At 42.7% G+C, this 1,153,433-nt stretch overlaps 7 protein-coding genes and 2 long non-coding RNA genes across 34 annotated transcripts; 4 read left to right on the top strand and 5 right to left on the bottom strand.

The window, feature by feature from the left end:
- Positions 1–116,105: 116,105 nt before the first annotated feature.
- On the top strand, positions 116,106–273,581 carry DAPK1 (death associated protein kinase 1). Of its 6 annotated transcripts, none has more exons than XM_053292217.1 (26): positions 116,106–116,251; positions 117,306–117,482; positions 189,925–190,146; positions 205,796–205,934; positions 207,698–207,827; positions 217,850–217,898; positions 218,005–218,031; positions 218,708–218,860; positions 219,393–219,438; positions 226,159–226,248; positions 228,004–228,096; positions 231,165–231,284; positions 232,066–232,164; positions 233,052–233,150; positions 235,819–235,917; positions 237,433–237,630; positions 238,950–239,147; positions 242,491–242,589; positions 253,189–253,266; positions 254,841–255,063; positions 260,020–260,208; positions 262,592–262,789; positions 266,415–266,553; positions 266,967–267,087; positions 269,453–269,641; positions 271,197–273,581. In XM_053292217.1, the coding sequence occupies exons 2-26, from the start codon at positions 117,421–117,423 to the stop codon at positions 272,427–272,429; spliced, it is 4,293 nt and encodes a 1,430-aa protein (XP_053148192.1). In that variant the 5' UTR covers positions 116,106–116,251; positions 117,306–117,420; the 3' UTR covers positions 272,430–273,581. The 6 variants fall into 6 exon arrangements, with proteins under 6 accessions (XP_053148192.1, XP_053148190.1, XP_053148195.1 ...); XM_053292215.1 differs by having other exon boundaries at positions 116,136–116,273; XM_053292214.1 differs by lacking the exon at positions 116,106–116,251 and adding an exon at positions 116,308–116,871.
- Positions 273,582–324,671: 51,090 nt separating this feature from the next.
- On the top strand, positions 324,672–333,744 carry CTSL (cathepsin L). Of its 2 annotated transcripts, none has more exons than XM_053299950.1 (8): positions 324,672–324,829; positions 327,153–327,286; positions 328,442–328,564; positions 328,645–328,800; positions 330,316–330,540; positions 331,364–331,532; positions 332,211–332,328; positions 333,213–333,744. In XM_053299950.1, exons 2-8 carry the CDS (start codon positions 327,161–327,163, stop codon positions 333,310–333,312), a joined length of 1,017 nt encoding a protein of 338 aa, XP_053155925.1. In that variant the 5' UTR covers positions 324,672–324,829; positions 327,153–327,160; the 3' UTR covers positions 333,313–333,744. The 2 variants fall into 2 exon arrangements, with proteins under 2 accessions (XP_053155925.1, XP_053155926.1); XM_053299951.1 differs by lacking the exon at positions 324,672–324,829 and adding an exon at positions 325,191–325,308.
- A 7,173-nt stretch (positions 333,745–340,917) lies between these two features.
- On the bottom strand, positions 340,918–371,288 carry LOC128348001 (fructose-1,6-bisphosphatase isozyme 2). Its single transcript, XM_053303460.1, has 7 exons — positions 370,983–371,288; positions 365,990–366,152; positions 364,958–365,050; positions 359,144–359,284; positions 356,940–357,077; positions 349,407–349,526; positions 340,918–342,810 (listed from the first exon to the last, which is right to left on the bottom strand). Exons 1-7 carry the CDS (start codon positions 371,153–371,155, stop codon positions 342,616–342,618), a joined length of 1,023 nt encoding a protein of 340 aa, XP_053159435.1. The 5' UTR covers positions 371,156–371,288; the 3' UTR covers positions 340,918–342,615.
- Positions 371,289–380,001: 8,713 nt separating this feature from the next.
- On the bottom strand, positions 380,002–398,093 carry LOC128346374 (fructose-1,6-bisphosphatase 1-like). Its single transcript, XM_053299608.1, has 7 exons — positions 397,687–398,093; positions 393,023–393,185; positions 390,064–390,156; positions 386,109–386,249; positions 383,208–383,345; positions 382,267–382,386; positions 380,002–380,374 (listed from the first exon to the last, which is right to left on the bottom strand). The coding sequence occupies exons 1-7, from the start codon at positions 397,854–397,856 to the stop codon at positions 380,183–380,185; spliced, it is 1,017 nt and encodes a 338-aa protein (XP_053155583.1). The 5' UTR covers positions 397,857–398,093; the 3' UTR covers positions 380,002–380,182.
- A 38,257-nt stretch (positions 398,094–436,350) lies between these two features.
- AOPEP (aminopeptidase O (putative)) lies at positions 436,351–776,691 on the top strand. 8 transcript variants are annotated; one of them, XR_008316388.1, is made up of 17 exons: positions 436,351–436,449; positions 450,322–451,287; positions 458,066–458,232; positions 469,323–469,479; positions 472,088–472,336; positions 557,331–557,520; positions 566,402–566,508; positions 575,717–575,819; positions 575,919–576,026; positions 598,052–598,095; positions 619,802–619,862; positions 637,180–637,242; positions 637,938–638,021; positions 725,240–725,356; positions 764,553–764,639; positions 770,400–770,618; positions 774,584–776,691. XR_008316388.1 is itself a non-coding variant. In XM_053297167.1 (16 exons), the coding sequence occupies exons 2-16, from the start codon at positions 450,485–450,487 to the stop codon at positions 770,538–770,540; spliced, it is 2,481 nt and encodes an 826-aa protein (XP_053153142.1). In that variant the 5' UTR covers positions 436,351–436,449; positions 450,322–450,484; the 3' UTR covers positions 770,541–771,232. The 8 variants fall into 8 exon arrangements, 7 of the variants coding, with proteins under 7 accessions (XP_053153142.1, XP_053153145.1, XP_053153146.1 ...); XM_053297167.1 differs by lacking the exon at positions 774,584–776,691 and having other exon boundaries at positions 770,400–771,232; XM_053297168.1 differs by lacking the exons at positions 436,351–436,449; positions 774,584–776,691 and adding an exon at positions 436,602–436,724 and having other exon boundaries at positions 770,400–771,232.
- LOC128345337 (uncharacterized) lies at positions 629,337–632,950 on the bottom strand. The gene is made up of 2 exons (XR_008316389.1): positions 632,588–632,950; positions 629,337–629,993 (listed from the first exon to the last, which is right to left on the bottom strand). It is a non-coding gene; the product is annotated as an uncharacterized LOC128345337 (long non-coding RNA).
- An 8,448-nt stretch (positions 776,692–785,139) lies between the features above and the next one.
- FANCC (FA complementation group C) lies at positions 785,140–926,762 on the bottom strand. Of its 9 annotated transcripts, none has more exons than XM_053301062.1 (15): positions 926,437–926,762; positions 893,792–893,964; positions 883,612–883,696; positions 879,032–879,126; positions 836,867–836,986; positions 834,674–834,738; positions 824,430–824,591; positions 814,641–814,797; positions 806,388–806,440; positions 801,605–801,704; positions 798,460–798,535; positions 798,199–798,280; positions 797,224–797,398; positions 787,950–788,150; positions 785,140–785,458 (listed from the first exon to the last, which is right to left on the bottom strand). In XM_053301062.1, exons 2-15 carry the CDS (start codon positions 893,954–893,956, stop codon positions 785,315–785,317), a joined length of 1,680 nt encoding a protein of 559 aa, XP_053157037.1. In that variant the 5' UTR covers positions 893,957–893,964; positions 926,437–926,762; the 3' UTR covers positions 785,140–785,314. The 9 variants fall into 9 exon arrangements, with proteins under 9 accessions (XP_053157037.1, XP_053157036.1, XP_053157032.1 ...); XM_053301061.1 differs by having other exon boundaries at positions 926,541–926,762; XM_053301057.1 differs by lacking the exon at positions 926,437–926,762 and adding an exon at positions 926,277–926,310.
- A 15,469-nt stretch (positions 926,763–942,231) lies between these two features.
- Positions 942,232–1,086,474, bottom strand: PTCH1 (patched 1). 4 transcript variants are annotated; one of them, XM_053300459.1, is made up of 24 exons: positions 1,086,293–1,086,474; positions 1,068,485–1,068,677; positions 1,021,739–1,021,928; positions 1,019,694–1,019,763; positions 1,019,478–1,019,569; positions 1,016,520–1,016,718; positions 1,010,638–1,010,759; positions 1,009,498–1,009,645; positions 1,008,465–1,008,596; positions 1,007,438–1,007,593; positions 1,006,291–1,006,389; positions 1,001,723–1,001,848; positions 986,740–986,858; positions 983,111–983,513; positions 980,999–981,308; positions 975,351–975,493; positions 969,199–969,382; positions 966,438–966,718; positions 963,321–963,458; positions 959,215–959,357; positions 954,869–954,968; positions 952,996–953,250; positions 950,265–950,796; positions 942,232–946,267 (listed from the first exon to the last, which is right to left on the bottom strand). In XM_053300459.1, the coding sequence occupies exons 1-23, from the start codon at positions 1,086,353–1,086,355 to the stop codon at positions 950,266–950,268; spliced, it is 4,197 nt and encodes a 1,398-aa protein (XP_053156434.1). In that variant the 5' UTR covers positions 1,086,356–1,086,474; the 3' UTR covers positions 942,232–946,267; position 950,265. The 4 variants fall into 4 exon arrangements, 3 of the variants coding, with proteins under 3 accessions (XP_053156434.1, XP_053156432.1, XP_053156433.1); XM_053300457.1 differs by lacking the exon at positions 1,086,293–1,086,474 and adding an exon at positions 1,070,412–1,070,831; XM_053300458.1 differs by lacking the exons at positions 1,001,723–1,001,848; positions 1,086,293–1,086,474 and adding an exon at positions 1,070,412–1,070,831.
- On the top strand, positions 1,055,336–1,070,507 carry LOC128346781 (uncharacterized). Of its 2 annotated transcripts, none has more exons than XR_008317192.1 (3): positions 1,055,336–1,055,449; positions 1,070,020–1,070,151; positions 1,070,369–1,070,507. It is a non-coding gene; the product is annotated as an uncharacterized LOC128346781 (long non-coding RNA). The 2 variants fall into 2 exon arrangements; XR_008317193.1 differs by lacking the exon at positions 1,055,336–1,055,449 and adding an exon at positions 1,069,476–1,069,523.
- Positions 1,086,475–1,153,433: the final 66,959 nt, after the last annotated feature.

Below are 1,153,433 nucleotides of genomic sequence, written 5' to 3'. Positions count from 1 at the left end.
AGCCAGTTCAGTCTGTGATTGAACCAAACTGAGCCCAGTCCGTTGCAGACCGATTTGGCACGGTTCAGCTGTTTGAGGGGCTATGCTTGTAAAGGGGGATTCATGCAAAGGGGTGGGGGAATCCTTGAAAAGTCTTCTAAAGGCAACCTGCCTGAGTGCGGTTATGGGCTCTGCAGAACTGCGGAGGCCAGAACTGCGCCACCACTGCACAGGTTGCTGGAGGGAGTGCCACGCATTTGGCTACATAGGGGGGCTTCAAGGAGTAGTGGAGCAGCCACCAGGCCGGTAAGAACCTTAATCTACTTTTAAAGGTACCCTCTCACCACCCCGCCCCCGGCTGCCCTTTAGAAGACTTTTCAAGGATTCCCCCATCACTTGGCTTGTAAGCAGGAATCCTCACCATACTCCACTTTACAAGCCTACGAAACCAGTTCAACAGTCTGCCTGGTCTGTTCCACCGAGCTGGGTCATGGGACTGTAGTCCAGTTCAAATTCAATCCGAATTAAAACCAAACCACGGAAACCAGTTCCATGCCATTTTATCACACCCAAGGCAAGTCATATCTATCAACACATTTGAAAAGGCCTTAGCACGTAATCTGAAAGCACTTTGGTGAAGTGAGGAGCTGCCAAAAAGGTAAAAACTTATTTAAAATGTAATAAAAAACAATGTGTATAGGGCTTATCTGGGTATAAGAGTATTATGTTCTCTGGACACATTCTTATTTCCACTTGTGAGGATTTGTATGTGGAATCTTCAAATATTTGTCAGTTCATATCATAAAGTATCATTTACACTTAGATCTTCCATTCCCAGTTACATCAATACACATGGCATGTTCCATTGGTCAGCTTCTTCCCCAAGGTCTCTAGAAATTACAGCTCTGAGTGGGGGGTGGGTTCATATTGTGTCTAACACACACTTGGTTCCCCTTTGCCTATTCTTGGGTGAGTAACAGAATGAAGTATGTGTTCTACCAGTAAACACAAAAAAAATTTCCTACGTTCTTTTAAAACCATCTCAGTTTTGAAGTTTGTCAGAACTAAATTATGGCTCCCTTGACTTCTGATCTCAAACTTTCCTCAAGGTGAGTTATCTGGTGCTTACTGTGCTAGGGAACTATTTCACATCTTGGGTCATCTTTGCTACACTGGCACAGCTGTATGTGTGACCTCAAAGCAGTATGACAGGATAAACATGCACAAAATGCTCATTATCACGTAGCACATACAGCCACAAGGTTTGTGTGTGTGGATGCTAAAAGTGAGGATTTTATCACTGAATATCAAAAAATCAGCAGGTTTTGAGCTCCCCAAGTAGGCAATTTTTGCACAGATAAGACATATCTGTCTGGCAGGCAGATGTTGGAATTAAGTTGTAAGTAGGAGCACATGTAAATAGGCCCATAATCCTAGGCTTGTGGAGAGTTATGGGGTATGGAGTAATAGTTACTACTTCCTTTCCTTCATTTCAAACATTTATTCTAAACAAAGAGGAGTTTGCTGTATTTTGTGGCTCCCCACTGAATGGCCATTTTAAACTTACTGTAAAAACTGATGGGATGCTGACCATTATTTCCCATCTTTTTTGCTTCAGGAAAATAAAATAAAATAAAATAAAAGGGCTCATACGTTGACCAGTAGCATATGGACTGAATCCACAGAATCACGTAACAAGTTCAGCACGGCCTAAGCAGGTTGAGGGTCTTCCTATTTCCTGAATATCAACCCCCATGCTACATGGCAAATCTCTTTTGAAACTGAGGGTTTTTTTTCAAAAGCAGTTTATAATATGGCATGGATGCCATCCATGTCAAAGCCCTTGGGCATACCTAACCTAGTGTGGTTCTTTGGATCCCAGCCCATATGTCTCTTAAGTGAAAAAGCTCACATTATACTCCAAATGCCTCACTGGCTGCAGTACAGGATAAAAGAGGAGGAGGCAAAAGCCCCATCCAGGTGTGCAGGAGAAGGCCACTGGATATGCTTAGAGGACTTGAAACAGGTTGCAAGTCCCACCCCCTGCCCGTCACTGACCCTCCCAGATCTGCTCTTTACACTTCCTGCAGCATTAGTCTGAAGAGACAAATGCTGTAAGCGCTATTACCTGGCTTTTCATTATCAGGAGACTGGGATGCCCCACTCTCCCGATCACAGAAAAGCACGTTATCATGTGTACAGCATTAATCTCTTCAGATCAATACAGCAGTAAGCATGAAGAGTGGCATGGGAAGGGACAGTGACAGGCGGGGGTGGGACCTTCGACCCATTTCAAGTTCTGTAAGTGTGTTCAGCATCATTCTCCTGAATACCTGAACAGGGCTAAAATCTCTCATCTTATGGGATTTTTTCTGCTCTCTCTTCTTCTCTAAGCATACATAGGAAATCTTCTGATATCGTAAGCATTGAATCTATTTATCAATGATAGTTCGTATTTTCTGGTTCCTGTTCCTGGCAAATTATTGCCCATTTTATCTGTATTCTTGCCTTCTAGGGATGCCTTGTTAAAATGTTGCTAGTCTTCATTACTAATTCTGCTATTTTTCAGCTCCCTTCCAGGATTACGAGAAGACAAATCTCTGCATGGACAAATACATGCATTTTGTCTCTAGTCAGGCCTGGCCGAAGCCTCACCGGTACCACTACATTTTAAATCAGTGGAGAGCAGACAGTGAGTGGAAAACCTCGAGCATTTAGTAAGAGCAGAAAGATGGGGCTCACAAAGTGATCCTTGGTATGGAATAAGGATAGGAACATAGGAAGCTGCCATATACAGAGTCAGACCATTGGTCTATCTAGCTCAGGATTGTCTTCACAGACAGTCAGTGGCTTCTCCAAGGTTGCAGGCAGGAATCTCTCTCAGCCCTATCTTGAAGAAGCCAGGAAGGGAACTTGAAACTTTCTGCTCTTCCCAGAGCAGCTCCATCCCCTGAAGGGAATATCTTACAGTGCTCACTTCTAGTCTCCCATTCATATGCAACCAAGGTGGACCCTGCTTACCTAAGAGGACAAGACATGGTTGCTACCACAAGACCAACTCTCCTCTCCAGAAGGACTTATCTTATGACCATGACATCAATTGGCATGTGTGAATGGGCTATCCTAATTTTAATATCACACATAACCTCAACCACAATGCTTTTCAATAGTCTGTTCACATATCATCAGGACCAGAACCACACACGATGCATGTGTATTACTTGATTTATCTGCACTTGGTTCAACTGGCTATAGGCGTGTTCTTATTTTCATCTGTAAAATGATGAAGGATTTGTAATATGAATAGAATAGAACTCTCTCCTATGTACATATACAATAGCATTAATATTGTAGAATGGATGATAGGTTGGGTTGGTGATATCAAAATCAAGCCTTTTCTCATTTGAAAGCAAAATCCCACACATGGCAGGAATTGTACATAATGTAAGTAACTTCCAGCAAATCCAAAGGAGTGTAAAACTCAGACAAGAACAAACAAACAAAATTTCTGTATTATCACACACTAGTCCAAGCATACTACAGTACTTGGAAGTCCCATTGAAGTTACTGGAACTTGCCTTCCGCATAAGTATCACATTTGATGTGCAAGAGATCTCTGCTAAGATTCTTCAAGCAAATCTTTCACTGGAACCTGATGCAGAAGTATTAGACTGCCCTCTTGAGGTCTACAGTAGACTGGCATATAGTAGCTTAGCTGATATTAAATGCAGTGTTTATATAGATTTTCCCCATTTGAATGGCAATATTCCCACTAAAGCCAAGATTACAATGAAATAAGGTTTCTGTGAACATGAGTGAAACATTCCCACAGAAATAGCATACTTTAAACTTGGGTTGGAATCCGTGGGGCGCGTCCTTTTATGTTGCCCTTTTTATCGTGATATGCACTCATCCTTTATTACACCCATTCTACAAAAAATTCCAGGCAGGTCAGAGGAATTTTATCTTTTTTCTCTTCTCTCTGATCAGAGCTCACAGATTACAGATAAAGTGGCCAAGTTTAGTGCAGCTGCTTGTGCCTGTTGCAGACTGTTGGTTAAGTAGCCCTTTTTTAATGGTTATAATATCTTATTATCAGCATTACTAATACTATTGTTATTTTTATTATCAGGTAGTATATGCAGTCTGAGCAGTTTGTCTTGTATAAACCTATGATACTATTTTTTTTTAATGTTACTTTTTATGTGCTGGTCTGTGGTTGTAATAAACTTACTACTACTATTATCACACTTGGGTAACATCCAGAGCATTTGTATACCTGGCAGTTTGCATTGTTAGATGTAATATTTATATTAGGCAGATGGTTTTGGAGTGACATGGTGCTCATAATACAATTATTTAATTTAATAATAAGTGCCTTTAATATTAATATTACATTTATATATTTTTAATAATTAGTGTAGATTTGGATATTACGATGTTTTTAAAACTTTTTCAATCAACAAAATACAAAGTTCTAGACAAAATCCTGCATCAATTGAAGACAACTGTTCACAATACCAGTCATGCATACTATTGGGCCCTGATATCCTCTGCAGTATTGAAAATAAAATAACAACAATGATATCTTTTCTAGTATATAGGGTGATACTTTAGGTGCTATTCAGGAAAGGGGAAAGGAACATGAATTATGTGAAGAGAATGACTACATGTTGTTGATGCTGCTGCTGTTAAAAATATGTATATTGCTTTTTGCCATAGTTTTGCAATGGAAGTAGCAATAGCAATAGCACTTACATTTATATACCGCTTTATAGCCGGAGCTCTCTAAGTGGTTTACAATGATTTAGCATATTGCCCCCAACATTCTGGGTACTCATTTTACCGACCTCGGAAGGATGGAAGGCTGAGTCAACCTTGAGCCCCTAGTCAGGATCGAACTTGTAACCTTCTAGTTACAGGGCAGCAGTTTTACCACCTCGCCACCAGGGGCTAAGTAGGTGGAAAGGTCTAGAGGAGGGCCAGAACCCACTAGCATTTTTAATGGAGTTTTCTTTGGGAGGTGGGATGTTTTATGGTGTTTATTGTTTAACTGATTTTAAAGTTTTAAATGCTATTTTTTTGGAGGTTTACTGTATTTTAACTTTTGTAAACCACCTTGGGGGGTCTTATGAAAGACAGTTTCAAAACTGAACAAACAAATACATAAATTTTAAATCAAAATAACAAAACTCTTGATATTTTATGATTTGCAAATAAGTGTGAGGTACATGTATGTTTAATCTAGTCTTTGGGATTCTTATTAGACCTGAGCCAAGATATCACTAAGATGATCTTTTGGCACGGCATTTGGAGGGGGCACTGAATGTCCCCAAAATATCCCCAAAGTCTACCTTCAGTTAACTTCTTCTTTGGCTGTTCACAATTCCTAAAGAAGTGAGGCAGCAAAAACAATCTGCCACTTCCCCATCTTCCCCATGGCTCCCAAGCTACTAAACATTATGAAACTCTCTGTCTCTCTCTCTCTCTCAAAATTCTCAAAAGCATACCCGTGACTAACCCTGTGTGTGGCAGCTCTCACAAGAGTTCACAAGCAGAAGCACCTGACTGGGCAGTGAGGATTCCATATGCAGATAGGGAGGAGGAGCATGTGAGAGCAGAAGCACCATGGTGATTGGGCAGTGGGGATTCCATATGCAGATAGGGAGGAGGAACCTGTGATGGGTAAGGACAGTTGGAATGCAACTGTTACTGGTCAGAAGATGTTCTTGATTGTAAAAGAGAGAAGAATCTATATATATAAAAGAATAGTGGGCAGGGGTCTGCAAAGAGAGGGGTCGTGAGGGAGGAAAGAGCCCCTTCAGGAGAAGGAGGCTGCTACTTTGCAAATTAGATGAGGAAACAAGATCTGTTCACTCAGTAAGGGAGAAAGAAAGAGAGAGAAAAGAAGGGAGGAGAAGAAAGACAGAGGGACAAGTGAGTAGAGGGGAGAGAGAGAGAAGGATGGGTGAGGTAAGGGCCCAAGCCTGTCAGTGGCTTGAGGGGAATGAGCAGCCGTGGCGGTAGCAGCAGCAAGGAAGGGCCCAGTCAACTGCTGCTGCTGTTGCTGCTGCTCCCTGTGGGGAGGAGCAGCAGTGGGGCTAGGGTGAGGGATGTCCTTGGGGATAGGGGGCTGCGGCTTGGCCAATAGGCACCACAACACTGCAGCCACAAACAAGAGGTGTGAGGGGGATGGAAGCAATGGGAGGGAGGAGGAGGAGCAAGAGTGCGGCTTAGGTGAGTATGAAGAGATCTCTGAGGTGAGGGGGGCTGTGGCAGGGGGTGAGGGGAAGTTTCTATAGCAGCCCTCAAGCACAGCTGAAGGGAGGACATGGCAACGGGTTAGAGTAAAGGCCCTCCTGTGGATTGGAAGCCTCCAGGTGTGTTTAGGTGTGGTGCAGAGAAGCCAGGTATCTAAGAGCTTCACTACTGGGAAAGTTCAGGGCCTCGGCTAGGTCAGATTGCTGCTCAATGTCCATAAGATGCTGTTTAATGGGCACTTTGACCTGGTTGGAGTCCATGCTAGCTAGAGAAAGATGGGAAAGGCCCAAAGATAATATTTTTATCTTATTTTTAATTTCGATTGCTCTTTTCCATTTGGAATGGAATTCATCCTGCAAGGTTATGGGGGCAAGGCCTAGGGGGCAGTACATTAGCCTGAGCCAGTAAATGAGTGTGGCCATCCACACTCCAGCTTCCGCTTTCAGCAGGCCTGTCTCCAGGAAGGCATTGGAAAGGAAATACATCTTAGGGTCATCATGGTTTGTTTCTTGGATGTACCGCCTTTGGATGGAAAGGTATAGAAATGTTATTATTTGTGTCGTGTGAGTGTGTGTGCGTGTATGTGTGTGCACACACACGTTTGTGTATGTGTGCATGTGCGTCTGCATTTGTGTATGTGCGCATTTGTGTGTGTGCATGTTTGTGTGTGTGCACGTTTGTGCGTGTGTGTGTGCACGTTTGTGCATGTGTGTGCGTGCGTTTATGCTTGTGTGTACACGCATGCATTTGTATGTGTGTGTGCATTCGTGTTTGTGTGTGGGTGCACACATTTGTGTGTGCACGTGTTTGTGCGAGCCTTTGTATGTGTGTTTGTGCGTGTATGTGTATGCGTGCACGATTGTGTGTGCGCACATGTGCATTTGTGTGTGTGTGTGTGCATGCATGTTTGTGCGCACAGTTTGTGTGTACACATGAGTTTGTGTGTGTGCTCATGTGTGTTTGTGTGTGCACATGCGCGTTTGTGTGTGTATGTGCGTGTTCGTGTGTTCACATTTGTGTGTGTGAGCGTGTTTGTGTGTGCGCACATTTGGATCGTTTGCGTGTGTGTGCGTGGTTTTGTGTGTTCCCGCCTTGTGTGCGTGTGTTTGTGTGCACACACACTTTTGTTTGTGCGCGCGCCTTTGTGGGGGGGGTGCGCGCGCGCCTTTGTGGGGGGGGGTGCGCGCGCGCCTTTGTGGGGGGGGTGCGCGCGCGCCTTTGTGGGGGGGGTGCGCGCGCGCCTTTGTGGGGGGGGTGCGCGCGCGCCTTTGTGTGCGTGCATTTGTGTGTGTGTGCATGCGTTTGTGACTGCGTTTGTGCACGCCTTTGTGTGTCTGTTTGCGTGCATTTGTGTGTGCGCACACACAATTGTGTGCGCACATGTGCGTTTGTGTCTGTGCATGAGCATGAGCATGTGTGTGCGTGCGCGTTTGTGTGTCCGTGAACAAGTGTGTGTGTCCGTTTGTGTTTCTGCGTGCATTTGTGTGTGTGCGCATGCGTTTGTGCACATGCACGTTTGTGTGTGTATGTGCGCATGTTTGTGTGTGTGCACGCATTTGTGTGTTCACGTTTGTTTGTGTCAGCACGCGTGCGTTTGGATCATTTGCGTGTGAGTGCATGTGTTTGTATCTCTGTGTGTGCGTGAATTTGTGTCTCTGTGCGCATGCGTTTGTGTGCGCCTTTGTGTGTCTGTTTGTGTGCATTTGTGTGTGCGCACACACAATTGTGTGTGCACATGTGTGATTGTGTGCGTGCGTGTTTGTGTGTCCGTGCGCAAGTGTGCATGTCCGTGCGCAAGTGTGCGTGTTTGTGCATTTATTTGTCCGTGTGTACGCATGCGTTTGTGTGTTCATGCCTTTGGGTGTGCGTACACACACTTCTGTTTGTGTGCACGCGTTTTTGCGTTTGTGCGCGTTTGTGCGTGCCTTTGTGTGTATGTTTGCGCGCATTTGTGTGTCAGGAGCTGGTGGCCCATTTTCTTTGAACCCTTTTACTCAATTATAGCTACGCCCCTGGGAGCTATCTCTAGAAAGTTTGTAGACTAAAATGACGTGAAGGTCTAAGTGCAGTGTGGGAGAACTGATCCTGGTATTGCACCAGGTAAATCAGATCAGCAAAGGAGTAAGACAAGGCTGTATACTTTACTAAAGAGAAGAGGAGGAGGACCAAGCAGCATGGTGGATGGACTCGATTACAACAGCAATGAATGCACTACTGAGAGACCTTAAAGGCCAAGTTGAAGACAGATCATCCTGGAGAGAATCTATCCATGTGGTCACTAAGAATCACCGACTTGACAGCACTTAATCAATCAATCAAATCAATCAAGAGAGGATGAGAAGCCTGTGACCACGGTGCAGGGAGGAAAGCCACAGGGAAGGGAGATTTTGCACATTCTCTGAAGCAGCAGCAGACTACAGATGCAGCAAATGGGGGAGAGAAAGAGCTATAAAGTCTGGAATTGAGGAGGGGCCCTGGACCATTTCAAAAAAGGCCACCATATGACCTTGCTCAACTCTGAACTTGGCCACTTGCAGCATTTTCAGTAATTTGGGGATGTGGAAGTCCCTCATGACATTAATAATGGAATTTTCTCAGGGCAGGCATTACAAGATTGGCCTAGAAGGAGGAAGGTGAACTGCAGAAGTTCCTTCAGCCAATCATGGCAAAGGAATGCAGAAACTCAGGAGGAGAGGGGCAGAGTGGAGCATCTTCAGTCAGTGTCCCGGGGCCAAAAACGAAGGGCTTCCCTAACTGCTGCACCAAGATAGAACTCAGTATTACTCACTGCCTGGCTTTGTGTTTTTGTTTTTAAATCCGTGTGTGTCTCCTTGGTTCCCTTTCCCTATATCCCAATTTGTGTGCAAACATAGACTTGGGGCAAATATGTCAAAAATATTATGGGCATATTTTCAGGGGGGAGAATGTGAAGTGGGAAATTCTGAATAATTCCTTCTGAGCTTTAAATTATTTGGAAAATCTTCTCTAAATAATTCTCCCTGTAGCCTCATCTGCAAATGAAAGGTTAACTTTTAACCTGCTAACAAATGCAGATATGGTTGATTGCCCAGCAGTTCTAGCTATCCTCTCGCATACTTAATTTACAGAATCACAGTAAAACAGACTCTTGGTTCAGCTGCACATGATTCAGTAAGAATTTGCTTTTTAAAAAATTAATTGCAGCCTGTTCAGAATCTTCATAGCATGAATGTTAGCATTAAGGAACACAAGTAGCCCATCAAGATGCACACATTTCTTCTCCTCTCCTCTTTCTGCAAGTTGACATTGAAAAGCAGAATTGTGAAATATAAGACACCACATTTGGTGTGCTGATTGCATCTGTCTACCACAAGACAGACCAGGGAGGCCCAAGTTCAAAATCCCCACTCAGCCATGAAAGACACTGTGTGACTGTGGGCCACATACTTGTCTCTCAGCCTAACCTACCTCTAGGGTGGATGTGAGGATAAAAATAATCATGTAAAAATAGCCATAAAAATAGGTCTCTGCTCCAAATCTGCTACATCTCATAGTACCAGATCAGATTTTTCCCTGCCCTCAGCACTGCAGCATTGGAGAAAGAAATGCTCTTCCTTCAATGTTCAGTGCCTCACAACAGCCTTGCAAGGTAGGTTAGGATAAGAGTGAATGTGCAGTTCTCTACCACTGTACCTCATTTCTTGCTCACTCCCATGCATGTTGAGATGCTCTCACTCCTGGGGCTCGCACAATCAAACTTCCATTTTAAAATATCATTTCTTTATGCAGTGGATCTGTGCAATAAAACAGAACAATGTTAACCAACAGCAGCATCTGACACTGTCTTACAGGCCATTGTCTTTCTTCTCCTCTGATTAACTTCTCTCCCTGTTAGGAATGTACAGGTGCCTTAAGTACCTGTGGGAGAGTGAACAGATGTGTGTAAAGAGATTCTGATAGGAATTGGCTTCACCTGCTTATTAGCAGTACCTTAAAGAGCTCTCTTGAAAGGTTTATGGAACTCCATCTCTAAAGGTGACGCCTGCAGAGTATTGGGGCATCAACGGTGTGTGTGGGGGGGGAGTTATGTTACCAGCTGAGCTTATTCTGCCCGCTCCCAGAAGCCTCCCTGGTTGCAACTGCATCTCCAGGCTTGGAGACTGCACTTTTGCTATGCTCAGGAGCTGCACTGCACTGCAAGTTCCCAGTCTATGTTATACATGGGGACAAGTAGCTTAGTTGGCAGTGGACTGGTGGTCCCTAGATTTGACTACAAGCCCCACAAATTGGAAAGGGGATTAGCTTCACACACTCTCTATGCGATGTACCCAGCTAGGCAGACTCCTAGGACTAGCTACTGCAAGTGTCTGGCATTCAAGATGATTTCAGCCTTGGAATGAAATCTAAACTCCCCTCTTCTTCTTGCAAGAAAGATCACTCCTGTTGTTAACAAAGTAATCAGGCCAGGAAGGGAAGGCGGAAAAGACAGATAAAACAAGTGCAACTGCAACCTCCATTACAATAGCGACGAGTTAGTGATGTAACTTTGAAAGTGTGCCTATTGACAGAATTATTGGGAAGCCCTCCCGCCACAGGATATTCTTTAAACACACTTGCACACTCCAATTGTCCTCACAATCAGCCTTGAATGCCATAGGCGATTCACACACAACTGGGCAACTGGGCTGGAAGGACTAAGACACAATGCTTTCCTTAGAAAGGTTGTCTGGGCTCCCCTGTTCAGCAGAGCAGGACAAAAGACAAATGCCCTCAAGGCACATATTGGGATATAGGTATCCCTAATTCCATGACCAAAACATTTCAGTGTTCCCTTGTGTCTCTCACTCTGGGCCCCAGCAGACTGCAACAAGAAACTCCACCTTGGTGTTCCCCTCTTCAGGACAGGTGATATAGCCTCTTGCCCAGCTTCTTCAGGGCTAAAACTACCCCTTTCTCTTATTTCTGAAATCTTGCCCCTCTAAAAGTACCTCTCTAGCCCAACTGGAAATTTACACATACTTTGGAACTTTAAGCTAAATGTGAATTCCCCACATTCACCCAAACTAGGGGGTGCAGGACAATCACCCTCGAGGCAGTTTCATTAACAATGTATATGTGGGTTAAAATTTGGGAGGAAAAAATCAAACCAAAATTCATACCCTCATCCTTTGCCAAAAGCTACTTCTAATTTAGATATTATATCAACTGCACTGTCCAATTGACTTGGGTCTAATCTGGACCTAATCCATCAGTAGAGATGGATTATGGTTTGATTTGGCCATGGGATTATGGTTTGACTTTTCCCTCACAAATTTAATCCACATGTGCATAAATGTACACTTTGTGTGACACACACACACCTCTATGCATATATTTTCTGTCTTCCAGGACACAAACTGTCACTAGTCACATACTATTAAATATTTGGGGATTGGACTGAAAGGTGTGTGAGAGAGAGTGGAAGAATATGAACTGGGGGTGACTTTTTACTTTCTCTTAGTTTTACTTTCTTAAAACAAGTTGGTTTCTTAAAACTCTCCTATCTCGTCTAGCCCACATCTGTGTATATCAGGGTTTCTTAACCTTGGGTTCCCAGATTATGTTGGACTACAACTCCCATCATCCCCAGCTAGAAAGCCCATGGGTGTGGATGATGAGAGTTGTAGTCTGACAACATCTGGTGTCCCAAGGTTAAGAAACCTGGTGTATATGGAGATTGTAGCAAATCCTGTGAGATGGGACTCAGGAGACCATAGGAAGCTGCCTTCTACTGAGTCAGACCACTGGTCCATCTAGACCAGTGATTCTCAAACTTGGGTCCTCAGGTGTTATTGGACTTCAACTCCCATAATCCCCAACCAAAGGCCACTGAGGCTGGGGATTATGGGAGTTGAAGTCCAATAACACCTGAGGACCCAAGTTTGAGAATCCCTGATCTAGACCAATATATTGTGTACATTGACTGGTAGCAGTTGAGCTACCAAAGCTTCAGACAGGAGTCTTTCCCAGCCTTTCCTGGAGATGACTGGGATGCCACCTGTGACTAATAGGCTGCAGTTATGAGGAGCTTTTTAGGCAGCAGGCTTTACTGCGGGGTTATCGCTAGGCTTTACTGAGTGTTCGGGGCATAATGGATACTCCAACACAAAAAGAGGATTTTTTAACCTTGGACATAAAATCAGGCTAGGTTCCAATATGGAGGGGGGAAACCCAATCGTGTGTGAAGTGCTCTCTGAAATATTGCACGGACTTTGGGGTAAATCTGGCCAATATATAAATGCACACCCACCCTCCCAAAGTCCCAGTAAAGTCGCCATCTGAAAAAACTCAAGGAAGCAGATTTAGGCTAGACATCAAGAATAAATTTGCAAGGGAGAGATGTCTCACAGAGGCATCCAACCCTATGCACATATAACATCCCAAGTACATATATGCATAGTATAGAGATGCATGCACACACATACTTGTGAATACTTTATTGTGTCAATAATTGGTAAAGAGGGACCAGTGATGACTACATTTATTTTCTGGTTGGCTCCCTTCCCCTTGTCCTTCAGTTAGCTGGGAATGATGGGAGTTGTAGTCCAACAACATCGGGGACCAACTTTGAGAATCTCTTGCCTATAGGCTTCCCAGAGGCATCTGGAGGGCCACTGTGGGAAACAGGATGCTGAACTAGATAGGCCTTGAGCCTGATCCAGCACTACAAAATCTTGCAGGGCTATTGCATGTATAGTGTTGACAAAAAGGGGAATCATGGCATGTTTGGATCTGAAGGCTCCTTGGAGGACTCCTAATCCAGGCCCCAACCCCACTCAGTGCAACAGCATCCTTGCCCAGCTTCTGTTTGAAAACCTGTAGTGAAGGGAGAGCTTGCCACCATACAAGACAGACTGCCCTACTGTCAAACAGCTATAAGAATTTGGTAATTCATCATAATGTCTAGGTGAAAATTGCTTCCTTGTAATTTCAACCCCTTCTTTCTACTCCTGTCATTTTCTGCCATTTTCCCTAAAGACTTCTTTGAAAATGCAAGTAGTCAGAACAAATAAACAGTACATCTTGTACTGTTGGAACCACGGGAGTCTATATGAGATGTGTGGGAAAGGCTTGGATTTCATCATAGCAGTAGAAGCCTCCTTCCAAATTAATACTACATTTTCTGTTAACACTAAACTTACTGCCAAATAAGAACGCTGAAGAAATGTGTATGTGGCTACAATAAAACTATCAGAAATTATCTCCACCCCAAATCATTCTGGTCTATTGCTACATTCCAGATTAAATTATATTAAGAAATGGGCATCATAACACAGCCATATAGTAAATAGCATTGTTGTTGCCTTTTTTAACTGTAGCACTCTTGAGGATAAAAAAACAAATTCTGACTTCTGAACCAGGGAGAACATCTGGTGGGAAACACTGTAAGAGCCATTAAATCTCAGAAATGCTGAAAATGGCCAGTGGTTATTGCTGGGCATTCATCTTGTTTGCTTGTGTTTAAGCTAGTAAGGTAAAGTGTGCCGTTAAGTCGATTTCAACTCCTGGCACTCACAGAGCCCTGTGGTTTTCTTTGGTAGAATACAGGAGGGGTTTACCATTGCCATCTCCAGCACAGTATGAGATGATGCCTTTCAGCATCTCCCTATATTGCTGCTGCCTGATATAGATGTTTCCCATAGTTAAGCTAGTAGATACCCTTTTATATACAAATGATGCTGCACCAAAGATGCTGTGTTGTGCCCTAAAGCAATACAATTCGGATGTTAGTAGTCATTGAGATATTCTTTGGGTGAGAATGTTCTTGTGCCAGATTGGATTTTTTGTTTTTAACAATTCTATCCTGCTGTATAGTAAGAATGTGCAAAAACAACAACCCAAAAAACCCTCTTCTTGCAGGATATTCTTTTCCAGGAGGCCCTGGCAATGGATTTGGGGAATGTCCCCCAGACATCTTGCTTGTGGGTGGGTGTCTGGGAAGCAAAGGGACTACGGAGAACAGATTGGCCACATCCCAGTTCCAAGAAAAGGGAGCAGATACTGGGGAGGTGGAATTGCAGTTCTGAGGAGTTTTGTGGGTGGTTGGAGTGGAACAAGAGCTGGACCACCAAGCCTGGATGCATGGGAAATGTTGGAGGGAAGTATAGGAGTAGTAGAGGAGCTGCCCTACTAGATTCCATGGGGAACTGGTGTTCACCTGCTCTGCTTATAGGTCTTACAAACATTTTTAGTTGATGTTTATCCTTTATTTCAAAATTATTTCTATAGTTCATATTGAAACCATTCTTCATTAAAGCACCCCAGGGTGGTGGCGTACAGCCCATCAGATCCCTCTGCTGCCTCTTGGTTTTCCCCAGCATGAGCTTAACAGTTCTTTCCACAGAGATCTGTTTCCAGAGACCTTATCACTTTTTCATGTGTCTTCTGCTTGCTTGCCATAACTACCACTTGAAGCACTGGTAGGTTTTTGTGTGGGGTTTTTTTTTTTTTTAAAGCCACAGGGGGATCTATTCACAGCAATTAGGCATTGGCCTACTTTGAGAAGTATAAAAAAGTAATTGTTTCAGGTGGGCATTTCAGAAAGACCGGGCAGGTGTTTCTGATGGGACCTTTATTTGTCTCCCAATTGTGTGTAAAGATGGGAGGCCCTGGCATTATATTTGGGGATTTCTCCCCACAAGTGGGGAAGAGCAGGTCTTGTAGTAGCAAGCATGACTTGTCCTCTTAGCTAAGCAGGGTCTGCCCAGGTTGCATATGGATGGGAGACTAGAAGTGTGAGCACTGTGAGATATTCCCCTTAGGGGATGGAACCACTCTGGGAAGAGCAGAAGGTTTCAAGTCTGCCCCCCTCCCACCCCGCCCCAGCTTCTCCAAGATGGGGCTAAGAGAGAGATTCCTGCCTGCAACCTTGGAGAAGCCGCTGCCAGTCTGTGTAGACAATACTGAGCTAGATGGACCTATGGTCTGACTCAGTATATGGCAGCTTTTTATGTTCCCAAGTCTTGCATGTGGGTGTTTCCGAGGTTTGAAGGTGCTTTACAGATGGCATTAGCCACATCCCAGTTCCAAAAAAGGGAGCAGATATTGGGAGCTGAAAGTATAGTTCAGAGGAGTTTTATGGATAGTTGGTTTGGAATGAGAGTTGGACCAAGCCCGGATGGATGAAAAATGTGGGAGGGAAGTGTAGGAGTGGAGGTTGGGCAGCCCTACTGGACTTCCTCAATCATTGGCACTCACCTGCTCTGCTTATAAATAACTTAAATATTTTCAAGTTGATGTTTACCCTTTATTTCAAAACTATTTCTATTGTTCATATTTGAGCCATTCTTCATTTGAACACTCCAGGGGGGTGTACAGCCCATCGGATCCCTCTGCTGCCTTTGGTTTCCCCCAGCATAAGCTTAACAGTTCTTTCCACAGAGATCTGTTTCCACAGACCTTCTCCCACTGCTTCCTTGCTATAGCTGCTACTAGAAACACTGGTAGCTTTTCGGGAGGGAGGGGGATGTCTATTGACAGAATTTAGGCACTGGCAAGGTGGAGGGGAGTGGTATAAAGATGGGCCAGCAGACAACCAAATTTAAGAGGAAAGGCACAGAGGGATAGGAACATATGAAGTTGCCATATACTGAGTCAGGCCATTGCTCCATCTAGCTCAACATTGCCTACACCAGGGGTTCTCAACATTGGGTCCCCAGATGTTATTGAACTTCAACTCCCATAATCCACAACCAAAGGCCACTGGGGCTCCCATAATCCCCAGCCTCAGTGGCCTTTGGTTGGGGATTATGGGAGTTGAAGTTCAACAACATCTGGGGACCCAATGTTGAGAATCCCTGGTCTACACTGACTGGCAGTGACTTCTCCAAGGTTACAGGCAGGAATCTCTCTCAACCCTGTCTTGGAGATGCCAGGGAGGGAACTTAGAACCTAGATGCTCTTCCCAGAGCAGCTTTATCCCTTAAGGGGAATATCTTACAATGCTCACACATGTAGCCTCCAATTCATATGCAACCAGGGCAGACCCTGCTTAGCTAAGGGGACAAGCCATGCTTGCTACCACAAGACCAGCTCTCCTCTCCTCTCCACTATAAGCACGTTCAACGTGGGGGTGATGTTTATGAAAACATCAGTGCTGGGGTAGGGTTCATGAGTGCCTTCTCAGGATGCTTTACTTGAGTGCATCACACACACACCCCCTTTTCGGAACATCTGAAGATGTTCCCAGAAATTGTGTCAATAGTGACTTAGGGAGGAACTGTGGGGTAGACTCCACCCATGATGTAGCATAAGGTTTCTTATCTTATCTTGGTGGTGTTAATGAAAAGAGATTGTACAAATGTAATGTAGGAAAGAAACTATAACAACTGTTCAGAGAGTGAGGAGAATTTTTCCACATATTTGCAACTCATTAAAAATCCAGGGAAGCAGAAAATTATTCACAGCGATTTGTGGGATATCACAAATGTTTAGCTGATCATGTGCGCTTAAGTGCAGAATGTGTTAAGTGACCACTTGGTAAATAGTAATTAGTACCCAGCCTCACAGAACCATTTTGTTTGAAATCATGTCTGTGGTGGTAAAGCCAGAATGAGGCAATTTTTCTGTTAAGGTGACTGGTCAAGAGACTGCTTTCACATGATCCATCCATATGTCATATTTGGCTGACCACATCCTTACTCAGAACAGATTTTGTAGGATGACATGAGCCATAATCACAAATAACAGGGTACTTGGAGCGGGGTGTTATCAGTATGCTGATGACACCCAGATCTACTTATCCATGTCAACTTCTTCAGGAGATGGCATAACTTTCCTAAATTCTTGCCTGGAAATAGTAATGGGCTGGATGAGGGAGAATAAACTGAGACTGAATCCAGATAAGACGGAGGTACCTATTGTGTGGGGTCAGAACTCCAGAGACGATTTTGATCTCCCTGTTCTGGATGGGGTCACACTTCCCCAAAAGGAACAGGTTCACAGTCTGGCAGTACTTCTGGATCCATACCTCTCCCTGGTATCTCAGGTTGAAGCAGTGGCCAGAGGGGTTTTCTATCAGCTTCGGCTGATACGCCAGCTGCGTCCGTTTCTTGAGATGAACGACCTCAAAACAGTGGTACATCTGTTGGTAACCTCCAGACTTGACTTCTATGAGGGGCTGCGCTCTATGAGGGGCTGCCTTTGTACATAGTCCGGAAGCTTCAGTTGGTACAGAATGTGGTGGCCAGGTTGGTCTCTGGGTCATCTCAGAGAGACCAAATCACTCCTTTGTTGATAGAGTTATACTGGCTGCCAGTAGGTTTCCGAGCAAAATACAAAGTGCTGGTTATAACTTATAACACCCTAACTGGCTTAGGCCCTGGGTATCTAAGAGAGCGTCTTCTTCATTATGAGCCCCACCGCCCATTGAGGTAATCAAGAGAGCTCCGTCTCCAGTTGCCACCAGCTCAGCTGGTGGCCACATGGGGACGGGCTTTCTCGGTTGCTGCTCCGAGACTATGGAATGCGCTCCCTCCTACTGAGATATGATCCTTTCCATCTCTGACAATTTTTAAAAAGCATTTGAAAACCCACCTCTTCACGCAAGCTTTTTCAGTTCTTTAAAATTTTAAGGTTTTAATATATGTAGGTGATTTTTAAATTGTTAAATTGTTTTAAGTTTTTGTATATATTTTAACTGTTTTATGTTATTGTTAACTGCCCAGAGACTAAAGTTTGGGGCGGTGGACAAATTAAATAAATAAATAAATACTCATATCACTGGATAATATTTAATAAAGGTGGGAACCAAAATTGTTTGTATGATTTGTTTCATTGAGCCCACTTTGCATGATCTACAATAAGTGTATTGTTTGACAGGAACATTTTAAATAAAATCAGAGATACATATCTGCACTTGTAAGCTTGAGTAAGTAGCACACTACAATCAAGATGCCATCTTAAATCTGTTGAAAAGTTGATATGCAGTGTAGATGTAGTTTCATGCACGGAGGGTTTAGACTAGGTGATCTGATTTTTGAATGTATGCTACCCATCAACCACCTTGAAACCTGCTGTTCTCTTGTTTCGGTATGACAGCATAGATGCTCAACAATGGTGCCACATGATGATGGCCATTTGAGAAGATTTGACAGAAATACCATTGTATTAATTTATGTCCTGCATTTTGTCAAGAGGATGATATAGCCACTCCTCCACTCCTGTGGAGGAGTGGCTATACATCACAGGATAATGTTTCAGTGAGGAAAAAAGAAGGGTCTTCCTTGCAAGATTTAGGAAGACTTGGGATTGAGCAGGGGGGCTCAGACCTATCATATGATCCTGGTCACAATAGTTAAGTTTCTATTTGAAACACCCTCTTCCTCTCTTACAGCTGATAACTTAGAGCCCTTTGGAACACACTTCCATCTTTTTTTCCATTGTAAGTTTATATAACAACTAATTATGGATAGGGACGTGACTAAATGAATACCAGTCCAGTGAGCAAGGTCATCTAGCCCACAATTTGCCAAAGAATACTTAATTAACATCTCCTGGATCTTTTCCAGGTTATTTAATATATCATTATGATCTGATGAATAAAATAATTCGTATTCACATGCTAAAAAGAAAGGCAGTGAAGAAATATTGATTGACTGTGAGAAAGCCTCTTCTAAGGAGTGTTCCTATCACCATGCAAATCATTTTGACAGTCCCAATAATTTGATTGTATTTTTATTCTTACTACAGGAAATGGTGTTGAGAGTACATTCTTAGAGCCACTAGCAGCTGTTTGTCACCATCCTGTCTTATTTTAGGTTATTAAAAGGTGGCAATGTCCGTTTAGAGCGACATTCAGATGACTGCTCTGTACAACTTAGTGGAGTCTTCTTATTAAGGGTTCAAGTAATTACAGTTTCCATAGCCACCAAATTGACCCTTTTTAACAGTGGTTGATATTCTCCAGGGCTGTAGTTCCTCTCTTTGAATAATGAATAGCATCTTTTGAAGATGGTCATTATGTTGGCTTCCACCCCTGTCATTATTGTATTATTTAGAAGTGTTTAAATCAAAGCAGTCTCTGCTAGGTAGGGGAAGAACTATTTGAAAGGATTAAAATGTGTTCAGAAAGGTTAATATTACCAATGAGTCATTTTGAATACAATATATTAGACTACAGCACACAGCTCTTTAACCGGTATGAATTGGAATCACTTTGCTGTGACCATTGAATCTGAATTAAATTATATCTGATGATATTTTTTATCTACTTTTTATCTTTGTAGGATATATTTTAACTATTGCTGCAGGTGGGAAGAGTATGTGGCACAGAAATCTTACGAGTGCACCCTGTGGAGTGCAGAGTTTGCAGATGTGACCTTTTCTTCGCCTGCTTGTCAGACAGCTCATGCGTATTCCTAAATCCCTAAGAAACCTTGTAAGCATAGGTCATGAAGGTTTTAAATCTTAGAAGCACTTGAAGTGAAGAAAACATGTAAGACAATACTTCTCATTGGATCATCTTCTGTTGATGGACCCTTCCAAGCAAAAATAACATGACAACCTGAATATTTTTATTTCCCCCCTCAAAATACTTTATGTGTATGAGCTTGCTAACTATTAGTTAAAAGATCTGTGGTAGTAGGAGAAACACCTCCACCAGCAGGATGGATTTGACCTGTTGCTTGTTGTAATTGAGTTAGAGCAACATGGATGGACCATTGGGTTGACTCAGAATAAGCACCAGCTTTATGATCAGCTGCTGTGGCTCAGCGGGGAAGCAGCTTGCCAGTGCAAGAGGCTGTTAGTTCAAATTCCCACCAGTGTGCATCCTAGACGGTGCCTAGTAAATATATCTGCAGTCACCTATATTGGGCAGCAGCGACACAGGAAGGTGTTGAAGGCATCATCTTATACTGTGTGGAAGGTGGCACTGGTAAACCACTCCTGTATTCTACCAAGAAAATCACATGGAATGTGATCACTAGGAATTGACACCAACTTGATGGCACAATCTCTCCCCACCCCTTTTTATGTCTCTTAAAGCCTGACTGTAGCCCTCAGACATTTATGGCTGGATAAATGACTCCAAAATTATTTGGCATGTCTTATTGTTTGCAATAGCTTTAAGCATGCAGCAGGATTTTGACAGTCAAAGTACACTTCTTGCCTATTTGTGTCAATATTCGCATTGGGCAGTAACCACAATACATGGGGCTGGCCCATATATTCAAAAGTAGTGTCTGGTAACTGAGAAGCTGAGATTACTGGTGTGCGTGCATTCTCATGAAGCATGTAATGTGGGAAGCAAAAAGCTTTCTGATCTTGAGTTGGTAGCACACTGAATGAAATTTAATCAACACTGACAGCTCAGGTCAAAATCCTAGATTACCAATGTTGGTTAAACGTTGAGTTGGTGCACTGCCAACCCACGATCAGGAGGGTTTTTGCCTCCTACATGACCCTCTCTGCAGGACTGCATGCCTGCTGGTAATCTCAGATTTCTTGCTACTGGGCATTACTTTTGATTGTGTTGAACTAGCTCAGTTTAGGAATTCAGACATAACACAAAACTACACCTAGCACAAACCATGGCTTGCAAGCCAACTTCAGACAGTGGTTTCAGAACCTGATTTGTTTGTTCAAACAAACAGCTGGGAAGGCTCAGATACAATAGTTTAGTAAATAAATTATGGTCCTGTGTTATGTTTAAATGCACCCTATATGTTCTTTGAAAGAATTACTTCATTGTTCTTTCTCTAGTAGGAATTCTCTTGTTCCTATTCACATTCCCAAAATTTCTGCTGTAACAAAGAACACTATAGAGGAATCAGATTATATAATGGCCATGTTATAATGGATACAGAATAACATCTAATTTCTACTTGCTTACCATCATCAGCATCCTTCAACCTTAATTTGCATTGAGTAATTATTTTGCCCTTCTTTATCTAAATTTCAAGATATGTAAATCAGAGTGAAGTGGGGAGTGAATTTTTGTCAAGTACTAATTAACTCAGCTAGGGTCCAATTTAGCATACATTAAAAGCAGCAGGAGTTCTGCAGGGATGCTCTGGCTTTTAGTGGTACATAATGAAAAAAGCTTATCTCTTTGACTAAACATGCAAGCTATCCCAAGGCCTTTGAAAAACTATATCTGATCATTTCTGATAGATCATTTCAGATAGAACAACAATTTACTGAAGACAGTTTTAGACAGAATAATCTTTGCCGAATGAAAGAAAATTCTTGTTTCATGTAATATTACATGCTCTTTGCACTGGTATAGGGTAATGGAGTTTTGGAATGTCTCCCAGGATATCGGATGGAGAAGTGTGGATAAGAAAGATAGAAAAACATGTTCTAAATAAGTAAATGATGATGATGATGATGATGATGATGATAATGGGATAGCTCAAGAAACAGAAAGCTAGACTCACTGCACTGGAATACTATGCTTTAGCTACTTACAGGACCAAAAGCAGTTTTGCATCATAGACTTGAAATCACATTAGTTTACTGAAAGAAAACTAAAGGCCCACTTTAAAAAAAAAAAAGTAATATTGGTAATTCAGGTTATATAAGAGAACTGGAAGGTGTGAGAGATGACCTGAAGGGTGAATATTATGTTAACACCAGGGCAGAGAAATGCAATGTGTGAAGTCATAAAGATGATAAGTGCCTCTGAGCATATGCAAAGAGATAACTGAAATGTTGGGCTTTTAATGAAATCCCTGTAAGAATAAACCTTCCAGTTTATACCTGTTATAAAAATTAGTATAACTTAGACTGAAATTTCTTAGACAATCCTATTATCAAACTTTTCCTTTAAAGTCCTAACTTCAGGTCTGCATGCTGTGGGTCATCTCTGAAACTTCACACAGAAAAGTGAAGGATTGTCTTGGGCAAAAGGAAGCATGTGGCATGGATACAAGGCCTTCATAAGATGCTTACACCAGACCCTGCCATGACCCATCTCTGAGCAATAGCTCAGAATCCTGAGGAGAGGAGCTGGATTGGAAGAGCCAACATTGAACCCAGTGCCAGCCCCAAACCCTGACACCAGGCTGGAGCCTAAGCCTGCCAGCCCGGAGATCCCAGAACTAGAGACCTCACAGCCATCTCTCCTAGTGCATGAGCCCAAACCCCTTGATGAACCATTCCCTTCCCAACAATGGCCCAGAAAGGAGGTGATGGAGTGGCAGAGGAATGCAGGACTCCAAGCCAAAGGACTGTCTATTTAAATCTATTCATTCTCCCAGCAGGAAAGGGTAGTCAGATCCTGGAGGCACTTAAGACCTCATTCTGCCTCTGGCCTTTGTATTGTCAAAGCAAGTGCTCACTCAGAACTTTCCAATTCTACAATCTCTTCTTGTCACCTTTTGGGCCTTATGAGTTCTTGTCTATGAGACAGGACACCCTGCCTCCACAACCATGATGATTTAATTTCCAGGATTTGTTTTGTTCACTTAGACTAATCTATTCACTGTACAGAGTCAAAGAAGAAGCACACCTGTTTGTTAACCGAATATTTAATTTATTGTATTCATTAGTTAGTTGCCTAGGAACAAGAACATCACTGAAGAGGTGTTTCTATTCAAGTGTTTTGTTCTCAGGAACTCAATACTGAGCTGTTTTTCTGTATTTGGTAAAAAGACTAGATGTCTTGACATAGAGACAGTACTTCTCCCATCTCATAGCTGTCTGACCCTACTTTTATAATTCATGCATCTGATGAAGTGAACCCTAGTTCACAACAGCTTATGCTGAAATAAATCTGTTAGCTTTAAAAAGATAGCTTTTAGCTATAGGAGTCCTTGTTTTTGTGGCACTATATTAACACAGCTATTCTATCCAGAAGTTTTGACACAGACAATTTCCAGTATGCTTCTGTTTTATAACTGCTTCCCTTATAAAACACAAAGAAATATTATGTTGGTTTAACGAAGGATTTATTCAGAAGCAACTCCCATTTTTTCTCCTTCTCGTTTCCCTTTTCCTTCCTGACTGCACCCCCCCAACCAACTATCTACAACATAGAGAGCCAGCGTGGTATAGTGGTTAGAGTGCTGGACTAGGACCGGGGAGATCCGAGTTCAAATCCCCATTCAGTCCTGAAACTAGCTGGGTGACTCTGGGCCAGTCACTTCTCTCTCAGCCTAACCTACATTACAGGGTTGTTGTGAGGAGAACCTCAAGTATGTAGTGCACCGCTCTGGGCTCCTTGGAGGAAGAGCGGGATATAAATGTAAAATAATAACATTCCCACTGGGACAAACGTCCAAACAACAAATCACAAAAGTACACTGGATAGAATACAACAGCATGATAATGACATAGTTTAAGGGCTTGAAGATATATTTTTGTTCAACAAGAAACAAGCTATGACCAGGACCTTTTTATGTGGGCCAAGGGAGAGGAGCAATTGCCTTGGGCCCCACACATGGAGGAGAGCCCCATCCAAAATATGGTTCAGTATTTGAAATGTTAACCAATCCTTTTTATTCAGGGCAACAAGACTAATCAATTGAGTTAAAATATAACTCCAGAATGAAGAATTAATTCCATATTTGTAGAGTCCTTGGAGGGGAGATTTCTTTACCTGCCCCAGCTACAGCGGAAGTGCACAGGCAAGGATCGTACTGCTAGTTAATATTGTCTGGAGACACATATGGAGTTAAAGTTCCAAATAAAGTAGTTTATTTAGGAAATCCATGAGAGAGATAACTTAAGGCCTACACATGCCTTGCTGCTAGTTATATGCAGGAAGTCAGAAGGGAGAAGGAGGAAGTCGCTCTCTCCAGGTGAGAGAATGAAACCTGAGACTATCAGTCAGTCTATCAGTCAGAAGTAGAGTAGAGAAAGCATGGTCGGAGGGGGGATGCCCCTACTGGCTGTCCCTACGCCTAAGGCCCCTTGTGGTCAATAAGGTTGCTGGTGCGAAGAGTCAGTGCCATCAGGAGCTGAATCTCCAACACATATTTTGGGTTATTACATCGACACAGAATGCAATGGCTGGCATTCTGCACAACTTCATGCACCTATGTGTGTGGTTGCACAAGAGCATTGTTGTGCAATTGCAAAAATTGTACAAATGGAGTTGCGTGACAGTGCAGCCATGATCCTGTGGTCGCAGTCTGGGCCAGGTCTCCCCTCTACCCCCACCAACTGCTATTTGTGCAGTTACCACAACACTGATAAAACAAAAATTAATGTAATGTGTAATTAACGAGACAATAAAGAGCATGGGATGAAGGCAGGTGAGGAGAAACAGGATTTCAATTAAAATGTTATTGAGAAATAGAAGCCCCAACCAAACCCAGGAAAATATTATGGACTGGAAATAGTGCTAAACAGAGCTGAAATAGGGGATTTGAAACGGTTTTGTCCACAAAGGCAAAGCACAAAATCTGCAAGTATTTTTCTGAAAAGAGCAAGAAACATAAATGCAGAATAAAACAACTGCATGCATTTCTCTACATCCCTCCCCTTGCCACTTTGTGATTGGAGGTTTCTGTGTGGAAAGAAGATCTATCAGATTGTTAGACCCTTTGGACTGAATTGTGTTGGAGTTGAAGACTGAAGAGTCTTCAACTCTTGTCAATTCCCCACCCCTCTCAAGTTATCGCTGGCTAGGGGCAATGAAGCTGAATGAAAAAATGAGACACAAAGGGGAATTAATGCACAACTGCTAATTTAGGATTTGTGGTGAATTGTAAATGAAAGATCTAAGTTCTGGGGTGGCAGCATCCACAGTTTCCCTGATTCTGGAAAAACCCTTTAATCCAGAAAAGAAGGCTCCTTGTTCCGGAGTTAGGAAAAATGTGGTTTTCCCATCTGTTGTGGTTTTTTATTTGCCCCAAAATGAATACACATATATCATAAGGGTCACACTTTATTAAGAATGGATTTGTTTTATGTAAAGCAAGCTAGATAGGATCCAACCCAGCACCACTGTACATATTTCCATACTCCCTTTTTTGCAGTGATCAGGGATACAGAAAAACAACTTGGCAGTGTTTTAGTTTTGCAGCTTCAAGCAGAGATGGCTGGAAAAGGTCACTTGTGTCAATTTAATTTGCATGGCTGTGTGCCATAAATAGATGTGGAAGGAACAGAGGCAAAGGCATGGAGAGGGTGAAGTGAATAGTTTACATTGAAGACCTTTTGTGATGAACTTCCGCCTTTATTTTTATTCATGCAGAGCAAAAAGCAGGGGCGAGACCCACCCCCACCATTTGACTCTTTCCAAATGGGCTTCCTGTTTTAATTCCTAGCCCCCATCTTTTCTTTGAAACTGGACACGAGAACCCACTCATTCATGCTAGACCCGAGGCAAAAATCCACTACACATACCCTGGAATTTGTGGCCTGATTACGAGAGAAGGGGCTTCCTCAGAATTCTGTGTGTGGCTTTTGGGGAAAGGGGGCTTCACATCTAAAGAACCAGATCGTGCAACCTAGCTCAGTCTGTTGATTAAAAAGTGGCAAGGAAGGAAAGAGAATACCTAAATCCGAGCGCATTCACAGGATATTTCCCATCTTCACTTGGATTCTTGAAACACAAAAGCCCTTTTTGGACGTTAAAGAGGGACACTCCATTGGCATAATGTCCCAAGAGCACCCTCACAAGCTCCACCCCTGACATACTCAGAAGCAGGGATGTAGTCACAAATTCAGAAGTGCAGGCACTCTTCATGATGGCCTCCATGGTCATGCCCACCCCAATGACCACACCCCTCACTTAGACAGATGCAATAATTTGTAGGGTTCTGTTACAAGAAGTCAAGGATCACGTAGACTTTAAAAAATATACTAGAATGAATGGTAGGTAATGCCCACTGAAATTTAGAAGGAACACTGGTTCCTTCTAAATGGCCATTTGGAAATTCAATGAATTCCTATAACCACTTGTAAGGAACCAGTGCATTTCAGTGGGCATTTCCTGTCACTTGTTTTAGGATGTTCCGACCCTATTGCACCATTGGACTTGCATGCTAATGGCCCCAGGTTCAATTCTTGGCAGCATCTCTAGGTAGGGCTTGGAAAGACTCTTGCCTGCAACCCTGGAAAGCTGCTGCCGGTCAGTGTAGACAATACTGAGCTAGATAGATCAGTGGTCTGACTCAGAATAAGCCAGTGCCCTATGTTCCTGAGACAGGAAGAATATTAATAAACAGTTGGAATAGCAAGAACAGCATATTATTTCCATGTAGAAAGCCAAGGGCTTTGCGTCCCTCCTGAGACCCTGGAGAGAGAGAAAAGTACTGGGGCTGCATGCCTACCCATCCCTGCAGCACTACACCACTTCTCAGAAGGTCTCACCCCTGCACTGTCCACATTTATAGTGTTTGTCTTCATAGACAAAAGCTGAAAGCATGAAGAGATTCTACCCGTGACTGGAATGCTAGGGTGCTACAGTCTTCTGATGATGGAAATAATCTCTTACAGGAATGCAATTCTTATTAAAAGGTTTTAGCAACATAACTTCTGAAAATAGTGCCTGTCAGTTGCCCTGTTTAGCACACCTATCTAGATTTTTTTTAAAAAATTTAGAATCATTATGTTGCATCAGTTTTGTGCGTCAGTGTGGGTTCTGTCATCCCATCCTGATTCCATAATTTCATCAGTCTACTATTTATTATTATCATTATCATCATCATTATCATTATCATTATCATCATTTACATTTTATATTCCGCTCTTCCTCCAAGGAGCCCAGAGCGGTGTACTACATACTTAAGTTTCTCCCCAAAACCACCCTGTGAAGTAGGTTAGGCTGAGAGAGAAGTAACTGGCCCAGAGTCACCCAGCTAGTTTCATGACTGAATGGGGATTTGAACTCAGGTCTCCCCAGTCCTAGTCCAGCACTCTAACCACAACACCACACTGGCTCTCATCTATGAATAACAAGGAGGAATCTTATGATGGCTCATCATGGGTGCCATTGCCATTTGGCTTGTGTAGATTAAATCCACTGCTTCAGTAACATTTGAGCTTCAAGAACCTGTGTGGGCATACTTTTACTCCATCTGCTGATGCTTACATTTTTGTGAGTTCAGTTGTAGCTGTTTACAGATTATTCATCCTGGTTTAAGACTTCTAAATATCAATGGGATATTCACTGTGATTTTTCAATAATACCCTTTATATTTTACATGCATTATATGCTAGTAATTTCCTTTGAGTCACTGATCAGGTACAATATTATATTTCTGGGTTTTTGTTTTTGTTTTAAATACTTTTCTGTGTCTCTATTAGATTCCAAAATTCCAGCTGCTTTTAGTGAGGTAGAAGCCATTTAGACTTCATAATGAATGCTACATCTACATTTTAAAATGAAAGTACTGTAGGCTATTAATATCCTCTTAAAATTCACACTTTCCAAAAATATCTCTTTAGGCAAACTAATGCTTGAAAATAACTGAGGATTTTAAGAGAAGAAAAGCAGTGCCAAAGTAAATGTAGAACTGTGGGTGACTATTCATAAGCTATGTCTTGCATTATTAATGCATGTAACATGTCTAGTGTTGAGTGCTTAGACTTGAAACTAATTATTAGGGATGTGCATGGAACAGATTTTGTGTCTGTTTCTAGCTCGAAATGAAATGCAAAATGGCTGCAACGTTCCATCGAAACAGTGGTCAAGCTGGCTGTTCCAACGGGACAACTCTAAACATTGAGTGTTTCATCCATATTATTATTATTATTATTATTATTATTATTATTATTATTATTATTACATTTATATCCCGCTCTTCTTCCAAGGAGCCCAGAGCAGTGTACTACAAACTTAAGTTTCTCCTCACAACAACCCTGTGAAGTAGGTTAGGCTGAGAGAGAAGTGACTGGTCCAGAGTCACCCAGCAAGTCTCATGGCTGAATGGGGAACTGAACTTGGGTCTCCCCGGTCCTAGTCCAGCACTCTAACCACTACACAATGGGGAACTCTAAACATTCTTACATTCTTCCCCATTGGTACCTCCTCGGGACACCGAAGTAGGTTGGGTGGTAGGGCATGATGGGTGGTACCTACTACCCAACCCACAAAATAAATGGGCAAGCGGGCAATATTAAACAAAGTTTTAACCTTCCCCCAAAAATCCCATAGGATTGTATTCAGCAAAATCAAAGGATAACATTTTCCTGGATTGTATCACTTCAAGCTGCAGATGTGTGATTTGTGCAATCCACCCCACAAAAGATCCCTGCAAGTAGAAAAATAGCAGTTAAGGAAAGGGATTACAAAGAGTGCATATGATTCCTAACAAATTGAGAATTTTCCTTTGCCAACCTCATACCCCTTGCCAACCTAATAACCCACACCTACTCACCAAACAACTTAATGAGTTGCTCCTCAAGCTTTCCTTCTGACTGCAGCTCTGAGCTGAACACTTCTTCCCAACATGCTATATATATTTTAATTATTATGGGGGGAGAGCATTCAAAAATCTAGTCCTCCGCTTGCAGCCTGAAGTGGTATAGTCTATGCAGAGCTTTGCCACTTGATTGTGTGGACGGGAGGACTGGCTCCCAGAGACTTGCTAGAGCAGAAGGAGCAATTCCCACTCCTCATTTTTGGATTCTGCCTCTTTGTAAAGCTTGTCTTTGTAGACCTATAGATCACACTCAATGCTACTTGAGAACATCTTGCAAGAGTTCTGCCACGAAGTTCCTTTGCACCCACACACCCAGAAATAAATGACAGGACACAGGAAATGGGTTAAAACTAGAGCCATAATTTTGACTAGTTTTAACAGAGAACTGCAGTGTAGCTAAGGCACATTGCACCTGCCACCCCTGGGTGTGGCACTGTATCCTCTCCTCTGACCTGCTATGGTGATAGCAATAGCAATAGCACTTACATTTATATACTGCTCTATAGCTGGAAGCTCTCTAAGCGGTTTACAATGATTTAGCATATTGCCCCCCAACATTCTGGGGACTGATCAAGGGGCTACACTATTTAGTGGCACCACTCCCAACATTAGCCAGATCAAAAATCCCTTCCAGTGCAACAGTGCAGAGTAGTCAATAAACCATCCACCTCCAGGCCAATCTGGGTGGATGGGGAAAATTCCTACTCAGCCCCAAATGGTGACCAGATAATCCCACACTGTCACCTGGGGGTTGAGTGGATGCCGAGGTGTTCCTGCAGAAGGTCAATAGAGGGAAGGGATCACTTTTATTAGTGCACCCTCTGCCCGCCCCCTGGTTGGCCCTATAGACCGGGGATGCAGCCACAGCATGATCCAGTATGTGGTCCAGCATTGTTTCTTGCACCCTGCAGGGGCTGGTTGCAACACTTGCACTCGACACTGTATGCAGAGCTAGGGGAAGGGGTGGTCTTGCACCCAAACTTGGAATCAAGAGATGGGGCAGAGAAAATGGGGGGAAACTTTGGCTACAACTTTAGTAAATAGTTTGAAGGGAGTTTAATAAACTCATCTGTGGCTTCCACTCCTGGGGTGAAGCAGTTTCCTGTGCAACTATGGCTCCCCTTCTTTGGGTGAGCACTCCAGGCTCTGAGTCCAGGCGCAGCCCAAATCCCTCCCTACCACCAGACTGGTGTCATAACAGAGGCCTTCTGTATCCCTGTGTTAAATGAAAGCCATTTCCCACGATCCCCTCTTCCACATATTTTCCTTTTGTAGTGGGGTCTTCTCTCAAGACCTTGAGCGTACATGAGGCATTAGGAAAGCTAGCCAGAGAGGGAATAGGAATCTGGTGTGGGGTTGCTCTAAGCCTCTTCCTGCTGCCTTGTCTAGGGCCCACCATTTAGGGTTGCCATATTCAAGCTTCCCAAATCTGGGTGGCCTCATTTGCACACTATGCACATTATGTGGCAACTAATTTGCATTTATTTATTCATTCATTTATTTGACAGATTTGTATACTTTCCCCTCCTTCTCTTCCCTCCCATGTGATTGGAGCCAGAGCAAAATCTGAACAATCCGGGAAGTGCATTTGAAATCCGTGTAAATCTGGGTGGGATTTTGCAGCTGGGTGGAGGAGCCAAAATCTGGGGGCTACCCTAAATTCCGGGGGACATGGCAACCCTACCACCATTCCACTCACCCACCAAGGAGATTTGTTATAGTGTTGATGCATATTTATCTAGCTGAGGCCACCCTCATTACTTGTGTTCTTAACAATGCTGAGAGTCAGAAGCAGGACAGGATCTTTTGTTATGTTTAAAGGGAAGCTCTCCTTTTCTGGTAAGATGGAGAGAGAAGAAAAAAGAAGCAAGCATGGGCTTTAGATTTGTGGACCTGCTATTTAAATAGCATTTTCTTCATAGCTCACAGTTTCAACTGCCTTGTTTTCATGTTGATTTCTTTATCCAACTCCAGACAATGAGCTGTCGCCCCAAACATCATGCTTTTCTTTATAAACACATTTGGATTTGCACCAGGGGGCTATATTTGTTATTGCAGAGGTGGCCAACCTGAGGTTTTCTAGCCATTGCTGGACCACAACTCCCACCATCCATAGCTGCTGCTTTAACTACAGCTCCCATCAACCCATGTGGCTGGGGATGCTTGGAGTACAACTTCTGTCATCCCCACCCATGGATTGTGGCATGGGGTGATGGGAGCTGCAGTCTCAAACAGGATCATCTGGGGATGATGGGAGTTGTAGTGGGACCCTCAGGTGGACCATCCCTAGCACAGGAGGAGAGCTGGTCTTATGGTACCAAGCATGACTGGTTGCATATGAATGGGAGACTTGCTGTGTGAGCACTGGAAGATATTCCCCTCAGGGGATGCAGCCACTCTGGGAAGAGCAGAAGGTTTCAAGTTCCCTGTCTGGCATCTCCGAGATAGGGCTGAGATTCCTGCCTGAAACCTTGGAGAAGCTTCTGCCAGTCTGTGTAGACAATCCTGAGCAAGATAGACCAATGGTCTGACTCAGTATATGGCAGCTTCCTATGTTCCTATGTAAACATTGAGGTTTTTCTCATGACCAGCCTAACCCAGCCTGGGGCAGCCCAGCCTGGATTAGGCGGGTTGTAAAAAAGAAGCAGGATCCACGCAGATCCCTCTGCTTCCCATCTGCCTAATCCCCCTAAATAACTCCGCTATTAGCCAATAGAAGCCCCGTTGGCTTCTCAAAGATCGTGAGAAGAGCTTCATCGGATGGCTACAGTTAAATTAAATGTACATTTTATTTCCAGGTCGATATTTTTCTAAAGCAAAAGGTTCAACTGAACTGCAGCAAGAATTTAATTCAACAAACCCTGCTGTACAGGAGGTCAGGCAGGTTAATTGTAGCATTCCTTTCTACCCTTAGTAGTACAAGACTGTAAATTTTATGTACTTCAGAAATGTTGTAACGAAAAAAAGAACAATCCTAAAGATAATCACATTATTACAACACATGAGGAAAGAAAAAAATGGTCATGCTTTGAATTGTGGCTAGATCTTTCTAATTGCCAAAATTAAAAAGAGAAAGGTTCAAAGAAAGTAGATTATAACCTAATGTCTTTACACTTATTAGGATGCCAACAAATAAATGCTTATTCACTAATTACTATATAGCAGGGTTACTCAACTTTGCGTCCCCAGAAGTTGTTGGACTACAATTCCCAAAGGCCACTGTGTCCAGGGATGATGAGAGTTGAAGTCCAACATCTGGAGACCCAAGGTTGAGATATAATGTCCAACAGCCATTGTGGCTGGGGATTATGGGAGTTGTCATCCAACAACGTCTGGGGACTGAAGGTTGGGAGACCCTACTATATAGAACTATGCCAGATTGGGTGCTAAGGAGGAGGAATTGTAACCTTGATTTCACTATATTTTGCAATGTCCCAGTTTACTTGTCATACATTCCTGTCTTTCACTTAGCACTTATTACAGCTGGGGTGCAGATCCCAACCCCCAACCCCCGCCCCAAGCATCTGAGGAGCCGCCACCTCTATTTTACTTAACTCCTGTACTTAATCATATAACCCATATCTTCAGTTCTGATGACCTATTTTTAATTGATATATGAAATTCTTATATGACCCTACAGAGCACATGGGACTATATTTTCCAGCATGCTCCACAGATCCTACATGGCAACAGTCAGTTTTTCCATTTAAGTGCAGAACTTAAATCCTCCCCATACCTTTTCATCTCCCCGACCTGTGTTTTTCCGCTAGCACAATTTAGACAATGTTTTTCTCTCCCCATGTGAAAACCTGATTTTCCTGTCCCCACAAAACATATTTTTCCCCAAAGTGTCTTCCCTTTCCCTAAAAAATATTAAGTGAGGAGTTGGCCCTCAAGTTTTCCCCCTTTGTCTGCATCCCTAGTTACAGCTACATAGCTCTTGCTTTCTTTTATGATTCTTCAGGCAAAGAGCAATTTTCCCCCAAATGTATGACTCAAACTCTTCAGTGACATGACCTTTCAGAAAAATGCATATTCCAAAAAGGATATGTTTTCCTTTGATATAAAATATGTCTGATTCCATCAGAATCCTGTCACTGATGTATGAGAAACTGTTCTTAGACACAGCCATTCTCTTTTCAAGTTTTGTGGTGTACCTCAGAAGGTTCATTTTCCAGACATCATTATCTGTGGAACCTCAAATGCCATCTCAAGCATCCTATGCTTAAGAGAAATTTTTTAAAAGTCAAGATTATACATTTTACTGGCTCAAGTACAGGAACATGACAGTTCTACAGTTTCAGAAGTCACTCCTGCATGTCTAAATGAATGTTTGATACATGGATATCTTTTTGTACATTTTTCTAATTGCCTACTACAGTACTCCAATACAGTACAGTACTGGGGAAAGAAATAGCCTTTCCAATTTTTCCATTCCAGATCTTGTGTAAACTTGCCAGCAGATGGCAGTGTTGTAACCTTGAGCACAAATCATGTGTGAAATAAAGATGGGGTTAACAATCAGATCACTGAAGAGAAGATTATTATGGTCACCTTCTGACATAACGGGGAAACTGAGGCGAAATCACCACAGGTTTGCCCCACATGTTGTCCGAATTATCAGAATCGCGGTTCCAGGACGCAACCGTGGTTCTGATTTTGCCGGCTAACCTAGGAATGAACTCTCAGTCTGTAGTGAGTTTCACTACCCAACCTAGGGTCCGTTGCCACCACCATATCATCTGGATTGGGATTGAACTTCCAGAGTTCAAGGAGGACGCTCCTCCTATGGGCTACAACACTATTGCCTGGTGTAGGCTATCTTTCCAGGGTCCGGAGGAAGCCTGTGCAGTCAGTCACACCTCCATTGCCAGCTTCCAGACTGGAACTGTGATTGCCTGGGAGTGCTCAGGTGTTAGGGTTAGATGCAAGTGTGTGCTCCCTGATGTTAATAATGCTATTACCAATCTTGATTGGATGCATGCTTCACTTAATCTGACTGGCTTCCATTTAGAAGATGAACTTAAAAACCTGAGGTGAGTGGCTGAATTCCACGATTTGGAACATCAGATTGTGTACAACACATGTCAATTTAACAATTCAGCTCAGATTTTCAATCATGTAGCCAAAGAGGTAAGGATGGAACGGGGGCAAATAAAGGAAGCAGAGCAAGTGTGTTCAAAGTGTCGATGGTCAGTTTTTTCCTGCAGTTCACTTTAATTCAGGCAGCAAGCTGCATTCTTCATTGATGCAAATGGGCTCTTTTTTGTAAAATTATCTTACAGGGGGAATGGAGGCAAAGTGGGGCTCCATTGGACCCATAGTTTGCCTCCATTCCCCCTGTAAGAGGTTTGCCATGGTTTGCCATTGTGTCCGAAGGGGTCCTAAGTATGGAACTTTTCAAGTATGGGAGGAGTTTGATACAACTGAATCTCTACCCATTTGAACAAACCATCCTTTTTTAGTTTTGTGGACAAAATCAGTTATGGCTGACCATGCGTGGTAATATATCAGATAGAAAGTTTTTTGTTGTTGTTCTATTTGCTGCTTTTGAACAAGACAGATTTTATTTTTATTTTTATGTATTTATTTAATGTATATCCTCCCCTGTCCCATGGGCTCAGAGCAGCATACTGCATTTTTTGTAAGTGCTAATAGTCCTGCTCCCAAGGACTATTCCCAAGGACACAATCTAAAAATGCTCCAACTTCATACTAGTGATCAGTGTGCTCTAATCATTGTCTGAAATCTTGGAGCACATAAGGCAAGCACATGCCTTAGGGGCAGGCACATGGTGGGTGGGCAGCACTGGCAGCTGTAGACTATACCACCAAAAGTATCAGTGTAGGCTTCTCTCGGGGAACGTCTTGTCATCTTTTTCAGAATCTTCTTGTATTCTGGAATGGATTCTTGCTTGTGTGACTTGGCATCTTGTCTGTCTGGTTATCAGGTAGTTTCTGTCCTGCCTTTCCACTTGAATAAGTTCCCAAGGTGGCTACCAAACTCAGTATAATTCAGTTCACATGTAGTAACTGAAAGGCACTCAGAACCAATGGGCAAACAGAGAATAAAATAAAGAGCAATTAAAACATCATCAATGTTAAATAAATGGGTTTTGCACCACTGTATTAATAGACAACCTGGTTCTGTCGACACTTGTGAGGCACACTAGACAATTTTGTTTAATATGAGACCAGCTTATATTCCTTTTGTACACACTTGGCAGCCACCAGGAACATGAAGGGATAATTTTCTAGCCTGGCATATTGCCTTCGCATGACACTTTCAGCTCTGTGATCACCCTCCTGAGAGTCCTATAGAAGGGAAGGGACATGGACGTCTATGGAAAGCCCAGGTGCAAGCATCAAATGGTACATACTTCCATTTGTCAACATAAATCATCAGATGACCACTTAAATATGCCTTCTTTAGCAACTTCACAACACTCATCTAGGTGTCATTTCATATGGTGACTTCCAGGAGGTCTTTTGAAATAAAGAAGGCATTTCTCTGCCCATTGTAATTGCTGGAGCATACAGAATCTCCCATATTATTATATATTATTTATATAGCACCATCTGCCTGCATATTCATGCAAAAAGGAAAACAGATCTGTTAAAATAAATATATTGTTAAGGGTGAGCAAACTCCATTTTCTTAGCACATAATGACACAGCTTTGTGTGATGTATTTTGCTTCAGATGTGTAATCGGGATCCCTGCCCCCTACACACACACACACACACACACACACACACACACACACTAAAAATAAGCAAACTGCTTTCAAGAAGCAAACAAAATGTTTCAAAGGGAGGGTATTACAGACTAAAGAGACTGCTGTGAACAACTGTGATGTGGGAAGTTGCCAGACTCAGTCCACATAATGCCACACGTTTCCAGTTTGTCATTGTGTGGCAACTGGTTTATGTTTATTTGATTTATAAGATTTATATCCCACTCTCTCCCATAGGCTCAGATTGGCTTGCAGCATCTAAAAAATAATAATTAAGCAATTAATTTATTAATAGTCCTGTCCCCAAGGGACTTGCAATCCTTTTTTTTTTTTTAAAGGTCTCAGAGGGGCGGGTCCAGAAGGCAGTTAGTTTTCCTCAGAAAGATGGAAGGTTGGGAACATAGGAACATAGGAAACTGCCATATACTAAGTCAGACCATTTGGTCTATCTAGCTCAGTATTGTCTTCACAGACTGGCAGCAGCTTCTCCAAGGTTGCAGGCAGGAATCTCTCTCAGCCCTATCTTGGAGAAGCCAGGGAGGTAACTTGAAACCTGCTCTTCCCAGAGCGGCTTCCCTGAGGGGAATATCTTGCAGTGCTCACACATCAAGTCTCCCATTCATATGCAACCAGGGCAGACCCTGCTTAGCTATGTGGACAAGTCATGCCTGCTACCACAAGACCAGCTCTCCTCTCCTAGACCAGCTCTCCTCTCCTTTTGCTTTGTTGTTGCTGCTTTGCCTCACCCTCTGCTGCAGCCTGATGGTCATGGCTGTAGAGGACTTAGTTCCTCTCAGAGGGGAGGGGCCTTTGACGAGACCGATGGTGGATAGGCCTGACTGCTTCGCCTCACCCTCTGCTGCCCATGCCCAACCCTGGACCTGGGTGTGCATGATTCCCTCTCCCCCCCCACCCCACCCGCCTGAAAGTGTGTACATACTTCTGACTCAGTGTTGGGCGGGGCAATATTTGTTTCTTAGTTTTTAAATCCATCCGCTTTGCAAATGCCTGAGGGAACATTCTGGTTCCTATGACCTTGTCAGATGCCAAGAGACAGAAAGGAAATGACTCGGCTAAGCAATTACTTATATGGTATCATTGCTGTGGGAAATCCTCCTCAGTGTAATACATATTAATCACAATTGATTGTTTAAAAGGTAGTTTTGTTTTTGTTTTAAATTACTTTGATGTGATCTCCCATCTTTATCCCCCCATCCTTCCCAAGTTACTCTGAATAATAAACCAGCAAGAAATCACTGGCTTACTAAAGAAGCCCAAGGGAAGTGAGCCATTTGGGAGATTTGTTTTCATTTGTTTGGGGTTTTGTTTGTTTGTTTGTTTGTTTGTTCAACAAACTATGGGGGACAAAAACAAAAAACAAGAAACCAACCCACTACTGTGACTATATAGCACTGGTTGGTGTGTGTTTTTACCAATAAATGAACCAACCAAATAAACATTTGCATGCAAGGGACTTCACTGAACAACACAGAATTCATTGAAGAGTGATACAATATGGTTGTGCCTAAGCTTCATTTCATTTCGTGGCAGGTAAACCTAGTAGCAAAAGAGAAAGGAGATACATTCCAAAAAGGTTCAAAAATGTGTGGGATTTATTACAGCATTATTTCCTCTATGCCCAATGCATTTTGAATTTTTGCCTTCTTCATGGGCACAACAAAAATCTCTTCTAATAGCATAGACACCCCCCCACACACACACACACTGTGGTGATTCGCAAAGGCAGCATCTAGGTCCACCACAGCTGATGGGATTCTAGGCCATTAGAAGATATTCTATTTGTGCCTCTGCAGAAGGCAAACAGCTGAGACACTTTGGACATAGAAGAAATAATCTTGTAATAAATCCCACATATTTTTGGATATTTTTAGAATTTGCCTCCCCTGTCTTTTGCTGTTGTTTTTGAGAGGCAGTTTCCCCCCTCTTTCCTTGCAGGTAAATCTGGTAAGCATTGGCCATTTGTGCAGTGTGTTCTGCACAGGCCCCTGGAAGATTATGAGGTGTCCTGAGACGAAACAGAAGTGCCCTCAGCAGCACCATGAAGGGGTAGGGGATGGGGGCATGGCAAGAAACTGGGTTGAGACCATAAAACTAAAGTGTTAATAGTTCACTAAATGTGTTAATGTGTTGATGTATTTGTAGGATTTAAAATTTGATGGGTTTTAGATAGTCCACCACTCTAGGGTCCTAGAATGAAGAACGCAAGCCATACATGCATACATACATACATGGTACCTTAGACCCTGCATTACCCCATGCAGCTGTAACTGCAATAAGTTCCCTTAGTATAGAGGCTCTACTCAGAAGACCATGGATCATAGGAACATAGGAAGCTGCCATATACGAAGTCAGACCATTGGTCCATCTAGCTCAGTATTGACTACCCAGACTGGCAACGGCTTCTCCAAGGTTGCAGGCAGGAATCTCTCTCTGCCCTATCTTGGAGATGCCAGGGAGTGGTCTCTGGATTGACGCATATTGCAGGTCACCTGCTTGATTCGATCCTTTACTCTGATCAGGGTGGTGTTCCTTGGGTGGGGACTCCTGTGATTTCCCCATTGTAATGGACAGACCACCATCTGTTTAAGGTTGGACTTACAACCACTTCCCACCTCTGCAGGGGTGAGGGGCCTATTAGAATGATCTGCCCGAAGAGGTTATTGGATCCAGTAAGATTCCAAGAAGCCTTGGAGGGATTCAATGTTGGCTTTGCCAGTGATCCTGTTGATGCCCTGGCGGAGAATTGGAACTTGCTCACCAGGGCAGTAGACACGATTGCTCCCAAGCGTCCCCTCCAACCCGCTTCAAAATTGGCCCCTTGGTATACAGAAGATCTATGGGGGCTGAAGCAGCAAGGTAGGTGACTGGAACACAAGTGGAGAAAGACTCAACTGGAATCCAACAGATTGGGACACAGAGCACATATAAAGATCATGCTCAGGCGGTCTTGGAGGAAACTGATTATCTAGACCCATTTCAAACTGGTTTTCGGGTGGGCTATGGAGTGGAGACTGCCTTGGTCGGCCTGATGGGTGATCTCCAATTGTGAATTGGGAAATTGGGAATTGTGAAAGTGTGACTCTGTTGGTCCTTTTGGATTTCTCGGCAGCTTTCAATACTATCTACCATAGTATACTTCTGGAACGTCTGAGAGTGGTGGGGGTGGGAGGCACTGTCTTACAGTGGTTCTGCTCCTACCTATCGGACAGATTCCAGATGGTATTGATTGGAGATTGTTGCTCTTTGAATTCTGAGCTTAAGTATGGTGTCCCTCAAGGCTCCATACTTTCTCCAATGCTTTTTAACATCTACATGAAACCGCTGGGAGAGATCATCAAGGGATTTGGAGCTGGGTGTTACCAGTTCCACACCAGTTCCACACTGGATCCACACCTCTCCCTGGTTTCTCAGGTTGAGAAACCAGGGGTGCTTTCTATCAGTTCTGGCTGATACACCAGCTGCACCCCTTTCTCGAGATCAATGACCTCAAAACAGTGGTACATATGTTGGTAACCTTCTTCAGGAGCTGGCATATCCTCCCTAAATGCCTGCCTGGAAGCAGTAATGGGCTGGATGAGGGAGAATAAACTGAAGCTGAATTCAGATAAGATGGAGGTACTTATTTTGCGGGGTCAGAACTCTAGAGACAATTTTTATCTACCTGTTCTAGATGGGATCACACTTCCCCAAAAGGAACAGGTTCACAGTCTAGGAGTAGTTCTGAATCCACACCTCTCCCTGGTTTCTCAGGTTAAGAAACCAGGGGTGCTTTCTATCAGTTCTGGCTGATACACCAGCTGCACCCCTTTCTCGAGATCAATGACCTCAAAACAGTGGTACATATGTTGGTAACCTCCAGACTTGACTTCTGTAATGTGCTCTACATGAGGCTGCCTTTGTATGTAGTTCAGAAGCTACAGTTGGTTCAGAATGCGGTAGCCAGGTTGGTCTCTGGGTCATCTTGGAGAGACCACATTACTCCTTTACTGATAGAGCTACACTGGCTGCCAATAGGTTTCCAGACAAAATACAAAGTGCTAGTTATAACTTCTAAAGCCCTAAACGGCTTAGGCCCTGGGTATTTAAGAGAGCGTCTTCTTCACTATGAGCCCCACCGCCCATTGAGGTCACCCGAGGAGGTCCGTCTCCAGTCCGTCACCACCAACTCGTTTGGTGGCTACACAGAGACAGGCCTTCTCGGTCACTGCCCCAAGATTGTGGAATGAGCTCCCTGCTGAGATACGATCCTCCCCATCTCTGGCAATTTTCAAAAAACAGCTGAAACCCCATCTTTTCACCCAAGCTTTCTCAGCTTCCTAAATTTTTTAGGTTTTAATCTTGGCTTATTTTAAAATTGTTAAATTGTTTTAAGTTTTTGTAAATGTTTTTAACTTGTTTATGCTATTGTTAACCACCCAGAGACAAAAGTTCAGGGCGGTGTACAAATTTGATAAATAAATAAATAGAATAAATTAAATAAATCCAAGTCATCTAGAATATGAGAGATTTTATCCACAAAAAATTCATTAAACACTTCACAGCAGGTAATAGATAGTTCCAAATTCTGATTCAAGGGAGGAGGAGCACTCACTAGCGCTCTCACAACCCTCAATAACTCCACTGGACATGAATTAGCGGATGCAATATGGGCTATAAAGAATCGCTTCTTTACAGCCTGTATTGCCAGAGCATAGATCTTCACATGTGCTCTATGTTGTAATCTGTTGGATTTGAGTCGAGTCTTCCTTCACTTGTGCTTCAATCATCAATCTCACCGCTTCAGCCCCCGTAGTTCTTCCATATACCAAGGGGCCAATTTTGAAGCGGGTCGGAGAGGATGCTCAGGTGTGATCATGTCTACTGCCCTGGTGAGCTTGCTGTTCCAATTCTCCACCAGGGCATCAACAGGATCACCGGCAGAGCCAACACTAAATCCCTCCAAGGCTATTGGATCCAATAACCTTCTCGGGAGAACCATTCTAATGGGCCCCTCACCCCTGTGAAGGTGGGGTGTGACTGTGAGTCCAACTTTAACCAGATGGTGGTCCGTCCATGACAATGGGGAAATCACAGGAGTCCCTACCCATGGAATACCACCCTGATCTGAGTGAAAGACCAGATCAAGTGTGTGACCTGCAATGCGCATCAGTCCCAAGACCCTTTGGGATAGGCCTATAGTTGTCATGGCCACTATGAACTCCTGAGCTGCCCCAGACAAATTGGTCCCAAAGTGGACATTGAAGTCCCCCAGCAACAAAAGCCTGGGAGACTCCAACACCAAACCTGAGACCAAGTCCGTCAGCTCAGTTAGGGACTCCATCAGGCAGTGGGGTGATTGGTATACAAACAGAAGTCCCAGTCTGTATCTGGTCCCCAAACTTAGGTACACACATTCAATATGGTCAGATACTTCCACAGGGATCCTGGTCAGGGAGAGGTTATTCTTATAGACCACAGCCACTCCACCTCCCCGCCCACGTCCCCACACCTTCTCCTCAACTGAATACCCTGGAGGGAGAAGCTGGGACCAGACTGGGCCACCAGGCTCCCCCAACCAAGTCTCTGTAATACATACCAAGTCTGCCCCTTCATCCAGAATCAAATCATGCATGGTTTCTGACTTATTCGGGACAGACCTGGCATTACAGAGGAGCAAGGTGAGGGTCTGTGGGAGGTTGGCACTGCTCCCCAAGGTGAAAGAGCTGGTAGGACAGCCAGAAGGGGAAACAGCTAGTAGATTCTGACTTCCTATCCCCTTTAATGATGCACTGACCTGCCAACTTTATGTCTTCTGTTCCCCACCACCACCCCATTGCCACCCCACAGTCAGTGGACACACCCCTGTCTCCCCATCTCGAGACAAACCAAGACACATCTGAAAAAAACCAGGACCAAAAACCAACGGAAGCCAAAAGATACAACCTGGCCCTCATCCTCGTTGCCCCCCGAAGTGGCTCCCCCAAAGGGGCAGCAGCCTTTTATAAGCCCACTCTTATAAACTCACTCCCTCTGGCCCCGATCCCACACAGACTCACCCACAGGGCAGCATCCACAGCCCCACATATTAGGGGGAACACAGACTGGCAGGCTGACAACAGCAGATAGCAACCACACAAGTTCTCACCACTGGGCAGCAGCTATCTCTGGGAAGCAGATGTTAAAGCTGCCGCCTCCTCTCTGCAAGGCTTCTGGCAACTGCGGCATTTTTCATAATGAAATATGATGGCCCCAATCCAGCCAAAATCAGTTGTAACTAAGCCCCATCACTATAAGGTTGTTCATCTAACTTGTTCCACTGGGGCTAATGGCATCAGCTTCAGCTTCTGCTGACAATCATGATTCCCAGGAAGTATGACTAAATGTACCTAAAGGAGCCACAAACTAGTTAAGAAATAGTTTTCAAAGGTTCATCCAAAGGACATCAAACTCTGTGGCTAAATCAATGTGAGAACCAAATCAGGGAGCTCAGTCCAGGAAAGCAAGGCTTAGGGTCCAGCAAGGGTGAAGATCAAGTTTGAAAGAGTGGGAACACCAGGACTTGTGAATAAATGCAGGGGCTGAAAGGATCAGAAACTGTGATTAAGGAACAATGGTTGGAGGAAGCAATGTGTTATAACATGAGGAAAGGGGAAATGAACAGAGATTATTACTTCTGATCACATTGTGCCCTTGTCCTGTACTCTAAAATGGAATTGGTTCACATCATGATCCGTAACTTCCAAAATAAACAAGCAGTTGGGACAGCCAAAAGACAAAGATCTTCCAACATTACAGATTCTGAATTAGAACACACCAGTCAGCTACAAATGAAATGAAGAATTCACAATGGACTTCACATGTGATAGATGTCAACACAGTATGTTTGCTTTTTTTTAATTTCCTCAAAATATGTTTCAGATTTGACATTTGAACAACAATGCCACTTTAAACATTATAAATGTGTAATTTGTTATTTGTGAGGTTCATGACTAGGTTATTTGTTTACATTTTATTTTTATTTTTTATATTTATGTCCCACTCTTACTCCAAGGAGCCCATTGTGGTGTACATGGTTGTATTTATCCTCACAACAACTCTGTGAGGTAGGTTAGGCTGAGAGATGCATGACTGGCCCAGTCACTCAGTGAGTTTCATGAATAGGGATTTGAACTTGGGTCTTCTCGTCCTAGTCCAGCACTCTAACCACTACACTACGCTGTCACCTATGGAGCAACCGGGGGGGAAGAATGATTGCTTATTTTAGCAAAGGTTGTCAAAGTCAGTCATTTGGCAAAAAAAATTTTTTTTGAACACCCGCCCCCGCCCCCCCCAAAATTAAGAAAAATTCATTTAAGATGAAATGTATTTGTAAACATTTTGTATTTAATTTCTTTACTCACTAGGTTTGAGATAATTTTTTTAAAAACCTAAATATATTGTTGGTCAAATCCTATACATGTTTACCTGAAAGAAGTCCTATTGAATTGTCTGGGATTTACCTTTGAGTAGATATGCATAGGATTGTGTTGTAAGACTGCTCAAACATGTTCAGGATTATTGCTCATATATACAACCACAGTCATTACCACTTCATATTTCAAAATGCAGATGACAGAAAACGATTCTTTTTAAAAAGGAACCTATATCAGTAACCTTTCTCCTAGGTAACCCACTGACCTTTATGTCTGTCTCTGTTCCACATGAAAAAGAACAAAGAGTATCACCTTCATTTAAAAGGTCACTTTTGGTAACAGAGTTTAAGCTATTCTTAAACTGAGATCTTCCTAGCACAAAATACTGAGCCCATGACCAGCTCTGGTAAGGCAGGGCTAGCCCGGGTAAGGTTGGTCGTGAGAAGCGCTGGGATTGCTCCCAATCCCGTCACTCCTCCCTTGGCTAGCCCTGCTTTTCTAGCGGGGCTAAAAATGAGGTAGGGGGACAAGTATGTGCCTCCCAGCTCACTCCCAGGTTGTGTGGAAGCTCAGGCTGCCAGCAACTCCTCCCAGGCTTCCAGCAGCCATCTTTGCCAAGGAGCCAAGAGGGCGACAGTGGACCAGCAGCAGGAACTTTCCCAATGCACTGTGTTGCTCACACAGTGCATTGTGGGATTCATGTCAGCCCAGTTTACACCCTGCCCGCTCCTGCTTGCCGTGCAGCTCACTGCCATGCCACTTGTCTGAGCATCCAGGTGGTGGAGCCCTGTTCGTGCCAGTCATGTGGGGGGAGGCATGTAGGCTTCTGCCTTTCCCCCCTCCCCAGCCCCAGCCACTTTGGTCATGTGAATTACTTTCTAGCATGATATTTAATAAGCTACATTTGTAATGGAGCCTCAGTTCCATTTTGTGTTCATAGTGTTATTGACTTCCGCATACGTTGGGAAATTTCTTCACTGGGGGGAAAAAGTCTATCTCCTAACTGAAAAGTGTGCACACAACTCTGGGTAAAATTCAAATTGATAGACCTTAGATGCTAAATGTAAGGTCTTCTCATAATGCTGGTTTCAGGATTTGGATCAGCCTGCTTCTCCCTGCTGTCACCACCATTAACATTGTTTAGTTTACCATTGAAAGCTAAAAGCCAAATAAAAATGAAACCCAATGCCTTCCTCCTGTAAAAGTTACTGTTCTCTGCCCCCTCTCCCCCAGATGTGCATTAAATGCTTCGTGCACATCCCTAATATTAATGTAATAGAAAATTATGAACGATAATAATGATTTTAAACCCTTCATCTCAGTTCAGTTTTCCTTAGTGCACAGCACCACAGAATGTTCACCCAATCCAAAATTTGATTGATTAATTGATTAAGTGCCGTCAAGTCAGTGTTGAGTCTTAGCGACCACATAGATAGATTCTCTCCAGGGTGATCTGTCTTCAACTTGGCCTTTAAGGTCTCTCAGTGGTGCATTCATTGTTGACACAATTGAGTCCATCCACCTTGCGGCTGGTCGCCTTCTTCTTCTCTTTCCTTCACTGTTCCCAGCATTATGGACTTCTCAAGGGAGCTGGATCTTCACATAATGTGTCCAAAGTATGATAGTTTGAGCCTGGTCATTTGTGCCTCAAGTGAAAATTCTGGATTGATCTGTTCTATGATCCATTTGTTTGTTTTCCTGGCTGTCCATGGTATTCTCAGAAGTCTTCTCCACCACCCAAGTTCAAAAGAGTCAATACACTTTCTAACTTGCTTCTTCAAAGTCCAGTTTTTGCATCCATAGAGTATCACAGGAAAAACCATGGTCCAAACAATTCTAATATTTGTAGGTATAGACACGTCATGGCATCTAAATATCCTTTCCAAGGCCTTCACTGCAACCTTACCAAGTGTTAGTCTGAGGTGTATTTCTTGACTGCTGGACCCTTTACTGTTGATGGTCAATCCTAAAAGGCAGAAGCTAACTACCACTTCAGTGACTTAATTACCAATTCTGAGGTTGGTTGCTGTGCCCATTGTCATTAGTTTAGTCTTCTTTATATTTAATTGTAGTCCCATTTATTCACTGTGCTTCTTGACTTTCATTACTACAGCTTGCAGATCATCCACATTCTCAGCTATCAGAGTGGTGTCATCAGCATAGTGCAGGTTATTGATGTTTCTTCCTCAAACTTAAAACAATGCTCACCTTCTTCCAATCCAGCTTCTCTCAGTATATGTTCAGCATATAAATTGAATAAATAGGGAGAATACCTATACCTTGTCTTACTCCTTTGCTGATCTGGAACCAGTCTGTTCCGTCTGGACTGTGGCTTCCTGTCCTGTCTATAGGTTTCTTATGAGAACAATGACATGTTCCGGGACATCCATTTTCCTAAGGATATTCCACAACTTGACATGGTCGACACAATCAAAGGCTTTTCTGTAGTCAATAAAGTACATATTGACTTATTTCTGGTATTCTTTGGCTTTCTCAATTATCCAGCGTGCATCAGCAATGATGTCTCTTGTTTCTTGGCCTTTTCTGAAACCAGCTTGAACATGAAACATTTCCCTTTCCACATAAGGCTCAAATCTGTGTTGGATGATCCTGAGCATTATTTTGCTAGCATGTGAAATTTTAGGATATTGTGCGATGGTTTGCACAAACGGTTAAGTCTCCTTTCTTTGGTATGGGTATGTAGACTGACCTCTTCCAATCTGTTGGCCATTGTGTCGTTCTCCAGATTTGCTGGCATAGTTTGGTTCGAGCCTTGACTGTTTCTTCTTCTATTGCCTTCTATATTTCTGTAGCTATTTCATCAATTCCTGTAGCCTTCTGACTTGGTAATGACCGGAGTGCTGATCTAACTTCATCTTCCCATGCTAGAGGTTCTTGCTCGTAGGGAATATCTTCTAGAGTTGTTTGTTTACATTGGGATTGAGAGATCCTGCTAGTGGAGATAAATTACATTATGGTGTGGTATGGTACAACTCAGATCATGCTTGGGTGTTGCTCTATGGAAGGGCTGCATAACTTCAGCCCTCTAGATGTGTTTGAACTACAACCCCCATCATTCCCAGCCACAGTGGTTAATAGTCAGGGATTATGGGAGTTGTAGACCAACATCTTCAGGAAGTCTGAAGTTGTGCAGCCCTGCTCTAATGGCAGTTCAGAATGTACCCTTGAATTTGTTCAACACTCCCCTGTAACTGTGTGTTGCAGGGGAAGATGCACACTTAACACTTAACCTTATTCATGGAAAGCCACCATTTCTCCAGATAGGCAGTGGACTGACAGCATATACAAATTACTGTAGGTTCTGCATCAGTTAGCCCTCTCATAAACCATGCAGGAAATCTAGCAACCCACTCACCTGACTCCTCCAGACTTAGCTGAAGGAGTACATTTTGTTTCATTTCTCTTTTGTCTGTGGTGTTTCATGGTACATTTTAGGTTTTGGCTCATACTTCTTGAAAAATGTGGCTTCCACAGTTTCACCTTGCAGTTAGAAATTACCTATTGAGGAAGTGAGATTGCCGAAAGATATTCTGCAGGTTTTATATGATTCAGTCCAATAAAAAGTCTCCCCCTACACCCCACACACATTTTATTCAAATGTGGAAATATTTGTCCTGATCTGTTGAACAATTTACCTAGTAAACATTTTCATTCTAATATCACTTTGGAGGCTTCTTTTGTCTCATACCTTTAGAAGCTAATTCTTTCTGAATGTTTCAAAAACAGAAAGATGCTGCAGGCCTGATGAACTACAGACTTTATATTCCTAACCTTTTGACTTCTGGAGACTTGAATATCATGCTAACTAAGATCACCAAAGAGACATTCCACTCACTCTTTAACGAAGAGTAAACACACGCCTTCCCCAAAGAGATCTATCAAATTGTTTAAAATGTGACAGAAAGACAGATAATATGCAATAAAATGGCACTTCACTGACTTCTCTATTTCTAATGCAAGAGAAGCCTGACACGGAGGCAATGCCTTGCATCTCAGACACCTTTACACTCTTCAGATGTGTGGAGTTAGGCTGTGGTTATTCACTGGTAATGAAAATGCACTATGCACATACAAAAGTAGACAGTGTGGGAGCTTCTACTGCTTTTAACCTCCCATGTACCATTATTGTGAGTAACTTCAATAGAACCCTTAAAACTTACTTCTTTAGTCTGGCCTTCCAGGGCTTTTAAACTGTTTTTGAATTGTTTTAAACAGGGGACTAGCAAGCCACCTCCCCTTGAGGAAAGCAGAACTGGTCTTGTGGTAGCAAGCATGACTTGTCCCTTTAGCTACGCAGGGTCTGCCCTGGTTACATATGAAAGGGAGACTAGAAGTGTGAGCACTTTAAGATATTCCCCTCATCAGAAGGTTTCAAGTTCCCTGCCTCCCTGGCAGCATCTCCAAGATATGGGCTGAGAGAGTTTCCTGCCTGCAACCTTGGAGAAGCTGCTGCCAGTCTGTGTAGACAATACCGAGCTAGAATGACCAATGTTCTGACTCAGTATATGGCAGCTTCCTATGTTCCTATGTGCCCCTATTACGCCCTACTGCTTGTTTGTGGGGGCCAGCACTAATCCCTCCGCACCACCTCCTGCCTTGCCTCACTGCCTCCACCTTCCTCCTCCTCCTCATTGCTGCCATTCCACTTCCTGCTGTTTCAGGGCGAGCGAGGGGGAAGCCATGCATCCTCTCTCACTGATAACACCTCCCATCCCTTCACTTGCCTCCAAAAGCTTGCCAGGAATTCCAGAAGGGATGCTGCATGGCACTGTTTCATCCAAAAACACACCAAGACTACAATTCTAAACACACTTATTCGGAAGTAAGCCCCACTGAACACAGTAACTGATATTCAGATTAACAAAGCACTACTACTTCTGAAAAATTAGCTCCACTGCTCTGCTCATGCAAGAGATGAAGCGAGGGGTAAACATTGATGATCTCCCCTTCCACTGAAAGTATTCTGTGCTACCCATAAATATGTCCCCGATGGTTATGCAGCCCTCAAAGACATATGTTTGGGTGGCCCAGAGTGCTTCCAGGGGAAGGGGGGCATCAAAATCCACACACACACACACACACACACACACACACACACACACACACGCACAAGCACTGAAACTGCAAAAGTGTGGAACTTCAGAAGCACTGGTGGTACACCAGTGTCTCACCCATGGGACCGATGTTTCACTAGTCTGGATGTCAGCGAGTGCAACATGCCAGGATTATATTGTATGAGAGGCAAATAGCAACAGGGCAGCAGTACTGGGGGGAAATATTAGGAAAGAACATTTCCTATGCTCACTTTGTGTGGGATGTTATGCTTTGGTGCCATTTTTTAACAGCAACAGCAAAATCATGAAGATGAATGCATAGCTCCTTATTAAGATGCTTTACACTCAGTATTTCAGAACATGTGGATCTGCCAGATTTTTTGTTTTGCCCTAAATGCTCAACACTGTAGAAATTTGCAAAAACAAATCTTTTTTCTGCTTTCTATGCTGAGCTGTCAAATATATATGTACGCTCACAAGAGTTTTGTCTCAGAAACATTTATCATAAAAGTGCTGCCACTGCATGCCAGAATGTTTTAGAAAATGGCAAATGAGCAGTTTATCTTCACCTGCAAAATACATTCAGTAAGCCTGCTCTAGTTTTTCCAAGCTTGTACAATCCCAGCAGGAGGTTTATTATCAAAGGATAGACAAAGTTACTATCAGGTCTTATTCTTTAAACTCTAGAGATCTGGTGGGGGGGGGGGGGACGGGGACATTAAGCATTCAGCCTCCTAATTGTATTCCAAATTGTAATGTGTACCATTTCCCCACAGGTAATTCAGTGGTAATTTTACCCCCCACCCCCCCCCCGCGCATTAAGTGAAGCTAACTTTGCTTTTAAGCAGATAATTCTGGATTTTAAACTCCCATGTAAAACTTTGATTTTATATTTAATGAGGCTATTCTCACGGCCAGGTGAGACCAGGCTAAGGGAGCCTAGCCCAGTTTCACCTGGTCGTGCGCTGCAACGAGAGCCGTGCAGCTCCCAGCAGCAAGCCTCCCTAAATGTCTCTCCCCTTAAACGAGGTTAGCAGAGTGAGCATTCTGCTAAACACATTTATTGGATTGTGTGTCACAGCCAATCATGAGGAGACCCCCGACCGGGAGGCTATAACAAGCCTCCCGGCATTGGGGGGACTCCCCAGAATGCCCTGCGCACTCACGTGGGGCATTCTGGGATGTCCGGGGGCCAGGAAGCCCCCGCTCCCCACCACCCCAACTGGCTCCATGATGGCCGACCAATGCGAGCCGACTCTTTGTGTGCCCCTCATGGCTCTCCACACTGCCCATGTGGTGGGTTTTATAGCCTTACTATGTTTTTAAGACAAATACAATCAGCTGTATGAGCTACTGCCCGGGATGTTCTCCAAAGATGAGCCAGCTACCAGCCCCATTGGGCAGTGTGGCTATTTATCTAGGGCAGGGCTTCCCAATCTTGGGTTCTTGGATGTTGTTGGACTACAGCTCCCATCATCCTCATCATCCCACAATGGCCTTTGACCTCATCTAGGATATCAGCTGTATTGGGGTGTCAAGCAGTAAGCTTCCTGTCATTCCCACCCAGTCAATAATTTCCATTGGCATCCACAAGACCAAAATAGTTCTACAGTCCCTGGCTCAAGGTTTGACTGTTTGCTGAGAGAGGAAACGTGTGCCCACACTCAAGTGCATGGTGGAGGAACAACTGTGGAGGATTAGATACCTCGTAGTTGATTGTGTTTGTTTGCTGAGGTCCTAGGATAGAGGTTTGGGCATAGCAACAGTTGCTAAGAGAGAGAAGGATGTTCATGGTTGCTAAGGGGTGTGTCTCTGGAAGGTTGCTTTGAGTCTAAGGAGAAACAACAGTTAGAAATGGACAGTTGAGCTTTTGGCAATTGGCAAGAGAGAGTTGGAGCTTGGATGAAGAAGAGCTGAGGGCTGGAGGCTGGCATAAGGAAAAGGTTGGAAGTGAAGTGACAAGACAAAGGGAAAATGGAGAGAGAGGGCTGGAGTTAAATTAAGGGAGTCAAGCTCTTTGTATGCATTAACAGTTGCTTCCAGAGAAAAACTTAACTAGTTTGTATTGCCTGAGTGTGTGACCAGAGGAAAAAGCAACAGTATCTGAAGAATTTGGGGATCTGATAATCCCTGGGAGAGAAGAACCTATTTAAAAGAAGACTTCAATTCCAATGCAGTCAAGAACCATTGACAGTGTGAAAATGTGCCAGAAGGAAATTATCCAGCATGGTGTTTGTGTTCACTGGAAAAGGCTTAAGGGGAATCCAGTCAGGGAATATTTAGGAGAGTGACTCGACCACAGTCATAGATACTCCTTTTAAGCCTGGTAGGCCAAATTCAAAATAATACTGGATTTACACCAAAATCTGTAAACTAATTTTGAAATTTAAAAGATAGCCTTTTAGCAAATAACTATAACTAGCTGATCCCACACAGAACATCTGTGTGGTAGTAAAATCCCCCAAGCCTTTTGCCCCAGTCTCCCCTGCCCTCCCCCCACCTTCTGCCCGAGTCTCCAGTCCCCGATGCCCACCCGATTCTCCCCACTCCCCGCCAGGCCGCTTCTCCCCATCCACTCCCAGGCCATGGTTTCTGGCCGACTTTCCAGCCTCTCCGCCACTCCCCCCCGCCTCAGTCTGTTCCCCGTTCCTGCTTTTCAGGCTTACCGCCACTCCCCTGCACCCCCTGTTCCTTCTCCTCTTGCCGGCACCTCCTCTCCTTTCTTCTCTCCAGGGCCAGGCTGTCCCGCCACCTCTTGCTCCCCACAGCCAGGCCAGGCTGGGTTGCCACCGCCTCCTCCTTACCCAGGCAGGCCAGGCTATCCCCCCACCGCTGCCTCCCACCTCCTCCTCCTGGCAGCCAGCCCAAGCCACTTCCTCAGGCCATTTTGTGATCCACCACCTCCCGCCGCCATTTTCTTCGCTCGACTGCCAGAGCTTGCAGGGAACTCTCACAGCATGTCTTGAGAGTTCCACGTGAGAGTTCCGCCGCGAAGACATGCATCCCCATGGTCCGGCCAAGTGAATTAATAACAGAGATTCCTTTTAATCTTCTTCTGAAGTCTCCCAGGTGAATTATTTGCATGTCTAATGCCTATATCTCCTAATAAAGGAGGATTTTGAGACAAAATTAGTACTGGAATTGTATAGATGACATAGACTAGAATATTATTAGGATTTTGTTGGTTTGTGGTTTGTTTACTGGGGTTAATTCACCTTTGGGGTTAACCGAAGTGGATGCATGTCAGTAACTACATTGCCTTTCATCTCCTATAAACGATTCTCATGAACTACTCAAGCTGAATCGACTCGATTCTGACCCAGTTCAGCCCTTGGGGGGAGAAATTATCTGACTGGTCCAACCACATGTGATATGGACATGTGCACTCCATGAGTATGCATGTCTCACACACAAACACACACACACAATTGGGCCAGTCAGAGAAGTATTCTCTGAGAAGTATCATCTGAATTGGTCCTCTGATACATGTGAATATAACATAAGAAGAGCCCTGCTGGATCAGGCCCAAGGCGTATCTCGTCCAGTATCCTATTTCACACAGTGGCCCACTAGGAGAGCCAGCATAGCATAGTGGTTAGAGTGTTGGACTAGGACCGGGAAGACCCAAATTCAAATCCCCATTTAACCATGAAACTCACTGGGTGACTCTGGGCCAGTCATGTATCTCTCAGCCTAACGTACCTCACAGGCTTGTTGTGAGGAGAAACATAACCATGTATACCACTCTGAGCTCTGAAAAGCAGGATATAAATGTAAAAATAAATAAAATAAAAACTCAAAAGATGCCCCTGGGAAGCTCAGAGGCAAGAGCTGAGGGCATGCCCTCTCTCCCACTGCTACTCCCCTGCAACTCATATATAGAGGCATCTTGCCTCTGAAGCTGGAGGTGGCCTATAGCAGTGTGCACAGAACCAATTCTGGTGGTTCGGTTCGAGTTCAAGCTGAACTAGAACCAGATTGCTGGACTGCAAGGCAGTTCAAGCCAGCCCCTGATTCGGTTCAAGGGCTGAGTCTGGTTGGAACCAGGTCGATTCAGCTCAATGAGGCATGCTTGTAATCCAGTGAGGATTCCCCTTTACAAGCAAAGGGCAGGGGGGCCCTGCCTACCTTTTAAAAAATCCTAATATGGGCGGCAAAAGGGCACCTCGTAGTTGCAGGCAGTGGCAGCAGCTCCTCTGAATTCTCTGGACCGGGCCTGATGCTCCAGTGCAGCCCAGTCCGGGTACAGGTTATACCCGTGTGCATGGTATATATGCAGAATTGCAGTAAACAGTCATCTGGAACACATGTAGAAGTGCCTTTTGGACATCATCCCCAGGGATATGAGGAATGGGAGTGTGCTGCCTAGCCATGTCTTCACTGGTGCCAATGAGCTCCATAGCCTCACTCCCTGCCCTCCGCAGGGGTCAGCGCTTGCCTGCAGAGGCAAGCACGGAAAGCAGGAAGGGTTTCTCTGCATGGCTTGGAATGCTGCCTTCCAAACTACAAGGAGGAACTTTCCTGTCTCCAGTGCTTGCCTCTGCAGGCAAGTGCTGGCCCGTCTGGAGAGCAAGAAGCATGGCTATGGGGTGCACTGGCACCAGTGAGGGCATGGCTAGGCAATGCATGCCCATTCCTCCCGTACCTGGAGATTATGCGCACACGATGAGGGCTCGTAAGCAACAGCAACCTGCATTCTGCCTCCTGGGGATGTTTCGCAAAGAACAATGGCACACGAGTTTTCTTTTTTAATCCTTGATACAACACATAAGCCAGAACAAGCTGTTCCGACAGCAAGTACATGAAACTGTTTTGGATTATACACATTACAGTGCATTTCCTTCCTAATTCTGCCTGGCAGCAGTCAATGTGTTGTCATGTGATTCTTATGCATCTGGCCTGTGAGAGCAGCCTTGCCTGAACGTGTCTGTGTTTTGTCTTCGGACTCCATACAATGGATTCAGGATAGGTGATGCAGCAATACAGGCTCATCATCTTTAATTAATTATGTAAGCACCTTACATAGGTGCTGTGCAAGTGAACATACTTCTAAAAAGCAAAATTCTGCAGTAAAATGGTCTACCGCTCCTCCTTTTTATTCTGCCTCATCTTTTATTTCTCTTATTGAGATCAGACACTTCATGTCCAGTCACAGTCTAGTAATGATTTTGCCCCCACCCGGAGCATGATTATCCCCTCCCATCCAAGTGAATGCAGAGGCAAAAAACACTCTTCTCCTTTCACTCCACCCACTCAGAGCATCCCTTCTGACTAATTTTGCAACCAATCATGCCACACCAATAGCAATACAAAGACCTCTTCTCAGAAGCCTATAGCCAAGATGATAGGATGTGGAGCATAGGACTCTGGCTTCATGTCATGGCAGTGTAGACTGTAGAGCATGCTGAGGGGGATGTTGCTGCTAGGAAATGGAGCAAAGGCACTTGGCAGAAAAATGGAGGGCTTTGCACATCAGAACAAATGCACATATCTCCTTAGAACACCTACAGTCATTCTGCCTTGGGCAGGGGCATAGCTACAAAGATGGGGGCAGCAAATGCCCCAGGGCTACTAAGTGAGAAGCTCTGGGTGGGCAACAGCTTGCTCTTGGTTCTCCTCCATGCCTCTCAAAGAAGGAGGAGGGGGGGAAGGGATGCTGGACTAGATGGGCCTTGGGCCTGATCCAGCAGGGCTGTTCTTATGGAGGGGGGGGGCACTTCAGGCTTGCTATGCTCCTGGCCTTGAGACTCCAGATACAAATATCCCTCAAGAGATTCTACTCCAGTACTGCAACTAGGATGATACCAGAGCAATGCAGCCCAGGCAATTTATGTGTTGAATTAGCTGCCTAATACATCTGGGTCTTTTTAGTTAAGAAAAAGGCAACTAAGGCAGTGGAACATAGTAGAGGTTTATAATGTCCTAGATACTAGTTGAGCAGGAGCAAGGTTCCCATTTCTTGCTTGTGGACTTCACAGAGGCATCTGACTGGCCACTGTAGGAAATAGGATGCTGGACTAGATTTGTTTTATTATATTTAGCCTATTTATTTTTATTTAACATATTTGTATACCACCCAAAACACAAGTCTCTGGGCAGTTTACAGGTTTACCACAAAACAATACAAACAACAAATAAAAAAGTTAATACATTAACTTTTACATTACAAACATTACAAACTTTTACATTACAAACATTGTTACAAACATTTGCAACAATGTTCCAAAACATTACAACAATTTAAAATTTAAAACCACATTCAAACTATTAAAAACCATCAAAGCCGACCAAACCATTAGGCCGACCAAGGCAGTCTCCATCCCACAGCCCACCCAAAAGCCAGTCTGAAATGGGCTTCTTCAGAAGAGGTCTAATAATTGCCTCCTCCTCCCTGCTTCTTATTTATCTTAGCCATCTTCAGGAGGGGAACCCCAATTAAAGGGAGCCTGGGGGTTTCTACACTATTGGAGCTGCATTTTCTACCTTCTGGTCACAAGCTCCAGCAATGATATGGCAATAGGTTCCTCATAGCATATAAGGCATATATGTTCCTCAAGCAATCCCCCTAGTTACTACTGGTGCAGTAAATCACACAGATGGTCAGTAGGGAAGTAGGGAAGGAGGAGGAATAACAACATCAGCTGGTGCAATAAGCAGCAGGCATAGCAATCCAGCAAATGAGCCTGAGCTGGAGGCACTGGGTAGGCCAAAAGGCATCCATAATATTAATCATGCAAGAGGCAAGCAACCAGGTGACCGACCTGGCCCATTTCCTGCACCATGCTTTGGTAGCAAACCTCTTCAGATGTGCCTGTGTATGGAACTTCTTCCAAGCCTTTTAGAGTAGCAGATCACACCCAGGTTTGAACTGGAGGCTTCCTGTATGTGAACCCTGTGTTGTTCTACAAGGTCAGGATTCCCTCTCAGTCCTGCTGTATATGGCTGGGTCTGTTAGGTGGCAGGTCGGCGAATGTCCCATATATCGTCTTTGCTGTTGGCTCCTGCAATTGTGTGCTAGGGAGCTGATTGGCAGAGTGTGGGTTCTAGTTCTGCATTATCAAAGTCCCCCAGAAGGTCTTCAGCAAGATTGGAGTGGGCCCTGGGACAAAAACTGAAGATAGGCTCCTTGCCCCTCCCTGGGTCCCCCTGCCAATGATCCACTTCCTCCCTTCCCTATATCTTTGCTCAGAAGTACTGAGCAAGTACATTTGCAGTAATTTTTCTCTTACTCCTATACAAATAATGCCACACACTCCCTATGCATGCAGACACTATTCACACTTGGGTGTGCACATTTAACTGGGTCAGAAACATTTTAAATATATATATACTTCATTAATCTTGAAGCCAAGATTAATCCTCCAACCAGGAGCCAGCCACATGCAAATAAATCAGGAAGGTAGGAGGGAGAAGTGAAGAGTAAACTTTCTAAAGGAGCTTTTTAAAAGGAAAAAGGGACTTTTTTCCTCAGAAAGGCATTGTTCCCACAGCAGGACTTTAATATTTCTTTTAGGGATTCTCCACATGTGCTTTCTGCCCAGCAAACTGTCACTGTCAATTGGGTGGTTGTTTTCAGGATGTAGCCCTTTCACACATGCTGTTCAATGCATGTAAAATCTGTGTGCAGTGTAAAGGTAAAGTGTGCCATCGAGTCGGTGTCGACTCCTGGTGACTACAGAGCCCTGTGGTTGTCTTTGGTAGAATACAGGAGGGGTTTACCATTGCCATCTCCCGCGCAGTGTGAGATGATGCCTTTCAGCATCTTTCCTATATCGCTGCTGCCCGATATAGGTGTTTCTCATAGTCTGGGAAACATACCAGCGGGGATTCGAACAGGCAACCTCTGGCTTGCTAATCAAGTCATTTCCCCGCTGCTCCATTAGGTGGCTTTTGTACAGTGTATGCATCAGCGTATGCATCTACAAATCTATAGACATGTACAGATATTCACACATTATGTTGACAGCAGTACAACTTTTATCTGTATCCTGCATTTCAGGGGTCCTTTTCCCAGGTTAACATTTAAATGTGTACAGTCATTCACACAAAAACATGTACATGTATGCGGATGCCTCAGTGCATGTACAACATAATGTCTTAAGAGGATTGTGTGTGTGGAGATTAAGGGGAAACTCCTCTCTCTCTCGATAGCTGTCTGGAGCAGAAGTGCTCTTACCCCTGGACTTCTGGGCCACAGCCCGGGGCCGCCACAGCCCCTAGGGGCCCCCAAGCCTCCTAGGGGCCCCCCTTTTGTCTGTCCAGGGTGGTGTGGTCACCTGGCTGAGCATGATGATGCTCAATTTGGGGGGGGGCGCCTCCAAAGGCCTTTAGGTCCAGGCTCTAAAATACCTAGGTGCACCTCTGGTCTGGAGCTGTGCCTTCCAAGAGCTGGTGTAGTGCAGTGATAAAGATACAGTTCAGGGCCTCCTTGATTCCAGTCTCACTTCTGCTAGGAACTCACTAGGTCATCTTAGGCAAGCTACTCTTGTAAGTCTCACTCCCAAGTTCCAATTGAGAGATAGTACTTACATTGCAAATTGTTGTAAGGATTACACGACCCTGCTAACTGAGCGAAGAGGCATCTTTTTAAAGTGGTGATTCTCTTTATTGAGCAGGGGAAATGCTTAACTTTGGAAATGCATAGGACTCTGACAAAGTTATGCCAATGTAATACTGGTGTTGATAGGCCACCAATATAATAGAAGTGTTGGATTGCTCTGTCACTCCAGCCCTGTTTGGTCATTACAAATTGAATATACTGTAATTGTTGGAAATTCTCTGTGGTGAGAGAATCCCTTTCTCATTATAGTAGAGTGCACAGAGGCACAACAAAGCAGATTTAGTTAGGCATGCATGTATGCTGAGAGTAAAGTAACTTGGAGCCAATTCATAGTTTCAAATCAATATATAAGGCATTTATTAAGGAACTCCATTCTAGATAGGAAAGTGAGGAGTTAGGATCTCTAATCTATCTATCTAGCTGGATGCAGATGGATTCTGCATCTTCTCTGCATACATGGTGCAGGGAGAGAGGCTTGCCATGTTGCAAGGTAGAAGGGCAGGAAGGCAAGAGAGAGAGAGGAAGGAAGTTAATCCCTGAGATTAGCAATCTACATATCCAAAGGGATAGTGTCAGAGCAGTAGAGAAGGGATGACCAATGTCTTGACCCTCTAGCCCTCTGACTCACTAGTCTGTCCTCCACTGTCTGAGACAAGAGACAGCGCAAAGTCCTTTAACTTCCAACAGTAATGACATACAGGAGGAATGGAAACAGACCTGCTAACCATGCCCCTCCCTCATGCCAAGACACTTCCCTGAGTATATTTCTCTGCAGATACAAACGACATACCCAGAGAGTTTCTTCTTGTGATCTGAAGCAGGGCAGCCAATGTTGAGAGAATGGGAAAAATCTCTCCCTGGATACAGCATCTGCCTCGGCAGACAAATGCTGCACTCAGGGAAAGACAGGATTGTGGCTAAGAGGTGCACCAGCATGGGGGCAGAGCTAGCCTGTACTAGGAATGAGTACGGAACCGGTTCAGCACACCTTTTCTTGAGTGCTTAACTGGTTCGAAATGCCAGTGTTTAAGCTGGTTTGGAGGCTGGGGGGTTACTTTAAGGGGCAGGGAGGGTGCCTCTTACCTGCCCATCCCTGCCACGCCACTTTCCCCCTGCTGGTACTCTCCCAAAATGCATGGGTGCGGGACTGCAGCATTTGTCCTTGCTGGCTCCTTGTTGGGAGAGTGCCAGCGGGGAGGAAAGCAGTGGGGCAGGGATGGGCAGGAAAGAGGCACCCTCCCTGCCCCTTAAAGTAACCCCCCAGCCTCCAAACCAGCTTGAACACTGGCATTTCGAACCAGTTAAGCACTCAAGAAAAGGTGCACCGAACCACCCTGTCCCTTAAAGTAAACCCCCCCCCACACACACACAATCTCCCAGGAGTGCACAGAACCAGTTCTATGCACATCCCTAGCCTGTACCTGGGTATCCAGCTTGTATAATAACCAAACAGGGCTTTCATTAGGCTGTGTTTATACCAGGGGTCTTTATCTTAACCTCTTTTCATTTATTTTCTGCTTGTGCATAATTGTTCTGAGATATTACTGAGTTCCTTTTATGTGTTTATATTCTGCACGTACTTGCTCATGGGTACATTTTCCATGCAGGGTTGCCCATTGCTCCTTCTTAATATTACACACACCGCTGCCAGCAAACATAACGAAATATCATGAATATATTTATTATGTCTCTCCTTGTCTTATGCTTCATTAATTTTTCATTCTTATTAACACGGAAGGGTACAATATGGCATTTGTAATATATGAGTGGTCAAAATACTGAAAGAAGATACCCTCATGTAGGAATTTCTCAGCGAATAAAATGTAGCTTTCTCACTGTGAAGCATATTGCTCAGCAGTCGTCAATTATGGGTACTGATGCAAACTTTCACAAGTTGAGAAGTCACAATGATTCATTCACCAGGCGGAGGCAAAAACACATATCAGGGACCTCCTCTTGTTTCTGAAATCCGTTTTCCTCAGCAATTGATGTCTTCCCCCTGCTGAAATGAAAGAAGTGTATATCCCGACATAATCCACCTCATGTGGAAACAAGCGTGCTCTCTTCCTCCAGCCTGGGGCACGAATGCGGGGGGGGAGGGGGAATGTGATCCTCCTATACAGAAGTGAAGCAAAAAGAAAACATTTGCTGACTTGCAGTAGCTGTTTATCCTTCCTTCCTTACATCACTTTATTTCCAAATTCATTCCTCTCAGTGGTAGGCTTCTGTAAGAAAAGCAGCAGCTTAATGTGCAGATAGCTAACAAATATGGATTCAATGAAGTCAATATTTCATTTGAGTTTTCTAAGGTGGCGATAACCTAATGACCCTCATCTGCAGGGGCTAGAAAATGCTATCTGCTAAGATACCATCTGCTACAAAGAGGATGATAGTCTAATGTCCCTAACCTGCAGAGGCTAAAAGGAAGCAGAGTTGCCATCTTTTAAAAGGGCTACTCTGATGTACCACATGACAGAGGATTGAACTGATGAAAGGTGGTGGTGAATATTTGTGCCTACTGATAGGAGTAGGAAAAAACTAGGAGTTATCTTAATGTACCATTTTCCCCACAGCCCAACAGAACTCTCTTGCAAAATTCACACAGTTCACTAGGCTTTTCGGACTAAGAGACCCCAATATCCATGCCAAAGCTACTGTGCTGGTATGACTCAGGACTTTATGGCTGCCATTCCAGCCATGGGGTTTTCCCAGTGTGTTAACAGATCCATTAGCACTTAACCTGACCACTAGGGGTGTGCATGGAACCATCTGGCCCAGTTCGGTTTGAGGCCAGATTGGCCTCGAACGGAACCAGGCCAGTTTGGTCTGGGCCCCATCGAACACCCGCCCCCGGTCCGGTCCCGGACTGGTCCGCGAACTTTTTTTTAAAAAAATCAAAAATGTAAAATGAGGCCACAGCCTCGCAGAGGGCATTTGTGCATGTGCAGCGGCCACCAAAATGGTGGCCGCTTGCTTTTACGGAGGCCCGAAAGGGCCAAAAAGGCTTTGCCTACCCGGCTGCAGCAGTGATGAGGAAGGCAGGTGGGGGGAGAGGGAACCCGCACAGACACACACACCCCCGCGGCTACAGCAAGCCCCCAAAGGGGCTACAGGTACTTGTTTTACGTTGTTGTATTTTGGTTGTTTTTTTAAAAAAAATAAGTTTGCGGACCTGCTGGACAGGACCCAGCGGTCCAGTTCCGGTCCGATGGAACCCAAACCCACGAACCTCCGGACTGAACCATTGGACCGCGGACCGCTGGACCAGTTCCTCACATCCCTACTGACTACAAGCCAGCAAGTTAGGGATCTGGTGGGAGTGCCTCCATTGTCATGGACATATTACTGTAAATACATAAGAAGAAACCTGCTTCATCAAGTCCAGAATCCAGCTTCTCAGGGTAGCCAATCAGATACTTCTAGGAAGCCCAAAAGCTTCAATGCCATAGCTCTCACCTACTGTATTCATTGTCTGTTGACTATGTGGTCAGAGTACAGATTTATGGAGCTTCTCACTGCCACAGGGTCAGGGGTCAGTTAGGATGGTTTGCTCCAGGATCTAACTGGTTTCCAGAATGCTGATACCTAATGGAGAGGAGAGCTCATTTTGTGGTAGCAAGTATGACTTGTCCCTTTAGCTAAGCAGGGTCTGCCCTGGTTGCATATGAATGGGATACTAGAAGTGTGAGCATTGTAAGATATTCCCCTCAGGGGGTGGAGCTGCTCTGGGAAGAGCAGAAGGTTTCAAGTTCCCTCTCTGGCTTCTCCAAGATAGAACTGAGAGAGATTCCTGCCTACAAACTTGGAGAAGCTGCTGCCAGTCTGTGAAGACAATACTGAGCTAGATAGGCCAATGGTCTGACTCCCTATATGGCAGCTTCCTATGTTCCTATGAGTGCCTCATCCCACATTCTGCCTCTCAAATACAGCTCACAAGGATACAGAACAGAACATTTTCAACAGTGTTTCTTTCTTTGTCGAATGCTCTGTTTTGGATATTCATCTGGCACCTTCCCTACTGTCATTTAGACAGATGCTGAAAACTGCTGATTTGACATTCCCCTGAGGTAAGCTATAGCAGAATTGTTTATATTTAACTATCACATTGTGAGTATTTTATTTCATTGGCTTTTTTTGCCTAGAGTTTATAGTTTTATGACAGCTTCAGGGGTTTGAATTTTGTATTTGATGGCATTTTATGATACAATGCTTTGAGCATTGTTATGGAAGAAAACATGACATATAAATATTTGAAATAAATATGGTTTTAGGAGTCAGTGGATTCAGGTCGTATCCTGGAGCTCTATCCATTACCACCAGCAACCCCACCAAATTATAAAAATATAGAACTTTTAGAACTTTTTTAGAATCAAGTTCCAATGAAAGTGTGAAATAACCTTGCCCTGTTGATGATGGTATCTCATTCCAGTTCCATGCTGTGACAAACACAGTTCTCCATCTTTTCCAGAATGTCTGGCAATTCCACTCCTCCCTGAGGGCTTTGAATGGGAGACATTCCTTCCTTTTGTTACCAAATGAGGACAATATTTGCCTCTTGCACTCAACCACCAAAGTATAGTCTTAATCCCGTTTTTCACAATAGGTAACCAGCTCAAACTAGACCTACTTTTGGACATGTAAGTTAAGACCCATTCAGGAGGAGGAGCTCCTGTTTGAAGGGACACCCTCAGCCCCAGATTGGCCTGAAACCAGTGTTTCTTCCAAGATATCCTGGTTCTTCTCTTTTTGGATCTAAGAGCTGTCTATCCCTGGAACAGGGGGGAAACCCTCTGCTTCTTTAATTACTTTAAAAAGAGGTAGAGCCTAGCCATTTTATCTCCAGGTCACCATTTGCCATCTTCTACTGGTGTCCGAAAGCTGGACTTTGAAGAAGTAAAATAGAAGAAGTATTGATGCTTTTGAACTTTGGTGCTGGAGAAGACTTTTGAGGATACTGTGGACCGCCAGGAAAACAAACAAATGGATCATAGAACAACTCAATCCAGAATGTTCACTCGAGGCACAAATGACCAGGCTCAAACTATCATACTTTGGACACATTATGTGAAGACCCAGCTCCCTTGAGAAGTCCATAATGCTGGGAAAATTTGAAGGAAAGAGAAGAAGAAGACGACCAGCAGCAAGGTGGATGGACTCAATTACAACAGCAATGAATGCACCACTGAGAGACCTTAAAGGCCAAGTTGAAGATAGATCATCCTGGAAAGAATCTATCTATGTGGTCACTAAGAGTCGACACACACTTGACAGCACTTAATCAATCAATCATTGGTGTCCAAGAAGAGAGACACTGTGGAGATGAATGCTCTTTCAGTCAAGGTTAAAAATTGTTTTTGTTTGGTATTTTCCTTCTGAATTCCTATGTGCCTTTCTTTACTCCAATTTTATCCAATTCCTTCTGTATGCAACTCATATTTCTTAATAAATTTCATATACTTAGAAGTTACTTCAGTCTGGTTTTAAAAGGTTCTGGAGGGTTACTTGCAAAACTCCTCCCCATGTGCCTTGTAAGATCATGTACTATATACTATTTGCTTTTAGATTAATCTACTGTTTGTCTAGAGGTAGGTTCCATGGACTCTGGCTGCACAGTGCTAGTAAGTCCCAAGCCATAGGTGGCTCTAGATCAGTCTTCAGCTGGTGGCAGCCTACCTTGAAGGAGTGATGTGCTCCTAAATTGGGATCAAAGCAATCTCTCTACTAAGGCTAGATCCCAGGAAAATGTACATTAACATTAACCCATCCACCCGGTCCATCACAAGTGCATAATTCCATCCTCCAACTTCATAATATACATACTAAACAGCATAGAGGAGAAACACATAAACCCTATGAGTATATTACTGAGGTGATGAAGTGCCATCATCTGTCACCATCCTCAGCCACTTCTGTGGTAAAGATCAGTTGGCCACTGGGGAGTGATCCTCTAAACAGGTTCTGCTGTTGTGTCTCTACCACACAGCTGTGTTAAGTGTCACTGAAAGATTAGCAAAAGAGCATCCACTTCAGTTTCCAGGTATAGAAGCACAAAGTGTCAATGCCATACCCAGGCTGAAATGGATAAGCAAAGGCCTAGGAATCAAACATGCTAAACACACTCTTCTCTGAATAGCCACAATTAATAATTGCACAACCATATGCAAAGGAGTGGCAGCAACAAGAGAACTGATTTCTTAAACAAGGACTAACTAACTATAAATCTAAATATGATGGACACCTGACCTTGATGTATCTTCCAATAGTTATCTTATCTTCTCCTGGCTAACCTTCAGCATCCAGTTTTTGTAGAATCCAACATACAATTGTCATGATGCAACTCCTATTTGGCATCACAGAGTCTTACAATTTAGCACAGGTTTGTGGTATAAGGTTCTTATAGGATAGGATTGGCTGCATCTTGCTATTCCGCAAATCCTGGGATTGCCCATCTGGAAAATTTTGCAGATCTCCCAATGCTCAGGAACTCCTAACACCTCTATAATAGGATAATGTAAAGAGTGTCCATGTATGGCAGGTTTCCAAATCTTCACCCTGCAAGGCATATCGGAATACTATAACTTCATCTGCCATGCAACTGGAATTCCATGAGTTAGACCTGATGGCATAGATGCCAGTGTGGGGTCACAAAGCACAGGGGATCTCAGGTCATGGGTCAGAGGATAAGACTCCCTTGAAACCTTGTTGCACAAGGTTTTTATACTCTTCCGCCTATATAAGTATGATCTACCCTCGGTGCAGACATTTTGCTTATGTCTGTAATAAATGAACCCTGCTTCAAAATTAGAGCAGTTGATATGCTCAGTTACTTAGTATTCAAAGACATTTACAAAGAGAAAATAGCTTTACAAGAGCTGTAACTGATTTTGGAATTACTGATTTTGGAATTAACTGGAAAACAACTGTATACTGTAACTGATTGTGGAATTACTGGAAAACAACTAATGAAGGGTGAAGGTCATATGGCTGTTGCTGCTTGCTAAATTTTAATTTAATAAAAACTGAGATAGTGCATGGGGGCAGGGGGGGAAACCCCGGAGATTTGACATTTATAATCACCTTATGGAAGCCTAAACAAAACAAAACAAAACGCACTCTTTTCGCTTTCATGGATTATACAAGAAAATGGGACATTATCTTAGAAGTCTTCAGTCAAAGAATTGACTGGTTAATCTCAATAACATGTGACACTGGGCCTCAATTCTTTGGCCCATCTTCCTCAAGCCTAATCCTACTGTACATGCCTCTCATGTTCCTGTTCCTTGGTCAGCTGCCTACTTTACATCCTTCGTTCAGCCCCTTGTCTCTGGACTCCCTGCTCTTTAGCTTCCTTTACACTTGGGGCCATTTCTAGTCCTTAGTCTGCCTCACAATGCTAGCTCTGTTACTATAATCTGTATAAGGTTTTAATTCCACCCAAACTGACAGCTTTCCCTTATTTCACAGATATTTTATAATCTTCAGATCGCTCCATTCTCTGAAAAGATGGAATGTTCATGAACATTCTGTGTCTTTCCAGATCAACCAACAGGTCCATCCTTAGAGAGCCCTGACGGGGTGCGGGGCCCAGAGCAAAGCAGCCAGTGTGGGGCCCCCTTCCAGTTAATTCTAATGGGGGTTAAAAGAGTGGGGCCCAGGGCGGTCACTCTGATTGCCATGAGCTAAGGACAGCCCTGACAACCAATCAGTATGAGAGTCTGCATTGTCAGCCTAAGTAATTAACCTATTTCCAAATCTCTACCTTCTAAAATGTAGAATGAACTGCCTACTAAATAGGTTAAGATCCCTTGAGAATATTTCCAGCAGAATGCAAGCACCCTTTTAGAGACACTTCTGACACTGCATCTTACATTTCAATGCCAAGAAATGCAACAACAAAAGGTAGAAACTGGACGCACCTTAACAATGAAACAGCCATTCTTATCTACACAGGCATGCATAGTGAGGCCCAAGCCTTAAGATGTGTGTCAATGAAATGCAGCATAATAAACGACTGATAAACTATCAATGTTTGGTCCCATTCATATTGCTATTCTAAGGCTGTGCACAGATCTTCTTCATCTGGCTTTTCGGCTTTTGACACTATCGATCATGCTATCCTTCTCGACCGCCTGTGTGGGTTGCGTATCGGAGGCACTGTCTTACAATGATGCCGTTCTTACCTTAGCGGGCGTGTCCAGTCGGTATGCATTGAGGGCAGGTGCTCTGACCCATGACCACTCCTTTATGGAGTTCCCCATGGTTCAATTCTTGCCCCTGTCCTTTTAAACATCTATATGAAGCCGCTGGGTCAGGTCATTTCCCAGTTGGGGGTGAGATTTCATCAATACGCTGATGATACACCATCCTGGACCATTCTGGGGATGCTGTTTCTGTGCTTACTCTATGCCTGGAAGCTGTTAAGGGCCGGATGAATCAAAACAAGCTCAGACTGAATCCCACTAAGACTGGACTACTTTTACTCAGCCCTCGTACCAGCCAACAGCTGGATGTGAACCTTGTTTTAGCTGCGGTGGCACTGCCCTCAAAGGAGCTTGTTCAGGATTTGGGGGTCCTTTTGGATTCATGCCTCCTGCTTGAACAGCAGGAGGAGGCTGCAGCCAGAAGAGCTTTTGCCCAGCTTCATCTGGTTTGCCAATTACACCCTTACCATGACTGGCAGGCATTAATGACAGTGACCCATGCCCTTGTTATCTCCCACTTAGATTATTGTAATGCTCTCTATCTAGGATTACCTTTGAGGACGATCGGGAAGCTACAACGGGTCCAGAATGCAGTGGCTCGCCTCCTCATGGGTGCCAGAAAATATGACAGGGTAACACCTCTCCTGCAGTCATTACACTGGTTGCCTATTCGCTTCCGAGTTCAATTTAAGGTCCTGGTTCTGACCTTCAAAGCCTTGCGGGTCTTGGTGCCTGTCTACCTACTGACCCGCCTCTCCCATCCAGTTACATCCCATCTGGTTAGATCATCTCAGATGGCCCTCTTGTTGGTCCCTGATTTCCAAGAGATTCAGAGCTCTCGGACCTGCAAAAGGGCCTTTTTGGTTGCTGCCCCACTTCTTTGGAACTCTCTTCCCCTCCAGATTTGTTTAGCCCCTTCCTTACTGATCTTCAAATCTCTATTGAAGACTTTTCTTTTTCGCCAGGCTTTTGCCCTGTAGTTTACCTATTTGTTTTTTGTTCGTTACTTTAGTTTTACATTTAGAATATAATTTTTAATGTTGCCTTGTTTGCATGTTTTTGTGCACTGCCTGGAGTCTTCGGAGTGGGCAGTATATTAAATGTTTTAAATAAATAAATAAATGTTTTAAATAAATAAATAAATAAATAAATAAATAAATAAATAAATAAATAAATAAATAAATCTGCTTCAACACATGAGGGTACTTCTGTAACATATTGGTCGCAGGTTATATATATTTATTATTATTATTTTTAAAGCATACTCTGCCTTTCCATGCAAAACAAGCACAAGGCAGTTTACAATAATAAAATCACAGAAAAACAATATAAAACAAATAATAAAAATAGAAAACATAAAAGCCAAACAAATAATACCCCAATAAACCAATCCAAAAGCCTAGCCAGGAAACTGTTTATTTGTTGAGATTTTCCTTATCTCACAGACTTTTTTATAACTTTCAGATAGCTACATTCTCTGAGAAGATGAAATGCTCATGAACCTTCTGTTCCATTTGAGTCAACCAATCAGTATAAGAGTCTTATATAAACACAATGCAAACTCCAATATAACATGTCTTTGACTATGGCTTAGGAATCAGAGTACCCAACATACAGTAGCTCCTGGGGGCGGGTATTCCACAGATATGGCACCATTACTGAAAAGGCCTTGTTTCTACTGCCCACCAAATGTATCTCAGTTAAAGGCAGACCACTGAGCAGGGTCTCTGAAGCATGGACAGGTTCATACAGAGGCAGGCTGTCCTTCAGTCTGGCCCAAAACTATTTAGGGCTTTAAGGGCCAAAGGCGGTACCCTGACTTGAGTTTGGAAGTGAATGGACAGCCAGTGTAAATCAGACATCTTCACTCCAGAGTTTCCAGCACTTTTACAGCTATGGTAACTCCTGAAAGGCAACTAGTTAAAATATTCAGTTATTCCTCCTGCCAGAATCTCAGTTGCTGGTACATTGTTGTGTTTTAAGATGGCTTTGCAGATGCCATGGCAACTGACTGGATAATTCAAGTGACTCCCCTCCATGTCTGGATAATTCATTGGGGGGGGGGGTTACCTTCCAGGATTAGCACTTATCTTCTGTAATGTATGAGTGCTCATACAGCCCTTTAAGGTTGTTGAAAAATGGTCATCTTGAAAATGATTACCCACTCAACACTCTGCATCAAAGCTCTGCTATTTTAGAATGTTTTGTTCATATGTGATATTTTCCTCACAAGAGCATACCACTCCTATTTGGGGTGTGTGTGTGTGTGTGTGTGTGTGTGTGTGTGTGTGTGTGTGTGTGTTAAAGCAACAAGCAGGATCAGAGCTGTGCTTATGGCAGGGCAAGCAGAGTGACTGCCCCGGGACCTGCTCTTTTAGTCCCCATTAAAATCAACTGGAAGAGGGGCCCACACTGGCTGATTTGCCCCAGGTTTCACACCCTGCCAGGGCTCTAAGGACAGTCCTGGATTTCCCTACTCTGAAAAGTTAATCCTAGAAATGGAAGAGCCCTATCTTATGGACATAGCACTGTCACAGACTCTTGCATTTCAGAGCTATTTGGACCTCCTGTTTACATTTTTTTTCTTTTATAAAATAATATTCATGGAAGAGGCAAATTCGTGAAGGACGGGTCTATCAACAGCTACTAGTCTTGATGTCTATAGGTTACCTGCAGCTGAAGATTCATGCTGCACACACAGAAGAGATCTTCAATAGATTCACATGTACAGCTGCATCTGCTTCTTGGTTTTGTGTGTATGCATGTACACCATCAGCACTCACTGCCACCATAATCAACAAGGTTAGATACACTGTTTTCTTCTTTCAGAAGGAGACACTGTGATGGTGCTGGATAGGGAGGGACAGTCAGTCATCCCCTGCTAAATATAAGAGCTACCACTTTCAAAGTTGGCTCTTCACCCAGTTAGCAGGGGTTGTGAAATAGTAATGAAGAGAAACACATCTGGCAGTGGGACTGAGTGGGTGCTTGACCTGTCTGCAGTTATTTAGTTAGTTTTAGTTTTAGTTTTAGTTTTAGTTTTAGTTTTGTTAATAAATGCCCAGTACCGAAGTCTCTAGGCAGTTTATAGATGGATCTGGCACTACCTGTGTGTCTGCTTTTGCAGTCTGTTTAAGCTGTTAATATGTCATTTACATAGTGGATATGTTACATAGTTGACATGTTATGCATATACTGATTGCATTGTCCCTTTTTCTGCTTATGCTGTAAAACACAATATACATTGTTATACAGGGCTGGCCGGTTCACTAGGCAAACCTAGGCAGTCGCCTAGGGCATCAGTTTTAGGGGGTTGCTGCAGCTCCCTTGGTGCAATTTTGAGTTTGTAGGGCCTGCCTCCTAAATGGTCTCTGGCTTACTCTCCTCCTCAGTGCACTTTCCCCCCACCCCTCACTGCCTTGTTTTTCTCTCTGTAAGTATTGTGGCTGTTCAGATAGGTTTCTCCATCTTGGTTTCTCAAGTGCCTAGACTTCAAACAGGAAGGTCTGTGGTGTGTGCAACAGTTGTGTGCAACGGTGTGTGCAAGTGGTGTGAGCAACAGTTGGTTTGGCTGCAGTCAGGCCTAGTTGATTATAGAGGGAAGCTCCTCACAGCACCATTAAATGGCCTGTTCCAATCACCTGTTCTAACCAATCATCAGAGGAACTTCCACATAATGGGCCAATTGGCTTGATACCTCCCCACCTCACACAATTAAAAGGAGGACACACTGAAACTCTGCATATGATCCGTGTGTAGAGCCTTACCGTGTAGAGCCTTACCCCGCAGATGAGCAGGGAGCTTGCCCTGAGTGGCCAGAGCAGCCGCCCACATGATTACTGACTCCGTTATGGAGCCAATAGGGGCAGCCACGATCAGCGGCAACCCGGCCCCTGGAAATCCCAGAATGCCTTGCGTGAGTGCACAGGGCATTCTGGGGAGCCCCCCGACACCCGGAGGCTTGTTGGAGTGACTTGGAGCCTCCTCGTGACTTGCTGTGGTGCAGAACCATGCTGTTGCGACTCACGATAGTCAAAACAGGGTTAGTGGAGCTCTCACTCCACTAACCTCATTTAAGTGGGGGGAATTAAGCGGGCTAACCTCCAGGAGCCGTGCAGCTCCTGGAAGTTCTCACAGTCACCCGAAAGTGGGCTAAGGGCTCCCTTAGCCCACTTTCGAGTGGTCGTGTGAATAGCCTCACTGAGTGTGCAGCCATCATGACATCTTTCGAGACATCTTGATGCCCTCCTAGCACATCCCTTTAATGTGTGGGGGATCTGTATGTCTGAACGGCTCTTCTACATATGCTCCAAATTCTAGTTTAAACTAGTATTTGAAGCACGTCTAACACAGCTGCTCAGATGAATGAATCCCCCCTCACACACAATAAAGGGGGCACACTGGGAGGGCATCAGAATATCACAAAAGGTGTCACAATTGGCAATGCACTTGGCACATCCTTCTTTTAAGGGCATGATCTGAGGAGGTATCATCTCAACTGGCTCAGTGTTAATGCTGAGGCTGCCTGCTGCCTTAACCCTACCCTAAAGATGTGCAGTTTTTACAGTGCAATCCTTGCTTGTTTACTTAGAAGTAAGGCTCACTTTATTCTGTGCAGTTTTCTCCCATGTAAGTGTAGACAGGATTTCAGCATTACTCATGCAACATTAAAGTTTCCCTGGAAAATGCACTTTGCAGTGAAAGTAAGAATGATTGGCAAAGTTTGCATATATATTGTTCCATCTGTAAATCTTATTCAATGAGTGCATAATGACTTAGTTCACTTTTATTCATTTTGCTGTAATGAGCAACAAAATACTATAAACTTTCTAAGTACCGAAATCTTACACTGACTTCTGACACTGCTAACAAAGCTTGAGGTATATTATGTTAATTTCTGAGAATTCTTGTTCATTGTCACCAATTGCCACATTAAACACATCTGTCTGTTTTATTTCCACATCAAAGGCATTGTTATCTTCATCAGTCATCTCCAGTTGGATTGCCATTGTGTCCCACTGATTGCTCATTTAACGAGTGGTGGCCAAATTCCATATGTAAACCATAGTGGCCTATATTATCCATCCACCCATTGTCCTCTGGTTAGATTGTAATGTCAGTTCTGGTCCGTGTGCCATTTCCCACAGCAATGGAATGGAATTTACACGTCATACAATTTGTGTCAGTGTTGATTTGCATAGGGGTATGCAAATTGACCTGGCATCTGATCTGTTAATGTGCAGCAGCTACAAAGCACAACATAATCCTTATTCATAGTAATGGGCATATTCCCTGCTCACTATTGCTTCTCAAGAAGCTTTCAATTGCACAGACAATATATTTGCACAGACACAGGGATTTCCCAGTGAAGTGCACAAGAATTAAAGTAAAGTAAAGTGTGCCATCAAGCTGGGCTTTATTAGGATGGAAGGAAAACTCTTGTGCATGTGCAGAATATACAGTTTTGATCTATCTTCCATGTATATACTTTTGGGCATTTCATAAAAGGAAGAATTTTGGTCTTTTCATAATTAATTACCAATTCCTCCTCCTTGCAGTATGCCGCCAAATCATGAAACAACCGCCTCAGGCCTACAGGAGTCAAAGACAATACAGTTTTGATTCATAGGCATATGGACATTTTATTTTATTTTATTTTATTACTTTTACTTCCTCCAAGGAGCTCAGGGTGACAAACATGGTTCCTTCCTTTTATCCTCTCAGCAACCTTGTGCAGGGGATAATGATTGGCTCAAGCTCACCCAACGAGCTTTTTATGGCTGAGTGAGGATTTGAACCTGGATTTTCCCAGGTCCTCTAATCTAACTTTCTCTCTTGCTCTCTCTCATAGCCTAGAAGTGCAGCATAACACAACACGCATGGCATCCTCAAGGGGCGGGGGGGCAGTATTTTCCTCTATGGCAGAGCCCCATCCTCAGGATGAAAGCCCACATACCATTTCTCTAAAAATGGCTATTGATCAACAAAAAAGGGGGAGGGGTTATATTGATCAATAAAGTTCATGTTGAAGATGGCATCTGTTCATAAATAGAACAAAATGCATATCTACATTATATTTAGAACTATATAGCCAAACTTCTGAGAATGCTATGAAATACTTGTTTCTGCATTATATGGTGCCAAATTAACCAAATTTTCGCATTTCAAAAAAGCCATTTGGGAAAGCAGGTGGGAAAGCATTTTACCATATTTTGGGGATATTTTTGTTTTACTCTATTTTTATTACTGAAAGCTAGATTTTTTTCAAGCCTCCACCAGTTGTATGAAAGAGCTCATTGAGCATATGTCACTCACCTTCAGTGGCAGCATCAGACAAAATATTTGGGAGGCATGGAAAGGACAACCCACATATCTGGGGTGCAAACTTTGTTCCACACAGATTTCTGAAAGAGAGAAAACACAATAGTGCATTTCACATTAATACTCCTATCCTAAACTTAAGTAGAAGTAAACCCATGAAGCAACAGGAAGGGCAAGATACTTATCTGGGAGCACCTCCCTCCCTCCCTCTATTGACATCACCTATTAACACTACCTCCCTCTATTGATGCTCACCCTTGTTCTAAACATGTTGTGACTCTACAGGAAATATGATGTGTTTGCTTTCATTTTGAGTGCAAAACTTATGCCCTTCTTTTGTTCACACCACGTTCCAGCCCACTGCTTTTCTAAAAATGAATGTTGCAAAATATGTCCTTCTCAGACACCGCTGTTCTTTCTTTCTTTCTTTTTAAGGGTTTTTAATATGAATGTGGTTCTGCCATCTCTCATGTTCAGAACTTTATTTCCAATGTTGGGACTCACTGAAGCCTTGAAGTCACCCCACCCCACACCTTAGACCTTGGCACTACTTCCTAATAATCCCAGTTGTAAGGGGAGAGGTCGGATTGTCAGGTTGTGTATGCTCCAAACTACTCTGCTTTACCATTACTCCTTTATCATGGTTTCACACACCCAAAGCTGATCTTTAATCTGAAAAAAGGTTCTAGGTCTAAACACCAAATCTAATTAAGCCATAACTAAGCTTAAATGTGAGACAGAAGTATAGGCAGACTAACATGCAGAAGGTTCCAAGCTCCCTCCCTGGCATCTCCAAAATAGGGCTGACAGAGACTCCTGCCTGTAACCTCGGAGATGCTGCTGCCAGCCTGTGTAGACAATACTGAGCTAGATGGACGAAGGGTGTGACTCAGTATGAGGCAGCTTCTTCCCATGTTCTTATATAACATTTGCTTTGCTTGCTACATCTATCTATATTTGGAGTAATGCTTTGGTTTTTAGACTTCTTAGTCATGCCAAAGAGAAACTGCTGTCTTGCAGAAAATAAATTGAAGATGACAGAACCACTTCCATGCTGTGTCTGGCTTCCATGTAAATAAAATTAAAACAGAAAAACTTCTTGGCAGAGACCCTTTAGTTTTGATGCCTTGGATCAATCAATATTTTTTTCTCCAGATATTTAAATGAATAAAATATAAACCAGTGAGGTTTTTTTTTTTAAGGCTTCAGTTATGCTTTTGTATTACTTTTGAATTGGACCCTTAAAAAAACCAACTCTGTTCTTTGTTGCCATAGCAATAGATTCCCAGAGTGAAATTATATCATACTGGCTTTCTTTCAGGTTTCTGCTGCAGTGTGCAATCAACTCCCACTCCTCCTTCAGTCTGTCAATAACATTATTTAACAACTTAACAGACTTACATTTGGGGGAGGAGAGTACGATGTATCTGTACAGGCGGTCAGTGGTGAAAGAAGGTGTCTCTTGGAATGGTTAAAAGGGCAAGGTGGGCTTCTCCTGCAAAATGCAACCCATGGCCCAGAGGAATCCTTCCTTCCATCTTTTCACTTATAATTTCAGAGGCTCTCTCTATACAGTAATTGCCAGTGTCAGTTATTCAAGACTGTACACAGATTTGGTGATGGGGAGGAACAAACGCATCTATTAGACTGGCTCTGCCAAGGCAATTTCACATTTTAAGCTGAGTGGTGTTCTCCTGAGATGAAAGGCTATTGCCTTGACACAGTGTGCCACCTCACCCTGGCACCAGCATGGCTTCAAAATTACTACACATTTAACATCTTTACAGGCTTATCGGGACTGTTAGAAACCTCCCTTTGACTAAAAGAGAACACACTTTTAATTCCAAAGATCTGAATTAGCTCCAAGAAAAAGAATGACAGCCTATGGTTTATTTTCATTTCAGAGATCCAAAGTTAGCATTTCAGCACGTTAGTATGAGACTGCACAATTAATCAAGCAGTACTCTCTTTCCCCCCCCTTTGGGTTTAGCTCCAACTTCCCACAACACACAGAAATGGCAATTTACTCCTTGGTCCCCAGTGTTTTCCTATCCATTTATTTTTAAAGGAAATATTTCTACTGAAAGGAGTTTTTCATTAGGAGTGAAAAATAGATCTTGCCATATGTGGTGGATATGTGACTTAGCAAAAAAAAAAGGACAAAAATTATTGGAGCTATCGAAAATAGCATTAATCAAAACCTCGCCCTTAAATTGCTGTGCCTTTCCATTTTTGTTATATTAGCCTTGGGATGGGAGAGAATTATTCATTTTCAACTGATCTGGAAGGAAATGTCAGTTTTTAGCATTTATTTAACTAATAATTTAGTTAATTATTGAATTAACTTTTTCCAGGGTTAGGAAAAGTCGGAGAGTGGATCTTTGATATGATCTGCAGGAATTTCTTATGCTATATTAGAAAATATATATGAGAAAACAGAGTATACGAGTAGCAGTCTATTATGTCTAAATTTTCTAGTTCTGATTGGCTTAAAGAAATAAGACATTGATGTAATACAATGGCTTCTTTTATTAGAAGCTGGCAAAACAAAGCACATCCATTTGCAGATGTGGCTCATACATACTTGTGATTTGTTGTGAGCCCAGGCTGTTAATTGTGTGTTAAATATTGAGACAAATTCCCTACCCTCCCTTCTTCCTTTACAAGTTAGGGAAGGAAGTTCAAAGCTTCCATTTGCAGTTTGAAACATTTCTTGCTTTAACCATAGTTTCTCACATTCACACAAAACAGGAAACTGCAGTTTATTCCAAAGCACAAATGAAACTTTCAACCCTCTCTCCTCATGCACAAAGAAGGCAGAACGGGGAATGGGGATCCAAGCTCAATGTACACATCTCCTCGTGCATGTAACACTGAGCCATAGTTTAGCATTACATCTAAACCAGCTCTTTATGTATTGATAATTATGATTTCATCATTCAAATTAAATTTACACGTAATTTTAAAAATATACTGAGTAAACATGAATACTGTTGTGATTCTTATGGCATACTCTGAGGCATTATACTTGAGGGCATCAAGCCTGACCAGAAAACTATCTTTCCCCCATAGTTTGCCCAGTAGAAACGTAGGGGCTGTTCACATGACTGTACACATGCACAGTCGGGCGGGCCGGGGGGGGGGGGAGGCAGGGTTCAACCTACCTTCCCCCAGATGACCGCTCACAGCCTGGGCGGCACGCCAGTCATGCACCCGCACAACCAGTGCTGCTGAGAGCAGAACAGATGAATCCCCACACTGCTACCAGCGGTGCTAGTAAAGTGAATCCCACAGTGCACTGCATGATAGACGTGATGCATTGGGGGATTCCCCCAAGATCCGTCCGGGGGGGGCTAGTAGTAGCCCAGCTTGCATATGAGCCCATAGCCTGGGTTAAGGGAGTGCTCTCTCCCTTAACCTTGGCTAACAGTTGGGTTAGGAGGCCGGGCTAGGCAGAGCTCCCGAGATCCCTGTCGCTGCCCTCAATGATCAGGCCAAATCCCAGAGGATCTCATACGCAGCCTAACTCAGGCTTGGTGTCTGTAGCTTGAGTTAGGCTGTACATGAGAGCAGCCTCGTATTCTGCCAAATGTTGTGGACAAGCTGTGAATCCCTCCCATGGATACTCTCCTGTCTCTAGTACTATTCAGACATTATGTTGTACACTTTATTATTTATTTATTTATTTATTCATTCATTTCATTTCATTTCATTTCATTTCTATCCTGCTCTTCCTCTAGGGAGCCCAGTGTAACATGGTTATAGCTACCCTCACAGTAGATTAGGCTGAGAGATACATGACTGGCCCAGAGTCATCCAGTGAGTTTCATGGCTGAATGGGGATTTGAACTCAGGTCTCCCTGATCCTAGTCCAACACTCTAAACACTACACAACACTGGCTCCACATGTCTGTGAATACATCTGTGGATATGGATGTCTGTACTTTAAGTGGCGCAGCGGAGAAATGCTTGACTAATAACAGAAGGTTGCCGGTTCAAATCCCCACTGGTACTATATTGGGCAGCAGTGATATAGGAAGATGCTGAAAGGCATCATCTCGTACTGCATGGGAGGAGGCAATGGTAAACCCCTCCTGTGTTCTACCAAAGAAAACCACAGTGTTCTGTGGGCGTCAGGAGTCAAAATTGTCTTGACGGCACACTTTACTTTACTTACAGGTGTGTATGTTTTTGTGTGAATGACTGTATATGTGTTCACTTTAAAAGTGAATCTGGTTACAAGCCTCCTCAAATGCAGGTCACAGGTAGGAAGTGTACTATTGTACATGTGTTCAACAAACCATGTGAATAATAACAACATAGGAACATAAGAATAGCCCTGCTGGATCAGGCCCAAGGCCTATCTAGTCCAGCTTCCTGTTTCCCACAGTGACCCACCAGATGCCTCTGAGAAGCCCACAGGCAAGAGGTGAGGGCATTGTACATATATACAGACTATCTGTTACTATCTGTACTTTGTCATCCCTTAACATACCCATTCGAGGTTTGAACCTCCCTCTGAGTTCAGAGATCTTTTGAAAAACATGCCTTGTTTTCCCCTGTCTATTTCCATCTTCCATCTTCAAGGTCTTTACAGATGTCATTGTTGTATTGCTCCTTGTCTCTTATAACAACTTTCTGAAATTCCCTATTAAGTTCCTTCCTGAGGTCTTTATCTTTCTTGACTTTGGCTTCTCTCCTCTTCTGGGCAATTTCCACTGTCTGTTCTGACATCCATTTTGCTTTCTTCTGTTTCTTGGTCTTTGGCAGTCTCTTTTCACATTCATCCTTAACAACTTCTTTGACTTCATTCCACAGTTCCTCTGGTTCCCTATCAGTGAGGTTCAGAACTTCAAAGTGGTTCCTGATGTTTTCCTTGAAAATGGTGGGTACATTCTCAAGATCACATCGTGGAAGCTGGATAGCTTTGTTTTTCCACTTTAGCTTGACTTGGAACTTGCATACAAGCAGGTCGTGATTGGTTCCAAAATCGGCCCCCGGCCACATCTTTGCTGTTATAGCTGAGCTCTTCCACCTCCTTGCACCAATAATGTAATCAATTTGATTTCTGTGCATTCCATCTGGTGATGTCCATGTGTATAGGCGCCACTTTGGTTGTTTGAAGAATGTGTTAGCAATGAAGAGATCATTGGCTTGGCAGAAACTAATAAGTCGTTCTCCTGCTTCATTTCTGTTCCCTAGGCCATATAGGCCAACTGTGTTTTCCTCCTTACCTTTTCCAACTTTGGCATTCCAGTCTCCAATCATCAGCATCACATCTTGCTTGCATGTTCTGTCAATTTCAGACTGAACTTGAGCATAAAATTCACCAACTTCCTCTTCTTCTGCATCAGTTGTTGGGGCATAGACTTGAAGAACTGTCACGTTAAAGGGTTGTCTACAAAATCTAATTGATATTAGTTGGTCACTGACCACACTGAACCCAAGTATTGTCATTTCTATATCCTTCCTGACTATGAAAGCAGCACTATTCCTCCTTTGGTTTTTGTGTTCTGAGTAGTAAATGGTATGATTTTCTGACTGAAAGTGTCCCATTCCACTCCAAGATGCCCAAGATTTCAATCTGTAGTCAATTCATTTCATCTTTCACTGTGTCGAGCTTTCCCATATTCATGTATCTTACGTTCCACATTCCCTTTGGAATTCTGTCTTTACAGCTTCGGATTTTCATTTCCTTCATGGCAACATCAGCTGCTAGACGTCCAAAAGGCTTTAGTCTAACTGCTTCATAAACACCATCGGTACTCTGAGAGATCCTCAGCTCTTTCTCAGTAGCATGTTGAGTACCGTCTGACCTGAGGGGCCCATCGTCTCGCACTACATTGACAATCATTCCATTTTGTCTATCCATTTGGTTTTCTTGATAAAATACAGGAGTGGCTTACCATTGCATGCCTTTGTCATTGTCACTGAAGTGATCGTCCACCTCCAGCACCTTCCTGTATTGCTACTGCCCAATATAGGTGCCTGCTTGCTTTAGCTGGGCAGCTGGGATGACCTTCACGCTTTGGGTGACCCTACTGGGAGTATACCTCCCAGCGTACTTTGCTCATCCCTCCCAAGAACACACACACACCCCGCCACGATGAGGCAGCATAGCAGGACTTGGCGGGGGCGGGGGGTATAATTGGTCCTTGCCAAATCAAGGATTTTAGTTCATTCTGTTGGAAATCAAGGGTTTTAGTTCATCCTACATGGCACTGATTCTGTCTGAATATGTTTTAAAATGTTGCATCTTTCTGATTGGTCTTTGTTTGAACAAAATAATGTCTATTTTGTTTTCCATATCTTTCCTGAACATTGAAAAGAATAGAGAAGTCCTTGTCAGTGGGGAAATTTTGAAACAGAACTTCCACACTCCCAGGAAGCATTGGATTAGGGCAACGGTTCAGCATTGCCAGCATTTGAGTCTGTTAAACAAAGTCTTCTTTTGCATTACAAGAGAAGCTCATCTAATGAAAAATAAATGTCTCCTTTTAGCTAATATTTAATGCACTGCTTTATACATGACTCCTGTGCACACTAATTTATATTGGATCTGTTGCAATTACACAAGGTCTGCAAGTCTAAAAAGATGCAAAAGAACCAGAGGATGCACTGAGTTCCTATTGCTTGTCCTTTTAAATCAATGATTAAATGAAAGTTCGGGGACCAAAGAAATCAATATTAATGCATGGCTTTTTATAACTTGGCAGCATTTATACCTCACTATAAGCTGTCTTGCTCCTTCAATGCACATTAAGAAGTTTCGATATGGATGTAATGGACTCTAATTAAACAACATATATGTAAATAGTTCAGTGTGACTGTAATTAGCAGCATATTGGAGTGAATCCTTTTATCCTGAGAACAGCTGAAAGGGCACTCATCTCTTTTTAACAGAAGGCAAAATATGGCCTGACCTTGGATGTAAAAGGCAACCATGTGTATGAAAAAGATCATTGTATCTCCTTCAGAGTTTGTTTGCCTACATCGATTCCTTCAGACAGAGGTGCACCGAGGTAATTTTGGAGCCTGAACCTAAAGGCCTTTGGAGCCCCCCCCCCCCCCGCAAATTAAGCAGCATTGTACTTTGCCGGGTGACCACACCACCCGGGACAGACTAAAGAGGATTGGGGGGCCCTCAGGGGCTGTGGCGCCCCTGGACTTCGGCCCTGAAGTCCAGGGGTTAGAGCACCTCTGCCTTTAGACTTAGTTTGATTATGTTGGTGCCTTTCCCCAGAGAGAAGTTATTGAGATCATCAGTAGACAACCGTTTACTTCTTTTGATGTTTAAACTATATGAAAACTCTCTTGTAAGGGTGTATTGCAGTGCACAGGGACACCTCACCAAGGAAATACCATCATTCAATGGATTCAGACAGGGATGTATCCTGGCCTCACTGCTATTTAACTTTTATAGTCACTCTCTTGTTCCCCATTTAGTCAATCCAGACCATCATCCACCAAAATTAGCAAACATCTTGCCATACTTTTATATGCAGATGATGCTGTCATCCTCTTGCAAACACCGATAGGCCTAAGAAGATCTCTGTGCTCCTTTGCTACCTATTGTGTTGAACAATCTTTAGGAATATAACAAAACTAAGATCATTGTGTTTGCAAAAAGACCAAAGAGTCAGAACTGGTCACTAAATGGGCATAGGTTAGAACAAGCTAAGTGTTTCAAATGCCTTGGTGTAATCTTCCAGGCTTTAAGAAGAAGTGCACATAGAGAATATGTAAGGCAGAATGCACACAAGAGTGCACAAGCAATTCAATCCTTCCACTGCTCAAGAGGCACCCAATTTATCCCCTCCACAAAACTTTTTTCCACTAAAGTATGAGCACAGCTCCACTATGGAACCCAACTTGGTATGTACTCTAACTTCTTTAAGGTGGAATCCATGCAATCTAAGTTCCTGAGGAACATTTTTCAAGTACCCCAGTGTGTGCCCAGTGCTGTCCTTTGTATGGAAGCAAGATTGCTTAAAGTAGAGGCCAGAACATGGATTAATATCTTTGAATTCTGAATAAAGCTGGTTTTCCACCCCATAGATTTAGCTCCACTTGTGCCAATGGATACCTACCACGCCAGGTGGAAAAGACTGATAAAGGAAAGGCTGCATCATTGTGGTTTCTCCCCTTCTGCATTGATAACCTTGGGGTATGACAATGCCAGGGCCAACCTCAGGCAAAGGCTATATGATATGGAGTGTCAAATTGACCAGGGCTCCATTCCTGTTGGTGTCTATTTGGGCAACCAAACTCTGAACTTTAACCCTGCTAGATATCTAAATTTGATAACTGTACCAAAATATCACAGAGCATTGACACAGGCATGATGCAATGCCTTGCAAACAGCAGTCTTAGAAGGGAGATACCAAAAAATCCCCTACAAAGAATGTACTTGTCCCTGCAACTCAGGAGAGATTGAAACAATGGCACATGTGCTCTTTGACTGTCAATTTCACCAAGATATATGCCATAAATATATATCTCCTTTTATTAGCTGTCATCCAGGTTGTCCAGATTCTTTTTATCTCGACTATCTTTTAACTGACCAGAATGATTCAAGATCTTATAATGTGGCTAAATTCTGTTTTAATAGCCAATAAAATTCACCAGGAGCTCAATAAGAATCATTTCTAGTTGATCTATGTGTTTAACCACTGTATAATAACCTTGTCAGTTTATTTTGTTGGGCTTCTGTTTGTAAACTGTACTGGTCTGTGACTATAATAAAGGATTGATTGATATGTTGGTGCCTTTGACAAGGTTGTTGCCTAGGACTGAGTTTGACTACAGAATATTGGAAAGAGGTTAAATTAGTATGGAGTGGAGGCCAGGTGCTAAAATATGAAATAATAGAACAAAGAACTGTTATACAACACTCTCTCTCTCTCTCTCTCTCTGGCTGCATCCGCACATAACACAAAACTGGAAGCCCTTATTCTCCAGTTCTGGAAACTTTACGTCTGAATGAGGGCAACCACAGTTTTGTAAAGAAATGGATGTGCGGTTCCCCCCGCCCTACCCCAGAACTATCTTTTGTACCTTCAGTTTGTAGTGAATTTCACTGCCTTTAACTCCAGTTCTACAGTGCCAACATTATGTCCGAATGCTGGCACCACAGTTTCCCACCTTATGCAACTGGAGTTGAGGAAGGAAGCTCCTCCCTTGCTCCAGCTGCTGTTGGCTGCCAGAGCTGTTCTTCATTAAAGAAGGAAGCCCCGGCAGTTTCCCCCCCCCCCCACTCTGCAGTCAGCAAGATTGCAGAGAAGAAGCTCTTCATTTTGTCCGAATACAGATGGGAGAGCAGAGGGAGGGGGCATGGAACCGCAGTTCCACTGGACCTGCGGTTCAGCATTGTGTCACAAGATGGCCTTTCAGTGACATCACTTCAAACCACAGTGTTCACATCCAACCATGCTTCGCAAGCAAGAGAACTCTGCAAGTCTTCCTTTTCACTTCTATGGCAAGAGTAGCTGCATTATACCTTAGGATGAGTCAAGAGCATCCTTTAGAGAAGGTGGGGTGAATTCACCACTATCTCTCTGGTTCTGGTTTCCAGAGCACATGTGATTACTCCTTAGCAGTACCGGTTATTATGTCTTTTATTATTATATAGTATAAAAACTTGTATAATACTATGTGAAAAATGTGTGGAGCTGCATGGGGAAGTACCGGACAGCACACAATTTTGGATCAGGACCCCATAGCTGCAGCTCTGCCTGCAAGTGATGTGCACTTAAGCCAGTAATCTCCAGTGAGCTGAAGGAATACATTCCATACCTCTGAGAAACTGTTTCTACATCATCTTGGACCGGGTCTCATGCCGGTATGGGGCGGTGAGCGGGAAGAGTGGGCTAAGCCCGCTCTCCCCACTCATGAGCGGGGAGGGAGCCCTGGGCGGGCGGATCAACCACCCACATGATTGCCAGCTCCGAGACGGAACCGGCGGGCACTGGGGAGCTCGGGGGCCACGCGGGCCACGCATCCCCCGGAAGCCCCCGTATGCCCTGCGCAAGCACACTGGGAAGACCCCTGGAGCTGGGCGGCGGCTTTTCGCCTTCCCTCTAGGGGTCTACTCATGAGTAGGCACGGCATGAAGCCGCGCCACGGCTACTCACGATTCAAAAAACCAGGTTTGCGGAGCCCTCGCTGGTTTTGGGGCAGGGGTTCTTGAACAGGTTACCCGCTCCAGAACCACCGGGCTCGCAGCCAAGCCCAGTGGTTCTGACGATCTGGAAAAATTGGGCTAGGCTTTCCTAGCCCGATTTCCCCCGATCATGGGAATAGCCCCCTTGTCTACCTTAACCAATACATCTGCCATGGAACCTTAGTGCTTTGCATAGGATTCTGGGGTATGATGTTTAAAGCACACACTCATGTAGGCACTGGCCAGTCCTGGTGGCCATCACTGCTGCCCTGCTGAGAACTCATAATGTGACCTAAAATATTCTTAGTAATCACCTGTGTCTGCACGCTGCAGAGGAAGATCAATATTGATAGGCAAGCTGTCTTCCAGGGGTCTTATCTACCATGACTGTCATTTGCATTGAGGAGCCCTTGAAAAACTTCCAAGGAATCCCACATTCCTTGGGATAGACCCTGGAAACCACAAGCTACAACCTATATTCCACAGCATTACAGCCTGTATTTTGGACCATGCGTTTATTTTATTTACTAAATTTCTGTTCTGCCTGACCCAGAGTCTCTAGGTGGTTCACATGAATAAAAACAAGATTAACAAGCCATTTAAAACAATTACAAATTAAAACTATTTAAGAATCACTAAAATCCAAGCTAGAAATGTGCCTTTAGGGTTCTTTTAAAAGGCTGGTAATGATGTTAAGCCTCTAATATCTATACTTTGTTCAACTTCTGATTAGGTCAGATTTGTAGTAATAGTATCTTGCCTAAAGTAATTAGCAGCATAGGGTAGAGCTGAAAGCATAAATCAAATTCATAAGATGGTTGAGCATCTTATTATTGAGCAGTTCATTAACCCCCTAAAATGTAAAATTTAAATCAAATTTATTTGGTGCAGAGCCTAGCAACAGAGTTCTCTAATTAAATTTCATTATGAATTGCTTGTATTTACATTGATTTTTCAAAATAAGAAAGTGGTAATGAAAACTTGTCTTTATTACAATCCTTAATGTGGTTATAATATGAAGAAACATGGAATGTGAGTCGAGAGGGTTCAACACATTGGTGTCCATCAGCACATCTTCTCAGTGATGAATTTGCTGATCAATAGGTGACTTGGAAGTGCAATCCACCAAGCACTGTTGTGCTACCAGGTCCACTCATTCCAAAGGTAGGTGGGTGGGTGGGATGCATAGTGTTCTTTGAATGAAGAAAGGAACTGCTGCATGGTTCTGAGAACCAATTAATTTGTTTTGACAATTAAGCTTGCTTAAATGAGATTGACCTATATTCAAAAAACTTGGTCAAAGTGGGGGAGGGTCCAGTGGAGGAGAAAGTAGAATCATTATTTTCTGCTTCAGTGGACAAGTTTTGAAAGCTGAATTTTCTGTGAGGCTAAATGACACCAGGAAGGCCACTTGCTACACATGTAAATGCAGGTGACAGGCCTCCAGGACATACAGCGATGGAAGACCTTAGCAAGGCTCAGGAGATGACAGGGAAAGTGACGCTGTTGCTGCACCATTTCAAGAGAAGCCAGGATTGCATGCCAGCAGAAGCCCTATTCAGGCAGGAAATGCTGTACCACATCCCCAAACATGTGCTTTGGAGCCCCATCCCTGACATGATAAAACCCTACCTCCCTCTCCATGTTTGAAGCATTTGTTTTTGTACTTGTGGGCTGATTCTTCCCATGATCAGAATGCTGGAGTGTTCTGCATTATGGCAAAGATCTCTCCATAACCCTATTCAGACACTGAGGCACTTCACACAATTAGTGTGAAGCGCCATTAGGATTTGTGCAGGGAGCCGTCCCTGGGCAGCCAAATCAGCCACCCACACTGCCAGGCTCCATCATGGAGTTGGCAGGGGCAGTGGAGATTGGGGGCTGGCCAGCCCCCAAAAGTCCCAGGATGCCCCACGCAAGTGAACGGGGAATCCTGGAGAGACTCCTGAAGCTGGGAGGCTTGCAGGGGTCTCCTTGAGAGTTGTCACGGCGCAAAGCCAAGCCACAGCATCTCACAGCCGCAAAAACACGGTTAATAGAGCGAGCACGCCATTAACCTCATTTAATGGGAGAGGTTCCTAGGCAGGCTAGCCACCATGGAACCACCTTAGTCCAGTTTCTAGTGATCGCCAGAATAGCCTCATTATGTATCTTCATTCATTTATCTGCACTTGTGTACAGACTGAGACTATACACACATACACACTGAGGCATACACACACGCAAAACCGGGCTAAGGAAGCCCTGCCCGTTTAGGAAAGCAAGTGCTCTCCTAACTTCGTTTTCCCAATTGTCTGTCAACTGTGGGTGCTTGCAGTCATGGCTGACAGACTGTGGAGAGCTCGGGGAGGGGAGGGGAGGAGGGGGGGAGGAAGGGGAAGGGGGAGGGGGAAGAGAGAGGAGGGGGGAGGGGGAGGGGGAGGAGGGGCATAATGGGATTTCCAGGGGCTGGGACAACACATCCTGGCCTCTGACCCGCCCCGCTGCCTGAGTCAGAGGGGAATCATCTGGGCACGCAGAGAGCACACCCAGCAATGGCGGAGTGATAGTCTGCAGGGAAAGTAGGTTTAACATGCCTTCCCCACAACCCACCCTCAAGCCCTTCTTACTGTTCGTGAGAAAGGTCTCACTTTCATGTGAATGACTATACCTGTGTTCATTTTCAAAGTGAACCTTGGTACAGGTCCTTCAAATGCATGGTAAAGATAGGAACATACAAAAAACATATGAATTAATATACCTGTGTACAGGTCTGTACCTGTGTACACTGTACACAGATTGTACAAGTGTTAAACTTAATGTCTGAAGAGGGCTCTTGAGTATAACATTTGTCTCTTCAGACAAATGCTGTTCAGTGTGGAGAGTGTGTCAGTGAGCCTCCAAGTGCACTCTCGGGTATTTTGTAGTGACCCTGTTTTCTATAACACCCAAGCAGGGCTAGAACCTCCTAGTGATCAGGATTTGGCATGTTTTCTTCCATTCTCATCCTTTGCCCAAGTATGGTTCTTGGCCAATGCACTCTCTTATCCATATATCGGTTTGTGCAATGACTGCATCCAGTCTATGTTTGCATAAAAATAAGTGTTCATTTCAGAACTCTGTCATCCTAAGAGGAAAGCTGCACAATGGCTCCCTGTGTAAATAGCATGCTCCAGATATATATAACCGGCCTGTGTCTTTGTGTGCAAGATAGACAGGTGGAATATATGTCCATGAAACATGTCATGCATGATTATAGTATCTCCTAAACATCTCAGAAAGGCTATTTTCATAGACACATTTCTTGTCACTTCACATATATGAGTGTTTATGTTAGAAAATGCCCAAGTACTCTGGGTAAAGACTCTCAGAAAGGAGTTTATTGATATGCTAATTAAGACCATGCAAGGAGCATTTAGCTAGCAGCTGCCTGGTGCACAGCTTTGGACATTCTTTGGATTGCCATTTACGGTTCCTGGGTGCTGGAAATAGTCATCCATTTTGGTTTCCAAAATGCTATTTTCAGCTGCTCCAACATTTGAAAATAAAGCAACCTTTCAGATACTAGCACTGTAAGAGAGCAAAACCTGCATTCTCCTTCTCTCTCTATCTCTCTTTTTACGTGTTACCCAAAAGTCATCATGTTCCTTTTAACTCCATTTAATTCCAGTCTGGACCTTAGTTTAAGTGTGAACTAATCAGGAAGATCCAGTTAATAAATGTATGACCCAATTATTAACTTATGAATTACAGGACTTCCGTGCTAATTATTCCTCGATGGAACTAGTATCATGCACATATATCACTTTGCTGAAAATAAAGTGCATCATTACATTAGAACTGCAGAGATTCCAAAGATTTGGAACAGGTACAATCTCATTCCATGAACAAAAATCTCTATATAGCTGGAAAGCGACAAGAATATGATAATGTGCAGGGCTATTTAGAAGCTTGTAAGGAGAATTGTGGTAACTTGAGCAGAGGTTTCCAACACTGGCCACATTCACGTGTAACGCGGAACCCTGGGTCCAATGGACCTGCAGTTCTGCTCCCCACCCCCACCCCAGTCTCCTGTCGACAAAACGGAGTGTGTCTCCTCTGCAGTCAGTGAGACTGCAGAGAGGACATTCTCTGTTTCAAGATCAATCTCTGCAGTCAGTGATACTGCAGAGAGGAGGGGAAACAGGCTGTGTGAGCTTCCTTCTTGCTTGAAGGACAGCCCACACAGGCAATCATGCGGGGAGAGAAGAAGGAGCTTCCTCTCTCAACTCCAGTCCGGCCAAATACAGCCTCCAGTGCTGCATTCAGATGTAATGGAGGCTTGGATGTAATGGAGAGCCGGTCTTGTGGTAGCAAACATGAATATCCCCCTAGTTAAGCAGGGTTCAGCCTGGTTGCATTTGAATGGGAGACCACATGTGAGTGCTGTAAGATATTCCCCTCAGGAGATGGAGCCACTCTGGGAAGAACAGAAGGTTTCAAGTTCCCTCTCTGGCTTCTCTAAGATAGGGCTGAGAGAGATTCCTGCCTGCAACCTTGGAGAAGCCACTGCCAGTCTCTGTAGACAATACTGAGCTAGATAGACCAATGGTCTGACTCCGTATACAGCATCTTCCTATGCTTCTATGTTCCTCCGTGGAACCCCGGTTTTGAGCAGCGAGACTCACTGTAAATTGAGGGTTCAAATTGGAGTCTCCAGAGTGAAACCTTGGGTTGTGGAAGGAACAGGACCAGAGTTGCTTATGTTTGGATGTAACAGTAGGGAAACCTCTGGCCCCTGCAACTCTGGTTCCCTGTGACATGCAAATGCAGCCTTTGGGTCCCCACTGTGGCTGGGTGTGATGGGAGCTGCAGTCCAACAACATCTGGGGACCCAAGGTTGGGAACCCCAGTTCTAGAGCCAACCACCATAAATCAAGGCAAGAAAGGTGCCCCCAGCTACCCCTTCACTGCCTGCTTTTCTTTTAACTCACCACTCTCCTGCCCCCCACCAATCTGCAAACTTACCTGGAAAAGTGGAAGGCACAGCCTTGTGCTGGTATGTGAAATAAATACATCTGGAAAAACCAACTAAAAACAAAAGAGTAACTCTTTTTTAAAACTCTGGGGGAAAGAGTTTGGTTCTGAACTACTTTAAAAAAAATAAAAGATTAACATGTAGTGCAAAATGCTTTAGTATGTCATGTCTCTGTGACTTCTCCATAATGCAATGATGGAACTAAGCTTCAAAACGTCAAATGGTGATTCTGCTTCCCTCCTCTAAGTTGCTTCATTAGTCTTGTAAGCAAAGTACACGGGCATGACAGAGCCTCAGTTAATGAGTAATGTTACTCATAAATTACATATGAGAACAAATAACATTTGTATCCTTGAATTCCTTTAAGTAACTTTTTATTTGGTGCTACTTTGGGTCAACTCCCATGTCCTTCTTTTTGCTCTTTGCTCCTTACTTGCCCTGATGCTCTTCTACTCTGGCCTGCTCCTTCTGGAATGCCAACTCTATGCTGATCAAACATCATATGGTATATTATTTATTCCTCTTCCACTTTGCTTCACTCATTTGAGCCTACCAAGACTTGGCTCCATCAGATCCCAAAATCTATATCCTCACAAACTCCATGTCCTGGGATTCTCCACCATGTTGCTTTAATCTTCCTGTTTGGACCTATATATCTAGCCATTTCCCTACACTCCTAAGTAATCTTCCTGTTTGGACCTGTACACTTGGAAGGAGTGCTAGGGTCTGTGATGAAAAGGATCCTTCTGACAGAACACAGTGAGAGACAAATGATGCTGTGTCCCACCTAGGGTTGCCACATTTGTTAGAAAGAATCCCTGGACACAACTGTCAAAAGCAGTGGGGATCTGTGCGCAAATTTTAAAACCCTACTATTTTACCTGGTTAAGACAGAGTGCTTGACAGTGGAGGTTGGTGGCTGTTTCACACATTGTTTTCTATAGCATTCTTTGCACAGGAGAGGGTTAGGAGCATTTCACCTCAATAAAGACAATCAAAAGTACAAAATAGATATAATGACAGTAACACAAGGGCCGGTGAGAAATTAAAGGAATCTTGTTCACTTGTGAACGCTTTTATGAACATAGAACTCCACTTAACAAACACGTGTTTAAGATCATGGGGGAATGCAGATAGGGAGCAGGCCATGGTTTGCCTGGCAGTGAAGTATAAGATGGACACAGCTATGTAATTTCTTCCAGGGGGAGCTGTGGTTTGTGCTATTTGGATGCAGTTTTGGCAGCAGTAGCTGGGTGTGGAACTTCTACAGAGCATCATCTTTCATACTGTTACAATAAAAGATAAAAATTGTGTTTTAAGGACTGTTGCTTCTTGCATTTCTTCCTGGATATACTTCCAGTTGACTAAGAGGGACCTTCACAAGACTGTAGGTGCTGCATCATGCAGTGGGTGTTCCAGAGAGAAGTGGGATTCCAGCAATGTCACTAGAGATAAGGGGGCTCTCTCTATCCATATACTTCACAGCTAAACCCGGAGGCCCACTACCACCCTCACTAACTCTAGTGATGAGCCAGAAAAGAGGGAAGGAGGTTACTGAGCCAGAGAGAGAGAGCCAGAGACTAGCTAGCCAGCAGCACTGGTGCCAGAGAAAGGGTAAGAATAAAGGACTTTTAAATATTGGCACAATATAGTTGCAATGCTTGGTGAAAAACACCAGAAAAATTGGTAAAATTCATTAAAACAAACTTACTGCTCAAATTCCTGGACATTTCATGTCCAGGATGATACTTTTCCCTGCACCTTGGACAGGGTATCTGATTCCTGGACTGCTCAGGCCAATCCTGGGCATGTGACAACCCTAGTCCCAAAGACAAGGCTTATTTGGAATTGACTTTCATGCAAATCATAATGAGGCTATTCCCACAACCAGCCAAAACTGGGCTAAGGGAGCGCAGCCCTGTTTTGGCTGGTCATGTGCCACCATGGGAGCTGCACTGCTCCCGACAGCCAGCACTCTAAAATGCCACCCTTTAAACAAGGTTAGCAGAGCGAGTGCTCAGCTAACCCCATTTTTGAGATCATGAGGAGACCCCCTGACCAGGTGGCTGCAACAAGCCTCCCAGTGTTGAGGGGCTCTCCAGAATGCCCTGCATACTCACATGGGGCATTCTTGAACTTCCAGGGGCCAGGTGGCCCCTGATCCCCAAAACCCCGTATGGCTCCGTGATGGAGCTGGTAATCATGTGGGCGGCCAATCCAGTCACCCAGGGCAAGCTCCCTGCTTATGTGCTGAGAGAGTGGGTCAAGCCCACTCTCCCCACTCAAGCCCTCATGGCACTTCACACTGCTCATGTGAAGTGCCTCACTACCTGATGGTAAGAGAACAAGATTTTCATTCAAATACTAAGGCGATTCTCATGATCACCATTGTGTGTGGGCAGGCCAGGGTGGGGAAGGCAGGGTAAACCTTACCTTCCCCACAGATGAGCGATCTTAAGGTGGTGGGAATGCGTTCCACACTCCCACATGGGCAGAGGCGTATCTAGGGGAAATAGCGCCTAGGGCAAGCACTGAAATTGCGCCCCCTGTCCAAACATCTGACACTTATCTTTCAGATAACTTTACCATAATATCAGCCGAAAAATAAAAGTCTGAAGGTCACATACAAGTCACATATCTGAATATGTGTACAGTGACATATATTATATTATTTTTTTTTAAAAAAAATTACATGTAGCCCTTTCGGGGGGCTTCCTAATGGCCATGGAGGTCTGCAAAGGTTTCCTCTGCCCCCCGCTGGCCTCTAGGGCCTCACAGGGACCATTTGAGCATATGCGGTGGCCATTTCTAATTTTTGTTTTTAAAAAATGGCCCCTGGAAACAAAATGGCCACCATGCATACTCAAATGGCCTCTGTGAGGCCTGGCATGTGACAGAGGCCATTTGAGCATGCACGGTGGCCTTCAAGTGGCGCCCGGGGCACGTGCCCTGCCTGCTCTACCCTAGATATGCCCCTGCACATGGGCAGCCCTGCTTTGTGCAGCTCCATGAAGCATGGAGCAGGATGGAGGGATCTGGGGCCAGAACTTGTTGTTCCAGCCTCCGGGCATCGCACAATGCAACACATGACACATGTGCTGCATTGGGGGATCCCCCCATCAGATGGGCGCTCTATGTGCCCAACTCTGTGCCTCTTCAGGCTGAACTCAGCCCAAGGAAACACATGATACCTGGCAACCAGGTTAAAGGTGTGGGTGCACCTTAGCCTCGGCTAACTGCTGGGTTTCTTTAGAGGGTTATGTGGGTAAGGAGCGGAGGGATCTGTGAAGATCTCATCACTTCTCACAACCAGCCTAACCCCGGCTGGGCTGCCCCAGGCTGGGTTAGGCTGGTCGTGAGAACAACCTCACTATGCTGCTGCAGGGGGGAAAGTGTAACTTCTTAGCCTGAATGATCAGTTAACAAGATGGCAAACAAGAACAAAACATGTGGATGCTTTTCAGCTAAAACACTATTATAATGACTGTTCTGGCAGTCAATATGACAGATAAAGCACTTGACATCCATGCAGGAAAAAGATTCACTGTGTGCTCATCAGAATTAGTAGTATGAAGTGACCTTTACATGAGAATTTATGGAACAGATCGTGCCTTTTTAACCCCCAAATGGAGTTATTTGTGTTGTAAATTAATCCTGGAAGCATACGGAACCCAAGGCACAAGGACTGGCATAGAAGTAGAAGTGAAGGTTGGAGTGGGTGAAGAAAGCTGAGGGCTGCTTCACACATGATGGTCAGTGGAAGGAATATGTCATTTCAGAAAAGAGAGGGGATGCCTATACATTTATTATCTGCCACTAACAAGTGGTGTCCAAGAAACGGGTTGGAAAAATAAAAGAATTCACATTCTTAGGGAACACCATCTCTGAAGGAGAGAGGGGAAGAGAGGGTCTAGCTATTATTGCCTTTGAGATCTAGTAAAAGTGCTTTCCTGTAATAAGGGAAGCATTTGTTGTCAAGACTGGGGATTTATAGTGCAATAATATTATTGTGTATGGCCATTATCTTTGAAGACAAGTCAGTCACACTTGATGGCTTAACACAATTGCCTGTAAGTATGTAAGTAGAAAGTAAGTAGCTGAGAATCTGAGGTTCCAGAAGGTGCGTTCACCAAAACCACCAGCATGCCCAGTTACCAACTTCTGCGGGCTCTAATGCATGCTTTTTTAGAACAGGTCTAATAATTGCCTCCTTAAGACAAGGAAGCAACTGCCCTCCCTCAGAGAAGCATTTATGATTTCTACCAGGCTTACTACAACAGCCTCACTGCTAGACAGAACAAGCCATGTTGGACAAGGGTCAAGAGAAAAAGTGGTAGGCCTTATTGCTCCAAGCAGCTTGTCCACATCCTCAGGAGTCACAAACTGAAACTGATCCAGCCAAACCATATAAGAGGAGTTGCTAGACACCGCCAGTTCAGACACAGCAATGATTGTGGTGTCTTCATCCAAGTCAGCCCGAATATGAGAGATTTTGTCTGCAAAGAACTCATTAAAAACATCACAGAGGGTAACGGGTGGCTCCAAATTCTGATTCAAGGAAGCGGGGGCTTGTACTAGCCCCCTCACAACCCTGAACAACTTCTCTGGATGTGAACTCGCAGATGCAATATGGGCAGAATGAAGCACTTCTTTGCTGCACGTATTGCCTGAGCATAGATCTTTAAATGTGCTCTATGTTGTAATCTGTCAGATTCAAGTCTTTCTCCACTTGTGCTCCAGTTGCCTACCTTACCACTTCTGCCCCCCGTAGATCTTCTATATATCAAGGGGCCAATTCAGAAGCGGGTCAGAGGGAACGCTTATGTCGTAAATCTGTAAGCTCGGCTCACCCAACAGGATTTACAACCCCCTTCAGCACTTCCCATGTGAGTTAACAGAAAGCAGCAGTGAAGCTACACAAAGGAAAATAAAAGGCTCACAAAGAAAACAGTAAATGAATTAAGTCCCCCTGAACTGAACTAGGTACTCCCCTCTAACAATGACTGAGTGAAGGACACCAGGAAATAAAGAACGAAGGACACCAGAAACAAGGAATTAATGGAACAAAGCAGGAAAGCATAAACAAGGGCAAACTGGAATTCGGAAAAGTCAGGAATTCAGAATAGCACACGGACTGCGGTCAGCGACGTTGCTAACAGCATCTGAGCAATTGACAAACTGCTAAATATATATGGTTCAAGAGAACAGCAGCCAATCAGGCTTCCCTGAGTCAGCACTTCTGCTTCCTCTCTTGTTATCTCCTGTGCCTGCATGTCTCCCACTGAGCCTGCCTCTTGAGACATCTTCTCAAGACAGGTGAAATCCCAGGCTCCTCCTCAAACCAACCAACTGGGGAGTTTAGCAGGGGCTGTTTCTCTCTAAGGGGTAGGTCTTAGTCTCTCTATCTCTCTGTGTATTACTTGTTAGGGTTACTTGTTAGGGTTAACATATAACAGGGCTAGGAGTTCTTAGGGTTACCTAAAGGCAGTGTTACTTAGTAGTGGGGGTGGAGTCAACTAGGGCTGGGAGGGGCCCCACATTCCTTCCTTTGACGCCCATCCTGTGTGACAGTTGGAAGCCTACTCTACATATGAGGTGTAGGCCCGAGAGCATAGCGAACAGAGCATAGCGAACAGGGATAGCAAACAGGACATAGGAGTTTTGCAGGAGTTTAGCGGGAAGTGTGTGGGGGAGCCTGGAACAAGCCCCCGCGATCACAAGGATCACAAGGAGCCTGGTGGAGAAGAGAACGTAAGTACATATCCCTCCCTCGTATCCTTCATATTCTTGGGAAAGGCTGTTTGGACAGTTAAATAGCTGACCATTACAGCTGAGACCTATCCTAGTAAACTATCGAATAAACGGACAATAAGCTCCCTAAATACTGTAAACAGCCAACTAAAACAGTATGAAGATAGAAGGTCAGCAGGGGAAGGGGCACTTCCCAGTGTATTGCACAGAGTGCCACATGTGCGACTACTTGCCCCATGGGCAGAATCATAGGTGTGTGCTCGGTGCAAGGAGCTTCTGGCTCTCAGGGAACAAATCCGTTCCCTTGAGACCAAGGTGGCGGATCTGGAGAAGCTCACAGAGACAGAGAGGCATGTGGATGAGACCTTCAGGGATGTGATAGAGGCATCCCACTCCAGGGCTGGTAGCTCCTCTGCTGTCAGGGAGAATGAAGGTCTTGGGCGAGGAGGACATCGGTCTGAGGAAGAGGGAAATGCTCCTTTAGAAGGGACCCCTTCCATGGATGATGAGCCCATATCCAGGGGCGTAGCAAGGTTGGAGTGGGCCCAGAGACAAGATTTTAAAATGCCCCCCCCCCGAAAGTCCAGGGCCTCCGCACACCCCAGGCCCCCAAGGATTTAAGTCTGATATTCCAAAATAAGTATGCTGCCTGCAAATACATTTCACTGAATACACACACACACACACGTCACAATATATAGTGATATACATTGAGTACTATACATTTGTTTTACTTTTAATGCCTAGAACACACTAGAAAGATGAATGATTAAAATGGGCCCCTCGCTGCAGATTAGCAAAGGAGACTTTCAACCATGCAGGGTGAACCTATGTTTGTTTTCTCAGAATTCTGAACAAATTCAGTCAAGTTTGATTGCAGGAGGTTTTTCACAGGAGGCTTTTAAAGCCCTTTAAGACACATCTCCTCTGGAATGGAGGTGCTGCATTCACATGTTGGCCAGATTTACCCTGAAGTCCCTGCAAGTTATTGGGGAGCAGTTCACACACAAGAAAAATAAAATAAAAGCACCACACATGCTTCACAGTTCTCACTCAGACCTTCTGGGTTGCAAAACAACTTGAACATAAGTGCATTTATAAATGAATGAATGAATAAATAAAATTAATAAAATACTGTTCCAGAAGTTTTTGCAATTTTCTGCCATGAAACAAGCCACTTATAGGACTTTTTAGATAGTTTTTTTAAGTCAGCAAATTTTCCAAGCTGTTTCAAAATAAATATTCAGAGACTTCTCGGTCCCTCCCCCCGCCCCATATCCAAGCCCTATGGCAAGCAGATCCCTATATATGGGGGCGGGGGCGGGAAAGGTAACCACAAAAAGGAGTTCACACTCTACCTGGCAAATGCTGGTCTGGGTTAAGCAGGGCAGCAAGGGGTCTTCTGCTGCAGAGAACACTCTGGCTGCCTCCTCCTTCCAGGCTTGCTTGGGCCCTACTCGAGTTCAGGCTTCACTGCGGCCTACACGGAGGCCTCCGTGGAAGCCCCGCCCACCCGCCGATCAGCTGAGAGGCGGGAGAAAAGGAGCTCTTTGCAGCTTGCCTGCTGCTTCGATTACGGCCAGGAGAACAAGCAGGAGAGACGGCGAAGAGGGCAAGTGGCTGAGAGGCTATGGGGCTGGGCAGGGGGCAATGGGGAGTCACATGAGGTGCCTCTGGGGTGCCCCTCCAGGCAGTGGGGCCCCCAGACAACTGTCTCCCCTTGCCCTATCATTGTTACGCGCCTGCCCATATCCTCTCGCACAGGGGATACTCCTCTGGGGGGTGGGGGCCTCCTTGTAGTTGGTGATTCGATCATTAGGGGGATAGAGAGATGGGTTTGTGACCGCATGGTGACTTGCCTGCCTGGTGCGAAGGTTGCGGACATTACGCAGCGTCTAGACAGGCTCCTAGGCAGTGCTGGGGAGGAGACAGCTGTCATGGTGCACGTCGGCACCAACGATGTGGGGAAATGCAGTCGGGAAGTCCTGGAAGCTAAATTTAGGCCGATAGGTAGCATTTTGAAATCCAGGACCCCCAAGGTAGCATTCTCAGAAATGCTGCCTGTTCCACGCGCAAGTACAGTGAGACAGGCAGAGCTGAGGGGTTTCAATGTGTGGATGAGATGTTGGTGCCGGGAGGAGGGCTTTAGATTTGTTAGGCACTGGGACACATTTTGCGGCAAGCAAGGCCTGTACAAAAGGGACGGGCTGCACTTGAACCAAGATGGAACCAGACTGCTGGCACTTAAAATCAAAAAGGTTGCAGAGCAGCTTTTAAAATGACACCTGGGGAACAGCCGATGGGAGCTGGACAGTATCCCGTTTGGCAAAAGCCATCCTTTAAAGTGTGAGGCTGCTAAGAATTCAAATAAAACAGATGGGGACAGAGCAGAACTGCATAAAGAGCAGACGAGAGGCTGTGCCAGCAGGTCAATGAGTCAAAGGAATAGCATACATCAGGGGAAAGATTCAGTGTATAGGTGCTTGTATGCCAATGCCAGAAGCCTCCGAGCCAAGATGGGTGAGCTGGAATGCTTGGTTGCTAATGCAGAAATAGACATAGTGGGCATAACAGAAACATGGTGGAACAGTGAGAACCGGTGGGACACTGTTATCCCTGGGTATAAACTCTATAGGAAGGACAGAGAGGGGCGCCTTGGAGGAGGGGTAGCACTGTATGTTAAAGAAGGGATAGAATCTAACAAGCTAGAAAACCTAGGTGGACTGGAGTCCTCCACAGAAACCCTGTGGGTGACTATACAAGGCCGGAAAGGAATCGTGCTACTGGGGACATGCTATCGCCCTCCGGATCAAAATGCCGACAGTGACTGGGAGTTGCAGGAGGAAATCAGGGAGGCATCAAGGAGAGGCAGGGCTGTAATTATGGGTGATTTCAACTACCCACACATAGACTGGGTAAATTCACATTCAAGTCAGGACAGAGAGGTCAAATTTCTAGATACGCTAAATGACTGTGCCTTAGAACAGTTGGTCATGGAACCGACCAGAGAGAAGGCGACCTTGGATCTAATTCTGAGTGACACCCAGGACCTGGTGCGTGATGTCAGTGTCATCGACCCTTTAGGGAACAGTGACCACAGCGCCATCAAATTCAGCATACATGCGGGGAGAGAATCACCAAGGATGTCAAACACAGACATTTTAAATTTCAAAAGGGGAAACTTCTCCAAAATGAGGAGTATGGTGAAAAGAAAGCTGAGGGGGGAAATCAGGAGAGTCACTTCGCTCCAGAGTGCATGGCGTTTACTCAAAACCACAATACTAAAAGCCCAGTTAGATTGTATACCCAAAAGAAGGAAAGGTACCACTAAGTCCAGGAGGATGCCAGCATGACTAACGGGTACTGTCAAGGAAGCCATAAAAGGGAAGAAGACTTCCTTCCGAAATTGGAAGGCCTGTCCAAATGAAAAGAACAGAAAGGAACACAAACTCTGGCAAAATAAATGCAAGGTGACAATAAGGGAGGCAAAAAGAGAGTTTGAGGAACATTTAGCCAAAAGTATCAAGGGGAATAACAAAAACTTCTTTCAATACATCAGAAGCAGGAAACCTGCCAGGGAGGTGGTTGGGCCATTAGACAATGAGGGAGTGAAAGGGATTATTAAGGAGGATATGGAGGTTGCAGAGAAACTGAATGAGTTCTTTGCGTCTGTCTTCATGGCAGAGGATACTGAGCATATACCTGTTCCTGAACCAGGCTTTTTAGGGATGGAGGCTAGAGAGCTGAGTCTGATAGAAGTGACAAGGGATGATGTTCTAAACTGTCTGGAAAAAGTGAAAGCTAACAAATCACCAGGGCCGGATGGCATCCATCCAAGAGTCCTCAAAGAACTCAAATCTGAAATTGCCGACCTCCTTGCTAAAATATTTAACTTATCCCTGAAATCGGGCTCTATACCAGAGGACTGGAGAGTAGCAAATGTAACACCGATTCTCAAAAAGGGATCCAGGGGCGATCCGGGAAATTACAGGCCGGTTAGCCTAACGTCCATTCCAGGCAAATTGATGGAAAGCATCCTCAAGGATAAAATTGTAAAGCACCTAGAAGAACAGGCCCTGCTGGGAGTGAGCCAGCATGGCTTCCGCAAAGGTAAATCTTGCCTCACCAACCTTTTGGACTTCTTTGAGAGTGTCAACGAGTATGTGGATAAAGGTGATCCAGTTGACATAGTCTACCTGGACTTCCAAAAAGCTTTTGACAAAGTTCCTCATCAAAGACTCCTGAGGAAACTTAGCTGTCATGGAATAAAGGGACAAGTACATGTGTGGATTGCTAACTGGTTGAAAGACAGAAAACAGAGGGTAGGTATCAATGGAGAGTTTTCACAATGGAGGGAAGTAAGAAGTGGGTTCCCCCAGGGATCTGTACTGAGACCGGTGCTTTTTAATTTATTCATAAATGATCTAGAAGCAGGGGTAAGCAGCGATGTGGCCAGATTTGCAGATGATACCAAACTCTTCCGGGTAGTGAAATCCAAAACGGATTGTGAGCAGCTCCAAAAGGATCTCTCCAAACTGGGGGAGTGGGTGACAAAATGGCAAATGCGGTTCAATGTTAGCAAGTGTAAAGTGATGCACATTGGGACGAAAAACCCCAACTTCAAGTATATGCTGATGGGATCTGAGCTGTCGGTGACGGACCAGGAAAGGGATCTTAGGGTTGTGGTTGACAGCTCGTTGAAAGTGTCGACTCAATGTGTGGCAGCTGTGAAAAAGGCAAATTCCATGCTAGGGATCATTAGGAAGGGGATTGAAAATAAAACGACTAACATTATAATGCCCTTATACAAAACTATGGTGCGACCACACTTGGAGTACTGCGTACAATTCTGGTCACCACATCTTTAAAAGGACATTGTTGAACTGGAGAAGGTACAGAAGAGGGCAACCAAGATGATCAGGGGCCTAGAGCACCTTTCTTACGAGGCAAGACTACAACACCTGGGGCTTTTTAGTTTAGAAAAAAGACGACTGCGGGGAGACATGATAGAGGTCTATAAAATCATGCATGGCGTGGAGAAAGTGGAGAGAGAGAGATTCTTTTCCCTCTCACACAACACTAGAACCAGGGGTCACTCCATGAAATTGATTGCCAGGAGGTCTAGGACCAACAAACGGAAGTTCTTTTTCACACAACGCGTGATCCACTTGTGGAACTCTCTGCCACAGGATGTGGTGACGGCCAACAACCTGGATGGCTTTAAGAGGGGTTTGGATGACTTCATGGAGGAGAGGTCTATCAATGGCTACTAGTCAGAGGGCTGTGGGCCACCTCCAGCCTCAAGGGTGTGCCTCTGAGTACCAGTTGCAGGGGAGCAATGGCAGGAGAGAGGGCACGCCCTCAACTCCTGCCTGTGGCTTCCAGCGGCATCTGGTGGGCCACTGTGCGAAACAGGATGCTGGACTAGATGGGCCTTGAGCCTGATCCAGCAGGGCTATTCTTATGTTCTTATGTTCACTTAGGATAGGCCCATAGTTGTCATGGCTGCTATGAACTCCTAAGCTGCCATGGACAAGTTGGTCCTGAAATGAACATTTAAGTCCCCTGCACCAAAGTCCCATTTAAGTCCCAGCACCAAAAGTCTGGGAGACTCCAATGTGAGTTCCGCGACCAAGTCCGTGAGCTCAGTAAGGGATTCTGTTGGGCAGTGGGGTGATCGGTACACCAACAGAAGTCCCAATCTATCCTTGGACCCCAAACTTAAGTGCTCATATTCAATATGATCAGATACCCCAACAGGGACCCTGGTAAGGGAGATATTATCCTTATAGACCACAGCCACCCCACCTCCCCACCCACGTCCCCTCTCCTGCTCTTCTACAGAATACCCTGAAGGGAGAAGCTGGGACCAGACCTGGCTACTAGCCTCCCCCAACCAAGTCTCAGTGATGCACACCAGGTCGGCCCCTTCATCCACAATCAAATAATGGATGAGTTCGGGTTTATTCTTGACTGACCTAGCATTACAAAGGAGCAAGGTGAGGCTATGTGGGTTGTTGGCAGTGCTCCCCGAGGTCAAAGAGCTGGCAGAACAGCCAGAGGGAAAGACAGCTATTAAATTTCCGACTCCCCTTCCCCTGGAATGGCCTTTTTTGCTGCCAATGTTACTTCTTCTATTCCCAACCATTACCGGAATAGCTGCCCCACAATCAATGAACGCGCCCCCTGTCACAGCTAACACATCATTATAGTTCTTTGATTTTCGATACTTAGGTCCATTGGCAGCTTTGAACTACATGAAGCAATGCCACAGTATATTTTTGCTGTGGGGTTTTAAATCACCTTTTACCTTTCAGGTAAAGATTAGGTTGACCTCTCAGAGTCTCTTGCCAGAAGAGAGGATAGCACTTGCTGCTTAGAAGGCAGGGGAAATAATTCACATAATATAAGATGTAGAATAAAGATAAAGCTACTAGCATGTGGTAGACAGACTGGGCAGTTTGAATGGCTCTATCTGCAGCTTAGAAAGTCTGCAGGACTGCTCCTGGCAGTCATCACTAGTTGTGATTGATACATTAATTTTCAGCAAGGTACTTCTTGTGCCTTTCTTTAATCACATCCTCTTGACTTTACAATGATGTGCATCCTTATGTAACTGTCTGAATCACGATCTCTGATGAGACTGGAGGTGGGAAAGCCAAACTATGGATCCTCAATCTGACCTTGGAGTGGACAGTGCTTACAGTGTAAAAAACAAAAGGTGCACTGCTGTATGTCTGGGTTGGGAAAAGTGCTCCTGTAGTTATGCAGAGGAAGCATTTGCTGTCAAGATATGGGTCTCATCCCATGTGCATATGGGGAATGGAGATAATTTACTTCAGTATAAACAATGGCTTATAAACAATATAAACAATAGCTGCCAAATGCTAGCTCTGATTAATTTTGAAAGTGAGGTATTCCAGAGCCAAAGTGGTATAGTCATTAGACCAGGCCTAGGGAAATTACGGTTCAAGCCATGACTCAGCCATGTTGTGTACTGTGTAACCATGGATCAGTCACCTGCTTCTAGCCTATCTTATCAGAGTTGTCCTGAGGATAATGCAGTGGGAACTATATGCCATTCTGGGCTCCCCAGAGAAAGAAAAGGATAAAAATGCACCATGCAAATAAAGTTAAGTTGTTTGAGTTTTCTCTCTGCATGAAAGAAATGAAGATCTGAGTAGTTCATGGGACACTGATCTACCACCAACCAGGACCTATGCTCCACTAGGCTTGTTCCCCATCATCCAAAAGTTTCCATACCCTTGTTGCATGCATTCTCAAACTGCTTCTTCTCTCCCCCACCCTCCTTTTCCCTACCCTTCACTCCACTGACCCAACTGCAGCTTTCTGGGAAAGGAGCAGTGACAATTTTTGTAACATTTGCCTGGTATTTTGACCCTTGCTTACATACTTGAGACCAGATCCTCTGGTCCATCACGTTAACTTTGTGCCACTTATGCAAGACCAAGTGTAGTAGCAGTTTTGGAGTGTCTCCTAGAGGCAATAGCTTTCTCTTATTTGCTATAGCTTTCTTTTTCCATTCTTGGAATTCAGGGTTAAAAGAGTGAATATTATCAGTGTATTGTTTCTGATGGCATTCACTTTTGGACTCACAAGGAAGAAAGGATGATTTAGTTCAGCCAGAACTTGGGGTATTGTGACTAGATACCTAGAACAATTGGGTTAATATTCTTCTAATAAATTATCAAAGATTCAGTGCAACAAACATTATTCCTAATCCTACCCAGCTTTTATTTATTTCTACAAGACTTTATCTTGCATCTCTGAAAGTCCCACTGAAATGGAAAATATGCAGTGGAATTGTCATCTAAAGACATTTTAGTTGGTTAATCAATCACATCTGCATATGAATACACAATTGCTGAAGAAAAGCATCCATTATAGCTATTATTTATTACTTTAAACTTGTCTTTCTACATGGTATTCAAAGCAGCTCACAATAGGATAGTTTATAAAGCAACATCATAAAATAAACGTTAAGAGAAAAACAAATACATTTTAGGGGGGAATAACTAGCTGACCCAGTGCAGAGCATCTGTGCCTCTAGTTATCCCTATCTCCCCCACCCGCAACCAATCCAGCTCCCTGCCCCATCTTCATTTCATCTCCAACCCTTCAGTCATTCTTCCCCATCCCTTCAGCCAGTTCGTTCTCACCCCCTATCCATTCAGCCAGATCGTTCTTCCCTCCCCACATCCCTTCGTCCAGTTCATTCTCGCCCCCATCCCTTCAGCCCCGGTTTCGCCGCCCGTGTTGACACTCATAATTTTACCAATTGCTTCCTTACATAACTTGCAATGTGGCAAAATTTTGCCACCTTGGTGAAAACATTAATATCATTATCGGACAAAAGAGAGAGACACATGAAAGGCCAATGGCCTACCTGGGAATCTAGACAAAATAGGTGACCAAAGTGCTAGCCAAATATCTCTATAAAATAAACAGTGAAGCAACATATGATCAATGGTCTCAACCACTCCTGACTGACACGGGCATAACCTTTGAGCAAAAGGAATAAGAAGATCGCAGCCTTCTAAGAGAGCTGAGGACAACGCATTCAAGCATGCCAAGGCAGATGCCCTTCTCAATTTGGCAAGAAAAAGCTCATGTAAATATTTAGCTGGTCAATGAGGGTGAGTTGCATTACCTAAGAAAGGTAAATGTCTGACTCAGGTCCTGTCTTCCTGAGTCACTATGTCCCAAATCCCCTACCTTATTATCTCCATAAGGAGACCAACATGGGGATACTTTGCCCATAACTTTCTAATTTCCGCTCAACTCCCTCTTTCCATGCAGATGCAAAGTTGTCCTACCCGTCGCTAATCCCATGTGTGGCAGCTCTCGTGAAAGTCTGCAAGCAGTTGCCTAGATAGCAGCGGAGCTGGGGTGAGAAAATGGCAGTGGCAGCAGCAGCGGGCAGGTGGGGAGGCCAAGCTGGCCAGCAAGGGAAAGCACCACCAGCAGGCAGCCGGTAAGGGAAAGTGCTGCTGGCGGACTGGCCAGGCTGGCTGGCAGGCGGGCGTGGAGGGAAAGCACCAGCCAGGTGGGCCAGGCAGGAAAGCACCTCTTGTGGGCAGGGAGGGAAAGCACCACTGGCGGGCAGGGAGGGAAAGTGCTGGCCAGGCGGGCAGGGAGAGAAAGTGTCGACTGACTGGTGAAGGAAAGCAGGCTGGGAGGGGGAGAATGGACTTGGGCTGAAGGGGGGGGGAATGAAGATGGGGAGGAGAAACAGGGAGAACTAGGGGTGCAAATGCTCTGCACTGGATCAGCTAGTTTCAAATAATAATAGAATTTTGCAACCCAGACATGTGCTTCAATTGGTACTAAACCCAGTTCCAGCCTTAATGCTGCATTGGGCATCCCTCTTGGCACCACAAGGATTGTTCTAATAAATTTGGTTTTTACCAACTCTAGGAGGCAGACAATAGTGGGGGGCCCTGAAATCTCACCCCAGAGCCACCTATCACTACAACATATGTAAAGTGCCTTTGGATATGATCCTGTACAGTTAGGCTATATTAAATCCAATGTATTTGATATGTGTAAGATTGCAGCAATTGTTTATATCAGTTTTGAAGTAATTCATTAAGATGTTTAGCACCCATCACAAGAAACACTGGCTGCATTCACACATAATGTGAAACCGGAGGTTGCTGAACTCAAATTAACCCAGAGGTTAATTTTTATAATTGTGAATCGCATCACAGATATCCATCAAACTGCAACCCGACAACCTCCATTTTCAGGGCAGGGGAGCCCCTCCTTCTTCCTGGTCTCTGAGGCCACATCCCAGCAAGCTCCATAGCGCTCGCGTTGCTATACTGTGGGCAAGGCGTCAGAACACCTCCAGGCCGACAGCCATTGGCCACGATCTTCAAGGGGGTGTGCTGACTGAGACCATGCCTTTTCAGAATGGTCCACCTGCCCTTTGGCAGAACATTCCACCAAATCAATTTAAATGCCATGCAAGCCCTTCACCGGACAGTGATTGCACCGCTGCCCACATAAGAGCCATACAACAAAACGGTCTCATACAGGCACAATTTCTGGCATATGACACATGGAAACTGTTGGGAATTCTCTCTGGTAGGAGAAACCCTTTTTCATTATAGCAGAGTGCACAGAGGCACAACACAGCAGAATTTAGTTAGGCATGCGTGTATGCTGAGAGTAAAGTAACTTGGAGCCAGTTCATAGTTTCAAATCAATATAAATGATATTTATTAGAGAACTCCATTCTGGATAGAAAAGTGAGGAGTTAGGATCTCTAATCTATCTATCTAGCGGGATGCAGATGGATTCTGCATCTCTGCACACATGGTGCAGGGGAGAGGAGCTTGCATGTTGCAAGGTAGAAGGAACAGGAAAAGAAGAGAGAAGAGGAAGTGCAAAGCAGAAAGGAAGGAAGTTAGTCCCTAAGAGTAGCAATCTACATTTCAAAGGGATAGTGTCAGAGCAGTAGAGAAGGGATGACCAATGACTTGACCCTCTAGCTCTCTGACTCACTAGTCTGTCCTCCACTGTCTTTGAGACAAGAGACAGCGCATATAGTCCTTCACTTCCAACAGAAACAACTAGGGAGGGGCAGGTGCATGGCTACAGCTGGGCACTTCCTGGCAAGAGCTACATTCTGCAAGCTTGCTGAAGGATGCTGAGGGACACTATTTTACTGTTACTCAGGAAAGGGAAAGGAACATGATGACTTCCTAGGAGGAGATATGCATATGAGGGAGGGCAAAAGATCATGTGGTCTGGACCGTTGTGACCAAAGATGCTCTTGTGATAGCTCACCCCAGCAAAGCAGACTATGGAGACCAAACCACAATCCTGCCCCCATGGCAGCTTGCCACCTATCATGAGAGAGCCAAGTCTCCTGGGGAGGACCTTAGGCTCACCAAACTTCAGTCTTCTGTCAGACTGCATGCTCATGAGTTGAAACATCAAAAGGGTGGGCACTTATGTGGGGGCCCTGTTCTCTCTGGTTAATGATAGATCTTTTGTGTAGCGACCCCCCTCCTCTCCAGGAAAGCCCTTGATGCATCCAAAGGAGATTTTGATGCTCCATATGTCCGATCATAGCTGGTAGGCAGCCTGGGGAAACACCGCGACCAGGAACAACTCTCATTCAAATTTCCTGGGTCCAGACCAGCATAGCGGCATATGTAGATCTGTGACTTTGAGGAATCGCAGGAGAGGGGAGCCCTGGTTGTCTGTGACCCCAGGATAGTGAAGTCACTGTTCCGGGCAAAAATAAAGATGGACATGTTCAAATGGTTGCACGGACTGGCAGAGGGCTTGCTTTGACTGCTTCTTTGCGGCAGTCAGCAAGACAGGTAGAGGTGTTGCTGGGGTATCCATCCCTGCAGCTTGCTTGTAGAGAACCACCAGGCTGGGTGGCATCTGCTGTCTGGCCCGCATGCATATTTCCATGGCCTGACACTCTCATGAGAGAGTGGTCTGTGGGAGAAATGTCATCACACATTATCAGAGATTCTGCATGACACTCCTTTCCCCATAGATTGTTCTTTTCATTATTTCTGAAGTGGTATCCCCATGGCCTTCTGCTCTCACAAGAGGGTGGTCCACTAAGGAATAGCATTCTTTGTCATCACAGAAGAGGAATCGCCCCGGTCACTGGAGGCAATGCTAATCCTGCTGCCTAGCCCTTCTCATGAGTAAGCCTAGGGATTGCATGCATTCACCCAAAGGGAAGGGGCTGGGACCCCCTTCCCCAACATCACTGTGCAAAAAATAGACCTCAGTGATTCAAAAATTCCTAGGTGGGGTTGCTTTTTAAACCCAACCCTGGGTATCGCCGCCCTGCCATATATTGCCATCCCAGCAATCTAATGGGCTTGCCCTGTTTATGTAGCCAGTGCGACTGCATGTGATTGTGAGTATACATCTTAATCGCTTTATTAAGAGTGGGGCAGAGTGGGAAGAGGGCATGCCCCCATGTGACTTTCCTGTGTGACAGGCTTGGAAGCTTGGAATGGGACATGGCACTGTCCCTGTTGCTGGGCAACTGATTGGAGACAGGGGGTGGGGCAAGTTCTCAGAGAGGCAGCCAGTGAGAAGCACCGCAGGCATGGAGTGAGTGCAATCCTGGGTGGGTCTGGGCCACCCTCTCTATGATTACGGCGTCAGAAACTGCATGAAACTGTGGTTATGATGGTGTCCACATTCAGATGTAACACTGCCACCGCAAAACCTCAGGTTGAGTCGGTAAAACTCACTACAAACTGAAGGTTCAAATTGGAGTTTGACAAAGGAAACCACAAGTTGCTTTTGCCACTAAACCACAGTTGCACGCATTTGGATGTTCACAAATTCCAACCTCTGCACATTTGGATGTTTACAAATTCCCCATTTAACTACGGTTTTGCATTATGTGTTAATGTGGCCACTATATGATCAGCCTAACAGGATAAAGCAGAAGAGAAAATGGAACCAAAACAATATCTTCCCACATATTTTGTGGCCATCTGGTATCAATATTAAAAATAAAGCTTTTATATTAATGTGCAGCAATATTTATCTTCTGTCTGTACAAGGTTTAGCATTTTCATTTGGCATTTACTAAATGAATGTGCAAAATTAATAACGCAGGGTTACTTGACCTGATCTTTACATGCCTTCCAACATTTCACAGACAGAAATAGAGACATTTGTATGACTTTTATAAACAGCCCATATTCTCATAGCCAAGAATATCGGCCAGCATCCCACCCCATTCTCTTTACTTGCTTTACATTAAACTGTCTTGGGGGGGGACAGGAATATTTAACCTCACAATGCATCTAGTTATATTTTTGTTATAATTACTGCAATTCAAACACTTTCAGTAACATTTACCCTCTGAACTTACAGTTATGGAGGGAGAGGAAATAATGCACTGGAATTTAGTGTTCATGTTCATCAGTATAACATGCATCCTCCCTCCTCCCTTCAGATATTTAACTTCTAAGCCAAGGGGAGGGGGCTGAAACTTGGAGGTTTCAACAGTTATCCTTAACAACCATCCCAAATATATTACCAAATGGCAAAATAGAGACAACATTTCACCAGAGACAAGAAAAGTACCAGGAAACAGGGACTGTCTCTGATAAACAAGGATTACTGGAACATGTTTTTAGATGGTCAGAGAAACTAAGACATAAGCAACTACCTGTTGTAAATGCAGCATTACTTTTCTAGAAGTAAATAATCCATCAATGGCCCTGAAAGAGCATTAGTAGCTTAAGACAGTGGCATATTTCACAAAGAAAGTTCATGTTATAAAAAACATGAACAACATGGAGAAATCTAAAGTTCAGACCGATGGTAAACATCATCCAATTAAAAAGTATGTTTGATTCACGGAGGATGGAAATATATGTTACAAAAAACATGCAAGTTCCTTGTCAGGTTTGCCTTTCCTTCTCTGTAATACCTTGTTTAACAGTGTGGTGCAGTGGTTAGGTTCTAATCCCTACTCTGGCATAAAACTCAATGGGCAACCTTGGGCCAGCTGCTTTGTCCCAATAAAACCTATCTTACAGGATAGTTGCAAACAAAGGATTAACTGTGGGGGACCGTGTACACCACCTTGAGTTCCTTGGAAGAAGCGTTGGATTAAAATGCAATGAATAAATAGTAAACAAACAGATTGATCCCATATCCTGACATCATTATGGTGAGTGTTTCCGTGCCCTCACCAATGCGCAGCCAGTGATACGGAGTAGGAATGGGAAAGTGCACATACTAACAATATCAGTTTGCGAGGAAAGTTAAAGTGGTATCACAGGCTTGCTGTTTGTGAAGGCAGTTCCATGCTTATTATAATGTGTAGCTCTTCCTTCATTGAGGAAAAAGCAAAAAATCCTCTTTAATTTTTGACAAAAAATATCCAGCAACGTATTTTCCCATCCATTAAAAACCAAGAAGGATTAAAAAGCCAAAGAGGAGGAAATGGCGTTGCTTTCTTGGCTAATGATCAAATAATGAAAGCAATTGTACAGGAAAGCCCAAATGTATGTGCCTGTTTGCCTATTATCACCCCTGCTAACTTGGCAAAGAGGCACCTTTTAACATGGTGATTCTCTTTATTTAGCAGGGGGTGAGTAACTTACCCTATCCACCTATCTTATGTTTCTTTTAGATTGTGAGCCCTTTGGGGACAGGGATCCATCTTATTTCTCACTCTGAGCAATTTTTGGAAGGGCTGTATAGGAATCAATCAAACAAACAAACAAACAAATAAATATTATTTGTATGTAAAGATAGCTGTGTAAATTGTCCATAAGTGATACTGAAGAAGGCTGTAAATCATTTGCCTAGTTAAGATAATGGGACCTTTATTTCATTGGACCATGTCATAAAGGCTTTCAGCCAGATTGAATTCCCTGTAATTAATAAAAGCCATTGTACAGAACCAAACACAATTCTATAATAGTTGGAAATGGAAGATGGCTACAATACATTAGCCCAATTTGCTTGTTTAGAAATGCAGAAGTGTCCTAATGGTTTAGACACTTCTGCATTTAAATTTTTTTTCTGTAATGTTCAATAAATAACAAGGTTCCTGTGCCGGCAGAAGTGTGTGATACAGAAGTGTCCTAATGGTCTAGACACTTCTGTATTTAAATATTTTTTCTGTAATGTTCAATAAATAACAAGGTTTCTGTGTGGGACAGAACGGGCAGCAGATGAAATCCTCCTTTCTATGCAACTATTAAAGGCATAGCAGGCCTAGGAACTTTGTCCATGCAATGTCCTTATTCACTTCCATTGATAAATAATACAAATATAATTCAATGCAAGCCTGTTTTGAATGTACATAGTCTCACAGTTTTCAAGGCACTGAACTGTTGGCAGGACACAGATTGTTAGTCAAAAATAATTCTTATGTCACATGTTTAAAGTATAAAATGCTTTACCATTTCTGGCTCATCTATCTTCATGGCAAGAGGTAGACTTAGAGATAGTTGTTTGGACTCAGAGATGTGTCTGGGAGAACAGGAAAGCGGGTTTGGTGTGAGGGCAGCAATATCACTGGTAGTGGGCAGAGGGAGATATGGCGGTGGGAGTTGGGCTGGCCGTTACAGGGGGAAATGGTCCAGGCAACTGAGGCCTGTTCCTTTTCCCAGCTCTTCTCCCAACCCTCTGACCCCTGGGAGCTCTGAGAACACCCCCTCGAGGATTAGGGTGCTGCTGAATGCCAGGTCAGTTAATGCTAAAACATCTCCCATCCATGATTTGATTGTGGATGAGCATGCTGACCTGGTATGTGTGATGGAGACCTGGCTGGATGAGCTGGGTGAGGTTGGTCTCTCTCAGCTCTGTCCTCCAGGTTTCCTGATTGTGCAGCAGCCCCGCCTGGAGAGTTGGGGAGGGGGCATTGCAGTCATCTACCGAGAGACCCTCCCCATTTCCAGGTGCCCAGTCAGGCAATCTCAGAATGTTGAGTGTTAGTCCTTGAAGGTGGGCCTCCGAGATAGGCTGGGGATTCTGTTGGTGTACCAACCACCCCGCTGCACTTCAGTCTCCCTTCCTGAACTGGCGGGGGTGGTCTTGGAGGTGGCCTTGGATTCCCCCAAGCTTATTGTTTTGGGGGATTTCAATGTCCATGCTGAGGACCCCCTAGTGGGTGCAGCTCAGGATTTCATGGCCTCCATGGCAACCATGGGCCTGTCTCAATTGGTATCAGGCCCTACCCACATGGCAGGACATACTCTGGATCTGGTTTTTGCCGACCGGGAAATAAATGATCTGGAGGTGGGGGAGTTTGAGATAACTCCCTTGTCATGGACAGATCATCATCTGGTGGGGTTTAGTTTGACTGCTCCATCTGCCCTCTGCAGGGGTGGTGGACCGATTAGAATGGTCCGCCCCCGGAGGCTTATGGATCCGCTTGGATTCCAGAAGGTCCTCAGGGAGTTTCCAGTGTCCAGAGCTGGTGACCCTGTCGAGGCCCTGGTTGATCTCTGGAATGGAGAGACAGCCCGGGCTGTTGACACAGTTGTTCCTAAACGCCCTCTGCTGCTTGGTGAAGCCCATTTGGCTCCTTGGTTTTCCTCATAGCTTAGGGTGATGAAACAACTTGAGTGATGGCTGGAACGACACTAGAGGAAGAGTTGTGACGAATCTGGCCAAACACGGGCTAGAGCCCATTTTAGGGACTACTCCATGGCGGTGGGGGCAGTGAAGAAATGCTTTTTCTCCACCTCCATTGCATCTGCTCAGTGCAGACCGGTGGAGATGTTTCGTGTAGCTAAGACATTGCTGCACACATCCCCCCAGGTAATCGGGGAGGAACCATCCACAGCCCACTGTGATCAGTTTGTGTGTCACTTTGCAGATAAAGCTGCTCGCATCCGTGTTGATTTGGACTCCAGAGTATTGGCAGTTCCGGCAGACGTGCCTCTGGTACCATCTGGTCCCTTTGTGTTGGATTCTTTTCAGTTGGTGTGGCCTGAGGATGTGTACAAGATCCTGGGCAGTGTGCAGGCGACTTCGTGCACTCTTGACCCTTGTCCTTCATGGCTCATAAAAGCTGCCAGGGAGGGGACAGGTAGATGGTTGGAGTGTCACACCCTCGATCTCAGATAGCGAGGAGGAAGGGGAGGCTGACAGCCTTTCAGCCGATGCGGGGGTGCCTGAGGGGCAGAGCCCAGCTGTCAGTTCCCAAGAGACAGCTGAGGAAGGTCCCGCTGATGTTTCAGAGCAGGCACAGCAGTCTGGGGCAGTGGAGACAGCAACGGACAGACTAGAGGATGAGCTGTGCGGGCAACCCCTACTGACTCCACAGCAATGGCATGTCACAAGGCGGAGAGCACAGCTGGAAACTATCAGGAGTAGTAGTGTGCAAGGTTCGGTTCGGGGCAATGGAAAAGCCCTCCGGACTGGTCCGGAATTCCGGCAGTCCGAAAGGGCGGGGGACTGTCTCTTTAAGCAGGAGGGTGGTAGTACTTCCCCCCCCCCGCTGCTCTTCCCCCTCCGACGCTGGTGCTTTTAAAAATCTTCTTGGGGCGGCAGAGTTCCTCCCTGCTGCCCCTGCTCCCATTGTTGTCCTTCTAAGCTTGAAACGAAGAAGAGCTAGCGGCGCGCATGTGCCCTTCGCGGCGCGTGCGCTCATCTCCGCGAAGGGCGCATGAAGATAAGTCTTTTGTCCTCACTGGAGATGTCATCAGGAGCACACGTCTCTAATGTGTTGTTTACTTATTGCGATTTCTAACAGCCCAACATGACATCCCAAATTGCCAAACTATATCTACATATTATTTTGTGATCTGGTGAAACTGGACAGGAAGAGCAGCTCTATATAGTGTAAATCCCAAGCAGGTATGGAGAGTGCTGTTCCTGTTAGTATTCCTGCTCTTCAACCAGCTGTTCACTGCCCCTGTTTGTCCCTCCTCAAGTCCAGAGGCTTTTCACCACACAAAATCTTCAGCTTGGGGTGCTTCTGGACCCAACACTGTCCAAGGAGGCACAGGTGGCAGTGATATGCAGAAGTACTTTTTACCATCTACTTGGAGAAGTTGCTTGTTACTAGCTATTTGGAGAAGTTGGACCTGATCTCAGTCACTCAGGCTTTGGTGACATCCAGACTGGACTACTGCAACATGCTGTATGTGGGGCTGCCCTTGAAGATGGTTCAGGAGCTTCAACAGGTCCCAGAAGCTTCAGCTGGTCACAAGCATGCTTGTGAGCACGCTTCATGATTTGTACACCCGTTTTGCAGCAGCTTCACCAGTTACCAGTCCACTTGTAGACTAGATTCAAGGTGCTGGTCTCAACTTTTAAAGCACTACACAGCTTGGGGCCAGGGTACCTGTCAGACTGCATTTGCCCATATGAACCTGCCAAGGCCCTCCATTTGGCATCTCAGGCCCTGTTCATGGCCCTACCACTAACGGAGATCTGGTTGGCGGCGGGGACTAGAAACAGGGTCTTTCTTGACTTTGGAATGCTCTCCTGGAAGAGCTTCCCCATGCGCCCTCCCTCAGTGTTATTAAAAAACAATTAAAGACAGATCTTTTTGGAGAGACTTTTTAATGGTTTTATCTGCTGCTTATATCTCGTAGATTTCTTCGTTTTTACCTTTGTACTTATCTTTTAATTTTAAACTTTAAAATGTGTAACTTTAAAATGTGGTTTTAGCTTGTTCTTTTAGCTTTTAAAATTCTATTCATTTTTATTATTTTATATTGTATCAAGTTTATCAGTGTTGTGAGTCACCCTGAGCAATCGTGCACTGGAGGAGGGGATTAATTAATGGCTGTGAAAGTTTCAGAAAACAGATAGTCAAGTTTGCATTGTATTACTATTTTTTGTGTTTTCAGCATTTGGCTGCCATTATAACATGATAGGCAGCAGAAAGACAGTGTAGCATGGACAACCCAGTTGCACTGTAATGGGTTGTCCAACACATAACATTAGCCTAGGACAACAGTTGCAACAATAATCATGCCCAATTGCCTTCTGCATTTTGTAGATAAGTTGTGCATTATGGTTGAGCATCAACATGCAGCTGTTAATCTAATCCATACTTTTGTAGAAGTGTAGAAACAGCCTTAAGGCCAGTTAATTATTATTATTTTTTAATTCCCCAGCCTCCAAAGATCCCAGAAGTTGCTGCCAATAAACAAGACCTCACAGCTTGCATTCAATATTTATTTGCATGAGAGAGCACACTTTGAAATAGCACTTAAGCAAGTGGGAAAATATCTGAATTGGGCTTAAGTGCTTAGGTCTAAGAAATAAGACTTCCATGTGATGCGAACAGTCTTGCTAATGTTCATGAAATTAAGTGTGGGTTTTTCAGTACCCAGCCCTTGAGTTGGAATAATTAATGGTTACTGTTGCACAGTTCTACAGCATGCTGTTACACGGTTCCAACTATTTCTGTTCTAGCTGGTGATGCTTCGCAAGGGTACACATAACAATCCTTCAGATGGAAGAGATTAATATAATTGCCAAGGTATTACTGTTTGTATCAACCACTTGAGTTCGATTTTATTGTTTTAGCCATCAGCAATAACAGTAACTATTTATTTTTATTGCTGATTAAAAAATGTATTGTACTTAACTTCTGCACTAAAACTTCATCTCGTGCCTTCAGAAAACTCACTGGGTTATTGAATCAGCTTCTGCCCTATCACAATGCAATTAATTACTTAACAATATTCAGTTTATCATATTGTGATAAGCCAGTTCGAAGAAGGGGTGAAACAACTTTAAGGGGAGGGTGAGGGTGCATTTACCCCTCCCGCCGCTTTCCTACCGCCAGTGCTAGCTTAAAAACCAGTCCGGCAGGACTGGTTTTCAAGCACGCACTGACGGCCGGGTGGGGGGGTGGAGGAGCAGAGGGAGGGGTAAGTGCATCCTCCCCCAAAAGTTGTCCCACCCCTGTCTTCAAACCCCTCAAACTGCCATAAAAGAGCCTCCGAACAGCTTTGTGCACATCCCTAATTGTGACTTTATGCAAAAACAAAAGTGTTCTAGTTAAAAGAACACAGGGCTATCCTTTTAAATGGCCTCTCCATTCCTGCACAGAGGCCATTTAAAGAAGGCTGCTTAGCCCAGCGCTGTTAGTCAGTGTGAGTGGCCAGCAAGGCTAGTCACAAGGAGGGATGGTGGGTCCCGTCTCTGCCTTCCTGTGGCTGTCAGCTCTGCACTTGTTACCGCTCCGCCAGGATCGGTGAAAAGAAGCCTCTCCATTACACTTCTTCGTCAGAGAAGCGACCAGCGGCCACAGGGGGATAACAGAGTTTGGTTGCCGCCGCTCTATTGCCCCCACTTCAGGCTCTGCACAAAGTAATCTCAGATTTGGGGGCACACAGGTGCCTCTTTGATTTTGTTTTTAAAGGCAGTTAAATGAGGCTCTCCTTCCTCTTCCTCCCCCCCATCCAGTAAAAGTCAAATCAATTCGGCTAGATTTGCTCCAAAGCTGGAAGATTCTATTTTATTTCTAATCAAATCACCCCTTTTTGAGGTGATTCGATTCAAAGTCAAAGTCAAAGTGGGTGGTTTATGAGAGGACCCAGAGTGAAGCAGAGGCCAGCGGGGATGGTAGCAGCAGGACCTCATGGCTCCCCCACTAATAATGGGGTGTGGTGTGGCTTGGAGGCCTGTGTTCAAGGCATGTGACTGTGCAATTATGGTCCCAATGGCTCCAATGCATTGCCTATAGGAAATGAAGGGAAATCATGCTGATTTCTGCTTTGTTGTTGTTTAAACTTAGAACAGGACATTTCCTGGGATGGTACACCTGTGATGCAACTCCATTTTCAGGCAAATAGATGCAGAGGTTTCTGAGAAGGTAATTTTTATACTTTGAAGTATACTTTTTAAAGTTATAAAAGGCAGTCCCTCCTTAGAACCTTTTTGCTTTGAATGTTTTGAGGCAGCATCCTTCTGAGAGGAATTTGCTTTCTCCCCATCCCCAAGTTGAAGGCAGATAGATGTCAGCGGTTCTGAGAAGGAGGTGCATCCCCTTTTTTGCTTTGTTTGGGAAGCCAAGTTGAGTTTGATATGTTATTTCTATGTCTTTCCTCCAAAGCACTGTGATTGGAAGGGAACAAAGTTGCAGATCAACCAACTGTAGCATACATTTGGCAGCTGTAAGCCCAAAAGGTCATTCCACACCAAGGCCCCAATAACGATGGGACATGTATGATTGGAAGAATTAGGGCCACTTTTATTATTTAAATTTATAATTAACCTGCAATGAGGAACAAACTAAATAGAGTGTGGGTGCCACCCATGTGGGTCATAAGGAAGAGTGCCCACAGCAGGGCGAAGAACTGGGCGTTGATTCAGCCCAGCTCCAGGTCTTGACATCTTCACAACCATGAAATTTTATCCCCGCTGAGGGGAGGCCAGCCTGCCCCACCCCACCCAAGCCACAAAATACTGAGAGGTGGGTCGAGCCAGCCACCAAGTAGGGGCAGATTCCAGCCCAAGGGACGCAAAACCCGCAAGGCCTGTTCCTCAGTTTCCTACTCACCTTAATCATTCCTCCAGTCAAATACCAATATGACAACCTACCCCAACTCACCTGCAAAGTGACCGAACATCCTAAACAATGAAACCCTACCAGGAGAATCAGTGAGTAGGCAAAAAAAGGCCACCCCCAAAACCAATTGTGTGTGACTCAAAAAAATTCCTACTTTGGCCCCTCAAAGGCAACCAGATAATGCTCACTGAAATGGGATAGGTGGGTGGGTGCCTTGCCCCAGAGCAACTGAGCGAAGGGAGCCGGCCACTTATGCAGCTGCTCCCCTACTCCCACTGGCTGACCACCATCACATGCCGGGGGAACAAAATGGTGGCCTAAATGCCCATCGATGGGGCCAGGTGCACAACTCCAACCCTCGCTTTATCACAAAGTGCAGTAGCTGGGAGCAATCTGGGAGCAAACTCAATGGACAATGGACAATTAAGGATATCAATCAGAGAACTCCTCTAGTTTCTTTCCCTGCTCAGTATTTTCCATATATGAAAGATAAACCCATCCCCAGAGAACTGGAAAAGATACAAAGTTAGACCAAAAAGTGGGAGGAGAATGTGATGTCCTCTGCTGCACTGGTTTGATCTGAGGTATATCTGATAATTTTGCATCAGATCAGACCCACTGCTGCATGGAAACTGATTGAATGCAAAACTATCTGATCAATCTGCATTAAATCAAATCCATTGATTGCTCTAATGCATCGTACAACCCTACCAACCATCTTTCGCCCCATCTTCATACCTTCCCTCCCCAAATGAGCAATTCAGATAAGCGAAAACTCTGTGTGGATAGAATGTACATGTAAATATGGATAATTGGAATTTTAAAAAGCAGTGATTGCTGAATTTTCATATACATCTGATGGTCAGTTTTTATTTTGATGAGGTAATTTAAGAGTTCACACAGAAGTTAAAAGCTGTCCATCTGCTTAGATGATGTGTTCCTTTGGGACTGTGTACTGTCTGAACAATGTGTCTCAAATATAAAAGAAAACAATCAAGTGAGAACTGTGTTTAATGGATGGGAAAGCATTTCGTAGAACTGCAGAGTCCTAATCTAAGCTTTACTGTGCACATTAATGTTGATTAGTGGTCTAAAATCACATTTGAATTTTTCATTTTGGTAATACAATGTGAAACATAATAAATATGGTAATATTTCTGTATAGTTAGGAATGTATTTTGTTTTCCAAGATGCTTCAGTTTGGTCTCCCTCCCTCAATCCTGAGTCATACCAAGAGTCTCAGAATATTATATAAACCAGCTGGTGCAGCAAGCTACATCTAATTCTAGGCAGTTCTCTTGGTTTTGTTTTGGCAATTTAAATTTCACTACTGTCAATATGATCAGCATGCTGAAATTGTATTGCGCAAATTAAAAATAGTTCACTTTGTTTGAAAACTAAATAGGTATAGGGTTTTTTTTCCCCTCAAACACCTCATAGTCTTTCAATAAATTTCTTAGACCAAATTAGTGTTCCTTCACAAGATTTAAGTCCAACAAGCCTTAGGAATTGCCTCTGCCTCCATGTTCCATATTGATTTTTTAAATCTAATGGGGGTACTCTTATCTATACCACATTTCAGTATGTAGACATGAACTGTCCCTGGTCCTGGTTGTGGAACCCTTGGAGACTCACACATAAATATGCATTATAAATCTATCTAGATTATAAATCTATTTGGATTCATTTTCAGGGTTCCAAATAAACTGATAGAATGAGAATGTTATGATGTAATGAGATTGTTGTGCTGTTAGAATAACCCAAGCCCTAGAATGGTTGCAACTATAAAATGAAATAAATATTAGTCCCTGGCACTGCAGTATTCATAGTACCTGCTTCTATCATCATCTCACATTATTCTAAAGCTCTCACTAATTATTCCAAACCAATCCTTTTCAATTTCTGGCCCTCTGAACCTCAGCAGTTCATAAAGGCTTATTTGCCACACACACCTGGAAATCTAAAACACTTGCTAGAAGTAATTTTCCATTGCTCAAAAGAAAACAATAAAGCTCTGCTAGGTATTCTGGGATACAAATGGCTCAAAGTGTACTTTATATAATTTTTATATTTCAAAATTATGTATTTTACAAAAATAAAAAACAAGACACTTCATGCTATCACATTTTAAGATTAAAAATATAGGCTGATGTCCTTGATGGTTTTATTGTTCATCTTTGTAAGTTCCAGTAAGTGTGTTCAAAGTTTATGTTTGTATAGGTTAACTCACATTAATTATGCCACATTACTTAACCTATTGGACAAGTGAACTGTAAGAAGGCAAACTTCCTGATATGGAAACCCATCTATTGCAAAGGTGATCTTTCTTCTTAGAACCAAAGCAAATAGGAGTTTAGTGCATAAGACACTGGTAAGCAGAGGCGCTCTTACCCCTGGACTTCTGGGCCGAAGTCTAGGGCCTCCACACCCCCTGAGGGCCTCCAAATCCTCTTTAGTCTGTCCTGGATGGTGCTGTTGGAAGTGGGGAAAGAAATATGTGGGATGAAAATATGTTAAGTTGTGTGTTGAAATGTTTCTGCTAATGCATATTTGCATAAATATAGCTGTTTATGTTCTTACATTCTTGTTAGTTCAGTTGTGGTTTGTACCCTCTAGAACCCACATGTTAAAAAATAGTGTGTGAGTTACTGTGTGCGTGGGGGGGCCCCTCCAAAGGCCTTTCGGTCCTGTTTCCAAAATTACCTAGCTGCACCTCTGCTGATAAGGATGTCGAGGGCTCACCAGGACTCAAATTCTTTAAATGCTACCATTCAGCTCTTTATATTTGTGATGTAAGAGGATTCCTGCCGTTGGACATGTGCAGAGTAGGTTTCTCTCGCTCTCCATTGATCGCAGGCAGGTCTGGCACTTCTCTCCACCAGATAGATCAGCCCTTACAGCAGTCTGCTACTCATTTAGCTGGGCTGTAAAGCAACCTAGGACCGTGCTCAAATTCCAACGAGGCAAAGGGGCCCCCACAGTGCCTTCGCCTTTGTGCCAGTCCTCTTAACTACTGCTAGAAGGAAAATGGGGGGGGGGGACAGATGATCAAGAGTGGGGAGAGCATGTGGATTGATTTCATCACCCTTTCCCTTATAATCCGAGCACTGATCCCAGGGTGATGTTCAGCATGTTCTGCCTTCTCTTCTGACTCGGGTCCAAGCCTAAAGGCAGATGAGACTGAGGCAATTTGTACAGGACTGTGCAACGTAGCCTTACACCTGTACGCCTGTGTCGTACGCGCCGGGCACTTTTCTCCCCCCACCTCCCGCTCGCCTTACCGCCGTGGAGGGCAGGTCATAGGAGGTGGAGGAGGGGTGTGAATGCGGCTGCTTCCCCATTGGCCGCTTGCCGGAGTCCCTCTCCCTTGTGCGGCTCCAGAGAGCGAGGACGCCTGGAAGGGGAGATTGTCGCCGCCTACTAGTTCCTAGTGCGGCCGGTGAGTCGCGGGCAGCAAGAGGGTGAGTGACGGGGGTGGGGGGAGAGCCCTGCTGGCTGTCTGGTGCGGGAGGGAGGCGCGTTTTCTTGCTTCTCCTGCTGCTGCTGCCCCGGCCGGGGAGGCTGGCTGCGCAGAGGCGAACTCCTGGGCGCGCGTTCCCTCCCCCTGCAGCAGGAGAGATCGAGTAGCGGAGGGGAGGAGGCGGCGGCGGCGGAGGGGTTTCCTTCCTTTCTCTCCCTCGGTTTGTTTAGCTGGGCTGCGGGCTGCTTCTCTCCTTCGCCAGCGCCGCTGGGGGAGGTGTGCAGGAAAGGCCTTGGAAGGGAGAAGAGCGAGAGGATCCCCCGCGCCCCTTTAGTCAGTTTAGGCGCGTGCGGGGATGCCCGTGCTGCTGGCTGGCTGCCTCAGCCGCTGAAGTGGTCTTCGCGGGAGCAGGCGGGTTGGAGGCTGCTTTACTCAACGTCGCGTAGTAGCGGCAGCAGCTCCTCCTGGCAGCACGTCCTAGTTGACCGGGTAACCGAGGGGGAGTCGCTGAGGAATGTGGCGTCTGTGCGGCTCGGAGGCGCCTTCCTGAGGTGAAATGGTGGCTTCTGGTCCTCTCGCTGTTGCTGTGCGGGAGAAAGGTGAGGTGTGCATGAAAAGGCTACGCTTGGAGTTTTGGAGACACGGCCCTGCCCGTCTCGCTCGCTCGCTCTCTTCTACAACGGCGTTATTTTAGGGGGAAACATTAGCCCTTTCAGATGGGTGTGTTTCCATTTTGCAGAAGAGAGGAGAGGCTATCGCCTATGTACGTGAGGCGGGGGAAAAACTGGAGCCTTCCATTTGTTGTGAGCCAGATTGCTAACCCAAGCAAAGGGGTTCTTCGAGAGCGAAGTGAACCAGCCAGTGGCCACGCAGGGTTCGTGGCTGAGTGATCTCTACTATGAGTCTGAAACCTGGCTTATTATGACACTTGGCACCATCAGTGATGTGTGTGTGTGTGGTGTGCACATAACCACACCCCTCTTGCAAATACAGGCATTTTAATTAACCCCACTGCTTTTCTCTCTCTCTTCAGGGCTAGCAGCCATGCATAAAGTGTTGGAGGATCCTACCAGGGATGCAGTGATGAGCTGAAAGGCAAAGGCAGGGACCTCTGTGTTGGGTTGTCTTTCTGAGGAGTGGCAGCTATCATGACTGTCTTCAGGCAAGAAAATCTGGAAGATCACTATGAGATTGGAGAGGAACTTGGAAGGTACTGTACTTGTTGGAAGAAAAGCCTATGTGCAAAGTCTTTTTATAAATAAAAAGCCATGGGGGGGGGGGAATAAGAACTGTATAACATGTGGGATTACATGGGAACCCAATGGTGATGTGGAATGAAGAGGGAACCTGTTCACTCCACAGGTTCAGGAACAGACACTGTATTGAAATGTGTATACACTTTCATTAGTGCCTTCCAATGAGCTGTTGTGCAGAGCAGGTTAAAGAATACACTGTGATATCTTAGCAATCTCCTGGTTTATAGGAGTGAGTACCTAGGCCAGAAGCCAAATATGTTGGACTAAGATTGGGGAATGAATATTAGCATTACTAGTACTGCCTTATAGATGGGTCTCATCTTAGATAAGTACCAAATCGGATGGCATTGTCTTTGAAAGGTGATTAGAAGCAAATGACATTTGCTGCTTTAAAAGCATAAGGCTAGTGGGTTGAGGAGCACTACAGTCACTTGTATGACTGTTTCATGCTGTGAGTAATGGATTATAAGAAAGGTTTGCATGGCTGGTTAATTTTGGTGTGTGCACTACATTTTGATGATAACAAGCTCGATAACAATAGTAAATATTAATGTATGTGGAACAATGCAAACTGGCATGCAGTATTAATAACCTATATAACTACATCTTGTTTTTCATATTAAGCCTTCTGAATTCAGATAATTTCTAGTATTTGTTATTAGTCTAATGAAGATCGATTGCTTTCAAGGTATCAGAGTTGAATTATTCCGTTCCAGACAAATGTCAGATCAAGAGATTTATGGTCATTAAGCTGTGTAGGTTTAACACGGTCTCCATAAAGCTTGTTAGTTGAATAGTACAGAATGCTGTGTCTGTGCCACAGCTTTGTGATGGAAAACCCCAACCACTGACTAGCGATTATAGTTTGCCTTTGCTTTTAAATCTCCCAGCTTAATTGCTAAATGAAGTGTGTGCTTTATATTATGTGGGTGCCAACATTCTAGTTCTAAAGATATTGTTAAATTTTTTTAAAGATGGAATTTTGGTGCTTATTTTAAAGACATTTTCTGGTGTACTATTTAATTTACTGTTCTTATTCATCTTCACAGCAGCCCTGTTGTGAAGATGAACCTTGAGGAAGGTTCGATAAAGAGATTGTGACTCAATTCAGATGTAATGCCAAGCTGTGGTTTAGTTTAGTCTCCTGGTTGGCTTCATATGCTTGCTCCCTCCTCCTCTTTCTTACAGACTCCTTCATTTGCTTCCATTTTCTTGCTAACCATCATGGACCCCAGAAGGGTGCGTGGTGGTGGTGGTGGGGGCACTGAAGATCCTTCTAAGATTGCCAAAGGGCTGAGCAAAATGTCAAGGCTGGTTGATAAAAGAGAAGGGGGAGATGCAACCTCTTCTCTATGATCCAGCAGCTGACTTCAGAACCTTGCTTGGTGTGCTTTGGAGCAGAGCTTCATGTGGAGGGAGAAGCCGAGCAGAGCTAAGGAATGTGTGGATGGAGATGTGATAGAGAGTGAAGACATAATTGACTGTGGAAAGGCTGAGCTTGGAACAGTGAGCTGCTACTTCTTTTGTACCATTCTCTGTTGCCCCTGCTAACTGAGTGAAGAGATGCCTTTTTAAAGTAATTATTCTCTTGTATTGAGAAGGGAAAGAGCAACTGGCCCCATCCAATCCCAACACAGCATCCCTCCGGTGGCTGTTGCTGGTATCTGCCTTATGTTTCTGTTAGATTGCGAGCCCTTTCGGGACAGTGGACCACCTTATTTAGGTATTACTTATTTTTCTATGTAAACTGCTTTGAGAACTTTGGTTGGAGAGTGGTATTTATATATTAGTAGTAGTAGTATTCATGAACTTTGTCTTTTCAGTACAGTTGGGAATCCTTTTTTGAATTCAATTTGAATTTTATGATTAACCCATTAACTGACTGCTCACCTTCTGAAAAAGCGTAGGTTTATTATCTAGCTGCCCAATCCTATGCATGTTTACTCAGAAGTAAGTCTCACTGAGTTCAGTGGGCTTTATTCCCAGGTAGGTGTGCACCTAGGCTATTAGCTGATTAAATAAATAACTATGCTGGCTCTGCCCATGCTGGGTGAATTGTGTATTCTGCAGATTATAAGAAAGCAAGGTAGGCCCCAACACATCCTGGAGCAAGAAAGTCAAAGTAAACAAAAAGTGGACCCCAGACTAGATACAATACCTCTGTCAGAACCCACATGTCATGAGAAATCTGTTTGTAACAGCAAGGGAGTGGGGAGAAGTACAACAAAAAATTGACATACAGTTTACTCTTCCTGCCCACTTTCTAAAGATTAGCCTTTCCCCCGCCTTGAGAATGGTGGTCGCCAAATAGGGATCATGTAAAAATATATCTGTTCTTTGGGGAGGGAAATTGAATTTATGTAAATTGCACTTAATTCCTGCTATTTTGCTCTCTTGACACATTATTGGCATGATATATGCTCCTTTTCCTTGGTTCCTCTGCTTTGTTGGGTTGAACTCAGTGATGCTTGATTCTGAGTAAATTTTACCGAATCATGAGTGTGTCTTTTGTGTTTTTGTAGGTTGTTGACAAGCAGGTCAACTTTATCATGCAAAGGGTTCCATAATTGAATTCCATAATTGTTCTATAATTTTTACTGTTAGCTGTTACCAGTTCTTAGATTTATTGTATTATACAAATGTACATATGGCTTTGATAAACTCATTTCAACAGTATTGAGCACGGTAGAGTATAACTTTATTATATACCCATTGTAAAAATGAGCCTGAAAAGTAGGCAATATTCATCCTGACTATCTTGAGCCTTCCCATTTTAAAAACACTTCATCTAGGTCCCTGCTAACCATAGTTTGCCATGTTGTACAAACATACAAATTATACTTGAAATGTTGCTTTCAAAATGCTATTTGTTACCACAGTTAGAAGTGGGTTCTGTAAACTGTGGTTTGAAATTAGCGTTAACCATAGTTTGTCAATTTTAGATGTCGCAGCTTCTAGTTAGCAAGAAGAACCCAGAACTGGAGTAGGGAGCCAATGAGAGCTGTTCTTGTGGTAGCAAGCATGACTTGTCCCCTTAGCTAAGCAGGTTCCGCTCTGGTTGCATATGAATGGGAGACTTGATATGTGAGCACTGTAAGATATTCCCTGTAGGGGATGGAACCTTCTGCTCTTCCCAGAGTGGCTCCAAGTTCCCTCTTTGGCATCTCCAAGATAGGGCTGAAAGGGACTCCTGCCTGCAACCTTGAAGAAGTCTCCGCCAGTCTGTGTAGACAATACTGAGCTAGATGGACCTATGGTCTGATTCAGTATATGGCAGCTTCCTATGTTCCTATGAATCAAGAGGAAAGAGAAAGCATGGAAACCCACAGAAGAGGTGCTCCTGGTTGCTAAACCATAAGTGACCAAAGTCTACATGAATGAGTGAGAATTTGAACCTGGTTTATCTAATGCAAAACATAATCAGTTCCATGTTGTTAAGCTGATGGTGGCTTTCTCTCTGTTCTTTAAGGAAGAGTAACTAAAACCTGTAAGTTTTCTGTGCTCATTTAAATGAAGAGTTTCTTGAATGTTGTTTTTGCTGGGGATATATAATGTCAAATGGATATTCAAAATAGGAATCTGCTATGGCTTATAATTGAAATGCTGTCAGATAAATCTGGGGGAGAGACTTTTCTGAACAGCAAAAAAATGCAATAGATAGGTTTGAATTCAGTAATGTTTAAAACTGATTTCTGGTGGAAAATATTATGTAGGCTAATGTTAACAAAAATATTTATAATAATAATGCTAACATAGACTTCACACCATCCAGTTTAAATTTAAACATTGCAGTTCTGCCATTTGCTATTGACAACATCCAGCCCCTTTTTATATGAATACGGTGGATATTTATATACTGTTTTTCAACATTTTCCCAAAGCAGTTTACATAGAGAAATAAAAATAAATAAATAAAATGTGAGCCCCAAAGGGCTCACAATATAAAAAAGAAACATTAGATAGATACCAGCATTAGATAGACACAGCCACTGGAGGGATGCTGTGTGGGGGATGGATAGGGCCAGTTGCTCTCCCCCTGTTCAGTAAAGAGAATCAACACTTTATACAGATGTCTCTTTGCTCAATTAGCAGGGGATGTTGATGTTTTATGTTGTTCATATTAGTGCTTTTTTCTGAGTATCTTCTTAAACTCTTAAATTTCCTATGTAAACACTTAAACCATATATTGAACAGAGCTAATTGGTAAGTATAGATGAATGTGTGTTTGAACATGTGCAGAAAATCTTAGAACAATTTTGTGGATGGCCCAACAGCTCAAAATGTTTTGAGTTTAGGTTTTTAAGTCCTGAGACTCATGACCAAAATGTTATGTTGGCAAAATGGTATTTTGGATTTCTTACCCATTCCCAATGTTCAAAAATCATTCCCAAAATCAGCAGATTTGATGCTTTTCTTCCCCACAACCCATTGATTTTAATTTTTTTCCCCTCCAGTGCTTGCTCTAGGGATGCTAATACTGCCAAAAATAAATCTTCAGCAAAAATGTATGTAAACTAGTGAAATGTGCTGATCTTGTTAGCTCTCGTGAAATCTGCTATGTCTGACTGTATTGATCATAAGCTATCAGCCATTTTAGACGATTGTCTAAAGATTGCTTTCATTATGGATTTATGAAAGTGCCTTATATTGAATCGGATCACTGGTCCATTTAGCCAGTCTAGTCTGCTCTCTGATTGGCGGCAGCTCTCAAAGGCCTAGCTTTTTCCTAACTTTCTTAACTTAGCTCCTGTTAACTGGCAGTGCCAATGGTTGCAAAGGATGGGCTTGATCATTGAGCAGGGCAATGGGGAATTTGAACTTGCAACTTCTGTGGGCAGAGATCAAGCATTCTTGCCAGGATTAAACTAGTAAGTCACAGAGTCCTGGATAATTACCTAAACTACACTTAAATTCATTTCACACAAATACTGTGTTGAGCTACACTCATATAGTGTAGTTTCAGGTAGCTGCCCATGTGGGTGGATGTAACTGTGAATCAGGCCTCAGTACTGCAGCCTTGAGAATAAATTCCATCGAAACTGGTGAGAGTTCCAGATAAATTGTTTGAGATTGGAGGGTAAACCTTTCACTTGTCACATTATCTACATTAAAATACCAAACTTAAAAGTAAGATTAGTACTCCCTGATTTATCTCTTAAACAGATGTCATAAGCAATCAGCTAACCATGCCATTTCATAAGGCCAAAGCAGATTTTAGTTCTATTTTGGGTGGAAATGATTATGAAATAGCAGCAAACATAAGCCTTTTTTTCCACATTGTTTCACTTGTGGTTACAAGCTGTGTGACTATGCATTTTAAATACACCATTTTGCAGTTCCTCTATTATACTTTGTTGTTTCAAGGACTCTGTGTATTTGGTTGCCAGAGTGCTGCATTCTTCTGAGTCTCTTATTACTCTTGATAAAAACATTCAAACACTTAATCACTATGAAGGTGGCTTATTTTTGTAAAACTATCAAAGTTAATGTTACTTAATTTAGAGAAGCCCTGTGTTATAGTGGCCTTCATCCTTTAACCCTGACATGCATGTAAGAGAGAAAAAGGAAATGCCTCAGGAAAGGCAGCCAAGGCATAAGAGCACAGGTCACCCATGGTATACATTTTATGATAAAAGAATTCAATGAATTAAGCATGTAGAAGATTTTCTTGAAATGTTTTACATATTTCAGAGCTATGCACATGACAAGGATTGAAAGATAACCGCTGCCTCCCACCCACCACCCTCCCTCACTCCCTAATGCATACAAGCAAGGTTTGTACAATCAGGCTTAACACAACGCCTTCATGCGCTTGCTCTCTCTCCCCCAGATGTTGTAGACAAACAGGAATGCAGTTGGCCTAATACCCTCCTTGGTAGTTTCCCAAAGGTATTTGGCTGGTCAGTGTTCTAGACAAAGTGCAGGACTAGGCCAAACCCAAGTCTGCAAACTTAATACAAGGCAGAGGTGGAGTCTAGACTCCAACCAAATTATCCTCCAACCCACATTTGCTTCTACATCACTATCAATTTTTGCAGAAGACAAACTGGTTAATTTCCTACAAGGTCCCACCCCAAATAAATCCCTCTTTAAATCATTTAGCATGCACACACACTCCAATTTTTCTTACCCATGTAAATCATGCAGTTAGGCCATACCTCTCTCCTTCTCAGTAAGTTGGTGAGGCAATCAGTCCCCCTAGTGGTGCCATCCCACTGATGGGTGGAGGCCCAGCCTTCTGCATTTATTCCTCCATGATTCAGAGGCCCCCAAATGCAGGTGTCCATGAAATGTTTTGAGCAATTCATGGGGCAGGTCGTGTATCCTGCTAACTAAACTTGTGTTGATGAGCCAGCACTAGAATATCATAACCTTAGATTCTGCCTGAGGGCAAAATAACCAAAACAAAAAACAAAACAAAACAAAAAACCTGAGGTAAAATTAAAGCCACACAAATTTATACTGGGGTTTTGTTTTTTGTTTTCTCACCCTCAATATGGCAGTGCTTTGTGCTATGCAAACTGGAGTCACTGGGGTTCTTTGCAAAGACCATGTCCTCTATACATAATGCTAGAAAATGTGGGAGAGCCAGCCTATGCAAAAGCAAAATCAAAGTGTGGCATTGCAAGCAGAATAGAAATATTATTGAAATCAATATTGAAGGACATAGGTTTTTGAAGAGAGATGTAAATTCATTCTGAAAGAGAAGAAGCAACATTGTAGCACATTCTTATACATATAAAGGTTTTACATTCTGAACAGCATAGAAATGTTAACTCAGCTGAAAAGAAACCAAGTGCTTGTGACTGTGGTGCCTGGTATCAGTAGGAAGTCAACAAACTTCTTGCATGCACTAGTTTCATTCCAGTGAAAAGTCTTCTATTCTCCTGCCGTTGACTTCTTGAAGCCTGTGTCAAATTAATACAGGTTACAACCTGGCACCATAAGATCTGTGAGAGGTTTCTGGTTATGTTTCTGTGCTCCTGGATGAGTCTTGATATTTTGAGGTGGGCATATTAGCCCTATGCATACATTACATTGTAAGTGTGTTCCAACATCTGTAGCCACAAAACACATTTTTGTATGTGTGTTTGTTTCAAAAATGAACCTGTGTACAGGCCCCTGAAATGCAGGATACAGATAGGAAGTATACTGCTGTATGTGCATTCAGCATAACGTGAATAACTATGCATGTGTACAGATTATACATGTGTTAAACATAATGTGTGACTAGGGGTGTGAAGAGCTGAAATTCTGCCTGACTAATGCTGCTTTCTCATTAAAGTGTTAGAAGTGAATGACAATAGGAATTGGCATTTGAAGCTAAAAACCTCAGTTTTTAACAAGGCTTACAATACAGAATGTAAAAGCACCCTGTACAGGAGGCCCTCATTATCCACAGAAGGCTAATATATACCAAATCTCATTGTTCGCAGTACACAGTTTCACGTGTCTGCTATTTTGGGGAGCACGGTTTGCTCTTTTACAGGGATGCTCTTGCTGCATGTGCCTGTGGGTTGAGAGAGAAGTTTGGTAGACATTGGAGTGTTTCTGTGAGGACTTGTATTTCTTTCATTTTTTAGTCTTTTAAAGCCATTTTGAGTTCCTTTGGTATCCTTTGGGAGCCATTGCTCCGGAGTTTTTTGAAGCTTTTTTGCACTTTTTGGAGTCATTTCTGTGGTGCCTTTTCAAGTCTGTGGGAGCCATTCCTGTGGGGCTTCTTGGAGCCATTTGGACTATTGTGCAGCCCTAGTAAGATGCTAATTATCAATTTTCCTTGTTAGCAAGATACATTGCTGTGCACCTTACTTATTTCTGCTTTCACCCTTATTTTGTGGGGTTTTGGGGTGATTTTTTTCCAGTCATTTTCCTGGGCTCAGGAACCTAACCAACCCAATTCCCGTAGACTTAAGGTTTCATTGTTTGCTGTTTCATTATCTTTGGTTGTAGGCCAGAACAAAAACCCATGAATAACAAGCGCCTCCTGTACTTGTTGAAGATCATATTGACATTTAAGTCAAGGTAATGCCACTGACAAATCATTCTTATATTGTCAATGCCTAGTGTTGGGGAAGTTCTCCAGAGATTATTGTGAGTCTTGATTCTTTGTCTTCTTTAAAAAAGAACAAACTACTATGTGTTCATTATGATGTGGCTGCAGTTCTGTAAAATTCTGTCTTTTGTCCATTAAGATGAGCAAACATCCTTTCTTGATTCACTAAGTTTCCACAGCTATCATCTGCTTTGCATTACTTGCTTTGTGAAGGTCTATTGAAAATAGTGGAGTAGAATGTGCCTTTGTGCTTGTAATATCCTTTTGGGAATATGGTGGAATTACTTTTTTTTTCCCCTTAAGCTTTTGCTAAATAACAAGGTAGACCTTCAGTAATAACTGGCAGCCCAAGCTACTCTCAACATAAAGTTGTGCTGTATGTTGTATGAGATGTCATTTCGCTGTTTGGGGTGTAATATAGAAATGGCAGCCTGGGAAAAATTATGGAAAACTGATTTAAAATTTACTGCATGTTATGCTTTAAAAGAAAATTACTATAAAATGATGTATAGATGGTATTTGACACCAAAAAAATTGGCACTAATGTATAAAAATGTTTCAAACAAATGTTGGAAGTGTGGACATTCTGAAGGTACTTTTTTTCATATGTGGTGGACCTGTGGGAAGGCTAAGGCCTATTGGGATATGATATATAATGAGTTGAAGAAAATATTTAAAATGACATTTCCTAAGAAGCCAGAATCTTTCCTGCTGGGAATAACACAAGGTGTAATTTCTACAACTAATTTAACATTTTTTATGTACGCTTCTACGGTGACCAGAACAATATATGCACAGAAATGGAAGAGTAATGAACTGCCTTCAAAAGAAGATTGGCTGATAAAAAATTTGGAATATGCAGAGATGGCAAAACTTACAACATTGATAAGAGATCAAAGCTTAGAATGTTTTAAAGAAGATTGGAAACCATTTTTGTTGTATTTAAAGAACTATTTTCCTACTATGGATTTTACAGCAGGGTTTGAAATTTAATAATAATTGTAGGTTGGGTAGATTAATTGTGTTTGTAAGGGTTTAAATTTATGTTTTGAATTATTATTATAGCAAGGGTAAATTTTATAGCTGATGATTCACGAAGAGATGTGAGTGGGAAGTCCACTTTTGTTTGTTATCAATGTTAATATTATTATTGTTAAAATCAATAAAAATTGAATTTGAAAAAAAAAGAAGAGATGTCATTTCGCTGTGCTGTATGAGATGCCATTTAGACTTGGCCAAGACATGTACTATATTGAGAAGGGAGAATGGACTGTACTACTTCAGACTGCAGGTGGGGAAATACAGTTCTGAATGTTTCTTCACATAAGCAGCTCACTGCAAGGCGGAGGGGGGTGGGGAGCTAAAACAACCACAAGAAAGATTCTAGACCAGTCTTTTCTTAGTTATGCCAGTTTTTTGCTTGCGCCAAATCTTATTTACATAGTGGAAAATTAAAAAATGTGATCCCCCACCTGCAGTCTGAAGTGGTACTTCAGACTTAACATTCCTTCTAGAAGCTTATGGTGTCTGCAGTTCCATTAAAATACTCGTTTCTTTCAAAAATTCTGTTTTAAATTTCATGGTGATGGTCATGCTAGACAAAATTCCTGGCATCTAGTTATATAACTTTCTATTTCAAACCTACTTTTAATCCTTTTACACAAGAATTGTGGTTTTTTGGTTTGAAAATATTCAGTTTTAGCTTGTATTACATCCTATTCAGAATTGATTTTGTCACTTAATATATCAGTGACAAAATGTCCTATATAGATCTAAATTACAGTTAAAATACAATAAAATGTGTGTCAGTTCATGTGCAGTTAAGAACTTTTAAGCTCCATTTATTTCAATGAAATACTTAGTTCAAATCAATAGCTTATTTATTTATTTATTATATTTTTACACCGCCCAAAACTTATGTCTCTGGGCGGTTTACAACAAGATTAAAAAGTAAAACATTAATTAAAAACAAAAGCAAAACAAAACAAAAATTTAAAAGCAAGAAATGTAAAACACAATTTAAAATTTTTAAAACAATATTCTAAAAACAACATTCAAAACATTATCAGTTAAAAGCCTGTGTGAAGAAATGTGTCTTTAAGGACTTTTTAAAGGATGTCAGAAATGGGGAGGCTCTTATTACACTGGGGAGTACATTACAAAGCCTCGGGGCAGCAATGGAGAAGGCCCGTCCCTGAGTAGCTACCAGACAAGCCGGTGTCAAATGCAGATGGACCTTTCCTGATGATCTCAATGGGCGGCGGGGTTCATTACGAAGAAGCCGTTCTCTTAAAAACCCAGGGCCCAAGCTGTTTAGGGCTTTATAGGTTATGACCAACACCTTGTATTTTGCCCGGAAACATATCGGCAGCCAGTGCAAGTCCTTCCATACAGAAGTAATATGGTCTCTCCGAGATGACCCAGAGACCAGCCTGGCTGCCGCACTCTGGACCAACTGTAGTTTCCGGACTACATACAAGGGCAGCCCCACATAGAGCGCATTGCAGTAATCCAGTCTGGAGGTTACAGCAGATGTACTACTGTTTTGAGGTCGTCTAACTCAAGAAACGGACGCAGCTGGTGTATCAGCCGAAGCTGATAGAAGGCACCTATGGCGACTGTCTCAACCTGGGACACCAAGGAGAGACTTGGATCCAGAAGCACCCCCAGACTGCGTACCTGTTCCTTCTGGGGAAGTGTGACCCCATCCAGAACAGGCAGATCAAACTCGTCTCTCGAGTTCCGACCCCGCACAATGAGTATCTCCATCTTATCTGGATTCAGTCTCAGTTTGTTATCCCTCATCCAGCCCATTACCAACTCCAGGCAGGCATTTAGGGAGGTTATGCCCTTTCCCGATGATACTGACATGGAGAAATAGATTTGGGTGTCATCAGCATACTGATAGCACCCTGCACCAAATCTCCTGATGATCTCTCCCAACGGTTTCATGTAGAGGTTAAACAACATTGGAGACAATATGGAGCCCTGAGGCACACCATTAAAAAGTTCCAATTTTGAAGAACAGCAGTCTCCAAGGGACACCATCTGGAACCTGCCCGAGAGGTTAGGAGCGGAACCACTGCAAAGCAGTGCCTCCCACCCCCAACCCCCTCAGACGCGCCAGAAGGATACTATGGTCAATAGTATTGAATGCTGCTGAGAGGTTCAAAAGGACCAACAGAGTCACACTTCCTCTGTCAATTGCCAATTGGAGATCATCCATCAGGCCGACCAAGGCAGTCTCCACCCCATAGCCAGCCTGAAAGCCAGTTTGAAATGGGTCAAGATAATCAGTTTCATCCAAGACTGTCTGGAGCTGTGAGGCCACCACCCTCTCAATTACCTTGCCCAGCCACGGAAGGTTGGAGACAGGCCTGTAGTTGTTCAAACCTGAGGGATCCAGGGTAGGCTTCTTCAGAAGCGGTCTAATAATTGCCTCCTTAAGTCAAGGAGGCATCGTACCTTCCCTCAGAGATGCATTTATAACCTCTACCAGGCCTTCTACAACAACCTCCTTGCTAGATTGAACAAGCCATGTCAGACAAGGGTCAAGAGCACAGGTGGTGGGCCGCACCATTCCAATCAGCTTGTCCACATCCTCAGGAGTCACAAACTGGAACTGATCCAGCCTAACCACATAAGATGAGTCACTGGATACCTTCGCATCAGATACTGAAGTAAGTGCAGAGACAAAATCCAAGTCGGCCCGAATACGAGAGATTTTTTCCACAAAGAATTCATTAAACACATCACAGTGGGTAATAGATGGTTCCAAATTCTGATTCAAGGGAGAAGGGGCACATGCTAGCCCTCTCACAACCCTGAACAACTCCGCCGGACGTGAACTTGCGGATGCAATACAGACAGAAAAGAATCGCTTCTTTGCCGCACGTATCGCCTGAGCATAGGTCTTCAAATGAGCTCTATGTTGCAATCTGTCAGATTCAAGCCAAGTTTTTCTCCACCTGCGCTCTAGTCGTCTACCTCACCGCTTCAGCCCCCGTAGTTCTTCCGTATACCAAGGGGCCAGTTTTGAAGCGGGTCAGAGAGGACGCTTAGGAGCGATCATGTCTACTGCCTCTGTGAGTATGTTGTTCCAATTCTTCACCAGGACATCAACAGGATTGCCGGCAGAGCCAACACAGAATCCCTCCAAGGCTTCTTGAAATCCTATGGGATCCAATAACCTTCTTGGGCGGACCATCCTAATAGGTCCCTCGACCCTGCGAAGGTGGGGTGTGACTGTGAGTCCAACCTTAACCAGATGGTGGTCCGTCCATGACAATGGGGAAATCACAGGATTCCCCACCCACGGAACACCACCCTGATCAGAGTGAAAGACCAAATCAAGCGTGTGGCCTGAAACGTGCGTCGGTCCCAAGACCACCTGAGATAGGCCCATAGTCGTCATGGCCGCTAGGAACTCCTAAGCCGCCCCAGGACAAATTGGTCCCGAAATGAATATTGAAGTCCCCCAGCACCTCAAGCCTGGGCGACTCCAACACCAAGTCCGAGACCAAGTCTGTCATCTCAGCTAAGGACACCAACAGAAGTCCCAGTCTATCCCTGGTCCCCAAACGTAAGTACACACATTCGATATGGTCTGATACTCTAACAGGAATCCTGGTAAGGGGGATATTATTCTTGTAGACCAAAGCCACTCCACCTTCCCGCCCCCGGTCCCTCACCTGCTCCTCAACAGAGTACCCTGGAGGGAGAAGCCGGGACCACACTGGGCTCCCAGCCTCCCCCAACCAGGTCTCTGTAATACATACCAGGTCGGCACCTTCATCCAGAATAAAATCATGGATGGTTTCTGATTTGTTCTGGACCGACCTGGCATTACAGAGCAGTAAGGTGAGGTTCCATGGGTGGTCGGCACTGCTCCCCAAGGTCAAAGAGCTGGCAGGATAGCCAGAAGGGGAAACAGTTATTAGATTTCTATGTTCCCTTCCCGTGTAATGGCCTGCTGACTTGCCAACGTTACTTCTTCTGTTCCCCACCATCACCGGAATGGCTGCCCCACAGTCAGTAGACACGCCCTCTGTCTCCCCATCTCCAGATAAGCCCAGACACATCATACAAGTCCCTCACCCAGGACAAATTAAACAGAAGCCCCTTTATTAAAATTCCTCCCACATACAAATACCTGGACCAAGAGACCTGGCCTTCGCCCTCGCTTTCCCCACCGAAGTGGCTCCCCCAAATATAGCAATTCTTATCTTTGGCTGAATGGTTTTCCAGTGTGTGGGTCCCAATGTTTAGATCCAGAAGTTGGATGTTATTGTACAGTGCAAATACTGAGGAATTAGAACTATTTGAGTCTTGCTTTGATATGATATATAAGTGCCAGTGGAATTTTCATCATCATTGGAACAAACACTTGTAGTGGTGCACTTTTCAGTTGGCTGTTCAGCTCTGTATGTCGTAACGTCGTCTATTGTAAATAAGAGTCTTACAAAATAAGATCACGTTTGAAGTGCGTGCTTATTTTAAGTTAAATGCCTGAAGAAAATGCAGACCCACAGCCTGATGTGTGAAGATCTAGTTTTGGGAATACTTGCAAAAGGGATATACCATGCAAAGACTGACCAGGTTACTGGAGTGGAGTAGTGCTCTGTTATAACTTATATAAAAGTCATCTTATAACTATATTTGTATACGAGGAACTGTGTATTGAGTGGGACTGTGCTATTACTTCAGCCTAGATTCCTGCCTAGATTACTTCTGCCTACTCAGGAGAGAGATTGCACAAAACCATGGTTAAGGAAACATTTATTATTCATTTATTGCATTTACTTATGGCCTAACACCTAAGTCTCAAGGTGGTATATACAGCTTAAAACAATAAATAAAACTCAATAAAAACTATCAAAACAATTTTAAAATCAGGGAAGTGGCCTGCCTAGAGAGCAGGAGGCTATTGGTTCAAATCCCTGCTGGTTCCCCCCCCACACTTATATCGCAATAGCGATATAAGAAGGTGCTAAAAGGCACCATCTCATACTGCATGGGAGATGGCAATGGTAAACCCCTCCTGTATTCTACCAAGTATTCTACATGGCTCTGTGGTTGCCAGGAGTTGACACCGACTTAACGGCACAACCAATCAACCAGCCAAAATCATAAAACTTTTAAAAATAGTTTTAGCAAAAGGCCTGAGAACACAGGTGTATTTTTTTTAAAGGTAGCCAAAGATAGAGACGCTCTTATACTGACAGGGAGCACATTCCAAAGCCCTGAGGCAGCCACAGAGAAGTCCTGGTCCCACGTCGCCACCAAACAAGCTGGTGGCAGCCATAACGGAACCTCCCTATGTGATCTCAGTAAGCGGCAGGGTTCATGACAAAGAAGGTACTCTCTAAAATATAACATAACTATAAAATCATTAAAAAAACATAACTATAATTTGAGATGATGTCCAAATTGACAAACTATGATTTGCGATTGGGTACCAAATGGGAATAAGAACACATGGGTTGAGGTAGATGCAACCATGATTTTTGCTGTGATTTAAGATGTATGCATTGACAAATCACAGTTATGGCTGTTGCTCTATGGCACCATAGTGATGGGAATGCAGAGCAGATGGAAAGAGAAAACCAACAAGTAGCTTTTATGTTTAGAGCAAACCATGGTTTGGCATGTTTGAATTGAACCATTAAATGAAATAACAATTGGGACTTGTATGTGACAAGAGTTATTTCTTGCAGAACTTAAAATGATTAAAATGTTAGGTTTTTTAATTTGTTACTTTAAAGAAAACATAATTTGTCTAACAGTGGAAATCAGGAACTCTTCTTAACCTAAGCATTACATAATTAATGTTTTAGTAGATGATACTTTTGGCCTGGGGATGAATAGGTGCAGATGAGCTTATGCATATGGACTTGCACGATCTGTTACTCTCTGTAATTGTAAGTCCCGCTTTAGGAGACAACAGTAGGTGAAGCTTCTGGTCTCTTCCAGATAAGCAAGCTAAAACAACATGGGATGCCTCCTGCCCAGAACAGGTTCCTGTGTGAGAGGAATTCAAATATGGGTGTGATTTCTGAAGAATATAGGTCTCATGGGCATTTCCCCAGGAATACTGAGTCTCTGTCTCTATGGCATGACTATTGGATTCTTGCTGTACTAGCATTTAGCAAGGTTCTTTTATCTTATTTAGCAAGGCTCTTTTATCACAATATGCAGTGCTCATATGAGGATATTGTGCCCCCAAAAGCTGTTTTCCTTTCAGTTGGGCTGGTGTCTAGTTTCAGAGCTTGGCTGGGGAAACATAATTTTCAGACTTACTGGTGGGGTGGGGAGGTGGATTGATTTTAAATGCGTAATTTAAATTCTCCAGAAAAAATGCAAGTCTGTACTGAATTGATGCCCTCGGAGCCATTTATTTTAACCTCTCTTCCCCCATCCTTCCTTCCATCTGTAAAATATGAATAATGAACTGCCTTATAGAGATCTTAATAGGGACGTGCACAAATCAAGATTTGTTCACTGATTCACACAGCCAGGGCAGCTTGGAGATCAGGTCTGTACCTGCTCCGCTCACCACAGCTTCATGCTGGGGGCTGCACCACTACAGCTGGAAGCTGCAGCGAGTGGCTGAGGAGCAGGTATGGACATGCTCTCCTCCTTTTTAAAAAGGTGTCCTGGCTGTGCTTCGAATCAGTGAACAAATTGCAATTCATGCACATCCCTAGTTTTTAAGAAGATGAGTGTAAAGCATATTGAATGCTGAAATGAAGTGACCCATTGATCACACGAGATGTGGGTGTGGTAGTTGTACTCTATTGCACTGAGCCCAGTTATTGTAGTTGCGTCATTCCTTTTTGAGAGAAATAGCCCTGTTCAGGCAAGCTCCACTCACCACAGTAGCATGCTCTTTATACATACCTCCCCAACCTATTTTTCACACTTGTAGCATTTGTCTGCAGATACAACCATTGTTCTTGGGGTGAAATCCTCCCTTGATTAAGAATGCTAGGCACCCAGCATTGTCAATAATGGGGAGGATCTCTCCTCAAGTACAGTGTTTATCTTGGCAATCAAATGCTGTATATATAGAGAGCGGAGGTATGCGGTTAAGGAGCAAGTTGGCACATGAGGTGGTGCTTGCCAGAACACTCCTGTTGGCACTGCAACAGCATATGTAACTACATAATGCCTGAACAGGGTAGCCCACCCCAGAAACCATATATGCCCACTCTGTGTGGAGAGAGTGGAAGATTATATGCAAGCTAAAGTGTTTGACAGGGATACTTGTGCAGCAGGGAGAAGCCTGCAGTGTATGCAGATCTGGTGTTGGCTGCCTTTTACCTACTGTGTTGGACTTGTTAAAAGGTAGGTAATGTTGATGAAGAGCAAGGAATCTGACAAGCAGGGAGTCTTGCCAAGGAGGAGTGCTGCTGTGCCTGCATCTGCATTCCCATTTCCTTCCCAGATCTAAACACCAGGCTGTTGAACAGCCATGTAGGTACAATAGCCCTGAAGCACAGTTTCCACACAGCAGCTAGAAGAATGGCTAAGTGGGTAGGCTGTCGGATGTGCCTAGATTATTATCATCATCATCTCCTCTACTCATCTAAATACTGGCCTGGATTGTAAAAATTAGAATTCATAGTATTAAAAGTCTGTGGTAACTCAGATCCTATTTACATGCAGCAGTAGTCTGTAAGGCACCTTTCCATGGTGTAATGCCATATTATCACACCAGAAACACGTGGGCATGGGAAGTCATTGGTGATTCCTACCAATCATTGTTCCCATGCTGCTGCAAGGATAGAATTTACAGGTATGTAAATTGCTCTTAAATGTGATGTGGTGTTCAGCAGTTCAAGGGCAGCGCCAGGACAATGGCGAGCAGCACCTTTAAAAGTGAATAGAGCAGGTCCTTACCTGCATGCCACTACTCCATGCAGTTCCTGCGCAGCAGCAGTAGTAACATGCACATGGCCTCCATGCATGCATAGAAGCCCTTTGCATGGTCAGCATGGTATTGTTGACCATGCACATGGCCTCTGCACATGCACAGAAGGCCTTTTTTTGGTCATCTGTGTGCTGCTGACCACACACATGGCTTCCGCACGTGCATAGAGGCCATGTGCCACCACCGTGCATGCGCTGCTTGGAGGAGCACAGCAGCAGGAAGCTGCGTGGAGCAGTGGCACGCAGGTAAGGAACTTCTCTACTCACTTTTAAAGGTGCCACTCTCTGCCCTCAAACTGCCAAACCAGTTCGTGGTTGGGTCAAACTGGCACTATCTGATTCACAGAACCATGAACCAGTTCATATTTCAACCTGTGCATGGACCGAGGTTTGTGTTCATCCTCACTATTGTCTTCACTGATGCTTTCCTTGGCTTTCATATATATCAAAATAACTTAGAACAAGGCTTGACCTAATTGCTTAGCGCATGTGATCATGGTTGTTCCCTACATCTAATCAGCTAAGCCTCTAGTCATAAGTTCTTTTTAAAAAGTCATGTTTTCCAGTGAGTGAATTAACTATATCAGTAAGAGATCTACGTTACAGCTTCTAACAGCTGTACAGTTGCCCATAGCTTTATTTCATGTGTGGCGTTATTGTCCCTGACATATATTTGGACTTCATTATGTTGTCCTCTGATTCAGTGAGTGAACTGGATGTTTTACTTTTGTGAGCAGAGTAAAACTTGCCTGAAAAGATCTGAGCAGATGGAATGACAATTGTAGACTGCATATTTGAAATTGGTCAGATGAAATAGGCCTGTAAGTATTTGCAGACCACGATAGCTAGCTAGTTAGGTTTCAGTGTTCACTCTAAGGTATGCACATGTGTGCATGCTCACAAGTTTTTTTTATGTCTACTCTGTGAGTTTTAGATCCTGCTCAATTGAACCAGGAAGGCTGCACTCTGAATGCATGTGCGCGCACACTGCCTGAATATTGCTGCCCAGAACAAAACTCATTCTGCACACAGGTGAATAAAATTAGAGAGGACAGCTAGTCTTTCAGGACAATAACTTCCTACCTGTGGGTTTCTTCCTCTCAGATACATCTTTGTATAAATGCTATATACTAGAAGCAATTCAACTTATATTTCCAGAGTAATCCTAAGCATGTATACTCTGAATAATGAGTTCAATGGGATTTACTTCCCAGTAAGTGTGTTAGGATTAGATCTTCAGTCCTGAAGAAATGGGTTGGGAAGATCAGCATGTATTGCTGAAAGAATTTCTAGTTTCAGCCCAGAAACTTCTCATCAGCAGGCATCGGTCTGATTCCGGCATCATGCCTAACCATGGTTGACACTATAGTTTAGTTAGCAAACAGTCGTTTGAGCTTGCAACTGTATTGTCAAAGCATTATTTAGCTCACTGTTCGACACCTGTGCCTTGCACTAGACATCCTTTTGACGCACTTGCCACTTACTAGAGTTCCTGGATGCTGTCCCAAACTGGTCTACCTTGCCTGACAACTGCTGAAGTTATATTACATGTGCTGCCACAGTATCATTCACTCCTCCGCACAGCTCCTTTTTTACACCCTGCTTTTCTGTCCCTGATTCAGTGCATTTATTCATAACTAGGCAATGACAGGAAACCTACCAGCATGCTTGTTCCAGAAAATTGCTGGCTGTTGTGTTGCCCACTGCACATTCTGTATAGTTGATCCCCACATGCTTATTATTGTGGCAAGCCTACTGTACATTGAAAGTGCAGTTTATTTTCTGAGGCTATTTGCCTCTTTCCCCACCAGACTCTTTTCCCAAATTATTCACATGTGCCTAACAGATGGTTCAACCATACTTCTACTATGTCTAGAAATAAGTTATAGGAAAGCATTTTGAACATTATCTGTTTACTAGGAATCAATAGCACATTTTTCTTCACAAATCCCAGGGTATATGAATGGAACTAGGATGAGTACAATCCATGTTTACTTGGGGTGCCAATATAGCAAATGTGCTGCCTTGGAGTATTGAAACTATAGTAGTGATTTCCAGCCAAACTGGGTTCAGTGCTGCTTATTATTTATATGTACAGGAGGCAGGAACAAGGTTTCCCTAACTATATTTATATAGTACTATATTAGTATAGTGTAGTAGTAGTAGTAGTAGTAGTAGTACTACTACTACTACTACTATTATTATTATTATTATTATTATTATTATTAATCTTTATTTGTTAGCCACTCCATAACAAATTAAGACATACAATTTTAAAAAAACCACCACACATTGAAACTATTCTCACAAGCAGCAAAAACTGGGCTAGTTAAGCCCAGCCCATTTTTTGCTGCTTGTGAGAACCGCCAGGAGCTGCGTGGTTCCCAGCGGTGCGGCAGCAAGGCCTTTTAGGTAGCCCACCGCTTAACCCATGCTTTGGGCACTAGCACACCAAAATACTGGGTTTAATTGATCATGTGTCTCTTGGGGGGGGGTTCCCAGTAGTCCCACCACTCATGGTGCATTATAGGGGCTCCGGGGGCAGTGCACCGCACAGTGGTGCTTCCCTGAGCCTGACCCCTGGAGCGGCCAGGTGAGGTGCGAGGAGGCACAGGCAGCCTGCAGGAGAGCTGCTGCTCATGTGGGTGGGCACTCCACCTGCCCAGCAACATCCTTCTGGTCATCTGCAGGTAGATAAGTGCTTTCGGGCTTCTTCCCCGCAAAAGTGGGTAGTCCTTCTCACTGATCATGGGAAGGGCTTCACTAAATCATAAAGACAGAGAGAAAAGAAAATACAAAATACAATACAAAGCAGTTTAAAAATTCATTTAAAAATTAGTTAAAAATCAAATAAGATCTGAATATCAGGCCTGGGTGTCTTTACCTGGTGTCTAAAAGAACAAAGTGATGAAGCCACAGGTGAACCTCACTGGGGAGGCTATTCCATAAATGGGGTAGAACCACCAAAAAGGCCTCATAGCCACCCACCTCACTTTGGCTGGGGATCCCGGAGGAGGGCCTCGGAAGAAGATCTTAAAGGGAGACATATGGGCATGGTGTTCTCTCAGGTAACCCAGTCTCAAGCCATTTAGGGCTTTAAAGGTTAAAGCTAGCACTTTGAATTGGGCCTGGAAGTGGCCTGGGAGCCAGTGCAGCTGACAAAGCACTGGTACAATATGCTCAAACCATCCAGTCCTGATTAATGATCTTGCAGCCCTATTTTGTACCAGCTGCAGTTTCTGGAACATTTTCAAAGGCAGCCCTACATACAATGCATTGCAGTCATCTAAGCAAGGAGTTATCAGAGCATGAGTAACTGTGGCCACGCTATCTCTGTCCAGGTAAGGTCACAGTTGGCATATCAGCCAAAGCTGACAAAAGGCACTCTGAACCGCAGAGGCCACTTGAGCCTCTAGTGACAATGCTGGATCAATGCGCATCCCCAAACTGTGAGCCTGGTCCTTCAGGGGGAAGGTCCAGGATATAATATATAATATATAACCCTAACCCTAATATATAATATAATAATCACATTTATATCCTGCCTTTGTCCCATGCTGAAACTCAAAGTAGTGCACATGGGATTCCTGGGTGGTCTCCCATGCGGGGACTGGTCACACTCAGACCTGCTTAGCTTTAGCACATGTGCTGCCTTGTGTCTTCTCAAACCAGACCCTGGAACCATATAAAGTATGGGGTGTGGAGGAGGGAAGCTGTTACTGATGAACTAGCTGATAGCCTTTTGGATCTCCTTCACTTTCTGATTACCATGTCATGTTAGGCAATACATCAGTGTTTACTACAGTTGTTTTTACTCTGGCCATTGAGTTGTCAGGATATCTACCTCCTATAGCAACAAGGCTCTTTGCATTTGGCAGAGGCAACCATGTTGTCTTCCATGATCTCATATACCAGGTCCAAAAGCATGTGGAGGGACCTTGCCTACAGATGCTGAAACACTTTCTCCAGAAGCATTCTGCTACAGCTGAAGTAGTAATTAACATTATTTTCCCTGCAGGTTTGAGGAGCTATGCAAGCAGACATGCACCACATAGCCTATGCATGGTTGGCAATAATCGGCAACTTGACAGGACAGCCTCCAAAGTTCCAGAGTGCCAGAGGAGATTTTGCTTGCCTGGAGTTTCACAACCAGTAGAAAAATCCAGAAGGTGGTTGCATTGTGGCTGTACCTGGAGCTCCCCATATACACATGAACCTGTGGAGATAATAATTGGAATCTTAGATGACCATGCTGTAGTAGCACTTTCTGCTGAGTCCTCTGTTGTATACTTCCTTTGTGTTTCTGGGCCAATCTTTATGTGGCAGCTGTTCAGACAGCCCTTGCAGGAACCCCAATTTGAAGAAGCCACATTTTCTTGCAGTTTCATTGTCTATATCAGGTATATCTGTGTAGAATAATCAATCAAAATTCTCAAGCCACCTTCCTGAAAATATAAGTGGTGGGTGTCCCAACAGCAAATGGCTCACTGAGGTTCTTGAAGCTGCATTTTGTGACAAGTTTGAAGCTGATCCTTTGAGCTAATGGAGCAGTGCCTCTTGCCAGCACAGGACAGTTTCTTCTTCCTGAACCAGGTGCTTAAGTGTCATAGGGTGCTCTGAAATGGCTTGTGAGCCCTGCATGATCTGATTAAAACTGTTTACCATGTATTCACCAATTATTGGCTTGTACAGTCGCCTTTCATTATCAAATGTCCCCTAACTTCTTGTGCTCCAGAAGGTTCCAAAGCAGTGTTTGAAGTTACCTTGTTGCCATGATTCCTTCCTCCGTGGATATTACCTGAACTGAATATGAACTGATGGTGAGGCACACATTCCACTTCTGTTGCACTGCTTTGCTCAAAAATTGCTAACAGGATTCCAACATATAACTTGCAAGCCATTCTGCCTTGTCTCTGGAAGCAAGAAACACAGTGGCCTACGTAATGTGCAGTCCACCATTGTCCTAAACAAGATGCACACACGCAGATGCATTCTACTGAAAAGCACAAGGGGGCTGTACACAATTACAGGATAATAGATTTTGATTGAGCATTAGCAGAATTCAGTTGAACCAATTATTTGTTTAATTTATATGCCGCCTGACTCCAAAGGCTCTAGGCGGTTCACAAAAATAAGTACAATAGATACAACATAAAACAAATGGTTAAAACATCAATTTAAATTATTCAAAGGTTACTAAAAGCCAGGCTAAAAAACTGTCTTAAGGGCTCCTTTGAAGGCTGGTAAAGATGTTAAACCACGGACATCTATAGGGAGCGCATTCCAGCACAGGAGCGATTACAGAGAGGGCCTGCTCCTGAGTCACAACCAGACAGGCTGGCGACACACAGAGATAGACCTCTCCCAATGACTCTAAAGTGCGGTGGGGATCATGCAGAAGAAGGCACTCTCCCAGGTAACCCAGTCCTAAGCCATTTAGGGCTTTACCATCTCTTCATCCAAGCTTTTTAGTTAGTTGGTGTGTTTATGGATATTTTAATCTGGTGTTATGTGTTAACTGTTAATTTCTTGGGTTGTTTTTTTCTTTTGTTTTATGCTGCAAACCACCTAGAGACTTCAGTAGTGGGCAGTATACAGATGTATTAAATAAATACCAGCACTTTGTGTATTAACCTTAAATCTGTTGGTAGCCAACGTGATTGTTTTAAAAGAGGCATAATATGGTCTCTCCGAGAAACCCCAGAGAACAATCTAGCCGCTGAATTTTGGACCAACTGAAGTTTCCGAACTACATACAAAGGCAGCCTCACATAGAGTGCATTGCAATTACTGGGGTTGGGCTGCCCTCACTAGAGGCCTTCAAGCAAAAGCTGGGCAGCCAATTGTTGGGGACATTCTAGCTATGGATTTACTGCATTGGATTAGATGGCCTACAGAATTATGAGTAATTATTGTACCTAGCAAATTATCTATTTCTTAGCTTGTGGTGTCAGATTAATACTTGCCTAGTGGTGTTTGATTCCCAGTCCTCACCAGAACTATAGAAAGTCAATCTACCATCCAAAAAATTCTGCTGACTACAAAACTATTATTCTTATTACATGCTAAGATCATTGTGGGTTTGTGATGTTGGAATCTATTCCTCATTAGGAATGAATGAGGGAGGAGGGGAAGGAGCTCTACCCTCATTAAGATCAGAAAACCAGCTGCCAATCTAAATATCTAGGAATTCTTGGATTATAAATAAATTACTGTTACAGGGCAAATGTATGAATTCTTCACAGTTGCAATTGTGCAGCTCAATCCTAGGCATGTTTATTTGGAAGTACAGTATGTTCCACTGAGTTCAGTGGGGTTTATTCCTGAGTCAGTGTGCGTAGGATTGAGTCTTATTCATGTACCACATAACTTTCTTCCTTATGCAGCTGCTACTAATACGAAGACTCATTTTAGCATGTTCTCAGTTCTCCAAATAATGGTTTAAAGGATTGGGAATGTTCTACAGACTCTCACACTCCTTCCTTTCCTAGTTTGCATAGTTGTAGTTGCCATTATGTCCAAAGTGGGCAAAACAGTTAGTGATAAACAGGATTGCTTTCAGGAGATGGCTGCAAAGCCACTTCATATTTGTAAGCTATGACTTGGGAGTCAGTCTGGCTAGCACTCACCATAGTTTGCCTGATTTGGACATCATGCCCAAATAGTTATGCAAACCAGGGGGAAAAGGAGGGAACTTGCAGCACATTGCCAGTCCTCCAAACCATATTTGAACAATTAGGAACCTGGTGTCTGAACAGGTGTATTTCTTAATTTTTATTAATTAAAAAATCATTAATTTTCTTAGGTTAACCAGTTACTGCATTGAATATCTTTTTAATTTCATAGTATAAATTAACCAGCTACTGCATTGGATACTTTTTTCTTGTTCCTGTCTGTATTTAGGGAGGAGGAATTCTCTAAATAAATTTTCCATCCTCTCACACTAAATTATAGGTGTGGGCATTGCCTCAGAGCTGGGGGAAGAGGGAAGCATGTTCAGTCCACTCCTTCACCTATCAGCAGGAGCAAAAAGCCTGAGCTCCTCTCTGGGAGTTCACCAGACCAACAAACCCCATCCCTGCTGATCCTCTCATCTTCGGCAGCCGCTGCCTTAAATAAAGCCCTAGGTTTAGGACACTCCTCCCCCCTTCCAGCTTGCTTCTTCTTCCCTGGCCAGACAAGTGGATTGGCCAGCCAGTCACTGGCCTCCAAAGGAGACTTGTTCTCCTTCATAAGCCTCTCTACACCCATTTGCAGCTGTGGAGCTGATATCATCACTGTTCCCTCTCCACCATTCTGCTGCCTCTTGGGCTGCACCCGCCCATCCCCCAGCAGCTGTTGCACACCTCTCTGAGCCCTTCCTGACTCCTGAAAGATAATTACTGGGGTTATCCTGGTGTCTGGAGCTTCTCCCAGCATACTGCCGCTTGACTGGGTAAACAACCCTGTCTCAAGGAGGAGGGTAGGAAATGCCGACAGTTCCATAGCATAAATATAGAGACACAAGGTAAAGGTGATTGATTATATTGAGATGCCAACCAGAGCTTTCCTTCCTTGTTGCTAAAGAATAAATTGGAAGGATAAATTAAGTAGTCAGTATATTCTGAAAGCCCACTCTACAAACATTAGGATCACTTACTGATCAAAGTATAAATTTGGAAAAAATAACAATGCTGTCTCCATCCTTATCGGGATAAATTATAATTGTATTCTAGGTAACTGTTTTTATAGTGAAGTAGATGCTCAGCAAATCATTCAAATTTGAACTGGCGAGATGGGATCTACAATGTCTCTTTTTAAACTGTTTGTTTTAATTTTCTTAGGGCTGTAGGATAAGAATGGAGGTCACAATTCTAGTCATTTATCTCTCTATACCTATGCTCTTTAATTTTTTCCCCTGTCATCCAAGTTTAGGATAGCTGTATATTGTCAAGTCAATCTTTATTACCATCAGTGACCAGCAAGACAATACAATAAAGGCATTTATACAAATCATACATACATCACTGACTATCATTGTTCTTCATATTGACTATACAAGAAAACAATATACCCTAGATGCAAAAAAAAAATAATTAAAAAAAAATAATTAAAAAAAATTAGCTACTTTGTAGGTAACATAGGAATCTTTATCCTCTAAAAAGAAATTTAACATAAAAATCATTCAGATGTTCTGGGAATTTCACTAATAATAGTAAAAATCAAATCTTGTTAGAAACAGCAGTGCAAAAGAACCTGAATGATCGTTTTGCTCTCACCAGTGCCACAAGAGTATTGCCACTGTGAAACAGGTATACACTGAAATCTACCTTCCGGTAATGCTGAAGGAAGGGACTTGTACTGTCTATAGTTATTCATTCTTTGCACACTGCTATGGCAAAGATCAAAATGCGGAACACAACAAAGCTGGATTATCTGTATTTGTTTAATCTTAAATTGAAATCTCAGTAGAAGAGAGGGGACACAGAGGCTTATCTGCATTTCAGACTTCAGCCACTACAAATCATCACCACCCTGTGCTTCAGTATGAGTCAGTTGTGTCTTCCAAGTTGTTAGCTAGCTGGTTTGCATGAGAGAGACTATTTTGCAAGTTACATAGAACCATAAGGACTGAAAGTCACCAAGTGTTTGCCCTAAGCAGGGTCCTCCACATACCTTTCTCTGAGGTTAATCCAGATTATGTTGCATATACCACAAGCAGAGAGAAGAAGCAAACCAGACTCTGCAGAACAAACCACTCCTGATGATCAAAACAAGTGAGCCATGTTTTATGCTTACTACTAAATTTCATATATTATGACAGTGCCAAGTTTAAGTCTATTTGGGAGCACTTTCCAAGAGAGTGTTTTGTCTGTGGTGATTATGTGGTTAGGGGGAAACATTGCATATATGTTTGTTTGTACTGAGGCAGAGTGAACCAACTCGTTGGCACTCTTTACAGTGAATCAGCTGTTCACCATCTCATTAAATCCACCCTCAAAACTCAATCCTCCTCCTCTTCTTTTAGGCTAGAAGAAGCTATGCTTCAGGCTTGTGTTAGGTCCCTGCCAAGGAGCTCTATAACCATACACGTGAAACTCAAAAAATTAGAATATCGTGCAAAAGTTCATTAATTTCAGTAATGCAAATTAAAAGGTGAAACTGATATATGAGATAGACGCATTACATGCAAAGCGAGATAAGTCAAGCCTTAATTTGTTATAATTGTGATGATCATGGCGTACAGCTCATGAGAACCCCAAATCCACAATCCCAGAAAATTAGAATATTGTGAAAGGGTTCAACAGTCTAGGCTCCAGGTGTCCAACTCCAATCAGCTAATCAATCCATAACACCTGCAAAGGGTTCCTGAGCCTTTAAATGGTCTCTCAGTCTGGTTCATTAGGAATCACAATCATGGGAAAGACTGCTGACTTGACAGTTGTGCAGAAAACCATCATTGACACCCTCCATAAGGAGGGAAAGCCTCAAAAGGTAATAGCAAAAGAAGTTGGATGTTCCCAAAGTGCTGTATCAAAGCACATTAATAGAAAGTTATGTGGAAGGGAAAAGTGTGGAAGAAAAAGGTGCACAAGCAGCAGGGATGACCGCAGCCTGGAGAGGATTGTCAGGAAAAGGCCATTCAAAAGTGTTGGGGACTTTCACAAGGAGTGGACTGAGGCTGGAGTTAGTGCATCAAGAGCCACCACACAAGGACGGATCCTGGACATGGGCTTCAAATGTCGTATTCCTCTTGTCAAGCCGCTCCTGAACAACAAACAATGTCAGAAGCGTCTTACCTGGGCTCAAGAAAAAAAGAACTGGTCTGTTGCTCAGTGGTCCAAAGTCCTCTTTTCTGATGAGAGCAACTTTTGCATCTCATTTGGAAACCAAGGACCCAGAGTCTGGAGGAAGAATGGAGAGGCACACAATGCAAGATGCTTGAAGTCCAATGTGAAGTTTCCACAGTCTGTGTTGATTTGGGGAGCCATGTCATCTGCTGGTGTTGGTCCACTGTGCTTCATTAAGTCCAGGGTCAATGCAGCCGTCTATCAGGAGATTTTGGAGCACTTCATGCTTCCTTCCGCAGACGAGCTGTATGGGGATGCTGACTTCATTTTCCAGCAGGACTTGGCACCTGCCCACACTGCCAAAAGTACCAAACCTGGTTCAATGACCATGGGATTACTGTGCTTGATTGGCCAGCAAACTTGCCTGACCTGAACCCCATAGAGAATCTATGGGGCATTGCCAAGAGAAGGATGAGAGACATGAGACCAAACAATGCAGAAGAGCTGAAGGCTGCTATTGCAGCATCCTGGTCTTCCATAACACCTCAGCAGTGCCACAGGCTGATAGCATCCATGCCACGCCGCATTGAGGCAGTAATTGCTGCAAAAGGGGCCCAAACCAAGTACTGAATACATATGCATGCTTATACTTTTTAGAGGTCCGATATTGTTCTATTTACAATCCTTGTTTTATTGGTTTCATGTAATATTCTAATTTTCTGAGATTGTGGATTTGGGGTTTTCATGAGCTGTACGCCATGATCATCACAATTATAACAAATTAAGGCTTGACTTATCTCGCTTTGCATGTAATGCGTCTATCTCATATATCAGTTTCACCTTTTAATTTGCATTACTGAAATTAATGAACTTTTGCATGATATTCTAATTTTTCGAGTTTAACCTGTATATACAAACCAGTTAAATTACCAGTACCTAATTGGTGGACCCTGAATTCAATATTCAAGACTCAACAGGCAATGTACTATACAAGGCATTTTTGTCTTCCTTACTACTTCATACCTTGAATATACCCTTAGAAACCAGCCATAGGGTAGAGCCATGATACAAATAAATTATACCCATCTTGTGCTTAGAGAAAGTTAGCAAGACCCTCTGCATAGCCACTAGCCTATATGGCCAGGAAAATGTCTTTGTGGCTTCCAGATGGAAACTAAATTATATTCATCCATAGACCATCTTTCCATGTGGAAATTATATTGTACTTCATGTAGCCTTTAAGTCATAAGGTTCCTCCAAGTGACACTCCATTCTACACAAAGATGACTGCACTGTGTGCGCATCCCCTGAGGTTTCCCATGGATTTCTAAGAAATATAAATAACAGTAGCATATCATTGGAGTCTTCACATGGCTGTTTCATCTCCACATTACCATTTCCAAAAATGGATCTTTCCATTGCCAAGCAGCAGAACCAAAACATTTAGTCTATTTTCTTAGGACAATGTTTCATAGGAACGTAGGGAGCTGCTGTATACTGAGTCAGACCATTGGTCTATCTAGTTCAGTATTGTCTTCACCAACTGGCAGCAGCTTCTCCAAGGTTGCAGGCAGAACTCTCAGCTCTATCTTGGAGAAGCCAAGGTTGGAACTTGAAACCTTCTGCTCTTCCCAGAGCGGATCCATCCCCTGAGGGGAATATTTTACAGTACTCACACTTCTAGTCTCCCATTCGTATGCAACCAGGGCAGACCCTGCTTAGCTAAGGGGACAAGTCATGCTTGCTACCACAAGACCAGCTCTCCTCTTCATTATTAATTGCTTTGTATAGTGCAAGTTGTGTTTTGTATCCCAAGAATGGATATATTCTTGTGATGTATGCCTTGACACAAATAAGTTTGGCAATACCTAGAATAAAATATTGTGTGTACTGTAGTCTTAATACACCATTGTCTCCTATTTATTTATTTATTTATTTATTTATTTATTCATTCAGTTTCTATAACACCCTTTCAAAAATGGCTCAGGGCAATTTACACAGAGAAATAATAAATAAATAAATAAATAAGATAGATCCCTGTCCCCAAAGGGCTCACAATCTAATTAACCTATTGACTTAATTGCCCCTGGTGTGAAATATAGAACTGAGGAACAGGTGTTTGGATAAAACAACCTGTGAGGGCCAGCAAGGAGTTTCTATGGGTGAGCACTGCCTAATGAAACAATTGCCAGAACATTGAGACTGTACAATAAATTACACAATGAAGACCATGGTGTTTGGAGAAGGGACTGGACATTTTGAGCATATTACACCAGTGCTTCATCAGCACCACTTCAAAGTGCTGGTTTTAACCTTTAAAGCTCTCCTCTGAGTGCCCCGCCAAATGAGGTGAGGCGGGTGGCTACTGGGAGAGGGCCTTTTCGGTGGTTGCACCTCATTTATGGAATAGCCTCCCCAGTGAAGTTTGTCTGGCTTCATCACTTTATTCTTTTAGATGCCAGGTAAAGACCTTTTTGTTCACTCAGGCCTTTCAAGTTTTCAGTGTCAAATGTGACTTTTAACTGATTTTAAAATAGTTCTTAAATTGCTTTGTATTGTATTTTATATTTTCCCCCTTTGGGACTGTTATGGTTTAATGTGTTATGTGTTTTTACTTGATGTTTTAATGCTGTGTTGTGAGCTGTTCAGAGAACAATGTATTATGGGGAGGCTAACAAATAAAATTTATTATTTATTTATTAAAGGGCTGTAGCTCAGTGGTAGAGTGCACACTTCACATGCAGAAAGTGCTTGGTTCAGTCCCTGGCATTTCCAAGTAAAGCTGGAAAGTGCAACTGTCTGAAATGTTCAAGAGCTGTTGCTAGTCAGTGTAAACAATACTAATCTAGATAGAACTGTCTCTGTAGAAGGCATCTTCATATGCTCCTATGTAATTTATGAAAATGGTACCATTAAAATGTCATTTTAATCTGAGGTGGTATGATATGCTTGTTTTGTGTTATGTTTTTTGGGTGGTGTGTTGTTTGTTTGTTTGTTTGTTTGTTTGTTTGTTTGTTTTGGACTTTTTTGCACACTCTGCATCTGGGCAGCAGCACATAAGTCTGTGGAAGCTTATTGTTGAGCACAAAAGCATGAATAGACACGTATTGACTCTTTTTCTCTTTGCTATTGATTATGTGTTCATTGAAGTAAGGGAAAATTGAAAATTCACACTGGGGAAATTGGATGTAGGCAGTGCATCAAAATCTCCCTCTGGTTGGTTCCATATCTGTGGTTTTATGGAGAATGTGGGAAGTAAACAGCTGTAGGAACCAGCAGTAATTTCTGCAATTGTAGCAGTATTCAGTCTTTTTGTTCACAAAACATACTATTCTTGCTGTGTTTGTGGATGGGTCAGTTTTTATTTGATAGGTTCTTCACGCAAATGTTATCCCCAGGGTGGTCAAGACATCCTTACAGTCTGATAGATGTGTGGACTTCTTATCAAACTCAGTAGTAAAAAAAAGAAAGGAAAAGATTTCTACTAAGGACTTCATTTAGTAGAAATCTAATTTTTTTTTAAACATAATTAGTAGTTTTTACTTCCTTGTAGAATAAAGTAGCTCTTTTAAAACTGACTCCTAATGTGGTTATAATAAACTTTAAACAGGAAAAAATGTAATAAAAGAAGGGTACATTTAGTACTTCACTGAGCTACAGGGAGTAGAACATTCTTCAAAACTTCTTGAACTTGGAAAATACTGTAATATAATTTATTTCACAAAGACAAGAATGTGGCATAGTTATCTTGAACTAATAACTCAGCTATTTAACTGAACCCTTTCAGAAATGACCCTTTTTGAACTTTGCCTCTGATATATAGTATAATAATGTTTTATAATCTCATTTGATTGTGTTAATCATTAGCACTGTTGAATTATTCTGGAGATAATGACTGGCAGAGGTGCTGCTGTAGAATAAAAGTATTCTTTATGTGAATATATACACATGTATTCATAGAAGACATTTTATTTCTGTCTAGTTAATTTGTGTTTTTGAATTAGCCATCCAAAAGAGTGAAACCTAGAAAGGGAATTGGTTTTCCTGTTAGTTTAACAGTAGTAGAAATAATATATCAAGCATAAAAATATACAGTCACTGCCTCAAGATGATGTTCTGAACTAAAGAACTGTAGGATAACTACTATAGTAAATATCTATTTTATTGTCTTTAGGGGAGTTTACTGAAAGGTAAACACAAATGATGTGGTCAGTTGGTGTTCCCTGGTTCTGATATGGCTAATCCCCCTTTCTTCTACTGTTCCCAGTGCTCTCCCAAATATGTCTCTGAAGGTCCTCCCCCCACCCAAATCCCACCAGCAGAAGGAGGAGGAATTGGTGAAAATCACCCCTCCTCCCCTCTTGTCCAAGCAAAACGTTCTTCCATAAATGAGTCTGGAATTCTGTCATTTTTTTAATTCATTCAACTGTCTCATAGTTTATCTGCGTTGTATGGGTAAAAAGCTGAAGATGTGCCGTCGAGTCAGTGTCGACTCCTGGTGACCACAGAGCCATGTGGTGTTGTTTTGGGGGTGTGTGGGGTTTTTTTTTTGTAAAATACAGGAGTGGTTTACCATTGTCTTCTCCCGCACAGTATAAGATGATGCCTTTCAGCATCTTCTTCTATTGCTGCTGCCTGATATAGGAGTTTCCCATATTCTGGGAAACATACCAGTGGGGATTTGAACTGGCAACCTCTTGCTTGCTAGTCAAGTCATTTCCCTGCTTCGCCGTTGTATGGGTAGGTGTCAATTTTACATGGTGGTGATGGAGGTTGTATGACACTGTAGTTTGGGAGTCTTAATCCCCACCTATATTATTCCCTCTATTTTCTTGATATACTTCTGCAATATAAGCAATAACGTAAAGATTTGTTTGTTTCCCTGGCCACAGTTTTTATGTTTGCAGGTGTGGTTATTTGACTTATCACAGCTACCTATCACCATCATCTAGTAACATTATTGTGAAAATACTTCTATAATTGCATACCAAACACTTGGTCCCTGAAAAAACTGTTTTTAAATTTTGCCTTCAGTCAGACTTGCTTTACATTTTTAGCTTGCAGCACCTTGTGATGACAACTAAGATGAGACCAGCTATACTGTCATATATTACTTCAGTGGTCATAGAAGCAAAGAAGAAATTATGAGTTTAGGTAAATGTTGTCTTTCTGCGTAGAGTTATGAACTGAACTGTGCATGAAGTCTAGCAGTTTCTTAATTATTTTACTTCTTTATTATTTCACACTGCTTTTGTCAGTATCAAACTTCCCATTTTGGGGCAAGCTGATGGAATAAGTGGTATTATCTTAGCTCTGAAAGACCCTGGAAGAAGCAATTTACTTGGATCCTTTGCAGTCCTCCTTCTGGCTCAAGTTCAGGACAGAAACTGCCCTGGTCACCCTAGTGTATGACCTTCACCAAGAGAGAGACTGAGAGAATGTAACCCTGTTGATTCTCCTGGACCCCTCAGTGGCTTTTTATACCGTTGACCATGGTATCCTTTTGCTTCATCTTTCCAGGGCTAGATTTGTAGGCACCCTTATATGGTGACTCCAGTCCTACTGAAGGGTCATGTCCAGAAGGTAGTGCTGGGGAAAACATGTTCTACCCCTTTACCTTTGGTCTAAGGGGTACAACAGGGTTCTATTCTGTCCCCTATGCTGTTTAACATACACACAAAACTGCTGAGAGAGAGAATCCATGGATCTGTTGTGGTGTCATCAGTATGCTGATGTCACCCAGCTCTGCCTATCTTTTAAATCACCAGATACCAGGAAGGTGGCAGATGTCCTGAACCAGTGTTCGGAGGCTGTTCTGGATTGGATGAGAGCAAACAAGCTGAAACTTAATCCAGACAAGATGGAGATGTTTGTCAGGGCAAGAGTGGGGTGGACTAGGTCGGGGCTCCAGTGCACACTCCAAACATCGGCCAGACCCAATTGAGAGTCCACATGCCCTGTGTGCCACCACCTTCCTTGGGGTAGCGGTTGGGGCAAGCATGGCAGATTGGCCATCAGGCTGCCTGGGAGGACTGCTGTGGCCTCAGGAAGCCCCAGAAGAGTGGTTGTGATGCCCCACCAAGCTCTCGTGATGTCTGGAGATGAGATCCACAAGACCTTGGCTCTTGCAAGAGCTGTGGGGAGGTGCACACAGCTATATAAAGGCAGACTGGCCTATGATGAAAGGCCAAGCTCCATGGAGGTGACTGGTAAGAGGTGCCCCAGGAGTCATAGCGACCAGACTCTGGAGAAGGAGATGCAGTAACCTCCCCTCTCTGTCTTTGGCTTTGGAGTGATTCAGAAGCAGCAAGAGGTATTCTTGTTGCTTTTGAGTGTCTCTTAGACTTTTAGTTAGTTAGTTAGTTCTATTTATATACCGCTCTTCCAAAATGACTCGGACGGTATACTCTAGGCCTGATGCAAAGTAAGACTGAACCCTCCCATGAGTTCTCTCTGAATGTCAGAGAACTTGAGGGAGAGGAGACTTGGTAGAGAGGTGTGTGTGTGTGTGTGTGTGTGTGTGTGTGTGTGTGTGTGTGTGTGTGTGTTAGCAACCGTTGACAGAAAATCTTCCAGAATGAGATCTATGGTCACCCCTGGCCATTTGGTGACTATATTTGTGGACCACTTGAGTTCAGGTTGTAGACTTTATCTGATTTGTTTAGCAGCAAGGGAGATCAGAGGGACAGAGTTGACCTGTGTAGTTCACATGATCCATCTTGTCTGCCAAGTTTGTACATGAATGTCTGGCATCTAACAGGTAACCTTCCCAATCCTGCTACATAGACTCTTGTTTAAACTGGACATGCTGCAAATTTACCTTGGGACCTTTTTTTCATTTGCATATCCACTAAGCTGTTGCCCTTTCCTGAAGAAAAAGAGAATGTGATATCAAAAAGAGACCTTCCACATAAAAAAGTCCATGGTTGGTAACTCTAGCTGAACTAGTATATTTTGGCAAACGGTATAGTATAGATACACTTTAAAATGGAAAAAGGCCTTTGAGATGGTCCATGTTCACAAATAAAATGCAAATGTCAAATAATGTGCTAATTAAATCATATTATATGTGCCTATCAGTTTTGTCTACCACAAATTGTCATCTGTGGTATGGATAGGAACATTGGTCTTACCTGTGAAGGGTTCTTTCTCACAGTGTCTGAGGTCATCCTTAACAATCGGTTGTGCGCCAATCATGCCTCAGGAAGTAGATTTTCAAAGCAGAAGCTCATCTCTGGTAGTTAGGTCGTAGATGCCAAACCCCTAGTTCGGGAACTGTCAAGCTAAGAAAACGTAATGATCCCACAACTACAGAGAGAGAGAGAGAGAGAGAATAAGAAAGAATAAGAAGAGGAGCAGCCCAAGGAAGGAAAAAGCAGAGTAGGATAAAGAAGTGACATAAAAGGGGAAACAGAACCCTGGGAGTCAGCCACCTCCCACAACTGACACCCAACACCCGTAGAGGGAACGAAGGAGAAATGATGAACGAACATCCACAGGTAGGTCAGATGACCTCAGACACTGTGAAAAAGAGCCCTTCACAGGTAAGACCAAATTTCCCCCCCGCAGTTGTCTAAAGTCATCCTTAACAATGGGACATTCCCAAGCAGAAAAAAGTACCGGGAGGGAAGAATGGATATGTTACACTCAGGGGCATAACAAGGTTGTAGTGGGCCCAGAGACAAGATTTTAAAATGCCCCCCGCCGTCACTGCCTTCTCTCCTTCTCCTGGCCCGATGTAGACTCTGCTAACTATCCCAATTAGTTAAAAGGTGTAAATAACAGCACAGCAGAACCAACTAATACAACAGAAGAACTATCATTGCACATATCCCAACTACAGTTACAAGGTGTGCATAACAGACCCAACTAAAAATAGTATCAATGAAGAACAGTAATCATTGCACACATCCCAACAAAAGTTACAAGCTGTAAATAACAGAACCAGATATTACAACAGTATCAATGAAGAACTTCAGCCATTGCACATATCCCAACTATGACATCTCACCAACACCCATATACTGATATCTCACACCACCATCCAGAACTTAAAGCAATGGCTTCTTTCATGCTTTCAGTTCAGCAAAGTTGTCTATGATCTTTTGTATATCCAGTTTCTTTGCTCGTTCATTTCCAATGGATAGCAAAGCAAGGCCGCTGAGTCTTTCCTGAAACATGGAACTCCTCAGTTAGGAACATAGGCAACATAGGGAACTGCCATATACTGAGTCAGACCATTGGTCTGTCTAGCTCAGTATTGTCTTCACAGACTGGCAGCGGCTTCTCCAAGGTTGCAGGCAGGAATCTCTCTCAGCCCTATCTTGGAGAAGCCAGGGAGGGAACTTGAAACCTTCTGCTCTTCCTAGAGCGGCCTCATCCCCTGAGGGGATAGGGGTGTGCACGGAACCGCAGAGCTGCAGTCTGGCACTGTGGGGTGGGTTCCTTTAAGGGTGGGGAGGGTTTACTTACCCCTCCCGCCACTTTCCCTCCTCCAGAGCTCATATTTATTGTAGTAATTGGGGCAGCAGGATACCTCCCTGCCGCCCCTTGTCCCTCTGCAATTTCATTTCATTCTGCCCCTTTCCACTCCCCAGAGCAACACTAATCTAATCAAAATTACTTTTGTACGTTTCCCCAAGACTTAAGATCTCTAAAAAAACATTTGGAATATAAAAAATGTGCATATATGTACACAGCTGCCTCCAGGACGGGGTGGGCGCGCGGGCAGCAAAGTTGTCTATGATCTTTTGTATATCCAGTTTCTTTGCTCGTTCATTTCCAATGGATAGCAGAGCAAGGCTGCTGAGTCTTTCCTGAAACATGGAACTCCTCAGTTAGGAACATAGGCAACATAGGGAACTGCCATATACTGAGTCAGACCATTGGTCTGTCTAGCTCAGTATTGTCTTCACAGACTGGCAGCGGCTTCTCCAAGGTTGCAGGCAGGAATCTCTCTCAGCCCTATCTTGGAGAAGCCAGGGAGGGAACTTGAAACCTTCTGCTCTTCCTAGAGCGGCCTCATCCCCTGAGGGGATAGGGGTGTGCACGGAACCGCAGAGCTGCAGTCTGGCACTGTGGGGTGGGTTCCTTTAAGGGCGGGGAGGGTTTACTTACCCCTCCCGCCACTTTCCCCCCTCCAGAGCTCATATTTATTGTAGTAATTGGGGCGGCAGGATACCTCCCTGCCGCCCCTTGTCCCTCTGCAATTTCATTTCATTCTGCCCCTTTCCACTCCCCAGAGCAACACGAATCTAATCAAAATTACTTTTGTACGTTTCCCCAAGACTGAAGATCTCTAAAAAAACATTTGGAATATAGAAAATGTGCATATATGTACACAGCTGCCTCCAGGACGGGGTGGGCGCGCGGGCAGCTCTGTGAGGGAAGATCCTGTTGCTGAGGGACTCATGTTTTAAAAGGTAACTGCTGATGCCAGTGGTGAAGCCGGCCTCCGGCGCCTCTCCACCCGGCAGCTCCCCCATCCTGAGCCGCCGCCAGCAGCCACTGAGAGGAGCTCCGCCAGGGAGGATGTGCCGACGCACCCAGCCCACCCTCACTTCCGGCTCCCAGGCGACTTCCCCCCACATACAGCGTGGCTGCCTTCCTTCTCCTCCTCCCATCGGGCCACGCTGTATGTGGGGGGAAGTTGCCTGGGAACTGGAAGTTAGGGTGGGCTGGGCGCGGCGGCGCATCCTCCCTGGTGGAGCTCCTCTCAGTGGCTGCTGGCGGCGGCTCAGGATGGGGGAGCCGCCAAGCGGAGAGGCGCCGGAGGCCGGCTCAGTGCTGTGCCAGCTTCACCATTGGCATCAGCAGTTACCTTTTAAAACGTGAGCCCCTCATATTTTTATGCTGCCCAAAACTTACGTCTCTGGGCGGTTCACGACAAGATAAAAATAACAGTAAAACATTAGTTAAAAACAAAAACAAGAAATTTAAAACACAACAATTTAAAAATTTTTAAACAATATTCTAAAACAACATTAAAAAAAATCAAAAACAGTATCAATTAAAAGCCTGGGTGAACAGATGCATCTTTAAAGACTTGTTAAAAATTGTCAGAGATGGGGAAGCTCTTACTTCACTAGGAGGCACATTCCAAAGCCTCGGGGCAGCAATGGAGAAGGCCTGTCCCTGAGTAGCTACCAGACAAGCCGGTGGCAAGTGCAGACGGACTTCTCCTGATGATCTCAATGGGTGTTGGAGTTCATAACGAAGATGATGTTTTCTTAAATATCCAGGGCCCAAGCTGTTTAGGGCTTTTCTGACATTTTTGCTACAGTTTTGCGGAGGGAGTCATACTCATTTTAGTTCTCTTGCAAATTAGTATGAATGGTTTGGAGATAAGTTGCTGCTTTGTGGAGGTTGGTTTGTGAGGACTGTAGCATCTTTGAAATAGCATTAACAGGTTCTAAAATGTTAGAGAAAGCACAACAAGGAACACAAACTGGAACTGCTCCATTTTGGATTTCAGAGCTTTGGCTTCTGAAATTTCATCTTCTTGCTTAGGAGGATTATTTCAGTAAGCACTTTGAGAATATCTGTGAAGCGGCACTGAAGGGCTACTAGAGCCTCATGACGTGAAGACCATCTGGTCGGACAAAGCTTCTTCAGTGTGGTTTTTGATCCAGATGTTAAGTGAGGTAGTGTATGCCAGTGTTTGATGCTATGTGCAAAGAAGATGTAGATTCTTTCCACAACTCCAAAGAAGTTCCTTACTTCTGGAACACTAGACATAGCATCATTCACAACTAGGTTCAAGTTGTGGGCAGCACAATGAACATAAGTTGCCTTTGGCTGTAAAGCCTGAATTCTAGCTTGCACGCCACTGTAGACACCACTCATGGCTGCAGCTCCATCGCAACCTTGGCCTCGAAATTTCTTTCCTAATCGCAGCTTCTGCTTCTGCTTCCACTGTTTTTTTCCGCCTGCAGTGATCCAGAACAGTGCTACACTCCTGATTGCCAACAGTGCTTTCATGGACTTCTATCTTCCTTTTCAGCTTATGCCAAATCACAAATTCCTTTCATCCATCCTACCTCTCTGTCCTGAGAAAAATGCCAGCATGGTTGACAGTAGGCTTGGTCTGAAGTTGGCGAGTAGCACAGTCATTTCCGCTGAAGTTTTAGACCACATTTACTAAATCCTGAATAAAAAAATTTCAAGAAACGTCTGTTTGACTGGCTGTGCTATGGAAATGGACCTCATTTGAAATAATTAAGCTCTTTTCATCTGTAATAAGGGGTTCACTGAAGAGTTCTTTGTCAGTAGGAAATTTTTTGGAGATCAAATCCACATTAAATTCCTTGCTAACATGTTCTCTTATCTCTCCTTCACATCTTCTCATTTGAATGTGTTCACTTTGCTCAGTAGGTATTGACTGCTGAACTGTCATATCTGCTGCATGTTCACTTTGTTCCTTTTCTACAGGGCTTGAGCAATAGCAAATTGCACTCACTCTTGCAGTTTCTGCAGTCCGAGTCACCTTATCTTCCTCCATTGAAGTGTTTTGGCTGGTCTTCGTGAAAAATGATGTGATCTTTGGTAGCTTGGCCTCCTTCTCTAACCTTGCTTTCTTCAAGCCATGCTTTTGAGCACTACTCTTCTCTTTTTGTTTACGACTGGAATGACTGGCACTTGGAGTTTCCATTTCTAGTTTATGTGAAAGAGGAGGAATCACTAGTCCACTCCATTTCTAGTGCAAGTGAAATAGGAAAAGGGCAGAGGCTCTCTTTCCCCTGGACTTCTGGCCAAAGTCCAGGGCCTTCACACACCCCAGACCCCCAAGGATTTAAGTGTGATATTTCAAAATAAGTATGCTGCCTGTAAATACATTTCACCAAATATACACAATGCACACTTCACAATATATAGTGATGTACATTGAATACATTGAATACTCAATAATGCACACTGAGTGTTCAATGTACATCACTATATATTGTGAAGTGCTGTTATTAATGTTTGTGCTACTATTAATGCCCAGAACACACTAGAAACACTAGAGGTTACAGTATTTATTCTGCTTAGCTAGATAGATGCTAAGATATCATGAGCTAGATAGATGTAATTAAAACTCACTCATTTTCTTCTTGCCTTCAGTCAAATTCTACACACTGTTGCATTCTACAAGTTCAGCAGTTTGTAACATCTCTGCAAGATTAACCCATAGATAAATCACTATCATGGTCCTGGAATATTATCATGTTCACCAGTAAGATTACTAGCTATACTCCTCAAACAATTGACTCTTGAGTAAAAGCATAAGCTGTAGCTCAGCTTATGAGGTAAAGAAATCTTTAATGAGGCCAAATAGTAGTAACAAAAAGCATAGTTAAATAATAGTAATATGATGTGTATATATATGACCTATGTGCCACAACAGAATATCATCCTAAATTATTTTTTAAAAGGTTTTGTAAATTGTGGACATTGCTAGTCACCCCAGATTATGAAATGCGATTATGTATTGTATGTCCTTCACCCAAGTACAAACTCTGTAACTTCAGCTACAGAAGCTATTCATACGATACTAACAGCTTTAGCAGGCTATCATCAGGTACCGTATTTTACGGACTATAAGACGCTACTGACTATAAGACGCACCTTAAATTTTCATCCAGTTTTTGAGTTTTCGAGCTTTCCTTCTCCTCTTGACTTCATCTCTCCTCCAAGCCCTCCCACCGAGCCCCGCTCTGTCCTTTCCCTCCTGCCAGCAGCTGCGAACCCACGTTGGTGACCCGCGGTGGCTACGGCTGCTGCTAGTTGTTGCTTGGGACCTCCTTCACCTTGTGCCTCCGGCGGCTCCTTCGGGCTGGCGCTCGCCTGCACAGGCTCGTGCTGCCCCTTTCCAGGTGTGCAAAAGGCTTCTTAAAGCCTTTTGCAGCCAAGCAGGGAAAGGGGCGGCAGGGAGGTATCCTGCCACCCGATTTCTAAAAGGAGCCCAGCGGGGAAGGGGGCGGCAGGGAAGTATCTTGCCACCCGATTTGAACAGAACAAGGAGGAAGGGGCGGCAGGGAGGTATCCTGCCGCCCGATTTGTAAAGGAAATACGGCGACGGAGTGGGTAAAGCGTGGGAGGGGTAAGTAAACCCTCCCCCGCCCTTAATGGAACCCCCCACCCCAATCCTTCCGAACCCTTCCTCCTCCTCCCCCCTTCTCTTTCCCGACAAGCCCTAAACTTTCAACTTCTCCCCGGCCAATCGGAGTATAAGACGCACCTGAATTGGGGGGGATATTTTTCAAGGAAAAAAGTGCGTCTTATACTCCGTAAAATATGGTAGACAAGTTTTCAGTTCATTCTGAGGGAATACACCCTTTCATCTTGGGTAAGTTGTGTGTCTGCTAGCTACTATTAAAAAAAAACGTAATCATTGCAAAGTGTACCCATTTTGCCACTGAACACAACGCTCACAATAAACAATATAATACTAATAGGCAATAAATAGACAAAATCTGAAGGGGAGCTTCTGATTTTCATTTGTTTCATTTTCAGAAGACTTAAAGATACAAGTACAATTGTTCCCCCTTCCAGTGGCATTATAGACAAAAGGCACATAAATATGGGAAGGTGCTAGAAATAGGAATGTAGCCTAATAAAAGCAGTGAGCACACAACACCAAGAACAGTTCAGAAGGTTGAGCACTTGCAAAAAGGAGTTTTGTTCACTACTGGAATAGGGTTTTGTTTTGTTTTGTTTGCATTTTAAAATTTTATTGGTTTTTACAATATCTTTACAGCAGGGGCGTAACAAGGCTGGAGTGGGCCCAGAGACAAAATTTTAAAATGGGCCCCTCGCTGATACACACACTTCACAATATATAGTGCACTCACACTCTCATCCCCATTATGCCAGCTTCTCTAGAAAACTCCACTCCCTCGCTTTAACCCCGTCCCTCCACCCTCCCATGGGGAAGAGCACTCCCGGCTCAGAGTTGCTTCTGCAGACAAGGACTTTGCTGCATGTGTGCCGCCTTTGCTCCGAACTTGAGGTTGGCTTTTCCACGGCACCGAAGCTCTGCGGGTGTTGGGGAGTCATGTGACTTGCCTCTGGGGGGGCCCTCAAGGCGTGGGGGCCCCCAGACAGCCGCCTCCCCTTGCCTAATGGTAGTTACGCCCCTGCTTAACAGTCAAATTACATTTAATTAAGTAAATATTGACTTCCCGCTTACTGGTCTGCACGGTTCATATTAGCTATACAAATCTACCATTGCTATAGTAAACAAAACACATATACTCCACATAGCAAACTCTATTTTGCCCTAACCAACCAGCTGTTGTTACTAAATTTCAAACCCTGCTGAAAGGTCCATATTGGAAAAATAGTTCTCTAAGTAAAGTAAGAATGGATCCCAATCTTCTTTGAAACATTCCAAGTTTTCATCCCTTATGAGTGCTGTAAGTTTTGCCATCTCAGCGTATTCCAAAATGTTAATCAACCAATCTTCTTTTGAGGGCATTTTATTATCTTTCCATTTCTGCGCATATACTATTCTAGCCGCCATGGTTGCATACATAAAAAATGTTAAGTTTCTTCTGGAGAACTCTCCTTGTGTTATTCCCAGTAGGAAGGATTCTGGCCTCTTAGGAAATGTCATTTAAAAAATTTTCTTCAACTCATTATATATCGTATCCCAAAAGGTCTTTGCCTTCCCTCATGACCACCACATATGAAAAAAAGTTCCTTCACATTGTCCACATTTCCAACATTTGTTTGGAACATTTTTATACATTAATGCTAATTTTTTCGGTGTCAAATACCACCTGTACATCATCTTATTATAATTTTCTTTTAAAGTGTAACATGCAGTGAACTTTAAATCAGTTTTCCATAATTTTTCCCAAGCTGCCATATCTGTATTATGACCCACATCTTGAGCCCATTTTATCATAGTCGTTTTAACCACTTCATCTCTTGTCTCCTTATAACTTATACATCTTATACAACTTATACATCTTAGAGACTAATTTTTCATCATTTTCACACAATTCCTTCTTGAATCTCGACATTTGATCCTCAAATCCAACTTTAAGATCCTTCTTGTAAATTTTGTTTAGCTGATGATACTGAAACCAGTTACTAACCAAATTTTGTACTTCGATTAGGTTTTTTAATTTACAGCCCCTCTCTTGAAAATATAACAAGTCCCTATAGGTACCCCATTCAGATTGCATATTTATCTCTTTATGTGCCAAAGCTTCAATCAGGGATACCCATAATGGAGTTTTAGATTCCAGCCATTTTTTGTATTTTAACTACACTCCCATTAGACTCCTTCTTACATAGTGATTGAGAAAGTCTTTATGTACTTTAGTTTTATCATACCACAGATATGAATGCCATCCAAACCTTCTATCAAATCCTTCCAGATCAAGTATTCTGGGATTTCTTAATGTTATCCATTCTTTTAACCACGTCAAACAAGCAGCATCAAAATACAACCTTAGATCCGGCAGGGTAAGACCACCTCTTTCTTTAGCATCAGTTAAATTTTTAAATTTAATTCTTGGCCTTTTCCCTTGCCAAACAAATTTGGTTATGTCCTTTTGCCGTTGCTTGAAACAGGTTAATGTATTAATTATAGGAACAGTCTGGAAAAGAAACAGTTTAGGTAAAACATTCATCTTCACAACTGAAATTCTTCCCATTAAAGATAAGTTCATTCTAGTCCATCTTTGCAAATTCAATCAATCAATCAATTTATTATTACGGCCGTAGGCCATACAGAAAACATACAAAAATTAAAGAGAATTAAAAACAGAATATACCAGCAGTAGTATGGTACATAATAATGAACAATAGCTGCTAAAATTTGGATCTTAAACTGGATCTTAATCTAATAGCAACATAGAAGAATTTTGCCACCACCTTGGTAATCTCATTGTCTTGATCTTCCAGACAGAAATTCAAATAAAAGGGGTCAGCTCTTCCTGGGAAATGCTCCAATAGAGGAAATATAAGTTCTTTTCTGGTATCAGAATACAGGGAGCAATAAAGCAGCACATGCAAAACAGTTTCAGGTAGGCCTACACCACAAGGGCATAGGCCATAATCTGAAGATCCCTTATGAAATCTTTTTTCTAGAAGGGCTGAAGGCAACACATTCATACGGGCCTTAGTAAAAGCTATCCTAAACTTGGGAAAGTGTAGGGAAGCTAAATACTTGGCACTTCTATTCCCCAAAGGGGGCATGATGCCGAAAAATAGGGGAGAACAGGTCCTGTTTCCCCTGGAGACAAGATTTTGGTGGTCAATATCACGAAGGCGTTGTATAAGTGTAACCTTCGCCTTCTCAATTCCCATGAGTAGAATTTCAGAGGGAGATAGGCCCATTTGCATTATTTTGTTGTTAACATATGACAACCAAGGGCTAGGAAAGGAGTCTTTCCATAGAAACAAAAAATAGGAGCGCTCCTGGGTATCCAAGCAGAGTTTAATCCATCTGGTAAAAGTAAGCTCCCATGCTTTAGAGAGAATAGTAAAAAGTCCAGATTCCAAACACAATGCAGAGTAAGGTACACACCTGGGAACCCCAAAGATAGCCCTAAGGAATAATAATTGAACCGTTTCCATCTCTGATGTTACTCCCTGAATACAAAGTGGGATGCCATAAAGTAACTGTGCTACAATCTTTGCTCGAAAAACTTGGAGGGCCACAGGCATATACTGGCCTCCTTTAGAATAGTAAAAACGCAGAAAAGCATTGAGGGTTTTACGGGCAATAGAGATAGAATACAATTGTTGAGATTTCCAGTTGAGATTATGTTGGAAATGAATACCAAGATATTTGAATTTATAAACCTGCTCGATATTTTCCTTATTAATCGCCCACTTATAAAGTTTCCTAGCTTTAGTAAAAACCAGGACCTGTAAAAGTAATGGGGAAAGTGGACAACCTTGTCTAGTTCCTTTTTGTATTTTACAGTTATCTGATAATTTCCCATTTACTACTGGAATAGGTTTTAGGAGTGCCAACTATTCTTATTTTTTAAACAAGAATCATAAGCAATAATATAATATATTATTTTAGGAACATCTCAGGTCCAAGAATCTTTACTACAAGCAGCACTAAACATTCATAATGCCCATTAAAAAAGAAAAAAAAATTATTATTCCATCAAGTTGGTCTTATGATACTTCCAGAACCAAACAAAAACAAACACACTTAGGATCTGGAATATTTGGAAGGAAGACCAATACGACTCTTAAGTAACCAAACATGAATCTTTAATAGAAGGATCCCTTAGTGTGTGAGAGTGTGTGTATGTGTGAGAGAGAGAGAAGGAGAGAGGAAGGGAGAGGGAGCGGGAGAGGGGAGAGAATCATAAGATTATGAATGAGCTAAGAGCAGGTCGTCATGCATTCATAGTTCGGTTCCACTTTATTACAAAACCAGCCATTTCAGAAGTTGTACCCCACTAACACTGTCCCACTGGGAAGCACGAAGGGAGGGACAATGACTTCAGCAGCTCCTCCTCCTACTACTACTACTACCACTACCATCTCCTTCTCCTCCCCAAACTGGAAGGAAGAAAGCAAGGTGCCAAAGCAAAGAAAATTTAACTTGCAGTAGAAGGATGTGCCACCCCCTCCACCACCCTCAGGTGCCTCTGCATATTGTCACACTCCCCCGTCTGCTGGGTGGAGTGTCTGCTTGGCAATCCCCTCCCCACTCCCTCCTTTCCTTTCCTTTCCTTTCCTTTCCTTTCCTTTCCTTTCCTTTCCCACTTCCTGGAGCTGTAGGAGGGCTCCGTGCAAGGCAGAGAGCACCTGAGGGAGTTGGGAGGGGCACGCCTAAGTCTCGGCTCTCCCCTGCTGTGGCACCAAGAACTCGCCCCATCAACTCTCTAGCCTCCTGCGAGTGAAGCCCAAGCCCAGCGTGGCTCACACGGCATCTGCAAGGCCCCGGCTGGGCCGGCCACAGAGGTAGGAGTGCAGGGTGAAGACACCCAGGTGGGCTGTGCGGATGGTCGCCATCACCGCCTCACCTCCCAACTGCAGCAGAGCCCCAGCTGGCTTGCCTGCCTGCCTGCGGCTGGCTCTGCCCACTAATCAGCTCGCCCTAGCGGATCCTAGAGATGGGCGATTAACATGCACCAAAGCAAACGGGACCAACGTGAAAGGATCTGGTGTCACATGGCACCACTGACTGAAGCCCCCACGCGGTGCCTCCAGGGATCACCCACCACGCTCCTGCAGGAAAGATGGGGATCTAGAGGGCTTGGGGAAGGTATTGGGCTGGGGAGGAGGGGGACAGTGGTGAATGTGAAACTAAAGCCAGGCAAATGAAGCACTCTGAGTCTGGTGGTCGGGGGCAGAACTCAACCAGGCCAGGCAGGTCACTCAGGAGAACAGGATCTCTCATCCACTCACAGAAGCAGCAGCAGGGTGGGGTGGGGCGGGGTGGGAGGCGGGAAAAACTGGCTGACTGCCATTCCAGCAGCAGAAGGAGGAAGAGCATTAGGCGACACATGAAATAATCATATATGCTGCTATGCTTCCAGTCCTCTGCCCCCTGTCAAGGTTACCGCTCGGCCCACCCCACATCCTGCACCCCTACTCAGCAGCGGCAGGAATCTTCAGCTGATGAGGAGGGCTGATGAGGCTCCATATCTTCTTCACTGTCTCGAGTCGACTCTCTCTCACTCAGTCTCCGTCTGTCCCAGTCAGTCTCCCTTCTAGACTAGCAAGCGGAAGGGAACACAGCAGGCCAGGGATGGTCAGTCAGGCGGCGGCTGCGGCTCACACAGACAGGCTGCTGTGATGATGGTGTATCGCTTGCTAGCCTCCCGCCGGCAGCGTGTTCAACTTGAGGTTCACGTGAGGCAGCCCAGCCAATGAGAGCCTCAGTCTGGATGGCGGGGAAGAGCCTATGCACGACGATGCAAAAGGGTGTGTGGGGAGAGGAGGAAGGAAAAGAGAAAAAGGGTATGTGAGGTCCCACGGCATGTGGAAAGAACGAGGGGGATCAATTTTTTTCTGAAATAATGAAGCCCGCCCGCCTGTGCAGGAGCTGGGTGGGGGAGACAGTCAAGTGACTTGACTCTGGAGGGTCCATCAAGGCAGTGGGGGCCCCGAGACAACTGTCTCCCCTTGTCTAATTATAGTTATGACCCTGGTTACACCACCTGTTGTGAGACTGTATGCCAAGGGCTGCCTGGGCTGAGTGAAATGAGGAGATCTTGTAGTGCTTAATGAACAGTGAGGTAGAGGACTAGGTGGCCACATGACATATGTCCTGGAAGGGAGCATTAGCTGAAAATGTGGCCAAGGTGCTGGCGGTACAAGTAAAGTGAGCGGTCACGCCCCTTCAGACGGGGAGACGGAGTGACTCATAGGCTAATGTGATGGTGGCTCTAATCCATTTGGCTAGAGTGGTTTTGGAGACTTTATTCACCAATGAAGTGGGATGGAAGGAAACAAAAAGGGAATCAGAGTGACGAAAAGTTTTGGTACACTGTAGGTACATTCATAGAGCAATGCAGATGTCTAGGGTATGCCAATGCTTCTCTTTGAGATGGACAGGAGAGGGACAGAAGGAAGGAAGGGCCGTGTCCTGCGATCTGTGGAAAGGAGTGTTAATCTTTGGTAGGAAGATCGGATCTAGTCAGAGAGTTACAGCGTCTTGCTGAAAGGTGCAGAGCTCCTTGCATGCGGAAAGAGCCCTAAGCTCAGACACTCTGTTTACAGATGTAATGGCAACAAGGAAGAGGACCTTGTAGGAGAGGATCTTGATGGGAACCGAACAGAGGGGTCCGAATGGCGTTTGGGTGAGGGCATTGAGGATGTATTTATTTTATTATTTGTCAAATTTGTACACTGCCCCAAACTTTCGTCTCTGGGTGGTTATCTTTTGTTGAGGTCCCAGGAGGAGTAACTGTGCGCAGGAGGGGAAGGCAGGTTGTTGGCCCCTTTGAGAAAATGTCTCAGGTGAGGATGAAGTAGGGAAGAGCCCTGGAGGTTTGGGTCCAGGGCCAAAGAGAGGGCTGGAACTTGTCTGCGCAATGTGTTAGGTCGAAGACCGATATCTTAAACCCTACTGAAGAAATGAGAGAACCTCCAGAATTCCAGCTGAGGTGGGCATGAAGTGTTTTGGGTCACGGGAGCATCTATTTTAACTGTTTTGTGGTATTTGTGAACCGCCCTGAGCTATTCTGTAAGGGCGGTCTAGAAATCGAACAAACAAACAACAGGACAGACCAACAGAGACATAAAACCATCAGGACAAGAATAGAATTTTTTAGGACTGGTAACTGTGGGCTTAACCGTGAAGGGAACCTTCCATTCTGCCATCATAGCATCTCTCAGTGCGGGGGGGGGAGAAAAAGAGGAGGAAGGATCTGGTCTAAATTCGCCTGCTGTTGTGACACAAGCTCGGGAGAGACATCCTTAATGGCTCTTCTCACTTTGGTAAAGGTAGGCAGGCTTGGGTTTGGTACTGAAGGAGCAGGAGCAGGTTTGGGATGGGAAGGTCTCTTAAGTGGGGATCCTCTTGTGAAGAAGAGGCGGGCAGAGGCCTTTTGTTACATTGACACCTGAGATGCCTAGGTAAGAAGCGCTCCCCTTATTAGAAGGAATGACCTACCCCGCCCCCAGTAGGGCTGGAGCCTGGAGAGCAGGATAAGAAGAGAGGCTTAGAGGGATGTTTGGGGTCTCTGTGGCACAATGGCAGCTGGGGGCTGAATGGGAATAGGAGGGGGAGGGGAAGTGTAGGAGAGGACATAGCTTTCAACTCCTTTTGAATAAACTCCCTCAACCAAAGCTTCATGCGAGGAGTAAGCAGTTCACTGGGATTAGTGTCCCCTGAAGGGATATTACTCACATCCCCTGCAGGCAGCAGAGGTTGCTCGTTAGGAGGTTGATCCGGCAAGGCAGAAACAGCCGGGGGATCTGGCTCCATTGAAGATGCTGGCTGGGATGTGGGGGAATGACCGGTGAACTGGGTTCCCCTCCCCCTTGTCTTTGCCAGTTATTTTTGGTATGGGCGTGAATAAAATGCCCCTCAAGTTTCTGTGCTTCCTGGAGCATTCATGAGATTGCTTTGGCTTTTGGGGAGGCTTGGAGCTCTCCTCCTTGCCTCATCTTTTGGGGGGCTTTCCTGGATGTTTTCATGGGCTACAGAATCGTGTTAAACTCTGCTACAGGGACAGAAGGGAGCGCCACGTTTGCCACATTGGCAATGGAAGGGGAGCGGGAGCATTTGGAGCCACACAGGAAAGATGTGCTCTTTTTCTCCGACTTGGCAGGGCCTTTGCTTTCCGATTTTGGGCCTTCAAAAAGGGAACCCCACACACAGAGAGGTCCCTGGAGTGGGCAGGCTAGGGAGCAAATGTTAAAATGGAGGGAGGAGGGAAGTGAAAGGAGAAAATGGAGCCAATGACTCAATTTAGTTTTCTTTAAAAAGTGTTAGCTTTTTGAAGGAAAATGAAAGAAAAGACTCCCTTCCCACCCTTGCACAATGAAGGGGGGAAGGGCTGGAAAAAGACTAGCCTTAAATCAGGCTGATCAGAGCTCTTTCAAGTAGATGGGGTTTTTTGTTTGTTTGTTTTTACATTTTATATCTCACTCTTCCTCCAAAGAGCCCAGAGTGGTGTACTACATACTTGGGTTTCTCTTCACAACAACCCTGTGAAGTAGGTTAGGCAGAGAGAGAAGTGACTGGCCCAGAGTCACCCAGCTAGTTTCATGGCTGAATGGGGATTTGAACTCAGGTCTCCCCGGTCCTACCCAGAATGTTGGGGGCAATATGCCAAAATCATTGTAAACCGCTTAGAGAGCTTCGGCTATAGAGCGGTATATAAATGTAAGTGCTATTGCTATTGCTATAGTCCGGCACTCTAACCACTACATCACACTGGCTCAGGTTCACTGAAGTGAGACAGGAATGGAACTGGGGGTTTGGAGCCTCCTACCTAACTACCAGTGATAAGCTTCTGCTTTGAAAATCTCCCCGCTGTCTGATGCACTTGGTGCTGCTATGTTCTTAGGTTTTTTAAACCTCTGATATACATTCATTTGTTCAAAATAGCTGCAAAGAAGATGGAGCAATTTGCGCCTCCATAAACCCAACCGGAACAGCTGTAAAATATGTTTTTAGGCCCCATTGCCAATCTAGCTCTGTCACCCATGTGGCCTAAAATGAAGCTCAGGGCATTTTAGCTGAAAATGAGGCTGATGGTTTAGCATCTTAGTGCAAGGTCGGGGAAGTGGCTGATCTCACATGATGGAGCAGCTTAATTTTATCACTGACTTGTGATTTTTCTTGGGAAATGATTTGTCATCTTTAAGCAACAATATTTCTGTTAAGTGTTCTTGTGGCTTATTATGGCCATGAAAAAGCAGCTTTATGGAACATGTTGCAGCTGAGTAAATCACCCAGAGTTTGAAATTATGCTGTTGTATGCAGTGGTCTTTTAAAAAAAAATGCTGTAGAATAGGAATGTAAGGTAAAGTGTGCCGTCGAGTCGGTGTCGACTCCTGGCAAACACAGAGCCCTGTGGTTGTCTTTGGTAGAAAACAGGAGGGGTTTAGTTTATTTTATTTTTATTTATTTAACATATTTTTATACTGCCGAAAACTTACGTCTCTGGGCAGTTTACAACAAAATAAAAACAGATTTACCATTGCCTCCTCCCACACAGTATGAGATGATGCCTTTCAGCATCTTCCTATATCACCGCTGCCCTATATAGGTGTTTCCCATAGTCAGGGAAACGTACCAGCGGGGATTCAAACTGGCAACCTCTTGCTTGCTAGGCAAGTTACTAGAAGAGGAATGTACTAATCCATTATTTTACATAAAGTGCATTTGCAAAGAACATTTTCAGTTTTTAATAATTAAGTTTATTCTATTTCCTTTTACAAGTTTGGGCAAAGAAAAATCAATTTACATCTCTTAGAATACATAGTTCACTGATTATTGTACAAAGTACATTGCAAGATGGATATAACAGTCTTTAAATAGGAGTCTGGAGTCCTAGTAGAAGATGAAATGCCTCCTATTTCCAGTTTGATGGCATATGAGTAGAAGTAGAGCTGTGTTAACCCATGCACAAACTGTTTCTTTTTAAAGTAGCACCAGTATTATGAATTAGTATAAATCCATACAATTTATCTGCAGAGTTCCTAGAAACTACTTGGGAAACATACCTCGTTGTCTTCAGGTTTGTGTTTATTTTTGTTTTAAAAGAGAGCTAGTTTGTTTCAAAGTTGGGCTTCACGGACACATATCTATGTTGCATTAAAATATATGAAGTTTTTTCACAAACACCAGAAAAGAAGAGGACATGAAAAGGAGTATTTTGTATTAATATTAACTGAGTGGTTGCTTGTGGCAATTAGTCTGGTTTTCTGTATATCGTGTGGCTGACTTCAGTTAGTTGAATATAAGAGGAAAATCTTGAAAAAGTAAAGCATGTCCAAGCTTCATTGACATCAACAGCAAGCAATTTTAAAGTCTGTTGATGGCAATGAGGCTATAAAAAATTCCACAGTTCATTTTTTAAAATTTATATCCCACTCACTCCGATTCAAAGCTCTCTAGACAACAATTTAAAAATAATTTAAAAACCTAGCACTTATGGCTGAAATCTATCAACTAGATCAGGGATTTTCAGCGTTGGGTCTCCAGATGTTATTGGACTTCAGAACTCCCATAATACCCAACCAAAGACCACTGGGACTGGGGATTATGGGAGCTGAAGTCCAATATCATCTACAACCCAATGTTGAGAATCCCTGATCTAGATTGTATCCTAAAGTGAGGATACTTACTCCACATGCAGTTTAATTGTGCAGAGGTATAGACTTAATCATTATTGGCTATTTATGTGCTATAACTTAATATGTTAAGTGAAAGCCTTTTTTAAACAATATAAGAGAAGTACTGTAATCACTTGAAATGCCATTCATGCTGTAGGTTTGTTTTTAGAGCAAATGCTTGCTACAGTTTATGCCTCTTGGAGCTGGATCACCTGCCTTGTACACAGGTGATTTGGAGAAATCATCAGCCCTCACTCTCTTCCCCCCACCCCTGAACCCTGGGTCTGCTTGCTTTCATTATGTTTGAATGTAGGAAACCAAATGTCTTATTTGGAGACCTCTGAACAAATAACTTCTGTTATGCAGTCCTGTTTTCATTTCTGTACTTTTGTATAGAAATTTTGTATTGTGTTTTTAAAAGGAAGAATTTGTTATTGAAAAATGAAATGTAACTACAGAAATAATGCACAACCCCTTATTAATTCCATATATCTTCTCTGTCAGCACTGAAAAACTCACATGACTAGTCATAAGGTAACCAAGGCACCTAATAGGGAATGAATTTAAGACTACAGGAAGTCCCCAACTTATAAATGGGTTGTGTTCCAAAAGTTCATTTTTAAGTTGGATGTTTGTAACCTGGAACACTTATAGTTCCCAAGAGGGCTGAGTTGTATGTGTGGTTTGGTTTTTATAATTTGGGGACTTCCTTAATGTAATATGTTGTTAGAGCTTTGTTTATAAGGTGGTTTTTTTGTGCGGGGTGGGTGGGGGTTGCAGGTTGGGTATGTGAACTCAGGAATTGCCTGTACTTGTGCCAAGATATATCAGTTTAAACGAGTTTGAGTAAGAACTAACTTGCCTAACTTCCTTTCACTATCCCTACAACTGGACTAAATTTGGTCCAGATCAGTTAGGCAGTTCACAAGTTGGCCCACTTGCTCCTCAAATGTTCATATTTCTGCCATCTTGAATTGAAGATGACATCACAAACTATGCCATTGAGGTGCCCTGTGTAGTACTCACTACAACTGTGGCAAATTTGGTTCATATTTAGGCAGTGCACAAGTTAGCCCTCTTGTGCCTCAAAGTTCCTGCGTCTGCCATCTTGAATTGGGGATTATATCATCACAAACCATGCCACTGAGGTGTCCCTATGTGTCCCTACAACTGCACCCAATATGGTTCATATCCTTAGTTAAAAGCTTAGCACAAATCAGTGTTTGGATCTGATTATTATGCTTGTTTCCCCTCTTTGAGCTAAATACATTTAAAAAAAGAGAGACACTTAGAACTTGAACTTGATATTAATTCAGTAAGTTAATATATGCTTTCATACACTCCAAGCAACTGCATTTTAAAAAATTCAGTTGGTAGTTTGATTTCCTTTTGATCTCTTTCCTCCATTTGCTTCATTTTATAGTATCAGCTAAAGATTCTTGTGTCATTTATTAGATTTAAGCTTGAGTTTAGTAAAGCCTGGAGTGCCACAGCCTACTGCATGACCAAAGGAAGGGAGAGCCTTCCCTCCATGGAGGTACTGGCACGCTAAGTATCAATGAAGATCTTTTTCAAATATTTACATGGTGTAAAATGAGTAGGGTGAATCATTGTAGATGATTCTACAATGTCATTTATCTCTCAGCCTAACCTACCTCATAGGTTTGTTGTGGGGATAAACATAACCATGTACACTGCTCTGAACTTCTTGATATAAATAAACTAAAAATCATATCAGTTCTCATAGACTTGTTGCAGATAAAGGTATTTTATGACATTCTAACTTCATTGCAAATGATTTTTTTTTAAACTATTTTTGGTGTCCATATATTAAGTAACTTATACTTGTCTTAGAGAAAGGTCAGATTATACACAGACATGACCAAAATTATTGATAGTTTCAGGTTTTTTAGCTGCTGATGCTGGTTGCAGAATCATTGAGTAAAGAGTATTCCTGTCATTCCTCAGAAGTATCTGTCAATGTACTTTGTTTCAAGAATTCTTTTCAGCAGTTGCTCTCTTATGATTAAGTAGATTATTTTAGCACTGGATCCAATATTGTGCTCTTTTTTAAAAAACAACATCGTATTAAGATCAGGGAAACATGAATATGTTTGTGTGTTTATATGTTTATACTCATGAATGTTTATATTCATGAAACATGAATAAATATTTAAAAACATTTTTGAATGTTCCTTTTCAAAAATATAAAGTCTCTATCTATTATTTTTCATATACAAATTAAACTGCCTATAACCTATGATGAATCTGCAGTACAACTGGAGAATTAATATTAATTCATTCCATGTATAGTATGTGTTGCAGTACATTTGGACAGCAAGCTATTTGAGATAAACCTGCCAGGCTTCTGTATTACATTATCCTGCTTCTATATCCACTGATCTATCCACTACCGCCCCCGTACCTTTTCTTACATTGCCTCTCTGCAACTTAGATAACCTTTCTCTCTGTACCCCATAGTACAGTATACAGTATTTTCTTTTCCTGCATCCCCTTTTCCGATACCACCCTTTCTTTTTCTCTTTCCATGCACCATAGGCCTCTCTGCACCCTATCTCCATCCTGCCCTTTTATTTCATTCTCTCTTGTTTTGTCCCCCCTGCACCTTATCTTACCTCTTCCTCATGGAGTTCTGCAACAACTGCATAGTTGCAGGGGTTTACTTCACTGCTGTTCACGCTGATGGAGTATCAGTTATAGGTGGACCATGTAGCGTGATTGCAGTGGGCTGGAAAATGTAAAGATTCTTTCGTTCACCACTGAAAGGGAGAGGAATACTGCCATAGTGATTCAAGCAGTCTCCCACTTCAGCTCCTACTTTGGAAAGGCTTGAGAATATCTTGGATACTCTCTGAAAGATGTTGGCAATGGCCACAAACTATAATTACTGTATTTTGGATTTCCACAAGGAGCCCAATAACATTATGTTCTGAAGACCTGTTTTAAAATATTCTCAAATGACAGAAGCATGGCAGTATGCACATAATTTTTGACAGGCTGCAATAGTGGGGGTTTCTAAGCTAAGATAATCATGAGAGAATGATAAAATTAGATTCTCTGTTCTGATAGCTACACATTATTTATGGAAAGAGAGAGTTAGAAGACTTTTTAAATATATAATCTGACAAATTTCCTTAATATTCCTGTGGGCAAAACGTAAACCCCAGTTGCTTTGTTGCCTCTATGTTATAAAGAACTTAAACTGTTTCCTTTCTTTGATGTCATATACTGAACATAAAACACTAGTTTTCTATATCTGATTACAAATCTCCTGGGAGCGCCAGCCTTCTGAATTTACTTGCTATGGTTGAGCTTATGGTTTCTTTGTCAGTTTATGAAATCTGATATTTCTTGAATCTGTGTGCATGAAACTTCCAAACAGAGGAACTTGGCAGAAGTCACTTTCTTTTTCTTTTTTTAAAAGATTTTAAAAATGCTTTTATTAGTAATATTAGTAAAAAACAGAAATGTTATATCTCTGAGATTTCAACAAAAATTCAAGTTTACAAACAAGAGCTTATCCTTCCAAGAAAAAAGAATCCCCAATCATAAGAAAGAAACAAAGGTAGTCATATTTTATATAAGAAGTAAAATAAATGTAGTTAACTAGCCACACAGAGTCTAAATCTAGGCACCCATATAGAGTTTTGGGCCTCCCAGGGAACCAGCCAGACGGAGAGAAGAGAACCAACCTTGACCTAGGTAAACACCGTTGTGTTCTGCAGTAAAAATACCTATCACAAAAATTAAACTATATTCTTTATTCTTTAGAAAGTATGTAAATTTCCTCACTGCCAATTCATCCTTCATCTGATTTAAATCCTATATGAAAGAAAATAATAGAGAGAAAAAGAAAAAAAGAAGAAAAGAGGGAGGGGAATCTAAAAGCTATTCAGAAACTTTCAAAATCCTAAATCTAATGAATCTGATGGGAAAAGGTAAATTTTAAAAGTTTTACCATACTAAATAATAATTTTCTAAATAAACCGAGAGATTTTTAAAAGGTCAAGGATCTTTTTCATCCCATCTTCTCTCTGAATAGCAAATAAAGGTTCCATACAGAGTAATGAATGATTTATGTAGTGATTATAAGTTCCTTTAATTATGTTGTTCATTAAGTTGATGGGAGAACAGAATCCTAAATAATCAAAAAAGAATCCAAAAATATAGAGTGGGGGGGACCCAGAAATATTCAGTAGCACTAGAAATAATTATTCTGGTGGGACAAGGACACTGAAAAGCTTCTGTTACAAACTTCTGCAGTAAAAAGCTATAAATTCACATACAACTATCTCAATGCTGTAAGTAGCAGATGGAGAAATTCATAAATTCAATGCTGTTTGTAAAATCTCTAAGATAGGGATGTAATTTTCATAATTCCATCAGAGTGAAACACAAGCTGGATATAATAAATATCGAACTTTGTATGCAAAATCTTAGGAAGATCACATTAATCACTTCATATTGGCTCTCCTCTCCATAACCAACCTCATTGGGAGGTCCAAAAGAAATGGGAACACAGAAAAAGAAACAATGCAAATAATCATATTGAAATCTATAAGCTCAGAAGGTGTTATCTATAAGAATGTCACTAAAAACAAAGAAACAAAGGAAATAACTACAGAAATGAATCTGTCTGACAATAATATAAAGTTGCTTGCCAAGAGGAAAAGACTGCTCAGCAAAAACCTGAAGCTTAAATACTATAGACATGAGGCCATAGTTGAATTCTCATCCCATACAGCCCAAGTGCAAAACACATTGACAAATGTTCATGACTGGTATCCAAAACCTGTTATGTATGGAAGAAATGAATAATAGTATGGGCTTTTAAAAGGATGGGGGGAAAGAAGAAAGGGGAGAGAGAAAAGTTAATTCCAAGAGGAAAAGGGTTTTATGGAATGTTAATATAAAGTCTGGGACTCTCAATCTTCTGAAAGTCAGATAATTAACCTATAGTTTAAAAAAATAAAGAAACAAGAGAGAGAGGAGAAAAAGGAATTTTATAAAATACTAATATAAAATCTAGGGCTCTTGATCTTCTAGAAACCAGATAATTGACCCATGATTAAAAAAGAAACCAAATAAAATAAAATAAAAATAAATAAATAAATAAAACAAATAAATGAATAAAGTAAATAAATAAAATAATAATAAATAAATAAAGTAAATAAAAGTAAAAAGAGAGGAAAACATTGCCCTTTGGTATGGAGATTTCCCTCTTCTTAAATTCTTGATAGCAGCTGTTAAATTAACAGGGAATACATAAGTCAAATCTTCATACTGAAAATAGCTAATTACATGCACAAGACAATAATATAACAGTAATTATAACCATAAACTGAATGTATACCTATATAAACTAATTTCCCTAGTCCTTATAATACTTCTGCAAATAATAACAGGGAATCCAGTGCAGAAGAAAGATAAAAAATCTACTTTCAGTAATATCTATTCAACCTCATAATTTCAACTAAAAAGTTCAGCTGTATGCCCTTAAAAACAGATCTCCCTATCACCAGTATCTCAGATTTACTATTGCATAAGAGGGAATGAAACTGAGTATATTCACATTGAATAAGCTAAACAATAATAATAACTAAAATAACAGATTAGGCATATATGTCTGTTGTGTATCAATTGATATAGCCTAGGTATATGCAATTTTTTTTTCTTGAAATAAGTCAGGAAATTAAATTTGAAGAGAGAGAAAAACCCTCACTTGTGGAGAAAAAAGATATTGTGGGCAATGAATTTACAAAGGAGGGAAAAGGAAAGAAAACCCTGTTACGCATTTCCAGAAAATAAAATCAAGTCAAATTGGATAGTATTAAAAATCTTTGGAATACCACCAAGGGGTTAACAAGAGAGCCTTGACAAACATTCCCAATAGATATCAAAGCTCTGCAGGGAGACTAAATAATGCCTGGACTAGACAAAGATAAACTTGTGCGTGAGAAAACGTGTTATTCGGTTACATGTAATGAACATTCGCTCCCCCCCCCCCGCACCCTTAGGCAACCAAAAAAAGTCTTAGTTCTATGTGTAGTTATTCCAATTTCCGGATGTTAAGTTTTGGGGCTGGCTTCTAAGTAAGATTAACAATGCAGGATGATGTTTGTACTCCATCAGTAATGTATTCATCCAATAAGCAGAGAGACAAAATAGTCCAGAAAATGCCGAACCATCCCAAATTATGTTTTCTCCCTCATTTTCCATCATCATAGTTCATAATAATTACGACTAAGATTTAAGAAACCCCTTTCCAAAAAATATACTTCTATTGCCAAATTTCAAAGTAATACTGTATTTAAACCATCCACTCCATCCCCATTTCAGTACTGTTAAAGGTACGAAGCAAAAAATAAGCAAAGAGCTTAATTACCAGTCAAAAAAAGTTTTATCAGTGCCAGGAGTCAACTGCTGTAAAGAAAGTAATTAATCACTTGAGCATCCAACGTTTTCCAAGGCCACTTGCAGGAGTTCTTCAAAGTGAAAATAAGAACTAATTAAAGTTCACTGACATTCATGTAAAGTTTCTTTTCCTCTTCAGCCAGCACTCCGCTAATGCTGTTTACCTCTGGCAGAGTCAGTGGGAGGCTCAGAAAATAATGGAGACAGGAAAATAGAGAAAAGCAAAGAGAAAAACAGAATAGATGCCAAAAATCTTGCAAGCACAGAAACCATGGTCATCAAAGCCGTTTTCTCTCCAAGCCAATCTTCTTCATTCCTCTTCTCCACTGAAGATGCCATATGTTGCTGCTGAAAAGTTCAGGAGGGATTCTCAGAATATATGAAATCCATAATCATCCCCAGCTAATGGTACAAGTGGATTAGAGATCAGGATAAAATAAGTAATTGCTGGAGCCTCAAACGTTTTAAAAAATTCTTCATAGTAAAACTGAAAGCTGATAACATTGGAGTGCTGAGCTCTCTAACGAAGTCCATAGAAAGATTCAAAAATAGAAGATAGCGGAAAATAAGCAAAAATTAACAATAAAAAAGCCATAGATTCTAACACACTTGCGGCCATAGTCATCTCAGAGATTTATTAAAGGAAAGTAGATAGGAATATATATAGCAAGGTCATCCTTAATGAGGCTGTTGGAAACCTCTCCCGTTCAGCCTGATGCTTGAAGCAGAAAGGTCTCTCCCAGGGGGGTCATCCAGAGTCCTCCAGGCTTTCTCAAGCCTGGAATCTCTCCAGACTCCCCTTCTGTCAGAGGGGGGAGGCCAAGCTCTGCATACATTCTGATCTTCATATTATTAATGAAGATAATTAGACCAAACGGGAGTGAAAACTCCCGAGAGGTTAATCGGGGGCTTCCTTACAGGACGCCATATTTGCTCTCTCAGAAGTCACTTCCTTAATACTCACTCTACCAAGCCTAGTGGTAGATATAAGACCATGTAAAGAAATTATTGCACTTATTTTTTCGCTCTTATGTCTCCTGTTTCCCTGGGCTTTAATTTAAGGTGGCTTCCAATAAAAGCAAAATTTCCAAAGTTCCACAACTTTATAGTTAACATCATTTGACCCAAGCTGTACTGGATGTCAGTAATTTTTACCAGCAAAATAGGTAACACAAATGTCACAAAAGGTCTGCAAAGGACTTTTCCTCTAGGTAAACTAGTCTGGCATGGTAAATCCCCTCACCTTTTTGAAGGAATTATTCTGGTCAATCCTCTTCCAAAGAAAAGGTGTTGACTCATCCATGTATCTAAGATAGATAGATAGATTAGAGAAAATGTAGCTAGTTGCAGGAATTATTTGTAGGAGTCATTTGTTACTGAAAAAATGCAGGAGCTGAACTGGTGCCCAGTGTCAGGTTTTTTCTTATTTACTAAGTGTTTTAGTGTGCTCTGGTTAAGTGGTAAATCCACAGTCCGTCATTCAAGTTATGAACTTGACTATTGACATAAAATAAAATATATTCACCAAACTGTGCAGATGGGTGGGTGTGAAGCCATTTTAATATTGCTTTGAAGCATTTCAATCATCTTCATTATGGTCCAAGACCAGCATAAGATAGAACAGTAGAGCATGATTCAAATTAATAAAAACAAATTATGAAACCATAAAACTATATTACTTTAAAATTACTACTCTAATAGTATAAAGCTGTATTAAAATACTATAAAGCTGCATTATAATACTATAAAGCTGCTATCCTTACAAAAGAGGGTAGCTATGCGATTATTAAATAGCTTTATTAAAAAAATTATGAACATATAAAATGCAAAAAGTGGTGGCTAAAATGGGGTATATAAAATAAGTCATCCAAATAGGAACACTAAAAAAAGATAAAATAGTCAGCAGTTTAACACTATGCAGCACTGATGCCAGGGAATGGCCTGGCAGTCACGACCTGTCGGATACTACATGCTGCCACGCAGAACTTGGCGGTGTAATACATTAAGGCCAGGTCTTCATCCAAAAGCAGCAACCAGGTATAGACATGGTTTGGGCAGCCAGGGTACTCATGAAGTAGCGGAAATATAAGTTTGGCTTGAATATCTCTGTAAAGGGGGCAAAAGAGGAGTGCATGCTCTGTGGTTTCTACCTCCCCAGTGTCACAAGGACAAAGTGTCTCTGTGATTGGGATCTTTCTGTATTTGCCTTCCAATACAGCGGAGGGAAGTGCATGACAGCGGGCAAGGGTATAAGCCTTTCTGTGGCTTGAGATTTCTAGCTGTGACAGGTATGTGGTGTGGGAGGCAGAGTATCTGAGCCTTTCCAAGGACAGGATGGATGGAACCCTGTCTAGGTCAGCCTGTCACTCAGTATCCCTTATTCTCTGTTTGATGACTGCTTTCATCTGGTCATGATCCATAGCAAGTGGGGGTGGGGTAAAGCCCAGGAGTGACAACTTAGTCCATATGGCCCTTTTCCCAGGAAGATTGAAAATTGTCCTGTAGGGTCAGAGGGGCCAAGCCCCAAGGGCTGAGGGATAATTTAAGCCAGCGGTTACGAATGGACAACCACACTCTGGCCTCAGCCTTTATCATGCACGTTGTAGTGTAGTGCAGCATTTGAGACACAGCAAGCCACTTTGAGGGCTGCTCTTAGAATTTGGACTGCACCTGCTCCAAGGGGGCCAGATTGGAGGAGGGGCAATTGGGCACCATAGAGAAGTGCAACCAATGTCTTGGCTGAAACAATTTGAGTGCTGCGGGTACGTAATAGTCCCCTCTAGTCCGTAGGAATTTTAGGGTGGCGGTGGAGCTGGTAAGCGGTGGAGCTGGTAAGGGAGCTGAGTGGTAAGGGTGACATGGTCGCAGTGGGCCTCTCTTGAGCCAGAGGCATGTAGGATCACTCCCAGACATTTAAAACCGGCGACCTGTCCAACCTTGTTGGTCATTTATAGTCCAGGGATGGGTCTTAGGTCTTCTGGCAAAAGCCATAACTTTAGTTTTTTGATAATTAATTTCTAGATGATCATTATTTCAGTACTGAGCTCGAGCCTTCAGTGCTCTTCTGAGACCTATGAGGGTCCTAGAGAGAAATGCAGCATCCTCTCCATAGAACAGGGAGGAAATGCTTCTATCTGCCAGCTTGGGAGGGTGAAAGTCTGGGCTAGGGTGAAAGTCTGTCTCACCTTGTGAGTGATATAAAATTTGAAAAGGATCGAGGCCAGGATGCATCCTTGTTTGACTCCCTTCTGTGATGGGACAAGGTTTATGAGGTTTCCTTGTGGGTTGTACCTTGCCTTGAGGGTCATGTCCGCATGAAGAATGCAGATCAGACAGAGCAGATGCTGGTTGATTGAGGAGGCTTCCAACGTCTCCCAGCAGCTTGACTTGGGAGATGGAATCAAAAGTGGCCTTAAGATCAAAGAAGATAGTGTAAGGGGAGGCTGAGTTGCTAGAATAACACTTTTCAATCAGGTGCTGAAGCACCAGGCACGTGCTTGTTGTGGATCTACCTTCCCTAAAGCCGGCTTGCTCCTCTGCAAGCAGATTTTCTTGGTCTTGTCAGCCCTTAAGTTTCCCATGCAGATGTCTAGTACAGAGCAAACTGACGGTGTCGAGGAAGCTGACGGACCTATAGTTGGTGGGGTCATCCTTTCTTCCCTTTTTGAATATCACAGTGCTTGCATCTCCCGCTGCTGCCTCTTAGAGGAGAGGAAGGCATTGATTTCCATTTATTTCTTCTTTAGAACATAAGAACAGCCCTGCTGGATCAGGCCCAAGGCCCATCTAGTCCAGCATCCTGTTTTGCACAGTGGCCCACCAGATGCCGCTGGAAGCCACAGACAGGAGTTGCCCTCTCACCTGCCATTACTCCCCTGCAACTGGTGACTCATTTACAATGAGTCCTCCCCACCGTTGTCAGCAGGACTCTTGCTGGAAGGACTCTTGTGAGATCTTTTCTTTCCTCTGAGGCATGCCCAGGAAGAGGGGGGAAAGCCCAGGTTGGGGCAGGAGCTCCTGGGTTAAGCTTAACCGTCACCATCTTGGCTGCACTTCTGCTTTGGAGGCTAACGTTAACATAATGTTAATGCAAACACTTTTGGTTCATTTAAAAAATGTTTTATATGTTTTTGTAGCTTTTAAATGTGTTGTAATCCATAGCTTTGAGAACTGGCAGGTATTAACATTTCAGAAATAAAGTATCAGATATGTGGCACATCCTTTGACACTACACCTTCCCTCAGCCTTCTCAATCTGAACATTTGTTTGCTTGCTTGCTTGCTTGCTTGTTTGATTTATATACTGCTTTTCATTAAAATCATCTCAAAGCAGTTTACAATATAGTGAAAACAATACACAATTAAAATACAAAAACTAGAGCTATTAATATAAATATAAAAATAATCTCTCTTTAAAAATTTAAAACCCTCTATAAAACAATAATACATAAAACACCAAGCAACAGCAGTAAACACTAAACTTATTTAAAAGCCTGGGTGAAGAGCCACATCGGCTTGTTTTCTAAAAACTGTGGTGGAAAGTGAGAAGTGGATGCCAGCCGGAAGAGCATCCCAAAGCCTGGAAGCAATGACTGAGAAGGCCCTGTCCTGCATGCTCGACAGCTGAGCCTCTTTCACTGTGGGTTCACGGAGCAGAGCCCCCTCTGATGATCTTGTCAAACAGGCAGAAACCTAGCTTGTTCGGAATAGGTGTAATATGCTCCAAGTGAGCAGTTCCAGAGAGAACCCTGGAAGCTGCATTCTGCACCAACTGAAATTTCTGAATATTCTTCAAGGGCAGCTCCACACAGAGCCCATTGCAGTAATCTAGGTATGATTAGATTATGATGTGGGTAACAATGGCCAGATCTGTCTTCTCGAGAAAGGGCCACAGCGGGCACACTAGCCGAAGCTGTGCAAAAGCACTTCTGGCCACTGTCTCCACCTGAGCATCCAAAAGCAGAGCCGGGTCTAGCAGTACTCTCAAGTTACACACTTGTTCTTTCAAGGGGAGTACAACCACGTCCAGAACTGATTTAAACCCTTCATCCTGATCAGCTATCCTACTGACCAGCAGTACCACAGTCTTGTCTGGATTCAATTTCAGTGTACTAGCCCGCCTCCAGCCCCCAATTCAGGACATCTACTACCTCCCTAGGATCAGATGATAAGCAGAGATATAGCTGAGTGTCATCTGTATATTGCTGTAACTCAGTCCAAGTCCCCGGATGATCCCTCCCAGTGGTTTCATGTAGATGTTAAACGGGGCAAGACTGAACCCTGCAGAACCCCACAAGCCAGTGGCCAAAGGGCCGAGCAGTTACCAGCATCACCTTCTGGACCCTTCTCCCAAGAAAGAACCAAAGCCATTTGAAAGTAGTGCCTCCAGTCCCCATATATTTAAGAGGTGGTCCAGAAGGATACCATGGTCGATGGTACTGAACACCACTGAGATGTCCAGCAGAACCAACAGTGACACACTCCTCCTGTCAAGCTCCCAGCTTAGGTCATTACTAGAGTGACCAAGGCAATTTCAATCCAGTGTTCCCTCTAACAGGGATTCTCAGATGTTGACTACAACTCCCAGAATCCCCAACTGCAATGGCTTTTGCTTGGAGTTTATGGGAGTTATAGTCAACAACATCTGTGAATCCATGTTAGCGGGAACACTGTTTCAGTCCCATATCCAGGATGGAAGCCAGATTGAAAGGGATCTAGATAATCTGTATCATTCAAGACCCTCTGCAGCTGAGATGCCACCTCACACTCAATCACCTTGCCCAAAAAGGGAAGATTAGAAACAGGAATGTAATTGTTCAGGTTGGAGGAATCAAGGGAGGGCTGCTTTAGTAGTGGTCTCGTCAATGACGGTGGCGGGGAAAAAACCCTTAAACAATTACTGTACTTGATTATTTTATTGTGCACTGTCATTCCTGTAGTTTATTGCTTTTATCGGGAGTTTCAAAGTTGATTGTTTTTGTTGTTGTGCAATGTCACCTGCCACTGTTTTATCGCAATAGCATACTGACACACAATCCCAGTGTGTCATCACTTTGCAATTTTGGATGTAAAATGTAGATTTAATGCTGCTGATTTCTTAACCATGGTTATCAAAAATTTCTGGTAAGAACTAATCAGCCTACATTCATTTCACTATAATCTTAATTGATAATTATCATCTTCACAAGTTAGCCTACTTCCTCTCAAATGTTCATGCATTGATCATCTTGAATTGGGATGGATGACATTATCACAAACTATGCTATTGAGGTGTCCCTACAACTGTACTAAATATGGCCCAATTGTGCCTCAAAACATTAATGTCTTCCATCTTGGATTGGGGTGGATAACATCATCAAAAAACAATGCTTTTGAAGTGTCCCTATGTGTCCCAACAACTGTTCCAAATTTGGTTCAAATCGCTCCAGGCATTGCAGAGTTGATAGAGAGGAAAGAACACACACACACACACACACACACACACGAGCGCGAGAGAGTGAGCTGGGTTATCTCATAGACTTACTTTCCTTAAGGAAAGTAGGCCAAAACATTCCTTTAAAGTTTTAAGGAAACTTTAAAACTTTAGGCTTGCACATTCCATCTCCCTACTTACATATGAATTCCTTCACTTTTAAGTGTTAACCATACTTATTGTCAGTGCCAACTAATGCTACAACATGGTTAATGTTAGCTAAATATTAAATATATTTATTCAGAAATAGTCCTGTTGAGCTTTATGGGATTTATTTCCTATTAACTGAATTTACCAGAGAGGTTTGAAGCTAATACTCAAACTCAGCTAGTAGTGTAGATTTAACACACACTATGGTTAATGCTGGCATGGGATGGAAGGGATGAAATCTGAACTGGATTTTGAACTTGGTTTTCTCTAAACCAGAATTGGAAACCATGTTGAAACTGCAAACTTTGCTTGCAGACAAATTCTGCATATTTTGCCCACTTTGGATGTAACAAGAAACTATGCTAGACAAGAGGAGCATGTGGGAACTAAGGACAAGAACAGCCAGTCGTGTTGCCATTTTTGTGAACCGAAATTAAACTTTCCAGCATGGCAGTGACACCTGTTTACCAGTGACACATTTACCACAAGCACGGTGTAATTACCTGCTCACTTGGGGTACTGAAAAACATTACTGCAAACATGAGAGTAGATGGTTGTGTTTGATAAATAATCAGACTTTCAAATACTTTTTTGGAAGATTTTTCTTGAGCATCTCATTAGCTTTCTCTTTCCAACACACTGAAGCTGTTTTTATGATTAGCCAAAACTTGGGTTAGGAAGCCAAGCCCAGGTTTGGCGGCTTATAAGAACTACCAGCTACCAGCAGCGCTTTGGTGGCAAACCTGCCTGCGCAGTCACCATCTTAAATGAGATTAAGGGAGCGCTCGTTCCCTTAACCCCATTTCCCTGCTCATGTGTAACACTGGCTTTTAGCTGGTGCTGCAGCAGCGATGGGCACTTGCCTATCACTGCTGGGATACCCATAATACACTGTGCACTTGCGCAGTACATTGTGAGAGTTCCGAGGGCCGGGAGGATGCATCTTGTCCCCTGACCCCGCACACTGCCGAGGGCTGCCAGCAGTCATCTGATATACCCACCCAGGGAGAAATGAGGGGTTTTTCTGTGGGGAAGTAAGCAGCCTCCCCCCCACACACACACTCCTTCAGGCCTCACACAACTATGAGCTAAGGGGGGAAGTTGCCAAATCATCTGCTTCTCATTGCTCTGGGTTTTGATCTTCTATCAAACTGCTCTTTTAAATAATATCACTTTCTGTCAATGTGTTTCAGTGAAAAGACCTCATGCAACCATGGCAAAAATGATGCATAATACATTCTGTCAATAAATCAGTAGTAGTCTGTAGCATTTTCTTTTTTAACTTTCTTAATTTCTAACTGCTCCTGTCAATTCTGCCTCTTTTAAAAAAAAGATTTACATAAAACAATGATGTATTTTTTAAAAAAAACAACACCTGTGTGAGAGAGTGTGTGTGTAAAAATTAGGAGGCTGTTGGAAATTCCCTTGCAGCTTTTATTGCTATCCCAACATAATGGCTTTTCCATTAGAAGACTGGGGACCATACTACATGTGATGTTTAAAGCTTAACTGTTGTTGTTTTAGTTTTTCAATAACAGCTGATTTCGCTTCTCACAGATTGGTACCACAGTGTGAACAGGGGCTTTTACTCTACCCTTCTGCCATAATCCCATTTCAATTGGTGCCAATAGGAGACTTGCCAGAGTAAATCTCAGGGACTCCTGATCAGTGTTCCCTCTAACAGGAATTCCCAGATGTTGTTGACTACAACTCCCACCATCCCCAAGCAAAGGCTATTGCAGCTGGGCATGCTGCAATATTAAGCAACATCTGGGAATCCCTGTTAGAGTTGTAGTCAGCAATGTCTGGGAATCCCTGTTAGAGGGAACACTGTTTCTGATCAGCTATTGTTTGCCAGTGAAGAGCTAAGCCCGTCAGGGCTGCTAACATTTTAAACGTCATGTGTAGTTTGGCCCTGAACTACGTATTTTCAAGACTGAGATATATGCAGTTGCAAGTCTTCATCCTTGGTTTTTTTCTCCTAAGAGACTAGATGTAATTTTTCCAGAAGTATAAATCCAAGATTGTTAATGTGTAATACAGTCAAGGCCATGTAACATAATATGTTCATCACACACACAATTTGGCACATGCAAATCCCTTAAAATATCTGGATTTAAGCATGTTGGATTGTTGGCATAGTCTCAAGCATATTTGTAAGCAAGTTTCCTGTAGTCTATATAAACTCCTAACATAAAGGCTTACAGAATTTTAATTGTACTTTGACTAGAAGATGGAGGTAATAACAACAAAAGAGTTGGAATCTGTAATAACTAATACCTTTTTTGATCTCGGCAGTCACTGTGATCATTTCCTATGAGGAGGTGGATGAATGCTCATTTGTAAGGAATTTAAATTGGTGCCTGTGATTGATTTTAGGAAACCTGCCTTATAAGCAGTGGCAGCTTGTGGGGGTGAGGGAGCACTAGGCAGGGCAGATGATAGGTGGATACGTGGTGAGAGATGGAGGCGATTGTGGACACCTGCAGAGGTGGATCCAGGACTAGGTGGATGCCTTAGCTACAAATCTGCACTTTGCCAACTATTGCTAATGATTGGGATCAAAATACAAACACACGCACACACACACCTCAATTGTTCATCAGCAGAGGTATAGAGAAATATGGAAAACATCAGTTGCTTTATAATGCTTAACAGGACTAGAGTAGTAAGTAGACTTGTATCTAACAAGGCAGGATCAAAACACACACGAAAAGAACTGTACAAGCCACAAGTAAAGCATGGACCAGCTACAAAAAGCTGCTGCTGTGGAGAGTAAATGCACCCTGAAGTCACCAGGGCAGCTCTGTCTGCCTGATTATTTTAAAAATGAAAACAGCAACCTCTGAGCCAGAGTGGTACAGTTAGTAGGGGTATGCATGGAACCAGCTGGCCGGTTCGCCTTGAGTCCAGACCGGACTCAAACCTGACCGGCCAAATCTGGTCTGGCCCCAATCGACACCGCCCCACCCCCCGGTCCGGTCTGGACAAGTCCATGGAGTCTTATTTTTTTAAATAAATAAATAAATAAAATCAAAATATCTCTAGCCCCTTTGGGGGGCTTCCTGAAGCCTGGGGGGGGGTTCCATGAAGGTTTTTCCTCCCCCCCCACGGCCCGGGAAAATGCTTACCTCTGTAAGTGCGCATGGCAGCCAAAAATGGCCACCGCACATGTGCAAATTACCTCTGTGAGGCCCTGGGTCATGCCAGGGCTCGCACGGGCCATTTATGCATGCGCCGCAGCAGCCAAAATGGCCACCACGTGCACTTACAGAGGCCCGAATGGGCCAAATACAAGCATTTTCCTGGGCCACTGAGAGGCTGGGGGGGAGGGGGAACCTTCATGGACACACACACACCCATGGCCTACAGGAAGCCCCCCAAAGGAGCTAGAGGTATTTTGATTGATTGATTGATTGATTGGTTGGTTTAAAAATTCTAATTGCGGACTTGTCTGGTGGTTTGGTTCTGGTCCTGATGGAACTGTGGGGGGGGGGGGGGTTCAATCTCGAACCCCTGGACCAAACCTTTGAACCTTCAGACCGGTCCACACATCCCTAGTGGTTAGTATGATGGACTAGACTGGAGAAATCTAAATTCAAATCCCCATTCAGCCATGAACCTCACTGGGTGACTCTGGTATAGTCACTTATCTCTCAGCATAATGTTCCTCAGAGGGCTGTTAGAAGGATAAATGTAACCATGTGTACCACTCTAAGCTTTTTGGAGGAAGCATAGGTTATACATGCAAATGTGAATAAATCTATATAAGCCACAGGCAAAGTAAAGACCAACTACAAAAGTGGAGAACAAATGCATTCTGAAGTTACAAGGGCAGCTCTGCCTGCCTATTTCAAAAATACATACATAAATTATAGAAAAATCACAAGTTTTTCAATTATGCTTGCTGAAGCTATGAACCATCTCCTGTAACTTAAAAGGACACCATGGGAAGCACAGATGCATGGCGACACCCTCTCCCTACTCCATGCTTGCTGAGCAGCTGGGTGCCACTCTCTGCCCCCCTTGGATACCCATCACTTAGCCTGGGTGTACATCCTAGCAAGCAATGAATATTTTTAATAGAGTTCTTAATTCTTGCCCAATGAACCATAATCTCCAGTGTACATATTAATGTTACAGATATTGGCCCCAATCCAGAAAAAACACTGGTTAGCTCTCTGCATAGCAAATGCATTAAAAAAATTATTTTCCTTCCAACAGAATCCATTCCATCTCTGCACCACACCCATATGGAAAGCCACTTCTGCAACTATTTAAAAAGCAGCTTGGACTCAGAAATCCATGCATATGCCCTAAAATAACATTCTGGATTCTTATGCCAGTTTCTAATCTAATTAGTTCTGTCTTATAGTTTGCTGTTCCTTCCAATATTTTATTGCATGTCATTTTGGGAATGGGCTTTAATGCTTTTCACGCAGACCAGATCAGAGAGCAAGGGAGAAAAAACAGAGGTTGCATTCCTCCCCTCCAAACACAAAGAAGTCAACAAAAGATCAAACTTACCAAGAACCAACCTGCCTACATACTTTCTAACCAAAATGATTGTATTCTTCTGAGTAGCTAAAAGAAAAATTTCCCCACTCTCTGGGCACTCCAGCTGCCTGAGAAGTCAATCAACCTTCCCGCTCTGATTGGTTTATAGGGTAGTTCTAGGACTGCCCACCAGGGATATGCACAGAACCAGTTCGGAGGGACTTTATGTTCCAACGACTGACAGTTCAGCCGGTTTGAAGGCAGGGCACATACCTTTAAGGGCAGGGGAGGGTGCCCTTACCCCTCCCACTGTGTTTCACCCACCTCCTGTATTTCCCCCACCGGCACTAAATTTAAAAAGTGTACGGGCCGGCAGCATACCTCCCTGCCACCCGTTGTCCTCCTTGGCCGGAAATACCCAGCACACCTGTGCATGCCATGCTCGCTCTCACACTGGCCTGACTGACATGTGTGCAAGTGAGCATGATGTGCACATGCCAGGAGTGTGCATGTGCTCCGGGTACTCCCAGATACTTCCTGCAGAGGAGGACACCAGGGCGGCAGGGAAGTATGCTGCCGCTCTGCCCAACACTTTTTAAATGGAGTGCCAGTGGGGGAAACATGACGAGAGGGGTAAGGGCACCCTCCCTCGCCCTTAAAGGTATGCCGCCTGCCTTTGAACCTCCCCCCGCCAGTCCTGTGCACATCTGTACTGCTCACTTTGCAAAAACAAAAGTGAGCATTAGGGATGTGTACGAACCCCTGTTCATTCAATGACTGGAATACAAACTGGTTTGTGGTTCAGCCAAACCATGAACAGGTTCGAAAGTGCCACTGGCGTTGGGCAAGCAGCACCTTTATGAGTGAGTACAGCAGGTCCTTACCTGCATGTCCGCCTCTCCATGCAGCTTCCTGCTGCAGCGGCACTGCCTTCCAGAAGCCCATGTGTGGCAGCATGGCACCAGCAAGCATGTGGCCTCTACACATGCGCTGAAATAATTTGTGTGATCAGCATGGTGTTGCTGTTCATACACATGGCTTCTGCACATGTGTAGAAGCCATGTGCATGCCAGCTCTGTGCTGCCATACGCGGGCTTCGGGGGGGGGGGCTGCATGGAGCAGCGGCACACAGGTAAGGATCAGTTGTACTCTCTTTTAAAGGTGCTCCCCCATGCCCGGCACTGCATTCAAACCGCTGATAGGCTGAATCAGAACAAACCAGTTCACTGAGCCATGAGCGGGTTCATATTCCAACTGCACATCTGTAGTGAGCATAATTATTGGCTCCTGACCATTATTTTTTTGTTAAGACCTGGGGCTTTTCATTGGTTCTTTGAGATTGATGCTACTGTCACCCACCTCACAATTTTTAAAACAGGAGAGCCAGCATGGTGTGGTGGTTAGAGTGCTGAACTAGGACTGGGGAGACCCGAGTTCAAATCCCCATTCAACCATGATACTTGCTGGGAGACTCTGGGCCAGTCACTTCTCTCTCAGCCTAACCTACTTCACAAAGTTGTTGTGAGGAGAAACTTAAGTATGTAGCTCTGAGCTATTTGAAATAAGAGTGGGATATAAAATGTAAATAATAAAAATAATAATAATAATAATAGAGGAGCAGGCTTCAGGCAAGAGCAGCAAGAAGCAATGGAGGGAGGAAGTAGGCACACTAAATGGAGACAGAAACAACATGGCTGACTGAGAAATTTAAGATGAGTGCCATCCACTTTGCCCATAAATAAGATCCACCCCTGCTTACAAGTTGTTATAAGTTAATTAGTGTTGCATATGTGTGCTTGCTGTCCATCTGAAGGAGCAATAATGTACAGTAGATGCAGACCATCTTTAAGTAAACTTGTGAATGGTTTTTTTCACTGTTCACACTTCATTTTCATCAGCGGTTTATTTCATGGCCTGAATACTAAAACAGAAATCTAGCTGTCAGATAATAGGATAACTAGTCAGAAAGATAGTTAATGGTTTTTCGGACACAAAGCACTTTGGTAGATTGATACCAAGTGCCTTGCATAAAGTAGATTTGGAGCAGCAATTATCCGCTGGTTCAAAGAGAATTACAGGAGCACAAAACAAATTACTGTTATTAAGAGGGTACTTATTCTTGCCATGTGTTGTCATAGTGTTTCACAGCCTTAAACTTGCCCCATGGGGAGGATAGAATTATATGTGTTAATATTATTTTAAATAGAATGCTGGATGTTTGTTTTTTAATCATCTCTGTTCTAAGATAAGTCCATGCCACTTCAGAGAGTAAAAAAACCTAATTTTGTAATTTGGTATCACCTGTGTTTGCAGCACAGGCAACTGTGAGAGAACATAGTAATTAAATGAGTACAACAGGTAACATGTCACTAATGTAGTGGTTAATCTTATAAAAATGGCTTTAGGGGTTTCTTCCCATACTTGGAAACCACACTTATGAAAAAGTGTTCTCACTTCAGTTTGGAGGTGATTTGCATGTTCTGTCTTTAAAAACAAGTCATGAATTGTACAATAACTATTTTGTTAATATTTCTTCATAATGAATATTGCAAAACAAATGAACACTCCCCAAAAAAGCAATGTTCAAGCATACAATTAAGTTCCATATATTGTACAAGTATACATATCCATGCGATGCAATGAGAGTAGTGATATCTGGATAGGAAGGGGTTAAAGCCCAGTAGCTAAGTCCAGGAAACCCTGAGGGAGAAGGGATCAGTTGAAGCTGAAACTTCAGAGTGTGTGTGTTTGATATACAGCCTGGAAGAAGGGTGGGTTAAGAAGAACCAGGCTCGATTCTTAAAAAATGAATATTGTTTTAGTTCTAATATATGAGCTCTGGGAGGAAAGAATATGTAAACCCAGACTCATAGACATGTTTAAACCAGAAGTGAATGAAAGTGTACTGTTCTGTAGAGATGTGCATGAAATTGATTTTGTGATTCATTTCGAGCTCAAAACTAATCACAAAATCCTTGAATTGATTCGTCGAAACAGTGGCCAAGTCGGCTGTTTCAACAAAGCAGCCTCAATATTTTGAGTGTTTTGAGCACCATCTTGGGACCTGTGTTTTCTGAGAAATCTGATTGACCAATTGTGGTTGGCACTTATACCAGGCCTCTGCCCTGGACGTAGTGCATTGGACCGCCTTGGAGGACTGGTCTACCCACCAAACCCTTTTGATAGACCAGCTCTCTCTGGAAAAACAGGCCTCAAAATGGTGCTCGAAACATTTTGAGTCAAAACAGGGCTGTTTCGTTTCAAGCTCAAAACAAGCCCTTTATTTTAGGGGTGTTTTGTTTCAAGGTCAAAATGCTTGAAACAGCCTATTTCGAGCTCGAATCTATTCGAGCTTAAATCGTTCAACACATCTCTACTGTTCTGTAAAAGACACTCTTTTATAACCAAGCAAGAGAACTACCCTACTTACTAAGTAGAGAAACAAGCAAACCTTATCAGCAACTGTAAATTAATAAACCTTTATTTGTTTTATTAAATAACTAAAAAGTGTGTCTCTGTACTATCATGCTACCTTCCTGCAATAGCAAAGCTGAAGACCGCAATAAACAGAGTTCTTCATTATTCAAAGAGTCTATGGTGTCAGTGAAACAAGACCATGTTGGAAAATTAGGAAGCAAAAGCACACATAATCTTCCCCTCTCTCATCACAATCCAAGGCACCTTTTAAAGCAGTCTTATATTTAGGAGTGGGAGAGCAACTGACCCTGTTCAATCCAGCATAACTAACTCTGCCATTTATGGCTGTTGCTAGTGACTCCTTTCTGTTTCTTTTTAGATTGTGGGCCCCTTTGGGACAGAGCCATTTTCTCACTCCTTTTGCTGTGTAAACCACTTTGTGATTATTTGTTCAAAAGCTGGACATAAATATTATTAAATATGAAGCAAGGTACACTTTAGAAGAGGCAGGACAGACCAAGGTTTACTGATCATCTGTAGCACTAATTGAGATTTAAGTAGTTAAAATTAACCATGACAGTTTGATTACTGAACCATTGGCAGTGGGGGCAGTGCGGGGGGGTTGTTGGCGTGTTAACATATTCAGTGATCCAACACAGAATGTTGTTTTGTCTTTTGTCTTTAGAAAGTTTAGAATAATAAAAAGCCTTCTGAAGGCAGTGTGTGTTTCTGGAAAAAAACCTTCTGTGTTGGTAGAAGGCTGTTTTTCCCACACTGCAGTCAAGGACTTTTTGTTTTATGTGCAAGTGTACTGTATTTAAAAATTTATCCCGTTAATGCTAGCAATGAGTGTTTGGAGAACTGTTTCTGCTTTAAAAAATACAATAAAATCCTACTGTCTTGTGTCTCTTAGTGGGCAGTTTGCTGTAGTAAGAAAATGTCGTGAGAAGACCACTGGTGCACAGTATGCTGCAAAATTCATCAAGAAACGTAGAACAAAATCTAGCCGTCGGGGAGTGAGTCGAGAAGACATTGAGCGAGAAGTAAACATATTAAAAGAAATCCAGCACCCCAATGTGATCACACTGCATGATGTTTATGAGAGTAAAATGGATGTCATTCTTATTCTGGAACTGTAAGTAGTTTTTAAATTCCTATGGGAGGGCAAAAATATTGTGTTTGTGTGAGAGAATCCAGCTTCTCCAGTGTTCTTTAAATTCTGAGTGGGTGGTGGGGTGGGGAAAGATGGTAGACAGCTCACTGAGAAATGTGCAGCTTTTTGAGAAAACTTTTTGGCTAAAGAGCAGAACATAAGTACTGTATGGAAATAATATTATTGAACTAATTAGTACTACACTGCAGATGGGTGCTAGGCCTGGCCCAGGACTTGAAGTAAAGACTTGTGCACTGTGTTATGTGCTAGAGTTTAATATCTAGCAAATCAGGAAAATGAGTTCTCTTAGATGAACAGTGAGGAAGCAAGAGAATGTAACAGAGATGAACTGTAAATTCCTATCATGTTCACAAACATGTGGCAAGCAAAAATATGTGTCAGTTTCTTATTGTTTGCTTATTCATGGAACATGGAACGCAACTTGTTCAGGACTGAAAGCCATATTGGAAACTTATGCTGTCTGTACTTGCAAACACAGCTTCCACTGAATTTTCAAAATTATTGCACAATGATGTGTTTTCAAATCATTGCTCAACAGTGCTGGTTCCTCCTGGAGAACATTGCTTTGGATGTCAGCCAGTATTGTTACTTATTTACTTATTTACTTTTCAACAAAAAAGTGATCTTGCTATGTGTGGTTTGATGTGATTATAAATGGAGTTGTTTCTGCCTTTCCCTTAATGTGTGTATGTGTTAATTTGGAGATATAAAGGAGATGTAAAGTCAGTTTTGACACCATTCGGTTTGACATCTGTTTTCCACCTAGGTTGCTTCTCATGATACTATTTATATTTTCAATTAGGGATGGGCCCAGACCGGTCTGGAGGCCATTGAAAAGGCCTCCGGACCGTTCCGGACCTGGGTGGTTCGGATCGGGAGTGGGGAGTAGCTTTAAGAGCGGTGGGAGGGTTTACTTACCCCTCCTGCCACTTTCCTGCTGTGGCGCCCATAATCTTCAGAGTAATTGGGGTGGCAGGATATCTCCCTGCCGCCCCTTCCCCACTGCTGGTCTGCAAAAACTCCCAGTAATCCTGTGCGCGCGTGCGCGCACGTCAGTGACATGGAGCACGCGCACAGGATTACTGGGAGTTTTTGCAGACCAGCAGCGGGGAAGGGGCGGCAGGGAGGTAGCCCAGAGCCTATCCATGTAGTACACCGCTCTGGGCTCCTTGGATGAAGAGCAGGATATAAAATGTAAAACAACAACAACAACAAACATAGAGGATTTTTTTCCCCATCTAATAGTTCAGTTCAGAAATCATGGTAAGTCATAGTCAAATCTTGGTTCTGCATAATGTCCCCAGTTCTCAAGAGTGTGTGCTCCCCTGCCTGCACAAGTCTTAGAAGAATTCTACTTCCACAAGTCTTAGAAGAATTCTACTTCAAGTTCTGGTGGTAAAAATAAATCAAGATTGGTTGTAATATCCAAACCAACCAATTGACACTTTATGTAATCTTTTTTTGAATTCATAAATGTTATACTTTAACTCCTCTCCTGACTATAATGTAAATGTATCCGTCTTCTATAACTGCCAAGCTTAATTCAGTATAATTATTTGTGGGAATAGTATGCACAGGCTTTAATAAAGCCTGCAGTTCATTACAAGAGTACAGTTTGACTACTTATGTTAAGTATGTGTGCACATACTGTACCATGAAGTAGTTATGTGGAATTCTGTTGATACTGCATTCCAAATTCCTAAGACACTTTTAATATTGAGCCTATATTGTTCTTTGTATGTTAATAGTTAGCCATTACAGAACTAGGCTGCAATTCTGTGCATGAAGTCCTACTGATCTCAGTGAGTTGTCTGTATTTGAAGCAACATTCTCCTCTTGGGTTGATTATTAAGGGAGAACACCTGGAACAGTCTACCAGCAGAGGCCAGATGTTTCTTTGCTATCAAGCCCCTTTTCTTCTCTCTCATCAGGAAGTAGTATTCTGTATGTTACTTCAGCACTTAGATAAAACCAGGTCTCATCTGGCTCTGGGAAGCTCATTGTCCTCAGTCTTGTAGGAGAAGCGGTTGGCCTCCTGCAAAATTTCCATCAACTTGGAAGTGGGAAAGTATAGAAAGGATATGATGAAACTGAGAGAGTCTTAAAGAAGCAGCTGAGAAGAGGCTTGAAAAACTGAAGGTTTCAAGAAGCTTGAAAAGGTTGAATAAGATACCCACCTTAAACAGCACATTCCAAGAGCATTAAGATGTGACAAATGGAGACAGTATGACAGATGGAAATTGCATTAATGAGATTTATATCACATGTTTGTAACTACTTTTATACTCATCCAGCATCACCATCAAACATGACCCACCATGAAATGACTTGGAAGAAAACCGCCATGTAGTATGCAAACAAGTGGAATTTGCAAATCAGTTACATGAGATGCAGAAATTATGGTTAACATTTGGCCTTAACATTTCAAAGTAAACATACTTCTTCTAAGTGGTCTCTGTCCATCACACAGATGGGCTTCGCACCTGCGGGAAGACCAGTCCAGAAACCTATCAAGCTGATAAATTCTTTTCTGCTTTCCTAGCTAGGTAGCTAAGGACATCCCCTTATCCTTAGTCACATGACCCAAACCCCTTCTCCTCAGTTCTAGAGTCCACCGAGAAAAAACACCTCTGAAGAGGGGTAGGAAGGGCGGGTGTGACTCGACTGGACAGATGACCACCAGAAGAACTACAGTTACAGTTAAGCAACCTGCAGTTCTTCTAAGTGGTCTCTGTCCATCACACAGATGGGCGCATCGCAAGCTCCAGAACCAAGGAGGAGGGTCAGAGCCGTGGACCAAGGAGGTAATCTTGAAAATGGTGACTTGCATTCCCTGGAGGAACACAGACAAAAGAAGATTCAAAGGCCAAAACTTTTATTAAATTACAAACATACATGTCCTTTCCTTTCCTTTCCTTTCCTTTCCTTTCCTTTCCTTTTCTTAAAGAACTCCCCCACACCCTTTTCAAACTTTACAGAGGAAAAAACAAACAAACAAAACAGCAAGGCAAGCAGTACAGCAGTGAGGACAGGTTGGGGAAAGAGAACTGAACAGGCAATCTAGCCGAGTACTGATTGTAAAACCGATGTCCCAAAGGACGCATCCTGTCGAGACCTAACATCCAAGGCATAATGCTTAATAAATGTAGAGGGGTTAGACCATGTCGCAGCCTGGCAAATTGTCAGTAAAGGAAGACCCCTAGCAAATGCAGTAGAGGTAGCCACTGCCCTGGTGGAATGGGCCTTCAAAGGGACTGGTGGGGAACAGCCAGCAAGCTGGTAGGACAATTTAATGGTCTGAACCACCCATGAGGAGATGGTCTGAGAGGAGGCCCTACCACCTTTAGAAGGCATGCCATATGTTATGAACAAGGCCTTCATTCTGAAAGGTGCAGTATGGTGTACATAAAAGGCTAAGGCTCTTCTAACATTGAGTAACTGTAAGGTGCGATCCAAGGAGGAAGCGGGTAGGAAAGAACACTGGTAGTGAAAAAGGCTGGGACCTACGAAAAGTGGACACAACCTTGGGAAGAAAAGAGATGTCAATGCATAAAACAACCTTTTCCTAATGAAACTGGAGGAAAGGGGGGTCACATCTTAGGGCCCGCAATTCTCCTGTCCTCCTGGCCAATGTAATAGCAACTAGAAAAACCGTTTTAAAGGTTAAAAGTCTCAAGTTGCAGGATGCCATATGTTCAAAGGGTTTTTGCATCAGAGCAGTCAAGACGCACTGCAGGTCCCATGCAGGGGATTCGTGCCCTATAGGATTCGTCCCCCCTACAAAGACAGTAGAGATGGTGATAGGGGGAGACACAGGAAGCGGTTGTCAGAAAGCAGTCGAAGGCGAGGGAACCAGGGTCTCCTCGGCCACCAAGGGGCTATCAGGATGCCATTGGCGGAGTCCGTCATCATCTTCTGGAGAACTCGACCCAGCAGAGGCACAGGAGGAAAAAGGTACAGGAAATCTCCAGCCCAGGAAATTGCAAAAGCATCCCATATGGAGCCATGTCTGACACCTGCCCTGGAACAGAAGCGTGGACACTGGCAATTGGTTTTGCTGGCGAAACATCTATAGACATGTATCCCAACTGGTCGAATAGATGGCGAACGACCTGAGGATCCAGTCTCCACTCGTGGGAGGCATGGTGAGTTCGGCTCACCAGAAGATAGGTTTCCAGACTAGTCTTCCCGCAGGCGCGAAGCCCATCTGTGTGACTGGACAGATGACCACCAGAAGAACTACAGTTACAGGTAAGCAACCTGAAGTTTTTTGGATGATCTTGTACAGCACAAGAAGCCATCATCACTGAATGAAGAATACCAGCAAAAACCAAAAGAGAATTTTACCAATTTTATTGACTTCCAGCCTACTGAAAAAAAACAAAATTTATCTTTTTAGCCAATATGAGATCTACATGATTCTCAGCAAGAGTGGGGTGATGTGCTGTGTTCATTGTCTGCTAAATGGATCCGTAGGCCATGCACAATGTAGTGGAAAATGTATCTTAAAATCAGTTCTTGTATGCTTTTTCTAAAGGTTCTTAATTTCTGTACCATTTTTCATGAACATAACATGTTTTGGCCAACATGTTATTACTTCAAGGATATATACCCCCATATATCAGTCAAATGATCCCTAAGGTGCCTTGTTAGATTGAATACAGGAGGGGAGAACATGCAACAGCAGTGACAAAGGTCAGAGTGTGATTCTGTAGTACTCTGAAAGTTGCGGCCAGAGCAGAGTGACGTTTCTAGCAAGAAAGTAAAAAGCAAATCCTGTAACTGCTCCTTCTCTAGTCAGTGGTTGGAGTCAAACTAGTATTTCCTTTATCATCTTGCTCTTTCTGGTAAGCAGAGGGTACAGCCTCCCAGTTAGCTTTAGTTCTCTATCCAATGGCAAAGGCTAGAGTGTACTGCTGTCTTTTCCTGGTCTCCCACAGAGGCCTGTGAGGTGAGCTGAAAGCCTGAGACTGTTCTGCAGAACCTTGGAGAGCTCCAATGAATCAAGTTGATCCAATGGAGTCCCAGCTCTAACTGAACCCATTTTATGTCTCTTGGTCATGACTACCTCCCTCAGGCTTCACCCTTTTGTTGCAGAGTGTGGCTCCTTAAAGGGGCGGCTCCTGGGCTGGTGGCAGGGCATGCTTACCTGATGTATTCCTTGAGTTGGTAAGTGGGCACTGAAAGCTAAGCAGCTTCTGGTACATCATAGTCTAACTCATTGGGTGAGTCTGGCTTGTAGTTCTCTCTGAGAGTCTGGGTTGCCCGGTTTATTCTTGTCAGTAGGACCTGAGTCACACCTAGCAGCTAGGTGTCAGTGATGGGTATTTTCCTGACTCTTCTTCAATGGGATCTGAATCCTGGCTGTTGCTTGTCATCAAGGTCATAACACCTACCCTTCAGTTCTAAACTTCTGGGCAACATTTTGGCTTCATTTAAAAGCTATCATTTTAAAAAACAAGAGGCATACTTGAAAAAAGCAGGCATAAAATACATAAAAGTAGAATAAAGCAGAAACAGTTGTATTTTGTCAATTCCTTGACAAGAGATGTGGAAACCTAAAAGTGATTTTAACTAGCAGGTATTTCCCCCATCCCTCTAAAACAAGCAAACAAAGCATTAACTTCTTAAAGAATCACTTACATTTAAATATAGTTGAATGTTAACAAAATGTTAGTATAGCTGAGTTTTGGAGATAGTTTATTAAACTAAAAGCTGAGGCTGCAATACTGTGCACGTTTACTTGAAAGAAAGTCACATTCAACTCCAGGGAGATACTTTTTGCACTGAAGATGCATAGGATCAAACTGAAAAGCTACTACTCATTGTATATTGTTTTCATTCTCTATAATGCAACCTACATTGAACAGTAACAACCTACAGTATACAACCTACAGTATACCTTTCACACTGAGCCTGCCTGTATAAAACTTACTCATATTGATTGGAATTGATTCCACCACTCGTGAATTCTCATGTACTATTAATTGTAAACCGCCCTGAGCCATTTTGGAAGGGCGGTATATAAATCAATCTATCTATCTATCTATCTATCAAATAAATACATATTGAAAATTATTCATTCTCACATCAGGCAAAAATGGAATTATTTAATTGCATTTTAATATATAATAGGATGGAGATATTCCATTCTGAAACAAAGTGTTATTGTTTAGATCTTAAGAAAAAATCTAGCAACTAGAGTGCTGGACTAGGACCGGGGAGACCCGAGTTCAAATCCCCATTCAGCCATGATACTTGCTGGGTGACTCTGGGCCAGTCATTTCTCTCTCAGCCTAACCTACTTCACAGGGTTGTTGTGAGGAAAAACTTAAGTATGTAGTACACCGCTCTGGGCTCCTTGGAGGAAGAGCGGGATATAAAATGAAAAATAACAATCACTATAACTATAAGTTCAGAGTTCATTTTTCCAATAATGTACCCAATGGACTGTTTGTCATGTTAATATGTGTGTTTTATTTTCTCAGCACTTCAAGTGTAAGCCATTTTGTTAACAATGTATTGGGATAGAATTTTTTTTTTTAAAAGTTAAATGCACTGGGATTAAAATTCTCCATGGCACAATAAATCTTTAGCTGATGTGATGCCTTAATAATTTAATCAGTTCATTAATAAAGGCCCGTCAGTACAATAGTACTAGCTCATTAAGGAAAGAGGTTGCTGTTCTTTGAAGCTAATCCATTTTAGGTTACTGTTCAAGATCTATAATGATATCTTAAGGGATGTAGCATTTAATCCCAAAGCTTGGGTAAAAAGGTTTGCTAGCTTGAAAAAATACAGTAATTATTTTCTGGCACTGTGTGATGCATTTTTCTTCCCAAAGGAAGACAGTGTCACTGCAAACATCTTTTCCCCCTTTCAATGGTTTATTTAAAATCCATGCTTTTCTCCACAGAAGATATAGTAAATGCATGCATAGAAAATCTAGCAATTCCTCCTATAAGATTTCTGTTGATATATGTGTATTTTTAAGTACAAATGAAATCTAGACTTATTTCCAAAGAACTGTGTGCAGAAGAAGAAAATGTATTAGTGCTGTTGTATGAACTCTTGCTCAAGCACTAATTGAAGACTTCTCACAATCCACCAGGAGTTGTACAATAAATGTGATAAAAAGAATATTATGCAAGGTACAGCATTGTTCATGCAAACTATTGCAGAAATGGAAGATTTGAGAAATGGACTTGGGAAACACAAAATTGTAGGTGACCGTGTTAGAAAAACTGACAAGATTTTAGATTTATCTACGTTGTTGCCCTACTCAAAAAGTTACTAAAAGGTTACCCTAACTCAAAAGTCACAAAGCATTAAACAGTGAAGTTTTTAATTCTGCAAAACTCTTCAACTGGCTAAATGGTAAACAAAAGGACAGAGGGGGAAAGGGGGTATGTCATTCCTACACAAGACTCTTCTAACTGCCCTTCTGTGAGCACTAGTGTACTACTTCAAGTACACTGCAATTAATATTTATATAACACTTTTCAACAAAGGTCGCCAAAGTGGTTTTTGGATATTTAAAGAGTTCATAATAGTAATAGTTTCATACCCTCCCCTCACAACATAATCTGGAGTACCATGCCACATAACAGTTTGAAAGGCTTGTGGTAGTAGTCACCACTCTTTCAAACTAATGAGTGATCAAATCTGCTCCTCAGTAACAAACCAATGAGGGTTTCTCTTCTCGATATGTAGTTATGCTGAAAAGGAACAGGGACCTATGCCCCATTTCAACATAAACATGTTCATATCCCACTAGTAGTTTCAGATTATCTCTATTTTTACCATAAGGTTTATCTGTATCAACCTTACAGATACAGTATACCTTTCACATTACTCTAAGGCCAGAAATGTCTACATTTTTTCAGTGGGTCCCAAAATATTCCAGTATCAAATGCTATCTTTTGGCCTCTTTACCACACCTTGTATCTTCATGAAATGCTGGTGGTTGATTGCTCACCTCCATTGTCACTGTATCATTATTTGTGATGACTGGCTACATCTCACCGGTCACACCTATGTAAACTAACATCTCCTCATACAACAAGAGCATAGATCAGAAGAGGTCTCTCGTTACCACTCCAGATGTATTCAGTTCATAGGAGTCCTTGATAATTCTGCAACAAAGACTTCCCTTCCATATGATCGTGCTTGCATGCTGACCCACCTCCCAACACAAATGGTAGTTTCCTCCTGCCACCTGTACTGCCTTCCCAGTACAACACCGCAATGGCTTCATGTTGGTTACTACAGCAATGGTTTCATTTCCACATCTCCAAATGTGTCCACTACAGTGCTTGTTCCTGAACTTTTTCCACTTCAACCCCAATCTGAGACATTCTACATCTCCATACAGCTTCAGCTCTTATCTCTGTTGAGGGCAGTCCCATTGCAACCTACTTGTGGGAATTCCCTTCAGGACACCTCACAGTTTCTACCAAGACCACCCTCTCCCACTGTGGCGTGCATACAGTTAATACTTTCAGGTCTCAACCTGACTTCATATGCCGTATCAAGTATCTAGATCTCCTTGCAGCCTTCAAGGCATTGAATCCCTTCCCCCTACCATCATCCTTCATAGAGAGGTTGATATGGAATTGTCACACAATAATCCTACTTAGCCATAATGTAGTAATGCATAGCTATCGTACAAATGTATTGCATGCATTCATTGTAAAATCTAACCTAAGTATAGGACCTAACAAATGCAGAGTACAGATAGAAATTGTATGCTATATTGTGTGTTGAATATAATGTGGGAATAACTGTACCTGCATACATTGTGCACAGACTATGTGTGTAAATTTGATATTTTACTCTGATCAGGGTGGTGTTCCATGGGTGGGGACTCCTGTGATTTCCCCATTGTCATGGACGGACCACCATCTGGTTAAGGTTGGACTTTCAACCACTTCCCACCTCCGCAGGGACAAGGGGCCCATTAGAATGGTCCACCCGAAGAGTTTATTGGATCCACTAAGATTCCAAGAAGCCTTGGAGGGATTTAATGTTAACTTTGCTGGTGATCCTGTTGGTGCCCTGGTTGAGAATTGGAACAACTTGCTCACCAGGGCAGCAGACACGATTGCTCTCAAGCGTCCCCTCCAACCCACTTCAAATTTGGCCCCTTGGTATACGGAAGATCTACGGGGGCTGAAGCCGCAAGGTAGGCGACTGGAGCGCAAGTGGAGGAAGACTCGACTCAAATCTGACAGATTATAACAGAGCACAACTAAAGATCTATGCTCAGACAATACGTGCGGCAAAGAGGCAGTCTTTTCTGCCCGCATTGCCTCTGCGAATTCACATCCAGCGGAGTTGTTCAGGGTTGTGAGGGGATTCGTATCTGCCCCCCCTCCTTGAACCAGAATTTGGAGTCATCAGTTCGCCGCTGTGATGTGTTTAAAGAGTTTTTTGCAGATAAAATCTCTCAGATTCGGGCCAACCTGGATGGAGACTCCACAATTAATTTGATGCCTGAACTGGAGGTGCCCAGCAACTCCTCTTATGTGATTCGACTGGATTGGTTTCAGTTTGTGACTCTTGAGGATGTGGACAAGCTGCTTGGAGTGGTGGGGCCTACCACTTGTTCCCTTGACCCTTGTCCAACATGGCTTGTTCGATCTAGCAGGGAGGTTGTTGTAAACAGCCTGGTGGAAATCATAAATGCTTCTCTGAGGGAGGGCAGGATGCCTCCTTGTCTTAAAGAGGCAATCATTAGACCTCTTCTAAAGAAGCCTGCATTAGATCCCTCAGAGTTGAGCAATTATAGGCCTGTTTCCAACCTCCCATGGCTGGGCAAGGTAATTGAGAGAGTGGTGGCCTCTCAGCTCCAGGCGGTCTTGGAGGAAACTGATTATCTAGACCCATTTCAAACTGGTTTTTGGGTGGGCTATGGGGTGGAGACTGCTTTGGTCGGCCTGATGGATGATCTCCAATTGGGAATTGACAGAGGAAGTGTGACTCTGTTGGTCCTTTTGGATCTCTTGGCAGCTTTCAATACTATCGACCATAGTATCCTTCTGGAACGTCTGAGGGGGTTGGGGGTGGGAGGCACTGTTTTACAGTGGTTCCGCTCCTACCTCTCGGATAGATTCCAGGTGGTGTCAATTGGAGACTGTTGCTCTTCAAAATCTGAGCTTAAGTATGGTGTCCCTCAAGGCTCCGTACTTTCTCCAAGGCTTTTTAACATCTACATTAAACTTCTGGGAGAGATCATCAGGGGATTTGGAGCTGGGTGTTACCAGTACACTGATGACACCCAGAGGTACTTCTCCATGTCAACTTCTTCAGGAGCTGGCTTATCCTCCCTAAATGCCTGCCTGGAAGCAGTAATGGGCTGGATGAGGGAGCATAAACTGAAGCTAAATCCAGATAAGACGGAGGTACTTATTGTGCGAGGTCAGAACTCTAGAGATGGTTTTGATTTGCCTGTTCTAGATGGGGTCACACTTCCCCAAAAGGAACAAGTTCGCAGTCTGGGAGTACTTCTGGATTCACACCTCTCCCTGGTTTCTCAAGTTGAGGCGGTGGCCAGGGGTGCTTCTATCAGCTCCGGCTGATACGCCAGCTGCACCCCTTTCTCGAGATCAATGACCTAAAAACTGTGGTACATCTGTTGGTAACCGCTGGACTGGACTTTTGTAATGCACTCTATGTGGGGCTGCCTTTGTACATAATCAGCTTTAGTTGGTTCAGAAAATGGCAGCCAGGTTGGTCTCTGGGTCATTTCGGAGAGACCACGTTACTCCTTTACTTATGGAGTTACACTGGCTGCCAATAGGTTCCAGGACAAAATACAAAGTGCTAGTTATAACTTACAAAGCCCTAAATGGCTTAGGCCCTGGGAATCTAACAGAACGTCTTCTTCATTATGAGCCCCACCATTGAGGTCATCTGAGGAGGTCCGTCTCCAGTTACTGCCAACTCGTTTGGTGGCTACACAGAGACGGGCCTTCTCGGTCACTGCCCCGAGATTGTGGAATGTGTTCCCTGCTGAGATACGATCCTCCCCATCTCTGGCAATTTTCAAAAAACACCTGAAAACACATCTTTTCACCCAAGCTTTCTCAGCTTCCTAAATTTTGGGGGTTTTAATATCTGGTTTACTTTAAAATTTAAAACCTGATTTTGGGTTTTTAATCACTTTAATTGTTTAATTGTTGTTTTAAAATGCTTTTAAATTGTTAATTGTTATATTGTTTTTTAATTTGTTTTAGCTTTTTACTGTTTTAGTGGGTTGTTTTAATTGTAAACCACCCTGAGCCAGCCATTTTGGAAGGGCGGTATATAAATCAAATAAATAAACAAACAAACATAACCTGTGAAGATGGCTGTTGTAACTACCAGATGCTATATAAACAGGCAAAGTAGCTCAGGATCTCGCCCACTTCCCCCACCCCGGGATTGATGCCTTACCCACTATATTCTACCTTTTAGCAATTTATGACCAAGTTCACAACAATGCTCAGTCTCCCTAAGCAGGCACCTCTTCCTTTCTCATGATTGGACAACATCACCTCATCTTCTTTACCTCATATTCCAGTCCTGGGGAACCTTGTCAGTTGACCTTTTGCAACAAGGATCAACTCAGCACACAGTGCCAACCATTTTCCAGCTGAGCAGGCGATGATTCCTGCTCTTTTGGTTATACTTTCCTTCTCTACCCTTTTTCCTCTTTTCCTACTACCACCACAAGTTCTGCAAAAAATTCTAGCTGACAAAGCAAACTGCATTTTGATTGCACTGTATTGTCCCATCAACTCTTGTTTGATGTTCCTTCACATCTCTGGATATAGATGAATGTACATCCATCTGCCCAACATTCCACATAACCTCTCTAGGAACAATCAGTGGTGCATTTACAATGAAACCAATCATGTGGTGGCACAGGACCGCTGAATGATAGGAGGACCTCCACATGACTACTGTGTGTGTGTATACATGCACATCAATGCCTGTGTTGAAACTTAGCTTTTTTTTATCCTCTACTTCATCTAAATGATTTCTTCAAAGACACCATTGGTGGATTAATATGTGATAATACCTGCTAAGTTCTCCTTATGCTTATCCACCTTGTGCTATTGAGTGCGTTGTTGTTGTTGTTGTTGTTGTTGTTTTGGGGATTACTGTACTTACTCCCAAAAGTACAGTACTTACACCAGTAAAGTTTATGTGGCTTACATAGCAAAAGAAATGGTTGCCAAGTGGTTACTAATTCAGACTAAAGCTACTCCTTTCCAAAAAAAACCAACCCTCCCTCCCATTTTTTTGAGCTTTCAGCAGTCAACTGTCTAATGACAGATGTCATTAATGTCAACAGTCAACTGTTGAAATGAATGGAATTTTTCTATATGTTCTGTTTTCTATACATCTGTCAGAGTTTTCAAGTAGTCTGGAGAGGGAGCAAGTGTACAAAAACAATCAAGGTAAGTAGCTCACTTTATCTGAGTCCAGCCAAGTGAGACTGTGTTCAAGAGTGAAACTGAGCACAGGGCCACACTATATCCACCTCTGAGAATAGTGGACAAATCTTATACCCAGATGTGCGCATTCTCCACTTGACCACATGGAAAATCCTGCCCTGACCCACCTTCCAAGAAACCTCCAAGTCCTCCTGGAATCCAAGAAACCTTGTACCCACAAGTAGTCTAGGTTCTCCATCTTTATTACAGTCCATAGCATTGACCGAGTCAGTCCCCTATAGCCATCATCCTGTTCTGCCTACTCTTCCCTGAAAGCTCACTATTCCTCTCTTCATGTTTGCCTTTCCACTTGGCATTCTAACAACCACATGCCATCTTCTCCTGCCCCCTGGTTAAATGTTTCTTTAGGAAGTTGTCTCACTTATACCCCACCCACAATCCAGAGACTCATACCTGTTTCATTACGACAAGGTTGTCCTCCAACTCAGTATTCACTTTCTGCCTAAAGAAAGTGGATACTTCCTCCATATTCCAAGCAACACAAAACATCTACCTCCCTGTATCGTTTCCTTGGCCACCCTTGGATGGTGAACAGGCATTACACTCACTTGACTTTACAGGTCCTGTTCTCCTATAACCACAGGACAGTCTCTTCTTGACAGATTGTTCCTCTTTCTCTGCTATCCTGCCCCCTCTCAAAGAACTCTGCACTGCCTTCCAGCATCTCTTGGTGAATCGCATCCATGATCATGCTCACATACCAGCTTCCTTATTGCCTGCTACCAACATTAATTCAGCCTCATTCCACAAGAATTGCAATGGCCTTTTGGGGGCATACCAGTTCTGGAATTCTGTTGAGCCATCACATGGACATCTGTTCTTTTTCAGACACTTTGCCCTGGATTTGTGTTTTTGTTTTGATACTAACTTTAGCACAGTTGTTCTTCCTTATTTACCTGAGGATGCTGCACCCTTCTTGCAGGTTAGATAGTTTGAGCACATACAGTAGGAGTGAATGCACAGAGACCATGAAGAAGAACACTTGCTTACCTATAACTAATGTTATTCAAGTGTCCATATGTGCAGTCACACAACCATTCCTCCCTGCTTATGGCCATTTCTTTCATTACCTTGTTGGTATTTCTCTGTTATGGTCTATTTAAGCAGCAGCAGCAGGCACACATTTGTGTGGTCTTTCATTTTCAAGGGTATCTTGACAAATTCTTAAACCAAAATATTTGATAGCATTCTTGATATGGTAATTCAAGCATAATATTTATAATATTTTGAAATTTAATACAACACTGAAAAATATTTTGTAAAAATGACCAAAATGGGAGGGGTTGTGAGCACATTAAAAGGTCAGCTACCTAGAATTATAGGCTAACAATGTATAACCATCCTAGGCAGGGGGTGTAACTATAATAGGGCAAGGGGAGACAGTTGTCTGGGGGCCAAATGCCTTGGGGGGCCCCCAGAGGCAAGTCACATGACTGACTCCCACAGCTGCGCACCCACCCTGGCTTCCTTCAGTTGTATTCATCCTCCAAAACTGATGTGAATGTTAAGACCTGGAGCTACCAGAACAGCATGTCTTTCTCTAGTACCATTAAATAACTTGCATTGTCCACAATTTAAAAAACCTTTTAAAAAATAATTTAGGATGATGTTCTGTTGTGGCACATAGGAGATATATTTAAATTTTACAAATTTTTGTTAGCACTATTCAGACTCATTTAAGATTTCTTTACTTCATGAGCTGATTTTCGGGGGCGGGGGACATTTTAAAATCTTGTCTCTGGGCCCACTCTAACCTTGCTACTCCCCTGATCCTAGGGTTTTCTATTTAAGGTCAAAACATGTGGTAAGTGTATTTAAAATAAGCCCTTTGCACAAACATTGGTTCCTTATTTGTGTATATAGATTAGTTACTGTGTTTGCCAATAAAATTGCAATCCACAAATGGTTTGCTGTTTCAGTTCAATAAAATCAGTCTCCAAAGGGAGAAAAATCAAGATATGTATAACTGTGTTGTTTCATGGCTATCAAAGCAGACTTGCTAAATTTTAGCTTCCTGTTGTTCAAAAATAATTCCCTAAATGATTTTTAAAATCATTTAAAACTTGTTTTAAAATTCCTGAATTAGTTTTGTTGTTTGATTACTTAAATTGTCTATACAATTCAGCTAGAAAAAATGCATTAGTAGCAGCAACATTTTATAGAAACCATAAAATATCTAAAACCTGGAGAGCTGGTCTTGTGGTATTAAGCATGAATTGTTCCCTTTGCTAAGCAGGGTCAGCTGTGGTTTGCATTTGAATGGGAGACATGTGAGCACTGTAAAATATTCCCCTTAGGTGATGGGACCGCTCTGGGAATAGCATTTGAAGTTCCAAATTCCCTCCCTGGCATCTCCAAGATAGGGCTGAGAGAGACTCTTGCCTGCAACCTTGGAAAAGCTGCTGTCAGCCTATGTAGGCAATACTGAGCTAGATGGACTAATGGTCTGACTTGGTATACGGCATCTTCCTAGAATGTTTACAGGTCCGCAATGCACTGAGCAGACTGAACAGTTGTAAAATATAAACATAACTGAATTGGCAATGTCTGTGTTTAGATTTTATACAGAAAGCTTAAGAATTGATACCCTCTCCTAATATAGCTGTAAAGTAAAGTGTGTCGTTGAGTCAGTGTTGACTCTTGGACACCACAGAGCCCTGTGGTTTTCTTTGGTAGAATACAGGAGGGATTTACCATTGCTATCTCCCATGCAGTATGAGATGATACCTTTCAGCCCCTTCCTTTATCACTGCTGCCCAATAAAGGAGTTTCCCATATTCTGGGAAACACACTAGTGGACATTCGAACCAACAGCCTCCTGCTCTCTAGACAGGTTGCTTCCCTGCTGTGCCATTAGGTGGCTCATAATATAGTCAGTAGCAGTGGTTAAGTGTTCAGTGTCCAGACATGTGCTGTATCTTGCATGTAGTGTGACATGTAGGAAAGCCCTGCATGTTCCATTCATTTCAAGCCTCACTCTGTATACAATAATATATATTTCTATATATAATATATAGTCAAGTCATTTCCCTGCTGTGTCAAATCCTTAAGCTTAAAAAACTCAATAGGTTAAAGTGTTTGTCAATAATTTCTGCTCCTATTCACAGTGTTGCAGGAGGAGAACTCTTTGATTTTTTAGCTGAAAAGGAATCTTTGACTGAAGAAGAGGCCACTGAGTTTCTCAAGCAAATTCTTAATGGTGTTAACTATCTGCACTCTCTGCAAATTGCACACTTCGATCTCAAGGTATGTTGGTTAGAATTTAAATTAGATATGCTACATTATATAAAGTGTCTTTTAGACCTACAATATCCAAAACAAATCCCTCAATGTTGATGTGATTTATTGTTTTGAAGAGGAGAAGTCTCATGGAATCTCTGTGCTTTAAGATTACTGTAGGAAACACTGGTTTTACTAAGACTGGCTTTCAGTTATGATTTCCTAATATGAGAAAGATCCTTGAGAGCCACAGGTTTGTGCACTTTCCCGCTCCTCCTATGAGGTAAAATGTAAAGTGTGCCATCAAGTCGATATTGACTCTTGGCACCCACAGAGCCCTGTGATTTACTTTGGTAGCATACAGGAGGGGTTTACCATTGCCTCCTCCCACACAATATGAAATGATGCCTTCAGCATCTTCCTATATCGCTGCTGCCCAATATAGGTGTTCCCCATAGTCCGGGAAACATACCAGCAGGGATTCAAACCGGCAGCCTTCTGCTTGTTAGTCAAGCATTTCCCCACTGCGCCAGTTAAGGTGACTTCCTCCTGAGAGAGAGTCTGGAAACCTTCTGCTTTCACTCTTAAGAAACAAAACGCAGCTCCATGATGCATATGAACTTAGGAAACTTCAGTTTTAACTATCTAATTTTAACGATTAGAATAAGCCCGTATGTCAAACCATGATTTGATAATTCTGGCTTCTTCTAGCTCAAGTTGTCTAACAAACTGAATTTCCACATTCATAATGCAGAACTGCAGTTTATTCTTAAAATAAAACAAAAGGAAAAGCATTCACTTTGAGAGGGGAGGGGGAGTGTCAGGACTACTTGGAGGATAAGATGCAGATCCCATGGGATAAGATGAGGTGGGAGGAACCTATGATCAAGGCCCCAGATGCTACTTGCTGCTGTGATGCTTTCCACACACAGACACCAGGGGACCCAAGCTAACACCTCCACCACAACCCAAGCACACAGCCCTCTTTTATCCTTCCTCTCAGAGGAGTTCCCTGAAGGACCTATCAATATTAGCAGAGGACCCCCAGCATTGCTGGAGCCAGTGCTTATGCAATTATGCAATACCCCTTTAGAAGTAGTTGCTTTTCTAGGAAAAGGGTAGGGTCAAGTCACTCTGTCTGGGCAGCAGCCTTAAAAGCTGGCAGTCTGCTCTAAGAAGCTGCTAGAGCAACATTCCATTAATGTTGCCATATCCAGCTCCTGTGATCCTGCTTGGTGCTAACCAAGGTTCTGACTACTGGACCTCAAAGCTCTCCCAGGTTGGTGGCATTCCACAGCCGAGATGCCAGCTCAACACAGAACCAGATAAGGGGGTTTGCGAGCTTATAACTTTCCAGAAATAGTTATCATGGTGGGAAACCATGGTTTCCTGTTTCATCTGAACCTGGCCACTGATGTTTTCCTGCAGCAAACATGTAAAGTGTGCATAGAAATGAATCATGTATGTGCAACTGAGAATCCTACCTCAGTCAGGTTGCAACCTGTGTTTTCTCACAGCAGTTATAATGTGTGCAACTTTGTGTGTGTGTGCGCGCGCACGCGCACGTGTGCTCACACACACACACAGTATGTACAGTATAAAGCATATAATGTCGTCAGACTTCAATTTACTTTAGAAGAGAACCACAGAGACATTTCAAGAAGAGGTGTTGCAGTTTGGAGGTGCTTGGAATACATGATTTTTAATAGTTTTCTGAAAAAAAGATCCTTTTCTAAACTGATGCTGTACTTTGCAACTGTTCATATACAAATATTGTTTTTCTTTCAAAGCCTGAGAACATAATGCTGCTGGATAGAAATGTACCAAAACCTCGTATCAAGATCATTGACTTCGGCTTGGCACACAAAATAGACTTTAGTAATGAGTTTAAGAACATTTTTGGAACACCAGAATTTGTTGGTGAGTAATTTCCTTTCCTTTTCCTTTTGTTGTTGATGTTCCTGTGGAATGTTTGCATTGACAGTGTTAGTAACAGCCAGTGTAAAGATGACCTCCACAGTCCTCAAATTCTGACCACCTCAGCACACATTGACTCTTATTTCTTAAGTAATTGACTTCTTACTATTTTCAGTGTCCATGGTAAAGGTGGAAGCAATTGCTGCACAAGCTGTCCAGTTTGCACAACAGAACAATATTTTTGGCATGATATCGTATATATAATGTTACTATGGGTGTTCTCTGGTGAGAACCAGTGGGACATTGTTATTCCTGGATACAAACGCTACAGAAAGGATAGAGAGGGAGGACTGAGAATGCAGCAGCACTGTATATTAAAGAAGGGATAGAATCCAACAAGCTAGAAAACCTAGGGGGTTTTCAACAAGCTAGAAAACCTAGGATTGGTCTTCCACGAAATCATCATGGGTGACAATACAAATGAGCCCCTGGTGGCACAGTGGTAAAACTGCCACCCTGTAACCAGAAGGTTGCAAGTTCGATCCTGACCAAGGGGCTCAAGGTTGACTCAGCCTTCCATCCTTCCGAGGTCGGTAAAATGAGTACTCAGAATGTTGGGGGGCAATATGCTAAATCATTGTAAACCGCTTAGAGAGCTTCCAGCTATAGAGCGGTATATAAATGTAAGTGCTATTGCTATTGCTATTGCTAAAGGAAATGTGTAACTAGGAGCATTCTATTGCCCTCTAGATCAAAACGCTGAGAGTAACCTAGAGTTGTTGAAACAAATAGAGAGGTGTCAAAGAGAGACAGAGCTGTAATAATGGGAGACTTCAATTACCCTCACATAGACTGGGCAAATTCACATATGAGCATTGGCAGGGAGGATTAGCATCTAGACATGCTAAATGACTGTGCCTTAGAATAGTTGATCACAGAACCAACCAGAAAGAAGGCAACCTTGTACTTAATTGTGTGTGGTGCCCAGGACCTGGTGCAAGATGTCAGAGTTGTAGAACCATTGGTTAACAATGACCATAATGTGAACCAATTCAGCTTATATGCGAGTGGAGCACTGCTAAGGAAGTCCAAGACAGAAGAGGAAACTTCTCAAAAATGAGGGGGCTGGTAAAAAGGAAGCTGAAAGGGAAAGTTAGGAGGGTCATCATTCCAGAAAGCATGGACCTTATTTAAAATCGCAGTCCTAGAAGCTCAGTTGGAATGTATACCAAGAAGGAGGAAAGGTACCACCAAGTTCAGGATGACACCAGCATGGCTAACAAGTAGAATCAGGGAAGCTATAAAAGGGAAGAAGACTTCCTTAAGAAAATGGAAGTCCTTCCCTAATGTAGAGAACAGAAAAGAACATAAATGCAAGGAGACAATAAGAGATGCAAAAAGAGAGTTTGAGGAGCATATAGCTAGTATATATTCAGGTGGACCCTTAGATTATGCAAGAGATTATTAAGGAGGATAAGGAGATTTCAGAGAAGCTGAATGCGTTCTTTGCATCTGTCTTCACGGTGGAGGATACTAAGCATATACCCGCTCCAGAACTGAGCTTCTCAGGTTTGGAGGCTGAAGAACTGGGTGACAAGAATGGGTACTCTAAACTGTAAGCAAGTGTGAAATGATGCGTACTGGGGCAAAAAACACCAACTTCACATATACACTGATGGGGTCTGAGCTGTCAGTGACAGGAGGGACATCTTGGGGTCATGGTGGACAGCTCATTGAAAGTGTCAACTCTGTGCGTGGCAGCTTTGAAAAAGGCAGATTCCATGCTAGGGATCATTAGGAAGGAGACTGTAAATAACATTGTTGATATTAAAATGCCCTTATACAAATCTATGGTGCAGCCACATTTGGACTACTGCATACAGTTCTGGTCATCGTATCTTAAGAAGGACATTGTAGAACTGGAAAAGATGCAGAAGATGGCAACCAAGATGATCAGGGTCCTGGAATATCTTCCTTATGAGGCAAGGCTAGAGCATCTGGGGCTTTTTAGTTTGGAAAAGAGGTGACTAGAGGAAGACATGATATACAGCCATCCCTTGCTAATTGCGGTTTTCCCAATTGCGGATTTGAGTATCCACGTCGGGGAAATTGTGACCACCTTCGCCAACTGCAACCGAGTATCTGTGGTTTGGTGAGGTTTTTTTAAAAAAAGGTGATTGGGGGGTGATTTCTGAGGGGGCAGGGGGATCTGTTGATATTGGTTGGCAAGGGACAACTGTACAATTATGCATGAAGCAGAGAGAGTGGACAGAGAGAATTTTTTTCTCCATCTCTCACAACACTAGAACTAAGGGTCATTCCATTAAACTGAAGGCCAGGAAATTTAGGACCACAAAAGGAAATACTTTTTCACACAACACATAATTAATCTATGGAAATCTCTGCCATGAGATGTGGTGATGGCCACTAGGTTGGATGGATATAAAAAGGGCTCAAACAAATTCATGGAGAACAGGTCTATCAGTGGCTACTAGACTAGTGGCTATAGGCAAGATGCCTATAAATACCAGTTGCTGGGGAGCAACAGCAAGAGAGAGAGCATGCTCTCACTTCTTGCCTTTGTGCTTCTCAGAGACATATGGTGGGCCTCTGTGTGAAACAAGATGCTGGACTACAGAGGCCTTAGGCCTGATCCAGCAGGGCTCTCTGTGTGTGTGTGTACTCTCTCTCTCTCTCTCTCTCTCTCTCTCCATGTATCTCCTTTGCCCACTTGTGTTAGTGCAACCTTGTGGAAAAAATATTCAAAAGTTACTAGTCTACACATTTACTTTTCTAACCTCCTACCCAAATATTTTAGCAATTTGTGGCCCATTTATTTATTTATTTATTTATTTATTTATTTATTTATTTATTTATTTATTTAGCATATTTCTGTACTGCCCAAAACTTACATCTCTGGGCAGTTTACAACAAGATTAAAACATTAAAACATTAATTAAAAACAAAAACAAGAAATTTAAAATACAACAATTTTAAAAAATTTAAAACAATATTCTAAAACAACATTAAAAACAATCAAAATAGTATCAGTTAAAAGCCTGGGTGAACAGATGCTTCTTTAAAGACTTTAAAAAAATTGTCAGAGATGGGGAGGCTCTTATTTCACTAGGGAGCGCATTCCAAAGCCTCGGGGCAGCAACGGAGAAGGCCCGTCCCTGAGTAGCCACCAGACGAGCCGGTGGCAAGTACAGATGGACCTCTCCTGGTGATCTCAATGGGCAATGGGGTTCATGACGAAGAAGATGTTCTCTTAAATATCCAGGGCCCAAGCTGTTTAGGGCTTTATAGGTTATAACTAACACTTTGTATTTTGCCCGGAAACATATCGGCAACCAGTGTAACTCCTTCAATACAGAAGTAATATGGTCTCTCCTAGATGATCCAGAGACCAGCCTGGCTGCCGCATTCTGAACCACCTGTAGTTTCCGGATTACGTACAAGGGCAGCCCCACATAGAGCTCATTACAGTAATCCAGTCTAGAGGTTACCAGCAGATGTACCACTGTTTTGAGGTCACCTATCTCAAGAAACAAGCAGCTGACGTATCAGCCAAAGCTGATAGAAGGCACCTCTGGCCACTGCCTCAACTTGGGACAGCAGGGAGAGACTCAGATCCAGAAGCACCCCAAGACTGCATACCTGTTCCTTCTGGGGAAGTGTGGCCCCATCCTGAACTGGCAGATCAAAATCGTCTCCCGATTTTTGACCCCTCACAATGAGTACCTCCAACTTATTTGGATTCAATCTCAGTTTATTATCCCTCATCCAGCCCATTACCGACTCCAGACAGGCATTTAGGGAGGTTATGCTCTCTCCCAATGATGCTGACATGGAGAAATAGATGTGGGTGTCATCAGCATACTGATAACACTCTGCACCAAATCTCCTGATGATCTCTCCCAGCAGTTTAATGTAGATGTTGAACAACATCAGAGACAATACGGAGCCCTAAAGGACACCATACAAAAGTTCAGATTTTGAAGAACAGCAGTCGCCAAGGGACACCATCTGGAACTTGCCCAAGAGGTAGGAGCGGAACCACTGCAGAGCAGTGCCTCTCACTTCCCAACCCTCTCAGAGGCTCCAGAAGGAGACTATGGTCAATAGTATCGAAAGCCGCCGAGAGGTCCAAAAGGACCAACAGAATCACACTCCTCTGTCATTTGCCAATTGGAGATCATCCATCAGGCCGACCAAAGCAGTCTCCACCCCGTAGCCAGCCCAGAAGCCAGTTTGAAATGGGTCTAGATAATCCGTTTCTTCCAAGACTGCAGCTCTGAGGCCACCACACTCTCAATTACCTTGCCCAACCACGGACGGTTGGAGACAGGCCTGTAGTTACTCAGCTCTGAGGGATCCAAGGTAGGCTTCTTCAGAAGCAGTCTAATAATTGCCTCCTTAAGACTAGGAGGCATCCTACCTTCCCTCAGAGACGCATTTATACTCTCTACCAGGCCTTCTACAACAACTTCCCTGCCAGATAGTATAAGCCATGTCAGACAAGGGTCAAGAGAACAGGTGGTAGGCCGCACCATTCCAATCAGCTTGTCCACATCCACAGGAGTCACAAACTGGAACTCATACAACCTAACCACACAAGAGGAGTTGCTGGACACCTCCACATCAGACACTGAAGTAATTGTGGAGACAGAGGCCCAAATACAAGAATTTTTTTCCACAAAGAATTTATTAAACACATAACAGCGGATACTCAATGGTTCTAGATTCTGATTCAAGGGAGGAGGGGCACATACTAGCCCTCTCACAACCCTGGACAACTCCGCCGGACGTGAACTTGCGGATGCAATACGGGCAGAAAAGAATCGCTTCTTTGCCGCACGTATCGCCTGAGCATAGGTCTTCAAATGAGCTCTCTTTTGCAATCTGTCAGATTCAAGCCGAGTCTTTCTCCACTTGCATTCCTATCGTCTACCTCACCGCTTCAGCCCCCATAGTTCTTCCGTATACCGAGGGGCCAGTTTTGAATAGTGGGTCAGAGAGGACACTTTGGAGCAATCATGTCTACTGCCCCGGTGAGTTTGCTGTTCCAGTTCTCCACCAGGGAATCAACAGGATCACCAGCAGAGCCAAAACTAAATCCCTTCAAGGCTTCTTGAAATCCTATTGGATCCAATAACCTTCTCGGGCAGACCATCCTAATAGGTCCCTCGCCCTTGTGATGGTGGGAAGTGATTGTGAGCCCAACCTTAACCATATGGTGGTCCATCCATGACAATGGGGAAATCACAGGATTCCCCACCCACAGATCACCATCCTAATCTGAGTTGAAGACCAAATCAAGCATGTGACCAGCAATGTGTGTCAGCCCTGAGACCACTTGGGATAGGCCCATAGTCGTCATGGCCGCTATGAACTCCTGAGCCGCCCCGGTCAAATCAGTCCCAAAGTAAACCTTGAAGTCCCTCAACACCAAGTCCAAGACCAAGTCCGTCAGCTCAGTTAGAGATTCCGTTGAGCGGCGGGGCAATCAGTACACCAACAGAAGTCCCAGTCTATCCCTGGTCCCCAGACTTAAGTACACACATTCGATATGGTCCAACATTCTAACAGAGATCCTGGTAAGGGAAAGGTTATTCATATAGACCACAGACACTTCACTTCTCTGTCCACGGTCCCCCACCCACTCCTCAACAGAGTACCCTGGAGGGAGAAGCTGGGACCACCCTGGGCCCCCAGCCTCACCCAGCCAGGTCTCTGTAATACATACAAGGTCGGCACCTTCAACCAGAACCAAGCATGGATGGTTTCTGATTTATTCTGGACCGACCTGGCATTATAGAGGAGCAAGGTGAGGTTCCAAGGGTGGTTGGCACTGCTTCCCAAGGTCAAAGAGCTGGCAGGACAGCCAGAAGGGGAAACAGATATTAGATTTCCAAGTCCCCTTCCCCTATAACAGCCCCCTGACCTGCTAACGTTACTTCTTCTGTAATGACCTATCAAAAAACCAAAAGTGAGATGGGGATGGGATTGTAGCTCAGTAGTAGAGCACAAGCTTTTCATGCAGAAGGTCTGAAGTATCCCTGGCATCTCCAGGTAGGAGATGTTTCCAGTTTGCAAATAACTCCCTGCATGGTCACTTGGAGGAGAGTCTTGTGTGCCAGTAAGTTGCTATTTATTATTTATTTATTTTTTAAACTAATCGCATGGGAAGCTTACATGCTATACTAATACTAGTGTACATGCTAAACTAACAGCATGGACAATCTTATTTTTGGACCTGTTAGTAACAAAGAACTAGAAACCATGTGGTCTTGATAGCATTATGGTGTTGCAGGATCTAATGGAATTTCCTGCCTTCTTCCAAAATCTGAAATCTCAGCTTTTGATTTTTTTTTTTTTAATGGAATAGCAAGTTTGTAGATTTCATTGATTAGCTGGGGAAATGTTTTTCTCAATAAACATCAGAGGAATAGAATTTTGTATACAACAGGCAGGTCCCCCCCCCCTTCAAGTTTGGAAGGTTGTTAAACTTCAGATTATAATTAAGTGTTCTCTGCTGCATGCACATTCCTTTGACTATTGGAGGACATAGTAGGATTCATAGAAAACCTTATTCATGGACCCCCCAGAATCTGACTGGGATGGAAAGCAGTTTTAATTGCTTTTCTCTTTGAATGTTAATATCTTCTTATCACATTCTTTTCATTCCAATCCCTATTGAAAGGCAAATAATATAATAAGAGCTGGGTGCATGCACAGCTTCCATAGTGTTGTCTATACACTATACATTTTTATTCCACCTGTATGATCACATACAACTATCAGTCCACCCAAGTGGATTTTCTGTGTGTGGCTGGACCATTTGCTGCAGAAGACCAAGAGAAAGTGAATGTGGTGGGGAAGAGACCTCGGAGATTTGTGGTGCAAATGTGTGTTGGTTTTTTGAAAAATTTTAACATTTCAAATCTTTACTTTTTTTTTAATTTGACCTCTATAATTATCAGGGGATGGTGAAGAGAGAGGCTGAGCAAAATGGTTCCACTTGTCTATGCATTCTACTCAGTTTTTCATCAGAAGGGGGAAAGAGGAATACTGAGGGAAAATTGATGCAGAAAGTTGGTCCAAAAAGCTAGAGAGAGATGGGTCTGTTACAGACCAGGCCTGATTTATATACTAAATATGCTCATTAGCTAGTATACAAAATAGGTCTGGACCAAGTTCTTTTCTCTAAAATTGAGGTGGAATACAGCAGAATGACTTTCAAAAGAAGGGAAGGGGGAAAGGTCCTGACATATTAAAAAACAAGTTAATTGAGCAACAATTATTTATAACAATAAATGTAGTAAGGAAAAAATAAAGACATGAATAGGAATGTAAAAATAGAAAAATGCAAGAGGAAAATGGTTGACAACAAAGCTTTTATTGAAGAGAAAGAACCACTAATTTAATCAAATACATTAAGTGAAGGGGGAGGGAGTATAAAAGAGTGTTCACATACTCCCCAAAGGTGGTGATGAGGAGAAAAATATGTTCAGTTTCAGTTCAGTTACCAGGTGCTAAAATTAGTCCACTAAAAGCTGACACAAAGCTATGTGAAAAAGAAGAAACAATAGCCACACATTTCTAAAATAGAATGGTGAGTTGTTTGAAAGTAAATTTTTGGTAAAATACCAATAACAGTGTAGAAGCTGTGTACAGTATAGTGAACAGAAACCCAAAGAAGCATTGTATAAATGCAACTTTAAAAAAGAAGAAGAAGAAGAAGAAATGTATAGGCAGTTCAACAAAGCATAAACTTAAATAAAGGGGAGTGAAATCTAGAGCAAAGGCAGTGATATGGAAAAAACTTAAAAGTAATCCTGAAGTGAAACATTAACAGACCAAAACAGAATGAAATAAAGGTGGCAGGGAATGAAACCTGGTAGAGTAGAGGAAAAGAAAAAGCCTTTCTGCAATAGAAATCCAAAATGAAACAGTAAAAATGATTATTCGTATAGACATTTTGTACGGAGGGAGTTAAAATGTCTTATATTAAGAAAGCAAACCTAGAGAGTGTTTGGAAAATGCCAAAAGCAAAGAAGAAAACAGGATTTTCAAGGCATATATGCTACATATGTTAACAATCAGAGTAGATCAGGAGAAGTATTGTAAAATTAATCATTATTATTGAAAATAGTATTATAAAGAAATAGAATTGAACATATACATGTTCAGCAAGCACAAATAAAAAATAAAAATTTAGAAAGCAGCTGTGTTGCTAGAGCACACATTTATTTTATTCAGCCACATTCATTTTATTTGTTTAAAAAATCTCAACATCCCCTCAGAGTGACACACACATCATCAGTCAGTAATGTGATATGCTGTTCCCATGTGAACCTGTTATTCATTCCTATTGCTTAGCCATACATTTCAGGTGTGACAAAGTGGTGATTATACATGGAAAGTTCAATGTCCCTTTCATAAGATGTCCAAGATCTTTACAAAATCTTTTAACTTGTGAGAATTGTGTTCATAGTAATGTTAAAAGAATAAATTAAAATCAATATATAACACAAATCAAATTATCTTCATCTATTTCCCAGGAGTTGTTAGATTAGATGCCATGTGAGTGTTTTTGAGGAGGGCATTCTTAAACTGGAATATCACCACATAGAAAGCCCTGTCTTCAGTCAACACCCATCTAATCTGTGCAGGAAAGAACATCTGATGTAAGGTGTTCTTTAATATCTCAAAGTATGTACAAGTTCACATGGGAACAGATACTTTCCAGATACTTTCCTTCCGGCTCTGTAAAGCAGGTCAAAAAACAGTGCTTTTAATTGTGCCTGGAAATAAATTAGAAGTCAGTGGTTGACATCTCACTAAACATGTAGAGGCATGGTGTGTAAAGTGCCACCATGGTGTTTAGTAATTCAGAGTTCAACTGCACAAGCTGGGGGAACAATCTCTTCTTCCCTCAGAGTCAGAGGTGCTCTTTAACACCCATAAATATGTCCCTGAAGATTACATAGTCCTTAGGGACACATTTTTGGAAAACAGAAAATTTCTGGAGGCCAAGAAGATCAGTGAAGCAAGGAAGCCTCTGCCTGGATAAGGAACAGCCTGCCACTGTTAGAGGTGTGCATAAAACCGTCTGGCCCGGTTCAGTTTGTGTATGAACTGGACCTGAACCAGACAGGGCCAGTTCGGTCCAGCACCCCCTTGAAACCCACCCACCCCAGTTGGGGGGGGGAGAGTTGAGAACTTTTTTGGTGAAAAACAATTAACTTTTTTTTTAACTTACCCCCTCCAGTGGGCTTCTCCGAGGGCATGGAGGGCTCTCTGGAGGTTCCTCCTCTCCCCGAGGGCCTCTGCATGGCCTGAACCATTGGGCATGTGTGGCGGCCTCCAAATAGCTGTCACAATGGGGGTGAGGCCCGGAACAGGCCAAAAACAGCCCAAACAGGGCGATTTGAGCAATAATGGAGGCCTGTGGGAGGAGGGGTACCTCCAGAGGACAACCCCTGTGGCTTCAGAGATGCCCCTTGGAGGGGATAAATACAAAAAGAAAATTCAAAATTTACCAGAAAAGCTTGAAAACTTCCTCCTAAAGGCCAGCAGAGTTCGGTCTGATGTTGAGCTGAAACGGTGTGGGTGGGTTCAGCTTGGCATTGAGCCATGGTTCGATGTTGAACTGAACCGGTTCAACATCGAACCAATTGTGCAGCTTCTGCTGAATCTTTAATTCCATTGTCGTCTTAGCCAGCATCTTAAATAATGGGGTTCTCTTCAATGTATAGTTAAAGGGGATGGGGTGGGATGTAATATGAACGTTCATAGATGCCAGCTTGTCTAAACTTTTGATGAATTAATACAAATTATTCCAATTGCAAAGTTAGTTTTTCAGACCTTCTCCTTGTGGAATGCATTGTTTATACTGTGTTTTTGTGGAATGCATTGTTTTTAGATATTTTGTACAATTTTAGCTAGACAGTTAAAAATTATTATAATACTGTTCAACTGATTTGCCTATGTCCTAAAGCTACTACTTCATTTCCTAGCTCCTGAAATAGTAAACTATGAACCACTGGGACTTGAGGCAGATATGTGGTAAGCTCTCAGTCTTTCTGACATCTGGATTGTTTGTAATGTTGCTCTGTGTTTGAATGCTGACAGATACTCTTTTTTTCCTCCCCCCTACAACCTTTCTTTGCAGGAGCATTGGTGTAATAACTTACATTCTGTAAGTATTAAAACTATAGAGCATTTTATATAATTTTCCATATTAATGTAATGCCACAAACTGTGATGTCCAAAGAGATCTTATCCAGAACTGTTTTAAAATAGTTGTACATCAGTTTTAGAAAATATGCTTCAGTATATAGTGGGTCACGTACTGTCTAGGGTCCAGTAACTGATGGTTTGTGCAACTCCAGAAGAGCAATCACGGTGGGGGACTACAACTTTAAACTGCTGTGAACTTGCCCACCACTAGTACACAGCATCCTGCGTGGAATTCTCTGTGCATATCCCTTTCAGTGACTAGAGCCCTGCTCAGACATTACATGTGTGCATACAAGTATTTTAACGCACATACATATTGTGTGAATGTCTGGATTTGTAAACTTTGGTACAGGCCCCCTCGAATGGAGGGTTCCAATAGGAAGTGTAACGTTGACTATAATATCTGATTGGCATACTGATCTATATGCATGCACTTTAAAGATTATATAAGCATTGAACATAATCGATGAATAGGGGTTATGAGATAATCATAGATAAGGAAATCTTGTTTAGGTTAATAGGTCATGTTTTCAGAATCCTCACATTTTCAAAAAGATCCATGTTAGAAAGAAATTGTTAAAATCACATTTTTTATAAAACATAGTGATTATTTTGAATAAACTTCATTTTAACAGTCTAAGTGGTGCATCACCATTTCTTGGAGAGACTAAACAAGAAACATTAGCCAATGTGTCTGCAGTGAACTATGACTTTGAAGAAGAATTCTTCAGTAATACCAGTGCTCTGGCTAAAGATTTTATAAGAAGACTTCTAGTTAAGGATCCAAAGTGAGTTTGTGTCCATTGTTTATGTTGTGATGTTGAATATAAGCTAATGGGAATAACTGATAGACACACTTAACGCTTTTGGGATATAGGAAATTTCCCCTGCCCCATTGCCTCTAGCTCCACCAAATAAACATCTCCATTCAGTTCAGTTTGCATTTGTCAGTCATCTATAAATTAGCTGGTGATGATTATAAATACACAAACCAAATTTACACAATAATAATTTACACAATGATAACCAGACAACCACACACACAAAGTTTTGTAATGTTTCTTTATCCCATTAAATTAAGAACCTGTTTGATTCACAAAACCAAATTTAACAATCTTACAAAGTATAAATAGCCTACAGTCCCCCTTGTCACTTATAGTAAAATTTAATATTAAGTTTTACTAAATAAAATTTAAAAATGGTAACCAAGTTACTAGAAAAAATATCAGTAGGACTAACATGTTCTAGGTGATATGTAATTATATTGTAGTGGTAAGAGCTAACTCTGTTTTGAAGAATACTCATGTTTTTCCCTTTAAGGAAAAGAATGACCATTCAAGACAGCTTGCAACACTCATGGATCAAGGTAAGTCTTGGTTTGCTATCTTCTTTTGATATCTTCTATTGCTCATGTTTTTCCTCTGCTTTTATACTATACTTTTAGTTGTTCCACTCCATAAAGAAAAAACTAGGAAAGTTAAAGCCTTCCTATTGAATAGAGTTTTTGCTGTCCAAGCTGAAGACTGCTGTACCCCGCTCTAGGTTTAAATAATGTGCTGACAACATGCTATACTATGTATTATCATCATTAAGCCAAGAAAATGCACAATATAGCCTTGTCCATTAAATATAACCTTTTAATACTCCACTTACTTACAGGCTCATAAAAACGTTCCCTTGTGTTCCTCCAACTTCTGTGTTCTAATGCTTCTAGCATCTATGCCAAAATAGCACATGAGACTTGCTGGTGGCTAGAAAGACTTGAGTGATGTGAATCTGTGCTCCATCCCTTACAAATGGCCAAATTTCCAATGGTTGATTCTAACATTTTTGAATAAACCAGTTTATACCAAACAGATAAAACCAAAATGTCAGAGGGGAGAAATGAAAGCAGAGAAGGATCAAATTTCACTACACACCGTTTTCAGTGCAATTTTCGGTGCAGTTTTCAGCAGTCCCCCAGCCTTTTCCTCTGCAGCCACCTGTACTCCCAAAACTATTCCTTTGGAGGCTCCAACCACTAGGGACATGGTTTCAGGAGGCACAGGGAGCTGCAAAGGAAAGTACTAGTGAAAATTGTGCCCCCACCCTCATACAGTGGAAAACTGTGGTGTGTTAGTGCAGTGTTAGTCTAGATGTCTGTGATCATTCTTTTTAATATGTACTTTGAGCAGTGATGAAGAAATTGGGCGGTGGGGAGCCTTTAGGTCAATTTTTAGTAAATAAAGGGGGTGGGGAAATCCCAAAGTCTTGAAAAGCAGTACACATGTCAAGGACACTGTTGTAAGTAATATACTAAAAGTCCTGACTTGAGCTTTGGCTGCCATTTTGGAAAAATGGCCACCCAAAATAATTTTTCTCATAATTCAGAATAATTGAATGTCTATACCTGAGCAACGTCAGGTACTTAAAGCTAGTTCTCTATAAAAATGTGGTCTTCATTGTATATTTTGCCATAATGTGAAGGTTTCCATGTGAACCTTCATGGTGACTGTGCCATCCCTCTTTTGTCTGTAGCTCACTAACTTTTCATGCAAAATCAAACTTAAATATAATTAAGAATGAAATATACTGTTGGTCACAAGAAGGCATTTTCTCCTTCTTCTTTTTTGCTATGTGATTCAAGGAATGCATAGAGGACAGAGTGCATGCAGATCATGAAACATGCCTCCTACACTCTCATTTCCACACCACCCAAGAGGTAGAACACTGGCACATTTTTAAAATGTGGTATCCCCATTAGGCCTAATGCACAAGCTAAAATTTAGAAAAATATTATCTTCACAGCTTGGTTGAAATCAGTTGAAGGTCAATAGCAATGCTGGACTTTCCTTCTTCGTTTTTAGTTCAAGTGACTGAAGATGTATAGTTGTGTTATTCCAGTCAATATCTTTACCTGGTACAGACAAATCTGGTGGGTTTGTGTTAAGGCATGACTGTGCATGGCATTGGCCACAAATTGTGGAACATTTCAATCCAGTTTTTCTACAGTCACATCCCAGCCCAAATCCTTTCAAGTAATTACAGGCAAATCGCAGGAGAGTGTCTGGGGCAGGTGGCTTTAGCATAGGAATTGGAGTAGGGCTGGTGGCTGATGGTTTCCACCCCCCAAGTTCAGGAAAACCGGAAGAGGAGGATGAGCTTTGAACTACTAAACAGTTTCTGAATGTCTGCATCATCACAAGCTGTGCACGGTTCCCTCATATCAACATGCTGTTCTGTAGTACTAAAGTGTACCCCGCAGAAATGTTCTTAACTATCACATAAACAGCATCATAATTGCTTGGTGGAAGGTCAGTAAATGGTAAGAAAAGTACATGAGCCATCTTCGGTCACTTGAAACTAAAAAGCAAAGAAGAAAAGTCCAACATGGTCATTGACCTTAAACATTCTGATTTAGATGAGGGTGATGTCCCCGAGCAAAGTTATTAATTGGATACTCCCAAACCAAGCTGTGAAGAAAATAAAATTTTTCTAAATAGAAACTTGTTGTCAGTACTGGGCTTTGACTGGATCGGGGGGTGGGGGTGGGTCACACAGTCCTAGGAATAGCTGGAGGAGTTCTCAGGAGGCAGACAGGAGTCAGGTTGGGCCAGCCCAAGAATGACAGCAGGAGAGTCGCTTGAGCAGAGCTGTGGCTTAAGGTACGAGCAAAGAGTCAGAGATCAGGGTTAGGAACACTGAATACAAGCAACTGGGGTTGGAGAGTATGCAGCCATTCAAGAAGCAGGTGAATTGTTGCTTTCAGAAGAGACTGAGAGGACTGAGAAGGCTTATGTAACCAAGCAAGGGCCACACCTTTTCCTGTCTGAATGAGTTGCTGGAAATCCTCTGAGTAGGCCTTTCTGGCTCTTATTTCTCCTCCAAAGAAGATCCATCTTGTGGCAACTGTCATTCGCCAGTTGTCTACCTTGCTTGCAGGGCTTCCTGATTGCACTGGAACCTGAGGGTTGGAAGCCTGTGGAGTAGTTGGTGGAAGCTGAGGAGTCCCAGTGGTGGTGGTGGTGGGGGTTGAGTGTCTGCATCTTCCTCCGGCACAGAGCCAGGGTCATGGAGGGTTCAGAAAGGAGCTGAGGTGTTGTTCATGAGTGTCAGCGCCTCTGAACCTGGTTCTGATTCTATGAACTCCCTGGAGTCAACAGGGTCCCTGATACTCATTGGGATTGTCTGGCCATGCGGGAGTGGGACAATCCTCCATGAGACTGCTGGGGAACAGCTCTTCATCGGACAAGGAGTCCCCTTCCTCTGGTGGGATGTTCAGGGAGTTAGGACTGATTCCAGAGGGGGTCCTGACAGTTGTGGATTAGGCCTAATGAGGATCAAATCAATCTTTATTACGGTCATGAACCAGCATAAAATATAAGGTTGGTTACATATTAAAAGAGAAAGTAACTAAAAGTATCCAGGACTATACAATACCTAAAACCCAAGCGGCAGTTGCTGTTAAGAACATAAAAACAGCCCTGCTGGATCAGACCCAAGGCCCATCTAGTCCAGCATCCTGTTTTGCGCAGTGGCCCACCAGATGCCGCCAGAAGCCACAGGCAGGAATTGAGGGCATGCCCTCTCTCCTGTTACTCACCTGCGACTGGTACTCAGAGGCATCCTGCCTTTGAGGCTGGAGGTGGCCCACAGCCCTCCCACTGGTAGCCATTGATAGACCTCTCCTCCATGAAGTTATCCAAACCTTTCTTAAAGCCATCCAGGTTGTTGGCTGTCACCCCATCTTGTGGCAGAGAATTCCACAAGTGGATTATGCGTTGTGTGAAAAAGTACTTCCGTTTGTTGGTCCTAGATTTCCCGGCAATCAGTTTCATGGGATGACCCCTGGTTCAAGTGTTATGTGAGAGGGAGAAGAATTTCTCTCTATCCACTTTCTCCACACCATGCATGATTTTATAGATCTCTATCATGTCTCCCTGCAGTCGTCTTTTTTCTAAACTAAAAAGCCCCAGGTGTTGTAGACTTGCCTCATAAGAAAGGTGCTCTATGCCCCTGATCATCTTGGTTGTCCTCTTCTGCACCTTTTCCAGTTCAACAATGTCCTTTTTGAGATGTGGTGACCAGAATTGTACGCAGTACTCCAAGTGTGGTTGCACCATAGTTTTGTATAAGGGCATTATAATATTAGCCATTTTATTTTCAATCTCCTTCCTAATGATCTCTAGCATGGAATTGGCCTTTTTCACAGCTGCCACACATTGAGTCAACACTTTCAACGAGCTGTCCACCACGACCCCAGATCCCTCTCCAGATCAGTCACCGACAGCTCAGATCCCATCAGCATATATACAGTACTTGAAGTTAGGGGTTTTCGTCCCAATGTGCATCACTTTACACTTGCCAACATTGAACCGCATTTGCCACTTTGTCGCTCACTCCCCCAGTTTGGAGATATCCCTTTGGAGCTCCTCACAATCCGTTTTGGATTTCACTACCCGAAAGAGTTTGGTATCATCTGCAAATTTGGCCACCTCGCTGCTTACCCCTGCTTCTAGATCATTTATGAATAAATTAAAAAGCACCAGTCCCAGTACAGATCCCTGAGGTCCCACACTTCTTACTTCCCTCCATTGTGAAAACTCTCCATTTATACCCACCCTCTGTTTCCTGTCTTTCAACCAGTTAGCAATCCACACATGTACTTGTCCCCTTATCCCATGACCGCTAAGTTTTTTCAGGAGTCTTTGATGAGGAACTTTGTTGAAAGCTTTTTGGAAGTCCAGGTATACTATGTCAACTGGATCACCTTGATCCACACACTTGCTGACACTCTCAAAGAACTCCAAGAGGTGTTTGAGGCAAGATTTACCTTGCTGGTTTTAGATTTAGCCATGCTGGTTCTCTACCAGTAGGGCCTGTTCATTTTTGTTGCTTTACAATTTAATCCTTGAGGATGCTTTCCATCAATTTGCCTGGAATGGATGTTAGGCTAACCAGCCTGTAATTTCCCAGATTGCCCCTGGATCCCTTTTTGAAAATTGTTGTTACATTTGCTACTTTCCAGTCCTCTGGTACAGAGCCCAATTTCAGGGATAAGATATATTTTAGCAAGGAGGTCGGCAATTTCACATTTGAGTTCTCTGAGGACTCTTGGATGGATGCCATCCGGCCCTGATGATTTGTTAGTTTTCAGTTTTTCCAGACAGTTTAGAACATCATCTCTTGTCACTTCTATCTGACTCAGTTCTTTAGCCTCCATCCCTAAAAAGCCTGGTTCAGGAACAGGTATATGCTCAGTATCCTCTGCCGTGAAGACGGATGCAAAAAAACTCATTTAGCTTCTCTGCAACCTCCATATCCTCCTTAATAATCCCTTTCACTCCCTCATTGTCTAATGGTCCAACCGCCTCCCTGGCAGGTTTCCTGCTTCTGATGTATTTAAAGAAGTTTTTGTTATTCCCCTTGATACTTTTAGCTAAATGTTCCTCAAACTCTTTTTGCCTCCCTTATTGTCACCTTGCATTTCTTTTGCCAGAGTTTGTGTTCCTTTCTGCTCTCTTCATTTGGACAGGCCTTCCAATTTCAGAAGGAAGTCTTCTTCCCTTTTATGGCTTCCTTGACGGTACCCATTAGCCTTTAAAACCTGTCTATTACATTTTAAGAGCCAGGATATATAATGATTACTATACAATTACTGCCACCTTAAGTGGCACAGTGGGGAAATGCTTAACTAACAAACAGAAGGTTGCCAGTTCAAATCCCCACTGGTATGTTTCCCAGACTATGGGAAACACCTGTATCGGGCAGCTGCGATATAGGAAGTTGCTGAAAGGCATCATCTCATCCTGCACGGATGGCAATGGTAAACCCCTCCTGTATTCTCCCAAAGAAAACCACAGGGCTCTGTGGGTGCCAGGAGTTGAAATCGACTTGACAGCCCATTATAAAATTGCTAATATTTGCAGAGTGTATTAGATAATTTCCTAAAAAATCATAAAAGGCGTCATTAAAGGGAATTATAAAAAGAAAGTAACAAATATATTATAAAATGATAGTCATAGAAGTATAAAATGAAGACATAAAAAGTATATGGAAACATAGATTAAAAACCAGATGATGGTCATACCAAATGGAGACATAAAAAGTACTTCGGGTTAGATTAAAACCCAGATGCATCATATTTTATCATTCAGGAGAACTATAGGTCTGCAAAGCAAAGGCACAGGAATGGTTGTAGGGCTGTCATGAAGAGTTCTGGGGCACCATGTGAGACTATACTCTAGTTCATAAAGAACTATACTCTAGTTTGCCATGCACTAGGCACGACGAGGAGGTCATCGTCCACCGGATTTTAATCTCTGCTGCGCAGAATCTGGCCACTCTGTAAGTCGTATCAGGGTTGAAATCAGAAAGGCCTAATGGGGATAACATTTTATTTAAAAATGTGTCGGTGCTCTTCCTCTTGGGTGGTGTGGAAATGTATGTAGGAGGCACGTTTCATGAACTGATGCACTTTGTCTGTCATGCGTTCCTTGAGTCACATAGCAAAAAAGAAAGGGGAAATTTCCTATTGTGACTCCACTGTTCCATGGAAACCTTCACTTTATGGCAAAACTGTTGTTTGAGATCTACAATGAAGACTACATTACTCTTTATAGAGAGCTTGATGCTCTACATTTTTTGTATTTAACATTTTCCCTTTGGAGCAGTGTATGTAAAAAATTATTTTTGGCGGCCATTTTTCCAAGATAGCAGCCAAAGCTCAAGTTAATGATTAGGACTTTTAGTATGTTACTTACAACAGCAGCCTCAGCATCTGTACCAATTTTCAAAATTTTGGGATTTCCCCCCCCCAAAAAATTGACCTAAAGTGACTGGACTGATACATTTGCTGGTAAACCAGGATTTCAAATCCTTCTAAGCTTCAGGGCAAAGAAAATGTATCTAGCTGCCAGAACTTGGCTTTCACTCTAAACAAGTTAGTCATTACTAAGCACCACTGAAATAAATGAAGCAAGTTGTCTGGTTAATTTCAGTGGAGTTTACAAATCCTGACTTTCTTAGGATCATCCCAGTATTTTCTGCCATCTTTCTCCTGCACTGTATAATATATCTCTTCAAAATATTCTTTTAATTTCCACAGCCTAAAGATACCCTGCAAGCACTTAGTAGAAAAGCATCTGCTGTAAATATGGAGAAATTCAAAAAGTTTGCAGCACGAAGAAAATGGAAAGTAAGATCTAGCAATCTTTTACAACATTGTGGTATGGCATAAACATGTGTCAACAATATGTATTTTCATATGAAAGCTTGACTTTTAAGTTCATTTATTTATTGCTTTGCTTTGCTTTAATTTGATTTATATACCGCCCTTCCAAAAATGGCTCAGGGCAGTTTAAATAATGTTGTCTAATAATTCAGTCCTGAACCTCTTTCATGTTTCATTTTTTAAAAAATGAAATTGGTGATGGTGGAAGGGAGCTGTTTGTTTCAGCAGTGCAATGTGTAGTACTTCTACTGTGATGAGAGAGGATCAGCAGGAGATGAGATTTCTGCAATATGTGAAAATAGAGGCATACATTACATTGGGAATAGTAAATGTGAGGAGGGGTAAAACCATTGCTGAGGTCCAAAAGTAGGCAAGCAGGATATACCCTGAAATAAAAGACAGGCACAAATACATTCTATTTGTTAATGACTTCAGTACAGATTCTATTACGGTGACAAAGCACCATAAAATGATTTTGCCACATCAGGTTTTTTGTTGGGGTTTTTTTTGGGGGGGGGGGAATTGCATTCAGTATACCTTGTGGTATTTACTTTGTGACAGGAATGCATTAAAATTAGGTATGTGTCTGATTGCCTATGAGTACCCATTGAAACAAAATACATAATACGTGCCACACAGTACTACTACTGCTTGGTGAATGTTTTTTGTTGAGAGGATTATTGATTGCTAATAGTCAAGGATGATCAGTGGATACTTTTACTGAGGAATATATTTATTTTATTTATCTATTTATTGTTAAATTTATATACCGCCTTTCATTAAAGCAATCCCAAGGCAGTTTACAGCAAAAAAAAATTAACAAAAGATGGTAAAAAAGACACAATTAAAATATTAAGTGGGGGGGGAGAATATTAAACAAATCTGATTTTAAAAATTTAAAACAAAAAGCATAAAAGCAATAAAGATTATAAAGAGCAGCAGCAGAGAATCAAATAAATGCCTGGGCAAAAAGCCAAGATTTTACATTTTTTCTGAAAGCTGTGATGGAAACTGAGGAGCGAATAGCCACCGGGAGAGCATTCCAGAGTCTGGGGGCAGCAACAGAGAAGGTCCTGTCCCGCGTACACGACAACCGAGCCTCCCTCATTGTTGGCACCCATAGCAGAGCCCCCCCCCCCAGATGACCTTGTCAAGCGGGCAGCAACCCTTGGGAGCAGGCGGTCCCTCAGGTATCTTGGGCCCAAACCGTTTAGGGCTTTAAAGGTCAAAACCAGCACCTTGAATTGGACCCGGAAACAAACTGGTAGCCTGTGCAGCTCTTTCAAAATGGGTGTGATGTGCTCCCACCGGGCAGCTCCAGATAAAACCCTAGCTGCCGCATTTTGCACTAGCTGCAGTTTCCAGATGTTCTTCAAGGGCAGCCCCACGTAGAGCGCGTTACAGTAATCCAGCCTTGACATGACTAAGGCATGGGTAACTGTGGCCAGATCTGCCTTCTCGAGAAAGGGAAAGCAAAAGCTATCTTTATTGCTTTTGCTTCTCGAGAAAGCTGGCTCACTATCCGAAGCTGTGCAAAGGCACCCCTTGCCATGGCCTCCACCTGAGCTTCCAAAAGCTTTATATGGGAGCTAACAGTTAGGAGATTCAGAGGTTTAACTTGACGTAACTACTAAATGTTCTGTAATGTTGCCTCCAGAATTTTAATGTTTCCTGTCATAACTCCTTATATTTTCACTTTAAATATTTATCTTCTAACAGCAATCTGTGCGTTTAATATCATTATGCCAAAGACTATCAAGATCCTTTTTGTCCAGAAGTAACATGAGTGTGGCTAGGAGTGATGATACTCTGGTGAGTAACTGCTTGAATATTTATGTATTATAACCTCAAAAATGTGCAGTGTCCCGTGTAGGTGGTTCATGGTGATATACCGGAGTTGACTGATGAATACAGGCAAGAGACATCATGCAGACAATACATATAATCTAAAATTTCATAGGTTAATAAAACATTGTTCAGCTACTTCTGCTCTGTACTTCTAGATAATATTCCAGTGTCACAGTTTTATTTTGTAATGTAAATTTGAGCGCCATGAACAGATATTATTTGGAAACTAGCCATGTGTACGCAGCCAATTGGAGAGGCAGCTGGTTTGCTCATTCTTCATAGTCGTCTTCAGTGGCTTAACTAAAAGGTATACCCTCTTATTTGTCCTCCATCCATTAACCAAGCTGCCATCTGTGTGATGAAAGTGAAGACTTGTGTGGAGACAGAAGATTCCTTGCCAGTCCCAAGGAGCCGTTTTTAGCCACAAATGTGGTTCATTAGTATATGCCTAGAGCAGGGAGAGAATCTCACATACAACTTCCTAAGACCAGTTTGCTGGAGTTGCCGTCAAAGCATTGTGAATGTCGGGTTGGTCACAGTTGGTCACAGTCTTTGCCTCATCCTCTTTTCCTATCTCTTGATCTTGCCCCTTCCTCCTCTCAAAGTGATGGCCAGAAAACCCTTTGCCTAGCAATACCCTTTGGCATGTCATGCTTTGTGCAGCACTAAGTTCAGCCCTCCTAGCTTTGGCAAAGATCACTTCTAGCCCCTGTACATACTCAAATTATGTACCCCAGTGCAAAAGGTGACACCCATACCCTCACTGGATTAGACATCTGTCATATCACAGCTCTATATAAGCAGTCCTCCTTCCAATATATGGCACATATTACTGTAAATATAAAAACCACTGGAAAATTTTGGTGGTACTTAATTTTTTCAAAGATTGGGGAATATTTGCTACTTAAAAGATTGTTAAACACTGCTCCGCTCTTCATTTGCATTAGCAATGTGCACAAATCTTGGTCCATGCATGGGTTTGAATATGAACCAGTTCATGCTGGTTCAGCCCAACCACGAACTGGTTTGGCAGTTCGAGGGCAGTGCTGGGGGTGGGGACAAACAGCACCTTTAAAAGTGAGTAAAGCAGGTCCTTCTCTGTGTCCCGCTACTCCATGCAGCTTCCTGTGCTGCAGCAGTCCCTGAAGCAGCCCACGTGTAGTGGCAGCATGGCACCAGCATGCACATAGCCTCCACACATGCACAGAAGCCCTTTGCGTGGTCAGCATGGTGTTACTGACAACACAAATGGCTTCTGCACATGTGCAGAGGCCTTATACAGGTGAAACTCGGAAAATTAGAATATCGTGCAAAAGTCCATTAATTTCAGTAATGCAAATTAAAAGGTGAAACTGATATATGAGACAGACGCATTACATGCAAAGCGAGATAAGTCAAGCCTTAATTTGTTATAATTGTGATGATCATGGCGTACAGCTCATGAAAACCCCAAATCCACAATCCCAGAAAATTAGAATATTACATGGAACCAATAAGACAAGGATTGAAGAATAGAACAATATCGGACCAGGGCGCAGAGGCGTAACTATAGGGGGGGCAGGGGGGGCACGTGCCCCGGGCGCCATCTTTTCTGGTCACGTGGGGGGCGCCGCCATGACCAATTTAAAAAAAAAAATTTTTACATTTTTTGTTAATACAAATGTTTCCTGCTCAGTGCAGCAGCGCTGCAGCAGTCAAGGGAGCACGTCGGTGCCCCCTTCCCCACGAGCGGTCGCTTCTGCACCGCCTGTGCCCCCCCATTGCTTTGCTGGCGCCTGGCGGCCAGTCAGTGGCCTGGCTTGGCGGCGGGCGCTTGTGAGGAAAAACCTAAGTATAATGTAGTATGTTGGGGGGGCAGCGGGGGGGGCACGGTGGGGGGCGCCATTTCAGTGCTTGCCCCGGGCACCGTTTTCCCTAGTTACGCCTCTGCCAGGGCGGCAGGGAGGAACGCTGCCGCCCCGAGGGGCTTGAAATTTACAGAGCGCCGGCGGGGGAAATGCAGTGGGGGGGTGAGTACACCCTCCCCTGCCCTTAAAGTACTACCGCCGCCGGTGCCGAAGACAATTCGTGCACATCCCTAGTATAGAGTCCAATAACAAGATCTCTTGAGATATAGAAGGCCTAGATCTGTGAGCATGTTCTTTGTTTTTACTGCCTTTGCTGATGATGAATGATTGTGAAGGTATTAATATATATTATTAACATTAATACCCTTTGAATCAGGTGTGTTGAGGTTGGTTGTTTTTTTAATACTGAGTCCTTGAAAACGATACTTGAAAGTCTATAAATCCAGAATATTTATCTTTGGTACATATTAGGAAATGTCTTCCTTTATTCAGCAGAGCTTAAATAGTAGCCACAAGTACTGAGCAAACATTTTTCATGTGAATTAAAAGGCTTAGACACCAAAATGTTTTGCAGAGTACTAGCTTAATCTGTCTTATTTTCTTTTTGTCCTCCTAGCTTACACATTTTAGTAAATAAAATTTCCACTTATTTATTTGCTGTATCTTTTTAATGCTGAATTAGTTATCTTAACTTTGCTAAATGTACTCTTCATTAGAGAGGGATTGCTGCCTTGTGCCACTATGGAATAAATGCATCACAAGAATAAATGCAGCACTGTGCCGTGTGATGTTATTGATCATTAACTCTTGGGGAACAAATGCTGCTTACTATGGGTTTTCTGTTAATGTGGATTGTTATAAAATATGTTAAGTTGTGAAATGCTGGCAGGATACTTTAAGAAGGCAGAGCTTTCTTATATCATGTGGCAAATAATGTGTGCAAATGCAAAAAATAAATGAGATGTCCCATTAGAAAAGTAAAGTCTCTCCAGAGCATAACAGGACACGTTAGCAGTCTGAGTCCCACTGAGAATGGCAGGCGCATAGTGAAATTACACTAGAATGCTGTGACAATTCTCTTTTCTTTTGTACCCTCACAAGAGGAGTGTTTTTAAAGCTATTAATCTCTTTTCTCTTATCTTGCCCCTTTACTCCATTTATGTTTTGTTCTGTTCAAATTATGAGGATGAGGAAGATTCATTTGTAATGAAAGCCATTATTCATGCAATCAATGATGACAACGTTCCTGGTCTCCAGCATCTTCTGGGGTCTTTGACCAATTATGATGTCAATCAGCCCAACAAGGTATATTCTAGCTAATTTGACTCAGACTTTTTTTTAAAGCAAGCATTATTTTCAGTGACAAATAAAACTGATCATCCAATTCTTCCTTTAAGGCAGCTGTTTTAGTTGTATTTAGTTGTCATTTGATTTTATTATATATTGTTTATATGCAGTGGTGTATTACTGAGTGTAACTAATTAATATTGAATTATTATCATCCAAAGCTGGGAAGCTTATGAGCTTCTCAATATAACTTCAAGAAAATAGTCTATGTAAAGGTAGAGTAGAGCACACAGTTCAGGCTTTGGGAGGCTGATTTTGGTTTTTAGCTTGTGTGTGAGAAAAAGGCATTGGCTCACAAATTGTATTGATTGGTGTATTAGAATTCTTTAATAAACCACACACACACACACACACACACACCAAAAAGACAGTTGCTTGGTATTAGGGGTGTGTGTGTGTGTGTGTGTGTGTGTGTGTGTGTGTATCTTATTAGCCAAGTTATCCCTTTATCTCTTATTTGTTTATATTCTTTTCTATACGTTTTACCCGTTTGTGCTTTTTCAGTTTAATTTTTTTCCAGTGTCCTATAGTTTATGCTTTATATTTTTACTGCTTTTATATTGCTCATTATTTGCTAAACATGATTGGATTGCCTTTCATTGTAACATTACACAGCTTTTAAGCATCGAAGTGTGAAAATATGTATCAGACGTGTGCATTAGCAAATCTAATGTATATTTCTTATACATCCTTCTTCCCTATGAACAGTGCTCAGATCCTAATAGTTTCCTCTTTACAGCATGGGACACCTCCATTTCTGATTGCTGCTGGATGCGGAAATATTCAAATGCTTCAGTTATTCCTAAAGCGAGGTGCCCACATTGGTGTACAGGATAAGGTAAGGGAATTACTTGGTCACTGCTTGATAACTATTTCCTTACATTTTAGAAGGAAACAAGGTTGTGCATTTTCTGTCATTCCTGTGCTTCAATAATTTACATTCTAAATGACTGTGTGTTTGCACTTCCATTAGTATAAGTAAGCAAGTACTTATATGAATGTAAGTATACCTCATCTGGTATACTGAATAAATTCTAAATAAATTGAAATGTTCCTGCAATGGAAAAGTCTGCATATTGCATTTTGATATTTTTTCTAAACAATTGGAAGGATGTTTATAAGAAATTGCTGCAATATGCTAAAATGCTTAAATTATTTGAGCCACTGTCCTCATAAAATGCATGTGCTATAGCAAATGGGTCAGTAAAATATAAGGGTAGAAAATAAAACAATGTTGTGTTAAACTATGGAACAATGCTGAGCACTGAAAAATATAAAAGTCTTACCATACCATTGGGAGTTTCCCCTTAAGTCTCACCATACTGGGAGTTTCCCCTTAAGATGAGTCTAATGCTATCTATAATGCAGAGGTACTCTAACCCCCAGACCTTGGGGACCCAGTCCATAATTTATTCTGTTTCGGGATGCTTGGAATTGTAGTTCAGCAACATCTGGAGGAACCCAGGTTGGGAATCACTGGTCTAGACGGTCTGCAGAAGTGCTAGTACATCTGCACAGAGCTTTTTGACTCCTGTCCCATGTGCATGTCTCATAATTTCTGTGAAATTTATTTAATGGATTTCTATTCCACTCTTTTATATCAGCTTAAAAGTAAAATGTAAAAACAAAACAGCTTAAAAGTAAAATGTAAAAAAAATTTAAATTTACATAAAAATAGATAAAATACATCAATTGCTAATTACTATCATTAAATATTTTGGACAGGCAGGATCTAATGCAATATATTGGGCATCTCGACATGGTCATGTAGAAACTCTGAAATTTCTTCATGCTAATAAGTGCTCTTTGGATGCAAGAGACAAGGTAAGTGTAAGATGTTTCCCCTCTTTAAGCACTCTGTTTTTTCTTTAAGCTGTTTTGTTTTAGGTGGCTAGTCCATCCAGTCCCTAATGTTTAGTGACTGTTACAGAGTAAAAACAAAAGTTTAAATCATGTTTTGTTTTATGTATTCTGTTTATCAGCATTGATTTTATTAGCTGCCTTGTGCATGGACGGCCACGACTGAGGCCAAGTGAGGGAGTTGCCTCAAATTCATCTATCTGTCTATCAGATTTGTACACCACCCCAAACTTTCATCTCTGGGCAATAACATAAAAACAAGCTAAAAATGTAAACAAAAACATAAAACAATTTAAATAATTTAAAATCAAACACAGATTATAACCTAGCAAATGTCAAAAGCTGAAAAAGCTTGAAAAAGAGGTGGGTTTTCAAATGCTTTTTAAAAATTGTCAGAGATGAGGAGGATCATATTTCAGTAGGGAGTGCATTCCACGATCTCAGAGCAGCAACCGAGAAGGCCCGCCCACCGTGTGGCCACCAGCCAAGCTGGCGGCAACCTCTCCAGACAACCCAAATGGGCAGTGGGACTCATAATGAAGAAGACATTCTCTTAAATACCGAGGGCACAAGCCCTTTAGGGCTTTATAAGTTAGAACCAGCACCTTGTATTTTGCCCAGAAACCTATTGGCAGCCAGTGTAGTTCTATCAGCAAAGGAGTGATGTGGTCTCTCCGAGATGACCCAGAGACCAACCTGGCCACCACATTCTGTACCAACTGGAGTTTCCAGACTATGTACAAAGGCAGCCCCACATAGAGCGCATTGCAGAAATCAAGTCTAGGGGTTACCAGCATATGTACCACTGTTTTGAGGTGGTTCATCTCAAGAAATGGGTGCAGCTGGCGTATCAGCCGAAGCTGATGGAAAGGCCAACAGGGAATCCAGGGAAAATCAGAGATAGCTGGGAAATTGCCTAGTGGAAATGGCTCCACTAACCTGCCTCTGCGCCCAGCCTGCCGCCCATCAAAACCTCTACCAATGACCTCCAGAGTACACATGCATCAGCTGCTACTGCCATAGTCATCATCCTGCTCCATCTTTTGAACATTCAGTGAGTGCAGAAGGTGGAGTAGCAAGAAGCATCTTGAATCACTTTCTGCTGCTTCAGCTTCCCCATACTCTGCCTCTTGAAAAGGAAGGGTGGTCCATGACTGGGAGCAGGAGCCATGGCAATGATAGCTGCCACCTCCCAAGTATGGGAAAATGGGGGAGTAATATTGGTGGAGGTGAGTGAGATAGAGAGGGTAAATTATCGAGCCCTGCAGAGTGAGGGTGAAAGCAAGGTTGTGGGGCAAGTCATCATACTGCCTCAGGTGTTGGGAAGTCCTGGGCTGGGCCTTGTGAGGCCTTTGTCCCAAAAAGGCAGAGTGTAAATAGAAATAATATTAAAAACTGGCCGACATCCAGAGCAGTATACCAATGTGGGAGGATGTTGCACTAGCACAAAGCTGTTCCTAGCTATGGGAGTTTGTCTGGAGTTTGTCTGGAGTTTCAGACTAGTGTCACGCAGTACTACAATGAGGATTGTAGTTCAATATCACCTTGAGGATCCAAGGCTGGTAACTCCATTGTAAAGCACAAGCAGCTAATAATTCAGTTTAATTCAGATGCTATTTGAGATAGGAACAACCCTATGAATGATAGGGATCAGGACTACAGCCTTTACACTGGAATCATTTTGTGAAATGCAAGTGCTTCATTTTCCTACCTATATCATAAACAGTTGGCAACCAAATCAAAAATACTTCAGAACCCTTATCAAACTTAAAACAAAAACAAACCTATGTAACCCTTAGAAAATATTTGTCTTCAGGAGCATTCTGAGATGGGGCTTTTAGCTTATTTATCCACCGAATGGAGAATGTGCATTCACACATCGGCTGGATTCATGCCGAAGTCAATGAAAGATATTGGGGAGCACCTCACACACGATTTGAGTTTTTCATTGTGCGTTAGAGCCTAGCCCGATTTTATGTCCAGGGGGGAAATCCACTTTTTGCGTCAGATTTGTTTGTTTGTTTGTTTGTTTGTTTGTTTGTTTGTTTTTGCAAAGTCAAACTTGCAGTAAAGACTTGCGGTAAAGCCTGCTGTCTGGGAAAGCTCCAGATGCTTGGAGAACATATATTTTGTAGTAAAATGTAGACCTTTCTGCAAGAAAACAAGCAATGTATAAAAATAAAACAAAGCAAACAAAATTTCAGGTAGTGGAGTTCTCATAGACTTTACTACGATGGAACAATCAGTCCACTGTGGGCTTCCCTTGATTATAGCATAGGAATGAAAGACCAGGCCTCCCAATATATGTAGTTATTGTCCAGTGTTTCTAGGGAGTAACTCATAGGGCTTCATTAGATGCTACCATGCAATTAAAGGTGTGTATATGTCACGTCCTCCACCCAGCATGCTGTTCCGCTGGGTGGGTGTGGGCAGAATATCTGAACCAGCTCTAATCATATGACACACCCCCGAGTATAGAGAGGGAAATAGTACACTAGTGAATGTGTGTGCCCTCCGTTTTATAGTGGGTGGGTCAGTGGATGGTTTCATCTGAACCAGCCCATAATTTGGGAGTATTTAAACAGTGTATTGTAAGAAGTATCACTTGTATGTGGTTATCTTCCAATTACAGTCTGGAGAAACTGCCCTCCATGTGGCATCTCGGTATGGTCATGTTGATGTGGTTCAGTACCTGTGCAGCATTGGATCAAATCCAAATTTTCAAGATAAGGTGAGTAGTGAGGGTAAGCCTTATTCTTCTGCTAAACTGCATATTTATTTTCATACGGTAATTGAACGTTTTATGGGTGGTGTCTTTTTAAGCCTCTTAATAAATTGAGAGAGTGCATATATTGAAGCCATTTTAGCAGTAAGTTTGCCTTTGTTTCTTAGATCTGTAGACCTCCCAAACCCAGCTTGATCTGCAGACATTTGCAGGTGATAGCTTTATCTCCATGCTGTCAAAGCTTCACCTACTATTTTCGATAGATCAAACTTCAGTTTAACACACAAGAGTACACCAGGCTGTTTCTTCCTGGAAAGCTGGCAACCCTAGTGAGCAGTCCTGACAAACTTTGAGGCACCCAATCACACAGAAAAACATATTTATGAACCAGCCAGTTGCAAATACCACCAGCACCAATTTTATTATTTGCAGCTACAATACTTCTGTCTATGCAATCATTTTTTTTAAATGCAGTATTTTATTAAAAATTTGTTATTTCACACTTTCTTATCCATCATGAACTTTTGCATAAATTGTTGCCTGTTAATTCATGCTAGGTTCCTGTATCCGAGTTCCTACTCTGGGATTGTGGAGACATTTAATGGGCATATACATATTACTAAACTGGTAATGATAATTATGCAAATATATACTAATGAAATGCAAGTCAGGCAGCACCATTTTTATTTTTTTAAAGAAATGTCTGTCCACCCATTCCATTCGTAATGTGCTGAATGGGATTTTTTAATGAGAGAGAGTTTTTTTTCAAGCTACTTTTCAGATAATGCTCTTTTTCTTGGGGCAGACAGTAATACAGGTGGACCTCATTATCCATGGGGGTTCCATTCCCACCAGTTTTCTTGAATAATGAAACTGTGGATAACAAGACCTTAAGTCAAAGTCAGTTGAGGAGATTAGGTTCCTGGAGGGCTAAAAAGGGCAAAAAATGCAATATAAAGCAGAAATAAGTTAAAGTACCATGTTATGATCTCCAGCTATCCAGCAATCCCCCCCCCCCAAAAAAAAACCCTCTGAATTCTGCCAATTTTCTGTGAAAAATCACAGGGCAGGAATTAACTAAGCACCACAAAATGGCTTCTTTGAGCAACATGGTCACCAGAAATGACCTTGGAGGTAATTTATGGCCACCTAGGAACTGTGCTAGCAATAGTGGGGTAGCATGAATATTATAGTACTGTAATGTTCAGGGATTAGGTTGTAGCATTATAGCAGAAAGATTTTAAATGTTTTAGCTCTTGGGGTTGTTTGTGGTCTGGAGACATTACATTACAACAAATCTGTAAAAAAATTTAAATATGAAACTGAGACTATGATTAAGCTTTTCACAGAATGAAGCATAATAATGTAAATGAGGCCTTGAACTCTTGGTGGCAATGTTGTGTTGGTTTTACAAGCAGGAACTTGATTTATTGGATCAAAGTTGGAAGTGTTGTTAAAAAGCAGTGCAGATGTAAGACATGTTGGCTTTATTAATAGCTATGTTTCTAAATTATTTTATAGGAAGAAGAAACCCCTTTACACTGTGCTGCTTGGCATGGCTACTACCTTGTTACCAAAGCACTTTGTAAGGCCGGTTGTAATGTGAACATTAAAAATAAAGAAGGGGAAACTCCACTCTTGACAGCTTCGGCTAGAGGTTACCATGATATTGTGGAATGTTTGGCGGAGCATGGCGCTGAACTTGATGCAACTGACAAGGTTAGTTATGGTTGAATGAGTCACATTTAGCAAGGAATTGCCTGTAAATGCTTTAGTAAAGAACTATTTCCATTAAACTGCTATCATAACTTGTTTGGATACTGCAGGCCATTCTTAAAGAAAGACTATTTACATAAAGAAATAGAATACAATGCTACTAAAATGAATGATTCAAATGCATTTATTTTTATGTGAAATAAGAATGGTGTGGTAGTTGCCACTGCTAAATCCATTTTAGCTACCCATTTTGCTTGATAGAGGTCATTTGTATGTTTCATTGAAAATAATCAAGAAATGTACAAATGGCAATATATTTTATTAGAAATATTTGTAATTTAACAAAGGCACAGTATAAAAGTATGATATTTTGCATGTAGGCAGGCCATCAAGAACTTGAGCTTCTTTCTTGTTTGGATCCAGTCTTTTGAGGTTGGCTATGCATGCCACCTAATGGCGCAGTGGGGAAATGCTTGACTAACAAGCAGAAGGTTGCCGGTTCGAATCCCTGCTGGTATGTTTCCCAAGAAACACCTATATCGGGCAGAGCAGCGATATAGGAAGATGCTGAAAGGCATCATCTCATACTTCATGGGAGATGGCAATGGTAAACCCCTCCTGTAGTCTACCAAAGAAAATCACATGGCTCTGTGGTCGCCAGGAGTCAACACCGACTCAACAGCACAACTTTACCTTTACCCTAGGGCCAATCTGCAGTTTAGGTTTATGTGACCGACTCTCAAAAGGACTGAATAGCAAATTAAGCTTAAGGTAGACCAGTAAAAGATGGATCTTTACATGCTGTATAGTTACTTTAAATAAGTTGACATGTCAGTGATGCAATGTGCATATTAACTCCAAACTCTCAACAAAAAGACCTTTTATCTTGCAAAGAAAAAGTAAAAGTTGGTAAACATAAAACCATAAGACATTTTGGTGTGACACACCATCCTCAGTTAAGTAAAAACAAATGAGCACAGATGAAAACCCCAGTTCCCCAGCTGTTAAATTCCTTAGACGTGACACAGTTAAGTAAAAACAAATGAGCACAGATGAAAACCCCAGTTCCCCAGCTGTTAAATTCCTTAGACGTGATAACACAGAGTTCCCTGACTGGCGGAGAGATAATGAGCGGGGTTGGGGGGATGAAGGGAGAGGAGGTGGGACACCTGATTCTTCTGAGGCATCAGCCCACGCCTCCCTGTTTTTTATTTGTTTCATATTATTTTGTTTGTCTTTATATAGACATAGAAAATTACTATTAGAAATACTGTTTATAATGCAGTCTGTCTGCAAAATCTTTTTGTTGTTGTTACATTTAGGATGGACACATAGCCCTTCACCTTGCAGTCCGAAGGTGCCAAATGGAAGTGGTGAAGATACTCATCCGTCAGGGGAGTTCTATAGATTTCCAAGATAGACATGGGAACACTCCTCTTCACGTAGCCTGTAAAGATGGGAATGTCCCAATTGTGATGGCACTCTGTGAGACAAACTGTAACATTGATATCACAAATAAGGTAAAAAGAAAAAATCAGTGTTAGTGCCATGGGTTTATTGAGATGATTAATTTTGTTGCTTTGAGCACTGACTGTATAAATGCATTGGTAGTTGAGGATAGGAAACCCAGACATCAAGTTTTGCTGTTGCTGGGAAAATGCCATCCCCCACCCCCCCAACCCCGCTTGTAAATGTAAAATATCATTTTTCCGTATAGCTAGTGTTTCCATTGCAAAACTGAGTACTTCATGGACTGTAGCTGAGCCAGTGACACTATCACCTATTGTCCAGTTCTTGTAATGGGAACTACAATTCCTTTCTTTTCCCTTACTGTGTCACTTTGTTGTTTGTTTGTTTGTTTGTTTGTTTGTTTGTTTGTTAGCTTTATTTTATTTTATATGAACTTCTGTAGAGAGCAGGTGCTCCCCATTGGCACCCTTTGCCCAGTCTGTCAATCCAAAGAAATTCTATCCTCCTGCCTCCCCAACTCAGTGAAGCTGTCTGTGCTGCAGAATCACTCCTTCACATATACTTACATTTGCACATAAAGTTGTTAGTTACTGATTCAGTTGTTGCTGGATTTCATCATAGCTGCATATTTAATATCTGAAATGCCTTTGTATTTCAGATAAGGGTCTGATTCTGAAACACAGACCCAATTCACACAGAAGCCATAAACAGACCCATGTGGTCCAAAGTATCTGGGTTGCTGTAGCAGCTATCTGCCTTGACAGTTGCAGCCACTGGGAAATAGTTCCCTTCCAGCCATCTCCCCTTCTCGTTGCTTGCCAGCTACTCACTTTCCCTCCAGCAGTGCCGAACTGTTGTTGTTGCATTAAGTAAAGCAAACTTGAATTGCAAAAATGTGCAGTGTTGATGTAACCCCTGCATATAAGAATGCTTTTGCACACTTTTTACAGTAGAAAGGGGTAAATTCTTTGGACGGGCTTTCGTGCAGTTAATCACAAACTGGCAAAAAAATACAACTTGGCAAATTTCATTCCAGCACACATTAGAGGATTGCTACTAACCACATTAAACGACCTTAAGTGGTGCAGCAGGGAAATGCTAGACTAACAATCAGAAGATTGCCAGAAATCCCTGCTGGTATTGTTTCCCAGACTATGGGGAATACCTATATTGTGCAGCAGTGATATAGGAAGGTACTTGAAAGGCATCATCTCAAACTGTGCTGGAGATGGCAATGGTAAACCCCTCCTGTATTCTACTGAAGACAACCACAAAGCTCTAGGTCTAGGAGCTCCAGGAGTTGAAATTGACTTGATGGCACACTTTACCACATTGCAAAAACATGTACAGACTTTCCAGAGTGTATATTTAATCTTGTCTTGTGTATTCTGATTGTTACTGCTTTGTGAAAACCAGGTGAATAGTAAATAAATATACATTGAAAATACAATGGTTAACAGTTTGAACATTTTTTATTTAATATATATCTATACTGCCCCATTTGTCAGCTCTGGGCAGTTCATAACAAGCAAAATAGAGACATAATTAGAACCAACAAAACAATCAAAAACTATGGCAATATAATCAGTTTTAAATGATTTTAAAACAGTTTTAAAACCCTGGAAAGCCAGATAAAATGGCTTTTATTCTAGCCATTATGGCTGTTCTTGTAGGAGTTTGAATAATAAATAAATATTTTTCCTGGTGATAATTTGGATGTCTGTAATATCAGTTGTAAGGCTTTGCTGTCGATACTGTGTGCTTGTGTCTAACTATGCCAGTCTAATGCTAGGACTTTTTATATAACACATTTAAAAAGTTCAGGTATTTTTGCATTCCTTCTAAGAAACATTGTTGCTTTTTAAGTCTATGAAATAATATTGTGTTATAGTCTTGCCACTCGAAACCTCAGTGACCTTCTGTACAACAACAAGCCATGGAAAGTTGTGGATTTTTGGCTGACCTTATGCAATCATTTACTTGGATTATTTTTAAGTGTAAGTGTCGCCAGCTGCCAAGTAAAAAGCTTATGATAATGAGCACTCTGCCCCCTTGTGTTAGCTTAATCCTGACTGATTGAGCAATTAATGCAGAGCCATGATAGAAACTGTTTGCAGAAGGGCTTCATTAATACAGCTAAAGGCTTGATCTTATGGCTGAAGATATTTGACTGGTTGCCATGATATGGCACAAAGGTTTCTACCCAAACACCACCTACGTCTAGAAAGACCAGGTTCTACAGAAGCCTTCAACATGTAACATGAGTTGCATGTTAGGTTCCTTTGTGTCTGTGAGAGCAAAAGCCTCTAAACTATTTATTCATTTTATTTAACATAGGGAACATAGGAAGCTGCCATATACTGAGTCAGACCATTGGTCTATCTAGCTCAGTATTGTCTTCACAGACTGGCAGTGGCTTCTCCAAGGCTTCAGGCAGGAATCTCTCTCAGCCCTATCTTGGAGAAGCTGCCAGGGAGGAAACTTGAAACCTTCTGCTTTTCCCAGAGCAGCTCCATGCCCTGAGGGGAATATTTTACAGTGCTGACATTTCTAGTCTCCCATTCATATGCAACCAGGGCAGACCCTGCTTAGCTAAGGGGACAAGTCATACTTGCTACCACAAGACCAGCTCTCCCTATACAATAAAAGGTTAACCATATACATGTTTCAAATAATTCTTACTAAAGTACATACTCAGTCTTGTATATACTCATCTACTGAAACGTCTAAAAGCATTAATACAAAAACTTAATAATATCTATCACTTTTTTAATATGCTCCAAAGTATACCAAATAGTTCTTTTATATCCTTAGGGAGAATTTTCAATCCCTCAAGAATAACCATAATGACATTCTTTTAAAAGGCATATTAAAAGGATTCTCATATGGTTATTCTCCACAAGTGATTGGAAAGTCTCTTTAGTATAGCACAGAAACGCATTAGGATATTTAATACTTGCCTCAAAAAATCTCCTGTCCACCTTTCAGAAATCCTCTGTGCAACTGTTAGAAGCAGCCACTACAAAACTGCTTACTTCTGCTAAGAAGAGCTGAAAATTAGAATTTGGGAGCACACATCGTGGGTCATAATTCATCCTGCTAGTTGTTTGTGCTATTGTGCTGTTTCCATTCACGTAAATGGGAATTGCATGAAGTACTTCCCTGCTGACCATGCTTGGAGTGATCTTGTAGCTAAATTGCAGGAAGTATAATATTAAAGAGAAAATGAAACTGGCATATTGGCAGGCACTTAGCTATTTTATAGCAGTTAAACTATGTCTCTTGTTTGCCAGACAACCACAGAATATCAAAATCTTAGTTGGGTTTGTCATATACCAGTCCCCCCTTTCTGTTGTTCAGATGTTTAACAAATACAATATTTTCCTCTTATAGTATGGGCGAACACCATTACATCTGGCAGCAAACAATGGGATTCTTGATGTTGTAAGATACCTCTGCCTCAGTGGAGCAAATGTGGAAGCTTTAACTTCTGTGAGTATGACCTAGTATGGTATTATATTATGTGGTTAAAAAAAAAATAGGGTATGGTGAGGTCTGTAGTTGTTTGTTGAAATAAGAATAAACTGCTTCAGAGCTATAACTGGTCACTTGGTTTAAAAAAAAGGTTTTCTAGGCCTTGTACACAATATACAGCCTTTTCTGATGAGCAGTTAAACTAAAATTTAATTTAAAATATAGTCTCCAAGTGTATTCTTGCTGAGAAATTGGCTGCTTTGGTTTTAGCAAGTTACTTGTTAGCCATTTTTCCTATATGTCATGAAAACCTATAAATACCATTTGAGTTTTGTGTGGATTTTTTTAAAGCTGCCTCTAAAAAGCTTTTACACTAAAATAAGAATAATATTTCACAGTGTGCATGTATGTGTGGGAGGGAAACTGAATGGATAAGCAGGCTTTCAGGTGAACTTTAAAGCAATTTCTACTTGTCACGACGATCTACTCCACTGCATCCAGTCAGCACCACCTGCTGTCTTTTTCTGTATTGAGTAATGTTCCTGGAATTGGCATTCTTAAAGAACTGGTGAAAAACAGCTAGCTATCAAACGCACCATTGCCTGCACTTTAAGTAACATATATGATTTTTCTGCAAGAGTAAGGTTAGCCAAAATTGTGTGCACATTATATGTTTCATCTTAAGCTGTCAAGGCTTTGTTACTAAAAAGAAAAATCACCACTTATTTTTAGCCTGCCATGTCACTTTAAAAAAAAAATCCACCTTTATTGTGTAGCTCTTCTCACAGTGATTTAAAGCTAATCTACATATTCAAAAAGATATATCTCTGCACACAGAGACATGTGGTAACTTCTCCTGGGACTCTGCTGCTTTCAAAATACAAGTGGTGAATGTATGTTTGAATGTTCCATCCCTGCTGAAGGATACCACGTCAGGAGAAGGTTCTAGTAATCTCTCTGGCTTGCTAGATGTTTATATGCAGGGGATTTTAGATTTGCTGGGGGGCAGCATTCAATCATGGGTTGCCTGGTAGGATTACCTGGTAGGGATGTGCCTGAAGTGTGGCTAGAGCATCTTGTGGTAGGGGCATGTGGGAGCTTTAAGAAAGAGGAAAGCAGGTCCTTACTTGTTCTCTGCCACCCCATGCTGCTTTCTGCAGGGGCAGCTCTCAGCCCAAGTACCCCCATGCAGTCCCAGCCCATGCAAATGGATGTAAAAGAAACAATACTATCTCCCCCAGGCTACAGAATAATTCTTTCTCAGACAGCCCATTGGTTCTCTTTGGCTGGGCCTGGCTATTAAATGCTTCAAGGCCAGGCGTGAGTCTTTGGTCCAAATTACATGTTCACCTAAGTGTGCTTTTAAGAGGTGTGCTTAAAACCAGAAGCATATTTTCAAACATGCCCCCCCCCGCAAAAAAAAAAGGCTCTGTAAGTAGGAGTGATCCTGATTGGAGCCATAGCATATGAAGTTTCTTTCCTCTCATCGATTTTCATGCTAGAAATCCCCCTTCCACTAGTAGTTTGCAGCAAATAGATTATTTGGGGGTATATAGATTCAGGACAATTTTTAATGGGAGAATGGCATGAGAGTAAAGAGTTAGCTTCCCCATGCACTACAGTCTCAGTCAGGATCAGTGGCCCCCATGGCTGCCTATTGTGGAGAAGAGGCACTTCTGGTTTGTAACATTCCTCTTTAAAATAACATTTTGGCAAATATGTAGTTTGGCCTGACCAATAGATAGCTGGTTGTTGTCCTCTATCTAGTTACCTTTTGTGTTTTGTTATTTGGATATTGGTTCCAGTGGGGATCCTGTACAGATTGTGGGGGGTGGGGTCAGAAAGATAAGGGAAGGGAGAAGGAGAAAAAGTGAGTTGCTTCTAAATAAAGCCTTAGTCAGAGGCGTAACTAGGGAAAACGGCGCCTAGGGCAAGCACTGAAATTGCGCCGGCCCCCCCCCCCAACATCTGCCATGCATCTTTCAGAAAGCTATTCAAGACAAGGGTATTAGAATCCTTAATATGCACCTATACATGTTAATGGACTGTCACGGCTTAGAGACAGGTGACTTGTCTTTAAGCCATGAGATAGAAACTGACTTCAGAATAGCAATCTGAGTATTTTTTGCAAGTTCACACTTGTTCATTTAGTGGTATTGATTTTGTATTGTTGATGCTTAGTACCACTCCCCTATATATTATTATTATTTGATCAGCATAGGCACAGGGCACTAAAACTAGACTGGTATAGATTATTAATAAGAGTGAGAGAAGCCCTTTCCACAGTCAACATTTACATTCTGATGTTTAAGTTAAGCAAATCAATCCATTCTCCAGCTTGCAATGGAGAAGATGATTTTTTTCAAAATTTTAACAAAAACAACAAAGCCCCTACTTATACAGAATTAGACGTGCTTAATATACAGTGAGGGAAATAAGTATTTGATCCCCTGCTGATTTTGTCCGTTTGCCTTCTGACACAGAAATGACCAGGCTATAATTGGAATGGTAGGTTTATTGTAGCTGTGAGAGACAGAACAACAACAAACAAACCCTCAAAAGCCCAGTGCCCAAAAGTCAGCGATGGATTTGCATTGTAGTGAGGGAAATAAGTATTCGATCCCTTCACAAAAGATGTCTTAGTACTTGGTGGCAAAACCCTTGTTGGCAATCACAGAGGTCAGACGTTTCTTGTAGTTGGCCACCAGGTTTGCACACAACCCAGGAGGGATGTTGTCCCACTCCTCTTTGCAGATCCTCTCCAAGTCAGAAAGGTTTCGAGGCTGATGTTTGGCAACCCAAACCTTCAGCTCCCTCCACAGATTTTCTATGGGATTAAGGTCTGGAGACTGGCTGGGCCACTCCAGGACCTTCATGTGCTTCTTCTTGAGCCACTCCTTTGTTGCCTTGGCTGTGTGTTTTGGGTCATTGTCATGCTGGAATACCCATCCACGACCCATTCTCAATGCCCTGGCTGAGGGAAGGTGGTGCTCACCCAAGATCTGATGGTACATGGTCCCGTCCATCGTCCCTTCGATGCGGTGAAGGTGTCCTGTCCCCTTAGCAGAAAAACACCCCCAAAGCATAATGTGTCCACCTCCATGTTTGACGGTGGGGATGGTGTTCTTGGGCTCATAGGCAGCATTCCTCCTCCTCCACACACGGCGAGTTGAGTTGATGCCAAAGAGCTCGATTTTGGTCTCATCTGACCACAACACTTTCGCCCAGTTCTCCTCTGGATCATTCAGATGTGCATTGGCAAACTGCAGACGGGCCTGTACATGTGCTGCCTTGAGCAGGGGGACCTTGCGGGCACTGCAAGATTTCAGTCCTTCACGGCGTAGTGTGTTACCAATTGTTTTCTTGGTGACTATGGTTCCAGCTGCCCTGAGATCATTGACAAGTTCCCCCCGTGTAGTTCTGGGCTGCTTTGTCACCGTTCTCATGATCATTGCAACTCCACGAGGTGAGATCTTGCATGGAGCCCCAGACCAAGGGAGATTGACAGTTATTTTGTGTTTCTTCCATTTGCGAGTTATCGTGCCAACTGTAGTCACCTTCTCACCAAGCTGCTTGGCGATAGTCTTGTAGCCCAGTCCAGCCTTGTGCAGGTCTACAACCTTGTCCCTGACATCCTTCGACAGCTCTTTGGTCTTGGGCATGGTGGTGAGTTTGGAAGCTGAGTGATTGCTTGCTTCTATGGACAGGTGTCTTTTATACAGGTACTGTAATAAGCTGGGATTAGGAGCACTCCCTTACAGAGGGTGTTCCTCATCTCAGCTCGTTACCTGCATATAGTGAAAAGACACCTGGGAGCCTGAAATCTTGCTGGTTGATAGGGGATCGAATACTTATTTCCCTCACTACAATGCAAATCCATTGCTGACTTTTGGGCACTGGGCTTTTGAGGGTTTGTTTGTTGTTATTCTGTCTCTCACAGCTACAATAAACCTACCATTCCAATTATAGCCTGGTCATTTCTGTGTCAGAGGGCAAACGGACAAAATCAGCAGGGGATCAAATACTTATTTCCCTCACTGTAAATTATACTAATTTCAAAGATTACTCAAGGCATTCCTTTTTGCTTCTTTATTTAAGTTAAGCTAAAAAGAAAACAGCATAAAAACAAAAATAAGGGGGGATCACACATGAAGAGTCAATCATGATGGGCTCCTTGAAAGAGCAGGATATAAATGTTAAAAAAAATAAGATAGAATAAAAAATATGGAACATTAGCTAATATTAATATGTACTTTCGAGTAGTATTTCTCACATATTTTCCACAGCACATTGCTAGTAACCATACATGCAAATCAGTGATATTTGGTTTGTGTTCATAATTGATTCTGATACACTTCATATCAAGCTTTCAAAGAACCCAACAGGCAGCATATATTTCCCAAAAGAAACAGAATTAAATTATGCCTGATACAGAATGTGAGTTCATTACTCTTCCATTTCTGTGCATATATTATTCTGGCCGCCGTGGAAGCGTACATAAAAAATGTTAAATTAGCTGTAGAAAATACTCCTTGTGTTATTCCCAGCAGGAAGGATTCTGGCTTCTTAGGAAATGTCATTTTAAATATTTTCTTTAACTCATTATATATCATGTCCCAATAGGCCTTAGCCTTCCTACAGGTCCACCACATATGAAAAAAGGTTCCTTCAGAGTGTCCACATTTCCAGCATTTGTTTGAAACATTTTTATACATTAGTGCCAGTTTTTTTGGTGTCAAATACCATCTATACATCATTTTATAGTAATTTTCTTTTAAAGCATAACATGCAGTAAACTTCAAATCAGTTTTCCATAATTTTTCCCAGGCTGCCATTTCTATATTGCACCCCACATCTTGAGCCCACTTTACCATAGTCATTTTAACCACTTCGTCTCTTGTTTCCTCTAAAAGCAAGAGCTTATACATTTTAGAAACTAATTTTTCATCATTTTCACATAGCTCCTTCTCAAATCTCGACATCTGATCCTCAAATCCAACTTTAAGATCCTTCTTATATACTTCATTTAACTGATGGTACTGAAACCAATCTCTAACCAAATTTTGTAATTCAGTTAAACTTTTTAGCTTACAATCCTTTTCTTGAAAATATAACAGATCCCTATAAGTACCCCATTGCAATTGCATATTTACTTCTTTACGTGTTAAAGCTTTGATCGGAGATACCCATGGAGTTTTAGGTTCCAGCCATTTTTTATATTTTAGCCACACCCTCATTAGACTCCTTCTTACAGTTACACCTCTGGCCTTAGTTAAACCAGCGTAAGATTTCTTCATGATTGCAAGGGAGGTAGTTATAAAACACTGGTCTTGGCTTTTCTTGCCCATCTCTCTGTTTTCAACCTGAATCCATCTCTAGCCTGCCTCTCTCCTTATTTGTCTGCCTGCCTATCTGCTGCATCTTTCTTGCTTCCAGCCCTCTTGGATGAATATATCTGTTTAAATGCTAAACAGTTACAATCATCCCTCCAGTGAGACACTAGAAACTAGACCCTTTCTGGCGCCTTTGGCCTTCCTGCTCAAAACACCCCAGCCCTACAATAATGCACTGCTATAAAAGTGCACAAAGTGGTTTGGAGAAATATATGCCACATCTTTAATGACGTAAGTAGAGCAAGGCCATATTATTATGCTGAATGTTGGTTTCAGGCCCATTATAAATTTTCTAAAGTATCATGAGCACAAAATTTTGTATCTATATGACTCTGTGGTGTCCAAAATACATTTAGGATGGCACATTAAAGAGTAGTGTCCAGTAAGTAACCAGCACTGCCAGTACCTTTCCTGAGGAGTATGCACAGTAGTGCATGGAAACAGGAAAATTAGAATGAAGAATGGTTGTGGAGGAGAGCTGGTCTTGTGGTAGCAAGCATGGCTTACCCCTTAGCTAATCAGGGTCCACCCTGGTTGCATATGAATGGGAGACTACATGTGTTAGCACCGTAGATATTCCCCTTAGGGGATAGAAGAGCATCTGGGTAGAGCATCTAGGTTGCAAGTTCCCTCCCTGGCATCTCCAAGATAGGGCTGTAAGAGATTCCTGCCTGCAGCCTTGAAGAAACTGCTACCAGTCTGTGTAGACAATACTGAGCTAGATGGACCTATGGTGTGGCTCAGTATATGGCAGCTTCCTATGATCCTAAGTGTCCAGAGGAATAACAGAAACTTCTTTAAATATATCAGAAGCAGAAAACCTGCCAGGAACACAATTGGAGCCTTAAATGAGGAAAGGGATAATTAAAGAGGAGAAGGATACTACAGAGAAGCTGAATGAGTTTTTTGCATCTTTCTTCACGGCAGAGAATACTGACCATATACCCACTCCGGAACTGGCTTTTCAAGCTTGGAGTGAAGAACTGGGCCAATTTGAGGTGACAAGAGAGGATGTTCTAAACCACCTATAAAAACTATCGCCAGGGCCAGATGGCATCCACCCAAGAGTTTTTAAGGCACTCAAAGGTTAAATTGCTGATTTAACAAAAATATGTAAATTGTCCCTACAATCAGTCTCTGTACCAAAGGACTAGAAAATAGCTAATGTAACTCTGATTTTAAAAAAGGGATCCGGGGGAATTCAGGAAATTACAGGCCAGTTAGCTTAACTTTTGTGCCGAGTAAATTGATGGAAAGCGTACTTAAGGACAAAATTATTAAACATATAGAAGAACAGGCTTTGCTGAAGGGGAACCAGCATGGCTTCTGTAAGGGCAAGTCTTGCCCTTTTGGAGTTCTTTGAAAGTGTCAACAGGCATGTGGATAAAGAAAGGTGAACCAGTTGACATAGTATACGTGGACTTCCAAAAAGCTTTTGACAGAGTTCCCCACCAAAGGCTCTAGGGTAAACCTAACAGTCTTGGTATAAGGAGACAGGTTCATGTGTAGATTGGTAACTGGTTGAAGGACAGGAAATATAGAATAGGAGTAAATGGAGAGTTTTCACAATAGAGGGAAGTAAGAAGTAGGGTCTCCCAAGGATCTGTACTGGGACCAGTGCTCTTTAATTTGCTCATAAATTATCTAGAACTTGTGGTAAACAGTGAAGTGGATAAATTTACAGATGACACTAAACTATTTAGGGTAGTGAAATCCACAGCCGATTGTGAGGAGTTCCAAAAGGATCTCTTCAAACTGGGGGAGTGTGTGGTAAAATGGCAGATGTAGTTCAATGTAAGCAATTGTAAAGTGATGCATATTAGGGCAAAAAAAACCCTACTCCACATATACACTGATGCAGGGGTCTGAGCTGTCAGCAACTGAACAAAAGAGAGGTCTTGGGGTCATGGTGGACAGCTTATTGAAAGTGTCAACTCAGTGTGCGGCAGCTGTGAAAAAGGCAAATTCCATGTAGGAATCATTTGGATAATGCCCTTATACAATGGTGTGGCCATATTTGGAATACAGTACTGCATGCAGTTCTGGTCACTGTATCTTAAGGAAATTGTAGAACTGGAAAAGGTGCAGAAGAGGGCAACTAAGATTATCAGGGGCCTGGAGCATCTTCCTTATGAGGCAAGGCTACAGCATCTAGGGCTTTATAGTTTGGAAAAGAGGCAACTACAGGGAGGCATAATGGAGGTGTATAAAATTATGCATGGAGTAGAGTGAGTAGACAGAGAGAATTTTTTCTCCCTCTCTCACAACACTTGAATCATCCCATGAAACTGAAGGCCGGGAACTTTAGGACCAACAAAAAGAAGTATTTTTTCACACCATGCATAATTAATCTGTGGAATTCTCTGCCACAGGATGTGGTGATGGCCACTATAGCTTTTGATAGCTTTAAAAGGGGCTTAGACAAATTCACGGAGGACAAGTCTATAAATGGCTCCTAGTCTGGTGGCTATAGGCCACCTCCAGCCTCAGAGGCCAAGATGCCTCTAAATACCAGTTGCAGAGGATCAACAGCAAGAGAGAGGGCATGCCCTCACCTCTTGCCTTTGGTCCTCCCAGAGGCATCTGGTGGGCCAATGTGTGAAGCAGGATGTTGGACTGGATGGGCTTGGGACTAGATCTAGCAGGGCTGTTCTTATATTCTTATACACAGCAGTCTTGGCTGAACCAGAATCAAGCATTCTTCAAATGTGTTGTGAGCTGCCCACTTCACACACGCATGCTCTCCCCCTCTCTGGGAACCAGAGATACACTGGTTCTGGTACTGCAGCTTGATTGAAACAGGACTGTATTTGGGGGGAGGGAGTAATATCACATGAACATAGAAGAAAAGCATTATCAGGCAGATGGGTGGACATTTACCATGTTTCTAGCATTTATTCTACAGGCAGTCTTCATTATTTGTGGGGGTTCCATTCCCACCAATTAGCATGAATATGGAAACTGCGAATAAAGACACCTTACCCCCTATGGGAATCCAGGGATTAGGTTCCTTACTCTGGTGGGGGGGACATTTTAAAAGCAGGAATGGGGCAGGAAAGTATAGTACCTTGGTCTCCAGGAATGCCCCCCCAACCCCTTATTTTTTCTTTGAAACTGTTTTTTAAAAACAAAACAAAGAAAGCCACAAAATGGCTCTGCTTCAAAATAGCAGCCACAAATGACATCAGAACTCATTTTGTCCACTCAGGAACTGCAGATAGGTGAAAATTGCCTATATTTCATGCTGCAGATAAAGAAACTGGGTCTCTAAATCCCATCCACAGTTACATGAAACTGTGATTCGTGAAGCCGTGGATAATGAAGGTCTCCTGTAATATGTATACATAGATAAAAAGAACACTGTTGGCACACATAGAAGATAGAGATGTGCATGAACCGGTTCTCAGGCCATGTTAGAGGCCTGCGAACCGGTTCGCTGGTCTGACACTGGGGGTGTGTGTTGCTTTAAGGGTGGGGGGGGTGCTTTTCCCCCTCCGGTGCTCCATTTTTAAGCAAAATCTTCGGGGCGGCAGCGTTCCTCCCTGCCACTCCTGCCCCTTTGTTCCCTTTTAAAAGCAGAAGTAACTTCCGCACATGCACCTGCCACCGCCGTGTGCGCATCACACACGTCACTGTGACATGCGCACCGTGCACAGTGGCGGCGGGCACATGCGCAAAAGTTACTTCCGCTTTTAAAAGGGAACAAAGGGGCAGGGGCGGCAGGGTGGAACACTGCTGCCCCGAAGATTCTGCTTTAAAATGGAGCGCCGGAGGGGGGAAAGCGGCAGGAAGGGTAAGTACACACACACCCCGCCTTTAAAGCAACACCCCTCCGCGGTCCATGCACATCCCTAATAGAAGATTGTAACCATTTACTTGAATTTAATACTCTGATATAACTAGCACCCCTATGTTCCATATTTGCATTTGGTAGCGTGGATTAGAACCACCACTCAGTCTGCATCATAAACTTGTGCTGAGAGGGTGACCAAAAAACAAACAAACCCCTGCTTTTACATATTATTGTTAGCACTCTTTAATGCTTACAGTAAGGGATAGTTATAGCATGCATTTAAAGAAGTAAGTAGTTTAAGGGGTGTATAAGTGGAATTACGGTAGCACACTTTTGGATAGATGAGATAGGGCTTCTATCTGGTAGGGAATCAGCACTTTGTTTTCAGTCCTGATCTTTCTTTCTTTCTTTCTTTCTTTCTTTCTTTCTTTCTTTCTTTCTTTCTTTCTTTCTTTCTTTCTTTCTTTCTCTTAGCCTCTATTTAATTTAAACCTTGCTAACACACGATCAGTTGGGCCACATTGGTCTCCATTCCAAAATGCAATTCTGTTTTAGGAAGAAGTAGAAATATAGAACATGTTTTTCTACTACTGAACGTCAAGCAAAGAGTCTTTGCTTGAATGAAACCTGCCAGATCATCAAGGTATAACACTGCACAAAATAGTTGCATTAATATAGTCCTAAGAGATTTGCGGCAGTAAGCCATTTTTCTTATGGCTCATTTCGTATTAAACTGCTGGCCTATGAAATGTGGGTAATTAATAGTCAAGGGCAGAATGCCAGAGATGGATTTGCTCTTCTCAAGAGTTTGCTTAAGCTGTTTAAAGCTGCAGTCATGTTTCCCCCCCCCCTTTAAGATGGTAGATCCAGTAACCAGTTTTTCACTTTCTTTCTCATATCTAATATAAACTGCTGCTAATATCAGTTTTTGTGTGTTTCCTGCTTTGGCTGCTGTCAGTTTTATTGTATGCGTTTACTTTTATTTTAATAATGTTTTAATTGTAAGCCACTTTAATGGCCAGAAATGGGTGGAATAACAGCCTGCATTTTATTTGAACACTGTTCATTTCTTCTTGCTTCCTATTAAATATGCATCAACAAATCGTCTTCTCCCCTTCTAGAGGCTCATATAGTTAATATCCAATACCAGAAATGCATAGCTTCAAAAAAGCATTTTGTGTCTGTCTGTCTGTTTGTCTGTCTTTTCTTAAATGCTAAACAGATTAAAGATTACAGCCAGGATTTCCTTTCTACTGAATTTTTTTCCTCCTAATCCTTTCTTATGACAGCATTGATTTTCTTATCACCCTGAGGATTATGGAACAATGGTACATAGTCAAGTCAAGTTTTATTTACAGTCCTAGACCAAACAACTGGTACATACATTTTTCTTCTAGAAGTCATTGTAACTAATAACTTGTCTTCTAACAGGATGGAAAAACAGCAGAAGATCTGGCTAGAGCAGAACAGCATGAACATGTAGCAAGTCTGCTTACAAGGCTAAAAAAGGTGAAAAAATGAAGAGTCCAACTTTATTTTGCTTTATCACTTGCGCTTGAATTGTTGCATTTAAAAAACAGTATGAAAGTAACACTGGGCAAAAACAATAATTGCCTAGTAATTACCTGAAATTTTAGTTCTCACTGTAATGTTAGAGAATGCCCAAAATTTTGAGTTAAAGCTAGAAAATTAATCATTCCAACATCTCTAACTTTGATGTTGTGAATGGTACCAGAAACTGGTGTGTGTGTGTGTGTGTGTGAGAGAGAGAGAGAGAGAGAGAGAGAGAGAAATCTGAACTGGGATCACAGCAATGTAGTCAACCTTTTCCCCTCTGCCACCGTCCCAATGAATATTGCATCCTCCTCAGAGCAGGTACTTCATGGGAGGGAAATTGTTTGGGAGAGTGGTTTTCATTGGGACCCCAGCATGAGAGAATGCATTAAACACCCGCTCCTTGTGTACCATGGCCCCAAAGTGATTGGAAGCTGCAGCTGCTATTGAAAAAACAAACATGCAAAGATGGAAGGGAAAGACATATTTGAAGTTGTCTCTAGTCTGGCCCCGAGACTGCCATTTTATAGAAACACAAATGAGCACATTTCTGTTGTCATATAATTTTAACTCCATAGCTGGCTCAAGATTGAAGCCCTTTTCAGTTGGTGTTGCAGCTGCATAAAGGGGGAGTAGTACAATATTCCCACCCATTGTCCCCACCCACAACTATGCACTGACTGTACCTGAATGCTCAGAGTCTTCATGCAGTCTGGCATCCTGCAAAAATCAGTGTTCTGTTGCATAGAAACAGCCTATGTATGTACAGCCTGTGTACAGAAATACAACACATGGATGTTGAGAGTAAGAACAGCGGGCACAATCCCAGTCCTCCACCACTGGAAGTATGAAAGAGGCTTGAATATTTGTGAATTATTGGCCTCAGGGCCTAGGTTTTAATGTAAACCTCCCTGGGCCATTTTTTGGAAGGACGGTATAGAAATCTAATAAATAATAATAGCTTGGGGTATATGGAGACCTTGACGCTTTTGTGGGGCAGGGGAAATGATTAATGAAGATCATGAAAGTATGATGTTGGCAAGAAACTTGCAGACTGATAGGATGAAAAGAACAATATAGGATGTAGGATATAGGACTAGAGCAAAATAGTGCTGAACAATAACTAGGCAGATGGCACATTCACTATGCAGTGAAGTAAGCAAGTGAAGTCTACTTATCCATATGAATAAGCCTCCAATTGAGCCTGTTGAGCAAAAAATGGAGAAATCAAAGTTGAAAGGGAAATTGAAGCAGAGATGACACCGCCTGCTGAATGGGGGTGTCCTGCCGATGTGAAACATCTTTCCATTCAATAGGACTGAAGTTGCTTATAACATGGTTACACTATTGTCAAGAAGAATATCAGCATTTATATACAATTGCATACAGTTATCCCAAATATTAATCAGAATGTTAATTCCTGCATGGCCTCTCTTTAGAAAATATGTTCTGAAATGTACCATGACACATACACACACACACTTATCTTCATAATCATTGTCTATTTTGTGTTTTGCTTTCACTTTTAGGACACACACAGAGCACTGTTCATCCAGCATCTTAGAGCAACTCATAATTTACAGCCCAGAATAAAACTTAAACTCTTTGGCCACTCTGCATCTGGAAAAACTGCTCTTGTGGAATCTCTAAAGTGTGGCCTCCTGAGAAGCTTTTTCAGAAGGCGCAGACCAAGGCTTTCCTCTACAAACTCAGTCAGGTTTCCTCCTTCACCTTTATCTAATAAGCCATCAGGTACTGTAAGGATTCCTATTTTGTAACATTTAATGAAAATAATTATTGTTTCAGTTCCTTTGCAAATTTGGAAAATAAGCTTGTTGTGTTGTCTTTGCAGTGCTGATAACACAGATTTTTTTCATTCAGATCTATACTCCTGACAGAACTGGATCCATTCCAGTAATGCTGTTTCCCATCTCCATGGGTGGGGGGGGGGCTGTACAGAAGATTGTGCTGACCATTTTGTGAAGAAAAAACTTTGGGGCAGAAATGGGCACCAGCATTAATGTACATTAATGAAATGTACATTAGGGATGTGCGGACCGGTTCAAGGGTTCGGTCCAGGGGTTCAGGATCGAACCGAACTCCACCCCGGTTCCATCCGGACTGGAACCGAACCTACGGACAAGTCCGCAAATTTTTCCGTTTTTCTTTTTAATTTAAAAAGTAAATTTAAAATACCTCTAGGCCCTTCAGGGGGCTTCCTGTAGGCTGCGGGGGGTCCGCGAAGGTTCCCCCTCCCCACCAGCCTCTTAAATCACCTCCGCAGCCCGGGAAAATGCTTCATTTTGGTCCGTTCGGACCTCCGTAAGTACACATGGTGGCTATTTTGGCAAACCAACCTGCATGCATAAATGGCCTCTGCGAGGCCTGGCATGATTCAGGGCCTCGCAGAGGTCATTTGCGCATGTGTGGCGGCCAAAATGCTGCCGCACACACTTACGGAGGCCAGAATGGACCAAAATGAAGCATTTTCCCCAGCCATGGCAGTGATTTAAGAGGCCGGCGGGGGAAGGGGAACCTTCGTGGACCTCCCTCTCCGTGGCCTACAGGAAGCCCCCCGAAGGGGCTAGAGGTATTTTTAATTTATTTTTTAAATTTTAAAAAAATTCACAAACCCCCCTGGACCGGACCGGGGGCGGTTCGATGGGGGCCGGACCAAACTTGGCCGGTCAGGTTCGAATTCACTCCAGACTCGAACCGGGCCAGCCAGTTCCGTGCACACCCCTAATGTATATCCCTTTACAAAAAATGAATTTTTAAAATGGAAGTTCATGAAATGGCAGAGCAAAAGAGATTTTAGACCTTGCTGGTATTCAACAGTACTATTTGCCACTCAAGCAGTATAGCCTCACAATTCATGATGGGTATGGAGAGGAGTGATTATTTCATTTATCCCTAGTGATGTCGCCACTCATTATGACAATTTACTTTTTTGAGTGCAAATGTAATATTCCTGCAACGGATGTCCACCCTTTAGTAAATATTGCTGAGCCTCCACAACAAATGAATAGTGACTGTGCATATGTGGTTTTATGGGATAGATCTTTCATAGCAGTGGTTCTAAGAGTGTGAAGTAGGGCTCCTTGGAGACCCAAGTACACAATGAACCATGAAAATACATCTTTGGTGTAGGGATGTGCATGAATCACAATTCAAAGAGCGATTCACAACACATCCCTGGCACCTTTAAAAGGGATGATACCTGCTCTTCCACTACTTGCCTGCAGCTTCCTGTTCAGGTGGTGTGATGGCAGCTGGAAAGAGTGCCGTGGTAGACACACTATGGGGGACTATGGGGGACACACTGTAGTAGACACACAATGGGGGAGGCACCGTCTAAACAAGAAGCTGTGGGCGAGTGGAGGAGGAGCATGTGTGGACCTGCTCTCCTCCCTTTTAAGGGTGCCAGGGATGTGTTCTTCAAATTATTCTTCAAATAGTGATTCGTGCACATCCCTACCTTGGTGGTCATCTTCCAAAACTAAAAATGGATAATTTGAATAACACCAGTTCCACACAGATCTTAAGGGATTCTACTGTTAACTTACCTCTGTTCTGAGAATTCTTTGTTTATCCCTACCTTCCACTTGCTGACTTGTAACCAGTTATTGATCCAGAAGAAGATGTATGTTCATGCCTTGTAGCTTTTCTTAGACTTTTGACAAAGTCCTTTTATCAAAGGCTTCTAAGTATACATGGTCTATCAGACCTCACTTATCTACATTTTGAAACTTCTACATGGCTGGTAAAGCAAGATTTCTTCTTTTTCAGAGCTTGCTTATCCTGCCTTCATCAGTCTAGTTTATATATTTGGGATTTTATTCCCAATCCTTTTCCCTCTTTTATCTGGGGCTAAGGGTGAGATGAGATGAGATGAGATGAGATGAGGATTACTTGGGTCCTTTTTTTACTTAAAAAAAAAAAAGTATTTCTGTTAGCTGGAATATCTGGAGTATCAGCTGACAGATATTCAGCAACAGGTATGCTAGATAAATAAATCCTGTACTCCAGGGCTGGGCACCATCCCATTATATAAACTCTCTACACGCAACCAGCTGCTTCACTCATAAGGAAGCCAGAAGCTGGAGCTGTTGTATCCTGGTGGATCTACAAATAAAATGCTTACTTGATGTACTGAGTTGCCTCCAGTTGCTCCTTTGACTGAACATCAAATAGAAAATGGAGCCCAGTTCCCACCATGTTGCATTGGTTGGTTTTAGTAATAAAGTTCATAATTTAGTGAAAAAATAAAGAACTTCATCATTCAGTAACTCTTGGGTGAAGAGCTTTATATCCCACTTTACCATGCAGTGCAGTTTTCTGTATTCTTTGTAGGCAGTCTTAACTAATGGAACATGTTACTCAGTAAGAATGGAGGAAGATGAAATCTTATGCCCAGGCATCTACTGAGTTACCAGGTTCTGTGCGGCAGCGATTAAAATCTGGTGGTTGATGTCCTCCTGTCCAGCAACTGACTTTATGGACTCATTTCTGCATGCCTTCTGCCTCAGAGCAATTCATAGCAGCCTTGCACTCCTACAACTCTACAGCATTCCGGCTTCTTATCCTGCTCTAAAACTTCTATCATGACTATAGTTACTCCTGTATGATTGTATATGTCTTTTCATAACTTTTTAATGCCTCTTATAGGTCATTATAATGCATTTTTGCCTCTTTCTATGATGCTGTTTTATTTTTCCCTGATTTTTTATAGCTTTTTAGTATATGCTTGTGGTGTTATTCACCCACAGGCTTTTAATATTTACTCCTTTATAAACATAGTTTTATTTTGTATTTTACCTATTTTAGTCTCTTATGGCCTTAAAATAGATTTGTATCTTGTATTTAGTCATTTATCCACAAGCTTTTAATATTTGTTCTTTTATGTAATCATCCCTTTTACGTTATGCTGGTCGAAGACCATAATAAAGATTGATTGATGCCCAGGCATCATGGTTGCCATTCCAGCCTGTAATCTTCTTCAAGGCATGTGAACAAACTGGAATATCTGGGATGTCCTTGTCTCCCTGGAAAAAAGGAACTCCAGTCTGATTACATCTCTTCCTCCCTCTCTCTCTCTCCTTCCATTTCAAAGGAGGAAAAACATTCTACTGGATAGTACTGTTTACATTAAAAGGAGGATAAAATTAATTCCTTGCCAGTTCTCCCTTCTTGCCTAGTTCATTTATGTTCTTTAAAGAACAATTCTGAAAAAGTGCAAATGCATGAGAATATTTACAAAAGTGATATATTCATAGTATAATAAAATGTTATTAATTGAAACCTGAATTAATTTACGCCTTCATTAATGTCAGTTCTCAAAGAGAGATTAATTCTTTTTGACCACTAGGGGAGGCTAGCTGAATACAAGATTGCTATATTCCTTAGTACTTTCATGGTTGCTATGAATATATTTGAGAAATGCCTGTATCATCTATTAGAATTCTCGAGGTTATATGCATTAGACTACAATCAAAATTACTTCTCAGCAGTGTACAAGTATTTCTTCTATATGCACACTAAGATTTTCCTCCAGAAACATAAACATCCTCTTTGTCTTTCCTAGACACAATTGCTTGTGCTGCACAAGCTTTGGGAATGCTTTGTACAGTGCAAAGCAAAGACCACATTTTGAATAGAATATGATTAGTCAATATTAGAGAATATCTATATAAATCTGTTAATTGAAACCCCTGCTGTGATAATGGGAAAACAAGGCCTTGTTAGGGCCTTTAAAATGTTGTCCTAACAAGTAAACAGTTAAAAATAAATACGGCCTTGGCATCCATTTGGGAAGCTCTAATTAGGGATGTGCCCAATGCACAGTCCATGCACAGGTTTGAATAAGAATTGATTCATGGTTCTGCAAGCTGATTTGTGCCAACCATGAACTAGTTTAGCAGTTCAAGAACAGCACCGGGTAGGGCGGTGAGTAGAGCAGGTCCTTAACTGTGTGTAGCCACTCCATGCACCTTCCTGCTGCTGCGGAACTCCCCCCAGCAGCCCGCGTGCAGTGTCAGTGCAGCACCAGCACCTATACATATGCGAGGAAGCCATTTGTTTGGTCAGCATGGTGTTGCTGACCATGCAAACTCCTTCTGCTCATGTGTGGAGGCCAAATGCATGTCAGTGCCACACCACCTCCGCAGGCTGCTGAGGGGAGTGCCGCAGTATCAGAAAGTTGCATGGAGCAGCAGCAGCACATGGGTAAGGACCTGCTCTGTTCACTTTTAAAGGTGCTGCTTGCCATTGCTGTCCCTGCCCCACCCTTGAACCGCCAAACTGTTCATGGTTGGCACAAACCAGTTTGTAGAACTTTGAGCCGATTCATTTTCGAACCTGTGCGTGGTTCGAAAATGAATTTCGAAGGTGAAGGAGGTTCATGCACATCCCTAGTCTAATTTTATTTTATGCCTAACTGGGCATGTTATAAACATTTCCCATGTCACCAGTTGTTATTCCAAACAGTTGATTCTTCTCCATGGAAGACAGATAGCTTTTGTTGTGATTGGCTGCTGCACACTTGTAAATCCTAAAAGAGATTATGCCTAGAAACTGAGAATAGTACTGAGTGCCTATCTTCTTTTTTAATCTACTCTCTTCTGGTTTTTAATTTGAATCTGCTCTCATTTTTAATTCCACATTATTGTTCAACGTTCGTAATCTTTCTTTTATTTTTCTCTGATCCAGTTTCAGTAAGTATTACAAATCTGTACCCAGGCTGTGAGAATGTTAGTGTAAGAAGCCGGAGTATGATGTTTGAACCTGGCCTGACCAAAGGGATGTTGGAAGTATTTGTTTCACCCTCTCATCATTCCCATTGCTCAACAGATGACCAGTCTACTAAGGCCATTGATGTTCAGAATGCTTATCTGAATGGTAAAATTTGAACTTAGAGCATACATTATTTTCTTTCATTCTGGAGGTCCAAAGATTTTCCAGTTAGAAACCCATTTTAAGCAGTGTGGTCACCATTTTCGGTAGCTAAGCTTGATTTTTTCCCCTCTTACAGTGCGGCTGGGGATGATGGGAGTTGTTCAACAGTAGCTAGAAAACCAAGGTTGCCTACTCCTGATCTAAAGTGCTTTATACCAATTTTAGACTTAATGTACCAGCACAATAAACGCTTAGGACCAGGTGTAGCATTTGCTGTTCTAACACAATATTCCAACAAGTTTGTTTATGTTTCATGATCTTCTTTTACATGATCCCCACCGCATGTTAAGATCATCTGGGGAGGTCCGTCTCCAGTTACCACCGGTTTGTTTGGTGGTGACTCAGAGGCGAGCCTTCTCTGTAGCTGCTCCTGGGATGTGGAATGCACTCCCAGCAGAAATTCGTAATCTTAATTCTTTACTGACCTTCAAGAGAGCCCTTAAAACCCATCTGTTTGGCCTGGCCTTTCAGGGTTTTTAATTAGTTTTAAGTGTTTTAATGTTAACCTGGTTTTCAGGGTTTTAATTGTTTTGATAGTTTGTTTTTTAAGATGTTTTTAAATTGGTCGGTATAAAAATCAATCAATCAAATGAATGAATAAATAAATAAAAATTAAATTTAATTTAAAAATTAAAATAAAATTAAAATTAAATAAAATAAATGACTATGAAAACAGTTATGGAACCACCTTTCATCATAGAGCTCAAGGTGGTTCCAGTGAATTTAAAAACATTAGTGGTGTTACATTAGCATTGCAGGAGCATTAAAATGGCATTACGGTCCAGCACTGCTCTTAGGTTCCAAAGTGTCAGAGAGCCAAGAGGTCTCCTTATACTTTACCAGAGGAGAGCTGGTCTTGTGGTAGCAAGCATGACTTGTCCCCTTAGCTAAGCAGGGTCCACCCTGGTTGCATATGAATGGGAGACTAGAAGTGTGAGCACTGTAAGATATTCCCCTCAAGGGATGTGGCCACTCTGGGAAGAGCAGAAGGTACCAAGTTCCCTCCCTGGCAGCTTCTCCAAGATAGGGCTGAGAGAGATTCCTGCCTGCAACCTTGGAGAAGCCACTGCCAGTCTGTGAAGACAATGTTGAGCTAGATAGGCCAATGGTCTGACTCAGTATATGGCAGCTTCCTGTGTTCCTGACTGTGGCATTAAATCTTAACAGTAAATATACTAGGTGCTTACTCATTAATTCTGTACCTCTGCAAAGAGCAGCTAAAAAAGGAAGAAGGATAGCTCAAGGCGTGAAATTTTGTGCTAAGTACCATCTTAGGGGACTGAAAGAAAAAAATACAACCAAACACATTTTTATCATAGAAATTTGAAGCTTAGGCAAGTTTTTATAAGGAATGAGTTTTAATCACCTTGAGAAAAGGGGCATTCTGACATCTTTTATATATTTGCAGGTTATCTTGATCACACTAACTGAAATAATAGTTTAAATACTTCACTCAGACCAGTTGCCTTCAGTGAAGATCTTATTTCTGAACCATCCAGAACTAAAGTGGCAATTGCTTTGCAAATGTCACAATTCAGGCAGTATTTCTGTTTTTACTAAAATATTTTCATTTATAAATCACTTAATTACTATTTCTTAAGCAAGGTGCAAATGGCCATTGTAATCTGGAGGACAGGAAACAAATGAAGGCTTCTCCTGTCTCCATCCAAAAATAGAAAAGACAGCACTCAGGATAAGAGTGCTGTCAGTGCTCACAGAATGGCAGTCAGCAACCAGATGTGGTTATTAAAATCCTGTTCTGATTTTTGTAAATTAAATATCACTATTTTTCAGTTTTGTGAAATAAGCAGGGTTTTTGTGAATTTTTCTTAAAAGCAGCTTAACGTCTTTGAAACCTGAAATAGCACAGTAAGAAGCATTAATGTGATTAATATAAGCCAGATAACTAGATATAATATTGATTTTGGATACTAGATTTTGTCTAATATTAATGTTTGAACTAGATTTTGTTTGTAAGGTCTTAATGTGCTGTGTTCCTTCACAACCTACAGTTCTAATGATATGCCTGTTGTGGCATGTAGCCTGTAGTGTTTGCATCAAACCTCGGGGGTGGGGATTTGTGTCCTAGTATAAAAGGCACTGTGGTAAAAACTACTTGCAGTTCTTCTACAGATGAGCCAGTCCCATTTTGAGTGCATCCCGTTCAGAAGTCCCTTAAGTCACTGGGCTTTAGCAAATGTAACTAGGAATAGAATTGTGATCTCAGTAATGAGAACTGAAGTGTCAAATACATCTAAAAAATTATTCATGTATGTGGAAAATATGTTCCTATAATTGACTTAATGATTTTGTTTACTTATTACAGGAATTGGCGATTTCAGTGTGTGGGAATTCTCTGGGAATCCTGTCTATTTCTGCTGCTATGATTATTTTGCTGCAAATGATCCCACCTCAGTTCATATTGTGCTTTTTAGTCTTGAGGAGCCCTATGAAATACAATTGAACCAAGTGACCTTTTGGCTTAGTTTCCTAAAGTCCCTTGTTCCAGTTGAAGAACCAATAGGTATGCTACAAGTATTTTATCTCTGCCAGCCCTTCGACATAGGAGAGGAAAAGACAACTTGTTTCTTCAAAGCTTTGCAAATCTTCCTTGTTGAGCTATGCCATGCACCTTTATTGTATTCATACAGATTTAACTTTACACTTAATGAAGGAGAGGAGAGCTGGTCTTGTGGTAGCAAGCATGACTTGTTCCCTTAGCTAAGCAGGGTCTATCTTGGTTGCATATGAATGGGAGACTTGATGTGTGAGCACTATAAGACATTCACCTTAGGAGATGGAGCCACTCTGGGAAGAGCACCTGCATGTAGAAGGTTTCAAGTTCCCTCCCTGGCATGTCCAAAATAGGGCTGAGAGAGATTCCTGCCTGCAACCTTGGAGACGCCGCTGCCAGTCTCAGTAGACAATACTGAGCTAGAAGGACCTATGGTCTGACTCAGTACTGTATATGGCAGCTTCCTATGTTCCTATGAATTTTTCCCATTAATTTTATTTCTTAAATGAGATGGTCAAATATTTTAATTGGCCTTGCTGCTTTGAGTTGCTTATAAACCATACCATTGGATGTTATTGCTCTGTATTTTAAAAAAAGATTAAATTCATTTGTCTTAGCTAGCACCTTTCATTTAGCTTTATCACAAGGAAGCAGTCTTCCACCTATTATGACAGTATTCTTTAAGTGATCAAATTATATGGGACGATAAGGTTTTCTACTGCACACTGACAATGTCAGATATGTCCTATTAATATTCTGATAAATGATAAAGGCATTTATCTCTTAATAAGCAATATTCTGACATTTTAAATGCATCAAATTCAAAATTTATAATTGGTCTTTCTAACTTGATAACTTGGCAAAGAGGCACCTTTTTAATGTGGTGATTCTCTTTATTTAGCAGAGGGAGAGTAACTGGCCCTATCTACCCCCAGCACAGTACCTCCAGTGACTGTTGCTGGTGTCTATCTTATGTTTTCTTTTTGTTTGTGAGCCCTTTGGGTACAGGGATCCATTTTATTTATTATTTCTTTTTGTAAACCGCCCTGAGCCATTTTTGGAAGGGCGGTATAGAAATCGAATACATAATAATAATTAATAATTGGTCAGTCAAATAAATGTCTTTTGATAACAGCATTGCTTAAGGAACTCTAAAGTTCCTTGATACCTGTTTCTTGAAACCTAGTTGCCTGATACCTTTCCAACATTGCAATTGCAATAGCACTTACATTTATATACCACTCTATAGCCAGAGCTCTCTAAGCGGTTTACAATGATTTAGCTTATTGCCTCCAACATTCTGGGTACTCATGTATAACATGTATAACATGTATAAGATTTAATGAATCTGCAGCTTTCAGAAAACAAATATTGGAGCTGAAAATGTAGTCATATTTTCTGCAATTATTGAATTGCAAATTGTGTTTTCATATGTCTTGAACAAAAAGATATGTTATGAAAAAGATCTGGCAAACTGAGTTTAACAAAATTAGCATTCATCTTGCTGCAGTGTCAATGTGCATGTAGCCCTCTTAAACATCCTAAGCATTGTATAGTACTGATAAAATTCTTATAAATATTTCTTGAACAATCCAACACTTTTAAATTGTCAGATATACAGCTTGATCCAGGCTCATTAGATAAGTATAAAATCTAATGAACCTATGGTGCTCCCATACAAGCATTTCCCACAATTTCAAAAGGTAATTCTGAGTACTGTGTCAGTATTAAAACTAATAGTGTCCTGCTCATGCAGGAGTTCGTGTGCATGTTAGAGTACAAACCAATCAACTTTAGATTGGTCCCAGTTTATTGATTTGGAGTATTTAAGATTTACATAATATACCTACAATTTCCAGAGGTGTAAGCTGTCTCCGTCTGTTGCAGTAAAAACCAAAGAGTCTAGTTCAGGCGTGCTCAACTTAGGCCCCCAAGTTGTGTTTGAACTACAGCTCCCATAATCCCCAGCCACAGTGGCCAATAGCCAGGGATTATGGGAATTGTAGGCCAACATCTGCAGGAGGGCTGAAGTTGAGTAGCCCTGGTCTAGTGTCTCCATACTAGGGATGCCAACAGTCCCTTATCAGCAGGGACATCCCTTATTTCAGCCCAAAACTAACTGTCCCTTATGGGATAATTTGTCCCTTATTTTCAGCTAATGGGGAGAACCTATGGCTCAGATCAAACCAGTTATTTTCACTAAAAATGGAATAATTAACGAGCTCCAACTCCTTTCCCTTCTCCCTTCCTACCAGAGCACTTGTTCTGGTGGGCTGCAGGCTTAGGGTTGCTAACAGCCTCATATTGGGAACATTAACAAAAACATTAACATTAGCAACCATCAATGATTGGCTAACAGCATTGTCCAGGTATCAGGATCATGAAAATCATACATGCGATGACTACTAGATAGTGCTCATGTGTGAAAACCTATTTTTACTGGCTAACAATGCTTCTCTTTCTAGAAAACAAAACTACATCACACCCATTTTGGATATCAATAAGCAGAGAAGAAGAAGCCTAAGTTGTAACGTGCACTGTTAGTTTGAGTTGAAAGTGTTAAAACCACAGAGCACTCAGGCTCTCAGTTACTGCCACATACTCCCGCACTTGTGTCGCTTATCTGGGCACTGGAACCTTGGCAACCCTACTCCATACAGACTTACACAATCACTGTGGGATAAGCTTTCCCTCCGATGCATCTGATGAAGTAGACTGAAGTCCATGAAAACATACTCCACAACAAATATGTTGTTCTATAAGGGGACATTAGATCCTCTGTTGTATATACTGTACTTATAAAGGATATTAACCCATTGCTGGATTGAGCATGCTTAAGTCCCATGGATATCAAAGAACTTTAATTTATGCTAATCTTTCTGTGGGATTGTGTCTGATTTATGTGACTGGGACATGAGAGCCCTTACTCATGTTAATTTTTGTGGGATTACAATTGAATATTTGCCACAATACATGTAAACACTACAAAAGTCAAATTTTTTCCTATAATTTGACACAACAGTTTTTCTTTTCCAGATAACATATAAGCAGGCAGGCTATACAGATTTGTGTTCAGTGCTGTTACCTCATTCATGTGCCATTTGTATCTTTCTCTTTCTCTTTTTCTCATTCTTTTTCATGGTATCTCCCAGGCTTTCCTACTTAACTCTCACTTAAATGAGAATTCTTTGTTTGTGTAAGTACTGTAAAGTTGCATTCATACCACTGTATGAATGTTCTTTAGATCATTTGTTTCCTGCCTATAATAGTCTCAGATGTACATGTATAAATGTAGACTAATGAGTGAAGTAAATGGAGAATTTTTTTAAAGTGGGTGTAACTGAAAAGGTAGTGCCCCTCCCCTAAAGACATATTTAGTTTTGTAGTGAAATAGATGGCTTTTGAGAGAATTATTTTGATTCTAATACCCTGTTTTGAAATACCCTGAAAAAGAGCAGAGTTACTGTTTTGAAATTATGAACATTGATTCTGCTTCTGTGTTCTAGAATATGGTCACAATAGAGTCAGTCTCTTTAAGACTAGAGAGGTTTATAAAAGCATATAACGAATTCTTGATTCAATAGAAAGGAGAAAGATCTTTTCCCTGAAAGTTGTCATTCTTTTTCTCCTCAAGCATTCGGAGGAAGGCTAAAAACCCCTCTGCACGTTGCATTGGTGGCTACTCATGCTGACATTGTCAATCTTCCACGTTCTGCTGGAGGAGAGTTTCAGTATGACAAAGATACTTCCCTTTTAAAAGAAATTAGAAACAGGTAAGAAAGGAAACACAGAATGTGTAATGTACGAAGAAATTTGTAGATTCTGAAACTATTTGTTTATGCCAGGACTTGGAGCTGAATTGTTACGAATACTGTACTTCCTTACGCACAAGTAAAGAAATCCAGATCTACTGTACCCTTTTACTGTATGCTTCAAGTTCCAGTTGTTTACATGCTTATTTTGAATAATGGCCACTGAATTTCATGGGACTTGTTTCCAAATAAACAAGCACAGGATCAGGCTGCAAGTGTTACTAGATGGACGGATAGGTAGGGGTGTGTGCATGACTGTATGTGTATGTACACACGCACTATTTCCTAAATTTCTTCAGTTAAAGAATGAAGAAGTAAAAATGAGCTCCTGGGCTATAAAAATGATTAACAGGTTCTTACTTTTTTTCTTTTAGGTTTGGGAATGACCTTCACATTTTGGACAGATTATTTATTTTAGATGCTGGAGCATCTGGCTCAAAAGATATGAAGATTCTCCGAAACCACCTTCAAGAATTACGTAGTCAAATTATCACTGTAAGTTACATAGCCATCTGGCCAAGCTTCATGAGACTCTTCCAATTTGATTGCAAAATAGAATGGGTGTGAGAGATGGAAAGGAACACATATTTGAGTTTAGGTTAAATTGTCTCTGTGTGAGATAGAATGGATTCACTAATTTTAATCTAAGCCCATCAATCTTTCTGGCTTGAAAGGACTGGAGGACTGTATTAGGAACATAGGAAGCTGCCATATACTGAGTCAGACCATTGGTCCATCTAGTTCAGTATTGTCTTCACAGACAGGCAGCGGCTTCTCCAAGGTTGCAGGCAGGAATCGCTCTCAGCCCTATCTTGAAGAAGCCAGGGAGAGAACTTGGAACCTTCTGCTCTTCCCAGAGCGGCTCCATCCCCTAAGGGGAATATTTTACAGTGCTCACACTTCTAGTCTCCCTTTCATATGCAACCAGGGCAGACCCTGCTTAGCTAAGGGGACAAGTCATGCTTGCTACCACAAGACCAGCTCTCCTTTATTATTAATCATTAAAAGGATGAGTGTCATAAAATTAGACTGAAAGGTTAATTTCTTCATAAAACAAATTCTGGTTAAACAAAACCAGAGCTTCATAAATGAATATGAGATTATTTTGTTCCATGTAAATGAAACATGTTCTACAATGTAGAAATCACTTTTTTGAAAAGCTTTGGCTGTCTTGTACAGCATGTCATCAGAACATTCTGTATATCTATCAATGATAGTGTCTTTTTTAAAAATCATATTTGCATCTGTCATTCCCCAAGAAACTCCTCCAATTTTATCCTTGTAATAACTTTTTTAAATTATGGCTAAGAGAGAGAGAATAGGTTGCTCAAGGCCAGTGAACTTGATGGCTGAGTGTACCTATGAAACCTGGCCCAAGTCCAACTCTAGATGTACTATGGTGCTTTCATCTATTTTACATTTATTGTTGGCATCTTCATTTATGTAGCATTCAGCAGTTTCAGTGGAGAACGTTACTTGCTGTCCATAAATATAGTGCATTGTGTATTACATATACAGAAACATATCTTTCTGTACTATTCAACAATCTGTCCTCTTCTGCACAATTGTAACCTTCTCCCAACATTTAGCAGTGCACTGCCAGATTAAAGGGTATGAAATATTTCTTAATATAAGTCTTTTAACAAATACTTTTTCTCTGCAGTAGTTTATATTTTATTACTTGCTGTCAGGATTTCTACTACGATGATAAATATTTATATACTGCTTTTCAACCAAAGTTCCCAAAGTAGTTTAATAGAAATAAATTAAATAAAATGGCTCCCTGTCCAGAAAGGACTCACAATCTAAAAATGAAACATAGAATGAACACCACCCACAGCCACTGGAGGGATGCTGTGCTGTGGGGTTGGATAGGGCCAGTTGCTCTCCCCCTGCTAAATAAAGAGAATCGCCACTTTTAAAATGTGCCTTTTTGCTCCGTTAGCAAGGGACGAGGGGAAAGATTTATATTAAGTGCTATCTTAAATTCAACCCTATTTCTGATTCCAGTAAGAATTTTTGCCAGAGGCAAGAAGAGAGTGGATCTCCTTTTACAGATGTGATATTAAGTCTTTCTTTCAGAGGCTGACATTCTCAGCAACCCTATGAGAACAGAGTTGGTAAACAAGCTCTGTTCAAGCTTGCCTTGCAGTGTATAGGGAGAGGATGCAGTTTCACTTTTTAATTTGTTGAAATGGTGCTACAACATTGTCTGTTGGTTCCAGATATTGAACTAGACCACCATGCTATACACCTTTTTTCATTTATTTATTTTTTTAAAAGCACCACACACTCACACACACAATTGCTGGTTATGGTTTCATATAAGCCATATAAAACATGTTGCTGTCTCTATAAAAAGCTTGTACCTGGAAGGAAAGGAAAAGAAAAAGGGGGGGGGACTTAACTGGTTCAGCACCAAGGATGATGTTCCATGTCATACCTTTCAGTCATAAAAAAGATCAGCATTGTTGTTCTGCTGTAATAATGTAGAGTTTGTAATGTAGTTTACATAATGCTTGGGGTAGGAATGAATTCAGTACTCTGCATAAGTATGACTTTCTTTTTGTTTCATGCAGTCCTGTATTGCTTTCTAGAATAATCACCTTGAAACAGGAATGCCATAACTAAGTCTTCATCCTCAAGCAAATTAAGAAACAGGCCAGTACTACTAGTGCTACACTGATTGTGGCAATAACTTCAAACTGCTTTAGCATCATTAAGAAAATGATATATATGACCAATTATAATTGATGATATATTCCAGCTAGGAAGTACTTCATTGATAATATTTTCTAAGTTAAAAAAATCAGTTTGTGTCCGGAAATAGAACTAATGTTCACTGTGCTGTTTCTCATAGACTTGCCCACCCATGACTCACTTGTGTGAAAAAATCATTTCCACTCTACCATCCTGGAGAAAAATCAATGGACCCAACCAGCTCATGTCATTGCAACAGTTTGTGTATGATGTGCAAGATCAGCTTAATCCATTAGCAAGTGAAGATGACCTAAGACATATTGCCCAGCAGCTGCACAGTATAGGAGAAGTAAGTGATCTGCATTCATGTAATGTTAACTACATAGTCAGTTCTGCATAAGCTTGAAGCCTTCCAGCAAGGCTCCAAAAAAAATTGCCTTAGCTTGCTAGGTGGCTGTAGCTTATGTTCACCACTAATTCCTCTCTTCCTCAATACTTCTGTGTACTAAAGAATACAGTGTGACGTCAGCATGCACATGGCCTCTGCTGAGGTTGCTGACCATGCAAATGGCTGCCACGCATGCACGGAGGCAATGTATATGCCGGCATTGTGCAAGGGCAGCTGGGGAGAGCGCCGGTAGTGGCGCATGAAAATAGCTGGGAAGAGTGCCACCAATTCAGGAAGTGGCAGTGAGGAGCAGGTATGCACCCGCTCTCCTTCATTTTAAAGAGGCCAGGGATGCGTTTTGAATCATGTGTCAAATCATGATTCGTGCACATTCCTAATGCCAACTGTTATGCCAGTTTGTGATGTCATCCATAAATTTAAAGTTAAAAGTATATGCAGTTGCATACTTTCCCCAATATTTAGGTGTACTAGCAACATTTCACAACGTGCTGTAACTAGCAAATTTGATCAATGTGCTCACTCAAACATTGATTTCTAGGAGATCCTATGGTTCAATAGTGTCTTGAAAGTTTAGTATTAGCCAGACCATTATCTGCAGCATAAACACCTTTTATTAAAGTGCCTTACAATTTTTATCTAAAATGTCCTCAGAATAGTCTGATGAGTAGGGAAGATGCAAAGATAATAAGCTGCCCAAGGTTAAACATCCATGGCTAAACAAGAATTCAAATCTTCTTATATTTGAATTTGAATCTTCTTCAACTCCAGCTCTGTCTACTACACTATCATCTAGCTTTCCCTTCAAACTAGGAAATAACACCAAAGTGCCTTCGTATCAGAAGTTTCTTGAAGTTGAAGCAATCACCATTCCTGTATGTTAAGCTAGGATATTTTCTTTGCATCCACAGAAGATAAAGGATTGGATCCGGGGGGGGGGGGGGGCATTTTCCAGATGTCTTTCCAAAGGCATTTTCCACTCATGGAAGGGCTGTTTTACATCTTATTCTTGAGCCTGTGCTACAAAAGTGAACTAAGTCCTACAGTGCTATTTTTCTTGAGAAAGAATGTGTGCACTTTCATAGAAGATGAGTACTTTTTAATAGAGCTTCCCTATTGCAGCACTGCATAAACTCTTGGGCATGCACCTGCACAAGAATATGTGAAGCCGTGCTTATTTTAATTTCAGTCATAGTTTTAGGATCCAACTCAGTGTGCTTGTCCTAGGGAAATGTTCTCCATACCGTTTCCTTCATTTAAATAATCCAGTGTTGGAAAGCATGAGAAGGACAAAATTGAAGCAGGGCTGCATGCCACAGTTCTGCACAAACACATAATTTGCCATTGGATACAGAATTGGGCCTCCTGATAATCTCTTCTTTTATACAAGTAGTTCTTTTATTATCAACTTGCCATGATTGTCAAGTTGGTAAACTGTGATAGAACATTCCTTTCTATTATATTTGGATCTGACTTGTGACTTTCTTTTACTGAACAGATAAATATCATGCAGAGTGAGACGGTCCAAGATGTTGTTCTGTTGGATCCTCGGTGGCTGTGTTCGAATGTCCTTGGAAAGCTGCTGTCTGTGGAGAACCCCAAAGCCCTCCATCACTACAGAGGTAGATATACAATAGAGGACATCCAGCGTTTGATACCAGATAGTGACATAGAAGAACTTATACAAATCTTGGATGCCATGGACATCTGTGCAAGAGACCTCAGCAGTGGAACAATGATTGATATTCCTGCCTTGATCAAAACTGATAGCCTCCATAGATCTTGGGCTGATGAGGAGGATGAAGTTATGATTTATGGTGGTGTTAGAATTGTTCCCGTGGAACACCTGACTCCACTACCTTGTGGAATTTTTCATAAAGTTCAGGTGAATCTGTGTAGGTGGATTCATCAACAGAGCACAGAGGGAGATGCAGATATACGCTTATGGATAAATGGGTCAAAGATTGTGAACCGTGGAGCTGAGCTTCTTGTGCTGCTTGTTAACAATGGTCAAGGTATTGAGGTCCAAGTTCGAGGACTAGAAACTGAGAAGATCAAATGCTGCTTATTTCTAGACTCTGTGTGCAGTACCATTGATAACTTGATGGCCACAACATTGCCAGGGCTCTTAACAGTCAAACATTACCTTAGCCCTCAGCAGCTGAGGGAACACCATGAACCAGTAATGATCTACCATCCAAGAGATTTTTTCCGGGCACAAAGTCAAAAGGATACTTCATTGACTAATACCATGGGTGGCTATAAAGAAAGCTTTAGCAGTATATTGTGTTTTGGAAGTCTTGATGTCTACTCACAGGGAAGTTTGGGGATGGATATCCATGTATCAGACCTGAATCTGCTTACAAGGAGGAAATTGAGTCGACTTTTGGATCCACCTGATCCCATGGGCAAGGATTGGTGCCTTCTTGCTATGAACCTGGGCCTTCCTGACCTTGTTGCAAAGTATAATATGAACAATGGTTGTCAAAACATTTTTGTCCCAAGCCCATCTCATGCCCTTCTGCAGGAATGGGGAAATGCCCCTGAAAGTACTGTGGGTATCCTAATGTCTAAGCTGAGGGAATTAGGCCGCAGAGATGCAGCTGACTTTTTACTGAAAGCATCCTCTGTGTTTAGAGTCAGCTTAGATGTGAATGGCCAAGAGGCCTATGCTTCAAGCTGTAACAGTGGGACATCTTATAACTCAATTAGCTCAGTTGTCTCCCGGTAAAAACAAATGCCAGAAAGCACATGTTCTTTTGATTGCATATAGTGACGAAGAATTCAGTATGGCAGAGTTTTGTATGTATTTATAAGTTTCTACATTTATGGATCACCATCTTTCCCCAGCTTCACTTTTTAAGTGAACAATCTTCCTACTTTTTAACTGTGAACTATTGCTCTTATTTTAGTTAAGAAAAGGCTGGTGTATTTCTGGTATTTTACAGTCTATTTCTGAGTATACATTGTGCCGCTGATATACTGTCATTTTAACTGGAAGGACTCCGCTTTTCAGTAGCCAACCGTTTTTTAAAATCATTTTTCCTAACAAGATGACTACATGTTGATTTAAAGCTAATTTCATATGCCCTGATTTTTCATTGTGCTTGTTTAATTTTTAAAAAATATTTATAGCAAAACAAACAATGATAGTCTATTTGGATTTTAACACCATGCTTAGAAATGAAAAAGCGAGTGCCTTTTGCAAAAGATTATGTGGATTAAAATCAAGTGATCTTGTTAAAGCTGTAAGACAATGCTACCTCTATTTCACTGTCTGCATGCTGGTTGTTACAAGTGGTGCTTGCCTTTGTGTTTTCCTGAAGTTTTAAGATATTTGGTAACATGAATCTTGTTCTCATGTTGGATACCATGAGGGTACAAACATGTAAGACATTTATCAGTTTTTTAAAATTTCAGTTGAAGTGGAATGAAAACCTAAAAACCCCGTGAACTTGCACCTTCCATTATTTCCACATATCTCAGGAAAAGATTTTACATAGTTGTAGAGCTCACCATGGCACATACACAAGTGTTAGCTAAACAGACTTATTCTGTATTTAACAGTGATCATTTGTGCAGAGCAAATGATTTTTCACTTTCAGATACTGATGTGCTTATTTCTTATACTTGAAGGTTTGTCTTTTCTTTTTTTAAAAAAAGATAGCAAGAATTTCTTGCAGTAAGAGAATTTAAAATTGGTATAAGGGAACAAGACTATTTCTTTTGTCCTGAAAAGCATGTAATTTTAATGGTACAAGATATATTATGTGTATATACGTATATAATGTATGTATATAAATTAATACAGGTTTTCCTTAATCTTTGTTGTAGTAAATTTTAAAGGATTTTTTACAAATAAATTGCTGCCTGTTGCATCTTTTTCATAATTCCTCATTTCATACCTGCACTCATACTGAGCCCTTCTAGTATGCTTACTTCTCTGGGTTTCCAGATTGAACTTCAAGCAGAAGGGGAATTTGTCATGGGTTCCTTTTTTGTCATGTTGCTATTTTCTATCCGCACTAAGGGGCACAATGTTGCCTTTCCCTATCAAGACCTTCTTTTAAAACAAAATTAAATTTTGTTGTCGTGCACTTCCAATTTATTGAACTTGTGTAGAATTTCCTCTCCACCACCTTCTTTTGAGACTCCCATGGAACATCTGATATAGTTTTAAATGTCTTCTGGTCCCCTTGACATTGTTGCTGTTCATTAATTAATCACTTTCTTGAAATCCTGTGAATAATTCCTCTTTTCTCCCACCTGATTATGTGACTTTAACAATTTGGCTGCAATCCTAGGCACACCTTACTGGGAGAAAGCCTCATTGAACAGAGAGGGACTGACTTCTAAATATTGTATTTATTTTATTAGATTTAGAAAGCACCTGATATGAACCATCTCCAGACAGTTTGCATTAAATAAACCACCATTTCTTTTTGCTCTTTAATTTTTTGTTTAATTGCTACTCTTGTGCTATTTTGATTACTGGAACAGGGAGAATTAGGTACGCAGCACAAGATTGTAATAGTCCAAAAATGATGCCTTAAAGGTAAAGTGTGCTGTCAAGTCAATTTCAACTCCTGGCACCCACAGAGCCCTGTGGTTGTCTTTGGTAGAACACCGTAGGGGTTTATCATTGCCTCCTCCCGAGCAGTATGAGATTATGCCTTTCAGCATCTTCCTATATCGCTGCTGCCCAATAAAGTACCAGCGGGGATTCGAACTGGCAACCTTCTGCTTGTTAGTCAAGCATTTCCCTGCTGTGCCATCAGGTGGCTATATCATCTTTATTTCTTGACAGAATGGGATGAAAATTGCAAGAATGGTAGTTGCTTCTGAAAGCATTATACTGTAGCATTGGAATTCAGATCGATGGATATGGAGGCTCTGTAAAGGTAGCTCTTTGAGATCACCCTACCCCATAACTCTGCAGGATGGGATGAAACTTGTATGCATAGTAGAACTTTGCATGCCAAGGCAGGCTTGCATGCCTGGTAGAAGCCTTACAGGAATTTAGTTCCAGTGGTTCTTGTTCGTGGTCCTATTGTCCTCCACAGTTTGGATTTCTGCGCCTGCTTAGACAGGACCTCAGAACCTTCTAGAACTGTCAGCTATATGCTTTTTGGCAGTAGCCCCACCTCCTTAGTGACATATATATAGCACCTCACATATTACCTCGCTCAGTCGTCTTCCAGCCGCCACGATAGCGACTTCAGGAGACCTTCTGCCTCACTTCATGTGAGGAGAACTGTAAACAACAACCAACCAATCCTCCTTACCCTTTCTCTTTAGTTTTCCGTTTATTCTATCTGTCCTCTCATTTTTCAGTCATTCTCATTTTATGTCTTTGTTTAACTCTCCCCACTGCCCGCCGCTACCACCCTGCTCAAGGTTTTTCTTTTCAGAGATCCTGAGTCAGGATGTGGCTGCTGGAGTCTCTCTTAAGAGCTGCCCTACTTGCTCTGGTAAACTCTCCATTTCAGACAGGCACGAGGAGTGCTTAGCGTGCCTTGGAGACCCACCAAACCGACTTCTGCACTATTTGCCAGGGCTTTACTAGACAGGCCCTATGCAAATGTACTTCCTGCCTCTGTGCTTTGCTGTGGGAGAGGGCCTTGCGTGCTGCATCGGCCCTACAAGCCACTCCCACTAGCCAGCTATCCCAGCAGCGCTGCACTAGCTCTTGCTGTGCTCTCAGGAATCCAAGCAGCCGACGCAGAAGGAGTCACAGCCAGTGCCGGTACCAAAGACAGGCCCTGCACTCCCTCTCTTAAACGGGCAGGCGCTGCCAATACCAAAGCGTCCTCCTCAGGGCTTAAGCCTGCTAAACAACAGAAGCCAGTGGACCAAGCTGAAGTGAGGAAGCAACATGGCAAGAGTAAGCATCCCAAGGTTTGGAGAGCGGAAGAGGGAGAACAAGAGGGATTTTACTTGCCTGGACCTCACTAGAGAACCTTCTCAAAATATTGTGCTTATGACAAGCACAGACCACATTATGAATATATGTGGGTAGAACCCAGGTCTGCGGTATATCACCATGGGCACAGTTATTGGGGACCTGAAAAGAGGGACAGGGCTTACCATTACAGTCACAGCCCAAGGGGCCATAGATCCAAATCAAACTGGGAGAAGAGCTGGTCTTGTGGCAACAGGCATGGGTTGTCCCCTTTGGACGGGTCCACCCTGGTTTGCATGTGAATGGTCACTACTTGTGTGAATATAACACTCTTTCTCCCACTCTCCTTTAATAGGGAAAATAAAGAATCCAAATCTGAGACAAAAAAAGACAACCAGCCACAAAGCACAGAGTGCCACCAACTAGTCAAGGATGTGCCAGATACAAAGGCTGATGCCCCATGGGGTTTTTATCTGCCTCAGACTCTGATTATTATGCCATGTCCTGTGTAAATAAGGATGCAGATCAATCTCCTGCTGATTCTCTGGATGCAGATAAGAACCACTCTCCTCTTGAGGATTATAGACCATACTCCGAACAGCTCCAGTGTATGGTGTCAGCCTTGGGCTTAGAGACACAGCAACTGAAATATGAGACTGCAGATCCTGTGTTTGGCCTTATTCAATCTGCTTCTGCAGCACCACTACCCTTACCACTTTTGCCCACTTCAACTTCAAAGAAATTAGAATACCTCTAATTCACCAAAGAGTTCACCAAAGTGATGTGCCCTACCTGTTTTTGCATCTCAAACCTAACTCAATGTTTGGGTTGAGTCTTCTCAGACTCAAAAGTGAAACAGAAGTTATGATCTATCGCCCATCAGTTCCCAATGGCAAAAAGCTAGATTCATTTAGTAAATAGATATATACCATTGCAAGCCTTCAGGTACACCTATCAAGCTATTAGGGGTGTATGGCTAAGTATACCCATTTTCTCTTTAAAAAAACTTGAACCTTTCATCTGACAGCTTCAACCAGACCAAAAGGATGCAGCTATGACTTTTTATCTGTAGGCTTACAGACCACCAAGCAACAACTGCACTCTGCCTGCCACGAGGCAGACTGTGGTTCTAGGGCAATGACGGCAGTAGTGGCACTACCGAGACACACGTGGCCATATCAACAAAGTCCAGCTAAGCAATGCCCTTGGACCCAACACTCTCGACAAAAATCATCCTACCAGCCATTCCACCATCATGATCTCAGAAGGAACAGCCTTACAGTTCCTTTTGCAAGTCAACTACGCCATCACAGAAAATCACTCCTAAGTCCAAGCCAGCCTACAATAAAAAGGTCTGACACAATAACCGGCTCAAGATTCCTCCCTTTCACAGACGCATGATAGGCAATTACTATGGACCAGTGGACTATAATTTGATTGGGATTTGCAATAGAGTTCCATAAATTTCCATCTTTTTTCAGGAACATGTTGTACACTATCTGCCCCGTCCTACAACAGGAAGTTTGGTCCCTTATAAAGAAAGGCACTTTTCAACCAGTGTGTACCAACACAGCCAGGGGCTTTTATTCAAGGTACTTCGAGATCCCGAAACGAGATGAAGGCCTGAGGCCCATTCTGGATTTTCATGGCCTGTACAGTTTTATTTGCTCCCGTCGGTTCCATATGACCACTCTCAACCAGATCTTACAGCTTCTGTTTTCACAATTACTGGTTTGTGGCAATAGACTTTAAAGATGCCTGTTTTAATATACAACTGGCCCCTGATGGCCAGAACCAAAAAGAAGTTGCATCAACGTATCCATCCAACACTGATCCTTCTAGGCGAGCTAGGATTGTGCATGAACTGGGAGAAGTCAACATTGGCTTCCTCAAGGACCATAGAGTTTTTGGGCACCATTCTAGATTCCCAGGAGATTCTTACATCCTTGCTTTCCTTCAGGATAGCAGATATCAGGGCCATGACCCACAAGCTCTTAACATCACACACTCATCCAGCACAGTCCATACAAGAGATGCTGGGGTTTATGGCATCCACTACCAGCATCCTATCGCTAGCACACCTTCAGATGAGGCGGCCACTGCTAACAGGCCATTCGGTGCAGGCTGTGACAGACAATATGACCACGATGTCATATCTGAACCATGAGGGGGGCACACACACTTTCCAGCATTGTCACTCCCTAGCCATCAGTATCTGGATATTGTGCCTCCATCATCAGATATGGCCTTCTGCAATACACATTGCAAGGAAGGGAAATATATGGGCAAACTCGTTAGAGCCTGTTAGAAATTTTTTTTAAGGGACTGCTCCACTTGTATCCCCCAGGTCCAAAATTAGCCCCTCCATGGGATCTCAGGCTGGTTCTCTCTTGCACAAATCATTCAAGCTGATGGCTACATGCCCGCTGAAATACCTGGCCATTAAAACATCATTCCTCTTAGCAATTACCTCTGCCCCTCGAGTATCAGAGTTCAGGGCTCTTAGGGCTGACCTCCCCCCCCCCCCGCCACCTTTCAAATCCTTCCAGCAGAATAAGGTCCCTTTCAGGCTGGACATTCAATACTTACCTAAAGTGGTATCTCAATACTATGTGAGGGGGAGAAAAATAAATCAATAAAAATTGTTTCTCAGATCACCTGCCTTCCGGTCTTCTTTGCCTCACTGTCTTCAGATTAAGAACGCTCTCGGCATACCCAGGATGTGAAACGTGCATTGTCCTTTTATCTTCATCGTACTCAACCATTCAATTAGCCTACACACTTGCTTAGAAGCCACTACCGCCCTCCATTAGAACGCATTCTGCAAGTGCAGTGGCGACTTCTACGGCTTACCTCCATGGAATTCCATGAGATGCTATCTGTCGGGCAGCAACGTGGAAAGGACCCTTGTCCTTCATGTGCCACTATGCTTTGGACACCAGGTCAAGAGCCCATTCACAGTTTGGAGCAGCAATCCTCAACACAGTTCTTCAGTAATGATCGGCAATCAGGGTGGCAACAATGTTTTCAATGCACAGTCTACCTATTTCCCCAAAACTTATGATTCTTCTCTCCTCCTACCTTTTCTTTGGACGAAGTCTATAGCAGTAAAACATACAGCTGAGAAAACATGAATGGGAGTGTGCTTTTATTTTTAAAATTAGTTTACAATCTTCTCTCCCCCTTATTTGTGTATTTAAAAGAAAGAAAGGAGGTAGAAAATTGTAATAGTGATAAAACTGAACTCTCTTTTATAAAGTGCACCGCAAAAGGCAATGACTGGAAGTGGGAAAGGTGCACTTAGGTATGAAAGCGGGAGGGCAACCCTTGGGAGCCAACCCTCTGATCGGACTATGTAGGGAAATGTTCCTGCTCAAATTACACTATGTTCTGGCTACACCATGCCTCATCATGCAATTTGTTACACTGGTATTCTCAAGTTACAATAAAAGAGGTCTGAAAAGAAACTGGTATTTTACAAGAGTAATAAAATTTGCACCCAGGATGAGGATAATATGATATGGATGCTCAGTAAAAGACCCCACAGCAATGGACCGAATCACTGTCTCTGGAAGGGCCCATTGTTAACTCACAAATGGAGTGCAAAGAATGTGAATGTTTGGCTCATGAGTACACAAACCTGTAAGATCATAAAAGCTTGACTTCAGCTGCAACTAAGAGCCAGCGTGGTGTAGTGGTTAGAGTGCTGGAGTAGGACCGGGGAGACCCGAGTTCAAATCCCCATTCAGCCATGATACTAGCTGGGTGACTCTGGGCCAGTCACTTCTCTCTCAGCCTAGCCTATTTCACAGGGTTGTTGTAAGGAGAAACTCAAGTATGTAATACACCGCTCTGGGCTCCTTGGAGGAAGAGCGGGATATAAATGTAATAATAATAATAATACTGTAACTCTAATTCTGAGTGGGCACATGTTGCAAAGTGATGGCTAGGCATTGGGTAGGATGCCTGAATGTGTGAGACATAGCATGTCTCTTACCTGCAATACATGTTTTTCTGCATTACAGAGTGTTAGCTGCATTTTAATGTGTGGGGAAAGCCCTGAAATGTTTAGGGTAAAGGCTCTAATTTACTCCTCAAGGCAGTAGTAAATCTTCTTTTGTGGGGGGGATTAGTTTATGTATGATAGAGCATAGCAGGGAAGACTTAGGGGTACAAACTGCACAAACATGTTTTTGAAAAGTGTTTCTGGCTTTTGCTGAATAATCTTTTTTTTAATGTGTGAAGAGGAAATTGTGTTTAGTGTAAATAGAGTCAATCCTGGCAAAGGTCTATGTTCATTTCCTTTCTGGAAACAATGACTCTGCAAAATTTGGAATTGCACTGATAGTGAAAGGTGTGGTTTGCTTACAGCATCATTTTGTGCAAGTGATGTTAAAAGACAGGAAAGCATGTGAAGTGAATCACAGTCACCAGACAATAGCAGTCAGTTACTCTCTGAAAATGTGTGTTGCATTTATGAATTCAAAAAGTAGTTTGTGCTGCTGCTGATTTGCAACAGTATTTCCCTACTGATAAGATTCTGGTTATTATTTTGGATAATTTACAACTTCCAATTATATTTTATAGTGGATGGCTTTTTTCTGAATTAGTTTTGATTTTATTGCTTGCTTGTATAAATCCATAATCAGATATGGTTGCTTTTATTTGAAATAGCCTGCTATTTATTCTAGGATAAAGTAAAATGCTTTGTTGGATTAAAATTTTTTTTGTTCATATTAAAACTATAGGTTAATATGGATCTTATTAGAAACTCAAAACATATTTTCTTCTGGCAGAATACACTTGTTTTGACAAAGTAGTCTATGAAAATAGAACCTCTTGATATCAAGGGGGCACACATTTTGCTACTGCTAACTATTCTGTCTCTGCTGATCACTATAGCAACCCCTGCCCCCCCCCACAAAAAAACATCCACTTTTTAGAAATAGTCATTAAGATTTTTTCCTTTGAAAACATTAGATGCAGACACATGAAATAAGAGTAGGAGTCAGCAACACTGGCTGTGAGCTGTTTGTGCTGTTGTGAGACTTCATTCCTATGGTTTTAAACTTAAAGCCTGAGGCAAAACATTTTTGCAAAGGATAGCAAGTTGAGCTGTCCTTTGTTTCTCAGTAGAATGACATGGGTGTCTGGGCTTAAACAAAAGACTTCCTACCTATGAATGGGATAGTACATTTTGGCCACTTTAGGCCTCCTTCTTGCAGCAAATAAATCGGTTTTGTTTGATTGAATTATGGGGTTGAATTATTGATTGAATTATCTGTGAGAACCTTATTTAGCAAGAGCCTGTCCTTTTGTTGTGAAAGTCAATTAAGCTTGCCACTTCGGTGAGATATTTCTGTTTGCAATTTAATCAAACATCCCTGATACTTTAGAGAAGGAGATTAGCCTATGCTATTGTCTTTGTGACTTCTCAAGAAGCCTTCTAAAATGAAATCCCAGTAACCTTATTCTTTGTAAGGGGAGAGAATAAATCTCCCTGAAAGCAGAACTGTTTCACAGCTATAAGAGCCCCTTTTCATCTGGCTGCCTTTTGGTTCCAGGTTGCCAACTTCCTCCCTCTGCAAAGGTTTTGGCCCAGCCAGGAACACGTAGGTAGAGGCATTTAATAGGAACATAGTAAACTTAATAGGAACATAGTAAACTGCCTTATACTGAATCAGACTGTCAGTGACGCAGTTTCTGCTGCTTGGAACTGCTGAGGAGAAGAGACTACAGCTGGGGGCTCAATAATAAAGAAGCACCATCCTTTGTAACTGATCTGCTGCTGCTGCTACTCTATGAATATTTATATTCCTGGGCGCCAAATGGCTCACAATCTAAACAGAAATATAAGGTAGACAACAGCAACAGCCATTGGAGGAATTCTGTACTGGGGTGGTTACTGTTTTTGTTATTTATTATTTATTATTATTATTACATTTATATTCCATTCTTCCTCCAAGGAGCCCAGAACGGTGTACTACGTACTTAAGTTTCTCCTCACAACAACCCTGTGAAGTAGGTTAGGCTGAGAGAAAAGTGACTGGCCCAGAGTCACCCAGCAAGCATCATGGCTGAATGGAGATTTGAACTCGGGTCTCCCCGGTCCTAGTCCAGAACTCTAGCCACTACACCACGCTGGCTCTCTGGACAGGGCCAGTTGTTCCCCTCCCCCTGCTTAATATAAAAAGAATCACCATTTTGAAAGGTACCTCTTTGCTCAGTTAGCAGTAGGGATGTGCACGGAACTTAAATGGTCCGGCAAGGCAGCAGCGTACCTCCTTGCTGCCCCGGTGCCTCCTCGGACCAGAAGTTGCTTCAGTGCTGCACACATCGCGCTCGCTCAGATGCACGTTGCGCCGTGCACAGATGCAACAACAACTTTCAGTCACTTCCGGTCTGAGGAGGTACCGGGGCGGCAAAGAGGTATGCTGCCACCCTGCCAGGCCATTTTAAAAGGCAGCGCCAGCAGGGGAAATGTGGTGGGAGGGGTAAGAGATCCTTAAAGAGATCCACCCCACCTTCGAACTGGCAGGCACCAGTTCCATGCACACCACAAGTTAGCAGGGGTTATCCTGGTAGTCATTCTCTTGGGGACTATTTAAATGAGGCTTGCTGCCACTTTAAGAATGAGAAGCCACTACTGAATTTAAATTATTATTGTATTTAATTGTATGTAGGCTACTTTATGTAATACTTTATAAACTACTTTCTGCCTTGGCCTGAAAGACAAAATACCAATAAATTAAATGAATAGACATTAGAGGACAAGGGAATATCAGTTTGTCCTTCCTATTTTTAATTAATCCACTATAGTCCTGTTCAGGCATTACGTACAGACCAAATGTGAGCACATCATCAGCTAATCCCACTGGCATGCCAGCATTCATGCTCTCCGTTCTCTGTGGACAGAAGTAGCTCTCCAGCTAGCCTTTCCACATAACTTAGCCATTATTATTTTTCAGTCTTTCCATTCAGAAAGTTGATGGATTTCAAGTTGCACATATTAGCCACTGCCTATATTGTAAGTCCATTTCGTTTACTACACACACACACACACACACACACACACACACCTACCTATCAACACCCATAATACAGATTAAAATACAGGTTGAATTAGGCCTAGGGCAGGAACAATGCAGAAATGTCCCCGCTAAGCATAGTTACACAGGATTCAAACAAAACAAACCACTAGCAACAAGGAAAAATGCAAATAAAGATTTGCCACGAAGCATCATAACAAACATCTCCTCAGCCCTAGCAGCAATACTATAACATTTTTTAATTATTATTTTCGGAGAGTACATTTGAGTTTATCCAATTGGATAAAGAGGTCAGAGGGATTAAGGACAATACTGGGGAAATTTGAGAGCATTGGTTTGGAAGTCTCCCTCCGGGAAGTCATACTGGCTGGCATCCAGGCCCAGTCGACTGGGGAGGAGGATGCCCAGGTCCAGCTGGCCTGGGAAGTAGATAATCACTTTTTGCTATTCTCACCTTCAATTTAGCAGTCTAAAAGGGGAAGGCGATCTGAGTTGTTTCCCCTCATTGGAAAGGGGAAAGCTTTTTTCACTTTTCTTGTCCCCACACTCCATCACAATGGGGTCCACATCCCCATGGCTGTCAAAGCGCGGATTGAAGTGAAGCACTAGGTGCTTACAATCTTTGCCCAGATTCACAGCAAATTATTTGGCACATCACAGGATCTTTCCCTGCATGAGAACGCACTCTCCATGTCAGATGTTTAGCCTAGTTGCAGTCAGGCCTGAGCACTTTCCAGATTGCCAGCCTTACACCACACAAAATGAGGTAAACGGCAACATTTTTGTGGCGCCGAATTCAAACTGCACTAGAGATCCGTTATAAAGGGGCAAGCCTCCTACAATGGGCAAATATAGCTCGCTCTCTTTTTTGGTAACATTGTAGCACTATAACGCAGCAATAAAATCCGAAAGAAGGAGTCAGAAATATGAATGGCTCCTCCTTCCTTACAATGCAGGGGCTGTGATGTCAAAACACAGGCAACAAGGAAGCACACTTAGGGACCCGTCGCAACACTGTGATAGTGTGCAGTATGGAAAGTGCCCAGGCTACATGTTACAGTCTTGCTGGAGCCCAACAAGCAAGATCAACCTCCCTCCAAATGCCTTTTAACTGTGACCAGTTCCTCCTATAATGTATATTCTAATGATGTGGATATTGTTGTAATGTCAATAATTTGAATAGTTTCAGATTCATTCATTAAAATTACCTTTCCAGGAATTATGTTACGGGACGGAGAGCAAAGAGAGAATCATGAGACAGCATGACGTTAAAAGTGTCTTCCTTCTTGAGAAATGATAGGGGTGAGAGTGACTTGTATTGTGCCGATCTTGTTGAAACTGTAGCTTATGTAGCACCATCTAGCTCATGACAAAGGCTTGCCACTGTCAAATTTCCTGTTTTTGCTTCTTGCTGCATTCCAAAATGACTCATTTCATCACATGAAAATAGTGGGGAGGGAGGGCTAGCTATGTCATCCAAAGCACATTTACCTGGAAGTAAGTCCCATTGAACTAATGGATCTTACTTCTAAGCAGATGTGCCCTGCAAATCATTCTTTGCTTTTATTCCCTTTCTTTATTCCACAGACTCTGGGTGGCTTGACACCATTTGAAAATAAACGTAAATTGCGTCAAGCACAATCATTCCCCACAGAATCAAGTTTATTTCTAGCTATAAGGTTGTGCATCCCATTCCAAAAGAAAACCAGGCTCTGTAACTAAAAGATACCCAGAAGAAGTTGGCCCTTCAGCTGTCAAGGAGCTCTAATTTGCCTTTGTCTTTCACGACTCAATGCACAGAAATCAAAATATATTGCTTTTAACATTGGAACCAATGTTGTAAAAGACTGTTCTAACCAATTTGATCTGTACTTAATGTAATCTATATTTAATTGCTTTTATATAACTAATTTCTGATCTGTAATTAATGTAATTTATATTTAATTGCTTTTGTATATCTTTGACTACTGTGTACATAAAAGTTGCACTAACTTTTTCTGCAAGACAGCACTCTTGGAATATCTCAGACATGGCAATATGCAGGCTACCCTGGTGCACTGACGACAGCATTAACAAAAACAATCTCAAGCAAGTTCCAAGGACCAAAAACACCTCACAGTATAATAAAAAGAAGAGCCCGTTGCAAGTTATCTTCAAGAAACTGCAATGTTTATAGTCCACACAAGATCCAATAATAGACTAGGAAGTGCAGCAGCCACCTAGATGACAGAAGCAAGCTTAATAGGCTGTTTGTTTTTTAATTCTAAGTTCTAGCAAGACAAAAGTCAGATGGCAACAAAAGATGGCAGCCCTCTAGAGTGTTGTTGGGAGCCCTGTTTGGGCCTAGACCGATGGGCAGATGAGGAATGGGAGCTCAGAGCCCCATGCCAAATGGCTGTGGCCATGTCCCCTTGCTGGCCCTCCCTGCATTCAGCATGTGCCTGCAGAGGCAACTACAGATATTCTGGGGGCTTGTGTCATTTCATGGCAAGGTTAGTGATACATTGATTTGGGTGAAGAATTCTCATGGTGCTACTCTCTCATGTGGGGCACATTGCTATAATGACATCTAGACAACCGTTGGACTAGGACCAGATAGACCTGCGTTAAAATCCCCATTCAGCCATGAAACTCACTGGGTGATTCTGGGCCAAGAGCATGTCTCTTAGCCTAACCAACCTCACAGGGCTGTTGTGAGGACAACCATAAAACCATGTACACTGCTCTGGGCTCCTTGGAGGAAGAGTGGGATATAAATGTAATAAATTCTCATTATCATCATCATCTCAGTAGTTATTGGGCCAATTTTGTTGTGTGAGGTGTCATTGGAAAGGTATTTTCATAAACTATTAAAAGAAAAGTCCTTACAATTTCTGAAGTTTTTTTCCCCTTTTTACAGACAGCAAACGGGGGGAAATAGGGAGTTAAAAAAACAACTCTACTGTGAAATTGGTTGGGGTGGGGGAGGGCAGAGTTCTAATTGAACAAGGTGAGACAAATGTTCCTGGACCCCAAAAGGAAGAGGAAGACATTTCTGAGCAACAGCTTGCTCTTCAACAAATACAATGAACATTTATATACTTTACAACAAAAAGTTCCCAAAGCGGTTTACACAGATATAAATAAATAAAGATGGCTCCCTGTCCCCAAAGGGACAATCTAAAAATTGTCTCACAATCTCACAATCTAAAAAAGAAGCCTAAGACAGATCCCAGCAACAGCCACTGGAGAGATACTGTGCTGGGGATGTATAGGGCCATTGCTCTCCCCCCACCATCCCCGCTAAATCAAGAGAATCAGCACATTTAAAAGGTGCCTCTCTGCATAGTTAGCAGGAGAATCTTCACTCTCTCCTCCTGCCTCTCTGACTCATTGGCATGCTGTTGGCTCCTGATCAGTGGTCACTCTCAGCTTCAAGTGAGAGGAGATGAGAAAAAAGGGGAAGGGAGGATGAAGCAGTGTCCCTCTCTCCTTCTGACTGACTGGCTAGTGCTCAGGTTTAGCACATCCCTCGTGCAACTGACAGGCTCAATAGCAAGGAAAATCATGAGAGGGAGAGGGAGATATGCTGCCTTACAGTTGCCAGCCTCCTGCTTCCTACTCAAAGCTAAGAGCCCGCTGAAAATATCTTCAGTTCAGGAGCTTCCTTTTTGAATCCTGTCATTATTCCCTGCTAACTTGGCAAAGAGGCACCTTTTAATGTGGTGATTCTCTTTATTTAGCGGGGGAGAGTAACTGGCCCTATCCAACCCCAGCACAATACCTCCAGTGACTGTTGCTGGTGTCTATCTTGTGTTTCCTTTTAGACTGTGAGCCCTTTGGGGACCGAGATCCATCTGATTGATTTATTATTTCTCTGTATAAACAGCCCTGAGCCATTTTTGGAAAGGCGGTATAGAAATTGAATAAATAATAATAATTAAAAAGAACAGGGGGAAATTGATAACCGTCCTTTTCTCTGCTTCCCCATCCCCTATACACACCCTGCCCCACACATTCCTTAGCAACTGGGTTCAGAGTCTTGGATTAAATCTTGGACTCTGTTTCCTGTAGCAAACATTGCCAAATGAACAAACAAGACAAAAGACTGTAGGAATATATGAGGTGATTGACATTAATTAATTAATTAACTAACTAACTAAATTACATTTAAAGGTTTATGAGCTAGGGGAATACACATGTGCAAGGGTGCATGTAAAAGTGTCTGCATCAGGGGCAGGGTGACATAATTTGTATAGCAGGGAGAGCAAGAGCGTGCTGAGGAGTGTTTTGTTTTTCCCCATGGCTTTACAATGTTGCTTATAATGTTGGTCTCCAACTTCTCTTTTCAGCTACTATGCCAACTACTTTATTTAATTTTATTTATCTATTTATCTATTTATTTATTTATCTGTTTATTTATTTATTCTGGTACATTTGTGTATTTATTGCTGGTGTATTTGTGTATTTGAAATATTTTTTTATATATAATATTTTGGGAGCAACTGTCAAACTTATTTACCCTTGCAATTACTTGTGGCAAAGAAAATTACCCCCAAATACAATAAATGTCCTATTATTGTTTGCATAGTGGTGTTCATGGAGTACATTTGCTGCAGATATCTATGGTGCTGGTACACAATAAATTCAAAAATCCAAATTTTCATGTGTTCTGTTTGTAAAAGGAGGGATAAAGTCCTTCAGAAATCATGAGAACATGTTTCATAGCTTATGAAAATACCTTTCTGATGACACCTAACACAACAAAATTGCCCCATTAATTACTGAAATAATGAGATTTTCTACTTATAAGATGGTGGCCAACTTGATAATAACATCACAGCAATGTACCACACATGAGATGAGGCATAATGGGAAATTCTTCACCTAGAGAGGTCTTCAAATTAAACAAAACAATCTATATGAACTAATCACTAACTCGGTCATGAAATAAGTTTTTTGTTTGTTAAATACACTACGCTCCCGGATTAGGGATGAGGTTTCCCTAGAAACCCTCCCAGGGTTCTGAACTTGCCTCTACAGACAAGCATTGAAGGTAGGGAAAGTAGGGAGGCGTGGCCATAGAGCACATTGGCACAGTGGAGGGACCATGGCTAATTGGTATGCTCCTGGTTTTGCTCCTCTACCTAGGTTCAGGCAAAATGCCTGAACAAGGCCAAAAGTCTTGGCTTTCTGAGGGCTCACTACCTGAGCCATTCCAATTTCTTAACAATGCAACATTGGTTCAGTCTTGAGATGCTCTGCTTCATTGTAAAATTCGCCAGGCTGATGTGGGGAAAGCCATAGCTGAAAAACAATGTCCCAGGGTAGTTGAATCTGAAATACTGCTCTGAGCTCTTGAGGAAAGATACAACAAGGAAGAAGACAGTTCCAGGTCACTTATGCCTGTGTCAATCAGAACTGGCAACCTGAATTTTTCTCCTGTGGCTGCTTCCATCATCTCCACACAGTTTTCTTCTGTGTCACAGCTGTGCCTGTATCTGTCAATAGTTTCAGTTGCCAATGTAACAATGCACACAACTGCACTAATGTCTCATCCTCCATCAGCTCAAACTGTGACCATTGATCACAAATGCACGTTTTTAGCAACAGAAAGCAAATTTAGATTGGGCAATCTTCGGCAGACAGCAAATTCAGATTGGGCAGGCAATGAAGCAGCTTTTGACTTAAGAACACGTAGTTTCCCCCTTCATTGCTTCATGCTTGTGATGTTTGGTTTGCAACATGAGTCTACTGCTAGAATGTGGGTAGACTCTTTGGAGAAGACAATCTTTGGAGAAGACAGTGCTATTTGTCTGTGATTCTGCCCCATACCCAAATGACTGGATCCAGTTTGTATCAGGCAGGGAAGAGTCTGCACCAACTAACTTGCTTTGTCAACCATCACATTAACAGAGGGCACCTTAGTTTAAAACAGGCATTCCCAACCTGTGGTACTTGAGATGTTGCTGAATTTCAGGAGTTGTAATTCAGCAACATCTCAAGTACCACAGGTTGGGAATACCTTTAAAGCGAGCAAATTCTGTGTTTGGACAGCAAAATAATTGAATGTTGTCTTTAAAAGTGCATGTAGCCAAGCTTTGCACTGGTCTCTGAGCAAAATATTTACACTTACACACTTCATACACCTACCTAAACACAATGTAATCTCCACCTTTCAGGGAGACAGGTTGATTTCTGCACCAGCTGAACTCCAAACACACTTCTCACCCTGCTGGAGTGTTTGAAGTCAGCAACTGCTTCACAAAAGGAAACTCCTTGTTTTCTACTTAACACAGAAGGTAGTGGTTGGACTTACCGCTGTCTGATTCCAGGCATGTTCTGAAGCCATACGATGTAGGAACCTTGCTGAAGCTAAGCAGGTTTGGGTCTCAGTGCCTGGATGAGAAGCTGCTTGTGAATCCTACTCACACTTCCTTCAGTTTCCATACATATTACATACATACATACATATTATATGCTCGTCACCAAAACTGTATACAAAGTAACTAGATTATTGTTGAAGAACGAAAAGGAAAGCTCCTGACAGGTTGGGAAAACCTTTTAATAAAATAATCTGACTTTATTTTTTCCCATACAGAAGTGACCATGAAATAAATATTTGAGCAAATTGGGGTTTTAGTTGCAGAAATGTTTCAATATGAATCTCAGCCAAGAAAGAGCCTTAGAAGTCAAAACACTCAGTTTGAGAGTTAATTTAGCATTCAGCAGCGTGTTTTTTGCAGTGCCCGATCCTCTCAGGATCAGGCCCATGGAATTTTGTTGGTGAATTGCAGCTAAGAAGACAGGGAATAATTGCAGAAATGAACAGCCAGAGCAAACATGGAAGTAGCCTAATATGTCATGTTTTAGTTATATTGCTTCTTACTGATGGGTGTGGTAAAATGCTGCCTGCATTTTCTACAAGTGAAACGACTAAAGACTTACTGGCTGACATCCTGACTGCTGAAGCATGCAGCTCACAATAGTACCTCCAAGTGTACAGTAGGACTGCCCCACAGCTCTGTCGGTTCCTTTCTGTGTCTGTTTTTCCACAAGGGAGATAACAGGAACTTTTCCCATAGTTCTTCCACTGCACTCCCAAATCCCTGTCACAGCAGAAACACATCTCTGATGGCAGTGACATGTTTCTTGTGCAAAAGAGAAAACAATGTCACTGCCCTCAGAGATGTGCTTCTGACACTTTGAGAGTGCTCCAGTAGAAGTGACTACTGGCTCTGTTGTGCAAAAATGTAAGGGAACTGATGGAGCCGTGGAAGTGGTCGGTCCTGCTCCAAGGTCGTATTCATGTGCACAACGGTGGTCAGTATGCCAGTCACTCACTATTCATAGTAAAAGCTGGACATTCAGGGGAGGGATGAGGTCTTCCTTCACTTGTTTTCAGGGGAGCAGGCCTGTTGAGGATTCTGGACAGAGCCAGATTTAGGCACAAGTTCAGTAAGCTGCAGCTCAGGGCTTCACATTATGAGGGACCTCTGAATTTTTTTTTAAAAGACATTTCAAGTTTGACGCTGTGTTTTCCTTTAAAAGTATTTCTAACACAAATTGACTTACTGCAAAGATAACATCTGTTATCTTTGTCAAGTAAAAATAAAGCTTTATTATTTTTATTTTCATAGTCCTTTTTGTTAGAATAAATATTGTTAGAAAAATAATAATATTGTTTGTAATGCTGTGGGGCCTTTTGAGCTGAACATAGTGTAGGGCCTCAGCATTTTATAATCCGATCCCAATTCAGAACCATTCTATTGTTTCCCCCCTCCCCTCTTAGTTCATTCTTATTTTCTGAAAAATCATCAGTTGTGTAATGTGGCACACTCTAGTCAAATCCATTTCTTACTGATAGAGTGTATCATCCTAGCCAGCCAGAGATCACAAAAAGCAATCACATTTTTTTCCTACCTTTTGTAGGGTCTAAGGCAGGTCTAAGACACCTGTCCCTACAATAGGCAGGGAGGAAATGTGATTGCTTTTTGTGCAATTGACACAGTCACACAGACACAGTCACACTAAATGATACATTTAAAACTATCTCCTGTGAGTTCTTTCTCCTTTTCAAATAGTCCTGGGATGAGAGCTTTAACCCCTTTCCACTTGCCACTTTTGGCCAAAAGCTTGCCTGAAGAGGCTATTTGTGTCCTGTGGTGCCTTTGAAGATGTGTAGCTGCCTGGGGAACAATTCTTGACAGTAGAAGTAAGTAGAAGGGGTGCAAAAAATAAAATAAAATAAAAAGCCTCCTTGTGCCATAGTCCCAGGCCTGCCTGCCTGCACCCCCTGTAGGGTATCTGAGAGGAGTGGGGAAATTTAATGTTATGTGTGTTTTCTAAATCAGCCCTACATAAATGCTGGAATGAGTCGATCTTGCCTGCCACTCAGTAGCAAAATCCTGCATGAGAAAGGTTGTGCCATTGAGTCGGTCTCGACACCTGGTGACCACAGAGCCCTGTGGTTTTCTTAGTAGAATACAGGATGGGTTTACTATTGCCATCTCCTGCACAGTATGAGATGATGCCTTTCAGCATCTTCCTATATCACTGCTGCCCGATACAGGAGTTTCCCACATTCTGGGAAACACATCAGTGGGGATTCGAACAGGCAACCTCCAGCTCTCTAGGCAGGTTACTTCCCCCGCTGCACCATCGAAACAGTGTTTAAAAACCATGATGGCCCAGCAGACAGCCACATTTTATATCTATCATGCATTCTGTTATCTCCGAGAGTGAACCAACCATCCTTTGCAAAGCCCACAAGTATTCTATCTATACCTTTCATGCTTTGAGTTGCTTATTAGCTGTGAAAATAAGTAGGGAGAAAAGTTTCCAGGCATAGTTTAGTCTCCTGAAAACTAAGTATGCTTCATACCTAAGCCTCTGGGCTAAAGTTTAAGCTAGATGCATTCATTACTTCAAATGCATCTTATCCTACCATTTTGTTTTTTGTTTATTTTGGGTTGTGGTGTGTTTGGTTTTAGTTTTTTGTGATTAGGCACAAAGTTGTGCAAACCAGATCAGAATCCTAATGAGGGAATTTGGGAAGGGAGCTTTAAACATATTGCTCCACCATGGCCCCAAACCAGATCATGTGCCCCTTTCCCCTCCTAAGGTAAATAGCATGTGGCTGTGGCAGGAGCAAAGTATTCAAGCCCCCTACCCCTGACCTAAGTGTGCCAGTCCTGTTTGTTCACACACCCACAGCTGTTATTTACAAAAAAACCAAGTTGTTCTGGTAATCTTAATTGATAATTACCATCTTCACAAGTTAGCCCACTTCAGCTGTAAATCTTGAATTGCGGTGAATGACATCATCATCACAAACTATGCTATTGAGGTGTCCCTATCAGTGTTCTCTCTGTTTTTTTGTTGTTGTTGTTTTTTCATCTCTGTGCAGAATGAGTTTTGTTCTGGGTGGCGGTATCAAAGCAGTGTGTGCACACGTGCATTCAAAGTGGGGCCTTCCTGATTCAACCTAAGCAGGATCTAAAATTAACTGAGTGGACATAACAAAATATGTGAGTGTACATGCATGGCTTAGAGGGGACACTGGTCCCCATGTATCCAGGGGCGTAACTAGGGGAAATAGCACCTAGGGCACTGAAATCCCACCCCCCGGTCCCAACACCTGACATGCATCTTTCAGAAAACTTGTGTTTTCAATGAATGTCTAGAATAAACTGATGAGGTAATAAAAAAATTCTTAACTTTACAACAATATTGTAAAGAATTATTAATTCTTTAATCTGAATCCTTGTGATTGTGAGAATCACCCTCATCCTCCAAGTATTGTTAGGGCTTCAATTGGTTTAAGTAGATTAATTATGAGAGCTAATTTTAACTAGTGAGGGCAATTTTTAATCAGTGGATTTGTGAATAAAGGGGACTCTTTATGCTAGTATCTAGGTACTATGCATAGTACCTAGGTTGGCATTATGGAGAATTGTAACTTTATTTAAAATCAGTTTAGTGATGCATTAGTTAAAATGCCAATGATTGATCAACTTAAAAATCTAGTTAGCAGCCCTACATTTCCCCCCCTTTTAATAATTACGTACAGAACTGTAGTGCTTATACATGGCATTCTTAGATCAAATTCTTTGCTGTGCACTCATATATACTCCGTAAGATGGACTATATTAGTAGTAACTACCATCTGTGGCTTTGAGTGTCTGTTTTGTCTGAGAAAAGCCTCTAACTATTGTTAAGACATGGTAGAAACTGAGTGCTTGAACAAGTGTTCCTATAACATACACTCCAAAGGGAGCCTGTACATTATGCTGCTATACTTTTAAAACCTTTTAAACAGGTAGAAATTCAGCAGCCAAAGCCTCTCATTATTGCATTTTTATTTGCTGATCTTCTTTTCATAAGGCATTTCAAAGCAGAAGGTGTCTGCCAGCAAAACAAAAACAAATTATTCTATAATGTTTTGTTAAATTTGAGGTGGAAGGCATGATTATTTCAAAGCACTGCAGTAAAAGAGTCATGCTTGCTTGGAGTTTTTACCTACGTTCCTATGTAATTCCACAACCCTTGTCCTACACGTGCTGGATTCTGTCAAGTGCAATGAAGAACTATAATTAATATTAAATAACCTTTAAGAAGAAACTGATGTCTGCAGCAGACTGGATCCGTGTTATCTTTGGCCCCTTCCACAGGGGTCTTTAGCACAGCTGAGGCATTGCTCTCTTAAATCAGCTGAAAGCATGTTGATTGATTGCTGTGGTTCCATGTGCCAGAATCAAAGCATGACTATTCAATGTGTCTTTTAAAAACAACTGTGTTCAAAGTAAAAAGGGAGTTGGATTGATTTTTTAAAGAAGACATTCAAAAATATAACCTTTTTTGGAAGGCAAGGAAACTTAAGCAAATCTACTTGGGATGCACAGGCAATAAAAACCCAAGTACAACTCAGCTAAATTGAAGGGAATAATTTGCAGCACGTTAGCCACTTATTTCAAAAGACAAGCCATTTCTCAGTATGCTAAGACTGCACAACACAGGGATGACAATACATTGCAAATGCAACATTTCTGGGTGTGAATTCTTACAGCAGTTTTTTTTTTAAAGAACCATACAAGTTAAAGGCAGGCACTTTCCTAGTTTGAAATGCCACAAACCTTATAATCAGATAGAGATAGAGCTCTATATAGAGAATTAAACAGCTTGCGAGTGAATATTTCCATTTTATTCCTTGCCTCCTCCCCCACCCCCCGCACCCTTCAGTTTTGCCACCTTACAGGGTATTAAACCAACATTGTCTTTTAAAGGGATGTTTTGTCCACTTACTTTTGTGCCATTTATATCTGTTTTTTAAATGCTCAGGTCCATTGCCAAGTTCACGTTTGCATTCTTCCAACTCCCTAGATCGGGGTGGGGGGTGGGGGTGGAATTATACTAGGGCCTTGCAGAGGCCATTTGAGCATTTGTAATGGCCATTTTTTAAAAAATTTAAAAATGGCTGCTGCACATGCTCAAATGGTCCCTGCAAGGTTCTAGGCCTTGCCAGGCCTCACAGAGGCCTTTTGGGCATGTGTGACTACCTCCAAAATAGCCACTGCACTGATCTTTGTAGGCCTGAAAATAAGACCAGGATGGGCTGTGGTGGTGATGTAAGAGGCCGGCGGGGGGAGGGGTAACCCTTGCAGACACCCCCCGTGGCCTTTAGGAAGCCCCCAGAAGGGGCTACAGGTAAATAAATAAATAAATAAATAAATAAATAAATAAATAAATATCGTGAATTGGTGAGGGGGTGGGGAGCAGCATGGCACTGGTGCCCCCCACTAGCACCTAGGGCACGTGTCCTGGCTGACCCCCCCTAGTTCACCTAAGTATGTATCCCTACAACTGTACCCAGTTTGGTTCATATTGGTCCAGGCATTGTGAAGTTGATAGGATGGGAGCACACATACCATCATGGACACAGTCACAGAATACCAGGTGATCTCATAGGTTTACTTTCCTTAAGGAAAGTAGGCTAAAAAATGGAAAGCTTCATGGTCAACAGACTCATGTAAAGTAATGTCTAGTGCAATCTTCAGGGACATCTTTCCAGGAGGCACTGTGGGAAATGGCCTCTCCCCCTCATGCAATTGTGCAGCATTAGTCTGGATGTCAAGCACAGATGCACCAGCCCAGTGCTCCTCTGGGTGTCCCAAGGATACCAAGTGAGCAGCATGGCAGAGCATGGATTTGAACCTGGGTCTCCCCAGTTTCAACCCAGTTTCTATCATTCTAGCCACTATGCCACCCTGGCTGTCAACTTTGAAGCCCCATCGTCTCTTCTTTATTACAACACATACTTAGCAGAGGCTGATTGGCATCTGAAAAGAGATGGAAGAAACTAGAGCATATAACCTTTCACCTGCCACCAAAATTGTTCACACACACACCCTGCACACAGAGAGTTGAGCCCCACGTTTGAATGATATTCTGCCTCTCTTTAATAATGGGGGGCAGGAAGCATGTATATATTTCCCCCAGGCACCTAATTTGTAAGGGTTCAATTCATCCAAACTGCCTCTTCGTACAGTTCATTTGTGAACCTCACATAAAAAGGCAGATCATATGAATAAGCACCAGTATGGCAGGTGGGGGAAAACATGCAGATCCATGCTCTTTCCCCTTTTGGTTAAAAGGTAATTGATATTATTATTATTATTATTTACATTTTATATCCCGCTCTTCCTCCAAGGAGCCCAGAGCAGTGTACTACATACTTAAGTTTCTCCTCACAACAACCCTGTGATTAGGTTAGGCTGAGAGAGAAGGGACTGGCCCAGAGCCACCCAGCAAGTATCATGGCTGAATGGGGATTTGAACTCGGGTCTCCCCAGTCCTAGTTCAGCACTCTAACCGCTACACCACACTGGCTTTGGAAGGTAAAAACAACTTGGGAGGAGCTTCAGAAAAAACAGGCTGGCAGGAGAAAGATTGCACATCCTCCCTGTGTCATATGCCGAACCATTTCTCCATTCTGTGTGATTATACTCTGCCATCCTGCTTGTAGTTCTATCACTTGTAGCTTTATAGTCCTGCAACAGCATTTATATGTAACGAATGCAACACTCTTATACTTACTATACCAATATTATATTCTTGCTGTGTAAAAGTCATTCTTACGTATAACTAGAATAGATGGTGTGAGGTGAGTGAGTGCCTGAGTGAGAACGCGACCAGAAAGAGGAGTTAGTGCTGGGAAACAACAGACAATGCTGAGGGAACAGAATAAGAGGTCTTTGCAACCCAAACGACGATGAAACACAATGAGACTATTCTCACGCGCAATGGAAACCAGGCTAAGGGAGTGCAACCTGGTTTCCACTGCATGTGAGAGCCCTCTTGGGTAGCCCACTGCTTAACCCGGGTTTCGGGCATGAGAAAGGGTTAGAGGATCATGTGTTGCTCTGCCCCACAGCAACTCATGAGTAGCCCCCCAACATGGAGGCTACAATAAGCCTCCCAGCATCGGGAGGCTCCCCAGAATGCCCCGTGCATCCGTACAGGTCATTCTGGAGTTTCCAGGGGCCAGAAGGCCTCCAACAACCCCTCCCCCCAAGCCGGCTTCATGACGGAGCCAGTAATCATCTGACCAGCCGATTTGGACGCCCATGGAGGTGTCAGTGCTTGTCTATGGGGAGAGTTGGTCGAGCCCGCTCTCCGCACAAAAACCCTTTAGGCTTCTCGTGTGAAGAGCCTTAGAGAGTCCATGTTTGAGAAACAACCAGATGTTCTGGAAGACAGAATGTTAGTCAACATATCACAGTTTCTTTTCCAAGAAACAAGTGACCGTTTTCAAACATGAAAGACCCACCGCAATGGGCATTGGCCCTAAAAGCATCCCAGCAGCATGATGATTTTGAGAGAGACTCCCACTCTGGTGGGGCAAAGCATCAATACACTGACACAACTTGGTTTCACGAGTATAGCTTGGACTGGCCACTAATTCAATAACCATGTGTATGAGTGGAGTGAATGTGAAATTAAGCTAGGGAATAACTGCTGCACCTTTACGAAGTCTCAGTATGATAGTACTAATGCTAACAAGGCAAAGTCCTACTTCCTACTCCCTGTCCCGATAAAGAAAATATGACACCTGCCCTCCTTCCATTCAAATTGCCTCATCCTAAATGCAATTTGTAATAAAGGAGGAGCCAGCAGAGCTTTGTAGCATCTAGCTGCAGTGTATCAGATAATGTGTCTACAGATTTGCATCAGTATATTGGCTGCAGCAACGTGCTATGCTGAAATGCTTGTTAAGAGTTAGCTGACTTAACTCTGAATATACTATTATCAAGGTACAGTGCTAAATTACTAGTAAGCTGCTACCAATTCTTAAATTTATTTGAGTCATGCTTCAGGAAGTCCTTCCTCTAGCTTCCTTCAAAGACAATAGTACCTTGAAATTGTTTCAGTGATGTGTGTGGCCAGGCTAGGCCATTTGGTTGCTCTTCTTCAGACCTTCATCACAGATAGGACTACAAGAAGGCCAGCTTTTAGTAACTGGTGTGCAACAGTCACAAGTCACTACTCATTTCCTAATAAAAATCCTCACCGAAAGTGGCATCATGAATCTTATTACCCACCATGTAATATGCCTTAGGATATTACAACATTTTACTAGACAGAGAATTAACCCTTTTCAAAGTCAGTTTTCAAAAGTATATTTTAGAATAAGAAGCAAATTTGTACAGAGAGAGGCACTGTTCCCTCTAAGGCGTGCGCTCACAAGTTTTTGGATGTCCACTCAGTTCAATTTAGATCCCGCTCAGGTCGAACCATTCTGAATGCAGATGTGCACACACTGCCTTGATACTGTAGCCCAGAACAAAACTTATTCCACATAGAGATGAAAAAAATTAGACGGACCACTGGAGACATTGGTCTGTCTGGCCCAGCCTCTCTATGGAATGGAACTCTTCTCTTTGGGGCCTTGTACAGAAGTTATCCCCACACCTCCTGTTAACACTTCCTTAACTTGGAATGCAAGAGACTGGATCCTGCTTCATGCATGCAAAATATGTATGCTGCCACTGAACTATCAATCCACTTCTCTTCACAGGCAGGATGTGTGGGCTTTGTGGTGACCCAAACTGGGTGCCTTGGCTTCTGTTTCCAGTTGGGCCTTAGCATTATCTTCTGACTTTGAATAAACTTTTTCATTATCTCTAGTGGCTTGAGGTGGTTACATGAGTCTACTTTAAATCACTCCTTGTCATAGAGGGCAGTTTGATGAGGACCTCCTGAATCCTTCCCTGAATTAGTCACAAGTACTGGAAAACTTTGTCAGAAAGGAGAGGCTTTCATTAAAAACTGTGAGTAATTTTGGTTTAGTAAGAACCAAAGTTTAGTGAGAACTAAAGTTACTTGTGCCTGACAAGCAAGGTAGACTATTTAATTTGCTACTCCTAGAATCTTACAGTAGCTATTTCTCACACTACTATCATTGACAGACCAGCATACATACTATTGTACCATACTACAGAGTTTTGCAGTCCAGAACATAATATGTTGGTATAGGAAAGCATCTAGATGCAGAAATGCAGTGACCTGATGATCTGAAGGTAGGGCAGTTGGTTTTTGTTAAAAAATGAGACTTTTATTATCCATCTCTTTCATATATTAGCCTTTTCCCCCAATAAAAAACTGTATTGTCCAAGATAATTTCTACATCTGTTGCCACCAATTATTACCTGTTGTGTTAAACTGATTGGGGTGGAAAGACATTTCTACCATTTTTTTAACCTTTTAAATAAACAAAATTTCCATTGTTTATGTTTGGGTGGCCAGCATTACCATGAATGCATTTCATGGTTAACATTTACAGGCAGAATTCAGTAAGGATTTGTAGTTCTGGGATTTTGCCATTTTGATTGCTGTTACCATGTGGTGGTGAGTCATGCATGTTCAGTAAAGGTAAAGTGTGCTGTCAATTCAATTTCAGCTCCTGGCGACCGCAGAGCCCTGTGGTTGTCTTTGGTAGAATACAGGAGGAGTTTACCACTGCCATCTCCTGTGCAGTATAAGATGATGCCTTTCAGTATCTTCCTATATCGCTGCTCCCTGATACTGGTACTGGGATTCGAACCAGCAACCTTCTGCTTGTTATTCAAGCATTTCATGTGCAGTAGTTTACCATTAATGTTTTGTTCATCCATCCCACCACAAATCTTTGAATGAGTTTTTTTTAAAATTGAGAGAAAAAAGTACACAGCTGGACGAACACATTCTAGGAAAACACCTATTTCAAAAAAGAGTAATGTGAAGCCTAGTTCTCATTAAGGCTGTGAATCTGGATCTGGGTTCAATTACCACCATATAAGCTGGGGCTTATATGACTGAATGTTCCTCTCTACAAAATGAAAAAGCCATGCACACAGAAAGCTAGATGACAGATTCAAAGTGTAATGCAAGAAAGAGTTGTATGGTACTTTAAAGACCAAAAATCTGTTATAGCATTTTGGATAGAAAGATCATATCACTAGTTTCTTCATGAGACATATATGGATTTCCGTCTCATATGGTTAAATGTAGCATGGCTTTCATGGTAACAACTTCCAGAGGAGCAGCTGTGTTAGCCTGTAGCAGCTAAAACAACAGAGTCTTGTGACACCTTAATGATTAACAAGTTTAGTATGGAATGTAGGATTTGGAAGAAAAGGTGAATCTTTTGCCCCAGTAGCAAATTTTTTGTTAGCAAGTATGGAGGATCATTTAATAATGTTACCACTTTGATGTATATTATTTTTATATTTTAGGATAGAGAATTGTGTGTTAGAATCCATACTACATAAAATCAGGTTTAGCTTGAATCACTAAAAGGTTTCCAGAAATAGATGCAATACTAAATCCATAGGTTTATAGATCTGCTTAAGAATACAACCATTATTTTGAATGAGGTAATTCAAATAATAACTGAACATAGGGCTTCCTCCCCCCCCCTTTTTTTAAAAAACAAATCTAGCAGTTTTATAATGGGTTTGTAACACAGGTTAAGAGAGCCCTGAATTGAAGAGTTATTGACAGCCCAAAAAGGCCATGTTCTTTTGGTGGGTATGCCATAGCAGGAGATGGAGGTCAATATTAAATATGTCAGACAAAATGTTCCTTATATTTAAATCTAAAAGAAGCCCAAATCATCATCTATAGGTGGTATATGTCATCTCAAAAATTGGATACCAGCCACAGGGGAAAGGTTAAAATAACTTATGATGCTATGGCAGCTCATAAGCTTGAATAAGATTTAAACACAACTTTGCTGGGCTTAATTCAAAATATCAATGCGAAAGACCGATTTTTAAAATTTATTAATCTGTTGTGTATTCCAGACACTGAAAGTTAAGCATAATGCCAGATCAGAGAGAACTCTTGGGGGAAATCTGGCACATCACATAAATGGAAAAATAGAACTATATTATTGTGAGTGAAAAATGAAAAGTGCATTTTCCCAATGCACTTGGGGAAAGGAGGGATATTACTTATTTAATGGATTTCTTGTCCATCCTTTCAAGTCCAATACCTCATATTGCATTTAGGCTTTTCCACAGCTTCAACTGATGCTCTAACTGTGACCCTGTTTACTCAGCCTGGCTATGGTGACCCACACTTTGGGTTATTTTCCATTTGAGTTACTGCAATGTGTCCTACTTGGGGCTGCCCTTCAAAACTGTTTGGAAATTTCAGCTGGTACAAAATAAAGCACAGTTAGGCTTAATGGGTGCTAGACTTTGTGAGTATGCTATGGTTGCTAGTTTGTTTCCAGACACAGTTTAAGGTTATTAGTTATTTCCTTTAAAGCCCTAAATGGCTTAGGACCATCTCCCTGTACAATTTGTCCTGCGGGAACTCTCTTGTTCTCCCTTTGCCTCCTGAGGCTCCTTTGGTGGTGACATGTGACAGGGCTTTCTTTACTGTGTACCCACCTTGCGGAATTTCCTTCCATGGGAGGCAAGATTGGTCCCCCCACACACACACTTGTTGGCACTTTGGTGCCAACTGACGACTCACTTTTTTCAATTGATATTAGCTCTTTTCCTTTTACTATGGTTTTGTGTTTCCCTTGGCTTCGTTTTCTGGTTGCTAAAGTATTCAGGTTCATTGTTTTTTAATGTTTTATTCTACTTTTGTTTTAATGGATTGTTGTAACCCAATTTGAATGCACTTTGAGGAGAAATTAGAACATGCATTTTTAAAATAAAAGTAAAATATGAGTTCTATGGAAAATTGGCCAAAAATTGTGACTGCATTTAAGATCTGGTAAGTTTTGATCTTAAATACATGTGTAGGATTGAGAGTCACAATCTTTGACCAATTTTCAGGCAGCAGCAATATAGGAAGATGCTGAAAGGCATCATCTCATACTGTGCGGGAGGAGGCAATGGTAAACCCCTCCCATATTCTACCAAAGAAAACCACAGGGTTCTGTGGGCACAAGGAGTCAAAATCAACTTGACGTCACACTTTACCTTTACGTTTTGATCACTAAAGTTTGGGGTATGTATAAGAAACTCAATATTTAAAAAAAATCACATCTCAAAAACAAATTAATCTATATTAGAGCCCTGGAGAACTATTTCTACCTTGATCTGCACAACTTCTGGCAAGCTTCATATCCGTTTTGTTTTAAAACTATCTAATCCTGAGCTTCAAGAGCATTCCTGGAATGTTATCCTGCAAATCCTTCACTGTAAAAAGTCTTCATTATTCATGCATTCAGAACCTGACAAATTTCTACTTGATTAATTTTGAGGAGGGTATTTTTTTAAAAAGGGAAACTATTTCAGTTTGGAATTGCTTAAACTCTGCTGCATATTGCCAACACTGGTATAGTTAGACTATGCCATTGTACGTTTGAGATAATGTATGAAGAAAGGTTGCTGAGGAAGTGGTTGTGAGGAATGTTCTTCTGCAATTAGTCTGGGATTGTACTACCCAACTAGTACTAGTACTATCTACCCAACTAGATTGTACTACCCAACTAGGTAGAGGCCCCCATCCTCAGGAGAAGGAATGACGAGGATTGCAATTTCCTGTGCTATTGATGGCTATCAGTACAGCACACCTCCCATGGAAAAGAGTCCCAAGAGGGACACATGCACACAACCTCTGCTCCAGATGAGAGCCTTTCCTCACTCTGAGTGGTGGTGGGGCTGCTGTGTGCACACACTAAGGTGTGCATAATCACTTCTGTGCCACCACTGCCACTGGGAATAATGGTGGAGGGGGTGGAGCAGCAGCAATTACACACACCGTAGAGTGCACACAACAGCCCGCCTGAGGACAGGCTTGCAATGAGGACAGACTCTCAGATGGAGCAGAAGCTGCCCACATGTGTCCCTCTTCCATGGGTGGTGCTCTGTGCTGTATGTTAGCCACCATGTCATCTGATTTGGAAGTCTGTAATGATTCCACCCTCCATCTGCAGTGCAGTTGGGTAAGAGATCAGTATGGAGCCATGTGATAGAAACCTCAAAGAAAGCTATGACTGCATGCATCATTCTCCCATGAGCATGAATCTAGCTTTGCTGAATTGTGGCCTCAGTCTCTCTTGCCAAAAGAATAACAGATTATGGTAAAGTAAAGTAAAGTCGATTTCAACTCCTGCCATCTAGTCGATTTCGACTCCTGGCAGCCACAGAGCCCTGTGGATTCTTTTGGTAGAATACAGGAGGGGTTTACCATTGCCTCCTCCTGCACAATAGGAGATGATGCATCTTCCTATATTGCCGCAGCGTGATATAGTACCAGCAGGAATTCAAACTGGCAACCTTCCACTTGTTAGTCAAGCATTTATCCACTGTGCCATTAGGTGGCTTAACAGATTATGGTGGACGATCATTAATAGTAAACATTTTTTCTTAACTGAGGCATGGAAAAAAACCCACCACAAGATCCTATAATAACTAGCAAATTATTTATTTATTTATTTATTTATCTTATTTTTACCGCCTGATATGTATATCTCTAGGCGGTGTACAAAATTTAAAATATTTAAAAGTCACAAATTAAAATACATAACAATAAAAACAATGGAATAAAATTATTAAAACAAGTTTTTTAAAATTAATTCTAATTAAAAGCCTGAGAGAACAAGAGGGTCTTGAGATTCTTTCTGAAATTATCTTAGTAGCTCCTGGAACTAACTAACTCTCTCTCTCTCTCTCTCTCTCTCTCTCTCTCTCTCTTTAAATCAAGAGTACACATACTTCAATTTTGTTTAAGTTTGTTCTTGGTCAATATTTGTTCAGACTTTTTAAAATTAGCCAAATGGCTGTGTACAATAATACATTACCAGCAGCGGAACCTATGTATTAGCTAAGCGTGTTAGTCTTTGCTGCACTTATAATACTCTTCCAACTACTTCTAAAATACTTACAGGAGAAAAATATTTGTCAAACTAAAGGTGAAGTAGGGAAAAGACTTAGTGGCTGGAAGAGGACTTAACACAAGGTTGTGTTCTCTATTAGCAAGCAGCAGATAACACATTTATCTCATTTGGACAGTGTGGTAAACAGCTGTGGCTGATAAACAAAGGGCACATGCCCTGGGGAGGACAGACAACACATGACACAAAGTCAACTGGAAGAGACAAAAAAAAAAAGCCTTTGCAAGAGCAAAGATCAGAATGACAAATGACACACAGGAATGTGGACCCTACAACCTAGTCACTTGACTTTGCTCTACTGAAAAATTGTAACCTGTCATATGTTAGTCGTTTTTGCTGGAAGCTTTACCTGGTGTGCATAATTCTACAATAATAAAGTTCTTGTGGGGCTGTCTGTGCTGGATTTAGACTCAAGCTAAGCAAGCTGCAGCTTAGGGCCTCACATTATGAGGTGCCTCTGAAAAAACCTAATTTTTAAAATAAAAAATTAGTCTGAATGAAAAGATTAGTTTTCAAATTTTGAATAATGAATTTTCATTTAAAGGTTTCTCTAATGCAAATGGGTCTATTGCAAAATAACTGGCAAGTTATTAATTTTTCGTTGCATCTTTGCCGAGTAAATATAAGGTTTATTATTTCTATTTTCATTGTTTTTGTTTGAATATTTTTTTTCCTATAATGTTGTGGGGCTTTATAATCTTGAATAGTTTAGGGCCTCGGCATGTCACAATCCAGCCCTGAGGATATGCACTGGCCCATTATTTCCATTTGAGAATACCATGGACAACCAGGAAAACAAACAAATGGATCATGGAACAAATCAATCCAGAATTTTCACTCGCGGCACAAATCACCATGCTCAAACTATCATACTTCAGGCACATTATGCGGAAACCCTGTCCATAATGCTGGGGAAAGCTGAATGAAAGAGAAGAAGATGACCAGCAGCAAGGTGGATGGACTCGATTATGACAACAATGAATGCACCACTGAGAGACCTTAAAGGCCAAGTTGAAGACAGATTGTCCTGGATAGAATCTATCTATGTGGTCGCTAAGAGTCGACACCGACTTGACTGCACTTAATCAATCAGTCAATCATTTCCATGCTTACAGGCTGAAGTAGTCAAGAGGGCTATACTGTTACTTTCAGATTTATACAAAAAATTGCAGTTTACTTGATTTAATTAGTAGGGGTGCTGTAGCCACAAGAGCTATAATAAAAACCTGAGATTTGGCAAAATTGCTGGGAAGGCTTGAACCTTAACTTTTATATTCCAAAAGACAACCTTAATTTCTATCTTCCAGACTGGACGCATCTTTTTCTAAACTGATCAGAATGGGATTAGCTATTCTGTTAAAACAAACAAGACAGTTAAAACATGTTTACTGGATGGACATGTGAAGAATGTCATCTTCACAGTTTACATGGTGAGGCCATGCTAGTGCAGTGACACTCTTTCTATACATGTAATATAACAATTTTTGCAGGCAGCATTAAAAGTGACAACAATTACAGAAGTATAGCTAACATTCTTGCTGTGGGGAGTAATTCTCTGAGGATTTATCAAAATGATGATGATGATGATGATGATGATGATGATGATGATGATGATGATGAAGAAAGATATGAAAGACAAGAAGCTGAAGAATGAAAACACCAAACAGTATCCAAAAACACCACCTAAATTCAAGAAAAATTAGAGAAGTCTTGGAAATAATAAAGCAGCAAATAACAGCAGTGTCAAAGAAGATTAGCAGATACAAAGCCAGAATTACACAACACAGGCAGAATCTCCAATTCCAGTCGAATCAGAGACGTTTCTACCAAAGCATAGAAGGAGAAACTGCAAGAAACATAGAAACACCAAATAAAGAAGAAACAATGCAGTTCTGGGAGAAACTATGCGACAATCCAATAGATTATAATAAAAAAGCAGGCTGGGTGAAAGAGGTCGAAAAATTTAACCTCAAATGCAAGATCTAATAATAACACCAGAATTAATAAGTGAAAGAGCAAAGAAAATTAAAAATTGGACTGTGCCAGGCAACGATGAACTGCACGGTTTTTGGCTTAAACACCTAACAAGCCTCCATAAACAACTATCAAAACAGTTCAATCACATTTTGCAAGGAGGTGATATTGAACAATGGCTAACAACTGGGAAAACTCATCTCATAATGAAAGACCCAGCAAAAGGTGCAGTTCCAAGTAATTATAGACCGATCACCTGCCTGCCAACCATGTTCAAATTATTAACTGGGATAATAGCAGATGAAGTAATGCAACACTTATTAACTAATAAGCAGCTTCCAATTGTACAGAAAGGAAATTGCCCGAACACCAGAGGCACAGAAGATCAGCTGCTGATTGACAAAATGATTTTAGAAAACTGCAAGAGAAGAAAAACAAATCTAAGTGTTGCATGGATTGACTACAAGAAAGCCTTCGATTCATTGCCTCACACATGGATACGAAAATGTTTAGAAACAACTGGTGTCAGCAAAAACATTCAGATATTTATTTAAAAAGCAATGAGCATTTGGAGTACAGAGTTAACAATCAATGGCAAGACACTTGCATCAATGTTAACAATCAATGGCGAGACAAATTGGAAGTGAATACATCAGGAGAGTTCCTAGGGCACAAAGCCAACAAAGGCAGTGACCAGCAGCCTCCACTGCCCTGTCTCCTGCCCAGGTGGCCTCCTGGCCACAGCAGGCAGGCAAGTGGGCGAGTGACAGGTAGCACGCCTGCCCTCACTGCTGCCACTACCCACCACTTCGCAGTGGTGCTAAGGGCAGGCAGGTGATGAGGAACACCCACCCACTTGCCATCTCTCCTTGCCACCACCAAGCGGCAGGTAGCAGCTGCGGTGAGAAGGGTAGGCATATGCTCCCACCCTCTGCTCCTACCCTCCCACCCTCTGCTCTGGCCAGGACTACACCTTGGCAGGCAACCAGGGTAGTGGGGGCACATTGGCAGGCTTTACTTGGGACATCCCTGAGCTTCAGGCCAGCCTTGCATGATGTGATTAGCCCCAGTGTATATTATCAAGACTGGGATCACAGCATGGGGAGGTATAATACTTTGCCCCCACCACGGTTCAGGATTGCCCTCTCTACATGACTATTTATTTTCCCCTGCCATTTAAATCTTCCACTGTAGCTCTCAGGAAGAATAATTGTGAGAGAGGCAGACGCTATAAGGCTGTAGTGATCCATGAGCAATCTCCCTGGACAGGCTGTGAAGAGAGCTGGGCAAACACAAAAGAATCCTGAATCAATATGCTAATAAATTATATTTCCTCCTGAGATTGTAGTAAATATGTAGAAGTATATGTTACGTTTATACATATAATCATATACTTTAAAAACATAAACACATTTAAAAAGGATAGATGCACATGACAATTCAACAGAGTAGCTGGCTATAGGCTAGCTGGTAGTGGAGTCTATCCATTGAAGCAATAAAGGGAGTATTTCAATTGATCAGAAGGGATGCTCTCGAAAAGGTCACAATATGTCCACCAGTCTAATAATGACCAAGGAGGAGAATATGAAGCTACTTAGTCTGAAGCCAAACACATCTTCCACAGTGACAATAATGCATTGGTTCCATTCTCCTTGTAAACTACCTGGCAGTTTAAACAACAGAACTCAGTAATACAGCTATATAACCCTACTTTGGGCTAAACATATAGTTAACAACTTTCCATATTAAAAATGCCAAAGTAAGAACCAACCTAACTTGAAAAATGCCTAACACAACGTTTGTGCCAGAGAGGCTTTTTCTCCTAATGAACATTACAGTGCTTGCAGTCTACTGTCTTTTGCGGGAGTAAGAAACTACTAGCTGTAAGGGTGTAAATTAATCTGAATCTTATTATCATAATTAGAATTTCTGCAAAGAATTTCCTCTTAAAGTAACAGTTCAGTCTAAAAGTAACCAGTCTAAACTGCCCTGAGCCATTTTGGAAGGGTGGTATATAAATTGAATAAATAATAAATAAATAAAAGTGCTACAATCCCAATTCTGAAAATACTTACTTTCAAAAATGTCACACAATGACCACCCTGTTTTAGGTCAATTAGAAGTGAAATAATAGTACACTAACCAAAGATAATTAATTCCAGAGGTAAAGATGAAAAAGAAAAAGATATGTGAATATTATACAGATTTCCTATGCTGTGCATTATTTTAAAAGAACTGAAGGGAGATTATGAAGAAAATCAATTTAAATACCAATTTATCTCTTCATTCAGACCAATAGGTATAGCGGTTTACAGAGTGTAGATCCAAAACAGCTCATGTCATAGAAGAGATCTGTCTATTGTATCTTTGGTGCCCTTGACCTTTTCTAAACACCAGAATTTTAACAGTAGACTGCGAGCATTGTGAGGTTAATGATCCTCCTTGGTCATCATTAGACCAGTGGGCATATTAAGAACTTTTGAAGATATCCCTTCTGATCAATTGTATTTCTGATCAGTTTGTATTTCTCCTTTATTTCTTCGAAGGATAGACTCAACTACCAGCTAACCTTTAGCCAGCTACTGTATAAGGACTCTGTTGAATTGTCATGTCCACCACCATATATGCTTTTAAAATGCTTTTTTGTTTTTAAAGTGTATGATTATATGTATAAATGTAACATATACATTTTAATATTTACTACAATCTCAGGACTGAATATATTAGCATAGTGATTTAGGATTTGTGTGGGTTTGCCCATATTATTATTGAATCCTATATTTCAAGTTTCCTCTTGCTTTTTCCATTGTGAATAGAGCTGAACATTAAGATGAAGCCATTATTCCCCTTTATGCATTTTCACACACTCTCTAGCATGTTTTGTCTATTCATTACCAGCTGGGAGTGAGTCACACCCACTCTGACTGGATCTCATACACTTCACTAGATCTTGTTTGCATTTGTACTCTAGTCTAGACAGTAATGGGACACACTTATCTCTTGCATTCCTGGGTCTTCTGCCATTCACTTTATAACATCCCGCCCCCCGACACACACACATATACACACACTTCTTCTCTCAGTACCTGTATGTGTGTATATGTATTCACGGGCTGACATCTAGACTTATGAAGTGGCTTGAGCAACGAACAAAGTTGTGCTGCTGGTGCAAGAAGACCACATTGTTATGCAAAGTCACAGGATTGTTTGCAATTGTGCTTTTCCACAAAGGTTTCCTGCAAGACATATGAGGTGTGCCACAGAGTTGTGCACCTTGTTGTGCAAGCACAAACATGTGTGGTGGCGCAACACTAGTCTGGAATGCGAGCTCCAGACCGAGTACAACAGCCTTGCACAAGTACAACAGGTTTGCGCAAGTGCTTAGTCTGGATATCAGCCATGTCCATGCCAACTGAGGATAACCATTTATGCATCTGGCAAAGAGGAGTCTGTTAAACTCCATTGTGTTTCCCAAGGGTACACCATTTGTTCTGAATGGACTACACAAGCCTCAACAAAGGTTTGAACAAGCCACAGACAAAATGAATGTCTGTGTAGTGTATGCACTGCAACTGTCTCAGCCTTGGGGGCAAGGTAGGGAAAATGTCAGAAACCTATGATTAAGGTCTCCTGTGGCTAGCAGTTGTGTATGTGTGTGTGTGTTTTCTTTACTAATTAGCAGCCACATGGGGCTCCTGATTTGTTGTGAGTTCTTTTTTTAGCTATAACAGATCCTAATCATGATCTCCCACATTAGAGCTAGTTTGGCCCTACTAGACCTGTGTAAGGTCATCCAGCAAGTTAATGGCTAAGGTTAGCTTTTAACTTCCTGGTTTCCACAGTATGTCAGCTAATAGTTGTCAAGAGGTTCATGCTTAACCAGACTGTAATTTCATGGTTTTTGTTTTTGTTTTTAAATTTGTTAGAGGTATATACCGCTTTTCATTAAAAACAATCCCAAGGCGGTTTACAAAAGTTAAAACACATATAATAAAAATGAGTTAAAAGTATTTAGCTAAAAATATAAAAACAAATCTGATATTTAAAAATATAATATGCAAACACATAAAACTATACATGGATAAAAACACATAGAAGCGGCAAGAAAACAATCATGTAATGGCCTGTATAAAAAGCCAAGATTTAACCAGCTTTCTAAAAACTGTGACGGAGTCCAAGGAGCAAATGACCACTGGGAGAGCATTCCAAAGTCTGGGGGCAGCAACAGAGAAGGCCCTGTCCTGCGTGCACGACAACCGAGCTTCCCTCATTGTCGGCACCTGGAGCAGAGCTCCCTCAGATGATCTCGTCAAGCAGGCAGAAACCCTTGGGAGCAGGCGGTCCCTCAGGTATATCGGGCCCAAACCGTTAATGGCTTTAAATGTCAAAACCAGCACCTTGAATTGGACCCGGAAACACACGGGTAGAAAGAGCTAGAGTCAGCAGAAACCTGATATTATCCATTAACTGACATGCTCCAACAGTGATAAGTATGGATACACACACTTCAATCCATGTTGGATTATAAGAGTATTCATTTATTTTTATCATTTATTTTTATATCATTTCTATGCTGCCAAACCTGAACAGCTCAAGGCAGTTCACCAGGTTCTTCCTTGTGATGGAGAGCACTGAGTACAGGAGGTGTGATTAAGGAAAATGACATTGCAGAGACAGCCCCATTCTGGTGGCTTTAAGACCATGGACACGCAGGTACAGTGCCCTCTGGAGCACACCAGCAAACCCATGTGTCCAAAGTCTTAATGCTCCTAAAACATGCCTCATGATCCCTCTCCATGGATACAGTGCTTGTCCGCCAAGACAAATGTTGTGCTTAGAGAAAAATCTTCCTCATGAGACTGAATTTGGGGGTCGGTGATGAAGGAGAACATCAAGGCAGAGGCAGGTAGGGCTGGCCAGCATGATCTCATGCTGGTCACAGCATCCACCATTGTAATCTTGCCTGAACAAGGCCAAGTGAACAAGGCCAATCAATCAATCAATCAATCAATGCTTGCTTATGGATCTGTGAAAGCAAGGTGAGCAATCCCTGCTGCTACTATTGTCATGCTGTATAACACAGAACTCCGATATGATGCTTGCGAGGTTACCATTTCCATTTTACCATGGTCAGCTGCTCAAGGCTGTGCAACTCTTATTACAGTGAAAGTGCATTCTGTGTTTCATAGCTTGCTATTCCCTCAGCAGCTAAGATGAGTAATGAGCACGTGCTTATAGTAAGGAGCTGTATCTGAGGTTGGTAACTGTGGGTAATGGCTGGAAGGTATTGTATTATTTATGTTCACAAAGTTACACAGTTAGGTTTTAAACAAAAGAGCACTGAAGGAAAAGTAAACAGAGGTACAGAAATGACTGAAAGGTAATCATAATTATGTAGGTTTTTGGACATTATTCTAATCACTTTCTAAAAGGTTAATTTAGGTAGGAAAAACACATAGTGGAATTTTGGAGTTGGTGGGGTTGTAGCTCAATGTCTTATGACCATTTGAGGACATATGTGCATTTTTCTTGTGCATGCCTGTACATGCTTTTGGATACAACTTTCACCCAGTAGAAAAACATAGTGGTATGTGAAAAACACATACCTGAGACAGACAATAATGTGGTTGTGCATCAGTGTTCACTTAAGATGCTACTGTCCCTACTTTCAAGCAGAGAAAGTGGTTCTAAGATGAGTACCCATCCATATCCTCTCTTTCTCTTCTTCCATCAGCAATAGCTTGGCTGTGGGGGAAAAGAAAACTAAATTAACTATTTTAATTTTCCTAACAAAGTTGAATTGTATAGAATGACAAGTCCAGGAGATGATAGTTACATACAGCTGCAAAGGTCAAACCATACGTATGAAAATTCAGCAGCACTGAATGGAATGCAATTAAAGTACTTCACTGCACCTGGCAGTTAAACTGGAAGAGCCAGACCAGCAATTTGCGGATTTGCTGCCCATCAACAAAGAATGATGGCCAGCTGCAAATCAGAACACTTAAAAATAAACAGATCAAATCTAAACTATAGGGGATACTTAAGCTTATTAAAGAAGGTTTTACAGGGAAACCTTATCTTTTCACCAGTCTGCTTTCACAGGAAATTTTGCAGTACTTCACCTCCCTCACCCACTGCATGCAAGACTAGCATTTCATTACATCACCCTTCTGTCCTCCTTGTCTGCCCGAACTTGTGACCAGAAGGGTTACTGAGGCAAGCTGTACTCTTGCCCTGCTGCAGACAAAGTCAAATGTTATCTCTCATACCAAGGACTGATAAACCTTTCCAAGACCAGAAGACCTCCTCTAGAACCGATTTGATCTCTAAATACCAAACAGTGTCCTTTAAGCCATTTTCACAAATGATATTTAGATTGGCGTTGCCTTTTCTAGATCAATAATTCAAATGTTAAAACCTACATTTGTTAACAGGTAATTTAAAACTGGCTGTCGTCAATTCTCTCTTGTGCATTGAAGGATGTCTCAGAGATAGTTCAGGGGGATCAAGTTTCAGCAGAAGCTGGTGAATTTTGGAGTTGGTAGGGTTGTAGCTGGATGTCTTATATTGGATTTCTTATGACCATTTGAGGACATATGTGCATTTTTCTTGTGCCTGTACATGCTTTTGGATACAACTTTCACCCAATACAAAATCAGAGCCACCCCTATCCCAGTTTGCAGGCAGGAAATAGCTTCTGAACACACACAGTGTGAATTTTCCTGAATAATTAAGACAAACCCACCCCCCACACTTCGAGGGCCATATCTACTCAAACACAGCATCTCTTTACTGCTGCTCTGAATTCATAGCAGAATCCACTCTCACCATTCCTTAACTCTCCCAGCTGTGTTGAAAAGGGTGGCTAAATGATTACCACCAACAGTCAGTACAAATATAGAACATATAATATGAAAGTAAAGTAATTATAATGTCACAATTTTAGTAGGTAGCTCTGTCCAGAAAAACACTCACACAAAGCAGCTAATTGTGATGCACATTAAAACATAATGGACATTGCCAGTTAAAAAATTTTATCCAGAAATTAACGAAGGACCAGTCTGGATGATGCTTTGTCTGCCTGGCCAACCTCAAGTGATCCGAAAGTGCAAATCCAAGAGTGTGCACATCCTTCCTTTCCTCCTGGCACATCAGTCATCCTTCCTTAACTGAGGGGGAAGTGGAATTTGTCCAAACCAACTGTAATTTGGGCCACATGTAGAAGAGCTGTTCAAGATGAACTGCCTCCCATGCAATTAGGAAAAGGTGCCCTAGTACACTGGATGTGGGGCAGAAGAACATAATGTGCTCATGGCACATACATGTTCTGAGGACATGTGGAAGGCCAGGGTGAGTGGGCCCATGCTAACTGGGTCAACAAGCACCCTTTAAAAGTGGTGACTCTCTTATATGTAGCTGGGGGTGGGGGAGCAACTGTCCAGTCCCAGTCCCAGCACAGCAGCCCTATGCAGTCCCAGCATAGTGGCTTGCAGTGGGCATTGCTGGTCTCTACTTTATGCTTCTTTTTAGATTGTGATCCCTTTTGGGGCAGGGACTATCTATCTGTCTGTCTGTCTATCTATCTAAATAATTTTGAGAACTTTGGATTAACTCAGTTGATTAACCTCACTTTTTCTTTTTCTTTTTTAAAAAAATTGATACGAAAGACCCATATAGCCAATGAAGAAATAAACCAGTCTGTGGACTAAGTACACAGACACTTTCTGACATATTTTGGTGGATTGCATCCAAAGGAAGTTAATCATGACTAAGTTGAATTGACATTTTTCTGAATTAAAATAGTCTGAACTAACTTTTCTTCTTTATTTTAATGGTGCTTAGTCAGTACCAAACTTCTTTGGATACAACCTAATGTCTGTATGTTTAAAGACATACAGTTCAACTCACAGCTGCATCTCAATAAACATTTACAAGTTATACAGAACAGCTATGTACAATTGTGTCCATTGCTGAAGCAGTTCTGGTTTTACAGAGCTCTCCCTTGTTCCCCTTGGAGTTCAGGCACATACATTGTAATATTCACAGCACTTATGCAGAAGGGATCTACAAACTTGTCCACATCACTGGAACACATCTGAAAGTTGTGCTCTTCCAGTCTCTGTGAACTGGATGTCTGAGCACATGAACTAGAACAATACTAGTGGTATTGTTTTGTTTTTTAATATTTTTTTTCTTACCAGAAATTGGTTTTTCACACACTAGAAAAAGAGAGATAAACTTGAATACAGTGATTGATTGATTGATTGATTGATTGATTGATTATGTTTCTATACCGCCCAAATCTTGTGTCTCTGGGCGGTGATGGCAGATTTACAAAATACACCAAAAAAATATGTATATATCGCTTTTCAACAAAAGTTTCCAAAGCGGTTTACACAGAAAAATAAGTAAGTAAGATGGCTTCCTGTCCCCAAAGGGCTCACAATCTAAAACAGAAACATAAAACAGACACCAGCAACAGTTACTGGAGGGATGCTGTGCTGGGGCTGGATAGGGCCAGTTGCTCTCCCTCTGCTCAATAAAGAGAATCACCACTTTTAAAAAGGTACCTCTTTGCTCAGTTAGCAGGGGTTATAGGGGTTATATGCCTCTAGAAGACAGAAGTAAATGTTGTGGACTTGGTCGCCATTTGTTTTATTATAACAATTCTTCTCTTCAAATGTACAACCTGAGTGCAATTCACACAGATTGCAAAGACACAAGGCTTACTGCACACATGCATCCAAAGCTGCCCAGCGTTGTATGGAGTCAAACCACTGATCCATCTAGCTTGATGTTGTCTCCACTGACTGGCAGCAGATCTCCAAGTTTTCAGGCAGAAGCCTTTCCCAGCCAAGCCTGGAGATGTGGCCAGGGACTTGACCTGGGGTCTCTGCATGCAAAGCTGATGCTATGGCCTGGCCACATTCCCAAGCTATGGAAAATAGAAAAAAGATTCTTGATTGTATCATACAACATTTTTTCACCTGCACATTCCTTCCTGCCTTTGTCTATAGGTATAAACGTTACAACACTGAGAACAGGAGTAACAGTCAGTTTTTACCCCTGAGTTTTTTCACTGTAAATACAGGGGGATTATAGAGGGCATGATGTGACTTCAATGCAAAGCCTTTGGAATTCATACTTTAAATACAGCAGTCCAAGGGTCAGGCTCAGAGTCAGCCTCATCAGGTAGTAGCTGAGAACCAAGACCCTCAGAAGGGCCCACCGTTCATCCCCAGGATCACCTCTGTGGTAGGAGGGGGCCTTGGAGGGCAGCTTGCCAAGGGCAGGCTAGAGCCAGCCCTCCAGCATGACTCCAGGGATTAAATAGCAGATTGGATTTGAACTCTCTCCTTTGCTATGGAGACAGCTGCATCTTCTTCTGTACTTTTAAAACATGTTTCAGGTTAACAGATTCATAGTGATTCAGAAAGCTTCTCAAACATCACCTGATTTTTCTAGCCACGAATTTCAATGCCTTAGGCATTCTGCGTTATCTCAGTACTTGCTAAGTGAGTTGCAAGCCACACCTCTCTTTGATATCTCTCCCAACTATCTCTTTTTGGAAAATCCCTTTTGACTGCAGATAACCTGGCTCTGCAGTTTTTAGATATGTACCTTGAAAAAGAACTTATCTGGTCTGGTCACATGAATGACAGCCAGCACATAGGAGCAGGATGTCACGCTGAGAGCGCACCCAGCCTGATGTCACTGCAGGAGACGCTTGTGCTGTCAGGGTGTCCTTTAATCACATGAGGGTTTTTTTAATCTGAATGGCCTTTCTATACGTGCTCCAAAACCCATCCTCATACAATTAAAGGATGACCTAGCATGTTGCCAGGTTTGGCTACACTTCCGCACTCCCACATTCCTGAAGCTTGGAATTCCGCACTCCCACATTCCTGAATCCATAACACCCAGATTTTGAGCCTCATGTAGTGCCTGACAGTTAATGCATGTCTCCCAGTCAATGAAGACAATTCATCATCCTGTCCATTCCTGGACAGCAGACAGCCTCTGCTTTTTCAGGAAGTATGTCCTGACTCCATTGCTTCATTTCTGGGTACTCTACCATTGATGTGCCCTATACTTGAGGCCAGCTTCCTGGCTACCTTCTTACACACGTTTGCACTCAAAACAAACATGGCCAAAACATAGTCATGAAGTGTGGCAACAATCATGCTTCAGAACAAACATGGTAACCTGCAGGGTATTGAGACACCCTCCATTGACGTCAGAGTGGGTGTGCTCTCAGCATGGCCATGTGCTGCAGCTGGCTCTCATGCAAACTGGCCCTTTTTTAAACCCTCAAAGACTTCTTTAAAATTATTCCACACTTGCATTGTCCACTGATTAGCAACAGGCATTATTGTATAGGCTCCCAGCTCCACGAGACTCTCTCGTTGCTCGACATCCAGGAGCTCAACATGGAGACTAATGCTGCACTAGTGCAAAGAACAAAAATGCACACACACAAGAAGATCACATCGTTTAGTGGACGCTCAAAATTGCTCAGTCTCTTGTGCTCTTGGTCGGCTTGTGCAAGCATTGTGCTTAGGCAACAATGATCACTTCTCATCATTCCCTGCAACATATATGGACTGAGGAAGAGGTTTTGCAACAGAAGGCCCACCACAGGCCATGCAAGCACACCCTTTGACACCAGTGCAACACTAGCTTGGAACACGAGCTTCTCACTTAGTAGAATTAGTTAGTGCAACATATTTGCACTGGTACAACATTAGAGTGGGTGTCAGCCAATGTATATAAATTCACACTCCAATTCCAAATGCTGGCCTTTCATAATATTTTGGAGAAGTGTCAACCACAGAACCAACACATAGCAGTCCCTAGCAGAATTAAATATATGCTCTAGGATCCTTTGAAAGATTTTTTTTTTTCATGGACATGATGCAGGCTGGTTAGTTTGAATAGTGACCTCTGCAGCTGCTGCATAATTAGACTGCTACATGTGGATCCTACGTTGTGTGTTCATTGTTACACAGATATTTTTAATAATAGTATACATCACATGTTACTTGTATTTTAATGCTAGTAATTACTACTGAATCTTACCTAGTGTTTGCAACATATTAATTATTACATCTGGTTATTTTGGGTGCACTAGATTTCATTGGCCAATATTGCTGTCACTCGGTATTAAGGGACACACTTATTTTCCTCCCAGCAATGACAGCTTGGGGAACATTCCCATCATTGCTGACAACCTGAGAGGCCTGCTTAGGCATGCAGAGCTAGATTGCGCCCAATGACGGCACACTGCCAGAGGAATTGCAATGCCAGGAATATACAATTATCACTTCTGCATGTGCACACTAGGTGGTGTCCATCATATCTTTTATCTTTGAGGTGTGTTGAACCAGCAACACGTAACTACTTACGATGGAGCCCCATCACTTACACCACCCAAGGGCTTTCATGCTCCATGGCACTACAGTGATGATTCAAGCCAACATGTCCAGCAAAACTTTTAGGACTGGGCTATAAGCATATTTCTAAATTAATTTGCTCCCAATAAAATACACAAAAAACCTCAAGAAAACCACACAACCCACCCCAAACTATCAAGCACTTTTGCAATTTGTTTTCTGAGGAATAAGCTATGATTTCATAATTATAGAATGTGGATTGGTAGTTATACTGCATTGACCTGAATCTAAGATCAGTTTCTCCCCAAATTCTTTTATGTTAGAAATTGTGGCATCGTCTTAAATTCAGGGTCCTCTTCCTTTTAGGCAAATAGTATAACATATATTTACCCATATTTTTAAAGGGGGTCGTCTTAAATTCTGGGCTGTCTTCTATTTGGGTACATATGGTACAAACATATGTAATAATAATTAATAATAATAAACTTTATTGTTAGCCACCCCATAACAAATTGTTCTCAACAGAGTTGTTTATAAGTACCCAAACAAAGAATTTCTGTAGCGCTCTTCCTGGCTTAACTGTAATAATGTTTGTGCAGAAGTAAATCCCTCTAAATTGAATGGTTGATAAGCTTGCTTAGAACTGCACGCAACACTGCATTCTGTGCTTTAAAAGTATTACACCTTAGTCCCATTGGCTTCCATACAGGTTTACACCAAGCTGTCTGCTTTAAACAAATATACTTATCTTGGTAACACATAAGCACCAACAGTTCCTATTTAGAAGGGACAGTCCCTTTTTTCTGGAATCTTTCCCTGATAATAAACCACTATCCATGTTTTTGTCTCTTGTTCAATGCCTTATTCATTAAAAAAAACCAAAAACATTCATATGCTAAAGCTAGAGTTACCATTCTTCAGGATTTGGCACCCTCCCCAGAAGTTAAGTTTTCAAGTGAGTGGGTAAATGCATCATGTCTCTAGGGCACCTGCATGTCAGTGGGCACATGGCACTAAGATATTATGCAGGGCACTGTATATAGTGGGTGTGGCCACTTTTCAGCAATGTGCAACAGAGGGAAGCAGAAGGGTTAAGCAGGAATCCTTACTAAGAGAATTGGTTATTCCAGTTTTCATCTGTGAAATGTTGGACTTGGCTCATCTCCTTTGATAACCTGAAGCAATGTGTGCTGCATGCACTTTATTATCTGCTTACTATTTGTGGTATGCTGAAGTCAGAATTGTATGGCATGCCACCCAGATTGTTTGGATATTATTAATATTATTTAAGTATTAATTATTTATTAATATTATTATTATTATTATTATTATACATTTATATCCTGAGCTTCCTCCAAGGAGCCCAGAGTGGTGTACTACATACTTAAGTTTCTCCTCACAACAACCCTGTGAAGTAGGTTAGGCTGAGAGAGAAGTGACTGGCCCAGAGTCACCCAGCAAGTCTCATTGCTGAATGGGGATTTGAACTCGGGTCTCCCCGGTCCTAGTCTAGCACTCTAACCACTACACCATGCTGTCTTGGCTACACCACGTCTCTCAGGTTTCTTGACCATGGGAGGACCCTGGTTTCATATGAATGGGAGACTACGCACTGTAAGATATTCCCCTGGAGGATGGAGCCGCTCTGGGAAGAGCATCTGTATGCTTGCATGCAGAAGGTTCCAAGTTCCCTCCCTGGCATCTCCAAGATAGGGCTGAGAGAGACTCCTGCCTACAACCTTGCTGCTGTGAGTCTGTGTAGACAATACTGAGCAAGATGAACCAATCGTTTGACTTGGTATATGGCAGCTTCCTATGTCCCTATGTCCCCAACACCTTCAATGATATGTCCCTATTTTCAAGGGTGAGTTGGTGGAGGATGTGGCAAGATCTTTTAGAGCAGTGATTCTTAAGGTGGGGGTCTGACAGACATTGCCGAACTACAACTCCCAGCATCCCCAGCCATAATGTATTGGGTAGCCATTGTAGTCAATTGTAGCAGATACAACAAAGAGTGTTGTGTCACCTCAAAGACTAATATATTCACTGTAGCTTTATCAAAAGCATGAAGATACTTACTATAGTGATTACAAGTGTTGGCGCCTTATTTTCCCTGAAACAGCAAAACTTAATTCTATAATTCCCCCCCCCCCCAAACAATTCCTTATATAAAAGCTAGTCAGTGTGCTCAGTGCAATGAAGCTTCATCCTGTTTGCCGTAGTGGTTTGGGGAGAAATAATCTTATGAAAGATTATTTGCAAAAATGCTAGCATAAATCTTGGAGAATCCTGGTTACTTTTTCTTCTTTCTGCCTCTCCAGAAAGAATTTAAAAACACCATGAGAAGAATTTGCATGATAAAGTTTATGGTTAAGGACTCCTGTGGAAGAAAACCCCATTTACACAAACCCAGTGCTGGCATCTCGGAAACAAGCAAACTACAGAGTCCAGGCACTGTGCCATTCCGCCCCCCCCGCCCCCCGTATTGTGCAATGTTACCAGGCAAAAAACTCCCGAAAACATTATTTCTATCGGTGAGAGAGAAAAGAGATCAGATTTCTATCTGGATGTTTTCTTGTTGATGATCCATTGCTGGTTCTAGTTGCCTTCTCTCGCTCGCTGCCGAAATATTTATTTTTAGCTTCTTTGTTACTATAATCTCTTAATATGCAGAGCATATGATATATTTCTTTTTATCTCAGTTCTCCTAACCACATGAGTATAATGACGATTCCCATTTTGCATATGAGGAACTCAGGCTAAAAAAAGTGACAGAACTTGTGCAATGCCTCCAGACGAACCCAACAGGAGTACACAAAGATTTATGCAGAAGCTTTTTTGAGTCAACAGTTACATTTTTGGAGTCAACAGTTAGTTACATTTGTACATAAGCTCAGGCTCCTCTCCTCCTTTGGTGCCTTTGACAGCAGCTTGATTTGCAGAAATCAGCAAGTGAAGCTTTTCACAGCACGGAGAGTAGCATTATGCCAATATCTGAACATCAAGCTGCTCTTGAAGGCAAGACTTCAACTGCTAGTTGAAAAGTTGGCAACCCATTGCACAAAACATATAGAACACACATTGCCCAAATCCCGGTATACATATTGTGTATAATAATAGTTTACTGTTATTGAAGACCATTGACTCTTCCCCCCTCCCTGGCGTATCTAGGGGAAATAGCGCCTAGGGCAAGCACTGAAATTGCTCCCCCTGTCCAAACATCTGATGCCCACCTTTCAGATAACTTTACCATAATATCAGCTGAAAAATACAAGTCAAGCTCGTTAATCTTTTAATATTTCTAAAACTATTTAGCAGTGGATGTAGCCAGACCAAAAAATGCTGGAAGACTACAAATTTCAGTATGCTGGGGCTCATGAAATACCCAAATACTATGTAGAGGTGTACTTGGAAAACTAAACAGAAGTGCCTAATTCTCTACTATGCATTGTAGCATCACTATTACATACGTTTTAAAAATAAATGGAGAATTGGACTTTTCCCAGATACTCTGAAAATAATTAAAGGATATGCAGAGCAAACTGTGTCACTGCTTGGAATATATTCTAGTATTTCAGAAAGACAGTTAAAATGAGAGAAAGAGAGCAAGAAACTCCCAATGGGCCTTAATACTAAGGATTTCACACAGATTCAAAGACAAACTCACCATTAACAGCCATATTATTAAGACATCACATTTAACTCACTTATCACAAGAAGCAAAGTAAGAGCAAATGAATACAATCCTAGCTCATAAGCTTCAGCTCAGTATTCACAAGCTCTGATTCTCTGTACATAGTGCCAAACTGAATATGTGTACAGTGACTTATTATATTAAATTTTTTACCTGTAGTTTGGGGGGCTTCCTAAAGGCCATGGGGTGGGGTCTGCAAAGGCTCCCCCTCTAGGCCCTCACAGGGACCATTTGAGCATGTGCAGTGGCCATTTGTAAAATATATATATTTTTTTAAAATGGCAGCTGAAAACAAAATGGTCACTGTGCATGCTCAAATGGCCTCTGTGAGGCCTGGCATGTCCTAGGGTCTCACAGAGGCCATTTTAGCATGTGTGGTGGCCATTTTGTTTTTGGCAGCCATTTTTTAAATTTTAAAAAATGGTGCCCCCTTCAAGTGGTGCCCAGGGCACGTGCCCTGCCTGCCCCAACCTAGATACGCCCCTGCCACCTTTGCCTTCTTTCTGTAGGGTGAAGCTGCTCAGCAGGCTCTTAAGGCTATCCATTTGATGCATTAGAGCAAAGCTATGCAAGTGATGTGGTTCCTGTAAAGAGCAGGAGAAGTTCCTGTAAAGAACCTCTACAGAAGCAGTTCCTTCCTGTAAGCAGCAAATACTTTCCCCTTCCTCTCTGACGTTAGTTCCATATTCCGTCCAGTGTGCATGTCATGGACCAGAAAAGGCCACACTAGACATGACATGGAGATCTGTAAACAGGACCTTGCATGTAGGTTTCTAAATATATACATTTAAAAGCAAAGGTGAGGAGAGGCAGTTTGATTCAGGGCTGCAGAGCTTGGGGACTACCTGTGAGATTCCCATATACTTGGGCCAGCCCACCAATGAGGCTGGGTGATGTGGCCTCCTCCAACCCGCACAGCCCACTGTCCCCACCACCGCAAACTTCACCTATCAATGGAGCACACATGTGCCAGCCACCCTCATTCTCATTCTCCTCCCTTCCTTTTCAAAAGGCAGAAGGCAAAGCAGCACAAAGTCACCTCCAGTGTTCCCTCCATTTTTTTTCATCTGTGTCGGAATGAATTTTGTTCTGGGCAGCAGTATCAAGGCATAGTGAGCCTGTGCACACACACATTCAAAGTGGGGCCTTCCTGATTCAACCTGATTGAGATCTAAAATTAACTGAGCATACATCAAAAAACATATGTGCACATGCACACTTTCTGATGCTCTGAACTGCCCACTGCCTTTTGATAAGGCAAGGCTGTTGCTGCTGCCACTTTAGGGGAATTGGCATGAGGAGGAGGAGGAGATTGGGTAAGGATTGATGCTGGCAGGGAAGGAGATTAGGTGGCAATTCCCTCCTTCCATTTTATCCTCACAGCAACCCTTTAAGGTAGGTTAGCTTATAGAGAGTGACTGGCCTAAGGTCACATCTATTGAGTTTCATAGCCAACAGGGGATTTGAACTTGCATCTCCCAAGTCCTAGTTTGAAATTCTAATCAAAAGAGGTGCTTTGAACACTCAAAAGCACTAAACAAACAGTAAGGATTATTTATTGTTATGCAGAACAGTCAGCATGTCTTTAAAGCTTCATGCAGCCCATTTCAAAGTGGTTTACTAAGAAGCAAGTCTCAGGTAATTCTTTCAACGTACTTCATGATGGAACATGTGTTTTCAATTACAGCCTAATCTTGTGCATACTTACTTGGAAGTAAGCTCCACTTTATTTGATAGGACTTATGCCATAAGAATTTTCTATACTACTGCATCCATGTAACTTGATTCTGTGCATGCTTATTTGAAAATAACCTGTTTGCTTTGATGGGACTGATCTCCAAATAAGCATGCCTTAGTTGGTTTCGCTTTAGCCTATGAACCTGATTTTAGGTGGCCAACAGCCATTTTGTTAAGTTAACAGAAACCAGCCCTTTCCACATGCCAAGCTTTGACACTTATGTGGAGATTTCCACAAAAACTTCCATTTCAAGGAATCCTTGACGCTCAACTGAGTGCTGAGAATGGAACAAGCAGGCTTTGATGGTTCAAACATTACCAGTCTAAACCAACCAGATTATCTAATCTACCAGGCAACTGTGGTATTATTTTTATTTAGGAAAGATTATTTCAATCAGTCAATCAATAGGAAAGCAGAACGCCTCACATGATTTCTGGAATCATGTGGTTTTAAACAAAACATTGAGCACTAGCAAATGTTAAAGTGGGTGGGTGATAGCAACACATTATCACTGTCTACTTTGTGAATGTGAATTCATTTGTGCAATAGAATTGCTAATGTGCCATTTGACTGATTTATTCAAAGGTAACATAACGATGTTAGTCTATCCTGTTTAAGTTAAGGCCACTTTAAATTCTGCATTCTTTTATGTATGTCGTAAATGTAAATGTGTAAATGTGTGTGGTGGGGGGAATTCAAGGAACTGCAAGATAGGGAACTTAAAGTATGTTTAATTTTATTGCTTATGAGACTTATACATAAGTTACCAAATACTGGATACAATCATATGGGTTTCTACCTGTGAGCAAGAGTCACTGATATACAGAGGAAGCATGCCCTGGTTCATCAAGAAAGCAGCCGAACAGAACTTCCTAACGAATTGCAACAGTGCACTGGAGAAGGGGCAATTTATTTAACGTATTTTTATACCGCTCAAAACTTATGTCTCTGGGCGGTTTATGCCTTCCCTTTCCCAAGAAGCCCTCTGTCACCCCAAAAAATGTCCCTGAGGGTTGCACAGCCCTTGGGGACATGTTTTTGGGTGGCACAGAGAGTTTCCTGGGGAAGGGAAGGGCGTCAATAATTGCCACTTCCCTACTGTACCAATGTAGTTACTTGGGAAGTTCTGTTGGGGCTGCTCTCTCACTGCACTGGTGCATCCTTGCTCTGTATGTCAATGACTCTTCGCTCTGTATGTCAGCCACTGCTTTTCAACGTAAGTTAATAATAACATAAAATATAATCAAACCAGTCAGTTCACACACTTGGTGAGCTTCTATCCACTTTAGTGTTCAGTAGAATTTAGGTCTGAGCTAGCACGCTCCAGATGAAACCACATATACACGTGTATGTTTAGGACAGAGGTCTGGCTTCGCTCTCCCTAGTAAATGGGCATAGGATTGTCATTATGTATTTCCATCCTATGTGTGCTTTAGAAATAAGGCCTACTGCGTTCAATAGGATCTCCTGCCTTAGAAGTGTGCACTGAAGCCCTAATGTGCCAGTCAGCACTAGTACTAGACAGTTGGAGTGTTTAGTTGTTTAAGATCAAAGGATCAAAGGAGGATCAAATTTAAGGAAATTTAAATGCCTCAAGTAATATCTAAATGACAGCGTGGTATTTTTTGTTAAGAGATGGTGTTTGGAAGTAGGAAGAATTCACATACCTCCTCATCTAGGAAACTGCCTTGGGCAAGACAGTATTGCCCAACCTCACAGGCCTGTTGTGAAACCAAACAATTATTCTGGGCCTGAGCTGCTTGAAGGAAGGGCAGACTATCAACAAAAGGTGTTGAAAGGTGCATATTAAGGAAAATAAACACACCACCCAGACTAAAAGAGGGTGGCTGTTCAAGAGTGAAGGGAGAGGCCATTGCTCATGCTTAGAGCAGATTCCTTACGTGCTTAAGATCCCAGGTTCAAAAAATGATCTATAGTGAGGCTGGGCCCGTTAAATCTGGTGCATTTAACATGTTACTGGGTTAAATGCACCACATGGTCTGACTCCATACAAGGCAGCTTGGTAGGAAATGATACACTTTTTGTGTAAATTTTAATCCATATATGCAAATATATCCATGTATTTTGTACGTTTTAATCCATATATTCCAGGGGATTCATTTTCACTTGGAGTGGAGAATGCATTTCCCCCTCAGGACAGGTGTGAGGAAGTTAAACATCAGAACAGAGTAATCCTACACTTACGTATGTAAGTTCTGTTGGCATCAAGGAGTTTTTCAGAGACAACATGCATAGGACTGGGCTGCGCAGGTCAAAAGCCAGAAAACAAAATGAAACATATAATTACTAGTTGAGGTTATTTCAATGGTAGTGAAGAAAAGTTTGATGAAGACCAATGGGGCTCACAGTACAACTTAAAAAACAACAACATACACAAGACTTTATAGATAAGAAGAAGTGACTGGTGTGGTTTGGTTTTTGAAGTGCTTTTACAAATCTTGAGTTTATGTGACGCCAGCCAGGGATCCTAAGGCGTCCTGGACACGGTTTGCACTGACAAATTCTTCACAAACCATTCCGACCACACTTGCAACTCCTGTCTGTCTTCATCCTTAGTGACTTGGGCCGTGAGTCAGTCATAAGCAGAATCATTCTGAAACCAATTATTTCTTTCCACAAGAAGAAGTTTCCTGTGCTTAGATCTGGCTTCTAAGACGCCACAAGCAAGCCAGAGCTACCGATGTCCTTGTTCTCACCGTCTTTCAGTAAACAAAATTACCTTCTTCCCTCCCCCCGGCTTTCCCAACAGCACAGATCCGGACGCCGCTCGCATCACGGGATCGGGAGTCATGAACTTTGCGGGATAAGCTGTAGCTCCGCCCTATCGCCTTCCAGCCAATCTGAGCTCAGGAGGGGCTGGGGCTTGCTGGGGCTTGCTGGGGCTGGGGAGATTTAGGGCAAAGCCCCGGTACCGATTCTGAGCAAGCGACGAGGACTCTGGATAGTACAGGTTGTTGGCGGCTCTCTCTCGTGTAGAAAGGTGAGTGTGGCACCAGGGGGAAAGGAATCGGGGCGATCCCCCGGTTCTCCGTCCCCGAGTGGAGTAGGGGGGTAGCTGGGAGGAGGTAGCCTTAATTACTGTTGTTGCCCGTCTGGAGACTTTGGCAAGAAGAGGGGAGACGCAGCTTCTTTAAACAGACAGACACACAGAGACCGTCTTGTGCTTTGCCTTCTGTAGCCTTCCTCTATTCTTGGAGGGCCTGAAATTGTAGGTACCCTTTTCCGAAAAGGGGGGGGAGTAGGGCTCCTCCTCGTCCTTCTGATGCTAGAAGGTCTCTTTTTGGAGCCGAGGTCCACACACACACACACACCGCGCATGGGTGCTTTGACTCCTTGAGGCATGAGCGAGTGTGAGGGTCTTGTGACCTTATTGTGGGGCGGGCGGTGCTGGAAGGAGGGGTCCGGGCTGCATTGGTGAGAAAGATCAATGCTTGGCTGCGTCTCCTGGACTCCGATGAGGTTCGTGCTTTGGACGTGCGGATGGGGGTAGCATCTTGTGTGTGTGTGCGCGAGAGCCCCACAAAGCGGTCTTGGTCCCCCGCTGATGAAGGCTGCCTGGCCGCGACCCTCCCTCGCCCGCCAGCAGCTCCGTGGTTTTGTTTATCTTCTGGCCGCCTCTGAGATCTGGGGATGCTGCGATTTCTCGCCCTCTGGTTAGTTCTGGGGTTTCCCCTTTTCCTTCCCCCGACCGAGGCCGCAGTCGACCTCCGCTTGCTGTTGCACAAGCGCTGTCCCGCCCGCCAGGCAAAAGCAGGGACGCTTCCCTTTCTCTCGTTAGCAAGCTGGCACCCGATCCGTAACTAAAGAGGTTTTTTTAGACTGGGCCCGGCTCTTTCTCCCCCTCCCGTCGGGTAACATGTGAGTGGGGACTGGCGAGTCTTTCCCCGGCGGCGGGGGCGCGCGTCACGTGCTGGATTCCGAAAGATCCCCCTCCTCCCTCTCTGCTATGCCCGCCTTCCCAGCCTTGGAGTTAGGACAGCGGAAGTGATTCCAGGAAAATGCCTGATGATTCATAGCGGAATCCCAGCTGTTTAGACTCTTGCAGAACATCTCTCTTGTTTTTCTTTAACCCACCGGGAACGGAGAGGGCTCTGTACGAAACGTATCTCCTATTAAATGACTGGAATTAAAAAATAGGTGCACTATTAATTATTTAAAGAAGAAACATCCAGCTCGCTCCTCCTCCCCTGTCATTTTGATATGTTGGCATTCTCTTAATCCAAATAATTATAGATGGTGACTCTTCTCTCTGCTCTGTATTGGGTGGTAGTTGGAAATGGCTGAGTAGAGATGGGCAAAAGCAATTAATAATAGCAAAACATGGGCTGAGGAAGCATCTGGCAAGAATACAGCGGCAGGAGCTTGTTGGGGTTTTTGCCTTGGTAGTTGCATTTTTATTCTGCCCTTTGTCCAAGGAGCTCAGGGCAGGTCTGTAACCAGCCTCAAAAAATAAATAAATTGGGGTGGGGTGGGGAGAAGAGATTGCAGAAGTCAGGAGAGGCAAGTTATAAAACAGTCAGTGAGGCTGAGAAGGAAAGTTAATTTTTTGGTGTGGCAGGTACACACCATATTACCAGCAGGCTATGGGCCTGGCTCATGGTGGCATCTATGACTTTCTAGTCCCTATTTTATCCTTGCAGAGGCCCTGTGAGGTAGGAATTGTCCCAAGCTTCAGGGCTAAGCAGCAATTTGAATCTGGGTCTCCCCTTTCAGACATTAGCCACTACCCTAGACTGCCTGAATAACAGTGCTTGCCCTGGGAGTAGCCCTACAGGGTATCAGTGTAATTTACAAAGCTTTCATGATCAAGACAGTCTGCTACTCATTTTTCACCTGCATCAAGTAATAATATGGAGCCTGCTGTGTACCTCTTATGCCTCTTACTAGTGAGAGGGCAGGAAGCAGGCCAGTTCCACCCTGACTCTTCTCTCTGGGCATTGCACCCAAAGAACTTGCCCTTTCCTCCTTCTCTTTAAAATATGCACATCTCTGGTAGATCAGAAGCCATTCTTGCATTGTGTCCTAGCTCTCTTACTACCTTTCTATTGTGTGTTTTTATATTGATAAAGCCTTTTCAAAGCTTCACTTTTTAAAGTTTTTTAAATGTACGTAAAGAATACTGAAATTTCAAATGTACATAGCTTGCACATAACTTTTCATACCATTTTGGTTTTTTAACTAAAGCGGTGAATGTACTTCTCTTCTGTGCTCTCGGCAGGGATTAAACTGTTGCTCTTTCTTTGTGAGCACGGCTGGAGAAAGAATTCCATGTCAAATAATCTTCCCCCTCGCCTCTCTTGCAGATTTCATCATGAAGTTGTATCTGTGTCTTTTGGCCCTAAGTTTGGGAACATGCTTTGCTGCTCCAGGCCTGGACCCTTCTTTGGATGATCATTGGCAGATGTGGAAGACATGGCATAGCAAGAAATACCATGAGGTATTGCATTGCAGGGTGTAGTTTTCTGTGCAACATCAAAAGCTGTTCCAAAAGGGTGTGATGGCAAAACACCTAACAAGGAATTTGCCATGACTCTGCTATGAGTATAATAGATGCTGAAAGCATTGGAACATAAGAAAAGCCCTGCTGAATCAGGCCTTGGACACTGCTTCCATCATCCAGTAATAGTGAGTCTTGCACTACACAAATAGTGACTCTAGCTGCTTGCTCAGTACTTGCATTTTTGCTTACGTGAATTGAATTGACTCTGAACTTCCCCAATGTGGTTATTTGTTTTGAGAAACCGTGGAACAAAAAGCTGTAACTGATGAGTACCAGGGCTTGGAGTAACTTAGATTCCATTAAAATAGGAACTTACAGCTGACTGTCATATGCTGAAAGAAGACTCTATTCCAGGATTTGGAAGGACTATTTAGAGTTATTTGCATAATTTCCTCTGTTTATTTCAAAGCAATAACTGTTTTAACCCCTTCCCCCGTTCTGTTTTTTTAATGTGCCCGCGTTTTTGTTGTATATACTTTGTTATATCATGAAGAAAAAATGGAATGAAGCTAATTGGCGGGGAGGATCCATTAAAATAGGTCAGGAGGAAATTTTATAAAACATTCTGAACTTGTTCTGTTCTTGGGTTAAAGCACTTAATTTAATTTGTACAGTATGTTGGCATGGAAGACACAGCTATTGAAATGTGCCCACTTTTTTCCTTCATGGTAATGGCAATATGTGTGTAGCAGCAAGATTGGTGTTAACATTCAAATATTGTGCCAGACTATACTTAAGAAAGCTGGACTATGGTTTGGCAAGCTCCACATCATCAAACCATGGTCTGCAAACAGTTGGGAAAGCAGAATTTGATACCATAGCTTGATGTAGGTTTGCAAACCATGGCTTATGTTGTTCCTGAATTGACTTGGATGTAGCTCTCAACTAGAGGCAGTTTTGCCATAGAAATGGGGGAAACTAAAGCAGGCAAGCACCTTTTAACTGTGGTTTATGTTTTGGAGCTCAAACTGTAGTTTGTCGTATAAACCTTAGCTGGAGCATGTCATGGTCTTGTCTGATGTCTGTCTTGCTCGTATATGTTCTGGTGCTAGAGGGTGATTGATGTTAAAATATATCTCTTGTCCTTTTCAGAGAGAGGAAGGCTGGAGAAGAATGGTCTGGGAGAAGAATCTGAAAATGATTGAATTGCACAACCTGGATCACAGCCTAGGAAAGCACAGTTACAGAATGGGCATGAATCACTTTGGAGACATGGTACGTATAAGCAAAGTGGTAAGACTTCCTTTATGAGTAATTATGTAGATGGCATGCTGACTGATTTCCTCTTGCTTCAGACTAATGAAGAGTTCAGGCAAGTAATGAATGGCTTCAAAAACACCAACTCTGCAAGGAAATATACAGGATCTCAGTTTCTTGAGCCAAACTTCCTGGAGGCACCAAGATCTGTGGACTGGAGGGAGAAAGGATATGTAACTCCTGTAAAGGATCAGGTATGTGTCTGAGCTTCTGTATTTGACTTACCCCAATTAAGGGACTGTTATGCATGCTAAGTTACAAAGTGGCCAAAGAATATTTCCTTTCCTTATCTCCCAGTACTGGGGTCAATCTTGCTAGTACAGGAGCACCATTTAGGGATTAAGATAAAGTGGAGGACCAGCCTTGTGATGCATCTAAAATAGTTTTGGAGCATCTGTTCCCCCAACCCTGATGAAGCTACCAGAACCTCTGCCTGGCTACCTTGTGACAAGTGTTTAGGTAGTAAAATGAATAGGACGGTTCTGGCTTGAAACGTAAAAAGAAACCAGGGGGAGCGACTGGCAGTGGACACTTGAGAGGGATGCTGGGCTGGACTGAATAGGGGCTGTTGCTTAATATGTGTGAGTCACAACTCTAAAGGTGCCTCTTGCCCGGTTAGCAGGTGCTGCATGCATACACATACCACTCTATATTGTCAGCACCAGAAAGGAATCTGCTGTCTGTTTCAGCTTTTCAACTGGGGTTTGAAGAAGCAACTGTATTCTGGCAGTGCTCTTGCTTCTACCTGAGTTCTGTTTCCTGGCACAGTGCTGTGGCTGTTAAGATTGCCAGCTCTTTTTGCTGACCTTGCTTTTATGCAGCTGTCAATTGCCGAGCCTAATGCGAGGCACTGTGTGGTCACAGAAGGTTATGGCCAGTCAGTGGAGAGAAAGGAAAACATTAACCTCAGAGCAGACGAGCAGATGCTGTAGAAGAGTTAATGTGTACAATGGAAAAGAGAAGAGCTGCTGTCTTATGGGATGGCAGATCAGGAGCTTGATGCTGAAGCAGAAAGAGATGAAGGCATGCAGAGGCTTAATGTGTGAAGTGCACCCAGTTTGGACAGTATTTTGCCCATCACCATTATAGTAATGTTTACTGTGGGGGTGACCAAGATAGTTCAACAACAGCTAGAGAACAGCCAGCATCATTCCCAGCTGCCATTCATTGAGGCTGTTCTCACGACCAGCAAAAATGGGCTAGGAGAGCCTAGCCCGCTTATTGTTGGCCGTGTAAACCATTGGGCTCACAGGCGAGCCTGGTGGTTTACAAGCGGCTAACCCACTTGTGAAGCCCTTCCCTTAGCTCTAACCGTGTTGCTGCAGTGCAGCTTTGCACCATGGCAAATCACAAGGAGACCCCCTCTCCGGGAGGCCAAAAAGCAGCCTCCTGGCTTGGGGGTCTCTCCAGCATGCTCTGTGCACTTGCGTAGAGCATGCTGGAACTCTCCCAAGCCCCCACTGACTCCATGACGGAGCCGGCAGTCATGTGGGCGGCCGATCCGGCCACCAGGGGAGGGCTTAATGATCGTCTGCAGGGAGAGCGAGCTTAGCCCACTCTCCCTGCAAACCCTCTGGAGGTGGGACTCACTGATAGTGAGACCCACCTCATTCTCTAATAGCTGGGGAACCTCAGGTTGGCTACCCTGGTACACTGTAACTTGCATGGCTTTAAATGACTGCATTTCTTGCCCGCCTCTTTTGATCTAGGGCAAATGTGGCTCTTGCTGGGCATTCAGCACAACTGGAGCCCTTGAAGGACAGCACTTCCGCAAAACTGGCAAGCTGGTTTCTCTGAGTGAACAAAACCTTGTGGACTGCTCTGGGCCTGAAGGAAATCAGGGATGTAATGGGGGTCTCATGGACCAGGCCTTTCAGTATGTCAAGGACAATGGAGGCATTGATTCAGAGGATTCCTACCCATATGTTGCAAAGGTAAAGGGACTTCTCACTACACTGGCAGCTTCCTTCTTGGTCCTTTCTGAACTTTCTTTCCCCTCCATTTCCTCTTTTCGACCTTCTAGGTCAAAAGTAAAGAATAAATTCCATATCTAGAAATGAATAACAGAGGCAGCAGCAGAAGATATTTCAAAATCAAATATACATAAGCTGGGAAGGCTTACCTGAGGTTAACCTCAGAAGCCAAGACCCAGCAGCTCAGGCTTCATTGCCTGTGCCAGCCATCTATTGATAGTAATGGGCACCAAAGGCAGACCTCTAGAAGAACCAAAGGGACACAACCATTGAGGTCTTCTAGTTCTAGACCCTGCAGAAGTCTTTTCCCCCCCACAACTTTGTTCATGTTTTCCCATCTCGTATTGCTTTCCTTGCTGTCAAGTCAAAAGCAATGTTGCCACAAATGGAATAATGGCTAGCTGCTGAATACAGTAATTATCACTTAACCTGGATTTCACCGTGTTCCAGAATCCATCTTCTACTTGAGAATGAAGAAATGCAAATAAAACGCTGTATGAATAATTTCACAAAGTATTTGGGGATGGAGAGACATTAATTTTGGTGGTTCATTTTTGAAGAGCATTTCTTGTCATGTTGAGCATGGCTGATGGCTTTTTATTTGGGCTTTTATTGGAACACTTGAGTTATCTTTTAATTTTTCACATTTATAGTCCGCTCTTCCTCCAAGGAGCCCAGAGCGGGTTACATGGTCATGTTTGTCCTCCTGTGAAGTAGGTTAGTTCTGTGTAGAATAACTTAATTTTGAAACCAGTATAACCAAACACTACTCTTCTTCTCAAAGGATGAGGAGGAATGCATGTACAAGGCCGAGTACAATGCTGCTAATGACACTGGGTTTGTGGACATCCCAGAAGGACATGAAAGGGCCCTTATGAGAGCAGTGGCTGCAGTGGGGCCAGTCTCTGTAGCTATTGATGCAAGTCACTCCTCCTTCCAGTTCTATGAGTCAGGTGAGGCTTTTTCAAAGTATGTGAAGATGTTTCTAATGGATTCTGCCGAATGGAGTATTCACTTTCCTTTCTGCACAAGGAACTGTATTCACCACCTAGGAAAACTGTCCTCTCAGGGGTCCAAAAATTGTAGCGGGCCTCAGTTGGCAAGCTCAGTCTGCACCAGCCCTCTCCCCACCCCACCCCCGGCATGTTGCAGGAGTGGTGGCACAGTAGGCATATTTCATTTAAAAAACAACCTTTCTCTTGCCTACACGTAGAGCAGAAAGTGGGGCCCTAGCATGCTGCACAGATGAAACAACACAACCCTCCCCAGACACTTCTGCACAAGTCAGAGGGTGGAGGGGATGTGGCTGGCTCTGTTGTTAGAAGCTGCTATCAAGTTAGTGAGAAGAGGAGACTTATGAAGAACTCTTAAGTGGGATCACTGTTGCTGGCAAGGGGATCTGAATTCCTGTGTCCTATTACACTGCTAGATGAAATGAATTGCTGCCAATATCTGCTTTATAAGATACACGCCTCAAAAGAGGAATTGCATCCAATTTGGGGCTGGAGACTTCCATTAAAACAGACCAGGGTGGCCAGACAGTTTCCTGCACTAAGCAGGGAGTTGGACTAGGTCTAATAAATCTGTGTTTCATCTCTTATGTGGAAGCTCATCAACTTCTCAATTTCTAGGTATCTATTATGAGCCAGATTGTAGTAGTGAAGACCTAGATCATGGTGTCCTTGTTGTTGGTTATGGCTTTGAGCATAAAGATGAAGATGGCAAGAAATACTGGATTGTTAAAAACAGGTATTACATTTGTTTCCCACTTTTCTTCCTGGCATGCTGCTCGTGTATGCAGGGGTGGGGTGTGTGTGTGTGTTTTCTAACTGGTGGAACATGCAGACCCTCTATCCAAATCCTGAAATGGTACAAACCATGAAAAAGTTTCCCACTTGAATGTGCTGAGCATATAAACGAGGTCTAAAAGATAAGGATGTTTGGCTGGAGTCAGGCTAGTAAACATTTTGTGAGTTACTGATGTATGGTACTTCATGTGAGCACACTTGCACAGCAGGACCCATAACAAGTGTGCTGACAGATTAAGGAAATATTGTTCCTTTCTCCTTCATTCTTGTTGGGAGGTTGAATAGATATGACCACTTGAATAAAATGTCTGGCCGTTTTAAAGTTTATCGGTCAGAAACCATCCTCTACTCTTACTTATACCTTTCTCAGCCAAGATTGGTTTCCAACATTGCTTTTAATTAAATTTATGTTACCTTGTTCATGTTACCTTTGGTAACGTAATTAGGGCTACAGGATGTGGTGGGGAGGATCAGTCTCTTCTTCCAGTTGATACAGTTACAGGGTCTTCCTTTGGAGGAAGAGGATAGGAAAGATGCCAAACCACCCCTCAGCAGATGGCCCCTACAAAAGGAATGGGAGCCACCCGATTATCTTGTGACGTTGCATGATTACTTTTTTGTCTGCCTTGCTTCTGCCGCAGATCTCTCTTATCTCAGGTCCATGGCTTTGATTGTTATATTATGATGCGTGCTACCTTGAATGCTTTAGAAATACCTTAAAAAAACAACACACACAAAAAGTGTCTATAATGTGACCAATAAGTCTGGATGCAGCTCCTCCAGATCAGAAAGTCTCAACACTTGGTTTTTATCCTGTCTCTGCAGCTGGAGTGAGAAGTGGGGTAACCAAGGCTATATCTACATGGCTAAAGACAGAAAGAACCACTGCGGAATAGCCACTGCAGCTAGTTATCCTCTGGTATAGTTTGCAGAAAAAAGCAGCGTCCAAAGTGGAATAGTCACAGCAGCGTTAAAGTTGACAGAAGAAGAGCCACTGGAATAAGTGTTACACCTTCCTGATCTCTGTGGAACTTGCTGAGTATTCCGGTGTCAGGAAGACTTGAACTGACTTTGAAACCCCATGTCAATAATACATGTGGTTGTGTTTTATTTCTTTCGTTTGACTTGTGATTTTATTGTTTACCTTGAACTCTCTGATGTTTACTTGATGGCAATGTGCCCCCCCCTTTTTTAACTTAATGTAGGTGTTGCTTATTATGTAAACAAGCTTGTAATAGCCATAGTTTGCAACCTAGTAAAATCCTACAGATTCTCCTTTTTATTACTTTTATTTTTAAAATGGCAACTTGCACAAAAAGCTATAACTTTTAAAATAAACACTGAACATTTCAACATCCAGGTGGGCTTTGTTTTTTTCATTTTGTACTCCAAGCCTCTCAGTCATCTATGGATCAACTCACAATTTTGATTTCTGAGATAATGAATACTGTTGTGAAACTAACTTGTTGGTCAGAGCAGTTTCTATGAAAGAAAGGTGGCTTCCTTCCACATGCCCATTATAGCGACTTCCTCACTATTCTTTCATATTCTGTGTTGCTTAGTTTGTCCATCTGTACAAATTGTTCCCCCTCATAATAATATTTGAACATGTTTACCCTTCTTTTCAACCCAGAGCAGCTGGCAGTTGTTAGATGCCAATAATTAAACTTGTTGAAACAAAATAAAACCAGCACCATATCAGGACTAGAAATCGTAAAAGACCTAGGCAATTTTTAAAGAATTCAGAAAAGACGTCAAGGTTGGCCTGAGAGACTGGATGCCACTATTTGGAATTCTCCGTCTTTGGTGCCACATGCCTCTGGAGGCAGGAGCCTTCCAAGAGCTTTGGGTCAATATCTTAAGATTTGGGCAGGCCCAGGTGGGAACAAGCAGTCTTTTGTCAACTTGCCACATATGATAAGGATGTGAGAGTGCATGTGCTTCTGTTCTCCCCCCCACACACACACACACTCCACCATCTTTCTGGCAGGCTGGAGCACCGTTCCTCGCTCATGTGGGAGGTCCATCCAAATAGCCCTTCTACAACCACTACTAGTATGCTACGATACTAAATTTAATATGGTAGAGGGGTATTCTGGGTGTGTATAAATGAGTTTCTTCCTGTATAAGTAGGGCACATAACATGCCGAATCTGATTACAATGTATTTAGGGAGTTGGGAGAATCCTGAGGGGGGAAATTAATGTGGATTGTATGAAAATGAGTAGAGAGAACTTTTTAAAAACAAACTGACAAAGGCTACCTCTATTAAGCAGGAAAACACTGGAAGTAGAAATTGGCCATATTTAACTGGATAACTAGCTCTTTCCACCCCCAGCACAGTACCTCCAGTGACTGTTGCTGGTGTCTTCTCTTGTGTTTCTTTTTAAAATGTGAGCCCTTTGGGGACAGGGAGCCATCTTATTTGTTGCTTCTCCGTGTAAATGGCCCTGAACCATTTTTGGAAGGGCAGTATAGAAATTGAATTAATAATGATAATAAATAATAGAGCTCACTTTTCTTAAAACCATTACTTCAATGAATTCTTATTCCATCCAGTTCTTCCTCGATTTTACCTCTTTTCATGTGGCCACAGCTTGTGGCAGAACACAAATGATGTCTAGAACTATGCTGGCAAACTGTTCTTAAAACCATTCCCCACTTAACCTTGGTTGGTCACATCCAAGTCAAAACTGGAAACCATGTATTTCACTGAATTTGTGTGTCATTTAGCTATTCACACTGCTTCAGATGTTTTGCATTCTTAGGATGTTTCTGCAGTCTTCTACATGTTGATCCTGTAGAATTTTGTGCAGGAACCGAAGAGCTTAGAATGTGTGGACTGACTGGTCTGATTATATGTATGTAACTTGTTGAACTTTGGTATATCAATAGTTGTCAAACTGGTTTACATCTATTATATCTTGTATCTGTTGGTAAGCATAACACATTTGAAAAATAATGGTTGTGTAATCTAAGACTGCCCAGAAACTGCAACATACTGTGGCTAGTTTACTAACTGGGACTGGGTGTTGGATCATATCTCATCAGTGCTTAAAGAGCAGCACTGGGTCGAAGCAGGGATCACCTGCATAGAAAGCAAAACTACTGAGCTACAGCCCCATTCTCAAATCATGTATTTAGTGTTGTCTCTGGTTTGACACATCTGGCTCATAGGAATTTGGCCTTTCCCCACATCTGCCCTTTTCCCAGCTCTCTTGGTTGAACAGGAATTGAACCCTAGAACTGCACACAAGGTAGATGCAGACTGAGCTGGTCGAAATTACCTGGACTAAGCTGCATGCCTCCTTTCTTAAGCATGATCTTCCCTTGGGTTTGTGAGAAGAAAATGTCAGTCCTCTTATACACCCCCCAAACCAGTGTTTTGAGTTTAAAAAAAAAATAGATCCCACCCCCTTATAAAGAACACACAGTGATGGTTTCAAAAGGATTTTTATTGTTAAAACGGGTGCCATTCGCACCTTAACTGTAGACTCAGTAGCTTTAGGAAATTCACTCTTTGCCCCATTATACCTTTTGTACAACTGTAACTACTGTGGCCTACCTTACAGGGCTGTCTTGAGGATGAACAAGAACTTTTCCAATGTGCACAGTTAAAAAGCATTCTAAAATTAGTATTAAGCGATCTCATGTTTTCAGTGGTTTGAGAATATTTTATTGCAAAGCCTATAGGCGTTGGGCATTATAAACACTGGTTAAAAATCCCTGTTTGCAGGGCAGACCTAGGATTCTGGCACTTAAAAAGTGAGATGCTGAAGGCCACTTCCCTGCCCCCTGGAGTACCAGTGCTGCTGACACACTTCATCCCACTTACCTAGCTGTCCTTGCTGTGTTACCTGGTCTTCACTGACCTGACCTATGCTCTTACTCATGGGGTCTGATTCACAAGTGAACAAGGTTCAGCATGGCAGCCAGACAAATAAAAAAACCGCTTAGTGAGTAACAGCTATCCACTATGAATGGCTAAACGAGCTGCCCTTAATTTTTAATGCAGATTTTTTTAAAAGAGAGGCATTATACTTATAGCCCAAAGGCTTGTTTTTCTTTTTGTTTCTTTTAAAAACCACTCCTACAGAGCAAGATTGATGGCAGAGAACAGGGGTGGAATGGGCCATGGGAGAAAAAGTGAAGCTCTCTCCATCCTCCCCCACTTTCAGAGAGAGCAAAGAACAAGCTGTCACACAGCCTATGGGCCTCTTGATGGGGAAAACTTGAGATGGGTAAACTAGGTGAGGAAAGGTGTCACTTATTTTTTTCCATCTTGCCACTTGTCTCTCCAGAAGTGTTTTTTAAAACACAAGGAGGATGTGGGGAGGGTGGCACTACCTACAGTTACCTGCCTCTGTGTCCACGGTGTAGTTTGACTCTCAAACTAAGCACAGAAAGTACATTGCGATTCCATCAATGTTTTTATTAAATGTGCATCTGGCATTTTCTCCTATCTTTGTTCTTACTGGTCAGCTCATGGCTTGACCTTTTTAAATCTAGATTAAACAAGCTTTCCCACTTGGACTTTTCAAAACAGTCCAGCCCAGTCCCACATGTTTACACAGAATTAAGTCGCGACAACTTGACTAGGATTTTGTGCTTATGAGTGCAACATTTCTTGGTATGCATGTAGCTTTCCAGCCACCTTTTCATATAGATCACATTTTTAAAAATGAAAAGCCCATATACAATGCCAGAAAAACAAGCAATCTCACTTTCAGGAAACATAGAAGATGTGACCAAAACAGGAAATGGAACACTTAATGTATGTATAAAGTTATTCTTCTACATTTGTTTAGGTGCTCTTTGTAGAATGAGAGAGAGAGAGAGAGAGGGAAGAGTGGGTGGGGGGACAGCAGCTGATGCAGCAATTGCTGCTGTTGGGTTTTTGGCACCTCTTTCTAGAACATGTGCTGATAATGCATTTCTGAATTTCCTAGGTTGAATCAACAAGGCATAGCAAACAGTTCTGCCCTGGGCTAGGATTAGGCAGGCTCAGTGCATTTGTTATTGAATGCCCAGTGCACAACTGAGGGAGTGATGGAGTGGACATATGATCTCCCTCATGGCATGCTTTCATTCCGTGATTAAACCATTCCACAGGTGAACTGTACTGGAATTGGCAAGAAGCTTTAGCTTGGCTTCACTTATTAGGTTTCATTGCTGTGATGGATGAGCTCTTGCTCAGCACCCATCTTGCACAGTCAGTATCTCTAACTCTTGTTCAGACTGGCTGTTGTATGTCAAGCGTTAACACAACATATCCAAGATGCCTGTCTGGTGTGTTTGTTTTAAATCAGAATTTCTAGTTTGATGCCACTTCTGATCTCCAGCAGAAAAAGCAGTTAAAGGAAAGCTTTTCTAGCCAGTTCTGCAATTGGACAGGCTTCTCCTTTTGATTAATATTCATTTATACCAACAATTTAGGATATCTTGAATCTTTGGTCTGATGTGAAAACTGGGATCAGATCTGTCCTTTTGGGCTCACTGGAACTTCTGAGTAAACATACCTAGGAATGTGCTTCCCAAGAGGAGCTTCAGCTAAGGAGTTTAATTGATCCTTTGTCTTTTCTTGTTCAATGGGACCTACTCTAAAGTAAGTGTAAACAGGACTGTGGGTTTAGCCTTTTGTCCTCTCATCACCAGCCTTGCCCAGCCCCATGATTTGCCAGAGCCCAATGGGTCCTCCTCGGCTCATGGATACTAAGAAATGTGTCCTTACAATCCCACTGCTACTCTCATTATTCCCAACAAAATTAGCAGCAAGAGTGTGAAAATGCACTCTTTTTTAGTAGCCACAAAGCCCCCACCCCACCTTCACAAGCCACACTGGCATGATTTAAAGCAGGGATCTCAACGTTGGGTCCCCAAATATTACTGGACTTCAACTCCCATAATTCCCAACCAAAGGCCACTGGGGCAGGGGATTATGGGAGCTGAAGTCCAATAACATCTGGAGACCCAACATTGAGAACCCCTGGTTTAAAGGAGCAAAAAAGTAGCAAGCTCACTTGTCACTTAGGCAGTCTGTTGCACCATTGAAATAATATGAGCAATACTTATATTCTGCTTATGGTGAGCCACAATATTTTTATGGTGCCTTCAGTTTGTATAATACTTTAGTGATCCTGGAAACCTCTTTTCACATTTCCCTTAGATATAGTAGGCACATTCAGCAAGACTAATTGAAATGAATGGGGGCTATTCTGGTGTTATAGGTGTTCAAGAATCAACAGGTCCACCAGCATGCCGCAACATTTGGTTTTATGGCAGCGTGGTGGGCTGATATACTGACCAACACATACATGCGAAAGACAGTTGCACTAACAATGAAATCAAATATAGGAATTGTTAAGTGTGCCTATCGTAATATAATATTCATAGTCATACTTGTCCTGTTAATTTCAATGGGCCTTGCTTGAGCAAATGTAGTCAGGATATCATTATCAAGTACTGTTCTCATTCCAACACATAATGGAAGCATTGGCCTCTCCCAAGTCCCTCATCCTCAACTGTACAAGCTGAATCTGTTCCAAACAAGGCTTGTGCTGGCAAGACTCAAAGCTACAGGTGATGGTTTCTAGTGCCAAGTGTAACTCTACTGTATTGTTTTGATATTTGACGAAATAGAGCTTCGGGCTTAGCACAAACTTTTAGTCACCTTATTGCTACTCGGTGCCAATAAGGAAGAGATAAGAAATGCAGTCAGTTCAATACAGATTTGTTTCCAGTGTTTATGTTTTGCTGGGACTTAAGGTGTGTCTATAGCTTATCTATGAGTTTTTTCCTGGCACGTGTGCTGCTCTTCAGTTTTCAAAGAACTTATGTGTCTTCTGAACATAATATAGGGGTTTATTTTGTTCACTGTCATCCTAATGCAAGCAGGAGACTCTGTGTTTCCCATGGGTGGACCAATAATAAGGGGCAGTGAAGCATTCACCTGAGGCAGCAGATCAGCAGAGGTGGGAAATTAGCCACATCTGCCCTCTTGCGTACTTCACAGTGCCACATTAGCCGACAAACATCGTTCCAAACTGCTGGTGCTGAAGTTGGTTCTGCTGCCACCATGCTGTTCTCCCATCCTGTTCATCTCATAGGTCCTACAAGGCAGGGGGCAGGGAATGGAGCAGAATGAGGTATGTGGTCCTCACACACTTCCTTCTGCTCTGCATCCCGCCATGCCCCTTTTCAAATAGCAAGGAGCAGAACAGATAAGTGGGAGGAGAAAGAACAGCAACTATCACCACCACAGGTTAGAAGAGATGAGGGTGGGAAGATTGGGAGAAAGATCAGAGGGGTTGTTGGGAGGGCGGGGAGATGAGGGGATGCTTGGCAAAATGTCAAGGGGATGGAGATACCAGGAGGAATTGGTGGCATGCACTCAGCACACTATAGGTGGGATTTGGGCGGGGGGGGATGCAGGAAGACCAGAGGAAAATTTGTGTGCTGTGCCCCACTGGGGTTTAAGGCAGCTGCTCATCAAGTCACCTCAGGTGCCAGTGGGGATTGGGCCAGGCCTGATGATGTGGGGCAATGTCTTAAGGTGTGTTATGTGAGCAGCTGAAAATAGAAAGTGTGACTACAAGAAACATGTGTTTTCAAACATACAGCTGGCTTCCATCAGGTGACTAGGACTGGCTTCAGTTCCAAGTTGACATGTTCAGTGGCAAAGTAGGGTTTTTCTGCTCGAACCCTTAAAATAAACTTCAGTTTTCACATGTGATTTTAGGGGGGTGGGGAGCTGCCTATGTCACATGGCTCCTTGTTAAATTATGCAGACACACATTTATACTGGAAACATAAAGTGATACTGCTGCGTTGGGGAAAAACTGCCCTTGCTTTTTATACATACTAGCAGTGAGCGAATGAATGCATCTGTGGATCCACAGTACAGGCCTGGCTGTGCTACTTGCTACCTCTTTCCTGCAATACTTTTTATTCAATGGCCCTATTTATTCAAAGCATGTACTATCTGTATACATGTGCATACAAATCTGTACATATGTACAGTTAGTCAAATCTGTACACACGTATAGTTAGTCACACGTTATGTTCAATGCACAGATAGATAGTGGTACTCTTCTTCTCTTAGGAGAGAAGTGTACTAGTAGCTATCCTATGGTTAGTAGTTGAGGGAACCAGAACCCAGCTTCATTTTTAAAATTAACACATTCCTACAAAAACATGTACATGTGTACAGATACCAGTACACATGTACAACAATATCTGAATAGGGCTAGCATAGTCTATAAATAAGCCCTACTAGTCCCTGAGTTTTTCTTTAACGGAATCTAAAGATAAACACTCATTATTTGTTTTTCACTTGTCATTCTTCACAAAGGCACTGACCAAGACTGCTGAAACATATTTCTCTACCAGTCTGCTAATTCATTCTTCTTCCCCACCTGATGTGACCAGCTGGATCTATTTTTGCTCCTGTGTTGGCAAGGTAAGACAGTGTGAGAAAGACCAGAGAATGGATGGGCTGGAGATGGAATGGATGGAAACTCACACAGTCTATATGACAGTATAAGCATGATCTCCAAGAATGAAGAATCTTATGGCATCTAGAAGACAAATTTATTATCACACAAGCTTTTATGAATTAGAACACACTTTATCAGATGCATGAGCATAAATGCATGCACACACTCTCACACCTTATTCACATGTTACATTCAATACAGTACAGATCTGTATGAACACACAGTTATGTTCAACAAGGATACAGTTGTACACTTGCTATCTGTACCCTGCATTTGTGAAGGTCTGAACTCGGATTCAATTTTTAAATGAAAGTGGGTACACTCATTCACACAAAAATATGTACATGTGTACAGACACTTGTATGCACGTACACAATGTCTGAACAGGGCATCAGAGAAAAAGTGTAAATGGGCTGACTGGTTTTTAATTTTGATTAGACTACTTTGAGTAATTTTCCTCATGTCAGCCACTGAGATTAAAAAGGCCATGAAATGCAAGGTGTCGTGGTAGGTCTGTGACATTTCTAAACAGAACCCAAATGTACACACGCTGAGAACAGAGTGACCCTTTCATAAGTGTCACTTTTATTATTATTTATTATTATTTTATTTTATAATAAGCAATTCTTATTGTAAGAAGGATTTGTTGCTGCTTCTTGTAAGAGTAAATTTGTGTCAGTGGAAGAAGTTTGCTTAGTTGCACCAAAAAAGCAGAGAATTGTGCAAATATTCCCATGAAAACAAATTAAGTGCTGCAGTTGTGCAACTGTTGTACAAGTGGAAACATGCTTGTGGTAGCACAGAAGCTCTAGACTTAGCACTAGCTAACACAACAGTCTTGCACCAACCCAATGTCCTTCCGCAAGCAGCTCCTTGCTCTGGATGTCAGCTACTGTGACAGTACAAGTATTCTAGCTATTCTATGTTACTTCAAGGTCAGTAGTGAGAGAGAAACACAGAGTTCCAGTCAAAGCCCCCAAATTTGTCAATAAACTTTGATCCAGTCAAGCAATTTCACACTGGAGTTCTTGTTGAGATCTTTCTGTTGACTTTGAAGTTAGCGGTGGAGTGTTTTGCAACCGACAAATACAACTATGCCTTTGGGAAGGCTGAAAAAAAAACCATGGGTAAACTTCTAGTATGTGTATTTATATAAACTAGCTGGAGGTAAAATCCCTGTATAGAGATGATACTTTTAGTAAACACTACACTAGGAAAACAACACAAAGATAGTAACTTAATCTGCACTAAATGGGGTTATGCTGGCTAGTCAAAACCTCAGCCAATGTGGATTGTCAGCTGCCGACCATTGTTTTCCAGTTTTGATGTTATCCAAGGCAAGTATAATTGGGAACAGGAGCATATTATTTCACAGAGCACAAGACTGCTAGCATCGTGGTGTTCAATAGGAAACACTTGTCTAGAAAACTCAGCTGAACTTACTCTAGATGTAGGTTTGAACTTCACGTTAAAATGTTTTGTCAGGGGAAGAACAAGCAGATGGAAAACAATCCACTTCCCTCAGTAATTGCCACCATTTGGGTTTTGTTCTCATTCTTGTATTACAGAAATGGAAACTACACGTTTAACATTTTGCATTTACTGAAAAGAAATCTTTTTTTAAAAAAAAATCAAAATTGACTTTTTACCACTGCTGTCAACAGGATGAAAATGTTTCATTTCTCGGAGTCATCCTTTCCCCCCAGAAGGTGGCTGGAAAACTTCGGAAGGCCATTAGCTACTTTTCTGGTGTTTCTGCACACAGGCAAGATACTCCTGAACATCCTCTGGGGAACCAAGAACAAGAGGGACTCTTTGATGAATAGACTCTGGCTTCACATCCAGCACTGCCTCTGTCCCTGTGGTAGCTATCCCTCCTGCCTGCTCAATGATGAAAGCCATGGGGTTGCACTCATAAAGGAGTCGCAGCTGTAACAAAAGAGAAAACCAATTAAAAAATTATTATGAATAATAATAATTAATCCAATGAAAGTTAAGTACTTTTAAGTTACATTTATTTCTCATTCACCTTCAGTGCTGAAATAATTTACCCCACTAACTGGACAAAGAGGCACCTCTTAAAGTGATGCCTCTCTATATTTAGCAGGGGGAAGGCAACTATCCTATTCAGAATGGCACAGCATTCCACCAGTGGCTCTCCTCTGTTTGTGTATGTCTCCTTTTAGACTGTATACTGTGAGCCTTTTGGGGACAGGATATTTTCTTCATTTATTTTGTTATATATCCCACTTTGAAAACTTTGTTGAAAACCAGTATATACACATTTTTAATTGCCACCATTGTCTCCAGGTGCCCCCATCCTTGAACAGTCCTCTAATCTGGCTTCCCACCATTTCCTGGTGCACTTTTTATACTTCTGGATGTATGTGACTGTTTCTGATTAGAAGTATAGAAAGTTTCTGCTTGGGTGAATTCTGGATTGGAACTGTGGTGAAGGAAGAGAGTGTTTAGCCTCCTTCAGTAGGCTTATGAGATCATCCAGCATTCTGAGTGTCAGTGTGTTCTCACATCAACTTTGCAATGCCTGGACCAATATGAACCAAATTGGGTACAGTTGTAGGGACACATAGGGAGGGACACCTCAACGGTGTAGTTGTTGATTATGTCATCCACCGTGTAAACGTTTGGGGTGCAAGTGGGCTAACTTGTAAACTGCTTAACCAATGTGAACCAAATCTGCTACAGACATAGGAACACCTCAATGGTGTAGTTGTGATGATGTCATCCACCTAAATTTAAGATGGCAGACACGTAAATGTTTGAAGTGCAAGTGGGCTAACTTGTGGATCATGTAATCAATTTGAACCAAATTTGATACAGTTCTAGTGAGTGATACATAAGGACACCTCAATGATGTCGTTTGTGATTATGTCATCCACCCCAATTCAAGAGGGCGGTCCCACATGAATGTTTGAGGTGCAAGTGGGCATCGATTTGGACCAAATTTGGTACAGTTGTAAGGAAAGTAGGCATATTGGTTTTTACTAGAACAACTTGTTTTATTCCTTGTAACACTGAAAATGGCTTTCCTGCAGTTTACCTCTGGAAGGAAGCTGGTGGCAGGAGAAAAGGCTAAAAGCCCCTTCCACACACACTATGGTTTTGATCCTGTCCACAGCCCCCCATAGTTGCTATTTATACCCATGTTGACTTGAAAGGGCCAATGATGTGGTTAGCATAACAGCTATCTTGGCCCTAATCATGAAACCTTTTTAAAATGGCTGGAGGCACCAGCACTACTTACTTACTCCCTGTTTTGCTTTATTAGCGTCACTTTACTGCAGCCACCGTTCAAGTATTCTGCTCTGATGTTGTACTGAAGTGATAGCACAACAAATATGATGACTTTGGACCAGAGCTGTACAACTTCAGTCCTCCAGCTATTGTTAAACTACAGCTCCCATCATCCCTGACTACTGGCCACTGTTGCCAAGACGAATGGGAGTTGTAGTCCAACAGCAGCTGGAGGACCTAAGTTGTGCAGCCCTTCAACATTATTGTAACCTTCCTCAGATTCATCCCTTGATTAATAAAGAGAATAAGTGTAGGTAGCTAGCCAAGGAATCTATAATCTGATGCATAAATATTGTGTACAATATTTGCACAAATTGAATACAAAGCACAAATACATCTATTTGCACAAATTGAATACGAAGCAATGTTTAACCTCCAGCAAGGCTGATCAGGAATGCTGCTTTAAAGATAGGTGTGTTTGCTCAGATTAATTTTGGAGTCAGAAATCTAATTTTGCCCATCTTGGGTTTCATCTTGAAGGAAGCTCTTCAGACTGATCTTCTTAGGGAACCCAAGTCCCCTAAGTGGGTTTCCCCCCAAATGATGACAATGGTCATTTTATCAAACGTTTATTAAATCAAAGTGTTATTTAACTGACTTCAAAATGAAAATGTTCGGTTCTGGAAAACTCTGGCGACACAGAAACCAAATGGTTTAAATAGGATTACAGAATATTGCACCCAGAATAAGAACCTGGAGTGTGGGATGGGGGAAGATAAAACTGAGGGAGCGATTGACAGCAAAGGAGAGAGAGGATGAGGGAATAAAGGCACAAAGAATGGCACCAGGCAAGGCTTCCTGCAGACTGATGGTGCACTAGTCAAAAAGCAACACTCTGCTGCTTCCAACCTGACAGGCATTCTGTGTGAAGATAGTTGCCCTAGTCCAATGTTATATTCCATAAATATATCATCTAGCCTGTTCACACATTACACTGCATGTACATTCAGGAGTTTGTACACATGTTTTAATGTGAATAACTGTACATGCCTCTATTTTAAAAGTGAATCGGGTACGGAAGCCCGCAAAGGCACTATACAGAGATGACGTGTATTGCTGAATATGCATTCTGGCATGCACTGAACATAATGTGTGAATAATTATACATGCATACAGATCTGTATGAGCATACATCATACACAGATTATAAATGTGGGGCAATTCACATAACTGGGCGGGCAGGCAGGCAGGATTTATCCTATCTTTCCCCAGACAATCAATGGTTGCCTCTTTGGCACACGAGCTGCACAACCACACGGCCCGTGCTGCTGCAAGCAATGCAGAGTACTTTCCGCACTTCTTGCGGCCGCGTGGCTCAACAGAGGCCAGGACTCATTTTCCTGGCCTCTGCATATCTCACAAAGGCACTGCACAATGAGTGTGGTGCGCAATGAGTGCGGTGCGCAATGAGTGCAGTGCCCCACCAGACTGCCACTCTAGGTGCCCATCTCTGTGTCTACTTGGGCTCCAACACAATCCTGACAGTCAAGTTAAGGGAGCACTAGCTCCCTTAACCTCAGCTAAGAGCCATGCTTGGGAATGGGGTTAGGCTGGCCAGTAGTGCCAGGATCCCTCCAGATCCTGGCGCTCCACACAAGTAGCCTAGCTCAGGCTAGGCTGCCCTAACCTGGGCTAGGCTGCTTGTGAGAACAGCCTTATAGTGTGATTAGCACTTCTATGTAAATGGCTGACATCCAGCAGCCTTACTACTAGATATGTAGTGCTTCGTTGTGAGGTTGCTGCACCCTTCAAGGGAGGTGTAGGGGCTGTGCTAACAGGCAGATGTGCAAGCAGTGCCTCCGCAGGTCCCCGCCCTTATCCCAAATGGGAAAACCTGTGAACGTACTGCTGCACAAGGGTCCATTTTGCTCAGTCCTAACGTTTCCTTTGAGGGCACAGCAGCCCTGCAGTGCAGCATTACATGCCAGTGGAGGCAGGCTGCCACCAATGTCACTATACACTGATATCATGTATATTGGGTTTTGTTTCTTAATGTTCTTAAAATGGTCCTTTAGGAACATAGGAAGCTGCCTTATACTGAGTCAGACCATTGATCCATTCAGCTCAGTATTGTTTTTAGCCACTTATGAGATCACCCAGGAAGAGGGGTGTGTGTGGGGGGGTACATGATCTTAGCCAAAAGGCTGAGAAGCATTTCTTTTAAAGGATAAACAGACATTACATGTAAGGTAGACAATTCTTTTGTTTTCACTTGTAGATCCCATCAATAAATTGTATCATATTTATGATGTTTTAGTGATGCATCCAGGAGCAGCCATTAAATCTGCACAGATGGTATATAATTGGGTATATATCCAATTATACATATTATTTTATGTATTGGTTACTGTTTTTCTTGTGCTGGTCTTTGACTGTAATAAAGGCTGATTGATGTCGTCATCTACCCCAATTCAAGATGGGGGTTTGGGGGGCACATGTAGCCTAACTTGTGAACTGCTTAAGCAATTTGAACCAAATCTGGAACAGTTGTATGGACCTATATGCACACCTGAACAGCATAGTTTGTGATGATGTCATCCACCGCAATGATGGGCACATGAACATTTGAGATGCAAGTGGGAACCGATTTAGACCGATTTGCACAATTGTAGGGGCACATAGTATCAACAGTGCAGTTTGTGATGATGTCATCCACCCCAATTCAAGATGGTGGATGTATGAACATTTAAGGCAGAAGTGGGCTAACTTGTGAAGATGGAAATTATCAGTTAAGAGAATAGTGAAAGGAAAGCAGGCAGATTAGTTCTTACCAGAACATCTTGTTACTGACTGCAGAGGCTCTCCAGGGTTTCAGGCAGGAGTCTCTCTCAGTCCTACCTGGGAAATGTCAGGGATTGAACCTTGGACCTTCTGCATGCAAAGCAAATGCTCTATCACTGAGCAACGCTTCATCTCCCAAGATTGCATATGTGCTCTCCCATCCAGGCACTAACCACACCATTATCTGCTTAGCTTCAGCAAGGTAATGCTGGATAATGTGCCAGACCATGCTCTGGGTTTCACTAAGTGGGGGAAATGTACCCAATACCCTTGTTTTATCAGCACATCAAAATGTCATGAATGAAACCCTGAACAATTTATATTCCCTTGCTTGTTTCATAATCCACAAGAGGCTGGCTCAAGCCTGAGTTTTAAAACCTTGTCCTTATTAGGTGGTGCATGTACTTGTAAATTTCGGTAAGTGAAACCATCATGGGGAAACTGCTCGTGACTTTAGTAACAGATGGGCACAAGGCACATTTCCATCCTGTATTATTTCCCTTTGTACTTTGAGAAAGCAGTTTGCTGAGAACAAAGATCTGAAGATGCTTCTGTGCCAGAAATGTAAAGTATACTGTTCATTTCACAGTACAGTGTTCATATCACCAAATCGTTCCCTGCCAGTTCAACCATAACATCATTTTATCCAAAACATTTTGTTTGCCATTGTTTTATAAATGCATTTCTTTCTTGATTAAAGCAATCCATCCATAGAAAAAGCTCAGTTCTGAGGTTCAAACTACACAAGATGTTAAATGCATGTTTGTCTAACTTGGCACTTATATGGCAGGTACACAGGGCCTGATTCAGACCGGGGCCAAAGTGCCAACATAGGGAGTGTTTACCTCCACACAGGTTTCCCACCAAAATTCCCTCCTGTCATAGTTTTAGAATCAGCCTCATTTGGGGAAAGCATTCTATGTTCAAATGGATTTTCACATATGAATTTGCTTTCCCCCCTGTCCTTCGCAATCTCTCTATTGATCCTGATCTCCCAGAAAAACTTAAAGGAAGAAGAAGAGAGAACTGAATACTCCCTTAGCCTTTTACAATAAGAATTTATGTTCTCATACTAAAGCAGTTAAAAGAAAAGATGAACCACAGTGGTAAGCCACGACAATTCTGCAGTTACTCTCTCTGTCTACATGTCATGACAGTTCTACATGCTTGCTAAATCAGCTGTAATCAGAAAGGTCATGCTGCTAATCCTAGCATCCAAGCAGACAGAAGAACTGAGTTACTGAAGACTTCCTTTTTGCATTCACTTCACATTCATTCACATTCACATTCACATTTTTGGAAAATCACATCACATTCATATCTTCGCATCTTGTGATTATAATTAATAACTCTGGATGAAGACAGTCAAAACATTCCCAATAGTGGGAATTCATCCTTTGAACTTGCCTTATGCAAATGTGTGCATCTTTGTGCAACAATGTTAAGATGATGAGCATAGCTCTACATTTCATTTCCCTTTATACAATCCTTTTAACCAACCCGTTTCTTATGGCACAAAATGGCTTCAACTATCTGCTTAGGAAGATTGGAATCTGATAACGATTCCAATGGAAATCTGATGACGTTTCATTTCATGTAACAGTTGCTTACACAAAAAACTATTTCCAAGCAATAGTTCTGTTACCCAATGTTTGACTGTAAATACATAATGAAGCCAAACCTGTGCATGAGAACTGTGCCAGGATCATGTCCATTCCTAGTGGTGCCTTGGCAGCAAACCCGCCTCTGGAACCTCTTAAATGAGGTTATGAGAGTGAGTGCTCTCTTAACCCTGTTTTACTGATCATCTGCCAGCCACAGCTGCTTGCAGCCTGGGCTGACAGACTGCGGGGCTCCCAGCCAGCTTTTGGGGAGGGGAAGGGGGACCCCTCAAATGCACTGGGCTCACATGGCACCCTGATCCTCCAAGCTACTGGCAGCAGCTGGCAATTGGGTGGGCGATTCCCCCACCCAACAAATTGGAACAGATCAGCTTTTTAAGCTTTTTAAGGCTTCCTCCCTGCTGACCCTGTATCCCTTTCTCACCAATCGTGTTTTATTACTGAAATACTCCATCATTCTAGACCAGAGCAGACCTGGACAACTTTGCCCCCCCGCCAGTGGTTTTTAGACTACAACTCCCATCATTTCCAGCCACAATGGCCAGGGATGATGGGACTTGTAGTCCAAAATTTGCAGGAGGGGTGAAGTTGTGTAACTCTGTTTTAGACAAATTTGAAAAGACTCACATAATGGTGATCCTGAACAGCAATCAGTTTTGACTCCAATGTCCTTTTGATATTGCAAAATTATCTCCACTGGGACTCTGTGCAGCTCTATTTATTTTTACTACATTTATCCAGTTATGTACATATGTCATTCTGTAGAACATAATACATTATATATAGTTTAGGGTGAGAAAAAGTTACCTTTCCTTTTGGACTCTTCTGGTTAGCTGGATACAAAAAGATCCCACCATACACCAGAGTACGGTGAACATCAGCCACCATGGAACCTACATATCTGGCTCCATATGGAGAACTACCATCCTATAAAACAAAGGAGACAGAGGGATTGGACAACATTTGTTCACTTCCGTGTTAAGATGCAAAACCTGGACTGAAAAACAGCCAGTGTGATCTAGTCTGTATCTCCAGCAATATAAATACTCAGAAGGGCTGCTATGTCCATTTGGCAGCAAGTAAAATTAATATGACAATGGTTCCTAAGCTACTGAGATAATGTTGCCTTTGGGAGGTCCTCCTGATGTTCTGCCATTCAGAAGCACAACTCTGCTAGACCCTTGCTTCACATTGTATTTGTCACTGGGCTGCTTCAAAAAATCACATGGAACCAAGATTAAAGCTTGGCTCTGCATGACAAACCTGAGCCTCAGGGGCACACGCTCCCTGACTCCCACCCACCTTCCAGTGAATTGTACCCTTTTGATTTAGGCTAGAAACAAGCCACAATCAGTTGTGACATACCAAGAGACCAAATTCCCTAAAATAAACATAGATTGAAATCCAGGCCTTGGGCTCAGACTTTTCCTGCCCCTTCTCCATTTCACTGAATGCTGGTGGTGACAGGGAAACTTTGAACATGCTGGTGTCACATCGTCCACATTCTAGTGAGTTCCTAGTGCATATGCTTGTTGTAGGTTTAATTCTATTTTTGGTAAGTACTATCTTTGCAGTCCAATCTGATGCATGTTTCCTCAGAAGTAAGTCCTAATGAGTCCAATATGGCTTACTCCCAAGCACAGTTCTACATGACAACTTTGAACCACAAACTATGGGAAATCACTCACAGTACTTTGACCATTCATTTTGCTTTTTTCACCAACTCTGAACAAAATGTTGTCATGTCACAATCACACAACTTTTTAAACCAAACATTACTAGAGAGATGTGGATCAGCAGAAGCTACATGTTCCCTGTAGTTTGGACTACATTAAAAATGCAGAGAGATGGAAAAAGAGATAGGAAAATTGCAAAGATGCTTTTACTTTAATCTGGCTGACCAGTACTTGCCTATTGCCCTTAAGAACTCCCACTGATAACTTATCCTTTTATCACTTGTCATATGCCAAACAACATTTACAGCAGCAGATTAACATCTCATTAGTTTCCCTTTCAGATGTTATAATCACAAGAGCCTTTGGGGGAAGCTTCCATTTACTGATGGAGAGGTTCCCTGAAAGAGATGGTGTAAGAGTCTCTTTGGCTAAGAGGGCCATTCTGTCATCATCCCCTACTGCCCTTCTCATCTCCTCCTACCCTCAATGATGCAGGGGTTTTTGGAGGACAACTCCTTGGATGGAGTTGTCAAGAAATGATGGTCAAAAAAGTCACACTACTGTGGACAATGTACAAAGGTCAGTTGTGGCCTGGGTGCTTCAGGAATCAGCAGTGAGTTTCTGATGGCCCTGGACCCTTGGCAACTGTTCACACATGCCAATCCAGATTCTAGCTCTGCATACCCACATTTTGTGGAATGGAGTCTGGAATTGTAGCTTCCATCTATTTTGACGTTCTCATGTTTAAAACTAAAAGGGTTTAATTCCTTCTCAACATGGCAATCCTGTAGATTTCTCTTGCCAGATATTCCATGTGTTTTCTTCATTATGATCATTTATGCTCTGTTATTCTGCACCTGCATTCTAAGGAGGAAGAGCTAACCACATAACTCAAGAGAAACAATCCATGAGCAGCATAACTGTACATTTCATTTCCCTTACTTCTTAGAAACAAACCAGTCTTCTGTGCCACAACTGTGCCTCAACATGGCTTCAGCCAGCTGCTACAAAAGGCTTTAGGCTGGTTGAGATGTCTGAGTTTACAACGGAATCTGATAAAGTTTCATTTCATGTAATAGCCTCCCTGGCACCCAGTGGAAATCTTTTTACAGCTGGTATAAAGGAGAAAACTCTTATGACAAGAAAAAGCAGCCAGCCATTTAAAGTTGAGTTTAAAAAACTAGCGTCTGATCAATGTCAACAGCAAACTTTGCAATTACTGCATTGATAATGATGATTTCAGGGCAAGTAGGAGTGCTGCCTTGTTTCTTGAGAGGGACTCTGTTCCTTTAAGAGTAACATGGCAAGGCAATGTTGGGGAGAGAGGTGCATGTTAAATTTCTACTTGCTATGTGGTTGTCAAATACACAAAGGCCTTTTTCAAGAAAGGAAAGGTAGTAATCCCATTGGCTTCCTACATGTCTTTGCGTTGTAACATTTCAGTTGATTAATGCTTCCAAATGTAGCTCAGAGTTACTTAAGTTTTAAACAACATCATCATGAACAGGTTTGTTCAGGATGTGCTCACCTGCTGGTTTTATTGACTCATAGGATATCAACAGTATTAGTTGTACAGATATTAACAGGAACAACTTGCAGAACAGAGGTGAAGTAAAGTCGGTCGGAGGCTGATGTTTGTGTCTTTGAAATGTAGGCGGGTAAGATCTAGTGAAATAACGTCCTTGTTTCCATTTTGGACTTTTTGCTATTACTAACTACACAAGCAACTTCATTTTCAAGGTCAGGCATTTCTAGTCATGTTCTGATCTGTGCAAATGTGCCCAGATTACTTTAAAAAGAAATTTGTTTCCTGTTTTTCATTTGCTTACTTTCTGAAAAAAGCTGAGTTCGGCCTTCCAAAAAACCCAACTAATTTCTGTTTCAGATAAATGACATAAATGACTGTAGCGCATTATAGCACAAACCAAAGGTCACTGGGGCTGGGGATTATGGGAGCTGAAGTCCAATAACATCTGAAGACCCAACGCTGAGAATCCCTGGTATGGCCCATCCCACTCCTTTTCTCCTAGAGCTCTTAAGAGAAGGTTCCATCTCCCTTAAAGGGCCCTCCCAGCACTGAGAGAAGCACAGCATAGTGGGAAATGGCTCTCACATTGAAGTCTTTTTTGCTGCTTGAAAATTCATGAAAATCACTGAAATAACTAAAGAACATTTATAGGTTTTTCTGCCTGAACTCTTGTGCAAGCATTTGCAGAAGAGTTCAGTGGCTGTTTTCCTTCTGTAGATGTTCCCTTGGATCCATCCCTAAGGCTGTAATCCTATGCACATTTAACTGAGGGTAAGTCCTATTGAACACAGTGAGCAGCAGCCAGACTAACTTACTCTTGAGTAGTCATACTGAAATCAAGTAGTCCCATATAGTAACTCCTTAGTAGCACAACAACAACAATTTATATACCACTTTTCAACAAAAGTTCCCAAAGCAGTTTATATAGAGAATTAATTAATTAATTAATTAAGATGGATCCCTGTCCCCAACGGGCTCACAGTCTGAAAAGAAACCGTAAGACAGACACCAGCAACAATCACTGGAGGGATTCTTTGCTGTGGATGGATAGGGCCTGTCACTCTCCCTCTGCTAAATAAAGAGAATCACCATGTTAAAAAGGCACCTCTTTGCCTAGTTATCAGGGGTTAGCTTAGTAGTAGCACTGAGTAACTTGGTCTGGATGCTGCTCAGTTGAACTTACATCCAAGTAACTATTTTCAGGATTAAGCTGTACCAAGTGGCAAACCTAAAAGAGAACAATACCCATTATAAACCCCTGCTAACTGGGCAAAGAGGCACCTTTGGACGTGGTGACTCTCTTCTACTGTACTTAGCAAGAGAGAAATAGTCGCTATTCAACCCAGAATAGTAGCCCCGCCCCCTCACTCCTTTTGCTATGTAAACCACTTTGTGAACCTTTTGTTGAAAAGCAATGACGTTCTGAGCAACACTCTGTGTGTGTTTTAAGGAAATGTGTGCTCAGCCATGCAAGAGTGCTCTTTCACAAATGTATGGCATTGCACAAATGGAATTGCACAAACGTAATGCAACTATTTGCAGCTGTACAATGGACAGCCTCTATTTCCAATTCATTAATTATGAAAAGAAGAATGGCAGGCATACTCACATTGTGCACTTTGTCAGCCATTTTTCTTATTACAATTAATCAATATAACTGGCTTGTTAGAAGTCTTTGGGCCAGTTTGGACAAGCACCACCCAAACTGGCCAGACGGAAGGCTAGATCTACCATTTATTCCACTCTACATTACCTACCTCTTTCCTTTCCAAATCTTCTCATAGGGTGGGATAAGACATGCTGAGAGTGTATCTATCCTGATGTCACAGAAGGATGTCCCAATACACTGTTGGGGTGTCCCTTAATCTGATCACATAAGGGGGCATTAATCTGAATTGCCCCTCCTCATACGTTCCAAAACAAGGATTTAGAGTGTGTGGAGAGGAGCAATTCAGATGAAAGCCCCGCTTCATGTGATTAAGACTGACTCTGACAGCACATCGGGATGTGATCCAGTGGCGTCAGAGTGGGCACACTCTTGGCATGACCTCGTCCTGACTGCATGTTGTGGCGAACATCTTTGACTTCTAGTACCACCTTATTAGATTAGTGCATAAACTGAATCAGATGATGTCAGTACTTGACTTAGAGCTTTCCAAAGAAAATACAGATGAAAGAGCAGGAAGTTATTGTTTCAGTACTGAACTGGAAGCTACTGCAATGCTATTTGCTACTGGAGATCCTGGGTTATTTTTGATGCAACATAAATTAAACATCACTTCAGTTTTCTTAGAGCACCCAGCACATTGTTGATATGGCACTAAATAATGCTGCATAGTCGTAACTGGAAGCTTTGTGAAATTCTGTTTTTAGATTGTGGTTATTTCAGGTCCTTGCACGATCTGGATTTGGGTGATGGTATATTGTCATATGCTATATAACAGCAATCTCAGACGGCTATTAGGGGCTGGGCCGAGCCATCTAGGTTCTTTGCCATTTTCTCCTACCCCTTCCAAAACCTCTACCATCTTGTGGCTTAGGTTAGCATCAGTCTCTGGGACACTGTCAGCAGCTGTGAGATGGTCTGGGAATGAAAGGGATCTGTAGCTTAGAATGGGAAAAATCTAGCCTCCAACAAATCTGCCCAGGGGCACTCCCATTTGCATTCCAATCTGGCCTTGCCAAGAGTGTCCCTGCACAGGCTGAGTGCTGTTTGTTTTAAGTGGCATGAAAGTTGCATGTGGCCTGCTACACCATTCCTTCCCAGCTCAAGAAAAGCTAGGCCACCTTCAATTGGCAATCTCTTTGAGTCACTGGCTGGCCAATGAAGCACAAGTGTAAGTAGGGTGTGTGGGCACACCCTACTTACACAAACACTCCCTGTGCTCTGCAAGCACTTAGATCAGAAATGCTTTGCAGAAGGTCAGTGATGTGTCTCTGATCAGACTATGTGCTTACGGAGCACAGGCAGCACTCTGGACCAGACTCTCAACCCACTAGTACAACAACGCAAGCACAGGATAGGGGGAGTTATGCGAGAAGTGCTGATGAGTGCCTGCCCACCCTACTTATACTTGTGCTTCATTAGCCAGTCATTGCCAACCACTAAAATGAATTCATTTTAATCCAGGCTGAGCTAGATTCCACAGTTATTGTAGATTCTATTGTGGAGGTATCTAGCAACTCCTCTTATAGGATTAGATTGGATCACTCAGTTTGTGACTCCTGAGGAAGTGGACAAATTGCTTCAGTCTGTGCGTCCAGCATCCTGTTCTCTTGACCTTTGCCCACCTTGGCATATCCCATCTAGTAATAATATTATCATAGAGAGACTGGTAAATATTATAAATGCTTCTCTGAGGGAGGGCAGGATGTCTCCTTCCCTTAAGGTGCTTGCTTATTAGACCTTATTTGAAGAAACCTGCATTGGATCCCTCAGAGCTAGCTAATTATAGGCCTGTTTCTAATCTTCCATGGTTGGGTAAGGTGATTGAGTGGGTGGTGGCCTCTCAGCTCCAGGTAGTTTTGGATGAGGCAGATTATTGAGACCCATTTCAAACCAGCTTTTATGTGGGTTGTGGGGTAGCGATTGCCTTGGTTGGCCTGATGGATGATCTCCAGTTGGCTATCGACAGAGGGAGTGTGACTCTGCTGATCCTTTTGGATATCTTGGCGGGTTTCAATGATCATGGTATCCTTCTGGACCACCTGAGGGAGGTGGGATTGGGTGGCACTGTGTTTACAGTGGTTCCATTCCTACCTCTCTGATAAATTCCAGATGGTAACCCTGCCGCCTATTACCATCTTCTGGAGAGGTCCGGTTACGGTTGCTGCTGACTCGTTTGGTGGTGACTTGGAACCAGACTTTCTCTGTGGCTGGAAAATGCTTTTTGTTGAAATAAGAGCATCTCCCTCTCTGATTGCTTTTAGGAAGAACCTCAAGATGTACCTGTTCTCCCAGGCTTGTAACTGGAATTCATTTTAATAACTTGTTTTAATAACTTGTTTTATGAGATTGTTTTATTATATTTTGTGGACTTTTAATCTGTGTTTACCTTTTAATATTGTTTTAAATTTTGTACACTGCCTAGAGATGTACATATCAGGTAGTATAAAAATATGATTAATAAATAAACAGTTGCATGACAGGGAGACACTCAATAGGTGCTGTCAGATAGAAGCAGTCACATTACTATCCACATTACTATCGCTAAAGAACCGAGGCCTTGGGAACGTACATTTGTGACACATCATGGGCTTCAGAGGGAAGGGGAGATTGTTGAAAATTGCCACTTCTCCCACTTGCATGACATCACAATGTTAATGTGGAAATCAGCACTGCTGCACCTGCACAGCACTAGTCTGTATGCCAGCCTCTGTATTTTACACATCAATAAGATTTTATTAATATTGCTTAGAATGCTATTGCACATTAATTTTGTATTGTGCACCACTCCAATAGCTAGTCTTCAATGGGAAAAAACTTTTATATCAGTGTTTTGGAATATATTTTATAGGGATGTGCATGAATCATGATTTGGAATTCGAATTGCTACGCATGCCTTTAAAACAGGGGGATTCCACATCCCCTTTAATGAGGAGAAGAGCAGGTCCATACCTGCTCCTCCGGTGCACACTGCCATTTCTTTAAGTACGGCTCTGACCATGCAAATTGCCACCACTTGTGAAGAGGCCATGTGTGTGCTGGTGTTGCGCAGCAGGGGCAGCTGGGGGTGAGCACCACTGGCGTGTGCTGATAACTGGGGAAAAGGTTCTGCTTAAGGAAATAGCAGCGAGTGCCAGAGGAGGAGGTATGGACCTGCTCTCCTCCGTATTAAAGGGGATGTGGAGTCCCCCCCATTTTAAAGGGATGTGGCACCATATGGATTCTGAATCGCATTTCATCCATATCCCTTGGTGGACTTGGAGTATTCCACTGTGTAACTACTTTCCTACTAAATAGGACTGCATTGCCTAGAATTAATGAATCTGATTGTAATAAAAATCAGGGTATAGGATTTCCAAGGCACTGGATGCTAAAATGAATGTATACAAAATATACAATGGTGATGAGATTGGCTATTTAACAAATGGCATAAATGTCTACGATAAAGTGACCTCAAAAAGATGTATTACCTCAGGAAATTTCTTCTTCTGTAAATACTCTGTTACTGCAGGATCAAAGTACTTGGCATAGCCCTCATTAAGGCTGTAGATTTTCCCTCGTTTCTTGATTTTCACATCTTTTTCCACCAAAATGAATTCACCAAGAGCCTACAGAATCGTTAAAATATGTCACAATTAATAAATGTTGCAAGGTCACCTTCTTGACTTTCTGAGGCATATTCATATTTATTGGTTCAGGTACTCCCCATTTCTCCAAGTGATAAAGAGTCCAGAGGAAATTTTATAAGATCTAATTTCCTTTGGATGAGAGGGTTAGAGAGTTATGGTATAATATTTCTTTTATTTAAACAAGCAAAACATAAGTAAACAGACATGTCTATAACAGCACAAATCCACCAGCTCTTCCTCAGATTCCCAGAGAGAATCCCTACCCATCAAGGTTTATCCTTTCAACCCAATTTACAGGTTTTAATCCCTCTGTCTCTGATTTTCCACTTTCCCATTTAGACTACAAAACTGGTTCCAAACTTGCCTCTCACTAACTGGAAAATGTCACCAAATTCTGGTAGGTGTTAGATTCCAAAGAGAGATTCTCAGCAATCAGGAGAAAATCTCCTGTTATTAGTGCTCATCAGCCAATCATCCTTAACTATCAGTAAGCTTTCAGCCTAACATAGCTTTGTCTTCCATCTGGAAAGACCAATCTATGTTAGGTTGATAGCTTTCTTATCCATTTCTTGAAACGTAATATCTGTACAAAAAGAGTACAAACAAGGGGAAATATGTGTACAATAAATGAATATGAAAAAGTCTGCCATGTCTTATGTAGCAAGGTAGGTCATGGCTGAATTAGGATTCCATCCCTGTACATGCACATTCTGACCTCCTCTTTCTCATGCACAAAAGCCAGCAACCAAAGCCTTTCCATAAATGGTGGTGCTATATGCATAGGGCAGTGCACTCTCTACTGTGCCACCTTTCCTCAGTTATTAACTTATCCCTGATAAAAACAGGTGATCATTACTTCTAGGTGTAGATGGATAAGGCTATTGCTGACACCATCCACTTCTTAATAGGCATCCTCATGGATATTTTGAAGAAACTGAATATGCATCCAAATGCTTTGGAATCCAGAATTTACACTCTACTTGCCCTGGAGTCTTCAGACTACATTACAATCCACATTGCAAAAGCGATTATAGGATAAACATGGGTCTTGCAGTCTGTACAGGATTAATGGCCTTGATGTAGGTGGCAAATCACCTCTTCTTGTTTTGCTTTTTTGTAACACTTGAGTGGCTGGTTTAGTGCATAGACCCCAAGATAAAACTGTAGGAAGCTGCTAGACAGACGTATCCTTTATCATACAAGTTAAGGTCACAAAATCATGTCCACTATGAGCAGGACGCTATATGGAAGAAAGAGCTCAAACAGGATGTGATCAGAGGGCAAATTATATCCCTTTGACTCTAGCAGAATGGTAATAAACAGGAGAGTATAGCCACCTAATGGCACAGCGGGGAAATGACTTGATTAGCAAGCCAGAGGTTGCCGGTTCGAATCCCCGCTGGTATGTTTCCCAGACTATGGGAAACACCTATATCGGGCAGCAGTGATATAGGAAGAAGCTGAAAGGCATCATCTCATCCTGCGTGGGAGATGGCAATGGTAAACCCCTCCTGTTTTCTACCACAGAGAATCACAGGGCTCCGTGGTCGCCAGGAGTCAACACCAACTCGACAGCACACTTTACCTTTATTCACTAATACTGCAAATATTATTTAAAATGTAATCTATGCCAAAATTTCAAGTGACCATTTGTGCTGTGAATATAGGGCTTTATTGAGCCCCAAAATATTCTTCAACACTACATTCATCTTTCCCTCTACTTTTCATCGTCAGATTGAAGCCTCAATTTGCTTCAATGACATTTTCCCCCAAACGTCTCCATGCTTGCTACATAGTCATAGCTAATCAGGAATTATGAACCTAGGATGATGACATCATGACATGAAGATCTCACACAACCAGTTCAGAGCAAGTTGAGAAAGCATTGCTATTGCTCAGAATTGTTGTTACTCCAAATATTTTCTTCCCTATTGCTGAAAGGCAAAACACATCGCACATTTTCATGAAAAGTGCCTCCCTGTTTTGCTTCAGCAATGTTAAAAGGCAACAGAAGATGGAATTAATAATTACTATTTGTGCAGTACCGGATCCAGCATGAAGCAATCCACTCCTTGTCCTGTGGAAAGGGCCACCAGTGTAGCACTGCCATACAAAGCATAGCCTGCTGCGACGATGTTGCGTCCAGGCTGCAAGGCATCTTTTTCAGAAGGCTCATCTTCTGTTGTCTAAGGGAAAGCATCCATTATTATAGCACCCATACCTCAAGTATTTTGTTATTATATCACATCTGTGTGGAAAAAATGGAACTCCAGATGCAGATTGGAACCTCTCTCAGTAATGGAAAAGCTGCCACCTCCCTTCTTCTTGTAACAGAACCTTTAATAATTTTTGCACATATACCTGGTATGTACTACTGTGAAAGAGCTTGAAGGCATTTTTGTAAGACAATCTCCAGCTATGATTTAACACCAAACTGCACCTGGAACCATACAATAGCAGGAGCACATCCAACAGTATTTCAGTTTCTAGAACTGCAGTAAATCACTTAGTACTTTAAGATTAACACTGGAAACCAATTCACACAAACATTTTTTAAGATGGAAAAATCAGCATTATAAAGTGGTCATGTACATGCATGATTTCCAACACAGTAAAAGTTTTGTTCAAGGACATGAACACTGCTAATTATTCTGGCATTTTTCAGGATGTAATAACTAGCCATCTTACAGCATGGATGCCCTTACACAAGTCCATTTTCTACTGTATATGATGAATAGTCACCTTGTGGTGATTTTTCCATCTCAGAAAATGTGCGGGAATTCAACTATAGTGCATTAACTGTGAAAAACTGTATATTTGTATTTCTGTGCTTGTTGGGTAAAATAAGGAAATACTGCTTGCTTCCCCCCCCCCCTTTTTTTTTTTTGCAAATCTCATGCATACACTTGCTAGCCTCATGCCAGTTATGAAGTCTTGAAAATTATCCATCAAAAGACTCATCTCAAATCAATTATTGATTCGATAGTCTAAGGTAGTTCCCCCAGGAGTACCAGAAGGAACATGAATCTTTTACTGCTTTTGAAAAAGAGTTTCACAGACTATTGCATTTCCTCAGTATTGATTCACTAAAGAGTGTGAGCATGCAACTGAGTTTGTCTCAAGAAAGATAATTTTGTATGATGGTTCTAAAAATATTTTTCAGGCTCCAGTCTTAGAAATCATTACCAATCTTAGAAATCAGTACTTAAATGCAAATTCTTTCATGTGATTAATGTCCCCAATAGATAAAGAATAAATAAATAAATAATAGCTTTGTATTGCTATTTGTATATTGCTCTTCATCCTAGGAACAAATTAAAAAACAGCAAATAAAACAATCCTAAAATTCCCTTTTTAGTGTATCAATAAGTGTATCTTATTGGCAATATTTTCTATGCCAATAAGATACACTGGAAATAAACAAACAGCTGCAACCAGCAGGGAAACTGAGAGGAACTACTCATTGACCAAAGGGCAGTCTTCACTCTCTTCTGAAAGATTGGAATGAGGGAGCCATGCAGATCATATCTGAGAGTGAGTTTCACAGTCTGGGAGCAACCACAGAGAAAGCACTGCCTTGCGACATGCTCAACAAACAAGCTTCAGCAGGTGTCAGCATGTGGTGGTGTGTCCTCCTGGCTGACCCAGTCAGGTAGTAGATTCAGCTGGGGGCACGTGATCCTTAATATACCTGGGTCTAAGTCATTTAGAAAGTGCCTTCTTTGGCACTCTTCTTTGGCATTTTTAAGAGAGCGCCTTCTTTGTCATGAAGCCTGCTGCCTGTTACAATCTTCTGGAGAGGTCTGGTTACAGTTGCTGCTGGCTTGCCTGGTGGCAACCTGGAACCGGGCTTTCTCTGTGGCTGCCCCAGGGCTTTGGAAGATGCTCCCCGCTGAAACATCTCCTCCGTTTGTTTTCAAGAAGACCCTCAAGACTCACAGTTTTCACAGGCTTTTAATTAGAATTAATTTTAATAATATGTTTTAACAACGGTTTTATGTGATTGTTTTTATTGTGTTTCATAGATTTTGATCAGTGACTTTTTATATTATATTAATCTTTGTACACTGCCTAGAGATGTACATATCAGGCAGTATAAACATATGATAGATAGATAGATAGATAGATTTAGGACTGTAAAGGTGTTGTAATAACCAGCACCTTGACTTGCACCTGGAAATGGGTTGGTGGCCAAAGCAATATCTTCAGATTGGTGTAATATGAGCACTGTGGGCAACTCCAGATACTCTGGCTGCCGTATCCTGCACCATCCGAAGTTTCAGAATACTTTTCAAGGGCAGCCCCATGTAGAGTGCACTGCAGTAATCCAAATGCAACATGACTAAGGCATGGGTGCAAGAGGTCAGACAGGCCTTTTTATTCTTACTCATCACATTCCTACTAAGAACTCTCTTGTGTTTAGCAGGGATGGTTTCATGTTTTAATGCCTTTAACTGGAGATTTCTTAACCCATGGAATTGCTCATTTTATTTTTATTTCAGAGAACCAGAATTGTGAGATAACTGACCTCTGTGGCACCCTTAAGGTATTTTGGCATCCTGCATTTGAGGCACAGAATATTTCCATAGCTAATTAGCAGATTTCACACTGCTCATCTCTGTAGCAGCAGATTGAACCACTACACCTTACTGGCTCTCAGTTCGTATTCCAGATTTGGGGCAATATTTTCTATGCCAATGAAAACAGCCAAAAACAAATGGGCTGGCATGCAGAAAATTGTTGCAAATGTTCCACATGGCAATAGCTGCCATGCAGAATGACTTAAAATGGCCTCCATATGGTGGTCATATTGAACACACGGACCTTCCCAAAGGGCCAAACTAGACAATATGCTTCCTTGGCAGATTTCCATAAGTGAGTGGGGTTGGCATGCTTGTTCTTTGAAATGAAAATAGCAACCACTATATTATGATCCATGGCATGTGGAGGAGGGAGACTCTTTTGTCTCCTCGTGGTCTGATACTGAACTGGGCCCCCTATGACTACTCGAAAAACTCCTGTTGGCACCAATGAGAGCTTTTTCCTGGATCAAATAGCAGCCTCAGGGGGACCCAATCCAAACTGGAACGGTTGGGAGACAATGTATTAGAAGCTCCTCTCACCCCATGCTGTGGCACCACTTTTGACTGGAACCCTGTGCAACTGCTTTGAAAAAATCAAGCACGCAGGCTCCAATCACACGATAGGTAGATCATCTAATTAGTTCCCATCAGAGGACTGTTTCCAGGAATTGACAAGCAGCTCAGGGCCCTCAGAATGACCCACTGCTGATCCTTGAGATTATTACATTACATTACATTATTTATGAGATGGCTTCTGTGCCCACAGCCTCGATGTGGTGGTGGTGGTGGTGGTGGTGGTGAAGTGACTCTCTCAGGGCCAATCCAGGAAGGAGGAGGTTCATGAAGAGCAAGATGGCCCCTGAAATTTGGAGCCAGCACACAATGTGTTGCACAACAGGTCGCAGATCAGATGCTCAACACATTGCACAACCTTGTATGTTTCCCAGAGAAGGATTTACATACTGTGCAGTGAGCCACACACCCAAGCGGGATGCAGGCTTGCAGCTTGCATGGGACTCACCAGTCCACCACTGCCAGTGGTAAGGGCAGCGGGAGGCACCATGTGAACAATGCAGTGCATCAAGTAGCTGCACCTGACTCCCAGCATTCCCAATGGCAGTCAGGCACAGCTGCTCTAATGCACCACACACAGAGGTGCTCTTACCCCTGGACTTTGGAGCCAAAATCCAAGGCCTCCACATCCCTTGGGGGGCCCTAAATCCTCTTTAGTCCATCCTGAGTGGTGTGCTGGGGGGCCAAGAGATTGTGACCTGCGCTGGGTACTTTAGAGACAGAGGAGGGAATGGACAAAGAAATATGTGGGATGGGAATATGTTAAGTTGCATGTTGAAATGTTTCTGCTAATGCATCTTTGCATAAATATGGCAGTTCTATGTTCTTACATTCTTGTGAGTTCAGTTGCTGTTTGTGCCCTCAAGAACCCATATATTAAAAATATTGTTTGTGCCATGGTGTAGGGGGATGATGCTTGTGGAGTGGCGGGGGTGGGTGGGGGGTGGGGCGGTGGGCTCCAAAGGCCTTTAGGTCCAGGCTCCAAAATTACCTGGGTACACCTCTGACCACACATCGTTCACACAGAGCCTCCCCTGCCTGTGCTAGCAGTGGTGATGAACTGGTGAGTCCCATGCAAGCAGTAAGCCTGCATCCTACTTGGGTGTGTGGCTTGTTGCACAGTATGTAAGCTAAGATATTTCACTAGCAGCTCCTCGCCTAATGTTTTATTGCTGCTTCCCTTATAAACATAAAGTAATCTTATGTAGATTTAACTAAGAGTTTATTCAGAAGCAACTCAATTTTCTCCTCCCTTTTCCTTTCTGACTCCACCCCCACATTCTCTCTACAGGATCCTCACTTGGACAATTTAGCAGCATCATGGAGAACCTCGTCCTCTCACAGCTCCACACATTTCTTCAGTGCACTAATGCAACACTGGTCTGGACGTCAGCCATTATTAATAAAAGATTATACAATGTTTAATTTAATATTAATGTCTAAGTTTTTATTTATCTGATACTGGTATTGATATAGAGACCCTAGCCCCAATCCAGCTAAATATTGTCATAATTTAAGTTCCCAAACAATGGGGAAAATGTTTGCTGAACCCCACTTGTTACATTGGCTTCAGTGGCATTTTGTATCAACCAGTTAACTTCAGCTGAATTGAAATCTCTGCGGTTCAGCTGATGGAAGGCCAGACTTGTGACCAGCAGAAATGTTCCCTCTAATTTTTTTCATCTCTGTGTGGAAAGAGTTTTGTTCTTGGTGGCAGTATCAAGGCAGTGTGTGCACACATGCAGTCAGAATGGGGTCTTCCTGATTCAACCTAAGTGGGATCTAAAATTAACGGAGTGGACATCAAAAAACTTGTGAGCACATGCCTTAGAGGGAACACTGACCAGCAGGTGTACTAAACCACCTGTCAAGCTTTGTTAGAAGTGGAACATAGGAACATAGGAGGCTGCCATATACTGAGTCAAACCATTGGTTTATCTAGCTCAGTATCAGGCGCGGAGGGAGGCCAGTGGTGGCTCGGGCTCAGCCTGCTGCCGTGGCTCCCCTAGCCACTCCCCCTGCATCAGCATCTGATGTCAGACACAGGGAGTGGTTAGCCACGCCCCTCACATCTGACATCAAACATGGGTGCGTGTCTGGGGTGCAAGGTGTGGCCCCTGAGAGGGGGTGACCCGGGTTCTTTGAACCCATTCGCTCAATTGTTGTTCCACCCCTGCTCAGTATTGTCTTTACAGACTGGCAGTGGCTTCTCCGAGGTTGCAGGCAGGAATCTCTCTCAGCCTTATCTTGGAGAAGCCAGGGAGGGAACTTGTTGAAATCAGGGGCGTAACTATAACTGAGCGAAAGGGTCCAAAGAACATGGGCCCCCAGCTCCTGAGGGCCCTCCAGCTCCACCCCTCCCTATTTTCTTCATTATCTCCATCACTCTGGGGAGCTGCCAGAGAGAGGGATGAACACAGACCCCCTCTCTCCTAGCTGCGCCCCTGGTTGAAATCTTCTGCTTTTCTCAGAGCAGCTCCATACCATATCTTACAATGCTCACACTTCTAGTTTCCCATTCATATGTAACCAGGACAGATCCTGCTTAGCTAAGGGGACAAGTCGTGCTTGCTACCACAAGACCAGTCTCCTTCTCTTGAAAGTGAAAGTGAAGTAGTGAGCTAATACAGGAAAATGATCTGTTCTTCCCTGAGCAGTTACATGTTAATTCATTTTTGTCTTTTCCTTGATTTGGCAGCTTACCTTCTTGTAGATAGCAAATATAGTTCCTATCGAAGCTAAACAGTCTATATTGGAAGAGCCATCTAGTGGATCAAAGCACACCACGTATTTACCCTGAAAAAGGACCAACAAAAGCATCCTTAAACAATATACAACTAGATCTCATTCTTTGTTTGGCAGGTTTTGTTTGTTAAATGTTTATAATCGCTATGCAAGCAAAAAACATCTGACAAATCTGGCTGGAGAACTATGCAACATTCTTGTGGTTTATGTAGCACTACAACAGGCATGGTGTCCTCCTACAAGGTTATTATGGATGATGAGTCAGAGCAAAAGAACAACAGAAAAGAGAGAAAGAGTATATGATGGGAAAGCAAAGTTATGATGTTCTGATTTGTTCTGCTTAATTACAAGGCAGGCTTGTGTTAAGGAATACTTTTTCATTTTATTTGGAAATTAAGTATACTACAAAAGTTGTTGGATGTATGTCCAGGCTACAAAAAACGAGGGTGTACTCCACATTAAGAACTGTAGTTCTTTGAGGAGTAGCAAAAGTTTGCCCCATCCCTACAAAACTATAATTCCTAAGTTTTCATGGCTGACATGATGCACAGTCTTCCACCTTTATAACGATCCACTGCGGGGCTCCTGCAGACTTCAAAGGCAGCTCCGACCCCACCCGGAGGCAGCAGCTGCACAGCGGGGGCAACCCTGTGGAAACGCAGCTTCCGCAACAAGCACGGCCTCAGGGCATTGTCGGAGCTGCCTTTGAAGTCTGCAGGAGCCCCGCAGCGGAGCCCGACGAATGTGAAAGGCTGCACGTCATGTCAGCCCATCTATTCGCCTGTTTCTTTAAGGTTCGGTTTTAGAACCACACTCGGCCTGCATTGCCCTATATTACTCAATTACTCACTCCTGTCTCCCCAGTTCTGACGTGTACAATATGCTTTAAACGTCCTTTCCGGGGATTTCTTCGGCAATACAATTGCGCCATCTGCTGGCAATGGGAGGCCAGCCCCAATTCCCAACCCTCAGAATGTGTACAGTACAGACCCTTTTTTCTTTGGGAGTGAGAATAGCGTCTTTATCCTCCTCTGTGACCAGGACACAGGTGCTGTAGGAGGACTGCAGCATGTTAATAACTAACATATTCGATAACACATCCAGTTTCTTCTGTTCGTCCCCCGTCACATTCACAGTGCCTGCTATTCCAAACCTATGAGAAAGTGCATGGTTATCATCATGAGGGAATACCACAGCAGTTCTTTTTATGTGACAATCATGTTTTGGAGTATTTCCCCTTACCACACTCTTCTGTAGTTTTCAAGTCTCAAAGGATTTAGTCAAGTACCACTGATGTCACACATTTAAGTGTCCAGAATTGTTCCCTTCTAAGCCTGGTAATTCCCAAACTGTTTACTACCGATCCATGCCAAGTGCATTTATCTTTGCTGCTATTCTGGATGATCACCTTTTCCCTAATTCTATATAATTATATTGCTTGACAGCTTGGTGATCTGCTCACAACTTTCCCACAATCCATTGATGACTTGGGTTCTCAAACCAAAATTTACAATTGCATAACACGGTCAAGGAAGAATGGTAAACACCATACAATTGTGTTACTGTATAAAACAAAAACAACAGATCTACTACTACAGACAAAACTTTCCCATCATATTCACTCAGAAAGCAACAACGGAGGCTCACTGATAAGTAATTTGCAGCAGCATCCTGGGCACACTTTTATTTATTTAATTTTTTAAAAAAACATTTTTTATTTCAAAACATCTTTCCCAGTCCCCCACCCCACCCCCAAGCTCAACCTTGCCTTCCCCTTTCAGCACTGGTTGGGGGAGACGGGAAAAGAAAAGAGAGATGGAAAGAGAAAGAGAGCAGAAGGGGATGGAGGGAAGGGAGAAGGGATACTCACCATTGCACTAGTAGGTTTGGGTAGATCAGAGGGGTTTTTATTCTAAGAATAGTTCAAGGAAGTTGTCCCAGATTTCTGACCATCTATCCAATTTATTTACTTTTATGAGGGCCCATTTTTCATCTGCTGCTAACTCAAGCAGGTCCTGCACCCAATCTTCACTCCTAGGGGGATTGGGAGATTTCCACTGCCTCAATATTAACTTCTTGGCTACCAATAAGCTCCTCCATAGCCATTGTTTAGAACTGGATTTTAGTCTCCAGTCGGATAGGGTATACCCCAACACTACATGCAGATCCTTCAGTGCAAGAGATGAATCCATCACTAAGTTAATTCACATAGTAACCTCCTTCCAGAAGTCTTGCACTAAGGGACAGGTCCAGAACATATGTGTTAGCTCTATTCATCTCATAGGATTCCAGTTCCACATAAATCTGCCTAAGATTGTAGAACAAACTGCCACTGACTGAATTAATTAGACCTCAGACTATTGTCATGCAAACAACAGTTCATGTGTAGGTGGGTACAGAGAATACAATCCCCCCCCCTTAAATAAAAATACCATGAGACTGCAGAAGAGAAAAGGAACAAAGTTCTAAATGTGAAGTCCGCACACAAAAAAGAAAGATGAACATATCAGGTGGTCAGATAGATAGATAGATGGATAGATAAGGTGGAGTAATACCAATGCAGTGACTTGTCAGCATGATAAATTTGTGTTCAAGTGTATTCATTTCTCACAAAGACAGCCTATTTCCTTACACTGAACATCAGATTTTACTCTATCGGGAAGTGTCCATAATCTTTTACAGACAAGGATTGTGCATATTATGATAAACACACGGACAGGAGAGCTTGATTATGTGTACTGTGCTCACTCCTGACACCCCCACATTCAATTGGACTTAATCCACATAAAGTGCAGGATTTGATCCATATAATCACGAACCCTGGAAATGCAGGGCTCCCGATCATGCCAGAGAGAATTCTACTTGTGAGAATCATGCCCAATCATGCCAGAGAGAATTCTACTTGTGTACAGTTGTATGCATATAGACTCTATGCAGGCATTCAGTGGAACTTGTACAGACTGGGAGCAGGGACAGTGCGTGCACACCTACTTCTCCCTCCTTCACATGTTCATCATAATATTCATAGTACTTTTCCCCCTCACAGAATCAAGAGGAGGAGGAGTTAAATGATTGAACAGCAAAGATGTCCTGATGCTAGAGTTGTCCAAGCCAACTATCAGAGAGAGTATGCTATCTGATAACTACTGGTATGCCCATGTACATTAATAAGACTGGCATTTCTAAACAGGGCTCTAAAAGCAAAAGGACCATCCTTATTACTGTTGGAAGTGAAGGACTTTGCGTTGTCTTATGTCTCAATGACAGAGGGGGACAGACTAGTGAGTCAGAGGGCTAGAGAAGTCAAGACATTGGTCATCCCTTCTCTACTGCTCTGCAATATCCCTTGATATTTAGATTGCTATTCTTAGAGACTTCTTTCCTTCCAGCCACTTCCTTCTTCCTTTTCTTCTTCTTCCCTTCCTTCTCCCTTGCAACATGCAAGCTCCTCTCTCCCTGCACCATGTGTGCAGAGATGCAGAATCCATCTGCATCCAGCTAGATAGATAGATTAGAGATCTTATCTCTTCACTTTCCTATCTAGAATGTTCTCTAATAAAAACTCCTTATATGATTTGAAACTATGAACTGGCTCCAAGTTATTTTACTCTCAGCATACATGCATGCCTAACCAAATTCCGCTGTGTTGTGCCTCTGTGCACTCTGCTATAGTGAAAAATGGTTTTTTTCCCCTTACCAGAGAGAATTCCCAACAATTACCAGGACAGGAAAAGAAATTATGTAATACCAAGCATGAGGGAGAAAGTTTCTGAGTATTTGAAACCGTTCCTCTTATACTTCATATTACATAATTTCTGAGGTTCCAGACATATATTGTGCCAGCTAGATTTTTTACTACTGTAGACTACTGTTTTTAAAAAGCATATTTTGTTATTTATGTATGCAATGAAGACTAGATTTACTGTCTGACATTTTGACTAAGGAAGTCCCAGCTCTTCTAATGAAGTGCTACTACTGCTGCATTCTGAACTGACACAGCTTGCATGCCCATGGAGAGAGCAATTTTTGCTGATCTTCCCTGTCCCCAGAATTACTCCCTGCAACTTGGAAGTAGGTCCTTGAGGGCTGCACAACTCTCAGGGGTCTACTTCCAGGTTGCAGGGAGAGCTTCCACAGTAGGGGAGATTGGCAAAAATTAGAGTAATTTGGTATTACTCTGCAGTGCAGCGATACCAGCATTTCACAAGAAGTGCTGGTGCTTCCTTAGAAAAGATATCAGCTAATTTTACATATTAAATCATAAGAATGCTCTAACAAGTTCCTATATTTATTGACTGATATCCAGCACAGTGTTACCTGTCCATAATGCTGCCCTGTGGGGCTGCTGTGCCCTCCTCCACCTTCCCAGGAGTATGGAAGACCAGTGTGCCCTGAGAGGAAGGCATGAAAGGAGGAACCCAGGCCATGGAGATCTTGTTGTCAGCTCTCCAAAAGACCAACAGCTTGTGATAACATTTTTATTAATCTGTTATTTGCTTCTTTTAATATTGTAAACCACTTTGGGTGCCTTTGTCAAGACAGAAAGGCGGTATAAAAATGTAGTAAATAAATAATAAATAAATAATTCAAAGACAGCATCAAAGCTGTGTAAAACAGGTGGTTGCACAAGCAGTGCTTCCACAGATTTTCCCATTTGAGACAATGGTGAAATCTGTAGAAGTGCTGCTTGCACAACCCCCCATTTTGTACAGCCCAATGCTGTATTTGAAGGGCACAGCAGCCACAGCACAGCGTTACAACACACAACCCTGCACTGGACAGTGCAGCCAATCTTGTTGGCTTTGTACTGCGCAGTGCCCAGTCATTCTAAGCAAGATGCACACAGGCTGCAGTGTTCTACTCAAAAGCAGGTGGTGATGGTTGAGGAGGCAGGGCATATCTCTGTGCCTACTAAGCACAGCATCATGGCTGTTCCAGTGCTGCTAAACTACAATGATGCTGTGCTTAGCAGGCATAGAGGCACTCTGTCTCCACAGCCAACACTGGCCCTGCTTTTGAGTACAACCCTGCAGTGTGTGTGTATCTTGCTTCAAACGATGGGGCACTGCATGGCATGTAAGCCATTATTATGATTATTATTGACTGACATGATGAGGAAAATTACTCAAAGTAATTTATTTGAAATTAAAAGAACAAGTTAGACAATGTCATGTAGGCTAATAATAATAATAATAATAATAATAATAAATACATTCTGCTTTCAATAAAAAAGTTAGAAGTTTATATAGCAAAAAGAATGAGAAAATCGGTTTTAATTTTCCTGTTGTATCAGTTAATGAAGGCAAAGCAGCATAATTCACTTCAGACTGTGCAGTTTTGAATACTACTTCTGCATTCTCATGGCATCTTCTGTTACACTTGAAGAAAAGTTAACTGGCTTGACCTTTGCACGAATCCATGGACCAGCTTCTTTGACCTGGATGGCAATAAAAGAGGCACCCAGGAAAAGCAGTCTGTTCCTATTTCTTTGGGTTGGTAAATTACTTTGATAATAATATTAAAGCCATATGGTTGCCACCATCTGCATGATTAAAACACATATCAAAACCTGAGTGGCAAGTATTCCCCTGTTCTTGCAAAGAATAGTAACTACTAGTTGACAACTTCCCCAGTTTCATTGTCTTTATGTGCAACATCACTAAATAATAGGATTCTGGAACAGAAGCATCAGGCTTTGTTCAGGATCTCATTTTAATTGTGTTGCCTATACTGTGCTTTTGTATCAAAAGTCATGATCCTTTTAGTATCATAAGCCATTTAAAGGAGAATTTCCTCTACTTTAATATGCATGTTGTATTGTAATACTAGCCTTGGTTCATTTCAACCATGCTGAATTCTCAAACTGCAGTTCTTGCCGAATTTTTTGTTTAAAAGCTATATGCTATGTTTAAATATAATTTCCCCACCATCATCCTGAATTTTACAAAATATATTGTCTTCTCCCCCATTCTGTGCAACTCACATGTGAGCGAGGCCTGCCTTTCGGACTGCCGAAGAGATGCCCTTTATGGCAGTGAGCATGGAATTCAATAGCTGGGTCAGTTCTCCCGTAGCACCTTTAACCCTTCGTCCCTTCTCCATGACATATCGATTAAGGGTTAACATGTCTGTTTCAAAGGGGCTTCTGTCCGACATCTTGCCTGGCAATCTGGGCCTGTTTTCTTAGCTAGAATTTAGTAGTTCTTTCCTCCTCAGCGTTGCTGCTGTTCAGTGACAGTTTTATTTTAAGGAGAAGCTGCTGGCTTGCATGCTAGAGATGGTTTAGTAAAAGGTTCCCCAGTCCATGTGACTAAAGTGCTTGGAATAGACAGGCTCTTCCAGGCTGCAAGCAAGCAACTTGAGTGCTGCTAAGGAACTACCCTTGTCCTCTAATTGAAGCAGCAATTGTCCAGCAGGCGTGTTGCTGGGAACTTAAAGGATCCAGGCCCACAGCCCTCCTTTTGATAATTAAACTCACTCATACCCGCCCAAGAATAATTATGTATATATATTTTTAAAGCATCTAATATTATAATATAGCACCTATGAACATGGAAGCAGCGGAGCTAGGGGAGGCTAGGCTTTCTCTCTCACGCTCAGTGCAGACATCTCCACTGCTGCACTTCCTTTCTGGAAGAAGTCATGGAGGCAGCTCAGGATTCATTGGGGGCCCATGCCCCATGGGTCACCCCCCCCCATGACACCCCTGCTGCACAGCACTGTAAACTTCTTAACAGTGCAAGAAATCTCAGATGCATTACCAACTGATGTTTCTAAAAAGTCATTTTCTTCCTCTGGGCAGATTTCAGAGGGGAACAGATATGCCATTGCATTTTGTGTGGCTACCAAAATGGCTGGACCAGCAGCCCCTGAGAGAGAAGGTTTCAAGGGCAGCATAAAAGAGGGAGCAGGGTAAAGCCGTGAAGATCAAAGGAGCCCATGTTAGGGCAGGGCCAGTCCAGTTTAGAGTTGGGGATGGCGGGCACCCACAGTCAGGGCTTCACGCCAGACCTTTATTCTTGTGCCATCAAGGCCGCTTTTGTTTAAGACTGTTATATTCTCATTCAGTGTGGAGGTACTGTGTGCTAAGTATGTGATATCTGAAAGTATCTGCCACACCCTGAACATGGAACAAAAACTGGCCAGATAACAACGGCACAAACATGCTGACCAGACTCTCCAACAAACCCGGATGCCAACTTTGTCCCACGGATCCACACAGGCAGCACTTATGGCCCCTGTAACTGCAGGTATATTACCAGGGACCCATTCACCTGTTTATCCCCCAGTGTGATCATTGCTGTTACTAGCCAGCAATAGCCCTGTGTTGCTTACAAACAGATCTCTGTGTAAAAGAATAAAGAGACACAAATGGCAACATTCAGAAACCAGCGGGAGAACAGTCTGCTGGGACACACTGTTGCTTTTCTGAACATTGTCATTCTTCATCAAATTCACTTCAAAGAAAGACCACAACACAAAATTACTGAATAGAGTTTATCAAAAAGTTTAGCTCCTATTCCTAAATATTCTTAACCTCTATTTCTAAATTGAGACAGCAATTTCCTCTCCCACTACAGGTGTTAACCCAGCAAAACTAGGAGGATTGTATTATTACAAATTACTGGAGTTGGGAATAGTCACTGTGCTTATTGTGTATACATGTTTCACCTAGAATTGTCACAGACTGTAGCCCTAGTCAGACATTATGCTGTACATGTGTTCAGGTCTACATGTATGTGTTTTTGTGTGAATGGCTGTATCCGTGCTCATTTTAAAAACTTACACACACCCTGAAATGCAGGATACAGCTAGGAAGTGTACTCCTGTATGTGCATTCAGCATAACGTGTGAATACAGATTTGCATTGTGTGCATACAGATTTGTACATGCAGAGCTGTACAGATTGTACACACATTAAAAATAATGTGTTAATACGTCTTGAATTTCATGGCCATTTGGACCTGCTGGGCAGAATCCAGACTAACATCACCTTCACATTAGAATACTTTACACCTGAAACATTTTCCCCCAATCCCTCCTTCCCTCTTCAGCCCCAATGTCTCAGCAAAATAAGTCCCTGAGGGCTGGAGGAATAACAGAGAAATGCAGGGGGGCAACAAAAATAATTGCACACACAAAATGTTCTAACATGAGAGCAGTGTTAGTGTGGATGCTGTTCAAAGTCCACAATCCCCGCCCCACCCCCCACCCCACTGCATTCATAACATATTTGCAGACTGAAGAGAAGACTAATCCTTGGCTCTAATGGGCTCTAATCTATGGAAGCATACAATAAATGTGTTAGCCCTGAAGGTGCCACAAGACTCTTTGTCATTTATGGAGCTGCTATAAATTGACTTCAAGCAAAGGCTTCAGTTTTTCCAGAATGTCTTCCTGGAGCTACTTGAACAGCTGTACTATGTTTGTCAAATAGCAAATGGAGAGCTATCCCCTTGAAACTGGCCAAAGGCCATTCTAAATTTAGCTTAGCATGCTAACCTGTGCCGATATTGTGATGCCCAAAAGCACCTACGGAGATTGTGCTGCCTTGTCATTCAAGGAGTACTCTGTTTTTAGGCAGATTTTTAAAAAATCATTCATGCTTCCAATCCAATATTGAAGCACCTTTTAATGAGCATTATTGTAAAATAGCACAAATTAACTTATAATCTGGATTCCAGTTCCCATTTTGGTGGTTTTTGTTTTGGTGGTTCTTGAAGCCCATAAATTCAGTTACTTTGTTTCTCATAGTAGCACAGTGCTCCAGCAGACTTGTTGCTCTTAGGAATAGCCACCTTTCAGATTCACACAGTTCAGTTGGGAGCTGAGTGTCCAAAGTGCTCAAAATGTATAGTAAGGTCTTATACAACCATATGGAATCATGGCCAATGGCTGGCAAATCTAAATCTTACACCCAGAGGCATAACTAGGGAAAACGGCGCCCAGGGCAAACACTGAAATTGCGCCCCCCCCTCAAGCGCCCAGAGGCTTTGGATGGATAGGGCGGTAGTATTTTATAGTAATAAAATAGTAGTAGTATAAAATAAAATAGTAGTAATAATAATGTAATAAAATTAATAATAAATACCACAAATGTGTGTCCTCCGAGGCGAGGGGATGGCTGTGAGCGGCGGGGGAGAAAGCGGAGTCCGGACTCGTCCCCATAGCAGCGGCCGCCACCAGAGCAACACCAAGGTCTGCCCTGTGGCCTGGCGTCGCTAACCAATTGAGATGTGGCAGGAGCGGGGGTGAGCAAGCGGCAAGCAAGATCCTTGACTTGCCGCGGTGAATGTAACACAGATACATATACCTCGCCTCGGAGGAGTCGGAGGACACACGGCAGCAGGCAGAGGGACAAAAAAACTTTAGGCGCCCGCAGCAGTGCCGCGGCAGATGTAACACAGAGCCCGATGCCGAGGCCTGCCGTTCGGCCCGGCGTCGCTTCTGAACTGCAAGGCACACCTGCGCCAGGCAATGGGCGGGGGGGGTGGCGCTGCCGGGACCGCTCATGGGGGAGGGGCGCCATGTGCTCCTTTGCACAAAGGGCGGACTGCTGCTGCGCTGGCGCTGCCATTAAATAATTATTTTTTTAAAAAAAAAATTAATGGCACTTTTTGGCGCCCCCTACCAAGTGGCGCCCAGGGCACGTGCCCTGCCTGCCCTACCATTAGTTACGCCCCTGCTTACACCTCTGTAGAGAAGGAATAGTATTGAAAATGCTTGCTTTGTAGTTTTGTTGCCATTTTTAACCCAATTACCATAGAACTGCTGTGGCAATTCTAGCATTTCCCTATTAAGAATGTTGTCAGTTCAATCTTGTTTACTTATAACTATTTGCAGGGGATTATGTCTTAGATTTGTCATCTTAATATGTAACTAAAGCCTACAATCTGGAAAAGAGCTTTTTCCAGAACAATACCACTGAAATCTATGGAACTATTCCAGAAGACTAATGATTAAGGATTCCTACCTTAATTACCATCACCCCATTTCCACCAATGCCTTGGCAAAGTCCATAACGTGAAGTTGCGGGTGTATAACATTTTAAAATTGAGCCACGAATGTTATATTCATTGTCCTTTCACCTTGACAAAACCTGCATGGCATTCAGCTGTCTTGAAAAGGCAAGATGTTAAACTTGAGGCTATGGTCCTGATAGCTTTTATTCAATAGGTGGCAAGGTTTAGCAGCCCAATAAACAACTGTTTGTAATTCAAAGGTCATTGTCCAAGCCAATAATCTGTTGAATTTAACTGCAAAATCCATTTAAATTATTAAGGTGCCCCTCAACAACGTGTTTCCTCTCTTCCAGAGCTCTTTTGGAGCATGGGCAGAGCAGGGATGTTTTGCCTGCTTGTACAACAGCATGTGTGAAGGAGGACTAGGGGAGCTGCACACAGTCCCCAGCAAGTCTCTGAAGTCCTGAAGTCCACATGTAAAAAGCTCCTTTGGGGCATGCCCCAGTCCTCCTTTTCATGGGCACTTCAGGATGTTAGTCAGGATGCCAGAGACTTGCTAAAGGCTATCCCTGGGAGGGACTGTAGCTCAATGGCAGAGCATCTACTTTGCAAGAGGAGGGTCCCAGGTTTAATAACAATCCTTCTGTTTCAGGATGTCTCTTAACCTGAACTGCGTGTCCCCTCACCCATGTCCCAAGTTTGGCATTCCCACTGGATCTACAGGCCCTTGGTGATTCACCTAGGTCAAAGCCTTGCCATCTTTCAGAAGAGAAAACTCTTCTATTTAGGCTGGTTAGAATTAGATTGTGTGTGCTTATGATGTTTAATATGTCTTAATGTGTTTAATGTGATTGTTTTTAATCTGACTTAAAAAAATTTTTATTACTTTTATCTGTGTCTATGTTATTGTTGTAAGCCACCCCGAGCAGTATTGCACTGGAGGGGCGGGGTATAAATAATTTAAATAATAAATAATAATAATAAATAATCCCTGGCATCTTCAGATAGGGTCAAGACCTGTCTGAAACCCTGGAGAGCTGCTGACGCTACTGAACTAGATGGACCAATGATCTGAGTCTGACTTGGTATAAGGCAGCTTCCTGCCCAATTACACTAAGGCTATTCTCACGATGGAGGGAGACCGGCTAAGGGAGCCCAGCCCAGTTTCCCTCCATTGTGAGAACCACCTGGCAAGCCCGGTGGTCCAACGGCAGCTAGCCCGCCTAAATACCTCTCCTACTAAATGAGATTAAAGGAGCAAGCACTCCATTAACCTCGTTATTTTGATCGTGTGTCAGCAGTGGCTGCTTGCATTCGCAGCTGACTCACTCAGGGTGGGAGGAGAAGGGTGGGGGGACCCCAGGAGGGCACCGCACACTGCCTTCCTGGGGCTCCAGGGACCGGGCACCACACGACGACGCTCCCCAGCGAGCTGTGCATGGGAGCACCCAACCGGACCTGCGGCTCGTCTGCTTGTCGGCAGTGAGAGTGGGCTAAGCCAACTCTCCCCACAGAGCCCGGTTAGGCCTTACACATGGATTGTATGTAGAGCCCCTTTGATGACAAGTTTGGCTTGGAACGTGGGCTTTCCATGGGAACAAAATGAGTTTGGGAAGTCCCTGCATGTGTCGGACTCTGGGTTACAGCCTTATAGTTCTATTAAGGCCTATCATTGCATGCAGTTGGAATACAAGTGATTATAGATTTCTATTACCCAGTGGGCTGAAGCTGATGCTAAGAGAAGACACTTTCTTCCAAGCAAATGTTGTCAGTCATCTGTTACTGACACCATTTGTAATCAGAGCCAGTGACCTTTCACCAAATGCCAAAGTTCTTCAGTCACTCGGTAGAACAGTAACCAACATGGTAAATGCCACTTTGGATGCTAACTATGGAGGTAATTTGCTTTGAAATGTTATTTGAGGATGAATGCTTTCATAAGAATCCCACCTTCCAGTTGCTTGTAGGTTTTTCTCTCCGTCAATGATGTCCACAAAAAGCAAAGGGAAAAACTTTAAGCATGTGAATTGTCATGCTAGTTTTGTATGACAAGTTACATATGCTCACTGATTAAATCATAGTGCAGATCTTGTCAAGATCATGTCAAGGACAATTAACACAAAAAGCAAATATAATGCACGAGTTACCTATGGGGTGGAAGGGTGTGGACTAAAGACCGAACAGTCACAGTAAGCTGAACAAAGTCCAGAAATTAAAAATGGAAGAATTGTGAATCACATATCAATGTTACTCCAAAAGCAAGATCAGGTGGTAATTTAGAATCTCAGAACGCAGATGGGGAAGTTTCATATATACCTCCAACATCTGTAACTATAGTCCAAAAATTTGACTAATCAGCTCCAGCAATAATACATTGCCTTTGTTTGGGATCCACCAGTAAATTTTAAATGCTGACCTAGAAGTAATATTTCCCTTAGCTCTTTAATGTTTTATTATCTTCTACATCTGTTGGCTATTTTATTCTTTAGCCCAGTGGTGGTTCCCAACCCAACCCCAGACCACGAGGATACTGCAGGTGGTTCATGGGGGGACGATAAATTTAATAATAATTTAATCCCATTGTCTCTTATGGAATCTCCTTTACTCATTATTAGTGAGAATGATAAAGAAAACCCCCCCACTATATATACATGGTATGGGTCAATGAATGGGGAAATAATATTTGTATGAACATTAGCCTGTTTTAGATATAATTGATACATAGTCCTAGTCACTGTCAATTTCAATGTATTACATTAAGGATATTGCTGTTGCCCTGCTAACTTGGCAAAGAGGCACCTTTTAACGTAGTGATTCTCTTTATTTAGGAGCGGGAGAGTAACTGGCCCTATCCACCTCCAGCACAGTACCTCCAGTGACTATTGCTGGTGTCTATCTTATGTTTCTTTTTAGATTGTGAGCCCCTTGGGGACAGGGATGCATCTTATTTATTATTCCTCTTGTGTAAACCACCTTGAACCATTTTTGGAAGGGTAGTTTAGAAATAAAATAAAATAAATAAATAAATACAGCCACCTCCAGTAGAAACATACATGGATCATACCGAGAACCATACCATGGTGAAAATATGTTTTTGAAAGAACATTTTAAATTGTGTAGATCGTACTAAAGAATTATCTGTGTTACGCCACTGAAGACAAAGATGCCAAAATGCATCTGGCGTAGCTCCAAGCATTAAACATATATTCATCAGAGAAGTTACTACCTTCATCTGGATTGTGACCCAGTAAAAAGGAACATCGAATACATCTTCCAACACTTGCTGGCACTGCACAGCAGAAACCTGGTTAATACATGGAGCCTGAGTAAGGTCCATGTATAGATTTTGGCTATATAGATCAAGATACACCTTAAAACATAATTTCTGGACTTTTAAAGAGACTTTATATTATATATCTATATATGGCTTTTATGTGTGCTTATTAGATAGTTTTTAGCAATTGGGATCAATATCTTGATATTGGTGAAATGACATTGTTTAATATTTATAGCTGATTAAACTGTGGGATCACATGATCCACTCATTGTATTTTGCTTGTTAGTTTCTATATTGGGTTCTTTTTTGTATAATACTTGGGTAGGGGGTAACCTCCAAAATGTTTTTACTTCATTGCAGCCTCTTTGCTCATGCCATCCTACTCTGGATGATCCCCCAACCCTCAGAAGCAGATGTTTTGGGGAAAATAGGGGCTGAAGGGGGGAGTTGTGGGAAATAACCTCAATTTCAGTTATCTTTTTCCCCACTAGTAGGCCTGCTGTAGTAAGTGTACTGTGATGAGTGCAATATGTTTGTGAGTGAGCATAATAAATTAGAAATAGCTGCATTTGTAATATCCCTGGATATATAGGTTTGGCCTATCAGCCATAGGCTATGTTAAAAGTGTTTAAACCGGCTTGCTTATGCAGTGGTCTGCAAAAGCTTTTGATGACCATGTAGTGGTCCACATAAAGGAAAAATGTTGGGAACCGCTGACCGAGCCTATGGAAACTGCTGACTTACAGGTGCTTATATGTATATTTTCCCCAATACATTTCTGAAATATTAAATCCCTTAAACTGACATTTTGATGCAACCTCACTGTGTTGCATAAGTAATCCCTCCTAGACACTGCATGGTACAGGTGTGAAATGCAGGTGCCTTGGTGGGGATGGGGGTGAGAAGATGGCTGGGTAAGGCAGCTCTTCCCCACTTGTATATGAACCAAGAAGGCCATAGATGTGGTCCAAGTTGCCAAGGCCCAGCCACTCATAGTAGTGAGAGAAAAGAGGTTTGACCAGTTTAAATGGAGAAAGCTAAGTATAGCTCTGACCAAGCATGGGATGCAGCAACATCTGCACTGTATCAGAAGTACAAGCCTCAGATTGCTCCAGAGCAGCTGAAGAAGTCACCTACTACTGGTATGCAGCCACTGCCTGGGAGCTGGAATTCAACAGACAGGCCTTAACAGAGTGTTCCATTCTGGATGAATCCTCTCCTAAGCATACTGGCATAGTCTATAAAAAAGTCAAACTCACATTAGGCTATAATCTAGTTTGCAGACTGTTTCTATTGATATAGCACTGATTCCGTGCAAGACCTATTTAAGTGGTTTGTTCCGTAATGAACCCTGCCGCCCATTGAGATCATCAGGAGAGATCTGTCTGCATTTGCCACCGGCTCGTCTGGTGGCTACTCAGGGACGGGCCTTCTCCACTGCTGCCCCGAGGCTTTGGAATGCGCTCCCCAGTGCAATAAGAGCCTCCCCATCTCTGACATCCTTTAAAAAGTCCTTAAAGGAGCATTTCTTCACCCAGGCTTTTAACTGATAATGTTTTGAATGTTGTTTTTAGAATATTGTTTTAAAAATTTTAAATTGTGTTTTACATTTCTTGCTTTTAAATTTTTGTTTTGTTTTGTTTTTGTTTTTAACTAATGTTTTACTTTTTAATCTTGTTGTAAACCGCCCAGAGACGTAAGTTTTGGGCGGTGTAAAAATATGATAAATAAATAAATAATAAGTAATAAAACATAAGACAAGCGCTCTTCAATTTGATTTTAATGACACAGTGAAGAAAGCATAATTTGTGTATATAACACATTATGAAGTCCTGGTTCACTTGTACTGAAGACATTTGTTTCACAGTCAGTAGGATTGCACAGTATGGTCTTTGGTCCAGCTGAAAGGCATTTCCATTGTAGATGCATCAAACCCTCTGCTCTTCACTTTGCTGAATGCTTCTTGACTAGGTCCAAATATTCCTGCACATCATCTGGAGACCCTAAGACAATCGGCACACGCTGGTGAATGTCGTTTGGCACAACATCCAAGACCGCCTCCTTGCCTGTTGTAGCAACTCCTCCAGCCTTCTCAATGACAAAAGCCATGGGGTTGCATTCATAGAGTAATCTCAACTGGAATGAGATAGATTGAACAAAATAGAAAAGAAAAGATCAGGCATCTACAACACATGTTGTGCTTCTACCGCAAGTGAATATGGTCTCTGGTGAATTTGCCATGGTTGCACAAAGCTCCTTGCAGTTTTTGACCAAGTTTGCCACACCATTTTGCACATTATTTTACACTGGCAGACATTCTATTATCTTTCTTGGGGGAAAGAAATAGATATAAGAGTACAGGATTGATTAGTGAAACTGTGCAAAGAACAAGGGCCTAATTAATTAATAGTACACAGAAAAAGTTCATGAATTGAGGGGAAAGGTCCTGTTGGTTACATGCCACGTAAATGAGTAACCGAATCTTATCTACAAGCTGAAACAAACACTGAAAGAGTTTCAAAACGTAGATTAAAGTTTTCCCCTGAACAAATATGACTCCTCCTGTCTAACCAAAAGTGAGGAAAGACTTTACCATGTAAATCAGCAACTTCTGAGCTGCTGAACATTTGAAATTATGCTTGAAGCTCCTGTTTGTCCCACAAGGCAAGATAGACCATTGCTCAAGGTGGCAAAACTACAGCTTCAGGGAGGCAAGTTTAAGCAGCAAAATGGTACAGGATGAAAGGGTTAACCTCTTTGCCCAGGACTATGGTCCTAATCTAGATTTCCACCCCCATAGCTGTTAACAACACTTACAAAGAAAAAAGGGGATCCGATTCACAGGTGCCCCACATCACATCTAGTGGGACAAGGAGTCTCGCTGAGTTTCAAGTCCCAAACAAACGAGCATAGGAGTGCAGCCTTACTTTCCCAAAGCAAGAGGCAAACTTTGACTCAGGAAGTACTGGACCTCCAAAGCCTTATTGGGTTGAGCACTCAAAGGAATTATGCCAAGTAGTGGTTGTCATGGGGAATACTAGAGCCTAAGTACATTTCATCTCTATCTGTAGCTTCAGTCCCAGCACATACAGACTGATTTGTTCAGACTTTCCACCTATGATGTCTCTGCATAATTCAAAGAAAAATGCCAAAATCTTTGACTGTAAAAGGGAGTGTTTAGTCCACTGCACCCTGTTTTGTGCCATTTAGAGTGAATGGTCTACTTCAGAAGTGGGCAGACTCTAAGCTTGTAGAAGCCACTTTGTGTTTAACTAGAACCCCAAGATCCACTAATCAGAACCAGCTGCTGGGCGCAGGGGTAGCCAGTTGCCTACTGTACCCCATGAGCCACACACTGGGATAATCTGCATATACAAGTTCAAAACTATACTGGAGTTACTACAGATTACAGGGATTCTAAGACAAAATTCTAGAACTAGACACCAGAGCTGCACAAAGACAATCAAAGGTACCAATAAATACTCAGATTTTACACACAAGGAACACCTAAGCTGAGAAACAAGCACCAGGCCAGCTATGGCGGAGAGTTTTTAAAACTTAAATTTTAATTGCTACTGTTAAACTACTTAGACTCAAATACTCTACTGTAAGTCACCAAGAGATCCCATCAGTCCATAAAGATTGATATTCTGGCAAAATACACACCCTAAGAACTCCTAGCAGTTTGAGCTGGGAGTGTCATCAAGTCCATATGATGTCATAAAATTACAGCAGTGTGTGATGGTTCTCCATCATGTACAGTGGGAGGAGTGCGATTCAGAACTGTCCGGTGGGGGGGGATCTATGGGTGGATCTACCACTCAGCCAACAGAAAATGGACAGCGAGAGAACATTCCTCCTGCTCCTCATTAAATATAGCATTGCTTAACAGCCCCAGCAATTTTCTTGCCCAGTATGCCAAGACTGCATACCTAAACATGTTTAGAAAGAGGTTCAGTCATATAATTTGAAGAAAATTATGTTATCAAGTAATGAAGTCTTGTAAAAGCAGATATATTTTAAGTTACCTTTCCTTTGGGGCTCTTTGAGTTGGCTGGATATAAAAAGATTCCGCCATATACCAAAGTACGATGCACATCAGCAACCATGGAGCCTATGTATCTGCTACCATAGGGAGAACTACCATCCTATAAAGGGAGAAGATGTTATTTTAGGATAAATTTTCCTTTAAGAAGATACTCCATCCTACAAACAGGTGTTAAGAAGGAAGCAGCTGCCACTCTCTCAGGAAAGATCCAGACGACAACTATGTTTGCTCATGATTGCTCTAGTAAAAGGATTACCCTTTGCCCCAGAATACCAATCATGCTCACAGCAGGGAAACCAAGACATACAGACTTCACAATCACACCTGTTAGTCAGGTGAAGTCACAGTACTGGCAAAGGCTGAAGCACTATATTTGTGTGGACTGTAGAGATTAGATGCTCTGAAAAATAGTAGTTTAGGAGCCCTAAATGTGCTCTGTGGACATGCTTAGAGCTGCTCCCCAAATTATAAATTCCTTGCATGGTAGAAAAGCATATAGATCATCATGTCCAATTATCACTCATTTATATAATTTTTGTGTGAATCATAGTTAATCACAACTTCCCAATGTGTAAACATACAGTTTATAAATGGAAAAATAAAAGCATAGTGAAATAGAGGACTGTGCAATCATTTCAGGTAATCAACACATACTGTTCATCCCTTTTCCTACATGGAAGCATTTTTATCCAACGCATTTCTAATGTTTGAATCAGCCCTTAGAAGTATTTGTATACATCAAGCAACCTTGTTTCCTAGGACTTAATCTTGGTTCTCATTTTGTATGCATCAAACTGTGCACATAAAACTTTGTAGAAAGATTGTAGGGCTATATAAAACAGATACATTTACATTCAAAGACATTTTGACAGTATGTGTGCCTGAATTTCAAAATATTCTTTGCAGAATGTGAAAGTTTACCTGTGGGAATTTCTTCTTCTTAAGATATTCTGTCACAGCAGGATCAAAGTATGCAGCATATCCCTCATTGAGACTGTAGATATTTCCTTTTTTCTTGATTTTTACATCCTTGTTGACCAAAATGAATTCCCCAATTGCCTAGCATAAGAAGGAAGCATAACCATTTTTATAGAATACACTTTATTTCCAAGTAAATTCTATCCACAGTTTATAGAAAATAACCTACTACATAAAATATCAAACAAGTTAGTACAGGCAGAATAAGACAAGTCTACACACTTGGACCAGGTAGAGAATCTGTACCAGTGAATATTTCCCCCCAGTAACAGACTACATTCTGCTAAGATGGCTCCTATATTTTGGAGCACCTAGACAAGGCTTGTACATATTGAAACAAGTTATTTGTAAGCAGTCATAATGTTTTCACTGTTTTTAAATGTTACCACAAATGCAAAACATAAGGGTCTAATCGCAAAAAAGAAATCCAATAAAGAAAGACTACATGCATCTACTCGAAGCATCTATGTTGGAGAATGCCAATTTCTAGTAATGGAAAACATCAAATTCCAGTTCTGTTAAATGGAATGAATATGATAAAGTGCAATTTTTACTTCTTAGGAAGGAATTTTTTGTCTCAGAAAACAATTCTAATTACATGGCATACTATGAGCTATGCAAAAACATGCATGGTGCAGTAGGGGAAAAGATTCTAGGTGCTAAAAGGTGTCTCACACACACACAAACACCCACTTACTCTTTAAGACATCAGGATGCAATCTGAAAGGGCACAAGAACATCTGTTAACATGATTTTGCTAGGATATAGATTGACAGAAGACAGCCTTGTTTGAAATAGCTCCTAAGTAAATAGTGATGCTTTAAATCCTGAGGTCATTTATATACACTAGTGCTACAACTGAAAGGAATTATTGGATTTTTAAAACCTTCAGTACATGAACTCACATATGATGTCCAATAGCTTTCCAGGCTTGGTTATTTTTTGTGCCAGCTGATCAATAACTTTCATTTCAGCAAAAGCTGCCTGAAACTACTGTGGAATTTATATAATCATCTATCATTTATATGGACTCGCACACAATGTGTCAAGTCACCATCTGAAGGGCAAAAAGGTCACCGAGCCATAATCTGATTGCCCTTAAAATGGCAGTTCAGATGTAGCAAAGAAGGTTCTCTTGGTTAAGTCCCAGAATGCCTCAACTGTGGAAGTCCAAGTGCAACATTGGCAGGTGTGTAGTGTGGTTGTTATGCAGAGGATGGCCGGTGTAATGGAGGCAAGGTGGTACATGGCGTGGCTGCTGATTGGTCTGCATTTTAAACTTCACACATTCTTTGAATCCTAACTCTTTAAGCTACAGGAGAACAGAAAGCCAAGCTGCTAACATGACCCAGCTGCACTGAAGGAGAGTTTAGCGGGCACAGAGCAATACAAGAGGGAGAAAATAGTAAGGTCATTCACATGACCGCCTGGGCTGGGGAGGAAGGCAGGATCCTACCTACCCACCCACCCCACATGAATATTGCAGCTCCAGGCATCGCACTGACACACCCACATGACTGGCACTGCAGCAAGTGGCACACCAACCTAGAGGCTGGGGAAGAATGTTTGGCCTCCAGATATCCCAGTGTGGTGCATTAAGGAAATTCCTGAGGCTGGATCACGCCTTCCCCCAGTCTCTTATGTTTGTCATGGCTGCTGGAGCACACATGCCTTTTAGCCCAGGTACAAAATTCAGGCTACTAAGCTGAGGGGTGCTGGGATTGGATCCCGGCAGTTCTCATGACCAGCCCTGCCTGGGTAGGGCTATTCGTTAGAACAACCTCAGTATTATATTGGGAGGTGGGGGGATCCTTTTATTTTGGATATTTTTTAATATTGATTTTCTTTTTAGCTTTTCTGCCCACAACAAACTTATGACTATTATTCATATTATTCGCCAGCATGGTGTAGTGGTTAGAGTGCTGGACTAGGACCGGGGAGACCCAAGTTCAAATCCCCATTCAGCCATGATACTAGCTGGGTGACTCTGGGCCAGTCACTTCTCTCTCAGCCTAACCTACTTCACAGGGTTGTTGTGAGGAGAAACTCAAGTATGTAGTACACTGCTCTGGGCTCCTTGAGGAAGAGCGGCATATAAATGTCATCATCATCATCATCATCATCATCAAAATAATCGACATAGCAATACCAGGGGATAGCAGAATAGAAGAAAAAGAAATAGAAAAAAATCACCAAATACAAAGATCTACAAATTGAAATTGAAAGGCTGTGGCAGAAAAGGACCAAAATAATCCCAGTGGTAATTGGCGCCCTGGGTGCAGTTCCAAAAGACCTTGAAGAGCACCTCTACACCATAGGGGCCACAGAAATCACCATCAGCCAATTACAAAAAGCAGCTTTACTGGGAACAGCCTATATTCTGCGACGATATCTATAACAACTGACAATAAAATTCAGCCATCCCAGGTCCTTGGGAAGGACTCGATGTCTGGATAAAACAAACCAGTCAATAACACCTGTCTGACTGTGTAAACAAGAAATAATATTATTCTCACTTCAGATATAGGAAGCCGAGGTTGAAAGGGCACAATTTACCCAATGCCACCTTGTAAGCTCACAGCTCGGCAAGAACTTCGGTTTCTCAGGCTCAAGGCCAGCCCTAGCCAGGTGGACTAATCTTCCTTGGATATGCACAGGTTGTTTTGTTTTGTTTTTCTCATTTGAGGACGACTGCTTTATTGCCAATCATGATATTTTTAGAGTGGAACCAACTTTTTTTTTTCCCCTTTTTTTTTAGGCCAAGCCGACTTCTCATTTTATATGTGTTATGTTACCTGTTTAAAAGACAGAAATACTTTCATAGGACATTACTGTATTCCTTACCGGATCAAGCATAAAGCAGTTGACACCACACTCCAGAGCTAGAACAAGCATGGTGGCACTGCCATAGAGGGCGTAACCAGCTGCTACAAGATTACGCCCAGGCTGCAAAGGATCTTTCTCAGAAGGGGCACCAGAGGAAGCCTGGAGTCAAAAAGAAGAAACTTAAAATCAGGGACACTGACATTTAAAACCCTTTTTAAAAAAAGGGAGGGAGAGAGAGAGAGAGAGATGTCTATACTGTCCTACCTTTATGGGCACTCAAGTTCCATGCAACAGACCAACAAAAATAATGAAGCAACAATAACATTTTTAAAATGAGATAAATTAAAAACTAACAATTGACTGGTAGCAAATGACTGATTGACCAAAACACAACCACACAGTTAGTTCAGAACACACAATTAAAGGTGGATGTAAGAACGCCCCTGCTAACTGAGCAAAGAAACACCTTTTAAAGTGGTTATTCTCTTATATTTAGCAGGGGGAGAGCACTGGCCTTATCCAGCCCCAGCACAGCATTCCTCCAGTGGCTGTTGCTGGCATCTGCCTAACGTTTATTTTTTGATTGAGCACCCTTCGGGCACCATCTTATTTATGTATTATTATTTTTCTATGTAAACTACTTTGATAACTTTGGTTGAAGAGCGATATATAAATATTTGTAGTAGTAGTAACACAGAACATAAGAAAAGCCCTGCTGGATCAGACGAAAGGCCTATTTAGGTCAGCTTCTATTTCCCCACCTCTGGAAAGCCCACAAGCAGGATATGAGCCATATCCCAATCCCACCATTGCTCTACTGCAAATGGTACTCATAGGACTGTGCAAAGCAACCCCTAGTCAGTTTGGCGGCTGCCACACAAGTGATCCCCAATTTGAATCAGTGCTTTGGCTGGTCGGGCCAAAGTTTGATTCAGCACCATCTTCTGGAACCTGCCACCCACACAGAACTGGAACAAGCACAATTCTATTCCACCCAGTTGCAACCCAAACAAGCTGTCCAGAAAAATACCATGGCTGATGACATCAAAAGCCACTGAGAGGTACAGTTGAACCAATAAGGACACACACACCCTGTCTAGCGGCTGGGTAAAGAACCAAGGCAGTTTCAGCCCCAAAGCTGGGCTAATACCCAATCCAATTAACCTGTTGCATCTAAAATCATCCAGAGTCAGATTCCCCAACCATTTTGATGGTGTTTTTAAGATGCACAGGTTTAAATGTTACAGTTATGAGACAGGCTACTCCATTCACTGGCCTACATCCTGATTAAGTTACTCAAAAGTAACCTTACTGAAATTAATGGGATGTTTACTGGTCCCATTAATTTATGAATAACTTAGACCAGCTTTGGGACTGAAACTGCCTGTATCTGCAACACACACACACACACACAGCCTCCCTTCCTCTCAGGAATCCTGAGATGGAGGTTTCCGACACAAAGGGTACACTTGTTTTTAAAAGGCTGTAATCCCCGACTTTAAGGAACTACCTTGCTAGTTCAAACCAGGAGTTTATCTAGGTCAGTCCCTTTTGTTCATTTTTTACATTTTGTATTTAAAATGTTTCTACCCCACTCCTCCAGCACACTGCTGCTCAAGGCAGTTTTAGAATAAAGAGACAACACTATTTTAAAAAAACAGGCTAAAGTTTATTAAAACTGGATAACAAATTAAAACCAAATTTAAAATGCTTCTTGAAAGAGGAGGGTTTTCAGACTAATATTCGTTAGGGAGGAAGACTGGCAAAGCTCCTTTGAAAACACATTCCAAGGAGAGGGGCCACTACTGAAAATATCCTGTCCCTGGTCCCCACCACAACCCACCCTGGTCCCCTGGCCAGTTCCGTGTCAGCAGCAAGGTCAAGAGCAAGGCTTGTGAAGGACGCTAGCAGGTTCATATGGGCAAATGTGATCCAACAGGTACCCCAGTCCCAAGCTGTTTGAAGGTCAAAAACCTGTCAGAGCTCTGGGAAGCTCCACACATGCTGAATTCCTGACAATCATAACTAAGAGATGAGCAAGACTTGGAGAGCTGGTTTGAGATTCAAGCATGACGGCCTAGGATAACAATGCCATTGGAAGCTGCTAATAATTTGCAGTTGTCACCAAGCAGAACGCCAACCATTTCAGCAACCAAGGCGCTTTCTTACTTTGCTGTTTGGCCCAGATTAGAGAAACCCCCCGGAGCATATACTACTTTTTAGGATGTAAACCACCTTGAGAAATGGTGGTATTTAAGTCCATCAACACAGAATACTATTACATACACTAAATTCTAAAATCTGACTAATTAAGAGAGGGCATACCTTCAATGCACTGGCTGACTTGAAGAAAGTTACTCAATGAAGACACATTGGAATTAAAACGTTTAATGACATACAGATCTACGTCTCCATGTCAAATTCTTCAGGAGCTGGCATTTCCTCCCTAAATGCCTGCCTGGAAGAAGTAATGGGCTGGATGAGGGAGAATAAACTGAAGCTGAATCCAGATAAGACGGAGGTACTTATTGTGTGGGGTCAGAACTTTAGAGATGAACAGGTTTGCAGTCTGGGAGTACTTCTGGATTCACACCTCTCCTTGATTTCTCAGGTTGAGGCAGTGGCCAGGGGTGCCTTCTATCAGCTCCGGCTGATACGCCAGCTGCACCCGTTTCTCAAGATCAATGACCTCAAAACAGTGGTACATTTGTTGGTAACCTCCAGACTTGACTTCTGTAATGCGCTCTATGTGGGGCTGCCTTACATAGTCCGGAAACTTCAGTTGGTTCAGAATGCGGCAGCCAGGTTGGTCTCTGGGTCATCTCGGAGAGACCATGTTACTCCTTTACTGATGGAGTTACACTGGCTGCCAGTAGGTTTCCGGACAAAATACAAAGTGCTAGTAATAACTTACAAAGCCTTAAACAGCTTAGGCCCTGGGTATTTAAGAGAACATCTTCTTCGCTATGTGCCCCACCGCCCATTGAGGTCACTTGAGGAGGTCCGTCTCCAGTTGCCGCCAACTCGTTTGGTGGCTACACAGAGACGGGCCTTCTCAGCTGCTGCCCCAAGATTGTGGAATGCGCTCCCTTCTGAGATATGATCCTCCCCATCTCTGGCAATTTTTAAGAAACCTCTGAAAACACATCTCTTCAACCAAGCTGTCTCAGCTTTTTAAAACTTGTTTTTAAATTGTTTTGGCTATTTAATTGGTTTTTTATGATGTTTTAATTGTTATTTATTATTTTATGTAGTTTTATAATTTCTGTTTTAATTGTTAATTGATTTTAATGGTGTTTTAATGTAAACTGCCCTGAGCTTTTTGGAAGGGCAGTATAAATTTTTTAATAATAAATAAACAAACAAACAAACAAATAAAATAATTTCAGTGGGACTACGTTGAGTAGTTTTCCACATGTCAGCCAACTGCATATTTATAAACAAGTTGTTACAGCATTTCAGGTTGATTCAAAGAAGGTACCTGCCTATCAGAAGGAAGGGTACACATTAAGATGCCAATCTTTATGTGAGCAAATAAAATCCTCACCGGAAACTCTTGCTCTGCCAGAAGTGCTTGGAGGTTTATGCCACAAATTAAGATGCCATGCTGCAAGATCACTTCCCCCTTTTCAAAAACCAGCTTGCACCATTAAACATTTGACTGTGAACTGCCTTGATATGGGCAGTATATAAATGTATTAAATAACTAAATAAGATCACATGAGATTCAGACTTTAAACTCAGTGGCCAATTCAGCTCAATTAAGGAAATCGTATAAAACTGGATTCAGTCAGAACATAATGTGAATTCTCATCACTTAATAACTGTCACCACTAACTCTGAATCCGAGATGCCAGTTAACAAGTTCAATATATGCAGAAATCTGATCCTAAAAGTATGAGATTACATTATACGTTCTTCATTATTCATATTACCTCTTTTCTTGCATAAACAAAAGTTTAGTATAGCTTACCTTTCTGTAGATAGCAAAAATGGTTCCAATAGAAACAAGGCAGTCAATATTAGATGAGCCATCAAGAGGATCCATGCAGACTATATATTTACCCTACAAGAAAAGTACATTTGGATACACACAGAGGTAAATTAGACATGTCTACCAACAAATGTTTGTTTCACTGCTAAGCTGAGGAGGGGGAAGCCAGTGTCAGTGTCTAAGGCCAGTGTCAGGAGTGAGCATGATCAGGCAGCTGTTGAGGACCCAGGGCTTTCAGAAATGCTCTCTGTACCCATACCCTTCACATAGTAGTGCTGGAAAGTCATGGAGGGCAGTTTTCAAAAGGACTCTCAGTCCTGGAGCAGGCCTTGGAGTAGGGAGTGCAGTTTTTCAGACTTCTACCCACTTGGTGTTAGAAGGCTGAACTGGGAGTGGTTCTGATGCAAATGGGTCCCAAACTATTAGTAAGAAACAAGTAGGGGTGTGCATGAACCGCAATCTATTCACACCCCTAGACACAAGCATCAAATGAATGATCCACCATGTAACTACAGACTTCCCAAATGGAACATTCTTGTTCAAAGTTGATTGCTTGAACTAAGTTTTGTCATCCTGATGAAAACTGTTTGGGGTTTAAGATACCTGAATTCTATAACTGAAGCATTATCGCTGTGAGCTGCAGGTAGTGCAATATAAAGGGCTTCCTTCAGCCACAAAATGTCAAGAAAGGCTTGGTTAGATGTCTTTCTATTAAAGATGAGCAGAAATGGTTCAAATGCAAATTGGATCACCTTGAACCGAGCCAGTTAGAGCAGTCAGATCATGAACCGGTTCGAGTTGGTTCATTGGACCAATGGGCACAATCAATCAGTTTGACCAAAGCAGTTTGCATACCCACAGTTCGGTCAGAATTCAGTTCTAATTCAGACTGAATGAAACTGTTCATGCACATTACTTTCTGCCACATAGTCCTCAGTTTCTTTATTATTGCAGTGAACAACAATGCTCATAATGATTTGGGAGCATCTGTAACTAATGGCAAACCAAAGCCCAACTCTTGCTCAAGAAATTAACATCCGGACCAAGAAATATGAGCACAATCCACCAAGAACTTATCATGTACAATTTGATACACCAAGCTATTGGTACTCATGTATTTGGTAAAAAGCCAGTGCCAGTATATAAGGGAAAGGAATGTAAAAAGGGGTAAGTTTTGCCCTTGGCTCAGTCTTCCAATAAATGATGGTCAAGGACTAAGCTAGACAACACACTTATCACATTATATCATCATGCCTGTTTTTAAATTTAGAAGTAGCAGGCACAGGAGAGGGCAATCCTGATAGGACCATGGCACAGAGAAAGGTGCGGCTTTCATCCTTTGCCCTTGCCACACACATGCAGCTTCCAGAGGCTTTCCTTACAGAGCAAAGAGCAATGGGAGATGGGGGAATCACGTTTTCCCCTATGTGAAACCTCCCTGCAAATACAAAGCTACTACAATAGGGAGGAATGGGGTAGACGACAATCACTTTCTCTGGCATACAAGGTTTTCCTTGCAAGTTGCTTTTATATGGAGGAACATTCAAAACCAGGGCCCCTGAAGTCTATTCTGCCACTCAAGAGCCTTACCACCTCATTCTGCTGCATGTGTATGCCACCACGGTTGGGCTCATTCAAGTGCTTAGAAGCAGCTCTGCCAACACATGCCCTCTCCATCACTTGCTCAGCTTAACATGAAGACACCATGTTTTCAACAGCATATGCCAAGTTATAACAATGTCTCATTTGGCCCCGAAAGAGCTATCCTGGCACATGCCTGGTCCAAATTCCACCTTTGCCAAGGTAACGGGAAATGTAAGTCAGAGGGCAGTTCTATGGGAAGACTGGCTTGTGGGAGAGTTGCTTAAATTATATACTCCCTATTCCCTCCTGCAAATACCTACCAAAGGCTGCTTTTCTTCTAGCCAGGCTCTCTTCATTCCACAACTTGGTGGAGGAACAAAACTTTTAAACAACGTGGGGGAGGGGACAATTGTAGAGGATAATTGGGAAGCAAGGGAAGTCTTAAACATCCCCTCCAACTCACTAATTATCCATTGTGAATCCTCTCTCAAGCTCCCATGTGGGCATCATTATACTTAATTCTCTTAGCCAGCCACCAACCATGCGTGGAGATGTGCCAAGGCTATGTGTGGGAGGCACCTGATTGGCTGGGTGCCGGTTGGCTGATGTTCGCTGGACTGAAAGCTAATGGCAGTGAGGAGAGGCAGGCGAAGCGGCAGCGGTGGGCCCGACTGCGTTGGGGAGGCAGAAGCCCCGCCCACAGTGGGGAGGCGGAGGCAGCGGTCCCGGTGGCAGCGGGGAGGCAGCAGCAGCAGCCAGCAATGGCTGCTGTGAGGAGGAGGTGCAGAGGCGGTGGCGGGCCCAGGCAAGATGGTGGCGGGCAGCCGCAGTGAGGAGGTGGGTGTCAGGAGACGGCAGCAGAAACCGTGGGTGGGGAGTGGGGGGAAAGCAGCCTGGGGGGAGTGGGGAGGAGAAGTGGGTGGGCATCAGGACTGGAGACTGGAGCAGAAGCGGGGGAGTGGGGCTGAATGTGTGGCGTCTGTTGGAGGCTGGGGTGGAAGGGAAACGGGCAGCGGGGCTTCCCTGTTCGCCGCCCGGGAGGAGGAACAGCAGCGGTGGGGGCCTTTTTGGCCACCCGCTTGGAGATGCTCTGTGCAGGTGGTGGTGGGGAGGGAGAGGAGGAACAGAAGTGAGGGAAAGCGCCCCAAAGAGCACACAGATGCTCTGTGCGGGGTTGGCTAGTTAGCTTTATTAGGGAATAACAGGATTGGGAACTTTGTGTTTCCCTTCCTAGTTCCATTGTCTACATTCAGAAGAGTACTCCTCTTTGTGCTGTGGAGTTGGTATCTTAGGGTAAGCTGCTACTACGTGCCAACTGGAAGGTAAGCATTGAAAAAGCAGTTAGATTACTGACTTGTTTATCAGCTTCCACTATGAGAGCATCTTTGTTTTCTTCTGACACAATCACACAAGTTGTGAATGATGACTTGAGCATGTTGATCACCATGTCATTGGACAGGACATCCAACTTCTTTACTTGGTCTCCTGTCACGTTGGTAGAGCCAGAAATCCCATAACTGAACCAACAAAAAAAGACAATCAGACAAGGACTACAGTGCTATTTTGCTTTAAACAAATGGGACATGTTTCTTAGCCACTCTTGTCTCATTAGGATCCTGGATATATTTCACTGAGATATCCAAACTTTTGCAGGAGACTGTGGTCCCACAGGCTGATATCCAGACCAATGCTGCATGAGTGCAATGAACAAAAATGACCCAAGGAAGAAAGGCACTTAGCTGAGCAGATACTCAAAAGTTGTAACGTTTGAACGAGTCACACAGTCTCTTTCTGTGTTATGTTCCTACTAATAGGAGGATTCCTATAAACACATTTAAAATAGAAAGAACAAATTTAAAACACAAATTCCAAGATTAATGATAGAAGGTTCTTGTCTTAACTTCCAAAAAAGAATCCATGAGAGACAATCGGCATTTGGCAATTCCGCCTGCCCCCGCCGAATAAACTATTTTGGATGGGATTCTGAAATCCCATTCATATCAGTGAGCAAGAATTGAACTTTCCAATGGAAACCAATAGGATTTAAAATGCTTAACTTACTATTAAACTGCCAAGTAATATGGGTTTTCAGACTCAAAACAAATTTATCTTTTGCCTGTCTCTGTTCTTTAAAATGATCTCAAAGTGGAACTGAGCAAGGAAGCTCATGTGTGACTGAAGAACACACTCCAGGCACTGCAACAAGCGCACCTTGATCTGTAAATACTCCCTTGTACTACATAGGCAACAACTATGTCCAGACAATAATCTAAAAGGGCAAAGGCTAAAGTTTGATACTGGATTCTTCAGGATGATCTTTTTATACAACTTTTTGTTTATACAAACTAGTGTTTAAAAAAATTTTAATAAATGAATCCAATCAAATTGCCCTATACTGATAATGCAAATGCTACCAGGAATGTGTGTAAAATAACCCACTAAAATATTATCTGAGTAATACATTAACTTAATCTGATACAGATAAAAGAGTCACAATGTATCCAGATTACTGAACACAGCTACCGTGCTGGCTCAACTTTTGTTTCTAAGTTAGCTAAGCTGAAATGGGGGAAGGCCCAACATAACCATTTGTTCAAAAGCTCCAACAAAATATGTCTAAGATGCAGGGGCGTAACTACTATTAGGCAAGGGGAGGCGGCTGCCTGGGGCCCCCACCTCGAGGCCCCCCCCCAGAGGCAAGTCACATGTGAAGTGTGTGTGTGTGTGTGTGTATCAGCGAGGGGCCGTTTTAAAATTTTGTCTCTGGGCCCACTCCAGCCTTGCTACGCCCCTGAAGAGATGTACATATGTAGCACGAAACAACAGTCTCTTCATGCTATCACTTTCCATGGAGATAGAATTCTAAAAGGCTGAACTAGCACTGTAACTTGTTTGCGGAAAGATAAAACTCAGTGGGTGGTGCTTCATTTTGTTAAAACAAGAGGTCAGAAAAAGATAGATTTACCTAGTACCCAATTCTGAAAGAAAACATTGTCACATAAAGCTTCCCCAAAAATAAGTGTTTTCTATTCTGAAATACTACAGACCAACTTTGTAAAAACACAGATTCACTGAGAATTATTGCAGCCACACAATATCCATTGGTATATCCTAGATGGGTGGGGAATTCACACTTGTGCTACCTGTTGCGCTGAATGATGACTCAAGCAAGCATCTTTAGCATGATATCCTGAGAATCCAAGTCCAAGATTTCTGCAATATAGTGTCAAATATCCTGCTAGAGTTTGTCAATATGAATGACAGATCATTATTAAGGAGACTCATTGACAAGATAATAGGATGATGGTTCCTTTCAGTTGGGTTCTGGCATTAATGGCTATACATACATGTGACTGTAATGAAGAGTATCTAGGTACTAGGCAGGGCTTGTTAGATTACCTGGTAAATGTTAATCTAAGGTGAGATTCAGGACAAAGGATATCAAACACTGCTCTGCATTCTAAGAGTTTCAGGTATGCAGGTGTGTTGTAATGAGAAGAGGTGCCAAGAGAGTGGCTGGCCATTCAGAAATAGGGCCTCTGGACTATGTGCTAATTCACAATCATGCAACGGTGCAAAAATATGGGGAGGAAAGAGATAAAGCGTTGAGTGACCATGCAAAATATGGTTTGCTCTCTCAAGCATCTTGGTGGATCCTGGACAGAGTCCTAGGAGTGGATCCAAGGAAGGAACTAAAGCACGGAAGAGGTAATGGGAGTGCTAGTCGAGGCAAAGACAGGGCCGTCCTTTGGGCAGGGTGATTGCCCCAGCCCCATGCTTGGAGAGGCCCCGCGCTGGCACACTGGCCAAGCAGCCTGCACACTCACTTTCCTCTACTACAACTACTACAATTATTTATATATCGCTTTTCAACAAAAGTTTCCAAAGCGGTTTACATAGAGAATAAATAAAATGGCTCCCAGTCCCTGAAGGGCTCACAATCTAAAAAGAACCCTAAGACCAGCAATGCCCAGCCACAGTCACTGGAGGGATACTGCAATAGAGCCAGTTGTTCTTCCCCTGCTAAATAAAGAGAATTGGCACTTTTAAAAGGTGCCTCTTTGGTGAGTTAGCAGGGAACCTCAACCTCCTCCTCCTCCTCCTCCTGAGCTGTACACAATCACAGATCGACAGTCACGTCAGCATAGCACCGCGCAACACACACAAGGCAACAAGGGAGGACAAGAGCAAGCCGGGCGAAGGCCACACAGCAGTAGCAGGAGAGAGCTGAGCTGAGTTACTGTGTGGGGTGCCAAGCAGCCTGGCGAGAGTCTCAGGCAGGCGGCAGCCACTGTCTTTCAGAGACCGAGACGCTGCACCTTTTTTCCATCCAAGACAAGCCACCGCCACCATGTTTCTTCCCTTCCCTGCTGCACACATTTCTTCCCAACCAGTGTTCCCTCTAACAGGGATTCCCAGATGTTGTTGACTACAACTCCCAAAATCCCCAGCAGCAATGGCTTTTGCTTGGGGATTCTGGGAGTTGCAGTCAACAACATCTGGGAGTCCCTGTTAGAGGGAACACTGTTCCCAACTCGGATGGTTCCTTCTTCCCATTGCCAGTATTTCTTTCCTCCCACCCATGCACTGAAGCAGAAGCATTTCTTGCCATGTGTGGCTTCTTGCTTCCTTCGTCCTGCTGCTGCTGGCATGCTCTATACACACACCTCTGAATTATGGCCAGTTCTTCAGTGTGTGAGGCACTTGCCCAGGGCCAGGAGAGAAAGAGGGGAGACACAAAAGGATGCACAGGGCACCTTCTCTGGGCATAAGTGAATGGAGGTCAAGGAAAGGCCAGAACTGGGGAGGGAGAAAGACAGAGTGAGAGGAAGAGAAAGAAATAAGGCAGTGAGTGAATGAGTAGAGGGCAAGGGAGGGGGGGAAGAGAGGTTCTGTTTTGGGGAACATGATGTTCTGGAATTATTATTGATCTGATTATTGAGTGTTAAAAATCTGTTAAGAACAATAACAGTTAACATATGATGATTACATTCAGAATTTCAATCAACTTTCCCCTGAGCATATTCTGGTGTAAAAAGCAGTCCATTCAGCTAATTTAAGTGGCAGGATTGTCCAAGCAATATCAGGTACCTGCAGGACTTCAGGAATATTTTTTTCATTTCATTACAATTGCTCTATCCCCCCAAGGAGTCATCAGCCTGAATTCTGGCACCCTCTCCACCCCACCGAAAAAGAGAATTGTGTATGCCAAGTTATAGTTGGTATCTAAAGTTAGGGGATACTATTTGTACTTTAAAATAGTATTTTAGCTATGCTTTGGGGGGCAATTTGGATGAAACAACCCACACTGCATGATAACCTACCTAACAGGGTTGTTGTGAGGGAAACCATCCATAGGTTCCTTGGAGGAAGAACAGGATATAAATTTAGTAGTATGAACTCTGCCCAGCCATTCCAGAATTATTATAACATAGCAATCCTGATCTTCCTCCAAGGTGCCTAACTCTGTTAGGTAAGTTATCATGCAAGGAAAGTTGTTTAGGACTCTGAATGCACATGCGCACACACTGCTTCCCTGTGCTGCTGCCCTGAGCAAAACTCAATCAGCAAACACATGAAGAAGAAAAAAGAGGGAACACTAGAGGGAGAGTTGTTTACTTGCTTCTTGCTCGGTTCTGTAGCCTAAGCTTAGCAAAGGCCAGTGTGCTTCTGATTAGTATCAGCAGCTTGGAGGGAGGATGGGTGGGTGGTTTGCTTGCTTTTTGCTCTCTGCTTGCTTGTTTGCTTCTAAAGACTAAGGTTATCCATGGCCAGCGTGCCTATGAAGGAGTTAGGGCAATTATTTTGGTGGTAGTGCTGGCGAGTCCTACTTGCCATTGAAATAAGAAGCAAGCAGCACACGCTGATTCGCCCCCAGCCCAGCACCCCCCCCCCCACTACGGACGGTCCTGTGCAGGGACCTCAAGAAGCGGGGTGCTCCAAGGCACCTGAAGACATGCACGCCCGAAAGGTGCGCTTTACTTTCTGAGGGGGCGGGGGAGCGTTCTGCGAACTCACAGGTTAGCGATGCCCGCCTTGCGCACGGCGGTGGAGATGGCCTTGATGGCAGTGCAGAGCGCGTTGAGGAGCTGGGTGAGCTCCCCCGTGCCCCCTACTCTCCTCCCCTCCTCCATCACGAAGCGAGTCATGGTGACCACATTGGTGTCGAAGGTGGAGCGATCTGTCATGACGGCGTTGAACGCGGTGCTGCTGCAGGAGCTGCGCCCTCAGAAAAGCGGCTACCAACAAATGCAAGGTGCGGAGACACACCACCAACACCAGATGGTAGGAAACGTGTGGGGGCGCTAACCCCCAATCGCCCAATCCTGCGAGAGGGCGGGGAAGAGCCGCGCCCGTGTGGCCTAATTCCGGTTTAGGGGAGGGAGCAAAGAGAAGCTCTGATGCCGCCCTCGTCGTGTATCCAATTGCTGAAGGCGCTTCCTCCAGAATCTGAGACCAGCGGGCGAACTGGAAAAGGCGCAGGCCACAGCTCTGGTTGGGCGGAGGAGGGAGACAAGGGAGGAGAAGAGGGCGACGTTGGATATGGTCCAATCAAAACTTGAAGGCGGGCACATGGGAGAGGAAAGTGGCCAACTGGGGCCTGAGGAGTCTCGTCTTCGTGACGCTAAAAGTGGCCCCGTAACTTTCAGTGCTAGATCGAGCTCCTTGTTGTCCGTAGTCCCGTTTGGGGCTGCTTAACTTGATATAGGCGTCCTTTGGGGACTTCGTTTCAGGAGCTGCTTTCAACAAGTGGGCGCCTCAACCCAGTCGGCAGGAGTGTTTGGTGCTTGAGCAGGCCTCCCTTGGTGGGTGCGGGGCTGAGGAGAATGGGAGGGGGCTACAGGGCCATGGGGCTGACCGGGCAGCACCGAGATGCGGGTGCCTTCCCCAGCCCCGTGGCGAGATTCCTGCCTAGAATCTTCCACTTCCGCTAGCCGGATTGTCAGCAGCAGCAGCAGCAGCGTCAGCCTCTAACTCGGCTGTCCCCTGCGGCTTGCTCCGGGTTTACCAAGCAGGGCTGGCGAGTGGCTGCAACAGGCGGAACTGGAAGCCGCATTTCAGTCTGGCGGTGGTGGGAAATATACCCATGGCGTGCTGTGGTTTGCTGAGTGGAGCGCGCTGCAGGGTCCCGCCGAGTCCGAGGGCAGCAACTGTGGCAGGCGGGACCCACACTCCAGGCTGGCAGTGGTGGGAAATCTCCATTTCACCACCTCCAGTCAGGGCCGCCCTCACTGCCTGCTCACTTACCTACTTCGTTGATGCAGGTGGGTGGGTGAGCAGGTGCAGGTGCGCACACACACGCCTGCCCTCCTGGTTGCTGCCTCCAACTGCTGAAAGTGGGGCAAAAGCTGTGGTTGAACGCTGTGGTGGGCAGGAGGGTGGGTGGGCAGCGGGGAGCATGAGCCTGCCCTCGATGCTGCTGCCGCCTCCTCCACCCCCCACCGCTTTTGTGGTGAGCCATAATGATGTAATGATAGCTCTCAGCGGAAGCAGTGGGTGGAGGTGGGGGCGAGGAGGGCGAGCGGGCGGTTCCCATCACCCACCTGCACACCCTTCTCACCGCCATCTCCACTACTTTTGCAGCGAGTTATAATGATATTGCCGTGTGACACAGTAACATTTCTAGAACACATTGCTCATCACAAAAGCGGCAAGCAGGCATGGAGGCCAGGGGGGTAGGTGATGGGGAGTGCCCACCTGTGTGGCCACCTACACACCAGCAAGGCCTGCCTGCCTGCGTGGGCGAAGGGCACAGGCTGACCTTGGGTCCCATCATGTGGCCCATGCCGTCACCACTCCTGCCTGCTTCCAGTCACCCCAGGTGACTGCTCAGTTCTTCTAATGGGCAGGCAAGCCTTGTTGCCAGTGGGGTACAGCTCCCACCTACTGCAAGCACCGCCTTCCCACTCAGCTGGCCCTGCACACCGCAGGATCCAACTGAGGGGGGGGGCAGCAGCGAGCAACTGCTGTGACAGGCTGGAGCTGCAGTCTGAGCCAGTGGCTGTGGGAAATGTCCACACTGCCCCTGCTGCAGCTCTCACCTGCTGTGCACCCACCCTATGACGCAGCCAGCCCCACAGCACACTCTGGTTTGCTGAGAAGAGTGCCCCATGGGGCCGAGGAGGAGGAGCTCTGGAGAGCGGCAGCTGTAAAATGCAGGAGCCACACTGGGCCAGCAGTGGTAGGAAATCACCATGCTGCTGCCACTGACCAAAAAAATGCGGCAGCCACCCTTCGACTCAACCAGCTCTACTGGGTTGCAGCACACTCTGGTTCCTGTGTCATGTGTTTCAGTTATATAGTTTGTTGTTCCTGTTGAGTAGCCTTTTTTTATTAGGGGAGTGCCTATAAGAAGGCCTACCACCCTAGGTCTGTGAAAGGGAAGTGTAATTGACCAGAATGGTCATTGATGATTAGGGATGTGCACAAACCCGTTCAGCAGCCATGGGTGGGGCGGGGATCAGTTCCTTTTAAAATGAGGAATGCAGGTCCTTACCTTCTTCTCTGCCACCCCACTGCTCATCCAGGACCGGCGCTGGCATGCAAAAGACCACACGCAGCTGCTTCCCTGTTTCCAGCAGCCTGCACACAGTGTCAGCACGCACATGGCCACCACACATGCCATTCTATGTGCATGACACTAAGAATTTCCCTAGGGTAGTGCATACACAAGGCTAAATCACTATTGCTTAATGCTTTCCTTTGTGAATAGGGCCTTAAAAAGCAAGTTTCTAAGGGCCTTAGAAACTAACACTACTCAGATTCAGAATGACTCCTAGATATTTTATATGGACGCCTGTCTTTAGTTAAATGTACATGCAAATAAACTGGTTTTCTGAAGCCTTCAATAATATTGTTAAACTTGAAAAATTACTCTGGCTGAAACTCCTCCAACTTGATTTGATAGCAAAATGAAAGACAAAGATGCAGGGAACAGATGAATGAAAGACAAAATGCAAGGAACAAACATAATTGCTAAAAGATTTCTAGGGCAGGCTTCTTTTTTGGGAAGCGGTGATATTTTGAACTCCGAAGTGCACACATTATCTGCATAATTTGTTGAGGAAACCTAGAAAGAACTACATCATTGGGACTACAATGTAGAGCAGAGCTGTACAATTTTGGCTCTCCTGCAGATGTTGGTCTGCAACCCCCATAATCCTTGACTGTTGACTACAGTAGCTGGGAATGATGAGAGCTGTCCAAAAACTGAGAGTTCTCCAACAACTTTTGAAGGACCAGAGTTGTGCAGCCCTGTTGTAGGGACACAATGCTCAAAATACTGCAGCTAAGAAAATGAGACATGGCTTAGATTAATCCTCTTGAGTTTTTGTGGGGGAAGTGTGGAAGAGGAAGGTGGCCCACTGAGGCAACCTTGTTTAGCTTCCTGCAGAAACTTGGTGGTGGTTTTCTTAACATCAGTGCTAGGGAAGAAGCGGGGGAGGTTTAAGAAGCAAACACATTCTGCCATTTTAGAAAATTGAAGGTAGAATGATTGCTCCATCATAGCTAGTGGTGTACACACTCATTCCTTTCATCTCACTATCTTCATCCCTGCCTGTGAGCTTCTAATTGCATCTGATTTGCTGCTGTTGGAAATAGATACTAGATGCATCCAGGTAGTTCTTAAGTTTGTTTTACAAACTTTCTATACTCAAATAGAGGACTGGTTCGGGCATCACACTGAAACATGGTTAAAGTTTGGTCTCACACTACATTCCCCAAGCCTCAAGAATGTATGCTTCATCCTCCATGGTTGCTTGAGTGTTTGCTTATAATAGGGATTACAATAAACCGAAGTTAGTTGTGATGTCTGAATTGATCAATCTCAGTTTATTCTAACCTACTTACTAGAAATAAAATATGAACTACTTTAAATCTTGGTTATGGATCACAGTTTAATTCAAATAAGTAGTTTAGAATAAGCCAAGATTGATTGGTTTGGACATCATGACTGATCTTGGTTTATTGTAATCTTAAATCGGAAGTAGATCTTCCATGGGTGGGAGACATGTGTACTCCCGAGACTTGGAGACATCACATGCACCCAGGTTTTAAACATGATTCTTCATGACAACTGAATCAGTCCAGGGTCTGAAGGTTTTTGGAGAACTACAGAAACCTGCAAACATTAGTTTGCAGGACTTGTCCTCTTAGCTAAACAGGGTCCTCCCTGGTTGCATATGAATTGGAGATTTGATGTGTAAACACTGTAAGATATTCCCCTCAGGGGAAGGAGCAGCTCTGGGAAGAGCAGAAGATTTCAAGTTTCCTCCCTGGCTTCACCAAGATAGGGCTGAAGAGATTCCTTCCTGCAACCTTGGAGAAGCCGCTGCCAGCCTATGAAGACAATGCTGAGCTAGATAGACCAATGGTCTGACTCAGTATATGGCAGCTTCCTATGTTCTTACATACAGGATGAGTGTGCAAACTACTGGCAACTTGGCCTATATATTTTGTCCCAGGAAGAAAAACAGCTTGAGAGGGAGCAACTTTGTTAATGCAAATGGCTAATAAGGAAAGGATTGCATGTTATCTGTCTTCTCCTGATCCAGATGTCCCGCTAGCTTCTTTTGTGGGGCAAAACATATCGGGAATCCCAAGCACAGGATTCAACAACCTGTTTAATATCACATCTAGTTTGCCCCTCAGTGCAGCATATGTAGCATTTATCCTATTTTATCCTACCAAGGGATTGTGATTGACCTATCAGGCCTTTTGACTAAGTGGGACTTTGAATCCAGCCTCATCCAGTCTAAATCCAATAATTCTAACCATCATACCACACTGAATCTCTCCCGATGGCTCTTTATTTGATAACTTCTAATTGTCACTAATTTAGAAACAGTGCCAAATATACCTTTATGTAATGAATTTATATTTCCAACAATATAATTTTCTAGTAATAACCTAGGTTCAATAAACCCTGGTCCCACACAATAAGTGTAGGTTTTTATGTGTAGTCTATTGCTCCATTCAGAAATGTAAAAGGGCCTGTATTACCCAAATTTAGCAGCAGGGGGCAATGCGTTTTTGTTGTATGAATTACAAAGCCCTACTACACCCTTTGTCATTTTCTGACATACCAGACACGACTCTAAGCAGCCCCTCTTGTCCACAGAGCTATTAAATCCAGTGTGTTAGAGGCCCTGGATGCATGATGGGCCGAGTAAATAGAACACAACATGTGCATTCTTTTAAAAGGTTAGGTCCTCTGTGTGTATTTCATTACAGTAAGAGGCTGGAGCAGCTTGCCATGTGTAACAGTGACACCAAGTGATGTGTAGCAGATTCCTAGCAGCCTTGCTAATTTGAAAGCATTTGACTTCCCTTGCATGGCAGTTAGCTAGAACGACTGAGAAGTACCAGCAGGAGGAAAGGAAAGGTGAAGCTAAACAGGCGGATGGACAAGACGAACAGAACATGTTTCTGTTTTTTTAAAAAAAGATTTAAACATTGGTATATAAAAACAACCATTCCCTTTAGCAAGTCAGAAAAGATTTCGCTGTGAAAATGTACTGAGGGATCTCATTTGTCTTTTAAAGGAAACCAATATTTTTTCCACTGCTTCTATTCCAATACTTAGAAATTATTAGGTATTAGAAGGAAAGTTAAGAAATAACCTTGGAAAATGGGAGTGATGCAGCATAAAAAAATCCATCGCTGACACCACTCTAAGGCTATTTAGTGCCCAGAGAGTAATTGTGCTGGATTGAAAGCCATAGAAAATACCAATAGAAAAGAACAGGGTACCCCCAAACAGTGAGCCAAAAGCAAAGAAGGTGGTACACTCTATCTATCTATCTATCTATCTGTCTGTCTGTCTGTCTGTCTATCATATTATATGTATTTGTCTTTGAAAATAATTAAGCCAGTGGCTAGAATAGCCTGTCTCATAACTGTAACATTTAAATGTGTGTGTGTGTGTGTGTGTGTGTGTGTGTGTGTGTGTGTGTGTGTGTTTTAAACATATCTTTGGGGTACCTGAGCTGACTGTTAGTGACAGAAGGGATACACTTGTTCAAAAAGATTGGGAACCCCAAGCTCTATAAACTAGTATGTATATAGAAGCTTTTTACCTTCAGTGCTTATCTCATATTGTTGCCTGTACAATATTGTGAATATGAACCCTTCTAGCAGTGTACACTCTGGATTGGAGCTTTACTCACGCTGCAATTTCCAGATGTAGCTTACAGCTAATCTAAATACTGAGGTGTGAAAAGCCATTGAACCAGAGGCAATCTACACTTAGTATATGTGCTGCCGAAGCGAGCACAGAGCAGAAAACCAGTAAATGCACGCCAAATAACAGGAAAAAACAAAAAAGAAACCATGCACAATAATGGGACAGAGGGGCTTCCAAAAATGCCAAAAAATGCAAAAACACAAGCTTGTGCTGTATATAGGAATCTATATGGAGAAATTAAACAGAACACATGTATCCATTTTTTCTGTGACTGAAGATACTATATTAATGGTCATAGAATAAATAAACAGCAATAACAATTGTCTTGCAAGTTATATCTGCACATACATATGTCAAAGATATTACCTCAATAAATTTACTGAGCACAAGCTCAGTGCTACTGTATATACAGCACAAGCTTGTGTTTTTGCATTTTTTGGCATTTTTGGAGGCCCCTATGTCCCATTTTTGAAGTGAGCACAGAAGCAATCTGTGACCTGCGTGTAACTAAAAATGCATCTTTTTAGTCTGGCCTTTAGTGATTTTTTAAATTGTTCTAAACTTTTAATTTTGCTTGTTTTTAATGGGTAATTTATTTTGTTTTTATCTGTTTTTAGCCTACTTTCCTTAAGGAAAGTAAGCTTTTGACATCTCCCAGGTGTATGTGTGTGTGTGCCCCTATCAACGTGGCAATGCCTGGACCAATATGGACCAAATTTGCTACAATTGCAGGGATACATAGGGACACCTCAATGGTGTAGTTTGTGAGGCTGTAATCCACCCCAGTTTCAAGAAGGCAGATGTGTGAACATTTGAGGTATAAGTGGGCTAACTTGTGAACCACCTAACCGATTTGAACAAAAATTGGTACAGTTGTAGGAACACATAGGGACACCTCAATGGCGTAGTTTGTGATGATGTCATCTACCCCATTCAAGATGGCGGATGCATGGATGTTTCAGGCACAAGTGGGAACCAATTTGAACCAAATTTAGTAGAGTTGTAGTAACACATAGGGACCACTTCAATGGTGTAGTTTGTGAGGATGTCATCCACCCCAATTCAAGATGGTGGATGCATGGACATTTGAGTTGGAAGTGGGCTAACTTGTGAACCACCTAACCAAATTTGGATCAAATTTGGTAGAGCTGTGGGGACACATAGGGACACCTCCACAGTGTAGTTTGTGTGGTGTTTGAATTGGCATCCCAATTCAAGATGGCAGATGCCTAAACATTTGAGGCGGAAGTGGACTAGTGAAGTTGGTAATTACCAATTAAGATTATAGTGAAAAGAAAGTACACAGACTAGCTCTTACCAGAACTTCTTGTTATTTATATGAACTGCCTAGAGCCATCTGGGTGAGGTTGTGTTAAAAATTAAATAAATAGATAAGTACAAAATAATGTTTGAATAAGAATAGATTGTACATGCATCTAATGTAATGTGTGAATAAGGCTACTACAAGTCAAGAGGTCCCCAGCTGGAACCTGTGATCTGCCACAAGGTAATTGATGGCCTTAGGCAAGCTGCTCTCAGCCCCAACTTCCCATCTACACTAGAGGTACCATCTACCTTACAGAATTTTTTTTAAGGATTGCAACACATTTTTTGAGATGCTTGCAATTTTCAAACTCCCTATATAAATGGTAAGTATTATTATTCACATAGACTCAGGTTCAATCTCAGATCAATCTCAATCTGATTCAAGGAGGGCACTTACTGATTCATCAGATGGAAGTGTACCTAATTAGTACATTTGCAGTGGCTTAGAAAGAGCTATTTAAAATCAATTCTTTAGTTAAGCTACCAGCTTAGTACAAGCAAGGTCTTAAAATGGAGGGCAATGAGGAATAAATAGTACAAATGGCTGATAAAACACCCCAGTCTCCTAGTATTCCCCCTTAGGCTAGAACTGCAAAAAGTTGGGAGGGGGGGAGAAGAAAGGATGGGAGCTTCACTGAGTGCTTTTTTGGCCACCTGCCAGTCCTTGAATGCCTAATAATATTCTTGAAACAAAACAAAGGGGTGGCAGGGAGGGGGGAGCAAAATACCATTCTCACATTGAGTGGCATCTTTTAAATATCTTCATGTCTGTTTCCAAATAATTCAGAAATGCTTGTTTTGTAAACAGGAAAGATCCCTCTCCCTATTTTTTTATTTCATAATTTCATCAAATGTTTCTCTATTTGAAATTCGGCAGCTGTGAAAATCCCTTTAGCTGTTAACAGCAGCTTCTGTGAATACAACTTCAGCACAAAAGTCAGAGGGAAATCAGTACATCATTCTTGCATAGGTGTGGCCTGTGCATGTTTCTTCAGCGGCTTTTGCGGTGCTATCCCTAGTTTTATGGATTACATGCACTATGGGGGAATGCATAGACTTGTCAGCAAATCTGGGTGTTCTAATGTTCCATCCATTACCAAATAGATGAATTTCCCTAAGCTCTACTGTATCACATTTGCTTATTTTTTCTGGGAAAAGACCAGCAGTGGAATTTTATGTGACTCAGAGGGAGACAGACACAGAAAAGGAGAGTAGGATAGCAGATATAAGTGTACCCTTCCTCATCTGGAAGATTTTCTGTGACACCATATCTCCTTTGGCTTATCCTAATTTTGTGGATAGCAGCAAAGTACCTAGCAGCATGACTGGCAGCATGTGTACGTGTAGGAAAAGATCTCTATGGAGGATAAGTATTTCTGGTGTGGAGTGTGCTCTGCACGCAGGAATGTGATGCACTCTCCCCATAGGTCCCTAATAGCATGATTGGTGACTTTTACTCCCTCTTCAAAGACTGTATTTTATTTTCCCCATATGCATGAATAACAATAATTTATATATATGCATTCATATAGAGAGATAGATTGATATATTGAGGGGAAAGGTTTCCAGAAGGAGCTAAAACCAGAGCTGGCAACCCTAAAATAAACCCTAAGTACACTGGGAATTATTTCTGATTAAACATGCAAAGGATTGCACTGTAAATGTTCAGAGATAACTGAGGGTACACAGCTGCCTTTAGGCTATGTAGCCTTTGCATCTCATGCCCTGTTCCTCCACTGCTCTTTTCACTCAGCCCTCTTCATTGCCTGCTCTAGCCAGCAAGATTCTAATGTTGTCCCAGAGCAGCTGAAGGGGAAGTTTTGGGGTCAGAGTCACAGCAGCAGGTAGGCATCAATGTACTGGGGCCAGGAGGCTTTACACACATGACTTCTACCCTGAATCTCATTCAGGAGAGAGTATGTGCATTCACAAACCAGCCAAAACTACCCTGAGATCCCTTCGAGATCCTTGGACCCACTCCACACACAAGTCAGGCTTTGTCTTGCAAATTCTAGCTTATCTCTAAGTATTTCTGGGTTTTTAAAATGCTCGTTTTAAGCTACTTTTTCTGAGTAAATAGGGAGAGGCACTGAGGTAGAATCATTAGTATGATAAGAAAGATACTCTCTTTACAAATGCAAATATAACTCTTCAGTACTCTCTCTCCCCACACCATTGGCTAGAAGAAAAGCACGAAGGGAAACATGTGAACTTGCATCAAAAGCAAACCCGAGAGCAGAGGGGATAGGCTGATTCCTTCAATGCCGCAAGTGTACTTCGAAGTGGCTTCGCCCAACGTTTACCCTGCAGCATGAAGCCATGGGCTAATAACTCCCTGGGGCAAGGTGAGGAGGTCACCTCAAATGGTGGATTACTGGGGTGTCAGTGAGGCAGCAAGATACACCCTGTCACCGCATCTGCCTACCTTTGCTGTCCCTCCACCATTGGATTAGGTCTTTGCCAAGTGGTGGCACAGCCACCATTCAGTAAAAACTGTTCTTCTCCTCTTCTCTTTGGCCACATGTGTCCTCCTCAACACCCCCTTCGTGCATTGCTGCTTATAAAAAGGGACAAAAGCAAGGGCGGTCACGAGGATACAACTAAGCAAAACAGAGGGAAAGGAACCTACCCATGACTAAAGCGAGAATGTATTAAGAGTTCATATATTACAATAAAACAACTGAAAATATATACTAATGACCAATAAGACAAGGGTAAGAAAATTAATTGCTAAACCATGAGAGACAACTCATAATGAAACATACAGTGAGGGAAATAAGTATTTGATCCCCTGCTGATTTTGTCCGTTTGCCCTCTGACACAGAAATGACCAGGCTATAATTGGAATGGTAGGTTTATTGTAGCTGTGAGAGACAGAATAACAACAAACAAACCCTCAAAAGTCCAGTGCCCAAAAGTCAGCGATGGATTTGCATTGTAGTGAGGGAAATAAGTATTCGATCCCCTATCAACCAGCAAGATTTCAGGCTCCCAGGTGTCTTTTCACTATATGCAGGTAACGAGCTGAGATGAGGAACACCCTCTGTAAGGGAGTGCTCCTAATCCCAGCTTGTTACAGTACCTGTATAAAAGACACCTGTCCATAGAAGCAAACAATCACTCAGCTTCCAAACTCACCACCATGCCCAAGACCAGAGAGCTGTTGAAGGATGTCAGGGACAAGGTTGTAGACCTGCACAAGGCTGGACTGGGCTACAAGACTATCGCCAAGCAGCTTGGTGAGAAGGTGACTACAGTTGGCACGATAACTCGCAAATGGAAGAAACACAAAATAACTGTCAATCTCCCTCGGTCTGGGGCTCCATGCAAGATCTCACCTCGTGGAGTTGCAATGATCATGAGAACGGTGACAAAGCAGCCCAGAACTACACGGGGGGAACTTGTCAATGATCTCAGGGCAGCTGGAACCATAGTCACCAAGAAAACAATTGGTAACACACTACGCTGTGAAGGACTGAAATCTTGCAGTGCCCGCAAGGTCCCCCTGCTCAAGGCAGCACATGTACAGGCCCGTCTGCAGTTTGCCAATGCACATCTGAATGATCCAGAGGAGAACTGGATGAAAGTGTTGTGGTCAGATGAGACCAAAATCGAGCTCTTTGGCATCAACTCAACTCGCCGTGTGTGGAGGAGGAGGAATGCTGCTTATGAGCCCAAGAACACCATCCCCACCGTCAAACATGGAGGTGGACACATTATGCTTTGGGGATGTTTTTCTGCTAAGGGGACAGGACACCTTCACCGCATCGAAGGGACGATGGACGGGACCATGTACCGTCAGATCTTGGGTGAGCACCTCCTTCCCTCAGCCAGGGCATTGAGAATGGGTTGTGGATGGGTATTCCAGCATGACAATGACCCAAAACACACAGCCAAGGCAACAAAGGAGTGGCTCAAGAAGAAGCACATGAAGGTCCTGGAGTGGCCCAGCCAGTCTCCAGACCTTAATCCCATAGAGAATCTGTGGAGGGAGCTGAAGGTTCGGGTTGCCAAACATCAGCCTCAAAACCTTTCTGACTTGGAGAGGATCTGCAAAGAGGAGTGGGACAACATCCCTCCTGGGTTGTGTGCAAACCTGGTGGCCAACTACAATAAATGTCTGACCTCTGTGATTGCCAACAAGGGTTTTGCCACCAAGTACTAAGAAATCTTTTGTGAAGGGATCGGATACTTATTTCCCTCACTACAATGCAAATCCATCGCTGACTTTTGGGCACTGGGCTTTTGAGGGTTTGTTTGTTGTTATTCTGTCTCTCACAGCTACAATAAACCTACCATTCCAATTATAGCCTGGTCATTTCTGTGTCAGAGGACAAACGGACAAAATCAGCAGGGGATCAAATACTTATTTCCCTCACTGTAAATGATAATGGTTAAACATGAATAATGGTCAAAACCATTAGCTATTAATTTTCTTACCCATGTCTTACTGGTCATTAGTATATATTTTCGGTTGTTTTATTGTAATATATGATCTCTTAATACATTCTCACTTTAGTCACGGATGAGTTCCTTTCCCCTCTGTTTTGCTTTGCTTATAAAAAGTGGGCAGAAGAGAAAGTGAGGAAAGGGAAGTAGAGGAGTGGAGATGCTTTATAGAGCATATCCAACAGTCTACTGCCTTTTCTTCATTTCCTCTTCCTCCCCCTGTTCATAGCCAGCCAGCCAGCCGTGCATGAGGGCAAAGGAGGAAGACACACGCATTGTACAGCAGTGGCTACTGCAGCTGCAAAGGAGGAGAACATGACGGTGTATGTATGTGCGTGCACAAAGAAACTTGGGATGGTGGCAAAAATATAGATACAGAAGGGGAGGAGGGTCAGCCTCAAGCACACAGAGATCTTGGACTACCACTGATTGGGGCATTTTTCTCTCCTCCTTGACTATTCACTGTTGCTTGGTTGTGGGGAGAAAAAACCAACTCCATGTTAAATTTCTTACTATAAAACAAGGCTGCAAGATGTGCCTGAAGGAATCATTTTTTAAATGAGCCACCCTTGTGCTGAAAACAAAACAAAACACCAGTCTGATGTCATCAGTGATTTCCTCCTTCTCCGTATGATTTTGGCTTACCTCCAGTCCTGCCCCACAAGAGTCCATTAGGGAAAAGTTCACTTTATTTATTTCACCCTTGCTATTAACATGCCATGAACATGTCTGGTGATTAAAGATCTGTGCCACGAGATCTATCAGGTGATCTTGAAATGGTTTATAATTGTAAAATGGCTGTTTGATTTTGTCACTTGCCCTTATCATGTGTGCTATGAAAATGCTGACAGTATTACTTAACTTTATACAGAAAGGCCAAGTTGAATTCCAGCTGTACCACAACTAAGGAAAATAATGCAGCTTAAACTTCAGAGTCAAGCTAGACAAAGCATTAAATATAGCACACAATAATTTTATTATTATTTATTTATTACATTTATAAACTGCCCCATCCAAAGGCTCTGAGTTGTGTACAACAAATTTAAAAAGACATAAAAACACACACCATTTAAAACACAATGCTAAAAACAATTCAAAAACAAAAACCATTTAAAACTAATTAAAATACTTTTAAAATTTATTTATTTTTACAAACCTTGGAAGTTACTTGGCCAAACAAGTAAGTTTTTAGGGCTCGCTTAAAGATCGACAGTGAGCCTAAACTGCAAATATCTGCTGGAAGTGCATTCCATAGGCCAGAAGCAGGTACAGAAAAGGCCCGGTTCCAAGTCGCCACCATATGTTCCAGAGGTAACTGGAGATGGACCTCTCTAGATGACCTCAACAAGCGATGGGGATCATATCAAAGAAGGCACTCTCTAAGGTAGCCTTGACCGAAGCCATTCAGAGCTTTAAAGGTAATAACCAGCACTTTGTATTTTGCCCGGAAACATATCGCTAGCCAGTGCAACCGTTTTAAGACAGGCATAATATGGTCTCTCTGGGTTACCCCAGAGACCAATCTGGCTGCTGCATTTTGAATTAACTGAAGTTTCCAAACTACGTACAAAGGCAGTCCCACATAGAGAACATTGTAGTAGTTGAGCCTGGAGGTTACCAGCTGATGCACCACTGTTTTGAGATCGTTCTCTTCAAGGAATGGATGCAGCTGTTGAATCAACCAAAGTTGATAGAAAGCGCTCCTGGCCATAACCTCCACCTGAGATACCAGAGTGAGGCCTGGATCCAAGAGCACTCACAACCTGTTCCTTCTGGGGGAGTGTAACCCCATCCAGCACAGGAAGATCTAATTCATCCCTTAAATTCCAATCCCCCACAATGAGCACCTCTGTCTTGCTTGGATTCAGCTTCAATTTGTTATCCCTCATCCAGCCCATTACTGCCTGTAGGCAGGCATTTAGGGAGTGAATGCCATTTCATGATGATGATGATGATGATGATGATGATGATGATTGATTGATTGATTGATTGATTGATTATAAGGAAAAATAGATTTTGGTGTTATCAGCATACTGATAACACCCTGCACCAAATCTCCTGATGACCTCGCCGAGCGGTTTCATGTAAATGTTAAAAAGCATTAGTGACAGAATGGCGCCCTGATGGACTCCATATAATAGCTCTAGTTTTGAATAGTTTTGAAGATGAGCTGTCATCAAGCTCCACCATCTGGAATCTGCCTGAGAGACAGGAGCGGAACCACTGCAAAGCAGTGCCTCCTATCCCCAATTTCCCTAGGTGATCCAGAAGGATACCATGGTCGATGGTATCAAACGCTGCCGAGAGATCCTAAAGAACCAACAGAGTCATACTCCCTCTGTCGATTCCCTGGTAAAGGTCATCCATCAGTCCAACCAAGGCAGACTCAACTCCATAGCTCAATCTAAAGCCAATTTGACATGGGTCTAGATAATCGGTTTCCTCCAAAACTGTCTGAAGCTGATTAGCCACCACTCTCTCAATCACCTTGCCTAACCATGGGAGATTAGAGACAGGCGTATAGCTATCCATCACTGAGGGATCTAGGGAAGGCTTCTTAAGAAGTGGTCTAATCATTGCCTCCTTCAAACAAGGGGGCATCCCGCCCTCCCTCAGCGATGAGTTAATGATATTAACTAGGCTATCTCCAACAATTTCCCTGCTAGATAGAAGCAGCCAAGTCAGGCAAAGATCCAGAGAACAAGTAGTAGGCCGCACTGTCCCAAGCAGCTTGTCCACTTCATCAGGCATCACAGATTGAAACGGATCCAATCTAATACTGCAAGAGGGATTGCTGGACACCACCTTAATAGATTCTGCAGAAACAGTAGAGTCCAAGTCAACTCGAATACAAGAGAATTTGTCCGCAAAGAACCCATTAAAAGCATCGCAGCCGAACAAGGTCCCCAGGGATTGGTCTGAACTGGAAGGAGCCTGAATCAAACTTCTCACAACCCAGGACAGGTTGTGCTGGACGTGAACCTGCAGAAGTAATGCACACAGATCAGAATTGGTTTTTATGCCGCATGCACCGCCTCAGCATAAACCCTCAAATGGGCTCTATGCTGTGCCCTGTCACATTCAAGCCAAGTTCTCCTCCACTTGCACTCTAGTTGCCTACCTTGCTGCTATTTTAAAGTAAAAATAGTTACATAAGGGCCTGGATTGGGACTAGAGTGGTTTCAGTGGCACCTTTGAAGGTCCTTAGCTGTCCTGAGAGGGATGTTCAGTGGGAAAACAGCACAGATGTAAAAGGTTAAACATCCTCTGCATCTCACTGTAGTCCCAGTCCAGATCAGGCTCCTGTGCAACTATTTTTACTTTAAAGAAAATTCCAAACTCGACCTGCTGTTCCCAACCTTTTTCCTTATGCAGACCACAACATGGTTATTAAAATCGTCTATGGACCACCATGTAAGCAAATGGTTTTAAACATTTTTAACATAGCCTATGGCTTATGGGAGTTAAACGTATATATCCAGGGGTGTTAGAAATGTAGCCTTTTCTAATATTTATTATGCTCATTCACAAACATATTGCACTTCTCACATTACATTTACCTGCAGTAGGCCTACCAGTGAGGAAAAGATAACACCTAGTGATCATATTATTACATTATATTCTCCACCCACACGGACCACCTGCAGTACCCTCACAGACCACCAGTGGCCATGCTTTCTGCTTCCGTAGTTCATGCTTTTTGTAGACCATACTTTCTGTTTTGGCAGAAAAGCAGAAAGAGGGGCTTTCTGCTTTTCTGCCTCTTTCCCCTACTTTTCTGCTTTATGTTTTTTACCCTTTCTACTTTTCTGCCTTTTGCCCTTGCCTCTTCATGCCTACTTTTCTGTTTCTGCTCCCCACCACCTGGTTTTTTTACTTGCTACCTTTTGCCCTAGTTTTTCTGCTTTCTGCTTCCCCCCTGGTCCCTGTTTCCTCCACTTTTCTGCGCCTCCTTCTGCTTTTCTGCCTTTTACCTGAGCCTGCCGCATGGAGCACAGCATAGATGGTGGGGGGAGCAGGAAAGCAGGGGCAAAATGCTGGGGCAGGGGATCAAAAATGCAGGGGCAAAATGCAGGGGCAGGGCACCAAATGCTGCTCCCCTTGCATGTATACTGTGTGATCCCCTTTTCTTTTTTCCCCAAGCCACAACACTAGTCACTTCCACCACTTGATTTTCATTACATGTGCACACACACTCATCTCTGCCTTCTCTCTCTTACTTTGCTGGACTGATTATAAAAAGAAGGAAGCTGAAATGAGGAAAGGGGAGTAAAGTACTGGTGATGCTCTATATAGTTGGCAGTCTGCCTCAGGTGCACAGAGGTCTTGGGCTGCCACGGCTAGTAGCCCCCTTCCCCCACTTTCTGTGCCACCACTCGACAAAGCATTGCTCTGGTGTTAGTGGATGGCACAGGGAGGCAGATAAGATGGTGGTGGACATCTTGCTTCCTGCCTTCGTGCCCCCAGATCCACGGCTTGAGGTGACCACTTCACCTCATCTCATTGAAGAACCACCCCTGGAAAGACCTCTGTCCAAAACTTTGAAGTGTCATGGCCCGTCAGAATAAACAGCACATACTACTAATTCATGTCCAGACTTTATAGGTAGAGGCAAAACAAGCAAGAGAACAAGAGGCCATATCAGCTGCCTCACTGTGTCTTTCCTGGAACATTTAAAAATAAAATGGCATGGCAAAAATCATAAGCTATTTCCACATTCCGAGCTTCTGCATCTCCTCCATGCAATTTCAGTTTTGGACAGTGGATGTAAAGGACTTGCTTAGCAAATTGCTATAACATCCCAATCTGCTCTCATTATAAGGCATGGCTTATAGAATATGTATTCCCTTGGGTGGGTCGTAACAGAAGAAGATGCCGCTGAGGAGAGCAGTCTAAGGATTTTGTGCTCTGTACAACATCTGTTTTAATGTACTGACTTCAGTTTAAAAAAAAAAAAGATGAGAAAGAACCCCAAAGCAGAAAAGTAAAACACAACAAGGTCTGGCAGCAGCTATTTTAGATGTTACTCAGTGGTGTTTCCTGATTGTGCTAAGAGTGATAAAAGTATGCTATGAATCTGAAAGCTACAGTGCCATAACAGGTAGCAGCATAGCTTCAGGCTATGGTGTTTACTTGCAACAAACTGCAGCATTTCAGATTTCTTACATGGGGCCATACAGTGATACATTCCAACTTCAGCACAAATTATGACAAGAAATCAAACAAGAAATCCACATAACATGCAAGAACATCTCCTGATATTCTGAGAGCTATCTACTGGCCATGTACTGTATATATTACTCACTACTTTTGGTAAAACACTCTTTTCCTATGCTTTTGTCCAAGGGGAGAATAACATTTAAATGGACAATACATGCTTTTTAGTCTAAATGCAAGGAGACTTCACATGCCAGCTCCAGTGGTCCCCAGGGATATGTGACTCTGGCCTACAAATGCTAACAGGTGGATTAAACTTAATCCAGACAAGATGGAGGTACAGAGAAGATGGATATCCGGGGGATCTGACCAGCTGGGAGAGGATGTTCAACCTGGTCTGTTTGCACTCCCCGAAAGAAGCCAGTACTGTATTACATGCAGCTTGGGGAATACTCTTAGAACTGACATTTTCCCTGGATGTACAGGTGGCAGTAATGGCAGGCAGGAGTGCCTTTCATCACCTTCAACAAATATGCCATTTGTACTGTACTGGATCTTGCATCAGTCATTCATGCCCTACTTACTTCTAAGCTGGCTACTTCAATGGTCTTATGCAGTGCTGCCTTAAAAACAGTCTGGAAACAACAACTGGTCCAGGATCTGGCTCCCAGATTGGCAGTCTGACAAACTCTGATTGTGTTCCATCTATATTGGTTGCCTGTTTCCAGGTTCAATTTAAAGCAGCGATGTTGGTTTTAAAGCTCTTATGACCTAGGAACAAATTACCTCAAGCACCACCTTCTCCTGTATGGACCTACCTTAGCTTTAAGGTCATCATCAGAGGCTCTGTGTTGTATCAGATTGGCAGGTATAAGAAGCAGAACATTTTTCATGGTGATGCTGTAACAGGCTGCCATGTCCCCTCTCTTCTTGTTTTAGTCATCCATCTCTTTTTAATTCAGCAAGCTCTTGATATTTAGTTATCTGCTTTTTTTCCTTTTCAGATTCTATGGACTGCTCCTTTTAAAAGGCCATAGTGCTGCTATTTTAGTACTTGTGTATAATACCTTTTGGTATGCTGCTTTGAGGGTTGTTGTTTTTTTAGCAGACAAGGTGGGTTTCAATAAGTAAATAAATACAGGTATTGATACTCTCTACTGGTTGGTTACTTTCCTCTGCACAGATAATTTGAGTATGATATGCATAGAGAGCCAGGGTAGTGTAGTTGTTAGAGTGTTGGACTAAGACCAGGGAGACCCGAGTTCAAATCCCCATTCAGCCATGAAACCAACTGGGGAACTCTAGGCCAGTCATTTATCTTTCAGCCTAACGTACCTCACAGGGTTATGAGGATTTAAAAACCTATGTATGTCACTATGGGCTTCTTGGAGGAAGAGTGTGATATAAATGTAAAAGTGAATGAATGGATATGAATGAGTGAGTAAATAAATAGGGCAGAAGCAAAGGTAGAGACTGACGTGTATTGTTTTGTGGTGATTGGGATTTGGAAGGGCTTAATTGATGTTTTAGGACTAGCAATGGCTGAGTGCTTGCTACTGTACACCTATAATAACTGCTCAGCATTGTGTGTGTGTGTGTGTGTGTGTGTGTGTGTGTGTGTGTGTGTGTGTGTGTGCGAGAGAGAGAGAGAGAGAGAGAGAGAGAGACCATGGCCATGATCCAAAGAACCACAGAACTAGTTCTAGATGCTTAACAGGGCTTTAGGCTTATGTTTCTCAACACACAGAAAATTGCTATGAGAACTTTCAAAAGTTGCTTGGGATATGGCATGAGGGGATGCTGATTATTCAAAGAAAAAAGACAATACATCCAGTTGGGCTTGGCCAAGCTGTGGGGATGTTTAAAGTAGCTCTGCGGAACTCAGCCCACAAATCCGTAGGCAGACTCTGTCCTCCAGTGGGACCTGATCCCATAAATGCTGCCTTGAACACCCAGCCGCCTGAGGAAGGGAGGGACAGCACATAAAAACCTTTCATACATAATAGAATCATGCCTTAAGATTTGAAGAATCTCTTAAGGAAAGTTATGTATTTCTTTTTGTTTTTGTTTAGTATTCCTTAATGATAGCCAGACCTTCATGACAGCCAGTAAACTAAATTGGTGGTGAAAAGCTCTGTCAATGGTCAGGGAACAAAAGGGGGAAAATCTATAGATTGCAGCAGGATTGACTGCCTGGTACATGTATGAGTAGCCAGTCTCACATTTAATCTTTCAGAAAGAGATTAAAAATGAAGAATAAGTGCAACAACAACTAGGCAAAGCATGCCAGTCTGTGATGCTGGTACAGTTTTTCTTTCATTTTATACCATTATGATAGCAAAAGGTCAGGATATGAAATGCCAAGAACATCCCCCCTAGCTGATGTATATTCATCTTGGGAATGCATCTCCGAGACTGCATAGACAGTCATAAAAATTTAAAGAGCTACGGTAAATCTCTTTGCAAATATTGCCTTCATTTTTACTGTAAAGCAGCAGATGAAATACAGGAGGCTGCTTATTGTTTGGAGGTTGTTAACCCTTAACAGAACATCGTATTTTATCCTCCTGTTCTTGGTGCATTTGTGTCATAAAAATTGCCTGTTTGCAAGAGGTAGCAGTGTTGGAAGGGTTAAGATCCAATCACAAGCCATTAGCCAAATTTAGTTCCCATCACAACAGGATGAGTAATTGAATTGCTCTCTAGTCAAAACATTTATCTGCAGCTCTCTGGTTGCAGCTGTCTAACATGCCAGTTTGACATTGTTCAGTCATCTTTCCAAGACTCAATTCCATTCATGCAGCAGTTGATCAGAAATTATAATCATGTGGCAAGCAGGAAGTGTAGTTTCTCTAAGCAATGAAGTCAAATAAATGGAAGATGAGAGACACCCATTCATCATTATCCTGTCTCTGTTTGGATTATAACTAGCATTCAGAGTCCTCATTCAAACTGACAATTTCATCGACAAAATCAGGCTGTTTTTGAAGACCAGGCCACAGTCATAGAGAGCCTTTCCAAAGACCTGAGTCTGTTGGTCACTCTTCCCTGAACTGGAGTCACAACAGTCTCAAACAGGACAACTTCCAAAGTGGACAGTGCAGGGGATGGGCAGAGAAGGCTGTAACATGAAGGAGCAAAATTAAGCTGGAATAACTGAGCAGGGAGTAGCACTCTTAGCCAGGACACCTCCCGGCTGCCATCCAGAGAAGGTTAATTTTGCCTAAGCCACATGGAAGCAAGGGGACATGTTAGTCTTGACTAATTTTAAGTTCCATTCCTGTCAATAGGAATTAAGTGCAGCTGCTTCTGGATCAGGCTTATTATGAATGTTTATTACATGTATGTCCCACCCTTCCTCCAAGGGCAGCATACAAGGTTCTTCCCATACAAAGTTCCTCTTTCTACCAACCCTGTGAAATAGATTAGACTGAGTGATGGTCACCCAGTGACATTCATGGCCGAATGGGGATTTGAGCCCTGGTCTACCCACTCCTAAATGGACATGATGTTAACCACTACACCATAAAGACATTCACAGAGGAAATAAGATAATTCAGTTTCCCTTCTGTTGATCAAGCAATGACCAAAGGCCAGGTTACTGCCATCCACGTATATCTCACTTAGCCAGTTCAGAGGACTTCTATGTCTGTGTATCAATTATGCTATTATTGATACTTCCTGTCTCCCAGTCAACCTGAAAAGGTATCCAGGTCCTGATCCATACAGTTTACAGTATATCCCAGGTAGATTCAGGATACAGATGAAGAGCCAATTCACATTTTATTCTTACTATGACAGTTTAGCAAGCTTACTTCAATATTTTACCATCTACTTACAAAAATCTCATTATGTTTCATGTTTTTCTTTTATTAGTCTATAGAGATGGAATAATATAAATATAATAATTATGTAAGCATTCCAATATATTTTCATACAAATAAGAATTTGTTAAATACTATTCGAAAAACTGACATTGAGAAGGAAAAAGAATGCATTATATATTTTTCTGAACATGAAGAATGAAACAAAACATGTATTCTCCAGGGAATTCATTTTATTCTTATTAATAGCTTTTGGATGGTAGTGGGAAGATTGCTGGGAAAAACCAGCAAAACCAGTGGCAAAAACCTTCCAGGGTCTGGAACAGGAGAAAACTATGCTGCAAAGCAAGGTTATTTTAACTCTTAGCAGCTTTCCTAAATGTAAGGTCCAGGCATAGCAAAATAGGACACATTATTTTAAAAATCCAAATTTCTTAGGATCTACTACATGATTTCCAGTCCACAGAAGATGCTTGTCCCTCTGTCATTGGTAGCCAGAAATCCTGGCTGGAACAGCATCAAATGAAAGTAGTGCTTGACCTCTTATTCAGAAGCACCAAAAGTATCAAAGGGAACTATCTGAATAATCCTTTAAGCAGCTGCTTCCTTTACTTATAAGCCATTTTTCTCCATTCTGGAAGATGTCATACATGGGTTCCTTAGGCAGTCTCCCACCCCATGCAGACCCTAGCCAGACCTCAGCTTCAGCAATGTACTCTCAGCCAGACCCAGATATCAGAACATACACAAATGGCAGCAGCACCACAAAGCACCAAGATATCCAACAGATATGGAGAATAATGTAATGTTCCAGTAAGAATAGTCTAATTCCCAGTGTTTTTCAAGCAGAAGCCTGTTTATCAGGGAGCAGACAGTGCTGACACCTGTGATACTGGCTTAGATATGGAGAACTGAGGGTGATTCCGCATTTGCAAAATGGGCTTTTTTGCTCCACCTGTAGCTCTCAATCCCCTCCCCCACAACCCAATATTGAGGACCTGTCAATTTCATTAAGGGTCCCCTATATTTCCCCATAAACCAAGCACTGGATGAGAGCAAAATGCAGAATGTCAAGTTAAACATTTGAATTTTTAAAATTCTCCTTATTTAGATTTTTTTGTTTTTTGCCCACCTCTCATTGTTAGGCATACCAGCCATCAATATAACTGAGAGAGCCTTGACCCCCTTCCTAGTTTTTCACCCCAGTACAAGGAGCTACTGTCACATATTGTACACAGCTATACCTGTATTATGTGTCAGATGTTGAAATGTGTGCAGCCTCATCACAAACTGAACAAATGTCAGGTCCCTCAGAATTGATTAACGGAGCTGTTCCCCATTATTTCTTCTTTCTTTCTCTTTAAGAAGCTCGTTCTCACTTCTCTGTGTTCAGTACTGCAGCGTCCACAAGTTCAGTACAATACTCCATATCACTTTGTTCTATTCCTTGTTTTACTTAGCTTTCATATGCTCATAGCTTTCATAGGCAGGTTCAGTTGGAATGAACCAGAGCTTCATAAAGAGTGTGGGTTCAGACATAACATGCACTCTTTTTTTAAAAAACTGGCTCCTGTCTAATGCTGGAACAAGCCAGTCTCATAAATTTCGGTGTTGTTTAACTTAGTTGGGCTCAAATCAGAATCAGCCCTTTTATTTGGGAGTGGAATTGTGTCAAGTTATAATTTGTCATGGTCGACTGGACTACACAGGGAAAGGGGGCTGTAAATTTTGATGCAGTGCAGCTGTACAAACGGTTATGCAAGTGTCAGTTTTTAATTGGCTGGCTGAGTATTTTTGTCTCTTGATATGCTTGAGTGTTAGATCATGCTGCAATGACATATAGTATTCTCCAAGAAAATTATTTGTATGTACGAATTGGGTTGATACATACAGTATGTGTATGAATGGTATTATCTAAACTATACTTATGAAAAAGAAAACTTCTCTATTTGCAGATGTGGTATGTAATGACTCAGTTCAGACATCAAGAAAGCATATCAATATGGTTGGGTTCACACACAAGTAATATGGAACCTGAGCTTCCCCCAGCTTGAGATACAGAGGGAACCTGAAGTTTGCACTGCAAATGATCATGTATCTTGGTTTGTTGGAAGAAGCTGAGTTGAGCCAGAGAACCATAGGCCTGTCAAATCCTCCCAGCAAGGTCTTGGATGCAAGGTACCAGCCTGCCTTGCCCTGCCTTGCAGCCATTGGTCCTCATGGCAAAAGGAGCAGGTTCAGCTGGAATTAACTGGAGCTTCATAAAGAGCGTGGGTTCAGACATAACATGCATTTGAGGTGGAGCTGTACTGCTTTATCAAGCCAACTTCAAATCTTGGTTGCTGAAGTTTCTAGCCCCAGATAAACTTGAGGTTCCCACCTTGGAGTGGATTCAGACAATTACAGACAAGTCAGTTACCCAGGTGTAGAGCTACCGGTGTTCTAGGGTGTCCCCAGAACATGGACCCATGCATCCCTTGGTGCCCTTCCACCCCCTCAGGGACATACCCTTTCACCCTTGGTTGGTCAGCTGCTGCCACCAGTGTTGCTGTTCCTTCACGCTCCCACCCACCTGCCTCCCACTTCCCACCTCTGCTTTTGCCCATCAGCCCTTCTCCTGACTCCTCCTCTGCTGCTTCAACATGTGGAAGCAGGAAGCACTAGCAAACAGTACATGCAAGCAGACAAGACAAGGAGGAGAGGAAAAGAGATGGTGTGCAGAAAAGGAGAGGAGAGGTAGCAGAGGGAGGAGGAGGTGGTGGCTGGGGGTGAGTGGGGTGGTGTCCATGAAGTATGTGCTGTTTCTAGGTCCCCACTGTCAAGCGGGGTAGGGGACCTGTGCCCCATGGGTCAAACACAGGCCTCCCACACACTAGCTACACTAGTACCATTACCAACTGTATATGTAGATTCCACGTTATGTGTGAATCTGCCCTGTGTTTGAGTCTGAATTGACAAACCATAGTTTAAGATCAGCCAGCATCCGAACATTTGAATAGGTGATCATATGTGAGAGCACTGTAAGATACTCCCCTTAGGGAATGGGACCGTAACTCAGTGAAAGAGCATCTGCATGCTTGCATGCAGAAGGTCCCACATTTACTCCCTGGCATCTCCAGGTAGGGCTGGGAAAGACTCCTGCCTGAACCTTGGAGAGCCACTGCCAGTCAGTGTAGTCAGTATTGAGGTTGATGGACCAATGTTCTGACTCAGTATAAGGCAGGTTCCTATGTCCCTAAACCAGAATCAGAAGCCATGGTTTTGGGATAGGTTTGAAAGCCATGGAGGCTATTCTCACAACCAGGAGAAATTGGGCTAGGGAGCCTAACTTGATTTCTCCTGGTCGTCTGCTGCCACGGGAGCTGTGCGGCTCCCAGGAGCAAACCACCCCTCCCCTTAAATGAGGTTAGGAGAGAGAGTGCTCCACTAACGCCATTTAGTTGATCGCGTGCCGCCGTAGCACGGCTCCACACCGTGGCAACACATGAGGAGATCCCCACAGGGAGGCTAAAACAAGCCTCCCAGGTCTTGGGGGGGGGTCTCCCCAAGATGCCCCACACTGGGCAACCCCCGATTCCCAAAAGCCCCCACTGGCTCCGTGATGGAGCTGGTAGTCATGTGGGCAGCTGATCTGGCTGCCCAGGGCTTGGAGGCTGCTGATGTGCAGGGAGAGCGGGCTAAGCGGTCTGAAGTGGGTTTGCAAACCATGGTTTGTATCATGACATGGTTTGGTGTGAGATCTAAACTGGGAAAACCATAGCTATGGTGGTTGTTGAGCCTGTAGACGCCACTGTACCATAGACTGGAGGGCTGAGTAGAAGGAAAATGAAAGCAGACCGGCTGCAATTAATTGTGATCTGCTTGTACATTTTATGTATTTCTTTTATTTAGAAATTTTATACCTTGCTAAACTGCTTTCCTAATATCTCAAGGTGAGTTACACAAATTAAAATACAATAAACAATAAACACAGCATTTAAACCATTTATCTAAAAGCAGCATAGAGCAAAACAGTGAAAAAGAGCTAGCAAAGAATGGCACTCATCACCCCCCTGAAATGTTGTCAGAAAAACAACACATATTTGGTTACTCCTTGAGTACAGACTAGGAGGCAGGTGCAGGCCGTGAACGTGCCTCTGGTGGGGGTGGCGGGCAGCTTCTTTAAGTGTAAACGGAGCCAGTGCTCTGTGCCGCTCAGCAGGCCCTGCAGTGGGGAATCACCTCCGCCACTCACCTGGCTCCCACGGAGGCGAGCCCCCGCCAGCGGCCAGGTGAGTGGCAGAGGCGATTCCCTGCTGCGGGGGCGGCTGGGCAGCATGGAGCACTGGCTCCATTTACCCTTAAAGAAGCTGCCCGCCGCCCCACCGGAGGCGCGTTCATGGCCCACGCCTGCTAGGAGGGAAACATTCAAATTTCAGGGAGAAGGAAGTTCAAGAGGCCAGAGGCCACCACAGAGGAGGCCTGTCTATGCATCAGCTTTAGTCAAATCTCGGATTTGATGGTGGGATTGCAAAAGGGTCCTAAGTCATTTATGGCCTTAAAGGTAATAAGATCAAATCATGGTTTAGGTTCTAAACCATGGTTAGTGTAAATGAAGATAACAGCAAAGAATACCTTGATATCCACGGCTTCATAAAAGACACCTGACCTCAACATATGCGGGGGGAGGGGGGAAACCATGCCAACCTTGCATATCCATGGGTTGCTGGTGGTCAGAAATGACCACGGACATAATTTCTGGTTTTTGAACATTTTCTAGAATTTTCCTGACAACTGGAAACCTAACCCCCATGATCCCATAGCCACAATGACTCAATATATGCAGTTTCTGTATCCACGGTTGCAGCCGGTAATGGAACCTCGACGAATTTCGAGGTCCTCCTGTATACCGCTTTTCAACAAAAAGTTCCCAAAGCAGTCTACATATAGCAATAGCAATAGCACTTACATTTATATACCGCTTTATAGCCAAAGCTCTCTAAGCGGTTTACAATGATTTAGCATATTGCCCCCAACATTCTGGGTACTCATTTTACCGACCTCGGAAGGATGGAAGGCTGAGTCAACCTTGAGCCCCTGGTCAGGATCGAACTTGTAACCTTCTGGTTACAGGGCAGCAGTTTTACCACTGCGCCACCAGGGGCTCTCATATAAACAAACAAACAAACAAATAAATGGCTCCCTGTTCCCAAAGGGCTCACAATCTAAAATAAAATAAAATAAAATAAAATAAAATAAAATAAAATAAAATAGGCACCAGCAACAGCCACTGGAAGGATGCTGTGTTGGGGATGGATAGGGCCAATTGCTCTGCCCCTGCTAAATAAAGAGAATCACCACTTTTAAAAGGTGCCTCTTTGCTCAGTTATCAGGGGCCATGGTTTGGTGATGTTTGAACTGAAACAGTGTATTTTAAGGGGGGGGGGGGTGTACGCCTGATTTTCTCTCTTTATGAACAGACATTAAACATAGCCCCTGTAAAAACTTCACACAACCCCTTTTTATAGCAGGTCTAATATTGATATATTTCTCCCCAATAAATTATCAGAATGATCTGATATAGTAAATCCTGAGGGGGAAATGGCTATGAAGTCTTATAATAATCTGTGCAGCAAGGATGCTAGGCTCCATATGGACTGTATTCAACCCCTAAAGTGACTCTATGGATGCAGGCTGACAACCTGACTAAATTTACTTAAGGAAGACCATTGAAATTAAAAGGACAGATTAGGCATGCCCATTAATTCATGGGATTTCCTCACATACATTTGGTCAGGATGTCAGCCACTACCTATATATTTCTTCTATCTCCTTCTGGAATAATGTGATTTTTTACATAAAAATAAATGTGCCTGTGATCCTGAAGCATGTCACAATCCTGATATATTTTATCTAGTAGGCCAGAAAGAGGAAAGGCTTGATGTTGATAGGCTCTAGCTGACATGATGCACAGTCTAATGGAGCCGGCACACTCCATGCTGGGGCTTCAGCAGAGCTAGTAGGCAGTCCGGACAATGGAGAGAACTGGTGGTCACACAGTCAGCATTCTCTTTATTTCTCCCATTATCCCCAATTCAGTGGTATAAGAAGCGCTGTAGCGGCCCACATCCTGAACTGGATAAGAGCCCCACCACACCACACCATGCACCTAACTGCCCTGTGGGGGCCCACGCTAGCCCCTATACACTGCCCCCTCCCTTGTAGCTGCCTTGCCACCAATACCCCCTCCTCCTCCATCTCCTGCCACCACCTGCTATCATTTCTTGCTGGTGTTTCCTCTCTTGCTCATGAGAGGGGAAATGTGTCACCTACCCATTCACTGATGCAAAAGCAAGTGGGAACAGATGGAGAGCGGTTGCAGGAGAAGGAAGCGGGGGGGGGGGGAGGAGGAAGTGACAGCAAGGCAGGGGTTGATCAAAGGGGCTAGGGCCCACTTCCACATACCAATGAAGGGGGAATGAGGAGCTTGGCATGATAATGGCAGGCAGGTGACAGGTTGGCCCTTGCTGGCCCCTGGGGTCAGGCAGCTTGTGTTGTTTGCACATGTCCACTCAATTACAGTTACGCCCCTGCCCAAATGGGAGAAACAATAGTAATGCTGATTGCGTAACCATTAGTTCTCTCCAGCATCAGGGCTGCCTTCCAGCTCTGCTGCAGCTCTGATCCAAAGCATTCCGGCTTTGTTAGACTGTGCATCTTTTCAGCCACTGTGTCCAACTGAAAACAACAATGATATGAGAACAAGGATTGTTTCCTCTCCGTTTAGACAGAGATACTGGCTGTTATTGCTTGCTGATAGAAATAAGGGGCACATCTGTATGCAGATGTTAAAATATTTGCAAGACTCATCATTATACTAAAATATGATGTCCATCAGCCCAGGATTCCCAGTGCCCCAGAACTATTCATATAGTCTGCTAATCAGCCTCCTTTTCCACTTCACAGTTGTGATACACAAACATAGCTTCAGTTTATTTTAGCACTTGAAGAAGGAAGAGGATGTTCTTACTCAGCAGGGCGGAACTCCACATCAGAGATCAGAGAGAGTTCTGACTTTACTCTTGAAATATTCATAGTTTCTTGCAGTGACAACCGGGAACGGACAGAAAGGGAAAGGTAGTCTGGGCCCTTAATGCAACAATGTGTGTATGTTTCTGCAAGAATTCATTCACCTTCTAAGAATATGAAACATTTTGAACCTAATTTCTATGGAAATAATTTAAGATTCTTCTAATGCCAGAAATGGGGCTAGGGGATTAAATTCAAAATAAACATCCCCCCTTTTTTATTTTGAAAAGAAGGAGTACCTGAATTTGAAGCAGGGACCTCTTAATCTGGAGTCAAAATGCTCTACCATTGAGTTAAACTTTGGCATATGTTTTATTGCATCACAACTGCTATGCTCATGATATTTCCTATAATTCACAGAAACTGTGATTATTATATTATATTATATTATATTATATTATATTATATTATATTATATTATATTATTTATTACATTTATAAACTGCCCCATCCAAAGGCCCTGGGTAGTGTACAACAAATTTATATAAATTAATATAAATTATATTTTGCATAATTAAAGAAAAGTTTTATGTATCTTTTTGGGCTTCCAGACAGTCCCATTGAAATGAATGGGACATTAGTCATGACTAACTTGTCACATTGATTTAAATGGTGGTTTAGTTGTATTAAGGCCACCTAATGGCGCAGTGGGAGAATGACTTGACTAGCAAGCCAGAGGTTGCCAGTTTGAAACTACCAAAGACAACCACAGGGCTCTGTGGTCGACAGGAGTCAACACCGACTCGACAGCATCTCATACTGTGCGGGAGGAGGCAACCCCTGCTAACTTGGCAAAGAGGCAACTTTTAATGTGGTGATTCTCTTTATTTAGCAGGGGGAGAGTAACTGGCCCTATCCACCCCCAGCACAGTACCTCCAGTGACTGCTGCTGGTATCTATCTTAAGTTTCTTTTTAGATTGTGAGCCCTTTGAGGACTGGGATCCATCTTATTTATTTATTATTTCTCTGTGTAAACCGCCCTGAGCCATTTTTGGAAGGGCGGTATAGAAATCAATCAATCAATCAATCAATCAACCACAGGGTCCTGTGGTTGCCGGGAGTCAACACCAACTCAACAGCACATTTTACCTTTAGTCATATTAACTAGTCTGGATGCGACCTCTCTATAAGAGGATGCTGCCTCTTCTCCACATGCTCGGTATTAACTTATTTGAAGGCAATCATGAAATTACTAGAGCAGCACTCAGAGGATGGAAGCAAATTATTGATTTTTCATTCATTATTTTGGTAGAGGTATACTGCTTAGCACTAGGCAATAAGATCTGGGACAAAAATCTATGGGACGAAACCCTGAACAGCTTCCCTCAGTACTGATTTACAATCTCTGGTAGCAGGAACCAGAGCAGAGTGTCCTCACAACTAAAGAAATAAATATTCTGCACCAAAATAACTCAAATTGTAAGCCAAGAAAAACTGGATTTATTTATATTTCAGTTGGCATCCTGCCTTTTGCTAACGACCCCATGGTGGCTAACAAAACACGTTTAAAACATATCAAATGTATAGTAAAACATGATAAAATTACACTATAAAATGCATTTTAAAACTCAGAACAATCAAGAAAACCATCAAAAAGCAGCAACGTCACATCACAGAGGCCCCTCACTGGTGTGTATGTATGTATGTATTTGTTTGTTTATTTCGGCCCAAGGCCAGCATAAATACAGGAAAAAGAAACAACAACAACAACAACAATAAAATACATAAAACATTAATACCTTCAAATACCATATACATAACTAATTTCATTGATGATGATGAAATGAAATGAAAATGGTTAATCTGAAATGCACAGCCCGGCATCTCTTGCCTCAATCACTCTAAATGAATCTTGCTTGCTATGAAATTTTTTTTTGCTACCCTCCTGTAAACATACTCTGACTTAGCAGTAAGCAGAAAAAGGACCTTGTTCTCATCAGAAGGACAATTAGAATTGCAATGAATTAATAGAGGGGAGAGAAGCCTTTCCCTTAATTCAGTATAAAATCTACATTTCAGCATCAGATGTTCCATAGTCTCCACTTCACCGTTCTGGCAGGGGCATAATCTTTGATCATAGGGCACCTTCCTGAAACGTCCTTCCAATATCACCGTATGAAGGGCATTAAGTCTAGCCAGTGAAAGAGCCCTACGATGATCCCCGTTGGAGATCCAAAGTAAATATTCTGCAGGGGAATGACTACTGATTTGATCTCCTAGGAATAGGCCAGAGCCTATTTGGGCAACATCCCCCTGCTTTGTCATATCCCCAATACATTGAGTTATGGCCATTTTGGCCTTGCTGTGGCCCAGAGTTCTAATTAGGGGCAGGGAAAAACCCAAGGACACTAACATTGCATTAATATCATTTTTCCAGTGGGTCATAAAGCCATCCTCCAATATCAATGCCTGTAGGGTAAAAAATCAGATTAAGCCAATAAGAGAAAACCATTTTCCAGAGTCTCGCTTCTACAGGTGGCCACCCGATCTCGAGCCTAATTGCAGCATTTGAAACTGAGCATGGTAGTCTAAGAGACCTAATAAACTTAGATTGGACCATCTCCAACTTTGGATTATTAGTTTTGTTCCCTAGCGCGCCTCCCACTAGGAGCAAGGCCTTGGCCTTGAAAAGCTCTAAAGGTACTTGCAACGAGTGAGCTCGTTTCTTTATGTGCAAGGAGCAAATTGCTGAGGCAGCTTTCTGGGTGTTGCGTTGGCAATAACATAATCCATATGTGCTGTAGTGCTTCTACTGGACTGTAACACAACTCCAAGATATTTAAATTGTCTGGTCTGCTCTAAAGTATGGCCATTAAGTATCCATCCTAGGTCTAGCCGCAAAGACCATGATTTTGGTTTTATCATAATTCAAAGACCGTGGTCATTGCAAAAATTGGCCAGCTCTTTCAAAATTCGCTTAAGTCCAACCCTCGTCCTAGAAATCAACGCAGCAGCAGCAGCAGCAGCAGCAGCAGCAGCAGCAGCGTACAATAGCACATTAATATGTTTTTGAGCTAATTTGGGTGAATGAAAGTCCAGTTTCCTCATACGTTCCACAAGGGGGTTAATGTAAAAATTAAATAATGCCGGGGCCAAAATACACCCTTGCCTGACACCAGTCCTGGTTGGAATTGGATTAGTCACCTGTTCTTTCCTGTTTAGCCTGACTTTGCCTCACTAGTATAATTCAAAGGTCTGGTGTTAGCCTGCTATCCGCTTCTTTCTGTTGTCCCCTATTGGAAATAAGGCCTGCCATGGGAACAGGGTCTGCAGTGAGACTTGGCTCTTTAATGCCTGAGAAATTGTGTCTCACAAAAGGTTCAAATGGGCATGGGGTAAGGGGTAAAAGCATGACCTGTAGAGAATCCATCTGGAAAACAGAGGCTGCCTCTGCTGAGTGAGCTGCGTCCTTGAGGAAGCATGCAGTTCCATAGTTTCAAACAAAATGTTGATGTTTGCAAAATCATTCAAGGCTATGTGTGCTGCCTGCCATGCAAAAACACTTGAGAATGCAGAATGGAGACTGGATCACCCTGTTGTCCAGGCCATCCACTAAATGAACACTGTCCAGAGCCAATATGCTTCCTCAAGCTTTCCTACCGATTTGCCCGCCGAAGCCAAAAGGAAACAAGAAGACTTGCACCACTGCTTGATATTTAGAAAGGGAAAAGGATTGGATCAGGATGAAATAGGCTACATACTAGCTGGTCCACTTGGGGCTCTGACCAAGCAGATGGGACACATTTTTAGGCCTGTCTCGATGGTAGTATATCAGCACACGCTGCTGGCTGCTTCACCAAAGCTCTAACAGCCACCATCCTTTCTCCTTAAGAGCTGAAATCACCAGGCTTCTGAGCCCTTCTGGACTGCGGAATCCAGAATCTCAAGTAATCCTAGAGTAGGGATGTGCGAAACGTTTTGGGTACAGAATGACCTGTACCCGAAACGGCCGATTTCGGGTGATTCGGATCCGAACCGAATCACCCTCAAAGCCCTCTGAAATTATTCGGATCCAAAACGAATCACCCCTGTTTCGGATCTGAAATATTTGTTGTTTTGGCCCTCCATTTTGTGGCCGATAAATGCCTTCTTCTTCCCCCTCCATTTTAAGCAATGACATCAATTTGAATTTCCCACCTTTTTGCCTCCCATTGACTTCAATGCAAAAAGGTCTGATGTGATGTCTACTCGAATTTCGGGTCCCAGGGCCAAAAGAGTGGGGTGGAGTGGTAGTGCCTAATGGGTGGAGGCTACCACCCCAATTGCAGAGGGATTGGGCAGAGGGCTGATTTTTGGTGAATTTCTGAAGTTTTAGTGTCTTTGGGGCAGATTGGGGGCATAATGTGGGATCTGGGGCAGAAGAGTGGGGTGGGGTGGTGGTGCCTAATTGGTGAAAGCTACCATCCTATTGCAGAGTGATTGGGCAAAGGGCTGATTTTTGGTGAATTGTTGAAGTTTACGCGTCTTTAAGGTTTTTCCCCATTAGGTATAATGGAGGGTTTATCGCTTCACGTCGGGGGGAAAGGGGTGGCCCAGAGCTGTGTGGGGTTGGTGGTAGTGCAAGATAGGGTCAAGGAAGCTACCAGATTTTTTTCAAAGGATTTGGGCAGAGGGCTGATTTTTGGTGAATTGTTGAAGTTTACTCGTCTTTAAGGTTTTTCCTCATAAGGTATAATGGAGGTTTCAGCAGCCCCATAAGTGCACTTGGGGGGGGGGTGCTGGGGTGGCCCAGAGCGAGTGGTGGTGTAGTGCACATAGGGTGCCAACCACCCACATGGGTTTCTAACCCATGGGGTACAGGGTTCTGTTGTTTCTTAGATGTTCTGAGTGTAGATTCTATGATAGCAAATGAGAGTGGATTCATGGTGTCTCATTGAAAATCTCATTTGCTATCATAGACTCTACATTCAGAACACCTCAGAAGCAACAAAACTCCAACAAATGAAATCACCAAAAATCAGCCCTCTGCCCAAATCCTTTGAAAAAATTCAGGTATCTTCCTTGCCCCTACCCTGCACTACCACCAACCCCACACTGCTCTAGGCCACCCCTTTCCCCCCGACATGAAGCGATACACCCTCCATTATACCTAATGGGAGAAAACCTTAAAAACGTGTAAACTTCAGAAATTCACCAAAAATCAGCCCTCTGCCCAATCACTCTGAAATTGGGGTGGTAGCCTCCACCCATTGGGCAATACCATCCCACCCCACTATTTTGGCCCAGATCCCACGTTATGCCCCCAATCTGCCCCAAAGACACTAAAACTTCAAAAATTCACCAAAAATCAGCCCTATGGCCAATCCCTCTGCAATTTGGGTGGTATCCTCCACCCATTAGGCAATACCACATCACACCACTCTTTTGGCCCCAGGACCCTTTTTTAATCCAAATCGATTCAGATTCAGATTCAGATTAATTCTGATCCGAATCGAATCGGGGGTGATTTGGATGGGCCAGATTCGGATCCAAAACAGAACGGGGGTGTTTCGATTCGGATCCGAATCGAAACACCGAAAATCCGAATTGCACACCCCTACCCTAGAGCATGCCTTGTACAAGACACGTGTACTGCCCTGGCCATTTCAGACACTTGGATCCCTAGGAACCTCCTCAGCTATGAGCACACACAAGGCCATATCTCATGTTTGGACTGTCTGAGAAGGCCAGGACTCCCTGAATGGATAAACCTAGAGGGAGAGGAGGAAATATTTTTGAGGCTGATATTGTCCTGAAGTGGGCTTGCTGTGAGTCCCGTACATACTCATGACTGACTGCTGTGACTGCACCCCACTGCCCATTTGCGCCCTGGTAGGAAGGCATAAAGAGGTACCTCCTGTAATCCCAAGGCATCACACGCAAGATCAGTAGAACAGGAAAAGTAAACCATCTCTTACCTCAAATTCTGTGCTCTGTACTATATCCCTTTCTCCCTCTTTCCCATGTAATTGCCCGCTCCCTTTTGCTTGCTTAATTAGCCATTCCTAATAGAATATGAGTCCTTAATTCCTTTGCTTGCAGAATTGGACTGAATTTTTAGCAATGGTTGCCAAATACTTGCATTTTGCATTCTCTGATGGCCAGAGAATGTAGGGCTGAAAGTGTTTTAAGCCTTATTATATGTGACTAGGCACACATAGCCTCCCTGGGAAGGTATACATGGCACTTAACCTTCACTGCCAGCTGAAACCTGTTTATTTGTCCAGGCTTTCAAACATGCTTATTTGTCTGGTTTCAGGTTTGCTGTACTTTCCATTTTTAGCCTACTTTCCAGTAGGCTTATGAGATCACCCAGCATTCTGTGTGTGTGTCCATGTGTTCCACCCCCCATCAACTTTGCAATGCCTGGACCAATATGAAGCAAATCAGGTACAGTTGTAGGGACATATAGGGAATCCTCAATGGTATAGTTTGTAATAATGCCATCCACCCTGATCCAAGATGGTGGATGCATGAACATTTGAGGTGCAGGAGATCTAACTTGTGGACCTCGATTCAAACCAAATTTAGTCCAGTTGTATAGACAGTGAAAGGAAAGTAGGCTGATTGGTTCTTACTGGAACAACTTGTTATGGTTGTTCTTTGTTTGAACTACTTATTATCATTGTTGATTTTATCAATGTTGTAAGTGGCTCTGAGAGGTTTTACCTGAAGGAGGGAGTGGGATAGGAATTCAATAAAATAAATGGTCTCATAGGCTGTAATCCAGAGCATCTGTGCACACAGGAATGCATGTTTACTTGAAAGTAAGTCTCACTGAATTCAGTGAGGCTTTCTCCTTTGTAGGAGGACCTTACTGCTTTAAGGTCCCACTGGGACTTATATACTTAGCTGTGCATTAGATTGCAGCCACTGTGTTTGTCCACAGCAAGTTGCTATCCAGACCTGTCGCCAGAAATGTTGTGGCAAGGTAGCCTAAGAGCCACAGAATACTGCCTCCACATGTTTATTCCTATCTTCTCAAGTAAAAGGGCTAGAGACTGACTTTTTAAAAAATGTGACAGATGAAAATTCAGACAAGAGAGCCACAATACTCCTCAGATAGCCCCAAACCCTATCAGGCCTCACTGCGGTTATGGGGACCACAGTGATTATGTTATTTAAATAAATGGAAATAACAGTAAACACAAGGTTGCTATGAAATTACTGTTATAAAGCATAAACAAAAATCTTGTAGCACCTTAAAGATTAACTCATTTATTTTACCAAAAGTTTTTGTGAAGTACAGTGCACTTTGTCAGGTGTATGAAGTCATTCTAGATAAGCCAACAAACAGGCTAAGAAGAGGTTTGTTCCTCCAAACAAGTAGGGACTTGTTCATCTACAATAAATAGCTTTGCACCACCTGTTTTTTTGGTTCATTCAGTGGCCGATTAACCTTTTTGCCACCCATAGGCAACAAGGATTTGCCGCCCCTCTTTGTCCAACTCCCTACATGAAAAAACAATTTAGTACATAGTTTCCTGTGTATTACATCATGCATGCCATTACCAAAATGAAATTTGCCTATCCATTAATCCATCCCTGGTGGATTGCCTTCCCTTTTTGTGTGTCCTTTTGAAGTCACTGTAGTCCATGAATGTTTATGGTAAAATAAATCTGTTAGCTTAAAGTGCTACAAGATTATTTGCTGTTTTTGCTGCAACACTAGCATGGCAAATCTTTGGGAGATTAAAAAGCATTTCAGTTTTTGTAAAACTTTTATCACATTTCATGCCAAAACTGGGCCCTCAGAGTGGCTTACAATAAGTATTACAAAAACAATGGAACAGTATTAATTCAAGAAAATAACAACAGTATGGAACACGAACACAAAAACTAAGCAGCAAAATCATCAGTGGGCAGAATACACAAATGCACAGTCATTCCCATATGCAGATGTACATATTTATTTTATTTATTAAATTTCTATAGTGCTCCATCCAAAAGCTCTGAGTGGTGAATATTTTGCAAATTCAAAAGTAATATTGTTTAATAGAACAATAGCCCCCCTCCTCACTGAAGCTCAGCTCATGAAGTAAAGAAATCTTAAATGAGACTGAATAGTGGTAACAAAAAGCACAGTAAAAAAAATTTTTGTGTGTGCCACAATAGAACATCATCCTAATTTTTTAAAAAAAGATTTTGTAAATTGTGTACGATGCAAATCATTTAATGGTACTAGAGAAAGACATGCTATTCTGGTAGCTTCAGGTCTTAACACTCACATCAATTTCAGAGGATGACTATAACTGAAGGAAGCCTAGGGGGGTGTGCGGCTGGGGGAGTCAGTCATGTGACTTGCCTCTGGGGAGCCCCGTAAGGCAGTGGGCCCCCAGACAACTGTCTCCCCTTGCCCTATTATAGTTATGCCCCTGCTCAGGGCTATTTAGAATATTACCAGATTCCTTCATGGAAAATACTTGTAGCCTGGCATATCCATCATTTGGTTGTTGCCCTGTTGCATGCTGGCTATACACAAGTATTTCATGTTGGCTATACACTTAATGCACATGTGGAATGATGACTGATTGATTGATTAAGTGCTGTCAAGTTGGTGTCAACTCTTAGCGACCACATAGATAGATTCTTTCTAGAATGATCTGTCTTCAACTTGGCCTTTAAGGTATCTCAGTGGTGCATTCATTGCTGTCACAATCGAGTCCATCCACCTTGCTGCTGGTCATCCTCTTCTTCACTTTCCTTCAACTTTCCCCAGCATTATGGACTTCTCAAGGGAGCTGGGTTTTCACATAATGTGTCCAAAGTATGAAGTTTGAGTCTGGTCATTTGTGCCTCAAGTGAAAATTCTGGATTGATTTATTCTATGATCCATTTGTTTGTTTTCCTGGCTGTCCATGGTATCCTCAAAAGTCTTCTCCAGCACCAAAGTTCAAAAGCGTCAATAATTTTTCTATCTTGCTTCTTCAAAGGTACTAGAGGTTCTTGCAAATAGGGAATATCTTCTAGAGTATCTTGGATGTTGACATCCGTGCTGTACAGATTTTCAGTATACTCCTTCCATCTCTGTTTGGTCTTGTCTGAATCATTTACTATTGTCTTTTGGCATCCGTTAACATACCAATCCGAGGTTGGAACCTCCTTCTGAGTCCAGAGATCTTTTGGGAAACTTGCCATGTTTTTCCATGTCTATTTCTTTCCTCAAGGTCTTTACAGATGTCATTTTAGTACTGCTCCTTGTCTCTTCTAACAGCTTTTAAAAATTCTCTATTAAGTTCCTTCACAAGGTCTTTATCTTTCTTGACTTTGGCTTCTCTGTTACACTCTTCATTATTTCTAAACAGAAGAGGTTTCTGTATAGAATAGAAATGAAGCTGTTCTTCATTTACTACAACAACAGATATTTATATATCACTTTTCAACACAAGTTCCCAAAGCAGTTTACAGAGAGAAATAAAAATAAACTAGCTGATCTGGTGCAGAGCATCTGCACCCCTAGTTCTCCCTCTCCCCCCCATCTTCATTTCATCTCCATCCCTTCAGCCCCATTCCATTCTCCCCACTCCTAGTCCACTTTCTCTCGCCACCTGCTGGGCCACTGCTTTCTCTCCCCATGCGCCAGTCTGGCCACCTCTTTCTCTCTCCACCTGCCAGCCTGGCCGCCTCTTTCCCTGGCCGCCGGCCTCCCATCCCCGCCACTATCCAGCAGTTGCTCACAAAGTCTCGTGGAGCTGCCACACATGGGATTACCGATGGGTATGTTTAAGAGAAATAGATAAGATAGAAGATTTCCAGAGCCCAGAGAACACCCACAGAAGTTGTCATCAAAGCTCCTTCCTTTTGTAGTTCTCCTTCCCTTTTTTGTTCTCCAACCTGCAACTATCATTTATTTACATTTAAGAACATAAGAACAGCCCTGCTGGATCAGGCCCACGGCCCATCTAGTCCAGCATCCTGTTTCACACAGTGGCCCACCAGATGCCGCTGGAAGCCACAGACAGGAGTTGAGGGCGTGCCCTCTCACCTGCCATTACTCCCCTGCAACTGGTACTCAGAGGCACCCCACCCTTGAGGCTGGAGATGGCCCACAGCCCTCTGACTAGTAGCCATTGATAGACCTCTCCTCCATGAAGTCATCCAAACCCCTCTTAAAGCCATCCAGGTTGTTGGCTGTCACCACATCCTGTGGCAGAGAGTTCCACAAGTGGATCATGTGTTGTGTGCAAAAGATCTCCTGGCAATCAATTTCATGGAGTGACCCCTGGTTCTAGTGTTGTGTGAGAGGGAAAAGAATCTCTCTCTCTCCACTTTCTCCATGCCATGCATGATTTTATAGCCCTCTATCATGTCTCCCCACAGTTGTCTTTTTTCTAAACTAAAAAGCCCCATTATGATTAGGCAATTATTATGTTTCTATTATCAAGCCTATCTACACACATAGACAGTATGTTTTCTCATTAACTACAATTTTTATATCTTGGTTTTAGAAAAAGAGAATTTGTTTAAGAAGTTCATTTAAAAAACAGAAGGGGGAGAAGGAAAGAAAGAGGGGGGAAAGAGCTACTATCCACGGCACAGACACGCCGACCCATCTTAGCAGCTCACTGGTAGGGGAGAAAGGGAGCGATAGTCCTAGTCCTGGACCTGGAGAACGACTGTGCGCGCGCTTGAGTAAGCGGCGGGGGGGAAAGGCGGAGCCACCTCGCGTATACATAAACCTGATGGGCGGGGCCTGATGCCATGACGTCATTGGAAGCTGCTTCCGCCACCGAAGCCGATAGGAGAGTACAAATAAAAAAGCCAAACCAAAATCGTTGGTGGTGGGTCAGGTAAACGGCTCGCGCTTTCCAGGGTTGCTCCTCTGCGGGGCCTGCTGCTTGCGGCACGGTGGCTTCCCGCGGGCTCTGTGCTCGGCCAGCAATGTGGGGAGCGGCTCGAAGAGGGGAGTGTTGCTGTAACAATCGCTTTCCCTTCGCCTAGTCAGCTTTCTCCCTCCCCGCTGCGAATCCACTAGCCGGACCCCTTTACTTCCCTCCCCACCCCGGGTGGCGGAGAAGAACTCCGCGCGCCCGCTGCGTTCGCGCCTGTGAGGCGGAATGAGACGGTGGGTAGGCGGCGCTCGGCCGCTCTTCCAGCCCTTTGCGTAGCAGGCCGGCTTTGCTTTCTTGCAAGGGAGCCCTGCCGGCCTGGACTGACACTTTCTCGCTTCCGGACGGGGGAGCGGGTTGTGGGGAGCGAGTAGCGCTGCTCCTGCCTCGCATTTTTGGCAGGGAGTCGCCTTAGGTGCACACTATTTCTCTTCCCAGTACTGTAATGCTGCTGAATACTCAAGAACAGAAATTAACTGCACAATCCTAGATTTGTTTACTCGGAAGTAAATCCCATTGAGTTCAGCGGGGTTTATTTTCAAGTAGAGTTGCATGGGATTGCAGCCTTGATTTCTTACAATCAAGAGAGCAAACACCGACTGATATGTAATTTTTTTTTTGGCTGCATCTTTTCAATGCTGTACATAACCCTGCTTTTAAATAAGAGCTAGTGGTGCTCTGGATTCTGTGCACATTAGACTTCACAATCCGTTAAGCATTCATTGAAAGGATGTGGACAAAAACAGTAACTTAAGCCATTGAAAAAATGGATATAGAAAGGTGGCTAATCTGTGTTCTTATGCATCACTGTCAATATATATTCAAATCAATACATCACACTTATAATAAACTGGTACATATTCAAATCAGTCTATGGCTCATGAAAGCACAGTGCATATATACAAATGCACTGTCTATGAAAGAGCAATAGAATGACGTGTTCTTTCATGTGACTCATTTAATGTGAGTTCAAAAAAAGTGGCCAGTGGGGTCTTGAGGACTAGTTCACCAATTATCATGTCCCCAAATATTTCCAGGAGAAGGTTGTGACTATTTCCCTATTAATGGTGTCTTGAAAAAGTGCCACCACCATAATGGAAGTCTTGGTGGTTGCATATGCAGCACCCATGGGGAAATGTCTGCATATAAATAGTGCTATCAGACTGTGCTGGAGATGGCAATGGTAAACCCTTCCTGTATTCTACAAAGACAACCACAGGGCTCTGTGGTTGCCAGGAGTCAACACCAACTCGATGGCACACTTTACCATAGTGTGGCCTGGCCATAAGTCTAATGGTAGCTCCACATAAAATCCTCTACATGGGGGATTGAAAAGGGGCTGTCTGTGAAGTGTAATTGTCATAAAATGCCTTTCTGTGCCCTCTTCTAGCTGCACATATTCCTTCAATCTCTGTCCTCTGTCTTTTGCTCCTCTCTGCTGTGTTGCCTGCCGGCTTGTATTTGTAATAATGCTTTACAACATCATGCTTATTTATGCTGATATCCTGGCTACTTGTCTGCCACGCCAGTAATTCCCAAAGGATGCAGTCATAATCCACCAGGGTTTGGAGGAAACTTGTGGATGAGTCACCAGATTGATCAAGTTTGGGACTAACATGATAATAATTGGGAAATGGTAACTTTGCCAGGCATGGACGATAATGTGGAAGTCCCATACAAGGGACCCAACAACAGAATGTTGTCTTTAACAATGTGTGACTATACTTGTCACACACTGTGAGATTTGCCCTACCACCACCACGGAGCTCTCTTTTCCCCCCAGGTGTTTGTAACATTTAGTATTTAGTATTCTTCCTCCCCCCCATCCTTTCCCCCCTTTAAAATTGTATTTCACACAATACTTGTTTTGGTTTATAAACCTTGATATTTCATCTGTCTTTTTTCCTCTCCTACAGGGGAAATGTGAAATGAAATACTTTGAGTTTTCATACTCTTGATATAAACTTTCCATGACCAAGTCCGAATAGCTTTTTAAACTAATACCAACATTCTAAGTGGTAAGCAGCAGGAAGGCTATTCATTCCTCCTGCCATTGCCATGTAGGATATGCAGTCGCTATTGTAATTGCACAGGGATTTCTGGAGTATTATACCAAAGTTAAACATGGTTGGAGTCAGTGTTCCCTCTAACAGGGATTCCCAGATGTTGTTCATTACAATACCCAGCATCCCCAGCTGCAGTGGCCTTTGGCTGGGGATTCTGGGAGTTGTAGTCAACAACACCTGGGAATCCCTGTTAGACGGAACACTGGTTGGAGTGCCCTTTGTTTATAAATTAAACCAGTTTAAGTTCCTTGTTTGGTTTTCTCTCCTTGATTTTAATGTATTTTATCTGTCTTCTAAGAGGTAAAACACAGAACATAATGATAATATTGGAGATGGTTTGTTGGAAAATATAGCATAAATATTATTCTATGAGGACTGAACAAGCACGACACTATGCACAAGTAGGGATGCTGTTTTTGTTGTGCACAACTCATTTGGAGGGAATCCCGGAGATTTGGGATAAATACCATGGTGGCCAAATCTAGTATCTTACCCCCTTTCCACTCAAGTTAATCAGCTACACAGGTTAACTGGTAGAATGGAGAAATGAATACATGCACAATTATGTATGATCCTAGGAAGCAGTTCTTTTCTACGAAGTGTCAGACAGGACCAGCAGGCCAGAAGAGAAAATGTACATTTGGTGTAGTCTAGGCTTCTGTGAAGTAAATGGGACACAGTTGCTATTCAGAAAACAGGAATTGTACAGTGCAACAAACAACCTAACTGTGGGGCTCATAAATCTGAAGTGAAGTATACTATGTATCTGTACAGTTAAGTATCCTTACATATGAGTAAGTTAATTTTAAAATACATTTATTCATTTCATTTCTCATTGTCTCAATTTATGGTTTCATATAAAAGCCATTTTTAATATTTGGTTTAGGCATGCTGTAAATTCATTTAATTTTTATATATTTGTAATCTGGCTTCAACTGTTGGTTTCCAGAAGTGGCTGAAAAGACATTCATGAGTCCTTTTTGTTGCTGAATTGCAAATTAACTACAACAAGCAACTTTTCTGCCTAGCACAATAATTTCTGCTCAGTTGTTGGTTTCCTAATACTTCCCATTATTTCATAGTTAATCTTTCTTTCTTTTATTCACTCATTTTGATATTATTAATTATACATTTCAATTTCCGATTTTCTAGTTTTGTTACTTACATTCAATTAGCTGGTAGTGCACATATATGAATAACCGTTTCTAACATGTAGTTATGTTTAAGGCAGCAATGCAATTTTGTACTTTTGTATATATGAGATAATATGCTGCTGATAATATGCATCTAATTATTTTAATGGGGGTAATATACAATATGTAGCTCAGGCCTTGACAGTTTTTCTTTGGATCTAGATCTAGTATCCAGCCCAACAATTTAGGAGCCAGACAATGGACACTTGAAAAATTATAGGACTTAGTGATGGACATTGGGGAGGGGAAGTTGAATGAGCTTCTCTTTATCCCCTTTACAAGTAACATAGTTAGAGCAGAAACAGGGCTGCCTGGGACAATTAAAGATTTTATTATATAATTCTGCCTCTGAATATCCTAGTCTAGGCACTACCACAGTTAATTTTCTAGGCCTTGTGGCTCCCTGGCACCTGGGATTTATCAGGCCCTGCTACAGCAGTATTTTAAATCCAACTTATTGATTTATAGACTAAATGCTCTATGCTTTGTAAAACAAACTTGAGATTATTGCTTTCTTGTGTTCTGAATTTTGTTAATATATCTAATGTTAGTATTTGTTGTAATGTCAAAACATGAATATTTTCCACAGTTGCGTGGGACTTTTGTGAGTCTAGGAAGAAATATGTGTGTGCAGGGACAGGACTGTACAGACCTACAGCAATCCATTTCTTGGTCTTAAATCAATTTAACAAGATCAAGTTGTCCAAAAATCAACTGCTAGTGGATTTGTTTTCATAGGTTGAGTAACATCATGCATTTTAACTCTAAGTGGACCTGGCTTTATAACATATAGTAGATGGTAATTGCTAGGAAAACCGATCTAATTATAGTTAGGAAACATTGCCCATGCACTTCCAATCATTGCATCGGAATACTCTCACAGAGGATTTCCAAGCTTGAGGGTTCTTGTAGTGGGTTTTTAAAAAAACCAAACTTGTAGAGTATACCCACATGGCTTTAATCTAAAGGCTTAACCAGTATTTCAGAATATCCAGCCTTTGGAGTACATATTTGCAGGGTGCTTTAGCAGCTTGCCTAGGTGGCAAGAGGCTACTGCTACTACTACTATGAATATTTATATACCGCTCTTCAACCAAAGTTCACAAAGCGGTTTACAAAGAAACATACATAAATAAAATTGTCCCCTGTCCCCAAAAGGCTCACAATCTAAAAAGAAACATACAGCAGATACCAGCAACAGCCCCTAGAGGGATGCTGTGCTGTGGCTGGATATGGCCAGTTGCTCTCCCCTTGCTAAATAAAAGAGAATCACCACTTTAAAAGGTTTCTCTTTGCTCAGTTAGCATGGCTGTTAGTTCAGATCCCCGCCGTTGTGCTTCCCAGACTGTGCCTAGTAAATATATATCTGTAGTCACCTACAGCTGCAATTTATTTATTTATTTATTTATTTATTTATTTATTTGATTTATATACCGCCCTTCCAAAATGGCTCAGGGTGGTTTACAATTAAAACAAACCACTAAAACAATAAAAAGCTAAAACAAATTAAAAACAATATAACAACAATCAACAATTTAAAAACATTTTAAAACAGCAATTAAACAATTCCAGTAATTAAAAGCCCCAAAATCGGGTTAGAATTTAAAAACCCTGGAAAGCCAGGCCAAACAAATACGTTTTAAGGGCTCTCCTGAAGGCTAATAAAGAAATAGTAAAGAATTAATAAAGACTATAGGAAGGTGCTGGTGGTGGATGCTGCTCACTTCATTGACAATCACTGTTCCCTCTAACAGGAATTCCCAGATGTTGTTCCCTACAACTCCCAGCATCCTCAGCTGCAGTGGCCTTTGGCTGAGGATTCTGGGAGTTGTAGTCAACAACATCTGGGAATCCCTGTTAGAGGGTACACTGGTAATAGTGGCAAAGGCATCATCTTATACTGTGTGGGAGGAAGGCAATGGTAAACCACTCTTGTATTCTATCAAGAAAACCACATGGCTCTGTGTTCCCCAGGAGTCGACACTGATTTGATTGCACAATCAATCTTTTACCCTCATTGGCATTCAAGTCTGAGGAGTTCAACATGTGCTGAGTAGTCTTCATGGCTGGCTTCCTGCTTCGAGCATGAATGCATTCTTGGGGATGAGATGCCTGGCATTTCCATTTTCTGTGCTCACTAGGTGCTAGACTGAAGGCGGGGGTGGGGGGTGGGGGGAGCAACTTTCATATAGATATGTCTTTAGATGCCCATGGAAACTGTTTAAAACATGCATTTTTTAGTAGAGAGGTCCTAAAAACTCAGTTTTAAAAAAACCCTTCTTTATTTGTCCTTATATGACAGAAAATATTTCTGATTTAGTTATTAGATCATATTGCTGAAGAAAATGTCCACCTCTGACTTTAACAAAGGGTTAATACCCCTTCTGAATTAAAGCTAGAATTAGAATGTGATATCTCTCTCCTTTCTGTCTGTCTCCTCCCTTCGTGCCAGTATGGGGCTTGCTGTTGATTGATGGGGAAATTCGATGGATGGAATTTCTTACCTGATCATCTTAAGTGGTGCTGTGGGAAAATGCTTGACTAACAAGCAGAAGGTTGCCAGTTCGAATCCCTGCTTGTACTATATGGGGCAGCAGTGATACAGGAAGATGCTGAAAGGCATCATCTCATACTGCATGGGAGGCGGCAATGGTAAACCCCTCATGTATTCTACCAAAGAAATCCACAGGGCTCTGTGGGTGCCAGGAGTCAAAATCGACTTGACGGCACACTGTACCTTTACCTGGAACACAAGAACTCCTGGTACTGTTTGTGACCAGTGGCCAAAGCACCAGAAAGGGTGGGATTTATTCTTGAACACTGCCTCTGTTTTAATAGGAGGGAGTTTTTATATCCTGTGATTATTAAAGTGTTTGTTTATTATTTATTCATTTATTTTTACATTTATATTCTGCTCTTCCTCGAAGGAGCCCAGAGTGATGTACATAGTTAAGTTTCTTCTCACAATAACCCTGTAAGGTAGGTTAGGCTGAGAGAGAAGTGACTGGCTCAGAGTCACCCAGCAAGTATCATGACTGAATGGGGATTTGAACTTGGGTCTGCCCAGTCCTAGTCCTGCACTCTAACCACTACACCACGCTGGCTTGTACACACTGGTCACTTGTGGTCCAAGGAGGCACCGGGGCGGCAAGGAGGTATGGTGCTGCCCTGCTGGACCATTTTAAAAGGTAGCGCTGGTGGAGGAAATGTGATGGGAGGGGGAAGAGGACCCTCCCCTATCCTTAAAGATACCCCCTCCCACCTACAAACTGGTAGGTGCCAGTTCCGTGCACACCACTACCATGGGCTTGTCTCAACTGATTTCTGGTCTTACACATGTGGCAGGCCATATGATCGACTTGGTATTTGGGTCAATAGTGGTGCTCTGTGGATAGTCCAGGAAGCCTTAATCCTGTTGTCATGGATGGGTCACTATCCAGTGAAGATTGGACTGAGGGTGGACCCAATATACCTCTGAAGGGCTTTGAGTCCAGATAGGATGGTTCGCCCTTGGAGGCTTACAAATCCTAGTGGATTCTTGACGGCTCTGAGAGATTTTCCTGCTGAGAGAGTGGGCAATACTGTTGATGCCCTGGTCTCCCTCTGGTATGAGGAGATGCACTGGGCAATTTACATGGACGTGTCTAAGCATCCTCTCCCGACCTGCCAAACAAGCGACCCTCTGGTATACAGGTGAATTGTGGACAATGAAGCAGGCTGGTAGACAGCTTGAGTGTCATGACCCATTGTGACACAACACAAGCTAGAGTCTATATTGGGGCCTATTCTATGGTGGTGATGGCGGCGAAGAAATCCTACTTTTCCACAACCATCACATCTGTTCAGTGTCATCTAGCAGAGCTTTTTTTGAGTGGTTTAGGGACTCCTATGTGAGGGTCCCAAAGACCATTAAACAGAACCCTCAGCAGCCCACTGTGATCAATTTGCATTACATTTTGCGATATAATAGCTTGTATCCGTTCTGAGTTGGATGCTAAGGTTTTTGCAGCACCAGAACTACATGTTACCAGTGCATTGTCTGGTCTTGTCATATTGGATGGTTTTCAGACTATTGCTTGAGGAAGGTGGACAGGCTGCTTGGAAGGCTGAGGCCTACCATGTGAATGCTTGACCCTTGACTTTCATGGTTGGTGAAGGCTTCTAGAGAGGGACTGGATCCATGGGTGGTGGGGTAAATGCCTCTATGTAGCAGGGGGTGGTGCCCCTTCAGCTGAAGGAGGCAGTCATTAGGCCCCTCCCAAACAATCACTCACTGGGCCCAGATGATTTAAATAACTTGAAATTTTTGACCAAATGACCAATTTTTACCCTCCCTGTCTTGGGCAAGGTGATGGAGAGTGTGGTGGTGTCTCAGCTCCAGGCAATCCTGGCTGAATCTGGTTATTTAAATCCTTTCCAGTCTGGCTTCTGGCCTGGATACAGGACAGAAACTGCCTTTGTCACCCCAGTTGATGACCTACACTGGGAGATAGATAGATAGGGTATGACTGTTGATTTTTCTGGATCTCAGTGGCTTTTGATACTATCAACCATGGTATCCCTCTACATCTCTCTAGGTTGGGACTTGGGGTCATGGTTATAGGCTGGCTCCGCTCCTACCTGCAGGGTCATACTCAGACCTGCAAGGTCATACTTGTTAGAGGTTGTTGATTTTTACCCACAATAGGTAAAACAGCAGAGCACTAAGGAATGAGCACACACTCCAGTTACAGAGTAGGTAGCAGAGGATGGTTTGGATATTGCAGCTATTTAGAGAAAACACATGGAGATCCTTGTATGACTAAACACTAAACGTTTATTGGTTAAATACACTTAGATAGGAAAGACCTATATCTAATCTAAAGGACTACATAGTGGATAGGTAAGGAGAGAAAGAGATGTCTCCATCTGCTCTCTAGGAGGAAAGGAAGGATTGTGACTCAGCACAGGAAGTGCTGCAGAGTCAGTTCAGGGGTCATAGAGTAGGGACAGATAGGGAGACCCTGACTCACTGTCTCTACTCCCAATGCCCCTGGTGGTCATTAGGACAGTTGGTGCAAAAGATCGATGCACTGGAAGTTCATCTCCAACAATACTCAGCTGGAGGATTCCTGCTCCACCCCTTGGTCTCTGGCCTGTGGGGTGCCACAGGAATCTATTCTGTCTCCTATACCGTTTAACATCTACATGAAATCTCTGAAAGAGGTCATTGATGGGTGTGGTCTATGGTGCCATCAGTATGCTGATGATACTCAGCTCTACCTATCTTTTAAGTCAGCAGACACCAGGGAGGCATGGATGCTCTGAACTGGTGCTTGGAGGCTGTTCTGGACTGGATGGGGAAAAACAGATTGAAACTTAATCCAGATAAGCAGAAGTGCTTTGGGTTGGTAAAACTGATTATTCGAGTAGTGAGGTAAATCTGCTCTTTGATGGGGTCACACTCTCTCTGAAAGACAAAGTCTGCAGCTTGGGGGTGTTTCTGGCCCCCGATGCTGTCCTTGAAGGCACACATGGTAGTGGCGTGCAGAGGTGTTTTTTCCAGCTACGGCTGGTACTCCAGCCGCGACCCTACTTGGAGAAGTCAGACCTGACCTTAGTCATTCATGTTTTGGTAACTGCCATGTGCTGTGGGGCTGTTCTTGAAGATGGTTCAGAAGCTTCAGCTGGTCCAGAATGCTGCTGCAAGGATGCTTGTGGTTGCAAGTCACTTAATGAGTGTCACACCCATCCTGCGGCAGCTTCATCGGTTACCAGTCCGCTTCTGAGCTAGATTTAAGGTCTTGAACTTTAAAGCTCTACATGGCTTGGGCCAGGGTATCTGTCAGACTGAATTCACCCATATGAACCTGTCAGGGTTCTCCGCTCAGAATCTCAGGCCCTGTTCTAGGGGTGTGCACGAATTGAGATTTGTGCACAGATTCAAAGCTTAGCTGGGGCACCTTTAAAAGTGAGGAAAGCAGGTCCATACCTGCTCCTCCACCGCTTGCCACAGCTTCCTGCTGCAGCGGCATGCCCCCCAGCACCCTTTGTGCACTGGCGTGCTGGTGGTATGCACATGGCTTCCTTGCATTTGTAGAGATCATGTGCGTGCCGGTGTCACAGCTCTGTGGCACAAGGGGTGCTGATGGGGAGTGCCACTGGTGAGTGGCAGCTGGCAGAGGAGCAGGTACAGACGTTTCACTTTTAAAGGTGTCCTGGCTGAGCTTCAAATCAGTACACAAATCTAGATTTGCTCACATCCCTTGTGCTCATGGCCTTGCCACTAACAGAGATCCAGTTGGTGGGGACTAGAGACAGGGCATTTTCGGTTGTGGCCCCTCAGCTTTGGAACATCCTTCCCAAAGAGCTCCACCATGCTCCCTCCCTCAGTGTTTAATTTAATTTTTTTTTAAACAGAAACACATCATTTTAGGGAAGCTATTTAATGTTTTGTGTGCTGCTTATATCTGGTCGGTTCTTTTAGTATTAATAATTCTCAGTCTTTACCTTTTTATTAATAACTTTTAATATGAAACTTTTAAAAAAGTTGTAATTTTAAATGTGGTTGTAGCTTGGTCTTTTGTTTCTTTATTCATCTTTCATTTTACATTTAAAAAAAATGTAAAATATCTTTTTTAATAGATCTAAAAAAGTATCTATTTTTAAAAAATGTTGTGAGCCTCCCTTAGCAGCAGTGCACTGGAGGGGCAGGGTATAAATGTTTTAAATAAATATGTTGGTGGGAGGCTCCCATCCCCTACCAGTATATGACATACTGGTGTGCACAAACATCTAGAAAACTGTAAGTAGGAACCACTGTGGAGGTCTCTTAATTAGACATATTATCTGACTAATTTCCATGCCAATATTCTCCTCTGATAATGTAATTTGAATAATCAGTATAAGTTATAATATTATTTGAATTAACCATCAAATGCATTTTGAGACATAAAATATTCAAAGATTCAGTGGTTATACTGAATGTATACCTTAATGAAACAACAATATGGTTTTTAGGAGAGTTCCTCCCACTTAATTACTCAATAAGATGGTATAAAAAGAGTACAATACTGATTAGAAGGTTATTTATTTATTTACCTATATAAAATTTATACCTCGCCCAAACTTACGTCTCTGGGCAGCTAACATCAATTAAAACACATATAAAAGTTAAAACAGTTCAACATATAACAACACATATAAAAGTTAAAACAATACAATAATTTAAAAACCATAAAATTAAACAAACAGTATTTTGTTTCCACAATCCACAAGCTCGCATTCCACAGTCTCGGGGCAGTAACTGAGAAGGCGTGTCTCTGTGTGACCACCAAACGAGTTGGCGGTAACTGGAGATGGACCTCCTCAGATGACCTCAATGGGCGGTGGGGTTCATAGCAAATGACGGGGTTCATAGCGAATGATGGGCAGTGGGGTTCATAGCAAAGACGCTATGTAACTCCATCAGCCAGTGTAACTCTATCAGCAAAGGAGTAATGTGGTCTCTCTGAGATGACCCAGAGACCAACCTGGCTGCCACATTCTGAACCAACTGAAGTTTCTGGACTATGCACAAAGGCAGCCCCATGTAGAGCGCATTATAGAAGTCAAGTCTGGAGGTTACCAACAAATGTACCACTGTTTTGAGGTCATTGATCTCGAGAAATGGGCGCAGCTGGCGTATCAGCCGAAACTGATAGAAAGCACCCCTGGCCACCGCCTCAACCTGAGGAACCAAGGAGAGGTGTGGATCCAGGAGTATTCCCAGACTGAGGACCTGTTCCTTTTGGGAAATTGTAACCCCATCCAAAACAGGTAGAGCAAAATCGTCTCTGGAGTTCTGACCCCGCACAATAAGTACCTCCGACTTATTTGGATTCAGCTTCAGTTTATTCACCCTCATCCAGCCCATTACTGCTTCTAGGCAGGCATTTAGGGAGGATATGTCATCTCCTGAACAAGTTGACACGGAGAAGTAGATCTGGGTGTCATCAGCATACTGATAACACCCAGCTCCAAATCCCCTGATGATCTCTCCCAGCAGTTTCATGTAGATGTTAAAAAGCATTGGAGAGAGTGTGGAGCCTTGAGGGACACCATACTTAAGCTCAGATTTTGAAGAGCAACAATCTCCAATCGACACCATCTGGAACCTGTCCGAGAGGTATGAGCGGAACCACTGTAAAACAGTGCCTTCCACCCCAACCCCCTCAGACGTTCCAGAAGGATACTATGGTCGATAGTATTGAAAGCCGCCGAGAGATCCAAAAGGACCAACAGAGTCACACTTCCTCTGTCAATTCCCAATTGGAGATCATCCATCAGGCTGACCAAGGCAGTCTCCACCCCACAGCCTGCCCAAAAACCAGTTTGAAATGGGTCTAGATAATCTGTTTCCTACAAGACCGTCTGGAGCTGAGAGGCTACCACCCTCTCAATTACCTTGCCCAGCAACAGGAGTTTGGAAACAGGCCTATAATTGCTCAACCCTGAGGGATCTAATGCAGGCTTCTTTAGAAGAGGTCTAATAATTGTCTCCTTAAGACAAGGAGGCATCCTGCCCTCCCTCAGAGAAGCATTTATGATTTCTACCAGGCTGCCTACAACAGCCTCCTTGCTAGATAGAACAAGCCATGTTGGACAAGGGTCAAGAGAACAAGTGGTAGGCCTAACCTATCTAAGCAGCTTGTTCACATCCTCAGGAGTCACAAACTGAAACCAATCCAGTCGAACCACATAAGAGGAGTTGTTGGACACCTCCAGTTCAGACATCAAATTAATTGTGGAGTCTCCAACTAGGTCGGCCCGAATCTGATAGATTTAGTCTGTGAAAAATTCATTAAACACATCACAGCAGGTGACTGATGCTTCCAAATTCTGGTTCAAGGGAGGGGGGGCAGATATTAGCCCGCTCACAACCCTGGACAACTCCGCCGGATGTGAACTTGCAGAAGCAATACGGGCAGAAAAGAATTGCTTCTTTGCTGCACGTATCTTTGCTGCATAGATCTTTAAATGTGCTCTATGTCATAATCTGCCGTATTTGAGTCGAGTCTTTCTCCACTTGCGATCCAATCGCCTACCTTGCTGCTTCAGCCCCCGTAACTCTTCCGTATATCAAGGGACCAGTTTTGAAGTGGGTCGGAGGGGACGCTTAGGAGCAATCGTGTCTACTGGTGAGCAAGTTGTTCCAATTCTCAACCAGGGCATCAACAGGGTCACCGGCAGAACCAACATTAAATCTCTCCAAGACTTTTTGGAATCCTGCTGGATCCAATAACCTCTTTGGGTGGACTGTTCTAATAGGCCTCTCGCCCCTGTGGAGATGGGAAGTGGTTGTAATCCCAACCTTAACCAGATGGTGGTCCATCCATGACAATGGGGAAATCACGGGAGTCCCCACCCACGGAACACCACCCTGATCAGAGTAAAAGACCAAATCAAGTGTGTGACCTGCAATGTGCGTCGGTCCAGAGACCGCTTAGGATAGGCCCATAGTTGTCATGGCTGCTATGAATTCCTGAGCTGCCCCAGACAAATTAGTCCCGAAATGAACATTGAAGTCCCCCAGCACCAAAAGTCTGTGAGACTCCAACACAAGTCCCGCGACCAAGTCCATGAGCTCAGTAAGGGACTCAGTTGGGCAGCAGGGCGCTCGGTACACCAACAGTAAGCTTGGAAACAGTAAGCTTGGTAATTGTGTGCAGTTTTTAATGTACTGGATGAAGAATAAGATAAATGGCCTGCTTCACATATTGATGAAAAACTGCTTTTTGTTATAGCAAATGTTGGTGAAATTTTGTATTTTTCTCCGGTATGTAGGTATTTGCATATTTCTTTTAGAATGAAAAGCCCTCTCTGTGAGAAATCTCTAATTCAGAATGTTAATGGGTTTCCAGCTATTAAGATGTAATGCTATACTTGGAATATTTAGCTATACATTTGAACAATCTCCATGCGCAATCTCACAAGAATACTTTGAAATTGACTTATTTTCTCTTAATGTACCAGAAGTGCTGATTTGAGTGCAGGCATAATGTGAAAAGTACATTAATCCCTGGAGCTACATTGTGTGTATTAAATTATTGCTCTTGGGGTATAAAACACGTGAGACCATTTAGCCCTCAGTCACACTTGTTACTGAGATTCATTGCAGAAGAGTCATTGCCATTCTGAAGTGAGGAATTAGATATGATACATTTTGCTTCTTGAAAATGAGATAAGCAATAATATTTATATTTAAAGTTTACGTGTTAATTTTAACTGCTTAATAGGATTGCTAGCAATAAGATCATGTTGGAGCTGCTATATTGTAGAGGCTTCTTTCTTTCAACTTGCAACCTCAAACAGAAATCTGTTTCATCGGCTTTGTTCCCTGATTGTTTCTATATATGAATTTTGGTTTTAAGTTGCTCTCCAAAGTTCATTCTTTTATGGTTTGCTTGCTTCAAAATGTATTGTATCAATAACAAAATAAATATCTGACATTTGAATATTTGTTCTTTAAAAATAACTTTAGTGTTATCTGAGCATTTTTATAGACCATGTTCAAAATGGCATATGACTTTGGATGGCTTTCTTCTTTCCTGTAGGGTAAGAGACAAGTGATGATGCTACAGCTCATTATATTGGAAATGCATTATTGTATGGAACAGCTATATATGAAAACAGTAAAACTTAGCAAACAAGAAGATTGAAAAACAAACATAAAATCCAAATGGTGGAAGTGATTGGATAGAAGATTGGCATACAAAGATGGATCTAGACCTTACCAAAGATAATTTGCCCCTAATGGCCAATACTAGCCACATGCTGGTAAGGCATTATGTATTGGACCTGGATGTAGACTTTAAAAGCCAAGTTATTGGGGGCACAATCGTTCTGTTCTTTGAAACTGGCAGCACATACGGAAAACAAGACAGCAAGCTGGTGGAAGGAGCCTGTCATTCTTGGGCAGGTGAAACCTGCCACGTCTGGGCACCTGAAGCCTCTTCCGTTCCTGTGCCAAATGCAAGCGCCTGCTCAACTAAAAGTGGATGTAATGATTTTGCTGTCTGTGGTAAAGGTGAAAATGATACTTCTGATAAAAACGGTAGCCATGGCAACGGGGAACAGGCTTCTGGGATTTCTAGTTCAAAGAACTGCTGTGACATTGAGATTCATGGGAGTGAAGATTTTTTGCTAGTCCTGGACTGCTGTGATTTATCTATATTAAAGGTCGAAGAGGTAGATGTAGCTGTTGTTCCGGGCATTGAGAAATTTACAAGCTCTGCCAAGTTAATAAGTGCTTCTGAGGATCCAGGGGATCTTAGGAATAAAATTGTGCATGAACTTGTGACATTATCTTCAGATCATTGGAGGGAGCAACTCCACTATTACAGGCGTTGCAGTCAGGCACCTGCTTGTGGGGATCTGCTGTTTGTTACTGGCACTTGGAGCTTGGAGATCAGGAAAGCAGGAGTCCAGCTGCCAAGAGACTTCCCTCATGCCATAAGGATATGGTTCAAAACAAAGCCAGAAGGAAAATCCCTTAGCTGGACTACAGACCAGACCAACAGGTATGCAACAGTTTTAGCTGTTCTGTATATCCCTGTTCATGTTATGTGCCAGATGGGGCAGAGCTGAACTGTCAAAGATACTCATTTTGAATTTAGAAGGATTGGTAGCAAAGCAGGCAAAGTTCAGAGCTCACATGGCTAGCAGGATTACATTAATTTAAGTCTGGATCCAGTGAACATTTCTTAAGTGTGAATATTCAAGGCAGGAGACAGGTTATTGTAGTTTACTCTGGATATCAGACATGAGAAGAAAACATACTCTATAACATTTTCACCTTACTATATATATTTTTTCTCACTCTCTAGGGTTAATAGCCTAATTTTATTAATTTTGTTGTCTGTGTGGTGTTTTGATGACAAAGTTAAAATGTTCTGGATATGGTTGCTCTTTTTAATTAGAGGTTTTTTGTGCTATTTGTTTAATGTTTCAGTTAATATTTGAAGATAGGTTAGCAGAAGTCACAAGCAAAGAGGTAATTGTCATATATATGCTAATGCATATAGTCATACTAAAAACATATAGCGATTAAAGCCTGAAATATTTAAGAAAGGAATCAGGTTGTAATAGACATGTAATACAACTATTTCCTAAGCTATGCATCTTATCTATTCCTCTGGCTTACCCCAGTTTCATCCCAGTTATGAATCTATCAGCTCCAGATCTTGTTCCCATTGTTGTCTTGTCCATTGAATATAGATTGCAAGTTACCTGGTTGGTAATGAATTCACTTGTGTATTCTTTTCAGCACTGGACAGCTGGACTATAAAATATTATTATTTTATTATTACTTTATTATTTTACATTTATATCCCGCTCTTCCTCCAAGGAGCCCAGAGCGGTGTACTACATACTTGAGTTTCTCTTTCACAACAACCCTGTGAAGTAGGTTAGGCTGAGAGAGAAGTGACTGGCCCAGAGTCACCCAGCTAGTTTCATGGCTGAATGGGGATTTGAACTCGGGTCTCCCCGGACCTAGTCTAGCACTCTAACCACTACACCACACTGGCTCTAAATATTTAGTGCACTATATAGGGAGGTGGGGAAACAAACTCTTCCTGGGGTACAACTAGGCAGAATGGTGGAAGATCTGTGATGGGATTTCTTATGATTTTGTATTTATATGTCAATGGTGAACGTGGAGCCCCCAGCCCAGATAGAGGCTGCAGCACTGGGTTTAATCCTTTTACCCCATTCCATTTTCCCATTCTGAAGTCCCTCTCCCCTGAGCTGCTGTTTGCTCCACAGGCCAAAACTCAGACATTCTTATAAGGTACCTTTGTTTTTGTGTGTATGCAGCAGATAGGGACAAGAGATTTAGATTGGTAAAGCACCACAAGGGGGCAGGCCCCCTTTCCCTAGCCCCAATCTGAATTGGCCTCCTCTGCAGCTGCATTCACTCTTTTTAAAATTCTACAGTAGTTACAATTATGACTCTCTCACTGCCTTGTCTAGTTTGGCCCTAAGTGTATAACAACTCTATAGAGCTGTAAATTAGCATGTTTTAGTAGTTACTTTAGTCTCTGAGAAACTTTATTCTAGGAGCCACCTGTTTCCTCCTTTGAACTGCACTGTCCCCACATACCTTGCCTCACTGAAGTTGCCATAGACTTCTAAGTAGAACAAGCGATTTAGTCCTCTGCCTAGACATGCTTACTTGTTTTGATGCTTCCCTTATGCATATGAGACTGCCAGAGGTATTTCAGAAATGACAAGAGATGTTTTCCTTTCTTGTGAAATTTTTCTCCAGATACAGACACCTCCTGTCTTCCAGACAGTGCTGTTCAGTGCATTATCCCACCCTCCTGCCTTGTGTGTATCTTTGGCTCCACTTCTCTCATATTCATCTTTAGCCTAGATAGCCTGAGGTGTATCTTGCAAGGTATCTTGATAGGTTTCATCACCAGGTTTGCACACTGTAACTTTCCATGGCCTTTTTTATGGCTCCTTCAGTGCCTGCGGGATTTGAAAGCTTTGTCTCTGGCCAAACGTCCAGCAGCTCAGCCACTGTAAGAATATGGCAGCATGACTTTATTCCATCTCACACTTCTGCTGCTGGACTAGAGACAACACGCCCACCACAGAAATGGTGTTTCCTGCCCCAGTGCTACTGTCACCCTTGCCAGCTGTGAATTGCCATGGCTGATAAGAGATTGTGTATATTTGTTTGTGTGATTTATTTATTAACACCATGCCAGCTATGTGCATGATGCTTTGCAAATAATTAGAAGACTGGTCCCTGACTCAAGGGGTCCACAATCAAAAATGTACACAAGGGGACCAGTGTTCCCTTTAACAGGGATTCCCAGATGTTGTTGACTACAACTCCCAGAATCCCCAGCTGCAATGTCTTTTGCTTGGGGATTGTGGGAATCCCTGTCAGAGGGAACTCTGCAAGGGACATATCAGAGAAAGGGGAGGGAAGGAGAGGCAGAGATAAACTGGGGAAGAATGTGCAATCATACTTAGACTTAGTTACAACAGAGTAAAGGGACTAGTGAGTTGAACCATAATCTTGTCAGAAAAGGTGGGTTTTGAGGAAGCATTTAAAAGAAATAAGAGAGGTGTCATCATGGAGGCACTCTAGGAGGCAATTCTAGGTATAAGGGGAGGGGTAGCAAGGGAGAAAGGATGGAGTTGTTTGAGGAAGCAGGATAGCTTTGGATGCTGAGGGTGGTGGAGTTGGATGAGAGAAGGTTACAGGGAAGGATATGTTTGGACAAAAGGGGAGGAAGGTCATGAAAGCAAGGTTATAGATGGTGGGGGCAGGGACAAGTGCAATGGGAAGCTTGTGCAGGATCTCAGACTAGGCAGGAAGCTAATGGAGGGGTTTAAACAGGGGCATCAAATGGTTGGAATGATGAGAAAGGTAAATTGTTTTTGTAGCAGAGTGCAGGATAGAGATAAGGGGGCTACAATGAGACAATGGAAGACCAGAGATTGTTACAGTATAAAAGTAAAAGATTAGTAGGATATGGACTGGCTTTCTCCTGAGAAGAAAGAGAGGAAGAACCATATTTTTGTAATGTTAATTACTGTGAATAAATGTTAATTACTGTTAATTAATTTACTGTGAGTAAATTAATGTTAATTAATTTATGTTAATTAATTAATTAATGTTAATTAATTTACTGTGAGTAAATGTTAATTACTGTTAATTATTGCATCCTTCTGTGTGGCTCCGAATACCAACATATGTTAGTGTGGAGAGTCAGGACAGATATAAATTTCTCCAGAAAGGGGACTTCTATTCAGGTAGCTATGACAAGTGATAATGATCAAGGTAAAGAGGTAAAGAGTTCAAGTGGAAGGGAGGAAAAGTCATCCTTGGGCGGGGCCTGACTGTTTGTATGCCTTTGCACTACCCTTCCAGGTGATCCTTACTGGCTGTAACAGACCAGGCTGCGCCAGGGGCACAAGCCTCTTGGCGTAAGTAGCCTTGAGGGGGAGCAGACCTGGGGGCCCCAGAAGACAAGAGGAGTTCTGCTCCTTGGTTTTTCTCAGAGCTTAGGGCAATGAAACAACTTGGGAGATGGCTGGAATGGCACTGGAGAAAGTCGTGACGAATCTGATTGAACATAGGCTAGAGCCTGTTTGGGGGGCTACTCTGTGGTGGTGGTGAAGGCGGTGAAGAAACGCCTTTTTCTTCACCTCCATTGCATCTGCTCAGTGCAGACCAACAGAGCTGTTCCGTGTAGCAAAGACATTGCTCCACACATCCCCTGAGGTAATGGGGGAGGTATCATCTACAGCCCATTGTGATCAGTTTGCATGTCATTTTGCAGATAAAATCGCTCACATCCATGCTGATCTGGACTCCAAGATTTTAACAGTTCTGCCAGACGTGCCTTGGGTACTATCTGGTCCTATTGTGTTGGATTCTTTTCAGTTAACACAGCTTGAGGATGTGGACAAGATTCTGGGCCATGTGTGGGCAACATCTTGCGCTCTTGACCTTTGCCCTTCATGGCTAATAAAATCTGCCAGGGAGGGTACAGGCAGATGGCTGGAGGCTATAATAAATGCCTCATTAAGGGAGGGTGTGCTACCACCATGCCTCAAGGAGGCAATGGTAAGACCATTATTTAAAAAGCCCTCCCTTGATTCTTCCAACCTAGACAACTATAGACCAGTTTCTAACCTAACCTTGGGCAAGGTGATAGACTGTGTGGTGGCGTTCCAGCTGCAGAGAGTCTTGGATGATATGGATTATCTAGACCCTTCTCAATCTGGCTTCCACCCTGGATATGGCACTGAAACTGCCTTGGTCACTCTAGTGGATGACCTGCGCCAGGAGCTTGACCTCTGCGCATAACATTCTCCTGTTATACCCAGCACTTTGGACTTTCTTCAACACTCCTGGCCAATGTTCTCTCTAATTTTTTTCATCTGTGTGCAGAATGAGTTTTGTTCTGGGCAGCAATATCAAGGTACTGTGTGCGCACGTGCATTCAGAGTGGGGCCTTCCTGAATCAACACTGCCCCTGACCAACTGAATAATTAAGAACATAAGAACAGCCCTGCTGGATCAGGCCCAAGGCCCATCAAGTCCAGCATCCTGTTTCGCACAGTGGCTCACCAGATGCCGCTGGAAGCCACAGGCAGGAATTGAAGGCATGTCCTCTCTCCTGCTGTTACTCCCCCACAACTGGTACTCAGAGGCATCCTGCCTTTGAGGCTGGAGGTGGCCTGTAGCCCTCCAACTAGTAGCTGATGATAGACTTCTCCACCATGAAGTTGTCCAAACCCTTCTTAAAGCCATCCAGGTTGTTGGCTGTCACCACATCTCGTGGCAGAGAGATGTGGCAGTGGCTGTCACCACATCTCATGGCAGAGAGATTATTTCCACGCTCACCCATCACACAGATGGTTTCCTCTCCATGGTTTGATACACGTTCACCAAATCTTAAGTAATCAACTGCAATTTAACAAGAAACAGGTTTAAAGTTAAGCAATGCCAGGGCACAGCACAGTCACTTCATTTCAAGTCTTAAGCATTACAGCTCTCATTTAGCACTAGTTTGGCCATCTTATGTATTTTTGGCTTGACTGTGACCTGAGTGCAGCCGTTTTGTAGAAGAGGGGCCTCTTTGCATAACAATAGGATCACTATCTAATGCAGCATGATTGGTGAAGAGTCTGTATGTTTTCCTCAGTAGTTTTTGAGAAGGATGTAGAAAAGAGAAGTGTAGTAGTCAATTCTATCCTGTTAAATCTTCTCCAACATCCTTATGAATATTTTTAGCTCTAACATTAAAGTCTCAGTATGTGGGAGGATGACGGTATGTGTCAGGTAACAGGTGGTCAGGTAACAGGTGGTCTGTCCTCTCAATTCAGTAAACATCATGATAAAAGAATGAGGCCTGCTGGGGACAGTGCAGTAAAATTCTTGAGAAGATAGAAATAAAAGGCCACCAGGTTCTGTAGCTTCCAAAATATTTCATTTAATATTTTGTTTTCAGTGCACAAGGCTAGTGTCCAGAAATTTAAGTAGACTTCCTGTATTTCCAGAGATAAAATTTCATATTGCACACATACATAAAATCTTCTGTTGATTTCCCATTCTTACTCTAATATATAATTAACCCCTTTCATGTAGGGGTTCACCTGTCACCCCTCCTCCTGCTGCTGCCACCGCCATTTCTCACATGTATGGAGCCAGGACTGGGGGAGCCATTGTCCCGCTTTTGTCACAGCTGGCAAAGCCGACAAAGGCCAATGATGTCAATACACAGCATTTGTCACAAGGCGTTGACATTAGCCCTTGTCAGCTTTACCAGCCCTGACACACATGGATGGATGGCTCCCCCTGCCCTGCCCTCATGTGTGTCAGCTGGAAAATAGTGGTAGCAGGTGGAGGTAGGTAGGTATGTGGGTGGGCAGCTGGCTGGTGGTGGCGGTGGAGGCAAGAGCAACCCAGGGACTAGTGGCAGATCTGATGGGACCCTCTGTCTAATTGTTTATTGGGCCTTTGTGAAGCTTTGACTGAGGCTGAATATTTTGCACAGTTCCCCTGCATCATACGGAAACTACCATTTTCAGTGTGCAGTGCTGCCATGAGATTCTTTAACTGGGGCTCCGTTAAGGAAATCAGAGCCCTCTTGAGTCCCTGTACCATTTTAGAAGGCATACACAGATTGTTGTCAAGTGTAGCTCTTCTCAGCACTTTCCCAAAAGAGCTCTTAAAAGCCATCTCTGTTAAGGGCATTCCCATCACTGAGAAAAGTGCAGTACTGTGTGGAGTATTTTCAATGTGGCTAGGTTTTGCTACATTGTTTGTATTATACACTCTAGTCTTATGTAATGTTTTTTGTTGCACAGTCTGATCTACGATCGTAATAAAGTTTATCTATCTATCTACTGTGTGGAGATCAGCACAGTGAGAAGGGGCTGTCATGTTAAAAGCTTTTTTCCTTCAGAGTGGGCCCCGCTTGAAAAATAGTAAAGATCACTAAATTATGGGACATGGGTCCTCCACACCTTGCTATGCCACTGGGCATAGCATCGTATAAATGCAAAGGATGGTAGAAGTATATGCTGCTATTTTCTGCCTTGCCTCCTGGCTGCGAAACAAATAGAAGAAGATGTATTGCATGTAAAGAAGATGAAAGAAAATATCCAATACTTTGGTTCTTTCTTGTCAAACTTTATTGAGACCAGATGCACTGAAGGTATTGATAGTCTAAATTTCTGTTTCTGTGGAGAACTCAGTATTTCCTGCAATTAGCTGTACAGTACACATTGTTTCACTCATATCTTTTTCCCCCCTCTTCCTTATAGGCCATGTGTTTACACAGTAGGGTCTCCAATAAACAACAGGGCCCTTTTCCCATGTCAAGAACCTCCTGTTGCCATGTCAACATGGCAAGCTACAGTCCAAGCAGATGCATGCTTTGTTGTTTTAATGAGTGGTGAAAATGCAGCGGAACCAACAGAATCTAAGCAAGGTACAGCATATTTATTGTCTTAATATGTGTCACAAAATGTCATCTGGGAAGTGTTTTAATACTGGAATATTACTTCTGCCATGTAGCATGGCAGTACTCTAGACTTCTGCTCAGCTCTACTTTCTCTGACTCCACCTCTCTGTGCTGCCCATCCAACTCTTCTTTCTTTTACATGTGTCTTGGTCTTTCTGTTTTGGCTGTGCCCTCTTTCCTTATCAATCCTTGTTTTTCCTTGCAAAGTCCAGGATTTTCAGGATTTTGTAATTGTGCAAATTACACGGAGGTGCTACTTTCTTTCTCCTTAGCTGGAGTGGCTCATTAACATAAAATTACCATGGATCCTGTCCTTGTAGATGCCACAACATTTAGTAGATTGGAATTCAGATCCAAATCAACTGTGCTGGTGCCCATGCAACTCTGGAGCGATGTTCCTGCAGCATGAGCAAAATATCATTGTGTGTGATCCTGCACTGACACAATAGTGCTACCTTGTCTTTCTTTCTTTCTTTCTTATTCGATTTCTATACCGCCCTTCTAAAAATGGCTCGGGGCGGTTTACACAAAGAAATAATAAATAAATAAGATGGATCCCTGTCCCCAAAGGGCTCACAAACTAAAAGGAAACATAAGATAGACACCAGCAACAGTCACAGGAGGTACTGTGCTGGGGGTGGATAGGGCCAGTTACTCTCCCCCGCTAAATAAAGAGAATGAATACCTTAAAAGGTGCCTCTTTGCCAAGTTAGCAGGGGTTGCATGCAGAAGGCTCAATCCCTGATATCCAGGTAGGGTTGAGAGAGACTCTTGCCTGAAGCCTTGGAGATCTGTTACCTATCAGTGTGGTCAGTACTGAGCTGGATGGACAGTGGTCTGACTTGGTATAAGACAGCTTCATGTGTTCCTATTTGTTGTTTCAACAAGTCTTGGTATTTTGAAGATATTTTCTTTTAGAACTCCGTTATAGAAGTTGAGACTAATTTCTGCTATTCTGTTTTGAAGCATTATACGCTTGACTTAACTTGGCCATTGAAACTCCTTCCCACACTGACTTTCACCCCAGACGGAACATTCCCATGACTAAAATTGTAACATGGAAAGGATTTATATCAGCACTGGAAATAATTGTCTAAAAATTAGATGCTGATGTCTCTTAGTAAAATATTTTTCTACCTCTTGCCAAGTGTACTTACTCACATACACTCATTCAACAGACATGGCAGGCTGAGAATCTTGTATCAGGAACCGACAGTCTTCCTTGTGTCAGACTGCTTGCTTCAGACTGGGCGGAGGGTGGTTTCCCTTCTGTGAGATACCAGTAGGTGGCAGTGCAAACAACTGTTAATATCTTTATATATTCAACAGATTCCCCCACTTTCCCACCATTTAAGTCTTCAAGGTGGCTTGAAGACAACAAAAATGCTTGAATAAAGTTGTTTGCTGTCTGTACCCGTAGGGCAAGGCATGTGAATGCTGTGGGAACTTTACAACACAGACTAACCTGAATGCTGAAGTGGGAAAGATATAAATGGGGACCACAAACTTCTAATGTAAAATAGACAAACATATATTGAATAGCAATCAAAATACACAGTCTCATTTGGGGAATCAATAGAACATATTTCTGATTGTAACACTAGTAAACAAAATCATTAATGTGGGAATTTGAAAGACTAAGCTCACTTACATGAATATAAACACAGAATACCACCCAGAGACTTGTGTTTTGGGTGGTAAACAAATGCGTCAAATAAATAAAATAAAATAAAAGCAACCCATTCACTAATAACCATTGAAATCAATAGGGTAACCATAGAGATTTGGGAGATGTGGCTCCTAGTGAGTCTCCTTATTGTTACACTAGCTGCTAATGTGGCAGTGCTGCATGGGGATGGTTCCTGAGACAGGCGGGGAGAATTGACACAAGGAACCACAAATCAGGGGAATAGGCTGGTTAGGAAAGGAGGGGATAGGCAAAACATGTTAATGCAATGCAGCTGCTTTTAGAGGTCGACCAGGTGACAAATCAGCAGCGATTGCTTTTGAGAGAAGACGATTGATTGCGAGGGGGAAATTCTCCCATTAGTCCCTGTAATTAGGATGTTAGCGGAGGAGGTCAGGATGGGGATTTGTAGAGAATTTACTTAACTTTTGTTTGTGGATGGAGAAACTGGTGCGAATATAGATTGTCTCCAATTGGCTCTGTTTGTCAAACAGGGACAGTATCTGTATGGGTTTCTCTTCCCATGGAGTCAAAAACTGATACATTGACTCTCTTTTCCTATGACCACCGATGTGTTACTCAGAGAAACACTAATTAAGGAGTCTCTGGGGACTCTGCTTTCTAGAAAAGAAATTGAAAGTGAGGAAAGGAATCCTTGTCCTAAAGCGGGCAATTGTGAGAAGGGCTATAGCTACCTGTCTTGCAGCTTGCCTAGGCTGGAGCGATGAGGTTGGCAATCCACACGGTGAAGGGAATTCTGGGCAGCTAAGTTGAAATTGCGAGAGATTGAGGGGCTCAAAATATCCACACAGTGCACTCTATCTGGGCTTTCAGTGGGGTGGATAGTCAGGATAATGAGAATCAAGGCAGCACAGCCTCAATCCTCAGGAACAGCAGCATGGAGAAGGGTGAATCTGCAATGCTGGGTTTGCTATGAGTGCGAGACTCACGCTTCAAGGCTGATTTAATCTTGAGATTTTAGACCTCAAGGTAATAGGAAATTGTTTGCATGCTTGAGAGGGAAGATTGCTCTGCAGAGGGATTTTTTAAATGTGTGATTACCTTTTATTTCCTGGGGAAGGCTTCATAGTATATGCTCACCAGATTTGTTTGCAGTTGTTCTAGAGTCTTCCCAATACATCTGATTTACAGAGACTTACCCAGCCCTTTTGCTATTGGTATAAAGTATAGGAGAGGGGCACTGGTGCCAAGCCTTCTCTCACATTCCATACAAAATGTGTTTTCCTGTTTGGTCTCTAGTAATGTCAGTTTGGACCTGGAAAAGTCCTGGTACTGCCTGGGAGACCCATAAGCATATTGTTCTGGACTGAAAAGGGGGATTACTCCTAGCAATACCAATGTCAAGGCTTAAGTAGGGGTTGCAAAACCAGTAAGATTGCTGAAAAGGAGGCACAGTATTGTCCATATTCACTCAGAAGTAACTGCCAGAGTATGCTGTGTCAATTGTGGAGAGTGCATGTGTGTTATTCATGTTCAGATAGTATGATTATCTATCTATCTATCCATCTGTGTACACACACACACACACACAACATTTATATCCCACTCTTCCTCCAAGGGTCCCAAAGTGGTGTAAATGGTTATTTTTATCCTCACAACAACCCTGTGAGGTAGGTTAGGCTGAGAGTTAAGTGACTGACCCAGAGTCACCCAGTGAGTTCCATGGCTGAATGGAGATTTGAACTCAGGTCTTCCCGATCCCAGTCCAGCACTCTTAACCACTAGACTACACTGGCCCTCATGTTTATTTGTGCATGTTTATTCAGAAATAAGTCCCATTGAGTTCAGTGGGATGTTCACCCTACTAGGTATACACAGAACTGCAGCCTTAAAGTTCCTCTCAAACCCTTTAATTAAAAGATGAGATGACAAGGTGTCTGTAACTGGAATTCCTTAAATGAAGTGCTGTAAATCTTAGCAGTTCAACAAATTCTGACATTCTTTTGCTAATAGTTTGATCAAAAATGATCTATACAAAGGATAGTTTTCCTTCTCATTACAGTTTTTTTTGCTATGTTATTTTAAAACAATTGGATTAAAAAAGAGGTGCTTTGTAACTTGGGAAATTTAATTGTGGGGAAAATGGTAAACATGCTGTTGATTAGCGTGTCACAAATGACATCCATTTCCCACATTTCTAGCACTGATTGCACTGATTTAGTAATCCAAAATTGTGCCTTCTGGTGCTGTAGAGAACAGAAAAGGCATTTAATTAATTTTGTTCAGTATTTGCAATAAACAATCCCTCCCGCTCACCCTTTGGCAATTATAAACCAGTTTAAGCCCCTCTGCCTTTCCAAAGATTTAATGCAATGTATTTCTCAGTGTGAAAATGAAAGAGATTATAGAATATCCAGTTAGTGGAATTAACTCTTTTTTGATCAATTTTTGATCAATTAGTTTGTTTTGGGGAACAGAGATATCTTCCATTGTGTAGAACTTAGCACTATTTCACCATAACATTTCCCCATTAAATGTGACCCTTCCTCACCTCACAGCTAACACTTTCCTTGCTCTTTGATCACTGTGTGTAAAGTCCATACTAGATGTGATATGCGGTCACATGCATCTTTCCCCTGACGTTTTCTAACTAAAAGTTATCCAATGACTCAGTTCAGGTGTCATGTGGATCCAGCATTGAATCTTGGTTTTATGCAGTATCCTTTAGCTTCAGGAATCCTTTGCCTGTCGCAAGAATAAGGGATTTACTTACTACTTTTTATTTTTGGCATTTATATTTATATTTACATTTATATCACTTTCCAGGCAAACTTCCCAAAGCAGTTTGCATAAATGCATTACAATAATAAGCCTCAATAAAAACCTATACGACAATCAACAAAAAGAGCTAGATCTTTACATGTTGCTCACTTAAACCTGATCATCTACGTCTGCCTCTTCTCTTGTCAGGAGAAAAAAAAATTGGGGGAACATGGGTACTAAATGCAAAAACTATATCACAAAACCCATGAACAAAGAGCAAGGTAATGCATACAGAGGCACAATGCAGGATAAAACCAAACTACACATATAATGACAAATTCCCACAGGCACCCATGTTACAACAGCAAGTCAATAAATACAATGATAAGGGCTGAACAAGCTCCACAAGATCAGAAATGTGATGCTGATGACAGTCACTGAAACGCTGGTCGTAGATAATGGTGTAAATGGTGCTGATGTGCCGGAACTCAATCCTCATGAATGTGAGGAGCTGCACTCTGCACGAAAACCTTGAACTGAGAAGCTGGGCACAGAAATCTTGAAAGTGGAAAAAGTGGAAACTGGAACCTTGACAGACTTCCTAGGTTGTAGTCCGTTTCGCAAGTATCTTAATCAGAAGTATAAAGGTCTGTGCAGCAATAATCATAATAATCAAGCCCCAATAATGCAAAATGCATAGTGAAAACATGTAATAAATATGCAAACCAACCAACTTTAAATCTGGACAAGCCTTGTCTCTAAAAGCAGCATCTCAACACAGTAACTGCTTGGACAAGCTGCACTCCTTAAAGGATTATACTTAACCTTGGAGTTAAATACTCTCCCCAGCCATCAATCAATGACCTAATAAGTGGGAATAATAGACCAGCTGTGCTGATCTTAATTTCCCTTATATTTAAAGGAAACAGGAGAAATCGCAATTAACATTTAACCCATTGGGTATACATGTGTTGAACTTGTGAATGAAAAGAGATTCTTTTTGAAGGAGGATCCTCTGCTTATCTTGTTTGTCAAAGGACCTAGGTGTAAACTTAAAGTCATTGGGTGAGTGAGATTTCTCAACGAAATGTGGCACTAATGGGACATCTAATATTCTGTTCTTAAGCCTAGATCTGTGTTCAAGAACACGGGTCTTAATAGGTCTCATAGTGCTCCCAATATACCACAAGTTACATGGACACACTATAGCAATAGCAATAGCAATAGCACTTACATTTATATACTGCTCTATAGCTGGAAGCTCTCTAAGCAGTTTACAATGATTTAGCATATTGCCCCCCAACATTCTGGGTACTCATTTTACCGACCTCGGAAGGATGGAAGACTGAGTCAACCTTGAGCCCTTGGTCAGGATCGATCTTGTAACCTTCTGGTTACAGGGCGGCAGTTTTACCACTGCGCCACCAGGGACTATGACATACACAGTCCCTTTTGTCTTAGAGTTAGCAAAAAATCTTGAGCTAACATGTTTCTTCAAACCCGGGTCCCAATATTCAGTGGTGGGAAGGCTGAACGAACAAGCTGCACAACTCGCACAAGGGTGGAAATCTTGTGCAGCCATACTCACTGGTGGTCTTTCTGAAACTTCAAGGGCTGATTTTGAGCAGAGAAATAGTTACGTGACCAAACCATGTACTGTAACTGTAATTTTTGTAAGCTCTTTTAGGTTTTTTCCTGTAATTTTGTTGTTTTGTTTTCTGGTCTTAGAGAGTAATAAACTTATATAAATGTAGTTAAGTGAACCTTACCCATGCTGTTCCTCTGCTTAAATTGAAAGTCTCTCAAGTCTGTTTTTGGTTTAAAACAAGTTGTTCTATTAAGAACTAATCTGCCTACTTTCTTTTCACTGTCTTTACAGCTAGACTAAATTTGGTTCAAATCGAGGTCCACAGGTTAGATCTCTTGAACCTCAAATGTTCATGTGTCCGCCATCTTGGATTGGGGTGGATGACATCATTACAAACTACACCATTGAGGTGTGTCACTCACTACAACTGTACCAAATTTGGTTCAGATTGGTTAGACAGTCCTCAGGTTAGTGCACTTGCACCTCAAAAGTTCACATGCCCACCATCTTGGATTGAAGTGAATGACCTCATTGCAAACTACACTATTGGGGCATCCCTATGTGTCCATACAGCTGTAGCAAATTTGGTTCAGATCGGTTAGACTGTCCACAACACTGTTCTGTCTAAGGCATGCGCACATGCGTGCGCTCACATGTTTTCTGATGTCCGCTCAGTTAACTTTAGATCCTGCTCAGGTTGAATTAGGAAGGCCCCGCTCTGAATGCAGGTATTCATACAGTGCCTTGATTCTGCTGCCCAGAACAAAACTCATCCTGCACAGGGATGCAAAAAAATTAAAGGGACCAGTGGTCCACAAGTTAGTGCACTTGTGACTCAAACATTTACATGTCCACCATCTTGAATTGGGTTGGATGACATCGTCACAATCTACACCATTGAGGTGTCCCTACAGCTGTAGCAAATTTGGTTCAAATCGGTTAGGCGGTTCAGAAGTTAGCCCACTTGCGCCTCAAAAGCTTACATGAGAGGAGAGCTGGTCTTGTGGAAGCAAGCACAACTTGTCCCCTTAGCTAAGCAGGGTCTACCCTGGTTGCAAATGAATGGGAGACTAGAAGTGTGAGTACTATAAGAGATTCCCCTCAGGGGATGGAACCACTCTGGGAAGAGCATCTAGGTTCCAAGTTCCTTCCCTGGCTTCTCCAAGATAGGGCTGAGAGTGATTCCTGCTTGCAGCCTTGGAGAAGCCACTGCCAGTCTGTGAAGACAATACTGAGCTAGATAGACCAATGGTCTGACTCAATGTTTATTATTCATTCATTCACACATTCATTCAGTTTTTGTACCACCCTTCCAAAGTGGCTCAGGGCGGTTTACAATTAAAACAAAACCATTAAAATCAGTAACAAAACATAAAAACATTGTATAAAACAATGTAAAACAACAATTAACAATTAAAACATCATAAAAAAGTAATTAAACAATCAGAATGATTTAAAAAACCCTGAAAACCAGCTTACAACATTAAAACTAATTACAACTATTTAAAAACCCTGGAAGGCCAGGCCAAACAGATAGGTTTTAAGGGCTCTCCTGAAGGCCAATAAAGAATTCAAATTGTGGATTTCTGCTGGGAGTGCATTCCACAGCCCAGGAGCAGCTACAGAGAAGTATATGGCAGCTTCCGATCTTCCTAAATTTTCAATGTAAAATTTGTTGTTAAAATTAATTGGCACAGGATCTTAAAGGGAAGGGGTTAATTTCTTTATTTTCTACTCCAAGCTCTAGTTACAGTCCAAAATGTGTAAGTGTTTCTGTTCAGTTGGACCATTTCAGTGCTAAGTGGAAAGATGCATTGCATCCATGAATATTTTTTTCATTTCCACCCTAGGTGGTGCTGTGTCCAAGGGAGCCGAACCAGGGCATACTATTGAGACAACAGACAGCAACAAAAATGCAAGGGGATGATGAGGATGTAACACTGTGGGTAGAAAGGCACAGAGCAAGAAAAGGGAAAACCAGCGTCAGGGATATGGGAAAAGACCATAACATTCTTGGAAGCAATAAGAGCAGAAGAAGAGAAAACACTCTTTAAGCATTAGAGATAAATGAGAAAGCAGAAAAATAGGCAATTGATTGTGTCCTTTAGTTTCAGCAAGTGGTAAGCAGGTAGTTTGAGAATTTCTGATATTAAGACAGATAGGAATAGACCTAAAATCATAGTAATTTATATAATGCTTTAGAGTGTTCAAAACACTTAACGTGCATTATTTTTGATAATCTATACACCACCACTTTAAGATAGGTGTCAGTTATTAACCACATATTTTAGCTGAGGGGCTAAACCTAAGAGATAGTGACTTACCTAAGGGCTAAACTAGGCATGATAGCCATGTTTATTTGTTCCCATCTGTCCTAAGAACATTATCTAAAACTAGTATTTTTCAGCCCGTTATAATAACGGGCGCTAGATTATTTTTCCCCTTTATGCCTTCTTCCTCCGCCCCCTCCCCACCTAATTAAGGGCCAAATCAGCTGAAACAATTGCCGCCGCCCGCCCACCCTCCCAGCTGCCCAAGTCCTCCTCTCCGCCCCCCCCCATGATTAAGGGCCAAATCGGCCCATACAATTGCCGCCGCCCACCCGCCCGCCCTCCCAGCGGCCCGAGTCCTCCTCCCCCGCCGCCTCTTCCCTGGCTTTGCTTCTTCTTCGCTTCCTTTTCGCCGCCTCTTCCCTGGCTTCACTTCTTCGCAGCGGCTGCTTCTGGCCACCCAACATGGCTGCCTGGTGCTGGCGGTCGTGTCTCCCTCGGCGTGTTCTGGGCATGCGCGGAGCGCATGCCCAGAATAGCCGAGGGAGACATGGACACACGCCACGGACAGACACCAAGGCTTTTATTATAGAGGATGATATGGTTGGGATCTATTTTGCTCAAGAAAAGATATGCACAGTTGAAGGGCAGTGAATCCTGCATCTTCCCATATTCTGTTGCTTCAAGCAGTTTTCTTCCTTGTCTGGCTCAGTTCTGATACGCACTGGAGCCAGACTGGAAGAAAAGTGCTTCAAGCAATGGAGTGCCATGGGATGATGTGGGGGACAGGATAGGACACACACGTTTTATTGTGAAAAGTTGGCCTCCACCACGCCTAAAGACTGTCCTAATCATGTCTCGATTGGCTACATTATGACAGTGGTGAAATTTGTTTATGGGTTATCCTAGTTCACAGCTCTGTCTCTGAATAAAACAACTTCTTCTTTATCCTTTTTCTCTCACTGTGTAAAGATTCCAGAGAAATGCTGCCCATGTTGCATAGCCCTATCACCTCTCAGCTGTGCCCTACTGGGGCACTTTGACTGAATTGGTAATTAATGTTGTAAGCCATCCCAAGCACTAGTGCACTGGAGGGGCAGCGTAGAAATATTTTAATAAATAAATTGGTAGAGATCAGTGTTCCCTATATTTTTTTTCCCATTAGTGAAAGGAATAAGCTTTCTTCTGGGTGGCAGTATCAAGGCATGTGCACATGTGCATTATTGGGAACTGGGAATGGGAATGTGCAAATGACACCATTGAAGTATCCCTGTGTGTCACTCACTATAACTGTACCTAATTTGGTTCAAATCGGTTAGATGTTCCATGAGTTAGCCCACGCGCTTCAAACAGCCACACGTCCACTATCTTGAATCGGCGTGGATTACATCACCACAAACCTAGCCATTGAAGTGTCCCTATGTGCCTCTACAGCTGTAGTGAATTTGGTTCAAATCGGTTAGGCGGTTCACAAGTTAGCCCACCTGTGCCACAAAAGTTACGCATCCTCCATCCTTTAATTGGGGTGGATGACATCATCAGAAACTATGCCATTGAGGTGTCCCTGTGTGTCATTCACTACAACTATACCTAATTTGGTTCAAATCCACAAGTTAGCCCACTTGTGCCTCAAATGTTTATGTAGCTGCCTTCTTGAATTGGGGTGGCTGCCATCATGACAAACTACATCATTGAGGTGTCCGTATGTGCCCCTACAGCTTTTGCCAATTTGGTTCAAATCGGTTAGTCAGTTCACAACTTCCCACTGGGTTATTGGTTTAAGGGGGAAAATATATGTTACATACAAATCCTTGTACTGAAGTGTCCTGTGCATAAAAGCATCATGTGCAGCGTCACCTATTCATGTGCCATGCATGTGTAATTACTAGCAAAATATAAGGGTGGTTGGAAAGAGCAAAGAAACTGAGTCATTATAGTATTCTGCCCTGATCCCGAGGGTTAGTAGCTCTACAACATGCAACTTACTTTGATTTGATTGATATATCTGCCATAACTCTCCCATAAGTTTTATAAAGTGCATCACCTAGTTCCTGATTATCTCCTACCTGTACTTTTAGTAGATGACGCTTCACAGGCATGTTCATTTGGTGGGGGAGGGGGAAATGCTTAATGTTGTGCACAAACATTTTTACCTCCAACCCACCCACAGGCATCATGTCATTTACGTTTATCAGAATCTTGCCAGTTTTGTTTTTGTGGTGGCCATACTGCAGTGCTGAGGACACTCGGGGCGATTGGGAGCTTGGACCACCAACTCCACTACCACCACCACCCTCTGTCCTCCAGTTCTGTCTGCAGATCTCGTCAGATGTCTCAAGAGAGGGGACTTTGGACTCTCCCAACGAGTCTTCTGGCAGCAGATGAGATCTGCAGCCAGAGCTGGAGGAGGACAATGCCTGGCCGGAGGAAGGGAGGAGGAGGTGGTGGCAGCAGCCCAGCTGCGGGGAGAAGGGGAAATCAGTACTGATTATCAGTACTGTTTCTGTAGGCTTGTGTGTTCTTTGACTTCTGTCTGCTGTGCAGCCTGTCAGGCACTTTCTGTTTCCCTAGTGTATAAAACCAGGGTATAAAACATGGATGGAATGCCAGGTGATCTCATAAGCCTACTGGAAAGTAGGCTAAAAACAGTATGGTTGAATTAAAATAAAACCTTTTAAGATTCATGGGTAACTGAATCTGGAGAGAACCTATTAGGTTCAGCAGCTCAAGTGCCAGTAGGCTAACTTGTGAACTTTAGAGTTGATAACTAATGTTCTTTTTCTTGTAGGGGGATTAAATTGGTTTTATTATGTGACCATGCCAATGCCAGCATCCACTTTCACTATTGCTGTTGGATGCTGGGAAGAAGTTAAAGGAGAAACTTGCACAACTGATGTTCAGAGGAGTGATGGATATGTTCCACAGTTCTCCAAGGCAGATGTCAGGTTAGTGATTATAGTTGAAGAATATGAACTTTAGAGCAATCTGCTTCTTTTGTTATACAAGAAAATGAGTCACTGGAATTGGAAAAATAGCACAACATGTTTAATCAAAGCAGATGGAAACCATATAAGAGAAGTTAGTCCAGTGAGCAAGGATGGGCAAGGGTGTGTTGCTTGTGTAGAAAAAAATCATTTGTTGAGTGAGAGAATTGTTTTCTACATGGATTCGCTTTAGCAAATATGAAAGAATGTGGAAATTAAACTCCTACGCTATGAAAGGCTCTTGCATCCTTTTTTGCAGTTACAATCTTATTTATTTTTAAGTCACTCAGATGATTTTTGTTCCAAGTTAACATATTGATGATTGCAGTTATGCTAGTGGGACCATTAGAATGGAGGATAAAATGGGATTAGTTAACAGGCTTTAAGGTTAAAATTCTGGGTTGACATCCTGACTAAATTACTCAGTAGTACTACTCAGGAGTTACTCAAAAGGACTGCTAAGTTTAAGTAAGACCTATAGTAAATTTAGCCAGGATATTAGCCCTTGAGTTAATTTTCATTGCAGACCTAGTAGAAATTTTATTTTAAGGACTCTTTTTTTTTTAAAGAATAGTGAGAGTATCTTTTTTAAATCTACAAATTCCCATCATTTTAAGTTTTGGAAACTGCTGACTTTTTATGGCCTCTTAGTCAATATATTTATTTTAGCAGGGACTTCTTAGTTCTTGTATTATGAAGAACTATTATGACTATAGAACTGTTCTCTGTTTACTATTAATAATCTGGCATACTACTTTCATATCAGTGGCTAACATCCAGACTAATGAAGCAGTGATGCTATGGGAGAAGGACCAGTGCTTGAAGAGTTCAACTAACTCAGCTCCATTTCTCATGCAGCATGGATGTTGATAACCACCCCTTCCCCTGGAAGCATAGTGTGTCACCCAAAAATATGTGTCTGAGAGTTCTGCAGTCATTAGCCACATATTTTTGAGTGGCACTGAGTGCTTCTGGGAGGGATTTGTAAAAATCCCTCCCGCCGCCCCAGCACCGGTGCACTTGTGGACTGTGTAAAGGATCTCACACTCAAATGATTTTTAAAAAACTGTTTCTTTTATACTTTTGCCACTTAGACCCATTTTTTTCCTTATTTTGCACACTTACATTTTCTGCTATACTAGTTGGTTGTTTCTTTACTATAACTGTATGAGAAGCAGTGAACATCCGTGGATAGCACACTGATCTCAGGTCTTCAAATATCAATTTTAAAGACCAATGTCCAGAGTGACTCTGGGCATTTTACTCTTTCCCAGCCTAATTCCTAATTTGTAGTAGTAGTAAATCATCATCATCATCATCAAACATCACCAAGACCTGGAAATGGCTTAAGAATGGCAACTTGAAGAAAGAAACAGAGGGTTTAATACTGGCTGTACAAGAACAGGCACTAAGAACAAATGCAATAAGAGCAAAAGTCAAAAAATCAACAACATACAGCAAGTGCCACTTTTGTAAAGAAGCAGATGAAACAGTGGACCGCCTAATCAGCTGTTGTAAAAAGATCGCACAGACTGACTGCAAACAAAGGCATGACAAGGTAGCAGGGATGATACACTGGAACATCTGCAAAAAATACAAGCTACCTGTAGCCAAATATTGGTGGGACCATAAAATTGAAAAAGTGGTAGAAAATGAAGATGCAAAAATATTATGGGACTTCCGACTACAAACAGACAAACATCTGCCACACAATACACCAGATATAACTGTAGTCGAGAAGAAAGAAAAACAAGTCAAAATAATCGACATAGCAATACCAGGGGATAGCAGAATAGAAGAAAAAGAAATAGAAAAAATCACAAAATACCAAGATCTACAAATTGAAATTGAAAGGTTGTGGCAGAAGAAGACCAAAATAATCCCAGTGGTAATTGCCGCCTTAGGTGCAATTCCAAAACACCTTGAAGAGCACCTCAGCACCACAGGGGCCACAGAAATCACCATCAGCCACTTACAAGAAGCAACTTTACTGGGAACAGCCTATATTTTGCTACGATATGTATAATAATAACAGCAACACCATTGATAATAAAATTCTGGCATCCCAGGTCCTTGGGAAGGACTCGATGTCTGGATAAAACAAACCAGTCCATAACACCTGTCTGACTGTGTAAACATCAACAACAATAATAAATAATCCATTTTCCAAAGTGTCAGGGAGGTGAAGTATGACAGTCACAAAACAGCTGAGCAGTAGAAGGTTACTTGAAGAGTAGCTCCAGATTCAAGCAGGTCAGCCAAGTTGCTTGTCACTATGGCTTGATGGAAAAATATTACCTCAACATAAATAAGCCCACCAGTCAGATCCTGACTGTCAGCAAATTTCTGATCCATATATTGAATTTTCATAAGAAATATGTAACTCCAAGCCACCTAATTTTCACTCTGTGGTTGTGAAAGTCCTTTACATGCCAAATGAAAGAATATAATTGTCTTGTTGGTCCAAATGGCCCTCTTCAGTGTCATAATAATTCATCATGTGATCAGAGGCTTAACTGTATATGTTAGCAATATCAAGTGAGACTCTCTTCTTATTTTTCACTGCCAGGTTGTTTGAACAGGCTTGTGGTCACTTGCCATATCCTTGCCGTTTCCAAGATTCTGCTGCTGCTGTTGAGGTGGTCATTCCTTACCGGGTCTTTGCTCCATTGTGCCTTTGGGAATCCTGTGTAGAAGTTCTACTGCAGCTGGTTCCTCAGTGCCTCTCAGCTGCTTATACTTTGCTGGGCACTCATCCTTTTCCCAGGCTTGATGTCTTGATTGTTCCAGCCAACTTTTCCAGTCTTGGAATGGCCAGGTATAGATTTTTTTTAAAAAAAGTTTGAGGGGGGGGCATTTTCCTCTGCTGCTAATTACTTTTAACGTGTCTGCATCATTGTTCTGTTGTCCACTAAATTCCAATGCTCTTCTCAGATGGCAGAAGAGCTTTTTTCAAAGATGCCATCTCCATCTGTCACATCTGCTGTGCCTCGGGAGAGTAGAATCTCCATTGGAATATACCAGCTGGAATAACTCTCCTGGCAATGTGATTATTATTTACCTGATGTTAACAGTGTGCTGTATTGGCTGATTTATGGGTATAAAACATAAACATAAGGCCACCAATGATTTTATGGGGGGGGGCGGCAGTTGGCCTGTTAAGTGAAGGAATTCCCACTCTCATTTTGAGCACCCTGGAGGAATCTGTACTTAATGGATGATGCAAATGATTCTCATAGAACAGCAGCTATGTTTCTTAGACCCTACGATCACAAAAGGGCTATTCAGAGAGTGCTGCAAACAGAGTACAAAATAGATATTCCTAATGGAAATGTAATAGGGACAGAGAGCATGTTGATATATATGCAGGCATTGTCCATTTGTGTACCAAAGAGATTCAAGAGTTTAAATATCAATGGATTATAGTGGTGGTATAAGGTCATGTCCTGAGAAAAGACCCAGCGTTTTTCCAGTCATTTAGTAGCTGCAAAATTTTCATAGCACTGTATTAGAGACTGTCCCTCTGGTTGATAGCTAGATGAATAAGTAAACTATGGAATATAGTAGTCGTGATAAAATTGGCCCATATCATTACATATTTAGAGAGGTTAAGTAACATTTCCTAATACTTTTATTTTTTTTTTTCATGGGTGGGAGGATTATGACTTCTTAGCTATTTCTACTAACTGGGAGCTTTTGTTGAAAAGTGGTATTTGTATTCCATGTGGATCATACAAGGAAAATGGTTAACTGATTTGATTTGTTTTAATCTTTGCATGCCAAAGTAAAATAATTACAGCAGATGAAATGATTAAATTTAAGGAAAAGCCATACATGTGAATACACTAGGCCTCTGCTTTGGCAGTGGTGAAGTGCAGACCTAGAAGACTCACTTTCCCACGAATAAGTATCTTTCTGGTTAGTGTAAAGGTAAAGTATGCCATCAAGTCGGAGTTGACTCCTGGCAACCACAGAGTCCTGTGGTTGTCTTTGGTAAAATACAGGAGGGGTTTACCATTGCCTCCTCCTGTGCAGTATGAGATGATGCCTTTCAGCATCTTTGCTATATTGCTGCTGCCTGATATAGGTGTTTCCCATATAATGACTCCAAATTATCCTGGTCTCTGCTATGAGATGGTGACATTTCCTAATACTCAGTTTTACTCTGTGAAATTGTTTTAATAGCTTTTTTTCTGTGAAAGTGTTTCAATTGTTTTTATTCTGTTTTTATATTGTATTTTGGACTAAGCACACCGCCTAGAGATACATATATCAGGTGGTATATAAATATGGTGCACTCACTAGTAGCTCCTCGGCTTGACTACTACAATGCACTGCGCATGTGGCTGCCTTTGTATGTCCTTCGGAAACTTCAGTTAGTTCAAAATGCAGTAACCAGATTGGTCTCTGGGATTTCTCGGAGGGACCATATTCTGCCCGTTTTAAAACAGCAGCACTGGCTGCCAATATGTTTCTGGGCAAAATACAAAGTGCTGGTAATTACCTTCGAAGCCCTAAATGGCACCTCCTTCAGTATGATCCCTACCACACATTAAAGTCTCATAGGAGTTTCCCATGGCTTTCCACCCCTCCTCATATCCCCTGCCCCTCATGCTGTATATCTGTCATTTTTGTGTGTCTCCAGCTGCCACCAGCTTGCCTAGCAGAAACTCAGGATTGGGCCATCTCTGTAGCTGCTCCTGGGCTTTGGAATGCACTCCTTATGCATATTAGAAGCTTAAGATTTTTAGCAGCCTTTCAAAGAGCCGTAAAAATATATCTTTTTTGCCTGGCCTTTAGTGAGTACTGAAATGATTTTAAACAGGGGTTTTTTTTTTTGTTTTAATGAGTTATATATTGGTTTTCATCTGTTTTTATATCTGTCACCCACCATCTGAGTGAGGTGGTATAAAAATCTAATAAATAAATAAATGATAAATAAATAATATTACTATTATTTAATATAAATAATTACTTGTTTAACATATCAGTGCAAGAATATAGTCAATTACTTATATGTATGATTGCACTTTGATATTTAACTATAAATATAATGAATATGACACTTCTGTTTGATTGTGTTGGATATTCTGTACATCAAATTCCTGTTGATCCTAACTAACTATTGAATGGCTTCAGTTAAGTGACACAGCTCTGTTTTCCAGAAGTGCTTTACTACTTTATGCATTATCTTGATGCAGAAAGGGTGCTGTGCTATGTATTTATTTAATCATCTGGCCGATCTGCAGTAGTATAAACATAACACGGAATGCTGGCACAAAAGGCTTGCTGTTCTGAGAATTCTAATTGAACTCCTGTCTATAAGGGAAGGAAACAGCCATAAATTTCCAGCCATTATGTTTAGAATTGGGATATTTTGTGTGTGTTTGTGTGTGTCCATATACCTTGGCATGTCTGTTCCTCATTAGCCTTGTAGCTACTTCATTTTTAATGCACCAACGTAGTATCTCTTATTTGAAGGGGTTGGTTTCCCTGCATTTTAGAGTAGGAAGAAATGATGGTGCTTCTTTCTTAGAACAGCTTAATTAGAGGCCTGAGTTGTAGTTTCCAGCAGCCACCACTGCAGATTCAGCAGCATTCTCTTTCAAGACCTGCTGACGCCTTATAGGAAGATCCTTCCTTTGAAATCTTACTTATATGCCCTGTATGTATCATCATCTTATGTTTTTAATTTGCCATGGACTTTTATATGGAAAGAGAATCCTGATTACTTGTTTTAAAAAAATCAGAGGCAACCATGCCTGCTTCCTGAACTACAGCAGAGACTTAAAGGGGTTGATTTTGATGATGCTTAGATTAGCAATGACGTCGTCTAGTGGCTTCAGGTTCTTTTTCAGTGGATTGAGTGAAGGGCTGATACTCTGCAGTTGTGGTTTCCATCACTGGCTCTGTTCTGCTCTGTGCTATACTATTTCTGAAAATGCTGACATTTGGAACTCTTGTGGATGGGAAATTGGAGTGCTTGTGGGTAAGTGGGAAGTACCAGCAAACTCAAAACAACCTTCAGATATGTCAGATATGTTAAAAAAAAGGGGGGGGGGAGGAAAAAAACCTAAGGAATTAAAAAAAAATCCCAAACTGCCCTGTTTTACTCAGTGGGACAGAATGTTTGGGAGTTCAGATAGTTAACAATTAAGAGACAGACAGGTGGACAGAGGAGATGGAAGTCTGTGGTGGCGAGGGAGAAGGGCTTGAAGAAAAAGAGTGGGAAATTCAGGTTTAAGTACATTCCCTCAAGACAATCACAAGCCCTTCTGCTTCTCAGGGAAAAGGTGTGCCTCACCAGCCATTTTACAGCTTTGTGTTTCTGAGGGGAAAGGACGTTCAAAAGGAACCATATTCCCAAACTAAACAAACCATGTTTTGTTGCCTGTGCGAACCAGCTCAGTGTCTCTGGCTCTTGTAAAGCGAAATAGTTATAGAGTCTGAGTTTACACGGTTCATTTTATGCCATTCTGTAAGTGCTGGGCAGCCTATACACGAGTAGCACTTTGTGAGTAGCACTTTTGCTTCCCTGTGGTTCTCTGCCCACAACAGAGGCAGCTGCTGTGGGCAGAGGTGGCCAGCTGTTGCACCATTGCCTTTGCACTGAGGGAGAAATTTTTCCACTTGCTGCTGTTTCCTAATCTCTTCTCTGCTTGACTCCTCCTTGCCCAACCCACTCTTTTTTTGAAGGGCCAGGCTACAGCCACACCTGGCCCCTGTGGTTCCAACTATTATTTATTATTCATTTCTTGAATGTATATACCGCCTAGTATAAAAATCCCTAGGCAGTGTACAGAATTGAAAACATAACACATAACACATTTAAAATTCATTAAAAAAAATAAAATCATAATAGAGAAAAACACATTAATAGTACATTAAATATTTTAAAAATTGATTCTCAGTTGAAGGCCTGGGAAAACAGGTACGTCTTCAGGGTCTTCCTAAAAGCAAACAGAGAAGGAGATGCTCTTATTTCAGCAGGGAATGCGTTCCAAAGCAACAGAAAAGGCCCGGTCCCAAGATGCCACCAAATGAGTTTGCGGCAACTGTAACCAGACCTCTCCAGATGATCTTAGTAGGAGACAGGGTTCATGACAGTGAAGGAGCTCTCTTAAATACCCTGGACCTAAGCCATTAAGGGCTTTATAGGTAACAACTAGCACTTTGTATTTCGTTCAGAAGCATATCAGCAGCCAATGCAGTTCTTTTAGAATTGGTGTTATATGGTCTCTTCGGGTAAACCCAGAGATCAGTCTGGCTGCCACATTCTGTACCAATTTTAATTTCTGAACTACGTACAAAGGCAGCCTCACATAGAGTGCATTACTGTAGTCAAGCCTAGAGGCTACCAGCATATGTACCACCGCTTTAAGGTCACTAGTCTCCAAGAATGGATATATCTGGTGTATCAGCCGAAGCTGATAAAAAGCACTCCTGGCCACCTGAGAGATCAAGCAAAGTTTGGGATCCAGGAGTACTCTCAGACTACGAACTTGATCTTTTAGGGGAAATGTTCCATCCAGAATAGGCAGATCTAAACCATCTCTCGGATCCCGACCCCCTACAGGCAGTACCTCCATCTTGTTTAGATTCAACTTCAGTCTGTTATCCCTCATCCAGTCCAATATCATCTCCAGGCAGGCATTTAGTGGGGTCATGCCATTTCCTGATGAAGTTGGTATAGAAAAATAGATCTGGGTGTCATCAGCATATTGATAGCATCCCAGACCAAACTTCCTAACGATCTCTCCCAGTGGTTTCATGTAGATATAAAAAAGCATTGGAGGCAGTATGGAGCCTTGTGGAACCCCACACTTTATCTCTTGCTTTTCAGAGCAATTGTCTCCCAAGTGACACCATCTGGAATCTGCCAGAAAGGTAGGAACGGAACACTGTAAAACAGTGCCAGCCAATCCCACCTCCTTCAGGCGACCCAGAAGGATACCATGGTCAATGGTATTGAAAGCTGCCGAGAGATCCAAAAGGATCAGCAGAGTCACACTCCCTCTGTCGATTGCCAACTGGAGATAATCCATCAGGCCAACCAAGGCAGTCTCAACCCCATAGCCCACCTGGAAGCCAGTCTGGAAAGGATCTAAATATCTATCTCTGCTTCTGGCTGGCTTGAGCCTGTCAGAACAGTGCTATACAGTCGTCATGTCAGTGAGGCCAAGTACCACTGTGAGGTACCTGCCACACTGTGAAGTGTGGCACGTACCAATGGTACTTGTAGCTTGATATTCAGTGGATGGGCCAGATTATGTACTTTTCACTAAAGATATTTGTAAACATAATATTTGTCCATAGTGGGGACTGTGGCTATTGTGTGCTACTCCCTCATCTCATGAAATATACTCAGCTTATGAGAACAGGAAAAGAGCAGCTACATGAATCCCTGTTTCCCAGCCCCTCATCCTGTCCGAAACACAATGTCCTCTAGTAATAGAATCTCTTCTATTTTAATTCTTGTTCTTGTTTAACATATTATGGCATTTCATAACCAATAAACTATATGAGTTTCAAATTATGATGGCATTTAAAATACAATATGAAATTTTAGAAGCTTCGCTAGCCCAGTTAAAAATTTGCTAACCCTCACTACTCAGTTCTATCTTGTAATTGTATCCCTAAGCCTGTATACACATTGTATACACATTGGTCCTGACCCAGAGAGTCCTTTTACATGTGCACATGGCATTGTGGATGCACAGCAGGAACTTTTTACTATTATTTCAGAACTTCAGTATCCCTGCTCCCTATTGGTGCCCATCACAAGCAGAGCTTTAGATGGAAGGAATTCTAATAACAGTTTGTGAAGTTGAGGAAAGTTATTGCAGTTCAGAAATTGAAAACTCCTTTTGCTTTTCTAGATCCAGACAATAATATTTTACTCTATGATTGCTATAGCAATATGTAATGCTGTCTTTTCCCCTAGGAAGATGCATGTCCAGCCATTAGCTGATCATTTTAAGTTGTAGCCAGTTGCTTGCGTAAGCTGTCAAGGCTGTTTCTACTTGCCCCATTGCCTGCAGAGCTCTATCTGGATGGGAAACAGCAGTGCATCACTATAGCACTATAGTAAATTTAGCAGCTAAATTTACTCTGAAACCCCCCACACAAACAAACACACATTGTTCATCATCATATCCCCCCAAAACCTCATGCAGACTTTTGTTCTATCTCATTTTGGAGTGTGATATACATTTAAAATAAGAGTTCCCAGGAAATGCTGGTGGGGGGATATTTTCATATCCCATCTTAACCATTTAGGGATTCCCTCAAAACCTCTCACATAGTTTTACCTCCTCTTTCACCTTTCAAGGGTGAAAGGGCACTCACCCTTGAAAGCCAAGGGAGAAAAAGAGAGACCTTAATGCAGTTGCTGTGGTACACTGGTGTTTTCCTAGGGAGAGCAACACAGAGTTATTTACAGAGTCAAGGGGCGAGAAGAGCTAAAATAATATATTTTAGCAGTGTCTAAAAATAGTTTATTAAACGTATGTAAGAATGTACAGTCATCTTAAGTGGCACAGCGACAAGCAGAAGGTTACTGGTTCGAATCCTTGCTGGTACTATATCGGGCAGTAGTAATATAGGAAGATGCTGAAGGCATTATCCCATACTGTGCGGAAGGAGCAATGGTAACCCCCTTCTGTATTCTACCAAAAGAAAACTACGGGGCTCTGTGGGCACCAGGAGTCAAAATCGACTTGACGGCACACTTAGATTAAGAATGTACAAGAGAGATAACAGCAGCCTAGTATAAGTTAGGGACACATAGTAAATAGTGTTCTTCAACATATTTATTACAAAACATAGGCCCTTTGTTGTATTAATCACACTGAAAATCCAGCCAGTAATTAGTTAGGACATATTAACTCCAGTGGAGTCGAGATGCTGGCTGAGATTTTCAAAAGGCATGACTCGAGGCAGGCTTTATTTAACATTCTTATTTTGGCTCAGTAATGTATGATTGTTCTTCTTGAAACATACAAAACATGTAATGACTTCCATTAAAGACAGTGTGAGCTGGCTAGTACACAGCACAGCCAATCATTCATTCATTCATTCATTCATTCATTCATTTATTATTAAAACTTTTATACCGCCCTTCCAAAAGGCTCAGGGCGGTTTACATTAAAACACCATTAAAATCAATTAATCATTAAAACACAAATTATAAAACATAAAACAATAATTAACAATTAAAAACATCATAAAACAACAATTAAATATCCAGAACTATTTAAAAACAAGTTTTAAAAAGCTGAAAAAGCCTGGTTGAAGAGGTGTGTTTTCAGGTGTTTTCTGAAAATTGTGAGAGATGGGGAGGATCGTATCTCAGCAGGGAGCGCATTCCACAATCTCGGGGCAGCAGCCGAGAAGGCCCGTCTCTGTGTAGCCACCAAACGAGTTAGTGGCAACTGGAGACGGACCTCCTCAATTTAACTGCCTCAAACTGAGGAATGGCTTCAGATTTTACAGAAAAGTGACAATAGTGGGATACCTGAGCAATTTGTTCATCAACCTTTCAGGCTTCCCGTGTAATATGTAAATTGGAAATGTGCATAATGGTATCTTCTGGATGAAGAATGTAGGGTACGAGATAAGAGGGTGGGTACCTTTAGAAATGTGAGTCTTTTTCCATGTGAGAGGCAAGAGAGCTGGATTGGTGGTGGTGGGGTTATGGTTTTAAAATTGGGATGTGGAGATAGATTTCAGGTACTAGCAAAGAGTTCCAGCAGAGAAGTACCGCAGTGAGAGTGTGCAGTGAGGTCATGCTTGGGTGTTGTGTAAGGAGGGATATCTTCTGGGTGAAACACATGGGAGTGTGGAAAGGGTTGTAAAATTTATATATTTATTTAGACATTGTAGGTAGTGGCAAAGCCCTCCCTATATCAAGTTCCGGGTTAGGGTCAAGTTCAGGGTTAGAATTCCTTCAGAAATTGGAAGGCCTGCCCAAATGAAGAGAACAGAAAGGAACAGAAACTCTGGCCCAAAAGAATATGCAAATTTTTGTGAACTGCCTAGATAATTTTTGTGAGCTGCCTAGAGCCTTTAATGGGGCAGTTCCATTAACCACCCAGGGCAGTTCCATTAATGAGGCTGGAAGCATGATTGGCATGCAGAGCAAGACACAGCTAGATGTTATAGCAGGTGCCAGGTCTAACATCGAAAATGTGGGTGACTCCAAGGTGTAGAAACCAAATTGGTTCAAGGAGCCAGGGGCAATTATAGCCCAAACTGTGTCCTGAGGCAACATTCTGGTTGCCCTTCTTACCTGAATAGGGCAATTCTGGGGAATCTCAAAAGATTCCATTGTCAGTGTTTCCTGTGCTGGAGTTACAACAAAATGATTTGAATGGGTCAAGAGCAACTTATATATAAATGGAGTAAATGAACGTGCAAACACAGTATCTCTTAGGTCAGAAGACCCTAGTAAACCAATCAGTATTTTAATGAGTATACCTCTGAGTTCTTATCGCCCACTTAGCTCTTTTTGTTGGGAAGGGAGTGAAAAGAGCAGTGCTAGCAACAGGAGTCAGGCAGTATATAATTTAAACAAACAAATAATTTAGCTAAAAGCATCAAGGGAAATAACATAAACTTCTTTAAATGAATCAGAACTAGGGAACCTCCCAGGGAGGCAGTTGAATAGTTAGATGATGAGGGAATGAAAGGGATTATTAAGGAGGATATGAAGACTGCAGAGAAACTAAATGAGTTCTTTGCATCTGCCTTCATGGCAGAGCATACTGGGCATATACCTGTACCTGACCAGATTCTCAGGGACTGAGGCTAAAGAACTGAGTCAGATAGAGGTGATGAGAGACAACGTTCTAAACTGTCTGAAAAAATTAAAAAGTAACAGATCTCCAGGGCCAGATGGCATCCACCCAACAGTCCTTAAATAACTCAGATGTGAGATTGCTGACCTCCTTGCAAAAATATATAACTTATCCCTGCAATCGGGCTCTGTATCAGAGGACTGGAAAGTAGCAAATGTAGTACCGATTTTCAAAAAGGGATTTAGAGGAGATCTGGGAAATTGCAGGCTGGTTAGCTCTATGTCTGTTGTAGGCAAATAGATGGAAAGCATTCTCAAGGATACAGTTGTTAAGCATATAGAAGAAAAGGCCTTCCTGAAGCATGGCTTCTGCACAGGTAAATCTTTCCTCACGAACCTTTTGGAGTTCTTTGAGTGTCAACAGGTGTGTGGATAAAGGTGATCTAATTGACATAGTATACCTGGACTTTCAAAAAACTTTCAGTAAAGTTCCTCATCAAAGACTCTTGAGAAAACTTAGCAGTCATGAGATAAGGGGGCAGGTTCATGTGTGGATTGGTAACTGGATGAAAGACAGGAAGCAGAAGGTAGGAATAACTGGGCAGTTTTCACAATGGAGGGAAGTAAGAAGTGGAGTCCCTCCAAGATCAGTACTAGGACCACTGGTCTTTAACTTTGTTCCTAAATGATTTAGAAGTTGGTGTAAGCAGTGAGGTGGCCAAATTTGAAGATGACACCAAACTATTTAGGGTAGTGAAATCCAAAACAGATTGTGAGGAGCTCCAAAATCATCTCTCCAAACTGGATGAGTGGGCAACAAGATGGCAAATGCAGTTTAGCGTTATTAAGTGTAAAGTGATGCATAATGGGGCAAAAAACCCGAATATCACATATACAATGATGGGATCTGAGCTGACTGACCAGGAGAGGGATCTTGGGATTGTGGTGGACAGCTCATTGAAAGTGTCGACTCAATGTGCAGCAGCTGTGAAAAAGCCTGTTTCCATGCTTGGAATCATTAGGAAGGGGGTTGAAAATAAAACTGCTAATATTATAATGTCCTTATACAAAACTATGGTGCAGCCACATTTGGACTACTGAGTGCAGTTCTGGTCACCATATCTTAAGAAGACAGTGTAGAACTGGAAAAGGTGCAGAAGAGAGCAACCAAGATGATCAGGGACCTAGAGCACTTTCTTTACAAGGCAGGACTACAATACCTGGGCCTTTTTAATTTAGAAAAAAGACGATTGAGGGGGTGACATGATAGAGATCATAAAATCATGCATGATATGGAGAAAATTGATATAGATAAATTTTTCTCTGTCTCGCATAACTCTAGAACCAGAGGTCATCCCATGAACCTGATTGCCATGGAATTTAGGACCAACAAAAGGAAGTACTTTTTCATACAACATATAATCAGTCTATGGACTTCTCTGCCACAAGATGTGGTGACTGTCAACAACCTGGATTGCTTTAAGAGGATGAATTAAGAGGATACATTTTTAGATAAATTCATGGAAGACAGGTCCTTCAATTGCTACTAGTCTGAGGGCTATAGGCCACCTCCAGCCTCAAAGGCAAGATACGTCTAAATACTAGCTGCAGGGGAGTAGCAGTAGGAGACAGGGCATGCCCTCAGCTCTTGCCTGTGGGCTTCCCAGAGGCATCTGATGGGCCACTGTGTGAAACAGGATTCAGGACTAGATCGGCCTGCGGCCTGATCCAGCAGGTCTTTTATCACGTTCTTATCGAATGCAGTTTCATCACATTAAAATGTCATTAACAGTCCCCCAACTTTCTGGTTACTTTACTTTGAGCCTTAAAAGCAAGCCCAAGGAAGTATGCCTTGCAGCGCTTCTGAAAGGTATGGAGTATCTAGAGAGAAGATCTGAGATTCATACTGTAACTAGCAGGGTAGGGGCAGGCATTGAAAATTCATCTCTTAACATCCTTGCTTTATGAACCTGACACACAGATGGTCTCATTAAGAGGCTGCCCTTGGTTGATCTCACAGATCATAATGGGTAAAGGGGAAAGGCAGTTGCTGTGGAGGCATGTGTCTGAACTGCGGTTTGAAGCGCAGTTTGAGCACAGTTCGGAAGCAGTGTGGGGAAGCTTTAAGAAAGAGGAGAGCAGTCCTTACCTGCTCTCCCACCCCATGTAGTTTCCTGCTGGGTCAGCACTTGGCCCTAGTACCCCCATACAGCACCAGCATGCACATGGTATCTGCACATGCGCAGACATGTACATGGTGTCTTGTTCTCCTCTTTCTTAAAACTTCCCTGCATTGCTTCTGAACTGTGCTCAAACCGTGCTTTGAACTGCAGTTCAGGCACGTTCCTATTGCTGTGCTCAGTTTAATCTGTTAAGGACATTGTCGATTAAACCAGAATGTTGTAATTTCCCTGGAAGATAACAGGGGGATTGTGCTGATGCTGGAGCTCCTGATGTTGGAGAAATGTGCCAATTTTATTGATTGATTGATCCTAGTAGAGGTGAGCCACTGCATCATTGGAAGTTTCTGAAGTTTTCAACGGCAATAACCTAATCTCAAGGTAATAAATATGTGAAAGATAATCACCAGATCATAATCAGATTGCCTGGGTTTTTATTTGGTAGATTTGGTGGAAGGTGCCCTTGGCCACAGCTATAATCTGGGCTTCCAGTTATAGGAACACAGGGAAAAGACAAGGCACTGGAGGGTGGGATCTGTATGGGTTGTTTGTTCTGGAAATGTTAATCCTGTTTTTCTGGAATCGTGTACTTATTTTAAACATTAGAAATAGTGTTTTTATTTTATTTTTTCATATCATAGCTTACCACTATCACTTAAAATAGAGTAGGATAAAAATGAAAATAACAACACCACATACCAATAGTTTAGGATCTAGTCATCAAGAAGTTAAGGATTCCCCCCCCCCTTTTATTCTGTTTTTATTTTTATACAGTACCTCTAGTGTCTGTTTAAACCATTTTCCCCCAGAGAAGAGATTGGCCTGAGTCTTCCTTGTATGAAATTTTCCGCCTGCTGCTTTGCAATCCTAGCTCATTATCTTTCCCTACTTAGTTCAGTTTATGTTCCTGAATGTTTTTCTGCCTTAGGAATTTCAATTCATTTTCCAGTGATTTAGGACTTGGTGATTTTTTAATATTAGACTAATATTAAGTGGTGGAGGAAAGGGCTGGATTATACCATTTAGTGTGTGTGGGTTTTATTTTTGGTTGGTCACTATTTTCTGGTTGAATATGTGGTATTTTACCTACCATATAATTGGCACCTTGCTGGTTCAGAACAGGATTTCTGGGGCCAATTTTTATGATGTGTGAATCAAATTAAAATGAGGTCAAGATGACATAAGGTGGCTGGTTGGTTGCTCCTAATTTTTATTTGCCTGCAACTCAGTCACTAGCCTGACTCATCTTTAAAAATTCCATACATCATGCAGTAATCCTAGATGCCCTGGATTGAGCCAACCAGAGGAGCATGGAAGTATGTTAAGGTTAAGACGAGAAATATTATTCAAGGGTATTCATCATCTATAGTTTAAGCAGTGATAACAAAGATAATGTGAAGCATGCCCGGTCTCTAAATCTATAGGGACTCAGCCGTTCTTCACTTGGGGATCATTTCTATCTCTTAGCTAAAGCCTGAAGTCAAATTTGCTACCTCTGTGGTAATGGCCCTCCACTCAGTTGTCAATTGGGGATCAGAACAAGATTTGGAGTACTTCAAACACACAATATTTCCTTACCAGCATGCTGAATCACTTAGCCCATAAATGCATAACAGATGTGCTTTGAGCCTAAGTCTATCGTAGGCTGGAACACTTGGTAATTATCTTCTGGTGAAACTAAAAGAAAGATGTAGTAAAAATGAGACGACTATGATTGAACTCAGTTGTGAGATTATTGTTCTGATGCTTCTAAGTGGATTTCAGATTTTTAGCAAAGCATTTCCAACACTTCATCCTCTTTCAAAACCTTAAAAAAAGAGAATGAAATGTATAGGCTCACAAAAAAATATTTCAGCTAAGCATAGTTAATAGATTGAACAGGCGTATACCACATAAGGAACCATGCACAATTGTCTTATTTTCCAACTTGGTAAAGATAGAACTTCCATTTCAGTTGAACTTTTTGAGCATATTACTTTGTTTTACTGTAACTACTGAAACTGTGCATAATACTGATTATAGTCCTCTGGATGACAGATGCTCATCAGAGAATCAGACAATAATACTGGTCGGTATGGTGATAAAATGAAAGAGATCCGTTAGAGAGAGAGAGAGTGTGTGTGTGTGTATGCGTGTGCGTGTGTGTCTTATTTACAGCGCAGCATAAAGGCAGAGCCTTTTTAAAAATTACACTTTTTTACTGGCACCAGTGTAATCTGTCACCTGTATAACATAATTACTGTGTGATCCTAGAGCATGATGTTGGTAGAGAAAGGGCTAGCTAGCATCCCTAAGGCCATCTATCACTGCAGGTTTCTGGGTTCAAATGATGTAACTAGTGAACATCGATAAAGATCTGTTGAATCTGACTCTTGTTACTTTAATAGCAAAGGGAGGGAAAGAAATAACCTTACTGTGAAAACATATCACCTTTAATGTACCGTGAATGAGGTACAAGAAATCAATTCAATAATTGTAACACACAAATGACTAAAGGCAATAAAAGCACAGATTTAACAAATCAGGGGCGTAACAAGGCTGAAGTGGGCCCAGAGACAAAATTTTAAAACGGGCCCCTCGCTGATACACACATACACACACACATCACATGTGACTTGCCTCTGGGGGGCCCCTCGAGGCGTGGGGGCCCCCAGGCAGCCACCTCCCCTTGCCTAATAGTAGTTACGCCCCTGAAACAAATCCATATGAAGAATAAAGATTCACAGTACATGTCCATATATACATGTGAGATCCAATAAAGTTCATGACAGTGACCTCCGTTTAGAAAGTAACTCTTTGTCAAGTGCAAGAATAAATTTTTCTAGATGTAGAAATTTCCAAAAAAAAAAAACCCATGAAAGCTAGAATACCCTAAAAGAGATGTATCAAACATGAACTTATCTATAAATAGTACTAACACATGATAGTGTAATGCAAAAATTTATGAAAAATGTTTATAAGCAATGTAAATTGACATTGTCATATATAAAAAGCTGATAAAACACAGCTTTAAGAACATTTTCAGTAATAACAAATAATTGGCAATAGCTCCTTTAATTCAGCATATGATAGTAATTCATAAAGACATGTCATTCAACATATGATAGTAATTTTATTAATTACCTGGATAGGTAGTTTGGAGGCACCATTAACTACAAATTTCTTGGAATAAAATCATTCTCCTGATTTTTAAAAAAATGTTGCTATAGAAAAAGTATATGTCTCTACAAGGAAAGTAAGTGATCCTTTAATAAACTTACTTAAATAAGAAGCATTTTAGATTTTTCACCTGAAATCAGTTGTACCTTATGGACTCAATGATAAACTGGATTTTTCATCTTTTTAATAGAGTTCTGGCATGGTTTATTTACTAATATGTAAGTCACTTCAGGATCAGGCTACACACATTAAGATATATTTCTAATGTCTGTGTATAATTAGAGCAAGTTACATTACTCAGATATAAATAGCTTTCAGTGTGTGAGTATCTTTAGTTTTCTACTTCAGCGTGGTGTAGTGGTTAGAGTGCTAGACTAGGATTGGGGAGACCCAAGTTCAAATCCCCATTCAGCCATGATACTAGCTGGGTGACTCTGGGCCGGTCACTTCTCTCTCAGCCTAACCTACTTCACAGGGTTGTTGTGAGGAGAAACTTAAGTATGTAGTACACCGCTCTGGGCTTCTTGGAGGAAGAGCGGGATATATATGTAAAATAACTAACTAACTAACTAACTAAATGTTGGCACCATACATAAAATATTTTGTGACTATTAGAGACGTGAGTTTTGAGCGGTATAGCAATCGGTTAAAATAAATAAAATAAATAATTATTAGGTTTTTATATATGTCAATTTACATTGTTTATAAACATTTTTCATTAATTTTTGTATTACACTATTATTTGATAGTATTATGTATAGATAAGTTCATGTCTGATATGTCTCTTTTAGGATAATCTAGCATCCATGGTTGTTTTTTTTTGAAGTTTCCACATCTAGAAGAATATATTCTTGCACTTGACAAAGAGTTACTTTGGAAACGGAGTTCACTCTGTCACTGTCATGAACTTTTATTGGATCTCACATATTTAAATGGACTTGCACATGTGATTCTTTATTATCTTCAGATTTTTTATATATCTTCTTTTATTGCCTTTTAGTCATTTGTGTGTATTACAATTATTGTACTGATTGCTTGTACCTCATTCATGGTACATTAGAGGTGATACGCATTCACAGTAGGCATCTTTTTTGTTGTAGTTTGTAATTATTTAGTGGATTTCTGTATGCATTGTGTTTGTTGTTTGGGAAAGAAATGTCTTCATTTCTGCCTGATGTGCGCAGTCCAGCAGGATAAACATTGGGTAGCCATGCTTCCTGCTTTTGTCCTGTTGTTGTTGTTGTTGTTATAGTAAATGTTTGTATTTGTGGGTAATATTGCCTAGCCCAGAAACATCCCGTCACCAATAACAATTGGAGTGAGAATTGTAAATAAAAATGTGTAAGCCATTATTCAGAAAGCTATTCAGACACCTTGAAGAGCTTGCATGTGACCAGTGGAACTTCTGACTTTTTGGAACAGTGGAACTTCATTAGAATTTACTTCTGAGACTGTCCAGAGAAGGGGACAGGTGCTTGAAGAACACAATTCTACATCTCTGCTAGCCTTGCAGAGCTGTTTGTAGGTTCTGTAGATTGTGACTTCAGTTTTTCTTAGACTCTGTACAGCCAAGGTGAAAGGCCCATATGATGAACAATGCAATGCCGGTGTTCCTGATTGGCCAGTGCTGCTGAGCATGTGGACACCCGCTAAGGTGGGTGTTGCACAGCACAGTTACACAACTATTTAAAAGAGGATACCCACACTTGGGCAGTACTACTTTCATTGGAAATACTGTAAGTTCCACTGTGCAAGTGTGAGCATGCTCTTAGGGATGTGCATAAAACCGGTTCTCCCGGTTCGGGTCCGGACCGGACCGGGGTGGTTCGGTTTTGGTTTTGCCGGACCACCCCCCCGGTCCGGTCCGGTTTCGAACCGGTTCGGATCCGAACCGAACCGGTTCGGATCACAAAAAGTGGCTGGTTTTGAAGGGGACATTGTGTTCTACCTGCCACCCAAATTTCAAGTCGATTGGACCTTCCTCTGATTTTTTACAATTTTTTTTTAATTAATTTTTGCCCATAACTCACAATGTGGAGCCCTTAGGGGCAAAAAAGCTGGGGTTGGTGGTAGCCACCCATGGGTGTCCTCCACCCCAAAAATCCCAAGGCAATTGGTGGCTCCTAGTATTATTGGTGAATTTTTGAAGAAAAATTTTTTTCCATTGGCTAGAATGGGGGTTTAGGGCTGCCCCCGACCCACCTCTGTGGGGTGGCAGCACCCCCAAAGTGGGTCCGGGGCCATGGCAAAAATGCCCTCAGTCCCTCCCAGCAATCCCCGTAGAGATAGGAGTGATGGTTCTGTTGTTTTTCTGAGGTGTTCTGAGTGTAGATTCTATGATAGCTAATGAGATTTCCAATGAGACACCATGAATCCACTCTCATTTGCTATCACAGAATCCACACTCACTCAGAACACCTCAGAAAAACAACAGAACCATCACTCCTATCTCTATGGGGATTGCTGGGAGGGACTGAGGGCATTTTTGCCATGGCCCTGGACCCACTTTGGCGGTGCTGCCACCCCACAGAGGTGGGTCTGGGGCAGCCCTAAACCCCCATTCTAGCCAATGGAAAAAAATTTTTCTTCAAAAATTCACCAATAATACTAGGAGCAACCCAACAATTGCCACCCCATCTTTTTGGCGCCTCTCTCTGGGTGCCCTAACACGTAACACCTAGTCAGTCCATCTTAATGCCTACCTACTACCACCACTCCTATCCAAGCAAGTAAGAGGAGGACACTCAGAGAGACAACACCCACTCTCTGATCTAACAAAAAGGCCACTGCTGTGCTGCCTGCCAGCACAGCAGCAGCAGCGGAGAAGCACACTAAGCACAAGAGCAGCACACACAGAGAAGAAGCAGGAGGCGGAGCAGCAGAGCAGCATACCTGCCGCTCTGCATGATGGGTGATGTGATGCCCAAAGAAACCACCGCCTCACTCATTGCCTGCCACTGACTAGGCCCGACAGACAGAAGCCAGCCAACCTGCTCTGCTCTGCTCTGCTCTGCTGCTCCCCATGGATGATGCACACACACCCTACATCTGCATCCAAATTACCAGACCAGACCAAGTGCGCAGAGTCAGCACAGGCCAGCAGCCACCAGCCCAGCAACAACAACAGCTACTACTGCTACCACCACAACCAGTGTTTCCGCTACAATCACATTCCCAGTCCAGTCACGCGCGCCACAGCCTGAGACTAGCACACAGCCAACAGCTGCTGCCAGCCAGTGCCTGGCAAGCCCAGCCAACATGAGGAGGAGAGAGCTAAGTAGACGGCGCACGCACATCACCAACCCATCACGACGGCGCAACTTCAAGGGGAGAGGGCACAATTACAGGCAGGAGGAGGAGGAGGAGGCGGCGAGGCAATCCTAGCACAGATTTGAAAGTTTAAAATCCACCAGGACATCTTCTAGAATCTAGACTTCTGTTTTTTCTACCACCAGCTGTAGTGTCTAGTTAGTCAGTGTGCTGTGCAGCTGAGCTGAGCTGAGCTGCGCTGCGCTGCGTGTGAGGAAGGATGATTGTGGCTAGTTCTTTAGTTTCAGCAGACTGAGCATTGAGCATGGGCAGTGGCCTTGGGAAGCAACACAATTACACGACACTCACCTGCTGCTGCTGGTTCTAGAAGTTGCCTCTTCTCGTCTTTTCACCTCTTCGTGTCGTGTGTGTGTGTGCGTGTGCAGTGAGTGCATGCCTTTTGCCTTGCTGGAAAGAAATGCTTCTCTGGTCCACCACCACATATTTGCTCAAGGACACAGAGGCCCAAGGCAGAGGTGGTGGCACCAGTGTGAGTGTATGTGTGCTGGTGGTGTTTGCCACCACAGGTGTTTTTTTGTGTGTGTACTGTGTATGTGTGCGCTGCTAGCTAGGAGGGGGGAGGGAGGGAGGCAGGGAGGGAGGCAGGGGGGAGGAAAGGGGAGGGGGAGAGGGATGTAGAGGGGATTGAAGGGGGGGAGGGTCCGGCTCAGAGTTGCTCAGCCACATATTTGTGCACACACGTGTGTGCTTCGGTGGGAGAGACCAGACTCTCATCATCTGCCAGACCGGGGTTGGGATGGAGGGAGGCATGGGGGGGAGGGAGTTGGAGGGGGGAGGAAAAAACATGTAGACAGACACACACCACACCACACACAGGAAGCATCCACACACAGAGACAGTGCTAGGCATCCATTCACACAGACAGACAGACAGACAGACAGACACACAACAGGAAGAGACAGACTGAGCCTGCACCACACACACACACACAGACCCAATTCCCCCCCTGCACAGTTATCAATCAATATGTTGTGTTGGCAGCCAGTTCATTGCTATTCTGATGGTTTTGGGTTTTTTGCCATCAGCCAACATCAACAGTGACCACAATCAAGATGAACATAAGATGATAATAATTCATTCGTTTCATTAGAAAAAATCATCCAATCATTTTCTCCATGTAAACCAAGCCCCCCACACATGATTTCTGGCAACATTTTCAATAAAATCAATTCATTTGGCATTCATCATTTTGTTCTCCCTTTGTCACCTTTTTTTCTTTCTTTTGCATAATTTTGAGGCTTGATTTTAACATGGGGTTTTTAAAGAAAAATTTATTTACATGTTTATTTACATACAGTATTTACATATCTACACTGCATTTTAGAACGTATACCCGCCGCTGCCGCTATGTCTAGTACTCCGTGGGCTGTGCTACTTTGGGGGGGTGTGCCGTGCCCACGCCAGGTCCCCAAATGCTGACAGGTGGATAGATAAAGGGCCTGTGCTGGTCAGCATTGGGTTTCTTTTTAGGTGGGCGTGGGCATTGTAAACATCTGGCCAGTCGCAGCACTACAACTACTACTACAACTGCATCTCTGTGTGGGCACACTACACGCTGCGACTGGCTGGCACGGCTCAGCATCTGTCACGTCAGCTCAGCTAGAGGTGGAAGGGGGGAGGGTAGGGATAAGCACAGAGGTCGAGCCAGGCAGGTGACCAACCATGGGGCAACCCACGGTAATCACTCGCCCGGCTCAAACTCCAGCTTGGGGTAGCCCAACAGGGGGAGGTTCACCTTAAGGAAGACCAGCTGCTCCACCAGACCAGGGTCCAAGCGGGAGCGAGAGGGTGTCACCACGTCCCCGGCACGTGAAAACACCCACTCGCTCTGGACACTGGTTGGGGGGCAGGAGAGGAGGCGCACAGCCACCACCGCCAGGTCCGGCCAGACTTGGCGGCGGCTCGCCCAGAACTGTGCGCAGTCCACGCCGTCTCCCTCCACAGGCTCCTCCAAGTACTGTGCAACGCATTGCTCAGCACTGGAGGGGGGCCTGGCAGGTCGAGCCTCCCGCATACCAGGCATGGCGCCATAGCAGAACCGCTGAAACCACTGGGCGGATCTCGAGTCGGTAGCAAGTGGCTGCTGCGATGGCGCCGCCTGGGATGCCGCGCTGCTGGACTGGGAAGAGGGAGGGGAAGGGGAAGCTGACGCCGGCTGGCCGCCCATGCTGCTGCTGGGTGCGGGTTGGGCCGCGAGGGCTGCCCCTGCACCACTACCAACACCCTGGTCTCTGCGGGCCCTAGCGGCCTCCTCCTCCCTAACCTTCTCGACTAGGATGCCCTTCCACCTGGGCAATTCGTCGACACTCACGGCATTGCCCTTGAGGGCTGGGTGACAGAGACAAGCGAGGACATACTCCTCCCTGTCTCCCAGCACATCAACGAGCCGCTTGTCAACCCAGACCTCAGCCTCCCAGCCAGAGCACGACCCTCTGGCGTGGTCAGAGAGATATGGAGTCCACCCATCAGCTTCTCTAGACCAACAGCTGTGGGCAGCGCCTGGCTCAAGGGAGTGGTGTCGCCACACAAGCCCTTCGTGGCAAGCTGGAAGGGCTCGAGTGCCGACACTGCCTCAGACATCTGCTTCCACTCTGCGTTCGAGAAGTCGCAGACATCCAAGGACTCGTCCCTCGCCAGGGCGACAAGGGCTCTCTCCTGCTCCAACAGGCGCTGGAACAGGAGGAAGGTGGAGTTCCACCGCGTCTCCACATCCGTAGGGATGAGATGGCGAGGAAGGCCAAGGTCATCCTGCTTCTGGCGAAGCAGTCTCCTGGACTTCTCGCTGCGGTGGAAGTGGGTGGCCAGCTTGCGAGACTTATCCACAAGCGTGGCCGTGGCAGCAACAGCAGCTGGGATGGGGCGGGCCCCCTTCTCCTGGGATGCCTTCAGCTCCTTAAGGCCAAGGGCGTCCCTGACGGTCAGATGGAGCGTGTGTGCCATACACCGTATGTTCACACAGTCCATGACTGTCTCGACAGCGGCGGTAACGTTGGCTCCATTGTCGGTGACAATGAAGCCGCGGGAGAGGTGTGGACACCCGCCAATCCACTCCTCTATCTGGCGGTCGAGTACGGCCTCCACCTCCTCCGCGGTGTGCCTCGTGTCCATCGTCTCCACGTGCAGGACGGCCCACCTGTGCCGTAGTGCAGCGGGAGCCGCGCCGGACCCGGAAGCATCGCCCGCGGAGGTCCCCTCACTCTCCGGTCCCCACCAGTGGGCAGTGAGGGCCAGGAAAGAAGCGTGCATCCCACTGACACTGGTCCAGAGGTCAGTCGTGAAATGCACGCTTGTCCCAGCCGGAGCTGCACGCAGGTCGTCCGACACGAGCTCCCTGCACCGGCGGTACAGGGAGGGGACCACATTCCGGCTGAACGTGGTCCTTGAGGGGATGACGTATTCGGGAGCCAGGTATTGGAGAATCCGGCGGAAGCCGTTGTTCTCGACCACCTGAAACAGCTGGTCATCGGTGGAAATCATCTCCCCTATGAGGCGGGTGAGGTGATGATGGTCCACGCGAACAATACGCTGGCTGCCCGAGGACTGCGTCCACCGCTGGCTGGCACACTGCCGCTGCCCGCCCTAGTGGCAGATGCACAAGGCGCACTAGCGCTGCCAGCCTGTCCCCTGAGACCTGGGTGGTGACGCTCTAGGTGTCTCCACATAGGCGTCGTACCCAGGTGCGCAGGGTCCCTTCCACGGCTGACAAGCATCCTGCAGTGGACACAGCGGGCGTGGAATGGGGCATCTTGAGGGACCTCAAAATGCACCCATGCACCACTGCCCTTGGCCTCCTGCGCCCTGGGCGCCGTCCTAGGCCGTTTCTCGCAGGGTGGCTGCAGTCCTGGGGGGGGGGCGGCCGCTGCTGCCTGCCCACTGCTGCCACCCAACCCGCCCCTTCCGCCCTCCACAGCGGAGGAAGGGCCCAGCTCAACTGGCATCGGAGAGGCAGGCTTCTCCTCCACCACCTCGCCAGACCGCTCCCCACCAGAGTGTCGGGCTTCACGAGGGGGGGCCCCACTGAGCGGCGAAAGGATAGGGGGAAGGGGCCCCAGAGGGAGGGAGAACCTGGCTGCATCGCTGCCAGCCGCACGGTCCTCACCGCCCTCTACCTGCTCTTCCAACTCCACAGTCTCCTCCACCTCAACAACTGGCGGTACCTCAGCAGCACCTGGTGCCGCCGGCGAGGAGGGACCCGCCACAGCCCTAACGGTGCCTCTGCCTCTGCCACGATTGGAGGCAGCAGGCGTGGGGAACTGAATCCTGCGCACCAAAGATGGGGCCGGAGCAAAGAATTCTCCAATGGGGAGAACTGGGGTGTCCTCAGGCTCCCCGCATCCTCTCCCTCCCCGTGCCGCAGGCGCACCCCGCACCTGGCCTCTCCCACCTCTGCCTGCCAGCCTTGAGCGAGCCCTGCCCGCCACACGGCGCTCAGACATGCTGCTAGGTCAGAAGGAGGGAGACTTTAGGAGGAAGGCCAGACAGGGTCAAAAAAATAATTTGGAGGGGCTTAGGGGCCAAAAAAATGGCAGCTGATTTGGAGGCGGCGGGGGGGGGAGTTTGTTTTCAAAAAAGGAAGCCAATTGGGGGGAAAGGAAGACTTTTTGATATGGGGGGGTAAAGCCAATCGAAGTGAGGGGGAGGGTGTCCTTTTAGAATTTGGGAGTCGACCACCAAGCCAATTGGGGATATGGGTCTGGGAGGGTTTTTTTTAAAAAATAGGGGGTTAAAGGGTGGACCCCTGGTGTGGGAGGGTGGCACGGGCAGTTGGGTGGAGTAGTTGTGGTGTGGGTGGCAAGTTTTTAACTTTTTTTTGGGGGGGGAGTGGATGGGGGGAGGGCACAGCACCTACCGGGGGTGGGGGAGGGACGCAGTCAATGCTTGGGAACCTGCAGATCAAAGGAGGAAACCCTTATTTAGTGAACTGGAACACAAAGTGTGGGTTCTGGGGGGTGGTTCTCAAGTAATGCTCCTGTGGGGGGAGCATCAAACTCAATGCAGCCTATTTAGTGACTCTAAATTGCACACAACCCAAACCAGAACCCAGTCACACCTACACAGAGGTTGAACCCACCCACTCTGTGACTCTGCCCGCCCAATGCCATGGCAAGCAAGCAGCAGCAAACACTTGATGGCAGCCTCATGGATTGAACATCATGATCATCATCATATGTGTGTATTGGCCCAGCATGTAGTGGCAGCATCAGAGCCCAGGACCCCACTCAGACTGCCCCAGAGGCAAGGAAACACTCTGGCATGGCATGGGCCCAGCATGTAGTGGCAGCATCAGAGCCCAGGACCCCACTCAGACTGCCCCAGAGGCAAGGAAGCACTCTGGCATGGCATGGGCCCAGCATGTAGTGGCAGCATCCGATCCCCTGACCCCACTCAGACTGCCCCAGAGGCAAGGAAGCACTCTGGCGTGGCATTGGCCCAGCATGTAGTGGCAGCATCAGAACCCAGGACCCCACTCAGACTGCCCCAGAGGCAAGGAAGCACTCTGGCGTGGCATTGGCCCAGCATGTAGTGGCAGCATCCGATCCCCTGACCCCACTCAGACTGCCCCAGAGGCAAGGAAGCACTCTGGCGTGGCATTGGCCCAGCATGTAGTGGCAGCATCCGATCCCCTGACCCCACTCAGACTGCCCCAGAGGCAAGGAAACACTCTGGCGTGGCATTGGCCCAGCATGTAGTGGCAGCATCCGATCCCCTGACCCCACTCAGACTGCCCCAGAGGCAAGGAAACACTCTGGAAGAAGGCACCTGTTCAAAAACCACCTGCAAGACACATGCAATGCAACGCAACACACAGCAGCAATTTCTTTATTGGGCATGAAGACACAAGTTGCAATGGTACATCTCCTCTCCCTCCTCCCCACACCCAAATGCATTTCAAGATAGGGGTGTCCCTATTTAAAACCGCCAGCTAGGGAGAGAAAGGGGGCAACAAAAGGTGCACAATTGCACACGCACTAACCCCTCTTCTTCCGGTCCTTCTCCTGCCGCTCACTGCTGGTCACAGATGCGCCGCCGCCAGCCAACCCCCTGGGCTGGGACACAACAGGGCGGCCGCACGAGGCACAGGCAACCGGGGTAGTTCAACGATGGAGGGGCAGAAGTGAGGAGACAACACTATTTATGTGTTGTTGCTCAACTCACCCCCAAGCAGAGACAAATGAAATAAAACAACTTTCAAAAGGAAAAAAAACCGATGGCGGGGACCTCCAGGTGAGGTCGGAGGTAGGATACTGTGTGGCTGCAGCTGTGGGAGGAAGAAGAAGTGAAGGGATGAGGAGAGAGAAAGAGAGAGAGAGAGGAAGAAGAGAGGAGGAGCTGTAATGTAGCAGCAGGGAGGGGGATTCGGGTGTGGGAGGAGGACAGCAGCAGCAGCAGTGACGGTCCCAAGAGGGGGAGAGACCAACAGAGGGTGTTTGGGAGGTGGAGTGTGTTTCAGGGGGTCTGGGGTATGTAGCGGGGAGTCAGGGGGGCAAGAGGGGGAGAGACCAACAGAGGGTGTTTGGGAGGTGGAGTGTGTTTCAGGGGGTCTGGGGTATGTAGCGGGGAGTCAGGGGGGCAAGAGGGGGAGAAACCAACAGAGGGTGTTTGGGAGGTGGAGTGTGTTTCAGGGGGTCTGGGGTATGTAGCGGGGAGTCAGGGGGGCAAGAGGGGGAGAGACCAACAGAGGGTGTTTGGGAGGTGGAGTGTGTTTCAGGGGGTCTGGGGTATGTAGCGGGGAGTCAGGGGGGCAAGAGGGGGAGAGACCAGAGGGTGTTTGGGAGGTGGAGTGTGTTTCAGGGGGTCTGGGGTATGTAGCGGGGAGTCGGGGGGAAAGAGGGGGAGAGACCAGAGGGTGTTTGGGAGGTGGAGTGTGTTTCAGGGGGTCTGGGGTATGTAGCGGGGAGTCGGGGGAAAGAGTGGGAGAGACCAGAGGGTGTTTGGGAGGTGGAGTGTGTTTCAGGGGGTCTGGGGTATGTAGCGGGGAGTCAGGGGGGCAAGAGGGGGAGAGACCAGAGGGCAGGGTGTGTTTTGGGGGGATTAGTATGAGTAAAGGGGGATGAATCTGGGTGGGAGAGGGCAGGAGTGGAGGAGGAGGAGGTGGCAGTGGGGGGAGTGGGTTTCTGGAGGGGAGGGAGGGGGGAAGCTGGGAGCAGAGCAGAGGGCCACACAGAGAGGGGAACAATCAATGAATCAATCAAAGCAAACCAAACAATATGAAAAAAAGTCCAAAACAAAAAACAAAACCTGGGACCAATGGGCAGAAAGTCTGGGGGGGGGGGGAGGAACCAACAACAACCAGCAGGGAGGAATGGGACACACACACACACACACAGCAAAACCAGAACCAAAAGAAGCTAATTGATTTCACACAAAAAACCAAAGTAACTAAGACAGGACTCAACAGGCAGCAGCAGCGCCAGGGAGGATGGGGAACAACACTCAGTCTGGGTGGGAGGGGGCAGGCAGGGCAGGAGTGGAGGAGGAGGAGGTGGCAGTGGGGGGAGTGGGTTTCTGGAGGGGAGGGAGGGGGAAGCTGGGAGCAGAGGGCCACACAGGGGAACAATCAAATTTGAATCAAAAGAATCTATACACAAAGTAAAAAAAAAGGAAACCAAAGGGCAGCCAGAAAGTCTCAGGGCGGGGGGGGGGAGGTAACAACTACCAGGGGGAGGGACTGGGGGAGTGGGTGGGACACACATAGGGAGCAAAACCAAAACCAGAACCTAATTCCACAAAGAAATCCAAAGAATGCAAGACTCAACAGGCAGCAGCACAGGAGGGAAACAATCTTATCTGGGTGGGAGGGAGGGAGGGGGGAAGCTAGGAGCAGGGCCAGAGGGGAACAAATTAACAATCAAAATCAGAACACAAGGAATCCAATTGCAGCAATAATATAAACTAAATCCTCAGGAACACAACTCAGACAGGCAGCCAGCAATAACAATAGCAGAAGTTATTAATTAAAAACCAAAATCAGCAAATATATAAATTTACACAGAAGCAATAATTGAATGAAACTCAAAAAGTGGAACAAAAGTCAGGCAAGGCACAAAAACAGGAAAGCAATGCAGAAGATGGGGGTGGGGGTGGGGGGGAGGAGGGCAAGCCAAAACTTTGGGAGAAGGGTTGAGAGAGAAAGGGTGAAGAGAACAGAAAACACAACAGGGAAAGTTGGAAAAAGTTGAGGGGAAAGTATTAAAGAGGTTTGGACAGAGACAGACAGAGGGCAGATGGACAAGGTGGCACACAACAACACGCAGAGAGACAGACACACACTAATGTGACACACAGTCAGGGACTCACAGCAGACACCAGCAGCAAAAGAGCAAGCAAGGTCTCAGAGATGATCCCACAACTGCAGCCAAGAGAAGTTTCCAGAGAAGAGGCTTGGGTTTATATAGGTTTGAAATTCCCTCCTTTGGGAGCCCCCACCTTTGCACTCCCCCCACGGCCAACAGGGTGCCAGCTCTCAACAGTGCAACAGCCAAGCAGCCTACCAGACCAAAGGACTCATTCTGGCCAATCAAGGATCAATAGCGCAGCCAATACAATGCCTGGAAATAGCATCACAAAATGGATGCAAGGAGGAGCAAAAGTTTCGGGAAGGAGACACAAAATGGAGGACACACTTGCAACTTTAAAGAGACACTCCAGAGACTCAATGGCACTCCCGGACCGGTTCGGGAAACCCGAGCCGGTTCGGTACCGAACCGGCTCGGATTCGGTCCGGCTCGGTCCTGGAAGGGCCCGATTCAGTCCGGGATCGAACCGCCGGATCCGGACCGGTTCGGGACGAACCGGTCCGGATCCAGACCGAACCGCACATCCCTACATGCTCTTGCCCAGCACCACCAGGGCACATGCTGTCTTCCACATGCAAAGCAGTACTGGCTAATCAGGAACACTGGCATTGCCTTGTGTATCAGACCGGCCATCTTATGTACACCTACTTGAGAGTAAGCCCCACTGAACTCAGTGGCTGACATCCTGACTAATGAAGCGCATGAGCAAATAAGCTGTGCAGGCATACAGCAGCATCCCTTGCACAATTCCCTCTGTCGTCTTGCATTTGCATTGTTGTACAAGAAGGTTGAGTCCGGAACCCTCCACATACTTCATGTGGGGAGTAAGATCAAAAACATGTTGCTGACCTTCTGTGCCATGTTTCCAATTTTACAAAGTACTTTGGAGTGCAGAGAGTGCTCCAGATTCTTAGTCCTCTTGAACAACAGCAGAGATGTGGGTCTTCCAGACAATTATGAATTGGAAAAACTTTGGAAGAATTTCCCACAGAAATGTTCCCCTAATTTGCATACAGTGTGTATTCCCACCCACCCCGGTGCCCTAAATAGATAGTGATATAATTTGTCATGTTTGACATATTAATACAGTAAAAACAAACAAAAAATGCTCCACCATATCTCCCACCCCCCACTGTATCTCAAACATTTTTCTAGTAGCCAAGTAGAAATTTTAGAAATGGAAAAATTTCCATGGAAAAATAAAGTATGGGGACATTTTCCAGAAGATTTTCCACCCCATAGCTCTGTGAGACAGTGTGAGTGTAAGAGGACATGGGAGTTGCACAAGGGATGCTATTGAATTTCCACACTTCCTACTTATATGCATGTTTAGCTGGTCTGTATGTCAGTCAGTAAGAATTCTAAGTCAGCCTGTATAGCCAGCGTGGTGTAGTGGTTAAGAGTTCTGGACTGGGACCGGAGAGACCTGACTTCAAATCCCCATTCAGCCATGAAACTAGCTGGGTGTCTCTGGGCCAGTCACTTCTCTCTCAGCCTAACCTACTTCACAGGGTTGTTGTGAGAAGAAACTCAAGTATGTAGTACATCGCTCTGGGCTCCTTGGAGGAAGAGCGGGATATAAATGAAATAAATAAATAAACAGAGTTGGACTATATAGAAATGGCACTGCTGTATTAATAGCTATTGATCAAGCTGTAGGCATCTCTATTGCTTTGTAGAGCCTTTTTGTAGTGTCAGAATCATGTTATATTTAGTGATCTTCTAGCGTTTGCTTCTCAAGTAAAGCAATGCGGCAGGGGGACCAAACTGAGTCTCCCCCCACCCCAGTGGCATTTTGTAGAGTAAGATTCTGTTTTAAAAGGACTTTAAAAATAATGTATATTTGTAAGTCCTGCAAAGACTGCATAGTCCTTATGGCTTTATAGGCAAACCTCATTATTCTCAGGTTTAACACTCGTGGTTTTGTGTATCAGCGGTCAGGGAATAGGCACCTGACCTTGGCATCCGCGAAAAAATACCCCATGGAACTCAAGTATCTGCGGGTCAGGGTGGCAGTGGAGGCACCTTTAAAACTGCCACTGCACGGCAGAAATGGCTTTGGAGGTGGCTGCAGTGGTGGGGGATGGTGGCGGAGGCAGAAGTGGGGACTCCTTCTCCCTTCCTGGTACCTTTTTAAAGCTGCCACTGCACAGCGGGGATGGAAACAGAAGGAGCAGTGGGGACTCCTTCTCCCTCACCTTGTAAAAACTGCAGCTATTGTTGGGGATGGCTGCAGAGGCGGCTGAAGTGGTGGGAATGGTGGCAGAGGCAGCAACAGGGACTCGTTCTGCTTCTCAACCACTAGGGATGGGTCTGGACCGGTCCAGAGGCCATTCTAAAGGCCTCCAGACTGTCCGGACTGGTCCGGACCTGGCCGGTTCGATTCGGATGGTGGGGGTTCCTTTAAGGGCAGGGGAGGGTTTACTTACCCCTCCCGCCGCTTTTCCCCCTCCAGAGCTCGTATTTCTTGTAATAATTAGGGCAGCAGGATACCTCCCTGCCGCCCCTTCTCCCTCTTCAATGCAAAAGGCTCCGGCAAGCCTTTTGCACGCGTGCATGTCGCACACAAGGGAGGTATCCTGCCGCCCCAATTATTACAAGAAATAGGAGCGCTGGAGGGGGAAAAGTGGCGGGAGGGGTAAGTAAATTCTCCCCCGCCCTTAAAGGAACCCACCCCACAGTGCCAGACTGCAGCTCTGCGGTTCTGTGCACACCCCTATCAACCACTCTCCTGATTGAACATGCAGGCCGGTCTGCATCTCCTTTTGGGCCTCTCTGAGCACATGCTCAGAGATGCCCTAAATGGGATGCAGAGCCATCCTCGCTGCAGAGCACCAGTTTTTAAAAGGAGTGGGAGAAGGACTCCCCACTGCTGCCTCTCCTGCCACCCCATGGTGGTTTTAAAAGGTACTGGGGAAGGAGAAGGAGTCCCTGCCGCCATCCCTGCCCCTGCAACCGCCTCTGTAGCCATCCCCACTGCATAGCGGTGGTATTAAAAGGAACCCCTACCTCTTCCAAGAACTTGACACCCCAATCCCCATTGCCCCAATGAACTGATATTCTGTATCCGTGGTTGTAAAGCAGAACAGAACCCCCACGAATATCAAGGTCTTCCTGTATTTTGCAATGTTTTTGTAGTTATTCTTTAATAACTCTCTTATTAAAAACTTAGTTATTAAAGCTTTTTCGTGTCACTCTTGCATGTCTGAATTTTTAAAGTGGGCTCTCAGTTGCAGATACTTGTGTCTAGCAGGTTTACAGAAGTGATATGGGATCCCAAAATAGGACTGTCTGTACACCACCACCAGCACCCCTGCATAGTTGCCTGGCCTGCCTTAACCTATGTTTGAGTGAGAGGGTGAGTCCAGGAAGCAACACTATTTTTACTCCCTGAATAGGAACATAGTTCCAGGAGTAAATTTTAGCCCGTTTTTCCTGGCTAGGGTACCCACAAGAGAACCTTTTTAATACCAGTGACTCTAGCCTATCCTCTGTCTAGCCTATCCCCAGTTGCCTAGTTCTCCATAGCACTGGTACAGTAATTCATTCTCCTGTTGGCAGCTCCTTGGCTACTTTCGCTTGCTGGTTTCTAGCAATTTCCCTTCCTTTACATAACTTAGCTCCAGGGTTTGCTCCATCTCCAGAGTGCTGAGCTGCAACCCTACCTCCTTAGAATGAAGCCAATTCTCCCTGCTCTTGCCTAGTTCTCCAACCCAAACCTGTTTGGGCTCCTCTATCTCCCTGTTCTGCTCCTCTTGCCAGTTCTTCAGATTGGCCCAACCTGTTCTCTTTATTGGACCTCATTTGGGTCTTTTTCCTTCTGTTGTCTGGTTCTTCTCCAGTCCTCCAGAGAGACTCAACCTGTTTCCTTTACCCAAACTCCCTCAGATCTCTCTCCCACTTTCCTCTGCTCCTCTCCTGGATCTCCTAATGGGCTCAATCTGCTTTCTCTACCACATCCCATTCGTTCCTTCCTTTTCTCTGCTCCCTTCTCTGTTCCTTCATACTGATCCAGTCTGCTTCATTTCCTTATCATTGAACTTGTCGGAGTCTGTCCTTTTCTTTCCTTCACTCCTTCTCCAGTCCTCTGGACTGACTCAATCTACTTTCTTTACCCAAACTCGGGGTCTCTTTCCTACTCTCCTCTGCTCTTCTCTTGGATCTCCAGAATGGCTCGGTCAGCTTTCTCTAATTGAACTAATTTGGGCCTGTCTTTTCCCTCATTCCTTCCCTGGATCTTTCCACAGGTCCTGCTCTTCCTTCTTACCCTACCTTGCTCAGATCGGTCTTCCTCACAATCTTCCCTGTTGTCCTCCACCCTCTTCTCTTCTCCCACTCTTCAGTATAGCATACACGTTCAAATAACCAGAATTGCACAGGTTAAGTATTGGCACCCAGACATGTGTCCACAATGCGTGTTCTGTGTGATGTGGGAATACCTGTCTGTCCAGGGGCGTAGCTAGGGGAAAGGGGGCTGTGTTCATCCCTCTCCCTGGCGGCCCCCCAGAGTGAGGGAGATAATGAAGAAAATAGGGAGGGGTGGAACTGGAGGTCCCTCAGGAGCTGGGGGCCCATGTTCTTTGACCCCTTTCACTCAATTATAGCTACGCCCCTGTGTGTGTCCCATCATAGTCAAAGCCTCCACTTTGTATTCAATAAAATATTTTTTATTTGAACTTTTAAACCTGTTGTTGCAGCTTTCTTGGGAAACTGCCTGTTTTATAACCAAAGCCTATAAGGTCCCCAAAGGGATCCAAAGACTCTCCTCATAAAAGAAGTAGTACACTATTAAAATTTGAAGCACATAAACCTTTTTTATAGCAGAGAGTTAATTGGAGGATCTTTCTCTTTCTCCTACTCAAGATCAACATTACGCCCTTCAGAGTTGCTACTTAAGTTCTCATTTAGCATTTGAGATGTTAGTTTTTTCTCCTTAGCCAGAGTAATATAAATTCTGCTTTGTCATTTAATAATTAGATAGCTAATAAGGTTCTTTGGGATACTACTGCTCCATAATGAATGCAATTTATTGCATTCTGAGACCAAAAGTATAGTGGCACCTGCTTAGCACCATTAAAGTTAAGAATGTCCCAGTATCTCTAACTGTATGGTGACTCAGAGTAGTGGCAACTCAACCCCAAGTTTACTTGGAAGAAACTGGTTATCTGAACCTTTTTCATACTGGCTGCCAGTTCAGTTTTGGGATGGAAACTGTGTTGGTCTTGTGGATCATCTACATCAGGAACTGGACAAAGGGCATGTATCTTTGTTAGTTCTGCTGGACCTCTCAGCAGTTTTCAGTACCCTTCTGAAATCCCTTTCAGGGAGGAGATTGGGAGACGCTGTTTTATAGTGACACCTCTGTTCCTGCAGGGCAGATTTCAGAAGGTGGAGTTCAGAGAATCCTGCTCATAACTTTGACATTGGCCTACAATGTCCCACAGGGTTCCATTTTGACCCCAATGCTTTTTAATATCTATGTGAAATCCCCGGAGGAGGTAATCGGGGGGTTTGATTTGGGGTGATAGAAATATACTGGTGACACTCAGCTTTCTATATCTGTACCACCCCCAGCTGGAGAAATGGTGAATGTCTTGAATTGGTGCTTGGATTTGATGAAGGCCTGGGGGCTAACAAATTGAAATTAAATACAGATAAGACAGAATTTCTCTAGGTTAGAGTTAGGCGTGTGTCCGAACCGGTCCGGCGGCCATTCTATAGAATGGCCGAACTGCCGGACCGGTTCTGCCCTGGTTGGTCCGGGTCCGGGTGGGGGGGTATTGCTTTAAGGGCGGGGGGGGCTTGTTTACCCCTCCCGCACCTCTTTGCCCCCGCCAGTGGCCGTAATCTACTGTAAAATTGGGGCGCTGGAAACCAGCCGCCCCAGCCGCCGCCGCTTCCGCCGCCCCCCCCGCGAGCAAATTAGAGGAAAAAAAGGCTACTGCCTACAAGGAAGGGCTACTGCCGCCCTGCCGCCCCCCCACCCGCCACCCGCCACCCCCCCACGAGTGCTCACCAAGTTAGAAGAATTTAGAGAGGAGCTCGCGAACAGAGCTCCTCTCTTATCGAAGCCTCCGGCCCAACTGGGGCCTTGGGCGCGTGCGCACGCGCGCTAGAGCTCTTTATCCACTAGAGCTTTTGCCGGAGGCCCGGTCTACCCGCCGGGAGGAAGCCGGGTAGACCGGGCCTCCGGCAAAAGCTCTAGTGGATAAAGAGCTCTAGCGCGCATGCGCACGCGCCCAAGGCCCCAGTTGGGCCGGAGGCTTCGATAAGAGAGGAGCTCTGTTCGCGAGCTCCTCTCTAAATTCTTCTAACTTGGTGAGCACTCGTGGGGGGGTGGCGGGTGGCGGGTGGGGGGGCGGCAGTAGCCCTTCCTTGTAGGCAGTAGCCTTTTTTCCCTCTAATTTGCTCGCGGGGGGGCGGCGGAAGCGGCGGCGGCTGGGGCGGCTGGTTTCCAGCGCCCCAATTTTACAGTAGATTACGGCCACTGGCGGGGGCAAAGAGGCGCGGGAGGGGTAAACAAGCCCTCCCCGCCCTAAAAGATAGGCTCCCCTTTGGTGCGGGTCCGGACTGCTCCGGACCATGCACATCACTAGTTAGAGTTTTTGGTCCAAGATTAGTATAAATCTGTTCTGGATGGGGTAGCACTCTTGATGTTCACACCTTGGGAGTCCTCCTGGATCTGACTTTACATGTGGATGTACAGATGTTGGTTGTGGCCTGGGAGGCCTTGCCCAACTTCAATTCCAGTTGCATCCATTTCTGACTCATTCATTCCTGGGCATGGTGATCCATGCCCTCATAGCATCAATTGGATTGCTGTCATGAGTTATACATGGGGCTGCCCCTAAAAACCCGAAAATTAGCTGGTCCAAAATGCACCTGCTAGGAGCTTGTCCGAGGTAGATATTTTGCAGCTGAACACATTACCAGCTTGTTTCTGGGCACATTTAAAGATGCTGCTGATGACCTTTAAAACCTTAAATAGTTTGGAGCCAAGATACCTGAAGACCTGCCTTTTGAATTTGCCAGGCCTATAAGAACTTTTAGAGAAGCCCACCTACATATTACATCTCATTTGGATGTCCACCTGGCAGCTACACAGAAAAGGGGCCTTATTGGTAGTGGTCTCCACCCTGTGGAACTTTCTGCCTTTAGAAATTTGAGTGATCTTGGCCCTTCCAGTGTTGCACCAGGTAACAAAAGGTTGTCTGTTCATGATGGCCCTTTGTCATCTGCTGTTATATTTTTGCACCTCTGTTGTTTTAGATGTATTGTTCCTTCTGCTCCGGCTTTGAATGTACTTCTTATATCTTTATTATATTGTGTAGTTTTAAATTATGTTGTATGCCACCTTGAATCTATGGAGAAAGGTAGGATAGATTTTTTTAAATGTAAAAAATTAACGTGTATTTCACTGGCTTCTTAACTTGGCTACATTTGACACTCAATCAATTAATATTTATTCCAACCCATTGGCCATAAGATAAAATCAAAATATATATTTTAAAATATCCAATAGGTAATAACAGTATTAGCTACTCCAGAGGTAATAACAGTGTTTTTCTAGGTTCAATGATGCCAAGCAATGGAACTCAGAAAGGAACCAGAAACAAATTTAAAATTTAGTTAGATGAAACCCGTTCCAAATATACACATTTTTTAAAAAAACCATAAAGATACAATTTCTCTCTCTCTCAGTTATCAGCCATCCCCTCTTCTCTCTGCTCCTCCTATGCCTCCTGAAAATTTATGCTTGAGGACTGCTGAAAGTCACCCCTCCGTGCACGTATGGAATTTATTAATTTTATTACATTTTATATCTCGCTCTTCCTCCAAGGAGCCCAGAGCGGTGTACTACATACTTAAGTTTCTCCTCACAACAACCCTGTGAAGTAGGTTAGGCTGAGAGAGAAGTGACTGGCCCAGCGTCACCCAGCAAGTATCATGGCTGAATGGGGATTGGAACTTGGGTCTCCCCGGTCCTGGTCCAGCACTCTAACCACTCCCTGAACATAACTCTTATTCAGTATGTCAGACAACATGTTGACAGTATTATCTCATTAACTACATTGGGTTGTATCTTGAGTGCCCATAGGGTGAGCAGAGGTAGTTTTGTTTTGGCAAGGTGAAGGTTATATCTCCCCTTTTGCCGATACCCCCTTCCTGCTGTAGCCCCCTGTGCCACATGCCATCCTGCTCCAGAAGGCCCCTCCCCAATGGCAGATTTTCAGGGGACAGAGGAGGCTGTAGAAAGAAGGGGAGATTTGCAAAGATCACCCCTCCTTGTGTGAGTGAAACTTCTTCCACTCATGTCACAAATACATAAGATGCAAACCAATAGTTGAAAAGATCGGACTAGTTAATAATGATTAAGCACTATTGAAATTAATGAAACAAGTTGACTGATATTATTTCGGTAGTACTTAGTGACTCATGACTAACTTAGTGTGCCTGCTGCCCGATGTTGTTGCCATTATAATTTGGATATATATTCTGAGATACTAAATAAGACAGCCTCATAATTCTTCACTAGACAGGTTCTCTATTAGATGCAGCATTCTGTGCACAACTGCATAGAAGTCTAAATAAACAATTATCCTTTAATCCTGTTCCTCAGTCTGGTAGGCACCTCTGGAAAGCACCTGTAGCAGGTTCTTCAATTAAGAATCTTATTGCTGTTTTCAGAATACATAGTGTCATTCTTAGTGATATATTGCACAACATATTTCTGAACTCATACATAGTGAATAGTGCTGTGTTTTAGCCCTTTAGCCTGTTTCAGTGGCAGTTAACTACTTCAGTCAACAAGAAGCTAGGCAAGCACAGTACTGCTGCTGCTTGTGTTTCACTGTGTCCCTATCCCAGTCCAAAATGAAAGAAGGTATCGTAAAATAAGAAAAAAACTATTGGAGTGTAGGAGTATAGCAGATTGAGGACATGTGTGGAAAGCTACACAGTCACATTCTATTATTCACAAGCAAATGTGCTTTCTAAGAATGGGGGAACAATTATGTACATCTTAGGTTAATATAAGGAGGTCTGTTAAATACTGGAAGATTTAAAACACTCTCAATACTGTAGCAGTCTTTTTAATAGCGATACCTGAGTAAATTGATTGAAATCTGCTAAAAATTGCATCTGTGACCATGGCAGAGGACAGCTCATATGTTCTTTTTCTGGTGGTACTCCATTTATATGAGTGGTCAGCCAGACTGGCCGTTTTATGGGAAACTCTTTGAGAGAGCCACAGATCCTTCCACTCAAACAAACAATTCTATATCTTTACACACGTGTAGATGTGTTTCCCTATAGTTGATCGGTCTGAGTAGCTACCCATGTGTCCATGTGTTACAGCTCTTGAAGAAAAACAGTTACAGATAAGCAACTTTGTTATATCTAGGTTAGTTTGCGAGGGTTTGTTTGCAATTGGCACTGGCTCATCTGGTGGTGATTCAGCAGTAAGCCTTTTCTGTAGTTGTTCCGGAGCTTGGGAAACATACTCCCTGTTGAAGTAAGGGCTGCACCATCTCTGATGGCCTTATCAGAAGAACACTGAAGTTCAGCTTTTAATTGATTTTTAAACTTGATTTTAAATTTTATTTGTTTATTTGTTTTCAGCTGTTGATTTTAAAGTTTACAGATGTTTTAATCAGTTTTGAATTATCTGGGACATATTATAGTTCCCTGCTAACTGAGCAAAGAGGTATCTTTTAAAAGTGGTGGTTCTCTTTATTTAGCAGGGGGAGAACAACTGGCCCTATCCATCCTCAGCACAGCATCCCTCCAGTGGCTGTTGCTGGAGTCTATCTTATGTTTCTTTGTTAAGTTGTGAGCCCTTTGGGGACAGGGAGCCATTTCATTCATTCATTCATTCATTTATAGCTATGTAAGCTGCTTTGGAAACTTTTGTTGAAAAGCGGTATATAAATATTCATCGTATTTGTATTATAGGTGGTATAAAGAGGAGGGCAGGGGAGTGCAAGATAAGAGAGCTTGAACTCTATTGGTTCCTCCGCCTTGCTCAGTCTTTCAGCCCAGATGAAGGACAGCCTGCCTGCCTGCCTGCATCTTGTTCCAGCTGGCTGCCTTCCAAGATTGCCTGACACTTACCACCTGTTGCTTGGCTTGGGAGCTTCTCATGGGAGGAGGAGCTGCTGAGTTCTTGGAGGCATAATAACCAAGAAGGCATGCTAGAGGCACAGCCAGAGGCACAGTGTGGCCGGCAGTCTGTCTATAGGCGACTGCCAAAACCCACAGCCAAAATGGGCCAGCCTTTGGTGCCAGGTCTTTAGGGTGGGACTGAGGTCTGGGAGGAGGTTATATTAGGGTGGGGCTCTAGGTATGGGCTAGAGAAGGGGTGGGGAACCTTGGCCCTCCAGCTGTTTTTGGACTACAACTCCCATAATCCCCAGCCACAGAGGCCAATAGCTAGGGATTATGGGAATTGTAGGCCAACATCTGCAGGAGGGCCAAGGTTCCCCACCCCTGGGCTAGATTTTGCTGGTCATCCAGTTTTATTGGGCTGTGTCAGGCCTCTCTGCAGGTATGCATTTGGGCTCTCTTGAGGGATGATGCTGGGGGTGCATCCTAGCAGTTTGGGGGCAGCTATTATTGTAGTGGTGAGGAATAGAAGAATTGGTGCTAACAGAGCAGCTAGCCATTACAGGGGAAGGGAAATCAGTAATTTAGTAACTGTTTTCACTTCCAGATGCCCTGTCAACTCTCAGACCTTGGGAAACAGTTCTAACTACCCACAGAGTCTAGACTTGCTCCTCTGCAATGCCAGGTCAGTTCAGAATAAGACCAAAATTGTCCATGATTTGATCATGGATGTGGGACCTGATCTGGCATGTATAACTGAGAGTGGTCCAGTTTGAGCCCAGCTTCTCCCACCAGGCTACTCTGTTGTGGAGCAGACTAGGGGAAGTGGGATGGGGGTTGGAGTGGTTGTGGTCCATAAGGATACCATCTCCCTTATCAGGGCCCACTGTGAGACAGTTGACTTATATTGAGTGTGTATTTTTGAGGCTGGGAACTAAGGATACATTGGGGATTCTGTTGGTGTACCATCCACCCTGCTGCTGACGTAACTCCCTAACTGAGCTGACAGAGCTGGTTGCAGAATTGGTGTTGGAGTTTCCCAGACTTTTGGTGTTGGAGGACTTCGATCCACTTTGGGGCAGGGTTGTCTGGTGCATCTCAGGAGTTCATAGTGTCCATGACAACTATGGGCCTATCCCAATTAGTTTCTGAACCAACTCATGTTGCCGGCCAGACTCAATTTGGTCTTTTGTTTGGACCAGGGGGCTGTTCCGTGGATAGGGGATCCATTGTTTTCCCCATTGTCATGGATGGATCACTACCTGGGTAAGTTTGGCTTCACATTCACAATCCACCCATGCAGGGGTGGTGGATCTATTATGATTGTCCTCTCAAAAAGGCTGCTGGATCCTGTAGGATTCTAAAAAGCCTTGGAGAGTTTTAATGTTGGTGCTGCCAGCGATTCTGTCGATGCCGTGGTGGGAACCTGGAACAGAGAACTCACGAGGGCGGTAGACATGATTGCCCTTCCGACCTGTTTCAAAAATGGCCCCTTGGTATACAGAGGAGTTGTGGGGGCTAAACAGCAAGGTAGGCAACTGGAATGCAAGTGGAAGAGAACTTGGCTTGAATTTGACAGGATACAGCATAGGACCCATTTATGTGATGGTGGTGTGTGTGGCAAAAAAACCATTTTGGTTTGCAAGCATTGCGACTGCAGGTTTGCACTCACAGAGCTATCCCCGGCTGTGAGGAGTTTAAATTTCTGCTTCTTCTGTTTTGAACCAGTCACTGGAAACTTTGTTCTGCTGTGAAACTTTTAAAGGGTTCTTTATGAATAAAATCTCCTGTATTTGGGCCAACTTGGACTCTACTACTTTTGCAGGTTTTATAGAGGAGGTGTCCTGTAATCCTTCTTGCAGTATTAGATAGGATCAGTTTCAACCTGTGATTCCTGAGGATGTGGACAAGCTGCTTGGGGCAGTGCATACTACCGCTTGTTCTCTGGACCCTTGCCTGACTTAGCTGCATTTGTTTGTTTGTTTGTTTGTTTGTTAGCTATACTACCCTTCCAAAAATGGCTCTGGGCAGTTTTCATTAAAACAAAATAAAAATCAATTAACTATTAAAATCAAAAACTGTAAAAACAACATAAAACCATTATTAAAATTATTAGTTTTTTAAACCCTGGAAAACCAAGTCAAACCTTTACAGTTTAAAAACCCTGGACAGCCAATAATGAACTCAGATTACGGATTTCTTCCGGGAGTGCATTCCACAGCCCAGGAGCAGCTACAGAGAAGGCCCGCCTCTGAGTCGGCACCAGACGTGTTGGGGGTGACTAGAGATGGACCTCCTCAGATGACCTTAACAAGCGGTGGGGATGGTGCAGAAGAAGGCGCTCTCTAAGATAACTTGGACCTAAGCCATTCAGGTAGGGATGTGCAGACCGGTCCGGTCTGGGGGTTTGGAGGCTCGGAGGTTCGGGGTCGAACTCAACCACCACCCCCTGTTCCATCAGACTGGAACCGGACTGCCTGGCTGGTCCGGCTGGTCCGCAATTTTTAAAAAAATTAAAGTAGATGATAGGTACCTTTAGCCCCTTCGGGGGGCTTGCTGAAGCCGCAGAGGGGGGGGTCTGAACGGGTTCCCTCTCACCCTGCCGGCCTTCCTCATCACTGCCGCGGCTGGGTAACGGGAGCATTTTTGGCCGTTTTGGGCCTCCGTAAGAGTGCACGGCCGCCATTTTGGTGGCCGACACGCATGCGCAAATGCCCTCTGTGAGGCCGTGGCAGTGATGAGGCGGCCTTGCACTCTTATGGAGGTCCAAAAGGGCCGAAAATGCTCCACTTACCCGGCTGCGGTGGTGATGAGGAAGGCTGGTGGAGGGAGAGGGAACCTGCATGGACACCCCCCCCCCCCGTGGCTTCAGCAAGCCCCCCGAAGGGGCTAAAGGTACTTATCATCTACTTTAATTTAAAAAAACAAACAAAAAAATTGTGGACTGGTCCGGGGTGGGGGGGTTTCGATGTGGGGGCCAGACCAAACTGGCCCAGTTCTGTTCGAGGCCAATCTGGCCTCGAACCGAACTGGGCCAGATGGTTCCGTGCACACCTCTACATTCAGGGCTTTAAAGGTAATAACCAGCACTTTGTATTTTGCCCGGAAACATATCAGCAGCCAGAGCAACTGTTTCAAAACAGGCATAATATGGTCTCTCCAGGCCCCAGAACCAATCTGGCTGCCACATTTTGAACTAACTGAAGTTCCCGAACTACGCACCAAGGCAGCCCCAAGTACAGCACATTGCAACAGTCAAACCTGGAGATTACCAGCTGATATGCCACTGTTTTGAGGCCATCCTCTTCAAGGATGCAGGTGTCAAATCAGACGAAGCTGATAGAAAGCACTCCTGGCCATAGCCTCCACCTGAGATACTATGGTGAGGCCTGGGTCCAGGAGTACTCCCAAGCTGCATACCTGCTGCTTCTAGGAGTGCAGCCGCATCCAGCGCAGGAAGGTCAAACTCATCCCTCAAATATATATTCGATAGAATAGACATGCAGACTAGTTAGTTATGGCTAAGCACCATTGAAATCAATGAGTTAGGCTTGTTACAATTAATTTAAATCCCATTAATTTTAATGGGACATAGTCATTAATAACTTAGTTTGAATGCTACCCAATGTTTCGAAGTTTACATTTCTATTTGCGTGTTACTGTTTGAGCATTGGTAAAGCTGATATTCAGTCCTAAAAATCTGCACTAGTGTGTCTGTCTGGAATGAAATTGTAACATCATGCATTATGATGTCATCATAACACATCATTTTGTAAGTTCCAGCTTTTGGAGAAGTTATAACATTGGGTTAATACAGACATTACAGCCTAAACTTCTAAATGGTTCCTTCATAGCTCCCACTTATCAGTACCCTTCTTCAGAGTTGATTAATACGTGAAATTATACAGTTTAAAGTCTTACATACTGAATCAGTGATCTGATTCACGAACAAGAATTTGATGCACACAGGTATCCCTCTGGAATGGCTGCCCCTTTCATTTCATTTGAGGTTGAAACTTGTGCACACAATTTCTTTGTAGTCTGCAAATGGTGTCATGTAAAATTGACATATTTTCCCTTACAGATGCTAGCTAAATTAAAATCCTCCCCCCAACCTGGCCCGTCTTTGAATGCCCACCCAGAAGGGCTTTGCTTAGTTTTAAAAAGAACTTAAAAACCTTCCTTAGTTTTTAAAGACTGGATGTGATTGTCATCTAGTTTTAATCCTGGCTGATGTTCTACTTGTCTATTTGTTCTGTTTTATTTGTTTTAGGATGATTCATGGTAATTTATTATCTTTTACATTTTTATTCTTTTATCATGAATTTTATGTGTTTATGCCTTTATTGTAAACCGCCTCGAGCAGCAGTGTGCTGGAAGGGCGGGATATAAATATTTGGAATTTATTTATCATACCAACTTAACTTTGAGTTAAGTTATTCTGGTGCAAATATATATTGACTGGACTGAATGGAATCACTCTTGATTTATATCCCTAGGAAACGGAAACAGAATGTAGCCAAAAATTTATTTGCTAGGCTGCTAATTTATAGGATTTGTTTATATTGGATGATTTTAAGCCTTTAAAATGTTTATATATTGATGCATGTTTATATTCATTAAAGCTCTCTGGTTCAATCCTGGACTTCAGTGCATACCCTGTTAATGCATATTTTCAGAAGTAAGTAAACATTTGACATCCATTAAAATGATAGTAACACTTTAACAGTATGTCTTTATCAAGAAGCAGTTTATGAAAACATATAAGTAATATGGATGTGTTAACTTGTATACCATACTGGATATCCATATACATAGACCATGTAAACACATGATCTGATTTACCAAGTTAACAGTTCACAAATGTATTGCTATTTTTCTTTCATAGCTTAAAAAAAATAATTAAAATTTTTCCCTTCCTTTCTTTCTTGTACTGCTCTTGGCAGACTGAATGTGTTTATTCTAGGTAATAAAAGTAGACATCCTTTTCCCAAACCTGCCCAATAGCGCCTGTAACAGGAGGCAGTAACTAGTGGCCCTGGGCCAATTTTTGTTCGCTCTCAGGTGCCAACCTGGAGGCCAGAGAGCTCCCCCCCAACAAATGCTTGAAACAGCTTTAGGAATTGGTGGTAAGGGAGGCATGATAATGAGGAGCTGGTGTGCCTACAACTCTGGACTTATTCAGTTCAGAAGTTGACTCTGCCATAAATTCGGGTGGTGGCCTTGGACAAGCTACTTCCTCTTAGCCTCAGTTGCAATATGGGGGGTAGTTGTACCTTATAAGATTTAACTTATTGATTTATATTTTTGTTAAACTATAGATTTTATCGTTTTAGGCTAAATTTATATTGTGTGTTTTGTGATATACTGTGCTTCATATATATTGTTGTTTTACTTTTATTATTTTGTATATAATAAAGATTATACATACCTTTATTACTTTCTATTTAAATATATTTGGTATTTAAATGTAATATTTAAACATCTACAATATCTATATTTATACATATGTGCAAGTAGCTGGTAATAGTGCAACGGGGAAATGACTTGATTATTAAGCCAGAGGTTGCCAGTTCGAATCCCCATTGGTACGTTTCCCAGACTATGGGAAACACCTATATCAGGCAGCAGCGATATAGGAAAGTTGCTGAAAAGCATCATCCCATACTGCACGGGAGGAGGCAATGGTAAACCCCTCCTGTATTCTACCAAAGACAACCACAGGACTCTGTGGTCACCAGGAGTCGACATCGACTCAACGGCACACTTTATCTTTACCTTACAAGTAAATTATATGAGGAATAAGACAATGTAAACTGACTAACATCCTATTACTGAAGTGTGTGTACTTCAAGGGGTTGTGAGAATGTGCCAGGAGCCCTCATGTTCCATAAACACCCTATGAGATCAGAAACATATTTCTAACCCTCTGCAATGTCTTTCTGCTTTTGCAAAGCACTTGCAGAGTGTGGGGAGTGCTCTGAACTCTAAGGGCTGTGGAACAACAGCGCATGTGCATTGGGACTGCAGGACTTGCATGAGGGCTCCCAGCATGTTATTGCAATTTTTTTTAAAATTGTTAAATTTCTATACCACCTTTCATTAAAACAATCTCAAAGGGGTTCACACAAAACTTAGACCAAGACTACAAAAATTACACAATCAAAATATTAGCTAGTATATAAAAATACAGATCTGATTAAAAGATTTTTTTAAAGCACCATATAACTATAAAAGATACAAAGCAGCAGCAATTGAAACAATCATATAAAGCCTGGAGAAAAGGCCAAGATTTCACATGCTTTCTAAAAACTGTGATGGAGACTGATGGACAGATCGCCACTAGGAGAGCATTCTAGAGTCTGGGGGCGACGCTTGAGAAGGCCCTGTCCCACATGCACAACAGTCGAGCTCCGCTCATTGTCAGGACCTGGAGCAGAGTCCTCCCCAGCCGATGACCTCATCAGGTGGGCAGCAACCTTTGGGAGCAGGTGCTCCCTCAGGCTTTAAAGGTCAAAACCAGCACCTTGAATTGGACCCAGAAACAAATTGGCATCTCAGAATGGGTGTGATGTGATCCAAGCGGGCAGCTCCAGATAAAATCCTAGCTGCCGCATTTTGCATAGCTGTAGTTTCTGGATATTCTTCAAGGGCAGCCCCACGTAGAGCACATTACAGTAATCTAGCCATGATATAATAAGGCGTGGGTAATTGTGGCCAGATTTGTCTTCTCGAGAAAGGGACGCAAGTGGTGCACTAGCTGAAGCTGTGCAAAGGCACCCCTGGCCATCGCCTTCACCTGAGCTTTCAAAAGCAGAGCCAGGTCCAGCAATACCCCCAAGCTGTTGCTCTTTCAAGGGGAGTGCAGCCCTATCCAGAACCAGTAGAATCTCGTCAACCCGATTGGCTCTTCTGCTGACCAACATTACCTCAGTCTTTATTTGGATTCAGTCTCAGTTTATTAGCCCACATCCAGGCCATCATGACCTTCAACCCCAAATTCAGGACATCAACTGCCTCCCTAGGATCAGGTTGCAAGGAGAGATAGAGCTGAGTGCTGTCTGCATATTGCTGACAATTCAGTCCAAGTCCATGGATGACCTGTCCCAGTGGTCTCATATAGATGTTAAACAGCATGGAGGAAAAAACCAAACCCTGTGGGACTCCACAGGCTAATGGCCACAGAGGCAAGCAGTAGTCCCCAGCACCACCTTCTAGATCCCCCCTGCCAATAAAAGATCGGAGCCACTCCAAAGCGATGCACTCCAATTCCTATACTCAAGAGGCAGTCCAGAAGGATACCATGGTCACTGGTATCGAACGCTGCTGAGAGGTCCAGCAGAACCAACAGGGATACACTCCCCCTGTCTAGCTCCAGGCATAGATCATCCACTAGAGCGACCAAGCCAGTTTCAGTCCCATATCTAAGGTGGAAGCCAGATTGAGAAGGGTCTAGATAATCCATATCATCCAAGACTCTCTGCAGCTGGGACACCACCATACGCTATATCGTTTCTTCAAAAGCATTTCTTCACCTCCCCCAATACCATGGGGAGTAGTCCCTAAAATGGGCTCTAGCCCATGTTCAATCAGATTCATCATGACTCTTCCTCCAGCGCCATTCCAGTCATCGCCCAAGTTGTTTCATTGCCCTAGGCTCTGAGAAAAACCAAGGAGAGGAACAGGCACCACCAAGCAGGAGAGGGCATTTAGGAGCAACTGTGTCAACAGCCTGGGCTGTCTCCACATTCCAGAGATTCACCAGGGCCCCAATAGAGTTGCCAGCTCTGGAGACTGGAAAGTCCCCGAGGGCTATCTGGAAACCAAGCGGATTCATAAGCTTCCAGGGGTGAACCATTCTAATCAGTCCACTATGCCTGCAGAGGGCAGACAGAGTGGTCAATCTAAACCCCACCAGATGATGATCGGTCCATGACAAGGGAGTTATCTCAAACTCCCTCACCTCCAGATAATTTATTCCTCGGCTGCCAAAAGCCATATCCAGATTATGTCGTGCTATGTGGGTTGATACCAGCTCAGATAGGCCCATTGGTCAGATACCAACTGAGATAGGTTGCCATGGAGGCCATGAAATCCTGAGCAGCTCCTATTAGTGGGGCTCGGTGTGGACATTGAAATCCCCCAAGACAATAAGCTTGCCACCTCTGAGACCATCCCCACCACCTCAAGTAGGGAGACTGATGTGCAGGAGGATGGTCAGTACACCAGCAGAATTCCTAGCCTGTCTCGGACAGATGACTGCAATGCCCCTTCCCTGATCCTTCAGGCGAGGCTGCTACAGGATCAGGAAACCTGGAGGACAGAGCTGAGAGAGACCAACTCCACCCAGCTCATCCAACCAGGTCTCCGTCACACATAACAGGTCAGCATGCTCATCCACAATCAAATTGTGGATAAGAGATGTTGTAGCGTTTACCGACCTGGCATTCAGCAGCAACACCCTAATCCTCAAGGGAGTGTTCTCAGAGCTCTCTGGAGCTGCAGGATTGAGAGAAGAGCTGGGAAAAGGAACAGGCTTCAGTTGCTTGGACTGTTTCCCCCTGTAATGGCCTGTCCAACTCTCACCGCCATACTTCTCTCTGCCCACTACCTATGATATCGCTGCCCCAGATGATCCTTCAAAGTGTGCACACACCATTAGTCAATATATCAATCACTGTATGTATTTGTTTTAGATATAGTTATGCAAGGTGTGATGCGAAGGTTGCTCAGTAGATAAAGTTTTAAATAATTTAAGGAATAGGTTTTGGAGGAATGTGGGTGATTCGGGGATGTAAGATATGAGGTGGTTTACTATAGTATAGTATTGTGTTGTGATTGTCTGGGCTGTAAATAATATATGCTTGGATATATTTTATGTGTAATTTTTAAATTAAAAACCATATTCTCTTTTCTTCATTGACACATGTGGAGCTGTTGCGAGGCATCAGTATTGTGGCGCTTGTCTTGCTTCCCTCCACATCCTCCTCTAATTGGCCTTTAGGCAAAACTAGTTATTGATCAGGGTCCTATGGTTTGGTTGAACATAGGGACACAGGAACATAGGAAGCTATCTTATACTGAGTCAGACTACAGATCCATCTAGCTCAGTATTGTTTACACAGACTGGCAGCAGCTTCTCCAAGGTTGCAAGGAGGAGTCTCTCTCAATTCTATCTTGGAGATGCCAGGGATGGAACTTGGAATCTTCTGCATGCAAGCATGCAGTGCTCTTCCCAGCGCGGCCCCATCCCCTGAGGGGATGATAGGAACATAGGAAGCTGCCATATACTGAGTAAGACCATTGAGCTCAGTATTGTCTTCACAGACTGGCAGCTGCTTCTCCAAGGCTGCAGGCAGGAATCTTTCTCAGCTCTATCTTGGAGGAGCCAGGGAGGGAATTTGAAACCTTCCGCTTTTCCCAGAGTGGATCTATCCCCTGAGGGGAATATCTTACAGTGCTTAGACTTCTAGTCTCCTATTCATATGCAACCAGGGTGGATCCTATTTAGCTAAGGGGACAAGTCATGCTTCCTACCACAAGACCAGCTCTCCTCTCCATCTCCTCTGATCTTATCGTGCTCACACATGTAGTCCCATTCAAATGCAAACAAGGACCGATACTGCTTAGCAAAGCAGACAATTCATGTAATAAAATAATTAAATCTTGCACATGAGTATAGTGCAGTGGTGTATGAGAAGTAATTCATGCTTCAGATAACTTGGTGTTTTCTAAAAATGTGGTATGTTCATGAACATCATAAAAGTTCTAGTTGATGGAAGCAGGTATTGATCTAAAATAGAGTCAGGTTATTTGTTTAGCTGTAGCCAAAACAAAACTATTTGATTCAGAAACTGAGTAGTTACAGCATAAGAAAATCATAGAACACTCAAAACCACAAAATTTGACTCCGAATAATTCAGAATTTGACAGATTGTATCAACTTGCCATGTACTTTGGTGACAGAAACTAAAGAGCTGACTACTTCTCTTGTAACATGGGGCCTGGTGTCAGCTAATAAGAGTAAGTAAGTTTATTTATGGTCCATGACCAAAGTAAAACACAGAAAAAGTTAAAATTTTAATACAAATGTTAAATACAGAGTAACATTATAAAACATTATAATATAAAGGGGAGGAATCGGCACATAAATATACATATAAAAAGAAATGTTTAAAAACTAATTTGTTCATTCCTTATCTTTATAGCCGCTACACAAAATCTTGCCGTGGACTCAGTGATTCCCTTATACCGACCTGACAAAAAATAGGCAACATAATACTCATTGGAATGATCTGGATATTTTCTAAGATGAGGCTCAATCCAGTTGGAGTGAATAGATTTGTAGAAAGGGCAATATAGGAAAACATGAGCGATTGTCTCAACCTCTCCTGAGCCACAAGGGCATAGGCGATTCCTCCAGGGAATTCTCTTATATCTTCCCTCCAAAACTGTAGAGAGCAGAACATTAAACCGAACTTGCGAAAAAGCTCTTCTCTGACTTAGGACCGACAAGTGCGTAAGATAAGATGGTGGCATAGGGTAATTAAAAAAATTATCACAGTTAGTTTCAAGGGAGGCTGCGCTTAGATCTCTTTGTTTCTCTAGGTCTAAAATCTTCTGTTTCAAGATCTTTTTAGCTACATCAGGAAGCTAATAAGAAATTTACATAGAACTCAAAGACCTCCCAGAATATAAAAATATAGTCATAAATAAGTTCAAAGAATGTTTTGCATTTTAAACTTTCTGGTTTTGTTCTGAAATACAATGGAAAAATCCTTATCAAAGTTATGGGGAGGAAACTTTTAACTTGTGACAGCTGCACTTGTTTATAGATTTCTGTCTGTAAAATCTCTGTGTAATTTGACCCAGAATGGACAGCTGTTTGAACTCTGATATAAAACCATACTCCAAACAGTTTGTCTGCTGCTTGTCAAGAATGCCATTCATGTCAAGCAATGCTTTTTAGTTCAGGAATAATGGCCTTGATAGCAGAAAATAGGCTGTCAGTGCTGTTGGGTATTATTTTGAATTATTATGGTTCTTATTTGCTGAATTTAAATGATGCCATTGTAATACTTGGTTAGGTTACTTATTGGTAAACCAGCACATATCATAATAGAACAAACAGCCTTAGTTTCCATGTGGAGCATATTACAGGTGAAACTCGAAAAATTAGAATATCGTGCAAAAGTCCATTAATTTCAGTAATGCAAATTAAAAGGTGAAACTGATATATGAGATAGACGCATTACATGCAAAGCGAGATAAGTCAAGCCTTAATTTGTTATAATTGTGATGATCATGGCGTACAGCTCATGAGAACCCCAGATCCACAATCCCAGAAAATTAGAATATTGTGAAAGGGTTCAACAGTCTAGGCTCCAGGTGTCCCATTCCAACCAGCTAATCAATCCATAACACCTGCAAAGGGTTCCTGAGCCTTTAAATGGTCTCTCAGTCTGGTTCATTAGGAATCACAATCATGGGAAAGACTGCTGACTTGACAGTTGTGCAGAAAACCATCATTGACACCCTCCATAAGGAGGGAAAGCCTCAAAAGGTAATTGCAAAAGAAGTTGGATGTTCCCAAAGTGCTGTATCAAAGCACATTAATAGAAAGTTATGTGGAAGGGAAAAGTGTGGAAGAAAAAGGTGCACAAGCAGCAGGGATGACCGCAGCCTGGAGAGGATTGTCAGGAAAAGGCCATTCAAAAGTGTTGGGGACTTTCACAAGGAGTGGACTGAGGCTGGAGTTAGTGCATCAAGAGCCACCACACACAGACAGATCCTGGACATGGGCTTCAAATGTCGTATTCCTCTTGTCAAGCCGCTTCTGAACAACAAACAACGTCAGAAGCATCTTACCTGGGCTCAAGAAAAAAAGAACTGGTCTGTTGCTCAGTGGTCCAAAGTCCTCTTTTCTGATGAGAACAACTTTTGCATCTCATTTGGAAACCAAGGACCCAGAGTCTGGAGGAAGAATGGAGAGGCACACAATGCAAGATGCTTGAAGTCCAGTGTGAAGTTTCCACAGTCTGTGTTGATTTGGGGAGCCATGTCATCTGCTGGTGTTGGTCCACTGTGCTTCATTAAGTCCAGGGTCAATGCAGCCATCTATCAGGAGATTTTGGATTACTTCATGCTTCCTTCCACAGACGAGCTGTATGGGGATGCTGACTTCATTTTCCAGCAGGACTTGGCACCTGCCCACACTGCCAAAAGTACCAAAACCTGGTTCAGTGACCATGGGATTACTGTGCTTGATTGGCCAGCAAACTCTCCTGACCTGAACCCCATAAAGAATCTATGGGGCATTGCCAAGAGAAGGATGAGAGACATGAGACCAAACAATGCAGAAGAGCTGAAGGCCGCTATTGAAGCATCCTGGTCTTCCATAACACCTCAGCAGTGCCACAGGCTAATAGCATCCATGCCACGCCGCATTGAGGCAGTAATTGCTGCAAAAGGGGCCCAAACCAAGTACTGAATACATATGCATGCTTATACTTTTCAGAGGTCTGATATTGTTCTATTCTTCAATCCTTGTCTTCTTGGTTCCATGTAATATTCTAATTTTCTGGGATTGTGGATTTGGGGTTCTCATGAGCTGTACGCCATGATCATCACAATTATAACAAATTAAGGCTTGACTTATCTCGCTTTGCATGTAATGCGTCTATCTCATATATCAGTTTCACCTTTTAATTTGCATTACTGAAATTAATGAACTTTTGCACGATATTCTAATTTTTCGAGTTGCACCTGTATGTTTTTATCCATGCAGTGTTGTGAGTATGTAACTATAAGGGCAGGAGTTGACTACTAGGCTGCAAGCATGGGGTATGTCTATAGTAGGATATGGGTATCCAAAAGATTCTGCAGTATTGTTGTAGTTATTATTTTTTACCATTTTGAAATCTTTAAAACTGTTGTACAGTTAATCTGTCTATATATTTAAGTCTCTAAGGCATACCTGCAGCTAATCCCATGTGTGACAGCTCTCGTGAGAGTTTGGAAAGCTGCTGGATAGGCACGGAATGGGTGGGAGGGAAGAAAATGGTGGCTGTGGCAGCAGCTGGCCAGAAAGCGGCGGTGGGGGGGGGGCGTGAAGAAGAAGTGGGCCGGCTGGCCAGCCAGAAAGGGGAGAGGAGGAGAAGCGGGGCGGGGGGAGAGAAGAATTGGGAAGAAGAATGTGGCCGGCAGGGGGGAGTGGAGAAGCAGGCCGGGGGAGAAGAAGTGGGCCAGCCAGCCAGCCAGCCAGCCAGAAAGTTGGGCGGGGGGGCAGGCGGAGAAGTGAGCAGGGGAGAGAAGAAGCAGGTGGCCAGATGGCCAGAAAGCAGGGGGGAGAAGAAGCGGGCTGGCTGGCCAGAAAGCAGTGGGGGCAGTGGGGGAGAAAAAGGCAGTGGTGGGTGGGTGGGCCGGCTGGAGGTGCAGATGTTCTGCGCCCGGCCCAGCTAGTTTTGAAATAAAACAGGTTTCCAGCTCTTACCTTTATGTTTAAAAGATAAAAGCATTGTCCAAGACTGTCACGGCTGTAAAGCACTCAATTGCTAAGTCACAGCAGAAACTAGGATCTGTTGGCCTGAATAACGCAGCAGTTGCTGGTGGTGATAGCTGGACACATATAGGCAGGCAATGGGTCAAAGCTGAATAAGACTTCATAGTCTCATGTAGTTTTGTAGTAAAAAGGCAAGGACAGAAGGAAGGGGGGAAACTGGAAGGCAACAAGTTATATGGGTAGGTAGCTGAACAGCTTCCCAAATAAGTGTAGTTGCTCAGAATAAAGAACAGGAGCATGTTCTGAGAGTTTATTGTTCAAGGAAGCATCATTTGTTCCTTGGGTGTACCTGACAGGCTGCAGAGTCACCAAGGCTCAAATTGACATCTGTAAAATATCCTGCTGGCTGGCTGCTTTGGTTGCCCCAAAGCAGCAGATAATGGGCTCAATATACCTGCAAATACTTTTAAACTTGGGTGCAGATTTAAACTGCACCCAAGTTTCAATGGCCAAGCGATACCACAGCAATTAATTTTTCAGTTGCTCCTGAAAAGGAAGGATAGGATAATATGATTTATTTTCAAATTGGCATTTCTGTTTCATCCATTCCTTCCATTGACATTCCAGCAGCATATAATGGGTTCAATAAAGCTGCAGATCCTTGCAGGCATACCTGCAATATACCTTCTGCCACGATCCTTGCAAAGTCCCCAGTATATTACATGATGTTCTGGAAAAGCTCTTTTTATAGTTCTTGGTCTCCCCTCATAGATCCTAGCTCCAATTCCCCTGACCCTGCCCACTGCTCTATGATACCTCTTTCTTCGCTATGAATCCTTTGGTTTAGAATTTAGCATGTTCTCATTATCTATGTGACACTTTCTCAAATAATTTGCTTAATAGATTAAAAACACACAATAATTAATTAATTAATTAATTAATATACTGCCTAATATAGAAATCTCTAGGCGGTATACAGATTAAAACATAATATTAAATATAAAACATTTAAAATTTATAAAACAGATACAATCACATTAGATAAAACCACATTAAAATTTTAAAAATTAGATTTCAGTTAAAAGCCTGGGAAAATAGGTACGCCTTCATGGTCCTTCTAAAAACAAACAGAGATGTTCTTATTTCAGCAGGGAACGCTTTCCAAAGCCCTGGGGCAGCCACAGAGAAGGCCCAGTCCCGAATTGCCACCAACTATAATTTAATAGCTTGAACAGTTGTGGTTGTGGCAAATTTGGTATAACCCTTTTCCAGCGAACCTCCCAAAGCAGTTTATATAAAAGCATTGAAAGGGTGGGCATCAATAAAAACCCATATAAAACAAACAAAAAGATTATTAAGAGCTAGATCTTTACATTTTGTGTTCTTTAGGCTTTGTCTGTTCTCTCCTTCTCTCAGGGCAAAATGGCTCTTAGATAGCTCTATGATGGCAGAGGTGAGTGTGTGTGTGTGTGTGTGTGTGTGTGTGTGCCACATTGAAAAGGTGTCAGGTCTCCAGTACCTCTACCAGATGCACAGAAGAGGGAAATGCAACACTTGCATCTGTTCTTCCCCCTGCATGACAAGCTGCACCTATTGAAATTCCATCTTCTGTGTCTCTCTTAAGCATACATAAGACCTGCCCTCTTTTTCCTATGGCAGCTGTGTGTGTGTTAGAGATGTGCACGAAACAGATTTTGTGCTTTGTACGGAAATTGCCAAAATGTTTCATCGAAACAGCAGTCAACCTGGTTTTTTCGACTAAAAAAACCTTGAAACATTTCGAGTCTTTTGGCCATATGGAACAATGGCCCATAGGGAACTTGAAATACCCCTTTGTTCCTGATGGGTACCTCCTAGGGACACCAAAGCGTGTTGTGTGGTTGGGCTTGATGGGTGCTACCTACCATCCAACCCACAAAAGAAATGGGCAAGTGGGGTCCTATGGGGTTTGGGGAAAAGGTTAAAATTTGTTTAAAATCACCCACTTGTCCATTTCTTTTGTGGGCTGGGTGGTAGGTAGCACCCATCATGCCCTACTACCCAACTCACTTTTGTGTCCCTAGGAGCTACCAATGGAAAACAAAGGGGTGTTAGTCTCCTCATTGTCTCATTGTTCCCTATAGCCGGAACTAGCTGCATTCACAGAATGCACAAACAAGTTTTGCATTGCAATTTGCAATGCATTTTGCAACCCTGCCTTGAAAAATACTGCAGAAACACACAATAGAAGGGAATCTGTTCCTCCCAAAATAGAACATACATTTCAAACACAGTCCAAAGATTGCCAAAAAAGGATAACTGATGCAGAATCCACTGACAGCAATAGTGCCACTGCAGTAACATCATTGGAACAAGTTGCTATCACACACAATTATGACTTACTTCCTAGCATTGTGACAGCTGACACAGTAGCATCCTTAGCAGCATAGCCATATACTCAACTGGAGCCACTTCAGCCACATTTTGACTGAGTACACCACCTTACAATGCAGATTTCAGAGCAGACCAGAGCAATGAGTGAAGCACAAGTTAGTCTCAAGGCCAGACATGGAACTTATTGGAGGAATCACCAAGAAATATTACACACACACACTTGCCACTGTCCATTACTCTCCACAACACTTATCTCACAAACAAACCAAACAACAACTCAAGAAGGCAGGCAACCAACTTCTGGCTTTGTCAATCTGAGATCCAGCAAAATCATATAGATATAGCAGCAATGGCACAGTATATTATACTCAGTGCTGAGAAAACCACAAAATCAAACTTTCCTTCCATCCTGCTGCCACATAGAAACAGCAGGACAGAGCATTCATGGCCTGGGCAGCTGAGCTCTGAACAGGATGGAAGGAGCAGGAAGAAATGTGAGCAGCACTTTAGGATATTCCACCCCCTACCCCACCAATCAGCAAGGGAAAAACAGGCCTCCAAAATGGCACTCGAAACATCAAAATGTTTTGAAATGAAATTGGGTTTTTTTTTCTGAATTCAAAACAGGTCCTTTATTTAAAGGGCATTTGGTTTCAAGATCAAGACACTTATAAAAGCTTGCTTCAAGTTGAAATGTTTCAACATTGAGACATTTTGCACAGTGTGTGTGTGTGTGTGTGTGTGTTTGTTTTACTCCATGTATGTACTATAGTATGATACTGGATGCATTGAAGCTTTTTACACATGCAGGCAAAACCAGGCTAAGGATGCCCAGTCCAGTTTGGTGTGCGCATGTGTACTGCCGGGATCGTGTCCAATCCTAGTGGTGCCTCAGCAGGAAACCTGCCTCCGGAGCCAACCTCTTAAACGGGGTTAGGAGAGCGAGTGCTCTTCAAACCCCATTTTACTGATTGCCAGCCCTAGTTGGGCCTGGCAGACTGTGGGGCTCCCAGTTGGCTTTGGGGAGGAAGGGGGATCCCCATAGTGCACCACACACTTGCACAGTGCATTATGAAAGTTCTGTGGGGTGGGGTGGCGCGTCCTGGCCCCTCGACCCTCCAAGCTACCAGCAGAAGCCAGCAATTGTCTGGGCGGCCGATTTGGCCACCCAGCAACAAGAATAGGGTTATCTGCAGGGGAGGTAAACTCTTTGAGGCTTCCTCCCCTTGCCTCTTCGAGCCCTTCTCACGGCTCATTAAGTCACTATTTTTTGAAATTGGCTCTAGGGTATAAAAAGTGGTTAATTGTAGACATGCCCTAAGCCAGGGATTCTCAGACTTGGGTCCCCAGATGTTGTTGGAGTACAATTCCCAGTCACAATGGCCACATTTTTTAAAAGTAAGAGTCTAATGATTCCATACATTCACCCTGTTGTGTCCTTTTCATTTCTATACTATTAATCTGTAATTGAATGCAGAGAACCATTTGTTACTCTGTACAAGCCTTGAAGATAAATGCTTAAAACTATCCTCCTTTCTCACTATTATCATCCCACTGCTCTTCCATTCATTCTCTCCATGTTGCCAAAAAAAGAGCTGGGGATCTGTTGTAGATGTCTCTTATGATCCATCAAGGCTGAGAAAAGCAACTGAATAGCTGCGCTCTTCACCCAGCTCACAATGAGGCCATGGTCCTTATCAGCTGCATCTCCTGGCCATTTAAGGCTGAGAGATACGGCTTCAAAAATGTCATACTGGCAGAGTTGTGCCAGTATAGTTAAGATGAAAAGTGTTTTCAACATTCCGCCATTATAAACCCTAAACATTCTATTGATTATAAAATAAACAGTATCAGTCCAATCCCCATGAAATTGTACACACATCAAAGAGGGGACAAGATACACCACTCCTCTAAATTTGGTGCAAAATGTCTGAGACAGGCACAGAGGAAGGCCAGCAGTGGCCAGGGTTCAGCCCGCCACGTGGCCCCCCTAACCCCGCCGCCTGCACCAGACGTCAACATCTAAAGTCAGACGCAGGGAGCGAAAGTTAGCCACATCAGACATAGGGGGAATAGTTTAGGTCGCATACAAGCCTGCACAGCCTCGCTTGCAAGTTAAACGACTCCCCCACATCTGATGTCAGACACAGGGAGTGTGGCTGTGGTGCGAGGCGCGGCCTATGAAAAGCACAGACCAGGTTCTTTGAACCCATTTGTGCAATGGTGGCTCCACCCCTGGGCTGAGATACTGCAGTTTACATTTTTAACTCCTAAAAAGTGTGTTCAACATGTTGGTGACATTTTTTCACCACAGATTGTGTGTGTGTGTGTGTGTGTGTGTGTGTGTGTGTGTGTGTGTGTAATTTTTTAGCATTCCCCCAAAATTCAGGCCTATACAGGACTGATGCCTTTTGCTGGTTTGGAAAACATCAGTCTAGTGATATTGAATAATTACTTTTGAAATCCGCATAACAACAGGGAAAATAACTAAGGGAAAGTTAGCCAACAACATAACTGAGTCTTCCCACTGAGAATTTTGAAATCAAAGTTGGGAGGGCAACTCCTGGCAATTTCTAGTGAGTGAGTGACTTCCTGGTTCTGAACATAGGTGCAGGGGCGTAACTATAATGGGGCAAGGTGAGATAGTTGTCTGGGGGCCCACTGCTACCAGAACAGCATGTCTTTCTCTAGTAGCATTAAATGACTTGCATCGTCCACAATTTAACCTTGCTACGCCCCTGCGGATAGGTGCCTGATAAGGTCAGTCTTTGAGCATTCTGGCACTTGTATAGTTAAACAACCATTCCTCCCTCTCCCTTTCTTTTCATGGGCATTTGTTTTCCCCCTCTGCCTGCTTGCTCTCACCCCCACCAAAGGGGGGAAGCAAAGCCCCTCAGCAAAGCTTGGGATAAATTACTAGAAAGTAAGTCCCACTGGAACTTACTTCTGAGTAAACACACATAGGAATCAGGACCAGCAGAGATTCTAGACAAGAATGTGGGTTCTCCCCGCCTTCCTCCCAGCCCCTCAGCAAAGCATAGAAGGGGGAACCCAATTTATTTTTCTGGGGGCTTACTTCTGACTAAAAATGTATAGTATTGGGACCAAGGACCCCATGCTAGGAAGTTCTGAAGAAGGAATCTCAAGGCAATCAACACCACCCAGTACCATCATTTCCACCCAGTACCATCATTCTGATGTAGACTGCTCTTGAACATGGAGGTTCTACATCAGAGCCATACTGCCAGCTTCACTTCTCCATACTTAAGAAATGAAGCCTCCATATTCACAGGCAGTCTCTCATGTAGAACCTTCACGTTCAAGGCAGTGGTCCCTCTAATTTTTTAAATCTCTGTGTGGAATCAGTTCTGTTCTAGTTTCCTTTCACTATCCCTACACCTGGACTAAATTGGAGATAAAATCTAAATTATCTTCCCTATCTGCCTGAAAGCTTAGGGGACCAACCACTCTTTCAGATCTGTTACCAAAAGTGGCTAAGGTGCAGCAGTTATAAAACTGACCCTTAAACTCTAGAAAACAAGTGTTGGCTACTAGGGCTGTTCATTGAGCTCTGAAATCTCCATGAATCTCTGCATTCCCCTGGTGCTGCTTCCACCATGGCCATCTCTGGTGCAGTTCATTACATTCCTGGTGCTGGAAGGACCTCTTCTGCAGGAAGCAAAGCCCATGGGGCTGAGAATTCACACAGAAACATTGGGAAAGCACATGGGGACATCTGGGAAGTGTACTTCCTCCCAGTGCTATTTCCGTAGTAGCCGTGGAGTGGTGTACAAACCTGGGAGGCAATGTAAGAAGGTGGCAATGGGTTATGGAAGAGAACTCAGACTGGGATGAGTACTTATAAGGAAGCACAAGCTGGTGGCAAGGTAACAGGGGTCCTTGCAAGCTATATGAGGTAGTTGGGGCAGGGTGGCAAACGGACTTGTGGAGACATGTATGGCAGCAATGAGGGGGCAGTTGTACTTACCAAATAATGCAAGGAGGCAGCGAGATGACCAGGGCCTTGCAGTAGCATATAAGGTGGTGACAGACTCTCTTTGAACACAGAGATATTGCATCTGAGGTATACTGCCTAAGAATCGGAAGACTCCACTTAACCAGCATGGGTAAGCTCTTCTTCCCCATAGGATCTAATCAAATTTTCCTTTTAAAAACACCTGGAAATTCAGTCAACGAAAAACCTTCAGTTTGAGATGAGAATTAAGATGCTTTTTATTTTCACTTGTGCTCTAAAAAGAATGGAAACTGCAAGTTAAGGTGCCAATCTTAACTTCCGCACCATATAAGCTGAAAACACTTTGTACAGTCTGGTACACATTGTCTTGATCAGAGATGCATCAGGCAGAATCTCTCCCCAGCCCAATATCCAACTGAAAGACGCAGGCAAAGTGTGGGTACATGGAGCTTCATTTCTAAAGCCATAATCATATACCAAATGGCACAAAGTCTTTACAGCTTATATGGCACGGAAGTTAGGGTGGATGGGCACCTTAACTTGCAATTTCCATTCTTTTTAGAGCACAAGTGAAAATGTAAAGCATCATAAGTGTCATCTCAAACTGAAAGTTTTTGGATTCCTGAATAATGTTCTGTACACAAGTTGAAAGGGTAAAGCAATATCACAGCTGCCTCATCCAAGTTTAAATGGCAAAGAGATATCATAGCAATAGAACTCTGGTGCTCCTGAAAAGGATGGACAGGATTTATTTACAATATTATGATTTATTTTCAAATTAGCATTTCTGTTTCATCCATTCCTTTCCATTGACATTCTAGCCTTCTTCAGATATTATTAGAAGATATGCTGTACTCTGTAATGTCTGTGTCACTAATTTAAACATGTAACCAAATTCTTATTAAACATTTATCTGCACCAATCTTAGTATTCCCTTAAATCTGAGTAAATTTGTAAGTCCCTTAGCTCTTCTCTTAAACTAAATTTTCAATCTCCGAATTTAAGAACAAGAAAGGGGGGGAGATTAACCATTAATATTTAGCATTTCATAATTTATGTATATTATATGCATTCAATTGTTTTTTAGGTTTAACTACTCTGATTCTCACACTGTGCAATATTTGGCAGAGAGGCCAGAAAATATGCATTTGTTTCTTTATATTTGAATACATGTAACCAGAGCCACTCAACCACTGATTATCCAGTTCTGAATATAATGCTGGTGTGCTGTAATCTTGTTGTAAAGTTAATGATGTAATACCACATTAGAAAAATGATCATTAGATTATGGGTCTTTTTTTAGTCTGCTAGTAGTTTCCTCTGTATTTCTTATTAGATTTTGTCCCAGTCATTAAGATAAAAGGCAGTAAATCTACTGTGTTCTTGGAGTCTTATACTTAGATTTTTGTGAATATTTAATTGGTTAAAAATAGCAGATGTTTTTAAAAGTCATGTTGGACTGCATTGTCAAAGTATATTACATTTTTAGGGAAATCTGTCTTTTCCTGTGTCCCTCTTGCTTCATAATTTTGAGCAGTTCCCCTCAGAGGCTAGCAAGAGCCAAAGTGTAGGTTCATGCTTTTCATGCATAGCAATATTGTAGGTCTCGGGTGTCTGAGGATTTGTGGTTTATCTTGTGAGGCATAATGGGAACTACTAGCCACAGATTTGGATGAGGGCAGTTGCAGATGGAAAGCATATCCTGCACTGTTCACTAGAGATGTGAAAAACTAATGATCATGAGTTATGGACTTGTCTTTGGAGCCAAACTCTGCTGCTGACAGTATCTTTGGAAGACACCAATCACCATTGGGCAAGAGTGTTTTGATTGTATGTTCATAATCTATACCCAAATGTAGTTCTTGTCATCAATAATGGCTCCTCCCCATCTCTGACAACTTATTTTTTTTAAAGATGCATCTGTTCACTCAGGCTTTTAATTAAATATTGTTTTAATAGTTTTAACATTGTTTTAAAATATTGTTTTAAAATTTTAAATTGTTATAATGTTAACTTTTTTGCTGTCATTTATTTAAACTAATGTTTTATTTTTTCTGTTGTCATTTATTTTGTTTTAACTAATGTTTTAACTTTTCTGTTATTTATTTTGTTTTGTTGTAAACTGCTCAAAGATGTAAGTTTTGGGTGGTATAATATAAGGAAATGGCATTACCCCCTTAAATGCCTGCCTATAGGCAGTAATGGACTGGATGTGGGATAATAAACAAGCTGAATCCGAGCAAGATGGAGATACTCATAGCTGGGGGTCGTAAACTGCAAGACAGAATCATAAATAAATAATAAAAACAATTTGATGGTAAAGGATTTATAATTTGAGAGATGGGCTACACCATCATTAATAACTAGCTGCATTTACATGTCACTTGTGACAGTTTACTCCTATTCAGATCAATGATAATGTGCTGACTTTAATTTGTAAATTACCAGCTGTGTCTCGGGGTAGAGCGGATCTGATTTGCAACAGATTAAATGAACCATTTGTATAGCCATCAGCACCTCCATCAACACCTTTGGAGAAAGCAGAAGCCCCAGATATTTTTTTTTAAAAGCTCCTGGAAATAGAGGATTTTTTTTACCCTGGACATAACTTGGGCTAAGCCAGAATTTGCCGCCTCCGTTTGGGGAGAATCAAAGTCCTGTCTGTCCTGGTCCCTGATAGCCCACAGGGAGGTCAGATTAAATCCAGCGAATATGTGGAATGGCACACTCCAATCAGGATTGGATTGGGAGAGGAGCCCTTCGGTGGGGTGGGGGGGACCTCCATGTGATAATTCTGTTATGTTTAATGAGCTATTGGTATTTTAAAGTGCCCAAACTCCATTTTGGGCATGCAAAGTTAGTTTGCCTTATACTTCGTTACGTGTATTGCTATGCCAGTCATCCAAGCAACAACTGAAGGGAGCTCCTCAAACTTCCCTGAAGAAGTGTCAAGCCAAAATTCTATCAGTCCTGTTCTAACTAATGGCTCTACACAAACCAGCCTTCATTCGCATGAGGAATCAAAACCTCATCTTAGAATAAGTTTTTTCGATTGACTTTTCCCAAGCCCATCCTTTTCTTATCTCTAAGGACTTGTGTGATATTGATTAATCCATGTCACACCTTTTACAATGCTGGCAGGTTTAGATTTTTAAAATAAGTGATCCAGCCACTTGCAGTCCCTTTCATGCTAATTCTTCCTGATGTCTTCATAAAGGACAGGTGACTGGACTGGAGATGGGGAGTCCAGAAGCCATACATTTGGAGACATTTGGGACATTCTGAAATGGCCTCAGCAAGGAGTCTTAGAAACTAGATCAAGCATTCTTTGTTTTGATGGTTCAGGCAATCTGAATAATAAACCCATTTTGTTTTACTAAACCATTTCTGTATCTAAACCTTCTTTGCCTACCTATGCTTAAATTGTCTTTTATGCTTTTAGAAATACATATGGTGTGTCTTTACCATATACTTATGGTAAAGGCACACATTTTTACCCTGGCCTTTGGTTCAAAGTTGGGTTGTTTTGGGCACTATATTGTTTTAATCATTTAATCGGTTTTCATAGGTTAATGTTTTAGAATGTTGTTTATTATTATTATTCTTGTTTACACAGTCAAACAGGTGTTATTGACTAGTTTGTTTTATCCAGACATCGAGTCCTTCCCAAGGACCTGGGATGGCTGAATTTTATTGTCAGTTGTTATAGATATCGTCGCAGAATATAGGCTGTTCCCAGTAAAGCTGCTTTTTGTAATTGGCTGATGGTGATTTCTGTGGCTCCTATTATTATTATTATTATTATTATTATTATTATTATTATTATTATTACATTTATATCCCGCTCTTCCTCCAAGGAGCCCAGAGCGGTGTACTACATACTTGAGTTTCTTTTTCACAACAACCCTGTGAAGTAGGTTAGGCTGAGAGAGAAGTGACTGGCCCAGAGTCACCTAGCTAGTTTCATGGCTGAATGGGGCTTTGAACTCGGGTCTGCCTGGTCCTAGTCCAGCACTCTAACCACTACACCACGCTAGCTCTCTAAATGTTGTTAATGTGTTTTAATTGTTCTGCTCTGAGACCATGGTATAGGGCGGGATAGAAATGTAAATAAACAAATAAGAGATGCCTCCCAATACCTAGAGACTTAACTGGAAACTAGGAAGGCCCATTATCAGTGAATAATAACTACTGGCTGGCAGACCTGGCTGAGCACACCTCCCCCTTCCCTCCAGGAGCAGTGTCTTGGCGTGCTGCCTGCCTGCTTGGCTCCCAAAGAGGCATAGCTCTGCTGATAGGCCCATCGGAGGGGGCGCTGGGAGACTGAGCACATTCTCAGGAAGGCACACAGAGATCAGCCTTCACCAAAGCCCATCTCTGGGGCCTCAGCCCAGTGTGCTCTTTGGCCAGCAGAACTGGCCCAGCGCTCTCCCATACCACCTTGGAAACTGCCACAAGGAAAGAGCAAGCTCAATGTGACAGATTTTGAGGCTGGTTTCCTCCATCAGGCTTGACTTTCTTGATCCCAGAGCCTTCAGTCATTTGCTTTCTCCTTCCCTTGTGGAGAAGGGAAGTGGAGGGCAGGATTTCAGGGTGTGGAGGGCAGGATTTCAGGGTGTGGAGGAGCAGCAAGTGAGCGCTGCTCGGGTGGCGGGGCTATGATATAGTGTGCATACTTACTTGGGAGTAAGCCCTACTGGACTTCCTCCTGAGTAGACAAGCATGGGAAAGGGATTGTTGGGTGGGCACAGAGGAATGAGAAACCCAAGTACAGGTGAAACTCAGAAAATTAGAATATCGTGCAAAAGTCCATTAATTTCAGTAATGCAAATTAAAAGGTGAAACTGATATATGAGACAGACGCATTACATGCAAAGCGAGATAAGTCAAGCCTTAATTTGTTATAATTGTGATGATCATGGCGTACAGCTCATGAAAACCCCAAATCCACAATCTCAGAAAATTAGAATATTACATGGAACCAAGAAGACAAGGATTGAAGAATAGAACAATATCGGGCCAATCAAGCACCAGTGTACTGTGCTTGACTGGCCAGCAAACTCGCCTGACCTGACCCCATAGAGAATCTATGGGGCATTGCCAAGAGAAGGATGAGAGACATGAGACCAAACAATGCAGAATTGCTGAAGGCCTCTAATGAAGCATCCTGGTCTTCCATAACACCTCATCAGTGCCACAGGCTGATAGCATCCATGCCACGCCGCATTGAGGCAGTAATTGCTGCAAAAGGGGCCCAAACCAAGTACTGAATACATATGCATGCTTATGCTTTTCAGAGGTCCGATATTGTTCTATTCTTCAATCCTTGTCTTCTTGGTTCCATGTAATATTCTAATTTTCTGAGATTATGGATTTGGGGTTTTCATGAGCTGTACGCCATGATCATCACAATTATAACAAATTAAGGCTTGACTTATCTCGCTTTGCAGGTAATGCATCTGTCTCATATATCAGTTTCACCTTTTAATTTGCATTACTGAAATTAATGGACTTTTGCACGATATTCTACTTTTTCGAATTTCACCTGTAAATGGGGCTGGAGGGAAAAGAAGGGTGAGTGAAAAATGAGGGAAGGACCTGGAGGGGACCCTGCCTGAGCAGCAGCCGGAAGAGACATGGCAGGATTCACCATGGCCACATCTTAGCCGCCAGCACTGAATACTGGCAAAATGGAGGATATATTTAATTATATCCAAACATTAAGGTGCCCTGCCCAACTCTGATTTGCCCTGGGCCTCGCACCCTCCTAGAGACTGCCTGCATGTGAGTGATTGTTTTGGTGAGGGGTTTTAAACCAGGGAACTGCGTAAGAGTGCAAGGATTAGAAGTTAGTAAGAAACACTGCTTGTTCTTGCTTTCCCACAGGTACTGTGTGTTGCTTTATGAAAGATATCCAATATAAATAAAAGTATAATCATCCCTAGATCACTTAAGTAGCTGCAAACCAGTGAGCCCTTCTGGCTTTCCTTTGATGGTCTGCATGAGGGACACGTCTTTTGTGTTCTGCAAATCTGCTGCTGCTCCCCACACCTGGGTTTACTGGCACTCTTCCTGTTGAGACAGACCCTCTTAATAAATTAAAGCCAAATAGACAGTTTGAAAACACTTTAAAGTATTTGATCATTTAAATGATATAAACAAGAAACAGTTAAAAAGCTGGTATTATGTAGAAGATCTACTAAACCATTTAGCTTGATCTTAGAGAATATTTAGCTTCTACCTGCAACATGTCATCAGTTTGACAAACATATTTTGGGGAGTTTGGGGAGTGAATAATTGCTGGGAAATGGGCAGACAGTTTTTGGTGTTTTCTGCTGCATTTGCAAGGCCTTCACAAATACCTATCTTCCTTCCAACTGCCTTTTTGTACCAGCAAGATGGGAGTTGAGGGGTTATTGAAGCAAGTGATCTGTACTGATTGCCTCTTATAGCATTCTAGTTTGGCAACGTTCTGCTTGCACTTCAGCAGCCAAAGTTAGGAATAGATCAGATTGTTGCATTTTAAAATTTGCAGGTCTATCTAGACTGGGGTAAGCAGTTGGCATACTTTTAAATTAAATGAATAGCTAATTGGCTTTAACTACCTTGATTTCAATTCTTAATATTTGCAAGAAGTTTGGCAATACATTTAAACAGCTAAATAAAGTTTATTGATTGATTGATTGATTGATTTGATTTGATTTTTATACCACCCTTCCGAAATGGCTGAGGGTGGTTTACAATTAAAAACAGAAACCGTTAAAACCAATAACAATTAAAACAGAGATATAAATATTAACACCAATTAAAAAATCTTTAAAAAAAACAAAAAACTATCATAACAATTAAAACCCTGAAAACCAGGTTAGCATTAAAACAATTAAAACTAATTAAAAACCCTGAAAGGCCAGGCCAAACAGATGGGATTTTAGGGCTCTCTTGAAGGTCAGTAAGGAATTAAGATTATGAATTTCTGCTGGGAGTGCATTCCACAGCCCGGGAGCAGCCACAGAGAAGGTCCGCCTCTGAGTCGCCACCAAACAAACCAGTGGTAACTGGAAACGGACCTCCTCAGATGACCTTAACATGTTGTGGATTATATCTTAAGAGTCATACAAATTTTAATTAACAGGGGATAGCAATAGCAATAGCACTTACATTTATATACCGCTCTATAGCCGGAGCTCTCTAAGCGGTTTACAATGATTTAGCATATTGCCCCCAACATTCTGGGAACTCATTTTACCGACCTCGGAAGGATGGAAGGCTGAGTCAACCTTGAGCCCCTGGTCAGGATCGAACTTGTAACCTTCTGGTTACAGAGCGGCAGTTTTACCACTGTGCCACCAGGGGATCCAGTGCCTTATAGCCTGCAAATGTAAATTCCTCATTATTAAATATATAATATTTATTATTTTATTTATTTTATTTATTTATTTATCATATTTTTACAAGTTAAGCTCTATACCATCCCAATGCAAATTACTTGGGCCAGTTCATATAGTAATTTTGGTCATTTGATTCTATAAGATTTATAGAATGGCACACATTATGTGGAGAAAGTGCTGTATGAATCAGTAGTATACAGGTACACTCTGCAGCATTTCTGTGATTGTGGCAGCTCCAGAAACTACTCCCACAATCACTGAAAGTCTGCACGGTGTTCCTGTGTCCTCCCTATGCACATAGTCCTTCCTTCATGTGATTGCAGACACATCTGATTCCAAGGATAATCATATGCAGGCCATCTCCTGATATTGCTAAATCACTCAGCTGAGCAACCTTGCTCAGGACAGTTGAGGACATATTTTCAGGTGGCACTGAAGGCTTCCTGGGGAAGGGGAGGACGTCAAAAATTGCCCATTCTCTGCTGCACCATTGAAGTTAGTTAAGAAGTTCTGTTAGACTGCTCTTGCTGCACTGGTGTATCCTTGCTCTGTATGTCAGCCAGTACATGAAAGGGTTTTTCTTTTTCTTATATCTTGCTGTGGAAAGTAATTGACTTTTTTCAGTCCCTACCAATCATATATGAAATAGCTTAGAAAGCATCAAGGCTTCAATACAGGCACAAAAATTCTAAAGCACTGAGTCTGCTCATTCTATTTTTACATGCTGGTTTCTAGCATGAGCTATATTTTGCTGTTTGCATCTGTGCCATTGGTGTATAGGATCAGCTTCCATGGAAGTCTTTTGTTTTCATCTCATCTTTTATTTATTTTTCACCTACAGGCCACTCACTCTTGATCACATAATTTCAGGCTTTTTGACACCTGAGTGTGATGCATACACACAGTTCTTAATAGTGGGTGCTTTTAATCTTCACCTTGACAATAAATCTGCCAAATACCCCAAGCAATGACATACACTTGATAGTTTTGGTCTCCTTTTACTCATTTCAGTGATAACTTGATTTACAAATATAAATGTAACATTTGTTGTTAGTGTTAATGTTTAGATATTAAACTAGTTTTGAGTAAACCTTGCTGTTTCCTTTCAGCTAATTTGTATAGTTTGCCTATTTGAAGCATTAAAAATATTAATGTAGCTTTTCATTAGTTTTCTCTTTGTGGATAAATATAATGTAAACTGCCCTGAGCCTTTTGGAAGGGCGGTATAAAAGTTTTAATAATAATAATAATAATAATAATAATAATAATAATAATTATTATTATTATTATTATTATTATTATTATTATTATTTAAAAAAAAACACCTACCAAGCCTTCATAAACAACTATCAAAAAAGTTCAATCACATTTTGCAAGGAGGTGATATTGAACAATGGCTAACAACTGGGAAAACTCATCTCATAATGAAAGACCCAGCAAAAGGTGCAGTTCCAAGTAATTATAGACCGATCACCTGCCTGCCAACCACGTTCAAATTATTAACTGGAATAATAGCAGATGAAGTGATGCAACACTTATTAACTAACAAACAGCTTCCAGTTGAACAGAAAGGAAATTGCCCAAACACCAGAGGCACAAAAGACCAGCTGCTGATTGACAAAATGATTTTAGAAAACTGCAAGAGAAGAAAAACAAATCTAAGTGTTGCATGGATTTACTAGAAGAAAGCCTTCGATTCATTGCCTCACACATGGATACTAAAATATTTAGAAACAACTGGTGCCAGGAAAAACATTCATATATTTATAAATTTTAAAAAAAGCAATGAGTATGTGGAGTACACAGTTAACAATCAATGGCGAGACACTTGGACAGGTTAGCATTAGAAGAGGCATTTTCCAAGGGGACTCACTATCCCCTCTATTGTTTGTAATCGCCATGACCCCACTTTCACAAATACTCAACAAAACAGGCCTCGGATACCAAACATCTAAAACATCAAGTAAAATCAACCATCTGCTGTACATGGACGATCTGAAGTTGTATGGAAAGTCCCAGTCAGAAATTGAATCACTGTTAAACACTGTCCGTATATTCAGTAGCGATATAGCAATGGGGTTTGGACTAGACAAGTGTGCTGCATTAATAATGAAAAGAGGAAAAATAACAAAAACAGAAGGAATAGAACTGCCCAATGGAAGCAAGATCAAGAACCTGGAAGAGAAAGAACATTACAAATACTTGGGCATTCTCCAGGCTGATAACATTGCACACACTGAAGTTTAAAAGAAAAATTGGAAGTGAATACATCAGGAGGGTTAGAAAAATCCTAAAGTCCAAACTCAATGGTGGGAACACCATAGAAGCCATAAACACCTGGGCTATACCTGTTATCAGATACACTGCAGGAATAATAGACTGGACCCAGGCAGAGATAGAGATGCTAGATCATAAGACCAGGAAAATCATGACCATTAATCATGCTCTGCACCCCCGCAGTGATGTCGATAGGCTATACCTCCCTTGCAGCTCAGGTGGAAGAGGAATGCTGCAAGTCCATCAAACAGTAGAGGAGGAGAAAAGAGGCCTTGAAGAATATATCAGGGACAGTGAAGAAGATGCACTTCAGATGGTCAATAACACGAAACTATTCAACACCAATGAAAGAAAGCAGGCCTACAAGAGAGAACAAGTCAAGAACCGAGCAGAAAAATGGAAAAATAAGCCCCTGCATGGTCAATATTTGCACAATATAAGTGGAAAATCAGACATCACCAAGACCTGGCAATGGCTTAAGAATGGCAACTTGAAGAAAGAAACAGAGGGTTTAATACTGGCTGCACAAGAACAGGCACTAAGAACAAATGCAATAAGAGCAAAAGTAGAAAAATCCACAACAAACAGCAAGTGCCGCCTTTGTAAAGAAGCAGATGAAACAGTGGACCACCTAATCAGCTGTTGTAAAAAGATCGCACAGACTGACTACAAACAAAGGCATGACAAGGTAGCAGGGATGATACACTGGAACATCTGCAAAAAATACAAGCTACCTGTAGCCAAGAATTGGTGGGACCATAAAATTGTAAAAGTTGTCGAAAATGAAGATGTAAAAATATTATGGGACTTCCGACTACAAACAGACAAACATCTGCCACACAATACACCAGATATAACTGTAGTCGAGAAGAAAGAAAAACAAGTTAAAATAATCGACATAGCAATACCAGGGGATAGCAGAATAGAAGAAAAAGAAATGGAAAAAATCACCAAATACAAAGATCTACAAATTGAAATTGAAAGGCTGTGGCAGAAAAAGACCCAAATAATCCCAGTGGTCATTGGCGCCCTGGGTGCAGTTCCAAAAGACCTTGAAGAGCACCTCAGCACCACAGGGGTCACAGAAATCACCATCAGCCAATTACAAAAAGCAGCTTTACTGGGAACAGCCTATATTCTGCGATGATATCTATAACAATTGACAATAAAATTCAGCCATCCCAGGTCCTTGGGAAGGACTCGATGTCTGGATAAAACAAACCAGTCAATAACACCTGTCTGACTGTGTAAACAAGAAATAATAAATATGGGAACTGAAGAGCTGACTGGCTCACAGTAAGAAGATTTATGAATACATTTTAATAGATAATTTTCTTACCAATATATTCAAGAAGCTCGGTAGTTCCAGTCACTGCCCACATAATATGAATTTTTGAAGAAGAAGAAAACTTATATCTGTCTCTGTTTCTAGATTAACTTTAACATCTTATAGACTTATTAATGACCAGCTCCCAACAGTCTATTTCTTTGTCACTCTCTGGCATTGCACTGAAGGATGACTTAGAGCTAGTTCAGATTATATTCAGCCAATTAAAATCACTAATAACTGCTTCCATGAGTGATCTACTCACATAACAGGTGAGATGTCAGAGGAAGGTTTCTGCATGAGATCGCAGCTCCCCCTTTGTGATTAAAAAAACTGGTGTGATCCCGCCCCCCAACACGATAAAGTTGCAATCTCATGACTGTTACTCTGCTTACTCAAGATTTCTCCAGCAGCCAGTGATTTGTAAGAGTTTGGGTGGTTGAATGTTGTCAGAACTGACTAAGGAATGGATCATAGGATCAGTATTTTATCTTAAAAAATGTTCATCTGTGTGCGGAGTGAATTTTGTTCTGGATGGCAGTATCAAGGCAGTGTGTGCATACATGCATTCAGAGTGGGGTATTCCTGATTCAACCTGAGCGGGATCTAAAATTAACTGAGCAGACATCAAAAAACTTGTGACCGCATGCACATGAGCACACTTTAGAGGGAACACTGCCTAGGACATAGGAATATATAGAAAAAGTTGCAGATAGGAGCTGACCCTCTTGTCAGTGGTCAACATGCTTATAGTGCTGCTTGCATGCAGTTAAAGGATGCATGCCTGCAGTGGCTGTGGTCCTGCTTCAGTAGCGTGGCCACTCACATGCTGGGAGATTATTTTTGCCCATCTTCTATTGTCCTGGAAGTGCTCTGTGCAACCCAGAATTATGTCCCTGATAATTACGCACCCATGAGTGGCTGTACTGCTGAAATGGAACTGCAGCTGCTGCAGGGGTGCATCCTACAGCTGTACACATGTAGTGTTAAGATGTCAGCCAGTGTTTTCCAGTGAGTTATGTGGAATAAAATACAATAGACTGGAATTAGTGGCACTACTGGGGGAGGGGCAAAGATATTCACTAAGAAATATGTTGTTCCCTCCATTCCTTGCAATATATAGGCTCTCTTTTTGCCCCACCTATCATAATGCTAGAAAATTTATTAGAATATAAATAAGACAAAGCGTTCAGTAACTCAGAAACATTATGAAGGGCACGCCAAATGTGGTACATACTATCTTATGTCTTGTGCAGGCCACTGAAACAGGTGAGCCTTGACCATAGCAATCCTTTTGAAATAGTTGTTCTTATAGACACTGCCTGGCATCCAGACTAAATTTCCTCATGAGTAGTCTCATTGAAATTAATTTCAGTAGAAGTACTTGTGAGCATTTCAGTTTGGATGTCAGCCATTGGTTTGTGTTCAGTGATAAAATAAATTGCAGAATTAGTAGTTATGGCTTGAATAGTATTTGATTTTATGCTTATTTTTTAATATTACAAAAACAGCTTTTGTAACTGGGTCTACTTATTTATTTATTTATTTATTTATTTTATTACATTTATAAACCAACCCATCCAAAGGCTCTGGGCGGTGTACAAGTTTAAAAAGACATTAAAAAACACACCATTTAAAACACCGTGTTCAAAACAATATAAAAACCACTTAAAAACAATTCAAAACCATTTAAATCCAATGAAAATACTTTTAAAAACAATTTAAAAAACACTTACACGTGAAACATTTTGAAATCCTGAAAAAAATACATAACAGATGTTTGTTGTACATACCTCAGTACTAAGTGGCTGAGGCTTGTCTTGGAAGAATACACAGTGCTCGCTGACATCTTGACTAATGAAGAGTGATTGTGTGGATGTGCTGAGAGCCCTCATGCCACTTCCTCATGTTTTCATTTTCCAGAGTACGGGGAGTTCTCCAGTCTCTGGTGCAACTGGTACTCTGCATGCATACATGGGGACTGGAGTTGTTGTCTTAGGACACCTAGCTTATCCCCGCTGTCCCACAAAGTGTATGTGCTTCATTATGATGTCAGCCAATGTTCCTTATTAGTAGTTATGACATTTATTATTATTATTATTATTAGTAGTAGTAGTAGTAGTAGTAGTAGTATTACATTTATATCCCGCTCTTCCTCCAAGGAGCCCAGAGCGGTGTACTACATACTTGAGTTTCTTTATCACAACAACCCTGTGAAGTAGGTTAGGCTGAGAGAGAAGTGACTGGCCCAGGGTCACCCAGCTAGTTTCATGGCTGAATGTGGCTTTGAACTCGGGTCTGCCCAGTCCTAGTCCAGCACTCTAACCGCTACACCAGGCAAGATGCTATACGCTCTGTAGGTACTTAAATATACCTGTACTAGAATTTTTTGAGATACACAGTATGTACTATTCTTATATATGTATAATACTCTGCTTTAAAAGATTATTACGTATCCCTTTTCATTTCTGAGCATGAACAGAATCACTGCACAATGAACCATTTTACCCCTTATTACAATTTTAATGATAAAGAATAGCTTTGCACGTTGTGATCACAGATATTCCAGAAGTGGGATTGTGAGGCTATTTACTTATGTGGGTCTGTGCTGGAGTAATTGGGAGCTTTTGTACATCAGTAATTACGAAAACCTCTTTGAAACTGATAGAAGGACTCCCACTGATAATGGGAGTAATTGCAGGTTAACACTTGGTGGTAATGTACTGTAGCCTGTAAAGGATTTCTACAATATGGACTTTTTTCACTTACATTGTAACATTCCAGAAACATTAGAAAGGCTACATGTTTAGAACAACTTTATTCTAACTACCAATTTGGCATAATAGGCCATAGAGTTCAAAGCTACAACTCAACCTCAGAATGCTTCTCTGGTTGCGTAACTTCATGACATATAACTTGTAGATTGCCAGAAAAGCATTACATGAAACTTTCTGTGGATTTGACTGCAGTCGGAGATAGCTGTATACATTTTACAGAGGAACTGGCATGTCTTTGATGAATAATGTAAGTGAATTAAGTTTGCACCTGCATATTGTATAGAACGTAAAGGATGCATCTGTTTTTTTTGGGGGGGGATTAATACATTCTGCAGTATACACAAAGAGATATTCTATTGAAGAAAATCGAAATTAATCCATAAAAAGAAATGAGATACATAGGATGGCACCTTTTTGTAGCATCATCTCTTAAATCTGATTTTCAGCATATAATTGGTGGATTGAGCTTTTGATGATATGGTTTTCTTAAACTTATTTTTAATAAATGAGGGTGTTCCAAACCAAATTTACATGTCTTTTTAATATTTTAAGACTCTCAGGACAATATTTCTGAAAAGCAGCAAGTGAATAATTTGCAAAGACCTTGGTTCTTTGAATGTTGTGAGACCATTCACTCCCCACAATGTTGTTCAGGGAGAAAAAAAAACTGTTCTGACCTTAGCTGCTCTATAGGTGGGGTTTTTTTAGTATTGCATAATCTGTGAGTTGCCATAAAGTTGTTACAAATTGGAGGACTGATATAATATGAAATGAGGCACCTCGCCTGAATGTTGCTTTTGTTCCCTCTCTAACAAATTAGCATGTTGACATTTGTCACTGATGGATTTTATTATTTTCTGAAAGGGTTTTAGGGGAGTTTGACAGCATGAATGGTTTGTCCTACAGACTTTGAGAATCGATAAAGGCATCTTTGTTCTTTGTGCAAAACACATAACAGATATCTTATTGACTGACACGCATAAAAAGGAAGGCTTGTGTAGCTGTTGCACAAAATAAGCTAAGAAAATAATTTTGAAGTCATTGCTTCTTCTGTGTTCCCTCTTCCTATGTGTCTTTCTTTTTGTTAACATGTATCTCATTAATCAAAATAACGAGAATCTGTAGATCCTCAATTCAGTAAATTGAAGGCCTTTTCTTTTATACTCTGAACAGTTTGCACATGGTTTGCGGAAGCTGCTAAAAATAAGCACAAATAATGTGTAATGGTTGGGTTGGTTTCTTGTAAAAACAAAAAACAAAAAAACACCTTAAGTAATGGTGATCTGAGATAGGTATTATAACACTTGTTGCATGCATAAAGCAGGGGCACAAGAAAAGTCATTGTGGACTGAAATATCCCTGCACATGAGTATGGATTTAAACAATACTGGAGTCATGCTGCTTTGTTGCTTGTTTTTTGAAGAAAATAGAGACAAGCTAGTTGATTATTAGTCCCTGGTTGCCTGAAACTGTATAGAAATCCAGTGGGACTTATGTAGATATTGTCTGCAAATCAGGCAGTTTGAAGAATCCCATGCTTCTATTTATTTACAGAAATATTCGCTGGCATAAAAAGCAAGTTAAATGAAATGTGATGTGACCTAGAAAGGGCGGGGTGGGGGGATCTCATTTTTCTTCTTCTTGGAAATAAGAAATTACTGTCTGGTTCTCAAGACATACTGACTGAAGCAAATTAGGTTGGGCACTGGTAACACTTTTCTTAATGCCCCCTGCCCCCTATTTTCTATTGGAAAGACATTTTGCCAGGCATTTGGATATTTTTGGATTGTTCAAAATGTGGGAGTTTTTAATCTCTTGGTTTGTATGATGGAGACACTGAAAACATAGCAATAAAGGCTTTTGTTCAGGTGTTTAATGTAAACATGTTGGAATTCTTTTAATTCTGAAAGAAAGTCCATTTCTCATGTCAGTCACATTTTAATTCCTCTGAGTCTTTTAATGTCATCTTATTAGTTAGCTTATCAAAAGTATCTTTTCATGCTAAAGATCCAACAGAACCTTTTCATTGCTTTTATTTATTTATTTATTTATTTATTTATTTATTTAAAAGAAAAGAATGAGCTGGGAAAGTTTTACCCTTTCTTTCTGGTCTGTAAAAAATGCCAAAACCTCTTTATTTCTTACTTGGTTAGAAGTTAAGACTCTTCCCCTCCCCCCTTAAATTTCCGCCACTTCATTTGTATAAGCTTTCTCTCACTTTACAAAGAATGTATTTTAGTAATCATTGTATGCCTTATGGTAGAGCATTATTACTACCTGAGTGTTACAGGTGAGGCGCAGACCACCTAGGAAGGCCATGGTCTTCCTAAAACCACCTAGTGAGTTAATGGTTAAGCAGAATTGGAGCCAGAGCTTCCATCTCATAGCTTGTTGCGCTCCTGACTGCTGCACTACACTAGCTCCCACCAGCTCCAGATAGGTGTCCTTAGGATTCTAGAAACATTACTTCTCAACCTACATGTCTGATTTGCAAATACACCATGGTAAACATGTCAACATGATGACTTTTGTTCATGGATTGACATGTGGGGAGCAGTTTTGTGGGGGGGGGATTGTGTATTGGGGATTGGCTCTTAACACACAGTATTGTTTGCTTCCCTTCTTGGGCAAGGCTCCTGACTATTATTTAAGATGTTAGCCTCAAAACATAGAAGTCAGTCCAGCACTCCCAGTAATAGGTATGATGGAAAGCTGGAAATCACAAAATCCATCTAGAAGCAAATAAAAACATTCATCAGTGATAAATGTGACAAATTTCAGACTGAAACAGAAAACCCTGCTAGGGACTATTTATCATGTTTATCAATTTAGTAAAAGTACTTGGAGACATACAAGGGCAACGCACATTTCCATCAAAAGACCAGAGGTGAGGGAGGGGGAGCGTTCTTACTAGTGGGTTATATCATAAATAGGAACAATGGCAGAGGAAATTTTTTCTTGATTAATAGTCCACTCACTTGACTTTTAGAAAAGGATCAGAAAACTGACACAGGCCCTTCCTGGTTAGCTATTTAAGTGTATTTTACCAAAAAGTATGGATTTGAAACTGAACTCATACAGTTGATTTTCCTGTTTTCCCACTGCAATGAATTGAGGTGGCACAGCAGCAGTGCCTTTTGGCCCTCTGAGAAAAGTAGACCCTTGTGTGAACTAATGGAGAACAGTCCCAGTGGAACTAATGGAGAACAGTCCCAGTAGTAAACTGAACTGGTTGCCACTCTAATTGCCACCACAGATATGCAGATAGGATCAAGGGCCCTTTTGGCAATCATAGAATGTAATAGTCAGTGGCATGGTATTGGGAAAGAGGAGGAGAAGTCATGCTGCTGTGACATCTGACAAAGACAGGAACCTGACAGGTCAACAGTCACTGAGGTTCATCTAGAGCTCACCTCACCCATGCAGCACATCCTGCCTGAGGGTGCTGAGATACCAGAAGATCCCTAGTCCTGACTAGGGGAGAGAAGAGCTGGTCTTGTGGTAGCAAACATGACTTGTCCCCTTAGTTAAGCAGGGTCTGCCCTGGTTGCATATGAATGGGAGACTAGCAATGTAAAATATTCCCTTTAGGGGATGGAGCCGCTCTGGGAAGATCATCTAGGTTCCAAGTTCCCTCCCTGGCAACATCTCCGAGATAGGGCTGAGAGAGATTCCTGTCTGCAACCTTGGAGAAGCCGCTGCCAGTCTGTGTAGACAGTACTGAGCGAGATGGACCAAGGGTCTGTCTCAGTATATGGCAGCTTCCTATGTTCCTTTGTTCCTATGGCTGTTGTTCTTCTTGTGTATTACTTCTGTTATTTGCTTCTTATTTTATTGTTTTTATTATGTTTATGTTTTATTGTCTTATTGTGGACATTATGATTTTACTCTTATATTAAGCTGCCCTGAGCAGCAGTATGCTGGGGGATGGAATATAAATATTTTAAATTTAAAAAAACCCCAAATGAATAAAATAAAATCCCACCTCATGCATCATCTGGACCCATGCCAAGTTCTGCACAGCCTGTTGTCACTCTGGAGATCCTAAGAGCTGTGGTGGTGGTGGTGATGATTTGGGCCTGAAACCCAGGAGAACTGACATAGTGCCCGTTTGGCTACTTCCTACTTGGAAGGAGGAGGCAGGTAGAGACACATGCCCTGGATCTGGACCCATCTAAGATCCTGGAAGGAGTGGAGCATCCAGTTACTATACAAACTCTTCAGTGTCTGCTTCTCAGCCACTTGTGCAAGTGCTCTATGCAGGAAGTTCCTTTCAAAGCCAGCTTCCAGCTTTGGGCTTCATTTATTAGCGCTTTCTTCCAGCTTAGATGTCTCTTCTGGCCTTTCTCTGCAGACCTGTTGTATGAGCTTCTTCTAACTACTCTGGTCCATCAGGGTAGGTGGAACTTCCAGTGATCCCCTCCAGTCCCCCAAGGTCTGGGGTGATGTGAGGATAATAGGGGAGAACATGGGAAGCTGCTTTATAATGAGATCATTGGTTCATCTAGCTCAGAATTGTCCCCATTGACTGTCAGAAGCTCTCCTGGGTTTCAGGCAGAAGGCTTTCCCCAGATTTTCCTGCACACATGAGGGATTGAATCTGGTTTCTTCTGCATGCAAAACATGTGCTTTTCCCACTGAACTAAGACCCCATCCCCATTATATGAGGTGGGGTGGGGAAATGAGATATGCTGTTCTGAGCTCATTGAAGGTAGAATGGGATATAAATGCACTAAACTCAATTAAATGCAGTAAATGCAATTAAAAATAATGAAGAATTCCCACATGACTGGGAAAACATTTGTGACCCAACCTTATGGGAGGGTCATGCTCCCGTGAGCCTTCCTTGCAGAACTGGTACAGTAGAATCAGGCTTTGCCCATATTGGGTTATTTAAATATTTTGCCAACAACATGCACATTAGAGAATGTCTAATGGGCAACTTCTTTGGTTTTTTCTATTTGATGTTAATAGGCCTCTGCCTTTGTAAAACTTCTCAAATACATGATTTCCTAGTGAATGTGTCTACAAGGCATTATACTGACTTGATGTTTGATGACTGATGTTTGTTCACATTATTAAGATCACAGGTATAATAACCACATGTATTGTGTTGCTCCTACCTACAAGTAGCTCTGACTAGCTAGCAAGACACACCTTAACCCTAACTGGACAGTGTGGCCTTTTGCCAGGACTGTGGGATATATCCTGGGAAAAGATAAGTACTTTCTGCCCAGAGCGATTTTGTCCCAGCTCAACACTAGGAAGCCAGCCAGGTGGGCTGCGCTGAGAGCACTGATCCTCATCAGCCTTTTGGTGGAAAAACAGAGCAGGCTGTAGCATTGCATGTGTGGAGTGTAAAGATCAGATATACTGATAAACAGATAAGTGATAAACTGGTACTGAAACTGACAAGCAATAAGAGGAAGACTGTTCTGAATTCCTGAGGGAGAGAATTATAATGTGAAGAGTCTGTAGATACTGCTTTACAAACAAAAATAGGTTTGTCTGTGTAGTCTCTTACTGACTGGAATGGAAGCCTGAGTTTAAAAGGCTTAAAGCAAAAATTTCAAAGACATCTGTGGACTTTACCCACATGACTTCCCTTAACTTTGAAGTGAGTCATATGCCTGAAATCAGGGTTTTGTGAATTTGCTTTTTATATAATACACTGAATTACTCTTTCTTTGTGTCTATGTGTGGTGGGGGTTGGGGGAAAGCCCTGTTGCTATCTAACATAGCTCATTAATTCAAGGAAGCTAACTAGACTAAGCAGGACATTGTTATGTCCTGTGCATTTACTTGCGTTCTATGCAATTTTCACAGTCAGGGTGATTAAAATCTAAATGCCAAATGATTTCTAAAGAGAGCATCCTTCTGCTAACTTGGCAAAGAGGCACCTTAGAACCCCTGCTAACTTGGCAAAAGGCACCTTAAATGTGGTGATTCTCTTTAACTGGCCCTATCCACCCCCATACCTCCAGTGACTGTTGCTGGTGTCTATCGTGTTTCTTTTTAGATTGTGAGCCCTTTGGGGACAGGGATCCATCTTATTTATTTGTTATTTCTCTGTGTAAACCGCCCTGAGCCATTTTTGGAAGGGCGGTATAGAAATCGAATTAATCATCATCATCATCATCATCATCATCATCATCATCATCATCCCAGGTCCTTGGGAAGGACTCGATGTCTGGATAAAACAAACCAGTCAATAACACCTGTCTGACTGTGTAAACAAGAAATAATAATAATTCTTATCATGCTAATGATTCTATGTCAGTGCCTTTCCCTATTTGCTCTGGTGTTTTCAGAAAAAGTAGCTTAAAACCAGTATTTTTAAAATCTGGAAATACATCAAGATAAGCTAGAATTTGCATCACAAAGCCCAATTTATGTGTGGGGTGGGTCCAAGTATCTCGAAGGGACATCGGGGTAAGTTTGGCTGGTATGTGAGCACACACACTCTTTTCTGAAGGAGATTTGGGATATAAGCCCTGTGTGTAAAAGCCTCCAGCTGTTGAATCCAACTTAATCTGGAAGGAAACAACCTTGGAAAAAAGACTGAAAGCAGAGGTGCTGACTGACATCCTGGCTAACAAAGCACCGATGCTTCTTTATATGTGTAGGTGCTCTATATGCAATCGAGTAGGAGCATCGGCACTCACAATAGGAACAATTTTGAATACTTCCCCTCCCCCAGAAGTCCTCTGTGTCACCCAAAAATATGTCCCTGAGGACTGTTCTACCCTCAGAGACATATTTGCAAGTGACACACAGGATTGAAGGTGGAAGATAGTTGAAATTAATTCTCTCTCTCTCTCTCTCGCTCCATGAGTGCCAGTGCTGCATTTGTCAGAAAGTCATCTACAGCACCAACACATCCAACAAAACAACAGCATTTTGTTAGTCAGGATGTCAGCCATTAGGTCTTTAAGTATACTGGCAAATAACCATGGTACTTACAGAGGCTCCATCCGCCCAGGAATGAACCTCCCCTATTGGAGTCAAGGGTACCCCGATACTTCAAAGGTAGCAGGGATGATACACTGGAACATCTCCAAAAAAATACAAGCTACCTGTAGCCAAAAATCGGTGGGACCATAAAATTGAAAAAGTTGTAGAAAATGAAGATGCAAACATATCATGGGACTTCCAAATACAAACAGACAAACATATGCCACACAATACACCAGATATAACTGTAGCTGAGAAGAAAGAAAAACAAGTTAAAATAATCGACATAGCAATACTAGGGAATAGCAGAATAGAAGAAAAAGAAATGGAAAAAATCTCAAAATACCAAGATCTACAAACTGAAATTGAAAGCCTGTGGCAGAAGAAGACCAAAATAATCCCAGTGGTAATTGACGCCCTGGGTGCAGTTCCAAAAGACCTTGAAGAGCACCTCAACACCACAGGGGTCACAGAAATCACCATCAGCCAATTACAAAAAGCAGCTTTACTGGGAACAGCCTATATTCTGCGACGATATCTATAACAATTGACAATAAAATTCAGCCATCCCAGGTCCTTGGGAAGGACTCGATGTCTGGATAAAACAAACCAGTCAATAACACCTGTCTGACTGTATGTATAAATAAATACATACACACATATTCTTCTTCTTCTACTAGATTACGAACCCTTATGGTACAGGGAATCATTTAACAGTGTGCATGAGTCGCTTCGGTGCCTCCTCCTCTTCATGGCGTCAACTGCAGGGACCAGTTCCACAGTTCTGCACAGCCGTTTGGAGAGCGGGCACTGTAGGCAGAAAAGCAATGGGGTGGGGATGAGCAGGTAAGGGGTTCCTTACCTACTTTTTAAGGTAACTGCTCCCGACCCTGCCAGCAGGTGCACAAATGGCTTTGCACATCCCTAGAACCCTTTTCACATTTTCTGCTATACAAACTCCTTTGTGAACATTTTGTCAAAAAGTAATACATAATTAATAATAATATCAACTTTTGAGCGTAAAATATAATTTTACACAGTGTTAAAGGCACTTTTAAATCCCATTGATTTCGATGAGAGAATTTAGTATTGTAATGACTTGGCTACACAATAAAGATGATAATGAAAAAGTTAAGTATATGCTTAAATTTCTTCCACTGAAATTAGTGTGACAGAATGATACAAAATACTTAAGTTTGGATGGGTCATGCCCAATGTACCATGCCCCTACATAGGTGTCACAATTTATAAAAATATAAAAAGGCTGTTAGGACACATTTGTTCATCCAGACTTTTAATTAGACTTATAGAATTTAACATTGTTTTTAAATTGTTTTAATGTTTTAATCATATTTTACTTTGTGTTTTACTGTAAACCGCCCAGAGATGTGAGTTTTGGGCAGTATATACATACGTTAAATACAAAATAAGTAAGATAGATATTCAGGAACAAACCATTTTCCCAAGCTAATCGTTATTTTGCCAACTGTATTTGTGAAGTGGCTACCCCTAAGTATCAGTTCATAAAAACCTAAGTTTTTAGTTTATAAAAAGATACACTGGTTTTGCAGAGACTCTTTGTTTTATTTCCAGTCTGATGACCTCAGTATATTAACATTCACTGCAGTGAATTTTACCCTTAATCATATCTGTTAGCTTCAGAAGCGTGGGTCTGGTATGTTAGAAAAACTCTTTGTCCTTGTGTGCAGGGTGTTTTTTCCCCTTAACAAAGCTTTAATTAAAGAGTAAGCTTGTACACTAAACCGAGCCCATATGTCTGATGTTTTTGTAAAACATGGGAATAATCTGATATATTTTGCCCTGTGGCTGATTTTCAAATTGGCACCTGTTACTCTCATTAGACTTGAAGCAGAGCTGCATGGACTTGCTGAGAGAGAGATGACTTTCATGCTGGTTAAATCAGTTTAAATTTCAGTTGCTCCTTAAGAAGTTGTATTCAGAATGTCTTCAGTAATAAGAAAGATCTCAGTCCTATGGACGCAAGTGCATGTGTGCATTGCCATCAGTAGGCGGAAGATATTGCCTTTGTGTTCTCTGAATTGATTTGTTCTCATGGATTGAGATTAATGGATGTGCAGAGGACTCTCATTTCATTTTGAATGTATTAACAGAAAATCTGTGAACTGGCACTCAAGAGTTTTGTGTAGTACAGTCTTTTGGGTGAGGCATCATAAGACTTCTTTTTCAATCAAGTGGTGGAAAAGCCATAGTACTCCTTTTGTTTGAAAACTGTACCCATGTATGTAGCAAACAAGTTATTAATTTGTTTACAGTAAAGGGTATTGGGAGCCATGCCAACTTTCTGGGAGGAACTGCTAATTTTTTTGTTAACTGGGTGTGGTTTTCAACCCACTTTACTCCACCCATGAACCTGTTCTGGCCTGCTTTTGAAGTTGCCTGCAATTTGGGTTCATACTGTGTTATAAATTGAAAGCAAAGCACCCTGAGGCTCTCCATAGTTTAGATAGATGTGGTCATATCTTATTCTTACTTTGTTTTGACTTCAGCCAAAGATTCTCTTAACAGAGAAGATCACACCGTGCTTGCAAAGTGCTTGCAGAAGGATGGCACTGTGCAAAGCTGTGGTGCCAGCTACTTGTGCAAAGTCTGGAACTTGGATTCCAGACTAGTGTTGTGCTACCCCAAGCATGCTTGTGCTCATGCAACAGGGCAAAATTGCAGAACTTATTTGTTTTAAAAGGAACTTTTGCACAACTAACATAAGAACAAAGGAAGCTGCCATATACTGAGTCAGACCGCTGGTCAATCTAGCTCAATATTGTCTTCACAAACTGACAGTGGCTTCTCCAAGGTTGCAGGCAGGAATCTCTCTCAGCCCTATCTTGGAGATGCCAGGGAGGGAACTTGGAACCTAGATGATCTTCCCAGAGTGGCTCCATCCCCTAAAGGGAATATTTTACATTGCTAGTCTCCCATTCATATGCAACCAGGGCAGACCCTGCTTAGCTAAGGGAACAAGTCATGCTTGCTACCACAAGAACGGCTCTCCTCTCACAAGACCATGTCTCCCAAGACGAGCTCTACATGATTGTTCCTGCACTAGTGCAATGTTGCTCATTACACAAGCGCATCATTAGTCAAGATGTCAGCTGCTCATGCATTCACAACTGCAGTGTTGTGAGGCAAGCTCCAAACCATCAAGAAAACACATTCCTTAAATCACGTTTGCCCAATGACAACATAAACAAGCAACTTCAACAGTATTCTCCCATAGAAATGATGACTACTACATTATTGCTACTATGAATATTTATGTGAAGTTTCAACAGAAGAAGTTTCAACAGAAACTTCTCAAAACAGTTGACATAGAAAATTATAAATAAGATGGTTCCTTGTCCCAAAAGGGTTCATAATCTAAAAGGAAGGTCAAGAGAGCCACCAGTAATAGGCATTAGCAAGATACTATGCTGCGGTTGGATAGGAAAAATAGGAACTTTCCACTATGTGCCCTAGTGACAGAGCAAAACCTGGAGAGAATGTTATGGTTGACAATGACATCTTGGGGATCTGACTGAGAGAATCCAGCCAACTCATTAAAGATAGTGGCTGCCATTCTGTCTAATAAAGCACCAGGGCAACAGGAGAAGCACTGCTGTAGCACTGGTGCTTCTGAAGAGTTCCAGACTGTTACTCCACTGGTGTATGTGTTTTGTCTATATCAATATCTATCTATTTCAATGCCCTCCCCTTCCCCCAGAAGTCTTGAGCTAGTTGATGGGACTGATCAGTTACATCAGTTTTGCACTGTGAGGTACAGAAGGTGTATAGGTGGCTATGTTACTATTTTTGTAATGGATGAGGCCTTGGAATCCAATCGTTTTACATACTGCTCTTCTGTCACAAGGTTTCCTCCCCCATCTCCTCCCCCCATTCCCCATGATGAGATCCATATGCATTCGATTTCCTGGACACTATTTGAATGGCAAATTTGATTTTAAAGCTTGCCATCTGTGTAGAGTGCAGGGAACAGTACATGTGTTCAACACTTCACAAAGATATTCACATCATCAGTATGGTTTCCCTGCCTGCAGGTCTTGGTGACCATGGCAATCCCCATACAAATATCCACAGCACATCCTGTGTTGCCCACATCACTGTGGGCAACACAGGACACCATGGGGAACAGTACATGGGTACAGTCATAGAATCCAACACCACATATTCTTACCAAGGCAATAGTCCAAACATACAAATATACAGTTTTGAAGGTTAGATTATGATCATTTCAAAATGCAATTTAACAAAAAGCTAAAAAAATAGAGTTAGGCAAGCTAGACCCCTTTAAGCAGCAAGAAGCACATATATTTTAAAAGCTGAGATAGAGAATCAAATATAATTTGTATATTAAAAGAAAACAGCAACAAATATGACACAATCATCCACTCACCCATCCACCCTTCAAAGTCAAAAGCCCTGTTCAGACTGCAAAGTGTGTCATGCCATTACCTGGATTGTGTCCTAGTGTGAAATTGCACCAGGCCATTGAGATAATTGCCAAGATCAACTGGCACTGAAAGTAATATAGAAATAATATGTCCAGCCCTTTAGAATCTTTGTGTTAAAGTAAACTCTCTCTGCTACCCTGTGGCAACACCTAATCCAGAGGGTGTCTTTGATAAACTGCAGAGGATCCTGGGTTAGAGGGGCAACTAGTTGACTTTGGTGAGAAGAATAAAGAGGAAACGAGGAAACTTATGAGGCCTGAGTGGGAATAAAGCCCGAGTAATCTTTCCAGACCTTGAAGGAAGTGCTTTAAAATGAAATTCTGTTCATGCTGACCTGATTGCAGTGCAGTTCACAAATATTCATGCACATGTGTGCAACCTTGTTTCTTTTGTCTTCTTATAAGAGGCTTATTTTTCCATATGTGACCTTTCAATTGCTTAAGTACATTAAACGAAAAATGGTTCTTGGAAACATAATCTCGACCTTATTTCTTCATATAAATACAGCAGACGCTTAAAATGCAAACCCTTTCTGCGTGTCTGTTTATAAGGCCTGAAGTTACTTTTGTTTTGTTTCAGCCAAAAGGCTGCCAGCAGTATGTCTGGAATGTTATTTACTTGGTACATTTCTGGGCTATTTCTTTGTAACACTGCATACACCACAGCTAGGGGGTCATTTGTTTAAAAATGACCAAAGCAGTGCCCCCAAGATGCACAGTTATTCTTCTCAGTGGGGGCTTTGTAATAAAAGGGAGTGGCTCATTATGTACTGTAGCTTCTGTGCTTTTCCCCCCTCAGTGCCTTTTTTGTTCCTCATAATTTGAGTTGGTTTGGGCAGAGGTTTGAGGAGGTACTGTTTATTCTTGCTCTTTGTTCTCAGTGACTCTGCTTCTTTGCTAGTGCTTCAGCATCTTGTGGTGTCTTTTGTGATATTAGCTGGTTTAACTCCATTTGACCTGCTTTTCTGAATTCTAATTTGAGATTGTTGCTATATGTGTGTTTTTCGGCAGAAACCACAGTTTTTAAAGCAGAGCTCTTCAGGCAGATCCAGACAAATGAACTTATTTCAAAAGAAGTGTGGGTGTTCATACATTTTTGAGGGAAGGGTTGGGCTGAATAATAGAGGTTCTTTGGAACATGGATTAGTACATCTTGGAAATTTCTTAAGGCCGTATCTGTTCTTTATGCACATGGCAAGAAGGCTTTGCCACTACAGATATGACGCATTAGAGCTGTAGGCCTTGATATGCCATGACTTTCTAGTGATACTGTATGTGACCTGCAGAGTATGCTATGTTAGTATGGGGTTTAATTAATTAATGGAAGATTAATTTCCAGAGGTACAGCACGACTATAATGTCACCCTGGGTGACTGTGGGCCAGTCACTTAACTCTCAGACTAACCTACTTCACAGGGTTGTTGTAAGGATAAAAATAACCATGTACACTGCTCTGGACGAATTCTGGTCTTTGACCGTAAGTAAACTTGACTTGACTTGATTGTTTTGGGCTCCTTGGAGGAAGAGCGGGATATAAATGTAAATAAATAAATAAATAAATGGCGAGCAATCATTTTTAGACAGAGTTTGTAGTCAGCCAAAGATCAAACAGTTCTTCAGAATGACCACTAGAGAGCCAGCCTGTAGAAGTTGGTGCTGAAAAGTGTATTACAAATACATTTCTCTCTTGTTTGCCCCCAACTCCTATGAAGTCTGGCAGTAGGCACTATCAGGCACTTTAACCTGGGGCAGCTGGCCAGGCTCAGGGGTGGAACGGGGTCAACACTCACTAGCTGGAGTGGGTGGCTAGTTAACCCAGGCCAGACACAGGGTGGTCCTGCAGGTGAAGGCTTGCCTGCAAGCTGCAGGGTGAGTCAAGGCTGCTGCTCAGGGAAGTAGGAGCAGGAGCAGGGTAACCCAGGTTCTGGGAGCAAGTCTAGGAGCTGGTTACACAGTCTAGGAGCTGGTTCAGTACTTAGGGGATGAAAGATGCTCCCTATGTGAGCTGTTACTACCAGCAAGGTGCTGGCAGTTGGAGGACACTTATATAAGCCAGGTCAGGGTGGAACCCTTTAATACATACTAACCTGACTCCTGAGTAGGCCCATTGGTTGGTAGCTTTCTGGCTGCCAGGTGCATACTTCCCCACCGGTCTTGGAGGGCAAGCCTGCCTGTGTGAACTCAGAGGGGCTTCTCCAGGTAGATGGGGGGCGGGGAGTGTCCAGAGTTGGTTCTCAGGGAGGTGGAGGATCAGGGGTGTCCTGGTCACCAGGGTGTCTGGGTTTGTAGTGGTAGAAGGTCCCTGGGGAGGTGCAAGGTCTGTGGGGCAAGGTGCTGGAGAGAGTGAGGGGTCCAGAGTGTGTTCTGGGTTGCTGCTAAGCAGGGGTACTGAGGGAGGCTGGATGATGACAGCCTCAGGATCGGGGTGACTCTGATGTCCTGGGGTTCTTCCATGAGTAAGAGCTCCTCATCTGATTTCCCTGAATCCCTGGTCATCCTCTTCTGCCTGGTTCATGCTGGACTTGGAATCAGGGCAAGGGGAGTTCCTGACAGGCACATTGCCTTCTCTAAAGACATCCTCTCTCAATCAGGGGAGGGACAACAGGAGCCTGTGGCAGCTTTTTAATCTAGAAGAGTGTTTTTATAACAAGAAGAAAAAATAAATATTTATTGTCTATTAATAAATATTTATTACCTAACTGTAGTAACATACTCTACTGTATTTCAGTCAAACATATGTTCCTCATTTATTTAGCCATTTTTTATTTTTTATTTTATCAAATTTATACCCCGACCAAACTTATGTCTCTGGGCGGCTAACAACAATTAAAACACATATAAAAGTTAAAACAATTCAAAATATAACAACACATATAAAAGTTAAAACAATACAATAATTTAAAAACCATAAAAATAAACAAACAGTATTTTTTTTAAAAAAAAAAACACCTGAGAAAGCTTGGGTAAAAAAATGGGTTTTTAATTTTTTTAAAAAAAATTATACAAACCACCTGAGATATTTACAGAGTTGCCTATGGCATGTCTTTGGATATCTCAAATCGCCCCCCCCCCCAAAGGAAATGTTGAGTGGTTCACAGAAAAGGCTGTATAAATCTCACCCCAACTAGGAACATATGGCTTGAAACAGGTAGGTACAGTTACATCATAAAACTGTTTTTGCAACGTCTTCTACCTCTCTCTCCTCTATGGTGTTGCTACAGCAGCTGGTCCTCCTGTTTTAGCTCTTCAATCATATACATGCACTCACATGCACACTAACGCCTCCCTATGTAATGCTGCACCAATACGTACCCACTCCTTTTACAAACGTGTTTTATAATCTCTGGACATCCCATTGCCTATTTTGTTTCATTAGGGCTTGTGTTTCCCCTGCTTTTGTCCTGATACAGAGTTCAATGTTTATAATGTTCCTTTTTGAATAGGTACTTTTCCCTTAATTTTTTGTCCTTTTGTTTTTCTTGGTTGCTTTGATCATTTAGTTGAAAATGCCTATGGTCTCTATTCACACCTGCCCTTCTTTTATTATCTTGGCTTAAGCATAAATGCTTCCACTGAAATAAATCAGCCTTGTAATTTGAAAAATATAAAACTTTGGTTTAAGTTACTTATTACAGGTAATAGCTGTTTGATGGTTGAATATGAAACAAATGCTTGGCAGCATATTTAGCTTGAATCCCTGCCAGAAAACAATAAAGTGCAACCTAATTCCTAAAAATGTCTGAGCTATAAACTAACTGTCATGACATAGCATGCATACAGTAATAACAGGCTGACAAGGCTAATAAAGTCTACATATTACTATAGCAAGGCAGTGCATGCTGAAACAGGTCCGTAATGTATTTTGTCCTTCATTCATATTATGTAGCCCGCACATCATCTTCCTGTCACAGAGCACATTATCTGGAGGGAACCACCTCTGTGGAACACGCCTATGCCATGAAATTGCTCACGCCTGGTTTGGCTTGGCCATTGGTGCACGTGACTGGACTGAAGAGTGGCTAAGCGAAGGATTTGCCACTCACCTAGAGAATGCATTTTGGTCAGCAGCACAACAGGTATGGCTCGAATAGTCTGTTTAGGATAACTTTTGGTTTATTCATGGGCACTAAGAGCAAAATACTGTATACGATAAACCCTTACTTAAGAATAAGTAAGTACTTGAGAATAAGTAAGAATTTAAGAATAAGTTCTATGTTAGATCAGACAAAGGCGTAGTTAAGCCAGCAATCTAGGAGTGGCCGTTGATCAGATGTACCAAAGAATCTCACTGGTGGACAAGACAGTGATAACCATCTTTTTGTCTTCAGAATCTTGTAATCAGAAATATATTACCCTTGAGCATGGAGGCTCTATTTGTAGCTGGCCTGTCTAATAAGCCATTGACTGATCTAACCTCCATGACTGTACTCAGTCTTTGGTCAGTGACTTCATCTTGAAGACCTTCCAAGTAGGCAAGTCTTAGTAAATGGAATGGTAAGGGGAGGGGGGGGGTATATGTTGAATAACCCTAAAGAATATCACATGTGTACGTTCCTTTTTTTCTCTAATTCACTTGGTAATTTTATTGTTATGTACTAATTCAGTTACTCACTCACTTACTTACTTAATTTTATTTTATTTTATTTTATTTTATTTTATTTATATACCACCTAGTATAAAAATCTCTAGGTGGTTACATACCTGCATACATATATACACATACATACCTGCAGGTAAATTGTAAATAAAGGTGTGAAAATATTATTTTTACCACAAGTGGAAAATGTTATTAACTTCTGAACTAACATATTGGCCTATTGTTTATTCCTATAGATATCTCTATAAATGTTATTACGGCTTGTAGAGCAGACATATTCCCAAGGAAACTATAGAGAAGTTTTGGACAACCCCCCTGCCCCATGTTTTATTTCAAAGCTGGGATTAAGTATAAAGTTTATTGGCCCATATCTTCCACTGTGCTACAAGGACAGAAGAAGGTCTCTACCCTTGCTGAGCAGCTGGAGCCTAACTGCATTGAAGTCTTGCTCCACAGCCTAGCGTGGGCAGAGGGAAGTGATTTTCGCTTCTCCTCCCTCCCTCCAAAATTTTGCTGCCGGGAACTTGTCCTTGAGGGTTGTGCCTACACTCCAGGAGCACAGGAGGTGTACACTTGTGGTGTACAGGCACACTAAGTATTTGTGCTCTTGTGCTAAAGCGCAAATGACAGTGGTTCCTTGGAAGCCCACAGCAGAGTAGGCGGCTCAGAGACCATGTTACACTGTGGAGCATATCAACCACTGTGTTTTTCTGCCCACCACCTCAGCATGGCAAGTTCAGTGTGCTCTGTCGCTTCGAGAGGAGTTGCTACTTTTTGCCCCCAAAGCTCTTCATACTGAGAAGAATATTGCTTTTCTGTGGATAAAAAGGAATTATTGGAAGATGCTGCCTTTGAAAAGGACACACTATCCATCTGTTAATGTTCAAAGGGACAGAAGTACGTCCCCTGCTCTCAGAACTCTCTGCACTTCCCTTTTAACACATTTGCCTGTGATTCTGGGAACTATCACTCAATTTTCCAGTTTCAGCTAAACTATAGAATAAGAAGAAATTTAGTAGGGCATCTAACACTGAGCTAACTTGAATTAAAACAGCATGAAAGCTAAATTGTGAACCTCCCACGTGAACTTGCTTTTCCACTCAGGTCAGCTGTGGAAGCCCGTTTGTCTGTCCTGCCATTATCTGAAGGCTAGTGGCATGTGAGATTAGGCATTCTTTGTTGCTACACCTAGGCTGTGCAATTGCCTACCCCGGGTGCTTTCCAGATTACAGGCTACCACAGTGTCACTACTGTCCATTAAGTGTGCTTCCGTACTGCCTGTGTTTCGACATTGCAGTCCCTGTGCAGTCCCTGTGCGATCAGCAAGGTGCCATTCACATTTCCGATGCCTTCTTTTGGATTTTATCCTTGTGTTTTGGTCCTGCAATGTTGCATGTGCGTCTCAAATAAATAGCTGTATTTTCCCATAGTAAGAGGGTTATGCAAGCTATTTACGTTTTCAAAATGATCCTGCCATGCTGAAGCATTTTACTGCCGAACAGTGTGTAAGCTGGAAAGTGTCCAAGAGAACATGTGCCTCCTACCTTGTTGAATCTTTATTACTTCCTGAAGACTTTTTATTTCTGCAGGCCTAGCCAATGCGTGATATTATTTCCTCTAACTCTTTGGGGTTTGTAACTGATACTTATGAAAGTATCATACAAAAACCCTTCTGGTAGGGATGTACATGAACTTTGGTTCATGAACTGGTTTGGCACCAAACTGGGTTGGATTAGGTAGAATAAGTTCAGCAGCGTGAGGAGGGTTGCATCTAGCGGGATCTTTAAATAAAAGGTGGTCAGGTCTAATGTTCTCCCTAATTTTTGCCATCTGTGTGCAGATTGAGTTTTGTTCTGGGAGGCAGTACCAAGGCAGTGAGTGTGAACATGCATTCAGAGTGGGGCCTTCCTGATTCAGCCTGAGTGGGATCTAAAATTACCTGAGCAGGCATCAAAACTTGTGAGCATGCGCACGTGTGCATGCCTTAGAGGGAATACTGGTCAGGTCCTTACCTGCTCTGCATGCAGCTTCCTACTGCGATAGTGCTCATCCCAAATTTCTGCGCATGGTGCTAGCATGTGCATGCTAGCCTGTGCGGCACCATCATCATGCTGACCATGCAAATGGCACATGCACCATGTGTGTGCAGGCAACATGTGTGGGTACTTGGGATGAGTAACACGGCAGCTGGAAGCTGCATGCGGTGGCAGAGAGCAGGTAAGGATCTGCTCTCCTCTTATTTGAAAATCCTGCTTGCTGTTCCCCTCCTCATGGTGCTGAACAGGTTTGGACCTCGTTCGAACCCATTCAGCGCAGAATATCCCTACCCTCTGGTTTAAAATCAAATGCTTATGTAGTTCAGCATCTTGTTTCCTACAGTGACAACTAGATGCCTCTAGGAAGCCCACAAGCAGACAAGAAAACAATAACTATCTTCTGCTTTCTCTCTCCAGCAATTGGTATTCAAAGGCTCACAGCAGCTGAACCTGGAAGTAGCATATAGCCACCGTTAGCATGAACACTGCTGCTCATGTTTTGTTTTTATGCGTTTTGTTTTTTAGGTTGATTAGGTTGATACCCATTTCAAACTGGCTTTAGAGCTGGCTGTGGGGTTGAGACAGCCTTGATCAGCCTGATGGATGACCTCTACTAGGGAATCGAGAGGGAGTGTGCCTCTGTTGGTTCTTTTGGTTCTCTTGGTGGCGTTTGATACCATCAACCATGGTATCCTTCTGGATCACCTGGAGGAGTTGGGGATAAGGGGCACGGCTTTGCAGTGGTTCTGCTCCTATCTCTCGGGTAGATTCCAGATGGTGGAGCTTGGTGACAATTGTTCCTCAAAACGGGAACTGTTATATGGAGTCCCTCAGAGCTCCATTTTGTCACCAATGCTTTTTAACTGCTGGGTGAGGTCATGAAACTGCTGGGTGAGGTCATCAGGAAGTTTGTTGCTGGGGGCTATCAGTATGCTGATGACACCCAAATCTACTTCTCCTTTTCATCTGTATCATCAGGAAATGGTGTTCATTCCCTAAATGCCTGCCTACAGGCAATAATGGGCTGGATGAGGGATAACAAATTGAAACTGAATCGGAGGGGCTCATTGTAGGGGTTCAGAATCTGAGGGATGAGTTAAATTTTTTTTGTGCTGAGTGGGGTTACACTCCCACAGAAGGAACATGGTATGCAGCTTGAGAGTACTCCCAAGGTATGCAGCTTGGGAGTACTCCTGGACCCAGGCCTCACCTGGTATCTCAGGTGGAGGCTATGACAGGAGTGCTCTCTATCAGCTTCGGCTGATTCGACAGCTGCATCCATTCCTTGAAGAGGATGACCTCAAAACAGTGGTGCACCAGCTAGTAACCTCCAGGCTTGATTGTTGCAATGCGCCTTACTTGGGGCTGCCTTTGTACGTAGTTCGGAAACTTCGCTTCAAAATGCAGCAGCCAGATTGGTCCCTAGGGCAAACTGGAGAGACCATATTATCCCTGTCTTGAAACAGTTGCACTGGTTGCCGATACGGGTAAAATACAAAGTGCTGTTTATTACCTTTAAAGCCCTGAATGGCTTAGGTCCAGGTTACCTTAGAGAGAGCTTTCTTCTGCATGATCCTCACTGCACTTTAAGGTCATCTGAGCAGGTCCATCTCCAGCTACCACTGGTGTGTTGGGTGGCAACTCAGAGGTAGACCTTCTCTGTAGCTGCTCCTGGGCTGTGGAATGCACTCCCTGCAGAAATCTGTAATCTGAATTCTTTATTGGCCTTCAAGAGAGCCCTAAAACCCATCTGTTTGGCCTGGCCTTCCAGGGTTTTTAAATTTTTGCAAATGTTTTTAACATTGTAACCTGGTTTTTCAGGGTTTTTTAACTGTTTTGAATGTTTTAACTGTTATTGTTTTATGGTGTAAATTGCTCTGAGCCATTTTGGAAGGGTGGTGTAGAAGAAACCGAATAAATAAATAATAAATAATAATAATTTCTTTTTAATATTTCATTTAAGATTCCTTGACTGTTTCTATTGTAACAGAAAGGTAGTGTATAAATGCTTTAATAGTCATAATGGGCAGCCCCGAGAATAATTAGTGATAACTAAACAGCATTGAAATCAATGTGTCAAGTTGGTCATAATTTCTTAATATTAGTCATGATCATTAATTTCATTTGGACAGTCATGACTAAATAATAACATTGATGATGATGATGATTACATCAAGTAAAACACTAGTATTAATGTGTTCATTGTTAAATCAGACAGTAATTTTGGTTGTTTTTAAGACAGTGGCTGACATGATGAGCGTATAGGTGCATATAAGCATAATATGTGCTTATATGCCAATGACAGAAGCCTCCAAGCCGAGATGGGTGAGCTGGAGTGCTTGGTTGCTAACGCAGAAATAGATATAGTGGGCATAACAGAAACATGGTGGAACAATGAGAATCAGTGGGACACTGTTATCCCTGGATATAAATCCTATAAAAAGGACAGGGAGGGGCACCTTGGGGGTGGAGTAGCACTGTATGTGAAAGAAGGGATAGAATCTAACAAGGTAGAAAACCTAGGTGGACTGGAATCCTCCACAGAAACCCTGTGGGTGACAACAATACAAGGCCTGAAAGGGAACATGCTACTGGGGACGTGCTATCGTCCTCTGGATCAAAACACTGACAATGACTGAGAGTTGCAGGAGGAAATCAGGGAGGCGTCAAGGCAAGGCAGGGCTGTAATAATGGGTGACTTCAATTACCCACACATAGACTGGGTGAATTCACAGTTAGGTAATGACAAAGAGGTCAAATTTCTAGATACACTGAATGACTGTGCCGTAAAACAGTTGGTCTTGGAACCAACCAGAGAGAAGGTGACCTTGGACTTAATCCTCAGTGGCACCCAGGACCTGGTGTGTGATGTCAGTGTCATCGATTCTTTAGGGAACAGTGACCATAGTGCGATCAAATTCAGCATACATGTGGAAAGAGAATCACCAAGGAAGTCTAACACAGACATTTTGAATTTCAGAAGAGGAAACTTCTCCAAAATGAGAAGTATGGTGAAAAGAAAGGGAAAATCAGTAGAGTCACTTCGCTCCAGAATGCATGGAGTTTACTCAAAACCAAAGTACTAGAAACCCAGTTAGATTGTGTACCCAAAAGGAGGAAAAGTACCACTAAGTCCAGGAGGATGCCAGCATGGTTAATGGGTACTGTCAAGGAAGCCATAAAAGGGAAGAAGACTTCCTTCCGAAATTGGAAAGCCTGTCCAAATGAAGAGAACAGAAAGGAACACAAACTCTGGCAAAAGAAATGCAAGGTGACAATAAGGGAGGCAAAAAGAGAGTTTGAGGAACATTTAGCCAAAAGTATCAAGGGGAATAACAAAAACTTTAAATACATCAGAAGCAGGAAAACTGCCAGGGAGGCAGTTGGACCATTAGACAGTGAGGGAGTGAAAGGGATTATTAAGGAGGATATGGAGGTTGCAGAAGCTAAATGAGTTCTTTGCATCCGTCTTCATGGCAGGGGATACAGAGCATATACCTGTTCCTGAACCAGACTTTTCAGGGATGGAGGCTAAAGAACTGAGTTAGATAGAAGTTAGATAGAAGTGACAAGAGATGATGTTGTAAACTGTCTGGAAAAACTGAAAACTAGCAAATCGCCAGGGCTAGATGGCATCCATCCAAGAGTCCTCCAAGAACTCAAATGTGAAATTGCCGACCTTGCCATAATATATAACTCATCCCTGAAATCAGGCTCTGTACCGGAGGACTGGAAAGTAGTAAATGTAACACTGATTTTAAAAAAGGGATCCAGGGTTGATCCAGGAAATTACAGGCTGGTTAGCTTAACATCAGTTCCAGGCAAATTGGTGGAAAGCATCCTCAAGGATAAAATTGTAAAGCACATAGAACAACAGACCCTGCTGGGGGAGAACCGGCATGGCTTCTGCAAATGGAAATCTTGCCTCACCAACCTTTTGGAGTTATTTGAGAGTGTCAACAAGTGTATGGATCAAGGTGATCCAGTTGATATAGTATACCTGGACTTCCAAAAAGCTTTTGACAAAGTTCATCATAAAAGACTCCTGAGAAAACTTAGCAGTCATGGGATAAGGGGACAAGTGGATTGCTAACTTGTTGAAAGACAGGAAACAGAGTAGGGATAAATGGAGAGTTTTCACAGTGGAGGGAAGTAAGAAGTGAGGTCCCCCAGGGATCTGTACTGGGACAGATCTGTACTGGGACAGATCTGCTTTTTAATTTATTCATAAATGATCTAGAAGTAGGGGTAATCAGTGAGGTGGCCAGATTTGCAGATGATGCCAAACACTTTCGGGTAGTGAAATCCAAAACTGATTGTGAGGAGCTCCAAAAGGATCTCTCCAAATTGGGTGAGTGGGCGACAAAATAGCAAATGCGGTTCAGTGTTGGCAAATGTAAAGTGATGAACATTGGGACGAAAAACCCCAACTTCAAGTATATGCTGATGGGATCTGAGCTGTCGGTGACTGACCAGGAGAGGGATCTTGGGGTTGTTGTGGACAGCTTGTTGAAAGTGTCGTCTCAATGTGTGGCAGCTGTGAAAAAGGCAAATTCCATGCTAGGGATCATTAGGAAGGGGATTGAAAATAAAACTGCCCTTATACAAAACTATAGTGCAGTCACACCTGGAATACTGCATACAATTCTGGTCACCACATCTTAAAAAGGACATTGTAGAACTGGAAAAGGTGCAGAAGATGGCAACCAAGATGATCAGGGGCCTAGAGCACCTTTCTTATGAGGCAAGGCTACAACACCTGGTGCTATTTAGTTTAGAAAATAACCTACTGTGGGGAAACATGATGGAGGTTTATAAAATCATGCATGTTGTGGCAAAGTGGATAGAGAAAAATTCTTTTCCCTCTCACATAACACTAGAACCAGGGATCATCCCATGAAATTGATTGCCAGGAAATTTAAGACCAACTAACAGAAGTACTTTTTCACACAACGCATAATCAACTTGTGGAATTCTCTGCCACAAGATATGGTGACAGCCAACAACCTGGATGGCTTTAAGAGGAGTTTGGATAACTTCATGGAGGAGAGGTCTATCAACGGCTACTAGTCAGAGGGCTATAGGCCACCTCGAGCCTCAAAGGCAGGATGCCTCTGAGTACGAGTTGCAGGGGAGTAACAGCAGGAGAGAGGGCATGTCCTCAGCTCCTGCCTGTAGGCTTCCAGCAGCATTTGATGGGCCTCTGTGTGAAACAGGATGCTGGACTAGATGGGCTTTGGGCTTGATCCAGCTGGGCTTTTCTTAATGTTCTTATGAGAGAGATTACCCAAAGTAGTCCCATTGAAATTGTTAGGTAATTCCTAATTTCTCCTTAAATTTCAGTGGGACTACTTTGTGTAATTTTACTTCTCATGCCAGCTATTGCATGCAAAGTATGAATGCCATTGGGGGAAATATATTTGTTCCTAAAATGAAATTGTGAATGTAATTGACAAATTAGAGTAGTCTGTAGGGCTAAAAAACATAGCTGTCCTCCTTCGTGTCCTTCCCTTCCTCTGAGGGAAAACTGTATTTTCCAAATCTAGTATCCTGGTCACAAAATTGCTGATTGTGGCATTAATTAATGTGTATGTAGCCAACAATGTGTAATATTCTGCACACAATCTGTAATATGCTGTTAACGGCTGCATGGATCAATCTGTGACAAGCCTCCTCCCACTGCTGCCTCTCTGTCTTCTGTCACCCTGTCCCTGTACTCATAACAGCCTCCATACCTATCACTTCCCTTTCCTCCCTCAACTCGTTCAAGATCTCCATCTTTACCAAAGCCTTCCCCTGTGCTCTGCTTACTTTGCTCTCCCACTTGCCATTCTCTGACCTCTCCTCTCAGGAGAGCTCTCCTGGAGCCAAGCACAGATATCATCAAAAGCCCCACCAGCTGGTTCTCCACTTTCACATAGGGGCTTTTCAGCATGCCTTCCAGTGGCAGTTCCCGGTGCCCCTGAAAGCCACTCCCCCAGCCAAGGGGCTCTCTGGAGTAGCACCTTATGGGTGCAAGGAGCTTGTATCAGGAGAAAATGTTGCCTCTGTGCATGGCCGGAAGCGCTTTCCCACAGCCTATATCATTCTTATCTTCTGCATAGATCCTAGCATATATATTGATGGTGGATAAATGTTGTATGGTTGTTCTTGTTGTATTACTAGGTGGAGGACAAAAGCTGAGTTACAGGGTGGAAGAAGGTGTCATCCTCTGCAGCTCTTGTCTTCCCTAAGGGCAGCAACTGACAGGATTTTCTGTTGGGAAGTTACTGAGAAACCAGAGAAAACAACTAACAATGAATTGTATGTTTGTGTATCAAACAGCTGCCAGCTGGTGAAGCAAAAGAGCAACAGGATCTGAAAGCCTTGCTGCGCTGGCAGCGGCTTAAGGATGAGCTGCAGAACACTGAAGAAAATCTGCAAATTTTAAGGTACAGTGCAGACTGTCTCTTGTCTTTTTTGCTCTCACTGTCTTTTTTCTTTGTCTGAAATAATTGCATCCAAATGATCTGATTCAATCATTGGGTGGCATCCAGACCAGTGCTCTGCCAGTGCAAAACTCCTTTCTGTTCCACCCACTTTTGAATTTTCCCTCTCTCTAGTCTATAGTCACCTTTTCTGCATCTCATGTTGTGTTCCTTGACACTGAGGAGCAGCTTTCCCAGCAGTTCTGGAGGCTGCAGTGACAAGGTGAAGAAAATGGCTTCTGCTTGCACAACAGCCCAAGCACCTCTTTGTTAGCTAGCTAATGCATCTTCCAAAGGATTACAGTCAAAGTATAATTTCATTTCAAGTTTCATTTCAAGCTGGCTTTTGGGTGGGCTATGGGGTTGAGACAGCCTTGGTTGGCCTGTTGGAAGGTCTCCAATTAGGACTCAACAGGTGGAGTGTAATTCTTTTGTGTGACTCTCTATGTCCATTTCTGGAGATAAATGACCTTAAAACAGTGCTGTATATGCTGGTAGCATCGAGTCTTGACTACTGCAATGTGCTCTACATTGGGCTGCCTTTGTATGTAGTCTGGAAACTGCAGTAGATACAGAATGTAGCAGCCAAGTTGGTCTCTGGGGTTACTGAAGAGATCATATTATACCCATTTTAAAAGAACTACACTGGCTGCCAATATGTTTCCAGGCAAAATACAAAGTGTTGTTATTACCTATAAAGCTCTCAACTGCTTGGGTCCAAGGTAGTTAAGAGAGCACCTTCCTCGTCATGAACCCCGCCATGTATTAAGGTCATCTGGGGAGGTCTGGTTGTGGTTGCCACCCGCTTGGTTGGTGGTGGCTCGAAACCAGGCCTTTTCTATGGTTGGCCTGGGACTTGGAACATGCTTCCTAACAAATTAGAACCTCCCCTTCTCTGGATGTTTTGAAGAAGGACCTGAAAACATACCTGTTTAGTCAGGCTTTTAGTATATAGTTCTAAAGTTTTAGGTTTTAGAGTTTTTATCTGTATTTTAAACTTTGTAATGTTGTTAATATTTTAATGGTTGTGTTTTTAGATTGTGAATCACCCAGGGATTTGCATAAGGGGCGGTTTAGAAATGTGTTAAATAAATAAAAATTTAAAAAATAAAGTAGAAAGAGAAGCCTGGAACAAAATTCTTTTCTTTTCTTCCCCCCACCGGCCTATCAGAATTTTATTTATTTATTTATTTTGACATTTTGTATTTTACATACCTTTCCCCATTTTCCACCCATCACTCCCCAAGCCACACCCCCAAGCCCAACCTTCCACCCCCTAGCCAGCCTTTGTGTGCTAAATGGCTAAAATAGGAGCAATAAATTTGGTGTGAGCATCCTTATAAAACTGGCAATAAAGAATAACATGGGTGATATACTCTATATTCCTTGAGCCGCATGGACAACAGCGCTGATCATAAGGAAGACGTTTGAATTTACCATCAAGTACTGCCAAAGGGAGAATTTTCATTCGCGCGAGGGTCAGAAATCTCCTAAATTTTGGTACCAAGATCTGGTCTAAATATTCAGCCGGTTTATAGTTAAAAGTTTGAGAACCTAAGTATATTCCCTTGGGTAGCCGTGTGGACTCCTCCTGCAAATCTATATCTCGGAGCCGTTGCTTCACAAAGCAAAGCGCCTGCTCTAATCCTCGCCCAATCAGATCTTCTTGAGATGTGCCCAAGTGATGCAATTTTAATTTCAGAGCTGATTTCCCTTTGGAAACGAAACTGTCTAATAACACTAAAGGGGCAAGACCAGCTGGAAAGAAGACCAGGCTTAACCAAAATTTAATTATGCAAAACCATACTTTTGCTTTCAAAGTGGTGATCCCTGCTTCTCTACGAAGGACGGCATTTGCTGTACCCCTGGGTACCTGAAAAATAGCCCTCAGGAATTTAGTTGTTTCAAGCTGAGAGAAATTTTCTGGAGGACCAATCTGCACCCCATAAGGAATTTGGGGATATATCTTGGCCTTCAACAATTTTATACCCGCTGGTATGAAAAAGGCACCCGTAAAGTAATAGAAGGATAGAATAGACTTAATCACATTTGCCATCTGTTGAGCACCTTGGGAAATATAATCAAGATGGGCTTTACGTGTTCCAGTTTGGTGGAATACTACCCCCAAATACTTAAAAACCTTAACCTGTTTAATACTATGCCAATTTATTGTCCATTTAAAGATTTTGGGGTGCTTTGAAAACTCCATTATCTTGGTCTTAGAATAATTGACCTCTAAAGCCTCCTTCTCAGTATACTTACCTAAGGAGGTCAAAGCATGACTTAGGCCTATCCTGGTTTGAGATAAAAGGGCAATATCATCCACATAGAGCAATAATGAAACATGTCTGCCAACAAGTCTGGGTGGGGGGGGGGTGCAAGTCCAAATCATTAAAATGTGAAACTATTGAGTGTATGTAAAAATTAAACAAGACTGGGGCAAGGATGCATCCTTGCCAAACTCCTTTATAGGTAGGAATTTCAGACGGGAGGTGCCCTTTTCTAGAGCATTGTACTCTGAGATGGGTATTACGATGGAAATTGTAGATTAATAAAAGTAAACAGCGGTCTATAGATGAGCGGTCTATAGATGATTCCTTTAACTTCAGCCAGAGTTTGTCCCTAGATATGAAATCAAACACTGCCTTGAAGTCTATAAAAGCAGTAAACAGGGACAATTTAGGTCTAAAGGAATATTTTTCAGCCAAAAATTGCAATGTAAATACTTGATGAGTTGTAGAGAAGCCTTCTCGAAACCCTGCTTGCTCAGCCATTAGGATGCACTGATCATCCAACCAATCCTGGAGTTTCCTCAAAAGATGCCTGGCATATAACTTGCTGACAACGCTAAGAATACTAATTGGTTGGTAATTATTTGGATCCTCCCTTAATCCTTTCTTGTAAAGTGGTACTATTATTGAAACACCCCAGTCCTCCAGGATTCTAGCCAAAGCATCTATGTAAGTAAAAAGAGAAGCAAGGAGGGGAGCCCACCAATCAAGGTTATTACTAACAAATTCAGTTAGGATACAGCCAAGTCCTGGGGCCTTTCCCTTCTTGCAGTTTTTAACTAGTGCTTCGATTTCTGAAACAGTAACCAGATCCCAATTTGGCAATTGACTAGGATTATAATGTTCTATTGCAATATTGGGTCCCTCTTTTTGATATAAATTGGAAAAATGACGTACCCATATTTCAGCTGGTATCACAGATATAGGTGAAGAGGGAACCCTACCCATAGAACCTATGCCAAAATTGAGTTTGGTTTTTAAGTTTGGAGGCAGCAATAAGTTCATCCCATTCAGCTCTTTTAGCCTGTAATTTCTTGTTTCTTACCAGAGTCGTATATTGATTCTTAAGAGTTATTATAGCTGATGGTGCTACGTTAGAAGTACCTGTGTCATACAATTTAAGGTACTGGATAAGTTTTTTCTTAGCCTCCAAACATTCCCGATCAAACCAGGTGTACGAAGTGTATTTAATAAACTTCGAGGGTGCTGGATTCATAGCTGCTAGAGCTGATGTAAAAAAAGTAATCAATTGGTTGTATAATTCGACTAAAGGGGAACTTATACCATTTTTGGAACCTGTAATAATATCTGCCCAAAGGTCAACTACTTCAGAAGAAGAGATTATTTTATCTACACCTTGTTGGAAAACAAGTGTCCATCTAGATCTAATCCAACCCGTTTCCATCTCCTCAGCAAGAGGCTGACAAGCGGAGTAATTCACTGAATGCCAGCAACAGAGTCAGAGAGGAATGGTCGCTTTCAATACGTGTAATAACCCGAAAATCCTTAAGATTGGGTAGCAGGTTTCTAGAAACCGCCATATAATCCAGAAGAGATGGCCTAAATCCTGCCCAATGCAAATATTCTGCTGAGTAATCTGAGGCAAGGGTTCCATTTAGTAAATGGAGGTCAGCTCTTCTAAAGGACTGAATAAGATTTAGACCTGCAAAATTCCCCACAACATCCTTAGATTTCCTAACAAGTAGTGGGGCGGAAATATCATAAGGCGGGGGATGCTGATGAAATTTGGAAAAGAGCAAATCATCACCTGCTGCTATCCTAGCATTAAAATCTCCTGTTACAATTAAATATGAGCTATTCTGGGTTATTTGGAGCTCATTAATAAACAACTCCATTTTCTGCCAGGTCGATCTTATTTCAGCATGTGTAGAAATAGGGGGAATATAAACATTCAATAAAATTAGAGATACGTTACCAAAATCTATCCTAACTGCCAAGGCAAGTTGATCCAATCTACCCAGAGGCATAGATGTAAATTGCAGGGCTATACATAGAGGATTCTTTGTTTACTGCACACTATGTTGCTTTCCACATCACATTTACCCTATGACATCCCATACATAGATCTACATATAGAATATTTAGACATGGGAAAGTGATTAAGAACACGTTTCAGCAAGGAATTTCCCTGGTTAGTTTTAATCACAACTTTGATTTTGCTAAGGTTTTTTCTTAAATGTGTATTTCATTAGATGGTTCTAAACATGTTAAAACATGTTGAGTCGATTACTTTACAATTAAATACAGCCTTTAAGCTAGATTTGGTGCTATAGGTTATTCTTGTAAACAGGCAAAGTATTTAGTATGAACACCAGTGTATAAAGTATGTACAGGAAAATGTTTAATTCATTGTTAGCTTTGCTTGTGTTTTGTTTCAGAAAACATCTCAACCCATAGTTGCCCATAGTGTGCATAGTTATGCGTGGAATTTAGGGAGTCTTGCATATACTACTGCCCATGGATTTATGTGTAATCCTATGCACAGAAATGCAGCCCCAGTCTCTAGTTTAAGGAATTGTATGGGGAAATCTGAGTATGGAACTGGGCTTTTTACTTATTGTTGAACGGTGTGCCCTTTGCACTGTATGTTGCTTTTTCAAGTATCCTCATTTGGAAAATCAGCTTGCAATGCCTCAAGCAGTGACCTATGCACAAACTCCAAGGAGGAGCTGCCATAGATTGTATGGAAGCCCTATGGTGGCTCCTCTATCAATGGACCTGTATGACCATTGGTTATACAGGTCCATTGATAGAGGAGCCTAGTACTGACCCCAGTGCTGAATAGATTTCCTTGGCTGGTGCATAATAAGGGATCAATAGCCAAGACTCTGTGTGAAGGCTGCCTAAACTACTTCAGAGCCATCAAAGCATATATTTAATTTTATTATTTGTTTGTTTGTTACATTTTTATCCTGCCCTTCCGATTCATGGCAGTGCACATAAGAACAGCCCTGCTGGATCATGCCTAAGGCCCATCTAGTCAAGCATCCTGTTTCACACAGTGACCCACCAGATGCCACTGGAAGCCTACAGGAAGGAGCTGAGGGCATGCCCTCTTTCCTGCTGTTACTCCCCTGCAACTGGTATTCATAGGCATCCTGCCTCTGAGGCTGGAAGTGGCCTATAGCCCTCCGACTAGTAGCTATTGATAGACCTTTCCTCCATGAAGTTATCCAAACCCCTCTTAAAGCCATCCAGGTTGTTGGCTGTCACCACATCTTGTGGCAGAGAATTCCACAATTTGGAATTCCAAAATGTACATGGTTTCTCTGCTCCCCCACAGATTTTATTTTCACAACCACCTTGTTGGGTAGATTGAGGGGTTGGGCAAGAGAGAGACTGACTGACTGACTGACTGGGCCAAGCTAATTTAAATGTACAGGTGGTTCTTGTTATTTGTGGGAGTTCGTTCTCATGTATAGGTGTGAATATGGAAAGGGCAAATAACAAAACCTTGAGTCAATGGGAATTGGGGGGTTAGGTTCTTGGGTGTAAAAAAGGTCCAAAAAAAGCAGAAAAGAAGGGAATAAAGCATAGTAACTTGCTCTCCAGGCCTCTAGCTCTCTAGAAAGCCCCACCACCTGCAAATCCTTCAGATTTTTGAGAACATTTTGGCAAATCTTGGGATTTTTTTTTTAAGAGCCACAAAATGACTCCATGCTGCACAACGGTGGCTGGAAATGGGTGGCCGGTAGTCATTTCCGGCCACCCAAGAACCACAGATAGGCGAATTTAGCCTATTTATTAAACTGTGGATAAAGAAACTAGGTCCCTATGACCCAAATGCAGATATGTGAAACTGCAGGTGCCAGACCACAAATAATAAGGGCTATCTGTAATTTGCTCTTTTTAAGGTTGATCCTAAACAACAACTTAATGTTTGTTCACCATTCTTTAAAATATTGGAAACAGTTTGCAATATCATCCAAAGAATCTTCCATTGTGCCCCAGCAGTGTCCATCCTCTGAGTTTCTACATCAAGCCTGCACATAACTATAGTCTTGTTATAAGCTTCTTTCATAAATGATTATTCATGTTATTGTATATACAAGGTCACACAAGTCACAAATTTGCAAGTGTGTAGCTTGACAATAGGTGCAGACAGAAAAGACAGCCTTATCACGAACTACCATGCAGCTGCAGCCAACACAGCTGCTGATTGCTAGAGTGACTGGGTATCTTTTGTGTTATTTTTGTTCCAATAAAATATTTTTTTGATAGTGAACATGGCTTGTTGTGATAGGAGGCTTATCTGGGGACATGCTTTCCTAATTAATTGCTAAGGAATCACATTGGTCTTACTGCACATTAATTTTACAGCAGGCACTCTGAAAAACAAAACCTGTGTCTGTATGTATACTGTGTAACTAAATACATTTATGTCATGACAGAGCCAGAATATCTCTATTTCTTTTAAAGCTGGAGAACCCTTGCTTTTGAGACTGAGCCGTCTCCTCCTCCTCCTCCTCCTCCTCCTCCTCCTCCTGATATTTATATACTGCTTTTCAACAAAGTTTGCAAAGTGGTTTACATAGATAGATAGATATGATTCCTTGTCCCAAAAGACTTACATTCTAAAAAGAAACATAAGGTAGACACCAACAACATCCGCTGGAGGGATGCTGTGCTGGGGTTGGATAGGGCCAGCTCCTGTCCCTGTCTTTCTTGCTCCTCTTATGTGCCTCTTCTGGCTTGTCAGGGTAAATGTCATTGTTCCAACTATAAAGGATTTTGTCCCAGTGAAGTGTAGATCATAGCTAGGGGACATCTAGGAATAGAGATCATGAAATATGAATTTACACAAGATAGTCATACAGACTCATGTGCTACATTACACAGAAAGAGACTGGGTTTGGTCCATGTATACTGCATGTAGAATGAAGTTCCTGCAAGGGAACTTGCCCTCTCCTCTGCACAGCAGCTCCCTAAGCCTTCCCAGAGGCCTCTCTTGAGGGTTTGGGGATTCTCAGAAACAGGATGGGATGAGCAGGATGCAAGTGGAGGGAGAATTGCCCAAACTAGACAGAGGCAACTTCAGCAGGTAAAGCTCCTATCTGTATATATCCACCGAATTTTGGGCAGCCCCCCCCCAAAAAAAACCTCCTGTGTCCTACTCCATCTTGTTTCTGGGGTTCTGCAGCCTCAGGAGAGACATTTTTAGGGGTGCAGGGGGCTGCTGTGCAGAGGAAGATCAGGAGGTTCCTTGTGGGAACCTCAGAATACTGTACATAAGATCCAACCATTTTCATCCCTTTTTCTATAAAGGCTGTCCAAAAGGTGGGATGTATAAAGCGGGATATAAGCTTGGATAATTTAACCTGCCAGCCATGTTACCTTTAATTAATTACTTTAATAGCATTTTCCAAATGTTAACAATGGCCAGAATGCCACAAAATAAATCCAGAAAATACAGTGTTGCTGCCTTAAAACATGAATATTAGATAAGAGTGAAATCTGTACAGAGGGAGGCAAAAACAGATAAACGGATGTTCTATATTGGAAGACTGAGATAAGCTGATTCTGTGCGAGACATAAGGTCATGAATATTAGGAAGGAATTGGATAGACCACTTTTATTCCCCCCCCCCCAAAATACAAGAGTGATATATATTTTTAAATGAAACTGTGAGCCTAGTTGTAAAAGGATCTCAGTGGATGCCAGTTTATATCACCTTTAAAACCTCCAAATCCAAGCAAAGGTTAGACTGATGTCAGAGATGCTGTCAGGATAGCATATCCTGTCTTAGGCCAAGATGATCCTTGTTTCTCTGCCTTCACAAATATTCTGCTGCAGCTCTTTGAAATTTTGTCATTTGCACCCACAAAGAGCAGCAGCAGATTTAGCCATGTATAAGTTCTCCCACACAGCACTTCAGTTTCCCAACATCAAGTCTGGAAGTGATTCAATGAAGCAATGACTACCTCTGTGGTACAGATAGCTGCAGCACTTTTTCTTAGGCCATATCCTGAAAAAAGCTGAAGCAAACATCTTCTTAGCTAGTTTCTCTGTGACAGAATGGTTCAACTTGGGCAGAAAGAGAACCAGATTCCATAACCTTTTCTTTTCTCCAATCAGTCATTTAAGCTGATGAGCTCTTAGTGCTAAAGAAAACTAGTAAGTAATATATATGTCTGGCAAGGGTTTGGTAACTGACCATCCGTTGATGAAGAATTCACAGTTTGAATTTGTTGTGGATATTATTGTCCTTTTGGATGGGAATGCTGGGAGTAGAAGACCTTCACTTTCAAAAGCTCTGACTGCTTTTCTTTTAATGTGCATGGAAAATTACAAACTAAAGTAAAAGAAAAAGGAGAGCTTAAGCCTGTTTTCAGCATATTAGGCATAGATGAAAGAAGCTATTCATCCTTGCAGGTGTAGTCTTGTGAGTTGCTAAGCTCGTGTTCAGGTAAGAGTGGCCAAAATATGTAGCTGGATGTATTGAATTCAATATCCTTCATTCCTGTTTTCCTTCCATCTAGAGTGTTGCAATCTCTTCTCATTTCCTTTCATGCATAATGTGACGTTCCTTTCTGTGTAGCATGTCTTAGCGGTATGCCATGTGATATGATGTCATGTCTGGGAGAAGAGTTAAGTAGCTTCACACCAGCTTAGAACTGGCTATTAGTTTAATTTCAGCTGCTTGTAAAACTGTATATAAAGTTACATTAGAAAAGTGCATTTCTCTACTACTTTTCTCATTCATCATTATGAATGATGTTACCTGTATCAAGTATGAAATCTCCTACATAGCAGACTATTACATTGTGCCTAAAGTTTCAAAAAAGTTGTAATCAAGTGATTTGATAATGAAACTTTATTAAGCATCATCCACATATACAAATCTTGCATTGTTCTTTTAGGCCCAACAAAGAGAACACTGGCAAAGTGAGTGAATCTGGAGCATCTGTCATCAAACATGGTCTTAATGCAGAAAAAATCTTCATGCAGGTTCACTATCTGAAGGTCAGAATGCTTTGGTGTTCTCAATATTATAAATAAGGATCTTTTTATACTTGTAAATTATAATATACTTATAACCATGTTTGTCTTGTTGGCTTCTAGGGTTATTTTCTTCTGCGGTCTCTGGCTGAGAAGGTTGGAGAAGCTACATATTTTGCCTTTTTAAGAAAGTTTGTGCGGGCCTTTCATGGACAGTTGATACTCTCTCAGGTACTTGTACTTGTTTCCCATTTTGTTGCAGAAGAGTTTCCCCTGATTTGTTGCAGAAGAGTTTCCCCTGAGTTTCAACTGATTTGGCCAGCTGCTTCAACTAATCAGTCCAGGGGTGTGGCAAGGTTGGAGTGGGCCCAGAGACAAGATTTTAAAATGCTCCCCCCCCACACACACTGAAGCTCAGCTCATGAAGTAAAGAAGTCTTAAATGAGGCTGAATAGTGGTAACAAAAAGCATAGTAAAAATTCTGTCTATCTATCTAAAACACCTATGTGCCACAATAGAACATCATCCTAAATTATTTTTTAAAAGGTTTTGTAAATTGTGGATGATGCAAGTCATTTAATGGTACTAGAGAAAGACGTGCTGTTCTGGTAGCTCCAGGTCTTAACATTCACATCAATTTCAGAGGATAAATACAACTGAAGGAAGCCCAGGCGGTGCGCAGCTGGGAAAGTCAGTCATGTGACTTGCCTCTGGGGACCCCCAAGGCAGTGGGCCCCCAGACAAGTGTCTCCCCTTGCCCTATTATAGTTATGCCCCTGAATCAGCCCCAAATCACCCGAATCAATTTGGGTTATTTGCATGCCATTTTAAGACCCATTTTACTGGACAAACGGGCCTCAAAATGGCACTCCCCCCTGGGGACAGCTGGTATACCAATTGCGATCTCCTTACCCTGAATCGAGTCATCTATTTTGAGGGTGATTCAATTCAGGGCTGTATTTGCAAATCACCCCCGATTTGACCCAAATCAATTTGACAGTAGTAGTGTAAGGTACCCCCTGCTGTCAAACTCCATGTGCTTTTGTTTACAAACAGAAACACATGGCTGGGGAATGACATCATTTTTTATTTTTATTTATTTATTTATTTGATTTGTATGCCGCCCTTCCAAAATGGCTCCTGGGAGCTGTCAAAATGCACTTATGTCACCAGAAATGGTCAAAGGAGGGGCTTACATCACAGGAAATGGCCCTTTCCGGGGTCTGAAACCTGTTCCTATTGGTCCAGGGTGGCTAGGCGTGTTCATAGAGGGGTCACATATCCACCTTCAGGATATGCCTGGACGTATTCTGGGGTAGGAGTGGAGGGTGGGGGCCAAACTTCAAGGGGTGAGGGTGTACCCCTAGTTCTGACCCTTTCCGGTCACATAGGGTCTCCTCTGACCATTTCCTGTGACGTAAGCCCCTTATTTGACCATTTCCGGGGATGTAAGAACATTTTGACAACTCCCATGTTGTCAGCACCCCATATGGGCACCATGACATCATTCCCCAGCCATGTGCTTCTGTTTGTAAACAAAAGCACATGGAGTTTGACAGCAGGCGAGTACCTACACTACTGACAGTGAATTGAATTGCACACCCTTACTGTGCAATGGCTGATAGCTTCCTTATTCATCATGTATTTTATAATGTAACTCAGCCCCCAATACACTGTGGTATGACCCGTGCCTTGACTTCTCAGGTATTTCCTGTAGTGAGTCAGTTCTACTTCCTTTCTCTTTGGAGAGCAGATTTTATTTATTTATTTATTTTTGCGTTTCTATACCTCCTTTCGTTAAAAGAAAACCCCAAGGCGGTTTACAAAAATTAAAACATACAATAAAAGCAGTAAAAACATCAAGCAATAAAAACATCAAGCTAAAAACATATAAACAAGCATAAAAACATGACAACAGATAACAGATAAAAACAGAGAAGCCGCAGTAAAAACGATCATGTAAAAGCCTGGGTAAAAAGCCAAGTCTTTAAAAGCTTTCTAAAAGCCGTGATGGAGTCTGAGGAACGAATGGCCACCGGGAGAGCATTCCAGAGTCTAGGGGCAGCAACAGAGAAGGCCCTGTCCCGAGTGCACGAAAGCCGGGCCTCCCTCATTGTCGGCACCCGGAGCAGGGCCCCCTCAGATGTCCTTGTCAAGCGGGCAGCAACCCTTGGGAGCAGGCGGTCCCTCAAATACCCCAGGGCCAAACCGTTAAGGGCTTTAAAGGTCAAAACCAGCACCTTGAATTGGACCCGGAAACGAACCGGCAGCCAGTGCAGCTCTTTCAAAATGGGGGTGATATGTTCCCAACGGGCAGCTCCAGATAACACCCTCGCTGCCGCGTTTTGCACTAACTTCAGTTTCCGGATATTCTTCAAGGGCAGCCCCACGTAGAGCGCGTTACAGTAATCCAACCGCGACGTGACTAAGGCGTGGGTAACCGTGGCCAGATCTGCCTTCTCGAGAAAGGGACGCAGCTGGCGCACCAGCCGAAGCTGTGCAAAGGCACCCCTGGCCACCGCCTCCACCTCAGCTTCCAAAAGCAGAGCCGGGTCCAGTAGTACCCCCAAGCTGCGTACTTGCTCCTTCAAGGGGAGTGCAACCCCATCCAGAACCGGTAAAATCTCCTCATCCCGATTGGCTCTCCTACTGACCAACAGTACCTCTGTCTTATCCGGATTCAATTTCAGTTTGTTAGCCCACATCCACCCCATCACGGCCTCCAGCCCCCGATTCAGGGCATCCACCGCCTCCCTAGGATCAGATGACAAGGAGAGATAGAGCTGAGTGTCATCCGCATATTGCTGACAACTCAGTCCAAATCCCCGGATGACCTCTCCCAGCGGCTTCATGTAGATGTTAAACAGCATGGGGGACAAGACCGATCCCTGCGGGACCCCACAGGCCAACAGCCACGGGGCCAAGCAGTAGTCCCCCAGCACCACCTTCTGGACCCTCCCCTCAAGAAAGGACCGGAACCACTGCAACGCAGTGCCTCCGATTTCCATACTCGAGAGGCGGCCCAGAAGGATACCATGGTCAATGGTATCGAACGCCGCCGAGAGGTCCAGCAGAACCAACAGGGACGCACTCCCCCTGTCTAGTTCCCGGCGTTGGTCATCCACTAGAGCAACCAAGGCAGTCTCAGTCCCATACCCGGGGCGGAAGCCAGATTGAAAAGGGTCCAGATAATCCGTATCATCCAAGACCCTCTGCAGCTGGGACGCCACCACACGCTCCATCACCTTGCCCAAGAAGGGAAGGTTAGACACAGGTCTATAACTGTCCAGGTTGGAGGGATCAAGGGAGGGCTTTTTTAATAGAGGTCTTACTACCGCCTCCTTAAGGCACGATGGCATCCTGCCCTCCCTTAACGAAGCATTAACGATCACCTCCAGCCATCTGCCTGTCCCCTTCCTGGCAGCTTTTATTAGCCATGAAGGGCAAGGGTCAAGAGCGCACGAAGTCGCCCACACACTGCCCAGGATCTTGTCCACATCCTCAGGCCGCACCAACCGAAAAGAATCCAAAACAACGGGACCAGATGGTACCAGAGGCACGTCTGCCGGAACTGCCAAAACTCTGGAGTCCAGGTCAGCACGGATGCAAGCGACTTTATCTGCAAAGCGACAGGCAAACCAATCACAAAGAGCCGTAGATGGCTCCTCCCCCATTGTCCGGGGGGATGTGTGGAGCAATGTTTTCACCACACGAAACAGCTCTGTTTGCCTGCACTGAGCAGACGCAATGGAGGCGGAGAAAAAACATTTCTTCGCCGCCCCCACCGCCACGGCGTAGTCCCTAAAATGGGTTCTAGCCCGTGTTCGATCGGATTCGTGACGACTCTTCCTCCAGCGTCGCTCCAGCCGTCGTCCGAGTTGCTTCATCGCCCTAAGCTCCAAGGAAAACCAAGTAGCAGAACGGGCTCCACCAAGCCGGAGAGGGCGCTTGGGGGCAACTGTGTCAACAGCCCGGGCCATCTCTCCATTCCAGAGATCAACCAAGGCCTCGACAGGGTCACCAGCTCTGGACACTGGAAACTCCCTGAGGGCCGTCTGAAATCCAAGCGGCTCCATAAGCCTCCGGGGGCGGACCATCTTAATCGGCCCACCACCCCTGCAGAGGGCAGACGGAGCAGTCAAACTAAACCCCACCAGGTGATGATCTGTCCATGACAAGGGAGTGGTCTCAAATTCCCCCACCTCCAGATCATTTATTTCCCGGTTGGCAAAAACCAGATCCAGAGTGTGTCCTGCCACGTGGGTAGGGCCCGATACCAATTGAGACAGGCCCATGGTTGCCATGGAGGCCATGAAATCCTGAGCCGCACCCACTAGGGGGGCCTCGGCGTGGACATTGAAATCCCCCAAAACAATAAGCCTGGGGGAACCCAAAGCCACCTCCGAGACCACCCCCGCCAGCTCAGGTAGGGAGACTGAAGTGCAGCGGGGTAGTCGGTACACCAGCAGAATCCCCAGCCTATCTCGGAGGCCCACCCTCAAGGACAAACACTCGAAATTCTGAGATTGCCTGACCGGGCACCTGGAAACCGGAAGAGTCTCACGAAAGATGACTGCAACGCCTCCTCCCCGACCCTCGAGGCAGGGCTGCTGCACGATCTGGAAACCTGGAGGACAAAGCTGAGAGAGACCAACCCCGCCCAGCGCATCCAACCAGGTCTCCGTCACACATACCAGGTCAGCACGCTCATCCACAATCAGATCGTGGATGAGAGATGTTTTTGCGTTAACTGACCTGGCATTCAGCAGCAGCACCCTAATCCTCGAAGGAGTGTTCTCAGAGCTCCCTAGGGTCAGAGGGTTGGGAGAAGGGCCGGAAAAAGGAACAGGTCTCAATTGCCTGGACCGATTTCCCCTGTAACGGCCTGCCCAACTCCCACCGCCATACCTCCCTCTGCCCGCTACCCGTGATATTGCCGCCCCCACTCCAGACCCACTTTTTCGCTCTCCCACACACATACCCCCAGACTAACACACCACGGCCACTTGGCTTAATAAAAACCAAAACCAGGCTTATATAGACTCCTGCTAGCTTCTCGATTAAGGGAAGACGGATCTTCAGGCAGAGGAGAGAGATCTTCTGAGCCCCCAGGCAGCTCGCCCCACAGCTGAGAGCCCTTGTGCTCTCGCCCTTCAGCTCGCACCAAGAGGCTTGCGCCCCTGGGCCAGCCTGCCCTATATAGTGGCAGAAGCCCCATCTCAGCAGCAGCCCAGGAGATGTAACACACCTGGAGAAGAGGTGGGCAGAAGCAAAAGACAGTCAGTGCCCCACCCAAGCTGTTCCCCTCTTCCTTCTTCTTCCCCAAGCCCTGGGCCAGCCTGCCCTATATAGTGGCAGAAGCCCCAGCTCAGCAGCAGCCCAGGAGATGTAACACACCTGGAGAAGAGGTGGGCAGAAGCAAAAGACAGTCAGTGCCCCACCCAAGCTGTTCCCCTCTTCCTTCTTCAGATGGGAGCATCTCTCTCCCCCCTCCTCTTATTCAATATATAGCTCATAGTTTGGATAAGTTGTTCCTATCTCAAATGTACTTAACGTAATAAATCTTACTTACTTTATACTGCACTACAATCTCCATGCTTGTTCTTGACTAACTGTAACAATAAGGCTTTGCACTACTTCGTAACTGGAGTGGGCATCTTCCTCTTGGTGCTTTGCTAAACAATCACAAATTACAACCAGACCTAGAAATATATATCAGAACCCCCTGGCAAAAACATGGGCTCCCCCTCCCCGCTACAGTATACTTTTATGAGCTGATTTTTAAAATTAAAACCAACATTTGAATCTTTGCAAAATTTAGTAGCGCTTATGTTGTTAGAATTAAGATGGATTTTACAAGTAAATATTTGGAATATATAATGTTCCTTACTGGACCAGAGCAAAGTCAGTTTAGTCCAGCATTCTATTTCTGTCAGGTGTCAACTGTTGGAAGCTTATGAGCTGAACATGAAATCATGAGTTCCTGTTCAACATGACATGAAAGCATACTAGTACTCACAGGTATACTGCCTATGAACAAGAGGGTTCCATTTAACCATCATGATTATAAGCTTTTGATATTTCTGTTCTCTAAGAATGTTTATAATTTTGATTTAAAGCCATCTAAGCCAGTGGTTGTCATCATATCTCATAAAGCTGTTTGTTTTGTTTTACTTTCACCTAGCTTTTCCTCCAAGGAACTTAGAGAGACTTACATATGGTTCCCAAGTGGTCTACCATCCAGGCATAGCTCCATGTTGAACTCCTTTAGTTTTAGCTTCAGCAGTTGAACCTTATCATGAGCCGATGGTAATGGCTTCCATAAGTGTATTCTGCATTGTCTGTCCTGAGCCTACTGTCAATCTATTTTATATAGTGACCTCAGGTCTAGTACTATAAGAAAGGCAGATAGATGTATTTCTATCCACACTGATAATTACTGTATTTTATAAATCTATGTCTTACTCTGCCAGTTGCCTTTATTCTAAACTAAAAAATCCTAAAATCTTTTACCTATTTTCGGATAAGGAACTAGTCTGAACTCATGATCATTTTGGCCTTTACTGTCTCTATTCTAGTTCCCATATTTATGAAAAAGCAGATAGACTGGAATGGTATATCAAAGTTAAATAATATAGCAGATGTGTGGGGTGGGTGGGTCCACAAACTGAGAGAGGGAAGGAGGGGGATAGTACCCTTCCTGAAGATGTGAGCAAAGGTAACCACTATACCCCTTTTTAAAAAATGAAGGCAAAGAGTAAATATTCTCCTTTGTGGTTTCTTTGCAGTCCCACTTATGATCTGCACATGCACAATAGCTTTGTGTGTGTCTACACAGAGAACTGCTCAAAGAAAAGCAGTTATAGATAAATGCAAACTTGATTTTTTGTATACATTTGCTAATAATTCTTGACGAGTGCAAAGAACTTCACAGTTATTTATTTCTCTCCCGACAGCCTGATAAGGTAAGTTATAGTGCCATACACCAGCCCCATTTGACAGCATGGGCTCTTTTAACCTAGTAAGAATGACAATGATATTCAGAGTTCTCAGGCAGATTGTACATGGATGCCAAAAGTACCCCCAGATGTTCTCAGAATTTTACTCAGACATTTACCACAATAACCAGGGCTTCTGACATATATCCTCCATAGAACTACTTCTATAGAATCCTAGTAATTATCTGAACTCATTCCATACCTTGTGAGTCCTGCTTCATCCCCCTGAAAGATGAACAAACTGGGTTCAAATAAAAACATCTCCAAGAGATGCCAGAATATTGTCCTGTTTGAACCTTGGCCATGTACAGGTAAGCATCCAAAAGAGCCTTGAGAAAGGAGAGGAGTAAGGAAAATCTGGTTTACTGTTCAGACCTCTACTGATGGCACTCAGTTGCTTTTCAAACAGCTCAATTGCATAATTTCTATTTATCCATATATTTTCTTCCAATAACTCATCACATTGGTTCCTGTTCATATTGGCTGTGACTTTGCTTGTGACCAGTTATCTTGGTTATCATATATTCACCTTCTTTTTTGCCCAGGACATGCCCAAGTGGTGAAGGCTCTCCCTGTCCCCATGAACCTTTCCTCTCTCCAGTGCATGACATTTAATCTGCAGTATAGTGTCTTGCCTCAGAGGCAAGCTAGATATGATGGCAGTAGCCGTGGTGTCAAAATTTGGTTGACATCAAATTCTTATAAATGCTGATCCCCCGCCCTGCAACCTCCACTTTATAAGAATTCCACACAATCTGCATTCCAACATAAAGGATCTTGCTGCTGTAACATCTAGTTTGCTATAAATCCATCTGTGTGAGATTCATATCTAAGTTAGGACTTCAGCTTGCATATCCCATATCTATGCCCAACACTTTATCCATAGTACCACATTAAAGTAAAATAAGATGGTTAGACGTTTACACCACATGAAAATGAAACAAAATGGGTAGGCAGACGCTGAAAGACAAGACCATCACAGGCCAATTTGCAAAGCAAAAAGAGAGTGCAGATACTTAAGTCTTGTGGGAAAAGAAAGAAAAAGATGTTTCAGTATCATGCCCAGCCCTTCAGTGACAGGAGGAGGGCTGTGGGTCTGCAAGAAGCCTTCAGCATCCTTGCACTTGAAGGCTTCTTCTGCATCAGATTGGGTATGGCGGGGGGGGGCAGATTTTCTCCTCTCTCTCCTCTCTCCAGAAGCCCTTTCAGCTTATATAAATCTGTTCCTGAGGGCTGTGTGACCTTCAGGATCAGTTTTATAGCAGTTGAAAGGGCTTTAGAGGGAAGGTACAGATGCAAAAGGTGCTGCTCCTCCACCTCTATCCAGTTCACTGGTTCACTACAGTGTTGTGGACTCTCAGCCCTCCTTCTGTCACCAGAAGGCTACGCATCATGTTGCCTATGTAAAGTCAAAATTGTAAAGCTATTACTTCATAGAAAGATGTGAATAGTAAAATGTATTTATACAGGGGAATTAGAGGAGGCTTCGTGACTACTTATCTGGAGCCTGGTACTTAAGATATTACTTGAATCATTTTGGGTAGTGTCATGTTAATGGGAATGAGTGAAACTAATGACATTAAGACAGGCATTTTCCTTCCCCCAGCACAACTTGGCCTCCATCTTCCTTCACACCACGTTCAGCAGGCCCTTGCAGGAGTGGGAGACAAAAGGCTTCTGTGTGTGGAATGTATGGAGGCACACTGTTGACCCCGAAGCCCCCTCCCCCAGTCAAGTTCCCTGCACTGGCACTGCTAAACTGCTATTGTTAAAGACCTGGCAGGGAGAGAGGGAGAGGACCCATCCACTGTCAGGCTGCTACCAATATATGAGTAAGGGGGGAAGATGAGCGTAAGATGACAGCCTTATGATAAAACAATCTCACTCCCATCTTGTGTACTCAGCCCACAGTGGCTCAGTGTTCTGTCTTGTCATACTGACATCTTCTTTGTTAGTATTGCCTAAATACCAGTTAGAGGGGAAGACGTTTCTCAGAGAAGGTTACCAAAATTATAATGGTGGCAGTGTTTGCAACCCATTCAGAAATGTATTTATTTTGCTGTAAGTTTCACTGAGTTCAGTGGGACTTCCTGCCTGCGAAGTATGGTTAAAAACAAGTCTACAATTGCATTATTTCACTTACATGAAAACCATTGGATAGGGTAAGAGAATTCAATTTGCTTCAGTCAGATCTGCTAGCCTGACATGAAATCAATTTGCTTAGCAAATTGCATAAATATTGCAAAATGTTGGAAGATGTGTGCTCATAAGGCTATTAGTCATCATAGTACGGTCATGTTACAGTAGAGTTGCTAATCTACTAGTCATTTTCTCTTGTGCCCCAGCAGCCTGCTGCGAAATGTGGGTTTATAAACTATCCAGCTGTTCTCTGACCAGATGAAACTTTTCATTCTTGCTCCTATCCCAGAGGCAAATGTTTACAAACCAGACTTTTAAAACTGGTCTGCTTTTTGTTTTGTTTTGTTACTTAGATTTTTGTTTCTTACTTTTAATTTTATTAAAGATTTCTTATACTCAGTTTTGAAATTTTCCTCAATGAGAAGTAGTGGTCTTTTGTTTGGTATTGCAATTGCAGGACACTCATACAAAAAGTTATGATGATGAGCATTAGAACAAAATAAAGAGACATTGAGGAAGGCACTTCCCACCATAACATCCATCCATTTTGTGCTGCAGTTTTAAGATTTTGAGTGATCATGTCCTGGAACACTTTCACTATCTTTGACATACTATTATGGGGTAACCTGAACAGTTTTAGGTCATTTTTAGAAAGGATGCTGATCTATGTCTTTTAAAAAAAATTTCCTTTATCTGCACAATTAAATAAAGACTAACATTTGGTCATAATGGGCATTCCATCTTAAAACTATTCTCTTCTGCTATAAAGTTTTCAGGTCCGAAAACTGGGTGATTTGTTTTGGACCCGAATCAGGCCAGCTAGCACAGGGGTGATTTGTTTTGTCCACAAATTGCCCAAAACAAGTAGATTTGGGTACAAATCATTTTATACCTGAATCGATTCACACATCCCTAGTTATTAATAATCTCAAGTGTCCTATTTGTGTCTAAAAGGTATTCTTTTGTTCCTTTTGAAGACATCCTTAGTCTTGACTTGAGCGAAACCTGCCACAGCAGAGTTCTCAAACTCTTTCTTCAGATCCAGTCTACAGTGAATTTTATACTCTCAGCTTTGTTGTGTACTGAGACAGAATTCAGTGAAGCTGGTAAAAAGTTCCACTCTGACTTTCAGTTTAGCTAGCTAAACCCAGGGGTGCAGCCAGGTAATGTTAGAGCTTGAACCTAATGGCCTTATGAGGACCCTCTTTGCTCCCTGGTAATTTCAACCCATTGCTTCTAGTCATGCCCTAGGAAGCAACAGAAAACTAGTCCATTCCTCCATATATATAAACATAGGCCAAATCCTTGTTTCATCATGCCAATGAATTCAAACATTAAAACCACAACACATGCTCCTTGCTTCACAGTTCCCATGCAGACCCTCTGGATCACAAACCAACTTAAACAAAGTGCATTTGTGGGTGGTGGGGGAAAATTGTTGTTTGTTTATTTGGATGTTAATAGTTCCACTTTCACTAGGTGTGAAGTACACTACAGATAGTATAACTTGTTCTGGCAGCTTCACTGCAGCAGGAAAAAAATTCAATTAAAACAACAGGATCGACTGATTTCTCTGAAATAAAAAACAGAAGAGTCCTGCCATCCTGTCTGTCATCTGTGCCCAATTTCAAAGCCCGAGGTGGGAGCAGAAATTGAGTCCTTTAGCCTATTCTGTAAAGACAAATGGCAGGTTTCCTCCACATGGGGGTGGACGGATGATCGGGGATGGGGGAGCACTTCAGTTCCAGGAGTTCGTGTAATTTTCTGTCATGAAACAAGCCACTTGTAGAACTTTTTGAAGTTTTTTAAAATTAAAAAATATCATTAAAAACCAACGGATTGACTAATCTGCTTCAAAATAAAGTCCTGCCATTTTGTCTTACATTTGTGTCCAATTTAAAAGCCCTATGCTAAGCCATTCCTGGATATCTAAAGGGCTGGGCATAAAAGTGGGGTGTGTTACCCTTTTTTATGAAGGCAAAGGGAAGATTGATTGAGATGGGGGTGATAGAGGAATGATGGGCCAAGGAATGGGGAGGGCTTCAGTTCCAGGAGATTTGGTAATTTTATGCCTTGAAACGAAGATGACACAAAATCGAAGTTGCTGATTTTTAATGAATTTTTGGGTGGTTTTTTTAAAATTCAAAAATTCATTAATCAGCAAATTGTCCGATCCACTTCAAATCCAATACACCAAGTCCTGCCACCCTGCCCTATACCTGTGTCCAATTACAAAACCAAGCCACTCTATAAATATACAAGGGTGGGGGAATAAACCACACAAGCCACAGAGTCCCCCACACTTGCCTTCTCCAGAGTTTCATGGCTCTTCTTCAGGCAGGCACAAGCACCAAGGAGACAGTAGCAGGGCAGAGGGTGTGCACTGAGCAGCACAGGCCTCTCTGACTCCAGCTCTGCTGCTGGAGAGCTTCCCAGGGAGGCAAGGAGAGAGCACAGCACTCTACTTTCAGAAGTCCTGCCTACCCATGGAACAGCTGATGATCAGGTGTGGGGAGGAGCGGTAGGCTGCCTGCGGGCCGTGGAGACCCCACCTGTGCTGCCAGAGTGGAGGAGACAGTGAGCCAGAGAAGAATCTCTGGTGGGGAAAGGAGATTCTTGGCACTGGTGGGGGCCTCCAGGACAGCGGGGCACACAGACATTTGCCCCAAGGTCCATTGGGAATGGTGCCTCTGCTTAAACCTAGTTGACATCCAGACTGCAAGGATATTGTACGAGTTAGTTTTGCTAAGCTGGGAGCTTGTTTTCCAGGCTAGTGTTGTACTGATGCAACAGGGTGCACTTCTGCAACTGTGGTGTGCCTCCATCTGTGCCATCTCTTATTCAGTCCATATGTGCTGCAGGGAATGATGCATCTCCTGCCAGTGTTGCACAAACGGACTGAGACCTCAAGTGATCGTGCAGCTTTGAGCATCTGCTCAGCTACGTGACTTTGTGAGTGTGCAAGAAAGTGCATTAGCACAGCGTTAGTCTGGATGTCAGCCAGACTGTTGTCAAGTCTATATCTTGTCTACTGCAAATCTGTGGTGACAATTGTTTGGTCATGCACAAGCGCCATTTTGTAATATAACATCTTTGTTGTGCTATGGGCAAGGTTATAGCCAATTATTTCTAGTAAAGAAATTCTGAGGCTTAAAGTAGATTTAATTATGATTAGTTGGCATACCTGTGTATATAATATATACACACATACACCAACCTATACAAATTCTGCTGCAAATGCAGAGTTTATGTGTTTCGTAGCATAAATATGAATATGAATATTTAAGTGAATATGAGATGTAGAATAAATAAAAGGATTAACAAGTTTTAAAGTTTGGTATTCTTCCACACCGTAAAAAATAATGGGACAGATTCCCAGCATTTAAAAGTATGAAGAAGAGAGTATAACATCTAAAGTATAAATAATTGCTTGCATTGTGAATACTAGCCTTGTTTCCAGTGGCATTTGTAGTATTTTTCCTAGATCTGAGCCACAGGTGCAAGGAAATGACTTCACATGTGAAACATTAATCAGTCCGTCCCCCCCTTGCCTTCATTTGACTGCATGCTCAGTATGTTTTTAATAGTAGTTTTTGTTTATTTTAGTTGAAGTAGCAAGAAAGTCTGGAATCTCAGGGCAGGATTTTTTTTCTTTTGAATAGTCCATTCTGGTTTCTGTGAGAGAATTCACTGAATAACACCTTTTGATGAAATTTGTGTAATGAATAGAGTGTTGGTTACTATAAATAATTAGAAATGAGTATGAGTTTCTGATTCTACTAGTGCAGTTAAACTTGGTGTTTAGTTTGGTGGTGAAAAATGAATACCTTGGGGATCAGATTGTTTGCAGACTTTAATTTTCTCATTGTAACTCTTCTTAAAAAACAAGCTGTAATATTGTGTTGCTTTTTGAGAGTATACTTTTGTGTGTCAAATATATAGTCAGGCTTTCTAAAACTGATGTTTATGTTTAAAAATACGTATTCATGTTTGAAAATCTTCTAAAAACTCAATTTTAAGTGATTTGTATGCTATTGCAAAGTATTTTGGTAACTGCATGGAGTGGATGTTTAATTCAAGTGGATTCAAGTGAATGTTTAATGTGAGAATAACACAATATTCGTTTAATTTGTTCACGATAAGGATAGGTAAGAATTGATACAGCTCAATTTTCTTGGAACTCCATGCCTGAAAAATTGAAATCTTTCCCCCCAGGAATTCAGAAATTCACCAGACAGAAAAACCTGGTTATTGCCTTTGTACTTTATTTTGACAACATTTTTTGTTATTGTTGTGGTTGTTTGAGTCAGTTTCAAGTATAACCCATTCATTTTTTCCATGAGACTACCAACAGGAAAGTGTATTATAGTGATGTATTTTGATCACTGAGAAATGAAGTGAAACTATATAATACCTTTGACACAACTGAGGAAAAAATAAAAAAATAAAAAAAATGTAGTAACTATCTGGGATGTAGCCAAACCAAGTTAGTCAGACTAAGGTCCATTTAAATTAATTAAATAAATTACACTAACACGTCTCATTGATTTCAATGGTTCTTTATCATCATGACTAACTTCCTTGGGATATAACCCTCTGCCATTAGCAATCATCTGATATGCTTTACAGAGATAATTTGTTAACATTATGGTGTGAATCTTGGCATTCAGTGTTCTCTGTTCCCTTTTAAATTCAGTAATACAGTAATTCAAATACAATAACATTCAATTATATGTGTGTGCATGACATTTATATGTATATAATGCAGAGAAAGAGACATATAATTGAATGTTATTATATTTGAATTACTGTATTAGTGAATTTAAAAGGGAACAAATAGCACAGAATAACAGGATTCATGCCATAATGTCAAAGAATTGTCTCTGTAAAGCAGATTTAAATCAGATCATTGTTAATGACAGAGGGTTGTATCCAAAGAAAGTTTGTTTGTGTGTGCATCTACTCTCCAAACATTCCATCACATTTTTTGTATGACCAAGAAATAGAACCCAGGATGCAGCCAAACATAGGAAGAAGGCAGGGCTTTGCAGGTAGAATCAGGCTTCATTCTCAGTAACTAAGATCAGAGCATGGAGCAGACTTAGCCCCATACTGCAATGGTGTCTCCAAGTGCAGAAATATTATTGAAATATTACATAAAAGTATTTCTTCTATACAAGTGATGGATCCCATTCATTCCTATGGCAAAAATAAAGCACATTGGGACAGTGTTACAACAAGAACAGGGGCGTAACTAGGTTGGAGTGGGCCCCGAGACAAGATTCTTAAATGCCCTCCCCCGCCGTCACCGCTTACCTCTCCTTCCTCTGGCCCAATGTCTCTGCTAACTATCCCAACTAGTTGCAAGGTATAGATAACACGAAAGCAGAACCAACTAATACAACAGAACAAGAACTTTAATCATTGCACATATCCTAGTTACAAGGTGTGCATAACAGAACCAACTAATACAACAGAACAAGAACTTTAATCATTGCACATATCCCAGTTACAAAGTGTGCATAACAGACCCAACCTAAAACAGTATCAAATGAAGCACAATAATCATTGCACACATCCCAACAAAAGTTTTAAAAGTTACAAAAGTGTGTAACTCCGTAGGCAAGTTATTTCCCCACTGTGCCATTATGCTGGCCTTGGGCCGAAATAAACCATACATACACATACACTGTGCCATGAAATTCATGATGAAATCAGTCATGGCTAACTTGTCTCAGTTCTAGTAGGACTAATTAATAATTTAGGCTGAATGTCAGCTGGTAAATAAAAAATACAAATATCCAAAGTTTTACTCCACCTATCTTATGAAAGTAGGGAGGGATGTGTGTATGCCTCTAAACATCCTGTGCAGCACAAGCATGTTTACTTAGAATCAAGTCCTAGAGTATAGTTTTTCCCAGTGCCAAGTAAAAAGAGTTTTAATCACTTAAGACTTTTTTATTATTTCTTGTTTACACAGTCAGACAGGTGTTACTGACTGGTTTGTTTTATCCAGACATCGAGTCTTTCCCAAGGACCTGGGATGGCTGAATTTTATTGTCAATGGTTATAGATATCGTCGCAGAATATAGGCTGTTCCCAGTAAAGCTGCTTTTTGTAATTGGCTGATGCTGATTTCTGTGGCCCCTATGGTGTTGAGGTGCTCTTCAAGGTCTTTTGGAACTACACCCAGGGTGTCAATTACCACTGGGATTATTTGGGTCTTCTTCTGCAACAGCCTTTCAATTTCAATTTGTAGATCTTTGTATTTGGTGATTTTTTTTCTATTTCTTTTTCTTCTATTCTGCTATCCCCTGGTATTGCTATGTCGATTACTTTGACTTCTTTTTCTTTCTTCTCGACTACAGTGATATCTGGTGTATTGTGTGGCATATGTTTGTCTGTTTGTAGTCGGAAGTCCCATAATATTTTTACAACTTCATTTTCTTCAACTTTTTCAATTTTATGGTCCCACCAATGTTTGGCTACAGGTAGCTTGTATTTTTTGGAGATGTTCCAGTGTATCATCCCTGCTACCTTGTCATTCCTTTGTTTGTAGTCAGTCTGTGCAATCTTCTTACAACAGCTGATCAGGTGGTCCACTGTTTCATCTGCTTCTTTACAAAGGCGGCGCTTGCTGTTTGTTGTGGATTTTTCTACTTTTGCTCTTATTGCATTTGTTCTTAGTGCCTGTTCTTGTGCAGCCAGTATTAAACCCTCTGTTTCTTTCTTCAAGTTGCCATTCTTAAGCCATTGCCAGGTCTTGGTGATGTCTGATTTTCCACTTATATTGTGCAAATATTGACCATGCAGGGGCTTTTTTCTCCATTTTTCTGCTCGGTTCTTGACTTGTTCTTTCTTGTAGGCCTGTTTTGTTTCATTGGTATTGAATAGTTTCGCGTTCTTGACCATTTGAAGTGCATCTTCTTCACTGTCCCTTATATATTCTTCAAGGCCTCTTTTCTCCTCCTCTACTGTTTGATGGACTTGCAGCATTCCTCTTCCACCTGAGCTGCGAGGGAGGTATAGCCTATCGACATCACTGCGGGGGTGCAGAGCATGATTGATAGTCATGATTTTCCTGGTCTTACGATCTAGCGTCTCTAGCTCTGCCTGGGTCCAGTCTATTATTCCTGCAGTGTATCTAATAACAGGTATAGCCCAGGTGTTTATGGCTTGTATGATGTTCCCACCATTGAGTTTGGACTTTAGGATTTTTCTGACTCTCCTGATGTATTCACTTCCAATTTTTCTTTTAACTTCAGTGTGTGCGATGTTATCAGCCTGGAGAATGCCCAAGTATTTGTAATGTTCTTTCTCTTCCAGGTTCTTGATCTTGCTTCCATTCGGCAGTTTTATTCCTTCTGTTTTTGTTATTTTCCCTCTGTTCATTATTAATGCAGCACGCTTGTCTAGTCCAAACTCCATTGCTATATCGCTACTGAATATACGGACAGAATATACGGATGATGATGATGATGATGATGGTGATGATGATTACATATATATCCCGCTCTTCCTCCAAGGAGCCCAGAGTGGTGTACTACATACTTGAGTTTCTCTTTCACAACAACCCTGTGAAGTAGGTTAGGCTGAGAGCGAAGTGACTGGCCCAGAGTCACCCAGCTATTACCATGGTTGAATGGGGATTTGAACTCGGGTCTCCCCGGTCCTAGTCCAACACTCTAACCACTATAGGACGCTGGCTCCCGTTAGTAGCCTTTAATTGGATATATTGCTTTTTCAGTTGGCTGAGCTATGTATTAATGCTTTTATGATTTTTTTAACATGATATTAATTTTGGCCTTATGCAACACTTGTGTATTTTAAATGCAAAGGGCGAATGCAAATGTAAAGATAATAAACAGGCATGGCTGTGAGCCGTTGTTACTTTCATTAAAACACACACACACTTTAAAAAATAGCAGACTGGTGAAAGAGTGGGGTGGGAAAGGAAGGAAAGACTTGCAAATTTGTTAACAGAGAAGACATACCGTGATTTGGTTCAATTATAGAGCAATTACAGTGAAAATCACTGATCCTATTGTACTCTCTCCGTTTTCCTGTCTCTACATACATTCGTCCCACCTCCAAGCCCCGCCTCCTTCCTGCGGCATCCTCACGCACGGTGGGCAGCGTCTTCTTGCAGTTGGGAGTTCTGCCTTTCACAGGGCCAGGGGAGGGGAGCGGGTTAACCCCTTCGGCGCCTCCTCCGCCCTCCCCTCTCCCAGCTTAGTCTCTTCCATTGCTCGCGTGTGCGCGAAGCTCGCGGAGACAAACAACAAGGAAATAGCGGGTGGCGCCAGAACAAGGAGAAGAAAAATTTTTTAAATGACTTCACAAGGAAGATTGGGTAGGCGCTGGGTGGGGGAGAGCCTCTGAGGGCCCCCCCCCAAGGTGGGGGGGGGGCGAGACAACAGCCTCCCCCTGCCTAATTGTAGTTACGCCCCTGAACAAGAACAAAATATAGCCTCCAGGCTGTATAGCCTCCACATGTACCTGCTTGGGGATCTGATAATGCAGTATATAGGCACTTCCTTTACACATATTCAATCTATCATAATGGCAGGCATTTTGTTAGCACAACAATAAACAAGTTATTCTAGTAAGAACTAATCAGCCTACCTTCCTTTCACTGTCTCTACAAATGGACTAAGTTTGGTTCAAATCAAGGTCCACAAATTACATCTCTTGCACCTCAAATGTTCATGCATCCACCATCTTGGATCGGGGTGGATGACATCATCACAAGCTACACCATTGCGGCATCCCTATGTGTCCATAAAGCTGTAGCAAATTTAGTTCAAATCGGTTAGACTGTCCACAAGTTAGTGCACTTGCGCCTCAAATGTTTATGTGTCTGCCATCTTGAATTGGGGTGGATGACATCATCACACCATTAGGGCATCCCTATGTGTCAAAATCGAATAAATAATAATAATGTGTCCCTACAGCTGTACCAAATTTGATTCAAATCGGTTAAGCAGTTTACAAGTTAGCCCATTTGTGCCTCAAAGGTTTTCGTGTCTGCCAATCTTGAATTGGGGTGGAAGACATCATCACAAACTACGCCATTGAGGTGTCCCTATGTGTCCCTACAGCTGCAGCAATTTTGGTTCAAATCGGTTAAGCGGTTCACAAGTTAGCCCACTTGCACCTCAAAGGTTTACGTGTCCACCATCTTTAATTGGTGCAGATGAAATCATCATACACTTTGCCATTGAGGTGTCCCTGTGTGTCATTCACTGCAGCTGAACCCAATTTGGTTCAAATGCGTTAGGCAGTTCACAAATTAGTCTGCTTGTGCCTCAGATGTTCACACGGCCGCAATCTTGAATTGGAGTGGGTGACATCATGACACACCATGCCATTTGGGCATCCTTATGTGTCCTGGCAGATTTGGTTCGAATCGGTTAGGCAGTTCACAGGTTAGCCCACTTGTGCCTCAAAGGTTTATGTGTCCACCATCATCATAAACTACGCCGTTGAGGTATCCCTACAACTGTACCCAATTTGGTTCATATGGTCCAGGTGTTGCAAAGTTGATGGCGGGGGGACACACGGACAGAATGTCGGGTGATCATTGGAGCCCAAGCAGCACTTCCTTGTCATTTCAGACAGCGCTTGCTGCCTGAAAGCACCTATTCTCCCTTTCTCTCCCTCTCTGGAGGAAGAGAGAGGGAAATAGATGCTTTCAGGTAGCAAACGCTACCTGAAAAAGATGAGGAAGCACTCACTTGGGGCTTTTAGTAGTCTGGGCATGGGGAGTTTGTTCGGGGCTCTTCCAGAGCCCGAGGCACACCCCCTTGGGGGCTCCAGGGATGCACACAGGATGTTGTTGGAGGGGCTGCTGTTATGGACGCCAGAAGTATGTGAAATATAGGCCTGTGTCTGATTTCATTTTATATTAAGAAATGAAATGATACCTGAACTTAAGGTGAACTGGCATACTAGATCTCCCTGCTCTGTGAAGGGAGGTGGGGATCCAGCATTGTGTTGTTAAAATGGATATGCAAGAAACACAAAGGCCAGGCCTGGGCCACTCATATGCAAAAATGCAACTGACTACCAAGTGTCTGTGGAAGGAGCCAGGGGCCTGATTCCCCCCCCGCCCTTTCCTGTTGCAAAGAAGCCAGTGTTAAATCCTTGTCAGTGATTAACTGTATTGTTCTCCATGGAAGTTCAACATAGCCAAATGCATACAGAGATCTGCCTGTAGAGTTTAAATCTTACATCACTGATGCTACAATGTATTGAGCGTCTCGCACACCTTTTTCATGTTACTTTAAATATAATCACACACTCGATAAGAGGTATACAAGAAATAATGTAATTGCTGTCTCACAACTAATTTTCTTACTAACTCCTGAGACTTTTAACACCTATTGGGGGAAGATGTAATTTGCAGCATCTTAGATGCAGATTTGTTGTGGGCAATGTCCCCCCCCTTCTGTGCACACAGTTTGCAGAAGATAAGATTCAGAGATCTCTCTGGACTGGCCAATATCCTGAATAATTAAGACATTGTCCAGAAGGTAGCAGCGAATTGTCACCTTTTGGGGGGACCCAGGAGAAGATGAGATTTTGAATAGATCTATGAGAGATCAAAGAGAAATACACTATAAGAATGAGGCTTTTAGACAGAGAGTTTAGCAATCTTTTGCCTACAGCAAAAGCTGCTCACGAGGATCCCAGAGTTTGCTGCTAAGCAGAGGCGTAACTATAGGGGGGGCATGGGGGGTACATGCCCCGGGCGCCATCTTTTCTGGTCACGTGGGGGGCGCCGCCATGACAAAAAAATTTTTTTTTAATTTTTTTAAAATTTTTTGTTAATACAAATGTTTCCTGCTCAGTGCAGCAGCGCTGCAGCAGTCAAGGGAGCGTGTCGGCGCCCCCTCCCCCACGAGCGGTCCCTTCCGCGCCTCCCGCACCCCCCCATTGCTTTGCTGGCGCCTGGCGGCCAGTCAGTGGCCTGGCTTGGCGGCGGTGGCAGGCGCTTGTGAGGAAAAACCTAAGTATAATGTAGTATGTTGGGGGGGCGGGGGGGCACCATTTCAATGCTTGCCCCGGGCGCCATTTTCCCTAGTTACGCCTCTGCTGCTAAGCTGCGGGGCAAAGCAGGAATTCTGTCCATGAACAGAAACTACATCAATGCCTGAGTTTTGCTGTCCAAGCTGCCTGATCTGAGCACTGCAACAACTCCTGTCTCCGCCAAAGACCTCAGCTGAAAAGATTTCCGCTCGAGTCTCTGATCCTGGTAAATATGCTGCTCCTTTACAAGCTTTGGGTCCCTCCATCCTTTCCCCCTCCTTCTCTTCCCCCCCTTCTTTTTCCTCTACTAATCTCCCCAAACCATGCCAGCCCTCAGCCTCTCTCAACCCCCCCTTTCCCGCCTGTATCTGAATTGTATTAGGCTCTAGGAAGATTTAATTGCACACACATATGTTAGTTAGGCACACAGGTGTATATTGGTACTGGTTAGGATGTTCTGTTTAAATACTGTTGCTAATATTGATAGAGGGTTCTGCTTTCTGCTTTGCTAGATTATGTTGTCAGTCTTTATACTCAATAAAGCCCATTGAATCCTTTTGAGTGGTTTGATCTCCTTTCTTCCTTGCATCCAGATAACACATGGTCACTAATATAAAAGAACTTTGTCCAGACCTATTTTGTATACTGGCTAATGAGCATATTTAGTGTATAAATCAGGCCTGGTCTGTAACACTGCCAGGCAGGGCTGGACCCAGACGACCTCTTGGCTGGCTCCGCTCCTGCCACACACCATGCCTTTTGGGCATCCCTATGTGTCCCTGCAGCTGTAGCAAATTTGGTTCAAATCGGTTAAGCACACTTGTGCCTCAAAAGTTTACCCGTCTACCGTCTTGGATTGGGGTGGTGATGCTTTTGAGGTGTCCCTACAACTGTATGCGATTTGATTCATTTTGGTCCAGGTGTTGTGAAGTTGATCATGGGGGACACACAGACACATGGACACACACACACAGAATGCCGGGTGATCTCATAAACCTTCTGAAAAGTCAGCTGATAAAACCAGTGGGTTACATACTGTGCAGTGAGCCCCCACACTGGACGAGGGCTTATTGCTTCCACAGCACTTACTAGACTGTCGCTGCTCCTAGTGCAGGTGAGGGAAGCTCCATGCCAACATGCATCAGGGCAGCACAGTTCCCATTGGGAATGCTGGGAGTCAGGTACAGCTGCGCTGATGCCCAGGATCATTGGCACGGAGCCTCCCCTGCTTGCACTAGGAGCGGTGACAGGCTAGTATGTGCCGCAGATGCAGCAAGCCTGCATCCCTCTTGGTGTGCCGTTGACTCTGCAATATGTAAGACAGTGGCTCACATTAGACCAACACTGTTTGTGCAACAGTGCTGACATTCACAGTCATATATCACTAGTGCCTGGTGGGGGAGGGGACCATTTTTGATCCCTTCCCTCTGAAGTTGACTGTGCCTCCCAAAAATATGTCCCTGAGGACTGGGCAACAGTAATATCAGCCAGTAATGATGAAATAGAAATAATTTATACAATTTGGTATGCAACAAAACAGGTTGTCCTTTTTTGGTGGGGCAGAAATTAGGCTGGTCTAGGAATCACACCTTATTCCAGCGATTACAGTATTTGAGTAATGCAGTGGAAATAAAGATAGCCAGCTTTGTAACCATTTTGATATCCATGGTTGTTATAATATTGACACTTAAACCTTTGAAATATTCACTTATTTATACTTAGTAGGGGTGGGAAAATGGTGATGGATCTGTTATGTTTTTAAAAACTGTATCAGCATTTAATCTTTTTCATTCTTTGATTGCTATAGTTAGCAATGTGATTAGGTTATTTGGCTTTTGCAATCTAGAGATGTAAGAGTTGATAAGAATAGTGGATAAGGTTTTATTTTCTGCCTGAGTGGCTGCTAGAACTCTAGTTTTGTTTCTTCAGATCTATTTTTGTAATCGTATGTGGCTGGTCTCTGTAAGTTTAGGAATGTCATTGGTATGTCTACCCTGTAGCTTTTGTGAAAACTGAATAAAGTTATAAAAATATTGTTAAGTGTCTTAATTGTTGGCATTAAGTTGTGGGTTTTTTTAACTTTTCCAGGACTTTCTTCACTTACTGCTGGAGGACATCCCAGAGCTAAAAGGGTAGGTGAGAGTCAAGTCAAAAAAGATAAAGCAGAATGATTAATATGTTCAGAATGGATTTAACCTCAAGAATTTCTGTAGAGATACTAATCTAACTTTTAAGACGGAAATATATATGGGATCATTGTATATAAAAATTCTGCCTATTTGTTCAAATACAAAATACCACATATATGCAGGCACAGGACAATAATAGATGTTAAAAATGTTTGTGATGGCTTATTTGAGAGATCATTGATAAGATATCTCCATCTCTAGCTTCTTCCAAGAACTCAAACTGCATTGCATGCAATAGAATAGAGGTAGAGGGAGTAGGTAGCTCATGAGCTGCTGGTAGCTCCGAAACATATCTGAAGTGCCTCTCCATGCTTTGAGCTTGCTTCTCCCTCTCTTCTTTTTCAGCCAATATTGCAAATCTGATTGGCTGGCTGAGTGGGAGGCATAGCTGTGCCATTTTGAATCTCTCCCTCTTTAAGTGATCAGCGTTGCTTTTGCTTTCTCTCCCATTAATATCTCTCCAGGGTTTTTTTCTTCCACAGAGCAGTCTCTCTTGCTCCCCCTCTGTCCTGCAACGAATTTCTTCCACAATTCCGAGTATTTGATGTTAAAATCCCTCATTCTGTTCATATAAATGTTTGTACAAGCTGCTGTTGTGTGACTGGCTGTAGTGGAGAACACCTGGAAACCAGTAAGAGAACCACTAGCAGAAACTAGTTTCTACTCTACTCATAGTTTCTGGATACTCCTCCCTTTCCTTGCAGCCCCCCGTGCTGTATCCCATGCCATTGCCAAAAGTCCCTTGGCCCTCAGCAGTGGCTTCTAAGAGACCTCAGGGAGCTTCAGTTGGAAAAGGAAAGAAAAAGGGTACTTGGTGAGAATTTGGCTTTTAGTGGCTGAGATCTAAGAAGCTACTTTAGAGTTGTGCTGATTCAGTGGAATTCTTGCCTTTAGTTCTCCTTGAGCATCACACTCAGCCCCTTCAGTGACGTACCACAAACTACTTTTTGTAGCTCTGACCAGTCTTAAAGTGTTCGGTTGTACATCCAGGGAGCCTGCTTCTCAAAGACACAAGTTCAGAGCACCCCTGGATAAACAGAGCTAGTGGAATAGCCAGTTTCTTTATTGGGCCAGAAAGAGCAACTGGCCCTATCTAGCCCCAGCACAGCATCCCTCCAGTGTGTGTTGCTGGTGTCCATCTCATGTTTCTTTTTAGATTGTGAATCCTTTTGGGACAGGGATCCATCTTTATTTATTTACTTTTTATCTCTCTGTGTAAACCACTTTGGGAACTTTTGTTGAAAAGTGGTATATGTATATTTGTTGTTGTAGTGTCAGCTATTTCATAGGAAAATAGGAAGCTGCCATATACTGAGTCAGACCATTGGACTATCTAGCTCCGTATATTCTACATAGACTGGCAGCGGCTTCTGCAAGGTTGCACGCAGGAATCTCTCTCAGCCCTAACGCAGAGAAGCCAGGGAGGGAACTTGGAACCTTCTGCTCTTCCCAGAGCGGTTCCATCCCCTGAGGGGAATATCTTGCAGTGCTCACACATCGAGTCTCCCATTCATATGCAACCAGGGCAGACCCTGCTTAGCTATGGGGACAGGTCATGCTTGCTACCACAAGACCAGCTCTCCTTTCCAAGGTTGCAGGCAGGAATCTCTCTCAGCCCTATCTTGGAGAAGCTAGGGAGGGAACTTGGAACCTTCTGCTCTTCCCAGAGCAGCTCCATCCCCTAAGGGGAATATCTTACAGTGCTCACATGTGGGTGGAAAAACTGAGGGCCACACATTTTATTTCTATTCCTTTCATGTTTAACTTACAGTGGGTATAGAAAAGAATCACCCCCTTTGATAGACCTTAAATTCTGGTTCCCTTACATTCTGAAATGAAAACACAAAGAAAATTCCCTTCACCAGCTGTACTTATCCAATGCAACCTATAATATCCAACTGAAAAACATCACAATTACAGTCCAGAAAAAGTGTCAGAAACAAAAAACAAGAATTACTGAGATTGCAAAGGATCACCCCCCCAATGTCAATATTTTGTTGAACCACCTTTTGCTTTAATAACAGCCTTGAGTCTGTTGGGATACTTCTCTATCAACCTTGCATATCTAGACGGAGCAATATTTGCCCACTCCTCCATACAGAACTGTTCAAGTTCGGTCACATTGGATGGTAGGTGTTGGTGGACTGCTATCCTCCCTGGATCCGGTCGGCCCTCCAAACTGGATTGAAGAGCAAGGAGGAACCTGTAAGAGAGGTTACCAAGAGGCCAATGGCCACTCTGAAGGAGTTAAAGGACTTCATGGCAAAGAGTGGTTGTTCTGTGCATGTGACAACAATTTCACGAGCGCTCCACAGATGTGGCTTGTTCGGGAGGGTCGCAAGGAGAAAGCCACTTCTCAAGAAAGGCCACATTAAAGCTCGTTTGAGCTTTGCCAGAAGGCACCTTGAAGATTCTGCTGCCAAATGGAAAAAGGTCTTATGGTCAGATGAGACCAAGATTGAACTATTTGGCCTCAACACCAAACAGTACACCTGGCGTAAATCCAACGCAGCTCACCATCCACAAGACACCATACCCACAGTGAAGCATGGAGGTGGCAGCATCCTGTTGTGGGGGTGTTTCTCTGCCTCAGGGACTGGGGCTCTCGTTAGGGTAGAAGGAAAAATGGATGGGGCAAAATACCGTCAGATTCTGGAAGAAAACCTGCTACCCTCTGCCAGACAGTTGAGGATGGGCAGAAGATTCACCTTTCAACATGACAACGATCCAAAGCACACAGCAAAATTGACCACACAGTGGCTGAAGGAGAAAAAAGTGAACGTCCTCATGTGGCCCAGTCAGAGCCCAGACCTAAATCCCATAGAAAATCTGTGGGGAGATTTGAAGATAGCAGTCCACCAACACCTACCATCCAATGTGACCGAACTTGAACAGTTCTGTATGGAGGAGTGGGCAAATATTGCTCCGTCTAGATGTGCAAGGTTGATAGAGAAGTATCCCAACAGACTCAAGGCTGTTATTAAAGCAAAAGGTGGTTCAACAAAATATTGACATTGGGGGGGGGGTGATCTTTTTTCAATCTCAGTAATTCTTGTTTTTTGTTTCTGACACTTTTTCTGGACTGTAATTGTGATGTTTTTCAGTTGTATGTTATAGGTTGCATTGGATAAGTACAGCTGGTGAAGGGAATTTTCTTTGTGTTTTCATTTCAGGATGTAAGGGAACCAGAATTTAAGGTCTATCAAAGGGGGTGATTCTTTTCTATACCCACTGTATGTTTAAATAATACAGATTGTGTTAAAAACTGAAATAATTTTTAAATAATGAGGATATTTTGCTGCTTAGCATGTAGGGGGGAAATCAAGATATCTAGTTAGCAAAATAAGTGTGTTTCAGTTATATTAATGTACTGGGGATCTTTTAATAAGCCTCAATCTTTTACCTATTTCTTAGTTTTTATAAATCAGATTTGAACAACGAGGCCAGTCTTGGGTCTAAGAATATGCCAAGAATATTTTAATTTTCAATGAGAAGACTATAAAGCCTCTGTTTATTCTAGCTTTCCCCTTCAGAAAGTATAGGCAAGATTTTAGTTTTATGATAATTTACTTTATAGCTGGGTATATAATATGCTGCCAGAATTATGTATGGTGAGAAGATAAAATGTGATGCCAAGAATAACAGAATATTATGTTTATATAAAGCATAGTTTCATCCACTCTCATGCTTGTTGCAAACATATTTTTCCATTACTGAAGAAATTTATTACTGAGTTAATTTTATTTGTTAGTATCATAATAGGAGAGAAGAGTGATGTGTTGCCTTCTCAAGTGGATATATCTAAGATACATTAATAATGACCCAAGACTGTAATTGCTGGAACTTAATCACTTATTTAAATATATTGGCCAGGATCCAGACAACTGTGCAAATAGTTGCATGGTGATTTAAATTTATTTTTCTCAGACAGCAGCCCCTTATGCCATTTGGCAAGCTTCTTTTGAAACTGAGGAGAGTTTCAAAAGCAGTTTGTGATATGGTGTGTGGGTCTGCTGTTCAAAGAAAAATGTCAGAAGTTCCACTGAAGTAGTGAAAATCCCTTGTGAGAGCCTAAGGAGTCTGTTGGACCACAGCCAACAGATTTATTCAGACTTTTCCCAATTCTGAAGCTAGGAAATGTGTTTTTCTTGGAAGTTGATAAACATTCCCAGTTTCTTTTTCATGTTGTGTTCATTTAAAAATACGTTTAGTTTGAGCATGAATTTGTGCCAAACTTTGCTCTTGATGCACCGGTTCAGCATTATTGTGATCAAGAACAGTGACATTCTAATTGGGTGTAGTGACAAGGGTGTATCTAGGGTTGGACAGGCAGGGCACGTGCCCCGGGCACCACCTGAAAGGGGGCGCCATTTTTTAAAATGAAAATTTTTTTAAATGGCTGCTGAAAACAAAATGGCCACCACACATGCTCAAATGGCCTCTGCAAGGCCTTAGGTCATGCCAGGCCTCGCAGAGGTCATTTGAGCATGCACAGCAGCCATTTTGGTTTGGGCAGCCATTTTTTAAAAAGTATTTTTTAAAATGGCCACTGCACATGCTCAAATGGTCCCTGTGAGGCCCTAGGCCTTGGCAGGCCTCGTAGAGGACATTTGAGCATGTGTGGCAGCTTCCAAAATGGTCACTACACTGATCTTTGCAGGCCCAAACAGGCCCAAAAATCAGCCTGGGATGGGCTGTGCCAGTGAATAAAGAGGCCAGCGGAGGGAGGGGGAACATTTGCAGACACCCCCCCACAGTCTCTAGGAAGCCCCCCCCCCACAGGTTAAAAAATAAATAAATTTAATATTATATAAGTCACTGTACACATATTCAGTATGGCACTATGTACAGAGAATCAGGGCTTGTGAATACTGAGCTGAAGCTTATGAGCTAGGATTGTATTCATTTGCTCTTACTTTGCTTCTTGTGATAAATGAGTTAAATGTGATGTCTTAATAATATGGCTATTAATGGTGAGTTTGTCTTTGAATCAGTGTGAAATCCTTAGTATTAATGCCCACTGGGAGTTTCTTGCCCTCTTTCTCTCATTTTAACTGTCTTTCTGAAATACTGGGATATATTCCAAGCAGTGACACAGTTTATTCTGTATATCCTTTAATTATTTTCAGAATATCTGGGAAAAGTCCAATTCTCCATTTATTTTTAAAACTTATGTAATAGTGATGCTACAATGCATAGTAGAGAATTAGACAGGCACTTCTGTTTAGTTTCCCAAGTACACATCCACATAGTATTTGGGTATTTCATGAGCCCCAGCATACTGAAATTTGTAGTTTTCCAGCATTTTTTGGTCTGGCTACGTCCACTGCTAAATAGTTTTTGAAATATTAAAAGGTTAACGAGCTTGACTTGTATTTTTGAGCTGATATTATGGTAAAGTTATCTGAAAGATGAGTGTCAGATGTTTGGACAGGGGGCGCAATTTCAGTGCTTGCCCGAGGCACTGTTTTCCCTAGATAAGCCTCTGCAGGAAAGATCTAGTCCAGTTAATATGTATTATTTATTTATTTAGTACATTTATATACTGCCCCATAAAAGAAGTCCCTAGGTGGTTCACAATATTTCCACAATAAAAGCTGTTACTCTTTGATAGTTTGAAAGCAGTTATCTGGAAGTGTGCTAATTAGTTTTATGTGGATTCCTTTGTCATAAACTCATTATTCTGATGTTGGTATTAGTGATGTGCCCGGACCGATCCGGAGGCCATTCTACAGGCCTCCAGACTGGTCCGGACCTGGGTGGTTTAGATTCGAGTGGTTCAGGGTGGGGGGTCCCCTTAAGGGCACGGGAGGGTTTACTTACCCCTCCCGCCGCTTTCCCCCCTCCGGTGCCCGTATTTCATGGAATAATTGTTCTTACTATTTCCTCGAGCTCCCCTTCTCCGGCGCTCTGCTGCAGCGATTGTTTTAGTAATGGGGCGGCAGGATGCCTCCCTGCCGCCCCTTCCTTCGCTTGGCATCATGGCATAAAGTGCAAAAAGGCTTTAAGAAGCCTTTTGTGCGCGCGCGCATGTGTGCGTGCGCAAAGTGCAGCAGAGCGGGAGAAGGGGCAGCAGGAAGATATCCTGCCGCTCCGTTTACTTAAGAAAGTATGTGCGCGTGCACACACACAAAAGGCTTCTTAAAGCCTTTTTGCACTTTATGCCATGACGCCAAGCAGAGGAAGGGGTGGCAAGGAGGTATCCTTCCGCCCCATTACTAAAACAATCGCTACCGCAGAGCGCCGGAGAAGGGGTGCTCGAGGAAATAGTAAGAACAATTATTCCATTAAATACAGGCACTGGATGGGGGAAAGCAGCGGGAGGGGTAAGTAAACCCTCCCGCGCCTTAAAGTAATCCCCCACCCCAGTGCCGGACCGCAGCTCCGCGGTTCTGTGCATACCCCTAGTTGGTATCCATCATTAAAATAATACCAGAAAGCATGGAAGAGGCCCATAGTCCAAATGTACCACTTTTCAAAAGTTGTTTGTACACACTAATAAACAGTGGTATCATTTTTTGCCATTAGGATGTTTACATGTGACACCCTGTCCTATCTGTATATGATATATATGATTTTTGTTCCATCTCAGTTTTAACGGGGCACACCTATGAAAAAGTTTCCTCTACATTATCTTCTGGCTGTAGATGAGTTGGAAAAGAACAAGGAGTCTTGTGGCACCTTAGGGATTAAGCTTTCTTAGTCTTTAAGGTTAACTGCAGTCCACTTTATACAATTAATGAAATGTTATCCTAGGAATTTACTTATTTTATTTATTACAAGTATTATCCCATCGTTCTTCCATTATGGGACTCAAGGCAGCATACATGAAGTTCTCAGGCAGTCATTCATCCAGGCACTGACTAGATCTAAACCTGCTTAGCTTCAACAAGATTGCTGTTTCATATGCCCTTGGACCATGTCCTGAGTCTCTTAGTTTGCTACATCTCTGCCCCATATTTTCAGTTTGAAGCAAAACTTTCTGAAATTGATGTGGTTTTGTTCAGAGGCCATTCATTCACTAGTGCCCAAAGTGATGCAAAGTGTTGCAAAAAGATATGCTTCAGTGAATCCATGAGAGGCATCAGGGAACTATAGTGTAAAAGGAGAGCCAGAGCTGTGCTATAGTGCTATAGTGACCTTGGATAGATCTGCAAATTGGGAAGATGGTGGTTGTTTTTTAAGTGACAGCAAAAACTATTATCAGCCTAGGCAATGAAAAAGCCCGTGAGGGTAAACAATGACAAGTTACAGCCATGGTAAAAAAAAGAGTTTTGACATATTACTACTTCTACAGATATTTATATATCGCTCTTCAACCAAAGTTCTCAAAGCGGTTTACACAGAAAAATAAATAATACATAAATAAAATGGTCCCTGTGCCCAAAGGGCTCACAGTCTAAAAAGAAACATAAGGCAGATACCAGCAACAGCCACTGGAGGGATGCTGTGCTGGGGTTGGATATAGCCAGTTGCTCTCCTATAAGAGAATTGCCACTTTTAAAAGTGTAAAATGATACACTCTGAGAAATATTACCTGTTGGTCCCAGATTATTATGACAACCCTATTTGAAAATTTGGCAACACGTTATCTGCTTCAAGTTCATCTTATCAAGGCATGGCATCTACATGTGTCAGTGCCTGATAAAATGCTTCATTTGCTGGTCACGAATTTTTTTAAAAAAATTGTCAAAGTCATCGGTACATGCCAGGGACAGAGAGCTTTCAACGTGTCACATAAAGCCAAATTATTCACATCAAATTGCCCTGTAGAAAATGGGGTCCAGCAAGTCAAAAGTCTACTAAAGAAAGCCACAGATTCATGGACAATTCCATATCTGGCAATGCTGAATCTGAGGGCATCACCTTTAGTGTGTGGAAAGTTACCAGCTCAAATATTGTTCCATTGAGAATTTGGCTTCTGAACTTAATGGATATGACTCAGAAAGAATAAAAGGGTTTGACTGCATAAAAACATAGGGGGGGAATAAGCAAAAACTGTATTATGAGAAGGAAGTACAACAATTACAGCTGCTGAAGCCTAATGATAAAGTGTGTATGCATGATTGTACATGCCAGACACAGAGGACAGGATAGAAGTTATTCCACATTCATATGAAGAAATAACACCATATGCTCCTATTTGACAGTATAATAAGAGATACTTTCAGTGTGTTCCAGAAAGGAAGGGGAATGAAGAAACAAAAATGAAATGAAAGAAGAACAAAACAGGCAAGTGTTGAGACAGGAGTACTGAACACTCTACAGACAGAACAGTCTGTAGGATCAACCAAGGGAAGAATATATAGGTGAACTAGACTGTGAAGTAGAGATGTGCGAATTGATTTGAATTCAAATTGATTTGATCCAAATCTGGTTGATTCGGGTGATTTGAGATAAAAACAAACCTGCCCAGACACTCCTGGCCAAATTCAAGCTCAAATTGAATCACGCCTGATTCGATTCACATCAATTTAAGATTCAGGTTCCTCCTGTTAATTCCCCCTGATTCCCAGCTTTCATTTAAAAAACAAAGCTAAGCTCTAGCCCTTGTAGAAGCGGAGTTATGGAGCAAAATGTGCGGTCACTATTTTTCAAGTGTTTGGGTTTTTTATTGTATAATCCCTGTGAGGATTCATTACACACCTTCATTTCTTCTATTCATTTTGTGCATGTAGTGCACATCTGCAGTATGTCACTCAAAATGTACAAAAATCGTCAGCAGCTATTCAATCCTATTTTCATCAGGGGAGTGCTCAATTTGTCCCAGCAGCACTTAAATTATTTTTAGCTAAATCTTGTCCTCAGATGTTGTACGGATCGCAATTGGGTCTGTATGCTAATTTTGAAGCTTTGGAGGTTGTTCAGACAAAGTTTTAAAGATCTGTTTTGCAGACCCTTAGATGCATCCCAAACATGATCCTGAGGCTGGAAGCTGGTATTCCTAGAGTGGAGGCCCGGGTGTGGCTTTCCATTTTAAGTTACTGGCTGAAGTTGCATTTGTTTCCTACAGCCTTGCTCATCTTACCCTTATGGATAGTTTTCACTCCTGTTGGAAATTGTCAGTTTTTTGCAAACTAAGCCTTTATGGTTTTGGTTAGATGTTCTGCTGAAGATGAGATTCATTTGTGTGAGATTGGCACTAAAACAATGTATCTATGATATGGAGGCACAAATAGATCGGTCTTTAATCCCCAAGGAAGTTTTTGGGGGGCTACAGCCCTATAACAACAAACCTGCGAGTTACTTAGATAAACTGCTAAATTACTTAGATAAATTGCTAAATACTGCAGAATGTTCACGTTGGCCCAATTTAATGTATTACCTTCGGCTGATTTGGAGGGTAGGTTCAGAAGGATTCCTAAAGAACAGAGACTGTGCCAGTGTGATTCTGGAGATTGGGAATAGATTTTTCACATTTTTCTTTACTGTTCCCTTTACAGGGACTTTCATCAATGTTTTATTGCTTTGCTATTGGTCAAATATCCAGGGCATACAGACATATTTTATGTTAATCACTTGCTTTCTGATCAGAAAAAGGAGATAATGATTAATGTTGCAAAGTTCTGTGTGGTGGCTAGGAAAGTTAGGCATCAGATAATAGACCAGCTCATGTAACTTGGCGTTTATTTCTTATGCTGAGACATTATACCAAACTACGGTAAGCACTGTTGATTCTTATTTGTACATATGTTTTGAATTCTGGTCTTTGACCATAAATAAACTTGACTTGATTTCATTTCTTCTATTCATTTTGATAGTCTTTGGACAGTGCCAACTGCCATGTGCCAACTACATTCCCCCCCATACACACACACACTTGCAAGGCTCAGTTTATGTTCTGTGTACTACTCAGTTTATGTTCTAGGAATTATTTCAAGTGTTTAGACTCTGGTGTCTAATAAACTTCCCTCATAACAAATCCCTATGAGGATTTATTACACACGAAAGAGTCTAAACATCTCAAAAATTCCCCAAATATAAACTGAGTACCCCAGTAGCTTGTGGGTTGGGGGGTAGTTGGCACACGGGATGCCACAAATTTCCCACCCCCACCTGCAAAGCAGTGAGATCAAAATGAATAGAAGAAATGAAAGTGTGTAATGAAGGTGTGTAATGAAGACAGAAAGAATCTAAACACTTCAATATTCCTAAAAAATAAACCGAGTACCCCACTGCCTTGCAGATGTGTGTGTGGGCGGGAGGGGGTTATAGTTGGCACATGGCACTTGGCAGTTGGCACTGTCCAATGAGAGTCAAAATGAACAGAAGAAATGAAGGTGTGCAATTAATCCTCATAGGGATTCATTATGAGGAAACGTTATTCTAACCAAAGAATCCAAACACTTGAAAAACTGTGACCTCACATTTTGCTCTGTAACTCCACTTCTGCAAGTGAAGCTTAGCTTTTTTTCTTTTTTCTTTTTTTAAATTAAAGCTGGGGATTCATGTTAGGGTTAGGGATAAGTCAACTTTGAGTGCCCACTATGGCAGAAATATACAAAATCAGTAAAAACTAAAAAAAAATTCATTAAAAATCAACCAAGTGCCTCACTGCCTTGAGATTTGGGTGGTAAGTGGCACCCATTGGGGAGTGGTAAGTGGCACCCACCACCCAGATTTGGGTGGTAAGTGGCACCCATTTGGGTGGTAAGTGGCACCCATTTGGGTGGTAAGTGGCACCCATTTGGGTGGTAAGTGGCACCCACCACCCAGATTTGGTGTCCCTAGGATGTTTAGAAATTGCCCAAATCGATCCAAATCTGAATCAAATCAAATCCAACTTGAATCTGATCAGATTCAAATTTGCAGATTTGAGTTGAAATTGAATCTGGTTGATTCAATTTGACCTCGAATCGAATCACAAAGAATCAATTTGTGCACATCCCTACTGTGAAGAGCTCTACAAAGAAACTATGAGAGCTCTATAAAGACTCATTGAACTATCTTAACATGTATATATTGTTATGCTTTATTTTAAACTGCTTATACATGAGCTATATCAAACAGTCATTTTTTTGAAAAAGGAGCTGTTGGGATAGTGAGCTAGTTCATTTAAGGATAATAGTTTATGCCACTGAAACAATTTCAGCTGGTTTCACATAGCAATACAAGTAGAAGGCTCAGCTGGTTTACAGTCGGCAGTTATATGTATGTATGTATGTATGTATTTCTATACCACCCCATACAAAAAAGTCCCTGGGCAGTTCACAACATGTCAGCCATTCTGTATTTGTGATCAAACCAGTGGCTGACCTGTTGTGCAGTGTAACCCGGTTGGTTCTGAACCACCTGCACCACTGCAGTTGTCTAGAGCAATGCCCACGGTGTTGCAGGATGGAGCTCTTCAGCCAGCACTTGAAGTTGCGCAGTTGCATATCTGCTGCACTGTGGCCCTTATTTCCAGGGGCCATAGCACTGCGCAAGTGCAATTGCACATTTCAAAGTAATAGTGGACGAGCCTTGTTCTGCAACACTATGGGTGTTACTTTAGACAGCCACAGCAGTATAGGCGGTTCACAACATGTCAGCCAGTATGATTAAACTGGAAGCAGACTTCAAATTAATCAGAGTTTAGTAGAGCAAAATAATAGCAATGCTAGTATTTTACATCTGCTTCCTCCTACTTTCAAGCTGCTGCCGTGTAGAAGTTAAGTGACTGACCTGTGAATCAGAAAGCTCTTGTTTAAATCTCACCTCTGCTAGGAACTCACCCAGTGACTTAGCAAAGCTTCTTCACCTCAGTCTTGGTCTCCTATCTGCAATATGGGGATCATAATACTAACTTGCTTTCCAGGATTGTTTTAGAGCAGGGCTGCACAACTTTAGCCCTACAGTTGTTTTTGGACTACAATCCCTTAATCCTCAGCTACAATGGCCAATAGTCAGGGATCATGGGAATTGTTGGTTAATATCTGCAGCGGGGATCTTTAAGACCTATCTTAAAGATTTATCTTAAAGATTACAAACTAGATCATATCTAGACCTATCTTAAAGATTACCAACTAGATTATATATGTGAAGTGCTTTGTACACTCAAACATGCTATACAAATGTGAAGTATTATTTCAGATCTGCACAGAGGACTGCATGAAGGTCTTCATTATACGTAGATGTTACATTCTGCATTGCACTGAGTTTGATTAACCTTAAAAAAATCTTGTATATATGTACATACTTATTTAAAGTTGCCATTTCCATATCAAGTCATCTTGTAATATATTTGTTTCTTGTAAAGGAATCCTGTGGGATCCTGTGGGCAAATGTACAACATGTGAGTTCTGCAAAGACCATTTTAAAATAAAGTTTTGGAGCACAGAAGTGATTTATCAGCTGTAGATAAATGACAATGCAGCTGCTTAAGCTCTTATACATCTTGAATTCACTTTACTTTTGTGTATATTTATGTCACATTTAATAAAATACATAAAAAAGAAACCTAAGCTGCAGTTCCCATAATATGAGCTCCCATTATATGACTACTGATTAATGATAGTGTGTGTTCAGACTCTCCTGTTTGAGGGATAGTTGCAGAAAAAGGCCAACTTATTCCCAAGTCAAACAGACATTTGCTGTTTAGAGTCCATGCTTCAGAGTTACTTCATATATATTTTTCTTAAGGCAGGAATAAATTTATGCCATAATTTTTCATTTAACAATTGGCTCCCCAGCACATGTACTTATGGAAAAATAGACAGCTTGTGCTGTTCTTTGCACATGACAGTGGTGTGATGGTTGTGCTCTCCCCTGCCCAGAAATTATTAGTTAATTATGTCTCCCCTAGCAAAAAAAAACCAACCCCAAAACATTAATGTTTATTTTCAGTACAAGTTGTATCTTGTTAACTTCCAATTTTTAGATATTAGTATGGGCAGAATTTAAGCACCACAAATTCAATAAAAGGAGAAATGCATTCACTCGTTTCAAAAACATGTTCTGAAGTGGTCTAATATCTGGGTAAACAGGGATGGTAAACAATTCTTGGGCACATCAATGTATTCTGTATTGATCTTTATCTTAAATTTTTACCCTTGAATTGCATTTCTGTTTTGCAGAATGGCTGTAAAACTGTCAACATGAGGTTTTAGCCTTTAATGAAAGCTAGTTCAACATATCCTTCCCGTACAAATACTCCACTTTCTGCAAAATCTGGTCACCATGTTGACAAAGTATATGAAATTCAAACTGAGTTCCTTTCAGCTTGTGCATCAATAATGCTGCAGCTAGAATGCTGGATGATGCAGAAAGAAATTCCACGTGACTTTCACAAAGCTTTACTGACAATGCAAAGTAAAGTTTTGAAATATGGCATATAATGTATTTGCTACATAAGTTAGGTATGCAGAATTAATGTAGACATTATATGAAGAGGTTCCTGTGTGAGGTTGGTGGAGGCTCTTTCCCAGATTAATCAAGGTAAAGATGAGGATTTTAAATTTCGAAAACTATATATTTTGGTTAAAATAATAAAATAATAATCAAAATATATATGCGTGTTAACTAACTTGATGATTAATGTTAATTAACGTGTTAACTAACTTGATGAGTACCCAGAATGTTGGGGGCAATATGCTAAAATCATTGTAAACCGCTTAGAGAGCTCCAGCTATAGAGCGGTATATAAATGTAAGTGCTATCGCTATTGCTATTGCTATGATAGGTCAGGGTGCATGTTTATTAATCCACTCTTAGAGAAGCCAAGCATTCTGAGGTTTGAATGGATAAATTTAATGAAAAATATTATTACAGGTAATACTTTACCGTAAAATAGAAGTGTTTTATATTTGTGATGGAGTATGATGATGATGATGATGATTAATTCGATTTCTATACCACCCTTCCAAAAATGGCTCAGGGCGGTTTACAAAGAGAAATAACAAACAAATAAGATGGCTCTCTGTCCCCAAAGGGCTCACATTCTAAAAAGAAACATAAGACACACACCAGCAACAGTCACTGGAGGTACTGTGCTGGGGGTGGATAAGGCCAGTTACTCTCCCCCTGCTAAATAAAGAGAATCACCACGGTAAAATGTGCCTCTTTGCCAGTTAGCAGGGGAAAATGATTGTACTTAAGTGATATCCTTGTCACCTGTACAGTGACAACTTGGAGTACTGCATACAGTTCTGGTCACCATACCTAAAGAAGGACATTGCAGATCTGGAAAAGGTACAGAAGAGGGCAACCAAGATGATCAGGGGCCTAGAGCACCTTCCTTACGAGGCAAGGCTACCTGGGACTTTTTAGTTTAGGAAAAAGATGACTGAGGGGAGACATGATAGAGGTCTATAAAATCATGCTTGGTGTGGAGAAAGTGGATAGAGAGAAATTCTTCTCCCTCTCACTTAACACTAGAACCAGGGGTCATCCCATGAAATTGATTGCCAAGGAATTTAAGACCAACAAACGGAGGTACTTTTTCACACAACACATAATCAACTTGTGGAATTCTCTGCCACAAGATGTGGTGACAGCCAACAACCTGGATGACTTTAAGAGGGGTTTGGATAACTTCATGGAGGAGAGATCTATCATCGGCTACTAGTCGGAGGGTTATAGGCCACGTCCAGCCTCAAAGGCAGGATGCCTCTGAATACCAGTTGCAGGGGAGTAACAGCAAGAGAGAGGGCATGCTCTCTGTGTGAAACGTGATGCTGGACTAGATGGGCCTTGGGCCTGTTCCAGCAAGGCTGTTCACCCAGCTAGGGCTGGCAGAGCAGTTAGCCACTGTACAAAGTGCTCTCTCCCTCTCCCTCTCTAATTTCTATGCTTTTCACCAGCCAGAGGAAAAGGTCCAAGATGCTGTCGGGTATCCAACTGGAACCATATATCCTATTTAATGCTACAATTCAAATAGAACTTTAGGAACCTAACCATTATCTTCTCTAAGATATCATTTTGTTTCAGAACAATGGGTTTATTTTGCTTTATAGCAGTGTACAAATAGTGCATTTGTTGCCTGTATAGAGGTTGGTAGAATGCTCTAGTGCATTTTGCGTCTGCTTAATGGGAATATAATAGCTGTGGTTATTAATAATCTAAACTATACAATTTGAAATGGAGTCTTAAATGTTGAATATGGTTGGCATTGAGAAGAAATATAGATGTGTTTCCAACACAGAAAGCACTTCCATATAGAAGACAATGTACAACCCACATGGAGATAGTTGCATGTGGTGATGGCACATGCATGCATTTCAGGGGGCCAGTTCATACAATCAGTGTGTGATGGTCTCTAGGAGCACCTGGAGGCATCAATTGACAATGGCTAACATGCCACCCAGGCTTATAAGGGCAGAGCAAGAGCTCTGCAAGCAGCCAGCATACAAACTGCCAGAACTATGTATGAGGCCTGCCACACAGTGCAGGACAGTGCAGGACATGTGCAGGCCTGCCACACAGTGCAGGACATTTTCACCTCTTTTATCTCCCTGCAAAAGCTTTTTGTGTCCAGGAATATGTCCGTGAGGACTGTGAGCAAATCAAACTATTTTTCAGGGAGGGGAGAGAAGCAAAAATGGCTTCTCAGCAATCAAACACAATGGTGGATGCAAAAAGGGCTATTGTGGGGAGGGAAAATAAGCAGAAATTCTTTCCCCCTCCACCTCCCTGTACACTGTGTGAAGAGGAAAGCCTCATACACAGTTTGTTTCCTGGCTGTTTATAAGGGCAGAGCTCTTGCTCAATTCCACAAGCCTGCGCAACATGTCAGTATGTGAAGCTTAAATAGCAGACACAGGGATCACACACCCCACATCAGGATTGGGATCATGACATTCAGGGATTTAAGCCATTTCCCCTTACGCTGTGCTCTCAACAAAAATGCCCTGACATTGCTGCTGTTTGCCTCAGGAGGGAAGCTCCCAGTGGTGTTAAGAGGATAAACAGCAGCTTCTGTGATGAACAGCAGATTCAGGTGGAGGGGATAGTGCTCAGAACCAGGTAGAAGGGGGAGGGAAAGTTAAATACTCTTGCACACTCTGTGGTCCTAACCCTCCTACCCTCATGACTGCTGTTGCAGTTGCAAAGCACCCCCCAGGTCATTTAAAATAACATGTTGCTAAAAGCAATTCAGTTTAATTGTTTAAAAAGGCAAGCAGATGTCTGAGCAACACTATACTCAGATCTTGTCTACATTTATGTATGTAGGGGGGGGAAATATCTGCAAAGAAATCTATTTTCATAGTGATCAAACATGCCTAATGGTAATTTCCTGAAGTTTTTGATTCTGAGTGCTGAAGGATGCTGTAGTACTTGTTTTGTATGGTATTTTAAACCATCTGATCTGAGAGGGATGTTTCACATCATAGCATAGGCTAGCATCTTCTTTAGAATGAAAAGAAAGCTTCCAAACTGAGGCAAGCAACATCCTCATTTGGAGGGAAGCCTCTATGCTTCAGTTGCTGTTCATCCACCTCATTAGACACTATTAAACCATTTCTGCCTTACATAGGAAGCTGCCATATACTAAGTCAGACCATAGGTCCATCTAGCTCAGTATTGTCTACACAGACTGGCTGTGGCTTCTCCAAGGGTGCAGGAAGGAATCTCTCTCAGCCCTATCTTGGAAATGCCAGGGTGGGAACTTGGAACCTTCTGCTCTTCCCAGAACGGTTCCATCCCCTGAGAGGAATATCTTACAGTGCTCACACTTCTAGTCTCCCTTTCATATGCAACCAGGGCAGACCCTGCTTAGCTAATGGGACAAGTCATGCTTGCTACCACAAGACCAGCTCTCCTCTCCTTAAGGTAATGCCTTAGCATTACCCAAATCACGAACTTGTTTTGCAAGAAAATCTTTTGTGTGCGCGCAGTGCGCCACTGGGCTTCACATATGTCTCATTCAGGCATTATCTAAAAAGAATAGTGTCCTATGTGGGAATGGAAGTCCTGCCCTGCCAGCGCATCCGTCAGTCTCCTTGCTCCCCCTGGCACCTGAGTCTCCTGCTCACAGAAGTGCCCATTACACATACAGCCTTTGTCACTTCAGATGAAGACTTGTTGCAGGGGCCTGAAGAGGCTCACTGACGTGCTGCTGGAGTGGGACTTCTGTTCCTGCTTTGGACAGTGTACTTGAATACCCCATCCTTCTTATATAAGGTCCGAACAAGGTTATAGTAACAGGTGTTTCCAGAACAGTGGATGGACCTGGTGGTTCTTCTCTTTTCTGTCATCTTCAAATTATCTATTATAACTGTTGGTAAAGGATGTCTGGGCTTGGTAGTGTTTTTTTATACAGGAGTCAAGTTTTGTAAGGGATATGCTAGCCTTCCTCACAGGACTGTAATTCCCATGACTCTTTACAACTGGAGAAACTATAAACTGGTTTATATTTGTTATGCACATACAGCCTTTATTATGTTTCTTCTCATTAAGGAATTATTGCCATGTGCTTTGAGGCAAGGTTTTTGGATTCAAGTTTTGTGTTAAAAACACATTTCCTACAGGATATAATGCATTTAGGAAGACTTTGTGGATGATTACTCTCTTTGGTGGTTGTCCACTGTCTTGTGTCCAGAACTGTTTGTCTGCCATCACATGAGCTAGAGTAAGATATTTCATGGAAGAAGGATAGGAGAGGGCATAGTAGATATCTATTGCAAAGGTGTGCTCTAAGTTTTATAAAATACATACTGTAGATTCATAAATGATGCCTTGCTGATAGAATCTTGTAAAGAAACACATTCTGTGCTTAAAATCTTTTTCCTAATTTTCTCTCTCCCCCCCACCCCCCATTGTATGGGCCTAATGGAGAATCTAAGTGTCTGGAAAAGTGCTGAGTTTGTAAACAAATCTTAAAGCACAGCTCTTTTGACATTCCAGGAAATGCTTTTTACTCTTAGCTTGGCTTCTTATCTAAATATTTATGAAGAGTCAAGGTATTTTGTGTGCTGGAAAGTCTTTAGAGAAGAGATACAGAATCAAGTCGCCTTGGTCATATTCATAACTCTGCCTCTGACTTGGTCCAAGTCATCTCACTTCTTTATGCTTTACTTTCTCTATATTTACACTTATGTGGGTCTTTGAACACTCTGAATTTTTGTGTGTGTACACCTACAAACCTAAAGCGAGAAAGCAATACACACTGGCTGATATTTAGGGCAAGGAAGTGTTCATGCAGGGAGAAGAGCAGACTTACAGTACTTCCAGACTAAATGCACTGGAGAGTTGGTTTTGTGGTAAAGTAAAGTGTGCTGTCAAGTCGATGTTGACTCCTGGCGACCACAGAGCCCTGTGTTTGTCTTTGGTAGAATACAGGAAGGGTTTACCATTGCCATCTCCCGTGCAGTATGAGATGATGTCTTTCAGCATCTTCCTGTAGCGCTGCTGCCCGATGTAGGTGTTTCCCATAGTCTGGGAAACATAACAGTGGGGATTTGAACTGGCAACCTCTGGCTTGCTAATCAAGTCATTTCCCCACTACAGCAGTGGTATCAAGAATCAAGCATCCCTTTTGCTAAGCAGGGTCTACCTTGGTTTGCATTTGAATTGAGGATCTGCTTTTACTGAGATTACCGGAGACAGTGCTTTTGGGGTGGTGGCACCACAATTTTGGACCTCTCCCCACAGGAAGATATGTCAGGCCCCCTCACTTGTCAACTTTAGATGGAAACTGAAGATTTTTTTTAAAATTCTGCATAGCCTTTTAAATGTTGCTTTAATCTGTCACATTGTGATGCATTTTATGCAGCCTCTTTGTATAGTGTACAAGTATTTTATTTATTTATTTGTTTGTTTGTTTGTTTAATGTTTAGACCGCCCTTACAAAATAGCTCAGGGCAGTTCACAAATATCATAAAACGGTTAAAATCAATCAATTGGGAATAAAAAATTTAAAATACAATAAAACAGCTAAGAATAAAACAATTCAAAACCTTATAAAAACCCAATACATTGAAAACCCTTTAAAACGATTTAAAAACCCGGAAGGCCAGGCCGAACAGGTAGGTCCTTAGGTTGTCTTAATGTTGTTAACTTGTCTGTTGTTTTTACTTAATGTTTTTAACTTGTCTGTTGTTTTTACTGAAGATGTTTTAAGTTACTCTGGACTCATGTTTACAAGGAAAGGTAGCATATATTTTTTGTAGAAATAAATAAAATATATAATCTCCACTACACTTTCTACTGCTGGCTGCCTTTCTCCCAGTCACAGCAGACATGCACCTGGGAATCCCAGCAAGCGGGAGTGTAGGGGAAGGGTTTAGCCCCTCTCTCCCACCTGCAGTTTCTTCCCTGTAAATCATGCCACACCCACCATTTTAAAGATGTTAAGCAGAGAGACAGGTTGTTAGACCCATCTGTTGCCAAATGCTTACTTAGTTCTCTTTTTAAAATTCCACCTACTTCCCCATGTCCCATAGAAGTCAATAGAGTAATAAAATTGACTAGATCAGAGAAGCAGCTTCTATTCTAGTCAGGGTAACTTCTAATGGAAATGGCATTATTTTTCTTATGCATAAGTGGATATTCATCAATCTTTTATAAATTAAATCTACTTATGTAGATTAAATTATCTGAAAACTATTTGGTGGAGAACTGTGCTAGTCATCATGGGCACTGTCCAATAGGCACCCATAATACGTGCTAACTGAACAAAGAGGCACCTCTCAAAGTGGTGATTCTCTTATATTTATCAGGGGGAGATCAGCTGGCACCATCCAACCACAGCACAGCATCCCTCCAGTGGTGGTTGTTGGTGTTTACCTTATATTTTTAATTTAGATTGTGAATCCTTTGGGAACAGGGAACCATCATTTACTTATTCTTTATTTTTCTGTGTAAACCGCTTTGGAAACTTTGTTAAAAAGCAGTATATAGATAGTATAAATATCTATATATATAATTCTCCTGGGTGTGCCTTGGAATGTGCATCTCAGCACCCATCTGATTGGCTGGGCGACAGATGTGCCTGATTGGCTGAGGCACATCCAGGATGCAGAGGCCAGAGGAGGCAGCGGGCCCGGCCTGGCCACGGAGGCCAGAGGTGGCCTTGGGCCTGGCCTGGCCACGGAGGTAAGGCCCAGGAGTGGGGAAAGAAAGTGTTGGGGGAGGCAGAAGTGGCGGTGGGAGGAGAGGCAGCTGGATCCGGAAGCAGAGACTGGAGCAGAAGGTGGGGGGAAGAGGTAATCACTGGCCCCAAAGAGTGCACAGATGCTCTGTGGGGTTGGCCAGTTAGTAGTATTATAAAAATCTGCACACATATAAGACATATTTCTCAGAGTTTGTTTCAGCTTATCCATGGCACACAAGAAGCACTACAAAGATCTGCAAAAATGGTTTGATCAGACACAGTGGTAGGTGAGACATAAATGAACATGTGTACCATAGGCAATGATAGCATTTCAGTTCCCTCCAAGTCTTCTCTAAACACAATTTTAGCTGCAGTAGTTGGCAGCCAAATTAGGCCTGCACTAGTGCAGTGAGAGAAGCTGTGCACACTTGAGAAATCTGTGGAGCTGCTCCACAATATTGCACAGCCACTAATGGGAGATCTTCTTTGAGACACATACAAGGTGGTGAAACCTGTTGTGCGACACACTGTACAATGTGTTCTGCAATCTCTTGTGCAACACACTGTACGGCATGTTGTGCAAGTTACATGTCAGCATCTTCCACTAGCACAAGAACTAGTCAGGAAGAGATGGACCTTTCTCTTTGCAGTGTCATTGCCCTGCATCTGTGTGCTAGTGCAACACTACTCTAGATGTAGGCCACTGAATGCGGATGTGGCAGTTGTCCCCATTGTTTGGCTGTTGTGATTCAATCATATATTCTGATTTTACTATTTGGCTGTTGCAGTTAAATTATGTATTGTGATTTTACTATAAATAATCATTGTAAATCTAAGGGTATTTTCATCCAGTTTTCAACCAGAGTTATTTTTAAGCATTTCTATAATATCTCTATCAGGCAAGAAATTTAGTGAAAAAAGCTGGGAACACAACAATTTCCTCTTTGCTGCAACTCATACCAACTCCCCCCACCAAAAGCTTGAGAGTTTGGTGGGAAGAGCTCCTTACAGAGGAAATGGATTGTGCCTGGTTATCAGTGAGTGAAGTAAATTAAGGAGAGGTAACATAGAAATATATTGAAAAGATATAGATAGATAGATAGATAGATAGATAGATAGATAGATAGATAGATAGTTTAATCTACTTTACTGTAGATAAATGTCATACAGTGTAAAGCCATGGTCTGTAAAGCTTGTATTAATTGCCATTCCTGGGCAGATTTTAGCTGCCCATTTCTCATCGCCACTGTCCCTAGCTAATTTTTCTGCCTCGTTCCCTTCCTTACACTTGTGCTCTCGCAAACTGAAGAGGAAAACCACACAAACAGAACTGCAGGACACCTGTTCATTCTTTACATATGTTTCATCAGTGCATTGGAGCTTCTTAAATGTACCTTGTCAACTTCTATAAGCATTGAATGCATCACTAGTTTTCTTCATGCAGAGTCCAAGCTGTATTTAATTTTCAGGTGTCATCATGTCAGATGTTATTAATTAAAAAAGACAAAACCAGAATGCAGCTAGTTTGATAGATCACTGCTTACGCTATAAACCTGGTTTCTACAAAAGTGGTCCCCCTCCCCGCTTATGTTTCATGCATGTTCCATAGAAAAGGTTAATTTTTAATTTTCTTGGAAGGTATGGCCTATCGGTTGAAAACATCTTCCAGAAGTGGCTTGACTGTTCAGGAATCCCAAAGGTAAATACAAAAGATCTGTTCTGAATAGTTTCCAGATTATGAATTTGTTGAGCATGTTGTTCAAATTATTGCCTGAACTGTTACAGGTATGGCATAAAATAAAATCCTGGTTTAATGACATCCACTCTATGTCTTTATACTGCACACACATATAGGAATCCATTTTTATCAGTTGCAGCTTTCATTTTCTGTTTCCCTCAAAGAGATGTTGCCAAAAGGTAAATCTCTTAAACCTTATTTTATTATTAAACATACTATTCACTGGAAACTGTGCTATTAAGGTATTGTAGTGACACTTTACATCTTGTAAAAAAAAGAAAAAAGGAAAGTATCAGATTTGTGAATTACTGTGACCAAAGGAAAGAAAAAACTTCAAAACATATTAAATGTATTTATTTGACTGTTTTATATATAGTGAAAGTTGTTCAAAAAGGTCACACACCTGTTAACATTATACTAGCTATAGAATATTTTGCAAAAACAACAAACCGAAGTCCATTATAAAAAATGGATTTAGTTCTCAGGCATCATTATGTACCTCAGAAAAGGAGAGAAGTTAGCTGGGAAGTTAGAATGGAAGGTAAATCTTGCCTCACAAACCTTTTGGAGATCTTTGGGAGTGTAAATAAGTGTGTGGATCAAGGTGATCCAGTTGACATAGTATACCTGGACTTCCAAAAGGCTTTTGATAAAGTTCCTCATCAAAGACTCCTGAGGAAACTTAGCAGTCTTGGGATAAGGGGACAAGTACATGTGTGGATTGCTAACTAGTTGAAAGACAGGAAACGGAGAGTAGGTATAAATGGAGAGTTTTCACAATGGACGGAAGTAAGAAGTGAGGTCTCCCAGGGATCTGTACTGGGACCAGTGCTTATTCATAAATGATCTGGAAGCAGGGGTAAGCAGAGAGGTGGCCAGATTTGCAGATGCTACCAAACTCTTTTGGGTAGTGAAATCCAAAACTGATTGTAAGGAGCTCCAAAAGGATCTCTCCAAACTGGGTGAGTGGGTGACAAAATGGCAAATGCAGTTCAATGTTGGCAAGTGTAAAGTGATGCACATTGGGACAAAAACCCCTATCTATCTGTCTGTCTGTCTGTCTATCTATCTATCTATGATTTCTATACCGCCCTTCCAAGAATGGCTCAGGGTGGTTTACACAGAGAAATAATAAATAAGATGGATCCCTGTCCTCAAAGGGCTCACAATCTAAAGAAACACAAGAGAGACACCAGCAACAGTCACTGGAGGTACTGTGCTGGGGGTGGGTAGGGCCAGTTACTCTCCCCCTGCTAAATATATAGAATCACCACATTAAAAGATGCCTCTTTGCCAAGTTAGCAGAAGTATACACTGATGGGATCTGAGCTGTCTGTGACTGACCAGGAGGGGGATCTAGGGGTCGTGGTGGACAGCTTGTTGAAAGTGTCTGCTCAATGTGCGGCAGCTGTGAAAAAGGCCAATTCCACGCTAGGGATCATTAGGAAGGGGATTGAAAATAAATTGGCTAATATTATCATGCCCTTATACAAAATGATGGTGTGGGTACACCTGGAGTACTGTGTACAATTCTGGTCACCACATTTGAAAAAGGATATTGCAGAACTGGAAAAGGTGCAGAAGAGGGCAACTAAGATGATCAGGGGCCTAGAGCACCTTTCTTATGAGGCAAGGCTACAACACCTGGGGCTTTTTAGTTTAGAAAAAAGATGACATGATAGAGGTCTATAAAATCATGCATTGTGTGGAGAAAGTGGATAGAGAGAAATTCTTCTCCCTCTCACAAGAACCAGGGGTCATCCCATGAAATTGATTGCCAAGAAATTTAAGACCAACGAACGGAAGTACTTTTTCACACAATACATGATCAACTTGTGGAATTCTATGCCCCAAGATGAGGTGACAGCCAACAACCTGGATGGCTTTAAGAGGGGTTTAGATAACTTCATGGAGGAGAGATCTATCATCAGCTACTAGTAGGAGGGCTAAAGGCCACCTCCAGACTCAAAGGCAGGATGCCTCTGAGTACCAGTTGCAGGGAGTAACAGCAGAAGAGAGGGCATGCCCTCAACTCCTGCCTGTGGCTTCCAGCAGCATCTGGTGGGCCACTGTGTGAAACAGGATGCTGGACTAGATGGGCCTTGGGCTTGATCTAGCAAGGCTGTTCTTATATGTCCTGAAGGTTCTCTGAAGGCTTCTACCCTCATGCCCCTACTGGATCAGGAATTTCACATGTAAATGGGTGCGGCACTTGTGGCTCTTGGTCTCAACTGCCACAGCCAGCACAGAATCAATTTGCATGGCTCCCATTGCCGGATTGGGAACTCCATACACAGCCCTCATTAGATGTCTTATCTTGTTGACTTTGACAGCACCAAGCATTTGCTTGGGCTTAGAGGAACTGAATCTACTTAGCTGAAGACATTATTGGCACTATCAGATATGATAGTTTCACCTGTCTATATATTGGCACTTGAAGATACATGTATGCCGTGCGCTGTTTTGCTCACATCTCTAGATCAGTGCCATTATATACAGTGGCTAACATCCTGTGTTTCTCTGCAAGCCTGCAGCAGCACGGGGGACAGGGTGGGATTAGCATTGCCTGCGTTGGGTTGCTTGGATGTCAACCAGTGACTTTTTACATTTCTAGCTATATTATTGTTTGGTTCTGTTGAAGGGCTGATATATGCAACATGTTGCTATGTGCAGGATTGAGGGAGGAGAACAGCAGCCGTGCTGGCATCCAACAGTCAACCAGCTGAGGAACTGGCTGAGGGCCCAGGGCGATCAAAGGACTGACAACCAACCTCTGAGGCCCTGGTGAAAAAAGATGATGGCTACTACTGGAGCCACCAAGCTGCTGCCACTGTGTCTGCTGCCAGAGTGAACTTCCCCCAGTTGGGGGCAGGGGCCTTAACCTAGTGGCAGCAGCAGCCCAGAGTTCTCTTCAGCAACTGCTCTGCGGGCACCCACCATCTTTAGTTAGTTATAATACAATGCACTTATCCTTGTTGTTGCATTACTAGATGTAACTATGGAGATCAGTGCATTGTATTATTGGTAAACAAAGATTGCAGGCATCAGTGTAGTGTTCCTGTCATGCTGCAAAGAGGGGCCCACAATGGCACTTGAACAAGGGCCCACATTGATCTGTCACTGGATCAGCATCCAGCACCCTTTCCCTGCACCAGGCACAGCTTTTAAAGGATGTGCAGTCTTCAGAGGCTTTACTATTGCCTTGCTTTCTTTCCCTTATAAGAAAAACCATTTCAAAAATGTCTCAGCCTTTGGGCCTAGTGAGTGATCTGGAAACACCAGATGTAGCAGCATTGCTGAAGATAAAGGATATGTGAACATAATAATCTGTATGGAAAGCCACTGTGAGCCCTGTGTAAAAGCAGGAGATAAGTATAATAAATAAATTTTTAAATCCATTATGTTGGATTACAAGACTCTCATAAGAACAGCCCTGCTGGATCAGGCCCAAGGCCCATCTAGGCCAGCATCACACAGTGGCCCTCCAGACGCCTTTAAGAAGCCCACAGGCAAGGACATGCCCTCTCTCTTGGGGTTGCTCCCCTGCAACTGGTATTTAGAGGCATCTTCCATCTGAGGCTGGCGGTGGCCCACAGCCACCAGACTAGTAGCCATTGATAGACCTGTACTCCATGACTTTGTCTAAGCCCCTTTTAAAGCCATCCAAGCCATCTCTGCAACACTCTAGCTGATTTTGTAGATCAGGTTGGCCTGCCTGTCTTGTTTATATCCCACCATCCCTCCAAAGAGCTCAGGGCAATAATTTCAATACCTTTTGGATGCTGCCCTCTCACCTCTGCTGCCTAAGTACTTTTCTGCCACTGCCATTAAATGCTTTAAGAGAAAGAAGGCCATTCCCAGGCTTCAGCTGAATAGAAGTATCTCTTCTGGTATGCCTTTCTTTACAGTCCCGCCCTGTGCCAGCACATGTGGCAGTCTAAAAGCGGGGCTCCCTCTGGAGACAGCCAGCCTGCCACATTGTGCCCCATGGGAGGAGCACAGCCAGCCATGCCGTTTTGCATATATGGCTCCCTGTCTCTCCTGCCCAAGCGCCTGCACAACCACTTCCTTCCACTTGCGTGCAGGAGCCACTCTGACCTCCACTTCTCTTTTTACCATAAACAATATCGCTTTCACATTTGTTGTGTAAATCTGGATGAATATTGCTGGGCAGAAAATAAAGCTTATTGCTTGAAACAGGGAGGGGGGTTGCTCTGGTACACTTCCTCTCAGTTCTCTTCTGAAGGCTTCTTCTGCAAATAAGGATGTGTTGTGCTAGCCTTTCTGTATGTGGAAGAATGCCACACACAGCAGCAAGCCTGTCTTCTGACTGGATCACAGTAAGGTTTTCCTGTGCACAAAATGATATGCGTGTGCTGAAAAGTAAACATTTGTGTCAGACAGAGAAGATTTCAGGAGGGCATTTTCCTGAAACCTGCTGGGGCTGGGTTAAATAAGGTCAACTGCATTGTGTTGTTGAATTTGCTGTTTATCAGATCAGGATGTTCTGCAGCCTCAGAGGTGACTCACCACAGGACTGGAGCAGCTTTTCATCCTTCACTAGTCTAATAATGACTTAATGCCAGCAACTCCAGTCTGTTAGTTTAAATGACATAGCGTGGCTTCAGAAACAGCTGATTATAGACCTGGAAAGTACCTATTAAGTAATGGAGCAGTCATGCCCTCCCCAACACTGCTAGAACACATGCTTCCAGTGCGCCCCCCCCCCCCGCCCCAGTCCGTGTTGAGACATCTCAAGAGCTGGGGCTTCTATGCCCTTTTTGAACTATAATTTCACAAGCCTTAATTGTTGAACAAAGTTTTTCTCATTCAACATAAATTTTCCCTTCTGTAATCTATTTACTGCTGCACCACCCAAAGTAATGGATGATGTTAAACTATGCACAAACAATTGCCATGCCCACTTTAAACATTTCCCTGTTGTTCAAACAAGCCACAACTAACCCAGCCCTATAATCAATTCATATACTTGACTGAATTCTCTGTAGCTGATCTATGTTTTCTCTTGCCCCTGCTAGAAATGAAATTGTTTTGTGACCAGTAAATAATGGTAGTTTGCTGAGTTTTGTCAGTTAACAGGGGCGGGGTGGGGCATGGGTGCGTGTTCTTTTCTGTTTCTGTGCTAATTAAATTGTATCCCCAAGTACTAAGGGCAATGTTAACATCCTATTGGAATTAAAACTCTGTGGCCAGTATCTTGACTAACAAAGCATGAGTGCTACATGAGAAGCACAAGTGTTGGTCTTCTGTTAGCAAGCATGAATTGTCCCCTTTGCTAAGCAGGGTCTGCCCTGGTTGCATTTGAATGGGAGACTTGATGTGTGAGCACTGTAAGATATTCCCCTTAGGGGATAGGGCTGCTCTGGGAAGAGCACCTGCATGCTTGCATGCAGGAGGTTCGAGCTTTCCTCTCTGGCACCTCCAAGATAGGACCGAGAGAGATTCCTGCCTGTAAACTTGGAGAAGCCGCTGTCAGTCTGTGTAGACAGTACTGAGCTAGGTGGACCAATGATCTGACTCTGTAGAATGCAGCTTCCTATGTTTCTATGCTGCTGACTTCCAGACTAATGCAGGACTGACACATGAGCAGGAGGGGAATTTTGATGAATTCCCCTTTCCCTAGAAGTACTGTATGCTACCTGAAAATATGTCACGGAGGGCTTCGCAACCCTCAGGGACTAGATGGTAGAGAGTGCTTCTAGGAAAAAAAGTCAGCCAAAGATCCACTCTGTGCATGAGCACTAGTGCTGCATTAGTCAGACCCCAGCAGCTGTAGCAGTGCTTCTCATGTGGCACTCGTGGTTCATTAATAAGTCAACCTGTGTTTCTTTTTCCCCACAACACTTCAGTACTTTCTTCTGTTCATTCAAAAATGCTTAAAATACTTATATATCCTGTTTTTAGTGGTCTGGGTTCCCCACAGTGCTGCACCTTTTGATGCTTCCATCCAGACTACTCACTGGGCCCCTTCTGTTCAGTTCTGGAACTGCATCAGTGGATCTATTCAGGTTCCAAATGGAAGAGCTGGATAAATAGTAGAAACATGGGCTTCCTGTAGGTTGCTAAGCAACTACCTACATAGTCTAGCTAGCTGAAAATTGGATCTCCAGTCCCCTTCATATGTTTACCTAGTTGACATCTGGATCCCCTGATTTGTCTCCACCCCTCCCCAAAACAAGAGTCAATCTTGGACTTTTTGCCATTTTTTAGGATCATCTTACTGAACTTTGTTCTTAACTAGTTTTTGGCTCATTTCTATCCATGAAGTTGGTACCATTCCTAGCTCCTTAATGTGAATGTGATTGGTAATAAACAAACCAATCAGAATAGGCAATTGCCCTATTTTTGCTTTCCAGTATTGGTTTTATTTCCTTGATAAAGATGTTTCAGGGTTTTTCACAAATGCATGCAGTCTATAAGCTAAAGCTGTAATTGTTTAGCTCCATGTTCTATTGCTATTTTTAAATGAATGAAACTTAGGTAAATGGCATTCCTCCAAATACAAGGCCTAAACATTTTTCTACTAAGTGATACAATGGTTTTTATGTTCCTTCCCTGCTAATGGATATCTATAATCAGACTGTAGTAACTGATTACAGATCTTTCCAGCAAATGTCTGGTTTTGTTTTTGGCTGGCTCTTGGATGTTTCGATGTGAGTAGGAAAATGAATTAGGGCCAAGGTATAATTGGCTGTTATTGTCTAATTATGGCTATTAGAAATCTGTCCTCCAGACCTTAGAAAATGCATTCACCAAGTAAGGATTTTTTTAAAATGATCAATCAGTGCAAGAGATAGATATTTGATGGAGTGTTCTCTATTTATTTGATATGTGTTTTCTGTTAAAAGGTAGGAAATATGAGATGGGACTCTGTTTCTTGAATTGGTTAAAAACATTGCTGTTTTGAAGTCTGAGATAATGCCTGATGGAAGGTCTCTGGGACTGACTCGCAAAGTGTAGTCATGGTCCACTCAAACTGTCTCAATCCAAATGTATTTTGATAAGAATTCATTTGCTACACCTCCAGATGACAGTTACCTTTTCTCTTTCAAAGTCCCCCCCCCACCAACTTTCCAGTCTAAATGGTGAAAGGCCTTTAGCAGAAAGGAGTAAAGGCCTTTCTGGGTCACCATTCTTACTGAGATTTAATGTGTGGCATTTCTTGTGTCTGGGACTGACTCACAAAGTGTGGTCATGGTCCACGACCACATTTCATGCCACATCTGAAAGACTTTCTCTTGGTGTGTGATATATATGCACTTGATGGGGAAAGTGAAACTGAAGCAACTATCTGAAAACATCCTTATTTGTGCAGGTCAGGTGCATTTTCTAGGCATGGACAATAGAGAACTGCTGCCTAGTAAGCATATCTTATAACCTGTCATTTGGAGGAGACCATTTCCCCCTTTCTTTCGCTCCACTGAAGCTTAACAGTTAGTCTGTTCAGTTCCTATCAGATCTGGTGTTGATCACTGGTCATGAGAAAAACCTGCTGCTGCATTAATTCTGCAGCTTGAGACATCGCTCACTTGAAACTAATTTTGGCCTTTTTCAGAAAAAGATTCACAAATGAACCTCTACAGTTGGACTACCAATTTATACCTAGAGTTTAGATTTAGCACATTACGGCAGCAAATTAGTTAAAATCCATGGTTTCTTCCATAGAACAAAGAAGTACAGGAGGAATAATGGTACAGTACACCTGAAGTAGATTTACTTGCAGGAGCCTGAAAATGGGAACATGTGTTTCCAGAATAAGCCTATGAATTGGATCCCTAAGGTGTTGTTTATGGTAGCTTTAATAAGGCTTGAATATTCTTTGTGGCTCGCCTTTTTCTGTTAATCACACTGCTGAGCACAAAAGCTGTGTTATGTGCAGAATGGTTGAGTTTATCCCTAGAAGAAAGGAAGTATGTTTGGTATCTACAGAACAATAAGAGTTTGCTGCCTGGCTGGTCGATGCTGGATCAAGTTCACATTCCCTAGCTCCCACTCTCCCACCTACATGTGCAAGGGGTGGAAACCATGGGGAGGGGAGGGAGGAAAGGGCCTTTCTTGCACAGGGACATGAGCTGAGACTTTCCTAATATGGACACAGCTGAGCCTGCATAATATTAAATGCCTATTTTAATCTGTGCCTTGCAAAAACATCCTAAGAAAAGCAAAGAGATTAGCTACCAATTAACTCTTACTCTGTTTTCCTTGGCCAGCCCAAACAATTCAAAGCAGAAGATAAATATGCTGTCCCAAAACACTTTTTTAAAAAAAGATAGAAGATAATACTTTAGCTGTCATGTTTCCAGTTTACTGAGATCCCAACACAAACTTGTATGGGCAATTTTTCTCCATACACAGTAATGAACAGCAAAAAGCAAAACAATGTAAGAGAAATAAATTCCAGTCACTTGGCTGTTGACATGCTGACTCATAAAGTATGTGAGATTGCTGTAGAAGTTGAGATGGTGATGAATAGAGTCACCCTAGGAGCCTAGCACCTGTCCTTTTTGTTCTAAGAAGCCAGAGAGATGTCTGAAGATTCAGAAAGTATAGCTCCACTGGGCAATACCTGTCAATTTCAGAGAAACTCTTACATGTCCATTTACAGTAAGTATTTGTACTCCACCTCTTTCTCTTTCTTTGCCAACATTATACTCTGGAGATTTCTGGCATGCCAGTAAAAGAAGGCAGCTGAGTTCACTTCAGACAGCCTGACCTTCTTAGCATATCAGTACTGAATATTTTCAGCACTGAAGATCCTTGATGAATTGAAGCTGGAGACAGTGTGGTTACAATAGGTATGCAGGGATACCTGCTACTGATAGTCTATTGATTCTGGAGATGCAAGCACAGCTTATGCACTTTGCAGCAAGTTAGTCCACCTCCCTTTTAAAGTGTACAATTGCTTCAGTAGTAGTAACACCAATCTATTAGTATTCTAAAATGTAAATAACAGATAAATGCAAGTTATGTGGATGTTTATGCTTGATACAGGACTGGGTAAGGCAATAATAGAGGCAGATCATATGTGCATATTTGGAAGGAGACTCCACTATATAATCAAGTGAGGTTACAATCTCCACCCATTTCTAAGCATATCTCCAGTATAAGTATGTAGGAGACTACAGTTGCATGTAGATACAATTTTTTTTAGCCTACTTCCCTTAACGAAAGTGAGCTTATGAGATCACCTGGCATCGATGTGTCTGTATGTCCCTCACTAATAACTTCTCAACACCTGGACCAGTATGAACCAAAATTGGGTATAGTTGTAGGGACACATAGGGACAGCTTAACAGCACAGTTTGTGATGATGTCATCCACCCCAATTCAAGATGGTGGATGCATGAACATTTGACACCCAAGTGAACTAACTTGGAATATACATTGAACAATACCAATGAAAAAAGAGATGGAATAATTTATGATCTTATTTAGATCTTTTTTACTTGGCCTTTTAGAGAGGTCACTCTATCCTACAGAAATAGCCCTTCAGTTGATCTAGAGTCTGCACCTACATAGCCAGTCCATAAATAAAATAAAATCACAGTGGCCAAATACCATGTGTCTCCAGTATTTCCTTTGTCTGCCTTCTATAGAACTCAAGGAGACATACGCAGGATTCACAACTTATCTCTCTTTGGGCGGCCTCCCCTAGAGAGCACTTTCCCGCTTGCTTTGCAGGACATAGCCCAGGCACAGGAATTGTCACTGGAGGAAGAGTCAGATTTTGATTTAGACTTATCTGTGCAGCTTGACAAACTGGTCATAGAAGAAGACAATCCAGAAGGAGTATTTACCAGCACCCCATCTAAGCCGGTGGATCACAGCGTCTCAGTTAATGCTTCCATAGATGCTGTGTTGTGTGATGAACTGGCTCAACAGAGACTCCCTTATTCAGTGAAGCTGTCGCAGCCTCCATTCCTCATTCTGAACCAACCAAATTAAAAGACAGTGAGAAATGTCTTGGAGATGAAGGATTGCTGCCGGCGGGGAATGCAGGAACTCAACTGAACACTGATGTATTTTATTTCATTTCCTCAAGAACTAGGATCAGTTTCATCGAAACCCGGACTAAAGTAACAGAAGAATGCAGTCGTGAATCAAAGGATACTTATGATTCAATAGGTACACTCCAAAACCAATTAAAAACCATAAGAGAAATGATTGAACTTCTATAGAACTCAAGGAGACGTATGTATGATTCACAACTTATTTCCCATCCAAATGTAGACTACAACCAATCCTGCTTAGCTTCAGCAGGGCTGCTGCATCATGGGCTTTCAGAACATGCACTGTGCCTAGTTACCCAAGTTAATGTAAAATTCATATGTATTATGCAGGGAGGGTCAGGAACTGGCAGGAATCTTGCTCACTTATCTTTCCTGAAAAAATTTAGAGTTCTGCTATAACATTTCAGTGTATTCCTGCCATGTGATACTGAGTGAGGAGCTATGTATTTGTTATATGTGGTTTCATGATTTTTGAATCATAAAGTGGGGTAACACTTTTTTTTATCAGGTAAAGCAACTGTAAGTGGCCTCAAACGGAGTAGAAAGAATAAGGAGGGCAGCACCCAGACCAGCAGTCAAAGTGAAAGAGGAGACATACTCCCCAAAGCAGCCTGTATGCATGCATGCAGGAGGGGCTGATTCTAACAATCCAGGGGAGGGGGCGTGCCAAAGGAAGTACAGCTGACTCTTCTTCCTGGCAGCTCCATTTGCTCCTCTGTCTCCCATCTTGCCCCACCCCAGTGTTAATGAGAGCCGTGCTGCCTGCAGACTGGCTATTCATCAGGTACAGCTGTGCAGGCTGGTTAATAATTGACCAGCCCGCACAGCTCTATCTGACGAATGGCCAGTTTGTAGGCAGCACAGCTCTCATTAACACAGGGACAGGGCAGAGTGAGAGGGAGGAGCAAATAGAGCTGCCGGGAAAGAGACATAGCTGTGCCTCCTTTGGCACCCCCTGACCCCACTCATTGAGCCGTACTGTTCCTCCCTCTCTCTCTCTCTCTCTCTCTCTCTCTCTCTCTGTAAAAATTTAATATGAAAATTTATCTCTATAGGCCCAGTGTGTTTTTTTAGTGATTTGCCATCTTCTGGGCACAAAGAAAATTTATTCCAATGAAATGGATGCTCACAAATCTGGAGACCTGCCAGGATAATCCTAATTTGTAAGTATCCATGCCATTGGAAGAAAAAACAATGTGCCCCAGAAGACAGCAGTTCATGTTGGATCCACAGAGATATATTTGCATATTAAATTATCTTTCTATATGCACATTTTTTGTGTGTTCCTTGTTTTGCTTCACACTGGGTGGGGCACCAGAAGGATAGGAAGTGTCTGTTTAACCTTTCCTTCCCAGTCTTTTTTGTTAGCTCAAAATTGCTCTACCAAGTCACTTTTCTCACCAAGAGAGAAACTAAACAGGTAAGTGGCACAGCAGGGAAATGCTTGACTAACAAGCAGAAGGTTGCTGGTTCGAATCCCCGCTGGTATGTTTCCCAGACTATGGGAAACACCTATATCAGGCAGCAGCAATACAGGAAGATACTGTAAGGCATCACCTCATACTGCGTGGGAGGAGGCAATCGTAACCCCCTCCTGTATTCTACCAAAGAAAACCACAGGGCATTGTAGGCGGCCGGAGTTGGAATCGACTTGATGGCATTTTACTTTTACCTTACTGGAGAGCAAAGCACTGGCGTGCAAGTGGCACATGAGTTTGATTTAGAGCAGACAAGTGGCTGGGAAATAAAGGGTTAAGCAGCCCCTTGTGTTCCAGCTGGTCTTGCACTCCATCTGAAACCACCTACAGCTGCTTTACCTTATAAAAGTAGGCATATGTGTGGGTGTGGAAACAGAAACAATCACAAAACTATATGTACTGTATGTTGGAGTTCTGCTCTGGACCCTCTGTTAGCTCATAGATTTACATTGGATAACTGTGCAAAAGGTCTGTGAGAAAATTTCTCATGCTGCTGTTATGCAAGGGGCTTCTAAAGTCTAAGCTTATGAAAAGCTCAGATTTCATTTCAACGACCAAGACATTTTAGTTGGCATGGTTGTGGATGAAAGCCTTTGAATGTTTTAACTAAGATATGCCATAACTCTTCAGAAGTCCAGCTGTCTGGCGGTCCAATTGAAATGCCCCCTACACAGAGAGAGAGAGAGAGAGAGAGAGAGAGAGAGCGCTATTGTGGGTGGGCAGTTAAGTTAATTGTATGAACTGTGAATCCTGAAAATCTCTTCTTGAGTTTAAAGGAGTTCCATGCTTGAAATCAGGGGCGTAACGAGGCTGGAGTGGGCCCAGAGACAAAATTTTAAAATGGGCCCCTTGCTGATACACACACACTCACTTCACATGTGACTTGCCTCTGGGGGGCCCCTCGAGGCGTGGGGGCCCCCAGGCAGCCGCCTCCCCTTGCCTAATGGTAGTTACGTCCCTGCTTGAAATGTAAAAACTGTATATGAGCCTCAGAATTCAAAAGAAGGGTCGAGGCGGGCGGTTGTGAGGAGATGTAAAGCAGTGTGGGTTTGGGTTTGTTTTTTTAAAGAACTTTATGGTTTATGACACATTTCAGAACTGCCAAGTAGCTCTAATAATTTTTTCTTTCACATTTTGGTTTAATAGTTGCAAACTAAAGATATTAAAATAGGCTTACCAGCTGTGCTTTTCATTTCTGTTGGTTTCCTGCAGAACAAACACAATTTGAGTTGGATACTGGCACTGGATTCCAAACCTTTAAGGTGGAGTACTTTCCTGTGATGCCGGTATTCAGCCATATTTTCTATGATGACGCATTCACTGGCACTCTTCAGTCTAAACTTGTGATCTTCCCAGAGGCATCTGGCTAGCTGCTGTTGGAGGCAGACTGCTGGAATAGATAGTTTCATCCAACAGGATAGTTCTTATGATTTGCCTGCCCTTATGTCAGCTGTAAAGCACATTATCTCCCTTTTTGCATGTGTGCGGCAGACGTTTCCCTGCTGCAAAGCTATCCCTGCTACAGCAGGTCGTGTTTCTACCCAATTATGTCTGCACAGTGATTGATTGATTGATAGATTGATTGCTGCTATAGAATTGGAGCTGGGCTAGTGAAGTGTACTATACAGGGCCTCCCTGGGCAGAGATTTGTGGCACGCAGGCTATAGAACTCTCTGTCCCATGAGGTCTATCTGTTGGACTTCCACACTGCCTGGTGAGAATGGTTCTGATATATCAGGCATTTCATTTAGGGTGATGGTTTACCTCCTCCTATGAATTTGTATTCTTCACTGTCTCTAGTTCTTTAGTTCAGTGATCATTGTTTTTATTGTTGTTTTATCTAGTATTGTTTTAATATATGATTTGTTGCATTATAAATGACTGGAAGCCACCTTGGGGGCCCTTGTTAAGGCTGAAAGGCAGAATAGAAGTACATGGATGGATGGATGCTCTGAAAAATGAAAGTGACTATACTAACCCTCAGGATCATGGACTGAGACTGTAAACTTGCTGGGCAAGGATACTGTCATCTCTGCTTCCTCAGAAGTTCCTAGCACTAAGTAGATATGAACCATATAATATATCTTTAATATCATCTTTTTTGTAGCATTCTCCAAAGGAAACCATCTTTTGCATGACTTTATAGCTGGCTTAGGACAAATCTCTCTGGAGCCCTTTACATGTTACCCAAGCTGTGAGCTGCTTTCCTCTGAGCAATTCCTGTATGGCTGAAGGAACACTGAAATGACAGTGACAGAACTGCATGAGGGGAGCTGATCATATGGATGACAGTTCTGTTGCTTGGGGACCTAAACAATTCCTGTTGCCTACCTGGTCAGGCCATTAAACATCCAAGCTGTGCAGGAGCTGCTCAGGTAGCTTGCCTGTGAAACAGCCAACTCAATGTGCCTCATGGCCGAGAAGGCATTTGAACCTGGGTCCTCAGCATCCACACCCAACACTTTAGCACAGGGGTTCCCAATCTGTGGTACTCCAGATGTTGCTGAATTCCCATCATTTCCAGCCACAATAAATTCTAGCTAGGGATGGTGGGAATTATAGTTCAGCAACATCTGGAACACCCCAGCTTGGGAACCTACTCTAGCTGGAACATATAAAATAAGACTTTGCTCAAGAAAGGCTCGTTGTTTTCCTTAGTCCTGAAAATATTTCCTACCTCTTGTCTTAGACATTCTCATCACTTGATTAGTTAGGTGGCTCATACAACTGGATGCCCTACAGGTGACTCTGTGGGAAAGCAGTGCATTGGAGGTGGTGAGAGGTGATCTGAAAACTGTCTATGGTGCTTGATCTGTGATTGCACAATCACACGTGCAACTCACCAATGTAGCTACCAAGTGGTGAATGTGTATGTGTGAACACAACACAGTGGAACCAGTGTGGTATAGTGAATGTAATTTCTGGTCCAGACTGAATTTCTGGTCCGGACCATTTCATTTCAAATTTGTACTCAGCCATGAAGCTCACTGGGTGACCAATCACTGTATTTCAACCTAACCTACCTAACAAAGTGATGATAAAAGGGGTGATAATACCTGTTCCAGATAAAGTCTGAAATTTCAAGGCAATCTCATATGGGATTGAAAAAAATCTGGTTTACTGAAAGTGTTTCCCACTATGGCGTTCTGCTTAATGGACATCATGTCCATTAAGACTGATGATCCTATAATGAAAATCCCACAGCGAAGCAGTAGCAAAAACTAAGATGCAGAACTTGGTTGTCCACCTGCACGAGAACTATACTTTCCTTTGTGTTTGATGATTAATTCTTTGTTAGTTGCCTTTGCCTATGAAACTATTTCACTACTACTAAGCTTTCACTACTACTACTTAGTATCCTATCATGAGTGTAAAATAAAGGGTTGAAATACGATTTTCTACCATGATATCTCCATTAAGACATACTTCTTTGTGTAATACTTCATGGCAATGTTGCTTCTATTTAAAGCAAGGAGTTTGATCTTGACTTTGATCTAAAGCTTTTGATCTTGAAAGAAGGTTATTGTGGTAATAAAGAAAAGGTCAGGACAGTGTCTTTTTAAAAAATAAAAGCAGTAAAGTTAAAGAGGTGGTTAGGATTTAGTGAGCACTCATTTGACATACATTTATATTGTGACATCTGTTTGTAAATGCATCTAGTTCCATGTGGAAGAAGGTCTGCTTTGATATTTTGTCTTTTTACTTTTCAGAAGCAGTGATTTCTCTTTTGACCTTTTCAAGAAATTCATAAATACATCAGTGAGGGGTTTTGGATTGCATGCACACGCACATGCGCACGTGTATAAACAGACGCACACACAGAGTGCTTTCAAAAAACATTGAAATGTGCCAAGTATCATTATTCTGCAGTTATACTCTTTGCATTTACAAATGGAAATTATGAAACCACTGTCCTAACTGTCAAGTTTAAAAAGTTCAGACCTTGTCTTTCCTGTAGTTTCTTATGGTTTTACGTTCTCCTTAGACATCAGTTTAGCAAGTAAGTAATGAAGCACACTCTTGATCCCTTAAATTTACATTTGAGCAGCTTGATCCTAAGGCATGTTTCCTCCAAAGCAAGTGTGAGTCCATGGGATTTACTCCCAAGTAAATCCTGCATAGGATTACAGCCTTAAAGGCTTTGTTGAACTGGGCCTGATGGAGGAGTCAGCTGTGGTATGCCCATGACTAATAGAAATGGCAGGATTCCAGTTGCAAAAAGCAAACTTAATGCTTGCTTTTAAGATGCACTTCAGACTCTCCATGGGATTCATCTGATACAGTTTTGGATTCCATAGAGGTCAGGGAGCTATTGGGGGCAGGGAGGAGTTTGAAATGCTTATTTGCATTGTAATGTATTTCCAGTGATAACTCCTCTAGAAAGTTTGCTTAAAATAAGTATGGTTGGAATTAGGGCCTGTGATAAGGTAGATGAAGGTATACTATCTTCCAATACAAAATAGGATGGTAGATAATATGAAGTATCCATTGCATCATTCTCTGGTTTATCCCGTTTTCTCACGCTTTATTTTCATCTTATATATCAATATATATTTTCTTTATAAATAGAGGAGTAATTTGAATAAATATCTAAATTTATTATTGATTGAATAAAGCTAAATTTATAATATCTGATCTCTCCTACATCGGGATGTTTCGATTGGACTAAATTACCTCATTCAAACTGGAGAGATTTAGTATTCCCATTTTACAGCTGAAGAACTGGAAGTAGGGGGAGGGGGAGAAAGGGGGGGGGAGAGAGAAAGAGTTGCGCAGGGTTCCTTCGATCTTCCTGGTCTTCCAAGGGTATCTCTCACACGCTATTCAGTGGATGAAACTGCTTCTCTTTCATCCTGTCTTGTATGCAAGCAGGAATTAGCAACCTGACGTTTAAAAAAGCGCTGGTTTAGGGAAAACTTTGGTAGAAAGGGAGGGGGCTGTTGCTTATAGTGAATCATTTCAAAGCGGACGTTTTTGCGCAGCGGGGCAAGTAGTTTTGAGCGTGGAGGAGACAGACAGACGCTATGCTATTTAAATAGTGACGTTAGCCGTGACAGCCGAGCCAGTGGTTCAAGAGCAAGTCTCGTATACCTTTTGGCGATGTGTGAACAAAGCCGATCGGTCTGTATACCCTTAAGGCAAGCTCCTCCTCTCCTCTGATCTCGGAGGCTGGAACACGAGGACGGGCCAGGGAAGCGGGGGGGGGGTGTCTTCTCCCCTCTCTCGTAGGTGTTTCTTTTCCTAAGGAGGTCCCTTGAGCTGCTTTGCAAAAAGAAGCACGAAGGCGCTCGCTCTTTCCAACCCGTCGATGCATCGAGAAGGGGCGTCAATAGCCATCGTCGAAGAATTAGGTGCTTGCATCCAGGGTAGAGACGAACAGATCCCAACCGCGTGTGCAATAGGAATAAGCACCAAGCGAAGCATGGGGGAGTTGGTAGGATCTGGGATTGTCTGAGTTCTAAAGTCAAGGTAGCCTTTTCTAAGTTGCACACTCTCCCCCTCTCTCCTGTTGGGGAAAAGAAAGAGAGGAAGATGGGCTAGGACTAGTTAAGAGGAACGAATGCCCCAAGTTTTGCTGCGCGGAGGTGGAGGAAGAAACGGAGAGGTGAAAGTTCTGCATCAGATCTGGGAAGACTTCTGAGGGAGTCTCTGCATCCGATCTTGGGGATTTTGGAGGCGAGGGGCAAGGAGAAAGTGGATCGCATCCCCGAGCAAGCGGAAACCTAGAAAATCTCAATAAACATGCACTTTATTTGTCTTCCCATCTAGCCTTTGCTGGAAGAGAGTCAGGCTTGGCAGGAGTGTCGACTAGCCCAGCAAGTGAATGAGGAGGTAACACACTTCTTTGTATATGTTGATTTCCAGACTTTCTAGTGTTCTGTTCTTCTCGAGTCACGTTTGCAAGGCTGTGCTTTGTAGAGTTCCCTGCAGTTAGGACTTAAAAGTTCAATGGATATGTCCCTTATAGAATACTCTATGTTAGATTTATTGCAGTTCCTTCATGCAAGCATGGCGTAGTCAGTTTTTTTACTTGACCTGAAGGTGTGAAGAACAATTTTTTTCACTACAAATTTTGCACCCTGACCTGAAAGCATTGCTTGGAAGGAAGTCGGTGACACTTGCTTCCCAGTAACTCATCTTAAGATCCGTGGATATGCCACAGTTTTGCAGACTATTTTGATATAGCTAGGGATTTTCTTTATATTTCAGAATGTGTGTTGCTGCTGCTGTTGTCTTGGTTTGATTTATTAATGAGCAACAGAGAACACTTACTGTATAAGATGAAGGCGCGCAGGCGGGAGGGAGGGATTCCTCTCTTGACCATGCACAAATGACTAAATGGATTATCCAAGAGCATGATATTGTGGACTGGAAAAGTGTTCTCCCCCTCTCTTATTTTTCCTTTTCCTTTTCCAGTGAAGCAATGGAAAAATGTGCCTTGAGTCTGTTTATAGTTTCTTACTCATGCTGAGTAGTTGCACTCAGGTTGCATCGTCTTAAAAAAGCCCTATGGTTTTGACCTGTAGGTCGTAAAATGGATTCAAGTAAATCAGAGAGCCAGAAAAAGCAGCAAAAGGAAAAGACGATGCGAAGAAGCCACTTTCGAAAAGGTATGGGCTCCTGGTGGGCATCTCCATAATGGGGGAGATGGGAAGACGTTCAAGAGGGAGGTTTTTCTGACATAAGCACAGTATATACTTTGGAGTTTCTGGGAGCCTTTCAGAAGAGGAACCATTAATTTGTGGTGGCATGCATGGTTTGCAGGAATTCCCCAGTTAGGGTGCACTCCATTGCTGCTTGAGTGTAAGTCTTAAGAAATAACAAATAAGTGTTACATGAGAGCAGTGCTTGTTGGTGGATTGCACACTCAAAATGGAGAAGGGTTTCATGCAGGCACGAGTGCATTGTTCTGGCATTCACATATACACTTTTTGTTTAATACAGTTTCCTATTTCAATTAATTTTATTGCCACATAGACACTGAGTTGGGCGCATGCCTGCCCTAATGTTAGATATGGGCAGCCTAGTCCCCTGACTAGCTAAATGGACCTATTTGGATTTAACATGGTTAGTCCCATTGCGGTAAGTGCGGCCAGCATTCCACATTCATGGAGAAGTAAGTCGCATTGATTTCAGTGGAACTCCTTGCAAGTAAGCATACTTAGCTTAAACTCAGATATTCTGGCTTAACTGTCTTGTATGTTGGGATTGTTGTTGTACAGTGACTGGTAAGTAATGTGTTTTGAATTGCTAAAAACAGAATTGCTTCTCAGAACCTTTAGAAGTAAATAATTGGTGTAGAAGCACATTAGAATTACAGTACAACTCTTTCTTGTTTCCAGAAAAGTCTTTTGGAATTCTTTTTCTTCTCTTTAAAAAATAATTGGTGTATTTTGGAAGGATTAAAAAGGCAATGTGTAACTTTGCAGCTTTGACAGTTCTTCCAGAAAGTCTGATGAATCATTGCTGGTTTTTTAGCCAAGTTCTTCTGATAGTATGGCTGCCAACTCCTGGTTTGTGTTGCCTTAGTATGGGCATTACTGTATTTGACAAATGTCTGCAGATGGCACAGCTACATGTGGTGGAAGGCGGACAATGAAATGGATATAATTTGAATGTATTTAAAAGAATTGCAGTGAAAATAAACTAAAATTAGCCAGTTTTATTATTGTGATAAAACAACATGAAGCCATGTTACACTGGTTCTTACTGATTTGCGGGTATTATTTTGCAGAATTTCAGAATCTGATACTGGTTGGCATGTTTGCGGAAATGGATTTATACTATAGTTCCAAAGTGAGGTTTAATTTCATCAGCTGAAATAGACTGTTGCCTGCTAAAATGTGTCACAGTAAACTAGTTCGTTTCTTAAAGAGCCACAGCACTTTTTGTGCAGATGAGATTGAAATCTTGATTTTCATAAAATGGTATAATTAATTCTGCAAACACTGGTTATGAGCAACTTTGTTTTATCAGATTCTGGGACCATTAGATATTACACATGATACTTCAATATGTGCCTTCTGTAAGAGTGCTTCCTTGTTGCAGCAATAAAATGAAGTAGGAAATGCTCAGTGTTTTTTTGTTTTTCCTCTTGGTATACATCGAGGATGACAATTGTGTTGGCTAGCTGGAATTCACATCCACGCTAAATTCGCATCCACATGAAAATTCCATGCAAGCTGGATTTTTTTAAGGCCATTGTGCTTGGCATGGCTATGAATTGAGTGGCTATGAGTGGGTATTCATGAATGCCATATAAAGCAGGAAGAGTTTTACTCTGACCCAGGAAAAACCTTAGACATTCAGGGTAGTATCCCATGTATTTGTTGGCCTGAAGACCATATGGGTTGCCATTTTGTAAACTTGGGAGCTTTACATAGGATTTTTTTTAAAGAAATGGAACCAACTGTATTATGTAATGGGTCATGAGAGTAAACAGCGTGTTCTCCAAACCAATTTCCAGACTTCAATTGTCAGGAGATTTGTAGGTTCCAACCTACTTTCACTGATTCACACTGCTTTAAAAATGAGATATGTATGGGTGAATACATGAGAATGCCAAGAAAGGAGATGGAAAAATAGGGATTAGGGCATACTAAAAACAAAGACAATAGTAGTTCATGTTGGATGGACCCATCACAAATGTAGCTGAAATTATTTAGTATATTGAATCACAGCTGAAAGATGGAGATCCATAGGTGCAATATTGGCCTTGAGAAAGAATATGTAATGTTTAAGAAAGTTTATGTAATCTCTAAGAACTGCTTTTTATGTGCTGTGACTTAACTCTGCCCGTATTCTCTGTGATTATAATAAGATAATTGCATTTCCTCTACTGGATAAATTATTTTTTGCCATTACTATCCTGTGTAGGACACCATGAAATCAATGCAGCTATTCATGAGTGCGATCTTGTCTGTCTTTTGGATAACTGTTTTCTTGGGGGCAAAAGATGTTCCATATTGGAAATTTGTTTTCAACAATTGGGCACTTGAGTGAATTATGCTTTTTAAAAATATATTTTAAAAACAAGTTTTTGAAGAAATCAGCTGTTGACCAACGCCTTTTATGAAATAATGCAAAATGGTGAGGAAACTACACTGCCACTGTTGAGTGGAGAAACCGAGGGAATTAAACAAGGTGCTGCTATAGAGAAGTCAGTCCATGAATGTTCATTTATGCCTCAGCTTACCTGTTTGTTTTTAATTTTACCACTTATTTGCTCACTTTGCTGCCATTCTGCTGTTCGCCCCACACAAGCTCTTGGCTCAGGTTATTGCCGCTATTTTCCTCTCACATGACAATTATTTCTAATTGTTTTTAAAACGTTCCCATCTGATCTGATTTTTTCCCAGCTCTTATATATTTGTAGTCTTCTCTTTTATATTTCTTTCTGCCATTTCTGGAACTCTTGCGTTTTCTTCTTTTCCCTCTCACAGTTTAAACAAATCTGTTCCCTTTTTCTCAAAAACTTTATTTATTTATTTATTTATTTATTTATTTATTTATTTATTTATTTTTCATGCCTAATACTTTCCCCCTCAACTGGGTTATGGAGATAAACCTACCACACTTTCAGTGTGCCTTGTCTGACAGTGCATTTCATATCTAAAGTAAATAAACACATTGTTAAACTAAAATTGCTAAATTAAGGAGAGAGAGAGCAAGAGAAAATAAAGGGTTGGTAAGTTATTTATTTAACATATTTTTATGGCGCCCAAAACTTATGTCTCTGGGCGGTTTACATCAAAACAGAAATGATGTTTATGAAGTGATTTCATAACAGAAATAATGTTTATGAAGTGATTTCATAACAGAAATAATGTTTATTAAGTTATTTGAAAGGCAAAGTAAAGCACCTATGTATATTGTTTAAAAATTATTTTTAATATATGCACTAAAATGCGAGAATCATTCTAGAAGAAGGTAGAGATATGAAGTAAACAATTTTTGAAGGGACAGCAAAGCTATTGGAACATGAAGGACTTCTTCACTTGTGCACTTAGGTACAATTTTCATACTTAGTTATTGGTGGAATATGCTATTATCCATATCTTTATCTTAATTTTATAATCTTCAGAGTGAAGATTATAAATGTCATGTACCCTAAAGGATGAGGCAGGAAATAATATGCAGTACTGTACATTTAATTGAAGCTCCTCGCTACAGTGTCCAGATTCCACGGGATTCTGAGCTTTAAGATACCTAATATGTGTGATGTTTAAAATATCAACAATATTTTAAGAAGACTTTTGCACACAATTGTGTGGATATGATAGTGAGATCTAATAGCTCATGTTTTTAAAAGTAAATGATTTTTTTTGATTTTTTAAAAATTGTAAAGTATACAGATGCTCTTCAGAAAGCCCACTAAGAAAAGCCTACCGCAGAATTACACAACCAGAAACAAATTTTAGCGGCAGTTTGGAATGCTATTAAGGACTTGTAGAGTTGAATTTCCCCCACTTAAAGAACTTCACTGCCAATCAGACAAAATCCTAGGAGAGAATCCTCTTTACTGATATGCTAGCTGTCTGTAGGCAGTTTTTGACATGGGCAAGCATTCAAACATGCAGCCCTTCACTTGATTCTGAAGTTGTGCAATTCCTCAGAGGCTGTTTCCCATTATTGGCCAAGCTTTGAATTGCCTTTGGACCCTTCACAATTGGTTTAATAGCATGAATGTGAAGAACAAGATGATGTGTAGGTGTGTCCTTGTATAAAAGGCTTTGTACTTGATGACTGTAAGGATGGTTCCATAGGATTAGTAACTAACCCTGTTTCTGGATTTATTTGAATCTGCTTCAACATTGCATTGGCTTTTTCTTGCTTATAAAGGTGTTACCATCCAAATATTGCCTTTAAGAAACCAAGCCCCAACTTCAGATCTTGTCCTAATGTCATCAGCAACAGAGTGGTTTGAACTATTATGGAGTCAGGAGATCTTTTGCAGTATTATTGAAAGTTCTTCCTTGACCTATATAAAATCAAGTACCTTACAAAAATCTGAGGTGGCCGTTTCTAAATTAGAAAAATACTAGCCAGTCTGGCTATGTGTTGGAAGTAGCTTAAAGTTAACCTAGAATTACATCACTTAATTAGCGTAGTTCATTGCCAGCAGCCATTTCCCTCCTGCATAGTGAAAGATTAAGGCCACATTAATGTAAAACACAAGTTTGCGAAGGAAAGAGAGACAACAGACATGTTGTGTCTTTTATTTGAAACTAGCTACACTGCTGCAGTAGAACCTTTTATTTGGTGGTTCCTCTCCTTGGAGGCATTTTAATGAGCTAAATTTATACGAGGCCATGCAAAACTACTAATAATGTGCACGATTATGTCTTACTGCTTTAATATATGAGTGTTGGTTGTTTCACTCCTAATATATGAGTTTTGGTTGCTCCAATAGATGAGTGTTGGTTGTTTAGGAGATGTGTTACTGGACAAAGCCCTTAAATCTTGAAGCATGGTTTTTTATAAAACATTTGAGATGTTGCTGCCCCTTAGGCTGGAGTAGAGTATCAAGAGAAACAGGCGAGCCGCCAGGAAGGGGAAAAACCTCTGCAGAAGTTTTTAATTGGCTGTGGTGCCTGTAAAGGGTGAGAATGTGTTGGTAACTGTGGAGGATTAATCCACCTCTAGGACTACGAGTCATGAGTCAGCCCATTGCTGCCCCTTGCTAAGGCTCTTCTGGGATTTTTGTTAGGCACTTCCCTGTTATCTACCTTTGCAATGCTGTACTGGTTCAACGCAACACTAGTCTTGAGGACCAGGCTAAAATATTGCTTAGAACTGATGCCTTTGTTTGGATGTCATGTAAAATTCAGACCTGTGTGTGAAGTGTGAACAAACAAATTCTTAAAAGGTCATAGTGCCTCTTCTCAACATGAAGACATTTAGGCCAGTGGAAATTCAGAGTTTAGCTTTAAAGAGTAGTGCTGAATCGAAGCCAGCATAGTTGATGACAAAGTGCAGCCATGGACCAGAGCAAGTAATCTTGCCAAATTCTTGACAAAGAAGATTGGTTAAAAATTGAGACAGCTTAACACCAGGATTTATTTTTAAGTATCTTGCTGCATTTTAGTATCAACTGCCCCTTGATGCCTCTATCCTGTAGCTGCTCTTCCTTCCTCACCAGTTGAACTATGGCTGACAGTAATGTGGTGACAGCACCTCCTGGGCCTAAGCTTGTTACCTCCTGCTTGAAGTTATGGAGGTACTACCTTATTGAGCTAAAAGTACTGTGACAGAGCCGTGTTGAAGTACTTTTCCTGAATATACTCCATCCATGTTGTTGCCATGTGATGAGAAATTCATGCATACTGTAATGGGTAGGGGAACAAGGCCAGGTGGCCAGACAGCTGTTGGGAGTCTAAACTGAAATCAGGGCTGTCTGAAGTTCTCCTTAATTGCAGAGATCTGAATTTTTCTCCAGAAGGAATATTCTAGTTATTTTAGCAACCTTATATGCAGAACAGAAGATAAAACTTCTGCTGTGGTGTGTGTGTGTGTGTGGCGTTTGTAACCCACCCAAATCCAGTCCATAACTGCCTCCCCAACCATGCTGTTTTTGACTCAGCACTAGCTTTTACAATTTCTCTTCCATCTCTTTTGTGCATTTAGGATTTATGAATTTGGAATAGCACAGCTTATATGTGCTTCTCTAAGTTTCAATCTGATGTTGTTTTTATATGATTAGGGCAGTTTAAAAAATGCTTACCACTACTAATACTATGACGACGAATATTTATATTCCACTTTTCAACAAAAGTTTCCAAAATGGTTTACATAGAGAAATAATAAATAAGTAAGATGGCTCCCTGTCCCCAAAGGGTTAACAATTGAAAAATAAACATAATATAGATACCAACCACAGCCACTGGAGGGATGCTGTGCTGGGGCTGGATAGGGCCAGTTCCCCCTCCCCCCACGCTAAATAAAGAGAATCACTACTTTTTAAAAAGTGCCTCTTGCCCAGTTAGCAGGGGATATACTGCTTTATATAAACAGTATATAAAATTACAGTTTAAACTGCTAAACCTTTTTGTATTGTGCTTTTGAGGAGAAAAAGGGAGCGGCAGAAAGCACATGTAGGACTCCCAAGCTATGTTTTATGGCTTGCACTTTTTTTCAATCCATTATAGCCTACAAATATCCTGTGTAGGAATTCGTTTGAAGCGTTCTTTCAAAATGGGAGGTTGTGCAATCCCAGTGACCTAGATGGAGTGTAGACATTTTTTTTTCATTTGTTTTCTCTTGTCCACAGCAGATGAGAGTGTTCTTAGAATTGTTTTTAGATTATTTTTTTTAAAGTCAGCTTCAAATTTTCTCATGTAGCAGTAAGCTGGAAAGTATGTAGCCAGGTATTTAAAGTAAAACTTTATTTAGGGTGGTATTTATGACTAGTTCATTACTGCCTTACCGCTTTATTGCAGCTTTGCCTTACTTAGATCAGGAAGATAAGGAACAGTTCCTTCCTTATTTGTCAGATATCAGATGCTATCCAATCCTGGATTTGTGTGATTTTTAAAAAAAATCTATTTAATGTGATGTCACTGATTTATGCATGAGAATTTTGTATAAGCATCCTGTGAAAGTATGGCCCTGAAATTAAGACACAACACAAGGAATTGCAAGTTTTATTGCATATTTGAGTCCACACCAACCTCTTATATGGGGCATCCTGAGGTGGACTGATTTAAATGTCTTGGTCTTAATTAACATAGCTGTCACCAGTATGCCCTTGCCTGGGCCAGTCTAAGACATGTTGATATCTGAGGCAGAAGATCCAAATAATGCTTGTCTGTGGTTAGAACCATAGACTAGTATATTTCAGTGAGCCAGTTCAAATATGCAGAAAAAGCATGTAGAAGAGTCCTTCCTGAACTGTAGCATTTCAGTCTGCAAGTGTGGGAATTGCATGCCTGAAAGTTTCCCTGTAAAAAAAAAAAGAATTTTACTCCTGCACATAGAATGTTAGCATAGAAAACCATTCAGACATTTGATTCTCCCAGGTGGTGCAGTTCAGTACTTTTGAATAAGATCAAAAGTATTCCACTCCAAAGTGTTTGTCTCCTAGAGCCATGTAGTCTGTTGGAACACACATCCCAGTGAAATTACCTCCAATTGTTCTAAGATCCTGGCCATCTCTGATAATTGTTTAAAGAAACCTTATTCCTCTCTGCTCCCTTGGCAACTTTCTCATTCTTCTCTAATATCCACCAGGAATCTTGAGCTTTTATTCAAAGTGCATTCACACACGTGTCTTTCTCATGTGATTATTTTGACACGAGGCAGTGATTTGGATATGTGAAAACAGCTGGCAGAGGCATTTTTTCAAGCTTTCATATCACCTGACATCATTTCAAAATAAAACTTTTCAGTGGAGATGGTTCACACATTCAGCTCTGAATCATCAGTCTTTCGGTAACAGGATGGTATGATATTGAGTGATAGTACACATTTATGTGATACATTCCCCTAAGACCAGTTAACTAGGAGCTGTAAGAGAACTGTGCACTATATTTTGAACATTTTTAAATATATATATATTTAGAAGTCTGGATTCTGAATTCTCCATCTGGAGAGCAAATAACAGCCAGAAGAGCTAGAAGACAGGATTAGAAGATTCTCCCTTTCCTTTCCTGTCCTGTCATGAGTGGGCTCATGATAGGAAAGCAGCACTCAAGGCAGAAGGTGATGCGTTGCCCATGCTGCAGGCAGAGTACTAAGCTGCTCAGAGTGGCTGGATGGTATTAAAAAGGTCAAATGTGCACCCAGGACCCCTTTCAACGGCATGAAATTACAAGCCCTGCAGCCATCATAACAGAGTGGCCAAGCTGAGACTGTCCAGCTCTTGCTGGACTACAACTCCCATCATCTCAACCACAATAAATTGTGGTTGGGATGTAGTCCAAATGTTGCTCGGGAACCCCAGTTTGGCTATCCATTATAAAGCCATCCTAATTTAATATAATTAACTGATTAAAGCCATCCATCCACACTTCTCTCAATGAGTAGTGGGATGCACTTTTGCAACAGGTTTTCAAGCACAGATATTCTAAGATTTACTTGACTGAGTTCCAGGGCAAGGAGAAGACTCGGTTGTGTAGAAGTTCCCCCTCATTTCTCAAGTCCCTCTGCTACTCAGCCCCATGAAAATTGCACACCCTCCTTACCAGAAACACTATGGATGCTACATTATATGTGCATACAGTTGCCTGTACACATATACATGCTTTTGTGGCAATCACTGTGCATGCATTCATTTTAAAACTGAACCCAAGCACAGACTCCTCAAAGGCAGAGCACAGATAGGAAGTGCACTGTTGTAGATTCCTTGAACATCATATGTGATTAGGGCTCATAGTAAGGAGGAAGACAAGCCTGGCCCTAAAAATTGGCCACAGAAGGGGCTGCTACAGGGTCCTTGTTTCCCCTCCTCACAACCCAAATGGACACTGTTTCCCTTACTAGTTGATTAAGCACTGCAAAAGCTGAAGTGGAGCATTCGCCATCCTTTGGCCAAAGATCACTGGGAAGTTCTACACCCTTGTATTCCAGGAAGGACCAGAAGGCAAGGGCAAGGTCAGCCTAGCATCCACCACTGGAGGAGTTGCTACAAGCAACTTGTTTCCCTTCTCTCAGTCAGAAATAATTCTACCCCAGTTAAGACTTGCCTCAAGGACTGCAGTGGCAAGGAGAAGGGTTCACGGGGACTTCCCTTCCATGAGGCAGGGTGAGGCTGCTGCCTCAGGCACAGGTGTAGGGAGGGGCACAGATGGTGGCATGCACCTAGTTCCCTCCACCATGAGTGCCCTGCCATCCACACCACTGCCCTTTCTCACCCTACTGCAGCATGCTGTTCATTTCCCCCTCCTCTTCCCACTGGGGCACACCTCACCCCTCCCCTGCTAACGTGTGCTAGGAACACCCCTTCCACACCTGCCTGGATTGGTGGCTGTGGTGTGCTTGTGTGTTGCTACCTTTGCCTCAGCAGCAAGGCTTAAGAACTCTGAGCACGATCCACCCTCAGATGGGGTGTCACCCCCAGCAGCACAATATCTTGGACTGCCCTAGGAAGGAGATTCTGCCCTCTGTGACAGGGTCTAGGCCTGCTGAACAGTGTTTTGTATTGTTTTAATGTATTGTAAGCTGCTTTGGAGATCATTTGCTAGAGAGGTAATAGCTTTCAAAAATCATCATAATAACTACAACTCATAGTTAAATCTTTCTGAATCTTTCTTGATTAGACGAACCCAATGAGTAATTAGAATTAATTGGAACACTTCCTTTAGCTTCAGGTTATATAAATCCACTTGTAACACTATATAATATACATTCCTTTAATACACGATTTGCTTGCAGTTTTCTTGTGAGTTTGGAGACATTTGAAAAGAGCATTTATTCATTTTGCATTTATTCATTGGCATTTTTAAAACTCCAAGATGAACACTACCACAAGAGCCACTCTTGTAGTAGCCAGCATGAATTGTCCCCTTTGCTAAGCAGGGTTTATTGTAAGATATTCCCCTTAGGGGTTGGGGCCACTGTGGAAAGAATAAAAGGTCCCAAATTCCCTCCCTGGCATCTCCAAGATAGGTCTGGGAGAGACTCCTGCCTGTAATCTTGGAGAAGCCGCTGCCAATCTATGTAGACAATACTGAGCTAGGTGGACCAATGGTCTGATTCAGTCAGTATAAGGCAGCTTCCTATGTTCCTAAGAATGGACAAACATGTATGCCTGACTTTATTATGATTACTGTTACACCTGTTTTAAGATAATGCAAGTAATTTATGAAATGCTGAGTGCTCAGTAGCAGATATTGGCCTGATCTACACAGTCATTCAAATCTAGGTTTAATGTGGGTTACTGACATTAGTATGATTATGTGAACCCATGCCAAGGCAGGAATCTCAGATTCATAAACTACCTTGATGTGGGCTCACACAACCTCACTATGTTGGTAACCCACATTAAACCTAGGTTCGAATGATTATGTGAACCAGGGCATTATTTAAATCTACAGATTTTGTTGTGAGTTGGCTTAGGCAGAGAGAGCCTCTTCTCACGATCCGTGAGAAAGGCTTTGGGGCAGTCTGCGGGAAGAGTGAGTTACACGGATTGCCTGCCCAGACAAGCACCATCTCATCCCGGTAGCTCTGAGGGTTGGGGTGCTGGGAAGCCCCACGGAGCTCTAATAATGTACCCCATGAGAGTGCAGTGCATTATTGGGATCCCCACCCCCCCAAGTCTCCCAGCCGTGGCTACAAGCTGACAGACAATTGCTAAAATGGGTTAGGAGAGTGCTCGCTCTCCTCACCCCATTTTGAGGGGTGGCTTCACAGACGGAATTGCCGCCGGGATCAGGCCTGATCCTGGCACACATGCATGCAAAACCGGGCTGGGCTTCCTTAGCCCGGTTTTGCATGCGTATGTGAATGGCCTCAGAGACTAGGACTGAGGGTGGAGAATAAAACAAAGCTGTGGTCCTTTGTTAGATGTCTGTGTATTCCTCTAGGAAGGCCTTTGCTCTAGTCTTGGTGTTAAAAGTGGCATCTTTGTTGGCTTCCTGAAGAAACTAGGCTATGAAAGCCATGTGGCTTCAAATTACAGGTAATAATTTTGGTAGCTTTGTAATTTTGTACTGCAGAGAGAGAGACAGTAAGAGAGAGAGATGTCCTTACAAGGCTATCTCTGACAGCTTAGAAACTGGTGTAGCAAGTGTGGCTTTTTCCAGTTTGTTGAAATTATCCTGCCTTGGATTAGCTGTAACAATTGGGTGCATTAGGGTAGAGTTCCCTGCACCCCAGGACTGTCAATTTTTTAAAAATATTGACAAAGATTTTATAGTAATCCAGCTGAATATCTCTGAAATCGAGCAGAAATTCTGACTTTCATATTTCATTCGGCATGGTTATGAGGCAATGATTATTTGAAGTTTTTGTGCAACATGTGACTGTTAGAGTAGGCAAATGGGATATAAAACATTCATCTCTGTTTTTGTGGGGGTGGCATGGGTGTCCAAAATGTAGCCAGCTTAGAAAAGGCAATGTTTGCTCAATGTGTTAAAAGGGTTTTATACCAAGACACTGAGGTTATTCATACAATCAAAAACTGTGTTCTACCCGGGTTTGAAAGCTGTGTGTTCTCCCAATTTTTGGTTGTGTGGAAGCAAGGTAAGAAGAAAAACTGTGTAGAAGTTATTGTGTAGAAGCAGTGTAGGAGGAAAAGCTACTCAGGTTTTCCTTCTATCTTGCTTCCACACAATCACTTTTACCTACGTTTTCTTCCTACTTTGCTTCCGCACAATCGAAAATTAGGAGCACACATAGATCCCAAACCATACAGTTTTTGGTTGTGTGAATGACCAAAGTGTGTCCTAGTACTATTTTAAACAAATTTTCCTTTTCCTTATGATGACTCAGAATAGATAAACTCTATCTCTACCCCCACTTGTCACTGTCATTTTAGGAGCTTTCTGTGAAATTATTATGTTGCATGTAGAACCTGAGACTGTTCCATAAAGAAGAAAGCAAAAATTACGTTATTGACAGTTGTGGTATAGTCTTTGGTAGTAGTCTAAATGAAATAGTTGTGTTTTCTTTGCAGACCTCTTGGTTTGATCAGTTTGGCAGATAGTAGGTTATGGACACGATCCAGCCAAAGTTCACTTTTCAGTCTTCTTGATTTCAGTGAGAGCCCTAAGAACCAATTTAACTCTTAACGCTTGCTCATTGAAACTGGATTGGAATTTAGCATGCTTAATTTTGACTAGATGATGCCTGATGTGTTTAACTAACATACCATCAAGCGTTCTGCATTGACTTTTGATAAGGTTAGAGAACTATATTCTTCCTTAACAAGAATTACAGAGTTTAAATAAATCTTGTATAATGATCACAAGCTTAGATGGATTTTACAAGTTAGTAGTTGCTATGCTTCAGGTTTTAATGTCAGAGATGCCTGTTGTTTGGTGGATAACACTGATGTTGCTTGGACAGCATTCTCTTTAGACTGCATCCCTCAAGTTTTCACTCTAGCTCTTCCAGTGCAGTTAATGTATGGTTCTCTGGAGCAAGTAGTCTGAGGATTGTGTCCCTAAAGTTAAATAATACTCTGCCTTCAGTATCATATAGCATTACCTTTTGGTGACTTGGTCACTATTACTTGGTCCAGTCATAGTGGACTCTCTTACTTTAAAAAGGACTAATGTTATATTTTGTTCGTTTGTTTAGCAAATTTATTGACCGCTTGGCTTCCATAGATTCAAGACAGTTTACATAATTAAAACAACAATGAAAAGAAGAGCAAAAAGGGGAAGACAGACAGACACAGAAACAACTAAAAGCCTAGCAAAATAAATAAGTTTTCAAAAGCTTCTTAAAAGACAGAAGGAAGGTGGCATTATGAATTTCAGGAGGCAGGGTGTTCTATAAGGAGGAGGCTGCAACAGAGAAGACACTCCCATGAGCCTGGGCCCCACGTACCTCCCCTGGGCCCGGAACTCTGAGAAGGCCCACCTGAGATTACCTCACAGGGCGGGTCGAAGTTGGACAGGAGAGGCAGTCCTGAAGGTACACAGGTGCCAAACCCTGAAGGGTTTTATAGGTGATAATCAGCACTTTGAATTGGACCCGGAAGCAAACTGGCAACCAATGCAGTGACCACAACAAAAGTGAAACGGTCATATTTTCTGCAGCTTAAACAGCCGGGCCGCAGCATTTTAGGCCATTTGCAGCTTCTGAGTCATCTTCAAAGGCAACCCCAGGTAGAGCGCATTGCAATAGTCCAACCGAGAGGTGACAGCATGAGTCACGGTTGCCAGGGCCTGCCGGTCGAGGTAAAGCCTCAGTTGGCGCACCAGATGAAGCTGGGCAAAGGTTCCCTTGGCCACGGCTTCTACCTGCTGTTCCAGCAGGAGCTGTGAGTCCAGGATAACCCCCAAATCGTGAGCCTCCTCTTTGAAGGGGAGCACGACCCCATCAAGGGAGACACTCAAAACCGGAACCTGGCCAGATTGAGAACTAAACAAGAGCAATTCTATCTTAGAGGGATTAAGCCTAAGCTTGTTTTGGCCCATCCAAACCCTTACAGCCTCCAGACACTGGGTCAACACATTCATGGCATCCCTGGATTGGCCCGGGGTGGTGATGTACAATTGTGTATCATCGGCATACTGATGATACCTCACTCCAAACTGACGGATGACCTCACCCAGTGGCTTCATATAGATGTTAAAAAGCAAGAGAATGAGGACTGAACGCTGTGGCACTCCACAATGTGAGAGGCCATGGGCTAGAGCACTAACCTCCAATGCAAACTGTCTGAAACCTTCCATTAAGGTAGGAACGGAACCAGCACAAGACTGTGCCCCTGATTCCCAACCCCTGCAGACGATGCAGAAGGACACCATGGTCAATTCAAAAGCCACTGAGAGATCTAATAGAACCAAGAGAGGCACACTCCCCTCATTGAGGCTCCGATAGCAGTCATCCGCCAGAGCGACCAATGCCATTTCCATACTGTGCCATGGCCTAATCTCTGACTGAAGAGGGTCAAGGAAATCAACTTCATCTAGGATTCTCTGCAGTTGAGCAGCAACGACTTTCTCCAAAACCTTCCCCCAAAGGGAAGGTTGGAGATAGGTCTAAAATGATCTAATATCTCTGGGTCCAGGGAAGAAGACTTCAGGAGAGGGTGGACCACTGCTTCTTTCAAAGCTAGGGGACCCTCTCCCTCCCTGAGTGATGAATCCGAACAAATCAACCAGGATGGGCAAGGATCAAACAAACAAGATGCTGAACTCGTACCACAGAGAACCCTATTTGTTATAGTTGTATAAGAAATTTAGAAATTATCTCTAGGTTTTCTTGCTCACGCGCGCACACACACTCTTACACCTACACCTGGGAGGAAGATACTCTTCCAGTGGTGAAATTTTGAATTTAATCTTTGGAAATGCATTCATGACACTTCCTTCTTTGCCAATAGAAACTGCACTCCAGACAAGTTGTTCTAGTAAGAACTAATCTGCCTGCTTTCCTTTCACTGTCCCTACAACTAGACTGAACTTGATTCAAATCGGTTAGCCGGTCCACAAGTTACTCCACTTGCACCTCAGACGTTTACACATCCACCATTTTTAATCAGGGTGTATGACATCGTCACAGACTACACCATTGAGGTGTCCCTACTGTACCTAATTTGGTTCAAATCAGTTAGGTGGTTCACAAGTTAGCCCTCTAGTGACTCAAATATTTATGCGCCTCCCAACTTGAATCGGGGTTAGCCCACTTGCGCCTCAGAAGTTTATGCATCTGCCATCTTGAATAATCACAAACTATGCAATTGAGGTGTCCCTTTGTGTCCCTACAATGTACCCGATTTAGTTCATATTGGTCCAGGCACTGCAAAGTTGATAGATCCAGCAGGGATCTAAATAGATCCAGCAGGGAGCCGGGAAACTACAGATTGGCTAGCTTAATTTCTGTGCTGCGTAAATTGATGGAACACATACTTAAGGACAAAATTGTTAAACGTATAGAAAACTATGACTTGCTGAAGGAGAACCAGCATGGCTTCTGCAAGGGCAAGTCTTGCCTCACTAACCTTTTCGAGTTCTTTGAGAATATCAGCAGGCATTGGATAAAGGTGATCTGGGTGACAGTATACTCGGACTTCCAAAAAGCTTCCTCCACCAAAGGCTCCTGAGTAAACTTAGCCGTCATGGGATAAGGAGACAGGTTTATGTGTGGATTGGTAACAGGTTGAAGGACAGGAAACAGGTGAGGAATAAATGGACAGTTTTCACAATGGAGGGAAGAAAGAAGTGGGGTACCCAGGGATCTGTACTGGATCAGTGCTCTTTCATTTGTTAATAAGTGATCTAGAAGTTGGGGTAAACAGCAAAGTGGCCAGATTTGCAGATTGCACAAAACTATTCATGATACTGGAATCCATAACAGCTTGTGAGGAAAGGATCTCTCCAAACTGGGTGAGTGGGCAACATAGTGGGCGACTAAATATGGTTCAGTGTCAGCAAGTGTAAAGTGATGCATATTGGGGCAGAAATCTCCAACTTCACATATACACTGATGAGGTCCGAGGTGTTGGTGACTGACCAGGTGAGAGATCTTGGGGTCATGGTGGACAGCTCATTGAAAATGTAAATTCAGTGCACAGTAGGGATGTACATGAACCAGTTTGACGGTCCTTTTATGAACCACCAAACTGGTTCAGATTAAGATTCTCTTTAAGGGACAGGGAGGGTGCTCTTACCTCCTCTGCCGGTGCTCTCCCCAAAATAACTGGTGTGGGGCTGCAGTGTATCTCCTTGGTCAGTGTCATACCAGAAGTGTTCAACGCGTGTTGGTAACTTCTGGTATATTTTGGGGAGAGCACCGGTGCGGGAAATGCGGCAGGGGAGGTAAGAGCAACCTCCCTGTTCCCCCGCCCCCACTGTACACTTAAAGAACCCTCCCCCCACCTCCTGGGTGTGCATGAACCAGTTCTAATGCATACATTCCTAGTGCATGGCAGCTGTGAAAAAATCAAATTCCATGCTACGGATAATTAGCAAGGGGATTAAAAATAAAAATGCTAATATTATAATGCCTTAATACAAATCTGTGGTGCAGCCACATTTGGAGTACTGTGTACAGTTCTGGTCACCATATCTTAAGGAAGACACTGTAGAACTGGAAAAGGTGCGGAAGAGGGCAACCAAGATGATCAAAGGTCTGGAGCACCTTCCTTATGAGGCAAGGCTACAGCATCTAGGGCTTTTTAGTTTGGAAAAGAGATGACTATGGGGAGACATGATGGAGGTGTATAAAATTATTCATGGAGTATAGAGAGTGGATAGAGAGAAATTTCTCTCTCTCTCTCGCAACACTAGGAACTGGGGGTCATGCCATGAAACTGAAGGCTGGGAATTTTAGGACTAACAGAAGGAAGTACTTTTCATACAGTGCATGATTAATCTATGGAATTCTATGCCATGGGATGTGGTGATGGTCACTAGCTTGGATGGCTTTAACAGGGGCTTAGACAAATTCATGGAAGGCAAGTCTATCACTGGCTACTAGTCTGGTGGCTATAGACCACCTCCTGCCTCAGAGGCAAGATGCCCCTAAATACCAGTTGCAGGGAGCAACAGCAAGATAGAGGGCATGTCCTCATCTCTTGCTGTGGGCTTCTCAGAGGTACCTGGTGGGTCACTGTGCAAAACTAGATGCTGGACTAGATAGGCCATGGGCTTGATCCAGCAGTGCTCTTATGTTGTAAGCTGGTTTTAATGTTTTTAAATGTGGGGCTGACATAGTGATATCATGCCTTATTTTCTCTCTCCCTTTCCTCATGCTTAATATGATAAGGAGATTTGGTGCTTGAAAAATGATAGGATGATTGAAGGTATTTATAACTACCACTCCCATTCCTTTTCCATCTCTAATCTGCTACTCTATGCTTTACAGTTGGTGCTAATTGGAATTCAGCTACTTCTTTTCATTAAGATTTCTGTTTTCTTCCAATGAAACACTCCTTCCAGCCATTTGTGTGAGCCAAACCTGTGTCTCCAGCATCTAATTCAGAACTTACCTGTACACTTTTACTGTACTGGCAATAAGTATTTGTCATTGATAAGATAAAGGGAGAAAACCTGACTGTTACTGGACCTTGTTATATGCATTGGCCTTTGTCAGAGGAGTCACAGTGTACTCTCCCTTTCTGCTTCATTTTTTTCTGCTTTTCTTTTACCTTTCGTTTTTCTTCTGTCTCCTCTCAATTCCTGCTATTGGACACATTTCCAATAAATTGAATTCAATTTTGTTTTACGAGGTATCTAGCAGATACGTGGGCATTTAGAAAATAAAAGAATGCCCCTGAGTAATTTGATATTTGGACTTGTAATTTTGCAACAAAAAAGGATCCAAAACCCGGAGGTGGGGGGGATAATCTGGTAACATGCAACTTGTTTATTTTGGAGAAAGAAGGTGTATAACAGTGGTGGGCATGATATGGTAGGTTTATTGGATACCAGCTTATATGTTGTTCCTGTGCCTAAATGTGATCAGAAATGTAAAGATCACATAAGGCCTGATTCATGATCATTGATACAGTACTTGATTGGTTTACCAGGTGGAATTTGTAGTTATGTGAATTACATAACATTCAGTTTGTTTTTAGGTTCTTAAAACCAGATTTATTATAAATAATTGCATTTCACAGGGCTGACTTACCTAGATATATCTGATGTGGTAAAGTCCTCATGTATTGGCTTTACTATTTCAGTTCCATTTTTAGAGGTTTATGAAATTTCTACCCATATGAAAATTGTAGGAACCCTTGAAGATCAACCGACACCGTAGGCCTCTCAGTATATAAACTGAGAATCTAAACTGTGTCCAAAATGACTGTTTGTACCAGGATCTAATGCTTGAAGATCATTAATCTGCTGAAGTAGTATTTCCACTGCCTGTTTAAAGTAAGACTGTTAAGAATTAGTCTTTATGTTAAAAAAACCCACCATGATTTAAATCCAGTCTTACTGACTAGTGATTTAAATCATTATTTAAATCGATTTGATTTAAATCAAATCCACTCTGACTAGAAACAAGCCAAATTTCATAAATAGAGCTGCATGTGCCACTGAACGATCCTCACTGAACGGTCTTCTACCCCACTCCAGATTTCTGGAGTCAGTCAGTCTGTCTCATCTGCAGTCATACAATAGTCGGAGATTGTGAACACAAATTGTTCTCTACACTTAAATGTCACTGCAGTTGTTCTCAGCCTTAAGGCTGCAGGCACATTTGCTTTTCTGAAGACTCAAAGAAGGGGTATTCTTAACAGTCTTACTTTAAACAGGCAGTGGAAATACTACTTCAGCAGATTAATGATCTTCAAGCATTAGATCCTGGTACAAACAGTCATTTTGGACACAGTTTAGATTCTCAGTTTATATACTGAGAGGCCTACGGTGTCGGTTGATCTTCAAGGGTTCCTACAATTTTCATATGGGTAGAAATTTCATAAACCTCTAAAAATGGAACTGAAATAGTAAAGCCAATACATGAGGACTTTACCACATCAGATATATCTTGGTTGTAAATATTAAGATTATACCAGCAAGAATACCCCTTCTTTGAGTCTTCAGAAAAGCAAATGTGCCTGCAGCCTTAAGGCTGAGAACAACTGCAGTGACATTTAAGTGTAGAGAACAATTTGTGTTCACAATCTCCGACTATTGTATGACTGCAGATGAGACAGACTGACTGACTCCAGAAATCTGGAGTGGGGTAGAAGACCGTTCAGTGAGGATCGTTCAGTGGCACATACAGCTCTATTTATGAAATTTGGCTTGTTTCTAGTCAGAGTGGATTTGATTTAAATCAAATCGATTTAAATAACGATTTAAATCACTAGTCAGTAAGACTGGATTTAAATCATGGTGGATTTTTTTTACATAAAGACTAATTCTTGCTGGTATAATCTTAATATTTACAACCAGATGAAAGTTTCATTTTTGGAAAAATAACTTTTCAGATTAGTTACAGTTACATCAAAAAATACTGATTTGGATATACTATTAGAAATACATAGATAACTATGAAATTATTGCAAGGTAAACTATCTCCAGTTTAATAGGTTAATCATTCATATTTGGACAACTTTTCTACTGTACTTTACTGAAAGGAGAAAAATAGTCATTACCTTAATAACAATTTAAATAGTTTTATTTAACTAAAATAATAACATTATAGCATATGTATTCTTATGTTTTCTTAAACATCCATGTTTGTTAACTGATGTGGTTAAACAAAATATCTTAAAAAAACACACCATAGACTGACTATCAGCCAGATCCACACATGAAAAAATTAAAATACTGTCTTCTGTAGCGCACTCATCTTCATCTTCATTTTCTTGTTTGTTCATAATCTGGAAAAGAAAAACAAGCTTTCCTGCTTTATTGGGTCCCAAACAATTTCTCAGTTTAGAATGAATTAGTCCAAAGGAAGAGAATATTCTTTCTATGCCAGCAGAAGAAGCTACTGCTGTTAAGTGAAATCATTACTTCAACAGTCTCTAAATCCAAGTACTTAGTAAGTGACTTCCACCAGTTCACTGGTGTGACTTTCTTTAAAATATCATCAGCAAACATATATTTCTTGAATGGTCCCCCCTTAGCTCTGAAGTTTATTATAGTCGGCATTACAGATGGACGATTGCTGGATACCCATGTCATAGCTAACTCCTCTTCAGTATTTAAGGTTTGACCCTGGTACTGGATATTAACAATATTTGCAAGAAAATGAGCTGGAGACAGTGCTTGTCTCATTCTTTTTTTAATGCTTGTAATTTAATTCTGTCTAACATCATCAGCAATAAACAGCTATTTTTCTGTATTTTGTTTAAAGCTTCAGAATTGTGTTTCAGGATTCTCCGCATATCTTCAACATTTATCTTAAGCCCAGTGTTGAGGATTTTGGCCGTAACAGTGCCATCTATTTTCTTTCGATTTTGTTCACAAACTGTCATCAGAATAGGCCAGTTCTTGATATACTGCTCAAAACACTCCACTACAGAGTTCCATCTAACATTTTGTGGGAGCGTTAGCTTGGTTCCACCCATCTTTTCAGAGCTGCTGTTGCAAAATGATTGTTATGGAAGTATTTAGCAATTTCAATGACATTTGTCTTTATTTCTGGAACACTGAAGTCTTTAGCTAGGAGGCGCAGCAAATGAGTACTGCAACCATATGTTATTAGCTTTGTATTCTCTTCATGCTCTTCTAAATTTCTTCTCATCTTGGATACATTTTCGGCCTTGTCTGTGACTAAACTGCGTACTAGACATTTGAATTTTTGTTCACATTTTATTATAGCTTTTGCTGCTACTTCTTGTAAGTATTCTGCATTGTGTGCATTTCCTGATGTATCACTTGTTTCTGCAAGAAAGACATTCCCTTCTTCTGTTGTTCTACAAGCACATACAACAGGGTCATTGTGGACATTACTCCACACATCAAGACTTAGGTTAACAATTTTACCCTCTAGACCTGTTGCACGTTGCTCCATTTCTCTGTCATACACTTTATCCAGCAGTTTACCTGCAACATCTGCTCTGCTGGGTGGACTGTATCCTGCTCTCAGTGACTGAACCATATTAATGAAATGTGGGTTTTCAACTAGATGGAAAGAAGAGTTTGTCGCATAAACAAACTCGGCAATTTTTTCATCAATTACTTTTTCTAATCTGGTTTTTATCACAAATTTATCTATGCTGGTTCCTGGATAGTTGGATTTTTTTGTTTCTTTTAGGTGATATACTGTGGATATGTGATGTACAATATATGATGTGACTGAAACACTATCTTGGACAGATAACTCTGAAACTGTAGAACAGGAGGATGGTGTTCTCAAAGGGGTAGATAGTTTCCAGAATCCTTTAGGTTGATGATGGATTCTCCTGAACAAAAAAGTCAATGCTGTCATTTTTTTATTTATACTATTTCTGCTTATTTAGTATTACTCATTGTATTCACTGCCACTCAGTACTTCCCAAAAAAGGAATATTTGCTTGTTTCAGCTCTTTATTTCTTCATAAATAACAACTGTATCAAAATGACGGTAACATGCAGTAATAATAACAAATATATTTTTGCTCAAACATGACAATTCCTCAAGGCGGTCTTTAAGAAATATGATGAAATCAAAATGTTTACCAACCTGAAGATCCTGCCTGTTCAAACATGTTCCTTTTGTCATCTTCATCAAAGCACTTCTCATGATGTTGTGTCATTCGGGCCACTAGGCCGTGCATTTCTTTATGGCAGTGTTTGTATTTTGCATGCATGCCTGCCTTACCCATAGGTAGAGGAACTTCATTAAAATATTCCCAAATTAGGTCTCTTTTACGGCCTGCTGCCATTATAGGTTTTATCCTCCAAGGAGAGAATAATATGATAAACCTCGAGCTATCCACACAAAGATCCCAAGACTTGTGGAGTAGTCTGCTACTCTGCTCAAAAATTTCACTTTCATTTTTACTGCTTGCCCCTCCATCCTCATACTTAGCTCCTTGTACAGATCTACTCCAAACAATCGTCTATTCATTGAACTTCTTGAAACTTAGCACTTAAGAGGTAAGGGGTTGGTTGATTCTATGTACATAGATTTGCAAAGGAACAATGGGATTAAGAGGTCTTTTACTCAACTCTGTATGTTTATTTTATAACATTTTTGCATGTTATCTCTGCAGACACAAAATCACAGGTTTGAGAACTGCAAAACCAAGCCTCTGTGTTAATATCTTCTAGGTAGAAAAAATTGCCCAAAATAACCTTACAGAAACCTCTGGAAGAAAATTTAAACATTGCATATATACAGCCTCATGCTACATAATTAAAAACTAATCCTTATTTCATGATGAATAACCTTTGGACTATAATGTATCTTAAATAGAAAATTATCTTTAGATAGATTTTTTCCTCAAAAAGCTTTTTATTTAAAAAAATCTGATTTAAATAAAACATCCGATTTAAATTTTAAAAATCTGATTTTTAATATATATTTAAAATCATTGATTTTTATCCACCCTGTTTCTAGTAAATAATTCTAGTTGAAATCCACCTGCTAAAATACTTCAATAGAATGTAAGTACGCGCACACGTGCGTGTGTACAAGTGCTCGGCATTTTCTGTGTATTCCACCTCTAAATGACAAGTCAACAGCAGCATTTATTTCTTTTTAAGGTGACAAACTGCTACCAGTAGGATCCAAATAATAGTTGGGAAAGAATAGGAAAGTCACTGTATATTTTGTCATTTGTTTAACACATGTTGACATGATGACAGAATGTAAAAAAGGCTAGAAGTTTCTGAATGTATTACATTTGCACATTCAGTAATGAGGTTTTCTCCCTAGCAGCATAACAGCAAAGATGTTTCACAGTTATTGTGTGGGGATTGTTTTATAAAAGCATTGTCCCATAATGTTCAGCTGACTTTTCTTTCTTCAATCCATTATGCATTGCTAACAATATTTTCTCTAGACAACTTCAGTATGTCAGAGGGCTTAAGCAATCACTGGCTATCAATATTTTATTAAATATTTTCCTTACAAGTATACTTTGATGAGTAGAAAGGAATTGTGTTGATGGATGTACAGAAACTTCAGAAAACATCACCAGGTAATAACTTAGTATTTGCACGAGACTTAATTTCTAAATCAGATTTCATCTCACTCCTCTAAGTAGGCCTGCTACATTTTTCTGTTCTTGTTCTGGTACTTAATACTGACCTGAGATTCAAAACACACACACACACCCCGCCACACAAACACTTGTGGTTTGCTTTTGGATTACACACAGAGTCTCTGGCATTCTCTCTGCACTACCTTTGGATTTTTCACAGGTCAATGTTTTTCTCTGTTGGGAATGTGAACTTGATCTACCAGAAATAACGAGCTTGTTACGGTTTACATAAACACGTATCTGGTGACGCTGGGTCAGTTGCTTCTCTCTCAGCCTAAACTACCTCACAAGAGTTGTTCTGAGAATAAAATTGATCATGTATACTGCCTGTATTACTTGGGGGAACAGCGAGATATAAATGTAAAAATAAATAATTGTATTAAGAGTTATTTGCTATCTTTATTGCTCTTCAGTGTCTGATTGATCTATTGTAGGACAATTCAGTAGTGCCAAGAAAGATGCCTAGTTTATTGTAGCACGTATGGTTGTGGGGTGGTGGGGGGAAAGCTTTTTAAAATGAAGAATTTGCCTGTGGCTTTGTACTTGAATAAATGTTGTCAAATTCAGGAATGTGCTGTCTGTTTTGTCTGAAACATGGCCAGGAACTTTTATTTAATACACAGTTCCTCCCACTTTGCGTTAAAAAAAAGCTCAGCATTCCTTACAACAGAGTCAGTTCTATCCTTGCTGCAAGTGGCTCCTAAGTAATAGTATTTATGAACTATTTTTCCTGATAATGAGTAAAAGGTGGTGTTGTTTTTTTAAAGGAGATGGTGGTTAAACTCATACATATGGAAACTGTGTTTAGAAGAGAACTGGTCTTGTTGTAGCTAGCATGAATTGTCTCCTTTGCTAAACAGGTCTGCGCTGGTTTGCATTTGAATGGGAGACTTGTGAGCACTGTGAGATATTCCCCTCAGGAGATGGGGTTGCTGGGAAGAGCACCTGCATGCTTGCATGTAGAAGGTTTCAAGTTCCCTCCCTGGCATCTCCAAGATAGGACCAGGGTTCCCTCTAAGGTGTGTGCGCAAGCTCACATGGTTTTGGATGTTCGCTCAGTTAATCCCGCACAGATTTAAACAGAAACGTCCCACTCTGATTATATGTGCATGCACACTGCCTTGATACTGCCACCCAGAACAAAACTCATTCTGCACACAGATGAAAAAAATTAGAGAGAACATTGGATAGGGCTGAGAGAGACTCCTGCCTGTAACCTTGGAGAAGCCACTGCCAGTCTGTGTAGAAAATACTGAGCTAGATGGCCAATGGTCTGACTCGATATAAGGCAGCTTCCTATTGTGTAACAGTCATACCTGCCCCCCCCATTTGTATATGTTACTGATGGCAACGGCCATCATAATCATAACAGACAGAAACCTTTTTAAAGCATGAAGATAAGATCCTCATCAGTTCAGCGACTGAACCACGAAGAACGAATTTTTAATAAAATAACAATGTACTAACACTGTCGGAGAGATCACTTGTAATTATGTGGTGTTTTTCCATAATTAGTACCGTAGCCATGTAGTCAACAGTGTTGATTCTTAAGACATGAACAGAAATAATAGGCACATGTTCTTCTGAACTGTAATATGAAACTACAGTGGTCCCTCTACTTACGAAATTAATCCGTTCCGAATGCACATTTGTAAGTCGAAAAGTTCGTAAGTCGAAAAGCGGTTTCCCATAGGAATGCATTGGGAACGGATTAATGCGTTCCGGAGCCTAGAAAAAAGACCCAGACCCCCAGTAAGGCTTGCAAACTGCACAGGAACATTTCTTTTCGAGAATAAACAGGCAGTAAACAGGCAGGCAAGTCAAGGAAACCGCATGTAAAATTCGTAAGTCGAGGAAACCCCATCTAAAAATTTGTAAGTCGAAAAAACCGATCTAAAACCGGATCTAAAACTGCCGTTTGTAACTCGAAAAATACTTATGTCGAGTAGTTCGTAAGTCGAGGGACCACTGTACAAATGTCATGTGCTTGTTTTTCTTTAAAAGGTTTGGAGGGAGCAGAATTCTCTGCATAACAGGTTTGTTTCTAAAAAGGCTATTTCCTGTGTGACTGTGATTGCTCTGCATAACACAGAGTTAGAAGAAAGTGTCAGTTTAACAGAGGGGTCGAAAAATATCTTGTGTACCATTCTACCGAAGAAGGCTATGTGTGGGGTAGGTAGCAATATTGGAAGTTGTGGCTGGGCTCCACCTCTTAGAGTGGGTTAATGCTGGGATCTATTTGTTTTTGACAGCAAGTCCTGTCCCATTGGGATATGCCACATTTGCACACTGTGGGTGTGGCATTGCCCTGCATGCTTTGGCAAAACCTCTATGTACGTTAAATTTTTATTTTATATGTTGGTAAGTGTCAGTTCTGATTTTTGAACCTCAGATGTCCGTTCCCCACTTCTGTGTCTGCTTCAAAGTGGTTGTGCTCCACCTCCCGCAGCAGTGCTGCCATTCTCTTCTGCCCCCAATTTTCTTAGTATTTGAGAGTGGCAAGGTCCTCTTCTGACTATCAAAGGTGTCATTTTTGACAGTCCTTGGTGCTGTGGGCAACAAGCCACACTATTAAAAATAAAATTTTATTTATTTATTTATTTCTTGTATTGTTTTTATGCCTGTTTTTATATGTTTTTATACTCTTAGCATGTTGTTTTTATTGTGTTTTTATTGTATGTTTTTAACTTTTGTTAACCGCCTTGGGGCTATATTTTAACGAAAGGCGGTATAAAAATGCAAAAATAAAATAAATAAATAAATAAATAAATAAAATACTCCACAAAGGGAAGGATATTGGTAGATGTGGGCCATGGTGAACAGTAGAAATCTGTTTGATGTCTACTCAATGAATGTTTTGCATGCTGCATAATTTGGCCATACTGTGCTGCTGGGATTTTACAGTAAGGGGCTGGCCCAATTGGTGCTTTTGTAAGGTGACATTTCTAGAATGGAGTGTATGGTTAAGTATATCCACATTAGGCTAATTTGCTTGGCTTCATGCATTTTTATGAAAACTCTGCAGTTTGTGTCTTTATCCCTGAGTTTTGTAAAAGAAAAACAAGGTTTTAAAAGTACTGTTAATAAAGCACAGGCTAAAATAAAAATACTATAACAAACTTATGATCAAACATCTGTGTGCCAGATATGCACAGTTTTGTGTGTGCTACCGCTAGTCTGTCTATTTAATATGTTGCATACTTATTTCAAGCAGATTTAAAAGGCGATCTGTTGTGTGTGTGTGTGAGAGAGAGAGAAAGAGAGAGAGAGAGAGAGGTCCCTCTAATTTTTCTCATCTCTGCGAAATGAGTTTTGTTCTGGGCGATAGTATCCAGGCAGTGTGCACACGTGCATTCAGAATGGGGCCTGAGTGAGATCTAAAATTGAGCAAACATCAAAAATCTTGTGAGCGCGCACACGTGAGCACACCTTAGAGGGAACAGTGGTATGTGTGTATTAAAGCAATATTTCATTTTTTTACCTATCTTTCTTGATGGGCTTGTTCAGGCTGTGATTTGCCATATGAGTGGTGAGAGCTCAATAATTTTTTTGTGGAGGATAAATAATCTATTATTCCCTCAAATGGGAATAATAGACACTCCAGTGGGCATTCCGTGTAAATTACATTGTCCCATTGGAATTATCATGGTGTAGCTGATGTCAGGTTTTTGTGGAGTGGAGTAATAATAAATAAACAAACAAACAAACAAACTTTATATGTTAGCCACCCCATAATTTATTTGTTAGCTGCCCCAGTCTATGTGTGTGTAATTGAAGTCACCCATTATTATAGCCCTGCCTCTCCTTGATGCCTCCCTGATTTCCTCCTGCAACTCCCGGTCACTGTCAGCATTTTGATCCGGAGGGCGATAGCATGTCCCCAGTAGCATGTTCCCTTTCAGGCCTTGTATAGTCACCCACAGGGTTTCTGTGGAGGACTCCAGTCCACCTAGGTTTTCTACCTTGTTAGATTCTATCTCTTCTTTAACATACAGTGCTACTCCACCTCCAAGGTGCCACTACCTGTCTTTTCTATAGAGTTTATATCCAGGGATAACAGTGTCCGACTGGTTCTCACTGTTCCACCATGTTTCTGTTATGCCCACTATATTTATTTCTGTGTTAGCAACCAAGCACTCCAGTTCACCCATCTTGGCTCAGAGGCTTTTGGCATTGGCAGATAAGCACCTATATGCTGAATCTCTCACCTGGTGTATGCTATCTTCCTTTTGACTCTTTGACTAGCTGGCACAGGCTTCTGTCTGCTCTTTATGTAGTTCTGCTCTGTCCCTTTCTGTTTTATCTGAATCCTTTGCACCCTCGCACGTTAAAGGATGGCATTTGCTGTACCGGATACTGCCCAGCTCCTGTCAACTATTCCCCAGGTATAATTTTAAAAGTTGCTCTGCAGCCTTTTTGATTTTAAGTGCCAGCAGTCTGGTTCCATCTTAGTTCAAGTGCAGCCCATCCCTTTTGTACAGGCCTTGCTTACCCCAAAATATACCCCAGTGCCTAACAAGTCTAAATGCCTCCTCCCGGCACCAATGTCTCATCCATGCATTGAAACCCCTCAGTTCTGCCTGTCTCACTGTACCTGCATGTGGAACAGGTAGCATTTCTGAGAATGCTACCTTGGGGGTCCTGGTCTGGACTTCAGTGCACTACCTATCAGCCTAAATTTCGCTTCCAGGACCTCCAGGCTATATTTCCCCACATCGTTGGTGCTGACATGCACCACGACAGCTGTCTCCGCCCCAGCACTGCCTAACTGCCTATTTAGATGCTGCGTGGTGTCTGCAACCTTCGCACCAGGCAGGCAAGTCACCGTGTGGTTAACACGCGGGTCACAAACCCATCTCTCTATACCTCTAATGATCGAATCACCCACTACAAAGAATCCCCCACCCCGCAGAGGAGTATCCCCTGTGTGAGAGGATATGGGCTCATCATCCATGGAAGGGGTCCCTTCTAAAGGAGCATTTCCCTCTTCCTCAGACTGATGTCCTCCATGTCCGAGACCTTCATTCTCCCTGACATCAGGGGAGCTATCAGCCCTGCAGGGTGCCTCTACCACTTCCCTGAAGGTTTTGTCTACGTGCCTCACTGTCTCTCTGATCTTCTCCAGATCTGCCACCTTGGTCTCAAGGGAATGAATTTGTTCTCTGAGAGCCAGGAGCTCATTGCACCAAGCACACACCCATGACTTCTGCCCATGGGGCAAATAGTCATACATGTGGCACTCTGTGCAATACACTGGGAAGTGCCCCCTCACCTGCTGACTTTATATCTTCATACTGGTTTTGTTGGCTGTTTACAGTATTTAGTGATAGTTTATTAGAAGGATAGGTCTCTCATGATAGGTCTCTCATATTCTTTCTCAAGAATATGAGGGAGCGATTTGTACTAACGTTCTCTTCTCCACCAGGCTCCTTGTGATCACAGGGGCTTGTTCCAGGCTCCCCTGTACACTTCCCGCTAAACACCTGCAGAACTAAAGGCATTTAGGGAGGTTATGCCTTCTCCTGTTGATGCTGACATGAAGAAATAGATTTGGGTGTCATCAGCATATTGATAACACCTTGCACCAAATCTCCTGATGATCTCTCCCAGCGGTTTCATGATGTTAAACAACATTGGAGACAATATCGAGCCCTGAGGGGACACCATACGAAAGTTCAAATTTTGAAGAACAACAGTCTCCAAGAGGCACCATCTGGAATCTTCCTGTGAGGTAGGAGTGGAACCACAGCAAAGCAGTGCCTCCCACCCCCAACCCCTTCAGACCTTCCAGAAGGATACTATGGTCAATAGTATCAAAGGCCACTGAGAGATCCAAGAGGACCAACAGAATTGCACTCCCTCTGTCAATTCCCAATTAGAGGCCAGCCAAGGCAGGCCTACCAAGGCAGTCTCCACCCCTTAGCCCACCCGAAAGCCAGTTTGAAATTGGTCTAGATAATCAGTTTCCTCCAAGACTACCTGGAGCTGGGAAGGGGGCACCACCTTCTCAATCACCTTACACAGCCATGGAAGGTTAGAGACAGGCCTGTAGTTACTTAACTCTGAGGGATCCAAGGCAGCTTTTTTCAGAAGCAGTCTAATGATTCCTTAAGACAAGGAGGCATCCTGCCCTCCCTCAGATATGCATTTATAATTGCAACCAGGCCCTCTACAACAGCCTGCCTGCCAGATAGTATAAGCTATGTCGTGCAAAGATCAAGAGGGCAGGAGGTAGGCCGCACCATTCCAAGCAACTTGTCCACATCCTCAGAAGTCACAAACTGAAACTGATCCAGTCATCACATAAGAGGAGCTGCTCGTCACACTTTGGCATCAGACTCTGTAACGATTGTGGAGTTTGAATATAAGTCAGCCCGAATACGAGATATTTTGTCCACAAAAAACTCATTAAATATGTCACAGCGAGTAATTGTTGGTTCCAAATACTGGTTCAAGGGGGAAGGGGCACACACTAGTCCCTTCACAACCCTGAACAACACTGTTGGACATGAACTTGTGGATGTGATACAGGTGGAAAAGAATCACTTCTTTGCTGCATGTATCGCATGAGCATAGATCTTCAAATGCACTCTATGTAATAATCTGTCAGATTTGAGTCAAGTCTTCCTCTAATCGTCTACCTTGCTGCTTCAGCCCCTGTAGTTCTTCTGTATACCAAGGGATCGGTTTTGAAGCGGGTTGGAGAAGATGCTTAGGAGCGATCATGTCCACTGCCCTGGTGGGTTGATTGTTCACCACCAGAGTGTCGACAGGGTCACCAGCGGAGCCACTACTAAATCCCTCCAAGGCTTCTTGGAATCCTGTTGGATCCAATAACCTTCTTGGGCAGACCGTCCTTTGATGATTAGACCACCATATCATATTACAAACTGCTTTAAAGCTCTCCTGAATTTCAAATGATAAGTATGGGAGACAACCACTCACTGCATGCAATTATGTCCAGCTCACACATTACAGTGACAGCATAGTTGCCACGATAGCAAACCACATGGGTGCCCTTCCATGTGGAAAATCAATTGTGTGAAGCAGTGTTAATGTGGTTCTAGCCAATTTTAATGCCTCCTTTTTTGAGTAAACTATGGCATTTAGCTTCGATCAGGTTCTTAGATACTAGGGATTAGGGATGTTCATGAACTGTTTGTGCACTCCTGGTAGGGTGGGGGGTTTTCTTTAAGGGAAGGTACTGCCTACCTGTCAGCCCCCGCCAGCACTCTCCCAAACAGCTCATGGTCAGCGTGCACAGCATGAACGCTGGCCATGAGCGTGGCGACGCTGATCGGGACACAAACAGGAACTTTGCAGCCTAGCTTGCCCACTGTTTTGGTGAGCAACAGCGGGGTGGAGGCTGACAGATAAAGAGCACTCTCCTTGTCACTGAAAGCAACCCCCCACCCTTCAAATTGGTACAAATGCTGGCTGATTGAACTGGTTCAAAGCTCAAGGAAGGGAGCACTGAACCAGTTCGTGCACATCCCTATTAGAGATGTGTGAATCGGTTTGAGGCCAAATCGATTCAACTCTAATCTGGGCTAGTCAAGTAATTTGAACTAGAATCAAATCACTCTTGAGGATGCATACCAGATTCAAGGTCAAATCGATTCGGTGATTCAAGCCTCCATTTTGTCCCCAGTGATCTCCATTTTGTTCCCTCTGAGCTTCTGCCATCACTGCCAGGGGTGAAATTTTAGGAATTTTAATGTGTGGATTCTTGGTTTTTATTTAATTTGTATTTATTTATTACATTTTATAAACCTCTCCATCCAAAGGCTCTGGGCGGTGTACAATGATTTCTCAGTTCAGTTCAGTTTGAATTCAAACTGAATTTGAACCGAACCAATGGTCTGCGAAATGGCTCATTAGAACCGGATAGTGGTTTGGTTCATGATCTGGGTTGAACCAATTCGGCCCAATTCCCTATTCCCTGTAGGGAATCCCTGTCAAGAAGTCATTTCACAACCAAGAATCCACAACACACAAACATTCCTAAAAATTAACCCCTTTGCCTGATTCCTTTGGGGGTTGGGTGGCAGCAGGCATCTATGGGGCCTTGCCACCCAACCCGCTTTGGTGTCCCCTAGCCCTTCAACATTTGGCTGAATCGATTCAGATTCAAATAGAATTGACCCAGATTTGAGGGCAGCAGATTCAAGCTTGAATTGAATCAGGCTGATTCGATTTGAACTTGAATTGAAATGCAGAAATTGATTTGTGCACATCCTATTAGATATAGCAACCTTGCTTTCAGTAAGTACAGTTGTTTGTTTTCAGTAGGAGATACGAAAGGGCAGCACTGCATTGGGACATAAGGACTGGATAACCTACTTCAGTCAGAGGGGAGAGTGTGATATTCCTATCCGTGGACTGGGTGGCAGTACTGGTACTAAAAGACTAATTTTGGCTTGTTGTGTTAAGGGTCTGAAACAGTTTCCTAGCTGTTTTTGAAACCTATGTAGCAGGAATCAGAACAGACATGGACCTATTTTGATCATATAGTTCATTACTATGCCTTGCTGCTTTGTGCTTCAAATTCATTTTTTTGTTATCAAAAGAATCTGCTTTGGAACTGGGAAGACAGTATTCATTAAATTGGAAAATGGTGTGACTTCCCTCCACATATCCCTATGCTACATCCTTTAGAATGCTTCTGTTTAAAACTTCCTTGTTATCTGCATGTGTGAATAGTGCTCAGTATTAATTAATGTATTTTTACCTTGTGCACAAAATGATGTTGACACATTTCTCTTTCACCTATATCGCAAATATATTAAGAAAAAACACTGAACCAAATTGCATTAACTTGAATAACTTTTTATAGAGTTGACAATATAAAATGATAGACTGCTTAGGCACTTGCAATTGACATTGATGTTTACAGGGGCTAAGGGCTGTTTGGTGCCTTGGGATTCAAGTAGCTAATTTAAGAAATCAACATTTTGCTATGTGCGACTGGGCCAAGGCATTGGAAGAATGTGTCAGAGTTGGGATTAGCCCCCTGATGGGTTCTTTAAAGGCTGTTGTTCTTTATTTCATGTGGCTGTTTCTGCTTTTATCTGGGGTTCTTGCTGGCTGCTCAGTGGAGATGCTGGCTCAGTTACAGTCTATTTGGTTCGAAGCTTGCAGGAGCTGTAATGCTATCATCAAAAGCTTAGGAGGTACTGCCCTCTGCAGTTGTCAGCTAATTTGGAATCTCACTAGAAAGTAAGCCCCCCCTTCTTTCTTAGGTGGGTGGTTTTGGGGGTGGGTTTTTTTTTGGGGGGGGTACTTAGGTTGCCATTAGAGAAATCTAAGCTATAATCTCTCAAAAATGTAGTTGAAGTCTTTTAACATAGTGATATATTTATATTCACTGGCATATTTTCAGTCTTTTTCTTTATGATATAGGGTTTGTTCACTCAAAGCCCCCTCAGTTTAAGTGGGTTATATGCTATCTGTTTGCTTTCTACAGCAGAGGAGCTAACTTATTCCTTATAAATGGAGTGAGTTTGTGAAGTGAACAGGATTCCAAAATATTTGAGCAACATCTTTTTGGCATCTTTGGAATGGCATCTTATACATCATGCATAAATAACAATTGTTTTTGTTCTTTAGCTAACAGTGTGTGACTTCAAAAATATGTTCAGATAAATAAGGAATGTTATGTGTTCCACATTAATATACAACACTTAATGGCTCTTAAAAGTAGTCATATTAGAATGCTTTTGGATGGTGTAGCAGAAAGAAACAGGAAGTATAAAACACTTGTACTTCCTGTTCTTTGAATCTATATATATAATTCTCCTGGGTGTGCCTTGGAATGTGCGTCCCAACGCCCAGCTGATTGGCTGGGCAATGGAAGCGCCTGATTGGCTGAGGTGCACCTAGGAGAATTGGTTGCTGCAGTGATGGCGGGCCTGGCCACGGAGGCCAGAGGTGGCAGCGGGCCCGGCCTGGACATGGAGGCAAAGCCCAGGAGGGGGAAAAGAAAGTGTGGGGGGGGGATAAGTGGCGGTGGGCATAAGTGGCAGTGGGGAGGAGAGGCTGCTGGGCTCGGAAGCGGAGGCTGGGGCAGAAGGTGGGGGGGGGAGGAGAGGTAACCCCAAAGAGTGCACAGATGCTCTGTGCGGGGTTGGCTAGTTTATTTGTAATATCTGAAGCAGAACTCAAACACTTCTTTCTCCTTGGCTCCAAAGTTGAGTGTCGATGTTCACAATATAGTAAATCTTACTGCGGTAAGAGATGCACAAATTCCACCTTTAAACATTGCAGTGCAGTACAGATTTGTGCTTCCTGTCTCCCTCACCTTCTATCTTCTAATGGGTGTAGCTGCTTAATAGTTGTATGTTGGCTGGATCTTGCTATTCAGTGTCAGGAAATGAATGCTTAGGATGATCCAAATCTACTATTAAAACTTCACAAACTGGATGCACTGCTGTTGGAAGGGCCCTGTGATGATGAAAGAAGATGAAATATACACGGAGTGGGGGCATAAGGGTACAATCCAGAGCTTAGAGATATTAAAATTAGTTTTGTCATTTATTTCAAAGGGAAGTGGACTGTACGCGTACTGGCAAAATGATTTTGCTGCTATGAGCTGCTCACCAAGAATCTGTAAATAATAGATGAGATCATCTCTCCCTGCCCCTAGTCACCTGTTGCATATATCATAGTTTACTTCTGGCACTTGGATTGATACTACAAACCTGTTTCTTGCTTAACGGAGGCTTTTGGCGCAGTGAACTTTATGTATCCCTCCTGTCTGCTTGTGGTGCACTGTATTTCGTATAGTAGTCTTCAAGAACATCTGTATATGGAAGGTTTTGTCTTGAGCTGTTTGTCAGGAAGCACTCTTCCCTTTAGCCAACAGTACCTATTCTCTTCATATGTCCTTCACCTTTCTGTTTGGTGTAAAGTAGATTAAATGGGAGATGGTTTTCCTTAAAACTACAGCTACTGTAATAATGTTTTAGCTCTTCTACGATGTGGTCTGTGTTCATACATTGGGTATTTGCACCTGTGCAGTAGGCTATTCCAGAACCTTCCAAGCTTTCCCCTCTGCTAGCTTTTTGGAGTAACTCTTCCCCCTTCTCCAGCATTGGTCCCACTTTCCCCTCAGTTCCTCAGAAGGATCAACAGCTTGCTCTCCAGTGCCTTCCATGCTTAAAAAACAAAAACAACTCTCTGCTTTCTATTTCTATAGCTTTTATTCTATAATAAAATAATAATAAAATGTGGGTCCCTGTATGGACGCTAAAGTAACCTTCAATCATTGTGGTGTTTGCTGGGCCAAACTTGCCTCAGCCAACTGACACTCCCATTGCTTGTTGTGCTTGGTCAAGTCACACCATGTGGATTCCTGTCAGCATTGCCTTAGTTTCATGAATCAGGCACGGAAAAATTGAGCTTTGAGGCTACTGTCTCTGCTGTGGGCAAAGGCCTTAACCGCCCGTACAGTATTAAGTAAACACCTGGCTTTGACTACTAAGGCCTCTGGATCAGCCATGGATCCGTTGGATGATGCTGCACCTCTTGTGCCCTCATTGGCAGTGCTGATACCAATAACTTCCTCCTCAGTACCGACACTGGCGTTGATGTTGGAGGTTCAGCCTGTGCATGTAGATCCAACGCTTTTGAGGAATCTCAGACCTGATGTGATTGTCCTGGACCCTTTGTTCCCGACACTGATAACCTCAATACTGATGCTGCCTTCTTTGGCTCCACCACTGATAGTTGTACCAACGGATGCTTCTGCCATTATAAAACATTGCACTGAAGTCTGCACCAAACTCCATGAGAAGAAGCAGCAGCAACCTGTGTCTTTGGATCCGTCAGTCCCTTCCACTTCTAAGACCAAGATGCCACATCTCCCTACGGGACAAGGCCTTCTAAAAATTCCAAAGAAGAAGAAGCGTCTGAATAAAGAACATACCTAGGGATGATAGAATCTGCCCCTGTGGTTATAAGGAGATTGAAACCATGCTACATGTATTGCTCCGTTGTCTGTTTTACAGAAAGATAAGACGCCTCCTGATATCTCCTTGTCTGGAACCCTTTCCAGGATGCTCAGAAGATTTTTGTGTCTCTTATCTTTTGGCAGATCAATCTCCAACTATTACATATAAGGTGGCGAAGTTTTGCTCTAATGCTATGCAGTTACGTCAGTTTTTTATTTCATGTGTATGTTCTTCCTGAATTTTTAGTTTATATTTATATTTGTTGTTAGCAATTGCTAGTTAAGTCTTTGATTGGTACTGTATGTGACTGATGTTTTATTATTTTCTAGCAATTGTTAACCTTCAGAGGATTTCTGTATTCTACCATTCTTTAGTTGTTTTGTAAGCTGACCATGGATTGTAAATAAATATCTGAAATATATGAAGTAGAACAAAGTCAATGGAAATTACCACATTTGAATTGTCAGTCCATAAATCGTAGTCGAATGCCAAGTCGAATATGTGTCAATGCCAGGAGAGGGGTCGGTTGCCAGTTCCTAATTCAGGGGGTTCCGAAAAGAGTCACAAGTCAATAGCCAGGCACGGGGTCAAGATCCCAGGAACAAGGTACTCAAGAGCAGGAATCTGGAACTGCACACCAAAGCGATCAGTTGAAAACAGCGCGGTGCAGAGTGAGTGGTCTGTATTTATGTCCCTTCAAGGCTAAACACTAGGTGAAGCCAAATAAGGCTCCGCCTGCCTTTGAAGCTACAGATCTGCCTCCCTGGTCAGACTTTGCAGCCAAATGGCTGCTGCTTCTTTGCACAAAACGCTGCTCTTTTCTGCAGTCATGCCGACACTCCACCTAGCTCACCGGTCTGCTGCTTAGCCCCGGCTCCTCCCCGTCTGAAGGCAACGGCTCCCCAGCAGCCTCCTGCTGTTCCAAAATAGGCAAGCACTCTGTCCGTGGGGCTTCTTCCTCCATGTCCTGCAGCCAGAACTTATCAGGGTACTGTGGGTCAGGCAGTTCCTCCTCAGAATCTTCTGAATCGGACCACTGCCTGACACATTGTGTGAAACAGGATGTTGGACCTAATGGGCCTTGGGCCTGATCCAGCAGTTCTTATGTACCTTACTGGACATTGGTGTCAGTGTTGTGTGAAAGTTCTGGTCTGCTCTCTCCAGCAATTCTGTGAATTCCTGCTTTTTATAAACAGGTTGAGGTAAATGGGATTGTCAGTGAGGGCATTCTCACAACACAGGTTGTGTCATCTGGAGTGCTGTGAGCCCTCTGGTGTAACAGCACAAATACTTCAGAGCTTCCCCTGTGCTCCGAAAGTGTGGAAACCCACTGCTGACCTTGGAATATGCACTGATTCTTAGAAGCACATATGCTGTGGTAGTCAGGATATCAGCCATTATATTTAATTATACTATTGAAATACGTACATATGTGCATATCCAGTAAACTGGAAGGCTTTATTGAAATGAACATGGAAGAGTTTCTTCTACTTTTCTTTCCCAGAAATAGAAATTATTATTTACCTTATGAGTCTTCTGATAAAGAACATACTCCAAGACTCCTCCTGACATATTTTAGTAGTTTTATGTGTGTGTAAATGTTTATACAAATTAGGCTACTGGTCAGTCTAATTGTTCACCAGGGCTTTAGCTACATCTGTAAGAGAGATCTTTCCACTTGTTTTATTGTGGATTACATAGCTGAAGTTTGTGTGGTCAGTGTGGTGTTGCTGACCACACAAATGGCCGATGCGCATGCGCAGAGGCCAGGTGAATGCTGTAGCTGGGGCAGCTACCACGTGGGATGCCAGGTGGGGCACCACTGCTCCCAGTAGCTTGCAAGTGCCAGTGGAATTGCCATTAATGACTTTTTAAAGGAATCTCTCGCCGCCCTCCCAGCCATCTCTGTTAACTTATCTATATCTAGTCAGAACAATAGCAGAATGCAGATTTTGCAAACATTCTTCAAATTAACATTTGTTCGCCCCTTGCTATATGAAGGGGAAAGGGTCAATTCTTTATCAATAAAATATTTATAATATGCTCAGTCAAGGAAGAAAGACCATCTTTGAAGTTGCTCTGTTACCATATTGGCAGAAGGGTTACAGATTGTCAATAGATGATCCTGTAATAGAATCTCTGTCTTTTGCACTCAGCTAAATAATCCAGGTACATCTTTTAAAGAAGTTGTATAGGTGTCTAGGACATAGATTAATATGTCTCTGGGGCAGATGTTAGCAGAACCCATTTGGATTGAACAGAAGTAGACCACCTTATTGTCAGAGATCTCTTAGATAAGATGATGATCTGGCAGTACTGTGAGAGCAGAAAAATTGCAGTGTTACTCATAAATAATAGCTCAGAATAAATGACAGTAATAACATGAGTGAATTCTGAATGTCTCAACCTGGAGGAAAAGTAAAATTCAGTGACTGACATCGAGACTAATGAAGCACCAGTGCTATAGGAGAAGCTTCTGCAAAATTTAACTAACTGAACTCCACCACTCATGTAGCACTGGGGGGAATGGGCCAATATTAACAACCTCCCCTTCCCCCTGAAGTGCTCTGTGGCCCCCGAAATATGTTGCTCAGGGACCACACCAAAATTCCTCCTTCAAAAAGTCAACTTAGATTAATTTCACCATATAAACATTGTTGAGTGATCTTACAGAGATGAAGACAATGCTAGAACAATTTAGGATTTGTCTATTCAGGCCTATAGAGAGAGGAAGAAGTGGCACAAGTAGCTAATCTGAATTATTTTCCTCCTTATAGAAATAAGATCTGCCCTCTCTGTTCCTGAATGCATACATGTTCTGAATGATTGACTTAGGAATTTATGTAAGGCATTCATGGAAAATAAAATGTTTTCAAAGACTTATATCTGAGACTCTATAAACCTTGAAGACATGTACATAAGTAGGAATACTTATCACATAGCATATTATTTAATATAATGTATTCAGACTGCAAGGAATGCAAATAGTGTAAATACCTTCTGAGAAAGGAACACATTCAGAGAAATGTACACAAGACCAGTTCAGCTTTGTGAGAAGAACGTGTATTGCATTGAAGCACACTAACAGTATGCAATGGACAAACCTTTGTACAGACCCATATCTGTAAGACTAGTGAGCTCTAGGACAAAGGTGAGCTGACTTCAGTCTGGTTTGGTCTGCTTTTTTTTTTTTTTTTAAACTAGAATCCTTGGAGAGGAGAGCTGGTCTTGTGGTAGCAAGCATGACTTGTCCCCCTAGCTAAGCAGGTTCTGCCCTAGTTGCATTTGAATGGGAGACCACATTATTTATTTATTGTTAAATTTATATACCGCCTTTCATTAAAAACAATCCCAAGGCAGTTTACAAAAGTTAAAAAACATACAATACATACATACATGCATTCCCTCAAGAGATGCAAATGAAGGACTGAAATCCCAAAAAGGTGATAGCACATGTGAACACACTAAGATATTCCCTTCAAGGGATGGAGCCATTCTAGGAAAGGCAGAAGGTTTCAAGTTCCCTCCCTGGCACCTCCAAGATAAGGCTGAGAGAAATTCCTGCCTATAACCTTGGAGAAGCCACTGCCAGTCTGTGTAGACAATACTAAGCTAGATAGAACAATGGTCTGACTCAGTATACAGCAGCTTCCTATGCTCCTATGTTCCCCTCGGTCAACTGATGTATGTTAAATTTACATGCATACTCAAGATCTCATAATGATTAAAGCTAATCTAAGTTAACGAACCAATCGAAGTTACGTGATCTTGAGAAAAAACGACAAGTAGAAGAAAACTGGGTTGTTGGCATTTTGTGCAGGGCTTCTGATTCCCACTTATTTAACAACAGCAAAACAACTCCCCACCCTTATCTCATTGGACTGCTGAAGTAAAGAAAGCTTGTGGGGAAACCTAGAGTGGATTTTTGTGTGAAAGGACAGTGAGCTCATTTCTGGTAGAAAACAAATGCCAGGACTGAGCATGAACTCAGAAGCACTCTGTTTCTTCATTCTTAACCTCGCACCCACCCATAGCCACTGCTTGCACCTGGCTCTGTTTAGAGGTCTTTGGGGTTCTAGTCAAATAACCAGAGTAGATCTCAGAGACTTGAACTCTGCCCACTCTGAGTGTGCACCCTTGTCTGAGAACATAAGAAATAACTGCCAAAGCTCTCCTTGTCCAGCATTCTTTGCAAGCAGGGTGGATAGAATGCATAATTTTGATGCATCTTGAGGATAGTCAGAATGTGTTCAGTGAAGATTGGTGGGATCAATCTTATAAGCTTAGAGGAATGAGTGGAAACAATGAACCAAGTTATTAGAATCATCAGTAGGGAGGGTTTTTTTGTCCACCCCGCTGCTGCTTGATACAGAAAATCCGGAGCCAGAGCATCCCCAGCAGACAGCGAAGGGTTGTCCATCAGCCTCACTCAAAGACCTTCAGCTAGGAAGAGCCTCCCCCCGGGCAACATTTCCCATTGTCAAACTGGTCTTTCTGTTAAGAAGTTTCTCCAAATGTTCAACTGAAATCTACTCTCCTGTAAATGTTAAGCCCATTAAATCTAGTCCTGTTCTCTGGGACTGAAAAAGAGGAAATCTTCGCTGTCTTCAAATATTTGAAGAGTGCTGTTAAATTTACCCCTCAGTATTCTCGTCTCCAGGCAAAACATAGGAATTTCCTTCAACATTTTCTTAGAGGACTGTCAGACCCTTCACTCCCTTGGTTGCACTCCTCTGAATGATTCTTCTACAACATTCTTTAAGGGGCAGCACTTAGAACTGGATAGAGTATACCAGGTGAGGTCTGAGTAGGGTGCAATGAAGTGGAACTTGGAAACTATTGTTCTGTTAATACAACTTAAAAGTACATTGCTGCTGCTACTTCTACTAATATTTATATAGCACTTTACATAGAAAAATAAATAAATGAGATGGTTCCTTGTCCCAAAAGGACTTGCAGTCTTTTTAAAAAAGTGTGGTGTGTTTTTTAAGGTAAACACCAGCAACAACCAGCAGAGGGATGCTGTGCTAGGGTTGCCTAGGGACAGTTGCTCTTCTTCTGCCAAATATAAGATAATCAATACTTTTAAGAGGTGCTCCTTTGCTCAGCTAGCATTAGTGGGGGTTTTAATAGCTGCATCGTACTGATGAATCATGTTCAGCTTGTTATCAACTGTAATCCCAAGATCCTTTTCGCAGATAAAACTGCCAAGCCAGATATCCAGCATCCTGTTTCTGTGCATTTGATTTTTTAACCTGTGCGGAACTTTACATTTGTGTCATCTGCATTTGATTTTGTAATTTCAGCCCACTTTTCTGCCCTATCAAGATCATTTTTATTTATATCTTCTGAGGATAACACTGTACTCCTGCCTTCTGCTTATCCTGCCCAGTAGTATGTTTTCTGAGTATCTAATGATTCCCTCAATCCCTTCAGCTGAGTAATTAATAAAAATAAAAGCCTAGGAGAGAACTGTGTAGCACCTCACTCAAAACTTCCCTCCAGTATGGTGTTCCAGCCAGGAGGAATCCACCTGATAGTATTATCATCTAGCATACATCTGACCAGTTTGATAACCAAAATATCATGTGGAACTTGGTGATTGGTTTTGCTGAAATCAGGATACATTATGTCCACAGCATTCCCACAATCTACTAAATTAAACCTGATGAGACAAAGAGATATTAATCTGGCAGGATCTATTCTCGACAAATTCATCCTGATTTCTAATCACTTCATTGTTGCCAAGATGCTTACAGACAGACTACTTTATTTCCCTGATACTGAAGTCAGATGGATCAATCTGTGGTTCCTCAAACCCTCCTTTTCCTGCTTTTTGAAGTTTGGGATTTCTCCAGTCTTTTGGCACTTTACCCCTTCTTCAGGATGATAGACAGAGGTTCTGGGGGTACATCAGCAAGTTATTTTAGAACTCTAGGATGCAGTTCAACTGGCCCTGAACTCATGTAGGGTAGATAAGTGTTATTTTACCAGCTCCTTCTCAGTCTTGAACAACAGTCCTGACCCTCTCTCCATTCACTCTGCTTTTGTGAGGTTGCACACAGTTCCACTTTTATGAGAAGAGGAAAAATGCTTGGAGGGTTTCTGTGCTTTTAGTTTATTTATTTGCTCATATTTTACAATTTAATCTGTCTTCCTCTTCTACTATTAATCGTGTTTATGCTTTGTCCTGTGTGCATTATATCGAAATTTCCTTTGATTAGAAAATGAACGGGTTGGTTTAAGGGGAGAGCTTTCTGAATGAAAGCATACTTTGGAAAAGAAAAGTCTTTTATGTAAAACATGACTTCTTCGAAACAGTTTTAAAGGTCAACATGCATTTTTAAATAATTTACTTATTTTACTTTTCCTGCACCGATGCTGTATATGCTGAATTACTGTACAGTGGCTAACATCCAGACTATCAAAGCACCAGTGTTTCTGAGGAATTCAATTCAGCTCCACACCATACAATGATGGTGTGGATGTGTGGATTTTGACCACTTCCACTTTCCCCAAAAGCACTCTGTCTCCCAAAAGCACCCCCAAAACATACCCAGGGAACCACAAATTTATGCTTAGCTCACTAGCCAACTAAGAGATCTCAGGAGAGAAGTGAGTGTTCTGTCATTTGCACTTGGATATGGGGATGATTTTTTTAAAAAGTGGGAGCCCTCTCCCACTTCTCAGAAATAATTCCGACTGTTTCTTAAGTTCTCAAAAATGGCAGTGGAAATGAGACCTCTGGTGAGGAGATCTGTGTTCTCTGGATAATGCTTATCAGAGGGCTGGGGGCCCATTATCACTGGGGAGCTGGCAGGTGGATTTGTAGATGCCTGCCTCTGAGGGTTGGACAGCCCCGAGGGACATATTTTTGGGTGGCACAGAGTGCTTCTGGTCAAATGAGAGGCTCCCCTCCCCGCCGCCACAAGCATTGGTGCTACAGTGGTGCTTCTCCCATAGTACCAGTGCTTTGTTGTCAGCCAGTGTCTAGTATTTGTAATGATTTATGAATAATAAATATTATTATCTGTGAGGCTCCCACTAGGATTCCCCTTAGATTGTTTTTTCCTCTGCCTGATTATCTACATAGCTATCTGCCTGCTTAAGAAATGCTTCTTGCTAAGCTAATGGAGCTGTTAAGACCTTTTCCATCCTCTTTTGTTAAAGAGAAAGCAGTTGCATTTATGAAATACCTTGGACTGTCACTTGTTAGCTTTGAATCAGTCTTTGGCTTCATTTCCGTTTTAAGTTGTTGCATAAAGGGGGGATATGGCAGTGCTCAAATTTGCAGGAGGAAAGGTAAGCAGGCCTTTAATGAAATTACAAGCCCAGACCTCATTCTCTCTAAGTTTAGACATCTCCCCTCCCGTAGTCTTGTGAAAGCAGTAGATAAGAGGGCCGTCAGAAAAGAGGTAACCCCTCCACCTTGTAATTTGAGCAGTCATAGTCACATTTTATCAGTGGGTAAAATTAAATATAGTATACATTTGAGCCCTCAGATGTTGTTTTGAGTATGTCCCAGAGTGGCTAAAGATGTGAGCCCGTTCTATTGCTTTTTAGAACTTGCATCCATTTTTCATTGAAAGTTCTCAAATTCCTGCATTGTGTTAAGTATTGCTCCATCAGTATATAGTTTGAGATTATGGGGAAAGCATAAGTGTCCTTGAGGTTTCCCCAGAAAACTCTCTGTGCCCCCCCATAAATATGTCCCTGAGGATTGCACAGTGGAGTTAATCTGGAAACACTATTGTTCTCATCCTCTCACTGCTTCCTTAGTCAACATGTCAGTCTGTGTGTTTGATTCATAGATTCCCACAGTCAGGGAGACAGCAGGACTTGCGTAGGAATGGTCAGAGTGGATACCTAGTGCATCATTCCCTTTTCTTAACTAGCTCTGTTTTGCTTTACACAGAGATTTTCCCAGTTAATGAAGGTAAGGTAAAGTGTGCCATCAAGTCAATTTCGACTCCTGGCGCCCACAGAGCCCTGTGGTTTTCTTTGGTAGAATACAGGAGGGGTTAACATTGCCTCCTCCTGCACAGTGTGAGATGAGGCTTTTCAGCATCTTCCTATATCACTGCAGCTCGATATAGTATCATCGGGAATTCGAACCGGCAACCTTCTGCTTGTTAGTCAAACATTTCCCCGCTGCGCCACTTAAGGAAGGTAGGACTAATCAAATGACTAGTTAAGCAACATGACAATTGATAAATTGCCCAGTCAAACATTATTGTTAAATAAAATAATCATAAAGTATATGGAGCATTCATGTCTTAGAACAATTAAAAAAACAAAGAAGTAGGCTAATAACAAAAGGCGCTATCTTCTAGAAAACTCCACTTTCAGTCAAGTTCTTTGCAGAAGTTTTTCAGAGTACAGTGTCAGACCACAGGAAGGAGGAATACCGCAGCAAATGAAGCGGGCAGACTTGGTAATAGTTCTGACTCCTGTGCAGTTGTGGCTTTGTTCTACAAGTGGATGTGCATTTGGTTCATGCTTTCTCCTAAACTCTGTGCTGAATTATAGCACATGGCAAGGTTTTTTTGGTTTTTTTTTAAAGCTAGGCCATATAGCTTAATTGGGAAGGGGTAGAAGCTCTCTGGAGAGAGTTGTGGGGCATTATGGGTCTGCTCCTAACTGGTGTGTTTGTGTATGATACTAACTCCTGCATGAGTGCAAAGCACCCCCTACTTCTTGCTGTTGATTCTTCTTCTTCTTCTTCTTCTTCTTCTTCTTCTTCTTCTTCTTCTTCTTCTTCTTCTTCTTCTTACATTTATATCCCGCTCTTCCTCCAAGGAGCCCAGAGCGGTGTACTACATACTTGAGTTTCTCTTTCACAACAACCCTGTGAAGTAGGCTAGGCTGAGAGAGAAGGGACTGGCCCAGAGTCACCCAGCTGGTATCATGGATGAATGGGATTTGAACTCGGGTCTCCCCAGTCCTAGTCCAGCACTCTAACCACTACACCACGCTGGCTCTGACACCATGTTACAGTGGGCGGGCGGGGGGAGGTAAAGGTGCAGCTTTCATAAGAGCAGTCTTAATGGAGTGCTTTGACAGTATTTGACTGAAATCAATTAAAGAGTAGGCCTTAGAATGAATTATGGTCCTGGTGTACTGAAAAAGAAAAAGGATACTTTTTCAGGAACTTTGGCATACTGCCATCAAAGAGATTAATTGCAAATATTTGATCATCTAGTCTGTACTTCCTTTTCTATTGTGACTGCCATATGAAGTGTGGTGGTGGTACAGGTGTTATAGGTATCTACTTTTAAAAGTTTTTTGAACAACGGCAGGACTGTGAGAGAGGGAGAGGGAGGAGGGAAGGCAGTAGCTATCGCTACTAACGGTTTTTAAAAGGAAGTTCACAAAATGATAAGGTAGTTGGGGTGTGGATGTACTGTGTGTTGCCACTCATTATGTTCAAGACCTAGTCAGTAGGGGCCCATAACACCTTTACTTCCATATGACAGTTACAACTGAAAAGGATACAATATTTGTGGGAAGTATGCTCGGAAAATGTCACGGTTTCTGTGATACCTCGAATCTGAAGCTGGAGCTTGACATGAGTGTGCAAACCCTGGTTAAGTGGGCACTCCTGTTAACAATGGTTTGTGGTTTCAAAGATTTAATTCTGGCCTATAAGGCCAGCAAGGGAATGAGGGTGGATTCATGCTGAAGGAGAAGAAGATTGTCTTCCCTTGTTTTTCTCTCTCATAGTCCTGCTATTGTTAATTTTTTTTTAAAAAAAAAAGTAGATACCCATAACACCTGTACCACCAGACTTCATATGGCAGTCACAATAGAAAAGGAAGTCCAGACTAGATGATCAAATATTTGCAATTAATCTCTTTGATGGTAGTAAGCCAAAGTTCACGAAAAATTGTCTTTTTTTTCTTTTTCAAGTACACTGGGAGCATGATTCATTCTAAGGCCTGCTCTTTAATTGATTTCAGTCAGATATTGTCAAAATACTCCATTAAGACTGCTTTTACGAAAACTGTGCCTTTCCTTTCCCCCTCACTGTAACATGGTGTCAGATGTTATCAACAGTACGTATTCTTCACCCTGATGGAACCAGTGTTGCATCAGTACGGGCCTAAAAGAGTATTTTTAAAAAGTATTTTTGCTTTGGACATTGACCTCCTCCTCCTCCTCACTTTTCTTCTTCTTTGCTAGATTTCTCAGTGATTTCTCAGTGTACTAGGATTTATGTTCTTGACTTTGTGCTGGTCCTTTGGAGATCCAGGTGCTTTTTCATACTGTATATCCCTTGCTTGTCACTTTGGAACACCCATCAGTAGTTTGCACATATCAAGCCCCTCTTTGTTATATTATAGACACATTGTTATTTCCTTGTTATAAGCAGCCACATGCTGACTGAACTGTGCTGCAATTTATCTTCATTTCTTAAACCTTTCTTCTTAACATCTGCATTTGAGCCATTGTATTTTAGCTGTTCCCGTTTAACAACTTATTTCTTTCTAAAAGACCAACATGCTCCCATTCTGCATAGTTTAGTGCCATTTATATTGTAGTTTACTTTTCAACTGCACCAGCATGGTTCCTTCACTCAACATCCCAGAAGCCTTTATTCACAAGAGCCGTGTCCTCATCCCATTATCTTTGTTCTCTGACACCAAGTATTTTGTTGGGCTGTTTTTGTGTATGTATATGCAAGTGTTAGTATAATTACTAACACTAAATTTTCTTTCTTACTAGTATATCTTTCCTTTCCTGCACATCACATGAGTTCCTGGTTTAATAAAGTAAGTGTGCCACATGGTACGGGGGAGAGGAAGACAGGGCATTAGAGGTGTGTGTGTGTGAGTAACAACTTCTCTGTCTTCCTACAAAACTGCAGGGTTGTCATTAATGTGACAAATAAGAAAATGAACAAGTGTTACTTGTTCTTACTGATTTGTAAGCTAGCTGTAATTTTCTTTTCCTCCACAATTTCATTACATGGTTCTTTAGCACAACATATTTATATTCCACATTCCTGAGTGTTATTCAAACACTGAGTGTTATTCAAACTAAAAAAATGGGCAATGCCTTGACATGCACCTGGCACCCTGTGCTTTGTTACAAGCAAATTTCTAAGTATTGCTAAATATTTAAAATGCTATGTAACGTTTCTTGTCTGGTCCTAGGGATTTCCTTCCTTTTATCTTCTTAAGCATGCTTTACCTGGTTGTCACTCATATGCTTTGTTTTGGAGTCTCCTGCTTTTGCTAAGATATCTTCATTTTATACATTAAAGACAGAATTTTTGAAAGCTCTCATCACTTGTCATACCACAGTCCTTATGCTTGTTTTCTTTCCCTCTAACTTTTATATATCCTCTATTTCCCCATTCCTTCATTTTATTTATTTTTATTTTTACAGTTCATAAACATATTTTCCAGTATTTGGATGTAGAATGTTACACAGCCTTCCCAGCTCACCTCTATTTTTCAACTATTTGTCTCCTTGTTTAACTTACATAGTCCTGCTTCTGCCACTTCTTCTGTTGCCTGTTACCTACAACTCAGGTCATCTTCAAATCCCTCTTTCTTGAGATCTATCCTGTTTGCTTTTTTATGTACTGCTTTGGGTATATTTTTTGAAGAACTTTTTGGTTTTTTTTGTTTTGTTTGTTTTTTACTATATCAGTTTTTAACTGCAAAAAGGTTTGACATTCTAGAATTGGAAAAAACTGATTAAGAGTTAGTGTGTTTAGAATATACAACTTCAGATTAGCATTCTCTGATATAAGACTTTAGCCACCTAATGGCACAGCGGGCAAATAACTTGCCTAGAGAGCAAGAGGTTGCTGGTTCAAATCCCTGCTGGTATGTCTCTCAGACTGTGGGAAACATATTGGGCAGCAGCAATATAGAAAGATGCTGAAAAGCATCATCTCATGGTAAACCCCTCCTGTATTCTACCAAAGAAAACCACATGGCTTTGTGGTAGCCAGGAGTCGACACCGACTTGACGGCACAACTTTACCTTTAATAAGACTTTGCTTTCTATTTCTGTAAGACTTCCTTGATTTTTTTTAAAAAAAAATTTTTTACATAAGAATCTCCAAGTATCAGTCCAGGATAATTTTGACTGTCCTTTTCCAGTTCTGCAATAGCTTTTTAAGATGTAATGGACAGAACTGTACACAATATTTATTCCAAGTGTGGCTGCACCATGGCGTTATATAAGGGTATTACAATATTGGCAATCTTTTTTTTTTTTTTAAATCTCATTCCTAATGAATCCCCAACATGGAATTTGCTTTTTTACAGCTACTACACGCTGGGTCAGTTTCAGGGGCGTAGCGAGGTTGGAGTGGGCCAGGGGACAAGATTTTTAAATGGGCCCCTTGCTGCAGGCTGGTGGAGGCCCTGACTGCCACACCCATGCCTGGTGCTCACATGTAGTCTCCCATTCAGATGCAAACCAGGGAGGACCCTGCTTAGCAAAGGGGGCAATTCATGTTTGCTACCACAAGGCCAGCTCTCCTGCCCTGTGGGTTCCGAAGGAAACTTCTGTTCCAAGCTTAACCATTTTTGTCAGGGCTGTAGCATGGCAGGATTTTTAAAAAACAAACAAAAAAACCCAATATTCAGGGGTAAGAGCACCTCTGTATGGGGGTAATTATCTTACCTTACCAGCTGGCAGTAAGGATGGCACGATAATGTATGGGAGCCTTTTTGGACCCTCTAAAGCAGGAGAGGGCAACTTTGGCCCTCCAGCTGTTGTGCAACTACAACTCCCATCATCCCTAGCCACTGTGGCTGAGGAGGATGAGAGTTGTAGTTCTATAACAGCTGGAGAGCCAAGGTTGCCTACTCCTGCACTAAAGCAGAAACAACTTATATTTTTATTTAAGGTTTTTCTTTCCAGCCCAGTCCCACAAAATGGTGCATTTATTTTGTAACACATGGCTCATGGCCGAGTTCCTGGATATTTCAGTAAATGGCAGGACTGATACTAAAAATAAATGTTTAAAACGCTCCTTGTAAATGAATAAAACAAAACAAAGGGCTGCCGACCCATGAACCTAAGTTTCGGGGAAACTTTTGCGGGGGATCTCTCTGCAATGGTTGGAATTCTCTCACCTTCCTGCTTGGCATGATTTCACTCTCTTTTGGAAAGCTAACCAAGGGGCTGTGCATCAACTAGGGTGGCAAACTTTACATTTTAGAAATATTTGGGGGGGCTTTATTTTCCCACTTTGAGCTGGAGAATGCCTGATTCTCTCCTCCTGTGCCCAGCCTTGATAACGCACCTTCCTATATTCTCTCTGTATGTCAAATGTCAGACAAACTCCTCTCAGCACTTTCTGTTGGTAGCAGAGCAGCTGGATTTAATTGCTTGGTTTGCCGTCACCACCTGCTCCTAAAGCACCGCTCTCCGTAAGTTTTACTTCCAGATGCACACTGACTAACTTAAGCAGCTGATCAGCAGGGGGTGGGGGTGGGAAGAAGGAAGCAAATACACATGGGTATTTGGGGGACTGGCCTTGGGGGCCCCTTGGGGCCCCTCAGAGCTGTTGGGCCAGGGGACATTTGTCCTCCCTTGTCCAATGGACCCCACGCCCATGGTCAGTGTTTTCTTTGAGCTGTTCACCCTGACCCAAGATCCTGATGGTGAGGGTGATGGTAAAGAAGGTGGGATGGCTCTTGCTTGAATGGTTCCCTCATAGATTGTCATGTTTGACATATTAGATAAAAAAGGAGACTCTCATAAGTCTGAGAGAAATACACACATGTGCAAAACAACGTGGAAAACAAGCAAACAACCCCCCCCCCAAACCCCTTCTCCTAAACCAAGAAGAAAATAGGATTTGACTGATGTGTGATCACCACTTGTTGTGCTAGGCAAAATGGACACAATCAGCCAGGGAAAGGGGAAGGGAAGGCAGGACTGAGTTGTTCACACAATACATGGCAACCATCATGATTGAGAATAAGGTTCACTTAAGTTGCAATCTTATACACCAGTGATCTTCACTGTTTTTCAGGAGGGACCATTCTCATCATGCAGTGCAGTGCTGTGCTTTTCTCAGCAGCAGGGAGGCCCTTTCAGAGCCCTGTTAAGCCCCTGGGCCATCTTGGAAGATGTGCACTGAACACTAGGAAATGTAAACCTTCCCAGTGCGTCCCCCAAGTGGGGAAGTTTTCCCTGTGCTCATAATTCCAGTACTCTGTGTGAGCCTTCTAAGATGGCACCGGGAATTGAGAGGACTCAGTTTCCCTTAGAGGATCCCCACTTGCACTGAACAAAGTGCAGTGCTGCATGGTGGGAACCGCAGTCTCCGTGCAGTGCCATGAGGCTTTGTGGTGTGCTTGGCATTGACGGAAGCTTTCCATTGGCTTCCATAACAATTAGGGAGCCATACTTAGGGCTGATGGGAACTACCACACACTTATGGTCATTGCAGTGAAGAGCACACCTCCACACACTTAACATGAGAGTAAAGCCCATGGAACACCGCAGCACACAACACTGGTCTGGATGTAGGCTGGTGGGCCATTTTAACTAAATATGCATAGCAGTACTGCATGATGGATTTTTAAAGAAATTCATTGAGGAATAATCTATTATTGGCTATTAGCTATGGTAGCTATATGGAACCTCTGTGTTCAAAGGCTGCATACCATTGAACACCAGAAGCTGAAAACCAACAGGGGCTGTTCAGTATCTGGTGTTCAGTTGTATACTTGTTTTCATCATGCCCTGCTTTTAAGCTGCCTGGAGGCATTTGCTGCCCAGTGTTGGAAGCAGAATGTTGGACTAGGTGGAGGTTTTTTATCCTGTTCCAGAATGGACATTCTAACATTCTTATTTTTAGCTGTCGGTGTCCTCGTGTGTTTGTAGCTGCTTAGTTTCAGCAGGATTATTTGCTCCCTGTGAATGGTGCACATATTCAATAATGCCTTGTACCCTTGGAATGTACTTCAAGGATTGCAGAAAGGACTTTATCTTCTTTTAATGCTTTTAGAAACGCGAGATAATGAGTGTAAAAGACACTATGTTGCTGTTTTCTTCATAAAAGCTGACAAGTGCCCTCTTCTTTTTTTCATGAAATAAAATGCTCCTGTTGTGGGATAAAAGAGAGGAGAGCTGGTCTTGTGGTAGCAAGCATGACTTGTCTCCTTAGCTAAGCAGGATCCTCCCTGGTTGCATTTGAATGGGAGATTACAAGTGTGAGCACTGTAAGATCTTCCCCTTAAGGGTTGCAGCGGCTCTAGGAAGAGCATCTAGGTTCCAAGTTCCCTCTCTTCTGGCATCTCCAAGAAAGGGCTGAGAGAGATTCCTGAGTGCAATCTTGGAGAAACCGCTGCCAGTCTGTGTAGACAATACTGAGCTAGATAGACTAATGGTCTGACTCAGTATACGGCAGCTTCCTATTACAGGAGAGCTGTTCTTGTGGTAGCAAGCATGACTTGTCCCCTTAGCTAAGCAGGGTCTGCCCTGGTTGCATATGAATGGGAGACTACAAGTGTAAGCACTGTAAGATATTCCCTTCAGGGGATGGAGCCGCTCTGGGAAGAGCAGAAGGTTCCAAGTTCCCTCCCTGGCTTCTCCAAGGAAGGGCTGAGAGAGTCTGTGTAGACAATACTGAGCTAGATAGACCAATGGTCTGACTCAGTATATGGCAGCTTCCTATGTTCCTAATAGCAAGACATTAAGTATTTCTCGTTGGTTCACAAATGCTTCTCAGAAGGAAAAGCTTACCATTTAATCTGTCTTTATGTGCATGGCATAACTTGTTTCATAATTATATAAGGGCATCTTTGTATACTTGGGAAGGGAAGAGAGAACATCTTGGGCAGGGCACTGACTGCTTTTCCCCTCTGCCTCACCTTGTCCAGGTATGTACCATCTGCGGGGCTGCTGCTACTACTTTAAAGCTCATGCTGATCCAGGGGCTGGGGAAGGGAAGAGAGATCATCTTGGGCAAGGCACTGACTGTGCTTTTTGCCCTGCCCCACCTTCTCCAGTTGTGACCTGGACTCCAGAGTTTTGGCAGTTGGTGCAGCCTGAGGATATGGACAAGATCCTGCGCAGTGTGCAGGCGACATCGTGCACTCTTGGCCCTTGCCCTTCATGGCTAATAAAAGCTGCCAGGGAGTGTACAGGGAGATGGTTGGAGGTGATCATTAATGCTTCATTAAGGGAGGGCAGGATGCCATCGTGCCTTAAGGAAGTGGTGGTAAGACCATTATTAAAAAAGCCATCCCTTGATCCCTCCAACCTGGACAATTATAGACCTAATATCTAACCTGCCCTTTTTGGGCAAGGTGATAGAGCATATGGTGGTGTCCCAGCTGCAGAGGGTCTTGGATGATACGGATTATCTGGACCCTTTTCAATCTGGCTTCTGCGCTGGATATGGGACTGAAACTGTCTTGGCCGCTCTGGTGGATGACCCTTGCTGGGAACTAGACAGAGGGAGTGTGTCCCTGTTGCTTCTACTGGACCTCTCAGCGGCGTTCGATCCCATCGACCATGGTATCCTTCTGGACCGCCTCTTCTTCTTCTTCTTCTTCTTCTTCTTCTTCTTCTTCTTCTTCTTCTTCTTCTTCTTCTTCTTCTCATCATCAGCATCATCATCTTGAGTATGGGGATTGATCCTTTCTTGGGGGCAGGGTCCAGAAGGTGGTGCTGGGGGACTATTGCTTGGCTGCGTGCACATTGGCCTGTGGGGTCCCGCAGGGTTCAGTCTCTCCCCCCGCCCCCATGCTGTTTAACATCTACATGGAACCGCTGGGAGAGGTCATCTGGGGACTTGGACTGAGTTGTCAGCAATATGCAGATGACACTCAGCTCTATCTCTCCTTGTCACCTGATCCTAGGGAGGCGGTGGGTGTCCTGAATTGGGGACTGGAGGCCATGATGGATTAGATGTGGGCTAATAAACTGAGACTGAATCCGGACAAGACGGAGGTAATGCTGGTCAGTAGGATAGCCAATCGGGATGAAGTGATTCTACCTGTTCTAGATGGGGTCGCACTCCCCTTGAAAGAGCAAGTACGCAGCTTGGGGGTATTACTGGACCTGGCTCTGCTTTTGGAAGCTCAGGTGGAGACGGTGGCCAGGGGTGCCTTTGCACGGCTTCATCTGGTGAACCAGCTGCGTCCCTTTCTCGAGAAGGCAGATCTGGTCACAGTTACCCATGCCTTAGTCACGTCACAGCTGGATTGCTGTAACACGCTCTACGTGGGGCTGCTCTTGAAGAATATCCAGAAACTGCAGCTAGTGCAAAATGTGGCAGCTAGGGTTCTATCTGGAGCTGCCCAGTGTGATCATATCCCACCTATTTTGAAAGAGTTGCACTGGTTACCAGTGTGTTTCTGGGACCAATTCAAGGTGCTGGTTTTGACCTTTAAAGCCCTTAATGGTTTGGGCCTGGGATACCTGAGGGACTGCCTGCTCCCAAGGGTTTTTGCCCACTTGACAACATTATCTGAGGGGGCTCTGCTCCAGGTGCCGACAATGAGGGAAGCTCGGTTGTCGTGCACGCAGGACAGGGCCTTCTCTGTTGCTGTCCCCAGACTTTGGAATGCTCTCCCAGTGGTCGTTTGCTCCTCAGACTCCATCACAGTTTTTAGAAAGCTTGTTAAATCTTGGCTTTTTATCCAGGCCTTTACATGATTGTTTCTATTGCTGCTTCTATGTGTTTTACCTGTGTATAATTTTTATCTTTGTATTTTATATATTTTAAATCAGACTAGCTGACCCCCGCACAGAGCATCTGTACGCTCTTTCGGGCCAACGGTTACCTCTCCCCCTCCCCTTCTGCCCCAGTTTCTGCTTCCGGGCCCAGCCACCTCTCCTTCTGCCCCCCCCCCGCCACTTTCTTTCCCTTGCCTCTGCAGCCGTGCCTGGCCCGCCACCTCTGGCCTCCATGGCCAAGCCACCGCCATGGCAACCAGTCCTCCTGGGTGTGCCTCAGCCAATCAGGCACATCCACCGCCCAGCTAATCAGCTGGGCTTTGGGACGCACATTCCAAGGCATACCCAAGAGAATTAATATAATATAGATTTGTATCATATTTTTAGCTTAATACTTTTAATTATTATTATTGCATGTTTTTTAACTTTTGTAAACTGCCTTGGGATTGTTTTTAATGAAAGGTGGTATATAAATTTAACAATAAATAAATACTTCCTTCAATCTTGTCTTTCTGTCTTCATTTTGGCCACTACGAGTCATCGCCATCTGAATGATCACAAAGGTGATGTGATTGTCACCAGAATAAGTAGCATATGTTGCAGTAAGAAGTGTATGAGTTCTTAGTGTAGTAAAGTAGTCATTGTCGAAACACCCCTGGTAACTCATGTTAACAAATTTGAATTTTTGTTTTGTAATGGGAGCTTAAAATTAAAAGCTTAAAAGAATGAAGTTGTTTCATATCTTCAAATAAGGTACTGTACATGGTTCTATCTACTTGAGCATATTTTCTGTTACTTGGATTATGCACCTGAGAAATGACATTTATCACATTTAATAACATTTTTAAAAGCCTTGTGGTGGCAAAATGGCTATATTTTCTATTTATTACAAAAAAATCCACAATGTGATTTTGATTCAGCTAGCTGCAGTAGTATTTTCCATGAATGAATTTGTTCTGTGAGTTTTCAGACATTAGGTAATTCAACCTTTTCCTGTTATTTTTAAAGGTGTGATTTATGGACAAGTTTAGATTTTACTATAGTTTCCCCCCCTAGGAATGCAGCCAATTTTCACCTCCCAATATTGCCTTAACTCCACGTCCTGCCTTGTATTAATAGTAAAGTTGTAAAATGTTCCCTACTTTTATCTTCAGCTTGCAGCACACTTGTATGGATAAGCTTTAATATTTCCTGTTACTATCAGAAGTGATAGCACCAAAAAAACCCAAAACTTGATTAAAGTGATCATCACTTTTGCAATGAAGATAGGGCAATTCTGTAAACCACTGTGATATAATAATAATAATAATAATAATAATTCAAGTCAAAATAATTGACATAGCAATACCAGGGGATAGCAGAATAGAAGAAAAAGAAATAGAAAAAATCACCAAATACAAAGATCTACAAATTGAAATTGAAAGGCTGTGGCAGAAGAAGACCCAAATAATCCCAGTGGTAATTGGCACCCAGGGTGCAGTTCCAAAAGTCCTTTAAGAGCACCTCAACACCATGGGGCCACAGGAATCACCATCAGCCAATTACAAAAAGCAGCTTTACTGGGAACAGCCTATATTCTGCGACGATATCTATAACCATTGACAATGAAATTCTGGCATCCCAGGTCCTTGGGAAGGACTCGATGTCTGGATAAAACAAACCAGTCAATAACACCTGTCTGACTGTGTAAACAAGAAATAATAATTTGATTTCTATACCGCCCTTCCAAAAATGGCTCAGGGCGGTTTACAAAGAGAAATAACAAATAAGATGGCTCCCTGTCCCCAAAGGGCTCACATTCTAAAAAGAAACATAAGACACACACCAGCAACAGTCACTGGAAGTACTGTGATGGGGGTGGATAGGACCAGTTACTCTCCCCCTGCTAAATAAAGAGAATCACCACAGTAAAAGGTGCCTCTTTGCCCAGTTAGCAGGGGTATACTGTAATTTATTTTCTCTCTCAGAAACATTAAAGCCTTTTGTTAGTGTAACCAAATGACTAATTGATTGGTGGCATTTATGTACTGCATTTCTGCCTTGACCAAGGCACTAAAGATGGTTTACAAAGTGCAGCTATTACAGATTTATTGCATGCTGCCCATTAATGAAGTTGCATTTCTATTGTATAGATGTATTATTATTCAAGTACAGATGCACTATCTTTTGTACCTGAGATCATGTTATTTTCCTTCCCCATAGCACATTCATTTCTATTGAAAATGCTATGTGGTATTGCATGAATATTATGAACAGGCGCTGGATATTAAAGGTAAAGTGAGTCGTCGAGTTGGTGTCGACTCCTGGTGACCACAGATCCCTGTGGCTGTCTTTGGTTGAGTGCTGGAGGGTTTGCTGAATGTTAACATACAATACAATGTCCCTCCACCCTGTGCCTCGGGTATCTGTATCATTTTGTGACACACACCCCCAATCCTTAGAGCATAGCAGCTACTTTATATGCTACTTGTTTATATGCTACTTGGAGAGGAGAGCTGGTTTTGTGGTAGCAAGCATGACTTGTCCCCTTAGCTAAGCAGGGTCCACCCTGGTTGCATATGAATGAGACACTTGATATGCGAGCACTGTAAGATATTCCCCTCAGGGGATGGACCGCTCTGGGCAAAGCAGAAGGTTTCAAGTTCACTCTTTGCTTCTCCAAGACAGGGCTGAGAGACATTCCTGCCTGCAACCTTGGAGAAGCCGCTGCCAGTCTGTGAAGACAATACTGAGCTAGATAGACCAATGGTCCGACTCAGTACATGGCAGCTTCCTGTGTTTTGATAAATGGATGTGGTTATGTTGTTCATGCTTCTCTGGATGCTGCTGAACACTCATGGGTAGAATTTTGTTAAAAGAGACTAATCTAGGATATAACCTCAGGGAGGTTATTTATGTTTATAAACTTAATTCAAGATCCAAAAAGCCCTGTGCATGTAAACTGGGCTGGTGGGGTGGATTTATACTTATGACTGAAAACTCTTTTGCTTTATGCTTTTGTGCTGTTCTGAAAATCCCCCAAACCTTTAGGGGACTTTTAGAAGGTCCATAGAGTTGGCTGTGGGAGAAAATTCCATATGTGCACAGAACACAATGGCAGCTGTCGGATCTCGACAGTAGTCTGTTGCATTGTTTTTGTCTTCATTTGTACTATTGATTGTGAAAATTTTGGAAAGATTATTGATGTCAACATCAAGAGTTTTAAACTGCTATTTTCAAATGAGCCCCTGGCGCAGTGGTAAAACTGCCGCCCTGTAACCAGAAGGTTACAAGTTCGATCCTGACCAAGGGCTCAGGGTTGACTCAGCCTTCCATCCTTCCAAGGTCGGTAAAATGAGTACCCAGAAATGTTGGGGGCAATATGCTAAATCATTGTAAACCGCTTAGAGAGCTTCCAGCTATAGAGCGGTATATAAATGTAAGTGCTATTGCTATTGCTATATGCATTGGTTCTGTGTTGTTCATTTCTATGCAGAAGTGATTTGTTTTGCTTTTCCTCTGTTCTTTGTCTTAATTTCACACTGTTTAGAATACCTTCATATTCTTTGCTCAGCCTTGTACATTATTTCTATAATTTATACCCCACCTTCCTATATTAACATGTACATTAAAAAGCTTATGAACTCCAGATATTAGTAAATAATCAAATCAGTATAAATTTTTTTAACATTTTTAAAAGTAGCAGTAAGTTGAAAATACATTAAAAGGAGCCAATTCTTGAAAATGCCAACTGGACTAAGGTTGGGATAAAGCTCAGATAGGTAATGGGTGTTCTAGAATTATCCCTCTTAGGAGCACATTCTAGGTGACACAATGGAAAGAGTCCTCTCATATCCACCTGTTGCACTTATGCTAATGAGGGAACAGTGAGAAGAAACAGCCTCAATATAGAGACAAGGTCTCAGACAGGCACATGAGAGGAGGAACGTAAGATCAAATGCACACTCTTTACTAACTCGTTTGCCCATACAGCACCATGGTAGCCATTTCTAAAATGTGGAAGGCCTGAAAGGGGAAAAAACAAACAAACAACTAGCCAGCTTACAAATGCTTCCCTGCCAGGTCACCTGGACGTGATTCTTACTTGCCAGAGGTGAGTATGCTAGTGACTATTTGAAGGCTGGTGGTCGTGCATTTACAGGCCAAGAGATACATTGTGACTAATGGGTGTCTTTCCTTGAATTTCAGTCGAGGAAAATGGAGTATAGGTATAGGCAAGGAAAATGGAGTATAGGTATAGGCAAGAACATTCACAAAGGTACCAGGGACTTTCTAGCGGCAGTTCAAGATGGTTTCAGGGTGCATTTAAATTATCTAGAACATAGCTATATTATGCTGGTGATTTAGTATGCATGAAGATTTAAATTTTTACATTTGAGTCAATCTAAAATCAAAATGTTATGGATAATAATAATATAAATCTGTTATGTGACAGTACAGACAGCATGAAATAGTTCAGTATAACCTGGTTTTATAACAAATATTACTGTTGAGTCTGAAATAATGAGCACTTTTTGTACCCCATTCAGGAACAGCTAAACTAATTTAGGCTTCCTGAGTGGAAACAAAATCATGTCTAAAATCAGATTAGGAGAAGCCTGCAGTGAAATGTCTTTTGCACATGTTCTAAACATCTTTATTTAAAATGATTCTTTCAAAGACTCTCATTTAAATATATGGTTGAGTATTACTGTGATCTATGTGCAGGACATAGATGTTCCTTTTGCACAGAATAACTACATCAAAGGCAGCAGTCTTGAACAAATCCCTAACTTTTGCCTGTCTGAAGGGACCACCTATAGGGCATAAGGGTGTAATTCAATTTCCATGCTCATTCAGTCCTCATGGCCAACAAACACAGCAATTGTGATTGCAACTTCCTTTCATGTGCATGCCTTTTTTCTTGAAACTGAACTTGGACAAAGAGCATCAGCTCATTTCACATAACTACATTTCTCCCCTAAACATACAATTCATTTAGCAAAGCAACTTTAGTGAATATACAGTGGAAATTGGGTTATCTTGCACTTATTGAAATATCTCTTGCATTTGGTATTTTCAGAGAAATATGTACTCCAAATGCACCCCATTCTTCTGGAATATTTTGATTTTTATGTGGAGAAAATCTTTTGTTTAATTGTCACTAATACCTAATTGTCACTATGGTACTTGGCTTAGCCTGGAAAGATGTGCTAATCAAAAATATCTTGCTTTTATTAATTGTAAGTGTGGATTGGGATAACTTTCAGTTGTGAGCTTTCATTTAGCTAAGAATTATAGAAGTCTTCACTGTAGGTTTTGCTTAGAACTTACCAACATTATGTAATAAAGCACTGATATTATTGACTGTAGGCTGCTTCTAGTTTTTCTTGGCACTTGTCCATTGAACTACCATAAAATTGTGTTGTTCATATATACATATATTCTATTAAAGGAAGCCAGCATAAGGTTTTATCTAAATCTGATATGAAAGCTTTACTTAAGATTCATTTTGTAGAATATCCAACAGGCAAAGAGCAGTTAACACACTCAGTGGATCAGAAATTTTTAGATTTTTTGTGATCATCAGAGTAATTTAAAAGGTGATGTGTAAGTGATAATGTTAATTCAGAACCTCTTTTTGATCTATACAAGAGATTAAACAAGCCCAGCTATGACACTCTGTTTGCCCTCATATTTATTCCAAAACAACTTAAATGTCAGATGTAAGAAATAACTGAAATGCTCAAATATATTTGTGAAGAGAGACTTGCTTATCAGTGAGCGTATGTGGCAAATAAGTATCCCTTAATCCGATAAAATGTCATTTAAGCATATAGAAAAGGAATGAAAGCTCATCCTGGATAGTAAAAACAAATCTAAAGCTGAAGAAAGTAGTTCAAATTCAATTTACAGCAAGAATAGGACATTTAGAAGTTTGGGTGGTAACAGTAGAAGACATCTCATTGGACCATGCTTAATTTAACCTCAGTAGCTCATTAAAATAATTTTAATGTGTTTTTCCTCCCTTTTGTGTAGTTGATTGCTTTTTGCTGCTTTTTCACAAGGCGGATTTTTGCCTCTCTTAATTTTAACTGAAAGACAACCCTATCTAGGAGATTATAATGGGTTTGTTGAGTCTCATAACTATCCATTTAAGGGATTACTTTGTAAAAGTTGCTTTTCTGGCTACATTAGGGCTTAAGTGTGATGGTGTTCCTCTTTGTCAACAGTGGTGTACAACACGTTCTCACAAGTTAAATGAGAAGTATTATACTATATGCTGGATCCTTTAATAGAATCCAGTTCTTACTGGAAACCTTCTTTTCCAAATTTATCCGAATGTATCTTGTCTAATGGTATGTGGCTACATTTTTGGCAGCGATGATATGTGTTTTGCTGCCTCTCCATATTGCCAGCCACATTGTACAGTCATCCTTCCTAGACTTCCTAAATGTGAATTTAGCCTATCATAGAAAAGACTGGATTATATTACCCAGGCCTCACCCTGGTATCTCAGGTGGAGGCCATGGCCAGGAGTGCTTTCTATCAGCTTCGGCTGATTCGACAGCTGCGCCCATTCCTCGGAGAGGATGACCTCAAAACAGTGGTGCATCAGCTGGTAACCTCCTGGTTCGACTGCTGTGATGCGCTCTATGTGGGGCTGCCTTTGTACGTAGTCCAGAAACTTCAGTAGTTCAGAATGCGGCGGCCAGGTTGGTCTCTGGGGCAACCCAGAGAGACCATATTATGCCTGTTTTGAAGCAGCTGCACTGGCTGCCAATATGTTTCCGGGCAAAATACAAAGTGCTGGTTATTACCTTTAAAACCCTGAACGGCTTAGGTCCGAGTTACCTAAGAGAGCGCCTTCTTTTACATGATCCCCACCACACCTTAAGATCATCTGAGGAGGTCCATCTCCAGTTGCCACTGGTTCGTCTGGTGGCGACGCAGAGGTGGGCCTTCTCTGTAGCTGCTCCTGGGCTGTGGAATGCACTCCTGGCAGGAATTCGTAATTTGAGATCATTGCCATCCTTCAGGAGAGCCCTTAAAACCTACCTATTTGGCCTGGCCTTCCAGGGTTTTAAATGATTAACTGTTTTAAATTGTTGCCCTTATTTTCAGGGCTTTTAGCTGTCTTATTGGTTTTATTGTGTTTTAATAGTTTGATTTTAATTGTTAATTTGTTTTAATTGTTTTTAATCATGCTGTGAAGCGCCCTGAGCCATTTTGGAAGGGCAGTATATAAATCTAATAAATAAATAAATAATATTATTTTTGTATTATCAGTTAATGAACTCATTTATTTCAAAATCAGTTCTAGGAATCTTTATTCTCCTGTTTCAGTTTTTAATGGTTTAAGCTTTTTGCATGCCTTAGGTGCCAGTTCTCAGAAACAGCCGATGAGAAGGTAAATTTATTTCTGGATTGTAGATTTCAATGTTCCACGTACAGATTTGTTTCTCCCCAAATGCCTACATAGGAGCATTCAGTCATGTGAGCACCCTACCTGCAAACTGAACTGCTACAGTCTGGAAACAGATTTACTTCCTCATCTACTAACTGTGAGAACTAGGCCTATGATGCATAATGGACCCCTTTTGGAACTTCACAGGTAAATAGAAATTTGTCAGTAGGACTATTGGTTGAAATCCTGAAGCAAGGACACAGTGAGAGGTTGTGTCGTCATGATCAGAGGCTTCCCCACTTCTCCATTGCACACTTGGGGGCAAAGGGGAATATTCCCTGCCTCTCTGTGTCTATCCCTGAGGGCTTTTATAAAATCACAGAGCATGGGTAGAGGCTGGCATCAGCGAAAATCTCTCTCTACCCCGCTTCCATGCTGCGGAAGTGGGAAAGCCTTTGGCTACATTAAGAGGAAACTTCTGCTGTATACTTGCTTCCTTCATCAGAATGTCAGCCATTGATAGTAATAATCGGTTTTTGTATCATATCAAGTGGTAAATGCACCTCTTTTTCTGAACGTATAGATCTATTGATTCATGCAGGTCATGGAAAAATATGTCATTTTGGCACTTTATGGTAAGGTCATTAAAGAGTATTCTCTAACATAATGCATTTGTAAGTTGAGCTTCAGTTCCATTAAGGCCATCACTGGTTCTTCCACAACTTGAATGCTGTGGGGGGGGGGGGTGTAGTGTTGTGTTATGGGACTTCTCCAGAGTAAATGAGATATGGATTATGTTATTAGCTAAAATATTAGGACTTTGAAATTTGGTAAAACTTGGATATGTTTGTTTAAATGGTAGATAACAGCCATATTTCCAATATATCTTCAGTAGCATTTTAAAAAACCATTTGGCTATTTATTTATTATTTATTTCATTTTTAAAAAGATTGCACTATTTAAAACCTTGGCCAGAATGAATATTGTTGTTATAGGAGAATAATTTTAAGAGAATTGTCAATATTACCTTAAGAGGGAGCCTTTATAAGTTACAATATTTATGGTATGTTTATATCTGATTCTGCTGCAGCTAACATTTGACCAGTGGTGCTTTAGTATTTTTGTGTTTGATGTTGCATAAATGTGTTTACGTCTGAAACATATTTATCATTTTATGGATGATCATTGCTAGAGGTGTCAGACTCTTGGGACAGATATTTTATGTATATTTTTGTCATGCCTCCTTATTGATTTTTTGAAAGAGGTAATATCAATAATGTTTTAAAAACTGACAGGATAAAATCTAACTAATGATCCAAAGGTAATTCTTTTGACTACAAAAGAGAAGTAGTATTGCAAGCAGATGTAGAAATGATCACATCTGTTATTAGCAGCAAGACTCTGTATTGCACAAGCATGGAAAAAAGCAACACTGGCAAGACTAGACAGGTTAAAATATATTTGGAACATGATATTTCTGATTAAAGTCACAGATTATAAACGTTCCAGGGATGAGGATGCAATAGATAAATTTATTTCCAGATGGATATTGTTTGTTCAATATTGGAACAAGAAATATTGGAACAAGAAATTCACCCATGTGAATTTTTCCTGATGATTTAATTGGATATTAATGTTAATATTTCAAATTAAAATAAAATATGAATTAAAACCAGTGGTGTGGGTTTTTGACAAAGTTTTGAATTGAAAATGTATTGTTTTTCCTCATTTGCATAAAACTTGAATATGTTCTTCACATAACATTTTACTATATTAATTTCCTTCACCCTAAGTAATCTGGTGTGGCATGTTATTTGACTTCTATAGGTGCACCATATTGATTTTACAAGCTGTTTAAATATCTGAGTTTTTCAAGTAGTCAACTATTTGAAAAATAGGTGGAAATCAATAAACTTTGCTTGGTTTAAATGATGTGTTCCAACAAATTCGAAGTTCACTTGGAAATTATATTTGGACACTTGTAAATATTGTGACATGATTACTTAACAGTACTGTTTAACAGATTTAAACAATGCTGTATAAAGAAAAGTTAACATATACTGTTTCTTCGTTTGTGTGAAGATATGTTGTCACTTATTAATCACTAATATATTGCTCTTAGCAGTGATCTGGTGCGGTGGGGGGCATTTTTGCAATAAAAGAAAAGAAAGGAAAGGGAAAGGAAACTACTTAGAATATAAAGTCCTCTGCTCAACTTTCCCCCTGCCCTTCACTTCCCATTGATCCTGATACTTTCTTGTCGCTGTTAAATTTTCTGCTGCATCGGGCCTGGCCACCTGATCTAAATGAAGTATTCGTTTACCTTTTTCCTAGTTTTAAAAATTCTTGTATTATTTGTTTCCTGGAGAGAATCTATCTATGTGGGCACTAAGAGTCGATACCGACTTGACGGCACTTAATCTGTCAATCAATTGTTTGTTTACTGATCACAATTTTTTGGAAGCATGTTCTATAGGAATAAATTGAACTTTATTTCTAGTAGTTGTTTTTTGAAAATGGGTTCCATATTTCTATAGAAAACAACCCCACAACAGCAGCAGGAAGGGAAAAAGTTAAAGCAAATACTGCCTTACACTGCAATCTTGTGCACTTGGAAGCAAACCCATCAAACTTTGACTTACTTCCAAATAAACATGTGTTTGATTGCATAGCCATTGATTCCACATTGCTCTTTTTGTCCTGTCCAGTTTCATAATACAGTATTCTTAATGTAGAGTTTGAATTGCATTACTCTAACCTGTTTGCTTTGAGCATGTAATTTTATCTTGGGCACATGATAAACTATTATTGTTGCAGGAATATAGTCAGAAGATAGGGAAGATCCCTTCTTAAGGCGCAGATATGCATCTTTTAAAGATGTAGTCTTGGTATTATTAAATTGTCCAAAAAAGGGCTGCCATGTGTGCTACATTTAAAATAATTTTGTTTAAGTCTGTGAGTAAAACAAAAAACAGATCTGTAAAAAACAAAAACAAATCAGCAGTACACATTTGCATGAGGAGAACAGATATATTAAATTGCTAAAAGTATGTTTGACTTACAGAGTCAAAGCAACACATTTGTGAAAGAGATCTGCATGTTGTGGTAACACAGAATGATCTTCAACCAGTCCTCAGTTCTCTAGAGAAATTCGACAAGGGATGAAATAGATGAGAAGTTGACCCCTGGTTCTTAACTTCCATGCTGAGAATCCATAAAGCAGCCTAATTAGACTTAATTTTATTTAAGCTAATTATTTTTGCCCATGAGGTTTAATGTTGGAACTGAAACACTGAAAGTAGAAGATCTGTTTATCCATATGGGTTGTGTTAACGATGGAAGCACAACAGATTTAACGTTTGGTGCTTTTTTGAAAACTTGGAGGAGTAATGGCAGAATTAAAGATTCCCAGCACTGTACCTTTATTTTGTCAAACAAAATGCAGCCCTCTGATGTCGATTTTAATGTGAACACAGAATTGTGGGTTTCTAATTACCTCTGCAGAGAATTACTTCAAAGCACTATATATTAATTTGCCATGTTGATTTTCCTCTGCCGTCATCTTTTGAATACTGTACTGTACAGTGAGTCCTAGACGTTATACTTTTGAAATTCCAGCCATTTATTAAAACACTGTATATGAGTAATTGTATGGGCAAAACTATGAATAATTGAAAATTGGGGAGGTTGGGACCAGGACAGGGGTGTGGTGCTACTGTTTCTAATGAAAAAGCAAATAGATTTTAGAAAGTGGGGGTGGCACATGATTCAGCACTATTTGCAAAACAGGCATACCGAAGAAGATTTCTCTTCTTTAGTTCTTGTAACCATTAGAAAACAAGAATATGTAGAAAATATGTTTCTTGTCAAGACACGTAATATAATATGTTTCTTGTCAAGACAAGAATGTAATTACTGAGTGGTGTTTACAGGAGGAGGAGCAGAGACAACCTAATTGCAGATCAACACTCTAATTTCAAGGGTGTGGCATCAACAGGATTGGCTTTGCAGTAAGGGGAAACAACCTGATATAGAAAAAGGATATTATTCAGGCAAATACACCTGGTATGAGTAACTAAAAGGTCTCTACATAGCAGGCAGTTGTTTGAAAGAAAAGCTATTAATAAGTAACTTCAAAAAAAATCTTATGATAGCAACTTTCATATAATTGCTCTAATATTTCAGTACTCCCTGTCTCTGTTTCATTTTTAACTTTCAATCTTTTGATCTTATTTTCCTCTGCCAATCTATATACTTACTAGCAAATTGACAAGGATTAATTTACGTATGTTTGTTTTCGTCATTTTTCTTTAGTAATATGTCTCAAAGTATAATACAAGCACACACACATTTATTTGCTAATGAAATTCATTCTAGATGTTGGGAGTGGGAAACCCTGAAAAAGTAATAAAGTAACATATGTAGCAGAGTTGTCGGTAACCTCTATCCAATGCATTCTACTATTCGTGTAATGTTAAGGGTTCTAAAAATACTTGTACAGCATTCTTATGAGCATTTAACAAGTACTGTGATGTTCTAGCTTTTAAGTTCTCATATCTTATCTCTTTTAAAATAGTTAAGTCTTCTCCGCCTTTTTGGATATAACAAAACTGTAGGCTTCTTCTTGACTCTGTTAGGTACAATCCCCCAGGAATTTTGCCTGGGCAAGGAATAAATGAGACTTGGCTCTCAATAAATTAGTCTTGCACAGAAAATTGGGCTCTTGTCCAGTTTCCTTTAATGTCAGCAGAGGTTGTACTGGAAAGATTTCTGGGGATGTTCCCATTCTCTTCTTTTTACTGACAGTTTTTTTAAAAAAACGGTTAATTCAAAGCGGTCCGCAGAGGGCAGTCAAAATCGAATACCAAAAATAACGATGGACATCTGAATTTACCAAGCTGAGCACTGAAGTTTGTCTTTATGAACAAATAGTAAACAGTAAGTGAGTAAATAAATTCAAGATTTGAATAAAACATAGTATTTTAGATAGTTTATGCAGTGATTAATTAATTCAGGGATGTGCAAGAAGCATTTTGGCACCTCTCTTTTGTGGGGCTGAAATGCTTCGAGCTTCCTTCACCAAATCATTTCAGTGGGGGTGAGCAAGCACTTTAAAGCAGGGGGATCCGGTCTTGCTTGCTTTTACACAGCTCCTTCCCTGCGGCCTGCTACAGGGCTGCAGAGCTGCACCCACCAGCATATGGGGTATTGTCACGGAAATGGCATCTGAGTATTCATGGATGCCATTTTGAATGGCCAGCATGGTGGTCAGCATTGCTGACCACTCAAAATGTTGTCTGCGCATGCTGGGAGTATGTTGCTGAGAGCAGCCCCACAGCAGGGCATTGAATCCTGACAACGCTATGCTGGGGTGGCGGAAGGGCCATGGAGGATTAGGATTAGGTAAGACCTGCTTCCCTCCCCTTAAAGTGCTCACTCTCCACTACCACCCCAATGTGCATGAAACCCTTCGTGCATGGGGAAACACTCCCCTGCTAACTGAGCAGAGAGGCACCTTTTTTAGTGGTGATTCTCTTTATTGAGCAGGGGGAGAGCAACTGGCCCTATCCATCCCCAGCATAGCATTCCTCCAGTGGTTGTTGCTGGTGTCTATCTTACATTTGTTTTTCAGACTGTGAGTCCTTTGCGGGGAGAGAGACATTTTAGCCATTTTATTTATTTATTTACTTTATTTAAACCACTTTGGAAAACTTTTGTTGAAAAGCGGTATATAGATATTTGTATTCGTATTGCAGATCCCTAATTAATATTGGATGAAAATTTGAAAATTTCAGAAATTTCATTGTTTTTTCCCTTAATTCATATGGCACCCTACCAACCAATTGTCTTGATTCTATTAACTTGAAAATCATGTTTATACTATCAAAGATAAGTTCATGTGGTGCTGGACTGTAGATTTCTTTGGTTTTGTAAAGGTAAAGTTGTGCCCTTGAGTTGGTGTCGACTCCTGGCACCCACAGAATCCTGTGGCTTTCTTTGGTAGAATACAGCAGGGGTTTACCATTGCCTCCTCCCACATAGTGTGAGATGATGCCTTGCAGCTCCTTGCTATATCGCTGCTGCCTCATATTCTGGGAAATATACCAGTAGGGATTCAAACCAGCAACCTCTTGCTTGCTAGACAAGTCATCTCCTTGCTGTACCATTAGGTGGTTTTGTAGGGTACAGTAAAATGAAGACTATTAGGAAGCTGTTAGAATGCTGTAGAAATGGTTCTATAACTAAATGTAGAATAATATCTTCCAGCATTAAATATTTACTTTATAAAATGTTCTTTCTCTAATTAAATATCAATGATGTTGAATTTATAAAATAGGTATACAAAGGATTAAATAAGGGAGTTGATCTTTTCACAATTAACTTAAATGGGTGTACAAGTTGTTTAAATGAGTTGATCTTTACTTAAGTAAGCATATATATTAATCATATATATAATATGTGTACATTTGCCCAATTGGCTCTATATGGTGTTATCAAATTAAGGTGATAATCATTCTGATCAGAAGAAAGAGACCCATACATGGAGAATAGGTGATTTATACCTATGTACATCCAGATGTGGGTGTCATCTGTTCACACTGCATTGTTTTGAATGGGATAGTTGGATACACATCTAGACTCAAATCCACATCTACATTCTGACGCAACTGGTCATGTATAACTGTATGCTCTAGAGCAGGATCAAGGCAAATATAACCAAAGGAAGTGACATTTAGTTAGTTGAAAATTGCTGTTCCTAAACAGCAATTAATATTTGGAAACCAAGAATATGTTAAGATAAATAATGCAATTCTAAATTTTGCCCCATGGAGTTCTTTAAGATGAAATGTGATGCATACTGTGCAAGCACAACATGACAACCATGATATTAAACCAGATTTTTAGGCACAATATCTAGCACAGTAGGGGCGTGCAGAATGTTCTGAGGTAGAAATGTTCTACCTCAAAATGGGCCGTTTCAGTGGTTCTGAGCTCGGTACTGAAGACCTCTAAGGTGGAGGAGGGGGGCTGTTCCTAGCTCAGAATGAAACAAGCCTTTCCAAGATGGAATTTTCCAAGCTTGTTCCAAGTGCCATTTTGGAATACAAAATGGTGCTCGGAATGGGGTCTGTCTGTTCTGATGGAATGGTTCACATATTTTACATTCTGTTCTGAGCTCATTTCATGTGCACTCCTAGTAGGCAATGTATTGGCATGGATATTTGGGATTGAGATTTGCATCGTTTCTTTTGGATTTCTGATTGCTGGTTCTTTGTTTTTGTCTTTTTGTGCCAAGTTTCTTCAGGTTTCTCACCTTCAGGAAGGGGATTTTGAAGCTGAATGTTATGAAAATTTGAGTATTGCAATGTTTAGTGGAAACTAGTCTACTTAACTGAACTGAATATAACATCTAAGGCCTGTTTTTTGTACTTTTGGATTAATGGGATACTATTGAGTAAAGTGTGTGTTAGAGAAATATTTTGCTAATGTTAAGATAACTTTTCAAATATACTGCTTGAGGATGATTGAATATGAATTGTGCATGCTATAAGTATATTTATTTATTTATTTATTCATTCATTCAATTTCTATACTGTTCTTCCAAAATTGGCTTAATTTGCTTAAGGTACAATCATATTCATATATATATATATATATATATATATATATATATATATATATATACACACACACACACACACACACACACATACATACATACAGTGGTCCCTCGACTTACGAAGTTAATCTGTTCCGAACGCACATTCGTAGGTCGAAATTTTCGTAAGTCGAAAAGCGCACCCACGGAGGTCTGGAAACATTCGTAAGTCGAGGAAGCCGCATCTAAACCGGCAACGACTTCCGGTCATTTTTGTCGTTCGTAAGTCGAAAACTTTGGATGTCGAGTAGTTCGTAAGTCGAGGGACCACTGTATATATACATACATACACATACACACACACCTGGGATCAGATCCTTTTGAATTTGATGTGACTTACTTCTGAATAAAGCTGTATGGGTTTCTGCTACAAATGAGAAATAGGTTGGCAGCTTGTACCCTTAAATTTCAATTTTTTTTAAAATGTAAAATGTATTCAATTTCTACTAACACCCCTTGATTGCAGTTTTCAGAAATAAGATAAGCTTTCAAATAGCCTTTGAAGCACTAGATAGTTTAGCTAATATTATGTAAAGAAAAACCAATTACTCTACAGATTGTGGGGGGCAGTTAAAACTTCAGGCGTTTTTAAGGTGTGTTATTGAGTGATGATCAGCAGTATCATATAAATGAATGGGGTAATAAAGAGGGACAGGCTGAAAGCACATTAAGAAGGGGAACATTTTAAGAGTATCTTGAAAACAGAAGTGAAAATATAAAATCAAAACGCAGATTCTTCTAAGATGACGGAACCTCCTGCAGTTAATTGGTATGGCTGGCTAACTGTTTGCTACGCATTTAGAAGGTGGTCTCTAATATTTTAAGGCTTCATCCTGTTTCTTATAAACTTTTTCTGAGCTAATCCAGGATGGAAAATATCTGGAACAGATTCAAAAAATACACAGAATGGGAGTGGAATATTGAACTCTGGAAGTCTTTCACATATTAGATCATTCTAGAGAATGGAAAATAATACAGAAGTAAAGGTTGTGAATTTTTAGCTGAATTGCCACAGCATGCAGGGTTTGTTTGTTTTTTTACAATTAATCTATATTGCAACTAACACTTAGTTCTCTTTGTTCATAGTTTACAGTATTGTGATCTTAGTATCGACACAGAGCTATAATGGATACATCAGATAACTGAGGTTTAGGCAAAGGTTTTTGATTTTTGTTAGGGCTCTTCAGAAAGGAGATGCAGAGTGAGGCAATACATGGACAAAATGGTCATTAAAATTCAGGAAGCATGTTTAAGTTTATCAAACTCTGCTTTTAGATACATATTATATCCCAGGAAGTAAAGAGAGAAGAGCATGAAACAGATTGTATAAAAAACTGGCTTCATTCACTTTAATTTCAAGAACAAGCTGGTTTAAAAAAAAATAAAATCTCAAACTTGTAATGCAAGAGATAATACAGAAAACAATTATTTAACCTTGTACTTCCTTAAAGGGCTAGCTGCTCTTCAAATAAAAAAACTAAATATATATGGACTATCTTGTAATTAAACATGAGACAGTACACTCACCCAGCTATTGGTTGCCTTGCCTCCACCCCCCAATATGTAAAAGTAAGCATACTTTGCATTCAGACATTGCACAAATCCGAAGTTACAGGTTACCAGCAAACCTGTAACCTCAGTTTCGTGCAATGTCTGAATACATGCAACCACGGCCTCGCAACCAAAGCACAGGATTCAGTTTACTTTCCAAACTGGAATTTGGAGCTAGGATTACTCCTCAGTTTCACTGCTCTAAATCTCTGTTAGAAGGGGCTGTCATGTTGTTTGCATGAATCCACCACTATAACTGGTTACAGGTTATGCAACCAGTGAGAGGCCAGCTTGGAGCAGCACCAACAGCATTTATGCTCTAGGGCTTACCCAGCACCCCATGGTGTGTTCCCTGACTGAATGCCATGCCTCTCCCTACACATTTCCTTCTTCTTCTGCCTGCCAACAAGCACACCAGGCCCTGCTGCTCTTATAATTAAAGGGCCAGCAGCATTACCAGGGAGCACTGCTTGAAGTCTGCAATCCTTGCAGCAACGATGGTATAGGTCTGTGCTGGACCTGTAGAACATCCCACCACCACCGTGAGCGATTTCCTGGAGCTGTGAAGCCATGCCCACAGCCTGGCACCAGCATGGCTGTACAAGTGGGCAGAACCAAGCACGGAGGACCAGATAGTGGGAGGGGAAACTCTAACCTGCCTCTGGAGTTTCCCAAACTAGGAATGGGGGATTGTCTACGACGCGATCCCCAGTTTAGAATGTTAACTGCAAACTGCAGTTCTAAGCCAGTTCCTGTGATGTCTGAATGTGTCCTTTCACTATGCTCTTTGTGGCATTCATTTTTACAGCTTTAATAATAATTATTTTTTAAACTTTAAGTATCTGTAAGGTTTAAAGAAACAGTCTATTTTTGTAAATGCATAGTATGTTTGTAAAATGTCCTTTGTACTTTAATAATTTAAAAAATAACCATGCCACATCATGATTCAGCCAACTTCTTGTCTAGTAAATTTAACCCTGGATTAATTGTTTATGGATGAGTTATTAAACCATGAAAACATGGGGTTGTAGCAGAAATTTCTGGCAAATCCTTGTAGTAGCTATGGCAACACGAGCTGTCTTTCCCCTCTTATTAAATGGCAATATTATTACACAAATTCACTTAAATGTCATCAGCTCCATTAAAAAGTTCTGTTCCCTGTAACAAGCCAGGCTTAAATAAAACTATTCCACATCCTTTAAAAAAAAAAATCTGTTTACACAGACAGCTTGTGATATACAGGGTAATCAACAAAAAATCTGTGTGTAAAGAACAGGCATTAAAGGTTTAAGATGGAGTCTATTCTCTCTAAAATGGAATTATTATGCTCAAGGGTAAAGTTATGATGAAATGTTTCTTTGTGAATGCTAGGGCGGTGGTGGTGGGGGGAGTCATATAACCTGACCAAACCTGCTTAGAAGCCACCTGGTTTCCATTTTGCTAGCTCAACACTTTGTTAGATCTTATAAGTTTAATCATTTATGACATTTCAGTGCACTTAGATTGCATTGTGGACTGAATTTCTCGTTAAGTAGATCTTCTTTCCATTAGATGAATTATTGGAAATATATTTTGGATACCACTGAGAACTTTTCTTGTTGAAGTCTGTCTGGTCAGAGTATCTGCTAAATATAAGCCAACTCTCCTAAACATTTATTGAGCATAGGCCTAGTCTCTGTTAGACTCTGTCAATCTTCATGGACATAAGGTACAGTCATATAGAATTGTAAGGCTATTCCCTGAGACTTCTGTGGACTTGGAAGCAAGCACCAGCGCTTTTGCAAGCAGTTACCACAGTTTTCTTCATTTGCAACTATTGGAATAATCGTGGTAATACTGCTTGTGAAACCACTGGTTCTGAACTGCATTGGGGCTTCCTTCTAAGTCTGCAGCAGCACCAGGACATTGCCTTATGGTTCTGTAGGACTGTGCATGATGTAAGCCCTTGACTTCAGGGAGACAACCTGGTGCTCTTAGATTTCATGAGATCTAAGGCATTTTCTACTCTACAGGGTTAAACTGATTTGAGACCTCTTGAAGTGTTGTGGTCTTCCTTAAATGAGTATGGGGCAGGTTCTCTGTAGGCTTTTTCAGAACTCTGTTAGAGCCCTAGACCTTGCAATAGAACAACATGTTCCAAGTTATTTTATAGAGGAAGCATTGACACTTACGATGTTTGCTTAATAGTGGAGGCAAGTTCCTAGTTTCAGTCTCGGCTCAGCTATGTGATTTGTTATGATGACCAAATGCAACACAAGACAGGGCTTCTGTGCTTTTAATAGCTGCTGTTGCTGCTTCTGAGTCATACAGAACCTTACTTATGGCTAAATATGAACTCAATAGGTTATACACCTTAGAAACTGAATTTTTGTTGAATTATACTAGGCAAAGTTATTGTGTGGTGGCTGCTTCTAGATTGAAGCAGATTAAACACTATATTATATCTTCTGTCCGTGATACTCAAGGCAATGTCCACTAGGGATTGCTCAAAATGTTTCGGCACCTCTTTGAAGCTCTGAATCTTCAAGCTCGCCAGCCAAATTGTTTCAATGGGGGCGGGAAGGGGGTGGTCTTACCTGCCCCTCCCTTGCTCCTGTTTGTATTCATCAGCCTCTATTTGTATTCAGGGCTCTCTGTTTGCCTAGCTGCATCTTACTGGGAACAGGAAGTTCCCTGTTTCCAGCAGCCTTTGGGCAGTGTCAGGAAAGAAATGGCATTTGAGCATGCGTGAACACCATCTTGAGTGTTCATCTTGCTGAACAGTCAGTAATGGTGTCCGCACATGCTCAAACGCCATTTCCTTCCTGACGCTGCCCAAAGGCTGCTAGGGACCGGGGAACTTACTGTTCCCAGCAAGATGCAGCATTTCACGGGGGTGGTGTGGGGCGGCAGAGGAACAAGGGAGGGGCAGATAAGGCCTGCCTTTCTCCTTTTAAAATGTCCGCTCTCCACCCCCCGAATGTTCACAAAATGCTTCATGCACAACCTAATGTCCACATAGATCCTGAATTTATAAATCAGCAGTTTTTAAAGTTTTAGAACCCCTGGCTTATGATATTAGAGACTTTGATAACATAAAGGGTATTACACTAGACCAGATTGAGCTCAGGTTGATTTTATATGCAGATGACATTTTATGCTTTTTTGATAAACCATTGGTCTCAGTTCCTAATCCGTTGCCACCTCCGTTGCAGTCCACCACCATGCTTGGCTCCGGTCCTTGGGCCTCACTCAAGAGGATCATGCACGTATTGAAGATCTCCCATTTGATGGGGATGCATTGTTCTGTGAGAAAATGGACAAAACCTTCCAGAAGTCCAAAAATTGTGCAATGAGCTTCCACCCTCAAACTTCCCACACTCACAGACAGTCTCAATAGCCTAAACCACAGCCATGCCAAAATCTACCCTACTTCAACTGCTCCTTTCATTCCCCAAGACTCCCGCAGTATGGACAAAAAGTATCAATTCCAGTATACTAAGCTGCAACTGCAGAAACACAACACTCAGGCTACCTATCTGAAGAAACAGTGACTTCTCCTGGCCAACCTAAGTCAGTACTTGCCTATCCCCTTACCTACCAGCCTGGGATGGTATTACCTCCGACTCATGAGTCCTTACAATAATCAGGATAGGCTACACGCTAGATTTCTCATCCAACCCCCCATACCTCCACTCACCACCACCCCTTCAGAGACACTGAAAAGCGAAGTTGCCTTCCTCTTGCAAAAGGATGCCTTCGAATCTGTACCTCCAACAGCCAGTCCAGGGTTTTACTCCCCGTACTTTATAATCCCCAAAGCAGACGGGGACATACGTACCATTTTCAACCTAAGACACCTAAACTCTTGCATCATCTACAAACGCTTCCAAATGGTGACTATCAAACTCATCCTCACACTCCTTCATGAGGCAGTGCAGTTTGCAGCCCTAGACCTGAAGGACAGCTATCAGACCCCAGCATCGGAAATTCCTTCATTTCAAAATCAGCGAAGCCACTTATCTATTCAAGTTGCTTTGGGCCCCCTCATCTTTACAAAATGTATGGCACTGGTGGTGGCATTTCTTCAAGAAGCAGGAGTCCAGCTTTTTCCATAGTTAGACGACTGGTTGATTCCCCTGTGGAAGTGACTGTGTCCATGCGCACCACTATCACGCTCCTTGACAATCTGGGCCTTACTGTCAATTATGGAAAATCGCAGCTTACCCCAACCACTGTGATCGGGTTTCTCGGGCTGCTCTTACACTCTCGCTGCGCCAGAGTCTTCCTTCCACACTGCAGAATCCATGGCCTACTGGCCCTGGCTACCAAAATCGCCTCCAGCATGTATCACTCAGCAAGGACTATTCAGCGACTCCTAGTTCACATGGCCTCCACTATGCACATCTTCCCTCCCTTACAATTTAACTCCCGAGTTCTGCAGGGTTTGTTCCTCTGCAACTTCGACCACTCAGACCAACCATTCCTCCATGACTCTACGTTACCCCCCCCCCCAATGCACCATTCTCTTCTCTGGTGGATGGACCCATGTCACCTTTCTGTAGACACCCCCTTGAACCCTCCAAAACTAACCTATATACTTACCATGGATGCCTCGGAATCAGGCTGGGGAGTGCACATTCAAGATCTTCATCTCAGGGGCATCTGGTACCCATCCAAGGCACAGCATCATATCAGTTTCCTAGGACTCTTCACCATCTACAAAGCCCGCAGTGGGTTTCTCCCCCTACTTCGCAATTCCGTGATAACAATTCAAACAGACAATACCACAGCAAAAACATATATTCAAGAGGCAAGGGGGCATGAGCTCCAAAGCCCTCATGCACATTACAGTGACCATATGGACATGATGCATTGCTCACAACATACTCCCCCACCTAGTCCATATTGGAGGCATGGCCAACTCCAAAGCAGACGCCTTGAGCAGGTTTCGCACAGATACTCTATGAATGGTGTTTGGAGAAGATGATGCTACTTCTTCTCTTCAAGAGGTGGGGAACGCTGACAATTGACCTTTTCGCATCTGCACTCATCACCCAGTGTCCCCTCTTTTGCTCCAGAGAGGGCAAAGGGAAAGACTCCCTAGGAGACACATTTGCCTTATCCTTGAAAGGCATCTTCTCCTATCTCTTCCCGCCAAAACCTGTCTTTCCGTGGGTACTCCTCCAGATACAAGAAGGCCTTGACTGCATTCTCATCACCCTGTGATGGCCTTACCACCCATGATTCCCCACACTACTACATCTCTCAAACGGTGTACACATACTTCCACGGCACCCTCACCTTCTCACACAAAGAGATGGCAAGATTCTGTACCCCGATCTGCGCAACCTCACATTCTCGGTGTGGAGGATACAACCTCCTTCCCTGCCGAACTGCAGAGGATTCTCTTAGCGGCCAGAAAGCCCTCGACATGTGTTTCCTATTCCATGAAATGGAAGCATTTCCAGTCATTCTTAGCAGCAACAGCTCAACCTAATACCCCGCTAACTACTGAAACCATTTGTGCATACCTCCTTTACCTAAAGGTAAAGCCCCTAAGCCCCTGGTGGCACAGTGGTAAAACTGCCACCTTGTAACCAGAAGGTTTCAAGTTTGATCCTGACCAAGGGCTCAAGGTTGACTCAGCCTTCCATCCTTCCGAGGTCAGTAAAATGAGTACCCAGAATGTTGGGGGGCAATATGCTAAATCATTGTAAACCGCTTAGAGAGCTTCCAGCTATAGAGCGGTATATAAATGTAAGTGCTATTGCTATTGCTATTGCTATTGCTAAAGGAAAAGGGACTTAAGATTTTGTCCCTTTGGGTTCACCTAGCAGCAGTTATGGCTCATACGCCATCGGCCAGCCCTTCATGGTTCCGAGACCCTATAGTAAAACAATTTTTCAAAGGACTTCAACACATGTTCATGGACACCTCAGCCATGGCACTGACGTGGGATCTCTCTATCGTTCTCTCTTGTCTAATGAATCCACCGTTTGAACCCTTTGTGACCGCTTATCCCCATCTGCTCTCCTGGAAGGTGGCCTTCCTGGTTGCTATTATGTTTGCCCAGCGAGTCAGTGAACTCCGGGCCCTCTGGGTGGACCCTCCATACCTAATCTCCACAAGGACAAAGTTGTATTACGGCCAGACGTTGCCTTCTTACCAAAGGTTGTATCTTCTTTTTATCATTCTCACCATTCTCCCAATGTTTTTTCCTTCGCCCTCAGACACTACCCAACAGAAGCTCCACACCCTAAACTTCCCGTAGGGTGCTAGCTTTCTACGTTCACCACACGGCCCTAAAGCAATCTTCTAATGCCCTGTTAGTCTCCTTTGCAAACCCACAGAAAGGCTGGCAAGTTTCATCTCAAACACTCTCCAGGTGGATAGTGAACACCATCCAACACACCTATCAGATTGCTAAAGTACCGCTCCCTTTACCAGTGAAGGCTTTCCACCAGGGCAGTAGCCACTTCCATAGCCTTCCACTGCTCTGTTCTTCTGGATGTCATCTGCCACGCTGCTACCTGATCTTCTCCATTGTCCTTTGTCCAACATTATGCTCTAGATGTCCAGTTTCACAGACACTCAGCCTTTGGGAAGCCTGTACTACAGCTCCTCTTTGCTTGACTCCCACCTCCAGGTAAGCCTCAGCTTTTGATGTGCCCTATGGTGTAAGGCACAAAAGACCACTCAGAAGAACAACAGGTTGCTTTGGTTCTTCTAGTGATCATCTGTCCTCTTACACATCCTCCCTCCTCCCCTCTCTACTAGTTCGTTAACTGGTGGAATCAGAGACTGGGGAACAGAAGACTCGCACAGCCGCATAAGGGGATGGGGGCAGTGCGCCCATCTGAACTCAAAGAAGCTTAGAATGTTCTGAAATGATCTTTGCGCAGGCACAAAGCCCTATGGTGTAAGAGCACAGATGATCAATAGAAGAACCAAAGTTATAGATAAGTAACCTATATAGGTATAGTAATCTCTTTGAAGCTTTATAAATTAGTTAATTCAAACTTTTCCAAATGAAAAATGACTTTGATCGGTGGGCTACGATTCCATTGAGTGTTTGGGGCAAAATAAATATGATTCAGATTAATTTAACACCAAGGCTCATATATATTTTAAGAGGTCTTCCAGTTCTTGTAAAAGGTAAAATTGTGCCTTCTAGTCGGTGTCAACTCCTGGTGGCCACAGAGCTATGTGGTTTTCTTTGATAGAATACAGGAGGGGTTTACTATTGCCATCTCCCACACAGTATGAGATGATACTTTTCAGCATTTTCTTGTATCGCTGCTGCCTGAAATAGGTGTTTCCCATAGTCTGGGAAACATACCACTGAGGATTCGAATTAGAATCCTCGTGCTCCCTAGGTGAGTTACTTCCCCACTGTGCCATTAGTTGGCCTCCAGTACCTCATCATATTTTAAGCAAGTCTATAAATTAGTTAAATAACTTCTTATAGCAAGGACACCCACCTAGATTTTCACTTCATAAACTCAACTACCCATTGAAGAAAGTGGGTTTAATTTTCTGCAGTTTCAAGCTTATCATTGGGCTTTTATTCTATCTTCCTTGGGTGGAACAATTAGTCTCAGGTTTAATCCATGGGCTTGGGCACAACTCAGAAGTTATTATTTGATCCTGTTGAAATCTTTGCAGGCGCTGGGAATATTATTTTATTGTAGATCTGGGTCATTACTGGTGTTTAAGGCATATATGGAGAATTTTGGGTTCTAGACATGGTTTTGACCCTTTCTTACATGAAAAGCTTATATTGTGGGAGAATCTCTGTTTGAAGATTGCTTGTAAATCCTTTTATTGGGCTAACTGGGCCTCGCACGATGTCATTACATTAGATCAATTTATCTCTTCTGAAGCTGTTTTTAATCTTTTGAAACATTGAGAGCTGCGTTTGATTGATCTCTAAATGCTAGCTGGTAGTTTGTTCAGCTGAAACATTTATTATCATGGTTTTTTGGTCCTGATGCGATTGCAGCTTCTGAAACTAAATTTCACCTGGAACATTTATTGGATGGACCTAAGCCTGTAAACCTGCTCTTTCAGAAGCTGAAAGAGATTGATAAGATTAATAGATTGTATCCAAGATCTTTGGAACAATGATCTTGAATATCCTATTTTATTAAACCAATGAAGGGTAGCTTTGAAGGCAGTGAAACATGCCTCTTTTGATTTCAAGCTGAAACTAATACAGCAGAAATGCTTATTACATGTTTATTGGACACCCCAGAGAGAGAATTTAACAAGGACTGGTTGCAGACTTCTAGACATTGGAGGTGTAATTTGTATGTGGATACACATATTGGACCATATGGTCTGGACCTGTCTGGTTACTGTGCCATTTTGACTTGAAATCCATAAGATAGATAGTCTTTAGCAATCATTGCCTGTCAAGGATATTCATGTTTTGTTGGGGTATATATCCCCAGCATATGCTATCTAGTATTGCATCAAGACTGGTGGATTCTTCGTGCTTGTGGATCAGTGAAAGGATTATAATACAGCACCAGATGGACAAAATTACACCTGAATTGCAATTTTGTATAACTGATATGTGTTCCCTGTCAACATTTGAACTGGTCTTTTTCCAATACAAAGGTAAAGAATGAATTTTCAACAATTTGGTCAAATTTAAATGAATTGTTTGTTAGGGGGAGGGAGAAATAGCCTTAGAAGAAGGTGTTGTCCACACACACACACACACACACACACACACACACACACACAATGGTTGGTATGTTGTGTTTTATCATGTTAAAGTTATGCTTAGGGGATCCTTTTTTGTTTCTTTCTTTTCTTTTTCATTTATACACTTATATCATTGTTGTCGTTCATTATGCCATATGCACTGCTGTAATCTTATCTTATTGAAATAAAAGGAGTGGGGGTAGCTGTATAGAAGAGGCATTTTGAGCCTCTTCAAAAGCTGTGAGGAAAGCTGTATCTGCCCCAAAGCTGCACCTTCTGCACAAATGTTAAAATTATAGGAGCCCTAACCTATGCTGCATCTGACCTAGGCCTGATTTAATTCTCCATCTGTAAATTGGAAGGACAAATAATTATCAAGATTGTTATCAGTAGGATGTCTTAGTATTAAATGACATTCCTGTTGTGCCAGAAGGAGTGTGAATGCACGTGGCAAGTGGACGTGCTGGCTAGTTTGCACATGCCTCACTATCTCAGTGAAATTGATTTTTCAAGGTCAGATGTAAAGAGCCAGAATATAGAGTCTCTGTCCTTATACAGATCGTGGTAAGGACAGGAGACCCTATGTGCAAACAGTGCTGCAAACTTGTTGCCCAAATAAGCATTTTAAAAACAATTTGCCATATGTCTGCTTATGATAAATTCACCTTTCATGTTGTTCTTTCAGATCTTTCTTTTTTAAGCTATTTGTTCTGCTTTTCTGTTCTGAACCTTCTTAAGTGGGTGCCATTATATCTATCAGTATTTGTGGGTTCTGTTGTCTTCAAACTTTGGAATGTGTCTATGCAAGAGGCTTATCAAATGTGGCAGAAGCATTTAGAACCCATTTTCAAATTTGGTACTGAATATAACTTTTAGGATGTGCCTTGCAAACTAGAACTGTGGTACAATAGACAGACTTGGGTTAAGGAGACCTAGCTTTGAATCTCTGCTCAGCCATTAATCAAAGGACATTTTATCACATAGGGCTTAAATTGGCTTTTGCTGTGATCACTATGATCTTGCTATGATCTTTTGGATCTGTAATCCAAAAAATGCTGTATTGACCAAAATGCTCATTCATATTACAAATGCCTTCCTACATTTTATGCTTCAGTAACAGGTGTTAACAGTGTGAAATAATATGAAAATGAAATTCAAGAGCAATTTGGACCTCATGTGTGAAAATGCTGTCTCTGGGCGCTTTCCAGACGAGACCCTCCAACTGGGTCAGGACGTGTCTCGGAAGTGTGCTTCCACACTTCCTGTGTCGTGACACTGCAGTTCCTACATGGACAGCAGGGTACTGTTCACATTTCAAATACCTTGTTTCAAATTTAATCACTGTGTTATAGAGCTAGGACGTTGTATATCCGGCATGGAAAATTTGCTGTTTTTTCGGGTTGTTAGTTGCTGTGAGACTGCTCCCCCTGCTGTTTACATTTCAAATGTGACTTGCCTGAATGGAGGCATTTTGCTGCTGCTGAGCAGCTAGTCTGGAAAGTACCTGGGTGACACTGGGAAATCACTGATGAGTTCAAATATAATAAAAAAGCATAGTTTGTATTAACCATAACTCGTGCCATCATTGGAGCTTCCAGAGCTGCTTGCCTGTTTTTGTTTCCTGTCTGGTCAGGAATCAGAACTATAAGTTTACTCTCCTCTCCATGATGGTACAGCCTCTTGAGGTGGAGCGGTGCCATTGCTGTGGTTTTTTAGTGGTCTGTGAATTGAAACATAATAGGGACCCACAAAACAAACTATGATTTACAAACCAGCTTTCAAAGCTTTTGTCCTTTGGGCTTTAGACATGAAAACAAACCATGGTTTAATTTACAATTCACAGACACATGCACACATGTTAGTGTGTATCTAACCACTAACTTTCAGATTAACCTACTTCACACACTTGTGAAGATAAGATTAGGTAATGCTTTGTTTTGCTAATCTGTTTGCTGACCTGAACTCCTTGGAAGAACATGGGATAAACATGTGATAAATATATGGGTGAGCCAAAGTTGTTGCCTTAAACCGGTTTAGACCTCTTGACTTGGTTGGGGCTAAATCAACCAAAATTCAAGGACTCAACTGCAGACTTCTTAATATGGTTCTGCTGCTGCATGCTAATCCAACTCCAGATGCGTTTTTCCAGTATTTGAACCCTTAATGACAGTGTATCAATATCCTTGTTAGCAGCTGTTTTTTCCTCCTCAGATACTTTTATTAAACTCACATGGTTGTTTTTTTTAAAAAGAGCATATGTTTGTCCCTGAAGGAAAAATGCTTGCCTTCATTTGAAAGAAAGGAGAGCATAGATGAAAACAGCAGCATTCAGGAATATCATTTGAGGTATACCATGACAAGGTCTTTCTAAATGTGTTTGCTGTTAAATAAGAAATGCTGCTTTGAATTCTTAGCAATATTTCTTTTTTCCTTTCTTTTTGTCCTTGTGAGGAGAAGGGAATTGTTTTAAGAATGTTTTTGTTTAATTGCAGCCAGTAGAAAACAACCCTGAAGGCAAATTGACAATGCAGAGAGTTTATGACTAAAGTCTTAACAATCCCGCCTCCTCTGCTTTTTATTCTTCTCGGTTTGGCTCAAAATACAAGCTGTGAGAAATACCCTGGACCTATAAACCCTGTTTCTTGGACCAGTACTATTGCTTTCTTATCTGTATTTAATGAGGAAGCTCTGTCTAAAGGGAGCCATTCACTATCAAAGCTGCAGGCTTTCTTCCTTTCCCTCCCTTTCTCCTTTCTTTTTAAAGAGAAGAGTAAGACAGCATTCTGTTTTACTTTGGGAAATCTTGTAAAAATTTTACTGAGAAAGCATTTTACACAAACACCCCTTCAAGCAGTACGGGCAGGGAGAGGACTTGATTCTGTTGTGTTTCAGAAACTAGAAGGCTTCTCTTTGTAATATTCAAAGGTCAAATTCTCCAATTCTGTTTTGGGACTTGTTTGTGTTGAGTTTTAGCCAGGATTCTCCAGTACACAGTAGTGATTTTTTAAAAAATCCTTCCCTTCTCTCCCCACACCCAACTGCTGTTTTCGGTCAGTATAAACAGTTCCTTACCATAATAACATAGACAAATATAGCAGAGAAACAGTTTCTGGGAGAATAGACTCCCCATGCATTTCTTAACCATTTTTGGGAAGAATTGATCTATCTGTATATGCATGAGAGGGAGGCAGTAGCTGTAAATTGAAGTGACATCATATGTATTACTCCCATTGATCCACTTTTAGACTACAGCCAAGATAAAAGGAAATGGCATCAGGGAGGAAGTATGCTCATTTAGGCACAGATCCCAGTGTGATAATGGAGTAATAATAGAAATCACGCCACCGTCAATTGGTTGCTGCATTAGTCCGGGGCACATTTCCCCTCTGAGGAGGCTTTCAATGACTTCATTCAAGAGCAGGCTGTAGCAAATGGGATATTCAGCATACCAGCTGTACTCCTTTAGTGATTTGTGTCCTGGCTTAGGGGCGCAGCGCAAGCAGTCATGCTGTTGGATGCTCAAGTGCATATATCTGTGTCACATTTTATGGCTGTGGAAGGTCAGTAGTCAAATGTTTCAATGACATTTTTTCTAGTATAAATTATGGACCTGGCATTTATTGCATTATGCTAATATAGGGGTTGACAAATAGTCTCTTTTAGGGTGGGTGGTCTTCTGGGATGAGAGGCCAATGACCTTGTAGAAAGCAGTGAGAAGGCTTTGGAAGAGGGAAGATTGATTTTCACTGTGCTTTTTACAAGTTATTGGGAAAGGAGGAGACAGGGACTATCGGAAACTGTGTGTTTTTATCTTAAACTTGACTTGTGGAAACTTCCTCAAAATAGTTGGATGTCTGGAGCTGTATTTTGTCATGAAGAACGATACTTCATTTTAAATATTAGTATGTTGAAATTGCAAAAGATAGCACATCTCATTTCCTGTAAAATAAGTAAACTTCAAAGAATTAAAGTGCATACATAAGCTGCTTAGTAACAATATGCTATTGTTAGTCTGTACTTCTTAAAACTTGATTGCAATGTATTTGCATTTTTCTTGCATGATGAGCTCTACTTTTCTCTGTTGCTTTATTCTCAATAGTGTTTGGAAATTTCAGGCTCAGTAGTGCAAACTTTGAAAAGCTCTGTGTGTGTGTGTGTGTGTGATCTTTCATATAAGCACAATTCAACATGTGGTGTGTTAAACACAGTAACCATGATTTAGTATCTTAATAGTTGAAGTTATAGAATTATTCATCTTTAAAAATAAGAAAGTCGAATAAGAGTTAAAATTTCAGGGGAAATGGCTTTCTAGCTGGCATATGTTGGTGTACTTTGGAATGTTACAAGACACTTTAGTGTGTGATCACAGCATAATTTATTCCCTTTCTCTAGTACTCTTACTTGAAAGAACATTTGGCACAAACAATCATGGGAAAATAACTTTTATGGGATAAAGATGGGTTAGATTTAGACATATCTGCTTCATGCTGTGTATCAGTAAAACACATTTTCATACCAACAGAGGTCGCTGTATTTTTAACCCATGTTTCTACGCTTTTAACTTGAAATGTGTTAAATATATATAAACCACTTCCTAGCCAAAGCTTTAAAAAAATCAATTACAAACTTGTATTAAATTTCAAGAGCTCTTTAATTTTACCAACATTTTACACTCAAATTTCTAGGGATACAGGAGTTTCTTGTTGGGCAGATTTGTCAGAGCATATTTTGCCATGGTTTGGGGGGTAAGAAGCACTTGGTTCTTCTTGATTAGTGTTATTAGCTGTTCTGTTTCCATTAATATCACTTTTGTTACAGACCTGGCAGCATTTACTCTGCATATTAAATTCAGAATCAAGCAGTGTCAATAAATTTGGAGACTAAGTCACATTTCAAGCACATCCCTATTCTGGACCCTCCCTTCTTACAACTCCTTCCCCTCTTTAATTTTTGTCTGATTTTAAAAAAAAGATTGTGAGATTGTGATTTTTTAAAAAAAGATTTCTAAATCTTTGGAGCTGTCCCTTTGGGGACAAGATTATTAATTCTAAAGAATGCTGTAAGTTGCTCTGAGCCTTTTGGGAAGAGCGGGATATAAATCTAAAAAACAAAATGAACGTTCAAAAGCTAGATGGTTCTTACATTGTTGTCCATTTTTCTAGATTTTCTACAGTTGTATATGGCAAGGAGACATTTGCTGCACAATGCAGAACTATGTGAGGTTCTATGAGGTAAATCAAGGACACGAGGTTACCTTGCGTGTTGCATCTACATTTCTCTGCTTTCCTTGGCCAAAGCTAGATATTTAATTAACTTTCTTTTAAACAATACTTCCTTGTATGTGTAACGTATAAAGTCAATGCCAAAGATACATTTTAAAAGAAACCACAGCTACCCTTCAGTTTCTAAATCTTTGGAGCTGTTTCCTTTAGAAAACAGGACTTTCTAAAGAGAAAAATCCTACATTTATTAGATGACATTATGCAACATTTGAAATTCAGTTTACATTCAAAAATAATTCCCTTGCTAAGGATGATAATTTCTCAGAAGGCTTCCTTGGTGAGTTTTTCCTCCCTTTTCTGAAACAGCTATGCTTAAGCTATCTGCTAAACTTTTAAAATTGTCTTCTAGTGGAGTTAACTTATTGAAAGAAAGCTTTTTTTTCCCTTTTTCCTTTTTTGGCAGTTGTTGGTGTTGCTTTCAAAATTATCTTTTTAAAAGAAATGAATATTTGCACCACTCATTTGGGATCATGGCGGGATCACAGCATGGTTCTAAGCATGATTACATAGAACGAAGTTCAATTTAATTCACTGGAGCTTATTTCCTAGTAATAAATTCCTTAAATCCCATAATTTTCAATGGGATTTAGTCATGACTAACTTAATTTGGATTCTGCCCAAAGAGCATAGTGCTCTTTAACAAATTTATTGCGGCATGAAGTTTTGGGAAATACAGGCCACTTAATTAGATGCATGAAGCATTATCCTCAGGTGGCAGATCACATGGGTGGGGAAAACATGTTAATGTTAAGGTCAAATCCCCAGGAAATATTCTTTCTTAGCTTTCCTGGACCTTTGACTCACTGACTATATTTTTCAGTGTGTGTGTGTACACTAGGCATGCTCAACGTAGGCCTCCCAGCTGTTTCTGAATTACAACTCCCATAATCCCCAGCCATAGTAGCCAGGGATTATGAGGATCGTAGGCCAGCTTCTGCAGGAGGGTTGAAGTTGAGCAGCCCTGGTGTACACACGCACACATACACATGCTGAGGATATATCCAATGAAGTGGATTGTAGCCCACAAGAGATTGTGGATTGTAGCCCACAAATACAATAAATGTATTTGTCTTTAAGGTGTCACTAGAGTCTCAGTAGTTTTTTATTTCTGAGTAAGTGTGCCTGGGGTTGCAGCCTTTAGACCAGGCCTACTCAATTTAGCCCGCCCCCCAGCTGTTTTTGACCACAGCTCCCATAATTCCCAGCCACAGTGGCCAATAGTCAGGAATTATCAGAATTGTAGCCAACATCTACAGGAAGGCCAAAGTTGAGCAGCCGTGTGATATGTACATATGTACCTATATATCTATGAATTAAACTTTAACTATAATCTCTTTTTAATGTCTTATTTACTTATTTTTGATTGACAGTGGGCTGGTTTAGACAATACCTTACCAGCGAAAGTGATTAGAAAGGGGAACTGCTGAGAGTGCAAATGTCCTTACATCCTCCTGGCATAGCCCTTTGTCGCATGGAGGAGCTGTTCATATGAATGGCTACTCTACATGTGCTCCAAATAGTTAGTTTAAACTAATGTGTGTGCAGAGCGACTGTTAAGATGATCACCCCCCACATGCAATGAAAGAATATATCAAAAGGTGTCAGAACATCCGTGAAAGATGTCACAGCTGGTGTGCTCCTGGCACATCCCTTTTCAAATTGCAAGGGCCAGTAAGGTATCTGAACTGGCTCAATGTCTGCTAGAAGTTAGGGTTGATTTCCCATGATTTTTTCATCTCACACATTCTGACTTCAGTTGTGTTGACCCATGCCAAGCTCTGTCACACACATCCCTGCCACATATTGAATTTGGCTTTTGGAACTGGTAAATCTTATGAATGTACAGTGGCACATGCATGCGACAAGCTCAGCCTGTGATAAAGCAGCAAATGTCAGCATAGACGAGGTTTTTGAGGCAGTTGCTGTGTGCTGAAATAGTTGTCAGTTGACCCTTAGAAAGGTCAGTCTTGGAGTCAAAATGACAGCTAATTCCATAACCCTGTGCCCGTTAATGGCACTTCTTAAGAACTGTTTGCTGTAATGGGAGTCAGCATGAGTAACTGGGCATAGGTTTGCAGGCTTCATATGCAATACGAAATTATATTTACCTGAGTTTTAGAGGCTGAACTTTGAACACATCCATCCACGCTGCAACTGCTTCTATTGTTCATTTTAATATGTGAGAGTTTGAAATTAAATGGAAACGAAACTGGTGAGAAGTGTCAGGATAGTCTGGCCAAAAGCAAAGAGAACATGAACCTTTCCTCAAATATTGGTCACACAAGGAATGCATTCTATAATACTTTTGTTACAAATCGCCTTAGTCCACACTGTTTGGAACACTCAAATCCCCATAAATATCTGGGATAACCAGCTCTTCCCTTGTTGCTTTTTCTTCTTGAGAATGCTCCCACAAGTCACTATTGTAAAGAAAAGCATATTATAGTGTCAGTACTTGTCTAACAAGCAGAAAGTTACTGGCTCGAATCCCCACTGGTATGTTTCCTAGACTATGGGAAACGCTTATATCGGGCAGCAGCGATACAGGAAGATGCTGAAATGCATCATCTCCTACTGCGCAGGAGGAGGCAACAGTAAATCCCTTCTGTATTCTACCAAAGAAAACCACAGGGCTTTGTGGGCTCCAGGAGTTGAAATCGACTTGACAGTACACTTTATCTTGCAAGTCAGACAAAAATGTGTCAAGAATCAGGGAAGTGGCCCTTCTGTTTCAGTGATTAGAATTTATTCTGGATTTTCAGCAGTTTTGACAGGATTCTAAACTGATATTTTACTCTGAAAGAAGCCTCATACCAACATTGTCCGTTCATTCTTGATATTAAATTGGTGTGTGGTGGGTTAATCTGAATATCTATAGTTCATACGGTTGACTTGAATTCTTAAACCAATCTCAGCGTTTTTTTCTTGGTAGCAATTTGACCCAGTCATAGCAAGTATGAGTGGCAACCAGTGCAGTAGGTAAAGTCCTCATACAGAGAGATCTGGAAGCATTTCAAACATTGGTCTTCAGATACGAAAAAGTGGGATTACTGAGTAATGCCATGCCTCTGTTTTGCATGCACAGGTTTAATGCCACAAATGTTCATTTTTTGTGCTGTGGAGGGCACTTGAGTAAATAAGGAGCCCCAAGTAGGATATTCAGGACCAGAATTTCCAACACAGATAGATATTTCTTGGCATTTATTGCTATCTTGATTTTCAGTGAATCTATTTTTCTATCTAATAAAAGCAGAGTAAATTGAATACAGTGGTCCCTCTACTTACGAAATTAATCCGTTCCGAATGCACATTTGTAAGTCGAAAAGTTCGTAAGTCGAAAAGCGGTTTCCCATAGGAATGCATTGGGAACGGATTAATGCGTTCCGGAGCCTAGAAAAAAGACCCAGACCCCCAGTAAGGCTTGCAAACTGCACAGGAACATTTCTTTTCAAGAATAAACAGGCAGTAAACAGGCAGGCAAGTCAAGGAAACCGCATGTAAAATTAGTAAGTCGAGGAAACCCCATCTAAAAATTTGTAAGTCGAGGAAACCCCATCTAAAAATTTGTAAGTCGAAAAAACCACATCTAAAACCGGATCTAAAACTGCCGTTTGTAACTCGAAAAATACTTATGTCGAGTAGTTTGTAAGTCGAGGGACCACTGTACTTAAGTACTTGTTACATTAGTGGTCCTACATACTTTTTCTTCAAATTGCCTGCAATTAAATTCTTAGCCAGAGATGCAGATGTAGATGATGTGTGCACACACGCACATCAAATATTGCTGAACATTTTATTGCTGTTCATTTTTTAAAAAAGGAATATGGATAACTTTGCACTAAAAATATACTATTGCAATATTCTTTTGTATGCCCCTTTGCTTGTTTGTGTTGTTCAGAGATACGGACAAATAATCCATTCTATATTTCTGTGTTGAACTTCAGCAGTGTTATATGTGTCTGTTCATCCAGGACATGATGCAGTGTAACTTGTGCTCTTGCTTGTTCCTCTCTCTTATAGTCTCTTAGCATATATATTCCATATAGCATGGGATCCAATAAAACTCTAATTATATTTTATTAAGAAAAAGATGTTTTTATCTAATCTAAATCTAGAATTAGAAGTCATGGCAAATTAGTTTTAATTAGTCCTTGGGACAAAGTCATTCAGTATACAGACAAAGAACAGTCAGAGACCTTTCAGAAATGAACTAAAATGTTGTTCCTTTATTTCAAGCACATGGCATAATTACAGAGGTTATCTAAGACTAGTTACTGCTGTTCTATTTCAGTCAAATTGTGTACTAAGTAGAAAGGGTTTCATGTTTTTATCATCATTATTATTTTTTAATCTCACAAGCTTCTTATTTTCTTCTAGCTTCTCCCGGACCAGCTGGTCTTACTTCTGGAACGGCTCTTGGAGAAGAAGACGTTATGTGCAAAAACGTTGGAGTGCTTACTGAAAACTTACCACCTCCGTGAGCAGGATGTCGAGGTATGCAGTAACAGTCACAGTGAGCTCATAAACTAGATAAATAAGCTAATGATTGGGAAAAACATTCTGCTAGATCCAGGATTATATGGATTTTTAAAAAAAATCACTGAAAAAGCTAAATCTCTCCTGAAGGCAGTACAGATAGAGCATTGCTTGCATTTATTTATTTCAGCTACATGACTTTTGTTTTTAAGAGACCATTTGTGTACATGTGTGTATGCATAGTACAGCCAGGTCACATCTCTCCATTTCAGTTGCAAAATACACATATCACCAGATTTGGAAATTCATGCTTTTCTTAATGTGCTACCTGCATCTGTTTGTTCTGTGCTAAACTGCTTTTTGTATGTGATCAGCCACGTTTAAGCATGTGTTTTTATGAGTGTTTATGAGAAAGTAAAATGCTTACTCTTATAATGATATGAGTTCTAAGCAACAACTGGTTCTTAACTTAATCATTTTAACATATGCTGTAGACTGGGGCTTGGACTGTGAATAACTTACTGCTTAGATGAAACAGGAGGCATTGCACAATCGTGCAGGATGAACATTTAGGTAAATGCACTTTAAACAAGCTTGAAGGTAGTTCTTCTGCTGCAGAGCTATATCCAGCATCTGCAAATGATACTTTGTACTTGCAAGCAGGACGATAACTAGTTTTAAATTATAAATTTAACAGATGCATTAGGAGCATCTGCCTTCCATATTCCTGGACACTGACACAAAATGACACCAAGGATCATGCACTGTATTGGCAGTTATTGAAATGATGGTACGTTTGATCATGTTCTCTGGTCTAGAAGCAAAGCTAGGCATAGTGAGACGGTGGCAACTTCTTCTTGGCTCTTGGAATGCAGCATAATTCAGTAAAGCTCATATTGTGATTAAATATTGCTGGTGGTAGAGGAGAAAATGTGAGAGTTATAACATTAAATAGTCGCAACCAATAAGTTCTTCTGCAGCTTCTGAGCAGTAGCAACCTGTCTAGGCACTGAGAACTGGGATTTTCAGACAGCAGTACCTTTCTGAAGGCCTCAAACCATTCCTTCACTTCAGTGCGGTTTTCTGTGCAGGAGAGGTGCAGAATTGGGAACTTGCTTTGTCTTGGGGACATTGGAGTTCACATGGATGAACTGATAGAAACTTATAACATTGCCCATTTGTCTCCCCCCACCCACCCCCAACATTCACACTAGACCTGTTTGTATCTTCAGATGTGACGTGTGGTATTATTGACAAATTGTTACTGGGTAGAAGCCAAGGATTCAGCCATTCATGACAATATTTCTGTTTCTATCCAAAAGACCAGGGGTAGGCAACCTTGGCACTCCTGCTGTTACAACTCTCATCACCTTCAGCCACAATTGGATGTGGATCCACAACCACAAATGTAGTTGTAGTTCAACTACAGCTGGAGAGCCAGAGTTTCCTACCTCTGCAATAGACCATTGTCTACAGATCCTCAGAGACGTCTTATGTTGGAAGCTGATTCTAAGTCTATCTGATATCATCTTAGAAATATGTGGGAGAGACACTTGACTACAATCACTGAGGGCAGTACAGCCAACAGGGCATAGCCATGCCAGTTTGTTTTCTTGTGCAAACAAGGAAGTGTGCGGGGAATAGATGACATGTGACCCTTGAAGTAGAGATCCTGTTTTCAAAATGTGATATATTCCTGTAAATGCTGATAGGTATGTTTTCATTAAGGTGCAATAAATAGTTTCTGGTGTATGTTTTTGACTTGCATTCCCAAGGCCTACGCTTCACATAAAGAAAAAGATTAGAAAACTTGGTGTTTGAGTGTTTTGCAGACACTGGTATTGTTAGTACACTGGACATGTATACACTAATATTGTCAAATCTAGAGAAAATATCTGTACAAGATTTCTGAATGTTATATGGCAGGAGTTAAAACTGAATGAAGCTAGCCATTGTTGTTGTAGAAACATGCTTCAGTGGATACTGCAGTGCTAGCTGGACCTGTTGTAGATCAGGGCATATAATTAAAAACTTCAGAATGCAGAAGTGTCCATCTTCTCCAACAAAATGCTCAAAGCCACACAGGAGTAGTTATGCCAGCTTTTATGTATTTGTTGTTTATGTGGTTTCCAAATGCCAGATCATTTTTAATTAGCCTTGAAACACACTTTGCTATTTATAGGAATTAAGATATATTTAGAGTATATTTTAATCACACACGAATACCAAAGAAATGTCATGACTTCTATATCTGGAAGAGAAATAACTGAGGAGGTAGGATCAAAGTAGTAGCCCTTGTGTCGCGGTTTCATTCCAGAAAACCTAGAGATATAGGCCTGTGAGATTCCCTGGCCCCGGCCTGATATAGATATATTCTCAGATAAATTGTGCTGAATACCTGCTAGCGAACTTATGTATTTTTGGTCTAGGAAACAAAGTTACAATCTCTGTAGAAGAAGTGTTACCTCAGCTTTACCTTACAAGGTGAAATCAAGGGCTTAACTAGATCCTTTGAGGACAACCAGGATAACATTACCGTTAGTGTTTCTGCAATTCCTGGATCACAGGTATCTACAGCCCTCAAAAGGGAACGTTGGTTTACTGTCGCGTGTCTAAGCAAGGGACTTTCCGTGTCTCCACATACAGTAAGTGCTATGCAGAGAGGTTTTTTTTCTTGTAATGATGGCAAGTTCTAGGATTCTAGCCTAAGGTTTGATTACAAGCATTTCAATCAATAGCATTCAGTCAAGCATAATTACCCTTTTTATGAATACAAAAGTGGTCTGTGCCCTAGTAACTCAAAGAGTTTGTATTTTTTAATTTGAGGTGGTTGGTGGGTGGGGGATACAGTGCCTGTTATAAAAGAAAAATCAAATTGTTAGTATCACAGTTTTATTCAAGATACTTTTTGTAGTTAATTTCCACATGGTAGGCAGAATGATCATGTAGACGTGCTTAAGTGGTCTTTGTTAAATGGCTTTGAATTACTTTGAGAATCTCATTATTGCTTTGAATTACTCTCAGAATTTTCTTTCATTAAATAAAGCTTTCTATTATGTTCATTCTGGTGCAACTGTTGAGATAAATGTTCAGACTGATGAGATGATATATTGATGTATGCACTGGTAATTCTTGCTGAACGGCCCAGGGGTAGTTTAGTAGGAACAGGTAAGACCTGTATGTCTTTAGAAACTGAACTTTAGAGCGCATGAAACAGTCATTTTCTATAAATGACTTCAGTGCTACTTGTGTTGCAGATGGTATCCATCCACAAGTTTGTTCTATATTTTGGGCTTCAATTTTTTAAATAAATCGTATGGTTATCAGTAGGAAGAAAAATTGCATGTGGAATATAAGTGCAAATAATCAGTGGCTATTTGTAAGAACAGAAGATCAATGAGGAAGGAATGTGCACTGACAGCAAGCAATCCGGTGGAACCTGATGAGCTATTAGGAAGGGCAGGAGATCAAAGATGAGAGATGTAGAACATTAAGTTTCCAATAACAAACTGCTGCTTCCACCCGACTTGTCTCCCAGGAGGTCAGCAACATTGTTGCACCACCTGACCCACAAAGCAACTATTCAGACACCCAGAGGCTATTCTCACGACTTCCCAATAGCAGGCTAAGGGAGGGGCCCGGTTTTGGGAGGGCATGTGCTGCAAGGGGAGCCACACGACTCCTGGCAGCAAACCTCCTTAAATGCCCCCACCCTTAAACAAGCTTAGCGGAGCAAGCACTCCAGTGCAGCAACTCAAGAGTAGACTCCCAACCGGGAAGATTGAGCAAGCCTCCTGGAGTCCGGGTGGGGGGCTCCCCAGTATGCCCCGTGCACTTGCGTGGGGCATGCTGGGACTTCCAGGGGCCAGGCAGCCCCTGATCCCCACTGCCCCTACCAGCTCCACCATGGAGTCGGTAATCGGGCATGCTGAGTGCTCATGTGTGGGGAGAGCGGGTCAAGCCTGCTCTCCCCACCTAACACTATCCGGCTTTCCACACTGCTCGTCTGGAGAGTCACCCAGTTTGCCATGCAGTGATACTTTGATTAGCAAAAGTGAAATAGCCTCCACTTTATGGATAGTTTCAACAATTTATTTTCTAAATCCAATATGGTAAGACATAGGATGTTAAGGCACTTGTACCTTAGCCATGGAATGAATGGAACCATTAAAGAGCACCCCATTAGAGCTGCAGATTTTTTGCTTCTGTACATGAATATACTTGTACAGTGTGTTGCAAAGATTGACTTTTGTAGTGTCTGTAATCATTTAGTGAATATGCTTGCATTCACTAGCTGAGGTTTGGATATGCACACATCTGTTCTTCATTTGTTATCTGTGGATATATTGACAAAACCATGGCTTGTGCTAACCGTAGTAAAGATTCCAAACAGTGGTTTGAGTTTCCAGACATACAGTGTCTGGAAATAGTTGACTTAGAGCTATTTGTCTGCTTTTGTTTCACATCTGCTAGTTCATCAGATAACACCCATTGCCATGGGGCAGCAGGACTCTAGCTGTGGTTTGCAAATCAGTTTCGAATCATAGTTTCAGATTCTGGTTCGTTGGCTTCTAGTAAACTGTGGTTTATGAGCAAGCTTGGATTCAGACATAGGCCACATTCTGACATAATGCCAAACCATAGGTAAATGTGCCAGAAGTTTACGTTTGTGATCATCAGAAAGTATGAAGTTGCAGTTTCATCACCCAACCATGGCTCCATTTTTGCCCCCAAACCTGATTTGAACCCTCGGTTTGTAGTGAGTTTCACTGCTGAAACCTGAGTTTAGGAAGCACCATTGTGTCATCTGAATTCTGCTGCCCGCCGATGTTCCCTCTAACAGGGATTCCCAGATGTTGTTGACTGCAACTCCCATAATCCCAAAGCAAAGGTTATTGCAGCTGGGAATGCTGGGAGTTCTAGTCAATAACATCTGGGAGTCCCTGTCAGAGGGAATACTGCTGCTCACCATTACCTGGGTTTTATGAGCAAGCTCTTCCCACCACCACAGAGAGACCAGCTCAGAGCAGCCCATAAATGCATCCATTCTAGGGCAGTCACGTTTCTTCCGAGCTACAGTCCCCTTGTTCCTCCTGCCGCTGCTTGGCAACAAGGATGCTGCATCCCTGCAATTCTTGCATTAAAAGAGATGGAATGGCATTGGGGAAAGCACACTTTGAATAAAAGGAGAATAGACACATGTGCAAGGAGCCCTTTCATTGATCTAGCACCCTCTCTAGCCCAATCTTGGGGCTCTCAGATGCTATCAATGGCATCCGAAACTGCTATCTTTGGATGCTTGAGCAGTTCTGGGTTGGGTGGGCAGACAAAGATATACTGGGGCTGACTCCTATGTCCCAAGGCTCCCTTTTGTCTACCAACTTGTACAAAAACAAAGTAAGCAATACTACCGAAAACTGAAGGGGCAAATCCTAAGTAATTTGTCCCTCTTCCTAGCAGTCTTATCCTATCCATATATGCATAAACACTCATGCATGAAATATGTATGGGGGTATAGGTGGAGTGGGGAAATATAAGTCCCCGGAGAAATGGGGAGGGAGGACATGTATCTTGTGGCATATATGCTGGGGAGTGGGCTGGTGTGGGTGTGTCATAAATGGCCATCACCAAAAACAAAGTCATTCTGTGAACATATTTATTTATTATTTCATGTATATACCACTTGACTCCAAAGGCTCTAGGCAGTTCACAAAATAAACTAAAAGAAAACAACATTCAAATAAAACATATGAGGAAAAAGTAGAGTTATCATCTGTGCAGTCTATCTTTGACCAGTGCAAGTGGGAAGAGAGGTGCCCAGTTCTTTCTTCCCAGGGGAGGGAAGAGGGAGGCCACAAGACCCTTCCCAACTGTGTAAGACAGTGGTGCAAGTGGTGTGAAGAGAGCGTTAAAATGTATTTGCCCTGCCAAGGGTGACTGCTGAAAAGGCATGATTGTGCTGAGCATGCCACCTTTAACATCAAGGCCAATGGTTGTATCTTCACTGGCATGCTTACACCACTGGAGGTTGCCAAACTACAGTTAGTCAATCATCTGTGGCTTGATTCTCAGCTTCACAGATTAATCACAGCTTCGTCTACTTAAGGTTTCACACTATGTCGAAATGGGGCCATATTGTAAAACCATGGTTTAGATAGATAAACCATGGTTTTGTAATGTCTGAACCCAATCAGTGGGGCTATTCTCACGATCAACAAAAATTGGACTAGGAGAGCCTAGCCCGATTTTTGTTGATCGTGTAAACTACTGGGCTCACAGGTGAGCCCGGTGGTTTACGAGTGGGTAACCCACTCAAGTAGCCCTCCGCAAACCCAGACTTTCTGATCATGAGTAGCCGCAGGGCATCCTGGAGATTGCAGAGGCCAATTGGCCCCTGCTCCCCCCAGCCCCCGCTTGCTCCGTCACGGAGCCGGCAATCGTGTGGGCGGCCAATACGGCTGCCCAGGGCTCCTGCAGCGATCATCTGTGGGGAGAGCAGGCTTAGCCCGCTCTCCCCGCAGTATCGGCAAAAGCAGGTCTCACTAATTGTGAGACCCGCCTCATTGTCTGACATTGTGATGTCTGAACCCAATCATTCAGTGATTCCTGAACCCAAACTGAACAGATCCAGGTCGATGGAAATTTGTCTTTCGGTGCACAGGCTACTTTCTTGTATGGTCCCAGCCAGACAAGCAGAACAGGGATGTCCACTATAGCCTGTATTCTACAATTAGTTAATATTTACTTCCTTCACATTTTCCTCACACATTGTTTTAAATAGCAACTTTTAAAAAATAGACTGCCTATTTCTTCTTCCTAAATACACAATCCTGGTTTTTACCAATGAACACTTAACATTTCCCTGTTCTATAGACTGCAACTCTTCTCAGGAGTGGAAGCAGTTTTAAGCTGAATCTCCTTCCCTTCCTGCTAGATAGCCATGCAACCTTTGCCAATAGGACCTTTGAGATATGTAGCTGCTTTGATTTAGCAAAATTTGTTAATGTAGTCATAATTAGCTCCTTTGCCAACAAGGTAAAGAGAAGATGTCTGGACTACGAATCAGAAGAGAATAACTCTTCAATCTACTTTTCAGCCTTTACGCTTGGTAATCTTAGTAAACCTTGGTAGCCTTAAAAATGCATTTAACGTATGTTTAAGAATGTGAGCAAAAATGAATGAATTCAAATATGAAAATATTTTCCCTGGATGAAGAACATTTGTATCTGCTTCATATTGTCAGACCATTGGTCCATCCTGCTCAGTATTGCCAGCACTGATTGGTAGAGACTCTTCAGGCAGGGAACTTACCCAATCTCATGCCATAGATTGACTTTGGGACCACTTGCATACAGAGCATCTGCTTCAGCTGTGGCCCTTCCCATGGAATATTATGGAGACAAGAAGGTGGATATTCAGTTTAAAGGGGAGAAGCCTACAGGTCCCTCTTATGGCTTTTCACCCTTTGGTAGATATATAAACCTTGAACTTGGACTTGACCTTTATAGCTTGGCCTGGCCAAGGTTTATGTTCAGCAAGCTAGAGACCTTGTTTTGTAGCTTCTAGCTCAGATCTTGCCTGTCTCGTTTTGTGTCTTGAAACATTATTCTTTTGTAAGGTTCCCATTATCTTCTATTTTGGATAAATTTTCAAGGAATTTGCTGTCAGCGTTGCTCAGAAACCATGTCACAGAAAAACATTTTTGTCCTGTTTCATGATGCAGATAATCCCTGGCTCTATTCATAATGTATTGGAGCAAACACATCTCTTATCCTTCCCAGCACTAGTTTAACCATCAACATTATCCATTGTATGTACCTGTGGGCCGGTTTGTTCTTGGAAAGTGTTATGTATCAGTCTTCTTGTTTTCAGATTTGGAAGAGAGAATGAACTGACATTTTAGCAAACACATTTTAATCTTTTAAAAGTTAGAGCGATTGAAAATGATCCATTGTTCAGTACATGGCAGTATTTAGTATAGCATCTATCTGTCTTAAGCAAAACAAAATTTTAGCCCTGTTCAGGTGTTATATCTAGTGTAGACTCTGTAACCAGGTACAGTATCCATGAGAGGGCACCACCAAACCCTGCCCTATGTCAACGTGCTCCTCAGCCCCTTCTCCATATTGTTCATGAGAACAGCATTTATCTGATAAGATGAACACTGTAGTCAGGGGGAGATTCTCCCCGTGGTTAGGAACCCTGGGCACCTGAACAAGGCTTTTGAGATTTTTAAGTTTGCTTAGTGTTGGATTGATTGTTTCACTTAAAAAATCTTATTGTGGGGAGCTACCCCCCAAATAACAACTTATTTTGCCAAAATAAAAACTTATTTTGCCAAAATAAAAACAACAGCCCATTAACATAAAGCTGATGCAAAGCAATAATAAAATGTTTACAACAGCCTGGTTAGGATAGGTTTTTATAGCAGACAAGGGGCCAATTCACACTACCATTTGGGTGGGTGGGAAGGAAGGCTGTATAACCTTAGCTTCCCTGCAGACGGTTACCAGAAAGTTGCTGGGTGCACAAATCATGTGCCCAGATGCTCCACTGCTGATGCTGGAAGTGTGGGGGCCAAGATGCATTGTCACAGACCCTGGGAATCCCACAATAAACCATGGGGTCCCCCCAGTGATGGGTGGGTGCCCATCAGTGTTGCAGCCAGCCGCACTGTACATGGTCAAGTAAATGGGATTAAGGGGACGTTTGCTCCCTTAATGTTGCTTAAGAGGCAGGCTGCTTAGATGGGTTTGCCACTTGAAAGCCCAGGGGCTACCAGTGGTTCCTATAGGCTGCCATCCCAAGCTTGGCTGCCCTAGCCTGGTCTTGGCTGCTCATGAGAACAGCCTCAAGGTTTACTAGTTAGGTGTGAGAGGAGGAAGTCCTGCTTGTCAGAGGAGCTCCTTCACACAACTGGTACACTACTAGGTGCTATAGATCCCCCTCTCCCCTTTATGCTGTTTTCAGTGCTGGGTGTCCATGAGACACCCAGATTCAACTCCTCCTTCAGCCACGAGAGAGCTACTTTCATAGGCCGTTTTTAAGACTGAGGTTCATAGGCTGAATTTTCCCCCACCCCACCCCCCGCTTTACCCAGTGCCAGTGTCATTTTCCCTTTCAGATGGAATGTTCTGCTTGTCATTGCTGATGTGACCCTTCCCATATAGGAGGCCTGGGCTAATTGTCTTCTTATTGACCTCCCCACATGAGTTTATGTATGCTCAACTTCTAGTCTGAGGGCTGAGTTGTGAACTGGGAAGTTCCTGGTGCAAATTTCGCCTCAGTCATTAGAAATTATGTTGGTATTAGGCATTCTGTTGCTTTCTCAGTCTTGGCCCCTCTCCTTCCTCAGTTGTAAAATGTTGATTATACTGACCTATTTTACTGGACTGTTCTAAGGATCACTGGTTATATTTGGTGTAATGTGCAGTCGTGTAACTTCTCTCTCCCTCACTCCTTTCCAAACCCAGGACCTTACCCCTTGCTAAAATAAACCACCTTTTGATTTTGTTCTGTGTTTAGTGTGTCTACTCCTAAAATTCCCCATGACTTAGCTGTTTGGGGGACATGTTGCTGTAAAAGGGGGCTAGCCATCCTATCCCTGTCATGAAGATGTGATGTCACATTTTCCTTACTGGATGGTATCGCGGAGAAAGGTACAAGTCAGTGGCAGCCACATGTTCCTGGAAACATCTAGCCTGCTTTGAAATAAAGTACAAGTTTGAACACTTGGGGAAAGCACTATTCAACATCCTAATTGTTCTTAGCCTTTATTAATTTTATTGATTGATTTGATTTGATTTGATTTGATTTGATTTGATTTATATACCGCCCTTCCAAAATGGCTCAGGGAGGTTTACAATTAAAACAACCCACTAAAACAGTAAAAAGCTAAAACAAATTTAAAAACAATATAACAATTAACAATTTAAAAACATTTTAAAACAACAGTTAAACAATTACAGTGATTAAAAACCCCGAAATCAGGTTTTGAATTTTAAAATAAACCAGATATTAAAACCTCCAAAATGTAGGAAGCTGAGAAAGCTTGGGTGAAAAGATGGGTTTTCAAGTATTTTTTGAAAATTGCCAGAGATGGGGAGGATCGTATCTCAGCAGGGAGCACATTCCACAATCCTGGGGCAGCGACCAAGAAGGCCTGTCGCTGTGTAGCCACCAAACGAGTTGGTAACTGGAGACGGACCTCCTCAGATGACCTCAATGGGCGGTGGGGCTCATAATGAAGAAGACACTCTCTTAAATACCCAGGGCCTAAGCCGTTTAGGGCTTTGTAAGTTATAACTAGCACTTTGTATTTTGTCCGGGAACCGATTGGCAGCCAGTGTAACTCCATCAGTAAAGGAGTGACATGGTCTCTCCGAGATGACCCAGAGACCAATCTGGCTGCCGTATTCTGAACCAACTGAAGTTTCCGGACTATGTACAAAGGCAGCCCCATGTAGAGCGCATCACAAAAGTCCAGTCTGGAGGTTACCAATAGATGTACCGCAGTTTTGAGGTCATTGATCTCGAGAAACGGACGCAGCTGGAGTATCAACCGAAGCTGATAGAAAGCACCCCTGGCCCCCGCCTCAGCCTGAGAAATCAGGGAGGTGCGAATCCAGAAGTACTCCCAGACTGCGAACCTATTCCTTTTGGAGAAGTGTGACCCCATATAGAACAGGCAGATCAAAATCGCCTCTAGACTTCTGACCCCGCACAGTAAGGTACCTCCGTCTTATCTGGATTCAGCTTCAGTTTATTCTCCCTCATCCAGCCCATTACTGCTTCCAGGCAGGCATTTAAGGAGGATAAGCCAGCTCCTGAAGAGGTTGACATGGAGAAGTAGATCTGGGTGTCATCAGCGTACTGGTAACACCCAGCTCCAAATCCCCTGATGATCTCTCCCAGCAGTTTCATGTAGATGTTAAAAAGCCTTGGAGAAAGTACGGAGCCTTGAGGGACACCATACTTAAGCTCGGATTTTGAAGAGCAACAGTCTCCATTTGACACCATCTGGAATCTATCCAAGAGATAGGAGTGGAACCACTGTAGAACAGTGCCTCCCACCCCCAATCCCCTCAGACGTTCCAGAATGATACTATGGTTGATAGTATCGAAAGCTGCCGAGAGATCCAAAAGGACCAACAGAGTCACACTTCCTCTGTCAATACCCAATTGGAGATCATCCATCAGGCCGACCAAAGCAGTCTCCACCCCATAGCCCACCCAAAAGCCAGTTTGAAATGGGTCTAGATAATCAGTTTCCTCCAAGATTGCCTGGAGCTGAGAGGCCACTACCCTCTCAGTTACCTTGCCCAGCCATGGGAGGTTGGAAACAGGCCTATAATTGCTCAGCTCTGAGGGATCTAATGCAGTCTTCTTTAGAAGAGGTCTAATGATTGCCTCCTTAAGACAAGGAGGCATCCTGCCCTCCCTCAGAGAAGCATTTATGATTTCCACCAGGCTGTTTACAACAACCTCCCTGCTAGATCGAACAAGCCATGTTGGACAAGGGTCAAGAGAACAAGTGGTAGACCTCACCTCTCCAAGCAGCTTGTCCACATCCTCAAGAGTCACAAACTGAAACCAATCCGGTCGAATCACATAAGAGGAGTCGTTGGGCACCTCCAGCTCAAACATCAAATTAATTGTGGAGTTTTCATCTAGGTTGGCCCGAATCCGAGAGATTTTATCTGCAAAGAACTCTTTAAACGCATCACAGCAGGTAACTGATGACTCCAAATTCTGGTTGGGGGGGGGGCAGATACTAGTCCCCTCACAACCCTGAACAACTCCGCTGGATGTGAACTCGGAGAGGCAATATGGGCAGAAAAGAACTGCCTCTTTGCCGCACGTATTATCTGAGCATAGATCTTTAGATGTGCTTTATGTCGCAATCTGTCAGATTCAAGTCGAGTCTTCCTCCACTTGCGCTCCAGTCGCCTACCTTGCCGCTTCAGCCCCCGTAGATCTTCCATATACCAAGGGCCAAATCTGAAGCGAGTCAGAGGAAATGCTTGGGAGCAATCGTGTCTACTGCCCTGGTGAGCAAGTTTTTCCAATTCTCAACCAGGGCATCAACAGGATCACCAGCAAAGCCAACATTAAATCCCTCCAAGGCTTCTTGGAATCTTACTGGATCCAATAACCTCTTCAGGCGGACCATTCTAATGGACCCCTTGCCCCTGCGAAGGTGGGAAGTGGTTGTAAGTCCAACCTTAACCAGATGGTGGTCCTTCCATGACAATGGGGAAATCACAGGAGTCCCCACCCACGGAACACCACCCTGATCAGAGTAAAATACCAAATCAAGCGTGTGGCCTACAATGTGCGTCGGTCCAGCGACCACTTGGGATAGGCCCATAGTTGTCATGGCCTCTATGAACTCCTGAGCTACCCTGGACAGATTGGTCCTGAAATGAACATTGAAGTCCCCCAGCACCAAAAGTCTGGGAGACTCCAACGCAAGTTCTGTGACCAAGTCCGTGAGCTCAGTAAGGGATTCCACTGGGCAGCGGGGCGATCGGTACACCAACAGAAGTCCCAATCTATCCCTGGTCCTCAAACTCAAGTACACACATTCAGTATGGCCCAATACCCTGACAGGGACCCTGGTAAGGGAGATGTTACCCTAATAGACCACAGCCACTCCACCTCCCCGCCCACATCCCCTCACCTGCTCCTCTACAGAATATCCTGTAGGGAGAAGCTGGGACCAAACTGGACCACTAGCCTACCCCAACCAAGTCTCGGTAATACATACCAGGTCGGCCCCTTCATCCATGATCAAATCATGGATGAGTTCAGATTTATTTTGGACAGACTTGGCATTACAGAGGAGCAGGATAAAGCTATGTGGGTTGTCGGCAGTGCTCTCCAAGATCAAAGAGCTGGCAGGACAGCCAGAAGGGAAGACAGCTGTTAAATTTCTGACTACCCTTCCCCTGGAACGGCCCGCTGACCTGCCAACGTTACTTCTTCTATTCCCCACCACCACTGGGATGGCTGCCCCATAGTCAACAAAGGCGCCCCCTGTCCCCCCCATCTCCAGATGAACCCAAACACATTATAGCAACTTCAACCCAAGTCTAAAACAGCTTAAAACTAATTAAACAGAAGCCCTCTAGCCCTCGCCCTCATTCTCCCCCGAAGTGGCTCCCCCTTTAACTGCCTTATAGGTTTTTTTACTTGCCTTATAGGCTTGTTTTTGTCATTGGAATTGCACATATAAATGATAATGCCTTAAATTTGCAGGCAGATGCTTATAGTGGCTGACATGCGGATTAGTGAAGCACCAGTATGCCTGTAAACCGCCCAGAGAACTTGCGTTTAGCGTGGTATAGAAATATGCATGCTTGCTTGCTTGCTTGCTAAATAAATAAATCAACCAACCAACCAACCAATCAATCAGTGCCAGTGCTGCTGCACTGCAGAATAGCACAGCACTATACAGGTGGATGATAATCTGCAGTCTCCTTTGGCCCCAGAAGTGCTCTCTGAGACCCAGAAGTACATTCTTTAAAAACTGTGTGACCTTGCTTCTGGTTCCGACGCTGACTGAGCAAGACGCTTCTCTTTGAGTCTTCAAGTCTCCGAGAGAAGACCTGCAGAAAGTAACTGGGGGGGGGGACTCTATAACTACCCCTCACCCCACCGGATTAAAGTGGGAGGTGTAAAAGACTCACCAGCCCGGAGAAGTCAGCTCCTGTTGCAAAGGGGCTCGGAAAAGCTGCAGCCTCTTCGCACCAGTCGAGCGACAGGGCTAGAGTCAAGGAGAGTTCTGCAGTGTGGAGTTCAGGCTGCCTGAAAACCAAGCTCGGAAGTGTTGCAATTTCTCCTAAATGCCAATGAGGTAACAAAGGAATTTATTAAGAATCTCATCCAAAAGAACAAGGAAAATAACAACTTGCGAGAGAGCCCTATCCAACAATATTTCCTGGCTGCTTCTGGATGCCAAGGTGTGGTCGAGATATTATAACTCTATATAGAGAGTGACTAAAACTTTATAAGTATATCTACAGAGAAAAAGAGCTATACCTCTGCAGTATCTTTGGAAAAGAGAGATGTTTGATGCCTACTCTAACCTTTATGTTTTCAAATGGCTACCAATTCTGTTGAAGTAATTTAAAGTGAACTAATTTAGCCAAAGCTAGTCAAAGTATCCTAAAACATTAAATTGCCAGTCTACAATTTCATTCTAAGTGTAAAGAATCGACGTTGGACAACATGGAGGGGATTACAGCGAACTTCTGGGCGTCTTGTGATGTTTTGAAGAGCGTGAAGTATAGCTTCTACCTTCTTTTTGGTACAGCTGATTTTTAGTGTGAGTCTACAAATACGAACTTGAGGATACCTGTGACTATATAACAGAGTGAACAAACAGATACACTTTGAGTAAAGAAGAACTCAAAAAAAGTTAAAGGGTGAATTGGATTCAAAGTGGAAACTATTCCTCCCCCTTTGAAGTTACAGGAGGGGTATATTGGCGAAAGAGTTAACCTTGTTGTAAACATCAAATTTGTTACTGTAGTTTTGTATATTAGAATGTCTAAGAACAAGAATACTCCAACTGGAACCCAAACCCATATGCCCAGAAAATTATCAGTGGGAACGATTCCCCAAGTGGAAAGGTCCACTGGTGAAATTTGGGAGTTGCTTCAGGCTATTAGTAAACTAGATACAAATAATGAAGTAGTACAGTCTATGGTTAATGATATGCAAACTCTTAAAGAGGATATACAACAGATAAAAGCAGACTCACATGTTTTAAAGCAAGATATGTTGCAGTTGAATAAGGAGGTACAAGTGATGAAACAAGGGTTCACAGACAATTTAAACAAATGTAACAACCTGGAAGAAATAAGCAAGAGAACGATGGAAGATACTAAGTTAACTTCTAAAAAAGTAGAAGCTGTAAGCCAGGAGATAAAAGAACTGGAAAAGGAAAAGGAAGAGTTAGCCGACCAAATTGCAATGTTGCAAATGGTGCAGAGGGAAAGAATGCTTAGAATAAGGGGAATTCAAGAAAGTACTACTCAAAATTTACTAGATGTTCTGACAAATGAATTAGCTAAACTCTTGCAGGTGGATATATCTAACATAGAAGGACTGGTTGAAGATGCCTATAGAGTAAACAACACTTTTGTAGTCTCCCATAAAGTGTACAGGGATTGCATAATCCAACTCAATTCCAAATTTACTCGAGATCGTATCATCCAAGCCCATTTTCAAGATAAATGGAAAATTAACGGTCAAATTATAATGGTGATGAAAGAAATCCCAAGGAGATTTCTTATGAAACAAAAAGATTACAAAGATTTGACTGATATTTTAAAACAAAACAAAATCCCCTTTAGATGGGAGTTCCCTCAAGGGGTTGCTTTTACTTTTAAAGAGAAGAAACATAGACTAACCGAAGACCTAAAAGTAAAACAATTTCTTCGTAGGTATATGAATGATCTTCAGATCTCAAACGACGTCCAAAAGATATAAGGCGCTAAATAAGGGAGGAATTAGCAATATAAACAAATAGTCAGTATGGAATTAAAACTCTTTTCTTTAAATGTAAATGGCTTAAACATAAAAATAAAACGCTAAAAAATATTTCATGGTTTGAGAAAAAGAAAACTGGATTTGATTTGCCTACAGGAAGTGCATATAAGAATGGAGAGATAGAAAGTATTTACAAAGTAAAGTACTAGGTTAGCAATTTGAAACCCTAGATATTAAGAAAAAAAGGGGCGTAGTCTCTTATACAAAAGACTTTTTAGAGCCAAAATTGTTATATAAAGATGATTATGGAAGAGTATTGGTGGTAGAAATAAAGGTTGGAGATCCAAAGTACATAGTACTGGGCATATATGCCCCCAATGAGGCAAAAGCAGAATTCTATAGAAAATTGGAAAAGCAACTATCAGAGATAGATAGGCAACAGATTATATTAATGGGAGACTTTAATGGAATTGTCTCAACGTAGGCTGATAGAGATACAACAGATTTGAGGAAAAATGATGGGAAATCACCAAGAGTTTTCTTTCAATATGGCTGAGCACTTTGGTTTACATGGCATATGGAGAATCAAAACTTAGATGCGAGGGAGTACACTTTCTTTTTAGATAGACATAAAACGCATATGATAATAGATGTTTTGGGCCAATGCAGATGTGTTGATAACAATTAACAGATATTGTTATATGAACTACGGGGGAGAGAATGTTTAACCTATAGGCAAGATCCTGGTTATTGTTAACAACACTTGTTCCAAGGATGAGATGGAAGTCCTTATTGTGTGTGTTTGTGAGTGTTTGTACTATTTGTGTTTGTCTTTTGATGTTGTGAAAATTGAATAAAAAGTATATGCAAAACAACAACAACAAAACTGTGTGACCTTCAGTGACCTACTTCTGCTGAAAGTCAACCAAAATCACTACCCATGCAAGTGTATGCACTGTGTTACTCTGGAATGCAGTGCCTGAACAGTTCCAGCGACTCTAATGAAGCACTGGTGTTTAGTCTATGTCAGCCAGTGGATTTAAGGTATACTCTTCACAGTGTATCCTGTAAGAGCTTCCTGAACTATCAGTCTATTAGGAACCAATATAGTTGGCTGAGTTATCTGCCTCACCATCATGGTTGTTTTGGTGTGGTCATAGGTGGTAGTTTGTGAACCTAAGATTCTTGAGGAATTTGTAGCCTGAATCTATGCATGTTTCCTTAGAAGCAAGTTCTGTTGTCTTCAGTCCTGTGTAACTCTGCATAGGACTGCAGCCTTGGTTTAGTGTGCTTCCTGATTTTCTTCACTAAATGGTATAAATGTATTTGGAAATCAGGAGGGGCTTACACTTATCTGTACTCAGCAGCAAAGAGTCTTTATGCTAAGCTTTTCCATAGATTTCTTTCTTCTCGTTTGAAAGAGTCTACATAAGTGTGAACAAATATACAGAAAAAATGCATCAACTGAAAATAACTAGGGACTAAACAGGATTTGGCTTGAAGGTAACCAAGCCCTTGTGAATGTGTATGCCTGCCAGTGCATAAGTGATGTTGTGTGAACGGGACATTTGGAGAAGTGTGTGTGCACTTCGTCTGATCTTCTCTGAACTAATCTGTAGTCTTTACAACACTACTGAAACTTCCTACTTAAAAAAATTTGCATCTGTAAATTATAAAAATAAACAGAACATACACCACATGTTTCATGGGATCATATGAATCCCCTCTTAGCCAGTACTACTCAACTGACTCCCAAATTAGTTTACTTTTCCTTTATGTATGATCTCTAGTTACTCCTAAAAATGGAGGCGGGGAGACTTGATAGCAGATGGAGTTACTTCACTACATTCTTCTAACATCTGCAAATTGGTTAATAGTGTCCAGTTTCATAATGTTCAGTGCATATCAAGGCCATTAGTTGGAATAAATGTTGGGGAGAGAAATAACTGAAAAAATATAAGTGCTTTTGCAGAAAATGTGAGAAATAGGAGTTAATATATCATGTCAAATGGCATGTGACCATTCTCACACAACTCCAATGTACATGATTATGAAGTGATGGTGTTTTATATAACAGACCAAAATGAAGCACTTCCTACTACAAACTAGGGCTGTGCACAAAACTGGGTTGCTAGTTCAGTTCAGATCTGGACCGGACTTGAACTGGACCAGGCATGTTCTGTTTTGTCACCCCCTGAACTCCCCACCCCACCCAGTTTTGTTCTGTTTGGGGGAGTTCACGTGTTTAGAAAGAATTATTATTATTTACTTTTTAAAAAAATTAAAATTCTTTTTTACTTAGTGCCACCCATTCCGTCATGACCTGGCCATGCAGAGGCCCATTGGACATGTGTGGCGGCCTCCAAAATGGCCACAGCAAAGGAGGGCAGACCTGAAATGGTCCAAAGACCACCCAAACTGGGCGATTTGTACATATATGAAGGCTGGTTGGGGGGAGGGGGAGGTTTTGGAGACCCCGCCCCCCCCCCCAGCCGAATCTAAGTCCCTGGACCGGGTGGCAGTAAATAAAATTTTAATTTTTTAAAGAGAAATTAAAAAAAACTGCTTGCAACCCCGCCCCCAACAGCCAGTAGGGTTCGATGCGATAGTGAAGTGGGAGAAGGGGGGTTCAGTTTTATATCAGGCCTTCGAACCTGTTTGCACATTCCTACTACAAACCATATAAAGCAGTTGGGTAAAATAAAAGTAGTAGAAATAATATATGGGAGAAAATAACTCCCATCTACTTAATTTTACAAAACCAAAATACAATAGCAGACGCACACGGACATGCTAACCACAGAATCAGTAGCTCTCCGCTTACCACCAAAGCTTTTTTATTTTTAAGTTAGCTGGTGCCTTATCTGACCTATAGGTGAGTCCCATTATCCATGGGGGTTCCATTCCTGCAGATTTCTGTGGGTACGAAACTTTGGATAACAGGTCATCGGTGCAATGGGAATTAGGAGGTTAGGTTCCTGGAAGCCTGAAAAAAGGGGCTGAAAACAGCAAACTAGACTGTGCTTCGCAGATTTCTAGGTGTCCAGCAATGAGTCTCAAATCAATTTTCTCACGAAAAATCATGGAAACAAATGATCCACAAAATGGCTCCTTTTCCTCAAAATGGTGGCTGGAAATAACCTCAGAGGTCATTTCCAGTCACCCCGAAACAGCAGATACATGGTTTTAAACCATTTATTCACTGTGTTTGCTCAGGTCGGGTTTCAATTGCCTGACCATGTATATGTGGAACTGCAGATCAGTGTTCTCTCTAATTTTTTTCATCTGTGTGTGGAATGAGATTTGTTCTGGTCGGGCATATCAAGGCAGTGTGTGCACACATGCATTCAGAATGGGACCTTCCTGGTTCAACCTGAGCGGGATCTAAAATTAACTGAGCGGACATAAAAAAAAACTTGTGAGCACATACACACAATTTAAAGGGAACACTGCTGCAAATGTCAGAGCTGCATATGACAAGGCTTGCCTGTATCTAGTTACATTACTGGTTGTCATGAAAAAATACCTTTTGGGAACAACCCCATCCATAGTATAATTATTATTTATTTAAGAGTGTATGTCCCATCTTTCTGCTATTTAGGTCTTTGAGGAGGCTTACAAACATGTTTGAATAAAATGGTTTACAGTCTTAGCAGGTAGATCTTCTACCTAGAATAAAGCAAGAGACTTCTTCCAATGCCTGATGTTGGCTCAGGGAGGCCAGACTGTTAAGCTAATGCCTTCTGACTTTCTCTCCAGCAATGCTTCAGCAGTGGCTGTAGAGCAAAGAGCAAGTCCTCTTCAAGAGCTCCCTCAGACCAATCTGGGAGGTGAGTAGCTAGCAATGCCAGGGCTGCTCATGCTACAGGGTCCTTCCCATAGGCAGTGCCTTGACGGCTGTAAGAATTTTCACATATTGTACAAAAGAAGAAAGTCATGATCATGTTGTCTTAAGAGTGTGAGTAGATTTTCTTCTTGCAAGCTTACAGACATCTAAGCTACAGAGCCTTGTGGGAAATGGGTCTATAAAAGAAGGTGTCTAATTACCTTTTGATACTGTATGAACCCTCTGTAGCTAATTCTCCCTTCTTGCTTCCCATTTATTTCTACGTACAAGATCTTAATTTCATTAATCATCTTAACTTAGGCAAGGTCATATTGGATTGCAGAGCAAAATACCACAGTGTTTTGTATTGGATTGTTGTAAATGATTGGGGAAATATCTGCAGCAGTTCTTATCAGCTTGCGTCTCATAGATAGGGGACACACACTGATCCAACTAATGGCAATAAGCTGCTTCTCATGATTGCTCTTAATAATGAAGCCGTGTTCAAAATGGTGTTTGTGTGTTTCCTTTTAAGTGCAAATCATTTTTCTGTTTTTAAAAGTGGATTTTTCTCTCAGTAATATACTTCACCAAACACTGCTACTGTGCACCCCGCATGAATATCAGTGGTTTTTGAATGGTGGTTTGTTTTTTAATGGGGGCGGGGGAGAGCACTGTAGAACTGTAAGTGAGTTGGGGGGCATTTCTCCTTATTTTGTTATAGGAGATGCTTGGAGAAAGCTGCGCTTTCCCTGTTAAATCTTGCTCATGTTCAACCAGAGGCAGTGTTCTACCACTGATGTGGAGCAGACTCTCTTCTGTCAGATCTGGAACAAATTCAAATATTAATCTAGCTAGAAGTCCAAATTTGAAGTCCTAAAAGTTGACTTTTCCATAAATAACCAGTTTGTAGAGGTAGAAGTGTTTGAGGTATATTTACATTCAGATTGTTGAGGCTGGGATTCCAAGAATTTTTAAAACTCTGTTACCTTAATTGAAAGGATAGACAAGGTTAGAAAGATACTTTGTCCCTAAATATGGGATGGGAAGTATACGTGAAGAGGCCTGCTGGATTGAACCAAAGACCCATCTAGTCGAACATCTTGTTGGTAGAGACGTGCAGTTTTATTTGTGTGCAAATCGGAGGCTATTCACAGATTCAGCCATTAATTGAATCACCCCTTAAATGGCTGATTCAAGGTTGAATCAAATCAGCCCCGATTCGGCATGAATAGATTTGTGCAATTTGTGTTTTTCTTCCTGGCTGATTAGTTTTCTGGCACTGGCTTCTGATTGCCTTGAGATTTCCTTGCTTCTTGATTGTCTTGTTATTAAAATCAAGTGTTGGCATGGACAACTGTGCCCCCATTGGCTAGGGGGAGGGAGTGGGGAGGGGAACACTTTTGGAGGGAATTTCAAAATGTATTCAAACTGACTGTGAGGCAGAGAGAGCCCTTATGCAAGGATACATCAGGAAGATAGGAAGAAGGAAAGTCTGACTTTGTTGTTTTTCTTTTGCTTTAACTGTTTTGCTGGATCTCAGATTGACAAAGGGGGGCCAAAAAGGGAGTTACAAAATTTATTCAAAGGAACTGGGTGGCAGAGATAGCCCTTACATCAGGAGAGGCAAGGACGTTTGATTTTATGGTTTTCTTTTCTCTGAGGATAATGCTGTGCTATTGCTTGCTGCTATAACTATCTCGTTTTGCTGGATCTCAGATTGACAAAGGCAGAACTTGGGTGCCTGTTGGCCTTCCTTGAGCTGTGATTTGGTCTTTTTATGAGATGGTGTTGTGGTGAGAAATGGACAGTGGCAGCTCATCTCTATAAGTCTATGTGTAATATTTCTTGGTGATTGCTGGGATGAGCTCCATGTCTGGCCTTGAGAGTGACTTGTGTTCACTTACTGCTTTCATCTGCTCTATAATCTTCATTGCAAGGTGTACACACTCATTCAAAATGTGACTGAAGATGTTGCAGAACTTATGGCTATGCTTGCTGGTGGCTAAGGGTGCTGTGGCAGCTGTTGCAAGTAAGGATAATTGTATGTGAGAGTGCAACTTGTGCCAACAATGTTACTGCAGCACATGCTTTTTGTCTGGCAATGCATTCTGGGTAAGTGATTCTTTTTTGGCCTCCTTTGGACTGTTTGTTTGGCAAAATGTGGTATTCAATGTTAGGAGGGACTGTGTCCTTCTGTTCTGCTGTGTTGTTTTTCAAGGCAGGATTGAGGAAAATCTTTCAAGGCAGGATTGCACAGTGCACTCTGCTAGTTTTGCCCATAGAGAACAATGGGTAACTCAGATCACCCCATTGTTCCTCATGGGTAGGTCCCAGGGACATCAAACTGGGTTGGGTGGTAGGGTATGATGGGTGCTACCTACCACCGAACCCACAAAAGAAATGGCCAAGTGGGCAGTTTAAAAAAATAGTGTATGCCCCATAGAATACTATGGAAGTTTGGGGAGAAGGTTTAAAAACAAATTTAAAAGTGCCCAGACAGTGGGTTTTGTGAGTTGGGTGGTCCCATCATGCCCTACCACCCAACCCATTTTGGTGTCCGAAAATGGGGAATATGGGGAACAATGAGGAATATGGGGAAATATGGGGAACAATTTTTGATTCAATTCGTTGAACCGGCTGGCAATGGCTGGCTGGTTCAATGAATCAATTTGTGCACACCTTTACTTGTTAGGAATAGTGGCTTGCCACTGGGAAGATGAACAGGGCACAGAGACAACGGCCTTCTCCTATCGTTTGTCCCACAGCATGTAGTACAGGTGGACCTCGTTATCCATGAGACTTCTGTTCCTGCCAATTTCCGCGGGTAAAGAAAACGCAGATAACAAGACCTTAAGTAAATGGCAATTGGTGGAGTTAGGTTCCTGGAGGGCAAAAAACACAATAAAGAGCAGAAATAAGTGAAATAAAGTACTGTGTTATGCTCTTCAGGTGTCCAGCAATGCCTCCCAAAACTGCATTCTGCTGATTTTCTGTGAAAATTGTGGGATTTTTGTGTGAAACTAAGAGCCACAAAATAGCTCCTTTCAGCAAAATGGTGGCCAGAAATGACCTCAGAGGTCATCTCTGGCCACCTAGGAACCACAGATATGTGGATTTTAACCCTTTTCTCAACTACATATGCCGAGGGGTCTCCATTACCCGACTGCGGATATGTGAAAATGCAGGTGTTGGGATCACGTGTCACAAGGTCCACCTGTACTAGGAGAATTACTGTCTCTGAATATGGAGGTCCTATTTAGTTATGTTGTCTAATAGTGATTGATAAGACATATTCCTCATGGATTTATCTAATCTTCTCTTAAAGCTGTAGCTATCACCATGATAATGAATTCCACAAGTCAGTCAAGTATTGTATGAAGAAGTGTTTCCTTTTGTCTTTCTTAATCCACTGCTAACCAGGAGAGCCAGCGTGGTAGTGGTTAGAGGACTGGGGAGACCCGACTTCAAATCCCCATTCAGCCATGCAACTCACTGGGTGCTCTGGGCCAGCCATTCCTCTCACAGGGTTGTTGTGAGGATAAACATGGTGATGCACACCACTCTGGGCTCCTTGGAGGAAGAGCAGGATATAAATGTAATAGATAATCAGTTTTACTGATTGTGTCCCTGGTAACTTGGCAAAGAGGCACTTTTTTAACCTGGTGATTCTCTTTATTTAGCAGGGGGAGAGTAACTGGCCCTATCCATCCCCAGCAGTGACTCTTAATGGTGTCTGTCTTCTGTTTCTTTTTAGATTGTGAGCTCTTTGGGGACAGGGAGTCATCTTATTTATTTATTATTTCTCTGTGTAAACCGCTTTGGACACGTCCGTATATGTGGTGTTGTTGTTGTGTCTCTTCCTTTCTTCTCCCTCCACCATTAATAATTTTGCAAAGCTTGATCATTCAAATACCAGAGGAGTTATGAAAAGAGTGTTGGTTCTGCAGATTCTTCCAGAAAAGTAAGTTGACCACTTACTTACCCATGAAGTTTCCACAATTCGTTTGGCTTTAAACTGCTGTTCAAAAGGGACATAATCATTAAAAAAAATTGCAGCTGGTTTTCTAGCTAGATCTTATTTTTGTCTCTTTCATGTGGATAGCTGACAATGTCACACGATGTTTGGGAGTCAGGTTGAACATAAAATGGGAATAGTTCCTGTTACTAATAATAGCACCAAAGGGGTGGGGGGAGGTCAAATAGCATTAGTACTTGTTTTTCTGTTACATTTGGGCAGTAGAATTGTGAGATTGTTGAAGCATCAATGGGATGAGTCCACTCTGTTGAATTCTGTAACTATCCTGTGGATAGGACTCTGAAAATACTTATAATAATCTGAAAAATACTTAAACAGCTGCCAGGATATTGTGCAGGATTCAGTCATAATACCCCTGCATTGAATTAAACAATTCTACCCATATTGGTACCGTTTTGTAGCATTTCTCTTTGTGGTGCTCTTCTGTTTTGCACTGCTTTTGGCTGTGAAGCCAAACCTTCAGCCTACTTAACCACAGAGCATTCCTTAACTGACATGTATATAAGAGCAGGACTATTTTCTGTCTAGCTTTTGTGTGTTTTATCATCTCTCAAAAAACCTAAGTTTCTAATGGTAGGTTATAACCTGCTTCCAGGAATGTTTATGGAAAGTAGAGAATAGGGATGTGCATTAATTGATTTTTTCATTTTGATTTGTACCTGAATCAAAACACCACTGATTTGTTTTGGGTCCGAATCTGACCACCACCACCCATCACCCCAGATTCAATTTGTATCCGAATTTGCAGAAATTGAATAGATTCAGATCAAAAAAGGATCCAGGACCCAAAGGAGTGGGGGAGGGGATAGTTCCCAATGGGTGGAAGCTACCACCTAAATTTCAAAGAAACTGGGTGAAGAGGTGATTGTAAAGAATTTTTGAGGTTTACGCGTCTTTAAGCTTTTTTCCATAGAGAATAATGGGTATTCCAGCAACCTTATAGCTCCACATGATGGGGGGAACTGGGGTGGCCCTGAGTGGGGTGTGGTGGTGTTAGTGCCCAATGGGTGCAAGGAAACTTCCACCCATATTTCAAAGGAATTGGGCAGATTTTCAAATGATTTTTGAAGTTTACGCATCTTTAAGCTTTTCCCCATAGGGAATAATGGGGGTTTCAGCAGCCTTAGTTATAACTCCCGGGGGGGGGGGAGTGGTACCAGGGTGGCCCAGGGCAGGTTGTGGTGGGTGGTAGTGCCCAATGGGTGCAAGGACTCTACCACCCAGATTTCAAAGAAATTGAATCCTCTCTCATTTGCTACTAGAGAATCTACACTCACAACACCTCAGAAACAACAAAACCCAGTACCCCATGGGCTTGTGGGTATGGGGGTGGTTGGCACCCTACGTACACTATGCCACCACTCACTCTGGGCCACCCTGGTGCCCCCCAAGTGTAGTTATGAGGCTGCTGAAAGCCCCATTATTTCCTATGGGGGAAAAGCTTAAAGACGTGCAAACTTCAGAAACGCTTTTTAAAAATCACCCCTTTGTACCAGAAACATTTTGCACATCCCTAGTAGAGAATGATCAAGACACAGAGGGATCACAATGACGTATGTGGTATAAATGTTTGGGATAGGATAATAAACACAGCTGTGTCTGAAAAGCTCCCTTAGTGTGTTAAAATTGCAAAATGTGCATATATATGTCTCCTTGTGTGTACATAGTGAGGAAACATGTCACATTTAATTCTTATTATTTCTGTATTAAATGAGTGCTGCCCTTGGTGACAGATCAGTGGGTCCTGTAATTTACTAGTGTAATGTGCCTCACGCTTAAATAGGAAGATGAAGACATCATATATGGGGGGAAATAGCACAGAAGGGAAAACGTCCTCTCATGCACAAGATATTTTGAAAGCTGATGGCCTCTCTGTTTAGGCAGAACTGGGAATTCCCCCCTCCCTCTTTCCCTAAAACTCACACTTAATCCTTATTATTAGGCCTACATCCTTTATCTGACCAGAATGAAAAATAAATGAAATTGTGCTTTATCATATGCTCTTAGAATGTAATGGCAAAGTGGGTAAAAAGGCAAAGTGGGTAAGAAGTTATGATTTCTGAGCAAAGCATAATCTATACTACTTGTTGGCAACGACCATGCAGTCCCACAGGGCCAAATTACACACATACTGTTTAAAGCCTTATTAGTCCTGATGGGGTCAGTACTATATGGATTGGGGCCCTATGGACCAAGACCATGGTGGGCAATGACAGAGCTTTAACCCCATCTCCTGCCACTGCCATGATCCTGATCCACAAGCTCCCTGATTCTACTACTATTCACCCTGGAAAATATCTCCCACTGACACCAATGGCAGCTTTTTTCTGGGCTGAATAGCTGGCTCAGGGGCCTCATGGTCTAAGCCTGTTGCAGAGAGTAGGGTTAAATATCCCCAAGCATGGTCCTGATCCATGGGGCCCCCAATCTGGCTGCTGTTAGCTCAAGAAATACTAAACCAGCCAGGACTAATAAAGTTTTAAACGACCCATTGTAGCGATGTGCACATCTGGCAGGGTGGAGAGCGGGCACTTTAAAAGGAGGAAGGCAGGTCCTACCTGCTCCTTCTTTACTCCTACACTGCCCTCACCCACCCCCCACCGCAGGGGGCATTACTCCTACAGTGCCCCACTGTCCATTATGAAAAGCCATGCCGGGCATCTGCTTTCTGCTTGGAAACAGGAAGTACCCTGTTCCCAGCAGCATGTGGCGTCAGCATGGAAATGGCATCTGTGCATGTTTAACAATACCATGCTGACCTCTCAAGGTGATTAACAACACCATGCTGAGCTCTCAAGATGGCATCCGCACACGTGCAGACCCTATTTATGTGCCGACACCACCCGCGGGCTACTGGGAATAGGAAACCTCCTGTTCCCAAACAGGAAGCAGCAGCCTGGCATCCTTTTCATAACAGGCAGCTTGGTTGTTTAATACGGACAGCACTGCCATGGGGCAGCGGCGGGGCAGGTAAGACTTGCCTTCCTCCTTTTAAAGCACCCGCTCCTCCCCCCAAAACAATTCGGCTGGGCAGCTCAAAGCATTTTGGCGCCGCAAATTAGAGACCTTAGAAACTGATCCAGTGTTCTGTTCTGTGTAAAACTGGGCTCAGGACTCCCCATGTGAATGCAGAGGGACCTCTGCTCCGGCAGTAAAGCAGCACCCCAATGGGAAGAATCCTTTATGTGAATCAGGAGTGCCATGACATGGCATCCGAATGCCAAAAGTTCCTAATGTGCCTCTTTCATAGCTGCTTTCCTCATAAACACAAAGTAACTTTATATTTGTTTAACTATGCTTTATTCAGAAATAATTCCATCCCTCTCCCTCCTTCCCTTTCCTTTCTGACTCCAGCCCCCACTCTCTACAGGATTCCCACAGGAGCAAACTTCTAATTAACAAAATGTAGAAGATTTCTAGATAGAATACCTCTTTGTTAGTTATAAACAGTAACAAGAGGATATCCTCAAGCCACAACAGTACAGATGGGGTTAGGATCAATGTGTCCAGCTGGTTTGGCCTCCCTGAAATCAAAGGGGCTAGTCAGATGGAGTAAAATTTTATCAAAAAAAAAAAGAAAGAAAGAAATTAAATTGAGTGGAAACACCCTTCAGTGAATGATGGCAACAGCTTTTTATGTTTTCATTTTCTCCCTGTCTTTGATTGATAAATGAGCATTTTTTATATTGTTATAAGTATTCTCCTGCTTGTATATTTCTGTTCTACTGATAAGGATTGGAATTTCCAGCAGTCCAGAATCGTTTGATAACATTGATATTGATATGCAATATTAATATTGCTGTCTGGTCTTGCCACAGGGTCATGAAGGAACAGTTGATACTCTAGCAGATGACTGTCAGATTTCATGGCTCATGTCAATCTGGACGTTCTTTCTGAAATTTTGCCGATGCCGCTTGGATGCAGAATTAGGCAAACTATGTACTACAGCTGGTGTCTTTGCAGTTGTTCAGCACTGAAAGAATCAGATTTGTGACTGTCAGTTCTACCACTCTCACCAGTGCTCATTTGGCACAGATTCACACACACTGCTAAAGCCAGCTGAAATTAACAGATTTGCTCACTAATGCATTCTTGTTACTAATGCTTGGAAACTGAGAGATCTAGTTGTTCTGTTCAACATGTGTCCTAAGTATAATTAGCAGTAAGCCAAAATGGGAACAACACTTTTCAAGAACCCTTCACCTCTAAGTGTTCCCTCTAAGGCATGTGCACATGCATGTGCTCACAAGTTCTTTGATGTTTGCTCTCTTAATTTTAGATCCCAGTCAGGTTGAATCAATAAGGCCCCATTCCAAATGCACATGTGCACACACTGCCTTGATACTGCTGCCCAGAACAAAACTCATTCCGCACACAGATGAAAAAAATTAGAGAGAACACTGTTCATGTCCTTTGAAAAGCACACCCTTTTGGCCAACTTGTACCCCTTTGCAAAGGTGCTCAGAGGGGCAGGAGAAGAGGGAATGTTTCGCTATCATGAAAACCATGGGGGGGGGGGAAGGTTGGAACCCGGGGGTGTGTGTGGAAGTCTCTACTTTACCTAGTAGTTCCCCCCCCCTTGAACACCTGTTTGTAACTCCAACTTCCTGCTATTTTGGTGCAACTTTTAGGGCTTATTTTTTCTTCATTGTATGATCTCCAACAACCAGGGATCCATGATGTCATGGGACCATGTAGAACAATGTTATTTATCTGAGGGCATTTTTTATGTTTATGTATTTAAAGCTTTTATAAACTGCTTTTCTATTAAAATGGTATTAAAGGCAGCATGTTTTTATGTATGATACCATATCATACTATACTATTAATTATATTATACTCTGAATACTATAGTATTATTATTATTATTTCTTGTTTACACAGTCAGACAGGTGTTATTGACTGTTTTGTTTTATCCAGACATCGAGTCCTTCCCAAGGACCCCGGATGGCTGAATTTTATTGTCGATGTTGTTGCTGTTGTTATAGATATCGTCGCAGAATATAGGCTGTTCCCAGTAAAGTTGCTTTTTGTAACTGGCTGATGGTGATTTCTGTGGCCCCTATGGTGTCGAGGTGCTCTTAAAGGACTTTTGGAACTGCACCCTGGGCGTCAATTACCACTGGGATTATTTGGGTCTTCTTCTGCCACAGCCTTTCAATTTCAATTTGTAGATCTTTGTATTTGGTGATTTTTTCCTATTTCTTTTTCTTCTATTCTGCTATCCCCTGGTATTGCTATGTCGATTATTTTGACTTGTTTTTCTTTCTTCTCAACTACAGTTATATCTGGTGTATTGTGTGGCAGATGTTTGTCTGTTTGTAGTCGGAAGTCCCATAATATTTTTACATCTTCATTTTCGACAACTTTTTCAATTCTGTGGTCCCACCAATTCTTGGCTACAGGTAGCTTGTATTTTTTGCAGATGTTCCAGTGTATCATCCCTGCTACCTTGTCACGCCTTTGTTTGTAGTCAGTCTGTGCGATCTTTTTACAACAGCTGATTAGGTGGTCCACTGTTTCATCTGCTTCTTTACAAAGGTGGCACTTGTTGCGGATTTTTTGACTTTTGCTCTTATTGCATTTGTTCTTAGTGCCTGTTCTTGCGCAGCCAGTATTAGACCCTCTGTTTCTTTCTTCAAGTTGCCATTCTTAAGCCATCTATATATTTAATTCTCCTGGGTGTGCTTTTGGAATGTGTGTCCCGGCAGTCCAGCTGATTGGCTGGGCTGTGGGGGCGCCTGATTGGTCCTGGCGCACCCAGGAGAATTGCCTGGCTGGGCGGCTGCGGAGGCAAGGCGGCGGGCCAGGCTGCGCCGCAGGCCAGGTGGCGGCGGGCCAGGCGGCGGCGGCACTCGGGGCCCGGCGGCGGCACTCTCGGGCCCGGCCGCGGCCACGGCGCTACTAGGGGCGCAGATGCTATGCGCCCGGTCAGCTAGTTATTATTATTTCTTGTTTACACAGTCAGACAGGTGTTATTGACTGGTTTGTTTTATCCAGACAGCGAGTCCTTCCCAAGTACCTAGGATGGCTGAATTTTATTGTCGATGTTGTTGCTGTTGTTATAGATATCGTCGCAGAATATAGGCTGTTCCCAGTAAAGTTGCTTTTTGTAACTGGCTGATGGTGATTTCTGTGGCCCCTATGGTGTCGAGGTGCTCTTAAAGGACTTTTGGAACTGCACCCTGGGCGTCAATTACCACTGGGATTATTTGGGTCTTCTTCTGCCACAGCCTTTCAATTTCAATTTGTAGATCTTTGTATTTGGTGATTTTTTCCTATTTCTTTTTCTTCTATTCTGCTATCCCCTGGTATTGCTATGTCGATTATTTTGACTTGTTTTTCTTTCTTCTCAACTACAGTTATATCTGGTGTATTGTGTGGCAGATGTATTATTATTATTATTATTATTATTATTATTATTATTTTAAAAGTACATTATACAAGTATTTAGAACATAAGAACAGCCCTGCTGGATCAAGCCCAAGACCCATCTAGTCCAGCTTCCTGTTTCACACAGTGAACCACCAGATGCAGCTGGAAACCTACAGGCAGGAGTTGAGGGCATATCCTCTCTCCTGCTGTTACTCCCCTGCAACTGATATTCAGAGGCATCCTGCCTCTGAGCCTGGAAGGGGCCTATAGCCCTCTGACTAGTAGCCATTGATAGACCTCTCCTCCATGAAGTTATCCAAACACTTCTTCAAGCTATCCAGGTTGTTGGCTGTCACAACAGTGTTGTAGCCTTGCCTCATTAGGAAGGTGTTCTAGGCCCCTGATCATCTTGGTTGCCCTCTTCTGCACCTTTTCCAGTTCTGCAATGTCCTTCTTTAGATGGAGTACTGCGTACAATTCTGGTCACCACAAATGTGGTCACACCATAGTTTTGTATAAGGGCATTATAATATTAGCAGTTTTATTTTCAATCCCCTTCCTAATGATCCCTAGCATGGAATTGGCCTTTTTCACAGCTGCCGCACATTGAGTCAACACTTTCAACAAGCTGTCCACCACAACCTCAAGATCTCTCTCCTGGTCAGTCACTGACAGCTCAAATCCCATCAGCATATACTTGAACTTGGGGGTTTTCATCCCAATGTGCATCACTTTACACTTGCCAGCATTTAAGGCAGCATATTAAACTATAAACATAATATAGTATGTTATATGAAAAATAGTAAAATAAAATTGTATTCAAGCCAGGGGGGAAAACCAATATCAATAATACAATCAGCAGAATAATAAATAAAATTTTTTGTTAAACTTAATAGTAATAATAATAAACTTTATTCATTAGCCACCCCCTAACAAATTGTTCTCTGGGCAGCTCACAACATAAAGACATCCAATACAAACACACAACACATTAAATCATAACAAAACAAAAGAGGAGTGGAATACAAGATACAATACAAAGCAATTTTAAAAATCTTTTAAAATCATTTAAAAATCAAATTTAAATATCACAATTTAAAAGGCCTGGGTGAACAAAAAGGTCTTTACCTGGGATCTAAAAGAATCAAGTGCTGAAGCCAGGGGAACCTCACTGGGAAGGCTATTCCATAAACAGGGCGCAACCACCGAAAGACTCTTTCCCTAGTATTCACCTGCCCCACTTCATTTGGCAGAGGCACTTGCAGGAGGGCCTCAGAAGGAGATCTTAAGGTCCGGGTTGGGACATGTGTGACAAGGTGCTCTCTCAGGTAACTCAATCTCAAGGCATTTAGGGCTTTAAAGGTTAAAATCAGCACTTTGAATAGGGCCTGGAAACGGACTCAAAACATCCAGTCCCAGTTAATAATCTTGGAGCCCTGTTTTGTACTAGGCATGTGCCCGAAAGGTTTCGGAGGCCATTGTAAAGGCCTCCGAAACGTTTCGGCACTGGGGCATTTTTGGTGTTTCGGCACCGGCGGGGGTAGTACTTTAAGGGCGGGGGAGGGTGTACTCACCCCCCCGCCGTGTTTCCCCCGCTGGCGCTCTGTAGATTTCAAGCCCCTCGGGGTGGCAGCATTCCTCCCTGCCACCCCATTCCCCCCAGAAGTTGTGACCGTGTGTGCGCCCTTCGTGCGCGTGCACGGCAGAAGTAATGCCAACCAGCATTACTTCTGTCTTGAATCTCAGCTTGTTCACCGTCATCCAGTTCATTACTGCTTCCAGGCACTGATTCAGGACAGTCACTGCCTCACCTGAGTCTGATGAAAAGGAAAGATACAACTGAGTGTCATCCGTATACTGATGACACCTCAGGCCAAATCTCCCAGCGGTTTCATGTAGATGTTAAACAGCATAGGGAAAACAATGGAACCCTGCAGAACCCCAAAGCACAGCTGCCAAGGCATTGACCAGTAATCCCCCAGCACCACCTTTTGGGAATCAGCCTCAAGGTAGGAGCGGATCCACCTCCAAGCAATGCCTCCCACACCCACCTGAGTGCCAAAAGGATACCATCTTTACCAAGAGGATCCCATGGTCAATGGTATTGAAAGCAAAGGACAATTTATCAGTGCAGTTGAAATCTGAGAAATACCAGCAGCAAGATAAGCTACTAAGAACCATTAGGAGCCAGAGCAAACAAGCAGTTTTTAACTTGCCTCCTGACAGATGAAAGAATTGGTGCTTCCCTGACTTATTGGGGAAGAGTGTTCCATAGACAGGACCCTCTCCTCTGTCCATCATCACCTGCCTGATTTCACCTGGCAGCAAAATGAAGCCCTTGCATTGCCTCTAATGCAATGGAGCAGGACAGAGAGCGGAGACAGCAGGGCTGACTCACACTTGCCGGCCATGTATGTCCTGACACTGTGCAGAGGCTGCAGCGAACAGTGCCACAGCCACGTGAGGCATTTTAGAGAGTGGCTGCTAGCACCAAAAAGTGGCAGGATGGCGGATGAGCAGGTAAGGAGCTGCTTACCTGCTTTTTAAGGGAACCACTTCCTGCCCCACTTTCCAGAGGATAGCAATAGCAATAGCACTTACATTTATATACCGCTCTATAGCCGGAGCTCTCTAAGCGGTTTACAATGATTTAGCATATTGCCCCCAACATTCTGGGTACTCAGGATGTGCCAAACCGGCTCGTACACAACCCTAGCTGACTCTCTCCATATCTGGCCACACTGTGCTGATGAAAAGTACCTCCAGTGACTGTTGCTGGTGGTGTCCATCTTATGTTTTGTTTTTTTAGATTGTGAGCCCTTTTACGCAGAGGGATCCATTTTATTTATTTATTATTTCACTATGTAAACCACTTTGGAAACTTTTGTTGAAAAGCGGTATATAAATATTTGTTGTTGTTATTCAAACTTTTGTTTCAAAAGAAGTGGATTTGTAATTTTACAGCTTTGTGTTGCATACATTTGAATTATACAGATGTTCAGGTTTATAGTTGCATGCCAATAATGTTTGAAATATTTGCACTTGATTGTTACCTGCAGAGTTTGTAATTCTATTGTAAGATTCTGAAAACAGAGGGTCTTCAACATTCTGAGGAACAAATACTGATGAAAAACTAGCGCCTGCTGAAGTAATTTTGTTTTTATGTTTTAGTGGCTGTCGTTCAGACTATTGACACACACGGAGTAATGTTTGTGCACACAATGGGTTGGGGGTTTCTAAATCACCTTCTTGCCCCGCATGTGCCTCCTGAAAATATGTCCCTGAAAATTGGGAGAGGGGGCGGGGGAATCCATTGTATGCACAGAATTTAATGCACATGATGTTAGTCTGGATGTCAGCCAGTGGCTTACATGCTGCACAGGCTACAGCCCTTCTGAGTGAGATGCCCAAACACTGCAGTGTCCTACCCAAAAACACTCTGTCGCTGCTTGCAAACATGCAGCACCTCCCTGATTCCTAAGCCCAGCATTGTTAGTTACTCCAGTGATGAAGTTCTCAGGATTCCCAATGGTACTGCTTAGACACAGAGGCCTAAGGCGTGGGTAGGGGATGGCCTCGATTTTGGGTGGAACACTGCCCAGTTCAGGTATCATGCTTAGAAAGGCAGTAGCTTGCTTGGTATGAAAAGCAGTATTTATAGCCCATTTTTCAATGACGCACAGCTCCCAGATCAGCTGGTTCTTAGACTTGGGGCCAAACATGGTATGCTCCCCAAAAATATGTCCCTGAGTGAGAACATAACAAGCCTCAACCAACAATGTTTATGTTAAGCATTCACATATACAAGGGGTGAGGTGGGGTTTGTGGGGAATCTGCTCCATAAATAAAAGTGATAAAAGGAGTGGGGGGTGAAATCCATCACCCCCTTTCTCTCCCTGTGCTCCATAGCTTCAAGCAGTTTTCTCTGTGCCCAGCTTGCTTCCAGTATCAGGGCCAGGCAAGGAGAAAATGACTTAAATCTACAGAGGATTAAAAAGTTAACACAAGGGAGACGGGTGAGAAGTGCTCCTTTTTCTGTAAACATTAGAGCCCTCCTCTATTTTATAGGTGAATGGGGGCAAACATTCAATTAACATATACACAGTTGCCCTTAATATAAGGTTTGGCTCCAAGTTCAGAATACCTTTTTGCCTCCATTGAGAAATCAGTTATTTCATTTTGTTAGTGTACCCAGGACAGAAATGTTTGCTTTTCCATGCAAAAGATAGGAACAGTGTTGAATCTTGAGAGCACACAGTGGAAAGCAGTGTGTCTGTGTGTGGAGAGAGAGAGAGAGAGAGAGAGCGCTATCTGATCCTGGTAGCATTTGACTAAGAGTTTGCTTTCCATGTCTTCTGTTCTCAGTAATAAAGGGAACGGGAAGAGAAACCTCAAAAGCAGATCCTGGCTCATGCCTTTTCATGACATGCCCGTGGTCTACAGAGCATTCTTTTTAGTCCATAATGCTCCTTTAAAAAAACAACAACTGGGTTGGGATGTACATTATTATTACTAATTTATGTAGCACTTCAAATTGCCAGTCTTGTAATAGGCTTTTAGGAAGTGTTTTTGCACCTGAGGTTAGTGAGCTGATACCAGTGTAATTGTGACATAACGTGATCCTTTTATTATACCAGCATTGCCTCTTCCAGAACAGGTTTAGAATTACTGGAAATCTACTGGGCTAAAATTCCATTGAAAGGGAAGAATTTCCATAAACAGATGTCCCAAGTAGAAGCCAGATAAACAAGCCAAAACTCATATTAATGGAAAGTATTAAAGGTACATAAAGGTAAAAAGTTGTGCTGTCGAGTCGATGTCGACTCCTGGCAACCACAGAGCCATGTGGTTGTCTTTGGTAGAATACAGGAGGGGTTTACCACTGCCATCTCCCACGCACTATGCGATGATGCCTTTCAGCATCTTTCTATATCACTTCCGTACAGGTGTTTCCCATACCAGCAGGGATTTGAACCAGCAGCCTCTTGCTCCCTAGGCAAGTTACTTCCCCGCTGCACCATTAGGTGGCTGCATTACAGATTTGGTTGTAAATATTCAGTTGTGCCTAACCCACCTATTTATGTAATTGCAAGTATGGGGATATAGCTACGATATCTGGGGGCACTCACTTACTTCATTTACCCTTGGGCTGAATGGGTAGGATGCGTTTTGTAAATATTTTACCTCCCTTGTAACACACAACACCTGTTTGATAAATATATATTTTAATACCCTTTTCCAAAAGAGTGCAGAACGGCTCAGAGGGCAGGACCTAGATGCTGTTCTAGTTTGGACAATCTCTTGCAGCTGCATGTATTATAAACGTTGTGCAGCACAATCCTATGCATGTTTACTCAGAAGTAAGTGCCATTGTGTCCCCTCAGACTTGCTTTCTAGTAAGTGTGTTTAGGATTGCAGCCTTAGTTAATAATGAATCTGTTTTATAGGATCTCACATTGCTTTTGTGCTGTGATTTTAAATACTTGAGAATTGTCTCATGGCGCCTTTCAAATTAAATCCAGCTATTAGCAATGTTTACTCACTTCTCCCTGAAGCTAGACTCCTTTCTAAAGACAAAAGACACAGGTTTTTTTGTTTTTAATAAAGCACATGTTTTGAATTACTTCCCTTTTTAAGATCATATTTGCAAGCCTCAGAGGTAAACCATGTTGTTCTTATAATTTTGTTGGTATTGTGTGTGTATTTGGAGAATCTCACTAACCTCCAAGCTTCAATCTATAAATATGTGTTTTTATGTTACTGACTATTTTTGAGGTAGTAATTGCTATAAAAGGTAATGATAAAATACTAAGTGAGGTGTTTTTTTAAAAAAAATCTGTAGTTACTTCATTTAAGTAAGTAATTGAAGTCTCTTCTCTTCCCCCCCGCCCCCCGTCCATACTTCAAAAGAAAACTATGTTTTTAGGGTGCTAATTAGAGACTCGCTTTTGACCGAAATACACTCACTTATAAGGCCCATTGATTTAAGTGGAACTTATTTCCAAAAAGGAAATGATGTGTTCAGTAGGGTTTATTCCCAGATAAGTGTGCACAGAATTGCAGCCTTAGGCAGGCAGCTTTAGACCTACAGATATAGGAACAAAAATTTAACAGCACTCTAAAAGGACTGGCCTGTATTTTAAAATCATATATTTTAACAGCTAAGGATGAAATCCTACTGATGAAATTGAAATCTTGCCTAAGGCTTCAAGCCTGTGCGTGTTTTGTTTCTGAGTAAACATGCATAAGATTGCATTGAGAGTACCGTATTTTATGGACTATAAGACTCACTTTTCCCCTCGAAAAATATCCGCCAAAATTCAGGTGCGTCTTATATGTTTTAACAGTTTAATATGTTAAAACTCTGAAAAACTGGATTAAAATTAAGGTGTGTCTTATAGTCCGTAGCGTCTTATAGTCCGTAAAATATGGTAACTAGTATCTTAGTGGGAAACATCTTTACTGTTCTCACCTGCACAGGCTGCACTGCTAGCATAACGCATGTTTTGTAATTTGGGATAGGAGTTGAAACATTTAGATGAATCTTTACTGTGAGCCCACATTAGTCAGCTATATAGTGGACTATAGTTTCTGATAAAGTAAATTGTATTAATATGTGGTAAGTTAGCGGTGTCCCTATGAAGAAAGAATGGTGAACTATGTTAGCACAACTATGGAAGAGTTGGTTCTAGCTAAGCAGATGACAGTGACACTGAAATCTCTGTATAACGAAGCACCATAAAACAGTTGCTTCCAGCAGCAGATGGCATAGGTGGGCACCATGTTCTTCCTATGAGCGGCAGCTCTCTGTGTACTGTTAAAAAAGAGAGTGCTCTGATCTAGAGCAGAGAAAGCAAAGGGGCAGTGGGGATAAAGGGAAGAATATTTTCAGGATCAAAATAAATCAGTCTGGAGATTGTCTTCCTCAGTGTTTATCCTCTCTCCCCATTTTTTAAAAAAAGGCGGGGGGATCATTCCCCATCATTTGGTTTGCATTATTTAGAAAAGCAGAATAGTCTTGACTTCACTTAATCAGCAAAAAAATGTGGACGCCCATTTTGTCCACAGCTTCTAACATTTTGCCTGCATCTGAAAATGAACAGGAAAGCAGTGTATACACAGGATGTAAGCTGGTCAGTCCATTCCCCCCACAAGCTACTTAATTGTTAGTATTTTCCTTTTATAGTTGCCTGTTAAATTGCTCTTAAAACATGACACATTAATTACTGTGCAAAGCAGTGGGCTTGTTTTCCTGTTCCTTCTGTAAGCATTGAAAGGCAAGAGAGAGGATTTTCCCCATTCTGTTGTATAGTTGATAATAACTGTCGTCTTGAATTAGTAGGGGGAGGAAGTGTTCTTTCCTTCTTGTTCCATCTATTTTTGCTTAAAGTTTTATCTGTGAATCTGTGCTAAAGGAAGAGTTCGTTCTAGCTAAGCAGATGACAGTGACGTTAAAATCTCAACTTAGCTTGCCAAAAATGTTGTAACTAACTGTCTACATTTTATTGTTAGTAAACCTGTGGTCTTACGCAGTCCCACATATGGGATGCCGGTCAGGCGTAGTGCAGAACTTTCTAGAGCTCTGACAGGAAGAGGCAGCATTCCTCCTCAGCAAAGAACTTTTGGTTCTTAAATGAGCTAAGGGGTTGGGTTAACACCTTCCTACTCAGACTTCTTTTATAGCTGTAGTGTCAGGTAACATCAGGCCTTCACTTGTGAAGCAGTGAGTTTCTGTAAGAAATTTTGGCTAGCAATCTTCCCTTTTTTGTTATAATGACTACTCAGCACAGATAGCATGTTAGGCTTCCACTCAATTCCTTTTGAGAATTTCTCATTCATCCCTGAATAATCCCATTCCCATGATGGTTTTGATGTAGCAAAAGCTTTAGTGTTCAGAGGCTTCATGGAATTGAAAAAAAGACCCATACATGTATGGACATGAGCACTGTTTAATGTGTCTGGGGAAGGTCTTTCACATTAACACATTCTTTATGGTCGGAAGGTATCAGCCCCTTCCCCCCTGCACTGGCATGGGGACTGCTTCCTGTTAATTTGAATTCTTTATCGGAATTTAGGAGAGCCCTAAAGACCTACCTGTTTGGCCTGGCCTTCCAGTGCTCTTAAATTGTTTTAAAGGGTCTTTGATGTTTGGGAACCGCCCTGAGCTATTTTGTAAGGACGGTCTAAAAATTGAACAAACAAACAAACAAATAAATAAGATCCTGCATATGAATTCTGGAACAACGGGATTGGTTCCAGTAGTCCAGGAGGAACAACAACAGTTGGGTGGGGCTGACTCTGTACAGTTGGATTCACCAATCTGGTTGCTTAATTCAAATGCAAGCTCAGTGGCATAGCATTGCACCATGGGAAAGCCACTCCCATACTGAACTGGTGGTGGTGGAGCATCCTTCTGCATGAATCTAGGCAGTTCTGTGGAAATCAGTCCTGGTCCACTGCCAAAACCTTAGTTCTGGCATCTCTGGCAATTTTATGGAAGTACTCCTGCCCTCTCCATTCACTGAGAGGTTAAATGGTTGGCAACCCAATGTTTTAGCTGACCTTTATTGTACTGTTTTTACTATTTTGTATTTATGCTGTAGTGTTGGTTGGTCGGTTTTTGTTATTATATTGCAATTTTCAGTTTTTACCTTGCACATCACTTTGGGAAACTTCTACCGAGAGGCAGTCTATAAATATGTAGCACTAAACCGCAGGTGCATGTTGACCAGCAGAGTCATTTCCATGACATTGACCATGATCTCTCAGCCTGTAGGCTGCAAGGCATACAAAGCCAGGCTTCCTAGGGACATGGAAAAACTGTCTGAGAAAATTCTCCAAAATTTCTTTGTGGGAGGAACTCTGATTAATGGCTTCAGTTGAGCTCTAGTTTCTGGTTTGCCTCTTATGGACACTGCTGGCCTGGTTTCCCCCGAAGAACATTACTGAACTATCTTTGCTGTATAGAGAAAAACCCTTGTTGTTAACTGTGAAATATTTCATAGCTTTTCTCTAGTTTGAAGAGCAACTTTGGGGGGACGGGGCGGGTTGAATAATAAATATTGGAATGAAACCAAGCATTTGAGAATGGAATAATAGTATAAATTACTAAACTATTGTAAACCTGAGTGTTTGAGTGTACCTTTATGTATCTGAAACAATCCATATTCAGACATTATTTTTGTGATGGTAGAGGAATGTTTTATTCCTAGTATACCTGGTTAGTATGAGTGAGTGTTGAGAAGAAGCACATGGCTAAGTGATGAAAATGGCAATTGTCTGCTGTTAAAAATAGGAACATCATGTTGTTCTTGAGTGCGTGTAGTACTTAATCAAGATTGAGGTCCTTTCAAATGTCCAGTGGTAAATACTTTCAACTAAATGATTTTAATGTCACTCAGCAGCATTTTAATGAGCATTTACTTAACCAGCTATAGGTTTTGTAGCTGATGTTCTTTTCTTTTCTTTTCCCAAAGGTTCAGCATCGATGGTGTGAACTAGTTATTAAACACAAATACACAGCAGCATATGCTGACATTGAGAGATTCCTCAAGGAAGACCAGGTCAGCATTATTTCATTTTCTATATTGCCAGACTACTGTCAGTATACACAGCCCTGCTGGATCAGCCAAAGGTCCATCTATTCCAGCACCCTGTGGCCCAGGGTGCTGGAACAGAGTGGCCAGCCAAATGCCACTGGGAAGCCCACAAGTGAGACACGAAGGCAAAACAACTCTCAAGCTTCCAAGCAACTTGCACTGAGTGACGTCTTGTCTCTGAACAGGGTGGTTCCATAACTATCACAGCTAAGAGCCACTGATAGACTCATCCTCCATAACTTTGTTTAATCCCATTTTAAAAGCTGTCTTAGCTAGTGGCCATCACTGTGCATTTGGGCAGTAAATTCCATTGTGCTGTGTAAAAGTACTTCTGTCTGCCTTCATGAATATACTGCCAATCAGTTTCACTGGATGATCACAAGTTCTAGTTTTCTATGAGGGAGAAAAATGTTGGTCTCCATTTTCTCTACACCATGCCTAATTTTAGAAACCTGTCACATGATGTGCCGCCTCAGTCATGTTTATCAACCAAACCCATTTGCTTTGTTTTAATGAGCTTGTAGAATGATTTTAAAATGTTAAAATTGTTTTCTGATTGCCTGCAGCCAAAGATTTGTCTGGTTAATTAAAAATCAGCTTTTCTTATCACTAAAGCTCCTGGCTATGTCCACCTCTCTTCACTGCCCCCTTTTTCCTCCTGTTGTTTTTCTCTGCTAAACACCTATGCCAGTTTTTCTTACCTTTGCATCATGCTCTGGAATTGAGACCAGTCCCTCCTGCACCTTCCTTTCCTCCTGCTTCTTAGTCTATCCTTTCTAGGTCCTTCACCTACTCTAGCCTCCATTAAGGTCAGAGTTGTTAAGCCAATGACAGCTAGAGATGTTTCAGATCAGAAAAGCAGTCACTTGGTCCTTAGGATCAATAGCTGACATGATTTGTAGCCGATACAGAGATGGAGGGAGGTGCAGGGATGCTGCTGCCAACACGCAGGCACAAAAGCAGCCTCTCCTCAGTTTTTGCAATTTGGCACAATGAGGAAAACTGTAGGGACACTGCTTTCGTGTCTGTATACCAGCAGCAGCAATAGGAGTCTGTAGCAGCATTCTCATGCCCAGAGCAGGAACAAGGCATTTGTGTACCTTGGGCAAAAATGGAAAATTACCCCACCACCACCCAATGAAGGTATGAAGTACACAGTTTTCCGTCTCAGATCTGGTTCCCATGTCAGTTCCTGACCTGCCCAAGATTCTCTGCCCTACTTGCACCAACATTTTAAAGTTGGGTGGAGAATCTAGGGAACTGAAGGTAGGCGAGTTCAGACAATACGTCTGCTGGAAGCACATGCCTTCCCTAGGCCCTTCCAGTTTCCATCGTATTTCCAGACAATCATGTGAACCAGCCCTATTTTGCACGGTAGCTATGCCTATCATCCTTTTGTAATGGTTTGGGCAACCCCTTCTTCCTCAAACTGCCAGTGCCAAATATCTATGCACTACTGTTGACTGAAAGGCTTTGAGCCTTCATTTTAACATCTGCGACTTGAAGCATCACACAGTATATGCTACAAAGGGAAGAATCTTCTGATATTAAAAATCGTGTTTATAAAGTACAACACTTGATCATTACAGTTGTCATTTGTTGCATCCCTATATGCACTGCACCCTAGGTGCTTCCTTACTCACTTTCTCCTCATCCCGGCTCTGCCCGCATCTCCCTCCATCTCCATAATGGCTCCAGAGAAAATCTTTGGCACTTTTCATTGCCTAGTCTTTCTGTGCTTGCCAGGCAGCTAAGTAAGACACAACACAAAATTCTTAGCATTTCACAATAATAAATATCTTCCCTTGAACCCATGTCATAAGGTGGTCTGTGGTGTTCAGATTTATTTTTTTGGAGGGGCAGGAGCTTTTGAGACATAAATTGTCATTTGCCTGAATCTGATTTTGAGTGGACAAAGCACTGGGCTTCCAAAGCTGCATTGGGAGGGGCAACATGGTTGGTGCCCCTGCTGCTTCCAGTCTTGATTTCTAGAGGGAGAAGTAGACAGAGGCAGTCTATTAATGCACCTAGAGAGAACTATTTCCATGGCATTTATATTTACGAGATGCTAAACCCAGAGCAGAAGAATCAAGCAAGGAAACATCTTCACTTTAAATTTGACCAGTAGGATCAGCCATGTAGTCGTTTGAACATAAAAGAGCGGATCAGCTAGCTATTGCGGAAGATAATTAGGAACCTCACCATTCACATACAGGGCAATACTCTTATTGTTTTTTGTGATATATTTTATAACATTCGTACACATTGGCTGACATCCAGGCTAATGTTGCATGTGCCAAAAAGCATTCTGTGCCCACAATGGGAAAAGGGTGATTTCTACCAATTTTCCCTTCCTTCTGCTACCCGCTGTGCTTCCTGAAAATATGCCCCTGAAAGGCAACTCCTTGCCTTTCCAGCCTTAAATATGACTCAGTGCCAATGTGACTACTTGATGTTTGGGATAACAGAACCACCAATGTAGAATCACCCGTGTTTACTGAATTTGGATGTTTGAGTTTTGGAGAAATGATCACGGAATTGTCAACAAAATGAGTTTTTTCAAGGGTGGCAATTTTCCATTTTGACAACAGGGGTAAGTTAACTTACCATAGTAAATGCTAAGCAATGCTATCTCTCTTCTGGGGACAATTATGTTCCAGTTATAGAACTAGAGATAGCATGTTATAGAAATAGGGATAGCATGAGGGATTTGTATCTAGAGGAAGCAAATTCTCATGTTTCTTCTTCTAGTAGAGGTTGCAGAATAGAAACAAAATAATCACCTTGCTAGATCAAATCACCTTAAGTCCAGCACTTTGTTGCCAACAGTGACTAGCCAAATGCCCCTGAGAAGCAATCAATCAAGCCCCTCTTGTTTATGCCTTGCGTCTTCTAATTAAAGGGAGACTGTCTCCAAACATGGAAGTTCAATTTTTAGCTTTCAGACTAACTAAATTTGTCCCAGAGTTGCTAAAAGCCATCTATTCTAGTAGCTGTCCACATAGGCTCTGGAATGAGTTCAATAAGTTATTATATGTGGCTACCTTCTAATCAGTTTCACTTTAAGACCCCACATTCTAATATTTTGAGAAACTGTAGCCAACATGATACACAGTGGGAGAAGTGCCGTGTTTGCCAAGAGCCTTCAGTGTCCCTGTGCTGAAGGCTTCTTCCATAGCTGAGCAGGTGCAGGCGGGGAGGAGGGAGCAATTTTTGCATCTCTTCCCTTGCTGCAGAAGCCCTTTCTGCTTGTATAAATATGTGCCTGAGGGCTGCGCATGTATTTATGCAAGTGGGAAGGACATATGAGGGGGTGGCAGAATAGAGAAGGGAAAAATTGGGGGAAATCATTGCATGGGGGCAGCATTCTAATGCAAGGACAATGCTAGTCTGGAATCTGCTCAGTCGTTTCTATTTCAGCATTAATACATCTTTACTTACTTCAGTTTTTATCTACCCAAAGGATTCCTGCAAGTGTCCTATGATTGCAGTGCAGAATATGGTGTGTAAGAACTGTTCTTGGTATCACAGTGAATATGCACATTCTAATGTTTGCTTCGATGGTGTTGGTATCAGAACAGTAGCTTTTTATAAGAGTTTATTTAATTTAATTTATGTATTGTTAAATTTATATACCGCCTTTCATTAAAACAATCCCAAGGTGGTTTACAGCAAAATTTAAAGACAAGATTGTAAAAAAGACACAATTAAAATATTAAGCTAAAAATATAAAACAAATCAGATTAAAAACTTAAAACAAAAGCATAAAAGCAATACAGAGTACAAAGAGCAGCAGCAGAGACAAAATAAAAGCCTGGGTAAAAAAGCCACAATTTAACATGCTTTCTAAAAGCTGTGATGGAGACTGAGGAGCGAATCGCCACTGGGAGAGCATTTGAGTCTGGGGGCAGCAACAGAGAAGGCCCTGTCCTGAGTGCACGACAGCCGGGCCTCTCTCATTGTCGGCACCCGGAGCAGGGCCCCCTCAGATGACCTCGTCAAGCGGGCAGCAACCCTTGGGAGCAGGCGGTCCCTCAAATACCCCGGGCCCAAACTGTTAAGGGCTTTAAAGGTCAAAACCAGCACCTTGAATTGAACCCGGAAACAAACTGGTAGCCAGTGCAGCTTTCAGAATGGGTGTGATGTGCTCCCACCAGGCAGCTCCAGATAAAACCCTAGCTGCCACATTTTGCACTAGCTGCAGTTTCCGGATATTCTTCAAGGGCATTCTTTAATGCCCCATGTAGAGTGCATTACAGTAATCCAGCCGTGATGTGACTAAGGTATGGATAACTGGCCAGATCTGCCTTCTCAAGAAAGGGACGCAACTGGCGCACTAGCCGAAGCCGTGCAAAGACACCCCTGGCCACTGCCTCCACCTGAGCTTCCAAAAGCAGAGCGGGGTCTAGTAGTACCCCCAAGCTGCATACTTGCTCTTTCAAGGGGAGTGCAACCCCATCCAGAACCAGTAAAATCTCCTCATCCCGATTGGCTCTCCTACCGACCATAGTACCGCCGTCTTTCCGGATTCAATTTCAGTTTATTAGCCCACATCCAACCCATCATGGCCTCCAGCCCCCAATTCAGAACATCCACCACCTCCCTAGGATCAGGTGACCAGGAGAGATAGAGCTGAGTGTCATCCGCATATTGCTGACAACTCAGTCCATGTCCCCGGATGACCTCTCCCAGTGGTTTCATGTAGATGTTAAGCAGCTGCGGGACCCCACAGGCCAATCGCCACGGAGCTGAACAGTAGTCCCCCAGCACCACCTTCTGGACCCTCCCGCCAAGAAAGGACCGGAATCACTGCAATGGAAATGATCTTACCATTGCCTCCTTGAGGCACGATGGCATCCTGCCTTCCCTTGAGGAGGCATTAATAATCACCTCCAACCATCTAACTGCTCCCTCCCTGGCAGCTTTTATTAGTCATGAAGTGCAAGGGCCAAGAGCACACGATGTTGCCCGTACACTGCCCAGGATCGTGTCCACATCCTCCGGCTGCACCAACTGAAAAAAAGCCCTCGCAATAGGACCAGATGGTACCAGAGGCACATCTGCTGGAACTGCCAAAACTCTGCCTTATCATGCAGCCACAGGACAGCCAAAGCAAAACTTTCTGGATGCAGAAGGTTCTGTATAAATGTTTCGGTAAAAGAAACTCCCAATCTTATTTCATTTGGTTCCCCTGCTTCCCCCCCCGTGGGTGCTCATTTTAGAAACAGCAGCATGGGGCTGCAGCGCTGCTTCCTGCAGCCCCACACATGATTGGCACGCACATGACTGACCACACAAATGGCTGGCACACATGCGCCCTGGCCATGTGCATGCCAATTCTGCACAGAGCTGCAGGAAGCAGTACTGCAGTCTCGAAAATGAGTGCTGGTGGGGGGAAAGCCGCAGGGCAGGGGCGAGGTAAGGAGCGCCTTACCTGCATCTTAAAGGTACCCCTTCCTGCCTGTCGAGTCAGTTCGGTGCTTGAAAAAGGAAACACTAAACAGACTCATGCTCATCCCTACCTTGTATAAGCTTATTAAGTTTAAGATACACGAGTTTGCAGTTGTGTATAGTTTATTTTTTAAAATAGTCTCTCAGATTATCTTGTTACATGGGGGAGTTGAATCTTTTAAGAATAACAATGTTAGATAGCTGTTGTTATCCTAATACCCATCAAGCTAGAATGGATTTTCTTAAAGGACGTTTGTTTTCTTCTTCTTGCAGGCAATGGGTGTCTATCTATATGGAGAACTTATGGTGAATGAGGATGCCAAACAGCAAGAACTTGCATATAAAACTTTTGCTGCCACCCGTGACCAAATGGATGCATCCTCAGCTAAAGTAGTGGCAGAGATGTTATTTTGATGAGATGACTCTTCCCCCCGCCCCCACACACCGGATAGTTGAATCCTCTGCCTACCTTTTAGGAAAGCAATATACTGGGTCAGTATGTAAATGAATGAATATGTTGAGCAAGGCCAAAATTAAGATCAACACCAAATATCAGTTGGATCAGTAATATTATGACGATGCATAAAGTTAACAACATATTTCAATGCAATTTTTTGATGTGCCTTTGCTGCAGCATAAGCAAAGGAAGCAATTTTCTCCAGAAGTATCCTTATTTGTTTTAGCAAGAAAATATTCAGTCCGTTGTTTAATTGACTAATGGTCCATTCCGCAAAGTAGCTTAGTTCTTAGGACAGAGGTAAGATGACAAAGTCTGCATGTGAACTTGGATGCTTTCCTCCTGTGCGTTATTTATGAAGTCACACAATACATGTCCAGAGCATATGAGAGAGAGAGAGAGGTGTATCTGAGGCCAGTATTTCAACAAAGGCTGCTGCCCCATGACAGTTACAAATTGTGGTCAGAACAGACTTGAGGAGAAGGATCCATACCAATGTGGGTCCTTACTACTGAGCAGTTTGTAGGTGTGCTTGGCTTGCCCTAGGACCTAGAACCACAAATCATAGCTTATGTGGTTCTTTCCCTTAGCTACTATGGCCTTTGTTACAACTCCCAGCACGATCAAAATAAACCTCTGTGTTCTTAAAGTGCTTGTGTGTGTATTTCTATGAACCTGTCATGACTATAGAATTGTCCAGATTTTTTGCTTGCTTGACACTAATTGGCCAGACATGGTTAATAGTTTAACAATTTAGACTGCAAGAACATCCTTAAGTTTGCCAGATTAGTGTTTTTCAGCACCAGTATATTGTATGATCTTTGAAGCAATATAAGCAGGGCCTTGGAATGCTGGCCTTGAGATCGTTGGTTCTGTCAGGTGTTGCAGGGTCAGTGTGTCTTGTAGTGGGCAGCTACTGCCAAATAGTATGGGTTTCAACAATCCCGTGGTGGACATACTGCTAGCTGGCCAATATATTCAGGGGGGGAAATGCTTTAAACACATTGATCAACAATTTTAATATGGTTTTAAGCTGGTCTCCTCATCTGTGATGTGATTTTATCATATTTATATAGATTATTTATCACTATCATAATTTATCATATTTGTACAGTACAATTATTATCATATTTATAAATCAACATGGTTTAGTGTAAAGATCGTTTCCAGACCAGCATTCCTTAGGTTGCGGCTGAATTATGTCAGCCATTTTGCAGACTTGGATTGTATGAATTAAATGCAGTAAGAGAAGGCAAGTTATCAAATAGCTCAGCTGTAAAACTCCTTCCTAGCAATTGGGCAGGGCAAACCTGGGAGTATGAGAGGACAGTTGACAGCTAGGCCTGCCTCCTAGACAGAGGAAGGAGTCAACCCAAAGAGCCTCCTGCCGGCTGGGGAAAGGAGTCCAAAACCATTCACATGTGCCATTGAAAGGATTTCTAGAGGCATTACTTCTCTGGGATTTTTTCTTTCAGCAGACTGGCCATTTCTGTTCCTCAATTTAAAAGCTGAAGAAGTTGTAGAGAAGTAGTAATTGCACTAGGATGGCACCTGAGAACAAACTGGGGTGGGGGGAGAGAAGTGGCTAGTGCCACTTTGTCCCATGTTAGACGTCTGAAGGAGAAACCACAGTCCGTTTCACATTAACACTCTCTTCCTAAATGCACATGTGTGTACACACACACACGTGAGAGAGATGCTTCTTATATACATGGAGTGATGATAAAGAATAGCACTCAGGGTATGTGAAAAGTGCCTTTCCTCCAAGTAATCACAGGGGTCCAGCAACAGTGAGGAAAGTACTTATCCAGGAGGTGGTTAGTCCCTCCTTGCCCCTCATATGCACCACTTGTGATTTACACTGCATAAAGTGTTGTCGTAAAAACAGCCCTGCTGGATCAGGCTTAAGGCCCATCTAGTCCAGCATCCCATTTCACACAGTGGCCCACCAGATGCCATTGGAAGCCTACAGGCAGGAGCTGAGGGCTTGCCTAGAATGGGTTTCAACAATCCTGTGGTGGACATACTGCTAGCTGGCCAATATATTCAGGGGGGGAAATGCTTTAAACACATTGATCAACAATTTTAATATGGTTTTAAGCTGGTCTCCTCATCTGTGATGTGATTTTATCATATTTGTATAGATAATTTATCATTATCATAATTTATCATATTTGTACAGTACAATTATTATCATATTTGTAAATCATCATGGTTTAGTGTAAAGATCGTTTCCAGACCAGCATTCCTTAGGTTGCGGCTGAATTATGTCAGCCATTTTGCAGACTTGGATTGTTCACATAACTTTACTCTTGAGACAGTACAAGAGGCCAACCAGTTCTGGCATTCAGAGCAAGAAAGCAGCCAAGAAAGTGCAGAACTTTGCACTTAGAGCAGTGAGGAAAGTGGCTATATTTTACATTCTCCTCTTTCCCAGGAAGCTCTTTGTCTCACTTAAAAATATGCCCCTGGGGGACATATTCAGTTCAGTCAATACATTATTGCTCATAGGAATCATGTTTATTTCAGTTGAGAAAGTACATAGGAAGCTGACATATACTGAGTCAGACCATAAGTCCATCTAGCTCAGTATTGCCTACACAGACTGGCAGCAGCTTCTCCAAGGTTGCAGGCAGGAGTCTCTCCCAGCCCTATCTTGGCGATTGCAGGGAGGGAACTTGGAAACTTCTACTCTTCCCAGAGCGGCCACATCCCTTGAGGGGAATATCTTACAGTGCTCACACAGCTAGTCTCCCATTCATATGCAACCAGAGTGGGCCCTGCTTAGCTAAGGGGGACAAGTTATGCTTGCTACCAGAAGCAATAACAATACAATACCAATAACAGTTCTGTTCACATCAGCTGATATGCCACACAGTGAAACGTGGGTGGTTTAGCACTCCTTACACTGGTGCATGTGTCTGAAACACCACCAGAGCTGTTTAAATCATGCAACCACAATTGTGCATTATTTTCAAGGTTTGTCACACAACTGTGGTTGCACAATTTAACTTTGGAGGGGACCACCCCTGTCCCACAACAGCCCTGGCAGGGATTTAGATGCACAAAGTGGTGCTCAACCACCGGTTTCATTCTGCAGTCTGTCACCCACGGCTTTTAATGTATGTGGAAAGGGGCTACTATTGCTATGAAGTTGTTTATGCAAATTCCTGTTCTTCAGGAACGGAACGAGACAAGGATCTGGCGGATGAGGTTGGGGTTGCTTTCTATAAAGCAAGAGCAACTGCAAAATGCTTTGGAATTTTAAGCTATTGATAGCATATTCAGGTTTAATTTCTTCAAAAGCAAAAACCATTGATATGCAATTAATGAGGTTTAATTCTGCTGCAGTGCAAATAATTATCTATAGCCACCTCCCTGCTTTTCTATAAAATTAATTTTGTTGGCAATAGCTTATGGCAACCTTACAAACTGTTTTTATACTATTTTCTAGAGCTGATACCTATCACTTGTTTTGAGTACCCAAAATGGTGATCCAAAGCATATCCTAGTGAATAAGATGGGCTTATAAAGATGCTTAAGTTGGCAGGACGGAATGATCACTACATCTCGCAGAGTTTAGAGAGAAGTTGCCCAGATTTCCTTCCTGTTTTGGTTGTTTGGGTTCCTGGCATGCTGATTTGTGACTTAAGATTAAAATCACATTGCCAGGGATTACCACATAACCATGACATTGGCTTCTGTGACCGAAACCATAATGGTACACTGCTGGAACCCCATGAATCTGCTGCCCCTAAAATATTCAAATGAGCCACTAAAAGGACTTCGGCTGCTGTTTAACTGTGCTCAAATGAAGACCTCTCTAGCGAGGTGCAGAGCTTAGCTGATTGGTGAACAGTGATTGATTTCCTCTTTGTTCACAGTGGCTAAGTTCTGCACCTGAAGAGAAGGTGAGATGGAAAAAATGTCAGTGAGTTTGATTGATAGTTGCTGCTGTGGTGGTTTTATAGCAAATATTTGCATGGAATCTAATTTTCAGATTACAACAGATGAAGACACCCTGGGAAAGAAGGATCCTTTCTCCAGTCAAGAATGAAAAGAATCCACATGGGAAACAGCAATGTTTGGCTACAGTAATCAATTGTGAAACAGTATACAATGCCTTTTTTTGGGGGGGGGGACACTTAGAGGTGATTATAATGTTACATGCATTGCGTTTTATAACAGATTTGTCACTCTTACAATGAGAGGAGCCCTGATGTGTCTGTAGTTGCCGTTTAAGCAGCATATATTGTTCATAATAATAAATGGCTGTTTTTTTACTAGAGCTGCCCCTTTGCAGCAGTTGCTGTTCCCGGCTGTTGATGGACCCGTCCTCCGGTGCCTACTGAGCTGATATCAGTTCTGATTTTACACACTGGCTCAGTTCAGCAGGAACAGGAGTCGAGCCCTAACGCAAAGAGTCTTTTCTAAATGCACAGACGTCCATGAAAGCCCAACTCGTTACTTCTTGCCTGCAACCAGAGATAGAACAGACTGGTGTGGATCACAAATCCTTACATGGTGGACTACATCCCATGGTATTGTGGAAGTAGCTTTGCCAGTGGGTAGGTGAAGTGCTGAGGTATGTGTAGGCTGTGTCCAAGGATGATCACTGAAGGTGAAAATGAAACACAGTCACATCCTGAGGGCTTCATTCCAGCACTCAGCCTACTGGTCACTATTTTCAGAAATAGTGCTACATTGCAAAGGAGAGGCTGTATTGGATTACTTTTTTATTTTCCAATTAAGTGTTGTCTTAAGCTGGTCAGATTTATCATAATACCTCTCCCCCCCACACCACCCACCCACTCCAGTGTGACTTTTCTTCTATATTGTGGAAAGCTAAGCTACTGTCTTCTCAGATTTACAGACAACCTTCTGATAGAGCATGTGACATTCACATGAATATCAAGTACCAGTTGTTACTCTGTTACATCTGTTGTGGTAGATTCTCTCTCCTGCATGCATTCAAGGAAAATTAGACTGACCGAGCTGCCTTCTTTCAAGAAGTAGGACAGTAAAGAAAAGCCACCGTCTCCTTTATTTTTTTTACAGGCATTCCTTCATTGTGACAGAATAATATGTTTTACCACCGTTTCCCTTGTAGGAAAGATCAGAGACTTTAAATATATCTACTACGAAACCCTGGTGGTACTAGGATTTCAATGACCCTGGACATCAAAGGAAGGATTATGTGACTGCTAAAACAATCCGCTGACAAACTTTTTTTACTTCATTGCTTATCTTTTCCAGAGGGCTATCTATGGCAATCAAGCAGAAAAAGGTGGTGGTAGGGAACCTATACCCTTAACCCCCACAACCATTTGTGGCTCCAGCTCACTGCTGAGCACAAGCCACTTGATGACATTTACTGTTAGTAAAAATTTACGGCGTTGAGGTTTGGTCAGTACTGTATTGCAGATGGTAGATTAGGCCCAAAAAATTCACCAGAAAGCGCTGTGAAACCTTGTATTGTGCTAGTTCTAGTACAATAAACAGTGGTAATAGAAGTCTGCTGTAGGATTTAAAAGCTGTAGGCTATCCTAAGCTGGTTATGGAAAATCATTCTTTACCAGTCTGAGGGGGCACCTTTCGAAAGTGGCGATTCTCTTATATAGAGGAGAGGGAGAGTCCCAGCACAGCATCCTTCCAGTGACTGTCGCTGATATCTGCCTTTTATTTTTTAGATCATGAGCTGTTTGGGGAGATGGGACCATTTCATTTATGTATATCTCTCTCCCTCCCACCCACCCCAGTGTGTGGTGTATAACTATTCATAGTTGCTGCAGCAGCAGCAGCATACTGGTGGTTATCTTTATCATGATGTTTAGTACACCCATGGACCAAAATAACAAGCCTGGAAATTAACCTGGGGCTATTCTTAGGGATACAAACAAAATGAAGGTTGCAGTAACATGTTTTTATCAGGGCCCTGTGCCACAGACAACTACTTGTAATACGAGCACATTGATATAAAGAACTCCTATGTGAAACATGGCTCTTCTTTCTATGTGTTGCTCAGTGAAACATGGATAGTTGGGTAGTTCCGTTGTGTAAAGCACTGGCACTGATCCGCCCACCCCCCAAATAAAGTATTTGTGTAAACATTGTGTGTAGCTTAATTGATTTTAGCCATTGGCTTTAGTTAGTACAAAACCCAAATAAGAGAATTCAAAACCTTTCTGGCTGGACAAAACCTGAAAGTCATCGTTCTGTTCTTGTGTAACACCAGAAGGGAGAGTCTCAGTGCATACATAGGCACACATGCCCTCTCCCCCCGCCCGCAACCCCGTTCCTCCCAAGCCAAAGTACAACTCCTAAATACTAATTACCTGAATTATGCTCTGTCAGCAGTCCTGGATTCAGTCTTACAAACTCCAGATTCCTTCTGAAGTTGGATGGCACCATGGTGAGCTGCTGCAGTGGCTGTTCATGTAGAGCTTTTGATGTATTCAAGAAAGGGTCCTATTCATGGAAAAAGTTATGCTCTATTTCACAGGTTTTTCCAGTGGGTGATGGAGAGAAAGCAAACTATTATTTTGCTGTTCCATTGTGAACAATGCAAAAGCTCTGTAGAGATACGCAAAAACTAACACTGTACATGCACAAAAACCCATCTAGTCTTGTTTTATTAATTTGATTTTGATTTGCAGGTTATCAGATTTAGTTTTAAAATGCAAGCACCTATCTTAACACACACTTCACTAACCAACTTAGTGAAAAACAAATGAACCCAAAGCATGGATATTCCTCCCCGTGTGGATGTTCTTATTGTGTTCATTTCTGAGGGGCGGTTTGGAGGATACCGCTGACTGGCCCCTTGATTATGCAAGGACCATGAGCATGTGCACACATCCTTTCTCTCCACCTGACACCATGGCATGCTGCGGCAATCATGGCCACGTACAGTTACTGCACCTGGCCAGGTCTTTATGCTGAAGTGCCCAAATGCCCTTTAATTTGTGTTATAAAATGCAGATTCATTAGAGAACCCATGCTCCTACCACCCACCCACCCATTTCAGGTAGGAGGGCCCCAGCAACTGCGGCCAGTGGCTCTCTTAAGAAGCAGGTCCTTTCGCCAGGTGCCGTGCTTGCTCTACAAAAGGCTGCGGGGCTGCAGCCTGCATGTGCAGATGACCCCTGCGTGGCCATTTGTAGAGTGAGTGCTGTGCCCTGAAAAGTGGAGCAGGTGAGAGGACCTGCTTTCCTCCCTCTCCCGCTGAGCCAGTTTGGCACTTCCCAGTTTGTGCACATCCCCATCAAGTAATGTATACATGCAGCAAGGGACTACTGCCTACTGCTTGAATTTTGGATATGCGTACTTGAGTACAGAATGCACGTCTTGTCAAGGGTATGTGGGTGGATGTGAAAAAGCAGAATTAAGCACATTTCATGCTTCCAAATTTTAAGAGCCATGTGGCTAATTCAACATGCATTTGTCCATATTTGATACATAGCACCTATCTGTTATGCTGTAAGTACCCAACTGTGGTGAGAATTAGCCCGAAGTAATCTGTGTCATAGGGTCACCTCATGTTCTAGTTTAACTGAACAAGTTGGCATGTGTCCTATAAAACCAGACATGAATATTGATATGCTGGGAGATGTAGCACTTTGCCCCTGCCCTTGGCTACAGCACATAGCCTTTGCACATTCTTCACTACCACTTAAAATTCAGAATAATTGTGTGGTTAAGTGGCAAAAACAATACAATTTCCACTTTTCTTAGTATTTTGAAACAGTATGCTCAAAGGAAAGCCTATATATGCGCCACCCAAATAGAATCTTAAGAATATAAGATCTTACCAAGGACTAGCATTCTATTCAGACAGATGCCTCTGGAAACTCCCAAACAAGGCACAACGTTGCTCATTGCCTTCCATTTCTCCCCACAACCCGGTATTCTGACACATTTCTTTTGTACCTATTGTGGTAGCCAAGTAGTATTAATGCTATGCCCCGTTTTAAAGCTAAACTGCACTCTAAAATGCCCAAATTACCAAAATAAATATAACTAAACAAACTCTAGATTACTTAAATTTCAAAAGGTTCTAAGAACAGCCCTGCTGGAAAGGCCCAAGGCCTATCTAGTCCAGCATCCTGTTTCACACAGTGGACCACCAGATGCCACTGGAAGCCTACAGGCAGGAGTTGAGGACATGCCCTCTCTCCTGCTGTTACTCCCCTGCAACTGGTACTCAGAGGCATCCTGCCTCGAGGGTGGATGTGGCCTTTAGCCCTCCAACTAGTAGCCGTTGATAGACCTCTCCTCCATGAAGTTATCCTCCATGAAGTTTAAAGCCTTCCAGGTTGTTGGCTGTCACCACATGTTGTGGCAGAGAATTCCACAAGTTGATTATGCCTTGTGTGAAAAAGTGCTCCCATTTGTTGGTCCTAAATTTCCTGGCAATCCATTTCATGGGATGACTCCTGCTTCTAGTGTTATGAGAGAGGGAGAAAATTGTTCTATTCATTTTCTTTACACCATGCATGATTTTATAGACCTCTACCATGTCTCCCCGCAGTAGTCTTTTTTCTAAACTTAAAAGCCCCAAGTGGTATAGCCTCGCCTCATAAGGAAAATGCTCTAGGCCCCTGATCATCTTGGTAGCAACAAGCCAGCAGCCACATAGTCCAAAGGTCAAAGTTTATCACCAAACTGATAAAAAGAGAAAGATCACAGTCTACAGAAACAACAATCAAGAAAGGTACTAATGGTATGGTATCGTTGCTGAAGGCTTTGAAATCACAAAGCTCTGTCCTCCCCAGGCTTTTACATTTCTTACAGCAAACAGTTAATATATTAGGCACTGCAGGGATAGTAATAGGCTTATATTAGATACGTAAGGTATCTCTACAAGCTATGACTAAGGAGGATGAGGTTCAAAAGTAAAAGTTGGAAAGTGATATACATGTATGATGATATTGCGCTCACTCTAATGAGGGCTATGTTCCTATGGCCAAAAAAGAAATGAAAGCTACTTTTAAGGTGTAAAGAACCAAGGGGCTGAAATCTTAAAGCATGCACATTCATGGGCTTCACGGGGACACAACAAAAGCCTGAACACAACTCCCCTGGTTGTCCTTTACTCGTGCTGTTGCACTAGAGGGCAAGACTTCCCAGCTCTGCCTGCGATTCAGAAGCACTCTGGAGTGCAAGCAGAGCTGAGATGTTTTGCCCTCTGACCCACCACCACGCGCAGGAGGGCTGGGGTACGTGTGCAGGTCTCCACAGAGCCTCAAAATGTACATGCTTTGCTAGGATGTGAACCAGTGGCCTGAGATACCTTTGACACAATGATGGCTATTTGTGGACACTACCTCTACTATGTACATCCACTTAGGAGCCTTATGCCTGAAAAATAGTGGCCAACATTCTCCACAGCCCTTGCTCTGTCCTCCCTGGGAGCCAGGACATGGCATGCTTGCCTTGCAGGCATGGGGATGGGGATGCACTTTCGCTTCTCTTGCCTCCCTGCAAAGGAGGGCAGGATTATGCCCAAGAGCTCAGGGATGACCCTCAGGGATGCATTCAGGTAGGGCAGGGCAAGAACTGCACTCTCCTAGGGCTGTGGAGAATATTGGCCACTTATTTCAGAACCAGGTAAAAGCAGAGATTGACCACAAAACAAAAACAGCAAAAAAAAAAAAAAAAAAAAAAAGGAAACAAATATTTAGATGCTGCTTTTCAACAAAAAATTTCCAAAGCTGTTTACACAGAAAAATCACACATAAATAAGATGGATCTCTGTCCCCAAAGGGCTCACAATCTAAAACATAAGCAACATGACACCAGCAACAGTCACTGGAGGTACTCTGCTGGGGGCCAGTTACTCTCTCCCTGCTAAAGAGAACCACCATATTAAAAAGGTGCCTCTTTGCCAAGTTATCAGTGGAGTAAACCCCCTTCTTCATTTCATGAGCTATACTGCAGTCTGAAACCACTCTTCAAGAAGCAATATCTTACCTACACATAGTATACAGCAAATTCCCAAGCCTTCAACCTTCTACCCACTGACTCCCCTCAGTCACAGAGTCCGCCTTCAGTAGATTCCAGTGGGGAGGATGGGAGGGCGTGTAAAAGGACAGATGACCACTAGAAGAACCAAAGTTACAGGTAAGCAACCTGTAGTTCTTCAACGTGGTCTATCTTTTACACTGATGGGTGCATAACAAGCTTGCACCCAAGGAAGAGGGAAGAACCTGAACACAACCTGGACACACATAGACACAGCTGAATCTGAAACAAATTTATTTAAACAACAAGAGCAAATTAATTGAAAATAGACTGCAGGACAGCTCTGCCAAACACAGCGCTACTACATGACCTGGAATCAATAGCAGGGTGTTGTACAAATGAAAGAGACTATCTGTCAGGCTGCTACATGGGCTTTGTCTCAAACGGAACTACATGGTCAAAAGCAACTGATGTCGCCATAGTCCTAGATAAGTGGGCTCTGATAGTCCCTGGCAGCTGCTTACCTGCCAACTTGTAGCAAAGTTCAGTGGCAGAGACAATCCACCTAGAGTGATTGCAATGAAACTTGTAGACCTCTAGGAGGCCCGTTATATGAAACAGAGGAATTTTTCTCCACTCCGCTGACCTCTCAACATAGAAAGCCAGAGCCCTTCTAACGTCTAAATGATGCAATTTGCGTTCTGCAGAAGATGATGGATTTTGAAAGAACACAGGTAAGTTAATTGGCTGGGAACAGTGAAAAGTGGAAACAATTTTAGGAACATCGGGTCAGAGCACCACTTTATCCTGATGAAATTGGGGGTAAGGCAGATGGGACCTTAGCGCTCTGAGTTCACTCATCCTTCTGGCCACTTTCCACGTAAGTAGGCAAGGTTCAATAAATGCTAGTGGCACAAAAGGTGGATGCAAAAGGCTGGCCAACACCATTGCCAAATCCCAGGTCGGAGCCATGACAGGGTCATCTGGTAAAGAATTTGACAATCCTTTCAATAACTGCTTCACTAGTGGATGTTTGAACCAAGAAACCCCAGGACCAGGAGATTGTGCTAAAACAGCCACCACATGCACATGGAAAGAAGGTAATTTCAGGCCAGACGCCTTTAAATGTAAAAGGCAAGTACAAAGTTTTTCAAAAACATTCAACTTAGCAACATCAAAACCTTGTAGAGTAGCGAAAGTTAGAAAATGAACCAACTTATGATCATATGATTTTCTAGTTGAAGGTTTCCGAGCTGCAATCAGAATTTTTCTTAAGTTTGAACGAGAAACTAGTAAAATCTTCCATGCAGTCAGATGAAGGGAACGTATCTCTGGATGGGGCACCCGAACATTTGCTTGTGGTAGGAGGTGTGGCAGATATGGAAGGCGGATGTATGCCCCTGCCAATCTCATGAGAACCGGAAACCATGGCCTCCTGGGCCACCATGGTGCTATCAGAATGGCCTGGGTACTTTTCACCTTCACCATTTGAAGCAACTTTGGTATGAGTGGAACTGGTGGGAATAAGTAAACGTAGCAGTCCTTCCAGGAAGGGACAAACGCATCCCCTAGAGAGTACTGTTCTCTCCCTCCTCTGGAACAGTAGAGGGTGCACTGGGTATTGTCCTGTGACGTGAAAGCATCCAGGATTGGTTCACCCCACCTTGCAAATAACTCATGAAGTACATCCTGATACAGCATCCACTCATGAGAGACTGTCCTCAACCTGCTCAGACCATCTGCTTGAACATCCCCCCCCCCAGATATGGATCACATGCAGAGTTACTGTGTGCGATGCACAAAGCCACAGGTCAATGGAGGGTCCTAGAACCCGTGCCTCCCTGCCAATTTATATAAGCTTTGGCCGTTGTGTTGTCTGTTTGGATCGTCACCAGACAGCCCTCAATCATAGGGAGATAACCTCTTAGGATGTAAAGGATGGCCAACAGTTCTAAGTAGTTGATATGGTGCCCGGCCTCATTTGCGGTCCAATGGCCACTGAGACTATATTGGTCCAAGTGCACACCTCAACCGAGCTCCGATTCATCCATACTAATGATCATCCTCAGGAGGGGCAAACGAAAGGGAGCACCTAAAGCAAGCTGGCGAACTTGGACATGGGTGAAATAAGTGTTCAGAGGATATAGGGGAAGCTTATTCTCAACTAGCTAATGCCACTGAAACAAAGGAATGAAATTCTCAGAACAAAATGGAGGTGTTAGTTTAGTCCAGAAGCAAGCTTTGGAAAAGCATCCACTCGGGGCAAACAATATGAAAATATCTTTAGATTTTCAAAGTAAGGAACCAGCTTTGTGCCATCACAGAGTTACTGTTTTAGCTTACACAATGCATGAAGGAGTTTTGACATGTTACATGTATGTACAAGAAACATGGGAAAGTGAAAAAAATGTCAAAATAGTGAGGAATAACTTAGGAACACAGGGATATATCTGGGGAAATAGCAGCTTTTTCCTCACTCTTGGTAACTGCTAAGATTAATTGGCTAATAAAGAATAATAAAGAGAACAACTGTGATTAAAATGAGCAGGCTAAAAGCCAAATTAAAGTGAACAGGCTAAAAGCCAAATCCGAAGCAGTAATGAACTCAAATTGTTTTCCTTCTACTTAAATTATTATTTAACACAAAATGATTGCCTGGTAGGAACTATATACTACTAAAGATTTTGCTTCTGCCAATTTCATGCCTTTTTTTTTTTAGGTTGGGGTGGGAAACCTCAGTCTTAGTCCAAGCTGGCTGTGCACTATTGGCCATTAAAAGGATCCAGTCAGTTTGAGTACACTTAAGCCCTTCAGAAAGCAGCTCTCGAGATCTTAACTCCTTTTATAAAGTCAGACAGATGGTTGAAGGAAGATAGCCAGAATAAGCAAGGGAAACTCCTTTCTGGCATTTGCTCCCTGATGGACCACCCCACTGCAAATTCCCAGAATCAAAGCTAAGGTAGCATTTGAAATTGCAACCATGAACATGTCTTTTAAAAAGTTCAGGCAAGCACTGGAAGGAAAACATACATCAGCCAGCTTAGTAGGTGGACTTAAACGGACCCACATGTTGACGTTACTGTGAATTATGGGCACTTGAAGCACCTGACAATATGCTGTTTTTGTAACCCTACTACAGACTGCAATGCATCTAGAGCCCATTAGTTGCTCTATAGAACTTCCACAGGTATAGAGTAATAGGAATAGTATATTTCCTAATGGGAAGTAAAAAAACATTGTCCCATCTCTAATCAAGTACTTCAAAATGTGGATTGGCTTCCATAAAAAGATGCTATTGGAACATCCAACTTTATCAAAGTACGCTGAACAAATACCCTTGTATAAGAGACATATAATTTGCATGCATGAGTGGGAGGAGCAGCTGCCATTTTGGCTACATTACAAAGCATGGAAAAACAAAAGCCCGTGTGTGTCATCCAGCAGGATCTACAGTGCTGTAGAGCTCCCTGCTTCCAAAACTATTAAGTGCTGGTTGCCAAAACAAGGTAGAACCACCTCACTGGCTGGAGGTCACAGAGCTACATTCATTTCTGGTTTTGTCCAGACACAATTAGTAGGCGATTGCAGAAGGCAATATAATGGGTAGCTTGCACATGTAGACTTCTGCCAGCATAACTGTTATCAGACTTTGGGTACTCTCTCTCTCTTCACAGTGCAATGTGGCTGCTCACCCACTCCTTTTTTCAGGTTTTCGGCAACGTAGACTCCTTTTAAACAATCTGTAGGTGTAAATAGTTTCATAGTCCAATTTGGGGGCAGGTTTTCAAAGAAAAGCCTACAGAGTAAACTCCCAAATAAGTAAACATCTAAGTGCATACTTTCCGGGAAGTATGCCCTTTCTGTAAATAAAAATGTGAAGGATTTCCAGACAGAAACTGCTGTTTTTCCCCACAGAGATTCTTAAGCTGCAAACGGGAACATTATGACTTTCTGCTTAAAGCTACTCAGACTGATTGGTAGCGTGTAGAAAGGTTCACTGAAGGAGGAATGAAATAAAATCCACCTCTGAACTTCACAAGCCACTCTCCACTATTGCTCTTGGCATTGCCCAAAAGGTCTCTGCTCCAGGAAAGAAGTGGTCCATATTGCCCCAGGAAAGCACACTTGCTGATTAATGCCGCTTTAGCAAAATATGAGATGTGTTTCTTTTTGGGGAAGGGAACGGGAATCTGAAGAAATACAAGAAGGTACTGGTCACCTATAGGATCAAAAGGAATCGCCAACAATCACTTGCTTGTGACTGGACTTAGACTCTCACAGTGGCATTTTTGGGGAGCGGGGGGGACGGGGACCGTTATATAATTGCCAGAGTTTGGAAAGACTCTACTCAATAAATCATGCATTTTTTAAAAAGAAAAAGACAGGAAATGTTATTCCAGTCAATGTTCAAAGAGCACTTGATATTTACTACTATGATGTTACATGGGTGAAAATGATGATTGTTTTCTTTTCAGCTTTATGATGCATCTTGGACTAAGTGAACAGAAGGTACTTTAGGCCACTAGATCCCAATCAGTATGGGACTCAAGAAAATTTAGCTATAATACTGTTCATGCCATGTAAACAAGTAACAACATTTTCAAGCATATTTATAATTTATTTCTATGTTTCAACAAAGTTGCATTTTTAGATACAGACCTCTCCTTCAGATATACAGATGAAAACACTCATGCAAAAGGACATAAAATATCTTCTCACTTTCTTCTGCTCAACCATTCTAATCCAAGCAATTTCACTGTAAAAAAAACTAAACCTCACATTTTAGTTTCTGGAGGAGATTATCTGCCAGTTTTACAGTCCTTTGATATTTTACTCCAAGTTGGCCAATTCTATTTCCAATGCGGGTAAGAAGACCAGAAACTTCTAGGATTTCACTGCCTGCAACTACACACTGAAAGAAAAAAATGGAGAAAGTTAGTCACTTTGTGTCAAATGCTACCATTCTGTAGAACAGTGGTTCCCAACCTGGGTTCCTCCAAATCAGGGATTCTCAAACTTGGGTCCTCAGGTATTATTGGACTTCAACTCCCATAATCCCCAACCAAAGGCCACTGAGGCTGGGGATTATGGGAGTTGAAGTCCAATAACACCTGAGGACCCAAGTCTGAGAATCCCTGCTCCAAATGTTGCTGAACTACAACTCCCAGCACTGCTGGGAGTTCCAATTGCACAGAGTCTGTGGTGACCCTTGGTGCAGCGAGGAGTGGGCACTTTCCCTGCAGCCCTCCCCACACAGAACCTTCCTTGTCCAGCACTTAAGGGGCAGCTTTCTGTTGGAACCAGAAGCATCCAAAGCTGGTCAGGAGGAAATGAAATGGATGTCAGGAGCAGTGTTCCCTCTAGCAGGGCATCCCAGGTGTTGTTGACTACAACTCCCATAATTCCCAGCCAAAGGCCATCACAGCTGGGGATGCTGGGAATTGTAGTCAACATTTGGAATTCCCTGTTAGAGGGAATGCTGGTCAGGAAGGAGTATGAGAACACAAGGAGGTAATGCAGGAATGCCCAGGGAATGCACAAGGAATGCTAGGAGGGTGGCACAAGGGCATCTGTGAGATGTAGTTCCTCCCAGCTAAGCACCAGCAGGAACGACCACGTGCCCTTGTGTGTCACCCCAGCATCCTTTTCACATCCCCCCAGCCTTCCCATGCTCCCTCCTGATATCTTCTTCATTTCCTCCCAGATAGCATCAGACAATACCAGCTATCCAACGGAAAGCCGGCCCAACCCCCTAGTGCTGGAGATGGAAAAATGCTCCCCTTTCCGCAGGACTGCAGAAGAAGCATTCGCCACAGCTAGGCTTCAGCCTCAAGCAAGCAGCCCTTCTCCTGCTCCCATACTGCTGCACAGCATGAAGTCCCGTGTTTTAAGTTGATATGGTTGAGTTTCTTCCTCAGCTGTGGAAGTATTCAAAACCGAGAGAACTCCTCACAGCAGAGATGCCAAAAGCCCTCTGGAAGCCTTGCCTCGGCAATGTAGCTAGGAGGAGTCACCTGTCCATGAAAGAGAATGTGAATCTCAGGAGACTGAGGAAAGCCAGGCAAGAGAGAGGTGGTGATGACGGGCCAAAGCAGAACTGGGGGGGGGGGCGGCGCAGGGGACACTGGCTTTTCCTGCCCTAGATGGGCTTACACTCCTCCTGAAGATTAAAGTTTGCAGCTTGGGGATGACTTCTAGACCAGCCTTGCTGCTGGACTCTCAAGTGGCAGCAGTGGCTAAGAGTACCTTCCATGAGTGAAGGATGATGAGCTGACTGTGGTTGCTCCTCTCAGACAAGGATTTGGTCTCCAGAAGTCTATATGGAGGTGCACATTAGAAGGTATAGAGAAGGAAAAGGTAGGTAGCTACAACTGGCAGGGATGCTCACAGGTGAGCTTAAGTGACCTGAAAGCACAGAATCTGTTCTTTCCCTAGCCATGAGAAATCCTGTCTCTTGTTTAGACCATGTCTTAAGGCCAGGGTGGGGTGGGCGGGGAAGAGAAGAAAGAACAAAACATCTTTGTATGAATTAAATGCAGTAAGAGAAGGCAAGTTATCAAATAGCTCAGCTGTAAAACTCCTTCCTAGCAATTGGGCAGGGCAAACCTGGGAGTATGAGAGGACAGTTGACAGCTAGGCCTGCCTCCTAGACAGAGGAAGGAGTCAACCCAAAGAGCCTCCTGCCGGCTGGGGAAAGGAGTCCAAAACCATTCACATGTGCCATTGAAAGGATTTCTAGAGGCATTACTTCTCTGGGATTTTTTCTTTCAGCAGACTGGCCATTTCTGTTCCTCAACTTAAAAGCTGAAGAAGTTGTAGAGAAGTAGTAATTGCACTAGGATGGCACCTGAGAACAAACTGGGGTGGGGGGAGAGAAGTGGCTAGTGCCACTTTGTCCCACGTTAGACGTCTGAAGGAGAAACCACAGTCCGTTTCACATTAACACTCTCTTCCTAAATGCACATGTGTGCACACACACACGTGAGAGAGATGCTTCTTATATACATGGAGTGATGATAAAGAATAGCACTCAGGGTATGTGAAAAGTACCTTTCCTCCAAGTAATCACAGGGGTCCAGCAACAGTGAGGAAAGTACTTATCCAGGAGGTGGTTAGTCCCTCCTTGCCCCTCATATGCACCACTTGTGATTTACACTGCATAAAGTGTTGTCATAAAAACAGCCCTGCTGGATCAGGCTTAAGGCCCATCTAGTCCAGCATCCCATTTCACACAGTGGCCCACCAGATGCCGCTGGAAGCCTACAGGCAGGAGCTGAGGGCTTGCCCTCTCACCTGCTGTTACTCCCCTGCAACTGGTTGCCCTGTTGATTTGCCCAACATGGCAGTTGCAACTCAGATCTTGCTACCAGTTTTGAAGAAAAACGAGAGAGAGAGAGACTTACATGGGTGATAAACTCTCTGGCTATCGTGTGTCCAACAGCAGTGAAAAGCAGAAAGCTGACCAGCAGATGCATAACCAGGTGTCTGGTACCAGGTTGCCTTATGTTTGCTTTGCTACTAAGTACAGCCTGCAGATCTGCAGTCGAAATAGTTGAAGTTCTAGACAGGGTCATCAGATGGTCACATACAGATCGAGCTTCTACCTGTTGTGAATCATTGCAAAGAATAAAGGTTTAGGGGGTGGGGGTGGGAATCGCATTCATTTCAAGGGATCTGCAGAAAAGCACACAATTGATTCCTTGGCCGGTTAAAGGAGAAATGGGGTGAGGGGGAGGGAAGGAGAATGTAGGCAAGGACAGGAAAAAGCATAAAGTAGCAGAATGAGGGACTTAACAAATCTTCCTTGGTTTTGCAAAACTAAGCACTGGGGGCAATGAGCCAAGGGTTGATCTGTTTTTGTAGAAAAGGAAATGGTGAAAGTCACAGCACAGAATGTAGTCAGATGGTTATATTGTGGGGGAAAGAACAGAAGGCTCTTTGAGGGCTCACTACAATACTGCAGCTACAAATCAATTAATCCCTATGCAATCTGACCTTGTCTGATAAAAAAAAAGGCTGATATGAATCCAGGGGGGTTGGTTTCCTTTTATATTGTTTGCAATGCATTTTCCTTCTTTACCTCTCAGAGCAGCCAGAACAAACAGCTTCTGAAGCCAACATAGAAGCAGGATTTGAGGCTATGCATTAAAGGAAATCATTGGCTGATCAACAGTCATTTTACCTAAACATATTTTGTAGGAGCGCCATTACTACAGGAAACTAAGGGGAGGAAATGAAAGAATTCACACACTTCCTTTCTGTCAACCTTAAATACACTTTGGCTTTAAGCAACTGGTTTTCCCTACTGCAGCTTTCTCCTTTTAACATTTTTGTACGTGTGCTTCCTACCTTAAAATATCTGCAGGTGAAATGAAGAGCTCATTTTGCACATGCTGAAATGTATGGACCATGGATGCTTTCATTTTTACTGGCTAATGGTGCAGTCTTAAGAGCTTCTGTACTGAGGCAATAGCTCACCGGTGGCTCCAGCCACAGGGATCCCAGTGCCAACAAGCAGGCTGCCCAACCCCACAGACTGATGCCCAAGCGTTCCAACAGGAGATATCCACACTTCTGCCCCAGGGCTATTCCCTTGCTCCTGTGTGGCACAGCCAAAAGGGTCAGAAAAGGCAGGTTGGGCCAAGGTCAAGGCCAGCACCGACTCAAACTCTGCAGAGGGTGCCCAAAAGTGGCTCTGCAGCCTGTAGCAGTAGGACAAATCTGTGCTGCTGCTTCTCTATAATAATAGGGCAGAAACATGCTTATTATTATACTTGTATTCTCTTTTTTGTCTGAAAATCTCCAATGTTTGTGTTGCTGTGGCTAAAGTGAATCCATAATATAAAACTGCGGTTATGAAGAGGAATTTAGGAGTCAAGTTCCTTGAATCCAACTTCATGATGTTCAAGTTTCACAGGCAATTGCTCGCCCAAACAATTCTACATCTAACAAAACTACTAAAATTAGCAATGATATAGGGCAGCTGATCTGAAATGTTTGCTATGGAGCATTCTGGCCAGAGAGGTGGAGTGGAAAATTTCCCCAAACTGAAATTTTTCCAGAAAGGTTTCCCATATTTAGTTTCCCCAAGGAAAATTTTTCATTTCTAGAATTTCATTGGCAGACATCCAGATTAGCATTGCACACATGCAGAGTTCCAGAATACTGGTGCATGATCCTCAGGGACATATGTGGGCTTCAGAGGGAAGGGGAAGATTGCCCCTTCCAGATGTGCTCTTACCCCTGGACTTCTGGGCTGAAGTCCAGGGCCTCGACACCCGCTGGGAGCCTCCAAATCCTTTTTCTTCTATCCTGGGTGGTGCAGGCCTGCCACTGTGCCAGGCAGCCAAGCATGATCTCTGCTTTAGAGAAAGAGGAATAGTGGGGAAAGAAATATGTGGGATGGGAATATGTGAAGTGGTCCGTTCAAATGTTTCTGCTAATACATATTTGCATAAATATACCTGTTTTATATTCTTATAGTTAATGTTTGTGCCCTCAAAAAGCCACGTGTTAAAAATACTGCGTGTGTCATGTGTGGGGGGGACTCCAATGGCCTTTAGGTCTAGGATCCAAAATTACCTAGGTGTACCTCTGGTCCCTCCCGCAGCTCAAGCAAGCACTCAGCACTAGCCAGGAACACTGCTGCACATGCACAATGTTAGTCCAGATGTCTAGCATTGTTTCATAAAATCCATTAGTAACAGTGAATGGATACCTAATGCAATACCAGGCAAGTCCAGCAATTTCAAAGTTGTAATTAATGTTTCTCAGGTGATTATCCCGAGGAAGTGTGAAAGGGTACCAAGTTTCATTCATTTACTGAGTAAATGAATACAACAAATCTTTTTACAGAAAGCTTTGAATTTGTTTCAGTATAACAATTAAAGGACATGAAGTGTATTTATTGATTCCCCTCCCCCTCCCCACCCGCATCAAATATTTCCATTCAACTACCTGACTACTTGAAAAACCTTTGAGCTACAGTGTGGGAAATGAGGATTTTTATTAATTTTTAAAAACTGTATAAATAGGTTGGACGACATGCCAAATCTGATTACGTTCTACTTCAGGCACCAGGAAAATCAGTATAGCAATATTTTTGAGGAAGAGATTAATGCAAGTTTTATGCAAATGAGGCAGTAATCTGTGTGGGAAAGTTTTCCAGAAAACCCACATCTCTGACTCTGGCAACTCAAGGGTTTGGACTGCACAGCTTTCAGGCCTATTCCTGTCATCACATGTAAATTATTTCAAAAGTCAGTGGTGCTTTCTACATGGCACTGCATATCTGCAGTGTGCAAATGGCTACAGGTTTACTTTGGCCTTTGCCTGTTCGAGGGTTAAACATGTCCCTTCCTTCTGTGGAAACTGCTGCAGACACCACACACTCAAGGAACATTTTATACTCTTTTATCCACAATTTCTCAGGCATCTGTTTTGCAGTTGGAGAAAGAGCTTTGGGAGTAGGGAGTAATCACCGAAAAAGGTAATGTTAGGACATGCATGGTTACATAGATTAAAGGTGTAAGCAGAACTTTGGGTAGTATTTTAATGAAAGAGGACTCAGGAAGTGACAATTAAAATTTCCAGATGTCACTATTATTTTGTGGTGCACATCACTGATGTATTAGTCTCCACCAACAGACCACCTTTGAGTCTCCCCACATTTCTTACTGCTACTATATTATCATTTAGCATCAATAACCTTCTAAATGTTGTATGATGGCACCAGAATACCAGGAAGTGGCTTGCAGCTTCTTTGCCACAATTTGGCATCTTAAGATAATCAGATAGTAAAGCTAGCTTCATTTACATTGTTGATTGATGTGGAAGAATTTTCTCATCACCACGATCCAAAGGTTTAACATGCTACAGAAGAATTAATTATCTCCCTTATTTTATGTAAGATGGACTACAGACATTTTATTTTTCACCCCGCCCCCCCAGTGGCCTGATCCAATGAGCTACTGGCTGGCTTCGCACAATCCTCCAAACCATGATTTGGAGACAGAAGAATACATAGCAGAGAGCCTTGAGCTCAAACAGCACCTCCTCCCCTTCTCCAGTACATGAGGGGAAGAGATCAGAAGCTTCTGCTTCGACTTAATGGCATACTCCCTTTTGCCATAACATGTGAACATACTATACTATACTATTAATATTTATATACCACTTTTCAACAAAGTTTGCAAAGCAGTTTAAATAAATAAATAATAAGACAATTCTCTGTCCCAAAAGGCTTACAATCTAAAAATAAACATAAAGTAGACACCAATCTATCTATGTGGTCACTAAAAGTCAACACCAAATTGACGGCACTTAATCAGTCAGACACCAATAACAGCCACTGCAGGGATGCTGTGCTGGGGTTGGAGAGGGCTAATTGCTCTGCTCCTGCTAAACATAAGAGAATCACCACTTTGAAAGGCGCCTCTTTGCTCAGTTAGCATGGCATACAACGATTTGCTCAAACCATAGTATGCTTACAAACCCGGATTCTGAACCATGGTTTAATCTTGGTTTTTCTTGGAATCCTAATTTGGAGGAAACTGTGAGCTAGTTCAGATATTACATGGAATCATGGTTTATTGTAGCTTAGGTTGATTTTACAAACAAGAATTTGTCCCCCAAATGACCAAAACTTGGTCTGTTTTCCTGTATCTTATTTGGGTCCTGACCCTCTCCTGCCCTTGCAAAAAGTGCCTGGATTATGTTCCAGCCAGCTTTGCCCTGTTCTGCTGCTAGCAAGGCGTCTCCTCATCAACTAGTCTGGTTAGAAAAGGGGATAATTACTATTAAACACACACACCCTTCACAGATACTCACCAAGCACAGTTAACACAAGCACAGGTAAGCACATTGCTTACCCACTCCAAGACTAGCAGAAAGTAAGACCAATGCCTACTGGGGAAATTGAGACACAAGAGAGACTAGGAAGCAAGATGTAATGGAGTGACGGAATGGTAGGATTAACCATGAATCCATGGACTGGGTCTAAATGGTGGGAGGAAACAGGAAGGAAGGAGAGAGCACTGTTATAAGCCAAAAGAAGGGCAACCTGACAGTAATTGCATGCCTGAGCAAAGGGAAGTCAGACTGATAGGACACACAGGAAAGGAAGAGTTACCGAGATATAAGGGGAAATCGAGGAAAATTTCCTGTAGATATAGCATTAACAGAAGAGATGGGACTACCATTCATTCATTCATTTAACGTATTTGCATACCACCCACTGCCAAAGTCTCTATGTGGTTTATAACAATAAAACAAACCAATAAATTTTAAATTAAAACATATAAAAAGTTCAAATTAAAATAACCATCCATAAAAACTGCTAAACAGTAAAAACGCTTGGCTGAAGAGATGTGTCTTTATCTGTTTTCTAAATGTCAACAGGGATGGAGCAGCTCTAATCTCAGCAGGAAGTGCATTCCACAGTTCTGGGGCAACTACAGAGAAGGCTCCCCTCTGAGTCACCAGACTAGCCGTCGACACCCTCAGACAAACCTCCCCTTAATAGGAAGCTAAGGGGAGAAATTTTAATAGGCGATGGGAAGAAGGTGTTCTCTTAAATACCCTGAGCCCAAGCCAGAGCCATCTCTCTGATGCCTCCACCTGAGGTATCAGAGAGAGTCTTGGGTCCAGAAGTACTCCCAAACCATGGACCCGTTCCTTCTGCGGGAGTGTAACACCATCCAGAACCAGCAGATCTATCCCATTTCCCAAACTGCAGCTGCCTACAATGAGCACCTCTGTCTTATTTAGATGCAGTCTCAGTTTTTTATCCCTCATCCAGCCCATTACTGCCTCAAGGCAGGCATTTTAGGAAAGTTATACCATTGCCCGATGAAGCTGACACAGATAAATAGATTTGGGTGCATACTGATAACACCCTGCACCAAACCCCCTGATGCTTTCCCCCAGCGGTTTCATGTAGATGTTAAAAAGCACTGGAGACAAGATGAAACCCTGAGAGACACCATACACAAGCTTGTTGGCAGAGCAACAGCGCCCAAGTAACACCTTCTGAATTCTGCCTGAGATGTATGAGCAGAACCACTGCAAATCAGTGCCTACTACACCCAGTCCCACCAGGCGATCCAGGATACCATAGTTGATGGTATCGAAAGCTGCTGAGAGATCCAAAAAGGCCAACAGAGTCATGCTTCCTCTGTCAATTCCCCTTTGGAGATCATCCATCAGGCCGACAAAGGCAGTCTCCACCCCATAATCTGCCCGAAAGCCAGTCTGAAATGGGTTTAGATAATCTTTCATCCAACTGCCTGGAGTTGAGAGGCCACCACCTTCTCAATCACCTTGGCCAACCACAGGAGATTGAAGACAGGCCTATAATTGCCTAATTCTGAGGGCAATTGTATGCAGTATTATAGCTATGGGAGAGAAAGAGAGGACACAATTTTGAGGCTACATGGTGGCTTGTAACTATGGAGAACAGTCATTCGTGAATGCCAAGTCCTCATACTCCTTTAGACTTTTCCCAACTCTCATGTGACTGTGAAGCTGTAGGGTTGTCTGTAAATGAAATCCTCATCTCTACAAACGCCTTACACAAGTCTCCCTTTCTAAAGGGGAGAGGCAAGGCAGCACTGGGACAGCTAACAACAGAAAGGGGAGCTTTTCAGCTCTGCTGTTGTTACTAAAGAATAGAATACAAGACACAAGGGAGAGAAAGAGCATGTTGGGAAATGGATTTCAGCGCAGCTTGTTCTGTTTTTATTGTTGCTTTGACAATAGGCTGCTGCTGGCTTCAACTCTGGCAGGGAGCAGGATGAGAGTAGTAAGAGGGCAGAGAAAGTCAACAGTGAGTTTGACAGAAGCAGGGCTGGATCCCCTTTCGTGAGGAGATGGTCTGAAAGTAGGGGTGAGTTTAAAATGGGGGTCACTCCAAACACAAAGCAGCAAAATACTTGATTGATGAGCTTCCTGTGATGCTTTGCTTCAGAGTCCAGCAGGGCTGTTCTTGTGGTAAAAATCACAATGGGATGGATGAACCAGCTGCTTTTGTTTGTGCTTATTGGACAGTAGTCTTTAATTTTTTCCCCCTAAAAGCACCCAATTTTAAAAAGGAAAGGTAAATCCTATACATAACTTTGTTCGTAAGACATGAATGGAGACACCTAAGCAGCTGTTAGGCAGATCATGGATGGTTTCAGGCTGGCACCAGTGAGAAACGCTTGCAGACTAGAGCAGTCAAATTTCATGGTGTGTCTGTGAGTAGCAGTTCTTGGAGGGAGAAATCAAATTAACCAACTACAATTTAATATAAAGGGTGTGTTCAGACAAACACAGATTTAAGCGTAATCTACGTATGCAAGCCAACTTCAAATTTAGAGTCCAGATCTGAATTAGATAGCCATACATAAACTTTGGTCAATGCCATGGTGTGGGTTCAGATGATTAAAATAATCTTGATCGATGATTAAGTGCTGTCAAGTCAGTGTCAACTCTTAGCGACCACACAGATTCTCTCCAGGGTGAACGGTCTTCAACTTTGCCTTAAAAGTCTCTCAGTGCTGCATTAATTGTTGTTGTAATCGAGTCCATCCACCTTGCTGCCAGTCGTCTTCTTCTCTTTCCTTCAACTTTTCCCAGCATTATGGACTTCTCAAGGGAGCTGGGTCTTTGCATAATGCATCCGAAGTATGATAGTTTGAGTCTGGTCGTTTGTGCCTCGAGTGAAAATTCTGGATGGATTTGTTCTATGATCCATTTGTTAGTTTTCCTGGCTGTCCATGGAATCTTCAAATGTCTTCACCAGCACCAAAGTTCAAAGCATCAATAGTTTTTCTATCTTGCTTCTTCAAAGTCCAGCTTGCGCATCCATAGAGTGTCACAGGGGAAACCATTGTCTGAACTATTCTAATCTTTGTAGGTGTAGACATGTCACGGCATCTAAATATCCTTTCCAAAGTCCAGCTTCCTCAAAGTCCAGCTTGCGCATCCATAGAGTGTCACAGGGGAAACCATTGTCTGAACTATTCTAATCTTTGTAGGTGTAGACATGTCACGGCATCTAAATATCCTTTCCAAAGCCTTCATTGCAACCCTAGCAAGTGCTAGTCTGCGGCGTACTGCTGGATCCTTTACTGTCGCTGGTCAATCCTAAAAGGCAGAAGCTATCCACCACTTCACTGTCTTCATTATCAATTCTGAGGCTGGTTGCTGTACTCATTGTCATGTTCGGCATATAAGTTGAAGAAGTAAGGAGAAAGTATACAGCCTTGTCTTACTCCTTTGCCGACCTGGAACTAGTCTGTTTCACCATGTTCCATCTGGACTGTGGCTTCCTGTCCTGTGTATAGGTTTCTCACGAGAACAATGATATGTTCTGGGATGCCCATTTTCCTAAGTATATTCCACAACAACATGCTTGACATAATTGAAGGCTTTTCTGTAAATAAAGCACATATTGACTTCTTTTGGTATTCTTTGGCTTTCTCAATTATCCTGCATGCATCAGCAATGATGTCTCTTGTTCCTCGGCCTTTTCTGAAACCAGCTTGAACATCCGGCATTTCCTTTTCCTCCTAGGGCTCTTATCTGTGTTGGATGATCCTGAGCATTATTTTGCTAGCATGTGAAAGTAAGGATATTGTGTGAAGCTTTGCCCAATCTGTTAAGTCTCCTTTCTTTGGTATGGGTATGTAGACTGACCTCTTCCAGTCTGTTGGCCACTGTGTCGTTCTCCAAATTTGCTGACATAGTTTGGTTTGAGCCTTGACTGATTCTTCTTCTGTTTCCTGCCATATTTCTGTAGCTATTCCATCAATTCCTGTAGCTTTCCAACTTGGTAACGACCGGAGTGCTGATCTAAATTCATCTTCCCATACTAGAGGTTCTCGCAAGTAGGGAATAGCTTCTAGAGTATCTTGGATGTTGATGTTCGTTCTGTACAGATTTTCAGTATACTCCTTCCATCTCTGTTTGATCTTCTCTGAATCAGTTACTATCTGTCGTTTGGCATCCCTTAACATGCCAATTTGAGGTTGAAACCTCCTTCTGAGTTCAGAGATCTTTTGGAAAACGCCTTGTTTTTCCATGTCTATTTCCATCCTCAAGCTAGCATTATTTTGCTAGCATGTGAAAGTAAGGATATTGTGCGAAGCTTCTTTATCAGAGAAGAAGAAAAATAAAGTGAAAGTGGTCCAATACATATAAAATAACTGTTTAAATTAGTCCACCATTATTTTCCACTATTGAGATAACAGCAGAGCTGCAATACACTTAACAAAAAACTTTCTGAATGGAAATAGCTTTGAATGAAAGAGCCTTAGCAATGATATCCTGACTAATGAAGCTCTTGTGGAAGGATGTTGCGCTGGTGCAAAGTAGTGTTGGGTTAAGTCTGGAGCTTGCATTACACACTAGCACTGTGCTACCATAAGCCTGCTTGTGCAACATGCGGCACACATTTGTTCTAAAGGGAACTTTTGTGCAAGAGCACTATAGTGCAGTTCTGCAAACCGTTTGGGGGGTGGTCACAACGGCGTGATTTTCTTGCACTAGCTCAGCTTTGTTAGTTATGCAAACACTTCATTACTCAGGATGTCAGCCAGTATCTTTTACACAAATGCCTCATCTTTTACAGAAACAAATGATGACTGCTTGTGCATGCGCACACATACACACATGCACAGAGCTGTAACTACTCACCGTTGCTTGAGTTCCCCGCTGTATGCAATCACTTGGATTGTAGTAAAATACCAACAGCCACAGCAAAGCATCTGAAAACTCTGCCATTGACCCCCACAACTGCTCTGCTGCAATATCAGCCCATTCTCCAAAGTGAACCAACAAAAACCAGTTCTCAAAAAGGTCATCACGAGATCTGAAACAGCACCAAAACATAATTCAGCTTTTCCATCATTACTATTTTACATTCTATTGAAGATCCCCAAAAGGTGTTGAACCGGAAGTTGTACAGATCCATCTGCACAAGACAAGATAACGGTGGTGCAACATTATTCCACACTTAAATACTTCTTTGAGCAGAGCGCTGCTAGCAATCAATTTTCAATAGACATTTAAAAATTACAAAAGGGAAAGGATGTTCATAATGTTTTGGACATTTTATTAAAAACTGCCATACTCATACTCTGGGTCTTCTGGGTTTAAATTACTCCTTTTACACTGCAGATGAAACACAATCAAACTTCTTTTGCTTCTAAAAAAAATTAAATATATCATTTTTGGGAATACTATAGAGTATATCTGAGAAGCTGGCAATAGTTTTTGTCACCGAGGATGCAATCCTGTGCACAGTTTCCTAGGAGTAATTCCCACTGAACCCACTGGAACTTGCTTCCAAGAAGACATGAATAAGATTGTTCTGTAAGGATCCTAAATTGCCTTCTACCATGCACTTTGCACTTCCAGAATTCCACCAGTGCATGAATGCAAATAATATCTGAGGAGATTATGATAATGATGATGATGATAAAGCTTACTAAGGATGTCAATGGCTCTCAGAAACATATTTTAAAACTGCAAGCCAAACATGTCCAAAAGAGACGGGGACATGACTGGCAGAGACTCTCGAACTTTTAAAAGACTGAAATTGCTCAGTTGGTTTGAACTTCGCAAAACAAAACAAAAACAGAGAAGGTAACTATAACAGCTGTTGCTTACCCAATACAATTAGCTTCTACTGTTGCTTTGAGCATTTCAACAATGTGGTTCAAATGCCAATTTAAACCTGTAGCTGGCAAATCTAGAAGATAAATATTAACAGAAGTTGCTTAAACTTAAAGAGAAAACTGTGCTCCATTTTGTATTAACAGAGTAAGAGGTGGGGAAATTAACAAAGCAGAAGGTTTCTAGATTATTGGTCTCAAAAACAAACAATCCCAAGCTCTAGTAATATGGCAAAAAGTCCATAACTGATCTTACCTGAAGGATGTTTAAGGAAAGCTGACACAAGCGAATGTGGATTATGGGGGAAGTAGGCCTTCAGTGGAAACTTTTGCTAAAATGAGTCATTTTTTAGCAAGAAAAGAAAAAAGATTATACTTGTAAATTTCCTTTAAAAATTCTTTAAAATAGTATACCAAAAATATCAAATATGTATACAACTATGGCAGAAATATTTCCTATATCTACTTAAGAGAAAGAATACTAGCTGCACCTGTACAATACAACAAATGTCACAGCTTTTGCAAAGGAAAGTCTGTTAGAATTCTTTGAGTATGTTATCATACCAGCAGAAATGAGTGAATGAATAAAAACTGTTCTGGATTCTACAAAAACGTAGCAGTCATGGGATAAGACAACAGATTCGTTCTTGGATTGGTAAGGATAGTGTTTTAGGAATCAGAGGACAGGAATGAAATTGTAGAATACTGCTGACAGTACCACCTAAAATTGTTGGAGGATGATACTGTTTTTGAATGATCCCCAGATAAAAAGGTTTCCTGCAAATAGAAAACTAGTATATAAAGGAGAAAGGTTCTACCCTTCTCTAACCAAGGAATTTAAAAACAAACCAAAGAAGAAAATGCTTTTAGCAAAGAGAACATTAAAAATGACTACTGCTCTTTATGACAGCATGAGTTAACTAACCCCTTGACTAAAACATTCTTTTGGAACAATCCAAAATCTAACTCTTCAACTGAACAATTATAGAATGAGATGCACAACAAAAGTATGGGCATAGTGTTCACAAGAGGTCAGTTGTCTGAATCTACCTTAAAAAGAAGGTCTAGTCTGGGAAACATACCAACAAGGAACCTGTGGCTTGGGGGAAAAAAGTCATTTCCATGGCACAGTGGGGAAGCAACCTGCCTACAGAGCAGGAGGCTGTTGGTTTGAATCCCCGCTAGTGTGTTTCCCAGAATATGGGAAACTTCTATATCAGGCAGCAGTGATATAGGAAGGTGCTGAAAGGCATCATCTCATACTGCGCCGGAGATGGCAATGGTAAACCCCTCCTGTATTCTACCAAGAAAACCACAGGGCTCCAGTGTTCCCTCTAACAGAGATTCCCAGCATCTCCCGCTGCAATGCCCTTTGGCTGGGGATTATGAGAGTTGTAGTCAACAACATCTGGGGATCCCTGTTAGAGGGAACACTGCATGGCTCTGTGGTCACCAGGAGTCGATACCGACTTGACGGCACAACCAACCAACCAACAGGATCAAACAGGAAGTTTTCTCCATATCCTCTAGGGCAGGCTTCCCCAACCTGTGGCTCTCCAGATGTTGCTGAACTACAACTCCCAACATCCCTAGCCACAATTTATTGTGGCTGGGTATGCTGGGAGTTGTAGTTCAGCCACATCTGGAGGGCCGCAGGTTGGGGAAGTCTGCTCTAGGGGTTCAAGAAAACCCACAATTTAATCCAAATAGATTTATTATAATATAAAGTAGGAAACTGGGAAAACATGCGCATTTCCAATCATGAAATCAAAATTGTCCAGGAAAGGCAAAAGAAAGTACTTCCTCACACAACACATAATTGGTTTACAAAATTCACTACCTCAGCATGTAGTGGTTGACCTTAGCTCAGATGGCTTTAAAAAGGATTAGATAAATTCATGTAGGATGGATTTTTCAATGGCTATTATCCATTACATATCAATGAATACCTACAGAAAAGCAATTTATCTCTGAATACCAGGTGCTGGGAAAATACCAGAAGGGGTGATCAACACCTTCATGCCCTGTTTTGAGTTTCTCACAACCAATTATGTTTGAAAGGAAAGTCTTGGATGAGATGAACCCTTCATCTGATTCAAGAAGATAATCTGTATGTTCTTGTTTATTCCACATTGTAGGTCCCACATGTCAATGTTGTTGCAGGTCTTAAAGGCAAAACCATACAAGCAACCTCACTGTCGCCATAAGCTTTACAAAAGCAAAGATCTAGGTTCATAATGTTTAACCAAAGGTTTAGGCAGATATGTTTGGAGAAACATTTACTATTCTGAAGCTCCTACTAATATCACTGAGTAGGAGCTTCAGAATAGTAAATTCTGCTTAGCAACAAAACATAATCTCTAAAGCAACATGGGCTCCTGGCTATTGAAGGGTGTGGGACTGCAGTTGATGTTCTCCATCCAATCACCACCACCACCCTGCGGCAGCAAAATGTTCAGCTGCCATGTAAACAGAGCCAATGAATGTGCATGGCCTATTCGCAAAGACAGCTGCAATTTCAACCCTAATTCAACCCTTTGAAACTGGGAGAGAGATTTAATCACTGTGCTAATTAGAGACAATTATTGCACTAGTTCCAGATGAAGATCCACCTTTCTACTAACCAACAATCCTCCCCAAAATGTGGAAGATCTAATGCAATACCCAAGTTACCTAAAAAGGGAAAAACCTGTACAGGAGAAAAGCTTGAAAGAGCTGACAAAATCATATCGTTTCAGTTCACCAGGCATGGGATGCTTGTGCTGCCTAATGCTAAGAAGGAACAACCTCAATAGTACTACTGAGAAATAAACCTAGAGGGAAGAATCAGATGCTCCGTGGGGTTCTTAGGACCATTTGGCTGTAAAAGCAGGATCAATGAGCTCTGTTAATCATCCAGGGAATGGAAGGAGCAGAGCCATTCTGGCTACTCAAACTTGGACAAGGAGGCAATTTGATTTTATTCTGTAGAAGTATATATACACATGTGGGAACGTATTCCTGCCGATCAACGACTGCTCAGGATCCCTGTGAATTAGAAAGGTGCATCAAAGTTTTCCATACTACTTCAAGCCTAAGATGCATTGGTACATATACTGGTAAAAGGTGAAAAGAAAAACATGTGGGCAGACTGCAAGCAGCACATCTCCTTTACTCTGAGCTAATATTAAGCAAATGACTGGTTTGGAAAAGATTTATTGGCTTTATACATACTTACATTTGACACCATTTAAGGCATCTCAAATTCATCTTGGCATTCATTTACTGCAACAGCAAGGTATTATTTGACTCATTATTTTCCTTCAACACGCTGAAACCTAAAATTGTTCTCTTTATACTAAATTTTGGAGCATCTTGGTTTTAAGGGTTTTTTTAAGAATGAAAAACGGTGCTCAACTAACCTGCTTATTATTCTCTTGGTAAGCTTGAACAAAGCACTGTGTAAACACCTGCATTATGCTCATTACTTCTGGTGCTCCATCAGTTTCCAGCAGTGCATTCCTGAGCAGTGAAAAGTTTAATTATGACAGGTCAGATTATGAGTGTGCCAATCACACAGCCATTAATTGAGAGAGGAAAAAACCAAATGGGAGCATTCTTCTCATGCCTTGAGCTGTGCCTTAACTCATCTAGCTATTATGCCAACTTAGGAAAGAAAGAACACCAACTTCACTTGGACCCTTTTCCAGAAAATGAATACTTAAGTAGCTTTCTATAATAGCACAGCTATTCGAATAAATCCAATGGTAGCTTGAAATTGGCAACCTCCAACCCTTCAGCTACAACTGCAAATATCTAATATTATTTATATGTCACCCTTCCAAAAGTGGCTCAGGGAGGTTTACACTAAAGTAAAAAATATGTAACAAAATTTTAAAAACCCCATTAAAGACAGATTAAAATCACAATTAAAACTAGTAGGGCTGAGAGAGATTCCTGCCTGCAACCTTGGAGAAGCCTCTGCCAGTCTGTGAAGATAATACTGAGCTAGATAGACCAATGGTCTGACTCAGTATATGGCAGTTTCCTATGTTCCTAATAAAACAAGGTATCATTAAAAGCCAGGCTTGGGTCTTTAAGGCTCTCTTGAAGGCATCCAAGGAAGACAGTCATCTTATATCCAAGGGGAGCATGTTCCACCACCTAAGGGCAACAAAAGAGAAGGCCCTATCCTAGGTCGGCACCAGATGAACCGATGGCACCTGCAGACGGACCCCTCCTGATGATGGGGATCCTGGAGAGAAAAATGCTCCCTGATGCACTTCCCCCTCCGGTGCTGCATTAAAAATCGCTGGCATGGGGTGGCTGTATTCTCTCTTGCTGCCCCGCAGGGGCGTAACTATAATAGGACAAGGGGAGACGGTTGTCTGGGGGCCCCCTGCCTTGATTGACTCCCCCAGCCATGCCCCCAGATTGACTCCCCCAGCCATGCACCCGCCTGGGCTTCCTTCAGTATTCATCCTGCAAAACTGATGTGAGTGTTAAGACCTGGAGCTACCAGAACAGCATGTCTTTCTCTAGTGCCATTAAATGACATGCACCATCCACAGTTTACAAAACCTTTAAAAAAATAATTTAGGATGATGTTCTATTGTGGCACATAGGAGATATATATAAAAAAATAAAAAATTTACTATGTTTTTTGTTACCACTATCCAGCCTCATTTAAGATTTCTTCACTTCATGAGCTGAGCTTCAGTGGGGGGGGGGGCATTTTAAAATCTTGTCTCTGGGCCCACTCCAACCTTGCTATGCCCCTGCTGCCCCGGTCAGAGTAATACCGGAAGTGGCGTGCGTGTGCACATGACTTCAGGAATTACTCTGACTGTGGCGGCAAGAGGGAATAAAAACGCTCCACTCCAGCAATTTTTAATGCAATGCCGGAGGGGGAAGAGCAGTGGGGGAGGTAAGAACACCCTCCCCGCACCTTAAAGAGACCCTCACCCCCGCGTTCAAACCAGTTCAAACTTAAGGGTTCTAAACATGTTCGGCAGTCTGTGTATAGACTGCCAAACAGGTTTGTGCACATCCCAAATTGGCAGCCAGGACAACTGTTTGAAAACAGGCAAAATGTGGTCTCTCTGGTATCCCAGAGACCCCCCCCAGACCCCCCCACTGCCTCTAGTCCTCTGCTGAATTTTCTCCTTTCCCAAGGTTACAAACTTGCAAGTTGAAGTGGCTGGGGGGGGGGGGGGGGGGGAGAACCAGCAGGAGAGAAAATGGATGAAACCAGAGGTCTCCTATTATTTGCCATTGTCTATTTGGATCTGAATTGGTCTATGACTGTAATAAAGTATACTACTACAGAGGTCTCATCCTTTGTTTCCATAGTTCCCATCTGCAATGAAGACTTCTGGAGCATGTTCAGAACCCCCACTGCTGAGCTGAACTCGGGCGGGACTGAAGGTTTTTATTTGTTCACTCTTCCTGAGGAAAAAATAAAAAGAAGAAACTGCTCTCAGAATGCCCTGTGGCAATGGAGACTCCAAACATCTCAAAAGCCTCCATTACAGACAGGAATCAGGAGGGTGTGGGACGAGCTCTCTGCCTTCACCAGTCTTCTATACTGCAGGGGTCACTCCCTGACCCTGAACTTAGTGTGTTTGCGAAAGCACCAGGCTGCGGGGTGGGGGGCATGAAAGGAAGGAAACTAGCAGCAGAGAAGTTTGGTGCTAGTGGAAGACTCTAATTGGGACATTACAAGCAGAGCCAGAAGTTCGTGGGGAGCAGGTTAGTTTTGCTCGTAATGGCTCAGGGACTTATGAATGAGGGAGTTGCATTCTGAACTCTCTGCTTCAGAGAGTTCAAATCACCACCACATCCCGAGTTCTAACTATGTCTTGTCTGTACTTCAACGGGTGGTGGAGGAAGCAGTGTTCTTAGCTCTCATTTCAAAGATGCTCTAATTATTAATTAGAAGTGAAATCACTTGAAATAAAACTTTTGAAAGAAAACCACTTCAATTTTTTTTTAAGTGATAGTTCATGTTTAGTGTCATGGAATTTTGAAAGACTTCCTGCCAATAAAAAACACACATTTGAGTTCTACAAATTCATTCAGTTCCTATGAATAGATAAGTTCCATTTAAGAATGTGAAGAATAAACTATGATCAAGTTGTTTAATCTGCTACTTTTCTTACCCATGTGAAATCAGGAGAGTTGGGTTTAAAAAGGTAATGTTTACATACAACTGAATGTATTCTGTGAAAGAGAACTGAAGCAAAAACTTACAACAATGATTTGAAGCCACCATGTGGTAAGCAATGGATACTGCTTGAGGTTATTTTGATGCATGGGAAAATTCTTATCTAATTCTACCGTTTTTTGGCTCCCTATCAAAAACATTATAGCTAAAAATCAGATAAGCTACACTACTGAAAATTATCAACATCAGCAGAATTATCAAAGCCACTATCAATAAGCATTAATATTCAGCAAATCTTTACAGCTTCCTTGGTAAAGCAAACAGTCATAGGAATTTCTGGTTTTCTGCTAAGTAGCATTAAAGACCATATATTTTAATTGAAAATAAAAAAACCCTCAAAACATTAAAATAGATGGAAGCTATTATGTAATCCAGTCAGTAGTCTGCTTATATTTATTTATCTGTCTGTCTATCTATCTATCTATTTATTTTAACAAATTTCTATACCGCCCAAAACTCACGTCTCTGATATTTAGTTGGGGGAGAACAACTGGCCCTATCCTCCAGTGGCTGTTGCTGGTATCTGCCCTATTTTTCTTTTAGATTGTGAGCACTTTGGGGACAAGGGACGATCTTATTTACGAATTATTTATTTTTCTATGTAAACCCGCTTTGAGAACTTTGGTTGAAAAGAAATATATAAATATTCTTCTTAGTAGCAGTAGTTTCTACAATAGTTACACATTGGAGAAGATCTTCAAAACAGGCAACACAATGACTGAACTGGCTGAAACAATGACTGAACTGGCTGAATCAGCATAAACTTACACATGAACACAATTAAGGACTCTGGTAGAATGGTAGAAAAGCAAGGTAGAAATCTTCTGCAAAAGGTTCAGGGAGGGGGGACTCTCTTTAAAACACCATTTTTGAAACAGTGCACATGTCACCTCTATATGAAAGAGGAAGAATCCCTCTTCCAAGATGGCATCTGCCACTTGAGGTGATGATGTTGTTTTAACTCCAGTGCTAAACACACTTTCAGTCAGCTTCTAAGTCGATTAGGTGTCGGTTTTACTCTTAAAGCAATAAAGATGTGATGTTGGCTAATAGTTAGGATGTTGGCTACTAGTTAGGATGGCTTTAAGAGGGGTTTGGATAACTTCATGGGCTGTTCTTATGTTCTTATAGGGTCTGGGTCCAGGATCACTTTGCATTCTGTTTATTAAGATAAGGCCTTGCTCCAGATCCCATCTCTGTGAGAACTGTCATCTTGTGGACTAGGAGCAGGACTTTCTGCAGACTCTTTTTTGTGGAACTCCTTCCCTAATGAAGCCTGCAGATACCCAACATTATTAACCTTTAAGAGCTCTTAAAGGGAGCAAGGGAAGCTAAGGAATGGACATCCATAGGGCCATAGGAACACAGGAAGCTGCCAAATACTGAGTCAGACCATTGTCTCCAAAAGACTCAGTATTGTCTCCAAAAGACTGGCAGCGGCTTCTCCAAGGTTGCAGGCAGGAATCTCTCTCAGCCCTATCTTGGAGATGCCAGGGAGGGAACTTGGAACCATCTGCTCTTCCCAGAGCGACTCCATCCCCTGAGGGGAATATCTTACAGTGCTCACAAATCAAGTCTCCCATTCATATGCAACCATGGTGGACACTGCTTAACTAAGGGGACAATTCATGCTTGCTGCCACAAGACCAGCTCTCCTCTCCTCAGGGAGAGCATTACAAGGCTGATGGCCAATAACTGAGAAGGGTAGGGTTAAAGCCCCCTGAAGGAGTGTTATTTTCTTGGTTTGTTGCTGCTTCTGCTGCTGTATTTTATTGTTTGTACTGTTGGTTGTTTTAAATTGAGTTGTATAGATGATAGTTGTAAAAGTTATGGAAGGCAGTATAAAAAATTAACTATAAATCAATAAAAAAATCTCACCAAGGGTCACAGTAAGAAATAAAATTTATGTTCAAATCAGTTTTACTCATTTAAAGTGAGTAGATAAAACTCTTCCCCATAAAATCTGTATGCAACCTTACCTGAACATTTCATCAGCAACACTGAAGATGGCTGGATGACATGCAGCTCGGTGCTATTGAAAACAGAATGGAGGGTGGGGGGAGAAAAGTTAGTTGATGCAAAACTTGTCAAACTCTTTGATACAGGACCAAAAACACTCCAGGTTTCCTCTCAAGGTTGTCTCAGAAGTCCAGTTTGGGTGGGGAGAGGTTTTCTTATTATTCCTTTTATTAAACAACAGAGTTGGACTACAGCAAGTTACCAGGAGTTCTACCCGGAGATTCCAACCTACGTTCTGCCCATTCCTATTCTAGAGTATACCCACATGAGGCACTGGCCAAGCATGCTAAGCCTTTTTCAACTCTGAGCTGAAGACCACAGCTTAGAACGCAGCCAATACATCTTCACATTACGAGGGAAGATCAACAGTAGGGATATACATGAGCTGGTTCGGCACTCTTTTTCTGGAAAGCTGAACCGGTTCGGAAGTTTGGTGTTTGAGCCAGTTCAGAGCCCGGGGGGTCCTTAAGTGGCAGGGACAGTGCCCTTACCTGCCCTGCTGTTTCCCTGTACCAGCGCTCTCCCCAAAAGCATTGGTGAAGGGCTGCAGTGTACCTCTTTGCAGCCCCAATGAACATCACCACGCAAATAGCTAAAGTGTGTGTGCACTGCATTTCTTGTTCCTGCTCATGCTGCTTCTGTTCTTTCTCAGGCTGCTCCTGGCACATGCGCTTCTCCTCTCGTTGCTGCTTTTCAAGGCAAAGCCTTGCTTTTCGCTGCTCTTTCTCCTGCTTGAGCTGCTCTCCTTGTTAGCAAAGTTCTACTATATGCCTTTTGTGCCATTTCCACTGTAGACAAAGACTATCTTCCTCTATCAGGGCTGTTCAAGTTCGGCCCTCCTGCAGAGGTTGGCGTACAATTCCCATAATCCCTGGCTATTGGCCACTGTGGCTGGGGATTGTGGGACTTGTAGCTCAAAAACAGCTGGGGGGCCTAAGTTGAGCAGGCCTACAAGACAGTGGTGTGCTTCCAGTTGGGCAAGAAGCTCCTCTTCCTGCTGACATAGATGGAGCTGTTCTTCTGGTGATTTATTTAGTTGCCAGAATCGCTTTCTCATAGTAGACATCTTATTTTCATGCTGGCATTGCTTTTCCAGATCTTGGATCTCCATCTCTGTTATCTCCACCTCTCTTTTCTCCAACTGGAGATTGCCTAATCTTATCTTTTCCTTACATTCACGGTTCTTTGAAGCCTGGTCAGTTAATACTTTAGCTTGTATCAGGAGAAATCTCATCTCCAGCACATCTTTCCCTTCAAAGGGAAGTCCTTTGACCTGACAATTGTCCATTAGAGCTGCCTCTTCCATAGACATGTACTCAGTCATCTAACTAATCTATCTGGTCGCTAATCCGTTGACCTGATAAAATAAAATCATTTTCTGCTCAAATGCTACAAAAAATACTTTTAAAAAAAAAGCCAATTACCAATATTCGCATGTCTCCACAAAAAGTATATATCCCACCTCTACCATCACATGTGGAGAAACAGCTATTGCACCATTAGTACATTGCATATGCAGTTGCTCACAAATATAATACCACGGGTGACATATCCCGCTTCTGCCACCATGTGAGGAGGAACAGCCCTCTATTCCTCCTAACCTTTTTAACACTGCCACCAAGTGGACTTTTGGTATGGCTGGGTCCACTACAACAGCTCCTAAAACAAACACATACACACACCAAAAAAAAAAAAACACCCCTCAGTAGTGTGGAAAGGCTTACAGGCATGGGGTGGAGACAATCAACAAGCTTCTAGGATTGTGTTTTTCCCCCAATTACTTTTAGCAGTAGCAGCAGCAGCAGCAGCAGCAAAAAAAATTTTCAAAACAGTTATTAACAGAGCAGGTCAGGGGAAAGAAAAACTGGAAAAACACATCTATTACCTGACTCTATACTGGTCCCTACTCAGAGTCAACCGTGCTTTCTTGTCAGCTTCTGGCTTGCTGGGTGGTTCTGATTACAGCACAGGTCTGGGACTCAATCCAGCCTGCGTCTTCTTTTTCTTCTTAGTGATTTCACTTGGCTTTGTCTCTCCAGCAGACTGACTTCCAGGGCTCTCTGTCTTCTTCAACCTTCAGCTCTGACTCTCTCCAGCAGACTTGACTTCTCTGGCTTCCAAGACTCTCTGTCTCTCAGGACTCTCTCTTGGGACTGGTTTTTCTCTCTAAACACTCCCAATATATACAGTTTCTCTGGTCCATCAATTCCTCAGCCCAGCCAATCAGAACAAAAAATTCCCTCCATTTTTTGAAATCTCTTTTCCCTCCAAAAATCAACTGTCAAAATGCTAAACAAATGTGCAACTACAGAAAAACAAGAATGAACTTTTGACCCTGCACCTTCTCCATGCACAAGGATTTGCAAGCACAGAAATCCTATTTACAATATTACAGAGTTTTTATGAATATAATATAACACAATTCATTTATCAGGGCTTATTTACAATAAGAGGTTTGGGAACATTAATACATGATGCAATACAGGGGCTTATCCACTGAAACCCAAGAGGTCCAGGCCTCGTTCCTTCACACATACCCTTTACCCATATGTCCTCTGAAAATACGTCCCTGAGAGCTGGGGAACCTTCAGAGACATGGGGGGGGGTGTTCAGTGAAAATCACAGCTCTTCCTTGTGCAAACAGAATGTTCTTTTACAGTAGGATGGTCTGGATGTCACCCACTGAGATGCTAAGCTTTATTATATGTATTCATAGAAAGCTGTCATACCAAATTAGAATATTGGTCCATACAGCTTAGTATTGTCTACACTGGCTGGCAGCAGCTCTCCAAAATTTCGGGCAGGAGTCTTTCCCGGCCCTTCCTGGAGATGCCAGGGATTGAACCTAGGACCTTCTGCATGCAAGCAAATGCTCTACTACTGAGCTACAGCCCCATCTCGTAAAGGAAACATCTTACAGCAGACAGAGCTCACATATAGTCACCTACCCAAATGCAAACCAAGGCAAACCACATTTAGCAAAGGTGACAATTCATGCTTGCTACTACAAGACTGGCTCTCCACCCTCATTCATCCGCATGATGCCATGTTCACTTTCTTGTAAAAATTTAATAGGAAAAAAGTATTATAAAATACATTTTAAAAAGAAGATTCAGGGGACAAAGATGATTAATGCATTTCCAGATACCATCCATAGCCATTGCCCCAACTTCTAGCTTTGAGCAAGCAGGAATTGCGTCAGTCAACTGTAATGTAAGGGAAAGGTCTACCAAAACTGCTCAAAACACAAGACAAAAGAAATTCCCATGGACTTAGGCCAGTTACATAGTAAATAATGTTTTTAGAATGTATAGATTTAGAGGACAGCTGGATACATTTTACAAGTCTCACCAAGAATGAAAGACGGAAATGAGAAGAGACACATTAGTCTAAAGATCTTCTCAATTTTCTCATATGTTACTATCATATTGAAAGGCTTAGACAGCACTTCATTTTCATGTTCCACTCCTCAGTGTTCTGCCATATAGTTGCTTTTAAGTTGTCATATTAAATGCATGCCACCTAGTGTTCATGAGCATTCACAGCTGGGTCACTCACATTTTTGGGGGGAGCTTTTTACATTCCTACTATTAAAAGAGAACTGAGTGGATGTGTTAGGATGGTAAGCAAAGGCAGGAGGGGTGGTGTCTCTCTTGCAAAGCATTCTCTAAAAATAGAGCAGTCATTCTGTAGATTGCCCAGCTTCACATACTAGTACAAAACTGGGGCAGATGACTCCATTTGTTGGAATCTGACAGCTCTTAAAAAAAGAGAAAAAAAGAAACATATTGTACAATGCAATCTTATTTTCTAAACAGTTCTTAGCACTTCCCTAACGTGGGCAATCTTGCATTTAATCTATTTTTTGCTGGGAACGTTTTACTGAACTGGCAAGAAAGTCATTCTGGTGCCTTTGTCTTTCTTTGTCTTTAGTTAAAAGGTAAAGTGTGCCGTCGGGTCGATTTCGACTCCTGGCACCCACAGAGCCCTGTGGTTTCCTTTGGTAGAGTACAGGAGAGGTTTGCCATTGCCTCCTCCTGTGCAGTATAAGATGATGCCTTTCAGCATCTTCCTATATTGCTGCTGCCCAATATAGTACTAGGAGATTTGAACTGGCAACCTTCTGCTTGTTAGTCAAGCATTTCCCCGCTGTGCCACTTAAGGTGGCTTTAGTTAATAGCTCTCAAATTGAGGGCCATGCGGATCAGGACCATGGCAGGAGATAGGGTGGAAAAAATCCTGCCCTCTCATTGTAATCCCAAATCCACTGAAGGGGTCAGTCTAGCTACTATTAACTAAACAAAAACTAAACCCATCAAAGTTAATAATGCTTTAAACATCACATACAGTTGGGCTCTAAATAAATAATCTTCTGGATTATGTAAATTGTATAGCTTGCAGCTCTGGAAAATCAAATGCATTCTGGAATTCAAGTCTTGCAATTCTATCCATGATTAACAAATTGTTTTGTTTAGTTAAAAAGTCAATTGATGTCATACGGATGTTTTGCTTCAAGCTTTAATTATCACATGCATTTTTCCACTATACAATATCCTATTTAATCTAAGCTGCCATTCAATTCCAAACACTAAGCAACCAAGTCTTTTACCAGGAATGTTACAGTAAATGAATAATTTCAGTTCAAAAGGAAGATCTGCTTAGAGGCTCTTAATAGAAGACAGAAGATCTCTTAAGCCATGCTACTGGAATCCAGTGCTATTGGAATCTAGATCAAAAGCAGACAGTGAAGAAATCTGATGAAATCTGTACATCTGTGACTTTATTTTAAAATGTCTATCAAAATTTGACAAGGATTTTCTCCCTCTCTTTCCTGCACCAGCTTTATTTGAAGAAGTTAGCAGGTAATGGGAGGAAAGGCGACCCATGCTACACCAGGCTGGAAACTGAGCAAAGGAACTTCAGGCTTTTGTTCCTTCCAACTCAGGAAACAGTGTGGAAACACTCCAGTATTGCTGGCAACCCAACACTGCTCTGAACACTGGGGAGGAAAAGAGGAACTGCAGGCCCACACATAGAGATTCTGTCTGTTGGGACGGACTTTCAGCTCAACCACACTTGGAACATGCTCTGTTCCCGGCTTTTGATTTGATCTTTTTGTTTTTCTCAGCATCACTGCTGAGTGTATTTGGTGACTGATGATGCACTATTTCAGAGAGATGTAGACAGGAGGCAGGGCTATCCTGCTGCCGTCATGGCAAGATGACAAACAGCAGTAGTGACTTCAATTAAATGCTCCAATATGGGGAAGAGAGGGAGAGAGCCCCTCATCACCCTCCACTTCACAAGAGTGTATGGAAACAGCTGCTGCCACTGGCAAGCCAAGGCATGCGGCCCTCCCTCTACATCACCAGCTTCCATGGAGGCTGCTGCTGCACCCCCAGCCCCGCTGAAGCACAGAAAAGGCCTCTTCCAAACTGGAGAGCTATCGTGTTTTTCTGGGAGAAGAGACTCCAGTACCTTCCCTGCAAACTGAAAATTTCTAAATCTAGTTTTCTGCATAACCACGGGGAAAGAGATTGTGTATGAGGCAGAAGACTAAACACCTTGGCTCTGTGTCAGCCCTCCGGGTAAAAAAAGAAGTGATGCTGAGAAAAACAAAGAGCAGATCAAATCAAAAGCTAGGAACAGAGCATGTTCCAAGTGTGGTTGCTCAGCTGAAATTAACTGAGAGATTAAGCTGAAAGCCCATCCCAACAGACAGAATCTCCATGTGTGGGCCTGCAGTTCCTCATGCTATTACACAAATAGTTTCCATGCCACTTGGAGCTGCATACATGTCGTCCTGTAGCAGGACTGAGCAGAATCAGGCACAGAAGAACAGTGAATTCAGCAGAAAGTTTTCACAGTTCTGAGATCATCGTGGTGGCAATGTTTGGGCCTATGTATCAGTGCAAATGTGTTTGAGACATTCACGCACCAAGGGGACTGCTTGCTGACAATCTCCGGAAGAGCAGCCCCCGCCCCCCCCATATCACCTCCAAGCAGGTCTCATAAGCAATTTGCACAATTGTTTCGATAAGGTGACTATACCACCATATTTAGAGAGAGACACCTTGAACCATCTGGAAAAAAGAACAAGCGCTACCACTCCTGAAAGGCATACTAATATTTATAGAGGTCATTTCACTACGTGCAACCTGTATAACACTTATCTTTTGTTTTTCTACTTCCTGGTAACTATAGAATTTCCATTACCAATTTCATTTTTTCCCAAGGGATGGAAACATAAGTAACAGCACACCACATAAACTAGAAGTTACTAGACCATCACACTTTAATTACATTGGGAGTCCTAATATAACAGTACTGCATATCGTATTTCTTCCATAATAAAGCCCAGCAGTCTTCCACTACAAAGGCTTGACTAGCAAAGTTGCTGCTCTCTATATTGCTTAGTATTGTTTTAGATCATGCAGACAAAGGCCTAATGAAGATACATTCAAGATAATTTTAGTCATATTTCAATTACTTTCCTGGTTGCTTTTTTCATATTAAATTAATTTAACTGAAATTAAGGGCTTCCTCGCAGAATTTTTGCTTCGTTTCTGCAAGTCCTCAGGGTTTTTGAATATAAGATGAAATCCAAACTCTTCATGCCTACATAACTATACTGTACAGCTCTCCTTTTTCCCCATTGCAATTTTGTGACTTACAGTAGAGCAAGTTTCATGACACCCATTAATGTGCCTGTGAAACCCAGGTACAACAGTGCACAGAAGTGGGGGGATCTCTTAACTGGTTATGAAACTGAAGTGGCCCCCTCCCTCCTATCAGAGGGGGGAAAGAACAACACAAGGATGATTGTCAGCTAGGGGGAGCTGAGAAGTAGGAAAGAGGCTGACTAATATTGATGTCCCCCATTTTTATTTTGTTTTGGTTTCTTGGTAGCTGGGAGATGGGAACACAGCCCCTGAGAAACAGAGAGAAGACTCCTTATGACCAAGCCACTGCCCATCTTTAGCTGCACACTCTGGGTGACTGACAATGGCCCAGGTCTCAGCACAAGCCAAACAAAAAACAGCTATAACCCAGTAGGATGAACAGCAGCTTTGGTTGCGTTTTAACTTTTTCTAACAAAACCTATGCTTTCAGTTACATTGTAATATACATCAAAGTCACTACAATATCACGTTTTTAGAAATCAAAAGGGAAAGCAAGTTCATAACCAATGAAAACCATACCTGTATTCTTTACTAATAGTATTGCACTCCCAAATTAAATCCTTAGAGTTATGGTTGAGGATTATGATGCTTGTTCTCCCACTTATCACAAGTATTCTATAGCCCTATTCACACATTAGGTTCAACACTCATACAATGAATGTGCAGTACAACAAGGTACAGATCTGTAACAGGTACAGTTATTCATACATTGTGCAGAATACAGGAACAGTAGTACACTTCCTATCTGTACTGTGCATTTGAGGGACCCAGACCCAGGTTTACTTGTGGAATATATAGTCATTCACACAAAAACATGGAAATCTCTATGCAGGTAGGACACAATGTCTCAGAAAGGCTTATATGGACCACTATGCTGTTTGCTCCGACATTCATGTATACTGAGGCAGCCCTTCCCCTACATAATTATGTGTATGCTGTGGTGAGGAGGAAGAAGAGGAAGACAGCCCAGGCCAGGAAGCTCAGGCTATCAGCTCCTGATGGGATCACCAACAGCCTAAAACAGGGATTCCCAACAGGGGCTAGCTACTAGGATACCTGAAGCTACCTAAGGATACCTGAAGGGCTCCCAGAGGATACTCAGAGCAATCTTGCCTCCCCATGCTACAGCTGCACTAGCTGGCTACTCCAGTCTCCGGACTGAGTTACTCATAAGCAGTATTATTGAAATTAGTGGGACATGTTTACTTGCCCTATTTCAATAGTACTCATAAGTAACAGTCTGGATGTAAGCCAGTGACTGGAGTAGCCTCTCTCATACCTGTTAATTTAAGTGTTGTTGGGGAGCGTATACATGCGTACACACAAACAATCTTTAAGAGGTACCTAAGCAGAAGGCTTGCAACAAAAGAGGTACACTTTTTTTAAAAAAAAGGTTGGGAACCCTGGCCTAACACATCATTTTATCACTTTGTTGTTGTTTCTAGTGTAGTGGGTTTGAAAAATGTTTAATAGGCATTCAGTATAACAAAAAAGGCAACATATTTCCTAATGTCTGTGCACCATACTCACCAGCAGGGAACCTTTTATCAGACGTGCCATCTCTTCTGGTGAACTTGGCTGACAAGAGATTAAACTTGCAAAATTTTGCAACAGTGCTTTCTCCACACTAGGAAGATGACGAAGCCATAACTGCAGCACAGCAGTTTCAGACAAGGAAATCTTCTTCCTGTATTAAAAAGAGGAAAATGTTGTTTTCTTTCCACCTGAGTTATAAAGCAAATATATGTATTTACATATCTAAATGAACTGTGGAAAATACTTCTCTATGGGGCTATTCACATGAGTGCGTGCGTGCGCGTGCTAGGGCGAGGCAGGGTTCAACTTACCTTCCCCCAGTCGATCAATCTTCATTTCTTCAGCATGCAAGCTGTGAGCCCACACAACCCATGCATCTGTGTTAACAGAAGCCAGGACTCATTTTCTCAGGCTTCTGATATCCCACAAGGTACTGCGCGACAAGCACAATGCCTTGGGGGATTCCCCGCCGGACGGGCGCTCTAGTCCTGGCACCACACAGAGGTAACCATCCCTACCACATGATGCTGCACTTTCCCCAGAACCAGTGGGACTCCTTAAAAGGGAAATTGAGCCCTGTCGAGCCCCAGCACCATTTTGGAAGGCACGCCGCATGCAACACTGGGAAGTCCTTTCCTGCACTTTCCCCATAGCACTTTCTTTTCTGTGCCTTCTCCAACATAGAAAGCTTCCTGGGTGTACCAAATTGGGCCCAGCACATCCTACACTGTGTCTTTCCCCACCGCTCCCCCCACACATCTCCTTTGCCTGCACCAGTTCATCACCACCTGACATAATAGCATAGTGGTGAAGAGACTGATGAATCTGGAAGTTCCTGCTTTGAATCCCATCTCTGCCATGAACTTACTGGATGGTCTTCAGGCAAGTGGCTTCATTACAGCCTGAACCATCTATCTGCAATATGAAGTTAATAACAATCCTGGCCTAACTTAGAGGGCTGTTATAGTGAATGCAATAAGATAAAGTTATGTAAAGCACTTGGAACAACCTAAAGCACTATTAACAACTCTGGGACCTGCAAAACGCACTCTTTATTTTCACCAAACCCGATGGGTCCACTGCACGCAGTTAAGGAAATGAACACAATATTTATATACCGCTTTTCAACAAATGTTCCCAAAGCGGTTTACATATATATAAATAAATAAATAAGATGGCTCCCTGCCTAAAAAAATACACACATAAGACAGACACCAGCAACAGCCACCAGAGGGATGCTGTGCTGGGGCTGGATAGGGCCAGTTACTCTCCCCCTGCTCAATAAAGAGAATCGCCACTTTTTAAAAGGTGCCTCTTTGCTCAGCAGGGATACCCTGCATTTTGGTTGTTTATGGGCCTGTTACCAATAAGACATGTAGAACTGTTTGCATCTTCTCACGGGCAACTTATGTTCTCTAGTTGACCAAACACTGTTCCAACAGAAATGGCACCTGCCTCCTGTAAAAGCCAATACTAATAAGATCTTCAGACACAACCAAAAGGCAAATCATAGGAGTAAGCAAGATTCTGCTCCATGTTGATGTTCTCCCATATTCTGCTGCGCTTTCCTCCCTTAAACAATGGAACAGCGCAAATAGGCAGATCCTACATAAATTGCCATGTACTGTAATCGGAACAGTTGAAATTCAAAGCAAAACCAGACTTTGTCCCAAGCCATGAGACTCATTAGGCATACAAAGTACATCAGAAACAATGGGTTGTGAGGTAATTAAATGAGGAGCCAACTCTGATTTCCTCAATGGATATGACCTCTCAACCTGCACTTCATAAGAAGCATGCTACAGGGTGCAACTCATTGTGAGCTTAGCAAATAAAGATCCCCAAGATTCCATGCTTGCTGGGGTAACAAAAAATGTGTGGCAGCAATCATTGGCAGGGGAGGATCATCAGGCCAGAGTCAAAAGGGTGCTAAACCACTCCCACCAATTCTCCACAGCAGATACTTGCCCCACCTCTGCACTTACCTTAGGAGGAAAAGACAGGATTGGAAGCTCCATATTTTTCTCATAAGATGTAGTTCTAATCCTAAAAGCTTAGGGAATGTAGTTGAATGACTTTGGCTGAAACCACTCAATCTCTATGGCTGACACCCAAACAAATGAAGCACCGGAGCTATGGGAGAAGCATTGGTGTAGCACCAGTGCTTCTGAAGAGTTCCAGACCAATGCTTGTGCGGGGGGCAAATTTCAACAACCCCTCCTTCCCCTAGTAGCACTCTGTGCCACCCAATAATATGTCCAAGGACTGTGCAACTGTCAGGGACATACTTTTGGGTACTACAGAGTGCTTCCGAGGAAAGGGGAGGCTATCAGAGTTACCCCTCCCCAGCTGCATGAGCAGAGGAACCAAGTTAGTTGAACTCCTCAGAAACACCAGTGCTTCATTAGTCTGCATGTCAGTCTATAACTTTAATTAAAAGGGCTATAATATTACTGTTAGTAAATGAGTTACTGGAAAAGGCACCACTGTAAGTAAGACAGCCATTCTACAGTTGTGGCAGCATATAGGCGGGCAGCTAAATGGCACAAACAGACTGAAATGAAGTATGAGATTTGGCAGAAACATTGACAGATATGATTTAAGAAAGTAATGGGAGCAACCAAAAAAATTCAAAACGGTGGCATAAAAATCAATATGACGTCACAATATTAAGTTAAAAATCATCCCAATAATTCAAATAATGATACAGACCGGAGATTTGGCAGAAATGTCATATATGTATGGTTTTAGAAAGTAACAGTTGGCATCCCAAAAACTCAATATGGTGGCTAAAAATTCAACATGTTGGCTAAACATAGATCTGGCATTGCAATATTAACTCTTAGTATTCATCAGATTCATAATGATACAGAACTGAGATTTGGCAGAAACGTCATCAGGTGTGTATGGTTTTAGCAAGAAATGTGAGCCAACCCAAAAATCCAATTTGGTGGCTCAAAACACAATATGGTAGCTGAAAATAAACATGGTATTGCAACAGACAATGGAAATTTTTTTTTAACCCATCTGAATAATTCACCATCACACCTGAGATTTGGAAAAAAATGTGGTCAAAGTTTTGTTTTCAGAAAGTAAGCATTCTCCTTGAGTCTGCCTTGATGCACTAGTCAACACTTAAATTGCAAAAGAGGACTATGCCTGTGAAAAAATGTATTTCAATCATCCTTCATGTAAGTGGCTTTCTTCTTCTTGCTTTGTACCTTTCTGGTTTACACTCCGTCTACGCTCTGCAGCTAGTTTCACCCAACACTAGACATCAAATTAAGATTTAGATGACTCAGATTTAATTCAGGTAGGTGACCTTATATCATGGACTTTGCAACATGGTGTGAAAAGTGAAAACTGGGAAGTCTAGAATGTCATTTCTCAGTACCTGATACTTCTGATGGAAATGACCATCCTCACCCTTATTCAGTCATTTAGAGAAGCAGACTTTGTACTATATACCATGAAGCTTTATCTGAAATGATACCTATTTTTTTTTTTTTTTTGCTAACAACAATTCCCACTATTCCTGTTGACTCCCCATCCACTTAAGAGACATGATGTCATTGGAAAACCTACACCGAATAGCTGAGCAATTTTACAAAGGCAACTTTGTGGTTCACAAATTGATCAAGAACACGAGCAGGCAAATCAAGTCATTAAGGGTGATGGAGGAGCAATTGCGATAAAGGAGAACACATCAGCACTGAGACACTGGAACAATGCTGGGCTGGAGGTGAGCCATCTAGTGAATGAATAAGAGACTGATCCTGGTGGCAAAGATTTAAGGAAGAGCAGCAGTCACCGTGAATAGTGTGGACGAGCTCAACAGGTATTCTTTGATGGAGTGTGCAAGCTCACCAACATGATACTGGACATGGAGTTTGGCCTTCAGACCATGTGGGTTTCTTTTGGAAGAGACAGAAAACACAGATGGATTCCTGTCCAAGAAATTGTGACGAATTAGGGCCAGAAAAAATTAGTGGACTACCCTTCTTCATGTATTGACTGGGTGTGATACCATATAATCATTTCATGGCAAAGGAAAGAAGTCTGTGTGGCGTGCAAGGAATGTGTTTGATGAAATGTCAAGTGCATTTACAAAACTGAGTCAGTGCCAGCAGCAATTGAAGACCAAGATGTGCTCATCTTGGAGAGGTTTGTGGATTCATGTACGGCAAGTGAATGATACAAGACTGGAACTGTTTGCAAGGAAACAAAAACCCTGTCTTGATATTCCACCTTCTTACTACACTCAAAGCAGGCTGCCTACAAAGCAGGAATAGTATGGGGCCAAGCAACTGATACTTCTGATGGAACTGCGTACGAAGTAAACCAAACACAGCAAGTCCTGCTGATTGGGAATGGACATGGAAAATCCTTTGGACAACACTTCCACCTGTCAAGGAATGCTGCAAAGATGATTGCAAAGGAAGGCGTAAATGTTTACAAAGTGGTCTCAAATGCAGTGGACTGTGTAGCTCTATGTGCTTGGATTAGAAAGCTATCCAATGTGTTATTTTTATTTCATTAATCCATAATCCACCCCCACCCCCACCCCCAATTTCAGGACTGTGTTGTGTGTTACAGTTAAGTTGAACCGTATAGTAATTTAAAAATATTGCTATTTATGATTCAAATATAGTGCTTCACTTTCATAAGAAATGTCTCTCTTTTATTTCAATAACCCATAAGTTTTTCTTCACTACTTAGCTTTGCTCATAAGAACCAGTTGTGTTGAACTGTATAGTAATGTAAACATTGTTCTTTACTATTCAGACACTTTAATTCAACTTCAGAAGATATGTCCTATGTAGCAAATATTGATGCGTAATTCCGTCAAATAAAATATATTACAATTTGAATGCTATTTTCTTGATTTAAGCCTATGAAGAATATCACAATGCAGTTCCATATAGGTAGCCACCAAAACATATCTATATCTATCTATTTGTTACATGACATATGTAGCAATACATATGAGAATACAAGGCAGCAGGACCTCGATATCCGCGGACTCTACATCTGCAGATTTGCATATCCTTGGTCAGGTAATAGACACCCGAATTCAGCATATGTGGGGCACCAACCTCACATATCCGCGGGTTGAGGGTGGCCGGAAATGACCGCGGAGCTCATTTCTGGCCACCATTTTATGTTCGGAGCCTCAAAATGGCTCTGTTTTAGGGGGGGAATGGCAGGATTTGGCTGATTTTGGGGTGATTTGGAGGCAATTGGGGGCACAGCACAATTCAGAGGGAGCAGCTAATTTGATAGGCAGCTTCCTCCCACATTCCCCTTTCCGAAATTCAATGTTTTTGTGCGGTTTTCTGGCAACCAGGAACCTAACCCCCAATTCCCCATTGCCCTAATGACTCATGCAGAAATAAAGCATGACAATTTCCATGCTTTAGAATTCATTGATTTACCTGTTTCCTGGATTCTGAGAGAGGTTGAAGGTATGTATATTTCCATTTAATATGATTCTGTACACAGAAGTAATTGGAGCTTTGAAAAAAATTCCTTAGAAAAAAATAAACTACAGCAACAGAATTATTAGCATGTATAATGGTATAAGAACAAGCTCCTGTTTTGCCACCAAACCACACAGGGTAAAATTAAGAAGTCCACTTGGATGTGGATGGTTGGCTTAGCTTTGTATACAAACTTTCACAGTTGTGCAGTTGAACAATGCATTCAATGTTATCCAAGCTGGGGTTTTTTTTTAATGCTTCCTTTTTACAGTGGGAAGGCTCAGAAACACAGAACCATTGTTTATTTTGAGTAACAAAGTGTGCCGTCAAGTCTATGTCGACTCCTGGCAACCACATAGCCCTGTGGTTGTCTTTGGTAAAATACAGGAGGAGTTTACCATAGCCATCTCCTGCACAGTATGAGATGTTGCCTTTCAGCACCTTCCTATATCGCTGCTGCCCGATATAGGTGTTTCCCATAGTCTGGGAAACATAGTCTGGGAAACACACCAGTAGGAATTCAAATACGGAATTCCCATAGTCTGGGAAACATACCAGTAGGAATTGAAACTGGCAACCTCTGGCTTGCTAGTCAAGTCATTTCCCCGCTACGCCATTAGGGGGTTACTTTTATCGCCTGAACTACTGCTTATTTCTTCTGTTTAGTCAAGAAGATTCTGTTTAATTAACCCAAGTTTGAAGTACTGAAGGGTTTACTGACCTAGGCTAAGCATAACCAGGGTTCCACATCGGAAGCTGCCTTATGCCAAGTCAGATTATTGGTCCATATAGCTTAGTATTGTCTACACTGACTGGCAGCAGCTCTCCAAGGTTTCAGACAGACTCCTGTCTTTCAAAGTCCCATCCAGAGATGACAGGGATTGAAGCTGGGATCTTTTGCAAATGAAGCAGATGTTCTACTGAGTTACCACTGAGTTCCACGTTATGCCCAAACATATCCTTCATTTAAGCCTTGGTTTGCTTGACTCCTTCTCCCGAGAGGCTGCCACTCACAAAGACTCTAGTCCACAGCAGCCACAAAATACAGCCATTCTAAGCTGTTAGTGTCTCTTGCTGAAACTAGAGCCAAAATTCTATCAGCTGCAACTTGTCCACATAACTGATCTTCCCCTCATTAACCTGGGGCACCATATGCAGAGAACAACAACAGCAAAGATCTAACGTATTGCTAGGCAGACTGCAGCTGACAGAATTTAGTACCAGCAAGAGACACTAATAGGTATGAAAGGCTGTATTTTGCAGTTACTCTGGACTAGTGTTTTTGTAAGTGGCAGTCCTTACAGGGTGAGGAGCACAGGTAGATAGCTAGATCCAACAGTTTTGCTGCACCCAGTGTAACTGACAATATCCCAAGAGCCTATGAAACAGGCAAGGTTTTATGACAAGTGTGGCGAACGACATTCCTGAAGGTTGGACATTTGAGTTCCATTACTCACAGTCTTAGTTTAGAGTATACATACTTTTAAGATTCTGCACTGATTAAAACGTTCATTAGTAAACGCTGACATCCAGACTAATGTTCCCTGAGTGCTACTACAGGGGACGAGTAAAAATATATTCCTGAGGATTTGAGGGAGGCCCAAGGAGCTACAGAGGAAAGGGGAGATTGGCAACAACCACCCCTCCCCTGTTGTGGGTGCAGGATAATTTTTAGTGCACACAATATTCAACTAGATATTAGCCACTGTTGTCAATGTAACTGCATTGCAGTATCATTTTGTTGCAGGAATAGTTTCCCACACTTTCCACTAATTCCAATTATATCTGGGTTTAACAGAATAGCACAATATTTTTGGTTGGGGTGAAGTGTTCACCTAATAAATTTGGAATTGTTCACAAGAGAAAAAAGGTTGCTAATTATTATTCTGACTATTCTACAATTCCTCTAACTCCATCTTGTTTCAATTAACAGTGACTGGAAACAATTAAGAAACAGCAATGAAAAAGGCAATTTTAAACTTAATTGTGAATTCTGTTCTTCTCAAGGAAAGAAAAACAGTTAGCAGGAGGAGGAGGGCCCCTCTTCAGAGACCGGAAAGGAAGACTCTGAAGTTAAATTGGAGGAGGAGAAAAGGTGCCTCTAGACACTAAAAACAAAGAATATTCCTGTGTCACTGGCATCAATACACTGCTGCAAAAAGGCAGCCCAACTATGAAGTCATTAAATGATAGAATTAAAAAAAAACCCTGAAGAACCAAAGCAATGATTCGAGCTCTTTTAAAGAAAACATGATGGCCCAAAGGGTGTGCATGTGTGTGGTAGCAACTGTGAGGAAGGTCGTGCTTCCAGAGTACAGGTGCACTACTTTAAGTATTTGCACTCTTGTGCAAAGGTGCAAGACCACTGGCACGTCACTAGGAGCTGGCAGCAGCACAACAGATCAGCACCACCCATGTTAGACAGTACAACACATGGGTCATTGTTTTCAGAGATTTCAACATCCACGCTGAGGCCCTCTAGTGGAAGCAGCCGAGGAATTCATGGCCCCTGGCCAATGGCAGTCTTAAGAATCAGTGCTTGGACTCTATAATAGGCTGGATGTGGTCTGACAAGCAGAGACTTAATCCAGACAAGAGGGTAGTGCTCTTGGTCAGTAGGAAAGTCAATCCATAATGGACGATATAGCTTGAGGAGGAAGAACTCCATCTGAAGAACCCAGCTTGTAGACCCAGAACTGCACTTCGATGTGGAGGTGGCAGCTGTGGACAGGGGTGCCTTTGCTCAGCTTTGGTTGTGCACCAGCTGCAACCATTCTTGGAGAAGGTAGATCTGACCCAAGCACACATGATTTGATCATTTAGACCAGGCTTCCCCAACCTGCGGCCCTCTAGATGTTGCTGAACTACAACTCTCAGCATATGCAGGTTGGGGAAGCCAGATATAGACTACTGCCATGTGCTTGGTCTGGGGCTTCAAGGCCCCAGTTAGTTGGAACATGCAACCAGCGTTCCCTCTAAGCCGTGCGCACATGCGTATGCTCAAAAGATATCCGCTCAGTTAATTTTAGGTCCCGCTCGGGTTAAAATTGGGAAGGCCCCATTCTGAATGCACATGTGCACACACTGCCTTAATAGTGCTACCCAGAAGAAAACTCATTCCGCCCACAGATGAAAAAAATTAGAGAGAACACTGCATGCAATTCAGTTGTTCCGTAATCAGCACCATCTGCCAATATATTTCCAAGACCAATTCAAAGTGCTGGCTATTACCTTTAAAGTCTTAAGTGGCTTCGGTCCAAAGCATCTGAAGGACCCCATACAACCCTGCCTCCCCACTATCATTTGTGGGGGAAACTCGGCTCCACATTAGTCTTCTTTCAGAACTGCATGCAGTTGATAGTTACACGGGGCAGGGCCTTATCAGCCTTTGTGCCCAGGCTTAGAACTCCCCCCTCGGAGGGGCGCATCTGGTCCTTTCCATCTTGGCCTTCCACAGAGTACTGACTGTTCTTTGCAGACAAGCCTTCAGTCCAAAATACTGTGCCCCGAAGTTAAATGTTTCGCCTGGCTCTTCTATTGTCTATTTTATTATCCTGGATTGTTTTCAATTATAATTACATTTAGATTGTTTTTAAAATGCTGTTGCAAACTGTTTTGAGGGTTAGCACCAAAAAGCAGCATACAGTCTTAAAATAATAAATATGTTTGACGGAGACAGATATATGTGGAAAAAACATTCATCACTGCATCTTCTCTGCGGGTGGGCACACACAAGCAATTTTCTATGCCAGTTAGAGTGCTGTTCTTGTCTGACAATTGAAAACACATGGACTAGGACAGTATAAGTTGATCAAAAACATGTTCACCTGCCCTGAACAACACAGCTGACAAAAGGCTCTGACTGATATGCAGTGATATGCTGAACTCATTCAAAAGACCCATCTGAACCATCACTACAAAAAGGCTCTGTAGGACAGGACAAAGCAATGCAATTATTATGCACTGTAACTGTGCAATTATTATGCACTATAAGTAACATAGTTGTGCAACTTTAAGTAACATACTACCACAAAAACGCAAACATTTCTGCACACAGATCAGCTGTACAGGGTGCAAATGCCTACAGAATGGAGTAAATCAGATAGAATCCAGAGACTCAGTGACAAATACACAGCCAAACCCATTACTCCATATGCATACTTCTTCAGAAACTCATACCACTCCATTACATGGATACAGCAGACACGGGAAGCATTATTAAGAATGGAATTTGGACATGTGGTAACCTTGTTGAAACAAACATCATTTTGGTGACTCTAGTATATTTTGTGAAGCTACTTACTGTAAAATGGCCTCATTCACAGCTTTTAAGAACTGAGAGTGGAGGACTTCTTGTGATTCATCGCCATGATAGCTAAGAAGCGCTTCCAGCAGAGGTGTTACATCAGGCAAAGTAATAAGAGGCACACAGAGGAGGGACATGGATGTAACTCGAGAAGAGACACTGGAGAAAGAAAATAAACTTTTTTTATTTGGGATGGAAAGCCCATATTTGTATATTTCTAAAACAACTTGTTCACTGGTTACATAAGACTGCCCCTTATACCAAGTCAGACCATTGGTCCATCTACCCCAGCACTATCAACACTGGGAGATTAGCTCTCCAGGGTTTCAGAGGGACATATCCCAGCCTTACCTGGAGATATCAGGATTCTGCTTGAGACCTTCTGCGTACAAAGCAAATGCTTTACTACTGAGCTACAGCCTAACCTTCCAAAACTATGCAACACTTCATGAATTTGCTTGTCATCCTGCATTGTTCCAATTTTAGAGAGATATTTACAGCAACAGATCCATTTAGAAGTAGAATAAATGCTGAATTTTTAAACTACTACATGGGAACACAAGGAGAGTGATTCATCACTATTAATGCCACTGACGAAAACTGTGTATCGGTCGAAACATGTTTGGCTCAAATTGTTAAAATATCGCCTTGTGCTGCACCAGACCATGGGAGTACAAGCTACATGTGGAACAGATCATTCCACTCATCGGATATAGAAGTTTGTTTATTCCCTAAAAGCTTAGGACTCCTGTTGGAGCATCCCCATTGGGACTTTTAAAATACATTTTATGTTTACAGATCTTTCTATATATATCTTTTATCTTTACCCTGGAGAGTAATTGTCTTTTTATGTATATTCTGTCTGGATTTATGCAGATTTCATTAAGATTACTTTTATGATCATATAATACCTATCTTTCATATAGTGAGAATACAGGCCGTGTTTCCAGATAGTTTGTATAATTATATTTTGGATTTAAATGAATATAGATAAAGGTATAGAGTGTATATCTGGTTGTATGTAGGGGATTTTTTGGGGGGGGGGCTCTTTCTGTTCACTAACATACTTTCCCTGAGACCCTATAAGGTTTTGTATAACCATGGTTCTTGTTCCAATTTTAATACACGTGCCACCAAAGCAAGGACAAATTCATTAAGTGCCCACAGATGTAAAAATCGCAGCATAGAGCTAAGAGGAAGAAGTAATTGCAAAAACTGTTGAAAAGACTTTAAACATAAATATATCTGTTCATGAGCAATGTGGCTAACTTCACAACACATTACAGCCCTCAACCATGTTCAGAAGTATAGGCGGTGTGCATTACCCTAGCTGACAACAAAAAACAGTTCGCTTCATATACTCAGTGCTGCACAGAACATGATAGATACATCATGTAGAGCTTGATAAAGAACATGAAGAGTTTACAGAAGTTTCAAAGGTGCAGTCCCAACTAAACAGAAACATCGTCATTGACTGTTACATCAGGCATGCAGTTGATCTCATGCTGCACAAGTTACAAGCAATTTACATTTTCAGTTTTTTTTAAAGATCATGTGGAAACACTGCAGATGCTCAGCTGTTCCTGCCACTTGTGAGGCAGGCTTGCTGCTGAATTAAGACTCTAGAGCATGGCTGCACAACTTTGGCCCTCCAGTTGTTTTAGACCACAACTGCCATCATCCCCAGCCACAGTAGCCAATAGTCAGGGATGATAGGAGTTGTAGTCAAAATTCAGCAGGAGAGCCGAAGTTTGCAGGCCTGCTCTAGAGTCAGGATCAGCAGGGTGGATCCTCCTGTGGTTATAGCAATATAAAGACAGGTTGCTTACCTGTAACATGATCTGGAGGTGATCCGTTGTCAGTCATGAGAATGGGTTACTGCACCAGCGCAGGGACCTCTGGGCATGGATTAGCTAACTCCTCTTTGGCGCCCCTCCCTGCCGTACACGTGCTCAGTGCCTTCCTTTTCTTGGCAGTCAGGCGCCATTTTGACTCAGTTTCTTGAAGATCCGTCTAATGATAGACAACCCACACATTGTGGGATTCATTGATCAAATAAATAAGTCAATCTTGTTCTTAGAATGCTGCAGTGGGGAGGTATGGGTGGGTTTCATGACTGGCAACGGATCACCTCCATATCATAAGTTACAGGTAAGCAACCTGTCTATCTGGAAGTGATCCATTGTCATCATGAGAATGGGTGACTAGCCAGCTTTATCTCCATGGCAGAGGGTGCAGCTATTTCACCCACTATTGAAGGATTCTCTTGAATACCTCTCTTCCAAAGTTGGCCTCCGCCTGCCATACGTAGTTCTACAGCATAGTCCTTAATAAATGGTAAGTGTGTAGACCACGAGGCAGCCGCACATATGTCCTTAAAGCAGAGACCAGATAAACGTGCAGCGGAAGTAGCATACGCCCTTGTGGAGTGTGCCTTTATCAGTTTGGGAGGCCGTTCATTCTGTAACTTATACGTTATGAAAATCAGCTCCACCAACCAGTGTGAGAGTAGACAAAGACTCTCACACTGGTTGGTGGAGCTGATTTTCATAACGTATAAGTTACAGAGGCAGGCTTGCTGCTGAATTAAGACTCTAGAGCATGGAGTCAATAGAGCTGATTTTCATAACGTATAAGTACAAGTTCATAACGTTCATAAGTACAAGTTCATAACGTATAAGACCACACACAGGTCCTTATTCTTGCCTTTGAATAAGACGGAGAGCATTTCAGTTCATCTAATACATTCTGTCCCCTTTAGATAATAAAGGCATCTTCTCACATCTAGAGACTATAGTGCTTTCTCTAATTGTGATTCCTGCTCTTGAAAAAAGGAGGGGAGAATGATGTTCTGATTCAATTGGAAGTCCGTTACGTCCTTCAGCAAGAAGGCTGGGTCAGTATGCATGACTACTTTATTAGGATAGAATTGCGTGTAGGCCGCATCCGCCCTTAAGGCAGTCAGTTCGCTTACACACCAGGCAGTAGTGATAGCAATCAGGAACACGGTCTTGAGTGTCAAGTAATGTAGGCTTGCTTCAGAAAGTGGATCAAAGGGAGGTTCCATCAGGGAGGCCAAAACTGATGAAGAGATAGGCTCCATTGTTCAGTTGGGTGTCTTATCGGGGGGGTAAAGATTATTAACGTCCCACAAGAACTTCTTGCACAGTGTGTGTGAGAAGGCAGAATGACCTTGCCAGCCGTTATGCTTCGACGAAATAGCAGCCAGGTGGACCCATAGGGACACATTAGCCAGGCCTGCTTCTTTCAGGCTGGTTAAATATAACAAGACTTGAACAGTAGAGGCCTTGAATGGGTGGAAACCATGTTCTTTTGCATAAAAACTGAAGTGCTTCAATTTAGTCGCGTAGCTTCTCCTGGTGGAAGCTCTACGAGAGTTCAAAAGGATATTTTTTAATAGCCGACCTTCCACACCATGAGTTGTAAGGTCTGCAGAGATGGATGTAATATTTTCCCCTCGTCTCTTGACAGTAGATCGGGGTCTAATGGGAGGTGGCAATAGTCACTCTCCATCAGTCTGAGTAGCGACGCAAACCACGGTTGGCGGGGACACCATGGTGCCACCCAAACAGCTCATGCATTACCCTGTACAAATTTGCTTACTACTCTGCTGATCAGGGGTTGGCGGGTGGGGCATGTAGAGAAGGGTCTTCCCCCAGTGGTGCTGAAAGGCATCCCCATGACCAACACCCGCTCTGGAACAATATTGCAGAAATTTCTTGTTTGTGGCCGAAGCAAAGACATCCACCTGAGGAACTCCCCATCTTTTCATCAGGCGGTCTATGCGTGACTGTTTCAGCTCTCATTCGTGATGATGTTGGTTTCCGAAAGTCCTGCTGAGGTCGTCCGCTAAGATGTTTTGCAGTCCCTTGACGTGGAGAAGTCACTAGGAAGAACTAGGAAGACATTCTTGGATGTACACCAAGTCCATAGGAACATAGGAAGCTGCCATATACTGAGTCAGACCATTGGTCTATCTAGGTCAGTATTGTCTTCATAGACTGTCAGTGGCTTCTCCAAGGTTGCAGGCAGGAATCTCTCTCAGCCCTATCTTGGAGAAGTCAGAGAGGGAACTTGAAACCTTCCGCTCTTCCCAGAGCGGCTCCACCCCCTGAGGGGAATATCTGACAATGCTCACACTTCTAGTCTCCCTTTCATATGCAACCAGGGTGAACCCTGCTTAGCTAAGGGGACAAGTCATGTTTGCTACCACAAGACCAGCTTTCCACAAATGGGTGCTTAGAACACAGGGGGGGCAACACTGTGCCACCTTGTTGGTTTACATAGGCAATCGCCATAGTATTGTCCATTAATAACTGCACAATTGTGCCTTGAATCAAGGGAGCGAAAGATTTGAGCACCAGGTAAGCCGCCATCAATTCTAAGAAATTGATGTGCATACGTCGTTGTTGTACTGTCCACAGACCTTGTACTTGATGGGTCCAGCAACCCAGAAGGAAAGCATCTGTCATGACACGCAGTGTCAGAGTAGGGGAATCGAAGGTAACACCACTCAGAAGGTTCTCTGCCTTTGTCCACCACATTAGAGAGTTTAGAACTCATGGAGGGATGTCCAGGAGCATCGCTTGGCTGTGACGTTCAGACAGAACGATCGCTGGTCCCATATCTGAAGAGGGCGCATTTACAAATGAGTGTAGAGAACTGTAGATTTGCATGGCACCATAAAACCCAGCAGTCTCTGGATCTGGTTGGCTCGTTGTCAGGGGTGATCTTTGAAGCAACGCACAAGGGTGCAGATGTGATAATACCTGTCGAGAGGTAAATAGGCCCTTTTCGTTTGAGTATCCAACTCGGCCCCTATGAAGTCTATCGATCTAGCCAGTTGAAGTGTGGACTTGGTCCAATTGACTTGAACTCCCAAGTCTTGCAGGAGTCGTAGAGTGAATTGGATCTGAGATTCCAATTTGGATCTGTCGCGGAGTACTAAGAGCGGAAAAACAGTGACCTCTCGTGTTCATAAGTATGCGATGATCACTGACATACACTTGGTGGAGACTGTCGGCCCTGTAGATAAGCCAAAGGGTAGAACCCTGTATTGGAACGCTAAATTTCCTATTACAAATCTTAGGAATTTGCAATGGTTGTCCTGAATCTCGATATGAAAATACACGTCCTTAAGATCTAACGTGGCAAGCCACTCCTCCTTGGTTAGAAGCGGAAGAATTCCCTGCAACATTGTCATGTGTAATTTTTGTGTATCCACCTATTGATTCAGGTTGAGATCCATAATAGCTCTAGGTCCTCCGTCCTTGAGAATGAGGAAATAGCAAGAATAAAAACCTCAGTCAGTCTTGTCCACCACACCGGTACTACAGCACCTTTTTCCAACAGGACATGCACTTCTTGCCACAGGGCCAGGGTCAGAGGGGTAATCTTGATGCCCTCAAAACTTGGCAAAGTTATGGTCTCGACGGCGTAGCCAGGGTTGATAATTCATGAGACCGACTGCTCGGAGGTTATCTGGTACCATGCCGAGGCATGACTGGCCAGTCTGACAATGTTGGGTAGCAAACGTGTTCATATCGAAAGCATGCCATAGACGGTCAGTGCATTAGTGTTGAAGGCTTTGGCCGGCGATGATGGTGCAAGTGGTGGACAGTCTCTGAGATCAAAGACTGTTTGGTACTGTCCTTGCCAGTACGAGGACCTTGGTTTTTGTTTTGTTGGGCATAGCCCTTTTAATGATAGGGTTTTAAAAGTTTTCTGTAGTCTTTCCTGTCCTGGTATTTGAAACTAGAATGTGGATGGTTGTAGGACCTATAACGGAAAGAACCTTGAGACAAGGTGGCTGTAGTAGAAAAGCTCTTAGCCGTGAATTTCGATTTTTTAAAGCATTTCCATGGTTGAATCCGGGGATTCGCTAAAAAGGCCTTTTTCATCAAATGGGAGATATTCAATTCGATCTTTCATATCAGTATTCAGTGTTGTAGATTGCAGCCATAACCACATTAGTCATTGCTCTAGACTCTGTCTCAGCCAAGTGTTTGAAGGTACTTAATTGCTGTCTGGTAAGGTCACCGGATTTATTAAGCATTTGGTCAAATCTTTTAACAAAGTCCTCTGCTTTCAATGTGGTAAGGTCGTTGTGGAACAAGTCCCAAAGACAATAGTTATAGCAGGCCACGAAATTTGCTATGCGAATAGAAAGGCTGGCCGTGGAGTAGACACGGCATCCAAGGACATCAAGTTCCCTACCCTCTTTGTCAGAAGGGGTAGTATGGTGTTGGCCGGATTTAGAAGACGCACAGTCTATTACTTAGGAATTCGGGAAGGGATGTTTCAATAAATAGGAATTTTCTTCCTCCTGTATGCGATACAGGGTCTCTAAACGTGGTTCAGCGTAGGAGTAGATGTTTGCAACATGTCCCAGGCGGTTTTAGCCACTTTAGTAATAACCGGAAGCATCAGCAGAGCAAATGGTTGCGTAGATTGCACAGCTGCCATCATTTTATAGACAGGGTCTTCGAGGTCAGTAGCAGGATGCTTCACTTCTAGTCCCAACATTTCCGCCATTTGTTGAATCATTTTCATGTACGATTTCAGTTGCTCGTTAGGAGACGTGGAGGACTTTGGTGGAACATTCGAAGGTGGATTGGGGGAATTCTGTAGTGTATCACCATCGCAATCCGTGTCCGTTTCAGAGAACTCCGAGGAATCATATGAATCATGCTCAGAAGATTCCAAGTGTGCACCAGAGGTAAGTGGTTCCGCTGGTCAGGAGGGCGGGAGTGGATCCGGGACTGGTTCAAGGGATGCGACAGGAAGTTGAGGAGGTGGATCCGTGGGGGCCATGGGTGCATCCACTGATACTGGAGTTATTTGAACACACTTGTTCAGAAGCACTGGGGCTCCAGATGGTTTAGGAGATAAGGGCACCAAGGGTTGAACCGGGGGTACCCACTGCAGAACAGCCCCTGATGGCTGACACGGAAGCAGGCCCTGTAACATGCGCTGCGTTTTCCATAATTGGAACTCTGCCCAATCCAGCTGCACCAAGGGTGAGACGATATGCCGAAAGCCACATGCATGGATGGGGTCTTTTTGAGGCATAGTTTGTGGAGGAAAAACAAATGTAGGCGTTGGTTTCCAGGGTGAAGCAGTAGCAGGTGGTACTAGTGTCAGGACCGTGAAAGATGAGGACCTGGCTTCTATTTGGAAAGGAGACATGGAAGGGGTCTTCGTAGGCACATCATTGTTGGCATCGGCTTTGGTATCCAAACCACCAGTTAGGAACCCTTGAAAGGTCGAACCTGAATGCATATCCGTAGAGGAATCCAGTACACTCAAGAAGGACTTGGCAGTTTCCTGATCCAATGGGGCATCATCACCGGTATCAAAAAGTAGGAAAGGCGACTTCAGAGGCACCTTCACAGGCAAGAGTGGAAATGTTTTATACAGTTGTGGAACAACAGTAGCCGTCTGGGAAGTTGGAAGAACACGATGAAGGGTGCTTGACCAAGTATCTACGTCCAACATCGAAGAAGTCAAGGGGACGATTGATGTGGACGGCACTGGAAAAAACGGCATCAACATCGATGCTGATGTAGAGCTTGCCGTCAGTACTGATGGAAGGGCCGGTGTCACCGTATGTGTCAACGCAGGCGGAGGAATGAACGGTCCAGAGGGCGTTATAGCCGGTGACAGCATTGACGGGTCCAACGACGGTAGCGGTGGTCGATACAGGACCGTCTATGGAGAAGGGGTTCTCGATCTCGACGAGTGAGTCAACTTCGACTTGTGTTTTTTTGGTGGTGGTGAATCGCTATCCGATGTAACACAGTGTCGTTTACGCTTCTTATGCCCGGGGTCAGTGGACGTGGGCTTTTTGAAGACAATCTCTTCGAGATTATCCCACAGGGTTTGAGACTGTGCGTGCACAGACCCTGGGGCAGACAGGGAAAAGGGTGCCGTCAACGTCAGTGTTGATCCCGAGATCGATGTCGATTCCAGCCTCTGCGTCAGTGGTCACAGTGTATCTCCATACACCACCGCTCTGAGACACAACAAGCAATTCTTCAACGTCTGCTTTGAAAAGGATCTACAAATCCTACAAGAAGCTGGAACACGTCGCTCCCCCAAGCAGAGCAGAGTTCATGTTCATCAGTCAAGGGTAACTTAGCCCTACACTGAGAGCAACATTTAAATGTTTTCTTTTCCCTCTTAGCTATGACGTTTCCGACGGCAGAGCTGTGGAATAGTAATCGCCAAGTCCAAGTCCAAAATCCTAAGAATAGTCTACTTACAGTCCGAGCTCCAGTACACTGAAATTTGTCTGAAGTAATCGTAATAATCAAGTCCAAAGACAAAAAGATGAAGAATAGTCAAGTCACTGTCCAAAATCCAAAACACTAGAAACCTGTCCAAAGTAATGCTTTCTTTTCTAAACACTGAGGAGCAATGAACCAGATGTCTTAACGCAACAGTGGTCGAAAAGAAACCGAGTCAAAATGGCACCCGACTGCTGAGAAAAGGAAGGCACTGAGCATGTGCATGGCAGGGAGGGGCACCAAAGAGGCATTAACTAAACCATCCGAGAGGTCCCTGCGCAGGCGCAGTAACCCATTCTCATTATGACAACGGATCACTTCCAGATCCTTATGAAATTACTACATATCTAAGAGCGCAGTGCTTGCCACTGAATCAAAACCCAGAGTATCAACTTAATGGCAATCTTGCAAGCAACCAGGGTATGGAGACATGATGGTAAACTGCACAACCCAGTGTCTTGTTTCAATACTTCTTCCACTATCCCAAGAATATTGATTTAATATATTTGTATACTGCCCAAACTCATGTGTCTGGGCAGTTTTCAACAAACATACTTAAAATGATGAACACAAAGACCGGTGAGGTTGCTTTGGAAGCACACTATCTGCATTTAGATCAAAGGTCTTGAAGAATTCTGAGGAGAAAAACAAAACAAAACACACACACACACACCTGGAGTTCTTCCAAGAAGCCAGCTGTGCATTGATTTTACTCCTGTGATAGATGGTACTAGGGACCTCTCCCAAACTCCACTTTAAATAGTTTTAAATAGTTTTATTTAAACTTGCACTTTAAATAGTTTTCTTGAACTAACTAAATATATAAATAAAAAGCAGCAAATGAACAGACACATACATTTATGTGGCATTGTTAAAAATAAATTAGGATAGCTAGCTGACCTGAAACATGGAGGGAATGGGAGGTGTATGGCTGTGCCAGGGTTCAGTTCACCAGCATACATGTCTGCATTTAAGATGCAAAAAGACAGACTCGCATCACAGTTTGAGAATTTGCTGTGAGCTATGTTTTTCTATTGCATTTCTAAGCAGTTTGCTTATCACTATTCTTTCACAGAGATTCTCCATGGATTATCTGGTTTTGTTGAGCCATAATCAAGCTCTACAGGCTCTGAAGCAGAGAATCCTGGATACTGAAAATCAACAAGAGCTTTCTATGATCCCAGAATGTTCGAGAAGGAGGATGAGTTTATGTACTGCTGTCACGGGTCCCACTACTTATCTGTATACCCTAGAGAACCCGTGCTATCTGAGGGCTTTCTTTAGAACAAGGTATGACCTGCTCCCGTTGGCTGTGCTGGCGGGGAGAATAAAGAGTATACCTAGGGAAGATAGAATCTGCCCTTGTAGTTATATGGAGATTGAAACCATCCAACATATATTGCTTCGTTGTTTGTTTTACAGAGAGTTAAGACGCTCCCTGATATGTCCTTGTCTGGAACCATTTCTAGGATGCTCAGAAGATTTTTGTATCTCTTATTTTTTGGCAGATCAATCTCCATCCATTACATATAAGGTGGCGAAGTTTTGCTGTAATGCTATGTGGTTACATCAGTTTTTTATTTCATGCGTATGTTCTTCCTGAATTTTTAGTTTATATTTATATTTATTGTTAGCAATTGCTAGTTAAGTCTTTGATTGGTACTGTATGTGACTGATGTTTTATTATTTTCTAGCAACTGTTAACCTTTTTTAGGATTTCTTTATTCTACCTTTTTAAATTGTTTAAGCTGACCATGGGGTCATAAATAAAATATCTTTCAGACAAAAACCAGCATAATTTAAAAATATACATCATATATGTTAATTAGTCCAATATTCAGTACTCTAAAGTATTTTCCACATAAGATACAGAACTTCATTCACTCTTGTCTGTGCAATGATCCACTAAAATTATTCTCAGATAATACCTACTTTTGTTGGCTGTTAAATCCATTAAACTGATTTCTGCTGAGTTCTGTCACTAATGATAAGACCACCTGTTAAATCAAGTCAATGACACATTACAAACGCAGGCACATTTCAGAGAAGTTTACATCAGTGGTATTTTTCACCGTCAGAGTTGCACTTCCAATAATCCCTCTCCTTGTTATGACCTATGGTCTTGACCATAAACTGAAAATAATCTCTCTAAGTGAACTTTAAGTCAAGTAAAAATACAGCTAAAAGCTGAACATTTTAATAAATTCAATCAGTAGCTAAACCAATCAAATCTTTCATTTCTATAAGCAAAGTCTAATCTATGGGCAGACAAAAGGACATATTTATTTGTATGAAGCCATGTTGACTCTGGTGTTTTACTCAAACAGGTAATCAATGATAGCCTCTCTATCAGAGTAGTTTACTAAACCATAAGTTCTTTATTTTATAATGCTTACACCATCTGAGTTTTTTGTAATATGTACTTCTAGTTAAGTTTAATCAATTGTTCATTTAATTGCAAGTTTACTAACTGCATAAAACTTTTAACTGCAACACTTTGCCAATTGGTACAGTTGAATACTTCTTGATTTGCACTACCAGAAAGCAAACTTGATTCAAAGTTTCTTTCTTTCTGTCTTTAAAAACACAAGTATTCCAGTGTGAGGTTTCTCCCTTGCTGACTATGACAAGGATAATGTTGTCGTAAACCTCTATCTCTCATAGCTGCCAACAGAATGCATCCCATTTATGCAGACCTCTTTTTGAGCATACACAATGTTACCTCATCCAATATTACATGACTGAACAACTTTTAGTGATGTTTGATCTTTAGAGAAAGAAACTGAGAAAGAACAAGAAAATCATAATATAGTTCAGGGCCCCACAGATTTTGGCTGGCCTTAATAGCCAGTCATTATATGTAGTCACCACAAACCCTGCCCCTCCTTCGAGTCCATGGCATACACAGAGGATGTGGGAGGGAGAGCAGGGTCTTGCCTCTAACTTCGCACTGTACTTTGGAATGAGCCAGAATGCTCCTAAAGCACAGCATCAAGCGAGAAAGTACCCTCTCTCCCCTAAGCCTAGAACCTGGGCAGATGGGGTTGATCTCTGATCTTATGCTGCTCCTTCACAGGCATGCTACACATCACTTTGCAAGCAGCTTGCTCCTTCACAGGCATGCTACACATCACTTTGCAAGCAGCTAGGCTTTGCTTGTTTGGAATGCTGAAGCTTCTCTCTAGAATTTGTGGCTATAAAGAGGGAGAGCCGGAGAGGCATGAAGCACCTACTGTCAGCAATCTGGCCATCCGGAAGGGAAGTCCAGGAAGATAGTCCACAATACAAACTAGGCGGCAGAAACGAAACACGGCTCGGAATAGTTCTCTATATCAGGCTTGGGCTGAAAGCTGTCGACACGAGGGTTGACAAATGTTGTCTTCCAGGGGCTAACAGAAAGCTGTTGACATGCTTTATAGTCCAAGCTAATAACTCTCAGCTGGAAGGGATTCAAGGCTTATCAGCCCTCTGCAAGAGGCGTTTACTCCTCCTGATAGTTTCCAGCTGTGCTCTTCGCCTTGTGAAACGCCTTTGCTGTGGAGTCAGTGGGGGTTGCCTGCACAGCTCATCTTCTAGTCTGTCTGTCGCTGTCTCTGCTGCCTCAGACTGCTGTGACTGCTCTGAAACATCAGCCAGACCTTCCACAGCCATCTCTTGGGAACTGACAGCCGGGCTCTGCCCCTCAGGCACCCCTGCATCGGCTGAAAGGCTGTCAGCTTCCCCTTCCTCCTAGCTATCTGAGATCGAGGGTGTGACACCTACTCTCTGGAAGGAGAAAACAGTTATCAAACATCTTTAGCAAAGCAGCTCTTTGCTAGGGGGAAAAGTGTTTTTGGCTCACTTTCTCCTTCTGGCCGGTTCCCTCCACTTCCCAAACTACAGGGTACCATACAGCTTCCAAAGAGCAGTCTGAAGTGAGAGAGGTGTGGAGGCGGGAAGAGGAAGTGACATTCTGAAGCCTGTGCATGAGGCATTCCAAGAGTCTGAGAGGTGCACCAACAATGTAGAAATGACGGAAGGAACACTCACCAGGAGCAGCCACCATGGGAGCAGTCACCATGGCAATTGCAACAAACCCATTTGTGGCATCCTTACTTTTAGTAACCAAATGTACAAAGTACTCACATTTTCAACCAGTTTTGAATAGTAATCTGATGAAGTGAAGCCAAGAGTTGAAATAAAGTTGTTGATATCTACTTCATGATTTCCTAGTCCAGAGAATGACAGGAGATGGCACAATGAGGTCTGGAAGCAAACACAACAAAACCTGGTTAATACCAAGTAACAAATCACACCATAAGAAATCAACCTGAGCTTGCAGTATTGTGCAAGAGCAATGTGTTTCCACAATTCCAGAGTGCTTCTGAAATGCAAGCAAGGTACACGGAAGTATTGGTCCTCTTCCACAACAGTAAAAGTGCAGGACTGAGGGAATTACAGAACGGCTCCCAGAATATTTCCAAAGACTCTCCTAACATGTGCGCTTCATTCGTTAGGATGTCTGCCAGTGACAACAACATTATCAATCAACACACAGTGTGAGTGGAGTATTTCTAAACAAGTACAAAACAGTCACATTTGATTTCAGAAAAGGAAACGACCTCAACAACTGCTGGATTAATTAAAGGAAAGCTGAAAGGAGGAGTCAGGAATGTAAGATTGAAGAAGTTTGGAGGTTATTTAAAATGGCAGGTTGCTTATCTGAAATGGTTGTTCTTCTGGTGATCAACTGCACCCTCATACAAAAAGGGCTTCGCACAGTAGCCCTATCAAGAACATTCCAAGTTCTCTAAGTCTTTTGACGGTAGCCCCACCTCTATCCCTCATGCGATCAAGGCTATTCCCTTCCTCCCTCAGTTCTGGAATCCGCCCTATAAGCCATACCATCCACCTGCAGAGGGGGAGATGGGTGTATGTGTGAAGATACAGTTGACCACCAAAAGAACTACCATTACAGGTAAGCAGCATGCCATTCTTCTAAGTGGTGACTGTACTTCACTCAAAATGCGTGCATGTCAAACAGCCTTACCTGGAGGAGGGGCAGGTGCACTCATGAGAGGTATCACATAAAGATAGAGTTGAGAAGCGCTTGGCCAAAGGCTGTGTCCTGGCAGGCCGTAGCATCCAGAGCATAATGCTTCACAAAGGTGGATGGAGTAGCCAACATTGCAGTCTGGCAGATGGAGTCTAGAGGGATGGCCCGATCAAAGGCTGTCGAGGTCATCAGAATGCATGTGGGCAAGTTCATAGCCCAGTTTGATAGTAGCCACAATCCACCTGGAAATGGACTGAGCGGAGGCCCTCCTTTCCCTTTCCTTCAGTTTCACATCACCATATGCAAGGAAGACAAAACTGAATGTGTGGATGTCTCTGTCCATTTAACATAGAATGCTAACACCCTTTTAACATCTAATGTATGAAGTCTTCTTTTCCCATCTGAAGTGGGTTTAGGATAAAAAACCAGGAGTGAAAACGATTGAGAACTGTGAAATATAGGAACGATTTTAGGAATAAACTGTAAATTGGGGCATAGCACCTCTTGTCTTTATGAAAAATTAAATAAGGAGGGTCAGTCCAAAGGGCTCTCAGCTTACCCACTCTGCGGGCCAAAGTCATGGCCATGAGGAACACCATCTTCCAGGTGACAAACCTCATGTCACAGGAGGCCATGGGTTTGAAAGGCTTTCCTCAGACTCAAGAGGACCAATGGCAGGTCCCATGGGGGGGTGCGTGTGGGTATGTGTGACCTTTGGCACAGATTAGGCAGGCCTTTTAGGAATTTTTTGATCATGGAGCCTGATCATGGGACATACCAGGAGGTACATCCAGTGGGCTGCTATGGCTATGAAGCCATGGATAGGCCAAAGCCATGAATAGGCCCTTCTTTATTTCTAAAAGGTAAGACAGGATACAGGATTTGGGTGTGAATTTGGATTGTACACCAATGCGCAAAGAATGGGCAAAGAACTTCTTCCACTTTGAGGTATACGAATGTCTGTTCAAAGTTTTCCAGGATCTGTTTGGACTGAGTCCACATCTCAAGACCACTGTTCAAGATTCTCCATGCTGTCAGCTGAAGGGTGCCTATGTCCGGATGGGACAACATCCCTCAAACTTGTGTGAGGAGATCTGGCAGTTGTGGGAGATGCTGGTAAGTGCTGTTGTATAACTGGAGAAGATGGAGAAACCAATGTCTCCTTGGCAACCAAGGTGTGATCAGGATACAATATGCTTTGTCTTCCCTGATCTTTTGGTATCCTTGGTAGGAGTGGGATTGCCGGGAACATATAGAGGAGGTGGGTTCCCCAGTGGTGAGTGAATGCATTGCTTAGCGAGCCCTTGCCTATTCTGCCTGGTGCAGAATCGGACACATTTAGTATTTTGTTGTGACGTTAACATGTCTATCGTGGGTGTGCCCCAGTCCAAGAATATTACATGCAGAGGACCTGGGGGCAGAGTCCACATCATTGATCAAAGTGGACTTGCTCAGTGAGTCTGTGAGAGTATTGTCCTTCCCTCTTGTGTGTATCGCTGTTAGTGTAATATCTCTCCCGATGGCCCACTCCCAGACATGAAGAGCCAGGTACAGGAGATGACGGGAGCCCGTGTCACCTTGACTCTTGATGTAAGCTTTCGTTGTGGTGTTGCCAGTCCTTATTTAGATCACCTTGTCCCCTAGGCACTTGAGGGCCCTGAAAACTGCTAGGAGGTAATTTATGTGGTGCAACCTCTCCCCACTGTGGGTCACGTACCACAGAGATCATTGCATCTTGAAGGTGAGCACCCCAACCTAGGTTTGATCCGTCCATCGTGATGCACTTGGTGGGTGAGGTGGCATGGAAAGACATGTGCCAAAGTTTTGGGGGGAGAATCCACTAACGGACCGCCTTGCCCACACAGGGCAGCAACTTGAGGACAACTGATTGAGGCTGGTGGGCAGCTAGGAACCATCTCTGTACAAGCCTCATGCACAAGCGAGCATGAGGCAAGACTGGAGTTGAATAGGCCAATAGGCCAAATAGCCTCCACATAGTTCGGGAAGAGTGACTTGGCTGTGTGATGAACCATGTAGCATGAGAATGGAGCATATGAACTCTTTCCTGAGGAATAAAAACAGACTCTTGAATAGAATCGAAAATAATGCCCAGGAACTTTATAGTTCTAGACAGGGTAAGCTGTGATTTGTTGTAGTTTATTCGGATACCTAAGTCTGATAGGAGGAACATGGTGTAGCATAGATGGTGCTGCAGACTGTTTCTGTTGTTTCCCAGAGGGGCCAGTCATTGAAGTATGGAAAAATCTGGATACCCTGTTCTTGTAGGTAGGCAACTACAACAGCCATGCATTTCGTATACATTTTTGAAGCCATGGAGAAGCCGAATGGCAGTGCCTTGAATTGGAACACCTGAGAGCCTAACTGGAAGCATAATTTTTTTCTTTGTTGTATTCAAATCGAAATATGATAATAGATGTCCTCAAGATCCAAGGATGCAAACCATTCCTTTTTTTGTGAGCATGGGGAGAATGGAAGACACTGAGCATTTGGAATTTTTGTATACCACAAAAGCATTTAGGTCTCTGAGGTCCATGATGGGGCTGAGACTTCAGTCTTATTTTTGGTATGGTGAAAAATCCTGTGGTGGCGTTTCCTCTGGTCCAAAGTAATGCATTCCCAGGCGCTCAGATAAAGTCTCAGGTATGTTCCCACACTGAAAGAATCACTTGGACTTAAGACTGCTACGGCTTGTTGAATGTGTATGGGCACTTGCAATACTGAGACGCACTAGTTTAATGAAAGACGTAGTCTGAGGATTGAGATTGAGCTGCTGAGAGAAAGGAGGGGGGCCTTGCAGATTTACTGCTATTATTGAACTTCAAAGATACAGTCATAGATTTTGCAGTATTCCTCAACTTTTGGATGCGTTCCATTGCCTCATCTGTCTTTTCGCCAAATAGTGCCAGACCATCAAAGGTCTAATCAAAGGTTAAGTTCCCTATTCTAATCTTCATTTCAAGGGTTAGGTTAGAAAAAGGCATTCAGGCACGACAGCACAGAGTGACAACCACCGATATAGACCATACTGTACAGTCTGTGGCGAGCTGTGAGGTGTGCAGCAGCAGTTTAGAAAGCCTACAAACTTCCCTATGGCCAGAACAGAATCCTCCTTTTCCTGTGGAATGTAATCAATAAATGATGCCATCTCCTCCCACAAGAATAAGTTATAGCATGCCATGCAAGCTTGATTGTTCACAATTTTGAGGTGCAGAGTCGATGTGAAATAAATTCTTCTCCCTAAAGAGTCCAATTTCCTCCCTCCTCTGTTAGCTGGGACAGAAAGATCCTATTTCTTGATCTCGACTGAGCAGCCTCCACACTACAACTGAGTTGGGAGTAGGGTGTTTTTGGAGGATTTGATTGTCTTCTACCTGAACCTTACAGAAATTTTCTAGCTCCTTAGATGTTGGAGCTTGTTTTCCCCAACAATCTTAGGCCATATCCATAAGAGCATGAATTGATTGGTAGAAGAACAGAGTGGGAGGCATCTGAATCAATAGGCTCTAAGATAGGGCCTGGTGAATGTTTGGATGGTTCCTTTGTTTGGATGCCTAGAGAAGTGGCCATATGAACTACTTGGTTGGTGAACAACTTGAGATCCTTGGGTGGTGGTGGAGGTTTTGAATCTTCAATCCATTCCGAAGGTGTTGAACCTGACACTAGGTCCACCAGTTTTTCTTCTTCTGAGGCCTTAGTTTCAGAATCTGAGTCTGCTTCCAAGGACTCCCCTGTGGACCACTATCAATTTATTTCTACAGCTGGTTGAGAGGTGACAGATCCAGGATGGGGTCAGTCAGGGCCAAGAGTACAGCAGAATCTGAGTCTGCTACCAAGGACTCCCTTGTGGACCACTATCAATTTATTTCTACAGCTGGTTGAGATGTGACAGATCCAGGATGGGGTCAGTCAGGGCCAAGAGTACAGGGTGAGGAGTTCCTCCAATGGTGTTCAATGGTTGACCCTCTGTTCCTGTGGCGTGCCTGGTGTCCAATGATGCAGCAGTGATCTCCTGTCTTGGGATCAGGACCAAGAGTAATGTCTCAAAGTAGACTGGGAAGCTCAGCTCCAATGAACTGGCCCCTAAGGGCAATGATGTTGGTACAGAGCGTAGGAATATTGGTGTTGATAGCGTTCTCTGTCCGCAACTCCATAGCAATCGTCGAAGAAGTGAGCATAGTGATCAGAAGATGGGGATCTGTAAGGCCGGTAACTCCACTCCAACAGGGAGTATCTATGGCGGTACTACTCTTATTACCTACATGTATAATCAGGAGGAAAGTAGAATCTCGGAGAATCTGAACAATCCAGTACGGAGTGTCTATGCCTAGGCGACCGACATGGCAATTCTTTTTCTGAACACACTGGTTCAGGATCAAAGTCCCTGTTGGGATCAGACAGTGATCTGGGGGTGGCCTCCCTGGACCCATCCCTATGTAGGTATATGTAATGTTCAGGAGATTCTCGATCCTGGAGAAAGCGCTCTGGGGATCTTGAATGTGGCCGAGGCTCCAGGTCCATGTGGGACATGGGAAACGACCCCATCAGTACCAGTAACAGGGCCTTCTTTGGAATCGGTACCAACAGCTGTGTCATTTTTGGATTTTAACAAGTTTTGTGGCCAGTTCCTGAAGATGTGGAGACTATAACTCCAACAGTTGATGGTGGGAGCAGCTTCTCTTTGGGGACCTTTCCCCAAGAACTCTTTTTCTTGTGTTTTCTTTTCAGAAGTGGGATGATACCCGAGCAGCTCACTGATATGGAGATGGTGCTCGGGATCAGAGCTGCTGGGTTCAGAGTATTCACCAGACCCAAAGGACACAGAACTGACAGGTCCGGCTTGGCGGTGTTCTGTTTTGGAGTCATGGGGCAACCTCATCTGGCAGCACGGTATTTAAACTGATAGGTGGTGCAGCAGCCAGGTGCGTGAGAGAAACGAGGGCCCTTCCCCACAGTAATGCCCGCAGGCTTGAAGCCCTATTATGCTTAGTAAACTTCTGACAATGGGCACAGCGTTCCACCATATGCACCTTTCTGAGGAAGTGTTTGTGTCCGTCCAAAAGAGGAGTTTAGCCCTACAACATATACATTCTTTGAAGAAAGCTTGTTTCCATACAAGTCCAGAGATAACCCTCTGGGGAAAGGGAGAGGGAGGGGACTGAAGGAAATCAATATGCTAAACAGAAAAAGACGGTGAGTTAGATGGAACGAAAATGAATGAAAATTTTAGCCAAAAAAACCTAGTGAGACGTAGGAAAAGTTCTATGATCAACTAAGGTGATGTGAAGTGTGTGGGGGATGGCAAAGAACTGTGGGAGGAAGGGAATAACCTTCATCTCATGAGGGAAAGGGGTAGGGCTACCACCAAAAGACCCAGAGAGCTTGGGATGTTCCCAATAGAGCTAACTCTGCATGTGCAAAGCCCATTTTGTATGAGGTACAGTGACCACTTAGAAGAACTACTGTAAAATATGCATACATGTGAGAACAAATACAAACTATTCCAAACAGATGCCAGCACTGGTGATATAAGAAGCAAAAAATCTTCCTTTAACTATGTTATGCTGCATTACAGAGTCTCTAGGTATTACTATGTCCCAGAGTCACTGAGCAGATTCTTCTGCTCTTCTGTGACCACAGATGTCCCCTTCTCATGACATGATGCAGCACAGTATCAAGAAGGGTCCTCATTTGTTTCACATTCTTATGCTTCTGACAACTCTGGTGCATTATCCTCTGGATCCTTGGAGCTTATTACTACTGCAAAGGTATTCATCAAAAAGACAAGTTCTGGGAAACAGGTTTCCCTGGCAGATGCAGCTATCACATTTGCTCTTACAGCTCTGAAAAGCCCCGGAGCACAAAAGAGAAGTGTGCTTCTCCTCCCCTCTGCAATCTTCACAGCTGTTAAGCCCCAAGTGAAGTCCATTTAGGACTTCTCAGGTAGAAGTCCTATATAGATAAAGATCAGGTCTGGGCCAACCTTTCATCCCCTGTACAGCATCCTTCCAGTGGCTGTTGCTGGTATCTATCTTATGTTTCCTTTTTAGATTGTGAGTCCTTTGAGAACAGGGAGCCATGTCATTATTATTATTGTTGCTATTTTTATATCTATAAACTGCTTTGGGAACTTTTGTTGAAAAGCAGTATATAAAATATTTGTTGTATTCATTTGGCTCCTGTGAGATCTGATTCCATGCGATTACCAGTTCCTGAAATAGCCTGCAATCTAATGTATGTTTTTTTAATTGAGACTTAGGGTAGCCCACACCAGTACCATCCATATTCCCTTGTACTCTTCCAGGCCAGACCCTCCTGCTCTACCTTGTGGGGGGGGCGCACACACACACACACACACACACACACGCACACACACACACACACACACACACACACACACCACCCTTATTCCTTTCAGATCAAGTCTGGAAGATATTCACACAATATCTTACATACCCAATACATAGCCAATTACATAGCCAATACAGTAAGGGAACTCCTAGATAAACTGTGCATCTGATGAAAGACTACAAAAAGTGAACAATTTATTCATATTTTTTTAAAAGACCAAATATTTATACATGCTTTTATTAGGTATCTTCAGTGAATTGGCTCAATGATTCAGCAATAAAAATATGCACAACTGTGATGCACAGTAAAATTTCTAAAAATGCAGCAGCTTCAGAAATTGTCATGAGTAGCAGCATCCCAAATCCTAACTTGCTAGTCTTCTCTTTCTGGAGCAGTATTTGGACAGACAAGATCTACTTAAATGGTTGGGGGTTTTTTAATTCCACAATTCACAGAAAAAACAACTGTTCTACTGCCATCTAGCGGCCCTTGCACCAAAACTGACAGAAGGAGTCAGTACTTTGAATTTTGAAAGCAAGACAGATCATCATTAAGGCCAAAATCCAAAACCAAACAGAAGTCTATTTGTCCATTAGACTTGCCTTAATTTCATTTTGCCATCCTATATAATCAACCCAGTCATTCAAATCACCTCTGTATCTCAAAGCTGTTCTCACTTTCTAGCCAAATTCGAAACTGCACAGGCTGCTCCATTTAACTCCCAACTAGCAGCAGTGGAGTTAACATACCAATTCCAACAACTTGGAGTAGCCACCAGCAATTATAGGTCATTAATCGGGATCCTACTCCCTACCATCCACATCTAGAGAGACAGAAGGCAATTTTGAATATCCAAGAAAAAGCATGTTTACAAAAACATGTTCTGGATCACATGAAAACAATCAATCCCCGCCCCCCACCCACCCACCTACCTTTTAAAAAATCTTCTCTCTGCCATGTTTTTTGGTTGTATTTTTAACCCCTGAACTTCTGGTCTGAAAAACAGTGTTGGGGCTCACTACTTAGTGGCATTTTAGTTGCTCTTAAAAAGGGTGTTGTCCTTTAGTTTCTTTTGGATTTTTTCTAATAAAAAAAGAACACTGCTGCCTGGAACCCTACCTGCGTATTCACCCCATAGACTTGCAAAACAATGATGTTTGTACTGTTTATCTTAATTCCTTTTCATTTCCCTATAGTTGTGAAAAGAAATCCCAAAAGAAATACTGATTTTTAGGACTGATCAACCTATGTAGGCACAGTTAGTGGGGTTTTTTTGTTGGTCTTATTTGACTTACAGTACTTGCAGTTCAACAGCTACTCACTGGAGCAACTCAGGAAATTCAGTGAAAACTGGTGTGTTTGAGGCAATGCCCATGTTATAAAAGAATCACCCATGATGGCTATTCCACATTATCTGATGCTGTGGTCCTCAAGAGAGGAAAGTGGAGCTGAGAATTCACTTTTAGAAAAATTCACAACGTAAAAACAGACAAATTTGTACGATGACAGATTTCGGTTATTACTTTTTGGAATTCAAAATTTAATGATATACTCCCCTACTCTTTGCTGTCCTTGTTATGATTGTATTGTATTTTTGTATTAAAAATTTTTTTTCACAATTAAAAATGCAATTCACAACATGCAATTTTACAAAGCATATTTCCCAAATCCAGTTCTTATCAAAATCTGAAAGGAACAGTGAGCAGAAATCAAAACCAACATAAGCATTTAATTTTATACTTTTCTTGTTAAAACATCACTTAGTGAGTTCACATTGGCAATTAAACAGGGTTAATATACTAGTAACACACAAAATTTACGTTATAATATTTCTGTTACAAAATACATGCATTTAAAGCCCAGCGGATGGTCTGGGAGCTACAGTATTGCTAACACTAAGCAAGTGTGGACCATCATCCCCTTGAATGGGGGAGCACTGAGGACCATATAAGAGCATGAAATTAATAAAATATTTATTCAAAATGCACACATTCATGAACTGAGGGTATGTACATGCATGAATATGTAAAAATAAACCAAACTTTTAAAGACTGCCTAATAAGATGTATGTGAATATTTTCAGAAAAGATCTCTCCCTGCAGTAGTCTTTGCTTGCCAAAGCAATCATATATCCTACGGCATTTTCAATAAAATAGGATTGCTTAAGGGATCTTTTGTGCAACCACACATTTGAGAGTAGGCCTACAAAGGCCACAGCACTGAGCTTCTGTGAGGATCAGAAAGTGCTAGTCTTTCCCTTCAGCTAGGCATTTTGTACCCAGCACTTGAGTGAAAGGAATGGCACCAATACCTTCCTGTACAGTTCCCCTTCAGAACCCAGCAGAGCTGCTCCTAAAGTTGCAAGAGGGCAGCAAAATTACCTCTTCCTCCAACTCATCTATGACAGACTGCAATTTTGGATTGGTTCCACCATCATAGCCCCCAACACTTTTTGTGCTACTTTTAACAAAGGTTTGCCAGTGTTCCCTCTAACAGGGATTCCCAGATGTTGTTGACTACAACTTCCATAATCCCCAAGCCAAAGCCATTACAACTGGGGATTCTGGGAGTTGTAGTCAGCAACATCTGGGAATCCCTGTTAGAGGGAACATTAGTTGGGACCTAATGTTTACCACAACCAGCCCCTTCTCCCATAAGCCTACACATTAAGGCACAAAGCTCTGTAATGATGAGCCTTTGGGACAGACTGCTGTCAAATGTGGGGCTATTTATGACTACTCAGAGAGAAGATCATAACATAACAGACATGACTTATTTCAACAACACTGGACACTTCTTATTGGAATGAATGAATCATTCATTTCTATCATTGATCATAATACAGAAGCAAAATTATACAAAACCCCAATTAAAAAAAAAAGAAAAATCACTTTAAATCCATAATTCAATTAAAGGTTTAATTAACATCACCACCACTCAAACTGTACATTAAACTGATAAAGCTACCAGCTTCCAGCAGACTTTCCCAGCTATTCAGCAGAACTTGGCAACACTTAAAGAAATTTCATCAGATGTATCAACTAAAAGCAAATTAAGATAAAAGTTATCTGAATGCCCTGGAAATTATTTGATGAGGGGTAACAAATAGTAATCTCAAATGTCCCTATAAAGATTACAATATAGCAGTACATGTGCTGTTTTTTTCTATACTCCCACTGGTACAAGGGCAAAATCTCTCAGCACAAGGTCTTTTTATTGTACCTCCCTTCTAGGACAGCCCTTTGAAATGCATTGAGACGAGCTAGTGGTCACTTGTTATCAGATAGCCTTCCTCCTCTTCTCATTGGCTTTCTGACAGAAGCAAGAATAAGCAGGACATGGACAAGCATTTGGTGCCAAGAAGGAAGTTGGTCTCTCCTTGGGCAAACAACTGTGTCATGCATACTTAAACCAGTGCAAAACCCATCCTGAACACCATACATTCTGAAGGAAGCCAGGATTCCTGACAAAGCAAAAATGTATTACCAGGACCACTCCTGAGCAGCAGGGCCATCATACCCAGAAAGGAATCAATGCCAAGTCCAAACTCTTTTGATATGAATAATGACCATCACATTCACAAACCTCCTCAAGATCCTGTGCTGAACCTTTCCCATCGTCTCCTTTGTACCGGGTTTTTCACTAGGCAAAGAGGCACCTTTCCAAGTGGCAATTCTCTTCTATTTAGCAGGGCAAGAGCAACAGGCCCTGCTCAACCCCAGCACAGCATCCCTTCATCAGTTGTTGCTGGTGTGTTTCTTCTAAGACCACAAGCCCTTTGGGGACAGGGAACCTTCTTTATCTATGTAAACTGCTTTGAGAACTTTCACTGAAAAGCAGTGTATAAATAATACTAGCATACTTGCAGGGAGAAATGCCTATCACAAGTCTTTGCTACTGAATTTCAGTGCTGAAGTTTTTGTCATGCAAGATTGGTGGCACAAGCTAACTTCTATTGTCCAGAAGCCTGCCCTGCCAAGCGACCATGGTGAACTCAAACCCTTTTTCCCTTGGTTGAATCACTGCACTTTCCCTGAGAGAAATCACTATCGCTGAGCGAGCTTGCTGTGGGGAGACCTGCACAAGTATACCATGGACATTCTTGGAATTGAGTCTCCTTGGGCTTGCTATGGGTTAGTAGGGATGTGCACAGAACCGGCAATGGCTGGTTTGACAGTGGGGGAGGGGTTACCTTTAAGGAGCAGGCAGGGTGCTCACCCCGCGTTTCCACCGCCAGCACTGTGATTAAAAACAGTCCCGTGGGGCGGCAGCATACCTCCCTTGCGTGTCACTTCCGGTCCAACGCACACCGGGGCAGCAAGGAGGTATGCTGCCCCCCGTGGGACCATTTTTCATCGCAGCACCAGCGGGGGAAAGAGCACCCTCCCTGCTCCTTACAAGGTAACACACACACACACACCGTCAAACCGGCCGAACCTTATAACCGGTTCGGAGGTCCGTAAAAGGGCTTCCAAACCAGTTTGTGCACATCCCTATGGGTTAGCCCCTGTAACCATCTTCCTGATAGCCCCTTGTACTCTGGAGTGGAACACTGAATCCTGGAAGACAATCAATGAGACAGGACCACTCCCTGTGTGGACTTGCCATGGGCTAACCTCTATGTCTGATTACCATGGAAAACCCAATGCTTCCTTTGCTGCCTAGCTGTGGACATGTCCTTGGAACTTAATGCCATGCCAGCTCCCTTCTTCTTTCGTCCCTGTCACTATGGCAGAACATCTGCATATCTGAATCTCTCCTAGTAAGATTTACTCTTTTTGGCTTCACTCATGAAGCAGCAGATTAAGGTGCAAGAAAACCTGGTAAAACCATTAGCTGAGGGAAGACAGGAGACCATTCCAAGAAGAGTTCTAGAAGTTTCTGCAGCTGGCCTGTGCAGCTCCTCACCCCCATGTGGATTTGCACAGAGGCAATGGAAATTTAACTGCTCTATTTACAGGATATCATCTTGCAAGTCTCTGTAATGTCCCAAGTAAAACACTCTGTGGCAAAAGTATCATACTATTCCCATATGTGGAGCAGTCACATCTGAACAAGAAGAGGGAGATATAAGAGGACTACTTTGGATGGATAGAGAACAGTGGAAATAAACTATGAGGTCATTCACACAAGCGAAAACTGTGTTCTACTCAGGTTTGGGAGCTGTGCACTCCCAATTTTCTATTGTGTGGGTGCAAACAACTAGGTAGGAGGAGGGAGAAGTGATTGTGTGGAATCAAGGTAGAAGGAAAAGCTACCTATACAATCACTTCTCCCTCCTCCTACCTAATTGTTTGCACCCACACAACAGAAACTTGGGAGTGGGCACAGCTCCCAAACCTGGATAGAACACAGTTTTCGCTTGTGTGAACAACCTTTATGAGTCACTTGTAAGTCTTGTTACTCCTGCTTCTTTGTAACTTTGTTAACATAAGTTTCAAACCTGGGCCACCAGTTTAATCCACTTTAATAATCTCCTTTAGGAGCAAAATAAGAAGCATGCATTTCTAAGATCTTTAGAACTAAAATCTATCTGTTTTTAACTTTTATCTTTATATGTTCATAGCCCCATAAATGTACTGATGCTTTTATGCCTCTTTCCCCTTAAAATCCTGCTTACAGGATTTTGTCCATCCCATGCCATTTAAATGAAATCAACAACAATAAAAGACTGGTATTTGAAGAAATCCTTTTCACTACAAAACAAACATAAATCTAGAAAATTATGGTGGTTAAGTAACTGAGAAGGAAGCCTGCTCATTTACAGACTGTCTCAACACCCTCTGTTTATGTAGCCTATTCCATGAGTAGGATGCTGACATAATACAGCTCACTGATTTTCCACACTCTGATCCAATCATAACAAAGTCTGCAGATCCTAACTTTGCTTACAGGACCTCTTGCACGCTTATTCATTAATCCAAGGAGGGAGTAAATGTAAAATAAATTCTCCAAACACCAAAATGTATTAAACAACACTGCAGTAATTTTCAGAATTCAGCTTGTACTACACAATTGTTTGCAAACCTAGACCCAAACGACGACAGGATACACATAGTTGGAAGAAACTAAGGCCACTTTATTAAATAATTACAAAACCTGCAACGAGGAATTGAAATAAGGTGTGGGTATGAGATGATTCAGGTTCTGATTCTGCTCGGTACCAGTCCAAACCTTATCTCTACCATGAGGTTACCCCCAAGGTAATGCATGCCAGCCCACCTCAACCCAAGTCAAGAGGCTCTGAGCGGCGTTCTCTGGCATAGATCCAAGTGAGAGCAGATCCAGCCCAAAAGTCGCAAGATCACCAAGCCTTCCTCCATATTCCCACTCACCATAATGGCCCTCCAGCCCGACACCAATGCAATTAACCTACCCTGACCCGCACTCAACTGCCACAGAAGCAAGGCAAACCTCAGTTTAGCCCCGCTTACCCCATCCTTCAACAAATGTACTAATTTCTTCCTACAGGTCCCGGAGGAAGACATCGTTTCCACGGTCCGACAAATGGACACCCTCTGGCCGAAACCAGGAGACACCCTGAGCCAAAACCTCAGAATGCTGACTCACTCATCCACCCATAGCTACCACAGCACATATGATCTCGTGGTTAACCCCATGTCTAACCCAGTTAAAACATCAGATGCTTCCATGGCCCCCCACCAATGCAACCTTGGAATCACATTGGACCAAACCAAGACAAGATCCAGAAACCAAGCTTTCAGTCTCTGAAAACTGTCTATCGCCTGCAATGAGAGCTTTGCCATGAAGCAAGCCGATGTTGTTACCCCCAAAACGAATCACCAATGCATGGGGAACTCCCCTCTTAGAAATGTACTTAAACAAGGTTGGAAAAAACTCAGTCTATGTCATTCCACGATGACCCAGCCAATAGACTTCAGCCATGACAGCAAGGCCCATCTGGATGGTTGCCAGAACCTAAGGGGTATATTCGTGGGTCAAATGGGCCGTAACCCAAAATTTGGCTTAAAATAAGCCAAATCTGGTACTGGCCTAGAACATGTAACTGTGCCTGTACATCAGTACACGGTAAGGAGATTGTGGAATTCCTGAAAAATAAAAGAAATATCAATATTTTGAATACCATCATCATTTACTCTTCAAAGAGTGAATGTACTGCCAACAAGCACCACCGTCCTATAGCCCTAATCTGAGCTTCCAAAATGCCGACCACAGCAGCCACTGATGCCAATCCTATACGAAAAGAATGAGTGCCATAATTGGCCGGATCAAGACCCGTTTTACAAATTGCTTTCCGGACCACTGCCCAAAATTGGAAGCGTGTCAACGGGGAAGCATCCTCATGACTAAAGAGTGGACCCTGCCCATCACCTCGCACCCTTATGTGGTTGGACAGTGCTTGAACTGGGCATAAGGTGGCCAGGGTATTAACAGAAAACCTAACCACTGATCCTTTTCCACACTGGTCAGTTTTAGCGTGACGAATAGTTTTTTCCAGCCCTTTCTGCACAAAATGCACATCCCTTCATTGATGCGAGCGGACAGAGGCATCCCGCTTAGATGCCGCTACTGGCTCACTAACCCGCATAGCACCAAAGAAGGCTGTCAAAATAGCAGCTCTAAATAATAGTACCTCAGAATTTGAAAAACATATATTATTAAGATAAGTCAACAACCTATTTGTTATAGGAGATAAAATGGGCTTGTGAGTGTCAGGGTGGACTAGCAATTCATGGGCCCAATCCTCTAGGGCCTCATGGAGACACTAAAATGAGACACTGAATCAGTTACCCGCAATGACCTGGCTTCAAATGTCAGAGCTGCCAACCTACAACCAATGGAACACAAGGCCAAACCACGATCTCGCAGGTGCACACAAAAGCATAACACACATTCAACTGGGACCAGCCAGACATCGGTCAAACCTGAAGTATTCCTAAAGTTGGCAAACTCTCACACTGCAGCAGTATAGCACTTCCTGGTACTAGGTGCCAAAGAAAGGCAGATTGCCCGCTCTATCCTCCCAAGGTTACAGAGGTCTTCTGGAAAGATGTCGGGATTGTCCCTTTCTGAAGGTGCTAGGTTCCAAAAGTGGTCCACCTGCATTCGAGATAAGGCATCAGCAATACTATTATCCAAACCAGGGACATTTCTGGCCATAAAATATTGTTGTGTAAACACTGTAGAGTGAAACACCTAACCAGGCACATGACCTGAGGATTTTGTGAAGTTCCTGTGTTAATTACATGAACAGTAGCCTGGTTATCGCACCAAAATTGTACCATATGGTCCCTACATTCAAGAACCCAGTTGTGGGCAGCAACCACAACTGGAAAATATTCCCAAAATGAGGGCCATCTTGCGGAACACCAGCAATTTTGAAAATAGATGCCAAATCTCTGACCACCAGCAGCATCAGAGCACAACTGGAGCTCCGCCTCCAACAATATTTTAGACCGCCAAAGGGAAATACTGTTAAATCCAGAAAGAAACTCCAACCAGATCACTGAATCCTCCTTAATATCCCGATTTATCCTAATGTGATGATGATAAGGCTCTAACTACCTTAGCAGCATCACATAGACACCTAATAAAAGCTCTGCCTGGAGCTATAACATGGCATGCAAAATTTAGATGGCCTATTATGCTCTGCAAATCTTTAAGTGTAATCTTTTTAAATGTCAGTAATTGTCTCAAGAGCTGTTCCAATGCTGCGACCTTGTCCATTGGTAAACGGCAGCACTGTGCTATGGCATCAATTTCTATGCCCAAAAAAGGTAGGCAGGTAGCTGGGTCCTCCATTTTTTTGATGGCAAGGGGTACCCACAGCTCATGAGAAACATAGAATGTATCCATGAGATGTCTACACATTATGGTCGCTTTTGAACCTGAAAAAAAGGAGGCATCAAGTTAGTGTACAACTGAATGGATGCTGGTGCATCCCCTCAAGGCCCAGTCCAAAAAGAAACTAAAACGCTCAAAGGCCGGGCAAGAGATCGAACAACCCATCGGAAGGGCATGATCCACATAGTAAGCACCATCAAACAAATTCTCTTTATTTAGCAGGGGGAGAGTAACTGGCCCTATCCACCCCCAGCACAGTACTTCCAGTGACTGTTTCTGGTGTGTGTCCTATGTTTCTTTTTAGAATGTGAGCCCTTTGGGGACAGGGAGCCATCTTATTTGTTTTATTTCTCTTTGTAAACCACCCTGAGCCATTTTTGGAAGGGCGGTATAGAAACTGAATTATTATTATTATTATTATTATTATTATTATTATTATTATTAAAAGTTGAAGAAAATGAAGATGTAAAAATATTATGGGACTTCCAACTACAAACAGACAAACATCTGCCACACAATACACCAGATATCACTGTAGTCGAGAAGAAAGAAAAACAAGTCAAAATAATCAACATAGCAATACCAGGGGATAGCAGAATAGAAGAAAAAGAAATAGAAAAAAATCACCAAATACAAAGATCTACAAATTGAAATTGAAAGGCTGTGGCAGAAAAAGACCAAAATAATCCCAGTGGTAACTGGCGCCCTGGGTGCAGTCCCAAAAGACCTTGAAGAGCACCTCAACACCATAGGGGCCACAGAAATCACCATCAGCCAATTACAAAAAGCAGCTTTACTGGGAACAGCCTATATTTTGCGACGATATCTATAATAACCAACAGTATTGATGATAAAATTCAGCCATCCCAGGTCCTTGGGAAGGACTCGATGTCTGGATAAAACAAACCAGTCAATAACACCTGTCTGACTGTGTAAACAAGAAATAATAATGAAGTAATGACCAAAGGGATATTGATATTAGGGTAATATTGAAGTAATGACCACTCCAATTTTATGGGACTATGTCCCTTTGGCAGGCAGGGGTGGGGTAGGGGGTCACCTAGGTCCGGGTAAATTCTCCTGACCCCGCCACCGCTTGGATCGGGGACAATTAAAAAAGGAACGGGGACCACTGCAGAGTGAACAGTTGTGAGGGAACGGGCATTGTTTGCCGGGAACATGATCCCATAATATCAAACTCCCAGCACGGCTGCAGGCCTGAACCTTTAGAAAACTGCCTTTTCTAAAGGTTCAGGCCCACAGCCATACAACCAAATGCCCACTGTCTGAATGCTCCCCAATTATAGGATGATTGGCGGTCATCATCTGCAGCCACAAGGTCAGCTGCGGAATGTCTCATGGAAGGGAAGGATCTAGATCTGAGCAGCGGCAAAACGCTTCATCATAACTTGCCCAAGCAGGCCCACTAAATTTAGTAAATGCATGATAAATTATATATCTAGGTATTTTATCGATGATGCCGCTTGTGCCAGTTGTTTTTGTAATCCTACGCCCATGTAAACCATGAAGCCCAGAAACCAATTTGACCAATTGTGATCTACAGTTTTGACCTTAATTTTTTCCCTCTCCTTAGGATCAGACTGATCTTTATCCTGAGGTTCTGTTTCACGATAAAGAGAAAATGTCAACATACTCATTTCTGCAAATTTTTTCTTTTGTGGACATTAAACGTGATCACCCAACAGTAAGGACACATCACCATAAGGATAGAGTTCTACCTTCTCCTCTCTAGTATCAGAACTCCTTGTACGAGGCCCCGACTTAACAGATTTTTCAGCCCATTGCTCCTCCCAGGATAATGGTGTTTAACTAGACTTGCCTTGGAAGATTGTTTACCAATCTTCCAAGCTGAAGTAAAGGGGCTGAAGTAAAGCCAATCCAGGCAGCTGGGGGCAAGCCTAGGCTGGGAGGCCAAAAAGCATACCACCCCATACCGGAGACAACTGCCTCACCCAAGGGGGATAAAACTCAGACGCAGCTGCTGGACCCACATCTGAATCCAAGGTGTTAACGTCGAGAAAACCTCTCCGTAGGAGTGGTTTCAATGACCGCAACTTCTTCACCTGGCTCCTTCTCCAACGCAGTCTCTCAGGCCGGGCACACAACCCCGCCCCCCACTCAGCCAGTATCACCGCTAATGATTAAATTAGCATTATTTATATATCTATATTATCACCATGTATTTAAGCTGATATAACCAAAATATCAGTATGTGTAATGACAAACAAGGATGTTACTGTCAAACAAGGATGTTTATAAAGTACATAACTGAATCAAGGAAGTAAATGCAACTCAAAACATTTTAGTAATTCAGGCTTTTGATCAATGAGCTGTCCCTGTTCTTTTTAAAATTTTAGATACATTTTGTTCTGTTTATATTTTTTTTAAATGAGTTTTCTTGTTTTATCTGGTTTTAATGTTTGTTTTATTGAATTATGTTGTTTTATCTTGTTGTTAACCACCCTGGGGTTAAGATGAAGAGCGGTAGAATAAAGGGTGGTATATAAATACAAATAGATTTAGGATCTTAAGAAAGTAAATATGAAATGACTGCTTCATTTATTCTGCTTTAACATACCAATCACAGCCACAGATTCAATCCCCAGTATTTCCAAGTGGGGTTGGAAAAGACCCCTGTTGAAACATTTCTGCCAGTAGGTACAGACAAAACTGAGCTAGATGGAACAATGTTCCAATTCTGTATAAGACAGCTTCATACATATTAAGTGGCTTCTTTTTTATTTCCCATCCACAACCACTAGTAGCAATTTTATGTTGAAGCTGCCACCAAAAATGCCCAAAGAGATCTTCAGAATCTGCCCTTTGCCTCAAAGAGGTAGCAGCAACAACAGAGTCTCCTGGGAAATATCTAGACTCCTCTTTCCTGGAAAACTTTACAATGTATGTGCTACATGTCATGTTTTTGTTGTAGACATGTGGTTTGAATGAATTCTGGTATGTCATATTCAATAGCTGTGGCCTTCCATAGATTCCCCCTACAACTCTCTTGCAGCAGTGGGAGGCAAGGAGATGAAGACATAGAAGAGAACTGTATATGTTGTAATAGCCATGCTTTTCAACTCATAGTCTTCATCTCAGTAAGAATAAGGCTGGCCTGGCACTTATAGACAGTTCAAAGAGTGGCTCTTGGCACTACTGGCTATCTATCCCAGGCACTCTTCTTTGGCAGTGGTTCTTCAGATCTCTCACAAAGCACATCACTGCAGACGATCAGAAACGCGGAGCATGATGTGGATTTTCCACAAAACTCAATTATGTTAATTCAAATATTTTAGAAGGTCTTCACTGTGTTTTATCTCATTTTAAAAGAGTTCTTTTAAATACTAAAACTATTTTTTAAATTAAGTTTTAAAAATAGGCTCTCTCTATGAGGTAGGCAATATGCATTTTCCCATCAGTTCTAACTGAAGTCTCACTTGATTTTTCCTGTACTAAGGTACAAAAGGTGAAGGTGACAATTGTACAGTGCAGAGGTTCCCCAACCTTGAGTCCCTAGATGCTGTTGGGCAACAGCTCCCATTATCCTCAGCCATTAGAAAATACAGTTGCTTCTCTTGCAAGAAAGGCAGGTGCAAGAATAGAGGTACATTACCTCTCAGTACAGTGAGAGGACAGAAATAAGGAATAACAAGATTCCCTCAAAAAAAGAGGGAAGGTCTAGGTGTTTTGGCATCTGCATACTGCAAAAGCCATTTTAGTTTAAAATTGGAGGGGGACCAATTCCAAGCTACAGGAGAACTTGGTGGCATGCTTGTAGAAGCGGTTTAGACTAGTGTTCCCTGTAAGGTGTCCGCATGTGTGCAAGCTAACAAGTTTTTTGATCTCCGCTCAGTTAATTTTAGATCCCGCTCAGGTTGAATCAGGAGGGCCCCACTCTGAATGCACATGGGCACACACTGCCTTGATACTGCCGCCCAGAACAAAACTCATTCCGCACACAGCTGAAATCAATTAGAGAGGACACTGGTTTAGACCTACTTTGAACCTTTCAGATTCCACCTTTTCTTCAAATATATCTCATAAACATATTTTACAATTTAATTAAATCATTAAGAAATCATGCAATTTTGTTATTAATTTGATTAAAAAGTAGTACATACATTGTCATACACATGAGTGCCATTATTGAATTACAATCATAAAGACCTTACAAGATCAGTGCTTCAATGTGTATAAAACATCAAAACCATTTTCTTTGTACATGCTGAGCAGAGAGAGAGAGAGAGATATTTTCAGTAAACCATTAAGCCCTCTATTTCTTTTCTAATACAGTGCCTGATGGAATAAATTTTCTATAAATTGTGTGTTTATGTCATTGCAGACGATTTATTGTCCTTGCTTTGACCTTAAGGTTTAGGGTATATCATTTGTCAAACCTAATTTATTTTTAAACACGGTTTGCTGAATAATAATATCATCATTATGACTACAGATCTGCTTTGTACTTTTTGAAAGAAACTAGGAGTTATCAGTTCAACACAGATAGCCACTTTGGTCATAGATATCCTACCCTGATGCCCCGTCTTCACCCCTGGGAATCAGCAGGTTAGAATTCTCACCAGATGTAGCAGTGCCAGGAAGTTGGTCAAGCTCAGTTTTGGCGTGCAAAGAGGCCAAAGCAGCTGGGGAGTTATGTCTCAAGGCGGCCAGGAAGGTCCAAAACAAGCAGTAATAGGATTCTCTAGCATAGGGCAAAAAGGCTGCAAGAACAAGGAAGTAGGACTTGGTAACTTGAGAGCCAGAAGCTACAGCAGACTATGCTGTTGCTCCAGTAACTGACTGAGGACTCAGAGAGGTTAAAAAGTGCTGTGGCTAATAACTGGGCTATACCTTGTTAGCTCAGCCAGCTTTAGCTTATCTCCTGCCTGCTCATGAGGAGACCTCCTGCTCCCAAGGATATTTTTTTCTAGGAAAGCCCCACTGAACTGCTAATCAAGCACTTCCCTGCTATTTCTGAAGCTCCAATCTTGATCTCTGTTGGCAGTGGTCTTAGTGACTTGGAGGTTCCTCCCCATCATAGCCCTCAGGGACCAATGGTCTGACTCAGTACATGGCAGCTTCCTATGTCTGTGTCTCAGGGATCTCCACCTGAGAGTACCATTGGTTCTGCTAGAGACGAGGCCGTGGAACTCGTAAGCCCAGAGTGCCCATCAGGGGTCTTGATGGCACCCTCTTCCAGTTCAGAACCCTCTGGACCTGGGGGGTCCTCAGAGTGTGGACCCATCTGAATCTGCCTAGGCTCTTCCCCTTCTGGTGGTGCCTCATAGCTCCCGGTAGGAGTTTTATCCTGGTGCATGTGCATACACGCGTATACACACACACGGATTTGTTGGGTTCAGTCTCCTCTTCTGAATCCGCCTTGGGCAGACCCAGGGGAGTCCTGACAACTGAATGAAGAATAGGTGGCATCTTAACTAACTCTGGCAGATGTTAACTCTACTAGTACATGAGACTCCCCTTGCATAGCTGATAAATGGGAAGGCCCACTGTCATGTGCCAGAGTTATGCCAATCTTTTAAGGGGATGCTTTGCTGATTAAACAAATTGTATTACTTTGTTTTTAAAGAACAAAAAAGTGCTACAGAATGCAAAATGATACAATTAGTTGTTTTTTAAAGGCAAAATTAGAACTATTGTATAGCTTTTTTAAAAAAAGTCACTAGTGTTTTCCACGGCAAAGGAGTTCTCCAGTGATCATGCATCATGTGAACATATCCATTTGAGAAGTACCTAATGTATAATTTAAGCTTTACTTCAAAGGTGATTATTTTTTTCTCAAGAGCATGGCCCATATCTGAAAAAACCAAGGGGTCTAAATAAAGCAGAGGGAAACAACCTATCCGAAAAAGCTTACATATATGAAAATTCTTGAGAGGTCTCTGGAATGCTGTTTACTTCAGTACTTTTACAATCAGTATTGCAGGGGAAAGAACTGACAACTATATCTGTAGTGTGACCACCCACATTATGGGAAGCACTATGATTAAAGTGAATTCTGTGATCCTAATATCTGCCAACACAGCCTGCTCCATGTTGTAAGTATTATATTTGCAGTCTTCTTTTAATTACTTTTGCATGTTGAAGTAAGCCCCCCTGAGCTATCCAACTTGAAACATGAAGAACATTTTAATGTGCACAAACTGCTAAGGAATAAGGTACTTTGAACGTTATTTTGTTAATTTAAAAAATGACTCATAATATGAACTACTACTCAAACATTTGATTTAATCATAAGTTACTACATGTTTCATTTAACATTTTTATCTCTTTATTTTCCAAAATAAATAAATCATTAGTGCAAGTCTTAAAATTTCAAAAAAGACAAACTGGAATAGATGTGCACATGGAGATGAACAAGCCATTTCCAAACACCTGGAGCAGTTTTCAAACTGGTGCTTCTAAGATTATGACTGGCTTTGAAATCTTATAGTTATACAATAGCCTGGACATTTATACCTGGATACAAAAATGAACACTTTAAAAATGATATTCCAGATCCAAGCCTTTACCTAGAGCAATAAACACACTGTTGACATTGGCTTGGATCCAAAGTTGCCCTTCATTCACCTAATGGAAAGCCTCTTTTGCTCATGCAAAGGCTGTTCGCAGCTTAGTGGAAGGGTACTGCAAGAGAATGGTGACCCCCAAATCCAAAGGCAATCCTCCATTTGCACAAGTTCTTGCACAAAACCTTGTACAGGCCCTTTTCAAAATGTTTTAGAGCATACAACAGCCTGTATCTCCCTTGCTCACTAGGTTTCCCAACACCCCATAAATTGCAGTGCTGTCTTGAGCCTTCCACTACCACTGGAACAGGAGTTCATGGAACAGCACTAAATCACTTTCTTCTTCCCCTCACAGTTATTTGCATCCAAACCATTATTGCCACCTGGCCTGACAAAGCTGCAATTTTGCCTATGACCAAAAAAAAAAAGCTAATCCAATTTGTCTTCAGAAAGCACAACTAGGAATCAATTCAGATGCCACCCAGAATCTCAGTAAAATTTAACTACAGGTGAAACTTGGAAAATTAGAATAGCGTGCAAAAGTCCATTAATTTCAGTAATGCAAATTAAAAGGTGAAACTGATATATGAGACAGACGCATTACATGCAAAGCTAGGTAAGTCAAGCCTTAAATTGTTATAATTGTGATGATCATGGCGTACAGCTCATGAAAACCCCAAATCCACAATCCCAGAAAATTAGAATATTACATGGAACCAATAAGACAAGGATTGTAGACTAGAACAATATCGGACCTCTGAAAAGTATAAGCATGCATATGTATTCAGTACTTGGTTTGGGCCCCTTTTGCAGCAATTACTGCCTCAATGCGGCGTGGCATGGATGCTATCAGCCTGTGGCACTGATGAGGTATTATGGAAGACCAGGATGCTTCATTAGCGGCCTTCAGCTCTTCTGCATTGTTTGGTCTCATGTCTCTCATCCTTCTCTTGGCAATGCCCCATAGATTCTCTATGGGGTCAGGTCAGGCGAGTTTGCTGGCCAATCAAGCACAGTACACTGTATACTTTTCAGAGGTCCGATATTGTTCTATTCTACAATCCTTGTCTTATTGGTTCCATGTAATATTCTAATTTTCTGGGATTGTGGATTTGGGGTTTTCATGAGCTGTACGCCATGATCATCACAATTATAACAAATTAAAGCTTGACTTATCTCGCTTTGCATGTAATGCGTCTGTCTCATATATCAGTTTCACCTTTTAATTTGCATTACTTAAATTAATGGACTTTTGCACGATATTCTAATTTTCCGAGTTTCACCTGTGAAGTTTCCAAAACTGAATAGTACTGCAAGAGATCATCAGTCTCAGCTTGTTTTCACAACCACGGTTTGTAATTGTAGAAGATCTGCTGCCTTTAGGTCTCTCAGGAAGGGTCCGTTTACAAACCCAGGCTGCCTATTTTTGCAGTGCTGATGGCAAGCCCTTGCCCCATCACCTTCACCATTGGTCCCAATTACAAAGGGGGTGGGCTCATCTGGAATAAGCTCCCTTAGCTCTTTCCACTCACCTTCATAGTTCTCCAAATGCTCTTGGCTTCCAACAGAAGGCAAAGGAGACTTTAAAGCACTAATCCTCCCATCCTCCAGCTGCAGTCTTGTGCCAAGCACCATTAACCATTTCCTATACACACCAACACTAGTGGAGAGCAATGCTAATGCCTGTTGGGGAAATTGGGACACATTCAAAGGAACCAGAAGTGGGAATGAGGTAACAGGATTAAATAATCTGTGATGTGGGTCTAAATGACAGCAGGGGATAAATAAGCTAAAGAGAGAGAAGCCAGAAAGAAGTCAAGTTGGCAGAAATTACATACCTGAGCAAAGGGGAGTCAGACTAACAAGACAAACAGAAAAGGGACAGTTGCAGGCGTGAAAGGGGAAACAGAGAAATTTCTTGTGGATGCAGCATTACCAGGGGCAGGGCGGGCAGAGGTTAGGGAAGGTCTACTATGCAATGTTAGTGCAACAAGAGGGAAAGAGGAGGTACAATTTCGAGAATGGATCTACATGGCACTTTGGGGACATGAAGAATGCTCATTCATGAATAGTAGTTATTTGTATTGCTTGGGGCTTTGACAGCAGTGACACAACAAAGCTGGCTAAAAGATCTATGGCGCATACCCTTCTACATACGCCTTGCATAAGTCTCCACTAGTAAGGGGGAAGCAGCAAGGTATTATCCTAGGCTAAATGGCAAAAAGGGTGGGGAATTTTCAGCTCTGCTCATTTGTAGAGAACAGAATGCATGGCAAACAGAGAGAAAATTTGTGTTGGGAAATGGATCTAAGCACAGCCTGTAATGTCCGTTCCATTGCTATGACAGTGGGCTGCTGCTGGACTCCACCTCTGGCAGAGTTAAGAGTTGAGATGGCAGAGTGGTCTAATTTTCTCTGTGAAAAGCCCTGCATTTAAAAAAGAAAGGTGAATTCTGTAAGCAACTTTGTTTCTAAGCAAAAATTGGAAAGATGACTTAAGAAGATGCTAAGCAGACTACAGAAGATGTTGTGCTGACACCAGTGAAATACACTTGCAACCTAAAGTGGCTGTGTTTTGTGGTTGTCTGGGCTAGGGTCTCTGTGATCGCCAGCCCTTGGAGGGAGAAATTAAAAAAAATTATGATTATGTGTTCAAACATAACACAGAACTATGGCTACACTAAAAACCGGGAACACAGGAAGCTGCCATATACTGAGTCAGACCATAGGTCCATCTAGCTCCGTATTGTCTACACAGACTGGCAGCGGCTTCTCCAAGGTTGCAGGCAGGAATCTCTCTCAGCCCTGTCTTGGAGATGCCAGGAGGGAACCTGGAACCTTCTGTTCTTCTCAGAACAGCTCCATCCCCTGAGGGGAATATCTTACAGTGTTCACACATCTAGTCTCCAATTCATATTCAACCAGGGTGGACCCTGCTTAGCTAAAGGGACAAGTCATGCTTGCTACCACAAAACCAGCTCTCCTCTCCAATAAGCCAACTTCAACCTAGGCTTCAGGTCTTGGTTAGGTGGTTATATATAAAACATTGTTAGTGAACCCACCAAATGGCTTGAGTTCAGACCAATGACATTACAAGGGGTTTCTTGGCCTTCAGCCTGCAGAAAGAAGGATTGCCAGGTTGTAACTCTTCCTGGCTTTGTCTCTTGTTTTTGCATTTGGTCCTCTGTTACAGAACAAGACGGGAAATACTGTATAATAGTATGAGCAGAAATACAATATATCAAAAATTTGTACAAAATCTTATAATTAAAAGATATTTTCTCAGCTCATTTGCCGTTTAAAACTGCTGTACCTTGGTTAGTTCTCAATGGATCTACCTCACACTTGGACTCATTGTGGCATTTGTCACTGGTTCCTTTGTGCCGAATTCCAGGCAGACTGGACAAATGATTTGAGTTATATGACGAATAAAATATTCAGGGCTTCCCATTCAGCCGGGCAAGCAGAGGTCATTTTTGTGAACAAATATTCTAACACAGAGACATCAAGTCTCACTGTTGCCATGTGCTACAATGTGTGTACTTAGTTGATGAGCCTGTCATAAAGGGAGCTTCAGAAGCTAATTACTCCAGACATACTGGGGGAAAAATATATATATAATCTCTTGGTCAAAATAGGCTGCTAACATGTAAGCACTGGCTTCTCTGCAGTCACTTTTCAAACTGTTGTGTCTTGCCATTTCTCTGCTGATCTGCACAAAGGTTGGGCAGCACATGTCACCTAGCTATTTCGTGGCAAAGTACAGGAAGAAGGGGCAGTTGGTTTAGATCTTATGAACAACAGAATATTTAACATGATCAGACTTTCTTTATACTCCTGATCTTAACTAGGCAGGCATTTCCACCCCTGTATAATCACTGTACACATTTACTGTTGCATACATGTACAACATGAAGCTTTAAGTGATTCCATAATCTCAGCAAACTGCTGTGAATAAACTGTTTGCAAAGGAAACTTTTGAAAACCAAAGTCTTGTAAAGTGCAGCAAAACCAAGCCGAACTAGGGAATAAGAATGTAATTTCTATGTTAATATGAATAGGATTCATGTTCTAAACATCCCCAGGAATCTCACAATGAGGATGATGGAGACAGATACCCAATTTGTATCTGGCATCTAGTAATCAAAACAAAATGGTTGACATCCAAAGCAAACGTTGAGGGAAGCAGTATTGCTTCATCTCCATGAAGAGAGGCTGCTCTTACCTCAGCCAGAGTGTTGCCAAGCAGCAGATCATGGGGTGGGGACAGGGAAGCAATTTTCACAGATCTCCCCTGTCCTGACTCCCTGTAAGTGCTCTTTGCTTTCAAGAAATACATCCCTGAGGGCTATGCAGCCCTCAATGGTATATTTCTGGAAGGCAAAGTGTATCTACGGGGACAGGGTAGTGTAGCAAACATTGTTCCTTATTCCCCCCTCACACTCTGTTGCTAGCAACCCTTTGGCTAAATTAAGAACAGTCTGTACAGGGATGCAGTTCTGTTCTGAATGCCAGCCACTCATTTTAAATGTAGGTTGTAATTAGCATTATCAGCTAACTTTTAGGACTATCCACCACAAAAAAAAAAAGCTAAAACTTTTCTAATGGTCAACACAACATCTTGTGCCACTGAATTCCATATATGAATTAATCTCTTTATGAAGAACTTTTTTATTCTTCTCAATCTACAGTGCCAACACAATGTAAATTCTGCAACAAGAAAAGATGAATGTTGCAATCTGAATACATTATGTATTGTTTGTATATTTGCATAATTTATTCTCCCCCCACTAGTCATGAGAAGTAGCAAGGAACCATGTACAATACTAAAGCCCCAGCCATGATCCCCAGTCATATTATTCAACTTCCGCTCCGACGCCTGAGATTTCCGTACATACTTTTAAATGTACCATTGCAGCCCTGAGAGCTCGATGCTTGCTTTTTAAGAAGTGAAAGCTGAGATTCACATCATGCCCAATATCTGATATCACAAACTGTATTTCCTGTGTTTGCAGGCCACTACTCTGTAGGCTTCAAAGCAACTACCCAGCGGTTGGTAAGCCACACTTCCTGCTAGGGCCCTTTCATGTTCCATCAAGCTCTAAAAGGAGTACAAGTAAACAACAACAATAGTTTCTGCAGTTTCTGGAAAGTACAAAAGCACTCTTTAATAGAATAGAACAGAACAGAATGTCAGTCCCACAATAGCCACATATCCTGTCCTGTTTGGAAGCAGGTCTTGAGAAGACGAGACTCAGACCAGGAGAGACAACAAACTCTTGTTTTCTTTCCTAAAGCAAGCAAGCAAGCAGATAAATAAATCAAGAAAATAGGGGGGGGGAGGGAGAGAAGCACAAGGTAAGTTTGTTAGAGCTTGTCTTTTCTAGGGTTTGATTTCTGCCTGGCTAGGGGTTTATTTTTGACAGGGCAGTTTCAGTTGTGCCTAGAGACACAGTGGGTGGGGATTAGTTGTAGCTGAGCCACATATCTTGTGGAAGGGGCCACATTCCCGAGGTGGTTCCATCTGGAAGCAGCTCTTGAGAAGACCCACCCAGCACAATGAGAAGGTGAGTAATATTCCACTTTTGTAATTTTCTTGGAGGACAGACCTTTAATTAGCTGACAACTTCAGCAAGGATCTAGTTTTCAAATAAACAAGCATAGCGTAGTGGCTAGAGTGTTGGACTAGGACCAGGAAGACCCAAGTTCAAATCCCCATTCAACCATGAAACTCACTAGGTGACTCTGGGCCAATCACGTATCTTTCAGCCTAACCTACCACACAGGGCTGTTGTGAGGATAAAAAATAACCATGTATACCGCTCTGAGCTCCTCAGAGAAAGAGCATGGTATAAAGGGGGAAGAAGAAGAAGAAGAAGAAGAAGAAGAAGAGAAGGAATAGAACTGCCCAATGGAAGCAACATCAAGAACCTGGAAGAGAAAGAACATTACAAATAATTGGGCATTCTCCAGGTGGATAACATTGCACACACTGAAGTTAAAAGAAAAATGGGAAGTGAATACATCAGGAGAGTTAGAAAAATCCTCAAGTCCAAACTCAATGGCGGGAATGCCATACAAGCCATAAACACCTGGGCTATACCTGTTATCAGATACACTGCAGGAATAATAGACTGGACCCAGGCAGAGCTAGAGACGCTAGATCGTAAGACCTGGAAAATAATGACCATCAATCATGCTCTACACCCCCGCAGTGATGTCGATAGGCTATACCTCACTCGCAGCTCAGGTGGAAGAGGAATGCTGCAAGTCCATCAAACAGTAGAGGAGAAAAGAGGCCTTGAAGGATATATCAAGGACAGTGAAGAAGATGCACTTCAAATGGCCAATAATGAGAAACTATTCAACACCAATGAAACAAAGCAGGCCCACAAGAAAGAACAAGTAAAGAACCAAGAAGAAAAATGGAGAAATAAGCCACTGCATGGTCAATATTTGCACAATATAGGTGGAAAATCAGACATCACCAAGACCTGGCAATGGCTTAAGAATGGCGAAGAAAGAAACAGAGGGTTTAATACTGGCTGCACAAGAACAGGCACTAAGAACAAATGCAATAAGAGCAAAAGTTGAAAAATCCACAACAAACAGCAAGTGCCACCTTTGTAGAGAAGCAGATGAAACAGTGGATCACCTAATCAGCTGTTGTAAAAAGACTGCACAGACTGACTACAAACAAAGGCATGACATGGTAGCAGGGATGATACACTGGAATATCAGCAAACAAGCTACCTGTAGCCAAAAATTGGTGGGACCATAAAATTGAAAAAGTGGTAGAAAATGAAGATGCAAAAATATTATGGGACTTCCAACTACAAACAGACAAACATCTGACACACAATAAACTAGATATAACTGTAGTCGAGAAGAAAGAGAAACAAGTTAAAATAATTGACATAGCAATACCAGGGGATAGCAGAATAGAAGAAATAGAAGAAATCACAATACGCAAAGATCTACAAATTGAAATTGAAAGGCTGTGGCAGAAAAAGACCAAAGTAATCCCAGTGGTAATTGGCACTCTAGGTGCAATTCCAAAACAACTTGAAGAGCATCTCAACACCATAGGGGCCACAGAAATCACCACCAGCCAATTACAAAAAGCAACTTTACTGGGAACAGCCTATATTCTGCGACGATATCTATAACAAGAAGAACAATATTGATAACAAAATCCTGACATCCCAGGTCCTTGGGAAGGACTCGATGTCTGGATAAAACAAACTAGACAATAACACCTACCTGACTGTGTAAACAAGAAATAATAATATATATTCTAAATAGCCAATAAAGCCAGTTACAAAGGTAGAATGTAAGCAGGGGAGGGTATGCTTCCCCGTGTATTTCATGGAGTGTTGCATTTATGTATCTGCCTGGGGGGGCATAAGTCATGGGTGTACACTCAGTGCAAAGAGCTCCTGTCTCTCAAGGAACAAGTTTGTTCCCTCAAATCCAAGGTGGATAACCTGGAGAAGCTCAGGGAGATAGAGAGGTATGTGGACAAGACCCTTGAGGATGTGGTAGAGGCATCCCACTCCCAAGTTGATAGCTCCTCTGATGCCATGGAGAATGAAGGTATCAGTAAAAAGAGGACATCAGTCTGCGGAATTGCTCCCTCAGAAGGCACTCCTTCCTTGGGTGATGTGCCCATATCTTCTTGCACAGGTAATACTCTTCCATGGGTTGGGGGCCTTCTAGTAGTGGGCAATTCGACTGTTTGGAACATAGAGAGATGGGTTTATGAACCGCATGTAGACTGCACGGTGACTTGCCTGCCTGGTGCGAAGGTTGCGGATGTTACACAGCATCTAGATAGGTTGTTAGGCAATGCTGGGGAGGAGTTAGCTATTGTGGTACATGTCAGCACCAATGATGTTGGGAAATGCAGTTGGGAGGTCCTGGAAGCCAAATTTAGGCTGCTAGGAAGGATACTGAAGACCCCCAGAGTAGCATCCTCTAAAGTGCTACTTGTTCCATGTGCAGGGCCAGCAAGACAGGAGGAGTTGAGGGATCTCAATGCATGGATGAGATGGTGATGCCGGGAGGAGGGATTTAGATTTGTTAGGCACTGGGATACATTTTGGGGCAAGCAAAGCCTGTACAAAAGGACCGGGCTCCACTTGAACCAAGACGGAACCAGACTGCTCATGCTTAAAATCAAGGTCAGATCAGCCCTTAAAATGATGCCTGGGGTATTGACAGCAGGAACTGGGTGGTATCTCGTTCAGCAAGCAAAATCCCCTAAGGTGCAAGGGTCCAAATGTTTCAGATAAACCAGGTGTGGACAGAGTTGAACCCACAGGGCAGACGGAAACACATGACAGCTGGTCAAAAAGGTCAAATGACAGTAAGGAGATAGCACATGCCAATGCCAAGTAAGAGACTCGCCACATAGGTGTTTATATACCAATGCCAGAAGCCTCCAAGCCAAGATGGGCAAGCTAGAGTGCTTGTTTACTGATGATAACATAGATATAGTGGGCATGATGGAAACATGGTCAAATGCTGGGAACCAGTGGGACACTTATTCCTGGATACAAACTCTATTTAAAAAAGACAGCAGGGGAGGATTGGGGATGGAGTAGCACTGTACATTGAAGCAGGGATAGGATCCAACAAGCTAGAAAACCTAGGAGGACTAGATTCTGCCACAGAATCATTAGAGACAACAATATGAGGACTGAAAGGAAATGTGTTACTAGGGATGTGCTGTTGCCCGCCTGAGCAACCTGGAGTTGGAGAAGCAAATCAGAGAGGCGTTGAGAGAGAGAGAGAGAGAGAGAGAGAGAGAGAGAGAGAGAGAGAGAGAGAGAGAGAGCTTAATAATGGGTGATTTCAATTACCCTCAATTACTCTGGGCAAATTCACATGCAGATATTGACAGAGAGGCCAAATTTCTAGACACACTAAGTGACTATGCCTCAGAACAGTTGGTCACGGAACCAACCAGAGTGAAAGTGACCTTGGACTTAATCCTGAGCTATGGTCAGCACCTGGTGAGAGATGTCAGAGTTGTAGAACCACTGGAGAACATGATCATAGTATGATCAAAATCAGCTTATATGTGAGTGGAGCATTGCCAAGTGTCACGCCCCTGGTCTCAAATAGAGAGGAGGAAGGGGATGCTGACAGCCCTCCAGCCAATGCAGGGGTGCCTGAGGGGCAGAGCCTGGCTCTTGGTTCCCAAGAGATGGCTGAGGCAGGTCTGGCTGCTGTTCCAGAGCAAACACAGCAGTCTGAAGCAGCAGAGACAAGGACTGACGAACTAGATGATGAGTTAAGCAGGCAACCCCCATTGACTCCACAGCAGAGAAGAGTCGCAAGGCAGCACCAGCAGCTGTAATCCATCAGGAAAAGTAAACGCCTCTTGCAGAAGGCTGATAAAACTTGAATCCCTGCCAGCTGAAAGTTATCAGCTCAGACTATAAATCATGTCTGCAGCTTGCAGTCAAACGCTGGAAGACAATGCACATCATTCGTGGAGAGTCGACAGCCTCCAGCCTGAGCCAGAAAGAGATTCCGAGCCATGTGTTATTTTATTTTATTTTTTACATTTTATATCCCGCTCTTCCTCCAAGGAGCCCAGAGCAGTGTACTACATACTTAAGTTTCTCCTCACAACAACCCTGTGAAGTAGGTTAGGCTGAGAGAGAAGTGACTGGCCCAGAGTCACCCAGCTAGTATCATGGCTGAATGGGCACCCAGACTGTTCTCTTGTGAGCTACACCCTAGACTCCCCTGCCGGGTGGCTAGGTTGCTGACACCAAGGAAGTCCAACACAAATGTGTTGGACATCAAAAGAGGAAACTTCTCAAAAATATGGGGACTGGTAAAAAGGAAGCTGCAAAGGGAATGTCAAGAGGGTCAAATCACTCCAGAAAGGATGGAACTTATTCAAAACCACAATAATAGAAGCTCAGTTGGAATGTATACTAAGAAGAAGAAAAGGTACCACCAACCAAGTTCAGGAGATGCCAGCATGGCTAACAAGTAGAGTCAGGGAAGCTAGAGAAGGAAAGAAGACTTCCTTCAGAAAATGGAGGTTCTGCCCAAATTGAGAGAACAGAAAGTAACAAACTCTAGCAAAAATTAAAAAATGCAAGGAGACAATAACGGATACAAAAAGACAGTTTTAGGAGCATATAGTTACAAGTGTCACAGGGAATAACAAAAATTTATATCTTAAACTTATATCTAAAGCAGAAAATCTGCCAGGCAGGCAGTTGGAGCTTTAGAATGATGAGGGCATGAAAGGGATTATTAAGGAGGATAAGGAGATTGCAGAGAAGCTGAATGAGTTCATTGCATCTGTATTCACGGCGAAGGATACTGACCCATTCCAAAACTGAGCTTCTTAGGCTCGGAGGCTGAAGAACTGGGCTAATTTGAGGTGACGAGAGAGGATGTTCTAAGCTGTCTTGAAAAACTAAAAATTAACAAATCACCAGGGCCAGATGGCATCCACCCAAGAGTTCTGAAGGAATTCAAATATTAAATTGATTATCTCCAAGCAAGACTATGTAACTTGTCCCTACAGTCAGGCTCTGTACCAGAGGACTGGAAAGTAGTTAATGTAACTTCAGTTTTCAAAAATGGATCCAGGGAGGTCCGGTTAGCTTAACTTCTGTGCCATGTGAATTGATGGAAAGCATACTTCAAGACAAAGTTGTTAAACATATAGAAGAAAAAGCCTTGCTGAAGAGAATCAGCATGGCTCACTAACCTTTTGACGTTCTTTTGGAGGCATGAGGATAAAGGTGATCCAGTTGACATAGTATACCTGGAGACGGTTCCCACGATCAGTGGGAGCAGCCTGGGGAGGGTTTGCAGGGAGAGCAGGCTTAGCCCACTCTCCCCGCAGAAAAGCAGTCAGTCTGCTCCGAGTGGCCGCCCACACAACTTACGGCTCCGTCATGGAGCTGGCAGGGGCTGGGGAGTTTGGGGGCCGCATTGCCCCCAGAAGATCCAGCATGCCTTGCGCAAGCACGCAGGGCATGCTGGAGAGACCCCCAAGCCAAGAGGCTGCTTTTGAGCCTCTACTCGTGAGTTGTTGCAGCACAGAGCCACGCCGCGGCAACTCACAATTGCAAAAAACGGGTTTGCGGAGCACTCGTTCTGCAAACCCGGTTTAAGCACAGGGCTACTTAAGCGGGTGACCTCCTTAGGTTCACACGATGGTAGAAAATCGGGCTAGCAGAGGCTAGCCCGATTTTCTACCATTGTGTGGATAGCCTCTTGGACTTCCAAAAAGCTTTTGACAAAGTTCCCCACCAAAGGCTATTGAGTAAACTTAGCAGTCATGGGATAAGGGGACAAGTTCATGTGTGGATTGGCAACTCGTTGAAAGACAGGAAATAGAGGGTAGGAATAAATGGACAGTTTTCACACTGAAGGGAGGTAAGAAGTGGGGTTCCCCAGGGATCTGTACTGGGACCAGTGCTCTTTAACTTGTTCATAAATTATCTAGAAGTTGTGGTAAGCAGCAAAGTGGCCAAATATGCAGGTGACAAAACTATTTAGGGTATTGAAATCCAAAAGAAATTGTGAGGAGCTCCAAAAGGATCTCTCCAAGGTGGGTGAGTGCACAACAAAATGGCAAATGTGATTCAATGTAAGCAAGTGTAAATGTAAGCAATTTCACATATACACTGATGGGGTCTGAGCTGTCAGTGACTGACCAAGAGCAAGATCTTGGGGTCATGGTGAAAGTTTAAAGTGTTAAATCAGTGCACTGCAGTTGTGAACAAGTCAAATTCCATGGTAGGGATCATTAGGAAAGGGATTGAAAATAAAAATGCTATTATAATAATGCCCTTATACAAATCTATGTTGCAGCCACATCTGCAGTACTGCATACAGTCCTAATCACCTCATCAATTCTGTAGAACTGGAAAGGTTCAGAAGAACACTGTAGAACTGGAAAAGGTTCAGAAGAGGTCAGCCAGGATGATAAAGGGCCTGGAGTACCTTCCTTATGAGGCAATCTCTGCGGCTTTTATTTTGGAAAAGATGCGACTACGAGGAGACATGATAGAGGTGTATAAAATTATGCACGGAGTAGAGAGAGTGGACAGAGAACATTTTCCCCCTCTCAACACTAGAACCAGGTGTCATCTCATGTAACTGAAGGCTGGGTAATTTCGGACCAACAAAAGGAAGTATTTTTTCACAAAGTGCATAATTTATGGAATGCAGTGATGGCCACTAGCTTGGCTAGCCTTAAAGGGAGCTTAGACAGACTCATGGAAGATAGGTTTATCAATGGCTACTAGTCTGGTGGCTATGGGCCACCTCTAGTCTCAGAGGCAAGATACCTCTAAATACTAGTTGCAGGAGAGCAACAGTAGGAGAGAAGAGATGCCCTCACCTCTTGCCTGTGGGCTTCCCAGAGACATCTGGTGGGCCACTGTGCAAAACAGGATGTTGGACTAGATAGGCCTTGGGCCTGATCCAGCAGGGCTGTTCTTACATACTGAGCTAATCCAGGGTCTATCTGGATCACAGCGCAATAACAAAAACTGACCAAGTCACTATTGTGAAAGGGAGGCATCCCTCAAATATGACTAAAAATCTATATAAGCTAAAAAAATCCATATAAAATACAAAGTAGAATTGGTAACACACACATACATATATACCCCCCCCCCCACACACACATACATATATACCCCTCCACACACACACACACACCATAATTTCTGACATGCCAGAAGTTGTTTATTACTATTAACTATTGGGATGGTACATGCCAAGCCAACATCTCTTAAAGACATTGGCAGCAATATAGAAGATAAGTGGACTTAAGTCTCTAATTGGAATGGCACTGAAGTAGACAGTTATAATTTAAGCACTTATTTTATTTGGATGTAATATACTTAATTTTATGTGCATAGTGCCCAGTTCCCAAGATAGTATAAACCAAGCATGGTGCTCATTGCCAGGAACAAAAACAAATCCACATATTTCCACTGAAGCAAGTAAATTATTTACTAAGTTTTTGTGAACATTTATTCTTTATTACTAAATAGTATAGTAGCAGTAGTAGTAGTATTTTGTACTGTAGCAGTATTATTATTCTGAATCATAACCACAAAGCAAGAGGTGACTTCAAAATACATCTTAAACAAATTGAGCAACTTGGTTCTCTGTTAGGATATTTTACTTCATGACAAAGTGATGTGTTTACAGAAAACAAAGATCCTTATGCTTTCTAAATTATGTGTGATTTAATGTTACACAAAGAGACAATCCCTTAAACTAAACAAAAACATTTCTAGGTCTATTCTAGTTTGTTACTACTATGAAGAAAAGCTACTGAGGAGGAAAAGAGGTTAATACAGTTTACAATTAGAACCAAACTAACTTTTTCTTTTTTAAAAAAACTTTAGTTCTCTGGACAGTCAAAGTTGTAACAACATGACATGTTATATGGTAGCAATATGCAAAAATTGTGATTCATGCACAGATTCAAAGAACAGATCGGGAACCTTTAAAAGTGAAGAGAGCAGGTGCGTACCTGCTTCTCCATCACTCCACACAGCTTCCTGCTGAGGCAGCATGCCCGCCACTCAGGACCCATTGCACAGCAGTGGCCAAGTGCATGGTCAGCAACCATACCGACCACGCAAATGGCCACCACACATGCACAGAGGCCATGTGCATGCTGTCACCATGTGAGGGGTGCTGGGGGGGTGGAGAGCAACAGCAGCAACAAGCTGCATGGAGTGGCAAAGGAATAGGACCTGTTCTCCTCACTTTTAAAGGTGCCCAATCTGTTCTTCAAATCTGCATGGATTGCGATTTGTTCACACCCCTACTATATGTCTCCAAAAGGCTCATTCTAGATATACCAGATGTCGATTAATGGGAAAACAGCAGTCATCTTCAAACATCCCCTTCTGCATACAGTGAACACATGTGGCAGCAGCAGGACTGCACCTGTACATTCAGCATTTGTCAGCAAGGAGCATCACTGAATGTGGAAAGGGTTTTACCATCTCAATGTGTAGACCAGGAATTCACGATTTTAGACCTCTTACAGATGGTGGACTACAACTCCCACCATCCCTATTAGCCACAGTGGCTGAGGATGATGTGAGTTGTAGTTCAAAAACAGCTGTAGGGCTGAAATTGTGTGCAGTTGTGTGTAGAGTCTTGGGGACAAGATAGGTGGTTGTATCGAAGGGGGAGGGGGTGATCTTTCTGCCCCCTCATGCATCTTCCAGGTGTGATCTTTCTGCCCCCTCATACATCTGCCAGTAGGCATGATCCCAGTGCCCCTTGGAGAGGATTACCACTTCCATTAACAGTGTTACATCACATAGTGGATGATTTTATGAACTTGTAGTGTATTTTAATTTTTCACCGCCACATCTGGCTAATAGATGATAAAGCATACTGGACTGTACTTCTGTAGCTCCTTCAAGACCACTAAAAACTTCTCGCAGTTTTGACAGCGTGTGTCACACCTTTTAGTTAATTCCCAAATTGTCTATCTTCAAGAGCCCCATTCAGATGTTATAAGAGGAGGCTGTTCATGAGTACAGTATCTGAAAATGAGCCAGAAATTCTGTCCGGTGTGTCAGTTACTCACCTGCTCCATGCAGGTCAGTCACACTTACAGCCTTCATCTGAAGTGGTAAAGGTTTGAACGTGATGGCAGGTGCTTCCACGACCAGGAGGTTCAGGCATGCAAGCCTCTCTATCATGCAAGCATCCGCCATCACGCTCATCACGCAACATCACACTTTCAATCTTCACTGCTTCAGATTAAGGCTGACCTATCCACATGGGATGAGTGACTGATGTGCCATGCTGGATTTACAGCTCATTCCTCTAATAATCTCTGAATGGGGCTATGGTAAATCAGAGTTCTATGATATTATTCTGAATTTCCTATGGATAATTAATTTTTAGATATGACTTATGGCCTACATGAGCAAGTATTTGAAAGTGTGTCTGAGAACACACCCAAGTATCCTCTGCATACGATGATCACTAGAGGTGGACAAGCCATCTGTTCAGCAGCTTGTCCACCATTACTGGTGTTCTAATCTAATTAAATAAGATAAAGACCTCTGAACTCAGAGGGACGTTCCAACCTCAAATTGTTATGTTAAGGACAAATACTAACTGATTCAGAGAAGATCAAACGGAGATGGAAGGAGTATACTGAAAATCTGTACAGCAGGGATGTCAACATCCAAGATACTCTAGAAAATATTCCCTACATGCAATAACCTCTGGTACGAGAAGATGAAGTTAGATCAGCACTCCGGTCTTTACCAAGTCGGAAGGAATTGATGGAATAGCTACAGAAATATGGCAGGAAACAGAAGAAGAATCAGTCAAGGCTCAAACCAAACTATGCCAGAAAATTTGGAGAACGACACAGTGGCCAACAGAATGGAAGAGGTCAGTCTACATACCCATACCAAAGAAAGGAGACTTAACAGACTGGGCAAAGCTTCGCACAATATCCTTAATTTTACATGCTAGCAAAGAAATGCTCAGGATCATCCAAGGCAGATTAGAGCCCTATGAAGAAAGGGAAATACCAATGTTCGATCTGGTTTCAAAAAAGGCCGGGGAACAAGAGACATCTTTGCTGATGCACGCTGGATAATTGAGAAAGCCAAAGAATACCAAAACAAGTCAATATGTGTTTTATTGACTACAGAAGAGCCTTCAATTACGTCAACCATGTTGAGTTGTGGAATATCCTTAGGAAAATGGGCATCCCAGCACATCTTATTGTTCTCAAAAGAAATCTATACACAGGACAGAAAGCCACAATCCAGATGGAACATGGTGAAACAGACTGATTCCAGGTCGGCAAAGGAGTAAGACAAGGCTGTATACTTTCTCCCGCATTATTCAATGTATATGCTGAACATATACTGAGAGAAGCTGGACTGGAAGAAGATGAATGTGGTTTTAAAGTTGGAAGAAGAAAGATCAATAGCATGCGCTATGCTGTTGACACCACTCTGATAGCTGACAATTCGGATGATCTGCAAACTCTAGTAATGAAAGTCAAGGAGCACATTGGAAAAAAATGGGACTACAACCAAATGTAAAGAAGACTAAACTAATGACAACAGGTCCAGCAACCAGCCTCAGAACTGACACTGAAGACACTGAAGTGGTGGATAGCTTCTGCCTTTCAGGATCAACTATCAACATAAAAAGATCCAGCAGTCAAGAAATGTGCCACAAACTAGCACTTGGTAGGGTTGCAATGAAGGCCTTGGAAAGGACATTTAGATGCCGTGACGTGTCTACACCTACAAAGATTAGAATTGTTCAGACAATGGTTTTCCCCATGACACTTTATGGATGTGAAAGCTGGACTTTGAATAAGCAAGACAGAAAAAGCATTGATGCTTTTGAACCTTGGTGCTGGAGAAGACTTTTGAGGATACCATGGACAGCCAGGAAAACAAACAAATGGGTCATAGAACAAATCAATCCAGAATTTTCACTTGAGGCACAAATGACCAGGCACAAACTATCATACTTTGGACACATTATGCCAAGATCCAGCTCCCTTGAGAAGTCTATAATGCTGGAGAAAGTTGAAGGAAAGAGAAGAAGAGGACGACCAGCAGCAAGGTGGAAGGACTCAATTACGACTACAATGAATGCAGCACTGAGAGAGCTTAAAGGCCATGTTGAAGAGAGATCATCCTGGAGAGAATCTATGCATGTGGTCGCTAAGAGTCGACACCGACTTGACGGCACTTAATCAATCAATCAAATAACCCCCAATCAGCTTCCAAAGAATCCTGTGTTACCCAAAACAAAATGTGAAACCCACTGGCCTATGGTACTCATTATTCTTTTTTGTCTGTGGAATGCACTCCCTGCAGAAATCCATAATCTGAATTCATTATTGGCCTTCAGGAGAGCCTGGCCTTCCAGGGTTTTTTAATTGTTGCAAATGTTTTTAATCTACTGTAACCTGGTTTTCCACGATTTTTAAACTGTGTTGAATGTTTTAATTGTTAATTGTTTTATGGTGTTTTATAGTCTCTGTTTCGAACTGTTAATTGATTTTAATTGTTTTGTTTTAATGTAAACCGCCCTGAGCCATTTTTGGAAGGGCGGTATAGAAATCAAATAAATAAATAAATAAACAACAAACAAACAAACAGCAGCCGACATCCTAACTAAGAAACTGTGCACATTAGGAAGCTCTGCAGGGATGTGACAGGATCCTGCATGCAATTCCCCTAGTCCTCCTCTGTGCGCACTGTTACATCAGAGAGCAAAGCTTCTCAGGTCTGCTTGTGCTGCAGAAGTGCAGCGAAAACAGAGGAGGACTGGAAAGTTGCATGCAGGCCTTTGTCACATCTCCACAAGGACTCTTAATGTGCCCACTTTGTTAGACTGTCAACCAGTGAACTCACGAGTAAGTACCTATCAGTTTGATAGCCAAAACAGAGTCACCTAAAATAAGATAGTGGTTTCTACAAACTTGCAGGCTTCCCTAGGTATGCAGAAGTATATGAAATGTGTATCTTGAAAGAAATAGTATTTTAAAAGCCTTAATAACAGCCCTGTGAGTATCCAGGACTTTACAGATTGCTGTGGACAGAGGGACAAGAACACTGGAGTAACTCATTTCAATATTAGAAATTAAGAAATCCTATATTTGCTGCTACATTCTGTTTGAGCCGGAAGAAAAGGACATTTTGCTACTTTTGTATTAACACATTATGTTGTAGTTGCCCACTTGAGTATTTTGTTGAAGCGCTCTACATGTTCATACCTATTTCCATTTATTAAATGTTTACCCACTTTCAGATATTTTCATGATGGCATAGCTGCCAGAAGTTTGATTGCCTCCAAGACTTTAGTGGACTGCATAACACAATATAAGCCTCAGAACACCATAGCACACATGATGTAATAAGCTATCATCATCCTGGAACTCACAGAGACCACCGGAAAGAGGTGAAAATAGTAGATATACCTTCCACCTTCCCATTCTGAGTTGTGGGAGGAAGTGGAGGAGACAAGGATCCATATTTCTAGCAGCTGTTTCATAACACTCAAAAATCTGCCCAGAGGATGTGGAGGGAAGCAGAAGGAGCTAGTAAGAGTCACAATTGAATCTCTATGGAGCACAGCCTGGGACTCCTTCAGTTATAAGTTCTGAAGACTCAGGCAACACGTAGCAGTAAGGAGGCAATTACCTGAATTCCCAGAAGTATAGACCTGCAAAGTGTGTCCTAACCCCTACGTCCAGAATAAACCCTCTATGTGTTCCTAGTCAAGAAATGTTAACTCCCCAGGTCTGATCAATCCAATTCAGTGACAAAACAGAAGAGATGCCACCAAGGATTTTTAGAACATTTCTTAACACACACATACAAGTTGACAACAAATATATTAAGGAAAAAGAGAGTTCAATGCCGGAAAATAGAGAGTACCAACTTGTAGTATTCCCAGTAAACACCCAAGACAACATGAGAAGATTCCCCACATGTCTGATACTGAAGTTATTGTCTGTTCTAGGACCCCCAAGCTGTACTACTACAAATAGCACAAATGTAAAAGTACTCTTGAAAATACCTACAGATCTTCATTAGTTAAAACTCAGACCAATTTAAAAAGTAAATAGTTCAATTGTGTGTACATTTTTACACCACAGTACCACTGAAATTAAGATAGATACTTAATATATATAATATATATCTCCAAGTATCTAACAGGAACTCTTCAGCACAGCTAAGATTTCTGTCTTCCCTTTTCTCAATACCTATTCCTGAATATAGGAATCTGTTACAAGAAAAGGTAATTATAAAGAATTATTTCGTCTGCAAAATCAGAATGACAATGGTACTATGCATGAGCTTTAGTATTTTGTTAGAGTAAGGAGTGAATGGATAAGATTTTGTTAAAAACAAACACCCATAACGATCTATATTAAAGACTCCTGAACTGTGAGAGCAACTGTGGATTCATTTGACTTAGAGCTAACTCAATTTTTTAAAGCTGTACACAAATATTTTCTTTCTCCATCTCTAAATAAGACTTGGATGCAATTAGTTTCTCCCAAAGCTAGAAACATTAAACAAAAAACAAAAGAGCAAAATTATAGAGTATATATAAATTGTTTTCAAAACAAACAATGGCGTCTCTCCAGATTACATTATTTTTCTCTAATTGAAAGTTTGCTTTTATAGTGCTCTTTTGCTTGATGATTTGTGGACTTTGTTCTTCACTTGAAGTTGCCAGCATTTAGGCTCCACTGCAGAAGCATTAAAATTACTTCAGTTTAAACACCACATCTTTTTAATGTTCAAAATGAGAGACAGCACAGATTGCATTTTAATTAAAGTGGAACATATTTCAACACAATGTGAATGTAGGATGTCTCTGGAGTGGTTTCTAAAAATGACACACTGTCTCTATGCTGTAGATTCTGCACCTTTAAATAATCAAGTTAATTTAAAGCAGTCAGGGGGAGGATTCATTTGCTTACTTGTATCCAGCTGTTGGCCTTCGATTCCACAGGGTTCTGTGGTTCACCACTGTACAGACAACATAAGCACCACATTAGAATCTTCTGGCATTCATCTACAGATAGAAAAGCAAATAATATTATTTTAAAAAATCAAAGCAGAGGGATAAACATAAGAGCAATCTTCTGTCCATGTTAAACAAAAGCTCAAGGACCAAAGTCAGGCTTTATCCTAAACTTTTTAGCCTACTTTCTGGAGGAATGAAGGCTTATGTGATCACCACACCTGTGTGTGTGTTCCCCTAATAATTTTTGTGTTTCCAGTCCAGTACAAGCCTATTTAAAAGTACATGAGATGAGCTCTTAGGACTAGGAGATCCTGAAGGGGACAGTTTTATTGTGATCCACCATCATGAAAACAAGATGGTGCCCACTCAAATTATAAGCAATGCCCCTTTAGAACATATGTGTTTACAGAATGATACAAATCAAATTTTTACAGCACGGGAAAGAGTCCTAGGAGCCAGTTCTATACAATCTACCACCTTGAAACAAGATGACAGCCACTCACACATAAGCACACCCTCATTCTTTATTCTCCAACAATTCAACTTTCCTGTTGAAAGAAGGGGAAAGTAGGCTCTGTAGAAGCTATTTAGGATTACTTATTTTTTAAATGAGATTTTCATTAATCACACACAAATCATTGCTGCTTGTATTTCATTACTTTTATATTTATAGCACATAGCTTTGTACATTTTTAATAGAAAAGCGGTATAGCATTTGATAAGGAAATCTTTGCAGTTTCCTTAACTTTTAAGAATTATTGATAAATTTAAGTCTACAATGAAAACAGTTATATTCCATCAAAAACCAACCTCGTCTACCAAATTCAAAGTAGGGTCATCAACCAAAACATCATAAAGTAAAGGGCAAGCTTTCAGGTTCTCCAGAACTCTTCATCAGACTAGATATCAAGCAAAAAAAACAAAACAAAACACAAGAGCAGGGGGAGATACAAAGCTAGGCTTGATACTAAAGTCCAGAGTCTGCAGTTTCTAGCCATCTTAAGAAGAAGCCTAGGAGGCGTTATGCAGATCCTGAATCCTATCTTAAGGCTCTTACAGACTGTCTTTAAAATAAGGAGACAGTGAGACACAAACTGGTGGCACCAGCTTTCCACTAGAAAGCAATCTTGCTGCACCACGGACATGTTAGAAGGGACAATTTTTAAATAATTTTTCATTATTAGAAGCAATTGAAAACACACCCTGCAAAAGAAAACAGTATCCAGATAAGATTACATGTTCTTCTAAAAATACTTAGCACTTCCAATCTTAGCACATATCATGCATTCAAAGTATTTCACATGCATCACCTCAGTAATAGTTTCAGCAGCTTTGTAAGGGAACCAGTTTATTCCCCACACCACAGGCAAAGGGTCACCTAACATGTTTGTGGTTGCAGTGAAATCTCAGCTAGAAACTTCCCAGCTCACATTCTCAGGCATTACAATACCCCAGCTCTCTCCTAGTAGCCTATTATGTCCATCTATAATTCTTATTTCTTTGGTTTCACTTCATTTTATTCAATTTTCACACACTCTCCCACTCTGAAAAGTATGGCCATATTGTATTCAGAAACAATACAACTATTCATTTCTCTGAGGACTGAGTTTTTTCCACAACTCAGTAGTTTCTTGTACTACTATTTATTTTATTTATTTATTTAGCACATTTTTATACCGCCCTAACCCAAGGTCTCAGGGCGGTTCACAACAAACAAATACTAAAAGTTAAAAAGCTAAAAAGCTTGGATTAAAAGATAAGTCTTTAGACCCCTTTTAAAAGCCACTAGAGATGGGGAGACTCTTATTCCCACGGGAAGTGCGTTCCAAAGTCTTGGGGCAACAACAGAGAAGGCCCATCCCTGGGTGGCCACCAAACGACATGAAGGTAGCCACAGACGAGCCTCCCCTGATGAACGTAGTAGACGATGGGGATCATGCAGAAGAAGACGCTCTCTTAAATACCGTGGGCCTAAGCTGTTTAGGGCTTTATAGGTTATAACCAGCACTTTGTATTTTGCCCGGAAACCTATCGGCAGCCAGTGCAATTCCTGTAATATAGGAGTAATATGGTCTCTTCGAGATGACCCGGAGACCAACCTGGCTGCCGAATTTTGTACTAATTGTAGTTTCCGGACTACGTACAAAGGCAGCCCCACATAGAGCGCATTGCAGTAATCAAGTCTGGAGGTTACCAGCAAGTATACTACTGTTTTGAGATCATGAACTTCAAGAAACGGACACAGCTGGCGTATCAACCGAAGCTGATAGAAAGCGCTTCTGGCCACTGCCTCAACCTGGGAAACCAGGGAGAGGTATGGATCCAGAAGCACTCCCAGACTGCGTACCTGTTCCTTCTGAGGAAGTGTGACCCCATCTAGAACAGGTAGATCAATATCGCTTCCCGAGTGACGACCGCGCACAATGAGTACCTCCGTCTTGTCTGGATTCAATCTCAGTTTGTTATCCCTCATTCCAGCCAATCACTGTCTCCAGGCAGGCATTCAGGGAGGATATGCCTTCTCCTGATGAAGTTGACATGGAGAAATAGATTTGGGTGTCATCAGCATACTGATAACACCCAGCACCAAATCTCCTGATGATCTCTCCCAATGGTTTCATGTAGATATTAAAAAGCATTGGAGACAGTATGGAGCCCTGTGGGACCCCATATAAAAGCTCAGATTTTGAAGAGCAGCAGTCTCCAAGCAACACCATCTGGAATCTGCCAGAAAGGTAGGAGCGGAACCACTACAAAGCAGTGCCTCCCACCCCCAACACTCTCAGACGTTCCAGAAGGATACTATGGTCGATAGTATCGAAAGCCGCCGAGAGATCCAAAAGGACCAACAGAGTCACACTTCCTCTGTCCATTGCCAATTGGAGATCATCCATCAGGCCGACCAAGGCAGTCTCCACCCCATAGCCCGCCCAAAAACCAGTTTGAAATGGTTCTAGATAGTCAGTTTCCTCCAATACCGCCTGGAGCTGGGAGGCCACCACCCTCTCAATCACCTTGCCCAACCATGGGAGGTTGGAGATGGACCCCTCAGAGTTTAATAGCTACAGGCCTAAGGCAGGCTTCTTAAGAATAGGTCTAATAACTGCCTCCTTTAAACAAGGAGGCATCCTGCCCTCCCTCAGAGAAGTATTTATAAATGCCACCAGGCTCTCCACAACAACCCCCTTGCCAGATAGTATAAGCCACGTCGGGCAAGGACCAAGCAGACAGGTGGTAGGACACACCGTTCCGAGCAGCTTGTCCACATCCTCAGGAGTCACAAACTGAAATTGATCCAGTCTAACCACACAAGAGGAGTTGCTGGATACCTTGCATCTGATACCGCGATAACTGTGGAGTCTGAATCTAGATCTAGATTGACCCGAATACGAGAGACTTTGTCCACAAAAAAATCATTAAAAGCATCACAGTGGGCAACTGATGGTTCCAAATTCGGATTCAGGGGAGTAGGGGGCCCTACTAGCCCCCTCACAACCCTGAATACTACACAGTACTAACAAAACATTTTCAAACACTGACTAAAATTAATGTGCAATATATCCTTCAATATTTATCTAATGTTACTACCCATAAGAGTCAAATCATTAAACTAGAATTCATCATAATTTATCATTATATTGCTAACCGATAACAGAGCATGTGGATAGATAGGGCCAGAGCCTCCACACGCTCTCATTACAGGGAGGGGAGGGCATTTAAGGGTGCTGGGAAGAACTATAAGGCATGCCCAAAAATATTAGTTTTGTGGGAGGGAAGCCTGGACCTCACCCCAGAACCAAACCCCATGCCAGGAAAAAGAGAGAACATATACTTTGCAGAATTTAATAACAAAATTAAAAATAAAATAAAAATAATAAAACACATTCATTCAGCAGCACCAAGAAAAACTCAGATTCTATTAGGAGCGGAGAGAATTTTTTAAAAGCTTTATGCTTTTGCCTAAAAGATAACAGCTATTACTTCACTGTCAAAAAGCAGTGAGAGTGGCACTGGACACAACAAAACCAATAAGGAGTTTCAAAGGCAAGGTGACACAATTGAGAACCCACTGTTCTGTGTTGCCATTCTCTGCACCTCAGTAGGTGTGGACTTTCTGAGCTCAGTCTTTGAAAGTGATCTTAATGGTTGGGCAGGCTCATAGATACATCAACAGTCAGGTCTATTCAAGCCAATTGTGAATTTAATTTAGAGCAAAGTGTTAATGACCCATATTGCTGGTTTTTAATATCTGGTCCTGCAAATATTTCATGCTCTCCCCTCCGCCACCTCCCCATTCCAGGCTCTTTTTCATTTCTTTCAAACTACATTTTCAACATCTCTAGATCATATCATCCTTACACAAGGCTAGCATTAGTCTGGATTGCTGCCTGTTGATTCCAGTGGGATCAATATCTAACTTTAGGTGGATCAGGCTATAATGTATTAAACATTTTAAGTTATTGTTTTAGTGGGTACTGTACAAGCTCCAACAATGAAAACAGTTATTCACAAATCTAGTTTCAAAATACTTACCATATCCAATGACAAAAGGATTCCAACAAAGTCTTCCTAATAATTGGCCAATTAATGGGAATCTTTGGACTGCAGCAGTGCAGTTCTACAATTAAAGAAAATACTCAGCTTCAAAAATGTGTGTGTCAGCATATCAAATGATTTCAATGAGGATAATGGACAAAACACACATAACATCAAAGACAAAGTTAATAGCCAGTAACACAGCTAGCCCCTGTATTGTGTTCTCACATTGTTACATGAATCCTGTGCTGCACCACTGTAACACATTTATGCCTTTCAGCTGTACCAGTGTACCTGCACAGAGGAAGGTCAGAAGTGGGCAGAGAAGAAAGAGATGGACATTCCATATGAGCACCATAAGATCAATCTCACTCCATGTACATAATCAATGCTAAATGCTAGGTGAAATATGAATGTTAAGTGCAAATACTGTATCACTGCATAAAGACACTTCCAGATAACATGGAAACAAAATGATCATGAGCTCCATAAAAATGCAAAAGGTCAATGCACAGATTGAAGGACAGGATCATGACTAAGCAGGCTGTAGTATAAGATTACAACTACCTTCTTGAACAAGTGCAACTGCTTCTACTTCTACTACAAATGGGATCATAGCTCAGTGGCAGTAGGGGTGTACACAAACAGTTCATCCCGAACCGGTTCGCCTCAAACCGGGGCTAGTTTGAAGGTTCAATCACTGACCAAACTGGGCCCGATCCAGGTGAACTGGTTCAGGATGGTAAGGGGCATTCCCAAGGCAGCAGTGATGGGGGGGGAGGAGCTGCCAGTTGCTCAGAAAAGGAGAGGGGAGTGTGCTTGCCATGCTGGGAGGGTGAGTGGTGGTAAGCAGCCAAGGTAAGCAACTCCCCGCTCCCACTGCTGCCACTCGGGAGTGCCCCTTTACTTGTAAAGGGGAATTCTCGCCAGTTACTCCTTTACAAGTATATCCCCTGAACTGGTTCGGACCAGTTCAGTGGTCAGACCACACCTAGTTCAGCCGGACACTGAATCGTACCGGGATGGTCAGTTCGAATTTTAACCAAACCAGCCAAACTGGTTTCGTGCACATCCCTAAGTGGCAGCGCATCTTCTTACCATGCAGAAGGTCCCTGTTCAATCCCTGGCATCTCCAGGTAGGTCTGAAAAAATACCTTGTCGTGAAGCCCAGAATAGCTGCTGCCAGTCAGAGTAGACAATATTGAGTTAGATGGACCAGTGGTCTGACTTGGTCTAAGGCAGCTTCCTATGTCCTACATGCTGTTTTTCAACAAAAGTTCTCAAAGCTGTTTACACAGAAAACTAAATAATAAATAAAACCAATCCCCTGTCCCAAAAGGGCTCACAATCTAAAAAGACACCAGCAATAACCACTGGAGGGATGTAGTGCTGGTGTTGGATAGGAACAGTTGTTCTCTCCCTGCTAAATATAAGAGAATCACTGCTTTTAAAAAGGTGCCTCTTTGCTCTGTGCAGTCCACAGACCGTAAACTCAAGGTAAGTAATCTCTCATCACATACTAAGGTGAGAGTGTCCCCTGCTAACTAAGCAAAGAAGCACCTTTTAAAAGTGGTGATTCTCTTTATTTAGCAGGAGGAGGGCAACTGGCCCTATCCATCCCCAGCACAGCATCCCTCCAGTGGCTGTTGGTGGTGTCTGATGTTTCTTTTTCAGATTGTGAGAGCTTTGGGGACAGGGAGACATTTTATTTTATTTATTTAATATCTATGTAAAGCATTTTGGAAACTTTTGTTGAAAAGCAGTATATAAATATTTGCTGTCATCATAAAGAAATCACAGCTGTGATCAAATTTCCCCCATGTAGTGCTTTCCCCATTCAAGCACTGCTGGACAAGGATTTGTTACTTCAGTATTCTTCCTTGCAGGGGCACGGCCAGAAGAAAATGAAGCAGGCAGAAATAGTGCAGATAAGGTCCAAAGCAATAAAACATCATGTGACTTGAGATTAGCAAGTGTGTGAAAGCAGTTTGTTAGCAGATAGCCTGCTTCCTACCCCGCTCCTCTATCTCCATCAGGAACCAGAGGCTTGTTACAGGAGCATGGTCAGCAGGATAATTTGGCATTTAACACCCAAGAACCAGATGCTGCCATATATGGGCAGTAGGAGCTAACTAGATGAAAATACAGCTAGGAATGAAAGAGAATGGAGACGGAGGATGAGTTCTGTGGTAGAGCACCTGCTTTGCATGCAGAAGGTCCCAGGTTCCATCCATGCCATCTCCAGGTAGGGCTGGGAAAGACTCCTGTCTGAAACCTGGGAGAACCAGTGCCAATCACTGTAGAGTAGGCAGTACTGAGCTGGATGGACCAATGCTCTGACTTGGTATGTGATCGTTTCCTATGTTCCTACTCAACACCATGAGAGATCCATTCAAAAGAAGTTTCAAGTACAACTAACCTAAGGAACTCACAAATTGGGGACAACAGCACCCTATTGCTCTGGCCATCAACTGAACGGGTACCAGGGTTCACACCTTTTCCTGCCCCTCTCACTTGGAGCAGGGGGCTGAACCACCAAGTTTGCCCTGCCTAGATTTGCAAAAAGTCCAACATTCTATACTAAAATTCAGCCCCACTTTGGTCAGTTTTTGAAACTCTGGCTAGGACATGGCTAAGCTGGCTGGTCTATGGGAGTTTAGTGGTCCACGCTGCTGACTGCCATCCCAGAACTTTGCCATGCCAGTAGCCAGCTTTTCTCTTAACCCTTTCCCCTCTGAACTGAAGACATTAGGCTGTCAAGCCTTTGTTGGAACCCTAGATCACAGGATCCAGAATTGCGAGAATCACCAGCTCTGAACACACCCTGAGTGTGACACTTGTGTACTTGCCTCAGCCACTCTCAGCTACCAGAGTCAGTAATGGCCTTCCATGAGATTTATCTTGTGCTTTGTCTAGCTGGGAAGCCCACGAGTTCCTGAGTGGAAAACCCAGAGAGAAACCTTTTGAAGCTAGTTCTTCCCACCAAAGGCTTGCCATGGCATAAACTCCTCCTCCTCCTATGAATATGTATATACTGCTTTTCAACTAAAGTTCTCAAAGCAGTTTACATTGAAAAAATAAGATGCTGTATTCATTTATTTTAACACCTGTACATGACTTTCTGGGCATCCCAGCGCGCGCACACACACACACACACACACACCCTAGATTGTTACAAGTTCACACAGAACTGCCATTTTGAGTGCTGCACCTGCACCCCACCACCTGCCCTTGCTCTCCACCAGAAACACCTGAAGAGGGAACCTTTAGTACTGGTCCTCAGAGGCATCCTGCCTTTGAGGCTGGAGGTGGTCTATAGCCCTCCAGCTGTAGCCATGGATAGACTTCTCCTCCATGAAGTTTTCCAAACCCCTCTTAAAACCATCCTTATTCCTCTAGCTTGAATACATAACTGCTCCCCTCCCTTTTGGTTTAGTACTTTGCATGTTTGTCCTTCTAATGTATCCTTGGCACTAGCTGCCAAGTACTCCTATTCTGCAGTGTGCTTCTGTTACTTCAATAAACTTCATGTTCATGTTTACAAGCCTAGTTCCCAAGTCTGTTGTTCTCTAAGGATATCCTAATACTGATATTTGCCTGTGTCCAGACTGCAATCCCTTGTTATTGCGCCCTTGCAAATTTGGTTTCGGAACTAATTCCACCAACTCTGGACCCTTTTCAATCTGGCTTCCGCCCCAGGTATGGGACTGAGACTGTTTTGGTCGCTCTAGTGGATGACCTACGCCGGGACCTAGACAGGAGGAGTGCGTCCCTGTTGGTTCTGCTGGACCTCTCGGCGGCGTTCGATACCATCGACCATGGTATCCTTCTGGGCTGCCTCTTGAGTATGGGAATCGGAGGCATTGTGTTGCAGTGGTTCCGGTCCTTTCTTGGGGGGAGGGTCCAGAAGGTGGTGCTGGGGGACTACTGCTCGGCCCCATGGCCATTGGCCTGTGGGGTCCTGCAGGGATCGGTCTTGTCCCCCATGCTGTTTAACATCTACATGAAGCCGCTGGGAGAGGTCATCCGGGGACTTGGACTGAGTTGTCAGCAATATGCGGATGACACTCAGCTCTATCTCTCCTTGTCATCTGATCCTAGGGAGGTGGTGGATGTCCTGAATCAGGGGCTGGAGGCCGTGATGAGTTGGATGTGGGCTAATAAACTGAAATTGAATCCAGACAAGATGGAGGTACTGTTGGTCAGTAGGAGAGCCAATCGGGATGAGGAGATTTTACCGGTTCTGGATGGGGTTGCACTCCCCTTGAAGGAGCAAGTATGCAGCTTGGGGGTACTACTGGACCTGGCTCTGCTTTTGAAAGCTCAGGTGGAGGCGGTGGCCAGGAGTGCCTTTGCACGGCTTCGGCTAGTACGCCAGCTAGTGCGCCACTTTTCTCGAGAAGGCAGATTTGGCCACGGTTACCCATGCCTTAATCACGTCGCGGCTGGATTACTGTAACGCGCTCTACGTGGGGCTACCCTTGAAGAATATCCGGAAACTGCAGCTAGTACAAAACGCGGCAGCTACGGTTTTATCCAGAGCTGCCCGTTGAGAGCACATCACGCCCATTCTGAAAGAGTCACACCGGCTGCCGGTTCGTTTCCGGGTCCAATTCAAGGTGTTGGTTTTAACCTTTAAAGCCCTTAACGGTTTGGGCCCGGGGTATTTGAGGGACCGCCTGCTCCCAAGGGTTGCTGCCCGCTTGACGAGGACATCTGAGGGGGCCCTGCTCCGGGTGCCAACAATGAGAGAGGCCCAGCTGTCATGCACTCGGGACAGGGCCTTCTCTGTTGCTGCCCCCAGACTTTGGAATGCTTTCCCAGTGGCCATTCACTCCTCTGACTCCATCACGGCTTTAAGAAAGCTTGTTAAAACTTGGCTTTTTATCCAGGCTTTTACATAATCATTTTTACTGCTGCTTTTGTGTGTTTTTACCTGTTGTATTGTTTTTACTAGTTATTTTAGGCCCGTTAAATTAACGGGCGCTAGGAGAGTTGTGCGCTCCGGGCCCCCCGCCGCCATTTCCCCTCCCGCCGCCGCCAGCCTCCATGCCGTGGCTGGTCTCCCCCGGCCCGCCGGCCTCCCCTTTCTGGCTTCCCCCGCCGCCTCCTCACCCTGTCCGTCGGCAGTGGCTCTGACGCCGCCTCGCCCGGCTTCTTCCACTGCCTCTGGTGGGGGCTTCCTCTTCCCCCCGCCCGGCTTCGGCGGCGCCACCAGGCCTCAGCCGCCGCCTCGGCCGGCTTCCCCCACTGCCTCTTCCCCCCACCTGGCTTCGGCGGCGTGGCCAGGCCTCAACCACGGCTCCGCCGCCGCCTCGGCCGCGCCTCAGCCAGCCTCTCCCGCCGCCTCTTCCCCCTGCCTGGCTTCGCAGCGGCCGCTTCTCCTCGGCTGCCGCTTCTCCTCCTCCAACATGGCCGCCGTGTCTCTGCGGCCGGATCTTTCTCGCTCCGCACATGCCCAGAACGGCCGAGAAAGACACGGGTGCAGAGTAGGGGTGTGCACGGAACCGCGGAGCTGCAGTCCGGCACTGGGGTGGGGGGTTCCACACAAAACAGGGGGGGCTTTACTCACCCCTTCCATTAAACTGCCGTATTTTTTCTAGTAATCTGGCGGCAGGGTACCGCCCGCTTCAATCTCCTCTCGGTGGTCCTCTTATCCATAATCGGGGCGGCAGGATCGCTCCCAGTCCCTGCCGCCCCTTCAAGCTGTCCCCCTCGGCTGGCGGCCGCCCCCTGAAGCTTCCCAGAGGTCCCCCGCCGCCCCCTTCTTTCAAAATCTGCCCCCATTATAAAGAGGACGGCAGGAGAACTCCCTGCCGTCCCCTTCCCCCTTGCCGGCTAGGCTGCAAATGGCTTCTAGGAAGCCTTTCGCGCGCCTGCGCGAAAGGCTTCCTAGAAGCCATTTGCAGCCTAGCCGGCAAGGCAAGCAGACAACAGGGAGTTCTCCTGCCGCCCGCTCGCTAAAGTAAAGTAAGCGCTTACTTTACTTTAGCGAGCGGGCGGCGGGAGAACTCCCTGCCGTCTGCTTGCCTTGCCGGCTAGGCTGCAAATGGCTTCTAGGAAGCCTTTCGCGCAGGCGCGCGAAAGGCTTCCTAGAAGCCATTTGCAGCCTAGCCGGCAAGGGGGAAGGGGACGGCAGGGAGTTCTCCTGCCGTCCTCTTTATAATGGGGGCAGATTTTGAAAGAAGGGGGCGGCGGGGGACCTCTGGGAAGCTTCAGGGGGCGGCCGCCAGCCGAGGGGGACAGCTTGAAGGGGCGGCAGGGACTGGGAGCGATCCTGCCGCCCCGATTATGGATAAGAGGACCACCGAGAGGAGATTGAAGCGGGCGGCACCCTGCCGCCAGATTACTAGAAAAAATACGGCAGTTTAATGGAAGGGGTGAGTAAAGCCCCCCCTGTTTTGTGTGGAAACCCCCACCCGAACCAAAACCACCCCGTGCCCGGACCGGTCTGGAGGCCTTTAGAATGGCCTCCGAACCGGTCCGTGCACATGACTAGTGCAGAGACACGGGATCACACCTAAGCCTTTTATTATAGAGGATGCTTGTATTTTATAGATTTTAAATTTGGTTTGTTTATATATTTTTTAGCTTAATATTTTTGTCTTTTTATTGTATGTTTTAACTTTTGTAAACTGCCTTGGGGTTGTCTTTTAATGAAAGGCGGTATATAAATGCAACAATAAAATCAATCAATCAATCAATCAATCAATCAAACTCAAGCAAATACATAATTGTAGACTAGGATAGTTGACACTTGTGGTAACTGTTGGAATTGTAATAGCAGTTGGGTTATTTCTAGTCAGAAAGCAAAGGGTTAACATTTGCATGTAATTCCTGGAGAGAGTATGTTATGAACTGAAATGTTAATAGATTTCTGCATACCAGCATGTACACATCGACTTGTTTCTCTCCATCCTAAGTACATGTAGCTGAGCTTTCTCATCCAGCATGATCAGTTTTTCCTAAGTTTCTTTCTTCTTATTTTATGTAAGCTTAAAATACAGTTGCTTACAGTTACAACTTATGACTGTATGGCTCAGGGGCTTAACTATAATTAGTATAACAAGTAACATAGGAAGCTGCCTTATATCAAGTCAGACCATTGGTCCATCTAACTCAGTATTGTCTATACAGACTGGCAACAGCTTCTCCAAGGCTACAGGCAGGAGCCTCTCTCGGCCCTATCTGGAGATGCCAGGGAGGGAACTTGGAACCTTCTGCATGCAAGCATGCAGACACTCTTACAAGAACGGCCCCATCCTCATGTGCACACATGTAGTCTCCCAATGCAAACCAGGGTGGACCCTGCTTAGCAAAGGGGACAATTCATGCTTACTACCACAAGGCCTACAAGGCAAGAAGCATGAATATGGGAAAGCTCGACACATATCAAAAGAAACCTATACACAGGAGAGGAAGCCACAGTCCAGACGGAACATGGTGAAACAGACTGGTTCCAGATCAGCAAAAGAGTAAGACAAGGCTGTATACTTTATCCTGCTTTATTCAATTTATATGCTGAACATATACTGAGAGAAGCTGAATTGGAAGAAAATGAGCGTGGTTTTAAAGTTGGAGGAAGAAATATCAATGATACCACTCTGATAGCTGAGAATGCGGATGATCTGCAAATTCTAGTAATGAAAGTCAAGAAGCGCAGTGAAAAAATGGGACTACAATTAAATGTAAAGAAGACTAAACTAATGACAATAAGTCATTAGCAACCAGCCTTAGAATTGACAATGAAGACATTGAAGTGGTAGATAGCTTCTGCCTTTTAGGATCGACTATCAACAGTAAAGGATCCAGCAGTCAAGAAATGCGTCACAGACTAGCACTTGGTAGGGTTGCAATGAAGGCCTTGGAAAGGATATTTAGATGCCCTGACATATCTACACCTACAAAGATTAAACTCATTTGGACAATGGTTTTCCCCATGACACTCTATGGATACGAAAACTGGACGAAGCAAGATAGAAAAAGCATTGACCGTTTTGAACTTTTGAGGATACCTTGGACAGCCAGGAAAATAAACAAATGGATCATAGAACAAATCAATCAGAATTTTCACTTGAGGCACAAATGACCAGGCTCAAACTATCATACTTTGGACACATTATGCGAAGATCCAGCTCCCTTGAGAAGTCCATAATGCTGGAGAAAGTTGAAGTAACAACTTTCCTTCAGTTGGAGGACAACCAGCAGCAAGGTAGATGGACTCAATTACAAGAGTAATGCATGCACCACTGCAAGATCTTAAAGGCCAAGTTGAAGACAGATTATCCTGGAGAGAATCTATCTATGTGGTCGCTAAGAGTAAACACAAGGCCCAGCTCTCCTCCAAGCTGGACAGTGGGACAAATGTCCCTGGGCTCCTGAGTGAGGGGAGGGCAACAGCTTGCTCTTCACTGTTCTGAATGAGGAGTGTGTGATATTACCTGCATAGGAGCAAGAGAAACGGCATACAGAGAATGTTTGGGTTTTCACCATGTCCTTACAATTCTTCTGCAGCAAAGACTCGGGGGTGGGAGGAGAAGACAGTGGGCGGGGGAGGCCAGGGGTCCATCTTCACTACTTGTCCCTGGGCCCACTCCAAGTTTGCTATGCCCCTGGACTGGATTCTTTAGGACCAACTCTGCCAATAATAACAAGTTCTCCTGTCACTCAAACAGATCCTAAAGTCTGACCAAAAGCACCCTCTGGGTGTATCAATTTAGAATGGAGACCACTAGACATATACGGTAGCCCAGTGAGGCCTTGGTAAGTTTCCTTCCTGCCTGCTGAGAGTGCAAGAAAGGGAGGACTGCAAGTCCTTAGGAGGCCATAATACGTGGCTGGTGGGCTATGTTTGGTCTGACTGTGGTCAAGAGCAGTAATATCAGCAGCTTCCCTAGAACTGTAAAATTCCCTTCCAAGATGAACAAGGAATTCTTGCCAAAGATGAAGCACATTTTAAAGTGCTGTTAAGACCTTTCTATTTAGCCCACTTTTTGTTACCAGGATTACACCTATACAGGGTAAAATTTTAATAGTTGTTATATGAAAAGAGAGAGAGAGAGAGAGAGAGAGAGAAATCCCCTCAAAATTAACATGTGGTTTTAATCTATTGTTGTTTTCCCTAGCTTTCAAGATGGAATGGGTCAAGTCAAATAAATAAAAATAACAAATTAGTCCAAATGTCATAGCTCTTACATCACCCTATGGATTATATGAAGTAGTAGTAACTAACACAAAGAAGTCCTGAAGTTTCTGTTACTGTCTGCTATATTCTACATGACATCATACTTAGTCAGTTACAACCTGAAATTTAACAGACACCAAAGCTACAAAAACTAAACAACATTTAGCCAAATGGAAAGCAGCTTTGCTATAAAAGTAATACATGGTGCAGTTTATAAACACTCTTATGCAATCAATCCATTCCCCCCCCCATTTTTGTAGCTTTACTGTCTAATAAATGAAGGTTTTTAAAATGACACTGCACTGAGATACAGCAATATACAAGTAGCAGAAATTATTCTTCTGTAGCCCTCCCAGCAATCACAATTTTAACACACTTTACTCATCTTTTATACTAATATAGACCAAAAGTTGTAATGCTAAAATACAGTAACACAATTACAATAACTTAGGGCACACAAACATAGCAAAGTGTCCTAATGGCTTGTAATTTACCTTTTAAAAATGATTTGGAATTCCCTGGACAACTAGAAATATTTGCTTGCGACCCAATAGCAGTGCCTGAAATTTCTTTGTATGCAACAGCAGTGGGGTTAATACGTCAGCAGACTCTAAGATTTAAGGGATCAGTTATAATTTTCTGTGTAACGGTCTTTAAATAATCCAATTTATGACCTGAAAACTAGCATCAAATACTTGTTTATTTTAAAGTCTTTTTAAAGGTTACCGTGTTGGGTAGGAAATCTCATGTGAGAACATAACCAATCAAGAAGAAAAAGCTCCTTTCACAATAAATCAGGAACACAGGAAACACATTCCTGTTTGCATTACCTGTGGCTGTTTCCCCAATTTGCTTCTGTGATCCAGCAATACATTAGGTCAATACTACAAGGCTCTTTGCTACTGTTAGCTTTCTGTCTTGTCAAAATGTAGGGTGCAGAATGTTTCTGTAACAGTCTTCAAAACAGTTCATTCTTCCAGTTAATTCACTTACCATATGTTTCAAAGCTCCATAAATCTGCAGTAGAAATTCCTGTAATTCAGGCAAGTGAAGGCAGACATCTTGCTGAGATTCTGAAGTGGTGATTTGACCCCACTCAAGAGTCTTGTGCAGCCAAAACTCAAAGCTTAATTTAGTAACTCTAGTATCTTCAGCCATGCTGACACCTAAAAGAGAGAGAGAGAGAGAATTCTAATCTGACAAAACTCTGTGAAAAATGCCACCAATTTTTTGCTAACATTTAACACAAGAGAAGCAACATTAAAGACGTCCATGGTTTGCAAGATGCATGATATTCTGGTAAGCTTCTAAATATGGCATGCTTTTTCTGTCAAAAAATAAGGCTAGAGGAACAAAAATCAGCAAACTATATTAAAATATACCACTTAGCTGAGGGCTTGCAGTGTAACTATTTGTATTCACAAATTACTATGTTCTTAAAGGAATAGCAAGAAGCGTACTAGTATGAATGAATGATTAGGATAAGGAAACACACACAGGCATATGTGATCTGTAACCTGTGGGAAACAAATACACAGTCAGAATCCTACTTCTTAACTAAAGACACCCTTGGGCTGCAATACTTCACCCAGAAACCACATGTTTGGAACAAGAGCAATACTGCTAGTTCCCAGCATTCACAAATCTGAAATCTTTTAAAATATAATCAATCACAACTTTCCATGTAAAAATATGTATTCGAACAGTCTGTATGACCACGTCAGCAAGAGAATTCAGCCATAAATTATAAATGCTTCATGCAGAGAGAAGGCAGGTTATCCCCTTTAACTTCCATGAAGCTGGAAAAGCTGTCAATCTATCTCCCTCTCTTCTGATATAGTCCAAGCCAACTCTATGCTTCTCGAGAACCAACTGATCTTGTCATTTTGGAGTGATAAAGTCACCACAAGTTATGATTCTAAGCATGCTAGCAACACTAGTTAATATCCCAGTGTTTCTCAATATCACAATACGCTGCAGAAAATTTTTATGACATGAGCTAGGAAGTGCTAAGCATTGGCCATTCATGAACCCTGGCAATATTGCATAATAATGAGAATCCCTGCAAACTGGGCCAAGAGGCACCTTTTCAAGTGCAACTCCCACATATGGCAGGGAAGGAACAACTACCCCTAATAATACCAACACAGCATCTTTCCAGGGGCTATTGCTGGTGCCTAGCTTGTATTTCTTTTTAGACTGTGAGCCCTCTTGGGACAAGAAACCATATATTTTTTTAAAAAATGTAAAGCACTTTGGGAAGTTTTGTTGTTGTTGAAAAGTGGTATAACAGCTGCTGCAGCAGGTGTGCCACTAGTTTAGTCCCACTAAAATATGTGTTAACAACTGTACTCATTCATAGCAAAGCAACTACTATAAGATTAAAAGAAAGGAGATAAAGCATATGCCCCGGGTAAGTTTCCCAAAACAGAGAAAGTAGTCGAGGATCTACAAAGGTAGCTAAGTACTGTTAGGGATTCTGAGCTTCACTTGCTCCTTTAGCCCATAGTATGTAGAAACAGAACCAATGTGTCTTTTACAAACATCATATCTTGGAGTGAAAATCCTCACTTCTGCAAGGCTTGCAGCCAAAAGATTTTGAGATGAGGAACATATATCAAGATAGATGTTAGGCAGGGCACGCAAGTTTCAGGAACCATCATGCCTGAAATGGCACTAATTCCTGGAAGATGTTTCTTTAATGTCTCATTAAGGTTGGAGGTTACTATTATTATTATTAATTCGATTTCTATACTGCCCTTCCAAAAATGGCTCAGGGTGACTTACACAGAGAAATAATAAATAAATAAGATGGATCCCTGTCCCCAAAGAGCTCACAATCTCAAAGAAACATAAGATAGACACCAGCAACAGTCACTGGAGGTACTGTGCTGGGGGTGGATAGGGCCAGTTACTCTCCCCCTGCTAAATAAAGAGAATCACCACGTTGAAAGGTGCCTCTTTGCCCAGTTAACAGGGATTCTACCAACTAGGACATACTTAATCAGCCAGGATGTGACAAATTTCTGCAGTGCCAGAAAAAAAGCAGTTTGAAGTTACATTGCAGGTAGCAAGAGAGAAAGGTACGAGGGCCAGACCTGAACACCCTGTAGAGATCTCTCACCTCTTTTTCTTTTCTTTTTTTAAGAAGCAGGTGGAGAAGAAACTGATTCAGATCAGGTCCACAGCACATGGGGAAAGGGCAGGTTATCCATTTTCCAAGTGCCAATTTCGTGATGTAAATATCCTCCCCTCAAATTGCCCCACTGGGGAAACCCTGTGGGTACATATTGTAGCACTATTTCTTAAGTGATACAATACAGGAAAAGGAAGTTACAGGAAAGATGGGAGCACAAACAGTAGTTTTCTGAAGAACCAGAAGGTACAGGGGCACAGATAGCATAAAGGTAACAGTGAACTAAAACAGTGATAGCAAGAAGCTTTTCTTCAAGTTATCACAACCATGTTACGGGACAAGAAGACAAAACTGGAAACTTTCAAGAAAACATTTGGTGTTTGGTTATCATGCGTTGAGGGGAGAGGGAAACATTTTTTTTCTTGCCTTGGAAAAGAACAACTAGATAGCAATCCAACATCACTGATAATCTTGATTTTAGCCAGCGTAACTTTAACCACAGTACATTTCTTATTTTTTTTAAGTAGGGAAAAGTACAAACAACATTATCATCTTTTATGCATTTCTACCCTACCCAAAGGGAGAAAATATTTTAATAAGATAGGTCAACTAGGTGACTAGTGTTCCAATATGTCTATTAAAAATTAATCAAAGAAATGCAAAGGGCATATTGTTTTCATTGCATGTACTATGCCCTCATTTACACTTTTGTTGTTCCTGCCAATTTACACTTTTGTTGTTCCTGTCAGTTAAAGTTTTATGGATTTGAAGAAAGACAAACTATAGTTCCTATATTTTATTAGCCACCACCAATAGGAAAAAACTTAATGAGGATTAAGCCAATGTAATCCTCTGTTGCTAAAACACACAAAGATTTATTCATTTATCTAAATAAAAAATATATGAATATAAACAATCTATGTGTGCAATGCGCTAAGAGATATGCAAACATAAAATTCTCTTAACTGAGCTTCTGTGATGCCATGGAATATTCATAAATATTCTAACTTCCAAAAGAATGAAACTGTCAACATCTTGAACCAGAATCCTAATTGTTTAGCCTAGGAAGCAACACACACAAGACACTCAGAGCATAACACACTTGTATTGTTCCAACAGTGCTGGCTACCAGTGTGTTTCCAGGTATGACTGAAAGTGCTGGTTTTGACCTTTAAAACTTTAGATGGCTTGGGGTCAGGCTATCTGAAGGACTGCCTTCTCCCATGTGAACTTTTAGAAAGACTCTCTTGCAAATTAATCCCTGATAACTTGGCAAAGAGGCACCTTTTAACGTAGTGATTCTCTTTATTTAGCAGGAGGAGAGTAACTGGCCCTATCCACCCCCAGCACAGTACCTCCAGTGACTGTTGCTGGTGTCTATCTTATGTTTCTTTTCAGACTGTGAGCCCTTTGGGGACAGGGATCCATCTTATTTATTTGTTGTTTCTCTGTGTAAACCACCCTGAGCCATTTTTGGAAGGGCAGTATAGAAATCAAATAAATAATAATAATGTATCTCCAACTTTGGAGGCTCAGCTGAAGGCAATACAAGAGGGGCCTTCTCAAATCTCCTAGGAGATTTGGCTGGCCCCATCCTTACCAGTATTCCAGCATCTTGTTAAGACCTTCTTGTTTTGATTCCTGCCCTCTAATTGGTGTCACTCTAATGCTGTCTTCTGTTAAGTATTGTGATTTATTTTAATATTGTGATTTCAGGTCATTTTTGTAAACCATCTTGGATTTGATACAAGGCAAGATATTGGTTTTTAAAATACATAAAGCAACCCATTCTTGTGTGTGCTCAGAACTCAGAGCTTTTTTTCAGGTACAAATGCTGGCCCCCCGGGATTGGCAGGCCACAAGATGCCATTAGATTGGCCAGCCATATGAGGCCATGGGGAGCCTACCTTTCTGACATTGCCTAGCCAATATAGAAGTACCTCCTGTCTGCTGAAGTTCATATGTCAACAACCAACTCCAGACCCTTGGACTGGAAGACATCTATTTAAGGTGTGGTTCCAAGTACAGCAATCCATGATGCAGGTCTCTTGATGGGAGGCAAAGAAACCAAGAAACAGAAAGCCAAGAAGCAGAGGAGCTGAAGGAAGGGGGCAGAATAGGCAGCAGGAATACAAAAAAAAAAGTAGGCAGAAAAGCTCAAAGCTTGGGGGGAAAGGAGGGCAGAGACAGCAAGGGAGTTGAAGTCAGAAGTGTGAATTTAAATGCAGTGTGGGAGGAGACTGCAGAAATAAAAGCCTCACAGATGGCTTAAGGACAGGAGAATCTATATTCCTTTGGCAAAAAGAGAGATAAGCTAAGAGTCAAGATGGCTGGAGTCAGTCTATTTATACGTCCGTCCATCCATCCTAACAGAACAGAATCCAGATGAAAAATGCTGTATCAATATCAATATGCGACAACAGCCTCATTCATACATTATTAAAAAGGAGGCTGCTCCAGAGTCCAGCCTCTGAAAGTTTGCCAGAAATTCTGCCCGATGCATCCATCACTCAGCTCTGGCATACTCCACACACTTACAGTGTTGGTCTGAAGAGATGCTTCCCTGAGTAAGAGAGTCTGGTGTCTGAGTTTTCCACTCACATAAGTGCCCACCACCACACTTACAGCATTTGCATCTTCAGATGAACGCTGCGTGTGGGGCGCAGCAGCACAGCTGAATGACTACTGCATCAGGCAGGACTTCTGGTAAGCTTTTGGAGGTTTATCAAACTAGTTATAAAGGTAGAATGTCAGCAGGGGACAGGGTGCTTCCAAGTGTACTGCACAGAGTGTTGCATGCAGTGTTCCCTCTAAGGCATGCACACATGCACGCACACACAAGTTTTTTATGTCTGTTAAATTAATTTTAGATCTCACTCATAAGAGCAGCCCTGCAGGATCAGGCCCATGGCCCATCTAGTCTAGCATCCTGTTTCACACAGTGGATCACCAGATGCTACTGGGAGCCTACAGGCAGGAGTTAAGGGCATGCCCTCTCTCTTGCTGTTACTCCCCTGCAACTCGTACTCAGAGCCCTCCTGCCTCTGAGGCTGGAGGTGGCCTATAGCCCTCCTACTAGTAGCCGTTGATAGACTTCTCCTCCATGAAGTTAACCAAACCCCTCTTAAAACTATCCAGGTTGTTGGCTGTCACATCTTGTGGTAGAGAATTCCGTAAGTTGATTATGTGTTGTGTGAAAAAGTACTTCCATTTGTTGGTCCTAGATTTCCTGGCAATCAATTTCATGGGATGACCCAGTGTTATGTGAGAGGGAAAAGAATTTCTCTCTATCCAGTTTGTCTACACCATGCATGATTATATAGACCTCTATCATGTCTCCCTGCAGTCGTCTTATTTCTAACCTAATTAGTCCCAGATGTTGTAGCCTTGCCTCATAAGAAAGGTGCTCTTAGGCCCCTGATCATCTTGCTTGCCTGCTTCTGCACCCTTTACAGTTCAAAAATGTCCTTTTTTAGATGCAGTGACCAGAATTGTATGCAGTACTCCAGGTGTGGCCACACCATAGCTCTGTATAAGGGCATTAAAATTTTAGCAGTTTTATTTTCAATCCCCTTCCTAATGATCCCTAGCAAGGAATTGGCCTTTTTCACAGCTGCCACACATTGAGTGGACACTTTTAACAAGCTGTCCACCACGATCCCAAGGTCCCTCTCCTGGTCAGTCACCAGCAGCTCAGATCTCATCAGTGTATACTTGAAGTTGGGGTTTTTCGTCCCAATGAGCATCACTTTACACTTGCCAGCATAGAACCGTATTTGCCATTTTGTCGCCCACTCACCCAGTTTGGAGAGATCCTTTTGGAACGACTCACAATCCGTTTTGGATTTCAGTACCCGAAAGTTTGGCATCTGCCCCTGCTAACTGGGCAAAGAGGCACCTTTTACCGTGGTGATTCTCTTTATTTAGCAGGAGGAGAGTAACTGGCCCTATCCACCCCGAGCACAGTACCTTCAGTGACTGTTGCTGGTGTCTATCTTGTTTTTTGTTTTTAGAATGTGAGCTCTTTGGGGACAGGGAACCATCTTATTTATTTATTATTTCTCTGTGTAAACCACCCTGAGCCATTTTTGGAAGGGCGGTATAGAAATCGAATTAATCATCATCATCATCTGCAAATTTGGCCACCTCGCTGCTTACCCCTACTTCTAGATAATTTATGAATAGATTGAAAAGCACCAGCCCCAGTACAGATCCCTGGGGGACCTCACTTCTTACTTACTTCCATTGTGAAAACTCTGTTTATACCTCCGTTTCCTGTTCTTCAACCAGTTAGCAATCCACACATGTAATTGTCTCCTTATCCCATGACTGCTACGTTTCCCCAAGAGTCTTTGATGAGGAACTTTGTTGAAAGCTTTTTGGAAGTCCAGGTATACTATGTCAATGGGATCACCTTTATCCACACACTTGTTGATGCTCTCAAAGAACTCCAAAAGGTTCATGAGGCAAGATTTACCATTGCAGAAGCCATGCTGGTTCTCCCCCAGGAGGTCCTGTTCTTCTATGTGCTTTACAATTTTTTCCTTGAGGATGCTTTCCATCAGTTTGCCTGGAACAAACTTTAAGCTAACTGGCCTGTAATTTCCCAGATCGCACCTGGATCCCTTTTTGAAAATTGGTGTTACATTTGCTACTTTCCAGTCCTCTGGTACAGCGCCTGATTGTCGGGATAAGTTATATATTTTTGCAAGGAGATCGGCAATTTCACATTTGAGTTCTTGGATGGATGCTGTCTGGCCCTAGCAATTTGCTAGTCTTCAGTTTTTCCAGTCAGTTTAGAACATCATCTCTTGTCACTTCTATCTGACTCAGTTCTTCAGGCTCCTTCCCCAAAAAGCCTGGTTCAAGAAGAGGTATATGCTCAGTATCCTCTGCCATGAAGACAGATACACTCAGCTTGAATCAGGAAGACCCCACTCTGAATATACATGAGAACACATTGCCTTGATACTGCTGCTCATTCCACACACAGATTTAAAAACTTAGAACACTGGCTACATGCATGATTATCTGCTTGAGGGGCTGAGTCATGGGTGTGTATTCAGTGATTGTAAAAGTGATGCATACTGGGGCAAAAACACCCCAGCTTCACATATACGCTGATGGGATCTGAGCTGTCTGTGACTGACCAGGAGAGACATCTTGGGATCATGGTGGACAGCTCCTTGAAAGTGTCGACTCAGTATGCAGTACCTGTGAAAAAGTCAAATTCCATAGTAGGGATCATTAGGAAGGGGATTGAAAATAAGAATGCTAGTGTTATAATGCCCTTATACAAATCTTATGGTGTGGCCACATTTGGAATACTGCGTTTAGTTCTGGTCACCATATCTTAAGGAGGACATTGTAGAACTGTAAAAGGTGCAGAAGAGGGCAACCAAGATGATCAGTGCCGGGAGCACCTTCCTTATGAGGCAAGACTACCGCATCTGGGGTTCTTTAGTTTGGGAAAGAGGTGACTACGGGGAGACATGATAGAGGTATATTAAAAAATACATGGAGTAGAAAGAGTAGACAGAGAGAATTTTTTCTTCCTTTCTCACAACATTAGAACCAGGGGTCATCTCAAGAAAATGAAGGTCAGGAAATTCAGGACTGACAAAAGGAATTATTTTTTTACACCGTGCATAATTAACCTATGGAATTCTCTGCCACAGGGTGTGGTGATGGCCACTAGCTTGGGTGGCTTTAAAAGGGGCTTAGACAGATTCATGGAGGACAGCTCTATCAATGGCTACAGGCCACCTCCAGACTCAGAGGCAAAATGAAATACCAGTTGCAGGGGAGCAATAGCAAGAGAGTGGGGAGCCCTCACCCCCTGCCTGTGGGCTTCTCAGAGACATCTGGTGGGCCAATGTGTGAAACAGGATGCTAGACTAGATGGGCCTTCTATCCAGCAGGGCTGCTCTTATGAAGCTGTACTCTGGTACAGTCTCCTTTTTAATAATGTCTGAATGAGTTTTGAATGTCTTGCAGAGATTGGTCTCTGTTCACCATATCAAAGGCTTATAAGAAAGGCAGCATATGAATGCTGCCTGGATCTTTTAGCATATTTTAGATCAGTGAGCACGATATAAGGAAGGAGAGGGATCACAGCTCAGTGGTAGTGCAGATGCTGTGCATACAGACGGTCCCAAGTACAAACCTTGGCATCTCTAAGTAGAACTGGGGATGACCTGAGCCTGAAATCCCCGAGAGCTGCTACCAGTCAATGCACACAATACTGAGTTAGATGGAACAATGGTCTGACTTCATAAGATTCAGCTTCATAAGATTTCAGCCTTATATGGATTAACTCCCAGGAAAAAGAGTGTAGGCATTGGCCTGAAGAATGAGGAAACAAGAGGTGCCAGGGTCATGGAATCGTAATGAGGAGCACTGATCACATTTCCACAACTGAAGGAAGAAGTCACAATGACTCCTTCCAGCCATGGACTAGAGGTTCACAGTAATTTTATTTTTAAATGACAAAGCTTTAAGGTAGGAAAACATCCCATCCAGAATTCACTGCCTAAAGTGACTTCATGGTAGTCATGACCTTATACAGAAAGGGGCTCAAGTAGCAGATTTCTACAGATGTTGGCCAGCTACTCCCATACTTGGCTACCGGCCTTTGTGACTGGGGATGATAGGAATTGTAGTCCAACAACAGCTGTAGGGATGCATTCTGAGACCCTTGATATGAGGAGTCAAGAAGAAAGCGAGGCTAAGAAGAAATACTCACATATGGCCCAGGAACAGGAGCAAGTGTGAATTACTTGCAGTAAGGGACTTAGTAGCCAAGAGAACTTTGGCACTGAAGACTCTGGAAGGCATCCAGACCTTTAGCAGAGTGGTGCTCCATCTGTGAATGGAAGCAACTTCTGCTGACAGAACACTGCTCTGCTCACAGTCTGTATGCTGCCTGCTGAGCTAGGCAAAAGATCTTCCTAAGAGTCTCCTATACCATTAATAGTTAAGAAAACATAAGAATAGCCCTGCTGGATCAGGCCCAAGGCCCATCTAGTTCAGCATTTTCACACAGTGGCCCACCAGATGCTGCTGGAAGCCACAGGCAGGAGTTGAGGCATGCCTTCAACTCCTGCTGTTACTCCCCACAGGCATGCCCACTCTCCTGCTGTTACTCCCCTGCAACTGGTACTCAGAGGCATCCTGCCTTTGCGGCTGGAGGTGGCCTATAGCCCTCCAACGAGAGGAAAATGTATCAGGTGCAACTTCTTACATCACTGCAGCACTATGAGGGGGAAAACACACGATGAAATTTTCCCTTCTAAGCAACGTTTTAAAAGTACAGGGGGGCAACAAATCCTAAGAGGCAATTAAAAGGGGGACAAGTGCTGAATTTCACAAGTTCTAACCACCAAATGAATCATAAAGAGTAGAATGTGAGGCAAAACCTGGCCAATTTCTGGCAAACTCACTGCCTGCCTAGAGACAGTAATGGGCTGGATGAGGGATAACAAACTAATGCTTAATCCAGACAAAATGGAGGTACTTATGCTAGGTCAGAACTCAGGAGACGAGTTTGATCTGCCTGTTCTGGATGGGGTCACACTTCCCCAGAAGGAATAGGTATGCAGTCTGGGGGTACCTCTGGATCCCAACCTCTTTCTGGTTCCCCAGGTTGAGTCGGCAGCCAGAGGTGCCTTCTATCAGCTTCAGCTGATACACCAGCTGCGTCCATTTCTTGCGATAAATGAACTCAAAACAGTGGTACATATGCTGGAAACCTCCATGCTTGACTACTGCAATGCACTCTGGGTGGGGCTGCCTTTGCACATAGTCCAGAAACCACAGTTGGTACAGAATGCAGCAGCCAGATTGGTCTCTCGTCATCTCGGAGAGACCATATTATCCCTATATTGAAAGAGTTATGATAAGTTTCCGGGCAAAATACAAGGTACTGGTTATAACCTGTAAAGCCCTAAACAGCTTAGGCCCTGGGTATTTAAGGGAATGTCTTCTTCGCTACGATTCCCACTTCCCATTAAGATAACGCTCACAAGTTTTTTGGTGTCCGCTCAGTTAATTTTAGATCTCGTTCAGGTTGAATCAAGAAGGCCCCATTCTGAATGCATGCAACCGCCCAGAGATGCAAGTTTGGGGCGGTGTAGAAATGTAATAAATGAATGAATGAATTATTCACACACTGCCCTGATACTCCTGCCCAGAACAAAACTCATCCCACACAAAGATAAAAAAATTTAGAAACAACACTGATCTGGAGTTTTTCGTCTACAGTTGCCACCAGCTCGTCTGGTGGCTACTCATGGCCGGGCCTTCTCCATTGCTGCCCCGAGGCTTTGGAATGCACTCCCTATTGAAAAAAGAGCTTTCCCATCTCTGATAACTTTTAAAAAGTCAATTAAGACACATTTGTTCATCCAGGCTTTTAATTAGATTTACAGTTTTAATACTTTTTACTTGTTTTAGGTTTTAAATTGTTTTTAATGTTTAAATTTTATTTTGAGTGGGGGTTTTTTATTGTGAACCGCCCAGAGACACAAGTTTTGGGCAGTCTAGATATTTGTTAAATAAATTTGTTAAAGGCAGGGCACATCAGTTTCTCTACAATGTTGCTAAATAAGTCAGCTGTTAGACTCTCTCAGAGTGCTTTTTCCTTGTAACACTTAGGGAGTTATATGACTTGGGACAGAGGTATTTCGAACTTTGTTTGCAGACTTGGTGAGATAACCCAGACCTTTTTGTCTTGTTACCAGGAGCTTTTGCTTCTGGGCAACTTTCTCACTCAAGGTTTCTTTCCCAGGCTTAAGACTCCAGATTTCTAGAGCACTGCACCAGCGCACTGCTAGTTCTACAGTCACCACACATTCACCAACCAAGTCTCTCACAAACCCCTGAACAATCTCCCTTGTTCAGTTACCACAAAAAATCAATATCTCTCTCAGCTACATTGCATCCATCCTCTCTCTCCTAAAAACCAGCTCCAACTAACCAACCATCTCAATGTCACCAATTGTCCTTATTTAAATACCTCCCTAAACATTCCATGCATGGTTGCTATGGCAAATCTTGCTCACTCACTCTCCCTCTCTCTCCACGCAACATTCTGCATGTATTTATGTTTCACCACACTGGTACTGGTCCTCTAACTGGAAATCTGAGGTGGCTATCCAATTGTCATATGGGGAAAAGCCTTTTTTCAAATCTATCAAAGCTGGGAAGTACCCTCTCAAGTATCTTGGCCAATACAAACCACAGGAGTGTTTCTTACCTTCTAGATAACTCATATTGGACACTCCTCTCTATTCTTCACAACAGTAAAAAAAATATGGAGGGGGGAAATCCTGGAATTGCTCCATCTCCAAGAAGGAGGGCATTATCTCTTGTATATCTCTATTTTCCAATTTTCTATAGTGCTTCACCAGGTTGGACAACACTGACAAAGCCACAGACTTGTCCCTTGGAATCCAAAATAACTTAGAGACGGATGCCTAGTTGCCTTACATGGAACTTGGTTCTCCTCAGTTGAGTGACATCAAACACTTCCCACTGTACTGCAGAAATGGAAGATTAGTATCCTTCATTTTGCTGGTTTGCCTAGGAAAATGCTACTAAGAGAGGCAGAAGATTGCTTTAAATTTATCATGGTAGAAGGCTAAAGGAAAACTACAAAATAAATGGAGAAGAGAAACAATAAGTGTACAAATTTCAAGTCATTGTTTCTCTGCTCTTATCCTCAAAGCACTGACCAAAAACCCCAAACTTAGGTAATTGAACCTTTTGCTTTCTCTTCTATTCAGTCATGAAGAATTTATTTTACTAGCCAACCCCGCACAGAGCATCTGTACGCTCTTTGAGGCCGGTGGTTATCTCCACACGCACACACCACCTTCTGCCCCAGTGTCCGCTTCTGGGCCCAGCCGCCTCTCCTTCCCACCCCTACTTCTGCCCCCACACTTTCTTTCTCCACTCCTGGGCCTTGGCTCCATGGCTGGACCAGGCCCAATCCTCCTTCTGGCCAATCCTGCTGCCCAATCCACAGCGACCAATCCTCCTGGGTGCGCCTCAGCCAATCAGACGCGTCTGCCGCCCAGCCAATCAGTTGGGCGCTGGGACTCACATTCCAAGGCACACCCAGGAGAATTAATATAATAGATGCCTATCACTAAGATAGCAGGAACTCTGCACAGGTGTGGGTACTGAAACCAGAATGGCTTGTTTTGCAGGATCTTTCCCTGGACAAGTTGTGTCCATTTCAAGAAAAGTAACCATGAGTAAGAACAGAACTTGTGATCTATCTCCTGTAGTAACATCTCCAAGTTCTGAGCCCTTCTCAGGTATTTAGCACTCTGGGAAGGAGCTACATATTGAGAGTGCAAACTGGAGAATGCCAACTAGTCATGCCCCCTTGTGCCAATGCTCTTTGTGGCCACGCCCTTTTTTGAGCCCATGACAAAGGGCTCAAAGTCCTTTGAGCTATATTTTGTTGGGAAAGCAGCATAAAAATATCAAATCAAACCAAACCCTTTTAGGCTGGGGGCAGATTCACCACCCCTTCCAACAAGACTCAATCTATTCCTTCATGAGGCAATGGAGATCCAACATAATATAGAAGTCTAAAATGGCTTAAACTGGTCCAATTGAATCTGCACAGCTGACCTACTAGTACACATTCTGCCCCATCCAATTTGTAGGTCTGGGGAAGACTAGCAACTGCTGTTGCAGCTCATTCTTGGCCCCAGCCAGGTTGCAATCTGCACTTTAGTTCCTGCCCCTTGTGTGGGAAGAAGCAACAGCAAGTATTTTGAATTAGCCTCAGAGAGGTGCCCATGTGGAAACCTTCAGCCCTGGAACTTGTACTCACTCCTCCTCCCACCAAACTGGCTTACAGTTTGCCCAACTTTGGTTTTTAAGCTAGAAATCACAAAACATGGCTCTTGCCATGGTAACATGAAGATTACTGGTGGAAATAGGGGAAAGCCTCAACTCTTCATGGAACTTTCAATACTTAGACGCCTGGCGAGTTCCAGAAATTGACCTCTCTCTGCATAAGACTCTCTCTTGTCAAGAAGAGAAGGGAGAGAACACATACAGTGAAAAAAATAGGCCAGAGTCTCAGGTTAATTTTTACAAGTTTTCTTTAAGCAATGGCTTTATCACAGACATCATGCATGGCAAGTATTTTATTTGAATCTGCTATGAGAAATGTCCAAAACTGTGCTGAAGGCAGCTTTAAAAAGAGTTCCAGAAATCTTTACTATCAACAATGGTTTTGTTGACATCAAAGAGTCCAGGGTTGCTCATACTTGGTCTTATGGAGATAAATGTAAATACGAAAAGCAAGAGACCCAGGGGAACTATGACCTACTTTTTCAAATAAGACCATTTCTACAAACAGCTTCTGGATAGCTGGCAAAGAGAGGCCCAAAGGCACTTTACTGTACATGACATCTTAGTAGTAAAGGAACATGAAAACCAATGAGGAAATCCCTCTTTTTCCATTCCTTCATTACACCTCTCCAATATACTTACACACTTCCCAAGAGGCCAAGAAAAACAATGATTTCACTCATTCCATGTATACCACTCAAAGAATCAGTCTGCCACTTCCCTAGAGAGAAGCAAAGCATTTCTGTAGTGCCAGAGTTGAGTGAAATTAAGGAAGGAACTGAGAACCGGGGACACTGTGTGTAGAGAACTGTGTTGAGTTCAGCATTGCTTAAAATGCCAATCTGAAAATATACCCAAATGAACTCAATCATTAAGCAAATGGAGGCGGCAAAAGCCTATCTGGACTACCGAGACAGCTTGGTTTCAGAAATCCCAACTTGAAGTCACTGCATTCATGGGCCAACATTCCAATTGCTCCCCCATCTTAGGAGTGTCTACAGAGGGTCTAACCATGTGCAGTATGCAAATGCATGTTGTAATGGAACTCCAATACCATTCTCTCTCTCTTTTAAGTTCTGGGTACAATTTTGAAAAAAGAATGATAAGGAAATTTGTGTTTTAGACTGCCATTTCTCTGCTACAAATCACCTAACCCCAGCCATTTTTCCCCAATGGTTCAAAATAAGGCTTTTCAGTGTCAAAATACATGTTTACCCAAGTAGGGTAGCCTCTTGGGGAGAGTGATTTGGAATAACACCAAGCAGGAAAAGCGTCAATTGCCCTTCCACTCAGAGTCACATGAAGCTTTTTGACTGGTTTGTTTTTAAAAAGAACAGCATCGAGGGCACCATTATGTATGTTTGCCCACTTGTTTTCTTTTATAAACTTCTTGAAAATGACAGCTTGAAGAGGAAAAAATTACTTGAAACTCAAGCAGAGCATCACATTTACACAAGACAAAGGGGAGGGAAATAGACATCCAATTAATTTGAAATCAATAAAAGTATTAATCTCTTAAATGATACCAATCAAAACTTAAGTGTGTTATACTATGCCAGGTGGGAACCCTTCTGGAAATATAGAGAAGAGGGTAAGGACACAATGCATTAACATATTCTGTATGTTCAAAACTGGTTGTTTAATTGAATGATGCAGGGGAAATTGATGTTATAAATATGTCATTTTTATTCCATAATATGATACATGCCTTTTAAAATGGTGATTCCTAGATACCTGGACACCTTTTAAAGTGGTAATTCTCTTATTTAGCAGGTGGAGAACAACTGACCCTATGGGAAACACATAGATAGGGCAGCAGCGATAAAGGAAGATGCTGAAGGGCATAATCTCATACTGCATGGGAGGAGGCAATGGTAAACCCCTTCTGTATTCTACCAAAGGCAACCACAGAGCTCTGTGGGGACCAGGAATTGAAGTTGACTTGATGACACACTTTACCTTTACTTTAGTAAAGTCTTAATTTTTTTTTAAGTATTAATCTTTAGAGAGCCAGCGTGGTGTAGTGGTTAGAGTGCTGGACTAGGACCGGGGAGACCAGAGTTCAAATCTCCATTTAGCCATGAAACTAGCTGGTTAATCTGGGCCAATCACTTCTCTCTCAGCCTAACCTACTTCACAGGGTTGTTGTGAAAAAGAAACTGAAGTATGTAGTACATCGCTCTGGGCTCCTTGGAGAACGAACGGTTTCTTTCCGTTCCGAAAGAATAATAATTATTCCAAAATAATAATAATAATAATAATAATAATAATAATAATAATGATGATGATGATTAATGTTCATTAATAATGAACAGAGGAAAAATAACAAAAACAGAAAGAATAGAACTGCCCAATAGATGCCCAATGGAAGCAACATCAAGAACCTGGAAGAGAAAGAACATTACAAATAATTGGGCATTCTCCAGGCGTATAACATCGCACACACTGAAGTTAAAAGAAAAATTGGAAGTGAATACATCAGGAGAGTTAGAAAAATCCTCAAGTCCAAACTCAATGGCGGGAACACCATACAAGCCATAAACACCTGGGCTATACCTGTTATCAGATACACTGCAGGAATAATAGACTGGAACCAGGCAGAACTAGAGACACTAGATCGTTGGACCAGGAAAATCATGACCATCAATCATGCTCTACACCCCCGCAGTGATGTAGATAGGCTATACCTCACTCGCAGCTCAGGTGGAAGAGGAATGCTGCAAGTCCATCAAACAGTAGAGGAGGAGAAAAGAGGCCTTGAAGGATATATCAAGGACAGTGAAGAAGATGCACTTCAAATGGTCAATAATGAGAAACTATTCAACACCAATGAAACAAAGCAGGCCCACAAGAAAGAACAAGTCAAGAACCGAGCAGGAAAATGGAAAAAGAAGCCACTGCATGGTCAGTATTTGCACAATATAAGTGGAAAATCAGACATCACCAAGACCTGGCAATGGCTTAAGAATGGCAACTTGAAGAAAGAAACTGAGGGTTTAATACTGCCTGCACAAGAACAGGCATTAAGAACAAATGCAATAAGAGCAAAAGTAGAAAAGTCAACAACAAACAGTAAGTGCCACCTTTGTAAAGAAGCAGATGAAACAGTGGACCACCTAATCAGCTGTTGTAAAAAGATTGCACAGACTGACTACAAACAAAGGCATGACAAGGTAGCAGGGATGATACACTGGAACATCTGCAAAAAATACAAGCTACCTGTAGCCAAAAATTGGTGGGACCATACAATTGAAAAAGTTGTAGAATATGAAGATGCAAAAATATTATGGGACTTCTGACTACAAACAAACATACATCTGCCACACAATACACCAGATATAACTGTAGTTGAGAAGAAAGAAAAACAAGTTAAAATAATCGACATAGCAATACCAGGGGATAGCAGAACAGAAGAAAAAGAAATAGAAAAAAATCACAAAATACATCTACAAATTGAAATTGAAAGGCTGTGGCAGAAAAAGACCATAATAATCCCAGTCGTAATTGGTGCCCTAGGTGCAACTCCAAAACAACTTGAAGAGCACCTCAACACCATAGGGGCCACAGAAATCACCATCAGCAAATTACAAAAAGCAACTTTACTGAGAACAGCCTATATTCTGCGACGATATCGATAATAACAGCAACAACATTGATAATAAAATTCAGCCATCCCAGGTCCTTGGGAAGGACTCGATGTCTGGATAAAACAAACCAGTCAATAACACCTGTCTGACTGTGTAAATAAATAATAATAATCTCTTCAAATACATCCAAAGGAATACAAAAATTGTAATTTTTTTGGAAAAATATAAAGGCAGGATCCTTGATCACATGTACAGAGTTTAAGTATGTACAATTGTACACATGTGGGACTCTATTCACACCTTCCTCTGAACGTGCAGAGGTCAGCAATGGGGACAGTAGATGCAACCCATACATCCACTGCAGTGAATCCGTTTTAAAGATGTGAACAAGGCGAGATTGATTGAGAAGTGCTATTCTCTCCTCCAAAAGGAAAGTGAAGCCTCTAAAGGTGGCCTGGTCCACCACTCAGAGGCAGAACATGAAATAACAGACCACTGTTTATGCTGCTCCTGAAGCAGCAGCTGAAAAGGAATCATAGGATCAGGTTGCCCGACACATTAGACCTTAACAGAGTTTGTTAGCATAAATTATAGATGGGAAAGGTTACGTGACCTGTGCCACTGACAGTGAAAAGCTATTCCTTCTAGTTTATTTTCAGTTACAATTAAATTCCTCCAATTAATTCCTAACACCACTGCAAGTGTGGGCCTCCCCTCAAAAGTAACTGCAACCGTTGACTATCTTCCTATTACATTTCATGCTGCTACAAAATTACCACCGACTGAGGAGTTCTTGACAATTATAGTTCTCCTCCAGTTATTCTGGCAGCTTTCTGAGGGGGAGCAAAATAAAGCCTTGCTCCTCCTGTCTCAGAACCTCTCAGTCAAACACTTCTTGTTCTATACTTTTAGGAAGTGGGGAACCCTGTGGAGTTTAGGCATGGGGTATTTGTTACATCCTTCAGACGCTGTAAGCGGCATTTCTAACATGGAACGGATTAACTTATTCTCTCAAGTGAGCTATCTGGATTAGTGTCCAAGTTGTAACATTTTAGTCAGTAACTTTTGTTAACAGTTTTAAGGCAGTGCCCTACAGTACACCAAAGAACTACATTCATGAGCTGTAGAGAATACAGCTACTCTCCAAAATCTCATATCATATAGAGACATTAATTACATTAAGAAAGCCTCCAGTCATTAAGAGAGGAAGTACGTGAACACACTAAATTAAATTGATGAATAAAGTTTCCAAACTCTACAGAAAGTGCCCACAGAACTGTTTTCTATAAACCAGCCAGATTAAAAACAAAACAAAACAAGCAAACAAGCACACAGAAATAAATTGCCTGGAAGAAATCCTTTCCCCCTCATTCTATTTTTTTAAATGTTTTATGGTGTGTATAAATTAAATCGACATGTTTATGAATTTTCATTCTATAACACCAATCAGCATTTTGTTCTTAAAACAAAGAATCTAACAACAATGAAATTAAAGTTGGATTATCTAACTAGGTGGCTCTAGAAATTCTGGCACAAAAGCCTCTAGTTTATAATGCAACAAAAAGTGTCTAAAAACACAAATAAATCACTACTATGAAATGTACTGCATTTTAATCAAATAATAAGCATCATGTTAAAAGGATAAGATAAATTCAAATGAGTTTATAAATCAAAAGTATTGTGCAATACAAACAATGCTAAGAATGAAAGACAGCATTCTGAAGTCTTCTCTCTAGGTACAAGAGCCAAATTAACAGCATATCTTTATTTAGGTAATATTTTAATTTTTTTGCTGTTATTTTTGTGAAAGAATTTCACAGTTTCTTCTTCACCTTGATGTGGCTGTGTTGTGTGGTTTTAGCAGAACAGTTGTTAATCTTTTTATTTTTGATTGTCTTCTTTGGGAGAGGGCGCCATCTTCTCACTCTTTGTAAAGCACCACACAGAGATGGTGCTAGACAAAGCACGTACAAGAAGTTCTGGTAAGAACCAATCATCCAACTTTCCTTTCACTATCCCTACAACTGGACTAAATTTGGTCCAAATCGGTTAGGCAGTTCACAAGTTAGCCCACTTGTGCCTCATACTGGCCCTATCCAACAGTACTTCCAGTGACAGTTGCTAGTGTCTGGATCCATCTTATTTATATTTCTCTGTGTAAACTGCCCTGAGCCATTTTTGGAAGGGTGGTATAGAAATTGAATAAATAAATAATAAATAAATGCTCATGCATTCATCTTCAATTGGGGTGGATGACATGATCAAAAACTACGCCATTGAGGTGCCCCTATGCGTTACTCATGACAACTGTGCCAAAATTAGTAACAGTCCACAAATTAACCTCAAACATTAACACATCCACCATCTTGAATCAGGGTGGATGCCATCATCAAACTATGCCATTGAAGTGTCCTTATATGTCCCTACAACTGTAACCAATTTGGTTCATATTGGTCCAGGCATTGAGAAGTTGATAGGGGGACACACGTACAGGGACATAGACACACAAAATGCTGGGTAATCTCATAAGTTTACTTTCCTTAAAGAAGGCTAAAAAGTGTGGAGAAGACTGCCTTGGTCGGCCTGATGGATGATCTTCAAATTAGGAACTGACAGAGGGAGTGTGACTCTGTTGGTCCTTCAGATCTCTCTGTGGCTTTTGATACTATCAACCATAATATCCTTTTGGAACATCTGAGGGGTTGGGGGTGAAAGGCACTGCTCTGCAGTGGTTTCACTCCTACCTCTTAGGCAGATTCCCTTGGAGACTGTTGCTCTTCAAAATCTGAACTTTTATAAGGTGTCCCTCGGGGCTCCATATCGTCTCCAATGTCCTTTAACCTTGACATGAAATCGCTGGGAGAGAGGAGTTTTGGTGCAGGATGTTATTAGTATGCTGATGACACCTAAATCTATTTCTCCATGTCAACAGCAACAGGAGAAGGCATAACCTCCCTAAATGCCTGCCTGGAGACGGTGATTGGCTGGAATGAGGGATAACAAACTGAGACTGAATCCAAATAAGACGGAGGTGCTTATTATGCAGGGTTGGAACTTGGAAGACAATATTTATCTTCTGGTTCTGGATGGGGTCATATTTCCCCAGAAGGAATGCTTCTGGGAATGCTTCCGGATCCAAATCTCTCCTGGTGTCTCAGGTTGAGGCAATGGCCAGAGGTGCTTTCTATCAGATTCTGCTGATATGCCAGCTGTGTCCATTTGAGATAAACTCAAAACAGTGGTACATCTGTTCATAACCTCCAGACTTGACTACTGCAATGCGCTCTATAAGATTCTACCTTTGTACATAGTCCAGAAACTGCAGTTGATAAAGAATGCAGCAGCCAGGTTGGTCTCTGGGTCATCCTGGAGAGACCATATTACTCTGATACTAAGAGAGCTACACTGGCTACCAATAAGATTCAGGGCAAAATACTAGGTGCTGAGATACAGTATATATAATTTCTCTAAGGCATACCCGTCACTAATCCCACACGTGGCAGCTCTCGCAAGAGTTCATCAGCTACCTGCCGGCAGAGGGAGAGGAAAGTGCCGGCTTGCAGGCGAGACAGGAAACAAAGTTGTGGGGGAAGAAAACGGCGGCAGGTGGGCAGACAGGAACTAGAGGTGCAGCTGTTCTGCACCCAGCCCAGGTAGTAACCTATAAAGCCCTAAACAGAGTATTTAAGCCCAGGGTATTTAAGCTCACACCTCCATCATGAACCCCACAGCACAGTGAGATCATCTGGAGAGGTCCGCCTGCAGTTGCCACCAGCTCATCTGGTGGGCTACGCAGCAGTGGGCCTTCTCTGTTGCTCCCCCAAGACTCTGGAATGCACTTCCTGCTAAAATAAGAGGCCCCGCTCTCTGACAACTTTTTAAGAGTCTCTAAAGCATTTTTAAAAACCAATCTTTTAAAACTGTGGTTTTAAATTGTTTTAAGGTCTTCATTTTTAATATGTTTTTATATGTTTTAAGGTCTTCATTTTTAATATGTTTCATGTTGTTGTAAGCCGCCCAGATACAGAAGCTTGTGGCAGTCTACACATTTGAAAAAATAAATAAATAAAATTGGCCAGACTAATGCCTTAGAAGGAAGGAAATGTGCACCAACTAAGTTGTTTTGGGTACCAGTAGATGCGGCTATGAAGGCCACCCAATGGCGCAGCAGGGAAGTAAACTGTCTAGGGAGCAAGAGGTTTCTGGTTCCAATCCCCACTGGTATGTTTCCCAGACTATGGGAAACACCTATATCGGGAAGCAGCAATATAGGAAGATGCTGAAAGGCATCATCTCATACTGCATGGGAGATGGCAATGGTAAACCCCTCCTGTATTCTACCAAAGACAATCCCACGGCTCTGTGGTTGCCAGGAGTCAACACCAACTCGATGGCACAACTTTACTTTCGATGCGGCTATAGGTTGGATGGGTGAATCCAGGGGAAGATAAATTATCTCAAAAGTTAGCTCTCAGAGCAGATAAAATATCTCAAAAGTTGTCCTTTCTGATTCTCCAGACAAGGGCACTCAAGTTGCTCTGTGAACTAGCCTTTGTTCCTTATGGTTCTGCTGCTAAATTCTGGGTTTAGACATGTAAATTCCAGGCAACTGTCAACTAGGGTGTGAACCTGAATGAGGGAGTTGAGCTGGCTTGACCAGGGCTAGAAAGACCCGAAAGGTCAGAAGGTTTTGATCTTTCTCAACTCTGTTCATCTGGTTTTATGGTGTAGCACCAGCATAGGCTGAGGGGGGGGGGAGTTACTGTGGATACTATCCACTCCTCCAGGGTTCCTGTACAGACAAGTCTTGAGTCTGAGTGTTTGCACTGGGTGCTCAATACTGGGTATTCTTTTAAGCAGCAGCATGTTCAGTATACTAACAAATGACAGATGTGGGCTCCGACTTGGTGCTGACGATTCCCAAGCTTGTGCATGCAGTGGACCTCAACATCTAACATCAAAGCTGCCTTGTCTGGACACTCAGAACTTCAAAGCTGCCATGAGGCTATACCAAGAAATCATCAGCCTGACATGTGACAGGTCATACTCTGGACCTGGTATTCCTGGCTATGAATATTCTTAGGAATGGTCTGAAACTAGAAGACTTCTTAATAATTTCCTTGTCATGATCAGATCACTTCCTGGTAAAGTTTAGGCTTTCAGTGATCATTCCCTTCCACAAAATGATGGAGCGCTGAAAGCAGATAAATCCTGAGAGATTGAGAGCCTTCAGTGAGTTTCCAGTTGAAACCAACCTGTTGAAGCCCCTTGTTTCTCTGTGGGATATGGAGATGACTCGGGCTGCTGACACGATGATCCCTAAATGCCCTCTCCCCTGAACACTAAATGCCTATTTACTCTTTGATTCACTAGGAAGCTGGGAACAATGAAGCTGTTAGGGGACCAGCTAGAATGTAGGTGGCAGGAGATCAAGAGCAAATCATACCAAACACAAGTGAGAGCAAATCTGTGGTAGTGACAGCAGGAAAGAAACAATACTCTGCCACAACTGCACCCTTGGATCGCTGTCTGGCAGAATTTTCCTGGGCGGTTCGGGGTCTTCTCCAGCTGGGTCTCCAGGAAGTGGTAAAGGAACCGTTAGTGGCCAGCTGTGACTTGTTTGCAAAACATCGAGGATAACAGTTCTTGCACCTGCAACTAAGATACTACTTCTTATGCAGATTAATCTACACAAATGCAGTGCACCACCTGGTTCTGAATCTCAGTATTGCAGCTGGAGATATGGACAAGGTTGCTTGGTGCAGGCAACCACTTGCTGTCTAGACCCTTATACTTCTTGGTTAACATCTAGCCAAAGGGAATTGACCCAATGTGTCCAGGAGGTAATTAATGCCTCTCTGCAGAAGGGGGCAATCCCAGCCATCTTGAAAGAAGCTGTGAGGCGGCTCCTAAAGAAGTCCTCCTTGGACCCCAAGGATAATTACCAGCCAGTCACAAATATCCCTTTTGGGGGCGAGGAACTTGAGAGAATGGTTGCTTTGCAACTCCAGGCATTTTTAGATAAGGTTGATTACCATTCAATCTTGTTTCAAGCCTGGGTTTTGGCACGGATCACCTGTTGGATAACCTACACTAAGAGATAGGGAGAGTATGACCCTGCTTGATTGCCTGGACTTTTCTTTAGCTTTTCATACCATCAACCCTTTATCATTCTGGATAAGGGATTAGGGTGCATGATGTGTTTCAATGGTTCCAGTCTTATAGCCAATTCCATAACAATTTACTAGAAGAGTACCACTCGGCTCTGTGGAATTTATGCTGCAAAGTCTCACAGGAGTCCATCCTCTCTCCCATGCTTTTTAACATATACATGAAACTGATAAGTGAGGTTTTCTGATTATTTGGGGTGAAGTGGACATAGGCAAGTCCAGATCAGTGTTCCCTCTAAGGCATGCGCATGTGCATGCGCTCACAAGTTTATTGATGTCCGCTCAGTTAATTTTAGATCCTGCTCAGGTTGAATCGGGAAGGCCCCATTCTGAACGCATGTGTGTACAAACTTCCTTGATACTGCCACTCAGAACAAAACACATTACGCACACAGATGAAAAAAATTAGCGGGAACACTGGTCCAGAGCTATTTCTCTTTTCACCAGATTCAGTGAAATGGTAGAGGTGATCAACAAGTGCATGCAATCAGTAATGGACAGAATGAGAATCAATAAACTGAAGCACTATCCAGACAAGAGACACTGCTGGCCGGTGGTTCAGCTAATCACGGGGGACACTCAGCTTGTTCTGAATGGAGTACAATCTTCCAGGGTTGTAGTGTGGGGGCACTGCTCCAGCTAGCATTGTCAATGGAGGGCTCAAGTGTACTCTGGAACACAATGACTTATCCACCAAAGGATAGTGGTTAGGGTTAGGCTGTGACCCGCTCTTAGGCACAGATCGTCTGGCCATGCCCCAGTAACCTCCATTTAAGACTTCTCCCTTTGAGGACTTCCCAGAAACTTAACTTAGTACAAAATGCTTCTGTCGCGTTAACAGCTGGGACCAGCTTTACAGATAATAGCTCACAAATTGTTAAAAAGCTAGTCTGGTTGCTTAAATGACCTGGAACCCAAGTACCTGAAAAACCACTTCTACCACACAAGCCTGCCCAAACCTTCAGAAGTTCTTTTCCATGTAGTTCCCCTGCATCATCTTCTGAAGATAGAGAGAAGGCAACTGGAGAAGGGACTTTCTCAACTGTGGCACCCTGTCTGTGGAGTGCCCTCCCCAGTGAGGATCACTTGACATCACCTCTGATTTTGGGACTAAGTGAAGACCTTTATATTCACATGAGTTTTCTATCATCTTATGTAAGCTGGCTGCAAGTCCTTTTCTATCCATTCTGCAGAATTTTATGAGTTGTTTTACATTGCTGCTTTTACCATTTTCTCTTATTGATTGTTGTAGTTTTCTTATTAATTATTGTTATATATCTGCTTTATTATTCTGTTGTAAGTCACCCTGGACATTTTACTGGGAAATGCCATAAACATATTTTAAATAAACAAATAGTGCCACAAACAGTTGAGGCCTCTCAGTATCTGCCAAGACCAACACTGTCAAAAAACAAAAAGCCAAAAAAACCCAAAATACTATGTAAAGTCTGTTTTGAATAGCTAGAAAATAACAATCTCAAGCAGTAAGATCGGTATCTGTCTGTGCACATTTTACCACACACAGTTTGAAGACGAATCTTGGCCCCCTCCTTGCTTTTACCACATGAATACCAAAAGAAATACCATAGTGGGCACCACTTAAAAGAAAGATTCAAGGTTTACCGGCAAACATTCCCTCAATCCCAGTGGTATTACACAAACTAAATCCTGTGAAGCAGTGTTTTATAGGCAATTTCTTTAACATCTCTCAACATTTGTAAAGGTCAGCAAAATTGCCCCACTTTGAATTTAATTTAAGCAATAGCAATTTGCCCAAGTCTACATAGCACTATAAAGCCAGTCTCAGAATTGAACCAGATGTACCAGCACTAAGAAATAACCTCACCATCTTTAACAACTATATTTCCTTCACAAATGGTTCCTGGAGTAACTATAACCAGTGTCATTGAACAAGGCTCCAGAAAGGGACTAAGATGTCCTTACCTAGAGATGGGTATTGTATATTGTTTGATCTGTTCCCTGAACCAATAAGATATAAAATAAAAACCAAAAGGTGCCTCCAACCAAAATAAATCACCAGTAACCTCTAGAAAAACTATTAATAAGCCATATGAGCATCTTACATTTTTATTTCATGACTAGTATTTTTAAGCCTGTTATTATAACAGGCGCTAGCTTTCTCTGCCATCTTTAAGTGTTCTTAATCCTTGTTGTTGTTTTTTCCCTTTCTCTCTCTCTCTCTGCTGGCTTGTGCTCCTCTTGCGGGTGGTGTGGTTCTGCTGGCGCCGATCCAGCCCGCGGCAATTGGGCGAAAAAAAAGCATAATTTGCAAAGTGGAAGTGTGGAGCACGCGAACATATTCCGCAAAGAAGAAGTGAGGAGCTCACAAACAGAGCTCCTCTCTGTGCTATGCTGCTGCCCATACTGTTGTAATGGACGTAAAGGACACAATAGGCGTCCTTCGCGTCCATAGCGGCAGTTTGGGCAGAGGCTTAGCACAGGGAGGACCTCTGTTTGTGAGCTCCTCACTTCTTCTTTGCGGAATATGGTGTTGTTGTTTTTTGGGGGGGGGTTGCCCGATTGCCGCGGGCTGGAGTGGGTAAGGTGGGTTTGGGCAGCTGGTTGGGCGGGTGGGCGATAGGCGGGGGCGGCGCCCTTCTCATGGGCGATTTTGGCCCTTAATCTTTTGGGGGGGGAGTGGGGAAGGTGATTTTGGGCAGCTGGGAGGGCGGGTGAGCGGGCGGGGCGGCGGCTGTCGTGGTGGGGTACATTTGTGCCTTGGCAAGGGCCGTTTTGGGGCCGACCTAGGGCTCTTTCGTCTTCTTGATTTCCGTCCTGGACGATGCAGCCAGGCCTCATTGGCAGCTTCGCCGCCACCTCGCCCGGCTTTCCCGTCCCCCGTCTCGGTCTTCCCCTGCCGCCATTGCCCCCGGCTTATTCGGGGCGGCCGCTTCTGGGCGCCTAGGCCTCGTCTCGACTGCGCCACAACTCATGGCCAAGGCTCCGGCTTTGCCGCCGCCTCGGCCAGTTTCCCCCGCCGCCGCATACCCGGCTTTTTCGGGACGGCCGCTTCTGGCCGCCCAAGATGGCCGCCAGGTGCTGGCAGTCGTGTCTCCCTTGCTCTGTTCTGGGCATGCGCTTTGCGCATGCCCAGAACAGGCCAGGGAGGCACGAACACACACCTTGGTGTCCGTCCACGGACAGACACCAAGGCTTTTATTAGAGAGGATACGCTGAATGGATGTAACAGTTTACAGAACTGGGTTATAAGGGCCTGAATCACTCTTTATTTGTTTTTATTAATTTATCATATTTTTATACCGACTGATATGTACAACTCTAGGCAGTGTACAGAGTTAACACACAACAATGTAAAACAGAATAAAAACAGTTAAAATTCACAAGACAAAAACAACCTCACAAGATAAAAACAGATTAAATAGTTTAAAATTAATTTCACTTAAAAGCCTGAGAAAACAGGAGTGTCTTGCGGGTCTTCCTAAAAGCAAACAGAGAAGGAGATGCTCTTATTTCAAGGGGGAGCATATTCCAAAGCCCCAGGGCAGCCACAGAGAACGACCAGTCCCGATTCGCAACCAAACGAACTCGCAGCAACTGTAACCAGACCTTTCCAGATGATCTTAATAGGCGACAGGATGCATGACAATGAAGTGCTCTATTACGTATCCTGGACCCAAGCCACTAAGGGCTTTATAGGTAATAACCAGCATTTTGTATTTTGTTTGGAAACGTATCGGCAGCAAGTGCAATTCTTTTAAAATCAGTGTTATATGGTCCTGCAGGTTGTCCCAGAGACCAATCTGGCTGGGGTATTCTGTAACAATTGTAGTTTCTGGACTATGTACAAAGGCAGCTCCACTTAGAGCACATTACAGTAGTCAAGCCTAGAGGTTACCAGCATATGCATGATACAATCTGATACAACAGCTACATCAATTTCTGGAGGAAAATGACCTTAAAGCTGATAAAAAGCACTTCTGGCCACTGCTCAACCTGAGAAATCAAAGAGAGTTTTGGATCCAGGAGCACTCCCAAACTACATACCTGATCTTTCAAGGGGAGTGTAACCCTATCCAGAACAGGCAGATCTAAACCATCTCTCAGGTCCCGAACCACCACAGTCAGTACCTCCATCTTATGACAAACAGGGTGGTTTTGTGCTGGGGCCAGAGCATATCTCCAACACTACAGTAGCTACAAGACTTGCTGTGCTGGTGCTCATCCACCCCTTCTGAGATGCCCTCATCTCAATCAATCAGGAATCTCTCCAGGGCAAGTAGGGTAATCATGGCAGCAGGTTCTACTTTGGACTCAATTTCTATGGTGAAAATGTGAGAGTAAGTAGGTTTGGCATTGTGAGAAGCAATTGTCAAGCACTGTGCAAAGTGGCAAGAAATAAATGGCCACTTTCCCTAAAGCTTAATAATTAACAATACCATGGAGGGTCCTTTTTTGCAGCAAGCTAAAATGTTGACTGTCTGATGTGAAAGCACCCTCAGTTTTTGGAAAATCAAATGTTTCATTGTTAATTTATGTTAGCAGTATTGAACAATCCCACTCTGGATGGCTTCACACAGTCCGCCATAAGTCGGTAAGCAGCAAACGTATAGATAAAAAGTTAGTAAGTGAGAGCGCACACTCCTGGTCAGCATGATATCTGAAGCCACCCAAGGCCGGTTCCCATGCCATATTACTAACATTCTACCAACTTCATCAAGCCAACTGCAAACCTTGGTGACAGAATTTGGTAGAATCTCAGGAAAAGCGGGGCAAGAACCAGACTCTCTTCAGACTTTTTACCTACATGTTACCAGCTTATCAAATTTCAGTGGCTCATGTGAAACCACCCTCTATTTTGTGAGAAACCACTTTGGAAAGTTGTACCAAGTTTTGTGGAGGTCCAAGAGAATTTTTAGAATCAAATTCCCTGAAGCTGAATCTTGTCCCATCTCCCATGAAACTGGGTAAAAATCTGTTAAACCATCATTTTTGGAATGCAGGAGACAATTTTCACTTCTTCACTTCTCAGCACTGAAAATGCCGAGGGTTCAGGGGGAATGTTCCCCATTAATGTGTCTTGATGAACTATAAGTGTGCCAAGTTTCAGCTTCCCAATATGTTCAAAAACAAATTAGGACTCAGTGATGCTATCCTCTTCCTCCCCTATGAAATAAGAAAAAACTATTTATATGCTCTAACCTTGCATATCTACTATGAATATAGGTTTCCTTTAGAAGAACTTTAATCTTTTTTCCATTTTATCCCTCTAAGCTACTCTATCTGCTATAAATCACAGAATCTTTACAGACTGGAATTTTTACATACCGTTTTCGCTTAGACTGTTGAAAACCACTTGTAAAACTTTAAAACTGGTGTTTTTATGTCAAATATTCGGTATTCTTTTAAAAGACATATTTGAACTTCATGTTTTTATTAGCAGTGAACAAAAATGTGAAGGGAAATTTAATGTATGTTTGTGTATAAATGTTTTAAATACAGTAAAACTGGAGTTCTCATAGCATTCTATAAACATGTGCTCCAAACGAAGAGCATGATGCAGCCAAATGTACATGCTTTCAAGTCTCCTTAATTTCAATGCACACACCTAACTTCCCACAGATCAATTGGACTTAAAAGAGTACTATTTTGGCTGGAGTGGTTTGGAGTGGCATGATAACCGCTAAATAAATTAATCATGTATGGGTAAAACAACTTCTTTGTTGCAATGTTCTGTAAAAATTACACTTTGCTCTGAAGATGGAACAGGAATTATGGGATAAAAGGTTATTTATCGAACTCAGAAAGGGAGATATATGTATAGAACAACTTTAAGTAATAAATCCAAACTATGTTGAAGAAAAAATTATCTGTGCAAAATCAAGAAACACAAAGTTTTACAGACACACAACCCTCCACAATGTCATCTACATTGCAATCTCATTTATAAGGGGTAACAGTATAAAGACTTATAGCCAGGCTGTGTGATTCTTTTTTAAAAATAAATGCCAGTCCACAAGAGGGCAAAAGTTACAAATATTTATTTAGCAAATCTGTTTCCATCCAAAAGATGGCAGTGGCAGATCAATCATTAGTCAGTATATTATCAAAACACGGAAGAAACAGAAAGCATGGGAAGAAGAAATATATAGTATTTGTTAATAGCAAGATACAGTTTCCAACTTTCTCTAAGAACTGTCATATCAAACTGATCACTGTCACTATAAAAATATTTCTAAATAATTAGATCCAAAATTCCAGCAAAAGGCTCACTCAAAAAAAAGGGAGGGGATTATCAGTTTGGGGAAATTCAGTAAACCATTGTCTCATTCTTTCTTAATATAAATCAACCGTTTGCTGGAAAACAGCTATAAAATGAACAGACTGGATTAAGCCTTTAAGGATACCTCGTTAGCAGACAGATCCTTGGCATTGACATTTAATTTATATTCATGAATCAAAACCACTAAAGTTTTAATGTGCTTATTTTATCTTATTTTGCATCAATAGATTACTAAAATATACCAATATACACACATATATAAAATATACACACCGCTTTGAAACGAAAAAACAGTAATCTTAGCCAACATAAGAGTAAGTCAATACTTACTCTTTTTTAAGTGGTTCTGCTTCAGCACTTTTAACAGCAACCTGACCTACAGAAATCTATCAGGTGACATTTTTTCCACTACTGGTTGACTTGTAAGCCACTTTGGGAGCCAATCCTTTCTGAAGAACAAGGTATTTATGACTACATAGCACTTATCTCCATGCAAGGAAAGCTTCGCCAACCATTAACTGTCTCTTAAGCTGTTCAGGAACAGGGTCAAAAGAGGATGGCAAAGCACTCTCAGATTCAAAGTACACCACTTCACTTTCATTCACTGCCACTCACTTCCATGTAGTGAACTGTAAAGTATTGTACTTAGGATACATATGTGGAGAAGTTCAAAACTACTCTTCATGATTGTGGGTGGCCTGACCTTCACTGGCACAGTTAAATAAAGTAGAATGTGTCAATGCACCATCCTCCATACAGTCAAGCCCTACGTTCACATGTATACATTATACTGATAGCTATTTTGCAAGTTAACAAAAATTATAGGGATACATTGTGATAAAGACTGAATCACATTCAGATTAACACATTTTTATTAATTTTTAATTAATAAAATTATAGGGATACATTGTGATAAAGACTGAATCACATTCAGATTAACACGCTCTGAAATAACTAGGAGGTAAATGTCATGTACATGTAAAGAACAGCAAAAGCTATGACAAAAACTGCCTTGTGGGGCAGAGACTTCTGGCAGCCTCTGGCCCCCAAGGCAAGCCAGCTCTTATGTTCTTATTCTACAAAAGTAAGCATAGAATGTTGGGAGAGTTTCTTCTCACAATCTAGAACCTTGAACTGAACCTTGAATGCCACATTCTATAATGTGGGGAGAAGCTCTCACAGTGCTTAAGCTGGGAATATGGCCATGGAGTACATGTGGCTTGCTAGCATATTCCTATTTGCCCGCCTCGTACCTTCCATGGTGCCATGATGTACGAAGAGGACACAAATTGCATCTGTGCCTAAAAAGGCTAGAAAAATAGTTTCTCATATGAGAACATAAGAAAAGCCCTGCTGGATCAGGCCCAAGGCCTATCTAGTCCAGCATCCTGTTTCATGCAGTGACCCACCAGATGCCTCTGGGAAGCCACAGGCAAGAGGTGAGGGCATGCCCTCTCTCCGGCTGTTGCTGCCCTGCAACTGGTATAGAGAAGCATCTCACCTCGTAGGCTGGAGGTGGCCTATAGCCCTCAGACTAGTTGATAGACTTGTTCTCCAGACTTTATCTAAGTCCTTCTTAGAGCCATCCAGGCTGTCGCATCTTGTGGCAGAGAATTCCATAGGTTAATTATGCGTTGTGTGAAAGAGTACTTCCTTTTTGGTCCTAGATCTCTTGGCAATCAGTTTCATGGGATGATCCCTGGTTCTAGTGTTATGCGAGAGGGAGAAAAATGTATCTCTATCCACTCCCTCCACACCATGCATAATTTTATAGACCTTTATCATGTTGCCACAGTCATATTTTTTTTACAAATTAAAAAGTCCCATGTGTTGTAGCCTTACCTCATAAGAAAGGTGCTCTAGGCCCCTGATCATCTTAGTAATGCTCTTCTGCACCTTCTCCAGTTCTATAATGTCCTTTTTGAGGTATGGTGACCAGAACTGTACGCGGTACTCAGCCTTCCATCCTTCCGAGGTCGGTAAAATGAGTACCCAGAATGTTGGGGGCAATATGCTAAATCATTGTAAACCGCTTAGAGAGCTCCGGCTATAGAGCAGTATATAAATGTAAGTGCTATTGCTATTGCTAAGAAGTAGAATCCTTCCCAGCACTTTCCACATAAAACTGTATGGGGAAAACACTGGGACCAACTAGACTTCCCAGAAGCAATGCTTCTAAGAGGGTGCTGAGGCTCGCCTCTGTTCCTCTTAATTCCCCATTACCCCACCCAGTACTGGGAAGAGTACAGCACTCACAGAAGTCAGTGCAGTGGGAAATAGCTCTCATACTGAAAGCTTTTTGCCAAAGAGACCCCCCGCTTGGAAAATATTGAAGATCACTGGACTGGGATTAGGAAAATTCCAGTTTGTCCCTGCTCATCCATGAAACTCACTGGGTGATCTTGGGCTAGCCACTGTATTTCAGCCTAACCTACCTCGCAGGCAGGGGAGTAGCTAGGGGAGAGGGGGCCCATGCCCGCACCTCTCCCGGGCAGCTCCTTGGTGTGAGGAAGATAATGACGAAAATAGGAAGAGATGGAACTAGGGGGCCTCAGGAGCTGGGGCCCCCAGGTTCTTTGAACCCATCCGGTCAGTTATAGCTACACCCTTGCTCGCAAGGTTGTTGTAAGAATAAAATGGGCAAAGAACAAGCAGATTCCATGGAATAATAGCAAATGGAATAATAAACTGGCAAATGCCAGACAGGTCCCCAACTCAGACTGTAGCCAGGCCCATAGCCAGCTGGCTGCATGGTGTGTACCAGGCACACCATGAAATCCTCTTTCCTCCCCAGCCTCACTGGCTGTTTTCACTGAACATTTTATAACCTGCCTTCCCTGATCCCCCACACACAAAAAATGTTGAGGCTGGTTACAGGCCTGCCTGTAGCTGTCCTCATCAGGAACCATATTAATCCCATGGCTCCTCTTCCTCTGCAACCACCAAAACCTTCCTCTCATTCAACCCCGATCAGGATTTCCAGTTCCGTATAACAGTATAGAACAATAGACAAAATAGAATTCTTTACTGAAATATTTCCCACCGCAGAACTCCCTGGAAGCTGAAATGAGACCCTTGGAGCCGCGCCGCTGGCCCCGTTTCCAACTGGAACGCGTAAGGACACCCTCCCGAGTCGAGATCTGTTGGAGCTCGCCAACAGCCACGACCCCCGTAGACTGGTGGGAGGCCCAGGGGAGAAGGCGTGAGCCTCTTAGGAAGGAAAGCGCGGGAAAAGATTTCCTGGTGGAGCCTCTTGGCACCAGGCTACCAGCCGAGCCAAACGCCCTCTTGGCTTTGGCGGCGGCCTTGCGCTCCTCTGCGCCCTCCTCTGCACCCTGAACTGTGCAGACATCTCTCAGCTCCCTTCCGAGGCAGCACCGCGCATGTTTTTCGTTATGCAACCCGAAGGCGGTCGCTCTTATCACCACGAGCAATATTCGCAACCCACATTCTCGAGGTTGTGCCATCTGCCAAACGGGAGAACAACTCCTCTGCCCATTTAGTTGTAGCCAGTGTTATCTCCCAGGAAGGGCTGCAATCCATGCACGCTTCCTCATCTGGAAGGCGAATGCGGGCGGGAGTGTCCCATTGACCTAAGCGGGACTTACTTCCAAGAAAACATGTACGGCTCGAACTGTTAGGCGGCCATGCATTGCAGCTACGTGCACGCTTATTCGGAAGTAAGTCCCACGTTGAACAAAGTGGCACTTACTTCCGCGTAAACAAGCGTACGGTCTTCAGGCTGCGTCGTCCCTCTCTCTTTCGACGGCTGCTGCGTGCAGGTGGTCACTCCTGAGGAGCGCGTTGCTACTCTGCCGCGACTGACCATGCGGGGGAGGGGGGGGGACTCCCGCCCAGCTTTTCAAAGTTCTGACGAGCTCTGCCGCCAAAGAGCGTGGAATTCTTCAGAGCCCGGAGCGGCAAGCCAGGCGGCCAATGAGAGCTGCACAAGCAATAGTCTCTCCCCCTGGCCCGGAGCAGCCAGTCGAAGAGCGGGAGGTGGGGTTTCCTCGTCCCCAGCTTTAACTATTTGCATTCCCGCAGACGGACTTAGAACAAGAGAGAGATTTCACTAGCTACCGGTACATGGAACTTCCCAGGTTCAGAGGCAGGATGCAGTTGAATAGCCTAGGTGGCCAGATTTGGCTTTAAAAAAGCCAAATTCTGTCTTACGGCCCATTTTACCCACGAGTATACCCCTTAGTTTCTGGGCCTGGCAACCCGAATACTTGAACCGCCAGAGACAAAAAATTAGGGGAGAACTGTGGTGTTCATACCCTGTTTGGACTTCCCAAGAGCATCAAGCTTGTCAGTACTGGCAACAGGTACAGGAAAGAGTCCTCTGTAAGCCTTAAGACTAGCAAATATATTGTAAAGGTAAAGTGTGCCATTAAGTCAATTTCCACTCCTGGCGCCCACAGCGCCTTGTGGTCTTCTTTGGTAGAATACGGGTCAGGTTTACCATTGCCTCCTCCTGCTTAGTATGAGATGATGCTCTTCAGCATCTTCCTATATCGCTGCTCCCCGACATAGTACCAGCAGGGATTAGAACCGGCGACCTTTTGCTTGTTAATCAAGCATTTCCCCGCTGCGCCATTACGTATAAATACGATAAGGATGACGACTTTCCCTGCTATTTGTGAACTGCAGTTTATGCTACAATAAATCTATTAGTCTTTAAGATGCAACAAGATTCTTTTCTCTCTCTCTCTTTCTCTTTGTGGCTACAGAGCAGACTAACACATGTACCTTCTGGATGATGGAAACAGGATGCTGCATGCACACTTACAACAGAGTAAGCTCTGTTGCCATGTCAAGTTGTGGAATATCCTTAGGAAAATGAGTGTCCCAGAATATCTCACTGTCATCATGAGAAACCTATACACAGGAGAGGAAGCCACAGTCCAGACGGAACATGATGAAACAGACTGGTTACAGATCGGCAAAGGCGTAAGACAAAGCTGTATACTTTCTCCTTCTTTATTCAATTTATATGCTGAACATATACTGAGAGAATCTGGATTGGAAGAAGATGAGCGTGGTTTTAAAGTTGGAGGAAGAAACATCAATAACCTGCATTACACTGATGACACCACTCTGATAGTTGAGAATGCAGATGATCTGCGAGCTCTAGTAATGAAAGTCAAGGAGCACAGTGAAAAAATCGGACTACAACTAAATGTAAAGAAGATTAAACTATTGGCAATAGGCACAGGAACCAGCCTCAGAATTGATAATGAAGACATTGAAGTGGTGGATAGCTTCTGCCTTTTAGGATTGACCATCAACACGAAAGGATCCAGCAGTAAAGAAATACGCCTCAGACTAGCACTTGGTAGGGTTGCAATGAAGGCCTTGGAAAGGATATTTAGATGCCATGACGTGTCTACACTTACAAAGATTAGAATCGTTCAGACCATGGTTTTCCCCGTGACATTCTATGGATGTGAAAGCTGGACTTTGAAGAAGCAAGATAGGAAAAATATTGATGCTTTTGAACTTTGGTACTGGAGAAGACTTTTGAGGATACCATTAACAGCCAGGAAAACAAACAAGTGGGTCATAGAACAAATCAGTCCAGAATGTTCACATGAGGCACAAATAATCAGGCTCAAACTGTCATACTTTGGACACATTATGTGAAGATCCAGCTCCCTTGAGAAGTCTATAATGCTGGGGAAAGTTGAAGGAAAAGAGAAGAACAGGACAACCAGCAGCAAGGTGGATGAACTCGATTACGACAGCAATGAATGCTCACTGAGAGACCTTAAAGGCCAAGTTGAAGACAGATCATCCTGGAGAGAATCTATCTATGTGGTCACTAAGAGTCAACATCGACTTGATGGCACTTAATCAATCAATCAAGCTCTGTTGAACTTATTTGCAAAGGATTTCACAACATATGGAATAGTTGGTCTGATCCTACAGGGCTCTGGTGCCCTTGAGTCAGCAGAGACTTCTTACTTCTGTGACTCCTGTGCATCCCTCCCATACCAGACATGTTGGCAAACCACGTCTGCAAGGACCACTGCTTAATTCTTCCTGGTCTCCTGATTCTTTGTAGTCCTTGTGGACTCTATTGCTATCAGGGCCTCCCCTCTGGCTCCTAATTTTAATGTTTACACAAATTTTACTTCCTTACCCTGTGCTCAATACTCCCAGAATGTTTAGGACTGCAGTCTTTGGCATAAACAATGGTCAAGATTAAATTTGTTAGTCTCCGTTCCAAGAGTTAGATTACAGGTTTCTCTTCTCCACTCTTTGTTTTCCCTTTTGTTGACAAAATATGCCCTTGGGAACTGCAAAAGACCTGTGAGTTTAGGAATGAGGTCACAAGGTCTGTCCATCCTATAGTAATCTGTTTAGTTATTTGTTGTACTATGATATCATATAGAGTATATTTTCAAAGAGCAGTTCATGGTAATACTCAGAAAAGGCTAACCACCAGGCTGGGAAGCTCATTTAAAGGAGAGCATTTTCCTTAGAACTTAGAATATGCATTGCTGTGCCACACCTGCCTTCTCTACTGGTACAAGAAATCTTTTAGCTCATTCCACTGCCTTTGACACCTATGTGTCACCTCCTTTATGTACTTTGTGAAATTCAAATGTGATACTCAGAAAATGCAAAACATATGATGCATAAAAGGTTTGTTGTGATGAAACATTGCCTCCTCCTTCAACAAGAGAAAGCAGTTAAACTGAAAGAAGCCAAAACCAAATGTTGACTAATGTTATTTTTAAAACAAAACAGAACACAAAGAACTTGCATCATATGGATTGGGTCAGCTTATACAGGGAGTCCAGCACAGCTTTGGACAAATTTAAGAATTCTGTATTGACAAATCTTGAAATAATGCTTGATTCCAAATGACCTTCGATTTTAGCTTGACTCTGGACCATTGTACAAGAAATAAAGTATTTTTCTTGGAGGTCTTCCAAACACTGAAATATTTTTCATCCAAATTAATCATGGTTTGTGTTGACTCTTCTTTCCTGCAGTGGACAGCTGGCTGTGATCCTCTTGTCGCTGCTGTTCCCTAATTACCTAAAGGAGATGCTAGTGAGCAAACATAGGCATTTCTTCAACTGCGTGCCTGCTCTCTCCACACCTCCTATCTCTGGCATCCTTAAATTAGGATACACAAGTTCCTTGCTACACAGAGGCTCTCTGCCAAGTTCTAAGGGCTTCCCTTTTTCACACAGTTTAGGAAGCTCATATTCAGGGGCGTAACTACTATTAGGCAAGGGGCGGCAGCTGCCTGGGGGCCCCCACACCTCAAGGGCCCCCCAGAGTCAAGTCACATGACTATATATTGTGAAGTGTGTGTGTGTGTGTGTGTATCAGTGAGGGGCCCATTTTAAAATTTTGTCTCTGCGCCCACTCCAGCCTTGTTACGCCCCTGCTCATATTGAAATGCTGAAGTATTCCCAGAATTCCATCTTTTACTAAGAGATTCACAAGAACTATAGAAATACAGAGGTTACAAACTCCAGCGAAACATGCTAGCCAGTTTGGACTGACTAACATTACATTAACTGAAACTGGCAGGTTTTCAGACATGTCCTTTCTACAATTACGATATGCGTTTGTATTAATGCACACTTGTTTCAAGTAGCAAATCCTCCCATCAAAGTCAGACAGAGCTCAGGACATCCACTTCTCACATGGAATATATTTGTTTATTATTATTTATTTATTGAATTTATACACCACCTAATATAGAAATCTCTACCTGGTGTACAGATTAAAACATAATATAAAATATTTAAAATTCATAAACACAGATAAAAATCACGATAGATAAAAACACATTAAAATTTTAAATTTATATTTTAAATATAGATCATCTTTCAGCTTTCAGTTAATTCATGTAATCTTTATGCCTCTTTACAAAAGGGTTTTTATGTTTGTCACTTTATTAATATTTATTTATATTTCTATAATTTACCTAAAAATAATTAACATAAGAAACTGCCTTGTGCTGCATCAGACTATTAATATTGCTAGTGCTCAAATTTCAGGGGTGCACAGAGGGGGCTGGACCCCAGTTTGACAGTTTTGCAGGATTTCTCTCAATAATTCAATACATTCACAATGACTGGCAGCAACTCTTTAGGATTTCATACAGGTATCTTTCCCAGCCCTATCTAACAGCCCTACCAGGCACACAGACTAGGATATTAGGAGTTTTTATTCATAAAAGTACTACTATGAATATTTATATACTGCTCTTCAGCCAAAGTTCACAAAGCGATTCACAAAGTCGTAATATATTTCTTAGCAGTTGTTGCTCATACAGAGATGCATGCTACACTTTCAAATAACACAAAAAGGCACAAAACAGCCACCAAGCTCCACTGTCAAGCACTCTTCCCAATTCCAGTTTTAAAAGTTGGGTTTTACAGTCTGTGCCCCCTTCTTGTAATGATTGCATACAGGAATTATCTCCAACGGATATGGCAACCCTATCTGACAGCCAGTAATCTGCAAGTCCTTTGCCACTCCTTGGCAGAGGCGCAACTATAATAGGGCAAGGGGAGACAGTTGTCTGGGGGCCCACTGCCTTGGCCCCCCCCCGAGGCAAGTCACATGAGTAACTCCCCCAGCTGCACACCCATCCAGGCTTCCTTCAGTTGTATTTATCCTCCAAAACTGATGTGGGGGTTAAGACCTGGAGCTACCAGAACAGCAGGTCTTTCTCTAGTACCATTAAATGACTTGCATCATCCACAATTTACAAAACTTTTAAAAAAATAATTTAGGATGATGTTCTATTGTGGCACATAGGTGTATGTATGTTTGTTTGTTTATTTACAGTGCTTTTTGTTACCACTATTCCGCCTCATTTAAGATTTCTTTACATCATGAGCTGAGCTTCAGTGAGGTGGGGGGCCCATTTTAAGATCTTGTCTCTGGGCCCACTCCAACCCTGCTACGCCCCTGCTCCTTGGGCTGCTACTCTGTAGTGACAAGTGTAGCACACATATTTATTCTTATGTTTAATTTTATCCTTACTCCATGGAGTTCATCTCAGCATACTGTCATGGTTCCCCCCTGTTCTTTAACCTCACCACAATCCTGTGAGGTAGGTTATACTGAGGAATAATGACTGGCCCAAGGTTCCCCTATCAGCTTTCTGGCTCAGAGGAGATTTGAACCTAGGTCTCTCCAATCTAAGACTGACACTCTTGCCATTACACCACACTGGCTGTTATACACAACTCCTTATTTGTTGTCCACAAGATAATATGGTTGCTGTCATAAGAAAATTATTTATCTTTTAATTTTTATTTTGCTGCTGCTGCTGCTGCTGCTACTACTACTACTACTACTTGTGCAATAAGGCTTTAAGTAAAAAGATATCTTATCCATAACCATTACATTCCAGACCCTCCAAAGTCAAGTCCTAACTGACAAATAACTGCCCCCCATTTACTGCAAGAATTAACTGAGCCACCGTGGTTAGAAGATTAAATAATTAATTTTATTGTTTTGTTAGTTGTTCTTGTAATCGTTTGTCCAACAAAAAGTTTAATAGATCCGATTGAATTTGTGCATTTAAGATCACAGAACCTAGTATACACACATCACACACACACACACACATACACACATACACACACATACCATTTCCATCACTTTATCTATGGAAGGTGTCCTCTCAATTTGATTATGTTTATCACTATATGTTGCAAAGGCCATCAGGTTTCTAATTAATTTCCATTGCTTATGTGGATAATAGGGTTTTGTGTTTTTTTATTTTAGGCACATCAGTTTTTTAAAAACTTTGCCTAGCTCTAACTATGCAGCAGCTTCCTCTGCTGAATAATACCTTTTAAATTACCTTCAGCAGTATGTTAATATCTCTGCCCATTCTGAGATCTTCATACTCTGAACACAAGCATTCACATGTACAGAGGGAAGAAGGAATGTAAAATACACCAGCCGTCTTACTGTTCCAACCGCAGTTTGCTACCTTGCCTTTCCTTCCACTTGCGTCCATGAAGTTTTTCACACCTAGCTTTTAGTTTGCATCTCCTCTGGAATGGAGGTGTGAATTCACATATTGGCCAAATTTACCCTTAAGTCCCTGTGAGCTAGCAAGGAGCACTTCTCACACAGTTTGGGTTTTTCATTGCTTGTTAGAGTGTAACCCATTTTATATCCGGGGTAAAAAAAAAAAAAAATCACTTTTTGCATCGTTTTTTTCAGGCTTCAAACTCGGAGTAAACTCGTGGTAAAGCCTGCTGTCTGGGAAAGCGCCATAGAGTATTCTGGGGGTTGTAAATAGACTTTCTCAAATGACCATTTCACCATGTGCAAATTCAAACCATATGGAAAAAACACCTCATGTGTCCCCAAACTGGAACCTGGCTGTTTCATTAGACTGACTCTATGCATGTTAAAAACTGAATATTGAAAAGCTAAATCTAACCATTTACATTCTCATATAAACCAGGATCCCAGGATCCCTTCATATGCCCCATATTATCCTGAGGATGCATAATCTCAATCGTGTGGAGATGGATTGGAGAACTGCCATTACCAGCTCTCTAATCCCTGTGGAGGTCATGGGGAACTGAAGAACATCTCCACAGTGTTTCTGGGTATGAAGCAAACAGCCACCGTACAGATGGAGGCTCTGTTTGCCAGTGCTTTATCAAAACAGCAGTTAGCTAAACAAAAACAGTTAGGAAACAAAAAGTGTAAGGTGGATCCCAAGGGTCCTCCTTCCTAAGCAAATTCTGGAACACCAGGTGCAACTTCCTGCTTTTTAGGAGATTTTAAAAACATTTCCAAATGAAAAGTGTATGCAAAAAGAAAAAAAGAAGAACCTTACCTGGTATTTATCTTGGATTCTGTACTATAATAACTTGCCAGTAGCAAATTCCACACACCAAAACCACAGTTTCTTATATGGTCTCATGTGGTCCCCATCGCACACATACAGACACGTACGCTATGGAAAAACATTCAAAAAGCCAGCATCAACATTATAAAAAGAACCCCCAAAGCAGATTAGCACCTCCCTTATAGGTGGGAACACTGGGTTTTTATGCTTACCTTCTATTTATTTATAGCCAAGTGGCCCAGCCTCAAATGGCCTTCAGAATCATATACCCGCTCAGTGCTAATCTAAAATCTTGTATGGTTTGGGATGATTTACAGTGCATGGACTCTGAATAATGCCTCCCTTTTTATTTTAAAGGCACAACATTGTAAGATGCTATCTTTTATTGGGCCATGGGTTGCAAACCTTCGAGTTGGACTGAGCTCTTCATCCAGCAAGCAAGTGTCCACAGCACAATGGTTGTTAGCATAGCCTCTTACTTTAGGTGATGAAAAAGTCTATGCAATTATTTTGTGCAATGAATACTTAATTGCTAGGTGAGGAGTTCTGTCGAATTCAAAAGCTCACAGCATCTTTAAGGATTGGATAGCCCAATACAAGATAATGGCTGGCACATCCTGACTAAATTATTTGACAGAAATCTTATTAGAATTAAGTAGTTCTTTAGAGCCAATTCTGAATAATACTACTGAGTAACTTAATCTGGATGTCAGCCAGAAAAGTCATTCACTCAACCTCATGCTGCTCCTCTGGAGGGCTGGGGAGAAGGCAGGAGTTCTCCTGCCTTCCTGGGCAGATGAGCGGTGCCCATTTTTGCCTCCACCGTGCTGCATGCCCACACAAGTGGTGCCACAATCAAGGCCAAAGCTGGGATTGGGAGGAGGAAGTTCTCCCGCATCCCAGAGAGACCCGTGCCAGAAGCTCAGTGGCGGCTCTCATTCAAGCAGCCACTGTGTTCAGCATGGCTACTCCTTCCCTCCGGCTTGTTGCCCAAAATGGCAATGGGCCAGGCCAGGGAGAAACCTCAACCTGGCAGTAATCACCCAGACAATTGCCTGCCAAACCCACTGTTCATTCTGTGTAAAACACCTGGTAGAAGAGCAGGGCTACCCTCGGCAGCTGCTGGAGCAGCCGGGAGCAGAGGGCTCCTGGCACTCCAGATGACATGAGCTTGTGTCATGAGACTAGCCTTCGTATCTCACAATTCTATACCTCTGTTTCTGATATATCAGCTTGCCCACTAATATTTTGATACCTTTTAATATTTTTTTATTGGTTTCTCTTTTTTCTTGCTTTTTATATCCCTTGTTTCCATTTTTCTGGGGAGGCTCTTGTTGGGGACGCCCCCCCATTGGGGATGACCCCCCTCCCCCAACATTAGACCCAGAGCCACCAACCCGGAATTATATGGAACCCAGGCCTGTGTCTGATTCCATTTTATAAGAGTTCAATTAAATGCCTGAACTCAAGGTGAACTGACACCTAGATCTCAGGACTGCCTCATGTACTGCTCTGTGAAAGAGGAGGCAATCCAGCATTGTATTGTGAAATGGGCACTCACAGAAACACAAGGGCTAGGCCTGAGCTAATCGATATGCTAAAATGTAACTCACTATCAGATAACATCTGTGGAAGAGGCCAGGGGCTGATCTCCCCTTTCCTGTTGCAAGAAGTCTATGTTAATCTTTGTCAATGATTGCTCTGCTATGCCCAAAGGGGATTACTCAGTTGCTGTCTATAGAAATTCCACCCTAGAAGAACACCTGTAGATTTAGTCCTTTTGCTAACACCTTCTGGGACCAGGCCCAAATCTGGGGACAAGAGAAGAGGCCCATTTGCAGCTCAGAGATGCAGATTTGCTTTGGTCCCCTCCCCAAGATAGCAGCTAACAGAAGATGGGATTAACATCTCCCTGGACTGCATGAATAATTAAAAAGACATTATCCAGAAGGTAACAGCAAGTTGTCACCTTTTGAGACCCAGGAAATATGATGGGAGATCAAAGGAAGATACAATTATAAAGAATGAGGTTTACTGGACAGAGAGCTAGCAGTCTTTTGCTTACAAGCAGTCTTTTGCCTACAAGCAATCTTGTGCCTACAAGCAAGATCCGCTCATGAGCAATCCAAGGGTTTGCTGCCCAAGCCGCGGGGCTAGGGGCAGGAACTCTTTCCATGGGAGAAGGGACTGTTTATGACTTCTGCTGCGAAGTGAGAAGTCAAGACTCCCCAGCCATGATACTCCCGAGCAATCTTCTGCCTACAAGCAAGACTTGCTCATGAGTAATCCAGGAGTTTGCTGCTAAGCCGCAGGGCAACAAGCAGGAACTCTGTCCATGGACAGGAACTGTCTCTGACTTCCACTGCACAGTGAGAAGTCAAGACTTCCCCAGCCATGGTACCTTCACTCTCTGCCTTGCTCTGAGCAAACTGTCTGCTTGACCAGCCTGCTTGACCACCAGAAGCCAGACTACCGCTCCCAAGTTGCTGTTCCCAGCTACAGCCTCTCTCCTTCAGCTGAAAGATCCACCGTTCTCAAGCCTCTGATCCTGGTAATATACTGCCTTCACAAGCCTTGGATCCCTCTTCCCTCCTTCCTACTAATCACTGCTACCCCCTTCCTAAGCCCCCCGCTTCCTCCTCCTTTCTCTGCTTCTCTCTAAATGTTTTATTTAGGATTTGTTAGATTATTAGATATCTGTAATTACTGATTGCACACACATATGTTAGTTAGGCACATTACTCTACAACTTGAATCGGAAACATGTTTTTAATGTGGATTATTTTATCCTGATGAGCAACTTTTTATAATAAAGCCCATTGAACTTTCTGAGTGTGTCTCTCTCTATCTCTGTTTGCGCGCCCAGATCCTACATGGTCACCATCTCCAAGAACCAATTCAGTTTGTGTATGATGTGACTTTGCCTCTTTCCCTCTAAGCATGTACAGAGTGCGAAACCAGGTGTAGTTCACAACACTCTCAACGCTATGACTCTCCCTCTTCTTCTGTGCTTCTCATGTCATGTACTTCTGCAGGGGAGATGCTTCCTTACTCAATAAGGCCAGTAGAACGAGAAAATACTACAGCACCGCTTGCTTCCAGTTTCCCTTGAGATGTCAAGGGTTGAATGTGGAACCTTCAGCATGCAAAGCATGTGCTCAGTCACTGAGTTACAGCCTAACTCCCCAAAGCTTCTCATCCCTGTGCTTTGCCTTCCCATCTGCTTGAACAAGAGAAGCTGCTGCCAGAGAGAATAATGGGAGGCATGAAGAGCCGGTCTATAAATTTCCTTGTTTTCTCAGCAGGAAAATCTGCTGAGAGTGACTATGCAATGGAAGCAAGAACTCTAAGGACTCTCCAGCTGTCATTGCCCACAGGGGCTGGAGACTGAACCAAACAGGATGGTTCAACAGCCATTTTAAATTAACGCATCAGTACAAGCTGTCCTTGATTTAAGAGTTCTGAGTTAAGATGAATGATGTTCAGGCTGTTTGTAAATTGCCAACTTGTTTCAACTTTACAACTGTGTCTCAGCTTTACAACACTTGACATAGGAGGTGAGGCTCAATTTGGTGGCTGCTGGTGCTTGGGCTGGAGGAGGAGAAGGAGGAGGAGGAGGAGGAAGCAATGGCAGCAGGCTCACATTGTGGCAGTTGCTGCTGCATCTGAGGCTGTGAATAGGATGGGTTTACAAATAGGATAGATTTACTCACCCATCTGAGATGTCCCCATCACTACTGTTTCTCCTCCTTTTCCTCCTGGCTCAACTGCTGCACTATAATGGCAAGAGGAGAGAGCCTGGTCATACCCAGCCCAAGTGCTGCTTCCTACCCACGCTCCTTCCTTCCCTGTCTTACAGTTATTGATTGATTGATTGATTTGATTTCTATACCACCCTTTCAAAAATGGCTCAGGGTGGTTTACACAGAGAAATAATAAATAAATAAGATAGATCCCTGTCCCCAAAGGGCTCACAATCTAAAAGAAACATTAGATAGACACCAGCAACAGTCACTGGAGGTACTGTGCTGGGGGGGGGGTAGGGCCAGTTACTCTCCCCCTGCTAAATAAAGAGAATCACCATCTTAAAAGGTGCCTTTTTGCCAAGTTACCCTTGCCTAGGAAGCAGGAGGAGATGAAGGCAAGCTACCCAGTTTGCTTCTTTCCTTCCACAGAAATGTGAGAAAGAGGCAAGAAAGGATTGCAAAGGGTGACAAGGGTGAACAACTTCTGATTCTCCATCACCAACAACTCTGTTGGACATCTAGACATCTGGGACTGACACACCACCAGCTTTTATAGCATTGGGCAGAGGGGAAGGAGTATGCAGTCTTGTTTCAGGAATTAAAACTCCCATTCATAACACTGTTTTCTATGGGGAAATAGGTTCTGAGTTAAGATGTTTTGACTTAAGAAAGTCACAAGTTTTCAGAAACCAATTGTGTTGTAAGTCTGAAGACTTCCTGGAAACCATCAGGTTGGATGCTCAGTCATGAAGCTCACTGGGTGATCTTAGGCCAGTAACTACCTCTCAGCCTGACTTATTTCACAGGGTTGTTGTGAGACTGTAATAGGATCATCTCATGTATGCTGCTTTTAACCCCTTGAAGGAGAAGTGTAATAAAAATATAATGACCACATAAATGAAATATGCCTCATCAGGTAAATGGACTATAGGTCAGTAGTAGAAAAGGTTCAGATTTAATCCCTGCCTTTGCCTTTAAAAGATTTCAGGTAACAGTGCTGGGATAGGCCTCTTGGATAGGCAGTTGGGGTAGACAGTGCCGGTCTTGTTGGACCAGTACTCTAACTAAGTACAAGGAAGCTTCTTGGTGTTACAGATACTAAGAGATCATCCTTTGTTAGGTGGGTGGCTTGCTAATAACGTCAAGGTGATTAGATGATGTTTCATCAGTGTGAAATAATGGCAGGAAATATTCTCATAGTTGGGAATCTTTCTCCAGCATTTGGGATGTAATATCCATTAGAATTTGGCAAGGTGACCCCTAAAGCTAGTGGGAAGGGAACACAAAACTAGAGATTTTTTGCCATTTGAATTAAGAGATATTGGGTGTCTGAGTTGAAAGTGAAGAATCTTAGGGTGCAGGAGCTCTTTCTTACAGCACAGTCCTATATATTTACTCAGAGGTAAACCCCGAATGAGAATCTGGTGCAAGGCTAGCAGATATGCTGCCTGCTAAACAGGTGTCTAGTTGCTTATCTGTTATTATCTGTTGCTAATTATCTTTAATTATCTGTTTTATTATCTGTTATCTGATTAATTATCAGATATCCATTATCTGTTGCTAATATTCTTGTAAGTTCTGTCCCTGAAGTCTGGTTTCCTCACTACCCTGGGAAGTAAGGAACACTTCACAGTATAAACATAAACAATGCAAATTAAATAACAATTTGATCCACTTGATAAATGGATACATGAAGGTCATGCAAATGCAGCCTAATGGAATGGGACTATTGACACTCCAAAACTACCAAACTATTTTGCTGAGCTGAGGGTCATTAATTTCCTACAATATTTAAGAACAAATCTCTGTGATACTCCCTATAGTCTCAGTTCAGTCATGAAATGTTTACGAACATTTAACAGTTCCTGAGGACCCATAACTGATGAACGTGTAAATCCTTCATACTTCATGGTCTACTTAATCAATGGCCTGTAACGGTTACCTTGGAGCGCTACAGCCTGTTAATGAATATCTATGGAAGACAGCTTAATAGCCAGACATGCATAAAATAGATTTAAAAGAGGGTTGGACAAATTAATAGTGGATATATCTATTAATGACAATTATTTCTGATGGCTAAATGAAACCTTAGGTTCAGAGGCAGCATGTTTCTGAGAACCAGATGCTGTGAACAAACAATGAGAAGGTTGCTGTCTTCATGCTCTGCTTTCAATGGCAGGTTGCTGTTAGAACAAAATATGGGACTCAACCGACTTTTAGTCTGATCCCACAGGATTTTTTTATTTTTATTTTTGTCAATTATGTAATGAACTTTTGGTATTAAAAGAACAACAAAAATAATCAAAGAATCAAGGAGCATTCTCTTTCATGAATAGCTTTCCTGCTCTTTTAATTATGAAATTTTCCTGCTGGAGATTTCATCTAATTCTGACCAAGACTGACAATATCCCCCTTCAAGCTTTCAGATTTCCAAAACTGAAAGTACATACAACTTCCCCAGAGCTTTTACTAGCTAAAATCAACTGTGTAAAGTTAAAATGGGAAAGTCTTTTTTAAAAAGCCATTTATGCCACATTTCCTGGCATGCATCCTGTTCCACTAATGGGGTCCACTGTGACTACAACAAATAGAGCAGGAATTATTCTACGAATTACGGGACTAGGAATTGTTCTCATTATTTGCACTGGTCATTAAAAGCAATTAAATTTTGGCATGCATGTAATTGTTCGGATATAAACAGCCTCTGTTTCAGATTCTCCTTGGAGGTGTAACTTACCTGCATTGCTAAAAAGGGAACACCTGCTTATACATCAATGCCATTGCAGTTTCTCAATGAATGACATTCCTGGAGCTGTTTTATACATTAAACCCCCAACCCCCAAATGTAACCACATATTTATTTTAGTCCTGAACAAATATTTCTGGTCTCTGACTAAAATTTGATTAAAATTTTACCTAAAGTTAATTAGACTAAGTAAGAAAATATGTTCATAAAAAAATTAGGTAGGCTTTAATGGAAAGCAAAGAGTTACACTTGTTAACATTAAAAAGGGATGTTAAAAAATCTGAATGGAAGAAACTGTCTCCAAATTAATATTTTTCCAGTCTGATTACGCTAGAAGAAATTATTTAATCTCTGCTTGTGACTAGAGAGACCATATTGGCATTTTTAGTTAATCAAGCCTGCTAATTTTATTTTCCATTGCGTCATCCTCATTATGAATAAGTGTAGGCCCCAGACTTTACACCATAGAAGTGTTTAGTGTCCCTTCAAGGCTACTCCAGAATACAGTGGCTTGTTCATGAAACAAATTCCTTGCCTTAGATTTTTCTTGGTACGTGTCCTCTGCTAACACCAATTAATGTTCTAACCACGGAGTAAGCTCCCTACAGTCACCACTGTTGTGAAGCCTGCACCACTAGGGGCAGGCTTCACAAACAGCATTACAGGTGTGTATAATCAACAAACTTTGGATACTTGGGACATGGTTTTGTTCTGGATTAAAATTGAAGATCCACTTAACTCTCACATTAAAAATTGTGATTTTGTCTGTCTATTTCAGTCAGCTCCCCAAACAGTGGACAGCATCCACTGTGATACAGGCAAGTGTTCACCACCTGCTGTAACACAACATGTTGGTTGCGAACTTGATAGATTAGCACTAGGTAAGTCGCTTTATCAGTGACTATCAGTGGTTATCTCTCAGTTAAGGACTGCTTTCTAACATAATCATAATTATGTTATGATTTTAAAGACATAAGTGATTTTTGCAAGTCACTCATCATAAAAATAGTTGAACAGGAAGGATTATATGGCTTTTCTGTTCATGTATAGAAAGTGTGAAGGTGACAAATTATGCCACAGTTCCTGTTTTTCCATTTTTCAAGATGCATCCACCAATATCTTATTTTGCTCTCCTGCAAAGTATTTTCTCACCTGTGTTCCATCCCATTTAATACTTATTTGAGGCTTATCACTCTATCAAATTACGCCATCCTTAGTTTGAACATCACCCTAATCTTCTGCAGTATTTCTCTGGGGCCAGTCATAACAAAGACTTATGGTGCCTTAAAAACTAATGCACTTGTGGCAGCAGCCTTCATGGGACAGAGTCTACGTTGTTAGATGCAGGATGAAGTGTTCAGAAGGGCTAATTCCACAACAGGAGAGTTAGCCTCTAAGGTGCCACAAGACATGCTATCGTTTTCTGCAACAGACTAACAAGGTTCCCCCCTGAATCTGGAACCAGAAAATCCAGTTCCAATATATCTATCTTCTTTGGGCAGTAGAGCCCAGAGAATATCTGCTTTCTGTCTGCCTAAATAATATCTAGCTTCTGTCTCCCAAGATATCTGGCTTCTCTGGGCAGTCTTCTCTGGCCAGAGTCAGCCAAAGACAGTGGCCTAGTTAACATAGTCATTTGAATCTAGGTTTAATGTGGGTTATTGACACTAGCATGATTGTGTGAACCCATGCCAAGGCAGGAATCTCAGATTCATCTTGGGCCATAAACCACATTGGTGCGAATTCACACAATCACACTAATGTTTGTTACCAATTTTGGTCTATGACCGTAAATAAACATGATTGATTGATTGGTTTGTTACCAACTTTAAACCTAGATTTGAACATGTGAAGGCGGCCAGTGTTTTGGCACTTAGGAGCTTACTTTCTGTAACTAACTGGAGTATTCTTTAGACAACTAATAAAAGTTTCTTGCCCAACAGTGATGGTCATTATCTAAGAAGGTTGCCAGTAGTATTGTTTGTGTTAGGTCTCTTGATTCAGGGTAAAAGATGCAAGTCTCCATTTCTAAATAAATATTCCACAAACAACCAAATACGTAACCAATAAGTTATAATATTTTTTATTCATGTTAGAAATTCTAATCAGTGTTTGAACATTAATGTTTAGAGAGTTTGTACAAATTTCCACTCATGATTTTAAAACTGAGAACCACACAAGATCACAAAATGGTAACTAAAACAGTTCAGAATGACATGAATATCCACACTCTCTTTAACATGGTTAACAAGTTCTTTGTCAGCAAATGGGGCTTATAATGAAGTGTGCATTGTATTTATGTCTCAGAATGTTCCAAAACATAATGGTATCATCATTACATATAAACTCTTTAAAAATATAATTCTGTCAAAAGGATTGAGAACTACTATGTACACTACAAAAATAAATTTTCATATAAATAAATTATATGGCATACTTTTATCTTTGTAACTGAAACACAAACCCATTCCTGCTAAACACAGGCAGGCAATGAGACCCAGTCTGAATATTTTTTTTTCCTTTTAACTCCTTGCACTAAAAAGCTACAAAATGAGTCCTTAATGTAAATGTTATATACTCTTTTCCTATTTAACATTAGTAAGCATTCTATACAAATAAAAAATCCATTAACAAGTAAAAACATAGCTGTAATAGTGTTTCCAATAGAAATAAAATCCCTGCATTGAGTTTGTTATAAACTGGCATGACAAATACTGTAAGAAAACATTCTTATGATACAAAAATATAAATATCAAAAATTAAGTAAAAAAAAAAAAAGGCCAGCCACTGAGATCTCCTTTTGCCAATGTGACAATAAGAGAAAATGGTCTATACTATGCACCATGGAGCAGACACCAAGGGAGGGGGGATCACGCTCTTTCTCTTTCTCTCACTCTCTCTCACATTCACACACACAAGGAATGCTAACAGGGGCTACTGAACATCAAAGCTCTTTTTTACTTTCACCCTCTCTTCCTGCTAAAAAATCCCAGTGAGACTAGACTGGAGAGTGACTGACTGAGAGGCCCCAAAGCAATAGCATGACTTCCGATTCTCCAACATATATTTGTTGCAGTAGAAGGTAGCTTGCAATTAGTATCATACAGTTTGGTTGCAGATTTTGTTATAAGCTGAGATTTTCATAAGCTTTTTATAAGCCTTTACCACACTGCTAGTGCTCAACTGGGGCCTGGTGTCTGTTTGCTACAAAGAGTTTCCACCTTGGACAGGAAACTGAACCAACAGATTGAGCTTTGCTACCTTGCTTGACAGTCACTTATGCATCACTGAAAAAGTTCCTTCTCTTCTTTCTGTTTTTTGAATGGTCACATCAGATATATGTAAAACTGCCTCATATCAAAAAATTTTCAAGGTTGGGTTCAGAAATGGGTGCATCAGTTCACACATTGACATCTAGCAGGCCTGTGTGAAGATATCTGGGCAAAGGCTGATCCCAGAAGGAGGGCATCTGCTCAAAAAATGCCTGGACCAGAACGGCCAGTTTTTGAAACATCAGCTCAGGGTAGCCTAAGGTGAGCCACCAGGGTTTGAATACATGACATTTGTATTCACCAAATCTGAACCAAATTGGGAGGACTTCTCTCTTCAACTATACCACCTGATGATCCTATGATCTGATGCAGAGCCACATAAGTATGAAAAAATACTTTTTTTCTAAACAGAGTCATGCTGGGCCAATCTGATTAAGTCTGCACATGGGGTCACTACTACTTAGTTGTTTCAGAATCTCTTTTCTAAATGACCTGTCTAAAGCTAATTGGCAAGTTGATCCATAGGCACAACCCACAAGTAAAAACAGCCAGGAACTTCTGCAGAGGCCTCACTGAAATTAATGGTTCTTGTTTAAGAGCATAACTCTTCTTTTCTACAGGGCTAACTCAGAAGGTGTGTCTGTGGATCATGCATCATCAAGAAACTGGTTTCATAAACCAGAAGATTATGTCACAGCAGTTCTGTGGGTGGCTTCACATCAACCTGAAGATGCTCAGGCAACTTGCATGTTATCTATACACACCTGGATCTTGTGCAAAGGAGGCATGTGCTTCTAATATAGGGAAAACTCATGTACCTTCTCATGGAAAAGATGCAAAACTTCCCTATTTGCATGTGGTGAGACTGGACTCTTGCATAGCAAATGTACAAGTCACTATTGCATTGTTTTTTTCACTTAGAGGTAACATGCAGAATGACTCTCTGTTCAGCAAAGGGATAGCTAAACAGCACAGATTTTGTTCCCCATGTATATTTATCTAAATACAAAATTGGGTTTTAAAAAATATCTGTGATGTTACCTGCTCTAAAAAAGGAAAACATACAAATAAATGCGAAATGAAATATGCTATTTTCTGTTCTACTATTCTTAACTGATTATATCTTTTAGCTATTAAATAAGCCAAAATATTAGTTTTGAAAAAGGAACAGTTTCTGCTTTAAAGCATTCATTAATATATTGGAGTGTTAAGAGATCAATGTAACAGCTACCTGAATTGAAGCCACCTTTTATTTATTCATGATTAAGAGACATTGAAATTAATAGGACTGAAGTTAGTAATGACTAACTTGTCTGATTTATTTCAATGATGCTTAGTGGCAGCTAACTTAGTTTGGATCCTGCCCAAGCAAATGAAGAATATAATCTAAGTTAACTGTATTTATTATCTGTACTATGTTCAAAACACAGCAGTGACTCTCTCTGTAATAATTATCAAAATGTGATGATCAAACACATGGCTTTCACTAGTTAGCTTTCACTAGTTGTTAGCTGCAAGCAACTCTTACAGCTGATAATTGTTTTGTCTTATGGTGACTGGATTTGCTTTATCACCGCTGGGGTGGGGAGAAGGTTCAATTATAACCACTGTACAGATGAAAAAGAGGTACAGGGTACATAAATTCAAATTTAGTACAACAGAAGCATCAAAACTAGAACCCACAGGAGCCAATACCCACCACTCCACTCTTCCACCTTATGTCTGTCATTTGATGGTATCAAAAGCTGCTGTTATGTTCCAATGCTATTTTCACTAGTTTAAGAGGACCATCCAGACTGACCTATAAGAGGACCATCCAGACTGACTACAATCCTACACGCTGTTACACACAGAGACGTCCCATTGATTTCAGTGGCAGTTATTCACAAGTAACTGTGTGAAAGCTTGCAACCTTAACCAGCACTGGTGGGTTATTAAGCTCAGATTACACAGTGAGTACAATGTTCTGGGAACATTTCTGGCACTGATTATGTCTTAAGAGTAGCAGCAGAGCCGTATACTTGTGCATGCCTGCATATACTCCCCATTCACTTCTGGGGAGCAGCTTATGCAGGAAGTTCTGAATAATTGTCTGGGGTCCATTAAGTCATTACAGTAAACTACAGTATGCAAATCCCACTCATCACAAAAACCACACACAGCGACACCTACTTTAACCAACAAGGTTAACATGTTGCTCTTAATATCTGCTCATTAAAAAAAGAAGAAGCAAAAACAAAAAAAAAATTATCACGCATAGCGTGTTTGAAAGTTAACAGGAACATTTCATACTACCACAGGGCTGTGATATGAAAATTTCAATATACTTTAACACACACACACACACACGCACGAACACACACACACACGCAAGAACACACACCACACATATGTACCTTTACAAAAAAAATTCCTAATACATTAGCAATATTTGCATAGAATTATACATGTAAATTATACAATATTTAAGCAGCAGCAACATATGCTGAAATTTACGACTAGATTAAGCTTAGTGTGGCACAGAGATCAATGTACAATAAAGTACAGAGCACAAACAACAGTCCCCACTCTGTTAAACAGGAGTCAACACAACTCCAGATTATACTACTTTACACGGTTTCTCTTGTATATTACACATGTGTACACCTTTTAAATATTTATAGAAATATTTCACAAAATATTACAATAGGTTACAGTAACAGTGAACTGTTGCCCTGATGCAGCATGTCCTTTTCCATAACTTCAAGCAGTTTCTCTTCAAGCAGTTCTGGAAAGAGGAGGTTTCCCATCTTTGGCCTCTTCTTTGCTTCAGTTATTTCCCTGTACAAATAGAGACCAAAAAGAAAGAAAGAAAATGAGACGCACTGTTCACCTAAAGTTCAGCAAAGATAAATAAATCACCTCAGCCCCAAGCCATCTGACAAGTCTTGCAATTAAAAGCCAGGAGGCCTATGTTCTTTTTCCAGCAATGTCAGTGGCTTCCTGTGGCCAAATGGTTTAAACAGGATTTTTTTTTAAAAGCCTTGTTAGTTTTTAGTATTTCCATTTCTGGATATCTAATGTGGTACACTGTTGCCTGGGTTTGCAATTACAGCTGATAGATGCGTCTCTCAAGTTAGCAGCCACATCTGAAGCAAATGAACACCATTTGATCTCTGAAGCCTAGATTTTATTGAGTTCAGTACCCTTTTGGTAGAACCTTAAGAGGTCCTCCTGCACATGTGCTGTTGTGCCCAGGACTAAGACCTCTGAGTCCTGCTCACACTCCAGAAGTGCTCCGCAAGATCGGAAACATGTCGGCTGACCCTCAGCGACATGATTCCAATCTGGCAGAGCAGTTATGGAGCATGAGCCATGCTTGGACGTCTTAGTCCTGTAATGCAACAGCGCACCTGCAGGAGGACTGGGGGAGCTGCACATGGGCTCCAGCATGTCCTTGCAGAGCCTCCTAACACACATTGCGAAGCCTGTAGATTTGTGAACAATTGTTCATTCAAAGTTGCTAGCAAAGTCCAAAACTGGGAGTTCATGCAGCAGACTGAGGTGTCCATACAATAAAGCAGTGGCAGCTGGTGCGGGCACCGCTGGGTGGGGGCGGCGGGAGGCATTTTTAAGTGTACATTAGTATGTGCTTACCTCATGTACCACCGCACCAGAAAGCTCTTACCAGCAGAGGCGCGCCACCCAGAACCTGCTGTGGCGGATGATCGACTCCACCACCCAGGTGACCTCTACACATGTGTGGAGGGCACTTGCTGGCCATGCAAATGACCTCCACCAGCTGAGTGGCGGAGCCGATCCTCCACCACGGGGGGGGGGGGGGCTGGGCAGCATGGCACTGCTGGTGAGAGCTTTCAGGTGCGGCGGAATGGAGGTAAACACCTACTAATTTACACTTCAAGGTACTGCCTGCCAGAGGTGCACCTAGGTAATTTTGGAGCCTGGATCTAAAGGCCTTTGGAGCCCGCCCCCCACCCCGCAAGTTAAGCATCATTCTCCTATTCTCATCTCACATATTTCTTTCACCACTCCCCCCTCTGTCTCTAAAGCACCCGGCACAGGTCATGATCACACTTGGCCACCTGGCTTAGTGTGGGCCAGCGGCGACTACACCACCCCAGATAGACCAAAGAAGATTTGGAGGCCCGTGGACTTCAGCCCCAAAGTCCAGGGGTAAGAGTACCACTACCACCCCCACGGTGGCACCTGCACCAGCCACCACTGCCATAAAGGATCCATTTTGAACCAGACACCAGACTACTGAGGTCTGATCCAGTATTCCCTCTTAACAGGGATTCCCAGATGTTGACAACTACAACTCCCATAATCCCCAAGCAAAGGCTTTTACCACTGGGGATGCTGGGATGTTGTTGACTTCAACAACAACGGGGAACCTCTGTTAGAGGGAACACCGGTCTGATCTGAAATGGGCCCAAACTGAGCCACTCCAGGTCCTTCTAGCATACTACTCCGACATACATCAGGTTCAAGCAAGATCTTGTTGTGGCTTTCTGGTCGTGTGTGGAGCCCTCCCTGCCTCCCCTTTGTTATTTACTGAAGATGGCAGGCAGCGTTCCAATCACAGCATACCATAGGATGCCACAGTAGGCTCTTTGGGCATGCATACTGCTGTGCATGTGTGGAGCATTCTGTGGCAGCCAGAGAAACAGGCTGGCACCACTGAGCAGGAACTCAACACTGGTGAGCATTATGATGTGCGGCAGAGCATGGGGGCTGCTAGGTTATCACTGTGCATGAGGTGTTAGGTCAGCACTACTACAGGCAGACAGTCTTCCTCCCCCTGTTCTGGCTCAATGGCAGCAGCCTTTTCTTTCCAGTGTATCATCTCACTGGCCACTGCTCAGTGCATTTGGGGAAGCTGGAACATCCACCAGACATCAGGACCTTAGAGGCTCAATCCAGAGTATTTCAAAAGCAGATGAGATTGGGAGTAGACACACCCATCCTTATTTCCCCCACTACATTATGACATCCTTTTAAAGGTAGTTCTAAGCATAGTTACTAGAAAACCCAAGTCCCACGGAACTTACTTGTGAATAAATTTATTCAGTGTTCAGCTGCAAATATTTTAAAACTGTCAATATGCTTTTTACGTTAAAATTAATCACTAGGAGGGGGAATGTAGAGCCCTCTTACTTTATCATGCAAATTTATTTGGATCAAATATAGCCTGTGGCAAAATAGGGTGGTACACAATCAATCTACAAATCTATAAACTTGCAGGAAATATGTATTTGCTTGCCTGCATACTGGTATACAGAACAAGTCTGTTCACAATGAAATGGAAAAGTCTCCTTAAAACAATCCTGGCCATGAAGTGAATACAATTCCCAGGCACAGCCCTGTACAGTGAGCACTGTACAGTACAGTACAGTACAGTACAGTACAGTACACACTGTAAGATATTCCCTCAGGGGATGGAGCCACTCTGGGAAGAGCAGAAGGTTCCAAGTTCCCTCCCTGGCTTCTCCAAGATAGGGCTGAGAGAGATTCCTGCCTGCAGTCTTGGAGAAGCCACTGCCAATCTGTGAAGACAATACTGAGCTAGATAGACCAATGGCCTGACACAGTATATGACAGCTTCCTATGTTCCCTATTGTACAGAACAGGGGTAGGCAATTTGGGCTCTCCAGCTGTGGCTGAACTACAGCTTCCACCATCCCCAACAACAATGAATTGTCCAACAACCGCTTGAGAGTCAAGGTTGCCTACTCTGATATAGAAGAACTACAAAGATTTCGAAAGAGGAGGTGGGGTCTGCGACAAATTTTTCTATTATCTATATGTTTTCAAAAGCTTAGGCTATTCTTTAAAATAAACATAACTGGAGGCTTCACTCTGAGAAGTCCATTGCAAAACCTAATGTCAGGTTTGAGTGGTCTAGGGATCTTGACCACAGAAGAGGGAGCCAATCTGCATGCTCACAAAAAGCCTTCCTGTGATTGTAGCACTTCAGAACGTGGGGGGGGGAGTCATGTGACTAAACACCCACATCAAAACTCCCCATGGAGGAGCCAGAATAGTGTTCCACTAACATAAAATGAGAAAATATGTGCTTCTGAGTGGTTTGTGCTACTCCTCAACGTTGCACAACCATTAGTGGAAAACCTTTTCCAGGACATATATGAGATGGTACAATGTGTTGTGCAACATGTTGTGCAACTACTAGCCAGTGCCCCAGGTTGCACCAGAGGTAGTGCCACATCTTACACTTTTGCAAGTCTGGAACAGTTGAACTTTGTGCAAGATCCTTAAGCAATGCTTTCATGCTAGTGAACCAGCATCACACTAGCCCAACACTAGTATGGATCCTGTTCCTTGCCTATAGAAAACTGGCACATTGGGGAGGATGGGCAAGGAGGTTTGGTTCAATGTGGGGGTTGCTCAGTCATGCAATATCCCACCACCCTTCTCAAGTCATATAATCCTAGGAGAATTTTGTCAAGAAATTTTCTGTAGATCAGCCACTAGTAAAGACATTCTAGTTTCTTATCCCAACATAATCTCTCACAATGAACATGAACACTCACATTCATAAACTTCAGAGTCATAATCTAGACATGTATGTATCTCCTTTGCAAGGCTATTTGGGGGTAATTATCTCTCTGTGGCACTTGACAATGTAAGCATTTAAATTTCCTGGGCATCATTACTTAATGCAGTAAGCCACAGTGAAGGAAGCTAGAGTAGGCTCGTAGGATAAAAGATCCTTTAAGAAAATACCCATGCTTTTCCACTTCTGCAGGTTTGTAACTGGGATAAGGCCAATTTGCCCAGTGGAGATGGAAAGTCTTACCTTAATCTGAGATGTTGCCACGTGTCCTTTCTTCACATTCAACATCTTGCAATTCTATTACTTCTACTTTAGAGTTCCTCCTCTCACACCGTACATTAAAAGGCACATGAGGGTCCTCAAATTGTCCATGGTCGGTTTCATGGTATCCCTCGTAGGATGGAAAGCCTCCTCCACGAGTATTGTGGCTGTGCACAGCAGGATGTACAGCAACAGTAACTGAAGCTGAGGCAGTCACAGTAGTGATAGGCTGGCAGTATGCTGGCACTGAAGTGCCCATGGCAGTGAAGACTGGGCTTCGGATGTTCTGAGAACGAGCTCTATGCCCAGAGCAGTCCCTATTACTAGGGCAAGAATGCCCTTCAGTAGAAGTTTCAAAAGCATCCCTGCGTGGCCGATAAGGGGGTGGCCGGAGTCCTTCCCTTGGTTCTCTTTTCGGCTGCTTATTTTGATGCCATGATTGCTGAGATCCAGGCTCTTGGTTAATCTGTAATCTTGCAGCTGGTTGATGATACCTTGACTCTGGCTGGACTACCTGGAATTTCAAAAGGGACAGTGTTGCTTTGAATCAGATTTTGAGAACAAATCGTTGTACCTGCTTCATGAGACTCCTCCATGACATGGTTTTCCAGCGCAATTCTGACACTGGCACTTTGGAGATTCACTTGTCTTTTCACTCCCCAGATCCCTCTCTGAAAAGCATCACAGCAAATAGCAAAGCTTCTCCAAGATAGGCTTCTCCCTGGCTTCTCCAAGATAGGGCTGAAAGAGATTCCTGCCTGCAACCTTGGAGAAGCCGCTGCCAGTCTGTGAAGACAATACTGAGCTAGATAGACCAATGGTCTGACTCAGTATATGACAGCTTCCTATGTTCCTAAGGAACACAGTTGACAACAGAACTAAGACTGTGGTCTGGTTCAGACATCATGCCAAGCCAGGACCAAATCCTGGTTTCAGAGGACATCCCCTAGTCTTGGGGCTTGTATCTTACTGCAGATCATGGCTTCTTTGGAAACTGGCTAGAATAAGCCAAAATTACCCAGTTTCGATGTTATGACAGAGCTTGGCTTGTTCTAAGCCATGACTGGAAATAGAATCCTCTCTCCCTTTGCGCATAGAGAGGAGAAGAGCCAATGCACAAGGCTAGGGAATATCATGCAAAACTAGGACAGAATCCTTACTCCCTGTGACATCTGAATTGCGCTTGTGTGTGCAGCCACACAAATGCTTCCTACACACTTCTCAGTATTTTTCAAGAGGTGGAATGGAACCACCCTCCCAAGTGAGTTCCTAATCAAACACTATTGTGCTTTGGCAGAAGTGATAGTTCAGTTAGTGGATATACACAGAGTGTTAGTAGGATGGTTTACATACATTGTAAGAAACTTTGGGGGAGGGGTGGGTTTTAGTACAAAGCATGAAGTACAGTGGTCACACCAGTCAAACTGTCATGACCAACTTAGAATATGGCCTGGCTTGTACCAATATTTAGGCCTCTGTTGATTTGTGTTTCATTCATTTTGTTGATTTGTCTATCACACACACACACACACACACACACACACACACACACACACACACACTGTATGTAGATACAGGGTGTGTGTGTGAGAGAGAGAGAGAGATCCCTTTAGTTCTGTCTAATAAGTATATTCGTCAAATGAAAAACACCTGGGTGCTTTAGTTATTTAAGGGGAAGTCAGAGGAAATATTCATGGTTTGAGCCATTCTATGACCAGCTAAGATTTGTTGCTGAGTGAGGCCATTAATGCATTTAGTAGCAGTATGAAGGAGGCCATAGAGTTTGCAGGAGGGTTTGCAAGGGATGGCCACCATTATTGTCCATTATCTATTTCACCAAAGATAGTCAGTGGGGGTAGGGAAGAACCTACTAATCTTGTCTTTCATGGCTGGAAACAACATGGACAGAACTGTGTGTATCACATACCATTTATTTTTATTATTTATTTAACAAAGTTCTATACCGCCCCAAACTCATGTCTCTGGGTGGTTTCATCTCCCAATCAGGAAAAAAATTATATGTATGGAAAAGTTTAGCACTGGAATTGTATGGAAAAGTTTAGCACTGGAATTGGTTCCAATACCTTCTTTCGCTTTCTGAAATCTGTTAAGGCTTGTACCAAATGAAACCAAAAACAACAGATGATTAGAGGACATCATAAAGGAGGCAGCATTTATTTTCTCCTTGCAGTTGAATACAGATACACAACCACATAGAGAAGCCAGGATGAATAGATTGCTTCAGCTATTGCTACTGACTGACTCTGGCAACTTGAAAAATGGAAGTTATTTATTTATTTATTCATTCATTCATTCATTCATTCATTCATTCAGTTTTTATACTGCCCTTCCAAAAAGGCTCAGGGTGGTTTATTGTGGCTATTTCCATGCAAGCTGGTCATTCATAATAAAGTTTTGCAAGCACAGCGCCACACAGAGAGAATAAGCACTGCTTGTTAGTGTGAACCAGCCTTCAGTCATGCTCACTGGAGCTCAGGTTAGTATCTCACTGGAGCTCAGGTTAGTATCTCTACCACATAGGTAGAATGCATGAAGTTCCAAATCAGGTGCTACCATAACAAACACCAATTTGGGATGTGTGGCTAGCAATTCTGCCTATATGTTGTGACCTCTGCCAAATCAGTTAAGTAGCTGAATCTTATGACTGTACAGACTAGCTATGGGGAAAAAGAGATAGACTCAAGCTACTTACAGTGGATCTTGCAAATACAGGATTTTCAGTTGCTTCAACAATTACTTGGCGGACTGGGGCACCAGATCTTTGGGTGGCCTCATAGTGATGGACTTCCTCACTGATTCCTGATACTGTGGTCTGAGAGCTGTACTCAGAATCAGAAGAATCGGATCCATTCTGAGCATGACTTGGTGGTATGGCAAACCTCACAATGCTTGGGGGAGGTTCAGAAGAGGGGGTAGGTAACCTGCTCCTCCCATCAGCTGGAGAAACCTAAGAACAACAATTGGAGAACTCTTTATGGCTGTCAATAAAAGCCTCAGACTGTTTCTCAAGGTTGGAAACACAAACTTACATCACTTTGTGATATTATGTTAAAATTGCTTCTAATACCAATATTAAAAATGGTTTTAAATATCTCTCAGTGAAGAGTGCACCAGCATGAAACATATGTGGATTTAATGCCTTTTATTCAACTATATACGATATCTTCTTATTGAACTTCTGCTGTCACTTGTGGTATGTGGGTCTGCCCTTTTGAGAGCTCAAAATGTTTGAAAGCTTCAGGTGATCCAAAACATGAATACTAGGCTTTTGATTGGAACAAGGTGTATGGAGCATATAATTTCAATATTATTCTATCCACATTGGTTGCTGGTTAATTTCAGTGTGCTGGTTCTTACCTTTAAAGTCCTAAATGTCCAAGTGCCAGATTATCTGAACATGCCTATCCATGCACTGTGATCAGAATTGAAATCCTGCTCAATACTCATCTGCTATCTGAAGTGCACAGATGCCCACATGAGACAGGGCTTTTTGGTCACTATACCTCAGATATAGAACGCCCTCACCAAGCAGGCCCGGCCTGACTCAGTCTTTTGACTACCTTTTGATGCGTGCCTGGAACTTGGCTTTGGGATTAGTTGTGGCTTGATTGCTGGTTGGCACTATTATTAGAGTATCTTCACTGCAGTATATTGTTTGGGGGGACTTGGTATTTTATCTCTGTCTAACATTGAGCTGGTTCACATGATCGTAATAATGCTGGGTAACTGAGAAATCTGAGATTTCTGTCAGGTGTGCAGTCCCATAGTGTGTGTTCGGGCCACCAAAAAACTTGCCAATCGTGGGATATTCACCATGCTCAGTTGATATCAAGCTAATCAGAGCAAAAGGAATGTAACATAACTCCATACAAATTCTGCTACTGAAAACAAACATGCAGATTAAATCTGTAAGATTTGCACTAATTTCCCAGTAATTGAAATTTGAAATCCTCCTCCCATAGCAGGAGCTTCCTTTCTCTTATATAAAAGAAATGTTCCACATACATGTATGGGATATCACCTTGCATGAATTGAGCAGTCCCTCTCTCTAGAAGAGGAAAGAGGAGCATCTGCCTATAAGAAGTTTGCCAACAGCAACTGGACTTTGGTATCCAATGGAAAATCTATCTCAAAGTTTCAGGGCATCTTGCTTTCTAGGTTTGTCTCAAGATGTAGTCTGAATTTCTACTTGGTGGTCTGTTGCGATAAATGTTTTGGAAAATAGGTATATTTACGAATATGCATATTAGGAAAGAAGGGTCGCTGATCCATAACATCGTTTCTTTGTTACAAAATGTCTTGCCTGATGATAAGTTTAGTGCACTTAAAGCCAGGAACCCCAACAAAGTCTGCTTTTCAACATCAACAGTTTAAAAAGTTAGATATGTACAAGCAAAATCTTATTTCAATTTTATTTTCAAATATAAAATCTATTTTCTGAATCAGTGTTTAATATTACAGTACAACACATTTAAAAGAAAGTAGCATAACTGTTCAATAGGTAAGATGACAAACAACAATTGGAAAAAGTATAATTGTAAAATTCCAAGGAATACAATACTGACCTCAGGATATGGGCCAAAGAGGGAAAGGAGAACTGGAAGTAGCACCAATCCATTCAAAGCACCCAAGATTGTTAGAATTGCCAAAACAGCAAAGAAATACCTGAAATATTTTAATATGTCTCTATATTAACAGCAGAAAACAAACCATATTTCATCATTAACTTTTTCAAAACACACATACCAACAGAAAACTCAAAATTGATTTTGCTTAATGTACAAAGTCAGTATGCAATATTTTTTTTCTTTTTACCTTTTGGATTAGAGAGGCTACATTCCACAACCCAAAGTGTTAGTTTAAAAAGGAAAGGGAAAAAAGAGCTTGTTAATTTACCAGAATCTTGCAGCATGTAATGTTATTTATGAATGTGTTACACAAACACAAATATATGGAATGTGAACTGAATGACTGAACAGATTGAAAGCACAAATACAATGCAAAGGGGCCCCCATTAGCGAAAACCCAGCAGAAGCAAACAAATGAAGTGAAGGGTGTAGAATTTAAACAATTTAGCCTAGGAGGAAAAAGAAGTCCACTTCTCCCAGCAGCTAATCCACTGTGAAATACTTCTGCATCTAACAGCAGAATCTCTAATTAAATCTCTAGTGTATCAGGTAAGGCTTTCCCTTGCCATTCATTAATCACAACTTTCCGCCTAGAATTCTGTGAGTTCCAGTTTTACCAAATAGCTCAAATTGCAACCTTTTTAGACACAGGAACCAGCTTTTTGCAAAGAAAATGCAAGCCATTCTATGGTAAGCCTGAGCATTGTACTGAGTAAGAGCACTCTACAATAGCAGAGCTGCATTGCAGGCTAATCTTTTGTTGAACAATTTAGCATCTCTGAATGCTCTTGTTTTGTGTCAGCCAATTCAAACATAAAGGCCGAAATACTGTGGAAGAAGAGGAGAGTGCACAAGTGGTTGTCTTTTCCCACCATTGAGGGTCAAGGTCTGGTATCCCTCAAGAAAACGATGGTAAACCTGCCAGCAAGAGGAACCCTCTTCTAGTTGGTATCCAGCATAGTGGGGGATAGAGCCTACACTCAACTATACTTTTTCGACTGGATTTCAGAGCTGTGGGTCTCAGGCAACAGTTGGAAGGTGAAAGGGGCATAAGGGGAAATTAGGGGCAATTCTTTTGCCAACGTTCCTGCCAAACATATGGCTTAAACAGGAAACAGTTTCTCTGAGAGTCAACATCCTATCTAATCTATCAACAGGCAAAACTACAACTATCATCCTATTCCAGTAGGATTACATCTGGGAATCTCTGATCTGCATTAGCAGAAAAATTTAACAAACACACCAACCAATCTCCTCCACTAATGTAAACTAACAGAACTTTAAACTGGGACACACCATATGCCACAAAAGGCATATGAAGACATTTGCATCTCATCAGTCTAGCTCTAGAATAAACAGGCTGATTATAGATCTGATCACTTTGAGTATACAAAACTTCTACTCAGACAGGCCATTGGGCTCAAAATCAATTCCTTGCCGGAAGTTTAAAGCCTTCCTTGGCCCCTGAAACAATGCCCATCTTTATTCATTTATTTTAGATCCATCTTAAACACACACACACACACACCCCAAAACATAAGCTAAGGCCAGATTGCATTAGCAAATGAAGCCAAGAGAACTAAGACAAAGCTTTAAGATTTGAAATGCTCATTTTCACAATTTTACAGCAAACATCAAATATTAGAGTTTGAAAATGGTGTGGTATAGACAATTGATAGCTATTGCAATTGATGCGATCCACCAAACACAAGAACTGTGCAGTGTTCATTTGTTTGGGGCATGAGCATAAGTGCTATTGAAGTGAAAGTACTATAATTCTGTTCATCATGATGTACTGTATACCTCCAACCTCTCTTTAACTGTTTCTTTGCAGATCTGCCCTTACCCCACCACACACCTGTAACACAGTACCACTTTCAGGCATTCAGAGAGGCTATTCACACGTGCAGCAGAAACTGGGCTACGGGAGCCCAGCCTGTTTTCTGCTGCTCATGAGAACCATCGGGAGACGTGTGACTCCCAGCTGCAGCAAGCCCTCTGAAGTAGCCTGCCGCTAAACCCAGGTTTTGGGTGCAAGCACACCCAAACACTGGGTTAAATGATTGTGTGATAGCTTCAGCTGCTTGCAGCCATGGTGGACACACTCGGGGGGGGGGGGTGCATCGAGAAATGCCCTGTGCACTTGCACGGTGCATTACTGGGGCTCCTGCACCCGACCCCCAGAGCTGCCAGGTGAGACATGGTGAGGTGCGGGCAGCCTGCATGGGAGCCACCGCTTGTCTCGATCCGCCCACCCAGGGAACAGTAAGGAATCATCTGTGGGGCGGGTCAGGGAAATCTGCTCTCCCTGCAGACCTCGAGGGAGCTTTTCTCACCGATCATGAGAAGAGCTTCAGAGTATGAACAGTGAACACATGTGGCAAGGGGCACAGTATTGCAGTGGCAGGCAATCCCACTGAGGGGGGCACATCCACTAGAATGTATGTAGGTTGGGGGAGAAAGCAGCTGCCATGATGCCATGCCCCTCCACATGTTTTCATTGTACCTACTCTAAATGCCTGGAAAGGGCTGGTTTCTTAATCTGGGGGTCAAAGTGTTCTAGGATATTTGCAGGGAGGCACAATTTTATACATGCAGTTATTGATGAAGGTAAAGTTGTGCCGTTGAGTCGGTGTCGACTCCTGGCGACCACAGAGCCATGTGGTTTTCTTTGGTAGAATACAGGAGGGGGTTACCATTGGTACCCACCCTATTAATAACTCAGGTTGAAAGTTTCCTAAATGCTGGATTTGAATTCCTGACTGGTGCATGCCCATTTACCTCAGGCTGGAGATGAACATGTGTAGAAGGAAAAGGAACATTTAAAAGCCTAGGAGATCAGTGGTACTGGGACAATTGTAGGGTCTGTGTGGGTATGGGAAAAGAGTGGGGCAGAGGAAGAGTTTTAGGGGAACTGGTGGCTGACATCCAGACCAATGTTGTGCATACTGAAAAATGTTTCGCACACACAGCAGAGGAAGAAGGATTTTTTGCTGACCTCCCCTTTTCTCTGCAGCCCACTGTACCTCTCAAAAATATGTCCCTGAGGGCTCACAACCCTCAGGGGAACATTATTTCTGTACGTGCAGCTTTAGTCTATGTGTCAACCTGGGCGAATTTAGAAAGAAACAATAATTTCATAAAATGTAAGGGAGCCATTATACTATATTCCTGCCATAATATAGGTTTCTGCACCGCTGTTCTCTTTGCTGCCATTTTTCAGGCTTCTATCTTATTGTTATCATGACATTAAATATTGTTCATATCATGGATCTAGTGCGTCATCTGGAAGAATCCATACTTACTTGGGGTTCTATCTCCCCTGTTTTGTTTATTTGCCATATGCCACAAGAGCCAGAATCAGAGCTGAAGCTAGTGGATGCTCTTCTACTCAGTAACTTTGCAGAGAGCAGGAGAGCAGGATCCATTTCACCACTTCTCTCAAAATTTCCTTTCAAAGAAAAACCTTGCTCTACATTTTAATCAGCCAAGTTCACATTCTGAATTAAATCCACAAGAAAACAGGCTCCCTTTAGCTTCAGACAGAAAAGCCTCTGGGCTTGGCTTTATTTTCATGTTACATTTTGTGATATTTTGGGTGCCACTTGCTGACATTCTACCCTGGACTTCTTATTTTGGTCAGCCAGAGGTTTCCATATGTTTCAATCAGAAAAAAGGGGGAGGGAAAGAGAGTCTCAGTTTCAGGATGTTTATAGTACCTTTTTCAGCCCGCTCCACTCCAAATGCTCTGCAGGTAAACAGTTTGGAAGAGTGGTCGGGTTAAAGGTCATCTCCAGCTGCCCACTGGACAATACTGGCTCTTTGAGGCTAGCTTTATTTTGTTACTGAGCAAACTAAAAGCTGCAGAAAATCCTTTCTGAGCTGGAATCAAATGTTTCAGGCACCAAATCTAGTGCCTGCAATGGGAACAGCTACTAAAATCTAAGTAGTGGAATGCAATAAAGCAGTGTGAAAGTAGAATAATGAACAAAGCAGGTCCAGCACATCATGCATAGCATTACAACAGCAGGTAAACGGAAATGCATAACAGCTCAGCACCCTCTTGAAAAGAATCTCAGTTATCTGATCTTTTGATTGCCTGAATTCACTGAGGTGCCCCACTACAGCTCAATGTTAAAAGTACTTCTCTTAAACCATGTTTCTGATTATCCACTCACTGTGCAGGCGCCCTTGCCTTGACCAGTCAGATAAATGAGGTTCTGCTGTATTCATTTTATTTTACAAAAGCAAGGGTGGGAGGGTGGGATGCAGACATGTTTTACCTGACAATAAAGTCAAACTCAGATCCTGCAAGCATCAATACACCAAGCAGCGTAGAAACGGCTCCATCCAATACAGGTGCAAACATGTGCTCCAAAGCAAGGACAGCCCTGCAGTTCTTGTCTCCGATGGCAGTAAGAAATGCCTGGAAAAAAATGAAGTTCCTACCATCAGACTAGTGTGTATAGTTTATGGGGATTCTTGGATTTCCCCAGAAGAGAAAATAAATTGTCACAATCCAAACCCAACAGTTGGTAGTTTCTTGCTATAAAGAAATATGCCAAATTGACTGGTTAGCTTACAGGCAGATTCTGATTTTCTCATTAGTTGTTCTGAATTTATATAATGGGAAATTACTAGAATTAAACACTACCTGAAGGCCATGCCTTCTGACTGGAAGCCTCTCCCCACCCATACAATTTCAGATGTTTAAAAGCCAGCTATGGATACAGACATGCATTTTAAGAACTCTATATTTGTTTATTTTAATTTATTTATTATTAAATTTTATTCCATCCTTTTTCCAACGAACTCATGGCAGAATACATGTCTCCCCCATTTTATCATCACAACAGCCCTGTAAGGTTAGGCTGAGAGAGAATGATTGGTCCAAGGTCACCCAGGGTGGGAGAGCTTCATGTGCAGTTGTAAGTATGACCATAGTTACTGTGTGTGCCTGCTCACTTACTAAAACGGCTTAATTCATTTTGGAGTTGTTTCTAGTAAGTAGAGAATTCTTTCTACATGGGGTATTATGAGAATTATGACCCATATCCTACAATTCATAATAATGGGCTGTTGAGACTCTAGATGCATTAAAGAGGTTCAAGACATAAGGACTCCATCCTTCCAAATACTTTTATAAATCTAGGCCCCCAACTGTATATAGAAAATGGGATGTGGCAAAACACAGAGAACATTATGTATATTAACAAAAACGGTCAGATAATGCTCTCTTTCTCTTTCTTTTTGAGTTCTTCTCAAAAACAAGAACTAAAGTGTCATCCACAAGGTATGTCATGCATCTCTGGAATCCTTTGTGGCCTCATATTCTCCATTTCTTCATTTAAGAAGCTCTTGTAAACATTCACACTCTCTTCTCTCTTGTTCTCTTGCAGCAATCTTAAGGCTCCAGGCAACCAAAGATATTTTAATCCCCCTTCTTACATAATGGTGGTGGGAAAGAATCTGTGGCATGACTGCTTCCTGCACCCCCAGGGTAAATGTCAGAAGCCACAGCATAGCGGCCTGTGTTGTGGCTCCTTTTCCACACAAATATTGCCCCTGTTTCGGGGAGGCGGGGAGCAATGTTGGCAAGTGGAGGGGTTAATGTGGCATCCTTAGGTTACCCTAGTAGCATTAAAAGGAGATATGTTGCAGTAGCTCCCATGTTGCTAAAAGTAACAGAAGGAGCTTTAATCTCATCCTTGCCTTATGCTAATGATCCTCCCTTCTTTCTGTTTTCCTTGCATCATAATACATCTTTTCTAGATAGCAAACCTATGGCTATCACTTGTCCATCTTGTTTATTGTGAAGCATCTAGTGTACCTTTGAGCACTTTAGCACTGTCATCATAAGGAGAGGGAGAAGATAGTAAAATTCTGAGAAATCTCTGAGTTAAGAGGTAGGGGTTGAAAGGTGATGTCACATCCATGTGTTTGCATTTCCAGCACAAACATGTAGTTGGTTGTTACTTGATACTAGTAAGTGTATCCCCTTACTTCCTTTTGACTCCTACCTGAGTTCACAGGTTCTCATCTTTGACTTATTCTTTGTTTGGTCTGAATACCTTACTTAACTTCCAGAGAAGTACCCATGTTCGTCTGTCGCAGCAAAAACAGGTCTTGTGGTACCTTAAGAAGTGGACTGAAGTCCATGGAAGTGTAGACTACAATACATTTATTATATTTAAGTGCCAGAAGAATTTTTTTAAAAAAATTGGGAAGTTCTGTCAGAGTGACACTGTGACAAGGAGGAGGGGGAAGTCTAAAATAAGCATAATGATCCCTATGTTCATCTAACTAGTAACAATTTATTTTATTTATTGTAAAATTTGTATACCGCCTTTCATTAAAACAATCTCAAGGCGGTTTATAACAAAATGTGTTCACCTTAGCACTAAAATCCTGATACGATCATACATTCTGATAACACAGCTATGACTGTGTTCAATAGAAAATGAAAATATCCAGAATCTGTGAGTCGCTTGAGCAGATAACAAATACATATTTATATATTTTTAGCCACTGGGTTATGTAAGACTCACTACCCCCTGCTAACTGGGCAAAGAGGCACCTTTTACCGTGGTGATTCTCTTTATTTGGCAGGGGTAGAGTAACTGGCCCTATCCACCCCCAGCATAGTACTTCCAGTGACTGTTGCTGGTGTGTGTCTTATGTTTCTTTTTAGAATGTGAGCCCTTTGGGGACAGGGAGCCATCTTATTTGTTTGTTATTTCTCTTTGTAAACCGCCCTGAGCCATTTTTGGAAGAACGGTATAGAAATTGAATTATTATTATTATTAATAAGGATAGTCACATGACCGGGAGGCAGGGCGGGCAGGTGGGGAAAGCTGCACTAAACTTCTTTCCCCTGGACGATCCAATAATGTTGGTGGGAAGCTTGGACTGTGCTGCCACACCATCCGCGTCCCAGCCTCCATGTATCTCACAATGTACTGTGAGATTGGAGTGCGGTACCTTCACATCCCCCAGGCTCTAAGTAAGTGCCTGTCTCTGTGTGTGGTTGGGCTGCAAGCAGCCTGAGCACACACACACAGTCCTGGTGCCGGGGCCTTTACTTGGGCTAAAGGCCGGGCTTCAGTGCCGAGATCCATGTGGATCCTGGGCTGCCCTAGCCTGGGTTAGGCTGCTCGTGAGAACAGCTTTACTGTGTAGTGTGAATGTAAGCCATAGGATTGAGATCATCATAATAAAAGCATAGGTGCAAGGTATGTAAAATGTAGCAGTGAGTGGTCGTTGACTTGATTAAATATTCATGTGCAGGAAATGCTGTTAAAGGCTGGAGTTCACTATTCTTAAGTAGCAGAACAAAGTTCAGATACCACAGGCCATGAATATTACAATGAGATTATTTATTTATAAGCTTGTGCTTAATTCACAAGAGAAGGGGAAGGCGGTTCAGCCCCTCCTCAAAAATCAAGCCACTGCTGAGGAGCAGTGGCTTGATTTTTGAGGAGGGGCTGAACTGCCTTCCCCTTCTCTTAGTAGTAGTCCCTATGTGATGGTTACACTGTGGGGACTCGGTAGTGAGCAAAAACAGGCACATTGACAGAGGTTCTCTGTTTCTGCAATGACTGTTGAGAAGTGTAAAAATTATGGAGACCTCACTCCTAAATCTAAGGTCATTTTAAAAGACATGTGATGGGTGTATCTGATTGCAGTTTCTCATCTCCACACCCGTTTCTTCATTTCCTCACACTATTAAGGGTAGATCCGATGTTCAGTGCCCCCCGTCAACATAAATATGTGGGGCAGACCAGCACACTGGGACACACACACAAATTGTGTGGTTCATGAGGTGCTCAGGTGATATAATCTGAACCCTTTCCACACATTGAAAACTAGCAATATGTGTAACATAGGAAGTTGCCATATACTGAGTCAGGCCATTGGTCCATCTCGCTCAGTATTGTCTACATAGACTGGCAGCGGCTTCTCCAAAGTTGCAGGCAGGCATCTCTCTCAGCCCTATCTTGGAGATGCCAGGGAAGGAACTTGGAACCTAGATGCTCTTCCCAGCTCCATCCCTTGAGAGGAATATCTTACAGTGCTCACACTTCTAGTCTCCCTTTCATATGCAACCAGGGCAGACCCTGTTTAGCTAACGGGACAAGTCATGCTTGCTACCACAAGACCTGCTCTCTTTCTATTTCTCTGTGGAGAAAGGTTCCAGTTTAACATCTTCCTGGAAGTGCAAGCTTTCTATATACAATTCATATTGGCCTGGGAAGCCTTCAAACATGCAATCCTTCCTGCTAGACCTGCATTTTGAAGTTAAACAGCTCTGAGATAATGTAGCAAGTTGACTCAATATACTGAATTTGGGGGTCCTCCTCCCCCGTTAAAAGTGTTTTTTACCACCTACCAGGGCAATATGAACAGTAAATTCCACTCCAATGCCGACAGAAGCAATCAGGATGACTACAGGGACTGCACTCAGTTTGATTCCAATCAGACCCATCATGCCAAAGAGTTCCACGGTCATCAGAGCCAACACCACCACCTAAAATAGTTCAAATGATGGTTACCAACTTTTGATTTTGTAGAGGATAAAAAGGCAGGCTGTTCATTATTCTTATTTTCTGAATGAAGTAGCTACAATTTAGAACCCTAGTTTAATCATTACCTCTGAAGTCAGCTGATATTGAAGTCTATATTTTTATTTTGCTTATAAATTTGGCATTACAATCTGAAGTCTAGTGACGTCAACCATTTGCCTTCTTTTTCCAACATTTCACCTCCACTTATGATTCACCCAAGGAAAAATTTGGGGTTCTCTTTCCTCCATCCTTTTGACCAAATTATGGAGCAAGTGAAGATGACCTATTCTATTAGAACTGGAATAGTTTTAATGCATCGGGAACAGTGAATGCAGTAATCAGTAGATGGGTATCAGGTTACAAAGGGCCTCTTAGCTTTGAAGGATTGGCATGGATAAAGCAAATAGTCAAAGTTAAGGAAAGGCTTTTATTTTTCTTCTTTCATCTGCTTTGTAAAAAAAGATGACAAGAGGCAAGAAGAAAAACACAAAATAGACAAAATATTTCTGGAACTATATGAGAAATGGAAAGAAAGAAAGAGAGAAAGAGAGACTGAGTGCTCTTTTAAAAGGTAAGATCTATTTCTTTAAGCAAACTCCACCCCACCATAGGCACTACAATAAATTATTTTATAAACTAATGACTCATGAATGATAACATATACAGCCTATGTCTTTTGAAAGCTATTCTAGACTAAACATTTACCTTTTAACATACCTGCTGAACAAATCTATAGGACAAAAAACTGGTAATTGCTTTCTCCGTCTACTATTTTACAAGCTAGAGAGATGTGTGTAAAATAATATGCATGTAAAAGAATAATATCAACTTTCTATTTGACAGGCTGCCTGTTTACTAAGAGATTTCCAATGTTTTTGAGAACATATAAAAGACTAATCTATACAATTTATGTGCATAATTTTATTTCTGCGTCATTCTGTCCTGCACTCTTCTTCCTCTTCCTACACTTCCTCTCCCTGCTCCACTGGTTATAGTGCAGACAGATTGGCAGTTGCTTCACACCTATGCTATCACACAGGATTAGAACAGCTCACACCACATTTTATGACAGTGGCCTATTGCGGTAATCTTCCCCAGTAGATTTCCCTACAGTAATCCCATAAATTACCCTACTGGAGTAATCTCTGGTGCCCTGAGTTTCTGGATGGCTCTTTCCTTTGTCCAGGTGGTGAGCACCTCTCTAAGTGAGAGCTCAGAAGGGAACGTAGCATTTGAAAAGAACCAGGAAGGATGTTGACTTGGAAAAGAATCTCACATCTATTGCCCAGGACCCCTGAAAATGTCAGGACTCATTCAGGGGCACAGCTATAATTGAAAAAGTTGTTCTAGTCCCCTGCTAACTTGGCAAAGAGGCACCTTTTAATGTGGTGATTCTCTTTATTTAGCAGGGGGAGAGTAACTGGCCCTATCCACCCCCAGCACAGTACCTCCAGTGACTGCTGCTGGTATCTATCTTAAGTTTCTTTTTAGATTGTGAGCCCTTTGGGGACAGGTTTCCATCTTATTTGTTTGTTATTTCTCTGTGTAAACCGCCCTGAGCCATTTTTGGAAGGGTGGTATAGAAATTGAATTATTATTATTATTATTATTATTATTATTAATAATAATAATAATAATAATAATAATAGTAAGAACTAAATAGCCTACTTTCCTTTCACTGTCTCTACAAGTGGACTAAATTTGGTTCAAATCGAGTTTCACAAGTTAGATCTCTTGAACCTCAAATGTTCATGCATCCACCATCTTGAATCAGTGTGGATGACATCAACACAAACTATGGCATTGAGATGTCCCTGAATGTCACTTACTGCAACTGTACCCAATTTGGATCAAATGGGTTAGACAGTCCACAAATTAGCCCGCTTGCGTCTCAGATGTTCACGTGGCTGCCATCTTGAATTGGAGTGGATGACATCATCACACACCATGCCATTAGGGAATCCCTATGTGTCCCTACAGCTGTAGCAAATTTGGTTCAAATCGGTTAAGCAGTTCACAAGTTAGCCCACTTGCGCCTCAAAGGTTTATGCATCCGCCATCTTGGATCGGGGTGGATGATATCATCACAAACTACATAGTTGAGGTGTCCCTATGTGTCCCTACAACTATACCCGATTTGGTTCATATTGGCCCAGGCGCTGCGAAGTTAATGGGGGGCAGGGGACACATGGACACACACACAGAATGCCGGGTGATCTCACAAGCCTACTGGAAAGTAGGCTGAAAAGCTGGGACAAATGCCCCTGGCCTCCTAAGGGAGGAGGGCCTGCTGGCTGGGTGACAGCTCCCTCTTCTCCTCCCACCTCCCAGACTGCCCTGGAAAGCAGGGACTCATCTTCACTTTGTGTCCAAGGGCCCACTGCAACCTTATAGGCCCATTGGACTCATTTGTAATAAAACTACAATAATGTATAGGACTGAGCTATGCTTCTTTTACTTCCAAGTAAGCCTAATGAAGTCTACACAAATTATTTCCCAAGTAAAAGTCTTTAGGAGTTGAGTAACAGGGTTGTTTCCAGAAAATAATGTAAAAATTCATTGTTTATGAGCATCTCCCCCCACCTCAGTCTTGAAGTAAATAATTATTTGGCTGTTTAGAATAATAAAGAATTATTAAGTTTCATTAATAATGGATATTTATTTCCCTTTTGAGTATAAGAATGAAGTCAAAAGCTATAACATCTTTCTTTCTTTCTCTTTCTTTCTTTTAAAAAACACCTTTAAGCTAAATAATTAAGGCCAAAGGATCCAGATTATTAGGTCTTATATACCTTTACCATGAACCCTGCCCCTTCAAGTTGAATACACACACCATGCATGATGCAATACATGTACTCCATCAGTAGGCCAGACATAAACAAAACCTTCATGACTGTAGCAAGAGCTATGCTGAAAGGAATTTGACTTCCACAAAGACTTACAATGATCCCAGCTGTCCAGGGGTTCAGAAGGAAGAGGGCACAGACCAGAAATGTGCAAGCCAGAACCACGCTAATGGACAAGAGGAGCCAATGACGAAGACCAATGTATTGTTCCCAAAAGAGAAATGGATATCCATTTGGGTAGCTGGCAACTCCAAGGCTAGTGTAGTTATCACAGATTGCTCTCACTTTCTCAATAGCTTCCACAAAGTCAGAAGTATCACGCAATCCATTGAGGTAGAAAGGAAACTGAGCATACTCAATAGGCTCAGCTTCTGGGACTACGGATAAAAAATTGAACAGTGGTTAAATATCTATTTGAGGGAAATGTACCTATATGCATAGTGAAACAGAGATGAATTCAGTATTTTAGTTTTTCTACACCAGGCTGACAAAGTGTATTAATATAAGTTCAGATATATCATTGAAAAAACCTAGTCTTAGATACAGGTAAATTCGGTACAGCATAATAATTCACTGTATTCTAAAACTGTGTTGTTCAGTTGTGCAGGCTTTGACCCTGCCTTCACCTTCCATTTTGGCCTCCCTGGATTTTCATGCTCAGAATATTTGTTTTGGCATAATCTTTCACAAACTAGTCCACAAAAGCTTATGGCAAAATAAGAGGTCATTCACACAGCCAAAAACTGGGTTGGACAAGTGTTCTACCCAGGTTTGTGAGTTGTGTGTGCTCCCAATTTTCAGTTGTGTGGGAGCAAACAACTAGGTAGGAGAAGTGATTGTGTGGAATCAAGGGGGGGGGATGGATACGACAGCTTTTCCTCCTATCTTGGTCAAATGCTAGGTAGTACAGAGCTGTCCTATCCAGCTTTTCCTCCTATCTTGATTCCACACAATCACTTCTCCATCTTCCTGCCTAGTTGTTTGCTCCCACACAAACAAAAATTGGGAGCACACACAGCTCACAAACCTGGGTAGGTCACTTTTTCGGTTGTATGAATGATCTCTAGATCTGTTATCCTTTAAGGTTCCACAAGATTTTTTTTGTTATTACAGAGTGACTTTTTTCTGTGATCTTGAATGCTCCCTATCAATATGAATTAAAAGCATAGGGTATCACTCCTATAATTAGTTGTATTTTCTCAAACAATCAAAACATCAAGTGCCTATATTAAGAGCATTTTAGCTTACAATTTATGTGACCAAATAAGTGAGATTTGAAAACTGGTTTTAAAATGTTAATTCCATTGTATCTAGCATACTAGCATTTGCTGACAGCAGTTGACAGAAGCCAAAACAGAGAGATAACTACTTGACATGAGCTGACATCCTGACTAACACTGCATGCTTGCCTCTGACAACAATGGGCATGCAGCACTAGCCCCCCACTTCCAAAGCATGAGCACTCTTGAGCAAGAGTACAACTATGTTTTGTGTTCTTCCTGTGCTATGTATGCTCAGTTACAAAGGAAACATGCTCCTGACCCTCATTTGATAACATTATTATTAATATAATAAAAGAACACCCAAACTTCAAAAGTCCAGGGACTAGCGTTGTGAGCACACTCTTGTTTAGAAGCATACACAATTGCAAAACCTCAGGTACTTTTGCACTACCTTGGTATAAGAGAAATACTTTTGAAATCATTGCATAGCTGGCAGCACTGGAATACCAACAGCATAAAAACGAAGCAGTGAATCAGCCAACATCAGTTAAATAATTTGAAAGCTAAAGCTGGCTGATACATTTGTTCCATTTTCCTTGGTTATTAAAAAAAAAAAGAGAGAGCTTTAGACCATGTTCCAGTCAGTCCAGGATTCAATACTTCATATGGTTGATTCAGAAAATACATAACTTTTATCCTTTAATCACCGGACACACCCAATTTTTCCATGCTTTCTTTTTTGAAAGCAATCCTAAGTCCACTCAATAGCCTCCTTTTCCTCCTCCTGCTCCAAAAAGCCTCCCTACAAGCATTTCGTTACGGCTGCTGTGTGTTCCAGGGCCTGCAGGGTCATTCAGTTGACTTGCTAAACATGATTTGGCCTATTATAATTTCAAACCATAAATTTTCATTAAGACAAGAGTTGGCTGATTGCCCAAGAGCTTTAGGGTTTGGATACAGTTAGGCACAATTTGCTTGTTATCCAGTTATAGTTCCAAAACTACTAGTCCTCCTCGCCCCTCTTTCCTGCCATCCAATAACCAACTAGCATTCTACCCTATAAATTCAGTGTAAATGCAAATAAATTCAATTTGGTATTGCCATTTGAAACACAAATAAGTGATTTGAGGAAGGAGTGAAAGGAAAGAGGATACTTTCGTATATAGCCCACCTAAACAACTCAGGCACAATGCAGGTGTTAGGGAGTGACTTAATTTGCCAGAAATTCTTTGCTTGCTGGGCTGACGAGCTTTGAATAAACATGATATAATTCCCAGTGATTAAACTCTGCATTTGCAAAGGGTAGCATATCATGGGAATTGAAGTCTTCCCTTACACATAAAATGAGCATGCCACATTAAAACATCATACCTAATGTGAGCTTTAGACCTGTGATATAAACTATTAAAGAATTCATTTTTCAAAATGATGAACTGCTACTGAGGCATGACATTCTTCTACTACATTACACAACCACATCTGTCTCCTGAGTTTTTAAAAAGTAACACAATATATTGTTCTGTTTATGGTCTGAGTCCTGTACAGTGTCAACTGACGAGCAAGTTGCTGGGCCTTGAAAGAAAGGCTGAGGCACTTAAATAAACCATAAGACATTAAAATGAAGTGTTCCTTACTTCTCAACCTGGTTTCTGGCATATAGTCTGCCTTATCATGGACCCATTCTGGACGGTGGGGCCGGATGTTGGCTTGAGACGCAGCATAGGCCACAGGGTCATTGCTAACCCAGGCTGTCAGGTAGATGTAGAAAGCATTTGGGTTAATGATTCCATCTGCATCCACCAGGCGCTGTTTAGTCAACTGCAAAATGGAGAGATTAGAAGATTCAGAATGCTGTTTGACTTGTACAGCTCTTGATCAAACTTTTAAAGTGAAAAGACTGGAATATGCAGTGTACAACAATATGTGAATAACAGGATACCAGCTTTCTAAGGAAACTTTAGAGGGACCCCAGGGATGTGGTATTGCTCATAATATGGGAGAAACATTACATTTTAAATATCAAGCTTTTCAAACAGATCAGTTTGTATGGTGCAAAATACTTAGCATGTAATTCATTAGGAATATCATAGCAACAGATGGTTCCAGATGAAGACTGAGCCAATTAAGCCTGAATTCTAAAGTCTTGTCTGTAGCTAAGAGGGGAAAATGACCAAGTTGGAGAAACATTTTTAAAGGTGAGTTTGAAATAAAAGAAAAAGGAAAGGGGGTGTGTGGGGGAAAGAATCTGGCAAGCGTTCTATAGACGTCTGTGTGCAGTTAACCTCTGTTGTTAACACTGAAGGAAATGCCACCCAGTAAATGGAAGAGAGCTATAAAAATAAAACAACATCTGTATAAATTTTGCTAACACTTGCCTCCTATGACCTATGTATTCAGAAAATGCCCAGCACCAAGAAAACAGATGAGTACACTCTTTTGCTGGGGATTTTGCTGGGCAAATGAATTTGGAGAGTAGAGCTGGAATCACAGAGTCTAGGATTCTGAAGCAACGGCTGCTTTGCCAAACAAATAGGGCAACAGATAGATAAATCCAAAGTTGGAGAAATAGAGGGTACAAGGAGGGAGTTGTAACACAAGGGAAGACACAGGGTGTCACCCCCCCCTTTTGTTTATTTTTCATTCTGACCCAACTCTCATTTTCAGGTATTTCTAATTATGTGAAAAACAACAGTGACAGCAGTCAGAAAAGCTGGAATCCAGAGATCTGGATTCAATTAATCCACAGGATATGCAACAACTGTATGTCTTCAAATTGTCTTTGGAATTGCAGGCTGTAGCTCACAGCCCCTGTGGGTGAAGCAGCACACTTTTCTCCCTCCCAGGCACAGGAAATTATATCAAGAGCCAGGAGCCAATCACATTTATTCCACTGAGTACTTGGTATTTGCTGCCAAAGAAAAATTCTACTGGGTCACCTCACTAGGGTTTTCTCTCCTTTTTCTGCCTTCTGGATTCCTTAATGAAGATTGTGTCATACCTGACAACACACTGCATGTTGCTTGCAAAGAAGTTTTTGCACGAATCTTACTCTTTACATAGTATTCTAAGCCATTTGCTAGCAAAAAAAATAAAGGGGTGAGGACAGAACAAACAGAGCTCTTGGGAAGAACATTAGAGTGCTGTTTTCTATGTGAAAGTAAACAGAGAGATCCACCATTCAGAGGAGATGGTAGGGATGATAAATGTTCCTTAATAGACTTTTAAATGCTCTCCTAAAGAGAAGGTTTGTACATGTCAGGCAGCATGCCTGAACTTGCAATATTATTTGTTTTATATACCGCCTGACTCGAAAGGCTCTAGGCGGTTCACAGGGACTACGCCATGCCTCATGCTGATTGCTACTACTACAAAGAAACTAGCAAATCCAGCACAGGTGACACAGCACAAAACCAGTGTGCTGTGAGCTTCTTGAATTCCTGAGTGTGTGCTGGAATGTCACACTAAGGGCCTGGAAAGCCATTTTGGAGAAAAGAAAATACAACATGGCAGGATGTTGTCTGTGTCAGGGTTATACATGGGCACTGTATGACTTGAGAAGACCCAGTGTCTGGAATATGCATACCTAAGATAGTTTTTTAAAAAAACAAACCAAGCAGACACTTTCTCCCTTAGGGCCAGAGTAGATGTGATACTTCTTTGAATTCTGCACTTGGGATTCTCCACATTTTTTTAAAGCCAAAAGTAACTTGGTGGGGTGGAGGGCTTTGTAACCCAGTTCAGGAGCATGGTATGGTAAAGTGTACAAGTGAGGCACCAGTGCAGAAAAGGGCAGAAGAAGAAGCAAAGAGCAGCTAGAGAATGGTTTTCAACAGAAAAATGGTATGGAGGAAAAAAGTTAAGCCCCTTTCATGGATCATGCTCCCTATCCAGAGCGTCCCCTTCCATACTGCTGTTTTTGGTTTTGGTTTTTTTTTAAAGTAGAGAATTCCAGGCACAGGATTCAAATATGTGTTTGAAGTTGCATCTCTAGTTTGGACCTTATTTACAGCTCTTTTAATGTATTACATTGAGTGTGCATACAGATATTTGTACACATGCACATCTGTTTGTGAGAATGACTGTACATGTGTTCATTTTCAATGTGAATTTAGGTACAAGCCCCCTACATATAGAATACAGCTAGGAAGGGCACTATTGTAAATGCATTGAACATAATGGGCTGGTCTGAATTAAACTTGGCCCACCACACTTGGTAAGGAATTGCCTGCACTATGTGAGTGTGCATGTCCTCCCTCCCTCCTGGAGTGCTGCTGGGGCACTGTCCCCTAAGTGTGTGTGTGTGTGGTGGGGGTGATTTGTCCAAACCACTCCCCTGCATGTTCTACAAATATTACTTGGATGAATTACTACCCTCATGCACCTGGAGATGAAAAATGCAGATGCAAAGCTGCCTGGTGAACCATGGCATGGGTTTAGATAGCAATTTCCCCTCCCTTTCAGATCTGGAAGAAAACTGTGGAGTGTGGCTGAAGTTTTCACCAATCATAGTTAGTTCTGAAACATTTCGATACCAGTCAGAAGCTGGTGTGCAAACTGTTGATTGGACTATTATTAAGACAAATGCACATGTAATGCTAGCCATAATTAGTTTCAAAACTAAAAAGGTGGGATGTCCATTCACTGAAAGTGAACATGGGATAGCCACAATTTTTATCAGCATGCAATATTTAATTCTTAAACTAACAGTAGAAGGTAGATGAAATTCACTGAACGTATATTTTGTTTATAAATTTGTACACAAACAGATCCTCAGGGCCAAACAGATCCTCAGGGCAGCTTACAAAATTAAAAAATAACAGCAACTAAAAGCAATAAGGTCAATTAAAACAACATTAATATCAATGAAACCTCAATAATCAGTAAAATAAGAAATCCCATGAAGCAGCAGGAATTATAGAAACAGCAAAATTAAAAAACAACAACAACCCTCCACTACCTGCCAGAAGAAAAATGTGAAGCTAACTTTTGGAAAGTGAGAATCTGGTACAGACTAAGCTTCCCTATGAAGGGAACTGCATAGATAAGGTACTACAGCTGACAAACCTTGATTGTCTCCGCCAACCTGACTTCAGACCAGGAAGAGACCCCAGATTATTTGAGCCCTCTGATTATCTTAGTGTGTGGGAAGGCTGGTAAGGGAATAACTTTTCCTAAACTGAGTCCAGGCCACTCAGGATTTTAAATGTTAAAACTAATATTTGAATTGTGCTCGGAAATAAATTGGGGGGGGGGGGTATGGAATAATCTGCTCCCACAATTAACGAGGAAGCTTCATTCAGAACTGACTAGAATTTGAGCAAGCATAAAAGGCAGTCCACATTGTGTGTGTTACAATCATAAGACCTGGAGGTTACCAATGCACATTTAAAAGAGTTACAAGGTTATGATTATCTTGGAGATGCTACAGTGGCTGGCAAGTCAACCTAAGCTGATATAAGGGACTTCTGGACATGGTCACTCTCTTGGAAATCCAGGAGCAATGTTGGGTCTAGCTGTATCCCCCCAACCTCATCCTTTAGTGGGGAGTATGACCTTATTCACAACAGGGTAACTACAACTCCCAGGTCACTTGTGCTCCCCAGTATTGGCAGCTCAATATTTTCTGCATTGAGTTTCAGTTTATTCACTCTCATCCAGCCCATCACTGCCTCCAGATATCTAATTAGAATTCCTACAGGCTCACCAGCCTCTCCTGAAGGGGAGAAACAGAACCCTGTGTCACCAGATGACATTGTAGCCCAAATCTCCAGACAATCTCACCCAGTAGTTTCATGTAGATTTTAAGGAGCATAGAACAGATGCTAAAACCCTGCAGAATACTTCAGGACAAGTCCCTAGGGGCTGAGCAGCAGTCCCCCTCCTGCCCTGCATTGGCAGGAACAGCAGAAGCAGAATTTGGTATTTCTAATTCCTGACTTAGCCAAGCACAGTTGATGGTGGTATCCAAAGCCACTGAGAAGTCCAGAAGAATCAACAGCGTCACATTTACCCTATGACAGAAGTCATCTTCCAGAGAGTTTCTGTTCCAAAAATAAGCCTTAACCCTGGATAAGGATCAATACTGCTATGCTCAGAGACTGATAAATAATGAAGCTATTCCCAAGATCAGCCGAAATTGGGCTAGGGGAGCCTAGCCCAATTTCGGCTGATCTTGGGAGCCACTGGGCTTGCAGGCAAGCCTGGTTGCCTCCTGGTGGTTAACCCACCAAACAACCCCTTCCCTTAAACCCGTTTTTTTGTATCGTGAGTAGCTGCGGCGTGGCTCTGCGCCGCAGCTACTCACGTGTAGACCCCCAGAGGGGAGGCGAAAAGCTGCCTCCCGGCTCTGGGGTTCTCTCCAGTATGCCCTGCGCGCTCGTGCAGGGCATACTGGAGCTTCCAGGGGGTGCGCGGCCCCTGAACTCCCCAGCCCCCGCTGGCTCTGTCATGGAGCCGGCAGTCATATGGGCGGCTGATCCGGCCACCCAGGGCTCCCGCCCTGCTCATGTGTGAGGAACGGGGGCTTAGCCCACTCTCCCTGCTTACCTTTCCAAACCGGGAAAGTTTGGATCATGAGACCTGGCTCAAAGTATTTCTCTGTAGAAGTTACTGGAGTTACATCACCATCTCCTCCTCATAAAAAGTAGACTGGATTATTCAGGTTTGTTTATGCATCTAGTCTAGTTTTAAAAATGTATGCCCTTCAGTTACAAGCTGCCAGGAATTAATCTACAGGATCCACAAATGGTTTCTTGAGTACAGGAGGGCACCCAAGAGGGCAGCAAATAACAGCCCCTCCATCCCAAAGAAAGGCACAACTTTGGCCCTCCTGCAGATGCTAGAATACAAGTCCTCCCATAATCCCTAACTATTGACACTGTGGATGGGGATGGGGATAATAGGAGTTGTAACCCCAAAACAGCTAGACCAGGGTTTCTTAACCTAGGGCCCCCCAGATGTTGTTGGACTACAACTCCCATCATCCCCAGACATGGCCTTTGTGGCTGAGGATGATGGGAGTTGTAGTCCAACAACATCTGGGGGCCGGAGGTTAAGAAACCCTGAGCTAGACAGCCAAAGTTGTGCAGCCCTGTCTTAGACCAAACCAGCCAGCTCAATACAATAAGCCTGGAAGGGCAAAGCTCAAGTGCACGAATGGTCAGCCACACACTCTAAGGACTCATTCTCAGCTGAAATCTACTAGATTTCACATTCTCAGCTGAAATCTACTAGAGCTCAACTGCAACAGATGCAAGTAATGAAGACCTGAATGGGATCTACCTTTAATGTGGCATCCAAGCTGAAGTAGATGTGAGCTATTTTTTCAACAAAGTCTTCGGCAAATCTATCACACCAACCACTGTAGATTCAGTTTGCTCATTTTTTTGCCATATGGAATAGCTTCACTGAGTATACTGCATGGACACAATGATGATGGAGAAGTAAGACTTCTTTGCTGCCATCATCACCACAGAGTAGGCCTTCCAATGGGCTCTTACCTGTGCTTGGTTGGAATCATCCAGAATGTTCTGCTACCATCACTCAAGCCATCGTCCCTGCTGCTTCATTGTCCGCAACTCCCTGGAATACCAAGGAGATGCATGGACTCTAGCATGAGGGAGAGGACACTTTAGAGCTTTTGTGTCAACCTCCCAAAGTCAACTTTGTATTCTAGCTATTGAATAGGGCTTCAAAGGATAGGATATTGACTAGGGCTTCAACAGGTTCAATCAATCAATCAGTCAATAAAATAGAATTACTCCTCAAGTGATATCGTAGAAAGTACCTGGCTAATATCAATGGGTTTATCTCGGATGCCCGTTTGCACCAGAAGCTTGTAAGCCAAAACAGCATCATCTGATCCATTTTTGTAATTGTTATATGTAATCTTCCCGGATTCCCAGTCACTGTCAAAAGCATCCTGAAGCCCTGTTGGGAATTGAAGGAACTGAATGAACAACATTCTTAAAAGAACAAAACAATATTAAATAAATATATTATACAGAAGGATTTTCTTTTTAAGCTCTTCATGGAGAGATTGCAGGATGGTTTCCACATAGTTTTGTGCAGTTTTAAACTCTGGAATAAGTGCTGACTTAAGCTATGTGCAACATCACCATCACTTTCCTAGGACTCCCCCCCGCCCCCAATTTCGGCTCTGGTCACACCTGCCTCCTCCTCATAGCCCTGGAACAAGCAAAGCCTGGCTGGATCCTGTCATCTGCCTCCCAAGTTTGGAAGAGTGAAGCTGGCCTGAGACTCTGGCCTCCCAGAACTCTAGAGCCTGTATAGCTTACCTTTCCCATCTTCCAGCTAGTCTGTGGAAGACCAACAGCATGGAGCTCCATACAGACCTCCTGTTGTCTCAAAACTGGCCCAGTCTTCCCACATCCACTTAGCTAAACTCCACTTCAGAAGGAAAAAGTCTAACACCATAGAACTGCTGTGCCCTCTGAGGTGTGCCAAGCTCTGACATTGTATACATTCAGGTGAATGGTGAAGACGCACCTCTTTACCCTGGCCTTTGACTAGAGATGTAATTATTCTTCCCCTCTCAGGCACTGCATTTTTACTGTATTTTTGATTTTATGATGTTGACTTATAATTATGTTTTATATTGGTTTTATTGCAACCCGCTGAGACCTTTGGTATAGGGCAGGCTAGAAATGCAAACAAATAAATAATAAATAAATATGAGCAATGGCTTGTTCATAACAAAGAGGTACTCAAAAGTATCTCTTGATTTTTGAAAGGTGTGTGTGTGTGTGTGTGTGTGTGTGTGTGCGCGCGCGCGCATGTGCATTCAAAATTTACATTTATACATGAAGGGGGAAACCTAATAACCCATATACAACTAATCCTTTGGTAATAAATCTCCAAAAACACAAATATGGCTGTGTTAAAACTTCATGCATCATGGGAGAAGTCAGTTAACTAAAACAGGGGTTCTATGCTGGATATGCTGCTCGAAAAGGGAAGAGGAGGGCACACATGAGACTCAACTTCCAAAATGCATTGATTGGAAAAACTGAGGTACAGGGAATTTGTAACCATGGCTGACATGCTGACTTAATTTACTCAAGGAAGTCCCTTTACAATTAAAAGGACAAGTTAGATATGTCTAACTTGCCCTTTTAATTTCAATGGGACTTCCTTGAGTAATTTTAGTCAGAATGTCAGCCAATGACTCCAAGGAAAAAACTTTGGAATTTGCTCTTCCCTTTCTCCCAGAGTCAAGAATGCAGTACCATGACTGAGAGCATAGCTTTACAGTCTAGTACTATCACAATATGCCCAGGGTTACAGTTGGGTCAAATTATCCCTTAATATTTTAAAACAGAAAGAGAGAGGGGGCACAGTAAGGAGCAATTTTTCAACAAAGTGCAGTACAGTGCTGAACACACATGTCAAACAAACCCCATGTCATGTCAAACAAACAAACCCCATGTCAAACAAACAATGAGCTGTCCTCTTCCCTATATTTGAAAAATAAAGAGGTTGAAAGAGGTATCCAAAAGTTGCTCCTGTACTCCTTCCTTCCTAATTCTGTTGTGCCCCAGTAATTTCTCCTGCACAAGCTCCACTTCAATTAATGGTAGTGTGCAAAAGATGTTTTTAGTGGACTGAGCTCATGGGTTGTAATAACAGAGCTTGTGAGAAATTTAAACCACTGCTTAAAATAAAGCTCTACTCACTTCTGCCTCTAAACAGAATTACACAATGGGGAGGAGACACCCAGCACTCTGTTGTTTCAGCGACCGCTAGGTGCTGAAGCCATAGGTTACATGACAACATGACCAGAAATTCCACCGCAAAGCCAGAGGAAAAAAGAAACCCATACTCCAACTTTCAACTTCAAACAGCAACTCAGTTCCTTCTTGAGCACAGCGTGAGTGAACACGATTTTGTCAATTTGTTCCATCTGTTCAACTTGTGTAGTTAATACAAGTTGTGGGATCTGCTGCCAGCACGTGTAAAGATCACAGCCAACACCTATTCACTCTCAACTGTTATTTTCCTCTTTGCCACCCCTTTCAAGGGGGAGGGTGGGCAAAAATACCTCACAGCACAAATTTGGATCAGATTTAGAACAGGAAGCCACAGCCCAGCACAAGGAGGCTGTGTGAGAACAGATGATGAACCACATGTCTAAGGAAGGGAAGGAAAAGGGGGAGCGAGGGAGTGTGTGTGGTGGAGAGAAAGAATCCATGGACCCACCTCACAGCTGCACTGAGAGGCCGTAATAAAAAACATCATTACATATCTGATAGGTTAGCTACAGCTATAAAGAGATAAGAGCACTGGAAGAGAAAACATGGCCTAAATGACACTGCCTTAGGCTCTGGATGCTCATTCACATTTAGAAACCCTTTCCCTGTTTCCTTTAAACATGCCTCACATGTAGAAAGATGCAATCAGAGATAATCCTTAAGCCAAACGGGTGCAATCAGAGATAATCCTTAAGCCAAACGGGTTCGGAAAAAAGCAGCAAATGAAGCAAGCCTGCCAAACATGGCACATACAGTCCTCTAGCTCCTGGCCAGAAACTATTGAAATCTTGTTATTTTAATACAATCAACAAGACTTCAAGGCATTCACTGAGAAAACTGGTTGCTGGGAGTGATTGATTGATTTACTGATTAAGTGCAGTCAAGTCAGTGTTGACTCTTAGCGACCACATAGATAGATTCTCTCCAGGATGATCTGTCTTCAACTTGGCCTTTAAGGTCTCTCAGTGGTACATTCATTGCTGTTGTAATTGAGTCCATCCACCTTGCTGCTGGTCATCCTCTTCTTCTCTTTCCTTAACTTTCCCCAGCATTATGGACTTCTCAAGGGAGCTGGATCTTCGCATAATGTGTCCGAAGTATGATAGTTTGAGCCTTGTCATTTGTGCCTCAAGTGAAAATTCTGGATTGATATTTTCTATGATCCATTGGTTTGTTTTCCTGGCGGTCCACAGTATCCTCAAAAGTCTTCTACAACATCAAAGTTCAAAAGCATAAATACTTTTTCTATCTTGCTTCTTCAAAGTCCAGCTTTCGCATACATAGAGTGTTACGGGGAAAAACATTGTCCGAATAATTCTAATCTTCATAGGTGTAGAAACATCACGACATCTAAATATCCTTTCCAAGGCTTTCATTGCAACCCTATCAAGTGCTAGTCTGCGGCGCATTTCTTGACTGCTGAATCCTTTACTGTTGATAGTCGATCCTAAAAGGCAGAAGCTATCCACCACTTCGATGTCTTCATTGTCAGTTCTGAGGCTGGTTGCTGGATCTGTTGTCATTAATTTAGTCTCCTTGACATTTAAATGTAGTCCCATTTTTTCACTGTACTCCTTGACTCATTACTACAGCTTGCAGATCATCCACATTCTCAGCTATCAGAGTGGTGTCATCAGCATAGCGCAGGTTATTGATGTTTCTTCCTCCAACTTTAAAAACATGCTCATCTTCTTCCAATCCAACTTCTCTCAGTATATGTTCAGCATATACATTGAATAAAGAAGGAGAAAGTATACAATCTTGTCTTACTCCTTTGCCAATCTAGAACCAGTCTGTTTCACCATGTTCCGTCTGGACTGTGGCTTCCTGTATAGGTTTCTCATGAGAACAATGAGATGTTCTGGGACGCCCATTTTCCTAAGGATATTCCACAACTTGACATGGTCGATGCAATCAAAGGCTTTTCTGTAGTCAATAAAACACATATTGACTTCCTTCTGGTATTCTTTGGCTTTCTCAGTTACCTAGTGTGCATCAGCAATGGTGTCTCTTGTTCCCCGGCCTTTTCTGAAACCAGCTTGAACATCCGGCATTTTCGTTTCCATGTAGGGCTCTAATCTGCATTGGATGATCCTGAGCATTATTTTGCTAGCATAGGAAATTAAGGATATTGTGCGATGGTTTGTGCAATCTGCTCAGCCTCCTTTCTTTGGTATGGGTATGTAGACTGACCTCTTCCAATCTGTTGGCCACTGTGTCGTTCTCCAGATTTGCTGGCATAGTTTGGTTCGAGCCTTGACTGTTGTTTCTTCTTCTATTGCCTTCCATATTATTGTAGCTATTCCATCAATTCCTGTAGCCTTCCAACTTTGTAATGACCAGAGTGCTGATCTAACTTCATCCTCCTGTACTAGAGGTTCTTGCAAGTAGGGAATATCTTCTGAAGTATCTTGGATGTTGATGTCCCTGCTGTACAGATTTTCAGTATACTCCTTCCATCTCTGTTTGATCTTCTCTGAATCAGTTACTATCTGTCCTTTGGCATCTCTTAACATGATGCCTTTGTCGTTGTCACTGAAGTGACCGTCCGCCTCCAGCACCTTCTTATATTGCTGCTGCCCAATATAGGTGCCTGCTTGCTTTAGCTGAGCAGCTGGGATGATCTTCGTACTTTGGGTGACCCTACTGGGAGTGTACCTCCTGGCGTACTTCATTCATCCCTCCCAGGAACACTCACCTGCCACGATGAGGCAGCATAGCAGGACTTGTGGGGGGGAGTACTAAAAGCAAATGTAGGAAGCGGAAAAATCCAAATCCCTCCTTCCCATAAAGGATTCCGTCTCCCACTTTCATTGAGATACATTAAATAATTGTGAATATAAGTTTATGTCATAAGCATGTCCATGGTGTAATATGTCCTGAATTGCATATGGAATAATTTTAATGTAATATATTCTGAAATATCAGGGATAGGTCAGGCTATAAATCTAATTAACTAAGACTCTGTTCATATGATCATGTTAATCCTGGTTAAATGGGATCAGTGCAATTGTGAGAACCCATGCATGGTGGGAATCTTGGCTAAGTTCAACATCATTAACCAAGATATTTAATCTAGGATTAGGTCTGGGCTAGTAATCCAGCTGGATGCCCTGAACCAGCACCCCATCCCACTGTCTACCTGCATGCACTGAGTCCTTACTTGCATGCTGTCCATAGATGCCTGCGTCCAGAGCAAACTACATCCACTGACACTCTAGCCTCCTGCCCAGCTCCATGACCATGCACTTTGTCTGGCAATGCCCCATATCATACACCTGCACATCCACATGCAATGCCCACCTACCCCTGCCTCCACAACTCCACTACCATCTCTTAAAGGGACACCAACACAGAATTGTGTGGGTGCTGCACCATGGCAACCCAGTGGTGATAGTGCCTGTGTGCCAGGCTTACCCACCAATCCTGGCTAACCTTCAGGTGCAGATACATGGTCTAAATAAATGATGGGTTAACACATACAAAATTAGTGTAGGAATGTGACAGTCAGCCAATAACTGGTGTATAATTTCAAAAATAGGGAAAGAAATCTTAATAAGTGATTCTATATAAAATAAAAAAGTATGGTCATGGAAATGAAAGAGATAAGAGGAAAGTAAATTCACTTAAAATCTGTGTTTAGTTGCTGAAGATTTGTCTTTACCTTGAAGCCAGTCTCTGAAGTAGTGCAGCCACATTTTGGGAAGCTGTTTGTTCTCTTCCAACAAAACATACGTCACATTGCTGAAACTTTTGTGAAGCTCGTAAAGTAAGTGCTGGATGTTGGGATAATCTGCATTCTGTGTAACGACATACATGTGGTAGAAGGAGAAATACTTGAACTGGGCAGCAATGAAGTCATATTCCCGTGTTTCCCGTGGCACAATATCTGTAAGATCCAGTCCATCTCTCACACGGGTAGTTCCATAGAGACTGAGGCCGAGTAAGCCCAAAAAAAGAAAAATGACCACAATCTATAACACAAAAATAAAAATAGTTTTCTTTAAAAACTAAAGAAGCGATAGCATTTACAACATAATTTCACTTTACATAAGGTGCTCAAGGCTAGATTGGTGATGGTCTGGATAGTCAGTGGGGGCTGCAGTTCAATGGATGAGCATCTGCTTTGCATGCTGAAGATCCCAGGTTCAATCTCTGGCTCTTCAGGTAAGGTTGGAAAAGACTCCTGCCTGAAAGCCTGGAGAGCCACTGAGACAATACTGAGTTAGATGGACAAATGGTCTGACTCAATAGGGCAGTTCACACAACCAGCATTATGGAAGAAGCAGCCTCCTACCCCAATTCAGAAGCTGAGTGTGCTCCCAATTTTTGATTGTGTGTTAGATAAAAACAAGGTGGGGAACTCAATCGTCAATCACGCCCCAGCTGGGTAGGACAAGCAGCAACACCTTAACCAAATTCTGTCCCCAACTTCTGGACAAGGTAGGCGGGGCAACTGTCTTACTCTGCTGGGGCTTGAATGACAATCAAGCTCCCCGTCTCTGATCTTTTATCTGACACATGATCAGAAACTGGGAGCATGTTCAACTTCCGAATAAGAGTTTTCTCCTACACTAATGTTGAATGTGTGAACTGTCCTATTATAAGGCAGATTCCTATGTTCTGATGTCCTGCATTGTTCATAGCATTTCTTATAGCACTCTGGCTTATGTGATTTCCTGCAAATCCCTCTCAGCAGGGCTAGTATTCTGATTTCCAGCTCAGTGCAGCTGGTTGCCTCAGTGGTTCAAGTTTAATACTGAGTCCAAACTCCTCTGAGGCGTTCACCAACATTCACCAACTCTTCATGCTGGTTTTGTCCTTCAAGCACAGTCCCCATGTACTTGAGGCTTTGTGCCCTAGTGTAAAAGAACCTCAATCCATGGTGAAGTGGACATATTTGTTTACAAAAGATTGTAGCTAGGATTCACAGTGTGAAACTATGGGACATAAAACTGCTTAGTTTTATACACAGCACACTTGTAACCTGTGTATATGTATAGTTAGACTCATTACAGTTTTTCATTAGATATGCAAGCAAGTTTTCAAACATGCCAGCAAGAGAAGTTGTATTAAATCTGACACGTTGTAAGGTTTTGTATTTCAGGAAACTGTGCCTCTTGCCTTAGAGAGGTTTACCAGGATTTCATTAACAAGTAATCTTAAATGTGCACAAGCTCAGTTTATCTCAGACACAGCAGATGTAGATACTGTTGTCAAGGGACAATAAAAACAGATGTAGATACTGCAGATGTAGATTCTGTTGTCAAGGGATATTCATATTCCCTCATGGGATACTCCAGCAGGGGGGAGGATCAAACTGGGCCTATTTAGTTTGGCTAGAGACCAGATTCAGGCACTCATGCATCAGCCAGGCCACAGCTGTGCATATGGAAATGCCAGTGTGGCTAAGAAGAGTAGTGATTTGGGGATCTGAATGGACAGGTGTGTGGCCTCAAATTGTCATCATTGTTGGGGATGGGTGTGAGAGAAAGAGCAAAAAAAAGTCAGAACAAGATAAGTGAGTAGCCATGGTAGTTGGATGCCAGCATGACTGGACTCTAAGAGGAATGACTGAAGGATCTGTATATTTAGGTAGCATCCAGAAGAGACCTTCTTCCTGGATCTTTAAGTAAACAGCCAAGGAAGCTTTGGGCCTTTTTGGAAGCTGCATTTCCACCTCCTCCCCAGTGACATCAAATCACTACCGATGGGGGAATATAATCAACCTGTACTCAAAGAAGTGTAGGGCATACCAAAAAACCAGAGGAGTTACCTTAGCTTTCGGTTTTAATAGGAACGGAGCATACTGTTTTTCAGCAAACGATGAGAATGTCCATTTAGTACAGGGTGGCTCAAGACAATGCAGTGTAGAGTCTGAGAACTGGGAAAGGAGATCCCTGGTTGAGCTTGTGCTTTCTGCGCTCTGACCGTTGAGGTTATCTTGAGTCACTGTGACTGGCTGAACCGATATTTCCGAGCGAGGTTCTGCTGTAGTGTAGTAAACATGGGTATGAGGGTCATATTCAGTACGCAGCTGGACTGTAGACTGCATGGTGATCTGAGTTTCATGTGCAAAACTGTGGCTGCTATAGGGTGGTGGAGGGCTGTACCGTGTGTGGTCACTGGCCTCCGCGTAGGCTTGAGGTTCAATCTGAATCACTCTGCTGACACATGGGCTGAAAGAAAAATGGAAGAAAGCTTTTTTACCCATTGTGACTGGAACCAGAACTGTTCTGGTGGAATATTTATTATTATGGACTTATTTATATAGCATGGCACTAAGCATGCACAAGAGGATAACTCCCTGCCCTGAAGAGCTTGCAATCTATTTGCAAGGTAGGCTTCTCCTGCCTTAATGCTGATTGTAAGAACAGCCTTATTATGTTGCATATGTAACACAGATGCACCTTTGCTATAAAGAAAGTGACAGCCATTTAGGAACTTATGTGTGCGGCAGCCCTACACATTAGGAAAATAACATTTGCATCCTGAACAGCAAACCAAGTGCTGACTTGTATAGAAATGAGAAGGAAAATTCATATATGGATTGGTTTCCCCAACTCCAACAAATGTGGGAAAGAATAACTGAGCCATTGTGTCAGTGTGTCCTGCTGATCCTTCAAATGGCTCCAATACAAGATTCTTCCATTTTATCAACTTTGCCTTGTAATTGGGAGTGACTTTGCAATCAATGCTTTAGTTGATTAATAGCACTGACAAACTGATTAAAGATTATGTTCCTCTCCAGACCTTCCTTATTGCATAAAATATAATTAAAACGTAAGAAAAACTTAAAACAAACGTTTTGATGTAAACACATCAGCCTCAGGGTTCAATATTCCACTGTTTAAACCGCATTCTCTCAGTAGAATATCGAACAGTGAGGCTGATGTGTTTACGTCAAAATGTTTGTTTTAAGTTTTTCTTATGTTTTAATTTTATTTTAATGAAGAAGGTTTGGAGAGGAACATAGTTGCAGATCCATCAATTGATTAAAGATGCAATCCTGCTTTGTTCCTTTTACTAAAACAAGGTTTCAGAAGCAAACATCTGTTTAAATGCAGATGGGAAAGAGATTATGGGCAATCTGTTACACTGGCTGGTAGGGAAAAAATGCCTTCCAGCTGTGGAGATTCAAGTACCAACACATTCCAAAGACACTCATGCCAGAGGTTGCAGGTGAGGGTGGCGCTGGTGGTGGTGAGGGCTATCTTGAAAATGTCATTACTGACGATACTACCCGCACCTGCAAGCCGCCAGTAGCAGTGGCACCCTCATCCCTGGGCATCCTATGTGGCAACTGCCATGGCTATGGAACTCACCTGGCCTCTGCGCATGCACGGCGGCCATTTGCATGGTGTTGCTGACCACACAATTGGCTGCCGAATGTGCACAGAGGCCAGGTGAGTGTTGTAACTGCAGCAGCTATCGCAAGGAATGCTGGGTGTGGCACTGCTGCTCCTGGCGGTTTGGAGCTGCCAGCGGTATCACTGGTAAATAGACACTTTAAAGATACCTCTTGCTGCCCGCCCCCCATGCTGCCCTCACTGGCTGCCTCTGACTCAAGCCCTATCCACACATTATGTTTGATGCACATAGAATCTGTACACAGTGTAAACAAATACAGATTTGCATACACATAGGGGCCATTCTCACGATCAGCAAAAATCAGGCTAGGAGAGCCTAGCCCGATTTTTGCTGATCATGTAAACCACCGGGCATGCAAGCGAGTCTGGTGGCTTATAAGCTGCTAGCCCGCTTTTGTAGCCCTCCCCTTAGCCCGGGTTTGTGCAGCAAGCACTCCGCAAACCCGGGCTTCCTGATCGTGAGCAGCCACAGCGCAGCTCCGTGCTGTGGCTACTCACGAGGAGACCCCCGGAGGAGAGGCGAAAAGCCGCCTCCCGCTCGCACAGGTCATGCTGGAGCTTCCGGGGGCCAATTGGCCCCCGCTCCCCCCAGCCCCCACCGGCTCCGTTACAGAGCTGGCAACTGTGTGGGAGGCCGATCCAGCTGCCCAGGGCTCCCTCCCTGCTCGTGTGCGGGGAGAGTGGGCTTACGCTCCCTGCACCCTCACAAAAACCGAGTCTCACTGATCGTGAGAATCAGCTCATACTGTTATTCATATACTGGGGCCATTCTCACAACTGCTGGAAGGGAGCAGCGTGGGTCCCAGCAGCAAACAATACTAAATACCCCCACCCTTAAATGGTAAATACCCCAACCCTTAACTGGTAACCCTTAAACGAGGTTACCAGAGCGAGCACTCCACTAACCCCGTTTACATGATCGTGAATCGCCATGGTGTGGCTCTGCACCACGGGAACTCATGAGGAGACCCCCGACCAGGAGGCTCCAACAAGCCTCCTGGCACGAGGGTCTCCCCAGAATGCCCCGCACACTCGCACAGGGCATCCTGGGACTTCCAGGGGCCAGGTGAATCCGGTTATCATGTGGGTGGCCGATCCAGCCACCCAGGACAGGCTAGCCACTTGTGTGCGGGGAGAGCTTGACCCGCTCTCCCTGCCTAACCCCATCCCGTTCTCCACACTGCTTGTGTGCAGAGCTTCATTATGTTCACTGTACAGTAGTACACTACCTGTCTATACTCTGCATTTGCGAAGGCCCATGCCCAGTTTCACTTGTTAATGCATGTACAGTCATTTTCTTGAAAATGGGTGCAGACAACTGTATGCATATACAACATAGTAAGGTCGTTCATACGACCTGTGAGCCAGGTGAGGGGTGCGGTGGGGGAAGAGGGGAAGACAGGATTGCAACTACCTTCCCCCTAGACTATCGTCATCCTCTTCTTTGCCGCGCCACTCATGTGCCCACACAAGCTGTGATGCTCGGAGTGGCATGGCCATCTGGAGGCTAGGAAAATGTGACTCTGCCTCCAGAAATCCCTCAATGCACCACGCAAGTGCACTCTAGGCACCCAGCTCTGTGTCTGCTCAGGCTGCCTACAGCCCAAGGAGACACACGACAGGAGACTGAGTTTACCCTCTTACCAGCAGCACCAGGACTGGCCCCAATTCTGGCACTTCACACTAGCAGCCAGCCCCAGTAGGGCTGCATAAACCCGGGTATGGCTGCTTGTGTGAACAGCCTTAGTGTCTTCAAAAATCTAGGGGAGCTGAGGGTGTTCAGTGCTCCGTTCACCCAAAGGCTAGAGATCTTTGGCTCCCCACGGAGCTGGAGTACAGAAGGTTTTGAATACAGAAGAATGGTCACACAATTCTTCGCTAAGAATATGGGTACAATCAATGAAGACAATTGGAAAACATACATTCAAAATAATGGAGCTGTCTGGCACCCTACATGTTCTAGGAAGTAATCCTACTGCCTCAGCTATGCTGGTCTATGACCATAATGAAGATTGATTGATTGATGCTGCCTCACCTTGTAAAGCAGCAGAAAATATCCAGTCTCCGGTCTTCACGGCGGTATAGATCCATACTCAGAATAGCAGGAAAAATTAACAGAACCATGGCAAAGTTGAATACCACGACTACAGCAGCCTATATAATCCAACAGAAAAGGAGAGATCAGCAAGCCTGTTACATTTTTTAAAAGCGACTTAAGTTCAAGAAGCAAAGAAACACAACAACTTTCTTTGGGCACCCTTGTGCCAAATGTTGACTCTTGTGTGTTCAGGATTTTTCTCTGAACACAGAGAACAGAGAATGAAAGGATTTTATAAAAATAATCTGGAGACTAGTTCATATCACAATACAGACAGTGGGGCAATGTAGCTAGAGATGACAGCTGACATTCTGACTAAATATACTTGACGAAGTCCAATTGAATTTTAGTAGTTCTTTAAAGTAACTCCCAAGTAGTACTATTGAGGAACTTAGTCCGGATGTCAGTTGATGACTACAGATGGTAAACGTATCTGTAAACCCAATTAACCACTATGTCACTCTTTCAGGAAAAAGATTCACTGATCTAAAACAGCTTTGATTTATAAATACCCCTCCCTCCTAACACACATCTATACACACACAGTATGTGAGGTCACAGTCAGGACTTCAGAATTCCCTTTTGATCCTTGCTAGAAAGAATTGATTCTGTCAGGAAAACAAACTGCTGCTTTAGCAGGGGAGGTATTTATCAACCCTTCGCGTTTACATTTAAAAAAATGGTTTTGGAAAAGTCAGTTAAGACCTGTTCCCAACCTCCCAGTGTGGTCTTTATTTTTCACAGCACCCTCTCCCTCAAGTGTCCTATCAGGGTGTCTAACAACTTCTCCAAGACCTTTTCCAACCTTCCCAGTAATCTCTTATCTCACTGGGCCCACTGGTGGTTTCAGTTACCCTTGGCCTCTTGAAGTGCCGCTGTGTTCAGTTAACTACACTTACAGACAAGCTAAAGGCTCCTAAAGCACTAAGGAAGCACGACTGGTGATCCATCATTGTGTCTTAGTGAGATTTTGCATCCAGCACTAGACAAAAATATTTTTAACCAGCATTTTATATGGTTAAACTTTGCACAGGACATGCCTTTTTTTCTGGAATCATACCATTTAAGAAACATGTCCTTTCAAATACTAATTTCACCCAGATAGATACTAGACTTAAATTGCTGAAGGACAAACAAGTTTCCTATAATTCAAATACAAATATAAGCAGCTGTTATAATGATTGTTTCTGTAATACTCAAAGTAATACTATGCTTTAAAACACACAGAAATGAGCAGGTAAGCATTTATTTAATCTATTTATTTATATTCTTCCTTCATGGAACTCAAGGGGGCATACATGGGGTTCCTAAGCAACATCCCAATCAGCCACTGACCAGACCCAAACCCACTTTAGCTTTAGAGAAGTTGCTGCATAATATGCCTTAGAACCTGGGCCCCCAGGGATGATAAGAGTTGTTGTCTACATCTGGGGACTCAAGTCTGAGAACCCCTTCCTTACATCATAGGAAACACCATCACCTGCTAAACCTTTTATATATTATGATTTTATCTTTCTATGACTTTTAAAGGTGTTTTATGTTGTTAATGCTGTACACCGCCTAGAAATGTTTATACTAAACGGTACGTATATTAAATAAATAAATAAACAAACAAACAAACATACATACACACACACTGCAGATCAAACTGTTTGAGGAACAACAGTGCAGCTGTTCCAAAAACTGGCAACACCACGTGAAAGTCCCCAACGAAGGAGACAACCAGAATTGGTGGCAAAATCACCACAATACTATTTAACAAGGGCAGGTGGTGGTGGTGATTATTATTTTTATGTCAACTTATTGGTGAGGCCTCAAGGTAGCTTACATAGTATTAAAAGCATCAAAGGCCAAACCCAGAATAAGAAATTCACACAATAAAATAGTCAGCACAAAACCAGAGATACTTGATCGCAACATCAGTTTCATGGAGAATAGTCCACAGTCCCCAAAACCCAGCCAAACAGGCAGGTTTTTAAATGTTCACCTGAAAACCAGAGGGGCTGTATTAACTTCCCAAGGGTTTCAGAGCTTGCGTGCCACCACTGAGAAAGTCTGGTAACAAGCTGCCATAGGCAGTGGTTTGTGAAACAAAGCCATGCCAACTGGGCTAAAGTTTGACATCAGTGATCTTCACTGTTTTTCAAGTCATTCCCAGTCCCAAATGAGCTTAGAATCTTAAAACAAACACGCCACAAATAAGACAACAGCAACAGTAATTGGAAAGACGCTACGCTAGTCTGAGCAGGATTGTTGCTCGCTCCCTGCTAAATATCAGAGTCACTTTAAAGGTTCCTCTGTGTCCAGTCAGTAGGAGTAATTTAGGGCTTTAATGTTCACATCCAGCATCTTCAGTTGTACCTAGAAATAAATGGGGAGCCAGTGCAGATCAAACAGCACAGGAGCAGATTCATTCGAGAGGCCCTTAAAATCGCAATCTGGCTGTTGCAGCAAATGTGCCTACAGTTTCCAAATGCATATATATTTAATATTTATTCTTCAGTGTAAGTTGCTCTGATAACTTTGGTTGAAACATGGTATATAAATGTTTGTGGTAGTAACTTGTAAGTGGTGGTGGTGGTGAGGGTGGTGTAGGAAGAAACTGATCTATTTGAGTATCTATCCATCCATCCATCCATCCATCCAAAATTGTGTACAGAAAGGAATTATGGGAGCTGTAGTCCAACAACATCTAGGGACCCATGGCTGGAAAACCCTGGCCTAGTTATTGGTGTAGGAAGACAGAGATAAATTTGAGAGCCTCTGTCAGTCTCTCTCTCTCTCTAAAATTGTGTATAGAACTTCCAGCTTACTCCCTACTTTCAAACTGAACTAACTAACTCAATAAATAAAGTGAACCTTTTAGTAAACTGTTGCTTCAGACTGTGGCTGCCGCAGCAGCATGTGTTAACTGAAATAAAATAATGGAAGTCTGTGCTGGAGTCACTGAGGGAGAAAGCCTAGTAGGCTGGGGCCCTGCCCAAGGCATGTGCTGCTATTTGCCATTCCTTGCAGGCCACCCAAGGAGAGCGGGTGTATTGTGTAGCCAGAGACGATGAGCAGATGAGGAGGCCTGTCGGGCAGTCTTTCACCTCACTGCTATCTATCTGCAACTCCTTTCTAATGGCATCCAAGAGTTGTGTTTTCCTCCCCTCTCTTGCTTCCAAGACTTTACAAGTAAAATTAAAGACTTAATGACAGGAACAAAGAAAGCTTAAGGAGCTAGTGTAGAGGAGAGATTTAGATATTTCAGTTTAAATCGGGAATAAGGTAACAAATGAGACTTAACAGCCTATACTGTTTCACCCACGGAGCACATATATTTCTTAAAGACAAATGGCCAACTGTGTTTCATTAAACAAGTGTACACAGTAGGCCTGTGCAAATTCAGATTCAAAAATTCGGATTTCATCCAAAATTGCCCCAAATTGGTAAAAATTTGTAAGATCCGAAGCCAATTTTTAAAAATATTTTTGCTGCAAAGTTGGAATTAATTCCAAATTATCAAAATTAATTTTGGAAATACTTCAAAACTTTGGAATTAGCAAAATGAAATAGGATTTTCCTCATAGAGGTGAATGAGAAATTGGGGGGGGGGATCACCAAAAATCACGTTGGGCCTAGAGCCTTGAAACAGGCTGCACATGAGGGAAAGGAGGTCAGGGTCCCCTGTAGTGAATTTGAAGAGAACTGGTCAGTCCTGATATGTTTTTGGGATTTCTGAAAATCTTTTAAAATGGCTTAAAATGTTGAAGTCTGGCTCATTTCAAGCCAAAACTTTACAAAACGTTCTTGATTTGAAGCCCTTCCTTGGATCATCATTCTACCCACTACTTCCCAAAATGTGTGGCAAATTTCAAGGTTCTAGGAAAACTGGTGATTTTTGGTGATCCCCCCCCCTCCAATTCACCACTATGGGGCGGGGGGGGGAAACTGAATTTAAATCAGAATTCGAATTTTGATTCAGAATCCTATCCAATATCGGATATTGCCAGAGTCCATAGAATCTGAACCAGATATTGTCAAATTTGGATCAGGTCAAAACTGAATCCGAATTTTCTGAATGCACACAGGCCTAGCACACAGAGAAAAGGCATATAGTTATCATATAGGGCTGGGATATCGGGATACAGGCTCTCAGTAAAGATATCATCCCATATGTCTTGACTGGACAATTCATCCAGAAAGAAAAGGTAGTAGTGGAAATTGATCTTGGCTGGGGCTGTACTCACGAACGAAAGGTTGGAGATGCCTACAGTCTTAGCTTGGAAGCCCGGTGCGCTCCAGATATTTGGTTGTGCATGTCATAAAGGCAAGGTTAGAGCTAGCTTGTCTGTCAAACACCAGCTGGGAAGAACAAGCACACTCTACCCAGATTCTGTTCCCAGCTTTTTTACTGAGGTAAGAGGGCAAATCCTCCCACTTGGCTGGGGCTTGGCGGACAAGCAAGATCCTGCCTCCAATCTTACTTTTATCTCACACACAATCAAATATCAGGATACTGTTCTCCCTGGACTAAGGTTGGAGATGTCTTCTACCCTATGCTCAGTTGTGAGAACAGCCCCATTCTGTGGCAAGAAAAGCGGTTACTGGGCTGGTATGGATGATACCATTCCAGCACATGCAATAATGAAGGAGTTGTGCTGAGAGGCGAGCGTGCCCACTGTGACATCAGCAGAGGACATCCTCCTGATGCACTCCTGGCACATTCCTTTATCATGCCTATTTAGGCATTCTAAACCTTGGGGAGAGGGGAACAGGAGTGAACCAGTTAATACTAACACATTCCTTATCCATGTCTCCCAACATCCCCAGGTTCAGCACTTCTCTGAGGAGGTCAGTGCTGAACCTTGGGTATTTTGGGGGTCCAAAGCACATGGAAGCAGCATGAACTCGGAGACATCCAGGGGTCATGGCTGAGGAATGCATTTCCCCTCTACCTGGATTCATTCTGTACCCTATTTTATATAACACCTAAATAGGGCTGAGTCTCCCCTGTTCAGGCATCATATTCTATGTGTCATGAGGCACATAGAATATAAATACTGGTGCAAACAATCTCGCTTTCACCCTCATCCACTTACAAATTTTCCCACAGGCTAAGAATAAAAGTCAGTCCTGGGGTAAATATATAATATTCTATACATTTTGCTGGCATTATTCCTCTTGTTTCCACATTGTAAGTGGCTCATAAATTTAGCTAGACTAGACGAGTTTAAAAGAAAGAAAGAAAGAAAGAAAGAAAGAAAGAAAGAAAGAAAGAAAGAAAGAAAGCACAAGTCTCTTTTTTGTTTCTTTCATTTTCAGCAGTATTTCCCTCCTTTTGGCAAAAGAGCAATATAAACTGTTTCTGAAAATATGCACCAGTAATATTTTACTGCTCACCAGTATCTGTGTGCAGATATTCACAAATGACTTTGACTGTCTAGATTCATTTTAGGAGTGTTGCATAGATCTGCAGATGTAGAATCTAATTTGACATGGTGATAAAGAGTTCCAAAAGGAAGCATTTTACTTAAGGGTACTCAGCAAAGATGACTGATAAATATGTACAAAGTAAGAATAAAAGCACAGCCCTTTTAAAAGTAATTAATCAGAGGATCGGACTTTCACACTAAAGGCACCACATTAAAGAACAGCATAAACAAATTCAGTGAAAGTTTCAGAGGAGAACCATCATCACATTTGGAAATCAGCACCTCTTTTAATAGTCATTTGAACTGAACAAAATCAACAGCCTGGTGGTATGAAGAATGCACCAACCTTGCTTGAAACAAAAGAAGTTCAGAAACAAGCATTGATATGCAAGACTGAAAGTTGGGTTTTCACCCTGTCAAGAAGCCATTTATTCTCCCTAAGCAGCTGGATAATTTTACAGATTTTAAGCCTCAAAAGCCAAGGAAGCTTTGATTGTTATCTTATAATGTCTCGCTGAAAGTGAACAAAGATAGAGGAAGGTCAAAGCAACGTTCTGTTTAAGCCCATCTGCTAGAGGACTCCTATCTAGATGAAGAGAAATAAACATAACTAAAAAGAAAACTGTTGTATTTCAGTGCTTTCTTAACTTGGCTGCAGAAGACTCCAAGATAGACAGGAATTCTTTAAACAACCCCGCATGAGACAAAGAGAGGGGAAAGGACTGTAAATGTAGAGAAATCTACTTTTTAAAAACAGACCACCCAACAGCATCTAGCATGGCCAGCCAGTTCTGAATGCTGCAATTAAATGCATCACCTGAATTTGGTTACATCTGGAAAAGCCATAAGGAACAAATAAGAGATGTACCAATTGCTGACAAGCCGTTCTTTGTGCTCCCCTTTGCTTTTAAAATATGTTCCATATTTATAGATTCTCAATACAAATCTCTACAAATTATTCCACCTGCCGCATGTAGGGTTATTAGGTTTGTATGGATATTGGCTGAGACCCACAAGAGCCAAAAACACATGTCTATAGTGCACATGTGTTTGATGCTCCACATGTATGTCAGTGCAGTAGTTCCCAAATCTGAAGTTTTAAAAAATTCAAAGTCTTAAAAATTATTTAGCACTAAGAATTGCTGTGACACACTGGAGCACCAAAAAGATGGCTATTCTTTATGAGAGACAGGACAAATTATGACCAAATGCATGAAAATGGTGGGGCAACTGAGATATGCACATGATAATGTGCAAGAATAAACTGGTGCCCTTACAGCACAAAATGTGTTAACCTGATGTGTGTCTGTCTATCATGAGCACCTTGTCCAAAACTGACATTCCTGCTCTGCAATCCTATAGAGCAAATCCCACTGAATTGAATGGGATATGCTTTCAAGTAAGTATGCATAGGATTGCAGCAATAGATATTCTGAAGCTTTATTAGGATATGCTTCATTAGATTTTTGCTTTCAGAAGAATGATAGTTCTGAAAGCACATACATTCTGTTCAAATAATGAATACATTTACAGCAGAATTATTGGCAGCGTGGTATATCCATGGTCTTAAGGAGGCAACTATTAGACTGCTTCTGAAGAAGCCTACCTTGGATCCCTCAGAGCTGAGCAACTACAGGCCTGTCTCCAACCTTCCGTGGCTGGGGAAGGTAATTGAGAGGGTGGTAGCCTCCCAGCTCCAGACAGTCTTGGAGGAAACTAATTATCTAGACCCATTTCAAACTGGCTTCCGGGCTGGCTACGGGGTGGAGACTGCCTTGGTCGGCCTGATGGATGATCTCCAATTGGGAATTGACAGAGGAAGTGTGACTCTGTTGGTCCTTTTGGAACTCTCAGCAGCTTTCAATACTATCAACCATAGTATCCTTCTGGAGCGTCTGAGATGGTTGGGAGTTGGAGGCCTGCTTTGCGGTGGTTCCACTCATACCTCTCAGGCAGGTTCCAGTTGGTGTCCCTTGGACACTGCTGGTTCCGCTCATACCTCTCGGTTCCGCTCATACCTCTGGTATGGTTCCGCTCATACCTCTCGGGCAGGTTCCAGATGGTGTCCCTTGGACACTGCTGTTCTTCAAAATCTGAACTTTTGTATGGTGTCCCTCAGGGCTCCGTATTGTCTCCGATGTTGCTTAACATGAAACCGCTGGGAGAGATCATCAGGAGATTTGGTGCTGGGTGCTATCAGTATGCTGATGATACCCAAATCTATTTCTCCATGTCAGCATCATCAGGAGAGGGCATAACCTCCCTAAATGCCTGTCTGGAGTCCGTGATGGGCTGGATGAGGGATAACAAACTGAGATTGAATCCAGATAAGACGGAGGTATTCATTGTGCGGGGTTGAAACTCGGGAGACGATTTTGATCTGCCTGTTCTGGATGGGGTCACACTTCCTCAGAAGGAACAGGTACGCAGTCTAGGGGTGCTTCTGGATCCAAGTCTCTACCTGGTATTCCAGGTTGAGGCAGGGCCCAGAGGTGCCTTCTATCAGCTTCGGCTGATACGCCAGCTGCGTCCGTTTCTTTAGATAGATGACCTCAAAACAGTGGTACATCTGCTGATAACCTCCAGACTGGATTACTGCAATGCGCTCTATGTGGGGCTGCCCTTGTACATAGTCCGGAAACTACAGTTGGTTCAGAATGCGGCAGCCAGGCTGGTCTCTGGGTCATCTAGGAAAGACCATATTACTCTTGAACTGAAGGAGTTACACTGGCTGCCGATATGTTTCCAGGCAAAATACAAGGTGTAAGTTATAACCTATAAAGCCCTAAACAGCTTGGGCCCTGGGTATTTAAGAGAACGTCTTCTTCGTTATGAACCCCACCACCCATTGAGATCATCAGGAGATGTCCGTCTGCACTTGCCACTGGCTCGTCTGTTGGCTACTCAGGGACGGGCCTTCTCCGCTGCTGCCCGAGGCTTTGGAATGCGCTCCCTAGTGAAATAAGAGCCTCCCCATCTCTGACAATTTTTAAAAAGTCTTTAAAGATGCATCTGTTCACCCAGGCTTTTAACTGATACTGTTTTGATGGTTTCTAACGTTGTTTTAGAATATTGTTTTAAAAATTTTAAATTGTTTTTTTAAAAATTTCTTGTTTTTGTTTTTAACTAATGTTTTAATATTTTTATCTTGTTGTAAGCCGCCCAGAGACATAAGTTTTGGGCGGTATAAAAATATGTAAAATGAATGAACGAATGAATGAATGAATAAATAAATATCCATTTAAAAGGACAGAAGAAAAAATAAAGAGGTGAGCATTCAAGAGTCTAATGAGAAAAATCAGGGCACTTTCGTTATTCTTTATGCGCATGCAAAGAAGTGCCTGCTTGAGTATTTGCTTGTGAACTCTTCTGAGTTTCAAAAGCAGCTTGTGAGATAACACTGGGTGGAGTGAGGGGAGTGGCTGCTGTTAAGATGAAGGACAACACATGCTTCTTCAGATCCTATGAACTGTCTCTGGGAGAAAAAAGTGACAGCATATCTGACAACTGTGGAAATGCATGACATGTATATATGCCATAATGAGCAATCTATAACCAAGGAAGGGTTCCTGAGCAGCACTGGAAGTGCTCCATAGCCAGAGAAGGACAGCAAGACTGATAATGGGGGGAAACCCCTGTTACTATGGCTCCAGAATCTGAGCACAACAGTCAGAGGGCATCACACAAAATGCTCAATTTCATGCAATGATAATAAACTCTTTTCCTTGGACTGCTAACAGACTGCTGATCTCAGACCTCTGAAAAACCACAATAGTTGAAACAGGTATTAAGAAAAATTGTAATTCTTGCTTCCTTTAGTTAGGTCAAGGGTTAAGTAGAATGAAAAATGATTGGCGATCCAGACAACAAGAGAAGAAAAATGACTGCTGAGAAAGTACAGTTACCAAAGTCTTCACCAAGGTCAGAGTGTGCAATAAATTGTTTCTGTGCTGGAACCGCGCCAAAAGAGAACCTCCCAGAGCTCTCTTCAAAGAGCTCTTCCCTAGGAGAAGCAGCATCCATCAATGCCTTCTAATTTGGTTTTCAGAAAAATATAAATACAGAACCGAAAGCATCATGTACACGCACAAACAGTACACAAAACATGGGGGATCAACACTATGATTCATTGAAAACACACACACACACACACACACACACACACACACACAGACACCAGGTAGAACATGGGCTTGTTGAAGAGGTAAGGGCTACAGTTCAGAAAAATCTGTTAGTCGGGCTCTGTATTTACCAGCTAAAAGAAGGGACATAACCCCAGGAACTCATGGATGATGGCCACATCCAGCAATGGAAACCTGGCATGTTCAGTTTGGAAGACAGATGTGGGATATGAAACAAATATACGGTGTAGTAATACTACACATGAAAGCAGCACATATAATTCAGAAGCAGTAACATGGGCATACCCTAATCCTTGGAAAGGACAGAGCCCTAATGTGCCACTTCCAGATCATGCCAACTCTGTCAATTCATACCATGAAGAAACCCCAATTTATGTTAACAGCAGCTTAGACTTCTGGAATACAGATGAAAACAGAACAAGATGGGAGACAACTAGAGCACTCACAGAAGGAGGAGAGTTGGTCTTGTGTTAGCAAGCATGACTTGTCCCCTTAGCTAAGCAGGGTCCACCCTGATTGCATATGAATGGGAGACTTGATGTGTGAGCACTGTAAGATATTCCCCTCAAGTGACAGAGCCGCTCTGGGAAGAGCATTTAGGTTCCAGGTTCCCTCCTTGGTATCTCCAAGATAGGGCTGAGAGAGATTCCTGCCTACAACCTTGGAGAAGCCGCTGCCAGTCTGTGTAGACAATACTGAGCTAGATGGACCAATGGTCTGACTTGGTATATGGCTGCTTCCTATGTTCCTAAGCCAAGGTTAATCAAATCAAGGTTAATGAGAACATGCTGGATTAGCCACATCCAGTAAAACAATACACTTCCTTCCAGACAGATAAGTGCCCAGCTGAGTGATCATAAAGTAACCTGATGGGTTTTAATTACCTTTCCTGCTCCATGTGCCTTTAGTAATTAATCCACCTACAAAGCTCAAAGCTCCCTTCCTCATTGGCTGGGTCTGAATCTACCAGTGACACTCAGCCCAACCCCCAGGCATTCCTGGTTCCAAAAGTGCCCTTTTGAAAAAGACCAAAAAAAAAAAAAAGTAGCCATGTTGGTCCATTGCAAAAAGAGGTGTTAGTGAGTGCAACGGTGCTTATGATTAGGACTTGAAAATGGGGAGGAAGTACCACCTCACTGCTGTCATGAACCCCTCCTGCTGGGTGCTCACAGTTATGGTGACATTTGTGTGAAGGGGGAAGTGTTGTAACAGTGATGGCTGGTGCTTCCGGATTGCAAAAAGCTGCCACTCACAGAAGTGCTGGCCATCACAGTACTCCCCCTTTCTCACAAGCACCACTATAACTGTGAGTACCCATCAGGATAAGGTGAATGACAATGGTAGGGTGTGACTACAATGGCAGGGTGGGACTCAGTTGGAAGGCTACTCTGTGAAGAGCAGACACAGCTGAGAAGATGAGCAACCTTTTCTAAACATCTAGCCTTTTCCCCTTCAAACAAACTAACAGGAAGAGGGGAGATTTTCAGGGGCTGTTTCTCTTTAAGGGGTAGGTCTTAGTCTCTCTCTCTCTCTGTGTGTGTGTTATTTGCTAGGGTTAGAATTTCCCAGGGCTAGGATTTGCTAGGGCTACCAAACTCTAGTGTTTTACTTTGTCCCTGCCTGGAGGGGGTGGAGTCAGCTAGGGCTGGGAGAGGCCCCACATTCCTTTGATTCACATCCTGTGTCTCAGTTGGAAGGCTACTCGACATAAGAGATGAAGGCCTGAGAGCATAGCACATAGCGGACAGGGACAGCAAACAGGACTTAGGAGTTTTGCAGGAGTTTAGCGGGAAGTGTGTGGGGGAGTTTGGAACAAACACCTGTGATCACAAGGAGCCTGGTGGAGAAGAGAACGCAAGTACAAATCCCTCCGTCGCATCTCTCATATTGGGAAAGGCAGTTTGGACAGATAAATAGCTGGCCATTACAGCTGAGACCTATCATTCTAATAAACTAGCTAATGAACAGATAATATACTACTTCTAATAAACTATCTCTAAATACTGTAAACAGCCAACTAAAACAGTATGAAGACAGAAAGTCAGCAGGGGAAGGGGCACTTCCTAGTGTATTGCACAGAGTGCCACATATATGACTATTTGCCCCATGGGCAGAAGTAATGGGTGTGTTCTCAGTGCAAGGAGCTCCTGGCCCTCAGGAAACAAATTTGTTCCCTTGAGACCAAGGTGGCGGATCTGGAGAAGCTCACAGAGACAGAGAGGCATGTGGATGAGACCTTCAGGGATGTGACAGAGGCATCCCACTCCAGGGCTAGTAGCTCCTCTGCTGTCAGGGAGAATGAAGGTCTTAGGCAAGGAGGACATCAGTCTGAGGAAGAGGGAAATGCTCCTTTGGAAGGGACCCCTTCTATGGATGATGAGCCCATATCCTCTTGCACAGGGGATACTCCTCTGGGGGGGGGCCTCCTTGTAGTGGGTGATTCAATCATTAGAGGTATAGAGACATGGGTTTGTGACCCGTGTGTTGACCGCATGGTGACTTGCCTGCCTGGTGCGAAGGTTGCAGACATCACACCGCATCTAGACAGGCTCTTAGGCAGTGTTGGGGAGGAGACAGCTGTCGTGGTGCACGCCGGCACCAACGATGTGGGGAAATGTAGTCGGGAGGTCCTGGAAGCCAAATTTAGGCTGATAAGCAGCATTTTGAAGTCCAGGACCCCCAAGGTAGCATTCTCAGAAATGCTACCTGTTCCACGCGCAAGTACAGTGAGACAGGCAGAGCTGAGGGATTTCAATGCGTGGATGAGACATTGGTGCTGGGAGGAGGGGTTTAGATTTTTTAGGCACTGGGACACATTTTGGGCAAGAAAGGCCTGTACAAAAGGGACGGGCTACACTTGAATCAAGATGGAACAGCTAGTTGAAAGTGTCAACTCAATGTGCGGCAGCTGTGAAAAAGGCCAATTCCATGCTAGGGATCATTAGGAAGGGGATTCAAAATAAAACGGCTAACATTATAATGCCCTTATACAAAACTATGGTGCCACCACACTTGGAGTACTGCGTACAATTCTGGTCACCACATCTTTAAAAGGACATTGTTGAACTGGAGAAGGTACAGAAGAGGGCAACCAAGATGATCAGGGGCAGAGAGCACCTTTCTTATGAGGCAAGACTACAACACCTGGGGCTTTTTGGTTTAGAAAAAATCACGACTGCGGGGAGACATGATAGAGGTCTATAAAATCATGCATGGTGTGGAGAAAGTGGAGAGAGAGAAATTCTTTTCCCTCTCACACAGCACTAGAACCAAGGGTCACTCCATGAAATTGATTGCCATGAGGTCTAGGACCAACAAACAGAAGTACTTTTTCACACAACGCGTGATTCACTTGTGGAACTCTCTGCCACAGAATGTGATGACAGCCAACAACCTGGATGGCTTTAAGAGGGGTTTGGATAACTTCATGGAGGAGAGGTCTATCAATGGCTACCAGTCGGAGGGTTGTGGGCCACCTCCAGCCTCAGAAGCAGGATGCCTCTGAGTACCAGTTGCAGGGGAGTAATGGCAGGAGAGAAGGCACACCCTCAACTCCTGCCTGTGGCTTCCAGCGGCATCTAGTGGGCCACTGTGCAAAACAGGATGCTGGACTAGATGTTCCTTAGGCGTGATCCATCAGGGCTGTTATGTTCTTATGACTTCCTCCCTGTTAACTGTGAATGCTGCTGTGCTCAAAAACATCTGAATGGGCTTCCATGGATATCCATTCTTAGCCTAGTAAGTTTATAAAGTCTTTATATGTAGCTCAGCAAGCTACCATCAACATAGAATTAAAACGTCAGAATCATGATTCTCTCCTTTCCTGCCCAAACATTTTACTGTTTTACCAATAAAAATACCTTTTCTCCCCGCCTTCCACCCCACCTGTTTTTTGTGTGACTCCAGAAAGTTAACAAAACAAGCTCAAATATTACCTGTATGCCTTGATGTTTCAGTAACTGTACAGGCCTGGAGAAAATTAGCTATTTAAGAAGTTGGTGGCAGTTAATTATGTCTGTGATATATTTTAGAGGAATACATTTTAGTAAATACCCACAAGGCCTTGTATACAAGAATCAGCCACTTGGGTAGCTCACTGACTCCTCTTTCAATCCTATCTTTCATCTACAAAAAAGTTTCTAGACCTCAAAACAGAGATTACTACTTTTTCAGCCTTTAAGAACTAGAAAATTACCACATTACTCCTGCAACTTCCTTTTGTTATTTTTTTTTTAATTAGTAGTGTTTCAGACATGATGGAAAAAATTGCAAAACATAATGATAAACAATTAGTTATATGCTTTGCTCTTTCAGCATAATAAAATATTTCCCTTTCTCTACCTTATGTATTATGTTATGTAGCATATATATTTTAGATTGTGAGCCCATTGGGGACAGAGAACAATCAACTTCTTAATCTTTTTCTATATAAATTGATTTGAGAACCTTTTTGTTGTTGTTGTTGTTGTTGTTATTAATACCCACCATTTTCCTATCCAATCCACTCCCCCTTTTAGATAAATTAAAAAACCCAAACCAAACAAGCAAACATGTATCACCCCAACACCACTTTCTACAAAAATAAATACAGTTTCAAGAATGGTTTCCAGATTATCTGGAACTATCAAAAGCTCCCCTTTAAAATAAGCAATTCTTGCATAAGCTGCCAAAAGCAATAAATCAGAAATCCATTGTTCTACCTCAGGAGTATCCTTATTTTTTCATTTCTGTAGTATATGCCACAACTTTTATTTCCAAATCCCACATCTCTAGTCTTTACCAAATTTGGGCTATAGCAAAAGGTAGGGCATAATCAAAAACTAAACAAAGGACTAGAAAATTACCACCACAGAGATTATCACATTTTCAAACTAAGGACTAAAAAATAAGAACCTTAAAAAGAAACTGAAACTTCTTATTTTCAACTCCTCCACGTATCACGTGCTCACATTTTAAAAATGTATTCATTTTTTAAAATAAAAGCTTTGTACAATAAGGTCACTATATTTGTCAAGTGCTATTTCCCATTAATACCAAGTACTCACAAATTTTAAGTAAATCTGACATTAAATCTATGCTTTACAATTTATGATACATCTTTACCTTTAATACAATCTTAGGTGCTAAATATGTCATCCATACTAATTCTGATCTAACTGATGTAAATAATTTCCAGTCCAGGAATGATCAACATCATCCAACAGCTTCAAGGCTGGATAGAAATGTTTGTACTGTTCTCTCAGGTCTGAGTCCAGAACTATCCCATAAGCCATACCCGCTCGCAAATGCAAGTGTCAGTCCACAGTCCATACAATGATGGTAAATAGTAATTTTAATGTCATGAATAGGTTTCATGCTTACTTGGAGTGAAAATGCCCGTAGAGCAGGAATGGGGATTAAGGCAGCCATGAAGAAAGCGGTGACATTACTGATAGATGTAAGGGCCACGCTTGCACCAGTGCGTTTCAAACACTCCCCTGTTCTATCCTGAAAAATACATGAAGTTGCAGATTACATGAGAAATTAAAACAAACATGTAGCATACAAAAGTTTTATTGGAATGCTGGACTTTGCACGTATGTCTGTATAGTTACAGAGTATACAAGCAACAGTATGCCTATAAACTGATATCACACCTATATTGTTAACACAGGACATTGGCATTAAAAATACAAATTCGAAATATAATTCTGCAATGCAGTTGATTTGGCATGAGCGATCCAACAGTCATTTAGCAAGACCAACTGTTGAAAGTTTAGTCTGACTTCCAAATGCAAAGCAGAAGCAAAATATCAGTCCATTGGGTTTTTGAGTTTTAATAATAATATGCAGATAGAAATAGTCATATACTAGAGCTTAATCTTATGAGATGCTGTATCATCAAATAAGCAGTTAGAATGGTTGCAACAAACACTCTGTCAGTGCAATGTGGAAGGGACTGAGAAAAACTCATTTCCCAAAAACATGCCTCAAGCCAAGGTGAAATCGGTACAGCCTACCACAACCTAGCAAGAAGAGGAAAACATCTGGAGTTCATGGACCCCACCAAAAATACGACCTATCAGAAAACCATTTGGAGCATCACAGCTCCAGCAACACTGGTGCTACCTTGCACATCTAATCATTGCTACCAATATTTTATTATGAGATTACAACTGACAAGCTAAGGAAGTTGAAAGAATTGTCAGCACAAACCACTAGGTGTACCAATGCAGCAGTAGACAGATTAGACGGACAAACAGTATCCTTCTCAGATCCCATAAAGCTGTGTATTTCAACAAAACTACACACTAATAAAACAATGGCAAGGAAAGTGGCATTTATACTAAATGAAATTAAATAATATAAGAAATGATCATGGCTCCAACCTGCAGAGTTGGAAAGGGACTGGAAAAGTGTTTTCCCCCACTAGATTAGTACAGTAGCAATCATGGGGATATTATTCCCTCCCCTAGCAGTTTACACCTTGGATTGCTTGCATGAATGAAAACTTAGGTGCCAACTTAGAAATCTCTCGTATTCGACTTAGACTAAGTCGTCTTTGACTTAGACTCCGTCTCCACAATTACTTCAGTGTCTGATGTGGAGGTGTCCAGTGACTACTTTTGTGTGATTAGGTAGGATCAGTTCCTGTTTGTGACTCCTGAGGATGTGGACAAGCTGATTGGAACGGTGCGGCCTACCACATGACCCTTGCCCGACATGGCCTATATTATCTGACGCGGGGTGTGTGTGTAGTAGAAGGCCTGGTAGAGATAATAAATGTGTCTCTGAAGGAAGGTAGAATGCCTCCTTTTCTTAAGGAGGCAATTATTAGACCGCTTCTGAAGAAGCCTACCTTGGATCCCTCAGAGTTGAGCAACTACAGGCCTGTCTCCAACCTTCCATGGTTGGACAAGGTAATTGAGAGGGTGGTGGTCTCCCAGCTCCAGACAGTCTTGGAGAAAACTGATAATCTTGACCCATTTCAAACTGGCTTCCAGGCTGGCTATGGGGTGGAGACTGCCTTGGTCGGCCTGATGGATGATCTCCAATTGGAAATAGACAGAGGAAGTGTGACTCTGTTGGTCCTATTGGATCTCTCGGTGGCTTTCGATACTATCGACCATAGTATCCTTCTGGAACGTCTGAGGGGGTTGGGGGTGGGAGGCACTGTTTTACAGTGGTTACACTCCTGCCTCTCAGACAGATTCCAGATGGTGTCGATTGGAGATTGTTGCTCTTCAAAATCTGAGCTTAAGTATGGTGTCCCTCAAGGCTCCATACTCTCTCCAATGCTTTTTAACATCTACATGAAACCGCTGGGAGAGATCATCAGGAGATTTGGTGCTGGGTGCTATCAGTATGCTGATGACACCCAAATCTATTTCTCCATGTCAGCATCATCAGGAGAGGGCATAACCTCCCTAAATGCCTGTCTGGAGTCCGTGATGGGCTGGATGAGGGATAACAAACTGAGATTGAATCCAGATAAGACAGAGGTACTCATTGTGCGGGGTTGAAACTCGGGAGACGGTTTTGATCTGCCTGTTCTGGATGGGGTCACACTTCCTCAGAAGGAACAGGTACGCAGTCTAGGGGTGCTTCTGGATCCAAGTCTCTACCTGGTGTTCCAGGTTGAGGCAGGGCCCAGAGGTGCCTTCTATCAGCTTCGGCTGATACGCCAGCTGCGTCCATTTCTTTAGATAGATGACCTTAAAACAGTGGTACATCTGCTGATAACCTCCAGACTGGATTACTGCAATGCGCTCTATGTGGGGCTGCCCTTGTATGTAGTCCGGAAACTACAGTTGGTTCAGAATGCCGCAGCCAGGTTGGTTTCTGGGTCTTCTTGGAGAGACTATATAACTCCTGTATTGAAGGAGTTACACTGGCTGCCGATATGTTTCCAGGCAAAATACAAGGTGTAAGTTATAACCTATAAAGCCCTAAACAGCTTGGGCCCTGGGTATTTAAGAGAACGTCTTCTTCGTCATGAACCCCATTGCCCACTGAGATCATCTGGAGAGGTCCATCTGCATTTGCCACCGGCTCGTCTGGTGGCCACTCAGGGATGGGCCTTTTCTGTTTCTGCCCTGAAGCTTTGGGATGCACTCCCTAGTGAAATAAGAGTCTCCCCATCTCTGGCAGCTTTTTAAAAACCTTTAAAGACACATCTGTTCACCCAGGCTTTTAATTAATATTGTTTTAATGGTTTTAATGCTGTTTTAAAATATCGTTTTTAAAATTCTACATTGTTGTAATGTTTCAAACTTTTTGTTTTTGTTTTAACTAATGTTTTACTTTCTGTTTTTATTTTGTAAACCACCCAGAGATATAAGTTTTGGATGATATAAAAACATGTTGAATGACTGAATGAATGAATGAATAAGCTGAATCTTGGCTAGAGGAATGGGGAGAACTGATGCTAGTATACAGATGGTTCCCACTTTAAACAGACAATGATGGCCAGTGTTCCCTTTAAGGTGTGTGCATGTGTGCGTGCACACAAGTTTTTTGATGTCTGCTCAATTAATTTTGGATCCCACTCAGGTTTAATCAGGAAGGCCCCACGCTGTCCAGAACAAAACTTATTCCATGCACAGATGAACAAAATTAGAGGGAACACTACTGATGACCTTTTGGCTCCTTCCAACTCTGTTATTCTACTTCAGAGCAGGTTGTATGCAGAAAATGCAATCTCAAAACAAATATGTATTTAGGATTATGGGGGGAAATTACTCCCAACCAATACCTGAAGAGCATAGGAAGCTGCCTTATAGTCAGACCATTGGACAATCTAGCTCAGTATTGTCGACAATGACTGACAGTGGCTCTCCAGGGTTTCAGGCAGAAGTCTTTCCCAGGCCTACCTGAAGACGTCTGGGATTAAACCTGAGACCTTCTGCATACTTCTACATGTAAAGCATGTGCTCACCAGCATTTCCTCATAATGCAAATACAGGGGCTCAAAGAGGAAGGTAATTGCAGAGGATAATTTGTAGGCAGGAATGAACGCTTAGTCTTTCCCCTAACTACCAATGCTCACCTAAAAATGCTCTCACACGGGCCAATTGTGTCCATTTTCTACATCAGCCAGGTTCTAAAACTGGGAGCAAGTGCAGCTGGGGATCAAACTGCCTCAAAGGAGCCATTTATAGGAGAGAATTGGCAGACTATTCCAATTAAGTGCCCCTCTTTCCCACCCTGTCTCCATTACAAATGCTCCTCCATCCTTCCAATACCTCAGCACACATAGGTTTGAGGTTACATTTTTGCCAAGGTAAGAGGTAAGTTCTGCCTTCCTCCTCCTAACATGACTTCCAATCCAATGAGACTTCCTTATCAGTAGATGCATTTAAAATTGGAGCAGAGGTCTGCCATGTATGCACACACTTCGAATGGTTAACATTTTCTTCAAAAAAGTGTTTAATGTGAAAATAAAGGAGGGCTGGCAGAAGCATGTTTCCATCAATCTCTTGCACTATATTGCACAGAAGTTTCACTAAACACTAAATCAAGTTTGCATTTATTCACAGCCTGCCTGTCAATTCTAATTTCACGAGTTTCACTAGTTTCATACTCATCAGACACTTCTGACAGCTATATAGCCAACCCACAAGTGATTTGAATATTGTCCTATCAATTTCAAACATTGACAAATTCGTTTGGGCAGTAGAACAGGTAAAGGCTTTAAATATGCCTATGATTATTTACTCATAAACTTTAGTACCAAAAAAAACACCACATACTTGACTAGAATAATGTTTCATGATGCTATTTGCTGCTATGAAAAACATAGAAAGCTAATAAATAAACTCCCTTGTCATCAAAGACTTCTGGTCATGGAAAGTTCACTCAGGACAAACAGTAAAGGGAAACAGGTATTATGAATCATACATCTATCTTTGTCTCCATACAACTGAATTGCCTTGATTATTTGCTTTTACCTCAAATGGAATTCTCTTATTTTGCCCAGTTTCACTAAATGCATGTGCCAAAAGGAAGACATCGTCCACACCAACTCCAAGAGCAAGAAAGGGTAAAACCTGCATTAAAAAAGAAACAGGAACCAAATACAGTTATAGGAGGCTCATGGCCTACCATATGACCAGAATTTATGCTTGGATTTTTGCTTACATCTAAACGTTAATATACTGTATATACCTGTTAGTGAAGCCCATGGTCATTTTGCACAAAATGTTGAATGAGAACTTTAATTTAACTAAAAATAGTGGTGCAGATTTACTGTCGCTATGTTAGAATTCTTTCCTAAGCTGTCACGTGAGCTGAAGATAGGTGATAACATATTTTTTCTTACCAGGTGATTCTTACAAAAACACCTGGAAGTTTAATTAGGCTTTCAGCACGTTCAGATTATACTTTGATTCTGGGTCAAAATCAGGAGAAGGCTTGAGGCTTGTGCACTGTTTCCCCTACAGCTTCTCACCATGGGTAGATGATAGTCCCAAACCCAATGGGACAAGCACCATGGGTAGATGATGGTCCCAAACCCAAACTCAATTGAAAGTGCCTTCTAAATAAAAAATGATGATGAAAGAACTTGGGAGATCCTTTCCATGTTTCCATGTGAGACAAAACTCATAATTACTGCAATGCAGGTCTTCCCTGTAAATTCTATCTAGCCCAGTAATGTCTAATCTGATTGGCAGGGGTCTGTCATCACCTGCTACTTGATCCTTTTAACTGGAGATGCCTGAGAGTGAACCCACAACCTTCTACATGTAAAGCATGTGCTCTACCGCTAAGCTGTGGCCCCTCACCAGAATCTCCCAGTCTTGAAGAAAGGGCACATGGGCCCTTTGAAACAGCACCGTGAAACAGCATCCAGTCACAACACCAGTATCTTCTTGGCAATGGCTGTTATTACAAAGTTTAGACAACAAAAAGTGACTTTCAGAATCCCAAAGGAAATTCTAGGGGCAGCACTAAAATCCTAACTTCAGAGCATTTTTACATTCCAGCACACCCATGTGACTAATTCGTGCAAATGAATTGGCCAAACATTTAATGGAACATAGCAAAAAAGTTGGCCAAACTTTTAATGGAATAGTAAAGGAATTGTTCCTTTAGTACCTGAGTTGTGGCAGCATTAAAGGAAATCCCAATCAATGAGCACAGCCCCAATCCTGCAGCTACTGAGAGTGCAACCAACAAGACTCCTGCCAGCCCCACAGCACCCTGGGACTTAGCGCAGTCCCACCGCAGCATGGTTAAACAGGCGTAGGCAAGCTGCAAGCAGAACAAACAGAGGGTTTTTAAAAAACAAAACAAAAGCGAAATATCAAAGCAAGCCACATTTCAAGGTCTTCCTCTCGGTAGCTGAAAGCTTTACCTACAAAATACACTTACACACTAACAGGACACAGGTACTGTGGGCTGCTTTGTATTGTCCTTCCTGATTATCCTTATCAGTAGGTTTGAACTCCAACTCTACAAGTCTCAGTAGACAACTTTCCAGCTCTGTTACCAAAGACCCCTTAACTGGAGATAACAGGGATCAGACTTGTGGCCCCATCCAGGCAGTGGATGTGCTTTCCCTAGTGAGCCTCAAATTCCCCTTAGATAATAAGGTTGTTCTCATGACTGTCACTGGGGCAGGGTTCCCACCAGACAATAGGTCACGCTCTGTGTGGTGTGCAGTTTGCGCGCCCACACAGTCCATGCAGTGTGGCTCTCTAGAGGCTCGGGAAAATGAAGCCTGGCCTCCAGGTATCCCTAAATGCAGCCCACGAGGAGTGCAATGCACTGGGGGATTTCCCCTCAAGCCAAGAGTTCTAGGCATCCAGCTCTGTGTCTGCACGGGCTTTCTGCAGCCTGAGCAGATACATGACACCAGACCCGGGTAAAAGGGTGGGTAACAATCCCAAGCTACCTGAGAAGGTAGCACCGGGATTGGCCTCAATCCTAGTGCTTCACATGAGCAGCCCTACCCAGGTAGGGCTGCCCAAGCCTGGGTAGGGCTGCTCATGTGAACAGCCTCAATGTTTGTTAATTAAAATGCTTTGATGCTGTTCCCAACTCAAAGATTGGTTTGTGCTGGGCTGCTATAAAACAACACATCAGTACAGGATAAATAATGTTAATACGATATTAGTTTTACCATTAATAGGTAGCCACTGGCAACTCTGATAACGCTGACGTCAGAAAATGATTTTAGGATGTCCTCCAAAGTAGTTGTAGTAAAAGAAAGCACCTTCTGGGTAGAGTTTTGTGCAACACTTTGGTGAACAACCTACAAGATGAAGATTGGAAAGTTTATCACATAAAGGAAAACAAAAGGATGCCTTTTTCCAGTGGATACCTTTATCAACCAGCTTTTATTTATGTCGCATACACACACATGGACATACACAGGCTGCAGAGGCGGTGTCACTGACCCTTTGTTACATAATTGCCATACTTGGTACAGAAGCACAGCAGGCTGCTACAGATCAAATAAAAATGTGTGCCTCAGAGGAGAGGGGGAAAATTGCAATTTATTTTTAAAAGTGAGATTGAAGAAAGTTCGTGATTCACTTTCTGTTGCTCCCCACCCCCATTTTCTCCCTCTTGCTCTGCCCATAGGTCTACAACTGGTTTGTTGTTATATCAGTTGTGCCTCTAATCTAAAACAACAAATTCTGAACAGCAATGCTCTCTTTCTTCATTGGCTGGACACTTTAGAGAGGTCACAAGCAGCTCAGCAGAGGTCAATGCCTGAGAAACAAAGGCCAGATAATGTCACATGACCTCACCAATGGGACTGCAGCTGTGAACAGATTCTATGGCTGGCTAATGTTTTCCAGACACCTTTGCTGAATAATCACACTGACCAAGTGTTTTTAAAGCCAGCCCAGCTCTTTAAGCTTCAGTCGTTTCACTGTCAGATCAGCAAATCAGAAAAGTGTACCAGGTTTTAAAACCATGACTAAAACAAAGGTGTACTTCTCTTCAGTGCCAATTGTATCAGGCCTGTCAGATCAATCAAAAGGAGAAAGGTCAACAGGGATTTTAAGCTCTTTGTTATTCTAAAGAAGTTATTGCTTTAAATAGCAGACACTCCCATCTCCAGTCAGTTCTACCTTAAGTGCCTCCATTGAAGGAATGCTGTATGATGACTGACCACAACCAGTCCAAGTAAATATCTATTTTACCTCAACATACATCCTCTGCCAGGCTTCCAGAATTGCAGCTGCTTTGTCCTCATTCCAGTTGATATGTGAAACATAGTCATAACCCTTGAAGTGCTCAAACATTTGTTTAGGCGTCATTAACTGAAACATGGTTTGTAAAGCCTGGGCGCTGCAAGAAGAAATTGAAGGGAAAGAATGAGTGGATGCAGAAGGTGCAATACATTTAAAAAACAACAACTTACATTTTCCCTGTGCTACTTCTATTGCATCATGTCCCAAATAAGTGTTTAAAAGGATCTTAGATAACAAGGGTAGAAAACATTTCTGCCAGAGACCCTGGAGAGCTGCTGCCAATCAAAGCAGACAGTACTGGCATAGATGAGCCAATGGTTTGACTGAGAATATGGCAGCCTCATATGTTCACCTGGGTGATGCTTAGGCTCTTATCACACATGCTCCAGGAGAAACATGAACAAAGGTAAATCTTCTGTGAAAACAAAACTGATACAGACACACAGAAAATAAGAATATTACAACCATTAATCATCAAGGCATCCAACAATGCCAGACAGCACAGAGGCCCAGGGCACCAAAGAATTGATCTGGGCCACATGCCCAGGTGGCCCAATGCTGTCAGTGCTCCTTCTTCCCCATTGTAAGGATGGTTAACTATTGTATTTTTGGGGATTCTTCTGTTCTCCAGATACTAATTTCTCTGATCTCCTCATTTATGGCGAGATTCTAAAAATGTAGAGGGCATCACCTTTGCAGAGCATGGATGTAATTAGATGGTAAGAAATCAGGAGCACTGCTAGGTACTTAGATCTGAGGCCCAGGCCAACAGGGTCTGCTCAGGTGCATTCCTTTTTAATGCTCTCTAAAAGGGATGCAACATCCAGTTTTTGAAGCCGTTAATCACCAATGCATCCACCAATGTCAGACAGTGTGGAGGCCAGAACACTTGAGAGCACCTTCTGTTTATAAAGATATTTTGAAGGCAGTTGCCACCAGCTTGTCTAGTGGCAACTCAGGGTCAGGCTTTTTCTAGAGCCACCCCAAGATTCTGCAATGGACTCCCTGTTGTTGTAAGAGCTTTATCACAGAAAACAGAAACAGAAAATGTATCAGACAGCAATTTAGAGCCAGCCTGGGATCACTTACCTGACAAGTTTCCCAGTACCGTTTTTAACCGTGCCGCCGATGATCAGCTCTTCTTGCCAGTGCATATATTTTTTTGATAGCCCATAGCATCCACCACTTAGAACAAGAGCCACGTCAAGAGGCTAAAATATAAAGATATAAAGATATGCTAGTATAATAGGATAAGCAACCACAAGATAATTACCTTAAATAGGCTCTCTAAGATTAAGGACATAGGGAAGACATGTTTGCTACTACTACAGCACATGGGGGATAAGGAAGGCCCAAAGAAACTCTTACTGTAATCATAGTCCCTCTACTCTTCCCATTCATGAGTAACTGTCGACCTGTTTTCTTCCCTACCAAACTGCCTAAGAGGCAACAGAGTGCCAGCAGGAATTCAACTGAAGAAAAGTCTGTTCTCATTGGGCAAGCTGGTTCCTTACAAAGTGAGTCATATAGGTATCCCTCCCCTCTCACTCAGCCTCTCACAGACTAAGAATCTAAATTCCACACTCTTAAAGGAGGCTCCTCCACTGTTAATATTTTACAGATTGACAGTATTTCAACTGCAATGTATTACAGTTGCTAACTTGGCAAAGAGGCACCTTTTAACCTGGTGATTTTCTTTATTTAGCAGGGGGAGAGTAACTGGCCCTATCCACTCACAGCATAGTACCTCCAGTGACTGTTGCTGGTTGCTATCTTATGTTTCTTTTAGGTTGTGAGCCCTTTGGGGACAGGGATCCATCTTATCTTATTTATTTATTATTTCTCTGTATAAACCACCCTGAGCCATTTTTGGAAGGGCGGTATAGAAATCAAATTATTATTATTAATAATGATGATGATGATGATGTCATCTACGTTGTACAAGTTAGAGACCTTATTATAATCTTCAGAATATAACACTTTAGAATAACTATGATTTTATTGTTAAAATGAACATAGCAATTATTGCTTCTGTTTTATACTACTTTTTTCAACAAATAATCAGTTCAATATTTCAATTTTCGTTCAAATGTTTATTCTATGAATGTGTAGTAAGGCTACTAAAAATTTTCTAGAAATCCATGTCTGGATTTCTTCATGTTTTTGTCTAATTTTTTAACAACATGAAATACAAAAAGATAAATTGACTATAGTGCAAGAATGCAGGCATTTAAAAGTATATTTAAAAAGGTGTTCAAAGATATATCACTGTGATTGCTATAGAAAATATACAATGAGTTCACTTAATATATCACCATTAAAATTATACTAAAAGGAAAAAAATCTTGACACTTTATGGTACAGGCATAACCATAAGGGTGCCTTCAAGACATAATTTATGAGGCTATAACTTCCAGAGGGGTAGCTATGTTGTCCACTGTGGCAAAAACAATAAAGAAACCCTAGTCACATCATCCCATGGCCAGGAAGGTGGGTGGAAAGACTGTTCCAAACTTACCTTCCCCCCAGACGACTGCTGTCCTCTTTGGGCATGCTATCATGCACTCACATGATACATCCTGTTGCTGGCAGTGAGGATCTCCAGAGACTGGGACAATGGATCCCGGCCTCTGGGAATCCCACAATGCACCGTGCTATCAGCGCAGTGCATTGGGGGATTCTCCTGTGAAACAGGTGCTATAGGCATCCATCTCTGTGTCTCCTCGGCCACCATGCAGCCTGAGGAGACACACGATCCCGGCAGCCAGGCTAAGGGCAAGCTCATACCCTCAATCTTGGCTAGAAGCCAGACTTCAGAGTAAAGTTGGGCTGTGTAGGAGCACTGGGATTGGGAATGATCCCAGCACTCCACACAAGCAGCCTAGCCCAGGCTAGGCTGCTCTTGCCTGGGCTAAGCTGCTCGTGAGAACAGCCTTAGCATCCTGTAGGCCGTTAAAGACCAATACATTTATTGTCGCATAATCTTTTGTGGACAAGAGACACCTTAATCAGATACATTTATGAGATGCATGCCCAGACTGGGCTTAAGAATTTCTAACAAATATCAAGGCTAAATTGGTTTCAATAATCAAACTAAGCACACCATTACAAAAAACCCCAAACAAAAAACAAAAACAAAACACAAACCAAAAAACCCACTCATTGAAAATACAGTTGTCATACCATCTGGAATACCCATTCTAATATGCCCACTCAGAATAGCACGAGAAATGGTCTTTGCCATACAAAGGTAAAGTCTGATCCCACTATTCTTTCATTCAGGCAGAACTCCTATTGAAGTCTTGTAATTAATGGCCAACTAGAATCGACTTGGATTGGCCAACTGACTCAGTGAAGTGGAACAGATCTTCCAGCACACTGAATCCCTAGAGAGATGTACAACAACAGAACCTTGTTCTTTAGTATAATGTTCCTTATTTTGGTGCAAATGTGTTAGTGTGGGCAGTGATTAGGGGCAGCCAACCAAAACATGCTGCATATTAGGTTTTGCTGGCAGCTCCCATACGAAGGTGGACAAGATGACCAAAGCCACCTGAACATTCTTTTTACTGAGGCACAAAATATGATCACAGTTCTTAACATTTTTTCCCTATGGGAAAAAATAGCTAGGGGGTCAAGGAATCCAGAGTGACATTCCTGCTGCCTTTCATGAAGTATGGACCTCTAACACAGACCTAAATTGCTCCTGTCTCAAAACTGCAGACCAAACACAGAAAACATGGGGGTGGGGGATGGGAATGGAGGAAAAGAATTGGCTTGAGGCTTAAAGATCACAGAGGATAAGAGTTTTAGAGTTCATGGTGTTAAGCATAGCCATTCAGCATAGCTACAAGGATCAATGCCTTGGATCCAAAGACCCATGAGTGAAAGGTGAAGATTTATCTGTGCTGTTCCATAAATTCTTGCAAAAGTACTAGCAGAAGCTCTCTCACAGTGCAGCACCACAGTGTACCAGGGATTGCGTTACAGTATGGGAAATATGGTAGCACATAAAATAGGAATGTGCATTTCTTTTAGAACAAATTAAAAATTGGACCAAATTGGGCCCTTTTGGTTCAGTTTCTCTCAGTACCAAGAACAACGTGTCTCAAAATTAATAAGGTATGGTTGGGGTTTGTTTTTGAAGTCTGATATATATGCATTTGTACAGAGGGGCTTTTCTTTCTAAGAGGCCAAGGAACTCTTCTGCACAACTACTAGCTGCCATTTTGATTTTCCCCCAAATGCCCCAGACATAACAGCATTCTGTGGCTCTGCGGGGAGGGGGGAATGGTGGCCACCAGGAGCTTTTTCACACAGGGCTTTTAGTTTGCATCTTCTCCGGAATGGAGGGTATGTGTTAACATATCAGCCAGATTTACCCCGAGTCCTTACGAGCTACTGAGGAGCACTTCACACACGATTTGGGTTCTTCATTGCACATTAGAGTGTAGCTCAAGTTATATCTGGGGTAAAAAACAATACACTTTTTGTGGCTGATTTTTTGTTTTGTTTTTTTGCAACTTCGGTCTCTCACAATGTGGTAAAGCCTGCTGTTGGAAAATGCTCCATCAGAAAGGCACTTTTGGATCCAGGGCAACATCTTCCCATCCCCCTTACACATTACCCCCCTCCCCTCATGCCTCTCCAAACTGCTCCTGAGGGGGAGTTCACTGCAATGGCATGAAATGTGCAGCACAGGGGGCTGCAGCTGGGGATGGTGGTGGGAACCAGCAGAAATAGGCAGTCCCTCCTTTCATGAGTTTAAGTGGCTTCAGCTCACTCAAGGGGCACTTGGGATTTAAGCCACTGGAGCCTTGTAACAAAACCACCACCACAGCTAGAATAAAATATGAAAATTAAAAGTGAAAGGCAATTATGATTCTGATTGTAAATGTGAGCTTCTTTGGCCAAATAATGACGTTTTTCATTAGGCACACCCACTGTCTTCCCTATTCCCTCCTCTCTATTTACACACACACACACACACACACACACATTATTACCTTTTGTAGTTTAAATCAAGAATAGCCAGATATGCTATCACTGAGCCAAAAAATCAGAACAATTCATAGGAATAGCTAGGGGTTTATTACGGTTAACCTCTGCTAAATGGGCAAAGAGGCAGCTTCCAAAGTGGCACTGTCTTGTATTTAGTGAGGGGTAGCAATTAGCCCTATCCGACCCACACAACATTCCTCCCACTAGCTATTGCTGGTGTGAATTCCTTGTGTTTCTTTTTTCAGATTTTGCATCCCTTTTGGATAAAGAAACAGCATCTCATTATTTTTTGTTATGTCAACTGCTTTGAGGATTTGTTATTGAAACAAAATATGTAAATATTCATCGTCGTCATCATGTGTTCGGTTAACTTTGCCTTATTTGATTGTACAGCATGAAAGCTCAGTACATAAAAGCTGATCTGTAATAACTATTCCATATGACACCTGCAAAGTGATGCCTAATCACTTGATAGGCATGGTTATATACAGAGGCAGATTTAGCCACGGACCTTGGGGATCAGGTCCGTGGCCTCCTTTGTCTGGGGGTGGGGGGGCTTCTCCAGAGCACCACTGCTGTGCTGCTTCTCTGCGCCTGCCCCGCCATGCCGCTGCCCCGAGCCCATTGCTGTCCTGCCGATAATTGTCATCCTCACTGCCGGGGTGGGTGGTGGGGTGAGTGGCCAAGCAGAGCAGGCTTCCCCACAGTGGTGGCAGCAGGCCGCGGACACAGAGGCTGATCAGCCTATCAGCGGGTGCACCTGCACACAGTGAGTATCGAGTGCTGCATGCCCATGACATCATGGGCATGCGATGCTCCTCACTGCACAGGCACAGCCACCGAGAGGTCACCTAACCACTGCGTCCGTGGCCCACCGCCACTGCTGCCACCACAGGGGGCAGGCTTGCTCTGCTTGGCCGCTCACACCCGCCCCCCTTGGCAGTGAGGCAATGACAAATATTGGTGGTGTAGGGAAGTAGTGGGGCTCTGGGGAGGCCCCCCATCTACAGAAGCAGCAGTGGCAGTAGGCACAGGTAAGAAAAAAATTAATGGGGGGGCCTTGCGGTGGCGGGGGGGGGGCTCCGAACCCTTTCAGGTCCAGGCTCCTTTTTGCCCTAGGTGTGCCACTGGTTATATAAACTAGTTATTTGGCTTGGTGCTATTGTAAATCTGATCACACAGATTCTTTTAAAATACATTACTCTACAAGACAGCACAACCAAAAATAGAGACATTGTACGGCAACTGACAAATATTAACAAAATCAACACTACCAGGCAAAGTCCCATATTGAACCAGCTCACCCCTTTTCTAAGAGTGCTTTTCTCTCTCCCTCCACTTCCATTTTGCCCGCATCTGACAATTCAAGAACGTTAAAATACAACTAGTTTTGAAGTTGCATGAACATGTAATGAAAGTTGTCAACAGTCCAGAAACAAGTGCACATAATGGAAATTCTAACAATTCAGATCAGAAGGCTGTGAAACTATGGTCTGGTTTACAGAGTTGCGTAGAATTGGAGTTTTCCTAAATACAGACTTTTTAAAGATGTGGAGTAACTCTTTGAGCATGATTGGTTAACTTGTTCTGCACATATGGCCACAGTGATAATATTATCACTATATTTATCAGTCATATTTGTATACCACTATTTTCGTAAGGAATCCACAGTATCCATCATATATGGAATTCACTTAATCTTTTATTGATCATATCTTCATTTGCTTCCATGTTTTTGTTCCTCTAGAATTTCTTGTAATTGCATTATCAATTATTTCTGCAGTCATGTGGACTAGAAACTTCATCCTTAAAACATTTGAAAAATGCGATTCTCAGGTTTATTACAGGAGCTGCAAGAACACACTGCTCACACTTGACTACCCTGGAGCAGGAGACTGCAGGATGTTCTATGAATGAAGGATGTCATATCAGTCATTTCTTCTACATGTCCCTGTACTGATCTAACTTACTTTGGTTGAATTTTTGTTGGGCGCTGTGATAGGACAATCAGGATCATCAGGATTCAGGCAAGGTCGATCCATATACCCATGACCAACCTCTGCCTTATTCAGCATTTCCTTCCAGGTATCTACTTGAGAGTTTATTTTCTTTAACTCTTCCAAGAATTCTAAGGGGTCAAAGTTGGTCCACTGTAGATGGGGTTTTCCTCTGTAAAAAACCCAAAAACAAACAGAATGATGAGAAAAGCATCAAGAACCTTTACACTAATGCCCATATATGCAAGTACTCACCTCACCTTCCCCCTCTCCAGTTCCTGCCAACTTATACACACCCAAAGTCAAAGCATCTATCTTCTCAAGGCCTACTGGCTGACATCCTAACTTATGATGTGCTTGTGGAAGCACATCATCATGCAAGCACAAAACTGTGGTGCTAGCTGCTTGCACTAAGTCTGGTACTTGCATTCCAGATGAGTGTTGCACTATCACAAGCATGCTTGCGCTTGTGTGACAGTCCATAATTTCGGAGGCTGGGACAACACATCCCAGAGATCCCACAATGCAGCACATGAGTGCAAGGTGCATTGTGGGAGTTCCCCCAGTGATGGGTGGGAGTCTCCTCCTGTGCCAGCGGTGGCTGGGAGCAGCCAGCACTCGCACATAATCAGTTAGCCCGAGTTAAGGGCACATTTGTGCCATTAACCTTGGCTAAATGGTGAGCTCTGTAGGCAGGTTTGCTGCCACAGCACTGCCAAAATCTGTGTGGATCCTGGCAGTTCTCACGAGCAGTCAAGCCCGGTCTTGGCTGCTCAAGAGAACAGCCTCAGAATATCACAGTATTACTTTGGGAATGTTTGGTTTTCAAACACATTCATACACAAATCAATAAGACTCTGATTTGCAATGTATCTTAGTATTATGGTTCTTCAAACTCTGGGGCATCCATTATGGTACAGTGGCCATGCCACAATAAGGGTTAGGTTTGTGTACTTTGTCATAAAAGCACAGAACTTAAAAGCACAAAATACAGGGTCTACTATGAAGCTCTACTATGAAGCTCATAAGCCACCTAATGGCACAGCGGGAAATGACTTGCCTAGCAAGCATGAGGTTGTCACTTCGAATCCAGCAGCGATATAGGAAGATGCTGAAAGGGATCATCTCATACTGTGTGGGAGGAGGCAATGGTAAACCCTCCTGTATTCTACCAAAAGACAACCACAGGGCTTTGTGATTGCCAGAAGTCAACACTGACTCAATGGCACATTTTACCTTTTATGAAGCTCATATCATGATAGAGAGGCAGTTCAAATATTCCCAGAAATCAGTGGCTGACTAAACAGTACAGTACTGCTCAGGAGTTACTCTAAAGGTCTACTTAATATCAACAGGACTTCTATTAAGTAATTTAGTCAGGATGTCAGGCAGTCTTCCTAATACTCTTGGAAGGAAGTCTCACAGAGTTCAATGGGACTTACTTCCTGGTAAGCATACTTGCCCGGAATTAAAACCCATTGAATTCAATTGAGGCTAACTTCTGAGAACGTTAGGAATGACTCTCTAACTAAGTTTGAATTTCCTAGTTCAAACGTGATGCTTTAATCACAAAAGTACACAATTTCTTTGTGTTGCATATATACTACATTTTGTGCTTTGATCACAAAGTGTACAATTTGTTAAACTGCTACATTACTAGTAAATGTCTCAGCTCCTTCTGCCACTGCCATCATAACTATCTTTGCCACCTTCCTTCACCCCCACTTTTGATTTTGTGATGTTGATAGACCATAAAGGCTTTTGGCTGCCTTATTTTGTGGTTCATACTACTGTATCTGCTTAACCAGGCTTAAATCATTATTCAAATTCTTCCAACCAGAAAACACAAACCCCCTTATTCCTCCATCTAAAAAACTCTACACTGAAGGTTAAGAAATGGCCATTGCAAATTGCTTTTACAGAGACATGCAAACCAGGGCAAAAACAATAAGACAAAAGCTAAGTCTTGCATAATTAACCAAAAATGTCTAAACTGATTAAAAATTAACTCTTTGATGGACACATTAAGCTGCATATAACAGTCTCCCAAAAGAGATACCTCATGCCACTGAATTATCTGATAAACAAAGGATTAGTTTCTTCTTGAGTTTTGTTTTTTAATTCAAGGCAACAATTCACATATTTTCATCTAGAAAGAATAGTCAGGCAGTAAGTGCCATTGTACTTTTGAATTAAATGCATTAAGAGAGAAAAGCCTACTTTCCCAAAAATAATCATTGATATAAGGGTGAGACAGTTATATATTCTAAAGTGTTGTGGAATTAACCCGATCATTCTCTGCATTTGGAATAATTTGTTTTTCAGAGCAGGGAACGTTTATTTCTATCACATGTAGAATGGATGTCTGATTTCACCCTAAAGAACTCTCTTATTCTTTTTCCATTTTCTTTTAGATTGGAAAGAAGGAGACTAGCGGCAGCTTGCAAAGCTATTTTCTTTTAGAAGATACTTGTATGCAGGTAGATGAAAACCTGATATGAATTATTCTCATGTCATCTGACAAAAAAGAACACGTAACTTGGGACATGTGTCAGGAAGTTACAATATATTTTCCAGAAACATACATGCTTGCTTCCCTTCCAATGTTACCAACAGTGCATGCATCTTAAGACATAGGACTTAAGATGGTTAAAGTATTTGGTTCCTAAATACTCTTGTAAAAAACAGCCCTCAGTGAAAAATGTAATACCTCAAACATAACAATGTCACTGTTAAAATGTTCATTGGTTTCAAGTGATTATGATTATATTCAAAATAACACATGAAATTTAGGGTGGGTGCCACACATGCATATCTGAAATTTGTAATATTTTGTTGGCCATGCAACATGAGAGCAATTGGTGATAATATAAAGTGCTACTATGCAGTTCAACATGATACAAATGGTAGAAAACAAAGCCAAGCACTTACGGTAGATATGCAGTCCCTGACTGTAACTTTGCACCTTCCCAGAAGCAGTCCAAAGGTGTGATAATTAAACAAGGATAAAGGTGTTCTATAATCTATCAAAGTCACAAAAAATTCTGGTTAAGAAATAACAAAGACACCAAGATGAAATTGTTATGAACAAGGGAAAGTGGGGGTTGGGGGTGAGGGGGCACCATAAACCCAACATATTGTATATACCTTGTCCATGTAACCTGCTTCAGTGATAAGTTCCCCTGATTTATGACATAAGTGTTCCAATTTCCATTGTCTGTAAAAATTAAGAGCAAACAACATCAACACCTTCCCACCATAAATATAAAATACATTTGTACAGCATGCATCCCACCCATGTAGAACGCTCAGTTTAAGGGAAACTACAAAGTATAGAGGAAGTATGCTCTTAACTCCTACTGAATAAGGGGCCTATTGTCCAATAGTCAAAATGTGGGGTGGGGTGTAAACATCAATACTTTGTAAAAAGGATTTGAGTCATGCAAGAATGGTTGAGAACACTATTTTGTGCAGGCACCTATGTCTGGTGATTCCGGGAACAGAAGTGAGGGTGGGCATTGCCTTTTTCTGTAACCTGCTGCTTGACTCATCTGGATTTTTTTTCTTGATTTTTTGCAGGTGCCATGCTTGATGCACTTTGAGGCATTCCTGTTTACCTCTTGTGACATGCTACAATTTGAACAATATTAGTTAGCCTGCAGAAGGATAATGTTCCAGTAATGTATACTGGAAGATTATGTGCCACTAATAGCTGGCCTTTGGCCCTTTTTGGCTCAGTTGTTCAATGAACACACCAAGTCACATAATTTTAGAGTCACAAGGGACCTTGGAGGGCTTCTAGTCCAGCTCCTTGTTCAGTGTACGAAACCTCTTCCTTATCCTCTTAGAAACCACAAAATTGATTTCCTTTAGTCCCTTATATTTATCTTGCATTTGGAAAATAATTTATAACACAGTAGACCAGTGGTTCCCAACCTGGTGGCCTCCAGATCTTGCTGAACTACAACTCCCATCATCCCCAGCCACAACAAATATTTATATACTGCCTTTCAACAAAAGTTTCCAAAGCGGTTTACATAGAGAAATAATAAATAAATAAATAGTTCCCTGTCCCCAAAGTGCTCACAATCTAAAAAGAAACATAGACAGACACCAGAGCAGTCACTGGAGGGAAACTGTGCTGGGGGTGAATAGGGCCAGCTACTCTCCCCCTGCTAAATAAAGAGAATTACCACGTTAAAAAGGTGCCTCTTTACCCAGTTGGCAGGGGCTGATAGGAGTTGTAATTCAGCAACATCTGGAGGCCTCCTAGGTTGGGAGCCAATGCTGTAGACAATCATCTGAGGTGGCCGCTATATTATCCGTTGGTGGATGCAAAGGGCTTCTTGTTGCTTGGAATTTAAAGCAGGTTTCAGCTTTGAATTCAGGCAGGATTTATGCTGCAAATTATCTTCACTGTATAGATGCTAATTTGCAAGATCACACACTGTAAGGGCCTCATTGGACTTCAACTCTTTACTAATATTCTTAACTAAAACTTCATTTAGTATTATTCACTGCCATAAGCCAATATTGACATATATTTGCAGCCTAACAAATTCAAAAGCAGACGTCATTATGTTCTTACAAACATAATGGAAAAGCAGTTATGTTTAAAGTCAACAGAAAATGTATACCCCCCCCCCACGTGAAGGTTTATTTTCAAACACATCTTGTTTTAGTGTGGCTTTAGACACTGTAAGCTAAATTAGGGAGTGGAGGCTCCTAGGCTAAATCTGGCCCACAGGGTGTTGTCTATTGTCCCCACCGGACCCACTGACTGGGTCAGGTGGGGGAAATAGAGGGATAGATAAAGCAATTCTGAGATTAAAAGAGCAAAGCACTCTAAGAGACAAAGTGGCCCACCTGTTCTTCCTTCAAAGTAGTGGTCCAGGAAAAGTAGCTGCCGATAGGATTGTAAGTATTGAAAAGCAGATGAGCAAATGCACTGTATTTCTTTTTATTGTGTTCCCACTGTAACTTGAGTGTGAAAGATAAGTGAGCTGTCTGTGCATTTCAAAACATGTGCATCTCCCCTGATTTCTGCTTCAGGCATAACAATGGAAAAATATGAAGTGGAAGCATAATACTCCTGTATCTGCTCATCAGCACTTCTTCTGGTAATGCCCAAAGCTGCTCTAAGTTCCAGGCAACCATTAAAAAAAAAAAGTTTCATCTCACTCTCATCTTACCTGTTGTACATATACACGTGTACCCTGCTGGCTTGAAGTGCAGAATCAAGGTGCTGTTTGAGTGCTTCTGTTGTTAGTACATTAGCACAGTCTTCTTGCGGTGTCTGAATCATGAGTTGGGGATTAAACATGGCCTCTTCTCCGATCTTCTGGCGTGTGTAACTTAACTCCCGACTCACTCGTCCACCAACTGACAGACAAATATTTACAACCTGGGATCAGCCAACAATAACTTACTCTGGATTCACATTCTAAGAGCTCACAGGCCACCAATAAACTTTCCCATATGCATGGAATGTTCTGAAGCCAGTTAAGAGCTGAACCAAGTTTAAAGAGAGCGAATTTCATCGACAGCACAAGATATACATTCTCTCTCTCTCTTTTTTTTTAATCGTTGGTCCAACTCCACAAATACAGAAATGCATCTTAAATGGGTTCATATTAGACGCATATGCGTTTGGTATCATATGAATAATTTCTACAGGTACAAAGTTTATTAAAGAAAAAGGAAACCTTTTCCTTGCAGACCAGACCAAATATTTCTATGCTACAATTTCTTACACTTGTATAAACAGTCTGCTGCAATGGCACATTTCAAGATAAATGGCTTCAATTTACACTCTTCTCCTAAATAATTTGGCAGTGGCAGAAGGGGAAATGTTTATCTTCCATAAAAAGGTGGTAGGAGGGAAAAGAGTAAATGAGCATTAGTATGTCTTGCTGCTGGTAGTTAAAACATAAAAATACTGTTAAATTAGGGTCACATAATGGTACAGCTTCAGAGGAACCAAAGCCAGTTACATTCAAGCAATCAACTCCAAGAGTCTAGAAGAGCTCTGGTACAACCATGCATGTATCAGAGTTGGGATTCACAGGCAAACTGAGTCTGAGACAAGAAGCATGCTGGGTTATTTTGCTCCAAGAGATGCTAAGGTAATGGAAATGTAGTACTCATGCAGTCTGCTCTAAAGGAAACTAAAACAACATCGCTTAGCATAGGAGAAGGAAACTAACGATGGAGTGTTACATCCTAATAGATTAAAAGCCAATGGCTTGAGTCCTAAGAACTGTGCACTAGAAGTGCACCAGGGATTTCTGGCCCCTGCCCCCATCTCCAGTCTGTTTGGTATGCAGTGTGGTACAGGGGGGATAGCTACAGGAATCAGTGGCCCTCCTGCTCCTGTGCATGAATTGATATGCACTTTGTACTCTTATAATATACACTACAGCCAATAGTTTTAGAGGCAAAGGCAGTAAAGTGTGCTGTCAGGTCGATTTAGACTCCTGGAGCCCACAGAGCCCTGTGGTTTTCTTTGGTAGACTACAGGAGGGGTTCACCATTGCCTCCTCCAGCACAATATGAGATTATGCCTTTCAGCATCTTCCTATATCGCTGCTGCCCAATATAGTAGCAGCGGGAATTCAAACCAGCAACCTTCTGCTTGTTCATCAAGCATTTTCCCGCTGCGCCACTTAAGGTGGAGAGCACATATAATTGTCAGAGCGTCTTTTAAGCACTTGAACTGCATCATATATTTGATATATAATCATCACCATAGAAAACTTTTAACACTATAGTTTTTTTCATCAAAGACAGTTAACTGAGGCAATCTTCAGTATTAGTCCTCTCTTTTCCGTGGCTCAAGCAGAGACTGATGAGACACCAATTACAAAAGGCAAAGGGCATTTTTACAGGTCAAAGCTTAAATAATTGTGCTGAAATCTTGGCTACAATGATTTGAACAAAATCATTATTTAAAAAAATCATGATCAATGAACAAAAGCAAAAATCAACATTAGTCAGAATGTAAATTAGATTTCTCTCTTAAGTTCTAGCCCCCATTTCACACAGTACATATGGCATACGAGAGGCTCAAATACACTTTCTAATGTCTCTATGTTAAAACAGTCTATAACAGTGTTTCTCAACATTTTTGGAGTCATGGACCAGTACATTATTCTTGCGCCGTTTCCTGGACCAGCAGTTAGTAAGGGGGTCATCCCCCTCACCCCCAACCCCAGGCACCCCCCAAAAAACAATTTTGGGCAGCTCTCTGGAGCTCATTTCCAGGCAGCCCTCACTGCTGGATAATGTTCATTTTGAGGAAGTGAAATGAATGTTATCCAGCAGCAAGGGCTGCCTGGAAATTAGATCTGGTCAGCTCCCGGTGGCCCCTGCCGGCCCAAAATTGTTTCCCCCGCCCTGGGGGGGGGGTGATTTTTATTAGCGATGCCTCACGGACCTGTACCTAGTGCTTCATTGACCGGAACCGGTCCACGGACCAGTGGTTGAGAAGCACTGGTCTATAGGACCTTTAGAACATAAGAACAGCCCTGCTGGATCAGGCCCAAGGCCCATCTAGTCCAGAATCCTTTAAGACCCATTCTATATGTCTGCATACACACAGATACACAGATAAACAGATCACTTCCAGGAGCATAGGGAGCTATTGTTGGGCTTCTGGTTAGATAGATAAAATCTTTATTATGGTCCCAGACCAGCATTAGTATGAGTATATATCAATATACATATTCACCCATACCAAAATACAGCCAGTAAGTAAGATTCATTTGGAGGTGCTGACTGTGAGTTAGTGCCATCAGATGGGTCTGCCCTACTATTTGAGCAATCACAGATACACTTTCTTGAGAAGCTGTTACCTTTTGTTGTTGTAAACCACCAAGAGATGTAAGTTTGGGATAGTGCACAAATACAACAAAACAAACAAATAAAATCTTACAAATGGCAAGAGCCACATCTACAGTTCCCATATGGAGGTACCAGTTCAGACACCTGGCACTCCTATGGAATCAGCTTCGACTGATAGGCCTACTGCAACCTTACCTGGACAGAGTTAGCTTGACCACAGTTACTCATGCTCTGGAAACTTCTCATTTAGATGACTGCAATGCATTGTATGTGGGACTGCCTTTGAAAACAGTCCAGAAACTGCAGCTGGTACAAAATAGGGCTGCAAGATTATTAACTAGGACTGGATGTTTTGAGCATATGATGCCAGTGCTTTGTCAGCTGCACAGGCTCCCAGTCTGTTTTTATTTTTTTAATTTTATTTTACATTTTATATCCCGCTCTTCCTCCAAGGAGCTCAGAGCGGTGTACTACATACTTAAGTTTCTCCTCACAACAACCCTGTGAAGTAGGTAAGGCTGAGAGAGAAGCGACTGGCCCAGAGTCACCCAGCCAGTAACATGGCTGAATGGGGATTTGAATTCAGGTCTCCCTGGTCCTAGTCCAGCACTCTAGCCACAACACCACGCTGGCTCCAGTTCAAAGTGCTGGTTTTAACCTTTAAAGTGCTAAATGGCTTGGGACTGGGTTACCTGAGAGAGCGTTTTGTTCTTGCATTTGTCCTAACCTGGACCTTAAGATCTTCTTTGGAGGCCCTCCTCCAAGTGCCCCTGCCAAACGAGGTGAAGAGGGTGGCTACTAGGGAGATGGGCTTTTCAGTGGTTGCACCCCATTTATGGAATAGCCTTCCTAAAGAGGTTCACTTGACTTCATCGCTTTGTTATTTTAGATACCAGGTAAAGACCTTTTTGTTAACTCAGTTTTTTCACATTTTGGGTTTCAATTGATTTTTAAAAGAGTTTTAAAATCGCTTTGTATTGTATTTTGTATTTTCTCCTCCCCATCCCCCTTTTGGTCTGTTATGATTTACTGTGTTATGTGTTTTTATTTCATGTTTTAATGCTGGGTTGTGAGCCGCCCAGAGAACAATCTGTTATGAGGTGGCTAACAACATTTATTATTATTTTTATGACTACCATGCTAAAACTGCTGTTGGTGATCAACAACCAAATACATAAACTGAGCTTACAGTACATACCTACACTGGCTTTAAATCAAATCTATCATATGCGACTTAAGCTACAGAAATCTAGAAACTGTCAATTTGTGAGGCTACTAAGAATAACTTCATCCTAGTCATCCGGCTTGAGTCCAATTAACTCCAGCTTATGGAGTATGGGTGTTGTCCATATGCTTAAAGAAAGCAACATGCAGAACTGCATTTGTGACTTTTTTTTGTCAGACTTTGGCAAAAACCAGGAACCATTTTTGTTTATTGACAGACCCCCCTTTTTGGAGAAGTAAATGTTTTCCTTAAAGTTATAAAGAAAGTTCTTGATTATTTTTTTCAGTCTGTCATATGTCTCCCAATCGCATGCAACCACACACAGTTTGTAACTGGGGTGCAGTCAAATCCACATCAGCAGCAGGCACTTAACAAAAGTCAATCATGGTATTTTGAAAAACTGACCAGAGTTCTGCTGGATACAACTACATGCTTGCAAAGCCCACTGATTTACTCATAGATAAGTGGTTTAAGTGTAACCTATATTCCTTGTTACTAAAGAAATGTGCTTTACATTTATTAATAAATGAAACAAAGAAAACAATGCTTTGTGTATAAAAATCAACGTAAGAAAAAATGTGGTCATCAGTATTCACACTTGTGATTATAAATTTCATCTCAAAATAGTGTCCCCCCCCAAAAAAAAAAACTAAGCCTCTTTTGTCTTCACCCAGATAATAAGCTTATTCTCACGAGCAGGCTTACCGAGACTAGGGCAGCCCAACCAGGGTTAGGCTGCTCATGTGCAGTGCCGGGATCCACGTGGTTCCTGGTGCTGCCCGCTCACCTAACCCTACTTTTTACCCGGGCCATTAGCCAGAATTAAGGGTAGGAGTGAGCCCTTAACCCTGGCCCTGGGGTTGTGAGTGTGCTTGGGCTGCTTGCAACCCAAGCACAATGGCCAACTCATGGGGGTATCCCTTAATTCACTGTGCTCCTCACACAGTGCACTGTGGGATATCCGAAAGCTGGGATGCATTGTGCCGGCCTCCAGAGGTCCGTGCTGCCAGGAGCAGTGTGGATTACTTGGGCGCGTGGCAGTGTACTGAACAGAATGGTGATCATCTGGGGGAAGGAAGATTTGTCCCTGCCTTGCCCCTCCCGCACCCACCACTATTAAGTGATGCAATTTAACAAAATCTTCCATTCAGTTTGCATAGGCTTCAATGACATTCTGTTGCTGATATTGCAGCTGATCATTCAAATGACCAAGTTAGCTTCCACACTCATGTTGCACATGCAGAACACATGCTGCCATTCCATATCCCAATCTGTACATCACTTCATTTTTTGAATCACTGGAATTTAGCACGAATTTCAGCCAAGAGGTCAAATCTTGTGCAAGACAAAAGAAAGCATTCCTCATCTCTACTGAAAGTGACCAACTGTTTAGTATCAACAGAAATTATTGCTTCTTACTCAAGGTGCTGTCAAACTATATTAATCTCACTTAACAAGGCAAATTTAGCTAATCAGCATTACATCATGGTCAGTAGGAAAAGCAGGAGTCTTTCCTTTTTGCCATAAAACCAACCAGTATGCAAATAGTGATAGTAAATAGACATGAACAACATTATTTTAAATATATATATGAACATGAATATTATCAGTTAACACAGCATATTTTAGTACCAGTTATGAGAAAATAGAATTTGCAGATGGCAGCTTATTTCCAAGAGACATTAAGGTATTATAAGTTAGATTCTGGATATCTATAATATAAATATATAAATAGCCCTTTAGAAATAACTTTTGAAAACACCTGAGGGGGGATTAAAGCAAAAGAGGTATGTGAGAATTTTCTATTTGATTCTAATTTTTTTAAAAAAATATGTTATGATGTATCCTGTGATATAAGGCTGTTACAAAAATTATCAAGAAAATTTGTGTAATGTTGTAGCTCCACAAACCCTGCTCCAGTTTTATAGAGCAGAGGCCCTTTCTCCCAGAAACTCTAACAGACACCATTTAAAGGTGGCCGGGGTGGGGGGCGGAATCTACTAGAAGAAACATCACTATACTGTACATCTGAGTGTGTCTCCCCTAAACATCTTCTGATCACTCTAGACAGAAGCTCCCAATCTTCCCAATGCCCAGTAGTCTTTGGCCATTGGGGAGGATGGGGGTTGCAATCCAACAACATCTTGAGATCCAAGGTTGAGAACCCCTGACCTAGTAGAACCTTATTTATTAATTAGAATATTTCAATCCCATCTTTTGATTAAAATCCTCAGGGCCTCCATAAATGATACTTGCTGGGTGACTCTGGGCCAGTCCACTTCTCTCTCAGCCTAAGCTACTTCACAGGGTTGTTGTGAGGAGAAACTTAAGTATGTAGTACACCGCTCTGGGCTCCTTGGAGGAAGAGCAGGATATAAAATGTAAATAAATAAATAAATAAATAAATAAATAAATAATCTTCCAAACCTTTTTGTAATATGCCTAACGCTACGCAACCACATGCCAGAGGAGTGGAATGTGTACACTCACATCCTGCACAGTGTGATTTACAGGGCCAGTTAGACATGCTGTGCAAACGGGAAGCAGAGTCAGCCTCCCTGGAATGGGAATTCAACAGTCTCTACACCACTGCTGAAACGGCCCTGTCCCAAGTAACCACCAACTGTTATCGCAGACAGTGGGGGAACATGGAGCAGAGCTCCCAAGGAGTACCTTCATGTATGGGAGCCTATTTGTACTTGTTTCTCAGTACAGATTGATGCAACCATCCTGGACACAATGGTGAAATGCTTTTCTTCCTGCTAAGCTTACACCATATTCATGGCATGAACAAATCACCACATTTTGTTTTGTCCCAAGCATAAATTGCAACTTGGCACACATTGCCCCAGGGCTAATTAGGACATTTACAGTGGCATGCAAAATCATGGTCCCCACTCAAGTAATTCAGACAGTTTGGGCAGAGAAGAATCTGTGGAGTGGGGGGAAGCGCATGTGGACAGGCATCTGTAGTGTGATTGTGCATATTGGCCACAAGGTAAATGCCACGCAAGTAGCTATTGCACTCAGCAAGAAAGCTTCCCAGAAAAATACTGATTGTGAAAAGCTCTTCTAGAAATTCGCTTGGATATTATTTTTTTAACCAAGATGGGAAAAGATGGTAGAAGGTATAGTGTTATGTTTTTTAAAAAAATTGTACAGTATGGTGTGAAATAATATCCATATAAAGTATATCCATTATTATCAACAGCAATGCAGCTCCAAGCAATGATTCATATAACAATATCTACAAACATAATGCCACATGTAAAATCACAATCAAATCAAATCAGTTTGATACGTTTGTAATTAGGGCACGTTAAGCCATTCTTGGAAAGTTTGATATCTCTAGAGCCACCTGCTGGCATCCTAGCCTTCTTTACATGAGCCTTCATTACTTTAAGCCACAGCCTGGCCTGCTTAACTCTGAAGCAGATCAAGAACAGATCGATTTAATTTTTAAAGGCATACATGGATTATAGGGTACAGCCTCATCTCACATTTAGATCTAGCTGAGCTGGCCACATTATCACCAGTATCTGATGATGGCTTTAAGCCACTCATTTCAGCCACTGACAGCACAGTGTTTATTACTCTGTATGACTAGCAAGGCAGGTTCCTGGAAGCTTTTTACCACACACTGTGCAGAAAGGTAGGGGAATTACACAAGTACCCTATACTCGCCTCCAATTTACAAACAACTAAAGACTCAGTGGGAGAAAGCCAACACTGATTCTATTATTTCAAATTATATCTCGTCTTTAGGAGAATATAATCCTGTACTTATATCCCCAACTGGGAGCTCAAGGCCGCTCATGCAGTTTTGAACAAAAATTACAAAGTTTACAAAATTACATATTTAATGTAGCCAAGTAAAATAGCAAAGGTCCACAAATATCAGCTTGGCTTACTAGCCAAACCTCTTAGCTTAGTAGCCAAGCCACCATCTGCCTCCCAATGCACAGTCTCCAAACAGCCTCCCCACCACCACCATATAGTTCCCAGCCATGCATAATTCCCCACACGTCTCCCTGGGAGCACACAGCTGTGAAATCCAATCCCACCATGATACTGCAGTAACTGCAACAATATTATATGTATCTGCAAACCAGAGAGTTTCATTAAACTGAAATAAATTGTGTAAAAGCCAGGCTTTATCCAGGTGAATGCATTTTTTTTAAACTTCTGTCTGGGATGTTAAAGTTCTGTTTTTTCCTTTTGGATTTTTAAGGCTCATCTCTCTGCCCCCCAACCCCCAAATTATACAATATTATTAAAAGCTCAACTATTAGACAATATTTACATTTTGGGGTGCAAAATCCAAGATGTATTGGATTTGGGCCAATAAAATATTTAATTTATTTCCCTGTTCAAGAAATATGCTTGGCACAAGTTAAGAATGACAGACGGGTTTTTGGTTGTTTTTTTAAAGCAGGAGTTTTGTAGCACTTTAAAGACTGGGCTAGAGTCTGTCAAGGTAAGTTTTCCCAAACTCAAGCACTGACATCCTCTTCCTACAGGACTTGAAAAAGCTTTACACTTATTCAGGGTTCATGATGAAATCAGGCTTTGTGCATGTAAAGTTCTTCATTAAGCAAGGCCCCAGAAGTTAAAATTTTGGGGAAATATCTGTTCAATAGGGAGGGAGGAAATCTGTTTTCCAATTATTACAACATTTACTTAGTTCCAACTGTTCCCGACTACAAACTTATGATATTCCTTATGATATTTTCCCAAGATGGTACCCCCGCCACCTGCCCCCTAGTCTTCAACCAGGGTACACTCCCCCTCCTTTTCTTTTCAGCGGACAAGCTCTACTAAGTCTGATTAGGAAAGACAAGATCATTTGTCTCTCCCACCCACACACATCACTTCTTCAGAGTGACTTGCCCCAATTTCTGCATTTTTAGCATTCGCACAAATGAGCCAAGCAAACAGGCTGAGAGCCAGACTAATGTTGCATACATCAAAAAATATTTTGTACACAGAAAAGGGGGAGAGACCATTTTGGCACTCTCCCCTTCACTCCATGCAGCCTCCTATGCCTTCCAAAAATATTACCTGGAGAGTTCCTGTGCACACCAGGCTCCAGAAGGATGGGAAGATCAGTAAAAATGCCCCCCACTCTGTGCAGGAAACATTTTTTCAGCATGTCAGTCTGGATATCAGCCAGCAAACTTTAAAGCCTGCCTGAGTTTCTTCAGTATCAGCTGACTCACTCCAGTCACACAATTGGACACACACTCCCAGCACACTCCCTTGGGTAAAAGCCAGGCTTAGAAGTGGGGTTAGGCTGGGCAGGAGTGCTGGGCTCCAAGCAGATCCTGGTGCTCCACAAGAGTAGCCAAGCCCGGGTTAGGCCGCTCATGAGAAAAGCTTAAGTGTTTCTACCAACATTCTAGATGTTCTGTTCTTCATGGCTTCAGCATAGGAAAAAGCTAAACAACCTTCTCTAAAGTTTCTTACTTACTTATCTTGACAGATTGTATTGTTATAGGCCCATCTGAGATCTTATGTTTGGCCAAGTGGTAGCATGAGTGGAGTGCAATGTAACTAATTTACAGAAGAACTTGTAGTGCTAACCTATCTGTATGGATTAGCTGCTTTAAAAAAAAACTGCACATAAACTAATTTAGGTCCAAGCCACCATCTGTCTTTGTGGCAAGGTCAGCAATCATACTTTAAACTTCTCTGTTACATGTGCACATTAAAACATACTCACTTAGTTCCCGGCTATACTGATCCCTGGCAGATACACTCCCAGAATTACATCAGCAGGTTTTGAATTTAGAAAAATCAGACATTACCTCAAAATGCTCTGGCCTGGAAAAGACCTTGTAAAGAGTCTATGCTCTAAGAGGCTACTCTGCCCAGAAGAACTTCATTTCTATTCATTGCCCTTGCAATGCTAACTGACAAAAAAGCACCTTTCAAAGTGGCGATTCTCTCATCTTTAGCAGGGAGAGAGCAACAGGCACAATGCAAACCCAGCATAGCAGTCTTCCAGTAGCTTTTGCAGGTGTCTGTTTTGTGTGTCTTTTTAGACTGTGAGCCCTTTGGGGATGGGGAACCATCTTCTTTTATGATGTAAACTTTTTGTTGTTGTTGTTGAAAAGTATTATTATAAATAATAGTTAAAGGAATAATAGCCATAGCTTGTCTTGGATGATCCTACTCACACAGAGAGGCATGTCAGCAATTGTCTATGATTAGAGGGATCACATGGATAATTTCCAGTTTACTCTAAAGGTATATTTGTGTAACTGACACTCAAACTGGCATTGTGTACATCCAGTAGACTTCCCAAAGTACCTGGTTCCAAGGACTCCAAAAGACAGCCAGTTGTTAAATACTACCTTTTTGCCCTCTGCAAGCACAAAAAGCGATAATTATAATCTGAACACCTGCCCACAAAAAGTTGCATTAAGATCGTCACATTATTTCCCAAGCCCGTGAACAGCTGTCAGGTGGCAACAGCGTTTAGTTATTTCTAACCTGAGGCAAATTTGAACCTGTGACCTAGAGGTGAAAGGCTCTGTATCTCATTACCAACCCCTACAGCCACACTCAGTGCCTTACTGAGGCAGAAACATGGTTTCTAAAAGACCATAACTGGGAAGTACCCTGGACAAAAGTAAACCATATTTGGCCACAATGGATAACCAAAATACTGAACTACAAAATGGTACTAAACTCTATTGATATTGGTCTGATATTGCCACCCAGAACAAAACTCATACTGCACACAGATGGAAAAAAATTGAGAGAACACTAGTCCCTTCCCTGTACAGCTTTGCAGCAAAGAAGCCGCACCATGACTTTCCAAGAACAAATGTTTAGTTGTGGCAGAAAATGGTCTGATTTACAGGTTGCATTGGGTAGCAACAGCTACATCACTGATAACTCCAGTGTTAACATGACCATTTATTTCTGAAAGAGAACAAAAATCTCCAAATCCCACAGTCTTTAAATAGAAGGTTTGGGAGAAAGGTGGTAGTGGTAGGGAGTATATAAAACCTAATGTCAGTAAATCTTATTCTGCAGAGGGAAGGGTGATTTTTGACTATCTCGTCTTCCCTCTGAGGTCCATGGTACATCACAAAAATATGTCCCTGAGGCTCACACAACACTCAGGGACATATTTTCAGGAGGCATAGTGGACTTCAGGGGGAAAAGGAGATCAATGAAAATCACCACTTCCCCACTGAAGTTATAGCACAGGCTTAGCCTGGAACTCTGAAGTGTTGCGCCAGCATAGTGCTAGTCTGGATGTCAGCCACACATCCCTGATGAGACATGATGGGAAAGAGTGCTGTTGTAGGTTAAGATTAATCTAGAAACAACAGGCTGCATCCAAACAATTGTTTGTGGAAGGTGTCTTTCCTACCCCCTCTTCCACACTGCAGTTCCCAAAAGCTGCTCCTGAGAATGAGAGGCCCCTCAAAAAAAGGATGCCTTGTGATGTGGGAGTCTATTGAAATAAGGTGGACGCATTTGCATGAATGGAACTTTTCCAAGATGCCTCTGCCTAATTTCAGCAGATTTTCCTGTCCTGCTGCAGTTCTCTGTACCACATGCCATCCTGTTCACAAGGGTCTCCTGATCCTTGGGAGTAGTTCTTTTAGAAGGCACAGACTGCAGTGTGGAAGGCGGGCAAGAAAGTCCCCTTCCACCTACTTATTTGGATATAGTCCAATGTCCATAATTATATTTTTTTTTTACTGTTGAACAGGTTACTGATTAGTGAAATACATTACACCTGTTAAGCATTTTGAAGATTCATTGTGGAGTATCTAGGCTGACTTACAGATCTCCTAGAGATTAAGTTGATGAACTTCTTCCAGAGTTATGGGCCACAGATCATTGGGATCAACAGAGCTCCTAAATATTTGCATTTGACTTTTCACTAGCTCTATAATACAACTTATTACACAGAAACTATGGAAAACTTAAGTTTAGATACACAGCCAGTCAATTTTCTTAGTTTCGTTATTTTAACCGTGATAGTTCTGTGTTGTGCAACATGCCTTTTAGGGTTTTTTTTAAAATATGGTCTGTATAAAATCATTTATGAACTATGTAGACAAAGGAAAAACAGAGAGCCATTTAAAAAAGAAGAAAGAAAAAGAAATGCAAGCTATCCATCACTTTTCAAGACGTTCTGGTAAGGGTAAATAACTGGTAAGTAGATAAGAGGAAAACAAACAAATAGATCATATAACAAATCAATTCAGAATTTTCACTCAAGGCACAAATGACCAGGCTCAAACTATCATACTTCAGGCACATTATGCCAAGACCCAGCTCTCATCTATAATGCTGGGGAAAGTTGAAGGAAAGAGAAGAAGAGGATGACCAGCAGCAAGGGGGATGGACTCAATTACGACAGCAATGAATGCACCACTGAGAGACCTTAAAGGCCAGGTTGAAGACAGATCATCCTGGAGAGAATCTATCTATGTGGTCGCTAAGAGTCAACACCTACTTGATGGCACTTAATCAATCAATCCATCCATCCATCAGATAAGAGAGGTTTTATGGTACAGTGGTAGCTGTATTATGCCAAATGCTGGTGTATATTTGGACATACAATAGAAGACATCATAATAACAATTATTCAAATAGTATCGGCTATTACAAATGGGGACTGTTTCCATAGCATGATGTGGGAAATGTTTCATATTTTAACAAAATGCTAGTATTGGGTAGAAGGATCCTAACCCTTTTTTCTCTCCCTTTAATCATGAATGGATGGTTTTTATTATCATTATTAACTGCTTTTTTACCTTGAACACAGTTTTCTGTCAGTTCACAGAGGGAGGATCTGCAAGGGCATCAGTAAGTTAAGATCTAACCCAATGAGAATGTTTGCCCAGTGTGTAAAAGACAAGTTTTCATTGTGTAAATACATGAATTTCAAAAAAGCTATATGTTTATTTATACATGAAAACTTGACCTCTACTTGCTGAGCAAAATTTTTCATCTGCTGGGTTTTCCAACAATGGTAAGCTTTTCCCTAGACTCAACTTTTCACAACCTTTGAGAGCCCTTTCTGTGAATGTATAATTACGTATAATTATTTTATTTCATGGTAAAAGCAGTATTTTAAAGTATTGTAATCTGCACTTTCAGGGACACTTACAGAAAAGAATAAAAAATAAATGATTTTTTTAAAGGATGCACAATATTTAAGAGAGACATTATTCATTTTTAGGATACACTATTACCAAGAAGGCACTGAAGGGAAATAGGAAAACTTAACGTCTAGGAAAATGTAAGTGAGTGAGCATATTATGGGACAAGGTACAGTTCCTTTCAAGTATTCTCTACCAGCTGCTTGCTGGACCATCTGTTGTGGCCCAAGCAGCTCCTTTTTGAATGGCTTTGAAGCAGAACTGCTCTCACTGTTGGACACAATCAGGTCAGGTCAGCAGTCCCCAGTCCCCCCCCCATCTCCACCCCCCACCCCCATCACCAAATCTGCAGGCTGTCACAACTCCCTTCATCTCGATATTTCTTACTGGCCACCAGCTCCCAGGATGTGTTGCCTCTGTCAAGAGACCAATTTTTCATAGTTTACTAACTAAACACACAGAAGGACTTTGAGGGGGAGGCATTTAATGCAAAATGCATTCAAGACATTCTTTTGAGAAGTGTTGCAAACAAACAACTTAATATGAATGTATTTGAAAACCACAGAGGACTGGAAGTTGTGTTTTTTTTGCCATTAGACATTTGGAATAGTGTTCATGCTGCCACAAAACCATGTAAATGCTGTAAGACCTTCGGTCTCACTTACTTGCCTAAATAAATAAATAAATACACCTACATATGATAACAAAGCACACATCACCACACTGTTGTATGTTGAGGGGGAAACTGTGCCCCCACCTAGGTGCAACCTCTGAAATCTCTCTCTCTCTCTCTCTCTCACACACACACACACACAACATACACACACCACAAGATAAGTACTCACACACACTGTGCCAAAGCTTTCAGCTTGTTGCATAACATTAACCCGGGCTCCCTTCTCTCAGCTTCTGTGGAGCTGACATCACCTCTTCGCTCTGAGCACTCTTCTCACCATTATACAGCCAAGTCCCCTTTTCATTGGCTTTCCACTTGAGGCCGCATGGGGCAGAACACAATGGAAGCCTCCAGCTTCACACACAGGCTCCCCCAGCCTGCGAGGAACATCACACTGGACTGATTTATTTTCAGCACTGTGCCTTCTCTCTGCATCTGTGCAGGGAAACACACATCACTGGGAGCCACTTTCATGATTTTGTTGCGATCAGGATTAGCTGGATTAGGGGTTGATTCATAAGGACCCCCTGTGGCTGTGAGGAAGTTTCATCACAAGGTCAGTGTGGTGTGAACTATATTCTGTCAACACCACCACTCTTTACAGCCAAAGACACACACACACACACACACACACAAACACAGAGAAAATTTGCAAATCTGAAATATGTGAATGAAATAGTAGACAGCAACAAAGAGATTTACACATTTCCCCCATCAGCCATTTTAGATGTGTACACATAAGCACAAATTTTCTTTAATATATAATATAAACCCACCCACGCCCACCCCCCCACACACTAAAAACACCACCACAAATAAGAAAAAATTAGTCATTTTTAATTTAGAAAGAATTTAATGGTTTAGGAGGTGGGAGGAACCTAGGGAATAAATATAGCAACCCACACACAAAACCACAGAGGAACCTTTTTGGCACTTCTTCTAAAAACTGGTCATGCAGTTTGAAGATTGTTGCACTGTTGAGATTTTATTGCATATAATGCTGTCACCTTCAAGACCATTTAATTCCAAGCCCCTTAAGCCCAATAACAACCACAGACTTTTTAAAAAAGAGAGAGAGAGAGAGAAAGAAAGAGAGAAAGTGATGGATGGAATGCAAGGGCCAGAGGAGGAAGGCAAACCATGTTTAAATATACAGTTATGACATTCTGAATCCCCCCCTCCCCCACAAAAAAACAAAACAAAGACCACTGCTAGCCATGACACAATAAAAAGAGTAACATCTTTGGAAACTGTATGCAGAAAGACCACCTCCCCTCAAAGGAAATATGTGGAAGAGGTGCGTGCGTGCATGTGTGTGTGTGTGTGTGTGAGAGAGAGAATTTTAAGAGCAACCTCTTCTTGCACAGAGCTAGGCTGTTCAATCAAAGCCTTATCTGTTATATTTCTGCCTGTCTTTCTACTCTGTTTAGCGCATTCACCAACAAGAGAAAAGGAGGCAAGCAATGGAAGCTTTGACCTGCAGCTGTAACACAATACTTTCGCACAGCCCTGTCGACCCCTGACATAAATTTTACACCGCAGCTGGCATTTACACACTTAGCATTACCATATGTATAGCCTACTCTGTGCTAATTATGCTAATCACCTGTCTAACTCTCTCCTGTGAAAAAATGGTTGTATTTAGCAGTCCACTGCCTACAAATGCAGCTTACTGTGTGGCTGAAATGTACATTCAGACAGCCCTGAACGGCAAGATTTTTCCACGTTGCTGGCTTCATTCAGGGCACAGAAAAATTTATTCAAGTCAACTGGTTTCGGTCTGCAACAAAAAAGTTACGAGAAAAAAGTGAGCGTGTTCCTGCCCTAACATTCTAAGTCTGCTTGCAAGCAAAATGATAAATCAATTGGTGTGGGAAACAAAACGGGAGAGAGATTTCTTTTGCAAGCCATGTGAAACTGTAGCCTATTAAAAAAAAGAAAAGAAAAGAAAAGAAGAAAGGTCATCCTATTTCCCCAAATCTCTAGAAAAAGCAGTTAATAGATATTTAAGCCAGATCAGAATTCTCCCAAATTGATACTTTTTATCTGCACTTGGAAGACTGTATCAGAAGTGTTTGATTTGTGTTTTGTTTTCAAACCTTATGCATGCTACTAACTGACACCACAGTATCATTTCCCATGGATTTACTTTCCTGGAGTGTACCAATTTGCAGCCATAAAGGGCCTTTTGTACTAATGTAAGCTAGGAATAACTTCACACAGGGTAACTGAGTAAAGCTGGTGCAAAAAGTAAAATGAATTAAACCAGAATTAAATATGAAAATAAATGAAATTGGAATAAGGCCCAATTCAACAATCACAACTGGTCTAAGCACAGAGACACAAGTCTATAAAAGGTGCTCACTCTTCTTCCTCCTCAGGAAAGAAAGCAAGACAGCAAGGGATTCCCTTGTGGAAGGTTAAATTGAAACTTGTGATGACATTTTTGAAAGTCATAGTAACAGTGGGAAAAAGGGGGAAATGGGTGAACGCTTTTCTTTAAGTCCGATTTCCAGCAAAACAGTCTTCCTGAGCTGACTACTATAGTTGGCACTTTGCTTCCTTTCCTGCAGGTACTGAAAGATAATTCATTACATACAAATATGTTCTAACAAACCCATTCATGTTCCCACTTACCAAAAGAAGCTCTGATATAACTAGAAATTTCCCATCACATAACCCAAAACTAATTCTGAGAATGAGTTCACACTTGGCTGTTTTCCTCCAGACATACATAATATTGGCATTGCTTACTCTGGCAGGAACTAAGACAAGACACTATTATATGCATCCAAATACACGCAACAGTTCTATGCTTTTGCAAAATGCATAGAAATTTCAGTTGATCCAGAAGGCAGTGGCCAGAGGATTGACGGGTGAAGCGAGTGCAGGGAGGCCAGCAGGCAGGGTAGAACAGAACCTCCCAGACTGGACCCTGAGGCAGGGGAGAACATCACCTCACTTGCCTGTGCTACTTGCCCACTGCTTTTTCTCCTCCTCTGCAGAGACCATCTAGGCTGGCCGGCCTTCTATTGGCTTCAATATACTTCTGCTCCATTTTAAAGGGAGAGCAGAAGATTGCAGTAGAGGAAGAAGATGTTGCCAGAGAAGGTGAATTAAGAGATGAACTGGGCAAACGGAGGGTGCGGAAATAGCCCAGTGCATCAAGAAACTTGGGAAAGAGGTCTGGGGCAAGGAGATTGGGGTGCGGTAAAAGCTGCTTGACATGCTTTGTATGCCAAGAAGGGCAGCAGCTGCAGCCCACTGCACAATTCTTCCCAATAGACTGTGGGTTTGGGACCCAATGCACATACAGTGGATTGGACCCAGAATATCCTGCTGGAACCCATGAGCTAGTGAAACATATGACAGTGCTGCATCATAGGAACAGAGGAAGCTGCCATATATCAAGTCAGGCCATTGGTCTATCTAGCTCAGTATTGTCTTCACAGACTGGCAGCGGCTTCTCCAAGGTTGCAGGCAGGAATCTCTCTCAGCCCTATCTTGGAGAAGCCAGGGAGGGAACTTGAAACCTTCTGCTCTTCCCAGAGCGGCTTCATCCCCTGAGGAGAATATCTTGCAGTGCTCACACATCAAGTCTCCTATTCATATGCAACCAGGGCAGACCCTGCTTAGCTATGGGGACAAGTCATGCTTGCTACCACAAGACCAGCTCTCCTCTCCCGAGACAATGCTGTTTGTACTTATTGATTATAAGATGCTCAGTTAATATATTATGAGAACACTTATTTCTGTTCTGTAAGTATAATTGCTAATAGTTAATATGTTTGCTTCAGTACTCTTGTTATATTTTTTAAATCTAAAATTTTAAAAATGCTTGTTTGAATAAACCAAACAGCAGAATTAATGCCACGTTTTGCTTTCCAGCATCTCACTTTCAGTTGATATTCCTTGCCAGTCCAAAGTATTAATTTATCCAGGCTTTTGCAGCTCCAGAAACCTAGCTGTGCAGCCAAGAACTCGAACAACACTACAACTACTGTGCTCTTTTCAGAGTAGGGAGATTTTTTCCCCTCTCTTTAAAAAAAAAAAAAAAAAGGGAGATGGACCACCCTGCTCTCATGGCACAGAGCACTATTTACATTGCAAGACTTGACTGTGTAATACATCTGGCATTTTTGGGCAGGATTCCTGAGCTAGAGGCCAGAAGCCCTTAAGCAATGATTTAAAGGGAAGGGGGGGGGGAACCCTACAAGTTGACTTAACAGTGCTCGTTCCTGGTGTGTTGCACTTCACTTTTGATTATTGACTGGACAAGCATAAATATGTTGGTTCAATAAACAGAAAGGGAGGGGAGGGCAATAACCAGTTTCTTTGAGATTTTTTTTTTTAAATTGTCAATGAATGAAGACGACTTACAAATTCAAAAGATTCCTCTGACTTCTTAAGTATTTGGGTGTGTGCCACTGAATATGCAACTTAAAAACATCTGCTTCTGCTTGTGGATACCTGCATGTGTAGTATGTGGAAGTCTCATAGATATTATGGAGCAACTTGTATTTTTAAGGCTGGAATGGGGCCCTGGGATCAATAAATCTGCAGCACAGCAACGTCATGGCCAGAAAAGGTCAAACTGTGAGTTCCATTCACTTGTGTTTCCCCGCACTGCCCCCGGATATGCATTTCAAGGCCTGAAACACTTAACTATACCTTTGGAAATTACAAAACAAAAATAAGAACTGGAATGCTCACTAATAAAAACAGTAAGCTCCCACCAACTCAGCTAATCCCGTGCTAATCTGTGAAACTGATATATCATCTCTCACCATCCACTTTGCTTAAATATTGATCTCATTCTTCCTATCAAAATGCATGGGGAGTGCCTACATCACAGTTCTTCATTGCAAGGCCTGGGAGCCAGTAGAACTCTCGTTAACCCTAAGTGTGGTTCATGGGCATCCGCAGGACTTTTTCATGAGTGTGTGTGTGTAAAGCCAGAAATCCACTACTCCTCTCCCTGGGAATATGCCCCAACTGCCCCGAGACTTTTTATATGGGGTGGTATATAAAATTAAAATAAAAATTCAATGGAAACTGGTTCAGGTCAGGTGGGAGCCACTGCCCCCTCTTGCCTGCCCCCCCCCACCGGACACCCATGGTGTGGCTTCTTGACTAATTGTTTATTAGGCCTGTTAGAAGCTTTGGCCAAGGTCAAATACTTTCAGGCAGGCCCCACTGGCTAGGGATATGCAGAACCGGTTTGACTGCGAACCAGATCACCGTGAACTGGGCTGGTCTGAGCAGTTTGGTTGCAAACCACTTCAAACCAGTTTGAGCTGGTTCAAACCAACTGGGCCAGCTGATCAGTTCCACCAAAACAGTTCGCATACCCACGGTTTGGTCTGAACTGAGTTCCAATTTGGACCGAGCCATGCCCAACAGTCCATGCACACCCCTATCCCTCGCGCCACACAGAGGCAGCCATTCCCACCACACAGTGCTGTGCTTTGTCTAGTGCCCGTGGGACTCCTTTAAGGAAAACAGAAACCCTGCACCATCTTGGAAGGCAGGCACAGAGCCCTGGGAAGGTAGTCCTTCCTAGTGCTTTCCCCCATAGAGCTCCGGGGAAGGACGACACTTCTGAGCACGCCATGTGTGCCTTCCAAGATGGCATTGGGGCTTGACAAGGCTCCATTTCTTGTCAAGGGGCACTAGGAGCACTTCTCCGGCACTAGGAAAAGTGCAGTACAGGCTCTCAATCAAAAGAGTTTTTGCCAAAATTGGCCCTTGATTTGAAACATAGTGAAGATAACTGACCTACATTCTAGTCCATGAAGGAGATTAGTCTACTAAAAGAAACACAGGGCATAATACATTTTTAAGTCCCATTGATTTCAAAGGGAGACATTTCAGCACCTGTTTAATTTATCCACTGAAATCAGTGGCTGACATTACTAGTGAAGCTTCTATACTTCAAGCTACTGTAGGGAAGCAGTGAGAGCCTGCACACTGCTCTGCTGTGTTCTGAATTAAGAGTGCAATTGTGCTAATATTTTGGGGCACTCTCCCATGTTCCAGAAGCACTCTGTGGAAGCGGAAACACTTCCCTGCTTTAAGGGGCCCATTTCCACTACTACAGAGTGTTTCAGGAGTTCAGCAGAGTGCCCTGAAATATTGGCACTCTAGTGCTTTTGCACAATCACACTCATAATTTGGAACACAATGGAGCCAGCTCATGAGCTCTCACTGTGTCTCCGCAGCTGTTTGAAACATGGGTGCTTCAGTAGTCAGGATGTCAGTCAATGAGACTTTAAAATTTAACATTGGCTGGATCATACTCTCAGTATAAATGAGGGTGTGTGCATGGAATACTCATCATTGCCCATCCATAACCTGCCCTTTTCCCTGCGCTTAAACCATTACATCAAACAACAAAGTTTTTCTGACTTTTTTTGAGAACGATGGTACAGCTGCTCAGTGACTACAAGTTAGGCTGCTGTTAGTACTAGTGTTCTATCTTCTACGGATATGCATGGTTTTGTGGTAATCAGTGATGTTTGTGTAGGGGACTGAGCCAAATTGCTACATCTCTGCTCCTCCATGCCAGAACACACCTATACCTTTCCCATTTCCTTTCCTTCCAGCTGCTGCACCATTAGAGGGTAGTGGTTGTTTTTTTGTAGGCAGGAGGCCGTGGCATTATTCCATTTTTTAAAAACTTGCCAACTTAATACCATATTGACTTAATGTTAATAGAGTATTAGTGCTAATACTGTACAACCTGGACACTGTTCCTGTAATTCCTTCAGTGGAGCCCCTACATGGAAATTATTCAGAAATCTGTGGTGCTGGGTGGGTGGGAGTTTACCAGTTTGCCATATAGAAGGTTAAAATCTAACATTTTATGACTTAATATCATACTGACTCAGCATTACGAGTGTATTGGCACAGTACTGTATTACCACTTATAAATACAATATTACTGCTTATATTAACATTTATTTGATCAGGAGTAAGGGGGAACACTAAAACAGCTACGGATCAATAGGCCAGTATGTCAACATGGCGCCCATCACTGAGAAATTGACATAGAAGCATATTATTGTTGATTTCAACAATGAATCCAAGTCTGATAAAGACCTTCAAATTCAATGATGCCTACCTAACCTATCAACCAACCTACTTTTAGCAATGTACAAGGTGCTATTTTAAAGGTTTATTGAGAATAGTACAAAAAGTAATATATTCCTCAAAGCACAAAAAAAACATCAAAAAGCAGTGAATACAAAATACATTTGTTGCCCAAAATATAATTATACAAATTATTTAAATATCTGAATATTTATTGAATACCAGTCTAATATATAGATTCATTATGTTCCACCAAATGGTCCTCTGTCAATATACAGTAATTCAACAATCTATTTTATCTAATATTGATCTTGGATAGCCAGATGCAACAGAGTGCTTCACATTATCTCATTATATGGCAAAGTTGTCTCACTAAAGACTGTCAGCATTTTGGCTCAATGGAACCCAAAGAAGAGATCACTATAGAAGCATAAACTTGTTAAGATAGGCAGAAGAAACACAGCTCATGTCTCTGTGTCTACTGAGCACTAGGAACACAACTCATGTCTATGGAGTAACATACCTTACCTGGAGTAACATATCTAGGACCATCAGTTCATTATCTACCCCTACATGCTAAAAAGAAAGCTTTAAGTCAACTTGAAGCTGGCATCCTAGTGGACATGGTTTTAGGAGGTCATAGAAAGGTCAGCTTTGAAGGAGAAATCCATATGAAATATAAACATGGCATTGTGAAAACCAGACAAATCTCCCATAGCTTCATCCAGCCAGCACTAATCTAGGCATCAGCTCTGGAGCATAATCTAAACAAAAGGATCAGTCAGTTCAGACATCTGGAAGTTGTCATATTTTGGAGTCTCCTAACAGTTGAGCACATAACCAAAGGATCCAATTGCACTTTCAAACCTGCTTGTCAAAGATTCTAATGGCAATAAACAAAGAAGTACCACAATCTCTATCACCACCAAAAACAGCATTTGGTAAGAGTAGGTACCAAGGCAGAAGAGTGTGCAGATGCAATTGGTAGGGCAAGTTTCATTTGATGGGCTATTTTCATACAGCCACCATGAGAGAATTCATGAGAAGGGAAATTGCTACATAGAGAGGGGGAAGAAGTCATTTAGCAGGCAGGGGCAAGCAGATATTATGCAGTTGCTAAGCATTAGGACCAGAAAACAACCAACTACTACAGCTTCTAGTTAGGTCTCACAAAGGCCTGGTTCAGAAGTCATTAACTTCAACTTGATCCTCTAAGCCACAGTTCCAACCAACCAAAGTTTGAAGGCTAAAGAATACATTGCAGACATGTGAGCTTCAAAGGGTCATAGGAAGCTGCCCAATATTATCTGCACTGACTGACAGCAGCTCTCCAAGGTTTCAGGCAGGAGGCGTTCCCAGCCCTAGCTGGAGATGCCAGGGATGAACCTGGGACCTTCTGTATGCAAAGCAGATGCTCTACCACTGAACAGTGCTCCCATCCCCTTTCTCATGCACAGGTTCCCTTCTCCATTCTTATTTTCTCCAGCCATTGTTTGCCCTTGCTTATCTGAATAAGCAGACTTCCCATCTGAACCTGCCCAACTATTAAGATCTGTCCCATCAGCATCCAATCTGCATCTGACTGGGATGCAAGAGAGAATCTTTTATGTGGCTGCATCCAGGTTGTGGAACACTCTCCTAAAAGAAGCAGGCCTTGCTCCCTCTCCAATGGCGTTCTGCCACAGATGAAGACATTCCTGTTCAGACAGCCATAACATATCAGTTGTGCAATTACCTTTTTACCTTGATATTACTAAAATGGTGTTGTATCTGCTGTAACACACAATGGAGCTGTTCACACAAGCAACCCTACCCAGGCTTATGCAGCCCTACCTGGGTAGAGCTGTTTGTGAGAAGCACCAGAATTGAGGCTGCTCCCAGTGCTGCCTCTCCAAGTAGCCTCTCCAAGAGGTCTACTGGACCTCTTACCTGGGTAAAAGGGAGCGAGTGTGCACAGCCTGAACAGACACAGAGCCAGGCGACTAGAGCACTCGACTCACAGGAGAATCCCTCAACTCAAAGTGCATTGTGGGATATCTGGAGGCTGGGATGCATTTTCCCAGCCTCCAGAACACCCCATGGCTTGCAGCACCGCTGATCATGTGGACACACAAGCCGCTGAATCTTCTGAGGGGAAGGTAGGTGCTATCCTGCACCCCTCCCCACACCCGTCCTCCCCGGCCCAGCAGAAGGTTATGTGAACAACCTTAATACATATTTTACACTGCTATAATGGTTGTTATCTGCTATTTTTATTGCTGCTATTTTAATTTTTTAATATTTTTGTTATACTGTTTTATGTGATAGGATTAGTTTATTCTAGTAATTTGATCTTATCTTAGCTGCCTTGAGCATTTCAATACAAAATGGGAAGGAAGAATATAAATGTTTATAATTAAGAAATAAAACTAAGGTTAGTGTCTTGCCCCCAAGGCACTGTTTACAAACCCACTTCAAACTATGGTTGCAAATCATGGTTTGGAGACAACACACTAACCACGGTTTGCTAGTTCAGACACGCCCATTCAGACACCAAACCATCACCTATGGTTACAGAAAACCAAGAAGTGCATCAAAGCACCTGTGTGTGATCGGGGAGGAAAGAGCACACAAGCCTGCATACATCCCTAGGCCTCTAAATCATGGTTTCAACAACTGGATTTTGACATTTGCACTGAGTCAATGACTCCTCTGTAGCAACTGCAGAGAACGCATGTCTACAAAGACTAGATCTTCAGTCCTTATTAAATTGTGTGTAGATTTCACATGCAAATGTCTAAACTCTGAAATAAAATAGTGCAATGGAAAAGGCACTGAATCTCTTTCTGCATATGCAAACATCCCATGGAACACAAAGATTAAATACTGGAATACAGAAAGTGTATGAAAGTTGTAGTGATAGCAATACTTTTCTCTGTCTTATAAACAACTATGTATACATTCCTGAAGGCAGGAAGGAAACCTATGCGTGGGTCTACATTGCCCAGTCTGCTCCAGAAATTAACTACAGAACCAGACCATAGAAAACAAAAACAAGTTCACATTTTCAGTTTCAGCAACAGCCAACATATCACATTGAAGTTCAGCTCCCATTGTTAGTAATTTCCTTCAACAGATGCTTAAAGCGACAGAAGTAAATGATCAAGTAAAAAAGCACTATACCAAAACTGCTTGTATTGGATTAAAACAATATTTGACTAAGACTGGTACAATCATAATGCTGCCACTCTCCTAACATATGAAAATAGGGAGCTATCATAAGTCAGACCATTGGTACATCTAGCTCAGTTCTGCTACTCTGAAAGGCAGCAACTCTCCAGGGTATCAGGCAGAAGTCCACAGGCAGATCCTCTCTATTCAGCCCCCTCTCTCTTACCGGTGAGGTGGATGTCTCCACCTTTCTGCCTCAAATACCAACCATGGTCAGTTGTTGCACTTGCACCAATTTAATCATATTTACAAGGGTTTGCTCTTAGCCAGGATGTTTAACCAACTTCATATTCTATCTGTTATCAACTATGGTTCAGACACCACTAACCATATGTCTGGAAGTGGGGAGGGAGACAAATTAACATGCGGGAAGGTCTGGCACAGAGAATGTGCAACCCTGCAGCCCTCTCCCGGTCCTTTAACTATCGTTACATCTGCACTGGTCCTAGATGATCACTTATCACATGGTAAGCAATGTTTATGCTCATACATTTTGCTACCATTCCTGTGCTTCACCAGATTTCTGACTGGGTGAGGATATGTTAGTGGACCACTAAGGATGACAGATGTCCCACTTGGTTACATATGCAGTAGGTTAAGTTACCACCTGGTAACTAGTCCACTAACTATTTTATTTGATTGATTGATTGATTGATTGATTGATATACCGCCCTTCCAAAATGGCTCAGGGTGGTTTACAATTAAAACAAACCACTAAAACAATAAAGAGCTAAAAACAAATTAAAAACAATATAACAACAATTAACAATTTAAAAACATTTTTAAACAACAATTAAACAATTACAGTGATTAAAAGCCCCAAAACCAGGTTAGAGTATTAAAACAGATTTTAAAACCCTGGAAAGCCAGGCCAAACAAATACATTTTAAGGGCTCTCCTGAAGGCTAATAGAGAATTCAAATTGCGGATTTCCGTAGGGAGTGCATTCCACAGCCCCGGAGCAGCTATAGAGAAGGCCCGTCTCTGAGTTGCCACCAGACGAGCTGGTGGTAACTGGAGATGAACCTCCTCAGATGACTTTAATGTGCGGTGGGGATCATGCAGAAGAAGGCACTCTCTAAGGTAACTCGGGCCTAAGCAGTTCAGGGCTTTAAAGGTAACAACCAGCACTTTGTATTTTGCCTGGAAACATATCAGCAGCCAGTGCAATTGTTTTAAGACAGGCATAATATGGTCTCTCCAGGTTACCCCAGAGACCAATCTGGCGGCCGCATTCTGAACTAATTGAAGTTTCTGAACTACATACAAAGGCAGCCCCATGTAGAGTGCATTGCAATAGTCAAGCCAGGAGGTTACCAGCTGGTGCACCACAGTTTTGAGGTCATCCTCCTCAAGGAATGGGCGCAGCTGTCGAATCAGCCGAAGCTGATAGAAAGCACGCCTGGCCATGGCCTCCACCTGAGAAACCAGGGTGAGGCCTGGGTCCAGGAGTACTCCCAAGCTGCGCACCTGTTCCTTCTGGGGTAGTGTAACCCCATCCAGCACAGGAAGATCTAACTCACTCCTCAGATTCTGAGCCCCCACAATGAGCACCTCCGTCTTGCTTGGATTCAGCTTCAATTTGTTATCCCTCATCCAGCCCATTACTGCCTGTAGGCAGGCATTTAGAGAATGAGTGATATTTCCTGAAGATGAAAGGGAGAAGTAGATTTGGGTGTCATCAGCATACTGATAACACCCAGCACCAAATCTCCTGATGACCTCACCCAGCAGTTTCATGTAGATACTGAAAAGCATTGGTGACAGAATGGAGCCCTGAGGGACTCCATATAACAGCTCTTGCTTTGAGGAGCGACTGTCACCAAGCTCCACCATCTGGGATCTACCCAAGAGATAGGAACGGAACCACTGCAGAGCAGTGCCAACTATTCCCAACTCCCCCAGGCAACCCAGAAGGATACCATGGTTGATGGTATCGAATGCCGCCGAGAGATCCGAAAGGACCAACAGAGTCACACTCCTTCTGTCGATTTCCCGGTAAAGGTCATCTATCAGGCCAACCAAGGCTGTCTCAACCCCATAGCCCCTTCTAAAGCCAGTTTGAAATGGGTCTAGATAATCAGTTTCCTCCAAAACTGCCTGGAGCTGGTTAGCCACCACCCTCTCGATTACCTTGCCCAGCCAGGGGAGACTGGAGACTGGCCTATAACTATCCATCGCTGAGGAATCCAGGGAAGGCTTCTTAAGAAGCAGTGTAACTATTGCCTCCTTCAAACAGGGAGGCACCCTACCCTCCCTCAGCGATGCGTTTATGATATTAACTAGGCCATCTCCAACAACCTCTCCGCTAAATCAAAGCAGCCAGGTTGGGCAAGGATCCAGAGAACAAGTGGTAGGCCGAACCACTCCAAGCAGCTTGTCCACGTCATCAGGAGTCACAGATTGAAACTGATCCAACCTAACACTGCAAGAGGGATCATGGGATACCTCCCTCACAGACCCTGTAGAAATAGTGGAGTCCAAGTCCAGGGCCCAATACAGAAATACTAGTTATAGTTTAGGACACTATAGTTTTCTTCAGTTAAAAGAAAATTTGCTTTACAATTATTATTCCATGTTGTCCTCAACATCCTTGTAAGGTAGATTAGGGTTAGAGGTGCTGACTTTCCCAATGCCACACAGCGAGCTACATAGCTAAGCATTTATTTGAACCGCCACGTTGATGGCATCATGCAGGACACCATCACTGTGCAATAGTAAACTCTGTAATAAATAGCAAGAGACTGTCGTTCCATTAAGCAGCAAGCTGTTCTGGTTTTTTTTTGTTTTTTTTTTTAACTTATTTCAGCATATGCACCCTCATTTATTAAATATAAATACAAAACATAATGCAGTTGCTGGAGCACTTAGTTGCTCCTGCAGGAAGCTACATAAATAATGCAGGATGAAGCTATCTTGCTTAAGTTAAGCAGGTCTGGGACTGGTCAGTGCCTTGATAGGAAACTATATGACACCTTGAATTCTGCCAGGGAGAACAGGCAGCGCATTATAATGTGATAAATAAGATGTCGTCAGTACTGTCATTTACTGACAAAACAGTGCAATCAGTCAAAGTGGATTTGGATGGTTAATAGAAGGTCTGGAAGCACCTGATGAAGTTACTTTTTTTGAAATAAAACATGTCTGAGCCTGGGCCAAATTTGGAGACTGTCTAGGAACCCTAATATGCCAGCCTGTGCTCCTTGGAGAAGTGATTTGTGTTACATTTGTATCCAGTCTTATTAATTACATAAATAGCAGCCATTTCTTTGACATATCCGGTGGCTGACATGCTGTGCAGCAGTAGGCTGGCAAAAGAAAGGCTGAGGATTTCAAAGGCAGCTTTCTCTTCTGCAATTTAGCCAGCCAAAACAGCTCTGTCATCCATGTCTTCTACACTAGCCACAGACTATAACCACCACACCATATTTCACACCCTTCCATGCTGACTGAACACACAGGCAAACTGTGAACTCTGCACTCAGCTAGAATGTGTTGCTCCCCACTTTCTTATATTCTCCATATGCCTGCACTACAATTTTAAAAAGAATGGTTGGATAGGCAAAGCAGAGGCATGCTAAGTCAGACTCATTACTCTATGAAAGGCATCACCTTCCTAGTTGTGAAGATGGTTCAGTAAGCTGCGAGAAGTGAGGAGGGGTGCCACAGACCATGCTGGGAACACCAAAAGACATAATGTCTCTAGAACTGACAGTTTCACTTCAATATCATAACGAAATACTCATAAAAATGTGGAGTGCATGCATACATTTGTGGGGGTTATCTAGCAAAGCTAATCCTGAGGGATGGGGAGGCAGAAATTCCAGCAAGATACTCAGAGGTCACACTGTGGTAAGCTGGCCAATAGCTTCATCCATAGCTCTGTGTGATGAGATGCTGGCAAATAATTGATGAAAGGTGACGGCATTTCTCTATTTCAACCTTGGCTGCTTCCAGCAGAAACTCAAGTTGCACATTGGCCAACATGCTACAGCTGCTTTAGCTTACGTGTGCATAACTTCATTCACTGGAGTAGTGCAACACTAGTATGGATGCCAGTCACCATTTTTACACTGGGAATACATCATGGGATGCAAAGCCAAAGCAGAATTTAAAATTAGTGTGTTGGGGTGCCATATTCAGCAGGATGTTGGTTTACATAAATAATATGTACATATCATTTACAAGAACATGACAGATTCTAAGTTACGAACATAAGAACAGCCCTGCTGGATCAGGCCCAAGATCCATATAGTCCAGCATCCTGTTTTGCACAGTGACCCACCAGATGCTGCTGGAAGCTACAGACAGGAGTTGAGGGCATGCCCTCTCTCCTGCTGTTACTCCCCTGCAACTGGTACTCAGAGGTATCCTGCCTTTGAGGCTGGAGGTGGCCTATAGCCCTCCTGTTAGTAGCTGATGATAGACCTCTCCTCCATGAAGTTATCCAAACCCCTCTTAAAGCCATCCAGGTTGTTGGCTGTCACCACATCTTTTGTCAGAGAATTCCATAAGTTGATTATGCGTTGCGTGAAAAAGGTTCTTCTGTTTGTCAGTCCAAAATTTCCGGGCAATCAATTTCATGGGATGACACCTGGTTCTAGTGTTAAGTGAGAGGGAGAAGAATTTCTCTCTCTCCACACCATGCATGATTTTATAGACCTCTATCATGTCTCCCTGCAGTCATCTTTTTTCTAAACTAATTAGCCCCAGGTGTTGTAGCCTTGCCTCATAAGAAAGGTGCTCTAGGCCCCTGATCATCTTGGTTGCCCTCTTCTGCACCTTTTCCAGTTTGACAATGTCCTTTTTGAGATGTGGTGACCAGAATTGTATGCAATACTCCAGGTGTGGCCGCACCTTAGTTTTGTATAAGCACATTATAATATTAGCAGTTTTATTTTCAATCCCCTTCCTAATGATCCCTAGCATGGAATTGGCCTTTTTTACAGCTGCCGCACATTAAGTCGACACTTTCAGCAAGCTGTCCACCATGACCCCAAGATCCCTCTCCTGGTCAGTCACCGACAGGCCAGATCCCATCAGCATATACTTGAAATTGGGGTTCTTCATCCCAATGTGCATCACTTTACACTTGCCAACATTGAACCGCATTTGCCATTTGGCACCCACTCACCCAGTTTGGAGAGATCCTTTTGGAGCTCCTCACAATCCGTATTTATTTATTTATTTATTTGTGAAATTTTTATACCACCCTTCCAAAAGGCTCAGGGCAGAGCAACAAGCAATAGTACCTTCCAAAAGGCTCAGGGCGGAGCAACAAGCAATAGTGTCACCCCACAGGTCTACTTGCTATTCACTGCCACCCTGCTTCTTCATCCCACTGGAGCATGCTGTTAATCTTCCCTTTTGTTGGGGGGTAATTACTTATACATAGCAGAGTATTTCAGGAGCTAACTTACTCCCATTACAGCAGAAGTTAACAGAGTCTCAGGGGCAACAGCTTATAAATGATAAGCATGGAGATTCAAGTAAGGTTAAACTAATCGACTTTATTCAGAAGTCCATGATTATAGGAAAGACCTGCATCTAACCACTGGGTACATGGTGGTCAGAGAGAGACCTATAGAAGCATGATGCTCATAGAGAGCGAGAGCTAGAATCATTCTGGGGAGAAGAAGGAGGAAGTCACTCCCAGGAAGTTCCTGAGTATATTCTATCCATAGAGGGGTCATAGAGGCAGAGATAAAACAGGAAAGAGAAGGAGACCCTAAATATCTCTACTCCCAATGCCCCTAGTGGTCATTAAGGTTACTCCTGCAAAAGGTTGATGCCATCTGGAGCTGGATCTCCAACACCTTTCTCACTCCAAACCTCTTCTTCCCTTTCCCCCACCCCTGCCAACATGAGCTACCAACACCCCACTGCCACTATCTGGCTTGGTGTTGTAGTCTGAGCATGATTGCATGTCACTGTCCCGACAACAGGGCCTGAGAATGCTGAGCACTTGCCCGCAGATGACATATTCTTCACCTCAGGCAGCAAAATTTATTGGATTAGCTTTGATGCCAGGGACGATGTTAAAATTTTGAACTAGTGTTTGAAGGCAGTGATGGATTGGATGTGTGCAAGCAAACAGAAATTAAATCCAGGCAAGACAGGGGAGCTACTGGTTAGTAGGAAAGCTGGCCCATGTTTCAGGGAATTGCCCACCCTGAATGGGGTAGTAGTCCCCTCTGAAAGACCAGGTACATAGCTTGTGGGTCCTGGTCAGATGGCAGCTGTGGCTATGCAAAGCTTCAACTGGTGTGCCAACTGTGCACTTTCCTGGGGCTGCTGATCTAGGCAGATCACCCATTCCTTGAGCACATCGATTGGATGACTGTAACTTGCTCTATTTGTGGGAGTGGGCTGCTTTGGAGAAGTGTTTGGGAAATTCAGCTAGTCCAAATGTAGCATCTAGACTGCTTTCAGGAGCTTATAGTACAGGGAGTGGACGACTCTCTTAGTTCATCATCTTCACTGGCCCCCAATCCATTTCTGGGCTTCAGTTCAATTCAAGGAGTTGGGGTTTACCTTTAAAGCCCCAGTAGTTTAGGATCAGGGTACTTGAAGGACCTGTTCCCGAGCTTGTCTGAACATTAAGATCTTCTGGGAAAGAGGAAAACAGTGGATCGAGTCTTCATGTGCCTGCCTGAAATTTGTAAGGTGGTGGTTACTGTTCCCTTCAGCCAGTGAACAAAAAAGTCAGAAGGATCGAGACAGGACTTTGGGTTCGTTGGGATGATATTTCTCCAACTGGTCATGCAATAAGTATGTGTGCACAGCATTAACATGTACTCTCCCTCCCTGCATGCCTTTCACTGATCTCGGGGGGGGGGGGCGGTCTGAGCTGACCTTCAAAATTCACTACAAATACTAATTTAAACTAGTATTTGTAATGGGTGTAGTGGAGTAGTTTGCATGTCCCCATGCAATTAGGGAAAGGCATCCTAGCATGTTGTAGGGAGGGGAAGGATGAGTGCACAAATCTTTAGCATGTATGGTTGGGCTGGTCAGAGAAGTATCATGCAGACTGTGCCTTTGAAGACTACCATACTCCGTCTCCTTTCCCTATAGCAGGGCTGCACAATTTCGGCACTCCAGTTGTTTTTTGGACAACAACTCCCATTATTCTCAGCCACAGTGGCCAGTAGTCAGGGTAGGATGATGGGAGTTGTAGTCTAAATTCTGCAGGAGGTGCTGAATTTGTGCAGCTGTGCCCTGTAGTCTTGGATAATGGAAAGGAGCAGGAGCCACTGTCCCATATCAACCTGTCCTCTACAGCAACTGTGCCTATCTTTTCATGATACAGTCCCTCATTTGGCCCAACAAATGTGGGTGGCCCCTGAGCACATTCACACAAGCAGCCAAAAAGAAGCCGATGCCTGGATCATCTGGGGGAAATGTGGGACCAATCCTGTCTCCCCACTGCTGCCATCCCCAGCCCCACCATTGTGTGAATGATCTTCCTGACTAGGCAAAGGTGGCTACTGCCACAGAAAGCAAGGCACTGGGCTTTTTAAAAAAATACCACAGCTTTTCAGGAGTATTGATGTGGTGTACCATCAGTAACTCCTGCTCTTTTCTCTTCACTGGAAACATGGAGTGAGGAGACATAAGAATTCTCCTGCCACAGTGAACTCTTCTAGCCACTTGTGGAAGAAAACCATCTTCCTCCCTTAGCATTCCAAACCAGCAGAAGACAACTCAGAAAAATAAACTAAGATTTAGCGTACGGCCGTGGGCATGGAGTAACTGCTAAACACCATTCATGAAGTAACTGCTAAACGCAAACAAAACAAGATACATAGATCTCAAAATCCTGAGGTTTTAATTAATTTAAGTGTACCTTGAATATATAAGGATGATAAATTTAATTAATGAATACAAGCTGAATGGTTTAAAATCATTTCATTATTAGATGATGCCTTCTGGCAATTCAACTTCCATAATGGCAATTCAACTTCCATAAACCGCCCTGAGCCTTTTGGAAGGGCGGTATAATTTTTTTAAATAATAATAATAATAATAATAATAATATATTATTATTATTATTATTTGCTGCTGCTGCTTCCCCTGGTCCATGACAGTCTATCAAAACTGCTACAACCAAATTCATTACATTAATATTTAACATTCCTGTTACAACAGGAGGTTGGCAACCCTTGTGGGGGGAATACCATAAACTATCTTCTCTACTCGTATTAGAGCCACATCGTCCATCTTTCATTTTGCATAAAAACACACTGCTCAAAGGGTGTGAACGAAACAGGTAAGCTACAACCTGCTGTCTATGAAACTGCTTCTGTAATTCAGAAATAAAGTTACTCAGAAAGGCCTGACTATCCATTTCCTTTTGTCAGATTTGCATAAAAATGTTAACACAGCTAAGTCAGAAAAAGGAGATCCAAAACTGTTCCATGCACAACATAATAATGAAATACACTTTTCAGAAATGAATGAGCATCTAGTAGTTCTAAGCCATTTCCTAATCTAATTGTTCAACCTCAATTCATCCAGAGTCATTTGGACAAATGGTTACCTGCTAGTGGTAGCAAAACTACATAAGCTGCCACCTTGGTCAGCTCCTTCTACCTTTTCAATAGATCCAATCCAAAGGAACATCATATCAACAGCAGCTTCCTGTATACAGTTAAACATTTGTGCACTAAAACCAAAAGCACAGCAGATACCAACAAAATGCAGTAATAATGGCAGTTGTACTGATCAGACAGCACAAATCTGCACAGTTTACAAACTGGACAGACAGGGAGCAATGGAGGACCTATGTGTTATGGAGATATTGACATATTTTCATTTTGGAGCATAAATGTGCAAGAAATGTATAAATACTGTATCCCTCTTTAATAGTTGTCTGCAAACATCCAATTAAACGACTAAATCCAGCCCTCATTTTATACACTGATGCTTAACAGTTTAAATGTTACAGGTACACCACTAGTTCTTTCACACCTTCCAAGATGGTTATTTGGTTATTCCGAAATAAGAGAAAATAAACTTGTTTAAAATAAAATGCATGATTTAGCATTTATTCTGATGCTCATATTCAGCTAAAAGATATGGCATATATACGGATTAACTGTGTCTTGGGTGCTATTAAATTGCCACAAGGAAAACTAGGCCATTTCTTCTGATGAAAATCAACTGGTCTAGGAAAAGGAGTAGAGGCGTATCACATTAAAATGTTCCTTGGCACAATAGGCTGTCAATGTGAATTAACAACTTTTGTAATGCTGAGTAAGTGTATTCTTGAACCTTCTTCCTTGCTCCCTTCTTCCCTGGGCTGCAGCATCTCAAATTTTGCTAACATTCAGGCGCGTAACAACGATCGGGCAAGGGGAGACAGTTGTCTGGGGGCCCCACTGCCTGGAGGGGCCCCCCAGAGGCACCTCACGTGACTCCCCATTGCCCCCTGCCCAGCCCCAAGGCCCCTCAGCCACTTGCCCTGTTCGCCGTCTCTCCAGCTTGTTCTCCTGGCCGGCAATCGAAGCAGCAGGCAAGCTGCAAAGAGCTCCTTTTCTCCCGCCTCTCAGCTGATCGGTGGGTGGGCGGGGCTTCCACGGAGGCCTCGTGTAGGCCTCTGTGAAGCCTGAACTCGAGTAGGGCCCAAGCAAGCCAGGAAGGAGGAGGCAGCCAGAGTGGCCACCACTGTTCTCTCCAGCAGAAGACCCCCTGCTGCCCTGCTGAACCCAGCATTTGCCAGGTAGAGTGTGAACTCCTTTTTGTGGTTACCTCCCCCCCCCCGGATATATAGGCATCTGCTTGCCATAGGGCTTTGATATGGGGGGGAGGGACTGAGAAGTCTCTGAATATTTATTTTTAAACAGCTTGGAAAATTTGCTGGCTTAAAAAAAACTGTCTAAAAAGTCCTATAAGTGGCTTGTTTCATGGCAGAAAATTACAAAAACTTCTGGAAGAAACAGTATTATATTTATTTTATTCAGTCATTCATTCATTTATAAATGCACTTATGTTCAAGTTGTTTTGCAACCCAGAAGGTCTGAGTGAGAACTGTGAAGCATGTCTTGTGCTTTTATTTTATTTTATTTTTCTTGTGTGTGAACTGCTCCCCAATAACTTGCAGGGACTTCAGGGTAAATCTGGCCAACATGTGAATGCAGCACCTCTATTCCAGAGGAGATGTGTGTTAAAGGGCTTTAAAAGCCTCCTGTGAAAAACCTCCTGCAATCAACTGAATTTGTTCAGAATTCTGAGATAACAAACATAGGCTCACCCTGCATGGTTGAAAGTCTCCTTTGCTAATCTGCAGCGAGGGGTCCATTTTAATCATTCATCTTTCTAGTGTGTTCTAGGCATTAAAAGTAAAACAAATGTATAGTACTCAATGTATATCACTATATATTGTGATGTGTGCGTGTGTGTATTCAGTGAAATGTATTTCCAGGCAGCATACTTATTTTGGAATATCAGACTTAAATCCTTGGGGGCCTGGGGTGTGCGGAGGCCCTGGACTTGGGGGGGGGGGCATTTTAAAATCTTGTCTCTGGGCCCATTCCAACCTTGCTACGCCCCTGCTAACATTATTTTCTAGTCACAATCATGTGATTGGGAAAAAGGTAGAACATGTGAGAAGAACTACTCTCACATATCTTAATGATCTTTCATTATCAGCAATAGCATTTCAGCAGTCACAGGACAGACCCTTTCTTGGACTCTGACCTAAGCATGCCATTTTCTTCAGTTTGTTACAATTGTCACTACTTCTGTTGTGGTTATCTTTGAGCATCCTGCTATTTCAAATCATTCCATTTTAGTAAGGAATTTCCAAAATTATTTAGGTGAATCTTGACACATAAAGCCTATAATAATAGTTAGCTGACATACTGTGCAACTTTACACACATGGAGGAACCTGTTTGCACAGCTGCATGAGAGAGCTGTTGTGCAAGCACAAAAGGAGTTGCACAACAGTGAAGCCTAGATAGATAGAGAAGCTGGTCTTGTGGTAGCCAGCATGAATTGTCCCCTTTGCTAAGCAGAGTCCATCTTGGTTTGCATTTGAATGGGAGACCACATGTGTGAGCACTGTAAGATGTTCCCCTTAGGGGATGGGGCCATTCTGGGAAGAGCACCTGCATGCTCACATGTTCCAAGTTCCCTCCCTGGCATCTCCGAGATAGGGCTGAGAGAGATTCCTGCTTGCAACCTTGGAGAAGCCACTTCCAGTCTGTGTAGACAATACTGAGCTCGATGGACCAATGGTCTGACTCAGTATATTGTAAGGCAGCTTCCTATATTCCCATGCACAATTTTTGTGCCTGTACAACAGTGTTCTTGAGCAACAGTGCAAATGTTACATTCCATTGTGTCCATAAAGTTGTGCAGTAAGTCAGCCATTATTTTTACAGGAAGTGAGCAAAATGATTTTTCCTAAGCAGTGCTGGTTCTCGATTTTGGGGAGCCAAAAACCCCCAAAACAGACACCCACCACCTCTCCCCCCCCGCCGCCGCCTTGCAGGCAGAGCTGGTGGGTAGGCAAGCAAAAGATAGCATCAAGGAGGAGCAAGAACTACCCCTGGCTAGTCTGGGAGAGGAGGCAAATGAGCAGGGTAAGCTACCGTTCCTCACTGCTGTTGCCACTCACACCGTGGGCAGTAGAGTGGAAGCAGAAATAAGGAGCATCCACAGGGAGCTCTGGGTGGTAGTAGACACTTCCAATATGCTGGGGCCCCGGAGGATGCAAACTCCAAATGATTTCCCTGATCCTTATTATTGTGTTAGTTAAAAGAGTATATAACTTGTAAAAGTTGTAATTCATGTTCATGTTCATCATTTCTGTTGGCTTTTTGGTGGCCAAGAACAGGCTGGTATGAAGGCTGAGTTTTTATAAGAGTATATTCCAGTATTTGTACAATATTGTTGCCCATCTGGAGCTTTTGTAATGGAACTAGTTACAGATCAAAATTAAAGAAAGAACTACCAATGACATATGGATTGCATGTCAAAGGTGAAACCATTTTTATACAACTCTACATTGATATAGATCCATGTCTCTAAACAGCAAGGTCTGTTTCCTTTGTGACCACTAATGGTACTTCCAGGCTCCAGCTCCATTAGCAACCACTACACCATGATGGGAAGTAAAACAATTAGCACAGATGGATAGGCACAGGCTGTATCTGGTCACACATAAGAGCACTTCCCTACTAAGAAGGTGATCGTATTTGGAAGCACTCTAGGTCCTGGTCAAAACTTGCAACAGAATGAGGTGGGGATGCTGAGGTGGTAAAATGGACTGTACCATTTCAGACTGCAGGTGAGGAATTCATTTTTGAAGACTTTTCCATGTGAAACACTTCCTGCAGGTAGAAACACAGCACAGCAAGGAGAGAGCTGAGCTTGATTTTCTCCCTGATTTCCCCCCACCCCACTTTCACATAGAACGGAATTAAAATGGTATTTCCTACCTGCGTTCTGAAGTAGTGCAATCAATTCTTCCACCTCATTCTGTTATAGGGGTAGACTGGGGCCCACATCAATACAAAGAACAGCAGACAAACCTAAAGATTAACCTTTCTAAAGGTTTGTGGATAAAATTTAATAAAGGTATGTGGAAAGGTGGCAAGTGGTGTAGTGGCTAGAGTGCTGGACTAGGACCAGGGAGACCTGAGTTCAAATCCCCATTCAGCCATAAAACTAGCTGGGTGACTCTGGGCCAGTCCACTTCTCTCTCAGCCTAACCTACTTCACAGGGTTGTTGTGAGGAGAAACCTAAGTATGTAGTACACCGCTCTGGGCTCCTTGGAGGAAGAGCGGGATATAAAAATGTAAAATAAAATAAATATGTGGAGATCTGTGAAATGTTGGATGATGAGAGAGAAAGTGCAGCAGCAAAGAGACTGAGTTTAGTGTGACCTTGAGGCATTTGGTGGGGGTGGGGGAACGAAATATTCTGAGTGGCAGCTGTAAGATCAAGGAGGGGGTGGTTCTTAAAATAATATATAAATAATGTAACATATATACTCCCTCCAAGACATGGTTACTGCCAAGAAATGATTCAGGGGAAAGCCACTCTGCACCAGTCAGTTTACAGAAGTCCAAGTGTGTTAGCACAAGTTGGAAAGTAAGAAAAGTACACATCAAGAATGGTTTTTAGTGCTGGCTCTTTTTGGTCACTGATTCCCACCTCCACCCCCACCGTCTTCTGAGAATTTGCCCACCAGGTGGGTTTCTGCAGCTCTTATATAAATATTTCAACTCTAATAGCTTTAAACATACACTGCTAATCATTCACCTTGGAGTCTGGATGATCTTAAAGCTCATTCAGACTTTATTCTCACAATGAAGTTTGAGCAGGGATTTTGTCAGTTTATAGTTCACTTGCACAAGGCTTTAAGGGCGTAATATCCGACACTGTGCTCCCTAGTATCCCAACAGACAATTACATGAAACAGACTGGTCTCTAATATAAATACTGACAATTTCTTGAGAGGCAATAATTTTTAAAAAGCTTTAACAACAAAAATAAAAATGTCATTATTGTAACGGCCACGAACATCTATTTTAAGTAATTTGAAGTATTTGCCTTATTTGGCCAATATTGCTCGACACATTCAAACGTTCAAGCAGAAGAAAAGAGATGCACAAAGGTTGCTATCCTCAATATGCCCTCTCCAGTAAAGTCTTAGTGCAGAGGTCAGCAACTGCTGGCCACAGGGCCTAGATGATCTCCTGAAGGAGGAGACACTTACTAACTGAAAGGCAAAAGAGAGCTCTGATGGGAGAAGCATCCATGGTTATGGGAAATGATGACAGACTGCATGGGGAAGAGGTGGGGTTGGGGCTTTGGCCCATTATTTTACATGCCTGTCAATTTTATTTGACAAAACCAGTTTCTCCAAGAATGATTCAAAGGCCAATAGGCTGCAGTGGGACTAGTCTGAAACAACAGCAGAATTAAACAATGTGCAGCACAATCGCATGCATCCTTCCTTTGGTGTAAGTCCTATTGAAAACAATAAGACTTGCTCTTGAGTGAGGATGCATAGGATCGAGTGGTTAAGCCCACAATTGTCTCAGACTTCAGTGGGACTGATCTGCCTTTGAGGACAGCAACCCTTCTCTTTCCACGCAACATGAGACTTTGTATTCCCTGGAACATACCCAAACCAATTCCACAGTAATCCACAATCATGTGGATTAAAATCCGTATTTCACCCACAAGCATGAAATGAAAAGGTAAAAAAAGTTCAGCCTCTTAACTGCCTTATGAAAATGACACTGTTAAGAATGATCAGAGTTAAATAAGCCAGTGGTTCTCAACCTTTCATATCACTCTGTCAAATAACTTGGGTCCCACCATGATAGAAACAAAAAGCCCACTTTTTCCAAGATGGACATTTATATGTTTACAGGCATTCTGTTATTATATTTAATATTTACGGTTAAGTTTTAAGGATGTGCAAATGTTGGGAGCAAGTTTTATTGCTATGACTTTAACACAAACAATAATAATTCTATTAGTAGCTGAAAACGGCAATATTAGTGTTGAGTATAGATTTTACTGCTATGATAACTAAAACACAAAGATCATAAATTAAAAATTGCAGTAATATTATTGGGAATAATGCACAGCAAATGAGGGGACCGCATATTTCCTAGGACTGTGCGGATTGATGTGGGTACAAATTGATTTGTACCTGAATATAGGCAATTTGGATGATTTGGAGACAGAACAAATTGCCCCGTGGTCCACTGGCTAGATTCAGTTCCAAATCGAATTGTGTATTATTCGATTCGAATCAATTCAAGATTTGGATTACTCCTATCATTTTCCCCATTTTATTAAGAAAAAGCTAAGCTCTAACCCTTGTAGAAGTGGAGTTATGGAGCAAAATGTGCGGTCACTATTTTCCAAGTGTTTAGATTATTTGGTGTATAATAACTTTTCCTCCATGAATCCCTACGTGGAATCATAATGCACCTTCATTCCTCCTATTCATTTTGACTGTCTTTGGACAGTGCCAACTGTCAACTGCCATGTGCCAACTATACCCCCTCCCATCCAAAAGGCAGTGGGGTACTACTCAGTTTATGTTCTAAGATTTTTTTCAAGTGTTTAGACTCTTTGGTGTCTAATAACCTTTCCTCATAATAAATCCCTATGAGGATTCATTACATACCAAAGAGTCTAAAGACCTCAAACATTCCTAAAATATAAACTGAATACCCAGTGGCTTGCGGGTTGGGGGGTAGATGGCACATGGGATGCCAATAATTCCCCACCCCCACCCACAAAGCAGTGGGGTCAAAATGAACAAAAGAAATGGAGGTGTGTAATGAAGACACCCAAGAATCTAAATACTTCCTAAAAAATAACCTTGTACCCCAGAGTGTGTGGGCGGGGGGGAGTGGACACATGGCAGTTGACGGTTGGCACTGTCCAATGACAGTCAAAATGAACAGAAGAAATGAAGGCGTATAATGAACCCTCATAAGGATTCATTATGACGAAAGGTTATTAGACACCAAAGAATCTAAACACGTCAATACTCCTAATAAATAAACTGAGTACCCCACTGCCTTGCAAGTGTGTGTGTGTGTGGGGGGGGTGTAGTTGGCACATGGCAGTTGACAGTTGGCATTGTCCAATGACAGTCAAAATGAACAGAAGAAAGGAAGGTGTGCAATGAATTCTCATGGGGATTCAAAGTTATACACCAAAGAATCCATACACTTGAAAAATAGTGACCACACATTTGGCTCCACAATGCCACTTCTACAAGGGCTAGAGCTTAGCTTTTTTTTTTAATTAAAGCTGGGGATCCATGTTAGGGTTAGGGATAAGGCTACTTCTAATCCCCATTATTTCCTATGGTGGAAATATACAAAATCAGGAAAAAAATAAAAACAATAAAAAAATCAACCAAATGCCCCACTGCCTTGAAATTTGGTTGGTAGGTGGCACCCACCACCCAAATTTGGTGCCCCAGGACCTTTATAAGTGGTCCAAATTGATCCAAATCAAATTAAATCAAATCCAAATTGATTCTGGGGTGATACAGGGGGACAGATTTGGACACAAAACAAATCAGAGGTGATTCAATTTGGGCACAAATCAAATCAAAAAAATTGATTTATGTACATCTCTAATAATTTCCATACTCAACAGATAGTGATCTGCTCATAAAGAGGGAGTTATTAAAGGCTTCCGCAACCAAGATTACCCTCCATTCACCCAGACTACTACTATGAATACCACTTTTTAACAAAAGCAGAGGAAGAGCTGAGGAGACACGGAGGTTTACAGAGAAGAGAAAGGTGATGTAGCGGGGAAGAGGATGTAGGGACGAGGAGGAGTGATGGCAGGCAGGCAAGGATGGATGCAGGGAGAAAGAGGAGCTGTGGTGGTGGGCAGACAGCAAGCATGCACTCACATGCCACACACTTGAGGCCACTCTGCCTCTGAGCCAGAGCACCTGCCCGCCAACTGGATGATCAGGGGGAAGCGGGCTGGCTGCACACAGACCAACAGAACTTGTGATTGGTAGCACTGCTGTCAGGAGGACTCTGGAGGAGGTGGAGAGCAGGAGCAGTGAGTGAGCAATCCCAAGGATTGCTGAGTGAGAGGAGCTGCTAAATACCACTGGGGACCCCTCAAAGTACCACTGGTGGTATGTATGTACTACTGGTCAAGAACCCCTGGACTAAACTACACAAATAGCTTTGCACACTATAAGGATGCACAATTTAGGCTTGATATTTTAAACTTTCTGGTGCAATGTGCTAAGAATGAACTTCTTCATTGGTGGAGGGGGGAAAAAGAGCTATTTCCACATCTGGAGTTCATGCATCTCACCATGGAGGAGAGTCTGCCCCCTCCCCCACTTTACATGGCATACTGATAGCACAACAAAACCAGAAGAAACAGAATTCACTTGCACTTCCCTCTCCTGCCTACAGCTGCATGCTTGAAGCCATCCTAAGCAATCTTCAGGATGCATCTTTAGTCCAATACCCATTTGGTTACACCGGGGCTGCACAACTTTGGTTGTCTAGCTGCTGTTTGACTACAACTCCCATCATCCTTGGCCACAGTGCCCAATTATCAGGGCTGATGGGAGTTGCAGTCCAACAATAACTGAAAGGCCAAAGTTGTGCACCCCTGGGTTACACTATAATGTAGCTACTAAAAAAGCAGCTACACACAGAGAGAGAGACATCTGGAGAAGAAAGTATCCATCTTTTGTCTTGATACAAATATGATCTTCCTGCATAAGACATGGTAATTTAACAGAGAATGGGCACAATCCACTGGGAACATCTCCAGTGCAACATCTCTATTTAAAACAATGGAATCTATGCAAGCATTTACCATTCATTTAAAAGGGGCTCACAATCCATTCCAAGTGGGTGCCTCCAGTTGAAGCTTTACATGGACACAAACATGAATGTTATTTCCAGCACTTACACCAAGTAAGAACCAGATTTTCAAAGCCAGCTTCTCCCACTCAGTTCTTCACCCTGCACTCCCTTCTGTTTATACTTTTACCCACAGAAGTATGCAACTGCTACTCATCTAGTTTATTTGTAGAGAACCCCTGTTCACGGCCAGGATATTTACATTGTACTCCAAGGACAAACACACAGTCTCACCAGACATTTGCTATTGCTCTTCATGGCACAGTAGTCTAGAAGGAATGAGAATCTACTTGTTTTAATTATCCACCTTTCTTTGCCAGCGCAGTCTAGGAATAGATGGTCTTCTACCTTTAGAGTTACAATTGTCAGATTGGATAGGTCATTGTGGTCAAGTGTATTAGGGAAATACCCTAGATAGCAAAAATATCCTGAGACCAATTTCAATCTAGTTTCAATCAAAAAAAGGAGGTGCGGGGAGTGTTTTCCCACAGAGCAATATAATGATATGTGACATGAAAAGAGGTCACAACAATGGCAACCACACAGTTCTTTTGTAAATCATTTCCCCCCCTCTGGAGAGTAATATAAATATTATGCATTCAATCACAGAGGAATTGTCATTGCAGTAATCGGATGGTTGTAGGCATTAAAATGACAGGAAAAGTAGGTGGCAAGAGATGGGGCCATCAATCTTGGAGGACAGAATGCACAAGTCAACCAAGGCAAGATGACTTCAGATCTAAATCTGCTTGCCTGCTTCTATACCCAATAGCAGTCAACTGGATTTATGAACATGCAAATAGATTTAGGACTGTGGTTTTTAAAAGCTAGAAACGGAATGCTAACATTTAGAGGCAGCTATTAAACTCCTGTAATTAGTAGACTGCGCCAGTTCCATTGAATGAATCAAGTTAAAAAGCACAATGGTAACATTTTGAATGAATGAATGAATGAATGAATTTTGTCTAACAATGGTAACATTTTGGCCAACCTCTAAAGTGGGGCTGCAGCTGAAAAACTTTGGCCCTCTATCTACTGTTGGACCACAACTCCCATCATCCTTGACTGATGGAAAATTGATGGAAAGCATCCTCAAGGATAAAGTTGTAAAGCACATAAAAGAACAGGACCTGCTGGGAGAGAAGCAGCATGCCTTCTGCAAAGATAAATCTTGCCTCACAAACCTTTTGGAATTTTTTGAGAGTGTCAACAAGTGTGTGGATCAAGGTGATCCAGTTGACTTAGTATACCTGGACTTCCAAAAAGCTTTTGACAAAATTCCTCATCAAAGACTACTGAGGAAACTTAGCAGTCATGGGATAAGGGGACAAGTACATGTGTGGATTGCTAACTGGTTGAAAGACAGGAAACAGAGGGTAGGTATAAATGGAGAGTTTTCACAATGGAGGGAAGTAAGAAGTGGGATCCCCCAGGGATCTGTAATGAGACCAGTGCTTTTTAATCTATTCATAAATGATCTAGAAGTAGGAGTAAGCAGCAAAGTGGCCAAATTTGCAGATGATGCCAAATAGGGGTGTGCACGGAACAGTCTGGCCTGGTTCAATTCGAGGCCGGACCAGCCTCCAATGGAACTGGGCCAGTTTGGTCTGCCCCCCCGTTGAGCCCCCTGTGCAGTCTGGTCCAGTCCCATTACCGGTTCCGGATTTTTTAAAAAAATAAATTTGATAATAAGTACCTCTAGCCCCTTCGGGAGGCATGCTGAGGCCACGGGGTGGGGGGTCCATGTGGGTTCCATCTCCCCTTGCCGGCCATCCTGATCACCAAATTTAATTTTTAAAAGGGCCAAAAGTTCTCAAGTTACCTGGCCACGGCGAGCATCGGCGGTGATCAGGAAGGACAGCAGGGGGAGAGGGAACTCGCGTGGACCCGCCCCCCCCATGGCCTCAGCAAGCCCCCCGAAGGGGCTAAAGGTACTTTTTATCAAATTTAATTTAGACCGGACCCGGCGGTCTGACAGAACTGGGGTTGGTGGTTCTGTTCAACCCCGAACCAGACCGCCGGACCAGTCCGCACATCCCTAATGCCAAACTCTTTCGGGTAGTGAAGTCCAAAACAAATTGTGAGGAGCTCCAAAAGGATCTCTCCAAAATGGGTGAGTAGGCAACAAACAAAATGGCAAATGCGGTTCAATATTGGCAAGTGTAAAGTGATGCACATTGGGACGAAGAACCCCAGCTTCAAGTATATGCTGATGGGAACTGAGCTGTTGATGAATGACCAGTAGAGGGATCTTGGGGTTGTGGTGGACAGCTTGTTGAAAGTGTCAACTCAATGTGAGGCAGCTGTGAAAAAGGCCAATTCCATGCTAGGGATCATTAGGAAGGGGACTGAAAAAAAACCTGCTAATATTATAATGCGCTTATACAAAACTAAGGTGCAGCCACACCTAGAGTATTGCATACAATTCTGGTCACCACATCTCAAAAAGGACATTGTCAAACTGGAAAAGGTGCAGAAGAGGGCAACCAAGATGATCAGGGGCCTAGAGCACCTTTCTTATGAGGCAAGGCTACAACACCTGGGGCTAATTAGGTTAGAAAAAATATGACTGCAGGGAGACATGATAGAGGTCTATAAAATCATGCATGGTGTGGAGAGAGAGAAATTCTTCTCCCTCTCACTTAACACTAGAACCAGGTGTCATCCCATGAAATTGATTGCCCAGAAATTTTGGACAGACAAACGGAAGAACCTTTTTCACGCAACGCATAATCAACTTATGGAATTCTCTGACAAAAGATGTGGTGACAGCCAACAACCTGGATGGCTTTAAGAGGGGTTTGGATAACTTCATGGAGGAGAGGTCTATCATCAGCTACTAATAGGAGGGCTATAGGCCACCTCCAGCCTCAAAGGCAGGATGCCTCTGAGTACCAGTTGTAGGGGAGTAACAGCAGGAGAGAGGGCATGCCCTCAACTCCTGCCTGTAGCTTCCAGCAGCATCTGGTGGGCCACTGTGCAAAACAGGATGCTGGACTAGATGGGTCTTGGGCCTGATGCAGCAGGGCTGTTCTTATGTACTGGCCACTGTAGCTGAGGATGATGGGAGTTGTAGTCTAATAACAACTGGAGGGCCAAACTTCTGTAGCCCTGCTCTGAAGGACTAAGCTATCATGGCTTCCACACCTCACATCCCTACCTGTATTCTAATCCTTTTCATACAGGGCTTTCCAATATATCCCAATAATCCTACCTACCCTCTGTAAAAATTCATGCCCAGTGTCAGACCCCTTATATGTTTTTACCCATATGAGCTCTGTCCAAAGACCAAACATACCTTCAGGCCCCCTTTACCTTATCCTCTACTTGCCACTTGCACAGTCAGGCTTGTGAATACTAGAATGATGCAAGTACAAAGTTGTATGCATTCCCTTCTCTCATGCTCCTTCCTATCCTGGTGTAAGGCATCAATTGCTGCCTTTGAACTATTAATTATAAATGCCTATATAAACTAGGCACTATATGTAAACCCAAAGACACTGCATTACTTGATCCATCACAATTAACATTGCATTTACACACATACACACACAAGTTCTCTGTGCTTAAAATTAAACAACCCAATGCATCAATAAAGACTTATTTAACATGTGCAAGCCAACAGGATCTTTGTCATTAACATCAATAAAAGTAGACTTTAGTTCTCATATCATCAACCTTCATGAACTAAGAAGGGCCTCCTACTTTTGCCTCAGATAGGATGGGAAGAGTTGGATTCATTTATTCCATAATAGCTTCCTTCATATATATATATATATATATATATATATATATATATATATATATATATAAATGAATACAATGAATATTAATAAACCACTTGGTTTTAGGTAGATATAAATAAATAAATTAAATTAATTAATTAAAATGGCTTCCTGTCCCCAAAGGGCTCACAATCTAAAAAAGAAACATAAGATAGACTCCAGCAACAGCCACTGGAGGGATGTTGTGCTAGGGATGGATAGGGCCAGTTGCTCTCCCCGTTAAATAAAGATAATCAGCCCTTTAAAAATTTAAACTCTTTGCTCAGTTAAGCAGGGGACATGCACAGAGCGAGAGAGAGGGAGAGGGAGTTATTCTGCAATTATTATTATGGAGCTCTCCATAGTCAGCCAACTCTTTCCTCAATCATTTTAGTAAATCCACATTAACTTCATTGTGATAGTATTCGTTTCTCAAAATCTTGTGTATTTTTCATTGGGTCTAGTGATCCATATTGAAAAAGCAAAGTTAACACACTAGCTAAGATTTTTATTAAACATTAGTGTGCCATCACACATTGTTTCCTAACATTTTACTTCAAAGAGAGAAAGCAGGACTGCACACTTACTTTGGAATAAGTTCCATTTAACTCAGTGGAACTTACTTCTGAGTGAGCGCACTTAGATTCCAAGGACAGCATCTGTACATCTTTCAGTGATGTAGATCCATAAAGTACAATGGAAGGTTTCAGTGGACAAAGTCACAAAAACTGCCTCAATCCACTCAGCAAAAACAACTATGAAAACATTTACACACGCTTACTCTTACTCTAACCTAGCTAATATTGATCTCCTGCTGGTTTTTAAAAAGAAAGAAAAATAGGAGATGTACATCTAGAATTACTTTTTAAAACACAGAACTCCTCATTTTATTTTATTTAAAAGTCAACGTTTGCATTCAAAAATAGCCCCCCCAAGTAAATCGAGCCCCCATCTAGAGAGACCAGTGATCTGCTTTGTAAACATTCCAACATAAGTTCCAGTCTGTGCTTCACTTCTCCATTTTTTTTTAACCTTGAGACAAATGTGTTTTTTCCCCTCAAAGCTGAAAGCTGTCCAAAAAAACAGGACCACACACAAGCACAGCCCGGCCGAGCTGTGCTGATCACGTTCCTCCTGTTCCTGCTGCTGCAGCTAAGGACACACACACACACCCCACACACACAAAATGGCGGAGGGGGTGGGCTACTTTCCAGACAGACTTTCCTTTCATGCACTTGAGAGGAAAGAAATAGTCAACTCACAACCAAGCCCCTATCCTGACACCAAGATCTTCTCTTCACAGGACACACATGCAGAGTGAGAGAGAGAGAGATTGTGGTATGCTCGTTTTGCGGTACTCGCCATTCTTTTCACCACACACCACCCTCCCCCCCCCCATTACACCTCACAAAACACTATATAGAACTATAACCTATTCAGAAGCGTCGAGTCCTTCTGGCCTCCAGCCAACACTGCTGAGCAACCAACTTTTCCCTCTTGGAGAAAGGAAGAATTGTATCATCATTGTTTTAACGGTGCACATTATGGAAGGAAAAAAACACAAAACAAATAAGGATAGGGATCAAACCTTACCTTCTACCCAGAGCTCCTCCACATTGGTTTCGAGATTGGCTGCTCTTAATCCCACAGCAAAAGCCCCGAATATCAGAAGGCCAACAACCAAAAATTTCCCGCAGTTTTTTTGAATATAACAGCCCAGTTTAAATAACAGTCTCTGAAACTTTGCTCTTAGCCACAGTGGTGCTTTTCTTCCAGTAGCCTTTCCCTGTAATGCAAGGAAAGGTTTATAAATGAAGGGCCGGTGACAGTGACTAACCGCATATATACACGGAGGCGGGAGGGAGACTCTGTCTGTGGAGGTGAGCCATCCCAAACCCAACTATAAACACATGCGCCAGCCAAATCATAACTTTTAAAAAGCATCACAGTGTGCTTGGGATCAATCGTGACCAGGGCAACAGGCAGGCAGTCCTAGCTGCGAAATGTTTCATTCCCCGCGCGCACACCCTCCGAGTTGCTCACGTGCACAGGGGAAAAACTAGGCGAAACGCGGCGTGTCTTTCGCCGAGGGCTCTCCTATTCATAAATCAGCGCAGGCTGCTGGATTACATCACAGCTGGAGTTCTGTATAAATGAGACAGACAGTGCACGCTCCCTTATCTAAAGCAACCTCTCCCCTGCCTTCTCCTGACGAAGACAACCCTATCGATGGCTATTTGCAAAAAAAAAAAAAAAAAAAAATCCATTCAATTTGCTCAGAGAACCAACACACCCAACACACACCAACACCAACACACACTCTTCCTAAGCAGAGCACAGGAATCTAAGCAGACACGTCAAGGCATATTGGAGGAGATGGGGGAAGAAAGACAGACCCCCTTTTTCCTGCACTAGAGGGTTGATTGCGGGGGGCAGGGCGAGAGAGAGAAACTAGTTAATCTCAACCACTTGTCATTCTTGCCCTCCCAGCAACTAAGCCCCCAACTTCATAGTCAATGCACGACCCACGTGGTCAGCAGCGCTCTTAACATCATAAGCTTATAATAGTTATTCATTTCCATTGGATTTGGAGACGCTGTGTGATCTGAATTAGGAAGCAGAGCAGCCATCTGTAAGTTACGACAATATTTGTGAACGGAAGAGGGCAGCCACATGGATTTCTTGCTTTTCCCTAAAGCCTTGAAGGGGGGAGAGAGAGAGAGAAACCACAGAAAACCCTCTCTGCTCACCGAAATGAAACGATCGCTGAAGAAACCGAGGCTGTTTACTTTGAACATTTTTCCCCTCTCTGCAAAGTTAACAAGTGGGAACTCTTTTCCAGACTCGCTATTTTCCTCAAGTCTGGAGGCGAAGCGGGGGTGGGGGTGGGGGCAGTTCAACCTTGACCAGAACGGAGGAGATTTAAGGTAGCAATTTGTTTACAACTTTCACTCTCCTGTCCGCCACTGGAGGTGAAACGCTGCTGCATTCGGCGAGGTTTCTGTCCTAAGGAAAGTGCAGACTCCACATTCACCCGGAGAATAACAGCAGGGGGTGGGGGTCGGAGTGGGGCATGCAGTAAGGATGCAAAGCGTTAAAATGCCTTTTCTTGCTTTAAACTTTTACAGGAGTGGGACAGAAATCAAAGTCAAAGCAAATTAAAGGAGAGAAGAGAGAGAGAAAATACAGTGTGAGTGATCACCCGTGAGGAAGGAAGCGGGGAACACACACACACACGCATACGAGTGAAGCCATCTCGGGTAAGTTTAATGAGAGGACTGCAAAGCACAAACACACACACCAGGAAAAGTGGGTCCAAGTCAGGAGGCAAGCAGGACTGCCTCTCTACCACTCAAGAAACGCGGACGTCCACACACCCCCTCCCCGCACACATGCAGAACTTTCTCCCAGCATTTTATTGGTGAGCCTTCTCTTTTCACCTCCTCTTTCTTGCCCTCCTCCCCACACACTGTTTAGGAGAACAAAATTCTGGCAAGGCAGCGAAATCTCGGCCAGGCACCTTTGCAATCTGCTCCAAGGCGAACCCTGCATCGCAGTAGCTCGGCCGCTGCAGATATTCCAGATCGGGCGGTGCGGCGCGTCTGTTCCCGCCGGTCCTTCTCCGCCTCCTGCTGCCGCTTCTCCGCGGCCGATCTGGCTCTCTGCAGCCTCCTGCACCGCCGCCGCCGCCGCCGCCACCACTGCCGCCGCTGTTCTCCGGCTCCGAGACACTAACAGCTGAGGCCATGTTGCCGCCACAGAGCCGGGGCTGCGGCGGCTGCTGCTGTTGTTTTGACGACCCAGAGGCTGGGTCCTCTGCGGTTCCCCCCAGGACTGTGGTGCTGCTGCGCTGGGGCGATCCAGGGGGACCGGGGGCTTGCTGGCTGGGGCACGATTCTCTGCTGCTGCTGACAGACCGCTTCTTCTTCATACCGCGTTGGCTGCTGCTGCTGCTGCTGCTGTAGTTGCTCCCGGCGAGTCAGACCCTGAGCCTTCCATTGCAACATTTCGTGAGGATCCGGAGGTCTTTGCCGCTGCCGCTGCCCGCATCCAGTGTGCGTGTGTGAGCGGGGCCGGGGAAGTTCAATGGGCTCGCCTTCCCCCCACCTCTTCTCCTACGGCTTGAGTTGCCCTCCAGACTCTACACCGTTCGGCCGCTTGAAGAAAAGCTAGACTCCCCCCAGTCTCTTTTTCGCCAAAGCAAAGGAGGGCTGGAATAAAGCCTTGATCTCAATGCTGCTGCTGCTGGCTCTCTGTGTGCTGTACCATTCTGTCTGGGAGCAGAGCTGTCTCTAAGGGCTCTCCAGGCTCCTTCTCGCCTCTAGATGCGTGTGTCTCTCACTCTTTCTTCCTCTGCGTGTATGCAGCAGCAAGCAGCAGCTCCCTTGCTTCAATAGATGAGATCGGGGGGGGGGAGGAACTCTCTCCATTTGGATAAAGGGGAGGAGGAGGGGTGAAAGGGAGAGGGGAGAGAGGTGGGGGGAGAGCTGAGATCCCGCCCCTGGGGCTGTCAGATGGCTTGGGTTTCTGGGCTGCGATTGGCTCAAAGAGGGCAGAAATTACTCAGCAAACATGACTATTATTAGCTGCTTAGCAACAGCTCACCAAAGTAGAGAGACCACCCAGGCAGGCAACCCTTGTGTGTGCATCTCCAACTTCAGGGGAGCCTTAAAGAGATCCAGCCTTCTTTACATGCAATACTTCCATTAAGGAATGCTTCTCTTTTTTTCCTCCCCACCCCCTCATTTCTTTTTCTTTTTCCTTTTCTTTTCAAGAAAGTGTTTTAGGAGAGGGAAAGAGCGTGAAAGAGAGGGAGGCGCTTTTTAAAACAAACATACAGACAGAATTTCCTCGCGATCGACATTCTAAATTTTTTATTCCTTTAAGGAAAAGAGAGAGGGAGAGAGACTAAGCTATTTCCGAAGCCCTTAAAAAAAAAAAGGAAAATAAATCCTTTTAGAGGCACTTTGGCCTCAAGCTGCAACGAATACTGGGAGGTCCAAGCTGAATTCCCAGGCTTGCACAAATAATGACAGGGTGGTGGATACTGCGGTGCACAGAGCCAGATCTCTCCCTCCCCCCACAACCCCCAAAGAGAAGCCTGAGTTCTTTACAAGAAAACAACCAGCTGCGTTAAGAAAGACCACAATGAAACTTCGATACTTGAAATAACAGATTTAAAACCTGAAGTAGCACAACTTGCTCGCTTAAACTCTAGAGAAATTCCAGCTTAAAACACTTGAAGAGGAAAAGTGCGGCAGCCGGGTACTTTTAAACTCTAGATCACTTTAGACGTTTTGCATCACCTCTCCACATTTTCCTTTACTTAAAATAAATCACGACAGATTTCTCCTTTTTTGGTTTGTCTGTGTAGTGTTTATAGACTTTATCAATTCACTGCAATGTGAACTTTATTGAGCCAGTATACTTTTAAAAATTGTCTACCGAGGAAAGACGATTGCCATACTCGCAAGTGATGTCAGGGTGATCTTTTTCACTTTTTTTTTTTTCATACGTTCGTGATATTTATGTTTATTGAGTGGTTCCGTGGGTACAATTTCACACGTGCCCATCCTGGTTATTGGATTCTCTCCTTCCCTCCCGCTGCTGTGCAGGATTTAGAACGGGTATAGAAAGAATTCTGCCTGAAGAAAGAATGCACGATCTTTGTAGTCGTGTGTGTCTTCCTCCTCCTCCAACCCGCCGCCACCGTTAGCTAATTTTCTCCTCCCCCCTCCCAGTTTTCAGGCCCCAAAAGTTGCAGGAGTTTGATGTTGACTGAGATACTAAAATGGGGGAGTGTTGCTTTAAGGAGAAATCTTGTGTGTATTCATTGAAGGAAAGGGAGGGGGACCGCACATTCAGAGAAAAGGGGAAGGCTGGAGAGGCGGGCTACGGGCTTCACGTGACTGGTTGGCTGGCTGAGGGTTGTGCAAACAAGGCTGGGCTTCCCCTCCGCACGGAATTTGGCGCGGCTACTGCTGCAGCCTCTTCGCCTAGCGCGCAACGCGCAGTATCGACAAAGCGGTCGCAGAAGGCAGGAGAAGGAAGTTCGCTTCCTTACGAGCTAGAGAGCAGAGAGGCTCAGCCTTGGAACGCAGGGAAAGCAGCCGCGAAGCGCTCCACCCCTCTCCCCGGGAGAGAAAAATGCCAGACAAGCCATAGTACATTCCTAAAGGAGGTCTCTCCCCTTCACGTTCTCCAATAGGAAGCCGCGTCGATTCCTGCTGGCCAATCGCAAGAGGGGAGAGGACGTTTCCATTCAGATCTGGGCAACATCTTGGGGGTGGCGATTAGCTACGGCGGCCGTGCCCGGAGGGCCCCAGGATCGGATCGCCTCCTGCTCCCTCCCTCCCTACTCAATCAAGCGTGCGTTCTGGAGATCTTCTGTAAAATGAATTGTGCGGACGGGCTAGGTTTCGTTTCGTGCTAAAGCCTTCCGCTCTCTAACCCTCTCCTCCCCACCCCTTTGGCACCTACAGCAGATACGAAAAAAGTGCGCTCGGTTCCAAAAACGTCTAGTTTCTAGCAAAGGCACATGTGAACCCTTGTGTATAGGCGGTATCCCAGCTGCAGGGGCGAGGGGAGAACCCAGCTACTGAATCAGAAATTCTGCCCCAAGAGAACTATGAAATTGGGGTGGGAGATTAACAGGGAATCGCACTGAGGCTACGATCCGCAAACCGCCAACTACAGAGTAGACCCCAGCAGCGTAACTCGCAATGGGACTTTGATTCGACTATTCTGGCAGGAGTACAGACAGAGGCAAAAGCTGATGAGTAACTCAAATCTTCATTTTTTAAAAAAATTGGCGGGTGTGAGGGAGCGGGGAGGAATGACACTTTCCCGGAGAGAGAGATAGGTTATTTGGTTTGGTTGGGGAGAGTTTAGTAAAACGAGAAGGGAAGTTGGGAACTCTTCAGTTGCATAGGGGAGATTTGCACCCCTCCCTGCATTCTGGAAACGGTTATGCTTATAGGCATACATCACTACATCACTACAATTAGTTTATTTACAATTAGTTTATGAACTACATCACTACAATTGGTTTATTTGGGGAGGGGGATGATCGTTTTAACTGGCTGTCGATTCGATTCAGGATGACTTCCATTGAGGTCTAGACGATCGAGCCACAGTTAGAGGATTGTGGATCGCCCGATCCTGCCCATATTTACTCTGTAGTCGTTCTGGTACGGATTTCAGTTTTTCTTTCTCCCAAGTAAGCATCTACTGCGGATAGCATCCATATGGGTTATTTTACTGACCAGAAATTCCTAAACTGATGTCAACTGCCTACAGAATAGTCCCAGATGGACCTGGGCCACTTTCTCTGGATGATAATGAAATTAATTGTGAGACCAGAGTAAGAGAACTCTCTGAGTATAACAGCAAGCGAGTAATATGTTGTAGGAAAGAGAAAAAAAGAAAGAAGGATAAGGCACATACACAAGACGAGAGTCCTTTATTCTGAATGTCGTGATTTGGAATAACTGCCTACACCGGTTTCATGTTCCTGCAGTGCAATCCTGGGGACGCTAATTCGGAAGTAAGCCCTATTGAGTCTAGCCAGGATCGCAGTCTTAATCATTAATGCGGGTCACAATGCCCACTCCCTCCAGAAGCATGCAGTGGAAGAGCGGGATGCGTTCGCCGTTCTGTAGTCATGCTTATGGTGGTGACGGTGTGTTAACTAATCTGGAGTATGTACCATTGGTTGCGGTATGGAATAAAATTGGCTACAGAGGTCTGGAAAAACAAAAGACATTACACTGAATAACAGCGACAAGGAGATTTGGTTAGATACAAAACCCGAGGGGAAACACATTCTTCGTGTATACACCACACACACATTCCTGCACTTGCAGACGCGTTATCTAATGAGAGAAAGTCAACACTAGTCTTCCTATTCATTATTATTATTATTTTACATTTATATCCCGCTCTACCTCCAAAGAGCCCAGAGCAGTGTACTACATACTTGAGTTTCTCTTTCACAACAACCCTGTGAAGTAGGTTAGGCTGAGAGAGAAGTGACTGGCCCAGAGTCACCCAGCAAGTCTCATGGCTGAATGGGGATTTGAACTCGCGTCTCCCTGGTCCTAATCCAGCAGTCTAACCACTGCACCACGCCGGCTCACGTTATTAGTTAATGTAACCATCGCGCCTCCTCCCGCCCATCATTCATTACTGACTTTCTTTTCACAAGAGATCACAGGAGGCACAAAGAAATCCCCGATTCTGGAATGGGACTCACTTTAGAATAAAAATGGTCAAGGGCAGCTGTAAAGTCCAAGCAGAGCACCCTTTTGTTGTCTGGGGCTCATTTTTCGTCATTCCACATCACTTCATAATTCCACTTTCTTCCCCTCCTCCTTTTACAAGCCGCCTTCCTCTGTCGGTAAAAATGTTAGTTCCAAAACTCAATCTGGAGTCTCAAATTTAACAAGCCCTATCTTAATATCCTCCTCCCCCTCCCTCCCTCCCTCCCGGGCCCCCTTTCCCCCTGTGGTCTGGTTCATTTCATATACAAGAGATGAATTACCGAGGGGATCTAATTGGCCTTGTTTCTGTAATTTTCTTTTTCAAGGAAGAAGTGTCAGTGTAAAAGTCTCCTCTCGACTTGGGTGGTCAAAGTGGAGGATGCCCCCAATTTGCCTCATTGCCGAGGGACGCGCAAGAGGGCTGCTGCATTCACAGGGATAATGTTGCTCCTAATCAATCTGTCCTCCTTATTTACATTTGGAAGCATTGTTAACTTTAATATGCATGCCCTGAGCATATAGCTGAGCCTGGACAGCAGGTTTTGTCAACTCAACAAATCACAAGGATCCTGTGGATTTGAGAAAGAAGTCTTGTTAATATGGATGGAGGCTGGTTCTTGTTGACTACACCAGGGGTTCTCAGCCATGGGCCTCCAGATGTTATTAGACTACAACTCCCATCATTCCCAGTCACATTGGCCAAAGAGGACAATGAGAGTTGCAGTCTAACAACATGTGAGGACCCGAGTATGAGGCTACGGATCAGGTACACCATGACCTAAGAGGGTGGCAGGACAGGCCTCCACCACATGTGCCATTCACCTCCAAGCCAGCAGTTTCTTTCATGACATGCTCTTGATCATTTTGTATCATAGGAGCTGTATCTCATTAGAAACCTCCCCTAGTACCACCCTTCCAACTTACAGTTTACAAACAAAAAAGCGAGCACACACAGAGAGGCAGTGGGCACATGTAGCACCAGAGAGAAGGGCCAGGACTGCCCTGGCAGGGTGTGGAACCTGGGGCAAATCAGCCCGTGTGGTCACTCTTCCAGTTGATTTTGATGGGGATTAAAAGAGCAGGTCCTCTGGAGGTCACCCAGCTTGCCCTCCCCTAAGGACAGCAAGGGCCTCCTAGGTGGCAAGGCAGCATTTCTATCTGTCCTTGGCATAGATGATGGATCATAAAGCTGCATGATCAGCAGCAGCCAACTACATTGAAACAAACCACTTGCCTTGAGGTTAAGAGGAGAGGCCATACACAAAGCTGTACCTGAAGAGCAAGCCATGCAGGTAGGGACTCGGGGAGCCTCTGTGTCCTCTTGGGTTGTACATGGTGTGTGTGCAACCCAATCCTGTTCCTGTTTATTTGGAGTCAAGCCCCATTGTGTTCAACGGGGCACAGGGAACTCCCAGAGTGAGTATTTCATCCAGTAGGCTTTTTGAAAGGGCAGTGGTTGTGATGTGCAAGGATCTCAGGGTCGCAGAGAGGCATGTAGGCTACACAGGAAGCCCGCCTTCTGCAGAGTCAGACCCTTGGTCCATCTCACTCAGCACTGGCAGTCTCTCTCCAGGGTTCCAGGCAAGAGTCTTTGCCAGGGATTGAACCAGAGACCTTCTGCATGTAAAGTGATTCCACAGAGTTACAGTTCTTCTTCTGGGCCTGGGTCAAAATAGTGTGTTGGGAGGCCCACCTCTCTCTTGCACCTCTTCAGCTGCTGTCACTAGCTATTAATAATAGTCATAGTATGTTGGGGGCTCTTGGGGACCTTGTGGGGCCCTGGGGCAGTTTGCCCCCTTGCACCACTGCTCCATCTTTTGGGATAGGCACGGCTGGAATGTGTTCAGTTACTTGGAAGGGCTGAAGCCCCTGCCACACCTCTTCACTATAATACCATGCCACAGCATCCCTCCAGGTCCCTTCCCTTCCCTTCCCTGCTGCCACCACAAGATATTTTCCTTTCCTTTCCTTTCCTTTCCTTTCCTTTCCTTTCCTTTCCTTTCCTTTCCTTTCCTTTCCTTTCCTTTCCTTTCCTTTCCTGCTGCCACCATTAGATATTTTTGTGTAGGGCGGGCACCTTTGCTCCATTTAAAAAACAAACAAACCTGAATTCTTCTATGACTGAACATATTGACTTAACATTAATACTGATGCGAATTCTGCACTAACACTTACATTGTATTCATGCCTTATATTAAGATTACCTGGCTAGGTGTAAGGGGAAACACCAAAACAGTTACAGTTCCATATGACAACATGGGACCAATGATGTCTGCCCTGGCCCCATTTCTTACAGAGATGCATGTTGGAGTACCCGCTGCCCCTGCACTTGCCCAGGTACAACATAAACACAAGGTGCAAGGGGCAATGACACCAACTTACACTATGGATCATCTACTGGTGTGGATGGAACACAGCACTATAAAAGTGCGCAGACATGTGGGTGTGGCAGCGCTGATGAAATACTACTTACAAGTCAATGCAGAAAAGCAATGTCTGAGTGACACTACACAGAACAAGTCTGGACACACACAGGCAAGTGTGCATTGGGTTGCTTAAGTAAGTATTCCTGTTCCTTTGTTCTTTGTAAAAGGCTCAAACCAACAGCCTTTAAAAAAAATGACCCTCTCTCACAACAGTCTGGGAGATATATCACTAATATTCCCATTTGACAAGGAGGGGATTGGAGTAAGAGATAGTGCCAAGGTCATTCAGTGTGACTGTGGCAGAGAAGGGACTGAACTGAAATCTGTGATAGTGAAATGCAGCTTTATAGCCAAGGTTTCATCCTGCCTCTAACCCTGCCAACTAAGGTGACAATTCTATGCAGATTTACCTGGGAGTAAGCCTAACTGAACACAGTAGAATTTAGTCCTGAGTAAATACAGATAGGATCAGTTCATCTACTTTCCAGTGTGCTCCTTTTTGTTTAATGTTTCTTGGTTGCCATAGCCAACCAAGGCTCAGCCCCAGAAACGTTTGCAGTATCAGTATCCCTACGTTCAGGGAAGTGATGCTAAAGATCAGAGTCCCTCTAAACATATGCAGAGTGCATTACTCTCATTACATCAGCAGACACTGCCCATTACAGGGCAGGACTAGCAGGCAGTCGGTGGTTTTCTCAGGCAGGCAGTTCAAACCAAGCATCTTTATATATCATCTTTCAACCACCCCTTCATTCCCTTTAACGCAGAATCACATTTGAATAGGATGGAGGAGTAGTGTGTATTACCTAGGAAAGCGCTTGCTTCAATAAGTCACGTTGCCTGACATCCAGACTAACTTGTCCCATTACGTTTAATGCGACTACTCATGAGTAATTTAGTTTGTCAGCCGTCCTCTAAAAGGTAGCACAAGGCTATTTGTCTTCTTGGGGTTGCAGACTAATAGGGGGGCCCCTCCCACACTTTTTACTCTCTCTCTCTCTCTCTCTCTCTCTCTCCTATATCTATATCCATATCTATATCTCCTAGATAAGGGAATATCTTGACTTCCAGTGCCGGGGTAGTGTCAAAATAAGAGGGAAAAGCATTAATTCCAGTGGAGGATAGAGTCAAATTATGCAAGCTTTCCAGTTACACAGAACTCTATACCTAAGCCTTATGTATAACTCTCACGGTCCACTCCTGTGCCTGCTTATTTGCAAGTAAGTCCCACAGTGTGCACCGAGGTAAGTGCGTATAAGATTACAACCTAAGCCTATGATACAAGAAAGCTTACTTTCTCAAGTACACGTGCTTTAACTAGGGAAGTCCCGTTGGTTTTGAAAGTAAGTGTCATTCACTTCCAGAGTAGTTACTTCCAAGTAAATGAGATCGCTTCCCAAATCCCAAGCAAGTCCCATCTACTGGGATGAAATTTCCTTCCAAGTAGGCGTAGGAGAAGGATTCCAATAGACAAACTCTGGATCGGATAGTTTTCAATGCTTCTGCGTCTGTATGTGTGAGTGTACATTCACGTACATATGCACGCACACACGTGAACATTTCCAGTTTAGCAAAAGGATGCCTTGTTTTACTTTGGGACACAACCTCTCTCCGCAACATAGCGGAGACGTGGAGGAGAACTCTCTCTCTCGGCCACGGATGTCATTCACGGCCTGTCTCTAGTCTCCACCTTTCTCTGGCCGGCTTCCACGTAGCATCCTCCTCCTCCTCCGTGGTTCCCCGAGAGGCCTTTGGCAAAGTGCACGCCGGGGCTTGGGAAAGGCCCCCCAACGGCGCACGACTCCAGGCCCGCTCGGCTCCCCGGCCCCCTCCCGCCTTCCTTCTCTGCCCCCTCCTCGGGCGCGTCAGAAAGGGAACTGCTCGAGCCAACTTGTCAAAATAATGCGGCTAATTACCCCTGATCGCCTTTAATGGAAAGCTGCTTCGCACGCCACAAAGGAGCAAATGAGGGATGCCCGCGGGAGAGGAGGCATTTCGCCCCGCAGAGATGATCTCCTCCGGGCTAATGTGTCACCGCCAGAGAGTCCCAGAGAGCCCCGCGTTCACCAGAAGGCAGACGGGAGTTCGTCAGGATGGGCGGCCCCGCGCTAAGGGGCATGGGAACTCTTCTCAGAAGATAGGGGTAGGTCGGTGGGAGGTCGTTCTCTGAAACCCATGGGGAGGGAGGCCTCAAACCTGGCCCCCAGATATTGTTGGAATACAACTCCCATCATCCTCAGTCACAATGACTTTTGGCCATTGTGGTTGAGGATGATGGGAATTGTAGTCCAACAACAATTGGGGACTCAATGTTGTTGAGGACCCTTGCCCCAGAGTGTCCTCTAGGGCACAATGTCCTCTAGGGCACTGGGAGAGTCCGGACAATCTCGACCCACTGGTGGGTCGCACTTGGTTCAAGGAAGAGTCCATTAGTGACACCATCACGATTTTGTGATTTTAAGATGAGAAAAGAGTCGGAGAAAGAAAAGGTTACCCGTTGGAAAAGAAGGGGAGGGCTCTTTTATGTTAAACTGTGTGCTGCTACTTAGTATGTAAACTTTGTTCATTTAATCATAAAGCCAGAAGAAAGCTAAAATATCAATGCAAATTAAAACCCTGTAATATGAAATTATGTGGCAATTGGATTTTTGGGCAGGTGCCGTTTTTCTAATCTATCATGCATGACATGATGAACCTGGCAAAGTCCCCCCTGTTCTACAATTATCTTCTGTTCTCCTTTGTATGTGGTTACTAACATTAAAGAGGAAGACAGACTGCAGCATAAATGAAAAGCGGTTCTCATGTTGTAGATTAGGATTAAAGGTGGTGCTGATCTGAAGTGGCTCTTCAGTGTAATGAGCCACCCACAGTACACAAATCTGCTGCTTCCCCAGATGTTCCACAGAGATATTTTGCCCTCATGAGGACTAGAAACTCAGTCTTTTAAAAGAAACTCATCCTGAGAGATCAATGTTGGGAAGAGAGGCAGATCCATTAAGCCTCAGCTTTACAATTGTGTCCCCTACCCCATGCCACATGTAGAGGAACATAGAAATCTAGATAGCTGCTTTATATCCAGTCAGATCATTGGTCCACCTAGCTTTGTATTGACTACACTGACTGGCAGCAGCTCTCCAAGGTTCCCTGCAGGAGTCTCTCCCAGCAGTCCTACCTGGAGATGCTGCCGGGGATTGAACCTGGGGCCTTCTGCATGCAAAATGTGTTAGATGTTCTAACACTGAGTTACAGTCCTATCCCAAATAAGAAGGGGGGGAAAGACTGAATTTCCTCACATGTAAGTTAAAGGATGATGGTTTGCCTGTGACCATGAAAGCAAAAGGGAAGGAATGAAGTAGGGCTTACAATATATTTGAAGGAGATCCCCAGTGAAGTGAAAAGATAATGCCAGGGCCATCAGGGCCATTAGAACTGAACTGTAGAGTTTTCCCTGGTCTTGGAGGAGAGCTGGTCTTGTGGTAGCAAGCATGACTTGTTCCCTTAGTTAAGCAGGGTCTGCCCTGGTTGCATTTGAATGGGAGACTTGATGTGTGAGCACTGTAAGATATTCCCCTCAGGGGATGGAGCCACTCTGGGAAGAGCAGAAGGTTTCAAGTTCCCTCCATGGTTTCTCCAAGATAGGGCTGAGAGAGATTCCTGCCTGCAACCTTGGAGAAGCCGCTGCCAGTCTGTGAAGACAATACTGAACTAGATAGACCAATGGTCTGACTCAGTATATGGTAGCTTCCTATGTTCCTATGTTCCCTGGACTGTACCACTTTGGGCTGCATGTGTTGGTCTGGATTTGGGATGCTCTGCCAAGGTAAAAAAGAGTTTCCTGCATGTTAGAAAGAAGGAGGAGGAAAAGAAACTAGTGCGTGAAGAAGATGAGTTCAGCCTAGCCCCGCCCCCATCCTGACATATTGTTTTTTCTGCAAGCAGGGAGAGTTGGGGGGCGGGAGGGTAAAGGTGGGGATGGGCATGCAAACACACAACTCCCTCCCTCCACCTGTAGCCAGGAAATATTTTGTTGCTGGATCCTGCTGATAAGCTGACCCTCATTGGTTGACATAGATCGAGGGCTAAGGGGTACGCAGAGCTGATCTATGCATTACTCAGAATGAGGTCCACTGAGTGGTGATAGAACTTTGTGCCACTTTCGGACTGCAAGTGAGGGAGGGAATCATATTCCTGAATGCTCCCCCAAGCTTACCTGCACGTAGCCAACGAGCAGATCAAAGAGAAAAGGGTTGAGGTAACTCTTCCCAAAACATGACACACCGCCTGCAACCGGCAGTAACACCATCTTCTCAGACTTCTACTGCATAATGTGGAGAACGGCTTGCAGCAGATGCGGAAATTAAGGCAGGCAAGGAAGGAGTTGGTGCCTCCCCTTGCAAGTGTATGAGAGCCTGAGATCTAACCCGAAGTGTGCCACAGGGAGCGGGTGAGCAAGAGCAGCAGGACACCCACCCGTGGGCAGCGGTTTCTCAAAGGGCAGCTTCTCCGCCTTGCTCTTCTCCGCCTGCCCTGCCTCCCGTTCGGCCGAAGGCAGGTTATTCATTTGCATGATCTCTGCCATCGAGTCTGGTCATCAGGGGTGGGGTGCAGGGAGCCAAGCAACACAATCCCTTTGACCCACTGTTGGATCAACACATTTATTAGAGATATAGGCGTGAGCAATGACAAGGAAGTAAAACAATTCAGGCTCAGTGTCTGCCTTTCTTTCATACTGCTAATCCGGTTTACACATCATGCCTCCATCTCTCAATAGGGCTTTATACACTGTGGCCAAGGCGGAGGGAAGAAAAGGTAGGTGTGTGCCTGCCTGTGAGTCAGTGGAAGAGAGACAGATAAGGATAAAATCAAAGTGGACTGAGATATTTTAATTCATACTGATCTCAGTGATCTGCCTTGTCAGTTTCCTTTCCTGCTGTGTCCTGAAAGCAAGTTGGAAAGAAGAAAAGGGAGGGGGGTTTCTTGGGACTCCCATGCAAAATGAGCTTCCTTTCTCAACACATTGGGAGATGATTCTAATCCCAGTCTTCCACTGGAAACAAACGGACCCAGGAATTAGATAGACCACTTCACAAAGTGCTTGTGAAAGTGCTTTTGTCCTTCAACTCAAGGCTGTGGAGATGCTCCCCTGATCCTGGCTCCAGGATTTATTTTTAACAACTGTCAAATGGTAATGTCAGATTTTTATTTTTATTTTTCAAAGATCCATTTCTCAGGAACAAAGACCAGGCTGTCCTATGGAGCTTTCTGCAAACAAAACTGTCATTGATTTCTGAAGGATTTGGAACACAGGTACACTCTGCGAAACACACTATATCCTGTAAACTGTGGACACACAGCTTGCTTGAGGAAAAACAGAAATAAGGATGGGAATGCAAGGCAATATTAAAAAGTTCCCTGTTCTGACGCAGGGACCAACAGCCAAGAAGGAAGACCAGTTGCACTGAAGCCAAGGCTGGCTTGTGAGGCTCTAGTGATGAGCATGTTTTGAATGGTCCCCAAACCACCCACACCGACAGTGTGGTCCAGACTGCTGGACTGGGACCCAGGAGATGGAATTTGGGTTCCAAGCCCTGAGGGCACCCACAGTACTCACTGGGTGGCCCTGGAGAAGTCACTGTCTGTGTGACTCCATCTTAACATTCCTTCTTAACACTAGAACACACCATCCTAAAATACCAGCTTGAAAGTAATCGAGACTAACTGATGGAAACAGAATTTACTTTCAACTACGCATGCCAAGATGGAAGGCCCAGATCTCAGTGTCCCATCTGAGAACATGGAAATAACTTGTATCTTGAGTTGCTGGAAGGCTAAAACCATTACATGCTTGCTGTATTGGAACCCACTTGTCACAAGCTAAGGGACTAATGCTGCAATCCTGTGCACATTTACCTGGGAGTAAGAACCAGTGAAAGCAATGGGATTATTCCTGTGCACATTTACCTGGGAGGAAGAACCAGTGAAAGCAATGGGATTATTCCTGTGCACATTTACCTGGGAGGAAGAACCAGTGAAAGCAATGGGATTATTCCTGTGCACATTTACCTGGGAGGAAGAACCAGTGAAAGCAATGGGATTATTCCTGTGTACATTTACCTGGGAGGAAGAACCAGTGAAAGCAATGGGATTATTCCTGTGCACATTTACCTGGGAGGAAGAACCAGTGAAAGCAATGGGATTAACTTCTTACCAAACATGAATAGGATAAGGCTTCACAGAACAAACAGGACATGTCTAAATGTCTAATTTGCGAGACTCTTTGGATACATCAATTGCAACACCAGCTGTGCTAATGAAATGTTTACTACTACTACTACTACTACTACTATTACGAGCCTTATTACAGAACTCCTATTGTACAGTACTAGCCACCTAGTGGTGCAGTGGGGAAGCAACTTGTCTAGGGACCAAGAGGCTGTCAGTTCGAATCCCCACTGGTTTGTTTCCCAGACTATGGGAAAAACCTATACTGTATCAGGCAGCAGCAATATAGGAAGATGCTGAAAGGCATCTCATACTGCACAGGAGATGGCAATGGTAAACCCCTCATGTATTCTACCAAAGACAACCACATGGCTCTGTGGTCGCCAGGAGACGACACTGACTCAATGGCACAATCTTTCCTTTACTGTATAGTTCTACTAATACCAAGTACTACTAGTCTACATTACTACTACTACTACTACTACTACTACTACTACTACTGAGAACCCTGTTACAGAGTCTCTACACCCTAACGTACTCCTGTCTTCACAATTCAGAAACGACTCTCCACAAGTCACCATAACAAATGCACATAAAATCCTAATCCTCGGTATGCAATGTGTCTGTTAAAAAGGCTAGGGGCTGGGAGGCGTCGAGAATCAGTGACTGAATAAGAGGAATGCAAACAAGCAATAAGGATCTCCTTTTAATCGCTGGTTTCCTATTACCTCACAAAGCTTGGCTTCATGTTTCTGGATGAAATGTTGCATTCTGTGAAGGGCGCCCTTAAGTACTAAGCTGTAAAACGTTCAAGGTTGCTCAAGATGAAGTTCAAAAGATCACTGCCCCTAACTAGCAGTGACCTGTGGCCGGATCCTTCCCCTAGTCTTGATCACACTGTGGCTTTGAAGTCCTTGATTGTACATACATAGTGTTTAAAGTGTCCAGCATATCCAATGATGGGCAAGCAAGCAACCCAATTCTAAATACTCTGACTAAATTTAATAGAGGGAGTCTATTGGAATGTCTTGCTAACTAAACAAAGAGGCACCTTTTTAACATGGTGATTCTCTTTATTTAGTTGGGGGGGGGGAGCAACTGGCCCTATCTAGCCGCAGCACAACATCCCTCCAGTGGCTCTTGCTGGTGTCTATTGTTATTGTTATTGTTATTATTATTTTACACAGTCAGACAGGTATTATCGACTGGTTTGTTTTATCCAGACATCGAGTCCTTCCCAAGGACCTGGGATGGCTAAATTTTATCAGTGTTGTTGTTGTTGTTGTTGTTTGTTGTTGTTGTTATATTATGGGCCCTTTGGGGACAGGGAGACATCTATCTATCTATCTATCTATCTATCTATCTATCTATCTATCTATCTATCTATCTATCTAAACCGCTTTGGGACCTTTTGTTGAAAAGCGGTATATAAATATTCGTCGTATTCGTATTCCTTTAGTAGTTCTTTAGCCCTTTAGTAGTTCTGAGTAGTACTATTTCAGTCGGTTAATCTGGATGTCTGACTTCGAAGCCAGCCCTGTGAACTGGCCTGGATCTCATTTCCAAAGAAGGAAGGGTGTCTGCTGGCATCGAAGTCAAAGCCAAGCCTATACGCTTCCTCTAGTGCAGCAGAGCTGCGTCTTTGGAGGCTGCGCTCCGCTTCGCTAACGGCGCAGCGGCTGGGCAACGCGCGTTCTGGAGTCCTCCTTTCGCAGGCAGAGACCTCGCTGCAAGGAAGCAGAGCTCCAAATTGTCAAAACTAACCCTGGCCAGCGTCCATCTCGGCTCCCTCCCCCAGTTTAGCTCCTCTCCTTGCCGTGCTAGAAAGCAAGCAACTCCCAGAGGTGCGCGAGTTTGTCTTCAGGTGCCCGCTCCCTTCAAAAGCAAGCCGAGACTCCAACGCTCTGTCCAGCAGTTTCCGCGCACTAAGAACACTCTCGGCTCTGCTTTCCTCCCGGCTCTCTTTCCCCTTTCTCCCTTCCCATTCCTCTCTCTCCCTCTCTCTCCCCCCCTTCCTGGAATCAGTAGCCCGCGGGGAACTGGTGAGCGGAAGGCAGGGTGGCGACCCTTCCAAGCGTGAAAATGGGATCCAAGAGACCCCACTGGACGTGAATTATCACCGATCAATTCCATCCCTGCCACCCCCGGCGGCGGCAGCCCTCACCATCACCGGAAAAACAGAAGTTGGCGTGTGCGTGTGTGTGTTCGCGGTGACAGCCAGGAGGGAGATCCTCCTCCTCCTCTCTCCTGCAAGAAGCCGCCCTGGATTGCCTTCCTCTTGTTACATCTCATCTCTCCCCCCGCGCCGCCGCTCCCCACCCGTTCTCCCCATTCATTCAGATGCCACCTCGCTATAGGATTCGCCATCTGCCAGGATATATCTTCCGTTCGCTCACACTCCAGGATCGCCCTTTCTGTCTTATTTTTCAATATATCAGAGGCCATTTTTCGGGGGGGGGCGGCGGTCTGCTATGGCTGGAGCTTGTACTCACCATCTCTGCCCTAAGCCCCTCGATGGGGTAGGGTGAGCTGTTGGTGGGGTTAGTCAGTTTCATTCAGTGCCGCCGAGGCAGAGGACTTTGATAGAAGCACATCAGATGTCCTTTTCCTGATGCTTTCCTGCTTTTCTCCAAGCTTCTCTTCTTGCATTCAAACCCCCCCCCCCCCACTTCGTCTCCGAAAGGAACAGAAAGTGTAAAAAAAAAAATAATAATCCTTCTAGGTTGCAGGCATTCTGCAGAGTGCTGAGAAGGCTCACAATTGCATGCCTGTTTCTATTAAGCGCTCCATCGTCCTCTCCATGTGGGTGGTCTGGCTTTCTCAATAGGCAGGACCTGTCAGGGTCACGTGATGGATCCGAAAAACTTTACCCTTTTTACAATAAACTCCAGGAAAGCAAAGTAAACCCACGTAACGTGCTCTCGGCACAGCCCTCCTGGGTAAACAGGCAGGCAGCCTCCCTGAGAAGGTCCCTGGAGGAGATCCTAGGCATGAAATTGACAAAGTGGCTGCAGCAGCCCTCTGCCTCCCTCCCCACGCTCCTTTCTCTGTCTCTCTTTTCCTCTGTGTTCATTAGAAATCATCACCCATCTTAACAGAACATACAGATCTTCTTTCATCTTGTGTACAGTTACTTTAGCCTCAGTTGCTTTCTCATCCAGTTGGGCAAAGTTGTGTGTGTGTGTGTGTGTGTGTGTGTGTGTGTGTGTGTGTGTGTGTGCGCGTACATGCACGCAAGATGTGAGTGGGGCCAGGTGCTGGAATGCAGTTTCCCTTGTTAAAATAAATACAGAGTTGAATATAAAATGAAGAGAAAAGGGGACCAGAGTTTTCTCTCTGCTGAAATGTTTACCCATTCCACCCAGCACTTGGTTTACAAATGTTTGGCCCTGCAGGATTTATGTTAATCCTTGCAATTTTTAAAAGGTTCACTAGGAAGGTATTTGCCCCCCAAATGGCAAACATACAATGGAAAGCAAAATGACTAGCCTGGGAGCAGAATATCTGATAGTTACTTTTGTCTGTCCTGCCAGAGTAAGTCATTGATGGTTTTGATTTTGGAAAGTGGAAAAAAGGAGAGAGATGCATTCTGTGATATATATAGTGTCTTACACAATACTGTGCAATAGAGACCATACATAACTCTACAGCTATATATTGTTATGATCTTTTTTAAAAAAATAAGTACATCTTATTTCATTGATGCAAACATGGGAATGGGAACTATGTCATGGCAACTGGCAACAATGTATCAATCTGGAATGAATTGTTCAAGTTACCACTTCAGCCGTATCAACAGTATGTTTCCTGTTATCTTGATCACAGCCACCCCACTGAACATGATTTATTCAACGGGAGCAACATTCTTATATAAAAACCCCTCTGCAGCTCAGAAACAAATGGTGACTATCCCCAAAACAGGAAAATATAAAACATTGTATGCTCTGTGAAGATTTCTATGAACTTTACAGTGTGGGAATTTTAATATTAGCAGTGACTACCCCCCCCCCCCGCCCCTATAAGTTGATTTAGGCTGCAATCCTATGCACAGTTAGTTTTGTTTGTTCTCTGGCCCACTATTAACAAACATTGACATGTATCAGAGACAGGGCCTTCTCAATGGTGGCACTGCAACTGTGGAATTCCTTTACGAGGGAAGTTAGGGCAGCTTCTTCTCTTATTGTCTTAAACAACAGTGGGCAAGATGTTATTGCTTTGGAAGACTTGTTTTGGAAGACCTGCTACCCTGCTACAATTTGTTTTTATGCGTAGTCTGTTTTGCTTGCTGCTTCAGTCTTTTAAAAATGGGTTTTTAAAAACATTGTTGTTATGGTTATTTTTACAATTGTTTTAACATTCTGTAAGCTGCTTTGTTATTTATAATGAAAAGCAGGATATAACTATATAATGTAAATAATATATATATATAATTCTCTAAAATGTATCCGTCACTAATCCCATGTCTGGCAGCTTGCGAGAGTTTGCAAGCGAGCTGCCAGGAGGAGGAGAGGAAAGCGGCAGCAGGCAGAAAAAATGGTGGCGTGTGGGGAAAGAAAATGCCAGTGGCAGGAAGGCTGAGAACAGGGGGAAAGCCGAGGGGTGGTGGTGGAAGGGGGGGAAGAACTAGAGGCACAGATGCTCTGAGCCCGGGCCAGCTAGTTAATTAAATACATGCTTTAGAGTAAGCCAGTTGAACTCAGCAGGACTTACTTCCAAGTAAACATGCAAAGGATGGAGCTGTTAATCCAGCAGATGGATTGGAACAAGCTTTCCCATATGGAAGTCCCAACTTAGACTTTCACTGGGTAGCCTAGCTGAAGTAATTTCCTCATAGCCTCAGTTTTCCATCTGTAAAATGAACACAATGATTAGCTTCACAGGGTTATTGGGGAAGAGGCTAATACAGGCAGTTCTTTATTTAAGACCAGTAATGTTGTCCCAATGTTTTTTGGAGTGCCCCAGATCTCCATCACCTCTTGCCTCACCTCCTCTGCTGCAAGGACTGCAACAGAGGAGCTAAACAGCATGCCACCGGGCATGTGAAAAGTGAGCAGGGAAGTGGCAGTGAGCAGTGGCATGCTGTTTAGTTCTGCTGCTGCCATTGAGGCAGTGGCAGCAGCAGCAGCCATGAAGGCTGCCCAGGCCCCAAAGGAACCCCTCAAATAAATTTAAAAATGGTGCCACAATGGTCTGGGTCCAGGCCCCAGATTCTCTGGGGGCATAGCAACGCCCCTGCTTAAGACTGTGTTAAGATTAATGGCACTTAAGACCTTTGTAAATTTCCACCTTATTTCAACTTCACAACACTCACTGCAGGAGGGAGGCTTTGCTAGACAGCTGTTGGTGTGTGGACTAGAGGAGAAGGACCCTGCAATGGTGGTTCGGGCTCACATTGTCATCAGGACTAGCCATCCTGGTGGAAGATGCTATAGCAGCTGTCCCCTGTCATTTATTGACTAGCCTGCCAAGCTCTACCTGATGAATGATGAGCCTGCAGGCAGTGGAGGTCTCATTAATGCTGGGGTGGGGGGTAGGATGGGAGAGAGCAGAGCAAACAGAGCTCTGAAAAGGAGAAGCAGCTGTGCCTCCTTCAGCTCCCCACTAGCTCATCAGGGTGAGCCCCTCCTGGAGAGAATCAAGAAAGGAGTGGTGGGAAGCAAAGATGAGTAACCTCTGAATTTCCACCATTGACTTAAGACACACTTTTCTGGAATCAATTGTGTTGTAAGTCTGAGGACTTCCTGTACATGAACTGAATAGCTTCTTCCACATGCAGAGCCACCTCAAGGTTTTCAGAAGTCAAGATGGCCAATCCCCATATGAAGTGTAAGTGTGACCCAACTTCTTCTGCATCATCACAGAGGATTCTGGCAGGCATTCTGTGGCCACCCATGCTAGACACTTCATGAGAGCCCAGATATTCTTTCTGGCATGGGACTTGACCTTGGAATTGTGATGCCCAAGGTGGCTGCCTATTCTGCCTGTCCTGTAGAGCTGGTGCTGCTGTGTAGTGAAACCTTGCAAACACAGACTGGTGGCTCTAAAGAAAAGCTACATGGTCCATTACTAGTATCCTGAAACTCAAATATTTAGGCCAAAATTTGGGCTGTTTGGGGCGTCTATGTGCACGTGTGTGTGCACGTGCAGAGGCCCCAAAAGGACCATAGCTGGTCCAGGCTGTCATTTGGGGGGCTGGCGGGCAGGTGGAAGGAACCCCCACAGCCATCTCCACCACCATCCCTGCACCCATTAAGGCTGCTGCCATTCTGCCATGCAGCAGCTTGTTTTTTCAAGGTAAAGGACAGCCAGAGACCTTTCCTCTCACCACCATCCCAGCAGCCTCTTGCTTGTAAAGGGGAATCCTTGCCAGATTCCCCTTTACAAATATAGCCCCGCTCAGCATACCCCCCCCCACATCCTGGAGGGGAGGCCAAGAGAAGAAGCCGTGGTGGGGTAGCGGCAGTGGCAGCAGCGGCATCAGGAGTGCCGAAAAGGAGGTAGGAGCAGCAGCAGGGAGATGTTGGTTGCCCCGCCCCTTGCTTCAGACATCAGACACAGGGGACGCGACTCAGGGCACTGGGGCATGCACACATCATGCACACGAACATGATGGGGGGCTCCCTCTATTGAGTCCATCCACCTTGCTGCTGGTCATCCTCTTCTTTCCTTTCCTTCAACTTTCCCCAGCATTATGGACTTCTCAAGGGAGCTGCGCCTTCTCATAATGTGTCCGAAGTATGATAGTTTGAGCCTGGTCATTTGTGCCTCGAGTGAAAATTCTGGATTGATTTGTTCTATGATCAATTTGTTTGTTTTCCTGGCTGTCCTTGGTATCCTCAAACGTTTTCCCAGCACCAAAGTTCAAACGTGTCAATACTTTTAGCCTGGGTAAAAAACCTGGCTACCTGGCCAAGTAGCATCGGTATCAGGATTGATCCCTGTGGTTCTCACAACCAGGTCTATCTAGGTAGGGCTGCACTAGCCAAGGTAGACCTGGTCGTGTGAATGACCTCATCATTGTTATGTTAGTCATGAATAACGTGTCCTATTTAATTTCCATTGATTTCTGTTGAGTGATTTAATCAGGATGTCAGCCATTTTATCTCTCTATATATTTCTCTAAGGCGTACCCGTCACTACTCCTATGTGTGGCTGCTCTTGTGAGAGTTCACGAGCGAGCTGCCAGCAGGGGGACATGGAAGCGGCAGACAGGCTTGAGGGTGGAGAGGGAAAGAAAAGAGCGGCGGCAGAGGAGGGAAGAAGGTGGTGGGCAGGGAAAGCAAACACCGGTGGCTGGCAGTGGTGGTGGTGGGGGATAAAGCGATGGTGGACGGGTGGGCAGGGAATGAAAATGATGGCGGGGGGCAGAGGAGAAGGGGAAGGAGGGGGAGAACTAGAGGCGCAGATATTCTGCGCCTGGCCCAGCTAGTTTTGTTTTATTTACTGTATCTTACTGATGAATGCTTTGTGATTATTTGATTTAATATATTGTAAGTAACTGAAAAAGGGGGTACAATTATCTAAACAAATACATCACCCCAGTAGTGGTGTTAGGATCTTTCCTTGAGCATATATACCCAGACATCTTGACTGACCTCCCTGCCTGTTACAATCATTCTCAGGTTTCCATTTATAACAGTTTCTATGTACTGTGGATACGTTCTTCTACAATGGCCACAATCCTGCCTTGTGGGATTTCTACCTCCTCTAATTTTCTATAAAAATGATTGCAATTGTAACAGCTATTACATAATGAATTTGTAGTTCAAAGTTTAGTTCCTCTTAACACAACCAAACAACAGAATTTGCCAAAAATAAAATTACAGAGACTTGATCAGACTCATGTGTCCCGAGCTGAGATCTTTGTTGATGTTGGTTTGAGAGTTCTTCCCCCCACTAATGTCCAACCATAATCTGGAATCTCACAGTTCTGTATCTTGATCCTTCTGGGCTGGCATTGCGACACAATCTGCTGTTACTGTCCCCTCTTCTTGTAATCTGAAATAATTAAATATAGGCTTATCAAATATAGGTGAGTGCGTGGTGCATTATTTGGATCCAACCCCCCACCCCCTGCGGGTCTGCCAGCCACGGCTGACACATGATTGGAAAAAACGGAGTTAGGAGAGTGCTCACTCTCCTAACCCTGTTTTGAGGGGAGACCCCACAAGTGGGGTTGTGTCACTGTGCTGCTGCCGCTGGGATTGGACATGATCCCGGTGGTTCACACATGCGTGCAAAACCAAGCCGGGCTCCCTTAGCCCGATTTTGCACATGTATGTGAATAGCCTCCTTGTCTAGCTGTCAGTCTCTTGGCAGAGACCTTCTCCTTCAGGCCCTTGAATATTCTGAGGATTACCCATCCCCCTCCCATATGGTAGTCCCTACTCAACTTTGCAGCTCCCTACTGGACAAGCCTATAGCACCTAATGTTTTAACTCTTAAAGAGCAAGGGCTACAGATATGTGCCTGTTTGCACACCAAAAAGCGGAGAGTCGTTTTTTACTAGCAGGGGGTGAAGGCATAACCTGGAATCCATGGTTTATTTCCGTGTAATTACTTGACACCTTATCCTATATAATAAAACCCTAGCGTGTGCGCCCATGTCTTCCCTGGCATGTCCGCCCGTGTCTCCCTCGACCATTCTGGGCATGCGTGGTGCGCATGCGCAGAAGAGCCGAGGGAGACACGAGCGCCGGCGCCGGCCGCCATGTTGGCTGGTTGATCGGCCCAGCCGCGGGAAGGTGGGGGCGGCGGCGGCGGCGGTGGGACCGGGTGGGCTGCGGGGAGGGCAGAGGTGGCGGCGGCGGGACCGGCCCTGCCGCAGGGAAAGCCGAGGCAGTGGCAGCGGGTCCGGCCCGGCCGCAGGAAGGGAAGTGGCGGCCTCGGCCAGAGGAGGCGGAGGGCCCAGGCTGCGAGGGAGGGGAAAAACAGTGGCAGACACGCTGCGGCCGAGCCGGCAGTGGAGCTGCGGCCTCAGCCAGAGGAGGCGGAGGGCCCCCGCCAGGAGGAGGCGGCGGGGGAGGCCAGGGAAGATGGCAGACCTGGGGGAAGCCGGAGCCCTGGGTAAGCGGGCCATGCTGAGGGCCCCGGCCGGAGGAGGCGGAGGGCCCGGGTGGGAGGAAGCGGCTGGGGAGGGCGGAAAAGGCTACTAGCACCCGTTAATTTAACGGGCTGAAAGACACTAGTATATGTATAAAGCCACAGACCTGATGTTGCGACTCAGGCTCATTGGATGGCCTGAATCTAGCTAGAGGTTTTAGACCCTTGGCATAGCACGGGCACAGGGGGCTTGTGATCACAGAGATGCAGCCCCCTTGTGGCAGCCCTCATGTGCTGCGGTGAGCCCCCCTGCTCACAATTGGCTGTGCCTCGCCACTGCTGCCGCCACCCACCGCTGCTGCAGTTCCGCCATTGGCTGCTACCCCACTGCTGTTGCCCACCGGCTGGGAATGGAGGGTGCTCATGCACCCTGTCTCTGCCCCAGCTCCCCTGGTGGCCCACGTTCTTGGGATGCAGGTGAAAGCTGCTAACTCTGCCCCTGGATTAGACAAATGCATGGAGGGCAAGTGGCTACTAGTCTTGATGGTTACATGCAACTTCCAGGTTCAGAGGCAGTATGCCTCCTTAAATACCAGTGGCACAGGAGCAATGGTGGGAGAGGGACGTGCTTTCATCTGTTTGTAGTCTTTCTGAAGGCATCTGGTTAGCCACCGTTGGGAACAAGATACTGGACTAGATACACGTTTGTTCAGATCCTGTAGGGTTCTTCTTATGTTCTCATGCAATGGCACTGTCTCTCGCCCCCCCCCCCGCTTTTTTCCTGATACAGTACTGCCAAATCAAATGTTTGGCAGTGCAAGGAATGTTTGGAGTGCAAGTGTTTGGCAGTGCAAAATGACATGTTACATTAAATATGTGGTAAAGAAGTCTTATTAGGCCCAGTTAGCTCTCTTCAGGCTGGTTCTGCAGTGTGCAGAAAGGAGGAGGTTAATCTTTTTCTCTTGATGCGATTTTCCTGCCGAAAACCAATCCTCCACCCAAAGCTGCTGCTTGCACCACAAAACTATTTGGATAGCAACTTCGGGGGTAAATCACTATGAGGGAAATTTACAGCAGGGAAATGGCACAAGGGAAAAGGACTAACTTCCCATTCCCAGCACACTATGATCCTGACCTGGTTTGGGGCTCTCTCAGCTGAGTTTGGTTTACAAATAGGGCCAGTCAGTCCTAAGAATATTAGTTTGAAATGCATTTAATTTAACATGTAGGTTGGTGGTTACCTCATTTTTCAGTGAACTTGAGCCAGTGACACTGCACATGCTTTGCATGCATAAAGGCCTAGGTTCAATTCTGTGTGTGCATGTGTTAAAAAGAGAGACTATAACAAACTTCTCCCTGGATCCTGGAAAACTGTTGCCAGTCAAAGCAGAAAATACTGGGCTTGGGGCTTTTACACACAACAGGCTTTACTGTGAGTTTACAGGGAGACTTTATTGAGAACTCGAAGTTGTCCCCAAAAACCGACACAAGTAGTGCATTGTTTTACCCTGGATATAAATTGGGTTACAATCTAATGCACAGTGAGAAACCTGAATTGTGTGTGAACTGCTCCCTGATAACTCACAGGGACTTTGGGGTGAATCTAGCTGAGATGTGAACACACCCCCTCCATTCCAGAGGAGATGCAAATTAAAGTGCTTCAAAAGCCCCATGTGAAAAGCTTCTAGGAAAAAACATGGGGGCTATTCTCGTGATCAGCAAAAGTTGGGCTAAGAGAGCCTAGCCTGATTTTGGCTGATCATGTAAACCACCGGGCTCACAGGCGAGCCTGGTGACTTAGAAGCAGCTAGCCCGCTTTTGTAGCTTGCCCCTCAGCCCGGATTTGTGGAGCGTGCACTCTGCAAACTTGAGCTTCCGGATCGTGAGTAGCCACGGCTACTCACGAGGAGACCCCCGGAGGGGAGGTGAAAAGCCACTTCCCGGCTCCGGGGGTCTCACCAGCATGCCCTGCATGCTCGCGCAGGGCATGTTAGAGCTTCAGGGGGCCACATGGCCCCCGCTCCCCCCAGCCCCCACCGGCTCTGTCACGGAGCCAGCAATCGTGTGGACAGCCGATTCAGCCGCCCATGGCTCCCTCTGTGATCCTCTGCGGGGAGAGCGGGCTTAGCCAGCTCTCCCAGCTCACCGCACCAAACCGGGTCTCACTGATCGTGAGACCTGGCTCTAGGGATGTGCGTTTCGTTTTGGATACAAAACGTTTTGTGCACAAAACAGGCCATTTCGGCTGTTTTGTAGCCAAAATAAAACACCCAGTGCTCAAAACAGAAAATTTTGTAGCCAAAACCAAACGTCCCTGTTTCGGATACAAAATGTTTTGTTGTTTCGGCTGTTTTGGAACTCCGTTTTGTAATCGCGAAAAGTCTTTCTCTTTCAGTCTCCATTTTGAGTTTTGACATCTGTTTGAATTTCCAGCCCTTCCATCCTGCAGATTGACCAATGAAAGCGTGGACTGATCTGCTGCCAATTGCCTCCGTATTCCTTTTCAGGAATAAGATTTTCTACAACAAACAATGTTTGTTTCTACAACAGATTTTCTACAACAAACCATGAATCCACTCTCATATGCTACCAGAGAATCTGCACTCAAAACATCTCAGAAACAACAGAACCCAGTACCCCATGGGTTAGCAACCCATGGGGGTGGTTGGCATCCTATGTGCTCTACACCACCACTCGCTCTGGGCCCCCCAAATGCAGTTATGGGACTGCTGAAAGCTCCATCATTCCCTATGGGGAAGAACTTTAAAGACACATAAACTCTGTCCAATTCCTTTGAAATAATTCTGGCAGCTTCCTTGTCTCCACTTGGCACTACCACCCACCCAACTCTCCTCTGGGCCACCCCTTTCCTCCTGACAAGAAGCTATACTTTTGCTGAAACCTTCATTCTTCCCTATGGGAAAAACCTTAAACCTCAAAAATTCATCAAAAATCAGCCCTTTGCCCAATTCCTATGAAATGTGGGTGGTAGTTTCCACCCATTGGGCACTACCACCCCCACCCACTAGTTTTGCCCCGGGGCTATTTTTTAAAATCCAAAACATTTCTGATTTGGATTTTGCAATTTCGAACAAAGAACAAAATTGGGGTGTTTCAGATTGGCTGATTTCGAACAAAGAACAAAATGGGGTTTTTTCAGATTCGGTCCAAAAACAAAACAGGAAAAAATCAAAATGCACAACCCTACCTGGCTCATGGTCTGATTCCGTATCAGGCAGCTTGGATGCTACTTTCCGTATAAGGCAGGTTTGGATGCTACTTTCCAGCCTATGATTAAAAGGGGGGATGTGTTGAGAACACAGCCCCACCCTGGCCTTGTAGTAGCAAGCGTGACTTGTCCCATTAGCTAATCAGGGTCCTCCCTTGTTGCATTTGAATGAGAGACCACATGTGAGCACTGTAAGATATTCTCCTCAGGGGATGGCGCTGGTCTGGGAAGAGCAGAAGGTTTCAAGTTCCCTCCCTGGCTTCTCCAAGATAGGGCTGAGAGAGATTCTTGCCTGCAACTTTGGAGAAGCCACTGCCAGTATGTGAAAACAATACTGAGCTAGATAGACCAATGGTCTGACCCAGTATGTGGCAGGTGCCTGAAGTCTTCCCAGAGTGATCCTTTATTATCTAGGAGGGCTGGCTGTTCGCCTGAATGGCAGTTCTATATACTTGTGTAGAGTGGCGATTCTGATGAACAACCCCCTTCCATAATAGAAAGAGACATGCGAGGAGGACATCAGGATGCCTGTGAAAGATGTCATGATGGGCATGCTCTTGGCACATTCCCCTTTCAGTTGCTTGGTTTGGAAAAATCTTGTCTGAACCAGCCCATATTCATTTTTGCATCTGGTTGTACCACTAGTGAAGTTCTGTCTCAGAATCAATGAGTACCTGCCAGTTTTCACACTTTTTTTTAACCCATTAAGATCCAGGGATGAAGTAACCTTGCTCTCATTATATTACGTTGCATGTGCATGTGTGTACATCCACGCTTCTTTTCATAAACTATTGTGGTGAAGCTATTTAGCTTTTTGATAGGATGCATGAATTTGGCCACAATAAGGAACATTTGAACACTAGAATGCTTCCACTAATGCAGGGATTCTCAACATTGGGAACTCAGATGTTGTTGGACTTCAACTCCCATAATCCCCAGCCCCAGTGGCCTTTGGTTGGGGTTTATGGGAGTTGAAGTCCAAGAACCTCTGGGGACCCATTGCTGAGAATCCCTGCGCTAGTGCATTTGAGCACTAGAATGCTTCCATTAGTTATCTGGGAGCACAGCTACTAGTTTTTATTTTCATGAGCTTAAAGGTAAAGGTAAAGTGTGCCGTCAAGTCGATTTTGACTCCTGGCGCCCACAGAGCCCTGTGATTTTCTTGGTAGAATACAGGAGGGGTTTACCATTGCCTCCTCCCACGCAGTATGAGCTGATGCCTTTCAGCATCTTCCTATATCGCAGCTGCCCAATATAAAATCAAATCAAATCTTTATTGTTATGGTCATTCAACCAGAAAAACACAAAGTACAAAAACTTTACATAAAAGCAAACATGGTCAAATAAGTAATAAACTGTTAAAACATAAAACAGAGCTGTAATGCCTGAGTTCATCCATTACATAAAACAGAGGGCTCCATACATTATAATAATCTAAAATTTAATTCAATCCAACCCCATATCTTGCTTCTCAACATTTCTTATCCAGGGGCGTAGCTAGCCCACCGGCGGCCCGTGTGTGGCCGCGGCGGGCGCCCCGATAGCCCCACCCCCTGCGTCTGACATCAGACACAGGGGATAGCCACGCCCCCGTGTCTGACGTCAGACACAGGGGGGCGTGGTCTGGCTCCTGAACGGAGCCTTGAGGCTCCGTTCGGGAGAAGCAGCTTAACTGCTGAAGCGGCTGCAGGGAAGAGCCGCTTCTGGGCTGTGTTGCAAACGCAGCACCAGTCTTAGCTCCCGAAGGGGCTGCGTGGCCCCCGCTCGGGAGCTAAACTATCGCCCCCGTGTCTGATGTCAGACGCGGGGGGCGTGTCAGGCCCGTGAATGGCGGCTCCTGATTGGGCACGGTTCGGGTTCTTTGAACCCATTCGCCCAATTATAGCTACGACCCTGTTCTTATCCTAATCTGCTGCCCAATATAGTACCAGCAAGGATTTGAACCGGCAACCTTCTGCTTGTTAGTCAAGCATTTTCCTGCTGTGCCACTTGAGGCAGTTGCAATACTACAAATGTAGAAGCAGACCTTTGTGGGACGAACATGTGGGTTTAGCACAATTACTTTTCAAGAAATCACTTCCTGTCTCAGCAGGAATCTGATTGTGCAGAGCTAGTCATAAGCTGAAAACAAAAGGAACACCAATCCTGTCAAAACTTTCAATAAGGTTATTCACACAATCAAGATCTGTGTTCTACCAGGTTTGGGAGATGTGTGTGCTCCCAGTTTTCAGTTGTGCGGAAGCAGAGGAAGGAGGAAAGCCTGGGTAGCTTTTCCTCATACCTTGCTTCCACACAATCACTTCTACTTAAGTTTTCCTCTTACCTTACTCCCACACAACCGAAAACTGTGAGCACACACAGCTTCCAAACCTGGTAGAACACAGATCTTGATTGTGTGAATGACCTCATTATGTGCATAGGGTTCTCTGAGCTTCTGTTGGACCTTTTTTGTTGCTGTGGAATGATGCAAGAATGTTGGCTATGACATGGCTTAGGCAGATAGTTGTTTCTAGTGAAGAAACAGAAGACACTAAAGGTTAACTATAACTAGGGGGTGGGGGGCGAAAAGAAAAATTCCTCAGGATCTTCTTAATACTTCCAGCTTCTAACTTTAAGAGGCAAATAGCTCTGGTTAATGGGTATATTTGGCTAGAGCTGGCGGAGTGGTTTTCAATAGTTGCTTCCACTTAGTGCTTCATGAAACTAAACTGCAGCTTTGTAATGTAAAGGCTGCTTTTTAACAGTCAGTAGGCATAAAACATTACTGAAAAGAGGTTGTGCTGGAAGAAATGTGGGATTAATGGAATGTTATTGGAATTGTTTTAAAAGTTCCTTTTTTAAAAAAAGGTTATTTTTATGGGAAAGAAAGAATTTCTTTTTTCACAAGGTCATGGTGGAAAGGTTTGGCCTTCACATAAAGAACTCATGGGGAAAAGATGCAGAAGTATCACACAGAACAGAAACTTCACTACTTTTCTTGTATTAGCTTAACATGAAGACCTCAAAAGACATCCATAAATATGGTTCCACATGACTTCCAGTCTGACTTGACTTCATTATGGCACAAAATCAGGATTGTTTTATCTAGCTATGATTGCAGGCACATGCCCTCCACTCCAGAGTTCTGGATGTTTGTGTGTATTCTGTGCTTAGGCACCCATTCTCTTCAAGAATGGAGCATACTGATGTGCACAAAAGAATGTGTGTGGGAATCTATTTCCTCCCCTGAAATGAATTAACAAGTCCTTGCAGGTGTGTGATATCTGTGCGGGCAACAGAGCTTTCACAGTATCAGGGTGAGTTAAGGACATACCAACATACATGCAAACAGGAATTAGGATTGGTCTGGTTTGACTTTATGTGAGTTTTGCATATAGCCCTGTTCCGATATTGAGCGGGCTGGGATGATACTTTTCCACTGCCCCTAGCACATACAAAAAGGATGTGAGCACACACATCGTTTCTCCTTTCTGGCACACTAGAGTGCTTTTTCTTAATCATGGGGAGTGGTGGTGGTGGTGGTTCATCCAAATTGTTCCTTTACTCATACTACAAATACTTGTATTTGTAGCACATGTAGGAGACCGATTCAAATGAACCACTCAATTAAGAAAAGGTAGTGTGGTACTTTGGAAGGAGGAAAGTACATACAGACTCATGGTGTGTGCAGGGCCAGCCGATGAAGTATCATTCAAACCAGCTCATTATGTTGTAGGTACATACAGGTATTTGTCCATGTGTACGTGCTTTTGTATTACTGTACATGCATTCATTTTAAATGTGAACTTGTTTATAGCCCCCCTCAAATGCAGAGGACAGATAAGAAGTGTACTATGGCATGTGCATGGAACATACTATGTGAATAACTGTATATTATTATTTACATTTATATCCCACTCTTCCTCCAAGGAGCCCAGAGTGATGTACTACATACGTAAGTTTTTCCTCACAACAACCCTATGAAGTAGGTTAGGCTGAGAGAGAAGTGACTGGCCCAGAGTCACCTAGCAAGTATCATGGCTGAATGGGGATTTGAAGTCAGGTCTCCCCGGTCCTAGTCCAGCACTCTAACCACTACACCACACCAGCTCCTGTATGGGCATTCAGATCTGTAGCTGCATACAGTGAACAGAGACTGTATGTGCTTTAGCCGTAACTTGTGAATAAGGCTTTTGACTTCTCCTCACCTTAGCTCCTCAAATGACACACTTGCCCTCACATTTTCTGCTCCGTGTGTTCAGTGAACACTTGAGCAGAAAACAACATTGCGCCCACTAGCTCCACCACCTGACCTCCAAGCCTTCGGGTGAAGATCTGCAAGGGGAGTCTCTGCACAGACTGCTGCAAGTGCACAGGCTTTCCACACAACCTACAATGCTACACTTGCAAGCAACCATCAGAAGAGAACAGCTGGCATTAAATATGGATGGCATTTGTGGTTCTCAGATTGGTCCCCTGATGTTGGACTACCGTTCTCATAATCCCCAGCCAAAATGGCCTTCAGCCTATGCGACTGGGAATGGTGGGAGTCGGGAGTCATAGTCCAACATCTGGTGACCCAAGTTTAAGAACTGCTGTTCCTCATTATAGCTGACATTTAAGAGTTTCCAAAGTTACACACATTGACTCATATTCACAACCAATTCAGAAATTAGGCATTGTCCTGAGCAATCCCCTGTTTGCCAGTAGACTTCATTTAACTGGCTCTCTTGAGCCGTACAGTTGGATTCCTATCTATTCCAGTTTGCAGGTGTGCATGAACTCTAGCTTGGCCCTTGAATTCTAATTGTTCTCTGTCTGGGCCTGTATGGAACCCAGAAGGATTTCAGAAGTTAACAAATCGAGAGGAAATACACAGGCTCAAAAAATTAAGCTTTGAGTGTTACACTACTTGAATAATTCCATTTCAGAACTCTTTTATAGCACTCTTTTATCATTTCCATCAGGGGTGTAGCAAGGTTGGAGTGGGTCCAGAGACAAGATTTTAAAATGCCCCCCCCCCCGCTTGAAGCTCAGCTCATGAAGTAAAGAAATCTTAAATGAGGCTGAATAGTGGTAACAATAAGCATTGTAAAATGTGTGTGTGTGTGTATCTCTCTCTCTTTCTCTCCTATGTGCCACAATAGAACATCATCCTAAACTGGATGATGCAAGTCATTTAATGGTACTAGAGAAAGACATGCTGTTCCGGTAGCTCCAGGTCTTAACACTCACAACAATTTTGGAGGATGAATACAACTGAAGGAAGCGCGGGAGGGTGTGCGGCTGGGGGAGTCAGTCATGTGACTTGCCTCTGCCCCCGCCCCCAGGCAATGGGCCCCCAGACAACTGTCTTCCCTTGCCCTATTATAGTTACACCACTGTGTTACAGGGCCTGAAAGAATGTAATGAACCCAGCATTTCTGCTCTCCAGCTAGGGAACAATTCAGCAAGCAACAGTGCGTAGGTTCCTAAAGCCATAGCTGCAAGGATTCCATGTTAAAAGAAGAAAGGTTTGTGAAGACACTTGTCTCCAAGATGATTTTCATGAATTTCTAAACCCTTGATAACTCTGTAGACGTTTTACGATAGGCATATTCTCTCCTTCAGCTGCTACTGGCTTTTTGTTGCTATTCGAGGGGGAAAGGGCCTTGGCAGCCTGCCCTTCTTCATCAAACCTTCCCAGGGTGCTTAGCAGCAACAATAAAAACAATAATGCACATACAATCACAATCGAGACAGAAAACAGAAATAAATCAGAGACAGAAACCAGTCCAAGTCCCAATTTAAAACTGGCAATCTAAAAATCAGCAGTTAAAAACTTTATAAAACAGAAGGACTTTCATGGCCTGCTTAAAAACAGAGAGAAGGCATTTGTCACATTTCCCATTAGGTGCCACTACCAAAAAAGTCCTGTTCCCAGTGCCTACCAAACAAATCTGTATTAGAGGAGGGCCAGACAGCAAGGCTTGGGCGAATGATAATAGAACCTGGGTAGCACAGTACTCAACAGCACATTTAACCTCATGTCTAGGCCCCTAGTTTTAGAAGCAGTACCAGGTTCAGCCCTATAATATTAAATAATAATAAAGAAGAGCATGGATACATTTCCTACTGATTAACTACAGTTAGGCCAAACACTTCTGGGATTACTGCAAGGGTTTCCAGTTCAGAGAGCTTATCTGCCAGACAAGGATGAGCCTAAGCACCTATGCAGAGAGAAACTAAGCACTGGCTGCATCATATGCCTAATAAGAACATAAGAACAGCCCTGCTGGATCAGGCCCAAGGTCCATCTAGTCCAGCATCCTGTTTTGGATGCCTCTGGAAGATGGATGCCTCTGGAAGCCTACAGGCAGGAGTTGAGGGCATGCCCTCTCTCCTGCTGTTGCTCCCCTGCAACTGATACTCAGAGTTGTCCTGCCTTTGAGGCTGGAGGTGGCCAGCTGGGATTGGTACCTTCTGCTGTTTTTTAAAATAGTGCAGTCATAAGAACAGCCCTGCTGGATCGATCAGGTCCAAGGCCCATCTAGTCCAGCATCCTGTTTCACACAGTGGCCCACCAGAGGCCGCTGGAAACCTACAGGAAGGAGTTGAGAGCTTGCTCTCTCTCCTGCTGTTACTCTCCTGCAACTGGTATTGAGAGGCATCCTGCCTCTGTGGCTGGTGGTGGCCTATAGCTTTCAGACTAGTAGCTGTTGATAGACCTCTCCTCCATGAAGTTATCCAAACCTTACCATTGCTGCTCTTGAAGCCAGCTCTCTTTGAATCCTTTGATCCCTTGCCAACAGAGTTTTTCTTGGAAATGCTGCCACAGAAATGTAGGAAGCTGCCTTATACTGAATCAAACCACAGGCCCCTCTAGCTCTGTATTGTCTTCATGGGCTGGCAAGCGCTTTCTGGGTTTTCAGACAGGAGTCTTTTCCCGCCAAGTCCTACCTGGAGATGCCAGGGATTAAACCTGGGACCTTCTGCAAGCAGTGCAAAGCATGTTCTCTACCACTGAGCTTCAGCCCTATCCTGTTGACCCTTCCCCAGTTAATCTCCCTCTCCCTTTATTGATGTATCATCCATCTTATTTAGACTAAAAGTGCCTTTGGCAGGAGCAGGCTCACTCGTGTCCTGTGTTCTGTATAGCAAAACCAGTTCTGTGTTAAGTACCAATACCAGTAATTGTTATGAAATGCTCCCGAGGGACAGGTGGAACAGTTTATTGGCAAAGAACACAGGGAAGCCAAAACCTCTGGCCCACCTTTCTCATTCTCTCCACCTCATTCAATTGCTAGGGACAATTAGCTGCCCTAGGATAGTGAAGCAGAGATAAACAATGGGAGATAAAGAGAGATAAGTTCCTGCTTCACTGCTACTACTACTGTTGCTGCTATTTATTTATTTATTTATTTATTTATTTATTTATTTATTTATTATTATTATTAATTCGATTTCTATATCGCCCTTCCAAAAATGGCTCAGGGCGGTTTACACAGAGAAATAATAAATAAATAAGATGGCTCCCTGTCCCCAAAGGGCTCACATTCTAAAAACAAAAAATAAGATAGACACCAGCAACAGTCACTGGAAGTACAGTGCTGGGGGTGGATAGGGCCAGTTACTCTCCCCCTGCTAAATAAAGATAACCACCACGGTAAAAGGTGCCTCTTTGAATTTATATACCTCCTAGTACAAAAATCTCCAGGCAGTGTACAGAATTAAAACAGAATAAAAACATAAAATATAATATAAAACATTTAAAATTCATAAAATGATAAAATCATAATAGATAAAAACACATTACAATTTGTGTTTAGTCTCAGTTGAACGCCTGGGAAAATAGGTACATCTTCAGAGTCCTCCTAAAAACAAACAGAGAAGGAGGAGATGCTCTTATTTCAGCAGGGAGTGCGTTCCAAAGCACTGGGGCAGCCGCAGAGAAGGCCCGGTCCTGAGCTGCCACCAAATGAGTTGGTGGCAACTGTAATTGGACTCTCCAGATGATCTTAAAAGGCGACAGGGTTCATGACAGTGAAGGTGCTCTCTTAAGTACCCTGGACGTAAGCCGTTATGGGCCCTATAGGTAATAACCAGCACTTTGTATTTCATTCGGAAACATGTCAGCGCCAGTGCAGTTCTCTTAGAATTTGTGTTATATGGTCCCTTTGGTTAAACCCAGAGACCAATCTGGCTGCTGCAAATATACCTCTTTTCAACAGAAGTTTCCAAAGTGGTTTACATAGAAAATTAATAATAAATAAACAAGATGTGTCCCTTTTGCAATAGGGCTCACAATCTAAGAAGAAACATAAAGTAGACATCAGCAACAGCCACCAGAGGGATTCTGTGTTGGGGTTGGATAGGGCCAGTTGCACTCCCCCTGCTAAATATAAGAGAATCACCACTTTAAAAGGCGCCTCTTTGCTCACTTATCAAGGGTCCTAAATGTTTGTTTACAATGCCCTACAGTTTTCTCTGCTTGCCTGCAGGACAGCTTCTTCTCAACAGTCAGAGCCTGGTTTCCAAATGTATGCTTTTAATGCAACATATAGCTATGCTCTTGTTCATTTTGACAGAAGGTACACATTTTGCTGACAACTATAAGCTAAAGGAACACGATGAAACATTCAAGGGAATTGCCCAGGAACGAATGTAAGCAGACAATGTATTTTACATACCGGGAACAATTCCATAAGGTGGAAATAGAATGTATGCACAGAAAAGAACATTCAAATTGATTTCATATTGCAAGGCAGCCAAAGGCCCAGTTATGGTGCTGATGGTTGGAACAAAACCATTAGAATAACAATAGAAGATGGAACTTTCCTTTTCAGTGTAGGCAAATGGCCAGTTCTGGATTTGCATACTGTATGTTCAAAGAATGTATGCCAGTAGTAAAGATAAGGGCTGAAGTGAATTTTCACAGGGGGAAAAATTAGATGACAAGGAGGGTTTGGGGTGTGTGTGAAAAGTTTAATGAACCCCTTTTGCTTACATTTGCTTACACATGGTATTGTTGTCTGTTCTGAGCTGCTTCTTTTCCAAATTTGTAGCTTCAATACTATTTTTAGCCTACTTTCCTTAAGGGAAGTAAGCTTATGAGATCACCCGGCATTCTGTGTATGTGTCCATGTGTGTGTGTGGTTGTTCCTCTCTATCAACTTCACAATGCCTGGACCAATATGAAACAAATTGGGTACAGTTGTAGGGACACATAGTATAAGATGGTGCCTTTCAGTACCTTCCTATCTGCTGCCCGATATAGGGAAACACACCAGTGGGGATTCAAACCAACAGCCTCCTGCTCTCTAGGCAGGTTGCTTCCCCACTGTGCCATTAGGTGGCTCAGCTAATCATATCTGGTTACAAAATTAAATCAGTGAGGGCAGGAAGCATTGCTCTCACTTTGAATAGATTTCCTGATAATACCACATCATAGACAATGCGATTTGGCCATGATGACATCATCAAGTCAAGTCGGAGTGAGGATACATGCTCAATCTGCTTTTTCTACTTTTGTGAAAATAACTCCGGTGTTGCAGAACTTTGGTTACTGAGCTATTTGTGGTCTCTGAGCCCTAATGGTTAGGTCCCTGGAAGAATCAGTGGCGCATCGTCTCAGACTGGCTATATGGGCCTGCAGACAAGAGTCCTGACCTCCTGCAAGGAGTAATTATTAGAATAATTACTGGCAAGAAGAAGTCTACATTCCTACATTTGAAACAGTTTAATAAGAAAATATTGCCAAGAAACAAGCTTATTTTATTTTATTTATTCATTAAAACATGTATATCCAGCCTTTTAGCTATACAAGCCTCCCTGTCAAAGCAGCAAGCAGTTACACATTTTAAAATACACCATAAAAACAGTGAAATACTGGCCAACATCCAGTTTAAACTTCCACAGATGCACCATGTTTTTCCATTGTGTGTGTGGGGGGGGCGGGGAGGATGATTTTTGGTAACCCCTCCTTCCCTCTGCTGCTGCTTGTTTACCCCAGCTAACTGGGCAAAGAGACACCTTTTTAATGTGGAGATTCTCTTTATTTAGCAGAGGGAGAGTAACTGGCCCTATCCATCCCCAGCACAGTAGTACTTCCAGTGACTCTTGCTGGTGTCTGTCTTCTGTTTCTTTTTAGATTGTGAGCTCTTTGGGGACAGGGAGCCATCTTATTTATTTATTATTTCTCTATGTAAACGGCTTTGGACACATCCATTGAAAAGCGGTATATAAATATTTGTTGTTGTTATTGTTGTTGTGCCTCCCTGAAGGTTCTCCGGCTCTTAGCAACACAAGCCCTATTCAGACATTATGTTGTACGAGTCTATAGATGTCTACACACAGGTACATGTTTCTGTCTGAATAACTGTACCTGCATTTATTTTAAAAGTGAACCTGAGTATGAATATGAATATGAAGAATATTTATATTCAAATACAATGAATATTTATATACCACTTTTCAACAAAAGTTCCCAAAGTGGTTCACATAGATATAAATAAATAAAATGGATCCCTGTCCCCAAAGGGCTCACAATAAAAAAAGAAACATCAATCAATTAGTTTTTATTACAGCCGTTGGCCAGTCAAGAGACAAAAATCAGAATAACTAATATACACAAATATTGCCTAATAATTACACACAATAAAACAGTATACATGCATCCAGGATAAATTACTTTAAAAACAGTAAAACAACTCCTAAAATTGAGACCTTAATCTCATAGCAATATAAAAAAATTTGGCCACCACTTTTGTGATCTCACAGCTTGTATCTGCAAGGCAATATTGTGTATAAAAAAGCTCACACCTTCCAGGAAATCTAACTAGCAGGGGGGAGATAAGTTCTTCTCTAACATCTTGATACAAAGAGCAATATAACAAAACATGGGTAACAGTTTCCAGGAGGCCAGAGCCACAAGGGCAGAAAACCGTAGCTGAAGAATCCTTAGCGAACCTCCTTTCCAAAAGAGAGGAGGGCATCACATTTAAGCGAGCCTGAGCAAATGCAACCCGAAACTTGGAGAAGTGAAGCGTTGTTAGGTAATTTGCACATCTATCTCCCATGGGGGGGGGGGAATCCCAAAATGTAGGGGAGAGCAGGTCCTGTTAGCCTAAGACATAAATTCCTGACGTTCAGTGTCATGCAACCGTAGAAATAGTATTTCCTTCACCTTATTATTCTCCAGAGTAAGTAGTTCAGAAGGAGAGAGTCACAATTGCATTATTTTGTTGTTTACATAAGGGGTTTGGATAAGAGTCCAACCATAAGTAACAGAAAAAAGAAAATTCCCGAATCTCTAAACAGAGTTTAATCCATCTAGCAAAAGTAAATTCCCAAGCTTTACAGACTATAGAAAAAGACCCAGATTCCAGGCAAAGAACAGAATATGGCATGCACCTGGGCACCACAAAGATTGCTCTTAGGAATATAGACTGCACTCTCTCCAATTCAATTGTTACCCCCTGTATCCATAGTGAGGCTCCAAGAAGTAACTGAGCCACAATCTTAGCCCGAAATACCTGGAGTGCCATAGGTATGTACTGGCCTCCTTTAGAATAGTAGAAGCGCAAAAAGGCACTAAGAGTTTTACGAGCTATATGGATAGAGGACAGCCTATGGGTATAAAAGAAACATCTGTTCATGAAACTGTCTCGGGGTGATTGGTAAACATCCCAAAAATTGCTTGTGTGGAGAATTGCTTGCATTGGGCTTGCATGGGGAAATTAGCTCAAAGAGGACAGTTCCACATCAGTTTAAATTTGCACAAAGTTGTGGACCCAGGAAATGACTGGACGGAGGCAACATTTAAGTTTCAAAATCAAAAGAAAGTCTTTATTGTAAGGAGGGGTACAGCGGAAAGAAATGTGTGTAAAGCAATATTACTATTAAGGATACATTCAACTGCAATGAGGCATTTTAGCTTAAAGCCCTAATTGTATAAATTCCCAGGTGGGCAATAGAAAGAAGCTTTTTAGAGAGGGAGGCACCTGTATTTAAGAAAAGGGAATATAGGGATAGAGATGGGCCCAATGAGGGCCAAATGTTCATATCACCTGATCTGGACGAAGAGACCTCAGGGCTCCTGGAACAACCGAAGGACCTTGTTCCTCAGGGACAGCTTGGTCAAGGCAAGGGCAAGAAGGTTGGAGGAGTTCGTTGATAGATGTGAATCCACAACAGTGCTTCCTCCAAGGAACCATGGAACCTATGTTGGTGAGGAAGACTGGGCAGATCAGGCTAGGCAAGAGAGCCAATCTGGGGAGTGGGACGAAGAACTGAACACAGCCTGGCATGATGGCCTGTGAACAGTACATTCCCCAAGCAGTTGGTGACTCCAAGGTAAATGGTTACACAAAGAGCACACTGGATCATGAAACTGAGGCTTGTTATACCCCAAAACATACTGAGGCCACATTCCAATTGACCTTTTTTTGTTGAATACGTGTTTTGGGTGGAACCGGCAAGGATTCCATTGTTGCTGATCAGTGTGGGACTTGCTGAGGCACATCAAGAACATAGGAACATAGGAAACTGCCATATACTGAGTCAGACCATTGGTCTATCTAGTTCAGTATTGTCTTCACAGACTGGCAGTGGCTTCTCCAAGGTTGCAGGCAGGAATCTCTATCAGCCCTATCTTTGAGAAGCCAGGGAGGGAACTTGAAACCTTCTGCTCTTCCCAGAGCGGCTTCATCCCCTGAGGGGAATATCTTACAGTGCTCACACATCAAGTCTCCCATTCATATGCAACCAGGGCAGACCCTGCTTATCTATGGGGACAAGTCATGCTTGCTACCACAAGACCAGCTCTCCTCTCCAAGGCTGTTTGTCATGAAAATAGAGTGCACAGTCATGAGAAATCTGCATGGATGGAGGGTCCAATAATTCAATCAGTACTTTTAATGGGTGTATCTCCAGGTCCTTATAGCTGACTCAACCTCTTTTGTGAGTGGGGAGAGTTACCTCCATGAGCCTTATCTGCGCAACCTTCCAGCTGAGTTAATTGGTGCATTAGCTTGCTGCTATCCTTTGCAAAGGAGGGGAGGGGCTGAGGCAGATTCACTCAGAGTGCAGAGTGGTCTTGGCTGGAAGTTAACATGCTTTAGTTAACTTCTGGGGTCTACTTAGGGTATCCCAGATAAGGAGGGTGTGCATCTGGCCCACTTTCCAATTTACTTGTTAGTAGCCAAATCAGGGGCGTAACTATAATAGGGCAAGGGGAGACAGTTGTCTGGGGGCCCATTGCCTTAGGGGCCCTCCTAGAGGCAAGTGACATGACTGACTCCCCCAGCCGTGCACCCGCCCGGGCTTCCTTCAGTTGTATCCATCCTCTGAAATTGATGTGAGTGTTAAGACCTGGAGCTACCAGAACAGCATGTCTTTCTCTAGTACCATTAAATGACTTGCATCGTCCACAATTTACAAAAACTTTTAAAAATAATTTAGGATGATGTTCTATTGTGGCACATAGGAGATATATATATGTGTATATATATGTGTATACACACACACACACACACACACACACACACACACACACACACACTCACTATGCTTTTTGTAACCACTATTCAGTCTCATGTAAGATTTACTTCAGGAACTGAGCTTCAGTGAGTGGGGGCCATTTTAAAATCTTGTCTCTGGGCCCACTCCAACCTTGCTATGACCCTGAGCCAAATCTGGGGGCGACTGGGCCACTGTCAACTAAGTGACCCGCATCAAACCTCATGATGCTGTGAGGATCCCAAGAGTAGGATCTCCAAGCCTGGAGATTCAATCATAAGTTTGGGGGGTGGGGCTCCTGGGAGCCAGCAGAAAAGCATTGCTAGTTCCACATAAGATAGACATCAGCAACAGCCACTGGAGGGATGCTGTGCTGGGGATGGATAGGGCCAGTTGCTCTCTCCTGCTCAATAAAGAGAATCATCACTTTAAAAAGGTGCCTCTTTGATCAGTTAGCAGGGGTACAGGCCCCTCAAATGTAGGCCCCTCAAACACATGGCACAGATAGGATGTTTAATGCTGTACGTGTGTTCAACATAACATGTGAATAACTGTACCTGTGTACAAATCTGTTCTTCTTTACACATGTATAAGTGTTGATCATATTGTGTGAATAGGTTATTGCTTCAGAAGGGACAACTGGCTGTGGAGACAAAGGGGATCACCAAAAATCACCCCTCCCCTTGCACAATGGAAAAATATGGCACATCTGTTGAAGATTAGTCTGGCCCTATCCAAACCCAGCACAGCATGCCTCCAATGGCTGCTGCTGGTATCTGCCTTATGTTTCTTTTTAGATTGTGAGTCCTTTGGGGGCAGGGAGCCATCTTTATTTATGCGTTACTTAGTTTTGTAAGCAAACTGCTTTGGGAACTTTGGTTCAAGAGTGGTATATAAATATTCATGGTAGTAGTAGTAGTAGACATTGGCCAATATTCACAATGATGATAATGAGAATTTTTTAAAAAAGAAATAGCCACAGAAAAAAGGGCAATTAAAATCACAGCGGCAGCTCAAGCTAAAAGCGGGATGGAAAAGACAAGACTTTACAGTTAATCGGAAGAATTAGGGAGGGGGCCAAGTGTACATGGCAGTGAGTTCCACAATCTGGATGCCATGAGGGGAAAGGCCCTGTCTCATGTTCCAGCCAAATCAGGCTGCAATACGAGCTTAATTGCATATCTACCACATACAAGGATTCACTTGTGAGCGTTGGCACAAATGTTTGAATGAAGCTTTAAAAATCTGTTTTAAGGGTCAGTCTATTCTGTAACTTCTGCAACATATATTTTATTTTGGAAACCACAATAGAAATCTGATAAATATAGTAGTAAAAATGTACTGCTCCATTTAAACAATGATATACTACAGTGTGGTGCTTCTAAGTAGAATACAATTTCAGTTTTAAATAACAGACAAACCTTGTTTCCTAGTGGTGCCTATGTTTAATTAAACCAGCCTGTGAGCATAGCAGAGAAATTGCCTTTTATGTTTTGAAGATGGTCCAGTGTGTATACCACATGGGACCCTGTGTGTGGTCCTTCCATGGTCAGAAAACAATGTTCTTCTCATGTCCCCCCTATTTTTCCTAAAATAATCTGAATTTTGGCTGGGGTTCCCATCCAAATGCTGAAACTTTTTAAAAAAATAGATTCACAACTAAACTGAATAGTGGCCTGCGTTGCAAGTTAGGAATACTGTACAGTTACAACTGTACCTGTAGCAAACTTGGTGAGACACCCAGTGGTGAATTAACGGAGAGGCAGAGTAGGCATTCACATATTATTTATTTATTTATTTGAAAATTTGCCCCTCCTCAAATTCTGTTGCCCTTCTCTGTGAGCAGCGGCAGCTGCAGCAGCAAGGGTGGAGTGGGCGAGAAAGTCCCCCCTTCTACCTTATTAAAAAAAAAAAGGCAAACCTTTTTTGTTTAAGGTAAGGGGGCGGCAAAAGCCTTTATGTCTTTGGGTGGCAAAAAGCTTAATCTGCCCCTGGAGACACCCCTTCATGACCAATTCAGGATCTAACAAACTGAAGAGTCAATAAAACCAAAGCTCAAACTGGATTCTTCCATTTTAAGAAGGGACAACGTGCTTCTCTAGGTCAGGCCTGCACAGTTTGGGAGCCAGCAAGCTGAACTGCAATGTATCAGTCTAGGGATGTGTAGAACTGGTTTACTTGTGAACTGGACCACCTTGAACTGGGTTGGTTTGAGCGGTGTGATCACAAACCACTTTGCAATGGTTCAAGCTGGTTCATCGAACTGATTGGCCCAGCCAATTGGTTCGACTATAGCAGTTTGTTCTGGAGCAGCTCAGTCTGAATTTGAACCCAATTCGGACCAAACCATGCCAAATGGTTCATGCACACCCCTATAGTAGTCTTGTCTAGTGAACCAGGGAGTTGAAACCACCACCCGCTTTCACAGTTCTTTACCAGCCTGGGACTGCAAAAAGAGGGAGTTGTCATGGCAGTTGTGCTTGTAAGTTACATGTCGAGCAGACCTGTTCTGGGAAGGAGAAATCAAATGCAGGAATAGAGGAACATAGAAAGCTGCCTTATACTGAGTCAGGCCATTGGTCCACCTAGCTCAGTACGGTTGGCAATGACTGGCAGTGTTTCTCCAAGATTTCAGGTAGGTTTCTCCCAGTCCTACCTGGAGATGCCGAGCATAACTACTTTGGGTGGTTTTAAATGTGGTAGATCCACTGTGGCCAATGAGAAGCTAAAGCCTTTGTATTCTGCAAGATGCACTGATCTACAAGATGGTGATCCATTCTCTTAGTGTCCTTGGGAATGAACAACAACAACAATAATAATACTTGTAGCCAAAAATGGGTGGGACCATAAAATTCTAAAGTTGTAGAAAATGAAGATGCAAAAATATTATGGGACTTCCGACTACAAACAGACAAAACACACAATACACCAGATATAACTAGCCACGAAGAAAGAAAAACAAGTCAAGATAATTGACATAGCAATACTAGGTGATAGCAGAATAGAAGAAAAATAAATAGAAAACAAAGCAAAATACAAAGATCTACAAATTGAAATTGAAAGGCTGTGGCAGAAGAAGACCAAAATAATCCCAGTAGTAATTGGCACCCTATGTACAATTCCAAAACAACTTGAAGAGCACCTCAACACCATAGGGGCCACAGAAATCACCATCAGCCAAATACAAAAAACAACTTTACTGGGAACAGCCTACATTTTGTGGCAATATCTGTAACAACAATATTGATAACAAAATTCTGGCATCCCATGTCCTTGGGAAGGACTCGATGTTTGGATAAAACAAACCAGTCAACAATGCCTGTCTGACTGTGTAAACAAGAAATAATAATAATAATGATACAATAATCATTCAAGGTGGCACTCTGTGACTGACTAAACCCCTTGGAGGAGAAACTACCCAGTGCTTTCATGAGGACTAGCAGCACTGGAGTGTTTGCATTCCAATGAAATGTAGAACTTGGGCAGCCAGGCAAAAGAGTAGCGCATGCAATGTAAGGCCATAGTCAAGAAATAAAATCTATTCAGAAAACACCACTTTTCTTAGCATGAGGACAGTTTTCAAAAGTTTGTGAGATCACAGCTGGCTATCTGAGGTAGGCATCAGAATGATAGGTGTTTAATAGAAGCCCTACTAACCAGCCACTTCCAAGTGGACTAAAATGGGAAGCTTTATGTCTGAGGCCACCCTGATTTTATTTACCTTGAAACCATTCCAGGGGCAGAGAGAGCGTGCAGTTGCAAGTATAAATCTTCTTTCCTTTGTGTGTATGTGTGTGTGCACATGATGTGTGTGCTTGGATACCATCTTCTGGGATAATCCTCTGAAGGTGGTGCCTCACAAATGGGGCAAATTCAATGCTTGCACTCCAGGGTGGTCATCCTGTAATTGAAAGTTTCACCAGTCTCAGCTCTGATGGCCACAAACGGAACAGCTCCCATAATTACAAGAGGCTGTTCCTCTAATCCAAGGTTAATAAATGGTAGATAAAAGATAAATAAACTTCCCACAAGAATTTCCTGGAGCCATACATGCCATACCCTTTTATCTTCTTTAACTTCATGTCTTTAGAAAGCGGAGCAAAATGATGAGGAAGAGAGGGGGGAAATGAAAGGGACAAATTGTCATTTTATTTCATATTGGTGTTATGAATCACAGAATGCCTTTGAAGGGGAACCCTTCCCACACAATGCATGTTATGTACATTTAATAAACAAGTAATCTGTGTCTCTCAGCAGTGTTGTTGGGTTCTTTTGCATCTCTTTTAGCTTCAGTCCTGAGTTCAGTAGTGGCTTAAGACTTTCTGTGCCTGAGGCTAGAAGCCAAATGCCATCCCCATTTCTGTGTGCACTCTCCCCCAATTCAACTGTGTGTGAACATCCATCTTCACTTTCTTATCTTCCTCTTCATGGTGGTAATAGCCACCCTCACTTGACTCAGCATGCATCCTTCTTCACTGCCTCCCTTGTACAACCACTTGGCTTGTTATGAAAAGGGGGTGGAAGTAGAGGAAAGATGGAAATGCTCTGTAGACTCCAGGGAGGGGTAGGGTCAGAGTGCTGTACAGTGGCAGCTCAAGGCAGGCCGCTGCTCAAAGCCACCAAGCACCACTGCCTCGCCAGTTCTGCCTCCTGTGTCAGCGAGGGGCTGACACTGCCTCACCTCCACGTCATTAGCCACAACTCCAGTTGCCCAACTCACCATCAGTCTGGAAGTCCAGTGCAGATCAGTGTTCTCTCTCATTTTTTTCATCTGTATGTGGAATGAGTTTTGTTCTAGGCGGCAGTATCAAGGCAGTGTGTGCACACATGCAGTCAGAATGGGGCCTTCCTGAGTCAACCTGAGCAGGATCTAAAATTAACTGAGCGGACATAAAAAAAAATGTGTGAGCACATGCGCATGCCTTAGAGGGAACACTGGTGCTGATTGCTGCCTCTCTTCTTGCTGGCTTTCTAAAGCTTGATGCTGGGTGGTCTCTCTTACTCATCCTCTCTGTGCTGGTGTGTTTTGTCTCCACCATTTTAGAAGCAGTCAAAGCACACAAGTCTGTTGCTGGGGCTGTGTGTGTGTGTCGGGGGAGAGCGCACATGAAGGAGAGTGCAATGGTGATGCCTGCCTCCAGCATGTGGCATTTGGTTTGTAATGAGTTTTGCTGCTTCAAACTGAGGGTCCAGGGAGACCATGGATCCATTGGGCATGTGGTTCCACGTTACATGTGAATGCAGCCACTATCTCTTTCATACTGTAATATCTACAAAATAGAAGGAGAGGGGGTTCTTGGCATTCTAGTTAAAATTATAATAAGAGTTCCCATCTCCTGTGGAATGCTGGAGATAATGTCAGAATTATATGAGTGCAGCATGTGTGTGTGTGTGGGGGGGGCAAGGTAGGTAGGTTTATGCTTTAACAAGGATTGCTCCATTATTCTATTCTCCCATTTTTGAAAGGATCTTTCCTTTATTCCCATCTCATTTTTAAAAACGAGCTTCCCATTATCCTTTTCCTTACTGTTTACAAGGGTCTTTTCATTACTCTCTCCCTTATTAATAGTAGGACTTAACATGTAAGTTAATGGAGTAAACATGCAAAGGACTGTATTGTTAGGCAGCTACTGCATAATAGGATCAGCAAGCCAATAATCTCTGCTCTGGATAATGATCAAGTTAGATACACAGGTCAGCTTTCTATGGCAGCTCAATTGATCCACACAGCCAAGGAGAAAGGTGGATGGCAGCCATCTTGATTAAGGAAAAAGTTTGCAAAAGGAAGTCAATCACTCCGTTTGCCATATACTGTGACGAGTAACCTCAGTTGATTACTCTGTTATAATGCATACTTAAAGGCCTACACAATGGATCCCCACCACCAACCCAAATTAAAAAAGAACACATTCTACTCTAGACCTGAAGTTTTGGATAAATTTAAAAGAACTTTTAAAAAGTAGGTTATCTTTGGCCAGATATAGGTTGTCAATAAAAGAAATCAGGTTCTTTGTTGCCAAATTTCAAACTGCTATATCTTGAGCATTTTTCAATAGATTTTGATGAAGTTTGGAGAAGTGGTATCACTTTCACCTAGTTGTTCCATGCCAAATTTCAGGCAGATTGGGCAGATGGATCTTCTGATTGATAGACTATCCTGGACTTATAATGACAGGCTACAGTTTATGCACTTAACTAGATTCTTTACCAGGGCTGGGTTATGAACAAGCTAAGGCATTTGTTAAGCAACAAATTGTAGATATAAACAGACAAAATGGTCTCGCCTTGGCATCCAACTGCATTAAAATCTGGAGACAGGAATATAATATGGAACCAGCAACATATTTTACCTCTCTTACAATTCCCAGCCATCACAGAGCCTTCACAATGGCGAGGTTTGATAAATAAGGTTTGATAAATTGTATTGGACAAAGACTGCATGCTAATTATTGTATTTATTGTATTTGTAATTTTACCCTATTTGTGTGAAGCTGAACAAAATAAAGATGATGGATTGATTGACTTCATCTTAATTACAAAGATAGCTCTTTTAGACAAAGTCAGACCATTGGTCTATCTAGTTCAGTACTGTCTACAGCAGTTCTTTAAGGGTTTCAGATGGGACTCTTCCTCAGCTCTACATGGAGATGCCAGGGACTGAACATAGAAACTTCTGCATGCAAAGCAGACACTCTACCATTGAACCAGTAGCAGTTGGTGGGCATTGGAGCAGGGGAGAATCTGGTCACTGAGGCAGAAGTATTTAACCAAGCCTGCCAGCACTGAGGAAAACAGGAAAATAAAAAAAAGCAGAAAAGCAGGGGTAAAAGTAGACAACAGAAAAGTTTTTTTGGGTGGGTGGGGGAGGCAGAAAACAAAAAAGCCAGGGCAAAAAGCAGGCAGAAAGGCAGAAAGCAGAAAGGAAGGGCAAAAGGAAGAAAGAGAGAAAGCAGGGGTTGCATCCCCACTCCCACCAAACAAGCAAACTAATAAACTATCAGACTTAACAGCAGCCATGGAATCCTCCAGAGCAAGGAGCTTCCTCCAGCCCCTCCTCCCCTGCCTGCAACTTCCTCTTTTGGTTTTACTGGCTGGAACAACTGCTACTCAAGCTGCTCCAGCCAATCTGATTCCTAGGTAACCCCTCCTGGCACAGGCCCCAGGAAGAAAGGGGAAAACGTATTAAAAATATACTCCCTGAAGCAACCAGGAAGTACATTTTGAACCCATCATTTTGGTTCTTCCTGGGGGCAGTGCCAGGAGGAGCCCCCTAGGAATCAGATTGGCTGGAGCAGCTTGAGTAGCAGCAGTTCTAGCCAGTAAGACCAAAACAAGAAGTTATAGGCAGGGGAGGGCTGGAAGAAGCTCCCTGCTCTGAAGGTTTCCCTGGTAGCTGGTCTGGTCATGCTGATCCTTTATTAGCTTGCTTGTTTTTGTTGGGGCGGTGGGGGGCGACGGTGGCATTGCCCCTCTTGCCCTTCTGACCAGCCACCACTGCACTGAACTATAGCCTCACCCCTGACTGGGCCTGTGTAATATTATTTGGGAGCTTCACTAAAGAGTACAAGAGTATGCACCCACCCTCTTTATGCCAGCTTGCAATATAAACATTCTTATACAGACTCACTAGTGCATTTGTGATCCAGACCATAACTGGGCCTCTCCTCAGTAAAAATCATGCATAGGTGTGCCAAACTGCTTGGTGGCTTTTTAATGTGGACAAATGCCAATTAGAAGACAGGCTTTTTGCTTTATTCTTATCCAAACAACATTAAGGATGTAAAATGTGAAGTATTTAGTTACTTCTATTTTTCTAGCCTGAGTAGAGCTCTCTTTATACAGCACATCACCCCATTTGTTATCGTCTACGTCTGACTTGTGGGGCTGGGAGAATCAGCAGATTGTGCCAGAATAAATTGTAGCCATTCATGCTATTGTTGGGAAATCAGATGGAAGCACTTTGGTAACATCTCTGTAAGACTGATTCAGTTACGACTTGGTCTTCTAAAGACTTTTAGAAAAATGGAAGATAAATAATAAATACCAACAATGAAAATTACAATGAAAAAAACCACAAACTGTCCTGTGTTAGATTAGCATGGGTTGTGGCAGAGGGGAAAATGGTCCACAGGGAATGCCATGGCTTTAGAATAGCTTGTGGGAAATTCATCCAAGCATTGTGTAGTGCTGATCATTTGAATCTCTCTAGAATGATCAAGTCAGAGAGTGTTTGCAGCAGGGCCATATTCTGAAAAGGCTTATAACCAACTTTTCCACCATGCTTTTCCAATTTGCTTTTACATGTCCCTTTCTGGGCTCACTCCTCCCATTAAACAACATGTCGCCTTTGCTTTGCACAAATCACAGGAAGGTAAATGGCAACATTTCTTTGAGAAAATCACTGAGGGTTTTGGGAAAATATGGGCTTATTTACCCGCACAGTAATTGCTTTTTAAGGTTATTGATTCATTGTGCTTCTGAGCCAACAAGTAGGTCTGTCACAGCAAGATGAGTCACTTCCCCAACCCTGGTTTCAGATTACATGGGCATTCCTTAGGACAGGGGCTCCCAGCTCTGTGTCCCCTGATGTTGTTGGACTGCAACTCCCATCATCTCCAGTCACAATGGCTGAAGGCTGGCTGGGGATGATGGGAGTTGTAGTCCAACAACATCTAGGAGACTCCATGTTGGAAATCTCTGCCTTAGCAAAACATACTCCATGGAAGAAATCCCTTTACCTAAAAAGGGGGCAGGGGAAGGGACTGTTTGACATGGGATGACAGTTATTATTATTGTATTATTAACAGAGTTGCACCCTTTTATTTAATGCAGTAACCTGGTGGGAAGTGATGGAAGAGTTCCTAATTCTGCCAGAAGGGACCCTTTACAGTGCCAACATGTTTTTCCTTCCTAGGTTTTAGTCTGACAGCTCAGACCCCATCAGTATATACATGAATTTGGGTTTTTCTTTTTTCTTTTTTGCCCCAATATGTATTACGTTACACTTGCTTACATTGAACTGCATTTGCCATTTTGTCGCCCATTCACCCATGTTGGAGAGATCCTTTTGTAGCTTCTCACAATCTGATTTGGATTTCACTACCCTAAATAGTTTAGTGTTTCACTACCCTAAATTAGGGATGTGCACGAACCAGTTTGGATGCCCTTTTATGGGCCTCTGAACCAATTCGAATCCCTGCCAGCTCGAAGGTTTGATGGCGGGGTGGGTGGGTTTGGCTTTAAGGGTGGGGGTGGGTTCACTCACACACACACCCCGCTGGCACATTTCCCGCTGGTGCTGTACTTCCGAGTACATCCGGTAAACGGCGACACGGGCTCATAAGGACTCATGTGCCGGCAGGGGAAATGCGGTGTGTATTAGGGATGTGCACGGAACCATGGAGGCGTGGTCTGGTAGGGGGGAGTGTGGCTTTAAGGGCGGGGGGGTAGTACTTACCCCCCCCGCTGCTCTTCCCCCTCCGGCGCTGGACTTTGCTAAAACATTTTTGGGGCGGCAGAGTTCCTCCCTGCTGCCCCTGCTCCCATCGTTGTCTGCAAGTTTGCAAGTAGTAGAAGCTGGCGCCACGCATGCGCCCATCGCGGCGCACACGCGCCCGTCGCTGCTGGTGTCATGCACGCCGCATACGTCACAATGACATATGCGGCGTGTGCGCGCCGGCGGCAGTGACAGGCACGCGTGCCGCGACGGGTGCATGCATGGTGCCAGCTTCTACTACTTGCTAACTTGCAAACAACGATGGAGGCAGAGGCGGCAGGGAGGAACTCTGCCGCCCCAAAAACGTTTTAGCAAAGTCCAGCGCTGGAGTGGGAAAAGCGGCCGGGGGGTAAGTACTACCCCCCCCTTTAAAGCCACACTCCCCCCCCCCGCCAGACCGCCGGACCAGCCGAATTCCGGACCGGTCTGGAGGCTTCTTGCATGGCCCCGGACCGGTCCGTGCACACCCCTAGTGTGTGTGTGTGTGTGTGTGGGGAGTACACCCACCCCACCCTTAAAATCATCCCCTCGACTTTGAACCAGCCCCTGCCAGTTTCATGAACATCCCTACCCTAAACAGTTTAGTAAATTTGGCCACTCTGCTGCTTACCCCAACTTCTAGATCATTTAAGAACAAGTTAAAGTGCATGTCTCAGTACAGATCCCTGTGGGACCCCACTTCTTACTTCCCTCCATTATGAAAACTGTCCATTTATTCCTATCCTCTGTTTCCTGTCCTTCAACCAGTTACCAATCCACACATGAACCTGTCCCCTTATCTTATGACTGCTAAGTTTTGGGTAACTGTGTCCAAAGCATTTTGGAAGCCTTAAAGAGCCAGACTGAGCGGGCACCTGCACGATCCCTCGCTTGTTGCCCTAGCCCCGCCCCGTGAGCATCCGGGAGCCAATGGGCAGTGCTCACCCAGTGTTCCGTGCTCCTTGTGGGAAGGGGGCTGGGACAAACAAGCCGCGCCGCACATTAGAGCAGTGAGTGGCTGGCTTTTGCAAGTCCAAATATGCGATGTCAACCAGAACACCTTTATCCATATGCCTGTTGACACTCTAAAAGGTTAGTGAGGTAAGACTTACCCTTGCCATGTTGGTTCCCCTTCAGCAAGGCCTGTTCTTCTATATATTTAATGATTTTGTCCTTATGTATGCTTTCCATCAATTTATCTGGAACAGAAGTTAAGCTAACTGGCCTGTAGTTTCCTGGATCCTTCCTGGATCACATTTTGATTTGACATTAGCTACTTTCCAGTCATCTGGTACAGAGACTGACTATAGGGAGAACTTACATATTTTTGCTAGGAGATCAGCAATTTCACATTTTAGTTCCTTCAGAACTTAAAATGAAGGGCCTGTTCTGAGCTTGCAATGGAATGACCCCATTTTGAGTCAGAACATTCTGTGTGTTCCAAGCACCATTTTGGATTCTAGAACTGGCTTCTGGCTTCTGCACACATGCGGTGGCCATTTGTGTGGTGAGCACCACCATGCAAATGGCCGCCACACATGCGCAGATACCAGAAGAGTCCCATTCTGGAATTCAAAATGGCGCTTGGAATGCTCTGAGGCAGAGTGGCTCCTCCAATTGTTCCTATGGAATGATCCAGGGATGTTGTGTTCCATTCCGATCTCAGAACAGAATGCAAAATCTGTTTTGTGCCCACCCTACCACATGTGAATTTGCCCTGTCGAAGTGAGAGTTGATTATTTGATTGATTGATTGATTGACTGACTGACTGATTAAGTGCCGCCAAGTCAGTGTGTCGACTCTCAGAGACCACATAGATAGATTTTCTCCAGGATGATCTGTCTTCAACTTGGCCTTTAAGGTCTCTCAGTGGTACATCATTGCTGTTCTAATTGAGTCCATCCATCTTGCTGCTGGTTGTCCTCTTCTTCTCTTTCCTTCAACTTCCCCCAGCAAAATGGACTTCTCAAGGGAGCTGGATCTTTGCATAATGTGTTCGAAGTATGATAGTTTGAACCTAGTCATTTATGCCTTGAGGTAAATTCTGGATTGATTTGTTCTATGACTAATTTGTTTGTTTTCCTGGCTGTCCATGGTATCCTCAAAAGTATTCTCCAGCACCAAAGTTCAAAAGTGTCAATGCTTTTTCTATCTTGCTTCTTCAAAGTGACCCATTTTTACAGCTCTCTCTCTCTTTGATGCCTCTCTGATTTGCTTCTCTAACTCCAGGTCACTCTCAGCGTTTTGATCTGGAGGGCGATAGCACATCCCTAGTAACAATTTCCTTTCAGTCCTTGTATTGTCACCCATAATAATTCTGTGGAGGAATCCTCCTAGGTTTTCTATTGTTGGATTCTATCCCTTCTTTAATGACAATGACATCATCTACCTCTACTCCTAGACAGGAGGTTAATTCTTTCTAATAGATTATAATGTATCCACAGTAACCACAGCTATTGCTCTTAATGGCTTTTCTATGATTTTACCTTATTCAGTGGGGGCGATGTTTAAACCTTGCTGAGAATTTTGCCATCAAAGTCTCAGTAGCAACTTCCTACTGAAATGGCCAATGATTGTCAACTTTTCCTTAAATTGCCAAGGAGTTCCAGAAGGTTTTAGTGACACTGTCACTGACATAGGTTTTTGTGTGCCAGTGCCAGCCATGAACACTGATAAGCAATCCTCACCTCACCTCGGAAAACCTAACATAGTGATTATCCTCTGCTTCTCAGACTTCATGCAACTGTGCCTACTTATTGCTTACTGAATGTTCTGTGCTCCCAAACTAAGAACCAAGCTGGGTTTCCCACTTGCCTTGTACACCCTTAGTATTGCTTCTTCCTCACCCACTCCATACTCAAACTCCATGTTTTACACCCTGCCCAGTTTCCAAACCTGCTCACATCATTTCTCTCGGGCTCCTACCTGCTTCCTCTCTTTGGGATGGTTCATATCCAGCCTGAAGCAATTGGGCCCACAGTGGTTAGGGAATTGCAAACCTACCCCACTCCTTGCTTTTTGGAGATTTTCGGGGCAATTTGCCAAATACTATTGCCAGGCATTCATTGTAGTTGGGTGAGGTTTTTGAGTCTTCTTCTCATACTCCATAAAAATGAATGGGCAGTGTACAATGCCCGTGCATCCATCAGTCAGTCAGTCAGTCTGCCAAGGATTTTCAATGTATTATGCAGTGGGGAAATGCTTGACTAACAAGCAGAAGGTTGCCGGTTCAAATCCCTGCTGCTACTATATTGGGCAGCAGCGATATAGGAAGATGCTGAAAGGCATCATCTCATACTGTGTGGGAGAAGGCAATGGTAAACTCTCCCTGTATTCTACCAAAGACAACCACAGGGCTCTGTGGACGCCAGGAGTCGGAATCGACTTGACGGCACACTTTACCTTTTACCAGCATTTTGACATTTTCCCACTCTGATGGTTGCTTGCTTTAAACATGTTTTTAAAAAGTATTTCACACATTAAAAATAGGTCTTTTCTGGTCTTAATTTTTCTGATATAGATCTAGAGTAAATGCGCAGCTTTCAGATAATTGGTTCAATGGCTCAGTGAGGGGGTCTGGGAGCAACTGATGCAGTAATGCTAAAGCTAGGTAGATGTGGATCTAATCAGTCCCTTGGATGGGACACCACTGGGAGTCCCATAGAAAAGGTGTTTATACAAATGATGTCAATATATTTTTAAAAAATTAAGTGCCCCACCTCCATTTTGAAGCAGACCACCATTATTCTTGAGTCCTGGCTCTGTCATGCAATCTGCTGTTGGTAGCTGTCCCTGCCTCTCATTTGAGAGCTCCCCCTTGTGGTGCTGTTTGGAATCTATCTGTAGTATTTGCTATTAGGAATGTGGAGAAACCATCTGATAATTTCCCCTTAAAAATTTCTCCTTGGGAGTACCCTTCAAATTCCACTGAGGGGACTTTTTGGTTTCACCCCCAGCTGCAGCTTCCAGTTTCTTGACCCAGTGGTCCCGTTTATTAGGCTGATGGCTAGCGCTATACCCGGGTGTGTGCAATACATACAGTATTGGCTAGTTCTTGGGCTGAAAATTTGGGAATGACCAGCCTAGCCTTCTAATGGGTCCTTCACACACACACACACACACACACACACACACACACACACACACACACACACCAACACCAACCTCTCTTTCCTTTGAGAGGTATAGCAGTTTGCTTTGTGATATTTCAGTTGTTGCTCCACTGTCCTGTTATATTCTCTTCCTTGGCTGCTAAGCTGCTATGCAAATACTTCTGTACCCACTAACCAGCAACTCTGGAGGTGGTGAAATTTTGGAATATCAGACTTGGACAAAGAACATAGCACTTAGTAAAATGAATAATATTAATTTTGAACATGGCATTGGTGAGAACACTAGTGGAATGTTGTTGTGATATATTTACACTGGTTGACATCCAGACTAACAAGGCACAGGTGCAATGGGAGAAGCAACCATGCTTCAGTGAGCTTCACTGCTCATGTAGCAATGGGGGGAGGGTTGGATTTGGACACATCCCTGCAAGCATTATGTACCATTCTAAAATATGCCCCTGAGGGTTGCTCAGCCCTCAGGGACATTTTTTGGGGGTGGCAAAGGCAAGGGGAGAAAGTTGAAATTCACTCCCCCCATGTGTAAGCACCAGTGCAGTGTTAGTCTGGAACCAGGGGCGGCTCATGAACACGCCTCCGGGGGGGGGGGGGCGGCGGCAGGTGGCTTCTTTAACTGTAAATGGAGCTGGTGTTCTGTGCCACCCAGCAGCCCCAGCAGCCCCCGCAGCGGGGAATCGCCTCCGCCACTCACCTGGCCGCTGGCGGGGGCTCGCCTCCGTGGGAGCCAGGTGAGTGGCGGAGGCGATTCCCCGCTGCGGGGGCTGCTGGGTGGCACAGAGCAGTGGCTCAGTTTACAGTTAAAGAAGCTGCCCGCCGCCCCCCCCCCCGGAGGAGAGTTCACGAGCCGCCCCTGTCTGGAACTCTTCCAAAGCACTGATCAATCCCAGTGCTTCTTCCATAGCACTGGTGCTTCATTACTAGTCTGAATGTCAGCCACTTTCTAAAAACTGGAAGGCACCGTGAAATGAGCTATAAGTGTAGGGCACATTGTTCCATGTTTTAATCAAAGAAAAATGTATGAAAGTAAATCAGTCCAGCTTATCTAACACAGACTGAAGCACTAATCTGATCACAGCCAACTATGGGCATAAATAGAGGAGCAGCAAGTCAATCAGTACAAAAACTGACAGTCTTTTCACATGCATATTCATTATCACTATTGGACTTGCAGGTATGGCTAGCCAAAACATTTTAGAGGAAAACACAGTTCACAATTTTTCATTAAGAAAAATTATATTTTCCTATTAGTCTTACTGATAAGGTATAATTGAATTTCTAACATAAGTCAAAAGCAATCTGTAACCAAATAAACCATAGAGATTGTGATAAATAGCAGGGGAAATGGATAAATAAATGTCAGAAAAACTGGAGGAAGAAACTGGCACAGAAAGACCCAGGATTCCAGTTTTTAATTGTAAGAAAGACGTTTCAAGATGATTGAAGCTCTGGTTGTGACATGTGTTTAAATTAACAGACTATAAACAGGAAATATTTACAACGGGGTCAAGTAAGATGGTCTTTTGAAGGCAGGGAATCCACTTTAGGGTTTAAAAGCCAGCAATCTGAAACCCTTTGCAGGCAAATGTGCAAATGGGCATGGGCAAGCAAGACCATGTTCAGTCATTGTGTTAATGTATTAAGTTGCCATACTGAGTTGCATCATTGTCCACGTGACTATATATTGTCGTAGGAACATGGGAGGTTGCCTTATACTGAGAGACACATTGGTCCATTTATTATTATTTTTTATTATTATTATTACATTTATATCCCGCTCTTCCTCCAAAGAGCCCAGAGTGGTGTACTACATACTTGAGTTTCTCTTTCACAACAACCCTGTGAAGTAGGTTAGGCTGAGAGAGAAGTGACTGGCCCAGAGTCACCCAGCTAGTTTCATGGCTGAATGGGGATTTGAACTCGGGTCTCCCCGGTCCTAGTCTGGCACTCTAGCCACTACACCATGCTGGCTCCACTTAGCTCCATTTAGCTCAGCATTGCCTACAGTGACCTTGGGTCTTCCCCTTTCTTATCTGTAGATGCCAGAGATGGGATCTGGGACCTTCTGCATGCCAAAGCACGTATCCTGCCACAGAGCTATGGCTCCAGATGGTCCACTCTGACTGGCAGGAGCTCTCCAAGGTCTTAGGCAGGGGTCTTTTCCAGGCTTACTGCTTGAGAGCCTTTCAATTGGAAAGTCAGGAGACTGAACATTATGCCACGTATGAGCTCTACCCAAACAGGAACTATGGACACTCCGAATTCCACGTGATTCCATGAAACTCACTGACTGACAGTCGACTTTCTCATTTCTCAAACATGCTTTGTGTTATAAGAGCCTTCTAGTTTAGGGGTCCCCCTAGGGGTACTTGAATATGACGAATATTTATATACCGCTTTTCAACAAAAGTTCCCAAAGTGGTTTACATAGGAATAAACAAACAAATATATATTTTTTAAAAGGCTCCCTGTCCCCAAAGGGCTCACAGTCTAAAACAGAAACATGAGATAGACACCAGCAACAGCCACTGGAGGGATGCTGTGCTGGGGATGAATAGGGCCAGTTGCTCTCCCCCTGCTAAATAAAGAGAATCATTTTTAAAAGGTGCCTTCCTGAGGGTATCCAGAGCCCTCCTGCCTCCTCACCCTGAAATTGCACTATTTGTTCCTCATCTGAGGATTGCCAGCATGAAGCTGCCATGTCCTCAGTGATGTGTCCTCTGTAGAAGTTGGGAGGGAGAGGGTGGAGACCCCCTTTGCTCTGAGTGGCTGGTTATGGGCTGAAGCTCACAATAAGGAATGATGAAAACTTCTGCTCGTACTTCTCATGAAAAATGGCCATGCCCTATAGCAGGGGTAGGCGATGTGTGGCTCCCCAGATGTTGCTGACCTACAACTCTCAACATCCCTAGCTGTAATGAATTGTGGCTGGGGGTGATGGGAATTGTAGTTTAGCAACATCTGGAGAGCCACAGGTTGCCTGCCTCTGCCTTATAGTTACAGGGCACTGCCCATTCCTGCCTCCCCGTCGCCCCAGTCACACATCAGGAAAAGGATGCAACATCATGATATTGCTTCCTGCCTTGGTGGACACTAGGGCAAGAAGAGGGAGGGAAAGGTGGCAGTTTGAATCATGGTTACTGCAGCTGCCTTCTGGGCAGATGTTTTCTTCAGGAAACACTAGGTCTTCAATAAAGAGTTAGGGTCCCACTGATGCATTGAGCCCATACTGATGTATCAGCTGAGCTGAAGGAGATCCAGGGCCACCCAATGATTGAATGCTGCTAATGAGCACTGTGTGCACACCTGTTCTGGGCAACGCCACCATGGATCTTCAGGAAAGATAACTCCTGAACCTCTGATAGGTTAAATGCAATGCTGATAACGATGCCACATTGCACTGATTCTATTTTTGAGACAGGTGACAGTTTTCTTCAGAATTGTTTCAGGCAAACAATGCCCCGAAACGGCTTGCATTGCATTGGAACTGGTTGCGTGGATTCAGTGCACCGTCCTAGTACCCAGTAATGACTATTCTTGCTGGTCTTGCTGAGGAGAACTGGTCTTGTGGTAGCATGCATGACTTGTCCCCTTAGCTAAGCAGGGTCTACCCTGGTTGCATTTGAATGGGAGATCACATGTGAGCACTGTAAGATATTTCCCTCAGGGGATGAAGCTGCTCTGGGAAGAGCAGAAGGTTTCAAGTTCTCTCCCTGGCTTCTCAAAAATAGGGCTGAGAGAGATTCCTGCCTACAACCTTGGAGAAGTCACTGCCAGTCTGTGTAGACAATACTGAGCTAGATAGACCAATGGTCTGACTCAGTATATGGCAGCTCCCTATGTTCCTATGCTTTCCTAGACGGTACTGTTATCTTCAGCTAGGACAGGTCATTTTGCTGTGTCCTAAGGGATGGGGAACTCCATCCTGTAATTAGAGACGTAATCTTTTTTCTGTTTTACAATAGTTGTTGGCTTGGCTAAAATATAGACCTAAATGCATAGGAAAGATCAACATACAACTATATGATTTTTTTTTTTAAGTCTTGGCCTACTGGTGTATGGTAAACATGCAGACATTTTATCTTTGATGCATCTTTCTTTTCAATGGCTTTATGTTTTGCTAAGTATTTTATTTCGAGTAGAGTTCAGCTGTATTATAGGGTTCTATTTTTATATTTTTAAAAGTGTTATCCTGTGTCCAAAGGCTTCTGTTAAACAATTAATAAATGAAGAGCTGAGGTGGAAGTCAAGATGAAGTATGTCCATTTTCCAGAGATCACTATAGTGAAAATACATGTATTGAATGATGATTAATCTGCCCGGGATTAACTGTAACATCCTGCACTAAATAGTAATATCAGTCAACATCCTTTAAACCTGCATTACCACCCATAACATTTTTTTGTTTAAATCTTGCCACCCTCCATTTAATATTATACTTTGGACTCTTTCTCCTTTTTATATCACAGCCTTAGTATTTAACTAGGTAATGGGATTTATGATTTTGTTTATATCAGTTGTCTTGGCAACCCACCATAAAAGCTCAGTTGCCTAGCAACAGGGCATTGTGGCGCTGCAAAGGAGGGTCGACTTTTTTGTTTCTTTGAAGGGAGGGCTTAAGGAATAATGAAAACTTCTGCTCATACTTCTCATGAATGCACTTATTTTCAAGGTCACCCAGATTTTTTCTCAGTAAAGATTAATGCACTTTCCTTCAAGAGATGCACCATAAAATATCTCTGAATTATTATCCCGTGTCAGAGCAGAGAGCAACCAGCTTAAGTGGCTCTATGCACAGTTGCAAAATAAAGTTTAGTGCTAAGTATTGGACAGTTCTCATAAAGCAGGTCTTTTATGTACTGGCACTTTCTGCATTCATTAACAAATCAGCTACTGTACACCCAAACCTTCTATGATCCCAGGAAACCAGGACTTGCTTTCTTTGAAAAAGTGTATTTGTGCTGGTTTTCTTTTAAACATTAAGGCTTTTCTCCTCCTTCATTTGGTACCATGGTGGAACCAGGGGGAAAAAAAATCAGTAGGCAAAGAAGAGGCAAAGTCGATGCTGAAGAAACAAGCTCTATTTCACATCGTAAACTTTCTCAAACTCTGTACATTTAACACGAATGCTCAGATTTTAAACTTATTTTCTCAGAAGTAAATTACATGGATTTCAATAAAGTTCACATACAGTAAATCTTATCAAAGGTTGATCCCTAATATTTAGGATTGCAACCTTAATTAGAATTATAATATCAGATTCTGTTGTAATTTTTTTAGCTTAATTGTAGCATCAAGTTATTGCTAAAAATGCAAGCCCCCCCCCCCCCCCGCCCACCGAACAGAGAGGCAAGTGGAGCACAGCCCTTAAGAGGAATACTTCTGTTCAGAGCTCCAGCCAGCCAGGAACAGGAGTCTTGTAATGGTGTTTCGGGCTCAAGAGGAGAGGTTTGGGGCGGGCAATTCAGAAACCTTTCCCCTCTGTGCTTTATGGCACTGAAGGACTTGGGTTCAAGGATGGTTGCCAGCTCTGAATCTGGGGTGGCCCAAAGTATTGCCGTGCCCGAGGCAAAGTGCAAAATGCTGCCTTGCCCCACGCCCCAGAAGGGGGCCAGCCCCCTTTCAAAATTCATCCTTTCAAGTTTTGACAGTGGATGAGGGGGCAAGGAGAAGGGAAGGTTGCCAGGACCTTCTTTTTTGCTTCTTCCAAACTTTGCAAGGAGGGGTCCATCTCTCTTCTTCACATGTATCTTGCAAATGTTGCGAGGGTCAGAGGAGTCCTAAAGAGCTGCTCCAATGGCAGTGAGATGCTCCACCTTGCCACCTTGTTGGGGCTGCAGTAATCCACTGCCTGAGGCAACTGCATTACCCTGCCCCAGTTGGAACCATAGCATTTTACTGCTATATTGCAGGAGAGGAGGAAATTTCTGGAGGGCAGGAAAGGAAAAGAGTGTCATTTCCCCTTTCTCCATTCCAGATCTCCCTGTACAGCACAGGGAGGGGAGTTTTCTAACCTCATGTTATGCAGCTCCCTGACTTTAATCCTCCCTCAAAGATATTTGAGCAGATCAGTCCTCTGCTCTGTTTTCCTTCCTCACCCATGACACTTTCCTGCCCTCAACATTTAATGGCTTCTGGAAACCACTGAGCATGCTCAGTTTCCACTGAGCCATTTGTCAGCATTTTCTTTCCTTTTGCTTTTAATTTACAAATTAATAAATTGTACGAGGGAGGTGTCCCCTGAGTCTGCAGAAATGACTATCTTGTCTTTGGATTGTGCTGCTTTGTTACCTAACTGGATCACCACATTTGGTATTAGAAGATGATGATGGGTTTTTCCAGATGGCAATACACTGTTCAAAGCTTTTATGTGAGTTCCAAGTGCACTCTTACTCCCTGTCCACAAGCCAGTGCAGGCTTCTGCCTCCTTCCTAGCATGAGCTTGTCTTCTGTACACATGCCAAACAGGGAACTTGCACACTTTTTGTAGTGCTACCTGCCAGAATTCCTAGAAGAGCTGTGGCGACTGAGGAAAAGAACGGTCTGCTTAGAATGCAGGACCTGGCTGACAAGTAGTGCTGCAAAAATGGCATTTGGTAAGGCTGCTGCTTGGCATTCAGACAGAGGATAAAATGACACTAGGAAGTAGGCAGAAACCTTGAGTGGGGAGGACTCTTGCCAAGCATTTGACTTTAATGACTGAAGGGCACACTGCAAATGCCAACCTCCTACCAATGATCTCCCATCATTGTTGGAGCTCTCTGGTCAAAATATTGCTGGATGCAGGAAAAAAAACACCTTCCGGAAGACTGAGCAGTAGAAATACATTTTGACCAGATAAGTGGAGAAACCCTAGTCTGCAGTCCCATACTGGTCTTACATTGGGCCAGGGTGCAAGGTAGCAGGCACAGGTCCCCATCAGACCTTTTCTGCATGTTCACAGAACCTTACTCTGTCCCACCAGAGAGAGTGGCCTCACCAGTACTAGTGGTGGCTTGCAGCCAGGCCTGCATGGCAGCATCTTCACTTGACAGCTGGGTCATATGCTTTACCATGTGTCAGTGCAAAGTGTCCAACCACAAGGTTTTCTTCAGTAGGGGGGCCTATACTCTGCAGTTCTCGTTTCAGACCAATAGGGCTCTCCTGCTAACAGGGTTCACCTTCTTCTTGAAGTTGGCCAGTGTTGTGACAACAGGAAATAAATGTCATTGGTTGAGTGTTTGTGTGCACACACAGATAATATACTCATTTATTTGTATACTAATACAGTTGTCTCCTTATTCTGATTGGCTTTTATAGAAGATGGGGCATATGTATTTGTACACCCTTGATGGTTTTATATATAGCATGGAATAATCTTTCTGGAATGTTCTTTTCCAGGAGATAGAAGATCTATTCAGACATTATGTTGTATGTGTGTACAGATGTCTATACACCTGTACATGTTCTTGTGTGAATGACTGTATATGTATTCATTTTAAAAGTGAACCTGGGTACAGGACCCCTTAAATGCAAGTACAGATAGGAAATGTACTATTGTATTTATATGAACATAATGTATTAATCACTGTACTTGCCTACAGATCTGGAAGTTCATAAACTGTATACAGACTGAATGTACATTAAACATACTGCATGAACAGGGTTAGAGAAGTTTACAGATGTTTTAGTACCAGGTTCCCCACAGACTTGTGTAATGATACTGCAGGGATAGAGAAGAACATTCACAACATACTTACTAATAACATTGGCTGACATGTCCTACAGCATAAAAACACATATTCACCATGTTGTGAAACAAGACTGCTCCACTACTATTTACCACTGCGCAATTGCATGTTGCAACATGACTTGTATTGGAAATAATGCAAGTCATGTAGCAAGAAGTGATTGTGCAACAGTTAAGCAGTAGCAGATTACCTTGTTGTACCATAACGTAGCATGTATGGTTCAGTCCAGCCCTCGTTACACTGCGGGACATGTCAGTTATTGTTCCTATCCCAAAATTGTTTGTTTTCATATTCCAAGGGAATATATTTTTTGCCCTGATTTTAAATTGCTTTATTTAATCTGTAACCTACAAAACTGTTTTATAGCTGTTTCCTGCAAAACAAAAATAAAACCAGGGGTGTAACTATAATAGGACAAGGGGAGACAGTTGTCTGGGGGCCCACTGCCTTGGGGGGCCCCCAGAGGCAAGTCACATGGCGGACTCCTCCAGCCACACACCCGCCTGGGCTTCCTTCAGTTGTATTCATCCTCCGAAATTGATGTGAGTGTTAAGACCTGGAGCTACCAGAACAGCATGTCTTTCTCTAGTACCATTAAATGGCTTGCATCATCCACAATTTACAAAACCTTTAAAAAATAATTTAGGATGATGTTCTATTGTGGCACATAGGTTATATATAGGATATATGTAACTATGCTTTTTGTTACCACTATACCACTATTCAGCCTCATTTAAGATTTCTTTACTTCATGAGCTGAGCTTCAGTGAGGGGGGCCCATTTCAAAATCTTGTTTCTGGGCCTCCTCCAACCTTGCTACGCCCCTGAATAAAACCATGACATGTTTTATTTAATTAAGGAAGCTATAATTCCAGCTTCCTTTTTAAAGCAGGGAGGAGGGTGGTAAGGAAGTTTGTCCATACTTCACTAGCTGCATATTTGGGTATTTTACAGACATTTAGAAAGGGCTGAAGATATACAACTGGATACTCCATTCTCTCTAACCTTAGCCAATGCTTAACAACAGTTATATAAAGCTAGTGGCTTGTTACACTATCGAGCTATTCAGAAAGCCTTTGCTTGCCCTTTAAACATTTGAAATAAAAAGTGCAGTGTTCTGCAGAGGCTGGCTATGGGAAGTTAATATCAAAATAATCCAGTATGTTCAGGGGCGTAGCAAGGTTGGAGTGGGCCCAGAGACAAGATTTTAAAATGGGGCCCCCCCACTCAAAGTCCAGGGCCTCCGCACACCCCAGGCCCCCAAGGATTTAAGTCTGATATTCCAAAATAAGTATGCTGCCTGGAAATACATTTCACTGAATACACACACGCACACCTCACAATATATAGTGATATACATTGAGTACTATACATTTGTTTTACTTTTAATGCCTAGAACACACTAGAAAGATGAATGATTAAAATGGGCCCCTCGCTGCAGATTAGCAAAGGAGATTTTCAACCATGCAGGGTGAGCCTATGTTTGTTTTCTCAGAATTCTGAACAAATTCAGTCAAGTTTGATTCCAGGAGGTTTTTCACAGGAGGCTTTTAAAGCCCTTTAAGACACATCTCCTCTGGAATAGAGGTGCTGCATTCACATGTTGGCCAGATTTACCCTGAAGTCCCTGCAAGTTATTGGGGAGCAGTTCACACACAAGAAAAATAAAATAAAAGCACCACACATGCTTCACAGTTCTCACTCAGACCTTCTGGGTTGCAAAACAACTTGAACATAAGTGCATTTATAAATGAATGAATAAAATAAATATAATACTGTTTCTTCCAGAAGTTTTTGTAATTTTCTGCCATGAAACAAGCCACTTATAGGACTTTTAAGAGTTTTTTTTAAGCCAGCAAATTTTCCAAGCTGTTTAAAAATAAATATTCAGAGACTTCTCAGTCCCTCCCCCCCATATCAAAGCCCTATGGCAAGCAGATCCCTATATATCCGGGTGGGGGGGTGGGGAAGGTAACCACAAAAAGGAGTTCACACTCTACCTGGCAGCAGGGGGTCTTCTGCTGCAGAGAACAGTGGAGGCCTCTCTGGCTGCCTCCTCCTTCCTGGCTGGCTTGGGCCCTACTCGAGTTCAGGATTCACAGAGGCCTACACCAGACCTCCCTGGAAGCCCCGCCCACCCGCCGATCAGCTGAGAGGCGGGAGAAAAGGAGCTCTTTGCAGCTTGTCTGCTGCTCGATTGCCGGCCAGGAGAACAAGCTGGAGAGACGGCGAACAGGGCAAGTGGCTGAGGGGCCTTGGGGCTGGGCAGGGGGCAATGGGGAGTCACGTGAGGTGCCTCTGGGGGGCCCCTCCAGGCAGTGGGGCCCCCAGACAACTGCCTCCCCTTGCCCTATCGTTGTTACGCGCCTGAGTATGTTGCATATACATTACCAAAAATATTCACATCTATCCAGCTCTCTTCCATTTCTTGCTCCATGCTGAATATACACCTCTTGTGCATATTCAGATTTTAAATGATGTATTCCAGGAATTACTTCCTTAGACTATTATTAGTTCTGACTGTACATGAAAGCACTAGAAAAGCCCTCCCAGAAAGGGTGACAGTTCATGAATGGTCCTTGAAATAATTGCAAGGCATTTTTAATGGAATAGTATGCTATAACTTGTGTCTGGGTGTAAAGCTTTTATACCTACGTAGTTTATAGAGTCTGAAACATCTCAGAGACTCCAACTAATGTTCCTCCACTTGGCTCATATTTTATGTTTGTCCAGCTACATGTCCCTGTCCCCTTTACCAAACCTGGCTAGGCTTACCAGGTCCGGCCTCAGAGTAGGGACGGGGAGGGGGTTGAGTGTCACCCTGTGCCTCCTCTGTCCCAGGCTGCTTGGTCCTTGTGTCTGACCCTCTCTGGGGGCTCCTGACACTCACCACCAGCCAGCCTCTCATCCCCGGCTGGCTCCTTATATGCCTCCTCACAGATTATGCATCGCCTGCCCCCAATTATGGGGCCAATGCCCCTCTTTATTCCCTGTAATTGTCTACCTTTTACAGCTGTTGCCAATGTCTCTCCCCCTTCTCACTCCTCCTGCTTAGACCCCCTCCCTTCGGGAGGTGTGCTGCTGATGTTATCTTTGCACGCCTCCCCTCCGGCCCTTTCAGGGCTCTGCCCCTCCTCTGCTGGAGCCAAGTCCCCACCCACTGACAGTCTTTCCTCCACTTCTGCCTGCTGCCACCCATCCCTGCCTCCTCAGACTCCCTCACCACTCCATCCTCGGAGGTAAGGACAGCCGGCCTTGCCAGACAATTTTGTACATTGCTTTGGATACTTTTCACAGAAAAGCAGTCAATAAGTGAAATAAATGCTGGAACTCACTTGGCCAACTTGAATCTGGGCAGAATTTAGGATGATAATTTTGTGATGAGTGTGTGTGTGTGTGTGCATGTGCATGTTTTAATAGCAATTAATTTATGTTAGGTGTTTATGTTTTACAGTGTTGCAACTCATCCTGACTCTTTGGAAAAGTGTGGGTTGAACATTTTAAATTATTAGGCAACATCCAGACTAACACTGCTCTTATGTTAGAACATTTTGTGTGCACAGTGATGTTTGTCAGTCTCTCCCTTCCCTCTGCTGCCTTTGCCATATGTCTCTGAGGGTTCCCCTGCCCTCATGAACATATTATCGGGTGGGGCATAAGGGGCAGCAGAGGAAATGGGGATTGGGGGAAATGGTTGTGGGTAAAAAACAATGTGAGGGTAGTGTTAGTTTGGATTCTGTCCTTTGAAATCTAGTGTTAGCTTCCTCAGAAAGAAAACAAAAGGGAATGAGGGAGAGGAAATACTTTTGGATGCAACAATGTGACTGAAGACACGAGCTGCGATCCAAACAAGGTCTCATGCATAAGAATGACTAACTTCCTTATTCAGACCACCAAACAAATGTTTAGACTCTCCTGTGCTCCAAAAGTGATTTGTGGTTCAAACAAGGAGCCTGCTGGATCAGAAAGACAACAAACTGCCCCCTCCCCCAGGTGCATATATGTAAGGAGCTTCACTGGAATGCTGCCATTGTAAATATAAGTTTAGTTTTAAGTTGCATGGCTCCATCATAAACTTGCTGGGTCATAAAATCTTGGTGAAGCATGGATGCCTATTATCCTGAAACACTCTCCTCCCTTAGAGATGTAGTAGAAGAAAATGCTTATCCTGTTAGCTCTCTACACTGAAGCAGCTTAGTTTACTCAGAGTCAAACATAATCAGTTAAATGATTTGGCCTATTTCTGGTCTTAGCCTTTTGTGCCACTACAATTTCTACTAGGCTTTTATTAAGCATTCTGACCCAGAAGAGAGTTCAGTATATTGTAGATTAGACTTTATAAGAAGGGTAAACAGTGCCTTTACAGCATCAACTATTCACTTCCTTTTATCACTTATGGAAACATTTTGTCCTTTAAAAAAAAATTTCTTTAAAAAATTCTGGCATTTTATTTTTGTACCTTTTAAAAACTTCAGTTGGTCAGAATGGGATTTTTTAATCTTTCCTGTATCGTAAGGGAAAAAATATCTTCTAAGTAAAATTAAGTTTTTACACTTTACAATTTAAAAGTCTCTTGAGTATATACCTAGAAACTGACCTAACAAATGACCCATGGAAATTATTTGCTGCCGGTAACTCCTAAGTAAAGTATTTTCATTTCCCTGTGAAACTTGAACTATTCAGCTACATAATATACCAGTGCAGTCAAAGACTATAAGTAAGAAAAAAATGTGCTTTAAAAAAAAGGAAGTTTCAATTCAATGCCTGTTTTGAAAAATACTTGTTTAGACAGTGTCATTGAAAGATACATGGTAAGGATGATATATTTGTCTTTCTAAGTGCTTGATCCTCTAAGCCACAGTACAACAGAGGTCAGCATACTGTTTCAGTGGAGACGTAACATCCTTCATGATCACCACCAGTTACCACAGGGTGACATATGACCTATGACATATGAGGGTATCATAAGTCAGGGGACCTATGAGGATATCATCCTATGTGGCCATAAACTGACTTTAACCCTGGAAGGTTTCCTAAAATCCCAACTTTAGTTCAGAGTTTTAAAAGCCTTTTCAGAGCCTCTCAGATTTTGCTTCATCAGATTTTATTGCATTGGACATTTTAGTGTGGAACATTCCTAGAGATGTCCTAGAGATGTCTACATTTTCCTTGTGCCTTGCTCAGTTCTTTGCCTTAACCACTTCCCATGGTGACAAATTTCACAAATTAATTGGTATGTTGCATTTTTTCTTTCCTTTTAAAAAGCCACTTTAGTCTCTGAGTATAGTTATGACCTTTATTTTGTGAATTCATTGTCCATAATGACATCTAAAATCCAGGGCAGTCACCAACTGGGCTCTGCGACACAGCCTGGGATCCCAAGTGTCAATCATGTCATCCTGCTTGCCCACAGGATTTTTCTCACTTCCTTTGCCAGTGCCAGCCCCCTACTCCCCCTCTGCAAGACCCTTGAAGGTGGAAGGGTTACTCCTGAGTGAAATCCCATAAGGTGCAAGAGGTAGCAGTGCCAAGAAACATTCCCCATGAGTGCATGGAAGTGCTTTCTGCTTCTGCACAGGGGAGTTTGGATCCCAGCCTGTTGCATACAGTGATGAGCCATTGAGTCATAAATAGTATTTTATTCATTTATCTATTTTTCATTTCACTTGGCTGCTTTGGACAATACTCCAAATTATCCTCTCAAATCTATGGAGGAGAGTAGGCATGTATGTACACTATGTATGGATACGGTTCATCTGAACTGCTCTTAAATGTGGAGATTCAATGCTACATTCATGCAGTATTCAATTTGCGCTTTGTAGGGATGGCTTGAATAATTCAGGCACGTGTGCTGCATGTAATGGGGAGCTGATGTACTGGATTGGATGAAGATGGGCATGCCCACACTCCTCCCACACATACTTGGGATAGTTATGTGTCGGATTGGTGATGCACCAGATTGGGGAAAGGTTTGCATGCCCAGGCTCCTCCCCCACACAGCTGGAATAGTCTGACAGACATATTGTCTCAACTGGCCTATTATATCCCACTTTTCTTCCATCCTGAAACTAGGGATGTGCCAAAACACCATTAAGCATCCAAATCACGGGCACATCTCTTTATAAATGGGTTTACACATCCCCTTTAAAGTGGAGGAGAGCAGGTCCATACCTCCTCCCACTCCGATTGCTGCCATTGCTGTAATCCTGGCACTCCCCCCAGCTATGCCTGCATGCTGGCAGGGCGTCTCCCAGATGCCCTTGCATGATGCTGGCATGCACGTGGCCTCCACGCATGCATGGTGGCCACTTGCATGGTCAGTATGGTTGGACAGCATAGCTTGGGGGAGTGCCGGGGTTATGGCAACAGTGGCGAGTGGAGGAGGAGCAGGTATGGACCTGCTCTCCTCCGCTTTAAAGGGCCTGGGTAAGCCCTCATTTAAAAAGGGGTGTGTGCCTACGATTCAGACTCCTAATAGTGTTTCAAGCACATTCCTACATGAAACTCAAGGTGTCATGTAAGGTCTACCCAGGTGGTCACTCTTCCAGGCACAGACCCAGGGGCAGAGGGAGGCCAGCGGTGGCCCGGGTTCTGCTGCCACGGCCTCCTAGCCCCACCCCTGCATCTGACATCAGACACAGGAAGCATTTAGCCATGCCCCCGCATCTGACATCAGGTGTGGGGGCGTGGTTTAGCTCCCAAATGGGGCCACATAGCCCTGTTTGGGAGTTAAACCGTCCAGCGCTGCGTTTGCAGCACGGCAGGAGAGACTCTCCCTGCCTTTCCCCCCCTCTTCTTATTAAAGATTTATATTTATAAATAGAAACAGAAAAACGCAAAAGGAAGACATTCTCCACTCTTGAGCTTCCAACAGTTACATATGGCATGTTTCATATAACAATCCAAAATTTTACATTTCCCCCCTCTCCCTGCCTTTTAAAGTGCTAGAAAAGACCCATGTCTAAGGCCTGGTTTGGAGCATAGTCAAGGTGTGCCTGTTCTGTTTATCTATATCCAAAGTCAAAAATGCTTTCGGGATGACGTCCTAAATACCCTAGCTGCATCCTTCCTTGACTACCAAGCACTCTAACACTTCCTGCAGTATCACTTGCAGCTTATAACAAATGAAGCTTATTGAAAATGGTTGTTCAACGAATGTCAAAGGCAAGGCTGTGACCATCTCCTTTTTTCCACGTTTCTAAACCTTCCACAATGGAGAACTCTGGTCTGTCCTGTTTTGCATTGCTCCCTATCCAGTTCCTAATCTGTGGTCTGACTGCAACATGTAGTACCTTCTCATCTGGTTCCCAGCAGTTGGAATTCCAAGTGTTGTCTCCTGGCCAGCATATATAAACAGTTCAGCATTGCCCACCCACAGTCACTGCAAAGACAAGTCTCAGCAATTTGCTAGGACTGGACAGGGCATTTTTAGTAGCTTTGTTAACATTTGCTTAAAAAACCAAGCATGATCTCAATGATAATAAAATACTTCAATACCCATTCATCACTATGTGCATGTCATGGCAAAAACAGTAGTGTATATGATACACACACACACACACACACACACACGTATAGATACATATACATATATTTGTGTGTGTGCATGTGCTACAAGATGAGTATGTTCAATGACTCAATCAGTATGTTCAATCAGTCAATTAAATTAACAATGATAAAATCTGATAAATGTTATAGTGTTTAAGATTCCACTAAATTGTACCGATACTTTCCCCCTGACTGCTGCTTCAAAACCCTTCAGAGTACTTGCAATTATTTGCTTAGTCCTCTTCAGATAAACCCTAATGCCTATTTTCCCCTCCAAAAATCTGTTTTTAAAAAGAGCTCTTTTTAAAAGAGCATAAATTATATTTATTTAGTATTATTTACATGCTTCACAGGCACACATGGAAAGTCCTAATAGAATCCTTAACCACTTTAATGAGGAGAGGAAATGTGCCTCCAATTAATTTTGCTGAATATTTATCAGGGGAAAAGCATAACATTGCTAGCACTGTGCCTAATGGTATATGCATAACTGTTGAGTTATAGTTAAACAATGTGCGCTATAAAGTATGGGCCCCTGTATGGATGCCTGTTTTTAATGGAGATAGGTGATGCTACAGTTCCCCCTGCACAGGATTCTAATCCAATTTCCCATTCTTTTAGGATCAGAGTAGAGATTGGTTGGTGGGCAAATCTAGGACAAAGAATAGGGGGGAATGGGACACGGTGCATTCTTATCTCCATCTCCTCACTTATTGGTGCAAACCAATCTCTACTTAGAAGTGGGAGGGAGTCAGTTGGGCAGCCTACATATTTCTGGCAATTTCCTTTTTCCCTGAAGCCAGGCGAGACACCATTTAGCTACCAAAAGCATGTGGTTAAATGGTGAGTCATCTGCTAGATTTGACCCCCAGACTGACAGCTGTTTACCACTTCAGCTCTGCAGGCTTTGTGGGCATGGCATTGTGAGGAGAGGGAGATCAGGACGTGATTTTTCTCAGAAATATGTCCATGACGGCTGCACAGCCCTCACAGATATATTTCTGCAAGGACGGGAGAGAAGTGAATATCACTTCCTGATCTCCTTCGCTGTGTGCTTCCTTGCTCATTAAGCCTGCAGGGCAACTATTCTGAAGACTCCCTGCCTTACTGCAGCTCTAATTCTGTTGATGAATCACTGCCTGTCATGCACAAAACCTTTCCTGACACAGTGCTGTCATTGGATTTATAGCGTGATCCCTGATTGCCCAGACTGTTTAAGGGAAGAAGCAAGCCTAGAAAACAACATTGTGCTGAAGCTGCAGCTTTGAGGGGAAGGAAGAAACAGACACCTGTGAACAACAATGAAAAAGGTGCTATTCAGGAGAATTTCAGGAAACATTCCACGCCCCCTATTTTCCTCAAAAAATGGTCAAAGGTTTGTTGCAGTTCCAGCCGGCACGCATGCCTAGGAAGGAAGGGTAGCTGCACTGGAGTAAATGTAGCTGCTTTGGTGACATGGAGGGATCGTGATCTTTGTTTTCTGATTCTGAGTACGTGTGAAAACGTCAACCTTTTAGTGAATTTCATTCCAAAAATTAGGGAGGACATTGTCTTCCTTGGCAAATGATCGCATTTCTGGGGCGGGGGGTGGGGGCAACCCTTGCAAAAGTTTCACTTACACTGAGTTTTTATGCCCATAATTCTTAAAGGCGGGTCTTATGTTTTGTGGTTGGACAAGCTCACCACCCAACGAAGCTCCACTTTGTTGACTGGATGTTTTGCAGCTGCAAATGTTTTGCAGCAAGCCCATGTCTGACCTGCAGTTGGAAAGACAAAAGGAAATATCAATAGTTTATAATCTGGAATACCATTTCTCACAGAGAGGTATGAATCCAAGCACACAATGTTTAAATTGCAGTTTAATGGAAAGAAAGGGAAGGGAAAACACACCCACCCACCCACACGCAAGCCCACTACAGTTAGATACCATATCTAAAATTCTATCTGCTGTGGATTGCAATGAACGTATTAAAATCTCAAATAAATTGGAACGATATCCCATCTAGCCAGCCAATTTTTTGTTTCTATAACCTATTATAAGAAGTTTATTTCTGTCCAGCTCTATGTCAGTTATTTGCTTGATGTCTGCTTTGCAGCTGTAAAATGTCAATGAAGTGAAGCTTTGTTGCATAGTGATTATGTCCAACCTCTAAAGTTAAAAAAAAACCCACCCATATTTTTTATAAAGCAAAACTCCTTTGAAGAGTCAAACTGTGTTCAAAGATAAGAGTGAATGAAGGAAATGTCTATATTTCCTGTACAAGAGAAGCAAGTTTAGGAAATATGACTATATCCTTCATTCCTTCTTCCCTCTTTTGGCTTCTTTAGATCACCTGTTAAAGCATACTACAATTGCATGTTGAGCTTTACGCAATATTCCTTCAAGTCCCAGTGTTTAGGGCTTTACAGGTTATAAGCAGAACTTTGCATTTCGCCCAGAAACATGTTGGTAGCCAGTGTAGCTCTTTAAATATAGCAGTAATACAGTCTCTTCGAGATGACTCAACCTGGCAGCCTCATTTTGTGCCAACTGGGATTTCTTGATCATGTATAAGGCAACCAAACAGAGAGCACGATATGCATATGCAGTCTATTTGTAAAAGCTGGGATGCGGGAATAATGTGTGGTCTGTATGTAATGGGTGTGAGGGGAGGCAGCCTTTTGGTAATATTGAATTCATTGCTTTTGACATTCTAAATGAGGGGAGGTGCATACTTCAATGCTAGGGGGAAATGGAAAATTAAACATTTTGGGGGAAAGATAATATGGTTCTTAAAACAGAGCATTGCCCTAGGGTGAGGTAGTCATCTTACTTATGTTCAAACACAATTTTTCCTTTTAAAAAGCAGCATGGGCACTACCAGCTTCAAAGGAGGAATGATCATCCTTTAAATGTGGAAAATGTGCAGAAAATGGTGACCAAAATGATCAAGGGGTTGGAATCAGAGCACCTTTCCTATGAGGAATGGCTTACAAGTTTGGGATTTTTTTAGTTAAAAAGAATACCTAGGTGGGCGGGTGGTGGGCTCACGCTATCAGTTTATGCAAAATAGAGCCTGTGTAAAAAATTCTTACCCTTTTTCATAACACTAGAACTCAGGGTCACATAATTAAAATGACTGGCAATAGATTCAGGATAGACCGAAGACAACTTCTTCACACAATGCATCATTCACTGATGGAATTTGCTGCCACAAGATGTGGTGGTAGTTGCGGCCTTAGATGGCTTTATAGGTGGCTCATTCAGATTCATAGAGGAGAGATATTTTATCAGTAATTCTCCATAAGAGCTAAATGGACTGTAGGTTCCTTCAGTGACAGGAATCTGAATCCCAGGCACTGGGGGTCAAGCTGTTGCCTTCCTGGAGGCATCTGTTCTGGCTTCCTGGAGGCATCTATTTGGCCACTGTTGGCCGATTGACTAGAAATGGACCCTTGTTCTGATCCAGCAGTGACTTCCATAACAAATGAAGAGAGCCAACATGGTGTAGTGGTTAGAGTGTTGAACTAAGACTGGGGAGACCCACGTTCAAATCCTCATTCAGCCATAACTCAGTGGACTCTGAGTCAGTAATTTATCTCCCAACCTAATCTAATCTACCTCACAGATTTGTTGTTAGGATAAATATAACCATATGCCCTGCTCTAAGCTCTGGAAAAAGCAAGGGATATAAATATGAATGAATTAATGGAATCATTTGTAGCACTAAGAAGTGATTGTGTGGAAAGGTTCAGCAGAAGGTTGTGTGCAGTGCTTAGGGCCTTTGATTTCCACTCAGTTAACATGTTTATTTGTGGGTACATGGGTACTTAGGGTCAGTTCACACTATCAGATTCCTTCATGTGATTGGACAGACCACTATATGACAACATAGAGAAAGGCTTGTATGGACATGGATGTACAGCAGAAGCCACTTGCGCGATTTCAACTGTTGTTAAAAGCACAGCCCAGTTCATTATACAAGGCTGCTGGCTCCTGATGCATATGTCTTCTCCATATAATCATAACTGCACCTAGGTGATCTCATGGAGGAATTTCACAGTGTAAACTGGCCCTTAGATCAAGTAGCTGCAATGAAAACTGTGAAACCTACATAGTCTTCATTAACAGTATCAAGTAGGGGAAAATGTTGTTATTAATTAAACTGGTTTCCTTACAAGGCAGTACAGGAAATCTTGTTTTGACTAGGCTGGAAATAACCTGGGAATAACCTTTCTCTGGTGAAGACTATGTGGAGATATAAACTGTGATCAAAACCCAAGTTCAGGTCATGTTCCTACTTCATCAAAAGCAGTTCACCTACTTGGTATTTATAGCCTGTCCCAAGTTCTTCTAATACTGTATATAATAAAACCTTCTTAATATTTAAACTGCCTTTAGCCATTGACTGGAGCTGTGATATGCAATATGTGCATACTGGAAATCACCTCCCGTATTTTAAACACTGTTGAATTTTTGGATTTCAGATCCCTTAGGAATATATAATGTGTTATTCTGAAATTGGGACCAGACTTAGTTTATTATGCCATGGCCTTTCCTCACAACCAAAGCACGCACCAGCCACATTGTATCTTTTACTGAACATCCTAAATATTAACAAATCATATCTGCATTTAATGAATTGTTGTTGTTAGGGTATAGCTGTGTTGCTACTGGACTCTCTTTCAAAGCTGGGCTGAGCATAGGAGAGAGGGATTTCTCAGGCCACATTTGCACAACATGAAACTGAAGATTGCTGACCCGCAGTTAATTTTTCAAACTGTGAATCGCATCCCAGACATTCATCTGACTGTGGTCCTGAAACCTCCATTTTCAGGACAGGGGAGCACCTCCAGTCCCTCTTCCTGGTCCACCAAGGATGCATCATAGCAAGCTCCATAGCATTTGCATTACCAGACTGTAGGCAAGGCATCAGCAAGTCTCCAGGGAAGCAGCAATTGGTCATGATCTCCAAGGGGGCATGCTGAGTACGATCCTGCCTTTTCGGAATGGTCCAGCTGCCCTCGGCAGGGAAAGGGCATTTAAATCCCTTTAAATGCTATGCCATTAAAGCCATTCTTCTGCGAGCGATTGCACCGCCACCCGTACAAAAGCCCTGAAACAGTACTGTCTCATGGGTGTGTGCATGTTGCATGCCCAGCCCCCCTGTAACGGGTATTTAAAGACATCTTGCCTCTGAGGCTGGAGATGGCCCACAGGCACCAGACTAGTAGCCTTTGATAGACCAGCCCTCCATGAATTTGTCTAAGCCCCTATTAAAGGCATCCAAGCTAGTGGCCATCCCCACATCCTATGGTAGAGAATTCCATAGATTAATTATGCACTGTGTGGAAAAAGACTTTCTTTTGTTGGCCCTAAAATTCCCAGCCTTTCATGGGATGACCCTTTCATGGGATGACCCCTAGTACTAGTGTTATGAGAGAGAGGGGGAAAAATTCTTTCAGTCCACTCTCTACACTCCACACATAATTTTATACACCTCAATCATGTCTCCCCATATTTGCCTCTTTTCCAAAATAAAAAGTCCCAGATGCTGTAGCTGTGCTTCATAAGGAAGGTGCTCCAGGCCTCAATCATCTTGGTTGCCCTCTTCCCAGTTCTACAATATACTTCTTGAGATACAGTGACCAGAACTGCACACAGTACTCCCAAAGTGGCCACACCAAAGATTTGTATAAGGGCATTATAATATTAGGGTTTTTATTTTCAGTTCCCTTCCTAATGATCCCTAGCATGGAATTTGCCTTTTTCATAGCTACTATGCCCTGAGTCGACACTTTCAATGATCTGTCCACCATGACACTTTCAAAGATCTCTCTCCAGGTCAGTCAATGTCAGCTCAGACCTCATTGGTGTATATGTGAATTTGGGGTTTTTGCTCCAATATGCATCGTGACACTTGCGTACATTAAATCGCATCCGCCATTTTGTCACCCACTCACCCAATTTGGAGAGATCCTTTTGGAACTCCTCACAGTCTCTTGTGGATTTCACTACCCTAAATTGTTTAGTGTCATCTGACAATTAGTCCACTTCACTCCTTACCCCAACTTCTAGATCATTTATGAACAAGTTAAAAAGCACTGGTCCCAGTACAGATCATTGGGTGATCCCACGTCTTACTTCCCTCTATTGGGAAAACTGTCAATTTATTTACATCCTCTGTTTACTGTCCTTCAACCACTTACAATTCACACATGAACTTGTCCCCTTATCCTCAGTTTACTCAAGAGCCTTTGGTGGGGAAATTACTCAAAAGCCTTTTGGAAGCATATTATGTTAACCGGATGAACTTTATCCACATTTCTGTTGACACTCTCAAAGAACTCCAGAAGATTAGTGAGGCAGGACTTGCAGAAGCCATGCTGGTTCTCCTTCAGCAAGGCCTGTTCTTCTAATTTTGTCCTTAAGTATGCTTTCCATCAATTTACCCAGCACAGAAGTTAAGCTAACTGGCCTGTAATTTCCCGGATCCCCACTTGATCACTTTTTGAAAATCAGAGTTGCATTAGCTGCTTTCCAGTCCTGTGGTACAGAGCCTGATTGTAGGGACAAGTTACATATTTTTGCTAGGAAATCATCAATTTCACATTTGAGTTCCTTTGGAACTCTTGGATGGATCATGGATGCCATCTGGCCCTGACAATTTGGTTTTTTTGTTTAGTTTTTCAAGACAATTTAAAATATCCTCTCTACCTCATTTAGGTAGGACTTCCATTTTCTGAAATGCCTTGAGATTGTTTTAATGAAAAGCGGTATAGAAATCAAACAATAAATAAGTAAGTAAATAAGTAAAGCAAGCAAGCAAGCAAGCAAGCAAGTCTTCTTGTTTTTTAGCTTCCTTGACTCTACTTGTTAGCCACACTGGCATGCTCCTGAACTTGGTGGTACCTGTTCTCCTTCTTGGTGTACATTCCAACTTAGCTTCTATTATTGTGATTTTGAATAAGTTCCATGCTTTCTGGAGTGATTTGATCCTCCTGACTTTGCCTTTCAGCTTCCTTTTTACCAATCCCCTTGTTTTGACAAGTTTCCTCTTCTGAAGTCCGTGTTGGTCTTTCTTGGCAGTGCTCCACTCACATAAAAGCTGAATTGGATCACTCTCCAATTCTGGAAATTTGGGTGGTTCTACAACTCTTACATCTCGCACCAGGTCCTGAGCACCTCTCAAGATTAAATCCAAGGTCACCTTCTCCTTGGTTGGTTCCGCAACCAACTGTTCTAAGGCAGAGTCATTTAGTATGTTTAGAAATTTGGCCTCTCTGTCAATACCTGCAAGTGAATTTGCCCAATCTATGTGAGGGTAATTGATTACCTGCACATGAATTTGCCCAATTGAAGTAAAGTGTGCCGTCAAGTCGATTTTGACTCCTGGCACCCACAGAGCCCTGTGGTTTTCTTTGGTAGAATACAGGAGGGGTTTACCATTGCCTCCTCCCGCATAGTATGAGATGATGCCTTTCAGCATCTTCCTATATTGCTACTGCCCAATATAGTAGCAGTGGGGATTCGAACCGGCAACCTTCTGATTGTTAGTCAAGCATTTCCCTGCTATGCCACTTAAGGTCGGTATGTGTAATTGAACTGACCAATTATTACAGCTCTGTCTCCTTTGACACCTCTCTGATTTGCTTCTCCAATTCCAGTTCACTCTCAGCGTTTTTATCTGGAGGGAGTTAGCACATCCCTAGTAACACATTTCCTTTCAGTCCTTGTATTGTCACCCATAATTATTCTGTGGAGGATTCTGGTCCTCCTAGGTTTTCTAGCTTGTTGGATTCTATCTCTTCTTTAATATACAGTGCTACTTCTCCCCCAATCCTCTCCTCCTTGTCCTTTCTGTAGGGTTTGTATCCAGAAATAACAGTGTCCCATTGGCTCTCACCATTCCAGCAGGTTTCTGTTATACCCACTATATCTATGTTTTCATTAGCAAGCACTCCAGCTCACCCATTTTGGCATGGAGGCTTCTGGCATTGTTACAGTATATAAAACCTATATACCGAGTCTCTTACCTGGTGTTAGTGTGTGCTATCTCCTTTACTGTCATTTGACCTTTTTCAGCAGCTGTCATGTGTTTCCATCTACTCTATTCCTGGTTCTACTCTGTCCCCTTCTGGTTTATCTGAAACATTTGCACCCTCACACTTGAGGGGATTTTGCTTGCCAAACTGACCCAACCCAGTTCCTGTCAGCAACCCCCCAGGCATCACTTTAAAAGGTGCTCTGCGAGTGTTTTGATTTTAAGCACCAGCAGTCTGATTCCATCTTGGTTTAAGTGGAGCCTATCCCTTTTGTACAAGCTTTGCATGCCCCTAAATGTATCTTAGTGCCTCACAAATCAAAATCCTTCCTCCAGGCACCACCTTCTCATTCATGCATTGAGACACCTCAGCTTGGACCTGTCTTGCTGGCCCTCCACATGGAACAGGTAGCACTTCAGGGAACGCTACTCTAGGGATCCTGCACTTCAATATGCTACCTAGCAGCCTGAATTTGGCTTCCAAGACCTCCCGACTGCATTTCCCAACATCGTTGGTGTCAACGTGCACCACAACACTTGACTGACTGATGTCTGCAACCTTCGCACCAGTAAGGCAGGTCACCATGCAGTCTACACGCGGATCGCAAACCCATCTATCTATGCCCCTAATGATAGGATCATCCGCTACTAGGAGGCACCCAACCCCTGGAGGAGTATTCTCTGTATGAGAGGATATGGGCACATCTTCCAAGGAAGGAGTCCCTTCTAAGGGATCATTTCCCACCCTCTTTCTCAGTCTGATGTCCTCCTTCCCTGAGACCTTCATGGCAGCAGAGGAGCTGTCAGCCTGGGAGTGGGATGCCTCTATCACATCCCTGAGGGTCTCACCCACACACCTCTCTGCCTCCCTGAGCTTCTCCAGGTCAGCCACCTTGGCTATGAGGGAACATACTTGTGGGAGTCGTGGGAGTGCACACCACAAATTCTGCCCCTCAGGCAGATAGTTATACAGTGCAATACACTGGGAAGCACCTCTTCCCCTGCTGGCATTCTTCCTTCATAACTGTTTTTATTGGCTGTTTAGAATATATAGATCTTGTTTACTTGAAAGCTAGGTCTTAGCTGCAGTTGTCAGCTAAGTGAAGGTTTTAAGCTCTGCCTTTCAAGAAAATTACAAAAGTGGGGTAGTACTCACCTTCTCCTTGTGCTGGTGTTCCTGACCATGCAAACGCATGTGCAGACACCATGGAAGCTGCATGAGGTGGCGGAGATCAGATAAAGACCTGCTATCCTCTTTCTTATAGCTCCCTCTCCCCACTCCCAGATGGACAAGAACAATTTATGGTGGCGGGGGGTAGATCTTCGGGGGCTCTATTTTCCTGTTAGGAAAGGGAAAGGATATGTATATGAGGGAGAGCAAAGGATCCTGGAGTCTGGTCCACTGTGACCAAGGATGCTCTTGTGAGGGCTCACTCCAGCAAAGCAGTCCATGGAGACCAAACCACACTTCTGCCCCTGTGGTGGCATGCCACCAGGGCACTAACACTCTAATGAGAGCGGGAGGACATTAGGTTCACAAAAACCTTTGGTCTTCCATCAGACTGCATGCTCCTGAGTTGAGCTAACCCAGAAAAGAGGGTCTTGCTTGTGTAACCACTCTCTCTGGTTAGTGACCCCCTCCTCTCCAGGGCAGCCTTTCATGCACCAAAATGAGATTTTGATGCTCCATGTGTCTGGGTGGGCAGACTGGGGAAGCACCAAGTCTGGAGATGGAGCTTTACTCTTGTTAAAATTACCCTGATTTCCAGTGATCCTAGGAGAGTGGGGTCACTGTTCCGGGCTAAACCAAAGATGGACATGTTTAAATGGGTCGACAGGCTGGCAGAGGGCATGCTTTGACAGCTTCTTGGCAGCAGTCCCCAAGACAGGGAGAGTTGTTGCCGGGGTACCCGTTCCTGCGGCTTGCTTGTGTAAAGCAACCTGGCTGGGTGGCATCTGCCATCCAGCCCCCATGGCCTGACACTCTCACAAGAGAGCAGTCTAGAGGAGAAAGGGATGTCATCACACATTATTAGTGATCCTGCCTGACACCCCTGGCCCCATAGAGAGTTCTTCTCATGAGTTGTGAGGGGTTATCACCAGAGCCTTACACTCTCATGAGTGAGCGGTCCACTCAGGAACATCAATCCTCATCACATATGAAGAATCGCTCCTTTCACTGGGGCAATGCTGGTCCTCCTGCCTGGCCTTTCTCATGAGTAAGCCTCAGGTAAGCCCAAGGGGAAGGGGCTGGTCCCCACTTCCCCAACATTATTGTAACAAACAAACAAACAAACAAACAAACAAACAAACAAACAAACAATAACGCCAGAGCTTAGTCATTCCTTAGTCATTCCAATTCCTGGTTGGGGCTGCCTTTTAAACCCGACCCCAGGTATCTTTGCCCTGCCGAATGTCGCCATCCCAGCACTCTAATGGTGTTTCCCTGCCTATGTTGCCACCGCAAGTGCATGTGCTTGTGAACATACATCTTTGTTGCTTCATTTTCGGAGAGCAAAGCAAGTAGTGCCCATCATATCACCCCATCCCCTTTCTCTCCTGATGGCCAGGAGGGGGTCAGCAAGGGACAGAGTGGGAAGAGGGCATGCCCCTGTGTGACTTTCCCATTTGACAGGCTGCCAAGCCAAGTCTGGTGTCCCTGTTGCCAGGCAACTGCTTTGTTGGATTGGAGACAGGGTGGCAGGATGAGTGCTCAGAGAGGTGGCCAGTGAGACGCAGGCATGGAGCAGGTCTCGTGTGTGTGTGTGTGTCTGCACTGCAGTCTCTGATTACGGCTAGAGGAAGTAGTTTAGTGGGTCTTCACTGTTTTTAAAATAAAATATTCCTGGGTGAGTACACCAGTGCTGCCATTAAACAGTGGAGGAGTTCACAGCCACCTTAGAATGGAACATTCTTGCAACAGACACAGCCTCAAGGAGAAGTCGGAAGAATGCATCCGAATGACCATACATTTGTTAGGCAAGAAAACTGACTGTATGGAACTTTCCATGGCATGAAGATCAGGATCAACATCATCAAGACAACTTTACAGCTTCTGTTCGCCGCTTTGCAAATATTTTATTTATTTATTTAAAATAGAGAAAGAGATATATATAGTTGCTCGGGGTAGCTCACAACATCAACAAAAAAGATACAAAACAGATACAGTGGGTAAAGTTTTTTTTAAAAAAGGCAAATAAGGCTAAAATCACACTTAAAATTACAAATTTTAAAAGTTTCAAATTAAATGTTATTAATAAAAAACTAAAAACTGGGAACTAAATCACCAAAAACCCTACCAGATTTAAGCAGCAGACAAAACACTAAAAGCCTCTTTAAATTTTAAATTTTAATTTTTGTAAACTCAACATAATTGTTACATAATGTTGAGTGCATGGCTTCAAACCAGTGTGGTCCAAGGGATGACATGCTGGACTTCATCCTGGGACATCTGAGTTAAAACCTTTCTCAGCCATGAATGACTTAGCTGGCCCTGGAAAAATCAACATTTCTCAACTCACTTTCCCATATGTTTTATGGATACAAGGTGCCATATTCCCATCAGTCATCCAGGTTATGTTACCGTAGTACAGGGTGGGGGAGGGGAGAAAGTAGATTGAACTCTTCAGGTAGTTTGCTAGATGATTTCCTGCAGATTGGCACGGGTTTCTGGCTCCTAATGGTTTAATAATAGGAACAACTGCCTCTGAAATAGGCTCCCAGAATTTCTGGCTGACATAACAGTCACCAAGTTGCCCATCCAAGAGGAATGTGGGGGCTCACTGCTTTTGCACCAGCCAAGAGTCTCTCCACGTACTCTTTGAAGGCTGAGGCTGCTCCATGTCTCTGAAGCTGTGTCATTGTGGCTACAACCAGTCCTCTTTGGGAATGATGGGAATTGGTTGCAGCCGTGATTACACACAGCTCCAGAGCATGGATCATCCTCCACCTTTAGAAGGTGTGTGGGCAGTCTCGTGGCTGGTGCAGAAGCAGCAAGCCTGCATTCTGTTTGCATGTCAGCCTTTGATCTACAATAATTCAGGTGTAGATTTATAGTTGTATATGCAGGCCATCACAGAGTATGGCTCATGTGGGGTGTAACGGATATGCGGCTCTGCCCCTAGAGCTCCTGTTTTGCACCTGGCTGCAACTGGTGGATCTCAGAGGTTCTACTAAAAATCAAACGAGAACCTGGACTTCTTAAGTCTGTCCATGCCCATTGTGAATTCTATTTTATGAAATAGCCCTTCACGACTATTTATACAAATCAGCCTGACTGTTCTGAAGTGGAAACTACAGTAGCAAAATAGTGAGGCTGTTCTCATGACCACTGGAAAGCGGGCTAAGGGAGCCCAGTCCACTTTCCCACAGTCACGAGCACCACCGGGCTCGCAGGTGAGCCCAGTGGCTAGCCCACTTAATTCCCCCTCCTCTATACCGGGGTTAGCGGAGTGAGTGCTCCGCTAACCCTGGTTTCCTGATCGTGAATCGCGAATCCTGATCGTGAATCGCCGTGGTGTGGCTCTGTGCCGCAGCAACTCACAAGGAGATCCCTGACTGGGAAGCAACAGCAAGCCTCCTGGCCTCGGGGATCCCCCAAGAATGCCCTGCACACTCATGCAGGGCATTCTGGGACTCCTGGGGGCCACGCAGCCCTCGATCCCCAGTGTGTGCAGCCAATCCAGCCGCCCAGGGAGGGCAGAGTTTCTCATGTGCAGGGATTGGGAAGCCTGCTCTCTCCGCCAATCCCTCCTCAGCTCTCCACACTGTTCCTGTGGAGAGCCCCAATAAGCAAAGATTCTGCTGTGTGCATAATTCTCCCAGGGTGCTCAAAGCATTCTTTGGAGCATCTTAAATATGCAATTTTTAACTGAATTAATATCAAAATATTAACTGAAATAGCAATTTTTAATGATTCACTTTTGGCCAGTACAACATGTGGCTCTTCTTTCATAAAGAACAAGAGCACAATTTCCCTGTTTCCTCTGCATACAGGCCCAATTTGAGTGAAAGTAAGTGTGTGTGTGTGTGTGTGTGTGTGTGTGTGTGTGTGTGTGTGTGTATTAAGATGTGAGAGTTTCCTATAGAGGCAAAAAAGTGGCCTGAGTCTACAAAATCTTCTAAGGAAAGGAATTAGCAAGTGGGAATGATTAAGGGACCAGTGATTTGTTTTTCTAACTGAAGAAGCTATACAGCATGATGTCACTCAATGTTATTATTGCATTTGTTACAGACCAGGCCTGATTTATATACTAAATATGCTCATTAGCTAGTATACAAAATAGGTCTAGACCAAGTTCTTTTATATTAGTGACCATGTGTGATCTGGGTGCATGGAAGAAAGGAGATCAAACCAATCCTCAAAGATTCAATGGGCTTTATTGAGTATAAAAAACAACATAATCTAGCAAAGCAGAAAGCAGAGCACTCTATCAATATCAGCAACAGTATTTCCTAACCAGCACCAATATTCAACCCGTGTGCCTAACTACCATATGTGTGTGCAATTAAATCTTCCTAGAGCCTAATACAATTCAGATATAGGCAGAAAAGAAGGGGGGGGGGTTGAGAGAGGCTGAGGGCTGGCATGGTTTTTGGAATTAGTAGGGGAAAAGAAGGGGGGGGGGAAGGAGAAGGAGGGGGAAAGGATGGAGAGACCCAAGGCTTGCAGCATATTTACCCAGGATCAGAGACTTGAGAATGGTGAATCTCGTCAGCTGAAGGAGTGAGGCACTTGGCTGGAGACAGGAGTTGTTGCAGTTGCTTCAGATCATGGCTGAGAGCCGGAGCACCATGGCTGGGGAGTCTTGACTTCTCACTGTGCAGTAGAAGTCACAGACAGCCTCTGTGCATGGGCAGAGTTCCTGCTTGTTGCCTCGCAGTTTAGCAGCAAACTCTGGGATCTTTGTGTGAGCAAGATTGCCCGTAGGCACAGAACTGCTGACTCTCTGTCTATTGGCCTCACTTTTTTATAGTGTATTTTTCTTTGATCTTTGAATAGAATCTATTCAAATCTCATCTTTTCCTGGGTCCCCCAAAAAGGTGACAACTCGCTGCTACCTTCTGGACAATGTCTTTTTTAATTATTCAGGCTATTGGCCAGTCCAGAGAGTTCTCAATCCCATCTTCTGTAAACTGTGTGCTCAGAAGGGAGGGAGGACATTGCCCACAGCAAATCTGCATCTAAGATGCTGCAAATTACATCTTGCCAGTCTGACCCCCAAAAGGTGTTAAAAGTCAAGAATTAGTGAGAAAATTAGTTGTGAGACAGCAATTACATTATTTCTTGTGTACCTCTATCTAGTGTGTAATTATAACAAGAGAATATTTAAAGTAACATGAACTCCGCTGACTTCTGCAATCCCCCCTCCAATTTTTTGGGGGGCTGGTTACAGGCCTGTTGAGCAACAAATACGTCAAGTAAAAACAAGCAGATACAACAGTATGGCAGATTCAACACTCTTCAGTACAGAGTAAAACCTAACTGCAGATTCACTAAACGCTCTTATTTCAGTGCTCCCTGCTGAAATAAGAGCCACCCCATCTCTGATAACCTTTAGGAAGGCTGTTAAGACCCATTTGTTCACCCAGGCTTTTACTTACAGTTTTGGCAGCCCACTGTGGACTGAAGAATTGCACAATAGGATACCAGGGCGCTTTCCAGACTAGCTGCTGGAACAGCAGCAAAATGCCTCCATTTGGGCAAGTCACATTCAGAACGTAAACAGCAGGGGGAGCGGTCTCGCAGCAACTAACAACCCCCCAAAACAGCAACTTTTTCATGCCAGATATACAATGTCCTTGCTCTGTGCTGAAGCAATTAAATTCGCAACAAGACATTGGAAATGTGAATGGCTCCCTGCTGTCTGTGTAGGGACTGTGGTGACACGACACAGGAAGTGTGGAAGCACACTTCTGAGATGCATCCTGACCCTGTTGTAGGGTCTAGTCTGGAAAGCATCCAGAAGAGAAAAGAATCTAC

The sequence above is a fragment of the Hemicordylus capensis genome, chromosome 2 (genome assembly GCF_027244095.1).
Source record: "Hemicordylus capensis ecotype Gifberg chromosome 2, rHemCap1.1.pri, whole genome shotgun sequence".
In the NCBI taxonomy this organism is placed as follows: Eukaryota; Metazoa; Chordata; class Lepidosauria; order Squamata; family Cordylidae; genus Hemicordylus; species Hemicordylus capensis.
Note: the sequence above shows the minus strand (reverse complement) of the source record. Positions and strands in the feature narration are given on the sequence as shown.

Bases quoted from the DNA above. Each gene is read 5' to 3' on its own strand.
- LOC128348001 (XM_053303460.1), bottom strand. From the start codon at position 371,155: ATGTCGGACAGAAGCCCCTTTGAAACAGACATGTTAACCCTTAATCGA. The intron at 366,153-370,982 runs GTGAGTTGCACA...ACTTTCTCATAG, and splicing joins AAGGCAGGCCTCGCTCACAT to GTTTGGAATAGCAGGCACTG. The intron at 357,078-359,143 runs GTACTGCACAAA...ACGATTCTGTAG, and splicing joins ATTGCTTCATGCTGGATCCG to GCTCTTGGTGAATTCATTTT.
- PTCH1 (XM_053300457.1), bottom strand. From the start codon at position 1,070,822: ATGAAGAAGAAGCGGTCTGTCAGCAGCAGCAGAGAATCGTGCCCCAGC. The intron at 1,021,929-1,068,484 runs GTAAGGTTTGAT...TTTGTCTGTCAG, and splicing joins GGAGGAGCTCTGGGTAGAAG to TTGGTGGACGAGTGAGTCGG. The intron at 975,494-980,998 runs GTAAAGACAAAT...AATTCCCAACAG, and splicing joins CTTCAGAGACTGGCTTCAAG to GGCTTCAGGATGCTTTTGAC.
- AOPEP (XM_053297167.1), top strand. From the start codon at position 450,485: ATGGATCTAGACCTTACCAAAGATAATTTGCCCCTAATGGCCAATACT. The intron at 637,243-637,937 runs GTAACACACTTC...TTTGACCTGTAG, and splicing joins CCCAGCAAGTGAATGAGGAG to GTCGTAAAATGGATTCAAGT. The intron at 638,022-725,239 runs GTATGGGCTCCT...ATTTTCTTCTAG, and splicing joins AAGAAGCCACTTTCGAAAAG to CTTCTCCCGGACCAGCTGGT.
- FANCC (XM_053301056.1), bottom strand. From the start codon at position 900,397: ATGAACCTTTTGGAGTTCTTTGAGAGCATCAACAAGTGTGTGGATAAA. The intron at 798,281-798,459 runs GTAAGATCAGTT...TTTATCTTCTAG, and splicing joins TTTCCTTAAACATCCTTCAG to ATTTGCCAGCTACAGGTTTA. The intron at 797,399-798,198 runs GTAAGCAACAGC...GTGCTGTTTCAG, and splicing joins GTAGAAGCTAATTGTATTGG to ATCTCGTGATGACCTTTTTG.
- LOC128346374 (XM_053299608.1), bottom strand. From the start codon at position 397,856: ATGACAGATCGCTCCACCTTCGACACCAATGTGGTCACCATGACTCGC. The intron at 390,157-393,022 runs GTCAGTAATCTA...CTTTTCTTGTAG, and splicing joins TAGTGGAAGCTGATAAACAA to GGTAAATATATAGTCTGCAT. The intron at 386,250-390,063 runs GTAAGCTATACT...TTTTGACTCCAG, and splicing joins TTTTTGCTATCTACAGAAAG to GCTTCCTCTGGTGCCCCTTC.
- DAPK1 (XM_053292217.1), top strand. From the start codon at position 117,421: ATGACTGTCTTCAGGCAAGAAAATCTGGAAGATCACTATGAGATTGGA. The intron at 231,285-232,065 runs GTATATTCTAGC...TCCTCTTTACAG, and splicing joins ATGTCAATCAGCCCAACAAG to CATGGGACACCTCCATTTCT. The intron at 253,267-254,840 runs GTGAAAAAATGA...TTTCACTTTTAG, and splicing joins TGCTTACAAGGCTAAAAAAG to GACACACACAGAGCACTGTT.
- CTSL (XM_053299950.1), top strand. From the start codon at position 327,161: ATGAAGTTGTATCTGTGTCTTTTGGCCCTAAGTTTGGGAACATGCTTT. The intron at 330,541-331,363 runs GTAAAGGGACTT...TTCTTCTCAAAG, and splicing joins CCTACCCATATGTTGCAAAG to GATGAGGAGGAATGCATGTA. The intron at 331,533-332,210 runs GTGAGGCTTTTT...CTCAATTTCTAG, and splicing joins CTTCCAGTTCTATGAGTCAG to GTATCTATTATGAGCCAGAT.